The sequence below is a fragment of the Miniopterus schreibersii genome (assembly GCF_964146895.1).
Source record: "Miniopterus schreibersii genome assembly, chromosome: 8".
Lineage (NCBI taxonomy): Eukaryota > Metazoa > Chordata > Mammalia > Chiroptera > Miniopteridae > Miniopterus > Miniopterus schreibersii.
Window position 1 is genome coordinate 34,977,281 of NC_138109.1, and position 1,153,433 is coordinate 36,130,713.

At 44.2% G+C, this 1,153,433-nt stretch overlaps 3 protein-coding genes and 1 long non-coding RNA gene across 21 annotated transcripts; 1 reads left to right on the top strand and 3 right to left on the bottom strand.

Moving 5' to 3' along the window:
* Window positions 1–17,530: 17,530 nt before the first annotated feature.
* Window positions 17,531–912,758, bottom strand: DAB1 (DAB adaptor protein 1). 10 transcript variants are annotated; one of them, XM_081144806.1, is made up of 17 exons: window positions 912,477–912,758; window positions 646,825–646,984; window positions 487,217–487,290; window positions 227,603–227,805; window positions 122,763–122,902; window positions 116,780–116,878; window positions 73,440–73,571; window positions 72,694–72,813; window positions 72,202–72,240; window positions 70,549–70,614; window positions 63,325–63,384; window positions 40,425–40,487; window positions 38,027–38,135; window positions 32,434–32,982; window positions 30,568–30,695; window positions 30,100–30,210; window positions 17,531–20,951 (listed from the first exon to the last, which is right to left on the bottom strand). In XM_081144806.1, exons 4-16 carry the CDS (start codon window positions 227,667–227,669, stop codon window positions 30,115–30,117), a joined length of 1,668 nt encoding a protein of 555 aa, XP_081000932.1. In that variant the 5' UTR covers window positions 227,670–227,805; window positions 487,217–487,290; window positions 646,825–646,984; window positions 912,477–912,758; the 3' UTR covers window positions 17,531–20,951; window positions 30,100–30,114. The 10 variants fall into 10 exon arrangements, with proteins under 10 accessions (XP_081000932.1, XP_081000927.1, XP_081000930.1 ...); XM_081144801.1 differs by lacking the exons at window positions 487,217–487,290; window positions 646,825–646,984; window positions 912,477–912,758 and adding exons at window positions 45,123–45,170; window positions 45,263–45,313; window positions 333,801–333,942; XM_081144804.1 differs by lacking the exons at window positions 487,217–487,290; window positions 646,825–646,984; window positions 912,477–912,758 and adding exons at window positions 45,123–45,170; window positions 333,801–333,942.
* Window positions 430,168–451,147, top strand: LOC308560715. The gene is made up of 5 exons (XR_013999372.1): window positions 430,168–430,246; window positions 431,223–431,372; window positions 449,003–449,107; window positions 449,993–450,061; window positions 450,375–451,147. It is a non-coding gene; the product is annotated as an uncharacterized lncRNA (long non-coding RNA).
* Window positions 912,759–1,061,763: 149,005 nt separating the features above from the next.
* On the bottom strand, window positions 1,061,764–1,107,686 carry OMA1 (OMA1 zinc metallopeptidase). Of its 9 annotated transcripts, none has more exons than XR_013999268.1 (11): window positions 1,107,542–1,107,686; window positions 1,104,077–1,104,595; window positions 1,101,299–1,101,527; window positions 1,096,167–1,096,340; window positions 1,095,959–1,096,066; window positions 1,093,039–1,093,167; window positions 1,089,975–1,090,049; window positions 1,088,709–1,088,804; window positions 1,087,906–1,088,020; window positions 1,079,210–1,079,359; window positions 1,061,765–1,062,216 (listed from the first exon to the last, which is right to left on the bottom strand). XR_013999268.1 is itself a non-coding variant. In XM_081143925.1 (9 exons), exons 2-9 carry the CDS (start codon window positions 1,104,574–1,104,576, stop codon window positions 1,062,037–1,062,039), a joined length of 1,545 nt encoding a protein of 514 aa, XP_081000051.1. In that variant the 5' UTR covers window positions 1,104,577–1,104,595; window positions 1,107,542–1,107,686; the 3' UTR covers window positions 1,061,765–1,062,036. The 9 variants fall into 9 exon arrangements, 5 of the variants coding, with proteins under 5 accessions (XP_081000051.1, XP_081000052.1, XP_081000055.1 ...); XR_013999269.1 differs by lacking the exon at window positions 1,088,709–1,088,804 and adding an exon at window positions 1,089,117–1,089,209; XR_013999267.1 differs by lacking the exon at window positions 1,088,709–1,088,804 and having other exon boundaries at window positions 1,061,764–1,062,216.
* A 19,104-nt stretch (window positions 1,107,687–1,126,790) lies between these two features.
* On the bottom strand, window positions 1,126,791–1,128,566 carry TACSTD2 (tumor associated calcium signal transducer 2). The gene has a single exon (XM_081144557.1). It carries the CDS (start codon window positions 1,128,487–1,128,489, stop codon window positions 1,127,539–1,127,541), a length of 951 nt encoding a protein of 316 aa, XP_081000683.1. The 5' UTR covers window positions 1,128,490–1,128,566; the 3' UTR covers window positions 1,126,791–1,127,538.
* Window positions 1,128,567–1,153,433: the final 24,867 nt, after the last annotated feature.

The following is a 1,153,433-nucleotide window of genomic DNA, read 5'->3' on the forward strand; positions in this document are numbered from 1 at the left end:
TCAAATCCTTTATTTTTTATAAAAGTTTTTTCAATTACAGTTTACATTCAATGCTATTTTGTATTAGTTTCAGGTGTACAGCATAGTGGTTAGATGATCACATACTTCACAAATCATTCCCTTGATATTTCCAGTACCCACCTGGCACTGTACATAGGTATTACATTATTGACTATATTTCCTATGCTGTACTTTACATGCCCATGACTATTTCGTAACTTCCAATTTAAAGAAAATGTCACACTAAGGCTCTCTTGAAATGGCATAATCCAAGCAAATGCTCACCTCAGTACCTCTTGAAGTAATTGCCTGTGACCAGATCTGGGATGGCTGCCTTCCCATTTTCATTCCAATGTGGACACAGCACGACAGCCCCGATTCCCACTTTGAAGACAGTACCTACCTGCCTGTGTGAGGGGTTCAGGAGTCTGGTGTGAAAGAAGCAGGGTGTGAACATGTGGGCAGTGTGCATACGGCTGAGGCTCTCAAAAGAAGCTCCCTGAAAACCGTCACTAACTCCTCAGAATCAGCAAATTAAAGTCCAAACTGCACTCACCTGCATTTATGACACTGATCCGCAGCCCATAAAGGGCTGTGTGAATGTGGCAGGTGGTCGTGGGAGAGGAACTTCGAAGGGGAGAGCAGCAGGTAACTGGAAGGTGGGCTGGAAAAAGTCTGGATTTAAATTCCTTAAGCAGGCTATCTAATTTCTGTAAGACTCCGTTTTCCCATCTGTAAAATGAGTATAATACCCACTTAATACCCACTTCATAAGGTGATTCTGAGGTCTGACTATATAAAACATTAAGCCCTTATTTTCTGACATAGGTTGGCATGCTCTTGAGTGCCAGCCTGCTCCCCACCTGGCCATGTCTGCCAGGGCACCGGGCTGTGTTGGGAGGGGATGGATGGGAAGTCACAGAGGGCAGGGGTCCCTTCACTTGAATTGTGCCAGAGCCCAGAACACAAGGTCTGCTGTTAGACCACCCTGTGTGCGCTCCAGTTATCATCAGCCCCAGCACGAGGCACCATCTCACTGTTGTTCCAAAAGATGCAGTGACCTGAACTTTGACCCAACTGACTGCAGTAGTTAATCATTTGTAAACAAGCAGAAAATTGCATTTGAAGGATTCATGACCTCTCTCATGCCTGCCTGCATGTAAGAGAAGCCACGTCCTTCCAAGACAGGGCTCCCCTTCCTCCTCCTCAACCTGATAGCCTCGTGGAGGAACCTGCAAATTTTAGAGGCAGTTGCATGAATGAATCGTGTGCTCTCTCACCTCCTGATATTTTGTGCATGCTGTCCCTCCTGTCCAAAGTATGTGCCAATTAGCTAAATATGACTCATCACTTATATTTCATACTAATGTCACTTTTCACAAGAAAGCCTTCCCAGTTGGCTCTCCTGGTTCTTTGGTTCTGGGCTCCAGTAGGTCTCCTGGAAGTCCAACCTCATAGCGCCCCTGGTGGTTTCAAGTGCCACTCACCTGAGGTTATGCCAGGAGGATGGCAGCCTCAGGGTGCAGTGTGAATACACATATTTTTAAAGAACAGTTTTTAGCAGTTTAGCGGGTTTTCCATACATCATCTTGTTTGATCTTGACAATAATCCAACAAACGAAGTACCGTCTTCCATGCCTCTGAGATGGGGTTTCACAACTGGCTCCACAGCCTCTAAGGAGGAAATCGATGGTCAGGTACAAGGTTTGTTTGTTTCACTCCTAAACACTTCTTCTGTATTCCGAGATATTACCTCCTCTTAGGAAGTTCCAGGACTGATTTAGATCTAGCACAATCTCACCACTCCTCTGGTCTAGCTGCTCTCACTAAAGGCTGCAGCTCTCTTCCCTGACTATAAGAGAGCTTTTAAAAATGACCATGTATCTCTAGCCCTTTAAATTGTATATAAGAACTAGTAGCTCTAGGTCAATGGATTGTCTAATAGTTTGTTGCCTCTCTAGCCTTTGATAACTAATTTTCTAGTCTCTACCCAGTTCCATAAACATACAATCAATGCCACAAAGTTTAGGTTTTTGTTATGGCAGCACTTCATACTTGGTACCTAATTTTGTATTAGTTAGATTTGCTGCATAACAAATGATCCTCAAACTTAGTAGCTTCAAACAATAGTCATTTTTTAACTCATAATTCACTGGGTCAGAAAGTAGGTCTGGGCTAAGCTAGGTGGTTGTGCCAGTCTTGCCTGGGTTCACTCATGCAATCTCAGCCAACTGGTGGGTAGGCAGGGAGGTGGTTGATACAGGATGGCCATACCTGCCTGAGGATGCATTCTGTCTGTCTGTAAGTGCTGGCTGTTGGCTGAAGCAATGAGATAAGTGGGCCACATGTCTCCAAACAGACTAACTCAGGCTCCTTCACCATGATCTTATGGTTCCAAAAGCAGCAAGAAAAGACAGGCCCCAATAACAAGTGCTTTTTAAGCCTCTGCTTGCATTAAGTTTCTTGATGTTTTGTTGGCCAAACCAATGGCCAAGCCCACATTCAACAGATGGAGACATACATCATACCTGTTGAAAGGAGAAAAAGCAGAGTCACTTTGCAAAGGGGTGCACATACAAGTTGAAAGGAATTTTGCATTTTACCAGATATGTGCTATTTTCATGCTGAAGCAGTTCAAAGCCAGTATGCCTTCTTCATTTCTCTCTTCTCCTCTCCTGGTAATTAGAAAGCGTGCATCTAGATAACATTGTCTTATGGTGGAAGGAGCCTACAGCCCTGACTCCCTGGATGGAAGACAGCCCCTGCTGACCCTCAGAGAACTTTATATGAGTGAGAATTAAACTTTTGCTGTGCTTGAGATTTGGGGGTTTATATGTTACTGCAGCAACAGCTACCCAATCCTGACTGACACACTCTTATGTTACATACAAAATTTGGTGTTTATGCACATTTTTTTTCTGGGGAATATGTCCATAGCTTTCCTCAGATTCTTGAAAGGATCGGAGATTCAAAAGAAGTCAAAACAAAACAAAGCTAAAAGGAAAAATTCCCTCAAGAGATATAACATTTTTAGCTCACAAACTTATCTGTAGTCCCTTTGAAGGTAGTGGGAGTAGCCTGAAGTATTGGGGCATTAGACAAACCTAGATTAGCATTTCATTTCTCTCATTTATTAGTTAATATCCTGGACAAATCCCTGAAATCCTCAGAGCAGTGGTTTCTCTAGTTTAAAATGCAGGCTTATTGAAATGTGTCAGTAATCATTTATTGAGAGCCTACTAGATCCCAGACACAATGCTAGGTGAGTGGGTATAAAGAGGAATATGTCATAGACCTTATAAGAGCTGACAACCTGGTGAGAGGGATGGACATAGTAATACATTGGGACAGCACAGTGTGAGTGTGATGAGTTCAGTCACACAGATCTGCAGGGTATAGTTTGGATGTAGCCAACTGTGTGTGCGCGCATGTGTGTGTGTGTGTGTGTTCATGTATATGCAAGTGCGTGTGTGTGTGCTCATTGGGGAAGATTTCTCAGAAGCGATGTTAGAGCTGCACTTACGGGGTGAGAAGGAGTGAGCAGGCCAAAGAGCCAAAGGGAGGGCATGTGGCATTGCAGGGGAGAAGCCAGAAAAATCAACACACACGGGTGAGAGATCATACCGGACTTGTGGGGAACCGGAAGCCATTCTGCTTTGCTGGAGCCCACGTTCAGCATGAGCAGTGGGAAGAAATGAAACTGGGGAGACAGGCAGGAGCCATATCATGGAGGGCCTGATGGGCAGTGCTCATGGTGCAGGATTTATTCTAAGTGCCAGGGGGAGCTGGTGAAGGGGGTTAAAAGGGGAAGGAAGGAAGGGGCAGCTTTCTTTGAAAGAGAGATTACTCTTGCTGCCGTGTAGAGAATGGATTAGAGGGAGGCAAATTGGAGCGGAGGGACCAGTTAGGATCCTGTTGTAACAGTCCGCTGAGAGATGATGAAGGCCTGAATTAGGGCAGCGGTAGCAGGCATGGAGAGGAGGCCATAAACATACTATCTGTCAGCTGGTGTTGAGGGGAGTAAATAACGTGCTGTTTGTAAAGGGCTTTGTAAACGGTGCTGCTCTGCACACACATGGGATTATGATGACTGAGATTATGGGTCTCTGGTAAGGAAGGCATATAAATCCCCAGAGCTGAGCTCAGCAGCTGTTCAAAGCAGCACAGCTCCGTACAGCACATGTGACCTTGCGAGTCACCCACAGTCCTGGAGATTGAAGTACAGAGGCTGGTCCACCTCAAGGTGATTCCTTGTCTTCCAGGCCCACCTTCCCAGGATCCTGGAGGGAAGGCACAGCTCGCATGTGGAAGGCCCTTACTGAATGTGTCACACTCCCCAGGTGGGAATGAGCCTGCTGGCCATCTTCCTAAAGTCTCATCACGGAGAGCACGAGAGACCTGTTAGTTGCTGACCCCCATCTCTGCATCTGGTCTAAGACCTTTCCCTGGGGAGATGGTAACCATACTTTATATTCCATAATGCTCATGTAAATCTGCTTCCAACTGGCTGTGAAGATGAATAAAGAGAACCCGGAACTCTACCCAGTGGGGATCAAAGCTCTGGTATGCTGTACATGGACCAGAAAAGGGAATGGGGCCTTAAGCTGGCCTTTCCTTGTATCACACGATGACCAGTATGCCGATCTTCTCTCCCTTTTCTTATGGCAGGAGATGGGTGAAATAAATAACTTAGATAGGTCATGAGTCCGTTGTTCCAGAGTCCTGATCAGTGTCTGAGATCCCCTGATCTCCAGGAGTTTCACCGCAGCGTTTCCTTGAGGCCTGGGGAACCTGACTCACAGCCCTAGCAGGCTGCTGCGATACCTGCATCACTGGAGGTGGTTCTGCACATGGGACTCCTTATCCACGCCAGGGGCATGATCACCACCGGGGTTCAAAATTGGACCGGAAGGAAGTGTGGGTGGGTTGAGCGGGCAGAGTGGCCTTTGCACTAATTGGGGAAAAATAACCCAAAGGAGAAAAGTAAATGGCTCTATTCTCAAATAGAAAAATAAGAAGGGAATAAAAGGTAGCCAGCAAAATGAATTAAATCTCATCCTCTTGTGCAAAGAGACTAACTCTTCATGGATCCCCATCTCCTTCCTCTGAAGCCTCCAGTTACACTACATTTTCTGGTGCCCCGTGCAATTCTACTTGGCCCTGTGACCAAAGTCACGGGGAATATAAAGAGAAGTGATGCACGCCCTTTACCCTCCCCTGTGCAGTCCTACTCTCTCTATTTTACCCCATTGGCCAGATGAATGTGGGTGTCCCAGGTGCCCTTGGAAGGCAGTGTTGAAGAGGGCAGGACCTCTGGCAGCCTGGGTTCCTGCGTGACCGCATGGAGCAGAGTCCTCCACACTCCCTGCTGGTTAGACTATGCCTGAACAAGAAATAGACTTCTATTGTATTAAGCTGCTGAGATTTTAGTGTTCTTCTGCGATAGTGGCTAGTATTACCAAAAGCAATACAGCCTCCTTCCCACAATTCCATTCCGCACCTCGCAGAATTGATGAGCACTCACTGGAAAGGAGTCATGGGTTGAAAACAGCCACTTACGTAGGCAGCATCCACGACACAGCTCCGGTGGAGGCCGAAAGCAGTGTCTGGCTAGCAGAGAGGCTCATTGTCTGTTGCAGGGTTCTGTTTGTCCTTTGTGTTGGCAGACACGGGACTTCGGTGCCCACTATCATGTACACTTCTGTATCTCGCTGTGGGTGTGCACTTCTCGATGGACACACACAAGTGCTGTTTCTTCTACTGTGTATGGTGTAGAGTATAGCTACACATTTCTCTCTGACTGTAAAGGGGAAGAAATAAGGTATAGGATACTGAGTGTAAGTGATACAGGTCAGGAAAACTTAGAAAGTGTATCAAGAATAGTTGATCAGCACTGATGATGAGCAGCACTGCAAAGACCAAGTAGACAGAGGAGTGCTGTGTGCCAAGGTGGGCGCTGGCCAGGGTGCTCAGAGGGGTGGCGACTATTCAGGCTTTGCCTCATCATTTGGGATGTACTTGCCAAATACAATAGAGAAAACCAGAGAGAGCGCCCTTTAGGCATAATATGATTTGGTGCTAGAGACTGAGGGCTTACAGTAGGCTTGGCTCTTGGTCATTGACCAGAGTGTCAATCTGAGAGGGCCCAACAGTGTATGTGAGGGGAAGGAGGAGCACTAGAAGACCGGTGGGTCATAACAGTGGTGAAAATTATGCTTTTAATAAAGTCCCCAAACTGGGGGAAACTTAGACACTGATCATGAAGCAGCAGTGTGTCCAGGACCCACGTGTGGGCAAAGTGGATGATTCACAGGCCACCCCGTGGTTCTCAGTGTCTATACATAACTGCATGTTTCATATGGAAGCACAGTACATCATAGAGTCTTAGGACATTTCACTGACTTCATAATGCCTATTGACACCAGCATAGGCAATGAGATATCTCAAATTCAACTCACAGAAACACATTTTTGTAAATGAGTTTCTATTAAAGTAAGGGTAATTTTTAACAAATAAAATATTGAGTAGTCATTTTCTCATTTCAGGTATTTCCAGGAATGCTAGAAATATGTGAGCAGAGAAAATGGGATTCCACCTGGCAATGTACCAGGAAACTAATTACCTGGGGGACTTGAAACAACTCAATGGATTATGTAGTTGCATTGATTTTGTGGATTAACTGTGGCACATAGTGAAATTTAAGCCAACTTGGTTCATTTATTTATTCACTCACTACTGGATCAAGTTCTAACTCCTTAACCTGGCAAAGGAATGATTTCTCAATTGGTATACCTCAGCCACTCTGAATTTCATACCAATTCACTTATTCATGCAAATATATATAATACATAATGTATAATATATAATGTATAATATATAATATATATTGTCTACTGTGCTAAAGTGGACGGTGCAACAATAAATATCATCCTTGGCTCCCTGCCCACATGGAGCTTCTGTTTTACAGAGGAAATAAACTACAGTAATTACACATATCTGTAAAGATCACTTGAGTAACTGGAAGTGTAAAGCCATACACTTTCCTGATGTCATTGGGGTGGTGGCTAGGGGTACAGAAAGAACTCTGGGAAATGTCCCCTGTGCTCAGAAGCCCCAAACCAGAGGGTGAAGTGGTTGAACAGTCAGGCTTTTGAATTACTGATGCTATTACTGATGTTACATAGTGTACCACAGTGTTTCTTTACCTGGTGTTGCCATAAAGAACTACCCCCAAATTTAGTGGCTTAAAACATTAATAATTTTACTATTATTCACAATTCTGTGGGTCATGAGTTCAAACAGGGCAGAGCAGGAGTGGCCATGTCTGTTCCACGCGATGTCTGTCTGCTGAGGCTGGACCATCCCAGATAGCTTTTCCATGCCAGTGTTTATTGACTCAGTTGGGAAGCTGGACAGCTTGGAGCTAGATGGGGCAGCTTGACTGGGGCCCTGGTCCTCCCCAGGGCCTCTTCCTCTCCAGGTGGCTACTCCTTGAGGCCTCTCTACATGATCTCTCCAATAGGGTAGCTGGACTTCTTACCTGGCAGCTCAGGGCTCCCAAGAACATAAAAGCAGAAACTGCCGGACCTTGAGGCTCCAGCCTGGAAATGGCACAGCATAGCTTCCACAGCATTCTATGAGTTAAAGTGAGTCACAACACCAGCCCAGACACGTGGGAGGGAGTTGGGAGCTACACAAGGCTGTGAATACAAGGAGGTCTGTTTCACTGGGAACCATCTTTGAAGACCAGCTACTACATTTAAAAAGTGGCATTGTTTAATGAGGTTACTCTTTCAAAAAATACTAGTCTTAATGTTCGAATAACTGAATTTGTCAAGGTGTACAGTTGCTCTTCCTTGGAGGTTTTCTTTACTCTGGGAATTGACACCAGTCTGCATACATGTGCTAGGTATGGGGACTTTTCTATCCCCTGAGAAGGGTGACACGGGGCAGTGGGTATGCCCGGACTGCAGGCCTGCTGCATGGTGCCTCAATGGGGGGTCTCAATATATTCCGGCTGCTATAACAAAAATGCCACACGCTTGTTTTCTAATAAACACCAGGAATGTGTTTCTTACAGTCCTGGAGGCTCGCAGTGCAAGGACAAGGTGCCAGCAGATTCAGCATCTGGGGTGGGGGCCACTTCCTGGCTCATAGGCAGCGTCTTCTAGCTGTGTCTTCATGTAGTAGAAGGGGGCAGGGAGCTCTCTGGTCTTTTTAATAGGGACACCTATCCATTCATGAAGGTTCTGCTCTCGTGACCTGATCCCCTACCAAAGGCCCCACCTCCAAATACCATCACAGTGGGGATTGGGTTTCAACATATGAACTTGGGGCACACACACACTCAGGCTATATAGCAGTGGGTTCTGCACTTACCAGCTATGTTAACTTCAGTTTTCCTGTCTGGAATTGTACCCACCTCACGGGGCTCTTGTGAGAGTTAAAATGAGTTAACACCTAAAATATTTATAGTAATTCATGGCACGTGATGAGTACATTTTATAAGCATTAGTTATTATCATCACTCAGCTTCTACATCAAGTGTGGGGTTTATCCCAGTCCTCAGGCCTCCCTTGTCTGGACCCAGACCGTGAACTCCAAGGACCTTCTTGAACAAGTGTGAAAAGGGACAGAGGGGTAAACTTTTCCAGGTGTACAGTTCTGCTTGATGCCCAGAACCTGGCCCCAGCTTCTCGATTCTTCTATGGGCAGAACAGAGTGAAAGGAAAAGTCCTGGGATTCACCTTAGAGTATGAGGTTCAGGACTCATTCCTTCTCCTCTATACCACCTGCGTGTGTCCTTGCAAAAGTTTCATCTCCTTTCTCATCTGCACAATAGGTATGGCTCCCAGGCATTTCAGATCCAGGATACCTGCTGAAGCAGGGTAAGCCTAAGGGTCCTGGCAGTGAAGCCAGAGCCACCTGGGTTCCCTTAAAGACCAGAAAGGAGATGCCGACTGGAGCCCAGCCACTGAAAATGGGCACAAGGATCACAAGAGGCTGGCTTCCAGCTATTCTGTGTTCAGACACCTGGAGGGTGAATGACTGGGGTCTCATACCCCCCAAATCTGCATGTCTTCAGAGGTCGAAAGACAGTCTGTGGGGAGCACTCAATGGCTCTCCAAAGTCTGCCCTATTGTTCCCATGCAGGCCTTGCTGGCGAGGCTTCTTTCCAAGCCTTCTAGAATTAGCCCAGCCTTTATCAGTCTGTTCTGATCCTCTGCTCCTTTTTGGGATCTTCTTCGGTTACTTCCACCACCCTTGAGTTCATCTGTTTGCTTTGGCGGGAATGCAGTCCTGCCCTACACTCCTGACCCAATCAAAGCACTTGCACTGTTGAGAGTGCCAAAGTGTGGAACAACGGGCTGGGCTTGAATCTTCCTTCTGTTACTTATTAGCTATGAAACTTTGGGTAAGTTTCTTTGCCTCTCGGATCCTCAGTTCTTTCACTATAATGTAGAGAGACCAGAACTTATAAAAGAATTAGAAGCAACATAAATGTTACTTGTGCAGTGTGTGGCACACAGTAGGTATTTAAAATATGGTAGCTGCTATTTCAATTGTAACTAAAACTGTACTATTGTCTACAATGACCTGTCCATGCCCAAGACTGTGGAGGAGGTCACAGGGATGTAGGTAGCATCATGCAACCGTAAAGGTTAATCAAAGGTCATTCCATCATAGGGCACTGTAGGGCTAGGCTTTAATCCCTCATTTATCCAAATCTCTGCTTTTTGACTGAAAAGCCTGAGCAGGATACTCCCCAGAACTCTGAGATCTCCTGGGATCCCTTTCCAGCTGGGCAGGAATAATAAGCCCTCTGAGAACTCACTGCTTTGAATTTTCAGCCTTGGCCCCCAGTCCCACAGGTGTCCCCGAAGAAGTGGCCCACTCTAAACACCGAGTAAGAACAACAGTGATAGCGACCATCACAGCGTCAGAGCAGGTGTAACCAAACGGGCGCACATAGGTGTAATCGCACGCTTCCATGCTTATGCTATTATTTTTCTAAGCAGCTCTGACCCGACTGCAAAACATAAATTTTGCAGAACTTTGGGAAGAGGAAATGCCCTTCTCCTCAGCGCCGGTGTGGCTCTGTGTTCTCAAATGTGAGTCTTTGCCAGGAGGGCGCTAGAGCGAGGGAGGCTGAGGCCAAACCCCCGCTACCACCGTCTTGCCAATTTCTTGTCAATATCCCCTGAGTGATTGTTCCAGGCGCCTCGGTATATTTCCTCACATCAAGGATGGATTACAGGGGCTCTATTGATTTTGTGGTTTCATGCGGGAAAGATCTAATCTTAATCCACCATTGTTCATTTTCCTTAACCTTTCTTTTAATAATATGATAGGGAGGCAACCCATCAGAATGGAAATTGTTTCTGAGGCATGTTGTCATAAATATATGCCACAGACGGTTTTATTTTATGGGAGAAGCCATCTTTTTTGAAATAATAATGATAAAACTTGTATGGTGTATGGCAGTTTACAAAGCACTTTCCCATATCAACCCACTTAATCCTGACAGCAAGCCTGATAGGTAGGAGTTATTTTTTTCAATTCTGATTTATTTATTCTGTGAGTCTTTCCACAACATGAATTTTTATTACTACCCACTGTGTCACAGATGAGGAACCTGCATGGTCAAGGTCACACAGCTCTTAAAAATGAGGTTTGGAGTCAGGCGGATCTGCACTCAAGTCCTGAGCCTGCCAGGTTGTCATCGCATTACCTTGGGAAAGGGGTTTAAATTCTCCACGGTTCATTTCTTTACCAACAAAATGAGGGTGGTGCTACCTTCCCAGGATTTTGCGAGGATTAACGATAAGCCACCTGCACAGTACAGTGCCTGGCACCAAGCAGACGATAAATTACTGTTAGCTCTTCATTAAAATCATATTAATTATTTGACTAAGACAGGATTTGAGCCATGTCTTTATGTCAATCCTCAGTTCCCCTTTTCTGGGGAGAAATTAGAATCTGTGCTCTCTCTCTCTCTCTCCTTAACATTTAAAACCCCAATGAATGACAATAAATCACGGACTCTTCAGGCGAACACCTGGAAGTTTCTATTGGCGCTGAGGGTGAGTAGTAAGAGCCATCTGATAGGTAGCAATGCCTTTGAGTCTTTCTTCCTGGAGCGGGATTCTAGCCTGTGGTCTGGAACTTGGTAGCCAGTGGTGCATATTGGGCCCTGGAGGCATCCTGCCCACACCTGGGTCCTGCTTCGAGAAAGGCTGATGGGGCACGCAGGCGTTCTCACCACGGTTTGGACAAGTTACAAGAATTGTGGACTTGAACCAAGAGAGCAGGGGGACTGGGGCTTTAGTCCCAGCCATGCCACTCACTAGCTCTGAGGCCTTGAGAAAGTAATGTCCTTTACCCAGGCCTCAGCTATCTCTTTAAAATAAGTGTTTACCTGTAATTTGTGTTCCCCGCTCAAATTCACCTGGAAGCCAAAAACACACACACACACACACACACACACACACACACACACACACACAAAACAATTTAAATTCTAATGCCCCCCACCATTTCCCATCCCAGAAATGAGGGTGGGGAAGGAGGAGGTAGCAGGAGAGGGGTGCATAAAAGAAAGGAGAAATGTTCACCTTGGGAAGTTTTAGAGCGGATGGTTTCCAAGGTGAACTTGGAACTCACTTTCCATGGCTTCAGCGCTCCAGAATGGAAATCCACCGCCTTGCTGTCTGTTCCACCGCTTTCTCTATTAGCGTTTGACTATCACTCAACAATGTAGATACGGTGGAAACAAATACACCCCTAGCATCAAATGAGGTTTTCTTCCTCTCCTCTTCCCTCCTCCCCTCTCTTCCCTCCCTTCCCTTCTTTCCCTTTCCTTCCTCCAAGAAAATGCATTATCTTCTGGGTCAGGGTCTGGGTCTCCACTGATAAACCCTAAATGTCCTGACTTGTGCTACTTGGTATGTGTCATTCCCTCTGTCTGCGTGGGCTTTGCACTTGGGCCCCCTTCTCCATCTGGTGAACTCATGTTCCTTTTTCCAAGATCCATCTCAAATGTCACCTCCTTTAGAAAGCTTTCCCTAACCATCCCCCCCCAAGGAGCCACTTCCTCTTTTGGTCCCATAGCACTACCTCCCAGAGCACTATCTCTATAGTCTTTGTGACACTCTTTCAAGGAGAGTGCCCTGTCCTTACTCATTTGGTATCCTGAGCACTTGCAGGGTTGTTCTCTTTTATGATCCTGCCTTGCTGGTAAGGATGCTAATAACGCTGTCAAACAGCCTTTATGAGTCACTGATTCATTTGTCCATAGACTCAGAATATTTTATAACATCGAAACAGGCTTACATTTATCATCCGACCTCTTCATTAGAAACTGGGGCTCACAGAGGTAAAGAAATGTACTCAAGGCGACCCGGCTGTGCAGAAGCAGAGTTGCAAGTCAACTCTAGGACCCCTAATTCAGGCCCGTGCTTTTCTTGCAGTGCTATGTGTTCGGTAAACCTTTGCCACTCACCTACTATGTGCCAGGCACTGTGCGCTGTGCAGGGAGAAGGAATTAACACATGGTCCTTCTCTCAAGGGTGTACAGTCTAGTAGGGAAGCAAAGATGTTTATCCACATCATCTAAAGCATCCATGAAGATTTAAGCCCCACTGATCCATCAATATACTGACCATCTCCAGACAGGGGGCCACAGATCACAGCTAACGCTCCATCAGGAACGCTGCTCTGGGCTCACTGCCCTAGGCCGTCCCATGCCTTATCCTGAACCCCTCACGCTGTACTCTGACTCTGATGGCGACTTGTGTCCACATTCTGTCCCCTGCTTACCCGTGTTGGAGTTTATCTCTCTCTTCTGGCATTGTGTACCCACTCTCTCGTGACCCTGAGGCTCTTCCCAATCTGTCTCTTGCTTACTTAAGACTCCCTGCTCTAGTTTCCAGTCCCACAAAGCAACCCCCCCCCCCTTGCTCTCCCTCGGGCTAGTCCCAGCATCCACAATGAAATTAACCTAATTTTGGCACCATTTCAGAGATGTTTCCATCGGCCAACTTTCTTCGGCCAACCTAGCATGTTGGTTTTCTTTGCATGGAGAACAAATCTGCTAAAGCAAATCTTTCTTGAGATGATGGTTTCCAGAGCAGCACTTGGGTTTGCAAATTACAGCACATTTGCAAGATACAATCCTAGTTCCACCTAAAATGCCATCAGCACAGAGCACGGATGGCTCTGTAGATTATTATTTTTTGAGTAAGTTCATGTAGAGTTTGATAAAACCTCAAATTCATGATCCATAAGCCAGATGTTTCCACTGAGATAACACAGCTTTATTAGTGGTGACTCTCCTGCATTCACATAACGGATATTAGCTGAGCTCTTTGCATTCTCTGTTCAGGTGAACATGGAAAGAGTTGGGCAGGCTAACAGGCCAGGGTCCAGACTCTTCTTGAGAGCCAGCTGGATCCCAAGTGGCAGCAAGAGGACAGTCACCTCAGTCTTACCTTCCCCAGGAAGCATGGAGGAATGAAGGACCAAGGGACCTGGAATCTGTCACTCAGGGCTCTGATTCTGGCTGCCCCATTTATCTCTGCTTTATCATGTGAAGGGAATTTTCTTTCTTTTTTTTTTATCAGATGCCTTTTTGGTATCCGCTAAGATGAGACAGTCTCTCTTGGCCTATTAATTGCATTCCAAGAATCGACTTTATTTAGTCATGGTTTACAGCGGTGTTTAATTTGCTAACATTTAATTTAGAAATTTCTGATTATTCATTAGAAGATTAGGCTGTAATTTGGATTACTTTTTTGACGTTTTATCATCCTAGCTTTGAAATATGAATTGAGAAACTGGTTTTTCTGTGTCACTCAATAGCTTAAGTAGGGTGTCGTTTTTCCCCTTCATTTACAGCCACTCCAGGCTCACTGGTCCTGCCAGTTCTGCCAATGCTTTTCCCTCTGCTGGCATCACCTCCTGGTGAACTCCAACTCATCTAAGACCCACCTTAACCATCAACACTTCTCCACAGCCTTCTCCCACCATTCCCACAGGATTAGCACCTGCTTTGATTCTAGCCCTATTCCTACTATAATTTATTCATCTATTAACCCATTTTTCCCACTAAAGTCTGACTTTCTTGGAGTGGGGACAGTCATATATGCATCCTATAATTTCTTTTCTGAATCTCCAGTGCTTATTACAGTACCTGACACATAGCCTGTGCTTCACAACTCATTGTTACATGAACAAACTCATAATCCAGTTTTGCTTTAAACTTTGCCAGTAAAAAATTTCAAAGAGGTAGGTGTATGCTTCTTCGCCTTTCTTTGACAACACAATAGAGACAACAATCACTTGCTGTCATCCTGCGCACTCGGTAGAGGTCCGTGCTGAGATAGTAGACGTGAGAGCATTAAGAATACAGTGAAAGGATTAAGCACAAAAACACACAATAGCTATCCAACTTTCTTTGATATTAATAACAGGTCATGTATTGAACATTTATTATGTCCCGGGTTGGGAATGATCAGGTTTATTTCTCATAATAGCCCTATAAGGTAGGTAGTATTGTCTCAACTCTACACGCGAGTGAACTGAATGTTACCAAGCGTTCAGCGACTTGTCTGAGGTCAGTCAACTGGCAAGTTGCTGAGCCAGAACCTAAACCAACACTTTCTGAATTGAGTCCATTTTCTGGAAGTGACTCCAAATTGCCTTGTCCGTAAAGACAGTGTGCTCCACTTACCTGAGAAAAGCGACAAGCAACAGGCGAAGGGTGGAGATCTGGTCAAATCCTCTACTTCCCGGGTTCTGCCCAAGTTTAGTGCACAAGAGGAAGGAGATGATGGACTATCTATCTGCCTGCTTGGCCTCTGCATCTTTCTTCTGATAAAAGTGGGCCGACCACTGGGTGAGGTTTCCCTTACTTTTAGTTTACACAGTGAAGCTGATTCCTCCTGAAAGGGTAAATACACTTGGGTGGTGGGATTCCGGACCACTTTCTGTTTCCTTCCATGGAGGTCTGAAAAGGTACGAGGCAGGTAAGAGGAAACAACTTTCCTTTAATAACTAAGTTCCTAGATTTATGAGCTCATGGCTGTGAGCTCCAGGTGAGTGACCCTGACCTATAATCTAAACGAGACAGACTTCAGGGTTCCCCGCATCCCCAAAGGGAAGGCCCGGTGGAGCCGCTGCAAGTGGCATGAAGGACAGTTTAGCATTTTCCTGTTGACAGTCTGCCAGCCCTGGCTGCTGCTCATTCCGTCTCCAACCATTCCTGCTTGCTCCCCTCTCCAGGCTGCGACCCCAGCGTGAGTGATAGAAGTAGCAAGAGGTTGCTCAGAAGATTAAAGACCCAAGTCACCAGAGGCTGCCGTCTCGCAAGAATATTTAGACATTTTCCACTTGGCAGTCATTCATATTCTTCAGCAAAGGATGAACAGAAAGCTCTTTCAAAAAGGTTCCTTCTTCAGATCCCTGCACCTCGGAAGATAAAGGTGAATGCGAGGATTTTGTTTCGAAATTAAATATTCATTAGATTGGGTTAGAGCTATTACTGTTCTTGAGAAGAAAACTGAATTTGTCTTTTGTTTTAAAATACCTGCAGTCATTTCACTTGAGAATCCATTTCTGTACTAATCAGTCAGGGCAATTCACAGTGTGATTTTTCTAATGGCATAGACACCACTTGGAATTAAACACAGAGAGACTCAGACTGTTTTACAGAAGGTGCAAGAGCCATTTGACATCACGGAAACCCTGCAGACGGGAGCAGCCAGGACTCAGCCTCTGGGTGAGCTCCTTGGCTCTGCTGACTGACAGCTGTTTCCTAACACCTCTGAGTTTCAGTTTCCTAAGCTGTAAAATGGGCAGCATACTTCTTTCCCCTCAGGGTTTGTGTAAGGATTTAGAAATAATAATAGGAACTGTTATACATATTTCAACATAAATACTGAGAACTGGTCACCAAATGGCTTGACAACTATTTACATCCTTTAAAAAAAAAAACCTTTCAGGCACCATTGCTTGCATTACCCTTGAATTTAAACATCTTTTAAAAGCTTTCAAAGCTCTGAAGGTTGATTTCAATGAAACCTGTTTTTATTCTAGGTGTTTTTCTTACTGTCATTTGGAGTAAAACAAAAAAAACATTTACTGTCAAAACAACAAGGATTTGCTGTCGGGCATGAAATGAAAGCAGAAATGGCTGCCTGATGCCTTTTGGTGTCCTCCTAGCACTTAAACAGGACACCTTTGAATCTGCCACTTCTTCAAGATCTCCTTAGGTGGGAGAAGTAAATCACCAGTGCTTGGTTTCCGCTGAATTTGAACTAGCTGGGCAAAAGGCATATTCTTTATCCCTCAGACGCACATCCTTTCAAAAGTGCCAATTAAAGGAGAAACTACGTATCTAGCAACATACCTAAGAGAGTACCATCTAATCAACTTTTATTTTTACTTGAAACTGGAGGAACTTAGACACCTACCTTAATACCAAAGACCAACAACAGGTCTGGGAAGAGGCAAAGGACATTAACGCTTTTCAACAAGTCTACATGAACTATTTAAAAGAGTGAATATCCAGCGATTTTTAAAAATGAAAATCAACTATGAATAAAGACTCAAAATTCAAATCTCAACTCTACCAAGTCGTTCATTCTGTCTCTCTGAGTCTCAGTTTCTTTATCTATAAATGAGGGGTAATATCTCCCAGTTCATGTTGTCTAGCGCCCAGCAGGCACATAGTAGTTGCTCAACAAGTGTAAGCCACTGTAGTTATTCAGAAGAGCTGTTCTCTCAGTTTTGCAAAGTTGGTGATAACATGTGTTTAATACTTTCTGCATAAGGAGCCCAGATTGCGCGACCATTAACACAACCATTCCTCAACAGAGGCGTTTCCTGGCATCTCAATGACCTCATTGCAATCTGTAATCTGGCTGATTATTGGCTAGACAGACTGACTTAGTAACAAGAGCAAATGAGAATGACACACACACATATATGCATACACTCAAATATATATATATATACACACACCTATACATATTTTTACTGTTCTTCAATACATATAAAAGTCAAGGTCCAGCTGAGGACTTGTTTTTTGGTATGGAGTGTGTGGGGAATGCGAAGAAAACAAAATGCTCCCTTCTTTGGGTCCCTTAAAGCAACTGACTTTGCAATGAACTACGGCGAACTCTTTGAGAGTCGAGATTAAACCTTGGCTTAACAACCAACAGTTTAAGAGGGTTTTTTTGTTTTTGCTTTTTTACAGGAGAATTCCTAAATCCACAGGGTGGTCCCTGGGTCCTTCCCGCCTTGGAAGCTCCATGCTGAACGCGACCCCACGCATCATCCCAGGGCGCGCGCGTCCCGACAGCGGCCTCCGGCCTGCGCGCTTCCCGGCTTCGGCTGGAGGCGGGCCGACCCCACTCCCGCAGCAGGGGACAGGCCTCCCCTGGCCGGTGGCCGCTTCCGCAGAGCGTCTCCTCTTCCGACCCCTGCCTGGGCATCCGGTAGAAACAGGGGGAATAAAATCAAGCTAAGCTGTTGTTCTCAAACATGTTTATTTGTAAGTTTTACATGGTGTGTTACAGAAATTAATGGAAAATTTCTAAAAATTTCGCTGTTCTGTTGAATGCATTGTACATAAAGTTAAAAATAATGTGTCCATATATGTTAACAAACTGTCATCTGAGGTAAAGTTAAAGTAGGTCTAGAAATGTACGGCAACAGTCATTTTTTCTTTCTCATCTTTATTAAAAAAATATGTGTCAGAACGCAGAAATTGAAATGAACCAAACCCACAGAGTAAACATTGTTTTTTTTGTGTGTGTGTTTTTTTTTTTGTTTTGTTTTTTTAAGAAGGTGCCTGGTACATGACATGATGGGTTTCAGCAGACACTGGATGAGCACGAATTATCAAAAAAGTCTTGCGGCATGTGAAGATTGAAGAGCTATGGGGAACGGGGACAGAATGACAGGTGGCGTTTCCCTGGTTTCAAAATTTAAAGTGACAAATTTAGTGCTAGCAGAGGATGAGAAATTAACAGCTGTACACATAGATTTTCCCATCAATCTAACTGGAACTGTGCAGACTCCCCTTTTGGTGTTGGCACCTCAGCTCTTATTTGGAAATTTTGCTGTACTCCTGGGATAGGATACAATGCTTCTGAGCTCGCCAAACAGTGCTCGCTAAAAATCAGAATTCTGCCAATGATCACATGGATAGCAGTTTCAAATCTTGACTTTATTTCCCTCACTGGAATGCATCACACAGGCCATCTTTAAGTTCAGAGCCAGTTACATTTTCAATCGCATTCAATGACTGGTAAGTCCACTGGCCTGTCACCTTCTGCAATGAAACTGGCTCTAGATGCTTCACTGATGCAGCAATATCCGCCAGGGTTCACTTTGAACACATTAGAAGCGACCCAAAGGATCCGTGCAAAGGTGTGATACTGCTGGACAAGCTCAGGACAGCCACATCGAGGGAGAGGATAGCACCACTTGTTTAGAGTCCGAATCACGGACAACACAGCAATGTAAGCCGTTTCCTCAGGGGACTGCGCATCTTATCAAATCCCCAGAAAACACCATCAGACTGGTTTCAGGACAACTCTTATGGTTAACTTGCCTTTCCCATTTCCCCCTTCACGTGAAAAGATGACCTGGTCATAAAATGTACTCACGATTGTGGAGAAGTCACGTGGACCAACGAGTGATCGCTACAGAGGGAGGTAAATGGCCCTTCTCGCTTGTCGGGCTCTTCAGACCTTCCGCATTAGGGTGACATTTACAAGTGTTCCGGAGTGGACATTTGGTCAGTTACCTAACTGGGAAAAAGCTGGATTCCAGTGACCTGATCATGTAAAATTGGGGCTTCCAATAGTAACGATCACCTTGACTTGTCAATTTTCTCTTTGTGAGCAAGCTTACCTTCTTCCAAATCACTTCCGTTTCTATTGCTATGAAGAACTGAAGTACACAGGCCTATTGAAGTTAATCACATCAATGTAAATTCTAATTTTCAAATTTTAAAACCAAGTAATAGTAGTTACCCTCAAGTCCAATTAACCACACAACTCTTTTAAGTTTTCTTCTTAGTGTTAAACCACTAAATTCAACATACTGTAACTGCATAGGAACATCAGGAGAACACATCTGACCTGTAGAACAATTCTCTGTAGGGCAAAAATATATAGATTCTTTATGAAAATCATGTGCTAAACGTACGAACCGAACACTGCACTTCTTGTCTCATAAATGTAAAAAAAGGAAGCTTAAACTCTCTGTTTCATGTACAAACAGTCCAGTGATTTCTATGGGGGGAGGTGGCAGTGGAGAGGCGGGAGGGTTTAGAATCTGAAGGACAGACCTTCAAAATGCGAATCGCCTTTTTCTGGCACGCAGGGGGCGGGTACTCTTGTGGAAATGCTAGAGGAGGTGATGGAGTCACATGCTCCCTTCCTGCTCACTAGCTGCCGGGTGGCCAACTGCTGCTCCAGCTGTCCCTGAACTCCAGCTTCCTCCCATATGCGTCTCCGGAATAACATCTGGAGAGCGAGCCCCATCCATCACGCTTGTCACATCTTGCACTCGATCTGCTACCTTCTCTACAGTGTAATGGCATTATTAAAAAGCATTTTCATTAACATTTATATTTACAAAAAAAAAACAAAACACAACACCTGGCAATTTTTTTTTTTTTTTTTCATTAGAACTCCTTAAAGCCATTTCCCTTAAATATTTAAAGAGTTTAATGGTAAGGTTTTTTTTTTTTCAAGTTATAAAATAAAAATCCCATTTGAATTTTCTGATGTACAAAAAGAGATAGAGATGAACCATTGTGATCACAGAATCAGTTTGTTATTCTGAATATTCATGTCACCATTGTTCCATTAGAAAGTCGTTTTTTTAAGATCCAGAGCCACACTACCAGGATTGTACCAGGATTATTTGGCAAATGACTTGTCTTTGAAAATGGCACGTGGAGAAGACACTTGTCTGCATAGCATCACAGCAGCAAGATATCGGAAAAATAAAAAATATCACTTTATTGTACTTAGAATTTAGAGCTTCTTAGGAAATCAGATGCATTTTTTCATCTTTCTCATCAATGGGATTTGATGTCCTTTCCTACTCGCAGAATGAAGGGTCAAACCGAAAGCGGTCTTTCTTCACCAGGATGCAGAAATAGCTAAAGGGTTGTTTTGGCAACATTCCTGGTTGTAAAGAATAATCGGCCACTTATTTGTCTTGCGATTTCAAGTTAATTCATTTCATATGAGACTGTTTTTCCCGTTAGATTTCTTCATCAATATCTTTAAAAAGTCAAAAGCAATACAAAATTTGTACACCCATTAATTTTCAAACATGACAAAGGAAGGAAAGGGGGGAAATGGTAGACCAGGCCCCGTGGAGTGATGAAAAAACATCGTATGTCAAAAGGCATATGCAGGATGAGACTGCGGTCACAGAGGACCTCTTGCTTTGCCTAAAAGAAGTCAGTGCCAACCTTGCTGTAACACTTGAAGGCCTGTTGCTCCAAATTTGACATCTCTACAGTGGACAACATGAGAGAAATAAAAAGGAAATTATGATTTTGCATACTGGGGGGTCATCTTCAATCCATACTAAGAGAGCTCAGAGTATTTGTCAGGTGCTCAGAATATTTGCTTGAGTTGTGATGTAACGTTGGGTATGATTTTGTTATACTTTTGTGTGTTTTTGTTTTGTTTGTGCTGCCATAGATATCTGCCGTTGGTTGCCAAAAACTCTTAGTTTCCTCTTTCCGAACGAGTTCCATTGGGCAATCATGAAATTCTCCATGGGATGAAGGGAGGTGAAAGAATACAAGAGAGTCGGTCTGATGCTGATTTCCATGCCAGTCCTGAAGCACCCGCCACGAGCCCGCACTGATGCTATTTCTTAGGTCTGCTGATCTGCGCATAGAGAGGCTCCAGCTCCTACGGACAGAGGGACAAAGTGAGACCTGCTCTGTTCCAGGTAGGAATTTCTGAGACAGCGTGGGAAGGAGAGTTTGGGATTGGAGCAGAAAGGTGACAGTGGGATGGATGACCTTGGGTGATTTTTGGAGTATATGATCATGGTGCATATTCTTTGGCAACTTTATCAAGAAGAACTACTCACCCAGTTTTGCCCTTGGGTTTCAAGTGAGACTGATTGCCTCTGTTAGGGAAATAGCATGGTACAGTAGAAAAAGCTGGACAGGCTGTGTGATGTGGGCAAGCTCTTATCCTTTGAGACTCAGTTCCCCAACCATGAAATGGCAATAATACTGTTCATCCTACAGGGTTCTTGAGAGGAGTAGAGAGAAAACATCTAGCACAGTGTTTGGCAATAACAGGTCTTTAGAAAATGGTAACAATTATATGCGTCAAGTGGAGATTTCTTCAAGTTTTATGAATGTCCACTTGATATGGCTGAAATTCTATTTCTACCTGCTCTTTGGTTTTTCGAGCAGTGGTGACTGGGCATGCTTTAGAGCAAGAGAAACAGCAATTGTACCATTAGCTCTTAGTTAAAAGCTCCTGGGACTTGTTTCCATTCAATCTTTTTCAGGTTCAGCCAGTCCTTTGGGGCTTTCCTGAGATACATACACACAAGGCTTTTTACCAGTATGTGGCATAGCAAACTTCCCACCCAAACATAGGTTGTAAAAGGTGTTTGGCCTTGTTGAAAGCACTTCAAGACTTCATGTCAGAAATGCCTAGGATGCTCTGGCCAAGCAGAAGAGAGCGACACTCAGGTCTTAAGCAAACATAGAAAATGGTGTGCTTCCATTAAAATTGACCTTTACACTGTCACTCTTGGATGTTTGTGCCAGAATTAAATGGACATAGTGACATCTTAATTCTGCTATATTTTATATATTAGCCTGCCTCTTGCCCTGTGAGTATAGGTCCTTTTATTTGCTTATTTTCTTGAACCATCAGATTGAAATGGCATGCTGTGAGCCCCTACTGTGTGCCTAGCACAACACTAGGTATTTTCGAGTACACTGACGTTTTAACTTATCACAACAGCCCTGAAGGCAGATGCTTTACCTCTTTTGCAAATGAGAAGTCAAGCACAGAGACGTTAAGTCATTTTCCCATAGTTGCACAGCTAGTAAGTTTGGTACATGGAACTTAGAAGTAGGGTCTAGTGCTTTTTCTAGTCTTTTATAACAGCTGACAAAGAAGAAGAAAAAAAAAAGGCCATCTCTTTAAGCTCTTGTGCCGTAGAGTGCTTTGGTGTTTATAAAGCTCCCTCGTTTCTTATTTTATCTTCCCAAAAGTCACAGGAATAGCTTTTATTCTTTCCGTCCTCATTTTGCAGATAAAAACAAAAGGTCAGAGAGGTGTGTGATCTCAAGGTCATCGTGCTGCTTCTCATGTATTTCATACATCATATTATTCATCTTTATTGTAAAGAGGAAATGGGCTAAAAGATAATTTTGTCCAGATCCATCATTTTACAGATGAGGAATCTGAAGCCCAGAGAAGAGAGCTTTTGTTTCACCAAAGTCACAAGGTTGCTTAGTAACCATGCCATCCAGACTAGGATCTGGGATGTTTTCTTCTAGACTCATATGTTTGTATTCTTTTAGGGAGAAGGGCTCCTACCCTGCCAGGCACCCTATTTTGTAATTTAACAGAGTATCAACCTGTTCCCTTCCTGCTGGAACTTCATACTGCCCTTTAAGCATAATGAAAACATGCTAATTCTTCTTCCAACTGTCCAGTGACAGAAAGTACAGAAGCCCATCCTTCCACACCCTGCTTCTGGTCACCGCTTGCCAGTTCCTTCTGCCATCTTACATGTGAACTTAGCACAGTACACACTCAATAAAGGTTTGTGGAATTAATGAATGACTATGATACGGTTTCTATGTTCTTTGCTGTTCTGGCCCCTTGGTCCTAAAAACACTCCAATTTGGCTTTAATTCTCTCAAAATCTAATCTAGTGAAATCTATAGCAAGATGATTTATTAAGCACTTAATCTATTCCCTGCCAATGTCTTAAAATGTTTCCAATACCTGTTCTCAGGCTAAACTTGTAAGTGTCCTGTGTGTTTGTGTTCTGGGGTGGGGTGGGTGGAACCAAGGTGGAGTTGTAAATACATGTACTGGGAAAAGCCATTTTCTTTGGCCTACGCTGGGCTATCAGGATGCATATTAATCTTCCCTGGGTAGATGTCCTCAGCCCACTCTTCTTTTCAGATGCCCTAAGAAGTCAGGCTGCCTTGATCTCACCCTACAATGTGCTCTATTCTAATTTTGGAACTAATTTATTCAACTGAGAATGACACCTAAAAACAGAAGAAGACAGCAGGCTCAGACAGGGTAATTAATGCCACACTGCATTAACTTTCTGCAGCTGAGATAAATATTCACATATCCCCTGCTTGCCGGAATTTGGCTTCAAATACCCATCACAACAGTGGTAACGAGTGCAGTCAACTCTCAATTATCCCCACTAATGAAGGGGAGCAGCGGCGTGGAAACCCCAGGCAGCAGATCAGCCCCAAGCCTGACACTGTGATGCATTATCCGCTTTGGCAACAGCGTTGCCTTCCTTGTTACCAAATTTCAGACTGTCAGAGCTACAGGGGAGCTTAGAAATCATTTGATCCAGACTTGACTTCCGGCAAGGTCACGGTGGGGTCTTGAGGCTATTTTTGAAACTCCAAAATGTTTAAATGGAATCGCACGTTAACGTGCTAGTGGTTTTTGTTTTCTCCGGGCAGATCTGACCACGTCTCTGCCCTTCAAATCCTTCAGAGGCTCCCCATCGCCCACAGGGTAGGGTCAGAGCTCCTTAGCTGGGCACACGGGACCCATTAGTCTCATAGTCCATTAGAGCTAATAAATGCCCCTTCCAGACCATGAATCAAACTCAACCTTCAGGTCACGTATATCAGGCTTTAAAAAGATTTTTTACGCCTCTGCCAGAATGTTCTTTCTGAAATGGATTTGCTCATGCCAATCTCCTGCTTGAAATGACCCTCCTGACTCCTTATTACCCCAAGGGTGGTGCAAACCCGTCAGGTTGGCACAAGAAGCCTTTCAACTATGGTTTCCTTCTTTCCTATGCCCCACCTTCTGTATGGTCTTCTGGTCTACCTGACAGGACAGGACTTGCCCATCTCTGAGACTCTGCTCGGGCAGTTCCTCCTGCCTTCAGGGCCTCTCTTTGTCCTGCACTGGGAGTTCATACTTTCAGAACCAGCTTAAATATAATGGCTTCCTAGACTCTGTAGGGCCTTGTGTAGACCTCTGTCTACCCTGCTATCATGTTTATCTCCTAGAACCTCCTACATAGTGAGCTCCACTGCACCTTTCACGTCAGCATCTGAAATGCTGAGCGAGAGCTTAGAACACGGGAGGCGCACCTGCAACAACACACAGAATGAAGATGCCAGTGATGAGCGGTTCTTCTCTTACTGGGAGCTGGCAAGTACTCAAGAACATTAGGCTCACTTGTGCCTGACATATTAATCACTTCATTTTTACAGGACAACAAAGTAGATGGAAAACCAGATGGTACAAATAAAAACAAAAATCAATCCCCCAACCTTTGACTTAAGTTGAATCCTCTGCTTCCTGGGAGGTGCAGTGAAGGAATGAAAGCACAGACTGAAATCAGGCAGATCTAGATCAGTATTCCCACTGCCAACTCCCTGCAGCCAAAGTCCCCTAGGGACACACTTGCAGTTGAATATGTTGGGCTGATTACTCATTGCAGCGAGGGGAGCCACGGGCATCTGCATAAGAGGGCGTTAGAAAGGGCTTATTACAGGGTTGTGCTTATGTCAGATGATTTGGGGAGGGTCAAGGAAGTAAGGTTCTTCTCTGGCTTGGATGCCCTCAGGAAGCGGGAGTATGATTATTGTGATAAATCTTATCTTGAGGGCAGAAAGAACAGAGAGCAAGGTTAAAGGTAGAAGAGAAGAAAGTTCGGTCATTTTAATAATGTGGACAATGCTCATGTTTTGCCTGTGCTGGGCCATGGTTACCAAGTGCTCTTGACTTGTCTTGACCCATCATGGTCATAGGGTGGCCTTGTCTGACGCTGATGTTCTGTGAACTTGCTCACGGTCAACAGGACACCAAGGCCCTGCTATGAGGGCCAGGGGCTCCTGTCAGGCTGCTGTCCTTTCTCACTGTTACCCACTTGGTAACCATAGGACTCTGTGAAGGTTCCTTAACCCATCTGGGAGGCAGTTTCCCGATCTGTAAAATGAAGCTAGAAATTCTCTCTGTGAACCGTGCAATGAGCATTGAAGGGGAAAATACATGTCGATGGCCTAGCACAGGGCCTGCACAGAGGAGGTACTCTCTAAGAGAGGGGAGATCCCTTATGTCTGGGCACATGGCTTTACACTCTGTTTATTGAAGATGTTCTTAGGCCTAACAATCACCTGTCGGTGGCTCCTCCTTCATAGCACATAAGAGCCACTGCAATTTGTGATGAAACCCAATAATGTCTGTGGATCACCCCAGGGAAACTGGACAGAAAGAATGTGGGTTCATCTAAGGAATCTGGCTGCCGGGCCCTGTGGCTAACAGAGACTTCCACATATTTGCAGATCACTTCAAATATAAGTGATGTGCTCACGTGCAGCAGCCAGGCAGAACCACAGAGTGAAAATAGCTGACATTTACAGAAACATCTGTAGTCTATAAAGGACTTTTCTGTATCACATACATGATCTCACTTGGGTGTCAGGCTGAGACTGTACCCTGGGCAACCTTATCTCCATTTAAAGAGAAGCAGCAAGGCTTGTTCGGTTTTCTTTTTTGACCTCTAGAGTCATATCCAGCAGCCTACTGGTATCTCTACTTGGATGTCTCCTGGCCACCTCAAGTTCAGCTGGTCTCAGAGTAAACATGCCTTCTTGCTCAAGCGTGTTGCTCTGTGTTCCTTAGCACAGTGACTGACAACGCAGACCTCTAAACCAGGATCCTGGGGGTAACCCTAGACTATGCCCCCTTCCTCCCATTTCCCTTCAGTCTTAATTTCCTCTTGATTTCATCTTCTAAGTGTCTCTTGGTCCAAAGCCTAGCTCTCCTTCCTGGCCCTCGGTGCCCTCAGCCACACCCTTCGCATCTCTTGCCTGAAGCGTTCCGAAGGCGTGGGACGGACTTCCCTCCGCGCGCTATGGCCGTGAAACGGACAGATTCTTTTCTTTTCTGCGGCTTTCTGTTTTAAGAATGTTGTTTGGTTCTATTTAAAAAACGGAAGAGTAATAATAATCCTGAATATATGTGTTTTACTCTCAGAGCTTACAAAGCACTTTCATAGTCATGAAATCTTCTGATTCTGGGACAGCCTTGGGGGGCAGCTGTTCTAATGGCCCATATTTATCCATATGCAGGGACCAGGGTTTAGAGGGGCTACATGTTTGCCCAGGGTCATCTGCTTTGGAACTATATTCAGACCCAAGGTCCCTGAACTCACTCTGTGGGCTTCCCTTCCCTTTCCCCTTCTTTTCCCCTTCCTTTCCTCTCCTTTCCTTTCCTTTCCTTATTTTTTTTTTAAGATTCCTCCTCTCCGAGCATCTGAAGTTCAGCTTTCTTTTCCCTTGAACACTAGAAATCCATCAGGTAATATTTTATATGTGTTGGGTTCCTACTACGGAGATCAGTATTAAAAAAATGACAGCAACTTGTTATTTATGGCCATATCTGTTGTTAGTAAGGGAGACACACTGAACAATCCCCTATTGTTACAGATGCTACTTTGACTTGGCAGCTGGGAAAGTCTGATAGGCAGTTTATTTACTTAGCCATTAAACCAAATAAATGTTTTCATTTCTCTTTCATCTTCTCAAACGCTAACATTTTGTCCTTAAAATTGGTCCAGCAACACATCAGTGAAGTATAAATTACCTGCCATTCCCACACCAGCCATTATAATATTATTTTGATTCTTTTTTGTCCCTGTTGACCCAGTCTTTCAAAGACATGTGATTCTCCCAGGAGGAAGGGTAAGGGAAAAATGAAATAACTGAAGATATTTCGCTTTATTGCTAAAACAGGAATGCTGTTTGAGACGGGCCCCCGAAGCTTCCACCTTCAAGGATTGAGCCTGTCGATGTCTTCTTACTGTGGTGCAACACGCTTTAACTTATCAACAGACGTCACCCCTGCCTACTCAGAATTATGCAGGTATTTCTAACAATAAAAAAAACCCAGCTGGAGATAATGGTTGTAAGGGTGATAAGAAAGACAGGACTCTTGCTTTCCAACTGTACGAAGGCACAGGGGAAAATAAAACCAGGAACATAACTACCCTCACGTGCCGTCCCTCTCCGAATGCCTGCAAAGGCACTGAGAAACTGCAGTTAGTAAATTTCCAGCTGGTTGGACGGGTGAATGGAACGAGACAGAAAGAGCAAATGTGGCTTGCTCTGCTGCTGATGGAGGGGCCTGGAAAGGCTCATGTAGACTTCCCTGTGGGTGTCTAGGGGATATGTCTGCAAGGCCGGCATCGGCCCCTTGGCATGCAACTCCTGATATGCAATTCTTGATAGGCAATTGTGAAATGCCAGGCTAAGCTTTCAAAGGAAGAAAATTGCTTCATTGAGATTATAGTCCAGCCTTCCTTAGGAGCTGGGAGCTACTTACTATGATTTACATGTAAATATAACACTGCTCATTTTTTAGATGTGAAAAGGGGCCTGTGAGGCCCTAACTAGGGTCGTCCTGATTATGGGACAGGGCAACTAAGAAGTGGGTTTTTCTTTTCTTCCCCACTTCAAAACTGTTTTGAGGCAAATTAAAAATTAATTATCTGACGATAGAGAGAAAAAAGCAAAATCTCCCAGCCAATGGCCTGAGTCCTTACGGTAATATTTATTCAACACAGGTCTAATGTATATAATCCAAGGTAGTGGGAACCTACATTTATTGAGCACATATGACGATGCCAGTGGTGGTGGTGGTGATGTTGGTGGTGGTTGTATTGGTGGTGGTGGTGGTGGTGGTGGTGTTGGCAGCTAACATCTATTGGGTGCTTGCTATGTGTCAGACATGGTGCTAAGAGCTCCACACACATCACCTCATGTAGTTCAAACAATAACCCTATGAGGCAGCACTATTTTTATCCCTATTTTTCAAACTAAGACAGAGACTTATTATAAAATCTCATCAGGGTCACAAAACTAGTAAGGGCAGCATCAGATTCTCAATTCGGACAATCTCACGCCAGAGACTGTCTGAATGTTTAAGCTGAGTTTTAAGCAGAGCACTGAATGTCTGCCTCCACACCAGAGACTCAGCTTACGCTGTCTTAGTTAACGTAATGGATAATATAAGCCCCTTCTAGCAGATGAAGAAGCTAAGACTCAAAAGAAATTATGGTTCTTGCCCAAGACCTCCCACTCTTAAGTAGCTGAGCTAGAATTTGAACTCAAGTTCCAAATCCTGAGCTCTTCCCACTACACCATGCTACGTCCATTTGCAACTCAGCCATGGCTTGGGGTTCCGGATGGAGCAGCAAACGCAGAACAGGCTGAGCCCCACAAAACAGTTCAGCTTGAATGACTGTCTCAAGCTGAACAGGCTCATAAATATGAGGGTTTGATACATTGATCTGCAAATGGTGTTAAGTCATCTTTGTTTTCTAGAAGAACTTCCATTGTAGGATGATGTTTGCTGTTATCTGATAAATGGCTCGTTGCCTCTAGTTCATTCATCAAATTTTTCAAGGCAAGATGGAGCACATGAAATAAAACATACGCAAGGGGTAGAAAACCTCCTGGAGAGTTTTCCCAAAGAAGCCCACCCATGATCTTCAACTTTTCTCTTTCCTGGAACATTGATTTTGCCTTTAATTCATCAGCTCCCCAAAGGGCTCTGCAAGACTGATACTTTAAATGGGTATCAGTCTTGCAAAGACTGCTCATGGTTTTGGAGGGCATGGAGTGTCATTATGTGCGACTGCATTGACATAACATGGCAAAATAGACAGTATATTAAGTTCTTTGATCATGAACTCTATTAACAAAATGCACTTTTGAAACACTGTCTTAGCTTCCAATAATCATCAAAATAACTTACACATGAACTGAGAATGATTCCAAGGTAGCCTCAGAATACACTTGAACGGTGAACACTATTTGCTTTTTTAATGGTTCTGATCATGCTGTTCAGGACTAAAACAGGAAGAATCTGACCTTGCAATCCCTCAAGTTTATGGAAAGCAAGGAAAGTATCTGAAAATTGAACACACTTGTCAAGAGTGACCTGAGAAATCATGTCTGGGTAACAAGGTGTACTTCTGTCTCCTGAGAAGGTTTGCTTATCAGCAACTCTTTCTTGCGATCAAATCAGATGTATTGAAATTCAAGTACTGAAAGCCACTTGTGGTAAATGTAAGGACACCTCTCTCAAAGTAGCTGCTGATGGAATCTGAAGTGGGCTGGTGGCAAGTCACATGCTATAGCACAGGTGCAAACAGCAGGGCCTCAGAGGCGAATGCTGCACATCTTTGGGCTTTGAATTTCCCTTTCACCTTTGGAAGGGGACGGGGGCTCCTTTTGGCTAAACAAAATGGGCTCCCATGATCTCCCGTCTCAATCAGTCTTATTTCAAGCACTACTTATTTTTGCTTCTTAGTCTGACTTCTCAGTGTGTTTGCTTGGTGAACTCTTCAGGTCTGTGGAGGGTGGGCAAATGCAGTGACACTTTGCTTAAAAGATGAAAGCATCGGAATCACATCTCACTGAAAATTGATCAGGGTGGCAGAATGTGTCCCTCTTGAAATTGATACTTTCAGAAACAGAATCCACGTTAAGCAGTACTGGCCATGCCTCATTCTGTGATCAGCACTCACTGAAAACATATCATAAATAAAATAATATGGCCATTCCCCACTCCTCACCCCTACCCCTACTTCCCAATATATGTCAAAGGCCATGCATCCATGAGGAAAAATACGGCAACAAACAGACACGCGGCAAGGAGAGATGATGTTAACATCAGGGATACGCTTAGGCAAGGAGAGATGGTACAAACACCAGGGATGTGACATTCAAAGTGAAGGACAGGCAAAGGGGAAAGCAGATGGCTTAAGGATGAAGGAGATAAAAGGACAGATACCTACCCAGACCTGCGCTATCTAGCTACCGGCCTGTGGACTTATATTATCAGCACTGGGCTCCCCACTGGGCTCCCCAAATGGATCACTGTTGGATGAGGCCTGTGATCCATCAGGCTAGAACACAAGAAGATAACACTTTTTTTTTTTCTTTTCCACAACTGAAAACATAAGGCAGCTGGGCACACTTTCATGCACACAAATAATCGGTTATTTTAATGGAGGCAGCGACTTCAGTTAGGCGGCAATTTGTGATGCCATGCCCACAAATTCGAGAAATTGTAAGAATGACTTAATAAAAGGACAATGTTTTCCAGCCGCTCATTTGAACATAAAGCCCCTTAGAAACCCCTTTAGAACTTAAGCGTCTGAGCCAGTGTTCTTTTCTATGTAGGTTTCCTCGTGCATTGTCCATTTCGGGTATAGAGTTTTGATTTAAGGAAAAAGCAATAGAAGAGTAAGCCCGTCACTTACAGCTTCTTGCTCTTCACTTTTGCTGGGGCTTTCAAAGCCCTCTTCGAAGATGTCATCTGTGGTAGGATCACTGGCATGGGATGCAGATGATTTGGACGGAGAGCTCTGTCTAGGGGCTGGGGTTGGAGCTGCACAGAAACCATGAAAAGACAGGAAATACTGTGAGTGTCTGGCTGCAACATGTGTACCCCACTGAAACCTTAACGATCTGGCTGTGTGAGAGACAAATCACAGGCCAAACCAGGTGGACAGTTTAATAGATCCTCAGTACATATTTAGCTCATCCTCTCACATTCTTTTTTAAAAAATCTACCTTTTTTCCTTTTTTTAACTTTATTTTTATTGTTGGCACAATTACAGATGTCCCCATCCCCCCACCCCTTTGCCCATCTCCACCTCGCCTCCCTTCCCTCTGCCCATCACCACACTCTTGTCTGTGTCTATGGGTTGTGCATATGTGTTCTTTGGCCAATCCCTTCACCTTCTTTCATCCAGCCCCCTCCCCCATCCCTCTGACAGCTGTCAGTCTGTTCCATGTATCCCACATTCTTGATGGGCAGGAAGGGGCTGGTCCACACAAATGAAATAATCAGTGTTTATTTCATTATAATGACACTGTCTAATTATGTTAACACTAGATTATTATTTTTTTGACAATTCATGGTATTGGCCAAGCAGTGATCTGTGTCACCGGTGACAGTAATGAAAATGCCAAACTCATTGTTCCATGAGCCTTTTTCCCCCTTGTCCATTGTCCAGGCACAGGAAGGATCACCAGACACCCTCCTCGAACGGTGCCAGCCAGGCACTTGTGTGTTCAAGTGTATCCGGACTCTGACTGGCTGCACGGTTCTGGTTTCCCAGATGTTTGCAGTAGAAAAATGAGCTGGGCGAGAACCACTGAGTATCAGAACTGGAATGGGACACACTGCTCATCATGTATTTTACCAGCGACACAGCTGAAGTTAAGAGAAGTCACACACATTCCCAAAGACACAGCTTGTGGTGGAGGAGTCAAGATTAGAACCTTGGACTCTGCACAAAACCACTCCATACGCAATGATAATGACAATAAAACCACTTCAAACTCTGTGGGGTATACTGTGTAATGCTTTAATCAGGTACCATTGAACCCTTTTAATATCCCTGAGCCTAAGATAGGTGAGGAAATCGAGGCTCATAGAAATAAAATGACTTGTGCGTAGGCACAAAACTAGTGGGTGACAAAGCCGCTGCCAGGTTCGCAGGCCCGAGCTTCCTGCTCTGCCATCATTGTTTCTCTCGGCCTGGCCTGAGCTCTGAGTCAGAATCTGGCTTCAGCTGCACCCGTTTTAGGAGGCCTTCTGGTTGCTGCGTCTCTGCCCTAAGTTCTCTCCTGATCTTAATTTTCTAATTTTTAACCCTTGTTCCTAAAAAATTTTTAATTCACACACACCACTCATTTTTATTTCAGTGAGCCATACAAAAATCTCTGTGTCACTGCTGGGATATACACAAATGAATGAATGAATGAATGAATGAATGAGCGAATGAACAGAAACCTAAGAGGCAGAGTGACGTGGCAGAAAAACAACAGGCCCGTGTTCAATGCTACCACTTTGTCCCCTTTGCCTTTGAGCCTCACTTTCACTATGTGTCAAATAGCTCTAACGCAGCTTGTCACAGGCATGGATATGAGTACAGAAATAAAATAATAAATATATAGCATGTGGGGAGGTATGTGTTGTAACTGGTACTAATAATTGGTAGCTATGCCTGTTATTAGTGGTGAGAGTAGCGTATACGAGTCCTGTTGACTGTAACTAAGATGAGTTCTCTGAGCCCAGACACAGGCATCACTCTCCTGGGCCGAGGAAGGGCACTCACGTGAGTTGGTCGATGGCGTGGTAGAAGTCACAGGGGTCAAGTTCAACTGGGAGATGTCGAAGTCATCACAGTCATCTGTATCCTGCGCCACCCCGACCTTGTTGAAGTAACTGGAGAAGGCCTCTGAGGTACAGGTGAGGGAGGGTTGGTCGGGTTTGCGGGAGGGCACGGGCGGAGGCTGGGCCATCTGGAAATCCTTGAACATCTCTTTCCCCATTTTCTGCCTGGGCTTGTCGCTCTGTGGACTTGACCTGGCGGAGTCACCCGTGGCTGGGACGGTCGCGAGGGGGGTGAGGGGACCTTGGAACATGGCGGCTGGCAAAGGCATAACAGTTTGTGTGGGCATGAAGGCGGCTGGCGGAAACTGCCCGGCCACAGTGGGCCAGGGCTGCTGAGTGGCGGGGAAGAGACCCGGCTGGCCCCATGCGATGGGCTGAGCCCCCGGCATCACCTGAGCGACTGGTGGCTGAGCACCCATGGCGATCTGCTGTTGGACGAGGGGCTGCTGGCCCCAGAAGGATGGGAGGACGGCGCCCATCGCAACATAACCTGGAGGGGTTAGGAAGCAGAGTCAGGCATCCCAGGAAGGAGCAGTTCACGGAGGCAGGTGACTGGCAAAAAGGCACCGAGCAAACTCCCAAGGGTCAGGCTGTGTGCTAGGAGCTGGGGCTGCAAGGACGAATTAGACAGATGTCCCTGCTTTCATGGATCCCGCCTTCTAGAGCAGCAGTCAGGAAACCTCTCTAAGGAGACGGCTCGTGAGCAGAAACTAGACTGCACTGAGGGCGCAAGCCAGGCAGACATCTGGGCGATGATAACATTGCTACAGGTAAAGGTTTCTGACGTCACACAGCCTCCACAGCCAGTGTGTCTCAGCGGAAAGGGCAGAGGACCAGAGCCAGGCACAGCTGGGTTTGAATCTTGCCTCCCCTTTTTGCCAGGCTTAGTGCCTTCTCATCTGCTTGAACTCTTTCTATGAATTTCATTTCATAATAACACAAGTATTTGTTATACAAAGAGAGCACTGAATCTGAGTGTGGAGAGCTGCTCATGGGTCTTTCAATCACCCCTACTCTGGTGTCCAGGTTGTGAATGGATGGAAGGCTTCAGCCTCCCCCCAGCCCATTTTTTTCTTTGCTTCCCTTCCACCCCCCTTGTTGCCACCAGGGGACTGTTCTAAAATGCAAATATAGTGCTTCATTTTCTTGAGCATCAGGTTCAGATACCTTAGTGTGGCTTATTAGCCTTTGGGGGGTCAGCCCCTCTCTACCTCTTCAATTCTTATTCCCACTGACACCTTTTCCTCCAACTGTTGCAAACAACACTCAACCTGCTCTCTTGCTTCTGCTGGTCCATCTTCCTAGAAAGTCAACTCCTACTTCTCCATGTGGCTTCCCTTTATTTGCTTGAAACTCAGGTCAGCATCACCTTTGCTGGATACCTTCCCTGACCTCTAGACTCATTGGTTCTCCTTTTCTGAGCTTCCACAGTCCCCGTGTTCATCTCTCTCATGGCACTTGTCACACTGCTTTGTAATTGCCGGGTTGTTCTGTCTTCCCTCATTAGACCAGAAACCACCTGCTAACAGAAACTCTTTACTTCCTCCCTCTCTCTCCCCTCTCTGCATCTAGCACAGTTTTGGGCACACATCAGCTGCTCCGTAAATGCTTGAGACCGGGGAAAGTTTCAATATAAAGGTGAATAGGTCATTTTTCCAAGTGTACAACTAAACGCCAAGACCTGTAAGTGCTGTGATCGCTGATGAATCTACAGTTGGTGGCAGGGATTTCCCCCCCCTTATCATTTTTTTTTTTTTCTACAAGGAACCAACAGATGGGCTGTGCACACTTTTCTGGAGAGAGCTATTAGCATGTCTCTGTGGCTTCATGCCATCTGTTTCAGACCAAAGTACAATATTCAACAGGAAAAAAGGCAGCACAGGGTAATTGGGTATCATGTTTGAGGACTTACAGGTCTCACTTGCTTTTCCTATGGGGGGGCGGTTCCTGCAGCCTCGGCTCCTCCCAGACCTGCGAGCTAAGGTTCTCTGGCTGCACAGCATTGCACATGCCTGACGGAACACCTTAGGGGCAGGGCTGCAGTAGCCCCAGACACAGGGACACAGGAAGCCACTTGGTGGCTGCCACTGCAGCCACATAACAGCTTAGTAACTGTTTGCTTATTAACATTCAGCAGCGGAGGGAGGAGGTGCCAGGGAGCATCTGTTTATGCCAGGGAGTTCAGATCAATCATAAACCTCCTTGCTGTGAGGTGAGAGGAAACATCTGCATTACTGCCTTGCAGTTAGATTTTTTTTAAATGTTGCAAATTGCAATTTATAACCAGATGCTGGTAGGTGAGGATATGCTCACTATTTGCAAAAAGATAAAATATCAAACTAAAATGTAAGAAAAACACTGAAAACTAAGGGACTCCCCCAACATAAATAGAACTTGCATGGTGCCTCTTATCTACATTCTTTCCTTTGACTGATAGGTAGATAGACAGATAGGTTGACTGATTCATTCATTCAGAAATATTCCCAGTGGGGCCAGCACCGTTTTAGTGCCTGGAGATGCAGTGAAGAACAAAATGGTTAGAAAAATTCTTGCCCTAGTGGAGCTTACTGTTCTAGAGAAGCTCCAGCTTCATGAGGGAGGTGTGACGCAGCTACACAGAGCGTGGGTAGCAGAGCCAGGGCTCCTGCCAAACAGGTAGCAAGCATCGGGTGAGTGCCTCCTCATGAAACGCTGCCAGGCACTGATTTAAATATTCTACTACGTGTATGAACTCGTGCAATCCTCAGAACAGCTCCATGAGGTGGAATCCCTATCCCCATTTTACAGGTAAGTTTCCTGAGGCCCAGAAGAGATTGAGCAGAGTATTACATAGCTGGTTAGTGACGTAGTCTGCGTTCTCCAGGCCCCCAAGCCCCCAGGCCAGCTCCACCATGTGTAGTCAGGAGGCCAAAGACCTAAACTTTATTAGGTGCATTAAAAAAAAAAAAACATTCCAAGAAGATAAAGGAAAATAATATAGGTAGGACAAGACATATCTTCTTCTATTGAAGAAATTGGAGTAATAATAATAACTGCATTTCCTACATGAAGCATCTACAAAATACCAACATTTTTCAGGGCACTTAACTTTTCATTTACTCCTCATGCTTTTGTTGCAAGGTAAATATTATTTCTAATTCAGTTATAAAGATGAATAAACTCTGACTCTGACAGGTGAAGTAATCTGCCCAGGGTCTAACGCTTACAAATAAATGGCTGAGCCAGGATTCAGACCCAGCCCATTGGCTGCAAAAGCCTCCCAAGGCCTGTCCAGTGTCTGGCATACCCCTCTTCACTGCCCATCCACTTGTCACTGGCGCTGCAATTAGGGACAGGTAGACAGAGATTCAATAGCTGCAGAGATTTTTAAGGCCACTTAGGGAGAAAAGGGGAAGATAGTTTAATACCAATTGAAGTCTTGTTTTGTTCCTCACTGTATTTTAAATAGAGTAAGAAAGCAAATATATGCTAATTAAAATTAATTTTAAACTTATGTTCTAAAACTTGGAAGCTTGGAGGTAACCTATCCACTTTTTTTTTTTTAGCAGCTGAAGAAACCAAATCTGGATGTATGGAAATGGCTTGTCCATAGTTTGCAACACGGCTGGTCAACCAGCTAGATTAGAATCCAGGCCTTCAAAGCTCTCGCCTGGCACAGGCTGGGGAACAGGCCCAGAGCAGTGTGTGCCTGGCACGGGCAGGTCCTCAGGTGCTTTTCACCACGTTAGGGCTAGAAGACATGCGCAACTGCATCCCTTCCCACCCTCTCACTTACAGAGAAGGGGCCAGAGACTCAGAGGGGCAAGTCATCGCTCCTCTGCCTGAGGACTCCTAACCCTGATGCCTTCTTGGCTCTCTCCCTCGCCACTCCCAGTCTGCTCACGTCTCATCTTTGCAGGAGCCCCTCCTGATCACAGGCTCTACGTATACCTGCCTGTCACCTGCTCCAAAGCCCCTGTACCCTGCTCTACATGTTCTCTTTGTCCATACCAGTTATCATTTCCTAACATGTAACATAAGCTATTTTTATATTGTTCTTTGTCTCCCTACTAGAAGGTAAGCTCTCTGCAGGCAGGGGTCTGGGTCTGCTGTGTTCACCGACACAGCCTAGGCACCTAGAACTGAACCTAGAACACAGCGGGCACTCAGTATCTGTGGGATGAACACGCCTGTGAATTAGTGAGGTTAGTGCCTAGAGCTCCCGTCGCCCATCCCAGCAGATCTTCACAAATCAAATAATGATGACGAAGCGTCGGTATTCTGAGCACAAGGCTGACAGCGCAGAAGGTGGCGCATCTGTGATGGAAAACTGTTATATATTCTTATTTGAAATGACGCACACGATCCCCAAGGAGATTTAAAGATCCGTTATAGGTAAGGAACACTATTCACTGCCGCTACCCCATTTTAAAGGCGGATAAAATAGATTTAATTGGGAAACTTAGCAACTGAATAAATTTCTAGGCTACTTGCATTTCCTACATTATAAGCAGACCCAGTGGTAACCGAACTTTGCTGCTTCTAAAAAGTTCATTGTGATCCCTGGGCTCGTGAGGAGTAAGTGTGACTATTTCAGAACAGGGTCTAAATTTTTAATTCACTTTGAATAACAACGAAGTTTATATTTGGTAGCAAGAATTGGCTTCTAACGGTATGTAATTAAAAGTAATTATTTATAGAAAAATGTAAGATTTGTCTTCTAGAATATTTAAACTCAATTTCCTATTTATAAGAATAAAGTAGAGAAAGAAAGATGAAGCTACAAATTACAAATATGTAGTTAAAGGAAGCAAAAGAGTCTTTAAGTCTCGCCTACATGTAGAAAGCAGAACGAATCCCACCTTTGGCGGTGTCCAAGTCTGTGGACTGACCACATGGAGTGCCTGATGCCATGGAAACAAGATGCCTGAGCTCCCACCAATTTGTAACTCATCTGCAATTCTCTATATATTTTTACCCTGTTGTAAAAGTAGTGTGTGCATTTTAAAGAATATCTGGAAAACAGAACAAATACTTTACAAATCACTAAGAGCCCCATCAGCCTCCCAATTCACTGTTAAGCAGTTTGCTCTGTCCTTTCTGTTTCTTGTATGGGGACCTTTCCCCTCCTTGAATCTCCACCAAACAAGGCAGATCACGTCTATCAATCAGATCTCAAGAGGTCTTTGGAGAACTGACTCACCATCTCCCTACTTGCCACCTTTTCTCCTCTGGCTGAGACAGACATGAAGAAATGGACTTGCATTGACTTGCATGGCTGTGTGTGCACCAAGCTCCCTAAAGCTAGACTCCTGAGTGACCTGGAATCTTGACCACTCCAGGTGAAAGCCATCACTGCACTCCAGCCAGTAGCATACCAGACCTTTGTCAACAGCGCCCCCCTCTCCACCCCCAGCGCCCATGGCAGCTTCTCACTGTCACCTGAAGAGTTACAATGTGAGAATGAAGGTCCCACAGGTGCTCTGGCATAATCTGGCAGCCGGTCCAGTCAACCCCTTCTCCGCGGGAAGGGAAGCAGGTGGAACAGGGCTTACCTGAGGGTACAGCAGCAGTGCCGAAAGGTACAGAACCAAACATGTCTGCACTCGCTGGAAGCGTCTGAGATGAAGACGGGATAAAGGCATCACCTGGAGTTGCAGGAGTCTGTCAGACAGAGAGAGGAGAAGGGTGCGTGAGGCTCCTGGGAGACCTGGCTGGGCGATCATCAGGATGGGAGGCGGCAGGTGCAGGAATTGTGTGTGTGCTGCAGAAGCAAGCCAGGGTCTGGGCCACTTAGGTGGTGTGCAGACCATGAGCTGGTTACACAGATTATCTGTAAAATGGGCAAAGTGATACCTACTTCTAGAGCTGCTGTGAGGATTAATGAGATCATGTATTCAAATCACTTAGCACCATGCTACGGCATACAGTAGTTGCTCAGCAAGCGAAGGCCAATATCATGACTGTTTATTTTGAGCCCGTACCCCTCAGGGGTGTTTTCAGGCCTTCAAATCTTCAAATTACTCCACAATATCTGGTTTTCCTCCTTTAGAGGTGGTCAGTTCAAACTGACATACACCGCTCAGAACTACTGTGCACCCAGCTCAGGGCTTGTCACTTAAAACACGGCCAATAAATAGCTGTTGACTAAATGAACAAATAAAGCTTAGCAACTGGAACACAGGTCTTTATATCCTAGTGCCTTCTAGAATTTTGCCTGAATCCTCACTTGCAAGAAGTAAATATTTTCAAGAAGACGATTAGAAACAAAAAAGCCTGAGCTGTAAATCATAGTGCCTGGAATTCCAGAAAGGTCTGCTGCGTGAGCTGTTGGTAAGGTGCGGGGTACTGATTAAAACCATCAGTATGCAGTTTCTTTTTAAAGTTCCTCACCTATTTACAGAGGCCCTTTGCCTACAGAGTATGTCTATTCGATGACATAATATTCTTATCCCCCCCTTGTTGGGATAGACTGGGGCAAGCAATTAATCCTGAAACCAAGGCAATCAGACGAGGTCATTTGTAGACTAGCAGCGTGTGGGGAGAATGGCCTTGTTCTGAGGATAATTAAATGCCCATTTGGACTGCACTTGGGTCCAGGGCCAGAAACACAGCCACGAGATGCTGCATTAAGCACTTTTAAACACAATCAATGCCCTTCTCTTTTCCCCTATGTGACCTTGGGCGAGTGACATGCCCTCTCCGGGACTCAGTCTGCACATCTGTAAAATGAAGGGGAGAAGGTTAGAGGATCTCCTCGGGCTTTTCTAGGTGCATAGGCCGAGGTTCTGAGATTCCCAGTGCCCAGGACACAGCTGTTCGGCCCAGGGAGGGAGGGGGAATGAGACTTGCTAGAGCTGTCCAGCTTCCCTGGAGACAGGAGCCGCTGTCCCCTCCTTCACGGCTGCTCTGGACATCAGGTGTTGGGAGCAGAACAGCTGTGCCTAGATTCCCTGGCGGCAGCTGCGGGCAGCAGGGTCCCGTGCCATCTGTCCTCAGTGGTGAGGTTACAGCCTTTTCTCTGGGAGGCACATCTCGCCAGTGAACCATGGCACCATCCCTCGGTTTGCACAACTGCGCAGCGCCCAGGGGAGCTGCCCCCTCCCCGCAGCTTCAGCTGGTGCAGCTGCGGCTGGCGGCTCTCCACCCTCCTCCGGGAGTGGGGAGTGGAGGGGCGGAGCTGAGGGGGCCATCTCTTGCTGGTTCTGTTGTTCACAGTAGCTGCAGGGTGGCCTTTGAATGCATCCAGTTCGCAAAGCACTGGGTTTCTATTTGGTTTTGGTTTTCATACCTTTTTTCCTTCTTTTCATTTTCAAATGAGGGCTTCCTGCAGTCTCTGTCTCCCTGCAGGCATGACTGAGCTACCCCTGGCTGAACCTGAACCTGGAGCTGGGGGTCCCGAGCTTTGTGAGAAGCTCAGTAAAGCTAGCAGGCCATTTGGAAGGGGTGGGGGAAGAGAGGATGGAAGGTAAGAAAGAAGGGAGAGAGGAAAGGGCAGAAAGGGGTGGGGGAGAAGATGCTTCCTCTCCTGGGCTGACCACCTGGCAGTGCGCGCTGGGTAGCTGTCAAACACCTCATCCTGTCTGTTGTCCTGCTGAGTTTCTTGCCAATATTCCCAGCTAGACCATGTGCTCCTTGCAGGCAGCGGCCACATCACACTCATGTCTCTCTCCACTGCCCAGAGTAACAGCAAGTCCCCAGGTGATCTGTAATTGCTAACGCATGGTCTTATTTATTTCTCAAACAGAAGCCTATATCACAACTCCTTTTAAAAAATAGCCTAGGAAATTGAGATTTAGAATTACTAGTTATTCTGCCCAAATCATGCAGTTTGAAGGAGCTGAGGCTGAAACCCACCAGCAGGCCTTTTACCCAAAGCCCCTATTCTTGCCCCTGGGAGACTGAAGAAGGGAAGGGAAGGGATGCTGGGCTCAGAGGGCAGTGCATACTTACGGGGGGAGAGGTTATATCAGGAGGGGTGGACATGTCCCCAAAAAGTTCTAATTGGGTCACAGCCTGAAAAGACATAAAAGATAATGATGTCACCATGAGGAACACTGCTGCTGCTGGGCTCTGCTTGATAAACAGCATCCTATGAGGACCAGTATTTCTTTCTCAACACATCTGTGTAAACAATAAGCCCGGTTGGTCATTGCTATACCTCATGACCCTAAAGACCACATTTGGGATGCGGCCAGATCAATTCCTGCTTCAGTGTGTCTGGCTGTTTCTCTGCGCTCAGTCCAGGAGATTCGGCTTGGCCGCCTCCCATAAGCAATACTAATACCATTCACACGTATTTACCGTTAATGCCGACACTGTCTCTCTTCTCCAGGAGATTAAGGCAAGGAGGCAGTCCCATCACTGGTTTTCCTTTCATGTGTGTATTCACATGTATGAAACGCCTTTCACATGCTAAGTATAGTAAGACAGACTCCATGGCCACTTCTCTGTACACGCTCCCAATAACAGTGACCCTGAGAGGTAAGCAGCAGCATCCCCATTTCCACAGATGAATAAACTGAGCCTCACAGAGGTGACCTCAAGGTCACGGGCTAAGACTTAAATTTTCTGCACATGGAGTATGCAGTCAGATGACAGTTCCTGAAAGAGTCTGTCTTGAGAATAAAAAATGTAGTTGGAGGAAATGAAAACATATCATTTAATACCAGGAAGGGCATCAAAAACAGCCCAGCGTATACGCTATTAATCATTCCTGGGAACTCCATCGCTGCAGACATCGTATCATCCACATTCCCCATCCATCACACAGGCGTGTCTGAGCGACGCCAGCGCAGCCGTGGAAGAAACCTTTGAAGATACACTTAGAAATGAACCTGCATGCTCTCCCTGCTTCAGAGACCATGGGGAGTCCACGGACAGGGTGCCAATGCCTGACGTAAAGTGTACAATCATATGCTCTGTGCAAACCTGCCCACTGAGGAAAACACTCTCTGCTCCTCTTTGGATTTTACACTTCTCATGGGGGAACCTAAAAACACCACTCAATAGAAAGGACAGGGAGCGCCTGCCTGCCTGCCATGCAGGACTCCTGGACTTGAATTCCAGATCTCCGCAACTCATGGAGAAGAGAGAAATGTTCTCTCCTACTGATGAGTGAGCTCTGGCAGCTGGACAAGGTCCCCCACCTGGGCATATGTTTGGGTTCTACCACCTCCAGTCTCTGCCACTCCTCAGAGCTATAGTTTCCTCACCTGGAAACAGAGGTGATGATATCTCCTTTGCAGATTTATTGACATTAATAGCAGGACTTTCTTTGATGTTTGGCTAAGCCTGGTTTAAAAGGTACAAAAAGCTCTTTTGGCTGAAGGGAGCTCAGCCTGGCTAACTCACTTTCAACTCTTCCCTTTAAGCCTTCAGATGGAAAAACGGTGCCTGGCATACAGCATGTCCCTGTGCATGTTAATATCCTTCCCAATGATGTGACATTTCTTCCATATACACCAAACAGGTGTTGGGTGCTGGGCTCTGTGCTGGGTGCTGTGAACACAGTAATGAGAAATGCCAAGTTCCTGCCTGTTGGGAGCTTATAGTCTGGTGGGGACAATCTATAGACAGAGCTAATTTCAAGGTGATGTGGCAGGAATGGCAACAGAGGTCTCTATGGGTGCTGCGGGAGCGCCCAGGAAGGACCCAGCTAGCTTTTGGCAAAGAAGCTTAATGAGGGGTTTCTGAAAGAAATAGCCGTGATCTGAATCCTGAAGAGGAGCAGTCAGCCAGGCAACCAAGAAGAGGAAGGGAAATCCAGGCAGCCAGAAAGACATGAGCAAAAAGGGCAGAGGCCTGGTACTGTCTAGGAGGTGGGTGTCTGAGCAGGTGGACATCTAAGCAGTTTGCTGTAACCAGTGTGAGGGTGGAGAGGCAGGACAGGAGACCATCAAAGTCCTGGTGGGACTTGGCTTATTTCTCATTTCACAGCCTTTCCTGTCCACTCTTCACTAACCTGATTCTCTCCCAGATGATAACAGTCCAGGGTTACGGGATGGAAATGCAATGGTCAGCGTGCAGAGCTCTCCCAAATCTGGCTGGAGCTTAAATACTTCCTTGTTTCGTTAGCTTGTTTCCATATTTTATATTATTTGGTGAAACTATTCCAACCCTTTAGGCTCTCTCCCAAATTCATGTAAGCAATAATTCCATTAACTCAAATGAAGCTTCGGGGCTTCCTCGTAATTGGAACCCAATGCTTTTAAAATGGTCCACGACTACTTTCAGTGAAGGAAAATATTAAAATGAAGTTACATGATTTACACTTCAAATGTGTTGAACTCATGGCATACTTCTACTATCATCGTACATATCATTTTCTGGCTAATTTTCTCCTTAAACACAACTTTCAAAATCACCTTCATTCTTGGGATGTAGACTCACCCCTACTTGACCTGACGGTTTTCACTCGAGGATTAAATGAGAACAACACTCAGAGGCATAAAACATAGATTATTTCATCCCACTGGACTTGCTGTTTAAATAGAATCTTGAGTTAAATTAAATTTTATAGGAAAAATGGATTCTTAGGCCATACAATTAAAAATAATCACATGTGACTGAGAATCTGGAATAAGTCTATTTTAACAACTTCCCCATGTTAGCCCTGCGCCTTTACGTGTAGCCTAATAAGCCATGTTCCATCAATAAGACTGTCATAATCGTTTAAAGGCCTGAAGAGAAGAAAAGTAACCATCCACATTTGTGAAACACTTTACAGTTTACAGTACACTTTGCAAAATGTCATCAAGTTTGATGCTCACCAAGCCCCGGGAGGTCGGCAGCACAGGTGTCTCTCTCACTGCCTGTATTTTCAGGTGAGCTAACTGAGACCAAGAGCTAAGTGACTTGCCTCTGACAGGTGAGCTAACAGAAGCGGGACTTGACTCACAGACCAAGCAGCACCTCGTTTATCTATCACTTCCCAGAGCCTTCGTTAACTTCCTACCTGGCCTGGTGGAAGTCCAGCTCCACAGTACTCTAACCAGAAGTCCAGTTCCTAAAAGGTTGGCCATGAGTCATATCCATCTGTAGATGTCACCTGGAAGGCCAGCTCAAGGTGCCTACTTGCCTGTCCATTACTAGCACTTTGGACCTCTTCAGGTGAAGAGAGATGTGACTGGTGATGGCAGATTCTCCCCCTTCTTTAGGCCCTGGGCACTTCCCTGGTTAAGTAGAGTGACACTGGAAGTGGCCAAAGCCAGAGGGGGGATGAGAGGTAGCTGGGGTGTTGATGGGGGTGGCCCTCAATATCTCTATCAGGTCTATCCCTCTCTAGCCATTCTTTGATATGAACAAGTGATGTTTTCACAAGAATATCTGGTGTTACACAACTGCTGTTCCAAGGTCAGTCTCTGGGTCCCCATGCAATTAGACTATGGCATCTAGACTCCTAGGCCCCTCCTATAGAGAAATCCTGAAGGCGCCACTGCTGAAGGCTGAGATGTCCTTGACTGACCCCCCAAATCACATTCACATTCTCACAGGCCCACTGCCTATGTTTTCGCATCAGGACCTCCTTCATTTGGGAAAAGTATGGAGCCCCTGCTGTACATCAGCTACTGTGCCAAGAGCAGGAGATACAGGGAAGAATGAGGCGCACTCCTGCTCCTACTCTCAGGAGCTGGCTACCCGATGGAAAGAGAGGCCTTTAGGCATAATCAGGGCAGTCATGGAGTCGAGAAACATGAGGGCTATAAAAGGAAGGGCCACCTCAGGGCCTTTGCACATGTTTTCCCTCCAACGTAGAACACTCATTCCTTCCCCCATTCCCTTTCCATCCATCCCTCAGGGCACAAGTTAGGGGGCTTTGCTTCCTCCTGGGAAATGTTTCCTAACTCAGTCTGCACCCCCTCACGCTACCTAGGACAGCTTAGATAATACTTTTATTTCAGTGGTTCTCAACCTTGGATGCATACTGAAATCCCCTGGGGAAAATACTGATACCTTGTTCACACCCCAGGAGATTCTGAATTAGCAGGTTTGAAGTGCAGCCTAGCACCCCAAACTTTAAAAGCGCCCCTGGCGATTCTAATTTGCAGCCAAACACCCTGGACTTGGGGAGATCATATCCATTGGCCTGTATGCCAGCCAATCTGTGTAACTATGGGTGGTAAGCCGGTATGTCTAGTCCAGGCCTGCTGACCGAACAGCAGTCCCGCATGTCTTTTATTCCCAGTGGTGCACTTACGCATTCTCTTTCTGTGTCTGAGTCCCCACTACACTGTCGTACCACCTACGCCCCCTAGGCTACCCTACCTGACCCCACCCTTCCCCGCCCTGCCCTACCTTGCCCTACCCTGTGCGACGCAGTGCTGCACTGTGATACTATGAGCTTCCTCTCCGCTACATCTCCAGCCATTTATCAGAATGCCTGGGACCTGTTAGGAGCTCGAAAAAGCATTTGTTGAATGAAATGGAGGAGTGTCACTTCCTCTCCAGCACACCCTCTTTCGCACACACGCACACACACGCACACTGTTGCTATTTGACCCTGTCACGGGGCAGGGCCCGCCAGCAATCGTCCCGTGAACACTGGAGGGGAGCAGCACAGAGCGCCTGCCCCCACGACGGTGGGTGAGGGTGCTCGGGATGCATGGCAATGGCCAGGACAACCCTCACGTACGAGCCTGGAGGCCTTACCTTCGTTGCCTCCAGAATCTCATCAAAGTCCACGGGCAGGTTTCTGTTCTGTAAGCACAAGGCACGACTTATGAGCATGAAATGAATGACGGGACAATGACACGAAACAGCTTGCCAGGCAAGGGCCCTCTCATTCTTACCGGGGTGGCCGCGGCAAACCGTTCTTCAAAATCCTCCATCGGGTGGCCGCTCTGAAAGTGGAGGGGTGGTGAGTGAGGATGGAGTGAACGACACACAAATGACACGGATTAATGAGTTTGATGATGACGGTATCCATGGGTTACGCTCTCACGGTCTCAGTGGCAGGAGCGGCTGCCAACGTCCTGTGAAAACCCTGGAAGGGGTTCCCGGCGTGAGCAGATGATCAAACATGGGCCCGATCAGGAAATACAGCCATGGCAAGTTTGTAAGTTCAAAGTTCATCTCTCGGAAATTACAGACATTGCCCGGCCGGTCTCACAGTGGCAACAGATAAGAGCATAATGTTTACCCTTAAGATTTTTGTCTTAAAAGACAAAAATGTTATCTGCTTTGGCCAAACTTAAGTCTTTAGAGAAGTCTGTAAACAGCTAGTTTTATAAGGGCCTCTGCGCCCGCTGTCCCCTCTGCTGGAAATGCTCTTCCCCTCATTCCTGCAAGCTCAAAGCTCAGCCAGCTCCTCAAACACACTGAAGGGCCACCTCTTCCATGAAGCTTTCCTTAATCTTCTTTGTTGAAACTCCTCCTCTGAGAATAAGACCACATCATCTGTGCAGATCCACGATGAGCTTCCGGGAGCAGGGACCACACTGTATGTACTTTTGAATTCCCAGAGCTAACAAAGGATCTGACACATAGCAGTGCCCCAAAATATAGGAATGATGCACATTTTACAAGCAGCTGGCTGTTGACCAGATCTAATTGTTTTAATTTTCTATTTTGCCGAGAATTTCTCTAAACTACTCCAGGATACTGCTCTCTTAGCATCGTTTTCTGTGGCCAAGCGCCTGGAGGGGCCTTACACTGACACCAACCCCTCCAGGGAGGCATGCCCTGGACACCAGCTTGAGGTCCTGATGGGACTCTTGTGGTAAGCAGTCTGCCTGGCTTCCTATCACCCCTTATCACCCCTTCGATAAGACCCCTTTGAATCTTACCAAAACCCTTCTCTTTTTGGCATGAATCAGCCCAGGGAATCCAGGCACTTCACATATGGGCCTAATAAAGGCATGTGCCTGAGGTCCTGCTACTCTCTCCTGCACTCTGCCTTGACCTCCCCATGTGGCCCCTCCTCCAGGACCTGTGAATAATAAACTTCTGTACTTCAATTTTCCTGTGGTCTTTGTTGAACTGTGGCCCACCATGTGATGCCCCAGGGCTCAGCTTAATAAACATTAATTTCACAAAGTCACAACAATAATATTTACTATAAATATATAATATCTATATATACAGATACATGACCATGTTTTGGTCTATATTATGAGCTAATTATCTTTTGGATGATTTCTAAGCAGTATAACATTAATATAAATCTGATAATATTGACATTACAATGAGTTACTATGCACAAACAGAAATAATTATATCATTTCCTAATTTTTAGGAGAGCTGCCTATTGGCAATAGAGGAATGGAGAAACCATCACCTAATAACCTCACAATACTCATTTGTCAGAAATCACTTTCACCATCTGTAGCAAACGTGACGATTTCGCTCAGCCCCAGTTATGAGGCTGCGAAGCAGAGCCAGAGAACCAGCGTGCCCAGCACAGCGGGGCCTTTGGGCCCACCACCAGCGAATTCTGCCATCAGCCACCTGCTTCCACCAGGCACTGGCTCCCCAAGAGCCCACTGTGGCTAAGAGCAGAGGACGACCAACCATATCAGAGAACAGCATAAATTATTATTATTATTATTTGGCCAGAGGTGGGGAGAAGTGGAGAGACAATATTAGTTTAAGCGGTCCTGTAATCTATGGAGTGGCCTAAAAGGTTAAGGTTATGTCGCTACAGCCTTTATAAATTCATGCACTTCTAGGGATTTATGGCATAGTCCCTACCAACTAGCTCTGGGTCATAACTTTTAATAAAAACATTTTTTAGTGTCCAAAATCTCATTACATCTGTCCAATATAAAAAAGCAAATGGCTTCAGAGCATGATGGATGAATTAAATAAATTTGAAAAACAGCCTGTGGTAGAACCTCATAAAACCCCCACCACCTAATGAAACCATGTGAGGATAACCAGCACTGGCTAGAGCTTGTCACTCTCCTGGTAACAGAAGGGGTGGCCTTTGGTGAGGTGTGGAGCTGGTGTGGGAAGAGGCGACTCATGAATCCAGATGGAGCCTGAGACCAAATGCATGCGAGCCAATGCCTCTCTCTGGAGTCCCACAGATACAGACTGAATCATGGTTGTGCTGTGTGCTGGCTGTGTGACCCTGGACAACTCAATTAGCCTCAGTTCTCTCATTTTTAAAGTGGGGACGGTAGTGGTGACATCGTGTGAGAGGATTAACTGAGATGTGCGTGCAAAGCCTTATTTGGCGTTTGGCACATAGTAGGTGCTCAATAAATCACAGCTATTATTAGTATCTTTTCATCCTATTTCTTTTGGCTCATTTTTGCACTGCACAGACACACCGTGTTTAATGTTAGGAAACTATTGTTATGTGATATTTGGAAAATAAAAGAGGAAGAAGAAACAGATATCCTGCCAGAAGCCCCTCTTTAGGAACTACCCCTGCCTGAGAGCACAGGCCAGCCCCGGTGCCAAAGGACGCCCAACACGTCTTGGCCTCAGCTCTGGACCCCTTTGTCTATTACTGACCCCATGGTCTCCCTCTCATCTCAATTCTGGCTGCAGTCTTGCCTGGTCATCGTCTTCCCATCCACACCTTTGGTCCCTGGTGCGTGTGCTGACCCTGTGCTGACCCTGTGCTGACCCTGTGCTGACCCCGGCTCAGTCATCTCGCAGAGCTCTTTCCTCCTGCACCCGGTAGCCTTCGGTAACACCCAGTGCACCGCATCCAGCCCGTACACTTTCTCCCAGCTGATTCTCATAGGCAGGACCCGGAATCCACTCCCTACTCTCCCCACACCCCTCATTCTTGCTTTATCCACAGTTACTCCCAGAGTGTCAGTTCCTTTATCCCAAGCCTTTTTCTTATAGATATATTCTGCGCACTTACTATCACGGTGTGCACGCAGCTAGGTACTCTGCTTTTACAAAATCAATCTGACATCAAATTTCACTAACAACCTAAACTTCCAGGGAGCATTTAAAGGAAGAGATTGTCCTATTTTGTTTCAACACAGTTCTAGCTTGAATCTTCATTAAAACATTAAAATAAAGCTTCCACCAGGAGTCTTATCTTCCCATAATCTCTTTTAGGAGCAGTGGGGACACTATTGTCCTATAACTGAGTAGGGTAACTATTAAGATCAGATTCATGCTACTGTTGCAGAAAAAATGACAGCAGATGAGGTGGGACTTGGGGGTGAAGAAAAACTTACCCGTGGCTGCCATACCAGGACCCTGCCGTGGCTCTCACCCCGGGGGAGCTTTTACAAAGCCACAGATGCCGGAGCCCCACCTTCAGAGATTCGGATTCTCCTGGTCTGGGGTGGGGCCCTGGCACCTGTAGGTATTAAAAGCTCTTCAGGTAATTCTAATGTGCAGCCAGATTTGCTAATCACTGTGCTGCGGAATGGACTCTCTACAGGAATAATTAGTGAAAATCCTACTGGGAAAACAGAAGGCATCTTGATTGATTACGTAATTGATTAATTAATTTCTTCAACAAGCATTCACTGGGCGCTTTCCACAAGCCACATGCATCCTGGCTAGGCACTGGAGCTACAAAGATGAATAACAGCTGACCCTTTGCTCTCCTGAAGCTCAGAGTGAGCCAGGATATATCATCATTCCAGCTTCGGGATGGGTTGGAGTGGAACAGGGAGGGCACACGGCTTCTAGATCTCAACTTCAAATTCAGGCCAATGTTGTGAAAGAATGAATTCAATTATCCATTTAGAAAGCTCAGGAGAAATGGATTCACTTAAGTGATTTGTAACTGCACCAAGGTGGGTACTCCTGAGGCACCTAGTGATTCCAGGCATCTGAATGCGAGCGCCTTTCCTTGCCAGTGATTTAACAAGGAAGCCACACTAATGAAGACTAATTCCCCCTGGGGTGCCTAGGAGTTTATGCTCTCTACCACCCTCAGCCAAGAGTAAGCAGCCACTTCCCCACTTCTTGGCAGAGAGAGACGGAAAACCTGTTTTGTAATTGGAAGAAGCAAGGAGGGTGGGGAGGAGGAGCTGAGATTGGGGAACAGAAGCTAAGATGCTAATAAATTACTTCCCCCAAGAGCAGGGCTGTCCACTAGGACTTTCTGTGATGATGCAAAGTTCTGTATCCGCACTGTCCTAGGTGGTAGCCAGTAGCTGCACTGTGGCTATTGTGTGGCTGGTTTCATTGATGAAGTAAATTTTTAATTTTATTTCATTATAATTAAGTTCAATTTAAATAGCCACATGTGGCTATTGTATTGAATAGCTCAACTCTAGATTACGTATTTTTTTAAAAACCTGCCAGTTGACTGTGTGCTTTCTAAATACTAGACACACTCCTTCTACATATAGTCTCTTGTACTCTTTTCAAGAGTACCCTCCCTTTGCATTGGTTGGAAAGGTTCTATGGAGAGAACTGAATGCTTGGCTACGTCTAGACAGTACCTTGAAATCAAATTCAGCTCGCAAAAATAGCAGCTTTCTTCTGGACGTGAAAGTTTTTTTCATTGTCTAGGCTAAGCGAGAGCCGGATATTTGTGGGGTTTTTTACAGGAAGGTAGGATTCACGTTTCAAGTGGAGCTCCATGAAGCCTCATCAGCATTCCAGCAAAATGTTCCTAGCCCACTGCAATTTGGGGCTCAAAGGTCTTGATGGACAGAAAGCCTTGATCCTTGAGAGGCACTGCTGCTGCTTTGAGGATTTGTCTCTAAAATGATTAAAAGACTGCCTTTCATTACTCAAAGTTGGGCCTTATTTTAGCAGCTAACGGCCCTCCTTCCCCAGCTACCATCTCAGGAGAGGCCCAAGGTTGTCCAGAAAGTTAGAAGGTGGGGGAAATGCTTAGACCTTATAATGAAAGTCACATCTTCCCTTTGCAGTGAACGTAGGTGTAATATCTCCACAAATCCTTGGGCAATGAAATATTGACATCTGGCTTCCTGAAAATTAAGCTGGTCCTTGGAGCTGCCTCTCTTAAAATGCAAAGAGAGAGTCAAGATGGGGACTGGCAGTGAGAGGAATTTGCTGGTGCGCTATTGAGATGTTTCGAAAAAGGCAGACCCCTTGGACACGGGTCATGGCTCTCAGCTGACCTGAACAAGCTAACATGAATCCACAGGGCACAGCTGTGGCTAAGGAATCTGAATTTGCCAGCTTTAATCTCATATCAAGAAAACGAAGTTGCCTGCATGTGAAAGCAATGGATACTTTAAAGTGAGAGATCTGATGTTTTTAGGAGAAAAAGGGTGGGGGGTGCAGAGATGTCAGAAACAGCAGCTGAGAGGTCAGCCTGCTGCTTTGTTACTGGCATTTCCTTGGGTAAATTCTTGCGTCATGCTGGGCTCAGTTTTCCGCCTCTGCAAACGGGACCAAGGATGCTCACAGCACGGACTTGCTAAGAGGGAGCAGTGAGAAGACTGATGTGCGTGAAAAGAATTAGGCCAGCAAACAGCAGAGTAAAATCTCAATGGATGTCAGTTCTTTCTCCAAAATTACAGAAAGGAGGGGAGACGGCAAGGACATGAAGGAAGGAAGAAGAGAGGGAGAGGGAGAGAGGAAGAACTTGGTGGGGAGGGAGGAAGGGAGGGATTATATAGCTGTGGATTGACTTGCTGGGCGGGGGAGGGGGGCAGGCTCCAGGCTACTGCAAAAGTTTGGGAAACGGGTCCTAGGAAGGGGTGAAGTCACCTGGAGGAGAAGCTGAAGGTGCAACATGGTCCTCGCAGAGCAGACGCTCGGTCCAGCAGGTGCCTGCTCCCACACGTTTCCCCACATTTAGCACTGGCAAGGTGGGCCTGTTCTGGGGGTCAGCCCGCCATTCCACCAACCCCATGCCCTTCTCTCCTCTGCTCAGGACTTTTCAACCCCTCACACCCGCTTCAAAACTCAGATGGCAACTCCATGCTTTCATGCCCAGGTTTTCTAAAACACAGGCATTATTCTCCTGGAAATATATATATGGATGGGGTTGGTGGCACTGTTTGCAGGCTGCTGCTGATTGCATAACAAGACACTAATAGCTGAGTAAGTCTGATCTAAGTAACAGTGACACAGGGAAGGAGGTGACTGTCCTGCCTGAAAAATGATCCGTGTTTGGGGTGATGGCTGTCATAAGACTGTGATAACTGGTCAGTCATTCACTCCACATCGATTTATTGAGCTATTCCGCGAAGGCATAGTCCTTGCCCTTGCAGCACATGAGGGAGATGGAAAAGAAAATAGGCAATTATATGATTGGTGTTGAGATAATTCACATAATGCCTGGTTCAGAATAATGAAGTGATTCATGCCAGTGATTACTACTGTCTTTATAGTGAAATACATGGTACTCAACCCAGTCCTGAGGGGTCAGGGGAGCCGGGAGCAGCAGATAGTCTGAGATGGTGGCAGTACTGGTGTCAGGGATTTGATGGTGACAATGCTGTGGTCATGAGGACAGGGATCATAAAGAGAGAGATGATGATATAGCTATTCCTACGGTGATAGGGACCCGTGATGGGAATTAAGAAGAAACATGGAAAACACCATCCTAGCCACGGACCTGCTGCTTCTCTCTCTTCCTGCTTCTCCACTCTTAGAACCTTCCTAGGCTTTAGATCTCGGTCCCAACCCATGATCTCATCCCAAAGATCTGCCATTGCCAAAGAGGACGTGGGCGCCTTTGTCAGGGTGGGCGGGGGCAGGGTGTGAGATGGCTTTCTTACTTTAATGACTATCAACAGAACAAATGCACCTGCACAGGTTTCAATGTACAGAGAAAACTAGAAACCAAGGGGAGTGCTTTCCCAAAGCTTGGCATTATTTGTTCTTAAATATCTACTCCTTTATCTCTTCTCCACTAAAAAAATCTATTATTCTAGTTCCACATTAGCAAAAACTTCAGGCTTCTTCAAAAACTCCTAACAAGATCTGGCATCCGTTCTGTACTTTGAAAAGGGAGTGAGTGAGAATCCCAGGAATGTGAAACTGGCTCGTCAGCAGGATGACAGGAGCTGGGCACAGGGCGGGAGGAGGGCAGGGGGACTCGGAGAGCGCGTCTTTCTGTGCTGGCGCGTCTCTCTTGGAGAGGCTACTCCTGCGGGCAGATGGCAGCCACACGGCACCAGGAAAGATTGGATGGAGCTGAAATCAAGCTAGAGTAGCAGAGGCTCAGGCTGAGCACGGAGCAAATCAGAGGAAACCACAAATGGGGAGATGTCACAGCAAAGGAAAAAATAGTCAGGAGGGCTCTGCCTGCTGCTCCGACAGCCGTTCCCTGCAAAATGTTTTTCCTGTTCTCCGGAGGAATGCAGATTTCACAGGGTTAGGCAGTCGTCTCCTCACTCACTTCTTCATTCCCGGATTCAGTCTCCAGGCAGCCAATGACTAATTAACAAGCCTCCTGAATGCTACTCTGAGCAAGGCACGGGGCTGATGTTTTGAGGACTGAGGCACTGTCCCTCCCTGGGCTGCGAGAGGCAAGTTAGGAAACTGGAGGGAACCCATTCAGGTCAGAGCAGGGAGTGTCAGCACGGGAACCACATGGGCATGTTCCATTCCACAGAGGGCCCAATGCCAGTCAAGGAATGAAGCCAACTCCATTCACTGCAAACCAAACCAAGAATTCTGTTTCTATGCAGATGGAATTTGGCTGGTTTACCCATCTCTTGAATTTTTCTCTGTTGTAAAATGAGAGAAATATCCACCTCACAAGACTGTGTACAGATTAGCCTGGATAGGATTTAAGGTAATAGCCTAATTAGCATGAGTTTCGCACACAGTAAGACCTCCATTAGTGTTTGCTTATTTAGGTCAAATATTAAGTCAACAATTCAACCGAGTATCCTTTAGGAATATATGATGATTTTGCAGCACCTATTTGATGGCATTTTTAATAGTCTGCAAATTGTAGAGTAGTAGAATTAGACAGGCTAGAGAGAGCGAGCTATAGCCCAATTCAACCTTATTTTTTTTTCAGATGAAGAAACTGAGGCCTCCAACTTTTTCAAAATCATGATAATTGTAGTGGAAGACCTGGGATAACACTCTAGGTTCCTAAGTACTAGTCTAGTTTTCCTTTCTACTCGGTCGCAATTCCCCTCACAGTTGTGTAGTCCAAGAGGGGACAATAATAAATCAGAGCAGAGAAACCTGACTCACATTTTACAGCAAGGAAACTAAAGTGCAGCTTGCTCACAGTGTAAGACAGTGAGGGGTGCGGCTTCTTCACGGAGCTCCCAGGATCAAGTGAGATGCTGTTCACCAATAAGCTAGGCTGGAAGGAAGCCTAAGGGTTCGAAGTCAGAAGAAATCTAGAAGAGCATTATCCTCAACCGTGTCTGACTGATCATCCAGCCTATAAATAGCTTGCAACTTTGTGTCATAATTTCATATGCCCTCTTAATAGGTCTCTCTTTCTTTCTTCCCATCAGGCCTTGGCAGACGCTATTCCTTGTGACTGCCTGCTCTTCCCACCCTCACTCATCAGGAGACCTATAAGACATCCCTCGAGATTTGAGTCTAGTCACCTCTTCCAAGTTCTCCTCCAAGGCCTTCGGGATGAAGTAGATGACCCTCCTCTGGGCACCACACATGTCCGGTTATAATGGCTGATGACCCTCTCTCTTCTCTACTACAGACTATGACCCTGGGAAGACTCTAAGTCCCTTGTCTGGAAAACTATATCTTATCCATCGTTGACTGCCTCATATCTAGATATCCCAGTGGCTACACACAGAAGGAAATTATATTCAGTTGACGAATTAAGAAAACAGAATAAATGTGTGGATAAACTTGCTTATACAGGAGAATAGAAAACTGAACAGAAAAAAACCCTTAGTGATAGTATGACTTACGAAGTGGAGGGGATGGTAGTCCATATGGTGTTTTCAAATGCTCAGCCCGTATGTGTGTGCACGCATGTGCACACACACGCATACACACTCGCTCACTCGCAGAGACTTGGCATGTGCTATTATAAACTCCAGAAAAGATGTCATATCCACTCTGTCATTTACCTAATGAGGCTCTGTAATTAGAGTAATGGCCCTGGTTCTAACTTCAAAGAAATACTAGGGAGATATCCCAGAAAAAAGTTGTAAGAAAAGGACATACTATTTTTCTAGCCCTTCCAATATCTGGATGGCATTTTCATCTGAACTCTTCAAGTCCTCTCCATCAGTGAGACCCATCAGTAGTTCAAGGGTGGCAGTCAGTCTGTGCCATCCTTGCTACCTGAAGTCTAGCCAATATCTGATCTTTCACTCCCTCCCTTAGTTGCTAGCAATTGGTGAAGCGATTATATCCCATCCCATTTAGCCTCAAATTCAGCATGTCCAAAGAACTTTTGATCTCCCGAAACCCACCCTTTCTCTGCCTTCTGAAATCTGTAAAAGCCACCAACTCACATCTAGATATTCAAGCCCCCCAATGTACAAGTTACTCTTAACCCCTCTGTCCCCCACACCCGGACACCCAACCATTCATTAGATGCTGATTCTATCTCTACACACATCCCAGCTCTGTCTTCCTCTCTCCATCTCCTCTGGAGCATTCCCTCTTGCCTAGACTGCTGCCTCCATTCTCGTGCCCTTAAGTTCATCTTCCACAGAGTAGTCAGAGTAACATTTAAATAAAGAGCATATCAGGTTCACTCCCCTGCTTAAAACCCTGCACTGTCTTTCATTAACCTTGGATAGAATCCAAACTCCTTCCCACTGCCTGTAAGACCTGCCATGCTCGGTTGCGGCCTCTGTGTCTGAACTCATCTTCATCAGTCTCCCCTTTCTGGCCATGCTCTGGTCTTCCCTCTGTTCCTCATGGGCCACTGGAACATTCCTGTCCCACGGCCTTTGCCCTTGTCATTCCATGTTCCTATCCCACTCTTCATCTACTGGTGTCTTCTCATAATTCAGATCTCAGATCAGGTGCCACCTGCCCAGAGGGCCTCCTCCGACTAGTTATCTAAATACTACAGTAGCAGCCCCCAGCTTGTCACGTTACCTCATTTGGTTTTCTGGCTGGCACTCACGCCCTGTCTCTTTGCTTGTTTGTTGTCAGCCCTCCCTGATGGAATGTGAGCTGGGCAACGGGTGGGACCTGGTCTGCCTTGTATGGCACCCGTGGCCAGCACAGGGCTTGCCACACAGCGGACCCTAGGCCGTACTTGTGGAATGGATGAAAGGATGAATGCTTGAACAGAGCAAGCACAAGTGACCAGGTCCCGGTTCCATGAAGTACTGTCCATTATTGCAGAAAATGTAAAATTAAAACAAAAGAGACACTTTGTGCAAGCTACTCCAGGGACAAGGGAACTCCGATTTTGTCACTCTGACACCAGGGCTCTGATCTCTGGCGTCTTTTCCTGCTTGTTCTCTGGTGATGGGCACCCTATCTTTGAAGACCATGTAGCTAAGGCAAAAGGATGGTGTATTCAATGAGATCTTACAGATTCCACAAGCAGAGGTCTCTTTACCCACGTGCTGGCTCTGGCTGTTCCATGAAAGACCCTTTGATTTAAAGTAGTCAGTATCTCCTAGGTTGGGTCACAAATGGTAGACATCATCGTTTCTGGTTTTGGTAGATCCATAAAACCCCCAAGTGTCCCCAATACTCTTGATTCTTCCCTCTCCCACACCCTGACATGCTATCACTCATTAAGAAATGGTGGTTCTCGCTCTAGAATGTATCCCAAACATTCTGGTCTGAAGAGGAAGGACTGGCTTAAACAGTAATTTTAAAACCTCCGCCCTTCTTGGCCAGGCAAGGGCCATGCAGGGTAGTAATAACAGCTGGGGCTCAGATGGAGCCGCCTCTGTACGTACCAGACACTGTTCTGAAGTGCTTTCATGTATTACCTCATTTAATTATCACAACAACTCTAGGTGCTATTACTGTAATCCCTGTTATCAGAGGAGGAAACTCAGGCACAGAAAGGTTGACTAACTTGCCCAAGGTCACACAGGGACTAAATGGAAGCGCTGGGGCTCTCCCCACAGCGGGCTAGCTTTGGAGTAAAGCTCCGATCACATCATGCTGTGGTGAGGGAAAGGAGGGTGTCAGACGGCCTGCGTTTTAAGGCTGGGGTGGGAGGGGGGATTCTGGAGCCTGCCCTGCCGCAGTCCACCCCAGTCCCCTCTGCGGGGCCGCGGCCAGCTCGCACTGCAAGTGTTGTCCCTCCAGTGATGACGGGGGTAAGAGGGCTAGAACTACTGAGGCGACAAAAACAGCAACACAGAAATAGCCAAAGAGACAAGGCTATGAGATTAAAACTATAGGAAAGGGGGGGGGGCACAGAGTACGGAGCTGACAGCAACAGCAGGAAAGAGGAATACTACAGGACGGCTGCTGGCATGCCGGAGAGAAACACGATGACAGAACTCTACGCAGGCCGGAGACGGGGGCGGAGAAGGGGGACAGGGAACGTGGGCCACGCTTTACGCACAAGGAGAGAAGCAAGCGGCTCGTCCCAGACGACCAGACTTGACTTTCCTCTCGGCTTAGCATCTCGACCTCAACTTTTCACCCTCAAAATGGAAAAAAGAATACTTGTCATGCTAATGAAACTAGATAAACTCAGCCAAGCATCAAAATCTGTCGGGGGGGCTTTATAAATCTCCTTTTATAGAGAGAGATCCGAAAGCCTAACAGGCAGAATGATAGGAGTGGGCCCCAGGAAGTTGTGCTTTTAAAAGTGTCACAAGTGACTCAGTGCTGGGGAATCACTGAACTGGACCAGCTCGCCCAGCTGCATCCCTGCTCCCCGTAACTGCTCAACAGACCTTCATGTCTGGCCTCCTTTCTAAGGCATCGCAAAAAAAAGGCTTTGTGCGCTTTGGGCTGCGACTGTCACCAATATATATTTTCTTACTCTCCGTGATCATTTCTCTCTCTCTCTCTTTTTACAACTAGAGTTTGTTCACTATTCTTCTGCAACCACTAATAACAGCAGTTAGGGAGAAAGAAAGAGCCTCAACATGATGATTTATCCAGAAAAGCGCAGTTACTGTACCAAGAGAGAATGGGTGTCGGCATCGATGGATATTTATGGGGAAAGCGCATATTAGAGCTCTGCTCATTAGAGATGCTGTAGTTAAGGTTCTGTGAATGTTAATGATCTGTACTAGAGGCGTAATGATAGACTCGCAGCAGCAGCAGTTAACAGATACCTCTGACTCACATTTTCTTGCCACGCGACAGATCTCCAAGCCGCCGGACCGGTGCCCGCTGCAGGAGCAAGCACGCACGGGCGCGCCTGCGTGCTGGGGATGGTATTGCCGTTGCTTCAGCTCAGGTAGCCCTACTGGCAGCGCATTTTAGGGACAAGGTGGACAGGCGCTTCCTGCCTTCTGTCGGAAATCTCACTGTGCTCTGGTCTAGAGACAGCTTGGCCCAACAGGGAGAGCATTCGCTAGCTTTGGGTAGGGGGGCTCTACACCCTGGTTTGTCTAAGGCAGCTCCTGTTCCTGCCTAGTGACCTGCTCTAGTTGTTAACAGGGAACCCCCTTTCACTTTCAAAAGAGACCCAGTCTGGATGCTAAACTAGGTCACCCTAGTTTTAGGGCCAGAAACAGCTGGATGGAATTCTTAGTGATGCCTCTTCTAACTGTGTGAAATGATTTTTTTAACTTCTCTGGTCTTCAATATCCTTCACGGTAGAGAAGAGACCTACATTTTGTGGTTGTTTGGGACAGTCTTGAAGTAGCGAATTAAGTGCCTGTCACACTTGTTTGGGCAGGCAACATCTGTAGTTATAATTGCATGTTAGCCCTGCCCCATAGCATGGCACTCCCTTGCAAGTTCAGCCCAGCCCCAGCTCTTGAGTTAAACTTGATCTTGTTGACATAATTGCTTAGGCATGGAGAACTTAAGGCACTCTAGCGCCTTTACTCTGTAGGCCAATCTTCCTCCTTCCAGTGGACAAAAAGCACCCTAGTGGCTGGGCCAGGTCTTACTCATGCTCATATTTCTTGAAGCACTAGGTACAGTCCTTTGTCCATATAATAGCTCATAAAAATAACCGTGACTAACATTTATGGAGTAGTTACTATGTGCTCGGTGCTGTTCTAAAGGTTTTTACCTGTAATACGTTACCCAAGTTCTGAGTACTTATTCTGTGACCAACACAACAGAAGTCCTATCTGCTATTTAATCCTCACAAGACTCAGGGAAGCAGCTCTCCCTGTGTTGGGAACTAGTCACGAAGAAGAATTGGAAAGATCAAGCACCTTGCCCAGAGTCCCACAGTTAGACGCCTAAAGCTCCAACTAACTCCAAACTGCATGCTCTCCCTGCTGTGTCAGTGCCTCCCAGATAGCGAGCAGAACACTGTCTGGCAGGTAGGTGGCTCTCAGCAAATATTTGCCTAATGGATGGATGAATGAATCAACAAATGAATAGAAATTGTAAGGAAATTCAATAAAAAAAGGACTTTGTAGCCATGGGAGCTCTGAGATTATAAAAATAATGAAGGTCTGTCACTGCAGGTATATGAGCCAATGCCCAAGTCAGGAGTGTTCACCTGCGCTTCTCAGTCATCCTCGAGGGGCTCTTGCACTGCTGGGAGGCTAAAGCACACAGCATCTTGCGATGCTCCTACCAGCTCTAACGTGTCTGGGAATTCAGCATTCTACCTCAGGACACTTTATAAGTACAACAAAAAGAAAGCCCACTTAAGAAAGATCAAAACATCAAAATCCTGTTTCTTTTGTGGCAATGTGTAGATTCAAATTCCTTTCCCTCACTTTGGGCCGACCTCCTCTTGTGTGACATCTATGTTAACTGCATTGCGATAATTATAATTTCTCCACAATGTGGTGCTTAATGAGAAAGTGAAACTGACAAATGTTCAGACTAGATTTAATCCAATTATGCAACATCTTGATCCAGATTTCAAACTAAAGGAAAAACCAACTGCTGAATTGTGAATGAAAATTTATTGGCCATGAAAAATAAAGATGGCAGGGAGGGAAACAGTTGTCCAGAGAAATTCTCTACATTAATGGATTGATGTTTCCTACATTTTCAGCAGGAAATGGAATTAAATCTATTGCAAGGAAAATCAACTGAATACTGATTGTTGGGGAAATGGGGTTTCCTAAAGAAACGCACAGCATTTGGAGGGTAGGAGACAGAAATGGCAATATGAGAAGCTTTCTGATCTTTGGGGATGGGCAGCTTCATCAAGATTTGTTCTTTGTGAGTCACAAATGCCTTTTCAATATCAGGACGAAGAAAGCAGTGTGCCTCGCAGAGAGAGGGTTGAGGAATGAATCAGACAGGGGCCTGGTTCATGGAACTCAATCTAAAGGCGAGAGGTGCGCACAGCCAGCAACCAAGTGCTGGGCCTCCTGGGGACTAAGTGCTGTTCTAAAGACTAGAAACAATGAGGAATGGGTGAGGGGACCTGAGGCCTGAGTTCTGATTAGGGTGATAGTAAGGAGAGGAAGGGCTCTGCATTTTCTTTCATCTTAAAAGTAGTATGTTTTAGTGGAAATTGTGTGGGTGCCTGAGTCAGAACAACCTAGGGTTCAAATTCTGGCTCTGCCACTTACCAGCTTTGTGATCATGGGTGAGTTATGTGACCTCTAGAAGCCTCTGTTTCCTCATCTAAATCACACCTACCTCCCAGAATTAAGATGACTGAAAGATAAGCCAACATCAGAACCTTGTTAGCCCATGGCACATAGCAGATGCTCAATTAAGTCTACCTGCTTTCCCCACAGCGAAGTCAGCCTTGGACTCTTACTGCATATGGTTATTGCCTAACGCTATAAAACAAAGAAAGGAACTGAATGGAGGCTTGGGCTTCAAATTCCAGTGGGGATTTCTATCAGTCTCTCCCAGTGTGGTTTCTTTTCAGGACACAGCAGCAAGATGTAGAGCCTGGATTCCAAGCTTTCCAGAGGTAACTTAGGCAAAACAGATTTTCTAGGCACCTACACTATGCCCAATGCTTGCTCAGTGGTATGACTTGGTTATCACACCTGGTAAACTTCTTTCCATCTAGAGCACTAACTTCCAGGGCAATGCCACACTTACTGCTGTGAATTTCAGAGTGGGTGACTCTAAATCACAATGATGAAGGTAGACATGGGGCATCTAGGGTATGTGGCTTGGCAGCTGAGATACTGGGAGTAAGACGATGGTGAGGTAAATAAATACTATACATAATGAACATAGGGGCACATGGAATGAGAGAGTAGATAAATCATTCTGAGGTCCATGACTGCAGTCACCTTCACTATACAGGAATCCTTCATAGAGCCATTTATCTGCAGCTTGAATACTCTTAGGGACAGAGATCTCACTACTCCGAGAGGCTGCACTTTCCTCTGAAAATCAGCTCAGATAGCCTGAAATTTTTTGTTATATTGAGCCCAGATTTGTCCTCTCTTATCATGAAACTTGAGCCTTTCTTTTCATCACAGGACATCCCATAAAATAAATGGGGGCACCTAATCCATAATGTTCCTCCCTCTTTACCTCCCCAGGGTCTATAAAAGCAGCCCCACTATGACAGAAGATGCTTCCACACTGCCCCGTGAGTCTCACTGAAGCCCTGAGGTGTTGGTAGAAGACGGTCACCATTTTCATTCAGGAAAACGAGACTCGGAAAGTCAAAGTGATTGACAAAGACCACACCCCAAGTGAGGAAAGAATCTCGGGGGGGGGGGGGGCTCTGATCATTCCTTTCAATTTCCAAATCTATGTTTCACCAAAAGGAAATTAACGTCGAGTCCAACTTACCAGTTTGACAACCTGTGTTTACCACTATGCCAAATTTTTAAGAATATCTCTTTTGAAGGCCCTAAAACGTCATTACTGATAATTAGAAGCTATTTTATGCTTAATACAACCACTTACAAGACTTTTAAACCGGGCAATTATACAGTGAAGGATAAAAGGCATTTTTTCAGCTGGAAGAATATTGAGAGGTGTTCACAGGGGAGGACAGAAGAAAACCACCGAGTACTTCTCATGCAAAAAAATGACATGAACCTTACTAAGGCTTAGGTCTGTTTCATTAAAACAGCTGATCTTCACGGCAAGTTTCAGCCAGGTTCCATGCTGGGCATAAAAGGGTTTGAAACAGGCACTTCAGCCCCTGTGACTGTGTGCTCCACTTGAGATCCCACCGTGGAACCAGAGTCCCGTTCAAAGGCGAACGGTGCAAAAAGCCCTAAATAATGAATGCGGCAAGGGGGTGCTAAGCACACACCTTCCTCCCTACTCAGGAACGTGCATTTTTGACCGTCCCAAAGAGGCAGGATATTTGTCTAAAGAATGCAGCCAGCATTATGAGCAGGCAGAAAGGAAGGCCACCTGTATGTCCCGGCTCCTTCGAGATGGAAAGTGATGATAAAGGAATCAGCGCCGAGCGCTGCTAAGCACAGGCCGCATGGACTCGGGCCGGAGGGCCTCCGTGATCTGCCGAGAATGTGCTCCATTTCTCTTGCCTGTTCCAATCCTGCCATCTTTCAAAACTTTGCCTAAAGTATACGCTCTTGCCTGAAACCTCCCTGTCTCTCTAGTCATTTAACATTTCCTGTCAGCAAGCATTATTGCCACTGGATTTCAGAGATCCCGATAAAAAATATGCCCATGTATTTAAGATACAGGAGAGATCGGCCCCTGTGCACAGCTTCCAGCTGCCCTGACCAGGAAGAGCTGCGATGTGTGTTTCCAGGAGTGAGTGGGATTAATCCTGATCTTGGCTCAGAGTTCCCAGGAAAGGGTGAAGGGGAACAAATCTGTTAGGAAAAGGGGACATTATAGGCCCAAATGAAAATGAGAAAACGAGCATCCTAACGTGCTATTTGTGAAACCAGAACATGAGAGGGGCCAGTGCAGGTGAGCGCCCTAGGGTTATGGGGTGCTCTGGACTCCCATCTCTGTATTTTCTTTCCCATGGTTTCTTTTCTCAAGGCCAAACATTTCCAAGTCCTTTAGCTACTCCTCATGGGATGGGGTTTTCAAACCCCCTTATCAATCTGATCTTCGAATACACAGGTGTGTCTTTATGTCTCCCAGAGTGTGGGGTCCAGACCCATTACAATGTTCCAGAGAGAGTCATTTAGCCTCATAACAGCTCCTTAGGGACAAAGCTGGGATTCTTGAGGGTCTGCATGACTTCAAGCCCACACCCTTTCCACCCATTGTTGAGTTGATTGAGATCAATACTGATTAAAGACCTTAGTTTTTTGTTTGTTTGTTTTACATAGGCTGTGGCAAAATCTCATGTCCCTCTGCTCAAGAGCCTTCACTGGCTCCCCAGTACTCCTTAAATTATATAGAGAGGTTGCCTTCGGAGTGCCAAGTGGAGGTCCTAAGTGTAGGTTTGGACCTAGAGTGCCTTGGGGCCATACCACAGAGCTTGAAATTTCCTTTCCCTCTTGCATTTCCAGGAGTCCCACCAGCACGTGGGAACTAGATTCAGTGGATTTCCTGGGTCCTCTGTAAGCCCACTACACATGACCTTGTACACGGTTTTCTGCCCACTGGTTGGACCCTTACACACTCTAAAGGTCCTGACTAGCCCTTCTTCTATCGCCCCTCTGAAACCTCTCAACCACTCCCAAGTTGGATGAGCAAAAGTATTCTCAGAACAAAGACACTGTACCCTACTTGACCAGGTGCAATACAGTCTTTGGCTGAAGACTTTTGCCATGGGACACCTGAACCCTCGAGCCCCTTGGACATGGTGGTTTGCACGATTCAACTCGTTCCCACTTATGGAGCCAGATCTTCATCCACATTGGCACCCCTTCCTCAGACCCACATTCTGTCCCGTATGCCTCCTTCCTCTGACCCACCGAGGAGGTCCCAGCATGCTGTCCCCAGCAAAGCCATAGGGGCTGTGACCCTCATCCAGAAGCTCCTTTCCTCAGATTGTAGACACACGAATCCTGGTCACAGGAACCGGGCGGTAGAAAGGAGATGTACTTACACTTACAGGTTGACTTTTTGGCACATCATAAACACCTTCCTTCTTTTGGCTGGTGGGAACCTATGGGAAAATCAAATTCAGCACAGTCAAAACACTCTGGTATTCCCCTGTGAAGGAACAGAGCAACCAGAACCCAACTCCAAGATGGCCAGTGCGTGAGGACAGACCCTGCGGTGCCAGGGCCCACTGCAAGGGGCCATGAAAGCAGCGGGCCAGGCTTCTTCTCTTAGGGAAACCAGATGGGGAGGCAGGTGCATGTGAGTCATTTAATAAATGTCTGCAGGGTGTCTATGCCTCTGGCCTCCTTGCAGAATCACAGAATGAAAGCTGCAGAAGCCTCAGCAATCATGCGGCGAAACTAATAATCCTCATTTCACTGAAGAAGAAACTGAGGCCCAAGGAGGTTCTCTGAGTTGCCCAAAGTGATTAAAAACAGCTTGCAGTTGAGCTTACACTGCTCAGTGCTAAGACTGAGATCCAGGCTACTTAAAATATAACAAGTGCCAAGGTCCTCTGTACCGCTTCTGTTGGGATCATGTACAAGCCATTGGATAATTACCAAAGGTTTTGTTCAAGGAAAGGACCCAGAAATGAATGGTATGAAAAGCATGAGACTAGAGTCCAGAAAAATCTCGGTTTTTGAAAAACACATATCTGCGTCATCTCTTCCTCTTTTCTCTTACATATTCATCTGGTCTGACTGGGCCATGTAATGACTGTAACACCCAAAGCCAGTTACTTGGCTCCTCTGAGCTACACTCACAAGATGGGTGCTACTGGCTCTGCTCTCTCAGACTATTGTGAGGATCAAAGGAGAAAATAAGAAATAATAAACTACTAGGCACTGTAATACTGTAAATGTTAGAATGATAGCTTCTTTTATCATAACTGCATTATATAGGTATATTTATGAACGCATAATACTAACAGCAGTGGGTATGTTGAATGCTGTTCTCATTTGTCAATCACAGGCTTTGTACTGAAATGTCCCAGATAGAGAGTAATCATTAGTTGTCACTCCCCAGCACCTCGCAGAGCTCAACTCACAGCTCCATTGGAGGGATCAGCCAGCAGTGGTTTTAGATTGTCTGATAACATGTCTTTCATCAGACCGGGAGCGCCTTCGGAGCAGGCACAGTGCCTAACACACAGTAGGCATTCAATTCAGTACATGTGTGCTGGGTAAATGTTCCATAGAGGAATGTGGGAAATAGTGAAGAAAAAAATCTATCTTTTAGGCTCGGGCCAGGTAACCAATCCATTCTTAGAGAAGTAAGAATTTGAGCTTATCCCGGGAGTCCCTTTGTCATTTTTCACTCTCATTTAACTTAAAATCCTTACAGTAATCCTAAGAGGTTGGTACCACATCCTCTACTTTAAATAGTGGAAAGTGAGACTCAGAGATGTTTGGAGAGTTTGCCCAAAGCTTCAGAGCTAGGAAGTGATCAGATTCAAACGCAGCTCTTTCTGGCTACCGAACAAGACATTTATTACTAACAGTATGAGCTAACATCGATGAGGCCTTTCTGTGGGCCAGGCACTATTCTAAACATCCTTTTTTGTGCATTCTCACGTAACCCTCAGGACAAGTTGCTCAGGTAGGGGTGACAAAGGTCCCTGTGTTCCAGAGGAGGAAAGTAAGGCCTGGAGGGGGTCCTGCAGTCCGTGAGCAGGGGAGCCAGGAGGAGCGGCCTGGGCAGATTGCCTTCTGACTACCATACTATGTGGACAGCGTATCTCGCCCCATTCCTACAGCCGTTCCAAGGCTTTCTGTTTCTGTGCCCTCACGTTCTACATGCCTGGAAGCTCATGCACATTCTTGCAGACAACAAGAGTACACATGAGCACGGCTGTGCGAAGACGCACATTGGAGCCACTCTTGCAAACCTTCCTTTGCAGGTAGCCAAGGAAGAACGCAGTTTCTCTGCTTCTGATAACTGGGCTCCATCTAAAAGGAATCCTCTAAGAATGCCCGCAGAGTCCTTGTAAACGAGGGCCACGGAATTACCAGCCCGCACTTTATTTTCACCAGCTCACCCTTTCCTGAGCACAACGAACAGCATTTCTGTTCCCGTAATTCACCGCTCACTGTGGGCACTTAGCAAGCTGAATGCTGCTGACTCTCAATTATCCCTGCAAATGGGGGAAGAGCGGTGGGATGGAGGAACCCAAACTGTGCATAATTGAAAAAGCTTTTCTGCTCGGCTCTCCCATGGGTGAGATATCAATCTGCCTGTTTGTCCTTTAAAATGCATCTCAGCCGGGATATCTTCTTGGGAGCCTTGCCTGACTCTCCGGGCCGAGGTGGAACCTTTCTCTGTACTCTTGTGACCTCCGGTGTATCCTTTCATTAAAAATAAAAGTTGCCAAGTACCTATCGTGTGTCAGGCACCGTGTTCCACCTGGGACAATGATGGAACACAAGATGGACATGGCCCGACTGCCCAGAGCTCCCTGTCTTGCTGGGGAGATGAAGGGAGCCAGGCTGCTCCCGTGGCGTGTAAGCGGTTTCACGCAGGACCCGTGAAACCCCATGACAGCTGCCTGGCCCCTCCGCCTGCCCGCTGCTCAGTAGGCCTGCTGCGGGCAGGGGCTAGTTTCTCATCCTTGCTCTGCCGTCTGTAAATACTGGTCAAACAAGAAACGTCTGAGCATCAGACATTTAGCACATGGGCGCTGAGGGCAGGGCACCGGCAGAGGTGCTAACGGGGTGAGGACCAGAAGAACGTGGTTCCTGGCTCTCCTGCCCCCCGGCTGCTCCGTGTTCGGAGGATCAGTTCAGTAACATGACGTGGTAACAGTTCAGGCCCAAAAGGAAGCGGAGGTCTAGTTCCTGACCCTGGCTCTGCCACAGGCTGGCTGCGCGACCTCAGAGGCCACTTGTGCTCTGCACTGTTTCTTTGCCTGGTTGTCGTGAGCATCCAAGGGGTTGCCTATAAACCCCTTGAGGGTGGGGACCTTGCCGTGTCACTGTTACATCCTCATGAACCGGTCACTTGTTAGGTGCTGTATACATAATTACTTTTTTTCCTTTTTAAAAAAATATATCTTTATTGATTTCAGAGAGAGGAAAGAAGAGGAGGAGAGAGAGGCAGAAACATCACTGATGACAGAGTCATTGATCGCCTGCCTCCTGCACGCCCCCCACTGGGGATGGAGCCCGCAACCCGGGCATGTGCCCTGACCGGGAATCAAACCCTGTTCGCCTGGATCTTAGGTCGACGCTCAACCGCTGAGCCACGCCCGGCCGGGCATAATTACTTTTTAAATGCACGAGTTCATAGATGTGAAATGATTCTAAAATCTATATACTCAGTACTGTACCTACAGAAGACACTTTCAGTTCAGCCCCATATTAATAGTGTGAATAGGACTAGAGACATACCATTTTAAAATAATGATACTTGACACATTGTGGGTGATTAAAAATAATTTTTGAATGAACAAAACTGGAGAATGCCTGCACAGGAAACTGTGATCTCGCTTACGCAGGAAGCTTATTAAGAAACTAAAGAACACTGAGTTTCGGATCAGAGGCTCTGGCCTTGAACCCAGGGCTTGGATTGGAGGACTTGCCGTTCTTACATTTAAAATTATTGTCATCATGACTGTCATCATGGCTACTCTGATCTCACCGAGTTACCAGAAGGGTTAAAATTGAGTGCGGTGTAAAAACGCTTTGAACTGCGAGGCTCTGTGTCGTTTCACAGGGCCGGCTGCTAACTCTTTCTGAGGCACGCAAAGAGAAAGACAACTACTATTCTCAATCCGGGCTGGGGAATGAAACTGGTGAACCTCGAAGAGAGGCTACGTTTACTCAACAGCCTCTGCCTCCCTTAGGCTGGGGCTATAAATGGCAGTCAGGAGAGGCTGCAGCTTGCTGCTGGGCTCTCTCACAAGAGCAAGTCATGTTCTCCTTCGGTTAACAAATCATCATCAGACACCCTGGGCGGCAGCTGGTGCTGACGATGTTGGGAAGTGAAGGGAACTAGCCTTTACATGGAACCTACTAGGTCCCAAGTGCTGTCCTTCTCACTTTACATCTTCACATCACTTCTAGAAGCAGATAATAGCGTATCCTTATTTGATAGCTCAGGGAATCGAGACATGGAAGTTATATACTTCACTCAAGGTCATAAAATAGTTAAAGGATTAGGCCCCCGGTCCCTTTACTTTGTTCCAGAAACCAGGAGATGGAATGAAGTCTGAGTCCAACCTGGGCGAAGCTGAAGTGTAAGAAACCTTGCAACCTACTCAGGAGGAACAGCTATGGAATACTGGGAGGCCCTTAAAAAATAACGAGGCTCCTAACAGCAGCTCCCTAAAAGCCCAGCCTTATCTTCAGGCCCAAGAGTCTATTTCTTGTTAAGCAAACTGAGGCCTAGCCTGGCAACTGCAAGTGAGGAAAATGACCAGAGGCCTTTCCAATAGAGGGTGATAAAATAACCATTCTCTTAAATGGTGCCTTCCTGTTAGTGATGGACAGACAGGAAGATGGAGGTCAGAACTGGTACAAGTGTGATTTTTAGGTAGGGACTTGAAGCTACACAGAATCTGATTGAGACTCAGCATCAGCATTTTCTGAGCTGAAGAGAGCCTCAGGATTAATCTACGCATTTGCAAAGTTCACAGAGACCGGGGTGTGAGTGGGGATTTAGCTCTACCTCCTGTGACCCTGGGAGCCTCACTTTCCTCATCTGTGATATGGGGATAATGGTCCAAGACACATCAGGCTGTTTTGAGGGATATTAAGAGACTGCATATAAACCCTCATTCACACAGTGGCCCATAATCAGCACTCAACAAATGTTACCAAAACCACACACACACACACACCCACACTGTTCCCCAGAGCCCCGTTGCCCTGTAACACAAGCCAACGTGCTCTTCTGAAAACTCACAGGCCTATCATGAGGCAACGGGCTGCAAAGAGCAGAAAAGGGCCATTGCCTAAGAGACTCCTCAGTTTCGTTGACTCATTTTACAGATGAGTAAACTGAGGTCCAGAGGAGGCAAGGGTACTTGCCCTCTCAGGCATAATGACTGAGTTGGTAGTGCTTGTGCTCAGATCCCGAATCTGCATACGGCGGGCTCCGTGTGTGACCCAGATTAAGCCTCTTCCTGCTTTCTCCACGTGAGCTTGTTTCGTTCTCCACCCAATATGTGCGTTAGGGAGAAATTATTCCCCAATGACAAAACTGAGTCTCTGAGAGGGCAAGTACCCTGGCCATTACCACTCAGCCAAAGGTGGTTGGTGCCAGAACCAGAACCCAGTTCTCCACTTGCCTAACCCCCCCTCCCCCCAGGGTACAATGGGAGTCCTGCCAACTACAACTATGACTGAATTCAGAAACCCCTTATATTGAAGGGACTATTATTTTAAAAGGTGCTCTCTCCATTGTGTATACGGAACACAGCATTTCTATTGATGGGGGTCCGGGTGAGAAAGGTGAAGGGATTGAGAAGTAGACATTGGTATTACCAAATAGTCACGGGGATGTAAAGCACAGCCTGGGGAATGCAGTCAGTAATATTGTAGTAACTACGTATGGTGCTAGGTGGGTAATGGAAATATCGGGGAAATCACTTTGTAAAGCATATGCTTGTCTAACCACTACGCTGTACACCTGAAACCAATACAAAATAACATTGAAAGTAAACTGTAATAAAAAAATAAAAATTAAAAATAAATAAATAAATGGTGCTCTCTCTTCAGAGGATTAATGGTTCCTTTGGTCTCATTCAGACACTGCCAAGCTGTACTTGAAAATCTGACACTGAAGACAAAGATGCAACTTATCTGTTTGAAGACATAACTTCATCAGTGCTGGTTTTAAACAAAACCTCGAAGCACAACCTCCCACTTGAATCCAATCCAGACAATCTGGTGGACAGAAATACGATGCGGGCATTAGGGGATCTGCTCCCTCCACAGCTTAAAATCTGTGTATAACTTGTGGCTGCCCGAAAACTTAGTTGTCTGGGGTACTCACTGGGAATGGGTTCCGGGACACCCCTTCTTCTCCTTCCCACCGGGACCCCGAAGCTGGTGGGTGCTCAAGTCCCCTATGCAGAAGGACACAGACCAATCCATACGGTTGGCCCTCTGCATCTTCAGATTCTCAACCAAAGGTCAAAAGCAGTGCAGATATTTATTGAAAGAAATCCGAGTATAAGTGGAGCCATGCAGCTCAAACGCATACTGTTCAAGGGTCCACTGTGCTTCTATTATATTCCATGGGGCTGGCTGAAGCCGAGCTGTTGAGATAGCTAACATTATACTTTGCTCGTTTAGAATTCTGTCCATCTGATGGAAACGGAAAATCTGTTTTATTTTTATTCCGCAAGTTGTGCGCACCCAAGGCGGAATAACAGGCCACACAACTACATAAATTAAGAAAATGAAAATCACTTATGAAATACATTAACATTTTTCCTACTTTTCTAATGTCTATATTCAAATTAAGACTCAAATTCTAATTAGTGAAAACCGGAGGTCGTCATATTTATTTGATGTGTTGCGAGGCTGCAATTACTCCAACTCTTTGATGGAAGAGCAGGGGGAAGAAGAGTGAGCTTTGCCTTCTCACACATGCCTGGGTTTGATCTCAGCTCTAAATAGCTGTCTGGCCCTGAGACGGCTCCTCAACTTCTCTGAGTCTCAGCTTCCCCTGTAAAAGTAGGATTTGAATGCCTGCTTTATAGAGTACTTGTGAGAATTAATGGATTGAAAGTGTGTTCGTGGTTTTTCACACAAGCAGACATTTAAGAACGTTAATTTACCTTCCCTTCAGAAGGGCTCAAACCTTTAGCCACACTTTCTTTCACTCAGTTAATTTTCCCAATGTTGTTTTCGAGTAGCAGTTTTGAATCTGCACTTCATTTTCAGTGGTATGGTTAGCGTTTTAAAGAAACTCGGTGAGCACATTCTTTTGAGAAACAAAAGGACTCTGATATAGTGTGGACAACAACCCTCCAATGAATTACTTTAGTAACATGGAATATTCAATTTTGGCGTCAACTGAAAACAGTTAAGATCTGTTAAAAGCTAAAACACTGTACCCAACTGGCCATTAACCATTCCAACGATCAGTTCATGCGGAGGTATTTAACAAGCCTGGAACGACCCAGGGGAGCGTGTGAGGAGCGAGCCCTTGGTCCTCAGATCTGGCAGAGCATTTGCTGGTCGTGGTGCTAAGCTAAGAGAAAAAAGCGATTTGATACCTGATAAATGTTTTCCTCCGTTTCGGGATCACGGATTGGCTCGTGTCCAGCCTCAAACACAATGTACTATTATGCAGCGGCCAGAGAGGAAAGGTCAGAGGGAAAAGAAACAGGAAAAAAGCATTTGGGATTGAAGATACAAATCACAGTGAGCATCACAGAAACAGACACAAGAGAAAATATCTTAAAGAGACAACGGACTTGTTGAAACACCAGTGGGCCTTGCACATTTCTGCCTTTTCTAAGGAAATCTGCCAATGTCTGATGGTCAGTCCTTCGTGATGGTTGCATGGGGCCCAAGAGATCTTTCTGGAGTTATAGCCTCCCTCATTCGATGGTATTTATCTCGGCAATGTCTGCCTGTGCTGGCACTGCTGAGGGGGAATGACATCTCCTGGGAATGCCTGGATCCCAACGCTGTAAACGTTGGATCACAGCGGTCTCCTCCCTTTGCTCTTTAAGGCTTAGGTTCCTAAGCCAACTTTGAAGGGCTCAGAAGCCCAAATTCCCTCGTCCCATAAATATCACCTTAATTTACATTCTCAGTTTTAAATACTGGATACCAAATCATCCATGTGCACGTTTCTGACTCTAAAGGACTGGGCTGTTTCAAAAAGGCCAACGCTCTTCATTCTCTGTGAGCCAGTCAACCAGGGACTGAGGTCACATTACAAACAAGTCCTCGCCTCGGATTCACTGTGAAGCCAGGGTGGTCTTTAAGGGCATCTTTGACTTCTGTTAGACTTACATGCATGATTCTTCTTCTACTGCAAACTACTCACATTATGCTGCCTTTAAATTTTAAAATCCGCATTATTTTACTTTTGTCATAGCAGCTTTTTGTGTGAAAATATTCATTCACACATATGCATACACGACACACACACATCTATAACCCGTGTGAGTCCCAGTTAGAAATATAAGTTTCAGGTTTTCTTTTATGTCCAACAAGTCCATGTCTGGGCTTCTTCCTCTCCTTGGGAATAAGCACTGGGGCAAGGGGAGGGAGAGAGAGAGGCCTCGTCTTCCCTTTCTCTGCATCTGTTTGAACACAGCACATACTTGAGCCCAAGAGAAGTTATCTCTACACACACCTGGGCTGCAACCTTGAAGAGAGTGCAGGGGAAGCTACGGGTTGGGACGTCTCTAGGGTCCCCCATTCCCTCCTCACGACAGCCCCTGTGGCATGAGCCAGCTAATCAGAGGGACGGCCGGGCCGATCAGGGCTCTGAGAGACTTGTCCTCACAGCCTTTCTAAAGCTTACAAACCGTCCTTTGAGTTTGTGTTCAAATGTCAAAATGTCAGTCCCCGTCTCCCACTCTTAACTCTGACAAGCCACCTCGTCATTCAGGCTCTCTCATGAACTCAGAATAGTCAAGAGACTGGTGAAAACATTCGGCCCTGGGATTGGACGTTTGCAGACCGCAGAGCGGGCCGAGGCAGGGAGCCCCATGTCATTGATTCTGGCCAAACTTCTATTCATTTTTACGGAAATTCGCTCATGGAGGGGCTGGCAGCCATCACACTCAGAGACCAGCTTGGTCCCTCTCCAGGCTCTGCAGGCAGGGGATGCTTTAGGTCTCAGACACGACGTCTACAGCACAGGCCTAGCCATTCCTGACCCTAAAACCCTGACTGGTTCCAGAGATTACCTGGTACACAGGATCTTCCACATCTTCTTCCAGAATGGTCTACGGCAGAGTGAGGGCAGGGGGGTGCAAAGCAGAGGATAGAAGGAGAGATGTGAGACTGTTTTCAGAAGTTATGGGACAGTAAAGAAACCAGCTCTGCGTAGGATAGGCTGGTAGGCCATTAAGACAGAAAACACAGAAAAAAACAAATCAAAACCCTCATAGCCACCCCCAGCCTACTGTAACAACAGCAAAAGCAATTGTGTTTTCTTTCATTGCCCTCCCCTGAAATCTTCCTCTGGATTCGAGATTTCACTTTCTCTTACATGTCTAGAATTTCAGAGGATAAGGGATCGTTTCTAATGGCTTGCTTTTGTGCCTCTAATTTACACAGGAACCTTTCATCTTTATTGCTATTTGGCGGCAGGAGGAAAAGCCCTGACTGTCAATTTTCACATCTGTTTATTTTAAGCCCCAATCTTCCCTTGTACCGGGATAAATTCACAGGTATACCTGGTACACAGCTTGTTCACACTGCTTATCCTTTTGTGCCTTTTTTTCCAATTCTTCTCTTTGCTTCAATTCATAAATAAGTTGAAAGAGATCTCTCAAGTCCAGAATAACAGGTTCAGCCTGGAGTAAGAGGTGGTAAAACGCATTAATAAGGGGATGCAACTGAGCTGCAGAGAACCACTTTTGTGTTTGCTGTCTGCAACCCATAGTTCTTCCTTTTCCTATTAAACTGAAAGCATTCCATCTTTAATTAACTGTACCTTGCTTATATTGGTTTAGCAAATTGCATCTAGGCTAAAGTTCATTTCTCCAACTAATTATATTTGTAAATTCATAATAATCATAGGCATAAAAGGCAATGCTTTTATTTATTAGTAATTTCAGATACAATAAAATTAGGGTAGGCCTTATGCAAAATAGCTATTTGTTTTCCCTTATTTTCTTTTTAAATGAGGCTATGAACACAAGGAAACTTATTTGTATACTGTGCCTCCATTGGGCTTAATCAGAAAGGAAAATAATTAGTCCTTGCGAAATACCCATTAGAAAAAACAGCAACAAAACCGGACGGGCGTGAGGGTGTTTCCCTGGTTTGAGGCTGTTTATCTTTTCTAGATGGGAACCTGAGTATGGGCATCGCTGAGTCATACGTCAGAGTGGGCTTTCAGAGGCCGGGAGGGTGACTGTTCTGTCCCCTACAGTTACTAGGGGAGGCACCCTCCTTGGATGGGGTACTCAGTACTCACCGCCTGGGCTGTTTTTATGGCCACAAATCTGTGATTCCCTTCCTTCCCACAAACGTAGCCAAAGGCCCGGTGATCTGTGATGTCCTTTGCGATGTAGGAAATTTCGTGAACAGCATGATGATGCTGAAGGGCCTGTGAGAGACAAATGGGAGAGCGTATTTCAGGGGACCTTCCCTTCGAGCTGTTAATCAACAAGAGATGCGTTTCAGCTACGTGCGAACAGGCCCGAAGGGCTTTGGAAAAGCTGCTTGGTCCAGATGGAAGGAAAAAGAGCTGTGCCTGCCCTTGAGAGACGGAGGCTCCCCTCCCAGGTCCCGGTGCTGTGACCGGAGAGATAAACAGGGCTGCTCATATGCTGCGCGAGCGTCTGGGGCGGTGGCTCCCTCCAGCTGCCGGAGCCAGTGGGTTCCCCTCAGTAGCGGAGGCTTCTGCGACCGCGACCTTCACGATGCAGCCTTGTCTCAGTTCTGGCAGGACACCGAACACACTCAGGTACCGGGCCCTGGTGGGAGATGTACAGGGTGTGGCCACAGGGGGCGCCATTCACAGCCTTTGCATGGTTACAATTTTCGGACAGATGGTGATTGGGTGTCTTGAGGTCCAAATCCCTTTCTCTAACTTGTCCAAAGTCACCATTTGGGTTAGAGGTGGGGTCCCCCATATCTCTGAGGCTGTTCATGCGTTAGTCCCTCTGTCTGCAATGGCCATTTTTATATCCACTTGCCTGAATCTTATTTCCCTTCCAAAGGCCATGTGAAATAGCACCGCGTCTGTGAAACCTCCCCGAACAAGGCCCACCTCCCTCCCCCGGCCGAGGTAACTCCTTCCTTCTGCGTTCCCACGGAACGGCTGTCTCCAGCGATAGTGACACTCCCGAGGGACTCCTCGCACACAGCTCCCTGGGCGCCTGCTTTCCCAGAGCTTCCTTCTCTGATATGTTTGCCTGGTCCCCTGTCCGTCTGTCCCACCTGGCTCTGTCTTCCTCAACTCTGTCATCCCAGCACCTTGCGCTGTGCCTGGCCCACTGCTGTCGAATGAGGGAAACTGGGAGAGCTGATCAGTAATTTGAAAATCTTCTGAAATGGACCTCCCTGCCTTTATTATCTAACCTTTGACAAATAATGTTCACCATCCTGTTGGTGACATAGATCTTTACAACTGTTTTCCTATTAAATCGACTTAAATAAACCCTCATTAAACAGTACTCTGTAGAGGGTTATGTAGGCATCTGCGCATTATATGATCTGCTTAAAATCCTTATATCTTTAAGGGCCTTTTTATGATACTGACTATTAAGAAGCTTGAATTCTAGCCACTATGTGAACATAAAGCACTCACTGCATCTCTCTGGACCTCAGTTCATTCCTCCATCAAATGAGATGTTTATATCAGATCCAAAGCCCTGGATCTATTGGGGTCGTTAAAGGTAATAAAAAGAGCTCCAAAGCAATTTTCAACATTTTAAACAGCTAAACAGAAATTTATAATTATTCCTAATAAATCTACACATTTCACTGTGCAAACAAATGGAAATGCCAAGTTATTTGGAACTGTATCAGGTTACTGCTGTGCTCTTTAGTTCATCTTTGAGGAGGTTCTCTGTGGAAATTCATTATGGGTTCAAGTAATTCAAATAAGAAAGTGAATGATTTATAAATGCATTTTTTAGGGTGGACAAAACTTTCCTCCTTACTGAGTCCATGGAGGGAAGGAGACATGGACATAATGGGAACAAAGTTATGAAAACATGGAACCACTGGAGTAGATGTTCTCTAAGGTCTCGGTCCATCTCCCTGGATCTGTTAGCCATTAGGACCTCCCCTCACACAGCCAGCCTCTGAGGACAGTGGACATCTGCTTTCCATGCCAGTCATCACCTCAATTCTGGACCAATGGCCCTGGCCCTTCAAAACGTTTGTTCCCAGCCTGTTGCCATCTTTCTAGGCTTCTGACTTTATGAATCATCCCTGCAGAATTTGCTGCCACACCTAAACCTTCCAGAGTCTGACCATTCACTATCCTCTACACTCCCCTTCAGCTTCACGCCCTGTCCAGGCTGCCCACTGCCCACCGGTCATCATGCTTGGAGGGCGCTGGCAGTGCCCGCTATCCCTAGCTGCTCAAGTGGGCATAACTGTATAATTCTAGTGGATTTCAACATAAATAAGGCTGGTGAAGAAGGAAGTGTTTGCTAGTAGGATAATCAGGATCCATTCATTCTTGTTTTATTAAGAGCACATATTTAGCTAGCAGAGGAAAATTGCTCAAAGAATGGTAGCTTTTTCATGGTGTTAATGATGTAAAATTGATGAGACTTATATTCACACTATGAGGGGGTATTGATTTATAGGCTTTTGTGAGCTCGAAATGTAGGCAGCAGGGGAGGTAGGAGACAAAGACCTTCTCCTCTCCCTTTCCTCAAAGTCTCTCTCTCTCTCTCCGCATAATGCGGAGAACGTTATCCACGTCTCCTATTAAATCAAAGTTTGACGACAGTAGCTTATTGATTGCCAAGTGGAATATTGCTCTAAAATTAAACCGCGATTAGAAGTCTTCCTGGTGGAATTAGATTTGGCGATGATTGTGCAATGGTAAAATATCACCTACGGTGCAAGGCGGCAGACGGAGATGTTGTAATTTATCTGTGAATCCTCATTAAGTGTTTTAAAATCAAAACCTTTTTAATGCCTGATGATACCTACTATTGCCTTGCAAAGAGTAGCTGTGTGTGTGCATGGAGTGCTTAAAGATATTCGTAACATTATCTTTTCCCACAGTTAATTTTATGACATGTTAAAAAGGACTGCTGGGAAAGTGGCTCATTCATTTGGAAACTAAGATTCAGTGAGGGGATATGTCTCCACTTTCTATAACCTTAGCTATGCAGATATAATATAGATACTTGGAAATACAAATACATTACAATCCTGCTAATCCCGCAGTTGTATTTATCACATTCATCTTGGCAACTCAGAGGATCTTGCAAATACTTGGTTCACTGAGCCTCAAAATTGCTCCAGGTCTTTCTAGGAGATTTTATCAGCACAGTCAAAGACAGTCGCAGCCTTAAACACCATCTATTTCAACTCTGAGTTTATTCATAAAAGGACTGAGGCTCAGAGAGAGTTCTGGCAGGCCCAGTACTAAACCCAGGTCCTGTTTTCCCTACGCAGGATGACAAAGCATTGAAAAAAGGAAACACGATTATGTAGAATCACGGTCTCCTTTCCTGAGAATCCTGGCTCCCTAGTCCACCAACAAAACCATGACCCCCGACACGCTGGGGTGAGGAAGGGGATTGGTTGCTGGGTAGGGAAGCAGAGCTGAGGCTGTTCTGGATTCCAGCAGGTATCTGAGGTCAGAGAGGGCCATAAATCAGGTTTGGGTAAAGGCCAGCCAGAAGGATCTCAAAGAAAAAAGACAAGTCAGCACGATCTGGAAGTTTACTCTCAGGAGCCAGGCCGCCTGTGGTATCCGTGGAGCAGTCAAGACTGGAAAGAAGAGGTGAGGGAGGTAAGGGCTGCTTCATCCCAGTGCTCCTGTGGGGAGTTCCTGAGGGCTCAGGTGTAGTTCTGGAAGCAGCAGAGAACCCGGGGCTGGAGTGGGGAGGGAAGGGGTGGAGGAAAGACAGATTCTGGTCGTCCTTCTTCCACATTCCTTTTGGAAAACAATTTTTGTCTTGGAAAAACAGTCGAGATGTTAAAGCACTGCCAAAAGCCTCTAGATCCTGAGAACATGTTTTCTCTCCACTCTGGGGATGTTAGTTCCTTAAGAGAAAGATCCATGTCTGGTCCTCCTCAATCTTATCCTAGCTCTTAATACTGTTCCTTTTGAACAGTAAGTGCTAAATAATGTTTGATAAATTAAACAAAGAAGGAAGAACCAAGCCATCTGAAGACATACACTGCACAAGGTAGTTGCTCAGTAAGTGTTCGATGAATGGTTGAATCAGGTTAATTTACGACATGTCACACAGGATTCATTTTGTGAACAGAGGGTTTCTTATCTGATCATCATTAAATCTTTTTTTTTTTCATTAGCATTTCCATGAGCCATTTCCCAATGTTTAAATGAAGTACCAAATTGTTTGGAGGGTTACCATCTGACAGAATAAATTACAGAGAAGACTTAATTTGTACTATGGTTCAATACAGCCAATTAAATACAGTATGGATTAGAAAGTCATCAGCTCAGACTTTACCATTAGCTTTCTTTAAAGAATAAATTCTACTCCATTTAGCCTTCATATTATTATTGTGTGTGTGTGAGTGTGTGTGTGTGTGTGTGTATGAGGGCGTGTGAATAGGCAAAACTATTCACAGGAAAAATACCCACCAGGATCCAAGTGAGTTAACAGGAAACAAAACAAAACAAAAAAGCAGATACACAATAAAAATAGATACATAGAAAAACACACTATTTCACATTACAGGCGATTACAGTAGTTAAAATCTCACAAGACAAAGGAAAGCCCAGGCTCATTATAAAGGCCTTTCTCTCCTTTAGCATATTTTTGGATGCATTTGCTGCATCACCCAGCCAAGGAAGCTGGGAAACAATCTTTGGCCCAGCCCCCAGGAACCCCATCATCAGATGCTAAATGGAACGGGTCAGAGTGAATTCTTCCCCGAGTTCCTATCCTGAAATCTTCCAGAAGACTTTACACAAGGACGAGATTAAATTCCCAAATACCCTAGTCTCTAGCTGAAAAAGCAGTGTGATACAGAAAGAATATGGACTCTGGAACCAGAGGGAACATACTTCAACTCTAAGCTCTTTCAGATGTGTAGCTTTGGGCACATCACTCTAAGTTTCTGAGCCTTATTTTCTCTCCATGTATAATACAGAGAATGATATAGAACCCAAATGGCTGCTGGAAATATTAAACTGATTCATATATAACCCACCAGATATAAATGAGATGCCATTTTTCTCCACACAAGAATAAGAAAAAAATATGAACACTGTTGACAAAAGTGTGGGGAAACAGATATTTCCTTGGGCTCCTGGTTTTCTCTATACAGAGGGGATAATAACAGTACCTCTCTATCGTCCTGTTAGGAGGATTAATGAGTTCGTATATGTAAATGGCTTGAAACAGTGCAAAGCATATAGCAAGGGCTATGTAAGTGTTGGCCATTATGGTTATTTTTGTTATTTGTGGAAGTGTGATTTAGTGCACCTTTTCTGGAGGGCAGACTGGCTGCATGTGTCAAAGCCTTGAAGACATGCATAAACTTTGACCCCATGAATCTTCTTGTTGGAATTCAATTATCCGTAAATAATGTAAGATGTGGGTAAAGTCTTAGATGCAAGATATTCCCTGAAGTGCTATTAGACTAGTGAAAAATTAGAAATGCTGAACATTAACTGACTGGTTGAAGAAATTGCATGTCTCTATAAGATGAAATAATATGCAGTAACTGAAAGTCATCTTGGGAACATATGTATTTTTTGTAGTGGAAGTATAATCATAACATCCTGCTGAATGAGTAAAAAGCATATCACAAAATAGTATGCTTAATATGATCCTGTTTTTGATAAAAGTATGCATTTCCATATATATGTGTGTGTTTGTGTATGAAAAGTCTGGAAATGTATCCAACAAAATCTTAACAAGGGTTCTCTCAAGAGGTGGAATTACTACTGATTTTTAAAATCTGGCTTTTTTCTTATTTATACTAATTTTAAAAAATTATACTGATTTATACTAATTATATAAAATACCAATACTAATAAGTATTAAAATACTAACAAATATTAAAATAAAGACACAAAATGCTTTTGTCTTTCATATTTGAATCCGGTGGGTTGAGCGCATACACCATCATTCATTTCTACAACCTTGAGCCTCTGTCGTCTCCCCCCCCATAACCAAGTGTTGTCAGTTTCACCTCCCAAACATCTCTCGCTTCGCCCACTGCTCTCCAGCTCCACCACCAGACCCAGGCCACGGCCTTGATTTCCAGCATGGATGCAAACAATAGCCCCAGTCCCTACTCACCCGCCTCTGTTGCTCTAATAGTTACACCAGAGTGTGAAGGGACTGGGAGAAAATCTGCAAATTTGATTAGGTCTCTCTAGTACTTACAACATATCAGAGGCTCCCCATTGCCTTTAGGGTAAAGAGCAAAACCTTTGCCAGGACCTCTGCCTACCTGCTCGATCTCTCACCATGCCCTCCCCCCTTGCTTCCCACGGCTTGGCCATTACCCAGTCCCTCAAATGCATCATGCTCCCCCCCAGGGTTTTGCACATGCTGTTCCATCTGCCCGGAAATCTCACCCCTTTCCCCCTCAGACCTCGGCAGAGCTGTCTGTCCTCAAACGCTTCCCTGAATTCCCAGCAGAGACCTGGTTCCCAAGCCACAAGTCCTCGTAGCTCCCTGGACTTTTCCATGGGGCGTACATGTAAGAGTCGGCGCCAGGATGGAGGCAGCAACGACATCTCTGTTTGCTGTCTTCTTATCCTGAGTGGTCCTTGGTATTTGGCCAGAAGCATTTTCACTACACAACTAATTGATTGGCCAACAGGCAATTTTGTCATAAAAGATAACAACAAAAAAGGAACATTACAAAGAACACCATAAAACATAAACTATTAATAACAAAATTAGAAAAGACTGTTGCAAAAAATCTTTCAAGTCTTTTGTTCATGGGATTCTAATTTTTTTTTTGGACTTGACTGCTTTCTTTGCTCAGCATTGCACCTTTGCTTTTTTGCTACAATTTCTTCCTTCAATAAGAGAGGTATCAGGTTCCAACGAAAGGATCTATAATTAATGCTCTCACAGACTGTTGTGAATTAGTGGCTGCCTCTTTCATACTCTGTGTAGCTTGGTAAACTGCTGGCTTTAATGGTGGAAGGGCATAATATGCTCACCAAAGGATGTGCAATCTGCGTTATCATTCTCAAGCTTCGTGTGCAATCTGGCTTACCACGTAGCTTTGCAATCTGGCTTAGCACATAGTTGTCATCGGCACTATTTTAAGACTACCACGTCTACTCCTCACTGTATGGACCATTATGAGGGCTCAGCTTGTTAAAATACAACGGGGAAATGATACCAGACAATCAGCTTAAATACATTAACTCTGCCAAATGTAAGCCAAACTGTCCACAGGTTACTTTATCTGTCATGGTGAATCATCTTATGGCCAATTAATTGTTCTGTGAAAATGTTTGTGGTAAAAATGCTCGTGGCAAAGGTGTTTACAGCAAAGATGCTTATGGTGAATGTACTGGGCTTGATCCTGAACATTAAGTATGGTGCCTGACACACAGTAAGAAGTCAGTACACATATGTATATATTTATATAGTAAAGTACACATAATTTTACCATTTTAAGTTTACAGTTCTGTGATATTAAGTACATTCACATTGTTGGGCAACCATTGCCACCATCCCTCTCCAGAACTTTCTCAGCTTCCAAACTGACATTAAACGCTAACTTCCCATTCCCCCCTTGCCCCAGCCCCTGGCAAGCGCATTCTACTTTCTATCTCTTTGAGATGCCAGCACATATTTTAAATGAATAATTTGAATGATGAGTCTGTCAGCAGGATCCTGAGTCCAAGTCTTTCCCCAAACCCAGTGCCTCCAACATCACTGACTTTTTGCTTATTTGTGCATCTGTTTCCCTCTCCAGCCTTCCTTTCCTCAGCTGTGAAAATGAGGAAATTTGATCCAGTAAATGCTCATGTCCTTTTTTGCTCTCAACAGTTCTTTAAATCCTTTTTAAGTTTTATAACAAGATGACAGCTATAAAAGACAGCTTCTCAGTAGCTCTCTACACACATGTTATAAACACACAGCCCTGGAGACGGGAGTGAAGCCCTGGCTTAAAAATAGGGAGATGAACTAGTTAACTAGCTGAGAGCATCCTGGACCCATGATTTGGGCTTCAATTTGTCTAGAGGCAAAGTGGAGCCAGGTGTGCTTAATCAATTAGCAATCACCGAAGTGACAACGAAGCAGATTTCATCTCAGGAGACGGAAAAACCACCTTAAACAGAAAACTGGCTTCTATGTGAAACACTGGAGTTCAGTCCAAACTCCACGTCCCGTGACCAGGGATGGGGCTACAGCATAACCACAGCTGGTGGCGGGCTGGGCTCGCTATCTGCCCGTGTGTGTGTGCGCGTGTGTGTGCGTGTGAAGGCAGAGGGCTCCTTTTCTGCTAAATAGTCAGAGAAGTTTGAGTATTGCGCTGTTCTGTCCCCACTTCCAAAAGGCATGAAGTGTGATGGAGATCTCAGCTTTAAGGCCATGGGCAAGTCACCTTGTCTCACGGAGCCTCAGTTTTTTCACCTGTAAAATGGGAACAATCTCTCCCTCACAGGGATGTGAAGATTACATGAAATGCCTAGCAGTGTATCTGGTAGATGGTAGGCTCTAATACTTTGGATCTTATCCCAGGCAACTGAGATTAAGATGATCAATCTAATGGCTACATCACATGGTGTTCAATGGCCAAGCATGGTCCCCTCTGCTGAGGTCTTCCTTAGAGCCGACAGGGTAACGGTTTTGGGGCAGCTAAAGAATGGTGGGGGAGTCTACTTGGCAATCAAGTCGCCAGGAAAGAGAGAAATGCTGAAAGTTCACTAGAGTTTCAAACTTTATAACCTCATGTACGAATCTGGATCTCCCTATCCGGGGAAATTTAACCCTGTAGTTTCCAGTCATATAAATTGGTGAATTCCTTTTGTTGCTTAAGACTGTTTGAGGTGAATTTTATATTACTTGCAACCAAGAGATTTCTGAACAATACAGTAATCATCATTATCCCCATCTTAACAGGAAACAGTCTCAGAAAGAAGTGACTTGCCCAAGAAATATCAGGCTGACATGGGCTTTTAGAAAGTCTCGTCCACACTCAAGGCTATGCCTGTTTTATTGTTAGTAGTAATTAATTTTGAATTTTCTTTGTATATATATTAGTATAAAATAAATACAGTTATTAGAAGCAAGATTTTCAGTGAAAAAAATGAGATACAAATTTAAAATTAAGAACTTACTCAATAATTTTATGTTTTAATTGGACATATCAATATGAGCTCATGATTTAAAAACTGTATTCCTGGTACTGTTCACAGAAAGAGCCTAGAAGCAATGAAACCCCAGTAGCAACAAGCACAGTTATGTGGCTATTTATTATCTAGCCATCTATCCATTGATCTCTTAACCTGTCTAGAGTCAAAGAAAGCAAATATGGTAAAGGGAAAGTTTATATTTATTCAAACATTTCCATAAAAATATGTTGGAGAAAAATATTGTCTTAGCATGCTCCCTTCTCTACCTCCCATTCTCTCTTCCCCTCTCTGAAAACAGGAGAAACCAAGGCTCTGATCACTTCAAAGACTTAACTGAAATAGGCTGCAGACAAGAGGCTTTTATCAAGTCCACCTCTGGTAGCCACTGGTCCAAAACATAGGGAGGGGATTGTTTAGAGGCTTAGAAGTTCTTCAAGTTAGAGCTGCCAGGTTCCTTTGTCCTTGCATTCCCATGGCATAAATAAACACCAGCCAGAACTTTTCTATTTCCTACAACCACATCTTTAAAAGTTCAGGTTGAATAAATATGAGAAAAATTTACATTTCTGAAACTCTGGGAAAAAGATCCCAAACTTGGAAGATTCTACAAATATGCATAAGGATTCAGATTTTATTTTCATTATATTAAAAGAAGGGTACTATGCAGAGAGCGCTGACTATATGGTAGGCATCATGCCAAGTCCTCTGCACACAGAATCATCATTTATTTCACTCACCCAACAACCTTCCATATTATTTCCTCTACTTTTACTGTTGAGGTAACTGAGACTCCGAGAAGTTGAGTAACTTGCCCCAGGTCACATTGCTGATAAAAGGTAGAACCTGCGTTGCTGCCAGGTATGGTTCCAGATTCAGGTAGCCTCTGTGCACTTGAATACAATTTTGAATGTACTTTAACTGCCTATATTTTCACTCTCCTAAAATTCTTATTTTTATTTATGCTCCTTTCTGCATGAAGAATCCTAATAACCACTGTAGGTGTTTAGTAATGTAACCATCGATTTGAACATTTTAGCTTACGGTGTAAAATTACTATAGCAAGTAGGTAAATGAGTGTGAATGAATGGAAATGAAACAGCATGTTTTACCACAAGTCACTGCAGAAATGAGGTGATTATATTTAATGGAAAATTACTTTCTGCATTGTAACCAGTCTGAAGTTAACCTCCGCCTTGGTCACAGTGAAGTCTTGCATGCCGGAGAGAAACTTACCAAAAAAATGAACAGACTGCCCTGGCTGGTGCTGCTCGGTGGTTAGAGTGTCAGCCTGCACACAGAGGGTCATGGGTTCGATTCCCCATCAAGGGCATATACCTTGGTTGCAGGTTTACTCCCTGTCCCCAGTGGGAGCAGGTGCAGGAGGCAACCAGTCGATGTGTTCCTTTCTCTCTCCCTCTACCACGCCCTCCTTCCCTTCCACTCTCTCTGAAAACAGTGGAAAAAATATCAAGTGAGGATTAACAAAACAAGAAGAAATGAATGGACTAAAATGAAGCCAATAGAAAGAGTGCCAGATTAGGGGTGAGAAGGCTGGGATTCCAGGTCAAGCTGTCTTTATAAATTAAGGTGGATAGCTGGTGTTATGGCTTCTAAGATCCATTTTACTAAAACACTTGGGTGCTAAGGAAACACATGACTTTGGATAGGCACAGGTCAGCATCTGAAATCCAGATCTATTATGTACTACTTGTGTCAAATCACCCAGCTTCTCAGGACCTCGGCGACCTCATATGTAACTCCATTCAACTGGGGTGATAACTAAATAAGATCATGCTGTTAAAATTCCAAGGATCCTGCCTGGCGCCTAGTGATGCTCAATAAACGGCCATTCCTCTCCAGCTCAAAGACTCTGTTATCTCAATTGTCAGTCATTTTTCCATGTTGAATGGTGCCCTCCCAAAATATATGTTGAAGTCCTGCAGCACTCTTTCTATTGGCTTCATTTAGTTTTTCAGAATGTGACTTTATCTGGAGCTAGTATGAAAATTAAAGGACTTCAGAACGTGACCCTTTTTGGAAACAGTGATCTTGCAGATGTAATTAGTTAAAATGGGTCATACTAGAATAGGGTGTGCCTCTCGTCCAGTAGGACTGGTGTCTGTATAAAAGGAGGAGATTTGGACACAGCCACATACACAAGGAGAATGCCTAGCACATAGGAAGGCAGAGATTGGGGCGATGTGTCTAGAAGTCAAGGAACACCAAAGATGGTCAGCAAACCACTGAACCTAGGAGGAAGGCACGAAACAGATCTTCGCTCACCGTCCTCAGAAGGCATCCACCTTGCCAAAACCTTGATGTCAGGCTTCTCGCCTCCTCGAACTATGAGACAATAACATTCTGTTATTTAGGCCATTCGGTTGTGATAAATTTTTATGGCAGTCCTAGGAAAGGAATGCAGTCATTTCCTTCGTTTCATCTCTAGATATCTCTGTCTGAGGAGTTTGCCAGGGAAATACAGTGGTGAGACGACAGAATCTTAGGTATCTAGTCCCATCTCTGCTCCCTCAGTGAGCCTTAATTTTCCCATCTCTAAAATGAGGGGGCAGGACTGGCCCTGCCAGCTTTTCAATGCAGGACAGCAAACCCTTCGGCTGTCCCATTACTGTCAGCTTCTTACACCAGAGGCTGGGTGTAGTGCAGCACTGTGCAATTTATAGCGGCATCTGTCCAATTACGTCCCATTTAGTGCTGTGCAGTGTTTCCCCCCACACCCCGCCGGGCCACGGACGTGGTGGGCCGAGCTCTCTGAGTACCAGGCTCAGTTTGTTTTTCTTACATTAATTGGCCCCATGATTTGTTAAGCTGTTGCCTTGGAAAATGAACTGTCAGTAAAAAAAATTAGCACAAAATTGCCCTCTTCATTGAAAATGCACCAAACACCATCTCCTTCACCTCACCTTAGGGTCTCAGGGCAAAGTTGGCATGAATTAATATATTCTAACCCCTGTTCTATCTTTCCTTGTTAGGGGTGAGAAAACTGAGGCCAACACCTGAAGACAGGGACCCTGTTTCCCAGTCTCCGTGGGAGGTTGGCCAAGGGCCAGTTAGTAAACCCAGATGGGTTTCACTTGGACTAACCTCACCTACCCACCTTTTCTAATTTTTTGAAACCGCTCTGCAAAGTCTGGGCTGTCTGCACAAGCTCCCACCAGTCCCTCTCCCTCCTTCTCCTGTGAAAATGCCCAGTCCCTGCTGCATAAATCCGAATGGAGCTCAGCTCTTCCCCTACTGTCAGAGGTTCCTGAATAAAGTCAGTGTTCACCACTTTAACGTCCAGCTGTGTTTGCCCTTGAGAACACACCAGCGATACGATGTCTACTCGCGGGGGGCTGGGCCCTGGGCTTATATGCGGGATCTCAGCTATTAGACCCCTGGAATTCGAGGCCGTGTGGGTGGAGCCCGGGGAGAATGTGCACAGTGGTTAGAGCACAGGCTCTACAGTCACAGCTCAAAGCCTGGCCTCTCTACTCATAAGCAGTGACACCTGGGCTCGTCACTTACCCTTCCTGTGACTTTGCTTTCTCACCTGTACAATGGGAATAATTGTCTCCATTTCACAATTGTCTCCATTGTCTGATGAGAATTATATGAATGAGCACATGACACGCTTAGGATGGTGCCCAGAACACAAGAAGTGCATAATAAATGCAATATTGTTATGTCAAAGTCAGTCAAAGCATATCCTATGAGGGAATACTTTTTCTGTTTATGCAAAATCCCCCAGTGGGAGGGGCATTCTGGAGCATCCCCCCAGTGGGAGGGGCACAAAGTCCTCACCCAGCACATGTCCACAGGTGCCCAGGCAACACTGAACAAATATCTGTTGAGTGAGCGACTTGCTGTTAGGAATGCTCATCCGGGCTGCACCAGTCACTCCGACACGCCTCTCAGCCTTGTCCCCCAACTGGCTGTGGCTGTGACAGGACCACTGTGGCATCCTCGCGTGCACCTGCATGCGGTATATAATTGCATGTTCTACAATACGAGGTAGATGGGGGCGTGGGCAGGTCCTGGTGGCACCCAGAGTGGGGCCAGGAGTGGACGTGACCAGAAATCCTGGAAGCTCTGGACTCAGCGGAGCAGAAGCAAAGCCTGGCGTGAGCCGGCCTCATTCCGTTCTCCCTCTGTATGCCAGAGTGGAATGGGGGACAACGTGAGAAGAGCTGTCAAGTTTGGAAATGAATAATAAGATGTCTTTGGAGTGAGGCACATAAAAGAGAGGAGCTAAAAATACAGCGGCTCCGAGAGCATCTGGGAGGCAGAAGGATTAGCTGGGCGCCTGGAACTGCAGCAGAACAGAGAGCCCGCGGGAGGGAAGGTTTCCCGCACCGGTTGCACCTGCAGGCAGGTGGGCAAAAGGGGGAGAAAACAGGGGGCTGCTTCTGAATGCCCGCGCCCCACTTCAGGACATCAATTCCAACCAAGAGGCCCCTAGGGGTTTTTCATCATTTGGATACAATGCGAAGCATCCAGGGACTCGGCCAGTGGGAGGGGCATTCTGGAGCATCCCCCAGTGGGAGGGGCATTCTGGAGCATCCCCCAGTGGGAGGGGCATTCTGGAGCATCCCCCAGTGGGAGGGGCATTCTGGAGCATCCCCAGTGGGAGGGGCATTCCGGAGCATCCCCCCAGTGGGAGGGGCATTCTGGAGCATCCCCCAGTGGGAGGGGCATTCTGGAGCATCCCCCAGTGGGAGGGGCATTCTGGAGCATCCCCCCAGTGGGAGGGGCATTTTGGAGCATCCCCCCAGTGGGAGGGGCATTCTGGAGCATCCCCCAGTGGGAGGGGCATTCTGGAGCATCCCCCAGTGGGAGGGGCATTCCGGAGCATCCCCCCAGTGGGAGGGGCATTCTGGAGCATCCCCCCAGTGGGAGGGGCATTTTGGAGCATCCCCCCAGTGGGAGGGGCATTCCGGAGCATCCCCCAGTGGGAGGGGCATTCTGGAGCATCCCCCAGTGGGAGTGGCATTTTGGAGCATCCCCCCAGTGGGAGGGGCATTCTGGAGCATCCCCCAGTGGGAGGGGCATTCTGGAGCATCCCCCAGTGCGAACCTTAGCTTATGGGATCAAACTAACTTCTCCTTTCAAGCCAACGAGGGAGCCTTCACTATCACTTACTTGACAGAGACGAGCAGTGAAGGTCAGAGAGGGGAAGTTGCAGGACTGGGCTCAAACAGCTAGAAAGTGGAAGTCTTGGGATCGGACCTCTACCTGACCCTGTCTAATCCCCAAATCCAAGAGCTTGATAATATACTGCTTCTTACACATTTCCTTTGTGAAGTGTCCTCTGCTTGAAGTATGTCTCCTAAAATCTCAAACTACTGCCCTAGCCGGTTCGGCTCAGTAGTTAGAGCGTTGGCCTGCAGGCTGAAGGGTCCTGGGTTCTAATCCAACCCAGGGCACATGCCTCGGTTGCAGGCTCAATTCTCCCCCCTCCCTTCCACTCTCTCTGAAAAAGCAATGGGAAAAAAATCCTCTGGTGAGGATTGAAAAAAAATAAATTTCAAACTCTCTCTACATCCATCCATCTATACATCCCCTTCCCTCCCTCCCCACTTCTTTCCCTGTTTTGATCAAAATTTCCCATTGCCTTTTTTTTTTAAAGAAACTATTTATTGCCCTGGCTGGTGTGGCTCAGTTGGTTGGGTGCCGTCCTGTGCACAGAAACGCTGCCAGTTGGATTCCAGGTCAGGGCACATGCCCAGGCTGTGGGCTCAATCCCTGGTAGGGGCCTGCAGGAGCCTTCCCTGACCACCCATGCTAAATCAGTTAATCCCTATCATGCGGCCCCTTTCCACAGGCTTCATAATATTTATTACTTAAAAATTAGTTTGTTCAGTTATTTGTAGTCTTATTTATTGTCTTGCCTGCCTTGCTTACTACCGTATCTCCAGCGCCTAGAATCTGCCATAGAGTAGCTGATCAATAAACATCTGTTGAACAAATGAAACTATTATTCATCCATCAAGGCTCAGATCAAAGCACCCCCCCACACACACTCTTACCCTGCCATGGCACAGGGCTTGACTTCCACTGGGGGACCTGAAAACCGCTGCCAAGTCAAACCTAAATGCAAGGCTGCATACAAACAAGACTTAGAATCGAGAGAGTCGACCCGTTTTTGAATCTCTTTTGTGCACGGACTTTCTAGCAACTGTCCTCCTTCAGTGATGTAATTACTCTGGTGTTTGAAAATCAGTAACAAATTAAGGGAGCTACATAATCAACTGTTACATTAATTAGTCACCCTTTGTTGAAAGGCAAACATCGTGTTAAATGTGTGAGTTAATAATGACTTCTGCATCAATTCTCAGTTTTGCACATTCAAGAAGGCTCGACTTCAGTCCCTGATGTGCAAACCTCTTTGTCTCTCCCGATAGCTATCTGAACCGAGTCCAATCAGCTCCGGGCAGCCTCAAGTCCCAACAAAGAGGAGGCCTGGATTCTGGCAGAGCCATTGAAACACAAAGGAGGCTATAGATTCAGATAAGCGGTGCCTGCTGTGGGTTATAGCCTACTGTATACCCCCCCATTCAGGCATTCAGCCTTCCACCCCTGGCACACTGATTGGGAGGCAAGTGCAGTGCAGACCAATCACCACACAGGGTACTCGGGGTTCAGAGATGCAGGTAATAGCTGACATTCAGTGAGCGTTTTCTATGTACCAGGCACCTTTCAAAGGTTCTTCTTACTTAACCCCCATAATAACTCTATGAGATAGGCGACTGAGGCACAGAGAAGTTAATCACCTATACAAAGCCACTGAGTTAGGATGTCGGTGGAGCTGAGACTTGCATCCAGGCTGTCTGGCTGCAGAGCCAGTTCTTTTAATCACTGTGCCACCTTGCCTATTATTTCAGAGGTAAGCAAACAAGGGACCCGGCTATCCATGAGCTCCCCATCGACGGAGGCAATACACACGTAAGCAATCAAGTACCAAAGCAGTGTGATCTTTACAGGGACAAAAGCAGGTTTATAGAAAACCATGGCCAGAGGATCTTCCCTTCAAGGATTCATATTCAATCTCAACCTCTCTCTCTCTCTCTCTCTCTCTCATCACAAGCAATTGCCATACACATTCCTAACAGCAGAACTTAAGCCACATCATTGAAGTAACAAAGCTCAAATCATGCTGTTGGTGCCAGATAAGCTTAAATTCCTGAGCAGGACCACAGCCACCATCCCGCAGTGATGTTTTAAGGATATTAGACTGAAATAGGCTACACTGCCGTCTTCATTAAATTAATGCACTGTAATGATTCCATTCTGTAAATAGTGCTTGGAATTGACGGACATGATACCAAATTTGCACTTGCATGCATGATTCTAGTATTTCATTATTAAACCAAGTTCATGGATTGAGCACCAGGACTTAAAACAAACAAAAATCTATAATTACAGCATATAATTTTTTTCTCATTGTCAACGCCTGTTCAACTATTTTCATCAAGAAGGCTTTTAGCCTCCTCTCTTTTCAGAGCTTTTCTTGCTTCCAGGGGACTACAATGACACAAAGTATAGGATGCCATGGAGTTGCAAAGTTCAGGGGATTCTATTTCTCCTATTTTAAGTGGGAAAAAATGTTTTTTCATCTCCCGAATAGCTCATTTATTCATGTAAGCGGATTTCTCATTGCATATTCCCATGTGTGAAGAGGCCAGAACATGCTGGGGGCCTCCTGAAAATTGTTAGCTCGGTCGTTTTCTGCCTGGTACCCGAGGGAGCTCCTATCAAAAAGCTGAAAACTGAAAACGACCAAGCCCTAGCCCTGAGTGAGGCAGCTCTCTCCTCAGAGTGGCAGGGCCCAAATAGGGGAGCTGAAGGTCAACACAATTATGACGGGGTCTCAGGAACCCACAAACCCAGGCCTTGGCAGGGAAAATGGACAAAACGGAGCTATTTTTAGTTGTTCTTCAGGCTCTGCCTAATAGTGACTCCCTGGGTGCTAACAGCCGGGTGCTCACATTGTCTAGTAAATGAGCTGAGACGCTAAAAGGAGAGAAGGGTCAGCTGGAGGGGGCGTGGTAAAAAGCAGGCAAGTGCAGGAGGGGAGGTCTCACTGTGGGGAGGGGGCAGACAGAAGACTGTAACAATGCCCTGAATCTCAGTGCACTGAGGGCCTCTCAGGCCCAGTGGTGGATGGAGCAGCCCAGACGCGGCCTACGCAGGCCCCAAAATGCACAGGCTGGCTGTGGATCTCACTAATTAGCTCTTCATCCCACCCTAGGCAAGCCGCTTAACCTCTCTGAGCTTTGGGTTTTCTCATTTTAAAAATAAGATTAATCATGTCCTGTGGGTGTGGGGATCACCCTTTGCAAAGTACCCAAAACAGAGCCCTAAAGTAGAGTAGCTGCATGTACTGGGAGTGTGGGGAGGACATTCTAATCAAGAAAAGCAGCAGGTGCAAAGGCCCCGAGGAGGCTTTGGGTAGGGCAGCAGAGGACTCCTGAGGAACTGAATAAAGGCTAGGCATGCTGGGGAGGAGGGTGGGACAGGGGTCTCCAGCCCCTCACAGGTCATGTCAAGCTGTGATCTTTAATAGAAGAGCATGAGAAGCGACCAAAGGCTTTGAGCAGATGAGAAACATGCTCTATGTATATTTTAAAGAGGGTGTTGTGGCTTGATTTTACAGAATGGATTGAAATGGGTCAGAAGGGCTACAGAGAGACCAGGTAGGGGGCCCCTACGGCAGTCCAGGTGAGGTGACGGGAGCTGGGATTATAAAGACGGCAGGTGAGAGGAGGAAAGGTGGGTGCAGCTGAGAGAGAGGTAAATGGCAAATCCTGTCTGGCTTGTACAACTGGATGAGTGGTGGTGCCAAGGACAGGGGGCCCTGGAGGGCACCAGTGTCTCCACCTCATAACACTATGGTGCCACGGGAGTGAGAAGCCGATAACATCCTGAACATGCATTTTGTGGTCTGCAGACTAGAACAGCTCTGCAAACTGCTATTGAGCAGTGACAAGAGAAGAAAGAAAATAGTAGGTTAGGAACTTCTATGGCGATGTTGCTGCAACGCTGTGTGTGTTCAGTGGACCCGTCTCACGGAAGGACGGGGGGAATCAGTTACTGCAGGGCTCACATGGTAAGTCACATGTGGCAAGTCACACATGGCATGGCATGCGTGGCGTAAAGCATGCGCTGTTGAACCATGTCTTGGTCCTCGATGGCTTGGAAAGAAAATAATTAGTCCTTCCCCACAAATAGATTAAAAGGAACACCACTTTCACCTGAACGTCACAATTTAAATTCTTCCAATGAACTTTGGCTCATTTTAACACTAAAGCGGGTTGACATTAAGCGAAGGTGTGCTGGGAATTAGGGCAGGGATGGCTTAAATGAGTTTAAATCACAGCCTGCTAATTGAATCTATGCCCTATGGCTGAAGAAAGCTGTATATTTCAGGAGACCCGTATGCTTCAGGCATAAACTTTACAGGGAAAGATGAAGTGAGATGAACAGAGCTAATGTGCTGCCTGTAGGATGGGGCTGGACCTCATAGCATTTCAATGAGATACGGGTTGGAAAATGGGAGGAGGAGAGGATTGAGATGATCGGATCCTGAAACATGTGTTCCAGAAAAGGTTGGAAGAGGGCTGGGGAAGTGGGCTGCCTGGGATGGTCATAACCAGAACACGAACCCTGCCTGGAGGGGCGGGCTAGGACTGGGGAGGCCAGGTCAGGAAGCAGGTGGTGGGCCCACCCTGGAGTCCTCCGTCACTTCACTGCCTGCCCTCACCAACACGTGTCCTTGACGCGGAGCCCATCTCCCGGGGCTGCAGCTAAGTCCAGCACCCTCGCAACAAACGTCAACGTCTGCACAAGTGAACAGGATCACAGCCTTGCAGAGACCGAGGGGAAACCTCAAGGGGGGCGTGAGATCCCCATCCAACCCCTCAATGTGGTTCAGGCTAGCAACGGATTTGGGATCTTTGTGGGCAACTCTGGATATTTCACAAATTCTTTCCCTTCCATCCAGTATACAACAAACTCCCTAATCGATGCAAAATACCTCTATGGCAGGAACACTCTGGGAATGGGGGTGGGGTGGGATGGGTTAATTGGACCCTGGAGTGAATGAGAGAGAGAGAAAGGAAAAAAAAAGATGCATTTTTTTTCCAAAAGGCGAAGCTCAAAAAGCCTGCAAAAGAACAAAGCCCCTTCGAACGCTTCTTGGTGTATATTTTCTTCCCTCCCCCCGTTGTTTGCTGCTCCAGGGAGAGGTGGGAGCGCCAGCCCCCTCAGTAGGTGCCTGTCACATTGTGTTATTACAATTCTATGTTTCAATTAAAGCAATGTAGCCAATTTAAAAGTTCTGCCGCGCTCCGCTCAGAGGCGGAGATCTAAGGCTTCCACACACACACCGTAATACCCCACTTTCCCCCCTTCTCATTTTCATGTAAATCAGTTTGAACACTGTCTTTTCTCTTCTTCCTCTAATCTAACCCTCAAAATATGATGCCAATTAAACAGTCTGTGCAAAGACAACCTCCCAAGCCCGGGATAATGTCACTGCGCCACGTCGATCTCCCTTAAACTTTTCTTTTTCTTTCTTTCTTTCCTTTTGTACTTTTGTATTCTAATTTTATGAACGCGGCGGTTTCCTTCTAGGGCACGGATAGGATCTGCAGCCAAGGAGGCTTGGGCTCTCTTCCTAAGGCTCCCCTTTGGCTGGATCAGGAGGCGCAGAGCATGAGCGTGGAGCTGGGAGCCCAGGCTCGGGGTCCAGGCTTAGGTGCTTCCTCTCTGGCAGGTCTCTGGACCTCTGTGAGCCTCAGTGTCCTGCTCTGCTAAATGCAAAGACTAAAATAAAACCTGCCCCGCTGGCTTGTCCTGTCTTATGAGGCCCCTGGTAGGCCCTCAGTTCCTGTTACTTTCTTTCCCTTTCTCTTAGGCAGCAATAATCTCCCCGGGTTAACCATTCCTCAAACAGAAACAAGATCTTAAGTGACACACAGAGCTTTCTGCTACTTTATTTGATGGTCTGAAATCCCTCTCCCTGTTCACATACTTCCCCACAGTGAACGTTCGGGGGTGGGGAGGTGGTGGAGTTTTAGTTCCTTTAATCTCAACAAGACACAGGCTCATTAAGTCCGTCTCTCTGCACAGGGGGTGGGAGGTGCAAATGTTCTGTTGGCCCAATTTAAATGCTTCATCACAAGTTTTAGGTCATTTCTCACGTTCTGCAGGGCACACGGCTCTTCTATAAACAACGAGCAGAACCCGTCTTTGATGCATGCGGGGCTGGAGCGGTCCCAAAGCGGTCCAGTTGGTGGGGTGGAGCTTCCTGTCTGTTCCTTGTCTAGGGAGGGCCATGAAGGATTAGAGATCATAAAAATTTGAATTTTCACTTATAGCATGAGGCCTTCAAAGATATGAAAGTGCTGGAGACACACAGAGTAGCTGCCTTTTGATGGAATGGTAGGAAAAGGGAGGTGTGCCGAAAGGCAGAGAGTTGAAAAAGGAATGAAGGAGTAGTGTTCACTCACCCTTCACAACCTGAGCACCTTCTATGCGTAAAGGTGCTGGAAACCAGATGAGTAAGATCCCGTGTCATTACCCCCAAGACTCACAGACTGACAGAGGGACAGAACCAGGTAAGCATGGGCATTGTAAAAAATAAATAAAACAGACGCAAAGTAGGAGATAAAACAGAGGGAGACCAGCCACTTCTGTCAGGGTCTCAGGGGAGCAGGGTTTTACCTACATAAGGGTGATCAGGGTACCAGGAGGCTGGAAAGGAGTTCAGGCATCATCTTCTCTGATAACCCCAATTTATAGGTACAGTGATTTGATAAGAAGGTAAGTTTTAAAATACAAGGAAGGGAAGCAGAAGCAGCTCTGTAATGTGAAAATTCAAACTATACTGTAGTCACTCTGCTTTTCCCACCTCGTTGCAGTCACTGTCGTAATTTCATGAACGTATCTACTTTATAAACACTAGCCAACATTCTGAGGGGTTACGAAGCACTGGGCCCTGTGTTCGGGGCTCCACAGGCATTGCCTCACTTAACTCTCCTCAAAGCTGCCCTGGGAGGGAAGCAGGGTTATTTTCCCCATGTTCCTGATGAGGACAGGAAAAGAGACCTGGCACCCAGGAGGTGTCCCTCAGTATTTGTTGAGTGATCCTATGAATCCTAGCTCATTGAATGATTTCTAAACACAATCTGCTGTGCTTCTGAAATCAATAACCCTCGATGTCATTTAAATGCTCATAAGCCTTCCAGTCATGGGTGGATCGATGCATATCACCTCCCAGGGAGGGGGAATTATTCACCGCTTCCCACAACAGATGGGCATGGGGACAGGGTGAGGGCTGAGATGATCAAGTTATTCGGTAACACAGGAAGCATAACTCCAAATCCTATGTCTAGGTCCACTTTGACCCCACCGAGCTCTCAGCGGGGTGGCCCCCTGTGTGCATTCATTTATCACGCATTACGGAGCATCCGCTCTGTCCAAGGGTCTGTGCTCTGCTAGCGATGAAAAGATACATGAGACCAGTCTCCGCCACCATTTCCAGACAAAAAACAGGCCATGTGTTCAAGAGAAGAGGTGCTCTAATGGGACAAAATACGGTAAACTTGGGCTCACCTCTCTGTTGCCCTCAGAGCTCCCTAGAACCTACTTCTGTGTACAATGCTGTTCTGAGAGGAACCAGACACTGTTTCCAGATCGACCAGCAATGGGGTTTGTAACTTTGGGCTTAACTCTTTAATGTCTGTTCACCTCTGTTTCTTCTTGTTTAAGTTGAGTTGAATTAATTCAGCGACAACTAAGGTTCCTTCTAGTTCAGAAATTCTATACCGTTGTAATGTTTACATCTATAAAGAAAAGGAAGATTTCACGAATTCACTCAAAATATTTACTGAGCACTTCTTATGTTCCAGGAACTGGGCTAGACCATGCAACTACAAACATCTATTACACAGAGTCCCTGTTCTCTGCCTAATAAAGGAGAGTAAACAATTGGCCGTGAGTCATACAGTAACAGTAATTATAACAACAATTATAACAAAAGAACGAGTTACATCTATTGAGTGCTTACTATAAACTAAGTGCTTTGTGGGCGTTGTTTCATTTTCGTCTCCGAATACCCTATTTTATAGATACTGTAATTAAGTTCACTTATAGATAATGAAACTTGAGGGCTAGGGAGACCAAACAATTGCCTCAAATCACATATTAGAAAGCTGAGATTCAAACCCAGAGCCTGCCCCAACTCCAGTGCCATGGTCCTCATGACTGCGCTACACTCCAGTCTTAATGAATGGGTGGAACTATACACATCACAGAGAGGAATGTGCTTAGAGAAATAAGAGTGCAGCTAACGAGCATGGGAGAAAGAAGACTACTTACCGAGGGTGGAACAAGGAAGGTTTCTGAGAGGGAAGCTGTCCGACCCAGGCCCAAAGGACGGTGGGCTTTGGGTGGGGAGATGGGGAGAGATGGAATTGTCAACAAGAGGAAGGAAAGTTTGACCAGTCTGAACCCTGAGCCCCTTTGGAGATGATACAGTCCTTCTTACACCATCAGGGCTGGGACACACTCACCAGCGAGGAAAAGAGCATGGGGTTTACCCACATCAGTTTCGACCAGTGAGCACAAGTAGCAGCTCTCACTCGCCCACCTGCCACACTTCTCCCTCCCGTGTTTCCATTCATGCTTTCTTCTATAGTTTAGGTCATGGCTTAAAGATCCTTCTCTGACCCCTCTTATCTAATTTTACAGTCTCTGACAGTTACTCCCTATCATATTGCCCTGAATTTCAAAGAACAATAACCCAGTACTTATCGCCATCTGAAATTACTTATTTACCTACATGGTTATTGTCTGACTCTCCCAATAAAAATGTGGGTAATGAGTGTCATGGCCTCATCTGTCTTGTTCACTCAGTGCTAAATCCTTGGTGCTTGTTATAGGTGATCAATAAATAGCTGTTGAATAGATAAATGATGGAATAATCTCTGCCCTGAATTTAGGATACATTTGTGGTGAGGTTGGCTGAGGTGATCAGGAGTCAATGAAATTTAAATTCTGCTCCAGGCACTGAAATGTTCTCCATGTCTCTGAAACCTCAGTTTCTATGTCTGCCGAGTAAGAATAATAATGCTTTCATTAAACACTTATGGACAATTAAACATTCCCAACACATAAAAGTCTGTGATGTCTTGAAGACAGTATTACCATCACATTTTCTTTTATTCTAGGGTCTCACATGGAAAGTAAAATTACCTGTTTAGTTTCAGCATTCCTTTCCGCCTGCCTGGTCGTTTGCTTCCAGTCTAGTGGGCTAAGGGCATAGAATAGCCCCAGAGACCTTTGTTCAGACAGCCCTTACCTGGAACTATGTCTCTGGTCCTACTTTTCAGATGAAGAAATTGAGGCACAAAAAATTTAAGTAAACTGACCTTTGAGAATGGGGGTCTGGATTCTCGGGGAGAGGTCACCCAACTTTTTTATAAGGAGCCAGACAGTAACTAAATCCCTTTGGCTTTTGCAGGCCACACCGTCTCTGCTGCAACTACCCCGTTCTGCCCGTTGCAGTGCGGAAGCCTCGCCGGCCTGGCTGTGCGGCCGAGAGTTTACTTATGAACAGCGGAATTCACATTTCACATACTTTGAACCTGCTGTGAAATGATATGCTTCTTTTGGTTTCCTTCAACCGTGAACGAATGCAAAAGCTCTTCTCAGCTTGTGAATAGACGAAATCAGGCGGAGGGCCGGATTGAGCCTGCAGGCCGGCTCCGGCTCTGGGTCCCGCCCCGTCTGATTTCGGAGCCCGTTGTCCTCACTGCTCGGTATGCGGCCCAGACTCGGACCCAAACCCCTCTCTTCCCGAAGCTCACGCTGTCTCAGAAATGCTCCTGCTCCTGAGGAGTGTTTGAGGAGCTCGGCGAGAGCTCGGGAGGCGCGGTCTTAGAAAGGGACTGGGCTGGAGACTGCGGCACCTCCCCGCTGCTCTCCGCGAGGCCCTGGAGTCGCCGGCAGAAGTGGTTTCTATGGAAACGGACCTGGTCTCCCTGCCTGGGCGATCCTTGTTTAAATTTCCTTCCCCGACCGAAATATGAATGGAGGGCTGGGGGCCACTCCCTGTGTCCTCATCTATCCTCCCAGCCATTTCGTACTTGGGATTTCTGACACTCCAACTTTATACATAGAATGTATTTGTTAACAGACCAGAAAATTGAATAAACACTGTTTGGAAGGTCACCGTTTTTGTTACACTCAGAGTTCTTAACGAGTGAAAACGGAATGCAGATGGTACCATTACCTCCTGTGCTCTATCTTCAAGTTCAGTTACTGTAATTTAATAGAGTAACTAAAAAAGGGGAGAGGGGTTGGCAAAGAAATTTCCTTGGAAATGGATGGAATAAACCAGAAAGTCTTTGCTCTCTCTCCTAAAGAGAAACTCCATTTATGTAAAAAAAGAAGAAAGAAAAAAAAAGAAAAACAGGATTGTGGGTCTGTAATCAGTTTTCAAATTACAGAAGATGTTGTCTATTGTCGCGAAATGGAGCTCTGACAAGAAGTCAATCAGGTGTATTTGCTGCATCGATTAGCACTTCAGTAGCGGAGGGAGGGGGCGAGCCTTTACCCAGGGCCAGCTCTCGGGGGACTAGATAAGTTCCTATACTCAGAAGCATCCGCTCCACTCCGACATTTGCTCTGTTTACTCTCCCAAAGCAAGCAGAAGATTCACCGAGGCCCTCCAGGTCTCAGGAGAGGCTGAGGACCCCTCTGTTGGGAGTGAGACTAAGGTCAGGCCGAGGTGAGTCAGAGCAGCAGGACCCGGGGCACAGGAGCTTCTGGGTCCAGACCATCTGGGTCCCATTTCAGGCTCTGCCACTTACCCACCACCGTGTGGCTTCACTTTCTAAGCTGCAATTTTTTCTCATCAACATAGTAGCAATAATAAAAGTATCTGCATGATGGGATTATTAGAAGAATGAAACACAATAAATGCATGGAAAGTGTTTAGCAGTGTCTAACAACAGAACGTGTGCAAAATAGATGGCAAACATCAGACACACCCCAGTGCCAGCATCAGCCAGCCTCATTCTCAGGGGGTTGGGCTACAATTCTCACATAACAGCGGAGCTGTGGAGGTGCAAACTACCCTTCAGGTCCTTTCGAAGGAGGACCTTGAGTTTCCTGGGATTCAGGAGGCAAAGGGAGGGCTTTCAGGTGAGCTGGGGAGGAAAGACCACGTGGGCTGGGGTCTCCTCTGAGCTGGTCTCTTAAAAGCTGTACAGTCTGACCTGTGGAAGGCCGGGCCTTGCTTTGGGTGAGGAGGAGGACATGGTCTACTGTTCAAGGGGATAGGGGTCTTGTAAGGAAGGGATCTGAAGTTGAGCTGAGCTGGAGTCTCTCTTCAAAGAGCCTGATTACCAAGCTGGTGAAGGAAAACTCATTAGGCCCGGGGGAACACTGTTCAGCAGGAAAAGGCGATACGGAAAACGGGAGTTCTGCCTCCACAGCTCAGCTGTTACGTGGGAATGCTAGCCCGTCTCCCTCCACTCATGCACGGCCTAGCGCATCGTGAACCTGTCAATGGCACGTACCCACTGTCTGCACAGTGCGGCAGGTGTGGTTCTCACCTTGGAGTGCTGGGCCCTTGCACACAGGTTAGCTCAGAAAGCGGGCTGGGCCCTCACCGCCTCCTGCGGCCCTACTGCATGCAGGACGGCAGGCTTCTTTCGAAGTCAGTCCAGTGACTGCCCTCATTTTGCAAGGGGCCGAAGGGATGCCAGCAGAGGCAAAGGGGACAACTCAGCGTCTCCTCCACTCCCACAAGGATAAAGGAGCCGAGGATCAAAGTGGTTCTTGGGGCAATATTCTCTCTCACAGATCAAGCAGATGGTTACAAGAAGGGTAAAAAAAAAAAAGAGAAGATTATAGCCCAGTGGTTTTAATGCCAGGCTTAATGCTGAGCCTACTAAGATACCTGCCATCTGTGAAATATACAGCAGGGAGAAGAGGTAATTAGGTGGCTTTTTACGGCTCCCTATAACCACCAGGAATTAACAGGAGCACCATGGAGAGAGTTCTTTTTATGTCCTGGCATATATCTTTGGGTACAAAGCAGAACTAGCATTTATCCTGAACAGGGATCTCAGTTACTTCATCCCAGCACAGCGCAAACGTCGTCGGGCAGACAGCAAAATGGGAGGCAAGGACAGGCCCCGCTCTTCTAATTTGTACCTACGCGGAAAAAGCCCAGTGATTCCTGCCGCTGGCTTCTGCTTCCTCTATTCCAGCTCCAACTGGGGTACGAGAAGAGTCATTTGGCTGACAAAGCTGGAAATCTCCCTGTAGTGAAAAGTAAGGGTTTCTCCATGGGAAACGGGCTACATTCACAAAGGTGCCCTTTGGACGTGCAAGGACAATGGTGAGACTCTCCGCTGGGTGGCTGTTCCTATACTAAGCACTGTGGCTAACAGCTGCAGAGTGCTTTAGAGTTCAATTTTATCTTTTTTTTGGTTAATCCCCACGGAGGATATTTTCCATTGATTTTCTTTTTAAGTTTTTATTGATTACAGAGAGAGGAAGGGAGAGGGAGAGAGAAACATCAATGATGAGAGAGTCACTGACTGGCTGCCTCCTGCACGCCCCCCACTGGGGATCGAACCTGCAACCTGGGCCTGTGCCCTGACCAGGAATTGAACCTTGATGTCCTGGATCATAGGTTGGTGCTCAACTTCTGAGCCATGCTAGCCAGGCTCCATAGATTCTTTTTTAGAAAGAGTGGAAAGGAGGGACAGAGAGAGGGAGTGAGAGAGAAAGGAAGAGAGGGAGAGAGAGAGAGAAACATCCATGTGAGAGAGACACATCGATTGGCTGCCTCCTGCACACATCACCCCAGGGCCAGAGATCAAACCTAGAGTTCAGTTTTTTAACATATACTTTCAGTTGCATCATACTGGAGACCGACAATCACTCTGTGAAACAGGTGTGGAGTAGTAAGATTATTTCACCCATTTTATAGATGAAGACAATGAGGCTCACTTGTTAATCACCCAAGATCACACAGCTGGTTAGTTGTACAGCTACATCATAAACTTCTCTTTGGTTCTTATAGTTCACTCTCTCTCTTTGCAGCAATGAACATTCTGCAGGGCATTTTGCAGTTTTCAAGGTATTTCTGACATGCAGAATCTACTTTAGTCCGCAGTGTGGTACGTATGATTATTTACAAGTGAAAAAACTGAGTTCCAGGGCATCTGTATAACCTGCTTAGATAATACAAGTCACCCATGGAACTAGCATTGAACATGTATTCCCTCCACTGATCCTTTATTGGTTCAAGCACTGATTTTGCTTCTAAGCTGGTTTATTTGCCCCCTCAGGCTAAAAAATCTTTCTTAAATGTGAAAGTCCACTTCCCCTCCAGCCCTTGTGATGAAAGTCTCGTGAAGATGGCAGGGTTTTGAAGAAGGCATGGGGAAGGAGGGTGATGGGCCAGTTCTGCCATGGCCTCAGAATGTTGCTCTGTGACCCACGGCCCTGCTGGCTCGTTGGATGTGCAGTCCGAGCTGAGGAATACATCCTGGGACAGCTGTGGAAACAGGAGCCCAGGGACTGTCCAGGAAGCACAGCCTAGAGGAGGAGTTGACATTCGTCATTTACTGCAAGGAACATAGGTAAAGGAATACGGCGGTGGCCTGTATCCTGGACCTGACTCCTATAGTTCTCCAGTTCCCAAGACAAAGTTCAATTGCAAAACAGCTGGAGGAGAAAAATACAACCATGGCCAGGGTCAACAGTGGTTAGGCATCATTCAAACAGACTCTCCAGTAAAAGTTTAGAGCTGCTACAACATCCAGCAGGTTTTCACGGGGGAACAGGAAGAGTAGGTCTTACTGCAAAAAGAGACTGGCAGTCTGGAGGGGCCACGTTAAGTCACATCTGGACAAGTCACCACATGCACTACCCTGCTAGCAGATCCCAGGCGAAGGAGGGTGCTCCATCCGGTCCCTCAGCTTCGCACAGGCTGGGGCGCTACTGGGATGTACAGAAGAAAAAAACCCAGCCTTCCATGCTCAAAGTCGGGCAAGGACCGAGGCGAGATGTTAACACGGGGAACACGTAGCGGACAGCAGCAAATGTAGAATGAATTTTGGCTTTGGAATAAAAAAACCGCCACCCAGGTTCAAACCTTCCATCAGCCACCTTGGGCAAGGTCCTTAATCTCTCTGTGGCTGGTTTCCTTAACTTTAAAGTGAAAATGGTATGTCAGCTCATAGCTCTGAGCACTTACTGTGTGTCAGGCACTGACCCAGGCACTTTCCACAAATGACTTAATTCAATTCTCTCCACAACCCTTTGAGAGTTATTAGCATTATTTGCAATACCGAATGAATAATCTGGGCTACAGAGAAGTTAAATAACGTGTCCTAGATAATGCAGCTACCTCCCATGTAGAACTGTTTTGAGGATGAAAGGCCAGTATACTTAGGTAGCTGGCACTTAGTGGAAGCCCCGTAGGTGACAGTGTTGGCTATACTGGTATTAATATTATTATTATGGCCACCTGCAATTCGTCTACAAGGATGCAGTATTGAGCCTCTCACTTCTTTGGATATTTCCAACAGGCTGGGTGGCTGATGGTGGACCATTTGTCTTGACCGGTCCTACATCTTTTCTAGCCACTGGATTCTCTTAAACTATTTACACACAGGGGCAGCCTCCTCCCAGACTTGTTTCAGCGCTGCCAACACGTGCCTCATCCAAACAATGCAAGATTTATGGCATTCCTTTACTTGAGTTGATTCCAATGTGTCAGCAGATATGAATTGCAACATAAAATAATTATACTTTAAAGTGAAATGCAGGCCTAAGGATTCTGGTTGGCTATTTTTTCTTTTGAATGCCAGTAATTTCTGAAAGACTAGATTTATTGAGTGCCTTTCCCCCCTCCTCTCGAGCACTTAGAGACCTCAGTATCTAAGAATGCCATGCTAGCTACCTTTATTACAGGCTACTTTATCAATTACCCTGACAGTTATTCATACTACACATGAACGTACTTTATAGTTGTCACATGTGCTCCATAGACAAGGCAATAAAATGCATAATGCATCTTTCTTATCAGTAAATCCTAATGGGTGGTACAAGCCAGGGGCTCTTGAATGGGAGCCTCTCAGAAGAGTGACAGAACAGAAGTAGCTTGAATTTATATATAAACAAATTAATGGAGTCTTTAATGCAGCACGGGAAGGGGGTTCCCAAAGGAAGATTAGCAATTAGGGCAGGAAGAGGCCTGTTAAATCATCTTGTCCATCCCCAGCCATGTGGGCTGCTGCCTACAGCAAAACCCCCTCCCAGGTTACATTACCTAAGAGACTGGGATTCCCTTACAGCCCTTGGGAAAGAGCCGACTGCCCAATCAATCTCCCCATTCCAACGCTTTTGGTTATATGGCAAGAGGCTGGAAAAAATAAAAAACAAATGAAAAGTGACAGTGTCCCAGGGACAGTCTTCTGTCAGCCTTGTTCTCTCCCCTTCCTTTTTCCATTTTCTTTTCAGTCTCCTAACATTATTTTTAATTGAAAGCATGACATTTCAGGTTTATTTATGTGCATCTGCCTTCTGTGGTTCTATCTGACTGTGTGTAGAACGCGAAGGCAAACAAAGGCTGGCACAATGAAAACAGTATTTTTGGATGGAGGCTGACAATATCTGGGGTCCACACTGACCCGGACATCTACCAGCTGTGTGAATTGAGTAAGGCCACGCCTCTCTGACTTTCCGTATCAATAAAATTAGAAGGCATTAGTCTGATCGAGTGATAGTAGACCACTTCTACATTTATTAATTTTTCAACTCCTTTTTTTAAGTGAGTACCTACTGTGTGCAAGTTGTGTGCTTAGCACCGAGAGTAACTGGTAAAAACCCATGGTCCCTGCTCTTAAGGGAGCACAGTTACTAGAAGGTATACTGCTGTGATACACGCAACGGTACCATATTTATTGTGATGAAAGTTAACATGCAAACTACCTTTTAACCTTTTTCAGGTGTACAATTCAGTGGCATTAAAAACATTTATACTGTTATGCAACCGTCACCACCAACCATCTCCATTGCCCTCTCGTCCTCCCCAGCCGCAACTCTGTACCTATTAAACACGCACCCCCTTCCCCCACTGCCTCCTCCCAGCCCCTGGCAACCACCGTTCTACTTTCTGTCTCTATGAATTTGACTACTCTAGGAATCTCTTGTAAGAGAAATCATACAATATTTGTCGTTTTGGGACTGGCTTATTTCACTCGGCATAATGTCTTCAAGGTTCATCCATGTTGTAGCATGTGCCCAAATGTCCTTCCTTTTCAAGGCTGAATAATATTCCACTGCATGTATATCCCATATTCTGTTTACCCATTCATCCACTGACGGGCTCTTGGGTTTCTTCCACTTTTTGTATAACACATTTTAATAAGTATTATAACAGAAGTGGCTGGTATATGAAAGTATAGTCAAAGGATCTCTAACTCAGATTCCTGAGAAGGTGTCTGAGCCGAGTGGCCTATGGGATAAACTGGAGTCAGCAAGATAGAGGAAGGGGTGAAGAGAGCGTGGGAAGGACAGAGCAAGGGAAGAAAGTTCTAGGCAGAAAAATGAAAACACAAGCACAGCATGTGCAAAGGCCAAGAAAGACTGGAGTATTGTGAACTGACATGGGTTCCCTTTGGCCGTGGGGTCAGCAGGAGAGGAGGCCGAGGGGGCTTCCCCCTCTGAAACGATCAGCCTGTGGTCCTGCTCCCCGCGCAGTGCCTCTGCCCTACAGCTCTACTTCACCAGCGCTTCCCACATGAGTCACTTAAATATCACCGGCTCGTGTAATCGGAGGGATTCTGTTTGCTTTCCTTTGCAGGTCATTAACACAGAAGCGCACATGTATGAACTTGAAGTGAGGCGACTGCACCGTGATCTTGCTGATCACACTGTTGCGTAATTGGCTGCTTACTCAGCGGCGAGATCAGGGGTCCCGTGGGGAGCAGAGTTTCTCTGACTCCTCTTCGCACCCCAGGGCCTGGTGCACTGTGGATGCTCTGTAAACATTTGCTAGAACTTAATTTTTACAGATGAGAGTATCAGGAAAAGGAAAGCAGGACTTCTCCAAGGTGCTGACAGGAGCTCCAGTTTTTAAGGATGGAATTTTATACTCTATGGAATAGTTACCTTCAACTGTCCCAATGATATCCATGTAGTTTCATAAAAGGAAATAAAGCCAAAGCAGATTTATGTGGAAAGGACTCTGAGGCTGGAGAGATGACCTTTAAGGTGCATTCTGCTCCCCAGTAGACCTGACCAAGCAGTAGGAATGTCAGTGCTATGGGCAGACAACCAAACTGATGAGTGCCTCCGGGGCACTGGAGCCATCCCGGAGGCGGCCAGGGGAAATCTCGTTATTCCAGACCTCACTAGTTCTGAATTCGGACAGCACCTCGGCTGCATTCCTTTGCTCAGTACACCCATTCTCCATAACTTACACAAAGTTATCAGAATGAAGAACATCAAAGGAGTTTATTAACTCCTAGACATTTGCTGAATGCCAACTTTATTCTTCTCTTATGACAAAAGTAATGTACATCATCAAGGAGAACTCACTGGTTAAGAACTTTAACATGCGTTCTCCCTCCCTGAATTATTGCAACAGACCTCCAAAGAAGACCAAAGTTATCCCCATGTCCATCTAATACCTGAGAAACTTAGGTGCAGAGTGGTGATGACCTGCCCAAGATGGCAAGCTTTGCGTGTGGGAATGCACATATAAATACATTTTATTCTGCATGAAGGTCAAAGATCAGAAATCTTAAATTATAATAACAATGATGGTCAAGTTTTCTGCCCTTGGTGACATTTATGCACACATGAAGAATTGGTAATATTGCCCTAAACACGGGCCAGAGAAAGTGTTCTACCAAGGACAAAATGGTGGTCTAGACAGGTAACGCCTTGAGGATTAATAAGTCAAAGTCTATGAGAAATCCCATTTCAGCCCATTCTCAATGCCCTTTGGCATCATGCGGACTTGCAGGTAAAGCCAAAGGGCTGTTATTCTTATCAGCATAAAAGACTCTACAATTATATTGCTTTCCTATAATGACTATCGTGGGCAGATAATGAAGTTAAGACAGTCACTTAAACTAAAGTTTAATATCAAAAGGTTTAAAACTTTATTTTTTAAAAGGAATGGTAATACTCCATGATGACAATTATGTAGTGAAACAGATAGTATTTGTACATCCGGCAGTATTTTCTAGAACACAATTTGACCAAAATAAAAAAATATATATGTGTTGACCCAATCATCATATATGAGTATAAAGATGTTCCCAAAAATGCAGCTACTAACCACATGGTGTTTATTATGCTTCACTCATATGCTAGGATGCCTTATAGTGACTTAAAATGATGTTATAAGAAATACTTAATAAAAGAAAAGATGTAGATAATGAAAAAAGTATGTTACAAAGCAGCATGTACAGTATAATTTCCATTTTGACAAAAACGATGGTTGTGTAAAGAACCCTGGTGCTATATACATCAAAATGCTGACTGGGTTTGTGTCTAAGAGGTGGCATTTCAGATAATTTGTATCTCTTCTTTACAACTTTTCTTTATTTTGTAAATTTTCTATAATAAATATTTGCTACTTTTCTAAGTAGAAAAGGCATCAAATACAAATAAGGATTATGCTCCATCAATTATCACTGTGTGACTTGGGGCCCCTGGGTCTGTCACCGGTAAAGCTGCAGGTGTAGTACATGTCTCGTAAGACTAATGTGAAACCAGTTGTGAGCAAAAGAGTGGAAGTTTTTGCAAAACTACAAAGAAATTCTCATACATGAGATCCTTTTTATCACTGTACCCGATGAAGAAGTTTTGGTGAAGTGCTCGGGTAGATGCCAGAGGCGGCGGATGGGCGGGGGAATAAGCACAGGCTTGGGCAGCGCAGAAACGAACGTGAAAGGGCGGGGCGCTATTCACGCGGGTGGCGTGTCACGCCGCAGTCACCAGGTGATGCATCGCCGTATCCGAGTCCCAGACGCTCCCCTCGGGCCCATTTATATAGAAGATGAAGTGCTTTCTCCTCAAAAGTGAGGTTATGGCCGTCTTGAGTTTAGACAATTGACAGTACAATCTTTATTTTCTCAATTTTAAATATAGAATTTCGAAACAGTCTGCACATCTCTTAGACATCATGAAAAATTCAGACCTCAGTCTCTGGAGGAGCAGGCGTTTCCTATTTAAATATTAAGGCCATGCTGCCCCGGTAATATCTTGCAGATCTGGACTCTCCTGATTTCCTAAATAGTTTAAGAAGGCACATTCAGTCTGGCAGGCAAGTCCCTGGGCTCTGGGACCGAGGCCGGCGGTGAGCCCACGGAAATGCTCGGCCGAGGCAGGGCGGAGAGCGGCTGCAGCCGGAGCTGGGCGCTGCGCCCGGTGCTGGGCTCACCGCACGGCTGTGCGGGCGCAGGCCCGAGCCACGTGCACTACAGGCCCGTGGCCCTTGGGCTCAGTGCCTAGAGCATCGCTCTTGTCCTCCAGACCCGACGTTCATGGCTCCTCCAGTAGACTGGGGCCAGTAGCACCCCTGGTTCCTGGTGTCACTGCAAGGACTGAGTGAGACAGTGTGTAATCCATTCAGCACAGTAGCTAGGTCACTCCCAGGTTATCCCTCACCTCACCAGCTCTGCGAGGCTCACTCTCTCTCATCCTTTGGATCAAAACCTGCTTGCACGTGCCCCAGGACCCAGGGTGCCCAACCATCAGAATTCTGAGGTGGGGACCCCACAGGTCCCTGAAGGGACTCCCGCCCAAGGGAAGCACTCCCCATTCTGGCAGGGCATAGGATGGGCGGAAGAAAGAAAGGATTTATGCCCTCCAGGACCTTATACAGCAATCTTAGTAGATTAGAGTAGGTGCTCAATAAATGTTGGTTCCTTTCCTACCTTTCATTAGCGCCTACCTTTCCCTCAGTTTGCATAATAAATTTCTTTTATTGAAGATTATACTTTATATCTTACATATAGGAGGTACTTCATAATGTCTGAAAAATACATATGGCCATAGAAAAAAGTGACTGTATCTACATACACATGAGAGCAGGAGAAAAAAAAATAAGGAAAAGATAAAGGCAAAGGCAAGCTGGATGGGGAAACAGAAAGGAAAGTGGGGAGAATTAGCTATGTTGTATTAAGGCCATTAATAACACTGGAAGGTGAGATTAAATATATATGCAGCCTTTAGTACACATTATACAACCTGTTCATCTACGACAGTGATTTTCAACCTTTTTCAACTAATGAAACACATACATTAATTACTAAAATTCTGTGGCACACCAAAATTCCATTTTTTTGCCATTTTATACCTAAAAAATTAGGTATAATTTTGATTCATTCACACTGGATGGCTACTGTGGTGCTGGCCGCTGTCATTTCTTTATTTGACAATCTAAGGGAAAAGAGATCAGTGTCCCTGACTAAACAGTCAGCTATTGCATGTTTTAAAAACTCTTGCTGCCCACCGGTTAAAAATTGCTGATCTAGAAGTTGAAGGAAGCAGGGAAGGACAGATGTGGCTGGAGTAAAATGGGTTGTGTCACTGAAGGCCACCAGCAGAGGGGAAGGAGCTGCTATTTTCTTTCTCGGGGAAGATGACTGTTGATAGGATGCAGATGCCAGTCAGAATGGCCAAAGGTTCTGGGTGAGCACAGTGAGAGGAGGAGGGGAGTCAGGGGCTGCTTCACTTCTAAGTGAGGAGTTCCGTGCAATTCCACAAACAGCTGCTGGGAGCTTACCACGTGCCAGAAGGTGGGAGGTACAAGAACGACCAGGTCAGAAACCCCTGCCTTTCAATTTCTCCGTCAAGCATTTGTTTATTTGTTTAAAATTCTCCCCCACCTTTCATATTTGCAAGTAATTGGGACATGCAAATGTTCTCAGTCTATAGAAAAGCTGGGAAAGGTGCAAGAAAGAAGTAGTGACTGTGAGTATAAGATAGACAGTGAGGGCACTGGATTCACCTCGCTGTTCATATGAGATTTAAAAATATACGTAATCATTAACTGTAGCAACTGATGAAAAAGTAAACCAGGAAACCACTCAAGTGTTTTGTTCCAGGTACCATCTAACTATCAGTGTAAGATGCACTCACACACCAGTTTCTCTGTTTCTCCAGCAGACTGGCGGCGTGCGAGAATGTGGGCACAGCCCCTCTCACTGCGACTTCTTGGCAATTCACTGCACCTCTCTGAGCTCAGTGTCATCTTGTGTAAAAAAGAAATAATGCCTCTATTTTGCAGGATTGTTGTAAAGATTGGCTAGCTAATTACTGCTCTCAAACTCTAGAGAACACTGAGCCACTAAGAGGTTTGGTGATTTATAAAAGTATGACATGAGATGTACGTAAGATCTGGGACAACAGTAAGTGTTTTCGTTATTATCATCATCACTATTATTGTCACTGTCGTTTTTATCATTACAGTTCAACCTGCACTTGCTGTGACTGCGTGACAATTCAAATCCAGGCCTTCTATATCAACACAGACCGTTTTCCGTGACAGAGGTCGCCTGGCACACAGGTCCCACCACGTACACTTCCCAAGACAGAACCCTCTCCCGAGAGGTGAATTTTACCGGGCTCTCACCTGGACCCAACTCCTCGCTTTCCATGACACACATTCCTTTATTGTACCCAGAACTATTAATGCTGCTCCATCTCGGGCTGCCACTGAGACTCCAGAGAAGCGCACAGCCATCGAGTCGGTGCTGCACGTAATTGCTCCTGTATCACCATTTCCATACACACAGCTCTCGCACAAACAGAAGCACCTATTAAATAACCAAGGCACACTCACGGAAAATGAGTTCTAAATTAAAATTTAAACAAATGCACGAGATAGGAAATAATCAACAGCAGACCCCAAAGGAAGCATTCCGTTGTCTAAATAAAAGCAGACACACCCAAACAGACAGCTCTGATTTATCATGCAACGGCTCTTAGAATTTGGATGAGAATTTTCAGATGTGTCTTTCTCCATTACTCAGCTGACCCTCACAATGACAGGAAGCTCCCAGAGCAGGTAACAGTTGTGATTTACAATGCATGTATGTCACAGGCCTCCTGCAAGGACACAGAGCATGGTGGAGAAATGCCATGGCCTTGCTTGAGTTTTTTCTTTGTTCAGAGCACTTGTTACTTTTAACCAGAGTAAATCAGTCATGTATGTCTACTGTGTCTTCTCTGACTCCCCACATCATAAAGCAAACTCCATAAGGTAGGGACTTTCTCTTTACTCACCAGCATATGCACATTCCTGAGAATACTGTTTGACACATCGCAGGTACTCAGTGAGTATTTGTTGAATGAATGAACAGGTAAAAATGTAACAGTAGTCCCAGGCAAGACACCTAAACTCCCTGAGCCTCAGTCACTTATCTGTAAGATGGGAATAATAATACATAACTAATAGATGGATTGCAAGAACTCAATGGCAAAACTTTACGCGAGGCACTTAGCACAGCGTCTGGCAATCAGTGCTCAACAACTAATACAATTCCTCAGGGCTGAATATTTATCTTCAAGGTTTATAACAAGTGCACCTATGCCTATTCCAAAAGTCGGCCACCAGAGAGCAGTGTACAAAGGGCCCAGAGATAAACAACCGTCTCTAGCTTGTGCTCATCCCACTCTTCTCCAGTGCTCATCGTGGGGTCTGAATGAGATAATTAGGAGCTTCTTTAATAATCACCCAGAACAGAGCCAGCGAACGACAGCTCGTGGGCCAACCAGGTGTTTTTACAAATAAAGTTTTATTGGAACTCAGCCCAGCTTGTTTACATATTGTCTGTTGTGGCTTTCCCATTCTTATAGCAAAAGTAAACATAGGGCTCACCATGTTTACTATCTGGACTTTTAAGGAAAAGCCTGTAGAATGACCCTGAGCTCCTAGATCAGGACACAGAGTCACAGAGAATAAGCAGAGGAACTACACCCAATGTCACACTGTGTATTCAAGCTCTGCAACTTAGAGACCAAGGGGCTCACACACCTTCAGAGACCTAAATAGTAGCTGATGAACCTTCAGTCACTTGGCTGGTCTGCATAATGACAGCCCGAAGGCCAGTTTGAATCTTCCCCTCCAGAGCAAATGAATGGCCACTTGCTCAGCAGAGGCCCTACTGTACCCTTGAAGGGGACAGACACCACCACAGGATGGCAAAGAACATGGGCTTACCCCCCATGCATTCTGGGGTCAGTTCCCAGCTCTGCAATTTGTGGAATATTTGGCTTTGTGCTGGTCCCTTACCCTCTCTGGATCTCAGTTTCCTCATCTGTTTAATGGGAATAATAATACTTTCTTAGCTGAGTTCTTACGGGATTCAATTTAATGAGACCAAGCATGTGAAAGCAGCCAGTACAGAGAATATTACCTCTTTACTGCCTTAAAGACCAAAATTGATAAAAATGATTATTATGGGCAAGAAGTCCCATTTCTGAGTTTACCGAAGCTGCTTGAAAACAATCATGGTCTCACTTTGCAGGGTGATGTGAACACACTTTTCCCCTGACATGAATTATCCCCTGTCTAAGTTATCTTACAGAGGCAGCTTCCTGACAGTTCCGATTTCTAAAAAAATGTTGGTTTTGAGCTATAAATTGATTTTTTTATGGTGATAAATTAAAATTCAATATCATCCAACAAGACACTAAACATCCGGAGACCCAATTTTTCCCCTTAGATGTTCAGTCTCTTTGATATTAAAATGGATCTGGGGCTGTTGTCAGGCATGTGGGAGCCTGAACACTGAAGAGAACGAACAAAGAGTATGGAGATGGGAGAGGGGGCGAAAGGCTGTCAGGAGGAAAGAAAGGCCAAAGAAGAAAGTGGAAGGGGAGCGAGGACCCTTCCCACCTCCTGTGCAGTGACGACGGAGGGCGATGCTCAACCCGGGCAGTTTGCATGTAACTTGCTGGGAAGCCTAGCGCAGCACTTCCTTTGGGTTCTAGGTTTCTTCCTTGGTTAATGAGTGGGCTAGTGGATGCCCAAGGTACATCCACCCCTGACATCCTAGGACTGGGCAACTCTGAATCACGCACATATTCGTTCTGTACTTACCGCCCATCTGGCAAAATTAGCATGTTGGGTATGTAGCATCTTGGGCTCCAATACCTGCTCCAGACAACTAGCATTTCATTATAACTTGACGTATTATTTCCGCTTCCTTCCCTCTCTTTGTTTCCATCCCTCCCTGACTGCCTACCCTCTTTCCTTCAGTGTCCAGTTAGCATCACTGTCACATGACAGGCCCTATGCGACAACCCGCAGATACAGCGATGGATGAGACAGGGTATGCTGGGGGTATGTGGGCAGAGGGCAGTGTGAGTGAACTCATTACGATACGGACGATCATGGGCTATGACAAAGGCGAGAAGGGGAGGCTCCAGGAGCATTAAAAGGAATTAATTCTGCCAAGGAAGTCTGGGCCAGTGAGGGGACAATACAGCTAATAATATAATATTATTTAACACCTAGAGTTTTTTACTATATAAGACACTATCGTGAGTCTTAAGGAATTGAATTAAATGCTCATTTAGTCTTACGCTGACCCTAAACATAGGTATTATCATTATTTCCATTGTACAGTTGAGGAAAAGAGGCACGAGTCACTAAGAAACATTGCTTTACAACCACACAGTGGTCAGGACTAGACCCAGGGCAGTCTGGATCTGCAGTCCATGCTCCTCCCACTGCATCCACTATCTGGGACCAGTGACTTACTGGTGAGCAGTGTGGGCTGTGGATTCAGACAGACCTGGCACGAAACGTGTAAGCACTTACTCTAATAAAACAGCTGGGCTTGAGAAGTGATAATCGTTTTGATAAATGATAATTGCTCTGTGTTGCTGTTGTTGTCGTTGTTGACATTACTGAACCCTGAGAAATGAGGACACGCTCACTGGGTAAAAAGAGCAAAGGACATTCCAAGTGGAGGGGTCACCCTGAGCAAATCACGAAAGCTGGGCTGTGAACGGTGTGCACGGGAAACAGCAAGACCTTCTGCTCACGCACTGACGATGCCCCTGATCTGCTGCGCACAGCCAGGCAGGGCGCGCACTGCAGAGCTCTCAGGGGAAACGCCACAGTATGGTCATCAACGTGCATAGTTACTGCAACGGTTTCCCAACAAACGGCAACGAGTCATTTGCACAAAGGCATCTTAAAAGCTAAGGGTGGCCTTACAGTCACTGTCCCTGTCCCTCTGTATATCTGGTACAGCTTCAGGGCCACAGAGCACACTGAATCATAACTGAGGCTGTAACAAACATGAGTCAATCAAAAGTCTCTGGTTGGATGTTCCCGGCCCTACCATCCGGCCCGGGCCTACCTTCTCGTTGCATCTGTCACTGAGCCACCACACCTCCTCCTATGCGGAACCACCGACACCCCGCTTTTCTCCACGCCTGCCCTCCTTCATGACCTTCCTCCTGCAGGGTCCTAGTCAACACTCCCTTTGCCTGGACACTGGTCTTCTTCTATCTCCAACTTCAAACCCTGACCATTTCCAAGGTTTAACCTTGTCCTAAATCAGTCCATATGTTTTCAGCTGAAAGAAATCATTTCTTCTTGTGAACTCTCATTATAATTTTACCTCTTTCTCTTCTTGTATTCATTATTCTTGCTATGAATTATAGCTATTTATATATGCCTTACCTCCTGTAAGTTCCTCGAAGGAAAAGTTTCAGACTGGTTCATCTCCATCCTCCAAGTAGAATGCCCCTTTTGCTCAATAAGCATGTGGAGCATGAATGAATGAATGAACCAATGAAAATGGTAGCAGGGTCTAGACAGGAGTTCTTCACCTCATCTGACTCAACAACTCCTTTTTAAAACAAATATTTTGTTATTCTTCCTTCATTATCTAAAGTGATTATATAATCTATCTACACATATAAAGTTTAGACAAATCAAGATGCCCTAATTATAACATAAAGGAAAAAGGGAAGAATATGATTTCTGGTTAAAAAAATAATGTGGATTCCTATGTACTTAAGTTACAACTACAATAAAAGAACATAATGACAGTGATATATGTGTGCACTTTCTTATAATGAATAAATTTGGGTTTAAGAGAGTATTCAACTCAATACTGTTGACACTGTTTTCTTTATATTTGACATTTTTAAAGAAGAGCCACGTAAGTTGAGTTATGGTGAATATGAAATAGATCCAGCAGTGCTGAGTTGGTAACTCAACTATAAAGCGCATCACAGTGGCTTGGTCTTCCAAAATGATGAACGACTCTTAATGAGGTTCCGACAAAACAAGGCACATCCTTCTCTCAGTTTAGTTGCATTTCTGGGAAATTCGGTGTTCTGAATATGGTACAGAAATACGTGGCTTACATTTAAAATAGAGCAAGGTTTTAGATTCAGGTAGTTAGAAAACAGGTGTTTTATTTACCTAAGACATTAGAAAGTCACACAGCATTTCAAACACCATGACCCCTCTACTATGATGGGCAATAGTCTATCCTGGGCCATTCTCCCCATCTCCCCTGCTGTGCCCTGGGTATCCTGGGTGCATCTGCCCGTTCTCAAGCATTAAGTCCACTTTTTGTGCAGTATCACCTATGTGGACATCATTAAGTAAATCAGATAGATAAAGTTATGAACAAAAAAATACGACCTGTTCACCTGTGTGTTTAGATAGGGGCTCAGCGAGTGCTTCCTCGGGAGGAATGAATGAGCCCACATATTTTTATCTTTTAGACAGTTGTGCATTTAGAAATACAGTTTTCTCTTTCCTGACCTGCTCATCTGGTCCTCCCCAACTTATTCCTCCACGGCCAAATCAGTGAGCCCTTTTCTGTAAAAACCTTCCCTCCTATTCTAGGCAAAGCCCGGTCCCGAAGCCCCGAGGACTGACAACTCCATTCACACCTGTGTCTCAGCAGCTGTCCCTTCAATTTGTGAGTCTGCTTTCACCCCCGACTGTGACCACTTCAGGGGCAAGGACCACACATTATACATCTGTGACGCCCCAGGAAGCAGCGCCACACGGCGGAGGACAGGCGTCCGACACACAGCTGGCTGACCCGTCCTGGTTCCCCTGCCAACGGTCTGCAGTGACTGCGGCAATAAGAGGCTACATCATCTGGAAAAGATGATGCAGATCCCTGTCCTCTACCTGAGAAACAGGCTTACTTTAGGGTCCTGCAATATTTACGATTTTTTATGGCATAAAGTTATAACAATTCTATGGAATAAAACTGTAAATGGGTAGAGATGTGAGTTCAATGAGTTTCCTTGGAAAGAGACACAGGATTTGGAGTTGGAAAGTCTACTCTGGGTCTGCAGCCAAGGCAGGGACCACTTCCAGAACCCGTTTCCTTATCTGCAAGATAAACATGACATCACTTTTGCCTCGGTGTCCACTGGTCTGATTTGAGGACCTAATAACATATTGCTATGAAGCTGTTCCCGATTTGATATTGCCCCTGCTATTACCAACAACGACGAATTTACATATGACATTTCCTGCCTTCTCACTGATTCCTTTGACATATTACCAATATCTCCATATCTGAAAATAGGAACAGCTTTCAATATTGACTTATCCCCTGCAACATGCTAATAATAAAACAAAATTCACTCATATAAGGATTGAGATCAAGAATCGTTTGAAATTCAAGACAAGGTGTAAATTGCTGCAAAGGGTCTCTTTAATTGGGATCAAAACATTTTTGACAGCTTTTGGATTTTAAAATTCTAACTATTGTCACGTTCTGCAAATGTTTCTTTTCTTGGCTTTTTTTTTAAAAAAAAACCTGCAGTCAAGCTTGAGCAGAAATACTTCAGACATGATAAACAACTAAAATCGGTCATTCCAAATGACAGAGACCCAGTTTTCCATTTCTTTGATATTTAGGATGGAATACTTCACTTAGACTCTTATCCTGCACAATTCAGTCGGTCCCCTGCTGGGCAATGACAAAGGTTTAGGAAGCTGTTCCTGCTCATGATCTCCACTGAAGGTTTTGTAAAACCTCCATTTATCTGAAGATAAATCATACTGACAGGAATGACTTTGAGGAAGACACAGAATCTTAAAACTAGTCTCAGTCATCACCTTAGATGTGACTTTGCTCAGCACCTCATTTCTACTTGACTCCCTTCCACAGCTTCCCCATCGGATGGCTGTTTCTTGAATACTCCCAGCAACGGTGAACTCACTCACACACAAGGCGGTCCACCTAACTGTTCTATTTGCTTGTCCCCAGATGGTCGCCTGGGTCCTTCCACCCCCTTGGCTTTTGCGAAGCGAGCTGCTAAGCACCTGGGCGCACCCGTCCCTGTCCTGTGGCTAACTCTTCAGGAGCAACTTTTCTTCAAGAAGACCCACTTTTACTGTGAAACGATCACCCTACTACCTACATTTCATCCTAATATGAGTCAGAACCAAGGGGAGAAAAAAATAATGCAAAATGGTGAAGGTTAATTAACTTGGCTAGTGGAGTATTATTTATACAGTGCTTGATAAATTAGCTCGTGAAGTTCAGCGAGGTGAATACATGAAAGGACAAATATGTCCCTTTGACTCCCGCCCTCTCAACAAAACAGATCATAGAATATTTTTCTGTTTTCTCCTTACCGTCAATACACAGGCCCGACAATGTCAGGCTAGCCCTGGGGATGAACCTGGGAGCTAATTGCCTCTGGGAGGCTGATGAAAACACAAACCCCGTCTTCACTTTGTTCAACAAATATATTAGCACTTACATTTACTAGGCATGCGGTGATAGAGTTTGCTTTTTAAGGCTGAAAACTTCACGTATTCTTTTTGATTACAGCATCTACGAGGTTCCACAGGTTAAACTCAAGAGAGTCTGGATGCTTTGACCGAGTCAAAAAGAGCTCGATGTGTTTCCCTCTAGGATGCATGTCATTAAAGCTGCCAACGCACAAAGAAATCCAACTTAAACTGTCCCCTTGCCCACCACTCTTCAAAGCTCATCAATCTCCCATTAGATTACCAGGACCGTGTGACACTTTTATCACAATTATGCTGTAAGAAACATGGTGCAGTCACACTGTGGCCAAGTCCGGGAAAAGCCTCCCTTTGATGGACGATCACAATTGATCAAGTTTGTCAGCTGCTTTATGTGTTTTTATGCTTGTTTGATATTCCTGCCCAGTGAGGAGAGGCTTTTAAGGGCACATCTGTCAATGGATTCAATTTCACAATGCCATGTGGTGCTTTCACTTACCCCTGTCTTCTCATCAAAGATTTTGATTCCTCCAAAGGAGATGGTTAAAAAGATTTTCTGTTTGTGTTCTCCTTTGGAACGAGCACCAGCCACAACGCCCTGTTGAAAGGAAAGACACGGCTTTTACTGTAGTGTTTTCATTTGAAAATGCCCTCCGGTCCCAAAGGTGTGTCAGATACCATCAACTGATGCCACCAATCATACATGCTCCTTTCTCTCTGCTCCTTCCAGGTTTCCCTACTTGATGTGCTTGCATCTGCTTGATGTTTTAGGGGAATACTTATCCTCACTGTTCTAATGTCGTATAAACAGATGTCTGAGCACCGATTCATCTGGCTAACCAAGATTTATAGAACGCCTACTTTGTGCCTAGATACAGAATTCGAGATCCCAAGATATACACACCGCAGTCCCCTTATTAATAGCTTCGCTGGGTTTTGCATTGCATATGGTTTTAATCTTTTCGATAACGGTGAGTCATGGAATATATTCCTAAATGTGATTTTATTTTTATGCTTCTGGAGAAAGTTTTCATATGAATCAGTTTAGAGATAAAAGAAAATAATAACTGTTGCCAGACTGCATGTCTCAATTTTTGCCTGGGGAAATCTGATGATCATAGTTTATGTTGATGGTTTATAACATTTACCCACAGACATTTTATAGTGTCCCCTACTCTTTTCCCTATCACTCCCGGGCTTTCAAAAAAAGTATTTACCAAAAGCATTCCATCTATCAATATATCTGTTTCCACACTTTTCCACACTTTTTATAAACTGACGGTATGGATATGAATCAATTAGAAGGTAAACATCACAAAAGGTAGGGATGTTACTCTGCTCACTGCTCTATCCCCAGTGCCCAGGACAATCCCTGGAGGGCAAGAGGTTCTCAGTAACTTACTGTTACCTGAATGTGCTACTCAGAGTCCCCCTAAGTTGATATGATACAAGTTAAGAGTAAAGACACTTTCTAAATTAGCCTCTGTGGTGACCAAGAATAGGTAAGCATGGGTTTCATGCTAGGCTACAACCCGGAGGGTAAGGACAGGTCAAGGGATTTACTTAAGGGCTGCCCGTGACACTGCATTGGGAATTCTGAAGCTTCTAGTCCCTTCATCACTGTTAGCCTCTGCAGAGGGCGAGATGAAGTCCAACTCCCAGCAGTTATGGTTTGGGGCTTTTAGGTGTAGTAAAGCCTAAAACAGTACTGATTTCATATTTCTAGGAGATAAGAGTTGTCTGTGCTGCTCTCAGAATAGCAGGTGCTCAGTATCAGTCTCCGAGAATGACTGGTGTTAGAGAGCAACAGACATGACCAGAAGGCACAGCAAGGGGCTTTCATTGTCTTGAGGTCGTTCGATCACCCTCACTTTGTGTATTAATCCCTTCCTAGGTGAGGACATCAGATATAGTGCGGAGAGGGCTACACCTTTGGTCAAATCTAGCTTCAGTGTGTCTCTCTAAAACAGTCCCAACAGTCCCTAGGTTTTAGAATCACTGCAACATCAAACAGTAGTAACTCCCGGCACACAGTGGTGCTGACTAGGTGATGCCCCCGTTTCCTTCCAGGTTCCACTTAGCTATCAAAAACCTCCCTGGCTGATATAGGGCTGAACATAAAAAATATGAAAAGAGCAGACATGCGTGGTCCAGGAGCACTTCTGCTGGGGCTGCCGGCGGTAGCTTTATGTGACAAATGAAAGCAAGGAGGACTATCCATGCAATGCTATCTTTGGGGAAATAAAACTCCAACTTTATCGAACATGTTTCTCCTGTGAGACAAGGCCCTGAGCCAAACTCTGAAAAACTGCTCTACGTCCAAGCATGCCCGCCACCAGACAGCACATGCTGCCTCCGGGTCTCATCTCCCCCAAGGTTACTCACTGCTATTACACAGAACTAACAGAGTCAGGGGACAGCTCTGGTTGGGGAGTCAGAAGATGTGGAAGTAGGTGCCTCGTGGGGCTCTGTGCCTAGGGTTAGCCACCTGACCTAGCAAGTCACTGTTGGAAACCTGGAAATTAGGGAATCAAACATTTTCCTGGGTACCTACTATGTAGAAGTTCTTTTTACATGTTTTATAATATAGTCCATCTGACAATCCTGGGAAGTAAGAATTACCTCCCTTATTTTACATGTGAGGAGACATAGGTCAGAGGGCCCGATGACCATCCCAAACCTCCAGGAACTTACAAGACATAGAGGAAATTTAAACAGCGATCTCTCAGATTCCAATGTTGGAGTTCCTCCTATTATAACACTCTGTAAAGAGTTGAGAAGCACAGATGAAAAAATGGACCACACAATCTACTACAAGTGTCAGAAACGTTCTGAAAATCGGTAGGTGGAGCCGCCAGCTTCCAGGCTCAGTCGCGAGATGAGAGTAACCACGCTTCTCGCCGCCTGAGAGTGAGCTACGCGCACGCTGCACTTTGCATGGGCTTCAGCCCGTGGGGAGAGCTCAGTGACTAACAGCTGCCATTATTACCACTACGAATAGTGATATTATTGAGCAATGCTCTATGCTAGGCACTGTGTAAAATGACCGACACAGGCATTCCCTAAAGGAGTCACACTCAGGCAGCATCCTGATGGAGGAGTTTACACACACGGGGTCCCATGTGCCAGGGGAGTAAAAGGCCCCAGCTCCAGCTGATCATCCCGTGAGAAAGGGGCTGTGAGCACCTCACCCAGCAGGGTGCTGCACGTGATGGGAGGACTGCGACCTCCACGGAGCGCGGAGGGCAGGTGTGAAAACTACCGGCTTCAGGTGCGAATGGCTGAAAACCTAGAACGCTATTCCAGAAAGCTCCGAGCACGAAACCTGGTCTCCCATCAGCCCTGCGACTCGCCAGCTGGAAGATCTTTGGATAGAAACTCATGCCAAGTTTCACTCTGCCCCGTTAAAAGGGGGATATAAATATCTCCTTCACTGGCTTGGCGCCCGGAGACTGGCCTCTCGGACAGGACAGCATTCTCCCATCCGATCCGATCCGACCCGATCCGACCCCCTGAGCCCCCCTCTGGCCGCCGGCTGGGCTCCAGGACGCAGGCAGGAGACCAGAGGGCGGACAGAGAGACGGCGGCCTGCGTCTTCCCGCCTCGCCTCCTTCCCGTCCTTGTTCTGGGTCCCTGGCAGTAGCTGCATTTTTGTTTGGAGAGGGAGGGGACTCGTTCTCTGTCCTTTCTCCCTGGGTCCCGGTAAATACATTTCTCCCTACGGTAACAGCTTCGCACTGAGGCTGGTCTCTGGGCCCCCACTGGCCCTTGTCTGCTGCTCTCACCTTGCCTACCCTGAGTAAGTAGCTCCTTCGTTAGTCCCCATCTGACCCAGCCAGGGTGGGCTCTGCTTCTTACAGGACATAGGCTCTGTAATCTCACCCTCTGCCTCAGCTTCAACCCACCATCTACCCACTGCCTCGGAAAGATGGCCACTGTGGAAGTCAGTGCTGTGTGCCTACTGGGTAGTAGCTTACTGCTAGGGGCTTAAAATCTAGTTGGGGAGCCAAGATACTTTAAATGCAGAACAAAACAGAACACTATTTAACCCTACACTGTCTTGTCAAACACTGGGCATCCAAAGATCTGGGTTTGAATTCTGGGCTTATCACAGGTTAAATGAAGGTTCTGGAGCAAGTCCTTTAACTTCCATGAACCTCACACGGTCAAGAGACAATGTATACTAAAGCACTCTGCTGACCCTACGCTAAAATATGATGACGACAGTGCTTTGTTAGCAGGCAGGGAGATGCTCACGCAAACTCACAGTGTGAACCGTCTCAAACCTCTCAAACCCAGGAGACAACTCTAAACCAGGGGAAGGCACCAGCCGTAGGGAGCCCAGCAAAGGCAAACAGAATTATTGTTATTTCTCATATGGTCTACCATGAGCAAGTGGGCCTTTTAGGAAGGCTAAGAGGCGTTTTGTATTTCTCTGTCTCTCTCTTTCCTGGGCAGCAGGTGGCCAAATGAAGACTCAATCATTTATGTTTTTGTGTTTTCTAAAGAAAAACCACTGGAAGCTGAAATGTCAACATTCTTCTCGGCAACTTGCAGATAATGAAGCACAATTGTCTGGGAACCAAAACCCCTCAAGTTTAGCACATCGGAAAGGAGCCTGTTATAGTTGGATAAACTCTCAGGGCTTTGGGAACCCTGCTGTTATAAAGTTGACAGATGGGACACTTCATTGCACGTAACACACACACACACACACACACGTGCAAGATTGGGAGTCATCGTCAGTCCGGTCCAGCTAACATGGCCCTAACTTACATGACCCGTCAGGAAGCATAAGCCGACTCCTGCCTCATGTCCACGTTGACCCTGGTGCTTCCATGAAGGCAGCTGGCCAGTGGGCGCTCTGTGACAGGCGCCTGCTGAGTGGCTACCTACCAGGGTGCTTATTTGTCAATCAGATTTGAACTTGGTAGAAGAGGGCACATTGTTGGACTGCTGTAAAATCTCATAACATTGCTTAATTATCAAAAAGGATACATTAACCTCTTCCAAGGTGAGAGCCTGTGAAATCACAATTTGGGTGTCTTTTATACCTTCTTCTAGTACACCTTACAATAGATACATAACTATTAAAATAAAGTTGGCTTATGTGATAGCTAAAAAATAAAAATAATGTATACGCCACTTAGAAAAGTAAGAGCTTTTAAAAATAATGATTCCTACAGACATACTTCAGAGAGACATAAGCATTAGACGCAAATATTATACTGCTGACAAAATTTGTATAGTATAAACAAATAACAACTTTGGCTTATTAAGCAAATATTAAAGAAAAGGCAATATAGACAGTGTCTGCAGATATTGTCCATATAATACTTTTAGGCATTTGGCCAGCATTTTTTCAAATTTATTTTTTTCTTACATTTAAAAAAATTACACTGACCTCGTTGTATTCTCATGACAATTTGAAGATGATTTTTAAATTGCTCATAATATATTAGATGAGAAAAAAGCCAAATATAAAACTGTATAAATAATAATCCCAATTATATTACATATATATGTATACTTCATATAATGTATATAAAATACAAAGAGATTATAAATCACAAACTTTTAAAATGTTGACACTGAATTTCTTTGTGTGGTGGGATTGAGCATGATTTCAGTTTTCCTCCTTATACTTTTCTGTATTTTCAAAATATTTTACAATAAACATTTTGTGAATTCTAGAGTCAGTAAAATCATACGTTTTTAAATGCATAAGATATTTTATAGAGTTGTTGCTAAGCCATTTGATTTTTAAAAAATATTTTAGATCACTTTAAAAAACACAGACTATATAGAGACCACAATCTAGGAACAAACAATTGTATTTTTGCATGTTTTTAATAGCTATTTAATATTATAATTTTCTTATTTTGCATATTAAAAGTTTTTCCAGTTTCTTTCTTAAGAGTTGTCAAAGAAAAGGTTTCTTTCAAGCATTTAAAATAAGAAGCCTCTTTGTGATATCTCCAAATTCCAATATCTAGTTACAAACTACTTAAAAAATATTTCCCTTTGTCATAGTGTTTGGGGACATTAATAGAAGTTATAAGCATGAATAAAATCAGCTTTCATCTTAACATAGCATCTTTTACCATATATATCATATAGTAAAATTTATTTAAAATAAGGTGGTAAAAATTCATAAAATCTGAGGAACTATACAATTTGATGATTTTACTTTTATTTTTGCAGGCATTGAATGAAGAAGATATAATTGAATAAAATGTGATAATTGAATGATCAAACGGCGCCTCATAAAATACCTCCACATAGGAGGTGCTCAAATGTTTGCCGAATGCCTGAAATCTCTTCCCAATGAATAAAGGCGGAGGTTCATCAGTGACCCAGCCAATGAGTGAATAACTTACCGATAAATGGGTAAGTAACATCTTCCCCCGTAACGACTGTGTGATCATTTCTCTCAGCCCCACGACACCCATGATATTTAAGGTAAAACGTTCGCACCGCACCTTGAGCTTCATCATGGAATCTTGACATAACTTGTCTCCCCGAGCGGCGGCAACCTCGTCAATCCCGATCAGCTTGGCCTTGTACCGGACCCCTTCCCCTTTAAACCTCTTTAGCAAAGTGGCTTCGCTGCGATCCTGACCTAAAACAGAGAAGAGCAGGGTTCAGAGACGGAGGCGATCAGCCTGATGGCCGTGGGCACCCACAGCGCCGCGCTGGGCTCCTCGCTGTGGGCAGGACGGTCAGGCCATTGGACCACGTAGAAAAACACGGTCGGACTCGGGATGCAAATGCCGACTCTCTCCTTTCAAAATTCAAGGCAAGTTACTTCTCCTCTCTCAGCTTCTGTTTTCTTAGGCAGAAAAAAAAAGGAGTTAAAAATAACCACCCGCAATAGGGCATTAAGGGAAATAAATCAGACAACATGTGCAAAGTACCCAATGCAGTGTTTGATACACACTAGGTATTCAATAAATGATAATCACCCACTGACATTCTTGTTAGAACGGCATTAGCACTGAGCTGCTTTAGCATTTCTAGCGTTTAATATGACTTTGGCCAGGATCCAAGATCCTCCTTATACCCAATTCCATGTGCTGTTTTATAGTGAATCTCCAGAGTAATTGCTTTGTATCAAGTAATGACCCGGGACAATTATCAAAAAATGGTTCTACAATATCTCTTCTGATAATTCATGTATGTAAAGAAATAGACTTCCACACTACTTGGTATGGTGTGCCCACACCCTGCAACAGGCTTTCTCAGTAATTAACATAATATTTTGCTAAGACACATCAACCAGAAGTTCAAACACATCCGCATAAGATACGAACAGTAAAATTACTGTGAACTGAGCATGTGCTACATATAAAATGTTTCATAAACTGTATCCCCATTCTTAACAACTCAACCCATATCCATTTTCCAGATGATAAAGATGAAGATCTGGGAAGGCAAGTAGCCTGTCCAAGTTTACATAGTTGGAAAACATATGACTACACAAGAATTCAAATTTCTAACCTCATCAAACTAGTTACAGTTGGGAGCACTGCACATGTGGTTCTTAAAACCTGGAATGCCCTCGCCTCCCGATACTCATCTCCGAAAACATCATTAACTTTGACTTCTTATACCCCCTCTATCGTGCCTTCCCCCATCAGCCAGAAACTTCATTAGTGATAACTCAGCCCATTTCACTCTATCTATATGATGTGCCAAACTAAGGCCTTTCCATAAGGCAAGGTTGAGTATTATTTGAGGAAATGCTTAAAATAGAAAAAACACACAACAGCAACAGCTAACCACTGTACAATACTTTTTGAAGGACAGAACATGACTTGCATTTCATTCATTTATTCATCCATCCCTTACTGAGCATCTCTTCTGTGCCAGATGCTATTACTCACTGACAACAGGTAAATGAGACAAAGCCTGTGCCCATGGGAGCTCAAGGTTTTGGTGACTGCAAATAAAAATGCGTTGTGCGTTTTGGTGACTGCAAATAGAAGTGTGTTGTGCTGGGTATATAAGAAGGTATAAGCTTTAGAGTCAGACATCCTCATTTGAAGTCACAGTGCTCTCACTTGTGAACCAACTAAACTATCTGTTGAGCCTCAATTTCCTTGCCTGCTGCATGAAGATTAAATATCTCCTTTCAGAGTTGTTGTGAATAGTAACTTAAATGAGATAGTATGTGCAAAGCGTGTATTCACGGGTTTTCTATAAATAGTAGCTGCCACCAGTATTAGTGGGCCAGTAAAAGAAGCATGTGGAAGATACCATGGGAAGGCAGGAGGGCACAGAGGAGAAAGATCTGCAGAGCCGGGCCTGGGCCCATGGTCCTCAACTCCCAGGTGGTGTTTTTCCCAGCGTATCCAAGCTGACTCCTAGCATATTCAAGCCTTTGAATAATATTTCATAGAGCAAATATAACACATGATTAGTGAGAACTTATAATCAGTATAAAAATTAAGTCTCTAGGGTTCAGTGAGGGCAGATGTCAGAGACTAAAGCTAAGAATAAAGAGAAGAACATTTGCCATGATACACCCTTTATGACATTTAGCTAAACAGCAGGGCCCATGGTACCACAGGTCACCTCTCCTTGCACTATTCTGTACAGTTTGGTAGGAGTGGCCTAGGGCTTGGTCTGTTTCTTGGGAAGGTCGTCTTATTCTATCATAAATACCACCTCTGCCTCTTTAACACATGACACTATTTCATCACTATTAACATCCCTTTCACTATTTGGGACTTCTCCAAACTTGAATTATAACCGCAATACCAGGTAGCACTTATCATGTCTTGTACAAAGCCTATATATGCACCAACTTGTTTAGCCTCAGAAAAGAATCCTAGTGGTGGGTACTATTATTCAGGATTTACAGACAGGGCTCTAAACTGAAGGTTTGAGAGGCCAAGTAACTTGTTCAAACTCACTATGTGGGAGCTGAACCCAGATCTATCTGACGCCGAAGCCCAGGCTTGCAGTTTGCTTGTGGTCTGTGTTTTCAAGCCTGGCCTCTTCACCACTGTGATTGACTTTTCCTCATCTCCCCAACTCCCCTGTAAAGCCCTGTCTTTTACCTGACCCAAATCTGTGGATGCTCAATACACTGGCAGCCTTAAAACTCCACTGGGAAAACAGCTCAGAAAAGGAACAGTTTCCAGCCTGCACGTCATGTCTAAAAACTGTCCATGAGTCAGACACAAAGAAACATTTGTCAGGGCCCAGGGCTCTGCCAAGGAGGACGCTTCATAAGGGGAGGCAGAGCCAGATCAGGTGAGCAAGGGCAGAGATTAATAAGAAAATATTAGGTCATTTGGAGAAAAGTAGGGAGTCCAATTTAGATTAGGACCCAGGGCCAAGCTAATTTGTATGAAGGGCACTTATGCAGTAGATAATCCAGTTTCTCATTAAATGTCCCACTATTAAAAGGGTAATTTTTCATGAGCACATCTTGAGCAAGGTCTCAGTTATATTAGTTAAGAAATAAATAACAGCTATCAGAGCCATAAGGCCGTACCATCCGAGGCACGTGCTATTTGAAGGTGTTAGAGAGGGTCAGTGTTCACACGTCCTAAGTGATCATGAATCCCCAGCTTATTTCACTGAAAGCACCGCTGACCCTGTGCTTCAGGGTGGACAAGAGAAAGGCCATGTATTTAAGCAAAAACATTAACGTCATCGCTACCCATTATCAAGCATCGACTAAACCGGTCATGGTGGCAAGAGCTTTACCTACGATCTCCCATTTAATCCTTACACCTGCTCTTGGAGTTAGGCTCTGTAATGAGCCCTGGACTACAGAGTTGACACCAACACTCAACATCAACAGCAGGGCCTAAATTTTTTAATAACTGCTTTATTGATATACAACTCCCATCCCATTCAGTTTACCTTTTTAAAGTATACAAGTCAGTGGATTTAGTACATTCACAGAGCTATACAACCATCACCACTAGCCAATTCCTTAACATTTTCATCTCCCCCAAAGGAGCCCTGTATCCATTAGCAGTCACTCTCTATCTCCCCCAAGCCCACCAGACCTAGGCAACCACTAATCTATTTTCTGTCTCTATAGATGTGCCTATTCTTAGAGGCAAATTATATTTCATATAAATAGGGTCATCCAATATGCGGGCCTTTGTGACTAGCTTCTCTCACATCTCATTTTCAAGGTTATTTATTGCATGTTATAGCATGTATCAGTACTTCAAGTCCCTTTTTTTGCTGAATAATATTTCACTGCATGGATATACCACATCAAATGCCCACATCAAGATGGACATTTAGGTTCTTTCTATTTTTTTAGCTATTATGACTAATGCTGCTATGAACATTTGTGCATGTTTTTGTGTGGGAATATTTTTCAATTTTCTTAGTATTATATCTAAGAGGGAAATTGTTGGGTCACATGGTAACTCTACGTTTAACTTTTTGAGGGCCTATCGAATGGTTTTTCCGAAGTGGCTGTACACCTTCCCCTTCCCCTGCAAAGTAGGAGGGTTTCCTCTCTCTCCCAGGTGTTCTTGCCAACACTCCCGACTGCCAGTCTTTTGTGCTTTAGCCATCCCAGTGGGTCTTAGGTGATATTTCATCATGGTTTTGCTCTGCATTTTCCTCAGAACAATTGATATTGAGCATCTTTTCATGTGTGAATGTGAACCCAAGTGTTACGCAGAATTTCATGCTTTTAACAATCACGCTTTTAACCATGAGGCTATGGGGCCTCTGGTGACCTTACTAGATACTCTGTTATAGCATTTCCCACTTTTCACTTTGTGTCACAGCTAATGAGCAGATGTCTTTGGAGGCTATAGTATCTCACTCTTAGGACAATACGGCATCACAAGCACACACGCTATGCCCAATCTTCTCATACTTTATCTCACTCAATCCTCCAGGGTTACTGGAAATAGGCGCTGGCATCATTCTATGGAGGAAGAAACTAAAGCCAGAGAGGTAAATAAAGTTACTTCAAGTTCGGCTGGGAACAGAACCTCAGCCTGTCCTGCTCCAAGGCCCGAGATCTTCCACTAGGAGGTAATAGGATTTGATGGTCCAGCAGATGAGTCCCAGCTCTCCCACTCATGCCCCTATCGGTGTCCCCTTGCGTAAGCTCCTTTACATGTCTACCCCAGTGTTTTTCTCTGCAAAGTGTAGATGATAACACTTGCTCCCACATGCATCATCGTGTAGGTCAATAAACAACACTGTCCTGACACACAGGCACATTTTTTATTCTGTTCCCTCAGTGTCTGTCGCAGCATCCCTGGCCCTCACTGACTTTGTCCTCATGTGCAGCTCTTTCTCTATACTTGAACTCCACAAGGACGGGGACTGGGATCGAGTCATCTGTGTTCTGTGAGTCTAGCATGGTGTCTGGCATAGAGTGGAACCAAAGTGCCCAGCTCTGCTGACTAATTAAATAAAGGGATGGATTTATGTATCTATTCCAAAAAGGCTCCTGGACTCCAGGAGTCAGTGTCACTGTGGGGGAGTGTACGGAGTCACTTAAAAACCTCTCCCAGGTACCTTATTTCACATCCATCCCAAGAGGATGATTCACTGTCTCCAAGGAATACAGTTCCTCACAGGATAGAGTAAATGCACACCTACCATTATTTTAACGTCGCCTTTGCTCTGTGCCATTAGAGAACAGCAGTCACAAGCTTCTCACTCCATAACCAGGGAAATGACTGAATGTAAATGGAGGCAGTCCCTTGGGCACTGAGCGCACTCCAGGTCTTGAACAGGCCTCAAGGCTGCTGTCTGGGATTACACTCTGTCCCTGTCTTGGAGCAGAAGCCACTGCTAATGTGGAGGTCCCACACTGGGAGTGATCTTGCAGAAGCTTCAACATAAGCCAAGTACCCCTATCAGGAGTGGTGATCCAAGGAAGCAGGCAATTAGCATCTTTTATGACACTGAGGCAGAGCCCACAGAACAGACTGGAGTCACAACCGGCCTCCCTCTGCAGGTTATTTGCTGAAGACCGCTAGTGGCCAAATAAAAGATATTTCACACCCAAGATCGTTCTCTCTTCATCTCCCCACTCCTCACAGATTGTAATGAGCATGGCCACAGAAACCCACACAAGAGCCAAGACAAGTATTCTTTTTCTAATGTGGTCAAGCTGGCGGAGAATTCTTTTAACTTTTAACAGTTACAGCAGGTCCCTGTCCAGCAGAAGTCAACTTCAACATAGGTGTTCAGTCAAGCGGAAGACTCACTTCTGTGTTTTAGATTCTTAAACATCTAAAGAGGTCTCTTAGTCAGCTCAGGTGCTGCAACAAAATACCATAAACACTTATTTCTCCAGTTCTGGAGGTGGGGAAGTCCAAGGTCAAGGTGCAGGCAGGTCTGGGGAAGGGCCCTCTTCCTGGCTTGCAGGCTGCCCTCTGGCTGTACCCTCACAGGGCAGGGAGAGAGCGTGTGAGGGAGCTCCGATCTTCCTTCCCCTTATTTAAGGGCATTATGCCCATCACGGGGGGCCCACCCTCAGCACCTTATCTACACCTAGTTACCTTCTAAAGGCCCCACTTCCAATACCATCGCATTGGGGGTAGGGCTTCGAGATATGAATTTGGGGGGAGAGAGACACAGACATTGAGTCTAGGACAGGGGGCGGGGCTAGAATTAGGGAAGAAGAGCAGAGGACTCACAGTACCTGACAGCGCGCACGCATGGCCTATTTTCAGAAAGCGTCTCCTTGAAGTTTCACAGCAGCCTTGGAGACAGAACTGACACCCTCTCAGAAGAGGAGGGGACTGGGGCACAGAGAAGTGAGGTCACTGGTGCAAGGTCACCCTGCTAGTGAGGGGGACACAGTTGCCTGGCTCTTTGGAGTCAGAAGGTGTTGCAGTAGCTCTGTGACTTCCTGTGTGTGTGCGTGTGTGTGTGTGAGAGTGTGTGCACATGCTCATGTGTTACTGGGAAAGTCATTTAATTTTTCTGAGTGTTAGATTCTTCACCTGTACAATACTGTAGTTATTTGCACTCCTATCTAGGACAGTGAGGATTATAGGAGATAATACATGTTTTGCTCTTAGCATACTCCCTGGCACATGGCAGTCATTCAGTAAATATTAACTGCCAGCCTCCTCCCCATATAATATATTTCACATTAAGCACTAGTGGCCCAAAGCTAACCATGGCAAAGTCATACTGCAGTAGAAGTAATGGCCCCAGCTGTTAGGGGATTTTTTTTTTTGGTTGCCTGGGAATAAAGGTGCAATTAGGAACAGGATGTTCCTTCCTGAAGGCAGTAGGGAGATCACCTTATGAATTATTTACACAGTACCCGAACTGAGACATCTTTCCTCCTTCTGTGTCTCTATCCGAATCACTAGGCCATCCATCTTGACGAGGAAAATTTCAAAGAGAGTTTGTTTTTTCCAGCCTGTCCAACACCATACTGTCCATTGCTGAAAGCACCCTATTGTCTGTTAGGTTGTCCAATTTTAGAACAGATTGTGGGGGAACGGATCTCAGAGCCCAGCAGCAGAGATAACTTATTTTACTTAGAATTCTAACGTGCAATTACCCAGGTGTTGATTTGCAATGGACAAATAATTACGTCTGCTGGCTGCATAGGAGAGAATGCTGATTTGCTGTAATTACCTAGCTGGGTAGTGAGCAGAGTAAGGGGAACAACACACTTAGGGGGCTGTTAAAATGCACTTTTATGAACATGGTTGCTATCATTATTGCTAAAAGGTAAACTAATTAAAGAGTTAAAATCATATTCAACCTACAATTCCTGTACACAATTTCTATAAAAATGTTCTTTACGGGTACTCCTGAGAAGAGCTCTGGATAAAGGCACCTGGAGTACACTGGCATCTTTCTGTACAAAGCCAAGTGCTAGGATTCCAGAGGGTCTACTTTGAGGGTCCGGGAAGCTGCACTGCTGAGGCCCAGCCCAGGATTCTGAGGCAAAGCCAGATGAGGAGCGACTGAAGTGTAAGGCAATGATGACCTGTGGGTGATCCAGTCCTTTTTTTGTTTTCTCTTGTTAATCCATACCTGTGGATATTTTTTCCATTGATTTTTAGAGAGAGTGGGAGCGAGGGAGAGAGAGAGGGAAAGAGAGACAGACAGAAACATCGATATGAGAGAGATACATCAGTTGGTTGCCTCCTGCATGCGCCCTGACTAGGGCTGGGTATCGAACCTGCAACCTAAGTATGTGCCCTTGACCAGGAATCGAACCCTTGACCTTTCAGTCCATGGGGCGATGCTCTAACCACTGAGCGACACTGGCCAGGGCCAGTGACCCTATCCTTATGCTCTGACAGCTGGTCCTTCTTTCATTTCCTTGACAAAAGTCTACTGGTGTTTGTTCGTTTTCCCATGCTGTGTCTCTGTAAATTTTAATTTTAAAAATTTACTATAAAAAGTGTATGGCATCATCAATAAACTCTTAATAACAAACGAAATCAATCATGAGACACAGCCTGCGACTCCAAAAAATCCTTAGACCAGCAAATTCCTAGCAGTGCCCCTTCAAACACCCGTCCAAGGTTCTCTGGAGAAAAAGTGAAGGGATGACCATGTCAGACAAGTGTGGGGCTGGCTTCCCACCCCTCATGGTGACCCTGGGGCACAAGAGCACGTTAGGCAGAAAGAAGCTGGGCCTGGGATTGTCCCTTCGCTGAACTGTGTGCTTCCGGAGGGCTGACATGTGCTCCTTGTGTATCCCCCAAAACACTAGATAGTACCTGGCATATAGTGAGTACATAAAAAAATATTTGCAGACTAAGTCAATATATTTAGTAGGGGAGGCTTTCTTAACCCAGTTTCCAACATCCCTTTTGCAAAACACACAGACAGAGTGTCTTACAACTTTGGAAAACCAACTTTACGTTTTGGTTGCAATGCCAAAGTCTCAGGGGCTATTAACCAGTGGCAGTGGCACTGTAACTCCCAGCACTTTTCACAAACAGAAGGCAGGTGTAATAGAAAAGTGGCCAATCCTGTCCTCATGTATGAGGAAGCAGCAGCAAGATGGGAAAAAGGAGAAACATCCTGGTTTGAAGATTGTGAAGACACCTGTGATCCCCTGTGGCTGAGTCCTTCTGAAGTCCCTCCGGGAAGATGAAGGAGCTCCGTATATCCTGCTAACTTGGAGATCAAGGGCTATTGGGACCAGTCTGGCTTCTCATGTCCAGCCTGATTTGTCCTTGTACACACTTGCTTACTGAGAGTCCGAGGGCAGGGCACACCATTCACTACCCTGGTCCTTTTATGGCTGGGCTTGTGTCTCTTTCCTGGTGGTCAAGGGGCAAAAAGGGTACAACTAATACTTTATCTCATGGTGCTGCCACAGTGCAGGGCACAGAATAGGCTCTGAGCAACATGCAGGCTCTTCTTCATTGTCCTTACAACACCCCAGGGCGACATGCGGTATCAGTCCCTTCTTGTAGGGCTAAGAAAAATGAGACTCCAGGAGGTAAAGACTGGCCCAAGATCCAGAGCTAGGAAAAGGCAGAGCCAGGAACACTGAAAAATAAATGAAATTAATCCAAAGAAGCCTTAAGGGAGATCATCTGAAGCTTGAAGCTGAGTTAGAAATAGGACTGCAAAAGGCAGGGCAAGAACAGGTCTGAAGCTAGTCATTCCATTTATTTTTGTTTCTGTCCTTTGCAACCATAAGGGTCATGTTGTGGTTTTAGTGCCCGCATGGAGGAAGGCGAAGCAGAATGAGAGTATTAAGTACAAAGGGAGGACTGGACCTGTAGTCGAAGGAAGGGTGGGGCAGGGGAAAGAATGGGAAAGAACAGAGTCCAGGAGAGAGCTCGGTTCTCAGCTGATTTTGCCACTTAGGAGCCTCTTGGCCTAGAGCAAGCCATTTCATCTCTCTGTAAATGATAATAATGTTCATCTCGCAGGATTACTGTAAAAACTGTGTGCAATCATATAAGGAAAGCACCCAGCACGCAGTGCAGCTCTTGGCCACTATCACATGTTGACAATATTCTTACTTCCTTTTCTGTGAACTGCAGGCTACATGTAATATGTTTCCCGGACCCAGTTTCAGGTCTGAAGACTCATCCCCTCAGGTGACATGCTGGCCTGGGAAGGCTTTGGGTGAGTTAATTTCAGGGAACTGCCCTCCACCGAGAGGCACCTCACCCAAGGCCCTGTTCCCTTGCCACTCTCTCCCCACCGTAGCTGACTCCAGTCAATAATGTGTTGCTTAGACGGGGCTAGGTACTAAGGCCCAGGCCCCAAGCCTCAATCTGAGACAACTCCGAAAGGCAACTTGAGAGCTCCCCATGGAACAGTGGGATCAGCCGAGGCCTTGTTGTAGCCACATCACCGTTCAACTCCTCCCTGTGCCCAGTCCTGCCACCTGCACTCCCAGCTGGGGTTGATTTGGAGGGCACCAAAATAAGCTTCCTACAGCAAATCTGTTCCCGCCACTGGTTTCCTGGGAAGTCGATCAAAGTCAGTACAAAATCAATGCATTCGGGGGAGAGTGTTCTGAAAGAGAGGGTCTTGATATGGAGAAGCCAGCCAGCCAGTGCCTGCAATGATCTAAGAGAGATGGGAGCAGGGCTCAGAGGCGGCCTGAGTGCTCACATCATGAAAACGGATATTGATGTTCCACGAGGCTAAGCCTGTTCAAGAAGGTAAATCCAGAGCTAACACCTCCCAGCAAATGCAACTCAGAGCCCCCTGGTAAACTGTTGCGTGCTCACCAGCTGTTGTGGGCAGCTGAGTCCACAGGAGTGAGCGGGGTGATCACCAACCCAAGGGCATCCTTGCTGCCACCAGAAGTGGGAGGTACAGTGCAATTTGCTTTTCTAAAGTTCACACCTTGTCTCCCTTTGGCAAAGGCAATGATAGCAGATACTAGGCATCTACAAAGCCCGGAGAGCTGATGACAAGTGAAGATGATCTTGTTTTCAAATGAAAAATAACAGAGACATTTTTAAAAACTTTTCCTATTTCTATTCTTTAAAACAACTGCTTGTTTTGTTTTCTCTAATTACAAAGTGAAATGTGCTCGAACCTTAAAATTTGCAAAATGCAGGCAAGGTAAAAAGGGGAAAGTTTCCCATAAAACCTTCCAGGGCTGTTTATGGTTGCATTTGAGGATATGTTCTTATGAACTCTTTCCTAAGTGTACACACACACACACACACAACCACATGTTTTCCAGCAGTGTTTTCATACTGGAAGTCTGTAGCTTGCTTCTTTCATTTGGCAGTGTTTGTATATAGTCTCCTCCTTACTGGCATTTTTTTGTGATGTGATTCTCAGGGGCTGCACAATATCCCATCATATAGATGTATCATAATTTACATATCCAATGCTCTATGATTGGACAGTCAAGATGTTTCCAATTAAAACTGTGTAAGGAAAGAATATTGAGAATTCCTTTGAAAGACAGAAGGAAGATGGATTTTCCCTGTGAGGACGCCTGCGTGGAGTCTTTCTATACTTATCAGAGTCAACACTTCATTATTTTCCCCTCCCCTCTTCCACTCCAGAGAAGTGTGGACTCAGAATAGACATCTGTTGGAAAACAGAAGCTGAATTGACCTCTCCCAGTGTCTTTCGTTGGGAGAAACCCATGAGGGCGAAGGGTAGATGACTGTATGATTTGGAAGAATCTTGTCCCCTCTGGATATGTTGACCGTGGAAAACCAGGCGACTAAGCCAAGACAGAAGCAGGAGAATTGGATTTCCTCAGTGAGCTGGGGTCGCAGTATAGCACAGAACAGCCGAACCCCCAGTTCTTAAATTTTTATTATTTTTTTTAAAAAGAGAAAAGAAGAGAGAGGGAGAAAGAGTGAAACACTGATGAGAGAGAGAAACATCAACATTGATCAGCTGCTTCCTTCATGCCCCCTACTGGGGATTGAGCCCACGACCCCAGTATGTGCACTGACTGGGAATCAAGCCTGCGAATCGGTAACCATTTGGTGCCTGAGACGATACTCAACCAACTGAGCCACACTGGTCAGGGCCGAACCCCCAGTATGGAGGGCTTACCCAATCCCACCCTCTATGCATATGCACTCAGCATTTGAAAGCTTGCTCTTGGACCCAGACAGAGGTTAATTAAACCACGAATGAACAAGGGTTTCTATTTTCACAGGCAGCTGCTATTGGCCAAGAACTTTCTTCAGCGGCAGCTAAGACTTTCAGGGGTCATCTCCATTAGAAAAAAGCCAGAGGGTTCAATTGGGTATCTCTGCTGCCAGCTAGTTTGCAGACTAATTTTTAAGGGGTATTATTTCGGTCCCGGTTTATTCTGGCATGAGCAAGACTCATGCTTTATCTTTCATCTGCCTTCTACACAAGAGGGCTGTGTATACTATCGACTGATTCAATTATTTCTTTAGAGTACAAAGAAGTATTTGCGATGAAGACAACAGAGAGGGCAAATCAATTATTTACTGAGGAGGCTTCAATATAAATTACATTTGATTAAACTCGGAGATAAATCTCAGTGATGGAGGGTTTAAGTGGAATGTGCTGGAGGAGACAGTGACTGAGTGCCCCCAGACCCTGCTGGTAATGAATGCCAGGGCCCAGCCCGGCCTGGGTTTCTGACCCAGCCGGCCTGATGTTCACGCATGCCACACACGTGTGTAGCGCCTACTATGTAGCACTGGCCCAGGTCCTAGGGTCCAGTCCTGAACGAGAGAGAGGAAGCCCCTCCTCGCCTAGAGCCTCCGATCTAAAAGCGAAAGGGGCTAAGAAGCCAGTAAATAAATAATGAACAAGATCCTTCCAGATAGCGATCCGCGTTATGAGGGTGATTAAAACAGTCTGACGAAATGAAGAGTGACTGGGGCAGGGTGGGGAACGTTTCATTTAGACAGGCTGGCCCACGGAGGCATTTATGTAGAAATGACATTTGAAAGGAGATGTGAACAACAGGAAAAGGGCAGTCGGGCCAGGAGGGAATGTGTTTGGTCTGTTTACAAAACAGAAAGAAGCTCGAGGAGAGATCAAGGGGGAGGAGGGAGTGGCAGCAGGGGAGGCCGGGCCCCCAGTGCTGTTGAGAAGGCGGCCGAGGGACACGGGTTGGGTTCCGAGCGCCGGGAGTCACGCAGGGGCACGACTCACATTTTGTCCAGATTTCTCTGACCGCTCTGCGGCAAAAAGGGGCGAAGTCAAAGCGGGAGCTCCGGTGCTAATCCAGGTGAGAGGCGAGGTGAGCATGAGGGCAGCGATGTGGAAAAGCGGACTGAGGGAAAGCGCGCACGGCAGGAGCTGCAGGCTTATTCGCAGGCTGTCTGCAGAAGAAACGGGACGCGGGAGGAGACGAGCGCGACTCCCGGCTCTGCGAGGGACCTGAGCGGAAGGCAGTCACTTCCTGACACCAAGTCACCCCGATCAGTGCTGGAGACAGAGCCAACGGGGTCTGGTGACTCAGCGTTTCACTCAAGGCCTTTCAAACTCCAGAGAGCAAGTGAGCCGCGGGAGCAGAGATGCGACTCCCAACCCCGCTCTGCCCTGAGGACTCCAGACCTCACTGAGTCACTGTAAGCCCCCTATTTACAACATGGAATAGGGAAGACCTACCTTGAACTCTGTGCATGAAATTCGGGTGTGGGGAAGCGTCTTTCTGGCACATGGGTGCTCCATAAACATGAGTTCCTTCCCCTCCAGGCTACATTTAGCGCCGGAGTTCAGACTGAACTCTGTCAATGCTGAAAAACCACACCGTCTTCTTGGCATGATATCATCATATAAAAGCACTTTTTTCTTCTCGCTTTCTTTATTGCTTCTATCTCGCCAAGTGTGTGAGAGCTGGGACTTCGCCTCATTCATCAAGAGTAGACATTTTAAGATAGCGCCCAGATCTCCCCGATTAAACCCCCAGCTGGCCGCCCTCTCCTGCGCAACAGTGTTGTCACGGTGGCCACCTCTATACAATGTGACCCCACCCTCCGGCGCCTCTGGAATGAACCAGATGGTGACACCTGGTCCAAGCCGTGATGATCAGAGGCCCGTCCTTGGGAATTGGGAGTTGAAGCAGACAGAGGGGTCAGTCTCTCCTTGTGACCAAGACTGCAACATTAGGCGGTAGAATCCTGGGGACTATCTTTTCCTGCCATTGGCCTGCCTAAGAGAAAGGCCATCTTGCGAAAAAGCAAAGATGGGAAAAAGATGTGACCAAAGAGAGAAAGTATCATTGGCGTTCTTACTGATCCCAAGTTCCTGGGCTCCCAAGTTTCTAGAGGCTCAGTTCACACATGACATTCCTTAAGTTCTGTGAGACGCCTCTGGGACCTTGCGATGTGTTCCTCTGTGACATTAAGTCCATTGAAGATGACTTCTGTTACTCGCAACTAGAAAATTTTCATTAATAATGGATTTGCATTTCTGTACATTTAGTCCCTCACCCACTACTGGGTGGCAGGGAGACGGTCACTGAATGCTTCTAAAGGGAAGGGATGGGGTTGGCTGCACCCAGTTCACTGCCCGCGGTCTCCTGCTTTATTCCCAATTCTTTCTCCCTAGAATCCCACCCGCTAAAAAACCATGGAAAGAAGAAAAAAACTGGAGGTTGAGATGATCTTTCCCATGTATTCAACACTAAGATCTCAGACCTCAAACTCTCAAACTAATTTTTGTAGTTTATCTCCCTGAATAGCTTATATTTCAATAAATTTAATTCATAAGAGGCAATTATCTTCTAAACAAGGTCTTTGGGTCCCCTTTCTGTCAACAAGAAAAAACACACAGGTCTTTTTGATCTGATAACAGAGTCATGAACCTACACAGCCTTGCAGATTTTAAAAGCACCTCCCTTTCAAAGTGCTCGGTGTGGTCGCAGGCGTGACCCGAAGGCTGCTTCAACCACTGTGGTCAATTGCCAGGGAGAAAATGAGACACATTTTCATCATCAGCAAGAGTAGGATATAATGGAAAACATAAATAAGTATTAAATCCCTTTTAGTTTAATTCAGTCAACATTTTATGAGCATCTCTTATGTGACTGACACTGTGCCGGGGGCTGGGGCTCCCATTTGTTAAACACCTACCGGATTCCAGGTACAGTGACCAACATTCCCGTATATTACTTTTCGTTTAGCCCATGCTACAGCCCTAAGTGGTATTTTGACCTCACTTTGTGCAGATGAGAAAACAGACTTTCCAAGGTCAAGAAACCTGTCCAGAGTTCACACAGCCAATAAGGGATGTGATTTATCCAGGATTCACCCCAGCTATGCTTGCTTCCACATCTCTATGTGTTTTCCACTCTACCTAAGTTGTCTCCCTGAGGAGATGAGTAAAGTAGATTTACCCCTTTAAAATAAAGTCCCCAGTCTAGTGGAAAAATCATAGTTTCATAAAAGGCAGAAGGAAGTGTAATAAATAGAGGTGCCAGCAAAGTGCAAAGAGCACCAGGGAAGAGTCCATTTCAGTGGGGACTAAGGGATGCAAAGCAAATCTTTTAAAGGAACCCTGACACAATGGAAACATTCACTGTCACATACCTACTCAGTAAGGCCCAGGGAAGTGGTGGCAGGCATCATAATTGAAGGCCAATTTTGCCATGTTTAATGCCATCGATGACCCTATGAGGCAGGTATTATTATATTTTTCAATTTTAGAGATGAGGAAGGTAGAGTTCACCCTGGATAGGTAACTTCTTCCATGTCACACAGTCTTCATTTGGCTGCCAATTATTTCAAACCCAGGTCTCTTTGACTCTAAAGTCATGTATTTTTCCATACTAGACCATGTCCTCCAAAGAATTGAAAGACAAAAAAATTAAAAAGAAAAAAGAGCTATAAATTACAGGTGCAATGAATTATAAGACTTTTCTCTACCTTTGAGGGATTTACAATCAAGTCAGGAAAGTAACACATAAACCTCTGAAAACTGAAACAAGAAAGCAAGATAGAAAAACAAGATAAGAACAATAGAAGTCATGGCCTAGGTCGGCCCAGGAATAACTAGCATATATATTATACTGAGCAGTGTCCCAGGGGTTTGCAGGAGACACAGGACCTTTGTGTTGTTGTCGTTAATGCTCACCTGAGGATATTTTTTCCCACTGATTTTCAGAGAGAGAGTGGAAGGGAGGAGAGGAAGGGGGGAGAGAGAGGGAGAGAGAAACATCAATGTGTGAGAGACACATTGCTTGGTTGCCTCCCGCATGCACCCCACCGGGACCAGGGATCGAGCCTGCAACCCAGGTGCATGACCTTGACCAGGAATTGAACCTGAGACACTTGGGTGCATGGGCTGACTCTCTAATCGCTGAGCCACATCAGCCAGGGCAAGACACAGGACTTTGAAGTGTGGTTCTCAGAGGAAGTTTTCAGGGAGAGGTGGGACTGAAGCCAGGTCTCAAATGACATGCCCAATTTACGTGAAGTGGGGGACATGGACGACCACCCTCGGCCAGGGTTAAAGACAAGAGCAAGGTCAGAAAAGCTGATGCAAATAAGCCTTTATCTAACTCTACTCCTTATTACCGGGCATCCTTCCTGAGCCAGGAGTGGTACCAGGAACTTGTAGGTGAAAAGAAACTGTGACTCAGAAAGTGACATGAGTTGTCCAAGTCAGAGAGCCGGGAAGAGGGGGTGCTGCATTCAAAAGTGTCCACGTGACTCCAAAGTTCACGTTCTTTCCACTGTGATCCACGACCTGTGCATCGGGCTCAGGTTTTGGAGGGTGGCGAATGCTCCCTTCGATTTTCTCTGTGGGTGTTCAAGATGTCTTTGTTCCGGGCGTTATTGTTATGGAGAAAGTGCGGGAATCCAGCTGAAGTAAGGGAACTGACACCGGGAATACGGGTCTTTTACCCCCTTTTAGGAAAGGAATTAATGAGATGTCAAGAATCAGAAAGGCAACCAGGACCTTGCAGCCCACACATTGAAAAATCTGGTTCTAAAATTACTAAAAGTGAGACACTACAACAAAAGGTCACTGTGGAGAGTGGGCACCGCAGGCTGTGCACGCATGAAGACAAAGTCATCAAGGATTTTTTCATGCATTGGTCCTCCTCCATGCTCACTCTCCTTGGTCCCTCCATGCAAATGGAAAGTTTACCACCCCCCTCTTTCTTGAAAAAATTGTCCCTTTTATGCTTCTGTGACTACCTTGGTTCTCCATCTTTCCTGATTTATGCATCTTTTCTTTTGAGATCTTTAATGGAGGTATTCTCTAATGCTCTGTCCATGGTCTTCTTTTCTCACTTGCTAATCTCACCTTCTCCCAAACGACATGTGCCCTGACCGGTGCACGGGAGGGACCACATCCAACCAATTGAGTCACACCAGCCAGGGTATGCCATTTATTCTTTCTGGAACAAGAGTCTCTCCTATCCCGCCTGCCAGGCCACCTCTGTAGCTGTCACCTTCCTGTTCCCACCTTCTGCCCACTAGTCCAAATTTTGGGGAGTCTTGCCTCCCAGTTCTCTCTTAAGTGACACATTTAGTTCCTTCCAAAATACTATTTCTCCCTTGCTCTCCCCCCACACACAATCTATTAATTCCATTTCCAGATGCCCCTTTCTCTTTAGTTCCTATCGAACAGTTTCTTAAGAAATAAAGATAAACCTAAACAAGCACATACAGAAATCAATTCACAAAACACATTTTCTAACACAATTAAAATCGAGTCACAGATTGAGTCATCAAGAACCTTACAGGTAGGTGTGTGTGTGTCCCTTTAGCAGTTGCAGGGAAACTCACTCTTTAACAAGTCATTTTTACTAATATTTATTGATCACTCTACTATGTGTCAGGCTTTGTGAAAATATTTTACAAACATCATCTCATTCATTTCTCACAAAATCCTATAATGTAGACACTGTGATCATCCCCATTTGACAGATGAGGAAACCAAGTCTTATAGAGGTTTCACAGATAGTCTGACTTTATTTGAGCTCAAGTAACTTTTTTTTTTACCATTAACAATCTTAACCATTAGCAGCATACTGCCTTCCTTGGGTATGTAATTAATGGATATAATATACTTAGCAAAGTGCTTGGCACGTGGTAATCATTCAATAAATGTGATAGATGATAGATGGGCAGCAAGAAAACAGGCTGACAGATAAACATACAAGTGCAACCATATCCACAGACACTACTGCACAGAATCTTCGCAACAGACCTGTCAGGAACTTATTATTAACCTGCTTTACAAATAAAGAAACAGAGACTCTGGCAGGCGCAGGGGGCCTGATCCGTTTGATTCCCACCTAGTAACTCGGCAGGTGCATGAATGGGACGCACGTGTCCGAGTCCAGCTCCAGCTCCCTCTGATGGTCCCCTTGTCTCTTTTCTCTCCCGAACCCATACAAACCTCATCTTCTTTGACTTCCAGCAACGTCTAGGGAGACAAAAAGGGACTGCTCCTTCCTCAAAGATGAGTGCTGGAGAGGTCTGGGCCGGCTACCCCTGCTCTCAGTCTCCGGATGGGAATCGCCCACCGGAGTGCAGCTTCTGATCCTTCAAAGGTCCTCTCTGCTGAGACCTGGCAGCCTGCAGGCGGCTCGCCCTGCGGGGTCCAGGCTCCCTCTCTGCTGTCTGGGGCACTTGCAGGCGCTGAGACCCTAGGTTCTCGGATCAAGGCAAATGGTTCAATGTGGCTCCGTGGAGAAGAGAGGGCTGTGCTTTGTACCGTGGCTGGAACACTCTCCTCCCAGCCAGTGAATCGGGGCCGCTGGTTCGTGGAGTCTGAATTTCTTGACAACAACGCTGCTCAGAGTGACGATACTGATACCCTGCCCGGCCAGGCGGAGGTTTTCCCATAGAACATTGACCAGAAAGCGAAGCTCTACCAAATAGGGCCAATGCACAGGGCACGGAAACGCCCTGGGGCACAGCCTTGAACTTGAACCCAGATGCAAATCCACTTTGAATTTAAAAAACACTCAATTAATTTGAAGAACTGAGTGAGGCGGCCTGTGTTTACTTAATGCTGCACAGAGTCACTCAGGACGCTTCTGGGGAGGCTGCTCTTGCTCCCTGCTGCTTTCTCCACCGCACCTGCGAGGCTCCTGCTGGAGAAGCAGGACTGGAAGCGACGGACCCCTCTTTCCCCAGCTCTCAGATGCCTTAACAGCGCTGCTTCAAAATGACAGGAACCTGTTTGCAACCTGTTTGCATCTGCTGCTCCTTTTCAGGTCCTCATGAGGCAGCTCCTGTCGAATCTTCTGCAGCACGATGCGTGTGTACAAGGCTATTGCAGCTGCTGCCCAGAGGATTAAAAACACATATTGAATCCTATGCAAAAAGAGGACAGCTCTTTTGTGTATCGTCTGGAGCATCAGACGTGGGACGTGCTGCACACCTTGGTGGACACCTGCAGAGGGATCCTGCAGCACACTTATTTGATGAGGGGGACAAGGGACTAGGGAGAAGAAAGGTAAAGAACTACCGCTGAGCGACAGGTGTGTGTTTGTGTTTGTGTCCTAGGGCTACCGTAACACAGTACTACACCCTCAGTGGCTTTTAAAAAAACAGGTATTTATAGTCTCACAGTTCTGGGGGCTGGGCGTCCAAGGTAAGGTGTCCACAGGGCTGGTGCCCTGTGAGGGCTGTGAGAGCCCCCGCCCCGTGCCTCTCGCCAGCTTCCAGTGGTTCGCTGGAGATCTTGGGAGCTCCTTGGCTTATAAATTCATCACTCCAAACTCTGCCATTATCTGGAGATGGCGTTCTCCCCGTGCATCTATGTACTAAATTCCCCTTTGTGTAGGGACACCAAGCATGTTGGATTAGATCCCATCCTAATGACTTCATTTTAGACTAATTATATCTGCCAGGACCCTATTTCCAAGTAAGGTCATATTCTGAGATACCAGGAGTTAGGACATACAGAGGTGGGCAATAGTAGCTTTATAGCTGTTTGTGTGAAAAAAGACACACAGGTTATGATTAATGCAATAGCTTTATCAACTCAGTGTTTCACGTACTCACAAATGTAAACCTACTTTTTTCCCACCTCTATACCTTTTTTTGGGGGGGGCGGGGGAGACAGAGGTTCTTTATCAATGTCAACTCATTTAATCTTCAAAACAATTCCATGGGGGAAAGACACTATGCCCTTTCAACTGATGATGAAGTAGAGGCTCAGTCAGGTGGAACGCTTCTGCACAGGTAGCCAGGATGCAGCTAACATGTGAACCTGAATGCGACGATCTAGACGATGCTCTTTCCACTATATACCCTCCCACTGGAGGTCATCAAGGCCACAGTACAACACTCAGGTACCTGGTCCACCTGCTGCCACTGATGACTGCTCCCCAGTATCAGTCCTTCATAACGAGCCCCAAGCATCAGAAAAGCGGAGCCGTGTGTCAGAGGCACAGTGATCAGAGGCACGGAGCCCTAGGAGCCAGCCACTTACCCCTGAAACAGTGTGAATACCCTATCGTGGGGTTATTAAAGCCAGAGACAGCCCCGAGGTGGGGAGAGAGTCTAATTGCCAGGCAGAGAGCAGATGAGAGAGGAGACCACATCCCGCGGCTCGCACTAGAGCGCGTTCTCAAATTAAAGCAGCTAACGCAAGAGCGGTCTTCCTTTCCACGTCGCATAAAGGCCATTTCATTTCTTTGTTACTTGGCACAGGGCCCAAGAAACATTTCACTGTTTAGATGCTATTTAGATATAAAGGTCTGATTCTTATTAACAAAGTTACCAACAATTGGAGAGCATATTTTTTCACCAGGAAGGAAGAATTGCAGTAGTCCTACCCAGAAAGGGGTGGTGGCAGTTGGTGGAGCATGGGCTTTTGAACCTAAACTGAAAGACTGGAATTGAATGGAATTTCCAAATCAAATCTCTAATTTGTCTTTTCAGAAACTGAGACCTAAAAATGAGTAGGGTATGGTCACAGCCCTTAAGAAGTTCCCAGGGCTGGAATCATGCTTGGATCCTTTTGCAAGCATCCTCTCACCTGGTAGCAATGTCTGCATCAGAAGTGTGATCATTGATTCCTGCTGTCAGCAGGATGGACTTCAACAAAAACAAAGGAGACTTTCTTGGTCTACCTTAGAACTTCTTGGTGTCTCATGGTATTTTCACACTTGCTCGCGTCACCTTTCCACACCCTCAAATACCTGCTCTTAGCATCTCAACTCCATACTCGGGGCCCTTGTTCGAGATTTTCCTGCCCTCCCCTAAGAGTTACCCCCATCCTCATTGGACTGGCAGGAATTCAAACACATTCTCAGAAGGCTTAGTAGGTGCTGAGCAATATAGGAGAGCGAGACTGTGACATGCCATTTGTCCCCAGCAGGCTCACCATCTAGTAAAAGAACTAAAGATTTAAACCAATGATAATTTTCTAATAAAAATGTGTTGATTGAATGGACGAGAGTGAGACAAGAGGAAATATTTAAGTTTTAATTTTCTGAGCTTCTATTATGTGTCTCTGTGTTTTTTTTGAACGCTAGTCACTTTAGTTATGTGCCTCACTTTACTTTATCTCAGATTCTCAGAATGACCCTGCAGGAGGGGGTACAGGAGAAGACCTGTTAAGCTAGGGGGTGGTTTGGATGGACCCTTCACATTATCTGATGCTGGCTTCGCTCTGAACTCTAACGCCGGGTAGGCTACTTGTTTTCTGCCTCATTCCTTATGTGTTAGATGCTTAACAAGAATCCCACACCTTTGTTCCCAAACCTGTTTATGAGAGTTGTATTTGTTATTGTATGTACACAATTATTATTACATGTACCAGTGGAACATGAGTACAAAAAGAAAGGGGGTTATTTCTATGAAAATAAAGTTTAATACTTGGAAATAATTTTAGAAAGGGCAAGTTGTTAAAAGAAAGTGCTACCAAATATTTTTAAGTGAAAAAACACATGGATTCGGAAGGATTCTAACATTCTGGTTACTTTGCAAGTGCTTTCAAATCCTCGTGCCACTTAAAAGAAACCCAAACTGGAAATCATAGATGTGTTTTATGGGTGTGGATTTCATTAGAAGAGCACACAGCGTTCCAATTAGCAAAACTAGTCCAAGGCCAAGAAGTCCTTATACTGACATCAAAAGACTCACAAATTGATGCACATTTATTATATATTTTCAGTTGAAATAAAATTTAAATGAAGGCATGAATCATTTTTTATGATTCCAGACTTTAATTCTTTTTTTTTTTTGACTACCTGACCAACTACAGGTTCCAATCTCCTGTGCTAAGTGCTATTATCGGAAGATTTCTCTGTTGGGTTAACATCCTAATAGCTAAGAAACTCTGGGAGATTCTCCCTGAAAGTAGGTCAGTTCCTTGCTATATGATTCGGATCATGTCAAGGCATTTATTCACGAATTTTCTAATTCAACTCACTTCAAACAGAGTCATATTTATATTATCACAGAAAATTACATCCACTACAGCCTTTGCTTTTAGCTCTTTGGTGAACAGTAGGAAAAAAGTAATGGTTTATATAGCATATCTGCTCTGAAATAATAGGGCTCCAAAATAGCATAAGAATGGCCCAACCTGGAGAATTTCTCAGAAAGACCCCAGCCTTCCTATACGAATTCCAGGGGTACAGGCACTTGCTCTCCGGTAACAGGATTCTCTTAAATACTATTGGTCACTGCAGAGAGTATCAAGCTCTGGACACTCAGTTCAAAACCCATAGGAAAGACACCCCCAGAAAAGCTGCTTCTCAGGAAAGCCGGCCTCCAGGCTGGTGTTCAGAATAGGCTGGATTTTCCATCTGGAAATTTCCTCCCTGATTGGAAGCATTATAGCATAGCAGTGAAGAGCAATGTAGATGGGTCTGAATTCAAATGCAGACGCTGTCCCATTCTAGCTGGGTGATTTTTTGGGGCAAGTTACTTAACCATTCTAATGCCATGTTTCCCCATTTATAATGTGGTTTTGGTAGTGCTTATTTTATGGGGTTGTTGTGAGGGCCAAACAAGAAGATGTGTGTGAGGGAGGGAATATTTTTGGCTCCCCACGGAGGTCTGACATGATAGTTTCAGCATTAACCAGTGTTCCTTCTATATTAGACAAAAACCCCTATGCCATCATCTGAATCTTGTTTGAGAATATTGCACCCTTTCCTTAGCAGGTGATGTGTAAAAATCGATATTACTATGACTATTTTTTCTGCTTTACTAACATGGGGAGGGAATGAGTGTCAAGAGGTCTAGTAAAATCCAGATCCTTCAAGTTATGAGCAAATGTTTGCAAGATCTCACCGAGACAAGATAGGAGACCTCCAAGGGCAAACAAGTATGAGGGACAAAGTCACGGGGGCTGGACGGGGGAAGGGGGTTTATCTTTCTAATGTGGACTTTAGCACTGGGCAGTAGACATCCAGGCCCCAAAGCAATATTAACTGTTCCCAAGGCTCTGCAAACCAAATAGGCTCTGCCTCCTCTCACATCAGTCAAGAACTCGAAAGCACAGTTATGGAAAAGTACATGGGTAAAAAGCTATGGAAACTGCTCAGTCCAGTATCTGCTCCAGATCAGTTCCATAAGAGGTGCACAGAGGGGTTATCATCATCATTACTTTTATTTTGTTTCAGTTTTGTTTTTCTCCATTGTTTATTTTCCCATCCTAACCAAATGACACACCATTCCAAGACTCCCCGCCAAAAGCTGTTTACCTCCAAAAAATAAAATACAAGATAGCCCAGATGTTCAGGTGCCACAGATTATATACCCCCTAAAATCACGGTATAGCTACAAATGAAACATTAGGTATTCGCCATGCCTTCACTATTCAGTTACAGACTCCGTCCCTTTCATGTTTCCTCCAGGTTTCATATGTTTTATGGCATATTTTTCTAAAAACTAATAATATGGCTTCCTCATTTGTATATGGGGCTCTATTTGCCTTAGAAGAATATTATAGGAATAAATATAATTAAGAAAATCAAAAGTCTGAAAGTAGCAAGTGTTGATAGGACAGGGACCAACATGATGGCACTGTGCTAGGATTGGAAATCGCTCTGGGGAAATTTAGTGATATATACTAAAGTTGAAAATATGCACACCCTATTCAGAGCTGAACATATGTAGACCCATACCCATCCTGCCCAAACGCAAGCTTATGTGCACCAGAATACATGTAAAAATGGTCATGCTAGCCCTGCTCCGAGTGCTCCAGACCCAGACGTTACAGAATGCATTTGAAAAAAGGTATAAGTTGTACAAAAAGAGATAAGCAGAACAAAATACACACTGTGGGCTTGCATTTACATGAAATTCAAAATCTGGCCAAATTAAACATTATTGATGGATTTCACCATGAAGAATAGCAAGGGTGTATCATAAAATGCGGGAGTTCCTGTTAGAGGGGAGGGAGTCGTTATGGTTGGGAAGGGATGTGGGGAAATTCTGGGGGGCTAATTATGTTAGAATGTTTTGATTTGGGTATGTGTCTTATGGGTATTTATTTTACATTCATTCATTAGACTGTCCATTTATGTTTTATTTAATTTACAATACTTTCTGTATCTTTATCACACTAAACACTGAAAGAAAAAAAAAAAAGAATTATGATCACATTTATAATGAGCCTAAAATAATCTGCGATACCTATTAGGTGTAAAAACGAAGAGAGAACAGCTCCCACCCTCTGCCTCCTAGAGATGAAAGGATAGGTGAGAACAGGGCACAGAATATAACACATTCTAAAGGTTTTCTTTAACTGAAAACAATGAACTTACTTGGGTTACTGTTAATAAAGGAGAAACAATTCTTTTCAAATTTGTGGAGGAGAGTGTCATCCGATTTCAGCCTCATTTAGAAATGCTGAAATTCCACTTCAGACTGCACACAGCAGAGGGGCACCCGGGGTTTGGGCGGATTAGAAGAGGCGCAGGCGCCCTGTTTAATGATGTGGGGCTGCTCTGCCAGGCGGTGGCTCGCAAAGAGGCCCTGCTGCTTTTATTTAAAGGAGACCCTAGCGCAGCCGAGGTGGATGGCGGATCAAGGCCTACAGCAGCAATCTGCTAAACATCCCCGTGACTGGAAGCCCCAAAGGGCGACATGGGGCCCTTTGTCCCCGCAGCCATTAATGACTTCCAGAGGAGCAGGGCTGGGGAGGGACAACAATAGGTGAGGAGTCAATTTCATTTTCCTTCCCCGCCCGCCTTCGCCTTCTTAACTCGACCCTATGAGAATTTATGTCAGATGCAAATTGTGTATTTGTCCCGGATTCAAATAGCAGATCCAGGCTCCCTTTCAGATTCATTCCTGGGCCTTTAGCTGCATTTAATGAAAAGTGGCTGTGTTCACTACGAAGCAATTTCCCCCTTGAGTTTTATTACTGAAATCGTCAAAATAAATCACCTTGAATCCTCAGTCCTACCTGTGTTAAAAGCCATGGGGGAAAACGGTGAAATCGTCTTTCAAAAGACACATACTTGAAACATGTTTTTGTGCAGGTGAGACAATGATTAGCTATTAAACTGAAATGGGGTTTTTTTTCTGGCTTTTTTTCTGTGTGGGTGCTGGGGGGGGGGGGGCAGGCAGATCGAAGTTTGGTTTCCTGTAACTGTAGAGTAATTCACAGTGGCTTGTTTTTACAGGTAGTAAGGGAAAGTACTACTTAAACAAGGCAAGAACCGGGGCAGATGGTGAACACTGACCCTTAGGATATTAATCTGTCAAGCAGGGGAATGCAGCGGCATGCCAATTTTCACAGACAGGTTCTGGAGTTCGTCTTTCCTTCTTTTCTGTTTGTTTTGTCCTACGCGGGGGCGGGGGCGGGGGCGGGGGTGGGAAGGAAAGAAAAAGAAAACTGAAACCCTGCAAGCGCCCCTCCACTGACACAAGCTACTCACACCTTGGCTGAAGCGTTAATCCTACCGAGCTGGAGAGCCCTACTCGGCCTTCCACAGGCTCCAGGAACAACTTGGTTTGCAAACTTGATTTGTAAATGAAACATCCAGCCTTAGGTGACAGAGCTCAGCAAAGGGGACGGGACGGGGGGGGGGGGGGGGGGGGGGGGGGGGCGGGGGGGGACGGGACGGGGGGGGGGGGGACGGGACGGGGGGACGGGGGGGGGGCAGTGCCCTTGTCCTCTTGTCCTCCAGCCCCTAAATTCGACCTTCCTCCATCCCCACCAAAGACCTTCTCACTCCATTTTCTCAACTATGCAAACCTTATTTTGGCTAATAATTTTCACATCACTCCCTCATTGCCAGCCACCTACACCAAAGCTGATAGGTCCCGAGGGGTACATGCCCCGAAGGTTAAAACAGCTGCACTGCCAATGTCAATGTTTTTAATGTTTTAATGTGTCAGCCATCAGGGACTTTTTGTTCTTCAGCAGCGAGCAATGACCTAAACCAACGGGCAGAACTCTGAGACATCCGAAGGTTTGTGGACAGGTGGGCAAAGCTTTTCTGACGCAAATTTGTGGAGGTCCCGCCCCAAATTATGTCATATAGAACAAGGTATTTTACACTAACTCTGGTCCTGGGTAACAATGACAAATTATGTCAACAAGCTCCCTACATATACTTCTGAGGCAGGGTAGTCAGAGCTGGGAAAGTTCCCTGGTGAGTGGAATGGGAAACAGCCAGGCAGCTGAACAAACTGGCCTTGCCTTCTCTCTCCCCATCCCACTGTTCTGCAGAAGAATGATCCTTTCTTTTATTCCTTCATTTCCAATGTCATAGCACTTAGTATATTCTTTTCCTGTGGTAGTAATGCCCAGACCTGGCTACCCATATGAATCACTTGGAGGTATTTTTTTAAAGCATATGATTTTCTGGGTGCGCGCAGGGACTCAGACTCAGCAAGCCTAAGACAATGTACAGCAATGGTCTTAATTAAAAAGCTTTGTGGGTAATCCTGTGATATAGACTAGTTTGGGAACCACCACTTATCCCATGTAACCTCATACTGTAATCGTCAGGTTCGATAACGGGGAGGCATTATAGCACTGCGGTTCTGAGCAAGATTCTGGAGCCGACTGCCTGGGTTCAAATCCTACCTCTGATGCTTATGAGCTGTGTGATCTCGGGCAAAGTACGTAATCTCTTTGTGTGTTTTCCCAACTATAAAATGGGGACATCAGCATCTAATGCAGCAGATTGTGTGTGGGCATTTTATCTTTGTTTTCTACTCAAATGTCAAATATCCAGTCCTATCTCAGCGACAGGTGTCTTTCCAGAGCAGGTACCCCAATGTCTTGCAGGCAGCAGACACTATAAAAGAGGCAGTAGGGGAATGACATTCAGAAATTAAAGAGGAGAAGGAACACAGTGGTGTCAACTAAAGGGCCTAGAATCCATGCCTCGGTTGCGTCTCTTCAAAAGCAAGGCTCACTGAGGAAAGTGAAGCTCCTAACTTTGTGGCTTCCCAAGAGCTGCCTTCGAACACTGAAGTCTGAGTGTCCAAGGATCAGATCCTAGCTGCCTTTCTGCTGCACGCAGATCTGACAATCAATGAGCTTCAGAGACACAGCTGATCAATGCACTTCACAACACTCTCATCGAACACTTATCTTGAAAATGCCCATGACAATCTACTCCACAACCTAATTGAGAGAATAGATTAAATGTTTCCTTATCTCTTTACCTAAAAATTGCAAACAGGGAATGGAAATACTGTATAAGGAATGCAATACGCAGTCTCCCACATCAACTAGTTCAGGGAAATTCTGTGGGCTGTGTTAAAATGATTTCCTCTCATGGTTAGCTTTGTTAATTGAATATGTGCATTGCTACCTGAATTAGGTACAAAGACATGTGAGAGCAATAGTGAGGAAGTCTAGCATGGGCTTTGCATTCAGGCGAACTTGGGTCTGAATCCCAGCTAAGCTACTTCCTAGGGCTGGAGTATAACTTCAGCTATCAAATGGAGAGAGTAATAACTGCCTTACTGGGGTTATTGTAAAAAATTAAAGGTTATAAGAAACCTGAAACACCAATCTGAAAGAACATGCACACCCCTATGTTCATAGCAGCACAGTTTACAACAGCCAAGATCTGGAAACGGCCCAAGTGTCCGTCAGTAGATGAGTGGATAAAAAAAAGCTGTTAAACTGCTGTAAAGACCTACAGCCATGGAGAGGTGGGAACAGGTGGAGAAGTATGTAGGAGATGGACCAGAAAACCAATACTGGGTGTAATGAGAAAGGGAAGAATCAATTATTCCCAGGATTATGGACTCAACAATTGTGTGCATACAGGGTTGCTGTCACCTGGGATATGACAGAGAAGGGAGGAGGCGATTAGAAATGGGGTGACAGAGTTAATGAGTTCCAACCCCAGGAGACTGCCATCCTGATCCCCTCAAGCCCACCAAGCTCTTGCTCACCCCCAGGTCTTTGCTCACACTATTCCCCTGCCCCAAACACTCTTACCCTTCTCTGTGCCAGGCTAACTCCAAATAAACCGTCGGCGCTCAGCTGAGATGGCATTTTCCCAGGAAGTCTTCTGAGATTCAATGTCACCACCACCCACCCCCAGATGAGTCAGGACCTTCCTTTGTGGTCCCACAGCATTCCCTCTCCTGGCACTTACCATGTGCTCTATAATTTCATTTTAGGGCTGTAGCACAGGCTACCAAAGGAGGATCCGGGCAGAAGAAAGCCTGGAGGCCAGTTATCAACTAATAGGCAATGGCGGCAAAGGCCAGACGAGGACAGGGTGTGGAGAAGGTTAGGGTTAACGTGGCCTGGCTTGGCCACCTGGGCACGGAGAAAGGAACATTTGGTAGACAGATTCTCAGGAAACAGTCAAGGGTTATGTAAGAAGACAGAAAGCAAAGGTGAGAGAAAGGCATCCTCGGGGAGCCGAGACGGGAACAAACCTTTATGAACCACCTCCCACCTAAAGGGCCCTTTACAACATGCTCTAATTTAAATCAGCACAACAGCCTGAGAATTAAAAATCGCCACCCCCTTCTCAGCAATGAGTCATCTCACACTCACAAAGATCACCGCAGAAACGAGGTCGTAGTTGGCGCTGAACTTAAGATGCTGTCTCCCATGTAAGCAATTCCAGATTCACAATAAAATAAGCTTTCTGATTTTCTTCCAGAGGGTGAGGCAGATTTCCCAGGGGCTCCCGGCTAGGAAGTACCAGGACGCAAACCTGTATTTCAAGGACTTCAAGTTGAAGTCTTTCCCCTGTGCTGTAAATGCCTTAAGAGCCTCCCTGAGTATGAGATTCCAGAAGAAAACTGGGGGACTTTATCCTCAGAGACCCTAGTGAGGAGCTGAGACAGCTCACAGCCCTTGAACAGGGTAACTATTGTCCTCCTGAGAGCACAAAACAGTGATCCTCAGTCTTGGCTGCATGTCAGCATCACCTGGGCCACCTAAACCAGGAAAATCTGAGTTTCTGGAAGTAGGGCCCAGGTGATGGTATTTTAAGGGTTCTATGTAAGTTTATGGTGCAACCAAGGGGTCAGAATCACTAGCCTACACCAAACTGCCTCACTGGGCGATCAAACTGGAATATAAATTCTCTCCAATACATATATACAATGCTTCCACAAAACCAGTCCTAACTCTCAAGTCCAGGATTGATACAGGAGAAGCAAGTTCATGAAAACCCACACACAGTGTCCAGCTGGCCACCTCTCTGCCCCAGTCCATCAGCGTGAATTGTGCTTATTTATTCTCACTCCCCTGGCTGATGAGGATTATAGGGATACAACACAGTACCCTGTGAAACATTATTTATTAGTGGGCCCAAAGCTTTTCATGTGAATCCGGTTCTACGCATTCCATTTTCCACTGAAACAATGGAATGTTACATAGCTAATAATAAGGCACCGGCCTTGATTAAATACCCAATCCATAATTCAATAACGAGGTTGTGCTGACATAATCAGCAAAGAGGGGCCCTTATGAATATCCAAATAAGCCCAAACCTGAAACGCACGAGTCAGCACTCACCCCACGGAGGCACATTATTTGTAATGTATGCGAAACGTTTTTCTTCCATTACCCAACTTCAAGAACTTTTTAATTAGCAAAGTTTTGATAGTGGAGTACAGACATACTGGGTTCCTGGTGAAGGCCTGCCAGGAGTCTTAGGGTGTTTTGCTGGGAAATGGCTCTGTGTGTGACATACGGAATAATATGTGCTCTTCAGTTGAGTAACAGACTGTCGATTGAAGAGGTCTTGAAAGTTCCTAGAAGCGTAGCTCAAGGTTGCTTGATTTCCACTTTGTACCAGAGTCTGATGGCTATTGTCAGCCGTCTCCCCAAAAGGGGTGATCAAAAAAAATCCCAGGATGTAAATTTACCACTTTAGAGGATACAACTTCATAATGCACATACCATTTTAAAACATGCACACACTGTAAATGTAGCACAAAAACTCAATCCAGGCCTGTTGGACGCCGCTTGCCCACCTCACTCCACTGCCCTATCCAAGGCCCTCCTTGCCTCTAGTCTGCCTCTTCTACCTTTTCTACTGTAAGAACTTTGAGGTTGATGTCACAGGAGCATCACTCTCCAAGTGGCTTGACCGCATGACATAATAGTTGACATTTGAGAAATCCTATAAATGCAGTCTTTTATCAACATTTATTAGAGAAAAAGCCAGAGCGTGGTTTCTTTTCAACCAAAGTGCTGAAATCTTGGTCTCGCAGATCCCTCTTTACTCCAGGGAATGCAGCAACCTCGTTATCCACTCAAATTAGTCTGACCTTCCAAGGTCAAGTCCTGTTAGCCCTTTCTAATCCAAAAATAATTAGTGGATAACAGACCCTGGGTCGTTGAGATGGTTATTTGTAAGCAATCTCTTGTCTGGAGCACATGGTTTTGCAGGAATCACTAACCCTAATAAATTCTCCCAAGCACTTGCCACCTGCTTTCCTGAGTCCCCTGTCATCTGTGACAGTAAAAGGGCAGGCAGGTCACAATGTTGATCCTGGAGATACAAAGTTGCCACCACATTGTCACCGATGAGGAGAATTAGGCCCATCCACCCACCATCTGGAGAAGAGGCTGGATGGTCGGGCACAGGTATTCCAGGGAGGCAAAAAGGAGATCAATTAAAAAGACAAAGAGGTTTGTCCAAAACTGGGTTCTTTGGTCAGCTCTGGGAAGTATTTCAACATTTGTCGGCAGGGAATAGCAAAGGGATAAAAATAAACTAAACTAAACCACCATGAGGATCCTGCATAGCCGGAGGGACGCTGCAGGATACCCAGCAGTAGATAGCAGCTGATGCTAGGACTGAGCAGGGGGAGGTCTAGGAGCCTGAGGCAAGAGCAGACCCCAAAAGAGTAGTGGTTCTCAAACTTGAGTGCACATTAAAGCCCCCTGGAGGGCTTGTTAAGGACCAGATCCCTGGCGCCATCCCCAGAGTTCCTGTTCAATAGGTCTGGGATGGGTCCCTGAGATGGGAGTTTCTAACAGTGTCCTGGAAGGACTGATCTCTGGTCCGGGGGCCATGCTTTGAGAACCACTGCTTCAGAGAAGAGAGGGAAAGGCAATTAGGGACCAAGTTGCCTTTAGCTGTAACCAATACACCAGTATGTGTGGAATTCCTCCCAGCCCATCAGGATGGTCACAGTCTTCCTAATGAGCATGAAAGCCGGCTTTGTAAACCACATTTTATACATGAGCACACTGAGGCACAGAAAGGTGAAGTGACCTGCTCAAGGTCACACGGCTAGAAAGAAAACAGCCAGGATCAGTAGCCAAGTCTTTAAGACCTTAAAACTTCTCTACTTGTTGTTCTTAAGACAAAGCTCCAGCTCCGGGTGAACCTCAGAAAGACCCATTAGCTCCTGAGACTACTCTGTCTTCTGTGAAGTGCCTACTCAGAACTTTCCTCCAGCAGGCGACAACTCAACCTGTCTCCACAAGGCTTTACTGCCCAAATCCAATAGATCTAAGATGAAATGCTCAGCAGAATGCAGACCCACCACTCAGAGATCACCCCAAAGGGAAAGCAGGGGAAGCAAAACCACATGGAATTCTAAGTTTGACTCTCCATTAGGGGGCTCCAAGGGTGCTGTGCTGCTTTGCCCATGGGGGGCCTCTGATGACTTGATCGTCTAAATGCAGATTTGGGGGATCCTTCAGAATTACAAGTTGTTTTGGTATAAAGGACTATACCAAAGGTCATAGTCTCCCAGAGGTCAAGGGGCAGGTCCCTTAACTTCCTTGAGTTTTAGCTCCTTCACCTGGAAGATGGAACAATTCATGTCAGCTGTACCACCTCACAGGTGCATACATATGTCAAAATGGATCAAATCGTACACTTTAAATATGTGCAATTTGTTGTATATCAATTAAACCTCCATAAAGCTGTTTTTAAAGAAGCATTTGTGGCCCTGGCCAGTGTGGCTCAGTTGGTTGGGCCTCATCCCGTGCACCAAAAAGTTGCTGGTTCAATTGCCAGTCAGGGCACATGCCCTGGTTGTGGGCTCGACCCCTGGCAGGCTGTGTGTGCAGGAGGCAGCCAATGATGTTTCGCTCTCACATTGACTGGTGTTCCTCTCTCTTTCCCTCTCCCTTCCTCTCTCTCGAGAAATCAATAAAAATATATTTTTTAAAAAGCCTTTCTGGCCCGTGAGTCTGTTCTCCCTATTTAAGGAGGGGCTGGTTTCGCCTGTGTGTGTTCGCTGCAGGCCTCCTCACCGGGGCACCACCCAGAGCTGCAGTGCAGGTTGCTCAGCTCCTGTCTCAGCAAATCTCTTTTCTCTCTTAGTTTGTCGTGCGGTAGAAGGTGACCAGGCAGTGACAGGGGAGGCGGGTGGGTGCTTGGCAAGCCAGGGAGCTTAGCAAACATTATTTGACCACTTGATGAAGTCTTGGACAACATAATAAGGAGAAGTTTTTGTTAATGAAAAGGCTTTAATAATTCTCGGGTTAGCCCAACACTCATCTAGACAATTGTGTTTAATTAAGGTAATTTCTGTTACTTGAATCACTGGGCATTTCTCAATGGGCCGGGTCAACCAAGCTAAGTGGCAATGGAAACTCCAGATTATTATCACCACAAAAATGGCCATCATTCAGATAAATCAGAAGTTGAAAATACTTCTGACTCGAAGGCACGTTACAGTAAGTGAGGACTCAATGATGTCTGATAGAATCCTTTTTGCTTGGGCGAAACCTGGCCTTTCTGTAGTCGGAAAATTCACTTTTATTTGTCACTTGAAAGCAGGAAGCAAACACACATGATGATAACTGATATTAGTAATAAGAGAAGCTGATATTTACTGAGGACTTGCCATATTTCAGGCACTTCTGAAGCATTTTATGGGTACAGGCTTATTTGATCCACACAACAAATCTGTTACAGACTGAAACCAGTATACCCATTTTAGAGATGAGCACATAGAGGCACAAAAAGTTCAGGAACTTGATTGAAGCCACACAGCAAGAAGCAGCATTTTAACTGTTAACAAGAACCGCTACTGTTTCTTTAGCACTTACTGTGCCTTAGAACTTTGCCAAGCACTTTATACATTTTATTTTTAAAAACTGATGTTAAAATCACAACATGAACCAGGTCCAATTATTCCCATCTTACAAATGTGGAAACTGAAGCTCTGAAATAGTAAGGAATTCGTTCAAGTTCTCATGCTGTTAATTAGTAGTAGAGCCAAATTTTAGAACCAGATTTGCCTAATTCCAAATCCACTAACTACTCATTAGAACACATGGTTTTATTCAAGTCCCCTTGGAATATATTCCTCTTCTTAAGTCAGGAAGTTCCAGGGCTCAAACAGGAGAGACAGGCACACAGACACCCAAAGGCACGAAACACCCGTTTAACAGAGGACAAAACACCTGTTTAACGTCACTAGTATAATTTAGAGTCGGTTATTTTTAAAACCCAGGAAATGTAATCTTACTCATAGGAAATGCTTTGGAAAGCAATAAAGTGAATTAAATTAAACTATGGTTTGAAGGTGATGATTTAGCAAGCTGCAGCGGTGTTAGTAAAAATGAAATAGAAGATCTCTTTGCATATTATCTCCCCAAAGAGTATCGCATAAGAAACATTCTTTGCACATAAAGTAATGAGAATATAGTACATACAATAAACATAAACTACAATAAATGAAAACTCGCTTTTCCCATAAACTCTTGTCTGCCAAACCAATACCAATCACATGGAAGGTTATTAAAATATGAGCTGGAAAAAATGAGAAGGGATGTAAGCAACTTCCAGCAGGCTTGGGCGCATGTACATGTCCCCCCTCCCTTGTGTCTGCTCTACCACATGCTACACATCTCCCAAACACCCGCCAAGTTATAGAGAAAGGGGCGTCCAGCTGAAGGACTGGCGTTGCCCCCAAGGAATTCCCAGTCTGGCAGGGAAGGCAAACATGGTCCTAAGGCAAAGCGATTAAATAGAGTGTAATAAAGCCTCTCAAAAGCTTCCTACTGTATTCAGAATAAAATCCCAAAGACCCCCAAGACTGTAAGTGCAGAGATTCATCTCCCACTACTTTCACCACATACCAGGAACAGCAGCTTCTTTCAGTCTCCTAAGCCCCCTACCTCTTTACCTTTGCACGCTCTGTTCTTCACTTGCAATGCAGCCCCTCCACCTATATTCTGGCTGTGCCATGCCCATGCCCATGTGCGCGCGCACACACACACACACACACACACACACACACACACGCGTGCATTGACTTTTCCTGGGAGAAGGAAGGAAGGAAGGGTTCCCGAGGAAGGGCCATATCAGCTGGAGTCTGAAGGAGGCGGCGAGGTATTTCAGTGCAGAGAAGGGGAGGCAGAGGTGAGGCAGAAGCTCCGGCGGGTGGAGGTGCTCACCTAGGAGAAAGCAGGGCGTGAGGACGGCGGCAGGTGGGGTGCCGGAGTGTGTGCGCGGCGGGATAAGACAGGCGCATCCGTTAAGGCCCAGGTCCCCAGGGTCAGCTGTCAAGGTCAGTCCCCTGCAGTGGGCTGCGTGCCCCACAGGAGCCCGCAGAAGGGGAATTAGGTCATTGGTCTTACGAACATTTGTTTTGAAAACAAAAGCCTCTGGCAGCTGTGGGGAGACTAGGGCTGTCCAGACGAGGGCAGTGAGGCTGGGGGAAGGGAAAGGCTTTTTCAGGTTACACTTAGCGAGGACTGGCTCCTGGACCAGAAACCACCAGAGAACTGAGTCCTCCCAACCCCGTCGGAGCCTCTGGCGAGCTGCCTGGTTACCGTCGAGAAGCCCCTTCTGAAATGGACTCAGAGGGATGGGGCTCCTGCACTTTTATTAACTTCTCTGGGCAAAGAAAGAATTCTAACTACCAGTATCTTTTAAAAGGATACCTTTTTAAATGGATACCTTTTAAAAGATCCATATTTATAAGGTACCTCAGCAAGGAAGAGAGCAGCAGACAGTGCCGTGTGCAGCCAGCACAGGCCATCAGGGGCTGCTCCAGAGAGGTGTGCCAACACCTGGAGGGAGGGGTCGCTTTGTCACCTTCACTTAGGGGCTTGGAGGGAAGTGACAGCCAGCTTGCCTCCTGGTGGCCCAGCGGCCACCATTATGGGAAAGCGTCTCGCTGCGGGAAATGTAACTGCAGCCATGACAGCTGTGAGTAAGCAGAAGGGGCGTGGGCTGTGCATGGATCATTTACTCCATGTCTCCTTTTCTTCCACGTCTCCTTGGTACAAGAACAGCTCTGACTGTACTGAAATCACGGGTTATTGACAGGGCAACTGTGGATGTTTGGGGAATAGAATTGTTGCTACTACAGATTCAGTAATGTAATAAAAGGGGGGGGTGGTGATGGGATTTGGAGTCAGATGTATGAGGCCTAATTGCAGTCCTATGACCAGCTCTGTGACCCTGGGTCAAAGGGTCCCATGTCTCCAAGCCCATGTTTCCTTGCCTGTCAGATGAGGAGATGACCAGTCCCTCACAGCATGATTTTAAGGAATAAATGACATAAATGCACATGAAAAGGGCCTAGAGCCCAGTACTAAGCGATAGAGTACTAATAAGTGGCAGCATACTGAGGAATCCAAATTAGGCCAAGACACCAGCTACAGTCCACTCAAGACTTCTTGGGTAGAGTCCAGGTCTGCGAGGGGGGTCTGGTCAGGCTGAGCATTAGGGCTCAATGGGAGGAAAAGGCACAGGGGACTTGGGAAAGCCCACTCATCTAGACTCCCCAAGGGAAGGAAAAGAGAGATGAGGCAAACCCAATTACGATCTCCTTCTAGTAGATTAATTTTTTATTTATTTAAACAATTATGTATAATGTACTTAGTATTATGCTGAAATCAACTTTGATGTCACAGAATAATCCAGACCAAAACTGCTCTCAGAAAGCTCACAGCAGATATTACCCCAAGGTAAGCACCACGTGGTATGCGGGCAAAGAAGAAAGGGTATCTGCTTGAGAAGCTTGGGGAAGGGAACTCAAGGATGGCTTCCTAGAGGAGGAGACACCAGAGCTTGGTGAGGAGTGTGAGTGTGTCTATGGTCTTTGCTGAATGATGGACGTTATCCATCAACTTCCAAATCCTTCCCGGGAGCCAGTCCATTGAGACCCAGCGCACACAATGAGAGTTTTCTGAATTCTATCAGCAGGATTAGCCCAGATCAGAAGCCTGTCAGTGCTTCCACTGCATGTTGTTCATCACCTTTCACATCCCATGTGACCTGGCTCCTGCCTACATCTCCAGAATCACCCTCTACCCTTCTTCAAAACTATAGCCTTCTCTCAGGGCCTCAGGGGCTCACAGCTCTGTCTTCTGTGAAGTCGTCCCACAGACTCTTTCCCAGAACACTCTCCATCCCCTACTTGTGCCCACTCTTAATCGATTGATTCCTAGTCACTCTCCAGGTCTCACCTTAAATGTTACTTCCCTGAGAATGTCCACTTTCCTGGTCTTTTCTACATCAGGGCCTCTCATACATGTCTGATAGTGATATGTTTCAAAATTCATGCCAAAACACGCCCCAGGACGGTTGTGGGAACTGGGAATTCAGCATGAACACAACAGACAAAACTCCCTGCCCTCACGGAAACTTCCTTTCCAGGGGAATGTGGCACATTCCCCCAGAACTCTTACCACAAGAGTAATTACTGCAATTATTATGCAATTGCAATAACATATTTTAATAATAATAGAGCATTTCTGTAATTAGTTATCTGAATGATCATTAGCTGGCTGTCTCTTACACTCAGTTGGAAGATCTACGAGAACAGAGCAGGGCCTGTGTTCACCACTAAATCTGCAGAGCACAGCACGGAGCCTGGAACCTGGCAGGTGCCCAGGGAGTGAGTTCTCTGGAAGTTCAGATGAAAGGGGAACGCAGGCATGCACGAATGAATGAATGAATGCAGTTGAAATTCCCAAAGTGTCTTACACAGACTGATTCTAAAAATGGGTTAAGGAAAAGGAAGGTGTTTAAGCAAGCTGCCATTGTCACAAATTCAACTACCCGGCCATCTTTAAGGATTCCCTTCCATCTCTGCTGTGCGGTACTCATATTTCTGCCAAGCAGAGGTACTGCAGAACAAGCTGCAAGGTAGTAATTATCTCCCCCGATATGCCTATAAATAGTTTTGGGCAGCCCTCCACCCCATCCCTGTATCATTGCTGGGTTTCTGGGCTGAATTTAAGAGGCATATTTTTTTTTTAAAGCCTTGGCAATTTGGAGGTTGTCATTGGCTTATAGCAGCTGTGCTTGCAGGTGCGAAAAAATACATTTTTGCATACACACAAAAATACAAGGAGGTCAGGCCCAATCCTTTGAAAATATGGCCTTACATATTTTTATTTTATTTTCCTGAATTTTTGATGAGGACAGATTTTTTGTTGGTGTGCTGCCCATTTTAATAGCACAGTGGAATTGGCAGTTCCACTGGGGAACCCATTGAAATGCAAAGAGAGGCCAGGTCTATAACTAGGATGTCTTTACCTGCATTCACTCTGAAAAAAGAGAAAATGAATTACCTGTTGAATCGGGATTAGAAACTGGAGGATGGGAACAGGGGTGGGATTCACTCACTGAAATACTATAACAAGGAGGGATATTATAGCTACACCCTCCATTTGGATAGCACTTTACAATTTAGAAAAGCATTTTTTAAGACACCCATCCATCTTGTCATCCTCACTGAAACCCTGTGATTTATTATCATACTAGTACCAATTATCTTTCTTCTGTACGAGTCAGATCATGCAATTCCCCTACTTTAGTAAGTTCGGAGGGAGCCTGTGCTCCCAGGATGAACGCCAAAGTCAGGGCTCACCATATCTGAGTTTAGCCCACCTTCACAGCCATACCCTCTACCATGGTTTATTTCCTGGTAATAAACATACATGCACAATCCTTCCTGACAAAGATCTTCCAGTAGGACAAGGGAAGACAGACAGCCAACTCAAGCACAAGTCCCCAAATAGGGAGTCCTGATGGAAAGGGAACTTAAGCTGACCTCTGTCAGTTGAGATCTGAGCAGGCGGATGAAATCTGGAAGAGCAGGCTGGGGTAGTGATGCAGGGATGTATCCAGGAACAAGAGTGGCTACAAGGGAACATAAGAAAGACCAGCACCCCCTGGCCGCCAACCACAGCCACAACCATAACCGCCCACAACTTTCCACATCTCCAACTTTTGGGCAATTTAACCGAAAGATCCCGTCATTCCTTCTCCACTAGGTAAACTCTTATGAATTCTTCAAGTCCCCCCTCACTCGTCATTTCCCTCTCTGCTTCTCCATTAAGCTTTACTTGTACATCTGTCTCTCTGTATGATACTGCAGGCTCCCTGAGGGCAAGGAAAGGGGAGTGTGGGACCTGACACTCAAGTGTGTGCGGGAGCTGAGCTGGGACTCACTGCCCGAGACAGGGAAGGGGACTTGGAGAGATGGGCGCCAGTTGCCCATGAGACTGTCTGCCACCATGCTGCGCACATTGCTCCTCTCAATGGAACATGTGACAGTGGTAGTGACAGCTAGAAACTAAGGTGACTTCCATCAGTTTCTAGTTAAACTGACCAAGAATAAGTTGACCGGGGCGATCCCTGTATAATCTCTACTGACAATTGAAAGAGGCCTCCCAAGTGATTCATCAATGACAAGCTCATTGTTCTGTGGCCTTTGCATTGAACTACACTGTCTCCAGTAGAACCCAAGCCCATAGCTGTGTATTTTTCATCTTCCATGTCTCTCAATACCTGTTTCCTTGAAGGACATTACACAGCCTCTTCTGGTTTTGGAAAACTGATGTCAACAAGGAGGATGTCTTCCTAGATTTGGCTCAACGTCTTCTTAGAGCAGTGCTTTTAAAAGATACTAGCAGATTTTTTTTTTTCCAAATTAAATAGTACTTGGAAACCCAAACATCTAAAAAGGTAAAACAGTTCTTTTAAAATGGGAGTGGTAAACACTGGGTGCCATTTTCTCAGGCTCCCCTTGGCCTCCCTCCTCACTCTCAAGGCACCTCCATGGAATAAGAAGTGATGACATCAGTCTAGAAAAGTGCAAAGTGTTGTTATCAGCAGGTCTAGCAGGTTAGCACTCAACCGGGATCGGAAACATTAGGGGAAAGACACAGATTTACATTCACTGGAGTTTGACTCATGGTATGGGCACTTATTTGATGACATGATATTAGGGAAGTCACTTCAGCTTTCTATAGCCTCAGTTTCCCTCTAAGTATGGTGGGGGTCATAATAAAGGCTTTGCTGGAATTGCCTTGAGGATTAGATAAAATGTACGTAAAGTATTTCATATAACAGGCAAGCAACAAACATAAGCTGGATTAGCATTTGTGATTAAGTCTGATGTGCTATTTATTATTGCCATCTACAATGACCAAGGCCGTCTTTCACTCACTGGGATCAGATATATGCCTAGAGGGCTATGAAATACGGCAATAATGCTTCAACACCCACCCCCATGAAAATACGAATGGCAACACTAATTTTAAAGAGCTTTCAATGCAAAGAAAAGAAGATGGTTGAAACAATTTCTCACGTGATCCTCTCACCTTTGGAAAATAAGGTTGCTTTGTGAGAAATTAGAGCCCACCCATTTCGGGGTGTTAATGGAATTTCAGAGGCAGGGGCTCCTTTCTGAAGGTACTGGACCCCTCATGTATTCTCTCATTATTGCTGTGGTCCTCAGCTACATGAAGCACAGGGGAAAGCCCGCCTGCGCTCAACACGGCAGGATTCGTGAGGCCATCTAATGAGAGGCTGGGCCCCCAGGAGCCCTGGAAACCAAAACCTCCCACAAAACTGGGTTTCCTGGCAGTCCCACCTCAACAGGAGTTGGCTGGCTCAGCGTAAGGTCACTTACCATTCTTTCCAACAAATATTTATTGTGCACCTTCCATGGGCTCGGCATTGGGGACAGAGCAGTGAACAAAAGAGGCATGGTCTCCACCCTCTCTGCACTTAATTACAGGGCAAGCGGGGGATGGGGTACCGAAGTTCTTCCCACCAGAGCCCCAAGAGTCAGCCTTTTGATTGAGAAACCAGCAGCATTTCATACCTGGAAACAGAACTAAGAATGACTGATCATCTCCCTACTATCTGTCAAAGGCTTCAGGATGAGTAAATATGTGATCTCATCTCATTTTCACAACCACCACAGGGGATCTCTCCCTTGTCCTACAGATGAGAAAACTTGAGTCTCAAATAATGCCAGGTCCCTTCCTCAGGGTCATGCTATTAAGTAGCCTACCTGAGACTGTCTGATCGCCAAGGCAATGCCTTTTCACTACAATGTGCATCTGCTGCACGCTGGCTTCACAAGCCTAATTTCATTAACATGTACAACATCTCCAAGTTCATTCAAACAGTGCAGACCGAATGGCTGCCGCAAAGAGAAATGAGTGCATCTGCATTTAGAAACCACATGCCTTTATTGGCTCTCCTCTCTCTCTCTCTCTCTCTCTCTCTCTCTCTCTCTCTCGCTCTCTCTTAATGCTCTCTCCAATACCAATATGCTTTATTCTTTTCAGTGAGCATTTATCCAATTTCAAGTCAATGAAAAATAATGTCCATTTTTCATCAAGTTTACATTAAGCCCTTGCAAAAGTGCTTGTGTGCTATTTAGTGCTGATGGTGCTGGAGAAGGGAACACATTTGAATGTGCCCTTAATTGAAGTCCAAAGGGGTTAGCAGGAAGCTGGTTTTGTTCTGTAATTGAGGTAACTAAGAGTTTCTTAGGCTTTTGGGGAGAAGGGTGGGGAAGGCAGGGTGAGAGGAGGCAGAGGGGAGGGAAAGGAAGGGTGCTTAGGGAAGGCAACTAGAGATTTTAAGCTTCAGGAGATGCTCTCTTTCATTACCACCCTCCTCCCCAACCTGGAGGGTGAAATGACACCTCCATCCACCAGACAACACTGACCTTGGCGGTCAAAGGATGGAGGCTCTATTTCCAGCTCCACAAATCCCTAACTCTGGCTGCCTCATTGGTAAGATGTGCAACATGGGAACAGCCTAAGATTCTACAAAATAAAAAGGGCAGAGACTTCAAATAAACCAAGGGGTTTATTTTTACCTCTCCTTTGTATTTAAGTTAAAAGTTTAGGATCAGTGTGTCCCCTCCCACAGGTCTGTCACTTCCTGTTTGTTGTCCCTCTTAGTTGACGAATTAGTACCATTGTGTGCCAGGCTGTGGCTCGTAGGTTCTTATGTTTCCTAAAAAAAACTATATTGAGCTCACAGTTTGTCTTCCTTCTAAAGCCATAGTCCTCTTGGTTCTTCTGCTGGCCTGTGTCTACTCATCAGAACCAAATCCCAAGCAAAGGCTTACCAAGAGCCAGTATATAGAAACAGGGGAGCATATAAGGGCTCTGAAGTCAGAACGACCTGGTTTACACTCTCCTTTAGCCCGTGAGTCTCACATGTCAGATAGCGCCTTGTAACATAACAAACAAGTGTCATGCTTTGTGTACGATGTCTGACATGTGCTGAGCACTCTAATGAGAGCCACACTTATTTTTTGTTATTAACAAAGACCATTTGCTCCAGACATTATGGAAATGTAGATAATAAAACTGAACTCTTCAGTTTATGAGCTGTCCCCAAAAGAAGAGCAGAAAAAACTTGAATAGAACAATTTAAATAACTTATAGCCTCTCTCTTTACAAATGGAGCTTAACCCGCCTTTGCTAGATGTTTATTTCCTCTGGCAAGACTTCAAGTCTTGAGGTGGACAATGTATTTATATCTTAAAGGGCTTGGTTTGAAAATTTAATAAAGTCACAGATCAAAACAAGTTGATGACTGATTTGTCAGGTCACGTGAAAAGTGTCTACAATCAAAGACCTCCCAATAGTCAACCCTCTTGGAAACCAAGCCGGGGAAATGCTCCTTGTCTTATTTTGTGTTGACCTAAAGCCAGCCGACAGAGGTGCATTATTAAACCAGGTGCCGGGAAACTCTAGATGACATAGTAAAACACACAACTTTATCCCACCCAAAGGGTGAAGGCGCTGATGGGGTATTAACTCCCAGCTAAGGGCTGTTCCTGGAGATGCCAACTATGCCGATCAGCAGAATAGCCCTTCTCGGTTCCAGGGAAGTCAGCACAGCAATGCAGCTGTGGGCAGCTGGCACTGGAAGGGCAGAGGCCAAGGGATATGGTGGGGCCTGGCAGCCTCTGTCCTGCTTCCTAATGAGGTTTCTTGTCAGATCCCTGGGTCACACTGTTTCCTTAGGAACAACGCCCTCTGGCCCGGCCCCTCTGACCTGGCCCAGCCTTCCCCCTTCAGCAGCGGTCTCCTTAGGCCCACCTTCTCTCAGGGTTTATTACAGCATTCCACCAAAACCATCTGCACCTCAGCCACCTTTGTAGCTGAAGCACCCAGAATAGTATCTGGCACATGATAAATGCTCAGCACGTGTTTCTTAAAATAACAAGTCCACTCTTACCCAAGTGCTTTTAAAGGCCATACACTGTGACAAGTGATTTCACTGCATTTTGCTTTTCTAGTTTTCATGATATCTCTAATAATTTTCATATCCATTTTACAGATAAGGAAACTGAGGCCAAGAGGAATTAAGAGATAAAGACTGAGAATTCCAATGTGGCAAAATTGAGATGCAAATTAGGGTTGTTTGTTTCCAAGCCACATCTGTTTTTACACAAGACTGTGAAACAGAAACCTGGAGAATTATAGGGGGTGCGCTCAGGCAAGGCTACAAGGAATTTTAAGTCCATTACAAGCTTCAGAGACGAATGGATAGTGTCAGAGGATGTTGCTGGGCCACATGAGGAAGACTATTCAGCCGCTAGCTCCTCCTGAGAAGGGGAGCTCCAGATGGCAGAGCCCTTCCAGACTCACCCTCTTGTGCCCAGAGCACCGCACAGGGCCTGGCATGAAGCGAATGTCCCAGGGGCGCTTATTGAACAGACCAGGAGATAAACAGCAGAGTGAACGGAGGGGATGCGACAAGATGAGAGGCCATGAAGGATGGTGACTCAGCATGGAAGTGAAATTATTGCCCTTGGTGTCTCTGAATTAGGTTTTTATTCTTTTGCTCAGCATTTACTGAACACCACTATTTTTTAGCAAAATTTGGAAAGCCCAATCCATGTGCTTTAAACACATTGGTTTTTCCTGCTCAAACACATGCCCTCCCTATGCTGCAAAGACAGTTCCATGGATCGAGGGAAGCCTGTGCTTTGCAAGGAGAACTGGGTATGAGCAGCAGTGGGGGCTTCTACTGGAAACTGGCCTCTACCACAGGGTGTGCTCCTTGCTGCCAGTAATGCCCTTGACCTGACCACAGGGAAGGTGGATGCCTGATGGTCAGCTCCAATTTCACTCCACACCTTTGTTTTTCGAGCTGAGGGGACCACCCTGTAATATAACTCCCATCTCCCATCACTGAGCTGAACAGGTCTGACAGCTAACATTTTGTTGTTTTATTTGACCTCAATCTGCTCTTGAACTTTGACTATTGTTACTGGATTACCAGCACCTGCCTCGTTCCAACATGTTTAATTCAATGGCTCTCAACTGTTCCTCTCCTTTGGTCCCAACACTTGCATCTCTAGCTTCCCCTCACACAGCAGGCGCTCTCTCGGCCTACCTGGTCCACTGTAATACAAACATAACACAATTTTATAAAGAAAGGTATTTATGCAATTATAAAAGGATTTATGTGAGAAAAGTCAGAGAGCTTGGACTAACGGCACCTAAATTGAAATTTCATTTTAGCTTTTTACCGATGGTGTGGCCTTGGTCAAATGACCTCACCTCTCTAAGCCTCCGTTTCCTCATTAAGGAAACTGAGATAAAAATGTAGAACTTCTGGGATTATTGTGAAGATTAAATGGGAAGGTAGAAAACCTCTCTGAACCAGTGCCTTACAAACTTGACCTGTGGCAGCTGCTCTCATTAGCACTAGTGTTGATATTAATAAGCAGCTAGAGTGATCGTTACTGTGTGATTTACAGACATAATATTTCCATCAGTGTTTTAGAGAAAATATCTATTGCTAGGATTTTAAAATGTAACCGACACAGTACTTGAACATGACAATAAGACAGGACAGTCATTTAATATTTTCCTGCCATAAAACTCTTGAAAATAAACTGTTCCGCTCAATAATGATAGAACTCAAGAACAATAAATAAAACAGTTCTGCCTATGTCCTGCTAGGTCAAGTCAGTGGGAGCTCGCAAATCCCCCTTGTTGGGGGGCATGGAGATCGCGGGGTTGTGATTTCTTAGTCAATGTTATAAAAACCTCATGTCTCAAGACTGCCGTGTCTCCTCAGTGGTATACCAAAAGCCTCATTTGTCAACTTGCTGTCTCAAAAATAACCTAAATTTCAAGGAATGCTACAAGAAAATGTACCTAAACACGCACACATAGTACACACCGATAAAAGTTCATCTCAAACCAATAGGCTTATTGGTAAATTGTGTGAAAACACCATATGGTTGCAATCAAATTCATTGGGTTTCAAAAGAAGGGCAAAGAAAGAATATTTACATTTTAACAGGTATTTACTCTGATTGCCAATATAAAACAGGTAAAATTAAAAACTGGGGCCAAAGGACACAGCTTTCACTGTCTGTGTGTCTATATGAATACATGAATATACAAATGATACATTTTACTACTAACCCATTAAAGTTTAAACATCAATCTTCATCATATCAATTTCATGATATTAGACTCTGCCATTCTAATCTGGTATTGATAAGAATGAACAAGGCCTGGGATTTTACACCTGGGTGCATTTCATTTTGTTTCTCTTCAGTGACAGAATTCAATATGACACAACTCACCGTGACAGCATCAGGCTGGGACTGTCACCTTAGGGGCTTATACATCTTTAAAATTCTCACAAAACTGAAATTGACTGACAGCGAAGCAAAATGATGCTTTTAACTTGAGCTGGGAGATCAGAAAAGTCAATGAAGACCCTCAAGAGTTCGTTAGGCTCCTTGGTGAGGGATCTTTAGGAGGGAAGCACTGTAGCCTCTCGAGTGCTCAAGTGTTGAAACTGGACCCCACAGACGGTCTGGAGGGACACCTTCATCCAAACGGTGTGGTGTCAAGAGTGGCAGAAGTTACACCGCAACTATTGAAGAAAGAAAGTTTTTCTCTTCTCATTATATCAGACATGACATGACTTGTTCAGAAGAGGGATAGGTGAGCATTCAAATCCCTGTTTCTCACTTTACAGGTGACCCAGGGGACATCACTTAACCACTGGGTATCTCCATTTTGTCATCTTCAAACTAGATCTACAGAAATACTGACTTTAAAATATTGTGGGCATGTCAAACCAAAAATGTGTGTGGCCCTCTGTCCTTCCCTCTTTCCCTCCAGGGCTCTGCTGACCAGGGCATGCTCTTCACTGGCCTGAGGCCCCAGGCCAGGTCTGCTCCCAGCTCCTTGGAAGGGCCCCTTGGGCTCAGGGAGTGGCCCCCAGTGGTGGTGAAGCTAGGTGGCATGGAGCAGCAGCTCCTTGGGATGCCACCCAGAGCTCTGAGAGGTGGGGCTTCGAGCTGGCGGGAAGGTGCTGCAGGCATCAAAGAGCATCCTTGTTCAGTGCTTCATGACCTACGGAGGCAGCGCTTTTACCCATCCCTCATCAGCTACCTGGTCCAGTGGTGGCCATGGTCTAGGAAGGCCCCAAACGTGGTCCACACCTCAAGGACCATGATACAACACACCAACTTAGATGAGGCCACCTTCAACGCCATCTGAGAACACTAGAGCGTCCACATAACCAGGAATAGCACCTACTCCTGCCGTCCTGTGCAGGGCCCAGAGAGAGATCCCCTACGGTCCCAGCAGTCAGCTGGTAATTCCCAAACTTAGATTCTCTGTGTTACAGCATCCTGTGCCTGCCATAAACTCTAAGACCTGCAGGCTTGCTTAGCCATCCCTTTTTATACAAATGACCAGACACCCGGTGAGGGGGACCACATGGTCCAAGATCAGAGGGTTAGAGGCAGGGGCTGGATAATGACAATAATGACTGTGATATAAAAACTGAAACCTAATTACTGGCAATATTACACATGCATGCTATTTTGTTATTTACAAAGCACATTCACATGGACTCTTTTTGATTTTTATCTTGACAATACTCTATGAGACAGGTAGAGTATTCTTGTTACTCCCATTTTACACTTGGGGAACCCAACATTCAAAAAGGTGCATTGACCTTCCCAAGGTTAAGTTGCTTATCAGTGGCCAAGTTTGGACTCAAGTCTGGATCTGGCCCCAATTCCATATCACCTTCTGCATCCTACCCTGAGCTATAAGGCACAGACCCAGAGTAACACAGAGGGCCTGAGGATTTGGCCAGTGATATATGGCAGAAAGAGGGTTGGGAAGTGGCTTGCCCCAGCCTGGAGAACTAGAAGGCAGTAGGGCTGCAGGTGGGAGATGAGTAGAAGTCCTGGGGGGACTGTGCTGCCGAGGGCCTGAGACGAATGATCTAGAGCAGTGCTGTCCAAAAGAAATAGAATGCAAGTTACAGATAGGATTTCAGGTTTTCTAGTAGCCACATTTAATAAGGGCAACCTACTGTGGTCACATGAGTTGATAAATTCCATCCAAAGCAAGGAAACTTGACATTGCTGTTGGCTGACCCATCCTAAGATTCTGTTTCAGATCAGAGAAACAAAATAAAACAAAAGACAGTGAAAACTGCTTGAGGATTCAAGCAAATTTGAGCATCAAGGGAAATGGCAGGATTTCAGACTGAGAGCCAACGAACTAAATAATCACTTGAGTATCACTGGCATCCCGGGTCCCAATAACAAGCTCTTCTACAAGCCAGATTCACCCTGTGAGGGTCCAGCCACCCCATGAAGACTGTTATAGTTGGGGTTTGAGCCTGAGCTGTGATCCCACAGCTTCCCACACCATGATGGAGTCCTGACATTAGCTCGATGCAAAAATGTAGGGGAAAAGCAATGTTTTCCAAATCAGATGGAGAGTAAAGGCAACCTCGGGAGACTCTGCAAGTAGAAGCTTAATAAAAACAAAAGAGCACTTGCTCCCCACGAGGGCTTGTTTGAGCAAACTCAGTGTTTCCACATGTGCCACTACGCAGACTGTGGGAGAGGGGGAAGCAGGGGCGCCGCGCTCCCACGCTGCATTGGAACCCAGAGGAGCTTCCTGAAGCCAGGGACTTTCTGAGTACATCGTCTTTGAGGTTTGAAAAAAATGTCTTTGTGTTGATCCATGAATTTTGCCTTCAAGTGCTCTTTATAGAAATCTACCAAATCCCCATTAATCCAGTGTCTAGTCAGCTCTGACCATCTCTAATAATGATTCTGTAACCTTTCTGAGAAGGTCGTCCCAGCCTAATGGAAACACAGCGATCGCTGAAACTAAGAAATCGCCCCCTCGCCCCCCCCATTCCTCCCCAAGCAGACCTCAGCTGACACTTGTTTCTTACCGACTTTCCTTTGTGCAAATTCAAACTGGGGCTGGAGAATGTCAGTGTGTTTCAGAAGGTTCCTTTTGGACAAGGCCAAGCCTAGGCCAGCAGCTGTGTGTGAAAAGGGCAGGTGAGGTGAAGCACCCTTTGATTGTGATCAGCATGTCCATCCACAAAGGGCTCCAGGATCCCTCTGGGATACGAAGGGCAGGGCCACCCTGATTGGAGAACCCGAAAAGTCAGACCAGAGCTGGTAGATGGTAAGGAACTAACCAGATCAACTCCAGAAACAGACGCCCTTGACTCACCTTTGGCATTGTGCACATCCCCAGTGCTGTTTGCATGGGGAAATGTGACTACGTAAAAGAAAAGCTGGGGGTTGAGCAATAACCATTAAAAGTCTAACATGTGCACTTAGGTTTTACTCTTCCGCTTAGTTGCTGTGTAACCTTGGGAGGATTATTTACCCTCTCTGATACTTTCAGATTCCTCACCTATAAAGTAGAGTGAATGTTCCCTCTCTGGGACCGCTGCAAGAATTCACTATATGTAAGGCCTCCAGCATGGTGCCTAGAACATATTAGGTAGTCAAGAAAAGTGAGTCCTTTATCTAATTATATATACACTTCCAATTCCACCGATACTCATTAAGGTAGTGACATGATGCCAGACCCTATAAAGGACATGAAGAGTTATAGGTGTGCCTTGGATTCCCTGGAATGGTGTCATTTTCAAGTACTCTCTTTAGTTTCACTGTAAAAAGGCATCTTTAGTTTGGCTCTGGATAAGATTTTCAGCAGGGGTTTAGGCATAGCCTCAAGGGGGGAAAAGGCATACTCAGAAATACCTATAATAAAGTACAAGATAGTAAGATAGAGTGAATACATTTATAATACCCCTTTTATTTATATATCACGTCATAGTTTGCAAGGTGCTTTTATATCCAGTCCCTTGCAGGATAACCTTGCAAAATATTTTATTATCCTCAACTTTACATATGAGAAAACCAGGAATCAGAAAGGTTTGCACACTGCCCAAAGACCCAGAATACTTGATACATAGCAGGACCGGGGTTTCTACTCAGATTTTCTTTATTCTAAAGCCGGTTTCTCCTCTGATGTCCTTCTATAGAGGCTCCAGTAGAAGTTCAGGCTGTGTAAATTTCATTCATTTGTTCAACAGATATTTACTGGACTGCCCATGGCCTTCATGGCCCAGTATTATGGTGAGATTCTCATTCTACCACTAGTTGTGCCCTTGGGTCTTGGGTGGGCTCCCTTCTGTTTCATGGCCCATAAAACTGGCCTTCTCAGGCTGGCACCAATAATTCATACTGGAAGAGTGCCAAAGAGAGAAAACTAGCCCTCAGAAAGGAAAGCATCACTTTTAATTTTCTCCTGAAATACCCATTATTTTCTTCACAGTGCTTAAATGACCTAATATCTTAATGGGCTTCTTAAAGCTCCTCTAAGATAATATTTACATGAAAATCAATGTATTTAAGTTCGACACTGAAATGCAATAAGGATTCTGATCTGCACTAGTACTGCTTGGTCAACCTCATGTGGTCCATGGGAAAGTCAGCCTGCTGGAACTGTCCGAGCAAAGCCAGGCTCTCCATTGGTGGTGAACACACATGCCCTGTATAATGCTTCCCTATTGGTCCAAAAATGACATTGAGCTAACTCCAGTTAATGTCACTATAGCTGTTAGCTGTAGGAACTCAGAAGGAGCATATGAAGCAACACTCTGAAGACGCGGAAGCATAGCAAGGAGATGCAAACAGGCCTGGGAAGGGGAACAAGATGACAGAAGGAGATCGCGGGAGATAGCTGGCAAACCTCCAGTGCAGGTTCAAGGAGTCACGGGGCCCAGAATGTGAAGGCGGGTAGTCACTTTTTCACTTTCCTAATAAAATTATTCACCTAAGTTCCATTCTGATGGTGTCACTTTCTTATTCAGGAACAATAACCCCCCAATCTGAGAACTAAATCATTGAATTTGCATTCTAATTCCTCTAAGACATGATCACGTCCACCAATCCCCCTAATACCCAGCTATGCCTCATTAAATACCTCGCATTCGGGTTGCATGGGCCAAATCATAATTAATTCTTCATTCATTTACCTCTGCAGCAGAGATATGGGTGAGGGACCTACTGAGCAGATCAGAGTATCCTGCTTTGGCGTGGAATTATACACAATGAAGGTAAAGCTTTGTGTGCTGGGAAAGGTGTTGACAAAAACATTCTTGGCCCATAAATAACCTAATGAATCAAGTTCAACTTTCCTTATTCTATTAGATTGATATAAGACAGTGCGGGACCCTGGAGTGGATAGTAATTGGGAGCTAATAAGCTAAACTAGTACTTCCAGAGTTTTAGACTTTTATGGATTAGTGAAATTTCCAATAAATAAACAAACAAATAAACTCTTGGGACCATTATAGGGTTCCTGTCATTATATTTTACCAATCAAGAATATTTTTAAAATATATGTATTACAGTAAGTCCTCACTTAACATGGTCTGTAAGTTCTGAGACTTTAAGTGGAAAGATATATAACAAAATCAATTTTTACTACAAGCATAGACAATAGCTAACTTCCTACAGCATCTCATCAATGTTATAACGAAATGGTGTTGAACAAAACATTATTCAAGGACCTGCTGTATAACTGTCATTTCATAGAGGAAAGGCATTTCAACACTAAAATATAAATGGATCATTTCAAAATAAAAAATAGCCTTTAAATTCAATATGGTTTTAGGAAAAACCTACAGCACTGTACTTATTTTTGTTATTTCAAATTAGTCCAGTTCAGAGATGGTTAATCAGTGCTTTTAAATGTCTTTGTGTAAGTCCTACTCCAACACCATTTGAGACTGACCCGTTCTAAGGTGACCCACAGTGAGGCATGCCATTGAATAATTTCCTCCTCTTTGAGCGCTGGCAGGTCCTGTGACTCGCCAAGGTGATGGGATGGTCACCCATTCCCATGATTACATAAGTTCTATCAGACTCCACTTTAGCAGGCTGGAGAGAGCTTCTCCTGTAGGCCTTGGAGAAGGAAGCTGCCAGGGTGTGAGGGGACCACATGGCAAGGAACTGCAGGGACTCGATGAGCTGAGTGTACCCCCTGAATGGCAGTCATTAAAAAACTGGAACCTCAGTCCTACAACCACAGGAACTGAATTCTGACAACAGCTATGTGAGCTTGGAAGACCAACCCAAGATCCAGAAAAGAATGCAGCCCGGCTGACACCTTCTAGCCTTGTGACACCCTGAGAAGAGAACCTGGTAAACTGGGCCCAAACTGCTGAGACTGTGAGATAGATGTGTTTCAATCAGCTTAGTTTATGCTAATTTATGCAGCAATAGCTGAGTAATGCACTACACTACAAGCTTCTTGCGGGAAGATCTTACAGGGCTTAAAATGGCTGTCTGCACACAAATGCTAGGGAGTAAATGCTCCAGACTGACCGAGACTAGCCCTGACTTGAGGCTATCAGTGACACTGTCTGTTTTTCCGGCTGCTGAAATAGTGGAAAGCGTGCAGTTGAAGTTATGATATGATGTTCTTCACAGTTCCAAAAGTCCTCTGAGAGGTTCCCTTGGGCTGCAGTCAAGTTGCTATAATCCTTCTGGAAAGCCAAGAGGATCTTCTCGAGGACACTAGTGAAAGAGAATCCATCCATTTTGTGCTCTGAGCTGTAAATCAGACATTTAACAGCACGGTTTCATCCTAAGATCTAAGACAAAAAAATTCTAAGAGGGCTGAATAGGGTGATGCCTGAAATGGGGGACCCAGATGATAACAACCATAACCATGATTGACATACAGATTTCACAGAAGACTTCCTATCATCATCACATCTGATCCTTTTAGCATCTTACAATATAAGGTGCTATCACTAGTATATTTATTATACAACCACGGAGACTGAAGTTTAGAAAAGTTACAAAACATGCCCAAGGTCACCTGATAGGACACATTTCTTTTACACAAATCTAGTGCCATTTTCACAAAATCCTGATGCTCTGGAATGAGACTGTCCAGCATTCCTGGGGCTTAATCCCATAATTTATGGAAATCTTAATCTCCCTGTCCTTCCCTACTGCGTTAATAGGGGTGAGATAAGACCTCTGAGGACAACAGCTCGAGAATACTTAATCTGTTTCAACAGACTCACAGCCTCCCTACCTTGGCCTTCAGAAATAGAGACATCCTGTGCGGTGAATTTTTTCAAGGAAGGATGAACAAAAAATACGTCTTTTTCTTTTCCTGTCACAAAATGCCCCAAGACATCACCTCTTAACTGCAACATTACCTCTGCTTCTTATTTAAAGAACAAAAATTTTCTATCCTAATATAGATAACAGTTAAACTCTGATTTAAAAAAAAAATTTATATAGATTTTTTTCTTAGTTCCTTTCACATGAATTTCTTTTTATTTTTTATTTTTGCCCAAAGTGACCATTTGGGAGAAACAAACCAGGAACTAGCATTTATTTATTTATTGCCTTCCAAGGGCAAAACACTGTTAAGCCCTTTATAAATGTTTTCTCGTTAAAACTTACAACAATTCAGTGAGGAAAGTATTATTATTATGGTTATTGCTATATTTTTCCTGCTGAAGAAGCAGAGGGTCAAGACGTGAAGAAATGTGCTTGAGATGACTCAGAAAAGCTGTGGATGGGACCTAAGTACATATAATTCCTTAGCCTTTCTTCCCTTTCCCTCTCTCTCCTTTCCTTCTTTCTTCCTCCCCTCCCCTCCCCTCCCCTCCCCTCCCCTCCCCTCCCCTCCCCTCCCCTCCCCTCCCCTCCCCTCCCCTCCCCTCCCCTCCCCTTTCCCTCCCTTCCCTCCCCTTTCCCTCCCTTCCCTCCTTCCTTCCTTCCCCCCTCCTTCCCTTCCCTGCGTCATTCTAAATACATGGACAAATTTTTGGCACCCGGGACAGGAAGTTCTGGTCCTGTCCTAAAGAGTTCAAGTTCCAGTGCAGTGAGCAATATAAAAGTGCTACTATGAGTTGTGACAGAGGGAAATACAGGGGCAGTGGGAGCACAGAGAAGTTCACTGAGACTGAGCAGTGGGGGAAGGCCCAGCTGAGAGCAGGGCGCAGGGCAGAATGTGACACAGTCCAGATGGACTTGGGCTGAGTAGGCTCAGGGTACCACCAATTCAGTCGTCAGGATGCTTGGGTGCTGAATGTGAAAAAGACTGGCAGTGACAAATCTAGAGCCCGTGACTCACACATTTTGTTTTTTTATAGACTCAAAAGAGATAAGACGTTTACATTTGCAACACATTCTCATAGGTGTAAATATAATTATGCTCAATTCTGTGCACACTAATTATTACTCTGTTCCCTTTAGTCTTCACTTAAGAAATGAAGGAATCACAATGGAATACTACTCAGCCATAAAAAAGAATGAAATCTTACCCTTTGAGACAGCATGGATGGACTAGAGGGAATGATGCTCAGTAAAATGAGTCAGGCTGAGAAAGACAAATACCGTATGATTTCATTTATATGTGGAATCTAAGAACAAAATAAACCAACAAACAAAACTGAAACAGACTCATGGACACAGAGAGCAGATTGGTGGTTGCTGGCGGGGGGGGACTGGGAGAAAGAGGTGAAGGGATTAAGAAGTACAGACTGGTAGTTACAGAACAGTCACTGGGAGTAAAGCACAGCTTGGGCCACATAGTCGACAACACTGCCGTAACTATGCACGGCGCCAGGCGGGTCCTGGAAATACCGGGGGGAGCACTTTGTAAAGTCTATGATTGTCTAACCACTACGCTGTACACCGGACTCCAATACAAAATACTACTGAAAGTAAATTATAATTAAAAATTAAAATAGGAAGAAATGAAGAAATCCAGTATCATGAGAGTTAACGATCGAAAGAACCCTCTAGGCAGGCTAAGTTTTCTGTTAGGAAGTAAATCATTTGCAGCTGCTCATACTTTATTATTAGCTGCACGACTCGCCACACACTTCCCACCTGATCGGGGCACGGCTGCCCACACCGATGCCTCCTGCTGGCCTTTCGGTGGAGTCTTGCAGAGTTACTTCTAGCAGCCTGAAAAGCCCCTGTGCTTTCTTTGGATGCTCCTGCAAGAGAAAATCTCCAACAGCCCCTCACATAACCCCTTTGCCGGGAAAGCGCCCCTCCTGCTTCAGCCAGGGAGGAACCGAAGGCAAGTGCTGTTCAGAGAGGGATCGATGTCATTTGTTAGAGAAGCAAAAGGGGGAGGGGACCGGGAGGCTGAAGGGAATGGACATCGCGGACAGTGCAGGTTTCCGAAAGCACATTCAATTTGTTTTGAAAGAGAGAAGAGATGAAAACAGGACTTCAAAACAGGGTGCTGGAGAAGAGGCTCTGTGCGTGGTAACAGCGCGGCGCTCGTCCACGGCGACAGTGCCCGCCGGGCCTGTGGCCCAAGTCCTGCCTGACGCTGGAAACTTGCCTGGCTGGCCGAGCAACTGCCGGCGCAGGGCACTGGCCTTCCCTGTCTGCCACCTCCCCCTCGAGGGACGGTGACCAGGCCGGGCCATGTCTCTCGTCCGTGGGCTCAGCAGAGCTGGGCACTCATCAGGTGGAAAGGGGACCCGGTCTACCACGGCACCCAGCCCGTGAGCAGCGGGGAGGTGCAGGGAGGCCAAGCTCTTGCAGGACAGGCAGGCAGGTGCTGGGGGACCCTGGGGTGTTAGGGGAGCTGCGGCCACCAAGAGGAACCCTCCTCAGTGGATTCTGGGGGCAGCCCCGCTCAGCAACGAGCTCAGAGGCTCTTCAATGGCCCTCCCAGCTCCACTCAATCAACATGCCAGTCACCATCCACCAGCGGGCAGGGCTGGAGTCAGTCCTCGTGCCACCGTCCCTGGGCCTGGTGAGCCGTGACCCACAGCCTTTCACCTTCCCACCACTCTGCTTCTTCAGGCTGGACAGTGAGCTACTGCAGGAAAAACTTGCTTTAGAGTCAGAAAAACCTGGGTTCAGTTGTGGACTCCACCCCTTATTAGCAAGCTGACTTTAGGTAAGTTACCCTTTCTTCCTTCTATGCGCTTCCAAAAAAATAAGTCCTAAGGAGAGAAAAAAAAAAGCACAACTAATTCTTTTTTGATAGCTAATTCTAGTGTGTGCAGCTGAAAATTAACCCTCCCTGAAAAGCACAATTGTTTTAGCATTTTAAAGAAATCAACGTGGAAGAAATAATGTTTTTGTTCTTGTTGTGCTTTGTCTAAGAAGGATTTTCAGATTTTCCCTGGATCAAGCTCTACCACACCATTTACCTTAAATAAAATGTGCAAAGTTATTTACATTTAAGTTAATATTAATCAATTCTTAAAAAAATTTTTTTAATCCTCACCTGAGGATACGTTTTTATTGATTTTTAGAGAGAGGGGAAGGGAGCGGGAGAGAGAGAAACACAGATGTGAGAAACATCAATTGGTTGCCTCCTGTGTGCACCCCAACCAGCAACCTGGGTATGCGCCCTGACTGGGAATTAAACCTGTGACCTTGCAGTGTATGGGATGACGCTCCAACCAACAGAGTCACACTGGACAGGGCAGTATTAATCAATTCTTAGTCCCTGTGTTACTTGACAAGCCAGCAGCAGTGGACACAGTTGGTCACACCCCATCCTGGAAGCGCCTTGTTTCTTGGCCTTTCTCTCTCCTGAATTTCTCCTCCTTAATGCACATCCCTACTTAGTCTCCTTCCCTGGTTCTTTCTCATCTCCCCAACTTCTAAATGTTGAGATATCCTGTAGCTCAGTCCTTGAAATTCTTTACTTCTCTACCCAAACTCATTACTTAAGTACTCCCATCCATTCAAATGGTTTCCAAAGCAGCTAAATGACCAAGTCTCCCAAATGTCCATCTTCAGCAGAGACTTCTGTCCCGAACTTCAGGTTCCTTCACCCAGTCCCCACTCCATACTACGCTTGTGCATCTGCTCCACATATCAAACTGCATGTCCACACTAATAGTCCCCCAACCTTTCCACCTTCAGTGCTTCCCACTCAGTACACGGCCGCTCCATCCTTCCCAGTTTCTCAGCCCCAAAGTCCTTCTAAACTCTGCAGGTTCTATCTGTAAAATCCGTGTGGGATTTAATTGTTTCTCAGCCCTTCCACCACCTCCTCTCTGATCCAAGCCCTGTCTGTCTCCTTCATGTCTCCTTGTTTCCACGTGCACCCCCTCACCACAAAGGATTCTCAACACCGCCACCAGGGTGAGCCTTTGAAAAAACAAGCCCGACCCTGGAACTCAGGAGTGGTAAGATTATGTCAATGTTTACAAGTGAGGCAACAGAAAGGTTAAGTAAAGAGTCACACTACCACCAAGTAATAGAACAAGAATGATTTAAACCCAGCTCCTTCTGAATCCAAAGCCCATATTCTTAATCATAACCCATGCTGCCAAGAAACCATTCCGTGCTTTAAATGCAAAATAAATTTAGACCATAAGCCTTAGTGGAATTGAAATATACCATTTCACACACACAAGATTTTAAAGTACATTACAGATTCTTTCATTCGCCCTTCCATTCATTCAACAAACACTGTTTGAGAATCTATTACATGCCTGGCACTATGCTGGACCTGGTGATTCAGCAATGAACACAGAAGCCTGTCATCACTGAGCTTATAGTCTAATGAGGGAGACACACGATAAAACAAAATAGATTACGTCAAGTGGTAATAAGCTATAAAGAGTAATAAAGCTGGGTAAAGAGATAGGGAGCAGCAGAGGACAACTAGTGAAACAAGGAGGAGAAAGGAATATTCTTAATGCATGGAAGCAACAGCAAGAGGCCAGCTACACTGAGGCCGAGTTAGTGTGAGCTGAGAGGTGGGAGTAAACGTGATGGCGAACGGTGAGGTTAGAAGCATTAGTTACATCACCTGCCATGTAACCTGAAACAGATACAGCAGAAATTCTTCTTGTTCCTGAAGCATTAAGGGAAATGCTTCTAACCTTTCATCATATTAACAGATTGAAGTGTCTATAGTCATGCCTGGCACATAGTGCATGCTCAGTAAAACTTAATACCTTGGAGTAGAATATCTGACATTTGTTCGACTTCAAAACAATCTTCACTCTTCTTGGACACCTGCATTCTGATATAAATTTTATAATCTGTCAAATTTTAATCACACCCACACATGTTAAGATTTTGATCCGAGCTGCAATGAACTTACTGCACTGTCTGCAAAAACAACAATATTTATTTAGAAAGGAACCAAGGAAAGATTTGCATATAGAACAAACAAAGACCTACATATCAATAAGAAAAAGAGAACCACTCAAGGTAAAAATAGGGCAACGCATATGCGCATGAAACCTAGAAGAGAAAGCCTGAATAGCCAATAAACACATGAAAGTAAGCTAACCTCCAATGTGTTCAGGCAAATGCAAATTAAAACAGAGACGAGCAATCATTCTATACCCATCATATTGGCAAAACCTGAAAGTCTAACAGCACTAAATGATTTCATTATTGCCTTTTGCACGGAGCGCAGGGAGCTCTCATACCCTGCGGGTGGGTATGTAAACTGGGAAGCCTACTATAAAATATAATTTGGCAATATCTACTAAAATTGAAGATGCATAGATAGTAAGAGCCAACAATCTGGTCCTAAATATCCTCCTTTGCACGTCCTCTCACACGAGGCCAAAGGGATAAAGAAACAGTCAGCAAAGCATTTTGTTGTTAAGAGTCCCATATTGTAAACTGCCTAGATGCTCACCATCGGAGACTAGGTAAATAAATATTGCTCTAGTCATTTAACCAAATAGCAGTTAAAATGAATAAAGTAGAACTACTTATGGATTTAGAACAACATGGATAAATCTCAAAAACAATGTTGAGCCAAAAAAGTAAAATGACATGTCCATGGCCAGTGTGAATGCATTTTTTGTAAAGTTTTGTAAATGTACAGTTTTGTACATTTTGTTTTAGATAGATAACATCTAAAAGCCCTCTTAGAAATATTAAACACAAAATTCAAAATACTGGTTTCTATGTGAGGAAGGATGGAACAGGCTCAAGGAGGGTACCACTGAGGGCTTTACTGGTGTCTATAATATTTTAATTCTTAAAGGAAAAGAGTCTAAAGCAAATAAGGTAAAACTTCATGCTTTGCCAGTACTGGGTATGGGTACAGTAATGTCTATTCTATCATTCTTTACATTTACCTGTATGCTTAAGATATGCATAATTTTAAAAGCAACAATAGAACATCCGGATGGTTTTATTGGTTGCAAGTGAGACTTTTCAGCATTTTGGTGGCCATCTGTAGAAATATATGGCCATATGCATCTTCCCAAAATCATGCTCCGCTTCCAAGCGAAAGTAAACACACTGCATTACACTCATTGTCAGAGGCTGAATTTGCTTTTTTTTTTTCCATGTTGGGGTACCTTAGAGTCCAATAAGTGTCTTTCAACTGGCCTCTGTCTGGAATGGGAGCCCCTGACTTGAGAGCCCAAACCGGCTCCCCAATCATCCGCAGGGAAATTTGCATGAGACTGACTGCGGCTGGAATACACTCAGTTCCCACCTTCCTTATTTGGTCTTCATAATCAAGACTTGTTAACTGAAGTATACATTTCTCCTTCCTAACACGTGGCAAACATATGAGTTTTTGCATAGCCTTCTATATTTCAGTTCTGAACTCAATGAACACCCTAGTAATCTTTCTCGTGATTACAGATGATTTCTCTCACAACCTAAAATTGAGCTCTTTAACTCTCATTCTGACAGTGCCTATATTATCTGTTTTTTATGCAAGCTAACAACTGCTCTGAAAATGTGTAAGCTACGACTCAGAGATTGCTTTAACCATTTGCTTTGTTTTCAATATTGGAGATGAGTATAGAAAAGGGACATTTTTTCCTTAAAGATAACAACTACCACTCCTCCAGAAAAAACAAGGCAGCTGCTCCAGATGTTAAATGAATTAAATGACAACAAAGTTATCAAGTGTACTTATCAGATCTTCAAAAAGAATGTCCTCTGATAAGGAAATAGAATCATTAAAATTGAATGATTACATAGAAATGAACAAACATCATTTCCAGTGTTCTAATTTGGATCTGCAGCTAACAAATTCAACTATGCTATTTCTCTTTTCTAAATAGATTTCGGTAGGCAACGTGATATTCTCACATAGAGCATGAGTTTTAAAACCAGACAGAACCGGGTTCCAGTCAGAACTCTGCAAGTTACTAACAGGCGATCTTGTGGAAGTTGCTTAACTTCTCTAAACTGCAGTTTCCTCCTTTGTAAAATGGGGGTAATAAAAGTGTTATGGGATAAAAAAATGTATGTATGTTATGGAAATCTGTGGGGAATTAACTGAGGTGAATGAAAGGGCTTAGAAAAATGCTTGTTACATCTTAAAGATGAACTAATAATTATTAGTATTATTCTTAGTTGCTATAAATATTAGCTATTACCATCACTTGATGCCCATAATGGACACATGTGAGACCTCGCTGCCATTTTCCGTGGATCATCAATCAAGAGTTCCTGATTCTTACATCTCAAATGTAGAATTAAAACTTTTGTTTTTTAAAAAAGAGCCCATACAGCAACATACAAAATATCAGAGCACACTTTCTTTTCCTAAATTTGAAGCATCTTCAAAATATTGGAGCTGAAGTACAATGGATGCCTTCCCTGATTCTCCAAGGCAGAGCTGGGCATTTCTTCTTCTGGACACCTGCAGTTCATGCTTCAGTATTTTTAAAAAATGTTTATTGATTTTTAGAGAGAGAGGAAGGGAGAGGTAGAGAGAGAAACACTGATGTGAGTGCAAAACATCAGCTGCCTCCTGCATGCCCCCTACCAGGGATCAAGCCTGCAACCCGGGCATGTGCCCTGATCAGGAATTAAACTGGCAACTCTTTCACTGATGACACCCAACCAACTGAGCCACACCAGCCAGGGCTTTGCTATTTCAAGGGCTGGGTTGTCATTTACTATCTTCTTTATTGCTACCTGTCTGCTCCTTCCACTCCGCTGTGGGCTCCATGATAGAGAAAAGATGGTTTCTTTCATGTCTTTAACCCTAATACCAAGTGCAGTGCCTACCAAACTCTGGGTGTTCAATGAATATTTAATGCACAACTAATTTTGACAAAGCAAAAACAAAACAAGCATTTACTGATGACCTGCTGTGTGCAGACACAGAGCTAGGTGCTTTACACACATCACCTGACACAGTTCCTGTGATAACACTATGAAGTAGGCACAATCATGAGCCATGGATTCGAGATGGAGAAGCCTAGGCTCAGAGACATGTCATTCAGGGGTGTTCACCTTGTTCTAAATCTAAAACCCTTATTCTATACTAATCTATATCACCCACCTTACAGAATGAGCTCTACATGGTGAAAATGCAGGCAAATCAGCATTTTTAGGATTAAGACCCTCACGTATGGAAACAAGAAGCCAAGCATTTATTTCTGCCTCACCCAGCCTGCTCTCTGACATCAGATTCCAAGCCCCTATCTCTTTGCTGCTTTTCCGGAATTTCTCATTCACTGGCCCTGTACACCATCTATCTAGGCCTGTGGAGTCTATTTCTTTTAACCTGACCCCTGCAGACTTCAGCTCTTAGCAGCTGAAACCTGAAGTCTGGGGGGAGCCTCTGGATTCTGAGTTCTCTCAGCACCTTTGGTGGCCACAGCCACCCGTGTCCATCAGTACATGGAATTCACGGACTGGCCTATATCCCCGTTTTTTATATAACATGCAAGGCTACTAATGAGACTAAATGTTTAAGGGTCTGATGAGCCCAAGAGCTACAAATCCATTATTGCGCCCACACCACCACCACCAGTCGATACAATTTTCAAAGGCAGTGTATTAGCTGCATTTTTTTTTTTTTTTTGCAGAAACCCCATAAAAATGGGCAGTGATATAAGGTGAGGATGTCTTCATTAGTTTTATCAACATTAGTTCATTCATTCATTCATGCAGGCAGGCAGGTATTTATTCAACATCTATTTACTATACAACTGCTACCTGCCGAGCACAGTGTGAGGCGATGGAGATCCAACAGAGAGCAAAACAGATGCCCCACCGCCCATGATACTTACATTCTTAATACATAGCTTGTGCTCTAACAGATTAACTGCACCTTAGAGATCATCTAAACACACTCTCCCAATTTTAGGGAGGAAACTGAGACCAGAAGTCAAACAGCTAGTAACTGGCATTTTCTCTGCCATTCCCCTTTGAAATCTCTTCCCAATACACCAGATGGCGCCCATCTGATGAGCAACCTGTGAGCTGACATTTATTAGGCGCCATGAAATCAGGGACATTTCAAAAGGCTTGGCATTCGGGGAATGGAGATTTTTTTTTTCCCAGTCCTCATTTCCACTGTCAGCAGCTCCACCAGAAGCAGTGGAAGCTAATTTGACAGTGTAGCACCATTTCTTTGGAAAGACAGCAGGAGCCCCATAAATTTTTTAGGAAGGGACTGTCATTAGCATGACCGTGTCCAGTAAAATGTTCAGCAGGCAGCGGAGGCTTCTGAGGCATTTCAGTCGCCGTCTTTTGTCTCCTTGAAGGTTTCCATTGCATGATATGTTACTAGAATTGTGTGGGCTGCCTTAAGAAAGGGGGGCTATCTTAAAAATAGAGCTGAGTAGGAAAAACAGAAAGACATTGGAACCCACTCCCGAGACTAAAAGAAACACCAACGCCAACGCTCCGAGTTGGGATCCCGCCCTGAGTTATGCTTTTCTCTGCCTTCCTCCAGCTCTGCCCAGTCAGGGGGTTCGCCCATCCCGCAGACACAGGCTCCAGACTCTGCTCCGATTCTTAACAAACTTATTTCAAACCTGCTGCTGTCAGGTGAGTGGCAAGGCCTCCTCCGCAAACTAAAAAAAGAAAGAGAAACTACATACTTGAATGTGAGCGGGGAGGTAGGGAGCTGGGGAGCTGATTCATAAGCTTTGAGAGCTGTCAGATATAATGAATGTTGGACTCACACTGCCAGCCACCAAAATGGGGCGATTGAGGAGAAAGGTCCTACATCCTGGCCCAAAGAAAGTGCCTCACATACATTGGGTCCTGTCTGCCTGGAGTTGATGGTTTACATGGTGGTGGTCATCTCATTTAAGCATCACAGCATCCATGCCAGGGAGATGAGTTATTATCACCTCTTTTACAAATCACAAAGGTTCAAGTCATTCGCTCAATGTCTTTCATTAAGCGAGGAAAGAGCCAAAGCTCAAACCTAAACCTTAGCCCCCAGTTCTGTGCTTTTCACCCAAAACTTTCAAAAAACAATCGCCCGGTGCATGGCTGAATCACATCTGTTGCATCCCCCACAGTAAGCAGAATTCGGTGGCTTGCACTTCAATCCCCTGAACACTAGCCTCACAGAATAATGCCGACTCATCACAGTGCGGGCGTCCCACCTTGCTGCAGTGCACAGCTCACAATTTATGGCCCACTCAGGAGCACACGCAAAGCCTGTTTGCCACACCTGTCTGAAGAGAAGCCAGCACGTCTCCTTATCTCCTGACCTACATTAGTCTTAAAATGATTAACTCATACTTGGGAGCAGTGCCCTGGTATCTAGGTTAACATCTTGAGTTCAAAGGTAATTGGCTCTGGACACTGAGTGATCATCCAGAATTCTACAGCAAAGAAGAAAACAGAATTGAACTGGGGATCCAAAAAGGCTTTTAGAAAGCTCTTTATTTCTCATTTGGCCTGGGGTGTCTAGTTTCTGTCATTCATTCATTCATTCACTCACTCACTCATCCATCCATCCATTTGCATAGCAATTTCTTCATTCACGTGGGAATCCATTCACACAACACGTCACTTTCACTTCCCTTTATCAGAAAGGAGGCATTCAAAGGTGATTAAGTGCAGTTCTTGCTCTCCAGGAGCTCAGAGTGCAGTAGAAGAGACATGTAAATTAGATCATTACAACAGGTTTTGGAAAGTGCTAGAGGAACTGCTATAGAAGCACGGGAAGGAAGGGGCCAACTTTCAGGAGACATTTAGGCAGGGTCTTAAAGGATAAGCCCACAGAATGTGGATACAGGGGAGGGGGTGCAAGGTAGGGGGCACACTGTGGGCAAAGGGCTAGGAGAATGAAAGTACAAGGCGTGGCTGAAAGATGCCGAGTGCGAGATAGCAGTAGCACACGCGGGACATGGGACAGGAATGCACGGGAGGAGCGCGTCCCAGTAGCCTTTTTATGTCGTGCAAAGGGTTTATCTTTTCTCCTCGCTATCAGAAAGTCAAGAACTCTTTTTCATCTCAAATGGGAAGTTTTGATATTTGAGAGGACATACCACTGCTCTCAGGGTAGAGAGTCAAACTGAAGGGGCGGAGAGCTGGTGGGAAACAGATGGCATTGGCCCTGCCAGGCCCTTAGGCTCCCCTAGAGAAGGCGCAGGAGCCAGATTCCCAGGGCTGCCCCACAGGACTCTCTGCCACGATGGAAACCTTCTGTGCTCTGTAGTAGGGTAGCCACTGGCCACATGAAGTTTTGAGCATATGAAGTGTGGATAGCGCAAGTCAGGAAATGATTTTTCAATTTAAATTAAGTTACAGTAATTAACATTTAAACTTGCCACATGTGGCGAGTGGGGACTGTGACAGAATGTCCTCAGCTGCTTCCCTCTCCATTTCCTCCTCTCAGGTGCTCTGGCCTCCCAATCTTTTGGGATGAGACAGACTGTCCCTTTGCGGGGTTTTTTCTGACCGTCCCTCACTGGATTTCAATTCCGGGAGGGCAGGGACTGTGTTTTACTATGTGAGCACACCCCAAGTGCCCAGCATGGGCTCTGATGTGAACAACTATGGCGAGCTCAGGTAGGCACTGTCCAGATGCCAGGCACCTTTCTCCATGGGGAGACAATTCATCTTCCCCTAAGGAAGCTTTACAATTAAACAGGAACCACTTCCGAGGCTTTGTTAATAGGCCGGAGGTAGGCCAGATAGGAAAATAAATTATTCCTGTTACCTTTATCATTCATCTAAAAGAATTTATTTCTTTTCAGTATCAGGGCTCTATGCAGAGAAGTAGGCAGATTTCTTCTCTCTGGGAATGTCACTCCTATATTCTACTGCTAAACCAGCTAAGCAAAGACAGTTACAATTTTTCTAGTATCTTGACTATAAGAAAGCATCTAAGAAGAAAGGATAGCTCAGACAAGTAGTGTTTAATAGCACTTCGCAGTTTATGAAACATTTTCTCATACACCCATGGGTTTGATTCCAACAATAGCCTCGTGGGCTTCAAACCATCACTCCCATTTTACAGAAGAGGAAGTAAAGGCTCAGAGAGATTATCCAAACTGTTCAAAGAGACAAAGCTTCTAAGAGGTGGAGTTAGACTGCAAAACCAGCTTTATCTAAGAAGCCATCTACCACGTGTATGGAAAACACTCTGGGCCAATGTAAAGATGAATTACTTGCAAATCTGGAAGAATGGATAAGATTTCAACATAAGGAAACTAAAGAAGAGGAAGGCATTTCAGGCAAAGCAGGAGTCTCGCCTGTTCTCTTTTCCCTGCCTGGAGAACTACCTCTTCTTTTTCTCTTTTTATTTTACCCAAAAGATGATTTCACCCTGAAGGAACCCAGATCAATTAATTAAGTTCCTCTTCAGAGAAAGTAAAAACATTTCATTTCAATAATAAATTCTCTGTCTCCTGATTCTCAAAGACTTTTTACTGTCTGTCAGGTCATTTGTGGGTTAATTAATGTATCCATCCATCCAACCAACAAACTTTTAAGGAGCCCCTGTCTCGAGCCAGTCCCTCCACCAGGAATTCATAGGCGAGAAAGGAAACAGCCTTCATTTTCTAGAAGCTTCTTTGTCTCTTGACCCTGATTATTTTGAATTGAAACGTTACACATTTGTAGATTTCATTTGTCTATGGCACACTGCCCCTGCCCCAACCACAGTAAGCTGAGAAGTAACGTCTTTGTACATACTGATGACAAACATTATTAATTTGAGATAGAAAAGAAGTGAGAAATAATATATTACTACTTGCTGAGCATTTCTTACATTTCTATTCTGCAATAAGACCTGGGGTGGGGGTAAAATAAAGACAAAAATATAAGTAAAAGGCACTTCCCTAAGGAGTTGAAAATCTGATTAAGGAGAACAGACGTTAAAAAGAACAAACTGAAACACTCATTAAGGCATCCTGGAATCTCCTAACTCATCCATTAAATAACGGTTCTATTGCACATGTGTATTGATCGTCTACAATGTGCCATACACAGTGCTGGATATTTAGAAAAAACAGCTAAAGTCTTAAGCAGGTTCCACACAGCATCTGACTGAACACACCACTCCTAAAATGCCAGCATTACCACCCTACATTACACATGGGGAAAAACAAGGCTCAGAAAAGGTTAGCTTGACCAAGGTCACCATCAGTTGGAGGCACCAAAACTCAAACTCAAGTCTTCTGATTGCAGGCCCATTCTTACTTCTATTGGACAACATTGCCTCCATTTTTAAGGTAAACCAACGAAAGGCAAGAATGATGAACACTGGCTGTAATGAGCGGAGGTGGATGGGCTTGGGAGATGGAAAATGGACATCATGCTACTATAAAAACAGTAATTATTAAAGTGAGATTATATTGCAGCTTCAGCTTATGTGACTAAACCACAAGGACCACTCTTAACTATCCACACTTGGTTAATTATATCAACCTTCCCTCTGGGATTTACCTTTGTTCTGGGAAGAACCCCTATTTAAGATAAATGCGGACCTCCCCCCTTCTTGCATTCCCCAGTAGGATTTTCCTAGCTGTGCCTATCTGGGCATATGAAATAATGGACAATAGTCACATCTGCATGAGTCTGCACTACATATGCTCCTACTAGCAAGGTTGGGTATGCTCAGAAAGAAAACCGAGGGTGGGATGCAGAAATCTGGCAGAGATGACCTCACTCACCAGTGTGTCTCCAGCACTTGGCAAGGTGCCTGGTGCAGATTCGTTGCTCAATATAGGCGTGCTACACTACTGAACTTCACTGCGTTGTTCTCCTCTTCAACTATCAATCAACACAACCTCTGCTGCACAACAGCCAAAAGGGGACATACAAATAATCAGTACAACTGGGGGGAGGGAGAAGAGCGGGGATAAAGAACTGAGAAGTATACTTTCTCATACCAATATGTCCTGTATCAACCTGCCCCTCCTTTCTCCAGCCCCTCTCTAATCGAGACCTTTTATGAAACATCCAGGTTCCAGTTTATCAAGTCTGAAAGTCTATCAACCAGAGCAGAAGATAGACCCTCAGCCTCACCAGCAAGTAGTGCCTGGAACTGATCATGTTGCCATAGACCTAATATCTGCTGGGCTTAGAGTGGGGGCTGGACATCCAGGTGATAACTGAGTGACTACCTTTCTAGGGACTTGGCCAGCATATAGGACTACGCAGCCAACTTGGTTTGTTACATATTTTCCTTGTCTAGAATGGGAATGCAACCCATTTATATAGATTTCTGAGTCCAGGCCTTGCCAGATCCTGCCCCGGGAATTAACAGGCTACTTCCCTTTCTGTAAGCTCTTGGTTGGGTTTGGCCAGGGAAAGGCTGCCATGGGGCCTATTCCTCTCACCTGCAGAGCTTCTCACATCCATTGCTTACACTCTGCAGCCAGGCCCCGTGGGCATGTTCACCCCCATGCATTGTAACACAGCTGAAGGAAAGCCAGGTTGCAGGGGCTCTATGGCTACTCCTTATGCGTGCCTCCAGTCACAGTCAAGTGACTTCCCTTGATTCTTACATTTCTCCATCTCACATGAAAGCCTCAGACCATCTCATGGGGGAGCCTGCTTGAGTTATGACAACCATACGGTCTTAGGTTTGAGGGAGCTAGTTTATCTTTTCTAGATACTATCTATGAAAAGCTATCACAAGTAAATGGTTATAAATTTATGCTTGAAACTGGTTGGAGGACAACGTATTTTATAAGCCCACCTCCAAGGTCCAAGAAAAAAAGCAATCTTCAACTTTTTCTAAGTGTTAAAACTATCTTTGCAGTTCTTTCTACCCTTCAGGGATTCAGAGAATCTGGTGACAAAAGCATCTTCTGATGCTTCTCTTCTGCCTTTAATCTTCTAACTCTGAGCAAAGGGGTCACAAAGGGCTTTCCTTGGGCAAAGGCACTAAGAGTCAGAGAGACTCTTCTGGAGTGGAAAAAGTACCAGGGCCCTTTTCTTCTAGGGGGGAGGGAGGGGTGGATAGATCCTGGGCTACAGGCGATGCTGCTTTTCTAAAGGAGGTGCTCAGCACCTACTGGCCCTTACAATTCTTTACTCTCCCTTCTCAAGGATAAAGTAAAAACATGAGGAGGGGGAAAGGCAAACACACACACAAGGACAACAGCAACCCACTCATAATTCCTTGAGTTTGCATATGACCCCTTGCTGGTTGCTTTCAATTTTTAGATATTCTTCTATGTAATTTAGTTTTTTTTCCCAACCTATTTAACAGTTTTTGAAGTCACTATTAAGAAATGTAATATTTACTATCAAATACTAAAGATCATAATCTACTGACCATTCTTAAAACAACTTTTAAAACTTTTCATTTGTAAAAGAGCCCAAATTCTCACCGAGCATCTCAAAACACATTTAAACAGAACTATGTTTTCAGACAGTCTCCATTTGCCATGCTCTAGCTCCACGATTCTGAACATCACAGAGCAACTGGAAAAATTTCAAGGAGGGCAATTTCAGATCAGTATCCTTTCATTATTGTTATTCTGGCAGCACAGTTACGTACTTAGCAGATGCTCAATAGATACTTGTTGAATTGACTTGAAATGGGTTGTTGCTGGAGAGTCCTAAATGGATGTACGAGGTTCCTCCTCACTGAGTTACTCTAGTTTAGGCGAGAGCCATCCCACATGTTAGCAGCACTAATTACCCACCAGCTAAATGGAAAAGAAATGACTGACCAGCCATGATGGATCAATACTTACATGTTTATTATTATTATTTTTATTTTAATCATTCTTAAGGGCTGCCTTACTTGGTGTAACTATGAGTGCTCCCTGAAATCACTGTGGATGAATTTAGCAGCTGAGATGTACTTAGAAAAAAATCTATAGAGGATTAGTGGTTAATGGTGCATCTCTCCCACACACGCTCATATACAGGGACCTACAGAGCAACTTCTCCAGAGACTTTTTGCTCCCAATCCTGTGTGTTTTCCTAATGACTAATCTAACCAAACTCTAAACATCCATCAAGCTCCCAATAAGCAGAATCTCAATCTTTCTCTCCCTTTCTCTGTCCCTCTCCCCCCCAACCCTCTCCATTCCCCTCCCCGGCCCACTGCTCTCTCTTTCTGTTGCGCGTGTGTGTGTGTGTGTGTGTGTGTCTGTGCACGTACATGTGTTTTGGGGGAGGAGGAAGAATGTGGAGAATGGGGAGGGGAGAGTCTGCTCAAAGCTAAAGCCTTGGTTCCCCACCCTCGTTGTCCCCACTCTGTTGCTTGGGGTCTCCTCTGTTCTTGCATCTATCCAGTTTCTGATATCTAACACAGTGGTTAGCACTTTCAATGGGCACAATAAATATTAAGACATGCTTCCTAAAAGAAAGGACAAATGAACTAATGAATGGACCAATGAAGGAAAGATGGATATAGATAGTAAATAACTGACTCAGAGTAGAAAACGGCAGGGCCTCCTTTAGTCTGTGTTCCTAAATCACTGCATGAAAAAGAGATGCCCACCAACTGGTTCATCTGCCCAGTAATACCATGAGCAAGAACTTATCTCCAATTTTTCTTGAATGATTACACAGTTTGGATGAGAGGGGCTGGATGTCCCCTAATTAATGCTATTGCACCCTTCTTCAGGGCAGCATCCACAGCCCTGCACACACAAGAGAATTAGAACAGTGCTTCCAAATAGTAAATACTCATTAAACACTTCTAAAAGGAAACTAAAAATGCATGAATCTATCTATCAGCTAACAAGTGCCAGTGCTGAAACTGTGTCCTTGAATTTGAATTCATGGACTTTCTCAAAATTGACTATAAAAACAGTGTTCAAAGTATTACAGCTTCTGGCTTTCCTACCGTGTGCTTCTCAGCACACATTGATTTCAAAGCTCAAATCTTTGCAATTCCCTGATAATACTATTCCTCAGAATAATGAAGCAGGAAGGTCCCCTACGCCCACAATTGTACTGGTTGTGGAGGAGCTGTGATTTTCTTTAACCACAGGTATCTGCGGTTGCTCAGGCCCTCATTATAGTGTGTGGGGTGTTATTTAATCTCCAATGCATCTTTCCCGAACACTTTTCCTCCTTCTTAGGAAACCCAGGCGCGTCTCTTGCAGATGCCATATTGACTCGACTATCATACTTCCCAGGATAATTCTCAGAATCGCCCCACCTGATTTCTGCAGCCCCACAAACAAAGGAGGCATGTTAAGCTCACGATCCCTAGATATAGGCCGTGCCAAGTCAGACCTTCCCTGAAGGCTTCATGCAATGCTGCAGACTTGGCCCAATTGTTAAGTGTCTACTGAAGGCCTTCCACGTGCTTTTTGCTGGCGAGGAACTTATGATCTAGCTGGGAAAATAAGATAAATAATCAAAGAAATACAGTCACTGAATCTTGATGTGGACCTTGGATATATAGAGAAAAATATCCATATTTGCATTATGCCAAGTTATTTACTCCATCATTTATTTATTGAATATCATTTCCCAGGCCCCATTCTATGAGCTGGGATATATCAGTGAATAAAATAATGCCCCCACTCTAATAAGCTCTCCATCCAATTCTTCTACTTGTAATTTGCTCTGAACACATACCTTTTTCTGAATCTGCACATGCTAACCCTCTGCCTAGAATGATCTACGCCTCTTTCCATCACTCCACCCCATCAGTTCAACTTTCTGCATCTGACAGTTACTCTCTCCATTCAAATTCCTGCCTAGGCACTTCCTCTTCTATTATGCTGTTCTGATCATCTATTTTTTTATTTTTTATTTTTTGACTATAGCATGTTCTGCTCTGTGTGCCTTGCAGTAATTTTCCTTGTGCATCAGTCATGTTATAATTAGGAATATACAGATCTATCTCCCCTCTTCAAAGGTGGTGCTGGAAGACAAGGCCTGTGTCTTATTAACCTGTAGGTCCCCATGCCTCGAACCAGGGCTGGCACACACTAATTCAGCAAATGTTTGCTGCCCTGGACTCAACTTATGAGGAGGAAGTCAAAGCCCAATGAAATAAAAGTGCTTGCCCACAACCACAGAACTAGTTAGCAGCAGAGCTGAGACTAGATCTATGCCTTTGCCCAGATAAATCAAACTCACTGCCATGGACCATGTGGTTTGCAGGAGTTCTGTATGGAGACAAATGGTAGTTCTGCACCTAAGTTGGCAGAACACAGTACACCAATCTGTCTGCGTTTGGTGGTGCAATTATTTATGTTACTAATATTTCAAAACCTTTTTTTGTATAGGCTACAACTATTAAGAGATAAAAATATGTAAAACTAAGGCAATACACCTGCACAAGGAGGTCATGACCTAGGGAAGACAGCAAACACTTTTTTTTAAGTGAAAGGTTTTGCTGTAAGAAGGAAGAGAAAGGCCGTGGCGTTGCCCAGTACAGGCCGTTTCTGAGAACCTTGTCATTTCATATTGTCTCCATATCACTGTTAATCACAAGTGTCCTCACAGCCCATCAAAATGTTGAGACTTAGGGAATATTTTTCGAGGACATACACAGCTTCATCTTATACCCAGGCAGCTCCTTTAGAGACCAACCTTTTAAAACTGTCTAGCCTGCTGGAGCTGCATAATTTTGTACACGAAGTATTTAAAGCTTTAGCGTTTTATGCAGCCAATAACCTCGAGAACACCGAGACAGCCGGGAAGAAGCTTAAACACACTCTTGAGGAAACAGAGAGAGACATCATTAGACAAGTGCTTCTTGCTGCTGCCCCCTTGATTTTCTCATTTGGGGACTTTTATCAGCTCAGTTTCAACAGAAAGCAAAGAAAAACATCTCCCCTTTCAACGTGCTTATTGAAATAGAAAGTTGTTTTTTTTCTTACTGTCCCCGACATCCCTTTTCTTCCAAACAAAACCTGCTGAGAGCAGTTTTCCTTCTTTCCTTAGAGACAATGATTTTGGAAACAGAAAATGTTGGACTTTCTGTGTGATCAGAGGATTGGGGAGGGGCCCACGGTGAGCTGATGTAGACATACTCACAGGAAATGGCCCTATACGTGGGGAGGCCTCCAGCATACCTGCTCCCCCTTAGCCGGAGAACACATGAGAGAGTCCCCCTACAAGATGAAAGTGAAGCCCACCTCCGGCTGTCTTCCTTTTCCCGTAAGTCCTTAAGGATAAATCACAGCCATTGTTACCCTGATATTAGTGAGTCAAAGACTTCAAAGATTTCTCTATAACTTAAAAGAGTAGATTTAATAATAGGGGAAAATTCCATTTATATCCAATGTAAAGATACATTCATTTGCCTTTCCCTTATACTTAAAAAAAACTTTTATCCATCGCTAATTCTCAGATGGAAGCTGGCGCACAGACCATATTCTCTTACTTGATTCTGTAGCAAGGCAGGTGAAATTTCAGCTAAGTAAAACCAGTCCTCGCAACCTAAGTATTGGAGGCTGCCCTGAAGGACCCTGGCTGAGGTGAGGGCTCTTATTATATGTGATTCTATTGATGATAATAGTAAACCTCATGCCTAGCTTAAAGATATCTTTTAAACAATGTATATTTGCATTAAGAAATATTTATTTCTATGGAAAAAAAAACAAAAAACAAAAAATCAGTTTGACAACCTCCTTTCAGATGGATTCCATGTAAAGTTTATTACTCTATTTTTTTCAATCATGTATGATTCCCACAAAAAATAATGAGTAGCTACAATGTGCCAAATATGAAGTCTTACATGTCTAGCTGGAGAGACAGAGAAATAATACCAATAGTGAAAATATGCTATTATAAGTAACACAAAGTATGCAAAATAAATACAGATGCTTTGGTCACTGAGAAGGGCACCCACCCAGGAGAAAGGGAATGATTTTTAGAAGCAAAGGTCCAAGGCCGAGCAGGCAGAATCAGCTTAAGGCCCTAAGAACACACACCTTGGTATAGCTGGAGCAGTTATAAAATAGGGGGAGCAATGGTAGGCACATCACAGAGGAGCATAAAACCCTGCTCGCCTGAAAGACTAGAAAGCAGGACCCTGTGTGTGCTGGGAGGGGCAGCTCGGAGTGGACATGAGAAGGGCACTGTCGTCATCTCTGTGAAGGGCTGGGTGACTGTTTGTGGACCTCCTTATGACTCGAGTAGGTCTCCAGGTGTAAGCTTGGAGGGCAAGCTGGAAGAAGCCACATGTTCCAGCCCAGCTTTGGTAGCAACACGAGGGCATTTTTCTCACTATCTGGTCCCTTTGTCTGGTTGGCAGTTGACTCAAACTGCAGAGGGAAAGGGACATGATGCCCTCCCAAAGGTTCCCAATAAGAACCTAAATAAACAAATGGCCTTGGGTGCGAGGAGAAAAGAGATCGCAGACACACTGACATTTGGATTAAGGATGTGGTCTCATCCAAGAGCATATGATCTTTCAAAACCACCATGAAACAAAACAAGGAAAATGCCTTTACACTGAACAGAGACAACCCTGTAAGTTAGCACTCTTATTTCTGCATTTCTTCATATCACTGTATTTATTTTTCACATAAAACTTTCTTGTGTTGAAAAGCATATTAAGACCGTCTTCTGCTCACCATATACTTCAGTCTCTCTGATGAAAAATAATTGCTTTGAAGGGGGAGGAAGCACCGTGTTTGGACACCCTTAATCAGCGCATTACCTGATAGGACATTTATTAAGGATAAAACATTTCTTTTATCCCAATAGCTGCCTCAGCAGTTGTTGAAATGAGGAGGGGGAGGGGAGAAAAAGCCTTTATCATCCTCTGATCTCTCCAGCAAATTGCCAATTTATGCACAGATTACAAATACTGCTGAATTATTTGAGCCTGGAATTAATTTAGAGAATCTTCCCCTTCTTTGAGTGCCCAGGGATTTGGCTTATCTTTATTTGCTGAAGGAACCATGTCACTGAAAGCAGTCCCGGGATTATTTCAAGCGAATGAATAATGAAATCGCCCAGCTTTCTAATGGTTTCCAAACTCCACCACCAGCTCAGGCGCTCTCGTGGGCCAGTTCATCAGGCGGGTCCCCTGTGGTGGAGGCGGCGGCCCGGCCTGGGAGCAGGAGCCTGGGCCTGGGGCGGGTACAGCCCGACAGGACAGCCCACGGCCACGGGGGTTACTGAAGGCTGCTCTGGGAAACGGAGAGAAGATATTTCATCTGCAGACAGTATCATTAGGGTAACACACACGAAATAATCAATTACCAAAAGCGGCTATTTTTTCAATAATCCTTCAGGAGCGTGAAATCCCTTAATCAAGGCAGAAACCATTGCTCTTGCTGGAGGTAAGAATGTGCCAAACACGAGAGAGGACTTCTTGGCTTTCACACAAGGGGGGATTCAGATGGAAAACAAAGAATCCAAATAAATTACTGTTTCACCAAGTTTTCTATGTAAGGTAGCTATCCTAAAAGGCCTCCACTCGCCCATGCCAGTCAGTTTTGTAACCAGTAATCACCTTGGTTACTCATTTCCTTTCCTTGTTTTGCTAAGCCATGGATATTGATTGAGGAAAGCAATATAAGTACAAAAACAAAAACAAAATATATGCTTAATCTACAAAACTAGAGCTACACATTTACTATTCGGCGAATTTCAATCCAATAATTAATTCCTCTACTCCTGCCCAAATAGACACACAAACACACTCACGCACACACTTATAGTGAAAGACGCTAAAACCCAGTTTTATAAAGAGGTTTTAAAAAATTCCGTATATTTTCAATAGCTATTTATTTTTTTGCATCACCATTTATCCCCCCATACCCTCTTCCACCTCTACCCCCACTCCCCTAGCAATCACCCCACGCTGTCCATGTCCATGAGTTTTCTCTGCTTTTTTCTTTTTTGCTCAATCCCTCCCCACCCCAGTATCCCCGCCCCAGACAGCTGTCAGCCTGCTCTGTATCTATGAGTCTGTCTCTATTTTGCTCGTTAGTTCATTTTGTTCATTAGATCCCACATATGAGTGAAATCATATGGTACTTGTCTTTCTCTGACTGACTTATTTCACTTAGTATAATGCTCTCCAGGTCCCTCCATGCTGTCACAAAGGGTGACTTTCATTCTGCTTTTCCATCTAGATCCTAAGTATTTTGTCAAGTCCTTATGGCATACAATACTATCTTATGTCCATAATATAGATTATAGGAGACTACTTTTTTAAAACTATTAAATCCCCAACAAGCAAAACAGTGCTTGGCAAATAGGAGGTGCTCAACAACTATCTGATGAATGGATAAACAAAATAATAGAAACAGATGAACAAATGAATGAATGAATGAATGACTACATGGATAGATGGTTTTCCCCTTAGAATGCTTGAGTGCTCAGCCTATCACACCGCCGCTCCAGCAGACTGGTGTGTCAGAAGCAGCCTCCATCATAACTTCTTAAATAAATAAAGTCTGAGTCAAACCTGGTTCTGACTGAAATTGTTTTAACTCATTTTGTTATATACTTTATACATATTCTATGAAACCCAAACAACACATCTCTTCTCCCATGACAAGCAATAGCCAGCTCTTCTGTTCTGTTAAATAAAATTGCCAAGTCTTTTTTTAAAGAGTATTCTGGTCTCCTTTTCAGTCTACTGACTAAATTAAAATGTTACCCCAGCATAGTCACAAACCCCCCTCATAATATTTCTGACAATTCTACTGACCTGGCATTTCGAGGCATTAAAATAAATACAGTCAGTTGTAAATATCTACTGATGAAGCAGTAAACCTAAAATATAAATTTGCTGTGTTCAAAGGGCTGCCATTTCCCAGCTATTCAGCTCTTTAGGTGCAATTTTGATACATTTGCCTTAATGTGCCATTTGTGAAATGTATACCTTAAATCAGCAGCGAACTGAAAACAACATCATTCATTCAACAAAAATCAGGGGCCTGCCACATGTATTATCCTGCTCTGTGCACCGCTATCAGCATGTTATTTCCCACGCTGGAGATTACAATTGCTCAATAGTATCCCTTATTACTTTAAAGGCAATTTTACATTTCACATTCAAATTAATGGCTACTCTCAAGGGGTTTATTATGTTTAATTACTTCTTATTCCTGAGTTCTCCCTTCCTCCCTGAACATTCTTTCCTTAAACGATGGTCAAAGACTTGGAGTGTAACCAGAGAGCACAAAAGTTGTTAAATAGGATGCTGATTAGAACAGAGGTGGAATCTGGTCAAGGATGAAGGTCCTAGGTCCATCAGGGGCTTCATGGACCACAGCCAGCACCACACTCACGCACACAAAGGGCCCTCCAGGTCCTGCCTCTGGCCACAGTCTTAGCCAGAACCACTTGCTAGCACCCATCTGGCGCTCAACTTTATAGACATGCTGATCTTTCTAGATTCCAACCTCCTGCCCCACTCACTTCCTTTTACTATTTTGCCTTGTCCTTCAGACTCAAACTCTTGAATAAAATTGCCAGTTCTCATTTCCCTTCTTGTTCAAGATGTGCAGTGGCCGCTCAGTTCTCATGTTTCCTGAAGTGGTATAAACCCTGGTGCTCTGCAGAAGGAAGCACCTGGGTCCAGCTCAGACTTCCTTGATAGGTGGCCCGAATTCCCAAAGCAGTTCCTCCTACAGCCTGGCAGTTACTGTTCCTGGGCTGGACCCACCCTCGTCCCAGGGCCCATTCTGAAGGAGGTGGGATTTACAGCATCAGCTTCAAAAGCTTAGGTTTGGCATTAAGTTGTTCTTAGAAACCCAGGACCTGGGCCCGGCAGTTGTACCTGAGTTTCCTTCCATGGCCATCACATGGGATCATGAGTCCCCAGGTTGACTGCTCTGCCCCAAACTCTGTTTTCCTAATTGACATATCCCCCTCTCTGTGCCAGCTCTTGGGTTCTGCTCACTTGCCTTTCCTCACCTTCCAACAGTCTCTAGGACAGGAGCCAGACTTGAGCCCTTTTTTGATGGCCATGGTCTTGCCTCCTATAGAGAAACTGCCCAGGTGTCATCACCATTGCCAGCTGCCTCCACAATGCTTACTGTTTCTCCAGTCCCCCAAATTGTGCTCTGTCAGTCATTCTGGAATTCTGAGTGCTTGACTAAATACTGCCTGGTTCAAGACTTAAAACTGCCTAGCATTTTTTTATGCATCTATGGTGGGTGAGGTACATGCATTATCTCTTTTACATCTTCACAATAATCCATGTAAGAAATGGACTATTATCTCATTTTAAAGATGAAGAAAATGAGAGGTCAATACAGATGACCCAGGGCAACATTCATGTGGGAATCAAAGGCTGGACTTGACCCAGACCTTTTCTGTGCTGGTCGGATTCTTTTTTTATGTGTATTAGTTTCCTGTAACAGATTACCTCAAACTTGATTTTAATACAGCAGACATTCATTTTCCCAGAGTTCTAGAAGCCAAAGTCTAAAATCAGTTTCACAGGGCTGAAATCAAAGCATGAGCAAGGCTGTACTTCCACCAGAAGCTCTGGGACAGAACGCTATCCATGTCTCTCCTAGCGCCTCCTGGCCGCTGGCAGTCCTTGGCTTGTGACTGTGTCACTCCACTCTCCCCTTGGTGGCCACATTGCCTTCGTCTTCTATGACAAGTCTCCTCCAATCTTCCTCGTAAAAAGACTCTGAATTTAGACCCCACTCACCTGATAACCCAGGATAATCTCCCTACCTCAGGACCTTTGATTCAATCACACTTGCAAAGTCCCACAGGAGGTAACATTCACCAAGTCTGGGGATTAGGACAAGGATATTTGGGGGAGGGGGGTATTACTCAGATTGCCATCCCAGTAAACAACCCATTTCTAATTTTCATTCATTGAAAGCACTGGGTTTTTCTTTGGGGGGAGCAAGCATTGTCAATATAAAATACTCATAAGAGTGAATTTCCCGAGCTTCCAGAACAAGATGCATGCATTTCTCACATCCATGATCCCATGTATTCTTCAAAGTAGCAGGAAAGGAGGCATTAGGCTAATACTATTGCAGGGGAAACTGAGGCTCAGGGGAGATAGGTTCTCACCTCTCACCCAGGGGGCAAGATTAGAAGGAAGCAGGTAAAATGTGAACCCAATAAACGACCACGAGTGCCTTTCTGCCTGAGCAACCACCATTGTCCCCACACCCTCCTCTACCCCAACCATGGCCTTTCTCACTTCTAGAGAACAGAGAGGGCCTCTCCCGTGTTCCAGCCAGTTGGGGCACCACCAAGGTCCTCTGTGTGCTCCGCCTGTTACCCAGGGCTACGCTGCTTGTCTTCCTCTAACGCATCGACATAATGATCCGATGAGCTTTTCTCCCAAATCTCTTCCCTCATCCATAAACGGCGTTACTTTTTCCCCTTGTAATTAGTCTACATTTTTGTACTTTGAACTACATTCACCATCTGCTAGCCCAATTACGCAAATGATCCAAATCCTTCTGAATCTGGTTAAATTGTTCAACTGGATTTGCTCACTCTCCACTTCTAAAATCATCTGTGAGCCTGTATGTGACACAGCAAGTCATAAATAGATGGGAGTGGGAAGGTGGGGGTGGGGTGGGGGGTGGAGACATGTCAGAGTGATGCCAGGGAGAGAAGGGGAGCTGTGGGCCCGGCGAGGAGAGGGAATTCTGTGCCTACACCCGCAGGAGCCAGGGAGCTAATTGTATCAACCTCTGAATGTGCAGGATCAGCACCTTTGATGTCTCATTTTTTCACGCTAAAAAAAATGAATTTTTCTGCTTTCTTGCTTCCTTGAAAGATTTTCGAGAGGGTTAATGAGATGGTTTTGATTAAGCACCTTGGAGAGCAACGCTTCACAGATAATTGACACCTGGAAGATGGTACACATTCAGCTGTTGTGTAATAGAAGCTCAAGTCAAAACTGCCTCTGCCAACCTCCTATCCTTTGGCTCCTGCCTTCTCTGTGTAGGGTGCTCTCTGTGTCCAGAACCCTGTCTGACCTCTTTGGGTTCATGAACCACTCAGCCAACACAATATGTTAAGCAGCCCAGCCAGCGTGGCTCAGTGGTTGAGTGTCAACCTATGAACCAGGAGGTCATGGTTAGATTCCCTGTCAGGGCACATGCCGGGTTTCAGGCTTGATCCCCAGTAGAGGGCATGCAGGAGGCAGCTGATCAATGACTCTCTCATCATTGATGTTTCTATCTATCTCTCCCTCTCCCTTCCTCTCTCTGAAATCAATAAAAACATATTTAAATTTTTTTAAAAAGATTAAAAAAATATGTTAAGCAGCTGCTGGGGAGATAACGAATGCAGACCCAGCCCTTGTCCTTGGGAGACTCAGTTTATACAAAAGGAAGACCAGTAAAGATGTCATTGAAACAGTGAAGTGAAGCCTAGAGGGAGGGAAGCAGAAGATTCCAGAAGAGAGAGGAAGTTTACTAATTTAAACTGGGGTTGGCCCACCAGGGCATCTGACTCCAGGATGAGGGGTAGCTGACTAAGTCTTAGCCAGCAAGCAGGCGTTGGCCTTGAGAGAAAGAAAAAAGTATCACAGGCTAAGTAAGTGAACAGCATGTGCAAACAACGAAAGAATGAGAGGACATGGAATGTTCCTGAAGGTTTGAGGCCCTGTTGGTTCCTGGTGAGCAGAATGATGGTGAGAAACTGCAAAACACACAGAGTGAAGGACACACACGTGAAGGCAGCATGATTCATAATGTACTTGGGTCACAACGAAACTAGTGCTTAGTGCGCAAGAAGTAATGAAAAGAATATTAACCAGTTTTAAGAGAAATTGTTCCCTCTGCTCACTGCTGCCAGTGATTTCTGGGCTCCTGTGACCCTGGTGTGGGAACTGAATGATTAAATAGGCCAGGGCACCAAGCACTGTCTTAGAGGGACTTCACAGCTTTCCAGATTTTTTTTTCTTCTAACCACTGTCCTCCATTTCTTGTTTGCTAATACACTGAGGAAGAAAGGAGTGAGGTGATTAAAACAAAAAGGCACCAGTTTGTAAACCTGAAACTTTGATCCTGATTGTTAGTTCGAGACAGAAAGCATCCTTGGAGACTTTCAGGGTTCTGCAGTCCATGCAGCATGAACCCAGGGGCACAGAGAGCCTGGCCCCAGCAGCCTTGCAGGCCTGAGACCCAGTGACGGCGCATCCCTTCACCCACAGACACGCCTGAGCCTTACTCCTCACTGGGTCCTGGGCTCGGTGCCTACAGACAGGACCCAGTCCCTGCCTTCCTTCAGTGGTCATACTTCAGGGTGGGTAAGCCACAGAGAGTCCCGATGACATTATAATTAGATGAAGCCACCATGACCTGGGTGTTAATATTGAGTGCCAGGCAGTACAGCTAGCCTACTGCATACGTGATCTAATGTAATCTTCATAATAACCCCGTGGAAGGGGAATCTTTCAGCACATCCATTTAACAGATGATGAAACTGAGGCTCAATTTGCACAACTTAAGTTGCTATTCAAACAACATCCCACCCAACCCCCTCCACCCAAGCAGGGAAAAATGTAGAGCTGCAACTCAAGCTTAAATCAGTCTGAATTCACAACTCGGGACCCTAGCCGCTAAGGGTTAGACTGACCATTAAAAGTCAATGAAATGACCTAAACCTCAGAGACCCTGGGACTACACAGCACAGAAAATCCAATCCCCCCACCTTGGTCCAGATAAGGAAACTGAGGCACAGAGAAGTCAGAGGACTCACCCAAGGCCAAAAAGCAGGTTGGAGGTGTCCAGTGCTATCGGTTTTCTCATACTCAGAGTGATTCACTGTACATCTCTCCTCATCACTCCTTGGCTCCCATCAGCAGGGCCTGGGCAGGTTTCCGGCTGCACTCTGCCAGCTCTTCCAGGCAGAGGGAGCTGGTTTCCACCCCGCAGCATGGTAGCATGGTTAAAGCAGCTGATTCTAGAGACAGTCAGCCTGGGTTCACATTCTGGCTCTGCCATCATCTGCTGTGGGATCCTGGGCAAGTTAGTAAGCTCTCTGTGCTACAGATTCTCCCTCCATGCAATGGAGGCTGATGATAATAGCTATCAGAGGGTTGCTATGAGGATTAAACGAGTCACTGTGTATAAGGGACTGAATCAGTGCCTGGTATATAGGAAGCACTCAGTACCTGTTAGCTATGTTTATGACTACTACACCTACCCTCCTGACTGTTCATACACACCGGCAAACTCTGGTCCTCTGGTAGCTCGCTGGGGTCCCCACTGCCCCCCAGCCTTTGCAAGAAACACAGTCAGCCTGGATAAAATTCTTCACACCTTGAACTGTATCTCCTTGTTATCTGGCATAGGTCTCCTCAAAGAATGGATAGAGACACGCTCAGTGACTAAATACTATTTGTTTTATAACAAGAGATGACAGGTACTAAAGAGTCCTTTCAGAGTGATATTTATTACACCATTCGTGGGCCATACAAAATTATCAACTTAAAAATTAGCCTGCTGTATTTGGTGAAATATTTAATTAACTCACCCCTAATGTGATGGCTGGAACTGTTCTCTTTGGTTAGACCATGGCAGGGTCAGACCAAATGATTTCGGGGGCCATATACAGCCCACGGGCCAGGCGTTCCCCACCCCTGCTCTAAGGCATTTCACATATATATATGAAATATATATCTATATATGTATATATATATTTTTTTATATATCTCAAGGATCACCTTCTAACATTGTCATTTACTTATTTAACAAATACTTATTTATCTCTGCTCTCAGCTCCCACTGACTGACTGTAAGCTCCAAGAAGGTAGTTAGTGATCCACGCCTATTTTGGTGAATCCCAAGCAGTTAAAATTGTTCATTTAAGTGTTGTTCTCAGCAAGAATCAGGCCTGCTTCCCATAGGAAGCCATAGCAAAGGAGAAAATAGGGAAGGCATCACTTAGCTCAGTGGGCACGTAGGAAGTGCTCAATGCACCCTTGCTGGCTAGTGAATGAAGCGTCAGGCGTGCCATATACATCAGGGTGACCCTGGGCAAGTGGCTCCCACCTCCGTACATTTCAACTCTCCTACCTATAAATGATGATAAAACCACTCGCCTCACAGATTAAATCATAATACGTGAACATTAAATATACTTTTCCATTCGGAAGCCTGGTATGAAAATGTTACTGTTTCTCTCATGCATGGAATGACAGGGGCCTTGACAGTCACTCATTGATTCATTATTTGTCATTCATCTACCCAGTACCTGCAGTGGGTAAATGGGAATAAGAGGTGCAGTCACTGTCCTCAAGGAGGTTACTGGCTAGGGAGGGAGAGAGGAGGATTTGGAAGAAGGTGGAGGGTGGTTTCCAGCCAGTCAACGTGGAAAGTGACCATCAAAACAGATGGAATCTAGGGATGCATATCAGAGAGGGAGGAAAGGATTCACTGGGCAGGGCTGAGAGCAAGCTACTCAATGCGTCAGGCAGCTTCTATCTATTAATACCCAACCTCTCTTGTCACTGAGCATTGTTATTCCCATGCACCAATGAGCAAACAAGGCTCAGAAAGATAAATGACTTACTCAGAGCCACACAGCTTTATGTGGCAGGAGCCACATTTGAACCAGGACTGTCAGACTGGAATTACATCAGATACAATCATTAGGCAAAACAGTCCAAGACAAGTTTTGTTTCTCTTAGAAAGCTCTTAGCAACATTGGGTGCCATGCAATGGGGAACCTCGGGGCCCAGGGCCTGTGCTCTCCCCAAAGCCAGATAAAGACTGAGCACCAAACCCACAAGTTTGCCTCCACTGGCAGGCTGACCACCAGGCAGGACTGGCATTGCTAATTAGCTGGCTAGTCCCCAAAGGAATTTTTCCTCCTTTTTTTTAGTAGTCAGTGGTTTTAGTCACACATCCTTTTAGCAATTACCCAGAGCTCTTTGTATGAAAGTCATTTGCATCTCTAAGAGACTCATTTGCATCTAGTCTGACCACTGGGGCTCCGCTTCCCCTCTGTAAGGTCCTGAACCATCCTGTGAAATGTGATCCAGAGCACCCCAGCCTCCTCCTCTGGGTACAATAGGCAGGAGGACACCATGCTCACGTCTGGGCTCCCAGCCAGAGTCTAGGGGAGAAGATCCCTGGGAAATGCTTTCCGATCTTGGAAAGATGGGTCCCATGCTCCAAGAATACCAGGGCAGGTCCCCCTTCCAGGTAGCTCAGTACACGGTGGGCTTGAGCATGGGTCACCAGCCAGGCAGTAAGTATTTCATGAGCTCCGCGCATGTGCCAGGCACTAGGAGTGTTCCTTAAGAGCAGTGTGACCTGGGCAAATGAATGAACCCCTTGGAGTCTTAAGTTTCATCAACTTAGAATAAGAAGGCTCCCCTTTGTCATTGAGCTGTTATGGAGATTAAATGCAATGATGTATATAAAATGCTTTAGGCAGACCTGGATCAGTAAGTACCCATTAACAGTAGCTGCTCCCAGCAGTGATGGGAGGTAGTAACGGCATCAGTAGTGGTAGACGGGTAACAGCAGTAACGGAGCGAAGGTAGAGGCAAAGAGCAGGGGTGGCCGTGGGGGTGGCCGTGGTGGCAGCACACACAGGAGCGTGGTGCAGCCACAGGAGTAGCAGTGACGAGGCGCTAGACCTCTTGAGTGCTATGAGGGGCTAAGAGGAAAATCATATATCGAAGGCATAGTATGTGGAGAAGCTGCCTTTCTTTCAGGGTTGGAGAGAAGAGCAAAGGAATAGTGGTGGCCTGACCTATCACAGAAAGTCAGCTTTTGTGCCGATAATACTCATTCCACTTGCTACTGCGGTACCTCTTCACGACGTTCTCCGGAAGAAGAAAATGGGAATCCGAGTGGTAAGGGGACTTACTCCCCCCGATCACGGCTGTTGGCGGTGGGGCCTGGGCTGAAGGCAGGCGAGCTGCGCTCCCGGGCCGAGCTCTCTGCCCCCTGCCCCGGGGGGTGAATGCGAGACACCAGGGACACGGGCTCGCTGAGGACGCCTCAGCTGCGAGGATACCAAACCATGAACTCTTTGAAGGAACACGGTCTTTCCTCTTCCTTTCTGTACCCCGGCACCGGCTCTCATCACAATGCCTGCCATACAACAGACTTAATTCACTGAATATCTACTGTGCACTGACTAGGTCTCACACCTCTCCTAAGGTGCTTGAGGCACGTCAATGAACAAAATACAAAAAAAAATCCTGCCTTTGTGGGACTTACATTCTATCAATATGAGACAAACAATAAGAGGAAACATATAATAAGTTAAACATGTGATTATTGAATGAGATCAGTGAACAAATGAGTGATAGACTAGAGGATGGGAACTGACCTGCCTTTGACCCCTTCCCGGTCTGAAAATGGTCATATTTTCAATCATAATCTTCATATTGGCATTACAATTTGCATTGCTTATCTGTGATTTTATCTGATTTTATGTGACTGTCTCGTGGAGAAGGTAATTCTAGAATCATGTGCCTTATTTTGAAGAGATGGAAGCTGAGGGTCAGAGATGTCATGGGCCTTGAACAAAGTTGAACCCCTACAGAGTGAAGGCTCTTGAGCATGGGGCCTAGACATTGGGAGCAGCTCTCCTGATCTCTGGACCCCACCCCCGCACCCTCCCAGGCTCGGTCTCCCTCACTCACACAGTCCTGTGGCTCAGTTTCCTGCTGTCAAAAGTGAGGAAAGTTCAGTTGTACTCTGGCACGTCTCTCTGATTGGCTGAAGCCTTGGTCTTAACATGTGCTCTGATCACCCACCCTGCCTCTTCCTGGTGTCTATATCAATACCTCAGCTGTCAAAATCAACAACAACAGTAATCTTAGTAATAACAAATCAACGACTTACATATGCCTGGTCTCTTTCAGTTTCCAAGGAGTTTTACTCTAATGTCATTTGATCCTTCTGACAACCCTTAGAAGTGGGAATAGCCCAGACTGTTGTTATTGAACTCATTTTGCAGATGGGGGAAGAGACCCCCACCTGGGAGGGGAGGAGACTGGATATAGTGGCGGCTGTGTGGCAGAGCCAGGATGAGATGTGACGCCTTTCTCCTACCTCAGTGGGCTCCCCTCCACCCACGAGCCCCTCACCCAGGTGCGGCGGATTCGCTCCGAAGGCCTCATGGCCCACCTCCCAATCCCTGCTCCCCCCATGAGTCACGCAGACGTGCAGGATGTGCGTTCTTGTGCGGAAGCCTGTAAAATCTATTTATGGACCTAATTGTCAGTTCTCATGAGTGACAGCCGTACAGTGCTTTGACTACCCAGCCTAATGTGTCTGTATCTGACATTTTAAATAGAACTCTCTCTCTCCCCCTCCCTGCTCTTTTAGGAAGTAATTTGAGATAGCAGGTATTTTTAAATTCATGTATCTTTAATTATATCTACACAACTGTCAGAGATTAATGATTTCCTCAATCTGGCTCTTCTTAAAGGAGAGTTCGGAACTTAAGAAACACCGAAGAGAGCTCCAGCGGATACGCTGACAGCAACAAAGACATTCGCAAGCACGGGCTTTGGCTTTAGTCAAGTGCGCGTTCTCATCGTAGATTAATTTTGGGCGACGTTTCTATGAATTATTGAAAAAGCAGCACTTGTGTGGACGGCAAAAGTAAATAGATCTATACATGTTAAACCAAATAAAAAAGCATGTGACAGATGGAGAGCAGGTTCTGTGTGGAAATACACTCTGCCCCCCCGGGAAATAAGCAACAATAGGTCCCAGGTGGTATCCACGGATTTTGACCCCAAAAGAAAATCTCACCTTCCCATGTGAGCAAACTGAATCTAGAAGCTTGAGGTCAGGGGGCACTTAACAAAGAATCTCATCCAGCTCTCCTGCTCGATGCCAGAATTTCTGCTGCAATAAAACTCATTTAACAAAGATCTGCCCGATGCCTGTTGGGTGTCAGGCACAGGCAGGCCAGCGGCGGGTGTCAGGCACAAGGCATGGTCCCTGAAATCAAAGGGCTCCAAACATAGAGGGACCAGCAAACAAGCAAAGAATCAGCAGCAGACAATGGAGGGGTACTGTTTTCTCCCTCTACCAGAAAGCGGGGGAGGTGGAAAATTGGGCACAAGGTCTGGGGCTAACCAGGTACATGATGCTGGGAAAGTTCATTTCTCTTTCTTCCCTAGTAAAATGGGGTTAATCATATTTTCCCTTTGTGAGCATCGAATGAAGTGTGGCTTTTGTTTCCGATGGCTCTTTCATTCCCGCCGCACGAGCCCTGTGCTTCAGCATCCGGAATTTCCCGCCATCCTCCAAACTCTATGAATGATTCCTTATGCCTTAGTACGTGGAGCAGCTCAGGCAGCCCAAGCTCATCTTCTTTCTCCTTAACAAACTTCTGACCAACATTCATGATCTAGCTTGAATGCCACCTCTTCTAGGAAGCCGCCTCCAATCTCCCTGGTTCCTCTCATCCCTGGTAAATACCTCATTGGGGTGCTTATCACAGCGGACTATAGACGTTTCATTGTCTATCCTCACAACCAGCTTGTGTCTCAAGAAAGAAACTTTTATATTTTATATCCTCAGGGCCTGGCTAGTGACTGGCCCATGGTAGACAGGTACTCAATAAACTGTTATTTAAATGTACAGTGAATTAATGAATTCATGATGAGTAATGTATAAATAAATACTTTGTAAAGGTTAATTAAAAAAAAGGCTACTGTTTAATTAATAGTTCCCATGCCCTAGTCGCACAGGTACATGCGTATAATTTCAATCACCCACAATATTTCCACAAAATAGACTTGTTTGAAGTAAACTTACGGCATGGGCACCGACCAATCAGAACTGTTGTCAGTGATAGACAACATCAGCCCTTTATATACTGTAATGGGCTAAATGTCAGCCCCCCAAAGACACTGTCTTGTCCTAATGCATGCATCCTGTGAATGTGGCCTTATTTGGAAAAATGGTCTTTGCAGAAGTAATGAAGAATCTTGAGATGAGGACTTCACCCTGGATTACTTGGGTGGGTCCTAAATCCAATGACAAGTGTCCTTATAAGAGACACACAGAAGAGAAAGCTATGTGAAGACAGAGCAGTAAGAGATGGGGCTGTAAGCCAAGGAGTGCCAACAGCCACCAGCAGCTGGAAGAGGCCGAGGCACAGGTTCTCCCTTAGAGCTTCCACAGGGGGTGCAACCCTCACAACACCCTCACTTTGGACTTCTGGCCTCCAGGCTGCAAGAGAGTAAATTTCTGTGTGTGTTTTTTTAAGTTACCAAGTTGGTAGCAATGTGTTACAGCAGTCTTGGGAAACTAATACAGAAAGGACGTTGACCTCTGCTGCAAAGATGAGGAAATTTAAGTAGAGAGAAGGGTTTTCTCCAGAGTACGCAGCCGTCCGTCAGCAGAGATGAGAGTCAGACCCAGACCATCTTACCCAGAAGCCTCTGTGCTCTCTGTGGCTTCATGGTCCTCCCATGGGAAGACCACCATGAGAGACCACTGCCTCGTGGAGAGACATCACCATTGCTTCTCAGTTCAAGCTTCTGACGCATACGGTGCCCAAGCGCCACCAGTGGGTACGCCCGCTCCCTGGCGCTGGAGGAGCGTGTGGCGCCTGTGATTTTGGTGAGACGCTCCAGTGGCTGTGTGCACAGTGCGACGGGATGCTACGGCACTGAAGGGCTGGGTGTTTACTCCCACAGTCCTACCTGAATGCCCACGCCGAGACCCACGCCAGCCACCACAGAAAGGGTAAGAATGAGAACCAACCCTCGACGTAAAAGTCGAGCTCTCTGTCTGTTCCACGGGCGCCCCACGCTCTCCCATGCTGCTTGTCTTAAAGGAGTGACTGGGGTTTGGGCAACAATTAAATATATGAGTTGGTTCTAAACTAAAGCCATGCAATTCTCCGTCAGGTTTATTAAGTCATTTGTGGTTCCAAGAAGCTGAAGTAAATATTTAACATTTGATTCCTAACCCATAAATATTTACATGCAAGGATTCCCCCATGGTAGACACACTCACCAGAGTCTTTACACTTTTAGCAAGTGTGACAAATGTGACCATGAGACCTTGCAGCTCCCTACCCCAAGCGAAGAGCAGCAGGCCACTGCTTTGGGAGTTCTGATGCAGGGACAGTCTGTGTGTGCCCGGGCGCAGCCACGACCACTGTTACAGGACTGAGCACAAACAACTCTTTGGGGGAAGGGAAAAAAGCAGTGACCAAAAAAGAGAAAAAGAAAACCAATGATGCTGCTGCTACAAGTACCTTCCGAAGGTCCCTGTGGTATTTTCTATTTGTTAAGTTTATGGCAAATTAACATTTAAAATGGACTTCCACTGTGAAAATATTGATAGAGTTGCTCTAGAAAATCCAGTAAACTCTCTTTAATCCTCCGTTAGGAATCTTGGAATGACTGGAATGATGCTGAGGTTCAATAGCTTTATTAAGTTTACTTATTTTATTAAGTGTGCAGCATCCTGCTAGGAGTTGAAAACTAAAAAGACCACTTTCCTTCCTTGAGAAGTCTTTACTCTCCTCCTAAGTGACTTGTCATATAAAAATAAGACTCGCCACTCATTCAACGCCTACTACGAGCAAAGCCCTCTCTGTTAGGTCCTATACATGTATCATGTCTGATTCTAAAACCCCAGTTGTATGGGTGAACAATGAAGTTCTGCAGGTTAAGTAGCTCATCCAAAGTTACATTTCTTGTATATAGTGGAGCCAGGTTTCAGACACAAAGCCTCCGTCAAGGGCCAATCAGACTAACTGAGCCCATGCCAGCTATTCAAAGAGGGAATTTAATGTGGGGAACCCACAATGATGTTGGAAAAGCTGAAAAGCCAGGGAAAAAGGAAGTGGCCTAGGGATTCGTGAGAGCAGGAAGCTGCTACCAGTCCCTGATTAGGGCAAGAAAGGAGGAGCTGTGACCAGAATGCAGGAGGTGGGGCCATCCATTGAGAGGTGGCCAGAACTCTGGCAGGGTTGTCCTGGACAGTTGCAGCCAAGAAAGAGAGGGCCCCTGGGCAGGACCTGTATTCACAGAGGAGACACAGTGACTGCCAGAGCCACAACTATAGCACAGTCAGGAGCAGTGTCCTGACTTCTCCCTCTGCCCTACCCTCCACTCTCCCACTGGCTCCTTCCAGGGCTGAGCCCAGTGGGAAGCCTTTGTCAGAAAAGCGCAGGGAATTGGAGAGTGGGAGTATTAGCTCTCCAGGATACACAGAACACCCCGCCATGCACTGTGGAGAAAGAATCAGGGAGCAAACAGGTGAGTGATGGCCTGTTTTACTTCTTAGCCCTTGCTCTCGCTGACAGAAGGACACTGTGCCATCGGAAGAAACTGGGATCCAGTCTCAACCAGGCCATTGCTCACCATGTGACCACAAGCAAGCCACAAACCCTGCGCCTCTGTTTTGTAAGAGCATCCTGGAGTCATGCCCATTCTTGCCCAGGAAGAGAGCTGACTTGCAGGTCACTCAAGACGATGTTTAGTTGATGAGCAGCCCAGGTGTGCTTCTGCTTATGTCCGACCACATGGGTAGGTTTTCTTTCACTTGACAGTACAGTACATCCAGACTCACCCCCGCCTTCCTTTTAGAATATCCCCTGCAACCTCTCACCTGAGAACTCCTTGACTCTGCCCAAGCAACCTTGCTTAGTCAGCTCTTTTTTTCCCAAGGGTATTTTCTGGGACTGGGAGACGAGGAGAATTTCCTATTAGAAAGAGACTTGTTGGTTGGAGAAAGTAAAGATGCTGTCCAGTAATCCTCTTTAAATCATACAGCAAGCAGTAGCAAACAATCATTTCTTGGGACTAAGACAAGATCAAAGGATTATGAGATTTTGGGGAAAGAAGGGTTGGCACTTGGTCATGAGAATTATGAAAGTCAGTTTCCTGAGAAGGACAGCTTGCTAAGTGCACATCTGATGATACTGCCTGAGATCCCTTTGAGAAGCTTGAATTCTTTCAGGGTGAGAGGCAAAGGAAAGGCCAGAGCACCATGTGTCCGCCCATGAGAGCTGTGGTCACACACTGGAGCTGCAGACAAGACCCTCCCCAAGCTGCCCGCTTCCTCCTGCCCTCCGCCCTGGGGGTGGAGGCTGCTGTCTGAGCCCTGGCAGTCTCTTACTAATGACGATGGCATCGTCCCCGGTCACTGAGCACGGAGGGCAGCCAGCCACATTCCCCTACACAGCAGCCCATTATTCCTCCTCAGCACCCAGTACAGCAGGCAGAGCCTTTCCATCCCACTCCACAGATGAAGAGAATGAGATTTGGTATCAAAGGATTTATGTAAAGTTACTCCATTCATAATAAAAGTTACCAAGAACATCGACTGTTTAATGAGGACTTACTATGTGCCAGGCACTTTGCTCAGTGAGCGCCTTACAGGGAAGCCCCAGACCACGAGAGGCCTCTTCCCAGTCCAGGATGGGGACCAGAGTCCGAGACGTGAACTGCCCGCGTTCGCTTCGCTCAGAAGAGGCAGAGGCAAGATTCAAATCCGGGCCTCTGCTGCTAGAGCTCTTAATCGCTATCATCATTTGCTCATTCATTCCCTCAACAAATACTTATGGGGCACATACAATATGCCAGGCACTGGTGGAGGTGCTGGTCACACTGCCATGGTCACAGCAGTGCCCTGGTGGAGCGGACGCTCACAGTGGTGACGCTGTAGTGTGCTGGCTGACACTCCCTGCACCAATATTCATTGAGCACCATCACCTTGCCCCTAAGTGGAAAGGCCGGTTGGAAGGTCACACCTGTGCCGTCCCCAGGACTAACACACCTGCCTTGGACCACCAGCCCTAATGGGTAGTGCCCGGGAAGGGGGGTAAAGGTGCAGGTATGGCACGGGCCCAAGCTCTGAAGACTTTCACTCCAAAATCTTTAGTCCATTCACCCAAGATAAACTGAAAGCTGGAAAAAAACTTCAGCAAAAATGCCTCGGTAAGCCTTTCCCCAGAAAGGTTAAACCCGATGCCTTCCAGTTGGTGGAAGCAGCTCCAGAGACGCGGGCTGAAGTGCTGAGTGAACAGGTGCCAACTCAGCTCATTAAGTCCCCAAAGTTTTCATCTTTCCCAGGCTAATTGGCATTAATGCACCCGGTGCCGGATGGCTACTAAGTGGGTAGCTGCAGAAGGCTCTTTAAGATTCAAAACCGAAAGGAGTTTCGGATCAAAGAGAGGGACCGTGACAGTACATGAAACGAGGCCGGCCCGCTCTGCTCCCGTCCCCCCGGCGTTTCCTGCACCTTGGTGGGGGCGCAGGCGGTTGCAACAACTGGTTTCTGGCAAAGCAACTATTGCCCGTTGTCACTCATTCTGCACTGCTATTACTTGTCTGTTTCCCCAATGATACTTAATTCGTAAACATTACTAAGCGCCTACCGTGTGGTGGGAAGAGCCTGGGTTTGCAAAGAGAAAGCGGATCCAGTCCCTGCCCTCTGGAGGGCCCGCTGGGAAGATGGGCGTGGGGTCAGGGAAAGTGCAGCACATCGTGAGAGCTACTGAAATGGAAGTCAGTGCCCAGAATCCAAGAAGCCCAGGGGAGGCCTAACTATCCTAGTGCAACTGGGTCCAGGAAGGCTTCATGGAGGAAGTGATATCCAGCTGAATCTTTTTGGTAATTGTGCCTGTTCAGCCCATGTCTCACTACTTTCCATACTGATCTCCACCCATCACTCACAGGGTGGAGTGTAATACCTGCTGTCACATTCTATGTCTCTAATTCTGGAATGACCACTGTCAGAGCTAGGCTGAGCTTCGCATATTTTTTTTGTCCAAAATCTGGAATTGATACTCTGTTAACTCAGAGTTAGTTGGAATCTTGAATGGAGAAGCCAGTAAAGCTGGCCATGAGCACAGTGACCAAGGTGAGACTTGCTGGAGAGGGACAAGCAAGAAGCAGGTCTGAAAAGAGCAAAGAAAGATAGCTCTGGAGAGCTGAGAGGGGGAGCCGACAGTGCCTGGCTTTCCAGTGCCAGGCTGCAGTCCTCGGGATGCCTGGCCTTCCAGATTGCTTCTTTTATGAGCCGGTTCTGTTCCAAGCAACAAATGACTCTGGAGGAAGGCCAATGTGAAGACTGAGCGGGGAGCTGTAAGTTGCATGGCGTGCTTGAGGACCAACAAGTGACACTGGACTGCTAAGTGGTAGCCTCCAAGACGGCAAGAAAGGGCTGGTGTCTTCCCACCACCACCCCAAGAACAGAGCCAGCCCCTGATGGGTACATGGACACAGTGTCCCAAGAATCAGCCATGATACCCAGGCTTTGGTTTTCCCATAGTAACAAGAGCAACAAACTAACATGTCACCACACATATGTCAAACACCATGCTGGGGCACTTATGTATATGCTTTCATTTGGTCTGAATTAGCTTCCCAAGGGATGGGTCTCATCACTCCTGTTTACATGTAAGGAAATTAAGGCCTAGAGAATTTATAAGTTGCCCAAGGTCATATGGATTAATTACTAAAAAGCAGAGCTGTGACGGATCAATTTGTAATTTTGAAGACAGTAACAAAATCACTGGGCTATACTCTAAAGAGCACACTAGTTGCTGTGAGGTTCACAGAGTTGACTTAAATAAGGCCCCATGCACACTGCCATCAGAAAAATGCTCCAAAAATGTGACTCCCAGGCTTTCCTGGCATTGGTGTGGGGTTTGACTGGGTGGGTATTTTCCATTTGTTTGTGTGGGAAGAACACTAGGTATGAAAAGGGTTTCCTTCTTGGGCTATCAGCCCAATAGCTGCTTTTGGTCCCCTTAGGGATTTGCAGGCTGTTAAAGGGCAAAATATCCTGGGGATCGCCAGCCTAACTGGCCAGAGAATCTGGGACTTAGACTTCAATTAGCAGCATATTTAAGCCTACATTGGCCCACCTTTGTCTGAGGGACATGGGGTGGCACAGGGAGAGGAATCTGAATTGTGAGTTTGTACCAAACGGTTGTGAGCGGAAGTTAGAAAGGACATCTCATAGCAACCTATACATTCAGGTATCTTGAGCATCAGTTTGATGCAATGTGGGGCCATGAAAATGCATCTGGCAGACTTCCAACTGCAGAAAAACAAACTGAGCAAATGCCTCAAATGTCTGCACCAAAACCACACCTCCCCCAGGCTGGTGGCAGCAAGTGGCAGAGCAGGACAGGGATACTCAGGCAGGTCCATTCCTAGCAGACACGGGGCTCTTCTGATGAGCAACTTTGGCTCGAGGACTTCACAAAGGCCTGTCTAAGGTGCTTCCACCCACCCTTTCGTCATTTTCTCTCTTTCACGGTGGGCCAAACCTGCATTGTTATCTGATAGCTTCCCTGGCTTCCTCTAGCTCCCTCCACATTTCTCCTCCCAGGCTGGAGGAAGTCTTTTCATCTCCTCAAGCCCTCACTGCCTATGTCTGGTTGGAGTCCCACCAGCCCTTGACTCCCTGGGTGGCTGCTGACATTGGAGCCTGGTGAGCAAAGGCCGAAAGAAAGACCTTCAGCCTCCTGTTATAAATGAAAAAGTCTGACATAATGGATGCAGTGGGACCATATTAAACATGGGCCTTCCAGATGCAAATTTTCCTCCATTAATTTTCATCACTGAAGCTACTGGGTAGCACAGGAGTTTTCTGAAATGTACCAACCACTGCAGCGGGCTTTGGAAGGATTTCAGAGATGATTTTACCCATCGAGATAGATAATCCTTCAGCTTTGAAATGGAAGATCATAATGCTTTGCCAATCTACATTGATCCCAGAGAAAATGGACCGAAGAAAGAAGGTGATTTCACTGTTTAAAGCCACCTCTTCTTACAAAATCTGCTAAAAATTAAAACCGAGCAAGGCACAGTCAGACGACTTTTCAACCTGTCATTCTTATAAAATAAAGATACTAAATAGACCCCAAGTTTTTCTTACTGAAAACAGAAGCGAGTGTGGTGAACAGAGTTCTGAATTGGAAGCTGGATCTCCCTCCCTCACTCAGCTTTGGGCCTCCCATGAATTTCAGTTTCCTTTTTTAAAAATCAACACATATTATCTAAAATAAGTTATGACAAATAAAACACACAGAACAGTGACTGTCACATGGTAAGTGCTCAATAAATATTAGCTATCATAATATTAAGTGTCATTATCATTGGTTTATCATCAGATGCACTGAGGTATCAGTATCTAGCATATTTCCAGACCCACGGTGAATGTTTACTTGATCTGAATCTAAACCACAGGTTTCAACACTTTAAAACAAGTGACTAACTTAAGTTTCTTTTTCAAGAGGGGAAGGAGGAGGGAGAGAACTAATATTTAAGGTAGGTCTGGGGTAGGGTGTTTGTCTTCATTTCCTCTCAGGATCTCTATTGCATTTTTTGTTTGATGGGAGGCAGTTCTGATCCTGCTGATGGATATATGTGCTGTGCTCTCAAGAAGATAAAACGAGAGAGGAAGAGAGAGCATAAAACTATATATACACAGGCAATGATGGATGCCAAGGACAGAAAATTTCCAGTAGACCTGGTCTATAAATTGTCATTTAAATTTGCAATTTAAAAACACCGTCTGACTTTTTGATTTAGCTGACTCTATATGAGAGACAAATAATGGAATCCTAATAAGCAATGTTTAAATGACATCTCCAGTCTCCCAGACAGAGAGGGCGGCAGAGGAATTCTAAGAAGAGAAAATAAATCTACCAAGAATAGGAAAGACGACCAGAACTAAATAGTTGCACTAATCACTTGATGATAGATACCAGAAAATGTATTTTTGGCTGTTTAAAATTCGAATCCTTAACAGACGAAGGAGAGGTTATCAGCTGAAAACCCCTGCAGTCATAGTGAGAAGACAAAACTGAGCTCCGCTTTTACATTTCATCACATTAAAACAGATGAACCAAAAAATCAAGGCACCAGGACAACATATTAAAATTGATAAGCTGAGGTTAGAAGGTTTGAACTGCAAAAAAACCACTCGAGCTCAGAGGCACCCGCTGGCGAATCTTAATTCTACTGCTTTACTGGAGGGGCAGCCCCCATCGGTGACACCTGCAAAGGGGAGCCCACCCTAAAAGTCTGGGTTTCCTCCTGCTGCAGGAAACAAGTCAGGACCTTCCCTGCCTCAAAATACAGACGAGAAACACGGCGTCAGCTCCGGGATGAAAACAGGATGATCACTGACTGCCGAAAGCAGCTCTGTGGGCCAGGGCTTCAGCGAAACTTGGCAAATTGAGGAACAGACATTGAAAATGGCAACAATGACAGAAGGGCTGGGAAGAGGTTCTGTGAGTAAAAGCTAAGGACAATTAAATCGTAGCACTTAAGAAAAACGATAATTGTAAACATTTAGAATGACACAGGCATAGCTTAAATTGTATGGTTTAGTAAAAAACGTTATTCAGAATTAAATACGCAGGAGGATAAGTAGAAAGCATGTGTCTGCGTGCTTGTGTGTGCCTACGCTGGTGCAGGGAGGAAAAAAGACTGAAAGAAAATATACCTGAGTGTTAACTGTTCTCACTCAAAGCCGGGATATGACTTCAGGATCCTCTACCTAGTGCACCAAGCAGCCATTAAAATACTGGCATTAACAAATTACACAAAATCTATTTGCGATCTATAACTTTGAGAGCAGGAGGAGAAGCCACAGTCATCATTATTTTAAAACATTAAAGGAAAAGTAATGGAATATAAATGACTGATGCTAGGAAAATGTAGGCCAAAGGCCAAAGAATTACCTAACTAATATAGGCTATTGTATTGTTCAGCAAATGCTTAATGAGCACATACTATGTGCCTGGTTCTATGCATAATAGGAAACGAATGAAATATTGTGTATAACTCGAAGGAGCTTTTACTCTAGCAGAGGGGGAGCGAGTTGCTGCCCAGCCAGGTTTCTCATCGCTGCCCTTCCTTTTCACTGGAGGACAGGGTAGAGCTTACTTTTCATAACTAGGGGTTTAAATCTAATAGGTAGACAATGTCTAAATTAAAAGGAGATATTTCACAAAGCATCCAGTGAACAAAAATAAAACAGAACGAATTTGAACTCCAAGAATCTTTATTTACATCTCACAGCCCCTGGGAAGTCCTTGGATACTTGTTTATCTTTGCTCTGGGATTTCAATTTACGGCATCAAACTATAATTGCTTCTTAGTTGTCTATCTTTCGTATTAGATCTTAAATTCCTTAAGCCCAGAACGTGTTTACAATCTCCTGTGGCTGGCACTCTGCCTACATTCAGCAAATGCTCAAAAATGGAACGAGGGAAAGAGGGAGAAAGGGAAGAAAGGGTGGAACGCAAAGAACTTCATAACCATTTTATGGCCCCTGACAATTAATCTGTGTTGACAGTTCTCGATTCCACTAGCGTTTTTTGAACACCTTCTGTTGCTAAAGGCTGCAGTGGGCGCCACCCTTCACATATGCATTGTGTCGTTTTTATCTCTACTGTTTTCCACTCCCACCAGGAGGTTACTTATTAAAGTTACTATGGACGACAAAGCATACGGATGTTGACGACAAAGCACACGGATGTTGACATCGAATTGTTCAGGCTCAAATCCTCCCTCTGCTAGTCTCTAGCCTTTGGGCAGGTCACTGAATCTCTAAGACTCTAGTTTCCCACATATGTATGTGAAATGTGATGATGAAATTAGGTTAAATATTGAAAATGCCTGGCACACTAGTCTTCTTCTACCTATAGAAGTGGTTTTATTTCCTACAAACTTATATCACATACCTTCTACTGTTTAATCACAGCTTCAGCCTGACCAGAGGCCAGTGGGTAGGCGGCTAAGACAGCAGGTCCAAGTCTTATAGGGCCTCATGAAGCCAGGACTAAAAGCGACCTCAGCGTCATCGCACATTTCCCACCTGCTCTCAACCATCAGGTTAGCTCCCCTAAGTCCCACCTGACGGCAGCTCATGGCCATCCATCATAGCTTCAGCAAGACATCCAACATCTTCAGCACACGCTTCCACACCGCTGTTCATAAGGGATACGGGGATGATCATTTTCCCAATGATAGGGGTCCTGATCCTTTTTAGGATCACACAATAAGAGCATTTTTCATTGTTGGAGATAATTCCCCTTCCCGTGCACATTTGTCAAAGGCAGTTTCCCACAGTCCGTACATCATTCTGAAATACATGATAAGATTCAGGTCTGCTATTCATCATCTTCTGGGCTTCCTCCAACTCGAGTTCCTGCCTGGCTCTTCTTGCCTCTGTTTAACGATCAGATAGAAAATTATCCGTAGAGCAGTAGCAAGGGCGAGGGGAGGTGGAAAGACCCAAGTGACAAAAGTCCCAAATCTGAGGGATGTGAATCTACAATGACTGACAATATGGAAATTATTATTTTTTTCAATTCTCACGCAAGGATATTTTTTCCATTGAGTTTTAGAGAGAGAAGGAGGGAGTGAGAGAGAAACATTGATGTGAGAGAGACATCCATTGGTTGCCTCTCACACACACACTGACTGGGGTCAGGGATCGATCCTGCAACCCAAGTATGTGCCCTTGGTCAGGAATTGAACCCGCAACGCTTCAGTGCATAGCCCGACTCTCTAACCACTGGAGCCACACAGGCCAGGGCTAAGAATTCTTTGTAAAATAAATTGCATATAATGCTACCACTTTACAACAGGAACCAGGCCTCTAGGAATTGAGCTTTCACTGAGGTTTTACTCCATGGCCACTGCTGGAAAACAACATGGCAATGCAGAAATATCCCAAGCTTTGGATCATTTAGACCTGAGTGTAAAATTCCTGTTCTTCCATTTACATGGTGGGTGACCTTGAACTTACTTTGAACTTATCTGAGTTACGTTCCCCACATCTGAATAATGGGATTATTATCAATCTCATAAATCTCTCATATTCTCCGGCTGCCTTTAGTAGTCACGTAATTAATGTCATTTCCCATTTTCCTGCTCGGAACTCTAAATATTCTCCTGCTCCCAGCCTTTGAGAGAATGTAATGATGCACAAACCACAGTCCTTGACATCAAGTCTCTCCTTAAGACTCAATCTAGCAAGGAAGAAAGGTACCTGAGTAAATCCTAACTGATGGAAGAAAGAAATAAAAGCTTTGTCTGGATTAAATTATGTTTTTAAATACACCAATATGCTGACAATCATGGGGAAAGGAAGGCTTAAATCAAATGGGAGGAAGGGAATGCTAAGGAGCAGTTTCGTGGACGGGCCATCTGAGCTGGGTCTCAGAGGCTCAGGTGAGCCTGGACAGGTAGAGAAGAGATGTTTTTTTCCCCAGGCTAAGAGGATGGCTGAGCAAGCTCACGCATGCTCAGGGGCTGCCAAGCAGGTCAGTGTGTTCAGGACCTAACACACTGCATCTAAGGCACTAGTACCATTTACTGAATGGATGAGTAAGACAGAACAGCAGGGCCATTCAGAGCATGGGTTGTGGGGTTATGGCGCTGACTTCATCTCGTCTCTCCAATTTCCAGCTCCTGGTCTGTGAACTGGAGAGTTTAAAACAGGAGCTACTTCAAAGGGTTGTTCTGATTGAAAAAAATACATGTAAACGTTTGAATATGTCACCTGATATTTTCGTTACTGCTGACAGATAGCAACTACCTTCCTCACCAGCATCTCCATTATCATTTCTGATGTGGGGATGCCTACTGGAAGGTGAAATGGGCTGATTATAACATTCCTAGACTGGGAGCATTTGCAAAATTGGAGTGCTTGTTCCAAGCTAAGATCTAGAAATGCATTTCGATTTATGCACAATCAAAATCCTTCAAATTCACTGAGCCTTTACCTTTGAATGTCTGAAAAACACAGGGCAACTGACATCCTTAAGAAAGGAAAATGGTTCCTTCTCAATCATGTGGAGCCCTTGTGTGTGACAACTTCCCACATGCCGCAGACAAGGGAGGTGAAGAGCTAGGGCTTCCTACGCATTTTAACTCCCCCTCTACCTCCATCATATTTTGTCATCATTCCTTTCTCTTGCTGAGGCCATCTCCACCTAATGGTGCTACTAGTGGCATCTGCAGGAAGGTGTCTTTCAGGGTTCACATTACTTGATACTTGATAAGAGGACACACCATTCAGTAGGAAGCAGCTTAACCCAGTGTTAAGCTTGTGGACAGGCTCTAGCGCCAGAGAGATCTAGATGCAAATGGTTCCCTTACAAGTTTTGCAGCCTCAGGAAAGCTGCTCACCTCTCTGAGCCTCAGTTGCCTCCCAAGTAAAATGGGAATACTTGTCTAAAGGTTATTTTCAAGTTTAAATGAGATAACATGAACAACAGGCATTATTTCCCCTGCACCTCCACTCCACCCTCTCCTCTGCCTTTGATCTACGAGTGTTTTCTTGATGGACTGCAGAAACGTTCAGTCTTGCAATTCATGTACCCTGACCATCCCTGAAGCTGTGCTGCAATGGGAGGGGGCTGCTGAAGTCCCAGCACAACTGGGCACATGGTCTGCTCAGCAAGCCCACAAGATCATAAACCCTCTGCTCTGGGCATTTACTAAGTACCTGCAAAAATGAAGCCTCTCCGACCCCAGCAAGGAGGCACCCTTACCTACGCCCAGGACACGGAGGGCTAACGTGCAGGGCTTTGTTCTCCCCAACATCAAAATTCAGGCCCCTCCACTTCCAGAGGCAGCACACTGAGCTTAATGGAGCAGCAGGATGAACTGCTATGGCCAATCTTACAGCTCTTACTACCAACACGGCCCACATCACGCTAAGTTACGGCACAGACGTGATTGGACACACATCACACGAGAAGTAGCTCACGGAATGGAGGAATTTTCAGTGCAACACTATAAGAATCTCAAGAGCCAGCATTTAGGGGATATGTGAGCATTTTACCATTTTCTTTTTCCTTGTACAAATCATCTCCCCCCACTTTATGATAATTAATTCAACAAACATTTACTAAGTACCTACCATGTTCCAGGTGCTGTGCTAGGACCTCATAGCTAATCACAAACAGAGAAATAAGCAAACCATTATAGGAAAAAATGTAGCAAAATGTGATGATTTGAATAAATATGGGATGCTCTGGACCCCTCACAACTCCAGTCAGGTGAGGCTCTGTGAGTCATAAGTTCCTTTATTAACTCATTTATGCATTCAACGAACATTGCTGTGCACCTGCATCTTTAACACTGTGCTTGAAGGAGCTTGGAAGCAGGAGTGAAGAGGTTAACAAGACAGACGCGGTCCCTGTACTCACAAAACTCTCAGCCTAGTGAGTGATAAAGAGGAATAAAAAGGTAGTTAAAATAATGTATTATGATGGGCAAAAGGAGGTGCTTTGAGAGCACATGGACCAGTCATAACCCTCAAATGGGGGTCATAGAGGTGGTTGCAATGAATCACCAAAGCATTTCTGGGAAAAGTCATATCTAACTTTAAACTAAAGCAAAAGTGGAATAAGCTTTGAAAAGAATAAAGAACAATGTATTCTTGGGAGAAAACCCAAAAAACATTTGCAAAATTCCAGATGTGAAAAATCACATGGTAGGATCATGGAACTGACATTAATTCAGTCGAGCCACAGGGTGGAGGGTCTCTGCGGAAGAGTGGTGAGAGGTGGCTGGGAAGATAAGGGGGGGTCAGGCCACACAGGGCCCCTCTGAAGCCAGATAAGCAGTGCGGACTTTATCTTGGGGGCAGTAGGAGCTGACTACTGAAGAGTCTGAAGCAGAGATGGGGCCTGATCAGATCTCCCCTGAAACAGTGTAGTCCCTGTAATTTTTTCACATTCCCCAACCCAAGCATCATGGCACAGGGTGAACCCACAGAGTACATTCAGCAAGCGAGGAGAGTTAAGAGCAGCTTGGAGATGGAGAGCACTGGAAACCTGAAGGCCAGCGAGGAGGGTGGTGGGGCGACCCAGATGGCGTGAACCATCTTCAGGAGAGGGGCAGCCAGGCAAGGCAGCGAATGGATTCGAGAGCTGTTTAGGAGGCTGCAGGGGCTGACAATCAATGGTTAATCAATCGATGGCATGGTGAAACGTTAAGGATGGTGGCTAAACCAAGTGCTTGATGAGTTCTGAAGGGTGCCCAAGAGCTAGCCAAGCGAACAGGGTGAGAAAGATGATTGAACAGAGAAAACAGTGTGCGCAGAAGTCAGAGGCGCATCCTGGGACCTGAAGCTCTGTGCGGCTCGGTGTGACAAAGTGACAGAATGGGTGACAGGGACCAGGTCTCAAAAAGCTTGCTTGGTGTCTTGTCCTGTATGGTATGCTGCTAGGGTTATAAAATAAAGTCAAGTGGGGAAAGAGGAGCGAAGGAGTTGAAGAAAGCCTGAATTTTTTAAGTCAGAGTGAGGCCCTGGACAAAGTCACCAATGAAACCCGAAATGAGTTTGCCTTCATGACCACAATGAGGGAGGTGTCCTGTAAGAAATTCAAGGCTAGGTGCTCGTGGAGGATACAGAAGTCTCTCCCAGTCACACATCATATGATCTGACAGTCTGACCATTAAGTAAGAACTCTTTGACCTAAAACAATATTCCCTCCCTCCCAAACCCTTCAGCCCAAGAGCTTTATGGATCAACCTCAGAGAAATTTATGTGGTCTTGTAATTAAATCCTTGATTCTGCATTTCCAAAGCCTGCAAATCACAGAGTTAGCAGAGAGTGATTAGCTCGCCAAAATACAAACCCCTGCCAAGACAAAGGTGCCATAAATTTACATGACGTGGCTAATCTGCTTCCATGCCCACTCCCCCTAAAACAGTATAGCCCCTGTAATTTTTCACATTCTCCAACCCTGAGCATCCTGGCACAAGGTTACCCACAGAATGCATTCATGGAAAGGGGCACAGACTTCCACGGTGGGCAGATTTAGTGCTTTCTAGATCTAGACAAGCCATGTGACATGGGAAAGTCTCCTGATCTCTCTCTTGATCTCTCTGAACATTATTTTCTTACGTGTTTCATGAGGTGATGTAAGATTTGGGCTCATTAGGGACAATTTATCTAAAATGGCCAGCATGCAGGAAGCATTCAATAAAGGATGGCTATTAATGAATGTTTGTAGCTTGACAACATGGTCCATTTTCCTTGATATTTCCTGTCCACTTTCCCAGTTGTTCTTGGAACAAGCACGTGTGCGCATGCATGCACACGCGCGCGCACACACACACACACACACACACACTTAAAGACAAGGCTCAAAGAGGCTAAATAACCATCTCTGGTTACACAGCAGATAATGAGAACAGTTAGTATTAAAAAGCAGTTCTGTCTGGCTCCAAAGTTAGCGCTCTGCCAGATGGCGCTGGCTGAAACCCTCAGGAACTGCCCCCCAAAATGTCTGAGTCTGCTCATCAGGGGACCCATTCCTCTACCACGGTCTTCCACTGGGTGGCTGAATGCCGGATTACAAATAAAAAGAATGATGTCAACTGCTCTCCCCTCTGAAGGTAGGTGACACACCTGAAAGTACACATCCTCCTCTTCCAGTCCTCCGTCAAATCCCACTCCTGGAACATGCACCATTTGACAAGCTCTAAGTGTGGCAACACAATGCAGTAAAAATGAAATGAAGAAAACAACTTTATTGCTCACTGCTTTCATCCCTTCCTTATTTAAATTGTGAACACTCTAGTTATTTCTCATACATGGCCTGTCTAGAAACACATTTTATGGGGAAATATGCCCCTGCGTGACTTGCATTTAAATCTGTCTGACTTGGTTTCAACAGCCTGAGTGAAGAACCAGGGGGATAGGTTTATGAGTAATTCTAAAGGGCCTCTTAACATTCTTTAAGCCACAACAGATGACGCATGTCATGAGGTATTCTTTTGTAGGAAATAAAATATCTGCCCCAGGAGCTATCTGAATTTTGCCAAGGGGGGAAAAGCTCTTTTAGTCTGTAATATCATATAATATGAGAAACGTATTTACAATATAATGTCCAAAACAAAGCAGGATATAAAGAGTGTAATTTCAAGTCACTCTGAAAGTCAGTCCATAAGGAAATAACTAGAATGTTAACAGTAGTCACTTTTGATAGATGGGATTATGCATGCTTACTTTGTCTTTTCTAAGTTTTAATAATAAGCATATAAAGCTTTTTAAAAAGTCAAATGAAATCACTAAAAAAAGAAACCTATACATTTTCCCAGATAAAGGCCTAAATATTATTCAGTGTTTCCTTACCAGTGAAAGCATTACATAAAATTTGACTAATACCAGGCACAAAAACTGTGCAAGAAAAGAAAGTTATATATCAATCTTGTTGATGAATATAGATATCAAAATTCTGGGAAAAATATCAACAAATCAAATCCACATATAGGAAACAATACACCATGAACCAGTAGAATTTACCCTAGAAATGAAGATTAGAAAATCTATCAGTGAAATACCTCAAGATAAATTAAAACAGTAAAAATATGCATTGAAATAAATGTTAAAAAGCATATAATAAAATTCAACATGTAAATTCAAAACTTAAAAAAAGACTTCCTGAAAAATGATAAATGGAGAACTAATGAATATTTAGCAAAAACTTAGATATCACACTTACAGTAATTTAGAAGCATTTCCATTAGTTTAAGGACAAAGTAAGGATACCTAGTATCACTAAATATTATACTGACACACCTAGCCAATGCAATAAGATAAGAAAAAGAAGTACTTAAGTACTGCAGGGGAAGACAGAAACTTACATACACGGTTATATGTTGCCTCCACAGAAAATCAAACAGGAGTTGGAGAAAGTATTAGTAAGAGTCTAGCAATACAATCATATTCAAGATTCAAGGTCAATATGTAAACTCTTTATTTTTTTTAAACTTCTACTTGTTTTGGCCCAGTTACTAACATGTGTTTAGTGGAACACTGACTATGCCATCGCCAAAACTGAAGAACAATAAATAAATTAATCCTGTTACCAGCACGTTCGCTTTCTTGCTTTAACACGAGTGTGGTTTCATGGTGTCTTGGGTCAGGCACATATATCAAGAATAAAGATGGTTTATCACTGCTGCATAATTACAAACCATTTTTGAAATCTTGTTCTGTGACAAGTCAGCCACATCCCTTTTAAGATCCCCTTGGCTCTACAACGGGATAAGAGGAAACAATGCAAGATGAGGATGACAATGATGAATGTAAAGAAGACAGAGAGGAGGAGTGGGGTAGAATGGAATAAGAGAAACAGAGAAGTGAGAGGAAGAAAATGAAGAAAGATGATAAAAGAGGGAGAGGTTGAGAGGCGGTACGGAGAGACTCAGGGCGAGAAAGCGGGAGGGAGAGAGGGAAAGGAAGAACAAAGCTGAACTTTGCTGAGCCTTTAATATACACGCCAAGTACTATACTGAGTGTTCTACTTGCCTTATTTCAATTAATCTTCATAGTGAGCCTTTGAGGTTTGTAATACTATATTTTCATTTCAGAGGAGAGAAAACTGAGGCTCGGCTAAAGTGATGTTCTAAAGTCACACAGTTAGGACATGGTAGAGCCAGAACTGGAGCCAGGTCGGCCTGCCCAGGCTCCGTGGGATTAGCCACTCACTAGAGGATACTCCTTGCATATGTATGGTGCTGGTTTTAGAGCTTATCAGGATATGAAGACGAGCAGGATATTAAAAGGTCACCTTCACACTCCCATCCCAAATCCTCAACTAAGCCAATGTTCTGAAAACCTGAATCCTCTCTTTAGAATACTTCTGGTTTTGCATGTTAAAATTAAGAATGAAAAGATGTGCGCGAAGATACAATTTTTAATGCATTAAGCATTCAAGGGCACAAGTTTAGTGGAAAGGTTAAATTTGAGGCAAATATGTAACTTGTCAGTTTCCACTGCAAAAGGATTTAAATTCTCGTACATACCAGATTCCGCAATTTTTTCCCATGTAGTTCTCCCAAGACCTGTTTTCTCACCTGCTTTCTTTTCTTCTATTATGCTTAGACCACAATGCATAAAGAACAAGGCTTACATTAAATTTTCAGGAATAAAATAGACCGCTTCCAAAATATTTGTGTTTCAAATAAACATCTAAAACAAAATTTACAGTCCTCCCTGGGGTTTTGGCTCTCCAAAAGCTGCATATGTATTACATTTATGTCCCTTGTTTCCAGAGAGTGTCAGACAAATGCCATCACAAATATGACAGGGCAGGCACAGCGAAGTCTCAAACAAATCACTGCCTATCCAAAGCAACCAAGGGCATCCGTGTTTGCAAGCCCATATTGACAGATTTCAAGACCTGAAAGAGCTCTATCAATCCTTCTCCATGCAGCTGAGAAGACGGGGGAAAGGAGCTGAAACCAGGGGGAGAAAATACACACACACACACACACACACACACACACACAGCAAGAAGCTGTTTGCATCCAATTACAACAGGAAGACACACTTACTGAAAAGCACAGTCATAAAGCGATAGGACCAAATTCTCCAGAAAACACGGAAATGCATAGAGTTATTTTATTTTAACACTGTGCATGGCAGTCTTCATTCGGAGACGTCTGTGTGCCTTCCTGTGCCAGCACTTTCTAAGTGTTGGGAGCGGAAGGGGTGAACAAGGGGTCTGGGTCTGCACGGTATATAGTAGAGCTGACAGACAAAAACACAGGACATTTTTAATACAGTAAATTGAGATCCTAACGAAGTGCTACTGAAGCAAAACACAGGAAGAACTAACCCAATTTAGGAAGTAAGGGAAGCCTGGCTCCTGGAGGTCCCACTAAGCTCGACTGAACAGTAAGGGGGAGTCCATCTAGAAAAAAGCGGAGCGCGACAAAAGGATTTCAGGCTGGATTAATAAGAGTCAAATGAATCTCAGAGTCTGGTCTCTGAGCCAACGGCAATAGCATCTTATGGGAACTTGTTATAAATGCATAGTTTCGGGCCCTGTCTTAGGCCTAGAGAACCAAACACTGAGGACGAGACTCGGCAATCTGGGTTTTCACAAGCCTTCCAGGCGATTCTGGTGCTGCCGGAGTCTGAGAGCCACCGGTGTGTGCAAGGTGAACTACAGTGGACAGAGTGCCTGGAGGGTGGCAGGGCTAAGGTGGGGCTTAGGCAGGGGCGCTGCTAGAGGGATGGGTAGAAGGTATATCCGGAAGGGCTTTATATGTTTTTTTGTGTGTTTTTTTTTTTTAAATATATCTTTATTGATTTCAGAGAGAGGAAAGGAGAGGGAAACAGACAGAAACATCAATGATGAGAGTCACTGATCGGCTGCAGCCCGCAACCCGGGCATGTGCCCTGACCGGGAATCGAACACCGATCACCTGGATCCTAGGTCGACGCTCAACTCGCTGAGCCACGCCCAGCTGGGCAAGGGCTTTATATGTTATAAAAAGAATTTTGGATTTTATCCAGAGAATAATGGAGAACCATTAAAATATGCCCAAGAATGCTGGTGACTTTTTAAAAAATATTTGCAATCATAAAGATAGATGATGTATCATTCCAGAGATAAAAACTCATTCCTGTACACACAAGCAGCCATGAAGAAAGGAACGAATTCAGCCCTACCTTTCTTCCTGGAGTCTTTCTTGGCGCTGGTTTTCACAGCTACTTGAAGTTCTGTCTCAGTTGACATCCTACTAAATCCTTAGTCCACTGCACACAGATCCAGGGCCTCGGCCAGGCTCATGGAGGACTCCTCTCCAAGACAACAACGCCTCCCTTCAGAAATGACACCCCCAGCTGCACATTTCATTCACTTCTTTCAAGTGCTGCAAATCAAGGAAAGAGAATAATTAGGGTGGTTATTCAGAATCACCACCCCTTTGGAGTTAAACGGGAATTAGGGGGAAAAATAGTCAAACATACAAAAGCAAGAAAATCCTGGTCTTCACCTGCAAACTGCTCTATGATTTCCTCACTCCACTAACAGGGTTCTCAGCAAAGGGAAGGAGAGGCCTATCTGCAAAACTGTTTCTCAAACCAGGTAACTCAAAACAGGCCTTCGGAACTCTGCATGTTCAAGAAGGGCAAAACCCAACTCTTTCTTTTCCATGTTTCTTAGTGTTCAAGCATCAGATGCCACCCAGAAAAATATAGCACAGGCACATTTCCTGGGCAGCCCGTGGAGACATTTCTAACAGAGGGGGCACCCATCCATCAGCCAAGCTCGACCAGAGCCTTGACAGCTAAAGCAGATCATAGGGAAGTGACCTGGGTCTGTCCCTCACTGGCAGGCAGCAGAGGGGACACGGAGTTGACATACAATTGGGCTCCAAGGGTAAGGTGACAAATGGGACCGAGAAACTTTCAGCAAGCCAATTTTTATGTCAGCTTGTCCCCCAGCTATAAGGGCAGACAAGCATTTAATGTGGGGAGAGAGAGAAGCAGGCAGGCACACGTCTCATTCATTCTTCCTTTAATAAACACGCGTTGCACACTGCTAGGTACTGTTAAGTTCAGGCGCTGTGCTGGGAGAGATAATAATGATGATACCAGCGCTTCAATTACAGCTAGTATTTACTATGCACTTACTATACACTCTGCCCTCAGCCACTGCTTCACATACATTATCTCATTTGATTTCATTAAATTGAATGAACGTATTCCCTGTGTTGAGTCAACAGTCTTTTCCAGTGACTACCTATCTGACAGTTATATTTGAGAGTTTAGCTGAAAATAAACTTTCCATTAGTTATCCATGTTTAAATACTATTAAGATAATAGTATACTAGACCATAAGCTGCCAAGGCTCTGATCAAGTCAGGCTGATCGGGCTACTAGACATGGATCTTCGGGCCGTGCAGCCAATGCTTAGCTCATCCCACAGATCTAGAACTGCTTAACCTAAAAAGGTTGACCTTTCAGCTCAAAAAGGACAATGACCCAAACCTCTCAGTCCTGACAACTAAAGATGGCTGAACTAGAAGGTCTAATATAAAAGCCACATAAAATTATAGTTAAGGCTTAAATTGGGGGGAAATTTCCACTTTATTCAAAGATATTTGGTTTGTTTTTAACAAGCTATTTTTTCAAAGGACACTAGCCCTGAATGAAAGGTGCCCAAACTAGAGGATCTAAGGCTACAACTAAGGAAAATGAAAGATTATCTTCCAGGAATGGGGTCCATTAAATTATTCATAGAAAAATGAGAACTTTTCTGCCACTGTTGTGCCATCCATCTGCACCCTGCCACTCGCCTAACCGCTCCTCTCCCCCAAAAGGCAACGTTCCATGAGAGATGACACAGTCACGTAAGTCAGTCATACACGGATGTAATTAATTTTATTAATATAACTATCATTTTGTTACAACAAATACCTACTGAGAACCTACTATGGGCCAGGTGCATATCCTGGCTCCTTCACATCAACGAGCATTCACTGTGCCACCATGGTGGCCAGGAGTACAGAGGCACAGCCTGATTCCTGTCCTCACAGCTCGGTCTAGCAGACGTGTCAGCCATGTAAAGGCCTGCAATACACATGACCAGACCCAAAACAGGCAGATACCCAGCATTCTGGGCACAAAGGATCGATTATCCACCTGCGCTTGGAAGAGCCAACACAGTTTCACAGCGAAGCCCTACGCTGCGAGACACTGAAGGATGGTGCTTCTGTCCAGTGGGTGATAAGGGAAAGGCCAATGGGTACTCAATAAATGCTGTATAATAAAGGAATGAATGGGTGTTTCAGGCAGAAGGGCCAGAATATGCAGGGAGGCTTGAAATTAACAACCAAACTAATAAAAGGAAGCGTAAGTGTAGTAAGGAGGTGATATACTTTCCCGTCTTCCCAATTTTCCCTTGTGCTACCTTTCCATACAATCTTTCTTTTCAAGTCTGTCTTGATATTCTATTGACATGCCCAAGCTTCAGTTCAAAGAAATATCTCAGGCAGAAAGATTTTTTAAAAATTTATTTTATTGTTGAAAGTATTACAGATGTTCCCCCATTTTCTCCCCTTTACCCCCTTCCCCCATCTCCCGCCCCTCCCCAGTTCTTCCCTTGCCTGCCGTCCGTGTCCATGCGCTGTGCATATACGCTTATAACTTCTTCGGTCAATCTCTTCCTACCCTCCTTCCCGCCTTCCCTATGAGATCTGTCAGTCTGTTTCATGCTTCTATGTCTGTGGTCCTATCTTGTTCGTCAATTTATCTTGTTAGAAATATTTTCTAATCCCTCATTAAATGGAATTTCTCCCTACTTATGTTATGATCTGATGTTTGGCCAGCTTCATAGTTTGAGCCACATACAAGCATTGGGATACTGAGGAAGTTACTCAACCCTTTTTGCCTTGGTTTATTTATCTTTATAATGGGGACAACAATATCAATTTCCTAAAGCTGCTGTGAAAATTCAAGTGTGATCACATGTATAACATGCTTGAAAGAGTACCTAGCATGTTACCAGGCAAGCACTTGGTAAACATTAGGCACTAATAGTTTCCTATGTTAACTGCTCAAGGTCACATGGCTGGTACGTGACCACAAGTCCATATTATTACAGAGGAGTAAATTAAGCAGGTTAAATCGGCTTTCTAAGGACAAGCTGCAAGGAATGAGAGAACCTAAGATATTCCCATCATGCTGGTCTTGCACACAGTAGGTGCCTAATCTCAAAATACAAAAATGAGCTGAAATACAGGGATTTTACACAATTTCAAGAAGGGCAAAAGTCAACTCTTAGTTTTCCATGTTTCTTATTTTGAAGTATGAGATGCCACCCAGAAAATATAGAAAAGGTGTATGTCCTGAGCAGCCCCGTGGAGACATTTCCAACAGCCAAGACTGATCAGAGTCTTAAAAGGAGATGTATAAACTAGATTGGATTTAAGCCCCTTCCTTCCCTTCAATTTTATGAGCCACAATACAGAACCTGTCCCTATTCTATGGGTATCTCCACTGTCACTTGTTCAACAAAATGTGATTGTATTCAAGTGTTATAAGCATTACTTGTGATTTTCTGAAGTACACCCTTATATCAATAATGAAAGGAAGCCAGCATCATTCTGAATGAAATCTTAAGCGAGGGAGCTGCAATACAGAGAGAGCGCACCCTCGCCGGGACCCCGGCGCCCCCTTTCAATTTCCCCAAAGCCAGAGGTTGAGCAAATGCTGTGAAGTAACTCCAAATTATTTAGGAAATTCATTTTTTTGTAATTAAGGAGATTAAAGTCCTCTAGGGCCAGAAATCATGTGACAACTCAAATCATTTTTCCCCAGCAAAAGCTGCGAAACCCTATCAGTGAAATTCAGGCTTGCCGAGAATTTTAAAATGCTTCAATAATGTTTCCTTGCCCCACACAATCTGCAGTAATTTAATATTCCTGAAGTGTGTCAGGTTTTTTATAATAAGCTCTTCAAATCTAAATGTGAATTATGTAATATTCCACTACAGGCATTCCGTCGAGTGAACGGCTGCTAAATGTAAGACCCTGTGCTCGGCGATCGGAGGGGAGGAAAACAGCAAAACACAAGCAGAGAAAACAGATAGGACTTTAAAAAAATAACAAAGGTTTGAGCAGCTACAGCAGAAGACGCACACTAGAACACCTACTATCACACACATTTGTGTACTCCCTTCTCCAGCCACCCCTCCACTTATACGATTCTGTAATAAAGCAGCTACTGTTGATGAGGGTCCACTAATTACCAAGAACTATACTATTAAATTCTCACCCACCTTCAGCCACTTGAAAGTTAGATATTATCTTCATCTGACACATGAGGAAAGGAAAGCACAAGGCAGTTTAGCAGCTTATCCATGGCCATATGACTAATAAGCAGCACAGGGCAGGGTACAAGTCACTCTTGTCCCCTACTTCAGTCAAAACCCTCCCAGATGTCCATCAGTTGAGGAACAGACAAAAAAATGTGGTGTATCCATACAATGGAATATTATTCAGCCATCAAAAGAAATGGAACATTGATACATGCTACAACATGGGTAAACCTGGAAAACATCATGCCAAGAGAAAGAAGTTAAGGCACAAAAGATCACGTGTTGTATAGTAGCATTTATATAAAATATGCAAAATTGATAAATCCACAGTGACAGAAAGCAGGTCAGTGGCTGCAGGTGCTAGGGGAAGTGGGAACAGTGCCTCCTTTGGGGGTGGTGAAATGTTTTGGAACTAGATAGAGGTGGTGGTCGCACAAATGCCACTGAATTAAACACAATAAAATGGTTAATTTTATATCATGTGAATTTCACCTGAGCTTAAAAAACAAAAACAAAAAACCCATCCCAGCCAGGTTTTATACCCTGATTTAAAAATTAAGTGATATGTGAAGAATAGTACAAATTCCAGTCTAAAGGGACAACCAAGCTTCACAAACCAGATGAAAAAGAGGTACTCTTCCCAGCACCATGACGTTGGTTTTGAGTGGCAGTGATTGCATAGATTATAAGGTGCATGCCACTATCTCCAAGTTTTGTGATCTGGGGCATCTTAACCAGCTTCATTCAACCTCTAAAACAGAAAATTTATCAACATGGCACGAAAGTTGCAATAGTGCAAATGAGGAGCCTGTTTTCTCATCAGTAAAATGGGGAAGATAGCCACCAAGTATGTAAAATTTGGCAAGTTGATTAGATTTGGGCACTTCAGAAGCCCAGCTCCATCTACAGTGTGCTACCTTTGGTGTAAGAAAGGAGGAGACAAAAATCTGCTTATCTTTTTGAAAAGAAACACAGGCCAAGCAAACCAGAAAACAGGGAAGCTGTTTTTCTCCATGGGGAGAGCGATCCTGGGTGGTGGAGAGACTGAGAGATGAGGTAGAAGGACACGGCCGAGGGTGCTACTTCCCAGAGTACAGCTCTCTGCATCGAGCCACATTTGGAAGTATATTAATGTTCTACAGACCTGAAAAAATAAATTAATAGGGATGGGAAGTGGGGGTAAGGCTAAAACTAGAACAAGTGAAACTAATTCAATTGTACTTCACATGAACTTCATAAACACAATCCCTGAAGGGGTGGGAGAGAAAGAACTAATCCAGATAATTTATGAACAAAGATTTGACTGTTTACACTCAATCTTGGGCAGGGCTGGTCATGGGGAGCTGCAAACAAACCTCAAACTCTTTTTTGTAAGCTTTTTTGGGTCGTATTATGGGCAAAGCAATTATGAAGCTATTTTATATGTATTATGGAAAATGCCTAAAATTCGCTCATTCTGCATATGTATCCTTTTCGAGGTCAAGAAAATAGGAAAGGGTAAAGTTTTGCTGGAACCCAATGGCAGCATTTATTAAAAGTTGCTGGGAGTGTCAAAGAGCAAATGCTGTAAGAACTTTAGCAGAATCATATTCAAAAATACTACATCTCTCTCTACTGATAAAGTACCACCATCCTCATAGTGAATGTAGAGCCATCACTAGCTTTGATCAAACCCTTCAAGAAAAATAATACATTGATAGAGCATATCCCTGGCTCTAAAACTCTGAAGGCCACACAGTTGATAGATTAACAACCTTACTGTAGACCTTCTCAATGCTGTTTTGCCATCACTGTGTATGTCAAGAAAGGGGAAAAAAAATCACAGATTTAGGGGACATCTCTTGGCCAGAGGGCTCCTGTTCAATATGTTGCTTGTTGGTTATGTTAACCTGACATTATGAAAAAGAACTTCAGGCTGTTTACAGAATGCTTTATAGAAAGCCATTCTCTATAACAGGATAAAATTAATAAATGAGTACAGCTGAAGTGAAGGGGAAGAAAAGATTGAAAATGAAGGTGAGGGCAGAAGCAAGGAGAAGGCACCCCAAAAAATCTGTACAGTTGCAAAAGATAAGCTATAAATCCATCTATGAGATTGTTAAGAGGCTATAGCAAAGAAAGAAATATGATCAGTTACAGGTTTCACAAAGTCCATGCTCAAATAAAGTAGTTTTTTCCCTTTGAACCAGAAATGGAAATGGAAATGGAATGAATCTATAGGCTTTCATAAAATCAACCTTGTGTACTATCATGGGTATTAACATCAGCACTGTCTCTACAAAAAAATCCAAGAGAGAATTTTCAATGTCCCTTGACTTATGTTGAAAGCATAATTTAATACTAAAACTTTTAAATGAGGTAAACAATGCCACCCAAGTCATTTTAATTTTTTTGTATGTTTTTTATTGATTTCAGAGAGGAAGGGAGCGGGAGAGAGATAGAAACATCAATGATGAGAGAGAATCATCAATCGACTGCCTCCTGCAGGCCCCCACCCCCACTGGGAATCGAGCCTGCAACCGGGGCATGTTCCCGGACCAGAATCAAACTGTGACCTCCTGGTTCATGGGTTGATATTCAGCCCCTGAGCCCAGCTGCCAAGCCACCCAATCATTTTAAATCCTCTATGAACAGCGCTTTCTTTTAAAAACTAGATTGAAAAATAAATAAGTGGGATATACCTATCTGGTAGTCTTGGGTTTTCTAGGGTAAAATGTAGAATTAAAAAAAAGTTTTAAACAGTTTATCACTTTATTCATCCATAAAACGGGATAATGGCTGGATATAACTCATGGAATTAAAAGAATGGGAATAAATGAAAGGTAAGTGAAGGTACCTTTGGAAAACTAAAATGCTATGATCCAGATGGCAGGCACTGTTACTGTGCAGGTATCAGTTAGCCATCAGCAGGGTGATGAGAGGAGGAACAAAGTGTGTTTTTTAATCACACTCAAGGCTAAGAAAAGCCAGAACCAGGTCTGAGCAATCTGAAGGCATTTCTGTCACAGCAACACGGCATACCTATGAACATTCCATTTAACTAACGGATCACAAAGTTTCATTAAGCATGTATTGCACCACGAACATTCATTACATAAACTCTCCGAGTATCAGAAAAAAACGACGAGTATATGAACCTAAAACAGTTCATTAGTGTTTTCAGCACGTGGGGCCCGCTGTTTCCTGCCCCTGATGCGAGCCCCACCGGCCAGGCGAGGCGGGCACGCTGCTCCCTGCGCGTGGTGACCGAAGGCCCTCGCTGCCATCCCAGCTCCCTCGCAATGTCTCTGACTTAACAGGGACCTACTGCTATTCCCCAGGGTTTTGCAGGAAAAAAAAAAGTCAAGGATTTAATGAAGCCCTCCCGTGAAGGGGATTTTAAATAAACAAATGTCGCATTTGGCAGCTTCACCTGCTGATTTTCCTAAAATATACACAGCCATTGTTTACTCTCATTCCACAAGCTGCATGTCATTATCGTCAAAGTTGATAATGGGAAGAACACAGGCCAACATCTGCAGGAGGCAAGCCCGGGAGGGCAACAGATGTCCCCAGGCCGCCTGGCTTCCTGGGGCCCCGAGCAGGGGCTCATCCCGGCGGACCGGCCGCATTCCAGTGACAGTCCATCGCTATGTCCATTGCGCGGGTGTCCCAGCAACGTCCCGTCCCGTCCCGCTGGCCACGCTGCCGTCTCCCTGCCCAGAGCGCCGACACCGGTGGCACGCTTTCTCCCGTCTCTCACATCCTATCTGAAGTCTTCTCTCTCTTCTTGAACATCTAATTTTTACCACCTTCCTTTAGAGAGAAAAAAGGGGGGGGGGGCGGTCATCGTCCTTTGCTTCGCTAATGATGGGCGAGCCCAATCTCCAGGACTGTAAAACGGGACACAAGGATGGCTCAGATTTTCGCCACAAAAGGATCTGTGTTTGATGGGAAGCAACCCATTTCCACAATTATCTCCCTCACAAAAAGCACGCACAAAACCGTGGGGCTGTGTTTTCCTAAAGCCATAAATGGGGATGGATGCTCTGACAAAAGGGCTCCTTTTTTTGTTTGTTTCCTGATTTGTGAATGTATTTATTTAAACTTTCTCACAGAAACATAAAAATCCAATCACACTGGGCAAATACTGAGCAAATCGCCAACACGGAAAACTGTTTCCTCTCCATGGAACATCCTCCTCACTGCGACCCCGGCAAAGTCCTCTGAATCTCAGTTCAAGCTCCCCTCCCTGGGGAAGGCGTCCCTGGCCCCATGCCCCCTTCCCCTTGCACACCAGCCTCACAGGCCCCTTTTCCCTTGCATATCAGCATTCCAGTGACAGTCCATCGCTATGTCCATTGCTTGGGTGCCCCAGCAACATCCCATCCCGTTGGCCACAGGCTCCCTTCCCCTTGCACATCAGCTTCACACGCACTCTTCCCCTTGCACACCAGCCTCACAGGTCCCCTTCCCCTTGCACACCAGCCTCACAGGCTCCCTTCCCCTTGCACACCAGCTTCACAAGCTCCCTTCCCCTTGCACACCAGCCTCAAAAGCACCCTTCTCTTTGCACACCACCCTCTAGTGAGGCATAAGGCACAGCAGTGCAGAGGCTCCTGAACTTTGCAGCACAGTGGACTTAGCTGGAAAAAATATTGATGCTTGTCCCCACCATGGGATTCTCATTTAGCTGGTGCAGCCTGGGTACTGGGGCGCTAAAAACTCCCCTAGGTGATCTGAATATGCAACACGGTTTGGGAAAAAACAGCAATGTTTGGGGAACAAGCACACCAGCTAAGAGAACTCAGTTCACATTAGCTTCAGGGCCAGCATGACCCCACTCCTTAGTGGAGCGGGGTTGGGCCCATTACTGAACTCCCCGGAGCCTGAACGTATTCACTGCAAAGTGTGGTAGCTCCGAGAGTACAGGACAGATACAGTAAATACAGCAAATGGCATATATCAACATGAAATGCTTATCATTCAGGGGTCAGTGCTGGTGCTAGGCAGGAAAATGGCCCTCCAAAGACGGCCACACCCAAATGATTTAGATGATGAGAATTTGGACTTTTGAAATGAGAGAGACCTTGAGTATATTTTGCATTTGGGAATTTTGCTGGACATGAATCTTGGGTGCCAGTGGGTGGACTGTGACGGACAAAATCATGGCCCTCACAGATGTCTATTCCCGGACCCAAGTCCCAGATGACTGCACAGGGGTTGATTCCTTACGAAGGGCAACTCACTTGCTGACCAACAGTCAAATTCTGGCCTGACTGGAAGAGTTAGATCCAAACTAGCCACGTGAGGAAATATGCATGTTCTCTCTCTCAAGAATTTGAACTCGTTGATACAGATTCTGTCCAGTGGTAACGAGACCAGAGCGAAAAGACGCACAAGGAGAAGCAGTGGGGCAACAAGGGGATGACTGAGCAGAAGTTACGAGTTAGCAGAAGTCAAGACCAGGTAGAGAAAATACGTAGAGAGAGAAAAAGACTGTGTTCAGTAGAAGTAGAAACTGAGGACACCCAATGACAAGGAGTGAACCAAGTCCTGTGCAGTGGAACAGGATAAGCTGATCCTGGAGAGGCATCCAGCATCCTTCCTTTTACGAAATCATGCCCCAGTCACTGAGGCCAGGCTGCATGGCTCTTTCCCAGACTCCAGAGAAGTTCCTCCCTGCCTTACTGTTGGTGTGGCCTCACAATTTCACACCCTCCTTACTGGTAAGGGGCAGGGAGCTGTAACAAATAGCCTGAGGCTCTCACTCTGGTGGACTTACCTCTGCATCTCATCTGAACCCTTAAGTACATCACTATGCATATACTGTACCTGGCAAAGGTGAAAAAAACATGAAAAATCACACTCACAGACTTTCCTTGCATTTTCAAATTGAGGCTCCACCAAGTTCCAAATATATGACCATTTTCAAGTTCCTTGAAGACTTTGAGTCTTCGTTCTACCTCTGCAAAGCTGGAAAATTGGTACCTTACCCCTAATGGCTTCTGAGCAGAATAAATAAAATAATATATGCAACTGTCTGATACTACAGGAGGTATCATTACATACTATTTGCTTTCCCTTCCTTCTATTTCATTTGTATATACTTCTTTGGAAGAAAAAGAGACATTTCTGATATTTATTTCCTATACTATATACCTATTAGTTTTTCAATACATACCTGTCAAAATGCATCAGGATAATTACCTACAACTATTTCTACTGCGATATGAAATCTTACATGTTAAGTTCACCTGGCCTCAGGCTCCACTCCAGCATTCCTCCCTCAAACTCACAGCTGAGACTCTCCTCCTCACAGGAAATACATGCTACAGCCTTAATAGGTTGGTCACAGACCCCAGGGCACACCCTGGTCATCAATGCCACACCTCCTCACCTCCTCAAACTCAGCCCACCCTGAGAGGTCCCATTAGGAAACAAGTGACAAATTCAAAATAGGATTCTTCCAGGAAAGTTAATAAAGGGATTATTTACACAAGGATGAGTTGTGTTGAAAGGAAACCCAAAGGACAGTGTAGTGCCCAGGCAGAGGCTAGTAGAACTATTACCACTCCTATAAATAAAGGGGAGAGAAAAGGGAGAGGCAACCAGAACCCTGAGGGATCCCTGTAGAGATAGTTGCCTTAGAAGGAGCAGTGGCCTTAAATCTAGGATACACCAAGGCCAAGGCAGCCCAGCCAGGGGAAAGCCCCAAAGCGGATCAAAGCTCACTCTCCTCCCTGCCCTGCGGCCTCCCGCTGGAACTGGGTACTGCTGATCCTGGGGCAGGAAGCCCCCCGTGGGGTCCACACAGGTTAGCCCTCTGCACCTCGAGAGGAAAGTGGAAGACAGCCCCCCCAAGGTCCACGTGAGGACCCCCTCCTCCATGTAAAATATTCTGTCACAGCCCTTATTCTTCAAAATCCCCAAGGACTTCATGACAACATGGCTCCTTGTGACAGAGCATAAAACAGCAGCAAGGACAGGGAAGGGGAATTACATCTGTGAGGATGTACTGTACGTGCCACGCTGCGTGCTAAGCACTGTATGTTCCCCATCTAATTCATCTTTACACGCTGGGAAGGTAAGTATTGGTACTTCCACTTCAAGTAGTGGAAACTGAGGCCAGAGAACTGATGAAATATCAAGCATGGGTCTTATTTCTAGGCTGGATCCAGATCTAGAACCCGACGGCAAATGACTCCAGATATCAGTGTTTCCATAAGACCATCCTGCCTTGTATACATTGTCATTTTTCAAATCTTCCTAATTGTGCCCCGTGATGAGCATGAAGGCCACCTGAGGGCATGGATGCTCCTCTCTTTCACCAGCATCTCCTCTTGCCCTGTGCTAATGAGATGCACGAACCTTCCACATATGGCTGGATAAATAAAATCACAAAATCTTTGAAATTCCCACAATCCTATTTTTCCTCAGTTTAAAAATAACCTGTTCTGCCAAATATTCAGAAACTTCTTTTGCCTCTTTAAACAGACCCTTTTTTCTTTTTTAACACACATCTCATACTGGGATTCACAACTCAACACTCCCACAAGAGATACCCCCAGGCTCCCTGTCTATTCAGGCAAGCACTTGGTAAGTTTGGAGAACAGTTTAGATTAACTCCTGCCTGCCAAGTACGAGGATTCTGGGTAGCATTCTCTTATACAAAGTTTTAAAAGGAATATTATGCTCATTTCTTAAGTATATACAACTACATTTTAAAAAATGGACTCTTTGGTTAAAGCCTTTATTACTAATAACAAACACAATACAATGATTAATGACACAACCACGGCAGCTCTCTATAGTTGACATTATGTGCATGTAATATTACCTGGCGAGTATTTCTAAAAGCCCCCAAGTGCCTTTCTGACATTTCATCATTAACTCTTTTGCCTTCTCTGCAGAGTAGCAAGGGTGGGCAGGTGTGAGCTCCAGTGGAGGCTGAGGCCCAAATAACTCGCTTCCTCCATTCCACACTCACCTCCCATTCTCATCTAATGGGAAGACCAGTCTTGTCTGAACAGAGCAGCAGTGAAAGAAGGGGGCCTCCAACTTTTCTTGGGAGGGTGCCCTCAGGTCTCCCCTTCGTCTATGCACACACACGACATTTTCTTTTTAAGGACTGCCAAGGTTTGCCAAGTGCTTTCCTGTTTGTGCACTCACTTCATCTTCACCACAACCCAGTAAGGCAGGTATTGCTGCCCCTATTTTGCTGTGCTTGGACAAGGAGATGAGATATCTCTAGCCACAGGTTTCCCAGCTGGAATTACTGAAAATACAGCAACCCATGCCTTCTGGATTCCAAGACCTTTATTTGTACCCTGCACATACATAACTGATTCTTGGGTATTTATCATGCTTTCTTACAGATTATCAAGCTGGTAAAACCACACCTCCTTTCCTGTCCACTGAATCTCTGTACCTTAGCATAGCCACCTGGGCCAAAGCCCATGGGGCTTTTCCCTTTCTGGAGGGAATCTCAGCCTTCAGTCATTCAAATTCACAGTCTAAATTAGAAGTATTCTTTAGGGATAAAAGATCAAGATAAAGATAACAGAATTAATACTACATGGCTTCTAAGAGCCAAACTGGTAAAGGAATTACTCTAGATTTTTAATTGGGTTTATCTCTAAAAAGTGTGCCAGTCTTGATTAAATCCCCATTTACTGGCAGTTTTCAGAAAGCAGCCAACCAGTCCTGCAAAGAGTCATTCACTTGACATTTGTGATTCTCTAGGCATTCACACCTAATATCCATCCAAGCAGGGAGGGGTATATGATCAGAAGAAACATGAAAAGATCTCTTCCCTCAGGAATTCCAGGGGAAAACACCTACAAAAAAAATCACAGAGTTTGAAAAATGGGATATCAAATACTCCTTTGAAATTTTTCATGAAAGCTATGAATCCCTTCCCCAAGCTCAAGTCAAGAACTTAAGATGTCAGGTAGGGAATTTAAAAAAAAAAAAGAATCGAAAATAAAAGGTAAAACAAATATATTTTTAAAGCACAATTTAAAAACGGTCAACACGATGTTCAATGGCTTTTTGTCTCTCCGTCTCTCCACGTTTTTATCCCCCCATTTTGTTGGCACACTGCCACAAATCACAATCAAATAAGAAGCTGCTTCTAACAATATTAGGATTCTACAGCTAAAAGGTACTGTCACATCTGTGTGTCCAAATAAAATTCTCTTAGTATACTTGGAAAAACAGAAAATAGTAATTTTGGATCCTCATTTTAAAGACTGAGAAACCAGGCTCTGAAAAGGAAGGTGATTTGCCGGAGCTCCAGTACTCGTCAGCTTCACAGGGCGACATTCTAGAAAGCACTTCCCTAGGACTTCAGGCCCAGGCCAGAAACAAACACCACCCAACCACCTGAGCAAATTAATCTATAACAAACAGCTCAAGCCAGAGATTGAAAAAATTAAGATAAGTGTTACATTACTCCTGTGATCAGGTCGCAAAGCGCAGCTCCTGAGGAGACAGCTGCCCTGGCCCTTGTGGGAGCGGAGAGGGAGAGTCGGCCACAGAGGAGGGAGGTCAAAGTACACACACAGCGGGGATGCGATTAGGGAGTCGCTGTGATTGCAGAGGAGGAGCTGCAAAGTGCAGCCAAGGGGAGAAGCAGTTGTCTCTGCCAGGAGCTCCATCGGGGCAAGGGGCACTCACACACAGGCCCCTCCACTCTAAGCACGTTTCTTTCCTCTTTCGACCAGGACAGTTTAACTTCCTGCCCACAGGCTGTCCGCCCTGCCTGGCTCTGTGCTGGGGATGTAGTTTAGATCCTACAGGGGGAGGCACACAGGCACAAATGACTGTCAAGTTTACAGTTGGGAAGCGAGATGAAGAAACATAAGGATGGACCGGGGATTAAGAAGTGCTGCAAAGGGGTACTTTTTTTTTTTTAAATGCGCAGTCAGGGAAGGTCTCACTGAGATGACACTGGAGCAACTTTTTAAAAGGTCAAGATGCATGCCACGCAGGTAGGTGTCTGGGGGAGAGCATTCAGGCAGAGGAAGCAGCAAGCCCCACACCCCTTAGACAGAAGGATATTCAAAGGGCAGTGAGGACACTGGTGTGAACAGACAGGCGATGGAGAGAGAAGTAAAGGGTGAGGCCCAGAGGTGGAGGCCAGAGCCAGGCCCTCGGGGCAGAGAGAACAGCAGGGTCTTGGCTCCTAAGGAGACTAGAGTCAGTAATTCTGCCCAGAGGCTTGACATTTCAAAGCTGGCTTCCCACTCACCAGCCAGGCGACCCGGAAAGGAAACCTTTCGTGAGGCTCTCTTTCCTCATTTGTGAAACAAGAGCAATCACACTCTCACCTACTCCGTCCCACTCATCCAGCTCCGGAATCATTCCTGAAGATGACCTCACAATGCTAGACTCCTATGTGTCATCTCTCTTCCTCCACAGAACCACCACGTGGGTTTAATATTTTCTTCTCCGTGTCACAGACGAAGCGTTAAGTGTTTGCTCATGGAAGTATAGGGACTGTCAGCGCCAGGATTTGAACACAGGTCTTTGGGACTCCAAAAGCCGCAGCACTGAGTTGCTTGTGAGATGGCACCAGGAAAATGATGGCTGGAAGTGACAGGCAGCAGGAAAGGGGCAATGTGGCCTCACGGTGGCTGTGGCACGTGGGATGGTGGAACTAAGTGCTCTCTCCCTTCATGAGGGCTGGGCGGTCCCATGTGAGGATGTCTATACCCAGAGGGTGGCAAGATTAAACTTATCTGGCTTCTCTTGTTTAGTTTCCTGAAGTCTGATCAAGATGGGAAACTCGACCATCCAGGTCATAAAACCCCCACTCTTAAAAGTCAAGTTTTGCAGGGGGAGGAGAAAAAGAGAGAGATATCAAATTCTCTGTAGCTGTCTTAGAATGGCAGAGGATATTCCTTCTCAAAAGAAAGGCTTCCTGCCTGCAGCTCCTTTGGACAAAAAAACAACAACACCCACTCAGTTATGCTGATGAGCAGACATTTATGGCGCTGGACCTTGCTCCCAATAAATCGAGATTCAGTTGGACTCATCAGAAGAAGCTAACATATTCTGGTTGCTTTTCTCCCTGGAATGCCCTACACCTTTTCTTTCCAACAGAATCTATAGCCAGGCAAGTGGCACCAGTGGACACCTCAACCCAAGCCTACTGGACTGTCTCCTGGCTTTGTCAGTGCACCACCTATGTGTCTGCATCCGCCTTCCAACTGACTGGAAAATGGCAAGGAATACTCTGGTGATGATGACGATGGTGGTGATAAAAATTAGAGACCATAAGGTGAAGTTTAGGCTTAATTCCCGGATCTAAACTTCACTGTTTCTTAACCTCTCTGAGTCTAAGTTCCTCGTGTCTGAAATGGGAAAACTGATACCGATCTTGCAATATTATTACGGGGGAAAAAGTATGTAAAGTCCTGGGTCCATAGTAGTGCCTCAGTAACCAAGAGCTGCTATAAAATAAAGTGAGTAAGATTTACATGGCACCTTCTCATCCGTGCTCTCATTTTATCCCTACAACAAATCCTCAGACCTTAACTTAAGAGTCTTTCATATAGTAGTCACTCAAAAGATAGATGCCAGAGCTAGGATAGTTTACAAATAGCAATCTAAGCCTCTCATTTTACCAATGGGGAACTAGAGACTCAAAAGGGGACATATAATTTTATCTAAATTATCTTCTATAATAATTCAGAAACTTCTTTTTTAAAAAAATCTATTTTTATTGCTTTCAGAGAGAAGAAGGGAGAGGGAGAGGGAGAGAGAGAGATAGAAACATCAATGATGAGAGTCATTGATCAGCTGCCTCCTGCACGCCCCCCGCTGGGGATCGAGCCCGCAACCCAGGCATGTGGCCTGATCGGAATGGAACAGCGATCTCCTGAATCACAGGTCAATGCTCTACCGCTGAGCCACACTGACCGGGCAATTCAGAAACTTCTTGATACAAACTCAGTCAAAGACAGAATGGCATCACCAGCTCAGTGCCATGGGGAACGTGGCCAAGGCACGGCCCAGCGTACCCTGGAGCAAGTCTAGTTGTTGTGATATCCTGAATCATCCAAAAGTGAAGTTCATTTCACACAGGAGAGGGGGGGAAACTGCCTCGTGCCTTGAATGAAAAATGACCCCCATCTTCACCGGACTCCTGCTCAGGGAAACGGAGGCCAGACTCTGCAACGGTTCTAATTTAGAGAGCGGCTGGGGGGCAGAGTGCTGTGTTCAGTCGGACACGGCTGCTGTTCCCACGCTCATCACCGAGGGTCCCGCAAGGCCGGCTCCGCGCTCCATCTAGGGGACGGGCACTGCTGGGGACCGAGCCCCCGTTCACCAGGCCGGGCCCGCGCCCGCGCTCTCACCAGGCCCCGCGGCCTGGCGGCTGCTCAGAAGCCCGGGGGCGGGGGGGGGCCCGGGGAGAGCAGGGCTCTGCGCTTTCTGTCATCTTCCCGGAGCAGATGGGGTGCTAAAGGATGAGGCAGTGCCCCAGTTTTCAGGCGCCGACTGTTTCTGTGGGAAGAGCGCTCCGGCTAACAGTTAGAGGGTGTGGGGGAGGCAAGTGAGGATGGGGGGGCAAGGGCCGGGTTTGTGTCTGTCTGTGCCGTGTCCCCTGCGTGGCTCTGAGCAAGCTGCCCCCTCCCGGAGCCCTCTCGCGGTCCCCACACTGTGACCTGCAGAGGTGCCAAGCCCTTCTTCCCCTATAAAAATTACACTCTATGACTGTATTGGCACGAAGACAAACATAATCTTTGGTCCTGAAAGTTCATTTCCTTCTTCTGATTTTAAAAGAAATTAAAACATATTTTGTGGGCTCTTAAAAGTACTGAGGGATCTAAGGCACTGCACTGCTGCGCTTGCTAATGGCTAAGTTGGCCATAGTTTCCTTAACTGAAAAATGGAATTAATGGCACCTACCTCTCAGCATATTGTATTAGTAATTTAATCTTTAATTCACGTAGCACCGCGGCTGCTATCCAGCAGACAGACACTCGATGGCTCTTAATATTACCTTAATGTAATTACTCAAAAAATATAACTTGGCCATTCTTCAAAGAAAATAGAATTGTGAGCCTTTTGAGAGGAGGCATGAGTTTGTTCTCTATGCAATAGATTCATTATCAACTCCTCAGAATCTCCCAATAGCTGTGAGAGCATGGCCATTGCTCAGTAATGACAATGAGCTTTTAAAAAAACATTTTCCCACCACAGAGAAACTTTAGCAAAACTGTCTTTATTTGCCCTAGTTGGTGTGGCTCAGTTGGTTGAGCACTGTCCCATAAACCAAAAGGTTGCCAGTTCTATTCCCAGTCAGGGTACATGTCCAGGTTGTGGGCTCGATTCCCAGGGGGCGTGAAGGAGGCAGCCAATAGATGTTTCTCACATGGATGTTTCTCTCTTTCTCTCCTTCTTCCTCTCTCTCTAAAATCAATAAAGACATATTTTTAAAAACATCTTTGCTATTAATTTTTTTAAAATATAAAAACATCAGAGCACTTAAAATAACAACCAATGCCCTAGTCTCTGTTAGCTGCAAATGAAGCTGGGGTGTGGGGTTCTGGATAGACCACTTAACTTGGAGTCTTACGCATGACGCTGCAGGTCCAACTTGACTCCCCATCAGAGGTGTGGCAGGTGCTTTGCACCCCAAGCCCCAATTCCCTTTTCAATAGCATGAGACACCAGCCCTGCCTACGTCAAGGATGCTGCGAGGCTTATAGTATTTAACAAATATTCACTAAGTAATTTACCAGTCTCCCATAGAACTCTCTGTTACTTAAGGATACTCTTTAAAAATAATGGAGGGAAGGGGAAGGGGAAGGGGAAGGGGAAGGGGAAGGGGAAGGGGAAGGGGAAGGGGAAGGGGAAGGGGAAGGGGAAGGGGAAGGGGAGGGGGAGGGGGAGGGGGAGGGGGGAGGGAGGTGGGGAGGGGGGAGGGAGGGAGGATAAATAGTTCTGAAAATATTTCAAAATATAATGGTCCCTGATACCTTGAAAAATCTTAATATATATTAGTCTATTACAAACTTTGAAAGATTCTCTGTTAAAAAGCTGCTTACCTTTATGACCAGAAATTCCATAATTTGTAAGAAAATTTTCTCCCTGGCATAACTATACATATTGCATCTGATCTGGGATATGCCACCATCCTGTCCTTCTTTCTGTGTTGTTTTTTTCTGTTTCAGGACCTTTGCAGCTGTTGTTCCTTCTCTTGGTTCCCTCTTATCCTACAGGACTCCCTTCAAATGGCACCTCTTTAAAGTAGCTTTCTCAGCTCACCCAACCTACCACAGCATCCCCGTGGCCTTCCTACCAGTTACTCTGTCATTTCAACCTCTATCTGTTTTACAGTAGTTATTTCATTTAAAATCTATCAAGAATGTGTTTGTTCATTGTCGAATCCCTTGAGGGCAGGTAGTTTTCCTGACCTGTTCATCTTTATAGCCGCAGCAATGAGAAAAAACATTAAAACCTTGTTTGAGAGTACACTTCAATAACTACTGGCTGGCTGGGTGGGTGGTTAGATGGGTGGGTGATTGGATGGATGGATGGATGGATGGATGGATGGATGGATGGATGGATGGATGGGTGGATGGGTGGATGGATGGAACACAACTATTGTATGATTTTAGGAGACCCCTTTAGCCTTCTGGGCCTTGGTTTCCACATCTATGTTGGAGGTCTTAATAACTGAAGCCTCTCCCAGTGGTGTTATTGTACATACAGCAGCTAGGAGGATACTGTTAATTAAGTATTTTCTACTATGTGGCCAGGAACTTATTCTAGTGTTACTTTGTTTAACTTAATCTTTAAAACAGCTTTATGAGAGGAGTATTACTATCCCACTTTAAAGATGAAAAAAACTGTAGAAAAAGCCTGAATTCCTTCCTGGTAAGTGTGAAGCCTACTGCCCGAGCCTACTGCAGTCCTAAGCCAGTGTTTCTGCTACATTATACATCTGTGAGGCAGAAGGAAATGGTGGCTTCACTACTGAAAAGAAATGTGGCTGCAAAAGGAATAGGCATGAGGGGACAGGTGAGGCATTTTGCACATAATTCAGTTCACTGGGTATCAGTCTATGCCTGGAAAACAGGAAGCATTTCCCCAGTCTGGATTTTTAAAAAAGTCTAACTTTAGATCTGTACCAATGTCTTCTATTTTTTAATAAAATCTTTTGCATTTTATTTGCAGCACTTGCTTTAAATCAGCTTTATACGTGACAGGTGCCATCCACCTCCCCTTGACGTGAAGAGTTTATTTTCTCTTGGAGAGCAATTACCGGCAAATACCAGACCACAGAAGGTGTTTCTCCAGCAGCAGCATCTGGCTCCTTGGCAGGCTCCTCAGGCAATTTTACTGGCAGCGTTCAAATGGCCAGGGGGTCAGTCAGAGCTCAGCTGCCCAAGAGCTCTCAGGTGGCCTCCCAGCCTCAGCCTGAATGCCTTAAAGAGAAGAAACAGGCTTGGACCCACCACAAAAGTTAAAGCTCAGCGAAAGACCACTCTGCTAATCAGAACCATTTGGGCCGATCCTGATTTGTATTGGAAGCCAAGAAATTTCTATGATCCTCCTGGCTAAACAAACTGGCAATAACAACAACTTGAAGAAGAGCAGGAGACACTCAGATTTTACAATCAATGCCATTTTGATCTAAGCTCATTTGACCTAGGTTTCTATCTCCTTTCCAAATTGCAGGTCAGAGCCATTAATAAATCCTACACCTTACCTCTCAGTTTGTCACTAGTGAGGGCCTGACTGAAATCTCTTTCCCAGCTGCAGCTCAAAAATCCCAGGGAAGATTTTGATTTGTCCTAACACATCATTTGCATATTTCCAGCACAGACAATTGTGTCTACAGGGCTGCGGCTGAATGGTAGCTCCTATCCAACTGTGTAGTTGACGTGGTAAAGAAGTACTGAGAAGGGGAAAGAAGTTCTGAGTAAACAAAATGTCAGATGCTTGTTGCATTTTATAACTCTCTGCCCTTTAGGTGTTGTTCCTCCACCTGAAATACCCTACACAAATAACCTGACGCCTCCACTACTCTACCTTCCACTCTTTATTAGAAAAAAGTAATTATTATAGCAACTTATGACATTTTGACCCAGTATAATAAATGTGCTATTAACATTTCAACCTTTTATTTACCAATTAATATGCAAAAATGAACATACAATTCCTGAGCCTGGGATTGAGAGGTTGAGATGAGGCAAGGCTTGGGCTTGCTGCATAGTGTTTTCACATTTTACATGTTTATTTGGACTTGATTGGATCGCACAGTACTATGGATTATCTGCCTACCCTTGCACAATTTGCCAAGACGATATGTAAAAACAGTCTCTTCCATCAACATCAGACACGCAGACTCCATATCCACCTGTTTTGCTTTCGTCCCACACCTCCCAACCCGTGCCCTCTAACAACTGCAGGTTAAAGGCCTCCATGTTATTCGCATTGGGGATCCCCACCTGTCTCTCCATCTGGGAAACTCTCAGGGGTAGTGACAGATCTTATTGAATCACCTTGTGTTTTTAGAAGTGTTGCAAGGCCCCAGGGCTGCTGCTAATTACTAGACCTGTTACCACTGTGTGTGTTATCCCCTCCCCCAGGAACAGCTTGTTTGGAGAGCCGGGGAGAGCCATGGAGATGGGCATCTTCATCCTGGCAGAGCTCACGGTCCAGCTTCCAAGAGCTGAGGATTGGGGGAGGGCAGATTTGGGTCAGAATCAGCAGCTGCAAACAAAAGCAGTTGGCTGACTCTTCTGTGACAGTTTTCCACTCACATATTTGGAACCCAGGCACTTCCTCTGTATTACTGACTGATGAATGACACCTGCTTAGGGTAAGGCACCTTGAAGGCATTTAAAGTTCTCTCTGATTCCCCTGCTCCTTTTTTGGATGTTATCTGTTTCTTACCAATTCCTCTTCCTCCCCCCAAAATTCACATACTTTGTGTGATGTCCCTGCGGCACATAAGCTGTCATGTTTTGATTTACACTGGAAGCTGCTTCACCCACACTGCCCACTTCCCTTAGAGATGCTGCAAAAGCCCAATACTCGCTGTCTTGGCCTCTCTTCTGGCTGGACGTGGCAATACGATCCAGTTCCTTCAAATAAAGAATAAGTGGGGGATCAGAGGTATCTTGCTTTGTGGGAGTTCCTTCTGGGGAAATGGGTTTTGTTTTGTTTTGTTTTTACCTCTGATAAAAGATGAGACAAATAAGGAAAGCTCTATCCTATCACCCTGACTGCCTTGGCTTCTTTCTGTTCTCAGTGGTTATATGAAGATGTGGTTCGTATTTTTATGGCAGCTGTACTGAGACCATGAAGCCATTAGTCTAAGGACGACACAGTGCAGAAAACGTGAGCCCCCCAAATAACAAATCTGAACTACTGCATGGATCTTGGGACCACCCACCTTCAATTCTTTCTTATATGAGATAACAAAATGACTATATTCCTGAAGTCACTATTAGCCAGGTGTTCAATTTTCTCTTTCCTTACAATCTCATGTTCCACTTTGAGATTCTTATGCTAACACTTCTCAAACTTGGTAAGGTCACAGACCAATGAATGGAAGCATCGATCGTCTCCACATAAGCATGCATACCCAAGTTTTGCCTACAATTTTGGGAGTATCACATACCCTCCACAAGCCCACCCATGGGCATATCCAACCTATTAATCTCCTGCTCACAGAGACACCTATGGATTATGTGCACAAACAATGGGATTATACAATCAACACTGATACATACAAAAAGGACCCCAAGGCATTTTAAGTTCTTAACAATATATGTAGAGTATTTTCATTGTTACTTGTGAATGCTTACTGTGTCAAAGATCCCTAAACACCTTTCTATGCTATCTCATTTGATCTCTAAACTCTATGAGGTAGGTATTACTATCACTTCTACTTAATACAAGAGAAACTGAGGCTTTAGAGTGACTAAGTCAATTACCCCAGGTCACAGAGCTAGTGAACAGTGAGGTTAAATTTTAACCAGGGTAGTATCACTGCACAGTCCTTTTAATTGCTATTGTATGCTGCCTCCATTCTGTATAGTAGACTATGTATTACAGTAAGCAAGTATATTAATAAAGTTTAGAACAAAATGGCTTAAACTATTAAGCTGAGATGTTTAATTAAGAGTATCATTTGTGCATTTTAATTTTAAATATATATATATATATATATATATATATATATATATATATATATGCTGAATTCTTACAGTGTGGCTTAATCTAAGTAAAGTGACAACTGAGTATGCTAAGTAGACTATTCCATTTGTGGTACTTTAGGGTTTACTGAGATTTAATAACTAATCTGAATATAAATACCAAATGCTTATCACGTGTCAGCCACTGTTTAAGTACTTAATTTGCTTTATTTCACTTCAGCTTCGTGATAAACCCATGGGGTAGGTAGTGTTATCATCCCCGTTTTACAGATGCTAAAACTGAGGGATATGAAGGTAATTTGTGGCAAGACACATAGCTAAAGGAACAACAGTGTCCAGATACCAACCCAGGCAGAAGCTTCACCTTGAGCCACTATATTATACTGACTCCACCTTTAGCACTTGACTTGCATAGTCTCAATCCAGAATCTGGAAACTGATAGAAGTATTCACATTTTACTGGGGTTAAAAATCAAACTTCAAACATGCAGTAATAGTCCATCCTTCCTCCTTAGAAAGTAGGACTCACAGCTATCCCCACGGCTTTGAGTATCCCACAGCACACATGAAGGAGTCAGCCCACGCTGACCTCCTCTCTCTGCAGTCACAACCTTGGAAATCTTATCAACCCAATGGCATCAACCCTCGCCTCTTGGTAGAAAAAGCTCAAGTCTACATCTGCCATCCTGACCACTCTCTCAATTCCCAAGCCTTCATGTCCAGCTCTCCAGAGGACTTTTCCACATAGATGCCTAAAGGTCACCTCAAATCCAGTGTCTGCATACAACTGAAATCATCGGATCTTAGTGACGGAAGGGACCACAGGCCCAGCTGGCCTGGCTCAGTGATTGAGCATTGACCTATGAACCAGGAGGTCACAGTTCAATTCCCAGTCAGGGCACATGCCCGGGATGCGGGCTCGATCCCCAGGGGGGCGTGCAGGAGGCAGCTGATCAATGACTCGCTCATCATGGATGTTTCTATCTCTCTCTCTCCCTCTCCCTTCCTCTCTCTGAAATCAATAAAAACATAATTTTAAAAAAAAGAAGGGACCATAGAAGGCAGGTGATATAGTTAAAAGATTATGGATTTTGAAGTCAGAAAGCCTGGAGTTCAAATCACAGCTCTGAACCCATTTTGTCTGTAAAATGTGAGTAGCAGCTCTCATTTCCTAAGAGCTGTAGAAGGATTAAAGATGACAATGGGAAAAACTTGCCCAGCAGTACCTGGCACTTCGCAGGCGCTCAGTATATAGTAGTCACATTTACAACCATTATCATCATCAACAAAATCTTGTTCACCCACCAAATGCATAAATCTCTCCACAATACCCGCGACAGATGGCCATCCAGGCTCTGCTAGTACATTTCCAAAGATAGAGAGCTCGCTCGCTCGCACCATCTCCCCAGGCAGCCGGTTCTATTATTGGACAGCTCTCACTGGCATGAAGTCTTTTCTGCACGGAGCCAAAATCTGCCTCTGTGGATTCCTTTGGTCCCAGCCGTGTCCTGTGGAGCAGCACAGCACAATTCTGCTCTCTTCTCGCACAACACTCAGTCCGGAAAAAAGCAGTCATGTCCTCGCCACATCCCCTTCTCCAGCCATTCATCCCAGGCACCCGTTCCTGGGACGTGATTCCTAGATCATCCACGATGCTCGCTACGTCCTCAAAACACGGTACCCAAAGGACGCACAGAAGCCCAGTACCTTGACCGAGTGAACACTGCCCTTCCATCAGTGCATTCAAAATTCATATTGTGATTTCCTTAGCGGACAGGTAAATGCCACTGTTGCATCATCCAGGGCTTGAAGTGAGCGACACCTGCAAGTCTGCCCTCCTCCTACTAAAAAAGATCATGCTAAATCTTCCCCTATTCCCCTGAAATATGAGCACCAGCAACTTGACTTTTATCCTGTAGACTCTGACTTAGGCCAACTGAGAACATTCTGAGTCATTTTTCTGACATCTATCTTAATAGTCATGCCTCGATTCTTCATCCCAGCTATTGACAGTATATTTCAATAAGTTTGCGCCAATGTTCTCAAATTCAGCACTAAACGCTTCCACTCAGGTTCATTTCTATTACTTTAGGAAGTAAGCATTTACTAAGATACTACATTAGAGATTCAGGATGTATAAAGGGGGTTCCCACCCTTAAGAGGAAGGGGAGATTGGCAAGTGAAAAGGACAATTCCGCCTGGTAAGTGCAATGATGGGGATATAACAGTTGGGAAGCACTAGCCCAGAGGCAGGCCACACAGGCGGCTGCAAATTAGCATCACCTTGAGAACTTTTAAATGGGCCACACCCCAACCAATTAAGTCAGAACCTTTGTGGGTAGGACCCAAACATCAGTACTTTATAAAGCTGATTCCAATGCTGAACCAAGTTAGAGAAGCAGTAGCCTAAACTGCCGGATCTCCTCAAGCTTTAATGTAAATATGAATCACTTGGGATCTCTTAAAATTCAGATGCTGAGTCTGCAGGTCTGTTTTGGAGCTTGAGCTTTTGCATTTTTAATTCCCGGTCAAGAGATGCTAATGCTGCTGGTCTACCCACCACACACTGAGAAGCACAGGCCTGGGATATACCATCTAATTCTCTCTAAATTCCCTCTCCAGTCTTGCCTCCTTAGAGTATATTGCAAGTTGAACCCTTCCTTCCAGCTGATTGAAAGAGACACATAAATGGTAAGAGAAACACAATGATGATTTATGAGAGGAGCCACGAAAGCCCAGAAGAGGACACCTAATCAGAAAGGGGTGGTGGTGGCCAAGAAAGGCTTCCCAGAACTGGCTGTGGCTTCACTGAGTTACACAGAGGAAAGTTACTCCATGCCCAGCAAAGAACCCGGCATGGTCTCAGAAATGCGGGGGGGGGGGGGGGGGGGGGGGGGACACGACACACACAGAGGCTGTGCAAAAACAAAACACAAGGCCTATTCAGGAAATATAAGTATTAGTCCTCTCAGACTCCATCACTCATTTAACCATATATCTGGCCTGGTATTTCCCCTCATAGTTGAATCATTGCTTAACTTTCCGTACATTTAAACCAGAACCAGACTAGGACCTCCTCAAGGGCAGAGCCAGGATCAACTATATTCCACGCCTTCAGTACCAACGGGGTGTCCTGCCCACTACAGACCTAAGAGTAGATTTGCAAGATAATTCTAAATTACGTTTTTAAAAACAGATCTTTCAGTTGCAATATTTTTTGGAGAACAGATTGGTGTAAGATGTTACCGAGGTTTTGGAAATGATGTAAAGTAGTGCAACTGGGGTGGAGAAATGCTAAGAAGGGTAACTAAGAAAGGAGGGACACTTCTGAGAGAGGTGTCAGGCAGTGTGCGCAGTGCGAGGATGATGGGTATTCGTATTTGCAGGAGGTGGGGCATGGTTTTTGTCTAATCTGAAAGCAACACAGCGCAACCTGTTCAGATGATTGGCATGAAGGGGGGAAGTTACCCACGTTTGGGACAAAATGAAACTGCAAAGGGCTGGGAGGAAAGTCAGCCTAATTCAATCAGACATTTTTATAGTCAGCCCTGGTTAGTGTGAGACAATTAATACAAACATTTTCCTGCAGATTCAAACATTCCAAATTAACAGGTCAACAGCACTCATATGTTCTGAATTTGGGCTCCACCAGAGCCAGGTGAACCGTTATGTGAACCAATCTAAACTTCATTACGGAGGAGGGCTCTGATTTTCAGAAATCTGCACTCAACCCAATTTGGAGTTAATCGCTCACGTTTTTCTCTCATCTACCAGATATCCTAATTTAAAGACAGATCTGCTAGGCTCTCTTTTATGACAAAAGACAAAGAGAACATGAATTATTCATTCGTAGTAAAGGTATCATTTTATCTGTTTATTTTCCAATTAGGTGAAGGCAGATAAAGCAGCAGTCAATAGACTGCAGGAGATTTCCCACTACTGTATGGAATTAAAAGTAGACAGTGTTAATGTGGGCCTTGGAGTCCATAAAAAACCATTCCATTAGCAGTGGAGATTGGAGATGAAACGGCTAAGAAATGGGAATCGCTCATAGTCTAAATGGCTCTATGTGGCAGGGCTCTGAAGGCTCTCAGGTTGGTCCCACCAGCCTTTCCTCCGCCTGTCTCTCCACGCATCACTAGCCACCCATTCTCCTTCCCAGCCTCTAAGCCTCTGCTCAAGCACCACCCTGGTTTCGCCCTCTCTTCTCTCTGCTCCCATTAACTTTACATTTATTCCTTAAGGTTCTGATCCCCACTCTGCACCCTGTGAAAAAGCCCACAGTCCCCGCCCACTCGCCTCCACACCTGCACAGCACAGGTGGCTGCCCTCCTCGATGCTCCAGGCTCTCTGTGCACTTGGGTTTCCATTGATTGCTGAGATCTTGAGAGCCAGGGCTGAGGTTTGTTCCTCTTTATATGTCAGATGCCCTGCACAGAGTAGGTGCTAATGGATGTTTACCCACGCCCCATAAGCCATGCGGATCATGCAGATCCTTCAGCGATTTTTTTATAATTGGGGTCTCTAAGACCCCCACAGGTCACATTTTGAGGAAGAAATCTAATCACTGCAGAGCTCATGTTATTGAGTCTCTTGGGTCTAAAAATACACGTTTTAACATTGCCAGGTTGTTTGCTAACCATGAGGGCTGCTGCATCCTGCAGGGTGACATTTTTCACAGGTGCCACCTAACTAGTTGTATAGAACACAATCTACCTAGCTTCTGTGGACTGGGTGGGTTTGCATGTTTTCTGGGCCAGATCACAGAGGCAAAGAGAAATGACTACCTCTGAAGAAAACGAGGAAGGCTGGGGACAAGTCTTGGGTCCCACATCTGTGCCAGGGCTTGGAGGGCATGTGAGCTTTTATCTCACTTGCCAGGTTCAAACAAGTAATAAGTGGCAACCTCAAGTGTTGTCCTGGAAAGAATTTTGAGGCTGCACATCAAGTCATGGGAAAGAACAGGAGATTAGAGACATCCACTGTGGAGGTGGGCTGTGGTCTCCCAAATGCCTGGGACTTGGCATGCCAAGGCTAGAAGAACCCTACACATTTCCGCTGTATTTCCCAGTAGTGAGCATTTTCATGAACCTACATCATTTTCTTGGCCAGGTTTATTTCAAAGGTTGTAAAAATATGGACAGGAAGACTTTCATGAGGTTTAGATGATTTGACTAAGGTCACAACATGAATAACTGGAAGTGCCAGGACTTCACAGCAGGTTGTCTGACGACCAGTTCTCTCTCCATTCCACCAGTTCCAGCACTGAAGGCCACGGCAGGATTCTCATTCCCACCACTGACTGAAAATGACTGGGGAGAAAACTTGGACTCCTGCTTGAAGTCTGCCCATGCGGTTCATGAGATGAAATAATATACCTAAATATTACTTTGTGAATTATAAATCACTAGATCAATCCTAGCTATCAGTGATAAAATTATCAGCAGTAATATTAATATATGAAGAGTGCTAATGGCTGACACAAAACGAGGACTTTAGGAAAAATTATTAATGTTGACAGCCCTTCAAGAGATAAATTCCAACCTGATCTGACCTGAATAAATTTCGGTCATCTCAGTATGCCATTTTTCTATACTTGTATGATTCATATGCTGTATTCATTCCACGATTCTCACCCACCTTAGAACAACACCCACCCAGCAGCCGGAGTCCAGTGTCAGGAGAACTAGACTCAGGTCAAGAGACGTGGTTTAGCAGACCAATGGATCCCAAGGTCACAAGATGAATTGGTGTCAAAAAAGAAGTGGATCCCAGGCAGCCTATCTTCCAGATTCCTCCTCCTTCCTTCTGCACAGCCCATGGGAGGCCCTTGAGAACCATGTACTGAGTCCCGTAACACAAGCTAAACGGACACAGGTCCGCACTGCTTTCTAGTTCCTCGCTATGAAGTCACTGACAGGTATGCTTTTATGGGCCATTATATTCATATTTTACATTTTCACCAGTTTTGTGACCCATGCTCCATTTCCAGGGTTGCCTTTCTGCTTTTTGCATATTTAAACGGCGATTAAAATTGTGCAGGCCTGATTATCTGCCTCTGTGAAAGCCTTCTCCACTGTCACCTGCAGTTCCATTCTTCTTTATGTGTAGATTTAGCAAGGTTATTTATGCATCACGTTCATTAAGTCCAGGATGCTCTGCAATTTGTCTCTCCCAGAATATATATATATATATATACCCAATACACACACGCACCTCTATTCAGGGGACACTCGTAACAGAGAGAGAAGGAGCTGGAGTGCTCAGCATTAAATCTCCTGAATAGTGAAGAATCTACTATTAAATAATCTGGAAGAGGTCAATCAATAAGTAAATAATGGATGGTGCTCTATTAGGTTAAAGTATAACATATGATGTTCATTAACCCGTCAAGAAATATCGCTTGAGTTCAACCACATCTCTCAAACGAGCATTTCTGGTGTTAATTCAAAAGGCGATAGCAGTCACCCAGGGGATGTTTTCCGTGTTTTATGCTTTCATTGCGGTGGTGTTTACAGAGGGGTTAGCAGGGCAATAAGGATCATATTTAGGGAGGCAGCGCGGTGACAGCTAAGGCACTGAACTACAATCAAGGCGTCTGCCTTCACTAAGCGACCTGGACAGCTCCACTCGGCGAAATCCGCCCGGCTGGGAAAGCACTGACAAGCTGTGGAAATTGACTGTAGTCGTAAAGGAGGGGCTCTCCCTTTTCTTAAAATGAAATTAGCAGCCCCAGCACCGGTGTTGGTACTGCGTTGGCTTTGAAGTGCTCTGGGATATTGCTCTGGGACATTGTTCTAGGACAGTGCTCTGGGACATTGCTCTGGGACAGTGCTCTGAGACATTGCTCTGGGATATTGCTCTGGAACAGTGCTCTGGGACATTGCTCTGGGACATTGCTCTGGGACAGTGCTCTGGGACATTGCTCTGGGGCAGTGCTCTGGGACATTGCTCTGAGACATTGCTCTGGGATATTGCTATGGGACATTGCTCTGGGACAGTGCTCTAGGATATTGCTCTGGGACACTGCTCTGGGACATTGCTCTGGGACATTGCTCTGGGATATTGCTATGGGACAGTGCTCTGGGACAGTGCTCTGGGATATTGCTCTGGGACAGTGCTCTGGGACATTGCTCTGGGGCAGTGCTCTGGGACAGTGCTCTGGGACATTGCTCTGGGGCAGTGCTCTGGGACAGTGCTCTGGGATATTGCTGCGTTTCATCACCGGCGGGTCTGTGCGGTACCCCGGTGCCCGGACGCAGGGCGGGGAGCCGAGCACACGGGTTCTAGGATCACGGAAACCTGAATCAGAAGCCCCCTGTTCCACTCACTAGCTGGGCAATTCTGGACAACTCGTTTAAACGTACCGAGACTCAGTTTCCTCGTCTGTAACAGTGAGAGAATGACAATGAACTGGAAGTTCAATGGGACAATGTCCGCTAATTAGCACAGAGGAGGATACACAGAAGTAAACGTCTCGAGATCAGCCAGCTCTGCCCCTCACGCGCCTACCCAGCTCCTTGCAGGCTGCAGCCCGCTGCCTTATCTGCAGATTGCAGAGGGTATTAGTACCTACTGCCTGGTGCTGCCGCGAGGACTAGATAAGTTTATATGTATTAATTGCTTAGGACAGCTCTGGCACATAGTAAACTCTCAACAAATGTTTGCTATTATTATTATCTGTGTCTATGTGGACCAATCCAAACAAATCTGATCTTTTCAATTATCCCTGAATGTCTACTCCAAAACAAGCCCGAATCCGCCCGCCAGTGTCCTTGTCCTGATCCCTCAGGCTGGCCTGCTCGCTGCAGCGGAAACAGCTGGGCAGAGGTGGCGCTGGGGCGGCAGGGAAGGGAGTGGCAGAGCGAGAGCAGGGGGACCCGTTCCCTTGAAGTGAGGCAAACCAGGACATGGGGAAGCTGCGCTGGAGGGTGTGAACGGGGCGGTGTGACATGGCCAAGGTCACCATGGTGAATGCGGAGGCCACACTACACTGCACAGCCCTGTGGGAGGCAGGAGCCTGGAATGCAGCTCGGAGGACACCTGGCTGGAGTGAGCTGCAGGCTCAGGACTCTGAGGCCCGAGGAAGCCCAGGCGGGAGAGGCCGCTGCTTGGAGTCGCACTGCCCTGCTCGCAGGTCCCGACTGCTGCTCCCTCGGTGGCTCCCTTGGGCGAGCGGCTTAACCACTCAGCCTCTGTCCTGATCTGTGAAGTCCGTAATCCCTCCTTCCTCAAAAGTTACTGCAAGGATTCCTAACATAACGTCTTACATACAGTAATAAAAGGTAGGTAATGAATAATAAAAATAATAGCAAACACTTACAGGACTTACCAAATGCTAGGGTTTGTTGTAAGGACTTTACAAATATGAATTGACTTAACCTACAAATAACCCTGTGAGGAAATGCGATTAATAAGAAGCATGGTGATGATAATACAACAGCAAACATAAATAGCACTTCCCACGGACCAGGCATTGTTTTAAGCTTTCCATATATGAACTCTGACTCACAACAACCCTGTGAAATAAATGCTATTATTACACTCAGTATACAGATGAGGAAATTGAGGCAGGGATTAGTGAACCTGCCTGAGGTCTTCTGGCTGGTCCAAGTGGAGCTGGGCTTCTCACCCAGTTTAGTTATGGTATCATAACTAAAACCTTGGTATCATATGGATAAAACCTTATGAAAATCCTAAAGAAGTAGAGGGACATTGTCTTTCCTATTTTTAAATAAAGAAATGAAAGCTCTTAGCTGGAAACAGGAAAAGTGATGGTCTCTTTGATAATCCAACCACACAGCCTTTTGACCTGGGGTTCAGAACCATGGTCTTTCCAATAAAGTAAGTTAGTAGAAATGTGTTCTAACGTGGTCACTGGTTCATTTCCCAGTCAGGGCACATGCCCGGACATGGGCTCAATCCCTAGTAGGGGGTGTGCAGAAGGCAGCTGATTGATGTCTCTCTCTCATTGATGTTTCCATCTCTCCCTCCCTCTCTCTTCCTCTCTCTGAAATTAATAAAAACATATTTTTTAAAAAAGAAATGTGTCCTAACTATTCTTCTGAACTGGCCTGAAATCTGTAAATGTGTAAACTTAAATGAGGAGCTTCTTGGCTTTCTTCTGGAAACAAGTGAATAGAGCTATGTGGGACCTGGATAATCTTTTTTTAAAGCACAATGTTAAAAAGCAACTTTTTGTGCTCTGATCATTTAAAAGAACAAAATACATCTGACCCAAAATGGAATGCAGTTTAACAAAACTGGGTCTTCAATCATTTGGAAATGCTAACACGCCAACTGCCTGATTAAACACAATTTGTATTGTCAATAAAAAATGCAAATGACTATTTTACTGGCAAATACAGCGTTAGACTTTGCTTGATATGAGGATTAAATTGCATTTCAAGAACAATTCAGGAGGTCAAATTATAAATGAACATCCCCTTCCATTGTCCTTAGGTTCTGGAAGCCAGGGTAGGAAATACAATAACAAAAATAATTGCCTGCCACTGTGTGCCGTTTCACTTAAAATAAAATCCATGCCGGTTGTGTGTAGTGGAGAGTAACATTTAAGCCCCCAAATGGGTACTGTAATTTAGTGCATAATTCGCTGAAATTTACATGGCACACTCCCGCTCATCTGAATCAACTGATAAAACTCTCTTTTATTTGTATTAAAGAAAATGGGGATTAAAGGGTCGAGAATCCACATCATGCAGATACCGAGAGCATGGGCACCCTCTCAAAACCTTTTAGTCAATCTGGACCAGAGCTAAATCAAGCACGCAGGAATCATGTTGGACTGCAAATACTCCCCGGTTACAGATAGGAATAAGACATGCATTCGGAATCTCACAGAAAAATATGGAATCACAGATGTTGCTTTTGAGCATCTTTATTTCTGAAATTACAAATAATCATTGTTGGCATCTGTGAGTGGGGAAACTAAAAAAAGCAGAGAACTACCTCATCACTGCATTATGATGTGATAAAACCTCAGGATGGCAGGCAGCCGGCGAGGCGGTAACACAGTTGTGCATTTACATGCAGAGACGCTCCTGTCGTTTCGGTTAAACATCATTGCCCAATTTTCCAAATTTCCCCTCGTTATTTTCTTCTCCGCATTTTTCACATTAACTCTGAGTAAGACAAGTGTATACAACCTCTAATACTTTGTTGCAGCAATTGTCATCTTCTCTCGGAAGGCTGGAATGTATTTTTAGGGCTGCTGGCAAACATGACTGGTCCAGGAAGAAATTAAAGAGACTCTCTGATTAAACAGAGAACCAAATACAAGGATTTGGCTTCAATGACATTGTTTGACCATTAAAATGTGGATTTGGAACGTACGGAAATAGAGGACACATTGGAAATGGGTATAAGGCAGCTCAAATGTGCTAATGATGATCTGAGGGTATTCTGAACAACTTCCTTCCTTGGAACTCACACCACCACCAGGGACTAGTCTTTATTACTGTGTGTCAGGCACTATTCTACACGCTTACAGAGTAGCCCAGTTAATCCAGACACCAGTCTTAGTAGGGCTATCACCTTTTCCATTTTGCAAATGAGACACAGAGGGATTCAGTAATTTGCCCATGATTACTAAGTTATAAGGGTTGGAGGAGGTCTGGCTTGCAAGTCGGGTGCTTCTGCGTCTGGGCTCTTAATCACAGCATCATTCACTCACTTACACATCCTCAGTATTGCCTCTCTGTGTCTACCCTATTTATTAAGAGAATTTCCTGAAACAATTTTTATTTGTTATTTATATATATGTAATAAATACAGTAGTCCTCCCTATATCTGAGGTTCCCCTTTCTGCAATTTGGGTTATCTGCAGTCAGCTGTACTCTGAAAATATTAAATGAAAAATTCCAGAAATAAGCAATTTATAAGTTCTAAACTGCAGGCTGTTTTGAGTAGTGTGATGAAATCTTACACCTTCCCATTTCAGCCCACCTGAGACATGAATCATAGTTTTGTCCAGCATATCCACATGGTATACACCATCTGCCGGTTAGTCACCTAGCGGCCATCCCAGTCATCAGATCGACTGTTCTATTTTATTACTGTAGTTGTTCATCTCTTACTGTACCTAATTTGTAAACTAAAGTTTATCATAGGTATGTATATATAGGAAGAAACATAGTATATACAGGGTTCCATACTATCCATGGTCTCAGGCATCCACTGGGGGTCTTAGAACGTATCCCCAAGGATGAGGGGGGACTATAACAAATAGAGATCACTTTCCCATTTTATAAACAAGAAAACAGACTCAAAGCTTAAATGACTGCTGTTCCAGCCCCTCTCGCAGCATGTGGCAGGGCAGGGCTGGATCCCTGAAGGCCAATCTCCTTGTCTCACAGAGCAGTGTCTCCTCCCCTTTCTCAGTCTCTCTAAGGAACTTGTCACACGGAGTGTGTGTTATTCTCTAGCTCCTGAAGGTTGCGATTCTCCCACTATTCACTGCCCCATGTCTCAGTGCCTGGCACCTAAGCACAAACTCAATAAGCACCTGAAGGACTCGCCAGAATCCAAACTTGTCAGCAACTGCACAGCTAACACTCTGCTCTCTATGAATAAATCTCTTCCTGCCTGCCCCCCTGTTTCTCTGACCACCTTGACCACCATTCATGCCCAGTTCCAGGCACACTGGCTGCCGTGCCATTCCTCACACACACAGCACACACCCGCTTTGCATCTGCTGCACCCTGTCTCAGTATCACCACAGCAGGCACCTGCAGCCTCCTTCAAGACTCTGCAAAAATGTCACTTTCTTAGGGAACCTTTCCCCAGTTTCCCTCTTTGAAATTACAACCCCTACCCCGAGCTCCCAATCTCTCTCCCCTGCTATGTCTTTATTCATCATACTTTCTAATATACCATGAAACTCGCACACCAATTTTGTTTACTGTGCAAACCTCCCAACTATAATGTAAACCCACCGGGCAGATACTGTTGATTTGCAGCTGTACCTTCAGCACCTAGAACAGCGCCTGTCCCAGGAGCAGGTGCTAACAAGTCTGTGCGTGAGCGCAAGTGAGGAAAGAAAGCGCACCCCAGCACCCACTCGGGCTCCCCTGAGCACCCACCACACACAGGCACCCTGTTTCCCCAGGAGCTTCCAGATCCCAAGGTCTTCCTGCTCCCAAGGTTTTTCTTCTTTTTTCTCCCCACCATCCCCTCCCCTGCTTGCATTCCTTGTGCCACAATTAGGAGAACAGTTTACTTGAAAAGCCTGAATTCTATAATATAATCAGAGACACACAGACCCCTTGCTCACTTTAGATGGTGGCTGTGGGTATATAAAAAACAACAGGTATGTGTCCTTTACCATGTCAATCCCTTCCTTGCATTGGCCATTCTCAATATCTATCTGGTAGCCTGAGCCCAAGCATCTGGATACAAGGCTCAGTTTTTTGAAAATTTCTTTTCAAAAATTAGAAGAAAAAGTTGATGTCTATTATAACCTTAGAGAGGCAAAGGGACCTAGTTAAACACATACATGCATCTACTCTGCTTAGCATTGTAGAGGAAGCTGGAACCCCATAAACCTGTAACTCTTCATATAATCATCATTCGGTGAGCAATGTAATGCGCTATCGTTGAAATGCAGTCTTGGAGGTCCACAGTCCCGTGTACTAGTCATGGCCCCACCCCTTACAGGTTCAGGGACCTTGGGCAAGCCATTTCAGCTCTGTTATCTCAACTATAAAGTTAATAAGAATTCCTACTTCATAAGTTTACTGAAAGGAACAAATAAGATATATATTTCCAAGTAATTTATAAACTCCAAGTATTTAGAAGCTATATTACCTTAGCCAAGTTACTCAGTTCCCCTATCTGTAAAATAGGGACACTGAATAATTTACTGCTGGCTGAAGATTCAATGAGAGAAGGTGCATAAGAAATCCTGGCACACGCCCCTACTCAGGACACGTCCATCACCATGTTTCTGCCCATCTTCTCACTGTCTTTGGGGAAATATGTCATATTTCTTTCACACGCCTCTAACAACACACTCTGTTATAGTCTTATTACTAAATTGCTATTTCTAAGGGCACACTTAAGAATGTAAAGTGGGAATGAAAAGAAGTGTCAACAAATTCAGGCTGACACTTAACTGAGCTGATATGTTTAAGGCACTAACAGACTCATTTTTTAAAAGTTACCTTTAACCAAAATCCAACCAGTACTTGCTGAACATACACTACGTGCACACAACGAAATTAGATGTTAGAAGATTTTTCAAGGATTATAATTAGAAATGTGTTGAATTAAAAAATTAAGATATGGTCCTTTATCACAGCCCTTACTGTCTAGCTACGAAAAAATGACATTCAGTGCCCAAAAGTTAAGTGTCAACAAAGGGTTTGAATGTTTAAGCAACAGATCTGTTATTCTCAAGCAGCACTTAATTTCCAAGTGACCACCAGGGAGGCAGAGCTCTTGAGCTTTGTGGGAATGGTGGAGACTGAGCAGGGTCTGGGACACTCTGAATTCATAATAGATTTGTTCTGTGATGGAAATTTCCGATGCTGGTCTTTCAGGCGTGAATGGAAGACGACAGAGAGCAGAAGCAAAATCCTTGTGCCCTTCAAGTTACCCCAAGTTGAAGGGGATTTGCTCAGTAGGCATTACTGCCACCTTACCCTCATTTGATTCATTTAAAAACTAGAAGAACAGGTAAGACACCACTTATATGCCTTAAACCCCTTTCCAGAAAGAGGAAATGCCCTGGAAATCACATATCACAAAACTCTGGAAATCCTGATGTTGAACTAAGGCCAATTAATGCTTGTACACAAGCTCATTCTTCCTGATCACATTTGCAAGCATGTGCCTGCTGTCAATTCGCATGAGTTTTGTGTTGGAAAATGAGCACCCTGGATCTAAGGAGAAGCCAACAGTGAAGCCCCATCCTGCTGCAGTGGCTCGGGAAAACCTCTGCATCTGTGTGTCCTGGCCCGTGAAGTCTGTCCATCAGATACAGTGTACTTGAATTGATCGGGCGGCCATCTGTATTGATTCGTGCGGCCACCGTGGAAATGCAGCCAGGCTACACGGAGACACAATCTACATTTGCTTCAATTCCTTCAGAGGCTGCAATATGCAGGCTATCTCTGGGCAGCAGGCTCAGTATGAAACAATAGGTCACATTTATTGAGCACCAGTGTCCTCCCGAGCCTCGCGCTAGGTGAATGGGCTGCACTATTTATTCCTCACAACCACCTGAGGTGTGTGCACTGAGGAAGCCGAAGCACAAAGTTTGAGCAGACGGGGAAGGCTGCATAGTTGGCACACAGGTCGGTCTGACACCAGCCCTGAACTCTGCACTGGAAGGGCCCTCCAGGCCAAGTCGTGTCCTGAGCACCTCAGCACCTACTCACCGTACCTTTCCATCTTCCCAACAGTTCTGGACACTGGCATGATCACAGGAAGTGGAGGCTCAGAGAAGGTGACTGATTCACCCAGGGAAAGGCAGAGCTGGGTTTCACTTGGCGGTCAGCACATGCACAGCCCTTCCTACCCCAGGTGCTGTTCTAAGAGCTTCACCCAGCAACACTCAGCAGCTCCACGGGGGACTGCTGCTCTCTACCCCCATGTTACAGGTGAGGAAGTTGGGGCCCGTGTAATAAGCAGCATGCCCAAGGTTATAGAGCTGGTACATGGCAGAGCAGATATTCTGGCGTGGGCAGTTCGATCTCAGAGTGTGTGTTCTTAACTCCCATGTTGCATCTCTGATCGGGGGCTTCCTATGTCCAACCTCCCTGCCCTTCCACCCCAGGTCCTCCCTGCTTTCAGGTCCACGCAGTCTGCCTGTTTGTTCTCTGTCATACAGCTGGGAAGAAGCTGGGAGTGGATCTGGTTCCGAGCCATGGTTTTAGCACTAAGCAATCAAGCCATAGGACTTATTTCTCTTGTCCAGCCTATGCCCACAGACAATAAAACTAGTAGCTTGACAAATATCAGAAATGAATTCAAATAAACAAAGGGAGATTCCTTCAAATTCTTCAGGTTCTAACCCCTCTGAATGTGCATTTTTATTCAAATGTCAAGTATTGATGTATCTATCTATAGGATACAAGGTGTCCCTAAAAGAGAGGGGAGAGAAACACCTCTTCATATTTTCTCTTTTTTTTTCTTTTTAGCCATAGACTCTCAACTGGGTTGATTTATTTTAAACAAGAAAACAGATCTCGTATGCTGTATCCAACCAAGGCATTTCCCAAACCTTAGAGTACAAAGGTGCTGAGGAAAGATTACTACCAAGAATTCACTAAAAGAAATGTTCTCCACCCATCTAGTGGTCAAATAGGTTTAGAGAATGCTGCATGCAAGACATCCCTTTTGATGCTGCAGAATACACAGTGACATTATGAGGCTCCTGAGAAGCTCTCAGGCAATGACATCTGTTGAGCATTGTTCAACACCACTTGATGTTGGGAACATTCTCTGGTACTTTGTGCCAGGCATTATTCCAAGTGTATTCCCTCACTTGCTTCATTTTATCCAGATAACATCCCCATGAGGCAGCTACTGTCATTATGCCCATTTTACAGGTGAGGAAGTTGAGGCAGGATTAAGTAGCTTGCTCATCTAGTTTGCCCCAACCCGTTGGAACCACCTAGAAGTTCCCAGAACGAACCTGGCTTGTTCTGCCTCTTTGCCTTTGGGTAAGCTATTTCCTCTGCCTGGAACTTCCTTTCAACCCCCTTATCTGGATGATTCCTACATATCTTTTGAGACTCTGCTTGTCCCCAAGGTTTTCTATTTCCATTCCCTCCACAGTGGATCATTAGTTCCTTCTCAGCGTCCCACAGCATTCACCATGCTGTATGACAAGGATGTTTGTATGGGTCTGTGTCTACCTCCCCTTATCTCCAGGGAAGAGCACAGCATTGGGGACATGTTCAACAAACATTTCCTTAGGGGGGAAAAACAAAACTCCCTACCTATGAAAGTGACTATTGTTGCAGGAAAACAAAGTTCAAAGATGACACTAATAATAGCTCTGACTGACTAAGATCCGCCTGATGTGTCAGCCACTATGTCAACCCATGACATAAAGCTCATCATTTCAGACATTGGAAACATTATCTCTATTTCACAGTGAGGCAAACTGAGGGTAAAGAAGGGTAACTCACCAGCCCCGATTGACACAACCAGTATGCAAGAACAAAACACTGCAAGATGCTCAACAGAACCAAATGTACCCCAAGACCATCCGATTCCAAAGTTCCTGTTCTCACACAGGCTGTTCCATGCTGCCCCTAAGTAACCCGCATACCTGATTCTTTTTGTAACCAGAGCACTGAGGTCTTGTCTAGAACATCATTCCCCTAAGACCACTACCTCTGTCTAGCCTCTCCTCTCACTGTTAAAGGAAATGAGCTAAGATAGCCGTCAGCTATGCCATCGTGGCGGTGGTTGGAAAAATTAATCCTGTGCCGTTTTGCATTTGCTGCTTGTGAATCAAACTGTGAAAGCTAATTTAAAAACTTTCACACTTGGTTTGAATGAGGACTGTCAGTGCTTTGGGAATGCTAAATTGTACACAATTAGCTCAAGTGCTGTTACTTCAGGCATGCCCAGCAGCCTCTCCAACGAGAAGCTTGGTCACCCCGATGAACCAAGGGGGAAATCAGAGAAGGTTCCGGCAAAAGGAGGTACAGAGAAGTGTAAGTGGCTTGAGATGGGAGTGTGCTGTTCCAGTCTGTAATGCCACGAAGATGGCATTCTCCCTCAAGACCACCAGTGCTTCACTGAGGTCACAGACTTTGGGGCACACAAGCCTGGGTTTGTGTCCCAGCTGTGCTTCCTACGAGCAACATGGCCTGGGGTGAGTTATGTAAGACACGAAACCTTTGTTTTGCCATCAGTAGAATGGGAATAACAGTAGGGTCATCATAAACTTTGCTAGGACTGTACAGCATGCGTGAAACATGCTTAGCAGGGTGCCTCACTTGTAAGACACCGCTCAAGAGTTGCTGCTGAAGTCGTCATTCCCATGCTGGTGGTACTTGCACACCCTGAGGGCAGGCGCACTGTCCTGTTCACCTCTGTGCTCCGGCGCGTCTGTATTAGCCTCGGGCCCAGTCTTCTTCAGGACGATTATTCTTAATATCACCCATGATGATATTAGTGAGAATACAGTCTAGACTCGAGCGGGTCAGAGGTCCTGGGCAGAGGTCAGTACAAGGGTAACTGGGCTGGGGACCTGTACTGCCACCCTGGATGGGCCATTCCTGCTGGCCAGGGCACTCGCACAGAGCATTCGGCACCCTGGCACAGCGTCTGAGAAGTAGCACACCATTGGTAAATGCGTTGTTTTTGTTGTTGTTTTAAAATCCTCAAGGATATTTTTATTGATTTGAGAGAGAGAGAGAGAGAGAGAGAGAGAGATCAACGTGCAAAAGAAACATGGATCAGCTGCCTCCCCGTACGTGCCCCAACTCGGGACTGAACCAGCAACCCAGGCGCGTGCCCGACCGGGAGTCACACCCGCAATTCGTTTCGGTGTATAGACAATGCTCTACCAGTGAGCCCCCCGGCGGGCGGTAAATGGTTTTGATGAACAAATACTAACATACTCAAGCCTCTGATCTCTCATTAGAAAAATAAAAATAAAGGTAACTGCTTCAGAGCAAACAGACATGAGGGTGCTCTGCAAGGGGAGACAGAGTGCTGCGTCAGGGTAGGGGTGCCGAGGGGTCAGGGAGAGCCAGCAGAGATGCCAAAAGAGCCACCACCTCCCCTCCGAGCTCCCCCGAACCAGCAATCCTAGGTCAGCAATGCCACCTTTCACAGCCATTCCTGTACCTAAGTCATCAGTGCTTAGATCTAAGGGACATCAAGTGCACAGTCATCCGACTCGGAAATTCTACAATTTTTCATAACTACCACAGGAAAAAAAAAAGTTTAATAAAAGGATTTTAATAACAGCAGTTCAACTTTAAGGCAAAAATAGCTGTAATTACTTGGAGCCTTCATAATATCTAAAATCTGATTAAAAAGCGCCATCGGTTATGAGCTGAGACGGTTATCGCGTATCCCGGCCCTGCAGTTCCTGCTCGCGCCTGTTCCCGGGAGACTCCGGGTGGCTTCTTTTTCCCACTTGCATTGTATTCTAAGCCCGCGACAAGGGCCACGCTAATGCCCAGCAGACACAAAAGGGGGGAGGCGATGAACATCTGCTGAGCCACTGCTGTAGAGGTCAAGGCAAGTAGGCTCTTTAGAAACACAGCTAATGTAGATATTATCATCTTTCTAAAAATGAAAACCAGGAGACCGCAGAAGGTAGCTAGCCCAAGGTCACAGAGCTAGAAAATGGGAGAGGGGAGGGAGGTTGGAACTCACGCAGTTATGCGGCCAAGGCTGTGCTCTTTCACTCACAGAAGGGCTTAACTAGGCTGAGTGACGTCTACATCAAGGATTCCAGTAATCAGCTCCAGGGGGACAGTTCTTGCGCATTTCCGAGGAGAAAGGAGGGGGGAGAGAAGGGAGAAGACGGAGGAGGCATCCACAACATGCCAGATCATCTCTCACCTTCCACGTGATTTCCTAACTGGGAGCTTAAATGCCTTCCATGCATTTTACTTGAGGAATGTTACCATCTAGATATTTTGACACAGAAACAATTAGTTTTTTAAAACATTCATCCTTTTAACAAACAATGAATGATAAAATATTCATGTGTTCATCAAATATTGAAATGTCTATTTTTAGAGAGACCTTCTTGGCCACTCCATGTAAAATGAAACCCCCCCACTTCTCAGCTCTGCTTTGCTTTTTTACTTACATTTTAATCACTATAGCAGGCATACAGGTGCAAATTTATAAATCCATTTATACATTTAATGTATTTACTGTCATCTTGATTACCAAAAATGGAAGCTCTCCTCTGACAGGATTTCTAACCTGTTTTGTCACTGCAGTTCCCCAATGCCTGGAACAGTGTGTAGAACACAGGAAGCCCTCCCAAATACCTGTTCAATAGGTGAGCAAATTAATTTAAAAACTGAGGTTACAACAGAGTAAATGGATAGCTCATTTTACGAAGCCATGTATCAAGTTCTCAAAATATAGTGAATTTTTTTTAAGTCTCTTTCCTTCAAACTATCTACATTGCCATTTACCTCCTTCAATTAATCCATCCAATCATTTAACAAGTATTCAGTGAGTGCCTATGGTGTGTCAGGCACTGTTTCAGGTGTGTGGACTCTAGTTGTGAACAAAACAGACGAAATCCACGAAACCATTCTGGTGGAGAAAACTAACAAATAAAAGGAAATACACCTCCTATAACACTAAGGGGTGATAAGAGTGAGGACATCAAACAGGGTAAGGAGAGAGAGTGATGGGGAGAGACAGGAAGACAAGGGGCTAATTCAGTTCAAGGTCAGGGAAGGCCCCTCTAGCAGGTGAAGCTACCGACAAGGATGGGTTCTCCAAACCAGGAGAGCACTTGGGGTCAGCAGGACCGTGGCGAAGTCCCGCTCCACTGTGTCAAAATGGCCCAAACGTTTCTCGTCTTTAATCCTTAGCTTCCTCACCTGGCACAGCAATAATAATAATAATAATAATAATAATAATAATAATAATACTTGTTCTGCCTACTTTGTAAAACAGGTCCGCCGTGACCATACAACAAAATAGCCCAGTTCCCAGGCAGGAGGAGGGAGTGAGGGAAGGTGGTACAAACTTCCTTCATAGTTAACAATCCTGTATTGTATATTTGAAAGTTGCTAAGGGAGTTGACCTTAAAACTTCTCATCAAAAGATAAAAAATTGTAACTATGTATGGCGATGGCCATTAACTAAATTGATTGCAATACATACAAATACCAAATCATTATGTTGACACCTGAAACTAATATAAGGTTATATGTCAATTACATCTCAAAATAAGACTCCTGGTTGTCTTTTGTGCTTCAATTGTTAGTACTTAGATTTAAAATGTAAATGGCCAGGTTCAGAATGATTCATAAGAAACGTCTGTAATAAAATACAAGAATATCCAAGTAAAGCTATTTTGAAGTAATAGCAGTTGTAATTTTCTAGGCATTCTGAAGTGGTTTTAAAGCAACAGAAATTAAAAAATAAAAAAAGTTTCTCTCACAAGATGAAGGGATTGCATTACATGACTTCTGTGATCCTTTCCTGCTCTAATTTGCTAAGATTCTATTGATATGAAAGAGCCTTATAAACTCTAATTTGCTGCACAAATGTGTGAGATAATGGTCATCACAATGAGTTTTATCATTATCCCAATGACCCACTTTGGTTCTGGAGTTCAGAGCCCCCAGTATCAAAGCATTCTTCAGGCTCGTTTTATTTAAGTGATTTCAAGATCTCACTGAAAATGTAAGTTGAATGGCAATTTCCTAGAGAGACGTTTTGTTGTCTAAGCCTAATTTAAATGCCCATCCTTAATTCTGCTAATTATAGGCACTAATGAAAGACAAAAATAGCTAATCCAAAAGGCCTATTCTCATTTAGTTTTAGGCAGTATGTTAGGATTTTTTTTTTAAGTATCAGATCTGCCTTGCCAGTCCTACTGCGGCCATATCACTGCTAAAAAGAGCAAATTCCAGGTAAGTGAGAGAATCAGGGTAAAACTAAGGGTTACCACACGGCAGTCCCTGGCTGGGCACTCCTTCGGCACTAGAGCAAAACTTCTTTGTTCTTATTCTGACCTCTGGGAAAGAAATTTGAAAACTGTCCAGGTTCCCTTCAAGAAGGAGCACTTGGCCCTTCGATCACCGTTACCCGGAGCGATCGGGGGGTATCTGGGGGAGAACAGGAACGGAAACTCACCTCAAACGACACATCGACACAAGCCCAAGGCGACAAACTCACACATTCAAAACTTACCCAGGGTTTTCCTGGGCCAGACAATTACTGAGAGACGGGAGTCCAGAGGGGAGTGCAGTCGCCCCCCTTATCCGTGGGGATGCGGTCCAAGGCCCCCGGCGGACGCCTGAAAGCACAGATAGTACTAACTCCTGTACCTACTATGTGCTTTCCTATACTCACACACCGATGGGGAAGTTTAATTACTAAATTAGGTACGCTAATAAGAAAATAGAATAACTGTAAAAATAGATTATAATAAAGGTATGTGGATGTGTTCTAAGTATCTTATGGCACTGTAGTCACCCTTCTTGTGATGAGCTGAGCTGATAAAGCGCCTACGCCATGGCATGCACTGAGCCTGAGCTTCCCCGCAGGTTCCTGACGCCGTGGGGAGCAACTCTGAAGGCAAGAGCAAACAAGGTGAAGGCTTTTCCCTGCTCTCTGGAAGCTCACTGTCTGCTGTAGGGAACAGACACCGACAGGTTAGGAAATCTGCTAAACTGTCGCAGGGCTACAGCAAAGCTGTGAAGGTGAAGAATGAGCTGGAGAGAAGGGGTGGCTGTGTGCAGGTTTAGACGGGCAGAGAAGGGGAGGGAGGTTGCAGGGCTGGGTGAAGAAGGGAAAGCAATTAACCAGAAAGAAAAAGAAAAGAAAAACCTCATAGACACAGACAACACTATGGTGACGACCAGAGGGAGAGGGGCGTGGGGGATGGAGGAGAGGGGCAAGGAGGGTAAACGGTGATGGAAGGAGACTTGAGTTGGCTGGTAAGCACACAATACAATATACAGATGGTGTGTTATAGAATTGTACACCTGAAACCTATATGATTTTATTAACCAATGTTACCCCCAATAAATTCAATAAGAAATAAAGTAAATTTTAAAAAAGGTGAAAGAGAAGTCTTCATGTAGGAGGTGACCCTTAATCTATAGCTTACAAAGTAAATAAATGGTTGCAAAATACTCGAAGGGTGGCTGAACAGCAGGAACTAATATTTACGTGTGGGGTCCAGTATTACACGTCTTATAACTATTGCCCCATTTAAGCACTTAGCTGCAGGTGACATAGGTTTTATCACCCCATTGTACAGGTGAAGTAACAGACACAGAAAGGTGACATAACTCTACCCGTGTCACTCCCGCCAGAGTCAGAAATGAAACCCTACCTCCCTTTAAGGAAGCTGACTGGAATGCCTTTCTCCACCCCAAGTACTTCCCTGACGCCTTCTCAGTATCTGACTGAGCTGCAGACAACGCTCTCCTGCCTGTCTGACCAGAACCAACTACCCAAAGCCTGAGCCGTGTCACTTGGTTTCTCCCCTCTGAAAACACCTCTCTTGTTTAGCCCTCTACCTGTGGCTTGAGTACTTTTCTCTAAGAAGATTCCAAAGATCTCCAGGGAAGAAGCCGGACCTGCCCTTGGCCTAGCCCCTCAATCTTCCCGAACACAGTGCTCAGCCACAGAGGTGAGAGGTGGGTCCAGCCATCTGCAGCAGAGGCCTTGAGAGCCCACATACAAAGGGTGGGCAAAAGGAGGTTTACAGCTGACCGTAAGGAAAACAATACAATGATTAATAAACAATACAGGAATAAATTCTCTTTCATGTACTCACACCTGTACACCTACTTTTGCCCACCCCTGTAATTCAGACCCATTTCCTTCCCACCTGGACGCAGAAAACCTTCAGCCTCTCATTCTAAAGGTAACTGAAAACGTGTTTCCCTCACTGAAAGCAAGTTCTGGGCAAGTGATCCCGACGCTCCCCGTGTGATTCTAAAGAGGGGGGGAACTTCTGCATCCCATTGTAATAACCAGTCCCGTGTCCGTGGGTCCTTCTACACAGCCCTCCTTTGTTTCATTTTTTTTTTATTTCATCTCTCCTTCATACTCAAATCCAGATAGCTTCCAACCCAAAGCATCAGGCACTGGTGGGATTGTTAAGCACTTCTCCAACCTTTGCCTTAATTTTGTAGAATAACTTCCGCATTTCGGGTAAAGGGTTTTTGCTGTTGTTTATTTTTTTGCATGTGTGTGGCAGGGCTCTGTGGTCCGGGTTAGTGTAGACCCCACACGGACTGAGCATCCCACATTTAGCCTTTAATTTTCTGACATTAAGCTTCCTCTACTAGACTTAAAGGTGTATTTCTAAACCATGGAAAGCTGTGGTACCTTTCCTCTAAGTGGGTAAGAAAGAAAAAAAAGAAAGGAAGCTCCCTGAAGAGGGTCCTTGGGGTTATGAAATGTTTGAAAATAATCTCTTTTGCATTAATGCAAGAAGAACACATTTCCCCTGCTGTTAAATGACACCTTTCAGGACTGACAATTATCATACAGCAGCACCACTTAGGCAGCCGCCAGGGGAAAGCGACGCGCTTCACTCCACGGTCTGCGGCAGGCATCTGCACGCGGGACTCCCGCGGGATGGGGGGCTCTCCCTTCCGAGGGACAGAAACAAAACGGAATAAAGGTGTCGCCAAAAATGAATTATGTTCATTTGTCCAAGGGTCACTCCAAAAGCATATACTCTTACTTGACTAAAATGCTGACTGTGCCCTCTTTTCCTTAACAATTATGTCCGTAGAATCTTCCCACCGGGTGGCTATTCTGAGATGGGTACATTTATTCACGGGTAAGAAATGACAGGCATAGAATAGCAATCTCTACAGTAGTAAACCACTGCAACTGGCACAAATATTTATAAATGGAACGAATTCCTTAAGTGGCCACATTGCCAAGAGCCCGGGCTCTTTCTCATAGCCTGTGGCAGATCATCCTGAAGGGCTATGCTGATCAGCAATCCTTTGTCAGGAATTTACCATATGCTGAGCCTTGTGATAAACTAAATATCAAGTCATTTAACTTCAGAATTTATGAGGCAGACGTTCTTTTTTCTTTTTTTTTTTAACGAGGACACTGAGGCACAGAGAGATTAAGGACTGGTCTTCCAAGTGGGGCAGGCAGCATTTGAACACAGATCAGTTTGATTTCATCACTCGGTACTACTTCCATATGTTCCATATCCACTGACACAGCTGACCACTCCTATAGGTTCGAAGCTGTGTAATAACCACAAGCTCATACTTGTTTGACTGTGTGAAATGTTCAGTGAAAGGGACCCGGGAAAAGCACAGTGCAGCTCCCACTCGGCCCTAGACCTGAACAGAATGAGCTTTTCTGTACTGAGATCAACTTTGCAGGATGCCTCTCAGGGGGAGAAGCAGGAACTGTAAGTTCCTGCCTGGCTGAGCCAATCAGAGGCACGCCTCCACCTCTGCTGATACTAAAAAGGGACAATGACCCTGGCAACAAAAGAGAAGTAAATCTCAAATTCCAGGTGACTCCATGCAAAGTCAAAACATTCAGCATCAGGTGTCTTCAGAGAAAAACAGCTGGGCCAGTCACATGTCCAAACACTAAGATAAAATGAAATGTCCCCTTAATGAAAGATTATGGTGAACTTTGTAAACCGCAGCCTGTGGGTTTGGAAAATGATTCTATGGATTCAGCTCACATAGAATTTACTACAGATTTCCTGAGCATGCTGTGCTAGAACTAGAGATACAGAAATAAACAAGGCAAGGCCTCTGAACTCAAAAAGCTTAAACGAAACAAGTGACAAACATACTGAGGTAGCTACGCCAGCATCCCACTTCTTATATACTCACCATGGGCCAGATACTGTGCTAGTTGCTTCACATTTATTACCTTCTTTGTTCTAAATTTTATTTTTAAATTACAATTTACATTTAACATTACTTTGTATTAGTTTCAGGTGTACAGCGTAGTGGTTAGACAATCATATACTTTACAAAGTGATTTCCCGATATTTCCAGGACCCACCTGGTACCGTACATCGTTATTACAATATTACTGACTACATTCCCCAGGCTGTGCTTTACATCCCCGTGACTATTTTGTAATACCAATTTGTACTTCTTAATCCCTTCACCTTTCTCACCCAGCCTTCCAGGCCCCCAGCCCTTCTGGTAACCATCAGTCTGTCTCTGCATCTAGGACTCACTTGCTCAAGTTTCAAAAAAGAGTAAATAGCAGATCTGGGAATGAAACCTAGGTTTTTCAGATACCAAAGACTTTTATCTTAAGCACTAAGTTGTACTGGCTCCATGCTTAGAAATTCTATTGCAGCATCATAAAATCAACAGCAGAGATGTACACAAGTCCGAGAGACCAAAGCCACCAAAGAGAAAGGAATTCATTTAGGGGGTGTAAAGGAAAGGCAGGATATCTTTCAGAGGGCTGATATCTGAATTAGGTTTCAAAGCAAACCTAGGAGTTCATCAGGCAGATAAAGAAGGGAGCTGAGCCCTGGCTGGTGTGGCTCAGTGGGTTATGGCATCGACCCATACACCAAAAGGTTTGATTTCCAGTCAGGGCACATAACACCCAGATTGTGGGGTCAATCCCCAGTCAGGCTGTATGGAGGAGGCAACCAATTGATGTGTCTCCCTCACATCGATGTTTCTCTCTCTCTCTCCCCCTTCCTCTCTCTAAAATCAATAAAAAATTATTAAAGGAGTTGAACATTCAAGGCAGGAAGAACTAAGTAGCCCAGAGGCATTAAGAGATCACAGTGTCCCCTAAGGAGTTACAAGGAATTCTGTAGAGAAATTACATAAAGTGGTACTAGGATCGGGATAACAAGTGGGCTGAAACGGTCTAAAGGGTCATACATACACACGTGTGCACGAATATTACACATACACCATCTTTTTATGTGATTTTCCCAGAGCAGGGACTAATTTGAGTTTTACTGGATCCCTGGCGTGAGACAAGCAGAATTGTGAAAACAAGCAGAATTCACCTAAGGCTGTGATTGACTTTCATGGCGCCATTCAGCAGCAAAGAGCCCAGGCTACTGACACTTAGCTTATATCAAACCTACACGTGTTTACTAATCATTTCTTCCCACTCAGATGTAAGAACCGAGCTACCTAGCACGTAAAAGGTGGCATGTTTTGCACCTGTCATTTTTCTAGGGGGCCTGGCTATAGTCAAAAAGGACATGAAGCAAAGTAGAGAAAGAATTAAAAGGAAATGTAAAATGTGCGTAGCTACAATCTCTTTACATGAAAAGCAAACTATCAGATTGGAGTCCCCAAAATAACTGTATTTCCAAATGCAAAGAGGCAGCAAACTCAGACCTGGCTGACCTTGTCCCATCCAACAGCACACAGGCAGGATGACATGGAAAAGGAACCAGATAAGAAGAGTCAGAATTCTGCTGGAGGCCACGTTCTGCCACTGAGTCCCCGTATGGTGTGGAGGACATCATTCAACCCCTCCACGCCTCAATTCATCAGAAAATAGACACAATAATGTATTTAATGCCATGTTTTCCATAAAGATTAAATCCTAAAATGCATATACAGTACTTAAGCACAGTAGATGACAAACAATACTTACATAGCAACATGAAACTGTGTTAACATAATCTAAAAATACTTTTGCCTAAAATATGTTTTTAAAACATAAGAAGAGTTTTAGCTTTGAATTGGGTATGCCTACGCTTAGATGTTTAACTATTTCTAATACTTCCACTCATAGCGACTCTGTTTTAGGAAGTGCTCGCGATAAAAACTTGCACTGTCTCGCTTAAATGTCACAACCACTCTGTGGAGTGGCACTATTATCACCTCCATTTTATAGCCAAAGAAACCAAGGCACAGAAATTCAATGATCTGCCCAATGATAACACAGATAGAGACTGAAAGTATAAGATTTAAACTCAGATATCCTGGTAATTTAGAGCTTTTGTTAAGGCATCTGTTTAGAATTCATTACTTCCAGGGTGTAATGACTAATTTTATGTCAACTTGGAAGGTGGTTTTCGATGATTTCAGTGAGACGACCCTTCCAGAATGTGGGCGGGTCTCATCCAATCAGTCAAAGGCCTAGTTAGAACCAAAAGGATCAGCCTCTCCAAGCAAGAAAGAGTTCTCCAGCAGACAGCCTTCAAGACTTCATTTGCACTCCTGGTCTTAGCCTGCCAGCCCACACTGCAGATTTTGGACTTGCCAGACTCTGTAATTGTACAAGTCAATTCCTTATAATAATCCTCTTCCTAGATACACACATCCTACTGGTTCTGTTTCTCTGGAGAACCCTGCCTAATACATAGGCTTCTTGTAATTCTACCCCCACCACCTATTCCTCCCCTTTCGACTCATTTTATTCAGCAGATACTTTCTGAGTGCTCCACGTGAACCAGGCACCGCACTAGTCTTGATCGCAAGGTTGAGACGATACTCTCAGTCCAGTCCTCATCTGCCCATGGTTTCCATCCCTTGTTAGTCCACCCATCTCCTCTCTGGATGACAAGATCCTGAAGATCTGTGACCATCCTCTGTAGAACATCAAGTACAGAGCTCCCAACAGACGACAGAGTAAATGCCCATCCATGTTGATGAAATGACTACTATTTGTTGCTTATTTTACCCTTTACAGAGTATGTGCAAGGCCCTATGCTGGATGCTCAGCAGTCCCTGCTCTATCATTCTGTCCCAATTTTAAGGAACACAAAGGGAGACACTGGGAGGTTTGCTCACCTTCCCACAATCACATAGTGGTTCACACGCAGGTCTGGCTGAGTCCAAAGCCAGCAGGCCTCTCACCGCTGCTTCTGCTACAGCTCCCTGCTCTTACCCCTCCCAAACTGCAAATAACAGAGGAGGCCTGGGATGAATGAGCACCCCCAGAGCCCCAGGGCCTTCAGCCAAACTCCATAGACACACAACTTCTGAGCTCACATGAGGCAAAGTATTAAAAAAATGAAGGCAATCGAATGTTATCTATAAACACCTCAAAGCTTCTTTTCCTTCCACTTAAAAATTCTCTAGTAATTGTTTTTACTGCAGTTAATCATAAAAATGAATCACCTCAAATTTTTAAAAGAAATGCTCCTTCAAAATATGTCAACTTTGTGCCACGAATTCATTTATTATGAGACCACATGATGCCTGCAAGTACTGCATTTTATTTAAACGTGCCTTTTTTTTCACTCTGTTTTGATTCCGCATCTGAAAAATCGCCCCTATCAATCTTTCACTGGAGCCAAGCATAACTGTTCTGCTCACTGAAACATTACATACAGACTCAGGGTCCTAGAATCAAATTAAAAATAAAATAAACTAGTATTGGGCTGACATTCACAGCATCATATCCAAAGAGACCACGGATTTGAGGACCATTGTGACCCCAGTACCAAGAAGCAAATCTGTCAATCCTAATCCTTCTGGATCTTAGATCATTTAAAAAACCTGAAGACTTTACATGGGTTGATTTTTTTTTTTTCTTTTTTGTTTTTGAGATTTAGTTTTAGAAAGTGTTTACTATTTGATTTTGAAAGGGTTGATGTTTTCAAGGAAATTGCCAGACTCCACTGGGGCAGTGATTGTGATCCTTGATTTTCCGCATCAGCTGGTGGGGGTGGGGGGTGGGGGCCAAGATGCTAGCTATATCCTTACATTCCCCTAATGCATCACTCTCCTTCTAAATCCTGGCAGCACACAGGCACAGCCAATATCGTATTACTTTCTTCTTTCACTCATGACGCCGTCCCACACGGGCCCTGAGAGTCTGAAAAAAGCAGCATTTCCCAGGTTCCAAGGATGGAGGGAACCCTGGCCAATCCATCATGCTTTGTCTGCTAATGATAGACTCATGCATACGAGCCACCAGAACCAGGGCTCGGCAGCAGGCATGAGAAAGAGTGGAAGGACTGTCAGCGGTGGGGTCTGAGGACAGCAAAGCTGTGATTAGAATTTTCAATCAGGATTCCAGGGTGCATCCTGCTCCGGGAGGTGGGGGAGGTGCGGGGGAGAAGTTAGCGGAGGCTCATTCCCCCATCAGCCCAGCCTTCCCCTTCTATTAGCTGAGTTAAGTCCTAGGGGCCAGGAAACTCAGTGTCTTCCCAGCCTGAAGAATGAAACTGCAAAGATCTGTTACATGAGGCTGGCGCAGGCCCAGACTAAAGAACTTCCTCCCCGTGGTGTCCAGATTAACGTTCCTCAAGTACAATTCTGATCTGGTCACGCCTGATCAAAATACTCTGAGTTGTTTCTTTCGTCCTCCCTTCCCCCTCTTCCCCCTCCCCTCCCCCTCCCCTCCCCCTCCCCTTCTCCTCCTTCTTCCCTCCTCTCCCCCTCCCCCTTCCCTTTCCCCCCTTTCCCCCCTTCTCCCCTTCCCCCTCCTCCCCCCTCCCCCCTCCTCCCTCCTCCCCCCTCCTCCCTCCTCCCCCCCTTCTCCCTCCTCCCCTTCCCCTGTCTTTTCCCTCTTCCAGTCCTTCCTTTCTCCCTTCCTCCTCTCCTTCCTAACTTCCTTCCCCCTTTAACCCCCTTTCCTTTCTGGCTTGTCTTCCTGCTTTTCCCTTCTTCTTTCTTACCTACGTATCACTGTGCTCGCCTCCTACACTCATTAAGCACTGACAAAGGAAAAGCATTTCCTAATGGAAGACTTGGGCCTCCTGGAAGGCAGACCCCCCCCTCATCTAGGCAGCCCAGCACAGTGAGGAGGGACACCGCAGCGCTATGGAACACAGCGGAAGGGAAGGGTCCGGAGGAGGTGGGAATGTGTTGCCAGCAGAGGAAATAGCACACGCAGTGACATAAAGACCAAGGCTATGGTATTTTCAAGGAAAGGTAAAGTAGGAACAATTTATAGGGGAGTGACACGAAATGAGTCTGGAGGGGTAGACAAGCCCCTACTATGAAAAGCTTTGTACGCAGGATTTTATGAAGGCAATGGAGAGAAATAATAGGCCCTAAGCAGAAGTGGTGGTGACTAGATTTTTAATTAAACCTCAGTAAACACGCACACACGTACATGCACACAGTCGTCTCTGAGCACACTATTTAAAACTGCAACCTAACTTACTAGCTATCCCCCTTCCCTACTTTATTTACCTCCACTGCACTTATCACCTTGTAGCCTTGTAGTGCCAGATTGTAAAATATCATACACACGGAGCCACTTTCAAATGGAGCCAGAGCGCCCGGCTGGCCGTGGCTCAGTGGTTGAGCATCGACCTGGGATCCAGGGGATCATGGTTCGATTCCCGGTCAGGGCACATGCCCGGGTTGCGGGCTCGATCCCCAGTTGGGGGCATGCAGGAGGCAGCCGATCAATGAGGACTCTCATCATTGATGTTTCTATCTCTCTCTCTCCCTCTCCCTTCCTCTCTCTGAAATCAATAAAGATATTTAAAAAAAAAAAAAAAATGGAGCCAGAGCTGCTATGCCAGAGCAACTGTCTTGCACGTCTTATACCTCAAAACTTATTAATTTTATTTATCACCTATCTGCCTCCACGGAAATGTAAGTTCCATTTTGAGAGCAAGCATTTGAGTTTTGTCAACTGCTGTATCCTTTGGATCTAGAATACTGTTTAAAACCGGGCAAATTAACCTTTGGACTGGGCCTAAAGCAACATTGTGTCCAAAGAACTGTTTGTAAGGATAACAAGAAAGCAGATGCCGTGCCTACCAGACTGATGGCTATGGGCCTGAAAATTAAAAACACTGTTTAGAATTGACATCACTTTGTTAGCTTATCTGCAGCAATAGAAATGCCTTCTTTCTATAGATGTAATTGTTTCCCTTAAACCTTGCCTTTGTCTACTAATCAGAACACTATTTGGGCTTCTGCCTGAATCAGTGCTTCCTGAATAGCTATTCTTTTTTTGATCTCAAATAAATGCTTGTTGCCTCTCCCTTTGAAAGGCTTTTTATTTTTTAAGTTAACAAGATTTACTTATTAATTTTCTTTATCATTGATCTGCCTCCACTGGAATGTAAGTTCGGTTTTCGTTTTGTTATTTTAAATCCTCACCCGAGAATATTTTTTCCCTTGCTTTTCAGAGAAAGTGGAAGGGAAGGAAAGAGAGAGAAACATCGATGTGAGAGAGACACATTGATTAGTTGCCTCCCGTATGCACCCCGACAGGGCTGGAGATCGATTCTGCAAGCGAGGTATGTGCCTTTGACTGGAATTGGATCAAACCCGAGACCCAAGTCCTCTAGCCAACACTCTAACCACTGAGCCAAACTCGTTAGGGTTAAGTTCAGTTTTGAGAGCAGGGATTTGAGTTTTGTCCAAAGCTGTGTCTTTCAGGCCTAGAACAGCATTTAGCACATAGCAGATTTTCCATGAATATTGTTGAATAACATGGTCTTTTCAAAGACAGTAAAACTCAATCATCTCAGCATTTTAAACAAAAAACTTTGCCTTTAAAGTGGACACATCACTTAAACTTGCTCAGTCTCACTGGCCTGCAGAATGCAGGTGAAACACCTACATTAAAAGTAGTTACAATAAAAAGTTGTATGAAAAACTTCCAACAGTAACTGACTTTTAGTAAGTCCTCAATAAATGTCAACTATTGTGTTCCGTCTTTGTAGATATTGTATAAAAAAGCTCTTGAAGACCAGGACCTGGTCTCACTCATCCAGCACACACCAGGGGTTCAATGAATGGCTTCTGTTTCATGAGAAATCAGAACCATTAGCCCAAGTGATTCTCTTTTCAGGTATCAAGATGAGTAATTTCCCTAGAGGGTTCTAGGCATCACAAAAGAGGGGTGGGGCAAAAATAGGTTGACAGCTGTTTGTATGGAAAATAATAGAATACTGAATAAATAATAATACAAGAATAAACTCTGTGTTCTGCATACTCACAATTGTAAACCTACCTTTGCCTCACCCTGTACACTCCTTTCAGAGAGAAAGATGTCTTAGAAATGCAATGTGCTTTAAAACAAAGCAGTTTATAAGACCAATGCTCAGCTGTGGCCAATGTGGGCCCTAGAGCCATGTACCCATACTTCCCAGGGGGACGAAGGAACTTCTTCCATGAGATCATCATATAGCTACCACAGCAATTCACAATATTGCTTTGCAATTCCGCCCGCCTCCCACAGGAGACCACATGCACATGAACAGAAGAGCATCACCACTGGGGAAGAGCCTGTGAGCTGGGGCCCAGCTTTTGGGTGTGTATCCCAACTCTGCCACTGGCTGGCTGTGTGACTTTAAGGGAGTAACAGTCTCCCTGTGCCTCAACTGCACATTGGGAACAACAGGGCCCTATGTCACAGGGTCACTGCCTGGATTCACTGAGTCATTTCTGTGAAGCACTTAGAACAATGCCTGGCACAGAGTACACGCCTGAAAAGTGTTGTATTTTCTCATCAATACACTTTAGAACATATCAGGTACCCAAAAATGCTTATTGAATTTACAGTGTAACAAACACATCCAAATATCCTTTTAGTTGCCCACTAAAAATGATAGGAAAGAGGCTTAGGTACAACTCCACCCCTATCCCTGCTCAAAGAAACATTAAAAAAATATACACAGGGTGTCCCAAAAAAATGTATACACTACTAACAGCTGAGAGTTCAATTGATGGTTCTTTCTTTTCAATTTAACCCATTGGAATTAATAATTATTCAAAGTGTATATACATTTTGAGGGACACCATATATATATATATATATATATATATATATACACACACACACACACACACATACTAATAACTCAAAAGGCTCTGCCCCTTTCTGTTTATATGATTTGAGGCATTACCTTTAGCTGCAGAGTCTCAATTTCTTTACCTGTGAAACTCACCTATGTCTTAGGGTTGTTCTGTGGCTTGTTAAGGTAACATCTGGTGTTCAAATCTTAGAGCACCGTAAAATGCTAAGTTGGAATTACAAAAAGAAAAGCTAGAGTCACTCAGCAAAAGAGAGGGTTAAAAAAAGCATGTCAACTAAAACCACAATGAGATATCACCTCACAAGTCCCAAAATGGCTATCACCATAAATCAACAAACAACAGGTGCTGGCAAAAATGTGGAGAAAGGGGAGATCTCATGCACTGTTGGTGGGAATACACACTAGTTCATCCATTGTGGAAAATAGTATGGAGTTTCCTCAAAAAATTAAAAAATGGAACTGCCTTTTGCTCCAGTGATCCCACTTCTGGGAACATATCAGAAGAAACTGGAAACACTGATTCGAAAGAATATATGCATCCCTATGTTCATTGGAGCATTATTTGGAGCAATAGCCAAGATCTGGAAACAGCCCAAGTGCCCATTGGTAGATGAGTGGAAAAAAGCTGTGGTACATTTACACAATGGAATACTATGTGGCCATAAAAAGGAAGAAAATATTACCATTTGCAACAGCATGGATGGACCTGGAGGGTATTATGCTAAGTGAAATGAGCAAGTAAGAGAAAAACAAACACCATATGATCTCACTTATATGTGGACTCTAATGAACAAAACAAACTGACAAACAAAACAGAAACAGAAGCATGGATGCATGGAACAGATTGACAGCTGTCAGGGGGGAGGGAAGTTAGGGCTGGATAAAGAAAGGTGAAGGGATTAAGCAAAAAAACAAACTACACACACACACACACATCACAGACAACAATGTGGTTACAACCAGAGGGAAAGGAGTTGGGGCTAGACAGAGTCAGGCAAAGGGGGAGTAAATGGGAACAGAAAGAGACTTTGCTTTGGGGGATGGGCACACGATGTAGTGTGCAGATGATGTTTTGTTGAGTTGGACACTTGAAGCCTGTATGGTTTTGTGAACCAGTGTCACCCCAATAAATTCAATTCAAAAAAAAACCATGTCAAACTACTTTGTCTTCTTACATTTGTGCAAAATTAAAATGACTCTTTGCAGAATCCAATTTGGATAAGCCCATGTCAATACTACTAATACAAGCCATCACTAATGACAAGATTGATAGCACAGGAGGGCGAGCCACTTCATGTTCACTGTGCGTCATGCTTAATTCGCCAAAAGGAGTTTGTGTGTATAATTAATGCCTTTTCTTCCCAGCTTCATTTGGAAACATGTAAAGGGTCTCAGGGGTATTCTGTAAGTTAGGAACAATTAATAAAATAAAACCACTTAATTAAAGAGAATAATTGAAGCCTATTTTACACCAGAAAATGGAGGGATAAAAATCACTTTGGAAACACATTGTGTAAAAATTGCTGAGTTTTCAGAGAAAGAACAATCTGCAGACAGGACACATGTAAGTCATGATAGTGGACTGATTTCCCGGGTCCTTTGTTCTGGAATGATTTCAATCCAACCGGCCTGACATGTACATGAAAGGCAAGATTACTGGCCCCACAATGACAAGTGTCACTCTTTGGTAGGAAAACTTCATTTATTCATTATTTCAATGCACATTTACAGTACCTTCTCTGTACCACTGCAGGGAACCCTGGGTGAAAAGCAGCCCAGCTCCCTCTGCCTTCCAGAAACTCTAAGCCTAGTTAGGGGAAGAGAGAAGTCCACACACAACTAAAATCCAGAGGGCTAAGCACTGTGAGGCAACAGAGAACCCCATGGAGCAGCGAGGGAGGGCTCCCAGCCCTGCCTAGGAGAAACAAATATGCCTGCAGGAGACCCGAGTTTCCAGGGGGTAAAATGAGTGTTTAGCAGCATAGTGAGAGGAAAACGCAATCACATCATATACGACGTCAGGAATGCATGAATCACTTTGGTAAATTACATAAAATCCAGTGTGTCCCAAGAACAGAGTATATGTTTCAGGGCAGAAAAAGATGAAGTCGGAAACCAGATGGAAAAAGAGCATGTATATGGAATCAGAAAAGCTAGCTGAAGCCATATAATTATGTGATCCCATATGTACGTAACATCTCCAGGCTTCGGTTTTCTCTTGAATAAAAATGAAGTTTTAGCAACACGCAGATGGTAGTGGACGGTATTATGTTCCCAGCTATCCCAGTCCTTCCCAGAGGGGCTCGCCCAGCCATGCCTTTTGGCATGTGACGGCCAGCACCTCAAGGTATGCGGAGAGTCCCACCCCCTCAGCCCCACAGTCAGGTTCAGCCAATGGGATGAGTGGCCATAATGTCACCAGAGCCTCACAGAAACTGGAAATGCCCAGACTCTGACATAGCTGCCCTCTGCTGTGAGGGCCACGGGCCCAGGTGGAACTCCTCGCAGAGCCTCGGTCCCTGGAATGAAGAGACTCTTGGAACAGAGCTGAGTGGGCCTGCAGCACCCCCGAATAACTACTGAAATTTGAGGGTGGCTTCTTGCTACAGCAAAAGTTCACCGATACGCAGATGAATGAGTAGATCACCGGCTAAGAAGTCCAACAGCTAATGATACAACAATCGGAAAAGTGGCGTGATAAATGCATGCATGGGATAGTATTGAAGAACCAATAACATATGTAAAGACATTTGTCCCATATTAGGCATTTAATTAATGTTTGATTCCTTCACCTTGGACCTTACGGGAAGAGACAGAAGTCTCAGAGTTAAGCAATTATAATGAAGGTCATGTCAAAGCATGAATATATTCATTTGTTCCCTATGAAATACCTGCCATCAGAATTAATTGGACATATTCTAGCTTATCTCTCATACCTTGGGCAAGTCCTTAAGCTCTCTGTACCTCAATTTTCTCATCTGTTAAGTGGATAGTTAGCTCTGCATCTACTTCAAACAGAAGCTGTGATAATCACATTAGTTAATCCATGGGGAGTCCTTCAAAGGGAGCCTAACACAAAATGCACTCAATAAATGTAAATCACTGTTACTATTATTTTTACTCTTCAATAACTAACACCTGTTACGATTTACTGAGGAGATTACTCCTATACTTTTGCAATGCCACCAATTACAAAACACCAAATTTTCTTTTTATGAGTAACTATGAACGGATGACCGGCCCAAAATACATGTATGCATATGCACACGAACATAGAAACACACATATACACAATCCTTTACCTTTCACTGTTAGAGCTTCTGTCAACATATTTCAATAAGTAATAAGAAAAGTTGTTTTCAATTCCTTTGAAACTTTTCAGCGAAAAGACACAGTGGTGAAATATTTGGACTAAGTAAAGTATAACTCAATAGATGGTTACCATTTTTGTTTCTTAGGTAAAGTCCTTACAAAGAATTTCCATTGTAATTTCTCAACTCCAAAATGTTGGGTGGGATCATTAAAAAGCAATCAATATAAGCCTTTGAAAGTTTATCCACTCATAAACAAAACAGATCTATTTCCATGTCTTAAAAAGGTTGGTTGCATTGTTTGTTATTTTTGTCACTTTAACATCAAAGTCATTACGTGGTTCTTAAACTTTTAGGGGTGACAGACCCCTTCGAGAGTGACAGAAACTTTGGACACTCCAGAAAAATGCACATCAAGAATTCAGAATCTTAGTCCCACTTTCCTCTGCAGTTCCACAGCCCATAGATGATGTGATGGCCAGGTGTCAGTGGTGAAAGGGACATGTGGGAAGGGGGACACCTATAAAATGCAATAGTTTCCAATTCAGAGGATGAATGACAAAGGCCTAAACCTATCCTTCTCAGAGCAAGTTTCCTAATCCCCTATTCAATAGGGATCGGTGGGTCAACTGTGCCTCAATTTTCTGTGCTCCATTTCCTCATTATACGATGGGGTGATGACAGTTCTTATCTCATGGTGTTGTGAAAACTAAAAGAGGTGACGCATGAAAAGTGCCTGGCACAGTGCCTGCACATTAGAAGCTCTGAATAAATAGTAACTACTATTCCTATGTTGGGATGCAGGATCCTAAAGCCCAGAAAGAGGAATAACTTGCCCAAGGTTGCACAGCTCCTCGGAGGCAGGGTGAGATGAAACGCTGAGAGGCTTCAAGAAGAGAAGTTACAAGTGGGCCAAATGCTGGAGCTAACAAACCAGGGCATCTAGAATAAGAAGTGCTAAAATCAGCTGGTATTTGTTTGTGGCTCAGCTGTTCCACCGCCCCAGCTGCTCAAGACTTTCAGACGTTTCTCAGCATGGCACAGAAACACCCATCCTACATTCATTCCATCAGCCTCAAGTCTAATTTCAGTCCCAGAGAGTTGTTGTTTTTTTGAGAAGGCTTAAAACTGAATATCCATTCCTATTTATAGTAAAGGGACATTTCCTAAGAAAGTGCCTTGTAAGGATTCAGATCCTCTTTCCTCAGCAGTTTTTCCCCCTGGCCACCTTGGGTCTATGTTGATTCCTTCCCTGATTGAAACATGTCTCGGGGGCTCTTGCTGCAAACTGTAGAAGCTTAGCTACAGGCCTATAGCCATGGGGTGTGTCCAGGGCCAGCATTAATGGAACAGGACCCAAGAGAAGCCAGCAGTGCCCCCACTGAGGATGGGGAATATGTCAACTCCACAGCAAATGTCAAGCATATTCCTAGGAGAGTACTGAAGAGCTAGCCCAAATAAAAGTTCCACCTTATAATATCAGTAGCATGGGGAACAGTTTAAAATAAAAAGGCCAACTATCAGACATGGTCTGGTCACAACATTGAGCCCAACTGGGACAAGAGGCCTGGGTTATTGGCCCCAAACTGCCATTTATTAGCTGAGAAATCTTGGGAATCACCTTGATCTCTTAGATAAGGAAAACAACTAGGCAGAGGCAAGATGTCAGACCAAACATTCTCGAAAGACTTTTTCAGCTTAAGAACCAAAGAGACAGAAGTAATTACAGCAACACATTTCATAGCAGCAAAATAGCAGAAACTAGACAAATGCCTTCCATTACTAGAAGAGATCGATAAAGGGATACTCTTAGAACAGAATACTATACAACAGTAAAAAGTAATGAACTGTATCTACATGCATCAATGTCAAGAAATCTTGGAAATATAGTGAAAAACAAAGTCGTAAGACTATTTCACAATATAATCATAAAGTTCAAAAACAGGCAGAATAAAATTAAATAATAAATTGTTTAGGGAGAGCTATGGAAAGACATCAAGAAAACAAGCAACATGAAATTCAGGCTAAAAGTTACCTGGGGAAGAGAAAGGGGGGTGCTATCAAGGAGGAGCCCTTAGGAAGCTTCCAGAGACTCATGACATTCTACTTCGTGGCCTGAGGAGTGGGTAATTGGGTTTTTATTTTAATTTTATTATTGTTCATTAATTGCCCACATATGTGATCATGGATTCTTTTGTACATGTTCTGTATTTCACAATAAGAAAAGGTCTAAAGGGTTCTAACATTTCAATTATAAAGGACTACTACATTACAACCAAATACACAATATACCATTAAACCCCAGAACAGCTTGGTTTTATTTTACAGATGAGGAAACTTAGATTCTGAGCAGTTCAATAAAGGGGAGGGGCCACAAGTCCAATGGGGTCTCTGTTTGCAAAGCCCTGTACTTTCCACCCCAGTGTATCAGGCTTTGGGTAGGCAGGGCAACTATAATTACTTCCCCCATGCTACCAAGAAGGAAAGAGCCCCGGCCGGTTTGCTCAGTGGTTAGAGCATTGGCCCACGTACTGAAGGGTCCCAGGTTCAATTCCAGCCAAGGGCACCTACCTTGGTTGCAGGCTGGATCCCTGGCCCAGTCAGGGCACATGCAAGGAGGCAACCAATCGATGGGTCTCTCTCACATTGATGTTTCTCTCTCTCTCTCCCTTCTACTCTCTCTCTGAAAAGCAATAGAAAAAATATCTTCGGGTAAGGATTAAAATTAATTAATTAATTTTAAAAATTAAAAAAAGGAGAGTCTCAGAAAAATGCTGTGTCTTGCTCAAGGTTGCCCAGGAATTTATAATTTAAAGGCAGGAGTCAACAGTCCGACCCTAAAGTCCAGACTCCTTCCAGCATGCCTGGCTAAATCCTGTAAACTGCACGCAAGGAGAAACCAGCTTTTACGTGCTAGTTCCAAAAGACAGGGGATATACTAAGCTCCTCCAGTTTATCCCCTTTGATCTGGTTTGCATGACGTCAGGAACTTTATTTCCAATACAAGCAGCACTGGAAAGATGTAGAGAAAGATAGGACTATGTTAATAAGGTAGTCTGAATATCATTTTCATCTCCAAATGTGTCTTGCTCTTTGAAGGACCAATTTTCTCCAAGGACAGTATGTGCAAATATGTGCAAATATGTTCATGCCTTCCTTCTTTCAGCCCCAAATAGCAAAATGGCATGACTGCATTTTCTAATATCCATGGGTTTTCTAAATTTAAACAGTGCTATTGTCTTTCCTGTTTATGAGTTTGTTTCCCATCTCAGGACATTTCAACCCACACATAAGCTACAAATGTGCTTCCTTCCATTTTTCCCCATTACTCTTAATTAGGTAGTAAAATACAATCCACCTACGTGAACAAGATGGGTAAAAGAAAGTAAAAGCTAAATGCATTTTTCATTTCACACATAACGATCTGTAAGCAGAGCCTGAGAGTCCCTTGAAGCTAACCACACAGTGCTTCTTCGCCCAGTGATGGAGAGCTTGGGTGTTTACATCCATCAGTCAACGTCGGAGCTGAAAGGGACACAGGGAGCCCATCCCATTACCTAGCACGGTGTGTGGCACGTGGTAATAGCTTATTAAGTGTTTAAAAAGTAAATAATAATAGTTCATAATTATAGCAGTTAATACATATGAACTTAGCAGATGTCAGATATGGTTCTAAGCATTCTACCTACATATATTAACTCATTTAATTTTACAATAATAGCAAAAGGTTGGTATTATTATCCTCACCTCAAAGACAGGAAACTGAGGTTCAAAATGATTATGGCACTTGCCCAACATTACACACCTGGGGAGTGACAGAGTTGGGGTCCAGGCTGTTGGCCACCTGTGTTTTCAACCCCAATGTTATCCAGAACATCTCTTAGACGAGATGGACAGAATGAAGCCAAGGAATACAAAATGACCAGAAAGGTCACTCAAAGTGATACTCTTGAAAAAGGCAAGAGGCTTGGAGTCTGAAAGACAGTTCCAATCAGACTGCCCGACATATTTGGGACCCTGAGCAACATATATTTTCAGAGACTTAACTGAGGTTGGGCACCAGTGATTTCAAGAGCTTGTTCCCATTTCCTCCACTGTAAAATGGCACCGGTAACGTCTACCTCAGCCGACTGCAGAGAGAATCAAGTCAGCACAGCAAATGTCCCGAGTGGCAGCTCTACAGAAACCAGGTAAGTTCAAGTCTAGCATCATGCCATGCACTTGCCCTCTCGCTGAACATGGGTGAACTTACCCAAGAGGTATTTTTACGTCCGACCCCCTGGAACCAGTAAAAGGCTTACACTAGAAACATACTTAGAAAAAGGTCACACAGATGGGGAATAGGTGAAAGGGGATTGAAAGGATGTAGCTTAGGGCTCTAAAAGAAGAGTAAACATTTCATTTGCTCCTTGCGAGGCCAGAAAATGCCCAAAAGAATGAACTCAAATCGAGCGGACGGGCAATATTGCTTAGTGGTTAAAGCTTGGATGTTGAAGCTAGACAGATCCAGCCTTGCACCCTGCCTCCTCCACTTGCTAGCAGCAGGTCAGGCAACCTCTCCAGGCCTTGATGCTCTCATTCCTGTTATAAAGGCTGTGAGGATTTATCACAATGGCTAGCACAGAGCAAGAGCTTAGTCAATGGGAGTAAAAACCCAACAAGCCATGGGAAGGGGGGGGGACAGGAAGAAGATCCAACCCTCTATCTCTGGGTTGGTGCTCACGTAGTCTCAAGGGGATACAAATTCAAGGCATTATGTAAGAAAAAAAATTAAAGAAAAAAATATATTTTCCCTCTGACAAGCCCAAGCACTTGATATTCTTAATAAACATTTTCCTTTTTCATATTTTACCCACCCACCATGAACAGAACATTAGTGGTTAAGAAATATGAGTGATGTACATATATATCCCCAGGCCTACAAAGTAGACACAAAGGAAATTGTATTCTATAGAACAATTACCATTCATATCGTGTCTACTTCCCTGTAATGACATCAGCCCACCGAATACTCAGAATGGCCCTGCCCTCCCAGAGGCAGCACAGGATGCAGGCTTGGGCTCTGGATTCAGACCTGGGATGAAATCAAGGTTCTGCTCTGAACCCACAGGAAGCCTCCCTCTCTGGGACACGGAGGAAACTCATGTGGTCACGATGAATGTCCAAGCACTGAACACAGAACTGGAGACCTAGCGCTCAGGAGAGGATATATGTGAATATAATGAAAGTGTTACTATAATGATCTACCTCATTCTACCCAAGGAAGACCAGAACACTGAGTGAATGAACCACGGCCATCCAGCTGAGAAGTCGCGGAGCCTGGTTGAATCCGGACCTGTGATCTTCCATGGTGCTCTCTAACTCCCTCCAGGCTTTCTGCCTGGCTCAGCATTTCCTCTCGGCCACTGTGATGAGCAACACTCCGCCTGCCACCACATCACGTTCCCGGAGTCACCTCCAACAGGGACCTTCACCGGCAGCCCCCACTCACAGCCCCGTAACACTGTCCTCTCATGTCTAACACTATGCTTAGCAGGCGTCCTCTGCTTGTTTCAGTTTCCTTGCCAAAATTTGAGCTCCTGAGAGCAGAGATTATGCCCTGCCGACTGCTGGGTCTTGTTACCCAATAGAAAGCAGGTGCTCAGGAACTATTAGCTAATGAATAAATGAATGATTCCCAAAAGGAAAATGCAAAATAGAATGATAAGGAAGTTGCATGCTTTAGTGAAAGGCTGAACAGAGAGGACGCCTGGGTTCCAGTTGCAGCTTCACTAGTCACTGGCTGCCCCCTCCCCCAACAGCATAATTCTCCATCTCTGGATTTCTGGTTACTCATAATTTTAAAAAATAGTTGCACTTGACTATTTCTGTTTTTATATATGTTTTTTATTGATTTTAGAGAGAGAGGAGGGAGAGGGAGAGAGAAACATCGATGTGAGAGAAACATCAATCGGTTGCCTCCTGCACGGCCCCCAACAGGGATCAAGCCCCCAATCGAACCAGCGACCTTTTGGTGTATGGGGTAACACTCAACTTACTAAACCACACAGGCCAGGGCACACTTAACTATTTCTTAAGTTACCCTATCTTTTGGAAATCTAGGAAAACCACTGTTTATATGTATATGTGAATCTGGTTCTAATTTTATTGGTGATGGGGTGGAGAAGAGAGAGGGAAGGAGAGAGAGAGAGGAAGGGACAGAGAGATCTAAAAGATAAGTTAAAAAACCCTGTGACCTTGGACAAATCATTTAATCTCCCAGTGACTTCCAGTTTCCTCATCTGTAAATTGAGAAGGCTGAATCAGGTCATTTCTACCAACTTCTCTGATTTTTACTGAAGGGCTTTTTAATTCCACTTTCCTGCTCCAGCCTTGAGTCTTGACCTAGAAATCCACTGTACCTTGTAAATGTTTTTTACAGACTTTTTAAAGTTCACACCATTGTACGTGGTCAAAGCCTAGAGAATGAATTTAAATCTCAAGTTTAAAAAGTGATTTCAGATACCTTCCAATAACACTAAACTTTTGTGCCGTTTCAGCATAAATCTTGGGAAAGGCTGCTATCCTCTGACTTTTTTTATAACTTTAAACGCAGGCCTTCAAAATAGAGCCATCCTGGGAAGGCCGGCTGGTCACAGCTCTGGCAGGGCAGCACAGGGAGCTCCAGGAGTAAGAAGCGCCTATCTGCACAGCTGTGATGACCTGGGAATATAAAATATTGCCTCCCTCCTGAACCAGGACATTCTCCTTCCTGCCAGTGGGGACCCACAAATATCCAACAGGCCTCCCTGAACCTGGACACCTGGGATATCAGATGCGAAGTTCAAAGGAAGCCAAGCAAACAGGCTTCTCAGGGTGCTCATTTGTGGATACCCACATCCAACAGCAGTTCCTTGTGATCACCCTCAAAACACATCTCTAATGGCATGGGATCGTGAGTGATCTGTTAATTAATCATTTTAACGTACTTTGTATATGCCATGTAGCCATTCAACCAACATCTACTGAGTATCTGCTCTGTGCCCATTGTTCAGACACTGGGGTAGAAAATAATAATAAAGATGCTCAGTTAAGTTTTTTATAGAAATATGTAAATACATCCACAATACATACGCACATACATATACATTAAAACATACACTTATGAAAGCTTAACATACATTTAGTGGCAAGTAACTGATTTTTCTTATCCAGCAAACAGTTACTGGGGGCCCATGCCTTGGCTGGCAGCCCCAGGCTATAGGGATACAGAAAACTCACAGCCCTGCCCTCCCCTCACACCTTAGAGGGAAGTCAGTACATGGACAGTATTTATAACACTGAGGTTCGCATCTGCCTCTTGTTTTACACTCTGAGGTTCACTTCATTCTGTATTTAGAATGTGGACGAGCCTTGACTGGACACCCCTTTAAGGCAGTGACTCTCAACTAGGGGCTCTTTTACCTGCCAGGGGACAAGATCTGGAGATATTTGGGGTTGTCATAACAAGTGGGAGAAGGTGCCCCTGACATCTACAGGGTAGAGGTCAGGATTGCTGCTACCCATCCTACAATGTTTGACAAAAGCCCACCAACACACCAGGCATAAAACATTAACAGTCCTGAGACTGAGAAATCCCGATTCAAGTGTGTTTGACCGTTCTCAAAATATTAGGGTTAAACTTTAAAACTCAGGGAGACCTATAGAATTGGGAAATTTAGGAAAGAAGCCTGAGGTTAAGTGAAAGGAAAAAAACTAAAGAATCAAAGAAAAACCATTCAATTGAGTTTGCATGGAAATAATAGACATTTGCAGGACTGCATTTAATGTTTTCCTTGCCCGAGAGGAAATTCGGGCACATTTACAACTGATGACAATTTCTTTATACATGCCATAAAATACTGCGTGTAATACCTCCCCCCTCACCAGGGGGAGTACGGCCCTGCCTCTGCCTTTGGCTTTCCACTGTGTGGGGCCCACTGTTTAAGACCTTCCCTCTCCCAGTTACAAAAAGAACTTATCTCCAGAAAGACACACGGGCCCTGAGGCCTCATTCAAGGTATGGAGAAGCCTGTAACTCAGGCATCAGACAATCAATATTCCAATTTGGACTTTAGCACTTTAGAGCCAGAATGTTCAGAAACACACATAAAGGCTCTGCTTATGATTGAGGCCCAACTCATATTTATAATATAATCACCTAATAAAAGCGGTAATGACCTCCGGCTGACTTTGCACGGCATGCCACAGCACACAAGTGCCGTAAAAGGGTTTTCACAGGCGCTGCCTTCAAAAAAATGCATCTAAGTTCCTGTTTTTTCCCATCAAGACTAAAGAGCCCAGGCAAAAATATCATCTTGCTTTCAGAGCACCTGCACACACGGAATGTACAGTAGATTATCTTGTAATAATATGATACTGTCCTCAAGAAATCTTTTTGCTTATACATGTGACCTTTACAATGAATATATAATATACCTTCTTGGTTCATCCCCTTTGCAAGCAAAAAACACTCTCTCTTCCCTTCCATGGCTACCTTAAAAAAAATAAATCCAGGTGCCCACTGATTGACATACTCAGCCGCTGGTAGGTTTGCTCCATCCCTCTGCCTCCTCTGACCCGGCTTCTGTGACCCCTTCATGATGCTCAACAGTGATAAAAGGCCAACGACAGGTAACCAGGCTGATAAGCCAAGTGAGCAGTTAAGCAAATGTGAAGTTCCCAGAAGACAGAAAAAAAGTAAGTGGGTGTGTGTATGTGTGTAGCAGAAGCAGAAGCAGTCCTGGTACAACTCCCTGGCCCTCCAGGCCCAGTTGAAAGCATCTGTATTTAATGGAAGATGAAAGACAATAATGCACAGCAGCTACAAGTGCAAAACGGTGACAAGATCTCAACTATTTAAGTTTATCTTCCTCTCAAATTACCTATGCTCTACTTTTATTATCTATTATCTATTGTTTCTACATCTGAAAATTACCTCCTGAATGTTTTAGGAATGTGGATGCAAAGAAATCAGCACTTGCAAATGCTGGTCCAAGGGAATGCAGCGGGCAGGGTGGCTCTCCTCACCACAGGCAGAGGCATGAACAGGCTTCAAGAACGTAATCACTAGATTCTTATCATTCAAGTTTAGTTTTTCCCACTGAAAATGTCATATCTATGGCATCATTCTGAAACGCATATCGGAAGATACTTAAAGGATTATTAAAGAATTGGTTATAATGCTTCCAGCCTTATTTCTAACCCCTCCAGGAAGCATATCCCAAAGGGAACACAGAAGCATGTGCCTTTTGCTCTTTGCTTTTTTTTAAGCCAGGAAAATTCTTGATTGCACAGCCCGGGAGACAGGTCCCTTTGCTGGAATTTGAATTTGCTGATACAGATATGCTAAGTGCTCTCGTGACAAATTAGAACACACCAACCAACCAACAAGCAAAAACCTTTGCTTTAACAGGAAGTATCTGTTGAATAAATGAACAAATGGATATTTCATGAGCAATGACAAGGCTAAATGTTTTGGCAGAAAGTAAATAAGAAAAGTATAAACAAAAAAGTCTTAAGAATGAGTAACATTTTTATCAAAACCATTTATAACATAGGCCACCTAACGGGAAAAGTTTTGTAATTTCAATGCCTTGTTTGCTAATAAATCAAGAGCACGTAGACCTTTATTAATCTCTTTAAAACTTCTACATGAAGCGAAGTATTACTTCCTGCCTGGAAAGCAAGCTTTGGGTGGAAGTGAGTAATCTTACAAATTACCATTCTACTAATACCTGACAGAAAAGGAAATTTATCCCAGAGTAAATCACCTTTTTAATTATGCTGAATAAATTCAAAGCTGCATTATTTGGAAATAAAAAAATAGAGTGTTTAAGTTGCAAAGAGCTTCACCCTCCCTGAGTGGCTGAGCCAAGTCCTTCCTCATTCCTGTGGCCCCCCGGCCCCCCTGACCCCTCCTCTCTAAACCGAGCAGCTTGGCCCTGCCTGAAGGTTCTGCCTGGGCAGCCCTCAAACCCTGGCTGCACGCTGCAGTCATTTATGGATCTTTTATAAGCTGCCTGGGTCGGACCTTCCCCATGACAATGATGTAATTACTTTGGAACCGACCTGCACACAGGTATTTATTAAAGAAGATTTAATGTGTACTCAGTGCTTGGGGGCTCTGCCTCATCCCACGAGAGTGCCTGAAGCCCCCCCTTTAGAACTGGAAGGTTGAAAGTTGCTACCCAAATTCTCACAGGGTCCAGCATCCCATTTCTTAGTAGCTCGTCCTGCTAGGACGTTCCACTTTGTCCAAGGTCACAGGTTTCTGCCAGGTTTTAGAGACACTCATCCCAATGCCAGTACCTTCATTCAGGGCTTGTTGGGCCACCTCGATGGACAGGTCCGGACACTTTACCCCCGGCTGTGTCACAGAATGGCACACGTAGCATCCGATGGGGACAAAAAGATTCTCGTGGCCCTGGTCTTGAGCTTACCTTAAAAGAAGCCCTCCACACAGATCAGCTCATCAGAGTCCCTGCCTTTGGGAGTTTATGTTACAACTGCAGAGACATGGACACAATATTTTACGGTATTTTTATAATGAGTGTACTAACCGAGGCATGAACGAAGTGCTAGGGATGCACTGCAAGCGAATAAATAACAACACAGAAAACCCAAGCCTCCTTTTATTAGGGCTCCACTGTATTGTCTTCCTTGTCAACTCAGCCAATCTGGTACTTTTCTTAAATATTTCCCCCAAACCAACTTCTGTGCTAGAACTGGCTCCAAAACACACCCCAGTTCTGAGATACGCAGCCAGTCGTTGCTACTCCCCACCCTGGGATTCTCTAATCTCTCTTCATACATTTGCAATAATTGTCTCAATGGGGAGGGAATAGAGCTCATTCAATCGAGACCTCGTCTTGCACACCGCCGGAGACGGTCACAGTGATGCTGGTGCTGCCGGGTGGGGTAAATCCCGCGGAGCCCTAGCTTATAAAGGTCCATTAGCCTCCAAGAGGGATACGGAGAAATCCCATCCTTAGTTCCTCACCACACAGCTTACTGCTAGGGGATTAACAAGGCAAGAATGTAAGCTTTGTGAATGTAGGGCTATCTCACTCTTATTTACTACTGTATCCCTGGCACCTAGAAGAGTCCCTGGCAAATGCCGGGTGCTCAATAAACATTTGTTGAATGACTAAACTGGCACCTATTTGTTTACATGTCTGTTTCCAGCTACCTGTGAGCTGCCTGGGGATAGGTATGGTTTTGCATCTCCAGTACTTAGCAAAGTGCCCGGCACACAATAGATGCTTAATAAAGGTTTCATGAATTAGTGGGTGAATGGAGAGATGGGTGGAGAGAGAAAACTGTTCTAAGACAGAGACTTAGCAACACACAAAGCTTCCTGAGCAATTGCCATCACCGCCAAGTTTTATTAAAGGAGGGGCAAGTGGAAGGTGTTCAGTACAAACCCCCAAGTCTCTCAGGAGAATTCAATACAGACACTGAGTATCTGCGACTCCTCTGCCGAAGGGAAACTGCCTCCAGACAATCACCAACCGAAAGAGTCACATTCCCACCCACAGACCCACGGTTGGTTTGCTAATGACCAAAACTGCTAACATTCCACTTCTACCTAAAAATGAGGGGGAGGCTGTCAGCAAAGAAATAAGAGAAGTTCTGGAGTTGAATTCCTAGTTTCAAATCCTATGAAATGGAGCCCCAAATTTTATTTCTTTCTCAATTAGAAAATGGGTATAAATAAAACCATCACCTCTGCCTACCTTGGTCTGTCTCCCATAATCTTCACATGAGATAGTGGATATTAGGTGTCTTCGTCAAACTGCCAAGCCCTATAAAGTGTAAGTTAAAATTGCCCCCACTCAGTACAGTACAGATGTGCAAATCTGTGCATGAGCAAGAGAGAGCAACCAATTTTGTTTTCACACGTGGATGATCTGTGTCCAAACCAAAGGCAAACCACAACATATGCTTTTGCACAAGTTTCCTTATTTTTGGCAATGCATCAAGGGGAAGGGATCACTGGAACGTACAAAATTTGGCAAAGCAGCACAGCATGCCTCAGTGAATCAGAGGTGGGCGAAGGACACACGTTTAACATCTTTTTCATGAACCCAAACGGAGAAGAGTGAAGACTGTCACTGTTTACTAAAATTGTTGCTACTTTAAACATTTCCTACCTTTGATTAACTTCCCTTGTAAATAAATTAATTGTAGTGGAATTTAAAAAAAAAAAAAAGCACTGGGAGAAATGTCCAAAAACTTGGCTTCTAGATGCTGTCTCTGTCACCAGCTGAACTATAAACTTTGAGGATGGAAGCTGCTAACCTGGAGTTTCCAAAGTATGGAGTGGGTGGCCCTGGGGTGATTGTTTACACTTGTCATGTGAAATCTCGTTTCTAAACAGGTTTCCACTGCTTCAAACGCAACGAACAAAAACCACTCTGAAGTAGACGGTCTCTAAGATTCCTCAAAATGTGGCATAAGATAATTTTATGAACTCAGTCACTACCACTACATTAGGAGCTGTGACGATTAGGAGTACTTGCCCAAATCTACCTTCTAGTTATAAAGCATGAACCAACGTATTTAATAAAGCTACAGAGTAAGAATCATCTATTTAGAGTGAAATTAATACTGTGGCTCTCAGGCACTTTGTTATGAATATTTGTTAGAATAAAAATAGACTGGGTCTTCTCTCCCCAGGCATGGGTTAGCTACTTTAGCAATAATTTGATCACTACATGTTAGCAACTGCCTGTGGATGGAAACAGGCCAGCCAGTCCCATCCCTCAACCAAGAGGGGGCCCCAGGTAACAGGCACGAGGCTGCCTGCCGTGGGCCAGCTGAACAACTTCCTCCCACACCACTCAAACCAGGGCAGATTCAGCATCACTCGCTGGATAAAGGCTGATCACATGTAGAATATGATTTACGACTCAGCATTTTGCAGACAGGGAAACTGAGACATTATAGAAAGAAAACAAGGTCAAGGACTTGCTTTGAAACATGGCCTACTACTCATGAATGTCGTGACTTTGGGTCAGTTATTTCACCGTTCTGATCCCAGTTTCTCTACTCGCCAAGTGGAACCAGTGACATCAGGTCATATGTAAACTCATGTGAAGCTCTTAGAAAAGTACTTGGCACACAGTAAACACTCAATACTAGCTACGGCTTTTATTACTGTAGCTGTCAATAAGTTACTATGTGCCGAGCACTTTGCAAAGTTTTAACATACCATTCAAGAAATATTGATTGAGCACCTATGAGGCGCTAGACCCTGTTCATCATTTCACTGAACCCCACAACAACCCTCTGAAGTAGGTATTATTACTTTCATTGAAAATTGAGACTTAAATAAATTAATAACGAATTAAAGATTAAAAACTGGCTGCCCCAAAGCCAGTAAGCTTTCTCTTTCCTGGAAGCGGACATGGTGTTATGTATATAAAGCATCTAGCCCTGAGTAGGACTAACAAATAGTACCTACTATGTTACCACACTGCTTAGTACATTGTTTCCCAAGTATCAATCATACACCACCTTTGTATTTTTTTTTACCATGTCTAACACCCATGTCTTTACTTACTGAGTAATTTTATTTAAAGTGACCAGCATTTTAGAGAATTCAGATAAACTGCTTAGTTCAAAGCCTGGAACACAGTGATGATACGAATGAGAATGAAGATGATGATAATGCATTTACTATTATTATTATTGTGAGCCAATACTAAGGATACAAAGGTGACAGAGCAAAGGCCTCTCTGCTCATGCAGGGCTACGTGTAGCGGCAGGGAGAGGCGGTGGGGACACATAAACCAGCGTCCAGCATGCTAACGAATGTGTTACAGCAGAAGATAAGACCTGTGTCTGTCAGGAAAAATCAAGACAGGCTTCACAGAGGAGGGAGCCTTGGATTTATGGCACGTAGCAATGTTGGATGAAGAGGAGTTTATTAACTACAAATTAAAGAGTATTCCCAATACAGAGGCTGTGTCTACATCCTACTCAAATCCCCAGCCCCAGCACACACATGAAAGCATGCTGGTCACATCTGAAATGTAAGGGCTGATGATTATGAGCGCCCTATACCTCCTCCAAGATTATGCGTCATCCCTCTCTAAAATATCTCCATTCCGGAAACTTCCAGAAAGTGGCGAGGAGAGAGAAATCCTCTTGAGTAATCTGCTACTGTAAAGCAACACAGCCGACTGTTCCTTTGTCATTCCCAAAGGGAGGCGTCTGCACGACAGGCTAATCACTTGCAAAATTACCGCGAGGAGCTGGCTCTTAGTTACGTACAAGCAGAACGGCACTCGAAGCATCTTCACATGGTTGGTTTTATAACTCGAGAAAGACTGCTCTGATTTAGCTTGTTTTTCCAATTCAAACTCAGAATTATAATGTAACAAATGGGTACTGGTACCTGTCAAATGAGAGGGAAACAGAAGTGCAGGAAACAAGCCTTGGGTAATCAATCCAGGCTTCTTACATGTGTTCCTGGAGATAGTGTAATCATTCTGGAGTCCAGGGCATAAAGCATAAGGCTATTGAGGATTTCTATACAGAGGATGTTACTCTTAAAATACCGATGTGTCAATGCCTGAGATTAAACACTGCCTGGGTCACGGAGCTGAGCGTGCCACTCACGCAGTCTGCGCCCTGTGTTCTCTTTCGTATGGATGGTCTCTATTTTGTTCAGGGCCAGCAAGCATCCCCAGCGCATTGTAGCAAGGCTTTCAATGGAAAATTTTCATGAGGGAACCAGCCTCCCCACTATTTTCTCCTGCAAGGGCCATCTGCCCTAGCTAGCCTGCCGTGGACAGCATCTCCAAACCCCGCCGAAATCAATCCGTGGATGTACAATCAGTTCTCTGAGAATATGACTTTATAGCCCCTCTGTCCATACCAACCTTTAATGTCAACAGCTGGGCACTGGTTTCAAGATTTCTCCCAGAACTGATGGTGTAAAATTAAACTTTCAGCTCGCTGCTTTCCCAGATCTGATGATCGCCTCCGGGCCTGGGATGACCTGACTGAGAGCTTCCCCAAGGCTGGCTTCCGAGTCGCAATGCTGAAGGCTGCTGCTTGAAGGTCACAACAGAGAAGCTCCTGGATGGTGTCTTTGTCCTAAGAACAGAGCCTGTGCTCTGAGGCTGTTTTGCAATATGTCTCTAAGGTACAGGACGTACTAGTGAGCTCATTCCCCCCCCCCCTCGGGTGTGAGACACCCCTGCCGCCCACCTTGTCTGAATGGGAACCGACAAGGCAACATGCAGTGTGGTTAAGGAGAGCCACGCCAAACCAACATTCTCTCACGCTACAGCAAGGAAGGAAGCCTAGGACAATGGCTGGAAGGCAGAGAGATGAGACCCTTCTCCGCAGGTCACTGACTGCATGCCCCCGGCCAAGCTCCCTTACCTCGCTGAGTCTGTTCCCTCTTACTGAGGGCGAGTCCTTACCTGCCAATGTTGATGTGGGGCTCATTCATTCATTCAAAGGACACAATCAACAGAATACACACCGGCACATGATTTTTGACAGGAATGCCAAGATTATTCAATGGGGAAACAACATCTAGAAAACAAATGGTGCTGGGAAAACTGGACATCCACATACAAAAGAATAAAGTTGGACCTTTGCCTTATACCATATATAAAATACTTCAAAATGGATCAAAGATCTAAATGTAAAACCTTAAACTATGAACTCTTAGAATAAAACATACGGGGAAAGCTTTAAGACACTGAATTTAGAAATGATTTCTTGGATATGACACCAAAGTCACAGGCAACAAAAGTAAAAATAAATAATTAGACTACATTCAAAGGACACAATCAACAGAATAAAAAGGCACGGGGAAAATATTTGCAAGTCATAAATTTGATAAGGGGTTAATATACAGAATATATAAAGAACTCCTATAACTCAGCAACAACATAAAACCAAGTAACTCAATTAATAATGAACCACTTGGATAGACATTTCTTCAAAGAACATACACAAACGGCCAACATCACTTATCATTACGGAAATTCAATTCTAAACCACAATGAGATATCACCTCACATCCATTAGGATGGCTACTACCAAAAAAACAAACAAAAACAAATAAGGGTTAGAGTGGCTGTGGAGAAACTGGAACCTTTCTGCACTGTTGGGGGGAATGTAAAACGGTTCAGTTACCATGGAAAACAGTATGGTGTTCCTCAAAATATTAAAAATAAAACTACTATATCATCCACCAATTTCACTTTTGCGTATATATATCCAAAAGAACTGAAACCAGTCTTAAGAGATATGTGCACACCCATGTTTAGAGCAGCATCGCTCACAACAGTCAGTCCATTGCCCACTGATGAATGACTGACTTGCAAATGTGGGATATGCATACAGCGGAATATCACTTATCTTTATTAAGGGGGGAAACTGTGAAGTTTGCTAAAACATGGATGAACCTTGAACATTATGCTAAGTGAAATAAATAAGCCGGTCACAAGACAACAAATACTGTATGATTCCACCTATATGAGTTATCTAGAGTAGTCATGTTCATAGAAGCACAAAGTAGAATGGTGGTTGCCAGGGGCTAGGGAGTGGGAGAATTGGGAAGTTGTTTAATGGGTCAGTTTCATTTTCACAAGAGGAAAAAATCCTAGAAATCTGTTGCACAAAAATGTGAGTATATTTAACACTTAAAAGTAGTTAAGATGGTAAATTTTGTTATATGTATTTCACCACAATTAAATTTTTTAACTTAAAAAAATAAGAATGAAGGTTGGTAAGGAGGTACATGTAGGGTGTTTGTAAAGCAGATTAGAAATGTAAGCACTGTCCCCGTGCTCTGAGGTGCTCTTTGCAGAGACCTGACGGTTTATACAGAAACACAACACCCTCCCAGATAATGAACAGCTCACAAAAGGGGACGGCTGTCTGCCCAGGGTCACAGCGGCCACTGGACACAGTTTCCCAAGGTTTGTGTGGCAGGCCATGTACTCCCACTGCCCAAGTGAAGAACTGATGGATAAGCCATTACTCAGACATTGGAAATCATCGCAAATAAAGTATGTAGAAAAGGTAGACCTAGGACAACCTTGAGTCTAGGTGTTCCACGTAAAATTCTTCCATGGATGTGTATTAGCCCTTTTTTGTTCTTCAGAATTCCAGAGAAATTCATGCCGGAGGCATAGCCTGGCCTATATAAAACAAAAACAGCTTCATACACTCATTTCTCTGTGCGGGGCCTGGGCATTAGAAAAATCACCTTTCGGATCATCTCTAACGCATTCGCTCAGCAAACATTTAGTTAGCAACTACCCTGTGCTAGCCGCCGGCGGGGCCTCGGTGACAGGTAGGTAAATGAGACACAGCCCTGCCTTCGAGGAGACTCCGTCCAGCTGAGGAGTCAGAGGCAAAGCTGTTCTTACATTTCAGGACGCGCAGAATCCAGAGGCAAGAGGCAGCAGGAGGCGCTCTGAGAGCAAACAGCGCGGTGAGGGCGACTTCCAGACGGAAAGGGGAGTAAGAGGCTAAGAAGCTGCTGGGTTAGAACAAAGCGCAATTTTAACTCCAGCCGTGTGAGCGTGCGTCCCATTTAAAAAAAGACTCCGAAATGGCAAGGTGCCATGGAGACGACCAAATCATGCTTCACTTCATTGCTGATTTCATTTTGCTTACAAAAAGTGGACGGTTCATTGATCACTCCCCTTGGGAGGCATTTAAATATGTCCTTAGCCACCTCTCGAGAGAGGCACACTCCAGTGACTTAAGAACATGGGGTAGAGAGTCAGCAACAGCCAAGGTCCTGATCCCAACCCTGTCGCTCCCTAGGTGTGATGTCGGGGGCGAGTGGCCGAGCTGCCCAGCGTCAGTGTCTACAAGCATAACATGGGAAAAAGGGTGGCCCCCACCTCACCGGGTGGTTGTGCGAGTTAAGTGAGGTGACGGAGGCCAAGTGCTTGGCGCAAGGCAAGCAGGTCGTAAACCTTAGGGACGGTATTCATCCACTTAAACCCATCCCTTCATCAGGCACTTCACAGGCCCTGTTCCAGACCCTGGCATGGAAGATAAATAAGGCACAGGCCTCTCTCCTCAAAAAGCCCCCAGGCTAGTGGGTCAAACAGACATAATTATACAACAGGCCAACAGAATGCCAATTTGTTTTCTCTCTCTACCCTTTGAAAAAAGGGCCCTGACTGGCTTTCTTCTTAGGCCTCGGGCTTGTCCCTCGTAATTGTATCACGTTCCTTCTCCGTGACCCCGAGTCTCTCATCTGCACCCAATACTGAGCCTCCTCACAAACTTACCTTGTCTTACCCACTCGGAAGCCTCAACATTATTTCAAAACACGTCACCGGCTCTATTGCTGCTCCTTTCATGTAGGGCCCTTGAAGCTGTTCCAACTGTGCCAGCCTCCTTTCTGCGTCATCTTGCAGAAAAATGTTCGGAGATAACCTCTTTCACACCACAGGGTACCTGTGAATCCATGCCCCGACTCCACCTTCTCCTAAGTAGGACACGTAGCCGGGACCTTGCTTTACGCACCCCCAACACTCATCCTCTACTCGCCACTCCTGCGTGGCCATCTCCACTCTGATCCTAATTATTTCTCTCCGGCTCCCCTATCTCACACTCCTGACTTATGTCTTGTCTTTTTCCGCCTGCCCTTCACACCCTCTACTCTAGACAGGATCCAGAAAGCAAATTTGATCAATTAAGTTTCCAGATTACAAGGCTCCAATGGCTCCCCATTACTTTCAACATGAAGTCAAAACTCTCCTGTATGAAATGAAGGCGCTTCATGATCCGGCCCCTGCCTACCAGGGCAAGTCCAAATTTCTCCTCAGCACCATCCAGGCTCCCTAGAGAACAGCAAGGTGGACCGCTGCGCACCTGTGTGGGCGCCACGATGGAAAATACACGGGTGATTCCCGCTGTCAGGCCTCTGACAGGGTGCTCTTCTGCTGGGAATGCCCTTCCTGCCTCATTACCTATACGGTGAACTCCTAGGATCCTTTATCTTTGATCTTATTTGAGCCTCAGCTCAACAAAAGAAATGAAGGGCAGCCCTGGCCGGTGTGCTCCGTGGTTAGAGCACCAGCCTACACACCAAAGGGTCATGGGTTCAATTCCCAGTCAAGGGCATGTCCCTGGGTTGCAGGTTCAATCCCCGCCCCAGTCGGGGCCCTTGCGGGAGGCAACCAATCGACGTGCCTCTCTCACGTCGATGTTTCTCCCTGTCTTTCTGTCTCTCTCTCTTTTCCCATCCCTCCCTCCCTTCCACTCTCTCTAAAAAATCAATGGAAAAAATATCTTCAAGTGAAGATTAACAAAAAAAGAAAAAAGAAACGATGGGTAGACGGAAAAAGAAAGAGAGATGGGAGAGGAGGGAGGCAGGGAAAAAACAACTGCATCGTATACTCAGGTAACCTCCTGAGCAATAAGGATCCTTATATCAGTTATAACTAAATTATTCCTGAAATGAAACGGATGGTGTAGGCAACTAGCCCTACACACCAAGTCCTCTAATAAGGTCAGTTCGGTTTTCATTTCATTAAAATATTGATGAGATTCCATAGAAACTTAACTCTTGTTTGTATCAGTTAGCCCACAGTAAAACTGGTTTCATTGTTTTACTTAAAGTCGCAGAACTTACTGATGATGTTAAGTGAGGACTGACTGCACCTCCCGTGACACAGTCATCGGGATACTGAGATGCCCCATATCAACCAGCATGATAATACCATAAGAATCATACCTAATATATCACACTCCAGAAAACTTCTGAGTTCTTGATCTGTATTAACTCATTTATGCCTCAGTAAATGGTGAGGAGACACACACACGTTATTTAATTCCAAACAGCTTTGAATGGATGGCCAGATTCTAAACCCCCAAACCAATGCTATTAACTGCATCTGTGGTCTGCTATTTTAAGTGGTGCTATTAACACACACTAAACTTTCTTCAATGAGTCCTCAATATCTTGCATGCTCACTGTCTTATTATGGATGAAAGTTTTGGGCCTGTATGGCCCACCTAAGTAGACCATAAAATTCTTCCAGAAGCCCATCATGGTGAAAAACATATGGAGTGTGAGTCAGAAGACCTGATGGGATTCAAGTTCTATCTCTGTTACTCATTAGCTGTGTGGCCTTAGGCAAATCATTTAGCTCGGACCTCAATTTTTGCCTGTAATGGAGATAATAGCACCTACTCCCGTAGGGATGCTCTCAAGTATAAATTAGGTAATGTCCATAAAAATATTTGCAAAAGGTACTCATTCTAATTCTAGCAGTTCTGGTCAGATACCAAACTAGCCATGATTATGCTCCTGGTATGAAGATCACCGGGGGCTCCTTAAGTCACGGACACTGGCATACCGCAAGAGTGTGCCCTGAATTTATCCCGGCAGCGTGATAAATCAGATCCCTGGACTATCTCAGTCTTATCCCAGATAAAGTTACTCCTCCTTTCAAATCTTCCCTTGAAAGGGCCTTGCAGACAAGATTTCAGTTTCCTCCAAGAATGCCGCAAGGAAAACTCAAGGAGAAAAAAGAAAAGCAGGGTTTGGCTCCTTTTCATTTTTCAACCTATCCTGACCTTCATAATTTTTATTTTATTATTTTTTCTTCCTTTTTGCTCTTTTCCATCTTCTGCCAACTTCCCTTTCACAAACTTTAACCCTGCTTACTACCATTCCAGCTGATGCCATAGAGGAACCTGTTTTCTGGGTATCGAAATTCCTGACCTGCAGCGCTGGCTATTTTTCCTTCCAGGTCTGCATGCCCCATGACTCACACAACCATCTCAGTGGCATCCTTCTGTCCTCAAAGGATCCATGTGATCATGTCTTGGAAATAGTTTAAGTCTTTCAACTCTGATCCCAGCAGCCATGCTTTTTCTCCAGCTGTGTGGGAGCTCATCTGAGCCTCGCCATAACCAATCAGCGACAGAGCTGGGATCTGAATCTAGGTCCCTCACCCAGAACCCAGAACCTCAGCTCATTCCAGAATAACACAGTAGCTCGACGTTTTTGGTTGCAAGAATGTTCATTCACTCACAAGTATTTAATAGCCCAGCACTATGCTTGGCACTGGGGATACTCTAAGAGATACCTTCCCTTTAAGAGGTAAAAGGGATACAAAGAACACCCAGAGAGGTATGAACAAAGAAGAGGCTACAAGAGAAGCATCTGTTACTTCGTGATATATTTTGCAGAGGGATGTAGCACTGATGAGTATACTAAGTCACAGTATTTATTATAGAATTTATTGCACATCAGATAATCGAGAAGAGCCCTCAAGTCATGCTAGCAGGTGTATCTTCAAGATCAAGCTCACTGCTGACATGTGGAAGGCACCCTAAAAAAGTCAGTTAGTTAATGCTTCCATCTACTTAGTGAAGCTGGAAGCTCTAAGAGCATGAGTGCTGTGTGATTCATGGTTCATTTGTTTACTTTAAAACCAACATTTATTGAACATCTACTATGTGCAAAGATAGGCTGTAGGAAACAAAAAAAGACTGTAAAGCAGTTCATCATCCCAGAGATGAGTCTTGAGGCTATAAGGCAAAAATAACTTTCCAGAGGATGTCTAAAGTGTTACTCTATCCATGCATTCTGCACAGTCTTTTTACAGATGAATACATAACACACACACACACACACACACACACAAAATTCAACTTGATATTGCTGGGAAGTTGCATTTTTAAAGTTAATACAGTGCTAATGCCAAGCATAACTCCTATCACAATTCTTATATACATTTGCTTCTCCTACTTTAGTTCGCATCAGTGTCCATCTATTTCCTTAATAATTTTTAATAAATCAGAACAGGCTCTTTTAGGCACATGTTAAAAACACTTTCGCCAAACAGAAGTGAGCCCACACTTCCCTCATCATTTAACATAAAGCACGCACAGGCATGCCTCGGAGGTGCTGCGGCTTCAGATCCAGAGTCCCACAATAAAGCAAGTCGTGATGTTTTTGCTGGTGGAGGGTTTTGCTTTCAACTTGTAAAAAAAAAAAAATGCAGCATCTGTGACGCGCAATAAAGTGATGCACAATAAAGCAAGGTATGCCTGTGATGAACACTCCTACTTATTGGGCTGATTGTAAATTCATTCACCCATTTATTCCTGCATTTAAAATATATTTGTTGAGCACTCCTGGGTTAAGCACTGTGCTAGGTGATGGGTGAGACAATGCTCCTGGCCACCAAGAGCTCACGCTCTTCTAGAGGAAACCACCAAACCTATCAATTAAATTTTAGCAAATGCATTTGGAACTAAAAGAAGAGAGAAAGGCGCTAGCTGGTTTGGCTCAGTGGTTGGAGCGTCAGCCCACGGACTGAAGGGTCCTGAGTTCAATTCCGGCCAGCGGTACGTGCCTTGGTTTCAGGTTCAATCCCCGGAGGCAAACAATAGATGTGTCTCTCTCACATCAATGTTTCTCTCTCTATCTCTCTATCTCTATCTATCTCCCTTCCTCGCTCTCTCTCAAAAGCAATGGAAAAGTATCCTCAAGTGAGGATTTAAAAAAAAAAAAAAAAAAAGACAAGAGGAAGTCTCTCTGCCCAGAGAAGTTTGGGAAAACAGGAACTGAGATAATCTGGATGGGTCCTGAAATATGAGTAAAAATGGTGAAGACAGTAAAGAAGGTGAATGTGAGAATGTGATCCTGTTCCATGGAACAGCATCTCCTAACCTGGATTTGTGAGGGGCCTGGCATGGTCAGGAAATAGCCAGAAGATCAATGTGGTCCCAGCAAAATTGCCAGTGGGGCTGGGGAGATAGAGAGAAAGACAGCAGCAAGTCTGTAAAGTCACAAAGCCCCGCACTGTGCTGTCCAGCAACTAGGGAGACTGGTTTTTACTGACATTCCCTTGAGAGGCAGTTTGGTGCCAGGCCTGGGGGCAGGGGCCGGGGCCTGGGGGCCAGCAGCCCGCTCTGCACTTCTCTGTGCGACCCTGAGAAGGCTAACACCTCAGTCTCAGATTCTTGTGCAAAGTGTAGATGGTAATAATAGTAACTGCCTCAGGAGGTTGTTGTGACAGCTAAATGAGCATTTAGAATAATGCCCGATCACTGAATATTTGCAATAACGACCCACCTCTAACAGGGTCATGGCTGCCAGAGGCTCATTAAAAGGATGTTGGGTCGTTCAAAGGATTTTTGGTTTTCCTGAAGTCCCACTTCAGCGTAAGGATCTGATTCAGGCAAGTGTTTCAGGAACTGCCTGTAACTGCCGCTCACATGGACCATCAAAGACAAAGATGAGGGGTCAGCAAACTCCCACCCGTGGGCCACTGGGCCACCCCCATTCACTGATTGTTTCTGCAAGTGTTACTGGAACACATTCATTTGTGTTTTGTCTGTGGTTACTTTTTAGCTACAAGAGCAGCCTTGGTCGTTACAACAGAGACCATAGGACCCACCAGGCAGAAAATATTTACTCTCGCTCCTTTCAGAAAGTGTGCTGAACCCCAGATAAATGACTAAATGATATAAGGAAAGATGACGTCACACAGATAGACACACGGATGTCTAATCCACGAACTCGATTCAGTAATTCGCTCGTTACCCTTTCCTGCTTTGGCCATTAGCTTAGACTAGCAGTTCTCGCTGTTCTACCGTCTTGTGATTTGCTTACCTGCGTGGATTTGTCTGTCAGCTTTTATCATATGCGGTGCAGGAGAGAACAGAGTTAAAACTATTACCTTGGATCTTGGCCGATGATTAGAACCAACACTGGGGGAGCTTTATTCAAAGCAATCATTTCACGAACACAGGTTGAATTACATTCCCCTTTTCTATCAGACGTCAGACCCAGTGGGCATTGTGCTACAAAGACCAACTGCTGAAGGCAGAAGGCTTCGAAAATGCCCGCCTTCCACTGGAAACACAGTTACATTAGCCTCTAGTCTTGAAGCACAAAAACAGTCTTTGTGCTTGTCTGAAATACAGGAGATCTCAATCGCTGTTTACTGAACCTTAAACCTTGATAAAATAGGTTACTCTCGGGTCCTGAACTAGCTTCAGACTTATCCTTTCCTTAAGGAGCTACGAAAGAGACTGAGCTGTATGCACCACCTCCCTTTTATTGTGTTAGAATTAGGGGTTAGTACCGAAGGAAGTGCTTTTCAATGAGCCTTCCCTGCAGATGCCTCAGGAAAATATTGGCTGCCCAGGCCCTGAGAGCAGTATGTTCCAAACTGCTTAGTGAACACTATTTTAATAGGTGTTCTACAAGAGCACAAAGGGGGTCCATGTCCATAAAAGCTCACAGCACTGGAACATATTTCTTTCCAGCAGGACTTCTCAGAGCTTTTACATTGTGCATTATGAATCTCTAAGAGCAAACAGAAAATTCAGAGTTCTCCAAATTTATTTGATGAAAGAAAGCCATCCAAGGGTGTGATTTTCCTAGAAATGTAGCTTGGAAAACATAATATTCAGATTATGAAAATGTTTCCTGATAGACATGACTTATTTTATATACTCTCTTAGAAAGCAACTACTCATTAAAAATTAGGAGGGTGTTTTTTTGGGTTTGTTTGTCTTTTGCCATTCTGCCTACTAAAGGGGCAAACAACTGCTATTGTTCAAGTAAATCTGACATCATCACTCAACACCAAGGGTGACAACTGCTAGGAGACTGTCTTTGCAAACCTCAGCCCTACAAACTAAACCAGCTCTAAATTATCAAATTCGATGTCACATATCATGAGTAACTAAAGGAATGAATGTCCCTTGACCCACTACTGCAAATCAAGAGCTGCTTTCCATATGACATTGCATTTAATCTTCAGGGCAATCGGCAACGGAATTACTTTTTATTCCCATTTTGCAGATGAGGAAATTAGAGGCCAGAAAGTAACTGTCCCAACTACAAAATACCCAGCACTGAACTCATGCCTATCTGGTTCAATCCATACTCAGGTCTCAAGAACAGTGCTGAGAGAGCCTTCTGCCGTGGTGGAGATGGTCTGTATCTGTGCCGTCCACTAGCTCCAGTGCAGTAGCCACTAGCCACTTGAGGCCACTGAGCACTTGAAACATGGCTAGTGTGACTGAGGAACTGGGTGTCTTATTATATTTTATTCAGTTTAAATTTGAACAGCCACGCGTGCCCGTAACCACCATATTGGAGAGTGTAGATTGATAGCATTCCTTTCCTAAATACAGAGGCAATGTGAAACCACCAAGCTAGCAGTTTTCCACTATAAACCTTGAGTTTTACCTCATATTACTAATCAAGGGAACAATACAGGGGTGGGGAACCTTTTTTTGCCAAGGGCCATTTGGAATGTTTACAATGTCATTTGCTTCGGGCCATACAAATTATCAACTTAAAAGAATTAGCTATGAAAAAAAGCTCCTAGATGGATTGAATTTCAAGTCTCACCTGTGGTTGCCTTGGAAGGGCCTGACCTATATGGCCCTCAGGCCGGACAAGGGAGCTGAGTTAAAAGACACCATGCCACATCCATGGAGTCACCATTGGTATGGGCGACAGATGTGTCCCCACATACTTGAACTTTTGATTGGCCCTCCAGAGGGCAGACAGGAATTCACTATTAACTTCTTTAGGCACTACTCAAGACTGATGAGGCATCTTGAGTGGCCTATTGGTGACTTGTATGATCTTAAATCAACTCCCTCCCCCCCTCCCCCATCTCCTTCACAAGAACGGCTAGATAGTCACTACATTCTATTTCACTATTAATGGTTTGCATCCAGGGAAAGACTTTGCATTAGCTTTTTAAAATTTCACCTTATTTGACTCAATCAACCCTTCTTGCATGTGTGTGAAGATCTGTTATCTTGGCTCTTTGGTCTCTGTGTTATCTGCCAATGAGGCAGGGGTATTTTTTCCGCTTTCTCCCAATCCCTGAGAAATTGTTCGCAGCAAAATGACCTCCACAGGACTGCTTGAGTTTAGCAGAGATACTAGATGTTTAAGGTTTTCCATTCATTCAGTCAGTCAACATTACTGAGTGCCTCTGCGAGCAAGGCCCACAGGCAGGGAGAGGATTATAGAGTGAAAGAGGCACGGCCACTGCATTTGAGACACTGGCGTCTTAAGGACGTGACCACATGTAGATGAACAACTAGAATGCGGGGCCTAATGCTGGTGCTGTGGAGCCCGATCAGGAGAGCCATTCATCCCGCCTGAGAAGATGGGATCTAGGAAGGCCCGAGGGAGGGGAGGGCAATGGACCAGGGCCTTGACGGATAAGCAGGAGCTCAGTGGGCAGTGGTGGGGAAAGGGAGATAACAGAAACTTACAGGAAACGGGTTTTTAAGCGATGCAAGTGACACAACAATTTTTTGTTTGTCTGTTTTGTAATATTACTCTCCCTCCTGGAAACTTTCCTGAGAAGTAGTCAGTATGTTAACTGTCATCTCACAAACCTCTCCTCAACTATGGACAGTTCATTCCACTTCCAACTTGTGATTTGACAGTTTATAGTAAAATTTATTTCTTTTAAATTACAAAGCAAAAACACCCCATGTTCACAGTCAGGAGCAACCCCTTCCAGCCTTTGCTTCACAATCCTGAATGTCTTAGCAATGTGGATGCTTGCTCCTGTCAGGAAGGCTACAGGTGCAGGCTCCGGGCTTGGGGACAGGCCACCCTGACGTTTCTCCAGGCCTCCTGAGTTTTGTTCCATTCCTCACAGGGCGCCCTATTACATTTTCTTTTCTGTGTCGCCTTTCACTTCCTTTGAACACTTACTTGAAGTCTTGAATGTGTGTTCTTCCAATATTGAGGTCTGTCATCAGGGGAAATGCTGTCTGACTCCTGGTGGGACTTTTGTGTATAAACAGGCTTTTCACAGCTCTTCCCTGAAATCCAATCTCCAGGTTAAGCTTGAAATGATTAAAGATGTTGGCAGGAGCCAGAGTTCAGGAATTTTTTTCCTCTCTTTTTCTACTTGAGGCCACTGAACATCCTTCCAGCCCCAGAGAACCAAAAGGAAATGCAATTAAGAGCAACTGGCGTGTGGTACGAGGGTCTCCGCCATTGTAAAGGAGGAGAGATTTGCGGACAAGGGCTGTGTCTTCTTCTGTTTTCTTGGCACTGTGCAGAGACAGCACCAAGCATATAGCAGATGTTTAATATTAATAAATACTGAATAAGAGACTAACATGATGAATGGAAGGATGGAGTAGTTTCCTGATCTCAAAATGAGATTGCCCTAATTAAATAAAAATTTAATATGAATTCAAGCCTGGGATTTTAGGCTTACATTATTTTGTGAACTAAATTAGGGCACTGGCAGGCATATGTACTTGGATAATAGGCATATACGCTTTAGAAGGCAGGCCAAGGCTGAGAACCCCAGTAGCTCGTAGAGTACATGTGACCCAGAGGCCTCTCACCAGCTCACTGGTCTAAGGAGCACAGCGCTGACGACCAGAATCCTATCTATATACCCTAGAACATCAAAGGTAAAAGGCCCTCACTTTACAGATAAGAAAAGTGAGGCCAAGAGACGTAAAGTGACTTGCCCAAGGACACACAGCTAGTAAGCTGCAGAGCTCAGATCGAATCTACTGCTGTTTCTCCATGAAAGCTGATCATTCACGTTCAAGGCAGAAAAGTAATAGGCATCAACTCCAGTCATAACAGACCGAATGGACTCAATTAACTGCGAGGTTCTTGCTTTGCAATGAAGACCCTGCAAATCTAAGACATCAGGAGCCGGTGTTAAAATGAAAAGGCTAATTGCTCTAAAATGGACAGCACTGAATTCTTACGCCTGTCCTACCTTCCCATCACTCCGGGTCCTCACTGGCTGACGGCGTGGCTGCCTAGGCCCAGCACTCAAGGAATTCAAATTATGGGCAGTTTTCAGTGGATTAGGAGATAAGAGGGCCTTTAAAATTACCATTTAAATTCCTTTCAAACTTAAAATAGAGCTGGTGTCTGACAGCTCCAAGGGCTCATCCCTGGGAGAGCTCACTCCCAGTATGAACCGCTGGGGATGGGAAACACCGTTCCCGAGGGGCTGCAAGTCTGTGTGAGACACGAACAGTCGTCAGTGCTGGAGCGCTTATTTTCTGGTTAATTCTCAGCATTGGAGGTGGAGAAGATGAAAAACCAGGCTCTCAGGCTGTGAGGTACTACGCAAACACTCCAGCCCCCACCCCCTGGACCTCCAATGGTGCTTGGCGAGTAGTAGGCACTCCCTTAAGGGGCTGAAGGAACAAAGGTTATGAAAGGCCCTGACCCACCCCTGACCTCCCCCGCTGGAGGGTCTTTCCACAGCAATGTGGTGAACCTACAGGACACTGTGTGCAGCAAGATTACTTAAGTGCTTCCTGCCAGTATCAGTCTTTTTTCTAAAAAAAAAAGCCACGGAGGATGTTTTCCCCATTGTCTCTGGTTAATGATAACATCTTACACCGGTCCACGGAGACTTCCCAAGTGCGGGCCCTAAATTATCTCATGCAGTCCGGGCTCTGTGTTTGCGACACTTCTCACAGGAGCCCACGGCATTACCACTTAGTAATACTGAGGAAAAAGAGGCGGTCGTGGCTGGTGCCCATCTAGACGCATTACACCATTCTTACACAGTGCAATCATGAAACGGGATTTATTCAGTCTCAGGCACTGACGCTGATGTGGCTCAAACCGAATTTTCTAGAGGACAGCTCAATTCACATTGATTTGGGGAGATGCATTCACATTGTCTTGCTTTGCCGACTAGCTCTCCTGGAGTCCATGCAAAAACAATCCCAGAACATCAATACACCCGGGAGAAGGGAGCTCTCTTTTCTGTCTTAAAAGCACCAAAATGACCTGATCCCCCAAAAGGTCACATTTAGACAGGATGGAAAATAACAGAGCATGGCCCTACCATAAGGCGCTGAGGAATCAGAAATGTAGAAAAGGATTCCATTATGTGCATGAAATGATTTACCTCTCCAAGCAACTGCAAAAACCGGGCATGTCATATACATTAAAAAGAAATCTCCCCGAGAAACTACTGAGCTACCTTTACATGGTGTCAGTACCTAAGCAATTTCGCCACAACTATACAGGAGTTTTCACACATATTTGTATCTGTATTTGTTTTTGTCTCTCCCTGTAAGATCTCTAAATTGTGGTTGCCAGATATGTATTGGGAGTCTCAGAGCAAAATACTTTTCATATATGGAAACATATATATGAAAAAGCACCTGCCCTCAAGGAACTCACAGCCTTGTGGGGAAGATAAGACACATAAAAACACCCACTGTGATATACGAAATCATTTGTAAAAAGTACATCAAGGCCTGGCCAGAGTGGCTCAGTTGGTTGAGTGTCGTCCTGTGCACCGAAGGGTTGCCGGTTGCCCTGTCAGGGCACATACACAGGTTGTGGTTCTATCCGATAGTGGCACATACAGAGGCAACCAACTGATGTTTCTCTCTCACACTGATCTTCCTTCCTTCCTTCCTTCCTTCCTTCCTTCCTTCCTTCCTTCCTTCCTTCCTTCCTTCCTTCCTTCCTTCCTTCCTCCCTCCCTCCCTCCCTCCCTCCCTTCCTCCCTCCCTTCCTTCCTCCTCTCTCTCATGTCTTTCCCTCCCCCGTCTCTCTCTCTCTCTCTCTCTCTCCCCCACTTCCTCTCTCTAAGCATGTCCTTGGGTGAAGATTTTTTAAAAAGTACATTAAGAGCAAAGGCAGACAGAGCCTAGGTGGAGGGAACCTGGGGAAGCTAGAGAGGAAGAGGGGAGGGCATGTGCATGTAACTCCAAACTATACACCAGTCATTAGGTATTGTTACAGGTGAACAAAGTGTGTATAAAATCAGAGGGTTACAGTGGGCAGGGATGTTAGAGATCGTTCATCCAAACCCTCCTTTCTCAATTGAGAATGTGAAGGCCCCAAGAAGTCGTGGAAGTAGCTCACGGACACAGATCTTCTAACTGATCTGATAATAGAACCCGTTTGTTCTATTGTAGCCTAGGACTCCCTGCGATACAGCCCATCAGCGCTTCATTTCTTTTACCTGTACATAGGTAACTCAGTTCAGCACAGGTGACTCAGCAGAGGACCCCAGGGTTTCAGTAAGATTGAGTCCCATGTTTTCAGCCCCTTTAAATATGGGGAGCTTCTCCATACCCCAGCTGGAATGGAAGGGCACTAAAAAGTGAGCTGCGTTCCCGGCACTGCCTGCATCATTGTACAGTGACGACTGACTAGTTAAAAGCTGATAATACGTTAGGGTGACACAGTATCTAAATTGAGGTCCCTACCACCACTCCTGCCACAAAGAAAATGAAGTAAAAATATATAGCCAGATAAAGGAAAAGACTCCTAATTTCACGGTACAGTAAATGTTAGGACAAGAAACGAACTTATATCTATGAGGTCAATCTCATCTCGGAGTCAGGGAATATTAATTTGCTGACATGCTTTATGCTGGAGAGTTTAAAGGAAAATTGACACGAACAGTACGACAAAACTTCAACCTCTCCTACGAAGCTGAGCAAGAACAGTAAAAAGGAAACTGTTTCAGTCACCACATTTTATTGCACAATGAGCGGAATCAGAAAATTGGAATATTAATAAAATATTTTTACATGAATTTTTCTGATGAAATAAATAGCTTCATGCTCTTATGAAGATCTGATACGGTACAGTCACCTTTAAGGGCAGTGAGGCCCGTTCTGTAATTACTAATAGGAAAGGTTTAATTACGCACATAAGTCCCAAGATACTGCTGCGAGACACCAGCTGGGGGCTGGAGGGCCCACTCTAACGGACTCCTAGATTATCCGGGCTCCGACATGCAAATCCCATCAGCTTTCATTCCATAGTTCTAGGAAGGGGTTCAGGCAATATACCTTCTGCCTTATTCATAAAGAAAAATAATCACAATAGATGCATCGATTTACTTACCTTGTTAACTCTCTGAAGCATAGTTACCTACTCCCTAGAGAGGAGGGATGAGCCTGTGAGCACACTGGCACAAACAGAGCGAGCAAGACCAGACGCAATCCAAACATCCCGATGCTTTCATAACTGGAAGACGCATCTCAGGACCCTCCTCTAGATAAGGAAATGGTCCCATTAAATGATAGAAGCCCGCCATGTAAATTGATAGCAATTCACAGGACAGAAAATTGTCCCCCTCCTCCAACAAAGTGACTTCCCTAAGAAGAGATTGGGGGAACCAAGAACGCGTCAAAGATGCCGGTCAGTGAGCATCATTGCATTGCGTCTGCCCGCCTGCCAATCACACATTGCCCACTTTGATCTTCCTTTAGGGTATCATCCTCTCATCCCAATTTTAGTGCATGTAGTTGGGTGGGGCTGACCTCACCATCTGGCTCCATAGGTGGCCGGCCAGTGGGCATGAATGCTACCTCCCCAACCTGACCACAGTGACTGATTCAGGAATTAAAACAAGTCTGCTCAGAGCCAGCCCTACATCGTTCTGTGGATCTATTGGGGGAAAAGCTCTCTCCTTGTGCCAGGGTTGCTAAGCTAGCAAGATGTAATCCTGTACTCTTGGTGGCCATGCCTGTCCCTGCTTTGGGACAGCTTTCTGACAAAGCCAATACAGAGAAAGCAAAGCTGGCACGTGGAAACAAGGCTCACTGAGCCTCCCCTCTAACTAACCAAGCCTGCAGCCAGAGCACACCTGGGCTTGGTTATATGAGCCAAGAAATTCCCTTTTAGACTGAAGTCATACTGAGTTAACTTCTTGTCCCTGACAACCTGAAGTGTCCGCACAGAGCCAACATTTTAAATTCAGATTTCTAACGTAACATGGTAGCAGGCATGGGAGACACCCTCTACCAACCTTCCATCAAAATAAAAAGAATGTACATACAGAAAGGGAAGATACAGTATCTTGAGACAGTCCATCAGAGATTAAAAGGCCTGAAGAAAAAGCTAAAGGTTCTATGGGTATGTCTGTATAAAAAAACAAAATCGTAGCCTAAGTCTGCTCCACACTTTGAACCAGGACACTATAAGCCCATGCTGTCCAATATGGTAGCCTCTAGACAAATGGGGCTATTTAAAGTAAAATTAAATAGTGTTCATTTCTTTTTTTAAATTCGGTTTGTCAGCACACAAACTACACTACATTTAAAATGCTCACTACCCAAGTGGGGCTAACTGGACAGTGCAGATACAGAACATTTCCACCATCGTCAAAATTTCCAATGGGAAATGCTGGCAGTATTCTGCCCATTCCACCTGCACGGTGTAGACACCCTAATCACCAGAAATCAAGCTGCCACAAAAGACTTATGAATGGAAATATTCATCAAAAAAATATTTGTAATAAAAAAGAATGAACACCAACTTAAATATCCGGGGAAAGAGTAAAATGACGACACAGGCATGTAATGAAATATTATATAACTATTAAAAAGGACATTTAGATAATGTTTTTTTAAAAAGATATGGGAACAATGTGAGTTGTTTTTTCACAAAAGAAAAAATAGTGTATTGACAAAATGAACTTCACAGAGCTGTTTGTGCAAAAAGAATAGAAAAATAATCATAATAGCTCATTTTAAAAATGTTTCTGATGTGCCAAGTAGTATGTTAAATGCTCACTATGCATTATCTGGGTTAATAATAAAAATATTGAATAAAATAAATAATATATTTAGTTCTATTTTACAGATGAGAAAAATAAGACTTGCCAAGATTAAATAAATGGAGGAGCCTGGACTGAGACCCATCGATGCTCGTTTGACCTCAAACTCCAGCCTCTTTACCCCTGCAATGCAAAACATTAACAGGGAGGCCTCTGGTTAGAAACATTATAAGTGACTTTTTTCTCTTTTATACTCTTTTGTCTTTCCCAAACTCACTAAACAAAAGATTATTTCTTAAGGAGAAAAAAAAACTCTGAAAGAAAAATTCATTGAATTTGACTACCACTCCTGTATGGGCAAAGGATGACTGCGGTGTGCAACGGATCCTTGCTGATAACGGGTTAATTATGAACACTGGGAGCTTTCATATTCTGCTGGAGCTTCTGCTCAAATCTAATTTCTCAAAGTATATTGCTAGACGCTAATGAAAACCCAAAGAGACACACGCACTCAGGAGATGTAGAGCCAATGAATTTCCTGTTGTTTTTATACTGAACAACTTTTTTATATCCTAACATTTTTATGCCAGCTATGAAAAAGATAAATAAATATTTATGACATTCGCTCAATTCCACAATAACTACTCAGTTGCTCATGTTCTCACTCTGATCTGAAATGTGCATACTTTAGTGGCTGGGAGTCTCAACCTTAAATGAGAGAGCCACAGACGGCTGTCACTGACAGACCCTAAACTACTCCTTTGACTCACGGTGGGGCTCTGCCTTGCTAGCAGCACATAACGAGCTTAATTACGGCAGCCGGAGACTTAGATCCGAGGCTCAGTGCTGTCCAGCGAACAGCTAAGAACACGGCAGACTTGCCATGGACACTGGTTTTACTGTCGTTTTACCCTGTATCAGGAGCATCTGATCAAGAACAACAAACAAGGTGACTAAGGAAACACAAAAATAAATGAGGAGCGACCAGTTTCCACCATTCAACTGTCTTGCAGAAACCGTCCTTTATGAAGCGCCCACTTTACCCCTTGGTATACGGACTGACCTTCCAACAGACCAGTTAGCTTTAGTCTACAAATGTATTTTGTGTGTACTGTTTTAACTGATTTAGTGCCAAATTTTTACTTTATTTTTCTCATTTTTCAATTACAGCTGACGATCAATGTTATTTTATCGTAGTGCCAAATTTTTAAACGGAGGGATGTCTCATTTAAAAAACGAGACTCCTAGCTTTTCTTGAAAAAGCTGAAGACCTGGTTGCTTTGGTCCAGCATTCCCTCATTGCAACTATCGGCTGAGCTGAATGGTGGCTTACCCGGTGCTCCCCAGCCTGTCCCCCTGACTGTTTCACTCACCAATAGCAACTGCATGGCCCTTGCAGGCACCTGAGCTTGCAGTTCTCATACCTGGAGACGCCTGAGAGACCATTAAAATGCACCACACCTGATACACACAGACACACCCTCACTTCACCTAATATAACCATATTTCTCTTTAGACTGCTTTTTGACCCAAGGCAACAGAAGAATTGAGCAACTTCAGAGAAGATGACACTAGGAAAAGGCTATTTCACCCAATGACAATCTCAGGCAAACACCTGGTGATGAACTATTCCTTGAACTGGCCCTGCTTACCTCCCAGCCTCACCTTCCCTGGCTCCTGCCACCCCACCACCTTGTGATCAATTCATAGTAACTTACCTAGGGCTCCCCATACACCGAAGGGCCCATCTCAACCTTTATCATGGTCCCCTGACCACGTGCCTCCTTCATGCCTCCATCAATTTGGCGTCTTCCCTGGTAGACTCTACATACTGTATGAGCAACTATAGTTTCTATCACTCTCACCCTGTAAGCCCAGCACAGTACCTGGAACATATTTATTGCATAAAAGACTCACCAGCAAATTTCAAGTCACCTTCAAAATACTTAAAACTTAAATGCTCACCTTTCCTTACCCTGGCAAAATCCATGTCTTTTTTAAATTTTTATCTCAACTAATACTTTTTTGGTTATATTTAGTCACCACAATATTAGCTATTCATTTGTGCTTCTCAGACTAATTCTGGGTCATAAGAAGAGAGCCTGTGCCTGTTTAATGGCTATAACCACGGAGCCCACCATTGTGCCAGTATCCTGCAGGTGCTCGATAAATGCTGAGTAAATGGGTGAAATGATAGTGATCCTCAGCATCGTGAGACCATCATTGCCGCCAGCACCACCACCTCCATCAGGCAGAGAGCAGAAACCCAGGGCCCGCGGCATCATCCAAGGAGCCAGGGTCCACGCACATGCCTCTGTGTTCGATGTAGCCGAAGCACAGCCAAGGGGATGGCAAGGACCATCCTGATGACCGCGATTATTCTACCTGTTGCCACCTATTCTCTCACACGCTCCCAATTTAAAAATAAAACCAAACAACTGTTTGTTTAGATCATGCCCAAGACAAAGTCGCCATCCCATCAGCAACCTGTGCCGCACCTCAAGGGCAGCTGGCTGAATAATGTATGCGTAATTCAGCTCCAGCGGTGGCATGCCTGGCGTCTCTACCCGCAGAGCAGAGCTCACATCTTCTTTCTCTGGAGTTTTCTGTAAGTTATGGATTAATAAACTTTCCCTAAGAATGCAGCTCTATTAATCTTACAAAATATTCAGAAAAAGAAAATATTTTATTTTGCCCATCTGACGTGAATTATGATAAACCAAGTCCCCTGTGTGCTGACAAGAAATAAAGTACTTTTCTGCAGCAAACTGCCTGTGTGTGGTGGTGGCTGCTTCCCCTGCCCTCAGGTGTGGAGTAGACAAAGTACCAAACTGTATCCTGGCCTGTGGAGACAGGAGATGCCACCAAGGTCACAGCAAACCATGACCCAGTTTCTGAAGGAAGAGAAAATTAGCACAGGGTGGCATCAGTTCAAGACTGTCTTCTTAAAGCTGAAAAAACAAACAAACAAAAAACAGAGCGTTCTCTTCATTGTATTCAAGCATGTCCTTTTTAAAGGGCATAGCCGGGTGACTTTCTGCAATGTTTCCCTTGTCTGAGGGTAGAGGGGTAAGGCAGCAAGAACCACCATGTGTGCCAGGTCAGCGTGCACCAGGCACGCTGCGCTGCAGGTGTTGCTTCTTTTGATTTATGAAACAACCCTGTAAGAACTCATCTTTCCAACTGAGGCTCCGGGAGTTAAGGGTCTCACCCATGGCCACAGAGCTAGTAGTTGCTAACCACGCCAAGCCTTGGTTTGACCATCTGTAAAGTGGGGATAATGCCCATCCTGCCTATCTGACAGGGCTCTTCTGAAGAGCAACGGAGAAGATATCTGAAGAGAGTATGTGTGTGTGTGTACACATGGGCATGCACACACAGAATACTACTGAAATATAAGATGTACACCTGCTGGCTTCCTTTATTCCAACTAAATGTCGAGTATTTTAATGTTTGAACATAACCAAAGGATCATACCTAAAACATCATTCACTGCAAAGAGGAAATAAATGGTGCCAGCTCCACTATTAACCCCTTGGTGCTCCTGTGACAGGTGTGCCAGGCCTCCAACCTCACAGTCTCCTCTTCCATAGAATGAGCGGGCTGTTCTGCCAGGCTCCAGGGGTCAACTGGCTCAGCATTCCCTGATTCCAGAGAGGCACCACCCCAGAACTGCAAGTTTACAGGGCCATGTTTCCATTCATTCTCCCCCTGTTGTGTTAAAATACAGGTTCACTATTCTGCATTCAAATTCTCTGGGTCTGATGTGTTCAGAACACAGGTTTAATTTTGCCTTTTGGAAAAGCAGCATATCCTATACCACACACTTACCTTTTATTTGTAACACCCCTTCCTGGGTTTGGGGTGGCTCCTGGCAATCAAATTCATTAATGCCTCTTGAGCACGTGTAGGGCTATTAGGACTCAGAGAGGTCAATAAAGATTATAAGTAGTCTCATGACAGTTCAGGAGAGATCAGGTTTAGCCACTAAATGAGTTATTAAAAAACAAACAAACAAAAAAAACCCTTCTTTTTCAGAGGCTTTTAGAGTTTTCAGAGGCTTTTAGATTTTGGAATTGCAGAAAATGCACTGTATGGTCCTCCTTCTAATATACTACTCACCAGGCACCCAGCACTGAAACAGCTAACCCGGCTTTCTGCAAAGGAAGTGCGAGAGAAAGGGGTGGGGAGAGGGGAGAGGAGCAGTAAGTGTTTCCCTTCATTGTTTTTCTTTAGCTCTGCAATATTAACAAACACTTCTGTCAGAGATTTCTTTTCCTGGCATGTGAACTAGTTCTTTGCCTCCTGGCCCCTTCCCCTGCTCTGTTGAGTGTGGCCGGAGGCTGATCCCAACTGTATTTCCCAGGCTCCCAGGTCAATGGCTTCCAGTGAGAGTCGCTCTAATGGGAAAGCCTGGCAGGTGACAGGAAGGAAGGGGAAGGGGAAACTAGGGTCCCTCTCTCCTGCTCTCCCTCTCTTTCTGCTTCAAGGCAGCATCCCCAGAACTGGCCGAGTGTCTGCCGGGTGCCAGCCCATCCTCTGTGGCGCCTGCTCCCACCACACAGCCTTTGCTGTGCTCCCCACAGCCCCCCTCCCGGGCTCTCGGTGCCTCCCTCAGTGCCTGCAGAGCTAGGAGCGGGTCTTGGTCTTTTGTTTCGTTGTCACAATTACTTTCAAGGCTTCCAGCACCTTGTAACCAGTTTCCTGCATTAAATTCTTTCTATTAAGCAGCCTGGTACTTGTCTCCTGAGTAGACTGTCACTGACACAGTGTATATGATTAAAAGTGTTCACTTCTGCTTGGGAGTCATGGTGTGGCTGATGCGGGCTTGGGTGTATGTTCAGGGATGGCTCACAGAGGTGCTCTGCACCCCTGACACATACTGACTGGCAGAGTTTCCTCTCTAGGATGTGATTTTAAGTCAGCTGCTGACGATCGGCATGCGAAGAATCCCATGTACAATCCTTACGTTACTATAGGATCTGACAGAACTACAAGGTCCACCTCCAACTGCTCCCCAGATACTTCCTCCTGCGCTGAAACGGCGCGTGTGGGAAAGAGAGGGAAACAGCACGTGTGAGTAGCTGTAAAATCACACCATAAACCTTTAGGTTCAGAACCCTTTTGTTGTTGTTGATTTGATTGTATAAAACTGGAAGGAAGGAAAAGGAGAGAGGGAAGGGAACACAGGACAGAAAAGGCAGTTTTGGAATAAATGGGCCTAAAAATATGTTCCAAAAGGACTGTTTAAAATTACAACAGAAAGCATTTACTTTGTTTTCATAGACTCAAAATAGTTCACTATAAAGATGCTTTTCTCTCCACTACAAAGGAACGATGCTGGACTTTAGAACTAAAGGCAGTGAGTATTTAAGGTGAACTTCCTCCAAAAGCAAGCACATGGGGCATGAAGGACAAGTCTACCTCGCCCCTGAGGCACTCTCCATCTTTAGAAGAGGCCATGGTAACAGAACAATTGCAGGCTTAATGAAGTGTGGTGTTTAATAGAGACTGGCGCTCAAGAAGCCCGAAAAGGAGGCCCATGGCTGGGAGAGGCGGCAGAGGGGAGCGGCACACTTAGACTCAGCCTATGCTGAATGGTCATTTATTTTTTTAAAGAGGGCAACGTTAGCCCAGGATTCAACCCCCTTCCTCCCGCTGTGTTGATTTATGGCTACTCAATCAAAACTCTGCTCTCTGCTGATACATCTACAGCCGTCAAATGTATACAGAATGGTGTCTGACCCCACAGGTATGAACCCACATATATGGCAAAGAGAAAATACAGTATTGTCAAATTAACCAAGTGGTCTATCCCCTAGTCATGCTTCCTATGAGAGATCCTCTTTTAGACCAACCTAAACTAGCATGGTATGTGTTATCTTCATTCCAGAAAAGACAATGAAATGCACTGATGATCAGATATGAGAAAAGAGGGAAAGAGGCACTGCACTTGACAATTTGAAATTTTATCAACACTGATGCCATGGGGTAACTTTTGGAGAGAACTGAGTATCTGCCCTACATCCTAAAATATAAATATTATTTGAATGAGACAAAAGGAGCGGGAGTAGACTTATGAAAGAATTAATGGCATAAGGAATGAGAGAGAGAGACGGGGGGGGGATGAAGCAATTGGCAAGTAATAGTCAACACATGGGCCATAATCAGACATCTCCCCCATTATCCCCTTTTTACAGGAATAAGCTATAATTTCCATGCATAATAGTCTTCTCCCCAATGAAAAGTGCTTCTGGTATTTCACTATAATATCATCATAATACATTTGAGGATTTTAAGTCAACAAGAGGTGGAAAGAGCATTGGTATGGGTACAAGGAGACCTGGGCCTCTGGTCCAGCCCAGCTTGATTACTTGGCCACATCTTCCATTCCTCTTAGATCTGTGGCTCCCCATCTGAAAGGGGCAATAATATTCACTGACTTGAGATAGGCCTGAAGTCAAATAAGGTTGTACCTACCAGCTGAAATGTGTGCCACAGGCAGCCAGGTGACTACGGCCTGCCTGCAGTGCCAGGCCAGTGTGTCTGGAGCCAGACTCTGGCCCTCAGGCCCCGGCTCATGTCACTTGTGCCAGAGGTGTCTAATCAGGAGAGGTCTGTGCCATCCTCGCACATCCCCTCACTCTCCATGGGAAACCAGAGATGTCTTTCAAAGACCTCCGCCAATGGAACAAGGAGACTGGCTGCTACTTGGATGGATCACCCCCTCACTGGCTTCACTTGTCACTTCTGCGCTCCCACGGCCCACGGGGACAAAGGACATCGTCCTCTGCGCTGTCAGTCTATAAAGAAGGGAAGTGATCCGGAGGTGCTGGGCTACCCACAGCCTTTCCCTTGAGGCTGATCTGGGTCTCAGATGAGAGTGTGTCAAGCACTTATGCTTAGGAAGCGCTCAGTAGGCACCAGCCGGGGTCCTCCCTTTCACCCCCACCAGCCGGAATAAGAAAGGCAGGTGCAGCGTGAGGAAAACTAAGACATAAGTAGGAAGCATAATTTTTAAAGCTAGCATTTACAATATAGCAACTGAAAATACATGAAGCACCTGGAAATAAATCTAACAAAAGTGCGTACCTTTATGAAGGAAATTATAATGGGTATTGAGAGACGGTTATAAATAAGAACCAAATAAATGAGGAAAAAGCACTCCATGTCATCATGATGTCATTCTTCCTAAATTAATCTCTAAATTCCATGCTCACTCCAATCAAAGCTCAAGGTTATTGTTGTGTAACTTTAAAAGACGATTATAAAATGTATATGGAAGACAAAAGGCCAAGGAAAGCCAAGACACTTCTGAAGAAGGACACTGTGGAGGAGCTGTCCTGCCAGACACCAAGCTTACTGTAAAGCTTTAAGAATAAAGACGTGAGGTTTGGGCGAAAGAGTGGACAAAAGAGTGGGCAAAGTTTCTATGCCTAGAAACTGACCCTAAGTGTCAGGATGATTTTTTTCCCATATGGAAGAAAATGAGAACACATTCCTACCTCACACCACACACACACACACACACACTCTCTCTCTCTCCACATGGATTATAGATCTTAAATGCAAAAGGCAAAACAATAAAGCTTTTAGAAGATAATAAAAAAAAGAATATCTTTGTGACATCAAGGTTAAAGAAAAGGCTTTCTTAAATAAGACATAAAAATTACTAACCATAAAAGAAAAGATTGATAAATTCAACTACATTAAAATTAGGAAGTTGGATAGCAGGAGGTTGGCAGGAATCCAACTTCTATGTGGTCTATAAATCTATTCAGCTCCTCAAGGGGATAAATCACAGTAACCTTAGTGTGTTCATTGGAACGATGTTCTCACAGTACATGCCACAGCTCGGATTCAGCATATGGCTGGCCATCTCTGACTTCATCCGCAACTGGATTATCAGCATTTATGGTCTAACTTGGGTATATCTGAATGGTTGTGTTTTATATTTAGAACTTTTGTTAGCATGCATGTAACACTGCTCAGAATGTGTCCCACAGTTCAGGACAAGCACCAGCACCCGTCATTACCAGTGTGTGGGCATCACTGGGCAATCGCATGGTTTCCCTCCCTTACCCTCTGTGCAGTGTTTGCATCATTTATGGCTGTTCACACCCGAAGTTAACTCTTGTTCTGCTATCTGCTATGATTTTACTGCTACTCCTCCCAAAGCTACTAGGAGAATCTGTACCAGTGAAATCAAAGGCAGAAACCCTAAGGGTAGATTCTCGGCCATGGTCAACTTCAATCCCCGTGGGAAAAGCTAATCGGCTCTGTCCCATAATAATCATGATTTAGTACAAAAAGCCTCCCCCAGTGATCCTGGAAGTCTTCCACTTTCTTTCTGCTCTCATTCTTTCGACCATGCTTCCCACGCAATATTCTAACGTTTGTTCTACATGTTGACATGCATGCAGCAATATGTGATAGGGTAAGAGAATAGAAAGGGAAAATGTCACCCAAACAGGACATATGTTTTAGACTATGTGAGCTTTTTCAAGAGGCTGTCCTGCGCATGCATCAAGAGAAATGCTCCTGCTGGCCTGAGAGTGCCTAATTGTAACATTCTATTACGGACAGTAAGTTATTTCTCCAGAACCCCAAGGATAGGACACTCAAAGTATTTGGTGTCCAGGTACTGAGTAATTAATTAGCGTTGTAATTTACAAATTTCCTTTTTGTTGGAAAGCACTTATAGTTATCGTATTTTTCTGTAATGGAAGTAGATACCTCCACTGAATCAGCTATTTAACAGGACAGATGTGGATAAGTAGTGATTATCAATGATTTTTAAAGACAATAGTATGGGCAATGCCTGGGGTGGGGTGGATTCTGGGTGGAGGGGATCAATGCAGGGGGAGGGGAAGGGGGACATCTATACTACTTTCAACAATAAAAATAAATTTAAAAGAAGAAAAGAAAACACAGCCATGGCTTTCAATATCTATTACTATTCATTTCCAAATCCAGGTTACAAAAAAAAAGAATTACAGCAAAAATATGTTTTCAAGATCTCGGATCACAAAGAATTTCAATGCTATCAATGGAAAACAATTTACATCAATCTCTTTATCCGCATGAACATGATGAAGCACATCAGGCTACACACATTTAATTCAATTCAACCCAGCAGAAACTTACTGAGTATCTACTACATTTCAGGAACTGTTGTTAAAAGGAGGAGCCACATTTCCTTCCCTTAAAGAATTTATAATGTCCTTTATTGCACATTTATTGGATAAAAAAACTATTTATTATCTTTGTCATGATGAGCTATAAACTGGATGAGAGTTCAATGGAATTCTTAAGTGTGTGCTTACCTCTGGCAGGAGGGAAAGAGGTGATCAGGGAGAGGGTACTAGGAGCTTCCATTCTACAGCTTTGTTTCTTAAGTTGAGTGGTAGGTACAGAGTTTTTTGGATTTTTGTTTGTTTTTTACAGTATTGTTACTTATATTCTTTGTATGTATTAAATATACTATACTACATTTCAAATCACACACTACTTTCATGATAAAAATTCTTCCTAAAAATTATTAGGAATTATGCTTCCTAAAAATCGTAAGTGATTACCTACTTTTCCCTAATCTATCTCATAAGACACGGAGGGGGCTCCTTGAAATCAAAGGTTCTATGGCAAAGAAGTGTGGAAAATTCTTTATGAGGTAAATGAGTTTCTTTACTGCAGGAAATCTCCGAAGCTCTGGTATGTGAGTAAATAGCATGTCTTACTAAGAGTGGGATATATAACTCAGTACTGTCCAAACATTCTTAACACAGAGTGTTTTTCCCTCCAAATGTTCTTTCTTTTGAAATACAACTGACTTGGGGGACACTCGTGTTCCCTGGAACGTAGCTTTGGGAAATGCTCTATAAAATCATCCATTTCAGCCCCATATTCTACATGATAGCCACACCCAGCTATGTCCATCTCCAAACAAATACTGAACTTTCATGCCCTCCTGTCTTTACCCAAGTAGTTCTTTCCTTCGGGAATGCCTTCAACCCCTGAGAAACTCCTGGTCACCCTTCAGCTTCCAGCTGAAATGCAATCTCTTCTGCAATACTTCCCTACCCTTTCCTTCCTCCAGGTGGAACACTTTTCTGGAAGCTTCCGGTGCTGTATGGATATTTTCTGTACCACATCTCACACTGGAGGTACAGAAGGCTGGGTGCCCAGAGGGCAGAGACTGCACCTTTGCATTCTGGCACCGTTCACGTTCACAATGCCTAGCACAGAGCCACAGACAGACACAAAGCAGCTGCTCAGTAAATATGCGTCCAAAGGACATAGAAGTGATGTCTATGTGCATGACTGGAGTTGGCTTCCTCCCTTTCCCAGCTACTCTCAATATATTCATAACTTTTCAGTCTTTATTGTCAATTGTGACACTAACAAGAAAAGAAACAAACACAATAAATGAAAGAGAGACAAACTCTGAGGCAGAAACAAAGAGAGAGAAAGAGAAAGGAATGGCCTAACTGATGGTCAATGAACCAATAAATCATGAGTCCAATCAAGAAACGAAGAGAGTGACCAACAGAGAGAATCAGAAATTGGTATGAAGCTCACAGCCAGCACAGGGGGTTGGTAACTTAGCAAGACTCGTGGCAGACAGGACACACAGCTGATCTGGGTTCACTCTGAACTTGTCACCTCCATCTGAAAGGGCTCTCCTCTCATTTTCATCCCATAAGCTAAACCCATCTTCACCGCCACAAAACTTTTATCATTTTAGCTGTGAGTTCTTCTATTCAGCAGAATTTTATTTGTTTTCCCTTTTCTTTATGAGAATCCCCCACTGGCATTGTAGATTGGCTGTATGTCAGGTTCAAATAAAATAAAATAATAATAATAATAATAAAAGCAAGCTGGCAATTTCTTTCCAATAGAATATGCTGCATATTTCATGAACTAGAAGCCAGAGGAGTTTTGTGATTTCTGAACCAAAACCTTTCCCCCGTCTGAGGGCTAAATGAAAGAAATATACAAAAAGCATCTCACAGAAAAAGAAGCCCGATCATTTGCTCTCCAACCTAAGGGAAGTGTTCAAGTCATTGGGTGACTTAATGTTTGTTTATTTTTTTTAACACAGGTTCCTACCCTGACACACGTTTCACTGACTGAGTTCAGTGCTAGTTCTCATGTATATAACTGTACTACCAGCAGAGGGGTTTCATTTTTCTACTGGATACTCTTTTTTTTTCAGAACAGAACATCTGGCTGGCTCCTGCTCTTAGCCTGGCAATACCTCCCCACCTCCAATTTTTATTTTTACAGTGTATTTTCAAGCCACTTCTCTGTTCTGGTAGAAGAGGCATTCTGGTCCTGAGGAAGGAGCACTGGACAAAGAGTCCAATAATTCTGGGTTCTGATAGTGCCTCTCAGGTGTAAAGTTATGTATCTCCCCAAGTGTGGTTTGTTTTCCAATCTGTAAATTGGGAGAATTGACTAATCTGATTCTAGAATTCAATCAGTCAAATAGTCATTTTATTTCCCTGAAAATAATTGCTGAAAAGTGCAATAGCGGGGAGATTTTAGCATTAAGTATGTGTCCAGATTCTCTTCATAAAGAGAGATAATATTCAAAGAAATACTAAACAAAACAAAACTTCTGCCTGAAATGCTGAAATATATCTTTTATTCTCTACCCCATGGTTAGGGGGGAAAAAAAAGAAAAAAAAGATACTATTAGGATAGTTAGGGCTCAGTGTATCAATTACAAATAGAAAACATTTTTTTTTTACAGGGAAGGATTTTATCTCATTTAAAGTATAATATTAATAGCTAAATAATATTACACACTAGGTACTATTCTAAGCACTTTGTGTTAAGTCCTATAATCCCCACAACAATCTTACGTGGCAGGTGCTGTTATTTTATGATAAAGAAAACTGAAGCACAGAGAAGTTAAATAAGTTGGTCAGGGCCACACAGCCGGCGGGACTGGGGCAGTTGAGGTCTGAACCCAGGCAGTCTAGTACCCAAGTCCAGACTCCTAATCACCGATTACACCACTATTCCCCATTCGATTTTACAACCCCCTGGGAGATAGCTGAGATCACCTCTTCACTCAGAGGCAGCATAAAACAGTAATTAGGGCAGACCTTGGACCAGAATGCTTGAATACAAGTCCTAGTTCTATACCTTCCTAGCTCTGTTACCTTGGGCCAGTTACCAACTCTCTGTTTCCCAGTTTCCGTATCAATCAAATGGAAATGAGAATGTGAGTATCCACTTCCTAGGGTTATTTAAAGAATAAATTAATGCATGCAAAGTACTTAAAGGGGTACCAAAAAGGTTAATTATTCTTGTTTCTATTAATAAGAGAAGTGATTTGCCAAACATGTCAAAGTCAGAAAGTACCTGAATTCAACCCTGGCCTTCCAATTCCAAACGCCACTGTCTCTCCACAGCAGAATTCCACGCTCTCTATTGCTAAAAGTTACCCCCTCCTGAAAGCCTGCTGTGTACCAAAGCATCCAGTGAGGCACTTTTCCCTATAAAATTGCTCAAAGACCCACAAGGTAGATAATACTGTCCCTGTTTTGCAAATGATGAAGCTGAGATTCTGAGTGATTTATCCTCAATCACTAGTGGTCATTCTTTCTCAACAGCATTGAAAGCGGCCTTCGATTTAGGCAGTTTTTAAAAGTGCCATCCAAAATACATAAACTGTGATTTTCCGGCTTCGTTAGCTTTATTAGTTTCAGAGAAGGATTAAAACCCAGCAAAAACAAAACGTCTGACTTGAGTGAATTATCAAAATGAAATGCTGCCTCAATTAGATTCTTCATCGGCCTGCAGGGTGGCTCCAGGCATCGGAAATCCACCAACTGCAATTTGTAAGATGGGTACTATCAGGTACCACGCCAAACACCCACCCATTTCAGAAAAATTACTTTGGAGGGCAAAGGGGAGCGAAGCAGCATATTCCTGCCTGGCTTTGGGAAGGGAAAATGAACAATGAGTGATAGCATCTCTTCCTGGCAGCCTCGCACAATGCTACGTCTTGCAAATGAAACATACTGTGACACAGCTTGAGAGATGAGCTTCATCAACAATAAGTAATTTTTATTCAGATTTTATTGTTGAATACAATGAACATGATTAAATGTTTCAGATATGCCTATTCAGACCTTAAGCAAACCACCGCCAAAAAAAAAAAAAAAACCAACACAAAAAAACCTACTAAAAACCATCTTCTAAATCTGCTGTAGGAAGAGCTTTAATTGCCAATTTGATGTGTAGAACTGAATTCCCACTCGATAGGGGCACTGTTCCCAAGAAGACAGTAACAACGTTTCCACTTCCCGCCTCGGCCTCCTCTCTCATCCCTTTAGATCCTCTCGGCGAGGCCAAACAGTTACAATGTCAGTCTTTCACATCCCCACATTCTGAACTTCCTAAACCTTTACGGGGCCTCAGTGTACGGGAAGAACAAAGGCGCTTCAAAAGCCGCGTCCCCGAGTTCTTCAACTCGCCATTTGGATGCCGGGGTTTCAATCAAGGACGTCAGCAGACAGCTTCTGATTGCTCAGAAGTTGACTTTTCATACAGTTTTGATTAGCTCGCCCTTCTCAATAGGAAATCAAGAAAATCCCGGATCCCCTTTAGATCCCAGAACTGTCACCACGCCTTGGCAGGATAGAAAGTGAAAGAGGTGGGGTGGGGGTGGGGGCGGTGAGCGTTCCCGCTCCAGCCAGCCTCTCCTCCCCCCACGCATCTACCTGCGCTCGCGTGCCATTCTGGGGTCCAGCCAGAATCCCTCATCGTAGAGGTAATAAAAACAATGGGCGCTAATTCGGGGGGTGGGGAGGGTTTGTAATGTTATGGATTTCCCAAAGACCTATAATTGGCGCATAAATGTACAGACGTGAACCGGATAATTAGGGGGTTCTGAACGCAAGCTACCTTTAATTTATATGATTACTTAAAAGCATGTTAAGCGTTATAAAGTGTCAGCAGAGCCCCCACAAGGCCTTTATTCAAAACCATAAACATCGTGAAAGTGTATGAAACGGGCCAGTAGGAGAGGAGGGAGGGAGGGACAAGGGGCAGCGGGTCCTCTCTCTGGGGTCCCAGCAACTCGCTCCGGACCACACTTTAGCTCCCACCTCGGAGGACCCCACCGCCCGCCCCACTCCGGGGCAGCCAAAGCGCTCGCTTCTGCAAGCTTTCCACTCGACCCTCTTTCTAAAGAAGCTAAGCCCAGGCGTGCGCCGGCATCCGAACACGCACCCACGCGGGCGCGCACCCCACCCTGTGGACACGCCGCAGCCCGCACACGCCCGCGCCGCGGCGCTCTCCCCTCCGCGGGCCGCGCAGGAGCAGCCGGCACCAGCCTGACCGCGGTCGCCAAGCCCCCCGGGCCCCCCCACCCCTACCCTACCCCATTCCTTCAGACTCGCCCAGCCCAGGCGGAAGTGCCCAGACAGACCCCCAACAATGAAGACTTGTGCGCGGCAGTTGGGGGTGGAGGGGAGTTTACAGGGAGTGAGACGTGCAGTCTGGCGGGTCCTGCGGAGCGCTGTGCAGAAGCGAAGCGCAGCAGCCGCGACAGTCAGCTTAGCCCCGGGCACCCCCACCCCTCCAACCCGGCCGGGTCCGCAAGCACCACCAAAAGGACGCGCCCTCCCACCAGGGGTCACAATACTTCGCAGGACGAAGGCGGCGGGGGAGGGAGAGTCCCGGCTGCGGCGAGCACCGTCGTTTGGAAATATACTTTGTACACTCAGCCAACGGCCCCTTTCCGACGCCGCGATACAACCTCCCCCCATCTCTGACTCCCTGACTCCAGGTTTTCTCCGCGGCTGAGCCCTCCTCGCAGGGTTTCTTTAGGAGCCAAACCACAGGGATTTTAAAGTTTCCCTAGTAGGGGAAGGGAAAAACCCAAAAATACACACACACACACACACACACACACACACCCTGAGCTCTGCATCCGAAGCAGAGCCTGGAGTCTGGAGCAGAAACAAGCCAGAGGGACGGGCTGGGGAGGCGACCTGTAGGGGCTGCGGGACAACTGGGGAGAAGAATGTAGGGGGGTGCAACCCAGAACTGAGTCGACGGAGGGCCAGGGAAGGGTCTGGGTCGGGGAAGACGCGGAGTGTAGTTCTGAGGGTGTCCGCGGAAGGACAGGGGTAGCGGAGACCGCGCCGGTTTTCCCGCAGGTCGGGCAGAACCGTAGCGCTGCGGGGCTGTAGGGGAGTGAAGAGCGGGTCCGGCCCGGGAGCGCCGCGAGCGAGGCAGCGAGGAGGGCTCGGGAGCCCCGGGTGGCTTCTGGAGCGCGAGACCGAGGCGCATGCATGGCTACAGCCGAAAGCGCAGGAGGAAGGAGGGTGCAGGGAGTCCCGGAGAGACGAGTGTTTGGGGGAGCAGGGCTGCAGGAGGATCGCGCGCGGTCGGAAGTAGAGATTGGGGTTCTGAGGGAGAGCCACAAGGAAGGAGCAGAGGTCGCCCCTTTCCCCCAGCAAGTGGAGGAAAACTGCAGCCGCCGTCCCCACGGCACCCTCATCCAAACTCCTTCGAGCGGCGCCCCAGGAGCCTTCCCTGGGGGCCCCGGGTGTCCGGGCGCCGAGTCCCCGCCGGGCACCTGCCAGCGCCGAACTCGGGGCCCCGCCGCGCCTCACCTCGGCTCGCCGCGAGCATCCTCCTGCGCTGCCGCAGCCGCCGGGAAGCGGCTCCCCGTGCGGGCGGCGGCACTCGGGCGCGCTCTCCAGCCCGGGGAAGCCCGGGGAGCGCGGAGCCGGGTCCCTCCTCCCCGAGAGCCACAGGCCTCGCGTCAGAGCAGGGGGAGGAGACCGCCCCGCGCGCAGACCCGCCTCCTCCCGCAGCCCCCGCCCCACCCACCGCACACCGGCCGGGCGCCCCGCGGCGCTGCTCACCTGCTGGCTCCCCCGCCGCAGCCTCCCGGCCGCCCGCCGCGCACCCCTCGCGGCTCCCGCTCCGGCTCCCGCTCCCGCCCGGGCGCTCTCCGCGCCGCCCCAGCGCTCCGACAGCTTAGCGGAGTCGCGGCGGCGAAGAGGAGGAGGGAGAGCGAGCCGGCGAGCGAGCGGGGGCGCCGCGGTTCGCGGTCGCGCCTCCGGAGCCCTTGCGCTCACTCCCCATCCCGGCGCCGAGAGGGAGAGCGGGGCAGAGCGCGGGGTCCCCGCCCCCGCAGCGCGGGCGCCGAGGGAGGGGGAGGTGGGGGAAATCCGCCAGGCCTGGGTTTCACAAAGTGTCCAGTGTTTTCGTCACCGTCACCGCGAGCAGCCCCTGCCTGGCCTCCCTCATTTTTCTCCAGCGCCTACTCTTTTATCCAAGCCTCCCAACAGACGCACACCCAAATATCAAGAGTGCCGGGGTGCGAAAACTAAAACGGAGGTCCTGCGAGGGCGTGTTGCCCCCACGCCCCTTGGCAGGAGGGGGCGCTAGCTCCCAGCAGCCGAACCAGGTTTGGCAGCTCTGGTCCTCGCTGAGGTTTCCCAGGAAATATTGGCCTGGGGTGAGGGGAGGACTCGCATCTGTCCCGTTTTCAGCAGTCCTGGGGGGGGGGGGGCTCATACTCCTGAGGGTGTGCAGGCCGCAGTTAAACCCCACCCCTTCCCCTTCCTCCCCATCTTCCCCACCCTCTTTCTTAGAATGCCTGGGGGAGCGCAGGGCCCCAGCTCCTTATTTCTGGTCCTAGTTTACAAAGATCCAATAAATGGCAGAAAATATTGAATCTGTTTGGAAATTTTTCTACCCTGAGACTGGATTCAACCCCAGGAAACGCCTGTTGTGCTATACGGGCCTCCAGAGGCCAAAATGCCAGGTGTGGGAGGGAAAATAAAATCAAGGGCTGCTCCATTGGAGCAGGAAGGGGGGGGGGCAGTTCCTTAAAAAGTTTATTTTTATTCTTTTTAGGGTCCAAACTCCTGCCCTCCAGCTGTGTCATAATAAAGCTAATGTGGTGGATTTGAGTTTTGTTTTTTCTCCCCTCATAGCTTCTGTCACCCATGAAAATTTAATGAAGCATTTAGGGTTATTACCTCCAGAGTCAATGGGCTAAAAATATTTAGCCTAATGCACTCCTTGTGGAGCCAATAGGTCCGTGCCTGGTACATACAAAGTCATGGAGAGACCCTCCCTTTCTCGGCAAAATTCACGACCCATTAAACTTATTCCGTAATAACAGCTTCTGTACAAATGGAGGCACCAGCAAACGGAGGCTGTCATGCACCTCCTGAAAAGATAGCAATTTACACAGAGGCAAGAAACATGTGCGAGGTCATTGGCAGGATGCAATCTTGGGAGAATAGTTGATCAGAGGCAACGCCCAACAAGGTGGGAGGGAGGTACACACACCCGGCCCTCCATAGACTGTTTCTATTTACACCTGGGTGTGAGCAGTGAATCTAATGGCCGGGACCAGAAAACTGGCTCAAGTCTCTCCAACTTTTGCGAAGTTTTAGTGAGTCGCAAGAGTTGCCAATGAATGAACTGATTCCTTTAGTAGGAAGTTCAGGTTCACCTGGCAACTCTACTAAGATCAATAAATCACTTCAGCTTCCTCATCTATAAAGACAGACCTCAGGAATCTGAACTCAGTATAAAGAAAACGAGGGACATTGACAAAGTAAGAAAACTTGGTTGGAATGAGAGGAAAGAGTATAGAAAACTATTATGTACTTCAGGTATCTGGGCAAACGCCAAACCTTAGGTAATCAAACAGGCCTAACTCTTCCTTGATCCTACCAAAAAAATCATTCTAAAGTTTCTCACTGCTTTAGGGGACAGCCAGGGAACACTGAAACCATTTACGTACATTTTAAGACCCTGCATATGAGAGTGGGGGCCTTCACCCCCCCACTTCCACATTGTTGTGTTTTCAGTTGACATTATGATTCCAGAATTGAAGGGAGTGTGAGACACTGAGTTGGCCGAGTAGAAATGGAAGAGGCTCATGCAAAACTCTATCTCTATTCAGTGTTGGACGTGGTCCACCATGAAACTGAGCAAATTCCCATTAAATCCAACAGGGGCAATGAGCTGCAGCTGTTTCCAGCACCAGGCTGAACGAAAGCATAATATGTAGATTCTAACTGCATCCAAATGCCCAAGGACCTCATAGTCTACTGGTTTAAGTCAACCCCAAATTTAAAATACGTTGTTAACTTATTATGCTAAATATGTCAAGAAACAACTCATCTGATATTTAGGGTGTTTTTTTTTCTTTTTTTCTCAGTTATATAACAATGTCATTTGTATTAAGTATGGCATAAGGAAAATATCAATATGCATTCCTTTAGCATTTACTCTGAGAAATAACAAAGTGATAAGAACAGTAAAGATGTATGTATTGCTTATTATGTGCCAGACACCCTTCTGGGTGCTTTCCATACCTTAACTCCTTTAACCTTCACCACAGCCCAGTGAGAAAGGTACTCTTATTGGTGTGTACTGGGTAAAATATAGACTGGAATCTGATGGGCCTGAGCCATCTCTGACAAGTTGCTTGCCTCTGTGAACTTCAAAATTCTCAATTCTCCAACAGTGCTAACTGCTTGGTGAGACACCTGCTCCGTGAGATTGCTGTGAGCCTTAAATGAGATAGTGCATTGGACATGGTTGGCGGGAATAGAATAAGTGACATGTAAAACATCTCTTTCCAGAATAATTCCAAACCAGTTCATTGAAAACCAACAACATTCACAGAGTCTGTTCTATATATCAGGCGCTGTGCCAGGCACTGGGAATGACAAATCAGAAACAGATCTGCCTTTGAGAAGCATGGTCAGGTGGGTTAAAAAACATGGACATGGGTAGCGTGCAGATGGGAAAAAAGGAGTTTTATTGAACTTCACGTAATTTATCTCATGCACATAATTCTCAAGATACTAAGAGGGGCAACCTGTTTAAGTGCTGTTTGAGACTGACCCATGATTGGGTGTAAAACCAAATGTCAGAAATCATAAATTCAACTAGTAATATCTCCTCTTCCAAAGAAGGGAATATAAAGTAGCTTGTTTTGTGTATTCTATGTTATTTCAAGTTCTTTTTCTTTCTATAATTGTTTGAAATATACCTCTCATTGGATGGAGCACAATAAAATGAATTGGTGCTATAAGATCAAAGGGTTTCAAACACAAATTACTACATAGCCACTATTTATTAAATAGTTTGTAGTGCTTGCGTTAGCATATGTCAGGAATATGCTAATATTTCTGAACACATAGGCTCTCAAATTAATAAAATTTTTAATAATGTTCAGTAGGAACATTTCTACCAAGCTTATTAGAGACATCATGTGTTCAAAGTATCCTAACATACAGAATGCACAAATAGCAAAGGCTAATAACAAAGGTGCATAAGCCTCTTACAGTCCTTATCATTCAAGTTCACGTTCAAACTCAGATTATATTCCCTAACTCAAAAAATGTTTACTGTTTGCTTACTCTGTACCAGACACAATGTTAGGCATTGGCAGAGGAGAAAAGAAAAAATTTAAAAACTTAACTCATAGCCATGTGAAGGAAATACACCATCACATTGCATGTGATAAATGCTAGGACAGTGCTAATACAGGATGCTAAGGGTGCATTAAATAGGGGTATTTAACCCAGGGTAGGATGTTAAGAAGACTTCATAAAGGAAGGGATGCCATCTTGAAAGATAACTAGTAACCAGCTGAGGCAGGGAAGACTATTTCAGGCAAAGAAAAGAGAATGTGTGAATGCATAGAAGAGATTCTTCTCTGGGGGTGGCTGTAGTTGACTCTAGAAAAAAAAAAGAACACATTGTAAAGGGTCTGGTGTGCCATGTTTAGGACTCTGGGATTTAGTGTGAAAGTTAAGGGGTCCACTTAAAAAAATAGGAAAAATATTTTGCAAACCTTACATTATCCACACGTCAGATACTTTTCTTATATGCCCTGGACACAAGTAAAATATCCAGCTGACATTTTTCTTCTGAGGTCAAAAAAGCAATGAAAAAATTTTCTCTGTGCCTTCATCAAAATAGAAGACCCCTTCTTTCATGATACTGCTCTTGCTTGCTTCCAGGGAAAGGTTGGAGGGCAGTATTGCTGAACTCGACTGTGGTTTGCAGTTACTATAAATAGCATTCCTTTTATTTTTCCAAAGAGGGGGTGGAGGAGAGTAGCAACACTGCAATTGAATTTACGCCACCAATCTGCTCTTTTTAGCTAAATGCACAGTAGAAACAAAGTGGAGAGCTGAAGTGATTGTCAAAGGGCTCTTAAGTCCCAGAACAAACCCCCCATTTTTTTCACTCATAAAGTAGAGCTTAAGGTGATGTTAGTACTTGAAAATAGGAGTAGACTAAAAGCTATCAGAAAATGACTGAGTTTCTGATGCCTAGGTCATATCAGGGGCAGAGAAGAATCAGAACACCATGCGACACAGCAGCCATGTGTTTTGCGACTACTATGTTAATGGTGTGACAGGTATTTGTTGTTTGCCTCTATGGTGCCATTCCTCTTTCTTCTGTAAACAATGCTCAGCTTTCTTTGGGGAACCAGTCTCCTACGAAATAATATTTTTTCTATTTAGCTCAGGTAGAGTTGACTCTCCACCCCCGCCAGCTTTGGGGATGGACAGTGCAACACATTTCTGGGCCACAATTCAGGGATGGTCAAATGGTTAGCCTGTGTACTTTTGAGACAGCAACTGGGACAAATGCTATCTTTTTACCACTGGACTGGAAATTGGAAAGATATTAAGCCTGTATCTGCCAGAGCCCATTCCATAAGAAAAATCCTTTAGAGCATGAAACTAATAAAGAAGAAAAAAGACTAAGAGATCTTAAGAAAATACATAGATTTATGAGGACATTGTTGAAAGGCTTTAGTTTAGCCATGCCTAAAGCCAACTATTATCCCCTCACCCAGATTTTCCAGTTACATCAGCTGAAATATTCCCTTTATTACTTAAGCCATTTTGAGTTCCCCTCCCCCATCACTTTTGACCAAAAGAATTTTGTCTAATATTCTAACTATTGCATAAGAAATGGTCTATGTGTTATCTAATGTAATACTTAAAGAACTCCCCAAAGCTATTTGTATATATTTATATTTCGCCTTGTTCTAAGAACACAGACTCAGATTTTACAGGTTAGAAATGAACTCAGGAGGTTAAATATTTTACTCAAAGTTGCACAGCTGGTCAGACAGACAGAAAAATTGAAATGCCATTTGCAATAGTGCAACACAAAATACTTAGGAATAAATTGAACAAAAGTTGTACAAGTTTTATGCACCAAAACTTGAAAAATATTGATGAAAACAATTAGAAAAGACCCAAATAAATGGAGAAGCATACCATGTTCATGGTTTAGAAAACTCAATACTGGTAAGATGTCAATCTTCCCTAAATTGAACTATACATTTAATACAATCTTAATAAAATTTTCAGCTCATTTTCTCAAGAAATTGATAAACTAATTGTAAAATGTATATAGGAAGGCAATGGGACTTGGAATAGCCAAAACTATCCTGAGAGAGAAGAGCAAAATTAGAGAGCTTACCCTGCCTGATTTTAACACTTACTATAAAGCTACAATAATTATGACATTAGCATTAAGGATAAATTGATCAATGAAACAAAATAGAGAATCCAGAAATAGGCCAACACATATGCAATTGACTTTTCTTTTTTTTTTTTTTACAAAGGTGCCAATGCAATTTATAGAGGACAGAAAAGTCTTTAAAACATGGTACTGGAATATGAAAAAAAATTAACCTCAACCCCTTCCTCACACCATATATGGAACAAAATGTAATTGCCAAAATGCTAAAAGTTCTAGAGGAAAACCTTAAAGAGGATCTTCACACTTTGGAGGTATGTACAGATTTCTTAGAAAGGACACACAAAAAAATCATTGAACATGAAAAAAAAATGACAAATTGGACTTTATAAAAATTTAAAATGTGTGTTGATTGAAAGATAGCATTAAGAAAATTAATGGTAAACCACAACCCTGGAGAAAATGTTCACAATACATATATCTGACAAATGATTTTAATCCAGAAAATATAAAGGGCTCCTACTAATTAGTAATAAAAAGAGAAACAGCCTAGTTAAAATGGCCAGAACACTTGAATAGACACTTCACAAAAAAAATATATGAATGGCCAGAAGGCACATGAAAAGGTGGTCAACGTCATGAGAAATATGTAACTAAAACTATACGGAGATATGACTTTACACCCACTAAAATAGCTAAAACATAAAAGACTGACAACATTACATATTGGTGATGATGTAGAGCTTTCATGTAGAGCTGATGAAAATGTAAAATGGTATTATGTTTTTGGAAAACTGCCTGGCACTTTCTTATCAAGTTAAACATATATCTACCCTATGGGCAATTGTAGGTATTGCACTCGTAGATATTTACCCAAGAGAAATAAAGCATGTGCGTGCACACACACACACACACACACACACACACACACACAAGAAAGCTTATAGCAGCTTTATTCCTAAGAGGTCAAACTGGAAACAAATGTCTTTCCACAGTAAAATGAATAAACAGATTGCAGAATATCATACAGTGGAATACTACTCAGCAGGAAACAAAACACACTACTGATATATGCTGCAAAATGGATGAGTCTTAAAAACATATTGAGTAAAAAAAGCTGGACAGATCAAACTACTCTTAAGATCTATGCATCTTAATATTTCTATTTTATCTTAATTAAAAAATTAAAAAGCAGACACAGAAAAAGTGGAGCATGTTATACTCTCAAATATAAAAATAGTACTCTATGTCATGCATGGCACTGCTAAAGTGAGGAATGTGTAAAAAAGTATCCTTTAAAGCATATTCATGCAAGAATGGTTAGACCAACAGTGCATGAGGGTTCCCTTTTCTCTATCTCCTGGCCAACCACTTGTTGTTTGTTGATTTATTGATGATAACCATTCTGACATGTGTGAGGTGATGGAAGTTTCTTAAAAAAATTAAAAATAGAACCATTGTATAACCCAGAAATTCCACTTCTGGGTATTTATCTGAAGAAATCAAAAATACTAATATGAAAAGATACATGCACTCCTATGTCAATTGCAGCATTATTTACAATAGCCAAGCTATGGACACAACCCAAGTGCCCATAAAAAGATGATTGGATAAAGAAATTGTGGTACATATATACAATGGAATGTTACTCGGCCATAAAAAAGAATGAAATCTTACCATTTGAGACAGCATGGATGGACCTAGAAGGTATTATGCTAAGTGAAATAAGTCAGACAGAGAAAGACAAATACCATATGACTTCACTTAGATGTGAAATCTAAAGAACAAAATAAATAAAATAAGAACAGGCTCATAGATACAGAGAACAAACTGATGGTTGCCAGCTGGGAGGGGGGTTAAGGGGATGGGTGAAAGAGTGAAGGGATCAAGAAGTACAAATTGGTAGTTACAACATAGTCACAGGGATGTAAAGAACAGCATAGGGAATATAGTCAATAATATTGTAGTAACTCTGTATGGTGCCAACTGGGTACTAGACTCATTGGGGGAATCACTGCATAAGTTATAAAGATGTCTAACCACTATGCTGTACCCCTGAAACTAACATAAAATAATATTGGGAAAAAGAAGGGTTAGACAAAAATGGGGCAGCCTCCAGAAAATGAAAGCACCATCCAGCGATGATGTGGGTGTTATCAGAACATGAAAGATTTCCTGGCATAGGAGTTAATCAAATATAAGTTGGATAATGGCCTGATAGGGAATTGGATAGAGGCTAGAGCTTCAGATGGTGGAAGTGAATGACAGCAAGGAGTCTTGAGCAATAGCGCCTCTAAGTTCTCCTTGCAAACCATAATATTCTATGATTCCTTGAAGAACTTTTGTCCAAAAGCACTGAAACCATAGCCACACCCCAAATGGTTCCCCAAAAGCCAATAAGAGGCTACAACTCTCTATCAGACAGTCCTACATGCCTGACTTTGTAAGAAAACCACATAAGGAAAAAGTTGCCACTCTTTCCTGGAAACATACTGATGCAAATCACACTTTATATATTTTTTTAAATAAAAAAAAAGAGTGTAATTGCTCATTGAATTGTAATATGAATGCAAATTAACTTACTGTAATTATACTGTGTAATTTTCTACTTTAAAAACTTAGAAAATGGAAGAGACCTGATAAGTAATTTGAACTGTAATTCTTCATTGTGTGCCTTCATTATGCAATGGTTACCATAAGCAATTCGCTCTGTTTTAATGTAAAATGTTTTTAGTTCATACCTTTGCATTGACAGGATTCAAATGAGACTCTTTCATATATACAGATATGCCCCCCCCATACAGAAGTGTACTATAGAAATTGCAAGATAAAATTAATATAGCACAAGGGAATTTGTGAAGGCTTCATGATATATTCTCACTTTGGAACCTTTAGTACATTAAGTGTCTTTCTATCCTGTGCCCTCAATGCAACTTAAATTACAGGTAATTCCTAACCCAATAGAAGTCAGATGAGCAGCATTTATGCTTTAATGACAAGACTTTGGCATAGAAGGAAAGAAAATGGGTTCTAGCCCCAGCTCTGCCACTAATTAATTGTGTAACCTTCCCCATTCTCTGGCCCTCATTTCCCTCATATGTAAATTAAAAGGTTGAGGTAGGTGATTTCCAGCTTTCTTCCCAGCCCTTCCAGGCTAAGATTGCTCTGTTGTCACTCTTTGCTTTGCATTGTTTAAGCAGCATGAATGGCAGTAAATAAATTTATTTAGAATTAATGACGGTCTGAATGAACTGCAAGCCCTTTGGTTCAACCATTCAGCGCTAAAGAATGTCTACCAGGAAAATCATCTGTGATGATGCACATATTAAAAACATAGTAATTATCCGTTTTCAGGCTAATAATAATTTGCATGTGTAGCCCCCTCGATGTGGACCCTGTTAACTGCAAGGCGAAGACACAGAGAGCTGGGGATCTCATTAAGAACCAGCACAGGGCAGTGAAGGGAGTGGGAGAGGCTTGGAGTCACAAACTTTGCTTTGGCATTTCCTGTGACTAATGACCACACTAGGCCTCAGTAATTTCATCTCGGACTGGATGCCCTCAGCTACTTCCCTGGCTGTTTTGAGCGTTTAGCACATAATGAGTGGAAAGGCATTTGGTCACCTGTATTTGTAAATGTCTCATTTAATTTTCTCAACAACCCTGTGAAGTGAGTGCTACTATTATCTCTAGTTTTCCAGAGAAGAAAGAAGGGGAAGGGAGAGGAGAATGGGGAGGAAGAATTGAACCAGCTTGCTCAGGGGCACAGTGATGACACCCTCTGTCCTGTCCAGAGAGGAGAGTAACATCCCTTCAGCTCCTGGATTTTTATGATAACATACAGTATAGGTAATTTTTCTCTCTTGACATATATGATATTCTTAGAGAAAGTTTCATCTTCGTCCAACTAAGAGTCCTATGAACCTCCATTCCTCACCCAAAAAATGGCAATAAAAGTAGTTCCATTTCTCTAAAAGATAGTCTTTAGTTTCCAGTTTAGCAAGTTTGTGGTAATTAGTTACAGCAGCCCTAGGAAATGAATACAGTCCTACCTATTCCTAGTGCTGATCAGTCACTATGTGTTGAATGAATGAATGAATGAATGAATGAGTGAGCATTCACTGAACAAAAGCCATGCACATTCATCATTATATACCAGAACTTATCACAGTAAATACAACACAGTCGGTATTCAAATTATTTATTAAATTTTATCGAATTGAAACTCATTTTATAAAAATGTAGGCAGATAACAGTTTTAGAGCTTCAATATGCAAAAGAAACTTAAAGATTAAACTAGGCTAATTCCTTGTTTTATGATTGAGAACAGTAGAATTGAGAAAGGTTGTCTGACTTACCCAAGGCCACATGGCAGGTTCAAACTGGGGAAAGTTGCATTTATTTCTATAATTCCTATACCAGTCTCTACTAGACTATCTTCCCTAAGTATAATTACATCATTCTTACTTAAATTATTTGATATGTTGCTGTCTTCAGTCAGAGACACCAGCATTCATTGTCATTAAACTAGTTATTATGTGTAGGTCTGATAACAAAATAAATATTGAACTAAATCCCAAGAATTGTAAGATAAAAATTTTATCCCTTCAAATTCCAAGAATCCAACAGGGAATATCAACGTTAGATAGACATTTACTGTTACATTTTACCTGGTTTAGTTATGATTTCATCGCTGGCATTCAAATATTTAAGTAGCTTATCAGGCACTATCTCTTCATTTAAGAATTTCCCCCCAAATATATTAAAATGCATAAAATAAACCAACTGTCTTCAGAAGTAAGGTCTTTCCCACTTAATTTCTGACTTAGGGATAATTCCACTTGAGGGTTCTCAAATGATTGTGGTTTAAATGTAGCACTTTCCCACACATTACCTGCTTCAGGGCAGAAAAGACTGCATCTGTTTCTATCAATACAAAAGGCGTATCTTCAATCGACCCTTCCTTCCTTCTTCTGTCTCCCTATGAGGATGAGCAGTGTAGCTCTGCGAATCAGAATTTGTTTTTATTTCACCAGTTTAATTTTATAATGTAGGCAACTTGACCTATTTGTGTGTCACCTCCCCAGCCAGCTATCCAGCCAGTCAGGTATTAATTCAATCAGTACTAATGCCAACCTACAAAGCCTGGCTCCACAACTGGATCATTTTTTGTCTTTCTGTCCCCAATACTTCCATCCTCGGTGTAGATGTACCATTAAGCAGTCTACAAAATGAACTGGATGATTGCTAAAATTTGGGATATTACTTCTTTAGGAGTTACTGTATGTGACTAAATTTGGGGAATCCAGTTGTAGCTGCAGAATCCTGAACGCCGTTTAGTGACGTTCACAGCTGCAGCTGGATTCTGAGTCACCCGCACCTAGGGCAGTGCATCCATTATAATCCTAAGGATCCTTGGGACTGGAGCGTTCAGAAATCTCCCCTGAAATCCATTGCCCTGAACAACTATTCTGCTCCATTTATAAACTCCCTATTTTTATCATTCATATGTTCATTTATCAAAAAATAAATAAAAATTCCTGAGTGTCTTCCATGTGACTGATGCTGGGCTAGGAACTAAAGAAATGAAAGATTCATTCTGTTTCAAGGTAACTTACAGAACAATAGGAAAGACAAGTAAGCAAATAGTGTCCTAAATACTATAACCGAGGGAACTACTGAGGGTTTTAAATGTCTCCCCCCACCATCTCCCCAAAGAGAGGGGCAGGACAGTGATCAGCAGGCTTCAAAAGAAGGGGACTTGTGAGTGTATTAGGACAAAGGTCATCTCATCCCTTAGCCACTCACCCACGGGATGCTTCACTGCTCAAAGGCTCTCTCCAACTAATCCCTTTCCGGTGACCCGTCACCCTGTTAAAATTCTCAAAGAAGTTCCAAAGAGAGAAAGCCCTGTGAAGATTTATCTCTCTCTGGGCAACCATGTGGCGACTGCCCCGGTGAGATACAACTATTGTCCCTTTATTTGTGTTCAAATTTGCACTCGGTTAACGCCTCAATGTATTCCATCCGTTTTCAGAGAAAGATTTACTCCTTCTGTGGGCTTTGTTTTCAAAGAAGTCAACAAAGAACTGGATTCTAAGTGAAAAAATATTCTGTGATGGTTATATAACCTGAAACCCAAACCTGGTTATACCATGCCCTTGTGTAAAACCATGTAATGGCTCCCCACTGCCCACAGGGTAAAATCCAGTGTCTGTCACCTCATGTGTGGGCCTCCAAGGTGAGCCCTTGCCCTCTCGGCAGCAGCGTCTCTTAGGGAAACTCCCTCCCACACTGGAGACGGCCAGGCTTTAGGTTGGGGGCGGATGAGTCACTGAGGGGCTTTCATGGAGAAGTGATAAGAGCCCATCAGGACTTTTAGAAGCTTATTCTACATTCCCTGAATGGAGCAAATATCTCAGGAAAATCCACATATGACTGAGTTTCTTTCCTCAAAACCCTTCATTCTAATTAGGCAGGCCATACACCAGGAAACAAAAAATGAAGAGAATATTAGTAACAAAAATGTTCACATAACTGTGCCTTAAATATGCAGCTACAGCCCTGGCTGGGGGGCTCAGTGGTTGGAGCCTTGTCCCATCCAGCAAAAGGTCGTGGGTTTGATCCCCGGTCTGGGCACACATGGGAGGCAACTGATCAATGTTTCTCTCTCACATCTATGTTTCTCTCTCTCTCAAAATCAATTTAAAAAATATAACTACAAAGGATCTCTACTATATTTATATATTTATATATTTATATATTTATATATTTATATATTTATATATTTATATATTTATATATTTATTATTACTTTGGTAAAAATGTCAATCAGAAGGTTTGAAGACAGCCTCCCCCTGAGTTATCCCATGGACAATCCATTAAGTATTCTCAGATAACTGGGAATCTTGACAAATCCCGAATTGCCTGATTGTTTATAAAAATAGCATGCTCTACACCCCAGCCAGCATGCACATGCATGTGCATGTATATGTAAGTTATTGGAAATGCGTAGTTATGGTCATACCTTTTTCACTCATGTATGTAGTCTGCCTTGAATTCAGATGTTGATGTTACTCTGTTCCTTTGTGCAAAATAAAATACAAAACACAAAAATCTTAAACCAGTTAAGAAATGACACAGCCGCTCTTTTCTACTAGGCGATAAACTAGTTACATGAAAGAAAACAACCCTGCAACAACTAGGAGGAGGAGATTCCAAGTAACCCAATCCACCTAACGACATCTGAGCGTCGCATTACTATCCTGACAAATAATCACTCCCTTTGTCTCCTTTAATGGATTGATTAATACAACCAATAGTTACTGAGCACATATATTAGACACAACAAGAACAAAGTATTGTCCAAGATATTATCCTTGCTTTCAAGGAGCAGGGTAGTTCCATTTCTTTTGAGGTCTCACTAGCATAAAATAAAAACCAACACAGGACACAATTCAGTCTGTCTCATTGCATCCTGCTATCAAGCTACACCCCTCCACACACACACACACACACACCCCGCACTGAAAACACTGATGAAGACTGTTACACTGTCCTTGACCCCAGTTCTAGGTGACTAAATCTCATATTCTGTCACCCCAAGCGTTGCTGAGGTCGTCACCTTTCCACTTCTGCCTTAAGGCTCCTTCCTTCCTTGAGAACTTTCGTTCATAGCTATCTTTACACGCACGGCTCCACTTCCAAGCAGGATTTTGACTCCTCCCGAGCCGCACGGGCTCGGCTTGCGGGGCTGCATGTCTGCCCCCAGAGCTGGGCGCAGAGGCTGGGGCTGCGTGTCAGGCGGAGGGGCTGCTCCGACCCGCTCGCGGGTTACTCAGGGCCCAGCGCGCAGCAAGGCGTCAGCCCGCGCTTCCGAGGGGACGCGTGCGATGTAAGAAATGACGGGACGGAAAGCTAAGTCAGGACTCTGCTTCTTCTATGGCATTTAAAAACATGCAAATATTATATTGACATAGGGACCGAAAGCAAAGAAAGTGTGGGTGTGCCGTCTCGCGAAGGTCCCTGTTGGGGTCCCTGCCTCTTTCTTTATACGACAGTGTCCCTGGACCTGATTCCATGGGTGGTTCTCAGGCAGAGGGTGGGCTGTTTAGGTGCCTTAAAAAACTCTTTTCCAATCTTCCCAATGGCTATGAAACTCTTTTCAAATGTGTCTGCCATTTAGTGCCTTCTTTCTTTTACTCAGTTTACAAAAATGTGACACATTTGACATGACTTGCTGTATCTGTTAGGTTTATTTGATTCATTCTAGAATTACTTAGTGTTAAATATATGACAGACCTCTGTATCCAACCACTGAGGATGCAAGAGCCAGTAAGACAGCTATGGTTCCTTCCTTGAGGTAGCTTCCAGTCTTGTGGTAAAATATATTTTATAGATTAGGTTCTTGGCTATATCCTAGGCCTTTTGTTGTTGTTGCTCTTGTTTTTAACTAAGGGCTTCTAGTAGAGGGGACAGTTTTAGTTGCCTTTACTGTTAAAGCTCCTTATGTTCCTGAAATTTATATAATAGGAGATAGAGCCTTGCTATTATTCAACGGGAAGAAAATGACTAAAATAGAAAAGCCCAAGGGAGAGAGGCCACAGTGGCTTAAATTACACTAACGTGTAAAAAACTGACACTGAATATTATTTTATATATTTATTTTTATTGATTTATTTGAGGGAGAGAGAGAATGATTTGCTGTTCTACTTATTTATGTATTCACTGGTTGCTTCTTATGTGCCCTGGCTGGACATCGAACCCACAACCTTGGCGTACCGGGGCGACGCTCTAACCAAGTGACCTATCTGGCCAGGACCTGCATGTGATTTTAGGAACAAAGCCCTTGAAGGGGGAGGAGCAAAGAGGAGGGCACACTGGCTTCTGATTTAGGGCAATCACAGCAGAGAGAAACAACGTTATAAGGGAGAAACTGCCTACTACTGAATGACCAAGCTTGTGGTGGGCCCTGTGCCATATTATTTTGTTGAAAAGAATATTAAGTTTGGAATCAGAAGTTATGGGTTCTTGTTTGGGTTTTACTACTTCACTGCGTGGCTCTGAGAAGGCCCCTAGTCTCTCTGGGACTTAAGTTATTGGTTTAAGAAAAGGGATCACCTGTTCTGCCCTACTCTCTTACACATGTATTAGGAAGGCACGATTGAAGGTAGGCTCTCCAGATGTGAGGTGTAAATAGGGCGGGAACTCTGCTCCACCACAGTGGATACCTCAAATTATTTCCAATCTAAAACATGAATGAAGCACGTGTAAGCTGGGACACTGATTTAAAATGAATTATTCACACATAAATCTTTGTTAGTTCAATGACAAAGTTCTAATCTTAAACTTGAAAACAGTGAACTTCAATTTGCCCAAAGCCACGCTTTCAGATTATAGGAACAGAGGATTCCTTTATGCCTTTCAAAGGAATTATTACATCACAGAGCTTACGTCACATTTTGGAAATAAATGTGTTCCAGTAGGATTGGCTTTTGCTATACAATCACCCCACAGTTGTGATACATATTTCATTTAAAACACCATAACGCTTTTAAAGCAGTTATGCCGTCCTAAGACAGGGCTGTATCTTGTTTTATATCAGCCATCATTTCATTGCAGGTCACAAAGCCCAGTGGGCTTGTTCAGTCCTCACGCCAGCATTCATCCCGTGGCCCCTCCTCCCGCGGGATGGATTAGCTGATTCTAGACCCCGGGCTCCAGCAGGACCACCAGCTTCCACACGCCTCTGCCTTTGTTCCTCTTTGGTTCCTCTCCCCACTTGCCCTCTGTCAGTTCTGAGTCCTTGCCAGGAGGTTAATTTACTGGGGTTCAAAGATGCCCACAGATGCATGGAGAAAGGTGAACCTCTAAGATTTGGACTTAGGTTTCTAAGGCACTAAAACCCATATTTGTTCTTTCTACCACACCCTGCTGATTTATAGAACATCTGACTTCTCCATAGTGAGAATCTATTTTTAGTGGGAGAGACCTGGGTTATAGAGTATTCTGTTAAAAAAGAAAAAAAAAACTGTGTTAAAAGATGTTTTGTGATGTGTAGGACAAAGAGGGCTATTTAAATTGAAATCATTTTCCTAGTACCCAAGATCTCTAAATCTCATGCACATTAAGTCTGAATTAACACTAACAAGGGTCTAATATCTTTGATGCTGTGTTCTTAGATAATTAAATTCTTAGAAAATCAGTCCACAATTGAGGGAGAATCGAAGGACACAGAGAATTCAGTTTTAATTCAAAGTCACTTACACATTGTTACCTGCTGTTTCCAGGCCTTCAAGGAATCAGCAGGGAGTGTTTGATATTTAAAATGAGGGTCTCTCTCTCTTTATCCAAATTCCAAAGGGGTGAGGCTGGAATTGTCACCTGGAACTCTTCCTGAGCTATCACTTTACTTTGGCATCTGTCATCTACAAGAAGATCCATCCAGGCCATTTTGCAACCTGAAGCTCATGCCCCGACCAGCACCGTCCCTCTCTTCACGCACGTCCCACTTTATATGCACAAAGTGCTTTATAGTTGACAAAGCCCTTTTTACATTCATTACTGCACGTGACCCTCAGTGCCACCTGCGGATGTTTGAAAGATGGCACATTCTTCCAGGCCACCCTCCGAGGAGAGACTGACTGGCCTCCCACAGAACCCACGAAGCGGCATTTACCTTGGACAAATCATCCAAAAGCTAATGACTGACCCCAAGACTTTGTCATAAAACACATCTTGTCTGTCTTAGAAGTGAGCAGGCTTGGGAACGAGTAACGGCCAACAACAGACCTTACAGGAGACTGGTGAATACATGTGAATTCCAACTTCAGATTTTAGGGTGATACTGTTAAATCAGCATAACCAGGACATTTTGCTCCAGGGCAGCCAAGTTATCAGGAGAAGGTTTGACTTTCAAGATGAAATGAAATAACTTGCCACAAGTCATTCACCCTGTAGATGGAAAGAACAACTTTGAAGGGTGGTGGAGGGCTGGTGGTCCTTGAGCGGGGTTCCTGTCCCTGTCCCAATTAGTGCTTGGATGGGCACCATGGAGACTTACCCTCATGTCTCTCTCTTTACTGTCTTTCTTTGACTGATCCCCCACCCCTAGCATGAATTAATAAGGTGTAACTTCAGCTTTTTTCTGGTTTGGGAGGTGAAATCTCTTACTTTAAGGTGATGTCATATACGTCTATTTTGATCTGATATGTGTTGGTTTAGAGTTGGACCCTCAGACAGTAACCTTACTTCCTAGGCTAAGGTAGCACTTTACATTTGCTCTGTTCACCAGTAACCCAACTCTTTCAGAAGGTTGAGACCACAATTATTATCCTCATTTTTCATATGAGGAACTGGAGACTCAGAGAATTTGTATGACCCAGTGAAGGTCACACAGACATAAGCCTAGGCTCTAGATTTGAATCCATGCTTCGGGCTTCAGGTCCTGTGCCTATGGATAGCAATAATCATAATATTGAATGAACACTGTTCTAAGCATTTAAAATGTACGAATTCATTTGATCATCACAGTAGCTCTACAAAGCAGTTCTCACTATTATTTTCATTTTATACATGATGAAATTGTGGCACAGAGAAACCAACTAATTAGCTCAAGGTCACACAGTGAGTAAGTGGCAGAGCCAGGGCTTGAACTCAGACAGTTTGGCTCCAGGGTCTGTGATCTTGAACACACCCTCACAAGTAGCAGAAAGACGACTATCTTTCCTGTGAGGAGTTTCAGGGAATGCCAGGAGGGTCTTGGCTTGGCTGTATGTCCTTTCCTCATCGACTAACCAAGGCTAAAATTCCAACACTGAGGCTTCATTCTGGTTTATAGAAGGGTTCTTTAGCTTCTAAAAATGCAATTAGTCATATCAATTACTCACATAACAGTGTCAGGGAACACCTAAGGAGATGAAGGTTTTGTGAATGGAGATTATACCACACGAGGATCCTTCAAAGGGACAGGAAGCTCAACCTCTGAATCTAAGAGTCCCAAACAAGGAGAAAACGTGCATCTAATCTTTGGGGTCTTCAGGTCTATCCAGTGCCGTCATTATTGTTAACTCAGCAAGCAAAATAACATTTGTAGCACTACACAGTTTGTAGTGGGGAGGTAAGAATTCAAACTCTGGTCTGTCTGGATCCAAAACCAATGTCTTTCTAACATAGCATGACTGCTCCAAGGACATGAACATGTCCCTAAGGTCACAACCCCACCCCTCACTGCTTCTCAGAGGTAAAGACCATACATCTGTGATTGCACCAGACTATAAACTATCAGAAGAATCCATGTTTAGCAAACAGCATGTGGGGGACATTTCAAGAAAGAGTCTTGAGTATTTGTTTTTGAAATGCCATTTCCATGAAGCCCTTCATTCAGTTACTCCCAGCCGCAATACCCAGCTGACAGCTCAGGAGCCAGGGCAGCTGGCTTCGTAATAGAAGAAACCCCGAATACACGTTTCTCTGGTTTGGAAAGATGCTGTCAACTTCCAGGGAGAGGAGGGAAACTCAGAGGGTCAGGACTGAACATTTCCCGGGCCTGTGTGATGGGCAGACACAGTCCTAAGTTCCCCAGAATCCTCTCAACAGCCCTGCACATTGAGAACTGCAGATGGAGCAACGGAAGGGAACTTGAGCGACCAGCACGGAGCCCCAGAGCTTGAAAACGTTAGAGCTCGGTTTTCGGGGCAACACCATCCTTCCCCCTGGCCCCGGCAGTCCCCGGGCATAGCTTGTTCATGTCATTTCCGGGCCGCTGCAACTGTCTACAAGGTTAGGAAGGTGAAGTTTATGTAGCCACCATTGCTTGCGAGGACTCTCTGATCACAGACTCTCACTTTTCTATGTCCCAGGCTCTACCTGGTACAATGTGAACTTCTCATTGCACTTCTAAAGAAAAGGCAGACTATAAAGGACACTGTAACAGGCACCTGTGAATAGAGACCATACCTTGTCTGTTCCATGCATCGCTGTATTTTTAGTGCCTTGTCCAGAGTAGGTTCTCAATAAACATGAGAGGGAGGGAGGAAAAGAAGAATAGAGGGAAGAAGGGAGGAAGGGAGGAAGGGAGGAGGGGAGGGAGGAAGGGAGGAAGGGAGGAGGGGAGGGAGGAAGGGAGGAAGGGAGGAGGGGAGGGAGGAAGGGAGGAGGGGAGGAAGGGAGGAAGGGAGGGAGGAGGGGAGGGAGGAGGGGAGGGAGGAAGGGAGGAAGGGAGGAGGGGAGGGAGGAAGGGAGGGAGGAGGGGAGGGAGGGAGGAAGGGAGGAGGGGAGGAAGGAAGGAAGGGAGGGAGGAGGGGAGGGAGGAGGGGAGGGAGGGAGGAAGGGAGGAGGGGAGGAAGGGAGGAAGGGAGGGAGGAGGGGAGGAAGGGAGGAAGGGAAGAAGGGAGGGAGGAGGGGGGGGAGGGAGGAGGGGAGGGAGGGAGGAGGGGAGGAGGGGAGGAAGGGAGGGAGGAGGGGAGGAAGGGAGGAAGGAAGGAAGGAAGGAAATACTGTAGAAGTAAAAGTGAACTGGTAGAATTTGAGAGCTGATCACTGATTACATGGGAAGAGAAAATAAAGAGAAACTAAGAAGAGGCGGACATGGGCCATCAAGAGTCTTCTTGTCTAGGAGATGAAAGCCCATGTCTCTGAATACTTATCATCAGTTTACAGAGTATACCCTTTTAATGAATGAGAAAGTGTCCAATTATTTTTTATTCCAAAGTTTATATTCAGTTCTACCACTCAAATTACAAGCAAGAAGATTTAATGTAGCCACACACAGAATTTCTGTATTTGTATCTGAGAAAAATCTGCTGAGATGATTTTGAATAAGTGTCAGGAAAATGCCCCTGGTCAATCAGCAATGGAAACAATGTGTGCTGGTGAGTCGGCGAATCGCCCATGTGTTCATACGTCAGAGCTGCAAAAGCCCAATGTTGTTTCATTGAAACTTGCCTCACAGCCCGGCCGGGCGTGGCTCAGCCGGTTGAGCGTCGACCTAGGATCCAGGCGATCGGGGTTCGATTCCCGGTCAGGGCACATGCCTGGGTTGCGGGCTCCATCAATGGCTCTCTCGCCATTGATGTTTCTATCTCTCTCTCTCTCTCTCCTTCCCTCTCTCTGAAATCAATAAAGGTATATTTAAAAAAAAACAAAAAACTTGCCTCACAGTATACTATCAGAAAGTATAATATAGCTCTGCAGGTTTGCTGATCTCTAAGAAGAAAGCCCAAGCCTAGGGTCCCTACCCTGAACCACAATTCTAACTTCGTAATCTAATTTCTTCATGTACTCAGTCATTTCTTGCTGAAAACATAACCAAAAAAAAAAAAAAGTGTAACAACAGAAATCCATTTTCTCATTTAATCAGCTTCTTTGTTAATTCAACCATAAATTATGTGCTGGAGGAGTCTAATCACATTGTATATGAATCTTGCATAATTTGCATTAATTACAAACCTAAGATGTAAATGCATTATGGAGTATTGTATGTATTTTTAGTTTATCGCATTAAAAAAAGTTATAGCTGCTTATGGTAGACATGACTTTATTTCTCCAAGCACACATAAGAAGAAAAACAAAATCTGGCTGATTAGTTTCAGTTTGGGAAATGGTGCCATTGGAAGAAGATAATCTTTTCAACTCTACTAGTTCTTGAATGGTTACTGAAGCAGCTCTTCCCAGACTCCGGGACAAGTCTTCCCCAATAGCTAGTGGCCCTGACAACCTAGAAGAGAGGACACTTATGAGCCAGTCACCTTTCATGTTGCAAACCTCTGGTAAGGTACTTGTGGGTCAGGTTTACTGTGCCCAGTCTCAACTGCTATTCTTCAGACCCTCAGATGAGTAATAGCAAATGGGCTCCTGTTTTTCCCACTTATACTGATAAAACTAAGTCCTGCCTGTCTTGGAGGTGGAGCTATAAGGGTAATGAGGTAGCTATCCATAAACCAATATATTTTTTTGAAGGTGATAGGTGTCTAGATGAAAGAAAAAGTTACCTTTATGGTTAGAGATCCCAGAATGTTATATTCTGTTCATTCTTTCAGTCATTGAACAGACCTTTAGCACATGCCTATCATGCACCAAGAATTAAGTTGAGCTCTGGAAGTCCTAACATGAAGACATGAAAATCTCTATCTTCAAAGAGAGATCAGTCCAGTGGAGGAGGCAGAATATAATCAAATTATGCCAACATTGTGTCGCAAGTACCTTCATAAAGATGTGTGAAAAGAATAATAATGCATATAAAGGAGAAGGGACAACTCATTGAGCAGGGAGAGGACAAGCAGGGAAAGAAGAGGAGAAGATGCAGAGCTGGGTCTTGAAAAATGAAAGGGGATCATGATCCAAAGGAAGATCCAAGGAGATTCCATGTAGATGGGAAAAAGCTTGTTCAAAGACAAGGACTATTTCTTGGAAGGTACAGGGGATTAGAAGTAGTTGTAGCAGTGCTAAGATTGGATAGGAAGGGAAGAGTCAGTTTATGGAGCAGCCAACGTGTGTGTGTGTGTGTGTGTGTACACACACACACACACACACACGGTGGGGGGAGAGAAGAGAGAGTAATTTAATTCTTGTAAACCTGAGGTAGTAATATTCATTATGTTAAATTTACAGAAAAGGACACTGAAACACACCAAAGCTACACAGCTGGGAATTAGCAGCATGAAAATCTAATTTGATTCTGGAGTTTTGTCTCTTTATGGTACATGGAGAGTCTGAACTTTATCCTTAGGCTATGGGGAAGAATTCCAAAGAGAAAAGTTCTGGTCAGAGTAGGTTTAACAAAGGTCCCTCCAACCACAGTGGATTTGAGAAGGGTGCCTGGAGGCAGAAAACCACTTAGAAGATCAGCATTAATCATCAGGGTGATATAATGACGAAAACTATTGTAGGAGATACGATTTCCCCAACACAATCAAGCAATTTACCTAAGGTGACATAGCCAGCTAAGGGGGGACCAGAAAGCAGGGCCCTGGACTCTACTCCACCACGCTGTATCATTCATAATTCTATTAAATATGGAATTAAAAGTAAAGACCCTCTATTCTGATCTGTAGTTGGGGCCCCCAGTCACAGAATTTAGAGTTGGAAGACTTAGGTAGATTCAGTACATCTGTCTTCTCCAGTCAGGAATTCCTTATAGACCAAAGAATGATAGCACATTCCTTGCTTGAATTCATTATCAAGAAATGGATTTCAAATGATTAACAACATTTACTCAGTAAACATTTATTAAGCATCTATTATGGTTAAGGCATTGTGTTTGATGCTGTAGATACAATGAACAAAGCCAACAGGATCCTTCGGAAACTTGCAATCTAATATTCAAACTTCTTTCCCTATAACATCCGCCTGTTGTCCCTAGTCCCGCTCCTGGGAATTATATAGAGTGAGCTTATTCTCTGAAGCATGGCAGCAATTCAAATACCGAAAGATCAGCTCTCAAGTGTTTTCTTTGTTTTTCTCTTTTCTAAGCTAAACAGTTTCTTCAACAGTTTTTCATATACAGCAGTCAAATCTGCCAGTGGCTACTCAGTTTGTAATGAAGGAATTGTGAAAAATTATTGAAAAAAATACAGCATCTCTCACTATTAGCAAAGTCCAAGACTGACCCAGAAATCAAATCAGTTATAATCAGAAAGACTGCAGATGTTGGGGCTCTGAGGTATCCGATCACCGGGAATGGACTCTATATTCTAATTCAAATCACAGAGTAAATTTAAAATAAAAATGCCTTAAAACATGTACATTTATATTCAACAGTAAAGCAAAGTTATTATATGAATTTTAGTAATCATAGGCCTTTGGTTGAAAATAATATTAGGAAGTAGTTGAAGGAAGCCTCTCTCAATCATCCAATAAAGACAGAAAATCCAAAAACTCATAAAAACACACCAATAACTAGTGTCAAGATAGTGACAAATTATTCAAGAACTGCTCATTAACTATGAGCATTGAACTGTTTGACGATATGATCAATATTCTCACCATATCACACCAATTTGTTCCTTAAAAGGACAATTCTTCAGCCTTTCCCAGCGATCTCCCCTCTGATTCCAGAAAAGGAAGGTGTTTCAGCTTGAACAGTGGGCAGGTGTCCTCCTTCTAAATGAGTTCCTCCCATATTAGAATCCTCTTTTTATAACACTCGAAACCATAAATCCCAGAATTAAAAACAAACAAACAAACGAAACTGGAATCAGAAAGACAGACAAAACGTTAATGGTGGTGCAGTGAATCTGAAGAGGTATGACGTCCACAAGTGAAAATTTTAAATTGCCACGGATGACAGAAGAGGAAACAGGGAGCCCATGGCAGCGAATCCTGAGGGCTGTTGTCCATATACTTCACCTGCTTAGAGTGTCCAGGAGCCTCGAGAGCAGGGTGGAGAGGGAAGAGCCTGTCTTAGTTCAGCACTAAACAAATGTGCAGTAGACACAAGAATTGTACAGAGAACTCTGTGCATCAATCTGCCTTCCAGCTGCAGATATGTTAAAGGAATTAGACCAGCTTGTCAGTGGACAGAAATTGGGGTCAAGGGAAATCTACGTATTACATTCGTTGGCAAACACTAGATCTGAATAGATCTTTCTGTTAAAGGAGGAACAATATCAACACGGGGACTGCAAAAAAAAAAAAAAAAAAAGTGCCATAGAATAAGGGAAAGAAATTATGTAATCAAAGGACTTCTGAAAAGTATCAACTACAAGAACTCTAGAAGAAATAATTTTGAAAATCTGTTTGGCATCCTCAGTGTATGCAAAAAGGTATGATCTCAATGACAGTGGAGCCAAAAGCCACAAGAAGAAAAAAATGGAAGTAAACTAAAAATGTAACAACAAAAATAATGTCTACATTGGAAATAGTAAAGAATAAAACAGACATTGAGAAAAAAGGGATTTTTGATGAATAGGACAGGTTCGAAAAATTCCCAGAGGGATAAAAAAGGCAAAACAGATAAAAATAATTGCAAGGAAGATGATAAAGACAGAGAACAGTAGAGAAGCATCCAATCTAAGAATCAGAGGTGTGTCTGAGAAGCAAATGAGGGCAATCGAAAGGAGTAATAATCAGAAGATAAGAAGCAATCATCAAAGATATTATCGAGGAAAATTTTTCTGAAAGACAAAAACAACAACGAAACACAAGGATTTGGACCTATAAATTAGAAAAGCTTACTATATTTTAGGTAAAATCAGTTGCCAACAGTCACACCTATGAAGAGCCTAGAAAAAATGGTTGTTCACACAGCTTTACTAATAAATTGTGGTAAATATTTTGGTGTTTGCACGGGTGTGTTTGTTCTCCTTCCAGTAAGACATTCCATATATAAGTATAGGCACATAAATTTATATGTAGCCTATCATCTATCTGTCTATCTATCATCTATCTATCTATCTATCTATCTATCTATCTATCTATCTATCTATCTATCTATCTATCATCTATCTATCATCATCTATCTATCTCCTATACATATTCTTTTGTAGCTTTCTTTTTTCAACTTACAATGTGTCACACTTTCTCAAGTCCTTAAGTATTCTCAAATATTTTTATAGTAGTCCATCATATCATAAATTATTTAATGCTTTATTGTTGGTCATTAAATAATTCTAATTTTTCATAATTCTAAATATAACTTTCTTATAAACTTAACTATAAACAACTACATTTCTATTTATTTCTATCAGGAACATTTGTCAAAGTTAAATTGCTGGATTAAATGATACAGACAATAATTTTGAATTATAAATTTAAAAATCCTAAATGTGCTCTGACCAAACACAATCTTTTCCTTCAAGATGATCACTTGCAGGCTCGCCTCAGACTTGTCTCCAACATTTCAAGCCAGAAGACAATGAAGAAAAGCCCAGAGAGTTCTCAGGATAAAAAGTTGCAACTCAAGACTTTTATGATGAGCTAAACTCATAATGTGTGAAGGTGAAAAAAAAAAAAAAGGTGTGTAAGGGCTCAAATAATATGCCGCTTATGTGTCCCTACCTAAAAATAAAAATAAAAATGTCCTGAAGAATAATCCTTATTGACTTCAAATAACATGGACTATAAAACCCAAGAATGAGAAGCTTTAATTGAAAAAAAGACATTTACTCTTAATCCAAAATTAAGACAATGATGCACATTAAAAGGACCATTTCAGAATTTTCTAGAAATATTGGAAATAACCTAAATATCTAACAGAGTTTGAATTAAGTGATGGATTAAATAATGTATTATGTGTTTATAAATATTTTTAATGACATGGAAAAATATGACAAAGTCAAATAAAAAAACAAAACAAAAGAAAACATGATTCAGATTTATATAAAGAGAATGATCTACGCACTTAAAGGAAAACCCAAATCAATGTTTAAAAAATGAGAAAAAGACCAAAATCTCAAGATCCTTTACTATGATTAGTGGAATTTGAATGTTTTCCCTTTCTTTATACTTTTTAAACCTAGAACATTTGTATCATGAGCATCACTTTTAAAATCACAAGATAAATATGTAAGTTAAAAAGGTTTCAGGAAATAATTTAATTGATCAAATTAATAGTGGGACAAAAATTATAATTTTGTAAACTACTCATAAACCTATTAAACTATTTTATGTTGAGTTCTCTTTCAATCAACCAATCTGTAAATAGTTTTTATGCTTGTAGTTTACAAACAATTTTAAATTCTCTATTTTCCATTCTGTTTTATTTCACAAACACATATGCATCTTTCCACATGGAGAGGTATCAGATTTGGTGGGGAAATCATCCCATCCCATATATATGCTCTAATATATATGTGCATGTTTCCCATTGTGGGGCATTTAGGTGTAGGCAGTTTGTCATGATGACAAATGCCACAACTTTGTAGTCAGAGCTTTATTTTTCTCTTTTATACTTTTCTTGGGATAGTCTCCAGAGTTGCAATGATTGTACCTAAGGGAATGCATAAGCATTTTTATGGTCTTGGGCGCGTGTTGCCAGATCACCTTCTAAAATACATGGAGTCAATATATTATTAATATTTTCTTACAGAAAAAAGTGTACCACTGGAGTTCTTGGACATTAAACTTTAGAAGGGACTTTGGAGATGAGCCATCCAGTGCAATTCTAATTTTAAAGGAAGACACAGAAATACAGAGGAGTCACTGACTCCAGGACTCAAAGCAAGTTCTACACAAAACAAAGATCCAACTTAGATCTCTTGACTACACGGCTCTTCTCATGCCACAAATGTTTTCTCTGTCTCCCTTCTCATTCCTCTTCCTGGAGCTAGAGATGGAGAGAAGAAACTGTTCACTTTAGTTTAAGGCAGAAGGGAAGTGGAATTCGCCTCAGATCAAATCCTTGCTGTGCCACATGTAACGATCATCATGTTGCTCAGTCTTTCAGGCCCTCAGTTTTCTAACCTGTAAACTGAAGATCCTAACACTATGCCCACCTCACAGGGTTTGTGTAAGGATTAGAGATAATATTTGTGGGGCCTCCACTAGCTCATAGGCCACTTTCATGAAGGTTAGAAAAAATCTCTCCCTCTGACAAGGTGCAAAGGCTGGAGTGCACCATTGGTGGAACAGGCGATAATGTTATGCCAGTGATTAAATGGTTAGAAAAAGTGCTCCTTCCTGTAGGAGACGCATCCCATGCAGGGCACACAGTGTAGGGAGCTGAACACAGGATGCAGTCAGCCCTTATTTGTCCCTTTGTTTTGGAACCTTCGTGTTCAGGGGAAAATCTGCTCAACCATACCGTAAGGCCCAACCCATGGCACCTGTCATTCTTATTACTATTCTTATTTTCATTATTATTTGGGGGGAGAAGACAATATCCTTGGGAAACTCACCCCATCTGTCCTATCCCCACAGAAGTGAAGGCAGGGAGTACTTCTTGGCAAGCGAGAGTTAAATAGGGGGCCGAATCCCACTGCTGTGAAGGCCATCAAGGCCAAATGTGAGCACCGACCTTCATTAATTCGAGCTTTGTACTTCTGCTGAGGGATTGTAGTTTGCCTGATGCATCTGTTCTTCCTAATTTGGCCTGTTTGGGTAACAAAGCTCCCAGCTATCATCTAAACCTCATTTGATGCACCTGTGAGCAATTCATTATATTAATATAACAGCAGGGGAGGAGCAGAGACACTAATAAATAGACTTTAGCTGCCAGGACTCCTTGTTGCAGCCACAGAGGCCCTTTCCTTCTCTCCCCTTAGCCCCCAGCCCTCAGCATCACTGGGGAGGGCCTGCAGACACAGGGAGGGTGTGCCTCACTGTCAGCTCCCACATCTGGCCAGAGTTAAGCACATCAATTAATTGTCTCTTCTCAAGCTCTCTAGAATTTCCACCTTTTCTGATCTGAAACATGTGTTCTTAGAAATGGAGCACAGTGCGCTTTGAAAAGTATTTGGTAGCTCTCCTCATGGCTGAATCTCCATTTAGCAAAGCGGATCTGGACCAGAGCAATACACAGAGCGATTGGTCAATGTCTTTATTTGTTGACTCTCAGCATTTCTGCACCAGCCTGATGTTGGAGAGAATTTTCCCTTTTCCATCATTTTAGAAGATAGAAACATATGTTTTGTAACGCTGTTTTAATGCTCCTTCAAAAACATGGGTTGTTTTTCCTCTTTTCCCCACAAATAAAACCCTCTCAACTTCAAAGTGAAACGTGTAGTTCTGAAAACCAAAACCAGTCCACAGAGGTTCTAACGCATGACCCTGCTCCTGCCTCTGTAAGTGACCCCCCACTTTCTCTTCCAGGCCCATCCCTCCCCACTTTCTGTCTTGCGGCTCCATACTCTAGCAGGAAAAGGAAACTGTTTGCAGTTCCTCTCAGATGTCACGTTGTGCCCTGCCCCTGTGTGCTTGCCCAAGCTGTGCCCTCTGCCAGGAATGCCTCCCACTGCTCAGTTTGCCTGGTGACCTCCTACTCATGCTCTCACATTTTGCTCAAGGCTGATGGATTACCCTCCATCGGTGCTTCTGTGCATTCCTCTATCATCACACCGATTCTCTTCTATCGTAACTATCACTTATGTTTCTATCCCCTGCCCCCAGTAGTGTGAACTCCGTAAATGCAGGGACTAGGATTAGTCGTACTTGACTAAGTGGATGAATGAAACCATGTATGGCTTGTTACTGGGGGTATGGCTGGGTGGTGGAGAAAGGAATATACAAAGGATAACTGATGGTACGATGTGGTCTCCTGTGGTGCAAGTGTAGAGAACACCGGCCCAAGGTCAGACTTCCCCGCTGGTTATGGCTGTGTGAACTTAGACAAGTCACTTTCCCTCTTTAGGCCTTTGTTTCTTTAGCTCAGACAGGATGAAGGGTGAATTAGGGTTTTTTAAACTATGATCTTTGGAGCTCCAGTGATTCCGGTGGCATGAGGATTGCCCACAAAGAAGGTGGGTAAAACAGAACTCCAGCACCTTCCTTCCTCAGACTCGCCTTAATATGAAGAACAAGCTCTATGTCTTTAAGCACTGGCTTCAGAAAATAGTTAATAGCCACTGAAAACTGCCAGATGCTCTAAATGCATGAACTCATTTCCTTCTTACAACACCCATATGACAAGGCAGTGTTAGTCTCATTTTTAAAATGAGAAACTAAAGCACAGAGAAGTTAGATAACATGCCCATGGACACACAGATCCAAAGTGACAAAACTAAGATTTGAGCTCAGAGTAAGGGGCTTCCCAGCTCTAACACCTGCTGGTTTTATTTTTGAGCTGAGGACCTAGCATGTAAATAAAAAGATAGCTACGTATGTAACAGAGTGTTTACGAATCATTAAGCCAGTGGTGCAAAACGAATGGCCTAATACACAGTCCAGAGAAGGCTGTGATTAGTCTGGCTTGGCATGTTCAAGAAGGCAGCTTGGAGGAGGTACAACTTTAGCTAAATCCCCAAACAAGAGTGGGATCCAGATAAATGGATCAGTGAGGGAGAACCATTAGGCCTAGGAGAAAGGAATAGAATAGAATAGAATAGAATAGAATAGAATAGAATAGAATAGAATAGAATAGAATAGAATAGAATAGAATATGATATATAAAGCAAATATGTTTACCAAACCCAAAGACAGCAAGGGCTTCATATTGTATTTTTAGAAGGCATCCATACCCTTTTGTCGTGGCATACCAAGGACCTTGTCAGGATCTGAGTCCCAGCGGTACTGCTTACCAACTGTGCTACTCTGGATCGCTCCCTTGGCTGTGATGAACCTCAGTGTCCCCATCTTTAGAGCAGGATTAATGATAGCGACTTGCAAGTGATAAAATGTGCAGTTTATAGGGAAAGGCAAAGACACAGAGGTTATTGCTATGTTTCGGCACATTTCAAATGTTTTCAAAAATACCCATATTGTAAAAGTGTGAACATATAATTCTTGAAATAACAATATAATAAGAATGTATATTTTGAGGGTCTTAGGTTTTATTATCATGTGATATAGCTTAGCCTCAAGAGAGGCATACAGAAGAAATGCGATGCCCACCATTTGTTCTCAGAGGCAAGGAGGAAGAAATGTAGGGTGAGTGTGCTTTTTTCTCTCCTGCTGTCCTGAACTTTTGGTGGCCTGGGCAGCAATTTTCTAAGTCCTTACACAGTAAATATCTCAGTGACTGAATTCAAGAGCTATTCTTTGAGTTTCCTGCAGCACTTAGCTCAGCACCAGGATTCAAGGGGATTTTATTGGTCTCCATTCTGTTTTATTTTAGTGTACTCTATTCTATGACTTCTATTCTCTTCTATTTATTCATTCATTCATGAAATATTTATTGAAAAACTATTTTGTACCATGCACTATATTATGTTCATGGATACAGAAATAAATAAGACCTAGCACTTGTCTGCAAAGAACTGATCATTTTGAGTCAGATACAGACATGTAAAGAACAAATGTTTGCTACATCTGTACATGGGAGAGCTTCTTATATGCAATATAGGCTACATTCTGGTTGTAAAGGAAGCCTGGCGTACAAGCTTGGGAGAGAATCCAGAAAGCTCAGCAATCCTGATCTTGGATTTTTCTTCGCTCCTCAGTAAACGAAAAAAATGCTAACATGCCGTGAGCACATACTAATAAACACCAAACTAAATGTTCTACATGGACCATCCAATTAACCCACACAACACTACCAGATAGGCCTTATCATTACCCCCATTTTAGAGATGTGGAAACTGAGGCTTAGAGAAGTTCAGCAACTTGCCCAAGGTTATTTGCCATGTTCTCTTTCACCTCAACTTTTTCTTATGTGCTGTCCTCTCTGCTTAGAAAATGCCACTTCCCTATTCCTCACTGTCCCCCCTTACCCACCCATCCCAAGGGCCTGGATTACTCCTAATTCCCACCTATCCTTCCAGTATTAGTTTAAAAATCATTTCCTGGAAGTGGCTGCCTTCGATCTCCAACTACACTGTGTCCCCTGCTCAGGTACTCCACAATCTTCGCTTATCACATGCACTGGAACTGACTGTAAAACATTCCTCTCCTCCACCCGACATTATTTCCACGATGGCCATCCTGTCTTGGTTTTGTTTCATTCATTCGTACATTCCAAGATGCCAGCAAAGGGCTTGGCGTATTGAAGGTTTCAATAAATATTTCTCAAATGAAAGAGGTGGGGGAGGTATATTCAACAGTTCAAACAGCCATCAGATTCAAAAGATCTCCGAGCACTTAATAAGAAATTCTTCCTGGGGCCTTATCACGTGCTTTCCGTAGACGGGAAAGGGCCCGCGGGTTGGTGAATGGCACCATTTACCTCGGGCACGTTGATGTGCGTTGTACCGCGGGGAATTTCTCTTACCACAATATTTCCTGGGAGGAGCAGGTAAATATTGAGACAAGGTTCGCATCAAATTTTTTTCTGTGAACCACTGTACAATAATCAGTTCCACAGATAACAAAGGCGTTTGTTAACAGCTCCGTCTCCTTTTTCAAAGCTCAGTTCTCAGTATGGCAACGTTACAAAGCTCAAAGAAGCGTTGTTAGCAGATGCCAACCACTTGTCAGAGGAGAAATCCAAAAGGCACTGAGCAATACCTCTGCTTTTTTACATACAGATAGGCTTCCTGTCCTCGGGTTCATCAAAATCCTGATGGAGTGGCTGTGCAAATGGAAAGCGAGGGTTTTACAAGCAGATTAAATGAGAAAAACTCAGCCTGGCAGAGAAATCTCCTGGCACAGTCCCCTGGTGCTCAGGCTCTACCGCCACAGACAGGGGTCCCGTGTGTCAGGGCAGCTGGCGCCCCGAATGGGGCATCCTGCACGCGTCTCCGTGACCTGGGCTCGGTTTTGAGGGCAGGGCTCTGTTTCATTCACCGCTGTGCTTTTTCCTCCCTCTGCAGCACGTCGGAGGTGCCCGGTGTAGATTCCTGGAGCAAAGGAATGAATGACGCGAATGAACAGGGACGAGCGAAGTCAGCGCCGCCCCTACTTGGAAACTTGAACTCAGTTAGTTACTCTTGGATGCATTTCTGTAGAGTTTCTATTACATACTTTTGGAACTTGCCCATGCAAACATATTAATATAGTTTAAAACTCTTTCAAAAGATGGAATCAAAATCGGGCATAGGTTTTATTTTTACTCTTTCCGAAGAGAAGGTGCCTTTAATTTTGCGTTAAAACTGTGATCTGATGAAGCCCAGTTGCCTCGGCGTCCCACTGAGCACACCGACGAAGGCTGACGCTGTGCAGGCAGAATGTGCGAATGAGCGAGCCCATGAGCGGGCCTGTCTTCCCATGGTCCCAACGTTCCTTAGCGTCTGGAGAGCAGAGGGCAAGAAGGAGAGGACCCGCTGGGAGCAAGCACACATCACACTGTGCTCCTTCACCAGGACGGACGGCTCCTGGTTCAATAGCCAGGGGACAGAGCTTCATCGAGTCTGAACGTTCCGCACCCCAGCTGACATCACTAGGTACTGAGGTCTCTTCTCGGAAGCGGGTGAAACACTGTTGGGGGCCAGGAGAATGCAAGACCCTGGGTAAGGACCAAGCCCAGACATTTGTCCCTGCCCCTCAGGCATAATTATTGCATTGCCAACCTTAAGAGCCACTGTCAGGAGAATCTGACTGTACAGTATCTCCAATTCACAAATTGTGACTACAGTAAGCTTGAAAGACTATCCCAGCCCGCCCTGATCTGTTCAAACCACCCATGGAGCTGCCTTAATAGGGACCAATTGGAGTCTGAATTTCTGTGGGCACATCAAAGAAGTAGAAGTCGTTTTTTCAATGTCTACTTCAGCTTCATCCATTCTTCCTATTTCCTTCCTGCTTAATATCCCCGCCTTTTTTTATTTTTTGAGAGTTAGGGTACTTGAAAGTGAAATGATATATATAAATTCAAATTATGGTTCTACCATTAGGTGTCAGACTGTAGAAAAAGAACATATTCCCTTTGAGCCCATCTGGTCATCCATGATGTGGGGACAATAATGCTTATATATCAGAGCATGTTAATCAGTCATTCTCAAACCTGTTTACGCATTAGTTTTTGATTGTTGCATAACAAACTACCATACACCTAGCAGCTGAAAACAACACCCATTTTTTCTCTCACAGTTATGTAGGTGAGAAGTCTAAGCTGGGTTCTCCACTTAGGGTCTCCCAAGGCCAGAGTGAAGGTATTGACCAGGCCATGTTCTTATCTGGAGGCTCCGGGGAAGAATCAGCTTCCAGGCTCATTCAGGATGTTGGCAGAGTTCAATTCCATGTGGTCGTAGGACCCAGGTTCCAGTTTCCTTGCTGGCTTTCTGCTGAGCATGACTTTCAGCCCCTAAGGTCACCTGCATTTCTTCTTCCAGGGCCCTCCCCACCTTCTAGTCAGCAATATGGTATATTGACTTCTCACATTTGAAATCCCTCCAACTTCTTCTGCCACAAGCCAAAGAAAACTCTTCTTTTAAAGAGTTTGTGTGGTTAGATTAGACTCACCCTATAATCCTCCTTATGCCATATAATGTGGCATAATCATGACAGTGATCTCATTATACTTACAGGTTCCATCCACACTCAAGGGGACGAAATTACACAAAAAGTAATGGCCATTGAAGGTCATCCTGAGAATTCTGACTGCTACACTGTGTCGGAATCACCTCATAGCTTTTAAAAAATACTGATTTTTCTGTCTCTACCCCAGATCTCTGAGTAAGTATCTCTACAAATGAGTCCTGAGAATTTGTATAAAGACATCCTAAGGTAATCTGATTGTACCAATCTATGAATATATGTGGAAACCATTAAGTTAATGTAGTCAAAGAACCTTGTACAGTACCTGATACATAACATGAACTCAATTAAGTGTAATTTTCTGTCACTCTTTCCTCAAACATTTTACAACTCAAAGTGTGGTTCATGGTCCAGAATCTTAGAAATATAGAATTTCTGGTACCACCCAATTGACGCAGAATCTTTTTTGTAACAAGATCTCTAGCTTACTAGTAACATGACTTTAGGAAGCTCTCCTAGGATGGATCTATATCACCCCACCTAAAATGCTATGTGTACTTACCCCTTCCAATTGGGTGTCTATATGCAAGTATTTCAACTTTATTAGAATCAATTCAACTGAATTCCCAACCATTATCCCACATTTATTGTACACCCAGCACAGTGCTAGATGATATGTGAAAAATCACTGTAAGTTATAATCTGGGTTTAATAGAAGCTCACAGTGTTATTGGATGCATAAAATACAGAACAATCCAAGGCAGCAAATTTGATAAAACACCCTAAGAACTGTGAGAGCATTTTATTTCTGAGTGGGCAGGGAGAAGACTTTGAGCTGTTTCTTAAAGGATAGAGATGGACATTCTTTACAAGCTACTTCAAATGTTATTCCATCCCTTCAGTAAACAAATATCTGTTCAGCTCTCACAATGCGCTGGCACTTGGAACAGACCCGGTTCTTGAACTTCTGGACTGTCCCTCCCTGGCTCGCTCCCTTGGCCTCGTGGCTTCACTGCAGCGCTCGGCCACTGCAATGTGTGTCCTTGCTCAGTGTCTCAGGCTCCCATGAAAGATTTGGCACTTCTTGGAGCCCAAGCTACATTTTTCTTTGTATTTGCTTCAGTGTAACAGTGCTTGGCATATAGTAAGAGCTCAATGAGTAAGTAGATAAATGAACAGATGAAGGAATGCAAGAAAGAAAAGGGGCATTGCCTGGGGAACATAAGTGGATGAAGGTGGGGGGGGGGGGAGAATGACCACAGCGTCTTCGACGGAGAAATCCAGCCTGATCGGATAGGAGGGTTCACTCTGGATGGATAGAATAAGGTTCATTGGAGCTAGACTACAGGACAATTAGAATTGTAGAGTGGAAAATGAATTTTTCAGTTAAATTCAACATATAGGTAGTAAGCTGATGAGCAACAGGGAGCTACTATAAGACTGAGGGAAATGGAAGAGGTTTGGCATATGGCTGGTAATCTCCAGCACTTCTAGAGGTCAATCTTATAGACCTGATGACTGAACAGAAAAGATTAGTACGGCAGAGATGCAGGCAGGAAGGCAATGCATTGGTGCACACACATACACGTGTGTTTAATGCGTGTATTTGGGGGTTATAAGGAGAACGGTATCCTAGCCATCCAAGAAAAAATGCCATGAGCAGATGCTCCATATGGAAAATTTCCCATTTCAAATAAGCCAGAACATTTAAAAATAGACTGATAGGCCAAATCTGTCCCAACAGAGCTGTGAGAAAATGTCCTTGGAATGCTGATTTATAGTTTCCTCGCTTATGCATTCATTCTTGCATTCATTCAACAAATATTCACTCAGTGCTAGGCACTGTGCTTGGGTCTAGGATTATAGGGATGAATAAAATAAGGCCTTTCTCCTTCTGGGGGAAAAGAACCCTCCAAATTAAACTTATTCACTCTGTTAGAGGATTAATCCTGCTAGTGATAAGGTGAAATCACTCAAAACTGAAGATGAAAAACTCCTTCTGCAAGTTCTTTAAGCTTTCGTTAAGTGTTTGCTATTTTCTGGCTCAGCAATGTGGTAAAATGGAAGGCAGGCAGCTAAACCTGGAGCTGAATCCATCTCTCGCCCGCTATGTGAGTGTGTGTCTGTTTCCTCATCTGTAAATGGGCACGATTCCTACCTTAGAGGGTTGTTGTGAAATGTAAGGAACTGATCCGCACAACCTGGCTAAGTGCATGGCACACTCTGGTTTTGAGAGGCTGAACCTAGAAACTGCAAAGCCTAGGCTACGCTGCTGGCTGGCTTCAGTCACATTTGACCAACAGGAGGCACCCACAGAATCAGAGGGGGAGAAGACAAAGAAATTGGGACATTTCTTCCCCATTTCTTCCCTATTCCCTCCCTCCTTCATCAAGGTGCCCCTTGCAGAAGCCACATCCCTGAGACGCTAGGTCCCACCTATAGCCTCAGCTCCACTCTGGAGTGGGCACTGGGCTCCTGTCCTTGCTCCTTCAGTGCAGCCGGAGTGCTTCCTGCATTGCTGTCCCCGCCTGGGTGGCTCACTGTCCTGTTTTGGTTTCCTTAACTCTGCTCAGATCTCTGTATGTAGTCCCTTTGTTAGCTTCATCTATTTGTTGCTGTTGTTGTTTTTCTTTATTTAAATCATTTTTTATTTTTCAATTACAGTTGACATACACCATCATATTAACCTCATCTTCAGAACCATCTAGGTTGAATTATAATTTCTATCAGTCTTTGAGTTGTAGAAAGACATTCATTTTTACTTTTCCTTCTAAAAGTGTCTCCCATGAGTTATTCTGTGAAAAAGAAGTTTCTGTGGTCAAATAATTTTGGGAAATGCTGTCTATTTGATTTCCCTCTTTATGAGTCAAGATATATATTAACATAGTAAAGGTTCAGAGAAGCCTAAAATGAAGAAATGTGTTTAATTTTATTTAACAGCATTTTCTATACTCATTTGACCATGAAACTATTATTTCATGTAACACCTATTAACATCCCACACTTGAGGAAATGCTGAACTAGGCTAAACTAATAAGATAATTTGTCACATTTACAGCACTCCGGGGGCGAAAGAACATTGGACACAGAATCAAGATCGCTCCTTCCTCTTCTGAACGTGCCACTAACTCCTGGGAGAATTTGGGCAGAGATCTCGCTCGCCCCACTGCAACTCGGTCTCCATGGAGCAGTCGGAGAAATGATCCGCTTTTCCTCAGCCAAATCTGACTCTGATGCACACTCATACTATTTTCATCAACATGAGCAGTCTTGGCAGTTTGGGTAGAAATGTCTCAGGAATGTTGTGCTTTGTTTCTTTTGCAACTGCAGCTTTCACCCCAGAATTCACTTCTTCACAGTTTTTATTTCAGTCAAGACTCCAGAATTTCAGAGGCACTGTTGTTGAACTGTACAGAAATGTTCATGAAGCAAAATGACACCATTTAAAAAAAAAAAAGTCTTTATTGATTTCAGAGAAAGGAAAGGAGAGAGAAAGATAAAAACATCAATGATAAGAGAGTCGTTGATCGCCTGCCTCCTGCACGCCCCCTACAGGGGATCGAGCCCTCAACCCCGGCATGTACCCTGACCAGGAATGGAACCACCACCTCCTGGATCATAGGTCAAAGCCCAACTGCTGAGCCACGCCAGCTGGGCACAATGACACTGATCTGAGGTTTTATGATGGGTTGAATGTGTTACTTTTCATTTGGTTATTTAGGCAATCGTGGAGGGGATAGCCCCTAAAAGAGTCAATAAAAACCAGTCTTGTAGTGTCATATCCCTCATTGTCAGAAGGCCTACCTAGTCCAGAAAACAAAGTCTGAACACATTTAAACTGATGATTACTCAACTGATGTAAATGAGTCAAGCTATTAAATAGCCATCAAATATTGTCCTAAACCCTAGAAACATCAGTCTATAGCCACCCAAGCACCATCTCAGACTGTGCCTGCTGACATATTCCACACACAAAGCACAGTCCAGATACTTCCCCCAACAAGGCAAATTGTAGCTCACAGGAGATGGAATTGAATACAGATTTCAGTTCTCAGAGTTTTAGATAAAAATGTAAATGAGGAACAAGACAATAATTAAACAAATCATTCGCAGGAATTTTTATAACCTACTTAAAAACCATCAGCACAATTCAAGACACAGCAAGAAATTCTGAGTCCTCAGAATAATTGATCTGCAGCAAGGCAAACACTCATTTAATCGCCATGCTGGAGTTGAATCAAGGGAGCAGATAGTTGGCATCCTACTTTCTCAGACATTCCTTTTTTTTTCCTTCTTTTTTTTTTTTTAACCAAATACTTGAGGAGAAGGTAATGAGTCAAATTCCAGAGAAAGATCAGCAAGAGAGTCTAATATTACCCAATATTGTGATCTACCACTCCGCTTCAAAGCTAACTGAGACGGCAATGACTAAAGTCAATTGTAAAACAAACCCACTCCTTCCAAACGGGGGCAAGGAGAGGGAGGCACTCTGTAAAATGACTATATTCTGTGTAATTTTAAAAAACACGTCCTAGCTAGAGATGAAGTTAAAATGTCCTTAACGCACAGGTCAGAATGCCTAGCGCACTTCATAGCTGTTGGATAATGTTTGGAATTAGAATCCTGAAGCATGTGTTTGGTCACCTCCAAAACTGCCATGTATCTATCTGTATTACACACCACTTTGGACATTGCCAAAGCCATTTTAGATGAGTTCAATGTAAACGTAGGTGTTTGTCAAGGTTAATATATGAGAAGTGCAGCTATGGCTGGAAAGGGCCTATAGCGTTGGTTGGGGAAATCGAGTCACATAGAAGAGAAAATCTGGGATTGCAAAGAGGGAAAAAGGGTAGGAGCAGTTAAAACCAGAGGAAGCAGGAGACTGGGACAGATACTGTTTCCTTTCTACAGCTGAGACAATGAAGCCCCCAGACACATGCTGCCTCAGTCACCTAGTGAGTAAGTGGCAGAGTCAGAATGGCAACTAAGAAGGTTCATAGCAGCGCAGTTTGCAATAGCTAAGAGCTGGGAACCGCCCATGTGCTCATCAGCAGGTGAGTGGATAAAAAGCTGTGGGACATTCACACCGTGGAATACTATGCAGCTATAAAGAAGAAGGAGCTCTTACCCTTTGGGACAGTATGGATGGACCTGGAGAATATTATGCTAAGTGAAATAAGCCAGGCAGCGAAAGACAAACATCACATGATCTCACTTATATGTGGAATCTAAAGAACTTAATAAACTGATGAACAAAAGAGATTCAGTGACATGAAAGCATAGATCAGACTGACGAATCTCAGAGGGAAGGCGGGGCTGGGGGTGGGGCTTGGGGAGAGATTAACCAAAGAACTTATGTGCATATATGCACAACCCATGGACACAGACAATAGTGCGGAGAGGGACGGGGGGGGAGGGGGTGCGGGGTGGAAAGGGTCAATGGGGAAATAAGGGGACATCTGTAATATTTTAAACAATAAAAATAACAATAATAAAAACTGATAAAATAAAAAAGAATGGGCTCCTAAGCTGGATCTCCTCCCTGCACACTTAGTTGGCCTCCGGCCAGGCCCTGGCCTGCGCAGTTGGAACAGTTCAGCGAGAGGGGCAGGGGCATTTGCCGCCTCAACTTCTAAGACCTATGGAGGGTCATTCCCGGGGAAGAGAAGCAGAGCTGTTACCAGCTTGATGTAATTAGGGGCATATTTTTACTTAGAAACAATACTCTACTCTCATTTTGCTAAGCATGTTCATACCTTATATTTATGGTACACAAAGGAATTGGATTCTGCAGCAAAAAATACACTAAAATCTTTCTTCCTTGCCTTTATGACTTTGGGTTTTAAGAACCTAGTCATCTACTATATAACGTATCGAGCAGGAAGGGCTTGCTTTATTTTTCCACGCAGCACTGAGTCTCCGGCAAGTTCATCGCTCGTCTTTCTAGGTCAGTTCTAGACTCTGTTTGGGATTTAGTGCAGACACCCCCCCCCCCCCGATTGTATTTCAGTGATCAAGAGCTTGCACTCAGAAGGATCTGAGCTCAAATTTCAGTCTTCTAAAAGTGACCTTGGACAAGTTAAACTCTTTGTGCCTTTGTTTTCTCATTTACAAAATGGGGACAATAACAGCCGCCTGAAAGATGTGTAGCAGATGCTGCTGGTGCCTGGGCTGGGCGCTCATCCCCAGTTCCCCTCCTCCACTGGAAAGCCCTTTACTCAGGAGGTTTCCTCCACGGCCACGAACTCAAGGCAAGGCCCCCTGTGTACGAACTCCGGAGGCCACCCCCTTGTAGCCTCTTCTTCTGGCCTGCCCTGCTTCCTTCAATCCCCTTTTCCCGATAACACAGCCCCAGTCAATCGCTTGCACAAAAATCCCTTTGAGGCTCTGATTCTAGGGGACTCGCTTAAGGCAGAGTTGCGAAGATTAAATGATACAGCAGTTTGCACACTATCTGATGTGAGGGACCCACTTCCAAATAGTAGCTATTATCATATTATTAGCCACATATCTGGAACCTTTATCCCAATTGTTGGCACTATGAGATATTCAATAAATTACACAAAGTGAAGCTACAGGAGATCTATGCGCCTGACCCGAGTACCGTGAATATCCACAGAGGTGTCTGCACTGGTCTCTGTCTCTATCATCACCAGATACCACGCCCACCTCCATCTATTTCCATGTCTCCTTTAACCACGGCAGCCATAAACGTGTCTCTGGTATCCCTGAAGACAAGATGCCCACAGTGGAGAGAAGGAAAATAGCTTTTATTCTTAAACACAAATTATTCTTAGATTTATTATTAACAAACAATAAAAGAACAATGAATGCATAGCGTTATAGATTTTAGGAAGTATGTAGGGGAAAACCATTAAACTATTCAGAGGTTTATAATTTAAACTATAGTTTGATAAGTAACCACATTAATGGGCTATTGATATATTGAAAGTAGCTCCTCGCTTCTTCTCTATAAAATACTAGAGTAATGTTAATACTGAGTATGTGATCTGACGAATTCAAATAGCTGAACTTGTACTTTTAAAATGTGTGATTCCCCTGTGAGGCCCATAGCAGGCTACCGTAAATACATAATGAAATTAAACAAGATCCTGACACTTGATGATTCAATGTCATGACTCATGGGACACTTTTGTTAAAAAAACACACAACTTAATGGTGCTGCTGGATTGTTTCCATGTTCACAGATGTAAAAAACAAGTCCATTGTGCCTCTTTCTACCATCCCCCAACTAGGTCGCTAAGTAGCTCAAACCTTATTTAATCCAAAAAGAGGAAACACGCACTGAGCTATTTTGATGAATGTGGGCTCACTTTTTGCTCCTATTAAGAAGCATGACTTGTACTTCCCATTGCTTGTTCCAGAGGGCACCACAAGCCCAGGCTAGGCTGTTAGGGAGAAGTGGCTTGGTGTCCAGGCTCTGCAGGATAGCGTTTAGCCAAAAAGAAATATCTCATTGTGAGAAATAAAGGTGTTGTGTTTATAAGGAAATTCAACCTTTGGGCAAAGAAGGGTACTCCTCATAGAAAGAAGGGCGTGTTCCAGCACATGACCCTCCTTTAGAAACTTTAGTGTTTGGAGTAGAAAAACACACAAAGACTCTTGGGTGTATTGGGGAGTGTCCGCAGAAAGGTGTGATCATATGAAAATGCTCATTAATATGTAATATAATGATGCAAGATGCTTTGAAAAAATATGTAATAGAAACCTGGGAGTGTTGGGGTACTAAGAGGAGAGCTATTGGGTTGAGGAGACGAGCAGTGTGGCCTGTGCTCAGTAGGGAAGATGAAAGGTAAGTAAGGAGGACACTGGCGTAGGTCCCCAACCCAGGAAAAAAATTGGCATCACAAGACGGTAGAGCCTACCTCTCTTTCCAGAGCATTAGCAGGATTCAGTGAGATGACATATGGAAAAGGCTCAGCACAAGGCCTGCCTATGTCTGACACTTGGAGGGTGGCCAGTGAATAGTAATTAGACTCTGACTCACAGGCTTATACTTTGGATGAAGAAATTGAGGCCGAGAGAGGAGTGTCAAGTAACTTGCCAGAGGCCCAACATATGAAAATGTTGTTGTTGGTCATCAACCTGCCATGTACCTATTTACAGAGTGCCATGTGCTTTATCCATATTGTCTCACAGCAACCCTATAAGATGAGAAAACTGAGGCTCTGAAAAACGGACTGAAGTAGCTTCAAGATGTTACAGGTCCTCAATGATGGAGCCCAGCTTGGAGCCCAGGACTGACCAGTTCCTAAGACCTGGCCTTTCACTGCTAAGTGACACTGGTCAACATCATTTTATAATCACCTATTTGTTAGCTCAGCTTCTTCACAGGCTGTGCATTTCTTGAGGGGAGGAGCTGTCTTGTTACGCTGCATTCCAGGACAAACCACAGGACTTGGCTCAAAAATATTTGCTGAAGAATGAATGAGTGAGTGGACTGAACAGAATGGTAACTAAGATAAACTTGGTTCTTAGATATGCTGATAAAAAGTGTGGCCATGAATGGGAAATGGGAAAAAAAGCATATTTTACGTTATTATAACATTTCCTATAGTGCCTTTGTCTATCTACAAACTTTCTCAAACCTTTGTGAAGATCTCTGAAGTGATCCCTTGTACCAAACTCTGTTAACAAGTTGGTTATAATAGAAAATGGCCACAGGGAACAATGGGCCTAACTTCCTCTTAGATATATCAGTTTCTTCATCTGGGACATGGTGATGATGCCTCACACTGACACTTATTGATTTAATATTTATCAGTGCTTTCTGTATGGCACACATATACGTGCCTGGTCCTAAAGCAACAGAGACAAGTAAGACCTAGTTCATGCTCTCAGGGGTTTTAGAACTTAGTGTGTGAGACAGACATAAACAGATAATTGCAACACAGTGTAGAAAGTGGCATTGTGAAGACTATGTGCCAGAGGGCACAGAAGAAAACTGCTGGGCTCAGCCTGAGGGGTTAGGGAGAAGCCAACTGTTCAATGTAGAGGCTAAGGGCACAGGCTCAGGATTTGAGGGCCCCTGCTCAAATTCCAGCCTGACTATGCATCACCTGTGTGACTTCAGGCAATTTATTGAATGCATCTCTCACTTCTCATTTCCCTGCTGATAAAATGGGGCTAATAACTGTTCCAACATCATAACTTTTTCCTGAAGATGAAAATGCCATTACAACATCTAACGTATTTAGCTCATTGACCAACACATAGTCAAAGTGAAATGGACTTCCAAGAAGCAGCTGTATTCTTGGACAGCGAGTTAGGGAGTTCTCAGAGAGACAGAGAGCTATTCCATGCGAAGGCCGTCCAGGTGGAACAAACAGCCTGAAAAATGGTCCAGAGGTGTGAGGCTTTCGGTGTTTTGAACTTATAACCCACCGTAAAAAATATACTTTACATCATAATTCGGTCCACATGCGCACACACACAACTGAAACCGATGTTTCAGAAAAGAATATTTACTGTTACTGTGTGTTGTGTAATCAACTCTGGCCTATACCATTTAAGTCTATTTGAATTTTTTAAAAATAGTGGTTAAAGTCCATTAAATTGATTTCATGATACCTTATTGGGTCAAGACCACCAGCTTGGAAAACACTGATTTGAGAACACTGAGTGCTGAGGTGTTGGCCATAGAAGGGCAAAACTCGATCACACCACCCATTGTGGTTGGTCCTGGGCCCTAATATAAATTAGAATGATTGGAGGTGAGGCTGAAAAGACAGTCAGGGTCCTTATTCCACAGACCCTCATAAACGATGTCACAGAGGCCCAACTCCTTCTGCAGGCACTGAGCAAACTGCAGAATTCTGATGTGACCTGTTTAAGGGTCTGGTGGTTGCTCTGGTGGGGTGTGCAGGGAGGTTCAGCAGACGCCAGGACTGGAGGGGCACCGTGGAGTTATGATTTGACGAAAGCTCTGAATAACTGTTAGATTCTATTACAATAAACTTTACAGCAAACTACGCACCTCATCCTAAAATTCAGTGCCTTTCCCAGGATGTTGGACTCTCTCTCCCATTTATGGTTGTACAAAGATGTGGTTGAGATCCACAGAAAGCTCAGGCTCTCAGGGCTGCATGAGTAGGTTTGCTTTCTAACTGTAAGCACATTCAGTAGTTACAGCATTAGAGAGGCTTGTCATGATGTATTTTATTTTTAGCAAGTGATTTGAAAGTATTATGCACCTGATCTGAACTCTAACCCATGGGAAATGATTTTTCATAAATAGAAATGTAATGCATTTTCTGCAATATTATGAAATGTAGTGGCTCTCAAAGGCTACTTTGTTAATAAAATTCTGCTGCCATTTGGTGGCAGAGACTATTCGCAAACAGGGTTATTGTTGTTTTTGGCAAATTAGGGTTTAATGGTTAGAGAAACTAACATGTACTGAGTGCTTACTGTATACAAGTGTTTTATCCATGTTATAACAGAAGCTGTAATAAACAACCGTCACATAATCAACGTGCTGGATTAACAGGATTCCCATTCTCTTGAAAAATCTACTGAGCAGGATCTGACTTTCAAAATCTACACCAGTGGCTGGCGGACTTCTGTTTAGATTCCCCGTGTACTTCTCTGCACATCAGCTGAACTACATGCTCACCATATAGTTGTTTATTCAAGTTACACTTGTTATTTGTATCCTGCTGTCTACCAAGTAACCTGTACATTGATGCAATATATTTGCAAAAGGAACGTTTTCTCTTTATGAAATCTAAGTTTAATGCTTTGGGAAGACACAGTCAAATAAATGAACTACCTCAAACATGTTGAATAAAATTGGAATAGGACAACTATATGGGACAGAGGGAAGTGGTAATTTTTTGAAGTGTTTTTAAGTGCTCATTCTACTTGAAAGTAACTGACACTGAAAATCTTAACAACATGCTTCATAGGTATGGTTTATGCCAGGGTTCTGGTCAGGAGCTCATATTCTCTGAGAAGGCTGCCAAATTTTTTAAAATGTTATATTTAATTTAAAATAAGCTGTTTAACATGTGTGTATATTACTTGCTATTACTCTCTGATATTCTAATAACCTAACGCAGCAGAGTGAAACACTTCAAAGTTAGGGGCTTAAAGTAGCAATAATATTTGTTGTGCTCATGAATCTGCGTTTTGGGCACCTCTGCTGGACTCCGCCCGCCTCAGCCCGGGCAGCTGCGATGGGGCTGGAATCACGTGGAGGCTGGCAAATTCACATGATTCATGGCAGATTCACATATGTGGCAGGTGATGCTGAGAAGGCTCAAAAAGCCACCACTGGCACAACTCGGACCCTTTGGGCATCTCTTTCTATCTCGATGTGGCTTCTCCCCACCATCTCCAGCATGGTGGCTTTGGGGTAGCCGTGCTTCTCACAAGTCAGTTCTGGGCTCCCGAGGTGCATGTGGCAAGAGAGCGTGAGCCAGGTGAAAGCTCTAGTACCTTCTGCGATCTAGGCTGCTAAGGCTCATAGTGTCCTTCCCACTGTAATGTACTGACTGGGGCACTTACAGGTTCAAGAGGAAGGACCGTGGCCCCCAGGACCAGAAGAGCATGGGGAGGGAGATACTTTGGCCATCTTTGGAAAATATTACTACTACACCTGCTTTAACTCAGTGCTTTTTCAAATAACTGACTACAGATTCCTGATATCATTAGGAAAGAGGAATTTCACTGTAATTAGTTTAATTCTCACGACAACGCTACTAGATGGCCATGGGAATAGCCATTCTGAGGACCTGGAAACTGTGGCTCAGAGACGCTGAGAGTCTACAGCCTGCCCTCTGCCCATTAAAACTCACTGCCTTTCATCTTCTAATGGGGATCTGGGATTTGGGTTTTCTACTTGTGAGCGTTCTGTCCACCCCAAGGCCTGTAACCCAGCAGAACCCACTGGAATCAAGAATCAGGTACGAACAAAATGGAGTTTGTGTTAATTCAGTTTCATTACACACAGTAGTCCAGATACCCCCTAGATGAATGGCCCCCAAATTTTGCTGCACATGAAAGTCATCAGGGAAAGTTTAAAAAAAATAATTCCTGGTGCCCAGGTTGCCTCCCATAGCAATTAAATCACAATGTCTGGGTGTGGGAGCCAGGCATCAGTAATTTTTAAAGATTCCCTTATGACCCCAATGTGAGGCAAAGTTAGGGAGCTATGACCTAGATTCTTCCTAATCTAATCTCTCCCATTTCAGATTTCTATGAGGTCTCTCTCTCTCTGTCTCCTCTGTCTCTGTCTCTGTCTCTGTCTCTGTCTCGTCTCTGTCTCTCTCTCTCGTTCTTACTACTGTACTTTCCCCAAGTGCTTGCGCCAAGGATTTCACTCTGGTAGCATCTTCTGCCCAAACCTCAGGCCCTACACTGTAGCTGAGAGCTATCTAATCAGTGACTTTACTAAGTCTTTTTTCTCACCCATAATATGGGGGGAGGGTGTTGATGATGATGATGATGGTAATACCTCAACTACCATATTATTATAAGGATTAAAAGAGATAATGTAGGAGATATTCAATAAGCTTGTTAAAATATTTGTTGAATGAATGAAAGAATCTGAATCATTTCATAAATTTCTTTTATGACTAAAGAAATTAAGTCAACATGAATCTCGTTTCAGGTATTAAACACAGATTAAATATTCATTTTCAGGACACATTTGTTTTAAATTTAACACATGGGCTCATGAATAACACTATAAAGAAACCGTTCTTTAAAATATTAATATAAATATCTATGCACTAGGGGGAAATAATTTGGGAATTTTATCTCCTCTGACAAAGAAAAAATAAGGCCATTCAAAAATATTCCTTTCTCCCCTTCAGACAGAGTGGAGGTGAGCCACACAAAATCCAAGCTTACATGAAAGGGCCGTGATAAAAAATGCAGGTGCTGTGAAACATTTATAAGGGCCGAGAGTAAAAGTATGTCGGCTTGAATTTGCAATGACACTTTGGCGTAAAACAGATCTCCCACAGGCAGATCTGAAACTTCCAGAGAAGTGTTTAAATGACATCTTTTCAAATGAACAATCATCAACTATGCCCAAGTCATTACCTCAAAGTACTTTGCTAATGAGACAGGCAAAAGAAATGGCTAAAAATAATTGACCGCAGTTTTACAGCTGAAAGTTGTAAAAAAAAAAAAAAAAAAATCCCCCCAAAGCTATTGCAGGGTACAAACCTAGAATTAGAGGTTGGCAACTGTTTAGCATATTAAATACAAACATTAGGACTTGTCCCACTCAGTGCAGAACAATTGCCAAAAGATTTCTTTCATTCACGAATTTAAAATTGCTTTACAGATTACTGTATGTCACGTTCCCTCCTGTAAATTTGACACGTGTACTGCGCTATGGTTTTAAACAAAGACACTCACCTTAATATCTAATGCGATGTTTGCCCAATACCTCATTAGACCTTTGCACAATGCTATAAATTAGGCAAGGCAGGTTTTATTGTCCCCATTTTGTAGATAAAGACACTGAGGTCTAGAAAGGTTAATAACTGCCCCTGTTTGCACAGTCTCAGTTGTGCTGCGCTGTCACAGTTAAGCCCAAACCGCAGCGCAGAGTGGGTATCTGTGCAGGTGTGTTTCAGGAAGGAAATCAAGATAGGAAGAAGGAAATTAATGACCATGGGGCACGTATTATGTGAAACATCGAACACAATGTGGAGAACTGCTTATGACATGGCAAGTCAAAAAAATAGGATGTAAATTGGCTGTGCCTAATAACGTCAACTTAAAAATACGTGCGGGAAAAAGACGAGAAGTGTTCATTTTTTAGACCACTTATTTTCCAACTTTCTGTTACAAACATGTATTATTTTTACAGTTGAAAAGGGAGATGTGCTCCTTCGGCTTTTCCATTGAGTATCTCCCATGTCCCGGGCACTGTTCTAGCCCTGGGCCTTGGCAGTGGAGAAGCCAATGAAGCCCTGCCCCGAGGCAGCGCACATTCTAGAGGCGAAATGGGCAATCAGTAGGGAAATCAATCAATCCATCGATCAAATCATATTTCATGTAGTGATAAGTGCTATGGTGACTGCATGAGTAAGGTGGTAGGGACACGCAAGGTGAGAGTGGAGGTAAAGTGGGAAAATCTGAGCATGACTCTTCTCACACAGCACTGAAATGTGCTGCTTCCAGGTCTGACTGCGCTTCCAGGGACTGAGCTCCCTGAGGGGACAAGGACCCCATTGTGTACATGGTGGGTCCTGAAAGTGTAGTGCGAGGAGGAGTCTTGCTCTTTGGGGTCAGATCTGGGGTGGAAGCTCTAACATTTTTACTAGCAGTGTCACTCTGGGCACGTGATTTACCCTCTATGATCCTCAGCTTCCTGATGGTGACATGAGAACTGACCCCTATATCAGATGAGAGCACATGTAAAGTGTTCAGCGTTGTGCTAGCAGGGAACCCATTATGGGCATTTGTGTTGGATCTCTTCCATGACCCATGGTCTGCCCTTCTCCATCCTGCTCTGAGCCCCAGGAGGAGGATATGATTAGAACCACAGGGTCGGGAGACCTGAATGCAGATCTTCACTCCTCTGTTTACCAAACGAGACGGCAAAATAGTCATTGCTCTGCATTGCTCTGCATTGTTTTTCCCCACTTTGACAGCATATCATGAATATCTCTCTAGAGCAATATATATACAGAGAATCAACACAGCCTTTTAATAGCTGAATAATATTCCATAATATAAATTACCGTAAGATATTTAACCATTACCATACTAAACATTGAGGTTTGATTCTTTCTTTGACCATTATAAGTAATATTGTAATAAGCATCCTTATACATATGTACTCACATGCTGCACCTTACTTACATCTTATTTATATTGAAGATATGCAGTTATTTCAGTGGGCCCATGGGTGCATGGGTATAACTGACTGACTTAGCATGGGATCGCTGGGCCAGTTGGTATGCACATCGAAAATTTTTATAGGCTCTGTACTGCCTGATGTAAGACAGTAAAATTTATAGCTAGACTAACTTGACACTCACCAGCTGTTGAATTGGGGCAAATTATTTAGGCTTCTGAACTTCAATTTCCTCATCTACAAAATGGAACTAATAATATATATTCTGAAGCACAAAGGTAATAACTGTATGCCACCTGGCACAAACTAGAAGCTTAATACTTGTTACATCTTCTTTATTATTTTGCTGTTACTAAAGGACACATCATAAACTTACAATTAGCAGAAAAATAAAAACCAGGGGCACATGGCTGAAAGGCCCACAGGCTAACCCCAGCTCTCCCATCATTTGGTGTTAGCCTGTGCAGATCACTGGAATCTTCTGAGTCTTCCAATTCACAATATTGACAGTGGGGTATCAGCATAAGCTGCCACTTTGCAGTTCTACGATTTCTGTAATTGGTTATTTTATTTCCAAAGCATTAGTAGGAAGAAGCTATTGGCTTTTCAGATCTATACAGATTGTTTGTGCTGAGATAGAGGCAAGATTAGGAAAAAAAAATCCCCGGCCAGGCCCTTAAATACATGGTGGAGAAACACAGTTGACTCCTAAAGGCACCTCCCTCTCTGGAGTCTCAGCAGTTGGCAGATCTCAGCCATTGCACCCAATCTACTAGGTTCTAGGTTCTCAAACTTTCTCGTTACAAAGAGGGGCAGTGAGCATCTCTGCAGACACTGGGCATTAAGAAATAGGTTTGCCTCTAAGTACTCTTCAAAAGAGCCAATCCCCGTTCCCCAATCCTCCAGGCAGGCTCCATCTTCCCCAGCACACTCCCCAAGCCTCCAGGAACCACAACCCCACAATCTGTTCTGTGGTCCAATTACATGTGTCTACATCCACAGTCAGCCCTCATGTCTAACTGATTGCTGTAGTCCCAGAGTGTGGGGCCCAGGGCCTGTCTTTTGCCCAGCAGGAAGCCAAGAAACCTTTGCTGAGTGGAACGGAATTGTGTAATTGTTTTTTAATATAGTTAAATTGATTAAATACTCTAATGTAAGGTACAAGCCTCCTCCTTTACTCAGAATACTTTTTTTCATAAATGCTGCTAAGTTGAAAATATGACTCATAGATCATTAGCATGCTCCCATGGAGATATTTTAGAGGATATCTCTCTCAGTACTGTCATGTATTAATTTATGCATTTATTCAACTAATGTTACTGTGTTCTCGAAGAGGAAACTGAGGTCCAAGTACATTAAGTACAGTCTCAAGGCTGCACAGTTAGCTAGCAGAGGTGCTGAGACCAGGATCTGGGCTTTCTGACTCCCAATTCAGTGCTTACTTTGTTTGCTGTTGCAGCACAACCCATACATTTCCCCTGTGACTGTTTTCTCCTAAGTTGTCATGTTATACAGAAGAATATTTTTTTCAGTTTTGGCTTACAAACTAGAGAGTCCATTCACAAGGACTGGAGAAACCCCCAGGTTTTTGATAGAAAATGTCATTCACTGAACAAAAACTCAAAATCCGTAACTACTGCTATTCGGATGGTGTCTAAACAGTGAGTCATAGAGTTTCAAACCAAGGTGAGGGTTTTGAATTGTATGCTCCTCCTGCCTCTGCCCACCTTGATATTATCTGAAATCTGATGGCATATCCAAGGTGGAGAGCTGATACAATTGAAACTTGCCGAGTTTTGGAGTAACAGCTGGAATAGATTCTTATTTAGCGTGTGTTGAATATAACATACAGGTAGAAGGTTTTCAGATGAGGACATAGCTTCCACATACTCAGAATAACAACTTGAAATGTCCAACCACCCGCAGGGAAGGCTTGTACTGCAACAAAACCAAGTATGAGCTTTGGAGCCAAGTGGACCTGGGTTCAAATTCTGACCCTCCCTCTTCACATCTGTGTGAATTTGAAACTCATCTATCTCCACTGAGCCTCAGTGGGTAAAACAGGGATAAAAATATCTTCCTCATATGTTGGAAGACAACATATAAAACAATGTAAAAGTGCCTGGTACAATGGTTGGCATGTATCCATGGAGCCGACACCAAGCAAAATGTGGCTAAAATGAATTCAACAAGTAGTAACAGCCAAGTTGAGAACAGCTACCAAGGAGGGTGCACACCAGGACCAAAGGTTCACCAATGAGGAGTGTGGTCCATATGAGGGCCCACACGGGCAATGCCAAGCTTTTTGTAGCAGTAGTTGGAGGAGAAAGAATGGCCTATTTCCCATGAAGAAACACATGAGATGCTTCCTGGCAAGAGGAAAAGGAGCCCTTTGCATCCCAGGTTGAGATTGGTCAAGGAAAATTATCTAGAATAGGTGAGTCATGAACTAGACCTTGAAAGTTAAGTGCGATTCCAATGGGCTGAAAGGACGGGACTGGTGTTCCAGACAGGCTCGTGGGGGACAGCCAAGGCTCGGAGGCTGGAGCGTGACTGATATTGTCCGCACCTGGAGCAGCGAGAGAGCATTGGAAAAGGGGGCGGGGAAGAAGAAACTGTGAAGTGTGCTTCTTCTGATTCGTAGAAGGCCTTGGTTGTCAAACTGAGGCATCTGTGTTTTCTCCGGCTGACAGAGGAAAGCCCCGGGCACGAGCGGCTGGCAGGTGACTTTTAGGAAGCATGGCCTCAAGGCCAGCAGGAGCGAAGCCGAGGCTGGAGGCGCTGGGAGGCCGTGGTTAAGGCAGAGCGCCGGCGGCTCGGCAGCCGGGGCTTCATGCGCAGCCTCGCTGCTGGATCGCTGCGGACCCGGCCGCGGTTCACTCGGCCTGGCTGAGCGGCGGTGCCCTTTTCTACGCACTGCAGCAAATAATGTCATGATTTTTTGTGATATCCACATACGCAGATCAATTAATAGAGAATTCCTTAGTAATCTCTCCGGCCAGCTATTAACATAACTTTCTGCGACGATGGCAATGCTCTATAGTTGTGCTGTGCAAACTGGTATTCATTAGCCACGTGAGAAATGTCACTAGCCATACCTTAAGTGTGGCCGGTGTGCCTGAGGAACTGAATTGTTAATTTCCAATAATTAGATTTAAATTTAGAAAGTCGCCGTATGAGACAGCACGGCTCTAGAACCTAGGGGAAAGTCCGGGTTTCAAACATGTTTTTAATCCAGTGAACCAGTCACATTAACCCTCTGGGAGGAGGAAGAGCACGTATTTGTCACAGCAGCTAGACGTCCTTGAACCCTGGGCTCTAGCCACCGAGGCCGCCCTGCATCTGCCAGGCCACGCTACGCTGTCCCGAGTCTCTGTTTCCGCACCTGCAGCTCTCTGCAGGACGTGACCATCTACCTTTGTTCCTGACTTTGCTTGGGGAAATGAAAATCTCTTTCAGACTTAGTTCAGGCCTGTGCCCACCCTCAGCGCCGCTGCCCCCAGCCCCGTGCTGACCCTTAGGCGGCTCTGAGCCCTCACTGTGCCCTCAGGGGCCCCGATTCTCACCGTCACAGCACACGCCGCGCTGCGGCCCCTCTCCGAGCAGGTTCTAGTGCACGGTGGGCACTCACGGAAGGGCAGGATCGAATTTTGTTTTACGGTAAAAATTATATAACATAAAATTTACTATTTTAACCAATTTTAAGCGTGCACTGTAGTACATTGTCATTCTTGTGCATACATCACTACCATCCATCTCCAGGACTTTTCCATGTTCCCCAAACAGAAACTCTGTGTCCATTGGCCAATAATTTCACAGGCCCCCTCCCCTGGAAAACACTGCTCTGCTTTCCGCCCCTGTGTTTTGACTACATTAAGTAGATCATATAAGTGGAATCATACAGTATTTGTCTTTCTGTGACTGTCTTCAGTGCTCATCCATGTTGAGGCATGTCTCAGAATTTCCTTCCTTTTTAGGGCTCAATCATTTCCCATCATATATATATACTACACTTTGCGGATACATTCACTCATCGATAAACGCTTGGGTTGCTTCCCCCTTTTGGCTGTTGTGTGAATAATGCTGCAATGACCGTGGATGTACAAGGGATCGAATTTTGTGTATTTTTCTGTCTCCAACTCAAACTGGCTGACCTATAAAGGGTGTGGAATGATAAAAGGCCTTTCACTCATCACAGGAGGGAAATGGCATTTCAGCACCAAGTCCTGTTCCTGCAAAGATGGGAGATATCCAGTAAAAATATTAAATAAACAAGAGAGAGGGAAAGATTAAGTTAAGAAAGAAGAGAGGGAGGTCAAGAGGAGGCTGCTTCGTTCAAAGCCCAGGCGCACCCAGGCGGCCTCTGCCGTCCCACTGAGGGTGCCCATCGCACTGCAGAGCCCAGGGCAGCCTCACCTCAAATGTCTCCTCCTTTCCCTCCCTCCCTCTTTTTCTTTCCTTCTTTCCTTATTATTGTTTAAAACCTAGTCTTCGAATGAGAAACCTTGTGCATATTTCTCCCATTGGACTTGGATAGGTCACAAACCCCAAACCTCAGCTTCCTCATCTTTAAAATGCGACAAGTTCCATCTTCCCAGGCGTGTGGTGCAAGTGTGTGTGTTTGGAGTGAGACTTGAGTACCAGTACACTCTGTGAACTCGAAAGAAAGAAAGAAGAAAGAAAGAAAGAAAGAAAGAAAGAAAGAAAGAAAGAAAGAAAGAAAGAGAGAAAGAACCCACACCCCCCGAAAAACTGTGGGAACTACAGAGATTTTAATTCTTCTCCAGACTTTTTCTTCTTGTGTTTTAATTATAATAAGTCAATTAAAAGCCATAATGGAAAAAGAGGCTTGAGACTTACGGAAAGTTTCTTTTTAAATTCTGTCTCTAAACCTAGAGGCGAGGAGTGTCAAATTGTGAACATTTTTCCATTCCAGTCACGCCTTCTATTGAAGTTTCTGATGTTCTATTTGGGCTTGACACAGTCAGTGAAAATGCGAGGCCTTTATAACACCAAAAAGTGCTAACACAACTGCAGTAATACTTCAGCCACGGGCGACATTTAAAGAATCCCCAGCTACATAATCACATTAACATTTAATGTGCCCAAGTTCAGCTAAAATATGTTTCCTCTCTTCTGCCTCTCTTTCCTAAAGCAAAACATAGCAGCGGAGCTGAGAATCCATTCGCGCTCGGCTCCCGGTCCCCCCGGAACAGGGGGTCCCTCAGACCCCTTCCCCACGCAGCCTGCTCCTCGAGGTAAACACAGCTTGTACATGTGGGCAAACATCTTCCATCATTTTACACCCTTTATAGGTCAGCCAGTTTGAGTTGGAGACACAGGAGAGTTCCCGGAGAAATTCATTACTGCCACTCATTCTCCTTTTCCGTCTCAATATAATTAAGCTTGGCTAATTGTCTATCATGATTAAAATCATGCCAATAACAACCTTGTTCTCGAGTTTGGCTCCGCTCCAAACTTGTTAATCGCTCCTCTTTTAGAGTAGGTCATTCTGTACCTCGCCTCAGCTGTGAAATTCCTTATAAATAACATGCTTAGATAATAAGATCATCCTTGGGTGACCAGGAACCGTCCACATGGATGACACAAGCTGTGGCTAATCTAGGGCATAACTGAATTACGATTCGAGTCATTCCCTGCAGCCTGGAACACTGAGCTGATTTTAACTTGGTGCCATTTCACTAGGAAAAAAAAATCTGAAGTCCTGAAGGTAGGTTCAAAGAATTAATTGCATAGAGATGGGATGGCAGGGGTGCACAAAACAGATTGGATTATATAAAGTGGGCCCCCAGCTCAACGGGAGTCAATAGGGCTTCAAAAAATACAAGAGTTGCCTGGATTAATTGAGGAAATTCAACATCTCACCTAACCTAAGGAGATATTAGTTGTAAGGAGTACTATTATTTTATGCACTCCTAAGGGGGAAAATGATGCTACTGATGAAAAGGTATGACAATGCGTTCTTGTCTTTTAGAATTTGTATTTTATACTTAGTGAGCAATCTTTCCGATGCATTTGTATCCTATATCATGCTGCTCTAGTTCCCTGCTTTCCTGACTACTTTTCATTTCAAAGCTGAATCATAGTATAATCTTTGTTAAGCTCCTTTAACTGTCAATCCAACTCAGCGCATGGAGTCCCAGCCACGAGCATAACTCAAAGGGAAGCCATGAGCTCTGACCAAAGGCCTGAGCAGGGCAGCAACGACTGCCTGCTGGCCAGCAGCAGTTATACGATGTCAGCAATTCTACGGTGTAGCCTCATTTTTCAGACATTAAAATGTGGAATAAATGTGCATGTTAGGGTTTATGCAATATAGCATTGGGTCCAAAGCAAGGGGGGCTGATAAGCCTGCTCCCCTCAGTGCCACTGAATCCTACATCGTCAGTAGGGCTCTGAGCTCTGAGCAAAACACCATGTGCAAGGCTCTTCCTGATTTATGCACAGCCTACCCTCAGTTCTCTCCAAACACTGCCTATGGCTCTGTCTACACCAGCTGTCGCAATGCAATGTCATTTTTACTCCCCCGTTCACTTTAGAAAATGTATGGTCCTTGAGGTCAAGGGAGCCTTCTTCATTTCTGCCCCATTAACAACCAGGGTGGTTCCTAACACATAGGAGGTGCTCAATAGATGAATGAATAAATGCAAGAAGAAATGACTATGTACCATTGATGAACTCTGGGTTACATAACAGTTTTCTCTAATAAGAATTTTTAAAAATGTTATTAGGATGTAATGAGGGTCAAGCAGTCTTATTTACTGAAATAAACATATCGTGTCACTTAAAAATGTTTTACATCAACAGTGTCCCAGGGACTGGATTTCAAACAGCTCCCCCCACCACCCCTTCCTTGCAGTCACACATATAGACCCTGTGTTCTAATGAGGAGCCTTTAAGCCTTGATGCCAACTGGATCGGGGTGTAAAACTAACTCTGCCATTTAGCTGCCTAAGGGAACTTGAGATTTTACTCTGTAGATCTCACTGAAATAGACCTACCTCCTAAGGTTGCTGTGGGGATGGAATAACACATGTGCAGAACCTCTAACAGTGCCTGCTACACTATAAATTCTCAGTAAGTTTTAGCTACAGACTTGTAAAGCATGCTGCAATTTTCAAGGAGCCTTCACTTTCACCATGTCCTTTGATTGGTATGCAAACCGGAGAGGAAGCTCTTTCATTCCTATTTTTCAAACACTAAAATAGACTAGGAAATAAAAAGTAGCCTGTACAAAATCACAGTGGCAAACTAAGACCTTTAACCTTAGTTTTTCTCCTTATCAAATGATGTTCATTTTTTTAAAAATGATTTTATGATCTGCACAGAACATTAGAGATAATCTAGTCCTAAACGCTCATTTATCACATGAGGAAACTGAGGAACAGAGAGAGCAAGTGATTAGCTTTCAGCACCATTCAGCTGCTGGTGGCGGAACTGGGATGGGACCCCAGAGAGCTAGACTCTGAAAAAGTGCTTCCTTCAGTTTTTTCATGGTGTCCAACTCTGAGGAACGCATCTTTAAATGCAAACATTTTCCGGTACTGTGGGATCTGCCCTGCCCTCCTCTCCAAACTGACTTTTTACTGACATAACTCTCCTCTCTCATTTCACGCAATCTTTTTAGCTATCCTTCAAACATACTCTTTCCCTGATGTACTTGCTTTCCCTCCGTCCAGAAAGCTCTTCCCTGAAATTTTTTTCATGACTGTTTTCTCACTTAATTCAAGTCTCTGCTTAAATGTCACCTCGTAAAAAAGGATTTCTCTATCCAGATTTGCCTGTTAGATCCTAAAAGAGCCCCAACACACCACCGTCTAACATTCTCAATTCCTTTGCTCTGCTATTTTCTTGACAGCACTTATATTTTTATAGCACTAATATTAAGTATTTACATACTCATTTACTGTTATATCTCTTCCAATGTGATGTAGACTTCGCTAGGGCGGTGACTGTGTGCATTTGTTTTGTTCACCACCAGAAGAATTCCTGGCACATAGTATGTGCTCAACATTTTTTTGAGTGTCTACTATGTTCCCAGCACTGGGATAGGCACTGGGAAAACAGCGGCGAGTCATAAAGGCACGCTCCTCTGCTCTCACACAGTTTTAATCTAGTGATGAGAGTAGACAGTGATTAAATAACCACAGAATATATGGTAAGAGTGTGTAATCAGGAGAGGGGAACTAGCCTTGAGATTATGGGAGGATTTCCCTGAGGAGGTAATTTTCTGTGGACACATGTGAGAGATAAGAGGGTGTAAACTAGTAAAGAGAGTAGAGGAAGAGTGTTTTGACAGAAAACACTAATAATAGGTTCCTGTGATAAGAAGGGGCGATGGTGGAGGGCAGGCATCAGAGGAGTGGGGAAATGGGTAGAAGCCAGAACGTGCAAGACTCTTAGGGACATGTTAGGGATTTTCACCTTTACCTGTGGGCATGGGAAGCCACTGAAGGATTTTAATCACAGTGGTAATAGGTTCAGTTCTGTATATATTTTTTTGTTTAGATCTGTATTTTTAAACAGTCAGCTTCATAGTTGTTTGGAGAATGAAGTGGAAGAAGGTAAGGGTGGAATCAGAATAATTAAGCAGGAGGTCCCTACAATAGACCCAGAGGGGAAGTGACGGTGGCTTATGTGAAAATAAATGGATGGACCAAGATCTTAGAATTTACAGGATTTGGTCAGGGATCAGATGTGAGGACTGAAGAAGAAGGTGTGTCAAGGACAACTCAGGCCTCGGCCAGGTAGCTCGGTTGGTTAGAATGTTGTCCCAATACACCAAGGTTATGGTTTAATCCCCAGTGAGGGCTCATACAAGAGTCAACCAATGAATGCATAAATAAGTGGAACAAAAAATCAATGTTGCTCTCTCTTTCTCTAAAAAAATAAAATCATTAAAAAAAAAGACAACTCAGAAATATATATATATGTATTTATATCACTTATAATATTGGATGAAAGGTAGTGACTGAGAGATGGACAATCCTGAAAGAGTGCAAGGTCACGAGTGCTAATTTGGACATGTTGAATTTGAGTTGATTTTGAGACATCTAAGTGCAGATATGAAATAGCAAGAAATAAAGGTCTAGAGCTCAGGAAGGCTCTGCACTGGAGATATGTCTGGACAGTTTTAGATGGTCCTCGAGGCCACAGGTGTGGAGAGTGTAGAGGGTCGTCTGAGAAGAGGCTTATAGTGGCACTTTAGAAACTCTACCATTTAATGGCCAGGTAGCAAAGGATGGACCTAAAAGGGCACAGAGGAGTGGCCAGAAATAAGTGAGAAAATCAGGAGAAATGTGTCCCACTGAGGCCGAGGGAGGAGGGTGTTCCATGGAGAAAGCGGTCATCAGCCACACCAAACACGGCAGCCAGAGCCTCAAGACGGGCGCGGAGTGGCCTCTGGTCATCAGCTCCGAGGCCGCTCACTGACTTCAGTGAGGCCATTCAAGTGGGATGATGCAAAAAGAAACCAGGAGAAAACCAAGATGATGGGGACAGCAATGGAAGGCAGGTCTTTTAAGAAGAATCCATGTGAAGTTAGGGGAGGGAAAGAAAAGGTTACAATTGGTGGGAGGTGTGGGCCGGGGTCTCCTGAAGGTTATTTATTTAATTGATTCAAGACTGAAGAGACTGGAGCATGTTTACATTTTTTTTTTTTTTTAATCCTCACTCGAGGATATTTTTTCCATTGCTTTTCAGAGAGTGGAAGGGGGGGAGAGAGAGAGAACCATCGATGCGAGAGACTCATTGATTGGTTGCTTCCTGCACTCACCCTGACCAAGGCCAGGAATCAAGCCTGCAACCCAGGCACGTGCCCTTGGCTGGACTCGAACCTGGGACCCTTCAGTTCAGGGGACCGAAGTTCTAATCACTGAGCCAAACCAGCTAGGGCTGGAGCACGTTTAAACGGTGATGGGAAGGAATGCCACTTCAGAGGACACATTTCAAAGCCCATGTAAAGGAATTCGCCTTGGCAAAGGAACCAAGACCACCCACCTCTGTTGCAATAGGAGGGAAAGGGGGCAGGAGGGTGCTGCAGGTGTAGGTCCGTTTGTACGTTTACTGGGAAGAAATTAAGGGAGTTCTCATTTCACAGGTTCATTTTGCCTGTAAAGTAGGAGCCAGTTATAGGTGGGAAAGAAAGATTGGGAGGGAGTTGGGGGTATGAGGATAGTAGAGAAAGGTGGAAATATTGATTGTAGAGAGTGTGACAGTAAGTTGAACAGAGTGCAGGTTCTTTTGAGGTGGTGGTCATGCCAGTCTGCCCACTGAAGTGACCCTCTGGTCACCTGTGCAGGCATAAAAACCAAGTAGAAGATTGGTTTGGCTTATTCCAGGTTGGTTGTTCCTCAGAAACATGTGATAAAAAAACAGAGAGGCAAGAGAGTTAAAGATTGTGACAAATATGTTAAAGACAGTATATTAAATAAACAACATATTCCTCATTATGTTTACCTGCCGGATAGAAGACATTTTTTCTTATTTGGACTACTTTTTCAGGTGAGATTTTATGCTTGCCTGGGTCAGTTTGGTTCACGTCCACCCTTTATATTTACCTGCGAGCTGCTCTGAAGGAAGGGGTCATGACTAATTCATATCTGCATTGCCAGCGCCTGCGTCGGCATTTCTCACAGTGCAGATGCCTGATAAGTGGTAAATGAATACGTTGTGTAAATTGATGCATGTGGAAGACATTTGGACAGGGCAATTACCAGTAAGATATTTATCCATTCTCTAATAATAAAAATAATAATCGCCACCATCCTTGATACAGATTTATGGTTTCCTTCTCAAAATAAAATAAACAGAATGAGCTGAAAACCAGCCTGAGCTCCGGATGAGAGACGCGGTCATTATTTTTTTAGCTCTCTTTGCTAAGGAGCTGTTATTTCTCCCCCTTCTAGAGAAATGAGAAAAAGGAGGAATGAACCAGACTAGATAGCTTAAAAATTCTTCATTAGCATCCACACTGAATAAATTTCACCGGCAGGAGCCTTAACGCAGCTTTCACTGTATCTGATGCACAGAAAACGAAGCCTGCCAGTCTCGCAACATGTCTCAAGATGAAGGTCAACATATCAGAAAATAAAATCAGTAGCAGAGATTTCAAAGAAATTCATCCCAAGAGTTCTTCTTCATGAATGCAGTGCAAGATTGAAGAATCCAATTACATGAAAAGGAGGCCTTTTTTTAATACCGTGCCCAGCTATTAGTTTTTTTGTCATTGCTAACATGAAGGCATATTGTTAGCCATCAGGAAATCTCAACAAATTCATACATTCAAATCACAAGGGATTTGTTTGGTAGATGGATCTGAAATCTGGTCTGCCTCCAACTCCTCACCCAAGATTTCATTTATGCCAAGGAGAATGTAATCAGATATAGAACAACCCAACTCATTGCCACTGAGCTGCTCTATTCCTTTAGAAAAAAAAATCCTGCCGTTAATTCTGATGGAGCATTGTAATTAACCTGTTTATTTTGGGTTGGCCAACTGAATTTCCTCTGACTTGGAAAGCCGAGATGGAGAAGGGTCATCTAAGTACACTCCGAAATGCAAGAGCCTTCAAAATGCATCTTACCCTTTTTCCTGATAAATGAAATTCTAAGAATCGAGTCAAAGGAAATATTGTTTTCGACCTGAAAACGTAAAGCTTAATTTATGTTACATTAATAATTGAGAAATGTTCTTTCACAATATTGTATAGAATCTCTTGAGGTAGATGAATAGTCATACATCCCTTACCTCCTGGCAGGCATGCTCCCTGGGAATGTGACTCCCATGCTCCCGCTATCCAGAGGCACAGTCTGTTTCCTACTTTACAGATGAGAAAACTAAGACTCAGAGAGACTTTGGCAAGATAGTACAGCTAAGGAGAGGAGGTAGAATTCAGCCTCGGTAGAGTTCTAACATATTCATTCTTACATAATAGTAATTGCATTTAATAACTTTTGCACACGAATGCTGCCACAGTGGTACATGCATGTTAAGATTCTGCCATCTTTGTCTCTTTTCTGCCAAATTTGGGTTCCCACAACTAATAAGATAGGATGCTTTAGTGAAATTCATGAACTGCTTAGAGCATGATCCTTGAATCACTTCTCTTTTATCACCCTGGAACTCAGACTGCACATTCTGGAAAGAAAAAAAAAAAAGCAAGGGCATAGTTCTCAATCTCCAGGTCCTGTCAATTTAATATATGTAATTTCCCTAATTTGACCTGTCATTGACAGTTCAGTGTTTAGGCCCCTAAAATCTCTCCCCTAGACCTTTGCTGTTACCTCCTAACTAGTCTTTTTGCCTGTTGTCTCCCACCTCCCACCTGTCATCTGCACTGTGTCAGCATGATCTGTCTAGAACTCATATCTTACCGCATCACTCCCTTCTTTCCTGTCATTTACAAGGGAGCCCAAGCTACCAGAACATGCATAGCACTCTAAGACCCAGTCCCTTGACTTCCTTGTCAACCGGACACCACTTACTCTGGCAATAGCTGACTGGTTACCAGTCCCCTTGCCTGGGGCTATTTCACTTACTGGTGGATTTACTCAGTTTCCTTCTTCCTGAAATGCTGCCTCACAGATTAACTCACAATTCCTTTTAACCACCAGGACTCAGCTCAGGGGTCACCTCATCTAGGAAATTCTCCCTAATCCCACAGCTGAACCGGCTGTCTCTTTCCTGCTCTTAGTATCCTCTGCTTGTCTGTATTGTCTACTAGAAGGTGACCCCTGGGCAGCAAAGCACCCTGTCATTGCTGTCCATAAAATGAGAATGAAAATAGGATCTACACCTTATAGGTGTTATAAAGTTTAAATGATGTAACACATGTGAAGTGCTTAGAATATATAGTAGCAGTGCGCATGGGAAGTGAGTATTAGGTATCACCTTAACATCTTCGTTCCACATCTGGTACATCGGAGGCACTGGAGTAAATATCTGTTTAGTTTGACGCACCAAATTGCCTGTATGGTGAACACTGTTTAACAATTCCATAATGAAGTCTTAGGGTCTTTGTTGTGTGTCTTTAAAGCAAAAAAAAAGTGACCTTAAAAAAGTATCCATTTCAATAGAATGAATTAGGATCCGTTGGAAGAAGAGCTGATTCTAGGTGTGGGGCAGGCCGTGCACAAGACGGGCCCGGTGAACCTCACAGCGCCAGGAAGCAAGGACGCGCTGAAACAGAGCAGGACACGCAATGATGGGGCATGTCAAGGGGGCATGAAACCAACTGAAAGGGCTTTCCTTGATCAAGACCATAACAACCTGAGCACCAAAATAAATAAAAGAGTATTAGATTTTAACACGAAGTAGAAAATTAGTACCCATATGTCCATAGTAATATAAATAAGTTATTGAATATATAAATAAGAGGGAACAGATAAATCCCTGGTGTAGAAGAATTTAAAATATTTTCTGTAAATACTTTGCCCTCAAAGAAGTAGAGCAAAACTCCATGCTCCTTAGGTATGGGCTGGGCGTGATTATTTCCTTCCCAAGAGTACAGCATGGACAGAGAATGAACAAGGATGACCTCAGGCAAGTGATCACGGTCACCATCAGCAGGGATACGTCTAGATAGTATGTACCTTTCATATGAAGTGATGAAGATGATACTTTATATTTGTGGTCTTCCTCCCAAAAAATCTATAACCTGAGTCTAATTGTGAGCAAAACAAGAGACAAAACCTAATTGAGGGATATTGAGTCACAAAGAAACTTAGAGATTTGCCTACACAACTTTCAAACATTCTACATACATCTGGCCAGTACTCTTCAAAACTACAAAGGCCATCAAAACCATAGAAAGTCTGAGAAACTGTCACAGCCAAGGAGACCCGAGGACTACAGGTTATGTAATATCTTAGACTGGATCCTGGTACAGAGAAAGAGAATTAGGAAAAAACTAAGGACATCTGAGTAAAGTATGGGCTTTGGTCAACAATAAAGTATTAATATTGGTTCATTGAATATGACAAATGTATCATAAATGTAAGATGTTAATAATAGGAGAATCTGGGTCTGTGTTATATGAAAACTCTCTGTATAATCTTTGCCATTTTATGTAAATATGAAACTATTCTAAAATAAAAACTTTAATTTTTTAAGTTGTCCATCACACACCAGGCACTCTACTGGGTGCTTTTCACACATCAGCTCATTTAATTCTCACAGCAACAGATGAGAATATTGGGTCACAAAGAGACTTAGAGATTTGCCTACACAACTTTCAAATGTTAGAACTAGGATTCAAGCCTAGGAGTACCTGCCTCCAAACCTTGTGATCATTTGATGGCCCTATATTGTGACTCTAGGACAAGAAGGATTCTCCCTTGGAGAGCAAGTGGCCAGAGAAGGCAGTGGGTGATGTTTATGTAAGATGTGGATGGTGGGTGTTCCTGTTTGCATATACTGAACCACAGGCATTCAAATACTTTTCATTTCCTTCCATAGTTCGTGCACTTCTAGGGTTCTTGACCCACTAATGTTCTGGTTTCAACGCTTTTGCTTTAGAAATGACTAAATTTCTTTTCTTTTTTATTTTAATCATCACCCGAGGATATTTTTTCCATTGCTTTCAGATAGAGTGGAAGGAGGGGAGAGAGAGAGGGAGAGATTGATACGAGAGAGGCACATCGATTGGTTGCCTCCCGCTGGAGCCCCAACAGGGATTGGGGATCGAGCCTGCAACTGAGGTACATGCCTTGGCTGGGGCTGAACCGGGCACCCTTCAGTCCGCAGGCTGACACTCTAACCACCGAGCCAAGCCAGCTAGGGCACTACTTAATTTCTTTAAAGAACTTCCTAGTCCACTCTAGGTAACAACTTTCAGAACCATATCTTATTTTCCACTCTGCTTTTACATAAGGGAAGCCTTTTGCTGCGTTTTTGACTTGGTAACTTCTGCTGGGAGGAAGCACTTCTTGAGGCGCCAGCATCCTCCTGAGTCCAGCAGGGCTGTTGAAATGGTCCTATTTTGCATTGAATTGTTAAGAAATAATAGAAGGAAAAAATGGGAGAAAGGGGAAATTTTACATCAATATCCAACTTCATTTATATTTTTTCCATGAAAGCATTGGTCAGATTGTTGTTTTTTTAAGGATTTAAAAAAGGAACTTTGGAGAAGTAATCAGTTGTGAGTATCCTTCCCTGTGAGCTCACACTGTTTTATCAGGTTTGTGTGTGTGTGTGTTTTCCCTCTTATGTCTTCTGGCATGAGTTTTACCCATGGGGTGAAGTGCACAAAACTAACCTCTATCCATACATGCAACCCAAGATTTTCTTCCCAGTGTATTCGTATTGAATCAGGTATGACTCTGTGTGTGTGTGTGTTTATGGAGAGAGATGGAGAGAAAGAGAGAGAGAGAAAGAGAGAAACAGAGAATGGCCACATCTAATTTACCATGTTGAGTTCAATCAATGGCCTTATGTTCGACTACAAGGGAAGGGAACTCCTGCGCATGCCCACCTGGCCACCACTGACCTCCCCCTGGAGTTCCTGTCATTTTAACTGCCTGCTCTGCTGGCCCACTTGCCTTTCAAACCAACAGGCTGCAAACCTTCTCCACTTATCTATCCCTGTCCTCGCAGTTTCTGTAATTGCACCAATGTCTCCACGGTTATCCAGGTGGAAACATTCAGAGAGGCCGTGGACCCTTCCTTGGCACACTCCATTCTCTTTTCCATTGCCAATTCCTGCCGGCTCTATCTGTGCTTTTTCTCAAACTCCTCTTTCCTTTCCTCTCCATTCCCACTGCTTCTACCATATTCAGGTTCTCATTATTTCTCACCTGAGCCTTTTCAATGAACCCCTAATTAGTCTCCTCACCTCCAGTCTCCCGTGTCCATAATCTATCTTCCATCCTTCCACTGGTTTAATTTCCCTGAAGTGCAGCTCTAATCCTGAAACCCCACTGCTAAAACAGTTAAATGGCTCCCCACTGCCTCCAGGATGCAGGCCAAAATCCTTTGCTTGGCATTCAAGGCCCTTCCCCATCTGGTCCTAAACAACCTTTCCAGGCATCTCTCCTATAACTTCCCCACATGAATTTTCTATTCCAGCCAAATGGATCCACTCATTACTGCACGCATGTCTCTGATTATGGGCCTCTCTGCTCCAGCGATCTCTGCTGTTTGGGTAGACTTATTCATTCCTCTCTGTTAGCTGTGAAAAGTTACGTCCCACATAACCCACAAGGTTATTTCTGGGCACCCAGCCCCACCTGGGTACCTGTACTCTGAGACAAATCTCGCAGTTGTCCTCACAATGTCCTCCGCACCAGGCTTTCCCTCTGACAAGTGGGGTGTGTGTCAACCAAGCCCTTCTCTTTCCTTGTCCTCAAGGTCGTGCTCTCCTCCAGGAGGCTCCACAGTCTCTTTTGTAAATGGCCTCCCCTATTTACAGTGACCTTATCCATTGGTTTCCCACACGGGCCCAGAGAAGTCTGAATTCCAGTGGTGAGTTCTAAGTTGTCTTAAATGGGGTCTTCACTTCCTTTCCTACCTCCTTCTCTCTGCTGACAGCCCACCAGACACACACACACCTGAATCTGATTCCAATGAACTGCTGCCACAATGATTTAAAAATATAGTGAGCCTAAGGATCATCTGAAAAACTTAAATTTGTAGATTCCTGTGTCCTACACCCAGGGATTCAGAGTTAGGAGGCCTGGACCGCCACAGCCCAAGAACACATATTTTTAACCAGCTCCCTGGGAAATTCTAATAGTGGTCTGAGGACCACACTTTGAAAAACTACTACTTTATAGTCTAATCCTTCATTCTGATTCCCTTTATATCCTTTGGGTCAATCTGAACTACTTCCTATTTCTGAAACTTTCCTTTTACCTTCATCTCTCAAAATCCTACCCATCCACATGAATGAATGACTCATGAGGGACTTTCATCTATTTTGGACACTGTTGTATCCTCAGCACCTAGAATAGTGCCTGACATGTAGGAGATGCTAAAAAATCTTCATTGAATGAAGGAATGAATCCGTCAGGAGGGAATTAAAATGTCACTGCTTCCTGGAAGAAGGCTTTGATCACTACAAAAGAGAGAGCTGCATCTTCTCAGTCTTAGCAACTTTTTCTTGTATTTTATCCCATGGGTTGGCAAACTTTTTTATTAAAGGGATAAATAAATATTTTAGGCTGTACAGGACACACAGACCTTGCTGCAACTACTTGACTTTGCTGCTGGGGGGCAAAAGCAGCCAAAACAGTACGTAAACAAACGAGAATGGTTGTGCTGCAAAAAATATTCACAGAAAAACAGGCAGGTGGAGGTTGGATTTGGTCCATAAACTGTACTGTGCTGACCCGTACTCTATTATTTTGTGTGCAGCATTTCTCTTTGGCTAGATTCCTAGATTCTAAATTCCTTGAGTCAGGGACAAAATCTTGTTAGAAAAGAAATGTGTTTGTGAGTTTGAATGTTTATATATGTATATATACACTTATATATGTAGATAGGTATACAGAACACACACATGTACACACCACATTGATTCTCAGTTTTCTACTTGCTAAACACTATATACACACACACACACACACACACACACACACACACATATATATATATATATATATATATATATATATATATATATATATATATATAGTGTCTAACCTATAATGCATACTCAATAATTCTTACTTTCCTTCTTTTCCCTGGAAACAGCACAAGGATCTTGCAGTTGACTAAACCCAGCGAGCCATTTCCTACTGCTGGGCCTTGGTGTCTGCTACTTTCTGTGCCTGAAACGCAAATCTTTGTCAGCTCTTCCCATGGCTGCCTCATTCCATCCTTTAGGGTTCAGCTTAACCATCCCTTCTTCAGAGAGACCTCCCATGATCTTATCTAAAATAATATCATCTCTGCAAGTGCTAAATTATTCCATTGATAACACCCTGTTTATTTCCTGTATAGACATTATGACAACAAGCTGTTCCTTGTTTATTAATGACCTTGTGTTGTTTTCGTTAACAGTTTATGGTCTGTCTTCCACTACTGAGGAATGTAAGCTCCGTGAGGGCAAGACGTTGCCACGTTCACTGCATGTTCCTAAAACTTAGTGCAATGCCCAGCACATGGTAGCAGCTCAGTAAATATTTGTTACATGGACTAACAACACAACCTCTTCTCGACAGCTCCATTCAACAGCTTAAATGTCTTCCCTCTCTTTCTCCATTTGGTAATGCTCTCTTCATTGTCCACATCCAACTATTGCCCTGGGAGTGGGTCACTCCTTCATGCTCTTCTTTCCTATCTCTATCACAGCACCAATAATAATAACTACAATCACTCATGTTTATTGAGCATCTACTCTATGCCAGGTGTAGTGCCCAGTGTTTTGAAAATATTGTCTAATTCAACCCATACAATCACACTAGGACATAGGAATTATGTCTTTCATGGCAGAGGTGATAAAACTGGGTCTCTGAGAGTTTAAACAACTTGCCCAAGGTCACAAAATAAGGTAGACCCAGGAATTCAAACTCAAATCTGACTAATTCCAAAGGTCATCCTCTTCAGCACTGATTTATATCTTATATCTGGTTGCACTGTAATTTCTTATATGTGTCTCTCCCAACCTTTCCGAGGGCAGGAGGTTTAATACAACATCCCAAGGATCTACCCTACTAGGTACAGAATTGATGCACAAGAAATATTTGTGGAACAAATAAATATGTCATCCACAAGTTTATCTGAATACTTTATGAACCCATTAATAAATATTAACAGCCAGAAAGAAAAGCAAGACAAAGAAATTCAGTTGGATGGCTCTAAGAAATAGGTACACAAAATAGCTAACTAGGCTAAGTGTGTGGAGTCTTAGACTTCATGTTTTCCTCACCAAAGACAATACCAAGGTCACTGCCAAAGAAGACAGACATTATGTAATTAGGGAACACAGTGCCAACAATTACTCCAGAAGCTAATTCAAATGGAAACATGCCGGTGTTTGCTCATGTCCCTGTTCACACAAACAAAAGGCCTACATCTTGGAAACTGTTTTGTTTTGTTTGTAGCAGCTCAAGTCATTCTTTACTTGGCAGCCAGTGGCACGATCTTGCTGGAAGCATTGCCTGGACCCCAGTTTCCTCTGGGCTGTTGAAAGCAAATGGGAAGGTAAATGAGATGCTAGATTTATGTCTAGAGCATGGTGTTTAGATGACATCAAGAGACGATGAACCTGCGGTCTCCTGCCTCCTGGGGCGTGACCCATTTCCATGGATGGTGAAAATGGAGTCTCTCTCTGGGAGGACAGTCTGGGGACACCTGCAAAGTCAGGACAGACCAGGGCAGTGCCTCCCACTTCTGCGCCAGGCTTGCTATACTTTCTCATAGTTCCTGACTGAATATTGGTTTTCCCATTTTGCAGGTGAGAAAACCAAACTCAAAGGCATACAGAGCTTGTTAAGATGACACAACCAGCAGCTGAGCTCCAGTGTAAGCGCTGGTTTATCTGACTGTAAAGCCTATTCCAACGTTTCCATCATATCATTTTTTATTTTTATTTTTTGTTAACCCTCACCCGAGGATATTTTTTCCATTTTTTTGGAGAGAGTGGAAAGGATGGTGGGAGGAAGAGAAAGGGAGAGAGAGGGGGGAAAGAGAGACACCGATGTGAGAGAAACACATCAGTTGGCTGCCTCCCGCACCTGCCCCAGTTGGGCCAGGAGATTGAACCTGCAACGCGGGTGCATGCCCTTGACCAGGAATCGAACCCTTGACCCTTCGGTGTGTGGGCCGCGCTCTAACACTGAGCACCAAGGGCGAGGGCTGCATCGTCTTGCTGATTAAGCTCTGCCTTGTCTTGCATGCTGGCATCCTTGCTCCCTCCGACCCTCCCGGGGCCCGGCCCCGGACTCAGCTTTGCGGTGGCTCCTGCCAGCCTGGCTCTGCCCGCTCTGCTCGGCGCCCCGCATCCCGTCCCAGCCCTGGGGGACGCCGCTTTCCCAGCGAGGCGAGGGCGAGGGCGAGGGCGAGGGCGAGGGCGAGGGCGAGGGCGAGGGCGAGGGCGAGGGCGAGGGCGAGGGCGAGGGCGAGGGCGAGGGCGAGGGCCTTCCCAGCAGTTCCTCCCTCGCACCGATCCGCTCTGACCCGAGGCAGGCCCACAGCTGCTGTGCTTATTTGCGCCTATTATCTCTTGCCTCAGGCCAGGATGGAAACCCGATGGAACTAGCGGGTTTGTCTTTTGTTCCTGATTTATATCTAGAGCTAAACCAGCGCCGGGCCCGATGCTAGCGTCCGATAAATACGCGTTGAATAAAGGGAGCATTTTAACTTGCAAAGGCTTTGGGCGTATGCAGACCAAAGACATCATCATGAAGTGAATGCTGCTGGGGAGAAGTTATGGAGACAAGAGTCAGAACGAGGGGCCGGCGACACTGAATGGGACAGAGAACGGGGGTGCCAGGGCCAGACTGTCCGGGCTGAAGTGCCAGCCCCATCCCTACGGCTCTGCACCTGGGTGAGCAGCCAGATCTGCCTGTGCCTCGGTTTCCTCCTTTGTGCAATAGGTATGCTAAAAGTCTCTTTCACATAGGGCTTTTTATGAATTAACGAGTTATTATGTACAAGGTATTTAAAACAGTGCCTGGCGCATCATGATATATAATTACTTGCTTTTATTATCATTATCTAGTTAAGTATCAGTTCCCTTGAAGCATAATGCTGTACATTTTCCCCATGAAAAGGCATAAAACAAGGTATATCTCTCTTCAGGCACCTAGAAAAGCACTCAACCATGCTGCAATTATTCTGAGAAGGAAAAGAAACACACAAAATAAAATAGAGCAAAGAAACAACTGAAACCAAACCAAAAGCTCAGCGTTCTTATCATCCTGGGTTAAAAATTAAGCCCTGTAGCAATATGTTCAGACACTCAGACACTGATTGTAAGAGGCAATTTAGGCTTTCCCTGAAATGTTAAAAAGGTAAGAAATTATAGGGCAATAATGCTGGAATAATTTGACTTATTTAGGGAGATAAGTGAGCTTTATTAGCTTATTACCATCAAGGCTATTCCCTTCATTTCCTCAGAACCAAGGGTCCGGCTGGGGTTCATTCCTCAGAGCAACATGTAATATTTGAAGCAAAGTGTTGGTACCAGCTGAACCCTGAAGGTCAACAGTTCTCGTCTTGACAGCAGGGAGAACTGGGCAATTAACCAGATTGTTACTGGGAAGTGTCTGGCCTGTGGGCTACTGTACCTGGTACATATACCTGAATAGGGTTACCTGTTAGCATTCATTCATTCCTTTGTTCTTTCCTTCAACAAATATTCATGGATCACCTGCATTGTGCCAGGCCCTGAATTAGGTACTGGGGGTGCGGAGTTCCCCACCCTCATGGGTATTTACAGTCTAAAAGGTTCTCATGCTGATTGAAATGATGGGCTGGGGGTTTTTGTTGTTGTTGTTGTACCAGGTTTTCTACCAAGAAGTGTAATTCTCTCTCTTTCCTTCCATCCCTACCTTTCATCTAATCGCCCACCTATCCATTGAAGACTTGGTGAGTACAACATGCCAGATCCTGCTGCTAGGGATTCAAGTGAAATATCTAAGTTATTTCCATGATGTGAAATCTGTCTTGCTCTACAAAAAGATATAAGATGGGGAGAATACACACAAATAAATGAGTGGACATGTTACAGTTCACACAGGCATGGGGCTTTTGGGTGGGACAGAGATGAGAACTGTCTTCTAAGCGAAGGGGAGACTTCAGGAAAACCCTGGAGACAGGGTATTGGGATCAATGAGTAAGACTTCTCATCAGATGTGTCATGAGTTGAGACTTCCTGCAGAGGACAACTTGGGACAGGCCATTAACACCTAAGAGTCTTAAAAAAAAGTACATAAGACGTGAGAGTCAGGCAAAGAGGGTGGGGGGAGGGAGATGATTATACCATCGATATTCTGAGACCTAAGTCTAGAGACTTTCTTGAATGTGCAAATTCACAAATACAGAAATGATGTATTCACACCCCTGTGAGTTAACTGCTCTTTCAACCTTCTCTAAAACTTGATCTCTCACTAGATGGTCCTTTAGTCACTGATGACAGCTACTGCTTATGCAATGACAGGTAGAGAACAATAAAGTCGTATTACTCAGGTTTTGTCATCTGATTGCACAGAAACTTCTAACAGCGGCCGCTCTCGTGATCTGCCGCAGAATGAAGTTCAAACTCCTCACCATAATTCTCAGTCTCTCAAGAAGCCTCTAGTCCTCTTTCCACTTTCCCTCCTGCTGCTCCTCCCATGCAGCACATAAAGCACCACATTGGACGGTTGAGGCTGTTGTAAATGCCAACTTTGATTTCCACACATCTGGTCCTTGCTCACCGAGCAAATTTTATCATCACCTTGCCCTATGGAAATGCTGCCTCCAGTTGGAGTCCACCTCAAATGCTACTCATTTATTTACCCATCCCTCCATCTCCTCAAAAAAGTATGTACTGAGAACCCTGCCAAGTGTCAGCCCTTGGTAATTGCAAGATGAATGAGAAATGACTTCATGTTCAAGGAGTTCACAGACCTAATCTAAGGTAGGGGAGGAAGGGAAGTAAATACTCGTTTGATAAATTGTTTCTCTGATTTATCCCAGTGATCAAAATAAATCTCGTTTGTGTCCAAAGTCCCTAACACAGGGCAGACACACAATGGGCGCCATTTACTTCTTTGTTTAATTATTTTGTTATCTATTTCTATCTCTATTATCATACGTAAGAGTTTTCGCATTCTCAAACCAGTTTTTCCTTTTGCCCATTTCCTCTACCAGAGGACGCAGGTCTTGGCTTATCTGCTTCTGTGTGTTTCTGTTCACAGTGCCTTCCACATGGGAGGCATCCTAAATATTTGCTGAATATAAGCAAATTGAAACAGAGAAAAGACAAAAGGTGAAGTAAGGAAGATCTGAGAGGCCAAAGTTGTCCATTAATATCAGTTTGAGTGTTTTAGACCCTACAGCTCCTCTAGGTTACTAAAGCAAATTTATCCGAGCAAATAAGCCTCCATATTTGCATTTCTTTGAACCCTAATTTGACATGCAAATAAGCAACTAACTAGAGCTGGGCTTTAATCGACAGTGTTTAAACAGAAATCCCCATAGCCATTCAGAGCCCTGTACTTAGAAAGAAGCTAGCATTAGCCAGTGTAGGTGACAAGGACAGCCACGGCAGCAAAGGGCATGCAGTCTACACATTCTTCTCTGAAGTATCTACTCCATCTCCCCCAGAGTCTCTTTCCCTGAAGATTATACTGAGAGCTGAAGGCAGCTTAAAGATCTTATAGGCCACGTGGTCCAGCTCTCTCAGTCTCTCAGCTGAAATCCTCCCTGGCTGTAGCATCCAGTTTCTCTTGGCACACCACCAGTGACAGGGAGCTCACTACCTGTCAAAGGTGTTCTCACCATCCATAAGGCTTTCTTATATTGAGCACAAGACATTTGACTCCCTCTAACTTCTTTGAAGCCAGAGCCAAACAGAACCAGGTTGCTCTGTTCCGTAAAATAGCAGTTCAGGCACCTAAATACAGCAACCTGAATCTTCTCCTTGCTAAGCCTAATGGTAGGTGTTATCATCATCAACATCATCTTTACCCTGTGCTGAGTCTCGGCTGTCGCATACCATTCTCTTACACTGTCATCTCTTTACACTTGAATCAGTTGTGCTCGCTCCCCCCTGGAGGACTTTTGCAGGCCACGCCACTTCCTCCTTTTGATCTTCTCACTCAGGTCTCAACTCAAATGGCCCCTCTTCAGAGATGCCTCATCTACCATTCTAGCTGACACAGAACTACCCTCACGCTACCCTTATGCCATCTCCCCATACAAACTCCAGACAGACTTCTCCACATCAACCTATATTTTAAAAACAGAACTCATAGCTACCTGAAATTGTCTAGGGTAATGGAGTCTGATTCCACTTTTTCATGTTTGGCTGCTGACTGCTTTTAAGCCTCCCCTCCCCTCTTCTGCTCCACATCTGGGCAAGCTGATAAGAAAGGCTTTGTTATTGGTGAGAGGTTCAGATCATACAAGCCTCCACTTGTGTGTGGGAAGCCTCATTCAGTCCCTACACCCTAACCACATAACAACTGCAAACCAATTTCATTTGCTGACTTTCTCAAGACATTTCAGACCAGTTTGGGTGGCCTGCCCTAATCTCCCCTGAAAGATTTATTATATGAATAAACCTTTTCATGATTTGTTGGTGTATGTGTGGTATTATTAGTGTCAACACCTGAACCAACTTTTGGTGGGAGCTCATTCTGTTTCTGAAAAGTGGAAACAAATGTTCAAAACCAAACTTTGGGGTATTTTAGAGGGCTGAGCTAAAGGATGCTGCTAGATTGGACTTTCCAGCAGAAAATTGGCTTTTGAGTTCTCCAGAATCCATCCAATAAAGCCCATGGTTCTTAAATTTTACTTTTATTTAACTTTTGGACCAAATTAAGCATCAAGCTTGTACTAGAAAGTCTTGGGGAAACTTCCAAAGCACCATAACTCTGAGGGAAACCCAAACAGAACTCTGTAACTTGTTTAGAAAATATTTTCTGGCCACCTAGTATTGTAAAAATAGCGGTAAATAAGAAAGATAAATTTCTTGCTCTCACAAATATTGACTTTTAATTTTTGTGATAATGGGACAAAAAATTGATGAGTTATTAGCTAAACATTTTCTAAATTTGATTTTTAAAAAAGGCAAACCATTGGCCCAAGAAGCCCAGTAAATCCCAAATAGAAAAAATTCAAAGAGACCTAGCTGGGTAGCTCAGTTGGTTAGAGCATTGTCCCGATATGCCAAGGTTGTGGGTTCAATCCCCGGCTAGGGCACATACAGGAATCAACCAGTGGATGCATCAATAGGTAAAACAACAAAATTGATGTTTCTCTTTCTCTTTCTAAAAATCAGTAAATAAATTTAAAAAAGAAAAAGTTCAAAGAAAACTACACCTAGGTACATCTTAGCTAAATTCTTGAAAACCAAATAAAGAGAAAAATCTTAAAAGTAGCCGATGGGAAAACACAAACAAAACCTACCATGTTATGCACAAAGGAAGTATATAAGATTAACAGCAGACCTCACAAAGATACCACGGGAGATCAGAAAACAATAGAATATTTTAAAGTGCTTAAGTGCAAAAAAAACCCCCAAAAACCCAAAAACCAGTGTCAACCCAAAATTCTATATGCACTAAAATTTTTTTTCAAAAATGAAAGCAAAATAAATATATTTTAAGATAAATATAAGTGGAGACTATTTTTGGCAGCAGAATCACACTACAAGAAATGCTAAAGGAAGTTTTTAGGCTAAAGAGAATTGCTACCAGATAGATAACATATTAAGATGCACACACGTATTTATTTAAAGGACTATTGACATCTTACGTGAAAAATAATGGGAGCATATTCTAGGGTCTATATCATATGTAGAAATAAAATATATAATAATAGAGTGCCAGGGCAAAGGGAATGACTAGAATTATAAACTGGTAAGTTCTTACCTTATTCACAAAGTAGTATCTCACAAGCAGCATAATATTATTTGAAAGGAGAATGTGATACATTAAGGTGCATAATTAATTTCCACAACAAGCTTTCAAAATTAACAGAAAAGTATAGCCCAAATCAATAGAAGAGTGCCATAAAGATTGCCTTGGTAACAGGGAACAGCAAAGACAGGGACCTGGGGCCCAGGTTCAAGCTGAGGCTTCTACTGTTTCTTGATGACCAGAGGACCTTTTACTGAGCACTTGACTAACCTAAATAAATAAATAAATAAAGTCTGGGAGAAATAGAGGAACAAAGAACAGATAGAATGATAGAAAACAAGTATCTAGATAATAGATTTAAATCCAACTATACCTTAATTATGTTAAATATAATTAGACTAGACACCATGTAAAAAGCAAAGATAGTCTGATTGGATAATGAGGCAAGACCTAACTATACGGCATTTACAAAAAAAGCATTTTACATTGAATGACACAGACAAGTGGAAAGAGAATGAATAAAGATGTACAATGCAAACACTACACGTAAGAAATTTGGTGTGACTATATGAATATCTGATAGAGAAGGCTTGAAGACAAGTAGTATGGCCAGAGATGGGTATCTCATAATAATAATAATACAGTTCAATTCATTGGGAAGGTATAACAGTCTCAAATATGCATGAGCTTAATAGCAAACCCAGGGAGACTGACTCTGGAGTCTATCCTGCTCCCCTGTAAAATTTAACCTCTGAATAAAGAATCCTAAGCTGCATTTGTGATTATAACTCTCACTCTTCCTTAGTGCTCATTCACTGAGAGATAAAAATATTTCTATAGATTAACATTTGAGTATCTCTAGCTGTATTTCTCCATGCATCTTTTTGGGAAAAAGGTACACAACTATCTTCTCATTCAATATACACTTATTAAGTGCTTATTAGACATATGAGTTCATACAACATTTATTTTATGCCATGCCCTATGTCAGGTGCTGAGAAAGCAGTGAGTAACTAACACAGCCCCTTATCATTAAAGCATTCTTAAGTAAAGGATCCAGAATAAATCTACGATATTATACCCTGAGAGGTATACAATAATGGGATATGTAAAAATTATCTGGTGCAAATTTCTAGGAAAGGAACACTGCATTGAGTCCTACAAAGCCAAAAGTATTACTATTAAAATTTACTTTCAAAGAAACACACTTTGCAACATTTGGTATGCCAGTCTCTCTGGGTCTAAGCTTTCTTAAGTACTAAAGAAAGAGATTGGGAGTCTGTGTTCCTTTTTTTCTACCCTCCCTATGTTATAATATGCAAATTGTGACATATAAGGGACCATTTCCCTCTTGGCTTCATTCTGTATATCATCACGTTGGGCACGTGAACTGATACGGATTTTATAGACAGAATGTATGCCATCTGCACGTTTAAGCAAAAGGATTTGTGCGAATTTAGTCTATGATGGAACCCAGGAGGATCTTCCACTCTTTAACACATGATAGAATGTAATGGCAAGAGATTAAATGTGGAGAGCCATTCAGTTAACCTCTTCTATGCCTGGGAAAACAGTCCACACATGACTAGATAGAGACAGAAATATTGCTTGTGGAAACAAGCACTTGTAATCGCGAGGAACACAAGAAAAATATGTATTTTCATTTCTTCATTCAACCTCCTGATTTCTATCCAATGAATGACTTTCTTGGCAAACAATGACATACACAGTGTTCATTAAGAGAGAGCCTGGCAGCTGGTGCTTGAATTCTTTTCAAATGTTTAGTGTGCTGCAATCCAATTAAATAATTCAAGAAAGGTATTAAAAAGCACTAAATAGTGCCATGGAGAACGCCTTGGTAACAGGAAACAGCAAAGACAGGGACCTGGGGCCCAGATTCAAGCCCAGGCTAGAGGTCATCTGAGGGCAAAGTCTGCAAGGAGCCTTATCTTTGCCATATGACTGACCCAAAGTAAAGCACTCACAGATAATTTTTGAATGAATGAAACCCTGCCACAACTTGCTTCTGTCTAGTCTGTGGCCTGTATCAGCAAGAAGCTTTCTATTTACTCCATCTTTCTGGATGTGCTGGGTGTGTCGGAGGGGGTGCAGCATGGCCTTTGGAGTCAAACAGCTCCACTGGACTCCAAGCTTCCTGACTCTGGCTCTGGGCAGCTCACTTAACTTCTCTGAGATTCACTTTAATGAGGGAATAAAAATGTCCTCTTCATACATTTATGAGGGAAACGTAAGATACCAGGCATATACTGCCTAGCAAGAGAAGGAGAACAATAGTAACAGCAGCAAACATTTGTTGAATATTTACTATGCACCACTTGTTGTTACCACTTGATGTGTATTATTAATTCATTTAATTCTCATAATAACACGATCAGGCATCATCTACCATTGTCCCCATTTGACAGGTAAGGAAACCGGGACCCTAAGATGTCCAATAATTTGCCAAAAATGTATACACAGTTTACAAGGGAGAGAGCTGAGGTTCTAACCCAGGCTGTCTGGCTCCAGGATCAAGTTGTCTTTTGTGATATCAAAATGCTTTCGCCCCAGACCTCAGTGAATTTTCCCAAGGTTTGTAATATAATGACAATTATCACCACACTGTCTCCCCTCTGAACATGTTTATGTCTTGTCCACATGGTACCCCTGTCCCCTGTCCAATCTCGACTGCAGTCCCATTGCCCCTGTCATATTTCAGAGTCAGTGTTTCCTGACTTGCATTGCAGCCTCGCATTCACCATGCGTCTCACTCAGGATCGGTGATTCTCACACAGAACCTAGGCCCTCTGACACCTGGCAGAGCATTTTCTGAATGAAGGGAGGAAGGCTTAACTATTACTGATTTATATCCTAGTACTTTCCAAAAATAATATTTGTAGAGGAGTTAAACATTTACAGTAAAATAATGATACATCAAAATGAGGGTACATAACTGGGGCCAGGATATGTGAGTATAAATAGAAAAAAGAAATAGAAAATTTAGAATAGGTAAAAAAATCATATATAGTTATATATATATATATATATATACACACACACACACACACACACACACACACACATACATATACAAATCACAAGGGTCATATGATTGTTATGATTGAGCTTAAAATGTATCCTGTCTCTATCATCTATCTATCTATCTATCTATCTATCTATCTATCTATCTATCATCTATCTATCATCTATCTGTATCTATCTATCATCTATCTATCATCTATCTATATCTATCTATCTATCTATCTATCTATCTATCTATCTATCTATCTATCTATCTATCATCTATCTATCATCTATCATCATCTATCATCTATCTATCATCATCATCTATCTGCTTCCTGGTAGCCAAAGTGAAAAAGAATGCATGTACAATAACCAAAAACTCATTACCAGTTTAAAAGGGGTTGGGGAGAACAGGCCTCCCAGTAGGCCCTCTGGGGGATGGGATCTTGTATACGGGGAGCAAGGAGAGAAGAAATGGTCATTGTCTTCAACAATAGCTCGCGGGCAAATGCAGCTTCAGATATGATCCTAATGCTTCGCATGGCCTCTTTGAGAACGGCCACAGGATTTACCCACATAAAACCGGAGGTGCCCATATTGTAGATATTGAGGAGACCGGCCTCTATACCTTTGCTTCAAGGGAGAAACAAAGCGTGTTTCCTCCAGCCCTGGGTCGCGCTCCTGCCTGACAGAGCATTTGGCCGGGGAAGGTCTAATGCTCTCTTGTCCCCGTGGCCGAGCCATTGGTTCTGCAGTAACGCCCACATCTGGGTAACATAATCATCCAGGAGCGCCCCGAAATGAAATTACAGGACTCACTCGCCTGGCCTGGACTTTCTCAGAAGAAGTGGGTCTGCGCTGAAAATTACTTGCTGCCCTTTGCAACGGTGGCAGTTAAATAACTCAACGAGAGGTCCTTCGGAGAAAATCAATACACACCAAATTGCGAAAATGTGGATGCAATTTGCGGGGAAAGCGGGTTTGATGTGAGCTGTGCTGGCTGCCAGCGTGGCGTCCCCCGGTGGGCCCTTTTCCAACCCCCAGACCCCGTGTCCCCGGGGCTCCGAGCGACCCGCCCGGTCGGCTCAACCCGCTCCCGGCTGCTGGCCCAGCTCTGCCGGAGGCCGGGGCCCGACGAGGCTTCAGCCGTACTGGACGATGGGCATCGGCCCCCGGCTCCGGATGGAGAGCTCGCCTGTGTGCCAGGCAGGATGGTGGGGATGTCTCCTGGTGCCTCCCTGCGGCCCTGCTTCTGAGAATGAGACCCGTGTTGCATCCCTCATTTCCAGAGCCTCTGGCTTGGTCACCTGCCTACCAGCCCCTAGGAAAAGGTCCTGCGTGCCCTTGCTCTCTTTCTAATGCCATCTGCTGAAGGAAGTAGCCTCTGAAAAGCATAAATGAGAACATGACTCCCTTCCTGAAACTTCTCAGTGGCTTCTCATTGTGGTTAGAGGATACTTGTGTGACCTGACTCCTGTCTGTGCTCCACACTCATCTCACACAAACACTGTTCAAGCCTTACACGGTCCTCTCAGTCTCGCCTGTGATCTAAACCCCACCCCAGGACATTGCACCGGCCGTGCTCTGCCTGGGATGCCACCCCCGGCTCTCGGCTTGGCTGCCCCTTCAAACCCTGCAGGACTCAGCTGAAGGGCATGTCCCAAGGGAAGCCTTTTCTAGCCACCGTGTCGAAAGTGGCTCTACTCCCTGTCACTGCATCAATTGCCAACCTCAGGCTATCATAACTATGTTTATGTATTTGTGTTCATGTTTATCGTTAGCCTCCTCTACAGTAATATAAATAACCTGAGGGAAGGGAAAGTACCTACTTTACTCACAGCTGTATTCCCAGTGTCTGGCATTGTATCTAGGTTATAACGGGGGGAAAATAAATATTTGTGGAATTCATGACTGAATCATGAACTCATGAATGATCTTGATCTCTGGTGTTACCTATCTGGTTGTCTGAAGTTACCACTGCAGAACCTATTGTCTTAATGGGATTCTACTATTATATATTGTTGGACATTCTTGATGATAATGCTTAGCCATAATGCTACCCATTGCCTACATAGTGTCTTTTCAAGCCTTTTGGGGTACAGTGGAGACCTTTAATTAATTTTAAATGCAATCTTATGATAAAATTCAAAAGATAAAGCTGGTGAAAATGGATCTGCTCTACTTGACTTAGGAGTGAGAAAACTCAAGCTTTACCTGGCTCCTCTTAGATACTTTTGAAAAGTCTGGAGTCCTCTGCAGCGTGGCTCAGCAGCCAGAGGTTGAGTAGTTGCTTCCTCAGCTCTGAGATTTGCCTTCTAGACTGGACTTCTCTCTGTAAACAATGGCCCATCCACCTTTGATCCTCAAGCTCCAGCTCCACTCTAGACTGTGTTCTTACTTCAATCTCTCCTACTATTCTCCAGCTTTGTAATTATTTTTTTCCCTGTCTCACTGCATCACAAAATATATCACCAAGATCCTTGATTGAAACATTGGTCTCTGAACTTGCTGGGAGCCAGTGACATATCCGCCAACCAATTCATAATAAACTTGGTCAGCCTGGGGGCCAAGAAAGCAGGACAGATTTTTGTGAAAGAATTCTAACAGATGGGAATCACTTGAAACAGTTTTATTACTGTTTAAAATATATCTAATGCACCCACAGTAAGGCTTCTAAGGACCCTGACAAAATAAATCTGAGGTTGAAGTTAAACTGGAAACGCATATGCTTACCAGATTCTGTGTCAGCAAAGTCTTTCCTTACCATGGCCCTGGTTCCCAACAAAAAGAAGCCCACATTCACCCTGCCCCAAGGCATGTCTCAACCAATCAATAAACCTAACACCATGTCCTGGAGGCCTTAGAGCTCTGATCTTCCAGAAAAAGAAATAATAAACTTGAAGCCCTACACACTTAGCCTTTCTAAAAAAAATTTTATATATTGATTTTAGAGAGATGAAGGGTGGGAGGAAGGGGGAGAAAGAGAGAGAAAGACATCTATTTGTTGATTCTTGTATGTGCCCTTAATGGGTATCAAACCCACCAACCTTGGTATATCGGGACAATGCTCTAACCAACTGAGCTACCTGGCCAAGGCCCATCACACTTACTCTTAAAGCCCATGGTCAGTTCATGAGACTAAAAAACGATCCAGCCAGAGGACATGAGAAGAGCCACTGGCCAGAATTAAGGAGACCCAACGGTGTCCTGCAAGGCCTCCCCTTCTGGGGTAGGGCCCTGACTCCATCTCTAGTATCATTCCCTGCACCACTTGCCTTTCCCTGTCTACGCATCACCTTCCTCCTCCCGCCATCCTAGGCGACACCATCACATTGTTGGACACCTCATGCCTCTGTGCACCAGGTTCCCATTGTTCTGAGTGCAGAGGCCCAGACCAGGCCTGGCCCTAGGTGCCGGACAGCAGAGATGAACCATGTCGTCCCGCCTTTGGCAAGTGGACAGTGTGATCTGGGCCTGTAAGTGTCAAATACGCATCAGATTTCAAAGACTGACTCTGTGTGTGTGTGGGGGGGGGGGGGGGGAGAACACCGTAAAATAGCTAAGCAGTAATATTTTTTTAAATGATAATATTTTGATATATTAAATAAAAGTAATTATTAAAATAATCTCCTATTTCTTTTTACTTTTTAAAATGTGGCTACTGGATAATATCTAATTACATGCATGGCTCATGTTACATTTCTACTGGACAGCACTGCTCTAGCAGAGGGCTTCCCAAGCCTACCTGGTCATTGAACCACCTTAGGAGCTTTTCTAAAAGACAGATAGCAGGTCTCCATTCTCTGGAATTCTGACTTAGTAGGTCTGTGGGGTCCTAGAATGTATTTTTGTGAAGCTCTCCAGGTTATTCAGTGTCTACTGTCACCCGGTTTGAGACGAAGGCCCTGGGTTCCCTGCACTGCCCTCTGTAACAGTGATGCCCAACCCTCACTGGGTGGCAGAATCACCGGGGAGACTGGAAAATATACAGAACTTCCCATCTTTAAGAGATGGATTCAATTAGTCTGGGTAGAATCCAGGAATTTTTTAAAAATTTATTTTATTGTTGAAAGTGTTACAGATGTCCCCCATTTTCTCCCCTTTACCCCATCTCCCCATGTCCCACCCCTCCCCGGTTCTTCCCCTGTCTATTGCGTGTACCCATGGGCTGTGCATATACGCTTATAAGTTCTCTGGTCAATCTCTTCCTGCCCTCCTACCCACCTTCCCTATGAGATCTGTCAGTCTGTTTCGTGCTTCCATGTCTGTGGTCCTATCTTGTTTGTCAATTTATTTTGTTCCTTAGATTCCACATATAAGTGAGATCATGTGATATTTGTCTTTCTTGGACTGGCTTATTTCTCTTAGCTTAATACTCTCCAGTTCCATCCATGTTGTCCCAAAGGGTAAGAGATCTTTCTTTTTTACAGCTGCATAGTATTCCATGGTGTAAATGCCTCACAGCTTTTTTATTCACTCATCTACTGATGGACACTTGGGCTGCTTCCAGATCTTAGCTATTGCAAATAGTGCTGCTATGACATGGGGGTGCATGTAAATTTTCAGGTGATTCTCAAGTGCAGCCGAGGATGGAAACCATGGCTCTGCCCCTGCCCTGTCACACACCTGTAGTTTCCGTGCACTTCTCTGTCTCCCTCATTAGACTGCGAGCTCCCTGAAGGCACCTTCGTTGTCACCATGCCTCATATCCTGAGGCTCATCATAGTGGCTTAAGGCATGTGGCTCAATGAGGGGATCTCATTTCATCCTTCATGAGTGGACAGTTTGGCCGTGGCTTTTCTGTCCTGGCTTGGCTCCTGTTTCTACCTCTGGCTGTTATGTGGTTTATTTTTTGGCCCCATGCCCCTTTTCTGAGCAGGTGGCATTCCTCGCCCCTGCCTACCTGAAATTTCATCTAAAAGTTAAGACCAGGCTCTCTCAGTCTCCCACGGCTCCATTATCCTCACCACCCCCTTTTATTCTACAGAAGCGCAAGTTGCAGATAAGAAAGAGTTAATGAAAATGAAAACTTAGAGCTGCATTTACCCTCGGCCACCTCCTCTGACTTAAGCCCAAGTCCCATGACTCAGCACACAGGGCAGAGAGCAGCCTCCTCAGTGCCCAGAACAGTGGCCAAGGGCCAGAAGGTCTGCACTGTCAGCCCCGCCCCGCCACTGACTGCCTCGAGAGTGTCACTTTCCCTCTCTGACCTCACATGACTCGCCTATAATGTGAGTGGGACAAACCAGCAACACAACAGAAGCTCCACCTTCACTATGACTATAGGATTTGCCGGGCCACCCTCCCTTTGGGCACATCCTTCCTTTGGGCCACCCTCCCTCCAACCCTCCATCACAAGGACCAAAGGCGCATCTGTCCTGCCCAAATAATCAGCCACAGGCTCAGCATAAAGCAGGAAATAAGGGAGACATGCCTTCGCTAAGGTCTTGCTTCCAAGTTGCAGCCTTAGCATTTCAATTGTAATCCCTTCCTTCCTCTGAACCCTCCCAGGACCCCTCCCCTCATGCTGGTCCTCAGGCCTCAGCTAAGCTGCTCTCAAAGGCTCAAGGGAAGCATCTGCTTTCTTGGGAACAGTCAGTGGGAACTCAACATGGGCTCAGTGTGTAAAGACTGACGATGTCTCATTAATGACCAGAATGCTGATTCTCTCCAAAAAGTATTTTAGAATGAACGTTTCGCCACCCCATTGTTGCCTTGGATGATTAGATGAATTGGAAAAACAAACAAATGAATAAAAATCACTGCAAAGCTCTAAAAATAACAACATCTCAAGCAGGAGGGGGTTGGTTTTCTAGATTTGAAGGAAGGGGTTCAATTGTAATACCGAAAGAATAAAGTAGCTGATTCAAGCACTTATTTTATAAAGACTATTTCCTGCTACCACTCGAAGCTGTGGCAAAAATAATAATATACGATTTCAAATTATTTTGAGTCACTGTGTGTGTAACTGACAAGAAGGGAAGAGTGGGTATCTTTTGTTAACTAAGAAATTACCTTTCTTCTGTATATTCTCAGAGAAACCAGAGGACAGAATGCTGAACTGAATGATTCTGATCGGAACAAGAACCTTTGAGCTACTTTGTGAAATTGTTTTTTCTGCCAAAGGGGGTGAATCTACTTCTACATGAATGAATGGGTAATTGAAAATATGATAGGGTTACAGAAGACAATAAAAATAAATGTAATTTAAAAAGGCCAAAGATCATCTCTGACTTGTACATAAATAATGAAGCTATATGAGGTGAGTAATGAGAAGAGAGTTTATCTTCAGGGCCAACCCCGGGCACACTGACTTCCAGGGACAGGAAAGAGTAGAGCTGACACAAGCTCGAACAGATGAGAGCCCGGCCTGATTCATTTTCCAGCATGGAGCCTAATTAGTGAGATTGTACCCTAATAAACAGATGACACATTTAGGTGACCGTAGTGGCGGCTGTGCAAAACTCAGTGGCTCAAACTGTTGACCAGAATAAGTGGAACGTAAGTGTTCTAGAAAGGGCTTGAACATTTCTTGAACATCTACTAGTACGTGCCAAGTCCTGGCCTAGGGACAGTTTTTTTAAAAAAATATCATGGTATTGCTTCATCTAACCCATTCGGGCAGATTTTATTTTCCCCATTTTGTGGATAGAATAACTGAGACTTGGAGAAGTTTGGAAAAACCCTCCTTCATAATGACATACCTCTCTGAGACCCCATACCCAGTACTTTGCCCCTCCCACACTTCAACTGCACTGGCCTGGAGTGTTTTCTCCTGGGTATCCCCATGACTCTCCTTCTCTCTCTCCATTTGTGTCTCTGCTTAAATGACACCCGATTGAAGGCCTTCCCCAACTACTCAATCTAATGTAAATCATTCCCCTAAACCCTCACACTCCAGTCCCTCTCCACCCTCTTACTCTGCCTTATTTTCTCCACTGCACTCATCCACCTGACCTCACATCCATCATTCCTTTACTAGTTTCCAATCATCTCTCTTCTCTAGGATGTGAGCTCTCCAAGGGCAGTAAGTTTTGTCTGTATTGTTCAGTGCTATTTAGGGTGACCAACGTGTCTCCATTTCCCTGAGGCTCTCCTGGTTTTAGCATGGAAAGTCTCATGTCTTGGGAACCTGCCCCCAGTCCTGGGCATATCAGTAAGGTGGGTCACCCTACTGCTGTTCCCCTTCAAACACTGGGCTCATGGCCCTGACTCCTGGGTGATCCAGCCTGTTGGGCCATCATATATGTCACCCACTGAAGACCTGACAAGCACATGATAATTAGTTATTGGTCACCTCCTCTGGAAACCTGCTTCAAGACTTCTGATCAAAATTCATAGCTGCCTCCTCTTGGCTCCCACCTCACGTTATTAATGCCTTCATTTTACTAATGCATTCTAGTTGGTTCTCCTTGTCTCTCTCATTCACTAGAACTTCCAGAGGAGAGCTATACTTTTGTGTCCCTAGAAAACTTTGTAAATAATGAATGTCAGATAAACAGTTGTTGCAAGAATACTTGTATGAGCCTAGATGAAGCCTCCACAGTGGAGCCCTCATAATAAAGTTACCCTCCACTAATGGAACGACTGCTGGGTGTGCACCTGTCAGGGGGTGTGGAGCTAGTACTATGAATTTTCCAACAAAGGAATGCACCAGGGTGCGTGTGTGTGTGGGTGCGTGTGTGTAGAAGGTAGGGGCAGGTACAGGGAGAGAGGAGGAAGGCTATAAGACTGAAAAGCAGAAGCAGAAGCAAAGATGACTAAAGGAGTCATGAAAATAAGAAAGTACTGCGTGAATATTTCCAGATGAGTCCTACACCTATGGTTACGGATGCTTATTGAAGCATCGTGCATAAGAAGGTATGTTTTGACATAGAGAGATATCGATCACATATTTTAAATAGAAGTAGGCAAAGAAACAATGCTTTGTGGTACCTGGCATCATGGTTCTGGAGCTTGACTCTTCTAACCCTAGCTCCTCCATTTCCCAGCTGTGCGACATTAGGCAAGGCAGTCACCCTCCGAGCCTTAGTGTCATCGTCTGTAAGAGGAACATAACAATGGTGCCCCTTCATGGCACATTGTGAGGATTAACTAACTTGATACTTGATACATGCACAAATACTACATAGTATTATGTTAATATCACTATATGAGCCTATTTAGAAAGAATATACGCATGTATTTATGTGTATTTTAGAAAACAGAATGTTAGAATATTAATAGTGACAGAAGTGTGGGTAATTTCAATTTCCTCCTTTATGCTTATCTGTAGGTTCTAATTTTCTCCAGTAAATGACTATTAATAGTATAATTTTATATAAAAACAAAAATAAACAAGACAGATAAAGGGAACTGAGGTGGGTATCAGGATTTGGAGTACGAAGAACCAGAATTGAAACCAAGAGAGGCCAGGAGAAAGGAAGGCAGCCATCGGTTACCCAGACCTGGCTCCTCTGTGCTCACTCTAAAAGGGCTGACCACAGCGAAAAGGCAAGGACAGAAGAGACAAAAGTTGTTTAATTGGAGCACCATCTCACAAACATTAAGCACATATATTGGGTCCTGAGGATTGCTTGAACTGGCTCAACAATCTGGTTTTATAACCTGAGTTAATTGTTTTTAATTTCTTTTTTAAGAGAATCTGAAATTTGAAGCTTTTCATTTGAATCTCATACTACTAAACCGAAATATTGAATTCTTCTAAAAGGAAATCTTTTAAAGCTACATCTTGGCTTAATTTAGTTACTCCATTTACAGAACCAAGTGTCAGTGGCAGATGTGATTTCCTGCCAAAACAGTAGCTACTGAGAACTTTGAGAGGAGCCCACAGCTGATGTTACCAAAGCAGGAGATCTCACTTCATCTGGGTCTCCTGGGAGGAACTCTGGACAGAAGTTGACTTTAACAATTGTGAATACATTTATTTTTCAACAAACAGACACATAAAAAGCACATGGAAGCTAACTGCGATGTGAAGTCCTGGGTTGGATCCTGAAACAGGAATGGGAAAACTGATGAAATCTAAATAAAGTCTATAGCTTAGTTGTAAAAAATGCACCATGGTTATGTAAGATGTTCACATTAGGGGAAACCAAGTGAAGGGTGTATGGGAATTCTCTGTACTATCTGTACATTTCTATAAATCTAACAGTATCCAAAATTGGAAGTTTATCTTGAATTATCTGGAAGGAAGTATAACTATGGTGACTTTACTGAGTTCCTGTCGTGTGCTTAGTGTTTCCTTATATCGTGTCAGCCAATCCTGTGACTCTGTTAGGCAGCTATTCCCCTGCAGTGAATCTCGCATGAGCCCTCTCCTCTCAGTGCCTCATCAGTGCCTCTTCCCAAACCATCTCAAACCTCTCTCACCTGTCTCCCCGGCTCCAGCATCTACAAGCCTACACCCTCAGAGAATTAGATTAATCACTGACCTCACTACCATCCCTAAGCCTGCTCCTTCTGCCCACTGCATAGAACTCAGATCATTACCATTTTAGACAAAATAATACTTTCTTAGTGGGGGGTTGTCTTGCATTGTGGGGTGTTTAGCAGCATCCCTGGCCTCTACCCACTAGATGCCAGTAGCACTCCTCTAGTTGTAACAACCAAAACTATCTCCAGACATTGCCAAATGTCCCTTGGGGGGAAAAACCACCCTAGTTGAGAACCATTTGCATAGAAAATAAGGTCTAAATTCCTTAGTCTGGCATTCAGTATCTTTCTGCTATTTATCTTCTGCTGTCTCCATTCGCCTGCTTCCCTCCCATGACTGCATTTTCACTTTCTTGGACATTTTGTTTACTCTCTTGCCTCACTCCTATTTTCTCTTTTGGGAGTTCTCCCTCCCCAGGATCAATCCCTATCCTCCAGCATGGTGGCTGGCATATAAGAGACACTGGTGAGTGAATGAATGAATGAATGAATGAATGAATGAATGAATGAATTATAGATAAACTTCTTATCCATCTGCCTCAACCAGGTCATGCAGCATTCTCTCCTCAAGCATAGTTTCTTCCTTGTTTCCTTTCTCTCCCATTGTCTTCTACCTGTGTTTACATGTGCACAACATAGTTACCATCATAGATATTTATGCATCCATTTGTCTTTATCTCTTCCTCCCCACCAGACTGTGCGTTTGTAAGGTATTAATAATTACTCACTATTAACTTGGTATTTATTATATTCTAGGTTCTATGGAAGTAACTTAAAAATATCTTGTCATTTATTTCTCACAGCCACACTCTGTGACAGGTATTATTATGATCACCTCATTTTATAGATGAGGAATTTTAAGCTCCGTAAATTTAGGTTATTTTCTCAAGGTCACACATCTAGAAAGTGGCAGAACTGAGATTTACATTTAAATCACCTATCAGAGTTCAAGTTCTAAACCTCACTCCAAGGAACCATTTTTTACACATCCTTCCCATTCTTACCCTGTTAACAACAGAGGTTTCTGCTTATGGAATTTGCTCAAAAAAATCTAGTATTTTAGTTATGAAATCTAATTGCTGCCAAGTAAAGTTACAAGCAAACCCCATCTTTGGGTCTTCCAGTCTTTTACTAGGACAGTCCACATAATCACTACATTCCCTGAGGAGTTAGTAGCATTTGTTTCTTATCAAAAGAACAGCACAGAACCTTCCTTCCTTTATAACTTAGCCAATTAGCTCTGAATGTTCCCCTGCAGTGGTCGAGCCTGGTTCAGGCTTTGCCCAGAAGATTTGGCACTGGGTCTATTGGGTGGATATTAGACCAAGGCTGCTTGAGACTTCGTATATGGAGGTTTTCTAGCATTTCTTCTTCAAAGCAGCAGTAGCTCACATTAACGAGCATGCTTTTGATGTGCTAACCTCTATCTTAAGTACTTTATGTGCATTAATTTATTTAATTCTTGTAACAGCCCAATGAGATAGGTGCTATTATTTCATTTTATTATTGAGAGCTTAAATAATGTGCCCAAATGGTCTGGCTCCAGAACCTATACTCTTTTTTTTTTTTTTTAATATATTTTTTTATTGATTTCAGAGAGAGGAAGGAAGAAGGAGAGATAGAAACATCAATGATGAGAGAGTCATTGATCAGCTGCCTCCTGCATGCCCCCTGCTAGGGATCGAGCCCACAACTTGGGCATGTGCCCTGACTGGGAATCGAACCTTGATCTGGAGCTTAGGTTGATGTTCAACTGCTGAGCCAAGCCAGCCAGGCAAGAACCTATACTCTTAACCAGTATTTTACATTGCCCCTCAAAAAAATAGACTGTTTTGTGGCATACTGAGGGTCCTGTGACTGGAGGTTTTCAAATAGAGGTTACAATTCTTAATAGTGTGGACATTGTAGAGAATATTCCTGCTTTGGCATGTTCAGGTCACTTTGTTCAGATCATTATAATAGCAATGGTCATCACCTATAAGATATGTGTTAAATAGCCTGTCTGTGGTGGTGTTGTTTTTTTGCCTGCAACTGTTTCTTCAGTGCAAAAAATGGGTCTTAGCTTGGTATTTTAAGTGTTTTCCACAACGTCTGAAATGTAGAAGGCTTGCAATAAAAATTTTCTGAATTTGTTGGTTAACTCCGGGCTTGACAACAGAGGTCTATGAAGGAAGTTATGAAGAATGGGTCGGCTGTACTCATGAATCCCTCCATGTCAAAGGCATTTTGCTTTCTGGAACCTTGCTCAGCAAATGTGATGACATCATCTGCTGCCTTCTCAGTCCTGAAGGTCAATGGCATGGCTCCTAGAGAGGCTCCCTAGTAGGTCCCCGGGCAGGCCCTGGTCTACCAAGGACTACCTTTAAGAGTCTGATAAATCAAGTTACAATGACCCAACCATGCCCAGTCAGTTGAATCCTTTGAATAGCTAAAGACGCTAATATATCTTTTGGATGGGAGACATTAGATTGTGCAACGAGACAGATAATAGACCTTTTTTCAGGTCAGCATGGATGAGAGCAACAGCAAGTCTTTAAAATTTCTATTAGCTTTTGGTAATTCTTTCTAATTTAAAGAAAGAACAAAGAAAGAATTTATGAAACAGAATTTAAACAGAAATGAGATTTAAAATGGATGGTTATAAGTACCAGATTCAGAAAAAAAAAATCAATGAGAATTCTTCAGGCATTAGACAAGGGGCAGGGCCGTTCTTTACAGCTAAGTCTAGAAAAGGCTTTTGAGGGGAGATTTCTCAGGCTGCATAAGACCGACACCTAAAGAGTTGTCTCTTCTATAAAAAGAAATACACTGGACCGCTCAGCAGGCTTTGGAGCCCTGAAGGCCTGGTGCAGATTCTGGGTCCCTTAGTTAGCTGTAAGATTTGTACATGTCAATTTGTTCTTCTATAAAATGAGAATAATATTTTCCTCAAGGGCACTTGAGAGGACTTGAGATAATGTATAGAGAAAGCATAGTACTGAACAGATCGCCAATAAATGGCATTACAGACCATCCACAGAGTGGTAGAGGGGAAGAGTAAGCTCTTAGCTCTGCTAGTTGCTGGGACATTATCAACAGGACTCTTAACATGGTCCAGGAACGGAGTTAGTTGACAGCTCAGGCACAGGGTCCTTTGATTCTATACCATCTGCTGCTAAATGACTGTTTCAACTGTATCTCTCTTACTGTATCTGTATGCGTTCTACACACACTTAGTCCACTACTCTCCACTGAGTATCTATGCCTGTAGGCCTTTGACAAACCATTTATCCACCCATCCCTCTCATCCACCTAATAACAAAGGTCTTTTGAGAGCAAGTCTATCTGCCTGCACTGAACTATTTATCTATCATCTAACAATTTATCTCTCTGCCCAACTCTCCATTCACCACGCACCTGCCCATCTGTCTCATTCGTATTTTGTTTGTCCTAGCTGCCCTCCACCGCCTTACCTTTACCTCTCCCGCTCCCAGGTTTCCTCTGGAACCCCCCGAAGGCACTACTTTCTTGGTGTTTATCACAGACTGTCCTTTATTCTTAACTCAAGTATCTAGTAAGCTGTTTGAAAGCGCAGTATTTAGTATCTTGTCTTAGTCTTCATGTGCCTCCAAGGACCTAAACTTGTGGCGTAGAGGAGAAAGTGAGTCACATTTATTGAGCTCTTAGGTGGTACCGAGCACCGTGCCAGGTACTTTGCATCCATTAGTTCACAGAATCCTTTAGGCACAACCCTATGAGGTGACATTTTTATCACTTTGCAGTTGAGGAGTCTGATGCTCAGAGGGGTTAAATGTCCCGCTCAAACTCACATAAAGTGGTAGGGTTAGATGGTCCCACCAAGACCCTGCGCCTCTGCCGTATCGCACCCCCTCCATCTGTACGAGGAACAGCGAATGCGTCTTCACCTGCGCGCCACCAACACCACCTTCCGTGAGCACTGTGGGGATAAGCCCACAAGGTGTGTCATCTATTTGCCATTCCTGACCCAGTGAATAAGTGTGGTTTTTCCCACCATCTCATCCTCACCTCATGAACAGGTTGCCTGTAAGTATTGCCTGGGAAGAGGGTAGAACCAGGTCGTCAGCCCCTCCCTCGGTGGAGTCCTGCCCTCCTGTGACTGCTGGTTCTGTGGCAAGGAGCAGGTACATGATAGTAATGATGATGGATGAATAAATGAATGAATTATTAAATGTATTACAAGGAGGCTGAGTCAGGTCTGACCTACTCAGATTCACTGGAATCTTCTACAAAGTGAAAATGGAGAATTAGCCAACAGAGTTCAGGCAACTTAATATAGCACTTGAGCTTCTTCCTCTTAATGTGAGGACACAGAGGCCACTTGAGGGAACAATGGACCTGAGATCCCAGGGCTGCCTGCGCCAACATCATTCTAAATGCAAATGCGGGCCTGCCGCTTAAAGAGCTCTGCTCCTGGACTCATTAGGTCATCTAAACTCAGACTGCAGTCTCCAGGAGTTTGCATAAGTGGTCTGAATCCCCCAAGAGCTGGGAGGAAACGCCATCTTCCTGATGGATTAATTTATAGGCAAAACGTGGCAGAGAAGTGATTGCGGGGAACTTCTTTCCCGGGACTTGAAGCAGGCAGTCCTAATTACTAACCAGGGGGCCAAATGCTGAGGTCATGTACCAAGGCAGGAGTTGGACTAGCAATGAATGACTTCCACCAGCAAAGAAAAGGCAGAAAGGGGCAAAAGCAGGTTTAGAGTTGCGAGTACAGAAAACACAGAGCTTATTCTTATATTCTTATTTATTAATTATTGTATTATTTTCCATACAAACAACTCTAAGCCTACTTTTGCCCCATGCTGTATATTACACCTTCAAACAAAGAGTAGACAGGAGAGACGCAGAGCAGTCGTGAGGACTCACTTCCCTCCCAGCGAGGAGAGCTTCTCCTCAGCACCCCCTCCCGCATTCCTCCCGCAGCTCTTAGTAGTCAAGACAGCACTGCTATAGTCTGGCTTCACAATGGGCAATGCCACAGCCAGGAGGACGCAGCTGAGGTCTTTCTCACAATTGGGACATTCCAAAATTAGCTTCGCTTCTTCCGACCCTGCTGATGTGCCTACTACAGGTCAGCTTTCATTCTAAAAACCACAGAGTAGCCCAGCTGGCATGGCTCAGTGGTTGAGCGTGGCCTAGGATCCAGGAGATCTCTGTTCGATTCCCAGTCAGGGCACATGCCCGGGTTGCAGGCTCGATCCCCAGTGAGGGGCATGCAGGAGGCAGCCGATCAATGACTCTCATCATTGATGTTTCTGTCTCTCTCTCCCTCTCCCTTCCTCTCTCTGAAATCAATAAAGGTATATTTAAACAATAACAACAAAAACCCAGAGTAAGGTTGACTTAACAAATCTGATTGAGGTCAATAAAAATGCATTCAGCACCCACTCGGCGGTGTGCATCTTGCTAATAACCAGAGATACAGAATTGAACAAGGGAGGGTGCCTGCTTTCATTGAGCTGGCCGGCCAGGAGTCCGGGCAAAAAGAAAAACAATCAGCTAGCTCTGGCTGGGGGTCTCAGTTGGTTGGAGCATCACTCATACATCAAAAGGTTGAGGGTTCGATTTCTGGTCAGGGCACATACCTAGATTTTGAGTTTGATACCCAGTCAGGGAACACGCAGGAGGTAACCAATCGATGTTCCTCCCCCTCCCCCCTCACTCTCTCTAATCAATAAAAACATGTCCTCGGGTAAGGATAAAAGACAGAGAGAGAAGTAATTACAGTCTAGCACTCCGGGTGACTGGGGTTGAGGAGGTCGAGGGGAATGACTGTGCTGTTCGAGTAGAAGGGATGGGCTTCTAGCCCTCTTTGGGGGAAGTCTGGCTGTAATTCCCGGAATACAGGATTGCTGAAGAAAGTACTGGACAATGGGTGAATTTCAGATGGGATGGGATAACATTCCAGGTAGAAGAAACAGTGTAAGCAAGGGCATGGCCTTGTGAACCAGAATTTTGTGTGCAGGATGCTTCACACAGGTCATTGTGAGAAAGTGACTGTTGAGAGGCATCCTGGTGAGTGACGAGGCTGGGGAGTGAGGGAGGAGAAGAGTTACAGGTGGGCCTCCTTGACTAACGAGCAAGTGATTGAGAGCTGGAAAAGATTTTATATAGGGAACGTAAGCATTCGGATTTACGTTTCATTTCCAGAGGCACAATGGAGGAAGGATTGGAGGTGGTGAAACGGGAGGCAAGAAGATTGTTTTGTGATAATAACCTAGGAAACAGACAATAAAGTCATTACCTTAGGGATGGAGAGGAGGTGACAAATTTGGGATATATTAGCAGGCCTGATTGTATGAGGCCAGTGGAGAACGGGAGAGGGAGGAGTCTGGAATAATTTCAGAGTCCAGCTTAGATATGCAAGTGGTGGATGCTGTGGCCCATTGAAAGAGATGAAGGGGGTAGGCTCTCTGTGCCCATTTCCCCATCTATACAAAGGGGCTCAGAGCCTAACCTACCTACCTCATAGGTAGGCGAGCACCAAAGGAGTTAATCTGCATAAATACTTAGTGCCTGGCATTTAGCAAGCACTCAATCCATGGGAATGTTTACATAATCATGTTTTTTTGTAATTAATTATTGTTAGCGAATGTACATTGAGCCTGAGTGAGAATCCGCAAATATTTTCAGAACTGAATAAAACCTAAGGAGGCAGCAACCCCCAGGACCCACACAGCAGTTTGCTCTGAAACACTGTGAGTGCATATTATTGCTCTTGAACAAACAGAGTCTGTCTCTGAGTTTGAACATCAATGGACTTGCAACACACATTAGGATAATCTCTTAGCCATGTCCTATAAATATTCATTGTGTTTTAAACCCCTGTCACAATGAAGGAGCCCAACAACCATTTCTTGGGCTGCTGAGCCTCCCTGTGTCAGAGCAGCCAGGGGGCTGGAGACTGCAGGGAGGAGCCAGGGCGTCACGTGGCGGTAGATGGGCTCAGCCCAGTCATTCTGCCTGCCCCAGCCCCACACTCACAGTGGTTCCTCTCCGTGCACAGGGTATCTAGCCACAGCTTTGTTCATTTTGCTTCCCCAGTACAAAGCACAGCTCTTGGCATGTAGTACGCTCTAAAAAGTTTGTTGAATTAATGAGTAAAGAATTAATGGGATGATCTTATGAGGAATAGATGTTCTCTTTGACTGATATGGGAAAAAGGTGATCCCACAACCCCTGGCTTGTACTGTGAAGCACCCCAGATGTGCAATGATGGCCAGAAAGAAAGAGAAGAGTCACTCTGGAGGACAGCCATGAGCGATGTCAGAAGCCCATATTGCAAGGTCCTAAGGATATTTCCACACTTGGGTTCCACTCATCAGATTCTGATACTCAGAATGAGGTGGACCCAGAAGCAGAGGTGCCCAGGGAGAGAAACATGCTCACAATCAGGTAGGAGCATTTCCCCAGGACCCTAGCAAGTGTCTGGGGCACAGGAGAGAGAGGGCATGTTTAGAGGATGTGTAGGAGGCATGGGGCTGGGCACTTTCAGGGCTGCTGCTCCTCCAGATGTGAATTAGCGCAGGCCCTGGTTCAAGTGGACACTGGGAAGCTGAGTAGCAAGCACTTGTTGAATTCCTGCTTTGTACAGAGAACTAAGTGCTATTCATACATTATCTCATTTAATCTTTATGCTCTTTTGCTCTCCATGTTATAGATTAAAAAAATAACTACAAAGAGAGGAAATAATTTCCTTAGATCACACAACCACAAACTGACCAAGATTCAAATTCAGGTTCATTTGATTTCAAAGACCATGAGATTTTCAGGACCCTTGGTTCCTCTCCAGGTTTGTGTCCTGGGTAATCAAGGTAGGAAGGGATTAGGAGGAGAGGCTACAGTGGGGTAGACAGGTAGTTGAGGCAGATAATAGACCAGAGCCCCAGCCCCAGCTGCTGCTGGGGTTCTTCCTAGTGAGTCCTGTCCCCTGAGTCATCTTGGCTCAGGGACTGGGCTCAGATGAAACCACAGCTGACAGGGAACAGGGACTCACATATGGTACCTGGAAACCCAATCACACAGCCCTAGTCTTCAGGTCTAGAAGGCAAGGCCTGCTGTCCTTGTTTTCTGGCTGCTCGATTTAATCTCTGCTTCCCCATCTGTAGGAAGACACCTTACAGGAAAGACCGAGAGGAGGAGGTGAAGTGTACTAATTAGAGGTTACAGAAATGGATGAATCTTCTGGCCTCATTGGCCTCATTACAGGGTCTCCCCCATATGATCAGAGGACTGGCAGAGAACAGGGGCAGGGTGAAGGAGGCTTTAAGCATTGGCCTTGCAATTGGCTCTGTGATCTTATGCAAATTTCTTAACCTCTCTGGGCTTTCATCAAATAATCTGTGAAAAGGAATCATGAACACAAATGAAAATGAAGCTCTTTGAACCTGTTGAAGAAGTGATGTAAATGTTGAATAGTATTAATAGGGCCTTTATGTTGATAATAAGAAACCTACATCTAGTGAGCTTCTAAAATGCTTTCACATACATTGCTCTTGATCAGTCTCCTAACAATCCTGTGAATTGGTTGGGCCTAGATGTTCAACCCCATTCTGCAGATGGTAAGACAAAGACTCGGAGAGGAGAGGATACATTTTGCTCATGGTCAGAAAGACGAAAAGAGGTGAAACTGGTTGTTAGAGAATTGGTGTCACATGATGTAGACCATGCATGTGGAGCCTGGTACAGCTGTGGCCCAAGAACAGTTCAATCAGAGCGATAATGCTGCGATGCTGCTGTGTCTGCTGGAGAAAGAGCCGAGCAGAGCCCCAGAGGTTAAGAAACCAGCACAGGAAGAGAGTACTGGGGCTAAGTTATGAAGCTAAGATCTTCTGACCCCCAAAAGCCTTATGTTCATTCCTGGCCCCAGACTGTGAGTCATTCATTCATCTAAGAAGTCATTTTTTTAGTTCTTTTATGTACCAAATTCTGATCTAGACACCAGGGAAACAATGGGCAGAATCCCTGCTCTCATGAAGCTTATGTTCTCACAATAAACTAAGAAGAAAAACTGTATCATGGGTTGAATTGTGTGTCCCCCCCCCCAACCCCTGCCAAAAAAATATGTTGAAGTTTTAACCCCAGTACCTCAGAATGCAAATTTATTTGGACACAGGGTGGTTGCAGATGTAATTAAGTTCAGATGGAGTCATACTGGAGTAGGTGGGCCTTCATCCAAAGACTGCTGTTCTTATAAGAGGACAGAGATGCACAGGGGGAAGGTGGCCATTTGAGGACAGAGGCAGAGACTGGAGTGATGCATTTGCAAGCTAAGGGATGCCAAGGTTTGCTGGCAAACTCCAGAAGCTAAGAAGAGACCAGGGAAGACTCTCCCATACAGGTTTCAGAGGGCTCAGGGCCCTGCCCACATCTGGATTTCACACTTCAGGCCTCCAGAACTGGGAGACAATAAATATCTGCTGTTTTAAGCCACTCAGTTGGTAACATGTTGTTATTGCAGCCCTAGGAAACTAATACAGGTGTATGTTTGTTTGCTTGTTTTTTAGCTGGGATGAAGATTGCCAAAGACACAAACCACAAACTTGGTGACTTCCTTGCTCCGTATGAGCTATATACCTACCGGGCCTGCCAGCAGCCCCTTTGCCTTGCAGTTTCTCTTCCTCCCGATGCAGGCTCCTCTACTGTGGCTGCTTCCCAGTTCACCTCTACACGAACTTGACTGGAAAAGGTTTACTAAGCAAATTAATAATGTAAACGAGGTTGCAGCGAGCACCTTCCGTGCAGGAGCCGCGGTGAAGGCCTACTGCACAATAATTGTTCGCGTACAAATGGATGCTACAGCTGAAAATGAGCCTGTAATGCTCGGGAAAGCAGGCCATCAGGGCCGCTGATGGAGGACACTTGGTACCATTTGGATCCTTCTTGCTATTACACAGATAATAGCAAATCTACAAAGTGCTTTATAACGTATACTGTGTGTTTCACACCTGGCTTTTCATTTCCTCCTCACAACCACCCAGGATGGTGGTTGTTAGGAAGGTTTCCATTGTACACAGAAGAAAGCTGATGCTTTGAAAGGATGGGAAACTTGTCCTAGACTCTGAGAATGCCAACGGGGCCCTCCAACACAGAGCTTCTGCCTCTCGATCTAGTGGGTGGCTGGAAACTTCCAAAAATAAAACAGGTTTCTAAAATTCAGTTGTTAGCCCTGGCCAGTGTGGCTCAGTTGGTTGGGCATCGTCCAGTGCACCAAAAGGTCCCCGATTTGATTTCCTGGCAGGGCACATGCCCAGGTTTTGAGTTCAGCCTCAGTTGGGGTACATGTGGGGGGCAACCAATCCATGTTTCTCTCTCAATGTGTTTTTTTTCTGTCCCTCTCCCTTCCTCTCTCTCTCCAATAAAATCAATAAAATGTACTAAAAAAAACAACATTCGGTTGTTTATCTAACCTTTAATTGACTACCCAATACGAAGTAGGCATTGTTATTCCTCTAAAGAAACTGAGACTCACAGAGATCACCTAAAATCACGTGAGCCACAGTAGGCGCTCTCACCCATGTCAGTAAGAAATGATTAGGTAGGTGGCTGGACCAAGATTGAAGCTGAGCCAGAAGCCAGAGCCCAGCTCTCTTCCCCCCACATATCTTAATCCACTGCGGCAGGAGGGCGGCTGGTGAAAGTGCAGGGCCCTGGGCTCCACCCTGAGCTGCTGAGCCGGCACTTCTGAGGGTGGACCCTGGACTCGGAGCTCCCTGGTGTTGAGACGCTGCTGTTGTCTGGGGGACACCGTTCTGCCTCTTCCTTGCCCAGGTAAGGGCTTCTTGACTGTCCCTTCCTTAGGGTCCTTAGGGGAGCTGCAAATGTCCTCCAAATACCTCACAAAACATGCACTGGCTGGCTCTGAGCCAACACTTCTCCATGTAAGAACCACGTGAGGTCTCAGTTGGGTTCCTCAGAGGTGTCGCCTCCTACCACCCACCCCTCCCAGGGCAGCCAGAGGACCCAGCTGCCCGTCAGGGAGGCGAAAGCACCCTATAGGCCCCCGTCTTGGCATTTTCATTTATCATGAAAATGAAAGGAGTGAAATTAGGTCATGTCGGGGACTTGCAAATCAAAATTGTGCCAGAAGGTTCTTCCACTGCCAGAGTGGGGTTCTTCAGATGCTTCTATCTTTGAATTTTCCGTCAAGTCAAGGAGCTCCTGGTGCCACGTTTCTTCGGCACAAGGAAAGTCCATGGCCCGGGTCTTTTGGAACTGTGGTGATGAATCACAGAGAGACCTCAGCTTGGGCTCTGCTGAATCCAGATGCGAGACCACTAAGGTCTCGCCCTATGAGCTCAAGGGAAAAACTGCATGGCCTTGGAGTTAGAGGCTTGTCTGGATTAGATCTCACTAACATTGTGCGTGGCACTGTCCCAGGCTGGACCCTTGTCTTCATGGAACTTATCTTCCAGGGACTCAAGCCTGGGCTCTGGCACTGATAAGCTAGAGGGGCATGAGGCAACTCCCTTGGCCACCTGGGCCCTTTTCACTGTGGTTCACACCGTGCAGGTGCTCAGCATATACTGCGTATGCTTAAGTCAGCTCACGTTTGCTGATGGGCGGATGCATTAGGCTTGTAGATGGATAGTTAAAGGTGGACATCATACTTAATTTTTAATTTAAGTTACACATGAGTTTGTCACACATGCATTTGCTTCTGGTAGGAGGGTTTGTGTGAATTTGCATCTGTCCCTTCCCCTGGGGCTGGGACTAAATTTCTGACTCTATTCCTATTTCTCTGAAGCGAGACAGTCGGCATTTGCTACCTGCTGCTGAATCACTGCCTGAATAAATGAAAAATCTGCCATGGAGGCAGTTGGTCTTCATTCAAAGCTCCACTCCGTTTGCTGGATGGGATTTACCAGAATGAAGGAAGAATCAGTACCTCCAAGAGGTGGGTGGCTAGATGGTCGCTGTCGTGTTCAAAGATCTCACAGTGTTCTCGACATAACCTGGAGGTTGGACCCACCTGAAATCTATGAGCCATTGCAGGCGCTCTCCCCCATGTCAATAAGGAATGACTAGGCGGTTAATAGAGTCAAGGGAGCCAGTGACTAAGAGAGAGCTGAAATTCAGAATGTTTGTTTTGTTTTTAGCAGGTTTGTTCTCTTTTCCTGATTGCAATGCTGACAGCTCCTTAAATGTTGGTTCCTTATTCTGTGGTAGAAAGGGCTTTGAAAACAGGCCCGCCAGAGTTCAGGTCTTACCCTTTCACTTACTGGCCTTCCAACCCCAGGAGGATGCTCCCACACTGCCCGGTCACTCGGGTGACATAACACTACCCACTCCCTGCGGCTGCTCTGAGGGTGAACGTCGGGGGAGACTCTGAAAGTGCTTTGTAAACTAGAGCTCTATAGAGATCTAATTAACATGCCTATTTTTGTCGCTTTAGTTCTATTTTCTTCTAATAATTACAGAATCTTGGGTTTGGAGGGGAGTAGAGCCATGGGCCTCCTCCTCAGAAGCAATCAAAATGCTGGTTAAAACACAGGCTCCCTCTGGGCCACTGAATCAGACCTGGGGTGGGGGACAGGGAACCTGTGGTTCACAGCACAGCCAGGTCTGAGAAACGCTGATCTAGTCCCTTAACACTTGCAGCCTCCGCACCATCCGGTGAAGTGGTGTCCTCATCACACTAACAAGGCAGGTGGAGAGCGAGCGAAATGGAAAATGTAAAGGTTTTTATTATACTCTGTGAAGAACCAGGGCCACTTAGGGAAAGCACTGGGGTCTGTCACAAGGTAGACAGAGAGAGGGACCATGGGCAAGGGCCTTTACTGTGGTTTCTGCTGGAAGGAAAGGGCGAGACAGGACAAGCAGGTTTAGGACAGGCTGGTTTGAATCACTTCAGCGGGCTCTGGGGCGTAAGTCCCTAGTCGTCTGGTAGCTGGCCTTGGAGTGGCTGCGTCAGGTGGACAGTGAGAGCCCAAAAAAGGAAGTGACTGAGGGTGTGGCCTTACCTGGCTGTTCAAGGAGAACTGAGCAAGCTCTAGCCAACACCTCAAAACCAGATCAAGACAACCACTTTATACCATTTAGGATGGCTACTATCAAAACCAAAGCAAAAACAAACAAATCAGAAAATAGCAAGTACCGACAAAGCTGTAGAGAAATTAGAGCGCTTGTACACTGCTGGTAGGAATATAAAATGGTGCAGCCACTATGGGAAACAGAATGGTGGTTCCTCAGAAAATTAAAAACAGAATTACTATATAATCCAGCAATTCCCATTTCTAGGTATATACCCAAGAGAATTAAAAGAAGAGTATTGGTCCTAGCTGGTTTGCTCAGTGGTTAGAGCGTTGGCTTGTGGACTGAAGGGTCCTGGGTTTGATTCTGAACAAGAGTATGCACCTCGATTGAAGGCTCGATCCGGGTGCATGTGGGAGGCAACTAATCCATGTGTCTCTCTCACATCGATGTTTTTCTCTCTCTCCACGACCCCCTCTGAAAAGCAATGGAAAAAGTGTCAGATGAGGATAATGAAAAAAAATAAAAATAAAAGAAGAGTATGGAAGAGCTATCTGTTTACCCATGTTGATGGCAGCATGATTAGTCAAAAGATTGTGGCAATCCAAGTATCCATTGGTGGATGGACGGATAAGCAAAATGTGGTACATACACACAATGGAATATTATTCAGCCTTAAAAAGGGAAGCAATTCTGACACATGCTATAACATGGATGAATCGTGAGGATATTATCCTAGGTAAAATGAGCCAGTCACTAAAGTACAAATACTGTATGATTCCACTTATATGAGGTACCTAAAGAGTAGTCAGATTCATAGAAACAGAAAGTAGAATGGTGGTTGCCAGGGGCTGGGGGAATGTGGAATGTGGAGTTGATGTTAATGGGTATAGAGTTTTAGTTTTGCCAGATAAAAAGAGCTCTGGGGATTGGTTGCACAACATTGTAAACGTATTTAACATTACTGAACTGTACACTTAAAAATGGTTAAGATGGTAAATATATGTTATGCATATTTTACCACAATATTTAAAAAAACTGGGCCAAGACAGTACACACACACACACACACACTATATTACAAGTGTTATTCCATCTCTGCTTGGCATATCTCCAGGGAGACAGAGCTCACAGCCTCATCGGGCAACCCCGTGCATCCCCGGCCATCTGACTGAGAGAAACTTCTCCCTAATACTCACCTAACACCTGTCTTCCTGCAGCTTCTACTCCTTAGTTCTGGTTTTCCTTTGGGGCCACATAAACTAAGTCTTACCCTTCTTCCACACAATGCCAGCCCTTCCAGCATTTGAAGCCAGGATCCTCTCCCTTCTTGGGTTTCCTGATCTGTCTTTATTTGTCAGGGATTCCAGTCGCCTCTCCTCTTTTGACTGCCCAGTCACCCTTGTCTGAGCAGGAGAGGGTAGTGGCTTGAGAAGGTGCTCAGACCATCTAGGGAGCAGCCACGGAACCTGGACAGCCGATAATCACCACAGCTACTAACCACTGAGCTTAGTTATCCACCAAGCATCACAATGGCGCTTTACAGCCAGCTCATTCCATCTGCATAACAACCCTGTGCTGTGGGTATTATTGTGCCTAATTTACAAATGGGTTCATTGAGGTTCAGAGGAGTGAGGATACTTGCCTGAGGTCAGCCAGTACCCCAGGAACTGGCATTAGAAAGTAAGGCTGCCTGAGTTGAGGCCACGATGCTTTTCATTTCCTGACCTAATGACTCTGGGTCATGACTGAGAAAATCCGTTTCTGAGTCAAAGCAAGAGAGATGTCTAACAGCCTGTGGAGCCCACTCTGGGCCTCCTCTGCAGAGATGCTTCAGAGATGTGAATACCTGCTGGTTTTGTATGTGAGGTTGGTGGCACGCCTTGTCAAACCACCAGGCATATTTTTGTCCCTTTAAGAAATCAAGGCAATTTCTGCACTTGACAAAGGTAAAATCTTTTAAAGCTTTGGAGGATTGGGAAAGGGAATAAAAAAAAGACATTAATAGAATGACATATTTTTAGTGTAACACTTCAGAGAAAACTCTGGGGGAACAAAAAATAAAATGAACGACCTAAATATATTCTTTTTTACACTGTGAGCTTCAAAGGAGTGGGTTGTGCTGGATATGTGAGTGTCCCAAATCTGTGAAGGATTTGAATACAATGGGAACTCTCTGGTAAACTGTACCTGCCTGGATGCTGGGCTGACTAATTTTGAGCTGAGTGACTGTGAGGAAAATACTAAATCTTTCTGATTTTCAGCTTCATAATCTGTGAAGTATCCTCACAGAATTGTGGTAAGATTTATATAAAACTGATATATATATAATTTATATTAAATATTTGTTATATTTACTATATCACGTATAATATAGTAAGTATAATATATTTAATATTTATATTAAGTCAATTATATTTGATTGAATGAATGGAAAGCACAATACCTGATAGGCATGTTATCAAAGAAAATGAAAATGTTTTACTTTAATTGATTGGCAGGGCTTTTATTTAAAACTTGGGCAGCCCTGGCTGGATAGGTCAGTTGGTTAGGGCATTGTCCCAATACACCAAGGTTGTGGATTTCATCCCCGGTCAGGGCACATACAAGAATCAACCAATGAATGAATAAATAAGTGGAATAACAAATTGATGTTTTTTTCTCTCTTTTTCTTTCTCTAAATTAATCAATCAATAAAACTTTAAAAATAAATACATAAAAATAAAAATTGGACAAATGGAAGTCATTTAGAAAGACTATTAAAATATCTTTTGCCATTTTTTCTAAGTTCCTGAGAACCCAATGAATATCAGTTCCACATGGCACTATACTTAAAATCACTTTTAGTTTCTTGCTGACATTAAAAAAAACTATAAGTTTCTAATAGAAATCCAGATTTTTATCTTCTCTTGAAAATTTAGAAAGTCTGGCAGCATGGAACTCACATTCTTTCACGGCATAATAATTGGCTTGAGCTGAGGTAGAGTCTCCCTCCCCTCAGTGGTGCATGTGGTGTCTGGTTCTCCTCAATCTGGACACTCCCCTTTGCCTTGGACCTTGATTGCATCTACTTCATTAACCTACATTCTCTTTCTAGCCCCTGAGGCATTTTATTTTCTAAGAACCAGTTCTGGTACTCTGATCAGCACCTCTTTTGGCCCCTCGTGTCTTGTCTGTACCATGCTAAGCGAAGCCAGAGACTATAACATATTATAGCCTGATAAAAGTATAATTAGTGCATAGATAGATAGTATATTATAGGTAATCCTATAACCCAGTCAAGTAGGTATAACCAATATTTTAAAATAAAAAGAAAACACTCATAAAACCTTCTAAGAGTGCTTGAACACTTCCGTTCTTTGAATCTGCTGTGGGTCTGTGGAAAGGTTACATGGGCCAAATGACTTCTATTTCCTCAGCTTGGAGTGAGGAGGGAAGGACTAATTCCAGGGCTCTGAGATTATGAGTTCATTCCAACTATACATTCTGACCCAAGGAGTATGGTAGGCCCTCACCTTTAGGGAGTTGATGTTCTAGTTGAGGAAACAGCAAAAACAGACAACATGGAAAGCATCACAAAGCACAGAGAGATCTCTGAGATCCAGGGCCCATTGCTCAGAATCATAGGATCTCAGAGCCAGAAGGAGCCTTAGAACCTCTTCTCTCCCCACGCACATCTTCACCTAACTACCCCTCTTCTCTGAAAATACAATTCAGCTTCATCCTTCCCTCTCCTGAAGCCCCAAGTCCTGGTGAATTACCGTCCTTCACAGTGTTCCTGCAGCTCTGCACAGTCACTGTTTATTTGTCCCCCATTGTGCTGTGACTTCTGAGGACTGGGAATGTAATAAATACCTTTTTTTCTTTTTCTTTCCCAGGATCTCCTCTCCATTATTTTGGTACAACACTCACTTCTTGAAAGAACTATGCCATCACTCCCTTCCATGTGGTCCTGATGAAATGGCTGGTGAAGGCTTCCACCACACACACACACACACACACACATTCTCCCTCTGGTGGGCAACTGAAATTAGATCAGATTCTTCCTCCAGGGAATTTGCATCTTTAGGGAAGTAGCATGCTGTGACAGAATATTGAAAGCATTTGAACCAAATCATTCTTTCAGCAGGGTCCATTTGTTTCTGCCTCTGAGATCCAGGGACCTGTCCTTAGTGCTTCTCTCCTCCTTTGGATGCCTAATTTTTCCTCAGCTCCACAATTTCCATGCTACGTTCCTTATTGACTTATTTATTTATTCATATTTATTTATTTATTTATTTATTTATTTATTTTTTAAATAAATCTTTATTGATTTCAGAGAGAGGAAAGGAGAGGGAGAGAGAGAGATAGAAACATCAATGATGAGAGAGTCATTGATCGGCTGCCTCCTGCACACCCTCGACTGGGGATCGAGCCCGCAACCCGGGCATGTGCCCTGACCGGGAGTTGAACCCCAATTGCCTGGATCCTAGGTTGATGCTCAACTGCTGAGCCACACCCAGCCAGGCCATTTTATTTTTTAAAGTTAGAGCCATTACCGTCTGTTACTTAATACCAAGGATCCTAACTAATTCTGGTATCAAATCTCTCTGAACTTTGGTGTCTGTCATAGAATATGGCAGTTAGTGAGCTCTGGGGACAAAATATGAAATGTTGGCTAAGTAAATAAATTTCCCACCAATACCAGTATCTGTTCTCTGGCACGACTGACAGATGACTATCTCTCTTCTTTCTACTAGAGCATGGCCAACAATGGAGCGCTCAGTATCTCACTAGGCAGCTTGGGCTATTTGGAAACTTTTCTAAAATGAATTCTATTACACATTCTAAATTGTTAGAAAGTTCTCCCCAAATGAGTTAAAATCTTACTCACGTTACCTCCCCCCAGCTATTCCTTGTTCTTTGCTGGGACCACGAGGATTCTTCCATCAGACGATTTCAGAGTCAGGGCTTGCCACATCTACAGCTTCAGGGGTTGCTAAGAGGTTTCCAAGGGATAATATTATCCCACATTTGAAAGGCAAATAATACCTAGAGGTGTTTTCAGAGCTCTTTCCCAACCATTAGCAATTTATTCTCACAAAAACTCTGAGGCAAAGATTGGTGTGGGATTATTAGTCTCCATCTTATCTGTCAGGAGACTCTATCCCAGAAAAATTGTATAATCTTTTTTCCAGGTCACACAGCTAATAAAGGGCATAAGAGTTGAGACTCAATGGCTAATCTTTATGCCTTAATCCTCCCACCTTTTCCATTCTACCATGAGTCCCTTATCACACAATTATAATAATCATCTCAGTGGTGAAGATGTGATTTTTAAAGGATTTACTCTGTTTCAGCCACTCTGCTTATTAGTTTAAAATATTTGCTCCAATTGTTCCATCATCCAAGAGATGATCATTTCTATATGTGGTTGAGGAAACTGAGGCTCAGAGCAGACAAGAGACTTGCCAAGATCAGTATGTAATAAATATTAAAGCCATACTAGCAGATAGATCGTGCTTTGTGGGAACAGCCTGATCCTGTGCTGGAGAAATCACCACTAAGTACTGTTCCATTCCCCAACTGGGAGTTTGTGGCCTCAGCACAGTCAACAGCCATTCCCTTATTCAATATATCTGTGACTTGTGGGGCCACTCTCCTTTTCCACACTCTAAAGTCTTCCCCAGCCTCCTTCCTATTTATTTGCATTAAACAATTTATGAAGTTCTATCAGAAGCTTTTGTTACTGAATGATTTATGAGGGAAGAGGGAAGGCTGGGGACACACACAGGAAGCAAGCATTCGGGTCATTTTTATTTCTCCATCTGTGAGCAGCATCAGCTTAACATGGAAAGTGCTTCCCACAGCTGTAGTAGGACCAGTAAGAAACATCTGCATTCTGTTACTCTGCTTCTCCCTGTATCCCTCCTCCCAAAGGAATGGTGTGTTTTTTTAAAGTTCATCTGCAAGGTTCTATTCCCAGCACTGATAACACTATAAAATAATGGTAAAGTTAATTATTGGAGAATTAAAATGGAAGTGCTATCTAAATTCTTAGGACATTCACATTACTATCAAATGAGTTTATTGTGATTAAAATGATTAATGACATTCCAGTAAATACCAGAGAATTGAAATGCTGAATACAAAGCAGGTTACCGTCTTATCGTCATTAGAGTGCATCCAGGAAGCCCTGAGTGCCCTCCTTATCTGTGTACAGTAGGGAAGAGGCTCAGCAAATTAAGAAAATCACTAGAATCTTCACAAGTAAGGGAATCTGGGGCTCCTTTTCTTATTTATGTAGCATTGGGAGCCAACTCATACAGTACAGGAGAAAAAACAATAGCTCACATGTAACTTAAGTAAAATAGAACTGATGGAACAGAATTGAAAGGCCAAAAATAAATCCAGGCATATCTCAACATTTTAGCATATGTTCAAGAGAGCATTTTAAAACTGGAGAAAAGACTGGATTTTAAAATAAAGGTATAGGCACAATTGGTTCATCAATGATTAAGGGAAGATAACTAACTACCTTACAGGTTACCCTTAAAAAGATTCCAGAACAATCTGGTCAGTGTGGCTCAGTAGTTGAGAGTTGACCAGGAGTCATGGTTTAGCTCCCGGTCAGGGCACATGCTTGGGTTTCAGGCTCGATCCCCAGTAGGGGGCGTGCAGGAGGAAGCCGATCAATGACTCTCTCTCATCATCGATGTTTCTATCTCTCCCTCTTCATTCCTCTCTCTGAAATCAGTAAAGACATATTTTTTCTTTTAAAAAAGGGCTCATCAAATTTCCATTAAAAAAAATATATATTCTGGTTGCTATTATTTAAAAAGAAAAAAAGATTCCAGAACAAAAAACAACTAGATAAAAATACATGTGACTATTCCTCTATTTTTATAGTGTCGAGGCAGGTAAGACATTAAAAAGCATCATTCCAAAAAGAGAAACTAATAGATTTGATAAGATATAATTTAAATGAAATCAAAAGGTAAGTAATAACCTGGGGAAAATATCTACAATATATTTGAAAGATAAAATGATAAGATCTTTGATATTATTTTTAAGATATAAAAGATATCCTTGATAGATCTTTTACAAAGAAATAAAAAAATCCAAGTTTCTTCTATAAAAAGTGAGCAAAAGACTTGAAAGAAGAAATATAGGCAGCCAAGACAACCACAACTATGAAAACATTTCCCCTTCAGTAGAAGGGAAATAATGCAAATGAAAATAACATATTTTTCATTGGGCAATGATTTTTAAAAGCCTTAGAGTAAGCAAGTTGTGGAGTTATAGGGAGATAGATGGAATTTCTAAGACTCTGCTGCGAGAGTGTGAATTGGCCCCAAACGTATGGAAAGCAATTAGGAGAAAAACAAAACAGAACTATATACTGCATTAGATTGCCAGGACTGTCACAGCAAAGTACCACAGTTCTGGAGGCTGGAAGTCCAAGATCAATGCCCCAGGAGGGTGGGTTTCTCCTGAGGCCTCTCTCGGCTTTCAGATGGCCACCCTCTCGCTCTCTCTTCACATCCTCCTTCCTTGGTGTGCATGCACAAATCTCTGATGTCCCTTCCCTTCTTACAAGGACACTAGTCTTATTGGATTAGGGCCCCAACCTGATTTAATATTAATTACCTCCTTAAAGGCCCTGTCTTTAAATACAGGCACACTGAGGGTTCGGGCTCCAACATTTAAATTTGGGAGGAATGCAGTTCAATTCAGTCCATAGTGTGCACACATGCACGCACACACACACACATACACAAATATCCTTACTTTTTGACGCAATAGTTCAGGAAATGGCTGATATCCCATCATGATCATCACCGCCATCAATGTTCAGGGAGTGAATGGACCAGCCAGATTCACAAAGGCAATACCGAGGTGTAGGAGTATCCAGATCAAAGTTATTGGGTAGAGGTCACAGAGGTTGGAATTCTGAATTGGGATGGTATGTCCTAGAGGAAATGGTCTATATTTTGGAGGCAGATAGATCTGGGTTCAAATCCTGCTGCCAACTGACAAGGTGAGCGCTTTACTTTCTAAGCCTTTGTTTCTTCATTTCTAAAATGGGGCTGTTCAGATTGACTTCACAGTGTTTCTCCAGGGCATAAATAAGGTAATCAGTACCTGAAGTACAACACTTTAGACACTGTCTGGCACAGACTAGTACATGCTCGGCAAGTGGAAGCTATTTTTTGTCACTGCCAGTGCCTCAGATGCGAGTGCAAATGTTGGCAGTGTCAGATGCTCTGGGGCAACCTTCTAGAACAAAAGCCCTGAAGAGTAGGTGCAATGAAGGCTTTCATTCTTTTGAGAATCATGGGAAGGCAGAGAATTAATAAGTTATTTCGTCTGTTACCTTCTCGCTCAAGGATCCCTGGCTACAAATACACTCTGTGATGTTTTTCTCAGATAAGTTACAAATAAGCCCCAACTTGCCTTGAAAGGATTTCTGCACTCTAATAGGCTGGGGTGTTAGTCCTGATACTGTGAAATCCCTTTAGCAGAAAGCCTCTGGGCTGTCACTGGGGCTGGGCCCTTCCTGAGTGTTGGCTCTTAAAGAGACAGATAAGGGAAGATTTCCAAATAGGAACATCTGGAAATGGAAAAGGCAGGCTCCAAGGAAAAGGAGCCCTCATTTCTCAAGGCTGCCCTAGGCTCTGTCTTCCTGGAAAGACTTCTCTGGGAATGGGGATCATACATTTAAGGCATAACACCCAGATTTTCACAAAGCCACTGGGTCTGTTTCTGGGGTCACGTCTCTCCTCCAGACATTGAGAGCCAGGTTGAACAGCGCGGGGTGCCCAAGCACAGGAAGGAGCAAAACCTCACTGAGAATGTTTGGAAATACTGTACCAATTAACGCAAGATGCTACCTAGGATTTTTTACTTGAGGAATGAAGTTGAAATCGGTTGGCATTTTAGCGATGAAACTCTGGGTCATACACAATAGAAAACCGGGTCAAACTAGTTTGTGTTTTTTCAACTGTGGTAAAATACACACAACATACAATTTACCGTCTGTATTAATCTACTCAGGCTGCCGTAACAAAACACCACAAACAACAGAAATGTATTTTCTCAAAGTTCTAGAGGCTGGTAGTCTAAGATCAAGGTCTCAGCAGAGTGAGTTCTGGCGAGGCCTCTTTTGTTGGCTCTTACATGGCTCCATTCTTGCTGTGTCCTCAGATGGCCTTCTGGGCAAGGCCAGACAGCTCTGGTGTCTCTGGTGTCTGTATAAGTACAAAGTTACATCAGATCAAGGTCCCACTGTTATGACCTCATTTAACCTTACTTTCCCTTTCTCTAAATACAGTCACCTTGAGGGTTAGGGCTTCAACATATGAATTTTGAGAGGACACAAGTCAGTCTGTAACACTGTCAAACATTTTTAAGTGTGCAGTTCAGTGGCATTAAGTACATTCGCACAGTTGTGCAACCATCACCGCCATCCATCTCCAGAACTCTTTTCATCTTGCAACACTAAAACTCTGTATCTGTTAAAAAAATAATCTTCCATTTCTCAGCCCCTGGAAACACCATTCTACTAAGTATCTCATATGAATGAAATCATATAGTAGTTGGTCTTCTGTACCTGGCTGGTTTCACTTAGCCTAATGTCCTCAGGTTTCATCTAGGTTGTAGAACGTGTCATAATTTCCTTTCTTTTTAAGGCTGAGTAACATTCCATTGTGTGTGTAAACTACATTTTGTTTATCCATTCACAATGCTGCTACGAACATGGGTTAAAAAGACACATGAATGTTTATCACTGTGATTGTGGTGATGGTTTTCTGCGTGTACACAAATGTGAACATTTATCAAACTGTACACGTTAAATGTGCTCAGATTATAGTATGGCAAAGATTTTTCAATATAGCTATGGAACATACATGAAAGAGGATTATTTGTGGCATATATAACTGGGAATTCAGGAGAGCAGCTAACATCAGGACTGCTCAATTATATCAAGATTTCAATCATGGTTGTCCGTGTGCTCTGCCTTGCCTCTCTCTCTGCGTGGCTTGTCCTAAGTGGTGGCAAAGATGGGCTCTGGTAGTCCTCAGCTAACACTGTTTCTACAACTAGTCATCTTAGAGGGAGATGTTGCTGCTTTTCCAAAAGGCCCATAGAATAAGTCTGATTGACTGGCCTAAGTCTGGGCCAATCGTTTTTGTTGGGGAGAAAGTGGTGCTCTGACTGTCAGGCCTGGATTGTGAGCCCAGCCATGCCATGGGTTGGAAGGGTTTATATCCTGAACCACACAGATAGGTTCCCGTCAAGAAGAAGGGGCTCTGTTGCCAGAAGATGAAAGGCAGACAAAACTACAGATGAGTATGGCTATCCTACTTCCCTGAAGGGTACCGTCCTTGTAAGAAGATAAAAATACACAGTTTGCTGGTGACCATCTGTATCATAGGGTGTTTTTGTGAAGCCAAATAATCCACAGCACAATGCTATTTACCCAGCAAAAAATGATTTATTTTATTCTAGTATCTAAATTTTAAACCCAGCAAGTTTGGGAATTCAGAAAAATCATATTTTAAACACAATTCCAGGTAGTCCTAATACTTTGTTGATTTAAAAGAATCAGTTTCTCTCAATCGACATCAAGTAAACACTGAACAAATATTTTAGAAATGTAATTTTTGGAGGACATAAAATTTTTACACCCTCCCAATATCTCAATCTAACCCAGTTATGCGCCTATCTCTAGGTTAATTTGGAGCAAAGCTACAGAAAGCAAAGTGAGCACCTACTATGCAGTAAGCACCAGGCAAAAGGCTTTCCCACAAAGAATCATCTAAACTCCCCTTGTCTGGGGGACTGAGACATTCAATGATTTGTCCAAGGTCACACACAAAGTGAACGAGTGGCAGTTCTGAGATTCAAATGTGGGTTCCTCTGACTCCAAATGTCATGCCTTGGTTTTTGTTTTGTTTGTTTTTTCCTGTGCAAGCCACCACTTTTTTTTTTTTTTTTTTTAAATATATCTTTATTGATTTCAGAGAGAGGAAGGGAGAGGGAGAGAGAGAGAGAGAAACATCAATGATGAGAGAGAGTCACTGATGGGCGGCCGCCTGCATGCGCCCGACTGGGGATTGAAAACGCAACCCTGGGCATGTGCCCTGACTGGGAATTAAACCGCGATCTCCTGGATCCTAGGTCGATGCTCAACCACTGAGCCACGGCCAGCCCAGGCAAGACATCCACTTTTATTGTCCTTTAACAGGTGCTTAGCCCTGCCTCTGTCTGGCTGATACTACAGATGCCGTTGGGAGTCCTCATTGCTAACTCCACACCTCCTTCTGAAAGGCCTCTGTGTGCCCTGCCACATATAGTTATTGATAGGAAGCTCAGAATTGATTCCAAAATCCTAAATATGATCTACGCCCTGGATATAATCTGGCTCTTGCCTTCTCTCTGACTTCATCTCATTTCACTTTCCCGTTAAAATGTGGCCTGCCACCCTGCAGGTGTCTCAGCTCCTCCTTGGCACCCAGCTCCTTCCCCTCAGTGTCTTCCCATGTGCTGTCTTCACCTACCTGGCACAGTGTTCCCCAAATGCTTACATCTAACTGTTGCTCACCTTCTAGATGTCATTTTAAACGTCACTTGGCGAAGACTTCTCTGGATCCCCTGTTCTGTGTTCTCAGGGCCCCCTGCACAGGGGCAGTTGGTAATTCATCAGCCGCGCAGTGCTTTGCTTAATGGCTGTCTCTCCTCGCCACCGTCCAGGCAGTTTGTGAGCGCCCACCACATGCCTACTAGGTGCCCACTGCCTGGGCACTGAGGCTGGGGCAGTGTGAGAACAGGAGCTCTGGGAGGACCGTGGTTTGGCCTGTCCTCTTTCCCATGTCTCCCCCAAACCAGCCCCATGTCCCGCCCAGAGCAGGAATCAAAAGAATGAATAAATGAAGAGAGGGGAGAACAATGTTAATTATTTATGTTAAAGCCGCACTCCATCCCCTTCATTTGTGGGCCGACTGTAACCCTATTATTTCTGAGCCCCCAGCACCCACCATAATGTCTGGATGCAATAAGAGCTGAAAAAACACATATACTATTTAATGAACCAATGAATGATTCCAGCAACCCATTTAATTTGGCATATGCCTTCCTCATAGGTGTGCCCATTAATTACCAATTACCAGTGTTTACATTCCAGTGCTTAACCATTTTTTGCTGCTTCTATAAACTCTCTGGGATGAGAGAATTGGCTTCTCAAATGACTTGCTGCATAAATTAGCCCATCTGAAAGTGAATGTTTATCCCGGGCTCTTTGAAATTCACGTCATTCCCACCAACACCCTGCTCTGGCAGTTCTTTCATTCCAGGCACCTGGGATTTCTGCCTACCTTTGTTGCCAGCCCCAGCCTAAAGCCACTTATCTTCCCCACCTGGATTTACATATCAGAAAGATCTAATCAAAGCCTGCCTGATTGTCTCATCCACCCCAGTTACAAATCTGCCATCTAATCAAGAAACCAGGCAGCAAATCAACATGCACTTCTTTCTGAAATCTTTGGCAGAAAAACGGGAGAGCAAGAGTCAGAGCCGTGAACAAGGGCTGCAGGAGTTAACCAGGGGAGAGTCCCTCTGGGCTGAGCAACACGGGAGAAAGGCTGGCAAATGCTTTGTCTGCAGTTTGATGCCACGGTGGGTGTGGGAGGGAAAACGGATGGCCACAGAGTAACATATTTCTAACCTATGGAGCCTAATGGCATCTCCACTCTCGTGTTCTCAGGATCTACAAGGCTATAAAGTTAGATTCAGAGATCTTTGAGTCCAACAATCTCTACATTTTAAGAGCAAGTCAGCTTCCGAGAGGGGGATAACTAGCACTAAGGACCATATTAACTTCTACTGCAGGCATGATTTCATTACACACTCACAGTTCCTACTAGGTAGATTCTTTTATTAATGCAGATAAGGAACGGGCTTAGCAATGGCATTTTCTCACCCACCGAGCAAGGAGGCAGCGAAGCCAGGATTCAAATGTAGGTCCTTTGTTCATTCAGAGCTCTAAATGCCGATTTATGAGTTTTTTTTGTTTGTTTTTTTCATTTTACCAGATCAGTGCATCTTAAACTTAATATTCACACAAGTCACCTGGGGATTTTGTTAAAATGCAGATTCTGATTCTGGGGACCCACTTACCCAGCAAGCTCCCAGGTGATGCTGCTGGTGCCCAGCCCGCAGGGAACCGATTCTGTCACTCTGTTGCTGTGTGACCTTCAGCAACTCACTTAACTTCTCTAACTACACTCGTTCTTTGCCAGGAGGGTTCACTAATTCCCTCCCCACCCCTCCAACAGCACACATGCCCTGACCCACTGAAGCTCATGCATCCATCCTTAAGCAGGTCTCACGTCTGTTACCTCCTCAGGGAAGCCCCGTCCCTCCCTCCCACCGCCAGGCCCAGGTGGAGTCGCTGTGCGCCTGTGGCAATCATACTCTCACGCCCTATCCTGCTCCATGGTGTCACTGTCCACTCTTGCACCACCTCTGCAGCCCCTCCACCCCCGCAAGGATGCTGGTTCAGTGCGGGCAGGAGCTATGTCTGAGAAGCCTTGTTCACCACCCTCTCTCCCTTTGCCCCGTTCAGGGCCTGGCACAGAGTGGGAGCTGCACCAGAGCTGTAAGTGGAATGGGTCAGAATAACAGTAAGAGTAGGGAGAAAAACAAAGAATGTCACGCCTTTAGGCTGAGCAAGACAAATGGACTTGTCCCATTGTTGAGACAAAACTTTACACAATTTCATTTCCAGCTTTTCCAGAACAAAGCAGAATTTCAAGTGAAATAAGGAAAGTAAGATAAAATGAAGTAAAATAAAATAAATCAGCTACCAGGTGTCTGGGTGCAAGGGTTGCCCAGCCAATGTGTTTGTCTGTGGGGAAGCCGGACCCAGGCCTGTCAAAGCAAAGTGCTTCCAGCCAGAGTGGGATAGGTTTAGACAGGGCCTCTTTGAACCTCAGAGAGAAAGCGGCACTCTCACTCCCCATCACTGAACAGCCAGAGCCTTCCTCTCCCAGCGCCTATAGAATTGCATTAGCATAAGCATTGTCATGTAATGAGTTGTCACGCTGAAGATGTAATTATTGCAAAGCGGAGAAAAATTTCAAAAATTTGAGCTTTAATGGAAAAATGAGATGGGAGCTCTGGCGTTCAAGTATAAAACAAACTTTTTAATATTCATTCCTCTTGTGCTCTTTGAAATTCACCTTCAGAGCTCCAAGGTGAACAGGGGGAAAAAGGTTCAATAATTTTCAAATCCTAATTATAATTCATCACAGGTGATTAAACAAGGCTGTGAGTATTTGTTGCTCACCACTTCCCCCCCTCCCTTAACAGTGGACATTTAATTTTAATTAAAAAGGGAAAGGGTTTTTTTTGTTGTTGTTTTTTAAATGATGGCTGGTTCCCTGTGGTGTTTTTTCCCTTCATAGAGCCTCAATTTTCCCATTCTCTATTGTTACTAGATAGAAAATACTGCACACATATTAATGCCTTTTATTTTGATAGGGAACCTAACAGTTCCTCCACCTTCAGGGACTCTGTCCTTCCTGAGGGACCCCATCCTAACGCCACAGGCTGCCTTTCCAGGTCCTTAGAATTTTGCTAGCACAATGTCTTACATTTCTGAATCTTAAGTTTTGCCATCTGAATAATGAGATTTACTTCGCTATCGAAGGGAGGTACCCTGGGAAAGTACACGCACTTTGTAGGACTGATGCTCACTAAGAGATCAGGTAACCTATAAAATGCTCTCTAAATGTTGGCTTTTGTTTTTGTGATTGATAAATATTTGTTCACTCATTCATTCACTCAGCAAACATACTGAATTCCTTTTGTGGTCATTTCTAGGGGTTGAGGAAAGAAAAAGAACCACATGACCCAGTTTAGACAGGGAGACAGACACGAGAACAAATAGTTTTGCTTTCATTTGGGACCCTCACAGAAGTGCTCTGAGGTGAACAGGAGATAGGATTGGGAGTTGTATAGCTTTGTAGCTCTGTGACCTTGAGAAAGTCTTTTCACATTTTGGGACTCAGTATTCAATGCATAAAAATCAGGGTCAACAGTGTTGTTTCTACTAGCCTTTGAATACTGTGTAGGTATTATTTTTATTTCCCATCTCTTCCATAAATCTCCTGTGCTTCAGTACACTTCCTAGACTTTATGTCTGTGATTTCCCCTATCTAGGCACTTTCCTCATTTATATGTCACCCCTTAAAAATTAGGATAGATGGCATGACACTTGGGAAGCCTTCTCACACCCATCAGGAGGACTCATTTTTTGATACTGTTCCCATAACACTTCTTTGTTCTAGTCCCAGTTTCAGCCGAGATCCTGTAATACATAGTGAGTCACTGATATGGTTGTTTTACCCCCAGATGGTGAGCTCCCTGAGGACAGTCATAGTTATTTCTTTACTCCATGCCTGCAGCAAGGTGCTGAATAATAAACGGATGATGGTGTGTCTGTTAGCATTGCTTGGTTGCAAGCAACAGGAATGGATTTTGGCTAACTTAAATGGAAACATAAATTTACTGGAAGGATACCAGGTAATTAGAAAATTGGCAATGAAGCTGGAGGACTAGGCTCACGGACAGATGGAAAATAGGACAGATGTTGGGACTTAAGAAGCAAGAAATGATACATCACAGCCAGGGAAATCCACTCCAGGTCTCCATCATTGTGTATACTATCCTAGATTCGCATGCTGTGAGGGAGTGTGATTGGGTAGGGAGGGCAGAACATCTCGAATATCAGTCCTTCTGACTGCTTCTAAAGAGAACAAGGTCAACCCCCAAAAGGAATTGTGAATGCTAGTTCCCAAAGAAGGAGGTATGCATACAGGGTGGCCCCAAATAACAAATTTCTACCGTGGACTCCTGAGGAAATCCATGAGTGCCTAGAATTTTGTGACTTATTTGCTTCTGAATCCCAGTACCTGGCACAGCGCCTGTCAATAAGTGATCATCATCCATACTCATGTTAGGATCTGGTCTGGAATTATTTTTAGAGAGGCAGCCTTTATGCTCATCTGCCTGGAGAAACAGAGCACTTACAGTCAGTCCTTTCTCTATAAAGCTTTCTGCCAGACGCTGTGAGGCCTGATCTAATCGCTCTGACCATCTTCACAATTATGTGTCTTCTTGTATGATAAATATCCCAGAGGGGTCCACGCCAGCCGTCAGGATGCCCCAGAACAGTCATCCTGGATTGGCAGGCACAACCGAAGTGCCCTTAGTCTACTGTCCCTTAACAGTGTGAGTTTTCAGTTGTGTCTTTCACTGCTTCCCATTCTGTATTGGTTTCTAAAGCTTCCCTCTCCATTAAGATCCAGTTTATACAAGAGGCTCTACGCAGAACGAACTCCAGTCTGGCGTTTTGGGATGGAAACCAAAGCCCCTGTAATTCGTAGGCAAAGAGGATTAATTTCATTACCATTTTCTGGACACACCCCTTGCAAAGTGGTTCAGCACTGCTGTTTAATGCGTGGTTTTTGCCTCCTGCTCCCGGATCCGGCCACATTTGCGTACTCATCAGACGTGTGTGCACAGCGTCGAGCCCGGCTGTGACTGCGCTTCTCACTCCCGCTTCCCTCTGTGAACGCCGATACCTCTCCCTCCAGCTGGAGCCACTTTTCTCAAGGTCAGCACATGCTCGCATCTCCCCGGGGAACTGGAAGCCCCCGCTGACCCGAGCAAGCCCCTGCTGCTGCTCTCTGCCCACTCAGTGGTGTGATTCCCCGTGACTGCGGTGGGTATGATGGGAGGTGGGGGTGGGATAAGCAGGCATGGGGTGAACGCTGGGGGTGGACACAAAACAGTGGGTTCAGGCCTAGGCTCCAACACCTGCCTTAATGCCGGTTGCTTCCACCCACTGAGCTCAGCATCCTCAGTTGTGAATGACATAAGGTTCCCCTTGTCTTGATTGTAGGAGACTATACAGGTGAAGGCACTTTGTCAACTATGAAGCTATATAGAAAAGTAACACATTTTTATATTTATTTCTATTGTTCTATTATAAAATTAAATAAGAGGAATCCCATGCTTGTCCATGCCTTGGAGGGATGGGGGAGCGAAAGAGGGGGGGAGGGAGAGACTCTTTGTTTCCCACCAGCCCCCAACTGTACAAATTATCTAGCTGAGAACTCAGACTTCATTGCCTAGTAGATATGAGCCTTCCCCAGTGTACCTGGTCTGAATTATTGATCCACAGATTCATGACACATGGTAATAAGTTGTTTTTAGCCATTAAGCTTTGGGGTAGCTTGTGATGCCTCAGTAGATAATTGCAACATCAATTTCTCTAGGTAGTCACTTGGAGCAACACTTCCTAGGGTCCGAGCATCAGGGAGGCATCTCTGCTCCTCCCATGGAGGGAGGGGGACTCGGTTATCAATCAAGAGAACTCTTCTGCACAAATCTGGTTCTAACCTTGTGATAGCCTGACAATTTCATGTCTTCGATGTTGGTGAGAGGCACACGAGCAGTGTAACTGATTTTTACCTATTTCCTTTCTTATTTTTCACAGATTTGGAATCTCACTTGAAGCACATGATCTACTGTTTTTTGGTGCCATGGACAAATCTTTCCAAAAAAGGTGTGGTTTCAAAAATAAATAATAAAGATAATTCTTAATAATAAGAAGAATTGCCATCAAAAATATAAAACAGGCCAATGGGACAAAGTTACTAGGCAAGTGGGTACATGATGCTGTTGGTAGAATGGTCAGGGAAGGCTTCTCTGAGGAGGTGATGTTTGACTGAAGAACTGAAGGAGAAAAAGGCAACGCTCCCTGAGTTGAAATGATTTTTCTTTCCTCTGCCCTCCTACTGTCCTTTGTAGACCTAACAGAACATCTATCACAGGCAGCCTGCTCCCAGAATTACTCATTTCTGTTTCTGTCTTCCCAGCAGGACTGTGAGAGCCTGGAGGGCAGAAATGATCTGATTTATCTCCATCTATCTCCTATGGTCTTGCATAGAACACATATTCGGTAAATGAGTGCTAAATGAAATGCAAATAACACTGGGAGTGAATTAGAGGACTTATTTCACATAGATATTTACCCAGAAAGTGTGTCAAGGCCCTTGGTGGACACACAATTAACAACACGGGGAAGAACCACGTGCACTATCTGTCCTTTACAGCAGTGTCTTCAGTGAGAAGGTGCTGTGTTGCAGCCCCTCCTCAAATGGAAAGGCCTTTAGAGACTACATGGACTATACAGGCACATTTTCCTGACTCCAAGGGCAAGTTCCACTTCTTGCCACAGTGCGTGTTTGCATGAGGATTCATCCCAATGTTGCCCAAATCCAACAGGTTTTTGATGATCTTCAGAAATGAAAGGCTGTGGCTACTCCTTTACTTGCGATCATTTGTTTCCTTACTTATAGTGTGAATTCTCAGCCTCTTTACAGGGAACTTCTTTCTTCAGTTAGTATCACTGGACACTGATGCTTTCTCCTAAACACAGTTTAATTCCCAGAGCCAAATCTTGATGGATGGCTATTTATGACTTGCATTCGTACCTAAAGATCTTCAGGCAGCCACAGCTTGTAGGCCACTATTTTTCATGATATATTGGTGAGTCATTAAATCAATTAAGTGGGTAATGATCAGAATTTTATTTAAATTAAATTGAATAAAAGAAAATATAGTATGTCAAATTTAAAGGCATGATATTATTTTGAGTCTTGTGTCTGTTTGTTTTTTGTTTTATGTGTATGTATGTATGTACATAAGTTCATACTGGGTCACAGTCAAATGATTTAAAAGTTACTACTGGGAGCATTTCTTTAATTACATCCCCTACTAGTCCTACTGTTTTCCTTTGTGTGATCTTCAGTTTTCATGTGCAAACATTGATTTTCTATAATGCCCAATATCATTCCACATGGCCAAATTGAAGTTATTATCTTTTCTTAGAATCCGTTCTTCCTTCTGCCTTTATTTTTAAAAGTTATCATAACTCTTAAAATCTAAACTAAATGTCATAAAATCTCTTTAATTCAACCTGAAAACATAACCAAAATGTATCCCTTTCTGTCCTTTCCCAAAGCCCATACCTTAGATCAGATTCTTGCCATCTCTTAACTGACCATGGTGTTACCCTTGCATTAGGTTTTCCCAGCTTGAGCTCAGCCCTGCTCAGTTCAAACTTCATTTAACTGCTCGAATGAACGTTGACTATGTGAAGAGTTTAGTTGGACCACAAACATCTCTTTCCTCTTCCTCTATGTGATCATTAAAATTAAGGTTAGAAGAGTAACAAAAAGGGGAGGGTGATATAAACAATAAATGAGACATGAGATGTGTAAGCAATTTCAAGAAAGTCTATAAGCAGCTGGGTGACAGGTCCCTGGTTAAGCTGTCTGGTTATGAGTGAGGGGAGTGGGTTCATCTGACGAGGCCAAATCATGAAGGCTCCAGCATTCAGATTTGTCAGGTAAAAAAGAGCGTGTAACATGAGGCCAAAAAGGGGAAATGCTAGCCAACACCCATTCTCCTTCCTCCCCTCCCACATGCAGCGTATAACATGTTGATAGCCAGGCATACACATTCCCATGGGGAAAAGGTCTCTACCCTCTAGACCCTCTCCACTGAGAGATGAATGAAAAAAAATATATGTATGTGTGTGTATATATGTATATACACAGTTTATATATATAATATACAGATCACATGTGATATATAAAAGAATAGAAATTTAAAAATTGAATATCTATAATTTATATTATACATACATAATTATATTTATAATTTATTTTATCTATATTTATAATTTAACTCTGGTTAAATTTCTTCATCTGAAAGCTAAGGTCACCTCCAGTTCTAATAATTAATGATTTTCTCTCCCATGTGCAAATTTATATCTGTTCTCTGATCATTAAACCAACCTGCTGAACAGATACTTTAAAAAAGTTATGCATTGCCCCCTTGGGCTTGAGCTTCATTGCTGGGAGAATCCTGAAGGAATTTCCACTGAAGCATTCGAGTCCTCACATCTGAGGGTTTGGTCAGCGATGGGAGAGAACACACACTTAAAAGAGACTTGCGCTATAACCCTTTCCATCACCAATACCATTTAACTATTATTTACTAAACGCTTAAGATAGCCAGATATTTGGCTAAAGGCTTACACATATGATCATGTTCGGTATTCAAAAAACTTAGCAGAGTGAGCATTATCAGTCCCATTACACAGAAGGGAAAACTAAGGTTCAGAGAAGGGAAGCAACTTCACAACATCACAGAGCTAAGCAAGTGCAAAGGCAAGTTTCCATGTAAAGTCTACCAGATTCCAAACCAAGTGCTCTTAACCCCTACATTCCAGTACCTAGTGGTTATGCTCTTCTATTAGCTTCAAGTCAATTCCCCTGTGCCTCAGTTTCCTTATCTGTCAAATGGGGGAAATTCCTGACTTCTCCTGCCCTTAAGCTGTTGTGAATATACAAGCTACCAAACTCAATCCTACTGTGATAAAATTATGTGTCATAAAAATGCAAGTTATAAATATAAATTGCAACGTGAATGTCTTTGGGTATATGGTTAGCAAATTCCAACTCCCCAAGGCCTCACCCCAAGACTACTTGTACCTCTTGTTCTCTGCTTAGCGCCTGTAGGCACTTGTATGTGCAATCCCTGGACTAGAGGCTGGAAGCTTATGAAGAGATAAACACACTTTCAAGAGAAAAGGTAAATATTCATTAGAAAGTGTTCCTCCATACATTTCCCTTTTTTTTTTTGCCATTGGTGTGCAGAAATAGATCCTGATTTTCTCCTCTGAAAATTCAGGATACTCGCTGGGCTTTTGGTGAATATTTAATAAAGTCATAGGGCAGGACTTTGCAAACTCTAAAAGGCAGAAGAAATTTAAAATGCTATTGTAACAAACAACATATTTTGCAGAAGTTTAAGCATTATGGCAAAGAAATAAACTTAGAATCACAGGCCCCACCTTATTTTTACACTCCAGACGATAAAACATCTTGTTTAGTCACTGCAGCCTATATCTCAAACTTACGATCAATTTATTTGAAACATTAAGTCCTGTTGTATTTTAAAAAAATAACACTCTGGACAAACAGAATCCCTCTGGCCAGGTGTAAAATTAGTTCTATTTGCCAATGGCTGCAGAAATGAGTGTTTACTGGGTGCCCACTAAGTGCTGGGCACTGGGCCCGGAACCCTTCAATGACATTCTCACCTATGACATTCTCACCTAGAAGGGGCTCTCTGTGTCCTCGGCCCTTGTTCTCAGAGTCCTTGATTTCCTCACAGCACTTTGCTGCTGCTGATCTGTCTTCCTGTGCCGAGCACTCTGAGGTCAGAGGCTTGCCAGAGACCTTTTCATTCTGAGCATACAGTAGGCTGGGAAGATACTCCTGTTGGATGCATGTTGTTTTAAGCCACTGAGTTTGCAATATTTTGTTACAGCAGCCATAGGAAACGAATATAACATTCTCCCACCCTCCACTGGAATGGAAACTTTATGAAGTCAGAGATTAGTATTTGGCATGGCATGTAGATCATAAGAGGTATCCAAAAATGGTTTGTTGAGCCAGTGGGTGAATACATGAGTGATGCGTTTGTATGTGCCTCCCATGCCAGACAGAGAGGCTTGAGGGCAAAGATCAGACCTTATAGCTACCCGTATATTGATTGCCATATTTTTTTTTAGGATTTTTTGAAATTTATTTTTAGAGAGAGAGGAAGAGAGAGGGAGAGAAACATCGCTCTACTGGTCATACACAACTCAGGTATGTGCCCTGACTGGGGATCGAACCAGCAGCCTTTCAGCACACAGAAGGAGGATGCCCAACCAGCTGAGCCACACCAGCCAGGGCCCTATTGCCATTCTTGTCTGTCACACACCAGTCAACTCAACGTAATGAACAGAAGGAAGTGGCACTGCATTTGTCAAACCGAATGATTTGGAGGGAGTTGATAAAGTCGTGGTTAAGTATGTTTCATATGTACATAGTCTTTTAAAGGAAAACTGGACTGAGTGCAGAGTGAGTAGAGCAGGTATGTGGGGTTTTCAGTCTTTCTGTATCTGACTGGAAGCTCTCAGCATGCGGCTAAGAGTAAAGGATTCCAGTTGTGAATGAAAAGATATGCACTTTTTTATTCTCACTCCATTTCAGAGCTGTGTCTCTAATCAAGCGAGCCTTCTCATGACCTGAAACTCCTATACATGAGGCACTGAGAGCCTAAGAGGGTGGCAGGGTCAGGAAGGCCATGAGCCACACTCAGCGGCTGCTCCACGGACCCTGGGCTCTGAGGCTGTGCCCACCCCACGTGCAGAAGCTGTTTCCCACAATGCAGTGTGGCTTCTGAGCTCCATGGATTAGCCAGGGCCTATTAAGTAACCGATTTATGTTCTCAGAGCTGTTTGAATGCATGCTGTGTCTGCATGAGAGATGCTCTGGCCTCCTGTGAACCACCCTTCCTTCCCCAGGATTTATTTTTCCCTCTCAAAAATAAATACAAAAAAGAGTCTAAAATAATACTGCAAGGGAAACAGGAAATTCAATTGTTTTTCAGCTAATTCAAATGAAGCCGTGCAACCCAGATGGCACGGATAATTCTACCTACGAGAGGGCTGACAGAGTTGTGGGTCACAGGCCCACTGGAAGGCAGGCGGCACAGTGGAAAACACATGATGAGTGTTGGAGCCAGAGAGGCCTGAGTCCAAATTCCAGATGGGCAGCTATTAGCTCTGGGGTCTTGAGCAAGTCACCTCTCCTCTCATTTCTTCGATCTTAAAAAATAGGGATATAATGCTAAGCTTCTAGGTTGATGTGAAGTTTAGAAATACATATACAAATCAGTAGCTCTAATTCAGAGTCACAGACTCAGATTTTCACAGGGGCCTGGCAGGTAGTGTAAAGGAGAGACACTGGCCAGGTGGGGCCTGTAATGAATTGGCAAGCGTGGGCCCCGTGAAAGGGGCAGCTGCTTCGAGCTTCCTCCAGCTGGGGGGGACCATGTGGAAATGAGGGCTGGACATACCGGGGCTGCCAACTTTCCAACAGAGGAATTAAACATTTTCTTAAACGTGAAATCTCTTAGGCTTTCGATGTTGACAATGAATTTTTAAAAATGTTTTGAATTACTGATGAGGTCAAACAACATCACTGAATAGAATCTGGTTTGCGGTCCATCAGTTAATGGTTTGTACTCTAAATAAATGGTCATTATTTTTGAAACGTCGAGGAAATGTTTAGAAACAGAAAATGTCTCCTGTCTCAAAGAAGCGCTTTCAGGTTGAAGCATCATTTAATAACACTGGCCGATGAGGAAGTTTTCATTGCCTTGTGGTAAAATGAAAACAACAATAACAAGCTGATCTCACCTTCTCACCGAAAGCTAAATTTACTCCACTGGAAACATTTTTTAAGTTCTTCCTCTTTCTTGTTGCGATTAAAGTCTTCCTTTATGAGACAATTACGACGGTGGGTAATACGTGTGAGTTGTTTTTCAAGTCCTCAGTAGGAAAAATTAAAAGTTGGAAACACTATTGGATTCCTTTCCTTTTAAAATTTAGTTTCACTGCTTTTTTTGTTTGTTTGGTTTGTTTTTTTTTTGTTTCATTTCATATTTTAACATTCAAGGGCTGGCAACTGCTGGTTTGGGGCATCTCTACGCATGCGAAGTGAGAGAATATCCCACTAGGGACGCGGTCCCCAGGAATAAAGGGTGCATTTTACAGCCTTCTTGTAGCCAAGCGGCCCTGTGGCTGAGTGCTGGTCAGTGGTAAGCAGGCGTATATTAGGACAGTTTCTTGAAACTCCCCTCAAAAAACAACTAGCATGCACCTTTTGCCTTTCTTTCCTTCTTTCCCATCCTGCTACTTGGGATGTGGGTGTAGTGGCTGGAGGGCCGTCGTGGATGACAGAGCAGAAAGACGAAAGGAGCCCGCATCCCTGAGGACTGCGTGAAACAGAACTGCCAGCCTGCTTCTGGGGAGTGTTGACTTCACACTTTTCTGTAAGAGAGAAACACCCTTCTCTCTTCTATCTTGTTGAAACGCTATTATTGCCGGCCTCTGTTACTTGGGATTGTACCTAATCCTTGTGGATACACTAGGGAAATGTTTCTAACTGGGTGCTATTGTTTGTACCAAATAGTTGTATTGGGATTCATTTCTCATGTTAATCAATGAGAGGAAATGAAAACTGAGTCAAAGGAAAATGCTCATTGAGGCATTATTGGGTTTAAAAAAAATCTCCAAGCAATCTTTAGTGATATTGCAGACATACTCCTCAAGCTTTAGCAACTGGAAAACATCTAAGGGGTCTACAGCGGAACCACCATTACTTCAGGTCATCTGCTAGGCTACTGCTGGCATGTATTGGCGTCACTAGATGTTTGTTTAAAAGTACACACCAAAGGACCTATACTGAGATTGTAAGAACGTGCAGGTCATCATCTCTAACAATCCAAACAACTTGAGATGGCACATTGTGTTCCCACAGGCAGTTCACAGTGAAATATCACTGCTCATCTTTGAGGGCTGAAGTACTGAAAGGGGACCACGAACACCCACAGGTGATCTGTAACGGTATTTATTATTACTACCCACAGGTGACGACGGAAATAGCGAGACTGTGAGTTTCTTGAGGGAAGGCACCGTGGCTTTTATTTCTTTATCCCTACTACCTGCTCTTACTTTATACCACTCTCTCGCTTGCTCGCCATTTCCTGGACACCTTGACGCGTTTTTTTCTTCCTGAATTTTGTTGAGCTCATTCCTACCTTGGGATCACTACATCTGCTTGTTCTTTTGCCTGGAAGGCTTCTTTCTCAGACCTTCTCCTAGATGATTCTTTCTCACAGTTCAGATCTCAGCTCAAATGTTACCTCCTCAGAGAAACCTTCCCCTTGACCTATGAATTTTCCCCAATCACTCTCATGGCACTTAAACGCCATCTGAAATTTCTTATTAGTTTCCAGTATATTGACTGTTTTTATTACACTTAGAATAAGGGCAGGGACCTGTTAGTTTTGTTCACCTGGTTTCTCCACAACGTGGTCTAGCATATAGTAAGTCAGCATTCAGTAGATAGTCAAAAGGATGACTATTGAACTCAGCATAATTACCGCAGGCCATCTGTGGGATTCTACAAGAAATCCATAAGGTTCTATAAGTACTTAAAGGAAATCCATAATGGTGGTGCAGTGTTATAGATAATCTATGGGCACCTACAAGTCACCTGCTCTGAGACTACAAATCTTTTCAGATTGTTTTTCAAGAGGCTACAATACCCTATAGACACTCTGTGACGGACCTACCATTCTAGATGCTGTGAAATGCACGGTGCAGGGGAAATCCTTGGGGAAGGAGGCCTAGGCAGGGCTCGACATGTAAGCTGTGCTATGAGCCTGGCAGATGACCAGAAGTTAGTAGCAGTCAAACACCAGATTCCTCACCTGTAAAATGAACTGGCTGTGCTATATGAAGGATGCTAACTAGCCAGTGGGCCGTCATTCTCTCATTCTGTGTCAGTAGTGGACGTTCTTGGTGCCCTGCCCAGATCCCCTTCACTGGATTGGGAGACCCACCTCCCAGCTGCTGTGAGTGTTGGCTGCTAATGACTCACAGCTGCTCCCTTTTCCCAAGAATAGCCTTCTGCTGAGAGGAGCCATGGGGCTGGGAGTTTGTGCACTGTCACCACCCCTCTGGCCACAGCCAATGACTGACCGCCTGGCTTCGATTCATGCTCCAGTGGACAGGCTAGCCCTCAGCTGAGCCCACATCCTTGCTTAGGTTTCTCTCCCTGTTCCAGCCTGTTTTCCTCTCTCCCCTTCTCCTGAGAGTCTTCCTCCAACAAATCACTTCTCCAAGAACCCTTGTCTCAAACTTCTACAGAATCCAAACTAGAAAAGGAGGCCTGGTGAAGAGGACAATGGCTGGAAAGTCTGCAGGTCCCAGGATCCTTCTGTTCACTTCATTAGTTACTTTGCTACTGTCTGCTTTCAACAGGGACCAGTGATAATTCCCTTAGAGGCAGGTTTGTGGGCTGGACTTCAAGGTTAGCAATAAAGGGAATACAGGGGAATTTGCCCTCTGTCCTGTGTCGGATGAGAGCCCCAGAGGGAAGCCAGTGGGGGCCTCACAGAAGAGGGGCTGGGTCTGGAAAGGGGTCTGGGCTTTTCACACCAGGCCCTTTAGTTCTGCGAAGAGTGTGCCTGTTCCAATACATTCTCTTATATAGAAACACAGGGTGAGGAGGGAGGAGCCCTTCACTTGACTGATATTCATAGGGTTGGACAAGAAAGACAGGCCCCTAACCTCCAGCCTTATTTCCAAGACTCCAGGGAAAATGTGAGCTTTGTGTGAGGTTGATGCTCTAAAAATACTTATCTAATTGATGACTAATGATTTAGTGAACCAGGCTTTTCAAGTATGCACAGAAAAAGAACTTGCCCCATAAGGGGACAGACACCCAACTACATTTGTTAGCAGAAGCCAGGAGTGACAGCGAAGGGAAGGTGATGGATTAAGAGGGCTTTGAACCGGATGAGCTTTGAAAGGAGCTGTGAAGTGGGTGAGGTTTATTGCAGCTCCCCCTTCCTCCTTACCCCATCCCTCCTTTGGAGCCCCCCTTCTCTCCTCTTGGAATTTCTTAGGGAAAGTTCTGGAGGAGTTCAGGGACAAGACCCAAGCTCTACCACTTCGCAGGGTAGTCTTGCGAATTCTCTTCCTCCGAGTCATGGTTTCCTCGTCTGTAAACTGGAGATAATAATACAGTCTTCACAGGCTTGTTGTGGGGATGAAATGCTAAACCTCACGCCCAGCACATGGTTCAGGGCAGGGCCCACCGACACCCAGCGGGCGCGTCTCCTGTCCCCATGCCTTCCCTCTTGGGCCTGCAGCAGCAGGAGCAGGGTGGAGGGCGGCAGAGACAGCAGGGAGATAGCGGGCAGGAGGGGCCAGGAGGACCAGGCGACAGCTGCAGTGCCACAGGCTCTGGTCTAGAAACGGGGGCAGCGCAGCAGACACACCTACTGCTCTAAATCAGCGGCAGCGACAGAAGGCAGAGCGCTCGTTCCCATCGCCTTCTGCTCCGCATTGCTGCTTCCTCGCCGGCGAGAGCGTGCAGGCTGTCCCAGTTCCCCACAGCCACCTTCTGTCTTAGGTCCAAAGGCGTGTGTGTGTGTGTGTGTGTGTGTGTGTGTGTGTGTGTGTGTGTGTGAGAGAGAGAGAGAGAGAGAGGGAGAGAAAGCACACCCTTGTGTATATGTGTGTGTGAAAGAGAAAACATGCTTGAGCCTGAGTGTGTGTGCATACCTGTGTGTGTGTGTGTGTGTGTGTGTGTGTGTCTTGAAACAGGGAGGATTGGCCTGCAAAAAATAAAGAGGTCTTCCTTTGACTTAACAAGTTTGTTTCTCTTATGAGTCGTGAGGGACTGACAATCTGGTAGCCTCTTGCTTGAAGAGCACCCCCTACCTACCACCATTACTTTTTAAAATTTCTAAACAACAAGAGTTGGGCTTATTTAGGAGTTCCGGTTTCTGCTGAGAGTTAGGGGGAAGGTGAGCTGCTCACCACGAGGTTTTGTCTGAGGACTCCTAGATCCTAGGCTGGAATTCCAGGCCCCTTCATGGAAGGTTCATGTGTGATCCATTTCTGCTGCTTCCCTCGTCTATATGGTTTCATTGCCAGGTCCACTGCCTGACACATAGCAGGTCCTCAAATATTTCTCCAACATTTGTTGAACTACCCAGTTGTTTGATCAAATTCGATCTTTTGAATACTTTTCTTGAGCTGTTTGTGTGTAAAGACACAGACATGGAACGAGAGTTTAGCTGAAGTCCACCAGCAGGCCTGGGCGATGGGTCCAAACTCATGCCCTTAGCAGTCCTCTAGGTAACCCCCAGGTGGAGGCAAGAACATGTGGTAAGAAACAGGAGATTGGGAGGGCGGGCATTCATATTCAAGTATTTTCTAAAAATGCAACAAAAACAAAAACAGAACAAAGGTGAGTGTACATGTTTATAATTAATTTCAGAAATAATTCTCTTGTATCTTTAATGATATATTTTGAGGTGGTTACATCTTCCTACTAATTAGGAGAAAGCAACTGGCATTGAAGGTGGGGAACTCTTTAGCTGTGGTTTGAAATGAAATGAAGGTAACTGTGCAAGATATATTTCCCCCCATAAATTCTGCCACTGTAGACTTTGGCAATGCCCAGGCACACTTAAAACCTTAGGGTCTAAACAAAGGCAGGGGAGCTGGGCACAGAGATGGGTTAAGTCCAGGCTGCACTATTAGCTGTGTGTCTGGATGAGATACTGAACTTTGATGAGCTTATGTTTTTCATGTGTCAACTGGGGAAAAAATAACTAACTTCATGATAACATGTGCAGTGTTTTCTGTGCTAGGTATTTATCACACGTTATTTCATTTAACCCTAACAACAGCAAATCTGTGTAGTAGCCACTATTCTTCTCTGTTTAATGGACTAGGGAATGAGACTCAGAGAGGTTAAGCAACTTGGCCAAGATCACACAGCTAAGATCTGCTAGATTCTGGACTTGCATGAGGGCTACGTAACTCCGAAGCCGACGTTCTCAATCATTCTGCTGGCCCACTGCTGTCCTTGTGCGGTTTGGAGGACTGGATGAAATTTTCTCTAGGGGGCATATCGCAATGCCCACCAAGCACTCAGGCAGTGTTTGTGCGCACTCCTTGACCAGTTCTCTTTGGGCTGTTTATTAGCCGCTTCTACATGGTGTGGAAACGTAGAATGGCTCACCATCAGTACCTTGCAGTCCAGAAAACAGCACACGGGCTGAACAAACGTCTGTCTTATTCTGGGGACCCTCACTCTGGAGCCCAGTGGTCTCAGGCCACAGGAATTACTCAACGTCTTCCTAAGTCCACCTGGGATTGTGCTACCACAATTTTGAAATTAACCCTTGCTGTCTGACGTCTGAATAAGCGAGGTTTCTCAATAATAAGGCAGGGTGATTTATGTAAGGGCCGTTTGTCTTCATAAGAAATGTATTAAACGATCACTGCTGCTTCTTTCCCTTCATATTTGTCATTGGCGATGTGGTAATTGGTGTTTGAAGCCCATGCTGGCCTGTCACCACAGGAGCCTGGTGTTCGGATGCAGGGGACCGGCCTGGCAGCTGGAAGCCTGAGCTGAAGGCAAGCAGGAAGGCACAGGCCACAGGCAGTGAGCTCTTCCCACAGAAGCAAGAAGCGGCCCAAGGCTCCTGGGTCTCCAGTTTAACTCCTACCTGCCTGTCTCGTCTTCAGCACCAAAGCGCAAAGGTCTCTTTGGAACTTGATCTCCTTAGACAAGCGCAGGTTAAATGCACACACCAGGACGGTGGCACTTCATTATAGTGCGTTAATTATCATCCCCTCCGACGACAATTAATAACAATTAAGGGTCTTGTAATAACACGAGCGCTGTGTGTAGCTACTTTAGAAGCTGCAGGAAAGTGGAATGGATGATTCTGGAATACCCAAGTTGGGAGGCTCAGTGGTATTATGTTAAAATAAGAAAGATGTTGCCAGGCTCTGTAAACTGAGCAGCACATGCTACAGGTCCCCTCCCTCAGGGTCTCTCTAGACAGAGGTAAGGAAAAGACTTGAGGGAATAAAGGCCGCAGACAGGCTTATCTGGCCAGGGAAGTGTTTTTAAGTGTTCAGAATCTGAATGCCCTCGGGCTGACCTGCATTCTCCAGTTCCAGCAGGTACCTGGGACTATTGTCTTATTACCCCTCTGTGTGCTGAGGTCATGTCCATCTCTGCTCTGGTGAAAAAGAGGCTAGGAGAGGCCTAATAGTGAGCTTCCTTCACTGGTCTGTCATTAGAAGTGAGGAGTCGATGGGAGAGTTCCTGAGACTCACTTACAAAACACTGGCCCAAGGCAAGCATTCCACAAAGTTCAACTTTTTAAACAATTTACAAAATAATAAAGGCTCTGTCTTCTCCAGTGAGGCAGGCTGTGAGGACTTCGGGCTCTCCTACCTTATTATGGAGTCTGAATAACTGGAGAGGCATTTGGGGGCCCCAGGAGAGCTGTGTAACCTCTCAGGGGCTCAGTTTCCTCGGAGGTCCAAGGGGATACATATCCAAATATCATATCACACAACTTTGTCCACAGGATTGAATGAAGAAATGCATTTAATAAAGCACAGTGACTTTCTCTTTTTATCTTTTCAGTGTCTGAAGCTAGATAGAGGTCGGTGGATCAAGCCATCTCAGCCTTGGTTAATAGTGACACAGGTTGTATGTCTTTGTCACATCAGGAGGAACGTTTTAGTTCCCAGGCTTCGATGTTAGATGATATTAGGATGAAAATCAATTCGGCCACTTTTGATATTAGGATGAAAATCAATTTGACTTTTCCTAGTGACCTAAACTCTGGGAGCCTAGTTGCCATAGAGGTGAAATGAGAATGACAGAAGGAACACAGAGTGGTTGCATGTACTCAATGAGACAAGGTGTGTGAAGCTCTTAAGACATGCCCAGTACCGTGTCCTATGGGTACCAGGCTTATCAGGGTGATCAGTTCATAAAATATATAAATGTCTAATCATGATGCTGTACACCTGAAACTAATAACATATTGTATGTCATCTGTAATTGAAAAATATGTTTTTTAAAAAGGAAATGATCCATACATGGCACTTGTTACAATGGTTACACCCAACTTGAAATGAGGGCCCTTCTTTCACTCAAGAACATGCTTAACTGTATGTTTATCACTGTGTCCCTTTGGTGAACTGAATTTGAAATGGTAATTTTTACTCACTTTTTTAAACCAAAACTTAGAGAAATTGACAATATGTAGTTAAATAATGTAATTTTATGAAATCAAGGTACTCTAGAAAGCTGCATTAACAAAAACATACACATTTCCAACAACAATTCCAAAGGAAAAGCTTTTAAATTAGAGCTAAGTTAGTCAATATCCATCATTCTAACACCTCCTTGGGAGTTTTCATACATATACTCACTGGCAGAACTATTCTCTGGAATAAAATATTTTTGCTAAAGCAGAAAATGCTTTCTTTAATGAATTACCAGTTTTCTAAGGTTAAATATGTTGTCGATAGCATTTTAATTTTTTTAAGAAGATTTTTCTATTTATCTCAGGAAACTATAGAGGTGATAAAAATCTAAATATAATTGAATATAAATGTATTCAAATAATTATAGAATGAAAAATGAACGAGTCAAGGCCCCCTGCGTGGGTTTAGGATGAAGGATGGGAAAGTGCGCTGTTTGCCTTGAGAAGGCGGGTTTGCTGCTCTCAACCCAGTGGGAGCCAGAGTGCAGGGTGAAGAGCGGGCGGAAACTGCTCACCTACCAGCAGCAACCTTCCCCCTAGCGCCCCTTTCTCCCCGTGCCTGCCCCACTTGTTCTTGGTCCATCCCTCTTTTCTATTACATGCCTCTTTTCTTCTCTTCCCTGTTTCCTTTCCCTCTCCCACTTTCTTTCTTGATCTCTACTTAATTTCTTTTCTCTCTCCTTCCCTCTCTATCCCTGGCTCTCTCTGCCTTTTCTCTCTGTCTGTATTTCTCTGTGTCTATTCTGTGCCTCTGTATTTTCTTTTCTCTTTGTCTGTTTTCCTCTGTCCTCCCCTCCTTTCTTCCATCTCCTTTCCTCTGTGTCATCCACTTGGTCTACAGGGACAGGTGAGCCACCAGGAGTGGACGAATGGTAGACCGTGGCTCTCTCTCCGCCCTTAGGAGGCTGGGGTCTCATGGGAGAGGCAAACAGAGAAGCAGCCATCCTGCTGAGAGGGGAACTGTTCCACTGCAGTGAGGGAACACCCGGGAGAACAGTGGTTATCACTGTCTTGGGGGAGGGGAGGGAAGCTCAATAGAAGGGGCAGCTTTAAGGTGTATCTTATAGGGTGAAAAGAAGTTGTCCCAGCAGAGGGATCAGCAGGGACTAGGCCAACGACATACACAATCACAGAGTTTAAGGAACAGTGGAGAGCTTAGGTCAGGCGCTACTAGATTAGAGGGGAGGAGGGAAGGGGGATGGGGAGTGGGGGGGAGGGTTGATGAAGACACAGGATGGGGGGAGGGGTGGATGTCAGAAGAAGGCCTTGTAGTTGAACACCAGTCCTGACTCTGTACACAAGTCCTGTCTTTTGGATCTCACAGGCGAAGCTAAAAAAAAAAGCTAGGTCAAACTTTTTCTTTACTAAAAAGGGACATTAAAAAAACAATGCCAACTGTGAGCATAATTTTATGAAATAAACAACATCTAACACCAAAACTACTAGAATAAATAATCAGAATAAAGATATTAGTTTTAAATGAATTCTTTAGGTTTATGTAAAGCTCCCTATAGTATCCTTTTTTCTTGAGGGGAAATTGTGTCATCCAACAGGATCACTACTGTTCCACTGACCTGGGCTTGGGAAATAATAATACTATGTGCAGGCCAGGGAGCTGATGTTTGCATCTGGAAGCAGTGAGGAGCTAGTGAAGGTTCCTAGGAAGATGAGGGCTAGTGTTCTCCGGGGGGGCCGCAGGAACACGCGGCGCAGTGAGGCGGCTCCCTTCCAGCATGCTGTGTTTTGCAGGTCACCAACTATGGTGGCCTACATGTCCATAACTGTTACTAAAAGATGACTATACTCACCACAGTGGATGGTGGTGGTAACTAAAATTGCTAAGAGACATGGAGGTATTTGAAGATATGTTGAGATCTGACTGTAGGGATCATTAATATTAGAGGGTGGTCTAATTTTAAAATTCGGTGTTGGGTATAGATAGGTGGTAATAGGACCACAAGGAGCCATGTGGGGGTTGTGAGTGGTCAGGTCAAAATGTCCTATGCCTCTTAAGCACCTGTATTCAGCTACCATTGCTAGAGCCATTAGTATGTGCCAGGCATCTACTAGGGGCTTTCCTTTCTTACCCATTTAACTTTATTCCTTGCATTAATTTTTGTGTGCTCATAAAATTCATACTTGTTTAGTATTGGAAACTAATGATGGGAAAAGCAATGCCCTTTTTAACCACTGGACACCCACAGCCTAGTCTTAGAACGGCACATAGTAAGTGCTCAATGAATAGTTTTAATGGAAAAGATTTCTCGAAGATCTCATAACAACTAAGAAGCATAAGCGGGGATCTAACCAAAGCCTGAGTCACAGCCCATGCTTGTAACCGCTGTGTACCAGTGCCTAGGTTTTCCTTTCCAGGTAGATCCCCCACTCCTTGCACTGTGTCTGGCTGCCCTGGTAGAGAAAGATGCTACCTACATAGCTTCAGGGTCCAGTTCAATTGTCACCTCCCCAGCAAGGCACTGTAACTCCTCTCAATGTTGTGGCCCCCTGTGGACACCGCAGCTGAGGGTAAAGCGAAAGGAACACCTGCTTTGGATTGAGATGACTTGGAACCCAGTCCTGAATCTGCCTGATCTGAGCTGTGTGACCGTGGGCAAGTCAGTCTCTCTGAGCCTCAGGTTCCTCATCTGTACAAGGGGGTAATAACTCTCACTCTGCCTAACACTCCAGGGGTGCTTCAAGATCAAATTCAGTGAGTTGACATGTAAGAAGCGTCTATAAAGTGTAAGAGGCTGCACAAGGGTTTACTATTAATTTAAGAGGCCAGGTTGAAGTCAAAGGTGGAAGACACAAAGAAATGGGCAGTTCACATGTGGACAGAAATGGTGCAGACACTACGGCTATCTTAAGTGAGTGCCTCCCAGCTCCTTTCCTGTCAGATATATGAAGCTTACTTAGCCAATCGTTCCTTCATGCATTCATAAATTCCTTCACTCATCAAGCATTCAATGAATAGTGGGTCACTCGATATCAGGAACTAGACCCTGAAAATACTAAAATGAGTGAGATGTGATCCAATCTCCTTCTCTAGGAACCTCATTATCTACTGTGGAAGCAGACAGCTGAATTGAAAATTGTTATAAAACACCTATCTCATGCGGTCGTATCTGAGCTTTCAACTAGTCACTGAAAAAAATCTGTTTTACTCATTACCAAATATCTTTGCAGTGCTCACATTTGCCACTATATTTCCCATTTTGTTTTAACATGTTTCAGTTTATTGATTATTTTATCTGACACTTTTATCAAATTAGTTTTACGAAGTTTTATTCTTCTCATTTCCAGTTTTCATTCTATTCCTTCAATATTTTCCAAGGGTCTTTGTGTTTGGAGAGTTTCAATTCTGTCTCAAAGCAATAATCATGTCTAACACTTATATTATGCTTGCTCTATGCCCAGCACTATTCCAAGACTAAATGCACGTTTACTTAATTAGCAGTCTGTTTGATCTCGCCCGCCTCACACGTCTCCTTAGCATTTTTCTAGTTTCAGAGTTCTTATGGTTCTTACCAATTTCAAACCTTTGATTAAAAACACAAATGTGTAGGAATGCATAAAATTATAGAAGTAATTAAATCTTCAGGAACACATTCGATTCTTACGAACAGTTCCCTGCCCTATGCTGCATTACACAAAAGTGGCCATTCACTGTTACACATGCTGTAGGAATAATTCTGAGCTCATTTTAGAAAAGATTATAGAAAATACACCAGAAACACAGCCACTTCTTATAAATGGCCAGAAGCTACTGGTACCCTGCCAAGTATCAGTATTTATAAACTGGTGTGGATTTCCTGTGACCACTAGCTGGAGTGTTCACATGAAAGCCCACCTACCTATCATTAATTAGAGAAACATGCCTGGGTCCTGCAGACACTCTAGAGGGAGGGGAGAGAGCAGGAGGAGTGACAGGTGACCTACTGTCAAGGGGCTAATACAACTCAAGAAAGAGGAGAAGGAGGGAAAGTTTGGGGACATTGTATTAATTTGCTTATGCTGCCATAACAAAGTATCACAGACTGGGGGGCTTAAACAACAGAAATGCATTTTTCACAGTTCTGCAGGCTGGAAGTTCAAGATCAAGGTGTCAGGAGGTTTGGTTTTGCCTGAGGCCTCTCTCGTTGGCTTGCAGATGGCCACCTTCTCTCTGTGCCTTTACATGGCCTTTTTTTTTACACACATATCCCTGATGCCTCTGGGTCCAAATTTCCTCTTCTTATAAGGACACCAGTCAGATTGGATTATGACCCACCCACATTGCCTCACTTAACCTTCATTACATCTTTAAAAGTCCTATTTCCAAATGTAGTCACATTGGGAGTTAAGGCTTCAACTCCTTAATTTGGGGGTGGGGTGGAGATACAATTCAGACCATCACAGACATCTTCAAAACTTGGCTTCAATATCTCCCCCTCTGGAAAGCCTTCCCAGATTTTCCAAGGCACTTTTAATTGTAGAGATTCCTATGTGACACTGTTTATTCTTCTTTAAGCCACATGCTGCTCTGTGTTATAATTATCTTTTCTCCAGGCTGTATTCACCCCCCGTGCTGATTCTTAGACAGGGAACTTTCCACTGGGAGGCTCTCTTCTTTATATTCCCATCGGCCAGCAGCGGGTTGGTGCAGTGGGTACAGAGGGATTTTAAAATGACTGATAAATGAAGGCAGGATGGACTGTGCCTGGGTTTCTCAAAAGAAACAAACAGTATCTTCAAGTCAAGTGAGCAGAATGCTGGAAGGCCACCCAGTTAAAGGAAAGATGTGACCAAGGTTAAGTCCGGATCGAGAGCCCGGGCATACAGATATGAGGTGAGGGACTACGGGTGAATGGCCAGGAGCAGAAGTGCTGAGACAATATGCAGTATGGGAAGAGCCTGAATGCAGGAACCAGACAGTCTGGATTCAAATCCCAGTTTTGCCACTTACTGGCTGGATGGCTGTGCGCAGGTCATTTAACTGCTCTGAATTACAGCTGGCTTAATAGTAAAATTGGATAATGTGAACTAATTAGTAAGAACATCTGAGTTAAATGAAGAAACCCATGTAAAGAGCCTACTGCAGGATCTTGAACACAGTAGGTGATTGACAAATGATAGAAATTTCTACATCCAAAGTCTCAGATTTTTCACAATGCTGCCTGTGTAGCCAGGGCTCAGCTCTGCAGACGTCTCAAAGACCCCAAAAAACCTGAACTGATTTGGAAACATTTGACCTGCCAGACGGAGGCCTTTTAGATCCACCATGGCAACGAGAGACCGGCATAGCATTACTAATGTTGGAGCTTTCCTTTAAAAAATTACACGAAGCCTCCTTGGAGTTCGAATGAAATGCATTCCCATGATAATACTCAGAGCTTAATGTTCATAACATTTCAGAATAAAAAAGTCATTTCTGTGTTTACTTTGTGCTTATTAAACAGAAAAAGAGATGAAAGGAGCAAATAGAGGAAAGACAACCAGGATTATTTCCAATTTCTTGAGCGATCCCTTCCACCTGGATGCTTTGATAACAGCACAGCAGAGAACAAAGTCAGGTTACACGAGGAGCCGAAATAAGAGGGAGAAAGTCACTCAGTTCTGTCATTCAGATGTTTCATTAGTAAAGTGACAAACAGCCAGAGGACCAAATATCAGGGGAACTGATTTCAGATTTAAATTGTCTTAACTTTCACACACCTGCAGAATCACAGAGTTGGGAACGACCTTGAGAGGTCACCTGGAACCAGTGTAAATTTTAAAACTCCTCATCTCAATTATTTCTGAGACTAATGGAAGAAGAAATTTTATAAGCTGCCACAAGGGCCCTTTCTGGTGTTTGAGAGCCCTCACTTCAGGAAAATGCCTCCAAGAGCCCAGCCAAGTGATGGGTTCTGTTGAGAAAAATGTGGGTCACTTGTTTCATCCAAAGGATAGATGATATGGAGCCTATTTATATAAAAGGGACCTGGAAACTGACTAAGAGATAGTAAGAGCTGCTCTGGCTGTGGAGTCCAGAAGAACTGGGTTCGAATCCCAGCATGGGTGGTTGCTAGCTATATGACCGCAGGCTAAATACTTATTTCGCTTGCCTGAGCACCATTGTCCTCATTTGGAAGATGAAGCACTGGCCTCAAAGCACGCTGGGCACTCCATATGAGGAGGAAGGAGGCAGAATTACCAAATCATGGCATTACAGTGGACGGGGCTACTTTTAAGTACTGAAATATCCATATATTTGGCAGAGGGCTATTTTATTTTTTTAAAAAAATTCTGAAATTCAAGTTATTAATATCTAGAGAGAAAGACCAATGATTCAATTATTCAAATTATGTGAAAAGGGAACCTGATGCAGTCTACAAGTCTAGACAGCTCTGGGCCTGTGTGAATTGCAAAGAGCAACTATACTGAGGTCTCGAAAAGCTCCTATTGAAGGAATAATTACGAATGCACTTCAAAGAATTTCTGAAAGGCAGAATATGAATGGAACAGTACGAAGATGAACACAGGTACTTCTGCCTCCGATTTACCAAACGTCTATGACAAAAAGGAGGAAATAACGACAAACCAAACGTTTCCTTTGGCAGGAGTGGGGGTGGGGCCGGAGATACAGCTTTTCATCCACATACAACCTGCAGTCTTTGTCGGGATGGGCGGCAGAGGAGGAGTGGCTCAGAAAAGAACTCCTCATAACAATCAAATACGAGATAAAATTATTTGAAGATGAAATTCAGAGGAAAATATTTAGGGTTGGCTCCTAAGTATCTTCTCACCATTCTTCTAGTCAGAAAATCACAAGAGCTTTTTAGCAGCAAGAAAAGCTTGCAATTCAATGACATCACGGGTGTCATTAATTAATATTTTTAATCCTCACTCAAGGATACTTTTTTCCATTGCTTTTCAGAGAGAATGGAGGGGAGAGAGCGAGAAGCAGCGATGTGAGAGAGACACATTGATTTGTTGCCTCCCACAGGAGCCTGGACGGGGACTGGGGGTTGAGCCAGCAACTGAGGTTCATGCCCATGGCCCGAATCTAACCAGCGACCCTTCAGTCCATGGGCCAGTGCTCTAACCACTGAGCAAAGCCAGCTGGGGCCACACTTTAATTTTTAACTAGCATATTTTTAAAAAGAGCAAATAATATTTTTATTTTCAATTTCTGTAATTGATTAGATTTTCCCATTATGGGCTTTTTTGGTTTATATTTTGAATATTTATCTTAATAAATTTTGATTTGCCAATAATTTATATTATGGTTATAATTTTTTGGTAAATTTACATTTTTTCCAATGTATATAAAATATTTATATGTATTTGTATTTAAAGTACATTAGATAATTTAGTTTCTTTGAGCTTTTTATTTTATAAATTCTGTGCACTTTCTTTTTTTTTTTTTTTAAATATATCTTTATTGATTTCAGAGAGAGGAAGGGAGAGGGAGAGGGAGACAGAAACATCAATGATGAGAGAGTCATTGATCAGCTGCAGCCCGCAACCCGGGCATGTGCCCTGACCGGGAATCAAACCCTGATCGCCTGGATCCTAGGTCGATGCTCAACCGCTGAGCCACGCCCGGCTGGGCAAATTCTGTGCACTTTCAAAATAAAATATTGATAGAATGTAAAATAAATACTGAAGTAACAAAATTACTATCTTGTTGCAGCATTGTAATCACCAAAATGGAGTTAGCCAAGTTGAAATTATTATGACATTGGGCAGGGAAACGTACCAGGACCCAAAGGAGGAATCAGCAGCCCAAATAAGCAGAAGCAAAGGTGTCCAGCTTTTCTCTCATTCAAGGCTGGTATCTCCCCTGCAAGATACAGGGCCTTCTGGTTGCCCATAAGCAGGCATTAGCATCAGGAGAGATGCCATATAGATTGATCAGGGAAGTGGGACAGAGTGATGTCAGGCACAACAAATATTCCACTGTGGGCTTCTGTGGGAACAGCCTGCAGGGAGTACATGGGACTTAGGGAGGCTGGGCAACCGTTATACATAAATTGCAGACCTGCTGAAAGGATTAAATATTAGGTCCTCTCTGAAGGACTCCACATTATACATAGGGGATTACTATGTAGGTGCTTTTATGTAGTGCTGAATAGTTGTGGAACTTGGGGCAAATGATTTAACCTCGTTGTGACTCAGTTTCCTCATCTGTAAAATGGTGTTAACAATAGTACATATTTAATTAATACAGTGGTAGAGAATTACATGATTAAATACGTGCAAAGGGTTCAGCATAATCCCTAGTACATGGCAAGAATTCAGGATGCTACATGCCCCTAAAGCAAAGTGATTATTGGTATCATTGTTTTAAACCTGAGAACTCAGCACATCCCAAGTGAGAGAGCAGTGAAGTGCAATTTCAAACACGGCAGGATCTAACTTGCATTTCAAATACAAAACTTTATAACTATAATATCAAACATCAATTGAAAATGCTAATTTATAAAAATATAATAAAATTGTAGCCCGGCAGGCATGGCTCAGCGGTTAAACATCGACCTATGGTCCAGGAAATTGTGGTTCAAATCCTGGTCAGGGCACATGAAGAGGACCAGCCTGGGGGAAGGGGGGGGGAGATGGGTTGGAGAAGTGACACTTCTAATACAATGGCTGTCAGACTTGAGTCAGCGTTAGAATCGCCTAAAGTTCATGTGAAGGCAGGTGGGGTGCTGGCCTCCACCTCCAGAGTCTCTGATTCAGTGGGTCTGGAAGGAGCCTGAGAGCTTGCACCGCTCACCAGGTCCCAGGCGGTGCTGGTGCTGCTAGCCCTGAAGCCACACTGTGACACTCGCTGGGCCGACATGTGGAGGGCAAGTGAGCACCAAGGGCAGGCTACTGAGGACGGGCCACGGGGAGAAGCCTGTTCCTGAAAAGGTGTCTGAACGGGCTTTGTGCTCTAAGGGGAGGGCCAGAGCAAGGAATCTAGGTGCCCTATATATTTTCCTCGGCCGGCATTGTGATGTCTTTGAATAATCTTCCTGGCTCAGCCCAACCCTCTCTACTTTAAAGAAATGTCTGGCTCTCACAATTCTAATAATATGGGCCCAGAATAGAGCCCACAGATGAACGTCTGAAAAATAGATTCAATTATCCTTCTTCACTATTGAACCTAAGCTCTGCCATTACAGGCAGGGAGAGAGGCTGAGTCACACACACACACACACACACACACACACACACACACACACACACACTTTGCCAGGTATCTAAGAAGAAAGATAACACGTGCAAAAAAGCAGACCCAACCTGAAAGAGACTGAATGAGGTGGTGATGCCTTTAAAAAAAAAAAATGATTAGGCCACATCACATTTGTCAATATTTTCACCCACTCATAGATTTGCTTTACCAGCCAAAGTTTTCTGTTTCTCAAGCCTCTATTGAGATCAGAATTGCAAATACAAACCAACCGAAAGGCGTGTCACGGTGGGGGCACCCTGGGCGTGGGGGTTAATTTAGGCAGTTAGCGCACAGAGAAAGGACAAGGGAAAGTGAGCCGGACTCAGCGCCAGACCCAGCTCTTGGAGGGAGACAGCTAGTGTCTGACAGTTAGACTCTTGGGTCAGCAGGGTGTGTGTGACCTTGAACAAGTTAACATCTCTGAGCCTCGGCTATCTCATCTGCAAAGCGAAGATAATGCCGGTCCATACTTTATAGTGTCATTGTAAGACCTAGCACGGTATCTAGCAAACAGTGTTGTGCTAAAAGTACGTGAACTCTAATAACAGATAAAAACAAGCTCTTTGAAGTCAGATTAGGGTTCGTATCTAGGCTGTCACTTAGTAGTGATTCCCTTGGGCTAGTTATTGAACCTTTGTATGGTGTAAGTAATTGTGTTAAAATAGGGATAATAATATATAATCTTTTTAGGATTACTCTAAGGATTAAATGAAAACAGCTATGGCAGTCTGCCTGTCCCTTGGCAATGTTAAGCACTCAATAAATGAAATTATCACTACATATATGAAATCTCTTATGAATATCAGTTTTCCTCATCTGTAAAAGTAGAACAAATATCTGTCCCACCCTCTTTCAGGTTTGGTTTGAGGGTGAAATAAAATAATGCGTATGAAAGAAACGTCTACTCATTCATTCACTCACTTAGTAAATATTTATCGTGCATCTCATGTGCCCAGCCTGTCCTAAGTGCCATCAATACCCTTGTAAACAAAAAACAGGTAAAATTCCTGCCTTCTTAGAACTTACAGTTTTACCACTAGAGTAGAAGAGGAAGAGACCTCTTCTAAATATATAAAGTCAGCTAATGGGAATGCTTTAGAGGAAAGTAAGGTGAGATAAAGAGGATGGGGCTGAGGTAGAGCAGTTGTGCTATTTTACAGAAGGTGGTCAAGGAAGAAATAGCCAGTAAATGCCACTTAGGCAGAGACCTGAAGGACACGAGGGGGACAGGCCAGGTGGAGGGACAGTGTGATACCCCTGGGATAGGAGCGTGTTGGGTATGTTCAAGGAGCTGCAAGGAGCCCAGTTTGGCTGGAGCAGCTGAGGGAGGTGGTGTGAGTGTGCCATGGATCACATGGAAATTTATAGGCAATGTTGGAGTCAATTGTGTCCCCCCAAACTCACATGTTAAAGCCCAGCCCCCACTGTGATGGTATTAGGAGATAGGCCATTCTGGAGGTGCTTAAGGTTAAATGAGGTCATAAAGGTGGGGCCCTAATCCAATAGAACTGGCAGCCTTATAGAAAGGGCTCTCCTTTCTCTCTGCCCACTTCCCCCCCACAGTGCAGAGAGGAAACGCCATGTGAGGACACAGGGAGTAGGCACCTGTCTGCAAGTCAGAAAGAGAATTCTTATCAAAAAATGAATTTGTTGGCATCTGGATCTTGGCTCTTCTAACCTCTAGAACTGTGAGAATAAACATCGGTCATTTAAGCCACCCAGCCTGCGGTGTTTCCTTATGGTAGCCCCAGCAAACTGATACGCCACATTAGGAACTGGAGATGGGCAGCCTTTAAAAGGCTCTAGGCAAGGACAGGGCATGCGAAAGGCCACTTTTACTTTTGTGCGTAAACTATGGAGGCAAGGTTGAAAGTAAAGGAATTAGTTAGGAGGTTTCTACAATAACCCAGGAGAATAACGCTGGCTGCCCAGGCCAGGCGCGAGAGCAGCGGAGACTGTGCTGAGACGTGGCTGATTCTCAATGTAGTCTGAAGGTAGAGGAAGCAAAGAAAGCTCGTGGAGGGAGTGTGGGGCATGAAAGAAAGAGGGTCCAAGGTGAATCCAGGGTTTCTGGCTGGGCACCTGGAAGACTGGAGTTGCCATTCACCATGATGGGGAAGGTTGTGGAAGAAGCAGCTGGGGTGCATAACAGGGCTGAGGTCTGGATTTTTGAAATTTGAGTTGGATAGCAGAGATCCAATGGAGAGGTTTGGGGTTGTAGGTGGAGCCCTGAGTCCTGAGCCCTGAATTCAGGAGAGTGGGAGGGCTGAAGATAAAAATGGGGAAATCATTAGCATGTAAATGACATTTCGAACCATGGGACAGCAGGATAAAATTTCTAAATATTAAAATGTAAAATATTTATAAGGATGTGCATACATCAGTTAGGGTCTTTGGTATCCTTCGATACTCAGTCTCTTTATAGCAATCCCACTTACAGTTTTTCTTCTCGCTGTGCTTTATGAATAACATATCATGCCAGCTTAAAATGGGCTAGGGGGAGCCATCTACTAGCTGTCAATACTTTGCAAATAGAGTAACTTACTCTTTCTATAACATACTACGGGGACATCCCAGTTGGCAAATCTATTGTTAGGTTTGCTATTAGCTATTCTACACCTAACTATGTGTTGAGTTCTGTGCTAGCAACAGGGAGACAATGAAAAAGATACATTTTCTGGCTTCAGGGAGTCCTGTATTTTCAGTAGAGTGTGGTAAGTGTGATGACAGAGATATGCTCAGGGAGTCAGGGAATCCCAGGGAAACAGTGACTAAATCATAGTGCTTTAGCCAGCAAAGGAGGGGCCATCTGGTATGAGTCTGAACCCAAGGGTGAGTGTATGCAGGGTGGGTGAGGTCACAGGGCCAGCCTGAGCAGGAGCACAGAGCCGAAAGGACAGCTTAGTATGTGTTAGAAGCACAGGCCAGTCACAGGGTTGGGGGGACATGAGATGCAGGGAGTGATAAAGACATGATGCTGGGGCTTAGAAAAGGGCCAGGGTATATAGGCCTTCAAATTCCTTATTAAAAAGTAAGGGATTTGCCTGGCTGGCATGGCTCAGTGGTTGAGTGTTGACCCATGAACCAGGAGATCATGGTTCCGTTCCCAGTCAGGGCACATGACCAAGTTGCGGACTCAATCCCTAGTAGGGGGCAAGCAAGAGGCAGCCGATCAATGACTTTCTCTAATCATTGATGTTTCTATCTCTCTCTCTCCCTCTCCCTTCCTCTCTTGTAATCAATAAAAAAAAAATATTTTTAAAAAAGTAAGGCATTAACTTCTACGTTGGAGGGAGGAAGGGTGTGAAGGGGCATTAAATGTTTTCAATGGGAACGTATTTACATAGTAATCGATGTGATGTCAGAGTCATTTTAAGGAAATAACTCCAGAGTGGGACATGTTCGTGTATAAAGCCATCTTCATATATTACTGAAAAAAGTAAAGTATTACAAGGAACCAATCTTCAACAATAGGGAAATGACTAAGTAAATTATGGTGGATCTATCCCATAACAGCCCATTTACTCAATGGAATATTACTCAGTCATTTAAAGTGACTGATATCAACAGTACACAGCACCATGGGAAAATGCTCACTGCGTCAGTGAAACAACAAAAAGGCTTTTATGTAAAATACAACAGTCATATAAAATATATCTACACGAAGACAGGAAGAAGTACACCCAAATGATGGATTGTTGTTATTTTGGGGGGGAGGCAGTCTTTCCTCTAATTTCTAAACTCCATGTAATAAGTTTAGATTAGTTTTTAAATTAAAACTCATGAATACATGAACAATCGAAAAGTTGCTTACAAAAGCATGACAGGGTCCTTACTTTTCATTAATAAAAACAATAAATCACGTGTGATAACTTTATTAGAGTCAAATGAGAAGATAAAACTCGGTGTTTATATTGTTTTGTTTTCCTGAAGCACTCGCCTGCAGCAGCTCCGGGAGAGGGGCGGCGATCGCAGGCGGGGGCCTGGTGAGCAAGCACTGCCCGCCCGGCGCCAGCCCCTTCCCCGGCCCTCCGCGGGGCCTGGGCCAGCTCTGCTCCCCACAGCGCAGCTTCGGCTTGACCTCATCTCAGCCATCTGCTCACTGGAGGGAAAGGGCAACTGTCAGGATTCTCCCCCGTTTCCTAACTCAGGGATTATAGCTGCAGCTCAAGCTCTGGAGGAGTCTGCCTAATAACTGAGGAGCACAAAGCAGGTAAGGGAGGGGACACTGGAAAGGGCCCAAAGAATAGGTAGGACACCCCTAAGTGGTAAAGGCAGGAAAGGGCATTCCAGGTAGAAGACAATAAAGACAGGGGTGTGTGTGTGTGTGTGTGTGTGTGAGAGAGAGAGAGAGAGAGAGAGAGAGAGAGAGAGAGAGAAGGTGGGGATGGGAGAGAGGAGTCCACAGATGAGATTGGGAAGTCAGTACAGGGCCAGGTTATAAAGACCTTTAAAGTCTCCACTCAGGCACTTTTCCAATTCCATTAGGCAAAGGGGAGCCATCAACAAATTTTCAGCACAGGAGTGGCCTTTTCATATTTGTAATTTAGTGGGATACTCAGAGGGCAGTGTGCAGGAGGGCTTGGAAGGAGGTAAGGTACTTACAAGGCTCTAGAGAAAGACAACCAAGGTGACCGTGAACGAAGGCAATGGCAGTGGGAATTCACTCTTCTATCAAACAAATACCTTCTGAGCATCTGCAAACCTTGAGCTGAGAATTTATTACAAAAGGGAAGACAGACAAGGTTCCTGGCCTCAGGGAGCTTCAGTGTAATGTGTTGGAGAGGGAAGGAAATGTTTGTGTATATTTCAGAGGTGGAATCAACAGATACGTTAGCCTCTCCCTTCAGTGCTAGAAGGGTGAACTCTACAAAATCCAGAAGAAATCACACTGGGTGAGCTGTCTTCACCAAATCTGCGACACCCTTTTTCCTAATTGCAGCTAAAAAGTATCCTCACAAATCCACTGGAAGAAGCAAGCATTAGGGGCATGGGCTTTCCCCCTGGCATTCACATGTTTAAAGCTCCTGGTGTGAGCAGTTCCATCAAGGGCCGCAGCTGACAGCGTGCAAAGCACGGGAGGGACGGGTAGAGACCTGTGGGTCGCAGGTGCATGGAGAAGCAAGTGACATGAGTTGTGGGCTCAGCTCTGTGGATCATATGCTATGTGATTTAATGTAATTACTACCTCCCTTGGAGACTCAAGTTCCTAATCTGTCAAAAAGGACATTGAAGTAGCCAATATCTGTGATTCCTTATAATCCTAGACTGTCCTGATTCCATTTATTTTTTCCTTAAAAATTTCTAATGGAACGGTATGCTTCCAGTTTCAAGTTTTTTGTTTATTTAAATATATTATATACTAACTTCCATTTCCATAACCACTGATACTTGACCAATATTTTCACATACACGTGACCACTTGCTTTTCACAGTCACCTCTGATTCCTATTTTTACAGGCCAGGAAAATGAGAGGCTGCGTGAGCGAGAAAGAAGGGCGACACCAGAAGCCAAATTCACACAGACAAGTGGCGAAGTGAACCCCAGGCCGGGCGTTTAGTTCCAGAGCGGCCCTCCCATCCACTTCGGAAAGCTTGCTGCACTAACCAGAGAGTGAAGTCCCCTGTCCCAATCAATCCATGTTTTAGATTTAACAGCTGAAATAGGGTATTAGGTAAGTTAAATGGGTTCAGCACCAAAGACTCACTAAAAGAGAAGAATCACTACATTTTATTGAACCTAATTTGTGAGCCATCTGGGAGCATTACCTTCAATGGGACAAGCAGAACCAATGTCCCCAGCAAAGAGACACTGATACGTAAAGACACCAGCATTAGAGAAACATTAGAGCCACGTGGTAAACACAGAAAGGTGAGACATCGAGGGGCAGGCAAGCTCTGCATGGTCTTTTCCTTTCCCCTGGTGATGTTCACAAGAAGAGACAGGCTTGGCTTAAATGACTTGGCTGTCAGACAAAATTCCTACAGAAATTTCCTTTGGAAGAGTCATCTTGCAGCAAGTGGAGACACTCCCACAGTCTCTGGTGCCTGGGTAGCCGAATCCCAGTATCTGGCATTTACATTCACGCCTGGCATGGGTGAGCTCCTCAAACTCTTAATCTGAGTCTTGATTTTCTCATCCCTCAAACAGGATCATAAGAGTTTCCTCTAAGGTGGCTAATGGACAAAATTAGCAAACCGAGGCCTGGGGGTGAAGGTGGGCTGGGCGGAGTGGGTGAGGTTAGTTGTTTGCAGAAGAGCCAGCGAGCAGAGTTTCTGCTGTATCCAAGATTCGCATTCCTTTTCTCAACTTTAACCTAACGTCTCATGCCTGACTTTGATTATGAAGGTTACCGGTGTAACTGTCTCCCAGGCGCCTCCGTTGTGGTTCCATCACCCAGTGTAATCTCTGTGTCAGGCACATTGGCCTCTGATCCATTTGGAACAGATCTGCTGAAAGTCTGGCTATTTGTATTTAAATCTTCTCTATCCTTTCATTATCTGTCATCCCTCTTTCTGTCTTCCCTTCTTTCCAAGAAATCTTTAGGGTTCACCTACTTGATTATAGGCTCTGAGGCTTAGGGGAATAGTGGACAGGCCACAGATATCATCCAGACGGGTCTGGGTTCAGTTCTTAGCTCAGCAATGACCAGCTGTGAGACTATGAACCAACTCCTTCCCCTCGCTGCTCCTCTTTTCATTACCGATGAGTATGGATAACAATAGCTTTCTTACATGTGTAGAGGGAGTTTATCATTATTAGCATAGGGGGATGCTCAGTGATTTCTTTTTTAAATTCTCAGAGCTAAACACTATAAATAAGGGTGCAGAAAAACATAACAACAGCAACAACAAAACCCAAAATAGAACAAAACAAAAAACATGGTCCTGGCACCAAAGGGGAACATAGAGAGCGAGAGAAAAATGCAGACGATTGTAATACATCATGTAAGTGATTTAATAAAGAACCTCCCTGTCCCCCAAAGGATGCAGACATGTGCACACAGGAGGGGTCTTCCTCACCCACGGGACGCTGATTCCTCCTAATGGGAAGCTGATTCCTAACCCTTAGGCGCCCACGCTGATGTAGATTGTCCCAAGCAGTGAGGGCCCGAGTTGACCAGACGCCCTAGCAGACCTCATTACTCCTTCTGGTGCCACTCTGAAATAACAAGGTACCCTTCCACTCATCTCCCCTCTATTCCAGTTCTTTGCTCAGCCTTCCTGGTCTGAGCTTGTTACACATCCACTCCTTCCCTCAAGCCCCAGTCTTCCCTTATCAACCCTAGTTGTCCCTCGATTCAAATTCATTTCCCCCCCAACACTAAAAATAAAAATCCTCATGTTACAACTCCATCCGTTGCCTGGAGATGACATTCAGCTCTTCACACGCAGGCAGACCTCCTCCAGCTGTGCCAATTTAATCCTGCTCTGTCGCTTTGTTCATTTGGAAGAGGGTACCTTTGGCAGGTGAGATGTTATGAACATCAACGTGTTAAATCTTCACTAAAAATATTCTCCTGGGCATTATTTTCCATTTCATTTCATCCAGGATGCTGTCATAATGTCTACCGACATCTCTAGACTTTCCCCTTGAGTCCTTGGCAATTCATTAATACATGCACCCATCCAACAAATGTGGGTCATTGTTTTTTTGAGGACCTATCATGTGCCAGGCATTGTGCTATAGCACTCATTTGATCCTTGTGAGAGAGGCAGTGTGTGTGTGTGTGAGTGTGTGTGTGTGTACTCATGCACGGCGGGGAGAGGGTAAGCCAGCTATTTCTTCCACCGTGGCTGTTATTTAATGATGAATGGATACAGGAGAGCAGGGCGAGGCTTGGCCACAAATGTCAAATGTGGCTTTCAGCTGTCACCGATATTCTCCATCGCTTCGTCTAAGAGCCATACACCTGCCAATTACAGGGATTTTTCTAAGCAGGTTTGTGAGCTCATAATTGGTTGCCAATGTCGCACCTAAGAACAGGATGTTTCCAGAGTCACCCCTTCCGCTCACCTTCCTTTGCCCGAGAGGACAGAGGCTCTGGTCTTTGAGTGGACACCTACTTTATCCGTCCACAACAGTTTCACTTGGATACACTCAATTTCACCACTGCCTTGTGTCAGTTTTTAAAAGTCCCTTCATTGTGGCTTTTTGCTCCACTTTGTAGTCAGCTCTCTAATAGGATGTCCTGTCTTGTTCTACTTTCTGGATTTGCTTTTTGTGTTAGTTTTAAATTTTGGTTCAAGTAAGATCATTTTTAGTCATCCTTTCCTATGTCAGTGTTTTGACCTTTTTTGGTCAACTCTGTAACATTTTTATAAGTATTTGATTTATAAGACACACACATAAACACCCATTTAAAATTTTTTTTCCACATGTAATATGTTATTGATTTTAGAGAGAGGAAAGGAGAAGGAGAGAAAAACATTGATGAGAGAGAATCATCGATCGGCTGCCTCCTGCACGCCCGCTACTGGGGATCGAGCCCATGACCAGGATTGTGCCTTGACTGGGAATCGAACTGTGACCTCCTGATTCGTGGGTCGATGCTCAACCACTGATCCACACTGGCCAGACCACACACCCATTTTTAAAACAAATATACACTTAATTTCTTTAACATAAATCTTCTTCAAGAAACAACTTAGGCAAAAAGTTACTATGGTAGACCCTGACTAGTATAAGAATTTAGGTTATTACTGTTTCAAGGTATTTCTTTTATTAAAAAATAAGAGTGTGTTAATTTGCTCATCTATTATGAATTCTAAAGTTCAACATCTAATCATAATTGGCATTTACTTACTCAGGTAGAAGCTAGTCTGAGACTTGGGAAACAGATTCAAGTATAAAAGACCTCAAACATCTATAGCTGCTCAGGTGTCATTGGACTCACAAAGCCTGAGAAGAGGCAGGCCAGCTATTAGTATCCCCATTTTACAGCTGAGAAAACTGAGTCCCTGAGAAGCTAAATAACACTCTGTGCTGGCAGGACACAAACATAGGTCTTCTGATTGTAAATTCTATGCTTCCCACCCCTCTCTCTTTGTGTCACATTGCATCTTGTAAGCATTCAGAATCAAGGTATTGTCTTCAAATGGCACAGGAAGGATTAAAAGGAGATAGGACTGGGGAAATGGAATGGCTAGAAGGACCTCTCTAGGATATCCATAGTTATGAGGTTGATTCCGAAGGTCAGAAAGGTGAGAAACTGGAGAGAAAAAACTCCAGTGGGTGAGGGGCACAGCAGTGAGAGGTTGAGAAAGGGTTTAGGGATGAGAGGGACAGAAGTCCTAAGGAGAAAGTGCACTACATCCTGGGCTGTAAAACAATGTGTTTGGGTTACAAGTTTAATTTTTTTTTTTTTTTTGCTAATAAAAAGGGTAATGGTCAAAGGAAGGTAGAAAGGTAGAGAGCTCCCATTATAAAAAGCTTAGGACTGTCTGTGTCAGTCAGGCTACCACCAGAGAAGCAGAAATAAGCACTAGTGAATTGTGTATATATGTGTGTGTATGCATGTGTGTTTGCACATGTGTACATATATGTGCATATATACACACATACACACACATACATAATCGCCTAGTGGTTGGCTTTGTTTCTCTAATAAATGAATGAATACATTATATATTATATATACCTATTTATATATTTAATCAACATATATGTGTTATTTATTTAATAGGGATTTGGCCTCATGCAATTGCAGCGGCTGGTTAAGCAGTCTACTAGTCTGTTGTCTCGTGTCTGATGCTGGAGTTTGAAGTCCCTGGCAGGCAGTTAGCAAGGGAAAATGGGTATAAAGAGAGGGAGAGATTAGGAGCAGCCAGGAACCCACAAGCATGAGCTGAAACTCCATGAGAACTGACAGGAACCGTGGTTTTCACTGCCTCCCAGCTTGCTGATGTGGAGTTTTTCCTCAAGTAGCTAAACACGCACATCTGGATGAGGAGCTGGAGAAGCTGGGCAGGACCCAGATGCTGCTTGCAGCAGACCAGGTGAGTCAGCAGATCAGCAATCCCATGTGAGCTACAAAGTGGCTGCTGCTTCCCTCCCATCTTCCAAATATCCCCGGAATCTCCCTGTGGCCCACCCTGACGATAAACATACCAGAGCCTGAATCCTGAGCAGTGTAATTCAACCTAGCCAAGCGGGCATATTACCGAGCCGCCGCTATCTGGGAAGGAACCGTGCATCTATGGGAGGGTTGATTTAGATGCCCTCCGGGTGCCCAGCAGAAGCTCAGGGGACCCCGCAGGCCCTTTCACTGTTCAGCACCCAGGGAACTCTCCAGCCAGGGCGCCAGTCTGTACACCAACAGATCCAGCTGCTTTCAGTGCCTTTGTCCCTAGGAATTTTCATGTTCTAAGACCAACCAAAGAGTGGGAAAGTCTCCCCAGCTTCTCCCTTCCTTGTTGCCAAAGATCAACACGTCTGCCTTTTGTGTTTTAAGGCTTTATAATAGCTTGTATTATTATTAGAACCAACAGTTACAGCTAACATCAGTCACTGAGAATATACGATGTGTCAGACCCTTTCATGTGCACTCTCATTAAATTCTTACAGCAATTGGTATGGAAAGTATTATTTCTACTTTATTTTTACCGATGTGAAGATGGGAGCTTAAGGAGAGTGATTTGCTCAATGTCAGACAGCTGTTCTGTGTCAGAGCAGAGATTCAAATCCAAGCAAGACACTCAGCTTTGAAAAGCAACACCACCACCTCCGGACATTACAGGTAAGGGGAATCACCACGTGGCTAAGAACCTTCTCAAAGTTTCTACAGCTGAGCTTCCCGGTATCTAGAATCTCCTACTTCCTTCCAAGTTGGAGCATATGTGACTCTATTAGAAGAAAGAGGAAAAGTAGAAGAGTAGAGAGAATCCAAGAAAATAAAAGCAAGCGAGGAAGCATATAGAAGGCACCAAAGGGATAAATTCAAAAAGGTGGCAAAAGGGAGAAAGAAGAGCAGGAAACATTTTCCTGTCTTATTTCTATTTTATTACCCAGATGGGAAGGTATTATGATGTCTCACCTATGTTGGCTGTAAATGAATATAAAGGCAGACACATCTTATCAACACAATAAATAAATAGCCAATGGCTCAGTAATGTCCATTGACGATTTTCAAGCAATTTTAAAATGTGAGTGGGGGGGGGTGAGCTATAAAAACTACAAAGGAGCGGGAATAGTGGTTTAAGCAATTATTCAGAATTGAGTCCCTGGGGATGCCCTCTGAGTATTCTCAGGACAGGGCAGACCCTAGGCCACTGCAGGGTTGGTTAATGAGAACAGACAGGCGATCCTTTAAGTCTACCTCCAGGATGCAACAGCACAGAAGCCTCTGAAAATCACCAAGTGCATCCTGTGTGCAAAACTCCAGCTGCTGGAGATATGGGCCAAGCCAAGTGTGCGGCTCTCAGACCAACAAGTTCGTTGCGCTCTTGGGCAGCTGTGCTTCAGAGCTGCCTTGAGCAGCTGCTCTGTGGAATGTCCTGCCTCAAACCCCTTCTCACCCAGCACAGAGCTGCTCATCCTCTGAGCTCGGCTCAACAGTCCCCTCCCTCTCAGTCCCGTCCCTAGCATTGCTCTTCGGGGCTTATTTCTGTCTATTCTGTATGATTATTAATTGTGTACCAGTCTGAGCTCTTTGAGCAAAGGGATTGTATCCTGCATTTTTACACAGTTTCTATTAATGACATTACAAGTGCCTTGGCAACACTTCCCCGCCAAAGTCACTACACGGCTCCCTCTTCTAAGTGCGTGCCACCCTGACTACTGAAAAGCCTGGGGTTCCTTTCTTTGCAAGGCCTCTCAACATGCTCTCTTCTTCTCTGTGTGGTATGTGAGAATATGGGCCCCTTCCCAAGCTCCAACTCCCCCTCCCATGCTGTGGGAATATATTGAAGGCCATCTGTAAGGGTACTATGGGACCTTGGGAGCCTGGCCAGCTCCTTGGTCAAGGTACAGACAAAAAGAAACTGTCCCCAGATGTGAGCCCGGATTGTAAACTGCTGATGTTTTGATCTCGCACAGCTTGCGAATGAGCATTTCCACCCTGCATACACATACACAATTTATCATCTTGTTTGCTTTTCTGTACTCTATATAGCCCCGTACTTAGAAAGACTGTGATGCAGAGACTTCACCAGCAGGCAGCCCCCGTTGTGCATCTAAGTACTAATAAACTCATGTCTTTTGCAGCCAGTTCTCCAGATTATTTCTTTGGAGTTGGCAAGCAATATGCTGAGGCCCTCTCGAAACTCTGCTCTTTGCATAACATTCTCTGTCCCCACTGACCCTGCCCTAGTTCGCTTCATCATCATCTCTTTCTAAGAACAGATGAATAGTCTTCAAACATCTCTGCCACCTTCAATGCCTGATTTGTATTGAGAGGGATAGTATATTTTACGAATTGGAGAAGTGGCAGCTCCTTAAGGCTGCTCCTGGAGGTGAAGACCTAGGGCTCCAACTCCCTCCAAAGCTATGCTTCACATTCTTTTATTTTTTCCCTAAACCATGAGAAATCTCTCCCAAAAGCTGTACTCAGGGCAACATTTGTTTCCCCTTCTTTAGCTTGTTGATTGTCTCTTCCTAAGTCAGGGTGGGGAACATCTGGCCCACGGGCCGCACACAGCCTGAGAAATCATTTGGTCTGGCCCTACTAAGGCAACTGTAGGCCGGACTCGAAATTCAATAAATCTAAGAGCTTTTTTCATAGCTAATTTTTAAGTTGATAATTTTGTATAGCCCTTGAATGATGTTATAAATATCCAAATGGCCCTTTGCAGAAAAAAGGCTCCCAACCCTAAGTGAACAAGCCAGGAGAATAGTACAAAGCCCCTTAACTTTAGCCCGGGTAGGAACACAGACCACTGAGCAGCCTCAATGTTTAAAAACCAAGACTTTGGAAACAGAAAATACCAATACGTGACACAGCCACCACACACCTGTATCACACTTCCATCCTTCAGAGCTCTTCTGGGAGCATTGATCTTAACAATCACAGAAGATACACATGATCGTTCCATTCTGTAAATAACACGACAGATGCTCGGGGCACTATGGTGTCTTGTGGAGGGTCTCACAGCTGGTTAGTGGCAGAGTTCAGAATAAAACCTTTAATTCCTCGGTCTAGGTAAGGCACACGTGTGAGAAAGCTTTTACTACAACACTCTGGGTGCTTAACGATTTTAGACTTTTAAGTCATCACATATCTATATATTTTCAACCTCTGTCTATGGGCAGAATGCATTAGAGAGATTTATTACACAAGCAGTCTCGAAAAGATGACTGTTTTCAGAAGCTACTGCTCCCCAGTCCTCCTTAGGTAGAAAACTTTAATTTGTCTTCCCAAATTCACTCCACCTCAGAGAATAGCTTTGTGGACGTAAAAGCAATAATAAAAGACCCAACTCAGTCCAGCTGCAAACAATCTGCCTCTTGTCTCCGTCGTGGTAAATTACCAGCTTCCCCTAGGTCCGGCAGTTACTTATATGCCTGGTGAGCTCCTGCAGGAGAGAGGGCCCCCCACCCCCACCTCCATTTCTCATTTAACTCTACTCATTAGAGGAGGCTGGGGCACAAGCCAGGTTAACATGTCAATAAGTCACCAAGGAAATGCAGAAATTGACAGCTGAGGAATCCCAGCTCCCAACCTTCTCCCGTGCAGAAACCCTCAGAAAACAGGTTTCTCAGCCTCCTCTCCAGGTCACTTAAATAAGTAGTGACATTTGAGTCCCTCAGAGTAATTAATTTCCTCTGTCTCCAATAGCTCCTCATATTTTTAATGAATTTTTACAAGTCTCAGATCCTCCAGCCTCCCAGCTCCCTCTCCAACCCTGCTGTTCCCCAAGGTCCCATAACAAATAGCTCCCACTCGTATTTGCCTTGCAAACTCACATAAACTGGAGATGATAAATACATTAGCTGGGCTTTTTAACGGACCATTGTTTAATTTTCTATGCTTGTCTGGCCGGGGAGGAGATAAATATTACCTTGTGGAGCATAAGATTTCTATTCCATTTAAGGGGGCTGGGGGTAATCTATGGCCGGGAAGCGGCACTCTGTTCATCCTAATAGGCAGTGCTGCTAATTAAAAGTGTTGGAAGGGACATCCATCCACCAGCCTGTGATTCATTCAGCATTATCCCTGGCAAACAAGGAATAGATATTGGAATGAATGCTTCTAATTTGTCAAAAGAATAGGCGTTTTCAATTGTGTCTTCCTGGCTCCCCGTATGAAGTACATAATTCAGCGTAGCCATTATTTAAAAGTTGAGGACCTCAAAATAATAGCACCTGCTCCTTAAGCTTGTAAATCTCCGCGTCTGTTTCCCATGTAAACATTTATCTTACATATGGTTTGACTGTGGTTTCCCGGAGGGTGGTTCCCTCTGGGAAATACATTGAAACAGGGGCATCTGAGGAAAGAATTCTAACAATCAAACCAATCTGAGGCAGCCTAATAGGTGAGGCTCAAATATGGGCAGGAGAACGTAGGCTGCAAATGACATTTACTAGGTACTTAAAGAAAGAGAATCGATATTTTCTCTCCCTGACCACAAACACAGAGAAAAGCCACCCTAAGCTCCAGTTCCCAAAGGCTCGGTGAGCCCCCCAGGGTATTTTAGGGAGGAACACAAAGCGCAAAAGCCATCACTTCCAGAGGACCTGGAGACACCCGAGAGCAAACCCTTTCCCAGAGAGGAAGGGTTTCCTCACACCAGCAGGACAGCGAGCTTTACCTGCGAGCTGTGCAACGGAGCCCCTCGATCAGGAAGACTGAGAGCCAGGGGTCACCACCATGTCTTGCAGAATGCTAAAAAGCAAACGAAATGCAGCATTAAACAAGAGGTAAACATTCATGACTTAATTAATGGCTTTATTTTTCTTCTCTCTCTTTCATTCAAGACACATTTCCAAAGTTCCTAGCATACACCAGGCACCAGAAATACAGAGATGGATAAAACAAAAACACCACCAACAAAAAAAATCAACAAATGCAGCCCATTGTAAGTACCGGGCAAGAAGTGGGGAAGCATGCCTCGTAGGTAGGAGGGAGTCAGGATGTGTGTGTGCGTGTGTGTGCGTGTGTGTGTGTGTGTCTATGGGTGTTTCTTCCTGAGATGTGTGTGTGTGTGTGCACACACTCACATACACAGAAGCATGTAAGAATTTTGAAAGAACTTCCCCATACTTGTAACTTGTCTGACTCTCTTAAAGGCTTGAGCTCTTGCCTTGAGGTCCATAAAGAAGAGGGCACTGGAGAAAATGTCAAGGGCCTGAAAAGTGATCTTCCCCTGTAACCTGTAATTCACCTTCAGGATTCCTTCTCCAGGAAGCAATCAGGGCTGCAGGCCAACACTGATGCCCAGAGACAGTCATCACAAGGCGATTTGTAAGAGGGGAAACCACCAGCAGGGAATGATAAAGTGGATGTTAGTATTTCTACACAAAGGCATCTTATGCACATGTAAAAATAATTTAAAATCTTTTTTCAGGATATGGGAAAATATGTATAACACACTTGTTTATACTGTGTGAGCTCATCCGTGGAAAAGTTGGTCTTAAAAATACGCCAACACAATGGTTATCTCTTTGCAATATGATTGTAGGTCATTTTTCTCGTTTCTTTACGCTTTCCAAGTTTTCTACAAAGACCATGCATTCTTTTTCTAGACAGAAAGCAAACATACAAACAGAAGTTTCAGCTGCAACATTATCATGTCTGTGCTACTTCCCTGAACCTTCCGACTCAATGGAAGGCTCCATGGACCCGCTCCCCCAGCAGGAGCCCCGCTCGGAAGGCAACGCTGCTGGAAACGACCCATTTCCAGCTCGGCCGCCCTCGCTTTCGGCTCCACTGGGGACGTCACCACACCTTGTCTAACCCTTGGTTCTGTGACTCCAGCCCAGAGGTGAGCTCATACTTGTCACCCAATCAAAGTTTGCTGAATAAAAGAAGGAATGAGTGAGTGAATAAATGAATAAAAGACGTAAATGAAACTGACACGACAAAAGTTACATTAAAAACTGTTCATTCACAAGAATCAGCGACAATAAAAGTTAAGTTCCATTTGGATTCACAGAAGATAGACTATGGCAAGTAGAGAGAGAGCGATTTTTCAGGAAAGACAGTGGAACCTAGAAAAAGCCTACAGTTAAAAAAAAACACGAAAAAGCTTAGCATAATGAATATCACAGCCTACTGATCTTCCAATGTATTCCAAAACCAAGAGTCTGTTTAAGGCAGAAGTATTTATCTAGCAATGATATTCCATTACAGCAACTCGGCTATCTTACACATTTGGAGTTAACATATAAACTAAGTAGTAGATACTTGTTATTACTTTTAATCAGCAATAGCTGGTTGACTCCCTGCTCAAAGAAAAAAAAGCTACAGGATAGATTACTGTAATGTTTTATAAAAATTCAATTTACTTTATTCATAAAATGAGGGCACTACGGCCAGGATAATTTATAGTGATGTTCCTCTGGAGGTAGACCTGACTGGAATCCCATCTCTGTCTTTTAGGAGCTGGGTAATCTCGGGCAAGTTATTTCACCTCCCTAAGGCTCAGTTTGTCTATGTATAAAATGGGATAAAATTAACACCAACCGGATATGGTTATTATACAAAAAAAAAAAAATCAGAGAAAGCATGGCACTCAAACCAGGCTTCAAGCTCATGTTTGTTTGCATCGATGCCTGGAGCTCTTCAACATGCACAAGGCTTCCTTCCCATGAGGCGTCATGATGTAGGCTAAGCACTGTACAAACATTGTGTTTTCCTTTTGAATCCGCACCTGAGGATATTTTTTCCATTGCTTTTCAGAGAGAGTGGAAGTGGGAGGGAGGGAGAGAGAAACCTTGATGTGAGAGAGACACATCACCTTGCTGACTCCCGCGCACGCCCGGACCAAAAGCTGGGAAGGGAGCCTACAACCGAGATATGTGCCCTTGGTCAGGGTCGAACCTGAGACCCTTCTGTCCATGGGCCAATGCTCTAACCACTGAGCAAAACTTGCTAAGACTTTTAAAAAATAATTTATTTTTATTTTTTTATTTACAAACATTTCATCCTAATATCTTTTATGAGGACGTACTATTTTTCTACTTTATGGAATCATTTGTTCTGTAATATTGATAGAAATGTCTCCGCTTTCATTTCTGATTTTAGTTGAATCTCTTCCTTTTTCTCAGTCAATCTAGCTAAAGGCTCGTAAATTTTGTTGATCATTTGAAGAACCAACTCTTGGCTTCGTTGGTTTATCTCTGTTGTTTTTCTGTCCTCTATTTTGTCTTCTTTTGACACTTTAAAAATGAGGAAACTGATGCCCAATTTTAAAATATTTACTGAGTGTCTGAATCAAGATTCAAACCTAGAATGTCTGGTTTCAAATCCCAGTCTTATCAATTGTTATGAAAGGGAGGCCCTGAATCTAGAGTTGCACCCAGTCTTTGACTCACAACAAAATTCAGTTTGCAATTTTGTTATTTCACACATACCATTATTTGATATGCTATGGCTTGAACTTATTCCCTCATAGTCACACTTAAGTAGCCTCTTATTTTTCTTATTAAATATTTCAGGCATGAAGTTGAGAATAGACATAATTATAACAAAAGCCTATGTACTGCCACCCAGCCTGCTCACATGTTATCCTCTGCCATATTTGCTGCAGACTTTCCCTTCAAAAAAAATTGTGGGTAAAAGCAAATCTCCCATGCATTCTTCTCTAATTCCACAAAGCTAACTACTCTCCTAAATTTTCGTGCATGCTTTTCTGCTTTTAATACATGCTTGCATCTATAAACAACATGTAGCACTGTTTTGCGTATTGTAAAACTTGGTTTAAATAGTATCCCACTGTAGGCATCTATCTGAAGCCTGTTTATTTTGTTAAATGGGCTTTAAAGTTTTTGCCACGTTGATAGAATTAACTTTAATTCTTTCATTTTAGCATTCAGGTAGTATTTTATCATATGTTTATATTCTGACTAAATCATCCATATTGATGGACATTTGAGCTATTTCCAAATTGTGCCCATACAAGTAGTGCTGCAATGGACATTGCGGTGCTCCGTGAGCACCTGTGTGTGAGATTCCTCTGTGGCCTTGCGGGGTCACACGCATACATATATGCATCTTCCAAATTACCAGATGTTACAAATTACTCGACAAAGCGGCGCTGGCAATTCATACTACCCAGCATTAGTTCTCATCATTACCAGCATTTGGCATTGTCAGATGTTTAATTTTTCCAATCTAATGGATATTAAATCTTGTATTTTAGCATACTCTTCTCTAATTACTAGTGAGATTAAAAATTATTTTAATATTTTTATTTTATTATTTTAGGTTTCACCTTCTACAATTTTTTTTATATACCCATTTTTCTATTGAGTTGTTACAAGAGAGAGACAGTACATGCTAAACAAATAAAGCAAAATCCCTAGTATGTCAGATGGTCACATGTGCCATAGAGAAGCCAGCGGAAGAGAAGGGGCATGAAGGGTGCTGGGGTAGGAGTTCAGTTTTAAATAGGTTAGTTAGGAAAGACCTTACCAGGAAGGTGACATTTAGCAAAGTCTTAATATCTGTGTGGGCATAAGCCGCGGGAAAAAAGTGCAAAATGGTGAAATTGTAATATCCGATCAACATATGTGGTGGTACATAGGCATTTGTTATAATTATGTTCTATTCTAACTTACTCACTTAGGATACAACCCTTTTGCAGTTATATATGTTGTGACTATTCTCCTAGTCCAAAGCTTTTCTTTTTACTTTATTTATAGTGACATGTAAAACTTTAAATTTTAAGTTAATATAAGAATTAGTATTTACCTTTAAGGTAGGTGCTTTTCTGTTTGTTTTATTAAATAATTTTTTTCCTACTCCTGGGTCGTAAAAACATTCTTCAATAGTTAATTCTAAAGTTTTTAACGTTATACTATTTGCATTTAATCCACTTGGAATTGATATTCTTTATATAATGTGAGGTCAGGATTCAATAAATTTTCTGTATAGATATTCATTGTGCTGGTACCATTTATCTTAATCCAGGGTTTCTGCATTGATTTGTAATAACATATCCATCATATACTAAGTTTCTAGTCAGAATAGTCTATTTTTGGGTTCTAGATTTTACTCCATTGGTCTAGTTTTCTAAAACAATTTATTTCCTTGTGTAAATACCTATTCTACCTTAATTACTATAATTTTATCCTAAATTTTCAGTTGGTAGGGCCTATCAACCTGTTGATTCACTTGTCCATCCGTCTATCCGTCCATCCGTCCATCCATCCATCCATCCATCCATCCATCCATCCATCCATCCATCCATCCATCCATCCATCCATCATGTATCGCTCTTGGTCCTGATAGACTATGGCCTCCTCAGCCGTGCCTGCCAGCACTTGTCTACGCATAGCTTTCCTTCGTTCTCCAGAAAGTCTCATTCTGGATGCTTCAGTAATGCACTGGCCCCTTTCTGTTCTCCGGGAGCCCCATGCCCACCCCTTTAAGCCAAATGAAGCATCCTGTCTCCTGAATGAATTTTGGGAGGCTCCTGGATAAAAGTTCCTTTGCCCTGTGACCTGGAGGCACAAGCACCCAGCCCAGGACTGCCTGTCACGAGTGTCTGGTGGCTGAAACAAAGGGCAGCAGGGCAGAGAGCAGATCTGCTGACACCACCGTTAAACAAGCTTGCACTGGGGCCGTAAACCACCCTTGGTGGAGCACACCAGTAAATCGCTCCACTAATTAGTTTATTATTTCATTTGAGAGATCAAAAACATAAATAAAATGAATAAACCCTGCAAAATCAGTGCATCACTGGAAATAAAGTATTCCTCGGGTCATTGCCTTAAACATAGACATTTCATGCTACAATAATGTTAACACAAGACGGGCAAATCATGCTCTCGCAGGCTGGAGCCTACCAGCGACAGCTGGGGGCTGGGGACGGGGTGGGTGGTGAGCCTCAGGATGGGCCAGAAAGCATGGACGGTGTTCTCTCCTCTGTCATTACTTGCAGTGTGACCTTGGATAAGTCGATTTCCTCCCCCACCCCCACCAATGAACTTGTTTACTTGTGAGTAAGGTAAGGGGGTTGGTTTTACTCTGAGGATTATTCCAGCTATGACATTTCATGATTCTGGGGATCAAAAGAAAACCAAACCTGGGTTATTATGAAGTTAGTCAACAAAGAATGCATAATTAAAATCCATGAGATCTGAGAATTCGTTGTAATATTCCAGAATGGATTTAAAAAATGGGAGAGATCTTAGATAACATCTAATCCAACATTCACCTTACAAATGAAGGGAAGAAAAAAGGACAGCCCTCGCATTCATCCAGGGCCTATTACACACCAAAAAATTATGCTAACAGCATTCACATATCAACGCCCCAAAACATAAGCTCAGAGGTGTAGGTACGAAATCTCCCACCAGGACAGGTGGGAGTCACTGTCGTGTAGTGGAAAGCACATGAGGAGCTTTGGAGCCAGATGGAGCTGCAGTTAGATGCTGATTCTTCCTGTGTAACCTTGGCCATGGTATTGAATCCTACAGAGCCTTGGTTTCCTTAACTAACTAAAATGAGGATAATCTCTATCTTGCGTTGACTTTTTTTGACTATGCACCCCCTGCCCTCACACCATTTACAGTGAACCTTTCTCGAGAATTATCCCCAGAGAGAAAATGCTGCAACTTTGCAATAATGGTGACTTCACCCAAGGGGTCTTTAAATCTCTTTGTGCAGCCACTGCTGTGGCTCTCACGCACTAGGACACAGTGCAGCGGGCTTCCGGTGGAGGGCAGTAATGAAAGAAAAGGTCCTGGTGAGTTTTAGCCTTACGAATGGAAGGAATGATGGGACTTAAAGGTAACTGTAAAAATGAAATACTCTGAAGTTTGAAGAAGATTTAGTCTCTTGTCTGGGGAGTCAAAGAGATTCATGGCTTCTCAAAGGGTTATTTATTTATTTTAAAGTGCTTTCCCCTCCCCCAGTTTTTTGAGTCAAAGTGAAATAGATCTATTAGCTAAAAGAAGTTCTGTTTAGAAACTGTTGCATCACTCATTCATTTGGTACAGAGCCGTGTAGGGCAATGAGACAACCACTCTTTAGAATCGTACGAAGGATTATGGAAGCACAGTGGGAGGAAACTGTAAAGTCAAGTGGTAGATCTGAGACAGAGACGGTTTCCAAGGGAATGGGTGACTCTTGAGCTGTGTTTTATAGGCTGTTAGATGGGAAAGAGACTAGTGCAGTCTAGACGGTAGAGGGAAGAGTGCAGTCATGATGGAGAGATGAGCTCGGGGTGACTGCACTCAGGGGTCAAAGGGTACGGTATGTGTACAAATAATCCACGGGAAACGCGAGGCTGGGGAAAATCCTTTGATATTCATTCCTGACCAATATATTGAAATTGCAAATTCTTCCTGTTTGCCCACTGTCAATAGTTTAACATCACTTTGCAGTTTGAACTACCATATTGATACTGAATTCAACCATCCTAAGAATTTGAAAAAAATATCATTATACCTAAAGGTGAATAAATAGATGCTCAGAGGTGAAAAAGGGGCTTGTCCAAAGTCACATATTAGTAAGAGGCAAAGATGGGATTCAAAGACCTTCAGAAGTCAGATCATCAACTTTTTCTACTAAACATCAGTAACCTGAATATTTATAACTCATTTTTTAGACTGACTACATTGTGCAATACACTACTTTGTTAACTACATATTTTAAATTATCAATGGTAATGAGAGTTGAATAGCTTTATCTCTCAATATTTTCTACCATATGATTTTTAAAAAACCACAATCCATTGTTCAATGTTGAATAAAAAGCATATTAAGACATATCTCAGTCATATAAACAACCACTGCTGGGTTAATTTATATTATTTTATAGTATTCCTGTGATTAATCTTCATTAATATAAACTTCTTCTTTGTTGGGGTGCTACATACAATTTTTAAATGGCTAATTAAAATAAATAAGAGCAGAGTGGATCAAAGGCTGCAACCTGAAATTGAGTTCAATTCTCAAAGGTCAATTTTTAATATAAATGTAAATGCAAATGTTAGTTGGTAGGAGAAGAGGTGGATAGAAGGAAAATCCATGCTGAAGTCTCAGAGTCCATGAGGAGGCTACCTGGGGTGGTGAAAAGTGTCCTCCTTTGGAGTGAAATAGGTATCAATTCTGTAACTTAGAATTAGAACAAACCTTCAACTTTACTGAAGCTCAGTTTCCTCTTTCATAAAGTGAGGCTGTTCTGGGATTAAATGAAAGAACATATGTCAGCAAGGGCTTGGTACATGTAACCATTACACCTGTTATTAGTCCTCTGAGCCTCTGCCTCCACACCTTCAGTTGATCTGAAAAATATGTCTTTGTCGGGACAAGTTGATGAAGACAAGCAAAGAGTTGATTTTTTAAAACGAAATTTTCTGTAGTATATTAGGAAAAAAGCCACACATGTATATTCAAGTAACTCTAAGACTTATAAATTGTGAGCTTTCTGCTCTGGAAATTTGGGCTCCTGGTACATTGTAGAAATATTTATCTTTCTTTTCCAACACATGCATAGTTAGGTAAATTGCTCCTTTAAAATTATTTTAAGTACTAATGTAAACATTTATAACTTTAAGCCAAAATAAATCCCATGCCATATATTAAGACACAGGTTTGAAAGGCAATTTGAGCAATATAATAAAAGCTCTAAAATTTGGTTAAACCCATGATCCCCTTTTATTTTATTCTAGATAATTATGAATATGTCCGAAGTTTCAATCATAAAGATGTCTATGTATCTTTATAACAGTGAAATATTAAGAATGGAGGTTCAACAACAATTGTCTGGATAAATAAATTCTATATATTCATGTTATAAAGGAATATCCATTTTATTAAAGGGATAATAAAAAATATTTAATGCCATTAAAATGAATTTTTAACATTCTAAGTAAAAAAAATAGGACAGTAAAGTGTATAAGACTTTGGTAAAATACTTAACTATATAAGAAAAAGATGAAAGAAAATGCCCCAAATGTTATGAATAATTATCATGTGTTAGGGAGAATTTTATTTTCTTTTGCTTGCTTATTTGTATTTCCTAAAATTTCTACTGTAAGTTATTTTTTATTTTAGAGGATACTGGCCCTCTCAAATTTATATTAAAATCCATGCCATAAACAGCTTGAAAACAAACAACACCGGAAGAAATATTTGTATAGAAATATTTCACAACTGCGGATGTTTATTCTATAAAAAGTTAAGCAAATTGAAAGGAAGAATATTTTGACACGCTAATAGATAAGTGAGGAAAGGATACGAATGAAATAATTAATACAATGAATGAACAAGTATGTAAAAATATTCAAGTTTAGAGCAATCAAATACATGCAAATTAATAAAATTTGGTGGTTTTTAAAAACTTATGAAGTTAGAGTAGTTTAAATAAAAAGAGACAAATACTTAATAATCAGTGTTAGTAGGGAAAGATCTAGATTTTTGCATACATCATAGGTAGAAATTTATAATGGTGCAGTATTTTTGTAAAATACATGAGCAATGTTTATCAGCTTCCTTAAACATTTATAAATTTTGACTAAGTGAATGATTCTACTTTGGGAATTTGGGAATGATTTTACTTTGGGGTATGATTTAGAAATCACTCTAAACACAGAATCTATATTATGAACAAAAATGTTCAGTGTAGCATTATTTATGACAGGATAATTGGAAACAAATGCCTGTCTGTGGTAGAGATAGTGACATTTTCATTACGAGAACAGTACATAGCTATTAAAGCAATATTTAAGAATGCTACATAGTAAAATAAAATGTGTATGATGTTTTAAGTAAAAAGGCATGACTTGAAACAAGTGTATGTGCACACGTAAACACGCACACTCATACATACTCATGCTCACCCACGTATAGAAATATAGCCTGCAGGAAAATACATCAAGGATTTTAAAAGGTGTTATCTTTGGGTTGTAAAATTGAGTCTTTCCTCTGCCTGTTTTCTTTTCCTTAATGCATGCGTGTGTGTGTGTTTCAAATTTTCTTTATTGGGTATGGGTTAATTTTATAATGTGGAAAAACCCCTCTATGAAATAAAAATAGAAACATTTTTGATCTTCTTGAGCCCTTGGGAAAGTCTAGAGGCACTAGCCTTCCATGTAGAGAGAGTTAGAGAACTATTGGCCCGTTAAACTCTCTAAGTTAAGAAAGTTGCTAGAGGAAAAACAAAGCAATAGAAGTTAAAGGTAGTTTGCCGTCAATTTAAAGTCTGGTAGGTCTAGTAAATCAGTTTTATGGGGAGCATATTCAGCTGTAGAGAACCATGCAAGGAAATAGGAAGATATATTGTATTTCTTTATCTTTTAAATGTGTGCTTAGGGAAAAAAAGGAGGAGGGTGATTGTAACATACAGAAAAGGCATTAAAATAGCATATCCAAGCAGGCAGCGTAATCCATCAGTGTTCTTCCTGCGACCAGTCTAGGTCTGTAAGACAAGCTGGGGCCACGTGTGGGACAACAGAGTTGGAACCGGCCAGAGAGCTTCCTAAGAAAAAGCCTTGGCTTGGAAGCTTGTTGGCTGGACAACAGAAACCGGGAGAGAGATGCGGGCTGACCTGTGCTCTAGTCCCACTTGTCACTAAGTCATTGCCAACCTCCCTGGGACTCAGTTTCCCAATCTACACAATGTGCTCATTCATTCATCAAACCTGCACTGAGTGCCCAGCACTGTGCCGGGAGGCAGGATGCATCTTGAAGCAGACAGGCCACGGCGTCTTCCCTGTCTTGGATTCGAGTGGGGGAGACCCCACTGCAGGGTGCTGTGAAGTGGGTGCCGGGATGACACTCCGTGGGTTGCAATCCCAGCTCTACCCCCGAGGCCCCACGTCAGACCCTGGCTCACGTGGTCTCCAGACTAGCGCTTCCTCCCCTATCCCTCCTTCGCGCTGCTTCCCCCGTCTTCCCCGAGGTCCGAGTTTCTAAAGGTCAGTGTTCCGGAGGCTCCATGCCCAGCCTCTTTTCATCCCCAACTATACTTGCCCTTTAGGTTATTAACACCAGGCTTGTGGCCATAAATACCTTTTTATATCATGATAATTTCTGGGTTTGTATCTTCAGCCTGATATATCACTTTAACTTCAGACCCAACACTCCCTTCATTTAATAGTCAGAGCCAAGTTTAAATGTCCAAGAAATAAATCTTGATTTTGGCTCACCTCTAATAAAAGCCCTGTGTTCCTGAAATCTCCCCCTGTCAGAACATGGCTACTCCATTCTACAAGTTACTCAAGCTAAAAATATTTGCAGTCAACTTCGGCTCATTTTTTCTTTTTTTAAACCCCACATCTAACCCATCAGCATGTCCATGAGAGAGTTTTCCTGTCACTGTTTCTGATCTTACTCAGTACAAAAGCCGAAGAGCTTCGTGCGGCCAGCAGGCCCCTGCCTGGATCCAGCTGCTGGCTCCTGCCCTGGCCCCATCTCCTGCTGCGGTCCCCTTGTCCAAGGTGCGTGGCTGCTCTTCCGACACCGGCTCCACCTGCTGTGTCCACCACGCTGGCTGTTCTCCTTGATCGAAAGCACTTTTTTTAGGTATCGCATGGCTCGCTCCCTCACTGCCTTCATACCTTTGCTAAAATGACCTTCCGTTATTGGAGAGCTTTCTCTGACTACTCTACATAAGGTTTCAGCCCACCCCCCCAGGGCTACTGCTTTGCAAACCTCCAGGGAGTAGCATTGGTCACAGTCAATGTAAACTGTGCTCCTTGGCGTGGGGCAGTGCACAGCCTAAGGAGCCATACCCTGTCCACTATCTCACCTGCTCTGTTCTTCATAGTACTTAGTGCTACCAGAAATGGAATTTTAGTTAATTATTTGTTTTTTATCTCTCTCATTCCTACTACAGTTGAGCCTTAAACAATGTGGGGGTGGGAGGCACCAAGCCCCTTGCAGTCGAAAATCTACATATAACTATTGACTCCCCCAAAACTTAACTACTAATAGCCTACTGTTGGCTGGAAGCTTTACCAATAACATCAACAGCTGATTAGCACATATATTGTATGTTATATATATATTATATAACTGTATTCTTACAATAAAGTAAGCTAGAGAAAAGAAAACGTTATTTTGAAAATCATAAGAAAGAGAAAATACACTCATAGTATTTATTTTAAAAAGTCCATGTATAAGTTCAAATCCATGTTGTCTAAGGGTCGACTGTGCCATGAAAGCTGCACCAGAGCAGTGATTTTGCCTGTGTTGTTTATTGTGTCTCCAGAGATTAGAACAGCATCTGTTTTGTAATAGATACTAAGTAAATGTATGAATGACCTATGGCTGGTTACTTAGCATCTAGGCCTGCCCTATCCAATGTGGTAGCCCCTAGCAAAATGAGATTATTGAGCAGCTAAAATATAGCTAGTGTGACTGAGAAATTAAATTTAAAATTTTGTATTTTAATTTAAATTTTAAAATAGAAGCAGTGTAAAATATTTTTTCCATTTAACTCAACTTCATTGGTTTTATAGGACTATATTTCATTTTAACCATTGCATTGTGTAAGATATTATTTAAATTTGATTCGTTTTACTTTTGTAATATGAATACTAGAGAATTCAGAATTACACGTGTGGCTTGCATTATAGTTCTATTGAATGGCACTGTCCTGGTTTCTTCATCTGTAAAAGGTCACTAATGGCACCTACCTCATCAGGGCATCGAGAAGTTTAAATGAGTTAACACGGGGAAAGCACTTGGCATAGTGCCTGGTACACACCAACTGCTCAGGAACGCTAGCCATGGCTGCATCCCTGCTGTGTATCAGTGTAGCTGTGGTTATTATCGTTATTAATGGATATAGAGCGTACAGGGATATAGCGACCAGTTCTTATCTTTGAGTGAAGAAAAGGCCTTTTGAACTACGTTTGAACTAAATTCTAAAGGAGAGTTATGTAGATTTAGTAAATCTTAGACGGGAAGCTGGCGGGAGGTGTTGGCAGCCAAAGCATCCCCAAAGCAAAGGACACCACCACAGTTCACGCTGAGCCTTCCCGCCCCAAAGCTTGTGCTCTGAACTGTCATATGATATCGCCTCGTAATAAATCTGTATCAATTGAAATGAAATTTAAGACTTAAAAAGAAAATCTTCAGATCCTAAAAAGAGAGACCATTTAACCTTAAGATAAGCAACTTTAAAATTTGATTCAATTCAGTGCTTCTTAAACTCCATTTCTGATGATCCCTGGAGCATTCTTTGGACCTATTATTTGATATATGAGAACTCCATATATGATAATTTCTAAAATATTTTACTATAATCCTAAACAAAGACATATACATATTATAAATCATTATTTAGACACTTTATAAATAGACAAACTATGGGATTTCCATGCCAGCTTTTTAAAAAAAATTTTTTTTTAATTTAAATTATTGACTTCAGAGAGAGGAAGGGAGAGGGAGAGAGAGTCATTGATCAGCTGCCTCCTGCACATCCCCTACTAGGGATGGATCCCAAAACTCAGGCATGTGCCCTGACCCAGGAATCGAACCGTGACCTCCCGGTCCATGGGTTGATGCTCAACCACTTAGCCACACTGGCTGGGCTCCATGACAGCTTTTGACTGTATTTACGGTTCTAGTAGTTACCTAGAATGATGATTACACTGGTTCCAGTAGTTACCTAGAGTGGTGGCAGTACTGAACCTTCAATTCAATGCTCCTTAACCAGGGATCAAGGTCCATAGCAAGCAAATCAGAGGTCCACAAGATATTATTTTATATTTTTACTTTTAAGGGAGTCAATGCATAAGACTTAGCCAATCCAACCCTACCTCAGTGCTGAGAGAGGGAGATGAGGAGAGAGATAGAGCAGCATTTAAAAAAATAAAATTTGTATGCCTTTTCTTTGGTTAATCTGTCTTTTGTCAGTCTAATTAGCAGGCCCCACATAGTGAACCTAACAGAGTAGAGGAAATTTTCCTCCCCTACAGTTTGTTTGTTTCTATGTTAGCTCAACTATTTGTTTTTAAATTTAATTTTACTTTTTATTTAATTTTTTTAAGAGCAGTATTTTTGATTGTGACTTTCCAATTCAATTTTGGTCAAATGCTTTGAATTGCTGCAGAAAACACGTACCACATTGTGTAAGCTGATACACATAATAATATTACTATGATTTTTCTTTATATGTCTGTATATATATATATATATATATATATATTCAAGCTGTCATAAACATACGTTACATGATAACTTGCCATAATATTTGGAAAATGTTACTTTGGCATCATCAAATCATCTGGACTCCCCCCCCCACACACACCCTTTGAAAAGTGTTCTAATTCCCTGCTGCACCTGGAGGGACCATTCTAATTGGCCTCAAAACATACTCGAGGGTTAAATTAATTTATATGAACCTCACAGCTGTATAGCTGCCCAACACCACATACCAGCAGGTGTTTGACACAATAAACCAAGAATCAGATTTTCTTGCAGCAAAAATAAATTTTTAACAATGTTGTCCATTTCCACAGAGGGAAAATACAAGATTTGATTTCTGTATGAGATGGCTGTGATAGAAGCCTCCTTGGAGGAAGGGTGTCATTTTCCAAGTCAAGGCCCTGTCCTGCCACATTATTTAAGCACAACATGACATGGAAAGATATTTAATAGGATTTTGCTACAGGCAAAAAGTCTCAAAAAAAAGTATAAGGATTCAAAGAATTTGCTGTTGAGTTATGCATGGAATTCAGAATTTACTAGAATTGAAACCCTTAACACACTCATTGGCTCATAACAAAACAAAACAAAAATTCCTCTCAAGTGTAACTATACTGGTACACTCATTATGATAATAGCAGTCATATCCCCAGAATTATGGAGAGGATTAAAAATGCATCATTATATTTATTTCACAATTCAGCTCCACTGAAATTATTTTTATTCAGCACATACTAAATAATTGGCATTTTGTCAACCCTTAGCTATTTATTACTAACAATAGCTAGCTGTAGCACTTGTTTGCGTTCATCACATATCTATAATTTTGCAACAATATTGCAAGGTAAGTATTATGCTCACACCATTTTTTATCCAAGTGTTTAGAACAGTGTGGTAGTGAGTCATCTTATACCATTCAGAAAAGGGTAACTTGTAATGATGGAGCAGCAGTAAGACAGAAAAGGCCTGGATCCCTGCAACCCTTATGGAGCAGAGCCGCCACCATTCCAGCTTTGACCAACTACCCTGGAACTATTATGTGAGGAAGAGAAATCTGCTCTACTTGGTTTAAGCCACTGGTTGTTTGGCATCTCTTTTACATAAGGTTAATCATCTATAGTCCAGCTAATGTAGATCCTGCACAAAATTGCAATCTAAATCACTTAGAAAAGAGGAAAATTCTTATTTTCAAGCAAAAAAAAAGACAAAAAAAAAAAAAAAAAGATACCAGTAGAACTGTTGTGGTAACTGCTTGGAAAAAAAAGGAGAGGTGAAAAAAATAAAACTTCCAGTTTAACTAATTATCATAAGGTCTATATCTAAGAAGTCAAACAATTCTGGGAAGAAGAGAGCTAGTCACTCAATTCTGAACTTGTTAAATAGTGCAAAAAGTAGGTCGGACATGGGTGGGGAGAGATTAATCAAAGAACTTATATGCTTATATGCATAACCTATGGACACAGACATTGGTCTGGGGAAGGCATGGGGGTGGGGTGGATGCAGGTTGGAGGGGATCAATGGGGGGAAAAAGGGGACATCTGTAATATTTCCAATAATAAAGATAAATTAAAAAAAGAAAGACTGTTTTCAGGAAGAAAGATAATTGCAGACACATGGTAGACACAAAACAAATATTTGTAAAATTTAATGGACATTTCAGCTTTGTAATAAAAAAATATTATGAGCTTAATATTAATCTTTTAGACCAGTGGTCAGCAAAATTTTTCTTTAAAGGTCAAATAATAATAGTAATAAAATAATAATAATAATGATAATATTTAACACTTTATGGCCAACGGGCAAAGTTGAGTTTATTATGTAGTTACTCATATGACCATTTAACATGTAACTGCTTTAAAATGTAAAAACCATTCTTAGCTTAAGCCTCAGACCAGATCTGGTCTGTAGGCTGTTTGTTTACCCCTGATTTAGACCAACGAGGCAGTAATACTAAGAAGTCTGACTCAGTAAAAAAATCTGAAGTCTAAAAAATGAAAACTAAATACATATTAAATCAACTTTTGAGGGGTCCCTATTTATTGGAAGCCCAAATTCCTTCGTGTGACCTTTCACAAGGTGACCCCAGGCTGCCTTGCTGACCTCACCTATAGGCCAATCAGCTGCTCACTCACTGTTTTCTAATCACATGTACCATTAGGCCTATGCACATTTGCTCATGTTCCTTTCTTTTCCTCTCCTGCTTTGCTCGCCTGATAATTCACTTGTACATTGAATCCAGTTGCCATATTGGCTGCTATGTGTAGCCTTTTCTGGACCCTACCTCTACCGCATGCTCTCATCCATACCACTCCCCCTGTGCTCTGGTATTACTTTGTTCCTGCCTCTACTGTATACTTTATATGTGTACAAGATACGATGATTTACGTATCTCTCTCTCTTCCAGATTATAAATAGGAACTGGGTTTTTCTTCATCGCTTTGGACAGTGTACAGCCCACAGAAATACTCATTAAAAATAATACTGTTTATTGAGAGCGTGTTTTGTGTCTGGTTCTGTGCTCTTACATTCATTATCTTGTTTCATTCTAACAGCTCCCATGTGAGATAAGCTTTAACCTCCTCATTTTACAGATGAAAAGCCCAGAAAAATTAAATAAATTGCTCATGGTTTTATAGTTGGGAAAATGACAAAGATTGATCTCAAACCCAGTTCTGAGGGACCTCAAAGTCCCTGCTCTTGACCTGTTATGTTGCCTCATTGATTGTTGAATAATCAAATTAAATCTGTAACTTGATTTAGGCTAATACCATTCCCTGCTGCAGCATTTTTAGCATTAGTTTTTATTTGTAAATGAGAATGGTTTGCAGTATTAATATCATAAGTATTGAGAGGTGGAGGAAACCTAAGAGATCGACTGGTCCAGCTCCCTGGTTTTTCAGATAACAATACAGTAGCAATGAGAAAGTATTTATTTTTAACCTAAGGTCACCCAGTTTAAACCTTGACCTCCTCCTGTCTAGTCTAGGACTTTCTGGGTCCTGTCTTTCCGTCTCTATATTCACAAAGCCGTCACCTAGAGCCAACCTCATTCCACGTCACTGAATTGGTAGACTTAATTTTGGAATAAAAGTTGAAAATGGGGTCTTTGTAATAGTTAATATTGGGTTTTGTTCTTTCACTTATGTAAAATTAATAAAATAAACAAAATGGCCTTTGGCTTCAGTTTGGAATAATATCTTAGAGTGGGTTTGAAGGCCCTCTTCAAGACCCGTCACCCTCTGCCACTAGGCTTACTCTTAACATAAGACTTGCCACAATGCATTGTCTTTGATTATTTATTCATCTCCCTCATTACATTCTGAACCCAATAACATGGACCAAATTTATATCCCTATTCCTTAGTTCTGTTTTTGTCACAAAGCTGGTGCAGGTCTGTGGTGATGTGTTGACTTACTGAATTGAAGTTGGACCTAGATGTGGCCAAAGTAGATCAATACAGTGATTCATCTTCTGGGGTGTGTGTGTGTTGTTTGGAACTTACCTAAGTCATCATCATTGCATACTTTCCTGTTCTACAGAGTCTTTTTTCTTGACAAGTTGTTAGGAAAAGCCTGGGAGTGAGACTTTGGCAGTTCTTCCTAAGCCTGAAAATATTAGGAGACTCCAGGTGGACAAATTCAGTGTAATCAGTGTTTCTCAGGGAATATTGTGAATGGATGAATGCAGGCTGATTATACAGTAAATATTTAATTTTAGATTCTGATTATTTCATATTGACATTTCAGAGCAGTAAATATTTTTATGCTAGATTCAGCCTGTACCGTGGAAATAACTCCCTCAATGGCAGAGTCTACACATGTAATTGTATAATTTAATACTCTCATTTAAAACATTTCAACTTTAAAAAATCTTTTAGAATTGGGAAAGTAATTTCTTATCTGAGAGCCCTCAACCTTAGACTCTCTGGGACATAGATAATTAGTCTTTCACTAAGAAAATAATAGGCTCTCTTTTCTAAAGATGACTATTTTGATTTGGGTATTTTCTATTCTGGAGTGCCAGTAAAACCCACATGGAAACAGGCAGGAAAGAGTTAAGCTGTAATCCTCCACAGAGAGACATTAAGTGGAAAGTTTGGGTTTTGCTGGAAAAGGTGGTTTCAGACATTGACTGTTAGGAACAGGAACAGCCCCAGAAGGTCATTGAGGAAATGCTTGTCCAGTAATAAGCGGGCAGGTTTTGAGAGTAAAATAGCTCAGAAGATTTTTAAAATGATGTGCACGTTGGGGGAGGGGGATGTGTTTAAAGGCATCTGGTCTCATAAACTTGTAAGTAATTCTATCTCAAATATTCACGAGTATTTTATAGAAGGCATCTGAGGAACTCTTTCCCTACAAGTCGAGCACATTTCTACTGTCTCTCATTTGTAAAAGACCCAAGTTGAGATACTGTGAGATATTACAATGGCCATTTTATTGGTGAGCAACTTGATGGTCAGAAAAGCTGGGTGACTGACCCAGATGATACAACTAGTCGGAGTTAATGAAAAACTCTCCCTCACTCTGGGCTTTCTTTAGGAGTTCCATCAGTGTTTCTTCTACCTCCTTTCCTTATTCTACTTCCAGAGAGGTGAGATGACCTCCCTAACTTGTAAGCATGCAAAGAGCAGCTAAGGATGCTCACCCTCACTTCGCTTCCTCCTCTTGGGAGCCAGTAGCCTAGTAGGAGACGTGAGTTCTCTCTCGGATGCCATCAGTCTTACCTGGCCCAGGATTCAGCCCAACTCTGGAATCCCATCAGTGAGACCACATCCTATAACCTGTCCTCAGTCCTTAATAGAGATGACACTTTGGCCTTCATCTTTATTCATGTTTCTTGCTTAATAGGCTCAGAACTCAGCTGTTTATTTTGCCCTCCCTTTGGAGACTCCAAAAGTAACTAACAGTGTGAGGATCCAAATTCTTCAAAGCTCATGCTCCAGAATCACTACTCTAGTGGCAGAGACAGTAACAGTCACCAATCTATAGGCTCCCCTGTGTCTTCCAGCCTTTCTTATAGTTAGAGTGGAGCCCTGTTCAAAGTTCTGACTAATGGCCTATGAGCAAAAATGCTATGTGTGATTTCTGGGCAGCAAAACAGTTAAAAGCTGATGTGCCTTTCCTTCCATTACACCACAGGCTTCACCATCTCCCTACAAGATGCAAGGAGCCCAGAGATCCTGGATCTTCAAGTGACCACAGCCTGTGTTCCCTAATCACATCGGGCTTCATGTGAGTGAGAGAAATAAGCCTTTGGTATGTCAATGCCCCCATCCAGAGATTTGGGAGTTAATTTGTTTCAACAGCACAGCATAGTCGTACCTCACCAGGAGGTGACAAAGGAAATAAGGGCCACTGCAGGTTCTAGATGTGGAGAAGATGAACACAAGGCTAACAGAGAAATAGCACAGGAAATAAGGAAGCTCGGTAGAGTTAAGATAAAAAAAAAAAGCATCAGCCTAATCATTCCTTAATAAGGGTGTCCCCAATACATTAACTATTACCACATATTTGTCTTACTTCCCCACTAAACTCAAACCTCTTGGAGGACAAGGATAGTATCATAGCCACCTTGATGTCCTCAGTGGCCAGCAGAGTTCTTGGTACACGTCAAATTGTCAGTATGTGGCTGCTGAGCAGCAGCGAAATGAAGCATCAGCAATGAGTGCCAGAGCTTTGGTGGGGTTGTTATGCCTTTGTATTATTTGTAATTATCATTAGCATAAATTATACACCTATTCAGCATAAATATATACATATATTTACATTTAAGTTAACTATTTAGTAAACTGAATATAGTTCATTATGTAATAATCAGCCTTTTATTTTAAATAGGCATTTGTGTTTCAGAGGTCAGGCCCATCAGTGCAATTAACTCAGATTGCCCGAGTGCAGGACAGAAAGAAAAGCTTTGTGTTTTAAAGATTATTTACAAAAATATCCCAAGTCTCAAAAGGAGAGGGGGAGAAATTCAGAGCTGGAAGGGACAGATAGCCAAGGCAGGAGCAGAGCAGCACCTAGAGGTGGAGAACATGGCTTTAGAAAAATTAAGGACCACGAGCTAAAGATCAAAGACTAAGGACTGGAGCCAGGGCTTCCCGGGTGGAGCAGAGCATTTGAGGGGTGAGTGGAGCTTCCTGGGCTGGGAAACAGGCCAGTGGCAGCACAGGCCAGCAAGACATCACTGTAGGGGGGAGAAGTGCTGCAGACAGATGACGAAGGAGAAGCAGAGCTGTCCCCGAGCTGACCGTCACCCACCGAGCAATGAGGAAAACCCGCCGCAGGGAGCAGACAGCAGGGCCCTTCCCATCGGGGAAGAGAAGGCTTTACGTTTGTAACAGGTAAGACCCAGGGTTCTTGGACAGTCTGGCAGGTGGGGGTGATGAAGCCTCAAAAGAGTAATGCAGGATCTCATGCCAGTGTGGGAAGGAGGCTACCGCTGGCATGAACTCAAATTGAACAACTGGGGAAAAAATGTGGCAGCTCTCGCATGCCAGGGCCATGGAGTAATTAATTCTTGTTAGTTTTAAGGCACTGTCCTAGGCTCAGGGGTAGATTGCAAAGGGACATTTGGTAAGACTCTTTCTCTCAAAGATTCAATCAGTTATCTGGGAAAAGCAGAGGTGTCAGAGAAATATAACTACTGACACAGTCATCCTTGATCCCAAGGGGGAAATCCAAAGTCCTCAGCGTGGTGGCCTTGGCTGTTAATGATATGCCCCCAAACTACATTTCTTGTATTCGCTGCCATCAACCTTTCTCTTGCCAACTCCAAGTTCTGATGAAAACTGGTGAAGTTTTCACTGACCTCAAAATATGCCTTGTCTTTTAACACACTTGACATTGCTCTTTTCTCTGCTTGGAAAGCCTCTGTGGCCTAAGACATTCCTACTCAACTGACGTGATTTCTCTTCCCTGATGTTCTTCTGATTCTCTCAAGAGAAATTGAGAGGTAAAGGGAGAGAGGGAGAATACTAATATTGTTGACCTCATATTATTTTCAATGTAAGGACAATAATATTACACAAAATTCACATGTTGAAGCCCTAGTCCCCAGTGTAAATGCATTTGGGGACATGGACTATAAGGCAATAAAGTTAAAGAGGGTGGGGCCCTGGTATGATAGGATTAGTGGACTTTTAAGAAGAGACTCCAGAGAGCTTATTCTTACCCTCTCTCTACCATGTGAGGACACAGCAAAGGTGCCCATTTGTAAGCCAGGAACAGGGCTCTCGCCAGAATCCAACCATGCTGGTACCCTAATATGAGACTTCCAGCTTCCAGAACTGTGAGAGAAAAACGTTGCCCACTCCAAGCCACCCACTCTATGGTATTTTGTTATGGTAGCCTGAGCTAAGACAGTCACTGTGTTTCTTTTCCTACGTTACATTCTTCAGTGACCCTCCCCACCAGAGTAGTAGGCATCATTGTCCCCCTTTCACTGAAAGGAGACCAGGGCTCTGAGAGGTGAAATAATGTACCCCTAGGCACATAGTGGAGTGGAGATTTGAACCTCTATGATAGGAAGGCCTGTGTTTCCACTCCATATCCCTGCATCTCAGGCCTTTTTCTGGCCTGTCACCGTGGTACCTGGTACACCCCTGGGTGACAGCAGTCTTCCTAACATATGGCAAAAATCTGTCCTTGCTGCTAAACAGTGCAATAAAAATTACTTTTAAATAGTACCATTGTTAACCTGAGAGAATGTGAACAACCAAACTGATAGATAATTAGAATTAATAAGAGGTATTCATATAAACTGTTACAGAAACCAGAGGCCTAGGGAAATTCTATCAGAGGCCGGGTAGAGTATGCTTCTAGCCAAAAAAAGAAAAGTATTGCGTGTTCCTTCTTTGCTAGGTACTGTTACTCACTGGGAGACAAGAACAGTAAGAGATCATACTGGCCCTTGAGGAACTCAAGTTGAGTGGAAATAAAACATTAAGTACTACTTTTCTGTTCTCATGTATCATTTGATTGGGGTCTGATTGGATGTGTAGGAGTTGGACTTGGCTACACAGAGGAGTCATCCAGGATGCATTAGAAAACACTAATGCCTTGGTCTCACTTCCAGAAACTGTTATTTAATTGGTCCTGGATATGGTCTGGCTGTCAAGAGCCTTAAAAAGCTCCCCAAGCGATTCTAATGTGCAGTCAAGGTTGAAAATCAGTGGACTGGGATCCTGGAAGGGGGAGGGGGGTTCCAGGTTTAGGAGATGGAAGAGAGAGAGCAGGGGGGAGGGAAGAGTAAGGCAGAGGCACAAATAAACAGCGCTCGCAACCACTCTGCACTGAGTGGCATTTAACAAGGGCCCATATCGTGAGGAGCACTGCAGAGGACCCATTAATACAGCTCAGAGAGTGTGTTAAGAACTAGAACAACGCACACATCAAATGCCCGTTTATTAGTGAATGCCTTTCGGGGGGCTGTAAGCACCGGGAAGACATTATCTTAACTAGCTCCCGTCATCTCTGCCAGGTAGGGGGCAGGTCAGACTTTTATTAAATGATGCCATATTAAAGTACATTCTTTGCTTGAATCAGAAACTCATGTAACAGGAACTATGGGGACCATCTATACAGTTATCGTAAGGGTTATAACTCTGCATAGCGGAGGAGTGCCCCTAAAGCTGGGACCTGAGGGGACAGGCTGGGAAAAGAGGGCTGAAGGAGGCAGGAGGGTATCTTTGGAGGGAAAACAGAAGCAATAAAAGAGTAACGATGCTATTACTATTACTATTATTTAACTGTAATGCCAGGCATCTTGCTTGGTGTTTTCCATGTGTCATCTCCAGTAGTCATCCTGTGAGGCAAGAATCACCCCCATTTTATAGAGGAAGGACAGGTACACAGAGAAGCTGAGCAGGCTGTTCAAAGGCAAACAGCTTCCAAGTGGCCAAGTTAGGTTTAGGGTGAGACCCCACAGCCAGTTCTCCTGACCTCAGGCGCTCTTTCAAGGGAGGGCGAGGTGGGGGACAAGTTGGGGAGGATGAGGTGATGACAGTAGGTCCCTCTCCGAGTCTGGAAATCAGAACCTGTCCCGTAGGTGCTGGATGGGTATTGTTTTCAGAAGGAGTGGCCAGCAGCTGATAGCTAACGGCGTCTATTACCTGCTGAGCGGGCTGCAGGCTTTAGAACAAGGGCTTTGGGAGGGGTTTCGGGTGAAAGCTCAGGGCAGGTGCTTTTCATTTTAGCCGTCCCTGGAGCACTGCTGACAGACGTCAGGACAGGGCCATGCAGACGGGGCGAGGGGGGAAGTAGTTATCATGAACTAGCCACAGAATTCATGTTAAAGTGTTCTGATTATTTAAACTTCATCATCTCTTGTTTTGCTAATAGCATTTGTGAATGGTTTTGGGTTCAGTACACACACACACACACTCACACACACACACACACACACACACACACACACACACGCACACCTGTTTAGTATTCCAGGATACCACGCATATTCCCATACATACAAAACAAAGTTGGAGAGTCAGACAATTTTCTGTCTAAGCCTTTGGGAATTGTAACAGGAAACTGTTTCTGGGGTAAACCCAACATCAGCCCCCTTTTCCACTTTTCAAGCTTACGGTGCTATTTATTGCGCACTAACCGTGGGCTAGGTGCTCTACTATGTGTTTTAAATACATCATCTCATTTAGGCAACACAATAATCCCCTGCTGTTGGTACTGTTACTGGTTATAACTTACTGATAAAGTGAAGCTTCAAGAGGTGAACTGGCTCATTCAAGGTTACACAACTAAGTAAGTAGTTGAATGGGGATTAGAACTCAGCTCTCCCTGACTCCAAGGTCTATGTCCTTAGCCAGTATGCTATGATGGAAACGGCAATATGGTAATATCATCTCTCCATGTACATTAACAGCTTTATGGGCTTTCATTTTCTGCAAGTTTAGTGTGAGAAAATGGCACCCGGTGGCAGCTACAAAAGCAAATGTTGGCTATGTAATTAGATTAAGATCCAGGGCACTGAAGATAACGCCAGGGTACTCAGCAAGGGCTAGTTCCCAGCTGGGGTTCTATGCTTAGCTCTGGACCTGCATTTCTGGAGAGATGGTGTATTAGTTTCCTATAGTTCCTATAGCTGTTATAATAGATGGCCACAAGTTTAGTGGCTTAAAGCTAGGCAAAACTATTATCTCAGTTCTGTAGGCCAGAAGTCTGACACAGGCCTCACTAGGCTAACATCAAGGTGCTGGAAGGGCTCATTCCTTTCTGAAGGCTCCAGGGGGGAGTCAGTTTCCTTACCTTTTGCAGCGTCTAGCGGCCACCCACACTTCATGGCGTGGGTCCTCCTTCCGCCCTCTTCCAAGCCGGCAGCTGTGGGTTGAGTCCTCACAGCACATCACTCCACCACCCCAGTGACCTGCCTCTGACGTTCTCTCTCTTTCCCTTTCAAGGACACCTCCCTCTTCCACTTTTAAGGGCTCTTGTTATTACATTAAGCTGAGGATGATCTCCCAATTTTAAGGTCAGTTAATTAGCAACCTTAATTCTATGTTAACCTATATCCTCCCTTGCCATACTCACAGGTTCCGGGGGTTTGGGCATGAACATCTTTGGGGGAACTAGTCATCTGCCTGCTACAGGTGTTGATAACCGAGAGCATAAATCAGAATGATGCCCAGGGAAGCAAGAACATGCCTGAAAACAATGCTATAGTACAGAAAGGCTTACAATGAAAGCAACAGTGCTGTGACTACTCTCGACCCCCAGTCCCACGTTCCAGAGGTAACTAATTTTAAACATTTATTGGGGGTGGGGGAGTGGAGTCATATTTCTGCAGGCTACCTCCATACCTTTAAATTGAATACTTTTAAGTTCTTAATTGTCTCATTATTTGCTTTAGTTTTGGGAGGCTGTTATAACAAAGTACCATAAACTGCAGTGCTTAAGATAATAGAAACTTACTGTCTCAAACTCTGAAGAATAGAAATTCAAAGTCAAGATGTTGGCAGGACTATGCTCCCTCTGAAACTTATAAGAAAGAATCCTTCTTTCAGTTCTGGTGCTTCTATGGTTTTCAGGCAATTCTTTGTGTTCCTTGGCTTGCAGCTACATAGCTTCAATCTCTGCCTTTGTCATTACATGGCATTCTCCCTGTGTGTCTCTGTCTTCAGATGGCTGCCTTCTTATAAGGACAGTAGTCATATTGGATTAAGGGAATCCCTACTCCAGCAAGACCTCATTGTAACTAGGTACATCTGCAACAACCCTACTTCCCATTAAGGTCACATTTAGAAGTGAGGTATTGCAAGACCCTAGGCATTGGGGGTTAGAACCTCAACATGTCTTGTTTGGGGGACATACTTCAACTCATACCAGTCTTATCTATGGATCTCTTCAGTGACCAATGAGGATATTAGGAAAGATAAATGGAGCAACTGGGGGGTCTTTTTTAAAATAGTCAAATAAAAGAAGAGGCATCTGGTCCAAGATGGCAGGAATAAAACATGGTAAAGAAATAAGTGGAGCGTAAAACCAAAACTATATCAAACACAGAAAGGGAACCATTAGTAAGTGAGAGATTTCAAAAGGTCTGTAACACTGAGAATGGAGACTGATTATTGATGACTGAAGAGAACCCTACTGCACTACTGAATTCCCAAGAGCTTCCTTACTTAGAAAAGTAAGTGTGATGGAAGATATGGAGTGAGATGTAAGGTTGAAAACAGGGAGATTAAATAGAAGCATATAGATAGAATAGTCAGCCTTATATCCCCAATACCCTCAGTAGCCAACAGCCAGGTGCCTGCCCCCATCATCTCAGCAACAACTGCCAGCCTGCAGGCCCCACCTCTGCAGAGCCCTTATTTGGCTTTGTAACGTCTCAGCCTGAAACAAGAGTAGACAACCAAGATGATCAGCTACCTGGGGAACACTGGTAACAGTGAAGAGAAAGGTCCTGATATAGAGGCACAGAAATATTCAGTCACCAGAAGAGAATTAAAAAAAAATCTCATTAGTTTTCTTTAAAACATTCAAGAAGATATTATAATCATAAAAAAGATGTACTTTTTCAAAAAAGGTAAAAATAAGAACAAACCTGTATGACCAGTTGTCTTAGGAGGGATATTTTTTCCCCCATGGTCCCTAATAACCCCACACCCATTAAGGCATTTTGAATGCAGAGAGAACCTTATAATGAGCATTATTTGATTATTTGAGATGGTGTACTCAGAAGGCTTTTTTTCTTTTCTCTCTCTCCTTCTTCTGTTCATGTATTTCTCAGGTTTAACCATTTCCCAAGCCTCTGCAATGCCTTTAGAAGCCCTATCTTCCCAAAAAACTGTAAATGATTTGAGGGCAGAGACCTTCTCTCTTTTATTGGGAATCCCCAAAATAGAGCACATAGTGGATGCTAGTTTTACACCTGATTCCCATGGGAACGGAGCTGAGACCCAGAGCTGCAGGCAGAAGTCTTGCCAAGGACTGCTCTCTGAAAAGATCTCTGTAACAGATGTGGTAAGTAGGACTGGGCAGACGGAGGCATTGAACTGTGATGGCCTCAGTTGATCCTACAAGGGAACTGGGGGGGTTGGGATGATTCTTCAGAATTGTCCCAAATCTAGGCGAGGGGCTGGGTTATTGTGCCCCACCCCCATCAACCAGTCATTGCATAAAAGCTACTTGTTAACGCAGAGGCTTAACCTTGGACAAAGCAACTCCCTTGTGCCAAGGGTAGTGCCTCTGCAGGGACTTAGCTGGAAGTATCATTGGCCAAAACTCCCAGCACCTGGGGGACTATGAAGAACTCAGCCCTCAAAGGGGCTCTGGGCAGAGCACTCCCGTAATACCCAGTGTTCCTCCAACTGAACTGCATGGCCAGGGCGACTGCCTGCCACTGCCTCCAGGCACCCGGCACTTCAGCACGGTCTGCTCATCCTTCTTGGAACATGGGATTAGTTCCTTTAACTTCTTTGGGTGTTTACAGATTTCATGACACTTTTCCTTTCCAGGTCATAATTCCTGAATCCTCTGGCTACTTTATCATTATGATACTACATGCACTCCTCTTGTGGGATACTTTATAAACTCTTGCAAGTTCATTGGGTCTAGACAAATAGCAATAGTAAAAGTCAAATAAAGAAGTCCCTGCTCATGTTTTGAAGCCCCATCTGAGAAAGTCATCTTCTCTGTGAAATCTAACTGCACCCTCACAGGCAGAGTTAATGTCTGCATCTGGGGCATTTACATACTATAGGCAATTATCTTGTAATGAGCCTGTCTTTCTCAGTAGGTTGCAAATTCCCCAAGTCATAGCTCTCTCCTTTGCTTCCCCCGAGCCTAGCACAGTTCCTGGCACATAATGGATGTCCAAGAAAGGCTCTCTCAGATGAATGAATGAGTGAATCAATCAATCAATCAATCAATCAATCAAAAATTAGAATCTTTCTTATGTCACAAATTCAGTTCTTCCTCCTATTTCCCTGACATCTCATAATTGTTGCTAATGTGGTTCACAAGCAGAACTGGGAAATCAACACCAGAATAAAAGCTTGCCTTGTGCTGTTCACCAAAATCAGCACAATAAACTCATGTTTTAAACAAAAAAGGAGGGATTACAATTGCTGCTAAAGCTCTAGCACAATCAATTTTAATTAGTGTTGCTCATTGTAAGAAATGATAAGGTATCAGTCATTGTAATTGCCAGTGTTGACAACTAGTTAAAGTCATTAACATCTCAAGACAGACTCTAATACAGACTTACTGAATTTTAAAGATTTGGAGGAAAGGGAAGGAGGAGTTAGTAAGTTCCTTGTTTGCACAGGCTCAGCGAACATACTCCATGAACGATCGCGTTCCAGTGTTCTTGGGGAGCTGAAGAGCGATACCTGAGCACTGCCTCTAGCCTGTGCTTCCTTAATATCCACAGTGCTATCAAGGAAATTCTTCTAAAACCACGTTTCACTCAAATACCCCACTGCCCACAGTAGAGCCCAATCTCCTTAGCATTAGCTCAAAGCCCTTGGGTTTCTAGCTCCATCTCCTAAATGCTCCTCGCTTCTCCTTGAGCACCTCTCCCAACTAATTTACACGCAGGCTACTCCTCTTAACCACTCTGCTCTTGGGTGCTTCTGTGACTTGACAGAGACAGATCTTCTTGTCTTAAAGACTTTACCCCTTTTTTGCCTGAAAAACTTCTCCTTTTTCAGTCCCAACTCAAATCACTTTTGTCCTCAGCTAAAACAAATCACTCCTTTGTGTTCACTATGGATTTTTTTGGAAGGGGAGGAGGAGCTCCATGTATCAATTGCTACATTATATTCTGTGTACTTATTCCTTTACATTTCCAATAAGCTCATGTCTGCTTGGGGTTCCTAATGTGTAGCCCACTGCCTGGCAAATGGTAGACCTGCAACAGCTCTCTGTTGAATGAGCAAATCAATGAGTAGACAGAGATTATAAGTAATTGAAAAGTGGACAAGGCAATGAATGAGCAAGTTCATCAGCACGTGGCTCCCTCGGCACAGATGTCCCCATGGTCTGACCATGAGCCATGTGTCTTCCTCTCTTTTTCTTTCCTAAATTCAGAAGGGAATGAATGGATAGCTTCAAAATTCTACTTTAGGGTCTACATTATTTATGATCTAAATTAGATTCACTACATATAACGTCACCAATAAATTGACAGTCCTTGGTTACTTCCTATGTTCTCAGTAGTAAGTACTTATATAACTCACTAAGATTTCACAACATCTTTTTGAAATAAGGGCTATTATTATTATTATTCCTACTTTACAGTTAAGCAGCTGAGACAAAGAGAAGTTTAGAAACTTGTCCTAGATTACCTTTTGGAAAAGTGGCTCCCTCTCCAGGATTACTTTTCCAGGCCCCAGGACAGAGAAGACTCATCACCCTGAGCTGGTGAATACCCCTTTGATGTCCCCCAATGAGGCTGCCACGCATAATCAGTAAGTCTTCAGATGGACTGTTGTGATGATGAAGACGCAACACAAAATGGGGAGATGATGTTTCATAGAAGAAGGAATCCTAATTTTAAAATAGCAAACAGGAGGACCGTGAATAGAAATGATAAGGAAACATTCTGGTGTAAAATTCAAAGATGGCATTTTGATAGAATTATCACCTCCACCACCTGCGATTTTTCTGCTCTCCTCCCTTCCTAAACTTCTCCCACTTCTTTTTCTAACTTTGTTGGTGCTAAAGTTTCCACTTAATTTGACTTTTCCCTCTGCTTGCCTCTGGGCACAGTTGGCCGTTAGAACCTGTCTTCGCCACTCTGTCCCACAGTTATTACCTGAGTTCAGACCTTCCTTAACTCTCATTTGGTTTTCTATCTCCAGTTTAATATCCCTAATTTGTATTCCTGGCTACCATCATGGTATTTTCTCAAATAAAACACTACTACTAATTCTAATACAAAAATAACCATTCTGGCTACATCATTATATGTGTCTCATTCTCCCAGGTCAGGGAACAAGCTACTTCCCTTAAAATATAAGTCCATCCCCAACCTAGCTGCTAACCTATTTCACTTTCCTCATCTCCATCTACTCCTCCCTCTGATCTTTTGTTGTACATGCCATTGATATTTATAATTCTATTCCTTTGCTCATACAAAAGTAAGTATCCTTTTATTTCTTTTTCTTCTTCTTAGGCATAATTCAAAAGGTATAGCTCCTCCAGTAAGCTATTTCCTGGAAGAAATTCTACTATCCCTCCAACTTGGAAAAATCGCTCCAATTCTCATGTTTTCCTCTAATACTTTCCCATCTATCTCTATGTTAGCACTTATAGAATCGCTTTACTTTCTTTATTATATATTTTACTTTATAATAGTCTGAGCTCCTTGAGGATGTGGACCATGCTTTAGTTATCTTTCTATCATCAGGATCAAGACAATGCTTGGCATATGGAAGACACTAATTTTTTTGAATTAGTTTTAACAAGTCAGATAATTCTTTATAAAATTCAGATTTCTAGCTTCTTCTGAAAAAATGGAAGATATCTCAAAATGGGACCTAAACTCCTATGCTTGCTGCAGGGAATATTTCCTAAGGGCTAAGCACTCTCCAGCTTGCTGCAGTCCCCACCAACCCCTCTTGTGCACTCCCAGGCAGGTTCACTCACGTAAGTTACCTGCCTGGATCTGATGGACTTTTGTTTTGTAACACAAAATTGCAGCATCAATTGGAGATGAGAGTTGAAATCAATTTTAGTTATGGTTTATTCCAGCTTTGAAGTGCTATAACTCTGAGTACCATTCTCAAACAAAAAGCAACCCTGGTCAGCAAAGAACCTGGGCAACTCCAGTTTTGTGTTTCTTTCTAAAGCAGAGTAAGTCAAGATATCATTTCCTATTTGGTCTTTTGAAAAGCAGTCACCTAAAATACAAATTTATGAGAACTTATTGTGGTGAAGGAGCCAATTCAAGAAAGTAATACAGACTCTATTTCTCTGTTGATCGATATGTAATTTGGTACGTATCTGACATAGGAAGGGGAATTTGAAAGGTAGGACAATGGTCTCTAATGGTCTCTAACTGCATTATGCAAATGTTTCCAATAATCTATTAATCTATTAAACTTCATATTTTACATGTTAGTGTGGCTCTGAAATGCCCTGATTCTTTTGAAAAGATTCTTTTCTTTTCCCCCCTCTTTTAAAAAATGTAAATATTAACTGGAATTTCTAGAGTGCAGATTAAGGGCCTGGTTTGAACAATGAGGGTTTGACTTGGTGATCTGGCTATTACAGGCTATAATACCTGTGCCCCACTGAGTTCCAGAGCAGAATTGACTGATATGACTAGGAGGATCACCCTCTTCCCTCACAACTCCATGTATACACCTGAAGAGGCACAAAGGATGATTTCAGTACAAAAGGGCTATTTTCCCCCTCAATAGCCAAAGATATAGGTGATTTGGGAAAGGAAAATCTGTATTCTTTACTGTAGTGTTATGGAAAGAGTACTAAATTATAAGAAAAGAGGAGTCCCAAGTGGTGGCCCATCATCTTTATGTCACCCAACAGTCCTTTGCATAGTGTTTTGCTCAGAGTAGTACTCAATGAATCTGTTGAATAAATGACTGCTCTAAGAGCCAGGTAAACTGGTTTTCCATTCCAAGTCATTAAGTGGCTTGCCTTCTGGTCATATCTCAGAATATTTGATGATAAAATAGTAAGAATAACTGCCTCTACACTTCAAAATCAAGTTAAATAATGCCAGGGAAGCATATATAATCTACAGTGCAAAGAAAAGATGAAGTTTCATAGTTGTCTTCCAACATCCTCACAATTGGAGTCTCCCCCTTCCTATGCTCTTGTGAGTTGTGATTTTACCTCTTTTAGAACTTCTCACTCATTCCTAGGCATTGGAACTATCTGTAAATATCTGCCCAAATAAGTTATGAACTCCTAGAAAGTAAAAATATGTTTGACTAAATCAGTTTGGCATGTGTGTGTCTCAGGATGAGTTCTGGGATGGAGGAAAGGCAAGTGCACCATAGAGATGTCATCTAGGAGAAGAAGAAGAAATGGTCCTAGTTTATAAACGTGGGTAATAGTAAACCAGAAAGCTACCATATTATTCTCTCTACTTATTGCCACAGTATCCACACTCTTATGAACAATAATTTTCAGATAGTTTCCCTTGCCTATAAAAGTATGAAACAACTTAGAACTGGTCATTTTTTTGGAACTTCATTTGGAATTCACTCTACTATTAATTTTCGATGTCTATTAGTTCAAGCTTACTTCATAGGGTACTGAAGTTTTCAGTATTCTTAGTGTTTTGTCTTACTGATTATATCATTCAGGCTCCAGTCAAGAAAACAGATACCCTTTTAGTTATTTAGACCAGGGAATTGGTTATGTAAGGAAGAGCTGAGAAGCGGTAGGAGGAATAGACAACTATTTCTAAAGTAGTGTTAGCAGAGTCCAGAAGCTGGGGCCATCTAGTGGAAGCTAGAATGGCAGCAGGGAATCCCAGTAGGAATGGGGACCATGAAGGGAGGGGTGGTGGTTGGAGCTTTAGCCAAGGAGGAGACACCATGCTAGAGCCATGTGGAGACATACTGATGTTCTTTCTTCCTCCCACTCTATATGCTGCGTGTCAGTGCTTCCCTAGAGGCCAATAGGCAAGAAAATTTAGAAATACAGCTTCCTATAATACAGAGCAGAGTTACAAGTCGAGGAAGACAAGGGCAAGGAATGAATCTGAAAATAATTAGGCAAATGATCAGCAAATTAATTGTTTTATCAGTTACTGAGAGGTGATGAGAATCTCCTGCACAAATTTGGATTTATTATTTTTTTCTGTTTGATGATGATGATATAAACAACACTTACTAACTGACAGCTTTAATATATATGCATGTATGTAAATGTTCTTATAATAATCCTATAAGGTCAGTGCTAAAGCTATTATCCCACTTTACAGATGAGGAAACTATGAGGAAAAAGTCACATACCTAGTAGGTGGTGAAATCTGGATTTGAGCTCAAGGCGATTTGTTTCCAGAGTGTGTGCTGAACCATTAACCACATTGCCTTTCTAGCTGCTTTATTGATGTGAAGCATATATTATTAAGTGCATAGAAATTGTAACTGCTACACTTTCTTGGGGAATTGGTTCTAATGCTATTATATAATGACTACCTAATTTCCTAATTTTTTTTTCAGTAAAAATGTGTATTTTGTTTGATATTTTGTAAATCCAGATAGTTTATTTTAAGTAGTATTTGGCGGTTTATATATTTTTCCACTTTTTAAACTGTTAATCTGACAGTTTAGGTAAATTTCTTTAAGTAGCATATAGTTGTTTTTGTTGTTTTTTTAATTCTCACCTGAGGATAACTTTTCCATTGATTTTTAGAGGGAGTGGAAGGGAGGGAAGAGTGGGAAAAGAGAGAGAGAGAGAGGGAGGGAGAGAGGGAGAGAGAGAGATTGACATGAGAGAGACACATTGATTGGCTGCCTCCCGCATGAGTCCTGACCTGGGCAGGGATGAACCTGAGACCTTCAGTCCACAGGATGACATTCTAACCACTGAGACAAACCGGTCACGGCACATGTAGTTGGGCTTTTTAATTCAATGTGACCAGTATATTTTAACTGAGTTCAGCCTATTTATATATGTTGTGACTACTGTGGGTTTATTACAATAGTTTGTGTTTTCTATTTACTATGGGTTAAAAGAATAGTCACCATTCTTTTCTCTTTTCTATAGCATTATGTTTTCTTTATTTCCTGTTTTAATCTCTATCAGCTTAGAAGATATTAATTTTCAGTCTTTTAATAAGGATATTTGAATTTAAATCTAAAGTTAATAAAAAAGCTCTACCTCAAAAAAAAAGAAAAAGGGAATTTAGACTTGTTTTAACTCTGATCACTTTCTTTATGCCTTACCTTTTATTTTTGCCTAGTATTATACACACATACATATATATATATTTAAATCCACAAAATAGTGATTAGTTTTATCATATTTCTCTCTTACCAGAAATACGACACTGCTGTACACAATTTTACAACAGTGCTTCTTAACATGTAGTATTTAACACATAATTCTGGACTAAATAAATAAATGAGGTTTATTCAGATATTTATATCTTTTTTCCTCATTTTTTCTTACATCATCTTTCACTGGTTTATATTATTTTTTCAGAAATATGTTTTCAAGCATACAGCTTAAATTTGTTAGCAAACATTCTAAGCTTTTTGTCTGCAAATATTTTTTTACCCCTACATTGAATGATAATTTAGCTGGGTATAAAATTATAAATTCATACTTATTACTTCTCAGAACTCTGAAGATATTATTTTATTCCCTTCTGATTTCTATCATTATGCTTAATAAGTTTGCTGTTAGTCCGTCATTTCTTCATAAATAATTTGATTTTTCCTTGGGTCACTTTTTACATCTTTTCTTAGTCTACAGTGTTTTTACCCTATAATTTAAGTTTTTGCTTTGAAATAGATCTAAATTCATAAAATGTTTCAAAATAGTACAGAGGGATTTCACCTAACTTTTATCCAGTTTCCCATAACAATTACATCTTCCATAATTGTGGTACAAGATGAAAACTAGAAAATTGATATTGTTTGTGATATGTATATAGAGTTCTATGCCATTTTATTGTATGTACAGATTCATACAATAACCGCTTCAACCAAGATATTGAACTATTCTATCACTATAAAGATCTACCTCATACCTCCTCCACTTATCCCCATCCACCCCCAAACCCCCAACCTTCTTCAATCCCTGGCAACTACTAATCTGCTCTCATATCTATAATTTTGTCTTTTTGAGAGTTCTATATAAATAAAATCACACAGTATGTGACCTTTCAAAATTGGATTTTTAAAAAATTCAGCAACATGTTCTTGAGATCACAGTTCATACCTTTTTTTTTTTTTTTTTTTTAAAGTTATTGTGGAGTAGCATTCCATGGTATAGATGTACCACAGTTTGTATAACTATTCCACTATTGAAGGGTATTTTTTCCAGTTTTGGCTATTAAATATAAAACTGTTATGAATATTCATATACATGTCTTTGTATGGATCAAAGTATTCATTTCTCTGGGGATGAATGTCCAGGAGTGTGTTTGATGAGTTGTATGGTAATTGTATATTTAGTCTTATAAGGAACTGCCCAACTATTTCCCAGAATTGCTGTATCATTTTATATTCACATGACAATGTATATAAGTACATATTTATATGTTTTATATATTTATATGTGTTCTGATTCTGAGGATTCATGTAGTTTCATTAATTCTGAAAAGATTTGAACCATTAACTCTTAGAATATTTTTATACCTCATTTTATTTCTATCTTAACCTCCTGGAAATGCCATTAAATTGTAAGTTGGAACATTATGTCCTATTCTCCACAACTATTTCTTTCTCTTCTTGTGTTTTTTTTCATCTCTTTATTTCTCTGTGATTTGCAGGTATTTCTGTACACCAATAGACTTAGTTATATTTTCAACTATGCTACACTACTGTTCAACCAATTTGTTAAGTGTGTTTTAATGACCACATCTTTCATTTGTAGAAATTCCATTAGATAATTTCAAAGATTTTCCTTTTCTTTTTTCATGTCTTCTCATTAGTTTCTATATTTCTAGTTGTCTTATATGATTTTACTAATTTAAACATCTCTCTTTTATAATCTCCATTTACTCTTTACATCACCTGAAGTTCTTGGGTATTTAATCATTTTGTTTGGTGCCTGATGACTTTCACCCATGGTAGTGTGTTTCCTTGTATGTTTTTGTAATTCTGGATTTTGATTTTATCATCATAGTTTTCTATGGAAATCTTGGGAAGCCTGTGTTGAAGACATATCCTCAAGAGGTTTTCTGTTGACTTCTGCAAGGTACCCCAGGTCAATTTTGTTTTTGCTTTAAAGTTTTATAGTATGGGATAGGAAGCATTTAAGTTTCCAATTTAATTCTATCTATGGTTCTTAATTCTTGAAGCATTTTTTTTTCACCATCCATAACCCAAAACAAGATACACAAAATCTTCTATTGTATTTCTGTGCTGATAGGTAGAGTTTTCTTAATCCACTATTTTACATAAAGTCAGGCTTTATGAGGGTTTTCTCAGTTTAAACATGAGAAAGCCTAAGGACAAGTCCTTTTTCCAGTGGGGACTTAAAACCTACATCCCCAAGTTATTGGTATTGACACTTTTTCTTTCTTTATTGTCATCGTTCCAACTTGCTGGTTTTTATTTTTGGTCCATTCTTTGTTTTGGGACTCCTGTAGTTTCCCTTTATTTCTTGTAAGCTCAGTCTTGCAGTTACAAAGTTGACTTTATCCAGCCCTGGCTGGGTGGCTCAGTTGTTGGAGTGTTGTCCCGTACACCAAAAGGTTGTAGGTTCAATTCCCAGTGAGGGCACATACCTAGGTTGCAGGTTTGATCCCTGGTCTGGGTGCATACCGGAGGCAACCAATTGGTGTTTCTCAGAATTTTAATAGCCACTATACTACAAACTTTTGGTGTATTTTTCTCCCTGCAGATAAATATTCCACAATGAAGCATTCCTCCACATGACTCACTTCTGCTTTAGTCGAGTATTATATCTTTTCAAATCTCAGAAAATATTTCATCTTGTTTTCAAGTGATGATATTATTACCTCCTTCTAGAAACACATCTCTACTTAACTTGCTGATGTAAGATTCAGAAAGTTACTATTGCCACTAGCAGTTCTCCAAGGGGAAGTGAGAATGCCCACTAAAGTGAGGGCTACCTACAGAAATGTGTCCCTTGTTTTATTTCAAATAATTGAAGGCACAAGGCCTTGGGCTTTTCTCTGCTGGCACCTTGATTAGCTCACATAGATATAGAATGATAGCATCACAAGGGAATGTTAAAATCAAGTTTTGTGACACACCTTTTGGGAATTATGCAGCAAATCACCTTTGAAAAATTAATAATGATGTACCCAAGCTTCCAAATTATTTGATTTTTAATTTTTAAAATAAATTAGACAGACCAGGATTCAAGGTTATCTTAAAATGTCAATCTCATGTGCTTTCTGATATGCTTACTTGAGCAGGAGGGAAGGCACTGAGCTCTAACTAGTACTTGGGTAATTGTGCATAACCCCGGGGCTGCCCATGGGAGTGTGTGGTTATCATTTGTCATTTGCTTTGTGAGGGAAAAACCTATTGAAAACCATTCGTCGAGCCCACCACATTCATTTTACAAATGCAGAAACTAAGGGCCTCTGATGTTTCACAGCGTAATTTAGAGACTGCGATAAGATTTGAATTCAGGTTCTCTGAATTATAGTTCAGGATGCTTTCCACTCTACCACAATGAAAACTGAGAATTTTAATAGCCTCTAAATGGAAAAGAAAATGTCTCTTGGTTATTTTAGGAGTTCACATTTTTTTCCCCCGTTGCATTGAAGCATGCTCTGTTTCGATCAGATTAAAGCTGACAGAGATGAAACAGTTTTGGGCAGATATCCTTGGGTTGGCTCCAGGGCCTCTAATCTGCATTTCATCATGATACAAGCACATGTTTCCATCATTGGTACACCCGCCTGCATCAGCCGGGAAGTTAATCACGTGCTAACCCAATTGCCTCTATGAATGTATTACCTACTCTTCATTTAAGTTCAGGAAACCTAACAGAGCCCCAAATAAGCATAACGACCCTAGCAAGCTGATCTTGGCTCAAGAGCCAGGCCCACTAGGCAACGTAACCCAGAGAGGAAGCTTTAGGAGCGGTGAGGGGAAGGGGTACGTCAGTCTTGCAATAATACCTTAGGGACTCTCTACCAAAAAATTATTCTAATGAAACATTTTGTTAGATGACATGGTAGTGGTTGAACTATGTGAGCAAGTCACGGTTTGGCAATCAGATACAATTCTTGTTGGAACTTGGTATAGTTCCATTGTACCAAATTGATCCATGATTTCCCAAATGAGAGGTGTGGCCTTTAGAGCAGAGTGGAAGGTGTTAGAGTGCAGGGAGGGTGAGTGGGAGCTATAATGGGAAGGCATTTCGGAAGCAGAGTCCAAATGCAAATTGGTTGTTAGAGAAACTATTCAGATCCATCTGGTGGCTGCATGTGATGAATACGAGAACTCCCAGCAATGGATATGCGTTTGGCAAAGGCACAGAAGAGCAAAATAGCACAAGGCGGGACACCAGAGTGTGGCTGCTGGACTCCAACCCTCGTGCAATGTTCAAGTCACTCATCCCAGGTTTTAGCTAGCAATCAGGGAAGAATAATTTTTTTTTTTAATCTATCTTTATTGATTTCAGAGAGAGGAAGGGAGAGGAGAGAGAGAGATAGAAACATCAATGATGAGAGTCATTGATTGGCTGCCTCCTGCACGCTCCTGACTGGGGATTGAGCCTGCAACCCAGGTTTGTGCCCTGACAAGGAATTGAACTGTGCTCTCCTGGATCCTAGGCCTATGCTCGATAGCCAAGCCATGCCTAGCTGGGCAAGAATAATTTTTTAGTTTAATAGAATAGAAAGAAGAAGAAGACGTGTCAGGGACATCACGACTACATTATATGACTGAGGACGGACAAGTCTAACTTTGCTCGCTGAATTTGCAGATTGTCTGTCTACATTGATTTATTGATTTATCCCACCCACCCCTGTTCCTGAGCACCTGTTATATGCCAGGCACACTACCGGACACTCAAGATACAAGGAGGAAGGAACCGCATTCCAGCCCTCAAGGAAATCTCCATCTAGTATGGGAAGTAGGCCCTAAGCAAATCCAGAAAGTTACAGAGATGAGAACCAAGCTATACTGATCATTAGTTATGGATTTGCTACCTGCCAGCTACTATTTTAAGTACTTTACATATATTGTCTCATTTAATGCTCACAAGTACTGTATCAGATAAGTATAATTATTTCTCTCACTGTTCAGTGGACAAATCAAGCACAGCACAGATAGGTTAAGTAACTTACCTGACGTCACAGAGCTAGTAAAGGGCAGAGCTGGGATGTGAATCCAGAAAACCTGGTGCTTGAGTGCAAGCTCTTAACATATTCATGCACCCCCTTTTGAACTAAAAAGGTAGTACATCAGAGGGGAAAGCCACTCCATCTACAGTGTGGGTATAACGGTGTAAGGGTAATGACAGTGTTGGTGATAAAACAGGGAAGGCTTTGCTAGGGGGAAGCCCCATGAGCTGGGTCTGGAAGAAGACAGTGGACAAATACAGCAGGGGAGCAACCAAGAAGGGGAGGTGGCTTGAGCAAAGTCACTAAAACTTGAAATGGAATCACATACTCGTTCCTGGAACTCCAGGAAGCCCTACAGGGCTGCAACATTGATTCCAAGAGGTCAGTAACTGAGGATGACACTGGGAAAGGAGTTAGGGGAAAAGGGGACCAGGTCATGCCTGAAGGATTTTGTACATCTCAAAAATGCCAAGTTTACCCTCAGGAGAGGGGAGAGCCTCTAGAGGGGACTGAGCAAGATGGTCTAGATTAAATGTGCCTTTATGGAGCAGCACTCAGCCATAATAGTGGGTCTGTGACTGGGGAGGTGGGGGGAGCAAGAGAAAAAAAACAGTTAAAGGACCTCTAAAAACCGTCTAGGCTTCACATACAGATGGCCAACAGGCATATGAAAAAATGCTCAACATCACTAATCATCAGAGAGATGCAAATTAAAATTACAATGAGGTATCACTCATACCTGTCAGAATGGCTACTATCAATAAATCAACAAACAAGTGCTGGTGAGTATGAGGAGAAAAGGGAAGCCTGGTACACTGCTGGTGGGAATGCAGGCAGGTGGGGTCACTATGGAAAACAGTATGGAGGTTCCTCAAAAAATTAAATATGAAACTTCCATTTGACCCAGGGATCCTACTTGTGGGAATTTATCCTAAGAATCCCAAAACACTAATCAGAAAGAACATATGCACCCCTATGTTCATAGCAGCATTATTTTAATAGCTAAGATCTGGAAACAGCCCAAGCGCCCATCAGTAGATGAGTGGATAAAAAAGCCGTGGGACATTCACACCATGGAATACTATGTGGCTATTAAAAAAAGGGATCTCTTAACTTTTGTGACAGCATGGCTGGACCTGGAGATTATTATGCTAAGCGAAATAAGCCAGTCAGAGAAAGATAAATATCATATGATCTCACGTGTGGAAATAAGTGAACAAAATAAACTGATGAACAAAATAGATCCAGAGGCATGGAAGCGCGAAACGGACTGACAGATCTCGGGGAGGGGCGGGAAGAGCTCAACCAAAGAACACATATGCATATACGCACAGGCCAAGGGCGCGGGCTGTTGTGTGGTGCGGGGCTGGACGGAGGAGGCAAAGGGTGGGGAACGGGGGCATCTGCGATACTGTCAACAACAAACAAAACTTTTAGAATCTAGGACTGTGTGTGTGGTGGGTGCGGGGAGAAAAAGGTGGATGATGTAATGATAACGGGGAAGGAGTCCACAAGGCAAAGGCTAACATTTCAGGACACCTATCGGACTTCCACTGCACTTTACTTTGAGCTCTTAAGCTCTGTTGGAGTCCAGGAGAAATTTTTTTGTGTGAGTTGGGAGGAGGCGAATCAACTTTGAACAAACTGACAAGGTCTCGCGGATTCGTGGATTCCATCTTTCCTTCCATGCAGTCTTGATCGGAATGCTGTAATCAGTTGTGTTTGGTTTGATTACCTTGTACCTAAAAGCTACTTTGTAATCAATAGTTAAAATAAATAGTAGTCAGGCTTAAAATGCAATCAGGTCGTTCAAGTCATGGTTATGTCTTAGCAAAAAAACTTCCAAATGTTATCAGCACACCCAGCCATAGTTCTATGCGGTCACGAGTGGGGATGACTCCAACCTCCCCAGCTCTTTGTGACTGAAGTATTCAATCAGATAACACCAGGGTGGAAATAATGAAGCCTAGAGAGGATGTGTTCCATCAAGTAGAAAATAATTTTAAAGGCATTCTTAAGGATGCAAAAATGACTGTGAAAAAATACTGACTTCCTGCCAAAGAAGAGATTATTCCAGCTCACTAGAAAAGAGTAGGGAAAAAAATCTGACACCTGTTGGTAGTTTAATGCTAATATGAATTCTGTTTTCAGGCTGGAAATTATGCATCAACAAAAATATAAATATAATTTTTTTCACAGCTGTGTAAGTAAAAAAAAATACATATGTTGAGAAATTAGAGATGACTATTATCCATTATTCTAAAATTTCCATGGCCATCGAGTGAATCCAGTGTTGGAATTAAAAATGTACAATACTTTTAAATTAATTTAATTTATATTGTTGGCTGATGAAATGCCACAAATTACCACAACATGGATAACTCTTCCCTGTTTTCCATTAAAACTGCTCTGCTATTCACAGGGGCCACAGGACAGCTGATTTCCTGTCTTCCTCCGGCTAGTAGGCGGCACCCTTGTAACCTGCTGCAATCATAGGTGGGCCAGGAGGCGACGGCACCATGGTTGTGATGGATGGGATTCTGTCTGCATCACCACAACGGCTGTTGGTTCCTGGGGCCACTGTCATGTGTATATATAGAGAAATCTTGCTGTGCTTCTCCAGAGACCATCCAAATCTCAATACTGCTCTCTCTCTCTCTCTCTCTACAGGAGTATGGTTGGAAAATTATGCTAAATGACTACATTTAGCTCTTGAGTGCACCTTTCAATAACACCTAGATTTAGCACAGCCCAGAGAGGCAAGTAAATAAGGATCGGCCAAGCTTCATTTTCAAGGCTGGGGTGTTGGAGGCAGAAATAACAGGAACAGAGTGGTTTCATGGGTGATGTCCTTGAAGCCACATTTCCAGTCCTTGGCAGGAGCACTTCCAAAATCTCTTTGACCTGGGGCTTCTTTTCTTGTGGAGCAGCTGATGATACTGATGGTCTGTTGACACTTTGGGAGATCCTAACCCATAATAGGTGATCTGAACTCTAAGCCGACCTTGGTGTGCTGTAAGGAGACTGCAATAGAACAGATATGTATGCCTCTTTCTTCTGCATTAAAACTAAAGCCAATAGTGGGAAGAAGAGCAGCAGGAGACTCAGAAGACCTGGCTGAGAAATGCCAGTGCGATTACGGTGGGTATCGCAGGAGTCATGCCACCCCTCTGGAACTGCAGTACCTTCGCCTGTGAGAAGGGGGCATGGGCAAATGAGGTAAAAGAACAGGGGAAACTGCGAAGTTCTGGCTCCTGTAAGGCAGCTCCATTATTCAGCAGCTCACCCAATGCTGGGCCAGGCCGGTGGGAATAGATTGCTCGGTGCCAGGCGGGGGCAGTGCCTGAGCTGGTCGGAGGCTCATCGGCATTGAAACCTAACGCTACGATTTATCAGGCACGGGGCGCCACTGGAGAGAGCACTCTTGGTCAGGTCATCAGAAAGAAAGAAATCCTGAAGTCCTCCACCTACTTATGTCCCCTGGCCATCAAACCTGCAGAAAATAAACTCCCCGGGCAGGAAGGTTTACTGATTCCTGAGGACAGTTGGCTTTAAAAACCCACTAGTACCTGTGTGGGGTTAGCCCAGTGCAGGGAAGTAGAAGAGGCCAGGGTTAGCCCTTGGAAGGCGCTGAGAAACGGGGCTGACTCCTGATCCTGGACAAGGTGCAGGTAGACAGCGGGTGGTGAGGCTGCCTCCTGGTCTGTAGAGCAGAGGACGGACCGACCCTGAGTCGGTGCAATTGCAACCAGGACATGGCAGATCTCTAGGCCACGGGCAGCTACTTCATGTGTGTGTGGTCTGCGCAGAAGGGCCCTGCACCTGGCCTAATGCTCTGCCGTCGCCGACTTGAAATCTGTAATGATTTTGAACAAGGACACTGGTTTTCCTTTTGCACTGGGCCCTGAAAATTGTGTAGCCAGTTCTGCAGACAGGACAATACGACTAAGTGCCTAGGTTCTCCAATACGTTCTAATCTTGTCAGGGGGACAAAAGCTATATAGGAAGATCTTGGATTGAGGAAGAAAAAGAGAGGGAGGGAGAAAAGAATGAAGGTAAATAAATGAACTCCTGAACTCAAAGGTTTCTTATTCCAGGAGGCTGCCCCAAACCTCCCTATTTAAATTACAACCTGTGCCCTCCAATCCATTTCCTGATCTCCACTTCTCAAATTTATTTAGAAAATTTTCAATAGTATTTACTACCTGTTTACAGACTATATACTTTCCTCATTTAGTGTGTTTATTATTTATTGTGTCTTGCCTTCCTGGAGCCTATGGCCCAAGAGGTCAGGAATCTTTAGCTGTTTAGTTCATTGTTATATCCAGTGTGCCTAACAACTCCTAGCATCCTGCAGGCCCTCGGGTTTTTCTACAGCAGGAAAAAATGAATCAAGCACCTAATAGTGCTAAGATCTGTTGTAGGCCAGTTACACATCTGTCCTCTAACCCTTACAAAAACCTTGCAAGATTTGGTCATTTATTTACTATGTGTAAGAGCCAAGTTGGGTGCTAAGGGCACAAATATAAATAAATCAGTGGATCCACCCTCAATTTAGATATTAGCAATTTAGAGATAGTCCCTTACAATGAAGAACCTGAAGCTCAGAGAGGTCAAGTCACTTGCCAAATGTTAATATACAGAAAAACCTGTTTTTCCAGAAGTGGATTACAGTCTGTCTGAAAAAGAAGAAAAGCAGAGAGAGTTAAGCAGAGTTCTGGGCGACTTACTTTGGGAAGAGGAAGTTCAGGGAAGGGAAATGAACAGGAAGGGTCCCAGAGGTTATCTTAGGAATTAAGGAAACATGAGCATTTCCCCACAACTGGAGGGAATGAATTACCACCAACCCAACCGTGACCTTCACGCAGTCCCCTGACAATCCAGGACATATTCCTGCTTGTCTTCTCTAAGTCAAGAAGCTGTGATTTAATAAAGAGATTTCTAGAGTTAGACTCAGGAGCCTGGATCAAAGTCCTGTCCTTACAACTCAAGGTGTGGCCTTGGGCAAATCAGTCAACTCACTGCTCTGGACCCCGCCATTCAAATGGAGGTGCACTTTTACAACAAGTGTCACACTGTGATGTTGCATGTAAAACATCACAGTCATATGAGCAACCCTTGGGGTACAGCTGGAGAAAGCATGTAACCCAGAGCCAAAAGTAGCTCACCTCTCCCCAACCCTTGGAGCTGTGTGCTATAGGCAGAACTCTCAACTTTTCTGAGCCTCAGTTTCTCTGCCTGTAAGCCACAAGATTTAAGCAAAGATAAGAGATAACAACTATGGAAAGGAAAATGGCTCACTTGTGGTTTAATTTATCACTCCAACCTCATTAGCACAAAGTTTTAGCCAACTCTGCGAATTTCACTCACAATTAGCCTGGACTTGAAGAGGGTGAAGTCTCCCAACTAAAGCATGTAATTAGTTCTCCACTTTCTCATAAAATCTTTTGCTTTTAAAAGTTGCAGAATGTGCCCGATCCTAAGGCTCAACTTTAACTCATGCTGACTCTTTTTCATCAGATCACTGACACAGGGTAGAAAGTGAGGGGTGGACAGGAGGCCTGGCATGCTTTCCCAATTCAACTGCAAGAGGCAGTTCAGTTCTCTGTATATGAAATATAGTCAAGTTACTGCCAATTTCTAGTCAATTCCAAATGTCACCAGCTACCAGTAAACACCAAAAAGTCAACTATATTCAGGACTGGATCATTTAAAACATAATTATAATAAATTATTTAAAGGAGCTCTTTTAATTACCACCATGTATTAAAGCCTCAGGAATGCATTCTAGAAGAATTGTTTTCTATTGTAACTGCATAAATTTAAATGTCATTAATTTCATATCTGTCATTCAGTTCTCTTCTAGTACATTGATCCCTATATCAGGGAATTCAATGCCTCCCATTTCATTTGGGGATTTCACGCTTTTGACACAGGAAGAGCTTTGCTTTTGTTCCTTTAGTCCCCAAATGCCATTTCCACTCCACAGTATAATTTTGTAGACCAGCTGAAGGCTAAAGCAAAGGGAAAGAAGTGAGACCAGTTCAAGGAAATAGAAAGACCACTGGCCTTGTCATTAAAAGACCAAGTTTTTACTCCTGGCTCTGCCACTAATTTGCTGTGTGACTTTGGGCAAGATATGTTACCTATCTGGGCCTCAGTTTCTGCATCTATAAAATGGGAGGAAGAAATATTCCTGCTCTTGATTATCTCATGGAATTTTTGAGGGTTACATGAAAAATAAGAATGAACTTTACTAAACCATTCATTTAGCCAGACAATCAATCACTCAATAATTATTTAATGAGAACTGACCACATGCTAGGCAGCACACTGGCAGCTAGATAGAAAACAAGATACTAAAGATACAATGGCTCTCTAATAAGACACTGGCTGTGGAGAGAAGACAAAAGAGTGCGCGCCCCATTTGGGCCATATGTGTGCTTTTCCCCGTTCTGTTCACTTGTTTTCCTTTCAGTTAGAAAATTCCTGATTTTAGGGTGTCCATAGAGAATGAAGCAACTGCTTGGTCTAGTTCAAAACAATCCATTCAGTCTCGCATCTTGAACCTCTGTTCATACTTATAGCTGCTTATATGGTTCATTATTTGGCCACTTGTTTAGAATGTTAAACATTCCCAGACATAATCATATATTTTCCTCCTATCGGGAAAAAATGTGGCTTCTTAATAACTGGTATTTCCAGTCTAGTTTAAAGGCGCTGTCTGGGCCCAGGATTAATGTACTTCTAGAAGGACGGAACCAACGGCATGTGGAGAAGTGATGGCCTTTTGGATTCTCAAATAAACATTCCTCAGAGAGACCTTCCAAGGCCTCAGGGGATTTCACGGTGATACATTCAAATGGCACCCATCTGTACAAATATCAATATCTAAGTTTTAACAAAAGACCTACATTTTTCAAAGGGGGCGATCAGAAAAGTGCACTAGTGCGTCTCTACATCGATTGCTGTGTGCTGCTTATAAAAATGGTCTAGGCCTACTACCTTGGAAGACTGAGGTGAAAGGAACCATGTAGAACAAACACATTTTTCAGCACTCGAGTTGCCTTCCCCACCCCCAAGATGAAGTTGAGATTGGTGTACAGGGGCCAGAGAAGAAGGTAGACTAAGTGATGATGTGACAGACCCTAAATCAAATTCTCGTTATGACCAAAGCCCTTCTTCCTCCAAGGTGGTTTTCACTTCCTGCACATCTGGATCACTGTCGGGGAGGAGACACCTAATGCCCCGAAATTGCAGCTGGAAAATGAACTGGATTTGGAATCAGAATTTCAATGTGAACTTAGACAAATGACCTCTTTGAAGATCAGTTTTGTGATCTGCAAAGCGGGGGTGATACTATACATGCTAAAAATGAAATAACATTTCTTAGAGCTTTATAACCAAAGTGATTCTTATTTGTAAGAAAAGAAAGTGACTCATCCCGGTGAGGGGAGGTGGACTGGCATTCTAAATTTCTTTAACAGGGGTCTTTAATTTCTCCCTTACTGTCTTTCCATACTTCCCTCTCTCTCCAACTAATATTTATTAAGGGTCTTATTTATTTATTTGCTAGGACAGTTGTATCCATCAGGATTCCAGCATGAAACAAACAGTTCATTCAAATGAAGGAATGGAAGGGTGTTTAATGAGGAGACTCTTTGTATAGGTGTAGACAGGGTAAGGGGGGCCTGCACGGAAGGTGAAGCACTCCAGGCTAACAGTAATGGGGTGCCCATTAAGCCTGGAGGGTCGAGGGGAAGAGCCAGGAGAGAATGGTAGGTGCAGCTATAGCTACTGAAGGGGGCTTTTCAATAGGAGCTGTGGCCTCAGGTTGAGGACCCCATGGCTTTGGCAGGGAGGGAGCCAGGAGACTCACTGCCTGAGTCTTCTTCTTCCATCTCATTTCCTGCTGGCGCTTTGGCCAAGCCCAACCAGAAGCCATTGATGCAGGCCACAGAGATGGGCACAGAGCCATGTGGAAGGAATGGAGCCCGGGTCTGCAGAAGCACAGACTCTCTAGGACCAGAATAGGTGCAGCAGTTCAGATCATGGGTTCTCTGGCCTCTTGGCCTGCGCTTGATTGAATCCTTGAACCCTCACTGCGGTACACTGGATGGGCACTTACTCTTTCCATGTCTCAGTCTCCTCATCTGTGCAATGGTTGTAATAAAAGTATGTACCCATAGGTTATGGGGAGAGTCAAACGACTTAATTCATAACCGCTTAGAGCAGTGCCTGGTGTGTCCTATGGGCGGTATTGAGCACTACCTTGTATACATGGGCCATGGTGGTGAGCAAGAAAAATGAGTGAGTGAAAGGATGTGTGAGTGTCCTGAACTGCAACTCACATGGGACCGCCCCCCTGATGCTTTCTTTTTTCTCTTGTTCTCTGACGGGGCCCTGTGACATGGCTGTTTTGAAAAGGGGGGTCAGTGGAAAAAGAATCTCTCCTCACACGGTCCTGCTACAATTTTTGTCTTCACAACAAGACCCAGGACCCAGGTTTTGTCATTGGCAAACATGTGCCTCGTGTCTTGACACCTGGGAACCAGAGGAAAGGAGTGGGTCAGCCTAAGGACCTGGCTGATAGTCCCCCACAGTCCCGATCCCGTGCTCTACTTCGGAACATCACAGGTTCTCACCAGCAGCGATGGTGTTCACCCCTTGCCTTGGGAAGAGACCCACTAATGGCTGAGGAGTATAAGAGAGGAACTCTGTCTATCCTGTTGAGCTACGTGACCCTGACCAAATTATAGTTCCTTTCTTAATTGTTGGTTCCTTAGATAGAAAACAGGGCCTTGAGTTTCCTATTTGCAAACTATCTACCTGGCTTATAGTTAGGTGAACATGCTTTGTAAATTACTAGAGAAATTTAACAACATATCATTACTGTCATGCTCTGACCTCAAATGCTAATCACACTAATTGGAAGCCAGTGTCCGTACACCGCCCCGCCCCCCATCTTACAGCCACAAGACTATTTGCTGACCACACACAGCCAGGATTAGTGAGAGAAACGCCAGGACCTGGCATCTTTGCTGTCCGCAGCCTCAGTCCACACCCTGGCAGCACTGAGCACATTTCTTTCATTATTTATACTTAAGAAATCCCACGTAATCGTTCAAGTTCAAAATCTGAATAGATTGCCAGGCAGCTTGTTGAATTATTTATTTGAACTGGCTTATTTCTACATTGGGTAATTTCTTCCATGTGCTTCTACAATATCAATAATGGGAGGCAATTATTGATTTTTCTAAAGCCATTAGGTTCAATGAATTGTTCAATTAGTTTTACGATTTCAAGTAGAGAAGGGTGCAAGATTACCATTCTTGGTGGTTAGAAACAACTTTCTAAACGGAGGCTAATGCCCTAATTGGCAAGATGCGCAGGTGAACGGCGGAGGCGGGCCCTGCATCACACAGACACGGTGAAGCTGCGGCAGCACATCCGGGCTTTAGCGCACGCCCTCCTGAGCACCGTGTTCAGGGGCGGCTGGCTGGCCCGGATCCGCGACGGTGATTACCCATTGATGCTGTCAGGCTCTTATAAGTCCAGATGGACAATAAAGACACACGACTTTAAAAGATAAATACTAATAGGCAATGTCATGTTCCTAAAGCTCCGAAGATGCTCTATTTTCTATTGAATAAAGTTTGAATCACAGGCAGACAAATCCAGACAATACCTGTGTGGAACTGCCAAGTATTTTCTAAACCTCATAGCTTTGCTGGTGCTTTACCACCTGGATGATCTCATGTTTCCTCTCACTGTCCTGTCCACATGTTGGGGAGGCAAGGGGCTGTAACACAGAGCTTCTCAAAGTCATCTATGTACCCATTTCTCATATCTACGATCTCAGCAGTTTTTCAAAGAACACATTCTAACTCTTAAATATTTACTCCAACCTCATATTAAGCATTTACACTAATAATGTCACAGGTAAAATTCTAGTCATATTATTGGTGGTGCACGTTAAAAGAGATACATCATTATTAAAATAAACCATGAACCACATAAAAGTAATCTCATATACTACTGCGGATTTCCATATACTATTTTACGGGGTACTGGGGTAGTAGATAATATTTCAGGCTCTGGCAATAGGCTTGAATTTAAACTCTAGCCACTTACTTGCCATGGGTCCTTAGGTAAAGCAAATAAAAATGCTTGGCTTCAGTTTACACCATCGTAAAATGAACATTAGAATAGTACTCGCATCAGAGTATCGTTGTGAAAATTAAATAAGATTGTACAGGTGAAGGGCCCAGCACTCGGTGACCATTATCATGGAGAGTCATTATACAACGGCCGGAAGCAAGGGCTCTGGGGCCAGACTACTTAGGTTCCAATCCTGGCTACTGAGTAATCACGGGAAGATCACTAGGCTTCTCAGTGTCTCAGCATCCCCACAGAGTTTCCAGGAAGTTAAGTAAGTTGATGTAAATATAGCACCTAGAGGAATGCCTATCAACAGTAAGCATGTCATAGATGTCAGCAATTAGGATAACCTTTGCTATGTTCCAGATAGCAGGTTATGTGCTCGAAATGTAGAAAACTGAAAAGATGTTAAAAGTCTCCACTTTTTATGTGCATTTCATATGCAAACACATCAGTATAAACAAAGTACAGATATCAGCTAGAAGATAAAATCATCAATTAATATTAGCCAGGGAGGAGGGAATTGAGGAGGGCTTAACGAAGGAGGTGACATTAGGTGTGGTTTTAAAGATTGAGGTGAGGTATTGAAGTATGGAATTGATTCATCAAGACCAATGTAGTCGACACTTCCTCTAGGAAGCCTTCCCTGTCCCACAGGCACAGTTAATGGCTACTTATTGTTTGAGGGGCACAGACTGGTGTTGGACATTGATTTTTGAATGTTGAGGGGTTGGCCCACAGTAAGTGCTTCATAAAAGTTTATAAAAAGTATGAAGTCACTTCTCTTCACCTAGCTTGATTTCCTTATATATGTAAAATAAATATTGTTTTTTCTGTTGCCTCTATGCTATTCTATTATTTCACAGAAAAATACTAATTAATATTAACAATAATATAAAGTAGCATATATTGAATGTTTCCTATATGTTATAATTCATTTTATTCTAGGAAGTGGGCACTATTAATATTCCCATTTTATAGATAAATAAGCTGAGGCTTACAAAGCTTAGGTAACTCTTCTGAAATCAACCATCAACCATAAAACACATCCCACTTGTCCCAAGAATTTGTACACAACCCCTATAGCATGCTGCCTCTCAAAATATCTAAATTTAAAATTCTGTTTAATGAGAAAACGGTGTCAATTCTCCAGATGGGGCTATTTACTGAATAATGTACAGTCATTCTCAGATAAGCAGCAGTGGGGGTGGAGAGTGAGACCAGACCTCTCTGGGACCTGGCATAGGCTAGGTCTGTGCAAGTCCACATACTATGCAAATAGTTTACAGCAAAGGAGACACGGTTCCCAGAATGAATCATTCTCGCTCCAGCTGCCCAGTGAGAAAGGCTGTGGCGAGGGTTCAATCCAGCACGAGCTCAGCTGGGCAAGGCTAATGAGGACTGAAGAGGCCAGGACCTCAGCTGAACTCCTTGGTAATCAGAGAATTATGGATTTAATATACAAGTATAATCTGTAATAAGATGAAGTGAAGGCAAATAGATTCTAATCACTGTTAACTTCTCTGTGTTATGGCTTTCATTAAATAATACGTATCAGATCTCTGCAGGAGCACTAATCCTCTAGGAGGCCCAGGGGGTGGAGGTTCGACCACCTGGAGCAGGTTGGAAGGGGAGATAAATAAGTCGGACAACTGAATCTTGGGATACAGTAAATAGTATTCATTTAAACTGCCTTCCATGGCCCTTAGATGATAGTCACTTATAACAGGGGGATATTTCTTTGGGCTCCACACACCACAAAGGGGGTGCTTCACAGATTCAGAACATGACCCAGGGAAGAACCTTGGAGATTTATCTTCTCCAACTCTCCTATTGTACAGATGGGGAAACCAAGGCCCAGGGAGAAGCAGGTGGTGGACTGTAAGATAAAACTATAAAAATAGATGGCATGGTATTTTAGAAACAATGTTGACAATGAATCTAGGGAAAGAGTTTTCTATCAAACTGTAGGATGGGTAGGATAGGGGAGAGCGAAAACCCAGCCATGTCACCCTAACCCTGGGTGGTGTCAGCAGGTAAATAGGAGAGGACGAGCAGCTAGTTTTGCGCTCCCTGCCATTCCCCTTATGATGATGACATGGTAAGGGAAGTCCCTGCCTGATGTGCTGCTGGGGCAGCAGGCCCGGGGGGCCGCCCTGAGGCAGGAACTGGCTCTGTGTAAACACATAGGTGTAAACCTATGTACTGGAGAAATTCTTGGCTCTCTCTAGGCCTGTTGCCCCTCCTCCAGCTCAGACAATGACAATGATCAGCCACATGACAAGTTTCATGTCATGTAAGAAGAAGAAAGGGCTCTCTGGGAGTAGGTGTGGGGATGACCGAATCCAGAGGTAGGAGGGCCGGGAAGCACTTACACAACGACGGTGGGACGGGAAGCCAAGGTGACCCCGGATGGTACTTGGGGCAGAGAGAACCACAACTGTGAAAATGTGGAAGCAAGGGGAATATCAATGTCTGGCCCTGTCTCGAGCAGAGAGGTAATATCCAAAGGACGCTACAGCTATGCCTTTGTAGTGAGCGCCACTGTATCCTCCAGCATGCCTGGTGCACTTGGTGCACCTGTCAGTTACTGGTGACATATAAGTAATTCATTCCATGTCATATCTGCTCCCTGAGATGCTCCAATGCTGCCCTGAGTTAAAAGAGGTCTAAACACACAGGTGTCATTAAGAAAGGGAAGCTTGAGTGAGGTCTTCTAGTGACTGCCCCTTATCACCCGCGAAGACGGTGCTCGAGCAGGGCCTGCGGGTGTGAGGGGGAGCCACGCCTGCCTCGGGGACAGGCCAAACCACCGGGCAGCTTTGGAAAGCTGTCATCAGAGCATGAGAATAATAATTGTTGCCTAGCCTGTCAAGGTCGATGTATACTCTAGAGTCCAAAAACAGCTCTGGTGACCAGAGACCCACTTATCAGAGTGTTCTGTAGCCTGTCTGACTGTCCTCTGAGAAACGGAGGTTTCAGGAATTTTTCTTTGTTCCCCACAGCACTGCCTTGAGGATCAAGAGAGACTATTTGAAAATGCTCAGCGATCACTCTGTTATCCAGCATATTCCGTTCACTTAGTCCCCTCCCTGTATTGGCGACCTAAGAACTGGAACTACTTTAAATGCATGAGATCTAAGGATTGGAAAGTTCATTCTGGCTAACGACACAGAGGAAGCTGGACGGAAACCTTGTGTGTCCTCTGAACGAAGAGTCAATTAGGTGCTCGCAGGCTTCCCAGATGACGATGCGTCGCTGGCAGGTGCCTGCACTCTGTGAGGACACTCGGCATCGGAGCATCCAAGCCCCAACCACCGCCGATGACACGGTTCCCGCCCAGTGGGAACAACAGCTAGATGGTAGGCAGGCGGTCAGCCAAAGGCCATTAGTTCCACCTACAATTTTATTTCTCAGTTTCAAGGACTAAAGCAAAGGTTAGGAAGTTTTGCTTTTTATAGAACATTGCACATCTCTCTAAAGAGCACCAATCTCACTTCTCTGAAAATATCCAGCGTCTGCTTGAGCCACGGTGAGTCTCATGTCGCATATCTGAGCCTGAGAATTCACGCTGCCACTTAGTAATTGGCTGTGACTTTGGGCTGGCTCAATCTCAGGAGAGTGGATTTGTAGATTGGGGATAGTAATACCTACTTCTCGGGATTTTTGTGTGGAATACTCACAAAAGAGGACTTGGAGGAGGCATTTGGAGGCAAGGGTATGCACTCGGTAAAACGCAGCTTTGGCTCCCTGCTTCCAAAGAAGAGGTTTAGCTGTGGGTCTTTCCACCCAGCACAGTGTGGGCTGCAGGGGAAGGTGCTCACCGATGTTTACTGACGCTTTAATTGAGTTTGAACACAGAAAGGTAAATTTTTCTTTTACTTAATCTTTCATATTTGATTTTTAGCAAAAAGTCCCACTATTGTTTCCTGTGAGGGTCACAAGCCATGACCCTCAGAAGCACGTGGATTGCTGTGTGACTTTTCTTTCTCACAAGGTGGAGCTTGGCTTATTTCAGGGCCATCTGAAGGCAAGACACCTGGGGAACTGACCTGCATCCCACCCTCACCCACCAGCCAGATACGCCGCTTAAAGTAGCTCTGCCTCTCCTAGTATCATAATTCAAATTTTTGAGATAGTTATAAAAGTAACAAAAATGACAACAAAATATAAAACAAACATCCATGGACCCATCACCAATAATGGACAGCTGTTAACGTTTTTGACATTGTTGCTTTAAGCATTTTCCTAACAAACAGATCAAACATTTCAGAGAAAATTAAAGTCCCCTCTGGCTCTCTTTGATGGCCTCATTTCTTCTTCCCTGTCTAGAGGCCACTACTTTTATGAATCAAGGATATATCTTTTCTGGTCCGTTTTTTGTACATTTTATGTATGAAGGACATACAGTGGTGTTTTACGTTTGTCTGGGTTTAACAGAGAAGCCATGAACAATGTCGTGCTGTGCACGCACTAAATATCATCCTGCACGTTTTTCACTTAAATTTCGTGTTTCAGGTCTCACCATTAATTTATTCTTTTTAAGTATTCCATTATATAAATACTTTAGTCATCTATTCCTCAAATGATGGTCATGCAGGTGGTTTACATTTTTTTCTACTGTGAATAAAATTGCAATACATTTTCTGGTATATGTCTCTTTGTTCACATGTCCATAATATTCTCTTGAGGGCAAATATACACATATATGTGTGCGTATATATGTAGATGGTATATGTATATAAGTGTATATATGGATGGATGTATATATGCATATATATGCAAATTACTGGGTCATAGGGAAGGCGTACACTCAGACAGCCAACTTGCTCTTTGCAGGTGTATTGCCAATGTATATTTCCCCAGCAATTCATGATGATTTTCCTTCCTTTATTCCTTCACTGACACTTGATCTTGTCACACCTTTAAATGTTTGGTAGTCTGATGGGTGAAAATTGTCTTTCTCATTATTATCTCAAGTTGAATTCCCCAGATTACTAAGGTTGGTTGTTTATTAGGCATTTAAGATTTCTCTTAAGTGACTTGCCCATACACTTCCTTTCCTCACTTTTCTATGTATATTTTTGGCTTTTAGTCACCGATTTTCTGTTTCTCTGGATACTTGTCCTTTGTAGGTATCTTTGAATCTGTGAGTGATCTCATAACCCACATCTTTTGTTACACACCAGTTTTTTGTGTTTGTCTTTTTTGTGATACATTCATTCTATATTCTGAAGTAGTAAAATGTACTAATCTTACCCTTTTTATGTTATACTTTTTTGTCATATTTATGAATTTCCCCATAACCCATTTTTAGAGCATTTAGATATTCTTCCATGAGTTTGTGTAATGATTTTAATGTTTATTGACACTGAGATTCTCCCAAAGTTCTAAACCACCCATATTCTTTCCTTCTTTCTCTTCCTTCTTTTTTACTCAAAAAATGATGTGTGCCTAACCCCACCCTGGATAGAACTGTCCTCCCTCCTTCACGCCCCCTTTCATCCTTTCCGTGAGTCTGTATCACGAATCCTATTCCACTTGAGGGCCCTTAGGGCAAAGCTTTTGTCTTAACTCATATATTTAGCCTCATATATTTAGCAGTACTTGGAACAGAACAGATACTTGAGAAAGAAGTGTATTGGCAGAGTCTTAGCTTCAATGATGCTAGAAGAACAGAGGGAAATGGAGAGTGTCCAAAGAAAGGTGAGCAGTAATAAGAACAGGGCTCTTGGAAAGTCTGCCACGGAAGGAAAGATGAAAGACCTGGTGATGCATTGTCTGGAATCTTGATAAATGTCATTTATGCAATAAAAACTTACTGTGTGTCTACTACTTGCCAGGCACTGTTCTAGATAATTTAAGGAGATTTCAACCCTGAGAGGGGGCATCACCCTCATTAAAGGTCTGGGATATGGACAACGTTCCCGAGTTTACTCAGAGAGATAGGGGCAGAGTCTGGCCCTGGGTGACATCAAAGTCCTCGATCCTGCACACTAGACCTGGGTGCACAAGGATGTGGTCCCCAAGGCCATGAACTGCCACGACTTCCTTCCTGCCTCTCCACTTACAAGCCCTGAGACTTCAGGGATGTCACCTAATTGCTCCGCCCCTCAAGTTTTCTTATTCTTAACATGAGGATGCTTTATTATTATCTGCCTCGTGGGTTTTTTGTGAATGTTAAACAATACATGTAAACCACTGAGAGCAATCCTGACATGTATGTTATGCAAGTTCTCACTATTATGATTATTTAATGGAATATCATGTTGTGCTGTGGCTAGACTTACTCTCAGTACTGCTGGAGGGTAGATCTGAACCAATGGGCAGAAGTTACTGAAATTCAGATTTAAATTTGATACAAGGAAAACATTTCGAATAACTGGAGTAGCCTAGGCAGCTTCTCAGAATAGTGAGCCCTCACCACCTTATGAAGATATTTTAAGCTGCATTTAAAGGACCATTGGGTGAAGGGCGGGACTAGAGGGCCTCCCATGAGGATCCTCAGAGCGCTAGCATCCTGACTCAGTCCATGGCAATATCTGCCCGAGCTCCAGGCCAATGACATCATTCGGCATGCTAATGAATGGAAATATTTTCATGCTGGCTGGCCGACTCAACCCATGCGTACAATGAAAAGGGCAAATCTTTTCATGTGAAATTGTGCATGAATAGAGACTCATTGCCCATGTAAAATGCATTTTGGGAAAAGGGCTTGCAACAAAGCAGTGTAAGAATACACTGTGAGCTCTTCTGATTTAATCACTTGCAGAAGGAGCTCGGGCTGACGTTGCAGAAGCCACTGGTCTTGTCATAGACTGCATACCCCTCTCAAGCATCAGATGTACACATGATTAAAACTCCATGATCATGGGATGGAGCGGAAGGGAAGGGAGGGAATTATTATCTATGGCGCATCTACTCTATGTGAGACAGTAAGCTTAGCACTTAATATATCATCTAGCTACTTAATAGTCATGTGACTAAGGCTCAGAGAGGTTAAGAGGTATGCTCAGAGCCACACAGCTAGAAGCAATGGACTTTGTTTGCTGTCAACCAGTGGTCGGGAGCTGGTGGTTTATAGGTCACTACCAGCCTGCGAGACTTTGAACAAGAACAAAATTAACTGATAAAATTTAAAAATCAGGGTATTTCATAAAAGACAAATCTAGATTTTCAGGTTCTTTTGAAAAGTTGGGGGACTTGGCAATACAGAGTCCGCAGTCAGATGTGGCAACGGTTAGGGCTTGCTGAGCAGACGCCGCCCCTCGCAGCTTAGGCCTGCGCTTGCAGTTGTCCGCAGGCCTCTCCATTCCATACAGTATTACATCCTAATTTTAGTGGCCCTCTGGCCTGTGTAGTAATTTGAGTCATGATCCCTACTCTCTATACGATGCTATAAAAATACAGAACCAGAAATAGAGAACGATGGGAGAAAGAACAGAAAACAGGAGGAAAGAGGGGAATGGGATGGGGGAGAGAAGGGAGATGAAGACACCCAACTCTAGAAGAGGGCCTGACTCGCCGTGACCAGAGACGTTCCCCCGCCTCTGCGTGCGGCTCCGCTGACCAGGAGAACCTGCCTGCTTTGCAGAAGCCAGGAGCTCAGTATTCATTTTGGTCTGAATGCTCTTATGCCAGGAAAGACTGCAAGCCCAGCCTGGGGAAAAATTTCATGTGCGATATTTTAAATGGCTCTTTGGCCAGGCTTTTGGGTCTTTCAGGTTAAGGAAAGTAAGGACCGAATGCCTCTTTGGTGCACTGAGCGGGCCATACCTCACTGCCCTCCCTGATTCTTTCCCTCTCTTCTTTGTTACTGAATTATCCTATTTACCTATAAAATGGATCTTTTCCTGGGATATTACAAAGTCCTCAACGAAAACATCTTTCGTTGATGGGGATTGATGTCCACCTCATCTCTTTTCTCTTTCTATCACATTCCTTTCTTTTTTAAAAATATATCTTTATTGATTTGAGCAAGAGGAAAGGAGAGGGAGAGAGAGAGAGAAACATCAATGATGAGAGAGTCATTGATCGAGCCCACAACCCCGGCATGTGCCCTGACCAGGGATCGAACCCCCATCACCTGGATCCTAGGTGGACGCTCAACAGCTGAGCCACGCCTGGCCAGGCTCACATTCCTTTCTTATCCAACCTCTCAAAAATGTCCTCCCTGCCTCTCTTTTTCTATCCATTTGATATCTGTTTTTCCAGAAAGAAACAAAGTATCACATTGATGAGCACTGGATGCCTTTCTTAAAGATACCTTGAGGTTATACTTATAATTACTAGCATAGTGCCGCCTTTTTTGCAACACTGACATCACAGGAGACCTTCTTTCATTTCTCTTCGACCCACTTGTATGACTTTGAGTGAGTCAATCAACCTCTCTGAAATTCAGGTCTTGCCTCTGGATAAAGCCTACCTTACATTGTTGTTAAAAGGGTTAAATGAAAAAATAAACATGAAAAGGTCTAGCTCAATTTCTAGCACATGGTATATATTTAACCCTTTGAGGTCATTGGTCTACTCTCAGCCACCAAAGCTTTTTTACCGTCCTGGTAGTATGTCTGCTCTCAGCCACCACAGCAAGGAACCGTACGAATCTTAACTCCATTCATGTATCAGTTCATAATTTCTCTTGTTTATCCTTCATAATCTTGCATGTTATGTATCACTGCTTTTTCAATGGAAATTAATTCCGACAAGTACGACACCCATGTCCAAATTTAATACGACCGCAAAGGGTTAATGCCTAGCAATTGAAATGAAATCTCTACCTATAACTAGCTGCGTGACCCTAGGTAAGTTCTGGGCTCCCATTTCTTGACTTGGAAAACAGAGGAGGTTGGACTAGATCTCCAAGATGTCTTGTAGCCAAATGTTCTACATTTACCAGGCTGGGGTCCTTGATTTGCCTCTCCTACCCCTTGTGAGGGCCTTGGGGGCATACGTTACATCCATTTATCTTTGTATCCACAGTGCCTGGCATGACCCTCTGTGGCTCAACAAAATACCTGATTTCATCACCAAATTGGCAGCTCTAGCCATTCAAACTCCCCTCATATGCTCATGCCAGAGGCCTTAGACTGTAGGGCTGCTCTTAACAATATGATCATTCCACTAGTCCCACCCCAGGCTCCTCTAAAGAAAATTGCCCATAGGTGGCTGGTGAATGTATCCCCAGAGCTTACCTCTTAGCCTCAGGTAATTGAAGAGAGGTGAACACCTGGCCCTATGACATCCAACCCAAAGTCTGAACAGACCAACCTCCTGGGAGCAGCCGGGTGAGAGGGAGGAAGAGAGAGGAAGGAGAGAGAGCACCAGAGAGATGACCCGGGGCAATGGGATGGTTAGTTTTATGTGTCAACCTGACTGGGCGGTGGGATACCCAGATATTCGGTCAAACTTTATTCTGGGTGTTTTGGGATGAGTTTAGCTTTTAAATCAATAAATGAGTAAAGCGGATTGCTTTCCCTATCGTGGGTGGGCCTCACCCAATTAATTAAAGAACTGAATTGAACAAAAAGTTTCAGAAAGAGGGAATTCCTCCTGTCTGATTGCCCAGAGCTGGGACATTAGCTTTTTCCTGCCTTGAGACTTGAACTGAAATACCAGCTCTTCCTAGGTTTCCAGCTGTAGAACTTGAGACTTAGCATCCTGTCATTGAGTCAATTCCTTGTAATACATCTCTTTATAGACATATATAGAGATATGATATATATTTTTCCATCCATCTCTCCATTCACCCATCCACTCACCCACCCACATATCCTCTTGGTTCTGTTTCTGTGGAGAGCCCTGACTACTACAGGAAAATCAGATTCCTTGTTTGGGATCTGAACTAGAAACTGTGAACAGCATGCTATAGTTAAAAGCAGGAGATAAAAGTGAAAGGAACCAGAGAAAAAGGTAAGGAGGAGCCAGGGCCGTGAAGAAGAGTCACAACCTTGAGGAACCGGTTGCGGGAAGTCCAAGTTCACGGGACTAGCAGACACTGCACCACTGATGCATCTGGAAAGGGTCACCAGAGGGCTCCTGAGAGCAGGTGGCTGATGAAGGCTCCTGCTCAGCCACCAGCCTCAGCCCAGAGAGCTTTCTGGTTCTAGTCCCTACCATACAACCACTTCTCCCTGTGACACTTTGAGTGAGACTTGGTGACTTTCAACTAGAAGAGGCTGACCACATCAGAGGCTTAAAGTCTGTTGCAAAAGATTAGAGCCAGGAAGGAAGAGGAAAGGGCGGGGGGCATGGGATAAAAGAGATAAAGAGGAATGAGAAGGGTGAGGTAGGGGCAGTTTGACTTCATAGAGGAGATTCGGGATGAGGGCCGGTCACTCTCAGGGTTTCCACTGTTCTCAACCACTGCAATCAAGGTAAGAGGACTCTCTTTCCCATTTCTTGTTCTTTACGAGAGAGAGAGAGAGAGAGAAGGAAGGAGGGAGAAAGGAAACAAACCTGCCTATTTCCTCCCTGCAGAATTGAATGTGATCAGTTCTGGCCATAAAGCCCCTGGAGAAATTCACGGTGTTCAGGAAACATTAAGAGGCTGAAAGAGAGATGGCTTCTAAATCTCAGAGGAAGAAGCTTTGCAATGAAGTCTTGGACCTAATCATTTTATGCCTCCCCTCGGCCTGGTCACACTGCCAAATCCCCCAGCAGCAGCAATCACTCACGGAGGAAGAATCTCAGAGCCCAGGCGCGGATTCAAAGCCACAATGAAATAGAAGCATGAGTTCCCCACTCATACAATTTCTGGTAAACGCTGTCAATTTCAGACTTCCAAATGGGAAGTATATATTTATTCATTTTAAGTTATCCTCGCTTTCATTTTCTTGGGAAATGGGACAATTGGGCAACCCTAGGGGTTTGATTTTCTGTACTTACTTATATTTTTCAACACATATATACACCTGTCAAGACATACACTGTGCTTTGATGTTGAGACAAAGGAAGCACCATTCCTCTGTGTCCCAAATGGGATATTCAAAGACACGGAGTGTGGGGACATTTTTGCTTTCAAGCTATAATAACATTAAAGGCAGAATTGGCTCAGGTTTTCACTGGGAGAGAGCATTAGCAAATGAATAAATTTTTGTTTACCAAACAAATGAGCTTTCTACTGGCTAGGCTGGCAGTCCTCTCCCATTGCAGAGCATTAACAAATGAAACTCTATTTGGACTGTACAGGCATATTTGTCATGATTGTCCAATGGATGGGCAGACCCGTGTTGTGGAAAGAGGTAGGTTTGGAGTCCAAGAGTGGAGATTCGGATCCTTGGCTTGAGCCCTTACTAAACTTGTGGCCTCAGGTAAGTTTATTTATCCCACCTGAGCTTCCCTTTTAACACCTGATAAACTGAAGTAAAGAATCTAACATATACAGTTTCTGTAAGGGTTAAATAAAATCTTCAGTGAAAGTGCATGGTACTACACCTGACACTAGGTAGGCATTCAATAAATCTTCCTTCCTTCCAAAAAGGAAACTTCATAATTTAAATAACTAAAGAGCCAGGAAGAGTCCCGCCCTAGACAACCTAGTACTTCACTGCTCCAACTGGATTGCAAACAAAAGGGTAGTTCACGCAGTTGCTGACCTGTGTTCCTCCGGGCCAGAACAGCATGTTGGTTTCATAAAGAGAATGAGAGGCGATCCCTTTCAGCAGCTGCTCTCTGCCTAAGTCAGGAGAAAGTTCACCGGGGGTCTGTGGCCTTCTCCTGCCCACGATCTAGGTCCCAGGCTGCCCACCCCCACCTGACGTTTAAAACAGCAGGTGTGGGGAAAACCCTCAATCCCGCTCCATACAAATATGGCTGGCCACCTCATTTCCAGGAATCTACTCGCTGCCTGATGAGCCGTTGGAAATGTGTTTGCTGCTCTTGATTTCAGCTGGTCCTTCTAGGCCTGGCCCCTGACCTGGAGACAAATGTCAGGCTCTCAGCACTGGATGTAGCTGGCCCATCTGAGGAAAGAGCAGGTAGAGAAATAAGTCATGGGCTTTGGGACCAGGAAGAAGAGATTTCGATCCCTGGGTTTGCTATTTGTAATCTCAGTTTTCTTGGTTATAAAAGAGCACAGCAGGGCCTGTATCCCAGGAAAGTTGGATTTTCAAACAGTGTAGGTACTAGTGTCTGGGACTTGGTAGACCATTTATTGACATCCCTTTCCATTATGTTTATCCAAAACCCTCCCCATTGTTGCCCAGTTTATAAAACATTTGAATAGCTTATTATCAATCACACTTGTCACCTCCAGCTCTGTGAAGAAGGTCCCCAGTCAGGGCACATACAAGAAGCAACCAATGAATGCATAAATAAGTGGAACAACAAATCGATGTCCCTCTCTCTCTCTTTCTTTCCCTCCCTTTAATAAATAAAAATGTATAAAAAAATTACAGATGAAGAAATTGAGACTCACAGAAGTTCAGCAACTATCCAAGGTCTCAGAGCTCATGAGGTCATGAGGCCAGAGCAGAGGCTCAGTCCTGGTACATCTGGCCCATGCTCTTTCCCCTGCCCTGAGCTGCAGCTTACAGCCGAGCTCCAAGGCAGCAGATTCATGCTGTAGGCCTTCACTGTTCATTAAAATCCCTTGGTGCAGGGTAACACTAGGAAAGTTGGACAAGAATTCATTCACTGAATGACCAGCTTTCGAAATAAGCAAACACCAAAACAAAACCATTCCTCAAAATTACATAGAGCTTTAGAGTAAACCTTGGTATCTACTAAAGGAAGTTGGTTCTCTTTCTTTCCTATCTGCTCCAACTTCGAAAACACTTGGCTATTCTTGGCCCTTTACTCTTCCACATGAATGTTCGGTTTGGCTTGTCACTTTCCTTAAAAACACTGTTGGGGTTTTGACTGAACTAGCCTTGAATCTATAGGTTAATTTGGGGAGAAGTGGCATCTCTATGACACTGAGTTTTCCTACTATGAATAGGGGATTATAGTCTCCATTTATTCAGGGTTTCTTTCATGCTTTTCAGTAAGTGTTTACATATATATTTTTCTGTAAGTGTCACACACCAGAAATTCATTCAACAAAAGTTATTGAGGATGTGGTATGTGCAAAGCCAAAATTGGCCCATCCCGTGAGAATACTTTTCTATTTTTCCAAACATTAAACACTTTTGTTATTCTTATACCAAGTGGCTCAGGAGCCTTCCTGTTGTATTTCTAACATTTTTACTTCAGACTCTCAGCTTTTGTTGCTACTGACAATGTACAGGAGGCACAGGTTCCCAGGACTCATGGGTTCATCCTCTGGCAGAATGCCTCTTCCTTGCAAGGTTTGGGTGTTGTTTCAACTTCTCTGGGAGTGAAAAACCACTTAAACCCCAAAGACCCTTCAGAACTCATGGAGTGTCTTCCACCAGGCTGCCAGGCACAGAGCTCGGATCCTGAATATTGGCGGTACCAGAGCCTGTTAATTAGTCATTTTTCTTCTTAAATGCAAGCCTCTGATTAGCAGTTAGATCACACGGGCCTTACTTAAAGCAATTAAGAGTTAATACTTTCGCTTTGTTCAACAAGGTGGGATCTAGGAGGCTTCAGCATGTGGGAAAGAACAAAGAAACTTCAGAAAAAATAAACTGGTTGTTCCTGTACTTACTCTACAACTGGCACCTAATCTGTAAAACAGCAGTAAGGCCTTGGAAAGAAATGTTTCTTCAAGGGAATGCACAATGCTTGCCTGAAGTCTGGGTCATCTCCCAGTTCCTTTCATCTATTCAGCAAATGCGTAGTGAGAGCTGACTGGATACTAATGCCAGACTACAGGTCAGGACACAAAGACAGTCATGGTCTTTGCCTCCATGCTCAGGTAGTCTAGTGAGGAATACAGACAAACCAGCATGCAATTAATAAAGAGCTTGATTAATTTTCTGATTTAAAAAATAGCATAGAGAAGGAACACAAGACATAGGCGTTTAGGGAGGGAGGTGTGGTTCAGGGAAGGCCTGAAAGAGGTGATGGCTCTCTTGAGAGAGTCAAGGAAGGTTAGTGTGCCGAGAGAAAAAATAAGAAAGTGAGGGAGGTGAGTGACATGAGATAAGGGATGGGAGAAATAAACATGGGCAGATCATGCAGGGAATAGTAGGCCATGTTCAGGAATTCAGGCTTTTATCCTAAGGGCAGGGAAGGCATGGTAGGCATTAATCAGGGAAATGACATGATTGGATTTGCATGTTTTAGAGAGAGGGATCACTGAAGTTACGGTAAGGAGAACAGACTGAGATCGATCGGCATGGGGAGGTCACTTATGAGGCCACTTCAGTGGTCCAGGCACAAGATGGCAATAACAGCTTCTACTAGGGTAACGTCACTAGGAATAGATGAAAAAGTTAACGCTCAAAAAAGACAAGTGACTTGCCATTTCATATTCCCACTGAGTGGTAAAGCAAGATCTTGAAACAAGTTCAATAAGGTCCAAAGCTTGTCACCTCTTTACTGCACCCAATGTCCCCACCATGGGTAAAGAACGAAGTAAATCTTAGGGGATTAAGGAAGGATGCTGAGTAGAGTGGAAATGGACTGGAAAGAGAACATACTAGAAATGGAAAGCCCCACTTCCAAGAGCACACCAAAGAGGAGCTAGATAAAGGAAGAGGAAGGAATGAATATTGGTTGGTAACGATAGAAGGTAGTCCATAGCAGTGTTTCTCCTAGACTTTCAAGTGCATCAGAATTCCCCCAAGATTTTGTTCAAATGCAGATGCAGATTCAGTAGTTCTGGGGGTGAGGCCTGAGATTCTATGTTTCTAACAAGTTCCCAGGAGAGGCCAATGCTACTGGTCCAGGGACCACACTTTGAGTAGCACTGGTAGAGGAGTGGTTATCGGCCCAGTGTCTAAGTCAGACAGGCCAGGAACTGGACCCTGGCGTTGGTACTTATTCATGGTGTGACCCTGAGGGATGTATTGGTTTCCTATGGCTGCCATAACAAATACCAAAAACTGAGTAGATGAAAACAACAGAAAGCGACTGTCTCACAGATCTGGAGTTAGAAGGCCGAAATCAAGGCATTCAATGGGGCCGTGGCCTCTCTGATGGGTCTGGGGGAGAATATGGTACCGACTTCCTTGTGTCTTCTAGCTTCTGGTATTTGCTGGCAATCCCTGCATTCCTTGGTGTCTCCTCCCTCTGTGTCTTTGCACTGTCTTCCTTCTGTGCACGTCTTTCTCTGTATTTCTGCATCTAACTCTTCCCTTGTTATAAGGACACTGGTCCTATTGGATTGGGGCCAACCTCATATTCTGAGGTAGTGGGGGCTAGGGTTTCAACATACCTTTTTTGGAGGAGACACAATTCAACCCGTAACTGTCAAAATTTCACCTCTCTGAGCCTTGGTTTCTTTATCTGAAGAGAGAGATAATGATACCTCCTCTACAGAGTTAAATTAAATGGAAAAATAAAGGTAAAACATCAGCACAAAATAAGGGTCCAAACCATCCTAATTAAAGGACACCAGGCAGAGGTCACCTAAAACACATCTCAACCATCACAACTGCCTGCCCTGGGATACAGGCACCATCGTTCCTACTGTTATCTGAAGAACTGGCGACTCAGCAAGGATAAGAAACTTACACAGAGTCTCACTATTAAGATTTAAAATCCACTCTTCTCCAAAGCCCCGACAGGGGGCACTGGCAGTGGGGGTGGAGTCACAAACTCTCTCCCTCAGAGGCAACAGCAGAGAAAGATGATTATTTTTTATTTAATCATGTAGGAACCTGAGCTCAATATAGATTCTAGTTTAAAGTGCCCACAATGACAGATGAGGTGTTCAGAAAGCTTAGGACTGGAGGTAGGAGGGGCCAAGGACAACTGATGTATGAAGTCCAGTGGATTCCTCACATCTGCCAGGTTTTGTCATCCCTGTTCATGTTTCAAGGCTGCCTTAGCATTTTTTAAATAGGCCATAGCAATTCACAATCAAAATTTCAAAGCTAAAAATACCTCCAGGCCATCCTGAAAAATAATTTTTAAAAAAACACACAAAACACCTGAGTGTTTTCCAGCCAAGAAAAAGAGAAATGTGTAGGCTGTAATGAGTAATTGAATCTACTTTTGTCTGTTTGCAATAAACATTTGCAAAACACGCTGTCCTTTTGACATTTCCGTTAGGACTGCTCATCCTCTGTTTTCTGAAAAATGTCCTCCATCCTCACTGCGTTCCTGTAACTACCTCCTTGGAAGGAGACCATCTCAGGCCTTCAGAGACCTGATCAATTTCAAACCGTTGATTCCTAATTTTTGTTGCTGTTGCTGTTATATTCAGCTATCTTTTGAGAGAGAAGAAATGATGCCAACTTGAGCTATTAAAAGATACAGATTAGTCAGAAAAATAATAGTGATAGAGAAGCAGGTGGCAATTTGATCAGATTCTGTCTTTTTTGTCAGTTCTATGGTCATTGCAAGACCAAGTAGTGATAGGGGAGCTACACTGCCTGGGTTCTGATCCTGGTTCTGTCATTTTCAAGCTGTGTGGCCTTGGGGGAAACTGTTTAAACATTCTGTGCCTCAGTTTCCTTGCAATAAAACTGAGATAATAATAGTATCTATTTCATAGAATTGTTGCAAGGAGTAAAGAAGTTAATATGTATAAAGAGCGTAATTTTGTGTATATTATAGTATGTGCTCAAGAAATGATAATTATGGCTGTAGTTGTGAACATCTGGCATGAAGAATGAAAGACAGTCCTGAAGTCAGAAGATGCTGTCTCTTACTGCGGAATCTCCTTGACTTCGTCTACGAAATGGAACCATTCAATGTCCACATGCAGAGTGGTATAAGGCAGAGAGTAATGAGAGTATATTGTTTTCTAATTTTAAAAAATGTTACAAAATTGATTTTTAGAGACAGAGGAAGGGAAAGGAATATAGAGATAGAAACACTGATGAGAGAGAAACATCATCGATCGGCTGCCTCCTGCACGCCCTCTACTGGGGATCGAGCCCGCAACCCGGGCATGTGCCCAGACTGGGAATCGAACTGTGACCTCTAGGTTCCTGGGTCAATGCTCAACTGCTGGCCAGGCTTTTCTTCTAATTTTAGTGGGTGTGTTTTTTTACAGGGAAGTTCAGTGATCAGATTAGCATTTTACAAGGTTACAACAACTATTCTTTGGGGAACAGACGAGGCAATGGTGAAACTAAGGGAAGGTAAGAAAGGTAATGCCCTAACAGGGGCACTGACCCCCCCACTGTGGTCAGTGGAGATGGAGCAAAACGGACTCATCATGCAAACTGCAGGTGACGCCCCGGGACTCAGTCCTAGAGGGAGGGATGTGAGGGACCATTCCTGGTTCCAGACCAACCAGGCAGAAGACCAGCGCACTGAAGTGTATGCAGGTATCTGTGTAGACTCTAGAGCAAAATCACAGAACAAAAGAGGACAGCCATGGAAATACCTGCAAGGAAAAGAAGACAGACAATGCAGATCTGTGGGGAACCCGAACCCTCCACGGGGTGTTGGTGAAATGCATTGTGGACTGGGGGAGCAGCACGGCCACAGCGTGGCAGAGAGGTCGCCGTCCTATTTGAGGGACACTGTTCGTCGCCGATGCACAGGGACAATACAGCGTTGAGAGGTTCTCAGTCCCGTTATGCAAGTGTGGCCTTCCCACGGAAGCCCATGGTAATGTCCTACAGCATGGAAATGACTTATGTGTCCCTGGGTATATTTAGCCCAGTCCCATGCATAAAACAGAGCTTTTGGTAAATACTTGAATTTAGACAGTTGTTGAATAAAAGATAAAGCATTTATTCATCATCAGTATTTTTAAGAGCCTATGCTAGGCTTTCGGAATACAGAAGATGAAGGCGATGCGGCCCAGGTCCTAAAGATGCAGGCCTTCCCTACCCCCCTTTCCTTTCCCCTTTTCCTTCCCCTCCCTTCCACCCCCTCTCCTCTCTTCTCTTTTCTTCTTCCCCCACTTCTTTCTGCCTTCCTGCCTGTCTCTCTCGCACACACTCATGCACACCCACGAGCATGCACACACACACATACACACACACATACATGCACACGCACGCTCACATGCTCTGTACTGCACCATAAAAGGGGTTCAGCAGCCAGGAGCCCAATACTGAATGTTTCTGCGGATAGAATCTAGGGCTGCTCAACATGTCTCCCACCCTCCTTACCCCGACAGGCTAACCGTGTGGCATGCCCTCCTCATGGTGATGGACGGTCAAGTGCAGGAAAGCAAGCCCAGCTCCACAGATCCATGTGAAGCCCGCATCTGCATCACATGCATTCACGCCCCACTGGCCAAAGCAAGTCACACGGCAGAGCCCAAAGCCAAGGTGCAGCAAGTGCAATCTGCCTCCAGCTTGGCAAACAGTATATGTATAAGGCTGTAGAACCACAGTTACCCTGGGCACGTCTTTTCCATTCTCCAGGTGTGCTCACTCTCTAAAAGTTTGGGCCAGGTCCATGTGTCCCATAGTGTGAAATTCAGCCTTTCAGTAGCATGTGAAATACGTTTAAGCGGCACACGAAATTTAGTGAATTCTTGGGCGTGGTGGTAACTGACATTAAACACAGGAAGTGATGATGATTCACTTTTTATTTTAAAGAGTCTTTTTTCTTATTTATTTTATATATATATATATATATATATATATATATATATATATATATATATATGTCTAATCCTTACCCGAGGATATTTTTTCCATTGCTTTTCAGAGAGAGTGGGAGGGAGAGGAAGAGAGGGAGAGAAAGAGAGATGAACAGAGGGAGGGAGAGAGAGAGAGAGAGAGAGAGAGAGAGAGAGGGAGGGGGTGAGGGAGAGGGAGAGGGAGAGGGAGAGGGAGAGGGAGAGGGAGAGGGAGAGGGAGAGGGAGAGGGAGAGGGAGAGGGAGAGGGAGAGGGAGAGGGAGAGCTGTAGATGATTTACTTTTGATTTGTTTTCAAAATCACCAGCTCCATCAAGGAGTAAGTCTGGGTTGGTGCCTTTAACCACCCTACAACCCTTGCTGATCTCTCAGCCTAACCACGAGCTAGAAGGCCACAGTGTCAAGCTATGATTTGCTTTGTTTCCATTTTATTTATTTTTTACTATATTTTATGTGTAGCAAGTGATGCTCGCTTTTATTTGGTTATATACAGTTTCTTTTAAAATACGTGTATGTAAATAAAAGGTGAGCCCATTTAAAGAAAATATAAAGTCAATTATTGGTGACCCACAGATAGTGAAGGATCGTGGCTGTGGGCTTGAACAGCCCAAGCTTGAGAAACCCCGGCTGTGATTCCCTTCACGGCCCCCAGATGCCGATGGCTCCAGCTTCGTTGCCCTGGCCGTGGTCTTTACTTCCACCCCAAGGCTTTTCCACAGGAAGACGAGCAGCCAAGGGATCGCCCTTCTCTTCTGAAGGTTTCTTAGACCTTTCATGCCCCTTTCCTTCCATATTTGAGCGACCCAGCTGCCAGTATGACTCCCCAGCCAGACGTGTTTGACTGGCATCCTCATTCTACAAAACGGGCCAGAGCCAGTCACCCTGGGGCTGTCCCTGCCCTTGGCACCGTGACACATGGGCCCAGACTCCAAATGTCATGTTACATCTCCTCACAGCATCAGAGCACCCCGGAGAGCAGGAAACCCTAACAGATGGCTGAAATGCCTTCAAAAAGACTCCCCGAGACAGCCTGGGAGATGCACAGAGCCCTGTCAGCGGTGATGGGTCGTAACATATGCTCAGCAAAAAATGCCAAAGGGGAGAGGGGCTCCTGCACCCACTGTGCCCACAGAGAGCTGCTTGTCAGCTGCCTCGCACAGAGTGCCATTTGCTTTTGCAAAATATCTATTAAACCCCTGATCATGATCCTTGGTTCCCTGGACTTTCAATGTTACAAATGGTAGTGATATAAAACTTTTTATTGATACTGAATATGTCATTAAGAAGCAAATAAAGTAAGAAAATTTTTTTTATTTTTTATTTTTTCCATCACAGAAGTAGACTGTTATCTTCCCTGGTCCTGGAATTCCTAATCTGGATTTTGTAGACTCTTAAGGGGCCCAATGGTGGTCTTAAAGAGGCCCGTGGACCCTCCAAAATTACCTGCAAAAGTTTGTGTGTGGATATACACGGGTTTCTCTGCAGAAAGGGTCTAAAATTTTAGCTCAGATTCCCAAAATTGTCCCTGTCTCATTAGAAGCCACAGCTCCAACAGTGTCCCTTAGAGAAATTGCAGGTGGCAGAAAAATGACAAAACTAAACTAAACTGAAAACTGAACTGGGAGGCAATGTAAGGTAGCAATGTTCCCCCCAACTAGTAACATTAAGAAAGACATTCGCCATTTGCCATCGCCATAATTTCAAACAGGTTATTTCAGTGTAGCAGGACATGAAAAAAATTCAGAAGGCCATAAACTCAGATTAAAAACATAAATTTAGCTTTATTAAAAAAATCGCCACATTGTCCATTTTCATTTTCATTTCACTAGTGGCCAAGGATTTGAGAACCACTGTTGTCAGAGTAGGAAATCCCTGCCCAGCCTGCAAGTCTTCAGGAAACTGGGACCTTCTCTGGGATTCCCAGAGCAGAGTCCATCGCTCCCCATCTCTGTTCCTGGACCACCCTAAAAGAAGTCCTTTATCTCTGATCCCACTATGCTGTGACATGGGTACTATACCCCAGGGCGAGGATGGTGGATTCAATGCAGCCATTCCTTCCGAGAGCTACTGACAACGCCCTGCACGTGGGCCAGGCCCTGAGCTCGGCATCAGGCCTGAGAAGTGAAATGCGCTCTCCTTTCCCTTAAGGGGCTCACACGGTAGTGAAAGAGACAATAGGAATGGTCTAAGTGGGCACCATCGCCCACTCTACTCCCTCGCCCCCGTTGCCAGATGAGCAAAGGAAATGACGAATGATGCTGCAGAGGCTATATTACAACAATCCGTATTTCTATTCAATGTGGAGAACGTTAAGCAGGACTGAATGATTGAACTCTCCTCCCCAAAATAAATGTAAAATGGCTGCTCCTTTTAGGAGTGTGGGACAGAGTACAGAAAGAGTTCACTCAGAATGCAGCCGGGAAGTGGGCGGACCTCACCGCAGGGGCCCGGGCCTCTTCTGCCAAGCTAGAGTGAGACTCAGTTCTTAGAGTACTTTTAAAAATTTGCCTGTGCAAAGGCTGGGACTTCACTCACTGTAGCACTAAGAGCCCAAAGGAAGCAGCCAGTGCCAAGCCATGCACTGAAAAGGAACAGCCTGAGACAAAGGGAGGCTGCCAGCAGAGTCTAGAGGAGAGGTGCAGACCACACCCAAACAGAAGTGCTTCTCCTGATTACACCATCTGAGGGAGGGGAAATGAGGAGCTGATCTTAAGAGTCGACTGTATAGTTTGCAGATTTGTAGACAATTTTAGGAGGGTTTTCATGCTTGATAGGATGCCTGCTTTTCATTTAACTTCTTTTGCTGTTTAAAGTGCTGAGTTAAGAGAACCTCTGGGGCTAGTTTTGCAAAGTGAAATCTGAATTGAGTGGCTATATTGCAACTACAGTTAGCAGTTGTCAATCACGTAACTAGCTAGGTAAGTAACAGCGACTGTCAGGTAAGATGCCAGGACTATGTATATGTTCTCTCAGCACATGATGGTGATACTCCCCTTCAGCAGACAAGCCAAGGCACAGAAAGTTAATTACCTTGACAAAGGATGGAAAGCCAGCCAAGCAAGCACCTGGCTTCACTGACTTTAGTTCGAAGGAAGCAACCAGTCCCAGAGCACTGGGAAGCCACCAGTTTCAGTCCCAGAGGGGAGAGGACTTCAGTTCTCAGTTGCCATTCTGTTACTCAGTCCTGAATTTTTGAGACATCAAGATTAAACGCTGTTCTCCACAATTTATGGATACCCAAAGTAAGAGAACATTCATAAAAATAATTGAATGTCTGGAAAATGCGCCTTGTTCCTCTTGTGAGGGAGGGAACCATGACTGGTATACAGAAGAGATAAGAAATTAGAAACTTGGAAAACATAAATGAATTTTAGAATGGATCAGAGAATGTAAGATTTAGAAAGGAATTCAGAAATTATTCAGCCAACCTGGACGAAATACTGAGGTACACAGGGCTGTGAGGATATAATTATTTTTGCACAACAAATTAGTAGCAGAGCAGGGATTAGAAATCAGTTCTCCAGCATCCTAGCCCAATGTGCACGCCAGCCACAGCAGGCAGAGAGAAGGTGCCACACGAGCGAATGAAGGAGACTTTGAACCATGAAGAAGACATTTTAATCAGAGGGAAAGACAGATTTTTTTTTTCAGAGTCCAGACTTTTAAGGGTACTTCACTTTGTTGTCAAGGGAGGCTGTGGGGACATAGTCCCTGGGCAACCATATAAAGGAGATTTTTTAACTGTAGTCTTAGGCAAAGGGCCAGAATAAAGCCCCCCAAATTGGTCTATTTTATTTCCTGGAGCAAGAGCTGTGACTCCAGCATTTCAAGCCTAGAGGACAACTTTAATACTATTCCCAAGTTCAAAGGTTTCACTTTCATATTTGCTGCCTCTACAGCCCTGAGCCTTTGAGCTTTGGTTTTGTAAGAAGAGGACTCTGGCCGCTGAGAAGTGTGAAAGCAGATTTCATTTCCACTCAGATGACAGCATATCCAGGGGTGACTCGTTCCCTCTTAACCCGGCACCAGCCAGGCTTTCGCCCTCTCGCTAAGTCAAAGCAGCTTCTGTCAAGGTGACCAGCGCCCCCCACGCTGCTGAATGCACGGGCTCAGCGTCACGCAGCACAGCTGGTCACCTCCTCGTGGAAGCACGTTCTGCAATGGACCTCCAGGCGCCACGCTCTCTTGGTTTTCCTTTTCTTCATCTCCGCAAACTCTAAACATCAGGGTTGTGCAGGTCTTCATCCTAAACACTTTTCTTCTCTACCAAGACTCACACCTCAGGTGATCTCAGCCAGTTTTATGGCTTATATATCACCTATCACCTCTCAGGCGACAACTTCCCAATCCAATCAACTCTACCTTCCAAATAGAGTCCAACCCCTTTTCACCAGCTCTGGCACCATCACCCTCATCTCTTACCTGGATTGTTGCAAGTTACCTGATTTTCCTCCCTGGGCCCACCCTTGCTCCCCTATCATCAATTTTCCACCCAATAGCCAGAGCAATCTTTTTGAAACAGCAAGAAGGAAATTGTTCCTTTATTTCTCTGCCCGAACACTGCTGTGGTTTCATATCTCAGAGTAAAAACCGAAGTCTCCAAGAAATCTCTCATCTCCTACTTACTACTCTGGTTCTAGCTCAATCTACTCTAGACACACCAGTCCGCCACATATTTCTAACGCAGGCCAAGCACAAGGACCTCAAGGCTTTCACACTTACCATTTCCTCTGCCTGCAAGGCTCTTTCTCCTAAATACTATGTGCATATTAGCTCCTTCACTTCCTTTAGGTCTCTGGTCAAAAGTCACCTTGTCAATAAGGCCTTGACCACTCTGTGTTATAGGGCAGCTTCCCTTCCTTCTCTGAACTCTCACTATGTTCCCATCGCTACAGCAATGAGCATGATTGTACAAAATATCAATTTAGTCTTCTGTTGTCCTCCCCACCAGAATGCAAACTATTGGAGCTCTCCCACAGGCGGCCTGACTGGGGATCGAACCCACGACCTGGGTGTGTGCCCTGACGGGGAATCGAACCCCCTACCTTTTGGTGCAGGGGTTGGTGGTCCAACCAACTGAGCCACAGTGGTCAGGGCTATATATGTCTATTTTGATGAAGGAATGAACTTGCACAGCTGGTAAGTGGCAAAGCCAGCATTTAAACCACAGGCTGAATAGCACTGAAGCCCACCAGCTCTTTCTGCTATACCGCAATCAAGTTTGTACGAGGAGTTTATCATTTATAAAAGCTACAAGACCAGCAAAATTCAGAAAAGGGTGTAATCATCCACATCTGTTAAATAGAGTAATTAGCAACCACTGATAAATATAAATACAAATATTAACACTATATCATGGGTCCTGAAATTTCCTAGCAGCAAAGTGCTCTGATTGACTATGATAGGACTGGGAGGGGCGATCAGTGGGTGCTGTGCTGATCAGTTCTCATGCTGCCTGACTTAAGTGTGAGCTAGGAAAGAGCAGCTAACCCAGAGGGGTTTCACTCCAGTTGTTGGCAGCCGGTGACGTGTCTGGACATGGTCCACGCCACCTGAGGGTCTGGAGTCAGGGACTCGACCTCCCCACAATGACCCTTGATATTGAGAGCCCGCTATGTGTCTGGACATTTTTCCACGTAGCCTGAGGCTCTGGAGCCAAGGACTCAACCCTCCCCAAAAGTTCCCATTAGAAGCCAAGATAAAGATAATTACCAAGGTCTGAGCTCATGCAGGAGGCAGGGTGTTTACTCCGAAAGAGCGTTCATGCGGCCTTGAAGGAACTACTCTGTATCACCCCCACCTCATTATTAATTATTTGTTACTTGCTATATAAGAAAGGCTTTGAAGCCATTTGGTGCTGCACCTCATTGGAGGGCAGCCCTCCTGATCCCATAACTTTGTCTGTCTCTTTAATTCCCACCGCTCAAACTCAGGTTTGTTCGTCTTTCAGGCTGGTTCCTGACATCCAGTAATAGGTGGTTATGTTTTCAAAAACAGTTTTAATGATGCATAATTTATGTGAAGTAAAATGAACCTATTTTATGTATAGTCATTACTATGTATGCATATACTCACTCATTATATGCAAACGTCTATCCTTGCAGCCGCTACCACAATCAAGATACAGAACATCTCCTTCACAAGGTGTTCCAGTGAATCTCCCCTCTCCACTCCCCACCCGAGGAAACCACGGATCTGATTTCTGTCATTACAGAAACTTTTCTCTATTCTAGAAAATCATATAAGTGTAGTAATGCTGTCTGTAGCATTTGGTCGCTGACTTCTTGAACTCACCACACTAATTTCAAGATGCATCCAAGTCACACTGTGCGTATCAATCCTTCATTCCTTTTTTTATTGCTGGTATTTGATTTTATGGATTTACCACAATTTGTTTCTTCAGTTGTCGGTGGACAATGGGGATGTTTTCAAGTTTGTGTTATTGTGAATAAAACTGCTATGAACTACTTATGTTCAGGTCTGCTGGCAATATATTTTTCCGGCTTCTGTTTTTCTGAAAAACTCTCAATATTGCCTTAATTTTCAAAGTGTACTTTCATGGCTATAGGATTCTAGGTTGCTGGTCTTTTTTTAAAAAAAGCACGTTAAAGATGTTCCATTATGTTCTGGATTTTATTCTTCTTCATGAGAAATGAGTGGAATTTCTTACTTTTGTTCCTGTATAGTTAATATGTCCTTCTGCTTGGGTTTCTTTTAAGATATTAATTTTATTATCAGTATTTAGAAATTTGATGGATAGGCCCTGGCATAGCTCTATTATTGTTTATACTGATTGATTTTTATTTAGTTTCTTTAATCTGTGGTTATAGTCAAATTTAAATTTTTTCAGTATTTATTTCTTCAAATACTTTTCCTGGTCTTTCTCTTCTTCTGAGGTTCCAATTGCATATACATTAAATCACTGAATATTGCCCCCCCTGCCACTGTCACTGGGAAATGTTTTAATTCTTTTTCTCTCTTGTGCTTCTTTTTGTATTACTTTTATTGATATGTCTTCAGATTCTCTTATTGTTTCTTCTGCAGTGTCTAATCTGCTGTTAAGCTTTTTCAGTGTATTTTAATTTTCAGATATTATTTTTTTTCAATTCCAGAAGTTCTCTTAGTCTTTTTTATATATAGTTCATTTTTCTTACTATTTCAAGGTTTCCTTTAACCATGAACATATTTATAATAGCTATTTTAAAGTCCTTGTTACTAATTCCATCATGTCTGCCATGTGTGGGGTCTGATACTACTTTTTCTTAATTGTAGTTTACACTTTCCTACTTCTTCACATGACTTGTAATTTTTATTTTTACTTTTTGGATGCTGGCCATCATATACATTTTTTATTTACTTTCCAGATTTTCTTTCTTTCTTTAAATAGTGTTGAAGTTTGTTCCGGCTGTTAATTGCTAATCAGCTTGATCACTTCAAGGCTTCTTTTTAGACTTTGTTATAGCAAGTCTAGGTTAGCCTTTACTCTGGAGCAAGGTTAGCTCAGTCCCTAAGGTGTGACCCTTCTTGGGTGTTTGTTGAAATCTCTCTACTCTTGCTGCTCAGAACGCAAACTCTTTTGTGAGCTCTGGGAATTGTGTGGCTTAATAGTCCTTTATCCAACTGAGCACAGTTTTACCTTGTGATTACATAGGTTAGTATTCAGCAGCAGTCTTATGAGGACCCATATGCATATTTCTGGAGTTCGTTGTCCCTCTCTCTCTCTGTCTCTCAAATCCTGTCTTGCTACTTTCAGATGCCTCAGTCTCTCTGAACAATGATCATTACCTCCCCAACTCTTGAGTTTGCCACGGTATGCTTGCTTTCTCCCTCCCTCTGCTCTAATCTAGAAAGTGACCCCAGGAAAGCAAGAGCAAATATTGTTTTCACTTCAGTTGTTTTCTTTTTCTGCCAATGGCCTCATGTCTAAAACTCAGCTGTTTCTGTCTAGTTTTCTCGTTGTTTACAGCATAAGGGGACACCTGGCAACAGTTAAGTCTAACATGGTTGAAACAGAAGTTCCAGAATGTCTTTTAAGATAACTAAAAGAGCTGTGCTTGAATTCAAAAAGATTGTATTTAGAACCCAAGTTCTACCATTCACTAGCAACAATCACTACATAGATAAATAACTTCTTTGGACCTCAGTTTACTCATTTGTAAATTTGAGATTATGGATTCTACCACACAGGATAGTCGTAAGGACTGCCTGATTGAAATTGCCTCCCTCCCTCCCTCCTTCCCTCCCTCTCTCCCTCCTTCTCTTGCCACAAGTATTCTCCAGGCGGTGTAGAGTCAGTAGTAAAGGCCATGGAAGCCCCTGCCTGCACTGAGTTTACCTCCTGGTGAGGATATATATGAAAACAAATAAATAAAGAAGATATTTCAGATAGCGAAAAATTCTATGAAGGAAATAAAAGAGTGATGTGATCAGAGAGGGACTGAGGAAAACAACTTTACATTTGGCCACTAGGAAAGTCTTCTCTGAAGAGCTAACGCTGGAGTTAAGACCTGAACCAGAAGGAACCAAGAAAGTAGCGAGAGAGCACAAAGCTTTCCAGGCAGAGGGATCAGTAATGACGAAAGCTCTGCCGTGAGAATGAGCACATTTATTATAAACCGAAAGGCCAGTGTGATGGGTGCAAATAAAAAAGGAGATCAGTGATTGGTACCAGATACACTTGGAGAGACAGGTACGGAGGGGCCAGTTCACATGTGCCCTAGAGGCCAAAGTTAGGGGTTAAGTGCCATGAGAGCGATCACAGAAATTTTACTATTCTGTTTTGAAAGCAGAGGAGTGATGATAAAATACGATTTCTGGCTTTTCAAAATCATTCTATCTCCTTTGCGAAAATTCTTAAGTGTTATAATTTTAAAGGTCTGTTGATAAAATTTAAATCAATTTCACAAATATTGATTTAGTAGGTACTATATGTATTTGAGGAACAAAAATAGATAAGATTTTCCCGGACTGTCTGAATCTCAAAACCGTGTTGAGAAGTCAGACATGGGCCTAGTAATCGTGGCTGTTTCCTCACCATTACTGAGTAGAAAAAAGGAAAATCTTCAGTGGGTTAAAAATTGATGCTAAGTCTGAAAACTTTCTACCCAGAGATAGTTTCCCCAGCACACCTTCCCTTTCTAGCTGAGCTACAAAGACGTGTGCCATTCCCAGCAAGAAGAGAGAGGCCTGAGACCACAGAAGTCGTTTTCTGTTCTTACCTGACAGTTCTGATCACTTTACCTTGCTTACCAACGACTAATCCTGAGACAGGAAAATGAAGTTTTACAAAATAAAAGAAAAAAGTCACATTTTATTAAATGGATTTTAAGCTTGAGGGATGGGCACAGACAGACAATCCTCTAGAGGTCCTGGTGGGAAAACCAAGGCTCCAAACTGAGTATCCTGTTACACACACAAAAAAACACACACAACCTGCTGGAACCATCAGGACTCTGAACATGTGAAGTTTCCATTTAAATACACACACACACACACACACACACATTGTGTCAATCGTAGGCCAATTATATTTCTCATACATTTTTAACACATTGATCTCACTTGCCATTCTTAACTGTACACAGCACAGGCATTTAAATTAAATATAAAGTTATGCCAAGGAGAAGGCAAAAGTGGGAAAGCAATAAAAATAATTGAAATAGATTATGAGAAAATTTGATAAATATTCATCAAACTAAAACTGTTTACTAAGTAGCATAGTCCTGTCAGAGACGGGTATTGTCTTAGGAATTCCTCACTATGCTGGAATCTTCTTTAACAATTAATGTATACAGATTTATTCTTTACTATGCATTCAAGTAGATGTGGCTTTCTATATTAAACTATATTTAATGTATGTTCATTATTTTAAAAAATGGGAAATTTTGAAAAGTGGAAAGTACAAAAACGAAAAAAAACCACATGCGTATTTTAAAATGTATAAAAATTGGCACTTATTTTGAAAAGGAGCAAAAGGAGAAAAAATTACCATATTCCCACGACTACCCACTTTAAATCTTCGGCATGTCTCTTTCTATGCATATTTTATATACTTGAAATCATACTATATGTACATTTTTTATGCCTAATTATTTTTCAAATTTCCTTATTACATATCTCATACTATTTAATTATTGTTATAACAGAATAACTTCCTATCACATAGATATAACCATTCTCTATGGTTGGGGTTAAATCAAGGGCCTTCACTTAGGCCACTGCCATTGAAGCAGTTTGAAGAATCCAATATTGTAGCCAAAGGAATGAGATGTGGAAGGAGAGCAACTGTCAGGAACCCCCAGCCGCTTCACTGGGCTGTGAAGCAGCCCGAGCAGGGGTATGATTTGGTGGTGGCTATTTTATGCCTTGCATTTGGCTAAAATATTTACTTACTTGATTGCTTTTAAACCTCAAAAATACCTATAAGTTGAGTACATCCCCATTTTATAGATGGAAGAACAGGCTCCCAGAAAATAAGCATGTTACCAAAATCATATGATTGTGTAGACAGCAGAGATGATATTTAAACACAGGTGGATATGATTCCAAAACGTTTTACCAGATCCCATATGGAATCATTATCAAGCTGGATCTTTGGATTTGGTCAAAAGAATTGTAAAGAAAAAAGCACAGTAGATGATTTGGTGCTGGTTAAACTGGGCAAATTGGTTATATTAAACATAATGGACAATTTGGTCCCTTGAAGATAGTAAAACTGACTTGGATCTTTACCTTTCTGGGCAGATTTATGATCCAAATGTCTTCAGGGCACAATTTTCTTTATTATGTCAAGATACCAAATCTTGGGGAGTTGAAATAGACAATAGGTCCTGAGGGAAAAGCAACTAACTTTTAATATATTTTCAATATTCTAGGAATTAGAAAAACATTAACTCGCTAATATGAGACACTGCAAAGCAATTATAATTAAACCTATTTTACAGATGAGAACACATTCTGCAATGCTAACTTAATTCCTATTCCCTGTAATGTTGACTTTTACTACCTTGGAGGTTATTAATCTCACCATTAGTCCAATAGTATCTAGGATAATTTTTTGCCTTTTCAGGTGAACTCCTTTTCTTCCAACTAGAAGGCAACAAGCTTGAAGGCAGAGAGTCCTCTTAAAACCAGAGGATAAAACCAGAATCATTAAGCTCCAGTCAACTTCATTACACTGGGCCCATATTTTATAGACGAACGACATGAACAGAGAGGGCAGATGACTGGCCCGAAGAGACACAGCTTTACAAATCTCATTGCAGAGCCAACATTCAAACCTGTGGCTTAAATCTTGACACACTGTTCCTGGTTACATATCTGTGATGTATGATTTCCCCTATTATCCAGGGTGCTTGCAGGATCAAACTGGCTAATTTCCATAGAGATTATGTTACCATTTATGCTACAAGCATGCCATAACCTAAAATGCCCCATCAGTGCTTATGTCTTCTAGAGCCTACCTATCTCTCTTGCCCAACATTAGTAAGCTGGCCAAGTTTTTATGTTGTTGTTTGTTTGTTTTTAAACAAAATAGGAGAAGAGTTAAAGACAAAAAAGGTATTATCTTGGGTGCTTTTTAATTTTTCCAGGTATGAAGGTCATGCTTTGAAGCTGATGAATTGAACACCTAATGTCACATTGCTACTCAATATTGGCAGCTACCGCTTTCTTAATGACAGTGGTAATTGGGTGTATGTAACTAGAAGTCATTACAATAAGGAGATTGATTCTAGTCACCATGTGCAATGAGTAGAGACAGTGTAAGGGGAGGGGTGGTTCTGTGGATGACCCAAAACAACCACTTAGCACGAATGGTTGAAAACAACCAGTATTCAATAAGTCAGTCTGTGCATCATGTATATATTCTAACAGCCACTTCTACAATTTTTAAATTTCCCATAAAGTTTTCTGCAATGCTATTATTCATTGTTCAGAGGTATTTTATCTTTTAAATATTAATTTGATTAATGTTCATATATGTCAGATATTGTATTAACATAGATACCATTAATAGCTAATATTAATAAGGGCTTATTATGTGCCAGGCACTGTCTCTGTGCTGCCAAAGCTTTATTTTAATTTAATTTTCAACACAATTCTATTAATACCATCATTATTCCTATAAATGTGGAGATAGAATCTTCTCAAAACAAGCTTGCCCGAGGTTACGCAGCTAGCAAGAAACAGTAAAAGTTAACATGATTACAGTTATTTCTATGTGCTTGACACTGTTTATCTAATCCTTTGACCTATGAGATAGGTATTATTATAGATGTAAAATATGTGCCCATTTTATAGATGAAGAAACTGAACCTTAGAGAATGCTAGTTGGTGGAGTGAGGCTTCATGCCCAGGCAGCTTGACTCTGGAATCCAGGCTCCTGGACCTACACTGCGATGCTTCTCAAACTGGTTAATCCTTGTTATTGGATGGAGCTCAGCCTGAGAGCAAAGCCCTCACCTTAACAGCTGTGGGGCATGGCTAGATTCTGGGGAAAATATTATGGATAAAATTCCATTACTGTTTTTTTCAGTAGCAAATCCTCCACAATAGCATTAAAAAAAAAGGAATACTTACGGATAAATCTAACTAATGCAATTTTGTATGCTGCTACCATAAAAAGAATTGATGAGAAAAGTTAGAAAAAAACATAAATAAATGAGGAAAAATGAATTGGAAAACTCAATATTATTAACAAATCAATTATCTCCAAAGTAATCTATATATTCAATCCAATTTCCATCAAAATTCTAGTGAGTACTTTTAAAAAGGAATTGACAGGCTAATTATAAAATATATAGAAAAATGTAAAGAACTAGACTGGCTAAAACAATTTTGAAAAAGAAGAACAAAGTTGGAAGACTTAGACTATCTGATTTCAGGACTTAGTAGAGAACTACAGTACTCAACACGGGGTGGTATCGCTATGAGGAGAGACAAACACACCAGTGGCACCAAATGGAGGGTCCAAATAGAGGCCTACACATATAGGGTCAGCTTGTTGTTTGACAGGGTACAATGGTAACTTAATGGAGAAAGGATAATCTTTGCAACAAATAGTGCCAGGACAAGTAGATGCCCATATGCAAAGAAAACAAAACCCTCACACCATATAGAAAAATAAATTCCAAATGAATTATAGTCTTAAATTAAAAATCTAAAATTATAAAACTTCCAGAAGAAAACATAGGAGACGATAGTAACTGTAAAGAGAAGTACAGCATTTTTATACTATTGTCCTGACCTGCAGTCGTCTGTACGTGCAAAATCGTGAGAGAAATTGACTTTAATTAGGCAAACATCTACCCTCAAGGAGCTTAAGCCTATGAGAGATGTTCAAACCTATAGAAAACATACAGAAACATATCATCCAAAATAGTACAAAAGAAAGACAGGCCCTACTTGTAGTAAATTTTTCTGGGAATTTTTAAATTCTCACTATGCCGCAGGCCCTATGTAGAACTTGACACTGATTATCTTGCTTCTCACACCAGCCCTTTCAGACAGGTGTTGTGCTATGTTTACATATACCTCCCCCCTTCTCTCACTCTTCTTACTTCTGTTTTTGCTAGCTACCATTATTTGGGTTCCTACCAGCTACTAGGTTTGACGCATCCTTTATGCAACTGTACAAGGACATGACTATTTCATTGGTATGAAGTGAAAAGAACATATAGATTTGTGATCTTGGGTTAGGAAAAAAATACTCATGCAGGACAGAAAAAAATACTCATGCATGAACCATAAATTAAAAAAAATGATAAACCACCAAAACTAAAAACTTCAGCTCTTTGAAAACAAACAAACCTATGAAGGTTATAAAAGACAAAGCACAGGGTGGGAGAAAATATTTGAGAAACACGTATCTGTTAAAGGACCCGCCTGTATCTAGAATACGAAGACTTCTTACAACACAGTAATAAGAAGACAGCACAATTTTCAAAATGGGAAAAGATTGAAATAGATGCTTTATCAGAGAAGAGATGTCAATGGCAAATAAGCACATGAAAAGATGCTCAGCATCATTTATCATTGGGGAAATAAAAATTAAACCATAATTAGGTACCACTTGATATCTACTAGAACAGCTAAGTTAACAACAACAAAACTAACAATAATAGTATCAAGTAATGGGGCAAGTAGAATTCTCATATATTATTGGTGGGAAGCAAATATTACATTCACTCTGGAAAACATGTTAAGCAGTTTCTTATAAAGCTAAATACATACTTAACTGATTGCCCAGCTATCCCACCCTAGGTATTTACTGAAGGGAAATGAAAACATAAGTCCACACAGAGACTTGTATGTGAATATTTATAGCAACTTTAATCGTAAAAGCCCTGAAGTAGAAATAACCCATGTCCATCACCCGAGAGATGGATTTAAAAAAATGAGGACATTCATACGATGGAATACCACTCAGCAATAAGAATGAGCCAACTGCTTATGTGGAACACCATGGGTACTTTTAAAAGCATTATGCCGAGTGAGAGAGGCCAGACATGCAGGGCTACACCCGGTGTGATTCCATTTATACGACTCTTTACAAAAGATAAAACTGTAGGGATAGGAATCAGATCAGTGGTTGCCAGAGCTGAATACATAGGAGTATGGGGGAACTCTGTGGGTGACAGAAAGAGTCTACATATTGATTTTGGTGCTAGTGACATAATTGTACCTATGTATTATAACTACACACACTTTACATCCAATAAGGGCAGATTGCTTTCTGTATGTGCATTATACCCCAGGAACCCTGACTTAAAAGAAACAAAAAAGAATCACCTAGAGAGCTTGTTGAAATGGGTTGCTGGGCTTCACCCCCAGGGTTTCTGACATCGTCTGAGGTCTGGGGAGTGGGAGCAGGTGAGACTTTGAATCTCTAACAAATTCCCAGGTGATGTGGAGGTTGCTAGTTGGGGGACCCTACTTTGAGAACCACTGTCCTAACTAATATGGGGGCCACTCAGTACATGGAATTGGACTAGGCTCTCTTGCTGTAGCTATTTGTCCCTTACAGACACATCGGGGCGCAGTGCTGGCCTTCGGCCTTTTCCATTCAGCCATTGCTGTCACCCAGGGGCTTTGCCTTGGCTCCCTGAGGCCCTCTGAGGCTGTGTCCTGGGAGAGTGCCATCCCGTCTTTGCCACTGTCTGGTGGAGCCCTGGCCCTGGGAGCAGCCCACAGGAGAGCCAGTCTCTGGCTGCCTGTGCGGCTCTCCCTGCTCTTCTCTCCCACTGTGCAGGAAAGGCTCTCTGTGTCTCCCCACCACCCATGCTCCTTCCCCCTCTACTTCCCACCCCTGCTTAAGGGAGCATCTCTTTGCTCCTGTGGGTGAACTTGGGATCAGGCAGATCTAATTTGAATGTGAGCTCTGCCACTTAATTTTGTGTGGCTTGGGACAACCCACTTGATCTTCTCTGAACTGATTTTCCTGAGATGGGGAGGGTGTGTGTGTGTGTGTGTGATAAATTTTACTCCATAGGGCTCATACATGTATGTTGTAAGTATGTACCACCAGATGTTGACTGAGACTCTTCCTTTTGCCGGTGAAACCCAAAGCTGAGACAAAAGGATCCCTATCTGAAGACTGCCATCAACAGGTGAGACCAGTCATTTCCCTCAGGACTCGCTACAAAGCCCCCAAACTGACTTTGCCATTGTCCTCCCTCCCCCAGCCATTACCACCTTCTCTTTAACAAACCCAGCAACACAGCAGGCCGGGAGTGCTGAGAAAGGAGTCCCTGGAGGCCTTGGAAGGGGCAGAGCTTGGTGCAGAAGCTTTTCCTCTGCCCCCTGAGCCACCAGCTGCGTCCCCGCAAGGCAGAGAATGGGCGAAGCCTGGGCTTCTGTTTAGACAACTAATTACACAGCAGGCTCGCTGAGCTGCTCCTTCTGCCCATGTGAGAAGAGGGGGGGAAATGGGGAGAAATGGTGGGGAGAAGGGAGGGCCCCCAAATCACCCCTTACTCCCACGATTGGACGTGGAAAGGATGAATGATTTCCTGTGGTCAAAGGTCATGGAAAATGTCCTGACTGCTGACCAAGAGGATTTCTCACCAGGCAAAGGGCCCCAGTGGCAAGAGGCTTCGGTGCAGCCTGGCAGGGTCTGCCACGACAGGTCAAGCAGTGCCGAGCCTGCCGCACCGGGCCCCCTCAGAGCCCCACGTACACACCCTCAGCCATGTGCCTTACAGGAGGTGCAGAGGGACAGTGAGGGTCCCCAGGGAATCAGCACCAACCAACCAGTAGGGAACCACTACTATTGAGAGCCAGTAAGAAAGCAATGTTTGCTCCTGGAGCCTCCAACATTGGAGGAGATGAGCACTGGAAAGCGGGGAGAAGAACCTGAGAGGCAGCCCCAAACACCTTTCTCCCGCAGGCCCCGGAACCACAATTCTGGCAGCACAAGGGAGGGGCTCATAGGAACCCAGTATGAGACTAGAGTTGTACATTGGATGAACAGTTAATACCAGAAAATGATGGGAATGTTCTGAATTCTGCCCAAGGTAGCATTAAGGAACGAGAAAAGGAGATTTTACAAGTATGTGGCAGGCAGTGAGGAGGGGGCGGAAATCAGCTTTGTGTATCACTGAGTTTGGATTCCTCAATTAATTGGTTCTATATGTATATAAAGCACCTGGTACACTACGCTGCACACACTCACAGATGCTCGCACACACACACGTGTGTGTACTTCTAGCATGTTAGATGTGCTTTTAGGAATAATTAAAATAACAGTGTTAATGATGATAGTAACTGTAAAGAGAAGTACAGCATTTTTATACTATTGTCCTGACCTGCAGTCGTCTGTACGTGCAAAATCGTGAGAGAAATTGACTTTAATTAGGCAAACATCTACCCTCAAGGAGCTTAAGCCTATGAGAAATGTTCAAACCTATAGAAAACATACAGAAACATATCATCCAAAATAGTACAAAAGAAAGACAGGCCCTATTTGTAGTAAATTTTTCTGGGAATTTTTAAATTCTCACTATGCCGCAGGCCCTATGTAGAACTTGGCACTGATTATCTTGCTTCTCACACCAGCCCTTTCAGACAGGTGTTGTGCTATGTTTACATATACCTCCCCCCTTCTCTCACTCTTCTTACTTCTGTTTTTGCTAGCTACCATTATTTGGGTTCCTACCAGCTACTAGGTTTGACGCATCCTTTATGCAACTGTACAAGGACATGACTATTTCATTGGTATGAAGTGAAAAGAACATATAGATTTTATAATCGGATGGACTGGAGTTCAAATCCTGGGTCTACTATTTACCATGTGAACTTGGACGGGAGGTTTAACCTTTCTGACCCTCAGGTTTCTTATAATAACACCTACCTTGCAGGGTCTGATGAGAAATCAATGCAACAATATATGTAAAGCACCCACCACAGTGCCCAGCATGTAATTTGTTTTCAACAAACACTTGTTGCATCTCCTGCACCTCCAAGGGGAAGCAGTTCATTGAGCGCATGAGACCTGGGCTCCTGACCCTCATCTTCCCCTGCCACTGGAAGTCCGGGGATGCTCAGATACCCAACTTGGAATGTGCCTTTCGAGCCGCTCTAACCAATCACTCCAGGCCTGACCACTCTCAACCTCTGAGCATCCTTAATCAACTTCCTCTTGTCAGGATTCGCCTTTATTTCTTCCAAGTGCTACTCCCTCGCCCCCTGAAGGGAATTTATGCTCACTCCTAGCATTCATCTCCCAACCACTCCTGTTAACAATCACCGAGGCAAAGAATTAATTTTTTAAAGGAGTGTCTACTTCTTGTCAGTAAATTATATAGGGTGACCTGCCGAGGCCCCACCAACCCCTCCTTTGAGGGCTTATTGGCCATGTACTTGCAAAACACATCATTTATCTCTACCCCTACTGTGCCCTCGATTCTCATCTTGGCATTCCTTTATCAAATTGGCTTTGCCTTTTAAAATTACTCGAACCTCACAATGCTTGGGGGATAACTTGGACAATATGCAGGTTCCTGTTGTTTTCAATGACTTTTCCTTTGATTTCCCCTTGTTCTTGTCTCACAGATTTACAGGGTGAGGCAAAAGTAGGTTTACCATTGGGAGTACACGAAACACAGAGTTTATTCTTGTATTATTATTTATTAATTACTGTATTATCTTCCATACGAACAACTGTAAACCTACTTTTCCCCTCCCTATGTTTATGCCAGCCATGTTTATTGCTAGATGGCAGGCAGGGATTCCAAGTGGACATCCCTCTGTCTCTGAGGGCCTTCTCTTTCTATTTGTCCTCTTATATTGTCTCTTTACAACTCTCCCTCCACTAGGAAGATCCTAAGACTCTATTTGCTGAAGTTTTTTAGACTCCAAAGCAGTGAAACTAAAGTTAGGATGTTTTTTTACTACAAGCTGTCAAAGAGCAAATGGTCATTGGTCAATTTCATTAACTCCTGGGTCAACTCTCCCTCCCCAACCGAAGTGTTACCTTCGCTGTAAGTTTTCTTAAACACCTGGGCCCAGGTAACAACTCTTTTCTCTCTGCTCTTATGAAACCTCATTCATGCTTTCCCTCTAATTTCTTTCACATCATGTTGTATTTTTTTAATGCATATTTCCTTTCCAATAAATTGATGCTTGTCCAGACAGCAGGGATTTTTTTTTTTTAACTTTTGTACTCCTAGCTTCCAGCACAGTGCCTTGCACTTAATAAGTGTTCAATAAATACTTTTTATGTACTAGTAATGTTCAATATGCAATAAAGTATTAATAACATCACAAAAATATGTTGGATTTTCAGATATGTAACTACTTTTATAGTTCCAATAAATATTTTTTTAACAATTGATTTTTTAAAAAATATGTTGCTAAATGGCTAGAATTCCAGTTTTGAAATTTCCTAGCTGAACCATTAGCCTCATGATCTTCAATTTCATCATCTGTAAAATGAATGTGAATCACATTGTTGAATAGTATTTTAAAGATTACAAAGCTAATCTCATCACTATACATGAAGAACCTAATGTTCCAAGCGCAGAATCGTCTTACCTACAGTTGGCTCTGAGGCCCACAGTCTGAACTGAGTTGTTGGTATCTGGTATGAATTTGCTGATGAATTCATTATGCAGTTTTAGTGATTCAATTATGCCTACGCTGGAGGCCTAAGGTATACAATAGGATGCAAAGCCTCAAGTAGGCAGGAAAATTAAATGAACAGGATATTCTTCCTAGGTGTACATCTTGGAGTCCCCAGGTTGTGACAAATTTTCTCTCTGATGTTGGCATGCCTTACCTTGGATACCTGGAAATAAGGAACTAGGAATAACTGCTGCCTCATAGGAATGGCTGGGGATTAATGAGATAGATTTTTCATAATGTAGTCAAGCCTTCAAAAGAAGGTGTCATAGGAATGCTGATTGAACCAAGGGGTGAGCAGGGAAGTGAAGAGGCCATGAAGAAGAGATAAGTGGGCCTTGAGTGCCAATGCCAATGGATATCACAGGCCATGACTGACTCTAGTCCTGCACTGCTGTTGACAGAGAGAAACTTCAAGGGAATCTCAGGCCCATTGACTGAGGCTGCAGAAAGGTGGGAAGCTAGAACAGAAAGCCAGGTAGCATGGTGGCTGAGCTCTACCAGACTTCAGAGATAGGCAGACCAGGGCTTGACTTCTAACTTCCTGTGACTACCTGGGTGAGTTTCACTATGCCGCAAAGCCTCAGCTTTCTGGTTTTGTGGAACAACAATCATGAAACCCCCTTCTAGGGTTGCTGTGAGAATTAAATGAGAAAATGATTGAAAATCACTAGGCAATTAGCAAGAGCACTCAGCCCTCAAAGGAGGTGGCCTCTAAAGTGAGTCATCTGATTCTCAGAGTGTCCCATGACCAGCAGCCCATTTCTGAATCCACAAAGTGTTTGCCTACTTGATAGGGCTCAGCATGCATCTTAGTATCCTGATTAGTTTTGGATGCCCTGATGAGACTAGGGCACCACCTAAATTTCGGTGCTAGGCTGGGGTCCTGATATCCCTCACTGACTTTGCTCCATGGTACTGGATCCTCCTTGAACCATAAACTCAACCTCTGGTCAAATACACCCCTGGACTGGCTGCATCTTAGTCCCTCTCATCCCCAGGAACCTGCAATTTTAGCTGCTGGTTGCTCCTATTACAATCTAGCTTTTTGTCAACATCAGTGGAGCAGGAGGAAATCAAAACTGCCTAGGGAAGTAGCAGACAGATCCTCATTGCCAGCAGGGCCAAGTTCAAATTCCTTAGTAGGGGCACAAGGCCCATTGTGATCTGGCTCCTGGATGCCTCTCTGACATCAGCTACATCAACACATCCTCAGTTTCTGTATCTCACCCATGTCATGCCATTTCTTGATTGTGAAAATGCCATGTCCTTTCAGACATCTCTGCTTGAGCACATGCTCTTCTCTGTTCTTGGGAAACTCTGCATTTTCATTAGACAAAAACACCACTCATTTCACAAGCCACATCCTTGACACTGCTTTCTCTTCAATGCCTTCTCTGACCCTTTTGGTCAGACCATGGCAGTCCTTGTTCTGTGCCTCCACTGTATCTACCCATATATGTCTTATACAACACCACATTAGGTTATTATTTTATTCTCTTTATGTGTCTTTTCCCAGACTTCTCTCCCCCCACCCTAGATTGCAAGCCCTTGGAGAGCAGTGATTATGCTGTATTTATCAGCTGTATCCCTAGCACACAGCATGATGTCTGAGTCCTAATAGGTGTTCAAAAGTATTTGCTGCTTTGATGAATGAAATTAGTTTCCAGGGCACAGTTCTCACTTTAACCTGGTTTCCTCCCATCGTGACTTATGGGTACAGATATCTGAATTATGGCAAGTAGCGCTCAAGCAGAAATCAGGATCTCAAGGGACCACAGTCACTTGACCTAATAATGGTCCTTATGGGAAGATCACATGTTTGCCGGAGCATGTAGTGCCAGGATGTAACTATCCATCCATCCAGTCCGCTTAATCAACCCCAGTGGTCAATGGAATGACCCATGTCATAGCTCGACTCTCTCCCATCCATCAGAGTCATCGATTAAGGTGGCAGTGTTAACATGTGCTTCACAGAACACAAGTAACACCGGAGACCACTGACACAAATGGTCCCATGGTCAAATAAGGTGGGAAATGGAAAACATTTTATTTCCCTCTAGGAGCCATAAATGTCACTTACCACATCAAAGGTTCTGAAAAATTGGTGAGTAAACACATCTATTTAATTAGCTTAATCCAGTATTTTCCAAACTTATTTGACCATTGAAACTAATTTTCCTTGTCACACCTATTTACATCCAAGGGTGTGAGGGAGCTTTTCAAGCTGCCAGGCTGCCTGCTTCATCAGGGGTCAGGAAGCCAAAGGCAGACAGCCTCGGGCACTTTGTTTCCTATGCTTGATCTGCCAAACCAGGTTTCTCAGAGATCTCAAGGCCCAGAGAACAGAAGTGCAAGCGCCTCACACTCTCCCCACCAACATGCTGACTCAGCTCAAATTAGTCCTGTTAAAGGAAGCTGGCCATTTCACGTCAAGGCGCATTACATCCGTGCAGGCTCACCCTGCAACGAATTCAACTAATTCACGTTAGCAGCTTTTCCCTTTCTGTGGAAACCGTGTCCTCTGATGACAATAATGCAGGGAGATGGGGAATCCTCACTGTGGGCTAGCATACATCCAAAGCAGCTTTTCGTCCATGTCTGGGTTCACTTTCAAGACTGTCTGTGTGGATTAGGGAACAGTATGGTTTTGCAACTGTAAATAAGGTATCTTGTGTTCCTCTTGTTATCATTGGGTGGGACAGAAAGGGGAAATGTAACTTCAGGGAAGATATGACATATGCCTTCATGCACATAATGAAACATTTATTTTTCTCAGTTGAAGAAGCTGCTCTCGGAAGGTCACCAGCTGTCATGAAAGAAAATATTCAATGTAAGGTAATGGGTGAGAGGATGAGCTTCCCCATTCTTGGTGCTCAAGTTCAAGTCCTGGATCTTCCATGTACTAGCTGTGTGACCTTGGGCCAGTTACATAGCCTCTCTGAATGAGTTTCCTTGACTACAACATGAGGATATAGTTTCATCATAAGGTTTTTGCGAGGGTGAGATGAGATTTAATGAATGGAGAGTCCTAGGCACAGGGGAGCAAGCCAGGTAGAGCCGTTATTAGAGCAGGTGGGGTGGGATTTCCTTGGCATCCTCAGAGCCCACAACTGTGATGGACTCCTCTGTTCTAGGGAAGCTGGGCTGTTGCCATCACTGCATCTTCCTAGAGCCTTTTGGGTCCCCCCAGTCCTTTCTATCATTTTTCTTCTACTCATAACCTTCAATGACTCTATGCCTAAAATCAGAACTGTTCAGTTCAGTCTTGAAAGCACTTTGAGGTTGGGAGTCATATAGCCCTGGTTTTTTTAGAGAGATTAAGCCGATAGATCAGAATGAGGGTCGGCAAACTCCGGCCCATAGACCAAATCTGGCTCACCATCTGTTTAGTCTGCAAGCTAAGGATGGTTTTTATATTTTAATTAATTAAATAACTAATTAATTAACTTTTATTGGTTTTAATTGAGGTATAACATGATTCTATACTTGTATATATTACCAAATAACCACCCCAATGAGTCTAGCTATCATCTGGCAGTACACATAGTTACAGAATTTTTTTTTTTCTTGGGATGAGAACTTTAAGACTTATCCTGTTAGCAACTTTCAAATACGCAATACAGTATTGTTGGTATTGTTGACTACTGTCACCATGCTGTACATGACATCCCCAGGACTTACTTCATGACTGGAAGGTTGTACATTTTACCACCTTCACCCATTGTGCCTACCTGTTTTTTACATTTTTAGATGGTTGGAAAGCAAAAGCAAAAGAATTGTATTTTATGACAATGTAAAAATTATATGAAATTCAAATTTTAAAATTCAGATAGAAATCTTTATTGGAACACAGCCACATCCATTTGTTTACTTATCTTTTCTAGCCACTTTTTCAATACGGGCAAAATTGAGTAGTTCTAACAGAGACCGAATGACCAGTAAAGCCAAAAATATTTGCATTAAGTCCTTACTTAATTCATCAATAGGTTTTGTGACTTTAAGCAAAATGATGTATAATGAAACCAATTTTACCATAGGCTAATTGATATAAATAAGAGTTAAGTTCCCACAATCTTTCATCACTATTATAAGGAAACAATGTTGAAAGAAGCAACATTATTTGAGGACCTCTGTACTATCTGGCCTTTGACAGAAAAGGTGTGCTTGTCCCTGGATAGGAAAGTGATTGACCAGTAGACAGGACCAAGATTGGGATGCTAATACTAATATAAAAACTACAGTTAATTGTGCTTTTACTATCTGCCAGGCTTTTTATTTTTATAATCATATTTAATACTCAGGACAACTTTATACTAGCACCTAAGGAACTTGGTCAAGGTTCTGTAGGAATGACAAGGCAGAGGTGTGAGCTGAGCTCCTATGGATGCTTAATTGTTATGTGCACTGCCTTTGACAGTCAACATGAAAGATGCGGGGGGGGGGGGGGAATGGAAGATAGGGATAAATCCAAAGGGTATGTTGGAGATAAAATTGGCAGAACTCTGAGGGCTTTTGAATGGCAGGGGAATAATTCCTAAGATCTAGATGCTTGAGACCCATTGGAGCTCCGCACTGCTTGCAAGAGTCCAAGTTTGAGAATTCTTAGTTAACACGCAGCTTCGCATGAACTCCTCATGTTAGTATTCTGTCATCACTCTTGATCTGGTAATTGTGCCACTTGGGCTCCCAAGCACTAAAATTAAATCTGGAAATTTGTCATACACCTTTCCCATGCGATGGTAACACAGAAGGTTGGAGCTCCCACAGTCAAAATGAATTACTCAGCGAGTTCATTTGTCACAAGAAGGTAATTGGGATTTAAGCTACAGTCTCAGGAAGAAATATATCACATCGCATGATTACTTGCCTTAATGGTGACTTACGTCTAATTTTCATCCCCACCCCAACTCCTTTACATCAAATCCAGGGACCTGCTAGCAGATAATTTAGCTCTTCTCCTGCTGCTCACCTGAAATATTAGGCGTCAGCTGAGATAAGAACCTCCCTTAAAGGACAATGCCCTAGCTCTGGTTTTAGGGATTTTTACAAATTCACTTATTCATTCACAGAACCTATTCCATGCCAGGTCCAAAATTGATGCTAGAGGTCCAAAGGAAAATAAATCACATTCCTATAGATAAAGTGGTGATTCTGATATATGATTTTAAATAAGATCAGGAGATCCCACACATATCAAAACACAACCCCCACCCCCAATCATTCCATCACGAGACGTGCGCTCCCCCTTACCTTCTACTCACCCGGTCTGAATACACTGATATGTCTGGATGGGTAAATCTATAAGAAAATATCACACTGAACTACAGGTAATGGAGAGAGCAAGAAGGCCTGCGTTTATTTCTGACTCTGATATGAATTGTTACTTGTCTTATCTGGACCTTTGATTTCTCATGGGTAAGATGACGGGCTGGGTTAGCATAAAAACAAAGGTGGCGATGTTTAGTTGCCTTGGGGAGGGGCCAGGAGCGGGGCCTCTCATTCTTTCCCATTCACAAAGGAAGCCTGTGGAATATGGTTTAGTGTTGTGGAAAAAAAAAGGGAAATACTTATACTTAGAATGAACTTTTAGAGAAGGCAATTGGATAAAGTCGTTCACAGCTTCGTCCCTTTTAACTGCACTAAGTCCGTCTGCTCAGCAGGACAGAGCAGCTGTGTCCCTCGGAGCGGAGCCCCGTGTCTGATGCACCCAGGAAGGCCTCTCCCTCAGGACGGGACTGGGGAGTATTCCAAGAACACTTCTCCCTTGCCACAGGTTGAGCTATTTCTGGTTCGAATAAAACTTAAGAGTCACTGCCTTGAATTCACTCTTGACCAAGCTGGGGAAATAGTTTTGAGCAGAAATCAAGTCATGTGCAAAAAGGGTCCCAACCTAACATATGAGCACTCCCTGGAAGCCACGCCATTCCCAAGGAGGCTCCAACTCTGAGCACAGCTTTCTCTGCCTGGAGCCTCACGATGGCAGATTAGACAGGTGGGGGAGGCGGCTACTTGCTTTGTGCTGTCCTTTGGTGGAAAGACCAACAGGGAGCTATCTCTACTGCTAAAATGGCCCCTTCTATGACCCTGGGTGTCAGTTTCCTGTCTCAGAGGAGTTTCTCTGGGGAAGATACAGAGACATAGCGAGGTACAAAATGTTACATAGAGACCCGCAGCTAAAAAGGAAAGGAGAGGAGCAGGGCTGGGTAGAGGGAGAAGGTGAACTGTGAGGCGGGCCCAGTGGAGGCTGCTCATCCAGGCAGAGAGCTCGAAAGTGAATATTATCTGTCCAGGTTGTCCTGGATCGGACCTAAATGGCCTGATCGTCATATGCCTGCTTTCTTGCTTCTCAGTCACCAGGTGGGAGCTGCTGGTAAGAGCATGACCTGGACGAGGTGGCCTCGGCCGATGAGGCAGGTCCTAAAGATGCTGGCAGCTGGGGCTTCCTGCTGACCTCACTCCACATAGCCGGGGGCGCCTCCTTCCTTGAAGGAACGCCTGAGCTGTCCGCAAGACGCAGTACAAAACTGACGGCACAGATGGGTGATCGAGGAGAGTTCAGAAAAGGTACAGTTCACAAGGGTGCTACACTATACCTTGTAATTTGCAGTAAACTGTACCCATAAACCTCAAGGACAAAGTGGCACTTGCCATAACCTAGCGAGGACTGCAGCAGTGGCTCCAATTATAGAAAGAAGCCATTCTGTGAGGGCTGTGGCCTCAGGCAGAGGAATACAGCAATTGTGACCCATAGCCTGGAAGGAGGGAGCTAGGGAATGAAAGGTGCTGGCCTTTTCCTCCTACCCTCCTTTCCCTGCTTGTGCCTAGCAGTGCAGGAACCAAACGGAAGCCAGAGGACGGGAAATGTTAGTTGATGCAGCCTCCCTGGTGCAGAGTACGGGGGAAGGGGAGGCTGCAGATCTGGAGGGGCAAACAACAAAATATCCAGCACTCTCTGGTATGGGATCTAGGACTGAAAGTGTCATGAGATGACTGACAGAGGTCAAGATCACAGAGATAAAGTCTGAGCAAAATTAAGAGCCTACAGTGCAATCCTATGACCTCTTTATTGTCGGTTTTAGGACTGGGACTAGATTTTGGAAAAGGCAGCAGGAAGAAAGGCTTTATGAGTCTCTCTTGGCTTGGCTCTATTGCCCTTGGGACAGGCTACTCTATCCACGTCTTCATTGATTCTTGAGACCCAAAGGCCAGAGACCTCCTTGCCTTTTCCTCTAACTCAGTGCTTTACAAACTATGCATTATAATTTATTAGTAGGCTCTGAAAGCAAGTTGTCAAGGATAACTTTAAAAAAAAAAAGGTATAGAACAGATTCTATCAGAGTGCACTGCATGTCAAAAAAGATAATTATTGTTCGGGATGAACCTGAAACTTTGAATTGCTCATGTGTATATGCACTGAGTCAAAATGTAAAATATATTTCTTATGTAAGTCCCACTAAAAAGTCTGAAACCAGTATCATCGTCGCTTTTGAAGTTATAGAAAATAATTAAGAAACAAGTATTACAAAAATACACACCAAATTTTGAAAACTTAGAGTGAAAGAAGAGTAAATATTAAAAAAAGAAAAGAGAAAGGTATTACAGATATCCCCCCCACTTCTACAATGGATCAGGAATGGGGGTGCAGAGATGAAGACAAAGGATGGTGTGAATTCAAGGTTGGCTGGTTAATAAAGCTGGTGTAGAATGTAATTGTTGCTTCTCTTAGAGTCCTAACATATTCAAATGGTTGAAAAGAGTATCTTAAAATTCCTTCTTTTCCGCTTTGGTTCTTCCTACTCTAAACTACTTCCAGTCACCATCATAACCAAACCAGAGGTGTTGTGATGAGAAGGCCTCATGCTAACCTCAGCCAAGTACTCAGAGGCTCAGCTGCAGTGCTGGCCCCATGCAAAGGGCAGAATCAGATCTGAGCGAAGCACACTGGGGTGGGCCTGCAGGTCAGTATCCTCAGAACCGTTGCCCATTGCCGTTCGCAGATGTCTTATGTTCCTTTCCCAAAACAGATGTGCAGGGGCTCACACAGCTGGCTGCCAGCTCCTTCTTCCTAAATGGCACCCTTGTGTCTGGCTCTACCATGATCACTACATTAACAATTCAGCAGCCTTTAATGCATAGGTTAGAATTGCGTGCATTTAATTGCCTCGGATGATTAAGAGTTAACACCGATGACCTACCCAGAGGGAAACTGCAAGGAATATCCAATTAGAGGCAACCAGCATTCTTTGAAAATATCCAGTGTACGAGGAGTGCTTGATGATAATCATCATAATCATAATAATTCTAAATATGTATTTTTAAAGCTGTGAGCCATTTCTCACCCTTGGAAACCTTATTTGCTAGAAACAGGATCCTTACAATTATTCAAATTGGAGATTTGTATTTTTTGTTGTTGTTGTTCTCTGTGGTCTCTCGGGTAAAAGAAGGACAGAGAAAGCCATCCCAGAGGGGAGCCGAATCAATCCCAGCTGCTCATTAAAAGGTAAACCGTCGATAATCTTTGTCAGGCCTTTTTATCTTGGGCTTTAGTACATGATGATCCCTAAGGCAGCATGTGGCATTGAGAACAGTTCCTGGTTTGCACACCCCCACTGGCGCGGGTTAACCCTCCGCATGCCGCTGAGGAGTTTCTCTAAATCACTTCTGAACCCTGGGTGGGCAATGGTGGCGAGGCTGTTCAATCCACCTGCAGGAGTGGGCTTTCCTTAGGAAATATGCAGGTAGCTCCAGGTGTTTGGGAACTGAACCCAGTCGTTAGGAGGAAGCAGCAGGGGACAAAAATTCAGAGTGTAGTCACCTAGATTTTGCTTTTTTAAAATTCAACTCACGTCACGGGCATTTATTGAAAACCTTCTCTGTTGGTCCCTTGAATTTCCATCTCAGTTGATCCTCACCAAATGCTGGAGCGAAGAGCTATGGTTCTTATTTTGCATAAAAAGACTCAGAGAAGGTAACTTACTGCTCAAGACACCCCTGTGTTGCTTGCCTTTAAACACTGTTCATGTACTTATGACTTCCAAATCTCTATCTCCAGTATAAACTGTTTCTGGAACTACGGCTTTGCATATCCAACTGTGTGCTTGACACCTCCACTGGGGTATCCAAGAGGCTTCTCAAACTTTACATGTCTACAGCTGAGCTCTTGGTACAATGCCCTGAACCTGAAGTTTATGACGCCTCCATCTATCCACTGCTGAGGCTCCAAAACTTGCACTCAGCCTCGACGCCTAGACCTTCGCCTGAGTCATCAGCGGACACTAATGTATCCTGAATCTCGTTCTCACCGATTCTGCTGTTGTTACTCTGGTCCTACTGCCACGGTCTCTCCCTCAAGTCACACTCACTTTCTGACTCTGTCCCTTCATTTTCCTTTGCCCCCTTCAGTCTATTCCTAATACATTAGCTATTGTGATCCTAGAAAAGTATAAGAGAGATTATGTGGTTTCTTTGCCTTAATACTCCAATCGGTTTCCATTTCACATGTAGGAAAAACCGACAATCTTCCTACAACCTAAAGGCCCTACCTGAGCTGGGCCCCAGTATTTATTCACCCTAAGTATTTATTCTTTCCTTGCTCGCTCTACCCCAGTCACATGGTGCTCATGCTTTGGAGCCTGTTATGGGTTGAATTGTGTCCTCACCTCAAAAAAAAATGTTTGAGTCCTAATCTCCAGTGCCTCAGAATGTGACCTTACTTGCAGATAGGGACTTTCCAGAAATAATCACATTAAAATGAGTTCATTAGGGTGGGTTCTAATCCAACAAGACTGGTATCCTTATAAAAAGGGACAGTTGGACAGAGCGTCACGCACACCAGGAGAACGCCACGCGAAAATGAAGGTAAAGACTGAGATGATGTGGCTACAAGCCAAGGACTGCCAAACACCGCTAGCAAACCACCGGAAGTGAGGAGAGAGGCCTGGAACAGATCCTCCCTCGTGGCTCTCAAAAGGAACCAACCCTGCAAACAGCCGATCTCAGACCTCTCTCCTCCAGAACCGAGCGGCAATACATTTATATTGTTTCAGCCGCCCAGTTTGTGGCACTTTATGATGGCAGCTCCAGGACACTCACTCATCCAAGGGCCTCTGTCCTTGCTGTTCCACCCTCCTGGAATATTCTTTCCCCAAGAACCACATGGCATGGTTTCTGACCTCCCTTAGCTCCTTTTTCAGTAAACCATTCTCTGAGTACGTTACCAAAAATTAACACACACTCTCTGATACGTCCTTTCCCCGATCCTGCTTTTATATTTACTCTTTACAACATTATGCTTTGCATCTTTCACTTACTCGCTTTCTGTTTTACCCACTACAATGTCAGGTCCCAAGGGCAAAAAATAATTTTTTTGGTGGAGGATGTTGCTTATTGCTGAATTCTCAGCACACCTGCAGATAACAGTAATGCGATAAATGCTGAGTGGAAAAATGAATGACTGACTCTATGGCTACTCTCCTCTACCATTCCAACTGCCACTGTCCTAGCCCAGGTGATCATTACTTCTCTCTATACCATAATACCAGCTCTTAACTGTCCCTGTCCCCCATTGCTGGTTCTACCTTCCACAATCCGTGCTCCAAGTTGCTTCCAGGTGTCAGCTCTCTAAAAATACATGAACTCTTCCTTCCCCTAGTCAAGAACTCCTTTAGTGCCCACCCCGCAGGCTTTGGGAGAAAGCCAACTCCTCCATGGTGCGGCATATTCACGGTTCTGTAGTAGACTGTCTGTGGTCGGGGCTGCTGACAATTCCTCCCTGACACTAGTTCTGCTCCTGTGGTGTTTATGTCTCTCTACCCTGAATCTGGGAGGGCCCTGTAACTTGTTTGACCAATAGAATGTGGCAAAAGTGATGCCATGCGACATGGAGCCTAGGCCAATACCAACCAGCACAAAGTTTCCCCTAGAGCCCTTGACCCAAATGAAGAATCATGAGCAGCTAAATGTTTGTGTGTGTGTGTGTTTATATCATATAGTTTTGGGGTGTCTTGTTATGTAGCAATACATAATTGAAACATGTTTAGCTTCATCCCAAACAGTGCCCCCACCAACTCCACTTATTCTGTCTGCCAAACTGAGTTTTTACAGTTCTATAAATGTATTATTTCCTCTCTCTCTCCCTCCTTCCCTCCCTAATAAACATACACATGCACACACACCCCTGAGACTTTCATGTGCTACTTTCCCCCCTTCCTACTCCTCTCATTTTTTTGCCTGGTTAACTGACCTCATCCTCCCAGTCCTGGCCCGTCCTTCCTGCTCCGAGACCCTGGAGCTTACCAATGTCGGTGCACTCAGCTCCCTGTATTTTAGCATTTCCCCTGCTTGTCTTCTGCACCAGAGAGAAAGCTCACAGAAGGTAGGAAAGGCATCTTGGTCACCTCCTGGGCTACAGTATTTAGCTCTGTGCCTGGCACATGTTAAGCATTCAGTAAGAGACTTTAAAATAGTGAACTGTACTGAATAGATGCTAACAATTTACTCGGGGTAAAGGGGTAAGATTAAAATGTGTGAAACAATTAGAGGGCACAGCAAAACAGCAGAAAACTAAATACCAAATGGGTACCAAATGTTCACAACATCATAGATACTCTTATCTTGATAATTGGTCCGTGTTATGTTAGGTTCTTCATATTAGTAGTAATTAGAACAATAATGATCCATCACAATGAAAACGTTCGTTTTCAAAATGCTTTCATTTGCATTATCTCATTTGACTCTACTCCAATTATTTAGGGACAAAGAAGTCATAGAATCACTTTGGCAAACCATGCACCATGAGCAGGTTTCACGTCACGTATTCTTTGCCGAACTCAGATGCTTGTGAACCAGACTGCCACTCCAACGTGTGTGTGAGCTCTAGGAGCAGGTGTAATTTTCTTTCCCCAACAAATGTAATGAAATACAGGGTTAGTGTCCCCAAGGACTGAAGCCACCTTACAGACTTCTTGGGAAAAACAAAACAATAAAATCACAAAAATCTCTGAAAATATGACTCTAGGATTGGAGGGGTGTTTAGTAAATGCAACTTAATGCCCTCAGATTTAAAAACTACAGTGAATACTTTCTACATACAGATACCTGTCCATTTGCAGACTGGTAATTCTATCTTCAAATACCCAAAAGGTTCTGGAGTCAAGAGCAGAAAACTCAACCTTCAAACCCGAAGGAGGGTTAACTGTGAAGTAAGCTGAAGCCGGCCGGAAGGACACTTGTCCATCTCAACTTTCTTATCACCCGACGGCACTGTTTATTGAACAGCTGTCTTGAGCCAAGGATCGTGTCAGGCACCGCATTAAGGGCTTTATCTTTATCATCAGTAACCGTTAGGCACCCCCAAGGGAGGTATCGCCCCATCTTACAGATGAGAAAACCAGTGCTCAAAGAGTTCAGGTAAATGCTCCGTTACAACCTATTAAGTGGCTGCTGGGATAGAAGTGAAATCTTTCTGACTTCAAGTTTAGTGCTCCCTCTACCTTAAAAGGTTTGCTAGTCAAAGAATAAATGAACATTTTAGGGTTCCCAGTAAGACTAGGGGCCTGTCATGTCAACCGTTTCTCATTATTGTTCCTAATGAAAACATGAATTATTAATTAAGGACTGACAGTCGCCTCCTGATATAAAACACTCAGCATTGTAGATGGGTCCTCCCTACATCTGTCTTGCAGCCAGTTAAAAAATTTAAAAAAGAAAAAGAGAAAGCCTTCCTTGATCACACAGTTGTTCGCCTCCATTCCAGGTGGAAGGAAGGAAGGAGGAAGGTGAGCTAATTAGCCTAATTTCTTACCTAGGTGTCACATGCGACAGAACATCTGTACTCCCCACCGGGCCTCTCCTTACAGGCTCTCAGAGCATCCTAGCAGCACCAAAGACAGAATCGCCACCGGACCTGAGAGACGCAGCTAGTCCGCAAGGGCCTCCTGGGCCTTCCCGGCTTCCCTGTAGGAGGGCACCTGTACCAAGGACTTGAACTCACCAGCCTACGGGGCTTCGCTGGGAGACTGTGAAGCCTTTCTTGACGGGCTTCCAACCCAGTTGCTACTGCCAAAAGGTTCTGCTAAAGGCTCCCCTTCCCACATTGGGTGCTTTTGATCCCCAAGGAGGAGAGGAGGGAAAAGGTAGTGGTAAGGGCCATTACTGAATTCTGCCCAGGCAATTTCCTAACACACCACTTCTATGATTTCAAATAACAAGAAAGGGGTTTCCTTAAGAGGGCCTGTTGCTGAACTCTGCAGAGAAGGAATGGAGCAATCTTAAATGTTAATGAGTAGAAATCTGCCAAGTAGAAAATTAGGAAGTATACGTAAGCTAAATGTGTATGTGTGTGTGTGTGTGGGGGGGGTAGGTTGGTAGAATGGGACACATATTTGGGACACATTTGAGGCAGCCTCATGGGGAGGATGCCAGTTTAGAAAAACCAAGTCCCTGCATAAACCAAAGACTCATGTATTCCAAAGGGATAGAATCCTAGATCTTTCTCCTGGGAACAGCTGCCATAGTCCCTGGAAATCCACACACCCTGGGTTTTCTTGCAAGGCTCCGGGAGTGCAGAGTGCAAGAAGGGAGGCTCTCAGAAATACAGAGGGGCTCAGAAATGACCACAAAGGAGCAGGAGCATATGCTCCTCTAAAGTGAAGATGTGAAGATGTGTGCATGCATGCCTGCGGGGGGGAGGGGGGGGCAGGGGTAGAGGGCAGGGAAAGGCAGGGAACAGACAACACGAGACTTTACAAGTGGGATTTGCAGCTGCCAAGCAAATGGGAATATGTTCAGCACGAAGGAAAAAGTGAAAAGGCAGTGCCAGCATTGCTCTCAGAACCACTGCCTGGTGCCAGGAACCTTCGAGAGGGCTTTTTTTTTTTTTTTTTTCCTCATTCATGTTCCCAAACAGTAAACAGCATTGTCAAACCCAATCTTGTCATAAACATGACTTGTTTGGCATTTGCTAATCCTTTTAATTGATTCAACCAGCAAAGGGTTTTCCCATCCACTCTCTCACTTGAGACCCACACCAACTCCTCAGAGGGAGGCTGGCAGCTCTCATAATCTCTGCATCACAGATGAAGAAACAGGCTCAGGGAGGGCGTGGACTGCTGCTTGTGGACGCACACTCAGCCTAGGCGACTGTTCCAACTCCTGCTCTGCTGTGCGGTCTATGCCACCACCACGTGTAAGACAGTCTTCAATCTATTCTTTTAAAAGATCATATCCTATCTTATATATATACACATATATATAAGGGTGGGAAAAAATAGGTTCACAGTTGTGAGTACATGAAACACAGAGTTTATTTTTTGTATTATTATTTATTAATTATTGTATTGGCTTCCATATGAACAACTGTAAACCTACTTTTGCCCCGCTGTGTATATGTTGTTTAAATTATATATATGGTATTTTTTGTATGTGCATACACACACCCCCATTATACACATACACATATAAATATGTATATGATGTATATTATATATTCTGAAAAGGGACATGTTTAAATGCACCTATAACATACAGGTCTAATGGGAAAGCACTTGAGATTGCATTGAAATAGTACAAAGAGAAAAGTACTATGTTCATATGAATGGCAGGGAAGCCCTTCTTTATTCTTAATAACTAAAGGTATGGAAAAATGATGACAAATTCATATGATAAGGGTCAATGCAGAGCCCCTGGATACTTTTGGATGGAAAGGCTAGCTGTTAATTAGGATGTGTGCTACTCCTCCAGAGCAACGACTCACCCATCATCATGTTCTCAGATATTTCAAACATCGAGACCCTTCTAGATGGTAAGCACCACTCACAGTGTTGGGGACACAAAGGCAAATTAAGACATTGTCTGTGTCTTCAAGGAGCTCACATCAAAGTGACAGGCAGACTTGTAAATCCAGCAATTATCCTGCAATGCGACAGGTGCTTCCATTGCACTAACCCTTGGGAACACTGGGTGGGAGGGGCAGCTACCTCAGGCTTCATTCAGAGGAGACTCTGGTGGAGCTGATGCTTAGGCTCAAGAGACAGTGCTGTGCACTACTATCTGGCTGGATGAAAAGTGTTCGACAAATGTTTATTGAGTCAACCAAAGGATGAATAACTGAATGAAGGGAGGACTCCAGTCTCTCCCCATGGTTCTGATCCCTTCCCCTGGCGACCGCGACAGCTCTCCACCTTCTTTACAGAGTCAAATATGAGATATTTAATGTGCGAAAGCTTAAAGAATTCATAGATAATTCAAAGGCTGTTTAGGGAGCAGAGTCTTACTCAATAAACAAAATAACCCACAACTTGGGGGAAAATGAAAGGATTGGTGGCCTCTTCCCTCTCTCTAATGAAAAGGAATAAACATTCTGGCTCTTTCACTCGGCACTATCCCAGCCTCTTCTATCTTCAGTGAACTTTCTAGATGTCCAATGATTAGGAAGCTCAGGGAAAAGTTTCTCTTCTTAAGATAAACAGCCAATGACTGGAGCACAATTTATACCTATTATTTTTTTTATCAGGCTCCCATCTCAGCTTGGGTGAGGCTACAGAAGAAGAACTGTCAGTAAAATTGGAGATGAGATCATAAGTGAATGTTCTACCTTTGCGCTTAGAGGCAGGTCTGATCCTGAACCCTGTGGGACTTCCTGAGGGACGTACCTGATGCTGAGATAGAAAAGATGAGTCTAAACATAGATATAGTCTATAATGAATCCATGTGGCGACACATCAAGTTTTTAAATATTTACAATTATGGCCCCGGCCTTATTAAACTTGCAGGAAAACAGCCGCAGCAGGATTTACATACGGAGCTGAGAAGGCTCCTTTAGCCAGCACCCTGACAGCAACTACTAGAAATTTCTAGAAAAATATATACTCATTCACCAGGTCAGGAAATGGCCTCAAAACAGCAGGAAAATAGCTTGCTGGGATATTCTCAAACTGCACACAGCGCACAATGTAGAGAATGTGAGAGCTGTCAACTCCATAGTTAAGTCTATGGCCTTCCTGAGAGGCTATTCTATGCTGACTGCCCAAGAGGGGGCCACACCAGCAGATAAATGGGAACAAGTAATCCAGACTGGAAAATTAAGAAAATTCTTGTTATTGGGAGCAATGCAAAAATCAAGATTTGAGTCTGAATTGAAACCCAGGCTTATTAGTGTCCTCTAGTCTAAGAAGGCAAACTGATTTCCTTAGAGGGCCACATGACCCGGATGCTGGGGGATTCTGGTTGCAGTCTGGGCCTGCCCCTCGCTCCCTGTGCGAGGGCGGGCGAAGCTCGCAGCCTGCGAGAGTGCTCGTTCCCTCATGAGGAAACTGGGAAGAGCAATCACTATCTGCCTCACAGGGTTGCTGGAGACGCCGATGCTATCGCAGTGGCTTCCAAACTGTGGTTTAAGAGCCATTAGTGTCTGGAAATGAGTCGAATGAATTACAATGACTATTTTTAAACAAGATAGAATTGGAATAGAATAAAATAGAACGGGATGGACACAACAGAATGGATAGTTGCTCACATATAGTTAGAGTAATTACAGCTTTGTAATATTTTTGTCTCATTTTTATGTATGTATGTATATATGTATGTACTAGGTTGCTAGGTTAAAAGCATTTGTTTCTGTGAATTAAGGCTATAGCATATAAAAGAGCTTTGTAAAATGTAAGGGGACGGTAAGCAGGGAAGCAAACTAATGGCCCAGCGATTACAAATGTATTTGGTTTTGCCTGCAGAGTGTTTTCAACGAAAAAAATAACAACCTTAATTTTTGAGAGTTTTAGATTCACGGCAAAATGGAGAAGGCACAGAGCTTTCCTATACACCCCCCACCCCATGCTTGCATAGCCTCCCCCCTTATTAACATCCCCCACCACAATGGTATATTTGTCACAACTGATGAATCTATATTGGCCCAAGGTGATCACCCAAAGTCCATAATTTATGTTACAGTTCATTCTTGGTGCTGTACATTCTATGGGTTTGGGCAAATGTAATGACATCTATCCATCATTACAATATTGTACAGAGTAGTTTCACTGCCCTAAAAATCTTCAATGCTTCACCTATTTTTCCCTCCCTCCCCCAAACCCCGGCAAACACAGATCTTTTTAATGTCACCATAGTTTTGTCTTTTCCAAAATGTTATATAGTTGGAATCGTACAGTATGTAACCCTTTCAGACTGCCTTCATTCACTTAGAAATATATCTCTTTTCATGGCTTGATAGCTCATTTCTTTTTAGTACTGAGTAACTCCTTTTTCTGGATGTACAGTTTATTTATCCATGCACCCACTGAAGGACACCTTGGTTGCTTCCAAATTTGGGCAATTATGAATAAAACTGCTCTAAAGAGCCATGTAAAGGTTTTTGTGTAGCTATAACTCTTTAACTGCTTTGGGTAAATACCAAGAAGCATGATTGTTGGATCATATGGTAAGATTACATTTTATAAAAAACTACCAAACTGTCTTCCAAAGTGGCTATACCATTTTGCATTCCCACAGGCAATGAGTGAGAGTTTCTGTTGCTCCACATCTTTGTCACCATTTGGTGTTGTCAGTGTTCTAGATTTTGGCCATTCTAATAGGCATGTAGTGGTATCTCATTGTTGCTTTAATTTTTATTTCCTTGTTGGCATACCATGTGGATCATCTTTCATATGATTATTCGCCATTTATATATATCTTCTTTGATGAGGTCTATGATAAGGTCGTTGGCCCATGTTTTAATGGGGTGGTTTGTTTCCTTATTGTTGAGTGTTAAGAGTCTTTTGTATATTGTAGATAAGAGCCCTTTATCAGATATGTCAGATATATCAGATTTGCAAATATTTTATACCTATTTGTGACCTGTTTTTTTATTCTCTTGACAGTGTCTTCACAGAACAGCGATTTTCAATTTAAAGAAATCCAGCTTATCAATTCTTTTTCTCACGGATCATGCCTTTGGTGTTGTATCTAAATACAAATCTAAATTGTTGTATTGCCAAACCCAAGAATTTCTCCCATGTTATCTTCCAGGAGTTTTATAGTTTGGTATTTTACATTTAAGTTTGTGATCCACTGTGAGTTAATTTTTAAGAGGGGTGTAAGGTCTGTCTCTAAATTTGTTTTTATGCATCTGGATGTCTAATTGCTCCAGCACCATTTGTTAAAAAAATATATATCTTTGTCCATTGTATTGCCTTTGTTCCTTTGTTAAAAATCAGTTGACTGTATTTATGAGCCTACGTCTAGGCTCTCTGCTCTGTCCCATTGATGAATTTGTCTATTCTTCTACCAATACCACACTGTCTTGATTACTGTAGCTTTATGGTACGTCATGAAGTTGGGTAGTGTCAGTTCTCCAGCTTTGTTCTTCTTCAATATTGTGTTGGTTATCCTGGGTCTTTGCCTCTCCATATAAACTTTAGTAAATTTGTCAATATTCACAAAATCACTTGCTGGGATTTCATTGACTCTATAGATCCAGTTGGGAAGAATCCGCAGCTTGACAATATTAGTCTCCCTATCCAGGAACATGGGATATCGCTCCGTTTCTTTAGTTCTTTGATTTCTTTCACCAGTTTTAGAGTTTTCCTTATATGAATCTTGTAAATATTTTGTTAGATTTATAAGTAGAAATTTCATTTATGTGATGCAAATGTGAATAGTATTTTGCTTTTAATTTCAAATTCCACTTGTTCATTGCTGGCTTATAGGAAAGTGATTGACTTTTGTATAAGTTGTGTTTTGCAAATTTGCTGTAATTGCGTACTAGTTCCAGTATTTTTGTTGTTGACTTGTTCAGATTTTCTACATAGATGATCATGTTATCTATAATCCAAGCACATGTTATTTCTTCTTTCCTAATCTGTATACCTTTTTTTTCCCTTCTTGTCTTACTGCATTAGATCGGACTTCCAGTCTAATGCGGAAACTCAGTGGTGAGAGGAGACATCTTTGTCTTGTTCCTGATCTTAGAGAGAAAGCTTTAAGACTGTCACCGTAAAGTATGATGTCAGTTATAGGTTTTTTTTGTAAATGTTCTTTATCAAGTGGAAGTTTCCAAATTAAAAAAAATAGAATGTACTCAGTGGGCATTAATGTTCCAGTTCCCTCAATGGCCACCATGCCTTATCCTCAGCATGTTTCACCCATGTTAAATGACTGACCCCTGAAAGCCTCTGAATGTGTGATAATTTGGGTAAAGTATAATCTGTACGCACCTCCAATTTTGCATTTTTCACACTGAATTAGAATTGTCTATGCAACCCCCCCCCCATTCTTAAGAACAAAAACTTAATCTTTCAATGTACCCTCCAGGCAGTGTCCTTTACATAGTAGCTGCTTGATAAATGTGTCTTGAACAAAAGAACATTAACATTACTGTTGGATGAACAAGGAGAGCAAGATTTCTGGAACCTTGTCTGGGCTCAGAATTTGGCACTGGCCACATAGGTGATAGTGAGGGAGTCATCTGCCAGCTCAGTGCCTATGTTTCCTTCATTAGTAAAATTAGAGTATTGAACTCAGACCAGTGTTTTCCACACATATGTGTGCTCTGGGAGGCCCACAAACAAGGAAAAGTGCTTGCCTGCCAAATAACGAAGATTTTAACTGCCAGATGAATCTATTCACTGCTTTCACCTGTTTTATTTATTCAGGTTCTGCCTTAAGATTTCATTTGACTAGATGACACCTAAGATCCCATGTAGCTCTTCCATTCAAGAACTCCCAGTGTGGTGCTCTCTCAGGCATACGCCAACACCTTCATTGAGTTGTTATGCTCTTTCACAGGGCCTGCTAAGGTATTGGTGAATGAGGCAATGCCTAATATGAATAGAACATTTGACAACACACAGCTGGGGTCCTCATTTGTTATCTGGCTTTCAAACAGAGCCCAGGCGAATGGGCCCATCTTCCCTTTGATCCTGTAATTTCTGATGACTAACTGCATTCATCTCCTCTGATATGTGGCTACTCCCATAGATCTCGCTGGGAACTTTCTGTTCCAGGGGTTCATCCATCAACCAGTGTGGATTAGGAGGACATTTAATGGAGAATTCATTATGATGAGAAATCTCTGAGTTGCAGTCATAAAATTTGCTCTCGCTTTTGTAGAAAGCTCCATCACTCACCCACTCCTCCTGAAAATGACTGATACCAGGCTAAGCCTCCTACCTCGGGCCTCCCGCTCTGTTCTGCAATGTTCGCAGTGTTCACCCAAATGTATCATTTGATTCATTTCAACCTAGGTTCATTGAGTGCCTGTTATGTACCAGGTACTGTACTAATTATGAGCAGTAAACCAAGGCATGCTTTACACGCCTCTGCTTTTGACCATTGGCATGCATGCTCCCCATTCGCTTCCTAATATCTCCAGATTAAATTCACTCACAAATTCTATTATGTCCTTTCAGGCCCACCCCTCACAGGCTAATTCATTATTCATCCTACTCTGTACGTATACACCTTGATTTCTTTCTTTTGGTCACATGTTTTACCTTGTTTCCTTGCCTTGTAGGGAAGATAAAATGAGTAAAGGGAGAGGTAAAGCACGTAAACTGTGCCAGCTACACAATACATATTAAGTAAACATTAGCTATCATTACTGTTACATTATAATTGGCATCTGTATCTATTTCTTCTGAGCAGATACAATAGAGCAGAAAGCAAGGATAGGAGGGGGCATCGGGATGGGTCATTCAAAGGGACAAGAAGACCCAGAGGGTTGAGGATGTGTAGATTCCTGGACCAAGTGTGGAAAGGGAAGGAGGTGGTTTTGGACTAAAAATAGATGCTAGAAATATCCTTCTGATTGCTTTTGAGATGTCCGTTCCAAGCTATGACCAGCTGCCACGGAGGATAGCCATCCCTGGGTGTCTTCGCCCCTCCGGTCCTCTCTCTCTGCAGCTAGAAGGAATCTTCTGTGCTGGCTTCTCGAGAGGAGCTGCCTCCGGCTTTCGGCTCAGGCCGCCAAAGTCAAAGCAGAGGGTCACACTTCTTCGCAGCCAAGGGTGAAGGGCTCCTCAGGCAACACTTGATCTGCTGGCTGCTTTTCTGGCAGCCCACTCAAATTAACTGACTTGACTATGAGGATTAGAAATGAGGGCTAGAGCTGCAAAGGGAACAGCTACTCATCCCTGATGGAAATGGCATGGTTTCAGGGTCCTCTGTTCACGCTCTCTCGGAGGCCCTGAGTCTGTGCTTTCCTCAAGGCCAGGGAAATGTCAGCCACTGCCTCGTTCACCAATACCTAAGCAGACTTTGAAGAAAGAACATGGCCACTTAATGAAGGTGTTGGACAGTGCCCACCGGCCAGCAGGTCTCAAGGCGCCGTCTGTCCGCCTCGCTGCAAACTGGCTGATTCAAAGCACAGATGCACTAATATCCAGGCATTATCATGTGATCATAGTGGTGCTCAAATGCATCCCAAAAAATTTTTTTTAAATGAAGACTTTTATTCTTTTGTTTTTTTCATTATTTGGTTCATTCATTCATCCAACCAATGCTTCCTAAACCACTAGAACAAGCACTTCATTAAGTAAGTTTAGAAACTATAATATGCAATCTGTTCTGTAGCTATCACAGGCTAATCATTAGAGGAACAGAGGTGAAAACAATAACATAGCATGATGAGTGTTACCATAATGACCAGTACCTATTAAAGCATGGGCAAGGCCTTTGAAAACAGGAATATCAAAAGGATCGAGCCAAACATAAAAAATACTATTAAAAAAAAATGAATGTGTGCAATCGACATGCACAATCCTTCCTCCGCTGCTGAGCCCCACAATGACCCTGATTCCCACTACATCTGACACCCCCACGTCCCCAACATTCCCCTGCCTGTGTTTTTCTCAAGGCACCCGAGGGTGTTTATTGTACCTGTTGCTTGGTAGTACAACATGTTTCTTTGGTTTATAAGCTAAAAAGGCTGGTTCAAAATACTATGGTATATTATTCACAGTCATGATAATCATAATTGCTAACACTTACTGGATTCTTACTATGTGCTACCTATTTGGCCAACCACTTTACCTAAACCCATTTCTTACCGTGAAACCAGGGGCGTTAGGATCTATTGGTCTTCATTATAGAAAAGATGAAATGGATGCTCATGTAAGTTACCCAGAGTCGCCCAGCTAGTCTGTGATGGAGCTTGAACTTAAACCTGTATCTGACTACGAAACCCGTCTTCCTCATCACTGCATTATATCGTTTATAGAGGAGGCTTGGGATGCATAAAGGGGCAATTAGAGAAGCTTCGCAGAAGAGGTGAGCGCTCAAAGACAAACAGAAATGTAAACACCTGTTCCTCTTAACTAATCGATCAGCCTTTCTAGTTCGACAAGGCTCTGAAGTTCATTGTATTTTAATTTAATGAACAAATAAAATGAACTCGGTGCCACAAATTTGGTAAATGTAAAAAGAAACGATTCTAGGTTCTTTCTCCTGACCCTCCCTGTCTTTTATCCCCATGAGGCTACCAGAGAGTTAGACACATACTCAACTGCTGACTGACGGAGGTAGACAAAAATCTGAGATTTGGGGGACATTGGAGGTCATCAGTCACGATGCAGTGTTTGAAGGTGACAGCTACGTATCCCCAGCCACGGTTTGTGCAAAAACATTTTCTTTCAAGGCACGTCTCCTTTGCTTTGAGAGTGTTAATTATTTCTGAAGTGTAAGAAAGTATATCCACACAGGGGTAGAAATAGCAAGACCTCTGGCTACTCATTTCTAAACACAGATTCTATTCCTTTACAGAAGCTATCTTGCTTATCAGACACGATGTACCCTTTAAATTTTTCTTGCTGTTTTTTTTCTTCATTTTCTTCTGTTGTTCCACAATCATATTTAGAGATTTGGGGGAATGGCTGGGGAAGGGAAACAGTTTTACTAAACCAAGAATAGTAGATGGTTCATTTTTCTTTCTGCTTTTGGAAAGAGGAGGACCCAAGTACAAGTTAAGGGACAGCTTTCTTTCCTGGCAAATTCATTTTCCATAACGAGAGGTGGGCATCTTTCCCGAGGAGGCTGGGATTCTAAGATAAAGATGAAAAGATGGTGTTTCATCATAATGACGTGGACCCGCATCCCCATTTATTTTGTGCTCTCCAACAGCAAAACGTACCGGGGACTGTCATTCTACCTCGCGAAGTGGGAAACTATTTAGACATTTAAATAATTCGAAAGTAAAAAGAGGCACCAAAGGGGAACAGCATAGAATAATAGCTTTAGAGTCTCCCAGGAAAAAAAATTTAAACCTCTGACCCAGATAGTCAGAATTTATCATTCGCCGTCTGAACTCTGTGTGCAGCTGGAGCTCTTTAGGAAGGAGCACTTCTTTGGCTGTTCTGTAATGACAATAATCATACTTTACATCTCTATAGCACTTTTTTCTGCCTTCAGAGAACTTTCACGTCCATGATCTCAGGTGGCCCTCACAGTGGCCACGGCCGTCACTTTCATGGATAGAAATCGGTGACGTTCACGGGCCTCCCACGAGCCTCACATGTGGTTAAAAAAGCAGAAACCACAACCACACGCTCCGGTGCAAAAACCAGAACTTTTCTCTCTGAAATCTAGTCTCTCCTTTCTGGGAAGAGGCTTCAAAAGTTACAAATCTCACCATCTTCAAAACAATTAATTTGAAGAGTTTACTCCGAGCCAACACAGTTGAACAGACAGCTCTGTTCTGATAGATGCTGAGGGGTCTTTCCTTATTTGTTACACTTGGGTCCAAGAATGTTTGGAATGACGTCTGGTAAAAATCTGAATCCCTTTAAAGAAAATAAAATGCAAAAGTTGTGTCTGGGAGCTCCTCACATTCCCTTACATCATATCTGTTTTGGTCGCATCACGCCAGTGCCTCACTCTACCTCTGTTTTAAATCTACAGCTGGGTTATGTCTTCACCTTCTGGTTTAAATACATTTCGAGTGTGTCAGTATCATTGCTCCTACTCCAGATTAATAGGATCAGCCAAAAGGATGGCTGACATTTTTGTTGCTATAGAAACTGGTCCTGATGTTACACAGCTTGCCTTTCCCCTATTTGCCATACATTTACCCAGCTATTGAACACAGACATCTTTTTGTTTCACAAGGAATTACATTAAAAAAAAATTAAGCCATAATTTTATCCTGGGTTAGTCCCCGTTCTGTCGAAAAGAGTATTAAATAACATTAAGAGGCATCCACTGAAAGTGGAAATGGGTGATAATACTGCTCAGTAGCTTACGAGCCTCCCAGATATAAAGAGAATACAAGTTGAGTAAATTATCCCCCGGCCTTAATCCTGTTCTTTCCTGCTCGAGCTAAGTACTTCAGGGCTTTTCCCCAGCAAACCGCTAAGCTAAGCAACACATTCCACCTGAGCCTGCGGACGACCCAACCAAGCCAACCCCTTCTCTTCTCCCTCCGCCACCCCACAATAATTTCCGGACAGCTGTTTTCTTAAATATGCCATCCAACATATCACCTCCATTGTACACTGAAATTCGTTTTCCACAGATGTACCATCGCCCCCAGAGAAAACCTCTCACACAGAATTAAGATGTAAAGTCTCGGCACTTAATGATGCAGCCAGCACGTATGGCTGGTGCCAGAAGGTACACTCAAGAAGGAGAGAAGGAATGGGAGGGAGAAGCGTCCTGGGAAACGACTGGGGAGCAGCTCCTCCAGCCCCCGCAGGGACTGACGTCTATCAAAAGCAGAGGCGATGAGCAGCTTTCTAATTGGCACGGTCTGAACCGTCAGGTGGTCATTTGTCACGACTATGATGGAGGTAGGGGTTACGTATTTGAGGGGAATTTCTCCCTTTCCCCTTACAGGTTTAATTAAAGCTTTCACAATTACTTAGGAGGCACAGATGCCCCAAAGGGACAGATTCCTTAGGCAGCTGTCTGGGTCATCACGCTCACCGACGGCTGTCGTAGAACCATGAGGTTCTCTCTGCTTTGGAAAGCAGGTGGGGTGTATGGGGAGAATATCGAAACAATCCTTTCAATAAGAGGATATTTAAGCAAGACTTTCTCACTTCGTGGAATACGGAACTCTCCCCACAGGTTAGATACAGAAGACTCCAATGAGGCTGAGACTTCTTTATACCAAGAACAAAGGACAGAGCAGAGGTACCAGCAGCCTTTCTATCGTAAGTAAAAAACAACCACCAGAAGATCATACGCCACCCATTTCCTGTATTTTACAGGCTGAACTTGCTTTTAGGAGACAGCATTAGAAAAAGTGTTAACAGAGCCTCTGTTATAGGTGTTACTCCAAAGGGGACCTAGTAACTATGATATTATTAAATGTGCACAGTTGCCGTGAGGCAGAGGTTAATCCTCAAAGTCACTTGACAGAGGAGGAAGCTGAGGTTCAGCAAGGGCTAAATCTTGTCTCCAACACCAGCCCACTGGGTCCCACGCGTCCTTCAAGTGGCTGAATGGAGGACCTTCTGGGGAAGGAAGAGCAGGCTATGTACTTACAGAAGGTAGGAGAACAAATCTACAGTTCTAGGCAAGGAACAGAATAAAACAGGACCTGGATGAGAGTGTGAGTGCCATGAGGTCCGAGCACACTCATCTTTGTATCCCCAGCATGCAGCGTAGTGCTGGTGCAGAGTGGTCACTTCACAACTGCTGGGTGGATGAGTTTCCGGGGATTGATGTACAAAGAAACTGGGTCTGGGATGAAGGGAGGGTAACTATCACTTGCAGGAGGCCTCCAGGTTCTAGCACCATGTGAACTATTGTCATCTAAAACAGTAACACTGAAGTAGGGAATGCTGGTTCTACTTTAAGTATGAAGAGGCAGAGACCCAACATGGTCAAGTAATTTGCCTAAGGCTTCCCAGCTAAGTAACCATCAAAGCTGAGGTTTGAACTTAGGCCTGTTTGGGTGTAAAGCCCATGCTCCTTCTATCATACCATTGCTGTCTAGCCAGTTGGTGACTGTCTTTTGACAGGACTAATAATAGTAGTAATAGTAATGGTGATGATGATGATGTTCGTAGCTAATACATATATACACTACTTGTTAAGTTGCCAACACAGGGCCAAGCACATAATTCTATGTTAATTCATTTAGTCAACATAATCACCCTATGAGGTAGGTGGTGTTAAGATCTCCGTGTTATAAAAGAAGCTAAGGTGCAGAGAATTCAAGCCACTTGTCAAAGATCACAATGCCCGTGAGTGGCTGACCTGGGATTTAAGGTGGTTTGGGTCCAGAGTCCAGAGTTTTATCCCCTCACTCCCCTAGGGGATTATCAGGGAAGGCTTTGCATTATATGCTATGAATGAGGTCAAGCTGAAGGGCAGGAATTTGCCTAGGAGACCAAAGCACAATGTTTTCCTTAGAACTGGTGACTATGGTAGACTGCTTTTCAGATTTGACTGACTGTTCTTCCAGGGTGTAAATCAAAGAAAGAGGGCATCCAAGACAAGTTACCTCAAAATGGGTTTAGAGGAGAGCCTGGGAGCTTCATTATTGGCGGGGGTGCAACATGCAGATATTTTTAGCACAAGACTAATATCTGACCTCAACAATAACACGTATGGAGGCTGATATATGTCAGATATTCAGTAGCAATTTTTCCAGAAGCCAACAGTAGAATATGCCTCTTAACTAATACCACAGTGTAAACTCTCAGAGAAAACAAATATTTATTCCCTATATCAGTCATTCGTTGCCCACAGCTAATATTTATGGCATTCATCCCTAGCACTAGCCAGCAGAGAGAAAGCTTTGTCAAGCTTCAGGGATTCCAGAAGAAGCTAGGCAGAAGAGCATTAAAGTTTCTGGGAGAAATTCACAACCTCCTGGGAGAAGGAGCTGACAAGCGGCCTGCCTGGAGAGAAACATGAATGTCCCCAAGCTCTGCAGATGAGTGGCCTCAGGGGACGCCTTCCAGAAGGGAGCTGAATGTCAACCAAGATGGACTGGGAAAAGGCCTGGGCTGGGTTTTAGTGTCCATGTGATCATTGAACCCCATGATCTCAGACAAGGCACTTCACTGGTCCAGGTCTCAGCTTTCTCAGAAGTAACAGGAAGGGGCTGGCTCAGTTTCACTCCGAATCCTTCCAATTCTCTGCTGAGCTGTTCAAGCTCATGCCCACTCCCAAAAAAAGCTTGAGTTCCTGGGAATCCCAGGCTGAGTCAGAGCTCAGGGCCCCTGGCTTGCCTAGAAGAGAAACTCCGGCATCTCCACCATCTTTGAAGGTGCTCACCCAGCCTGAGAGAGCAGATTTTGGATGCTCAAGAGAAACTTATTTTGTAAGATATCACATTCAAGAATCATTCTTTTGGAGAGTGACTGCCATCCATTAGAAAACAAATAAATGAGAGCAATAGGAGGCAGGGCTGTTTAGAGGAAGGAACCTGGAGCAGTAGTAAGAACCAAAGCCAGATTGTGAAAATACTTGAGTGCCTTACTGAGTTGAGAACTTTGGACTTTAGTCTATAAAGGATGAAGTATTATTCTCACAAGTGTTCCTGCCAGGGAGGGGGTGACTTGAGTGGGCTTTAGAGGAACAGATCTGGAGCAGGGCAGAAACTGGGCTATAGCGTGGTGAGATATGTCACTCTTTCACTCGATTATACAAACACTTATTGAGGTCCTCAATGAATAGCTGTCGACTGAATAAGTGACCATTTGGTCCCAATAAGAAACATTTTCTTCATTAAACATTTTGATTCTAGGATCTGGTGTCTAGTTAAAGGACATAATTGCCCTTCACCGAGCTAATGTGTCAATGTTGTTTAGGTCAGTTGGATCCCACAGGTGGATGAGGTCATGAAGAAAAGGTAAGGAAACACTGCCTTGGGAAACTTGGTACCATTTCCGATTTCCTGGGTGTGACTCCCTCTCGGAATAATTTCACATGCCCAGCTGCATCATCAGCATGTTGGGTTATACAAGGTAGCGAGCTGTCGCACTGTAACAGGCATGACATATCATTCCACCAATGCATGAAATTAAAAAGATGTGGTTTGCTAGAGATACAGCAGATAAACCAAACTTGCTTCTCAGACCATCTACTTTTATTCATGTGTAAGAATCTCAGAAGAAAATGAAGGACCAGTCAGTCTGATTAACTACCCATATGTTGGTGCCAATAAACCGTTTTGTGCAATCCACAGTTAAAGAAGAGGGGTGTTTGATATTTATTAAGTTCCTACTATGTGCTTGGCATGTGAGGAGGTGCAATATAGAGGGATGAATAGAACCTGCAGAAGAGCAGAGAAGGGGGATCTCATCCAAGCTGAGAGGATGTGGGAAGGCTCCTTGGTGGAAGTAATACCTGACCTGCATCCTGAAGGGAAACAAGGAATAGTCCAAGGAAAAGAGGGGGGCGAAGCAGGGGCAGGTGTGCAGGGGCGGTGGGCGGGCAGCAAGTTGCCCCACTTTATGAACCAAGGATGGGACATCTGTTGTAGATACCGCTGCCCAGGGCTCCAACATGGATGGCATATTTCTGCCAGAAGGTGAAGAGATACAGCGAGCAGGCGTCGGAGCAGATGTGGCAAGTGCACGGGGTTAATCAAGCATTCTGCAGCCAGCAAGAGAAATAAATGCCCCCAGAGCAATATTGGCAGCAGCTGGCAGGAGATGGCACCGACTCAAGCTCGCCCTCCTGGAATTAGAGGCACTCTGCAACCCCGAGGACTGGAGGAACTCGCCGAGTGCTCCTCGCTGGGCCCTGCTCATTCACGGAGAGGGCAGGAGAAAGGGGGCAGGGAGGAGAAATTAGTACTAGTGTCGCTGACCGACAATAAAGCAAGCAATCAATAATCGCTCTACGAAGGGAAAAGAGAGGCGAAGGAGGCGGCTATTTGGTAATTTGATGGTTTCTATTTGCCTCTCTGGCTTTGATTTTACAGTTGGGAAGGATGTGAGTGTTATTACATGGCAATGAGGTTGCCATGGTAACTCCTTATTGTTTAATATAAGACGAGCTAAATCTTAGATAAGTTACTGGGAGAAAAATTAATGCTGCCAAAGGCCAGCTCCAGTTTTTTATTTTTTATTTTTTTTGTGACATTTATGCCAGCTTCCCCTTCATAACCTGCCCCTCTCCTACAGCACATCAAGCACCCATCAGAATGAAGGATGGCTCCAGTCACTGCTGAGAGATCCCACTACTACAGGAAATCCACCAGGGCCTAGTGGCCAGGAAGAAAAAGATAGTAAGAGAGGCGGTATCTGTGCCTGGGAGAACTCGATGTGGCTCAGTCCCCCTTTTGCAGCCCAGCATACCTGCACTTGAATTCCAGCTGTGCTGCTCAGCCATTCTGAGGCCTTAGGCAAAGAAACTTTGTGGAATTAATTCTTAATGTTTAAAATGGCAAAAATAACGACATCCATCTCATCAAATTGTACTGGGAAAAATAAAGTATCTCCTATTGAAGGTATATAGCAGAGTGCCAAGCAATACTTACTGTTCAATAATTAGTAGTTATTCTTTTTCCCTCCTCCTTTCCCTCCTATTATTATTACTACTACTGTCTTAAAATATTTCAATGTCTAGTTCGACAGCCAAGACTTCCACCTCTCCTGACTTCCCTGGAAGCCACAAAGCTTGCTTTTCCTCTGCACTCCTTTGGATCGGCCTGAAGGGATCGCAGGTTGCACTAGTTTGGGAGTGAGGAGGGGAGAGTGACAAGTCCTGAGAGCTTGCTGTGGTCTAGGTCCTAAGCCAGGCCCCATCTGCATTACCTTATTTTTGCTACAACACTCCAATAATGTGGATGTGATTATCCCCATTGCACAGAGGAGGGAACTGAGGCTCAGAGAGGCTTCACATTGGCAAACGTTCTCACTGTTCAGAAATGGTAGCTCAGTAGCCATTTGATTTCAAATCCCCTGCTTTTGCACAACACATGCCACCATTCTGGGTGTACATCTTTATAGCTTTTCTTCTGTCAAATTTCTTATCTCCCTGCCAGCCAACAATTTTGGAGGTCAAAGGTGGGCATTCATTTCTTCTTTGTATTCTGCCCCCTCCCCTGTTCCAATAAGAGCCCATAGTACATGCTCAACAAAAGCCTGTTGACTGAGGTATTGGCATCAATCAAAGAAGAAAAAGTGAGACAAAAAGAGATGCAGCAGGGTGTGCAGGCAGAGACTGACTTGGCTAACGTACTGAATCTTAGATTTCAACTGACAGCAAGGAAAGACCAAGGGAGAAAAGGAATGCACTTTTGACATAACTGACAATCAGGAAAAAAAAAAAAAAAGACTATGAAAACAGTGGTTATAAAATAAAGCAGGGGGAATCTGAAGAAACTAATTAACTTTCCAATTATATCAGAAGTTGTAAATTATAACTTTCTGCACCATCGGAAAGGAGGCTGGGAGGAAAGGATGACAAACCAGAGGTTTCAGTACTGTAGAGGAACACTTAACTTCCATTTAATAGGCAGCTCCAGCGGTAATATTATCCAAAGCATTCTGGTTTCCTGAAATCCCCTTGCTAATGAATGGCTTCTCAACTCAATAATTTTATTTCAGTTAATCTATCACCTTGAAAGCACATGCTAAGGAAGCCTAGTAGAGCGCTCTTTTGGATAATTTAATAAATCTTTCATTTTCCCTCCAATCCCCCTCCCTTCAAGGAATAAACTGTGTCTGAGTGACGGCCTTAAAGGTCAGGCGAGAAGTCCACTTGCGATGTCTGCACTGCGGCCTGTTCTTCCCTTGCCAAGGTGCATCATGAAAACTGTAAATGTGAATTATGAGATTGTGTTTGATTGCTGTCTAGTCATTTTGTTAAAAAGATGCATTAGGTGGCTGAGAGTATATTGTGACTTTAGAGCCTCAAAGAACTGAGCTTGGATCCTGACTCTGTCCTTTATTTGCTTTCTGACTTTTAGCTCACGGGGCCTCAGCTTTCTCATGGGCATTAGATGAGTAGAATGTCTACCTTGTAAGACTGCTATTGTGCTGCAAAAAGGTCATACACACACCACCAAGTGCTTGGTAGAGAGTAGACACTCTCAATCAATGGTTCTCTCAAGAGTAATAATTCTTTCAGCTGATAGGATTCATTTACTCATCCACATTTACTGAGAGCTTCTTGCCAGGTAACAGACGCTGTGCTAGGTGCCAGGGACCCAATATGAAAAGAAAATCTCTAGGACTGCAAAACTCATAGTCCAGTGGAGGCACAATATTTTCTGTCTGTATCTATCTATCTATCTATCTATCTATCTATCTATCTATCTATCTATCATCTATCTATCTATCATCTATCTATCTATCTATCTATCTATCTATCTATCTATCTATCTATCTATCATCTATCTATCTTATCTATCTATCTATCTATCTATCTATCTATCTATCTATCTATCTATCTATCTATCATCATCTATCTATCATCATCTATCAATCAATCTATCATCTCCCTCCCTCTCTAACAACCACTCCATCATCTCTTTGCTCAGCCTGACTTCTTCCACCTAGAGATTCCTACCCCAGTCGAAGATTTATAAACACATGGTAAGGTTTATTTAAAGTACAACTACAGCCCCAAATTGCTTTTTTTGGTAATAATACAATGCCTTACATGGGTAAATGCAGAACATGCAACATCCATGATCTCATTTGAACTTGGATGTAACTGCAATGCTAGTAATAATAACAGCGAACACTTAAGCAGTATGATACCATGCCTACAGCCTCACTTCCCAGGCCGGGAGGCTGAGAGGTACAGAGGGAGATGACCAGTTATATCTGACTCCATAAGTCCAATGCTTCCGCACGACACTCTACTCTCTCCCACTCTGCTGAGGGAATTGTCCAGACAAGGATCACTGTCTTAATTGTGAAGATGAGGAAACGGAATAATGCGCTTGTTATTACATTTTAAGTGACTGGTGGAGACAGAATTAGAACCCAGGTGCTTTGTTACTTGCAGATTCGTTCAGTCACTCCGTTTGCAGGCACTGGGCTAAGAAAGACCATTAAATATCAGAAAGTCACTGAGTAATAATGATAATAATGATGATCCCATCCACCAGTTAATGTGTACTTCCTCCCGATCAAGCGCTGTTGAATGAGGACTTGATCTTGTTCAATCTCTGCAACAATACGAGGAGACAGGTCTAGTACTTAACCTGGTTTACACGAGTGATGAGCACAGGTAAGGAAACTTGCCCACGGCAACATATCCAGTATAGCTGGGATTTCAATCCAAGTAGCCTGATGCCAAAGTTGGCCCTTTTCCTACTTCACTAACCAGCCTCTCTCACCCAGTTATTGGTTAGTGTGTACACATGTATGTGAGTATATGTGTCTCTCCACACACATGAAAAAAATAAGATGTAGTCCTCAGAGCAGGAAAGAATTCACATACAGGCCTGAGGCTGCTCTCTTTAGAAGGACCTTCTTGCAAGACTGGCCCTTGACTGATGACAGAAAACTTGGCTCTTCAAACGGTCTCTACCTGTTAAGATTGGTTCAAAGCACCTGGACTGCTTATGCAAACAATATAGTTTATGCTCAACACCTGCTTTCTCTTTTAATGGAATTTTGGTACTTGCTAGAGAGAGAGTGCAGGCATGGCCAGCCCCTGATAGAAACTGTAGGCACTAAGTCTCAAATGTGCTTCCGTGGGCACTTAGTGCCAATGGGTTTCTTTGGGCCACAGACGACTTACAAACGTTGCTATGTTTTTCATTGCTGGGGGTAGAGTGCATTCTGCGAGACCCCTCATGGAAGGCAAAGAGATTAGCAAGTCTGAAAACGGATCCTCCGGACTCCACTTAGGTTTTCACTTACTGATCTCGCTGTAAGTTCTCGCTGTAGTTCTGTAATAGATCTCGGCTGTGAGCATGGCTGACCAGCTGTGAGTGCTGTGGGCCCTTCTTGTGAATCACTGACTGTGTGGATGGTCCTGGGTACCCTTGAAACACTGCCTCATTAGCAGGCTATGAAAAGAAAATCCTCAGATTAACTGAATAGTAAATATTTCTCTATTTTTAGATTTAAAAAATGTTTATTTATATTTCCCTCAGTCTCATGAGATATAATTAACATATAATATTATATTAGTTTCAGTTGTACAAAATGATGATTTGATATGTGTATATGCTGTGAAATGGTTACCACAGTAAGTCCGGCTGACATCTACTACAAACAGTTACAGTCATTGTTTTCTTGTGATGAGCACTTCTAAGATCTACCCTCTTAGCAACTTCCAAATATGTGACAGTACTGTTAACTAAAGTCACCGTGCTATACATTTTATCACCAGAACCTATTTACCTTATACTTGGGAGTTTGTTCCTTTTGACACTTTCTTTTATTTTTATTTTGACCATATCTTTTTTATTTGCCCCATCATTCATTCAAAAAGTACTCATCAAGAACTTACTCTATACCAGGGATGGCACTTTGTGCTAGAAATAAAACTTATATTCCAGTGGAGAGGACACATGCTGATCACACACTAGGACAAACATACAATAAGTTATCTATATACTTATATGTATATGTCATATACATACATGTGTAAAGCTATATGTACCATGTACATACATGTGTATATAAAATAAACTGTGATCTGAGATAAAAAGAGAAAGCATCCTAAGCCCTATCAGAGGACAGCAGCCTAGTCTGACTTAAACAGAGGCAGCAGAGAAAACTTTCTTGAGGAAGTGACATTGGAGCTGATGTCTGAAGGACAAGTCAAATGACCTAGGTGAGGCAGGGTGGGAAACAGAAGAGCAGGACTTTCGGGGGGCTACCTCTCATCTCTCTTCCAAACTTTAAAACCTAGGCCAATAATTGAAAATAAAATAAGTGACAACTGGAGAGCCCTTCTTGTCACAAGGTCATTGTCAGAGCCATGAATGAGACCCTACTGAGGTGTCAGGAAAGAAGAATCTTCCAGAAGTTTCTGTAGGCTCTCTGTGGGGCAGATCTCGGCCCAGAGTCTTGAATGACTGATGAGGTTGGTAAACAACTGTGCTCTCCATTGCTACATGAGTTTAAGTCAGATGCTTCTTCCCAGCATTGCCGACAGGGGATGGTCACGCCTGGGTCATCTCAGCCAGCCGAGGACCTTCCTTGGTGGAAACAGGGCAGGCTGTCACTGAATGAATTGCAGCTGCCTGCTGAGATGCAGATGTGCAGTCAATGGAGAGGATTCAATTTGTGGAGGGGCAGAGACAGAAATGATAGAGGGAGTCAAAGGAGCTTCAGCCTTTCTGCTTGTTCTCTCCTGAGTCTTTCCTTCCTCAAAGGAGGAGGTTTGTCTGCATTGCAGAGGGAACTGGCCTCAGACACCTGGGCACTTTTTTTAAGGGGAGGGAGTGTAACAGGACAGGGGTTACAGATGGCCCAGGGTCCATCCAAAACTATCCTGAGGGTTTCATTGTGGGGTTGGGAGAGAGGGATAAAGAGCTGTGCAAATCCCCTCTCCTCTCCCTTTCCCCCCGAATCCTGCACTACAGCCTGACCCTGCAGTTAGTGAGCCCGGCTGGAAGGAGGGAGGCTCAGGGTGGCCGAGGGGAAAGGACGCTGAGTGAGCCTGGGAGGGCTTCCTAAGCAGTACTGACTGGACATAAGAAAATCTCTGTGCTCACAGTCCTTTGCCAGGATATTCAAAGGTAACTTATAAATCTATCCTCCAGTGAGTCTGCTTGGGTATTGCTGTTGTGTATTATGGGTGGTGAATCACACTCTCTTTCTTTAGAAAGATCTGATTAAACACATGTTATATGCCAGGTACCCATCCCGGTGCTATTGGCCTATTATTTAATTCTGAAAACAAATCTATGAGTAGGAGTTTAGTTCCTATTTTGTAGATTTGGAAATGAGTTCATTTAGGCATTTTCCCCATGAGGATTAAGGGCTGCCTGTCTCATATCGCATCACACACTTTATAGATTACATTTCATTTCATCCTTATAATGAAGGAAACTTCACTGTATAAAAGAGAAACTCACATCCAATCTTGCGGTTCTCGTGCAGTCAGCACAGTCTAAGAGTCAGGCACTGTCCCAGGCTCCAGTTAAGCCAGTCGCCCTGGACCACACACGCTTACATCTGGGGGAAGCGTGTGGGCAAACAGAAAGATTAATGCCGGGAGCATGGAGCAAGGCACAGATTTGAATAAATACATGAATAAGTTTGGTGAATTAATAAATAAATAGAATGGTTGGTGAACTGAGGAGCAGGCTAAAAGGAGAAACAGCAATACATTCTCACGGGGAGATCTGAATATTTTCAAACTCATTTCTAGCCTGGCCTCAGCACATGAAACCCCAAACATCGTTTGGCATGGCGACAAAAAGTCATCAAACTCGGAGAGGCCAGTAAAATGAGGAAAGAAACTCATTTTGTTCAGACTTGTAGCTATGGTTTAACACAGTTTAGGACCATGGCCATAAAGCCCTCAGGAACAATCTAATGTGCTTGAAAGTATCATATTAAATTACATTTCATTACATTTTGCCCAAACAGCATGGCAATATCTCTGTACAATGTTTGTAACAGAATGCAAAACTGCGCCTTATATTTGCATCCTATTAACCTATTTAAAATCCCAAACAGAAGAAGATGAATTGGAATATTTTGTAGCCTAATGCATTAGACCACAAAATGGGGAAATATAAAGTGGCATTAAACAACTGCAAATATAATAATAAGCCCTGTAATAGTGAGGCGGCGATTTTCAGATTGCAAGAAACTCACATAGTTTTATCTACAATACCACAGTGAGGGAAGGCATGCCGGTTTGAAGCACAAAATGGAGCTTTAAGAAAATACAAATTGTGCTGCCCATGCTCCCATCATCCCACTAAAAGGAATCAATTAACTTCATTTTGAAAATAAATAGGCATAGCTAAATGATATGAAGAAAGTTTATGTTCACTGCCTCCTTGAACACAGTAGATGCTCAATGAATAATTATTGTGGAATTAGATGCATATTTCATTCATTCACCAAACATTCATTAATATCTTCTATGTGTCAGGCACTAGGCTATTTATGCCAAGATACAAAGGGAATATATATACAAGGGAGCGGAAGAAACAGAAAGGTGGCCATGAACGTCTCCCAGGGCTGAGGCCAACCCCCCTTCTTCCCATGTGGTTGACAGAAATATTTTCAGGCAAAAGCATAACACAGGCACTCCATCCTTTGTTCAACTTGAGGGGTCTGACTTTAATTTCACTAAAATAGCTGTCAGATCTCCTTAGAGAGGGTTCAAAGTTTCATGAAAGAGAACCATTTGTGTCCAACCATGAAGAATGACCGAAGGAGGGCCATTCTTTGGCGAATGGATCAATATGTGCAGAAGCAACTATAAAAAATTAATGTGTGAGAGTGTAGGGTGGTAATAATAGACATATCACGTTTGGTAATAGTGACCGTTAACATGATTTTAGACTCTATGCTCAGATTGAACAGCAGAGGCCCCAATAATTCAGCACAGGTACCAGGCAACATTGTAACCTGGGGGCAGAAAGGAATCTGACATCTGCTGAGTGTTTATTATATGCGAGGAACCATGCCTAGAATGGTATAATCAGCATCTCGTCCATTTTTGCAGCTAACATTTATGGTAGCGATCATCATTCCTGGTTTCAGATTAGGAAACTACATCATAGAGAAATTGAACAATTTTCCAAGGTCTTATATCAAAGAAACCTTCTGTTATTAATCCTACCTATTCCCCAACCAGCAATTGCCATTATAAACCACAGAATGCCTCTGGGGACTTTAAGATCATAAGAGGGAGGCCTATAGAGTCCAAGTGACTTGTCCAAGTGGACCCAGTAAATGGCTGGCAAGGCCTGGATATGAACTCAAGCCTCCCGACTCCCCTTCTGGTCTCCAATACATCAGGCTGTCTCCAGGCTCTCGCTTCTCCAGCTACAGCGTGTGCAAACAAGGGAGACGGTGCAGTGATAGATTGTGCCTAAGAGCTATTTTAATAGCCCTGCTGTTTTTCTGGAGAAACACAGATGCTATGATTTGCTCCCCCTGAAGCCTACAGCCGGGTTACTATGCAGGCAGCCACCAGATGCTGCTATTTCCAAAAGACACCTGAAAACGGCCAAGCTTCTGAGGACTGCTGGGAGGATTGCCTAGACTATCAATGTCCTGTGTCATCCATTAGCAGCCACCCAGATCCTTTACTGACATAGGCATTCTACCCATCTGGGTCAAGGCCTCAAGATAAATGGGTGATTAGTGATCCCAGACAGTAGAACTCCCCACCTCCATGTCGCTCACTTGAAAACCCAACTCAAGGTCAGTCATGCCTCATGGCCAAGTCCGAACCTATAAAGTAGGGAGAGTAAACGATGGGAAGAATGAAGAGGGAATGGACATTCACTGCATTTCCACAGCGGCATGTTGTGTCTGGTGAAGATTGTCTCATTTAATCTTTACAACAACTCTGTCAAGGAGTTATTATGATCCTTGTTTCACAGATGAGCAAACTAAAGCTAGAAAAGTAAAGAAACTCATCAAAATGTAATATAGTTAATTTGGGGTAAATAAGGGTTTTTGACTATTGGTCTGAAGGGTTCTATGCCCGTACTTTTTCAAGGAAATTGGCAGCAAAGATGACTTTCAATATTTAGCATGCCAGTCCCTATCGGATAAAATAACTGACTCTACAACCCCTTGATAAGTCACCCCTGATCCTAGCCTATCCCCATCTCTCCTATGGTGCCCATCTTTTCTAAAGGTTCTGTCTCTAATCACTCTGGCTCAAAAAGCATCTGTGCAACTCTTTGGGGGATGAGGGGAGGAGAGATGGAGGGAGGCAGGGACTGAGATTTAACCAGAATTCATTTTCATAAATGAGAACCTTTCTGCAGTGAAATAAATTTCCCACCTATGGTATCCCCCATCTCTTGATTATCACTGTGGGTTGTAATGTACACTCTATTAAATGGGCAATAAACACAGCAAGCGTTATTGCCGCACATAATAGCTAGCAGAGATCTTGCATTTTTCCCTATTTTGAAGCCTTCCACACCTTCCTCCTACAACCTTCCCATCTCCCTACTAAAAGAGAAAAGCCAGAAATATGTCCTGATCTGTGAGAGAAAGTTTCATCATTCATCCAACAAACTGAACACTTCATCACCGCCCCCAAGACATGATCTCCCTCCAGTGTCCTCATCTCAGAAAAAGCATCTCCATTTATGCAGTTCCTCAAGCCAGAAACCTAGGAATGATCCCTGGCTCTTCCCTCTCCTTCACCACTTCCAGTAAGTTCTTCTCAAAATCAAAATCTACTTCCTGAATGTTTTTCAAATCCATCTTCACGGCCACCGCTCTAGTCCAAACTAGTAGTGTTTCTCTCTTGAACAGAGAGAGTCACACAGGTCTTTCTCTCCCCTGCCTTTGTTTTGGTCACCCCACTACCTCCATTCTCCACCCATTTTCCAGGCAGTAATCAGAAGGAGGTTTGAAAAAACATAAATCTGATTGCACCAATTTCCTGTTCAGTGAGTGCTAGTATGAACACGGGGCCAAGGGTTCTTCATTGATTTTTCATTAAAGTGTCCCCAGAGCTTCTTTTTGTAGGTGGACCGTTTCCACATATTCACCTCTCCACCCTTATGCCATGCTCTCCAGGTTGCCCATCATTCTGTTTGGCCTGGCCAAGGTCACTTCCAGATTGTTCTCCTTTGGCCTGAAACATGAATATTCTTCACACCAAATCAGATCAGACCTTAATTGTATACAGAGTGGGTAGATGCCCAGATGGCAGGATCTCAGGAATTCCTGTCCTAAAATATCCCTCTCCTTCCAAATAAGATCACGCCCACCAGCACCACCACCCGTGAACACTTACTGTTTACTCTGTGCCAGGCACTCTGCAAAGCCTCACACAGACAGCATCTGATGGCCGTGAGAGCTGGATGTGAACGGAACCTGGCACCGCAGCTCGGGGGCCGGGAACCTCAGCTGTCCCTCCTTCCTTTCCTACCGCACTGGAGCTCCCCGAAAGCCCGGCTGCTTCCTCCCGGCCTCCCCACGCCCTCCCGCCGCGGCCCTCTACAGCCCACGCTTGGTAGCTGCTGTTTTCTGCCTACTACCTGTTTGCATTTTCTTTCTGGCAGACCCTTATTTATCCTTTAATACTCTCCGCGACTCATTTCTGGAGCTCTTCCGACCCCTGTGTTCTTTTGCTTTGCTCGCTTTCTTCTGGCATAATGCTCGCCTCACAACTAACTTTTTATGTTTCATTCACACCTGCACCCACGAGGCGTGAAATAGAGGGTGGGCCCCACCATCATACCTGGGCCACTCAGCAAGCATCTCGGGGTGCCAGCGCCTGCCTTACGGAACTGCTGAGAGGTTAAAAGTATGGGAATACGGGAAGCGCTTAGAAAAGCACACAGTGTACGGTAAGTCCTCAATAAACATTATATATATGTGAACATACGTGTGTATATATGTATGTATGATTTAATAGTGAATTCCTCAAGAATGAGACTTGGTAACTGTATTTCATTTAATATGTGACAATAGGAAGACAAGTATAAGCATATTAATAATTAAGTTATCTTTAAAAATAAAAGAGGTTCTAGAATTTATGAATGCTTATTGTACACTGGGAATTGGTATTGTCCCTTTAGAAAGCAATTCGGAAATAAATATTAAGTCTGGCAATATTTAGGTAACTTGATCCAACAACTCGTACTCTGGGAAGTTTGTTCAAAAGAAACGATCAGAAATGCACACAAAGATTGATCTGCTCATTTACATAAGACATGTCTGTATATTAGATGTCAGGCACTGTGCCAGACTTAATATTTATTGAAATTTTAATGATGGGATAAAAATTGGAAACTGCCTAAATATTCATCAATAGGGACTAGATACCATGGAATATCATGTAATTATAAAATATTTTTCAGGGAACCTCAATGGCATCAAATAATGCTGTTTCTTAAAATATTGGGATACCAAAGAGTCATAAAATATGATCCCATTATTTTGTTATTTTTACTCGGAATAGAATCCTTGAAGAAAATACAAACGGAAAGTTGACAATATTTTATTTGGATGATATTACAGGTGATTTTAATCTTGATCTTGAGTTTTTAAAAATATGATCTAAAATTTAGATAACAAGTATATTGCCCACTAGAGAGGAACAATAACTGGTATGATTGAGAGATGGAGAAGGGACAGAGATCTATTCTTCCAAAGTACTGAAAGAAAATCTCCCTTCTAAGTCCCACAAAGAGCTCAGAAAAGAGATGTAATGAGATTTGGTGAGAACAGCATGGGCTTGAGAGTCTGTGCTTGACTCTGTGACTCTGCACTTACCAACTACGACACCTTAACAAGCAAAATACTTCATCTCTCTGGCTGTGTCTCAGGTTCCTCATGGGGGTGGGGGTGGGGGGGCAGGCTGGTTTAGTGTAGAGGCTCAAGAAAACATGAACTCCTTTTCTTAAGACCCAGCCTGTATTTCCAAAATCCTCTGGGGGGTTTCTCTAGCAATTTTCCTAAATGCAAACCAAGCACTGGAAATCTTAGGCCTGGAAATGAGCAAGTTACAAAACACACACCCACAAACTTATGTGGGTGGCTTAGTCCTGAGACTCTTGCTCCATCCCCACCTGCTGGAAATGAAACCCAGCATTTCACTAAGTGACTTTGACAGTTCTCAGCCATGACACCAAGGGAAGAGTTCAGTGTCCGCGCCACATTCCGCAATGATCTGAAGTGTCTCGGGTTGCCTATCTCTGATTTTCCATCCCGATGGAAGGATACCGGCAACAACTGCATTTATAATTAGTATTTTTGTCATTTAAAGTTCACTAGATTTGTGGTCAATTATTGGCTAGAAAACATTTATTATCTGTAATATATTATTAGTTTATTATGGCTCATTGGTCTAAAATATTTCGTTTAATCCTTTGCAGGTCCTTAAACACAAATATGGCAGCTATTAGCAACCTCTTCAGTCAGGCATAAAATTGTACCCAGAGGCCTCATAAACAATAGAGTGCTTTGCAAAGATTAAATCGGTGTACACAGCTGTGGAGGAGGCCATTAGGAGAGGCATTACCATTCTGTTTTACTGTTACTTTGTGCGCCACTGTGCTCTTGTCAGTCCATCAACGAGCCCTGCCCGTGCCCCGCAAGCGGAAGAGCCCCACCTGGTACCAGGTGGGAGGCAGCCACCTGAGCAGTCGGGGCCCACCCGCTCCATGTCAGGTTAAGGAGGGGGCCTGAGAGCTGTGGGCAGAGCCGGCCCAGAGCGAGCTCCGCACCTCAGTGCTCACCTCCTTCATGGACAGCGGCCGCCCTTGCTGCGAGGCTTCCTGGGAGAGGCTCATCTCAAATAAGACAACTGTTTTCCTGTTGGACTTTAAGTCTTCATTTAAAATGTCTGCTGCCTCCAGACAAAGGAGAAAGGAAAGGGAAAGGATCATCTAGGAAGCACCTGCTGTACTGTGGGATCTCTCGGATGGCCTTGTGTTCATCCAACAGGACACGTTTCGTGGCCGGTGCTGCAGCCACATGGAAGAGGGAGGAGGGAGTGCAGCGTGGGGGGGGGCAAGCAAACAACTGAGGTACATCCAGTACTATGTGAGAGTGCCAGGCTTCCTCCTGGAAGGATGATCTAAGCTAAATTAAGAAAGATAAAAGCAAAACCTAGGCATCAAGAGCCTTGGGGAATGGCTGGGTGGGAGGAGGGATATTCCAGGCTGTGGGATCAGCAAATGCGAAGGCACAGGAGTGTGAAACAAGGGCGTGTTTTATTTCATTAAGTTCTCCCAACAACCTTGCTAAGTGGATGGCATCCTTTTCAGAGGAAAAACCTCTTTCTGCCCTAACCCTCCCCCTCTGACTGTGTGTGGTCTGCGTTGTCTTTTAGAGGCAAACACAGCCACTGCTGAGAATGTAGGCTTTGGATTCATGTCCAGTCAAACATGAATTCAGCTTTGGCTATTATCTACTTGGGTGTTCTTGGACAAGTCACTTCTCTGAGCCCCAGTTTCCTATCTGAAAAGTGGGGCTAAAAATACCAACATCAGAGGATTATCAGAAGACTTATATAACATATAAGAAAGCCTCTAGTGTATTATCTGTCACAGAGCAGAGCCTCAGCAACGGTTGGTTCCCTTCCTTCTATACATACGCATCAGTTCAAAAATTTTCTCTCCCAGGAAGCCTTCCAAGATTCACCAATTGAGAAATTACCTAAGGGCAGGGACACATGCTATATTGGTATTTTCTAGAAAAACTGCACACAGAAAACTTTGGAGAAAAATCAGCTAAACAAAATTAGCCCTGTGCTCGGTTCACCTAAGAGCTTCCCCCATGTGCCTTCAAGCTCATCTGCTGCACAGCTGAACACCCGGGCCCTGGGACCCCCTTCCCGGAGAACAGGCAAGAATGGCAGTGCTTGGCCTTTTTGGAAACATTTCCTCCTGACTCGGTGTATTGGAGGAAGCAAGAATCTGACCAATCTTGACACTCCCAGGATGCTCTCTACCCCCAACCCCATTACACAGTCTGAGCCCATTGCTCCAGCCACAATTACTTTCTAGCTGTTCCCTGCACACACCATCTCTTTTCAATCTTATATAACATAGCATTTGTCATACTGTCTTCCAGGAATGGCCCTGCCACAATGAAACTTCAATCCATCCTTTAAGACCCAAGCATCATCTTCATAAATTCTCTCCGGGAGGGTTACTCCTGCTACCTGCAATCCCACAGCTCAGCATTCATGCTTTTATTTTACATCAAGCATGTTGAAATAATTGATTCCCATATCTGTTCCCCTTCGTATACAGTGACGTGCGAAAGGAGAGGAGTCATATCTTTTTCATCTTTGTATGCCCAGTATTTAAAATAAAGGATGGCACACAGTAAATCTCTGGTGAATGAATGATGACTCTTTAACATCCAGGAGAAATCCTTCAAGAGGCTCAGACACCCTGAAGCCAGCCTGGCACTTGGCAGAGGCTGCAGTGTGAATAGATGATAAATGCCTCCAAAAGAAACCACGACAGAATTCTATAACCCCTTCCTTTCTGAAAGCTAGCCCTAGCGAAGCAGAGAGAGCCCCTGCCATAGTGATTCAAAGTGGCCTTCCCCGTCCATTCAGCCCATCCCCCAGCCTCCCCTGGTGAACTGGCTGTGTTCTGTGTGGTCTCTGCCACGTCCACTCTTCCCTCTTTTCTGCCCTGTTTTGTAGCCCGGGAGACAGATGCCTGTGACCAGCTTCATGTGGACCCCTTGGCCTTTTGGCTCTTGGCTGGGTTCTACCAATGGGAAGCTCTGACAGGAGGTCAAGGGGCAGCGAGAAAGAGAGGCAGGGTACTCTTCTTCCCCTCCCCCTCTCTGCTTAGAGCCTATTCCGTGGAATCTGTGCCCATCGGGAATGTAGGTCTGGGCCAGCTGTTCCTCCACAGCCCAGACTCTCACCTTCTTGGAGAATATGACTTCCTCCCTTGTTCCTCCCTTGTCCCTCTAGCTCTGGAAGTAGAAATAATTTCCCACTGCTGACTCCTTGGCTGCCTCGCCACCCCTCCTTGATCCATGTGGACTTGAACTCTGTCCACAGCTCTGCGAGTGATTCCTGTATTCAAGTATCTCCATCTGAACCACCAGAGATGAACTTGGCTTCCTATGAGGTCCCTGGCAGTGGCACCCTCCCTTGGATATCATCAGGGGACAGCTGCTCTTTTACTGCAGGTCTCATTCATGAGGACCACCAAGGCACCTCCAGCTTAACTCTGACTGAGCAAACCACTCACATGTGAGGCCTTGTGATGAAGGAAGTGTCCCTGGGATGAGCAATACTTCTGAGATGTGGTCTGACAACACTCACAATGGGATGGTTAGGACCGTGAAGTGTCTAATTTTGTACGGCATGTTGGGGCTGATCTGAGGGCTGGCAGAGATGGATAGATAGGCAGGAGGAAAGCAGAGGAGAAAGAATGATGGGGGTGGGGGAGGGAAGTGGGCTGATGGATTTTTCAGGCTTGCATCCAATTTCTGGTGGTCATGCAGATCTGATCCTCTATTTGTTTTGGCAGACAGCACAGTCAAGTGGAAAGACAGCGAGTTGTTCAGAGAACAGAGAGATTTGAGTCTAAGCCAGACTCAATCACATGCTGGCTGTGGTTCAGCTTGCTCATGTCACCATGTTTCCTTACACAGTGAAGAGTAAGTGGGAGAGCCCACCAGTGTCCCAGATGGAGCAAGAACTATAGGACATGCTGGTTCCTCTCCTCTGACTCCTGACTGATGAACAGATTCATGAATGCACAGCAAATGAATGAATGAACTCACACATCCCCTTTCAACAAACCTTTTGTTATATCTTTGGTTGAGCTAAAATCTTCTCTCCAATAACTTTTACCCCATGAACTTAGGTCTGCCTTCTAAAGCCAAGCAGAATAAATCTTCTAAATGAAAACCCTTCAAATATTCCTGTTTAATAAATTGAATAAATAGACTCCACTTTAATAAATTTGCCCTAGGCCTGGGGGTCTTTGCAAGGCAGGCAATATAAATAAAGATGGTGTGTCCACGAGAAATGCTTTGTGGGCCACATGACTGCTACTCTGCCCAGAGATACAGGGGCACGTGGAGGGGAGAACTGATGTAAAATGAGCAGCAGGCGGTCAGACATATAAGTCTTAGCCTTTTTGAAACAAACCAAAATTTCATTTACTTTGATTTTTAAAAAGTATACTGCAGGTATTTAAAAATCAGTCCTTCCTTTCTTCCCTCCTTAGTTCATTTATTAAAAAGATATTGCATCCTGGCCAGTGTGGCTCAGTTGGTTGAGTCATCCCATGCACCAAAACGTCATTGGTTCGATTCTGGTCAGGGCACATGCCCAGGTTGCTGGTTCAGTCCCCGGTAGAGATGCATGCAGAAGGCAACGGATCTATGTTTCTCTCTCTCTCCCCCTCTCCCTTCATCTCTCTTTAAAAATCAATTTAAAAAGCATTTAAAAAATGTAACTAAAAAAAAAAGCGAATACCTAGTAGTGCCATGTACTTTGTTAAGCACGTCCCATGCTTATTTCATTATCTCATTCAGTCCTCACTCTAAGGGAGACATAATGTCAGTATCCCCATTGCACAAACCAGGAAACTTTGACTCTAAGTCAAATTTTTTTTATCCAGGGCACAAAGAGCTATAAGGAGCAGAGCTGTAACTCAAAGTCAGATAGGTCTGTCCAAGTCCTTCTGCATAATTTTACCTACAGAAGAATGAGATATAGAAGGGAACTCCCCTACCCCCCTAACTCCCCCCCATACACAATATATCAGGCCTTGGATTTTTTGCAGGCAAAAAGGAAACAGCCTGAGCCAAGGTGTGGAGATGTTTAAAAATCTGTCTGGTTTGGGGAATGGTTTGGGTTTGATATGCCTGAAGCACATGGTACTCAGTTAGGGCTGGTAGGAGATAGGGCTCAATAGGTGGGCTGGGGCCGAGGTGTGAAGCACAGGCATGTGACGCCGAGCTAAGGAGCTTGGGTTTATACAGCTGAGTAAGGTGGCTCACGAGCGGCCATCGCTATTCCCCGAGGCTTAACACCAATTTTATTGACCTCCATGCTCAGTGGCCTGGCTGCTCAGCCACCGTTACACTTCTGTCATTATTGTAGCTCGGGGATCATTTTTTTAGGTTCACCCAGGACTGGCTGAAAACGAACACTCGGCTTTTAAATCACTAGGAGGGGAAAAAAGTACAAAGATATGCTAGCCCATATAGAAAAAGACAGGAAACAAAGCAATCCCCACGAAGGTAAAAAGGAGAGAAAACAGAAAACAAAAAGAGGGAAAGGCCAAACATATTAGTTATGACAGTAAATATAAATGGTTTAAGTTCCTCTAGTAAAAGATCAAGTCTTTCAGATTGCGTTAAAAGCAAAATTCAACTATATGCTTGCTTACAAGAGATGAACAGTAAAAAAGAAAAGAAAAGAAAACAGAAAGAAGTTGGGCAAATATTTATCAAATATCCAAAGCAAGCAAAAGGAAAGCAGCAACTGGCAACATTTCACAGTAGAATTCAGGGTAAAAAGCATTTCATGAGACAAAGGTTATCTTATATTGATAAAAGGCTCATTTTACAATAAAGTGATGAGATATACTCTTACATAGTGGCAAAACATAGGAAGCCAAAACTCACAGAAATATAAGGAAATAGTGATAAATAACCTTCTTGATTTTAACAAAAACTACAAAGATAAAAATAGAATACTATCATTAAGTTCTACCCACATCTAAAAACAATTGCTAAAAACTAGCTTGAATACTTTCAATGTTCCAGGCACTGTTCTAAATATTTACACCTACTATCAGCTCATTTAATCCTCACAATGGCCCTAGGAGTTAGGAAATTATTATTGCTGTATTAAAGATTAAAAAAACACAAAACTGAAGCACAAGGAGGTATACTTACCTGAGATTATAGATTACACAGATGCACTGCTGTAAAGATTAAATCTGATTCTAAGCTAAGGCAGGTAGTTCTGGAGCCTGCCCTTTCAACTATCGTGTTAAAGAACCTCAAAGATCGAATGCAAGCCATTTTAAAAGCAAATGAGGACCGACCATCCTAAATGATCACATTCCAGGCTATAAAGAAAACCTCGAAAAAAACAGAATGGACAGAAAGCGTAGCTCAAATGATCCGAATGCAATGTAGTAAATCTACATATAATGGTACCAATACCTGAGCAAGGTAGAACTTGTGTGTATGTGTACACATCTGTGTGCTCACTCGGGCACACACACCACATGTATCAAGCATAGATAAGTGATGCCAAAATTCTACATCAAACATTTGCAAACCTATTTCATCCACTTATTTAGAAGAATTATCAGGACCAAATGGGATTTATCCTTGACTACAGGGATAATTATATTAATATATTATTCTTACCAGTAATTCAAAGGAGAAAACCCCATGGTCACCTTGATAGATCACTTGTTCTTACTGAGTTGTAACCTTATGAAGTTGGGGGGAGGGGGGAGAGTGGTGTTAAGAGATCCAGTCAGAAGGGGCTATTACACCACACAAGTTACCAAAAACAATGACCCAGGCACAGAACAATGCAGAAGTGATCAGGAGTATCTAAGACAGACTAGTAGCAAAACAAACTAAGGTTGAAGAAACCTTCTAAGCTGGCCTGCACTGCCCCAGATCAAGGTGAGTTCAAGACCTCACGCTGCATCTGAAGCTGCATGCGGTGGTCATGGGCAGGGTGGCGATGGTGGAAGTGGAGGTGCAGTGATGGTGGTGGGTATGTTTGTGTGTGTGTGTGTGTAGGTGGGTGTGACTACATGATCCCAGTTTTGTAGATGAGGTGGATACCTAACAGAGCCTGGAAATCCCAGGAGAGTCCACTCCAAGCTGTAACCCTCACACCTGATGGGAGAGAATGCCACATCAGGATTGGAGGTCCCGTCTGAAGACAGCCCTGAAAGTTTGAGGTTGTCTCTAGGGAATCTTCGAATCCTCTAGAGATGAAGATTCTGTTTCTGCAATATTGTAAATTTCAGCTATTATCCTCTTGAAAATGGGCTTGCTACTCACGCAGCTAAAACTTGGGACAGGATGCTTGAGACAGTCAGAGGAATTTAGGTTTCTCTCCAATATTGGTCCTGGAGGACCACATCACCAGGAGTGTCCTCACAAGGGACAGGGCACAGGCCGTAAGGAACAGTCTTGAGAGGAAGATTAAGTGACTTCCCAGGTGAGTGCAGTCACTTTTTTTGTTTATTTTTTAGATCATTATTTATTTTTCCCAATTAAAACTAATATATCCTTTGTGGACAACTTTGAAAAATCCCAACAATACCCAGAATTAACATCTGGTAACACTGTAGATTTTTTCCTTCCAATAATTTCTTTTTTTCTCTCTGAGTACGTAGATGTGTATGTATGCATAGGTACATAATTATAAAAACAAAATGAAAACAATTCATGTTTTTTTAATCCTAGTTTATTTACTTTATCATTATGTGTATGGAAGGGGGAGCTTTTATGGAAGAGATGAGATATAGACAGCAAAGCAGATGCTGAACTTACCTAGAAGGTCCCTGTTCATTAGGCAAGATCACCCGGGTGGGGCAGACCTCACCAAGGAAAGAATGGGATGGGGGAAGGAGAGATAGCATCTCTGGACAAGTAACTCAAAGAGCTTCTCTGAAAAGAAGGGGAGAACCAGGGTAGAGGGCAGAGGGGATGAAGGCAGGAGGGCCTAATGGAAAAAACTGGAGCTTGGAACATGGTACAGTGGCTTGAACCTCAGCTAAACCACTTACAAACCCCAGGACCTCCCAGGAACATGAGGTAGGGATTGATCAGTACCACAGGGGTTTAGCTCCTTTCTACCTCCACATGGACTGGATATACACTAGGAAATCTGGTCAAGAAACTGAACCCAGGGATGCCAAGGGTACACTGTAAAAGGGGCAGAGTTGGGGTTTAATCTCAGGGTCACCTAACTCCAGATATGCGGTTGTTTTTAAAGGAAAAATTAGGCCATTTATTATAAAATGTAACTTGATAGCTGACATAATTAGTTCTTAATAGAGACAAAAGAAAGCATCACAATAGCTGAAATCCTTTGTTTTTAACCATTAGGCACCCTGGCCCCTCCCCAGGTGCTAGAGTGTGACCTTAGGGTTTTGCATGGAGCCCACTGACCCGGCCTGGGTGTACTGGGCTGATCCCCAACAGTCTGATGCAACTGTGTATTCCTGTGATACATTCCCACACAAGGATGCTTCCCCCTTTTGAAGCACATAATCTTGCTTTCCAACATCAGTTTGTTTCCCATTTGACTGAGTGATCTGACCTAGAACGGCTATGCGTGACTTGAAATTGAAGCATTCCTCTTTCAACTCTCTGATAAAAAACTTTTTGCTTTAATAATGCTCCCAATGGCTCCTCGCCCATTCCTTTTTATTTCTGCTAGGTGCTTTTAAGTTCGGTTTTCCTTCCACCCCCTGCAAAACTCCCTAAGGCTTAGCTTCACAGATGAGGCTCCCTCAACAGCCAATCAATTCCAACATTCAATTAAGCTAATTAAGTTCAGGTTGCCATCAATATATTTCTTAATTATGGTTTAAACATAGGTAAAACCTAGAATTGTTCATCAACAGCCCTTAGCCTCAGCTGAAAGCTAGCATCTACCATTAAGCATTCCCATGGGTCAAATCAAGGTTCTGACAATAGTTAGAAGACCACATGTGTATTTGCATAGGATTTGCATATATCTACATAGGTTAGTCTCTTCACAGTAGATTTCCAATTAAAATGTTATTATTTCAGCCTTGAAGTTGTTCTTTCCTGATTCTCCTATTCTCTAGCACCATTAGCAACACCTGTTCACTTTGGTGATGATTTTTTCTAGGAGAGGACAACAGGACAGTGAAGAGAAAGGACAGTTGCCATGTTCCACAGCCATCTATGAAAGCCCTGAATATTAGTGCCAGCCTCTGCGATCGGCTGACCCTAGCAATTGGAAGGTTTTCTCTGGTGGAGAAAAGACCCCAGGCATGTCTTGGAATAGCTACTGGTCTGTTGAGCAGAAGAAGATTGGGATTGTACTGGATGTTGCTAGGCCAGTCTCTACTTCTCCTTGCCTACTACTCTCTCCCCTGGCTCCTGGTTAAGGCATCTCTTTCCTCCCAATAAGTATTTTTGCCTGAAAAACATAGACATTAGAAGAGTCTTCCTGAAACACAAAATCTGGTCATTGTCTTCTTGGAATGTTTCCCCAGTGCTGGAGGTGTGAAAGCTATAATCCTAATGTGACATGCAAGTTCCTTCATGATAGCAGTCTACCTCTCTCCAGTTATACCTCCTGACTCCGCTTTGCATCCTGGGTTCCAGCCAGGATGAACCACCTGCGGTTCTTTAAGTCCCCCAGATGCCTTCACGCCTACAGGTCTTTACAGGTGCTGCTCCCTCTGCCATTAGAATGTATCTGTCCCTGATATCCCAGAAATGGATGGCCATCTCCCATGCTGCCTCTTAGTTTGAGGACTCCTTCCTAATTGCCTCCGCCTTCCTCCATGCTCCAAACACTTCCATATTTATTTCCACATCTCCTCATGTTCCCCTCTTCCTTCATCGGGTAAAACTCAGGAGGGATCCTGAGGACCTGGGGATCCAAAGAGCATCACCTCTTCATCAGCCCTCATATCACCATCGGCAGAAAAATAGAGATGGCTCACCCAAGGATCCCACTTCTCCCTCCCTCCATCACTCATTATCTCACCACTGCCATCCTGTTTGAGGCCATCAGGAAGAAAGTCACACACACGAGTAAGTCCAGGGCTCCAGGCCATTGGTCAACCCCAGATTCTAGTCACCATATGGCTTTATGGGCAACGAGGTAACCCAACCTCTCCTCCTGCCCCAGTACCTGTCCCTGCTTTATTTTTCTCCAAAGCACCTGTATGCAGTGTGGGGTCTCAGGCCGCATGACTTCCCTGAGCTCTGTGGGGTGGACAGGTGATAATCAGTACTCAGATGTAACGAGAAATCCACTCTCTTCGATGTGTTCAGTGACACAGATTTCCACCTTCCAGCTGTTGCACCTAACCCCTGCCAGACAGGTGCATTTCAGGGCATGGCTGTGGTATCCAGGCCAGCTGGAAAGCTGGGAAACTTAGGATTGACTGACTCACAAAATTCATTTCAAGTGCTCTCTCTTTGCTTCCAGCAACCCCTTCCAATGGGGCTCCCTGAGGTAAAAAGTCAGTCAGACAACGGCCAAAAGGTATCTTAGATGTGCTGAGATTCTACCTGATTAAGAAGAAACTGCTGTAGGAAAAACGGCTCACTCCACTAACCTGAGGAGCACTTAGTCACGTGCACAACTCTCAGGGGAACCCCACTCCCTGACATTTGAGAGCTGTGATTCCAAGTTCGGAATGCACCCTTGTCGTTGGTCAGAACCCTGTGTCCGGAGCACCCCTGTCTCCCCTCTTGCTAACAACCTGTTTTCTATCAGGCACTCTGAAGGGGCTGTCATTTGAGTCCGTAAGGAGAAAGTAATGGCCTATAAAGGCAAAGGCATGAGGAGAAAGCTTCCCAAAGTGGCCGAGATGTCTGTACCATTTAGCTGGGTGACAAAACATGGACTTATTTTCTGGCCTGGGCTTCAGATTATTTGTCTCTATCGCCTGCCTGCTGACTTCTCTCTCATCTCCCTGCCTCTTGACCGCTCACCTTTACTTTTTGTTAATGGTTCATATTCGCTGCTCAGACCAAACATTTGGAATAATTCCTCAATTTGGGCTCTGCTTTCCTTCCCAATTGTAGTTATTCTGCAGTTATTAATATTATATTAACACATATAATATACCGAGTCACCTTAATAGACAACTTACATTCATTGCCCTCATATTTTCAACAACCGTGCAAGATAAGTTGTTTTCTACCCATTTTACTTATGAGAAAACAGAGATAAAAAGGTGGTAGGCCAGCAGGACTTTAACCCATGTCTACGTCACTTCAAAATCTGATAACTTTGCACGATACTATAGAGTTTACATCTATCCTTTGGGTCGTCCTGCTCTTGGACATCCAACCTAATTAATACAACTACATTCCCTTGACCCCTTTTATCTGCCCTGGCTCTCTTGGTATTAGAGATGGGATACATGAACTGAAACTAAGATAGAAACTGAAGTGAAAAAGGCAGGGGTGGGGGTAAGTAGACGGGCTTCAACATGATTTCAAATGTCTGTTTCACCAACATGAACACCAGGGCCAGAATTGGATAAGAATAAAAACCACTATTAGGCAAAGGCCTCTAGTTAGACTCCCAGTGCTGCTAACCTCCCTCAACTAAAGATAACACCAGCAATACATTTAATTCAGCTCTTACGTTTATATTCTGATTTTCAGAATTTTGTCTTATCCCTAATATCAAGTGGGCTCCAGAACACTTATTATTGTCCCCATATTTCAGAAGGAAAGTAAATCAAAGAAGGGTTAAGAGACCTACCTAAGGACACAGTGATTTACTAATATAGCACAGAGGGGACTGGATCCTGGTCCCTCAGATGCTAAGATTTATATTTTTATCCAATGCAGCGCAGAAAAAATATATTTTCAAGGGAACTAACATATGTTGAATACCTACTTATATAGGGTATTTACTACCCCTGCATCTTCTGTTCATACATTACATTTATATATTATGTTCACAACAGTCGCATGAAGTGGGTACCGTTGCTGTTCTCCATTTTCTAGGTTAGGAAACAGGCTCAGAGAGTTAGCGATGTTGCCCAAGTCCATAGGAGTCACAGTCACAAGGGTACCTTACTCCAAAGCTGTTTTCTCTGGGCTTCCTTATGGCTTTTATTCTACATAAATCCAAGATGCTTGAAGAATTGCACACAGGATTAGAACACAAGGACACATCCCAGCACTCCCGGTGGTTGCTAGGTAACGTCTGTTTGGCACAATCTGGTGAGCACTGTCGTGGTGATCTTGCCAACAGGAGCCAGCGATCAGGATGGCGGTGAGGCAGACACTTGTTGTCAGAACACTGGGCCCGGTGTTTAAAGCCGCAGAAGTCTCTTTGGATGATTGGGACCCAAGGGTCCAACAGCTTAGCAACGACAACATAAATATTATGTGTTGGATGGACAGGCACCAAATGGGGACATTCCCTACTGCCATGTGATGAGAAAGCTGGCACTTCTGAGGACTTGCAAACAAATAAACACTCCATATGCCAGAAGGAAAAGCATGACAAGGTCCTGTTCCAGCTGGAGATGGTGAATGCCGTTCCCCAGGGAGCCGAGGTCCAGCTGAGAGAGCTGGGGGACAGTGAGTCAGGTCGCTGACATTGGACACTGCTGTCCTGGTCTTTGGCCACTTCATGGGTGACCCACTGAGCCAACAGAAGAGGAATCCTGCAGCCATGGGCCAAAACCTAAATATGTACTTCCGCCGACTTAGAGACACACTACAGCAGGAGGGGCAGTGTGGAGATACAGGTGTTGGAACTGTTAGTTTCAGCAGCATTTGTCCCTAGGCTATGACTGAGCAGAAGGAAACTAGCCACAGAGTACCTCGGTTGCAAACATGTACTTAACTCAGACATACCTGTACTCAAGGCGCTGCTCCTGCAGACTGTGTTATCAGGCAAGTTACCTACCAGGTCTGAACTGGTTTTCCTCATTTACCAAGTACAGATGACATTCATTATCTTAGGTGGTGGTTGTGATGATTAAGGAACACTTTATAATGCTTAGCACAATAGTACACACTCAATAATAAGAACTTCGTATATATTGTATAGTATATATAATATAGTATTTTACATTAAATATCACGATGTATATACTATAAAATATATTAAAAATAAAATGTTGTTGTTGTTATTTCCTACAAGAAGCCAAACGTTTTTCAGGGGAGACACAAGAAATTCAGTGTTTTTCTCAAGGTAACAATCATCTCTCCTAGAACCTTGATCAAATGGTTATTCCCTTTCTGCTTAAATGCTTCCAGTGATGGGGAGCTCAGCAGCTTACCTGGCAGTCTATTGCATTCCATTTATGGGACAGTAATGGTAAATAATTCATTAAATTTACTAAATTGAGACAATCTGCTTCCCTACAGTTTCTAACCTTTGTCCCCACTTCCACTCTCTAGGCTCAGAGAATAAAATAATTCTGATAGGTATTGAACTCTTGCTCTATGCCTAACATTGGTCTCAGAAATCTATTCATATTCACTCAATTCTGACACTAAGCCCCTGCGTTAGGTAATATTAACTTGATTTTACAGACAGATACATGGAGGAAACACAGTCATCTTTCATGTGTTTGGCTTAAAGTATCTGAAGTTAGAGCTTGTCTCATTTGTAGAACCAAAATTTCCTGAACATTTTCAAGGTGTAAGATTATTGTGTTCTAGTGTCTAGGACTATGAAGGGGAATGCAACAGAACTGCCCCACTCGGGGAACATGGAATGGAAATTGAAAAGGCAAGTCACGGACTAGAAGCAAATATTTGCCAAATTTTTATCTGACGAAGAACTTTATCTGGAATATATCTAGAAATGCTTACAGCTCAAAAGTAAGATATAGTAAGATAACCCCATTAAAAATGGGTCTTCCTTCAAAGAAAATGTAAAGATGACAAACTCATGAAAAGATGTTGAGAAATCATTGGTTGTTAGGCAGTTGCAAGTTAAAAGCACAGTAAGTACCACTACAAGCCACTAGACTAAGATTAAACAGACTAACCACACCAAGTGTTGGCAAGAAAAAAGGAATGACTGAAACTCCCACACAGGGATGGTAGGAATGTGAAATGTACAACCACTTTGGACAAGAGTTCAGCAATTTGAAAGTTAAACATACACCTATCATACAACCTGCAGTCCCACTCCTGGACATTTATCCAAGGAAAATGAAAACATATGTCTATGCAAAGATTTGTATACAGATGCTCACAGCAACTTTGTTATAGCCCCAAACTAGCAACTGCCCAAGTGGCCAACAGGTGAATGAATAAACTAGTTGTGATATACACCTAGAAATGCTCTGGAAAAATAAAATTTGACATAAAATGGAATACTAATCAGCAATAAAAAGGAACAAACTTTGATACACTGGCAGCATGGATGCAGGTCAACATAACTAGTGAGAGAAAGAACCCAGAGACTTTATAGTGTAAGATTCCATTTATACAGAATTCTAGAAGATGCAAGGAACTGAAGTGACAGAAAGCACACCTGTGGTTGCCTGGGTTTGGGGGTTGCATGTATTTGTTGGGGGGGAAGGATGCAGAGAAGGCAGCTAGGTTACAAAGGAGCATAAAGAAACTTTGGGGCATGATGGAAAGGTTTATTATCTTAACTGTGGTGATAGTTTCACAGCTGTATGCATATGTCAAAACACATGAAACTACACTTTAAATATGTATATACATATACATATATATATATACACACACACACACACACATATATATCACACATCAATTATACCTCAATAAAACTGTTAAAAATCCTGGTGGAAGCATGTGACCATATAATAAGATGGCCCTGTGGTCCAGTGCAGTTTTCTGAGCCCTAATTCCAGTCTGCAGGCTCTCATCACTTAGAGACTGGGCAAGTGCGTGTGTTCTACAGCACCAGCAATGAATGCCACAGGGGACTGTGCAGCACTGAAGATAGGGTCTGTGGCCCTTCCTAGGAAGGCTACAGACCCCCTGTCTCAGGCACAGAGTTTCTGTGAAAGCAGATTAGGAACTAGAGACGTGGAGGTAGCTTTTAGAGAAGAGAAAGAATAAAGTGTGTATGCAGGCTTTGGGATGATAAATGATCCCCTACACCACAGAGGAAAAAAAAAGCAGCAGTGAGATCTGAAGTAAAGCTAGGACTTGGAACGCAGTGCGTATGTGATAAAATCATCATTTATTCTATTTATTCATCTCATGTACCAGGCTCCTTCTCCATGGCAGACACCAGTCCAGATGCTGGAGATACAGCTGTGGAGGAGAGATAAGAGCCCTGCTCTCATGGAACTCCCACTCTAGGGGAATGAGATGGAACGTCAGTGCCTAAGTGAAGGCTGTGTAGTGTCAGGAGGCGACGTGTGCTAGGAGGAGAGGGAGGCAGGCAGGACGGCGGCCCAGTGCAGGGGGCTCTCTGAGATCAGTAGTCAAGAAGGCCCACCAAGGAGCACTGGAGCAGAAATGAAAGGACGGGCCACGTGGAGAGTGGGAGAGAAGGTTCCCTTTGGGAGAAGAAGGGATAGGGCGATTAAGAAGAAACACAGTGCAAGAGCAGGGTCTAAAATAAGTCTGTCCCTAATGGAACAGTGGTAACAATAACATACTATTTCCACTTACGGGTCTTTCCTGTGCACCATGATCTTGACCAAGAGCATTCATCCTTATAACAAACTCACGAGGCAAGTGCTAGTGTTATTGTCATCTCACAGCTGAGGAAATTGAGACTGTGGCTATGTCAGTTGCCCCTCCCCAAACAACAACAACAACACAAACAAACAGACATAGGTAATAATCAGCTGAGGAAGGGACTCAGATTCACCAGGTCTGTCTGATTTTCAGTCTTGAGCTCAGAAGCATCCAGCGAGCAAGTCAGGGAGCACAGGTCTGTGAAGGCTCCAGCAGTATGACTTGGGATAAGTTATTTTACTCCAGTTACCTGCACTGTCTCTAATTCCTTCCTTGCTTTTTGCAATTGCTGCTTATGACATCGCTTTCACGTAAACCATGAAAGTGCTACATAGAGATAAAACACCTTGAAGTGCTCCAGGCAGAACCTGACTTTTTTTTTTTTTTTTTCACGTCACTCACTCTGCATACTGGACCATCAGAATGATTTAAAGAATTCTTGCAGTTGGGCACATGACTATCTGAACCCTTGACTCTCTCCTTTTAGCCAAGACTAGCTAGTTCCTCCTGCTCTAAGTGCTCCTCACCTCCATACCCCCATCGGCCCCCTGCCATGCTCTCAGGAAATGTCAGCACACTTGTAATTACTTGTTCAGTTCCTAAAAGCACAGGCTAGGGTCAGACTGTGAGCTTCCAAAGCATAGGTCCTCTCCCGACTGTGACCCTGACACATGGCCGGGCTATTTAAACTTTCTTTGCCACCATTTCCTCATTTGCAAAATATGGGTAATTATAATGCCTTCTTTACTGATTACTGTGAAGATTAAAAAAGATCATGTCTGTAAAATTCCTGGTGCAATACAAGGGATACAAGAGAAGACAAATGGAGGCTGTTGTTACTGTTACCAGCCCCCTCACAGGCAGAGGGGGAGCTCTGTGACCAGTTTTCTTCACTACTGTATTCTCAGGACTTGCACCATGCCTGGCCAGAGTGGGTGTTTAATAAATAACTGTGGAATAAATTAACACCTTCCTCTGACCTAGGGCATGCTCTCTGAAAGAAACCACATACCTGTGGTTTGTCACTTTTTGTGCCGGTCCTTGTTCTATGAATAAGACAGAATCACAGAGAGGTGGGGCGCACAGCTCCAGTGAGATGGTGGGTCCTGGCTTGGTTGCTTACTCTCTATTGACCCCAGAGGAAGTTAATTCTCTCTAAACCTCAGTGGCCCTGGCTGTAAGTTGGACATGAGAACAGGGCATGACTGACAGAGCTCTCATGAGGGGAGCACAGTGTCCGACACAGGGGAAGCACCCCATAAATGATGGCTGTTGTTTAAAACAATTAGTTGTGAGGGTTTCTTTTTACAACAGAAATGAGCGCAGGATTCATTTACCATGCAGTGCCCTTCCTTCTGTCCCTTGGATGGATTTTAAAGCCATGATATTTACAGACTCCCTGGACTGAATGTCCCTTTGAAAGGAGGTAGCTGAGAGCAGACAAAAGCTCCTGGGCCTCATTTGTTTGAGATCATGAGATAGCACCTGACACAGTCACCATCTCTGTTCCCCTTTGGCTTCTCTTTTCCCTTTCCATCCCCTCCCTTCCCATCCTTTCCCCTCTCTTCTGCTCCCCTTCCCTTGCCATTGGGTGTGGGGTGGGGTATGGGGGCACTGATGGAGGAATTACCACATCTACTCCTAAAGAAGGCATTTACCTAATTGCAAAGGAACACATCCTGGCTGCAGACAGTAAATGCTGTGTGATGCTTCCATGAAGTGAGATGGATGGAGCTCTCCATTGCTAACCGGCCCATAACCAGGGTCATTAATCACACGCGCACACCCAATGCCAGTAATGGACTTCACCCCAGAAAACTCCAACTCGCGGTGCCAATGGGTTAAAGAAAAGGCCTCGCCTGTTATGGAAATATGGGTCTCCCACTGGAATTAACCCTGGGTGTTTGCCACCCCTCATTCCCTGAAAGTCCCTTTTAATTGATTTTCCCTCTTATTTCCTCTGACCTGGCAGGCAGCTTACCTGCCAACCTCTGCCTGGACTCGGAGTCTTGGCCTGAACTGTATGAATTGCTAAGAAGCCTGTAGACCATAAGAAATCTCCCTTCTCTTCTGCCCGTGACAATAACAATAACTAGGCCTCCACTGCAGATCCTCATGTTTTTGCCATACCCCACAGCCCGGCAGCCGGACCTGGGTGAGAAAATGACCCAACACCATCAGCTGTAATTTACTAAGGCTTGCTCTGGGCCAGGCTTTATGCCGCTTCACAATTATTCTACTAACAGTTCCAGGAGGCATTTGGCTCTCCATTCTTCTAGGTAAAGAGACGGGATTCAGAGAGGTTAAGTAAGTGACTTGCTCGAGGTTGCACAGCAAAAGGCAAAGCTGGTATCCAAACAGGCAGGCAGCATTGCCAGCCGGTGCCCTTCCAGAGACGCCTGCCTTGGAGCGCCCTCATCGTCTCCTTGTCTCTCTTCGCTGACACCTGAAGGTGGCTCGAAGCCATGGCTGACTCCCTGTTTTCCTCTTGACCTGCATCAAATAGCACTGGTGAGCTTGAGCTAACCGTGAAAAGCAGACTTTCATTTCAAAAGGCAGTTAAGTTCCGACACATTGATACTTGCAGGCTAGACCCAGTAAATATCGCTTAACTTAATAAACGGGCTCTGCCTAGCTCTGGTACTTTGAGATTCTCAGGGCAAAGAGGGTTAGACGTGGTTTAGTCTATTTCCTTTTCAAGGGAGAACCATGTGATTACGGAACTTGGAATGAATTCCTCAGCCGTGCAAAGTTTCCGCAGGGGCACAGTTTACTTAATTTGATTAAGAAGGAAGAAGGCATCTGACATTCCTCGGTGCTGGGCCGTACATCCTCCTAAGCCCCGAGTGGTGCGGAACCAGAGGTGGTAGGATTGCATTTTCAGGCCATTCCGGGCCTGTGATAAAAGAGCTGAGGCAACTGGACTGATTTCTTTTGTGCTGGGAGGTCATTTGCAACCAAAATGCTTTGTGGTTATCATTCCTGTTACGTTTGGGTTCTGTGAGGCCACCTGACCTGGAAAAGGCACAGGCGAGCACTTCCGCCTGGCCTGCAAGGTTCTGCATGAGCTGGCCCAACCTTGACAAGCTTCCACTAGAGCTACTTACATTTGAAAAGGAACAAATAAGTGTCTGCTGCGGGGGACTGTCCTGTGCGTCGTAGAATGTTGTACAGCACCCTGGCTTCTACCCGCGAGATGCTGGGGGCACTATCCCAGCTGTCACAGCCAAACTCTCTCCAGCTGCCGCCAAATGTCACCTGGGGGACAAACCTGCTCCTGGTCCAGCCGCTGCCCTAGAGGATGGGAGTTTATGTTGTTCCCTGTGTTATTCCCAGAGGCCATCACTGTGCTGGACACATAGTAGGCGCTCAGTAACAGTCTGTCATTGAAAGACTGTGGCACGGAACCCAGTCTCCCATTCCACTAGGCTTCATTCACACAACACACTCTTCCTCGCCCGTGCCCAGCGATTTCCTTTTCCTCCTCTAGGTCTTGGCTCTTCCACCTCAAGTGTTTTTCCTTCCCCATCTCGATGTATTAAAAGCCCCTCTTTCCTTCCACATTCTGTTCAAGCACCACCCTAACGAAAGCCATCCCTGATCACCCACGTGGAACACATCTCACCATCCCACGGCCTTGCTATGACCTGCTCTGTTTCTTTTGTGGCATCCAACACTTTCTGAGAGAAATAACATAACCGAGTGGTTAAGAGATCGGGCTTGGAAGTGAAATGACAGTCCCGTCGTTTCCTAGCAGTAAAACTGGGGAGAAATGACTCACCTCTCTGAGACTATTTCCCCATCACTAAAATGCAGACAACAATAGCACCGCCTCAAAGGCCTCCTGTAGGAATTGAATGAGAGAACAGATTTGATGGGCATGGCCCAGTCCCTGGCACATAGGAGCAAGCAGCGGTTTTTCTTCCTCTCTCTACTAGAATGAGCGTTCCTTCCAGGCAGGGGTCATTTCTTCCTTGCCCTTACATCCCCAGCTTCAGGGTCAGAGCTGGCAGAGTGGACACGGAGTAACTCCACAGCACAGATGAAGCTGGGGCCTCAGGCTGGCACCTTCTCCATACACTAGAGCCATGGACTCTTGCTGCCTAATAGAAGAAAGAATCTAGTCTGAGCCCCTCATTTTACAGAGGGGAAAACCAAAGGCCAGGAGGTGCAAATAGCTTGTCCACAGTCACGCGAGGTAATCCAGATCTGCAAGTCATGTGTGGGGCTGCTACCCACATCCCCCCACAGACCGCTTTCCTTGGGAGAAGTCCAGCAGAGCCTTCTCTCCTGTTCACAGAGTGGTGACAGGAGACACTTGCTTCCGCGTGCGGGAAAGCTAATTAGAGCTAATTTATTATCTTTCCTCGAAACTAGGATGCTGGGTGGAACCTGCTGGAGGTCTGTGCTGCAGAGAGAAATGTTTTTGATTATATTTACACATCTTATTTGAGAAGTACATGGGAACCTAATCATAACGATAATCACATGCTCATCGGTTCTCCGTATTCTCATCTTGGCTGTGTGATACGTTTTCCAAGGTGCAGCTTGGATTTCATCTCTTTCATGAAGTCTTTCCAGACAATGTTCTGCATAAGTCAAACCCTCTCTGAGGCAGCCTGATGGAGTAGATGGTGCTTCGGGTCAGGCAGAATGGATGACCTTGGGAAAGATACTTCTCTTTTCTGAGCCTCTGTTTCCTCCTCTATAGAAGAGGGAAACAGTATCTACCTCATACGTTTGATGGGGATGAAATGTATTAGTGCACCCACACGGCACATCCAAGGCCAGGTGCATACAGGAGGTACACAGCGAATGTTAGCCTACACCTATGTGGATGTCTGGGTGTTTGCCATAGAAAATTCTGGTCCTGCCTATGAGTGCTGACACATCTGCAGCCTCAATTCCAGGCTCTGCACTTGGGACTGGAAAGAGGTCTGCGACCAGCATGATAGGAAGATGGCTGGAGAACAGCCGAGAGGCCATTCTGTAGGTGGAAGATGCACCGTGATATGACGGAAGACCCCATGGGTAGGCATCACACAGACCTGTGTTTGAATCACAGCTCTGGGGCTTTCCAAATGGAGGAGTTCAGGAAATTAAGTCACTTTCTCCGAACTCAGTTTTCTTATCTGTAATATGGGCAAGAGGCCCTACCTCACATGGTTATTGTGGGCATTAATTATATCATGTATACAAAATTGCATAGCACATAGTAAGAGCAAAATCACTGAGCATGAGGCAGAGGCTGATCCAAGACCCTTTCAGGCCCCTGGCACAGTAATGTGCTCAATGAGTAATGATTTGGATGGAGCTCCCTACAACCTGGGATGTCAGGGGAAATAAGAACACTACTTAGGAGACAGAGCCATATCAGTTTGCATCCCAACTTTGCCACTTGAGCAAACTCCCATCACCATGTCTCAACCTTCTCATATGTAACAGGGTGATCATAATGAAGATAAAAGACTTGACCTCGGTGAAAATGATTTGTAAATTGCAAAGTGGAGTCTCACGGTAAGTGGAAAGCATTTAGTGTAGTCCTTATAAACAGTAAAACCATTCAATCAATGGCTGCCAATACCATTAACATACTCATAAAGCACCTATGGCATGTTGGTCGTGGGGATTCCATGTGAATGAGACACTCCCTGCCTCCTTGGAAGAGAAACATCAATATTGCCTCCTCTCCATCATCACTGACGAGGGACCAGAAAGGTTAGAGACTGGAGTCACGATCTAGCTCCTGCTGACAGAAATAAGAAATTGCATATGTGCAAACTATACACGTTGTGTGTGCGAGTCTGCTTTACATGCCCTCATTTGCTCTCCATTTTAGGATTTTTTTCATCTCGCTATAACTTTTCATGTTTTGTCTTTTGTTATATTTTTCCGTTTTTGTTGCTCTCTCTAGAAGAGTTTCATCTCTCAAGCATCCTTCTGATTTCCTGTGGCCTTAGAAAGCATACATCAATAGTTGGTTAGAATGTTAGAGAAAATGAGGAAGAGGCTTTGAGGGGAAGGCCTTGGCTCTTCCAAGAATGGACTGAGTGTCGATGGATGAAATTACTGGTAGCTATTTTGCCTGCTTCCCACCCATTAACATCAACCCAGCTCTACTGTCCAAGTCAGCTCTGCTACTAGTGCTGTGGCAGTGGCTCCTTCAAGGCCCCTGACCAACCACCCCTCCTGCACTCACAGCCCCGCTCCATCCCCTCCACAGCCTCTGGATCGGGCTGGCCCTGTGGTCTGACCAACAGAATGTGGAGGTGATGCTGGGCCTGACTTTTAGAAGACTAGGCACTTCAAGGGGTGCGGTAACCATTTAATTCTCACTACGTCCCTCTGAAATAGATATAATTTTCTAAGAGCTAATAATAGCTTCCTGGGTGTCAGTACTGCTTTAAATGCTTCAAATGAGTTGATTTATTTAATTGTCACATCAACCAAATGTTATTATTATACTTATTTTGGAGAGAAAACGGAAACACAAAGAAGTCAAGTGTCTTTCTCATAAACACACAGCTAGTAAGCTTAGAGCTGGGTTATTTAGACCCATGCCATCTGATTCCGGAACCCACACATCAATCACTATGTTGAACTTTAGAGGGTTAACTGTCTGGCCCAAAGTCACCGAGAGGCCAGGGCAAGGGTGGGGTTCAAACAGGTTTTAATGACTCCAAAAGCTGACCCGTCTGGCCTACAAACATCTAAAAGACTGTTTTGGATCTGACAGGAACCTCACCTAAACCCAAAGACACCTCCTACAAAAAATAAAAACATACAGCTTGCAGCCCATGGTCATTGCATCAGAATTTCATAGAATCCTTCTCTAGTTTTCTTTTCCTCAATCTGTTTGTGTGTGTGTGTGTGTGTGTGTGTGTGTGTGTGTGTGTGTGTGTGTGACTATCTCTGGCAGTGAAAACACTTCTAGATCTCTTCTTTCCTCCAGACTCAAGATGTTAGTTCATTTGTTCACTCTACCAACAGCAAAGTGAAGCAGTTAGAGAACACTCTCAGGATTTTATCAAATGCCTTCAGTGTCACTGTGCTGGTAACAATGGGGAGCAAAGCGCAGGCACTCTGCTCTCACATCCCTGGCAGCAAGTCTGGGTGGGATCTTATCAGGCTCTGCCAGTGAGGGTGGTGTGATCTGGGGAAGGTATTGTAAACTAACTAAGTGTTCGTTTCTCATCTGTAAATGAGTAAGTAATTGTATCTATAATAATCTATATTATAACATTCTTATGATGGAAAACCAAAATAGAACAGCTGAAATAACAGAATGCCAGGTAGCATTTGCATTCAGACGCTTTAAAAGTTACTATTTTTAGTTAAATAATAGTAATAAATAGTAATAATAATAATAATAGAAGTCTCGCTTATACTAGACACTGTGCTAGGTTCTTGGAATGCAGCCAGAAATAAGGCCCGTTTTTCACCTTCCAGGGGTTCACAGCGCTAGTGAGGAGAGCGCATGTGTGAGTGGGCAGGTAAGACAGCGTCGCAGGCCCTGGGACAGAGGGGTGTGCTCACGTACGTGGAGCGCAGAGGAAAGATTAATAGGTGTGTGCATAAGGATGTGGTTGGGGAAGTTTCAGAGGAGGGTTTTTAAGCCTGGCCTTGGTGTTTGGAAAGGGCTCAGGTAAGGAGAAATGTGAGAAGGGAAATTGAAAAGGGTGCCTGAGGCAGAGAAGAAAAGGCTGAGCTAAAGCACGGTAGTGTGATTGCTCTCGGATGGTTTCCAATAAGGAACATTCTCTGGGAGATGGGTCTGCAGTGGGCAGTTGGAGAACAGGAGGCAAGAACTAGTAGGAGATAAGCCTGGAAAGGTATCCGAGGATGGGTTATGGAGGATCTTAAATGTCAGGCTGACAAGGGGAGCTTTGTCATATAAGGAATTAATTAGAAAAACTCTAATATGAATGGACTGGTTGACCAATAGATAAATATAGGAATATATAAATATAGCTATAGTTTACAGGAATGCATATGTATAAAGCTATCTCTAACTGTCTGTCTTTCTGTCTATGAATCTTCTGGTTTGCTTTTCTTTTTTCAAAGGTAAGTAGGGTGAGAGCTGGGTATGCTTGTACTCTGTTCATCATTGTAGCCACTGCATGTAGCACAGAACACTGAGGCATTTCATAAACCCTCACTGAACGGGTGAATGAAAGGGCTACAACCACTAAATTTTTATATTTACCAAATGAAAAAAAAAATGAACTTATCCTTAATGTGGAGGAAGGTGGGTGGTTTCACAATGCAGGTGGCACTTAATCTTGGTGTTGCATATGGCATTCAGCCTTGAAAAAATGAGCCATTACTGGTGGTGAAAACATACGTCTATAGAAAATGTCACTTCCCACGGTTCAGTACAATTCTGGAGTCAGAGTTCAAGTCCTAGATCTGCCATTTAACAGCTGGGGGGCCCTAGGCCATGTTCCTTAGCTCTCTGTGTCTCACTTTTCTCATCTGCAAAATGAGGACAATAGGAGGACTTATCTTGTAGGATTATCGTGAAGTCGTAAGGTGCTTACCAAGATGGCTGGCGTATAACAAGCTCTACGTGAATGTTCGCTGTTATCGGTAGTCTCCTTGTGGCATCCTGAATGCAACCAACACTCTAGAGTCCAATCACACACGCATCGGTCGTCCCTTCAGCTATTATATCTGAAGTGTCTATACGACTCTCTTTGACACAAATTTCTTTGGTACAGATGGAGGCCAGAGAGCTTGGGAGCCACTTCTGAAGAGATGAGTGAATGACTAAACAAAGGGGAAAGAGGAAACAAAAAAGATATTGAATGCCAAGATTCAGAAGGGATTGTTCCAAGACATTAATGAGCAGAGAGCAGAGATATCCGGAGAAGCAATGTCAAAGCTTTCCGAGAGCGAGAGCAATACCTGGGGAAAGCCAAAGAGAAAGATGATAAAGGAGAAGAGACAGCTCCCTGCAGGCCTGGGCCAAGCGCAGTGCAGGATAAGCAACAAGGCTGGAGGATGGCAGTGTCTCATTAAGCTCCTTCAAGAAACTTTAAATCAGCAGTGGCTTCCTGGCAGGGTGAGGCAGGGCTGCAACCATTATAGGTTACCCAGAAGCCACCAGAGAAAAATGGAGAAGGAAAGCCTTGAAGAATGAACTTGGTCCCCGCTCTGATGTGGTTTCCATAGAGACCACGCTCAATGGTAGCCAGGAAGGGCAGTGCCTGTCCTCAGAGCAGTTAACAAGCTATTAGACCCAAACATGAAGATGCCAGCAGGTGAGTAGAATGAAGCCACTACATCACAGCTGTCTGTTTGCTAAGATCTAACGTGGGAAGAAACAGCCATAAATCAGCCAGGCCACTGCAGCCAGTGAGTCAAGTTCAGGGGAGCATGACAGGATTTCTGACCTGTGAGCCAAAGCCCGGAAACCACAACCCAGAGGAACATGCTCAGAAGAGGGATGCTCGCATTTCCACAGACTGGCTTGAGGATTCAAGCAAGATTAAAACAAAAACAAGACAAAACTGCAACACCAACAAAGAGGAAGAATAGGCACTATGGTCCTACTGGGCTGCCTCTTCAGGGAAGTGTCCAAAGGAGGTGAGCTCATGTGTAACTACCTCCTTTATGTATAATCTCCAATCCGAACAACAAAAAAATAATGCATCTAGGTGATCATTCCCTGTGTGCTGAGACCTGCCCTCTAGACGGGTAAAAGTTCCCTTGGGTCCACTCTGCCTCCCATCAGTATGTTTATTTACACAAGGGGTGGCTTAATAGCCAAGCTCCTCATGTCTATTTCTTGACTACCTGGAGCCCACTGTCTGCCTCCCCCCACACCTGGGCTATATTTAAAACACCACACATTCCTGTCTTTGTACATGCTATTTCCTCAGCCCCAAATGCCCTTTACCTCTTTTTTAGTCTAGCTAATTTTTACTTCCCTTCAAATCTTAGGTCCAGAGCCATCTCTCCCATTCATTCATTCATTCATTCATTCATTCATTCAACAATAGCTCAGTTCTCACCAAGTGCACAAGATACATTCTGTGAGTCCTTCCTCAGTGTTTCCACATACTCTGTACTCACATCTAACAAAACATTTCACGCTAGGCCAGAACTGGTCATTGATGTATCTGTTAAGCTCATTAGATGTTACATTCCTGAGGGCAGATTGTGTCTTGCTCATAGTCTAGCATAGTTTCTAGAATTGAGCGCACAGCGAGTACTCAATAAATGTTTATTAAAGGTTGAATAAAAGAATAACAGTATTGCATTTTTAATTCTGTCCAGGTTGCCACATTCTAAAGGGAATTCTCTGAGCCTTCAAGTTGGCCTGGGATGAAATGTTTTTGTGCACATTACTTAATAAAAAGAGCTCTGGGTCAATTGAAAATTTTAAAGTCAATATAAAATTGATCCTCATCAGCACTTTCTCCTCCAAACATATAGACAAAAGGACACTTCTGAAACATATATATTAGTGTTGTATTTTCTGCTCCAGAGACTCAGTGATCATTGTCACCTCCAAGTTCAGCCCTCATTAATTTAGGGGGCACCCGGCATAATCAGCAACAGGCTTCTCGGCAGCATAAATCAGAGAACGTTCTAGAATTTGGGAGAATCCCTAAGCTGCAAACAGAGCAATTTCCTTTCATGCTCTTTTCTCTTAGAAGTCACTGGGCACTATTTAAATTAAGCTGAAGAGCTTTAGGCTGTATGTCAAGGACATTTCAGAATCATCAACAAATCTGTACTCTTCAACTGTGCAGGGAAAGGGTGTAGACCGCAAAATAAGATCCAAAAGCACTTCCCAGAACTTCCATCCCATCTTTACTCAGTTTAGCAGCCATGCAAATAAAGATGTGCCTGGGGTGGGGGTGGGGGAGAAACAGTCAGCAGAGGAGAAAAACAAAACTCTTCTTGATGGAGGAAACACAGTATGAAAGAGCCATACGTATTGGGTGTGACAGTGATTGGGCATGTCTGGCACATATATGGGTTCATTTCTTGAGGTAATGGCTGTAATGATCTGTTGAGACTATCTTCAGATGGAATTGGGAAAATGGCTCAAGACCTCTTGTTTAAGCATCAGGGATGTGGTATGGGCTGCATGTTTGTGTGTCCCCCAAATTCATATGTTGAAATCCCAATCCCCAATGCCATGGTTTTAGGAGGTGGGGACTTTGGGAGATAATTAGGTTATGAAGGTGGGGCCCTCAGGAATGGGATTAGTGTCTTTTCTAAGAAGAGAGCAGCAGAAAGATGGCTTCCTCTCTGCTCTCTCTGCCGTGTGAGGATGCAAAGAGTAGATGACTATCCTCAAACCGGGAAATAAACCTTCATCAGACGCTGGATGTGCCAGCACATTGGTTTGGACTTCCCAGCCTTCAGATATTTGAGAAATAAATGTCCATTGTTTAAACCACCCTGCCTATGGTATTTTTGTTATAGCAGCTTGAGCTAACTAAGACTTATGTGACTTCTGGGACTGACTTTCCTTTCCTTTAATTCTGTAGTAAGGTGCAGGGTCAGACTGAATGCCTCCTTACCCAAAATCATCTGGTCAAAAACTATAAGCCCTTAGCCTTTGAATATGTGTCTTAAAAGATTTCATTAGGAAGGCTTCACTTTCTCCTAGTGGATATGCAGACTGGACATGGAGTGGGCCTTGATTGCTTGGATGACAAGCTGAATATGCAAAGAAAAAATGGAGGAGACTCCCTAGGATAAACATCCCCAAATTTCAAGTAATGGTCATAGCAACAGAGACCCCCCTCCTGGCTAAAGCTCCAGGTGATAGTTTGGTGGGGGGTAGAGATGGAGGTGGGAAATGAAGGCTGAAGAGGATTATGAAAATTTGCAGTGAGAAAGGAGCTTTATCCCAACGTGCACCCCTTTGAGCTTGGTGGAGGGTGTCAGGCTTTAGCTTCCACTGGATTCTGTCTCTCCTGTTTCCTCAGATGCTAAAATAATCACAGCTAATAGAAAGTGTTGTCTGACACCATCATTAACAGACATCACAATTCCATCCTTACCTTGTTTCTAGCAATTCATAGAGAGTATGTTCATAGACCCAACTGTTAAAGCCTCTCATATTTTGACCCTTGGGGCCTACTTACTATGTGCACACACCAACTATATGAAAATATGATCACATTTAATGTCACAGCAAGACCATAAAGAAAGTGGTACTATTTTCATTTTAAAAATGAGGTTCATAGTGGATAGGACACATGCCCAAATCCACACAGCTAGTGGAGCCAGGGCTTGAACCCATTGCCCTAATCTTGAATTTTTAAATCCATTCAGCGTTCCTATTTTGAAGGCTAAAGTTGAGATTTGTGCTCTTTAGCCTCGTTGAGAAAAGTATTTGCATAAATCCTGAACTTGATGATATCCTCTGGTCTCCAGCCTGCTGTTCCCCCTCTAAACTTGACACTTTCTAGGACGTAGCTTGCACACACACAGACACCCTCTGGCTGTTCCCTCCTGAGATACTTGGAATCATCCTCCTCCACCTGATTCAGTCCCTATCCAAAGCTATTCCTCTTCCTACTTCACATTTAAAAATTTTTTTAATTGATTTACTTTTATATTTACAAAAGCTTTGCATACTCATCATAATATCAGATTTAGAAGAAAAATATCAAGAGGGAAATGAAAGCCTTCCTTATTCCTAATATCTGGATGCTTTGCCTTTTGCCTTTTGTAGATGTCTATGTCTGAATGCCCAAACATAGGGTTGCAACAACTTTGGACCTGTGTTGTATATGAAGTTCTGAAGCATACCTTCATGTGTATATGCCATTAAAAACAAAAACTCTTTATAAACATTTTATTTAATGACTACATATTTGAATGTGAAAAACCTCAGAAAAACATTTTCTTCATATTTTAGGAAAGTTGGGTTGTTTGCCTTTTTCAAAATTGTAAGTAATGTGGAAATAAACTTGTTTGTTCACAAAGCTTTGTAATTTCTATTTTTAGGATGGAATGCTGGAAAAGGCATTCTGAAGTCAAAAGTTATGAAGTCATTTCAGGCTCTCCCAGATAACTTATATGAATTAAATTCTTACCAGTAGCATTCAATTCTACACTAAAAAATCATTTTTCCTGGAGGGTCTCCTCAAAGTGGTCATGAAGGGCAGTCTTTTAGATCATCTTGCACTTGTTTGACTAGAAACTGAGTTGAAGGGATCATATCAAGACATGAGTGTGTTTATCTAGACTGAGCCCATGGTTAAACTGTATCTCCCAGTTCCCTTACAATTAAGTTGGGGCATATGACTGAATTTTGGCCAACAGAACATGGGTGGAAGGAATGTATACCACTTCCAGAAAAGGCCCCTAAAAATCTTGCAGGCATCATCTTCCCTTTTCTCTCCTTCAGAGACCTCAGAAGCCACATGTTAAAGATGACAGTGAAATACGTAAGACAGAAAAAATCTGAGTTCCTGAATGATTGCATGAAGAACAACAATACACTCTTATTGTGTTAAATCTTAGGTTGGGAGGGGTTGTTGATTAAGGCAACTACCATAACTTGTCCTAAATAATACAAGGAGTATCTGATTTGCGCATGGTCCCCAAATCAAAGAGCCTCAGCTGGTTCTTTGTGTATATGCCATAAATCCTTCTTTGACCAGCACGGCTTTTCACAGAGCCCCTGGCATCTAACCCAGTGCTCAGCAGACAGTAGGGCTTACCTGGGTGTGGGCTCACGTATGCTTATGGAATGAATGAAACCACACAGGAGCCTTGTGACTCCAACTGGCCGATACTTAAGCAAGGTTTACTCTGCATCTGAAGTGGATCATCAGCTGGCCTCTGCCCCCTACTGCACGTATGTTCTTCACCCCAGAACAAGCATCTGTACACGGCCTCCCCACAAGAAGAGCCCAGTGCTGGGGACAGTCCTTCAGAACAGAGGCTGTTGTGCAAAGGAGAGCGGTATTCCCTAACACAGTCGTTTCTCTTCTCCTGCTGATGCTAATTACAGTTTGCTAAATGTAAACTGGGGAAGCATCTCGCCTACACAAAAGAGTTCCAGAAATGGTCCTGTTGCCTTCACAGCAACCCGGAGCAGAAAGCTGTTCCTCCTTCTAAGTCTTATATCTTTTCCCCCCAATACATTTGGTAAACATAGAGTGGTATACTTATAGGGAACGTGCGATCACGATTGTCAATCTTCCCAACCATAGGCCCTTTCCTTTGGTTGCTCCCTCTGAGGCAAAGCTGGAGCAGAAGTGGAGGCGGGCAGAAGATACCGCCTGGCTGGCAGGAGCTTTAATTACCCGTGTGTGCAGCACTTACGGTGGCAGTCTGGGAATGCAATTACACAACTAATTATAATGACACAACAAACTCGAGCTTCCTTGAAGGGCCCCCGCCCATGGGACCACCATGTTGTCATTTTGCCGCACAATCATTCCTTTCTTCCATTTTAGTATCACTTGTTGAATCTCCTCCCTCTGTTAAAATCCTTCTCCTCCTTCTAGGATATCACTAAGAGTCACCACCTCCATGCAGCCTTCCCTGGTTTTAAGTGTGATATGTAGCCCCTAGCATCTAACCGCTTGTCCCCATCCAAATGAAGCCACCTTTCCTCTCTGTTGTCATTGGACGTAGCATGGGGCTTTGAGACACTACTTGTAGTGTCTGGGCCGCAGGTGTCAAATCTGGGAAACAAGACTGATGGGTCTCTAAGGTCTTTTCAAGCTTCAAAATTTTATTTTTTTTAGTACTTGGGAATAATTAAAAATATTACAGTATAGTGGGAAGATTGTGGCTTTACACAGTCAACTCAGTTGCTTCTGCCTGAGTGATCTGGGCAGGACTTATCCGACATGTCTCTGGGCCTCAGTTTCCCCATCTGTAAAATGGCAGTAGCGATGATATTACTTCACAAGGCTGCAGAGTAAATTAAACTGGGCCGTGCCTGTGAAATACTTTATAAATAATGAAATTCAGGGTTTGCATTAGCTATCTTCATAAAAAAGCCTGAGTGAGTGAGTCTCTTCGGATTCAGGTAATACCATCACCACTGCTGGGTTACACATCTCAAAACATACAGCTCAGATTCTGAGGCTCGTGCCCACCCATCTCCACAGCCTCCCTACCTGAAGAATAAAGACCTTTATTAAGAATCCCCAGGAAACTTAACACTAACATTCCTGACAACTTGGGCCAGCCTTTCATGGGCACCGACCATTTGTTAAGCATTAGCTAGGCACTCACCACGTACAGAGTGAAAGAATTACAGGCTTATGGTCAAGTCCTGGATTTGCAAATGAATATTTATGTGATCTTGAGAAAATTGCTTCACTTTTCAAATCTTTGTTTCCTTGTCAATAAATCAGTGGTAATAGTGCCTCCTATGAAGGATTGTTGTGGAAATTAGAACGTAGCCACCCACGTAAAGCGCAGATGCAATACATAGAAGGCGCTCAACAAAAATTAGTCTCTTTCTCCTACTTCCCCTTCCTCTTCACACCAAGAATCTAGAATTCCACAATATGAAACATTCATACAAATAAATAGGCGTGTGATAGATGATGGGTGGCTCCTCGGGGAGTGATGGCGGGGAAAGATTTTGCAGGAATCTCTATCCCAGTATCACAATGGGACCCCTGCACGAGCCTTTTACCCACTGTGCTCATCACCGCGATATTTTACAGCAAGCATTTATTTTTTTTATTTAAAAAAAAGATTATTCTCAATGATGCATGTGATAAATATGCCAGCTTTACATCTTTCAGAAATATTAAAGGTTTTCCAGCTCAATGTTCGACAGGCTTGATTAATCTTTTCCACACAGAAACGTTTAGGAAGATAGCTATAGTTGGGTTTTAAAGCTCCAGGAGTGCTGTTTGATAGAGGTAAAGAAAAGGTAAAGAGCTTTCAAAGAGGGGGAGAGATTCTCATGCCACGCAGGATAGACAGAGAATCCGAAGACCCGGAAGGCTCCGCAGTGTGCTGGAGAGCTGGGAGCTGGGGTGGGGTGAGAGGGGGAGATCAGTGCTGTAAAACCTCTCTCCTCTGGAGGGGTTTTCAAATGAAAGGCACACCTCTGGCCAGGCCACATTAGTCTGTTTTCTTCTCAGCTGGGTTCCCAAATGGGTGACGTAGGAGGGGGCAGCCCAACAGCAGTACAAACCAGAGAGGGATGCAGTGGAAGGTACCTTTGCCCTTGTCATGGTCCAGGACTATTCATCAGCCCCCCGCCTGCTCTCTCAGTCGCCAGGGCTATTTCCCGTGCAGGCCTCTCCAATCCCCAACCGGAGTTTCAGGTCCTAAACAGGAAATAGGTCTTGGCTATTTTTTGTCCCTCAGCACCTGCCGTAGCTTTTGTATTTAGCAGGTGCCTAGCAAACATCTGTTCAACAGAGTTGGTGTTTACTAAATCCTTGACTAAATGGTCTAAGGCTATCAGTGGGGCAAAACTCCGACTTAAGAATCGAGCTTTAAAAATTACTAACACATTCCGCCTCCTTCTGATTCCCATTCCACAAAAGAAAACTGAGCTTAGAAATGAAACGATTGAGATTTCCAAGTAAATCCGCATCTGACAAACAGTTGTTGAGCACTACGACCATCCTGGGTGACGTGGACATGGTCCCTAGCCCAGCCACAAAGCCTGGGAAAGGAGCTTTGTCGTCATGTGGGAGGCGCCAGGGTTGACATGTATATGGGAAGCCATGCAGGATAAAGGGAGGTACACCAAACCAACCATTTCTGTTCATGGGCAATGTTAAAAAGAGAAAAAAAATAAGCTTTGAGAATGAGCAGCAGGCACTTGAGCTGCACACTGAAAGATGATGGGAAGGGAACCTAGGGAAGGATGCCTGCCTCCCCGTGTCATGTTCGCAGTCTGGATCTGTGAATTTTCATGTAAATCCTAAATGGAATGCCTGCTCTGCTAATCAGCCTCCCCCACAAAACCTTCAAGCATCAGCCCATTCGGCTCTGATGTTTCCTTTGACACCTGGGTCAATCTCCAACGCCAGCTCCTACTTCATTTTTATGGAGGCATTTCCCAGCACAAAACACCGACATATTTGCCACACGATATTATGGGGGGCAAAGGTGTAATTCAATTATGTGACTTAATCAGTTCAAATGGCTAATGTACAAGGATCTCAGGATGCCATCCAGCTTTCAACTGAGGGGGAATAATTGTCCATAATTTCTTAATTCTCCCACAAGACACTTTAAATTAAAGGATGTCAATTTGCAAAGCCAGACTGCATTGTATTCTTAAATTGGGCCTGAAATAGCCACAAGATGAAGGGTAATAAGGCAGAGAGCAGAGCCCAGAGTGCCTGGTGCTGTGCAAAATTGTTTAATACGGTTGGACCCTTTAATCTTCATATCTATTGATGCAGAAAGCAGCATATTTCTGTCACTTATGATAAGAAACATTACTTTTTAAATTCCTTGGTGAGGCCTGCAGATCTTAGGCAGCCAAGATAGCAGGAATCTCTATTTCTGTGTCTGTGAACATTCCTTTTTTTCCCTTAAATTGGTTTTATTCTAATCCATTTAGTCTCCAATCTAAGTCAGAGACAAGCAACCCTGAATGGAGTCACACAGGACGACAAAGGCTTGTGCCTTTCAGTTCTCAGGTTCTACTGGCCAGCACTGCCTTGAATAAGTCAGTGATTAAACAAATAATGGACCTGAGAGAATTAACTAGTACAGGGCAGGCAGTTAGTTCCAGAAAGTGAGAGAATTACAACAGCTTTCGAGAGATACAAAATCATGCTCAAAAGTGGAGGGTGCAGAGGGAGGAGAAGGGGCGACTGGAACTATTTTCATAAAAGAATGAAGCATCTGACTCACACGCGTCCTAGAGAACGGCTTGGCCAATACGTCCAGGCTGGGTGGGGGCGACACTGGGGAAAGGCGGGCCCCGAGGTCTGGACTGAAGAAATTGGATGTTTTCCCAAGACTGCCAGGGCCGCGAGTCAGGAATCGTCATCGAGAGAAGCCAAGGACATAGCTGCGATGAAAGAAGTGTATGTCAGTTTTGAAAGCAAACCAACGGAGGAGGAAGGAGGAGGAAGCACGGAGCTGTCGCAGTGGAGCTCGGAGTGAGTGGCTCGGGGCGCAGCGTCCTTCTGGAGCGTATGTGACGCACGAGGTGAGCCTGGGCACAGAGATCGTGAGAACCGTGCCGGGCTAAACAGAGGGGATCTGCCCGCGCCTCTGCGCCTAGTATCGTGCTAGGCAATGTGGAGGGTAGAACCTAAGCAAAAAACATCCATCAGTCTTTAGTCTAAGAATTTGGACTGGGTTATACAGGCTAAATTTCAAAAGGTACAAATTATACATTTTTCCCTTGAGTGAATCTATCTATAGGATAAATGCCTAGAAGTAGAATCATGGGGTTAAAGAAACATCTTCGAAATTTTGATAGATACTGTCAAATTACCACCCACAACGTCTGTATAATTTTACACTCTCTTCAGCAATATATGAAAAGATACCTTTCCCACACCCTCACCAACAGAGCCAGTCACAGTTCTCTGTTTAAAGAGACATGAGACGTAAGGCATAACAGTGACAGTCATAATGCTAATACTTAAAGAATGATCACAGCATTTTAAGTACAGTTTTTAGTCTCTCTGTATATTAATCCATTTATTCCTAGCAACAACCCACTGATGTAGGGACCATTATTATCATCTTTAAACAAATAAGGAAATAGAGAATTTAAGAATCTTGTTCATGGCCACAGCTATGAAGGAAAGACCTGGGATTCTCACCCTGGCACCTGGCAATTCTTCAAAGCCCAAACTCTTAACCATTAGCAATTATTCCAGGAGGTGGGATGTTATCTATGGTATGTGTTATAACAGGTGCACACAAATGGGAAACCTGAGGTGGGGACGTATATACAGGAAATCAGAGAGACCAGTTCTTTTCATTTTAATGAAAGTAGACACAGGCTATTAACTGGGAAAATGTTGGGCTATAGTGATTGATAAGCACAACTCTGAGAACACATTGACACATTTTTCATATTTTTTTCTTACCTCTTTCACTGTAAAAATCATTCTATAAATGTTCATGATGAATTAGAATGGTTAGAGCTGTGAAAATGAACATGTGGTGCGGTCAAGAGAGCATGGCACTTTAAGTAACAAAGACTGGTTCAAATCCAAGTTCTCTCACTCTAGCTGGATGACCTTAAGCAAGTTATATAACTTTTCAAATGGGGAAAAAAATGAGCCTATAAACCCAGAAAGATTTTATAACAACTAAGTAATAAATATCATTAGTTGTAAATAATGTCTACCTACCTATTTGACCTTTTTCCCTGTTTGTGTTTAGAGACCCTCTGCTTTCATCAAATTAGTGTATTTACTTTTCTTAAACATGATGAAATTTGTCAGTCCGCTCTCATTTCTGCATCCCAGCGTCTCTTGCTAAAATACTCCCCCGAGTCCTCTCTGTAAGAATTCTACCATTGCCCTGGCCTGTGTGCTCATTTGGTTAGAGCATCGTCATGTACACTGGAAGGTGGTGGGTTCGATCCCTAGGAGGGGCCCATGTGGGAGGCAACAGATCGATGTTTCTCCCTCTGTCTCTCTCTTTCTCCCTTCCTCTCTGTAAAATCAACTTTAAAAAAATAAATAAAAAAGAATTCTACCGTTAAGCCAGCTAGGTCTGCATCAGATGCCACCAACTACACAAACTGCTTCTTGACCAATGCCTTTTGCAGAACCTGCCCCTAAGTGGTTTGAGTTCCTAAGTACTATTGAATTCCTAAGGATTATCGGAGGCTACTACTTTTAAGACATTAATCATCATAATACCAGTAGTTAACAAGTGCTTAGGCATGTACCAGGCACAGTTCTAAGCACTTTATATATTTTCTGTCTCAGTTAATCTTCTCCACTTGTGATCGGTCTGTTATTATCCCTACTTAGACACAGTCATGAATGTCAGTCATACTTGCAGGTCTTTCCTGCACAGCTGGACTGAAGGCTCAAAAGGGCAAAGAGGCTTTGAGCATAATATTTAAACATGTAGGCTTTGAAGTTAAAGAACCTGGGTTCCACTCTTGGTCCTGATCCTACTGCTGTGGGATATTTGGCAGGTTACCTAATATCTCCAGGTATCAATTTTAATTTGGAGAAGGGGATGTTGATAATACCTACTTTGAAGAGTCATTATAAGGCTTAACTGAGTTTGTGCATATAATGATTTGAAACAAGGTGTGGCAAATGGTGAGCATTTAAGTGCCAGCTTATATGATTATTTAAATAGCTATACAGGTTTTCCAACAAAAGGCTTGCTTCACAACTTTGCATTCCTGTCCCTCTGCCTATCCCACATTTCCCCACATTCATCCATCATTTCACTGCCCACTCAAAGAACTTAAGGCCTGGGTCTCCAGGATCTAGCTCCAGCATCTCCTGCCCCCTCTCCAGGGACAGTGCCCTCTTTCACCCCCTCTATTACTTTGTGCCCAGCTCTCTTGTACCACTCATCTCACTATGCTGCAATTCCTTGTTACAATTCCTGCTCGGAACTATGAGCTCCCTGAGGGTGGCGATGATGTCTTAATTATTTTTAAATCCCTAATACTTTAGTACACTACTAGCACAAACGGGGTGCTCACTATATGTCAGTTAAATAAATAAACAGATGTATTAAAAATAAATAGTCAGCCCTGGCTGGTGTGGCTCAGTTGGTTGGGTGTCATCCTGTGCACCAGGAGACTGTAGGTTTGATTCCTGGTTAGGGCACGTGCCTGGGTTTCGGGCTCGATCCCTGGCATGGGTGTGTGGGAGGCAGCAGATCAATATTGTGCTCTCACATCAATGTTTCTCTCTCTCTCCTTCTCCCTTCCTCTCTCTCTCTCAAAATCAATAAGCTATTCTTTAAATAAATAAATAAATAAATAAACAAACAAATAAATAAATAAATGCCTCAAATGATAAGAGGGGGAAAGTTACCTATTCTTAGCTCAATACTGTAGAATGCACTGAAAATGAGTCATTCAACCTCTCAATCAAAGCTTAGAAAAGAAACTCTACTAAAACTAAATGTTTTATAAAAATAGAGGAGAGGGTTCAGTCAGGGACCCATGGCCTTGCTGTCGGCCACACATGCACTCCCCACGCTGCCGAGCTACCGATCAACACTGCAAAACGGTAGAATCACCAGCAGTCCATAAACGCAAGACACTAACAGGCACACTGACTGCTCAGATATAAGCAGAGCATTGTGGAAGGAAAATAATAATTAACTCATAAGGAGAGGGGCAAGTAAACATTCTATTAATAGGGGGGAAAATCCCAGATGAATATAATCTCCTTCCATTGCGTTATGAGCATTAAAATTAATGGTGTTGGTTTTTCTGTGGTTTGGGTAGTCATTGTATTTAACAAGCCGAAGTTAACTTCACAGGGAAAAAGGAAATAAATTAAATGTGCCGGTGTCTCCGGAAACTTCATTTTCTGAGTGAATAGCCAAGTTGATGCACATCACCAGAATGTCTGACAATCAGTTTTCCATACTGGTGTGTTCTAAATGGGAAACGAAGCCAACTCTTCATTTAAATTATATTGCAAATCACTTCTTGCCTGCTGAATGGCATTCAGCTGCAGTAGGTGGCTTTCACTGTAGGGCCCCCAAATATGACATTGGCTGATTAATGCTAATTTGAAATGTTTTCTTTGGGGGGTTGGGGGGTGGGCACATTATCTTGGTGCCTGTGAGGCTGAGGGAATTTTACGGTGGGTGACTGACTCAAAGGCCAACAGCATATTTGCCATCAGATAAAAATGCACATTCACAAACATACCAAGACAAGTCAATTATTCCCTGATTCACTGTTCCCTGGGTCCCTTTGTGTAAAGAGAACTATTTATACTCCCCATCAGATGGGTACACAGAATCACAGTAAACCAGCCCCTGATTTCACTAGTCTATATTATATTTCCCAGGGCACCTTCCTCTGTGGAAGTCATTAGTTTTGGTCTTTTTGTTCCCGATTTATCAAAACAGACATTTTGCTAAGTGAGCTCAGTTTTAGTCCCAGACACAAAACAGTTAGGAGACACAATTTTGACCAACTGCAAAAAAGAAACAAAACACGTGTTGCAGTCTTTTGGTGTGGGTGACTGGGAATCTGTATTTCTCTGCCTTGATAACTGAAAGGAGTATAATCACTAAAATCAGTGCTCAAAAGTTTATGATTTTTTAAAAAAATATCCTTATTGATTTCAGAGAGAAAGGGAGAGGAAGAGAGAGATAGAAACATCAATGATGAGAGAGTCATTGATCGGCTGCCTCTTGCACACTCCCCCCCAATGGGACTGGAGCCCGCAACTCGCGGGTATGTGCCCTGACCAGGAATCGAACCTGGATCTCCGGGATCCTAGGTTGATGCTCAACCGCTGAGCCACGCCTGGCTGGGCTTAAAAGCTTATCATTCTTTTCCCCTTCCCCAGCTTAATAGTTCAAAGAAACAAAGCAACCCATCCTTGTCTTTTAATTACTCCCAATGCAACGCACTCCAGTCAGATCGCTCAAAAATAAGGAAATTAATCAGAACCAACATCTGAAAAAATTAACATGACCCATCATATTTCACTTGTTAAGCCAGCAATACTCTTTGAAAAGAAAATAATGCCTGGTGTAACTTCTCTACCCTGGGGGTAGCCCTGCTCCCGGGTGCCTAGCTGCACGGAGCACGCTCCCTGGACATCGTTGTCATTGACCATAAGGAGTGTGTGTTGCCGAGCTGGGAGTGTTTGAGTCAGACGGCCTGGCATGGAATCCTAGTAACTGTTTCATTCCTTTTATGAGCCTGAGTTTCCTTCTTGCAGGGTTGTTGTGAGGATTTGAGGTGAACTAAATAACTTGCCTGTTATAAAGTAGACACACCATAAATGAGAGCTATTATTACAGTGTCTTTAAAACAGAACCCCCTTTCTGCCTTTACCTGTTTCCCTGCCACACTAGCACCATAATCAGTGAGTAGTACCAGGGTATCGGTCCTCAGTACTCTAACGGGCTAATTTATATATACATAAATAACCAGTGTGCCATCAGGCCACATTTTCTGTTGTGTGTTTAAGTCCATGTATTTCAATAGCTGAAAGCTCATTTCCACGTGCGTCTTTGACCTTTAAAATTACTGAGCGTACTGTTTTCAAGTGACAGGGTCTTTTCCATACCTGACACTGATTTGCAAAATTAGATGTCCAGAGGGCTGAAACATAATTTTTATGAACAAGACAACAGTGTAACAAGCTGAGGACTATCTCATTAAACTTGACGACAGCCAAGTCTTGGTGGCCATCAAGTGACCAGCCTTCTGCAGTCACAGGCTTGTGGAGCAACTCAGGGCCTTTAGGCAGGGGAGCCAGGGACAGGCCTCTGTGAGCAGGTTGCACAGCCCTCGTGAGTACATGAGGCGCTGCACATGGAGTGAAGCAGCAGTTCTCAAACTGCATGTGAGAGTCACCAGAGGAACACTGCAAACTACTGAAGTTCAGGCTCCACCAGACCGAGTGCATCACAGACTCTGGGGGTGGACACTTTACGCTGGAAAGTTTTTACAAAGCTCTCCAGGTTATTGTAATGTGTAGCCCAAGTTGAAAAAAAAAAAAAAAAATCACTGGAGTAAAGAAATATCTTGATTGGCTGATGGTCTTTCTTTTCATAAGAAGGCTGAAAAATATGGAAGCAACAGCTGGAAAAACAGAACACAAGAAAGAAGAGAGGGAGCAGGAAGAATGGGGTGGGTCTCATGGTGGGGGGAGGAGGGTAAATGGTAATTTAAGCAGGGAGTGGTGCCACCCTGAGGATCTTGTGATGGGAATCTGGACAGCAGCCATGGACATACACTCCCTCTCTCCAGCCTCTCAATTTTTAAAATGTGCTCAAAAGAATTACCTAGGGGTCTTGTTAAAATGCAGGTTCTGATTCAGTACTGGGGTAGGGCCTGATGTTTTGCCATCCTAACAAACCCCAAAACATGCTGACACTGCTGGTCAGGAACCATCCTGTAAGTAGGAAGATCTGCTATCAACTACTGTGGGAACCTCCCCTAAATAACCTCCCTTCACTCGCCTGCCCCAAGGAATGAGGTGCATCTGATAGGCCTAGCTTGCAATCAGATGATGACAATAATGGCAATTAATACTTACCTAGTGCTCACCTTGAACCAGGCATTGTTCTAAGTGCTTTACAAGTATTAACTCCTTTAGTCAGCACAACCACCCTACAAAGTAGGTTACTATTGGCAATTAGCATTATCACTTTTATTGTGAAGGCGGGAAACAAGCACAGAGAGGTTAAATACCTTACTCAGGGTCACACAGCTGGTAAAGACTAGAGGTTGGCTTAAACCAAATAATTTAAATGCATATATGCATTGCCCATGGACACAGACAATAGTGTGGTGAAGGCTGGAGGTGGAGGAGGGGCAAGGGGGGATGGGGAATATCTGTAATACTATCAACAATAAAAATATAAAAAAATAATTTTTTTTAAAAGGGGTAAACTCAGTCTGGATTAATTTTACTACGTGATGTGCAGCATAAAACGCCTAATGGCTTGGAGGGGGCAGGGAGGGAGGAGAGGTTTATCAGTTCCACCAATTAAATCTTTACAGCCTGTTCAAATAATACACTTGGGTTATACTGTTTAAAGACAACATAGTAAACCGGTCTGAGATAATTGTAGCACGTTGCTGCAATGCAGAACTCTAGCTCACTGGAAAAGCCTGCAAAGCTTACATTGCAAGTATCTGTAATGGGTGGCTATGTATTAATTATTCCCAGAAGAAAAGACTGAAAGAATATGGTGGTCCTTTGAGAGCTGAATAAACATAGTGAAGCACTGTGGGGGTTTTTTCTCTAAAAAAATAAGTCCTTTTCAAATTATAAATGAAACTCAAGTCTACGGATGACTGTCAATAACAATGGCCAGCACAGCGTCCATTGCTTACATAGTGTCCATGCACCAAGCCCCCTGTCCTAAGCAGTGATACATATTTACTCCTTCAATCCACAGGACATACCCATGAGGCAGGCACTATGATTTCATCATCCTCATTTGATAAATGAGGAGCTGAGGCACAGAAAGGGTAAGTCACTTGGCCAAGATCACACAGCCAGTAAGTGCTGGAACTTAGGCTTGAAGGCAGGCACTCCGGTTCCAGGGCTGTGGCTTTAACCCCTGTCCTATGGCCTCTAGAAAATCTGCAAAATAAGTAACTGTATTCAATGAGAGGGAGACCCCATATTTTAAATTTTGTTGTACTCCCAGCATAATTGGCGTCACAGAGTAGTCTAGTTCTGCTGATAAGCTGATACTGGATACTGAGCCTGCTACCCACTGTTATGGAGTAAAGGAAAGAAACAAAATCAGAGATAGGAACTGAGTACTCGACAATATCCTCATACCAATGATGCATGCAAACACAAAAATGCATACTGCTTTTTTCTTTTAAAAGACTCTGCAGAACCTCAACAAAATTTTACATAGCTTTAGATCCTGTAGAAGAGTTACAAAAACTCAGTTTTCCTAAAATAAGGGAGAGAACATTTTAGAGGAAAGCATGCATGTAGCTACACCAAACTATTGACTCTGAAACCTGGTGGGTGTATAAGCCAACCAAACTCCTGGCTGGCAGTAGGGACAAGACCTAATTCACCATGTACTGGCAGAGCCAATGATAGTGCCTGGCACACAATTCACGGGATAAAGCAGGCTGAGTGAGATGGGCCTATCCCTTGAAGCCCCCGCTTTATGGCTTACAGGTCGTGTGACGTTGATTATGTAACTTAACCCTTCTGGGTCCCAGTTTTTCCACGTGTAAACCAAGCATGATATAGTCTACCCTGCATCATTATCTGGGTATGGGGCGCAGAGTGATCCTAAGTTAATGCTCACCCACTCAGTAAGTGATAACTGCTACTACTAATATTAATACCTCTACTATTACTATTATTATTACATGCTTATAGATTTGAAAACTAGCGTTAAGGCCAAACAAGTTAGGAAAAAATGACTTTATTATTAACACATGATTACAGTCAGTTTTTTTATAGAGGAAATATATTCTGTGCCAGTTAACAGAAACTATTGGACCACAGTGACTTCGTAGAGAAATTTGAGAGACAGCGTATTAGTTAAAGGGTCTCAGTTCTCTCATTTTTAAGATGGGAGTGTTAACAATAACCTGCCTTGTGGACTTGTTGAGTATTAAATGAGATGGTATATGTAATTCACTTAGAAGTGCCTAACAGTATGTGAGAGCTAAATAATTGTTAATTATTGTGATGATTATTCTGATTTTTCACTGTGTGTGTGTTTAAGGCAAAATAAGGAAATTAGCAAAAGCATGAAACACTGGGCTCCTGGTTTGTGTCTGCATGTGGCTAACACTGTAACCAACTCCAAAGAAGAGAGAGAATTGCCCCTCTCATTATATTCTAGCACTGGGCAACTCAGAGATGCTGTCTGGCAATCCTAATAGCTACAGGCTGGCTATTTAATGACTTACAAAAACAACAAGAAAGAGGAACCATCATTTGATGCCTAAAAGTGACACAAAATGAAAGAGAAGGTTTGAGTGTGTAAAAACGTATTGTTCCGTTCCTTAAGGCAATTAGTGTAATCGGGGGAGATGGAGCACAGTGTGCTGGCATATCCGGGAACTCCTTCTTCTGTTCTATCAAAGGAAAATATATATTTTCACCTTCAGAAAGGTTAGGTAATTATAAATGTATTCTCCTTACTCATAATATTTTAAGCAAGTAATTGTTGCCCATGGGAAAATGTTTAATTATTTCTGATGAACAGTAGTGGCACAGAAACAAGAGAACATGACAGGCAGAGAGTGGAAACCGCAGCCCGATTCTTAATTGTGTGGGAATCTTGTCTTTTCATTGTGGAGAAAAAAATCCCATATTGATTTTTCTCTCAATTGATTTCACAAAATTTTCAGTTTAGCCACGCTGAGTCTCTCCAATTATAGCATCTTGATTTCCATGGCTAGAGCCTGCCTGGTGCCTTCGTGAAAGAAATCTCACACCTTGTAGGGGTGGGCTGCCCAGCTACAGCTAGTCCCCTTTCACGGACACTGCAGCCTCATGACTGTGCCTCTCCCTTCCCCTGGGCCAATGTATATATGTATATATAATATATCTTTATTGATTTCAGTGAGAGGAAGGGAGAGAGAGAGAGAAACATCAATGATGAGAGATGCATCCTTGGTATTATTGGGAAAATGCATGGGTGGCCTTTCTCTGTTGCTAGTGGAAGTGGGGTTCTTGGGATGCTGCTGGAATAAGCATTTCTGGAGGCCCCCACAGGAGGATGAGATGTTGTAGAAAGGCTTTATTTGCATGGAATTAAATGTCTTGGTTTGCAAAATCCCATTTCCCTTAAACCAGGCCTGGAAGATGCACAGCTAGGGATTCAGCAGAGCTAGAAGCAAAGCCAGTGTCCAGACTTTCCATTCCATGGTGGAGCTGGATGCAGTGTAGCATTAAGTTAGTTGCAGTCCATTAGTCCATTGTGTGTGGGGTCCACATGGCTGTGGGCCATGAGGGAGGGTGCAGGAGTGTGAGAGTCCTGCAGCCAGGAGCGTGAACCAAGAGGGCAAGAGAGAGAACCCCTTTGTGTAGGAGTTTATATATTTCAGATCTTCCCCTGCTTGCAGTGGCCATGTCTACTCTGGCCAATGACCTGTTCCCAGGTATGACTGACAGACAAGTATCTTCCCTATTTCACCCAGAGTTTACTGGGCATACCTATAATATTTTCCTTCACTTTGCTCCTTCCCTGTTAATTAATAACCAGGTTATTTACAACACCATCATTGGGATTACACAGACAGGTGGAGGAACCGTTTCTCACTGTCCCTACAGGATGGAAACACATTAGAGGAGGGGGCTTTGGGCAGCTTGCAGATGAGAAGCACTGTGTTATGGATGGGAAACCCAAGATCCAGCTGGGGAAGTGGCTTCCTGGAAGCTACCCAGCAAAAGCAGGTCATAAAAGAAGATCTTTGGACTCCGAACCCAGTATTTGGGAAGGGAAAGAGAAGCAAATTGCACTGGGAAGAGCACAGGTTTCAATCCCACTGGAGTTGACATACAATCTGAGAACTGGTCCTGCAGAAAAACACTGATTTCCAGGCCACATACAGAAAGTGGCTGATGGGATAGCAGACAGGGGACTGCAGACAAGCTGCGTTAGGCTCTCTGCTTGCAGGTGGTACTTATTGCCTCCACTCAGGGCGGCCTAGCCGGGCAGAGAGCAAGCAACTTGGGAATCACGCAACCCTGAATTCAAACGGCCTTTCCTCACAATGCGGTGGAGTCGGCATCATGATCACATTTTACATATTTAGGAATCTGAGGCTCAGACAAGTGAAGGGGCCTTCCCGAGACAAAGTGTGACTGGGACTTCAACCCACCTCACTTTCATGCCTACCACAACCACCTGCTGGAACAAATCCATAAAAATATTTTTTTTACATTTACAAAGTGATAATAACTCTAAAATTGGTCATTTCCCACCTTAATTTTTAATTCACTCATACATTAGAAACTGCTTATAGACATTATGGTGCTAGTCAAGTTTTCTTAAAAGAAAACTTTTATTAAGATAATTGTAGATTCACATGAAATTTTAAGAAATAATAGTAAGGTCCCATGTATATAATAGTCAAATTTTTAATGAAAATTTTATATCAAATATGGGAGACTTTGGACCAAGGAGACTTAATAAAAAGAAAAGCATTGTCGAGCAGCCCATACAGTGGTTAAGTCTGTAGACCTTAGAGCTCCGTGTTCTGGGTTCAAATTCCAGCACCACCGCTTGTCAGCTTTGCAGTCCCCAGGGATTTACTGGCTTGTTTCCACACTTGTGAAAAAAGGATGTTCATAGCCACCTGACTCATAGGATTGTTGTGGGATTTAGTGAATCCATATACATGAGGTGCTTAGAACATCTAACCAGCTGACCTTTGACCTTCCTGGCATGAATCTACATTTTTGTGTGTATATCCTAACTCAGAAAACACACTCAAATCTTTCCCCATCTATTCCATGCCCTTTGTGGGAAAGGTTTGTCCCAGAGACTGGAAATAAGGGTGGAGTTTTTTGTTTCAACTTAACTGACATTTGCATAACGGTTTTATTTATCCATATCATCAATAAGTGGGTTCTTTCATATGTAGAAAATTCAATTTTTTCAATACCAGATTTCCCTGCTTGTGGGGAAGATATTCAAGGACACCAGCAGTTTCTTACAAATGTGAGGGTTTTCTTCCTCGCTTTCTTTTATGAAGTCTCCAATAGAGAGTGCGTGGTAAAAAAAAATTCCTTATGAAATAGAGCCATCTCCTCATTTCATTTGTGTGTGAGGTTTATGTGTTCTAAACCAACAGGGATGAGAATTGCTTCTGGATCCTGCAGGCAAAATGAAAAGTGTATGATCTGACTTCATTGTCAGATGTGGAAGTCCTTAGAAAATCCTCTCTCTCTGTCGTATTCAGCAAACACCTCTCGAAAGAACATAAGCTGTGTTTGTCCCTGTGTTATATACTGGCAAACAATTAGGGCAGGTGAAGGTTTAACACAGCAAAGGGGAAAGCAATGGAAGGTGTCTTGGGTGTCACTAGGTTCGATGCCCCCCCCACCCCAAACCATTCACATACACAGACCACCACCACCTCACTGGAGGAGGGAACCAGACACCATAAAATGGCAATTACATGCTGATCTGCACAGACCACGGAGTAGTGAGTGACAGACCAAAACGATTCTTCAGAACCCCTGTGATACTTTCATTCCACCTTTACTCTAACTCTTGCACAAAGCACAGCCTTTGTTTCATGACCCTGCTCCCTGAATCGACAAGTATATTTACTTCTGGACATGCAATGCCCATAGCTGAGTTTCTCTCTGGGGCTGCTCAGGAAATACACTCCCAATGGAATCAAGTGCAAACCTTCTGTCTCCCCGGCATGTGCTTTCTATCCTAGACTATCCTGCCAGCTTCCAGAATTCCTGTTTTTCAAGGGCGGGTTTGTAAAAGGCAGTGTTGAGGTAGGGTTGGGGATAAATATCACAAGTGCCACCAGGCACAGGCTCATGGCAGAGTTATTAGGGAAAAGGCAAGCGCTGGCCTAGTAGGAGGGAGGCAGTCCCCCAAGGAGAGGTGGTGCTTGGGCTGTGCGCTGTGGGATGTTAGCTGCCCCAAGAGAAGACCTCAGTTCCCTGCTATGTCTTTATTTGGGGCAGGGATAGGAATTACCTGACCACTTTGGGAAAGCTCAATATTTGTTATCAAGGTGTCAGCCTCCAAGAGTGAGGAATGCTCTGTTCTAGGATGTTAGCCAGTCTCCAGGGAGTCTGCACAGCAGACAAGGCTGGACAACTTTAGCAAGACTGCAGGGGTCGCTCTGAGGACACACTGGCTTGCATCTCCTCAATGAAAAAATATGCTTCCTTCACTAGGTTTAGACCTTTGTCCATTTGGTCAACCAGGGTGAGTGTTTAAGTCCCTGACCCTGCTCCATGGTGATGGATAGTAGTATCACTGTTTATGATGGGTCTCCTTAATGCTATTTCTTCTTTCAGAAGGCCTTCCTGACTTCCCAGTAGCAGCCAGTATACCTCAGTGCATTTGTAATCACTTGGCCAATACCCCTCTTCCTTGCTAGGTGACCAGTTCCATGGGGGCAGGGACCATAATTTCCACTTTATTGTAATGTTCCTCAAACCTAGCATAGCCCTGGTACACAGTAGGTGCTTAATAAACACTTCTGAATAATGACTGGCAAAAGACAAAATACTTTTAAGACAAAGTACTTTTTATATGTATTAACTATGTGTTTAGTTCTCTCACGATCCATGGAAAGGAAAATTATTACTCTAATTTTACCAATGAGATAAACTAGAAATTAAAGAGGTTAAGCTGCCTAGTAACAAGGTGGAGAATTAGTCAAGTTGGGACAACTCAGTCCAACTCACTTGCTACAATTACGTGACCTTCCTCCTTGCTCTTTAAATCATCTCTCTATTCACCTAAACCCCAAAGATAAAATCAGAATCACCAGCCCCTTCCATCCCCCACACCTGCTGCGGGGTTCCAGTTGATAACTGAGAAAAGCATTTGCTATTGTTCCGAGGAGCTGGGAAATCAATGTGTTCATTAGCGAGTCCCCCCTCCCTGCAATCAGCTAGGAGGAAGAGGTGCTGGGGCCTGTTCTCTGTATTTCTCTTCAACCATCTGTGACTAAAAATGTTCTTTGAAACCCACACTTCCCCAACTCTCACAATTGTAATTTCATCTCATCTTTATCTCCCTTCCCCTCAGGAACACTCCCACCCCTGCAAATGAAACCCCAGAATCCCATCCCAGCCTGGTGATCTGCTCCTTTCCCAGGTCCTCCCTAATCAGCAGGAAAGGGATCTAGACACAGTAGGCAGCTTCAGGTCTCACATTTTGCTTAAAAGGGCAGCAGGCTTTCATCACCAGTGCTTCTCAGTCTGCCAGACCCTGTGTTCATGGCTTGTTAGTTCAGAGACTCCAAAGAGAAGGCAGATGATGTGAGTACAAATCAGACAGAGACTAAACCTGAGGCCGCCAAACCCCAGCTCTCCCTGTTACTTCTGCTCAGAGCCCACCGCATTTCCTGGGATGCAGGCTAATGGGCCAGCAGCCAGGCTAAACCAAATCCCAAGTGATGTTGATGCAGGATAGTAAGAAGCTAGAAAAATTCCTTGGCAAGTGGAATGGGAAAACTGAGACAGAGAGCTGAAAAAACTGGCCTCATCCAGCACCCTGACTCACCCATCTCCTTCTTCCTGGCTTAAGACCTCAGGACAATGAGGCTCTGATCAGCATCAGATAATCTTAGGAACAAAGCCTCAGGTCTGTTGACCACAGAGACAGAGTTTTGGTCAAACCAGAGATAACATCTAGGCCTCAGTTGTGTTTCAACTCCAGGCCCAGAAAAACAGCAAAACCAGATGAAGTGATGCCATGGCTGCCTCAGGACCAGATGCAATGACCAATGACCCCCTACCCTAGTGCCAACCAATCAGTAGAGATCATGACCCTGACCCAAAACACTCATTTTGATAAATCAACATGTTAAAGGACAAACCTGGAAAACTGATATTCTATTGAGATCTTCCCGAGACCTCCCCTAAAATTCCTGCCTTTAGAAAACAGATAAAAACCCTTAAGACAAATGACTCAGTGCACACTCTCTCTAGAGCATGCCCACGCCTTCTGTCTTCAGGCATGAATCTTTGCTTTCTTTCTCCTAAGCTCTAAGGGTCTCCATGAGACTTCCTACTAGGGAAGCAGCAGGCAGCAGCAGATCCTCCAGGGTTAGTCCCCTGAACCTGTCTCCAAGGGCCCTTCTTTTGCCTCTAACTTGTTTCCTGAGTCCATGCAGCCCAACTGGCTCACTTCTTCTGCTTCTGTGGCTTTCTTTCTAAAAGGCCAAGGTAGCTCTCTGAGCAGCCCTCTCGATCTTCTCTTCAAGCACACTTTTGCTTTGCATGCTAAAATAACCTTCCTCTTGCATTAGAGTTCTTGACTCTGAATTCTTTCTCTGCCGAACTCAAGAACCAAGAGCTCACATTGCCAGTAACAATGTCAGTTCTGGAATTCATTATACACACAAAACTTGGTCTATATAGGATCAACCATCAGGGATAGTAAAACACTTTTTATTTAAAACAAAATTTAAACCTACTTAAAAGTCGCAATTATAACACAATGAACACTTGAATACTACCCTTTACCTAGATTCATCAACTTTTAATATTTTGTCACACTTGTCTTATCTCTTTCCCTTTATTTTTTTCCTTAAACCATTTGAGAATAAGTTGGCAATGTCATGACTCTTTATCCTTAAATTCTTTAGCATGGAAGAGGAACCAAGATGGCGGCGTAGGTAACAGCGGCACCCGCCGCCTCCCGCGACTACATCAAAATCATAACTAAAATACAGAACCACCATCACTCAGAGCCTCCTGAGATCCAGCTGCACAGAAGCCCCACAACCAGGGAGCTGAAGCAGCACCGAGACCGGGAGGAGGGGTGGAGACGCGGGCGGATCGGGGCTGGATCACAGAGACGGGGCCGCGGGCCCACACCCAGTGCCGCGGTTTAAACCCAGGAGGGCACCTCGGGGTGGAGGTTTCCCGGAGGAGGGAGGAGGGAGGGGTCCCAGCCCCACAGCAGGCCCCCAGCCCAGGGCTCCAGGGCCAAGAAGAGACGTCCCCACAGCTCCGGGCTGTGAAACCCGCAGGGACTGTCACTGAGGGTGGCGGAGGCTGCAGGAGCCCCAGCAGCTCCTCTAAAGGGCCCGGCACAAACTCACTCGGATGCTCCCTCTGAGCCCAGCGCCGGGCAGCAGCCTGAAAGGACCTGGGACACTCGGGGAGGAACTAACCTGCCTGAAGTTGAGGCGAGAGCTGGAGGGGCGGCTTCCTCCCAGGAAGACGGGCTGGCGGAGGCCATGGCTCCTGTGGCAAGTCCTCCCCGCTCACAGCCGGCAGGCGCCATATTTGAGTCGCCAGCACCTGACTCACACCGTTGGCCCCGCCCCGTGATTCCCAGAGGCCCTGCCCTCCCCACCTGCAGCGCATCCAGGCCATTTCCAGGGGCTTTTCTGTGCGAGTGGCCTCTCGAGCCTTATGCTTAGGACTTTCCTAAAGTCTCTCAAACAAGCAGCAGTGGGCCCCATACGGCTTGATAAGTGGCCCAGGCCTGGCACTAGCGGCAGCTGCACTGGCTCATAGCTTGGCCTCTCCTGGGCACCTCCAAGCCCAGCACAAGTAGCAGCCAACTATGGTTTGCTGTGTAGCTCATGCTGGGTGGCCCTGGGCAAGGCACTGGCAGAGGCTGACTTTGCACCTCCCGGGAGGCCCCAGAGACAGTGCACCTGGTGGTCAGACTCGACCACGCTGGATTACAACCCTACCACATCCACAAGCAACACTCGAGGGGCACACTTGGTGAACACCAAAGCTCCACTGAAGTAAATCCTGCTCCATAGGGGTGTCTCCAGCACAGCAGCTCTCTGGCTGTAGTTGCAGCTGGTCCTCAGCTGATTGGCCTGGGGGTCAATTCCTTCCAGTGACGCCAACAGCAACCAAGGCTCAACTACAACAGGACAGTGCACACAGCCCACACAGGGGAGCACCTAGAAGGCCCAGCTCAGGTGACTGGGGAGGCTGAGCCACTGGATCCTACAGGGCACCTACTACACAAAGCCACTCTACCAATTCCAGGAGACATAGCAGCTCTACCTAATACATAGAAACAAACACCAGGAAGCAGCCAAAATGTGGAGGCAAAGAAACATGTCACAAAGGAAAGAACAGAAGAAATCTCTAGAAGAGGAATTAAATGAAATAGAACCAAGCAAGCTAACAGATACAGAGTTCAGAATTTTGTTTACAAGGATGCTCAAGGATATTAGTAATAGTATTATGAAAACAACTGAGAAAATCGATGACATAATAAAGTACCAATTTGAAATGAAGGCTACACAAACTGAAATGAAGAATAATTTACATGGAATCAACAGTAGAACAGAGGACGCTGATAATCAAATCAGCAATTTGGAACATGAGGGAACAAAAAACACCCAACCAGAAGAGCAAAAAGAAAAAAGAATCCAGAAATATGAAGATAGTATAAGGAGTCTCTGGGACAACTTCGAGAGGCCCAACATTTGTATTATTGGGGTGCCAGAAGGGGAAGAACAAGAGCAAGAAATTGAAAACCTATTTGAAAAAACAATTACAGAAAACTTCCCCTACCTGGGGAAAGAAATAGACTTACAAGTCCAGGAAGCACAGGGGGTCCCAAACAAGAGGAACCCAAAGAGGCCCACAGCAAGACACATCATAATTAAAATGCCAAAGGTTAAAGACAAAGAGAGAATCTTAAAAGCAGCAAGAGAAAAGCAGTTAGTTACCTACAAGGGAGCAGCCATGCGACTGTCAGCTGATTTCTCAACAGAAACCTTGCAGGCCAGAAGAGAGTGGCAAGAAATATTCAAAGTGATGAAAAACATGGAACTACAACCAAGATTGCTCTACCCAGCAAAGCTATCATTTAGAATTGAAGGTCAGATAAAGAGCTTCTCAGACAAGGAAAAGCTAAAGGAGTTCATCACCACCAGACCAGCACTACAGGAAATGTTGAAGGGTCTTCAAGAAGAAATCAATGAACAAAAGAATCTGATGAACTAAATAGATCCAGAGACACTGAGGCATGCAACAGATGATCATATTTCAGAGGAAAGAGGGAAGGGGGATGGAGGGTGGGAAGAGATTAACCAAAGAAGTTCTAGGTATATATGCATAACCCATGGACACAGACAATGATGGGGTGAAGGCCTGGGGAGGGGGTGGGAGTGAGGTGGAGGGGGTCATTTGGGGGGAAAATAGGATACTTGTAATATTTTCAACAATAAAGATAAATTTAAAAAAATTTCTTTAGCATGTATCTCCTAAGAACAAGGACATTTTCTTGAATAGCCACACTATTATGATCTCACTCAGTACATTAGACTGTCATCTAATGTACAGTCTGTATTCAGATGTCCCCAAATGTCCCAATAATCCTTAAATATTTATTTCCCATGTAGGGATTCAGTCAAGAAGCATGTGTTACATTTAGTTGTCATTTCTTGTTAGCCTATAATGTGAAACTGGTCCTCAGCTCATTTTCTTTCATCACATTGACACTTTTGAATAGTATAAGCCAGTCATTCTTCAGGAGATCCTCATTTTGTGTCACATGACTTCAATTAGCCCCATCATTGGTGACATTAAATTTATCACATTAATATGGTGTTCACCAGGTTTCTTTTTGTAATGGTACCTTTTCCCTGTGTATTTAATCAGTACTCTGTGGGTTGCTATATGAGACCGTATGACTGTCCTTATTTCAGATAGCTTTTAATAGGATGGTTTAAGCGTCTGTTAATTATGCTTACCTAAATCAATTATTAGACCAGTGGTTGCATAATAGTAGTTTTCTAATTCTGCCATTCCTCATGCATTAGTTGGTTTCGCCTGTAAAAAGAGCTTCCCCTGTCCCTCTCCAGTTTTTAGTATCACTTTAGACCCATGGATTCCTTTTGGTATTACTCAGTGTGTTAGAATCCACGGCTGTCACTACCGTTTCCAACTGACTACCTTGAAGGGGAAAATGGTAAGTCTCCTAACTCCTCTCCTTTCTTTCTCTCCCCAACTTTGGATGCTTGAGTCTTCACTTCCTGACACCTCCTATCTCCTGCTGACTTTTATTCCTGAGAGGGAAACCTGAGAGGTCACACAGAGGAATCTGAAACTGTATCATGATGCCCATTTTCATGCCCAGCTGCTGGAAGGATGGGGTCATATCTCCTCATTGCTGCGTCCCCAGCCCCCAGCAAGGTGCTTGGCAGGTAGAAGGTGCTCACTAGTTATTGTGGGATGCAGCCCCAGAATGATTACTTCAACCAAGCTCAAAGTGGCCACTCAGAATCTCACACAAACCTTATCACAGGACAGGGAAGGGAAATTCACCTTTCCAGACTACTTAGAATGGGTCAGGCCCCTGAGAGATTCAGCAAAAAAAGCAGCCATGCTTGCTTGGACTTTTACATGAGATGTGAATACCTTTCTCTGGTGGTTTCTGTGTTAGTTTGAGCACAGATGGGGGGAGTGAAGTGCTAGGTAGTGTAAGACCCTTGGCCATGGTAATACATTAGAATTTCATTGCAACTGAAATGAGAAATCACTGGAGAGTTGTAAGCAAAGGAATGATAGGATTTAATTTATGTTTTTAAAAGATCACTCTGGCTGCTCCACAGAAAAATGTATGGTAATAATCACTAGTGATAATAAACTAACATTTATTGATTGTGCTTATTACATGCCTTGCTCTGAGTACTGACATACAGGGCAGAGCAAAAGTAGGTGTGCGGTTGTTCATATGAAAAATAATACAATAATTAATCAATAATAATACAAGAATAAATTATTTTGTATACTCACAACTGTAAGCCTACTTTTGCCAAACCTTCATTTAGTGTTTACATAATAGCCACATGAAATAGGTACTAGTATTATTCTCATTTTATAGTTGAAAATGTTGAGACAAAAAAAGTGTTCATAATCTTGTCTAAGTCAGATAGTTAATATATGTTGGAGCTAAGATGTGAACCCAGGCAGTCTGGCTCCAGAGTCCTTGCACTAAACCACTATGCTCTACCAAGGGAGAAAACATGGAAATAGGAAGATTCATTAGGAGATACTCATAGCAGTTAAGGTGAGGGATTTTGCTGGCTTGGACCAGAGCACTGATCACCAAGGATACGGAGCCATTGAGACTGACTTCTAGAGTGTTGGACTTCAAGTAGATTTTGAGGGCCCATGTGCCAAGATGGGGAAGGTGGGGAGAGAAACACATGTGAAGGGAAATCAAGAGTTATGCTTGAAAAAAGTAAATTTTGAGATGGTTGTTTAATATATAAGTGGAGAGGAGGTGAAGGTAGGCACAAGTCCAGAGTTCAGAGCAGAAGTCTGGGCTAGAGATGCACATTTGGGATTCACCAGCATGAGGGGGTATCTACCACCATGGGAGTGAGTGTAGCTAGAGAAGAGAGGAAGGGTCAGTAGTGAAACTGGGGCTCCCTGACATACAGAGACTGGGAAGAGGAGGAGATGTCAACAAAATTGATAAAAAGTGGCTAGAGAAGTAGGAGGAAACCAGGAGGGTGTGGTATTGGAAAAGCCAAGGTAGATAAGTGTGTATAGAAGGTTGGGCAGTTAAGTGAGAAAGGCAGAGAAGAATCCATTAAATTTGGGTTTGTGGATATAACAGAGTCTCTCATTGCCTAAAAATATTCCACGCTCCCTTCTTCCGTGGTAGCAGTATCCCCACTGGGGCACAGTAAGATTTGGAATAAAGATCTCAATTCCAAGGCTCTCTTACAGCTAAGTATGTCCATGAAGCCGGGTTCTATAAACAGAAGTGTTGTGAGAACCTTCAGAGAAGGATCCTCAAAAGAGCTTAACTCAACAGGCAGAAATCCCTTTGCTATGACTGATGCCTGGAATGTGGTTTGAATGGTTGGAACCCCAGCAGCCACTGTGTATATAGAGGAGTTTGCACAACAATGTAGTGTGTCCAGTAATAATAACGAACACATACCTATAGAGTGTTAGGCACTGCCTTATATATTTTTAATTCTTTAATCCTCCAAACAAGCTTATGATGTAGAAATTACAATCTTTATCTTACATGAAAAAATAAGGCACAGGGAGGTTAAGTTCCTCCTCATGGTCCCACAGCTAGAATAATGCAGATGTAGTATTCAAACCCAGGCAATGCAGCTTAGCTCTTAACTACTCTGCCACACTCTGAGATGAAAGTTTGTTGTCATGAGATATAATCAGGCTGCCTGACTGTGTGCTTTTACTCAGCTACCTGCAGCTGCTCTAGTGCCACACAGAGGGAAAGACAGCCTGACTCCCCAGAATTGTGGTCTGGACAGCACAGTGGGACAGAGGTAGAGAAGAAAAATTACTGAGGCCTATAACTAGAGTGATAAAATTGATGGATCATGGACTCTGAGTGAAAACAGGGGAGGAGGGTTCCCACCAGGAGTGTAGGCCTTGTCGTATTAAGATCTCAGGTTCCTCTTCTTTACATTGAGAGCCCTGAATAAAATGACTGTATAGGCCCCTTCCAGCTCTAAAATTCTGCAGTTCACTTGGTGCTCAATAAATATTTGTTGAATGAATAAATGAATAGAAGTGTATGCACATAGGCAATACACATTTTCTTAGCAAACATATATAAATAAGAATCTAATATACATTATATATTTGCTAAGCAAATGGATATTGTAGGCAAAGAGAATACCTAGGTTTTCGGGAGGAGAAAAGTAAAAACATATACATACCCATCAATAGCATTATTTTATAATTATATCACATGCATATAAAACAAAAGCACAACTGCTCCATATCATTGGATAGTCTGTATGCAATTTGGGGGTTTTGCAGTACTCTTAGAACACTTTATCAGGACATAAGCAGGGCTCTCAGTACTGCCTCATGCACGGTGCACACACAGATGCAGGAGGCTGCACATAGCAGTTATCTAGGGACCATGATTCCTTCACCTCTCTCTCACATACCCATGCCAAATACATACGAGAGGAGCGGTGAGGAGAGAACTGACCGTGGGGTGATCAGAAACGGCGTGGCCTCCTGACCTGACTACAGAACACCGCAGGATCTATGTGAATGGAACTGAAATTTACCAGCACAAGCTCCCATGTGCCTGGCGTGTTACATATTCTAACCTAATTCACAGGATTTAATAAGTGCCCACTTTAAGAACAGTGATTATATACCAAGCATTGCACTGAGCACTGTATGTGTATTAGCTCATTTTCACCTCTGGACAACCCATCGTGGTGACCGGAACGCTGAGGCTTAGCGCTCAGCCCTTGTTGCAGGTCAGAGCTGCATGAAATCTGAGCCCTCTATCCCTCCCCACCATCTGTGGGCATGTGGCTGACAGAGATAAACACTATTTTCTTCTTCCTTTAGAAGGGTTGCCCAAAAAACTGATTTTTTGGGAGCATCTCTCACAGAAGCCCAGGGCCTCACCCAAAGGGTAGCTGCGAGCCCCCTGCTCTGGTGACTCCCGCCCGCGGCTCTTGCGCCTGATCGGGTTACTCATCCTTACGCCCATACATTAGCTAAACCCATTAACCTGACATGACTCCACTGACGGCCTTTCAACCAGCCGCCCAACAGCCGATTCAACAGATATGGATTTATTGCTCTGTGCTGGAGGGGGGAAGCCAGGAGGCAGGGGGGCGCCAGCATCCCTTCCTCCCCGATGCTGATGGGCAGCCAGCTCTCCTCTCCGCCAGCAATTACTGACACTAATTAGCAGCTTGCTGCAGATCTGAGGGGAGAGACTGACACGGCGCAATCCCTGCCTACCACGGCCCGGCGTCGGAGTCTTCAGGAAAGGCCCTTGTCAAGGGCCCGTCTGGGAAGAACTTGGCAGCTCGGAAACGGCGCAGATTGGAAGGGGTGGCTGGAGGACATGGAAAATGGCCTCATGACCAGGGCCGTTGCAGTTTCTCGCTCCCAGCTTCGGTCTGGCTGCTGCTTCCCTCGGCGGAGGCCCTGGGCTTCCATCAGCGACAGCCCTGGTGGCGGGCGTGCAGCTGTCTGCCAGTCGCGGAGGCATATGGCTGGGATGCACGAAGCCAAGTCATTAGCCCTCTGACCCAATTATAGGGATTATCACAAAGAACAAAGCAGTTGGGATTCGGCCATTGCGCTGCTCGTCATTTCAGGGAAGTGTTTTGGGAACCAGGTCTCGTTCCCATTTTTTAAAAACATGTCTATTTCACATGATGCAGAGGCATTTCCAAGTTTAGGAGACAGAGTTGATGAGGGAGGAAGAGGCTCCTAGTGGGTAAAGGGCAGATGGTACTTAAAGGGAACCAGCTGGCACTGTTGAAAATGAGCTGGGCTAGTCAAGGGTTCTAGGCTTGCTTCTAGCTCCACTGTGTTGTATGACCTTGGGCAAGTCCCACTTCCATGCTGAGACTCAGTGGCCATGGCTGTCTTCATGAAATGAGGACTTCATAATCCTTGAGGTCTTTTCCAGGTGGCCGTTCTCAGGTGATCATGCCCAGAGTCCCATTATGGTGCTAAAAATGTAGCAAAATAAACTCATAAAATATTAATATTTTTGTGCAGGAGAATCACAAATGTGTTTTCTTTGCTTTATTTTCAGTGTCCAATTGAACGAAAAGATCTGATACCCCTGAATCTAAAAAGTGAACAAAATTGACTATATGATATTTATCCTTTGGTTAGAGAAGCACATAAAAAAAAAAGAAGAAGAAGAAAGTATAACATTGTGATTGCCCATTGTTGCTATCTATGGGTAATAACTGTTGCTGAATCTGTGTCATTTAGCAAAAAATACTGCCAAGAAAAAAAAATATTGCAGGTTTAGTATCTTAATTATGTAGATTTTACATTCAATGAACTCTTGCCAAAATAAATAGCGTATATTATCTAAAAAGCAAATGTTAATTAAAACTGTATCTTGATAGCATGCGTGGTTCACGAGACATTCCGAGCACATGAGATTATATGGCTCACATTAGCTACAATCAACTCAGACTGAAGGTTCGGGTCATTTCAGTGATTCATGCGATGGCAGACAGCACTGGCTGGTGCTGGCGTCTGACAGCAGTGCTCAAATATTTATATAGAAGATGCAGCTTGAGCCCAACTCATTTTTCCAGACGAGCGTGTCTCTGCCTGCTCCAGAGTCTCATAAATAGGACAGCTGACTTGAGTTGCCATTAATTAGCTGTTTAACAGAAAGTTACCCAGTGATCGCTGCATCCAGGTTGCAAAAATAAAACTTCCAGCAAGGAAATGAGACTGGGGAACAGACAGAGAATCGGAAGTCACTGTATTCATTACTCGTCTCTCTCCCTCTGCTACCCAGAGCTCAGATGTCCCCAAGACCAGATCATCATCCATTCACCCTGATAGGCGGGTAATTGCATTCTTGAGCCCCAGCATCCGGTATTTTTTGAACACCTTCAGTGCTGAGCAGTGAGTATAAAGAACAGGGTCCAAATGCTGCAGCACTGATTCTTAGGCCCTACCCAGGAGGCACTGCTCCAAAGCCAGTTTAATTAGAGGTGCTTAGAGGTACTGAGGTGAATGCCGAGGGAACAAGCGTTCCACAGCACTGCTCTGGCGAGCATGTACTTTCTTACCCCCCCCACTTTCCATTTTAACAGTCAACTGTGTGCTACATAGAAGTGATCTGTAATCAACGAAACACTAAAATGCCAAGTGTGAGGAAAAGGTCAGGAGAGGGTGTTCAGACAGGAGCCTGGAGCCACTTCGTGGCCACAAATGGCAAGGCTGTCACTTCCAGTGGACTCTCAGGGGCAGCTAGCTACCACCGACACACCCTCATGGAAACTCGGGTATGCTCAGCAAGCCGCTCTCCCCCTGCCTCTGAGCATCACTGAAGAACGGCCTTTACATGTGGGCCTAGAAGCAATATTATAGAAGCTCCTAGAGCAGTAGCAGCCGTGGAGGCAAACAGACCTGGACTTGGGTCTCATCACTACTTAGGAGATGTGCAATGGTGAGCAAGTCACTTTCCTCCTGGGAGCGTCACTGTCACTGCCAGGTGAGGGTGAGAATGCCCACCTACAGGAGATGTGAGGTGTGGTTTTGAAAATGATCATAGGCACTTAGCCCGGTACCAGATTCTTGGCAATACCTAGGAGCAGCCACCATTCATTCATTCACCATCCGTCTGTACATCATACATACATACATCAGCTTTTACAGTGTTGACTTCAATAGTTTAGAGTCCAATTTATGCGCACACACATTTGGAAAAGTAATACATTTTTGAGGAGAGAGGAACTGTGGAATGAATGACCAGTAACCAGTCTAATACCCCAGGAACAGTGCTCAGGGCCAGGGGATAAAGACGGACAGGGGAAAGGAAGTCTCCTATCTCTGTGTGCTGGTCATATGCCTGCTTATTCTCAGGTCCCATTTCTGTTCTTTTCTTCCTGGGACCTCAGAACCTGCATTTTCCACATTCTCTTGCCTGAAGACTTTTGCTTAGGTTTTGTCAATGGGGAGAGCTTGTAGGATATTGTAAGGCAGGAAGAAAGGAGAAGGAACTCGCTTCCTGCCTCCAGTTTCTGCCAGCATCCTTTTAGCAGCAGTGGACAGCTAGGATCCCTGGCATCTTTTGGCAGTTTCCTCCCTTATAGTGCAAAGCCCCTTCCTGGATCCCAGGGCCAGAGCTTAGCAGCATCTCCACCTCAGCACTGGCCAAGTGGTGCCCCTGGGACCCCAACCTCAGCCATGCAGTGTTAGCATATCATTTGCACCACCTACCAGGGACCCTCCTCAGCAGCTCAGCACTACAGCCCAGCATCTGGATGTCCCAGTGCAAGCCATGTGGTACCCACCTAGGTAAACCCTTTTGATTCCAGAGCAGGCTGGTCCCCCAGGCCCTTGGCTGTGCAGCTTAGCAGGAGGGAACCGCCCAGCACTGGAATCACCCCAGCTTTCCTCATATTCATGCAGCATTTGTGCTACCTGCTTCCTGTACTTACTAATCTCTGACCTACCTCACCTTTCCTCTTTTTTTCTTTTAAACTATTTATGAGTAACCCCCTGCATGAAATGCCAAATGTGGTTTGTCTTCTCCCGACTGGACCCTGGCCAATATGCATCCTGTACATTTGAACGTGGACACTGCAACCTAAGGGGGAGGGGAGATTAAGAGGCTGTTTTAAAAGTCAATATCCTTTAATCCAATAATTGTCCTTCTGAAATCTTAAAAGTGACTTAGGCTCCCTCCTATTCTTCCTTCAAGCTTCACTTACTTACATGTCAGCTCCTCACGGAGGCTTTTCTGGTCTTTGAGTTTAAATGACTTGCCTCCCCATAGCATTCTTTCCTGCACAGCATTCATCACAATTTGCAATAATAGAATATTGTGATTCTGTTTGTCTTTCTCTCCATTAGGCAAAAGCAGCAATAAGAGCAGAAGCAATAAATGTCTTTCTGATCACTGGTCTTAACAGCACCCGGAAAACTGCTTACCTTGTACAGGTGCTCAAAAAATGTCTGTTAAATGAATGAATAATGAATGGTCAAAGATGTTCGTTGTGGCACTGTTTACACTTAATGAAAAGCTATAAATGACCTAAATACCCACTATGAGGAAAATGGGTAAGTATATGAAAAATCCACTCAATGGAGCAACATAACCATGATATTTGGCCTGATGTAAATGTTTCTCAAAATGTGGTCCATGAGCCATGTGCCTCAAAATCACATGGAATGTTTGTTAAAATTTAGATTCCCAGAGACCACTCCCACATTTTCACAAGTTCTTCAGGTGATTTTTGTACACCCTAGCTCTTGGGAATCCCTGGTCCAACAAGTAAGTATTCATGCAAATTGCAGAGATTTTGCACTAAGTTGAAAAATGTATATTACCACTGTGGTTGGGCAAAACAAATATAAAAGTAACCAAACCAATAAACAAAAACCAAGGGCAATCATATAGTTACGTTAGATAAGCATGCAGATAGATATATAGAACAGTAAACAAAAAAAAAAAGCTAATATATCAACTTTATTTTTAATCAGAGAAAAAGAAATGGAAGAAAATACATCAAAATGTTTCTTTAAGGAATGGCAAAATTTCTATTTTGTCTTCTTTATGATTTTCCATATTTTCCGAATTTCTGATAATAAGCATGTATTTTTGCAATGGAAAAAAATACCAAACCAAATTATGCCTTAAAAGAAAAAAGATACTGAGCAGCTTGCCCAGGCCAGTTGAAAACACCAGGTCAGGATCTCTGACCTCCACTCCCCTGGGTTTCTTTTCACCCATAGGGCACGTGATGCAATCATTTCCTTAAGTCTTACCCCATCTGCACTAACACCAGACCTTGGTGGCTGGTAAGCCATTGAAATTTCATACTTAAGACATCAAAGCTGGCAGCCTTGCTTTCAATTTCCCCCAGCTCATCTTCTTAGGAGAAAAATTTCACGGAAGCACTTGATCCCCTGAAGTTATTGGGCATCACATTTAAGCAAAGCCCTGCTCAGGATAGAGGGGCAAAGTCAGAGAGCCCACGCAAAGTATATTAAAGGCTTGGGCATGTGCATGACACTGAGGGGGAAAGGAAACCAAGAAGCCCATCAGCTCAGAGCCCCTGCAGTCCAGTTCCCAACAGACTGTACAATTATTGTCATGGGAAGAAGAGGGAGGACGGCAAGTGTGGCAGGAGTTAATCTTGGGAGAGATTGTCTTTGCAGCCAAGTCTGGAGCCTACCATTACCCAGAAACAGCATAATCACATGCTGTTAGGCTGTCTCCCAGGAGGAGATTTCTAGGTGAGCCCTTTGACGTCCTTAAAAATAGAGCCCCACTCAGCTGAGCTGCTTGGTGGGGACCCTGCTTCCAGCCTGCTGCCAGATCTTGAGCTGGCAACTCTGTGCTTCTCCCTCTCTGCTCCACAAAGACAGTCACTCTCCCAGCCAGGTGAGAGAAAATGATCCCCAGCTTCTGTAAAGTAATGGGCAAAAGTGCCCCCTGGCAGGGCAGTGTGGGCTGTAACAGCCAATCAGGCGCCTCCGAGCCAGGGATTTGACAGGCCTTGGCCAAGCAACGCAGTCAGCAGGGCTGGCCCTCCTCTCTCCCAGACAATGAAATTACCATAAAGACCTTGGCAGCAGCCCCTTCCCTGCTCTCTTGACTCCAGTTTTCCAGCTACTTTAATATATTTTAACACAGGTAAACCTCTCCAAAGCCCAGATTTTGTCAGGCCCAAAACCGAGAGTTACAGAATCTAGGATGAGTTTCACAGCCTGGCATCGGAGCCCTTGCATATTCTAGCTCCAAGCAATATTTCTTAATGTGTAATAATAGCAATCAGTGTGTCTGGAGTGCTCACTATTCACTAGGCACTATTCTTAAGGGCGTGAAAAGGGTCCCTGGGGAGAAAAAGGGACATCTGTAATATTTTAAACAAAAATAAATAAATAAATAAAAGTATAGTTCATTTAGTTGTCGAGATAACCCTATGAGAAAATAATAACAAGCCCTATTTTACAGATGAGGAACCTGGGGCACAAACAGGTTAAACAGGTCAAGAAACTTGCCTAAGGTTATTCAGCTAATCAGTAGGGGAGCCAGAGTGGGAATTGGGCAGTGTGACCTCGTAGCCCAGACACTCACACCAGGAACCAAGCTCTACTGTCTCCCAGTCGTCCCTAGAAGGAATGGCCCCCACCCACCAGCCAGGCCAGCCTGACCCTTTTCTCTAAATGTGTCTGCCCTGCTTCTCCGGGCTGTCCTGTGTTCCCCTCTTCCCCACTGAGTAAGCCTGATGGGTCAGACCCCAGCTCCCCGGCCAGTTCTGAGGGCCTAGGGTATAAATCCCAGCTACACCAACAAATGGTCTATCTCTCCAAGCCTCCCGATCCTCATGTATAAAACTAGGATACAAAATCTCTACTTTCTAAAGTTGTGTAGGTGACTAAATAATAGATATCAAAGCACTGTGGCTAATATAAATCAGGACCCCCCCGCCCCCCCCCGTTATCTTTAGTTTCACTAGTTCCATAAGGGCTTTTCTCCTGGACACGTATCATTGTGCACCGTTGCTGGGCTATAAACTGGCATTTGGGTGGACACAGTGCCCCATCTTCTTTTACCAGCATTTAAATGTACACATTCCTTTGGGGCCACAAATTCCACTTCTAGGAACTTACTGTACACTTCTACTTCCACGCGTGTATAATACACGCTCTACGATATCATTCATCACCACATCATTAGTAATTTAACAATACTGGAAACAACCTCAATGTCCTTCAGAAGGAATTAATTAAACACATTATAACATGGCAACACAGCAGAACACACTGTTGTATTGTGAGGAGAATGAAGCCTTTCTATATGCGCTGGTGCAGACTAATCGCTAAGATATATTATTTAGTGAGAAAAGTGAGCTGCGGTATCACCGGCTCCTGGGTGTTGGATCACACACGGGCAATCTGTTTACATGGTGTGTCACACTAGTCACTGGGAGATACACTTACTCACTCTCTCCTTATTTTCAGGAAAAATAATTTCCCACTTGGACTGGATTTCAGCGGGAAATGCCTGTTTCAGCCCTTGTATGCCAAACTGACACACGCTTCAGACCTCCTGAGACAACCAGATTGATGGCACCAGGCTGTCAAACCATACCTCTCCACTTACGTGTCCATGACTTAGGGACATCAGTCGTGAGGAACATCAGGCACAGTCATGGTTGGGGTCCTGGATCCGCGACTGGCAATTAGTAATTCATTAGGTGAGGTAAAAACTGTTCCCTCACTGAATGCTTAGTGTCCTCTGCGAAATTCTTTTAGGGCAGAGAGCCAGTCTGATGTGACGTCACATGCCGAACCCCAGGACAGTCCCTGCAGTATGGTTGAATGAATGTCGGTAGGTGAATAAATAAGAGCAGTGAATGAACTTGAGTCTCAGAGTCGTGCTGTGTATAACAGGCTAAAACACAAACCTCACAGGGCTATTATGAGAGTTTTGTTAAGTGTTAAACACTTTTAGTCTCTCCTCCTACTAGAAAGAGCATTAATAAATAATAAATAGCATAAATAATAGATACCTCCAAAACATGGAACGCAATTTCAGTAGGAAGTGAGGACATGCAAACACAGGCCATCATTTTCACTTCCAAATGCAAATCAAGCATAAGCCCAGCGAGGTGAGACGAATGAGCGAGAACTCTCATAGCAGACGAGCATGGGGCACTAAGTCACTGGGCTACCAAGCACCTTTCTTTCAGTGGCCACCTTGCACGTGCAAAACGTGTTGAACAAGGCCGAGCACACGTGTGAAACATCAAAAAATAAGTAAATAACTGTTGGATAACACCTTGACTCTTCATAAAGCATCTTCGTATTACTCTCTCCATTAATCTGCGCATTTCTTCAGAAAGCAGTTACTGAGCACTGGGAAGAATTTCCAGATACACCCTGCACCTCAAGGTTCTGGCCGGCTGATGGAAGAGACAAACAGTTCGATACTTACCCAATCTGAAGTTTATAACTACCATGTAACAACGATCAGGTATTATGATGTCCATTTTACTGTCTAATAAACTGAGGGACAGAGTGTTACTGATGGAGAACGACAACTCTGGAGTCAGACCAGATGTGTGACGCGCTGGATCTGCCACCTTCTCAGTGGGGGACCTGGGATAAGCTCCTTAAATTCTCTGTGCCTCAGTTTAATCCAATCATCTGATGGACAGCAATAACTGGTCCTCCTTCAAATGCATTAAAGTGTGTGTTTTTTTTAAAAAAAAAGTTAACAAAGCCCTTGACATAAACAGCCCCTCCATAAATGCCAGTTATCATGTTAACGTTTTTATTATTAACATTATCATCCATGGTACCGGTATTAGATTTACCTAAAGTCACATGATTGGTAAGTTTCAGAATAGCATTCAAAGCAATACCATCCAAGACCAATAGCTGAGCACTTCCCATGTGAAAATGTAGGTTGGTAAACACAGAATCATGAGAGGAAACCGTGCAAGGAAACTCAGTGCTCATTGGCTCATTTCCCTTCTAGTGGCCAGTGGTCATTCTGCCTCTCACCAAGATCTTTTACTCCCTACTTTAAAAGTTAACCCTTAAGGACCTGTCACAATTAGGAAAGTATGGCTTGAGTTGAGTCCCACTGCTGTTGTCTAACTTTGCCCATCAGTCATTGCTTAGACTTCTGGAGCCACAGAGAAAGTCCTGGCCTTCCACGTCATGAGGATCTTTTGGAGCCTGTGGTTATATTCTGACAGGTCTCCAGGATGATTAACAACCAGCATCTCCAGCACGAAATGGGTCACACTTGAAATACATGCAGGCGATGTACAGGATTGATGAAACGCAGCTCGTCCTAAGCACAGGGGCAGTGCCGTTTTTACTCACTCACTCAACATTCATCAGGCCTCATTTATGGGTCAGGAAATTGGCTAGACATGGGGTCACAGAGCACAGAACACAACCTTGATCTCAGTTTCAGGAAATCACTCACAAGTTCTCCAGGCAAGGATCTCCTTTCTTCATGGTTCAAAAAAATACGTGACATCGGGTCCAACTGGCATTTTCCAGAGGAGTAAACCGAGGCTCAAAGAAGTGAAGTGATTCAATTAAGGTTGAAAAGTAAGTTATGATCCTTCACAGATAAAAATTAGAAATGCTTATAGGCTGACGATATCAAGAGATCTTGGGCTTCTCTAGGGCCTACCCTGATCTCCTTTGACCTTGGACATGGGGCTTGCTGATGAGTTTCAAGGGTGTCATATGGGATGTCCATTTCTGCTCTTTGACAGGAACTCTTTGGGGTATTCAAAAATACATTACACGATGTGATAGCCGGAGCGTATGCTCACGGATGGGGAGTCACGGGAGTCACGGTTCCACTCCTTGCTCTGCCTCTGAGACTCTGATTGACGGCCTGGGTGCCTGTGACCCTGGGCCAAATGTCTTAATGTTCTTTCCTCCACAGAATGGAGGACAATGGGAGTTCCCAGGCACACTGGTCCATTGTGAGGACGGATTGCTTCTCCAGGCCTGTAAAATTCATTACGATCCCCTCGAGAGTTCCCCTTCCTTTGTAACAAAAGTGAAATTGTACTTTATCTCATTAAATACACATTATATATTGGTCACCTACCAAGAACTTGCATGGTTTCACATGTAAATTAGCCTGGACCCAGAGGTCTGGAGCCAAAACAGGACAAAAAGCACAAAAAGCGAGTGAGGTGTGAGAGATATGGAACTGGGTGTCAGGGGGGCTTGAATGCTCAACTTGGCTCTGTCCCTTGGCTCTGTATGGCCTTGGGCACCCTTCTGGACCTCTCTCCTGTCTTCCTAGCATTTATCAAATGGAGATAACGAGGCTATCCTTGTTTGCTGTCTGGCAGTATGGCTGTGAGACTTGCACTGGGACACAGACTTGAAGGAACTTTGTGAATAGCAAAGCCATGTGTGAGCATCAGGTATGACTATCACAGATGGAAGCTCATCTCAAAAGCTTGTAAGTCATAGGCTGAAATCTTGGGACATCAACTCTTCTCAAAATAATGTCATACATAGGGTTTAGGTTCCCAGGCAAGTTATCAAACCCCACTTAGCCCCAAATTCAAAACAAAAACAAAACCCCACAGGGATAAAGGAACAATTTTCATTAAACATAATCACCTTTGATAATATAGTTTCTCAGGAGAAATGCATTCCAGATTTTAAGCCCTAAAAGACATCTCCCTTTCCAGCAACCTTAAGTAATCAGAGGTCACAACCTTGGAAACCAGGCAGGCTGAGTTCAAGTTTCATTTCTGCTGCTCCCTAGTTATGTGACCACAGGCAACTCAATTAGTCTCTCTGCTCTCCAGTCTCCTCATCTATGAAACGCGGTTGATGACGACCACCTCGCGACCACTCAGTGAAGCGCACAGTGAGCACTACACTCAGGACAGTCTCCTTCTTGCACCTGAAGAACTGGGACACTCTCTTCATTTGCATAAAGAAGGCACCTTCCTCCAGCTCCGCAGCATTCTCTCTGAGCAGCCTGAGGTCTGGAGATAGAGGACAGCTGACCCTCAGGGTGAGAGCTCCCGTCTCAGTGCCCCTCGCTGACTGTGCATATGGGTAAGTGGATAGTAACCATCAGGCTTGAAGGACCATCCACAGCTAACCAGTGTCACCTCCTCATTCAACAGGAGCAAACTGGTGGCAAAAACTCTAGTGCAGTGAAACTACTTTGTACGATGCTAGAATGGTGAACACATGTCATTACATGTTTGCCTAAACCCACAGAATGTACACCACCAAGAGAGCCTTATTGTAAACTACAGACTTTAGGTGATAGTGATGGATCAGTATAGGTTCATCAGTTGTAACAAATGTACCTCTAGTGGGGGATTTTGACAATGGGAAGTCTATGCACATGTGGAAACAGGAGGTCTATGGAAAATCTCTATACCTTCCCTTCAATTTTCCTGTGAACCTAAACCTGCTCCAAAAAAAAAAAAAGTCTTTATATAAATTCTCTAGTGGCACTAGAATGCAGGACTGTTAACTGTCAACCCAATTCTTTCACTAAATCACATTTCATTCTAATCCTAAGTGGCCTATAAGTCAGGGCTTACCAACTTAAAACTTGCAACAGACCTGAAAGTTCATTCCTTACAACAGTGCAAATGTTTTAGGCTTCCAAAATGACTGTTAGAATAATGTCTTAATTTGAAAGGCTAGTAGCTTTTTAAAATTTTTTTTGCTTTCCCCCCAATATTGTACAAATTTTCAAACATACAGAATAATTTTGTAATAAGCTCCTATATACCTACCACTTAAGCCAGTGGCAAGTTGCAGATCCTCTGGGTCACAGGTTAGGTGTATCCTCAGTTTTATAAGACACTAGCAGACCCCTTTTCAAAGTGGCTGCACCGTATTATACATTCACCCACAATGTCTGAGTGTAGTAGTAGTTCTACACCCTTGTCAACATTTGGTGTTGCCAATCTTTTTAATTTTAGCCATTTTGGAGGGTGTGCACCTTCTTGTGAGAAATGGGTTTTTAAAAGACTTAAAGTTATCTGAAAATTTAAATGAAATATCTCTGTGCCACAGAAATTTTCAGGGAGTTATATTTCTAGTTGCATTTTTTTTTTTTTTGGATGTCTGGTAAAAGAGAGGGTTAAGAGGAAGAAAAGTCATGTTCTGTCAATGTCAAAAAGTATAGCTGATGGAATATGCTTCTGTCCCAGGGACCCTTGCAAGCTCTTTGTATGCATAACCCCCAGTGACCAGCACCTATTGAGTGATTACTATGTGCTAAGTATCAAGCACTTTACCGATATAATTTAATCTTCTCTACAACTCTGCTGAGTCAGTATTGAATGTCATATTTCACAGATGAAGAATCTGATTTGCCCAGACTAGTAAATGATGGTGCCAGGGAGAACCCACATCAGTCTAACACTAAGACCCACACTCAGGACACGACACTGCCCTGTCTCACTGTCACAGGCACATCCTGAGACGGAAGGCACCGTGCCGTGGATCCTTCTCTCTGCATTTAGCTCAAACTTCCAAGCCTCTTTAAAGTTCCCATCTGAGCAAACTGTAAGGCAGGCGTGGGGCTTTGCTGGCTCAGCACTCTGCTGGAGAGAGGAAACAAAATTTCTGTGACCCTGAGGCAAGTCATTGCTGGCTGTTTCAATTCCATTCACTTAGCAACTTCTGAGACACCATCTTCTGTTCCTTCTCTGGAAGTTAAACTCAAGGCCTAATTGAGACATAAATCTCCTGCCTCCAGTTTCAGGCCCTGTGCTGTCTAACATCTGCCGCAGAGGACAACCAGAGCAACACCTGGCGCTTGTAACAGCACCGCTAGTGTCGGACGGGAGACGGGGATGGGTGGCTGGGAGCATCTGTTCTGGAGTCCAAGGGACTTGCAGGTGACTCCTGACTCTATCATGTTCTAGCTGTGTAACTTCTGGGAAATTGTGTTATGTTGCTAAGCCTTATTTTATGCATTTGTAAAATGGGCATAATAACCCTAACATATGCATCGTGGTGCTCTTGTGAGGATTAATTGAGGTAATGACTAAAATATTCACCATAGTTCATGACCTAGTGCTCAAGAAATGTCAAATGTTGTTATTGTGGTTGTTTAATGGTGTCTGTCTTCCTTGTGATTATTAACAATGAAAATGAGTGCTGCAGCAGGAGCAGTGAACGTTGACAGGTCAATGTTAGGCGGAGAACAAGAGAACCAACATCTATTCGATGCCAGCTCAATGCTGGATTAACTGCATTAATATGTATAATAATTCTGTATTTATAATGATTAGTGTTCCCATTTTACAGATGAGGAAAACAAGTCACAAGATAGTTAAGTAACTACCAAGGGCAGTAAGGAGTCAGAGTCAGGATCACCATCAGAAAGAAAAAATAAGCAAATAAAAATTCCCACAGGCAGATCTGCCCACAGCTGCTGGAAGAGCTGGGGACAAACTCTGACTTGGCAGGTGGAGAAGGAAACTTAAAAAACAGATCTCAGATTTTGCAGTGGGTGGAGCATAATGTAAAAGAAAGATGTGAAAGGAAAAAGATGGGCTCAGTCTTTGAAGGGCCTGCTTTTCATCTCAGGCTGCCTGTCTTTCCCGAAGTGGGACCTTGGGACTGTTACTTGATCGTCCTGAACCTTAGTTTTCTTATCTGGAAAATGGGCACCTTTTTGGAGGATTACAAAGGCAACTACAGTGTGGAAGATAAAACCCTGCAGGCAAGTTATTCCAAAGAAGACAGAAGCCCTTAAACAATCCGCGCAGTGGATGGAAGGCTCTTACAGCTGTAGCTCACATTTGCTAATTGATTTTCCATCTGTGATCATGGGCTGGAGTCTGGGCCCCAGTCACATTTAACTCAGACTAATTCTGAATTAATCCATTCCTTTGCCTCTCCTGGTCCAAACCACCATCAGTTCTTGCCCAACAGGTCTTCCTGCTTCGCCTCTGATTCTTTATCTCAGTATAATCCTTTTTACTTGTAAACATAAAGTAGATCACATCACCCACCTGCTTGGAACCTGTTAGTGGTTTCCAGTTGCTTCTACAATAAGATGCAAACTCTTTTCAAGAGCCTAAAACACCAGCACGTTCTGGGCCCTGGTGACTCCTCCAACTTCATCCAACACCCTTCATCCTGCTGTTGGTCCCCTTCGCTCCTGCCACACTGGCCTTCTCTCTCTTCTGTCACACAGTGAAGCTTGTTCCCACCTCAAGACCCTTGCACCAGCTCTTCCCTCTATGATGCATGCCCCCTAAGTTTTTACACTGCTGTCCCCTCTTGTCTGCAGTCTTGGCCCAAATAAGTTCTCAGAAAGGGCCTCCCTGACTAATGCTAATTAGTCCCTCAGCTCGCTCCCTGCTCCATTGCTCTGTTTCATTTGTTCGAGGCCACTATTGGATACTATTTTGAGTCAGTCTTTTTTTTAACTTCCTAATTGCTGACCTGCCTGACTACAGTGTAATTTCCAGAAGAGCAGAGGCCCTGCCTTGTGTGTCTCCATACTCCTGTGCTTAAAACTGAGTCTGGCACATAGTTTGTGCTTGGTAAATATTTATAGAGGGCCCAAATAAATCTTACTAATCTTGGAACTACATGGTAGTGGGTGCAGCCAGACGGGAAGGAGCCCAGGTGTGGGCTGCCCGACCATCCCCAGCTGATCCGTCTTGGGCTGCTTGGGATGAGGGAAAGGGCGGTGAGAGCAGCCTGAAGTCGATTTGATCAGGTCTGCCTGCCACGCCAGTCCAGCCTGGAGTCTCTTAGCTGGCATCGCACTTGTATCAGAAGATGAGTGGCAAAACTGTGCTCGTGAGCGAAGGTGGAGGCTGAGCTAGAGTTGCATGTCGGAGATAGGCCATCGGCATCTTCAGCACCTGCACAGTCCCCTGGGAATCCAAATCCAAGGGAAGCAGGTGGGGGGCAGAGAGAAGGCTGGAGGGAAGAAAATGGGAGGTGACCTGGAGAAAGTACAGGACGAGGGCCAGCACTCAGAGAGGTTCAACATATGAATCTGGGGTGGAGGGGACACAAACATTTAGCCCACAACAGAGAACGTCCCAAGAACTTTACAGAGGTCCAGAGAGAAGTGCCTTACCCAAGGTGACCCAGCCAGGGAGGGACAGCGAACAGAATGAGAACCTCAGTCTCCTAGCCCAGGGTTTCTTCAGCTGAGTGAGCAAAGGAAGCACCTGAGACCTTGCCAACAGCCAAATTCTGATTCTGTGTGTCTGGGGCAGAGCCTGAGACTCTTCCTTTCTAACAGGCTCCCAGGTAACACCGATGCCATGCTCCAGGGATCACATGTGAGTAGCCAGGTCCTATCCCTGTTATGTTCTCCCCCACCCTACTCCCTCTAATGTGAAAATCAAAGGCAAAAGAGAATAAAAGGACAGAGTCCCTGCAACACCCAATTCCAGAAGCTCTTACAGGAGAGTGTGAGGCTCCCTATACATAGATGCCTGCCAGCCTTCCTGCAAAGCAACGGCAGCTTTTCTCTTCGGGAGTGCTTGGTTTGGGTACTAGAATCACCACGTGATGAGGAGAGAAGCCCTAGCAGAGATGCCTAATATTGGTTTATTATCCATCTGCTTAGCGACTGTCAAGTTCCAGAGATTCGGTGAGCATCTCATCACTGTGAGTAGAAGAAAATGCAATTTGTGGTTTAACATAATAATGAATATTCATGAGCCTGGAGCCCTACTTCAGGACACTTAGGCCTGATATAGGACAGCTCGTCACCCCTGCAACACCCCAGGATTATCAAGTGGCTATAATTAAAATATGCTGCAGGGTTCCCAAGTGCAGATTTGGTCTCCTGACAATAACATATCAATACCAGTGCCTGATGTGGGAGAGGCTGTATAGTTTACAATGTGTTTTGGTGTTTACCACTTTATCCGCAGAGCAAAGGCCCAGCAAGATTGGGATACAAATAATTGAGTCTAGGTTTAGCATCTAACTTACTGGTAGAAAATATTTTATCACCTCTTTGGGTCTCTGTTTCCTCATCTGTTAAAGGGAGATATTAATAACAATACTAACTCCAACAACTGTTATAAGGATTAAATAAGACCATGAATGTGACCCATGGTAGAAACTGTGAAAAGCAAAACACTTGCTATGATTGACATTGTTTTTATGTGGTGTAACAAATCTTATGGGGTAGTGTAAAGGGTACTGAGGAGTTTGGAGAATTGGATAGTGATCTCAGTAATGCAATAACTCTTTAGGTAACTTTCAGCAAATTACTTAACCACCTAGGATCTTAGTTTTCTTATCTGTAATGTGGTCTAGGTCAAGTGTTGTCATTTTCTTTTTTCTAGGCAGATGAGGCATGAAGTGGACACATGTTCAATATATTACCAGTAAAGTAGGAGCTGTTTGGCTACCAGGATCCTCTGGGCCAGCTTTGCTCTAACTGCAGGGTAGACCCAAGTTCCTATCAATGCCCACCCTTGCATCACTCCTCACAAGCCATACTGTGGGCTGACTTAGCACACATCCCATCGCACATTGTAATCAATCAGTTGGCCAGTCAACAAACACTGAGCAGCTGCAATGGGTCAGATCCTATGCTAAGCTTGGGAATATACCCAAAAAGGAATAAATAAGATCCAAACCCTCAAGATTTTACTCTAGAGAAGAGATAAGACAGATGCATTTGAAACTACAACTGATTATACAAGGTAGCACTCTGTCTTCAGGTAGAATTAGAGCTGACCTTCAAATGGAAATGTTGGTAAGTATATGGGCTATAGAGTGTAAATCATCCCCTGTAGCCCTTTTTCTCTTCTTGTATTTACTCATATGACCTCCTAAGTTTCAACTGGGCATATGACCACCCAACAGAAGACTCCATTGTCCAGCTATGTTGCAGTTCAGTATGATCATAAGATTAAGTTCCAGTAAAGAAGTAGAAATGATGTGGGCATCATTCTTTAAAAAACAAAAAAACAAAACAAAAAAAACCTGCTTGTTTTCCACTTCCTCTTTCCTCTTTCCATGGGCTGGAACCTGGATGTTGTAGTGATGAGGCAAATTTGGCCATTCAGAAGACAGCATTACCCTGGGGAATGGCTGAGCAACAATACGGAAGGGATTAGGGCCATGGATGACAGAGAACAGGGCAACTTACCTTGAATGGTCTGTTTACTCTGATTTGGTGATAGGGCAAGTTCTATCTTGCTTGAGTCATTGTACTTTGGGCTTAGCTGTGCCCTAACACAATGTATTCTATGTTAAGCTATAAATAGCCTGCAATCGGGGCTCATTAATTAATTAATTAATTCGTTAAATACTACTGAGCATCTATAAAGTATCAGGCATTATGCAAGTCATTCTCACATACATTATTGCAGTTAATTCTTATAACAATTTGAAGCCAAAGATTAGTGACATCCTCATTATGCAGATGAGGAGGTGGTAATTCAGAGGTAAACAGTAACTTGCTGGAGGTCACACAACCAATAAAGGGCTGATCAGGGACCAAAATGAAAACCTGATGCCTGTCTAAAAAAAGTTACATTTCTTCTGCTATATCTACATAGCATCAAACAAGAGCTGGAGATACTGAACTATAAGACATTGTCTTCTTAAGAAATAATGCTGTGATTAAAAATCAAGAAACAATGAGAATATAATGCAAGAGTAAACCTAATTGCACAGTCAATTATGTGGTAAAAAATCAACACAAGCAATTATTATTTGAGCTGTTACAGCTGAACCAACTTATAATAGGCTGGTGCATGTTGGAGGGCAAAGGGTTCCTGAGGCTGCATTGGACAAGGCCCGTATCGCATGGGAAGAGCCTATTCAGAGAAGCGCAAACCCTGACCCCCACTGGCCCTGCCCTCTAAATAAGGAGTCATGATAAATTGGTCCTCATCATCCAACATGCCTATACTTATTATGTATATATGAGTACAGCCTATAGAAAGAGAAATAATAGTCATTAACCATCAGGAATATTCACCAGTGGGAAAGCACATAATTTATAGGCAACCGCTGTGAGAATGCTCCCCATCATCCAGAATGGCCATAAATTGCAGAGGGAGATACACAGATAACAATTCTTTAGACTTGAGAAAGGCAAGAGCAGTTTTATATTATACAATTACCTAAATCTATCATCCACCACACTCACACCCAAGATTTATAGTAACAAGAAAGCCATGCTTGGGCCTGGGGCATCTTCTCCTGATTTATAAGGAGACATGCAGAATGGGAGAAAGGGCCAGGGAGAGTTCTGCCGTGGAAAGAACACGGCTGATAGGGACCCAGCCTGCTCCTGCTGAGGAGAGGACAGAGTTGGGAGTAATGCTGAACTGCCTGGCCCACCATTCTAAGATTTAGGAAGCAGTTCTCTCTAAAACACAAATTGAGCATGTCAGACAAATGCTGGCCACCTTCTTGGGCTTCCTATTGACTTAGATTAAAGCCCAGATTTCAAGCCAAGGCATTTGGAGTTCTTCATAATCTCTTCCCAACTGACTCTCCCAGCCTCAAACCCCATAGCCAAATCCCATGCTCACCATATTGGCTTTGTCTTTCCTCAGACTGGGACTACCTTTCACTTGTCTTGCCTGGTACCCTGTTGTTTGGGCTTGGAGTTCCCTGCTTCACCCTCCTGGTCTCCATCCTGTCTGCATCTATGCCTCCTTCTGAATTCAGCTCCAATACCAGCTCCTCGAGCAAGTCTTCTGGAACTGGCTGGCTCTTCATTACTTATTCATCAAGCCCCACCCTGTTACTACACCACAAACAGGCCTGGAGCTGTTTTCTTACATGTGTGGGTCCCACACAATGCTGTAGTCACCTTAAGGGCACAAATTTCCACGTAGAGAAAAGCACAGGCCCTGGAGTGATTCCACCTTGAATTTAAATCTAAAATTCCAACACTCAACAGCTTCGAAACATTGGACAAGTTGCTTAACCTGTTTGCTATAAACTTAAGAGGGAGATGATGTCCATCTCGCAAGGCTGGTTTCCTGATTAAATCAGATAATGATTAGTAAATGCCTTTCATTCAATTAATGTTAACTTGTTCCCTCCCTATATACAGGCCTATATCTTAACAATTGGTACCATTTCTGCCACCTAATATACGCTCAATAAATATCCATCTAGGGAGGACAATCTAGAGTAGTGCACTCAACAAATACCCACCCATCAACTACGTGCCCACCATGGCAGAAGAGGGAGAGGCCCATGCCTGTGGAGGCTGGAGGAAGTTGCCTTCCCCTTAGCTGGGTGAAGGAGGCTTTATGGAGCGGACAGCTCATTACTTTGCCTTAAAGAATGTGTAAGAGTTGGGGGGGGGGGGTAGGTGAAAAAGGTGAAGGGATTATGCAAAGAAAAAAACCTCATAGACACAAACAACAGCATGGTGATGACCAGAGCAAAAGGGGTGGGGGAGGTAGAAGAGGGAATGGGGGGATAGGTGGTGACACAAGGGGACTTGACTTGGGGTGGTGAACACACAATACAATATACAGATGACAGGTTATAGAACTGCACACCTGAAACCTATATAATTTTATTAACCACCTCTGTGCCCTTGATCATGCGGGGCCCTTTGCCTGGATCCTTCTTTGCTCTACAACCTGCACTCACCTGCTGCCTCAGCTTCCCCAAATCCTATCCTGCCTTAGAGACTGAGCCCAGGCATAGCTCTAGAACCCTGTTGGGGTAGGAGGCCCTGTTCTGTAGTTTCATAATAATGTTTCATATATCTCTTCCCTGTGACTGCTTATACAGGAGTAGACCATCAATTTGCTTAGCTTGAGGGCAGGAACTGTGGCCATCATTTCAGTCTCCAAACACAACGAGGCACCTGGAACTCAGCAGGGGCTCAATGATGGCTATTTGGTAAAAACTGAATGAGTGAAATTTTCACAGAGTTGTAACAGCTTGTTGAAAATAGTAATGATGTATTTAGTAAGTGAAAGAAAGGTTATATAACTCAAGTCACAATCACCAGTGTCACAAAACACACAGAGAAATGATTGGAAGGAACCAGTAGTCCAAATATTACCACTGGTTTTTTGCAGAATTGTAAGGTTGCTGGTGGCTGTTATTTTTGTCTTTAGAATTTTCTAAACTCTAAAAAATACCTATAATAAACATGTATTGCTTGTGTAATAAATAAAAAAAAAATACAAGGTATTTTAAACAGCTCCTGTGGGCATTTGCTGTTTTTACCATTGACATCTACTCCTTGGTGTGGCATTAACATCCTAATTTGGCTTTGGAGGAGCCAGAGTTTCCCTCATTCGTAACCAATGTGCCTCGAGTCAAGCTGATGCCAGCTCAGGCCACATGAGTCCAGCCTATGACCCAGACTAAGTCAATCCAGGCGAGCCTGAGCCTCGGGGATTGATTCCAGAACTGGACCTGAACAGCAGGCCAGTCGGGGCAGGTGCCATTCAGTTCTGAGTCGCTTACTTCAGCTGATGAGGAAGCGGATGCTTTCTCTTCTGCTGGATTGGGCGCTAGAGCTCCCTGAGCCTGGATCTGCGAGGGGAGCCACCGTTGTCCAGAGTGAGGAGCTGTTAACCTAGAGGAAGCAGAGCCAAGGGGCAGGGCCTTGTGTCCTTGTCTGGGTCCAGGATCAAGCCAGGCCTAAAGCCTAATCTACCTCCCTGAATATGTTTCCCCTACATTTTCTGGTTAAATATAATACATATATTACTGTAAATCTACAAAACACTACTAATAAAATAAACATCCACCTGCTCACCACCAACACACCTTCATCACTGCACTATGTGCCACCGTTCAGCCTGTTTCCCACCTTCCCCTCCAGCAGCAATCCCCATCCTTAATGTGTTAAGCAATCCCTTCCTTTTTCTTTTCCTTTTTACCTTTCTTGTTGACACTATTGCAGATGTCCCTGTTTCCCCTGCTTCCCCCCTCCACCCAGGCCCCGCCCCCACCCCCTCCTCTCTATCCATCACCGTTCTTATAAAAAAATGTTATCACATATGCACATATCCCTAAACAATACATTATTTAGATATGGTGTTTTTCGTGCTTTATAAAAATGGAATCATACCATAGGCGGTCTTCTGAGAACTGCTTTTCTCACCAACATTAGTTTTCCCAGATTCCTCTATGTTGTTAGAGGTAGCTGTAGTTCATTTATCTTCAGCACTCTAAGAATTTTCATCTCTATAAAAAACTTGAATAGGAATTACAAAAGTGCCAGTATCCTCCAAGGGGGAGGAAGGAAAAATAAACTAGTAGCTGAGAACTGTTTTCTGAGTTTCAGGGGCAGTGACTGCATGTGCACTGCCACTTATGTCCTCAGAACTGTCCTATGATGTGCACAGGATCATCTCCATTTCAAAGTAAAGGACATGGATTACTATGTTTTCAAGGTTATTGAGCGAGTCAAGTGCACAGATGTTCTGTTCACCCTTTTCCTAATTCACTTCCAGACAGTCATCTCATGTCCTTCAAAGAGGAACTCAGCAAACCTAATTTTTTGGTAAGAAAAGCATATTAAAGCATCTCCTTTCAGTGCTTAAAAGAGGAGGCTGTGAGGCTAGACTGGGTTCAAATCCTGGTCCTGCCACTTTTTAGCTGGGTTCAATACCTAAGTTTTCTTATCTGTAATTTGGGGACAGTAATAGTATCTCCCTCCTTGGAGTGTTGTGAGGATGAAAAAGTTATCATACCAACGAACACAGAACAGTGCTTGGCATATAGTAAATCCTCAATAAATGTCACTATTTTCCCTATCCAGCTTCACTTCCCAGACACTGTACACCTTGTATCGCTCATCTTTGACCGTTGCAACTGCTTTACAACAGGTCTCCCTGACTTCCCCAGGCCCATCTGTGCTTTTACCTCCTCGAGGGCAAGGCGGTGTTTTCCCCACGGCTCACCTGCACGTCCTGTTTCTCAACCGGGCACCTTGTGATACTCAGGGAGGTTTGTTGAGCTGAATGCAGATAGAGTCCTCAGCTGTGCTGGGTTAGGGGATGTACAAATAGAGAGGCTTGGAATTATGCTCCTCTGATCAGAATGAATGTAATTTCCCTGCTGACTGGGGAGCTGGCATATTAGTACATAATTTATTAGACCCTGGCACAAGTTCATTTTTATAGGCAGAGCAACTATTTCAGTGGTTACATATATAACCACAGTTTTCAATCTGCTCCTTTTCCCCAAGAGAAAATCATGGAAGAAATCAAGGAAGAATAAAAACAGGAGAGAGACATAAGTCCTCTGTACTACTTTCTTAAGACGTAGCATGGAGAAAGAGAAGCCTGATTCACAAGGAACATTGCAGTACATCCCCTTTGGAAATTCAGTGAGCACAACGGACAAGGGGGCTGGGATTTTTACCATGTGTATCTTCTTCCAGTTACCAGTCTGTCCACTGTCCCAACACTGAGTTACCCAGTGTTTTAGTTCTGTGAAGCTTCCTCCTGCAAAGCTCTTTATAGAAAAGTTGCAATGCGATCAAAAGAGCAATAAACCTTGGAGCCAGAAGGTTTTATGTTTGAATTCTGAATCTGGCACTTGCCAGCTGGAGAGCTTTGGAAAAGTGATTTCATAAAGTATTAGTTTCCTCATCTAGCAACTGGACATCCGTATAATTCACAGGGCAACTGCAATGATCTGGTGAGGTGATGCTCAGAACACAGCACAGCGCCTGGCAGATGCCCAGTAAATCACAAAGGTGGTGATGGTGGGGTTAGCCTTTGAACCAACTCTTCAGGTGTTCCTTTGGTTCAGGCACGGCATTCAGCCTGGTCCTCTCACAACGCTGAGGACAGGCTGGAAGGATGGTTTTCTTGGGAAAGCTTTAAGAGGGGGCACGTTTATACTGGTACCTAAAAGATGAAGAGTTTTGGTCTCAGAGAGGGCAAAAGGAGACCATTCTGGTTAGAAAATACAACACGCACGTGCTACCAGGCTCCTGACATCCCTTCATCCCTTCTTTCTTTTACCAACACGCCACCTCCTCCATTGAACTGGACACGTGGCTGTCCAACTAGAAACCCCTTCCAGCCTTCCTGGTCGCCAGGCATGACCACATGATAAGCTCTGGGTGATGGGATATGACAAGAAGTGTAGATCTTCCTTAGATGAATTAGTTCTGCATGTCTTCCCCCCGCCTTTGTGAGAACGGCCTTGGGGATGTGGTAGAGGGTCGTCTTTGATCATGCAGCCCATGGGGGTGGTGAAGCTATAGGACAGGACGAACTATGTTCCTGGCGACCTGGTGGAACACAACCGTGCTACTCATGTGGACAGCTCACAGCTCAAAATGTTACATGGGAAAGCAATGCGTCTTCCTTCTTGTGAAGTCTCTACTATTTGAGCTCTATTGTTTCAACCAAACCAATGTCCTAACTAATCACACCTGAGAATATATGTAGAGCTAGAAATGAGCCTAACATGTGTAGGGACAGAGAAGAGGCTAATCTGAGTGGAAACGTGGATGAGTATCTGAGAGGAATGGGTAAAGGCAAAGAGATGACATTTCTCTTCTAGATTCCCGATGGGCGGAAGGGCAAGGATTCTGAATTGAGGGTGAAATAAAGCCACCACATCCATGGGCCACCCACAGAGAATGGAATGAAATGAAAGACAATCTAGGAAAAAGAGCCAAGAAGACGAATTTTTGTCGTTCCAGTTCAACTCAGCATCAGCTTAGCTCATAGGGCAGGTGGAGGGCTCCAAGGACAGAGACCAATGTGTCCTCACTGAGGGGCAGTTCCCTTTCTGTGAGTGGACCATCTGCACAGGTGGGAACCCAGGACAGATAGAGGCAGCCCAGCCTGCTCTGACCTGCGCTGATCATAATCAATACCCCACTGTTCTGGTCCCGTCTCCTGGGGCCACACAGAGCAAGTTGAATCCTTACACAATTCTTCCTTCAAATGACAACTGCTCCCACGTGTGAAGGTGGACACTAAAAACTCTTTCACCTGTTCCCCCTACTCACACATTTCTAATTCTGCCTGCGCAAAGAGAATTCCCACCAAAGCTGTACAACTACAGGCAAACAAGTTTTCCTTTCTAGGCCCAGTTTCCTCATCTGACAAAATGAAGAAAGTTGAATTTTCTAATCACAGGTCCTCAAATAACATACTTTAGGAGACAAGAATGTGGCAGGTATCAGAGAGCAGGGAACGATGGTGACTATAGGAAACTGAAAAGTACATCCTTAATGTAAGAACATCAATGCTAAGGTGGAAGGGGGTTTTGGCCTATTGTTTACTCTTTCCGGTTTTTGGCTTTAAAGTGGTGTCACCCACGCAAAGCATAACTGAAAGCTAGATATAGGCAAGTTTGTGACCTCTGGTCTGAGTGAGCCCAAGGTGCCCCTTGTCCTAAAATCCCATGCTTTTACACCGTCCACTTTACCAGCTGGACTCTGAGCAGCCTGTGTTCTGAGCCGAAGGGAGCAGATGTACCCTTGTGCTGCATACCCTCCCTCTGTCCCTGCAGATCACCTTTCCATCCTTTCCCACCTTGCTCTGTACCTGGGAATCTAAATGTTCAGAACCGCATCAAGCTGAGCTCCTCGACTTCTGACTTCATTGGGATTGGCCAATGAGAGGCATAGCACAGGACAGGCAGGTAGAAGGAGGTGGAGGTTGTTGCACCCCAGCTCCTTCCCTATTGGTCTGCCAGTTGCAGGGCTGAGTCCCTACACTGAAGGCAGGGCTCCTATAAGCAGGCACCCCCCTATAGCTATGTGTCTCAGTGGGCTCAGGTAACCCACCCCTATCCTTTCCCTTAAAGGCCAAGGGACAGAAATGGCTCCCCACTGGCGAAAGCCTTTGGGTACTTCACCATTCCATTTTGGTTTTTCTTAACCCTTCCCACACCTCTGTAAAGAGTCCCTTCTATAAAGCCTCTTCAGATCCCCCTTCTGAGTGTACCAGGTTCCCTGCCAGGACTCTGACTAATTCACTGTCAATCAATCTTCTTCTTGAGGCACTTCCAGTGGGGGAGTGGGGTCCATCCTAAAATGTCCAGACGCCTTGGTCTTCAAAACCTAGTGCACAGGATGTAGTGTTGATTAGATGCTTGCAGTGGTTGTCTATATCTACCCTCCAGCACCCTCCCTTCCAGGAGTAGTTGAGGAACAGCTTCTTCCTTGACCCAAAGCATGTAGAAGTGTCAATCATAGTACCCCCTGGGCACAAAATGGGCATGGGACTCAAGCCAGCACAAATTCTCTGGGGACTTTTTGAAATGGAATGAAGGGAAGAGGGCCCATTCCTTCTGGGTAGTAATGCTGGGAAGGAGCAGGTCTGGGAGGTGCAGTGACACGTTTTCTCAAGGAGGCTGGGCTATGAGAGGAGCCCAGTGCAGCTGGACCATAGGCCGAGGTAGAGTCCACATGGAATAAGGCCACTGTGTGTTTGAAAACCAGGCTGCTGTTGCCCTGGCCCAACCACAAGCCTACCTTCCTGCAGTAAGCCTCAGTGGACATTTTTGCTTAAATTCCTTTGAGTATAGCTGCTCTCGACTAGTACACCCCTCATGGAGATGGGGTTCAGCATTGGTCTGACTCCAGCTGACCAGGGCTGTGACTTCTTAGAGAAGTGTGCAGTTCTGTATGGTGGAATATCTGCTGGATCCTGGCTTTGTGTAGTGCTTTGTAGTTCATAAAATGCTTTCCCACCTACTATCTCATTTTACCTTCACACTGGGCCCAGGTGACAGGCCGGGCAGGGAGTATTAATTCCTATTAACTGAAATGATCCCTAGGGCTCAGAGGGGGAAGAGTCCCACTTTCAGTAATTAACTTGGTGGGACCATGTGAGGCCTTCCCTTCGAGAGGCACGATGACTGTGTTCACACAGTGTGTTCCCGAACAGACCTGGGCTTCTATCCACACCTTGTCTTGCCACTGTCCCTATGTTTGGAGATCCTGTTTATGCTCCCCACCTCAGGATACACCATCTGGTCTACTCCTGCCTCCAGCTTGAACTCTGGCTCTCGGTGTTCAGCTTGGAGCCTTTTTGGTGTGCTGTTTATGCTGATGCCTGTGGTTGGTCTTTCCCCCCTGATTTAACCTCTCTTGCCTCACCTGCATCATCTCTGTCTAAACTATTCCCACGAGCAGATCCACTGGGCATCGCTTGTTATGAACTGGACTCCAGCCCCAGAAGGCCAGGCCGCTGAGGTCCCAGTTAACCTGACTTCCAGTTCTTTCCACGGTATCTCCAGTGCATGCAAATCAAGGCTAAACGCAAAAGCAGAGAAAGACCCCTCTATTCAGAAATTGGTGCATTTAGATTTTCCCTAACGAGGGTGCCTCTTTGCATACGTGCCCTGTAATCGATACTCTTAGGGTGGAACAGATTTTCTAGTCTCACTTTCAGTCACGAAGTACAATCTCATAAAAAAAAATAAAAGCGTGGAAGTTGGAACAATACGGTATGCTCTTTACAAATGAGACAAAGGACAGAAATAGAGGATACAGCCCAAATTAGCCAACTGATGAGGAAATTATCCAACTGCAAATTACACACTGTGCTTCTCCACAAGCCCCGCCGGAGTCTAAGGTACTGCATTAATCAAAACGAAGCAGGAAAAAAAGCTAGAAAAACATGCACCAGGTGGAGGAAAAGAATATTAATTAGTATTTGCAATGTACCTACTATGCACCAATCTATATAAGTCATATAAATCCCATTCACTTAAAAACGTACAAGATCTGGTGGAGACTCAAATGCCAGGAAGTTAAGGCACTTGGCCATTGTCTGATTCCAGACCACTAGACAGGTCAGTTTGGCTTCAGATGAGTATTATTCATTAGAAACAAACAAACAAACAAACAAACTCTATTGTATCAAAGCAAGGGAGCCTCTCAGGTCTGACTACCACAGATAACATGTAATAAAACAGGAGAACATTCACAAGTGACCAGGTGTATCTGTCAAGGTCCCAGGGAGAAACCAGTGAAACACTCAAATGAGAAGAGCTCCAGGAAGGACTATTAATAGAGGTGCAGGCAAGCAGAGGAAACCCGAAGGGGTACGGCAGTAATCCACACCTCATAATAGTGGAGGTCGGTACCCCCAGCTGCACTGGGAGAGTTGGGAGAGAACCTTATCAGAACCCTAAATGAGACAGAGTTCTATAGAGTGGCCTCCACTAAAGGACTGGTGACACCTGGGACACAATCAGTCCAAGGTGACCTCACAGGGAGGGAACCAAAAAAAAATACCCTGACTCACTCTCCACCTCATCCAGAAGCCTCAGGGCGCCACAGCCCACTAATGCATTTCATTTAGGCGAGTCTCCTGGGGGAGGTGCAGAGTACAAAATGACCGAGTGATGACTTGTTGAGAGAAGACACCCAGCATACCAAGACGTTCGGAAACAGACAGGGTAAGGGGATTTCAGGGTGTTTACCTTCTTGTAACCATAAGAACAAGGCAAGCCTCATTCAGATGAAGTTTGGCCAAAATAGGTAAGAGGAAATGCTGACCATTTATGAGTGTATCCGTGTCTCTGCGCCTGAACACTGCTGACCGGTCACGAGATAACTCGTGTCTACCCTTACATTGATGCAAGTAATTTTAGATGCCTTGCTGACCATCCACATGGGCAAGTTCTGGCTCAACATAGCCGGTCAGCAAATTAAGTAGGTCCTTGGATAGACAAGTCTGGGATTCAGTGCAGAAGTCCCTGCAGGTGACATAAATTTCAGTATTAAAGCCACAGGAGTCTAGACAGAGAAAAACAGAATACTGAGCACTCCAGGGTTTAATGTTTGAAAAAATGAGAAAAAATCCAGTAAAGGAAAACCAAGCAGTGGTTGGTGAGGCAGAAAAGGAAATATCCAATCTACGGGCAGAGACCAGGAAGGAAGGCAGGCAGGTGAGTCCATGGTTTCTAAGTATGAGTAAGAATTAGGGCCTTGGGGTTTCGCACCAATCTATAAAACAAGACTTCCAATGAGTGTTTGAAAACTTGTTCATAATTGCGTCTAACTGAACAAGGATTTGAATACAAGGTACGAAACACTCTGTTGTGATGATTACTGCGAGTTGTGATGTGGTTGGTGCTCCCACTCTGGACCAACCTGTTCGCTCCAGGACGGTCTCTGAGTGCAGAGGCACCTTCTTACCGACCTGGCTTATACCATGTCACCTCTCTGAGCTCCCACCTCAGCTGAAATATGGGACCTTCCCCAGAGAACCGCTGCAAGGGGTCAAATATATGAAAATATGGACCTGGCATATTCTAAGCACTGGACAAAGTGCAGCTATTACTACTATGATAAGTATTATAATTGCTTGCAGAATAAATTTATGAGTAAAACAAGATAAGGGAAGTGGAGGCCTTTTTTAAAAAAAAAAAATTTAAAAAAAAGTGTGCTCTAAAACAACCCAGTATTCTTATTTCAAAATGGTTTTAAGGTTTCGAGGGCATTGTTTACATCCTCACAATAACCCACTTTGATGGATACTGTTATTCCCATTTTACAGATGAGAACACTGAGGCCCAGGGAAGGATGCAAAGTGGCAGGCAAGGGATTAGAGCGCTACCGTTCTCTCCCACATATCTTAAGCACGGTGCTCTCTTTTCCTTTTCCTGCTTTTCCCTCTGTCAGCCTTTAACTCTGAGGCCAGCACACCGAGCATGCCATGATATAAACGATCCAGAAGAGAAGCTGTCCACGGGAATTTCGAGCCTCTTGCTGAATAATTAAAATCCTCGACACACTCAGCCTTGGATTGGTTTCCTAAAAGCCTTCACGCTGCGGAAGCTGGGGAGCCTGGCTCCTCGGGGACCTTTCTGTTCCTTTCAAACCCAAAGCAATGGACTTGAAAATCTAAATCCAAAAAGCTAACAAAGACCTTATTAATTGTGGCTTCTTTATAAACAGTTTTTTTCGCTTTCCCCCCCTTTCTCTAGGCAGCCCTTGCATAAAAATATCCATTCGCCAACTGTTCACCAACTGTTCTTCCTCTGGCTGGCACACCTCGCGCGCACTCCCCGCGGCCAGAGCGGCGTTTGCTGCAGCCCCGCCCGCTGCGGGCTTGCCGCCGGCCGGGACAGGGGAGCGTGGGAGGGGTGGCTCTGGCAGAGGAAGCCTGGGCCATGTGGCGATGAGGCTAAGGTGAAAAAGTCCGTGTCCATGCCATGGAATTTGGCATCAGACAGACCCAGGTTTAAATCCCAGCTCTGCCTGCGATTGCTGCGCGTTAACACTCAGATTATGTTACTTTCGGAGCCCAAATCGGCTCCCCTGAGAGGGCCGAAAATAACTGTTTCTAAGAATTGTCATGAAGATCAAGTAGACTCGTGCTTGTGACGGCCTTGATTGGTGCTTGGCATGCTTTACGAGCTCAACAAATGTGAATTCCTTTCTCTCCCTTTAACTCCTGAGGAGCCCATGGTCCAGCAAGAGAGAGAAGCAAACTCACAGAAAGGGAAAGCCATGCTCATGTTAAATATTAAGAAAGTACCATAAAAGATGCCACAGGATAGTATCTGGTGACTCACCCAGAAAGAGGAAATGGCTGTTAAGTGTTAGATTTCAGAGAACAGAGAATTTGGGGAGCTGAAAGAGACCCTTCACGCTCCGCTTGGGGAGTCTGGTTCCAGTCCAGCCCCATCACTTCCACCCAGGTGCAAGGAGGCAATGCATTCCTTCACTCCCTCCACAAGCATTCAAGGTGTCGACACAGGCGAGGGCTACCCCATGGACACATAGCTGAATGGACTCCGGCTTTGACCTTCAGAAGCTCACTGAGGAGCCAGCTCACAGGGGAAGCTGTTTTCAGAGCTACCTGAGACCAGGTAGCGGCAGGTAAGAGAGACACAATCACACGGCTGGAGGAGCTGGACAGGCTGAGGAAAGAACTGGTTCACATAGTAACTGACACTGTGGCCTTGGCAAGTGGCCTCACCTCTCTGTGTCTTGTTTTCCCCATTGGAAAAAGAAAAATAATAACAATTACTTCCTCAGATTGTTGTGAAGATTAAATGACATAATGCTTGGGAAGGCCTAGCATAAAAGGTACATATGAGCTCAATAAAGGTTAACTGGTATAATTCAAGGTAAATATGTCTACGTATATTTACCTTTTATAATTATGAAAATATGCGTATGTGTTTATATAGTGTGTGTGTATATATATAATACAGGGGTGGGCAAAAGTAGGTTTACAACTATAATACAAATAACTAATACAATAATTAATAAATAATACCAGAATAAACTCTGTGTTTCACATACTCACCACTGTAAACCTACTTTTGCCCACCCCTGTCTGTGCATATATATTATACAGATGCGAGTGTGTATATTTATATTATATGGGCGTGCATATATATGTGCATACATTTGTATGTATGTACACACACATATATAGTTTTTACAAAGTACTGTGGAAATCCTTTAACCTTTGACATTTTCAATTTCCTCCGTTTAAAAAGTATCCATTGGGTCAGCCTCCTCGTGACACCCCAGACTTCCCATGATCTGACTCACCCACCCCCAGCATTGCCCATCCCAGCATCATCTCTGGTCCTGAATCTCTCACCCTCCTGTCAGGCTGAATATTTCCAAGAATTACTTCCTAAAACTTGTGCAAATCTCCAAATTCATGAGGGTTGTGATGACAGCAAGCACATAAAAAATTCCATAAAGAACTGATACTAGGGCCCAGTTCATTTTAGGGAAAGGTCAACAGATGGACAAGAACTGCTCTTTACTTAATTCTGAGCTCAAGGATGAGGGAGCAGAGTGTGCTTCAATTTAAGCCCAGACAACGAGGGACTCTGTCATGGCTGTCTTACAGCCTGGTTCAGCAACAGGGTGGTTAAAAAAGTGGATTCAGAAGTGGAATGATCTCAGTTCAAATCATGGCTCTGCCTCCGCTTCGCTGGATGACCTTGAGCAAGTCACTTAACCTCACTAAGTCTCCTACTCATCTCATCTTTAAGTGAGATCTTTACAGTGCCAACCTTATGGTGCTGTGAGCACTGAATGTGAGAGCACATGGAAGCTAATTATCACTGTACCTTCCTGGTATATAATGATTTCCCAAAAAACATTAGTCATTGTTAACGCTACTCCTCTTATTTTCCCGTGGGTATGAACGTATGTTTAATGAGGCCGTTTCATTCACAGCCATTTTGTTCCTTTGGAGCTATTTCCTTCAATGAGCTTCATCAGCCAGGCAACGGGTAAGCCCCTTCCTATTGTCATCTGCCACTTAGAGAAGAATTTCTCATACATTCTTCAGCTACACTCTCTTTTGAAGATGATTCCACAGTCACGCTAGTGCCTTTTCTGCCCAGCTCATCACCAAAACGTTTGCTCAGTGTCCCATGTGCCTCCCAAATTACATTTGCATTGAGTCCAGTGCTTCCTGTGGGTTTTCTCACAGAGGCGACCCGTGAGGTTTGGCCTCTCACATAAGCGTTTGCCTAACTAGAGGAAACGTGAAAGATACAGTGGACCATCCCAGCAGTTCATTCTTACTGATTCCCCCCTCAATTTTATCCTGCGCGTTGTCCCTTCTGTAATTTCATATACCTTTATACATGCCTCGGGCCCCTACCTTTGGCTCACCTGTCCCCTCAGCCATTTACCTGCCCGATTTCTTCCACGTCCTTCAAGATGAACATCATATATGACAGTATCCAATTATTCATTCATTCAACTGCAAATATTATTGGAGCATGAACTGTGTGCCAGAGACTGTGCCAGGTGCTGGAGACATAAGGTAAGCCCAACGAATGAGGCCCCGGCCTGCATGGAGTTTAGAGCCTAGAAGCCGGAGAGACACTGATGAAATGATCAAACACACAACTAACTTTAGGGTATGACCAGTGCCGGGAAGAAAAAGCCCAGGGTGCCAGGAGAGCACACAGCAGGGTGGCCTGGTCACACGTGAGGGCTCAGGGAAAGCATCTCAGAGGAAGTGCCCGCAGGTGCTGTAGGTGCCCTGCTCTGCAGTTTTATATTCCCCTTAGCCTGCAGCTAGTGTCGCATTTTTCGTGGTGTGCTGTCGTTCTCTCTCTGCTTGGTTCTCTCTCTGCTACTAACCTGAGAACTTCTTTAAGGCTGGTGAAGCACCACATTCCCAGGGCCTGTTACAAGCCTGGTACTTAGTAGGGGCTCAAGAATTGATTATTCGTGATATTTTTTGTTATTGCTGCTGAAAAAAGATATATCTTTGAGCTCTCACATGTTCTCTCTACCAAGCCCAGAATCCATCCTGAAAATGCTGGACGTCCCGCGACACACCCTCCTGCCCCGCCCCCCCTCCACGTCAGCCCCAGGGCAGCTCTCTGCTCCGCCGACTCATCCCGCGTTGCATTTAATACCCGTGTGTAACGCACGCCGCGCACATGGGCAGTGCTTCTGTGCACCATGTCATTAGAAGCCGTACTGACAGCAAACAAGTCCCATATTCTCCCGGCGAACACTACAGAAAAAAAGAACATATAATTTTGTTGTTGTTGGTACGCTTTTTCTCCAAGTCACATTGGACACCATTTGCCTTTCATTAGAAACACCACGCTGACAGTAAAATCACAGACCCCAGCCCACCAAGAGGGGGAGGGCAAGCTGGCTGGGCCCCTGCGAGGGGATGGGCTGTGGCATGGCTTCTGGGGGGGCCGGGGAGGCAGGAGAGGGTGTTTTCCAGGGCTTTGGTGGCTCAGAGCCCCTAAGGACGGAGCTGACGCTTTCTTGCCTTGGGGACCCGTCTGCGGCATCACGCCCTGAAATTTTACTCCCCTCAAGTCTTGCCTCATTCATTCCCCCATCCATTCATTTGTCCATCCACCCGACAATGTATTTGTAATTCTGACATAGTCTTTCTGAAATTAAGTTAGGGGGAAGTTTAGAATGCTTAAATATATTGAACTCTTACTATGGCATTTGCTGTGTATTTAATTTTCACAGAAACCCAGTGAGGTCAGTATTATTGACTGTTTCACAGATTTGATCACTGGGCCTCAGAATGTTGATGTGATCGACTCACAGTTACTAAGAGAGAAAGAATAGGATTTGAACCTATATAAATGAGTGAATATTTCCCAAATGTCTATGGTGTAAGCACAGCACAATTCTAGTGTAAATTTGATACTGCAGCTGTTTAAAGCCCTGGCTCCCCCCAGGCGAGCTCCTTCACTTATTCCCTTGCTCAGTGGTTTCTCGGGGTGCACGCTGTGTGTCTCCTGAGAGTGGGGTTGACGTCTTAGTGACTCCTAAAGTCCTGGGCTATAGCGTAGTGTCTGGGACAGAGCGGGAGGGTCAAACCTACTGGGAGAAAGATGAGAGGAGTTCGCTGTCTAGTGGAAGGCAGGCATAAATAGTGAACTGGGTGGAATTAGGTTAAATAAAGATATACATTATTTGCTGGAGAAACACTGACAAATTTTTTTAAAAATGTTTTACCAAAGAAGAGTCACTTGAGCTAGTTGTGTAGACTAAGAATAATTTCAATGCGTGAAGAATGGGGGAACATTATCAGCAAAGGCGCAGAGATAGGAGAGCGATGGCCACATCTCGGGAAGGGTGAGTACTGTGGCAGGGACACTGAATCTGTAGATACGCTCAGAAGCAAACAAGGCTGCAAAGGTGGTTTGGAGCCAGAACACAATGAGTTTTGAGTTTCCTTCTATTTCATTCGGTAGGGGATGGAGAGGTTTATCTCATGTAAATTGCCTTTCACACGAACTTATAAACTTTTCTTCCAGAAAAAGAACGCAGAAAGGCAATGGGATTGGGTGAATTGAATAATTCAGTCATCAAGAGCATGGCCTCAGGATTCAGACAGTCCCGAGTGCATGTTCTGTGCTGTCTCCTAGTAGGTGTATTCCCTTGGGCAACCTAATTTTCTTCTCTAACCCCTTGGCTCCTCCCAGGTAAAATCGAGAGGACAGTACCTATCTCAGGTGGTGAGAATGCATGAAATAAATGTGTAAAAAATTTCTAACAGTTTCTGGTATCTAATAAGCTTTTGATGAATGTCATTCACTGTTATCTCCAATCATATTCTCAGCCACAGGGGCTCCGATAACATAAACTGGAGGCACTCATAGAGGAACGAACATAGCATCTACAGTTTGGAAGTCCATTCATCTCTCCATCAAACAACATTTACTGAGAAGCTACAGATCATCTCCATCAACATTCAATAAACAGGTAACGCACAAGGGAGAAATACACAGTCTTGTTCTCAGGAAGATCACAGTTTTTAGGAGCGGTAGAAAGGTAAATGGAGAACTGCAATGCAGTAGATTAAATGCCAATGACAAACAAACTACTGAAGTGGAAGACTGCCATGGGCTGACTGCATACTGAGGCCAATTTCTTCAACTTTCTGAGATTCAGTGTCTTCATCTTTAAATGAGGGTTGAGGGGAATGATAAAATCTGATAGATTCTTGTAATAACCTGATGAGCTAATGTTCATTTAAAAACCTGGCACTGTGCCTGGCTCACAAATGATCTTCAATAATTGCTTATTCGATGCACAAATAGATTGGTATCATAACAAGAGATACAAACAAAATTCAGCAGTGTCACATGAAGAGTGAACTGGGGTGGGGCTGCATTGAGTATCAGGGAAGAACTTTGCTATTTCTCACTGTGATAGATCTTGGCCGGTTATTTGAAGGAGGATCATTAATTAAATATGGCTGCAAATGTTTTTGCAGCTTGTTTCACTGTGGTGGACTCGATTTTTCTGACCTCTTGAATCTAGCACAGTTTTGACATTTGCTTTGACCATTAGAATGTGGGAGAAACGAGTTTTTGTGAGTTCTGGAGACTAGGTCTTGAGAGGAGAAATGTTGCCTTATCGCTATCATGTAAAGACGCTGGTGTGGTTACTGTAGGGTAAGAAAACACACGGAGAGAAAATGAGGCAGCCCAGCCAACATCCAGCACCAACTAAACATGTGATTGAAGCCACCTTCAACCTTTCAGCTCAGCTGACCCTCCAGCTGAACACGGCTGCATGAATGAACTTACAAACTTTGCTCAGGGAAACCAGCAGAGCTGCTCAGCCAACCCACAAAATCATGAGAAATAATATATTGTTATTATTTTAGGTCACCATATAACCACAAAAGCTGAATCACCACTGTTCTGAGTCTAGGGCAAGAATGTCAAGAGCTTTCCAAGTTTCAGCTTTAGGGCCAAGTGCTGCCCATTGCGGTTCAGCAGCGTTAGGGAGCCGCCGGAGCTGTCCTAGGTGCTGATTCCATGCCTGTCCCAGTTCCTGTTAACTTGCACTGTCCTGGGTGAAAATCACCTTTGTTAAGCAACAAGGGACCCAGATAACCTACCAATGCTCCCCTGTTTGATTCTGAACAGTGTCCCTACTAGTGAAGACTGTGATGAATACTGTTACAATAGCTGGGAGGATTTTAGCCTAGATATACCTGGAACGGGTCATATTCTCCAGGAGGTGTGTTTCCTTGTTTCCAGGAGGCTCCTGAAAGGCCTCCCAGCCCTGCAAATCCTAGTAAGGCAAGGTACAGAGCTGGGAAATATCTGGTTTGGATTCAGACAGAGCAGTGCAGTTAAGAGTGCAGCGTCTGGAATTAAACGAATCGGGCCAGCAGCTGCATCATCTTGGGAAAATTTGGGGATGATAATAATACCTACTTTAGGGGTTTTAAGAGAAACAAACTGGTTAAATACATACAAAGTGTATTGAAGTAAATTAATATGTTCAATGGACTTAGAAGAGGGCTCGATCCATAGAAAATGCTTAATAAATGTGAGGCATTTTAATGAAGATGGTGAATGACAATGATAATAACTGGTTATAATGATGATGATAAAATTATGGTTCTGAATCCCAGCTCTGACACTAAGTAGCGATGTCATCTTAACTTCACAAAGTCCTGGTATTTTATTACATAAAATGGGACATGTGCTTGTTGTGGGGATTAAATGAGGAAATGAGAATGGAAACATGGAGCAAATCATATAATAAATACATGATATAAGTGGTATTTTATTCTCTTCTGGGTCTCCCTGCTTTCCTAAGACTTATCAGATCCTAGAATATTGTCTCAAAGTGTGTGTGTGTGTGTGTGTGTGCGTGTGTGAATCTGTAACAACAGAAATGATAGAAGTCAATGAAATGATAGTGGATTCATGGAAATCATTCTAGGGCTCCTATGCCCTCTCTGTCAGAGAGAACTACCTCCAAGCTACTGCTTGTGGCCTTGCTCTTAAGAAACTTTTGAGGTAGATTAAAACAGTAGCATCAACAGAGGTATAATTTTCTCCCCCCTCTTTAATTAGCTGTGAACCACAGGGCTTGCCAAGTGCTAACAGAATCAGGGAAGGCAGGAGGAGCAGAAGCCCACCGTCTGAGTTTCTGGGATAAAGTAGCACTTACTGGAAACCATTCTGAGAATCTGCTTAAAAGATGCTACAAGTTTTTCTCTCATCTGTCGGCTCATTGCCAATTCCAGCTTAGAAAACTGGAATGTTTTAAGGGTAAGAATAAGAAAGTATATATTTTAGAATTGTGGTAGAACACAGGTGCAGGAGTCAGGAGGTCTCTGCTTTGCATTGTCACAAACTAGCCTGTGTGTGTGTGTGTGTGTATGTGTGTGTGTGTCCTATAAGTCTGACCCTTAATTTTCTTATTTGTAAAATGGGGATTGGGTTAAAATACAGCTTTTATTTCTCACATGCGGAGCTTCACAACAATGCTGTGAAGTAGGCATTTATATGCCCAAATTGCAAATCAGGAAACCGAGGCTTAGAAAGCTTCATTTCCTCAAAGAGACAAAGCGTGCAAACAACAGAGCCCAAGCATCCGTGGATGTGGGTCTTTCTGAGTTCTTCCACTGCATCATGAGACCTCTCATCTTGAAAACCTCTTCAAGTGCCATACGTGTCGTCATCTGTATACCTCTGAATTCCTGAGTGATTAGAGGCCAAAAATGACACATATAAGTTCTTTTTAAATTTCACTTTTATTGCTCACATATTATACATGCCCCGTGTCCCCCACCTCCACCCAGCCACGCGCCCTTTCCAAAGCCCTGGCCATCACCACACTGTTGTCTGTGTCCATGTCACGTATTCCTTGGCTAATCCCTTCACCTTCTTTCACATATAAGTTCTTAAACTTTTTCATCATTCTTGTTTATCTGGCATAACTGAGAAATAAGCTGATAAGTCTACTTACCTTATTATCATACATATTATATTATATAGAGAGGTTTACTTTTCAAAGAATTAGCAAAAAATAATTTAAGAATTCACTATTTCTCAACCAGTGGGCAACACAGCCCAGAAGAGTCGTGAAATTTTTACAAGGAGTTCGAGAATCTGTATACCCATCAAATATTGTCTGTAAATTGGAAAAATAATGTATTAGTGATATACAAATTAATATTTTTCACATGTATGGGTACAGTCCCATAAATGTTACGTGTGTGTTTCTTTATGTGATACTTGTATCCACTTGGCATTGGCCTGTACTATTCATTGTATCTCTTAGTATCATGTCTTTTCTCATCTGAGAGACACCAGAGTATAACAATTACCATGCATCACAAAACTCCCTGATGTTAAAAAGGAGTCCTGAGTCTAAGATAGTCTAGAAACTGCTTATTTATTTGTAAGATTTCAAGGTTACTTTAAAATATATTGTCTCATTTAAGTCTTGCAATCAATTCAACAATCATCCCAGAGCACCTCTGAGAGCAAAATTCTTCCTAGTTACCTTTCTGCCTAGTTGGATTCAGAAAAATATGGGGATTTACTACCTTTCCATTTTAGATCTGTTTTGTGCTCTGGGGGTTATAGTCAATAAATCCTGAGTGCAAAGAAAAATAGATCCCAACTAGAGGTGAGAGAGCTTTGTTCCAGAAGCAGTCAAAAAAGCATGGGCAGAGAATATCACAGCCATCTCTGTTCCTCTCCTTCAGAGGTTCAACTTGGCCAGTGGGATTACTCATAAGCCTGCACAACGTGCAAAAATCCCACCACGCCCCTCACCGACTTTCACAAAGCTCCTTGCTGAGATGTTCTGAAGCCACATCCAAATCTAGAAACCAGAGCATGAGAAAAGCATCTCTATGGCACCTGAGGAAAACTGTCATTGCTGGTGACCTGTCACCTTTGGAGAGCATTTCAGCTAAAATTAATAGACTACCCAGAAGATGCAGGAGAAAACTGGTGATGACTCAACATGAGCAAGAAATATAGTCCTTCCAAATCCAAAGACCACAGTCACTGCTATAGACTGAATGTTTACATCCCCAAAATTCATAGGTTCAAGCCTCATCCCCATTGTGATGGTATTTGAAAGTGGGGCCTTGCCCGGCTGGGCCTGGCTCAGCGGTTGAGTGTTGACCTAGGATCCTGGCGATCGGGGTTCGATTCCCAGTCAGTGCATAGGCCCAGGTTGCGGCCTCAATCCCCAATGACTCTCTCATCATTGATGTTTCTGTCTGTCTCTCTCTCTCTCTCCTTTCCTCTCTCTGAAATCAATAAAGATATATAAAAAGAAAGAAAGAAGGAAGGAAGGAAGGAAGGAAGGAAGGAAGGAAGGAAGGAAGGAAGGAAGGAAGAAAGAAAGAAAGAAAGAAAGAAAGAAAGAAAGAAAGAAAGAAAGAAAGAAAGAAAGAAAGAAAGAAAGAAAGAAAGAAAGAAAGAAAGAAAGAAAGAAAGAGGGGCCTTTAGAAGGAGATTGGGACATGAGGGCAGAGACCACATGGATAGGATTAGTACCCATGTAAAAAAGACCACAGAGAGCTTTCTCACTGCTTGAGACCTGTGAGGACAGAGCAAGATGAACCTTTGGTGAACTAGGAAGTGAGCCATCATCAGACAAGGCATCTGCCAGTGCCCTGACCTTGAACTTCCCAGCCTCCCAAATGGTGAGGAATGAATGTTTGTTGTTTGAGCCACCCACTCTGTGGTATTTGTTACAGCAGCTCAAACAGACTAAGACAGTCACTCAGTTTCAAATTCAGCCTCCCAGAGTCTAACTGCCTAAAGTAAACATTTGCAATTCTTTATCCAACAGGTACTTGGATATAGTCGATGTCTGGCCCAGAGGCCTTCATGGAAACTCACTATGCAATTTTCCATTATTTGTGTCTTGAGGTCTGTCACAGAGAGCCAGGGCCTAATAAGAAACACCCAATATTCTATGAGAGACAAGAAAAACTTCAATAACCACATAGATTAAATATTAATCCCCCATGGAGGAAAAAAAATGCTTATCTGAAAGCCTTCTGGGCTTCAGGTCACAGAGTTATTAGTCATTGTTTTATCTGCAGAACATTTTGCCTCCATGATTCTGTTTTATACTCACGATGGCAATCCAAGGAAATGGGCATTGAATGAGCCTCCCTACTTAACCATGAGAAATAACACAAAACAGAACAATTACCCTGAGAGGTGACTTTGTTCAGGCGCAAGCAAGTCAAGGTTTTGCTCTTCTGGCCTCTTCAGTTGTATTGTATCTACTGTTTGCTCTCGCCTTCAACAATCTCTCCTTTCTCTCAGCTTGGGTAGAGTCACTCTATTGTTTGCAAACTCCCTTATCTGCTCTCTCGTACATTGCCAAAAGCCACTTTTCAGCCTCTTGAACTGAAATAAGTAGATTTCCTCCCTTGCTTTTGTTGAAGGTCAGCTGTTCACTCCTGTTTCCTCCGATCTGATTTTGATGGCTATCCATGGACAGTAATATCTGGCTTGTCTGGAGTTCAGGCAAATTGTAAGGAAGACAGTGTAGTGTGAGAAAAAGGGCATCTTTCTAAGAGTCCAGAGGCCTAGATTTCAGCGACTCAATTTCACTTACTAGCTGGGGACACTGGGCATGTTGTTAAAACTACTGTGTCTCAATTAACTCATCTTTAAGATAGCAATGATATTATCTCGCCTCCATCACAGGGTGGGGGTGGGGGTTATGAGGCTATGATGAGATCAGAGATATCAAAGGACTTTACCAATTGTAGATAGCTGCATTCCACAAGGTATATAATCATTTTATACCAGGGATCACAAACCAAAAGTCTTCCAGGGCCAACTGGGTTATCAAGGAGTGTGGGAGGCAGGGTTAGTAAAACTGTGAGTGATGGGACTAGAACCTACAGGAGAGCACAGGTCCTACCAAAGGCCTTATGTTTTAACTGGGCAAGAATAATAATCTGCTAGCCAATCCAGACACACCTGCTGGTCAAACTGGGTGTGTGGGACACTAGTTTATGAGTCTCTTTTCCACTGTAACATCTCCCAAACTGTGGATACAGATCCCCCAAGGGTTTTGGTATTTGTTCTCGTTATTTCAAAGAGTCATGAATATATATACACACCAAACATTATCTATCACCTAAAAAACAATGCCACGTACATCCAGATAGTAGTATTTTTAGTGTAAGTAGATGACATTGAGACTAATAAACATAAATTCAAAAGCATAAGCAAATTCGTATTAACTTTTTGTTAGTGTACAGTTCTCAGCCAATAGACACTAAACATATACAACTGTTCTCATGGAAAGTAGGGAAGGGCACATAATTTTTTTTACCTTGAAGGGGAGCTTCATAAACTTAAATGTTGGGAAACAAATTGAAAACATTTTCAAAACTAACATAGACAACTCAAAGGTTATAATATATCCAAAACAGGAGGGCTCCTCTTGGGATGGCCTCAAGAGCTAATGCTAACCTGGGTTTGCAGGGGAAGCAAGAAAGACCTATGTTGTTTATAAACACTTTCTCGGCAACAACCATGTGACTGGCAGAGTCTCGTGGTCTCGTGGTGTGGGTACACAGGAGAGGTACATACCACACAAAGAGGTTCTCACATTCACCTATAGCCCTAGAAAGCCATGTATACATGTGATCTGAGTATATACACACACACACATACGCACACCACTGAGCTATAATCTGCACCCTTCTCTGTATGGTATACACCCCAATGTACACAGGTCCTAATCCTTAGAACCTGTAAATGTTGCCTTTATTTGCAAAAGGGTCTTTGCAGATGTGATTAAGTTAGGTATCTTCAGATGGGGAGATCATTCTTATTACCCATGTGGGCCCCAAATGCAATCACATAAATCCTAATAAGAGGGAGGCAGATCTCTCTCCCTCCCTCTCTCTCTCTCTCTCTCTCTCTCTCTCTCTCACACACACACACACACACACACACACCACGAGAGGTGATATGAAGATAGAGCAGAGAGAGCTTCAAAGATGCTGGCCTTGAAACCCAGAGTGGTGTGGCCCCAAGCCAAGGAACGCCAGCAGCGACCAGAAGCTGGAAGAGAGGGAGCATAGCCCTGCCAACACCTTAATTTCCGCTCAGTGAACTGATTTCAGACTTTTGCCCTCAAAAACTGTTGAGAGAATAAATTTCTGTGGTTTTAGCCACCGAGTTTGTCACACGTGTCACAGTGGCCTCGGGAAATGAATGCAATGTGTCTCTCATAAACATGCATTCTACACGCATGCACACACAGGCATCTCAAATGCACGTCAGCCGTGAGTGTGCAAAGCCCTAACACACGATAAACACATTTCCCTGCATTCCCCCGTCGATGGATCCTACCGAATGGCATCATGGTCCATCTAGTTGCTCCAAAACCTGGGTGTTACCTTCAGTTTCTCTTTTGCCCTCAAATCCTACATAGTCCATCAGGGAGTCCTGCCAGCTCTGCCTCCAAACTCCCCCCAACCTGTCCGCCTCTCTCTGCCCCCCGCTACCCTCCTCGTCCGAGTCATTACCACTTCTTCCCAGCCTGTTTGCTACATAAGACCCCGGTCTCTCTGCTCCCACCCCTGCCTCCCTGCAATGACTTCTCCAGACCGCACCCAAAGTGGTCTTTTAAAGTCCTTAACGGGATCATTTTACCCCTTCACTTTAAATCCTCCCAACATGGTTTCTCCATCATTTCAAATAAATTTTCTTCCCATTTCCAACAACACGCCGTAGGATCTGACCTCCCTGCCCCTCTCTGACTTCGTTTGCTCCGCCCTGACACCATCCTTCAGGTCCAGGCGCGCCGGCCTCTTCCTGCCCACGAAACATCCAAGCTCACGTCCGTTTCGGGGCCATCTGGTCCACAGTCCCCACTACTTCAAAGTCTCATCCCCAGGTATTTGCTTGACTGTCCCCTTCACATCACTTAGATTTCAGCTCAAATATGCCCTCCTCAAAGAGGACTTCCCTGGCCACCCCAGTCATTACCTATGTCCATACCTATTTTATTTTCTTGACAACAGCACCATCTTAAAGTCTGCTGGGCACTCATCAACTGACCTGCTCGTTTCACCTCCTCTCTCCTGACAAATACAAGTACCACAAGGGCGGTGACTGTGGCTAGGCCACCAGTAGGTCTCTAGGGTCTACAAAAGTGTTAGCATACACTGGGGGATTGACAAATATTGATCAATTTAATGAATGGCTCACAGTCTTGGTTAGCAATCTGAATTATACGGGAAGCTCTTTAAAAATTACCCATTTCATGAATTTCCAGGCAGTGGGGTTCCTCAATTTATACTTTGAAAAAGGCCCTGGTGTGACTGGATAGCTAGCTAGGATTTTTAGCTGACTCAAAGATCTCACCCACGTGCAAACCCCCTGGACACCTGGCCATGCCCCACACCTGCATCCTTTTCACACACACCTTCTCTACCAGACATCACATCCACATTTATGCGCCGAACCTTTTCTGTGTTTATTACGTACGCTGCGTATACAAATACAATATGCTGATCTTTATCCAGTAATGATTATTATAACAAAACTACCATTCGGTACGTGCCTGCTATGTTCTCAGTACTGTCATTGGTTTGCTGAAGATAGAAAGGCCTAGTCCCAGCTCTACAGAGCTCACAGCCTCCAGTCACCAACACTTATCTTGCAGTCCAAGGTGGTCAGTGGAAGAGATGCAGATGGGAGGGCAGGAGACTTCGCCAGGTTGACAAAGTCGTATGAAACTGAAGCAAGCGATGCATGGCCTGTGTCCTAAAGGATAGAAATGATCTAGGTTGGGAGGAGGGAATAAAAAGAGAAGGTCTATCTGAGGCCAAGAGAACAGAATGTGCGAGAACAGAGAGCCGGGGCCTTCTCTGGATTGTCGTTCCCAGATTATACTCTGCAATTTAGGACAGAAGCAGCCCGTCGCCCTTCAGCTCTGGGGCCACTCAGCATCACAGAGAGCAGTGCACCAGTCAGCAGCTGCTGCCAAACCAGCCCGGGAATAAAGGGTTCGCCTCCCCTGTCTCCTTCATTTGAGGGGAAATCTTGCCTGAGGCAGGAGCAAAGCTTCAAATTGATGTAATTTGAAATTTCAAACTGCTGGATGCAGCTTTGCTTCCGACTGCCATCTGCTTTTCCGGCATGCAATGACACTGCGCCTGTTTTTATTGTGTTTGCTCAACCAAGTCCACCAGTAAAATATTAATAATTTCCCCAGTGCCGGGGCGGTTCGCGTGCTTGGGATGCTATCCGGATGTTCATCAAGCTCATCAAAGTTATGAGCAAAGTCATCTTTCTCTCTAAGCCGGAGAGGAGAGGGGAATCTGGTTTTTTATTATTCGTGTGCCTACCACTAAGAGACACTTTTAGCTTTCTCTGCACAGGAAAAGAAACAAGTGTATTGCTCCGGGCCCCAACACTAGAAACACTTTCTTTATAAAGATACAGTTTTCAGGCAAGCAAGGAAATAAGCAACCTGTGGATCCCAGTAAAACAAGACAGAAAGTGGGCGCCACCCCTAATACCTCTTTCCTGTGCTCTTCATATGCAATTAGACACCAAGTCCGACTGAGTCTTTCATGATTCTTGAATTTCTCCCCTACTCCCCATTACCATCGCCACTGTTTTAGTCTAGACCCTTACCAGGTCATCTGGATCGCCCCAATCTGCTGCCTCAGTTTCCTAACACTCCCTAAATCGGTTTCCCGCTCCTTTCCTAAACAATCACCAGGGATGGAGCTTGAACCCTCAACAGGATCTTATCAGTCACTGGCTTCAAAGCTGGCTCCCAGTGCACCAAAGACAAGGCCCACCTTCTTCAGCATGGCTCCCAGTGCCTCTCTCTTCCTCCATTTCCACACCAGCGCCCTGAGCCCTTGCCAGGCATTACTCCCCCGGTGCAACATACCCAGCAGGGTCTGCACAGGAGAGAAGACCTGCAGAGCCTCTTACACAGCGCCCGCTCAACGGCATCGTTCCAGAAATGACGCCTGTCGTTATGGTCACAGTCGGTAAAAAAAATAAGTGATACTCAGGTTTCCCTGGTTGCTCTGTCATCATCAATGGCACTCATAGCCTCTTCAGGGGCAGAGACAATAGATGTGCTGTCTCACAGCGGGGCCGGGGAGGACTGGCTCCGGGCCTCCACCCCCTGCATGAGCAGCCAAGGGCTCAGGAACGGGGCCCGCGAGGTGAAAGGCTGGCCCTGCCACGCCCTAGCCACTGTCATGTCTGAAATGCGAGCCACGTAGGGTCGTTCGCTCCTTCTTTGGTTTCCCTTTTCATTTCTGACAAATGTGTGACGAAATGAGCACTCTCATACCCTGGTGGCATAAATGTAAGTGGGTGGAACTTTCGGAAACAATTTGGCTGCGTCTATTAAGAGCCTGCAAAGTACTCAGACTCTGTCACATAGTCATTCCTCTTCAGTAATTCTCTTTTAAGAAACTAATAGAAGGTAACTACACACACACACACACACATACACACACACACACACACACACACACACGGATGATATGACAGGGAAGGATGGGAATCAACCTAGATGCCTGACAATAAAAATGCGGAAGCGGTTAGGAACTTCAGAGAAAACCAAAAGCTGTCACTACTTCTTAGAAGCCGTCCTACCTTAGGGAAATTATTTCACCTTGCTGTGCATCGGACTCCTCATCTCTGTATTTGTCTCTATAAAGGAATGATAGAGGGACCTACTGCACAGAGTCGCTCTGAGGATCGAATGAAATTTTACAGGAAAGAGTTGGACTGGGAGTCTAAGGCGTTGCAAGCTCTCATAAAGATAAGCTATAAATAAGAAGCACCAGCCGCAGCAGCAGCAGGAGGAGGGAAGAATAATTAGAAGAGACAGCCATTGGTTAGAACATTAAGCCATTATTAAACATAATGTTTACAGGGTTTAAATTAATAATACGGAAAATGAATTAACGATCAGTGAGAAAACAGGATTCTAAATTTTGTGTATAGTAATAATCTAATAAAAAATTTAAAATCTTAGAAAAATGCTGGAAGAAGTTGTACTTAATGTTAGAAATAGTTACACCTCAATGATGAGACTATGTGTGTGTAGGGGCTGTAATTCTGTAATTCTTCAATGTCTTGGTGCTCTCTCTCTATGTGTGTGTGTGTGTGTGTGTGTGTGTGTATAAAACCCATGGACACAGGAAATAGTATGGAGAAGGCCTGGGAGGGGTGCCAGGTGGAGGCGATCAATGGAGATAGATGCTGGATGATAGATAGATGATAGATAGATATAGATAGATGATAGATAGATAGATATAGATAGATGTTTGTGTGTGCCCATACTTGCCCAAACAGTATCACCAATACCTTGAAAAATATGACACTAATCAAGTGATAATTTCCCTTCATCTCTAGTGTTCCCTGACATGAATCAATACTGAGCCCATGAGCCTTACTGACTGAAGAGGCTGTATATGCTCATCTGTAAAATGGGGACAATGTATGTCATGGGATCTTGGTAAGGAGAACATGACTTATTTTATTAAAGGTGCCAGGATGGTGCCTACCACAGAATACTGTTCAATAAAGATGGGTTTCCTGTCCCATGCCTCACTTACTTTCTGCTTTGTTTTAAAGTATCCCACCTAGTTAGCCAGAAAAAGAGCAGCTCTGAGAGCCCATTCTGTCACTGGCTTCCATGGAACAGCTTCCCACAATGCACATTTGGGTCAACTGTCCACAGGACATTGATGAGAGGAACACTGGTCCACAGAGAAAGGCTACTGACTACCTACATGTTGGCCACCACGGATCTGTGAGATCTGAGCAGAGAGGAGGGTAAGATTCAAGTTCTACCATCTGCTCTTTGAAAGTGGTCCTGGGTCCCTCCTTGAGAGCCAACTCATTCAAGTAAAAATCCAATCCCCAACATACGGGTTGATGGAAAATTATCTTCCTCCTGTGATAGGAAGTCAGCCTTCATTTCTTGCCCCTGAGCCCTGGATGTAGGTGCTGATAGGTAGGTGCTGGATGGTGGGGCTGTGTTCTACCTACCAGGGAGCTCTTCTGGTGATAAAAAGTCCCTTTCAGGATACAGGGTCTGTCTCTTTCCTCAGGTGAGGTGTGGGTTTACCCTGGTGGTCAAGTTAAGTCAGATTCAACCCGTTTTTCATTTAGTTATTCAACATTTAACTGGGCAGCTATCATGCACCAGATGTTGGGCATGCAAACGTGAATTGCCGTTTAGACCAGAATCTGTTTTAGGTAAAGCACCATATTAAGCAACAGGGTCAGGTGTGCGGTTCACTTAAATGACCACTGGTCTTTCCTAGCCTGTATCTGACAGAGGTAGAGCAGGAATCTTGGATATCAAATGAAACCATTCTAGCTCTGTTCCTTCTTGGATGTCTCACTCTGTGCCTGACTCTATAAAATGCAACAGAAGCTGGTGTCGGGATTAGAGCTACTCTGCGTATCTCACTTTGCAAGCCCACTGCCTCCCTCAGCAAACAGGGGTTAGTGTTATAGTTGTGTTTCAGCATCGTTAAGGAACCCTGCTGCAGACAAGGAAGAGGTGTGCACCTCCTCTTTCCTAAGCTGCCTTGGAGAAAACGCAGCTATCTACCATCATTAAGTCAGACGGCTCCCCCTTTATTTCTTACACCCCTTCATGGCCTTCTGCTCCTGGTTACTGATTTTAGTGTCTGGTTTCTGATTTCAGTTCTGGCACCTCCTCCCTTCAAAGAAGATGGAGCGGAGGACCGGATGAAAATTAACCTTCCTTGAGAGCCTGTGTATGCCGGGCACTGTGTTGATAACTTTCACTAACATTTTCTTATTTAATTTCCATGGCTGGGCTCCAGGCAGGCATTATGGTCCTGCTTTGTCAAGAGGGGATGGAGGCTCAGAGAGGGGGAAGGAACCCCGGGTCGCAGAGCTCTTAAGTTGTGCAGCTGGCTTGCAGCCAGGTCTGAGAGTCCAAATCCCTGCTCTTATGGTGCACCCGAGGCCTCCTGTCTATTCTCATTACTCAATTAGGTCATTGGCCTTTCTTTCCAAGGAAGGGACGACTGAGAGAGAGAAGCCTTCCAATGCTCAGTCTCCCTGAGTCAGATTTCTGACACCCAAGATGCACACATCCACTAAAATCCAAAGCTGAGAGAAGCCTTGCCCTTTAGCATGTTAAATAAATGAAAACAGAAGCCTTGAGGGCTTGAATGACGTGGTCAAGCCCACACAGAAAGCTTGTGGAGGAGTGAGAACTCAAAAGGGTCTCTTCTCAAACATGGGCGTAGCCTCATTTAAAGCCAACTGAAAGTTACGTGTGTACATACATAGAAAAAATACCTAGAAAGGTGTTTATCCAAGCATTCAATGGGTTATCACTGGGTGGTAAGATTAAAGATTCTTTTTACTTAAAAAATAAAGCCAACTGAAAGATTGAGGAGGAAATCCAGACCACATGTTCTGGGCATTGAATGATGGAAATCCCAGGCGGCCAGTGAGCTCACTGGGCAGGGCACCGGGCACAGAACTGCCCTCCAAGTACAAAGGTGGGTACTGAACAGCACCCCAGCCGCCAGGAGGCAGGAGCAAGGAGATTCACAGGCAGCTCAAGAGCGGGGCAGGGCGGGCACAGAACCGGTCACACCAAAACAAGAGTTGCCCAGGAGGCCCCCGGCCCCACAGTTCTGGTGGGAGGGATGTCGCTGCCACTTGTCAGCAACTGGAGGCTCACTCACACGAAACCCAAAAATAGAATGTCTCCTAAGCATTTTCTTTCTAATTTCTCCTCGCAGAAGCCTCCTTATTCTTTCATAATCACCTCAAAGCAATCCCCAGTAAAGTACTAAAGTAAATTCAAAGCAATTAGAGCCTATCTACAGTGAGCCCAAAACGTGTTTGCAGCGGTTCTCCGGGATATGGCTCAGTGTACATTTCCCCCAGACTAGTGTTATCTATGTAAGGAAAATGCTGCGCTTTCCCAGAGTATAGACACACACACTCACACACACACACACACACACACACACACACGCATTTACTATGACAAATGGATGTAACATCTCAAGAGTGAAATATTGTGTTGTGGGTTACAAGCCAAAGCAAGGCAGCACCGCTCCAGTAAGCACTTATAAATTGTTGCAAACAATATCAAGAAACAGAAGCTCGCCCTGGTAAAACAGCAGCTGCAGTATGTCAGGGCTCAGGACGAGCTTTAGGAAAGAAAAACGAAAACCACCAAATCCATTGTTTCAAATATTCTGCTGCATCTCCAGGGTGGTCTTGTGTTTCTAATTAATATCTCCCACTAATTATGTTCATGATGGTAAGTGTGCAAAATGCAAAACTCACCTCTTTCTTCTGCAGGGAGCTGGAGCTGTGGCGGGGAGAGGAGGAAGGCAGTCTGGGAGGAAGGCTGGGCAGCTTCATTGTGATGCAAAAGAATGCAACAATTAAGAATATAATTTTGGAAGATGTCAGCAGCCTAATTACTCATAGGGCTTCTAGCAAATTAAGCAGTAGGTGAGTTAGCTCATTTAATGAGATCTTAGAGTTGGGAGGCAAGGTGTTTTACTTTGCATTTGAGAAACACATTTCCCAACTACGTGTCAGTAATCTGGGCACCCCAACAGGTTCTGCAAAAAGCAGAAAGATCAGTCGCTTAAATGGGCCTGTAAGTCGGCTAAACTGCATTTCTCTGCTCTTCGTCTACCTTCTCTTTCCCTTTCTTTTCTTTCCTTCCCCAATGCAACTGTCCAACTTGGAAAGCATATAATTCAATAAAGCAATTTTGGAAACGACAGCTTTCAGGGCAGGGTTAAAGGAAGCAGAGTAGAAACTGGGTTGAAAACCTGCTTTAGTATCTTTATACCTATATCTGTAATGTGGAAATAATGACACCCATATTATAATGTTTGTGTTTAGTGGTTAAATTCCTTTACTAGATGGTATTTCTTAAAGACAGAGAATAGGTGATATTTATCTTTGGATTCTACTACTCACCACTGAACAAAGTATGTACTTAATAAGTATCTTAAATAGAAAATAATAATTTAAAAAGAATGGGTGAATGAATGGCTGATGTGAGGATTCAATGTGAAAAAAATAGAAAGTTTCTAGTGTGGTTCCTTCGCAGACTCTCAAAAAATGAAAAGAGAAAACAAATGGCTGAGCATTAGCTACACCAGGATTTATTAGGCCTTGGAGAAGGAAGTCAGTTGCCTGGGCAGAGTTGTCCACTGACCAAATAGTGGAGACTGTGAGAAGACTGTGGCCAGTGTTCTTCAACCACCAGCACAGAAACTCAAATACTGTCCATGACCCAGGGGCTCTCGGTGTATTTAGAGAGCATGTTAAACACCTTGCTGATGGGCTATTTTGAGCCAGAACTCCCCCATGCGGATGCCTACTTTTCCGTTGTGACCAGTCAGCAATGTTAGGACACAGAAACATGTGTATACTCATGACCGGTCAGCAAGATTAACAACATCCCGAGCCTGCACTGGAAACTTCCCATCAATCAGATCAGCATGTTGTATCCTAATGACCCTGTAAGGTGGGTAGTGTTACCCTTTCTTGTAATAACTGAAGAAACTGAGGCTCAGAGGTGAAACGATTTGTTCAAATTGCCACACAGTCGTCATGTGTCTTTCCAGGCAGTGCCTTCATGCTGGACGCAGAGACCAGCAGTGGACTGTCCAGGCTGTGCTGATGGCTCTCAGCTTCCCGGGCGCCTGGGAACTACAGGCATGAGCAAGGGAAGGGACCCCTGTCCTTGCCGCTAAGCCTGCCTCCTCCTCTCCTGCCTCCCTGACAGTGGGCCACGTGTTCTCTGCTGCTTCACCTTCCCCTCTCCTGGGGAACAAGGTCCACAGAGGTGACATCCCAATTCTGAAAGTTCCCATTTGCAACAAAGAGCAGGAGGCTTCCTACTTTTTAGCTTCAGCAGGGTGCTGTCTTTGCTGCACTGCTATGTCTTCTCCATGGCTCTCCACAGGGAGCTTAACACCTCGAAGGCCTTTAGCAACTGTTACTCTTATTTGCATCGTAATTAACTACCATTTATTGAATATTTACTACATGCTGGGCACAGGGATTTACATGCATTATCTTATTTAATCCGCACCAAAACCCATGAGAGTTAATGTTAATATCCCTAACTCCTAGATAAGGATAGTGAGGGGTAGAGGGTTTAAATAAACTGCTCAAGGTCACTCAGTGTGTAAGGGGTAGAGCTGAGACTCCGCGTTAGGTTTCCTAACTCCGGGTCCCATGCACAAGCTGTTCAATATCGCCTTTCTTGGATGGCTGTGCTATAAAATTTTTGTGTGTGAATAGAACTGATATCTTTCTTTCAGGAACTTCCATCTACTGGCCATGGTCCTCCCTCTGGAACCACACATAACAAGTCCGCTCTTTTAACAGGCTGCTCTTCAGATAATAGGAGCTCCAGCTCCATGCCCAGCGTCAGCCCCTCCGGTAGGCAAATTCCCCAGCCCTCAGACATACCTGGATTCTATTTTCCATAATGCTATACCACGATTATGTGTTCTGTTTACCTTTTACATGATGCATTTCACTGACATTAACTCATTCAGCCTCACCACAATGATATGAGGATGGTATTTGTTCCCTAGTTATAGAGGTGAGGAAGCGAGGGTGCAAAGGTGACGTTTATTGTCCAAGGGCTAATGATCAGTCAAGAGCAGAGCTGGGGACCGCGGGATTCAAACTCGGGCATGTCTAACGCCAAGGCACGTGCTCCTTCCACTGTGCTGTGAAACCTTTCTGAATGAATGAATGCATGAATGAATGAATGAATGAATGAATGCATGAATGCATGAATGAATGAATGCATGAATGAATGAATGAACAAATGAACCATGAACCCTACATGGCAGAGTGTGATAAGCTCCTTCAGCGATGTAAACAAAGCTAACGGTGCTCAGCTCAGAAAAAGAGATGCCTTGGTCTTTACCACGAGGTTGTACTGAGGCTGTGCCAATCACCATTTATAGAAGATGCCTGCCTGCCTCTGCTGGTGCTGAGAGGTTTTAATTGCTGGGGGAGCTGGGGGGGAGCATGGGAGTGCTGTGAAGTGTCCCCTTGAAATCGGAGGATTTCTGTGCAGAATAACACTGAGGTTACTAATGGGGGGGAGGCCACAAAAATGAGTACACTTGGGATGTCGCCGCCTGCCTGGAGCATCAGTGGGTAGGATTCCCGTGTCCCTTCCTTTCTGAGGTTGCAATTAAGTTGCTAATATGAGAGAAAACTGACAATTGGGTTGCCCCACTGAGCTTGAGGCCAGGTGAGTACTCACAAGTGCAGTTGCTCCCAGAAGAGACTCATCTCTGTTAAAAATGAAGATGCCCTGGAGGGGAGAAGACCACGTGTGTGAGGTGACTGTTTCAGCATGGCAGGCAGGGTGGCGAGAAGACCAAAGGCTTGCCCCTCTCCTGACTAAGCTTGCCAGGGAAGACAAGCCTGAGGCTACCTCAGGAGAGGCAGGACCCCAGAGCAGAAAACCAGAGCATTCACAATCACATGAACCTAGGTTCCAGCTCTGAATCCTCACTCACGTAGCCATGGCTATGTCATCTTGGGCAAGTCACTTAACTTCTCTGAGCTTCATTTCCTTCCAGTGGGATGCATCTCAGGTAGGGGGATTAAGGATTAAAGATAACCACATATGTAAAATTCCTGGTACATGGTAGGTACCCAAGAAGCTTGAGTTCCTTCCTCTTGGGAGGAGCCCACACACGGAGCTAGGACAGACCCCTGTCACTGAGAGTCATTTTCCCTTCAAGTGCTCCTTGGCATCTAACAAGGTGGAATCACCTGGGCCTGTTACCTCCTGTGATTGGAATTCAAGTGCAGCTCAGTGCTGATGGGCTGAGAGAGTCCACAAGTTTCCTGGGGGAAGTCGGGGTGGTGTGAAGGGGATGGAGAGCGATGAAGTTGGGGAGCAAAAGCAGTTTGTACTCCCGAGACTTCTAATTGCTTAACAGCCAAAGTCCTCAGGAGCCTCTTCACAAAGTGAGATGAACATAAGTCTGATTTAAAATCACCAGGCATTGCCAACATGGGCTTGTGCTGAGGGCAGCTGGGAAGCCAAGCAGACCTCAAAGGGTTCAGGTACGGGCCCTTGCATCTCCACACTGCTCAGGAGCCTGGTTTCCTCAACTCCAAAAAGCATTTCAGAGGTCGTTCAAAGTCCCCAGGCCTCCCCGGTGGAAAACATAGACTCTGCAGTCAGGTGGGCCTGGCTCCAAACCTTCGCTCTGCTACTTATGGGCTATGTGACCTTGGGCAAGGTACTTAAATTCTCTAGGCCTCAGTTTGCCCCTGCATGAAAATGGGATCATGATGCTAATAGATCTGAGTATTAAATGGGTCAATGTAAGAAACAGCACCACCCAGCCAGCGTGGCTCAGCGGTTGAGTGTCGACCTAGGATCCAGGCGATCGTGGTTCGATTCCCAGTCAGGGCACATGCCTGGGTTGTGGGCTCGATCCCCAGCAGGGGCCGTGCAGGAGGCAGCCCATCAATGACTCTCTCTCATCACTGCTGTTTCTCTCTCTCCCTCTCCTTCTCCCTTCCTCTCTCTGAAATCAATAAAGACATATTAAAAAAAAGAAACAGCGCCTGGCCTGTAGCTGTCCGCTCAGCCTGCCTCTGGCTGGAGCCCCCACACCTGGTGGAACCTCTCAACACGCCTTCTTCATTCTGTCATCATCAGGAAGCCCTTTGACAACCATGTGAGAAACAAATGACCAAGAGAACAAAGGAGCAGGGATGATGAAACCTGTTTTTCTTTTGACTCTGACAAGAGGCGTGTCCTGCCCTGGGTCGCACAGCTAGCAAAGGATGAAGCCGGGACGCAAGCTCATTGCCACGGCCCCTGGGTAGCTGTCCTTCCACTGCACCAGGACACCCTCATCTCTGACTTTCTTCTTACTCCATTTCTATGAACAGAAAGGTTTTGACGGAACCACTAACGACATGTATGAGTTTCGAAGCACATACCCATTTTTAACACAGGAAGGGAAACATTAAGATGTCAGACTGAGGGCTGCTAAATGAGCGCCTGTGGCCCACACATGGGGCACTGGGGACTAGAGGCTCAGAGGAGTAATCGCCACAAATAAGACTCAACTGGACAAAGACTTATTCAGCCTGTTTGCTTGATTTCAGCTTTGAGCTTGTTCAGTCCGCTATCCCTCTTTGTCTTTCCTCCCCGGGAACATGACCCCAGCTCATTTGGAGGGAAATGTGCTCACCCATTACCTCATTAATTTCTGAGACATTTCATTATTATTTACACCCCCCTCCCCTACTCTCTCTCCCCTCAAAACTCAAAGTGTTGGTGGGAATGAGATAAATGATGCACCATTTCTCCGTGATGTGTCAGGACCTGCACTTGCCATTCGCAACCCCGACTATCATAATTCAGCCAGCCAGGCTGCAGTGCATCCTGGGAACGCATCGATGAGAAGGTGCCGAAGGGGGGAAGCCAAGCCAGGAATGGGGAGCTGGTCAGATGGCAGAGGTGTCATCAGCTCCCAGGAGCCGGTATCTGAGGGTGATGGTAAACTGGGACTTCACAGGAGTCCAAAATAATGCTGCTGCTGATACGATCCCAGCACTTATTAAACTCTTATTACATACACATGTCATCACATTTATCTTTACAACCAGCCTGCAAGGTAGACTTAGAGGTAAGTGACCTGCCCCTAGATGGCATCTCAGGTGGTAAATGACAGAAATGAGACTCAACCTCACAGACAGTTCCTTATAATCCTATGCTCTTTACCACTTCCAAAGTCCACCTTGGTCTAATTTTCCCCAAAGCAAAACAGCATCCACTTGTCAGGTCCTTTCCCGGTTCAACATTAAGTGTCTTACACACATACACTCTGTCTATCCTCACAACATTATCCTAGTAAGACCACACACAGAGGCTCATTTACAAATGAGGAAACTGAGTTTAGGAAGGTTAATCCACTCACTGAAGGGCAGTCAGCCTTACGAGGCGGAGGAACGGCCTCGACACAGGTTTTTCTAAGAGTGAAATACATGTTTGGTCCACAAGACCTGGTGCCTTTCCCAAGAGGTCCAGACTGACGATGGGACAGGATCAGGAGAGAAGGCAGCAGACGATATGGGAAACGATGGGGAGCTTTGCTGTTTATTTCCATTTAATTCAGGTCAATGAGAACTCACCAAGCACCTACTACACAGAGTCATGGAGGAGGCTGACCAGACAAAGGCTCAGTCCTCTCCCGGTGCATGTTCGCCTGGTACATGCTCACCTGGTAGTGCATTGCTTTTCCTTCATGGCTCTGATGACATGTTTAATTATTTGTGCAATTTCATGTTTAATGTCAGTCATTCCTGCTAGGTCGTTACTCACCACTGTATCCCTAGTGCCTAGTATTTTGATTGGCACACAATAGTTTTCCCGTAAGGTGTTTGTCAAATGAATAGAACTCACAGCTGAGCAGATGACACAGACACAAGTGAACATGCTTCCATGCAAAGTCTATTTCTGGATACTCTGGGTCTATGTCCCCACCCTGAAACACTCTCCAGTCCCCCACGTGTTGATGTCCTGCTCTGAATCACATCAATAGGCAGGACCCTACAACCTCCGGCTGTCGGCTGCTTTCTAGGACTCCCACCAGTTGCAAGTTCTTTAGAGTAACACCCCACAGAGATGTGTCCTATGGAATGCAAATTTAGGTATAAAATGATTGGTGTTTGGCTCTCTTCTCTGCAGGACACAAACCCGGCCATTTTGTTAACCTTTTAATAATGCATTTCTGTGTCTTACGTGAAAGTTTTAGATTCCCCTTGGGTCCTTATAATGGTGTTTTACCATATTTCTAGATGCTGTGTTCCCTTTTTAGACTGGTCCCATTTATTTCAGCTGGGTCAGTGTCCCTACCATGGATCCCTCGGTGGCCAGGAAATCTAATTCCACCTCCCCAGCTCTGAGCGAGAGGAACTACCAGGTAATGAATTGCTACCGTATGCCAGGAGTATTGCTTCACCACAGCTACAGTGCCAGGTGAGTCTCAGTATCCTTCTTACAAGGCAGAAAAAGAACAGGTTACAGAAGCAATGGAACTTATCCAAGGCCATGCAGCCAGGACAGGAGCCTTAAGTTTGCCCACCGATCCTCAATTAACATTTGATAAACACTCTAATCCTGACACACAACACATTTTGGTTCTTTCCACTATCCTTCCAGTTGCTCCCAATATTCTATGGTAGGGTCAAAAAAATGATGAATATTTCAGAGAGTGTCAGAAATCTCTGACCACTCTCCCCAATAATTCAATTTGTTACTTCATTTAGGGGAAAAGGAAAAAAAAAAAAAAGCAGATATAATAATACTATTGCTGACCATGGCCTGGAGGGGAGGGATCCACGGGGTCTTTCCAATGAGCCGAGAGCATATTCAAATGCAGTCCATCAGTCAGTAATCTGCCGCTGCCCCATCCTCGGAGAGCTATTTTATTGAACACTGTAATTGCCTGGATGCAGTTATTCATTTCTGTAGCTGTTGCTATTAATTAAATATTTTTGTCAAAAGCTCCCCGTGACATTTCTTGCTGCATTCTTGAATATCTGATAAGATATACAGCCAGTACACCGGTACCCGCTGCAGTTGCCCGATAGTCTTGTCCTAGTTTCTAACCCTCAAAACGCTAAAGAAATGACACAGTTTTAGTGGAATGAGGACTTCTATTGTTGCAGGATTTCAGGGCAGGGGTGGTTAGAGAGAGTGCAAGAGTCTTAGTGAAATAGATGCAAATGTCACGTTTTAGAGCTCATTGTGCAGCTTAAGGCTGGAAATTGGACTAGAGCTCTATTCAAAGGTTCAGCCCATTCTTTAGGTGAAAGGAAGCTTCACTGCACTGGCTCCCTCAATCCCAACCCCGTCAGAAACAGGCATTGAGGCATTCATTCCATAACATTTAAGCAGCATCACTGGAAGTCCTACTATGTACCAGGCCCTGTGCTAAGTGTTGAAGTCACTGGATTTAAATAATAAAAATAAAAACAAAACAAAATCTCTGCCCTTAAAAAACAAATCAGTTTGCTGGGGAACACAGGGAAGCCTACTCTTACAGGAGGCGCGCCTTAATTCCAGGTGTGAACCAGCAGAGGCAAGAGCTGAGGCTGCAGGGCCTCTGGCTGTTAAGGAAAGACTCACAGCAAAGCGCCCGGGCAAAGGGACTGAAGTGTACATAGAACAGGGTGTCCCAGCTGAGACAAAACCGAGGCACAGTTTGTCTGTACTCGGACATGACGGGTTGGAGATCTTTCTGGTCACCCATTTATCTGGATAACATCCGTGAAGACTTGCATTTTCCTTGAAAGAGAAAGAAATCTGAGACAGAGACCTCAGGGTGAAGAGGGGGACAATGGGAGAGGATGACATCTGTCCTCCACTTAATGTGCAGCCCACATGGGCATAAAGGTGAGGGGAGAAGCTGAAGCAGTTGTGCGCATGGAGACTGGGAGGCTCGGAACACAGGCTCCACTGCTGAGGTCCCGGGGAATCAAGCCGCAATCTCCTGGATCCTAGGCCAATGCTCAGCGGCTGATCCACGCCCGGCCGGGCCACCTGTAGATTCTTAAGAGTGGGTACAACTCTGACAGCTAATGGAATTCTTGGGGGAGTGGCTTTCAGCCTGAAAATTTTGAATGTGACTGTTAACGAGGTGAAGCAGCTCTGGGACATTTGGGTTGTTTAGTGATTTTTTTTTAAAAGAAAGAAAAAAAAACAGAAAGAACTCAGGAGAGAGAGAGACAAATGAATGAGACACTCGGCACAAGTTGAGAATATGCGGAAAGAACTACCGGAGTGGAGCAGTGTGGTGCAGTGGAAAGAACACTGCAGGCCAGGGGATCTGTACTGGCCCTGGCTTTGCTGATAGCTGTGTGATGTGGAGCAAGTAACTGCCCCTCTCTGGACCTTAGTTCCTTGGCTATAAATTCGAGGCAAGACCATTTCAACAAGACTTTTCTACTCCTCTGGGTCCATGAGCTACTTATAGGTACTGAAGCTTGTAAATGCAGGCACCTCCTAATACCCGGTGAGGGTTACAAATGTAAACATAACAAAGTGAGAGAAGAGCAAAAAGTTAAGGTTCTCATGGCAACCGGGATTCATAGCAGCTGTGCATTGTTACAGGGCTTTTCCTGACGGGCTGATGAATAATCCCCGAGTCTACCTATTGTGCAGGAATTGCCAGGGACTCTTTTTTTTTTTTTTGGGGGGGGGGAAGAGAGTATAAAGGCAAGATTAGCCAACTGTTTTAATGAGATTTTTAATCAATGCAAATATTTTTGGCAACACTTTCAATGAAGGTGCCCAAATAAAAAATGCATTTATATTTAATGAGGCACTCTATTTATTATTTATGCAATAATAAATGCCAGTTCATCATTAATAAAATATTGCTCAGTCATTAATCCTCAATAAATACGGTTAGAGTAATTAGTATTAAAGTGACACAGAATACTTCGTAATGAGAAGCTAATTTTCTCCACATTAATGGATTGTTCCAACAAACCCTAACTTGCAGCTCTCAAGATCAAGACCCTCTAGGGAAAGGAACTCGGCAGTTATGGTACAACCTTGAAAACTTTGAAAGTTTAAAGACTTGAAATTGAGGCCAGTGGGTGTCTTCAAACTGTTATTAAGAGTCTCAGAGTTTTCAGGAAAAAAAGGTTTAGAAGCCCAAGCAGACCAGAACATGGACTACCTGGGATTGAATCTAGAACTTGACCGTAACTAAGCTGCATGACGTTGGCAAAGTCATTGAGTTTCTATGTGCCCTAGTTCCTTCATTTGAAGAATGGGGATAATTATATCTCCCATTCAGAGTTGGAGTGAGGGTTAAATGAGATCACATGTTTTTTAAAAACCTAGTGCCATTCCTGACACGTAGTAGATGCTTGATAAATGATCATTCAGGCTTAATCCCATAAACAATAATGTTTATTCCGTTAATGTAGTGAAGGGAACAGTAAGCCTTGTTCCCTGAGGATCCCAAATATTCGAAACTAAACTCATCTGTTGGGTTGAAACTGAGGTTCCTCAACTTTTCTCAAAATTGTGACTGTCATTCATGAGCCTTTACATTGGTCCTTTCTGGTTGACCTAAACTGATTTTATAGCTGTCAGATCACTTTGATGGCATCTTACTTCTGACTGCGGCCAACAACACTGGAGAGTGGAAAAACGTACACCTGAGACTCGAGAAAACTATATTCCTATTCCAGCTCCCCACAAACTTCAGCCAATCATTGTCTGAGTATTTTACAACTCTTTCTTTAAATAGTAGGTTCTTAGAATCTTCTCTTCCTTAAAGACTTGTTTTAAAGCCAGGGTATTCTTGGGGAGAAAGCTGCTTTTGGTGATTCTGGAGGGTCCAAAGGATCAGGGTTAGGGGAGGATACCCCCAGTGATGAGCTTAATGCAACATAACTTAGAGAAAAATTGCTGAGCTGAGGGGGAGGGTTGGGGAGAACAGGGCTTGGGACTGAGGACAAGAGGAAGCCGGAATCTCCAACCAGCAGAAGAACCTGACTCTGAGAGCACTGACTGAATGCAGAATCCTGACCATCGAGATCTCATTTAGCTCTCAGATAACGACCCATTGCTGCTGTGAGGTGAAGTTCATAGGTCTCCAATTCAATTAGACAATTCCAAGTGTACTCTGTGCGCCAGGCACCATGCTAGGTGGGGGAATACAGATCTGAATACATCACTTCTTCCCTCCAGTCCTCGAAAATGAACAAATCATTGCATTAAATATGACCAGTGCCAGAAGAGAAACAAAATACAGTAGTATCTTTAGAAAACCCTCTATTCTGCCTGCCTTCTGAAGAAAGAAGACAGGAAGGGAGTGAAGGCCCTTTATACATTCCCTTAGAAAGTTTTTGCCTGTGCTGAGCTGCCTCTTTATAACTTCCCCCTGGTACTTCTGCAAATGCTGTGTACACTGCCAGAGTTAGCATAGTTTAAAGATATATAGGGATAAGATGGTAGGACCTGGAGCCAGGATGGGCTGGGCTCAGAACTTGATTCCACCTTTTCTAGCCTAGCCTGAGACCTTGAACAACTTAACACCTGCTGCCTCAGTTTCTTCAGCTGTAAAGCTGAGATAATAATCCCTTCCTTCCTATTTGTGAATTTCAAATGACTTAGTACATTTAAAGCACTTAGAACAGTGCCTAGAATATAGTAAATACTCAATAAATGTTAACAAAAATTATTATCAATACTCTGTGCATTTGCCCCAAACCTTCACAGGAGAAGCATTTGGGATGGATGTCTGTTAGATGCTAAATGATATATTGAAAAGAGCCTGAGTTTTAGAGATAGTCGGACATGAATCTGAACTTGCCACCTATTGGTTATGTGCCCGGTGGAGGCTTTTCAATCTGCTTTAACCTCAATTCCCTCATCTGTTAAGAACAAACAAATAACAACAAGAAAAGAAGAAGATGGGATCAGAGGGATAATATATCACCTACCTAGTAAGGTTGAAAATTTGAGATAAAGTTAAAAGAGTTTTTGTATTGATTGGTTTTTGAGTTTTGTTTCTGCTGTAAGATTACTGTAACTTTATAAATGCTCATAGATTTCCAGGAAAGAGATAGAAAATTTAGGGTTTCCCCAACTCTTTTAACCACAGAAATCTTTTTGAAAGCATACCCATTAACATTGTGCTGAACACTGGCATTGTCTAAAAACCCTTTGGGAACAGGTAATCTAACCTAAATTATTCCTGTTTCACAGATGTTGAAAATGTGGTTGCAGGAGTGTATTAGTCTGCTTGAGCTGCCATAATAAAATACCATAGACTGGGTAGTTTAAAGAACAGAAATTTAATTTCTCACAGTTCTGCAGGCTAATATCCCAGACCAAGGTGCCAGCCAATTCCATATCTGGTGAGGGCTCTCTTCCTAGCTTATAGGTGGCCACCTTCTTTCTGTGTCCTACATAACCTTTTTTTCCCCCTCTATGTACAAAAAGGAAGATACCTCTCTCTCTCTCTCCCTCATGTTTTAAGGCTACCATTCCTGTGGGATTAGGGCCCCACCCTCACAACCTCATTTAACCATAATTACCTAAAGACCCTATCTCCAAATACAGTCACATTGGAGGTTAGGGCATCAACATGTGAATTTTGGGGGACACAATTCAGTCCATACAGGAAGGGCAAGTGGCTTCTTCACTAAGGCTACATAATAAACTTGCGGAAAATTGAGCCCAGAGCCCAGAACTCCCATCATGCAATCTGATGTTGCTTCAGTGGCATTTCCTCACTGATTGATTGAGACAGTTCTTTATTCATTCATTCGCCCTACCCGCACCAAGTGCCCATCATGTGCAACTCACTACGCTAGGCTCCAGAACGACAGAGAACAGACCCACTGCTCTCACACAGGGAACAAAAATCCCAACTAGAGAAACACACATGTAAACAGCGTTTCAGCGCACTGGGCTCAGAGCATTCTGAGCAGCAAGGTGCTTATCTGAGCCTCCCAGCACCTGCCAGCACCTCACAGCGAGCAGAGTACCAAAGAATGGCGTGGAGCAGGGGTGCAATTCTGGCACAGCATTTGCTGGCTGCTTGGCACCAGGCAAATTACTTAACCTCTCTCTGAGCCCCCGTTTCTTCATGTGACAACTAAGGATGAGACTTTCTAGAGTACGTGGAGGAATAAATGTACATAGGCATATAAAACAGCATATTGCCTGGCACATAGTGGATGCAAGATAAATGTTAACTCCCTTTCAGCTGGGGGAGAGGATATCAGAGGGTTTTTAGGCAACAATATCCACAGATGCACCTTCTTTTGGACATTAGTAACAGATTTAACGCTCGGGCTTATTAACAAGCATGTGTACGTGTGTATCGGTTTTAGATTCCAGGATCTAAGGTGCAATGCTGGCTTCGGTCATTTATATCTCATTACTGCAGGGGAGTGATCCCACAGAGAGAGACATGAATAAGCATACATGCTTTGTAACTAAAAAGCCACTGGAACTCTTTTCTTAAAAAAATGGTAGCGTTTGTGTGCTGCTGTTAATATATTCAAGCACATTTTTAATCCTCGCAGTCCCTGTCAGAGACCAACCCGCCTTTTAGAGGGCCTCCTTTCTGAGCTGCCATTTAGCTATCACCTGCCCCTGTCCAGGACCCTGTGCTCACCATCTAGGTACCTATTCCTCTGGATCTGCAGAGTAAGCCAGAGAGGGAAGCCAGAGAGGGAAGCCAGAGAGGGAAGCCAGAGAGGGAAGTATTTTGGTGAAGATACTGAAGATCGGGAAGGTTAGAAGCAGGGCAGTGGTTCTCAAAGTGTGGTCCTGGGCCAGCAGCAGCGGTGGCACCTGAGACGTGTTCTAAATGCACATTCTCAGGTCCAGCCCAGGTCTACTGCGCCAAAGGCTCCAGCGGTGGGGGCAGCCCCCTGTGTTTGACAAGCCTGACGGGTGGTTCTGATGCATCCGCAGGTCTGTCAGCCAGGGCGCCGTGGGAGCGGGATTGGGCTCAGGTCTACCTGACTACAGGACAGGGTCGTTCTCAACTAGGGGTGATTCTGTCCCTGAGCAGACCCTTGGTGATGTCTCGAGACATTTTTGGCTGTCACAACTCAGGGATGGAGGTGCTACTGGCATCTAGTGGGTAGAGGTTAGGGGTGCTGCTAAACGCACCGCACACAGGACAGGCCCTTCCACAAGGATTACGCAGCCTGACCTGTCACCGGTGCCCAGGCTGAGAAACCTACTGTGGGATGTTACGCTGCCTCAGGAAAAGACACTTAAGGGGGAGAAAGGGGAGGGAGGGGAGGGAGAGAGAACAAGGGAAGAAGAAAGGAAAAAGGAAATCTTAAGAGAGAGAGAGAGAAAGGAAAGAGAGGAGGGAGGGAGGGAGGACACTAAATGACTGATCTGAGGAACGGTCACTGGGAAGGTCTCTCCTGCCCTTGGATGTCAGGAAACTGATGACCAAAATGGCCATTTTAAAACCATTGTGCTGAAGTCTGGGAGCCACGCAGGCTGGAAACTAAATACGTCTTCAGTATATCATACTTGGCGAGACTTTGGGACGTGAAATGTCCTTACAAAATAACATGGCATTTCAAAAGCATGTTGTCCCCTGATAAGCCCGGGTCTGGGACCAGAAAGAAAATATCTGAATGGACAGTCCCCAAACTGTAACAGCCGATGAGGACGGTGATTTGTAACTTGAGGGAGGCGCTATATTTATTTCAGCACATTAACATACAGGCCATTGTCACCCTCCCAAATGCCTTTGGAGTTTTCTTTCCCAGCATGAGCAGGCCGCTGTCCCTCCTCTCCCTGCCGGGCACCTCCCACCCCCAGCCTCTCCTCCCTGATCCTCCTCCCCGCTCCTGCCCTTCATCCTCACTCCCCTCTCCTCTCCCTCTCTGGCCTATTTCCTCCCTGCCTCTGTCAGTCTCTCTCTCCTACCTTTCCTCTCTCTAGGTTTTTTTTCTCATGATCTTTTCTTGGTTCTCCCTATCTTCTCCCCAGTTTCTCATTCTTTTTATTTTATTTTTCTTCAGTTTTCCCTCAACCATTGGTACTTTTTTCCTTCTCTTACTCCCTCCCCCTCTCCCCCTTCTTTCCTTCATTTCTCCCCCTTCCCTCTCCCTGCACCCTCAACTTTCCAGTCCTCTCCCATGCCCCTCCCTTGCTCTTTCCACCCACCTCCCTTCTTTCTGTCTCAGTTAAGCCTCAGCGAGCACTTCACCTTCTAAGAAAGGGGCTCTCTCTCAGAGCCATACCTCTCCCGAGTTCCCAGGCGGTGTGAGGATGCCTGGTGTTGGAAAGGGAGTATGTATTGTCCCTTGGGAGAGCAGGGGTCTCCCAGATGTGAAGGCATAAAAAGATAGGAGATTGTCTCTCCACGGCTTAGAAGCACCATGGCCTCAGTCTCTGACTAGGGTGAATAAAATAATCACTCCCAAAGATAGCAAGTGCTCTTCTCTGGAACCTGTGCAGGTTACCCTCTGAGGAAAAGGGGTCTTTGAAGATGTGCTTAAGTTGAGGGCTTTGAGATAGGAAGTTTATCCTGGTGGGCCCTAAATGCAACCACAAATGTCCTTATAAGAGGGAGACAGAGAGAGAGTTGACACAGAGAGGAGAAGGTAGTGGGGAGGTTGAGGCAGAGACTGGAGTGATGTGGCTACAAGCCCTGGAATGCTGGCAACCACTGGCAGCTGGAAGAGGCAAGGAAGCTTCTCCCCTACAGTCTCTAGAAGGAGTCCTGCCCTGCTGACACCTTGATGTTGACCCAGTGATACTGATTTTGAACTTCTGCCTTTCAGAACTGTAAAAGAATAACTATTGTTGTTTTAAGCCACCAAGTTCATGGTTATTTGTTACAGCAGACACGGGAAACGAATATGCTGACCTTGAGACTTCAGCCATCCAAAACATTAAGATCTGAATCTTTAGATGATCTCTCTTAACTGACGAATTGACAGGGACCTGTGTTCTGATCTTAGAAAATGTTTTTTCTTTTACACTTGTGGGGACTTGGCATATTTTGATGTCGATAGGTTATGAGTTAATTCTACAGTTCTTAAATATAGTAAATTTCTAAACCTACCTATTTTCTGTCACTTTATAATATCCATCCATTCTTTTCTTCCCTGGTCTACTGGGATACAGCAAACAACAGAGCTCTGAGTCCAGCAGACCTGGCTTATGGGCTCATCATCTGTGAGGTTTGCACAGTTATTACACTTCTCTAGGCCTCTGAATTATTATCTATGAAGCAGGGATAACGGCTTCTCTTTAGGTACTTGAGGCAAAGAAATCAGCAAACAGGATGTGAGGGATAGGATCCAGGGGGGCCCATACATCTTAAATAAACAAATGACTTGACACCAAATGACACAGAGCATATGGAAAGCATTCGAAGGCATATATCTAGCAAACAATCGAACAAATAAATAAATAAAAATAAGACTTTGAATCTAGGCAGACCTGGGTTTGAATCCTAGTTTAACCACTTACCAGTTCTCTAAATCTGGGCTAGTTATTTATCCTTTCAATCCTTTTCTTTATCTGGAAGATGGGGACAATGCTCTTTAGTATACTGGCTTATTGTTTAAGGATTAATTAAGATGTATGAAAGTGCTGATGAGAGTGTCTGGCATATAGTGTGCGTTATTGTTATAAGGATTATTAGTAAACATCCTATTGTGTTCATTTTATTACCTGTAACTTCCTGGGAGAATCACTTAAATTCTTTGCACCTCAAGTACCCTGACAGGGTACCTGTCCCTCCCTCACTGGGTAATCGTAAGAATCTGATGAAGTCCCATGTGTGACAGTGGCTGGCATTGTGACCACAGCATAGTAGGCATCCTAATAGCTCCTTTATCCTCGGGCTGTGGAGTATATTGTGCTCCTCTCTGCTACATGGACAAAAGAAACCTCAAGGAATAAATCTGATTTTGATGGGTTCTCTTTATGGACATGTTTTAGCTAGCTGGCCTTCAACTGTATGAAAGTCCAACTGACATTATTTAAAATCTGCACTGCTGGATTGGAGAGACTTCATTTTACCAGACAATTCTTCATTTAGCCAAAGGATTTCTATAAACATACAATTCCCCTCTTCCCTCTAAAATATGATTCAAATGAGGAAACTTTCATTAACCCAACCTGTTAGGGCCCCTTTTATTATATAAATGACACCTGTGTAGGTCAGGCCTGCTCTGCTCTTTGTGTGTCAGCTTCAGCATTCAACCGGCCCCCCCTGCACCCTGGGTCCATGTCAGCGCCTTCAGCTTAGATCGAAAGTCCACTGGGTCATTGCTTTCTGACTGGCATCCATGGATGCCTCCCAAGCAGGGCAGCCGCATGGGAAATGCTGCTGGTCATCACTGTCAGATGACTGCTTTGAGCACCTGTTGGCCGTGAAGTTTACAGAGGGACAGCAGAAACTGACACAGCCGCTCCTCTTCGGCCCTGTCCAGCTCCGCTCTGCCTGGTCCTGTCCGGAACCCATCTCCCCTTTCTGCCAGCCTCTCCCTTCTTTGGCCACCCCCAGCTCAAGGCTGAGAGATGGGGGGGGGGGGTGGAAGACTGGGGAAATAAATTAGCATGTGTAACTCATTCCAGGCCTAGTGCTAGGCCAGCTGGAGCTCTGCTTCTGGGACTGGATAAAACCACGCCACGCAGAGGAGCAACAAAAGGAATCAGAACTGAGACGCTGGGAGAAACAGGCAGGGACCAGAGCAACACTTCATGTGGCTGAGTGATTCTCAGTTTACTGAAAGGCTCTCTCACTTTTACACTCTTTTAAAAAAAATATATGTTCTTTACTGATTTTAGAGAGAAAAGAAGGGAGAGAGAGAGAGAGGGAAACATCAGTGTGAGGGAAACATCGATTGGTTGCGTCCCCACCAGGGATTGAACCTACAACCCGGGCATGTGTCCTGACCAGAATCAAACCGGTGACCTTTCAGTGCATGGGACACATGGGACGCTGCTCAACCAACTGAACCACACTGGCCAGGGCTCACTTACACTCTTATATTCATTCTTCTAAGCCACTTCAGAGAGGTCAGTAATCATACGCATTATTTTTCATACATTATACATAAGTATGTGTATATGAATGGATATTTATACAAATACTTACATATTTTCCAGTTGCAAAAATTGAGGCTATGTGCCCTGGCCAGAGTCACACAGTGAGTTGGTGGCAGAGCTGAGATTCAAGTGTGGCTCTGATTCCAGGGTAGGTCAGGGCCAGGGATACTGTGCCACTTGCCATTGGGAGCTTTTGGTTTACCTAAAAGTCCCTGGCCTCAATCCAGGGGAAAAGGTAGGTGGGGCTCATTGGGACACATAGTAGGAAGAAAGTGACTCAGTAGTTTCTCTCCCTGGCATCTTACTAATAAGGGATGAGAGTCTTTGTGGAAAGCACAGAGGAGCAAACCCCTGGGGTGTGACTAGAACACGCCCAGGGAGCTGCCAATGGCTGGGACAACGCTCAGGACACAGGCGGTGGGGCAGACAGAGCCAGGCTACTGGGCTTCACCTCTTAGTTTTGCTACTAACCAGAATGAAAGCCACTTAACCTCTCTGCCTCAATTTCCTCATCTGTTTAACGGGGGTAATGATGGCACTGTCTGGATAGAGTTGCTAGAACGACTAAACCAAATAACGCATATAGAGTTCTTAGAACAGTGCCGGTGTCTCCATGAGCACAGGATAAATGTTACTGTCATTTTTTTTCTCACTCACACTTGGCCTGACTCTGCTGCTGGTCAACTCTTGTGACCATCAAGTTGATTTTTATGAACAGTTGCATTTAGACTGGTCTGGTTTTAAAGGCAGAGCTGCCATCTCACAGGTGGCACAGGACCTGCTCTTTGGCAGCACTGGGGTGCTCCAAGTAACAGGCATCCACTCCGCACAGGTGCTGGCTGTCACCATGATTTCCTTTAGTCTGTGGCGGAGTCCTGGACACAGGACCAGACAAACAGCATGGCTAAGGCAGTGACTCTCAAACTGGAGTATACATCAGACTTCCAGGCCCCACTCCCAAAGCTTCTGATCCAGTACAGTCAGGGAGTCTGAGAATCTGCATTTCCAGCAGGTGCCCTTGTGGGGTCCCCAAGCACCTACGGGAGGGAGAAAAGCCTCTACTTCCTCCTACCCTGGTGTCGCCGCTTAACCTCTGAGCCTCTGTTTCTCCATCTGTGAAAGAGCAAAACATTCCTGATGGAGTTGTTGCGAGAATTGAATGAGATCATCCTTAAAAAAATGTTTACATAGTGCTTGGAGCACAGTGAACACCCCAAACATATCCACCTATCCTGCTCTGTCATTGTCAGTTCACACAGTGCTGTCACAAGGACCGACCAAGGCAGCCAAGGCCTGCGTCAGAGAGGTACGCAAAAAAGGGCCTCTAAAATACGCACATGCATTTCAAACTCCCAAGGAGTGCAAAATAAACAGTCATACACCAACTCCCCCCAGCCCTGTTTTTCCTTTTCTAACACAGTTACACTTCCTCCCCCTGACAATAAAATGTATATACAGCCTTCTCAGCCACAAGCAAGCCATTTGTTACAAGGAATTCCAGGTAAGAAAACTGAGACTTTTGTCAGACTAGAGTGAGCTTCAGCATCCTCGAATGCATATCCCCACTTCTGTTTTTAACTTCATTGCATTATATTATATATATGATAGAATTCACTTATTTCAGGTGCACAACTCAACGATTTTTAGGCAAGCTGCACAATTGTGCAACCAGCACCATAAATCAGTTTCAGAACAATTTCATCACTCCAATAAGATCTCCAGTGCCCACGGCCATTTGACCTATCCAAGATGATACTAGGGTTGAAAGGGTCAAGGTCAGAGGGAGGCATGACTGGCAGTGCAGAAATACACGAGTCTCTCCAAATGCCCAGACCAGAGTCTGAGACTCAGAACCCTGGGCTGGTGCTGCGGCCAGAGGGGATCGCTGTTGTTCAGCACACATGAGGCCCATCCCTTAACACAGCTCAGGGCCTCAGGAGTGTGTGGCCAGAGAGCACTGTGATTCTGCTACTACAGCAACATCAAGGGAGGCTGCTTTTAAGAGAAACCAGCGAACAACGCTACATCCTCGCGGCCATCCTTGGTCGTGATGCCCAGACAGCTGGCTGTGGCCAGGAGGGGTTCTGTGTCCCTGGCCTTGGCAAAAAAGGAAACAAAAAGCAATGCCTCAAGATCCAAGGCTAGATAAAGATACTGAATGAGACATAAATAGCAAGACCATCGCTTTTGACTCCTCAGGTCACAGGAGCTCAGCTACATGCCAGTTGTTGGTTGATGAATAAAAATAATAGCTACCATTGTTTAGAAATTAGTTTGTGCCAGGGCATTATGCTCAGAAATCTATGTCCCACTTATTACAATATCCTTTTATTGTCACAACAGTTCTTTGAGGCAGGCATACTTATTTTTCCTATTTTTTTCCATGAGAAAATTAAGGTTCAGAGATGTTAAGGGACTTGCCCGAGTACACACAGTAAGTAGGTGACTGCGTCAGAATTTAAAAACAAGTCTGTTTGGTTCCAAAGCCTGTGTTCTCCCCAAGTAACAAAGTAGTGACAAAATAGTGATGGGGTGCATGGGACTAACATGTTAGGGTTTAGGGAGTCTGTCTTCATCTGTTTATCACTGAAGCCCACGGGAGTCCCATAAAGTCCATGGCCATGTCTGCTTCTGCTCACCACGGACTCCCCAGCACCTGGTGCCATGCCTGACACCCCGAGGTGGTCAGTAAGGAGTTATCACTTTGACATTGATGAGCTTCTGTCATGTGAGGGAACAAGACACTGAAATATCCTGGCTTTGTCACTCAGAGGTCAAGTGACTTCCTTGTGCCTCAGTTTCCTCATATGTAAAAAAATAAAAAGCAGCAGCAGCAACAACTTGAGGGTTACAGTGAGAATTAAACTTGCTGAGCATTTTGCCTCCCACAATTGGCAATTAACGGCTGCTGGCTCTTCCAAGTACAGTTTATGTCCCTACTGCAGAAATGGGACTTTAACTCACAAAGGTGGACCATCTTAGCAAAGGGCCCAAAGTCAAAAGTTGCCAGGGCGGTCCGTGGCTTCCTATCCCTGTACTTCAAGAAACTCCAAGGCTTTTACTTGACCTTAAAATATTTAACAAAATGTTTGTTGACTGAAAAGCATGCCTGGGGCTGACTCAGAGCCAGAAGGTACTGGTACAAACCAGGTCCTACAGCACCTATGACGGCCCCCGGGGAGACTGCATGGGGAGCTCAGGGGGTCCAGAGGCAGGGGAATCCTTTCTACACCTGGAATCCAGAGCCTCCAAAAGGGAGGCTCGCCCGCCCAACTGAATCCCTTTTGCAATCACCTCCTCTCCTCTCCGCCTCCCCTCCCTCAGGACTGTTCTTGTGAAGGTGAAACACGTGAATTCTGAAAGGGAACAGTGAATAGTTGCCCTTGTGCATTGTTATGCAAATGCTACACAAATTGGAGCCTTAAATCTGGCCCTAATGATGCCATCCTGCTTTGTCTTCCAGCTTCCTTGACACCCATTCTGAGATGCAGGGTACAGATGTTAGTTTATTATGTACACCAATAACTCACTCCGCTCCCGGCGAGGTGGGCTGTTAGCAGCCCCCGTTGCAGCCCTGATAGCGACGGAATGCGCCCTGTGAAAGATGTGTGATTTAAGCTCCGTGCAGCCCACAATTCAAGGGTTTTCTTTTATCAGGGCCCCAGCGGCAGCTAATCGCGTGACGGAGTGATGGCAAAGCCAGAAACAACGAGATGCCACAAAGAGGCTGATTAAAAGCTTACTTGAAATTTGGAAAATAATAATTTTTAAAAATGATAACATTAAAAAAAAAAATCTCAAGATGCACAAAGAAAACCAATTTAGTTTGAGCCAATCCTTCATCCTCAGAAGGATTAGAAGGAAGGTTCTGCTCTCTGCTAAATGTGGAGATGGCTTTGCAGCCAAAACATATAACTTCCCGCTAATTATTCTTTCAGGCTTCAGCTTGTACTTTATTAATCTCTCTTTCCCACTTTAACAGCCACAGATGAAGAACTGATTCAGTGCATAAGCAACAGGACGCGTTCAAGTTCAGCTGCACCCTGGGCGTATGCGCAGGGGGCGGGCGGCGTTGGGCTCAGGAATGGAAGTCCTGCCAGTCACGTTTGGCACCCCCTTTCCCGGAGATAACCTGCCTTTAGCATATCCCAGCATATCCCAGGGTACTCAAGACAGGACACTGTGGCGTCTTCAGAGATTTGCTCGGGAAAAATGACACAGCTGAAGGAGAAATAAAAGCCGTGAGGATCTGGGAGGCGCTCCTTCCCCACGACGGATCCCAAAGAGAAAGGGCAACACAGACGGTGCAATAAAATACCAATTACAGTGACACTGGGCATTTAAAGTTCAAGTTTTGCTTATGTTTTGGGGGCCATTATTTCGTTTATAATCAAATAAATTATATTACTTTATAATTACATTACCTACATAATAGGTATGGGGCACTCGCTGTGTGCCAGATGCTGGGCATGGGACTCAAACAAGTAACCTACAAAATCCTATTCTCCAGCGGAGGGAAGAAGAGAGAAAGAACCACCCCGTGCGGAGGGGCTCCCATGTGTCAGAATCTGCAGAGAACTCTCGGCAACCCTGCACCCTGAGAGGCAGACATCATCTCCACCTGCAGACAGGAGATCTGAAGCTCAGACAGTCTGACTTGCCCCAGATCACACCGCTAGGAAACAGTGGATTCAAATCCAGAACTGCCACACTCCTTGGTTCAGGGTTCTTTCCAACTCCAAACTACAAACACTTGGGACGTGGGGATCATGTGACAACTAATTGAAATACAAGGGGAAGGTGAAAAAATTGCTTTAAAAACAAGCTCTAGAAAACAGAAACACATAGTTACCCTGAATCTAGTACTCTTTCCAATATATTACTACTGCCTCGCACTAGCTATTTAAATGGTGGTGGCTCTCAGTCTGCATGCTCTGGGACACTTCAGAAGTGTCTGCGGGACAATTAGCACTGTTCCAGCTTCATTCCTGTTACACACTAGGTACTGGCAGAGGAATGCTGAGACATGGGCATCGTGCAAGGCGCAGCTGGCGGGGGACCATACATCATTGGGATTCAACCTACCCATTTTATAGGGTATGTGATTGTTTACAAATAGACGGGTGTTAGGATAAAATGAGATAACGTATGTGAAAATCTGATAATATAAACTATTGCAAAAAAAATTAAAAAGAAAAGGCTCTGTTCCCCTTTCAGAGGAAAAGTTAGAAAAAATTTCTCTAAGATAATTAGTTATTTGTACACTTGTTCTCTACTTTCCACTATGATATAAACTCCCTAAGGGTTAACAGCATGTCCTACTTGTCTTTAACATCATCAGACCACCCAGAATGGCACATGATGTTTCCAAGAAACTCAGAAGTTTAGTAAATTCAGTTATAATCCCTCATATTTAATGATAATGATAATGATGGTTGCTAGAACGGGTTGAGCACTTACTATGTGCCAGGTATCGCATTCAGTGTTTTGGTACTTATTAATTCTTGCAATTTCTATAACAACCCTAGGAGGTAGCTGCTAGTAATTCCCCCCTTTACAGATAAGGGAGCAGACAGAGGTGAAGGGGACTGTGCACAGCCAGTCAGTGGCAGACCGGGGACTCCAGCTTTGGCGGTCTGGCACGTGTCCCCATGCTTTGCTCTGTTAACAGCTCCTATCGGGAATGTGTGAACAGTCCTGAATCGTTCCTAAGTGCTGTCGTGGCATCCATTCCCTCATGCAATCCCTGTAACAACCCTCTAGTGTAGGCAGGATGAGTCCCACCTTAGAGATGAAAACACCAAGGCTCAAGGCCACGCGCTTGATTAGGAAGCAGCTGTATTTTTTATTACAGAAGGAAGCATTATGTTTTGCTTACCTCAGGTAAAAATAACACATATCTGAAAAAGTCCAGGAATTCTCAGTGCAATTACAGAGCCTCTTGCTCCAAACACAACAGAACCTTCTTCAAAGCACCACACATGCTTGGAAGAACACACACATAAAAGTGTAATTTGAACACTTGTCGGTTTTACCCCCTTGTTGCAAGAGAAGAATGTTTATGCACTAAAAAAAAAAAAAAAAATTAAAAAAAAAATCTAGCTGCATTTCCCAGTTTAATTAGTTTTGTCAAGTGCCTGCAATGTGATTTCCATGTTAATTTCCCCATATCCCATTTCAGTTTCTTTATATTCCACTTCAATTATTTGCTTAAAAATTGAGAGAGGCACAATGACTGTGTTCAAATTCCACTCGACTCAACTAACATTTACTGATGTTTCATCATGTCCTAGCCCTGCAGAGCCCTCACAGACACAGCACGTGGGCTCCCCGCCTCCCACTCCCCCCCAAGGCTTTCACAGACATCCCTAATTGGTTAGTGCCCCCTTTCCCACCCCACACCCCGCCTGGGAAGTGGAAACCTCAAGATCTTTCTCAACAGGGCTTTCCAGGCAACCATTACCAACTGATTGATTTGCCATCCTAGTGTTAGACATTGTCTTGCAAATCCCCTCCTCATTTAACTCTTAAGAGGTTGTGGCATCTCCAGTTTTACATAGGCGGTAACTGTGGCTCGTGGAGGCAAAGTGTCCTACCCAATGGCTAGATCTGACACTAATGAGAAGTCTCCCTGGCCTCTTACATTTAGTATAAAACTCACCAGGCCTTTGCTTTATGACCGCCTGTGGGCCCGGCCCAGCATCGGTCTGCTTTCCTAGCCTCTGAGGGGTAATGCAAAAGGGAGGAGGGAAAATAATCTCTACCACGTTCGACTGACCTCAGGTGGTAAATCAATGTTCTCGCTTTAGCCTGTGCAGAAACCTTTATTCTGTACTTTATCAATGAAACTGTTAGCTCTGGAAGGAGTCCAAGTGATTAGCTAGTCCAAGCACCTCATTTTCAATCAAGGCCCAACATCATCTCATTTAATCTTCACATCATTAGCCTCTGAGGTAACCATTATCACCCTCATTTCATGACGAAGCTGAGGCACAGAGTGGTTAAGCAATTTGCCTAAGGTCACATAGTTTAATGACATTTAAGATGCAAACTCAGATCTTTCTACCTTATAAGCCTGAACATGAATGATTTCTTCTGATCTCCTCTCCCTTTTCCCTTTAGAACATAAATATTTAGGCAATCGACCAAACATACAATGATTTATTTCTTATTTTACCTTCTTTTTCCTTTACCTCCCTTTAAAAGTGTTTTATTGGGCATACAAATGTATTTTTAATAAATATAGGACTGTATGTATATATATTTAATTACCCAGGCTACTTCTGAGTGGGTCCAGAACCCAGATGTTGTGTAATTAATATAGCTGTGGAAACGACAACCCTCAAATCTCAGAGGCTTAGCACAGCAAAGGTTTACTTCTCAAATCACAACCTGAGATGAGTTGGAAGGCTCTACTCCATGAGATGACTCAGGGACTCAGGACCTTCCATATTGAATCTCTGCCATCCCTGGGGCGTCTACAGACTCCTCTGCTGAGTTCCCCCCATTTGGCCCACCAATAAGCAGGAAGAGAGAGGGAATGGCAGATTGTGTGAGGTTTACATGCCACTGGCCATCTAGCCAGTCTCACCTCTGAGCCTTTGGGGTGTAGACTGACTAGATGCTTACTCTTCCTTAGTACAAAAGACTACATCCCCCAACTTTCCTTAGAGGTTGGGGCCATGTGGCTGTATTCTGGCCAATGGAATGTCCTCAAGTCATGCCTTGGAGGAGGTTCCCCCAACCCATTTCAGACTGTGATGTGAGAAATAAACCATTGTGTTAAGACATTGGGATTTTAAGATTATTTATTACAGCAACGCTGGCTAAATTATCCTGAGTAATAGGTATCCCATTTCTTTGACTCTAAATTAATAGAAATCATAGTTCCCTGCCATAAGGATCAAATAACAAAATGGGTATCAAAACCCCCAAATGATCTGAAGTAGTATGGCTAACATTATTCATTTTACCCTAGAAAAGCACTTGGGATCCAAACACAGGTATAACTCCTTTTACTGAACTTCACTTTGTTGAGCTTCACAAATGTTGCATTTTTTACAAATTGAAGGCAAAAAGATTACAACCAGCAAAAAGATTACAACTTCCTTAATTGCAATACTCACTTAATTGCGGTGGTCTGGAACTGAACCCGCAATATCTCCGAGGTATGCCTGCATAGAGGCAGCAAGGACAGCTCCTCTGATCCGTGGTGGGTTGCTGAACAAGAGACTCAGGACCTTCCAGAGAGAGACCAAGATAGTGCTGGCCTGAGCCTCACACTCCACAAAAGACTGGAGTTTTTCTTGGTCTTCCTCTGTTAATAATAACAACCCTGTACACGTGTATCGATTCCTTAATTGAGACATGAGTGATCATCCCCAGCAAAGAGCCCGCCAGACAGTCAATGTCAGCCACAATCAGGCTAGGACTCCTTCCCGGAGTCTGGATGGTTGTTTCCAGCACACAGCTGCTCCTTGCTTCTGTCCCACCGCCCCAGTCTTATGTGAATAATATTAATAACAGTCAACGGTGTGCTAGAGCTGGCTTGCACCAACTCAAGGGAGTGTGCACCGGCTCATTTGTGCATATCATGCAGGTAGCTTCCCAAATCCTCCAGTGATGTCTCCTTAGCTTGAAATCAGCCACGGGGGGAGTGCTATGCCACAGAAATCAACAAACAAGCCGTTACGTTAGATAAAAGGAGAGTTTGAGCTTCAGAATCGGATTCTTAAGTGTTAGTAAGTTTGTTCCTACCCAGGAAGGGGAAGAACAATAAAATACTTTAAATACCTCTGTCTTTGTGGAAGGTTACACTATTTTGCAGACACTCACGCATTATGGATATTAATCCACTAGGGGTCACTGTGGGCGAGGCTAGGAGGCCACCTCAGAGGCGTTTCTTTGGCGAAGGGGAGGCTGAATTCCTGCAGTTGGGTGGTTTGCCTGCGCCAAACCAAGATGGCAGGTGCAAATGCGGCTCGGACCCCGGGTCTTCCAGCACACTGCTTAGTTTTAGAACTTGAAAGATCATACTGTAATCATATCTTGTGAGTCTCTTGACAGCAGATTTAGAGGTCTTCCATCTCCATGCCTCAGGAGCAGAGCAGATTGGTGCCAGGCACATGGTGGACGTTTTAAAGATGTTTGTTTAATGAATGACTGAGTGGATGTCAGTGAGCTGAAGGAATGGATTTGCCTGACTGAATGAGGAAGGAACACAGAGGCTGGCAGAGAAAGGTCTGGCCCCCATGAAAGGAGAGAACAAAAAAAGAGAGAGATGGAAGGGACATGGAACAGGGAAGTTGTGGTCACTAGAGAACAACCTGGACTTCTTTATGGCATTTGCCAAGGGCCCGTGCTAAGCTCAGCCTTCATAAACCTATTGTGAATGTGATGCTTTTTAATTAGCACAACTGCAGGCTCCTTTTGCGAACCTAGCCAGAGATCCAGAGTCAAATGAGAGGGAGCAGGGAGGCAGCTGGCCTGACCACTGCCAAATGGAGCCCATGGGCCTGAGACAGAGGCACGTGTCCTGCCCATTCTGGTCCAGCACCTTCCATAAGACTCTACAGAACAGCTCGCTTTCCTCTTCAGAGTCTGCCTTGCATCACGTCTGGTCTCTGGCACTCCTGTTGTTCACATCCCCTTGAACCTCTCGCCTCCACCCTCTTTACCCCCTTCTTACCTCTTCACACTCTTGGCTCATTTTCTTACTCCCTATTTCCATTTTGTCCCCTAGATCTGATAATTAATTCTGCTTCTTGGCTCTAAAGTCTGCCTTTACTCCTTGATCACAGTGTATACTTGTGATTATGTCACTTTTGGTCTTAAGCAGGCCTTGGCTAGTCCAGCTCAGCTACCAAAATGGCCCCAGACCAGCATGTCCTGAGCAAGTACCCAGGCTCCATGCTTTCTCCATGGAGATTGTGTTGGTCATGACGTTTCTGTCCCCAACATCTATGCCTCCCCCAAATGATTTGTCTAACTCAGTGTTCACCCTCGCTGCACCTTCAAATAACCCAGTATGCTTTTTAAAAATCCAATATCTGTGCCTGATGCAGATTATCTTTTTAAAAGTCTCAAGGGTCATTGTAATGTATGGCTGGCATTGAGAATCACTGGCCTAGGCCAGTCTGTTAATCCCATTTCCCTTGCAAGAGAATGGGCCTGAAATGAAGTGATAGAGCAAGAGACCTGAGGAGAAAATGGGGGCTTCTACAAGGAGTCAAGAAAGAGATGCAGCCCTTCCTCGGCATCAGAATGTGTCATTTCTAGATGTGACACAGGGAACTGCTGCTGGAGTCTTGTGATCATGAAGGGAGACAGCACAGGGCAAAGCTGACATGGGAGGGTGGAGTGTTCGATGGAAACTGGACACGGAGATGGACATCGAGTCAGTGAGACGGAAAGACCCTGGGCCCCATCACATCTTTAAACCAAGGAACCAAGCTGACCTCAAGTCGTGTTATGTAATGAGATCATATATGTCTTTATTGTTTAAGTCAGGGTTCAGCATTTTTTTTTCCTGTAAACGGCCAAAGAGTAAATATTTTAGGCTCTGCTGGTAATAGAGTCTCTAAAACAGCAACTTTGCCCTAGTAACATGAAAGCAGCCGTAACAATAAATAAGTGGGTGTGGCTGTGTTCCAATAAAACATTAGACTCAGAAAAACGGCAGTGGGCTGGAGGAGCTGGTGGGCCAGAGTTTGGCCAATCCTAGTTTAAGTCATCCCGAGTCAGCGTACTTCATCTGCAGCTCACAGTGTTTTAAGCGATACAAGGATGGTTTCCCAAAGTTAAGGGTACATTACTGACCCCTCCACCCCACTGAACCCCATATACACATTTTTATGTGTCTGTTTATCAAAATCTCCTTGGTGTCCCACAGGCATATAGAATTCAACATATTCAAAGCTGATTTCATCTTCCCCACTTAGCAAGTGGCACCATCACCTTAAGCTGCTCAAACTACACCCTCACCCCCTTTCATCTTTACTGCCTGTTATTAGTGAACCAGCCACCATGTTCTATCAGCCCTACCTGTGAATTGTTTCTCAATCCATCCATCCAAAACTATTTGCCAGGCATAATACCAGGAAATGAGAATATTAAAATGCACAAAAAGAAGATGCCATCTCTGCCCTCACAGAGCTTAGGAAAGGATGTTTAATGTATACAATAAATAATAGCTGGTACCTGCCATTACTAGAACTTCCTATGTGCCAGGCTCTGCAGGGAGAGCTCTGATCTTGAAGGCACACCAGAGTGCATGTATTATTATCTCATTCATAGATAAAAGAAATTGAGGCTCAGAAAGACTGAATCACTTGCTGTGGTCACAGTGGCACACGGTAGCAGCTCCAGAATGGAAGGCAGATCTGCCCCACACCAAAGCCCAGGCCCTCCGCACTCCCCGTTCCCTTCCTGTCCATCCTTGCACCAGGGTGCTTTCTGAACCACATTGTCATTTGGGGAATTCTTGATCAATGAGTACCCAGGATGACACCTCCATCTCACTTTGGCAAAGAGCCCATGACAAACACCTCATCAGCACAAGAGCTGTGCAATCAGGCACAGGCTGTAAAAACACCCAGGCAGGAAATCGGTCAATCTCAGCTCTCTGCCAAACAGGACTGCCACCGATGCCCAGGCAGGGCTTTCTCCCAGAAACAATGAGAGCCCAAGTGCTAGGGGTGGGGAGGGTGGAGGGTGCAGGGAGCTCTCAGCAAGGTGCTCCTTCCAAAGTCGTGCTCTGCCCGCCTCTGCCCTGCATCTTTCTCTTCATGCGTCCAACTCAGAGGTGGAAGGGTGATTGTAGGAAGGTAGCCCTAGAGCTGGGAAAAACTGGGTTTAAATCCTGCTGAGCCCGGCCAGGCGTGGTTCAGCGGTTGAGCATCGACCTAGGATCCAGAAAATCAGGGTTTGATTCCTGGTCAGGGCACATGCCTGGGTTGCGGGCTCGATCAATGACTCTCTCATCATTGATGTTTCTATCTCTCTCTCCCCCTCCTTTTCTTTCTCTGAAATCAATAAAGATATGTTAAAAAATAAATAAATAAAAAAAATAAAAATAAATCCTGCTGAGTCCGCTCTGGGTTAAGTTTCCAGCTCTCCCCTTGCCTCTGCCTCACCTCTGAACTGGAATTATGCTACTGACCAGCTCGGGTAGCCCGGGGGCTTGCGGAGCAGGAAGAGCATGGCATCCTGAGGTGGGCTCCGGGAGTGGCAGCCATCGCCCTGCTGTGCCATGGGGTGACACCCCAGCCTGGCTCCGGCAGCCCCTCTCAGCGAGGCCAGCAGAGGAGGGTGCTGAGGGGCTCTCAGTAGCTTAGGTGTCTCAGCCCAGCCCAGATGGGCCCCGGCCCTCCTCGGGGCCGTCTTCTCTGTTCCAAATATCCCGCTAACTGCTTCACAGGCATATTGCACTTAATTATCATGGCCCTACGTGGTAATTACCCACGTTCAGGTGAAGAAACAAGCTCAGAGAGATTAAGTAACACCCACACTTGGCAAGCGGGAGGACTTGAGCCCAGGTTTCCAGCTTCAGAGTTTAAGCTCTTAGCCGTGTGGCCACTCTGGTTCGGCCTCCCAACCCCATTCTGACTATTACCAGCTGGGTAGCTGGCAGCTTTCACCACCGTGAGCAGTCCTTTTGGGAGTCGTTTAAGATTTAGAATAACAGGTAGGCCCAGAGCTGGCTGCTCCTTGGGTACCTGGCTGGGGGTGGGGGCGGGGCAGCAGCTGACAAGAATGAGGGGGAGCCCCAAACTTGGGGGACCCCGTAAATTAAACAGGTTAGGGAGACACATGGCATAGAGAGCAGGCAGGGCAGTGCTGTGAGCTGGAAGAAGCCAGTCACAAATTCCAACTTGGGACACTATGCCTGGGGCATGGTAGGAACTGGCTTCAAATCCAGTTGGTGGTATTACCTTCGGGACTTTCTTCTGGGTGTGGCGGCAGTGAGGATGTTACAGCGGGAAAAACACAGCTTAAGTAGATAGATCCTTCTCATCCAGAAAGCCTGACATGCCCTCTGCACCGCCCAGCACGGCTCCCGGCGCGCAGAGCATGCTAAGGTATTTATGGCATGAACAAACGAAGGCATCGGAAAGGGGTAAGGAACACGGGACCTTGTCCCCAGCGTCCCGCAGGCACGGAGCGCGAGCGCTGAGTGACTAAATGAATGAGCACAGAGCGATTCCTGATACCTCCCGCAGGGTCTGGCACACAGCAGGCAAATTCAACAGGTTCTTCATCATCATTTCAAACTGCCATCCCAACCCCCCACCTCGACTGGGCCTGAAAGGAAAGTGGGACACCTTTTCAACATTCCTCAGCAAGCTCTTTTTTACTACACTGCACACAAAACTAGCAAGGTCTCAAGTTGCCTTGGTTAAGTAACACTGAGTTGAAGTCTTACCATACAGTTGTTTGTTTCGCTAAGGGATGAAAACATGTTCCAGTGTATCTGAGTCAATGTATCTTTGCAAACATGTTTGTACTCATTACATTTGACCTTCAATCCCTATTTAAATCCTTATTAATCGCTTTTCTGGAATCAAAAGGTGTTAATTGTTTTCATAATCACTTCAAGTTTCCAAGCCCACACAGCCATTTCTCCCTCCTCCAGACCCTTTCTGGTCGTGTCTGAGAAACTGGAAGCAGCACTGTGTTGCCAAACTCCTGAGAGCAAGACTCAGGGTAAGAGACGATGCATAAAGAAGAGAAAAAAAATTCCAGTTGTATAATAATTGCCTTGGCATTTAGGCAGTAAATGAAGGTATCCTTTGAAAATATCTATATTCTAGGGAGAGGCAATTTGATACAATGGAAAAGCCATGGTATTTGGAGTTAGGGGACCTATATTTAACTCTCAGCTTCACCACAAGCTCTTTGCATGACCTTGAACTAGTTACCTAATTTTCCTGGGCCTCAGTTTCTTCATCTATAAAATGAATGGCCCATGTATAATAGCCTCTAAGATGACTCCCAGCTCTAATATTCTGAGATGATAAAACGGCTCAGGACATTCTGATGTCAAAAAAATGAAGGGCGATTCAGACTACCAGGGCAATTCATATTTTATTTATCTTTAAATTATAGGAAAGTTCCTTTGGCCAGCTCTAGAGGCCCCATTCACTGCTGGAAAAAATGCCCATGACTTCAAAGCTATACCATTAGGTTTTAAATTTAGAAAATAGAAAGGGAATAAAATTGTGCTTTTGTGTTTATAGCCTTATTAACAACATTCAGTAATGTGGTCCATTTTTCAACCCCGGAAGACACGGAAATATTTAGCACAGGAAGAAGAGGCTACGTTAACATTTATTGCCTACCTACTATTAATTACCATATATGCAGTACCTCCTATAAGTTGGTCACTAGGTCAGAGATATTTCTTGTATTACTTCATATCTATAACCATACCATGAGGTAGGCATTGTTTTCCCCATTTTATAGATGAGATATCTGAGACTCACCAGGATGTGACTTGTCCAATGTCATTTGCTAATAAGGTCCTGTCTGATACTCACACCAATATTTTTCCTATAGTATAACTTCTGAAATGTTCCTATTAAGTAGAGGGCTTCCCATCACTGGGACTAATCAAGCAGCAATTAGAGATGCTGTAAGGGGGATCACTGTCCTGAAGTGGATCCTGAATGGTTGGACTCTGGAGTCCCTTTCAATCTAAGAGTCAGTGATTCTATAACCTTAAGTCACTGCAAGTAGAGTAATAAAAAGCAAATATCACTGATCACTCCCTCCCAAGAAGCTACAATGTGTGATTTCTTTTTCAATATTTTCTACAAATTTTTTTCCCCCAAGAAAAATAACATCTTTCTCAAACACAGAAGAGTCCTCCCCCAACAGTTATCACCATTCCATTCAGATGGTGACCTACTGGAACACAGATTATGATTCTGCATTAAGACTTCATTATCCCAGGAGGTAAAATGAGGAATGTGAAATTTAATTGAATAGTGCAGGAAATACCCACCTGTAATCCTAGGCAACATAAATAGGCTACCTTGCTTACTAACGAGCTTCCTCCTTTCTGCTGAATATGTTCAAGAAAGTGCTTAAATACCACTTCTACACAAAGCCATGGCCACTAATCACCTAAAATCACTCTTTCTTCTGCTTTTTTATAGCCATTAGCTCTAGAATTCTTGTAAGGAGCTTTGAGTATATTTGAGCTTTCTCACTAGACAATCAACTGAAGACAGAGACTATGTCTCCATGTAAGGAAGTCTGTGTAACAGAATGCTTCATTAGATAAACTCAGCATCTTCATCACTATTTAATGAAGAGAAATTCCAGCTCTATCTCCAACAAATGAATAACTTCAACTCAGATTAGGACTTCTGTGAATGGTTCCTCCCAGGGAAAGAGTGTAGCAGGCCCTGCAGACAAAGCCCTTCTCTCCCCAAGTGGCCTGACAGCATGGCTGAGAACTTGAGTAAAATTGAGAGTCAATGGGTCTCCTGAGAAGAAAAAGACCAGGACCCTGCAAGTTCCCAAATGATGCCAACCAACAAAGCAAGTGTTGCCGAAGTGAAAATGCCCCAGGAAAAAGATCATTTGAACTTGTGACCCAAGCTCAAATCCATAACTTGGAGGCCTATGGGAAAGACTGACTTGAACCCAGCACATGGTGGAGATTTGGAAGCCCCTCCAGGCCTGAGCTTCCTAGTGTGGTTGTCATACATTGAGCACAGGAGCTGAACGTGTGTATAACCTACCAATTTACTATGTGCTGGTCACTGTTCTAAATGTTTTTCATAGCTTGGTTCTCCATCCTATGAGGTGATTACTTTATTATCGCTATTTTACAGATGAGGAAACTGAAGATTAGAAAGTTCAGTAATTCGCCCAAGTTCACATGGGTGGCAAGTGGCAGAGCCAGGATAGAGCTCCAGATATTGCAGATAAAACTATTGGGAGAGAGACTTCTAAAGGGGGGTACGGAAATTCCTACTGGTAAGAATAGATGGGGCTCCAAAGAATCAAGTGGAAAAGTAAGAAGGATGGGTACATATGATAGCCATAGCTGCAAAAATGGGAAAAGCATGGAATGTGGCCAAAGACCAAAACAGAGGACGGTGACAAGAGGGAAACTTGTATTGTCACAGCAGAAGTGGCCCCAGAGAATGGAAGTCTGGAGGCAAACATAGCAGTAGGTACAGTGGGAGGATTGGAAAATCAGGTAAAATGAAAGCAGGGAGCAGTGGATCCAAAATAAATTCTAAGCCATATGAAGCATCCAATTAAATTGAAGTGATGTGAACTAAGGAGGTGAGGCTGCCATTATGCTTAGAAGCTGTGGGGAACCAGCAGCTGAGGACCAGGAGCAGATGGTCTACATTGCCCTCTTTCTCCTCTGACAGCCTGGGAAAGATGGCTTCCAAGAGGTTGGCAGAAGATTCATCTTGCTAGAGAATCCAGGCTACTAGGTGCCCTCTCTGAGGAACCGAAAGGGAGTCCAAGGGCAAATAACTTAATACAAACCTTCCTCAGAAGCAAACCTTCTAACCTCAAAACACCTGTATGCCTTGAGGGTCTTCCTGCTCTTGACCTTTTCCTGAAGCATTATTCAAGGGCTCTCCAAGACAGTAAGTACCAAACAATTGCCCCATGCAGACCTCCAAACTTAATCTGCTCGTAAAATTACATTTGAGGAGCTCCTCTTTGATTCTCAGTTTGCAGGACAGAAATGCAAAGGAGATGCTTAGGAGGTGCTAGAGAGACTCGGGTGAGGCCCTCTAGAAGCCAGGTTCAAACCTCTCCAGGTGAGATTCAAGTGAGCAGGTTTGTGTCTTGGGACAGTGAACTGGGTTTGAGTCCCAGGTCTCCAGGGCCTCCAGGCAAGTCCCTTCACCATGAGCTTCAAAAAGAGGACAGGCCTAAACGACCTGTGAGGTCTCTGCAGTTCGCCTGTTACTGTTATTACTGTCAATACCAGTATGCTGACAGGCATGGCTTATGGTATATTTAAATACACTTACTGTTTAATGTCCTTTTGTCCCCTTGAAATAAAAGCAGTTATGTTAAAAGCAAAATCCTTTATACACTGAAGTATTTCTGAGTATAATGATATAATGTCTGCAATTTGTTTAAAAATACTTGAGTCCCTCCCCCACTCCCCAAAGACAAATAATGGATAAAATAAAATTGGCAAAATGTTGGCTGTTGAAACTGGGTGATGGGCAAATGGGGGTTTATTGTACTATTCTCTCTACCTTAATGCATGTTTTAAAATGTTCATAGTAAAAACTTAAGAAATAAATAAAAGAATGGAAAACAAATATATTCAGTGGGGTAATCTCTCCCTGCCCCTAGATTAAAATTCCGTGACTTTCCTGCTCACTCACAGGTAACAGACCGCTCTACAGGATCTGTAAGTCACGAATGCAGTTTCAGTTCAGAAATGAGAATGTCCAGTCCTGGGGATAAATCAAAGCCTGACCGTGACTTAGTGCCGATCTTCCATCTCTCAGCTCTGGACGGAGACTCACAGAGGGAAAGGGATTGGACATGGCTGGCTGAAGCTCCCTTTGATTTGTTTCTCTGATCTGCCTCTACTTGTGAGCTAAATATGGTTTCTTGCCCCCTCTCCCTCTCCTCCCTTCCCCAACTGGGGGTGGCAGGTGAGAGTGGAGGAGGGAGAAGAGGCAGGAACGATCTGACTTGTCCTTGCCACCGAATGGCAAACTGGCTTGAGGGTCTCTGGGTCTTGCAAACGTTTAAGGTTGCCTGCTTCTTGGGCAAGTGAGCAATTCTGATGACTTTAGAGCAGTAGAGTCCCAGAGAAATATAATGTGGGCCACAAAGGGGATCCTCATATGTCATTTTCAACTTTCTAGTTGGCACATATTAAAAAGTAAAAAGGAACACTGACTTAATTTAAGTAATATATTTTATTGAACCTAAAATATCTAAAATATTATCATGTAATCTATATAAAAGATTAATGAGACACTTTACACTCTCTTTTTCATCCTAAGCCTTTAATATGAAACTCAGGTATGTTTCACATTTCAACACGTCTCAATTTGAAAACCAAATTTCGAGTAACCAATAGCTACAGGTGGCTGGTGGCTACTGAATTGGGCAGCACAGTTAGAGGCCCCCATCCCTGGAGACTTCTGGCTTGCAGCTTCCTTGCCCATATACTAGGTGACTGACTACACATCCCAGTTTGCTGGACAGAGTTCTGGTTTAGTCCCATTGCCCCAGCTCTGTTACTCCTTAAATTACTTGGTTATTAGTGCCCCTTTCTCTCTCCCAAGTATCTTTGTTTGGATAATGAATCACATGGCCACCCTGCCTGTACCTTTCTATCCTGGGTGGATCCCTCCTCATCTTTGTTTTCAGACTCCTTACTCAAAGGTTCAAGCTCTTTCTGTTCTAGATCAACGAATGACAGCCCACAAAGCTGAGAATGGTTATTACATTTTTAAAAAATGAAAAGAAACAAAGAATATATAGCAGAGATAATAGGCCTCCTGCAAAGCCCAATTTACTAGCTAGCGCTTTACAAAATAAGTTTGGTAAGGGGATCAGAACCCAGTTCTCTAAGCTCCCGCCACAGGCTGTTCCCTCTGAGATTGAGGAGAGAGGAAGATCCTCTACCTGCCACCTGGTTTGAGGTCAGGAGGTAGACCACTGCCCCCACTTCTCCTCCCTTTCCTCAGTGGGGGCTCTGCAAGAACATTCTTCAAGGAAATCTTATCACCCATCCCTCCCTTTCCACTCTCTCAACCTTAGGACATTTCCTCTAAACATCTGCACAATATAAGCTGGCACTTCACTTTGGAACCCCATTTCTTTTATATCTTAATATCTAGTCAAATTTCAATTTTAAGCTCCTGTTACTATATTACCATCATCATCTCATCACCACCACCACCATCATCATCATTCATGTTCCTCAAATACCCTGAGTTTATTGGGGGTAGGACCTCTTTTGTCTTATTTCTGAATACTTAACATAATGACTCACACAGCATAGATACACAGTAAACATTGTTTGAATGAATTAATGATAACTCATACATTCATTACTAAACAGCCCCACTAAACAACTCGAAATTCTCTGAACATTCACAGCTTTTCCCCAAGTGCCTTGGCATACAATCGCTGGGGTTCTTTTCCCCTTTCCTTCATGTCTACCATCCTCCAGATGCAACTCAAATAAGACAATAATAAAATTGCATTAAAGATTAAAAGTAACCCTCTCTGATACCCTCAAATATAAATAACAGCTCCAGTAAGACCTTTCCAGGTCCTCCCTGCAGGAACTCAGCACTCCTGCCCCGCAGCCAGGAGCACACATCTCTCTTCTTATATTTGACACACCGCACCTTACCTGTTCATACAATTGTTCCCCCGCCAGATCTGAGCTCTGCATGTTATAATCATCTGGGAAGACTTTAAAATATATACTGATTCCTGAGCCCCATTCCAGACCAAGGAAATCAGGATCTCTGGGTTGGGGCTTGGGCATCAGCATTTCTTGAATGCTCTTGGGTGACCTAATATGCAGAATCACTGTACACAGTGGTGAACTACTAGTCGGCAAAAACTAAAGGTTTTCTCTGCAACTCAAGTTGTTAGCAAAGCTTACTTACCATTCAACAAATAGTTGTCAACTGAAAACTACGAAGCATAACACAAATATAAAGAATAACTTACATAAGTCTACTTATAGAAATTTGTGAGAAAATGTTATGAGATAAACAACTACATGTTAATCTAATGACTTCTGATTAATTGGACAGGTTTAGCTATATTAAGAGCATAAATGGACTAAAACCCCACATCTAACTAAGCAGTTTTCCCAACTGTGGTAAAACTTGGCCTTAGAAGAAATATAGATGGGTCCTGCAAAAATATGACCATTAAGACGGTTCATTAGCATGGTTCTTAACCGAGTTCAAAAGACAAACCTCCAAAGCCCCCTCACATAGTGCAGATATATTTCAAGGTTGTTATCCCACATATGTCCAACGCAGCCTTTCCCTGCCTTCTACTGGGTAATTTATACTTGAGACTGGCATGAGAGTTTTTGTTTGTCAAGCTACTCTCTAGCTCTCTTATAATTATGCTGCCTGTTAGTAGCACTAAGTACAAACATATCTCTTGGTTTTCACTTGTTTATTTGTGCCTCTCCTATATGTAGAGACACCACGAGATATAAGATCAGAAAACTGCTGATGGTCAGGGAAGACATCACGAAGGCCTGCATGCCTTGGCCAGTAATTAATGTGCAATAAATTAGTGTCATATAGTGGAAAGATCACAAAAGCAGCCCTGGGTTTGAGTTGGCCTGTCACTTACTCTGTGTCCCTGGACAGGTTAGTTCACCTCTTTGTGTCGTGTGCAATTAGATATGACTATAAACTCCTGTATTAGGTATGTCTATGAAGGAATTTCAGGGTGAAAGTAACATTTGAATTGGTGGACTAAAGAAAACAGATTTTGCACTCCCTAAAGTGGGTGGGCCTCCTCCAGTCAGCTGGAAGACCTGAGTAGAACAGAAAGGCTTAGAAAGAGAGATTTTCTTTTTGCTTGACTGCATTGAGCTTGGACATCGTTTTTTTCTTGCCTTCAGAGTTAAAGTATCAGCTCTTACTGGAGTCGAACAAAGTCTGCCACCTTTTGGGCTGGAGCTACGTCACTGGTTCTCCTGGGTCTCCAGCTTGTCTACCGCAGATCTTAAGACCCATCAGCCTCCATGATTGTGTAAGCGAGTCTTATAATAAATCTCTTTAGATAATATAAATTAAAACATATATATTTATGTGTAAATATATATAAAAATTAAAAATTATATATATATACACACTATTTGAATGATTGTAAAGGCAGAGTTTATTAAAATACATTTCATTTTCAAAATGTAGTTGAAATCAGCTGTTAAAGTGTGTATACATTTTTGGGGACACCTGTATACACACACACACATATATATATATATATATACACACACATATATACATACATACACAAAACCAATAGGATGTGTGTGTGTGTGTGTATGTGTATCCTATTGGTTCTCTCTTTTTGAACAACCCTGACTAATGCATATCCATAGCAATATAAATCCTTTAGGGGGCTTCAGAGATAATCCTCTATAAGTAAAATTTCTCACATTGCTAGAAGCGTTTTCAGTGCATCCATGAGAAGTAGTTGTGTAAGTCAGTGGTTATTAGATCATCTGGCCAGCTTTAAAGACACTGAGGCCCAGGCCCACGGTCAGATCTTCTGAATCAGTACCATGAGAGGGCAGAGCCCAGGAATTTGGAAAGATGGTTTTCCCAGCACTTCAACTGTCTAACCACATTTGGGCACTACCCACCTAAGTGGTTTGATTAAAAGAACTAGAAACCATGGGTCTGCCCTGGTATCTGAAATTCCACCACCTCCACTTCATAGATTTGGTATCTCTCTCATCTCCTGTTAAATGCAGATATTAAATGAGCTAAAGAGATATTATATAAGGCCTAGGACCATAACTTTTGGATATACTTATCCTGAATTCACCTCTGATAATGTTTCTCTTATGTCCAAACACCTCCAAGGTCTCCCCATTGCCTAATTAATAAAATCCAATCGCCTTTGAATGGCATTCCGGTCCCTCCAAAATATAACCCTTGGAAAACTGCAGTGTCATCTTTCACCACAATCACCCACACACATCTCACGGTTCAACCACCACAAAGATTGCGTGGGTCCCTTTCTGACGCCATGCATTGCTCCTGTTCTCACCTCCGCCTGGTCCTCACACGCATCCTCCAAGTTTTAGCCCAAATGGCATCTATCCATGCGACTTCCCTAAGGCCCCTCTTACAGGCTGCTCTATGTCAGAGCCACCCGTCTGCATGTCTCCCTTAAAGAACAGCAACTTCTTGAAAGCAGAGGTCTCCTCTTCATGCCTATGTGCCCAAAGCTCTGTATCAGGCTATTTTCCTATATGGTTACCAAAAGGGAAAAATTAAAAAAAGCTGAACATTGAGTTGCAAAAACTGGAAATGGTAAGAAAAGAGGGCACAGGGTGTAGGCCTGGCAGCACCGTGTATTGATTAGAAACAGGAGCTGTGGAGAGACACCTCTGGGCTCCATTCACACCTCTCCTGCTCGTCCGTGATACGATGGGCGGGTTACTTCACCTTTCAGTGTCTCCCTTTCTTCACCTGTGAGTGACAATGATGACAGGACGACTCACAAGGCTCTGAAGCTTTAATAGGCTAAGAATTCAGCACATCATCTGATGCATCCCCTTTTCGTAATAAACTGTACTTGTTTTTAGCTCTTCCTTGTTATTCTTACACTTACTGACTTACAGATGTGCTAGCAAGTGAGCCCAGGCTGGGACGATGGAAGATTCCCGTTCTGCGGGTGAGTGGGAAAGTGGGAGAGTCCTCACGCTAACTCAGCTCGTGGGCCATTTCTATTTCTAAAGGGCGTCCACCTGGGGAGAGGGGCAGAGAGTTATGCCCTGTCTGGGCCGCTTCTCTTCCCTGATGAATTTCCTCAAGGAATATAGATCCACAAGAGATTTATGCGTGTGCTCTGTTTCCCAATAGCTCAAGCAACTTATTTGCCACCACTGAGCATTCATTCTTTTCCTGGAGGTCAGTTCACAAGGGGCCTGCTTCTGTCCAGGGCAAGATGGATGGACCAGCAACGGCTGAGCTGACAGCCAGTGCACACAAGGCTGGGCTCCTCTTTGTCTCTGGGCTGGAAGGAGAAATGGGCCAAACTCTAAAACCATCCTCGGAATTGAAGAGTGATCTTAGATACCATCTGATCCAATCCTCTGCCCTGGATGTGTGACAAAGTTCAGGCCTACATCAGGGGAAACTTAGAATAATGTACAAAGCTGTGGTTGCCAAAGGCCACATATCTGTGGCGAAGACAGCCCTGTTCTGGGTGAAATGAGAAATAAAAAGACAATGTTGTGAGGTTTTCATAAAGTTGAAAGGGTTGGATTTTGAAAAATCAGAGGTTAAGTTCTTCATATTTTTATGATATTGAGGTTACTTTTCTTGATAAAATAATGATGACAGTCAATGCCAACTTTTTTCTTTAATGTCCTTACCTGGGTAAATAAAAGTCAACAACTCTATGTCTTTCTCCACTTTTTGTTGTTGTGTTGTTGGTTGTTTTACTCATCTATAAAATCCCCCAGAGTTTGTGACTCTCTGATGTTAAGACTGAGAATGGGGGCTCTGGAATCAGAAAGACCTGAATTATTATCTTTGTTCTTCTAAGTTGTGTAACTTTCAGCAATTTATTTAACTTCTCTGAGTCTCTAAAATGGTTACAATAACAATAATGCCTATTTACAGGATCCTTGTGCAAGTGAAAAGAGCTACGAGCACCAACGCACTAGGCATCTGACACACAGCTTTACTCAACATACACAGCAGCCCCATAAAGGACATACAGTCGGTTCTTGTTATTTACAGTAGCTGGGTTCTATAAAGCTGCCTAACCACTGAACAAAGACGAGGACTGGGACCTTGACATGTCCATGGCTGGGCAGCCCTTATCCCAGCAAGCAATGATTCAAACCAATTCAACACGGCCTCAGTGGGATTACTCTTCATGGGTGCTGAGAGTAAAGGAAGAACTTACAGAATATTTTAGTTGAAAGATCAAAATGCAGGTTGGATGCACCAAGAACAGCGTCTCTGATGTCAAGGGTGGTGTCCAGGGCCACAAAATATCAACAGCAGCAGCATTAGCCAGCAGTGTTGATATTGATGAATGTGGGTATTGTCTCAAACGCCATCTTAAAGCTACTTGCTGTGCCTTAATGAGGGAGGGGGTTTGGGGCCTACAGGCTCTGTGTTAATTACGAAAAGGTATTTAATAATTGAGGCCAGACTCATCCAAATCAGATTGGAAGAATTAAGCATCTCTGATGTAAAGAATCACTAAAAAAAAAAAAAAAGGTCTTAAAAATGTTCATACCTTTTAACTCACTAATTCCACTTCAAGAATAATAATGAAATCACATCAGGAAAAACATTGATGCATAATATAGTTGTTTCCAATATTTTAAATAACGGAGAATTGGTTGAAAAATTATGACATATCCATACAATAAAATGTTAATGTAATTAAAAATCATTTTTAAGAGTTTTAAACATGGAAGAATACTCAAAGTGCAATATTAAGTTAAAAAATGTAAAACCAGGATCCAAAAAGTATGGTTCAAACTGTGTTTGTCTGTGTGCAGTCCTAAAAACAAAGCATTGAAAAGGAACAGGCCAGATGTTAACAACCACTGGTTTCGTTTTTGTGAAATTATGAGTGGTTTTTATTCATTTTTTTTCCTATTTCCAAGGTTTTACCATAAATATACGCTATTGTTACTTTTAAGGTGGGGTGGCAACAGCACAATGAAAGTACAATCCAATTTGCGGTCATACTCCACCCAAAGGACCGCTGTGATGAACAGAAGCTCAGATTAAACAAGATTTAGCCTGTTCATCTAACAGGTCACTGATCTGTAAAAATATCAGATGTTTTCAGATTTTTCAAATCATTTATTATTAAGCAACTAGTTGGAGTGTAGCCAACTTAATTAAACAAAGAACATGAGATGGCCCCATCCCCAGAACAGCCCCTGGGAGGCCAGGACTCTCCTCTCTAAACTCGGTACTGCCAGAGCCTTGTGCCTGCAACAGAGCAGGAGCTCGCTAAATATGTACGGAAAAGACAAATCCCTGGAAAAATATGCTGCCATAAAAGCACCGTTCAGAAGCCATCTGTCTTAGCTTTCATTCATTCATGCACTGTCAAAGGTTTATAAAGGTTTATTAAGCACTATATATATATATATATATATATATATATATATATATATATATATTCTACACACACACACACACACATATATATATGTATGTATGTATGGCTAGGCATGGACAGCCTTTCAAGACATGCTATGACCTGTGATATTTCTAATACATAAACAGATAAAGGATTCATGCAATAAGAAAGTTATGAATAAAATGCCAGGTTTTGAGCTAGAGTTTAAAGGATGGACCAAATCTGAACATGAGTGAGGAAAGTGAGGAGAAGGCATCTCATGGAAGTGATGACACAAGCAAAGTCCTGAAGGCGAGAACATAAAGGCGAGAACATAAAGGCTTAGTTTGGCTGAAGCGTGGAGACCTAAGGGAGGCTGATGCCATACCTGGAGCCCGCTGACGTAGGGAGGGATTTGGATGTCCCATTAAGATTTGCTTTCCCCTGTAGATAAAGGAGAACGCTGGGAAGCCTTGCCGTGGGTGAGCGCCCTGTTCAGAGAAATGCTTTATGAAGAGACTTGGGCAGCAATGGGCAAAATGGATGGGGAAAGGGGTGGCAGGACATGGAGTGGGAAAACTCCCCATGGCAAAGTCTCCAGGGAATGGCTGGGAATACTCAGCAGCTGGAAAGTCAGCTCTTAGTTCCTTCATCACCAGGACTGCACCAGCTCTTTGCTGCTGGATTTCCTTAAGTTGAAATGCTAAGGACCAGGCTTTATTTAGAGAGAAGCCTGAATCCCAGGCTCAGCCACCAGCCCCCACCCCTCCTACCCCTCAGAAGCAGCTGAATTGCTTTGCAAATATATGCAGATACATGCCAGTAACAAAGCCATTAACATGTGCCCTAAGCCTCAAAGGGAAAGGTTTGCTTTGATCAAAGCTCATAATGGGATATATCCAAGGGGCAGAAAAACAATATCCTGCTCAGCCCAAACAAGGGAAGGTTTAGACTTTAAGGCAGAAACCTGGCCTTAGTAGCTGCTGTTCAGGCAAACATTGGAGCCCATGGTTTTCCCTTTTTACTTCCCCTACTTCCTAAAGTTGGAATTGCTGTCAAAGATCTTTCCTCTGCTTCAATGCATCCTGGTTGCAAATACTGATAATAGTGTGTGAATCGGACCCTCTAAACTCTGCTTTTCAAATGATTGTCCAAGGACTGGCAGCATCCACATACTGTGGATATCCTAGGAGAATGTTAGCGAGGCAGAATCTCTTGCCTGACTTGAGGACTAGTGAGTCAGAGGCTTAACAAGAAGCCAGGTGGGGAATCATGTGCACATTATAATGTAGGGAGACAGATCTGAGTCAAGCACCCATAATTACGATCTCCTAAAGACCAGGACTATTTCTTACTCACCTTCATATCCCCCAGGCGTAGTGCAAGGCAACATCGGTAATCAGAACAGGCCTCTGTTTCCTCTTCTGTAAACTGAAATAATATTGAACTGTGTACTAATAACTTATGTCCATCATTTTGTCCTTTCTAAAATGTCTACCTTATCGAATCACCATGTTTATGTAGTAGGAGTCGCCAGCCATGCTTCTCAACCAGAAAACTGGGATCTAGAGATTTTAAAGGACTTATGAAAAGTCCTAAGGCAGGAGGGGCAGAGCTGGGATTTGAACCAGCCCCCTTCTAGTCAACCCATCCTTCCCATCACAGCCACCCTGTACATAATGCACAGATCACACATGTGCCCACCTTCAGGGTAGAAGTCAAGCTCTTCTGCTCAGCTTGACTGGGGATGCTGTCATTGGATCTATGTTACAGAGATGCCATCTGAACACAGTGTGGGCATGGACTGGCCCAGTCAGTTACGACAATGTTGCAAAAGACCCAGAGATTCCACCATCTGACCCTTGCCTGCTTCTCTAGTCTCAGCTCCTCCTTTCCTCTTGTTTCAGGTCACATTTGTCAGTCCAAAGCCATCAGGACATTTTACATTTTCCTCAGTTCACTACTGTCCCTTCCCCTGGAATGGGTTTGGCTGACCCCATCGTGTCAGACAGCTTCTTATTGCCCCTCCAGGTCCACCTCCAACCTTTCCACTCTTCTCTGTGCCTGGATGCTCAGCTGTCTGGGCCACAGCTCAAATGTCCCAGGTCCTCTGGATTCCAGCTGGGTTTGGCAGGGGATGACAGGAGAAGAGCAGTGAGGTCAGAGTATGTATTCTGTAGGCTCTTTCCTACAAGGTTGACAAGAGCTGGCTGTAACCCTCTACAGAAGATCCTACTCTCTCACGGAGACCGACGCTACAGGACTTTCACATTCTGGATTCTGGCAGCTGCAGGCTCCTTTCATCTCCTGGAGCCTGGGTGGTATCAGCTGAATGCCACACACTCATGCTATTACTTCTGGATTCCTTATACCCTCGCCTTTGGAAAAAATACTCCTTCAATGGTCCTATTTTGAATGTGCCCTTTCATGTGGAAACCACAATAAAGACTCTTGCCCATGGTTTCTCCCCACCCCCAGCTTCCCCTTTCTGACCAAGGCTAGAGCTTCCCATATGAACCCTGGGATAAGCTGTGCCTTCTCTTATTGGGATCTGTGAGCAACAAACTATTAATGGCAGCCTTCTCCTGATCCGTTGGCTTTGCCATATAATAATAATAATAAAATCTATATGATAAAGCACTTGCCCCTTACTCAGGGCCCTCTGTCCCATCCCAGGTCGCCCACATCCTTTCTCAGCTTACTCATGCCCTGTCTCAGTCCCTCCCCTGGCACCCCTAAGAGGCAGGAGGGCACAGTAGTGGAGAGCACAGGTTTTCGAGTCAGAATGCCTGGGGGACCTGGTAATCTGCTTTCATCTCTGTGCCTTGTCTTCCTCTGCCTCTACAGGGATAATAAAAGTACCCCTCTCAACAATGCATTGTGAGGATTAAGTGAGGCAATGAATGTAAAGTACTTAGAACAGAGCTGGGCACTGAGGAGGAATTCAGTGACGCTTCTTCATCACCATTATCGTGAGCACTGTTAGGGAGCAAAGAGGAGCGGTGCGGGCCACACCAGCCCAATGCTACCTCTCGCTCTGCCAATGCTTCCCACACACAGCGGGGGCGGCACCCGGGGGGGACGATTGCATATTCATAAGCACCGCCAACCAAATTAATTGATAGGGCATGATTGTAATACAGAGAATTAATTTCCATTTTAATAACTTCACATGCTACATGTTAAGCATAGGCCCGCATCGCCAATGGTCACGCAATTTCCCCTTTGCGTCTGTTCCATGTTGATTATGATGTCAGGAAAGCAAAAGCTAAATCCCTTTTTAAGGAAGAAGAAGAAAATCTAATTTAATAACATTGCCATCCTGTTGAAAGCAGGATTAAATCTTAATAAGGGTGGAAGGATGTTGTGTTTCAAGTCTATTCCTCTTGAAGCTCCAGCAACTTGTTCGGGGACAGGGATGGCGTTGTCAAAGGGCTTCACAGCCCAGCCCGGCCTCACCTCCCGGCCTCGGGACGCAGGGGATTCTCTGATGGTGCTGACACTTCCATTTGCACATCCCCTGCCTGGTGCTTTTTCTCATTAAAACAGCTTGGGCCCATAATTTCTACCAGTACAGATGAAGATGAAATGATGCCCAGCTTTTATTTCAACCTTATAAAACTATGTAATTGGTGCAGAACCTTCAGACTAAATGAGTTTCCTTTAGATTGAGAGCCTTGGTCAGAAGAATCAGAGTTAAAAATACGCCACGTGCCCAAAGAGAAGCAGTAGCTCACGTGCCAATATTCTATTTAAATGTATTGAAACTCGCAAAAGTTTCCCTTTTGATTCATTCATTTTTTGATCTTAAAAATAAACATAATAGCTCAAAGTGCAACAAGAAACATCCATCTCCATTCTCTTTTTTCTCTGAATCTCACAACCCTTGGGGAGATGTCATTACCCACAGAAACTGTGTCCAAGCTCCTAAAAGTTGTACCTGAGGCCCAAGGGCTGGCTGCAACACCTCATCTGTCCCTGTTTTGTCATTCCTAGGTATGAGTGACACATTACAGTGCCACCGGGCTTTTGCTCTGAATCCTTGCACATGCATTACTACCTATCTGGAATATTCTCTCCTATAAGTCCTCCTGCCAAACTCCCACTCCACCTTTAAGAGTCAGCTCCAGTCTGGCTGCTGTTGCTCAGTTGGCTGAGTGTCCTCCCATGCACCAGGAGGTCTGATCCCCGTCAAGGTACATGTCGGGGTTGTGGGCTTGATCCCCAGTAGGGGGCGTGTAAAAGGCAGCTGACTGATGGATGTTTCTCTCTCATTGGAGTTTCTGTCTCTTCCTCTCCCTTCCTCTCTCTGAAATCAATAAAAACATATTTATTAAAAAAAAAAAAAAAAGAGTGAGCTCCGGTGTCTTCTCCTCTCTGAAGCCTTCAATGACCTCCCTGATGACTCTGGGCAGATGTTCTGCTCTCAGGGAATCTTGTGCAAGCCTGCACTTTATAGTCATCAAACTACTGCCATAATTGGCTTACTTGTCTCTCACTCCTTGTAGGTTGACGTTATTGAGGATTTCAGAAGCCCATCTTTTCATCTATTTCCCTGCATGGCATCCAGAATGACACTTGTCATATATATAGCAGGCTCCCAGCATATGTTTGTGGGATGACTAATAAGAGCCAAATTTATATCGTGCTTATTACACATCAGGCACAGCTGTATATAGTATATCCTCTATATATACTCATTTAAAACCCCAACACCCAAGCTACTCTTAGATCATCCCCACGTTACAGCTGCAAAACCTAGGGCATTGTGGGGTGGGGTGACCCGCCCAAGGTCACGCAGCTAACGAACGAGTGCTGGAGTACAGAGTGCGGGTTCCAGCCCAGGCAGAGCACAGGCCCCTAAACACTACCTGACCCTGCTCACCAAGAAGGGGCTCCGTGACAACGCCCTGGGACGGGCAACTAAGATTCCTCTAGTGTGCGAGGGCTGGCGCTGGCTCCCCGCGTGCTCTGGACTGTGCAGGACGTGGAGGCTGCCTCAGGGCTGGAGGGGAAAGAGGGCTCTGATAGCGAGCCCCTCCCGGGGCCAGAGACACAGGATGGCACCGAGGTGTGACTGCTGGGCGGTCAGCAGGCATCGCTGCGAACAAAGGGGCTTGTGCCCCGCAACGATATCCCAGCGGAGGCGGTTTAAAAGGCCACATGGTTGGACCTTTGGATGGCTGATAAATAGCAGAAAGCACAAATATTCACCCTCATTTGCCAAGGCTCTTTCTTATTTTCCGTCCTGGGGCAGATCAGCTCTGCCCCAGGAAGATGGTAAGATGGTTTGCTTGTTAACCTGGGGCCCTGTCTCAGGTGGCTGCCGGGCTGAGGAGCGAAGGTGGTAGATTACTATGACAGGGCCAGGCATACGGAGATGCTGGTTCTTTTAACGTACCCCCGACAAAAGAACTACTGACCTTCTCACCGACTACCTGGGAAGCGTGCTCCTCCCTGGGCGTGCCACGGATGGCCCGAATTAAGAACAGTCTTTTAACAGCACTATATCCAATAAATGGAGGTGTCTAAAGTGTTCTGTTTTACTTTTGTTTTTAAATCTCCAATTCTTGAAACATTCAATAAACATTTATCTGACACCTGCTGTGTGCCACACATTCTGTTAGGTACCAGGAGGCAGAAATGGATAGAACAAAGCAATAGCAACTCTTCCCCCAATAGCTACTCTCTACCAGCTGCTACTATGCATGGGGCCTTCAAGGAGGTTGTACACACAACGACAAATAGTGAGTGATGGTTCTGTGCTGGCAATGTAGGCACTGCGCACTGAAAACACACAAAAATGAGGGCGTGGGGCAGGGGAAATCCCCTTGGAAGCAACAGAATTGCCAGGGATAGAAGCTGGGAGAGGATACAGGGCAGAATGGGCCCAGCATGTGCAAAGGATTTTCACATGGAAATATGGTCAGAAGTTCAACATACCTGAAACTCAGAGCTCAAGGACAGGGAATCCAGAGGTTCAAGAGGGAGCCAAGATATTCTAAGGAGCTTAGATTTATCTTGAAGGCATGGGGATTTTAAATGAGGGTGAGGAAGCCTTTGTAATAATAAGATTTGCATTTCAGAAAAAGCAGTCCAGCCACCTGGGTGTGGGGTGTGGGGTGATGACTGGAACCAGGAGAAACTGGAGGCGGGTACTCCAAGAGGGAGGGTGTGCACGGTAACAGCGGAAAAGGGGAACGTGACATCAGCAGCACAGTTTATCCACCACCCTCAGTACAAGGGAGTGTGTAATAGAAATATGCGGATCAAATGTCCCGACAACATAGCCTAGAATGAATCGGTCACTGAAACACTAGCGTTAGCACATTGGCAGGAAGAAGGCAAATGAGAGACCAAAATTCTCTGTCCCTTTTTAGCACATCTTGTTAGCAACATTCTCACCATTTACCTTATCAATTTATCCATCAGCCTGCAGGGGTATCACGGAGCTAATGTAAACAGGGGTCTAGGGATATAATTGAGCATTAGAAAGTGGCTCCCTTAAGGTACTATGAAACAATATGGACTATACATCTCTTCAATCTCCAAGAGAATTTTAAGGTTAAAACAAAAAAAGTTAGTGTTGGCAGGAAATTCAGAGACTATAGCACCCAAACTCTTCAGTTTATGGATCCATATCTTTACCCCTCCTGTTCCCATTGCTTGGAGTGCGCTCCTAAGCAGAGCCATCTCACAACACCCTACTCGTTAAGAAGCCATGATATCCGCAAAGCCCCTCTCATTCTGAAGCTTGTCTTGAATCCTATAGGATTAATCACTCCATCTTTGGAGCCCCTGTACTACTTAATGTCTGGCCTTTACTTTTCTCATCTGTAAAATGGGATCATTATTGTGCCATGGATCGACTTGGCAGAGTCAAATAGAATAATCTCAACCTATTTATTTCATAGGGTTGTTAGACGCACCAGGCACCTGCCTATTTGATCTCAGAAATCTTCTCTGTCCTTCTTTGTCAAGCTTGCAGGAAACATTTCCTAAGCTTCCTTGCTCTAGAGTTTCCGAGTATGGGTGACCAATTTAAGGCACTGTGGGGTGACTGAAGGGTAGGAGGAAAAAAGTAGTCAGGATATTTCTACACCCAACTCTTCTGGCTTTGGATCACATCGTTAGGAGAGTTGGCTTCTTTCTGTGGCTCCTCTGTAATTCTAGATACTGAAGCTGACCCTGGTCTTTGGAACTTGGTAGCACCAACTTTTCCCTGTGTTCCTCTAGCCTAAAGAATACAATGGTGCCCTTGCTGGTGTGCCCAGTTGGTGGGGCATCGTCTCATGCACAGAGGGGTTACTGGTTCGATTCCCAGTCAGGGCACATGCCTGGGCTTCAGGCTTAATCTCTAGTAGGCGGACTGTAGGAGGCAGCTGATAGATGTTCTGCTCTCACATTGATGTTTCTCTCTTGCTCCCTCTCCCTTTCTCTCTCTCTAAAAATCAATTTTTAAAAATCTTAGAAAAACAAACAAACATGGTGATGTTTTCTTTTTAAAAAAGGAATACAATGGCTTTCTCCCAGCACTGATCTCTGGCTTGCTTCAATGTCTCCCTTTGGCTTCTCAGCTCTTCCAATACCCATGCAACAAACTCCTTTATTAAATTCCCTCTGTTTAAAATACCTAGAAAGATTTCTATTTTTGACTGTATTCTAACTGATATATTAGTCAAAGAAAAAAAAATATGCTCTCTGTCTGGCTCTTGCTCTTGGTGTTTTAATTCATAATTTCAGTACAGCATAGTATTAATGGTTACCAACCTTGTCAGAGAGACCAGGCTTCAAGTCCTAGTTCTGGCATGTACCAACTCAGCTTCAGCCTCCGTTTCCACATCTGTAAGTTAGTGATAAGACAATACCTACATGTAGAGTTCTGATTATCAATCATACGTATAAAGCCATTAGCATAGGCCTAGCACAAAGAACTCCATGTTAGCTATGATTATTAATAACAAAAAACACAAATAAACCTGTGAGGCTGGCATCATTATTCCTCATGATGTGTGAGCAACGGAGGTTCACAGACATGAAGTAATGTGCCCAAGGTCACATAGCTAATAGAGAAAGATACTGAGATTAAAACTGACTCCAATGTCTTTGCTCTTCCCACTATGCAGAACAGTCTCACAGGTGGAAGCACAGGATTGGAGACTGTAAAGGATGTTACAGATGAAAAACCAGGGTTATCTGGCTTCCTAATAATTTGCATGCGCTTTTGTTAGGAGCGGAGTTAGAAGCTGCTCCTGCAGGCAGACCTAGAGCACTGTCAGGGTCGAAGCAGGACGTGCTTGCCATTGGGGAGGCAGCCCCACCCCAGCGATCTGTTGGCAGGGCACTGCGGAGTGGGCTCACCTTCTCATTACTGCCCTGCTGAGGGGGTAAGGGCTAATGGACTGTCAGTCCAGGGGGACAGTTGGCAGCTCCCCACAGCTCACTCCACAGCATCCAGGCCTGAACCTGTGACCTGAGACTGGCGCGCAAGGCTATTACCCACTCCTGAGACTGCAGGCATTAAGATTCCCTCATTACTGGCCATGCAGATTGTTCCCGCAGTAATGAGGTGGCAGGAGAAAAGGGCGTCCTGGGGGACCTTCGGAGAGCCAAGCCTTCAACAGCCACTGAGCTCCTAACCTGCCATTTTAGAAAATTTTTCTCTAAATTGCCAGGAATCATTTTCTCCAGGGAAACTCTGACCCTTCTCTTTGTCTTTCTTTTTTGACTATGGCCAAAGTCTTTTAATTCACACTCACTCTCACCTTCTTTCCCTCCCATCTTTTTCTGTCCCCTCTCTCTTGCATCCTACACCACCCTTTCTCCCTCTCTCTCTCTCTCTCTCTCTTTCTCCCTTCTTTCCTTCCTTTCTAATTCTCTCTTTCTTTCCCCTTTATTCTTCTGTTCCTCTACATGACACAGTGACACAGTTTTAGAATCAGATCCATCATGGGTTCAAATCCCAGCTCTGTTACCTGGTAGACAAGGATCTGATACACGTTTCTTAACCTTTGGAGCTTCTGTTTCCTTACATGCAAATTAACACTCAGATTCTCAGGATTCTGAGGTTATTAAATGGGCTCATATGTGAAGAGGCTTGTAAAGTGCGTGGACGCATAACTGACACAGTAATGAGGGCCCCTCCTTATATTCAGCAAAGCTTCACTGACTTGAGACTTTACTTTGTGTGAAGTCCCATGGAGCACACTGGGCTCAGACGGAGACTGGGTTTCTTCCCTCAAGGAACTTACTCATGTTGATCCTAAAAAAAAAAAAAAAAAAGCCAAGGAATTTTGGATTTTCTAAAACTAAATGAAGGTTAATGTTTTGCCCAGTGTGTAGTAAATATCCAATGGCACAGAACTAACTTTTATTTTTCTAATGCCAAACAAACTTGGGTAAAGTACACCATGGTAACTGAAAAGTTCATATGGTCCAAACCACTTACTCAGGCTAAAGCCTGTAGTCCCCCACTGCACATGTGCACAGAAAGAATACTGTTGTGTTTTTCGATATCTTTTTCTATTGAGTCTGATTTTTTTTTCTAACATAGGATTAGGAACTACTATAAATCCCTCTGAAACTAGAAAGAATATGACTAAGGTAAACAATGAAACATCATGGTTTTTATTTCATTTTTTAATTACTAGTGAGGTTGAATATATTTCCAGGTTAGCTTTTAGCTGTATCTGTTTTATTATTTTAACTGGTTACTATTCATCTGGTATCTCCTCTACCACTGTGTGAATTTCTAGAGAAAAGAGCCTGAGTATTACTTACTTTGGTAACTTTTGTGCAGTATTGGAAAGCATCTCAGACTGAGTAGGTATTAAATTAAAAAAAAAAAAAAAAGTGCTCCTGCCACATGTCAGGCACCGGTGCTGGGGACAGAAAGGTGGGTAGCTCTCAGGGGTACATTCTATGTTCCACAGCGTCTGTTTTCTTTGGGCCACCCATTGAATGAAGGAAACTGAATGTTGGCCTAGGTTCAAATCCCAGCTCTATCACTTACTCACTGACCTTGGGCAAAGCTGCTTCATTTCTTGGGACCTCAGTCTCTTAAGCCATAAAATTAAGACATTCTAGATAAGTTCTAAGATTCTAATTCTTATCACATCACAATATTTGTGTAGAATATTTACAGACTGAAAACTGTATTCTAATTTTAGTAATTTTGAAAATTCTGTTTTATTATTCTATGGATTACATCAAGCAATATTATGCAATAGAAATATAATGCAGGCCATGAATGTGAGTCACACATGTAATCTTAAATTTTCTAGTAGCCACATTTGAGTAAAAAGAAACAGGTGAACATTTTAAAACAATTTATTTTCTTTAACTAAATATAACCAATTATTATTATTTTAACGTGCCACTAGCTCAAGTGCTCAACGTGTGGCCCATGGCTCCCATGCTGGACTGCGAGGTACGGAGCTGGCACGGGGGAGGCTGCCTTTTCTGCTGCGGCTGCCTACTGGTGGATCATAAATGAGGCATCGCACAGAATAGGTGAGATGGGTGAAAACTGAAGCCCTGAGTGACCTACTAGCAGTTATCATATGTCTAAATCTGAAACATAGTTAAGGGGATGGAGCTGAAGTAAGCCATGGTAGAATGAATGAAAGACCCTCATGACATCCCATATATAGGCTATTCTCCTGACAGTGTCTCAGGCCAGGAAGTAAATTAGGTCATCTCTCTGAGCTGAAAGTCTAGTCAAAGACTGTTTATCTAGAACCTAGAAGAAAGAAAAAAAACACGTAAATAACCTGAACCATTTTACTTTCCTTCCCAATGATAATAATGCTCAGTCATTGAGCAAGCCACCCCCAAAGGCTCTGCAGGGCCTTTTGAGTCACCAGAACCGATTGTGTCTGGTGTATTTTGATTCTTTGTAAATTGGTACCAAGCATATGACATATGTTGTGACCTCCTAGTAAGCAGAATATTGGATTTGCTGGAACAATTCATTTTGGAATAGTGGAAAAAGCATGGATTTTGGAGTCAGACTTGGATTTGACTCAAATATGTCATTTGCTATGTGACCTTGAGTTTGAAATTAAATCTCTTTGGGAATGACTCTTGCTTTGCAGGTTGTTCTAGTGTTAAATGATAATTATTTATTTAATATATATTTATTGAGCACATATATATGCCAGGTATTACATGAGGTCCTATATATATAGCAGTAAACAAGATATAGCCTATCTCTTCTTCCATGGGGCTTTAAGCCTGGTAGAGTAATAACTATTTAAAAACTATTAATGTTTGAAAAGAGAACATGCAGAGCACTATGGAATCATAAATTTGGGAACCTTATGGGGTGGATTTCAACTAGGGCCCCTTGAAGAAGTGATATTAAATGGAGACTATAACAATGAATAGAGATCATCTAGACAAGGGATTGCTGGAGAGGTATGGGGGGTGGATAGGGAAGTTCTAAGCAGATGAAACAATATGTGCAAAGGTCCTGAGGCAAGGAAGAACATGGCTCAATTGAGGACCTAAAAAAGTCCAGAACGGAAAGAGGAGAACCACAGGGCTCTAGTGACTAGTGGGCCAGATCCAGCAAGCTTTTGTGAGCTTTTGTTTAGGCCAATATTCAGAAGCCAGGGAGCTATTGATGGATATTAAACAGGAGAGTGACATTACTGTATTTTTAAAACATCATTCTGGATACATAGTAAGACGTCGAGTCAGTTATGGTGTGGAGAGTCAAGGCCACAGCAGGGATAAGAGTGAAATGTAATGGGCTTTTAGATGTGGCATGCGGCACTGCGATGGAGAGAAGGGGGTTAACGTCAGCAATATGTAGGGGAATAGGAGAGAGAATCAACCAGATTGCTTTATCTTCACGAGTTGCTCAGTGGCTTGTGGCTGACAGGTTTTGCCTGGTGCTGTGCTGTTACTTAAATAGCCACAGTCTGCCTGGCTGGTGTGACTCAGGGGTTGAGCATGGACTGGGGTCCAGGAGATCGCGGTTCAATTCCCGGTCAGGGCACATGCCCGGGTTGTGGGCTCGATCCCCAGTCGGGGGCATGCAGGAGGCGCTTATCATTTATGCTTCTCTCTCTCTCTCTCCCTCTCCTTTCTTCTCTCTGAAATCAATAAAGACATAGTTTTTTAAAATAAATAAATAATTAAATAGCCACAGTTCATTTGCAAATATTTACTGAATATCTACTACACGCCACGTTGCCCTCGGTGCTAGAGATACCACGACGGACAAAAACAGACCGAAATCCCAGCCCTTGTGGACCTTACATTCTCTTTGAAATATGATGAGGGTAATATATGCAAGTAGCTGCCCCATGGTAGGTACCAATGCCTACTGACTCACTTTCCTCTTCCCGTCCCCAATTGTGATAAAAAAGAAAACCAATTTGTACATTTACATTTAAGTATCTCTCTATGAAACCACGCTGCAAGCTAAACCAACACTGTGATACTAAACCAAGTCCGAGGCTCCACAGTGTCATGCATGCTTTCTACTGATAATACCCAGCCTGAGATCTCACTTCCCATCATCTCACCCAAGCCACGGTCCCACATCACTGCCTGCTGCTTATTTTCACTTATATGTAACAGTGAAGGGAAGAAAGAGAGAGAAGCTAGCAAAGAACAATAAAGCTGGGGCCAGAAGTCAGGGCTTTCTTCTTGTCCAACAGGAACCACACCGCAGCCCCATGCTGGTCCTTCATGCCACAGACCCGCAGGTGTGGCATTGCCATACACGAGGGCTTACCAAGCTCTCTGGGATGCAAAGCTGGCCTCTCCGACTCAGCGTGGCCCACCTGTGTTTCAACTCTGGCTCAGTTACATATCAACCGTAAGTCTCCTAATCCTGAATCTCCCCTCACATCACATATAAAATTAGGATTAGAATGTCAACTTGACTAGGATTTTCTGGTAGATCAAAAAGCATGGTATACGTAAAGTGCTTGATGCACAGAATAATTATCAATACATTTTGGTTGTCTTTGCTCTTTCCACTCTCCTACCAAGAGAGGTAACAGAGCAGGTCTGCATATACAATGGGGGGAAAATTCCTCATGGCTTGACGATTCCACCAGGGCGTAGGGTTCTTCCTCCTGCTGCATCCTGCTCCATAACCTCATGCCATTCATTCCTGGTCCAGGTTTCAGCTGCATTAAGGCCTCTCAGATTCCCTATTCCCACCAGCAGATATGCACGGGGATGCCAGCTTCTCTATTTGCAAGCACAGACCAGCACATTAATGAGAAGTATTTACATGCTGTGGGCTGAGAAGCCCACTAGTCCTGACAGCAATGAAGGAAGGGCCGCCTGCAATGCCGCTGGTTACAGCTCCACATAAAACCCATTATCAGCTCATTGGCCGTTTGGACATAAAACTGCTTGCTACCACGAAGATATTTCCCCACCGAGGGGATAAGTTTAATAAGAACCACGGATGACAGTAAAAAGCACATTTATTTTCTATAACCTATGGAAAGTCTTTATTGCATATAGGATAAATAACAGGTCTCCGTGAATTACTGGTCTATAATCCCACTGAGGAGGTTTGGGGTGAGGAGCACAGTGGGGAAGAAACTGCTGTTTTAAAAACCAGGCCCCAGGGTTGAAGAGGCAAAGGAAGATGATGAGTTTGTGTGTAAAAGAGATGACAACCCGCTGTCAAGCAATGGCCCAGCTCGGCTACGGTCTCAAGGGCATGGGCAGTCTTTCTAGCCAGCAGCAGGTAGCCTGAAGCAAAATCACTAAGCAATAAAAACGTTATCTCCCCCTAGTAATTATTTTCAACACGTCACAGCCCATCTCTTCACTGGACCCTTACAATCACCTGAAAGATGAACAAAGTGGGGATTACCATACCCATTTTACAGATGAAAGATCAAAGTTAATGTGAGATGTGCAGGGACGCAGAGTCTGGTGCTGTGCATGGAACACAGCCCTTTAAAGACCACGGGCTCTGCAGGTCTGGCTCCTGTTACCTCTCTGACCTCCCTGCACTCATTGCCCACAGTGCCCCAACCTTGCTGGTTCCCAGGTGCTCCAGAGCATCCCAGCCTCACCCCTCTGCACTTGTCCCTCCCTCCACTGAGAACCCTGGGCCCTCTGGCTTCCTCTTTCAACTCCCTTCGGATCTTTGTTTACGCATCACCTTCTCGGTAATCCTGCTTGTCACTGTATTTCAACCTGCACCCCCACCTCAAGTCCCACCCCACGTCCCTTCCCTGCTCTGTTCCTATCCACAGCACTGACCCCTTTCTAGCAGTCTATTTTTTCTTACTTATTGTCAGCTTTCCTCATCAGAATGGAAGCTCCATAAAGGAAGAGAAGCTTGATTGTTTGGTTTACACTGGTAACCAGTCCAGTGATGGGCACACAGCAGATGCTCACAAGTACCTGTTTAATGGATCCATGTACAAATTTAAAAATCAGTGCTGTATGGAGTGATGGCAACTTGCCACAGGCCTTCAAGAGAGGCCTCAATGCAAAAGACTGTTGTTCAGTGCTGCTCATACGAATGCCTATAGTAGTGATGCTTGTTGGGTCTTTACCGAAAGTGCCATGCACTGTGGCAGACACTTCAGTCGTACTGGTGTGTCTAATCATCTCAGTGATGGCACGCGGGGGTGTATGCCCGAGGTCACACAGCTAGTTGGAGGGAGGGAGTTAGTGATTTGAATGCAAGCTTGTCTCACTCCAGATCCCATGCTCATTTTTAATGTTGGGTTATATCGTCTTTCTATCACAGGGTAACTTGCCTATTTTCTGGCTCTGCATTTTCGTCACTGTCCTAGTGTGAGATGTTGCCTGCCTGCCTCTCCAGACCCATTCTCTAGTCCTTTCCACTCTGCTCAGTGCCCAGGGGACTGACACATGTGGACCACACCAGTGGGCCCACTTGTCCTCGAGCCTCCAGCTGGGGTTAGGCCAATAGGGTCTCAACTAGAGGCCAGAGGAAAGAAGCAATCAAGTCAGGGTATTTATGTCCCTGGCTCCCTCCCTCTGTGGTCAACTTGGGCTGGCTACCTCCTTGGCCCAAGGTCACAGCTCCGCTCAAGGTGGCCCTCTCCACACAATGTTCTGGTTCAGGACCCCAGTACCTGTTCCTTCATCTCCATCTTTCAGACCCACGCAACAGCCTGGTGCCCTGTTGCATTTCCTGTGATTTTCCTGTACCCTGCTCATACCTCCGTAAACAGTCCCTTCATTAAACCCTCCTCGAATTACCCCAAGCCAAGCACGCCATCTGTTTCCTACCGGGACCCTGAGTGATGACACACTTTATGAACTCAGAGCTTGGATTTCTCCCTCTGGCCTCACTCAGCTTGATTCTCCCGCCTTCAAAGGGAGCCTGCATTTTATATGTGTAAACTGCTCACCACGGTGCTTGACAGACAGTGTTGTGCTCATGAACGACTTTACTATTATTATTTATTATTAATCCCTTCCGTAGTCTGGTTCCTGTCCCTTTTTTAATCGCACTCATGTCCACTCCCCTTGGCTACCCTCACTGCTGGGTTGAATAGCATCCTCTCCAAATTCATATCTACCCAGAACCTCAGAATGGGACCTTTTTTGGAAACAGGGTCCTTGCAAATGAAATTAGTTAAGTTAAAATGAGGTCATAATGGATGGGGAGGGGGCCTAATCCAATGGCTGATGTCCTCATAAGAAGAGAAAACAGAGATACACACAGAGGGAAGACAGCCATGTAAAGAGTGAGGCAGAGACGAGTGATGTGGCCACATGCCAGAGACTGCCAAGGACTGGTGGCAGCCACCAGATGCTAGGAGAGAGCAAGTAAGGGCTCTTCCTAAAATCTTCAGAGAGCATGGGCTCATCAACACCTTGGTTTTAGACTTCTAATCGCAAGAACTGTGAGAGAATAAAGTTCTATTGTTTAAAGCCACTCCGTTTGTGGTATTTCGTGAGCTGGGCCTCTGAGCCCCTGCAGCACACTCTTTCTTACCTCTGGGTCTTAATTGCCCCTGCTTAGAGGCATCATCTCTCCGGTCCCCCAGCTGACCCCCCTGCTTACTTCTTCTATCATGACACTTCATCTATGGAGCCTTCCCTGACTCCCCAAGTCCTGCGAGGGAAACCCTTCTCTGAGCTGCCCAGTGCCCTGTATTTGTGCCCACACGGCACCAATCACACGGCACACAGTTATGTGACTGGTTGTTCACACACTGTAAGGTCTTTGAGGACAATGTGGCCCGGTCTCTTAGTCTTCATTTTTTTAGTGGTCCCTGGAATGTATTAATGCTGACGCTCATCGAGTGCTTACAACATACTCAGCTCTGGTCTACATGCTTTATTTGTATTGACTCTTCTGCCTCTTGCAGCCCTATGAGGTAGGTCCTATTAATTTCCCCATTTCACAGTTGGCCATGACAGAAAACGGGCTGAGACAGCCAGTGGCCCATCTGCATTATTCTTGGCGCCCTTCCAGGCGCACTTTGCAATTCCACCAGCAAACCCACCATATGATTCCGGCTGCCAAGTGCAAATCCATCTTTGCCTTAAACTCATTTATGCGGCCCGCTCCCCCTGCATCACCCACGCTCGACTGCTGCATGGCACAATAACTCTCTGCTGGCCTCCAAACACTTTTCGCGGTCATCAGGAAGGCGCAATTGATTCAAAGTGTTAATATTTACCCACCATGGAGACTGTCTGGGGGCCTCATCACTCACAGCAATGCCACCTGCCAGAGCCCCGGAAGCGCGGGACTCTGAATGGCCGCTGCAGGAGCCGACGGCGGGAGACACGCTCCTTGGATAAACAGAATCTCATCAGGCAACGCTGTGCCCCTCTCCCCTAACCCGGGCTTTCTGGCATACAGATGAGAAGTGGCTTACGGTAACACAAATGGAAATTGGATACCTGTGCATGCTACTGAATCTTGGAATTACCAAGTCCTGATGCATTCATTCGACTGTCATACATTAAATATGCACTATGTGTCAAGTATTCTGCAAGACACTAGGAACACAACACAAAACAAAAGGAAGGAGTCATCCTGTCCATCGTCCTGTCCTCAGGTAGGACCACACCTGCCACCTGATGGCCATCTGCTCTACCTCATTTCCTTTAAGACAATAAGACTGACTGGCAGAGAAAAGTGAAGAACCTACTAGGGTCACCTGCTTGCTCCAAACACAGCCCTGTCCCACCCTGCCTCCCTCACTCCATCCTGCTGCTCTGCATGGGCTATTGGTTCAGGATCCTCCTCTGGCTTCCTTGGAACCAGGACAATGGAGTGGCCACGAGCAGGGACACTGGAGCCAGGCAGCCTGGGCTGAATCCGGCTCTGCCATACTCTAGCTATATAGTCACAGGGGAGTCAGTGAAAACCCAGGTGCTTATTGTGTTCATCCATAAAATGACACTGAAAATGACTGTAACTGCTTCAGAAAGTTGTAGAGACCATTGGATGAGTTAACAGGCAAAGTATTTAAAACAGTGCATGACATATAATAGCCACCGGATAAACATTAGCTGATGCTATTATTAATGTTATCAACTGGTTGATGTGGGATACACACAGGACAATGCCACTGTACATCTGGTAATCTCCTTTTATTTATTTATGTATTTACTTATTCGTTTAACAAACATTTATCAACCAGGCACCAGGCTCTGTGTTAGGAACCATGGGAGGTACACAGGTAAATAAGACACAGTCCTTGCCTTTTGGGAGCACATGCTCTAACAGGACAGACAAGCAAGGAAGAATTAATAATAAGCCAATGTACTAAATGGAGTCCTTTCCAAGCTTGTCATTTTTTTAATTTAAATTTTTAATGAAAATATTATTTTTATTTTTCAATTACAGTTGTAGATGCTTGTCATTTTTAATTCTCCTAATAACTCAGTGGGATGGACACTCGTCACCATCCCCATTTCACAGATGAAAAAATAAAGTTAGTGTGAGGTTAAGCAACATCTCCAAAGTTATGCACAAAGGAGACTGAGTTTTGACACCTGAGGGGGATTTCTGTCATACAGGGGAGGTCACACCAAGCCAGAGGAAGGACCAGCCTGAGCAAAGAAGTGGGGAGAGCACACATTCAGGGGAAGTGGGTTAGATTAGGGATGTCGGGGGCTGGAGGGGGGAGGAGGAGGAAGGGTGGGAAAGGAGCTGAGAGCCAGGCTGTGTGCAGGTTCAGGGGTCCAGACTTTTTCCCGCAGCCAGTAAGGGCCCACCTGCTAAAACACATGGTTAGATGTGGAATTTAGAAAGAAAACCAGAGTTCAAACTACCTCCCACAGAGTGCCGAGTTCTCTCCCCGTTGTCTGCCAGGACAGGAGTTCTCTCCTCTAAGCAGGGAGAGGAGAGAGCCAGATTCGTGCAAACTACTTCTCTGGATTACGGCCTGTGCTGCTGAGACAAAAGCACAGAGACTCCTGCAGACAGAGCAGTAATCCTAGGTGTCCTGCTCCTTGCTGTGTAACCCTGGAAAACCCACTTCACGTTTCTGAGCTCATTTTCTCCCTTGGGCAGAGAGGGGCTGGTTAAAGCTGTGGGGTAGGAGCGTTTAGTGAGGAACAGCAGGTGCTCAGCAGGGATGATTTCCTTCTGAGGGTCTGTGAGATCATAGAAAAAAATATATATGTGTGTACATATATATCACTATATATATATATATATCACCATATATATCTCACCATATATATCTCTAATCACCATATATATAATCACCATAATATATATAATCACCATATATATATATATATATATATATATATATATATATGTATATATCACTGCCCCCACTTGCCAACACAGGACTCTTAAAACCCACGTAATTTCCTGAGAGCGCCTTTGTTCTAATACTTGGTCACTGACCCTGGTTCCTGGCACTGAGCTCCTAAGTCCCTTGGACTTTCCTGGGTGATAGGAGTGTTTTTGTTCTAATGAGGAGACTCTAGGTGGGCTCCTGGATGGCTTCTGGATGGGAGCTGGCCGCCAGAAAGACCAAGCGATGATAAGAAGCTTGGAATTTTCTGCCTCAGCCCCATCCTCCAGAGACGGGGAGGGGATGGAGATGGAGTTAATGATGGCTCATGCCTAAGCGAGGAAGCCTCCATAAAATCCCAAAGAATCCCTTCCTGAGAGCTTCCAGGTGGCTGAACACATCCACACTGGGAGGGTAACACCCCCCAAATCCATGGGACAGAAGCTCCTGAGCTCGGGACCCTCCCAGGCCTTGCCCCATGTCTCTCTTCTATCTGATGTTCATCTGTGCCCTTTATCACGTCCTTCAACACACTGGCATATGTGCTTCCCTGAGTTCCGAGAGCCACTTTAGCAAGTAACTTGAACCCGAAGAGGGGTGATGGGAACAATGAATTTGCAGCCATGCTGAGCAGGAGCTGTGGGTAGCCTCTGAGGGGCGTCTGGACTGCGGGGAAGGAGTCTTGCTTAACCGAGCCCTTCGCCTGTGCAGTCTGACACATTTGGTGACCAGAAGGTTCAGAAGTGGGTTCCTGTGAGTAGGAAAGGAGACTCACAGGGGGCAGACTGAAGTGGTTTGTTTTGTGTGTTCTTTCTAATCTGGGGTTCTCCCCTCGAGCCCCTTCCCCCCTGCTGTGGGCCTACGGGAAAGCCTGCCCGCGTGCCCATGAAGCTCTGGGCTGCCCACAGCAGCTCGCCTCCGGTTTCCTAAGCGCTTGCTCGTAAGTCCCGGGGAAACGGCAGTTCTCAGCTGCCTCAGCCGGGAGCACCGCACGGCTGTGAGATAAAAGGCGACATGAGCCCGGCAGCTTCTCCCCGGTTACCTTTGCCGGGACAACCGCTCCCGCCGTGACATCACGTTCCGATGTGCGGCGCCTGGTTCCCCAGCAGAAGGATGCGACGTTCTAGCTGCGGGAGGCCGCTGTGCAGGGAAGCCGGCCAAGCCAGGGCTGCCAGCTTCCTCCAGTGCCGCCAGCGAGAAGGCAGGGGGAGAAGGAAGGGCCCTTGCTCCACCGGGACAGCATCCCTGTCCTTAGGCAGAGCAGAGGAGCCAGCAGGGGCTGCAGGGAGGGGATGCTCAGGCTCAGAGACTAAGTCCAGAGCACCCTCACTGGCCTCATTCCTTCACACGCATGGGTTGACAGTCCAGTCTAGGGAGGGTGTGTGCAAGGACAAGTCCCCGGGCTTTGGAATGAAATAGATCTGGATTTGAGTAATGGCTCTGCAACCTTCAGCAAGCTGCTCAGCATCTCTGTATTAGTTTCCTAGGGCTGCCATAACAAAGTACCAAAGCTGGGTGGCTTAAATAATAGCATTCATTGTCTCACAGTTTTGGAGGCTAGTAGTCCTAGATCAAGGTGTCTGCAGGGTGGGTTCGTTCTGAGGGTTGTGAGGATAAATCTGCTCCACGCCTCTCCCCTAGTTAGCAGGCAATCAATTGTTTGCATTTCTGGGCATGCAGAAGCGTCACCACAACCTCTGCCTTCATCTTCATATGGCAGCCTGTGTGAGCGTGTGTGTGTGTGTGTTTGTGTGTGTGTAACTTCACATGCATGTTCAAATTTTCCCTTTTTATAAGGACTCCAGTCATACTGGATTAGAGCCCATGCTAATGACCTCATCTTAACTAACTACATCTGCAATGACCCTATTCCCAAATAAGGTCACATGCTGAGGTGGTGGACTTTAGGACTTCAACATATAAATTGAGGGGGGATATTTAACCCATCACATTCTCTGAGGCTGGTTTTTCCTCAGTGGATCCAGGGATAATAAACCTGCTCCATAGGGACATGTGACAATTAAGTGACTTGGGGCGGTAAGTACCTGACAAAGAGCAGTTAGGAGTCAGAGTATGTGATTTCCTTTCACAAAGATGGAGAAAGACTTCTCTCCCATATAGCCAATTTGCCATCCACAAATTAACCAAAATTAGTATCCTAACATGCCCCTGGTAGGAGTTTAAAGACCATTTTATCTAACTTCCATTTCAAATAGTAAGGAAACTGAGGCCAACAAAAAGAAAACCACTTTACTGATTTAATGACTAGCCTTGGGCTTCAACTAATTTTTTCTGAGAAGCCATTTCATAGATAAATATTTTTTATATTAAAATATCCTATACATAGCTGCTCATGTCTCCTCTCAGAACAGTCTGTCTCATGCAGCATAAGAATGATTGGTTCATTCATCCACACGAGTCCCAATGAGGGACAAGCCCTGTGCTCAGCACTGTCCAGCAGTGCCCCAGCCCCAGGAGACTTTGGTCCTCGATCCTGAATGTCAGAAGAAAGGCATCCATTGGGACCAAACAGATAGTTTTAGGGGCAGAAAAGAACAAAAATAATTACAGAAAGTAAGGCAAGCAGCAGAACCTTTGGCTGCTCTGGGGTCACAATGCTGTAAATAACAGCATGTTAAAATGGCCTGGGGGTACAACATCTACGGAAGGGTACAAGTCATCCCATCATGAGAGGGGGGAAATGACACCTTTATAATGGCTGCTAGTTAATCTATAGAGAAAAAAATCAGAGGAAATGTTCCAAGGGAGGGAGTCTCCCTGCACATAGCAGCCTCTCAGAGAGCACCCTGGAAACCACTACCACCGAAATTCATTGTAAAGCCCAGGCACCACATTAAGTCTGCACTTGGCCCAGGTTGCCAGTATTAAGTGTCTATTTAAGAACCAGATCATTTGAAGTCTAAACTTTTGTCAAACCCATTACAAGCTAGAGATCTTGGCCAAGTAACTAGGCATCTGAGTCCTTAGTTCCTATCTGTAAAATGGGTACATTCACAACAAAAACCTTGAGAGCCCACTGTGTGAACTCCATGCATATCTCATTTAGCCCACAGTTTAATCCTGTGAGGTAGGTCCTAAGTTATCATGATAGTTTACATTGAAAAAGTGACACATGAAAAGCCCAAACAAGTTGCCATTGCCACAGCTACTGAGTGGAAGAGACAGGACTATCTCTTAGTCTTGTCAGGCTCCAAAGCCTGAGTTCTTTACACTGTGAGCAGTAATAATAGCTGCTTCCTGGTGAGGAAGTGAGGAGCAAGTGAGATTGCATATGTGAAGGCATTTTTTAAAAATCACAAAGTATTACAAACATGTGAGGGGGTTCAGTATTTGTTTCCTCCCTAGGCACGAATAGGCTTCCAATAAGTGAAGGAAATTCCATTTTGAATCCTACTCTCCCTTTATTTTTCAACTGTTACAGTAAAACGAGGGCCTGGGGATTTGGGGGAAACCATCAGGAGCCACAGAACCAGCTACAGAGATATGAGATGGGAGAGAGAGAACCACGGGGCCTCATTGTACACACAATTTTCAAGCTGATGCGCAGAGTATTTGCTAGGACCAATTACTCTCATCTTAATTAATGAACACGCAACCCACAATCTGTCTGAGAAAGGCGAAAAAATATGGCACGTGTTTGGAGGCTGCGGTACACCAGCCCCCAGATCTGGAAGTGCCTTCCTCAAACTGCTGGGCTGGGAGTAGCCATGGAGACCCCATTTGAGCAACGGAGATGACACTGAAATTTGGTTCAAACCACCTCTGTTAAGGAGCATGTGAAGTGTTGTGTCTGCTGGCACTGGGCAGGCCGTGCAGGGATCTAGAGTAAAGGCAGTCTGCTCTGCCCAAGAGGTCGGGAGGGGGGGATTGCTCACCACCTGCCAGCCTGCACTTTGCGCCTCCAGTCTACTCAGCAGGGTGAGTGCCTGGAGCTGCAGGGGACGCTGAAGCTGAGGACACAGACTTGCTCTCCAGTTACTAAGTGTGGACCACTGCTGATGCCACCAGATACATTTACTGAGCGCTCACTCTGCGCTAGGCACTGCGCTAACTAAGCAATGTGCACGCATTCTCTCATTTAATCCTCATGACACCCCCGTGAATGAACTGAGTCTTCACTGCTAAGATTTGTTGAGCACCTACTCCGAGCTATGCGTGCTGTAGGCCAAGCACTGGGAGGTCCCAGCATTGAAAAGCTTGTGCAAGATCACTGGCTGGTACAGTCACAGTCAGGATTGAAACCCAGGAAGTTCAGCTTCAAATGCTGAGTGAACTTTTAGCCATGGTATCGCACTAGGTACATTCACCTGATACTTGTTGGGGGCCTTCGAGGCGGACGAGAATCCGATATTCTAGTAAAGGGAACTGGGGGCGAGGGGAAACAAGCAATAAACAAATCAAATTCATGATAGACTCTGATTTGTGCTAAAATGAAATTCTATGTATGGAGTGTGTTGACATACACGGTTAGAGTGGGGTGAGGTGGTTTCCTTCCAGCTCAGAGAGGGCAGTAGACATAGTCGCAGGTTGGTGGGCTCCCCGCAAGGCAGGCCCTGAGGCCACCATTTCAAAAGCTGAACTCCTCATCTGGCCCTCAGGGCCCCTGCACCTGTCTCTCCAGCCTCATCCTACAGGCAACTCCCCTTACACCCCAATACCACCTCAGGGCCTTTGCCCATGCTGTCCCCTCTGCTCCCTCCCCCAACTCTGCTCCTCCTGAGACTAATTAATTCATTTCCATCCTACAATCTTGGGTCCCCTCTCTCTACACACTTCACTTTTTCTCCATAGCACTGAATATAATGTTAACTCCTTATTTGAGCTATTAAATGACAGTGTAAACTAAATGAGCAATGCATAATTAGCGGTTTGATGCCAGTTTTCCTGCTACCATGAGGAGAGGACTGTGTATTGTCTATCACTGTACATCCCAGTGCCCAGCACCGTGCCTGGCTCTCCTCTAATGTCGTGGAGCGCAAGGGTGAACGGGTGCTTCACCCATAGAGCAGAAGAGGGAGGTCACGGCAATGACTGGCTCCTGACACCTCAGGTTCTTGCCTGGAAACAGTGAGATCTCCTTGCAGAGTTCTTGTGAGGGTAAGAGCTAATGTTTACAAAATACCTAGCAGACAATTAGCAGGCATCAATGACTGGCACCTATAATAATACTACTTATAGTATTTTATTAGTAACATTACCAAAAAAAGAGGGGAGGGCGGTGATGGACTAGAGGTTAGGAGCACAGACTCTGCAGCCAACACCCGGGAATCAGATCCCAGCCCTGCCATTTGCTAGCTGGCCTGGGCTGGGCCACAACAACCTCGTCTGTGAAACTGGGGTAATGAAAGTTTCATGCTCATGGGCCACGGGTGAGGGTGGAAACATAAGCAAAGCATTTAGGAGAGAGTCTGACACACATTAACCTTTACATCGACAAACGTCATAGATTATTATCGCAAACGAGCATACAGCAGGAAGAATTTAAAGACAGGCTCAGCAAGAAGAAAAGAAGATGATGGGGCAAGGGCATGTTTGAAGTGTGGGCACTGAAAGGAGGGGCGCGGCGTCCACTGTGACATTCCAGAGGGCAGAACCAGGACCAGGAAGGCGAAATTCAGGACAGGCTGACGTCAACTCAGCATCAGATGAGAGGCCACGTAAAACAGCAGTGTCTCATCTCTGGAAGCATGGACAGAGAGGCTTGACCTTCCCAGGATGAGATCGAAGAAACTGGGTGAGAAGTTGCGGTAGAAGCCCTTATCTAAGGGTCCTTGGGTCTGTAAGATTGAGTTATGATTCTCTAACGCTTTCAAATTCTATGCAGGAGTGTTTTCTTTCTTTAATTTGGCATTTAGAAAAAGGAGACATTCATTTAGCATTTATCAGGAACATAACAAAGCTTAAAAAGATGCCTGCACATATTTCTGGAACTTTCTAGAACCTCAAAAGGAACATTGTAGGTTAAGACATCATACATCTCTGACCTTGGGATTCATTGTGCTCCCCAACTGGACTGTGTGAACAGATTAGGATACAGTAAGGCAAAGGCATCTCCGCTGTGTTTATTACTGCCACGTCTGTCTGTCATCACACAAGCCCCATGCTCTCCCTGGGCTTCACAGTCAGCCTGGGCCTGTCCCCAGAGGGCTGCCGCGGGAGCCCAACTTTGCTGCAGCAGAAGGGCACACAGAGGCATGTGGAAGGCAGTTATTCTGGGGGGGTGGCAGGAGAACACGAGGCATGCTGCGTAGCTGATCTGCCATATCACACTGTTCCCTCACACACGCCCACTCCACGGTACATGATGCATGTTCTCATTCCACAAAGGGTTCAACAAGACCCCATGCAAGGGCTTTCATTTTCCACTCACTCATTAATTTATCCAACATGTATTTATTAAGCACTTCCTCTGTTTCCAGTTAGTGCACTCTTACTGGGTGCCAGGCCCTATTTGAGGTGTCCAGCAAACTGATCCTCCTAACTTGATATTTGAAGAAACAGACATAGAGACTCCAGTGACCTGCCTATCCCTTCCTACGGGGGCGCTGTCCTCCGAGAACAGTGTTACTCACGGTTCAGGTTCAGTAAAGATACGCATATCCACCACTATCAGCACGCATTACAACAGTAACTATCGTTAGTACTTTACAGTTTACCAAGAACGTATACACAGCCCACCCTATGAAGCATAAGGGAAATTATCTCTGTTTTAAAAATAAATATATTAAGACTCAGAGATGATAATGAACAGGTTCACCCAGTTCACCCAGAGGGTAAGTAGAAAAGAAAGTCTGCTCTGAGAATGTCATTTTATGTTCCTCGGTGTTTATTCAGTATAGCATACTAAATATCAATACTAATAAATATCAATATTTAGTATCTCCACCTTGAAACTATATCTTATGTAATTCATCCATTATTTAATTTGATCTTTCTAAGAACCCAGTTAGGTCAACAGTATTATCCCCATTTCAGAGCTGAGGAAAACAGGCTCAGAAAGGTTAGGAAACCTGTACTAGATACATAGTAGTAAGGGTGTGAGCCGGGATTCAAACCCACACCTTCTGATTCTAACACTCATGCTTTTCTCATTAACCCTCACTACCAAACACCCACCTAAAAAGCCTCCTGTGCAGAGAAGGAAAGCTGTTGACCTTGCCCACGGCATCAGCACACCAGGGATTCCCTTTTCCTTCCTCCCCTCCCCCATCCCAGGTAGAGGCCCAGGGTTCTTAGGGAAGACCCACGGAGAGAAGCACATGCCTTGCTCAGTACTAGGCCAGGCGCTTAGAAAGTGAACCATTAGGGAGCTGACATAATTTCAAATGCTTGCTGCCCTAATTACTTGATGATCTGTCATCACAGAGATGGAATGGGGGAGGGGTCAGCATGTGCCTCAGCAAAGGAAAGGCAGGTAGGAATGCTTCAGTCTCAGTTTACGGGAAAGAAATCTCCACTGAAGTCCATGATCTACTCCACTTTTGTTTCAGGAAGAAGGCAGGAAGACAGTTAGCACTTATTGAGCACCTACTACGTACCAGACTGTGCTGGTAAATCTGACACATATTACATGAATTAGCTCATCTGATCCTCACTATGACCCTACAAAGGAAAGGGATTACCATTTGTAATTTGTAGATGAGAAAACTAAGGATCATGGTAGCAGACAGGACAGAGAGGAAGCTCAAAGCCAGATAAAGAAGCCTGGACTCAGGCTCGCAGAAGTCACAGTTTTAACCAGGAGAGTGAAATGGTTGAAATTGTATTCTAGAAAAATCACCCTGTTGCTGTGAACTGAATGAATCTGAGAAAATACTGGAGGCAAAGGAGTTGAAAAGTATATGTTCAAGATATGATGAGGGCCTATTACTAAGATATACACATGGGGGCTGGCTAGATTTGTGGGTCATCAGGATGCTGAATCCACAGCTCTAGAAGACCAACTGGACACCAAGAAGTGGGGAGGGAGTGGGAAGGAGAGAAAAATTAATGGGTGACATGCAGGTTTCTGGCGTCTGCAGCTAGATGGATAGTGCTGCCATTCACTGAGATAAGAACACAGTCTTCAGGGCACAGATGATGCCTTGTGAGCTGTTGAGACTGTGGGATGTCCAGATGGAGATGTCCAGTTTGCCATGGAAATCAGGGTCTGGAGCCCCAGAGAGAAGCTGGACTGTGGACACCACGGCATGGAGCTGGTAGTTGAAGCCGAGGGAGGAATGGAGTTGCCTTGAGAGGGGCACAGTGCAGCACAGAGCTCTGAATCGCCCAGAAGAACAAGAGCCCCCCCAAAGGTTTATCATGAGTGGCCAGAAGGAGAAGCAACGAGAAGAGTCTGCATTTGCTTATGAAGGTCTAAGTTCTCTCCCTTAGGGTACTCACGGAGAATTGAAGGCAGTTGCTAATCCAGCTCAGAAAACATCTCTGGTGCGGTCTGTATTACCCTGGGAAGCCACAGAACGATGGGGAAGGGCCTGGCGCCCATGTGAGAAACAACTCAGATGGACTCTGTCGAGACCAAAGGAGAAGTGAGAAGACCGTGGAGTCCCAGCTGCCCGCCTGCTAACAGCAGAGTGCGCGGACTGCGGTGCGATGTCCCTCCAAGAGCACGGGCTGGGGAAAGCTCGGCGCTGCTGCCCTGACCTGGCATTCATGTGTGACACACAGGTGACGCCAACCAGATATGCAAGTAGTCATGCCTGACCCTGACTGATGGACACGTGAAGAATAATGCTGCCGACTGCACAGGCTTGAGATTCATGAAGTACCCATGGCCTTGCCAGCAAAATAACTGAGGCGGATACCTGCCCATTATTCTAACCTTCAAAGGTGGAAATGATTGAGAAGGTCATGGAAACCCACAGAATCCTCAAATCTCAGAACTGGAAGGAACCTGCAATGTCACTTCTCTCATTGTTAACTGATGTATGAATTTGCAAGCTAATTCATTCACTCTGTCAACACTGATGGAGCACTTATTTCCAAGCATTGTTCTAGGGTGGGGAGGACATAAAAAAAAATAAAACAGACTATAATGCCTGCCCTCATGAGCTTACACTGGGAACGTGCAAAAATAAAAGGGTAACTAAATAAAATACAGTATGCCAGATGGTGAGAAGTTTCCTGGGAAAACACACAGCAGGACAGAGGTGGTGAATGCAGGAGGCATGCAATCTTAAATAAATTAATGATCGTGAACATTTTTCATGGCAGCCTCAATGACCGGTCTATTAAATACATGAGAAAGGTAAATGTCATCATCATCATCAGGGCTGATTTATCAAAGACCTATTTCTGGGCCAGTCGTGATGCTGATTGGTTTACAAGCACTGTCTCATTTTATCTTCAGACTAATATGAAGGTAGTTAAGATCTTTATCCTATTTTAAAGATTACAAAGAAAAAATAAGACCACAGAAGTTAAGTGCAGCCCTGCCATCTATATGACAGTAGGTGGGTTGCTTAACTTCTCCAAATCTCCATTTCCTTGTGTTCAAAATAGGAGTGACAAGAACGAGCTCCCAGAGTTGGCCTGAGAACTTAAAGACAAACACACGTGACAAGGTAGGAGTCAAACCAGATAGTTCCGTCTTATTCCAAAGCACAAACAGTTAAGGACAAACTATCCTGACTCATTTTTTGAGCTAAGGAAATTGCTAAGCAGCAGTGATTACAGCAATGATAAGATTACAGCATTGATGTGATCAGGCAACATATCCCTGACTCAGCAGTCCAGACCATCAATTTAGAAAAGAACAATGACATTCTTTATAGCTCTCAGACCTTGAATTTCTGCCAGGGCTGAAACCAAAAGGAAAGCAGGACTGTATTATATGTAACATCACATCTCCCCAGGTTCCCCAGCCACTTCCCAGGTTTTGTTTCTTCCAAATAGTAAGCACGTGTGCCCATACATGCTCAAAGCCCTGGCCATGATAATATTTGCCAACACGTTTCCAATGTTTCTATGGTAGAACATAGTCCAGGTACTTTATACATAACTCATTTAGTCCGCACTAACAGCCTTACTGAGGTAGTAACTATTATTATTACACCTATTTTGTAACAAGGGAACTAAAATCCAGGGTGGTCCAGTAACTTACCCATCACAGGGCCACTAAATAGCAGAACCAGGCCTTCCAATGCCAGACTCCACCCTCCTGACCCTATGCTACACTAAACTAGTTGCATTACTCAAATCGCCGTGCTTTCTCCCACTGTTCTGACTTCACACATACTGTGCTCTCTGTCTGGAATACCATCCTTTCCTTTCTCCTCTTTCCACATCCCCACCTAATTAAATCTGATTTTCCCCTCAAGACTCAGTTCAGCATCATCTCCCTTGGAAAGCCCTCTCTGATCCCACCCACCTCCCAACTTCATAGTGGTTGTTCCCTCCTCTTCTCTGGTCATGTTACCTCTATCATAGCAACTGAACAGACACCCAAAGTGTTCTGTATCTGTCCCTCCCCTCCACTAAATGTGACTTCCTTTAAGCCTGAGACTGTATCTAGAGCATAGTAGGTCCTCCATAAATATTTGTTAAGTATATAGACAAGGTTAGTGTTGACAGTATTAGATATATTGGTGGTTGCAGCCCCAGCATGCATGCTTTCCTGGGTCCTTTCTTACAGACTTGAAAATTTCAACTAAGGAATTTCAAAGTAGGAAATTCAGGTAGGGTTTGGGGTAGGAATGGGAGATGATTGGCCCAAGTCAACTTCTCTCTGTGATTTGTTCAGGAATGCACACATAATCCAAGCTGAAGGCATTCAGTCAACCCATTACACTAGCCAGTCATTCAGAGAGGGCAACTGATTCATATAGGTATAATCACAGAAAGTCTGGAAATTAGTTCAGAAGTTGAATGAATGACAGTATTACTCTGCTCCCTAAGGGAAGAAGGAAGCATGTAGCCCATGGGGATATTATCAACTATCTTAAAACCTCCAGGAGATAAAATTAATTCTATAAAAGGTAGGTCAAAGGGACAGAAAGGACATACCTTTGTGATATTGATGAATCACGGGTTTAAATCAACCTTGAGTTCACCCATACCTCTGGGCTTCTTAAGTGCAAGTGCCAATATATCCCACTATTGTTTAAAGTCTTTGAGTTTGGTTTTCTATTACTTGCAACCAAATGGATTCTAAATACTTTTCTGTCCAGCTGATTTTAGCAGGAGGAAGGGTACCACTTGAAGTAATGATATGGGCAAAAACAAGAAGTGGAGAAGTATAAAACATCATGGGATATGTTACTGGAATTGAACCTGAACTTCACTCTGTGACCATTGGGGACCCATTGGTGGTTTTAGAGCAGAGGAAAGCTGTTTTCAGAGCTGTGGTTTAGAAACAACTCTCTCTCACTCTTCAACTACTATTCTGTACCTATATCTCTTTGTCTTTAGTTTTACAGGTTACTATTCATAAGAAAAACATAATAAGATCTCAAGATTTCCACTAATAGGTAAAAAAAAAAATGTATCTCTGAAGTTAAGTGGGAATGATATTCTCAGGGAAGATTTCAGGAAAAAAACGCTTTTAGAAACAGATGGTATCTCAGAGCCTCAAGTCTGTTGGCTTATAACACCAAGGCAACGAACTTTATGCCAACAATTAAACTAGTCTTCCCAGTAAAATGGCAAACCCTTCAATCACATGGCTCTCCATGATACTGCCAATATGAAGTGTTTGGATTCCTCAGGGGAAAATAAGAAGAAAACTTTGCAGCAGCAGTAACTGAAAAAAGAAGATTGCAGTGTAAGGAGATAAGGAAAGACAAGTAATATTTCCTCGACAGCTAGCCAGTGCTATGTCATATGCCAGGTGCTTGCCATTCACTAGCTCACTTTGTTCCTAGAAAGCAAGGACACAGACTCTAGCCTGCATGACCCTAAAGTCCACCACAGTATGGGCACTTTTTAGTTCTGGGGTCCACCCTAGTCCAATCAAATACGTCCATGGAGTGAAAGAAAGAAAACGTCTGTTGATGAGGGAGGCATTTAAGGTCGCTTATGGTGAGTTGGTCACATAATAATGGTAGTTAACCCTGAGACAAAGACTCCTCTGTGATGGTTATGGTTCTAAGAGTTTTAGGTCCATTAACTCTCATAATTCTCAGGACAACTCTATGATGCAGGTACTAATATCCCAGCCTCACTTTACAGATGAGAAAATGGACATACCTGGTGGGTAGATACTTTGCCCAAGGTCACAGTTGACAAGCAGGTCCGAGAAGTGAACCCAGACAGTCTCCCACAGGAGTCCTGCACTATCCTCAAGGCCATGCCACCTTTTATATTATAATTGGCATCATAGAAGCACCGTGTCTCTCCAAACAGAGCAGAAGTCCATAACAAACATCTCCCAATCCTATAAGAGTGTTTTAATAAAGGAAAAGAGCCAGCATTAATGAGCACTTTGCTGGATGCATCCGCATTAAACTATTGTTATCACTTAATGGTAAAAAATGTCCCTTGAGTAAGTAAATGACTTGCCCAAGTTTTTATAATTAGTAAATGACAGAGCCATGACTCAGACCCAAGTCTTCTGACTCCAAGTCCAGCACTCTTTATAGTTCTACTACACCAAGGCATTTCTGCCAATGTCAAGAATTACAGATAAACCCTGTTTCCCTCCCTCTTAACGCCTTCAAATGATTTTATCACCCACAACCTGGAAGGTAGTGACAGAGGCCCCCTTCCATGCAGGGGCACTGGGGAAGCTGAGAAGCTGACCTCCAGGCCTTCCACACTTGGCCGGCACCAGGCTTTTGAGTGTTATCTATACCCCACACCAAAGAAGAGGAAGCCTGGAGCTCTGGAATTCAGAGCTGGCAGGGAGCTGAGACCGCACTAGGCTGGGGCTTCTTGGCCGGGCTCCCATCCCAGCAGGACAATGGAGCAGAAACCAGGCTCTGGGGAGCAGGCCAGGTGGTCATAGTGAACAGCCATGAAGATGTCAGGTTGGGGAGCTGCAGCCCAGTGCTGCTCCTGGGGGGGGTGGGGGAGTTCTTCCTTGGCTGTGTTCACTCTGGGTAACTGCACATCTGATTTTTTCTGGACCTTTTCTCTGAAGACAGAGCTCCTAAGAGTCCATCAGGCTGTGCTCTCACTGGCTCCGGCCCTGAGAAGCAGAGCCTTAAGGAGCAACGGTTATTGCTGAGACCTGGTGGGGCTGGGGCGGCAGGGACTGACCTCACCTACACCCCTCTGTAGGGAGTAATAACAACAACAGAGATGGTGATAATCACCATCTGCAGATCACTCGCTATGGACAGTCGCGAACACGCCCATCTGCTGATCCTACCCATATTTAAAGAGGGAGAGACGAGGCTAAGTGATTCTCCCAAGGTCACATAGCAAATAAGCCCCAAACCAGGATTTGAATTCACATCCGAGTCCCCAAGCTTTCCCCCGCACAGTGCTGTCACCCGAGTGGATAGATGATCCACAGCAGGCTAGGGAATGGCCTGGAGATTGACCAAATGGGCTCATTACTCCCTAGATGAGAAGGAGAAGAAAAGAGGGAAAGTCGGGAAAATAATGAGGATGAAGGAGCCAGAGGCCGCGATGGATAGGAGGGAGCAATAGCGGGAGGAGAGACACTAGGACAAAGCTGGCACTGACAAGCTGATGCCATTCCAACAGGTCCGGAGGACAGAAAGGTGGAGGAGGGTTACCGGCTTCGTAATTGCTCTTCCGACCTCAGCTCCCCAAAGATCAATGGGTGTGCCAGCAGCCTCATTGACTGAGTGCTCCCCCTGTCCCCCAAAGCCAGCTGCCTCTCCAGAAGCAGAAAGAGGGACAGGAAAGATCAGCAGTTTCCAAAGGCTGGGGACCGAGTCCCCCTCGTGTAGTTTCCATGCCTGGGAGCCCACACTCTGCTCTGGGGGCCCAGGGGCCACCTCACTTCTCCGAGGGCAGGGTGCAGGGAGCTGGCCGTTATTGATCCTGGGGTTCTGACGCGCGCGGCGCTGGGCTCCAAGCACTGCTACGCTCGAGTCTGAGAGTTCAAACACGGGCGGCTCCATTTTTTCTCTTTAATGATTCACTTTGTCTTTCCGCAGCGCCTGTCTCAGAGATCAGCAATTTACAACTGTCCCTGGACATGCTTGCCAGCCCCCGGGAAGGAGGGAGGGAGGGAGGTCAGGGAAGGTAAGCAGAACCCAAGTGACAGGGGCACCCGTCTCCCACGTGCCTTCCAGCATGGGGTGCCTCCTCATATCAGGTTCAGTACCCACATCTGCCACGTTCAGGCTTCGGGGATACACAGCACTGAGAACTTCTACCCATTTTCTTCTTAATTCCTTGAAAAACTGCTGTCCTGAGTCCCTAAATCTATCCTTTGTTCTGGGGGATTGGTCTGGAGAGCCCCTTGACAGATCGGCTCAGGGGCCTTGGAGAAGTTACTTAACATAGCTGTACCTCAGTTTCCATGACTATAAAATGGGGACAATCAACAAGTGTTCCTTATAGCGTTCAGGTGAGGATCAAACGCGTTAATACATATGCAGTGACTGGAACAGAGCCAGGGGTTCCGTGGCAGTGCAATGGAAGTTTCTCAGAAGGAAGTTAAGGACTTTCTGGACTGTTCCCTCCCCTGAGCCTAACCTGAGACGTCAGCTCTTTGCAACCTTGCTCTGGATCAAACAGAACAGCGGGGAGCATCACTGGGAAGAGAGTGAGATGGAAGAGGAAGGGAGGAAGGGGCACTAACGTTTGCTGCGTCTCAGTGACATGCTAGACATATGGTGAGGCTTCCACAGGTGTTGCTGTTTTTTTAAATATGAGTAAATACATAAAATGATAGTGACATGAGTGGAGTGAACCCAGGGCGGGAGCACTCCAGGCAGGGCAGCTCCCACTAGAGGACATTAAATGCACAAGCTCACTTAGTCCTGACAATAATAGAAAAAACATGCCTATTCATTGTCCCCATTGTCCAGAGGACTCAGGCTCAGGGAAGCTGGGACACCTGAGCTTTGGTGCCAGGATTCAAAGCTGAGTCTGCGACTGAGCTGTACCACTGAAGCTATGAGATTATTAGGAGCCTAGGTTTTCTGGAGAACAGGGCAATGAAACCTGCTTAATTCACAGACCCAAGTAAGGAGAGCCAGGCCGCTCATTCAGGAAGTGTCTCTACAGCCACAATCATAGCAGGTGGGCGGGCAGGGCATTAAACCTCCTCAAGGTTCATCCGAAGAGACAAAGGCTCAGCGAAGTCAAGTGGTTTGACCAAAGGCACAAGCAGACACGGGTTAGGTGGCTCCCACAGTATGCTGTGCTTCTGGTCTCGTGGCCTTGCTATCATCACAGGGCTTCCCTCGGACATCCCCTCTGCAGAGAACCCTTTCCAGGACACCTTAGCTAAACAACACCCGCCATCGCACTCTGCTGACTGCACCATCCTGGCTTCATGACGCTCATCACTGCCACTCACCACGGCATCATATAGTTATTTTATTATCGGCCAACATCATCAGAAGGTAAGCTTCATGAGGGCAGAGGTGTACATCTATTTTGCTCACTGCTATATAGATTTCCAGTGCTTAAAACAGTGTTTGACATATGATCGCCACTCAATATTGCTGAATGAATGAGGTAATTAATCACACCATATAATTTTCTCATCACTTTTCAAATCTCCACTATTTAAGATCTCAGTGAGGTCAGGGACTGGATTACCAGTGTGTGTTCAGTATCTAGTAGAGTGTCCGGCACCTCCTAGGTGCTCAGTAATTGTTCTAAAATGAATAAATGAATGAATGAATGAATGAATGAATGGATGGGGTAAAACTGAGTTTTCAGCTCTTACCTTGGTCTTTGTTTCTCTCCCCCAGGCACTGGAACGTTCACTGGGAAGGATGAGATTGAAGGTACCCTTGTGTAAATGTGGCTCAGCCAATGAAAGGGGAGGGGACATGTGTCCTGGGGCAGGTATGAAATGTAGACTTTGTCTTCTACTGCCTACAGTGACTTAATAGAAAAAGACCCTGGAAACATCTCCAGTGACTTTGACATCTTGGAACTAAAGATGACTCTGGGACACAGGTGGCGCTCTCATTTTTCAATAAAACTTTATGACTCAATCAAGACTCTGAGGGATATATATTTTTTTAATGCACAAGAGGTCTGTGGCTTCAGAGGGTGTGTAAACTCTTCCTCATATCTTGACAGAATATTTTGCCATCCAAGGGAGGAAAAATAAGCCCAGCTAGGTAAGCATCCGGAATAACAGATGTGTTTTTCCAAGATGATGCCCAAGGGAGAGAAAATAAAGATTTTGCTGGATGCAGATGTCCTAAAAGCAGCGAGTTGATCCTGTAACCTTGCCAAGGCAATGCCTGCTGTTCTCAACACTAAGCCAGAGTGTGAGAAAAGAGAGGAATATTCAAAGAGCAAATCAATTTGACGCTCCAAGGCAAACAAGAACAGACACAGGAAGGCTCTCCGTGTTGAAGTCAATCATTAAAATCGGTCTGTGCCTCTCCTTCCTCACTGATATAGGGTTTGAGCAGAGCTAGTTATGCCTTGGAGGGAGTGAGACATGCTGGAAGGAATCAGAGAGGTCTGGGGTTGGGATTGAGGCTCTCCTCTGCTGCTTACTGCATGACCCCAGGCAAGTTACTTAGCCTCTCTGATTTGAGGACTGTTGAGAAGACAGACCCTACCCCAAATATCTACCCATCCTGCCACTGATGCTTGATATTATTCCATTAGCAGCAATGATTCCCTGTTTTTAAGAATCTCCACTCTGCAGTCTTGGTTGAATCAGGAGACCTCAGAGGCCACATTCTAACAATGCACCAAGGACACTCAGCTACTAAAGAGCCAAGCTGTGACTCAGGCTCCTATCTGCTTCACTCCAAAGCCTATGATCTTTTCACTATCCCTTTTTCTTTCTATATATCCATCATGAAAACCAGAACCCACAGAGTGGGCGCAAATGAAATCAAGCTTATTACTTAATGCTAATTAAGGGAGCAGTGTGGTACAGGAAAAATAGCACTAATATGGAGTCTGGAAAATCCACTTCAAATCCCAGCCTTGGGCATTTATGACATTTTTATGACCCTAAGAAAGACTGTGTGTTTTACTTCACTGAGCTTATTTCTCCATGTGAAAAATGGGGTTAATGCCAGTGTCAGTCTAAGATATGTTAAGTTGTGATGCAGTAAGAAATAGCACCAAAATGTCAATGACTTAAAGCAATAAAGATGTTTGTGGGTTTTTTTGCTCATGTCTCTCTCAGTTCATTTGGACACTCTTCTCTATCTTAGCCTCACTCCAGGACCTGGGATGATGGAATAGCAGCTGAATGGAATGCTTCTGGCCACCCTGGGCAGAGAACACAGAAAACCCAAGATGACCGGACACCTGCACTTTGCTGCTCAGCTTAACAAACATGACTTCTGGGACCTCACAAGTCCTTGGACAGAACCGGTTGCATCGTCTCCCCAATCACTGCCGTCCAGGAGTCCTGCTCCTACTATGCTCTTAAAAGAATAGAGAGCTGGAATGTTTTCATGAATGGTATTAATGGCTACCTAGCTGCCCATCCTGGCTACCTCAAAGGGATGCTAATAAGATTAAATGAGAAAATAGGTAGGAAATGAGAAAATATGTAGGAAAGTATAGCATAAAGAATAAACTTTACTTCTTGAGCCTTAAAATGCAATTAATAAATAACTCTCCATCTCTTTTCTCTGCCCCCATTGGAATGCACTTTCTTCTGAGAACTGTGACTGTGGGGACTTCTAAGTGCCTGCTGAGGTCAGAGGCTTGCATGCCTAGTTCAATAGTTCAGGACCCGGGAAGGAAGCATATCTTTCACTATGGCAAGACATTAAAACGGTAACACAAACTTTGAAGCCGTGAAAAAGGTGTTCAAGCCATGAGAAGGATTATAGAATTGGGGGATTTTAAATCTGCAAGGGATCCCAGTGTCCTCAGCCCATGGGCTCACTTTTTCAGAGGAGGAAAGAGAAGGCCAGACAAGGGCCATTACTTGCCCACGGTCACACAGCAAGATGGTGGCAAGGCCAAGACCAGAGTTTAGTGCTCTCCTGCCCCTCAGCCACACCATGCTGTAGGTTTTTCATTCCTATGAGGAGTGTTTATGCCCCACCCAGACTGGCTTGTGGGCAAGCTGTTTTTCCTTTAAGCTCTTGAGCCATTGATCTAGCAATACCCCAAAACCATTCCTCTCTCATTGAGTATGGAAAAATAAAGGGCCATCTATAGTTTAACCAGTCTGCAAAGGCCTAATTAAATACGCCTTATTACATGGTCCTGGGGAAAGATTCTAGGAAATCTGAGATTAAAATTTTTTTTTAAAAAAAAAAACCCAAATTCCTGTCTTCAAAGAGCTTCCTGTCTAGTGAGGAAGGAGACGCGAGTACACAGACAAATTATAGCATCAAGATGGCTAAGTACAAGTTACTCTGAGGGTGCTATGGGAGCCGAAAAGTGGGAGTAGGGGCAGGAGAAGGGGTGGGATGGGAAGCAGTCAGGGAAAACTTCCTGGAGGAGGTTTCACCTGAACTGAACCCTTGAAAGATGATGGGGTAGAGTGGGGGAGATAGTCAAAGGTAGGAGAGAGGAAGAGCAGTCTAGGCTGAAGGAGGGCCCGGGCAGAGGACTGGAGAGGAAAAACAGCACAGCTCATTCAGGGGACAGCTGGACCCGGGCATCTCTGTGGAGGGGACAGGATATCACTGAGAGGTAGGCAGGGGCCAAATCTCCAGGCCTTGATGAGCTAAGCCCAGGAGTCTCGCCATCCATCATCTGAAAGTTTGAAGGTGTGGGATCCCTGTTATGGTTGCAGCTAGTCAGTAGACTGTGGGAAGACGGGCTGTAGGGGTTTGAAATTTACTCTTCTCTGGCACAAACCAGTCAAGTAGCTCAGAGGGGAAAATGAACACACTTCAACAAAGCTCTAAGTTGTGGTCTTTGATAAGTGCTGTTCTTGGGCATCAATAAACCAGCACAAGCCCCTGCTTCCTTCTCCTCGGCTCCCTGAGTGGAGGCGCAGGATTCCTTATAGGTCTTTCCCCATCCAGCCTCTGCAGGGGGGATATTTCTGGTGAAAAAACAAAGTCACATCAGCTGCTCATTTCCTTGTTTTCCTAATTGTGGAATAAGCATGATCACCTTAAAGAACACAAAATAGATTTCAGTTACTCGGTATGAGACCTTGGGCCGAAGGCCACATTGTCCTCCTCGGGAGTCCCCATCACCCTGTGCTCCTTGACACCCAGCACGCCCGTCTTTTCCAGGGCCTTCTCTAGCGCTGCACTCTGTCCCCTGAAGGCAGAGCTCCCTGTCTGTGCCTGGGGAGCCTGGTGTTGGGGGAGCTCGGTAAGTGCCAGACAATGGAAAGGACGGTGAACAGACACCGCAAACTTAGGGCCCGGTCCTTATTGTGTGACTTCAGTTGTGAGAAAGTTCCTACAGTGAACTCAGCCTACGGTAACATTTCAATGTGCGTTTAGCAATCCTTCATTCAACCTAAATGATAGGCACTGTCCTAGTCGTCCATGGCGCATCAGTAAATAAACTGAGCAAGATGCTCGTGTGTGTTCTAGAGAGGGGCAGCCGGTGAACACACACAGGATACAAGGAGAGGTAGGATGATTTCTCTAAAGAGGAAATAATCAAGCAACAGGAAGGGAAGAGGGAGGCCCGGGGGGCACAGGGAGGTTTTCCCCCCGCGAGGTGGCTTTTGGGAGACCAGCAGGCAGGGAGGGAGCGAGCCGCGAACATATGTTTAAGCCCAACATCCCGAAGAGGGGGCCGGCCAGGGCAGGCCCTGGAGAAGGCTCCCTGTTCCCTGTGTCGTCAGGGAGCAAAAAGTTCATTGCGGCCAGAGAAGAGACAGCAGGGCAGAAACGTAGGTCAGAGATCCAAATTGGCCAGAAGGGGCCTCTAATTGCCTATTTAAAAACTACATGTTGAAAGCCTTTAAGTAGCTTTTTAAAATCTTGAGCTGCTAAGCCTCAATTTTCTCATATATAAAATGGGAATAATTGTTTGTACCTCGTAGGATTGTTGAGATCAAATGAGATGCTCTTGGCACAAGAAAAACTTCAATAAATGTTATAGTGAAGGTTAGCCATTGTTATAGCTGTTATTATTGTTATTTTTTCTTTTCTTTATATGAAGCTCAGGGCTTCCTTCCTCCTACTTTCTTTTCTGCTGTGGATACGGATGTCACTAGGCTCCCCTGTCGCCTTCCTACCGCTCTGCCTTCCTTTTGGCTTCGGGAAGGAAAGGAGATCGCTTCCGAGTTGCTTGGAAACAGTCCTATTTTACAAGGTGACTCACTGATGAGCCACATCCAAGAGGAGAGTGCTGCACGTCCGGCTGCGACAAGAGCGATGTAGTTCCAGCCTGTAAACAAGCCGGGATCGGGGGCCACCCCTCCTCCGAGTGTGGGGTACTAGTGCGCTGCAGAGGCTTGTCAGAGGCTGGGTCAGCCTGAGGCCCCCAGTTACGGGGCAGCTTCTCTGAGCTCAGGTCCCTTCTCTGTAAAGTGGAAAAATGAACAGTACCTCAGAGAAGGAGAGAAAAAAATACAGGGTGTCCCAAAAGAAGTATACACACACTTTGAATAATTATTAAGGCAGTGTTTCTTTTCAAAATTTCAAAAATTTCTTTTTCAATATTGAGCTATCAGCTGTTAAAGTGCGTATACATTTTTTGGGACACAATATAGATATGTTGTGTATATACATATACATATATATATTGTGTGTGTATACACACAAACACACACACACACATATATAAGTTGCATAAAGGTGGGATTATGCAGAAATGTCAAATAAGTGATGATTTTATTGGGGAAAATCACCTATGGACAAAGGGCAGGGTCACACAGCGGGCTAGCAGCAGAGGTGCATCTGCGACAGAGCCGTGAGACTGCCTTTGAAAGCAGATGGGTAGGATGCACCTGGGATTTTATATTAGGCATTTAATGAGAGCCAGTGAAATAAAAGAATAGTATTTAATCAGGAGGAAAAACAAATGAACCTGTTTTTATAGAGGACGCTGGATTGTTGGCTTGTGAAATTGCCTCTTACCCAGGAGTACTAGGTCCTGTGCAGACAGGGCGATGTCTATATCCACCCCCACTATGTGATCTGTTCTAGAATCCTCTGGGTTAGAGGTTCCTTCTAAAAAAACAAACAAACAAAAAGGCAAATTCCATGAGGCTTCTGCCCTCTGTATAAATGAGAGATCCAGTGGCTGCAGGTTCTTGATAGTTATATTTCTCTTAATTTAAATCGCTATATAAAACCTCATATTTTAAATATGACCAGTCTCCTTTAAAAAGTGCTAAAATCTTCTAGCGAAACGAAATTATTTTTTTCCTAATGCCTCCAACCCTCCTCTACTTTTCCTGTTGGGGTATGCTACATGCTTCCACTAAAGTATTTAAATGTTTTTAATTAGATGATGATAAGGCATTATTTTCCAAGTCTGCCCTGCATGGGGCCGAATCATCACTCTCATTATGTTCCATTTCAAACAGGGGGTCTAGGAAAGGAATTCATTAGCAGAGCCCCTGAATGCTGTGGGCTGACCTCCCCTGATAATGCCACTGCCTGGAATCAAATTTCCATCTCAGTACCTTTTACTGAAGTTCGTCATGGTGCGTGCGTGCGTGTGTGTGTGTGTGTGTGTGGTGACAAACCACATATATATACACACACACACACACACATATACATATATACACACACATATATACATACATATATCTATAGATATAGATAATTATATGCCTGTTAGGTCACTCTGCCAAACACAGGCTTTTTCAAGAAGGCCCCAAAGATGGGAAGAAGCTAGGACTGAGGGACCTCAATCTGACACTGGGGCTTAATGAATGCCAGTCACATCTGCTGGGGGAATCGGCTATGAATTCAGCATGATTCCCAGACAGAAAACTATAGTTTCAAACAGGGAACACACAGAGCTCAGACATTAATATTGAAGATTCCAACCTCTCTCCAAGAAGACTTTCTTGTTTTACAGCTCTTCTCTCTAACCGTAGGAGACTAAGGTGTGTTTGAACAAGAGCTTTGTCTTAATATTTTTGTGGAGAGCATCTTGAAAGACATTGAGAATATGAGACATGGGTGTTAATCAGAAGGTGAGTTTTTATAGATACTGAAGAACCATAAAACCTAACAGAAAGCAGATGCTGAATAAATATAGATCTTTCTCTCCCACTTGGATTCCTCTCAGCAAAATGCGTCCCTATCCTATGTCCCAAAGCGTTTTGGTAAAAAAAATATGAACAGCGCCCTTTGGGAAATGGGCATCAGGGAGGGATATGGAGCACCCCCTTGATGGCATCTTTGGGCAGGAAACAGGAAAACCAGAGACACCCACTCTAGGAAATAAGTGTGACTCTAGAATTATACTCTACCAGGTGTGATGGGCAATAAAATGAACTCTCTCAGTGGTGACACAGTAGGCTGTTCACATATTTATTTATTCTGTTCATTTATTCAATGAATGTTTCTTGAGCACTGTCCACACAGCAAGCACAGTGTCAGGCTCCGGGACATGATGCCAACAAGACACCATCTCTGCCCTCCAGGAGCTCACCGCCTGGTGGGAGAATCGAGGCTACAGACAATGTCACAGCACCATGAGAGAGGTCGGCCAAAGCAGCCACAGCAGCGCGTGGGAGGGGCTGTTTATGAGATCCGGGGAGACCCCCAGGCAGGAGCCCAGGGCAGGGGGCGAAGAGCAGCACAGTGGGGAGCACATCCCAAGCAGAGGAAGGCGGCACCGGATAACTGAACATTCAAGTGCTTTGTAAGCCACAGCTCAGCAAAATGGGTCACGGGCCCCCTACTCCACCACCTAGCACATGTCATTGCTTTTGACTTGATTATAATTTAGTGACTTGTGAAAATCCACACTATTTTCCCCACCCTAGCCTAGGAAACGCAGTCCCAAAGCGCAGCCGAAAAATGAGGTGCCAATAGTGGCTTTGCTTCCCTCTTACTGTGTCATTTTTGGGAAAGGCACTTAATTTCCCTGAGGCTTAGCATTCTCCTCTGTAAGACAGCCACAATAACTGCCTCGCAGAGCTGTTACAAGTGTTAAATAAGGTAGTGTGTGCGCAGTGCCTAGGACTGTGTCTGTGGTGTTTACAAGCACAGGGCATTTCCTGCCACTAATATTGCCACTCGACTGCTATTATTATTTGAACAAAGATTGAAGTTTTAAGTTAATGTCTTTGACTGCAACTGTTTCTGGAAGGAGAGATGTATTAGGAGAAAGACTGCCTCTCGATAGAAAAGGTTTTCAATGTTCTCTATTAGGAATCATGAGCAATCTGACCTTGTAAAAAAATAAAATGGTCTGAATTCTTTACATCCTGGCTTGATTCCTAGAGGCAGCTAAAGTGATATTAGAGACAAAGAGAAACATTGCAGGGAAGGCAGCAGCCTTAATTTCCAAGGTGAATGAGATGGATAGCCCCAGTGCCCAGCGGTAAACCTCTTAGTATTTATGAAACTGAAATTACACTATTCCAATAAAAGGGACGGTTAAAGAAGGGTGCACTCTACATAATGGCCTGTTGTTAGGCCTTCCTGATTACCTGCGCGCTGTTTTCATGAAAACCTCCAGCTCCCCGTGTTTCGGGGCCACCATCCGCTGGGGGCAGACAGGAACCGTTTATTTAGCTAAATGAAAATTCACTTAAATAAAAAATACTAGTGGCGTTGGGTTGTAGAAACAATTACCTAGACTTGACATCGCAGCTGAAAACCTGGGCAGTAAAAAAAGCAGGTCGCGGGCACGGATTACACCGCGGCCGCCCCGACATCAAAGGCGGCCGCCTTGTTTCTTCAGCTGCAGTCTGAACAATATTTCTCTTTGATCTCGGACACTAAGAACCAGCATGGGGGAGGCGGGGGAGGGAAGGAGGTGCCCGTGTGGATGCGTGACAACGTGTAGCCCACTGATGTTGTGCGGTTGAAATGCCAAGAGGGGTCAGGAAAACATCATTTAAACAAGCAGCTGAAATCTAGAAAAAAAAATCAAGATAACAGGGCTTCATTCAATCACTCAGTCAACAAGCCTTTTTGGAGAGGCAGCCCCGTGCCCATTCTGCAGCCCACCGGGGAGGGAAGCGGGGGACAGGGGCTGCGTGCCTTGGCCTCAGAGGGCTGGACAAAGTCCACGGTGGTGCTGCTGCCTGCAAGACCCTGGACACAGCACTTTTTGCATCTCATTTTTCCCCTCCAGTTCTAGCAGGCCCCTGCTCCCTTTCACTTCCCACCAGGCTCCTGCCCCTAAATGTAGTCTTCACATGCCCATCTCCCCTTCCCTCGCCCTTCCCCAAATTTACGACTTCCTTTTCATGGGCACCCAGTCCTACCTTTAGCCCTTAGGCCCCACTTCTGAACCCTCAGGCTGGCCCTTCAATCAAGAGGGACAATTAGATGAGTATAGAGTACTGACCTGGGTCCTTTTTCATCAAAACACCAGTAAAAAGAAGCCAGTGGCCGTGACTGATCTAGTCAAGAGTCACTCTTAATCCGGGGAGGGTCCCCGGCTGGAGTCCTAAGTGGAGGGCAAGCGCCCAAGTGGAATCAGGTCTCTGTCAGCAGGAAGAAGCAGGGAGGGGTAGTTTTGGGTGGCAGCCAACTGTGCCTGTGACAGGCCCTCACAGCCATCTCTTCCTCCTTCACCCCGACGTCCCACAGCTCTGTCACGTATCCCCCTCACCCAGACTACCGCAAGAGTTTCTAGCTGGGCTCTCTACTCCCAAAATAACTTCTACTCCAACACCGATTCTGCAGCTAGAGTGAAGTCTGCATAATACGAAAAGAAGTATATCTGGTCTCTATTTAAATATTCCAGTGGCTCCCGACCAGAATAAAACCAAACGCTTTCGGGTGGCGTACAGCCCCCATACAGACCCCGAGTTCCATCTGCCTCCCATTGTATGTTAGTTACCCCTCTCGCTGGGGACACAGATCATGCCCTTCTGCCTGATGAGCCCTGTTTATCATCACTCAAGGCCCCACTCAAGAGCTTCTGTTTGAGCCCCTGGACACACGGAGGCCCAAAGCACGGAATGTAGTTGCTGGGCACAGAGGAATGGTGATTTTGACCAAAGGCAGTTCAGTATGCAACTGGGAAAGCTAAACACAGTGGCTAGGGACAGAGGGGATTTGGGAGCAGGACAGTTTAAATAAAGGGTATATTCAGGAGGCTGAAAGAAAAAGGAAAAGAGACAAAGCACAAGAACAGCAATAGAAGAGCACAGATATGGGGCATGGAAAGAGTTCTGCGAGGCTGCCTGAGACTCTGGAGAAGGGACCTGAGATAATGCCTGGGGCCTTCTTACATGGGGAGGGGACTGTAGGCACTGTAGGTCCTCCAGGGCCCTCTGCTCCAGGTGCATTGCTTGCCCTCTGCTTGCTCTGTTCTTACTGCAGAATCCTGCTCCCTGCTGGCCATATTTTCTGAGCCCCTACATGAGCTGGCTTCTAGTGAGTGTGGAAACAGAGGACAGGAAGGAGAAGCTCATGATTCCCTCCAGCTCAGCCTTGAGCAGCACCAGCAGCAGTTCTGTGTCCCTGTGGCTAGACGCACTGCTGGAGGGAGCCACTGGGGCTCAGCTTCCTCCAGGTGACTGGCTGCTGGGCTCTAGGGACATCACCCTCTCACTCTGTCCCTCCAGGCTAAGGGTGGTAGCAGCTTCCTGTTGCTGTTAATGGCAGAATGCCTCACAATCTCCCGTTGGCTTTCCAGCTCCTCCATCACTGTGTAATCTATTCTCTGAATTAAATTTCCTCTGTCTTACATTTTTCGAGTGGATTTGTTTTCCTGATTGGACCCAGAGTGATGTAGGCACTGAGATAATCTGTAAGATTTTCTGTGAAATCCCTCCCTACTCCCTCTTTTGTGTGCTTTTAAGCAGCAGAATAACATGATGATGCAGAGCGAAGGGCTGGCAGTCTGGGAGACCAGAACTCAAACTCCAGGCCCGCCTTTTGCTGGTTGAAATTACCCAGCCTCTATATAAAGTCTGAGTTTCTTCAACTGAGGTTAATAGCAGTATCCTCTTCTCAACCACTGTTAGGACTAAATAAGGTATCATATCCAACACATTTAGGCCAGCCTGACACAAAGTAATGGCTCAAGAAATGGTCCCTTATACCTGCATCTATCATAACACCTCTTCACTGTTCCTACGTGACTTATAGTCTCTGACTTCCTCCAGAGCGGTGCTTATTAAACTTTAACGTGCATTCTCAGAACTCAGTGACTGAATTAAAACACAGATTCTGACTCAGAAGCTCTGTTGTGGGGCCTGAGATTTTGCTTCTCTAGCACTGTCCCCAGCTGATGCTGATGCTGAGGTCCAGGACCACACCTACAGTGGCAACTCTCAACTCAGATGGTTGGCAGGTTTTTTCTGTAAAGGGCCAAACAGTAATTATTTCAGGCTTTGGGGGTCGCTCTGACTCTGCTGCAACTACTCAACTCTACCAGTGAGACTTTATTCACAAAAACAGGTCGTGGTGGGCTTTGGCCCCGGCGCTGGAGTTTGCTGATTCCTGCTCTAGGCCATAAGCTGTCTCAGGATGTGGTCTACTCTACTGACCTCCTGATTCTCCTCACCAGCACAGAGCCTGGCACAGAGCCTGGCACAGAGCAGCCACCCAATAAATGTTCGGTGTGCAATTAAGCAAACCCATAGAGTAGACTCAGTCTTTACTATAGAATCAGAAACTCTAAAGCATATATTTATTGAGCATATACTATGTTCCAGAAAATGTTCTTAGTACTTGATAGATGTGATTTTCTTTAATGCTCACAACCACATCAACAGGTAGGTATTATTATTATGCTCATTTTACAGATAAGGCTCACAAAGGTTAAACCGGCATCCACAGGTCACAGGAAAGCCAGGTTTCAGGTCAGGGGAGATTTCTGAGTCCATACTCTCTACCACCTGGCAGTCAGCTTGCCCTGGAGGCTCCCCCTCCTACCATTTTTTTTCCCTTGGGGATATTAAAGTTTCCTAGAGAGCTGGAATCATATCAGTCTGTTTACTTTTCCTGATCACTCTAAATTCCCATAATAGTGTTGGGCACATGGTAAGCACTAACCAAAGTATTTCTGATTGGTATTTTTAAGTATCCTACCCTTAACACACATTGCTGTGAATCTGGGTCACAGGAAAACATCTTAACAATCTCTGTCTTCAGAGTATATGTAGGAGAAGTTGAGCCTGAAGGTACCAATTATCATATCTAAAAATGCCTAAAAAGGTATTAATAATTTAGCAGTGACATTCATGCAGAGAAAGATGCCTGACAGTTTCTAAGTCCCTGGAGGTCAGAGGCTCTGTGTCCAATAGAGATCGGGGCATTTAATGGTGTCTGTTCTGTATGTGCTAACCAATAAAAGGAGAGCAAAGTAAAACAGAAGGGGGGGAGGGCTCTCACCCTGATGCAGCTGTAGGCTAGTTTTGTGTCTTCATTACCCTAAGCCTTAAATTTCCCACCAGAAAATGAAGGTTTTAGACAAGAGCATCATTTGACTCCTGATTTTAAAATTTTGCTTAAAAACAAAACAATGATATCATCAAAGAGATTTGGAAGAATGCTTGCCCTTAAGAGAAAAGGACCCCAAATTAACAGATTTAAAATGAATGTTGGTTCTGTGTGGTTGTTGTCCCTGTTTATAGCAGTATTATCTCTTTCCCATTGCCTCTGTTTGGTCCACCATGCCTACCAAATTCAAATTTGTTTCAAACCAAGAAACCAGATAATCAGGATTATGATAACTGTTTGCAAAGGAGGTGTAAATTGATCGCAAGTAATGGTCTTAGAGAGACTTCCCTAACTAATGAAGATGGGATTTAATGCATGTGCTTTGTAGCAGCTATTTCAGCACTGATGTGAGAACGTTTGTGTGTGTGTGTGTGTGTGTGTGTGTGTGTGTGTGCACTCACTTATTTACATATCTGTTAATGAGGTCATTAGACACTATATAAAAGTAATCAATAAGACAGTGGTACTGTGTTTTCCTCCCTATCTAATGAACGAAAAAACCACAAATTTAGATGGTTGGACAACTTCCACCACAATACACACCCAGAAACTAGGCCTCCTGATTTCTAGCCACAGTGTGAAGGCAGATACAGAGCATACAAAGAATGTGTGGACTTCCAACACTCCCCAAGTTCCCTATGTCTATGCAGCAAACAGCCCCAACTTCTCTGCTACCTCTACTTCGAGGCTGCCTTGTACCAGATGTGGAGGGGTCTAAGACTGCTTCACAGACAGGTGAACCGCACCACTGTCCAAACAATGGATCCGGCAGTCCCAACCAGGAGAGACCGGCCAGGCTTCTCACTTGAGACTCCTTTATGTCTAGGGGATGTTCCAGGGCATGTCCCCTAGCACAGTAAGTGCTGCCAAGGAGGCTCCAGTGTTGTGTGAATCTGTGACCATCTGTCAAACCACAGAGACTATTCTGAAGTGGGCAGGCCTCACCTTAGCTTTGTCCCATAATCTACTTTTTAAAAAAATTTTGTTGAATATATTGGGGTGATATTGGTTAATAGAATTATATAGGGTTCAAGTGTCCAATTCTATAATCTATCATCTGTATATTGTACTACAGTCTACTCTTAATCTCTCTATATTCAGTGGCGATTGCTAGCATTTGTGTGCTAGGCCCTGTAATGAGCCCTTTACATTTATCACCACATTTAATATTCACAATGACCGTATGAAGTAGGTACTATTCTTATCCCCATTTTACAGGTGAGGAAATGGAGGTGCAGAGGATAACATCCTATGTGTGGTCCATTGCTGACTGGAACATCACTACGTGGTGCCTGACTGTAATGGAAAACACAGAAGTAAAACATTCATTTTAAGTGACTGTTTTAATCCCAATTCTAATAATGACTTAAGAAAGTTCCAGAAGGTCAGAAGACATGATTGGAATCCGATCCTTGTCAAGGAGTGTTTCCCTGGGGAAAAACTGTTGGCATCAAGTTCCGAAGGACAAGCAGGAGTTCACCAGGTAGAGAGAGATGAGTCTCCAGGACAGATGAGTGTAGAGGCCTCAAGGTCAAGAGCAGCATGAAATGTGGAAGAATCTGCAAGAAGCCAGTGTGGCAGTGTTCAGAGGGCGAGGGGATGGAAGCACCAGATGAGGCTGAAGAGGTGGCCAAAGTCTACAGCCCAGTGGCCATACTGGGAGGGGAACAGGATATGCCTCCATCTATTGTGCAGATGGAGAAACAGGGTGGACAATAGAGGAATGACTGGAAAGCCACCCAGCCAGGAGCCCAACTCAGGGAATAAATACCCCAACTCAGGGAATAAATACCCCAACTCACTCTCCTCTACCCCCAGTGCTCCCCATTGACCAAACCCAACCAGTACGACCCAGCACCCATCCCACTTGTCCCTAACACCTGACTCGGGTTCTTTCCCCACTGCCTCAGCTCAGTTAGGATTTCCAGGACTTTTCCAGAAAAACGGATGCTGTCAGCTTACCAAAAGATTTTTTTTTTTTTACTGGAACAAGAAAAATCCATATTTTTTGAATAATGATGGAAAATAGAAAGTTGACCAATTACCATAGACTTTTTTCGTTAATGAATTTAATGAATTAGAATATATACAACTCAGTAAAAACATAACTGAACAGCCTGGTAAGCATCATTCAAGGCATTTTAACCAATCATTTTTATATTTCCTGCAGCCAGCATTTCCATTAAAGTGGTATAACCTTATGCAAAAATAAAATTTCACTGTAACTTCAGGAAAATTATGCGAAATTTGGCAATAGATGAAGGAAAAGACAGGGGTTACCTACAGGAACAAAGGGTTACTCAGTGATTTTCAGAGACTCCACTGCCATTTGGGGAGGGACAATTCTCCATTGAATGGAACTATTCTATATATTATGGGGTGTTCAGCATCCTTGACCCCTGCCCACTTAAAGTCACTGTAACCACCAAAACCACCCCACACATTTCCAGATGCCTCCTAGAGGGACTGGACTAACCCAGGCTGAGAACCAGTGGTGGTCAATCCAGGTACATTCAGGAAACACTGACTGAATGTTCCATGGATCCTCAAGGAGCCCACAGTTGTAGCAAGAGGAAAGTGGAGACAGTGCTGAGTGCACTAAGCCACCACCCAAGACCCCGTGTGGTAGCTGAGACACTGTAGGCCTCCTATTAAAGTTTATCTAATGTAATACAAAAATGCAATGTTTACAAGATATTAAATGAAATACTCTCAAAAGCTAGGGTCCATCTTGCATCAAAAGTAATTAAGTCAACTGAAAACACAATCTTCCAATGTTAGAACCAGTAGGGAACCCAGTGATCACCTATCAAGTCCAAGAGGTGGGCAAACATTTTATGTAAAGATCTGAGTATAAATAAATAATTTAGGTTTTATGGCCCAAACAGTCTCTGTTACAGCTACTTGAACTCTGTGTTGTGGCTCAAAGGCAGCCATTGACAATGTATATGAACAGGTGTGGCTGTGGTCCACTAAAACTACTAACAAAAGCACTATAAAAATGTGAGATAATTAAATAACAAAAAGACCAGTATTACTGATTTTTTCTTCTGCCTCAGGCTCCAATATGGCTCCATCTAACAGTGTAACTGATCTTGTCACCATTTCAATTTTTGATAATATGCTCATTATGGAACTTCTGGGATTGTGATTTTTTAAAATGTTACATTCAAAATTACTTATCTTGATTATTGAGGTCTTAAACTTTGTATGCAAAGCCAGTGCCTCCCTCGCCTTGCCCTAGTTTGGACTCTGCCTCAGGCTCCCAAGCCTGCACCCTCGTCTCTGTTCTTCCTTGAGCCAGCTCTTTGTCCAGTTTCCCCATGGGCCCCATTCATTGTCAGACTGAGTCCTGGTGGCTTGGCTGCACATTTTCTTGGTGAGGGCCCTGTCTCTGCCCCCTCACCTTCTCCCTTTACCTCCCACTTGGGAGCAACAACAAATCCCTCCCACATCCTGGGTTGGGCAGTTCTTACCTTCAGACCCTTTGAAGGATCAGCTTTGGCTTCAAGAAGTCTTACCTAGATATTCCCAAAGTAGCAGAGCTCTCCTAAGAAGAATTCTCCACCGACTGATAAGAAAATTGCCTGTCTCCTCATATCCAACATCAGTATGCGAGGCACCAAAAGGAAAATGAACAGAGGCCTCCCCCGCCGGCCCGGGAGACCCTCAGCACAAGGACCTCCAAATCCCAGTGTCTAGCACACAGTGAGCCCTCGGCATTATTTGTCACAGTGAAGTGGTGGACGAGCCCTTTCATTTAGATTTTCAGAGTGTAGATGACTGGGGCAGAAACAGGGAGGCTGGGGAAGACTGATTTCATGCCCTTGAAGTGAGAGAAAAGCAGTGCTATTTTGTGGGTTTTATTAGTTGAAATGAAATCACTGGGAAAAAATTGATAAAGTGGGCATTGTGGGTAGCCTTGGACCCAGAAAACAGTCATCACCACTTGTCCCATAACTAGCTGGTCTATTGTAGGAAAATCCATTTTTGATTTCCAGGATGCTCCTGTTCCACGGGAAGTGAGACAGCCAATTCAGAAATAAATTACTGCTCTCGGCTAACCCACCGTTTCCCAAATCCTGAGCCTCCCTACAGCCTGTTTATTTAATTTCTCTTAACATATTTAATTCCATTGGAGGAATTACGACAGAGACCGATGAGACAGATGACAAACATTGGTATGCACATTAAAATAAAGAAAACTAAATGAAAGACAAATAGGGCAGACAGGTAACTACATAGCGTGATTGCGCTTGGAAGCCATTTATTTCTGTTCAAACTGCGATAAATAACTACCAAGTGATATAATAATTACCCATTTCTCGGTGCTGAATGGGATGTGGGAATTATTCTCTGAAGTGAAAACATCCCGTGGACTTTCAGAACGCAGTGTCGCACATTCAATAAAGCCACAAACCATGACCCTGCAAGAAATCGAATTGGCCTGTTTGTATTCCCATCGCTATGTCTGAGAAGTTCGTTCTGACCCTCCAAGCCAAGCTTCCCTCTCTGTTTGATAAAGTCTTGTGATTTGTGACCACAAAAGCTCTGAGGACTCCATAAATTTTGTGCTTTGGCATCCCCCTGTGAGATCAAGCCGTGAAAAGATGGTTGCTAAAGAAGCCACGGTCTTAAGGTTGTAGAACATTCCTGCCCCTTAACATGATTTTTTAAGTTTTTTGGTGGTAAGCAATGGTCATTTCTAAATGCCATCAGGACTTAAAAATAACTGAATGCTTTTTAAAATTGGGTCTCATTTTGTGAAAAGCAAGACAACATCTGTAAGCATGTATGAATACCCATTAGAGGGATCTTCTTTACTGGAGATCTTCACCACGCATTATCCCAGGGCTGCCAGTGCTGCAGGGCCCACAGGGTGCGGGGTGCATGCACGCACCATTTCCTATCAGAAACCTACTCACGGGGAGACACGGAGGCAGAGACAAACCCTCTGGCGGAAAAAGCACTGGATGAAGAGTGAAGATTAAGAGTGAGAAGACTTGGGTTCTAATCCTGGGTTCTGAGCCTTGACTGCTATACAAACTTGGGAAGTTCACTTAAACACCTCTGACCCTCAGTTTCTTCATCTGTAAAATGGGGGCGAAGGTATATACTTACCTTGCACCACTGGAAAATCATAAGGTGGTGAGCCAATTCACCTCTCGTCCCTAGGCTTTCTTTAAACACTAAGACTGTTGCAAGGCACCAGGAGTGGTGGAGAGCATTAGGAAACAGTCCCCACTTCAAGGGACTTTGCAGGGAGGGGGAAGAAGCAATGTGTACATGCAGCTCACCCGACAAGGCTATTCGGAGCCTCTCTGCCATCCCCTGCTTGGGCATCCCCGTGTGCCAGACTTTCCCTGCCCATTCATTCATTTAGTTATCCTTTTAATCAAGTCATTGATTTATTCAACAAAACTTCATCTAGTATTTTCAATGTACCTGGCACTGGAAAACAGAGGTAAATCTCGTCCAATCTCCTGCCCATAATAAGCTTACAGCCTAGCAAAGACAACCACAGCTTGGCAATTTGCAAAGCACTTTAAATAACAGTCGATTTCATCCTCAAAACAATTGCTTGGGATAGTTATGATTAGCTCCATTTTAAAGATGAGGACATTGAGGACGCAGGAAAATAAAGTGACTTGCAAACTCATGGAGCTTTCAGTGACAGAGGAACCTTGAAATGGTGACTTTACTACTCAAATCCAATGCTTTTTCTCTTATGCCATGGGTGTCTCCTAGGACAGAGGCCCTGTTTTGAACTAAGCCACTCTGCTGAGACCACGACTCCACTCAACTCTTAAAAGTTATTTTCTCTGTAGGGCTGGATTCTCATTTCTGTACCTTCCATCATTATCTAGGGTCCAGCTTAAATAAATGTCCTCCCTCCCTCCCCCCTTCCTTCTTCTCTCCCTCCCTCCCTCCCTTCCTCTCTCCCTCCCCCCTTCCTTCTTCCCTCCCTCCCGCCCTCCCTTCCTTCACGTTTATTAAGCAACTGCATCCACTATATGCCAGGCATTGTGCTGGGCCTTGAAGACTAGGGGGTGTTAGAGACATAGTCCCTGACTCCTGGAGGCCAGTACCGAGTGGGCGACAGAGAAAAGTACCCAGATAATTTCAACATAATGTGATAAGTGCTATAACCCTGGAATATAGGATGATGTGACAGCACATAAAAAGGAATCCAGCCAGCCTCTGGGGAGCCAGGCAGGGGTTTGCAGAGGACTAACAGTCAAGAGGACACCAGAGGGGCCTTTGGCCAGGACGAGGGGGCCGCCAAGCCTGGAGAGGGTGCATGTGAGGCTGGGGGGCCCACGGTTTGTTTAGAGTGGCTGGGCAGGAGGTGAAGAAAGAGAAACTCAGGAGCCAGGCTGGGAGTACAGGTGGGACATTCGCCTTTCATTCTGAAAGCAGCAGGAGGCACGGAGGGATTTTCAGCAGAAGGCCATGCTCTCAGATTTGATTTTCAGTAAAATAACTCTGACCGTTCTTTTGAGAATGAACTCGAATGAGGAGACGGAAGTCAGGGGGAACAGGTGTAGGAAGAGCTGTGGCAGTGACACAGAGGTGGAATGACGTGCACTTAAACTGGTACAGCTGAGGGGGGGTAGACAGGATCGAGAGATACGACCCCTAGGGCTGCTTGTTGATTTCAACAACTGCTTAAATCAGTATTGGATAAGCCCATTGAACACTGTATCATAAACAAAGCTAAAATAATCATGGTTTACTTATCAAGTCCTTAGGATAACGACATGCACTAGGCAAAGAACTGAAAATATATGCCTGCACTTAAGAATGGAAGCTTGATGATACCGGTGCAGTTATTTCCCCCTATTTTACAAGCGCAGGTTCCTAGGCCCTGCTGGAGCCGTACTAACCCCAAATCTTCTTGAGATCCGGAGCTCTTAATGTGCGCTAAATCTTCAGAGCCGCTGCTGTGAACTCCAAAGCATGCGATGGTTTTATTCTGGGGAACAGCTTCAATTAATGAAAAAAATAATAATTTCAATTCCAAAAATAATTTCAATTAACCTAGACTGCCTTGTGCTTAATGACATGTGAATGTCCCAAATAGTATGAAATACCCCAGTGACAAGTACATATAAAACATTTAGCTGAGAATGAGACTCACAGACACTTTTTAAGTAGAGATACTACTTTAGAGAAAGGTGTCTTTGGGGACCCCAAATGGAACAGGCTTGAGATAGAGAATGATTCTGAGCTGAAGGAGGATGACATACCCAGATGCACTAGAAGCCCTGGCATGTGGTCAGACTGAAGAACCTTAGCACTGGCAGGAACCTGAGACACCTTCAAGTCGAAGGGTTTTCAAGCTGTGTTCCAGAGACCACCAGAGTTTCTTAAAAAGTAGCAAAGGAGAGGCCGAACCTTCAGGGTTTGGGCCCTCCTCAACCCAGTAGCCCACCTTCTCTTTCAACTGTCTTACATATTGGATTTGAAAGAAAGGGGATGGGAGGTATGAAGAGAAATAAAGAAAGGAGTTTATACAGTTAGCAAGAGCACCACACTTTTCTGAGCATTTACATACCAGGCGGAATCAGTGCGATGAGAAGGAAACTAATGTGAGTAATCTACAGCACCCACCCTGCATCTATTGGGCATCTTTGTTTGCAACAGAAATCAGCCCCAGCTATCCTAAACAAGTAGTCAGATTTCCTAGAAGATAACTTAAGGGATCTCGAGAATGGATCAGAGAATTGAACAATGAGGCTTTAGGTTGGGCAAGAGCCATGGAGCTCTAGGGATCAAAATAGGAAAAGCTGATGGACAGAGTTAAGATAGTCAACCGAACGACCCTGCTCTAATCCATGAGCCATTCCTCTCAAGAACCAAACACTCAGGAAAACACTGATTGACCTAACTTGAATGAATGATATTCACCTGGACCAAAAATGTGAGACCATAGAAAGCCTGATGGCAAAGTAGATTCTAGAAAAGATACGTTATGGTCCTAGCCGAAGCACATGGGAAGGGGTAAGGCTGTTCTCCAATGCCAAGGAGAGTATTTTTGACAAAGGAAGGTGGAACAGAAGCTCAACAAGCAAAAAGACTAGCTGCCCACTAGAGTTCCCACAAAGCTTAGTTTCAAAAGGCAGGTATCAGAGATATATACGTATGTTTTTATGCCCATCGGCTCCCAAGCTTGAAGCCTTCTCCCTAATAATCCTTCTTCCTCTAACGGTGATGTGAACAGATGGTAGCATGTTCTCATAGGCTCACTCACCGTGGTTACAGTTGATTAGTCCTGGGGTGAGCACCTGACCCATACTAGGCCCATCGGGGACTCTCCCTGGGATATTAAACTTTAAACTGAGTCCTCAAGGATCATTGTCAGCCATTCCCCTCCACACTCAGGAAGCTGGTCACAGAGAATGAAGACACAGAGTTGGGAGAAAGAGAAAGTGTGGCTTTGTTTGAGCCTTGGGCTCCAATTGTCCCTGAAGCCAAACTACACCCCTGCCCTTGCCACTATCACATAAGATAACCTAATATTTTCAACAAATAGCAAAACACAACCCTTCTTCTTTGGTCTAAGTTGGTTCAAAGTGAGATCCCATCATTTGCAATCAAAAGTATCTTTACCAATTTAGGTGAATAAGTAGCTGAACGCCAAGATCACTTGGGATAAATGCCATCAGAATGATCTGGTGTTTAGATCACTTGGGATAAATGCCATGAGAATGGTCTGGTGTTTAGATCATTTGGGATAAATGCCATCAGAATGATCTGGTGTTCAGATCATTTGGGATAAATGCCATCAGAATGATCTGGTGTTTAGAAGAGGAGGGTACCACCAATGCATAATTCTAATAGCTCATTTACCAAGCCCCAGGCATGCTAGGTACCTGACACATAATTTGCTTAACTTTTTGCATTGGCCCTGCAAGGATATATTATGTCCATCTCATCAGTAAGAAAGTGAGGCCAGACAAGTTGAGTAACTCGCACACAATTGCCCAGCTAGGAAATGGCAAATTCTGGATTAAAATCTGACCCTGAAACACACTTTCTTTGCTCTGAAGCCAGAAGCACAGGGGACTCTTGATTCTTTTCAATGATGGGCAGGTCCCCAGGAACTTATCCAGAATGACAATCAGGTTGCATCTCTGCTCCCTTAAAATGTAGTTTTGGATTTCTGTGTGTGCGGTGGAGGAGTTGTTTTTTGCTGAGCCTAGACTCTATGTTAATTATCACCTCATTACAGGCCATTGTTATTTAGAATGTTTCTGGGGAGTACAGTTTGCAAACATTTTTCAGTATGTTTCAATATTTCTCTCCACCCCTCAGACCACCATAACTGTTGCATTTCTCTGTGTGCAGTTTTTACAGCTCTCTGATGTTCATTACGGTAAGAATTTATACTCTTGACCAGGGAACAGTGCGTCACTATTTCTGAGTTAGGATCCTTCTGGGAAGGTGGAGTGTGGGCAGAGTGCTTTGTTCGAGCAGCAGCCGCGGTGTGTGTTATGTGTTGTCAGGACCATATCAATACAACAGCATGAATCTTCTGTGCAGATGCAGATGGCTCCGTGGGGTAGAAGAAAAGAAGCCAGAGAAGCTATGATTTCTGCCAGGCTCTGCCTCTACTGAGCTGTGTGATCTTGGGCGAGTCATTTCCCTTCTCTGGGCCACCATCTTACCATGAAAATAAGAATGCTGTTCTAGAGCATCCTGTCCCATCCATCAGACCTCCCCCAGGGAATGCTGGCACAGCACAGGCAATTCTGTGAAAAAGGAGTTCAGGGGTCAAATAAACTTCAGAAAAGCCACATTAAAGTTAAATTGGTTTCATTCCTAATGGGTTTCCTGGAGCCTTGAATATATTAGTCCTGGGATGCTCATCACCAATATGCAACACAGGAGGCAGCCTTGTCCAGACTTCTTTTATTATCCTAAAGGAATTTAATCTTTTTTCTAAGAATAACTTTCAACATCCCACAGGACATGGTGTTTTCTTGGAACATAGTTGGGGAAACTCTGGATCAGGAATGATTCAATGTTCTTCTCTGCTTTCCTTTGTGATCCCGGAGAGCACTGTTCTTTACCCCACTGCCTGCTCTTACCTCACTAAGTTCTATTTCCCTGGCACCATCCTGGACCCACCCACTTCTTTCCATTCCCACTGTCCTTGGATCCTCACATCACCTATCCCTGTGTAGGTCTTAGCTCCAGCATCGTCTCCTTAGGGAGGCCATCCTGGTTCTCCAGCTGGAGTGTCCCTGCATCCCTCAGTCACTCATTTGCACATCCCAGTGTTTTCCTCACATGCATGTTGAGTTATTTATTGCCTACTTCCTTTCTGAAAGAACAGGAATTATAAAACAGCAAGGCCCTTCCTTGGTCACAGCTGTATCCCAAGAGTCTACAGCAGCGCCAAGCACCAACCAGGCATTCAGTACATACTTTCTGAATGAATGGATGTTGTCCTCACCATTGAGTTTCTTGAAAATAGAGGCCATGTTTTATACACTTCCACCTCCACCTGTGTGATCCCAAACCTTTCTGATACTATTCTCTCTTCTGTAAAATGGAGCTGAAAGTAGGCACCTCACGGATGTGTAATGATGATTAAATGGACCCTTTAATATGTTCCTAGCAAAAATGCCTGGCAAATACAGCACATAGTTGATAATTTCATTTCCATGGCATTATTCACAGAATCCACAGTTCCTAATGCAGTGCCCAGCACAGAGTAGGCTCAATGATTATTGGCTGAATGAATGAGTAAAATGAGTGATTTTTCTAAAAACGCCCCAGCCAATCAGATATGTGGAGCACCACACACATGTTCTCAACGTCTGCCACAATCCCTCCAAGTAGGTGGCATGATCTGAGCCTGATGACCAAGAGAATGAAAGCCCTGAAAGGCTGTGGGACACTATTCCCTAAAGCTCTTGAAAGTAGGGAGCAACCACAGCTCTGAAATGCAGCCCCGCCCGTGGGAGGAGGAGTGGGGAACATGGCGATTGACTTCCACTTACGTGCCAGTCGCCACGCTGGGCATAAAAGATGAGTGAGACATACAATTTCCTTGTCCTCACAGACCCACTGCCCGGTGGGAGAAACAGACCAACCTGCAATGATAGCACAGTAGGAGGAGTGATGGAGGGGACACCGTCTGGCATAGAAAGGGGTGCCCGAAACAGGTACAGGAAGTCAGGACATGCTTCCTGGAAGAAGTGATGCCCAGACTGAGATGAAGAATGAAGAAGGCTCAGCAGGGAGGAGAGGGGGTGGGCAGGATCCTGGTCAGAAAGGGCCAAGCTGTTGACTGGTTGTAAGGTACACAGGAGAGGGATATGTTAGGGGTTGTGTAAAGGATTCTGGTTCGGGCCATCCTGTGGCTCGTGGTACCCAGGCGTGCCACACAAACTCCCCTCCGCGACCGGCTGGCCTATGACTGACATCCAAACTGCGCAACTTGCCCTTAGCAAAGGTCTGACTCTTAAAAGTCCTAGCTTTTCCCTGCATCACCCACTCTGCCACCATAAAGAGTCTGTTGTCAAAGGCTGAGACACGAATGGCAAACAGTTCTAACGAGAGTGCGTGCGTGCGGGTATGTGTTTGTGTCCTGGGATCCCTGGGGGGTGCTTGTACACGAAGCACTCACTTCAATGACCCCATCGTGGTAATTAATGCACTCCCTATGCAGACTGTGCTGCGAAGGAAAGATAAGCTGCACTCACGTCGGGGCAGATGTGATGCCAGGAAATCTGAACAGTCCTTGGAAAGTACAGAAGGTCCTTGAAGCATGGGGAGCATCTCGGATGAGCGGCTGTTCTGAGTAGTTCTCGTAGACTGCTTTGGAACTGACAACGCACTTGCATAATTATTATTTTATGGAGTCTCCCAAGCATTAGGACTACTCAAGATGACAATATTTAGGTAATACAGGAAGGTACCCCCAAACTGAAATAGATAGGTATATGGCAGATTATGTAGAGTCCAAAGGAAAAAGAAATGGCCTCTATTCATTAGAACAGGAAGGAGAATTGTCTAGTTCACATGGAAAACTGTTGGCAATGCCCATTTGGATACCCCTGGAGAGAGCTAGCTAGAAGTAACCAACCTCTGGTGTTCTGTCTCAGTGCCAGGACATTCCTAATGTGGAGATGAATGCAGAGCAGGGGTTAGCAAACTACAGCCCACAGGCTCCCTCTGGCCTCCTGCCTGTTTCTGTAAATAAAGTTTCACTGGAACGCAGCCATGCCTGTTCATTTATGTATTGTCTGTGGCTGCGTGTGCACGTTGATGGCAGAGTTGAGTAACTGCAAGGAGATCATAAGCCTAAAATATTTACTGCTGACCCTAGCTGACCCTGATGTGGAGCATTATACAGCACCACACACTACTGAGACTTACTCAACACCAGTTCTTACTCCTTTCCCTGATTACCTTCTACGATAGGCAAGGCTGAAATTCCATCTATTTTGTTAAAACTGTGCCAATTGCTCGCAGTTGGCATCCACTGTGATTGATCTATGCTTTTGCCCCGCTCATGGTTAAGAGGCTAGAAAGATGAATACTCAGTTTCCCAACCCCCCTTTAAGTTAGATGTGGCCAGGTGAGACAGTTCTAAAAAATTAAATGGAAGTGGAAGTCTGCTAAAAGGATTCTGGGAAAGCTTTACCTTTAGCTTTTCCTCCTTTTTCCTTTCTGGACAGTGATGTGATGCCTGGTGCTGAGGCAACCATCTTGTGAACAAGAGGTAAAAAAAAAAAAAATAGAAAAAGCCTAAGTCCCTGGAGGCGCCTTTGAAAAACTGAACAAATGCTAACAATTTCCTAGGTAAAGAATATAAAATTCTATTTGTTTAAGCCACTATTATTCGGGAGCCATGATTTGGTGCTGCACATATTCCTAACTGATACAGTAGCCACTGGCCTCAAGTATTCAGGTCCTATTAGCAGGATCATCCCCATGGTAAGATGGCTACATCAAGCTCTTCCAATATACATTAGACTAATCTAATTCTCTTGATCTGCTTCAGTGCTCACCACATAATTTTTATTAGAACTTGCTTGACGAATGGGCTGTGAGTCTGAGACAGCCCAGTTCTATCCCTGATTGACCTTCCATCCCTGAGCATCCTTTTTGCTCTCTCTCGATTTTCAATTTCTTCATCTTTGAATAAAGAAGCTAGACTTCAGTCTCTACTCTTTCCTTTGGTTCTCTCATTCTGTAATTTAATTTTTTTAATTCTAAAACTGCATAAAGAAAAATCAGGGTAACAACTACAAATGAGCATTAAAATAATTATGAGCCACCTGGTAGTTGAGGGTAGGGAGGGAATGATGACATAACTCTAATTGTTTGATAAAAGGAAAGCTAGAAGCTTAGAAGTGAGGCAGTTCTTACTGATGCAAATTCAAAACATAAAACTCAAAATTTATAAAGAAGGCAAAAGAACACCTAAAGCATAATACCTTCCCCAATGCCGAAGTAAGCTCCCCAAAAGCAGTGCCAACACTAGCATACTTACTTGCTCCATGAAGACGGTTTGTTCATCTATCAATGAATATCAATAACATGTATGTGCAACATTCTTTCTTCCACTTAGACAATGATGACTAACATTTAACAAGCAACATCAGTAACTAATACACACCAGGTATTTCCACTTGCCTCTTCCAAAGCCAGAGGCTTCCCTTCCTACCAGAAGCAATGTGTTGCCTGTATTAAAAGTTACTTAGGTGTGCTCATGCTTTATAATTAAGAAAGTGCTTTAATCTACTTTGCATTTGGTCTCTGTGACAGTATGTGAGTGGTGGAACTAAGGCTCAAAAAGCTTAAGCAATATGACTGAAACCGAACCCAGGCCTGGAGATTTTGCAGTGAATGCTACCACTACAGTTGCTACATATCAGGGGTTGCTCACATTTGTATCCAAGCACATCTGGCAGGTGCCTCTCTCCAGAGTGATCCAGTGCCTCACTGGGCGACTTCCAGGCAGCACTCCACTCTATTTCTGTTTCGACCGCTGTCACACAGAATCAATGAAGCTTCAACATATTATCTCAAATATATAGTCCTGACAGCAAGTTCGATGCCTTACAATAGCCTAGTTATGGCTGATTTCAAAAAATTAAGATCAGAAACAGGAAAATGGAACAAAGTAGAAAGAAAATATATAAATTAAGCCTTGATCTGAGGAATCGATAAAGGATAACCATGGTTCATTGAGAGTCTCCACATCTGAGCCTGACCCTAAAGACCAGGCTATCGCACAGCTGTTCCTTGCTCTGGGTTCCCAGGCCACCTCCCTCAGACCCTCTCCTTCATTTACGCATTCACTCATTCAGCAACACAGGAACAGAGACGAATGGGACACTGGTCTGGAGAGGCTATAGCACTTTCAGCTTAAGAGAAGAACCTAGGAGGTGGAGTTTAAAGCATGTTTCTAGGCCTTGATTTCTCTATTTTTAATAATCATAACAGGTCATAGTTATTAGGAAATAACTTCATGCCCTAGGCACTGTTCTGAGTGCTTTACAGTATTAACCCGTTTAATCCTCAAAACAACAAATGAATTGGCACTATTTTAGTCCCCTTTTTATAGATGAGAAAACTGAGGTGCCAAGAGGTAAAGAAACTTGGCCAAGGCCGCATATGTAGGCCATGGTGGCACTGGGCAGTACAGCGCCAGAATCCATGCTCTTATCTACTACACCCCACAACATGCAGACCAACATTGTCCCACAGAACTGGCTGCTCAGAAGGAAATGTTCCGGGCTGCTCAACATGGTAGGCACTAGGCGCATACAGCTAGGGCAATACATAGCCATTACCACACACTAGTCACATACCCTTGACAGTACAACCAAGCAACCATTTCATTTTATTTTATTTAAAGCAGTTTAAATTTATTTAATTAATTTAAATGCAAAGAGCCATATGTGGCTAGTGGCTAGTGATTGCACAGCACATCTCCCTAGTGCAAAATGCAGATAATAACATTATATTCATCATAGGCTCTGAGGCTCTCATGTAGTAAATGTCTGTAAACTGTTTAGCATAGTACCTGGTACATAACGGGCACTCGAGCTACGTGAGCTACTCTTTTAGCAGTAGTAGGCACTGAACAATATTTATCTGCAATCGCTTATCTGAATTCTAAAACCCAGAAAGCTCTGAAAACCACGTTTTGTGTGTGAATGTATGTGTATGTGTTAGAGTGTGTGTGTGTGTAAGTCCTTTTGACAGCAAATCTAAGCTGATCTGTATTACTTTGGTGGTACACACTGACTTGAGCTGACAGAACACTACTTATAGTGTTTATTTACCCTACATTTATTTATTATACACTTTAGTGCAGAGATATTAATGTGTTTGATTATGGGTGCTGCCCCAAGCCTGGCAGAGGGTATCCCATAATATGTAATATACATATCATAATGCATTTCTCAGATCTGAAACATTATAAATGTCTGACACACATCTGGCCCTTAAGGTTTCAAATAGGAGATCACGGACCTGCATTTGCATTTTTACACCAGGCCGGCTATGATGGACAGGGCAGGAGAACAAGGTTTGACCTGGAGGTGTGAGTTCTCACCAGCACGGCTGCTGGAGAGGAAAGCAGTAGTTCCCCAGGAAAGCTGGAGCGGAGGTGGGGCTGGAGCCGCCCCCTGGGGAGCAGACAGACCGGACAGTAGGACAACGGAGCGTGTGCAGCAGGGCTCTTCCTGAGGCAGCCACGTGCCCAGTCGTTGCTTTATGAAACTGCTCAGTGAGTTTATTTAAACAGTCCTGCAGGGAAAGGGACATGATGCTCTTATTTTATTTAGTGACTTCGTTATTGTGGATGCCCTTCTGGGACTTCAGGCTGGTGCGGCACAGAGCTACTGCCTCCCTGTACAGAATCGGCCTCTGATGGCCCCCCCATCTCTCCCCTCACCCTACCCCTGCCGTACAGGATGTAAGGGTACAACAAGTCTGCCTTACAGACATCTCTCTCATACAGCCAGCTGTCCCGGGGTCCACAGTGTCCCTTACTAGTCACGCCCTTCAAGACTGGGTACTTCATCCTGTAGAGATCTCAGCTCGAAAGCAGCGCAGTGAGGTGGAGTCTGTACTTCCTCGCTATGTGATCTGGGGTAAATCACTGAGACTCTCTGAGCCACCATTAGCTCACTCATGGAAAGGAGCAAAGAATTCCCCTTCAAAGGGTTCCAGCACCTCCCAGTGTCCCAGCCAACTGCAGGAGACACTGTAAGACACTCACTGAGTGGTGACTGATGGAGCTGATCTTCTTCTTGGTGGAACCTGTTAGTATACAAATCTACTCACCATCTTTATTACAGCGGAGAGGAAGAAGCACGGGTTTGGGATAAGCCTGGTGGACATCACTCTAGGCCAACAACCCCTGTGAGCCTCAGTTGCCATATCCATACAAATGGGAACAATGCTTTCCTGTCACAGTAACGCCCTGAAAGAATCAAAAGGGTCCTGATCTGTCTAGAGAGCTCCACGCAGTGTCTGGCCCACAGTGGAAGTGTCTCTCCCCCGCCTACCCTCCCCTTTGCCTAACAAGCCAATGGCACCAAAAAGCCTATGACATTTGCCTTTCAACCTCAGCAGCCTAGTAAATCCTAACGAAGAGTGACAGAATCCAATACAGGAATCAATGCAGAGGAGCCCGTGGCCCTTCTCAGTCAGAATCTAAGCCGCCGCGGCCTTGGCCTGCAGCAATGCCAGGGAGGCCCGTGTGGGAGAAGCCGCATCGGAGGAGGGTGCGTCTCACAGTCACCTCCTTCTGAGAAGCAGGAGCCGGCGGGCTGGCCTCGCCTTTAATGATAGGGTATAATTCCAATCTCACAACTTAATTATGACTGGATGAAAAGGACACCGTGAAAAACTAGGTGCAGGGTAGGGAGTTTCATCTCGTTAGGTTCACTGACACCTCATTAGGGACTTTGAAAAACATTCTGCTTCCAGGCAATTTTGCTACTATCTCGATTTTTTTTCACGTTTATCTGGCTCCATTTATTTGACTTGACACAAGTAGGAAAATGAGATCTTTGATTTTTTTTTCCCCCCCAGTTCATCCACTAGCACTTCTAGTTTTCCACTTTGAAAGGCGAGATTCTTTGTGAGGTTATGATCATCAACACCATAGGATCAGAGCTGCAGGGTAATCTTCCAAAACCATGCGCTGGACCATGGCATGCCCCACTTCGAATCTTGCACGACTCCCCATCTGTAGGATCACACCCAAACACAACAGCATGGTGTTCAAGGGCTACCTATGTCTCAACCTCATTTCTTACCACTTTCTTTCCAAACATCTATTCTGGTTGTAACAGGGCTATTTAACATTCTCTCAGGCCCAACAGAAATTATCATGATGCTTATGATGTTTCCATTTTCTTTCTCAGTTTCCCCTACTACCTATGAACACATCGCTCATCCCTAAAGATTCCATCCAAAGGTTCTGTTTTCTATCCAAGTGTGCTGGATTCTCCCAACCAGGAAACACCCTCCCCCTTCCTTCTTTGCACTGCTGGTGCAAGGATTCTCAGGATTGGGGCTTGCTGTCTTGAATGATAGTCAGTGGTCCATGTCTGCTGCCCTCCCAACTGTAAGCTGCTTGAGAACAGAGCCCTGCCGTGGTGAGTTTTCTATTCTCTACTACTGCATCACACGACACAAGTGTGTCCCAACAAGTTATGGCATATGTCCGAAGCTTCCTGTAAGATACCACACTTTGCAAACAAACAAACAAAAATATTCAAAATGAACAGAAGACTTAGCATTTTCCTTGTTCTCTCGAGTAGAAAAGTTCTTGATCACATTCTGAGGCCCGGGGTTCTTCTATCAGCCAGTGCTGTGCTGTTCACTGTCCCACACCCTGGCCAGAGGAGGAAAAATCTGATGACATTTGGAAGCAAAGAGAATGTCTCAGCCTCCTAAATACTCTGCACAGTTTATTTATTTGGAGATTCTGCCACGATTGCATGTTAAACCGACTGTGGACCTGAATTAATTGCTGCAACATGGTAAAGGCGATTTGGAGTTAGGAGATGCGGGTTTAATTTCCTGCAAATTGCTAACTTGCAAAATAGCAGAATGGCTTTTGGCAAATCCTTTCTTTGAGTCTTCATTTCTCAACTGTAAAGCAATAAACTTTAACACTAGAGCAGTCTCACCTTGCAGCTTTTGTTATATGGATCGAGTAAGATGATAGAGACGGAAAAGTGCTCTGTCAAACATAAAGCAGCCTATCGATGGAAGTTAGTGATTCGTTATTGGTATTAGGAATTAGTTAAGGGTAAAATGCATCCTCGCATCTGGATCTTTGTTATTAAGAAGGCAGCTTCACACCACGGCAGCGAGGCTGGGCTTTCGGGGCTGACCTCCCCGAGTTCAAGAACTGGCCCCATCACTTGCCACCCAGGTGATCTGGAGTAAGACATGTAACCTCTCTGAGCGTCATGCTTTTCTCTATAACATGGGGATGATAAGATTGTTGTGATCATTATTAAAGGCAAAAGCACTTCTGAAAGAGAAACATATCGATGATGAATTCAAAGCACAGCAACTTAAACGTTGTACCGGACACAACACAGAAATTGCAGTGAGAACACCAAGGAGGAAGCACGTTTTATCAAGGCGCTGGTTTTGAACAGGAGCTTTCCAGGAAAATTAAGTGGGAAAGAATGTCCCAGGACTGTGCAAGTGGCAGAAGTCAGAACGTCTTGAAATCCCTTGACTTCTCTTCATTCTGCTTCCCTGTAGGAAAATGGGAATAGAAACATCTGCCTTCCTGTTGCGTTTCTGAGATACTTAAGGTGAATGAAATCGCGTGTTTATAACACAGTTCATGCCAGGGCAGGACGAAATGTGCATGCTCAGTACGGCTATCATCGCTCTGTAGAGCCCGCCTCTGACTGGTCACTGCGAGGGCCAGTAATCGCATGACATAGTCTGGGCCCATGCAGAAAGGACACCAGGAGAACGGAAAAGTGCCCACCATTCCTTCAGTTCCTCAGCTGTTTCCACAAGTGGATCAGGATGTGTCAAGTCGTTCCGGGAGCTCAGGTACAGGTAGAACGCGGTCCCGCTATCTCTCTGAGCCTTCCTGGGCCTGCTTTCTCTCGTCCCTGCTGCACCTGAGGGCATCTTTAAAACCAGAGCCACAGATAGAACGATAAACTTTTACAGGATTTTCCAAGCAGAAGAAATATGTGATGGGGCTGGGGGTGGGGGTGGGAGGGAGATGAATAATAGCTAAGTAGGTCAAAAGAAAAGTATTTCGGGAGCTCTCTTGTTCTTCCATCAGAATGAAAACATTTTACCTTGACAAAGCTCCTGGGTTTTAGCAGCCTTGTAATTTACCCTCTTCAGAAGCTATAGTTCCCCTTTGTTCTGTGTAATCGTTCAGGGTTGAGTGACAAGAGCCCAGGTGTGCCCATACCAGCTGTGTGATCTCAGGCAAGGCATGGAGCATCTCTGGTCCTCAAAGTTCCCATCTGGAAAATGAGGACATTTGACTAGTTGATATGTTGTGTTGCTTCTGGCTCTTAAAAGTATTCAGCACATATCTGAGACCCAGTGCTAAGTACTGAAAAGGGGAAGGAGAGAGCCATTTGTAAAACGCAGGCTGGGGCATGTTCAGATTGCAGTTAGTCGTACACAGGAGAGGAAGCCAGAAGTCTGGCAGTCACCAAACATCTACCATGTGAAACACACTGCGCTGGTTTCTTAATATCCAAATGTTCGTTTTAACCATCACATCAGCCCTGTGAATGTTGGAGTGCTAAGGGGTGATCACCACTCCCAGCCACACCTGCAAGTATCACCAATTCCCTGCCACACCTCCAAGTCCAGAACCAGTTGAGAGATCCATACAAAAGTCAGCCAGAGAGAGAACAAACTCTTTGCTTTATTGTTGATGAAGCTGGATGGAGAAAATGCCAGCCAGTGACCAAAAGTAAGCTTCCTAGAACTTCCCCCTTGAAGAGAGACCTTCTGCACGAAGGTGTCCTCTAATCCAGCAGATGCAGAGTGAGCTCCTGGACAGGCTGGACCCTCTGGGACAGTTTCTTCACTCAACTCAGGAAGCAGGCAAGGCACTCCGGGTCCTTTGGGGACCATGAGGAGCAAATGAAGAGAGGTCAGGAGTCTCCTGCTCCCACTTTTCCTTTCCTGGGGAAGGAATGGAAGCTCCCTCCTCTATAGAAATGGGGGAACTCATGCAGGATAAGCAGCCCCTCTAAAACTATGATTGACCTCATTTATAGGAGCTCAGTGGGGCCAAATAAACTGACCAAGGTCACCCAGATAGTAAGGTTTATACTCTGCCGAGCTCCTTTCTCTTCCCACATTATTACATGAAGCCATGTGCAAGTACACACACACACGCACACATACACACAAACTTTGATGCAAGGCATTGTCATGAATATCACATGAATGATAGAAATGCCACAGACTATTTTAAAATACGTAGTGCAAGTATCTAGGTTTTCATGATGACTCGTCATCTCGGCCTCACTTACTGTGAATATACAAACATACGTATATGGATGTGCGCCTATGTATATATTTGTCTGTGTGTATATGTTTATGTGTCATTGTCCTGTAGCAGTAAGCTTTGGGATGCACATAAATAGCATGGGCAAGAAAATAGTTGCTAGCAGGTTATGTATACAGCAAGTCCCCACTCAACCCCATCGAAAGGTTCTTGGAAATTGTGACTTGAAGTGAAATGATGTATAACAAAACCAATTTTCCCATATGCTAACTGGAATAAACAAGAGCCAAGTTCCTTTGGCATATTTCTAGTCACAAAACATCAACAAACTTCTAAATAAAGATTTAAGAAAGATGAATAAAAACAAGGAAGACCATTTTTTTCCAAATCACTTATTCCAGTTCGGGGTCACAGGTGGCCGGAACCTATCCCAGCAGCTCAGGGAGCAAGGTGGGAACCCAGCCTGGAAAGGATGCCCTTCCATTTCACTGCAGGGCCACTCACCCCCACCCACACTCATCTCGGGACGATTCAGACAGGGCAATGGGCCCAACATGCACATCACGGGTGCGGGAGGAAACCCACGGAGACTTGGGAAAATGTACGAACTCCACACAGACGGTGCCCGGGCCAGTAATCGATTATTTTGTTCCTCATCAACATTATAATGAAATGACATTGAATGAAATGATGTTATTTGAGGACCTGCGGTAGCATCTTAGATTTCTATATGTAATACCTACAAGACCTTACTGATCCAGACTCATGAACTCAGACAGTAATGAGCAACGACAGATTGAAGTACCAGCACTCTAAAAAGTTAATGTTAAAAAAACAACATTCTTTCTAAAATATGTTCTTCTTGCCCCGCTTCCTTAAATACAGGGTGAGGCAAAAGGTTTACAGTTGCTTGTAAGAAAAAATAATACAATAATTAATAAATAATAATAAAAGAATAAACTCTGTTTTGCGTACTCACAACTGTAAACCTACTTCTGCCCCGCCCTGCATGGTTTAAAAAGTCAAGGCATCATTATCAACATCAGCGGCTACGCTGGGCTGTGTTTCAGTAATGAATTAGGGGCTCTATCAGGTTAGAGAGATGGGGAGCTCCCTGTGTCTAGATGATTATGCTTTGCCGGGACACATGTCAACCTGAATAATATTGGGATATCTGCTCTTTTCAATTTGTATATTTTTGATTAATTACAGGCAATGGGATATTCAGAAACACCAGATAAATGATTAAATATTGGACATTTGGCTTCTCCTTAGAGTTTCCTCATATTTTATACCTGGAAGCGGTTTGGCATAGTTGTTAGGACTGTGTACTGTGCAGTTGGATGCGACCAGCTGCTTATTCACTGTGTGTGTTAAGGCAAGTGTCTCTGCCTCTCTGAGCCTTATTTCCCTTATCTATAAGACAGAGGTAATAATGGCATCTGCCTCACAGGTTAACTAACCAGAAGGTTAAGTGAGATCAAGTGAGGCTATATAAAGTAATTAGCAATGAGCTCAACACTTACTCAGCAGTTAGAACATGGTTACTGCTACCGTATGAGGCCAAGAACATAGTGAGAATGGGTCTGGTTCTAGGCGCCTTCTGTCATTGTTTTATTACTATTATTATTATTACTACTGTTATATTCGAATCAAGGGGGTCTTCTTATTTTTCTGTTTTCTTATTTTTCTGTTATACTTATGTGGTAATAAGAAATAAAAATTGAAAATAATACAGAATGATTGTATTAGGGGATTGTATTGAATGACATTAACTAGCTCAAGGTACATTCAGGAGAAAATTCAATGGTCTTGAAATAGCCCAAGGATTCAGAACTATTATGCATGGATTCATTGTGTTGAATAGGTTTTGCTTATTTGTTTGTGTTTTAATCAGTATAATGCTTAAAACAAAAGAATTTTTATTTAGTTCCATTTGAAATTCAGTGTATTTTATCCTGGGCCTAATTCAATTCCTAGTTTATATAAGCCCTTTCATTCTTTTAAGAACGCTCTATGAATAGAGTACAATGATAACTCTAAAAACATTCTGATACTATTTATATATCACTTTACACTTTTTTTTTTTAATCCTCACCTAAGGATAGTTTTTCCATTGCTTTTCAGAGAGAGTAGAAGGGAGAGAGAGAAACATTGATGAGAGAGAGACACATTGATTGGCTGCCTCCCGCTCACACGCCGACTGGGGCCGGGCATTGAGCCTGCAACCAAAGTACGTGCCCTTGGCCAGAATCGAACCCGGGACCCTTCAGTCTGTGGGCCGACACTCTAACCAGCTAGGGCTCACTTTGCACCTTTCATAGGACTGTAAGTACATTCTCTCCTGCTGATCTCCATGAAGCACGTGGGTCAGGCACACTCAGCTTGTTGTATATATGGGGACACTACAGAGGTGAGAGAATACAAGAAATATGTGGCTATTTAGGACAGTACTACCAACCCCAACTGTGGGGGAGGCCAGTAAACAATCTCAAATCTCTATCGCAGGCACCATGAAGGAGAAAGGGACAGACTGTCACCATGAGGAGCCAGAGGAAGGGAGCAGGGGTGCTTCTGAAACACTGAACATGACTATCTAAGACCCCTCTAGCCTCTACCATTCTGCGTCTTTATGAAAAAGAACTTTCAAGCATCATTCTGAGCTGGTCCTAGAATGAAGTCAGCCTGGCCTTTCCCACAGGGAGAAAGGCCTCAAAGGGATCACTTGGCATGACTGCCCTGCTACTCCCTTCACTAGGCCAGGGCCAAGCCTCCTGTCAGGAAATGAGGAAGGGAACACAGCAGCCCCTTGATACTACTGAGTCTCCCTCAGGACCCCCCACAGGCTGGAGGCAGGGGAAATCTTTTGAGGCTCAGCTTGAACCCCTGAGCCCTCCAGAGCACCAAGAAAGTGAAACACAGTGCATGAGCGCTCATTTGGAAGGAGCCCAGCTTTTTCAAAATACTGGTTTTAAAGTGGATTGTTTATTTTTGCTTGTGTTGCCTTTGCTTTGGTGTCAGATCCAAAAAAGTCAATATGGAGACCAATATCAAGGAGCTTACCCCCTATGTTTTCTTCTAAGAGTTTTACAGTTTCCGGTCTTACTTTCAAATCTTTAATCCATTCTGAGTTTATTTTTGTGCATGATATAAGATAGGGGCCCATGTTCATTCTTTTCCGAGTGGTTGTCTGAAAACAGGATATGGAAGAGATACCTGCTCTCCCATGTTCACTGCAGCCTCACAACACCCAAGATATGGAAACAACCTAAGGGTCTGTCAGCAGATAAATGGATAAGAGATGCGGTCTATATCTGTATCATCTATATCTATATTTATATCTACCTACTACACAATGGAATATTATTCGGTCACGAGAAAGAAGAAAATCCTGCCATTTGTGACAACATAGATGGACCTTGAGGGTATTATGGTAAAATAAGCAAGACAGAGAAGGTAATTACTGCAAGTGTCACTTATATGTGTCAGAGAGAGAGGGAAGAAAAATGGTCACCAGGGGTTGGGGTTGGGATAGGGTTGGGGTGAGGGAAATAGAGTGGTTAGTAAAAGTGTACAAAGTTTCAGCTATAAAATAAGACTTGAGGATCTAATGTATAACAACTATAGTTGATAACATGATTATATAACTGAAATTTGCTAGCAGAGTAGAGCATAAAGGTGCACACACACACACACACACACACACACACACACACAAAGTGGACTGTCTTGCTCCTCTCCCTCTCACACAGGCATTATTAGTTATTTCTTAAATAACTAATAATAGCTGTGAAAATCGGCCTGTAGTCGCATGAGAAGCATAACCCTGATCTCTCAATGTCACCCTGAGGAGGGGCCCTAGGCTCCTTGCAGTTTTCTCCCCAGCAGTGACTACCTGACAGGACAGTGCACACAGGACCCAGAGCTGCTCTGAGAGTGTGTGAGACTGAATCACAGGGGAGACACAGCATGGACAGGACTGCCCAGGACTCCTGGTTAAACTCTCCTAGCAGGTTTGCAGCCTAACAAAGAGCTCAAGGAGCAGTTCCCACCCTCAGCGCCGACATAATTAAAGTGGGTGAACATAACCAGTACCAGCTCTGACCTTCCCACCCTTTCGGATATGGATAATATTAGCTCAACTTTGTGACCCTCAATTCAAAGTTCTCAGTAGGCTTTCTTCTGCATCTTCCCATGAGCTTACACTCTCTTGGACAAATCTGTGCTTACACGCAAACTGATAGGCCATTATTAGTTATTTCTTAAAGATTAAATGTGTCTCTGTCCCCTCCTTTCTTCTCTGATTCTCAGCATCTAAGCTTCTATGGTTTGGGAAAGAGCCTAGCTTGGCACCCGAGGGCTCTCTGGTCTAGTCGCTTGACCACTTTTTTAGTCTCAACACTTGCTTTTTCCCACTACACATTTTACACCCTTGCCTGGTTAACACCTGCTATTTTATGCCTCTGCGCCTTCCTACAGAGGTTATGTTTCTTTTGCTTACTCTCTTCATTACTGAGTTAATTCATCCTTCCAAACTCCACCCAGGAACTGCAGGCTCCAGGACTCCCATCCTAATGCCTAGTCCGACTTGTCGGGATTGGATACCCTTTCTCAGAGACCCACAGCGCTCAGAATTTTCTTTCCTAACATCTGTCACAAAGGCTCATTCTGTTTGTCTATATGTCTCTCTCCCATCGTTGGCTCTAAGGTCCTTCAGGATGGGGAACTTGTCTACTTACTTACCTCTGTCTGTCAGCAGGGACTGTTAGTAGGTGTTTCATACATTTTTCTTTCTTTCATTGATTCATTTATTTAGTAATTGAGCAATTAGTTGATGGATCTCTTTTAGTTTCTCAGAGACCTATTATCCTTACTCAAGATTCTTGATTGTTTCTCAGATAGATGAAGCTATTGTACAAATGAGGAATGCCGTGGACATGTAGGTGACTCTGTCAAGTTCCCAAGTGGTCTACTTTGACCCATCTACACCTGGCAGCAGGTACTGCAGAAGAACAGCCAGCTTGGTAGCATCAGTGAACGCGGTTATCCTTCATGGAGCTGGCGATAAGCCACATTGCCAATTTGACCCTTGGGGCCTTTCATTTCCCCCTTTCTTCATGCTCTGCACTTCTTTCTGGCCTCACTTCCCCTTCCCCAATGCATATAGGGCCCTATCCTCAACTCACTTCTCAGAACCTTGGGGCTCTGTTTCTACTTCCATGACTGGCTAGTTGTGCAACCTTAGGCACATCACTTCCCCTCTCTGAGCCTCATTGTCCTTTGTTGTCAAATGAAGTAGGATGAAAAATGGCAGTCTATTATTGACTCAAAGCCTAGGAGACAGACAGTGCCTGGTCTGTAGAGATGGACTAAGGGAGCTGGCTTCCTAGTATCAAAATTAATAAACAGAAACCTCATTTAAATAGAGTGGAGGGGCTGGAAAAGAGAAGCCTCATGCACTGGTCACTCAACCCCCACTACTAACCCCGACAAGAAAAGGGGTACCTTGCATCTCTGACGGGAAGTCACACTACTTACTAAACTACCTCAGCAGGAGGAAGAAAAGGTTCCCCCTTGTCCAGTAGCAGCTCAGCCAATGGGAGACCACCATAGCTCAGCCAATGGGAGACCGCCATAGCTCAGCCAATGGGAGACCGCCATAGCTCAGCCAATGGGAGACCGCCATAGCTCAGCCAATGGGAGACCGCCATAGCTCAGCCAATGGGAGACCGCCATAGCTCAGCCAATGAAAGTCACTGTACTTTGAACTTAGTATTGACTCTTCATTTACAATAGCCCCTCTCAAGCTCATAAAAGAGTGTTTCTCTCCCTTGTTTCTCTGGACTGAAACATGGTTTGCCATTAATTACAATTCTTGGTTGTTCCCAAATAAACCCATTTTGCTGGAGACATATCCACTTGTTAGAAGTCAACACCATGAAGAGGGGAACTGGAAGAGCAGGGGACCGTGAGATGTGCTGTCTGGAACCTGTACTCCAACCTCATCTCCCATCTTCAATGTCAAGCATCTGAGTCTGTTTTCTTTGTTTGAGGACAATGCATTCCCTCCCTGACAGGGCTGTTGTACAGCAAGAGGGATAATAGGCATGGAAGAGCTCTGGAAACTGAATTCCTATGATCATTATGACCGTGCTAAAGCAAAGCAGACACACCAGTGAGGGTGCTCAATGGTTTAAACCATCGTTTATTACAGTGAGGTACCTGAACCTGCTACTGTGAGGTATTTACAGGAGTTAGAGAGCAAAGGGGTAAGGAAAGTAAGGTTCTGTGGTCCAATCAACTTAAGAAAAAATGGGGTAGCAAAGTTAAATGCAGTTGCTTTGCTGAGCAGGCCCCCACTCTGACTAGCTACCATACAATGCACTATGAATCTGAAAGGGGGAACATCTTTTTGCATGGTTTCTCAGTCCTTTTTGGTCGCAAACTCCTTTTGTTTCATAGAGCATCAGATGAGCAAACATCAGAAAACAATGCCTTAAACCAATGAAATGACACAATGTAGAAATTCTGGATGGTGTTGAGGGATTCAGAGAGAGATCACGGGGTTTCTAACCCGACCCTTGGGAAAAACAGTCATAAGCCATGGGATGCTGAGGGGGTTTGTGTCTTGCATTCAGGACCTCTGGGTTGCAACCCCAGCTCTGCTATCAACTCCCTGTGTGACCCTGGGCCATTCTCCCAGGCTTGGTTTGCTCATGTGTGAAATGCAGGGCTGGATGGTGGGAGCATAGAGACCGCCAGACACCAGTCAAGTATACCCAGGCCACTACAACAAAGTGCTGAAGGGAAAGGAAAGAAAGAACCAGGCAGTGTGACAGAAAACCATCACAGTGCCCAGCTCTCAGATGATCCATTCAGAAGCAGGCCATCTGGGACTTAGGGTTCCAGGGTAATAGTACCCCAGATGGGAGAAACTGAGGTAAGCATATGAGCAGCCTGTGCAAGGAGACTGCTGGTGGGCGAGGCACCCTCGCCACTAACTGCCCATTTTAACTCTTCAAGTGTGACTTAGAAGCAACTTACCTGGGGCTGGGTCTCTCTCCAAGCTGCCTGAGTATGTCCCCCACCTGCCACAACTACTAGCCTAAAGTCCACGTCTGTCAGACACCGGGGGGGTGGGGGTCAGTGTCTAATGGCCTCCTAACACACAGGGCTGCATTCGTATCGGGCCACATGATATAAAAGCTGAGTTCACGATTCGCAGCCATACCCTCAAAATACCAGATTTATAACGTGTGGAAACCAGCTCCAAAGTTTCACATTTGCATCTCCTACTCTGCTGGTGATAGATTGAAAGCATTAGGTGCAAAGCAAGTGAAACCCAGGGGCTGGATGGAATTCAAATCCATTTGACTCAACAAGTGCTTTCAGAACATCGGCTAGGCAACTGGTAGCTTCTCTGCACAGAGCAGGGGGTAACGGCGAGGCTTCCCATTCATCAGCGTTATCAAGACCTATTACCTCCTGACACAGCTTTCTCTTTAATCATTCCTATGAGGCATTTTGTGACACCATTTGACAGGTGAGGGGGCCTGAGAAGTGACTTGCCAAATATTACAAATAAGTAGAGAATCCAGAATTTGATTCTAGCCTCTGTCTGATTCTAAAGTCTGAGTCACCTCCACTAAAAAAAGCTGCCTTCCCAGTTATGCGTGAGAAGTAAGACATTTTTGGGGTCCTTTCGTTGCTGATGAGGGTATGGAGAGGTGACACAGGACAGATAGGACAGAATGGTGGGAGGTGCACAGAACCGAGAATCAGGAACTGTGTGTGCTTGGCCTCTGAGAAAGCAACAAAACTAAATGTTTGTATACCTATATCTATGTTTTAAAAGCAGATAAAAAATACATATGTTGATTTACATCTCTTTCACAAAGTCATGGAACTACAGGCTATGAACTTGTAAGAGGCCATATAGATCATCTTATCTAAGTCTTTTGCTTTATAGATAAGAGAAGGGCTCCTCAGACTAGGGTCTTATAATCAAGATGCCACAAAAGCTGGCCTGAAACCCATACCCCTGCTTCTTAGTCTACTGCACATCTTATTACCTGGCTTCTCAACCTTTTAACAAACTCAAGAGATCATCTCATTGCTATTCATCCATCATAGACCACCCATCCATCCATCCACTGTTCATTTATGCATCCACCCTCCATTCATCCATCCATCCATCCGTTCACCCACCCAACCCATCCACCCACGCATCCATCTCCCCATCCATTTATCCTTCCTTCTAGCCAACCCTAGCACAGCACCTACTCTAAGCCATATCCTAAACCAGATCCCAAAGAACTCCAAGCTCCCTGCCTGTTCCATCAGCATGTTCTCATCTCTAGACACAACATAAGAGTGAATCTGCACTAGAGTTCTACTCCATGGTAGCAAGTTACAAATCCAAGTGTCACAATAAAGAACAGTCCACCAGATGAGAGGAAGGTTCTACAGGGCTTGGAGTTGCCATCATTTTCAGCATGTAGTGCTTCCAGAGGCACATTCATGCATCTGAGCCAAAGATTGTGGGAAGGAGATGGTCTGACATTTACCAGTTAGTCAAGACTTGTAGCTCCAGCCTAGGGCAGGCCTGAAAAAAAATATTTTCCTGATAAAAACAATATTAAATTTCATTTAAAAATATAATAGTGAATATTGGAAAAATTTTGGCCTGATTATATTTATCCATGAACAAATATTTCTTGAATATCAACTAGGCATTTTCATATGTTTTCCTTTAATGCTCATAATAAGTTTATACAGCAGATATTACTATCTCCTCCACCTGCATTTTATGGGTGCAGAAACCGAGTTCAGATAGATATGTAACTATCCCATCGTCACATAGATATTAAGTAGCAGGACCAAGATTTTAACCCAGAGCTCTTGGAATTCAAAGCTCATACTAGACTAAGCTTCCTCCCCAAGCAGTTTGGGCTCCAAAGGAAGAAAGAATAACTCCTTATTATGGGGATCAGAGAAAGACTGACAGAATAGAATTCCAGCCAGAAAAGGTAGGAATCTGAAGGTGGAGAAGGCCTAATAGGGAATCCCCAGGAAGAGAAGCAGTTTGAGCAAAGGCACAGAAACAGGGAGGCATGAGCCAAGTTCAGGAAATAATAAGTGGGCTGTGGTGATGGAGCCATGAGCTGGGAAGAAGCAGGCTGGCGTCATGTTGGGACACCTGCTCTCAACCGTAGGAACAATGGGGAGCCATTGAAGGTTTTTGAGCAGGAAGGTAGTAAAATAAAATCCATGCTTTCAAGATATTCAGTCTGGTGGTGAAAAAGATAGAAGCTTGAAGGACAAAGATACTTTAGGAGGACAACATTTAAGAGATGCCTTTAGAAAAGAAGAAATGAGACTGGAATCAGGGTGGTGATGGCGTGAAAGAGAAAGGGAGAGAAGAGTGTGAAGCTGCTCAAGCGGCGGCTAGATGGGTGGGCGGGTGGATGGATGGGTGGGTGAATGAATGGAAGAATGGGTAGGGGGGTGAGTGGACAGGTGAAAGCCTGGTTACTTGCGCTGGAATTTCTCTACAGGGGTACGTTTTCCTTCCTCTGCACTCCACCAACAGTGTGAATCATTTTAGGGTTTTTTTCCCTCAATGAAAACCAGTCATTATAGATCTGGCAGCCTCCACGTTATTCCATTTTCTGGGTAGAAAGGCCAGAATATGTAAACCTCTCCATTCATCTGCACATCACTTTGTAAAAATATGTCATTTGTTTTGTCATTTCATCTCATTTACTGAATACTGGCCTAAGCTCTGATACAAAGTCTATGAAAAGCCTAAGCTTTGCTATCAGGCTTAATCTGATTTGAACCTGGCCAGACCACTTCTCAGAGGTGAGACCCTGGGCAAGTGACTTAATTGTATTCAAACTTATCTATAAAATGGTGATAACAGTAATTTTCAGGAATGCTATGGGACTCCTATGAGCTAATACATACAAAGCGGCCGGTACGTCGCAGATGTTGGATAAATGGAAACTGTATCATTAAATAAGATCTTCTAATTTCTATAATGGGGCTCTGTTTAACACTTTCTTTTTTCTCAATGATCATTGGGTGTCTGGGTTCCCTTAAACAGAGACTCCTTCTGTAATGGCATATTTTTTTTTTTATGTTTGGAAGATTAGGCTCACCCACACAACCACCATCACTCTTTATCATAAATCCACACATGTAATGTCCTTTTTGCCAAGATTTAACAAGGGGCAGCCCCATCCCTCCCATCTCCCAGGTCTTTCTCTGTGGAGGCAAATTCATCCCTGTTTGGTTAAGAGGCCACATCAGGATGGAGAGAGGGATTACGCTCTCTTTCCCAAGTGTCCTGCAATAGAATTGGGTGTCACAACTATAACCTTAGCATTGACTTCAAAGGGAAGCATCATATTTAGTAAAGCTGCAAAAGGCAATGTCTATGTGTTTGCAAAGCACTGATGTTTGCAGCATTTGTCTCCCTCCATCACCTTAAGAATGAAATAATCCTTAAGAGCATGAAAATAAGAAGGCACCGTGGACCAAGTGAAACTTTCCCTTTGCTCTTGCACTTCCCTCTGACCCAATGCCACTCCCTGGTTTCTCTGCTACTCCCCCTGAGGAGTTCATAGGAGCACTGAGAAAAATTTTAATTATATACTCATTTTGGTACTTCCCTACTTACTGCCTATCTCCCCCACTGGCCTATTAGTTTGTGAAGGAGGAGGCTGCTTAGTTTGTTTGTCTCATACTCCTAAGATCTAACAGAATTTCTGGCATACAGTGAGTCCTCAGTATGTATCTGTTAAAGGAATGAATAAATAATTGATTGAACAAATTTAAAGTGCTTAGTGAAGGAGATAAGTAAATAGATAACTCCAATGTTACATACTATGCTAGAAGGAAATATAAGGCACAATAGGAGCCTAGCAGAGGGTTGCTGGAATGCCATGGAAGGGTATTCTAGACAAAGGGAACAGCTTGTGCAAAGGTGCAGAGGTGGAATATATATAACATGTCACATTCAGGGAATTACAAGTAATTCATTTGCGGAGAAAGTACATACCACCTTCTTTCCTCTACAGACTTTCCTACTTGATTTTACACGATTCCAGTTAAACATACCTCCACTCAGTTCCCAGCAGGGGACTGGCCCTTGTCAACCACCGTATCTTTGTTCATGTTGGTTCCTCTCCCCCTCTCTGCCTGTCTAAATCTTAACCAACATTCACATGCCAGTGGTAAAGCCATTCCTTCAGGAGCCTCTCTGTCGGTTCCATCCCAATGGCGGTGGCCATGGACACCCCCTTCACAAGTAGGCTTGTCCATGGCGGGCAGGGGTCAAGCCCTCACCCTGGTCATCTCTCCCGCCAAGCTGCAGCCCCCGCCCCTAGGCTGTCTCTGCACTTCAGCGGGGAGGGGGGTTGGCAATATGATGCCAGGAGCGTTAAGCTGGCGTTTCAGAAACAGTTTTCATGGAACAGTGAGCTAAGCATATGATTTTTAAAAAGAAGGTTTCCAGATGAACTGTTAATTCCATTTTTAATTCCTCTGAGGTTCCCTGGGGGGCTGAGTGATGGTCTTTTTGTTTCTGCAGGAAATAGAGTTTCTTCATCTTTGATCTAGGGGAGGTGGGCACAGCCATTAAAATTGCAGTCTCATCCCTGGCCCACATGAGAGCCAAAATCGGAGCTTTTAAATTCAAAGGGAGAGATTTCCTTGGATCTACCCCTTTGCAGCCTTCCATTCCCTTGGGTTAGGGAAGAAAAAGAAGAGCAGGAAACTTTATAGCATAGGTTTCTGTTCCCCTAACCTGCTACCTTTCAGAAAAACCTCCTTCTGCACCTTTTACCACCTGCCTGATTCCTTCCCAGGCCCCCACCTCTCTCCACCTTTCCCAACTGCCCACTGCACATAAACTGCTCCCTTCTCTCCCAGCCGGAGCCTTTTTTTTATGCCTCCATCCTAATAGTCTGATTTTTATACGAATCCATCGTCTGTACTACTTACCTTGAGAAGCACTTTAAGTTCTTTACAAGAGTGGTTCTCAAAGTGATCCTGGACCTGTTGAATCAGCACCATCCAGGAAATCACTGAAAATGCAAATTATTGCCATCTCCCTTCTCAAACCAACCCTGACCAGACCTACTGAGTCAGAAACTCGGAGTGAGCCCAGCGATCTGAGCTGTAACAAGCCCTCCAGGAGATTGTAGAGCATGCTAAAGTCTGAGGACCACTGCTTATTTACTGGTAGGAACAGGAAACTATAGCACCTGGCAGCACCGCCCCCCCCCCCCCAAGGTAGGCCTCAATAAAATGCTCTGTTGAATGGAATTTGTTTAATGTTACAGCCTCTGACATGATTATTATAATCTATAGTGGAAAAGAAGCATTCTCTCAAGAATAGAGATGAGCTGTATATGGAACTGACCAGCTCTCCACCCCTCCAGTGCATCTTAAACCAGCTAACAGCAGGTGCTCGTTCAAACTTAGTTGATAACTGCTTTGTTTCTGAGACATTCCTATGATGTTCGGGGCCAGGAGCTCTTCATTATTAAGGATGGTATTTAGTCGGACAGTTCTGAGATCTCTGTTTGTATCGCGCTGTTTCTGAGGACAGAAGCTACTTTGTTCTGAGCTCAGGAGGCAGGCATAACAGCGTTTATTATTCTGTGGATCCAATATAGAGCAGGTCGGCACCCTCTTCCGAGGAACACAAAAACCACCTAGAAGAGCATGAACTAGCACAGCTGTCCTGAAAGCTATTATTTTCCTCCGATTTCAGCATTCAAAGGGTTTCAGTTTTTACCTTCCTCAAGAAAGACTGCTAGGTCCAAAACAAAAGATGACAGCCCTATGACCCAGATCCTCCCTACCGCAGGTTTTCCCCTCATAGTACTGTATATCTGTATATGTCTTTTTTTTTCACAACATCACATTTTCATGACAAATAGAATGACATCTTGCCAGAGTATTTTTTCTCCTTACTGCCTTTTTTTCCTATTTAATTCTTTCCTTCTATTGAGTTGCACTTTACTTCTTTAAGGAGGGTCAGTTCATTTTAATCACAATGTACACCAGCTTGCTAGAGCCCTGGATGAAAGGATTCAAAGCTCAGCCACTCAGTTCATTTAGATGTGAACTGCCAAGTTCAATGCGAGAAGCAAAGGGTAAAGTGAAATTACACAGCCTTTTGGCCGATTTCCCATTTCTGTGCATATAAAGGCACGGCGTGGCCTCCACTGCCCGAGATTCCGAACAATGATGCTCTAGAAGGAGTTCATATAATATTAATAGCAAGTCATTGAGGGAGATAAATATAAAACTAATTTTTTTTACAAAACTGACTTGGCAAGTAAAGATGACCAAAAGTCCTTTCTCTCTTATTTCAAAATGGCAATCATCACCAAGATAATAACTAACATTTGCACAGTGCTTTACAGTTTCCAAAATGCTTTTACATTCATTACGTCAGTAAGCCAGCATGGCGATTACTAATAGCTGATATTTATAGCGAGCTTACAATATACCAGGCATTGTGCCAACCACCAAACAGGGATTATGTAACTTAATCTTCATAACAGGCCTCTTGGACATCCTCATTTTACGTAAACAAAACCGGAGGCTAAGTGATCCGCACCAGGTCACATGGCTGGTGAGTGGTAAATGGAAGAGGTGAACCCAAGCACCATGGTTCCACTAGTACTGAGAGCAGCAGTGTCTAGGAAAGAAAGTCAGGCTCTGCTTGGGTAGGTGATCTGCCCAGGGTCCCCCGGCAGTGAGGAGCAGAGCCTGAACTGAGAACCTCAGGGCCCAGATTTCCAGGTCAGAGGCAGCCCCTGCAACCTCCTGTCACAGTGCCCGCAAACAGGCCCAGCAAGGCAAAAGCCCCTGTTGCTCTTCCAGCCTGCCTCCTCTGCAGACAGAGCTCCTTGTATCTAGCAGACTCTTCCTTCTATAATTAACACAGAAAAAAAAAAAAAAAAAGAGGAAAAATTATGAAGAACCAGAAATAAGTGCTACTGAAAATGAACAGAAACAGAAACAAAGCAATAATCAGTGAGAGGGCAAGAGCTTGGAGTGGAGCGTGAGAATGCAGACAGGAGAGGGAGACCTTTTGTACTTGCTCAGTGCAGAAAGGCCACATTGTACTGCAGGACAGAACCCGCCCAAACCAGCTTCATATGCCAAGAAATGCCACTGCAGACATCCTCTGCACAGCGACGTGTCCTCTTGCAGGAGGATGCAAGAACCAGACTTTTGCGTGACTATCCTGACTTCCAAATTATGGGGTTTCTGGGGGCCAGGTCCCTACCCGCAGCTGCACAGCCTACACAGTGCCTGGCACATTGGAAACTCCCAAAGAGTTTGGTTGAATGGAATTGCACAGAGTCTGGCTGCTATTGTCAGCAAGATATGATGCTTCCACTTCTCTGACTCGGTTTCTTATCTGTAAAATGGGAACGATAGCACCCCCTTTACAAGACTGTCTTAAACATTATATGTGACATGTATGTACATTGTCTGGCCCCCAGGGGGTGTTCCATCCTAGATAAGGGCTGCTGTTAGAATTAATGTTGGTAGCAAACACTACCTACTATCTAGCCCCGTTTACTCACTTACAAATAAGGAATTGAGGCCCAGAGAGGGATAGGGGCTTATCCAAAGTCACTCAGTGTTTTGTAAGAAGGGAAATAGAAAGCCAAGTCTACCTACCACTTCCTAGTGCAATGTTGACATAGGGGTGGAGTTTAAGCAGAAACATCTGGCCCCCAATCCCTGTCTAGGAAGGCAGAGGTTTGAAGGAGATGATTCAGTGTCAAGGCCAAATCACTTTCATTGACAGCCTACTATGCGCTGGATAGTTTCACAAATACTATCTCATTTGATGCTTCAGCATGTGCCTCCAAAGAGCAAGCTTTAGTATTAAGTCCAATTTACAGCTGAGGAAACTGAGGGTTGGAGATATTCAATCAAAAAACTACCCAGTCAACCATGTAGTGAGTATCAGAGCAAGGATTCCAATCCAGGTCTATCTCACTCCGAAGTCGGTTATCTTTCACTAAGAACTGTGATAGCTGGAGACAAAAAAGCCAAGTCCTAAGTGCTGAAGAAAGCAGTCATTATTGCATTTGCTTCCAACAACAAGTAGAGTTCAAAGTTCAGGAAGCCAGGGAAAACATTATGGAGTCATCAAATCAGTGAAATGGCCTTGCCTAGACTCCTGATTTCAGGGCCCAACTTGTCTGCGGTCTGACCTACCACCTGCCACCCCCCCCCAACCACCACCACCACTAGCCACACATGTCCTAGTCCAGTTGGCCGCTGCCTGGTACTGGGACTGTTGCCTGTCTCCTACCTGGTCTCCTTTCTTCACTCTCTCACCCCTATAGGGTATTGTCCACATGGCAGCCAGAGTGATCTTTTCAAAATACACATCAAATGATACTATTCCCCTGTAAAGCTGCCAATGGTTTCCCGCTCTCTTAGAACACATTCTGAACTCTTTACTGTGGCCTCCAAGGTCCTACGTGGTTTGGCCTCTCCCTGCCTCTCTGACCTCCTTTGCTGCCTCTCTCTCCCGTGCTTGACGCTTAGGCCACATCCCTTCCTTCAGATCATCACAGGGACCGCGCTCTCTCCTGTCTCGGGGTGCCAGGTAGTCCACCGCCTGGAACGCTCCTCCTCCCACTTCTTCACGGGGCTGCTTCTCCTCGTCATTTAGGTCTTGGCTCAAACACCCCTTCCACACACAGTTCCTCCCTGCTCACCCTGCGGTCGTAGCAGCCCCCACAGATCCCTCCCCATTACATCCCCTCTTCCATTTTCTTCATAGCACTTCTCCTTAACTAGAAGTATCTTGTCTGTCTGTCTACTTACTTACTTTCTATCTCTCTCTGGTCACCAGATGGTGAGCTCCTAGAGTTACAAGGCCTATGGAATGCATGTGAATAAGAGATTATAACAGTGGCTGCCTTCTAGGAGGGGGAAGAACACAGGTGCTGGTCGTCATCACATAATCATGGCGAGGGGAGAGGAGGGTTCCTGGCCACAGAGAGAAGAAAGACTTATTTCCCTCTGTCTTCCAAAGAGGTGGTGATAGGGGAAGGTGCTATTTTTAAGGCTGTTTAGCAGAGACACAGAACAGGAAGGAAGCCATCAACTGTCTACCGTTGGTGATAGTTGCCCTGACAGCAGCTGCTATCGATATATTTTCTGAATATTAAACTGGGTTCATACAGGGATCCAGGTCCCGAATTTGACAAGAGTCACACTCATGCCCTCAACCATCAACCTGACATAGCTCAAGCAGTTCCCCAGGGCAAAACAGCACCGGTGGAACCTGCAGTTGACAACCGTGTGTTGAAGCCAACAGCTGCACGTCTGCGCACACACCCTGCTACAAGGCAGGAGGTGATTCCTACCAAAGACAGAGTTGTCACACAGCCTCCTTCTCTGCTCCCCTCCTCACCCCAGCCCCACTATTCTTTTGCAGGCTTTTACTGATCAATAGGGTTTTAATTGTAAAACGCCACACTTTTATTTTGAAACCTAGGTAGCTAACGTAAAGGACAACCGGAATAGCAGCAACTCCTTGGATGGTGGCTCTAAGCCAGCTGTTCACTGGAGATGTGTTTGGCCACAAAGCAAGGTTAAAAGACGCTTCCAGGAAAATTCTTACGGTTGCGCAAAAATAATTGGGAGAGAGACAGTGACCAAAGGGTTTCCAACTACTGAAGGCTTTCTATGAACCAGGTATTACAACTGCGCTACCTCTGAGTCGTAGGGGTCCCTGCAGAATAAGTGGCGGTGTCCCCATGTTACAGATAAAGAAAGAGAACCCCAGAGAGGTTAACAAACTCACCCATGCTTAATGGCTGGGAAGTTGCAAAGCCGAGATTTCACCCCAGGTATGCCTGGCTCTAGAGCCCAGGAATTTCCTACAATGCCCCCCACACTCCCATCCCCCCACCATCCCCATTTTAGTCCGTTTTGGCTGCTATAACAACATGCCTCAGACTGGGTAGTTTATAAACAACACATTTATTTCTCACTGTTCTGGAGGCTGGAAGTCTAAGATCAGGGTGCAAGGATGGTCTGGTGAGGGTTCTCTTCAGGGTCTCGGACTCCTCAGTGTGTCCTCACATGGTGGGTGAGGCTAGGAACTCTCTGGAGCCTTTTATAAGAGCACTAATCTCTCAGGGCTTAAGCACCTTCCAAAGGCCCCACCTACAAATACTATCACCTTTGGGGATTAAGATTTCAACATGAATTTTGGGGGGACACAAACATTCCCCCAGTTCCCCCAAACTTCTAAGGGCCCAGATCTTGCACTCACAGCTGCTAAGATCCTACGAAACTGAAAAGCAATGGCGAAATGAAAGAATTCAGCAGTTAAGGAAGTATCCCCTTTGTCTGAGCCGGGCATCATCATAGCTCTTTCCTATCCTCTATTCACAGCTTCTCTCCGCAGAGCAGTACCTTGCCCAAAACAACTCAGTGACAGGCTACAACAGAGAAAGGAGCACAGATGAGATGTGGCAAGTTGCCCAAAGGGATTTCCTTCTGGACTCACAGTCCCCAAGACATTGAATTTGCCTTCAGGTAAAATACAAAGATATGTAAACTTAAGACATAAGGGGAACTGGGGTAGGAGGCCTCCCTCGCTGTAAGTACCACCAACCCATTAATATAAAGACCACGGCTCTTGCTAAGCATTTCTAAAGTCAACCAAAAAGTATCAATTCTCTTGATAATTTCCATAGGAGAAAATAAAATTGCCTCAAAGGCCATCAGAGCAGTGTCTTCTCTGAGTCTATAACCTTGGCTAGAGCATTGCCTTACGAGCTCATGTACTCATTTGTGTATTCACTTAGCAAATGGGTCCTGAAGGCCTACTATGTGCAAAGCACCTGTTAGATACTGACGATGAAGGATAATCTACAACTCCTTTCCTCAGAGAATTCCTTCTAGTAAGGGAGTAAACACACCATATATATATATGTGTGTGTGTGTGTGTGTGTGTATCTGGATAAACAGGAAAAGGAGGAATATTGGAGGAAACAACCAACACTGGGGTGAAAGGGCTTCTTGAACTGGGTTTTAAATAACAAGTAGGTCTCCATCAGAGATGTGAGCAGCAGAACAGTATCCGGTCGGAGAAAGATATGCAAAAGCATGGGAATGAGAACAGGTTTGATTCCAGGGTGGAAGTGACTCAAAGTGTGAAAGGGTTGGGGTGGGGAGTGGGGAAGGAGGGTCACCAGATGCATCGGGTGAACACAGGGTAAAACCAGTACTTTTCTACCCCTTTCCACGTGGCCTAGTGGTGCACTGAAAAGGATAACAGTAGGAAAGGAAATTCTCACAAGCCCAGGGGGGGCAACACTACGCTCCCCTACTCTGCAAAGTGGATTTTCATCACCCCTGGATCCCTGTCTATGTATGTGAGAAACAGACCCTCAGGCAGTCATCTGCCTAATGAGATGCTCCATTCTACCAGTGCCTGATCAGAAAGAAAGGTGAGAGAAACATCACGGTGAATCCGTATCCCAAACAAAGCCATGGGAAATGAGAAAAGGAAGTGAAGCCTGAAGGATGACACTGCCCATTGCCTCATCAGGCACATGGCATCCTCCAGGGCAGCTCCTGGCTCTTCTAAGGGCCACCTATATACCTTGGGCGCATGTATGAAAATCTCTTCCCTCAGTCTCCTCATCTGTAAAATGGGGAGAATGCTTATCACACAGGGCTATTAAAATCACACGAGACTGATCACGTGAAAGCCCATTGCAGTGTCTGACATACGGCATTTCCTTGTTATACATGTTAATTACCATCCCCGTCTCCTTAATTAAACAGCATTCATAATGGCCGTGGAAGGCAATATTGCCAATTTCTCCTATTATTCTTAATAAATGATCCACAACATATGTGCAGTATGTTACAGTTTTAAAAGCACTTTAACATCTGTTAGCTGATACAGTGAACTCAGTAACCTTCTGGTTAGATGAAAAGAGTGACGTCAGTGATGCAGGTGAGGAGCCCAGGGGCTCGCCCAAATACACATAGTGGGCAGGTGGCAGAAGATAAGCTCACAAGCTCATCCTTTGTCTCCAAAGCCCAATTCCTTCCCTCTGACCCCATGGCATTGCCTCTTTGAGCGCTCTTCTAGGAAAACGAAAAACATCCATGTGGCAGCCACTAGCAACCAAGCCCACCTTCCTAAATGCAGCATTCATAACAATCCCTTGCAAATTAAGCGAAACTTCTCCTGTGGCACGGCAAGTGTCTTTGTCAAAGCTCGCCAGTCCATCTGGAAAATCGAAGGAAAGAGGCCAGGTCCCATTCGTGCCTGCACCCCAAGTGCCTGCCTCCATTCCTGTTGCATCGGACAAACTCAACAGTGTGTGCTGGGTGAATGGGTAGATTTTGCAGGCACTTAATAATTTGCGAAGTACTTCTACATCCTTCGTCTTATTTGATTTTCCGAAAAGCCCCGGAACATAAAGGAAAGCTGATATCATTATCTGCATTTAACAGACGATGATATGCAGGTCACACCCAGGCTGCTGTCGGTTTCTTTCTTTTAAGAATTATAATGGACTCGTGCTCCCTCCTGGGACAGAACCCCGCTGAATTCCACACACTGCTGCCGGCCCCGCCACGCGAGTCCGCTTAAAAGCCAAGACAGTGTTTTGTTATTATCTTTTATATCTTACAAAATACATCAAATTCTGAAAAACTCTGTGATAATTAGACCAAAAGGGAAAAAAAGCCGATGCTCAACCATTCAACCTGGGGTGATTGTTCTCCTCCTGCTCTCTCCGTCTCTCACTTCCTCGCCGTCCCCATTGTCTACGGCGCGGAGCATTCATTCTCTCCCGCAAACGAACCCGCTTCTCTGAGAACAGAAAAACTGTCAGGGTTGTGGGAGCCGGGCCCTCCGCGGTAACCCCTGGGTTCTACAGCACACCGCTTCCCCGCACGGCTCCGCCACCAGTCTCCCCTGTGGCACCTGGAGGGCTCCTCCCCAGAGTGAAGTCGGCGGACGCTACTCCTTTACACCAGGACCGCAGGGCTTCCCAGCACAGACCGCAAACCTTGCTTAAGCCAGCTCCCAGGGTGCCCACGTCTACATCCCACTTACCTCTGCAGCCTCTGCTCCCCAATTCCCTCTCCATGTGCCCCACAGCCTACTAGACTAGAGGAATCCACGATTCCCTAAACAATGTCTCTGCATCTCCTCACACCATCCCCACCCCCACTACCAACGGCGAAGGCTCCACTTCTAAAGTCCCTCCTGTTTCAAGAGCTTTCCCCTGAAACCTCCTCTAGGTCCCGTCAGCAAATCATTCAACAAATATTTGGTAAGAAACTCCTGTATGCCCAAAAACCCTATCTTCAAGGAGTTCAACATCTACTGAGCATAAGAGACCCAGCTAAGAGACACTCAACACCATTAGGGGGTGGTAATGCCGTCATCGCAGAGCAACAGGCTGGCCACTGAAGGGAACACAGGAGAGACCGTCCTGGCCCTCGCTGGGACCGCAATCTAGACATCAAGTGAGGCGGGGAAACAGACAGAAGTCCTATGGCATTCATCCGTCCATCCGTCTGTCCATCCGTCCATCCATCCATCCACTCATTCACTCAGCAGGCATGCCTGAATATGTGCAGAGAACTGCGCTAGGAACTCGGAAATGAAGTTATGTGGCTCCTCCTGCAGGGATTGTACCGTCTAATAGGCGAGGCGGAGGTGGACACACAGGCTCTCCCACAGTGAGAAACACTGCAGCAAGCGCCCGGGCCTACAGGGGAGTGACTGCCTCTGCGAACAGAGTGCAGCAAAGCTCCAGAAGAGGGTGGCATTTGTCAGAGCTCTAAAAAGGAGGAGTTTACAAGGTAGAGAAGATAGAAGGAGGAAAGAGATCAGAAGAGAGGGGAGAGGGGAGGGGGAGGGGGGAGAGGGGAGAGGGAAGGGGGAAGGGGGAAGGGGGAAGGGGGAAGGGGGAAGGGGGAAGGGGGAAGGGGGAAGGGGGAAGGGGGAAGGGGGAAGGGGGAAGGGGGAAGGGGGAAGGGGGAAGGGGGAAAGGAGAAGGGGGAAGGGGGAAGGGGGAAGGGGGAAGGGGGAAGGGGGAAGGGGGAAGGGGGAAGGGGGAAGGGGGAAAGGAGAAGGGGGAAGGGGAGGGAAAAAGAATATCTTATCAGTCAGTCCAGTCAGGAGAAAATATGTTATTTTAGCATAGAGGCGTTAATACAAAAAAAAAAAAAAGCTTAGTTTTAAAATGATTAACTATGCAACTGAAAGATTAAAAGGAGCTCTGAGGCACTATCAAGAAGCAGCTACCACCCCTACAGCTGAAGAAATAAAGAAAAACATGAATTTAGAGGAAAAAAACACAGTTTTAGTATGTGGCAGTGGGACTCATCTCCGAGGCGGCACTATGCATCTAGGGCTGTGTCTCTGAGCCCACGCTCCTGAGGACGGGGCTCTGGCCAGGTGATGCTAGTGTGTCCTCACTGAGGCATGACAAGGCTGGTTCTGCTGGTGTCGGGAGGAGTGCACCCTGGATTCAGCTGCTGTGCAGGAAGGAACTGCAGCTACCAAGGTGAAGAAGGGTCTGCACTTAGATCCCGGGATCAGTGGTTCTAAACCCAGGGGGATTTGGGCGATGTTTGGAGATATTCCTAATTGTCACTATGGGAATTTAATAGATAGAGGGCAGGGATGCTGTTAGACGCCCTACAATACAAAAGACAGCATGCCCTTCCCCCAAAACAAGAATTACCAAGTCCAAAATGCCAATCATGCCACAGCTGAGAAACCTGTTCTAGGTTAATGCTGAGAGGATTAGGAAGCAAACCAGAAGGCAAGAGTCCATCGGTCCCCATCCAGCCACGGCACATGTCTCCCTCTAGCACCCCCTATTGGCAGAGCCTAAGGAGGAGCCAGTGGGTACAGCAGATGGGTATGTAGCTGAGTGCCAATACATTAATAATCAGCACAAGCATTGCAGGTCAGGTTCTCAGAAGAAGCAAGACATGACGGCAGACACAGGAGTGGCATTGAGGGGAAGGGAGCGCTTACGGCAATGCCTAGCACACCAAAGGCGCTCAGGGCAGGGTGGGACTCAGCACACATTTACTCAGTGAATGACTTCACAGTGAAAGAGCTCCAGGCAGAGCTTCTTCTGAACCAGTACTCCTGGTGGTGTCTGAGATTCTCCCACTTGGGAATGCACACAAGGCCTCCCGATAGTGACATTTCTTCTGTCCATTTTGCTGTTTGCCTGTTGTCGTATGAGAAATAGAATACTTCTTAAAATTCAGCTCCCAGAGTTTGTCAAAATGCTAGCGTCCTTTTCATAACTATTTTTTACACGCATTGAATCGTGTGACTTTTGCTAGTCAATAGTATCTTGGAGCATTTTGCATAATATTAATAAAGATTTATTTAGGGCTCATTATACCTTACTTTACCATTCTTGTCTCACTTTATCTGCACCTTCTTTCCCATTTTTGCATGAGAAAATTGAGGCTCAATTGGAAGTGACTGGTCCCAAGTAAAGCCTTAAGTGGAAGAATGAAGTCAGAACCCACTTAGGTGGCAGTAAGTTGTTTTGAGGTGGCTGGTATCATTCTGGCCCTTAGCCCTTCCCAATCTGGGCACGTTTCAGGTGCAGCTAAGTTCTCACAGCATGCTAAACCCTTTCATTTTCCCTCCCACGCCTTCTATCTCCCCTCACTATCAATGGAGCAGTCAGGATGTTGGTTTTCCACCAAGATAACCTAGCCTAATGTGAAAGACAGGAGTTAATAAATGGAACCAAGGTATGTAGTGTCATAGAGACAGGGCAGGGACCCCATTCCTGAGAGGTCAGGGAAGCCTTTCAGCATGCACTGAGACCTGAAGGAGAGGGAGGTAGCAGATGAAGGAGATGGCAGGCTGGATAGGAAGGAACAGCATGTGCAAAGTCCAGAGGTTAAGAAAGAACTTGATACATAAGGGTGTTCAAGTTGACTGTGGAAGAAGTTAAGCCTGAAAAGAAAACAATGTTGCGAGAGAAAGACTGGAGTGATAAGTAAGAGAAGGAAGAACAAGGGATTTGTAAGCTGTGTGTAGGAACTTGGACTTGACCATGGTACTCGCTAATTATGTGAGCACAGCCATTTCTCTTCTCTGAGTTTCATTCTCCGCTGTGTAAAATGGTAGTAACAGCGTCTGCTCTGACAACCAAACTGGATCTGAGTTGTTCAAATAAAACACACACACACACACACACACACACACAGAGCCACATGGACATCTGCTTAAGAAACTGTCACACATTACCACCACGGCATCCCAAGTCAGCTTCAGAAAATAGAAGCAGCAGCCTGCTCTCTCTTCCCATTTCCCTCAACCCCTGTGGAGGAAAAAGCCCGCTTCAGAAAAGAAAGCCCCCCCCTCAGTCCTTTGCCAAAGCTTTCTCAAGCAGTAACCCACAACGCAATCTTCCTGGAAACCGTATCTCAGCCTCCCTCTGCTGAAACCATAAACACGTGCGACTTCAGCCTCAGAGCGGCCTTTGTGCCTCCCTGCCCCTGGCGTGTGCCTGCCTACGGGGCTGCCCTCGCCATGGGGGCCGGCCTGTGTGATGACATTGTAATTCTGTGTACACTGTGCTCTCGGAGGCCATGCTGAGGCTGGCGGGAGGAAACTGCAGCTGGCAGCAGGCCCCGTCTTCTTGGTGAAGATCTGTGGCTTCCTCCTTTGTGGGTTCATTGGGTTTGAGCCACTGGATTTGAGTGACAGGACCCCTAGGTGTGGCACAGGCACCATGGGGCCTCTTGCTTGAGCGCTTTGTAAAGAAGGGGGCGGCTTGAAATGAAGGTGTCCTGGGCACAGAGAATAGGCTTGGGGAGGAAGGCAGGGAACAGATGCAGAACTCAGTCATCTTAACCACATGGACTATGAGCTGCCGGATTCCAGAACCAAATCTGGGAGAGCCTTAACGATTCCCCGGTCAGTGGTTTACGTCATCTTTCCCCCCATTGATCTTTCTACTGCATTGCAACCAGCTCCCTACCCAAATAGCATTTACACTGCTCATGAGCGACTCTGCAGACATGGGGGAAATATTCATTAAATGCCTATTCTGAGCTGACACTTGTGGGCACTGGGGATACAGTGATGAACAAGGCACAGTTTTTTGTGTGTGGAACTTGCACTAGTAAGGAATCCATTGTGCGACCAGTGCAACTGCTGATCTTTCTCAGTTGAGAGAAGCTGCTAAGGAACAACGGCCCACAAGGGGTTAAACGAAAAGCCACATTCTGTTGTCCCAGTGACTCTAAAGCCATATTCAAAAAGGCTCACCCTCCACCTCCTGGCCTTCACTGTTCCCTCCATTTGCATGAGGAAAGCCAAAGCCTCTTACCAATTACCCCTAACGCTGAGCCACAGACCCAGGCAGAGCTCAGATTATCCACTTAATTCTCCAGCCCGCAAAAGGGCATTTACCCATTGTCTCCGTCTTAGCCAAACATAATGGATTAGCTCAGAGCCCAGGGGAGAGGCATGAATACTGTGTTTAGAAGGAAAGCTATACACAGCGGAAATATGAACTCAGAGGATAGATTTATAAAAGAGAAAAGTCTAGTGAGGTTATAGGCAACTCCTGTGAGCTCCGGGGTCAGGCCTGGGCTGTCCAGAGCCACAACTCTCCACCCGGATCTGGGATGGTCCCTGTGCTCTGCCAAAGGCTGCCCCGCCCCCAAGCTCACCCTAGACCAGGGCGATCCATCACCCCAGGGACAAGGTGAGACTGGAGGGTGGGAGGACAGCAAGTCAGGTGACACAAGGCAGAAAGAAAAATCTACTTCAGCCCCGTTTCCTTAGAAACCCCCACAAGCTGAGAATGGAAAAGAAGCCACACAGCCAGACACGGGAGGGCACCTTCTGGTTCCTTCATCAAAGACCACACCCAGAAGGAAGAGGAGGACATCTTTAAGCAGCTGAATCTTTCAGGCAAGGCCCGAGAAGGCAGCCTCCTGCAGAAAAGGCCAACTGGGTCCCGAAGCCATGCAGCCGCAGACAGGCAAGCACGTCGGGTCCAGGACACAGCAGCGAGGCGCCCGATCATGAAGCAAGAGGGAGGAGCTATTCTGATGTCACATTCAGGTGAAATGAGAGCTCCTATAGGGACCCCTTTGTGAATGGCCAGAAACTGACACACGACTTTCAGTACAGAACTGGGAACAGATCTGACCAGCTCTCACTCTCTTGCCTGTGCTAGGAAGCTCCAGCTCTGCAACCAGAACTGCTTCTCCACCCCTCAACAGCTGTGCGACTTGAGGCAAGTTACTTAACTTCTCTGAGCGTTACCTGTGAAAGGGAGATAGGAGTCCCTACGTCAGGGGAGTGTGAAGAGTTAAGCGGGATGGTACAAGGAAAATACTTACCACAGTTTCTGGCTCACTCTAAGGACTCATTCAAGTCTACAGAAAGGAATGAACCGTGCTACAGACACAATGTGGAATGAAGCCCATAGAGGTCATGGTGTCCAAAAGAAGCCAGAGACAAAGAGCACGTCCTGTATAATTCCACGTGGGAGGTGCAAGGACAGTCGGAACTAATTGACGCTCAGAACATTGGCTGCCTCTGTGCATGTGGAGAAGGAAGGAGCGTATGTGGAACTGCTAAGATGCTGGACAAGTTCTATACATTGATGTGGTGATTGTGTGAGTTTGCACACGCGTAAAAGCTCCCATGCTGCACACAGAACAGCAGTGCACTCTCAAGACTTCACTGTTTGTATCACAAACTTCCATTTTTTTCTAAGTGTTTTTTTTCCCTAAGAAAATGTTAATAGGCCTGCCCTGTCTTGGTGGCTCAGTTGGTTGGAGCACCATTCCATGCACCAAAAGGCTGTGGGTTCGATTCTTGATCAGGGCACATACCTAGTTCACGGGTTTGATCCCCAGGTGGGCTGTCAACAGCCACGACTCTCAGCCCACATCTTGGATACGGTATGGGAAGCACCAGATCAGTTTCTCTCTCACATAGATGTCTCTCTCTCTCTCTTTTTCTCTCTCTCTTTCTCCGTCTCTCTCTAAATATCAATAACAAAATTAATCTGGTAAGGATTAAAAAAATAAGAAAATGTGAATAGGCCTGCAGAGTGCCTAGCACAATGGCTGGCCCGGAGAAAGTATTAGATAAAGGTTAATCTCACCCAAAAAAAGGTCAAAAGACAGCATCATCATAGCCATTACCATTGTCATCAGTAGCAGCAATGTGACAGAGCCTGTGGGTCCTCAGTCTTCTCACTGGTCATCCCTGAATGTGACAGCAGTTGCAAGAGTGGGGAACAGTGGGTTGGATTCAGGGTACACGAGGGCCGATGCTTTCTGCGGTGCGTTGTATCTGGAGGTCACCAGAGCCCTGACTCTTCCGAGCAGGACTCGGGCTAACTCCTCCCATGAGCCGGGCGGAAAGGCACTCCTGTCCCCTGCTCAGCGGAGGAGCTCAGGGCAGCAAAGGCTCAGGGTGGTCAGTCATTTGTCCGTGAGTAAGGCTGGAGAAACAGTCAAGGACAGAAGGCAAGTCTTCACACTCCAGGAGACTTCAATCTGTTTCAAGAATTTCTTTCAATCTATTTAGAGACTCGTTTCCTAAAAGGTTTTCTTTCTTTCTTTTTTTTTTTTTTGGAAGGAGCCCCTTCCACAGAGAAACAGACCTTTTCAAATATGAATGGACAAAAATAAGCTTAATTGACACCTGCAGCCTCCCTGAGACCCAATGGCAGAGAAACAAGGGGTTCTGTGGTCTGAGGCAGAGCCGTCATCACCATTGCCACCAGGCGGCTGCAGCAGCGGGAAGGGTCATGGGCGGAGGGGTGGTGGAAGGTGTCTGTGGTCTCTGAAAAGCTCTTACCCCAGAAAGGAGGGGCCTTGCTCCTACCAGAGAGTTTCCGCCGACTTAGGAGCAGAGCAGGGCGGTTCCCCGTCACTTCAGGCTGCTCGGGATAAGACAACATCCTGGGGGCCTCCACCAGGTACCCAGCACTATCACAGGAACTCGGGACACAGCGGTGCCCCAAACAGAGGCTGATTCTGTCCTCACTGGTCTGACGTTCTAATGGCAGAGATAAATAATAAGCAAGCAAAGAAATAGAAAATATCACAATGGAGGGGCACAATTAAGTGGAATAAATAAAAGCAAAGCAGGTGTGGGCGGGGCATGGTGGAGAGGGCTATGTGTGCAGGGCATTCTGGGAAAGCCTCTCCAAGAAGCTGAGGCTCAGACAGCAACCTTTCATGCAGTTTAGTAGGGTCCAGTCATAGTTCCCATGGGGAGCAGCCAGACCTCACCAGGACAAGTTTCCCTCCAAAGCTCTAACTCCATCACTAAAAGCCAATCACACTCTTATCACCCAAGCATAGCATTTGCACCTAAAACCAAGTCGCTGGGCTATAAAGAAGTTGTACCAGTTTGTTATGACACAGGTCCTACAGGCTTCACATAATTTAGGGCACAGTTACCATACTAAAGGGAAAAGCCTCTTTATACTTCTTTATAAAAGAACATACGCTTGGATTGTCCAGTCCCCTGGACACCTTCCCATGCCAGCCCAGTGCCTTTTCTATTATGTCACCAATATATGCTGGAGACTGGGAGAGAAATGAACAAGGCAGCTCATACCTTTGAGAAAATACACCTTTGAATAGAGGGACTAGTTACATGCACTACCAACAGTACAATGTAGGAAATGGTGTAACTGTAGTGTATTAACAGCACTGAGCCCATGTAGGGTGTATCTACAGTCCTAAGCCAAGTGATTAAGGAATACATCAGGGTCGTCCAACTACAAAAGAGGCTACAATCGAGGCAGGAAGATGAGATGCAAGCTGGAAGCAAATTTTAGTACCAAAATCAGTTCTACGGTGCTCAACGAGTTTCAAGAATGGGGTCCTCCCCTTTTCACCTATGTAAGGAACGTCTGCTGAATGGCAGCCATGAGCCAGGCACGTCATGGGCACTGTGATGAACAGGCCAAGGTCCCTGCCTGTAGACCCTCACAATGCGTAGCCGTGAACATATGCAGAGAGAAGCCTGGAAACAGCGGTAGGAGATGCTTATTTCAGGAAGTCGGTAATGCTTTAAGCAGAGATCACAAGTGCCTGGACCTTGCATTTTGGGCAACAGAAGCAGCATTATTAAGAATCAAAGAAGTTTAAAACAGCAAGTGCTTTAGAAAATGATGGTCTAGCTGGAGTAAAAATTAAGTAATGGGGAATCATGGAAGCGAGGCAATAATAAAAGCTAACATTTACTGAATACCTACTGTGCGCACTATTCCCAGTGATTATATACATATATAAATTCATTTCATGTTCTCAGTAATTGTACAAGTAAATATAATCATCCCCATTTCACAGAAGAGAAAACTGAGAAGGTTAAGGAACTTGCTCAAGGTCACTCAGCTAGTAAGTAGTGAAACTATGCTATGAACTCCTTAATCAGTGCCTTAGCCCCTGCATGGTCACTGAGAATCTAGAGGCCGCGTTCAAGACTGTCGACTTCATTATTTGGCCATGGGGGTGTATTTGTGACTTTTAAGCTGGGAAGTGCCATATAGATTTACATTTTAGAAAGAATGGGCTGGCTGTAATATGTAGAATTTGATTTGAGCTTTACAGAACCAAAAGCACGAGGACCAGTAGGAGGCCTTATGATGGTGCAGGGAAGAGGGACTGAGGATCCGATGGTAGGAGGGATCAATGAGTAGAGGCAAGCTGGTATGGATCCTTAAGGGGAAGAGGTAATGGCACTTTGTGACAGCTGGGACAGAGGGCCTAACAGAGAGGGAGGTGTAAAGGATGATCTGCACAGTCAGTCTTGACGGGCAGATCCTGCCCTCAAAGTAATGAGAAAAGGGGACTGTCTTATCATGGCAAAGAGACTGAGGGCATTCTTGTCAAGTCTTTGAGCTCGGGTGTGTGAATTCAGAAGGCTGATCCCAATAGCAACCATCAGAAGCAGCCTGTCAGCCTCACAATGATGCTGTTTTCCCTTTTCCTTCCCCTCCCTCCCTCCCTCCCTCCCTCCCTCCCTCCCTCCCTCCCTTCCCTCCTTCTTTTCTTCCTTCTCTTTCTTTCAAATGAGTACAACGATATTGGTTTCTTTTCAGTTATAAAATAACAAATGTACATGCACAAAATTCAAGTGGCACAGAAAAACACAAAGAGAATACAAGTTGCCTAAAATCCGACCACCGTCCACGCTTGGTGAAGGCTTCCCAGGCATTTGTGCGGGCACAGCAGAGGCTCACCACGGTCACATACACTCACTGCAGCTCTCATTTTTATTTGGAAACTTGCTTCTTTTACTTATGCTATTATGGAAATATCTGAGTCAATGACTGCGGAGCTCTTCCAGTGGCCTGGAGGTACTCTACTGCCTGAATGTACCACTGTCTACTATGAGTTCCGGCGATGGCCAAGAAGGGAGATGGGCAAATCCTCTCCCTCCAAAACACATCTAAAGCAGGGCAAAAGTAATAAATCAATCATTGAAAGCACTCTGGAAATCGACAACAGTATGTAACAATCTGAAAAACAGTTATGCTAGAAAATCTGTATGCTAGAAAATCTGTTCAACTTTGGGTCAGGTCACAGCAGTGGGAATCTCGCATCCTTGCCTGGGTGTGCCCCCAGTCCCACCTCTGCTCGGGCTCTAGGAGGGCAGGGCAGGCTTCAAAGACCAGCGGCCCTGGACTTGAAGGAGTGGGAGATTCCCACTCATGGGTGTTTTTAGTAAAAGCAATGACCCTTGAAGTGGCCAGCAAGAACAGCCAATGGCTCCATGAGCTGAGGTTGCAGTCATGGTTGAAATAAGCATGTCCTGGCTGAGGCTGATCACAGGGCCCAACTGCTCACACACTCCTGGCTGATCTTGAGACTGAGCACATACACAGTGGGAAGTCAAAGCCAGGGGCAGCTTTGAGAAATACCTGAACTTTAAATCTGTTCTTCTCTCCACACACAATTCCAAGGAAAGCCTTCCTGGCTTGCAGTGTTCGAACACAACCTCTGTATCATTGGATGACCCCAAAGCTATGCAAACACAGAGCAACATTTAGGCTTCAAAAAAAAAAAAAAAATTAAGAGTATAGACATCAGCAACTGTACCCTGTGGGGGAAAAGAGACATATTTCACAGATTTAGCCTGTGCAAGTTACTAAACAAAGAAGCAAACAATACACCAAAAAATAACAATTCAGACTTGCTAAAATATAATATCTAAAATGTCCAGATTTCAACAAGAATACTATGAGGCAACCAAAGCAACAGAAAAGTAGAACCCAGACTTGGGTGAGAAAAGCAGCCAACAGAAACTGTCTTTGAGTGTCCCAGATGTTGGATTAAGCAGAACAAAGCTTCAAAGCAGCAATTATACATGGTCCGAGAATTAACAAATTTCAAAACTTTGCAACATATCTCTAAGCAACAGTAAGTAGAAATAACTAATTATTCCACTTAATTTCTTCTCTGTTTTGCAAAGGTACTGAAATTGGTGGTGAATGTGTATATGCAACACAGAAAAAGAAAGGGCAGAAAAAATATTTGAAGAAATATTGCCAAAATTTTGCCAAATTGGTGAAATACTATAAATCTCAAGCATTAGAGGCTTAATATACAAGCTTTAAAAAGCTTAATGAACCCCAAGTAAGATAAATACAAAATAAATCCCCATCTACATATATCATCATCAAACTGTCCAATGGCAAAGACAAGTAGTCAGAGAAAATCAGTTATGAGCATCCTGCATGCTAGACATGTATTATATTTCCAACATGTTATCATAAGTGATGCTGGAATGAACATTTTTGTCTGATTATATCCCAAGGATAAATTCCTTGAAGTGGAATTGTTGAGCCAAAAGATATCCTGGTTAAATAATCCTCCTTGCCCAGGGTCAGTCCTCTTGAGTGGCTAACTGTTACTCTCTCTACCTTGTCTTTTAAGTCTCAGATGTGTGCCGTTCCCTCTTCTTGGTGCTCACCACTGCTTCTGTTCTTCCTTAGCTAAATACTTCTAGTCCTTCAAGTCTCAGCTTAAATATTTTCCTGGAGTAAACTTCCCCGATCACTCAACCAATGCCCATTTTCCTCTCTCATAGAACCCTGACTGCTCCCTTTTTAGCTTTTACAACATCTTGCAATGGGAGTCCGTTCTGTGATTCACGTTTAATGTCTCTCTACACCCATGAAGACAAAGACCTTGTCTTTCCTGTTCTCCACTGTATATTAATACCTAATGCAATGCCAGGCACACAACAGGGACTTAATAAATGTTCACTGAATAAATTTGCTTTGCTAAAGCAAACACATGCTAGAATTTTTAAAAGTGAAAACTCTGCTGTAGCCATCATGGCTCCAGCCCTGTTACCAAAGTCCCCATCTTTGGTGTCATTGGCCTGCTTCCTGTCCTTCCCTCTTTGATGTGCAGCCCCTCTGTCTCATCTCTCCTCACTTTCTGGTAATAATCTGACACCGTACCTTGGCTTTGATAACCTGTTTGGACCCATCACATCCTGCTGAGTGTACTGGCATGCCTTCCAACAGCGGGTTCTCCCTCCAACAACACACACTGAGATTCCAATTAGCAGTGATCTGGGTTTTCCCTGCTCCGGGTCTTCAGGTCACCTAGCAGGGTCCAAGGATGCAAATGACTTAGGTCAAATCATCCAGACTCAAGGGCTAGGTCCCTCGTTGTCCTCCTGCCATGCAGAACTCAATGCATCTGTCAAAGACCTGAGATGAAAGCAGTTTGCCCATGACCACAACTAACATGAGAGACTGTGAGTTGGCGGTTAGAGCACAACTGCATGTGCGTGCCAGAGTGGGCTTATGAACAGACATCAGCATATGTGTGTGCTCACTGGCGGTGTCTATAAGTGATGGCACAGCCCTCTACTGGCTGGGGGCTTCATTTCTGTCATTTGTTTTATGATGCGAAAATGGGACTCTCTGAAGAAGTATATTAAGCATCACAAGGAGACAATTTTACTCTCATTGCTGATAGAGGTGTAGGACACAAATTCACACTAGTTCCCCCTTAAGGGATGATGGTGGTGGTGGTGGTGGTGGTGGTGATGGTGATGATGGTGATGGTGATGGTGATGATGGTGATGGTGATGATGGTGATGGTGATGGTGATGATGGTGGTGGTGGTGGTGGTGATGGTGATGATGGTGATGATGGTGATGGTGGTGGTGGTGGTGGTGATGATGGTGTGGTGATGGTGATGATGGTGATGATGACTGGGACAATGATGATAACAGCTAGCATTCTTCCAGGCTACCACACACCACGGACACTCCATTTGAAACTGGGTGTGTTTCTTAAAGCCCTACCTGTGAGAAAACCTGAAGGGCCCCCTTCCTATCAGCGACCTCTCTCCAGCAGTTTGCCATGTGATTCCTGTAAGTCTCTCCAATTCTCTGCACATCAATTTGCCAATGTGCCAAGGGAGGCTCTCACTCCCTCTACCTGACAGGAACGCTGCAGGAGACATTTGATAACATCTGTAAAAAGGCAGAGAGCTTCCCAGATGCAAGTACATACAACAGAGTATGCATGTTGAATGTTATTACAGTTGCTTATCTACTTCCAAGTGCCACTCTCATATAAATGGCAAGCAACCCATGGTCAGGTAATGCTAAGCAATATTTCAAGCCTGGACTTTTTGCAGACCTAGAAACTGAGTCAGTTCTATAAAGAAAACCCCAGGGTTGTGGGGGAAGAGGACCAGAGGAAAGGAAATTCTGTTATAACCACTGTTGCTAAAGACAAGGAGTGAGCAGATAGGAGGTGATGAATCTGGAAAACAATGTTGCTGCGATTCATTGTGGGTTTACTATGTGCTACATGCCTTATACTCATGATCTCATTGAATTCTTTAAAAATAAACTCTCCATAGCTATTATTTTTAGTTACAAATGGATAGTCTGAGCTTCAGAGAGGTTAAGTAATGATTCCAAAGACACACACCTAGTGAGCAAGTGAAAAGCCAAGGTTCAACTTTAGGGCCTGAATTCTTCATTGCAATGCAATTTTGCCTCTCTATATTTAAGAGAAGAGAGAAGAAATGGCATTTATTAAGTAAATACTCTGTGCTGGGCTAGGTTTTCTTTAAGCTCTATTGAGGTATAATTTATATACCATGCAATAATTAATAATAATACAAGAGTAAACTCTGTGTTTCATATACTTACAACTGTAAACCTACTTTTGCCGCACCTTGTATAAAGAATTCAGACAACTCAACCACAACAAACCAATCCAATTAAAAAGTGGGCAGAGGGCCTGAAAAGACATCTTTCCAAGGAAGACATACAGATGGCAACAGGCATATCAAAACCACAATGAGATATCACCTCACATATGTTAGAGTGGTTATTATCAAAAAGACAAGAAATAACAAGTGTTGGAGAGGATGCGGAGAAAAGGGAACCCTCATACACTGTTGGCAGAAATGTAAATTAGTGCACCACTTATGGGAAACAGTATGGAGATTCCTCAAAAAATTAAGAATAGAACTACATATGATCCAGCAACTGCTCTTCTGGCTATTGACCTGAAAAATATGAAGACACTTACTCATGAAGATATCTGTACCCTTATGTTCATTTTTATTATTTTTCCTTTCTGTTTTTCAAATCAGATAAATGCTATTCATCTATCTTCAAGTTCACTAATTCTTTCTTTTGACATCTTGAATCTGCCTGAGCCTCTCTAGTAAATTTTCCATTTCAATTACTGAACTTTCCAACTCCAGAATTTCCATTTGGTTATTTTTTAAAAATATTTTATGTCTATTTATATATTCTACTTAATGAGTCAGTGTCAGCATATTTTCCCTATTTTTTAAACATGGTTTATTTTTACCTTAACATATTTACAATAGCAGATTGCAAGTACTTTTTGCTAAGTCCAAATCTGAGCCCTTCAGAGGCAGCTTCTTATGGACTACGATTTTTTTCCTTTCTGTTTCTTTTCATGTCATAATTCTCTTGTTCATCAATTGACATTTTAGATAAAAGATGTAGGAATTTTTTATTCTGATCCTTCCCAGAGGTTGTTTTGTGGCATTTTTGTTGTTGTTCACTTTGTTGTTGTTTAGTGACTTTACTGGACTAATTCTATAAAATTTGTCTCCCCCGAATTGTGCAGATGCTAATGTCTCTACTCAGTTTTTTTATTTTATTCCTCTTTTTATTTTTAATCCTGGCTTCCTAGGGTTTGCCCTAGCTTGGTGGTTAGCCAATGATTGGTCAGAAGTAGCACTTAAACACCTACATTTAGTAAGATTTCTGCCCTTTGCTGATGGACCTGTATGTAAGTTGGAGAAAACATTCAAACAGTTTATAAACCTGCCCAGTGCACTTTGCAATGAGCTGTCCTAGGTCACCTGTATGAGTTCACTAGTCTCATATTCACCTGTGGGTGAATAGTTCGCTAGGCCCTCGCCAGTGTCTCCTGGGTATTCGTGCAGACTTGCACATATGTGTAGCCTTTCAGACCGACAGGAGATGTGGTAGCTTATCAAGGTCCAGTATGGTCACCTCATTCTCTGGATCTCCCTATTAAGTGTCTGATTATTCTGTTGACCTGTGGCTGCCTCAACCAGTACGGCAAGTTGATTTTCTAATTTTTTGCCACTGACATTGCTATTGTTTTTAACAATACCCCTGGATATATATATCACTCCAAATCAAGCCAGTCTCCTCTAGCACAGAGGTTCTTACTAGCTTTCAGTTTCCTCTGCCATTAGAGAACTACCCATATGTTTTATAGGGTTAGTCCATGCTCTTACAAAAGTAGAGAAGACCTGTCCTGGCCCAGTACTGCCTGGGGTTATAGAGGGAAAGTCTTTCTTATTCTTTAACTTGGTATTAAGAAACCTACTTGCCTACAGATATAAACCACATTCACCAACATCAGTTTATTAGAAATAAGAAAATTTTTAAATGATACGTGTCCTTTTTCTACATAAACTAATCTCAGAATTAATTAGATGTCACATGACAAAGCATTTCCCCATAACTGAAACTAGAACCCCGACTCCTGAATCAAAGCTCTTCCAACTAGAACACTCTATCTCCTATTCAGGTCTTTTATTTTGAATGATAACAACAGCACACAAAATGGAAAAGTGAGGGGTTCTTGGTCTCTAAGTCCACTATTCAAATACATGGAAAACCACTTGAAACACAGTCACATCAGCTAAAAACAATGCTATCCTTTAATCCAATTAGATGCTCCTTCCAACTGGCTGGAGCATGAATTCTGAAAAGTCACTAGCTGTTCACAGCAGGTGCTAAGGTGAGCTCATGCTCTGGAGAAGGCCCTGTTCTCCCTGGCTAGCAGATGTTTTGCTAGCTGACATTTAGCAAGGTGTCAACATTGTCCTTTGTTATTATGCCTAATGGATCTCAAATAATAAATGAAAAGCCTTTTTACTAGGATTCAGAATGCATTTTGTTTCTCTGACATCTACATTAGTTGGGTTCTTAAAAGCTCAGGCCTGGGGACACACGGAAGAGAATGATATGACTGAGCCTGTGTCTATGAGAACAGCCAAAGACACTGGTTATTTTTAGCAGGAAGAAGATCGGACTGTCCCCAAATCAGCCTGTTACACTAAGGAATGGGAAAGGCTCCTATTCCCTGCTCAGCTGTATAAATGCTCTTATCCCATATTCTAAGGGGAGGGAGAGTCAGTTATCTTTTCTGTTCCCTAGTTATACGGTAGAAGAAACTACTGCTGGTTTGATGAGAATTTCTATCTAATCACTACATTCCAATCTTGGTCGAACTTATCAGTCTCAAAGCAGACCCATCCTACTAGTCTAAAAAATGAGAGGGAACCAGAAGAGAGGGTGGATAAAGTGCCATGGGCTTATAGCCTCAGGATTGGCAAGAATCTGTGGTTCTCAGTCTTGTGCCAAGGAAATATACATAAAGGGGACCCTAAGTACTTTCCTGACATATCTCCAGGGCCTGCAGCAAATCCATGCTGGGCAAGCATCCTGCTGTCATGTCATGTGGCAATGGCCCAGACTGTCCCTCAAGCCTGAAGCCCTACTGACAATTCAGGGGCCTGGAATGCTTTTCTAATTAGACAACTGGCCTGGCTACAAAGTCTTGCTTCACCCTGGTTCCTGAGGCCTACCACAGCTTTCCTGAAGAATCTGAATCTTTTTTTTTTTAAATATATCTTTATTGATTTCTGAGAGAGGAAAGGAGAGGGAGAGAGAGAGAGAGAGAGAGAAACATCGATGATGAGAGAGTCATTGATCGGCTGCCTCCTGCATGCCCCCACTGGAGATCGAGCCCGCAACCCGGGAATGTGCCCTGACCGGGAATCAAACCCCAATCGACTGGATCCTAGGTCGAAGCTCAACCACTGAGCCTCGCCCTGCCGGGCAAGAATCTGAATCTTTAAGGTATGATTTCCCTCTGCCAGTATTTAAGGCAAAGTGGCTGCGTGCTGGAACTGCAGCAGCGCCCTGGAAGCTCAGACCACATCGGCTGCAGCCCTCACTTTCCCAGCCGATAGAACTGACTGCACTGGACCAGACCACCCTCCAAGAGAAAGGGGAAGTGTTGTGTTATAGTAAGTACAAAGCTCTTGCTAACTGAAGGATAGTGTTTGGGTGGTGCTGTTGTTTACATGACTTTGGGCATCTCATCAGGTTTCTCTGAAGCTCAGGTTGCTCACCTGTGAAGTGTGGATAGAGTCACGGCAGCGAATTTGTGGCAGAGACTGGGGTTTACCTTGTGTAACACCCATTGAACTCAACGCTTGTATTCTGTTTGACAAGCACAACTACAATTCCCGGACTCTCCTCCAGCAGGGGGACAGTCATGTGACATAATTTCCTCCATGTATACATAGCCACACAGGATGTCCGCACAAAGAACACCATGAGACAGCGGCCACAGTGAGAGCAAATCTTCTGACAATCAAAGTGGCAGAGATCTCTGGCTCTTCTGGAGCAGCCAGGTAGAGTTGCTGGCTTCAGGCCTGAGTATTCCAGAGATCAATGCAGGCACCAGGGCCACTAAATTGCAATAGATTTACCACCAGAGTAGCACCATAGCGTGACTAGAAGCTATTCCTGACCCTGTTTTTCTGACAGTAACATCCAAGCCATGGTCTCCAAAAAAATCTCTTTGTATCAGTTCCCTAGTTCTGTGAGAATGCTAAGTAACAAACCACCCCAAAACTCAGTCAATTACAGTACTCCCCTCCCTTAACCACAGTTTTGCTTTCCCCAGTTTCAGTTCTCCAAGGTGAGCTGTGGTCTAAAAATATTAAATGGAAAATTCCAGAAATAAATAGTTCATAAGTTTTAAACTGCACGCTGTTCTGGATAGTGCTAGGAAATCTTGTGCTGCCCCACCCAAGATGTGAATCACCCCTCTGTCCAGCATATCCACACTGTATACACTGCCTGTCTATTAGTCACTTAGTTGTCATCTCAGTCATCAGATCAACTATTGCAGTATCTCAGTCCTTGTGTTCAAGTAACCTTTATATTATTTAATAATTGCTCTAAAGTGCTGGCAATTGGGATATGCCAAAAAGAAGCTGTGATGTACTTCCTTTAAGGAAAAAGGTATGTATGTAGAGGGGAAAAATAGTATAGGGTTTGGTCCTATCCACAGTTTCAGATAGCCATTTGAAGTCTTGGAATATAACCTCTGCAGATAAGGAGAGACTATTGTATTTAGTTGGAGAGTCATCTAGGTGATTCTTCTGGTAGCCTGGACTTCCTCATATGCTTGGGAGTTAACTAGCTATTGGATAATCGAGGATGGCTTTGACTGGCGTGAGTTAGCCAACTTTTCTCGTCTCCATGTTTCTCTCATCTTCCAACAGATTAGCACCAGGATGTCTTCGTGGCCATGGGAGAAGAGCAGGGGCACACATGGCAGCTCACAGCATTACCAAAGCCTCTGTTTATGGAGCGTTTGCAAACATCCAAGTCATACAGGCCAGAGTGAGAGAGCACTACAAGGTTACATGGGAAAGGTGTGGACACAGAAAGAAAAGGTGCAGAATTGGAGCCACTATGCAATCTGCTATAGCATATATGTCTCAATTTCATAGATTATTAAAGAGGCCCAAAGAGATGAAATGAATTGTCTTGCCTCCCAAACACAGTAAGTGGTGGTATAATGAAAGATGAACCCACTTTAATCTGACTACAATGCACCCGGAACCATTCTGCTGCACACATACAAATATACTTATAAGTAGATAACTATATTTTTATATATTTACATATTCATAAAAATATATACTAGTGCACATGTGTCTATCTATGTAAATGCAATCATCCCTTAGTATCCATAGGTTCTACATCCATGATGCCAACCAACCACAGATTGAAAAAATTTATTTCTGATCTACAATTGGTTGAATCCACAGATGAAGAAATCCCAGTATACAGGGGTGACTAAGGGACTTGAGCATCCTCAGGTTTTGGTATCTGTGGGGGTTTTGGAACCAAGTCCCCTTGGATGCTGAGGGATGACTGTATACATGTACATATATATGCACATATATTATAATGTATGTATGTGTGTGACTGTATACATGTACATATACATGCACATATATTATAATGTATGTATGTGTGTGTGTATGTCAGACATACAGATCAAGGGATCACAGGCCAAATCCAGCTAAAAGCCTGCTCTTTCATGACCTGTGAGATAAGAATGGTTTTTATATTTTTTAAATTTGTAAAGTAAAACAAACAAAAAATGACTATGCAACAGAAACTACACGTGGCTGGCCTGGAAAGCCTGAAATATTTACGACATGGCCTTTTACAGAAAAAGTCTGCTAGAGAATGGACTCAACATATGCCTTGTTGATCCAGAGGTTCCACTCTGGACCAAAGTGCAGAAGTACATGAAACTATCAAAGACAATTCTCCCTGAGCAGAAGGAGCTGAGTCTTTAGGTACTGAATTTCCCAACACTGTAAACATTTAAGCGGAACATGAGCATTCATCAGAAATTGAACATTGTACTTTGAATAGGAGAAAAACCAGATAACCCCAAAGTCCTACCTAAGGCCAATTCCAAACCATGAAGCTAGGATTTGATGCATAAAGGGTAATTACTAAAAGGTTCAATTGCCAAAAATAAAACAGCCTCTCTAGTGGAAATGCCATAGTCCAAAAATAAACGATCAAGCCATGGTGTTTTAACAACTTGGAATTTATTCAATTACATCATTAACACGTTAAAAACTGAAGGTGGTAGTCATGTGTACCTGTCACCATCAAAGACGAGGAAAGACATTCATTCACTTACTTTGCTTTTCCCTGTATAACGCGTATGACCGAAGCTGAAGGTGGCTAAGCCTTCAGGAAATGAAAGTTTGCTTGTGCACCTGAATTTCATGGGTCTTGAATGTTCCACAAGGGAACCAAGCACAGCAAAAGTATTTATACACCAGGACCACTAATCAGGGTTTAATTAGCCTTATAATTAGAACGGTAAACAGAAGTACAATTCCCAAATTGCTCATTTGTTTCTTTACGCCTACAGAGCACTATTTTATTTGCCTTTGCACCTCCCAGCATTTTAGCACAAAGATAACCATTAAAATGTGTTAAATATTGAACGAATTGCTTGCTTTCTGCAAACTTCAGCTGCATCATATGTACTTATTTACAATGTCCACATGCATTCACCATATCCACATTCGGCTCTGTTACCGGAACAGGAAACGATGTTTTCATTCCCAGTCCTACTGCAGTTGTTCCAGTGCAAAATAGTGGTGCAGATTCATGTGGACTGTCGTCATTTAAGTAGTTTTTTTCCATGAGGTTTATTTTGTTTTATCTTCTGAGAAGTGTGTTTCAGGATCCTTCTCTCCATTTTACAAATGAAATAACAGACATGAGAAGAGTGAAGTGGTTTGCCCTAGGTCACTAAGTCTCAAAGAAGGTTTCTCAAGGCATGAGCCCCACCCAGAGCACCCTGATCAATACCATTCAGTGTTTGTACCAGACACCCTGTGTGCACCTCTAGAGATCAGTTGGCTCTGCCTCTCTCTGGGGCCTTTGGTCACCAGTTCCACCCTAACCATCCCTGTGACAACCAGCTCTCCCAAGTCCCTAACTTGACTTCCCATGAGTGTAATCTGACAAAATCTTGGTTATGCCAATGACCTATGCCTTCATCTTTCATCCTCACTGCCCTGGCTGAGTAGAAGATGCCACAAGACCCACTTGGTACCCAGGCATTTTCAATCTGGAACATGCAGAGGAGTTCAGGCTCCATGGGAAAGCCTTTAACCCCTGGGCCAATCCAGCACCCTTCAAGGAACTGTAGTCAGCTTCAAAACACCCCCTTGTCCTGTGCTCCTTCCTTCCCTTTCTCACTCCCTTTTGCCCCCCTGGTACTTCTCTGGGATTCCAGTTCCCAATAAAGCAGTTGGATATAAGCTTTTTGCCTCAGGCTTTGCTTTCTGGGACCCAGGCCAGACACTACCCAGGAGTGAGGTGTTCTTTTATGCTCCAAGTTGATTTCAAGCAGCCTAGAAGCTGAGAACCAATGGATCCAGAATGTGAGCCCAGTGCAAAGGACTCCAACTTTAGTGATCTTTCCATCCTGATAAATGCTAGATAAAATAAAGACAACACTGTTGTTTGTATGCTGGGTCAAGGAGGGAGAAAACCCCCTGACTGGCTGCACCACATCACTTTATGCTTCAAGGGCTGCGGAGTGGTTCCTGGCATCTGATGTACCTGCTCCCAGGTAATGCACCACCTCACCTGCCCATACCTGGTCGTTCATCATGCCTACACTGATTTGTGGTGTCAGAGGGGCTCCACTCTGTCTTATTTCCTACCTCACATTCAGTCAAACACACTTCCTGGATATGCTATCCACAGTCCCCCCTCTCTCTCTCTCCCTCTCCCCTCTCTCTCCCCCTCCCTTCCCCCCCTCTCCCTTCCTCCCTTCCTTCCCTCCCTCGCTCCCTCCCTCTCTCTTTCTCCCTCTTAGCCTTTCTTTTTCCTTTCCTTTCCTTTTCCTTCCTTTTCTTTTTCTTTCTTTCACAAGTCACTTCAATTCCAACCCTAAAGACTCTGATTACCATTCATTGCCTCTTTGTTGGGAAAATATGATGTTAAAAATTAAATTAATAAAGTACAGCACTCCCTGCCCCCAAAGCAATCAGGGGCCAGAGGTCTCCTGTGCTTCGTTAGAGCTGCCTTCCTGTTCCTAGGCACATCTTTGGAGCAGCATTCAAAGGGGCACTGCAGGCAAACATCTTTGGAAATGCTAAAAATAGCTAATCAGCATGATCAGGGAACAAAAGGGAAATGCATCCAGTATAATTAGTTCACTTACTGAACAAGTTGACTATTCCAGGGCTGAGAACAGTGTTCTAGCTGATGAGACTGTGGGATGCGGAGGAGAGGAAAACTGACCTTTCGCACAGGCTGCAAGAAGGGCACACATGTGACACCCAAGCCCCACTGGGCTCTCACAGTCCTCACCCCAGGGTACAAACAGTGGCCCACAGAAGAAGCGTGGGGAGGCAGGAGTCTGAGGACTGAATACATATGAAATGTGAGAAGAAACTCAAGGAGCTTGACACCAGAAAGCAAACAGAAGTACAGGACACAGGGAGGACAGGGCCTGATGCAGGTCATCCCAGGAAGTGGCTGAGAGATGCTCTTGTCCAGTGTTTCCCAGATAATAATGATGCTAATGTTAGCTAAGGTTTACTGAGTACTTACTAAAATTATAAGCACATTTAGTCTTCCCAAGAACTCCCTTAAGGTAAGCACTGTTATAAATTTAAAGAAGGGAAACAGGTGTGGAACAATTAGGTACTTTGCACAAGGTTAAACCTATAATTTCAACCTTTTTAAAGCAATGGAGCAGGTCCTTTTCTTTGCTCAGAACCCCAATAATGAAAACAGGTGAAAGCAGAGTGATGGGGGAAAGGATCCTGGACCACAGAATTCTACCACCCCACATAACCCAACTGGAAAACCATTCCTTGAGTACAAGCTGAGAACCAGATAGGTGTTCAAGGTCATGGGCACCAGCTATCAGTGAGGCTGGGAAACACAGGTCTTTTGGAACCCCACACTGCTCCTTCCAGCAATGTACTTCACAGTGAGGGGCCTCCTCACGAAAAGTTCATCTCCCCTTTGATTCCCCACTGGACTGAGAACTTGGTTCTGTGTATTTGGCACTTATTACACCTTCTGCCTCATCATTTATGAGGCTCTTGAGAAGAGAGACTATGCCTGTTACATCTTAGCACAGAGGTGCTTATCACAGAGACAGGCACACACACACAGCCAGAACTCAGTAAAGTTTATTAAATGAATGGATGTTTTCATGGACAAAGAAATAAATGAATGAACAAACGAGCACCTTTTAATGTGTTATAAAAAATAACACTGTGGAGTATAAAAAGTATTTTCATGCCCCACATCACATTTTTTAATCCTCACTTGAGGATATTTTTCCATTGCTTTTCAGAGAGAGTGGAAGGGAGAGAAAGAGAGAGAGAAATATCTCTCCTTGGGGGACCAGGATCGAGCCTGCAACCAAGGTACGTGCCCTTGGCCAGAATCGAACCTGGGGCCCTTCAGTCTACGGGTGATGCTCTAACCACTGAACCAAACTTGCTAGGGCATCACTTTTAATATCCAATGCCAACTGAGAAGGGTATTATTATTTCTACTTCAGAGATGAAGGACCTCAGGGTCCTAAAGGAAAGTTTATTTTCCAAGGATACACAGCTAGGGAATGAAGAAGCTAAGATTACCCACTCAGGTCTTCAGATTCTTAAAAAATCAATAGCTAAGTACAAACAAGCTACTTAGAGTAGTCGCCTTCATAGAAAAATAAAGTAGACTGGTAGTTACCAGGGGCTGGGGTGGGAGAATGGGGTGCTGTTGTTTAATAGGTATACAGTTTGTTTTGCAAAACGAAAACAGCTCTGTGGATAGATGGTGGTGATGGTTAGCACAGCAATATGAAAGAACTTAATGCCACTAAACTGTACATCTAAAAATGGTAAATTCTGTGTTATTTGTATTTTACCACAATTATTTTTTTAAGTCAGTAGCCAACATTTATTATGCATTTGCTATGTGCCAGCACTATTTTCAACACTTCATCTTCTTTAATCCTCACAACCCTATGAAGTAAATACTATTACTACCTCTATTTACAAGTGAGAAAAGTGAGTTACAGCAAGCTGAAGTATCTCAGCCAAAGTCACATAGCTAGTAATCCAAGAACCAAGCCCAAGGAGTCTGCTTCCAGTCATTACAATAAATGAGCAAAGTTTAATAAGAAATCTGATGCTGGAGCAGAAGTTGGAGACTGGTCAGATGTACATGTCTCAATCTAAATCTGTATCTGTATCAAATACCTCACCATCTCCATTAATTGGGGCATTAAATAGTGTGTTTATTTTAATTCACTTCTCAGACTGGAAGAGAGCAATCTAATTAAGGAGGGAATGTACACTCAAGGAGCAGTGGCTTTGTATTCATCTGGGACTCGAGTTCAATTCCTTACTCCAGCACTGTTTGCCTACATAATGTTCGACATTTCATGTGACCTACGCCTATAAAATAAAGGTAATAATGCTGCTGTGAACACAGTTGTTGTAAACACTAAATGAGATAATCTGTGTAAGAGCAACAGCCCCCATACCTGGCTCAACAGATAAAGATAAATTTTTTAAAAAGTCATTTAGAATATAGAATGTGAGACAGATATGGAACAACAAATACAATTTAAGACCTAATATTTATTGAGTGTTTATTATGTGCTAAATACAATGGTCCTAACAAGTAAGCATTATAGTTATATCTATTAATATGAGCAAACAAAAACTTGTAAATGCTCAGTTACTAACCAAGCTCACAGAACTAACATGCAGTGAAGCTGATTTTAAAATTCAAACCCAGAAACTGGCTTCTTTACTCTTAGGATTATGCAGTCTCACTCCCAAACAGTGTTATGCTCTTTACAGAGCATTACGGACAAAAAGGACAAAGTCATGAATGGTTGCTTCCATCTGGGGTCAGGGAGCATTGTAAAGGCTTCATAGAGGAACTTAGCTGAACCTTGAAAGATGTACATGGCTATTCAAGTGGCAGATGGGAAAGAGAGACTTTTATTTAACATCTTGTTTCTTTAAGTGGTGGGTTCTTCAGTGGCAATGAGTAAATGAAACATGTTTCCATTCAGCAAATCTAGCACTTCACCCAAGAAACCATGTCCCATTAATATATTCGCCTGCTGACACATGCAACCACAGCATGAAGCCTATTAACTAGTAATTTGCCCAACTCAGAGATAGGAAACAGCATGTGCAAATGCAGGAAGTAGAAAAGCAGTCTTGGGTGCTCTGGAACCACGAGAAATTGAGAGGAGTTGAAGCATCAGATGTGAGGAAAGGCCAGATGGGAGAAGCAGGGCAAGGTCAAGAAGGCCTCTGCATGCCATCCTACACCCTGTGGGTTCTCTCTTATGACCAGAGGGCAAGTACCAAAGTAGCTGGGGAACAATAAGATGACAACTTCATTTTAGATTCTGCTGATGATGGTGTGGCCAGACTTCAAGACCAGTTAGTTTGGATTTTAGTGCAAGATTTCAATGGTGGTAAAGAAGTTTCCTTTTCTGCTGAGCACACAGCTACACTAAGCTTCCCAGTCTCCTTTTACAAGAAGCCCACATGACTGAGTTCTAATGGAATAAGGATGGGAATGGTGCACTTCCTTCCAGGTCTGGCCCCTGAAAGTGGCCCCCCGAGATTCTTACTCTCTTCCCCATCTTCGAGCTACATGCAGAGAACAAGGGCCTGGATGATGGTGGAGTCACACAATGGAAGGAGCCTATATCCCTGAATGACTATGTGGAGCAGAGCCCCCTGCAACCTACATAGACCCACAGCATGGGTGGGAAGTAAGAGTTTATTATATTAAGCCACAGTAACACCTGACAAAATCTGCTGAAGGCATTGAGAATGAGATAGCAGGAGGTGGATATAACATATAAGTAGAGGTAAAATAGACATGGTTTAGCCATCAGTTGGATCTGAGCTATCCCCTTTCTCTTTATGGCAGCGATTTTCAACATTTTTCACCTCATGGCACCTACACTAATTACTAAAATTCTGTGGCACACCAAAAACAAATATATTAATTTTTTGCCAGTCCAACAAAAAAATAGGTATAATTTTTATTTATTCACACCAGACAGCTATTGTTGTGCTGTCTGTTGCCATTTTTTTATTTGACAATCTAAGAGAAAAGAGGTCAGTGTCCCTGACTAAATAGTCAGGTAATGCACATTGTATAAATTCTTGGGGCACACCAGTTGAAAATTGTTGATTTATGGCCTTCAGAAGAAACAAAGTTTCAGTAGAAGACATGCTCACCTTTGGAGGACAGAGCTAGGACATATAAGAAAGGCATGACCAAGGTCTTAGCAAAATTCAATACTACATTTGAGTTCTACCACTTCCTTAATGTCTACTTAACAGCTTCTGAGAAAATAATTGTGTGGCAAAAATCTCACTTGGAAATTAAACCCCAGGCATAATGTTAGTTCAGCATGAATGCATCAATGCTGCTTTGTACTTAAAAGCTGTAAATGTAAATCTATTCCTATCATCACAAGTTTGATTGAGATTCCCAAGTACACCAGTTCACACTGCATAGGATTTTCAGCTCCAGTACCACTAGCCATGGAGTGACTCTTCAAAGAAGAATCTGTCAGCTTCATATCATGCTAAGCAGGACTAATCAGCAGTGCCAACATTTTACTGAATCCCCTCTTCTTGCTGATGGAGTTAATCAAGAAGTGGTGAGAACTGCATCCAAGGGAGAGAAAGCGAAAGTAGAGACAGCTGTCCCAACACTCAAAACAGCATTTCCTTTGAGAAACTCAAAGCCACTTTCTACAGCAAACAACTGCTTACCAATATTCACAGCAGTGTAAGGGGCACTACACAGGCTCCAGAGATACTCAATGGAAATGGTATTAAGATGCAGAACCAGAAGACATGGGCTCAGTTCTCAATCATATGATATTCATTCCTTTCTTCATTCAAAAATAGGTTTTGCCAGTGTCACTGTACCAGAAGTGGAGATGCAAAGGAGAGTAACAGAGGTTCATTACATTTAGGTTATTTCATGGAGTTCATTAGCTGTGTGACTTCAGGCAAATCCCTTAACTTCTCTGTGCCTTGGGTTCCCTATAAAGGCCCTTAACTATATTTTGGCTGCCCGATGTTCATGCCCGCTTTTCATAACATCAGCAGGTTTTCCTCTTGAAACCAACCCCTTCTACATCCTCAGTCAGGCACTTCAGTAGAATGAACTCAGACCTTTGGCTTTGAGTTCAGACACGTGACTCAGCCTGACCGATCAGGATACTGGAGTCCTTGGTTCAAGATTGAGTGCAAAATCCAATCCGATGAAAGACAGGACTTTTGTTTTTACTACAGAGAAATAAGGAGCTCTTTAATTCTCTTGGCTTGGAAGAACTTAGGGAGTACATGTCTGGAGCTGCCAGCAGCCATGATCCCAAAAGAAATTTTGTAAAGAAGCCAACCAGAAGAAGTGAGCCAAGAATGTGAGAAAGACTGGTCCTGGCTTAAACAGTGCCTAAAGCCAGAGAGAACAACTTACAGGCTTTTTTTAGTTATGTGAACCCTTCACTACCATTTTGGATTAAGTAAGTTTGAATTAAATTTCTCATAATTCCCATTAATAAGAGTCCTAATCGATACATTCCTCATTCATAAATTAGCAGAAATAATAATGTCAGAGCTGCAAATTTCATAAAACTCTAGTAAAACAGACTTTTGATCCATACTAGCTGTGTGGCCTTCCATATAGATATATATTATGATTAGTTGTTCTCTTCTTAAAAGGAATCAAACGATTCCCCGTTGGTTACTGATAATAATTGCCACTACTTGCGGACCTACTATGACCCTTACGATGTAGGCATTATCTGCATTTCACAGATGAAACTGAGGCTCTAAGAGGTTAAGTACCAAGGGTATTGTAGTGGATTAAATAAAGATGGCACAACTTCTTCAACATCCTCCCATTGAGAAGTGGGACTGATTTTCCCTCCTCTTCAAGCTGGTCTAGTCTGTGACTGCTTTAGCCGACAGGACAGAGCAGAAATGACGTTGTGCCCGGCCAGTGTGGCTCAGCGGTTGAGTGTCGACCTCTGATCCAGGAGACTGCGGTTTGATTGCTGGTCAGGGCACATTCCTCGGTTGCAGGCTCGATCCCCATCGGGAGCATGCAGGAGGCAGCCGATCAATGACTCTCTCTCATCATTAATACTTCTATCTCTCCCTCTCCCTTCCTCTCTCTGAAATCAATAAAAACATATTTAAAAACAAACAGAAATGAGATTGTGCTGTTTCCAGTCATAGCTTCCCCCCAACCTGAGCAATAAGGACCCTAATAATACCTGCCACGCCTGCTTCACAAAGTGGTGAGAATCAGATGAGTTAATGGATGGATGTAAATGAGTGTTGTAAAATAGAAAGCACTATACAAGCGTTAAGAATTACTATCATTTGTACAAGCTAATTATACTCTATGTTATTATATAACAATAAAAATCACCTGCACGATAGGGTTGCTTTGTTGATATGTGTAATTTAGACACTGGGGATCCTTAAGAGCAACATGGAACACCTACACTTCCAAACTGTTCTCCACAGGTAGGTTATGTCTCTGCAACAGCAAAACATATGTTCAGTTTAATTCAGCCATTTCATTTAAAGTCACCCATGCCAAGTGCTCAGCGGCATGCGGGCCAAAAAAAAGAATGTGGAAAGGTCTGCCTTGGACGCTTTGTTTCTGGGAAATCAAATCAATAAATACTTGTCGAGCATCTATGCACTGAGCAGTGAGCATAGTACTCGGGTCCTGTTTATTTTTTAAAAAGGAAAATCAAGTCAAGGAGGTTCTGCCCTCCAGAGGTTTAAAATCAAGAAGGTTCTGCCCTCCAGAGGTTTAAAAACAGCAGTGCTGTTTGGGGGAGTCCTTGGTAGATCCTTTCAGTAAAACAAAGCTTCTTCTGTTCAACCAAAATGTGTTCCTTAAAGCTTCCATTCCATGATTATAAACTGTTAAATAATTCTTTGTCTATAATTAAGACACCATTGTGATCAAACATTGTACCTGATTTTGACCCACCATTAGGAATATCTGGGCTTTATATTACCCATTTAATCTCAGGATGGTCTTCAGGGAGCCAAGTCATAGCCAAAACCTTGATACCCTTTAAGACTCAGCTCAGGGGTCACCTAATCCAGGAAGCTTGCCTTTATTTCTGTTCCCATACACATCCAACTCTTCACACACATACATAAACACTCAAATATACCTAGCCCCTTCTTCCTTCTGTCATAAAATTCCCTGTCACAGTGGTTCTCAAACTCTGGGGAGCATCAGAAACTCTGAGGGCTTGTGAGAACATAGATTGCCGGCCCCAGGGCCAGACTTTCTGATTTAGTAGCATCTGCTACCCTTACCTACAAAAGGTGGCTACAAACAAAAAGAAGTGGACATAAACCATGCAACATCCGTGATGCAATTCCAACTAAGTACTAAGGGCTCCTATAAACCACGAGACCCTAAGGTTCACCTGATAATATTAACATCTAACATCAGCATGTGGGACTTATGGGATAGGATCAGCCTGCTGGCAGCCCTATGATCAGAGATACCATAATAACCAATGAGAAGACCGCAGCCGTGATTGCTGAGACTTGTCACACACACGGCAAGTTGGAAACAGAACCAGGATTATACAGGGACCTGCCCGGCCCCCATTGGAGGTTCCCTGCTCTCTGGCCCAGTAGCACACAGCAGGCATTCCGAATTCACAGCCCACAAACAGACTTCCATCTGAGTCAGGTTCCTTCTGGACAACTCTTTCCGCCAAGCCTTATTTTTTCTGTCGCAGGCTCTGGTCTAATAATAGTACTGCTCTATTCTGCAGAGGCTGCCTGAGCTTAATTCATCCGCTTTCCCCCAATCACAGCCCTCCCAGGCCTTTTTACTCCATAGCTTATGACCTGCTTTATTCCCACATCCACAATTAACTCCAGTGTTCCCCTGCAAGGGCGTGTGGTTTTCAAACATGTGTTTCTAAAACCGCTGCTTGCTGCTCATGTTTGTCTGAGGTCTTCTCACCCAGGTCCCCTTGGGGCCCAGAGATCCTGTTTGTGCTGGCTAAGGATATAAAGTGGCCCTAAAGTAGCTTTTAATTAATTCAGCTGTTTAGCTCATTGAACTAAAAAATATCAAATTAAATGGCTCCTGTTTAGCCTGGTGCTTTTGTTTTCACTGTTATCCACTTCACCAGCTATTGGGGCCAAACTGTATGATTTCCCCAATGTTGTCATTAAAACTATTTAATTGCATGATGAATGTGCCAGCATACCTGAAGCACACTGGTCATTAGAAGTAGCATGAAAACCCCCAGATGGCACGAGCTGTAAGGAGCTATCCTCCCCGCAGTTCTCCTGACCCACCTCCTGGATATTTTCTCGTCCTTTAGTGCAGAGTTAACAGACTGTCTCAGGCTTTCAGGAGGAACCCAGATAACAATCTCAAGTTCATGTCCATTCCTGAGGTCAATTTGTGAAACTTTCTAATACTAGCCAGCTGAGTACTTTTCTAACCACTTAGGGCATTATTTGTACATATCACCTCCCAGTAAGAACACTTTATCACTGCATTAAGACTATGTTACAACCTGTCATAAGTAACACACCAACCTGCTGCACAAACTTCCCTTAATTTCTAGACAGTATTCCCAAGATCTTGCTCTTTTATGAGACTCAGAATGTCTGCTTTGAACTTAAGCACTTACTGAGCAGCAGCTTTGTGTTAGGTTAGTGGTTACGGTGGATTGTAAACATGACCACATGTATTTATGCTCTTTGCTATGTGATTTTATAGCTCAAGTAGTAGAATATATTTCCCTTCCTTATGTTGGCATCATGCCTTTAATTGGCCAATGAATGAAACATAAGTGATGGTGAGCCAGTTACCAGCCCAGGTCCTAAAAGCTCTGCACCCTTCAGCTCTCTCGCAGGCCCCCTCTCCACCACGCGAGCCAGCTTGAACTGGCCTGCTGGAGGACAGCGGGTGAAGGGCCATGTAAAGCAGAGCTGAGTTAGCCAGCAGGAGTCCCAAACATGTGAGAGAAACCCAGCCAAGATTTTAAAAGCCTCAGCTGACTTGCCAAGTAACCCTGAAGATACATGAAAGCCATCCTAGGTAAGTCAATCCCCCTGACTGACCTGCAGTCTTGTGAGTTAAGTAAACACTTGCTGTTATAAGCTACTGTGTTTTGGAGGGGTTTGCTAGGCAACAATAACTAACAGATACCGTGGTTTATAAATGTGGTACGGTTGGAGGTTAAGGTGGTATGATGAATAGAGTGTTTGTGCCCCCCATAATTCACATGTTGAAGCCCCAATCCCCAATGTGGCTGCACAGGCATACCTTGGAGATATCGTGGGTTTGGTTCGAGACTCCCGCAATAAAGCACAATAATGCCTATAAAAGTTAGGTTTACACTGTACTGTAGTCTATTGAGTGTCAAAAAAACAATGTGCATGCCTTAATTTAAAAAATGCTTTATTTCTAAAAAATGCTAAACATTATCTGAGCCTTTAGCAAATCATAATATTTTCCCTGGTGGAAGGGATGGTCTCCATTTGATGCAAACACATATCTGTGAAGTGCAATAGAGAAGAGCAATAAAACAAGGTTTGTCTGTATTTGGAAATGGGGCTTCCAAATAAAGTTAAATGAAGTAAACAAGTAAAGTTAAATGAAGTCATAATGATGGGGCTCTGATTCAATATTATTAGTGTTCTTATAAGTAGGGATATCAGAGAGCTTGCTCTTTCTTGTGCACACACTGAGAAAAGGCCACGTGAGGACACAGTGAGAAGGCAGCCATCTGCAAGCCAGGAGGAGAGCTCTCAGCAGAAACCAAGTCAACTGGAACCTTGATCTTGAACACCTAGGCTCCAGAACCATGAGACAATCAATTTCTATTGTTTAAGGCACCTATTCTATTGTATATTGTTATGGCAGCCCTAGCACACTAAGACAAATACGAAGTATAAAGAAAACTACAGGGTATGGAAACATATGGTTGGAAAATGAGAAAGCTCCCAGAAACCCCACTCCTATCATTGCAGGTCAATGCTTAAAAATCAACGTGCTCAGTACTGGGAATATAAATATTAGAGGTTAGATTCTCTCCTCCAAGGTATTCATGGCCCAGTGAGGGTGACTGTGACCAGCTATCCTGGTTTCCTGAGATCATGCTAGTTTTAACATTGGAAGTCCCATATCCCAGGAATCCCCTCAGTATTAGGCAACCTGAAATGGTTGGTTGCTCTTGGTCAAACAGGAGAAGCAAATACCCAAACAGATAGTTTTAACATGGGACATAAGTGGTTTGATATTGGTAGTTGTAGAAGTATTAATAGTAGCAGTACTACTGGCAGTAAAATCATGGCCAGCATACATGGAATGCTTCATATATGTTATGCATTGTGCGAAGTACTCAATATAGAGTTCCTTATTAATAGTCACATCTGTTCTGTAAAGTACCTTATTTCATGGAAGAAAATGATATCTCAGAGAGAGTCAATAACTTGCCCAAGATCACAAAGCTAGTAAGTAGTGGAGCTCAAATTCAGCCTCATGCTAACTCCAAAATGTATCTTCTTCAACATTAAGCTGAACTCCCCACACCACTCACACATACTCCCATCAATACGAACAACAGGGCTAGGGGAGAGAATAAAGAGGAAGAGCCCCAAACAGAGAAGAAGGCTTCTTGAGGGGAGCAACACCTGAAGTGATTTTTGAGAGACAAGTGAGAATTTCTCAAGATAGATTGGGGTATGATATTCCAGGTGGAGAGAACAGTTTAGACAAAGTACAGAAGCATGAAACTACATGGAATATGTGGAAAACTATAGGCTGATCCATTTTGCTGCTGTATACAGTATGAGTCAGGGTTTGGTAGGAAATGGGTCTAAAGAGACAGTTATAGGTTAGAGTTCTAGTAGCTATAGTCAACCAGAATCCAGTGAGAGATGGGCTTCCTTGCATTTCAAAACATTTATACAATGAGAACAATTAATCCACTTTGTTGTAGAACATTTTCCATGTGACAAACTGATTTGAGAATTAACACCACTGCACTTGCAAATCTGAAGCAAAAACATTGTAGTATCACATGCTGAGAACCTGAGGCTAACAAAGAGAAAAAAAAAAAAAAAGATCTACCTTATGAAAGTCATTGTGCAAATGTGCTAAGTAGCTGTTTTCCAATGCAAATAGTGATGAGAATTAAAAGTAGGCACCACTTAGCCATTGCATAATGTTTTCTTAAAGACTAGGAATGTCAACACTGTGTAGATCTTTCAGCACAAAGACCAAATATGTTTGATTGACATATATGCAAGACATGTGGGCAAATTAAAGAGCCAATCAAAATGTCTGGTCCATTTTCCCTCACTATGTTGAATGTATTTTTCTAGCTGTCTTAGGATTAATTCATTTATTCCTTCATCAAAAGATGGTTATCAAGCTCCTAGTATGGAGTACTGTATGGGGTACTGTCCTTGGTGCTGAAAACTCATCTGGGGAAAATTTAAACCATGTATTTAAGGACATTACAATATGATGAGAAAGTAGCTATGCAGACAATTAGAGAATTATGGAATACATGCTAAAACAGAGGTGCATGCAGAATGAAGTGAGAAAGTTCCCCTTAGTCTGCCCAGGAGATCTAGAAAGTGCTTCAAATGATTTTTTACCTGACTCTTAATTAGAAGAATGGTGCAAGATGAACCAAGAGCCACATCATGGCGCATTTGGCATGTCACGAGCAATACCCTGGACTGGATCCCACGCACACACAACATGAGTTAATAGGTAAAGATAATAGCAGAGCATTTTTCCTGAACATGTATTATAATCCCTGTTCAGATCATTCCCACTGCCGGGATAAAGATGGGAAACAACAGAATGGTCTGGTCCAACAGGCTTGTGTCTGAGAAACTGTGTTGCTATGGAAGGGTCATGTATTCATTTATTCAGTATTTGCTTTCATTCCTGTTGTTTCTTAGCACCTTCGTAGCTATCACATGCCAGGTCCTGTACTAGGTACACGGCATTGTTGATGAGCATAACAGACATGGTCTCTGCCCTCAGGGAGTTCACCTGTGGATGCTGTAGAAAATAAACAACGACCAAATACTTAATCACAAACTGAGACGGGCTCTGTGAAGGGAAAGGTGCTATGGGGTGGGAAGAGGTAAAGCAGGAGAATCTGGAGGCTTGAACACTTTCCCTGAGGAAAAGTTATTTAAGGTGAGTTCTGAAGAGTAGAAATTAACTAGGTGAAATTAGGGAAGCGAGCTTGCGAGGCAGAGGGAACCAACGTTGCAATGGTTCTGAGGTAGGAGTTTTCATAGCTTCATGGAGAATAGAAGCCTAGAGCAGAGAGAGCAAGGTGAAGTGCTGGAGATGAGGCCAGAAAGGCAGGTGGAGACATGGTAAGGACACTGGTCTGGTGTCCGGAATCTTGTGAAAATGTCTTAAGATTTCCTTCCACGTTTAAAATTTGTCCTAAAAATAAAACATCTCCACTGTGTGACACAGTTCTCTAAATAACTTAGAATCTCTCCTTTTTTTCCTAGTTGCTTAAAAAAATCAGAGCTAAAGTTATTTTATGTATTCCATTCCAATCGATATGGTGATATGTGGGTCTTTTCGGTTCTTCCAGAAATTTCCTCTGAAGGGATATTGATTTTTCACATTCAGAAATTCATTCTAATGAAATCATTTATTCTGAAGATCACGTTGCACATGCTCTTTGCTTTGTGAATTTTGCAATGGATTTTAGCCAAAGCATGAGTAGTTGACAACTGCTAGAAATAACTCACATCTACTATTTCACGTGAATAAATGGAGGGGAAAGGGAAGGTTAATGCAAGGAAGTGAGAAATGACATGAGTTTAAATTGGTACCATTGTAGTAAGATAACACTTTCCATTACCTAGAACTTTAAGGTTTAAAAAATATTCTCGAAGTGCTTTCTCCTGTATTCTCTAATTTTGCCCTCACAGCAATTCACAATTCTCCCCATTTTTTGGATGAGGAAACTAAGGAGACAAGAGATGAAATAAGTTGTCTGTGGTCTCATCACTAGTTATGGTAAAAATGGGATTCACAATAAGGTCTAACAGTCCAAAGTCAATGTTCTTTACATCTCACCGCCTGCAATGAACACACAGAAATGATTTTGGATGCTCTGTCCTTAGGGATGATCCATGGCAAAGACACAGTGAGTGCACAATTCTTCTGGCATTTCCCAGCCAGTCTACCTTACAAAGTAGCTGTAATCTCCTGGCCCCAGAACCCACCAAACCCCTTCCCTCCTGCTGGGTTAAGCATCACCTCACTGTGCGGCTCCATAAAGGAAACCCCAGGAAATTAATGGCCTTGTTACCACCATTGGTGCTTAATGACCCTGCAGTTTCCCATGGAGTATATTCTCCCTGGGCCAGTTGTTAATGAACCACTTCTTCATCCTCTGGTTCCAATGTGAGTCTCTTACAGCAGCATCACATTTTGGAGCCAGAAAAGAACAGATTGAACACCCACTTGGTACAAAGCACTGTACTATGTGCTTTGTGTGCATTACCTTATTGACAGTTCATTTCACCTGAAAACAATCCTGTGAAGCAGGCGTTGTTATCCCCATTTTACAGATGAGCAAAGTAAGTCAAAGAAAAGTTAGTTAACATGCAAAGACCATACAGTTTAGTCAGTAGTAGAGCTGGGACTTGAATGCATGGAAGTGGACTGTAAGGCTCACCTTCTTAAGGACCACAGCACTGACACTCTCAGGCAATTCTGCACGGAGCCCTGACATCAAGGCCTGACATCAAGGCCATCTGGTGGGTTTGCTTTGTTTTGGGATGATTCTTACAACTGTTACTACATTTATTTTACTTTTATCATTTAAAAAAGTATTTATTTTTAAAATCGTCACACAGCAAAATTGGCTTCTTGGACAGGGATGGCACAGCTCTATGACATTGATTGCCTCTTTTTAGACATACGAATGGTTATAGAAATACCATCCCCCCCCCCCCCCCAGTCTCAGAGCTCCTAGAATTAAGATAAATGCAGCTGGCAAGCAGAAGCTTAAACTCATCCCATCTTCTATTAACTTAATGGAGGACAACACCTCAAGGCTTTTATTTCTTCCCACCAAACCCCCAAATCAGGAGAAACACTTCATCATGAAGATAGAAAGAGCGAGCCAGGGTACATTTCACTGGAATGATTTCTGATTTCTGCTGATTCAAGTTCCGTTCAGGAACACATCAGTCAGTTATTGAAAACTTTTAGTAGAATAGGACAAACAGCGGCTTGGAGGTGGTAGGCTCATCGATGTTCCAGATCTAACATGGTTAAGAAAACCCATACCACACCTGGTATGTTGTTGCTTTCGAATGTTGATTCTTAGAGTCAATTACAGAAAAAGGCTAAAAACACTCACAGAAAAGTATACATCACTGAGGCTGGATTTTAAACATCGATATCTTCAGGTAAGTCTCTGACGGCATTGGGGAAGAAAAACCTGCAGTGATCTGGTCCTTTTTACAGGTCAGATGTGATGTGACAAGAAATGGGAGTGAAGAGCTCTGGGCAGCTTACTCTTTTGTGAGCCTCAGTTTCCACATCCCTAGGGAGAGGAATTTAAAGGATCACTGAGGCCTCTTCCAGGGCAGACATTCCGTCTAGAGAGGAAGGAAGATCAAAGGGAAGGGTCACGTAAGTCTGGCTAAGGCCAAGTGACTTTGTGAAACTCCTAAAGGGTCTGCCTTCTGGAGCCTACCTCTCTGTGCTTTCCTAAATTGGGTTTTTAGTACCTGCTCTCTCATCCAACAATCTCTATGTCTGATCATTTCGCCTCCTGATTGTTTCTCATGCCCAGCCACGGGAATCCATCTGCCCCTCTCTGTTTCTGTTGCCAACAGTTTAGGCCAAGCCATCATCGTCTTTTACCTTAAATATTCCAAGGGCCTTTTCATTGTAACCCTGACTGAGTCTCATACTCACTTAACTTTTTCCTTCACACTGCAGTCAGAGGACTCATTATAAAAGGCAAAGCATGTCGCTCTCCAGTTTAAACCATGTCTCCAGTTTAAAACTATGTCTATCATAGTAAAAAAAAAAAAAAAAAAAAAAAAAAAGAACCTTTCCAACCTGCTTCTGCTTACCTTCCAAGCCTGATTTTCCACTGCCTTTCATTACAAATTTGTTGCTCTAAGAATGCCAAATTTCACATGCCAGCCATGCCAGCCATGCCATGCAGTTCTCTGGCGTGGCTGTTCTGTCTGCCAGGAATGCACGCTCCTCCTCTCCCAGGCCAGGAGCTCTGAGTCACTAGCCTTCTCAGCCAGCAGACTTCTTGAATCCCTGTTTGGAACAAACGCCCATATCGTGTGCTTCCATTTAGCCTGTTCATGCCTTTTGCTTATCACTGGCTGAATCATGTTTGAGCTGTAAGGAACATCAGCACTTAGAGGTCACATTCAGTATTAACAATCGGTAAAGGAGACTCAGAAGGATAAGCCAGGGCGGGTGAGCACACCAGGAGAGTGTAGAAGTAGAACAGCCAAAAGCAAAACAGGAGAGCTGAGAAAGATGGAAATATGTAGAGAACTGTTAAAACTAACTAAATAAAAATGGACACAGAACTTGAATAAACATTTCCTAAGAAGATATACAAATGGCCAATAAGCACATGGAAAGATGCTCAACCACACTCATCACTAAATAAATGCAAATCAATACTGCAGTGAGATACTACCTCACACCTATTAGGATGGCTACTATTAAAGGCACAGAAATTAACATGTGGTGGTGAGAACGTAGAGAAATTGAAACCCTTGTTCCCTGTTGGTGGGAATGTAAAATGGTGCAGCTGCTGTAGAAAACAGTATAGTGGTTCCTCAAAATATTAAAAATAGAACTAATAAATGATCCAGCAATTCTACCTCTGGGATATAACCAAAAGAACTGACAGCAGAGACCTGAAGAGATGTTTGTACACCTATGTTCACAGCAGTATTATTCACAGTAGCTAAAACATGGAAGCAAATTAAGTGTCCCTCAATAGACAAATGGATAAAAAAGAATTCTGACACGCACTACAACATGGATGAACCTTCTGGATATTATACTGAGCAAAATAAGCCAGTTCCTGTTACATAAGGTACTTACAATAGTCAAAATCACAGGGACAAGAAGCAGAATGCGGCTGCCAGGAGCTAGGGGAAGGGGTAGTAGGGAGTTACTGTTTAATGCCTATGGAGTTCCAGTATTACAAGGTGAAAAGGGTTCTAAAGAAGGAGCATGGTTGTGGCTGCACAACATTATGGCTTATTTAATACCGCTGAGCTGCACTCTTAAAAATGGTTAAGATGGTAAATTGTATGTTATATATATTTTACCACAATAAAAAATTGTTTAAAAAAAACAGAGACAAGAAAAGATGGAATTGTTCTTCTTTGTAAACTCTGCATGGAAGTCCAATTACATGATTTCTGAAAAGTAAACACCGGGTTGAGCAACTTAGAAATCCCTGATGATCTCAGAATCAGCTTTTTGGGGGTTTGTTGAACAATGAACAACACACTGGTTTATTTCTCCCTGCTTTCAACTCTTGCTTATCTTATGAGCTTGCTAGTTTTCAGAAGGAGTAGGTTTACAGGAGCCAGACCTTGGCAATGTTTCTTAAATGAATTATGTCTTATGTTGGAGCGAGGCCAAATTTTTGACTGAGGTTATCCTTTCCTACGTGAAGACCCCAAGCAGCTGTCCTGAGGGCAGGCCACTGTGGCCTCAGCAGGAAAGCAGTCCCAGAAGATAAAGTCACAAGAGGAAGAGAGGCATAGCTGTAATTTTTCCCCAGCGGAGAGTTTTCAGCACAGACAGGTCTCAGAGAGCCTCTGTCAGAGAGGCCAATGCATCGAAGGCCATTTGGAGAGATAGATGCTCTGTCTCCCCCTGCCCCCAGAAACAGCTGCAGAAATGGGTCTTACTGAGACCATCAGCATCAAAACCATGTGCCCTACTGTGGTTTACAAGGCTGACTTCTCTGCTCTCCTCTCCTATCACCCTCTCCCTGAGTCTCTAGGCTATAACCATCCTGGCTTTCTTTGTGTCCCTTAAACACTGCAAGTGTGCTCCCATCTCTGGGTCTCTTCTGTTGTTGTCCTAGTAGCCTAAAATTCTTCTCCAAGATCCTTGCAAGTCTGGCTCTTCCTCCTCATTCAGGTCTTGGCTCAGATGGCCCCCTCTCAGAGAAACCTTCCCTGGTTACTACCATCACGGTCAAGGTAGTCCCCTACCCCAGTCAACCTCTGGCCCACTCCCTGATAGTATTCTCTTCACAGCACTAATATCTCCAAGAGATAGCCTTACTCATCCATGTGTCTGGGTAGTCATTCAATTGTTAGCCTCCTAAAGGCAGGCGACCATCAGTCCTTGAACTGATACATCCACAGCAACCAGACAGCCACTGCCAACAGGTAGGACACTCTAATAAACAAAGGCACAAATGAAGGTTTTCAAATGACCACAAATGTTCATGCACAAGCCAGGTTCTGCTCATCTCCACATCAGGCCTCCAAATTACTCCTTGAGGCTCCCCAAAAAGCTAAAGTCAGTGTTCCTCAGAAAGACAGTGAGAACACTCCATGATCTAATGAGTGGTTCTCAAACTTAGAGGGCATTAGAACTATGAGGGTGCTGGTTTAAAATGTAGGTCTCACAACCTTAACCACAGAGATTCTATTTCAGAAGGTTGGGGTGGGGTCTTGCATTCTGCAGGAGATCCCAATGCAACTCACAGATGGCTCTTGAAAATGTGGTTCTATAATTTAGCCCCCGTACCCCTCATACTTCATAGATGGCACTGTGGCATCTCTGACCTTGGTGATGCCTGCATGGATGGATGGATGGATGGATGGATGGATGGATGGATGGATAGATGGACGAACTGACAGACAGATAGACTATAATAACTCTTAAAGGCCAACCACTCCAAAAGGTAAGAGACCATTATGTTCTTTCTAGGCAGAGAAAGCAGGAGAAACTGGGGCTGAAGAGATAGATATTTGGGATGTCTCATGGAAAAAAATCAGAAGCCTTGATGGCCTCTAAAACTCAATACAAAGGGGGCTGAATTCGGATGGATGCTCTCAGGGCTTGTGGAATTGGGATTCAATTCTGGATCACCAGAACTAAAGTGTGATCCAGGCAAGAGTATTTTGACAAGCACATAATAATTAAAACAAGCATCTTGTATGTTTCAAGTAGTCTCTATACACTAATTCCTAAAACATTCCTACATGTTCTTAACTGCATTTTACAAATGGAAAAAAAAAAACACAGTTTGTCCAAGTCACAGTAATGGGCAAGGACTGGAACTCAGTCAGGTCTGCTGGACTCCAAAGCCCGTGCTCCTTCTACTCTAAGACCTGGTGAGGAATGCTTTGCTTTCTGGAGGTCAACTTTTGAGTGTGTGTTGTCTGCATGTGTATGTGCAGGAGAGTGAGGCCAGAGTCTGTCCGTGCATGTGTGGTATGTCCTGGACAATGTCTCTGTAGGTGCCGGTATTTGTTGGTTCCCCTGTCCCTGGACCTGGGCTTGAATTCCTGGGCTAGTACCTACGTGTTGCCTGGGTTAGGGTGCTGAGAAATGAGAAAGGAGGGAGAATGTCAACAGAGCAAAGTATTTAAATCAAATACTCAACAAGCAGAGGGGTTTTTGTGCATGACTTTTTACATGCAGAGAGCAAAGTCCATCTCCCTGACTACCGGAGCATCCACACTTCCTGAAAGCACTCTCTTAAAACACCCAGTGCTTAAAATTCTTTTAGATTGTGGGTGGTTTTTAAAAAGGAACTGAAGACGGGGGTTACAGACTCTCCAAGTGGTTTTCTAAGGAGTAAAACTCCCAAGGTCCTAGCCATTCCATTCTCAGTTAGATCTGTGATATTCTCTCTGTTTCAATTTAAAGTAAGTATATATTATCCTTAAGAACATAGCGATGTGAGCACTAGAATAGAGAGATGAGCTCTGAACCCAAGTCTCAGCTTCCCATGGCTCCTCCTCCGAGTTTCTGTCTAGACTTGTCTCTCCTCTCCTGGGATGGGATTCTCCTCCTGGAAGCTATCCATGTCCTGTCTCTGGGTCTAGCTCACCCCTCAGAGCACATCTGTAAAGGAAGGAGGGAGAGAAATGCTTCTTACATGTAGAAAGGCAGGAGGCTATGGGGTAATGGGTGAAGACCCATCTACCATCCACGTTATCTACGGCTGGGCGTTGCCTTTGACACAGGCACACATCTGGCCATGCCTTGCCCCTGGTTAACATCCCTGGAAGGCTTCTCCTGGCCTGAATGAGTGGAATAGGCTGGGCCTGCCCACCTCCATCCTTAGCAACCTCTGGGGTCCTTCTCCCAGTATTGGTGATGTGCTGGCCACTGTCCAATTCCTCCAAAGCACCGGGAACTTTCCTGCCTTGTGGCCTTCTGCACACAGATGCCTCATCCCCTGCACAACCCTCCCTTCCTTTGTCAGTTCCTACCTGTCCATCAGGGCTCAGCTCAGAGGGGTGCTCCATTTAGGAAGCCTTCTCTGGTCTCCATCCCCACACAAGGCCAGGTCCACCTCTCTCACACTCTCACTGCACCTGTGGTTAGTCAGCTGTGCAATCTGGTTTGTAATGACTGTCTTCCCCAAATAGAGAGAGCTCCCTGCGGACCAGAGCCAGGCCTGTCTTGCTCATCTGTGCATGCCCAGTGCTTATAGCAGGCTCCTTATCTAGCAGGTATGAATGCAGTCAATATTTGTTGAATGAAGGGATGAATGAACCTCAGGTTCCTTGTCTGTAAAGCAGAGATAATAATTAAAGCCCTATGAGGATTACATGAAGTAACAGAAGTGACACCACCTAGCCCATAACAGGATTTTGTTTTGTTTTGGTTGTTTTTTTCCTCTAAATAAAGGAGCTCAACAATGAAACCAGCTGCCTCCTAGGATTTTGAGCTTCCTGCCACTGGGGGTCTTGAGCATGGGATGGGTGAACATTTTGCAGGGGTGTGGTAGGAGGAGTGGTCAGTGAGTCTGGATGACTGGTTCTCAATCTGGGTTGCACAACAGAGCCAACTGAAGAATTAAACAAAGAAAATGACTGATGACCCCAGAGATGTTGATTTAATTGGTCTGGGATGGGATCCAAGCAGGACTATTTTAAATCCAGGTGATTCTAATGTGAACCACGGCTGCGACGCACTGGTTTAAAATCGATGATCTTTACATTTTCTTCTAGCCATGAGAGGCTGTCGTTCCAGAAGAGCATGGACCACTTGTTTCTCCAGCCAGAGAGGGATGAAGGAGGGGGAGGGGGAACAAGGGAGGGAGGGAAGAGGAGGGGAGGGAGAAAGAGGACGGAAGGAAACCCCTGAGCGCAATACAAGACTTTAAAAATTAAAAAAATTAAACCCTACAGATGTGTCACTGTAGAGTCAGCCATGTGGCAATTCAAAGAGCGCTGGCTTTGGGGCCTCGGATCCTCCCTACTGAAGAACTTTGGGCCTTTCCAGCTGTGCAGTGTGGAGTAAGCCACTGCCCCGCCAAATGCATTCCCCCAACTGGAAATGAAGATACTGGTAACCTTGCCACAGAGATTCTGGGGGGGAGTCAGTAAAATGAGATATAAAGGTGTTAACACAAGGCACGTCTTCAGCAAGGGTTTACTACATCGCTATAGTTTTTACTATCGATGTGAATACATTGTACGAGCCTAAGTGTAGTTTCGAGGCATCATCATTGGAATTACTGGCTGACCCAGGTGGAAAGCTATGGAATTGATTTTTTTCTTTTTTTAAACCCAGAAACATTATTAGAGAGCTGTGATTTTCTCCTGTGTGCTGGTGTTGGTTAAGTCTTCTTAAACACACACACGCTTGCACACACGCACACACATGTATTTCTCTTTTTCCCCCGAGTCCCCGCTGCACTCCAGCAAGCCTGAGGAAATATGAGTCAGAACGTACGGTGCTGTGTTGTTTTCCCCGGGGTAATTGGGTCACATATATACGGCTAGAAATGACCCACCCACTCATTGCTCACAGGGTCCTTATAGAACTGAACACCGGACCCTAAACAAAGGGAGACTAATTCAAGGGGATGCACTGCAAGGGATGGGATTTTAAACAGGTTCTCAGTATCAGCCTGTAAAATGACACCAGCCCCTGAGCACATCCTATCTATAGGAGCAGTCACTGGAGCATGCAAGCAAGCTATGTCACTGTTCCTTATACTGACACAGCCCCCAGGGCAGGGACGAGCCCAGTGCACAGAGGACAGGGAGCTCTGCACCAGGTGAGCCCTGGCTGCACTCCTCGCTAATTTAACCACAGGCAGCCCCCTAACCTCTCTGGAACCCCTCACTCTGTCTGTGAAAGGGGCAATGATACTTGCTCTGGTGGCTTCAGAGTTGTCTGAGGGACACTGGCATAGTGGGCAGGCAAGTGCTTTTTGCCCCATGGAGAGCTATGCCAATGCCAAGTGGCACCACTAGCACAGGGCTGTGCCAAGGACAGCCAGGATCACCAGCGCATGACTGCACATCTCAGGGTTTCCTAACAAGACTCAAAAACCTGGTTTGCTCATGAAGATGTCCCTGTTCTGTTGGTCCCACAGATTCCACAGCCCTATAATGGTCCTATGTTTCAAGACTGCCCAGCTGGCTGGACAGTGGCTGGATGCACCAGATCCAGTGAGAGATAAAGAAGCCAAATCTGGAGACTGAGTGTTTAATCCACTGGAACAATGCTTTAGGCACAGGGACAGATTAATGGGCTACCATGGTGGTGACAAGAGGTAGAAAGATGTGGATTTAGTATCAAGTGGACTTTTCAATGCTCTTTGAAACTGGAACTCAATTTCAGGGAAGAGGAGGGGTTAGCTTTTTATAAATATATCTCACCAATGCCCACCGCAGATTCTGATAAGCCTTGGCCACACAGGTGGGATGGAGAAGAGGAGCTGTGCACATATACATGTACATTTTGGAAAGATTTCCTGGGTGTTATATTGTCCCTGTCCTTCCATTTCACCATGGTTGAGAAATCCTGCTCAAAATCATATCCTGCAGATAGATACTCATTGCACTAAGCGTGGGGCATGTTCAACCTCCATTTCACCTCCTGGGAACCCAACATCCTCCCACCTGCAGGGCTAACTTGCCTACATCACCTGTACTTATTAGTTATAATGATAACAAACTAGTCCCTTCCAGACTGCACAAGACCTTACAATTGGCAAGCCCATTCCCTTCTAATGATTTTATTTGATTGTCCTAATCTTTCCCACATCTGACAAAAAGGAGCGTGAGGTTCAGAGGACTGAGCAACTTGCCTAAGGTCACACAGCTGAGAAGGGTCTTGAGTCAAAGGCTGTCTCCCAGAACTGAATCTCCAGTTCTCTCCAGTTCTGTCATACAAAGACTAAGTGTTATTACTCAGGCCCTTTGCCTCTTTTAAGTAATACTAATTATTTTATGAGAGGTACTGGACTAAGCATTTTATATACAGTATATAGCTTATTTCCCAAAGGGACCTTCAAGGTAGGTATTATTGCCCCATTTTACAACTAAGGATGCTGAGGCCCGGAGGTTAAGAGAATACCCCAAGGATGCAATCAACTTAGGCGCCCTCTCCTCCAAGGGTTCTTCTCTGGGCTTCATGACTGGGCCCAGGGCCTACTCTGTGAACCATAGCACTCACCACACTGTGTTGATAACATTTGTTCAGATGTGTCTTTGATCCACAAAACTGTGGTCTCTCCAAACGTGGGACCATGGCATGTCTTCATCCCAAGGTCCCCTGCACCAGTCCCAGGGCTGGCACAACCTACACGTATGCATAAATATCACAGAGCACAGGGAATAGGCACAGAATTGGATTTTGACCACAAATCTTTCTAAACCCCAAGCATCTTATTTGATTCTATCAAAAATGACTCCCAAGTAGGACAGGTATATATCCACAGAAAATTTTCCTCCTCCATCAAGTGACTTCCAGCCAGAATCAAAGGTGTAGTTGGTTTCTGATTTAAAAACAAACAAAGAAACAAAAACACCACCCTTGTCCCCAAAGATCGCAGTGCCTGGGTGAGAGCAGAGCTGCCTAAGCACAATTAGCAAATTCTCCCTCCCGTCTCTGCCTAAGGACGATGAAGTTCCAATTACAAATTCCCTGAGAACATTGCTACCCAATTGCACAGAGCTGATTTTCAAGGCATCGACAACTCCTGGCTTTGCTTGCTTATTAGATTCAGGGGTTGGGGAGGGTGGAGGAGTATTTAAAAGCTGGTTTTCAGACCAATGAATCTGAAGAAATTCTCTTTATTGGTCTGCAAGAGGAGGTGAGGGTGGGGGTGGGGGTGGGAAGGCAGAACCAGATCTGATAAAGGAGATTAAATGGCCTTATACATCTGACAGCAAAGAACAGTCCCCATGGGAATCCCAAATCCTGCTGGTGCTAATAAAGTGCCCGCTATTGCTCCAGTAATACAGTGTACAATATAAGGCGTCCAGATGCTGGGGCCAGAGCCACGACCTACATCTTCCGCAAACCAATTTTCTGCCGAGTTGGATGTGTAAAAAAGAATCCAAATACAGATTTCTTTTTTTTTTTTTTTTTCCTTTGAAAGAAGAATTGCTTCTCTGGCTTTTTTACCTTGGCCTGTCTGCTCCTCCCACCCCCTGCGTTCTCAAAGTGGGAATTACTTCTAATCCACTCACAGGAAAAATCACTGCCTCACTCAACTGTGGGCTATTTCAGGACAATTGGGCTGCTTGCTGGCGTCCCAGTGGCAGTTGGGTATAGGGAGCTGGTGCAGAATTCACAAGCAGACGGACTGGTTTCAGGTCCTCGCCCTTCCATTGATAAGATGTGTGCCCTTGAGCAAGTTTCTTCTTGCTTCTCTGAGCCCCGGATCCACACCTACCCCACAGAAATGCCCTACGTGCTAAAGATGCTGCATACGAAGTGCCTAGCACATGGGCTGACATTGTGGGAGGTGTAAGAGGCAGTAACAATTTAGTCGTAGTAGTAGTGGTAGCAGGACCAGCAGCAGCAGCTTAAATTGGTAAAGCTTTAAAACAACCTCATTAGAGGAATAGCACTTTTTTGACAAGGAGATTAGGGGGTGAAAGTAATAAAGCTTATTAATAAGATGAACAGCAACAATGCTTTATTCATCTATTACCGACTATTGAGCATCTGCTGAATGTGAAGCTATAAGCATTGGTATAAGCATTAAAAAAACACACACAGGCACTCCTTCCAAGCCTTGTAGTGGGAAACGGAGCGATGTCACAGCGCATGGTGCGTGCTACAGTGTCTCGGCAGTTTACCGCCGGTCATCTCATTTGAGCCTCACAGGAACTTCAGAAAGTGGGCAGACATGAATTGCTAATCCCCATTTACTGGATAAAGATACTAGGGATCAGAGAGATGGAGTGGCTTGGCTAACTTCCCAAATGAGGAAAAGGCTGGGTTTGCAGGCCTTCTAACTGCTCACCTCTGGCTCTTGATGGCTTTGGGCCTGAACCACTCCAGATGGCCCTGGCTTGGCCTGCGATTGACACATGAGCTCTGGCCATCTCAGTGTTCATGGCATTTCCATTGATCACAATTACTCTGTTCCAAAATACTGCAGACTCCCTTAGACCCAGCCCAGTGGCAGGAGAGATGCTGTAGTAATGTCACTTGGCTGATTATAATAAGAGTTATAACAACAGATATATATTTCCTTTGCAGCACACTTTTCAGTTCAAAAAGTGCTCTCACATAGGCTGACACTAGTTTGTTTGTTTTTTACCATTAAAGGCACATGTTATTACCTCCTTTCCAAGATGACAGAAAGAAGGCTCAGAGAGGTTCACTTTCTCAAAGCCACAAAATAATAAATAAGGCACAGAGGCTGGGCTCAGGTAGGTGTGTAGGAATCCAAGTCGGGGCTCTTCCTGCCCACTTGTCTGCCTCATTGAGGGCGTGATGTGAACCCCCAGAATCTCTGGGGTGAGCCACAGCTCCCTCATCAGAGCAGCTGAAATGCAATGGGAGTGCTAAGAAGACCAAAGAAGATATCATCCACCCCCTCAAAAACAGATAACCTTTATCGATCGAGTGTTTGCTCAATGCAAGGTACCTTGCTGAATGCTTCCCATGGACTACTCTGTCTAATCCTTATGAGGTAGGTTCCATGACCATCTTCATGTTACAGATGAGGAAACTGAGGCTTAGAGAGGTGAAGTAAGTTGCTCTAGGCACAGGGTGCTAGATTTGAACCCAGGCACTCTGACCCTGCCGACCCTAAGAATATCCCTTGTTTAATTCCGACCACAATATCCTACTGATGTCTTCTGGAAAAACTCAGTATTTCCTGAGGATATTTATTGATTGCCACTATGTGTTGGAGGACACAGCCCTTGGTGCTAGTCCTATGGACTCATTTAACCCTGACAAGCACTCTGTAAGGCAGGCATTGCCACCCCATTTTATAAAGGAGAGAACTGTGCCTAAGAGGTGTTGACTGTTTGCCCAAGATTGCAGAGCCTCCTAAAAGCAGAATTATTTTCCAATACAGAAATATCTAAGGAAATGTATATTCTTCTTTTGACAACTTTGGAATCTCCTAAAAGTAAGTACTCTGACATACACACAGGAGGAAAGTGCAAGGAAGAAAACTGGAAGCAACAGAGCCAGATGGCCATCTTTAGAGTCTTAACTGCAAAGCTATCGAAATCAAGGAGGGAAATGGATGCAAAAGGCTGACTTAGTCTGGGAAGGCTCTATGGAGGAAACAAAGACTTCAAGTGGGCCTTGAAGACTGGAGGAAAATTATATGGGTGAGGGAGTCCAGGCAAGGGAATAGCATATTCAGAATTAAAGTGGGGTCTAGATACAGATTCGGGTAGCAAAGGGGAGCCGTGGTAGGTGGCACGTGGTTGAGGGACACCTGCCCCAGTTAAAGCTTGTGTCCAGCGCTGTCTGCAAGCCCCAGATCCACAGCACACGGAGATCTCTTTGTTCTTCAGCATGTAGCCCATCAGGTGTCAAAACAGCAAGGGAAGAAGTCACAGAGAGACAATAAACCAAGGAGGAAGATACCGTAGGCATCCTAAATAGGGCCTTCTAGAAGGGAGGGAGAAGCAGGACAGGGTGGGAGGGGAGAGCTTCGATTGGCCCACAGTGCAAGCCAGTCTCAGCTCTCCCTTGGCCTGTTTCTCCCCACCACCCCTTCCCTCCCGGTATTCTGCATGCAGCAGCAAATGTATGAATGCTTGGATGCCTTGGCAAAACACCCTCTGACATTTATTCCTGTTGGACGATCTTGCATCTTTTTTTGCCCCTGCTGACAACTCTGTCAATAGCGGGCTCCTCTGCGAGCATGTGAATTTGGAGGTCACATACCTGACAGACATTGTAGCTTAAACACCACACCAAGAAAGTAGACTCTGGACATTAGGGTGACCTGCAACCCAATTTGGTCCATTACTTGGGAGCCTGATACCTTAAAGCTTGGTGCAAAGACCATCCAGGGTGCGGGACGGGGCGCAGTCCTGTGCATACGGTCAGTTCAAGGCAAGGATGCATTACATGGATAAAGATCCAGTAGTTCAAAAACTACATCTATTTGGATGAGATCCAACAGTGGCCTTGAATTATTTTGAAACTTGTGTTGATAAGCTGCTGGGTAGTGGGGTACTACATAATAAATGTGAATTTATTGACGTTTCTATATCATTGGAATAGTATCAGTGTGAATTTCTATATCATTGTAAAGGACTGTAATTATTACCTTCTGTGAAAGGAAGAAAACTGTATATTTCATGTCTGTTTTTGGAAATTAGGTACCCATGAGAGCAAATAAATGTAGAGGCATAGAATTTCAGAGCTGGAAAGAAGTTCATTCCATCAACAAGCATTTAGAGCTGGCATCTGGGAATCAGATGTGGGCTCTGGGGACCTGGAGGGGAGTCAGGCCCAAGCCCCCAAGATCCCCATGGAGAGTGGAAAGTGCAGAGACAGGAGGGGCACTGGGAGTGATGGGACAGGGATTGGGGAGGGGGGCACCTCATTCAGATTGGCCATCAAGATAGGCTTTCCACCTGGAGGGAAGTTAGGGCTGAATTCCAAAGGAGGAATATCGCATAGCCAGGCAAAGAGGCAGAGATTGAGGTGAAAGGGGGCGGTGGGAGCTTTCTAAGCTCAAGATAAACAAGGGTGTGGCCTCCAAAACCTTTATTTTACAGGTGTGAAAACTGAGGCTCAGAGAGGTAAATTACCCCAATTACCCGGCAGCAAGTGGAACAACTAGGATCTGTCCGTCCAAAGTTTGCTTTTAATCACTCTATTATATTGTTTTTATACTAAGCATGAAATACAATACCTTCCAAGGGTCAGTAACTTACCCACCACCACACAGTTAGCAGCAGATTTGAGATGGGAACCCAGGTCTTTATCTTCCCAGTCCAGTGCTCATTTCATTGTGCCACGCAGCCTCCACAAATGTCCTAGTCTGAGTCCTGCGTTCCCACCACAGCCTTGCTCAGGATCTCCCCAGGGCTCCCTCGCTGTAGAATTCAGTCATCAAGACTGACGCCTTCATTGCTTTTTCATTAAGTTGACAAGAGGAATGAGGCCACCTTGCCTTCCTGTGGCCCTTCTCATCCTGGGAAATACTGAGGTAAGGAAGCCACCAGGCACCCTCAGTTCCAAGCCCTCCTTTTAAAGGCCAGCTAGTCTGGGAATAAAACACCTCAGTGTCAGGCATTGAATTTTTAAAGAGAGAGAAAATGGCGGGGGACTTTAAACGTTCCTCACAGCACTGTGTGTAATTGCCAGCAGGCTGGAGGTCACCACCAGTCCCCACATCTCCCCAGCCTCACTGGCTTAGAGGAAGGAGAAGGCAGAGTATTTGTTCCCAGAGCCAGAGAAAATTGCAGACCTGACCCCACCTTCCTTGTGCTCAGAAAAGACCCACCTCTGCAGTCAAGTCCAATTCCTTATTTAACACCAGCCCCTCAGTGGCTTGACCACTAACAAAGAACCAACACATAGGACACAGTGGCCCCTCTTAGAAGGATTCCTAAGAAGGTCCTGGTACATTGCTCGTGACGTCACAGGCCTGCAGGAAGACAGCAGCTCCAGATACATGCCTGGTCCTGAAAATCACAGCTTCATCAGATGCACATGATTTATTCAAAGTCTTCCAGCTGCTAAATGAAGTATCAGGACTGGGGTTTGAAGGCAGGGCTGCCTCACTCCCAGGGCCTGCCCAGTGACCACAGGAAGCCCCCTTTGGAGCTCTGTCTGCATTGAGCTACCTGGGGACCCTGCATGCAGTGTGAGGGGCTGGCAAGAACATCTCATGTCCAAAGTGTCTGCTTTATCCAGGTCTTTTTATTACCTCACTGATTCTCATGATAATCTCTGGTGACATATATTCTCATCTCCTTTAACAGCATAAGGAAATAAACTCAGAGACTGAGTAAACTGTATCAGGGTCACCCGGCTGGTGAAGTGGGTGGAGAAGCAATGGATTCAAACCTGGAGTCCAAGAGGCCTGAGTCTCAAACCGGGGATCCTTCCCGCAAGCTACTCTGAGCCACAAACCACAGGCATCTGAAATCTCAAAAGAAATCTCCATTTCAGCTCCTGGAACGCATGACAGTTTCTCACCCTAGATTGTTCTCACTCAGTATGAAAACATATAACAGGGTGTGAATGCCTGAGTGAAAGAAAGACCTAAACTTAAATTATTCCACAACGGCAAGCTATTGTCAGTGATTGACAACCCGTCTCCACTCTCACCAGTGACAGCCACACACGAAGTATGCCTTCAAAAGGAGCTTGGTTCTCTTCAATTAGCGGAGCTGAAATGAAACCACTTAGAAAATTATACTATTGGGCGACTGGTGGCTTTTAAACATAATGAGAAAAATAAAGGCTAGGCCTGATGTTTACCATCAACTGAGCGAGAGGCGTCAGATGTGCCAGGGCTGGGGGCCACATGTGCTCCTGGAACTCTGCTGTCTGCCTTTCTGCCCCTGCGCCAACCCCACAGCTACTCGCCCTCCCACTCCTTTAGCAAACACGTACTGGTTCCCTATTGCTTAGGCCTGGAGCCACAGTGGCGAGTAAAATAGGTAAGTTCTGTGCCTTCCGACACCCCAGACATGTAAACAGGATGCGATACCTGGGGATACGTGACATGATGGGGGAGAAGCAGGGTGTTCAGAGGCAGAGCAGAGAGAGGGCCCTACAAGAACGGGATTTCACACTCAGTGGGAAGCACCCTTGTGGGCAGAAAAGCCTGCTCAGCAGGGGTGTGTGCTCAGCTCTCAGGAGAAAGACAAAGGTGGCCAGGGCAGGGGACAGGCAGCCATGGAAGGGGTGAGCCCTCCTGCTTCTGGGCCCACCTGTCTATTCCCTGAGAGTCCTAGAATCACAGCTCTGCAAAGCTGGAAGACCTTCAAGTCACTCAGTACCCTTCATTCGACATACGGTGTCCCAGAATACGCAAAAGCTCAGAAAGAAACAAGACCATGGCACACACAGGGACCTGACTTCCCAAGCCAGAGCATGGGCTGCCAGCCATGTGCAGGGCTTGCACTTTATCCTGAGGCAATGGAGAGCCACTGAAGGCTTGAGGCAGAGGATGTGACACCACTCAAGGAGTGAGATACAGGAGCCAGACCCTGAGCTCTGAATGACTAACTCCAGAGCCTGTGGCCTTTACCCAGCCCCATATTTGGGGCTTCCTAGACCTGTAGGGGCAAGACCCAGAAAAAACAGACAAGAGAAAACAGGAAAGAAAGGCATTTATCTGGTTGAAAGAAAACTACAGGATAGACTTGCTTCTCAGATCTGTATCAGAATGCAATAGGAAAACAGCGAAGATTAGAATCTATTTCTGCCTCTGTCTAAAATTAGTTGCTTAACACTGGACAGGTCAATGCTCCCTCCCTGACCTTCAGTGTCCTCATCTGTGTGATGGGTGGAGAGTTAGGTAGCTAATTAAAAATAACTAACATTCAATAAGATATTGTTTTGAGCCAAGTGTTTATCTCGTTTCATGCCTCCAAGCACCCTATAAAGTAGATCCAATTATTGCCATCTCCATGTTACAGCAATAGAAATAGAAGTTTGAAGATGTTCAATAGCTTGATGAAGGTCAGATATTAACTTGCAGATCGAGGATTTGAACCCAGCATTCAAGTGCTTAACCGTGAAAACCTATTTCAGGGCCCCATTAATTTATTTCACAAGGATTTTCTGAGCACCTGGGCCATGAAGGTAAAAGATGAGGAAGCAGAGCTCCCCGGGACAGGAGGCAGACACAGATTCTCTTTCACATTGGGAGCCCTGAACTCTGGCCCAGGCTGGGTCATTAATTCAATTTGTTTCTATAGAGAGAGCGGGGCGGGGCGGGGCGGGGTGGGTTGAACAGAGGGTGGGGGAAGTGGTTGTGACAAAATAATCTCTTTGGGTCTCTCTCCTGCACTTTGGAGTCATCCTGTGTCAATGGGATGTCACAGAAGGCCCAGGACTGAGATGACCAACACCTGGCACAGCCATACCAACAGCATCATCCCCAGTGAACTAAGCCCCAAATCGACCAGGCACCCAAATAAAGGGCTGACTGGGCAGCCTGGTCCTTGTGGGGCAGACCCAGCCACCAACCACATCAGGACAGAAGTTGCCCCCTCGGCTCTCAGAACCAGGCCATTCATGGTGGACGGAGCCCAAAAAGTCTAAGAGAAAGGTCTTCACCTTGCAGACCATGAGATCAGGTGAGGCATAAGGCCAAAATAAGGGAAAGGTGCCCGATAAGCTGCCCCAAACCATGCGCAGCAAAATGCCATCCAATTAGAGCTAATTAGCCACCGTGGGGTCGGGGTGGCAGAAAGACCTGAGAGGGGCTGTCAGAAGGCCGAAGCCCCCTCCTGGGTCCCTGGGAGCAGTGCCTGCAGAAGCCGAGGCCTGCAGACGTGCCCCACCCCTGGTGACCCACCCTGCACTGACTAATGAGCCGGGCCAGGAATGGACGGCATAACTCACAGAGAAATGTGTTTTCCCTCCTAATAAACTTTTCAAAAAGGCTCCTGAGATCCACGGCTGGATTCTCCCAGGAATACAGCCCCAGGTGTCGAGGGGACAGGGCACACAGTAACAGCTCATTTGGCAGGGAACAAATGGCCTCCTCTCGGGCCCACAAATAAAACATTATGCACTCAGACAGGCATGGGGCCCAGGAGGGGCGTCCATCAGAAAAACCTGTGGAGGAGCAGAGGACACAGCACCCTCCTCTGAGAAATCCCCTGACTGCTCTGGGGAAAGAAAAACAAAAAACAAAACTGAAAGACAATGTCTCTGTCAGACACCCAGAAGGCAAAATGCAAACGCGTTGGCTGAAATAAAATATTGAAATCAAGATGAGTATTAACAGTAGTAAGAGCCTATGTGTGTGTACGGTCCCTTGTCATTCTTCACTTGCTTTTATATGCATCATCCCTTTGAAGCTGCACAACTTCAGGCAGCAGGAAAGACAAGAGGCAGCATCTCTACTTTATAGAGAAGGATCTGGGGGATGCTAAGAGGTTAAGCCCAACATCACAAGCCAATGTCAATGCCGCTGTTCAAACCAAACCTTCTAATTCCAATCCCACCACACTTGCCATCTTAGGACAGCAAATCCAAACTCTGTTATGTTCCTTTTACATTTTTTTTGAATCATAATATATTAGGGCTGGAAAGGTCCTGAATTATCACTGGAAACCTGGAACCCAGAGTCGGTAAACAACATGCTGAAGATCACACATCAAAGGAGGAGTAGAACCTTCATATCCCTCCAGGCCAGTGTTCCTCCCCAGCTACTTCTATTCGGGCCCCAATAACAAGGGATGTTTCTCCAGAAACCAGAAACAAAAAAATTTTATGTTGTCCCCTTAAAAACAGTAGATGCCTGTGACTAATGTATTTCCCTTTTTAATTTTTTTAATATTTTTTTAATTGGTTTCAGAGAGAGGAAGGGAGAGGGAGATAGAAACATCGATGAGAGAACCACCCATTGGCTGCCTCCTGTACACCCTCTACTGGTGATCGAACCTGAAACTCAGGCATGTGCCCTGACTGGGAACGGAACTGGTGACCACCTAGTGCATGGGACAATGCTCAACCACTGAGCCACATTGGCCGGGTATGTATTTCTTTTTGGCACAAGCCTTTACTCCTACTAAAGCAATAACGTTAATGTGGTGGGAGAAACAGGCACAGAAGGAAAGAATCAGTAGAGTTCCCTGCACGCAGTAGGGGCTCAAAAAATGTTTGCTGAATTGGATGCAATGAAATAAGGGTGGGCCCACAGGGAAAAGAGGGAAAGCGGAGGTATTTTGCACAAACATAAATGGAAATGCATCTACTCTATGTGAGCCACTGTGCTGGGAGCTTGGCACAAAGAAGACATTTACCATATTCCAAGCTGGGTTTCAACATCAGCTTGAAGCTCCTACTGTCTCAACACCACACGCTCACAGAGAGAACACAGCGGGACGCATGCTCCCAGGCAACCCCTTGGAAAATGTTTGACCTTCGCTGAAGTTTTGACACTGTCTTCAGTGTCACTTCAGTGCTTTTTTTTTTTTTTTAGGGAAAAATTCTGGAGTAAAGAAAGTATGTAAAGGAGGTGGAACTGTTAGTAAAATCCTGGTGACAGAGCAATTACTGGAACCTGATGTCAAGAGGCATTCTCCACGCTGTCACTGAACTGCTCTGAAAATGGTTTTCCCTGATGGTGACTTCTGTCAATTTCTGTCTACTTTCACTCCTCCTCTCGATCCACTGGCAGTTTCAAAGTATTTGGGGGTGAGTCCTATGGGAGGTATGAAATGTCACAGATGGCCACTTAATACTCTGATCTACAAAGTGTTCTGGTGATACTAACATGTATTGAACAACTGTCATGATAATGATTCTCTTACAATCCAAGGCATAGTTAACTTTTATTAAGTGCTTGCTATGTGTTCTATGCCAAACACTTAACGTGCATTATTTTATTTGGCTTTTATACAATAACCTTGTGATGTTTAACTTGCCTAAAGCTATATAACTACATAGTGGCCAAGACAGATTCCAACTTGGAAGCCTGTGTTCTTTGGCAGGACTCTATCATTCATTCTTTTATTCATTTTCACAATCACTATGTCAGAGGCATTGTACTAGCTAGTGGGATATAGAGATAAAATATAAAGACCATGCTCTCGGGAAGCTTACAATAACAGGAGCAGGCAGATAAACCTCAGGTGACAATATTAGGTGCTAAGTGTAGTGACAGAAGGGATTGCTGGGTGCCTTGGGCATATCCAGGAGGGATACCTAGCCCAGACTAGGAAGGGACAAAGAAGATTCCCAGAGGAAATGGTGCCTCCATGTGAAAAGGTCTGTAGAATTCTATCAGATAAAGGAGGGCAAGAAGGGCAGTCCACTCACGGGGTGGGCAGCAGGCACAGAGGCATGGAGGCAGGAGAGAGCACAGGCACGTTCAAGGCGTTTCCAAGTAGTTCACAGCGGATTGCACCCAGAGGACACAGCCAGATAGGGAAAGAAAACCGCAGAGCAATAAGGCTGAAAAACACCGGGTGCTGACTGAGGAGGAGCCTTTCTGCCATGCTCAGGAGTTTGAGTTTAACCCTGAAGGTCATGGTGGCCCCGGAGGGTTTGTAAGCAAGTGTGTGAGGTTAAAAAGGAGCACTTAATGCCTGCTACCATCCCACTCCCTGGAAGGGCAAAGCATAGCGGCAACCCTCCCATCCCCTCTCCTCACAACAAAGGGACTGATTTATCTTAGGGTGAAATCAGAAGAGAGCAAATATGTGTGGCTGAGGCAGTTATGCCATAAGCTCAGCACCATTCCAACTCCATGTTTGTGTTTCTTACGCCTCTGTGTGGACCCAGACGTGACTACAGGGTGCTCTGGGGCCACCAAGCAGACACTCTTGCATGGGGCTTGGAAGGAGAGAGTGAAAGGAAGGTGGTATCTGCCATGTGCAGAGAGGGCAGCTCTTCTGAGGCAGTTCAGTCAAAGGTTCTATCTTTGTATAGGTAGGCAACTGTCCTGACATGCCAGCTTGGCCCACTGGTCCCCCCTGGAATTCTACAGGCTACCCAACACCCATTAATAAACCTCTTTCCACTTAAATTCCATCATCTGGGATTAAGGGCCTCGCTGACACAATAGAACAGCTCCTTTCCTTCTCTCATTCAGAGCTGTCTGACCCCAGAAGGTGCTCATTCACTGCTCACACAAGAAATAAGCATATGAGGCCACCTGTGCTCTGGCAGGGGAAAGGGAGACCTGTAGGTATCCAGCTCAGACCAACCTAGAAAGTTCAGGAAGCCTGATGTAGCTACAATCAAGCTTTATCAGAAATAAGACCCATGTTCTCATCTTTGTCTAACTCCAGTGTTCATCTTCTATTCTGTTCTTAACTTGGAGGAATAAAGAGCATGTTTAAGTATCATCCCTCAAAATCTTCCCCACCTAAAAAAAATGAATCATATTTGTGCTTCAGAAGCAGGGAGACCAGTTAGAATCAGCCATTTGGCTGGAGCAAACCCAATTCCAGAGTCAGTCTGGAGTGAGGAAAGGGGTGTTTTTGTGTTAATCAGAAAGGCAATGGGAGTCCATGGGGTGCAGAAACTTCACCTAGGAGATGCAATCTGTTGATTACTAGAAAACTCTTTTTGCAAAAGAGATCATAATCTCAAACTCTCAGCCCATTTGTATTATTTGCAGGAGGCTGATTTCCCCCACTGACACTCACAGAGTTACCCAACACACCTGCTTCCAAAGCATGAGGGGACACCGGGAATGATAAGAGGAGGTATCGCAGACTCTGCTAGTGTGTACACCAACATGCATTCTCCCCATTTTCTAGTCTAGCACCCCAATTCTGGCCCATGGACATCCAGAATAAAGACAACACTCCTTAGTCTCCCCTCTGTTAGAAGTGTCCAGTTGACTTGACCCTAGCCAATGAAGATGGGAAAAAAATTATGGGTCCACCTTCTGGCCATTCCCTTAAAAGAAATTGGGAAGTCCTCCTCTGACCCCTTTTCTCTCTTCCAGCCATCTAGTTTGAATGAAGATGGGGCAATGTACCATCGTGGATCATGAAGATGAAGATGACATCAATGTCCTGGGGATGGAAGAGCAGCAGCCAGAGGATCCTGGAATGACTTCACAGCCCAGAGCTGCCCTATGTGCTCAGACTGAAATATATATTTCTACCATTTTAAAGACAGTATTAAGCCACTTCATTTGGGGTCTTGGCTGCATGCAGTTGATCCTATCCTAATGAACTGAGATGGCATGCCACCACTTCATTATCCAGCAACCTCACTCTTCCAGAAAACAGTTGTAAAAAAAGGAACAAACAAAAAATACCCTAAACAGACAAAGTTATATTTTCACTGGAACCTGATACACTTTATTAATAATAAGGCATCTTTGTAAAATTTATCAATTTACATATGCTAGAATATATGTTTAAAGAGATAAATGAGAAGATAGTCACCAAATAATAGATAAAGAACTGAAATTTCAAGTGATTTTTATTAACTCCTTATATTTTTTAAATACTTTTGCATCTTTTTACAATTAATTTGTATTATTTATATGATTTTAAAAATTAATAATACAGTGATTTTTAATAAACACTGTCAGTGCTGGCCAATACTGAGCGAAGTCAACTAAGAAGACATGAAGCAGGACTTGGTACCTGACCTCAGCTTTAAGAGACCACTGGATTGGGAGGAGATTTGAAAAGGGAGGGTGTTCCAGGTAGGAAGAATGCATAAGTAAAAGTGTGGAGGTAGAAATAAACATGGGTGCTAACCCTGCATGAGTCCACCTCATTTAGAACAGAAGATAAAAAAGAAACAATGGCTGGAGCCCCATAACCATAGTAAGACCAAACAGATAAGTAAAAATGGCCAACAGAATGCATATAAAAAATGTGATTTTTAGAATTAACATTAACAAACAAAAACAGTTTGGTTTCTTCAAGTTCTACAAACAGACAAATATTTTGAGTTCTTAGGACTCTGTCCATGGTGACACCATGTGTTTTATTCAGACGTAAACTTCAGTTTGGTGGCATTTTCACTTTAAACCCTCCTTCCTGTCAGTTGCCAACTCAGCTGTAAATATTTGCTCGGAGAAAAATGTCACTAAAGATCTAAGCTCAAGCTTCCAAAAAAAATGGTCATTTTGAAACAAGAAGTTGTATTCTGCATGTTAATTAAACAAGAAGTCTCAAGGCCTAAGGCTCAGAGCTCATTTCAGAAAAAAAGAATTGTTTTTATTTATTAAAAGTCTATGAATACAAGTGAATTATTTATTTGGTATTAATTCTTCCCCCTTTGAGATGGGAACTGCCTGACAATTTGATGGTTATTTAATGTCATGGGTCTCCTGTCCTCCACAATGACTGTTTTGTAAGTCACAAGTGGAAAACTATTAATGATATAGGATTCTTGCATTATCACCAACAAAAAAGAGCCTAAATGTCAACAACTAGTGTTCACTTCCCAGCCTAAACCAACCAGTGTCACAAAACAGACCAAGGTAGTTGATTTCAACCCGAGAAACACTCCCTTCTGTCTTTTACAAGGTACCTCTTGCTCTCTGAGCGGAGGTTAAATTCACAAGGGCCCCAATGCTCCTGTTTCCATCACCATATCAGGAAGCGTGGCAGGTAATATATTATTATTCTATTTCCGGGAAATTGAAAGAGACACAGAACCACCAGGTGACCCTTTATAAGCCTGATAGTGGAACAGGAGGAAAACTCAGGTCTCTAAAATGCAAAGCCTATTCTTTATAAACAACATCTTTCTGAGCACTGAGTTAACAATAAAAAACAAGAGGTAAGCCATCAAGATGGCGGCACAGGTAACAGCTGCACCCGCCGCCTCCCGCAACCACATCAAAATTACAACGAAAACACAGAACCACCATCACTCAGAGCCTCCTGAAACCCGGCTGCACAGAAGCCCCACAACCAGGGAACTGAAGAAGCACCGAGACCGGCAGGAGGGGCGGAGACGAGGGCGGATCGGGGCTGAATCACGGAAACTCAGCCGCGGGCCCACACCTGGTGCGCAGTTTAAACCCAGGAGGACTTCTCGGGGTGGAGGTTTCCCGGAGGAGGGAGGGGTCCCAGCCCCCCAGCAGGCCCCCAGCCCAGGGCTCCAGGACTGGAAAGAGACGTCCCCACAACTCCGGGCTATGAAACCAGCGGGGACTGTCCCTGAGGGTCGCGGAGGCTGCGGGAGCCCCAGCAGCTCCTCATAAAGGGCCGGCGCACGGACTCACTCGGTCGCTCCCTCTGAGCCCAGCGCCGGGCAGCGGCCTGAAAGGACCTGGGACCCTCGGGGAGGAACTAACCTGCCTGAGATCCGGGCGAGGGGTGGAGGGGCGGCTTCCTCCCAGGCAGAAGGGCTGGCGGAGGCCATGGCTCCTGTGGCGAGTCCTCCCCCGACAGAGCCCACAGGCAAGTGCCATGTTTGAATCACCAGCACCTGACTTGTACCTTTGCCCCTGCCCCGTGATTCCCGGAGGCCCCGCCCTCCCCACCTGCAGCTCATCCGGGCCATTTCCAGGGGCTTTTCTGTGCAAGTGGCCTCTCAAGCCTCATGCTTAGGACTTTCCTAAAATCTCTCAAACAAGCAGCAGTGGGCCCCGCACGGCTTGATAAGTGGCCCCAGGCCTGGCATGAGTGGTAACCTGCATTGGCTCATAGCTTGGCCTCTCCTGGGCACCTCCAAGCCCAGCACAAGGAGCAGCCAACTAAGGTTTGCTGTGTAGCTCATGCTGGGGGGCCCTGGGCAAGGCACTGGCACAAGCTGAGTTTGCACCTCCCGGGAGGCCCCAGAGACAGCGCACCTGGTGGTCAGACTCGACCACGCTGGATTACAACCCTACCACATCCACCAGCGACACTCAAGGGGCGCACTTGGTGAACACCAAAGCTCCACTGAAGTAAATCCTGCTCCATAGGGGTGTCTCCAGCTCAGCAGCTCTTTGGCTGTAGTTGCAGCTGGTCTTCACAGCTGATTTGTCTGGGGGTCAGTTCCTCCCAGTGACATCAACAGCACCCAAGGCTCAACTACAACAGGACAGTGCACACAGCCCACACAGGGGAGCACCTGGAAGGCCCAGCTCAGGTGACTGGGGAGGCTGAGCCACTGGACCCTACAGGACACCTACTACACAAAGCCACTCTACACATTCCAGGAGACATAGCAGCTCCACCGAATACACAGAAAAAAACACCAGGAAGCAGCCAAAATGTGGAGGCAAAGAAACATGTCACAAAGGAAAGAACAGAAGAAAGCTCTAGAAGAGGAACTAAATGAAATAGAACCAAGCAAGCTACTAGATACAGAATTCAGAACAATGGTTATAAGGATGCTCCAGGATATTAGTAAGAGTATGACGAAAATAATTGAGAAAATCAGAGACAAAATAAAGTACCAATTTGAAATGAAGGCTACACAAACTGAAATGAATAATAATTTACATGGAATCAACAGTAGAATAGAGGACGCTGAGAATCAAATCAGCAATTTGGAACATGAAGAAACAAAAAACACCCAACCCGAAGAGCAAAAAGGAAAAAGAACCCAGAAATATGAAGATAGAATAAGGAGCCTCTGGGAAAACTTCAAGACACTCAACATTTGTATTATTGGGGTGCCAGAAGGAGAGGAAAGAGAGCAAGAAATTGAAAACCTATTTGAAAAAATAATTACAGAAAACTTCCCCTACCTGGGGAAAGAAATAGACTTAAGTCCAGGAAACACAGAGGGTCCCAAACAAGAGGAACCCAAAGAGGCCCACAGCAAGACACATCATAATTAAAATGCCAAAGGTTAAAGACAAAGAGAGAATCTTAAAAGCAGCAAGAGAAAATCAATTAGTTACCTACAAGGGAGCACCCATATGACTGTCAGCTGATTTCTCTACAGAAATATTGCAGACCAGAAGGGAGTGGCAAGAAATATTCAAAGTGATGAAAAACATGGAACTACAACCAAGATTGCTCTACCCCGCAAACTATCATTTAGAATTGAAGGTCAGATAAAGAGCTTCACAGATAAGAAAAAGCTAAAGGAGTCCATCACCACCAGACCAGCACTACAGGAAAAGTTGAAGGGTCTTCTTTAAGAAGAAGCTAACGAACAAAAGAATCTGATGAACTAAATAGATCCAGAGACATTGACGCGCGTAACAGACGATCATATTTTTGAGGAAAGAGGGAAGGGGGATGGAGGGTGGAAAGAGATTAACCAAAGAATTTATATGCATATATGCATAACCCATGGACACAGTCAATAACAGGGTGAAGGCCTGGGGAGGGGGTGGGAGTGAAGTGGAGGGAGTCAATTAGGAAGAAAAAAATGAGACACCTATAATACTTTCAACAATAAAGATAAATTTTAAAAAATGAATAAATCAAGAAATAACAATATAAAAATAATAATAAATTTAAAAATAACATAAAAAAAAAAACAAGAAAAATTTCATCATTTCATGCTTTGCTGGATCTTAAGAGTAGCAAAAAGGATCAGTGGAAAAAAGAGTCTGAAGAATGAAAACAAGAACAGATGGTGAGACCAGACACTTGGGTTCCCAACCTCATTCCTGCATTTACTGGCCCCATGACTCTAGCACTGATTTAACATCATTAAGTCTCAGTTTCCTTCTATGAAAATATGGAGTTGTTTCAAGATTTAATGGGATAACATATGAAACGTGCCCATAAGCACAAGATAGATATTTCATAAAGATAATTGCTATGAAGGCATCAGCAGTGACGATGATGATGACCATGGTGGTGGTGGTGGTGATGATGATGATGATGACAATGACGACAATGGTTCTACTGCTAAGTAACTCTAGGATCTTAAACAGGTCCTGGAATGTTATACACTTGAATAGCAAAAAACACAGAGTGCCTGTGCTCCAATCCCATCTCTCTACTGCTTATCTGCACCTCATATTCCTTATCTGGAGAACACAAAGATGAAGCAAGTTACTGTATCTAAACTGTTTAGAGAAATACTCTGTCCATGGTAGACTTTTCTCTCTCTTAAACAAAGTATTTGGACAAAGGCATCTGCAAATTCAAGTTCTATTATATCAATTGGTCAGTAATTCCAATTCAGAAGAAAAATAGTATGGTTGAAAGAGTACAGTCTCTAGAGTCAGAGTTTAATTCAGATCCAAGTTCAGAAATGCACTCGCTAGGTAAGCTAGGACAAGTTAGTGTCTCTGGTCCATGGTTTCCTTCTCGACTCATAAAAACTCAGCAAATAGTTTATTGATACTTATTGTGCCAGGCACTGTTCTAAGTGAGGCTCCTAATACTATCCCTAGGATTGTTACAAGAATTAAATGAGAGAATACAAGTTGTATACCCAGCCTAGTGCCTGACATACATCAAGCACTCAGTTAACAGGAGCTGTGTCCCACCCAGAGGCAAGCGCTATCAAAGCCAAGCTCTGGAGGCCTCCAGCACCCACTGCCTCACTGACAAATATCCCAACACTGAAGTTTCAAACCATCCCATTAGGTTTTGTAGCATATCTACAGAACTGCAACTATGTCCACAGGTGCTCACCAGTCTCAAGAAAATGACTCAGTCCATGGTTCTGGTTCAAAGAAGACTTCAGATATGCAGATGAGCAGAAATGGGAAGCAGCCCTACCAGCCAGACTTCTTATGTCTTATAAAGTCACTGTTCTAAAGTGAAAGCAGAAGGTTCCCTACCCCGTCCTGGGATCAACTCTCACATCTAAGACTAGGGAGTGAGCTTTGGGCCCAAAGGCCTGGGTTCAATACCTTTCACTTCTTCGTGGCTCTAGGGACTTGGCCAGGTCACATTAACTTCTCACGTGTGCTTCCATTTCTCATCTGGAAAGGATAATGATAACTCATTGGAAGGACAACTATGAAGCCCTGGGCAAATATTAGGCATGGAAAATTGAGTTAGATGCCTTTCCTCTAGGTTCTCACAGACCCACTCTGGAATAGAGTAGAAAGGGCAGAGGTAGTAAATAAAGGAGACCTGGGTTTGAATCCAGACCCCTCTACTCCTTCCCTATCTGACCTGGCCAATTGCTATAACTTCTTGGAGCACAGTTTTCTTTATCTGTAAAATAAGGATTATAACACCAATCACATAGGGCTATTGTGAAGATTGGTGAAATAATTTATTTAATGTAATTTTACAAATGAGCCCAATGAGTATTCCATATTTGTTGGACACATATGACATGTACAACACTACATTAGGCATGGATCCCTGCATATGCTCTAGTTGGGACAATAAGACATAAAGCAAAGTGCAAGAAGACATGCAAGTATTTAATAACATGTGCATTAAAAATAGAGGGTATTTAGGTGGGATGGGGAAAAGGGCTGTAACTTTTTATATATTTCTGTATCATTTGAATTTTTTTAAAGCCTGTATTATTTTTCAACCAAAAGAAAAAACATAAAAATAAGAGTAAGAGAAAATAATAAGTGAAAAAGATGTCATGGATGTTAATCATGCTTTAGAAGCTCTTAAAATGAATGTATTCATTAAACATCAATCATACCCTATGCCAAGCACTGCATTATACCCTGAGATTGGAGAGATGCATAAGTTATCCCCACTTGGAAGGAACTACTATCTATTGGGAGAGAAACACATGGAGAATTATAACATAGTTCTTCAAGAGAGGGTGCTTAGTGTTAAGGAAACACAAGCTTACAAGGGAAACAAAAGGGAAAGAGAGCTCTGATTGGATGCTGCTTTCAGATGGATCCTGAAGGATGAGTAGTTTATCAGGTAAAGGAGTAGGAATGTTACACCTGCAAAGGTATGAAAGGCATGTGTGTGGTGTGCATGTGATGTAAGTGTAGTGTGGTTATGCATATGTGTGTGTGAGAGGGTATGTGTAATGCTTTAGACATGCACATGGGGAGAACTGGGAAATAAGCCTACCAGCCCTAACAGCAGACTTCTCCCATTAAGTGTATGTGTGAGAGGGTGTGAATTTGTATACGATGCTGTGTGTGTGTGAGAGTGTATGATGCTGTGTGTGTGTGTGTGTGTGTGTGTGTGTGTGTGTGTGTGAGAGAGAGAGAGAGAGAGAGAGAGAAGCACATTAGGAGGAGGCGGAAAGCCAGGCTACAAAAGGCTTTGAGGCCTATGGTCAGAGATTTGAATGATATGCTTTAGGCAGAGGGAAACGTTTACATTTTTTGACTTAGAGAGTAACATTATCAAAGCTATGTTTTAGAAAGATGATGTCACAATTGTGGGAAAGGCCCACACTGGAGTCCAGGAGATAAGTAGGGAGGCTCTGAGGATGGTCTGCAATGGGGGCGAGGAGGCTGGAGAAGAAAAAATGAATTGGAATCCTTTCCCATCACTCTCAGTTCTGGGTGGCAAGTAGGAGCATTTACTATACTACCGTTCCTGTTTCTTTTATCCTTCAAGGTTAAATAAACTAAAAATACACTTTTTAAAAAGGCATCCATTCTGTGGAAGACAGATCTAAAAGCAAAAAATATCTCCCCTCCAAAGCTGTTCCTACACCCAGCGTGTCCAAATGGAGCACCCAGACTTGGCGCAAACAAGAGCATGCTCTTGGGGCTATGCCAAGCATGTCTACTAAGCAAAAGGGTCCCTTCTGAGCTCCAACCCACCCCAACGACTAGAGTCCCCATTCAAGGAATAAACAAGAAATGGAGTTAATGGCCTTCTATGGTGCAACATTTATTTCATAAGTAATTATTTCCTGAAAGCTGAGTTAAAAGCAAGTCTATCTAGAATGAGTCTTTGGCAGTTTGGGGTTTCCCTTTACATTTTTTCAAGTCCTAAGATAAACAAGACGACACGGGCCCTCCTCTTCCTATCTGTCCTAGCGTTCCTCGTCTCTGTTTTCCCTCCACCGCCTGTGTCTCCTCCTGTGTCCCCTCCTCCCCCTCCTCTCTCACTCTGTCTTTCAACCTCTTTCCCACTGTCTGGCTGTATTTGAAGTCTTACGCTGTCCCTGTGCTTCTCTGTCTCTCTGACCGCTGCCCCTCCACACCTCTTTCTCTTTCCCTCTTTCCTTTCCTCTCCTTTCGTCTCCTCTCATAGCCCTTCCCACTATATTAAAAAGCTTCTATTTTATAAAAGGAGCGAGGTCTTTGCCAGCATAAGAGTCTGGCTGGTAAAAAAAAAAAAAAATCTTGGAAAAGAGAAGGGCTGAATGGTGGCCCTTCATTTTGAGGACAGTGGATGAAGCCCATGGCTCCCAGTGGACCCTGGACACCAGTATCACCAGGCAGTCTTCCAGCTGGATGATTCCTATTTGCTAATAAGCCTCAGCCAGCCAGTCCCCATCCCTTTCCACCCGTGGCACTGCCACTGTCACATTGCCCTGCTCAGCTGCTCCTGCTCAGCTCAGAAAGGAAGAAAAGCCATAAAATTCAGAACCAGCTAATGTCAGCACGGCAGGGGATCTCAGAGACCACCTGGTCCAACCTGGTTAGCTCACTAAAGGAGACACCAGGTCCCCAGGTTGCTAAATGCCAAAGGGACCCATTACCAGAAAACCGAGACCTAGGACCTGTTGCAAAAATCCCTCTGCTCTGGAAACACCTCTAGGTGTTTGCCTTCTGAACAAAAATCTACTATATAGGGTGTAGAGGTATAAATAGATAAGAGAAGCTTAAAATAGAGACAGAAAGGGGTTAAAATGCACACAGTACACTTAGAAATCTACTGCATGCTCCGGGAAGGAAGGATTTCAGCAGGGAAGTCTGTTGAAGACGGGGGCTGCAGTAGTGGAGGGCTCTAAGCTCTGAAGATCTTTTAATATGGCTGTATTGTAATACTGCAGTGCCAGCCCGGCCAGTCATTCCAAAAAAAGGCAAAGGAAGCCCCGCTCAGCAGCAGAACTTCCCAGCCCCGGAGACAGATTGTCTCCCTTTTGCACCCATTTAATAAGGTTTTATTTAACATGAGGAGAAATGTGCATCCTCAGAAAGCACAGAAACCTCCCTCTGCAACGACAGGGCTCCCTGGACATGAAACTAAATGCATTCATTGGAACCCAGCCTCCCAAAGCAGCAGCAAAGCCACTGAGAGGCGATATACAGGGACAGTCCCTCAGAGAGGAGGGGGTGGGGCTGGCAAGCAAGGGACACACCTTTCCTGAGCTGCTGGAAACATGCTGCCTGCAAAGTCCACCCAGGCTGTGTTGCTAAGGGTTAACTTTCTCGGCAAAAATTGATACACACGCGCACACACACACACACACCCCTACTACACTCAGACAACCTCACCACCACCACACATCTGAATCTTGTTAATCTTAAATTTCCAGAAATTCCCTGACCAGCCCTATCTTTTCGGAACAGCCCCTCCACCTGGGCTGCATTCCCACCTCATCGCTCTGGAAAGCCCAGAGAGCGGGCATAATTATTTTTCTACAAGGTTATGCCTAATTGGCCACTAACCTAATTGATTAATCGTCTCATTTTTCAAGGCAGCATCAAAGAGCCAAGCTGAATTGGGGGTTGCGGGGGGGGGGGGGGTACACGCGTCCGAATGGCGCGAGGGGTAAAATTATGGACGCGGGGGGGGGGGGTCTGTACAGAGAAGTGAACGGGAAAGAACAGAAAACCCGGAATGAGCGCAGAAATGCGCCAAGACCGCAGGGCTGAGCGGGGAGCCTCCACGCTGCCCAGTCAGCCCGAGTCCAACCGCCTCTGACGAGGATGAACTTGTTTGCCCCGAGCCGGGAAGGGTTAAATGGCTGCGCCTCAACCCAGCCTCGGCTGGCGTCGGGGGAGCCAAAGCCCCCGGTCCCAGCCTCGGCGAATCTGCGCAGAGCCCCGGGGGGCACCCTCCGGCTCCGGCCACAACTTGCGCGGCTCTGCTCCGCGGCCCACGCTGCGCCTTTGCGCGCCGCCCAAAACTTTGAGCACACCGCAGCCGCCGCCCCCCGCTGTGCGCAGCGAGCCGCGCTCCGCCAAGCGCCCCGGGCAGCCCGCCGCGGCCGCGGCCGCCCGGCTGCGGGCTCCAGACTTTTGCTCAGCTGCCTCCAGTTCCCACCCAGGGGGCTCCCTCGCGGCTGCGGGAGCGCGGCTCCTGCCCTGCGGGGGGCAGGCGGTGGGAGCGCGGCGTGCCGAGTGGCCACCTCGCGGGGTCCCGGCCTCGCCAGCGGGACACTGACCCCCGCGCCGCCCCCGCCCCGGCGCGCCCACTCAGAGACTCCCACCCCCGGGCGGCGGGCGCGACACCTCCTACCTTCGGGCCAGCGAGGACCACACTCTTCCCTCAGCCCTCTCGAATCATCCTCCGGCTGCAGGAGAGGGCGAGCGGGGTCCGCTTTTGTTCCCTGGGGCTGGCAGGTCCGCGTGGGGCCAGGACGCGCGGGAGACGCCGCGGAGCTGGGTATCCCGAGCAGGCGACGCTCACTCGCGGCAGCTCCGCCCGCAGCAGGAGCGGCGGCAGCAGCGGCGGGAGCGGCGGCGGCGGAGATAGTGCGGGCTCTCTGCAGGCCACATCTTTCATACCTTATACATCACTACCGCATTCCCCCGAATAGGGGAGCCCTACAGCATTTCGCCACCTAGCGCAGAACGCAGGCACCCAGCAGCGGCGGCCAGGCTGGCCCTGGCCAGGATGCAGGCACCTCGAGGGGTGACAGGCCTCAGCACCCACTCACAGGCTACCTCCCCGCTCTCACCACAGCGAAGCCTACAACTCGCAGCCACCTTGCTGTCCTCGCCCTTTGGGACTGTCTGTTCCCCTGGGAAGTCTGGACTTTAGGCTGAGCAATGATGATTTGTTAGAGGGGAGCCACCGCTGAGCTGGTGCGGGAGTCAAGGTCTGCACGTGCTTTTAGGGGGCCCCATCCTTGCTGGAGTCGGCACACTCATGAAGCTTTGCAGCAGCAGACACTCTGTTGCATGTACACAGCCCCCAGGGACACATTTCTGCACTCCCCACAGTCAAGTGTGTGGCCACAGGAGACAGGGCTCCAGTTGCAGTTGCGTGACTGTAAGCAAAAAGCCCGATGATGGAGCCCGCATTTCTTCATCTGCAAAATGGGAATCAGACGAACTGTTTCATAGGAATCAAATGAGATAAGCACAGGGCTTGACACATGTAAAGTGACAGCAAGTGACAGGGCTTTTCTTCCTTCATCCAGTGCAGGTCTGCCTTTCCTGGGATAGTAACATATCAATAACCATCACTAATTCAATCAGTATTTATTGGGTGCTTACTTTGTGCCAATCTCCATTTTATGGAGTGGGGGAAATCAGGGGCAATACCTCCATCCCTATCTTGGGGAAGAAGGGGTAGTTACTCATCTCTGTCCTGTCACTGTCCCCTCTAGGGCCTGGAAAGGGTAACCCATTGGGTCCTCTCAGCACCTGGGGAAGGGCTTGCATTGGTAATGCTGGCCCCTGCCTATCTGTCATCTTCTCAAGCAGGAAACCGATTTTCAGATTGTTTAGGTCTTTTTTATTTTATTTTTTCCTTTATGACATCCTCATCTAGTTTGAAGCATGCAGGACATCCTCATATGAAGCACTTGAGGTATAAAAATAGAAGGGAAAAAAAGGCCTAGGGGAATGGGGGGGGGGGGGGGGGGTGTGCACAGAGCCAGAGATGGCAGGAAAGAAAAACAGTCCTTAGCAACAAGAGGAGAGGTTCTCACTGAGACACATGATAATTCCCTTACACTGTGCAGTGTAACAGATTCCAGAGGCCTTCAGAATCCTCCCCCCACAAGCAGGTATGTGTGGATACTGTCCCCCTTTGACAAATGAGGGAGCTGAACCTCAGCTAGGTAAAGTAGCAGGGATGGCACTTGGACCCAGGTGCTCTTGACTTTCTCCCTCCCCATGCCTGAATGTTTCAGGTGGCTCCAACCTAATAGTGTTGCCTAATTTCTGGGACCCTGAAGCAGTTACCCAATTGAGACACAGAACTGCGGGTCTCAAAAACAGTCAGCCCATTCCCTGTACCCAGCTCAATGTACTACAACAACCCCCATCTTTCTCCAAGCCAGTTGTATTTGAACACCAAGATACTGACATCCAAACATCCATCAATGTTAAGTGGTCCTAGAAACTGATTTAATATCTCACTATTGCTTGGTTGGAGATCAGGGAAAGAACAGAGGCTAATGGATGCATCTTTGGGATGCTGCATGGTTATCAAAGAGAATGTGAGACCTGACTTTGAATTTCTGCTGTTATTGATTGTGTGTTCTTGAACAGTTATGAAGTCTTTCTAAGTTTTAATTACCTCATCTATAGAATAGGGTCAGTGTCTGCCCCCAGGAGTTGTTGTGAGGACTAATGGAGATGCTATAAGGGTGCGCTCAATATATACAATGCACCTTAAATGTTAGTACTCTATATCCTTTCCTTCTCCCCATCCATCCCCAGCGTCATTGTGTGCTGCTTAACAACTGACACTCCAAGGAAAAACAAAGCTGATTTGTAGCATTTGCTAATTTCCTTGGTGTAAATATTCTCACTGTGGCTGATTTCAAGTCACCAACATGATGTCATCAATGTTAAGTTGAAAGGAGGTGCGTACTACAGCTCTTGGGAGCTATACTAGCTGAACTCAGCAAAATATTGCCCATTGCTCATAAAAATCAGCCCCAAACAGGTGAGCAGCATATTATGGCTGACAGTACCCTTTGTTCCATATCATCTCCTGTGATAGTCTCAAGAATCCTTGAAGGAAGATATTCCTATATCTGACAGATGGGGAAGCTGAGACTGGGAGGGACTGAGTGATTTGCCCAAAGTCAGATAACTAATAAGGAAGAGCCAGGACTCAAGCCTGGGCCTCTGGCTCCAAATCCAGGGATCCTTCCAGGTCTGTGCCATTCATTCCCTGTGAGATTATTGCACAAGCTCCGCCCATGTCCTCCTCTTTGGTGCTAAGATCCCAGGGCCTGAGCCTCTGTTTTTCACTCTGACAGGAACAGAAATCCGGGCCCTGCCTTCTTCATAGATACCCTGAGAATCAAATGAGATAATGCAGATGAAAGTGCTTTGCAAAACACAATGCATCCTACAAAAACAAAAGTGTGAATGTTACAGTTAATGACTGGAGGAAAAATATGGGAGCAAGAAACCCCAGGCCCTGTGGGGACTTATAAACCACAGGAGAGGCAGGACCACCCTGAACACAGTCACTGCAGATCTACACTCAAAGGGAACCATGTGACAAGATATACATTCAGTCCCCTTTAAATGCTTATTGGCACAAAGACAATTGGAGTATAAAGCAGGAACGATGTCGTTGTAATTACAGGAATAGACAGTCAGAATTGCTCTTCAGAGGCCTTACTGCTTTTTCCTCTCCCTGTCTACAGAAATATGGTCATTCCTTACTCCAGTGCTGCCTTCCACCCCCACCCACCCTGTCTGAGAGGTCAGGATCCCCAGCCTAAGGCAAAGGGAATGTATTGGCTGGTGTGACTTGGCAGTCCAGGGTGAAGCAGGGTAGAGTCTTCATTAATTCCAATGATGTCATGTTTGTGAAACCTTTCTCTCTCTCTCTCTCTCTCTCCTTTGCTTTCCTCTGTTTCTTCCCCTCCCTGCATTCTCTTCACTGCAGAAAGCGTCTCTCCTTTTGGAGGTGGGTGGGGGTATGATTACTGAGAGATCTAGGCTTGTATCATCTCGAGAATGAGATGATCTCTCTCCCAGTTCAAACATATGAATCCTACTGGGGGAGGGGGGCAGGAGGTGGGTCCTGCTTGTCCTGAATTGGGTCACATGCCTATTGTCTCCACTGCCAAAGGTAAAGAAATACCATGATTGGCCAAGCTTGACACAGACCCAATCCTGTGACCAAACGTCAATGAGTTGGGGAGAGGCAGCCCCCTGTTGCAAGAAGGTCCTGTTACCAGATGAAGGGAAGGAAGACCAGGGAGACAAAATTGACAGGTACCTACTGTGGTGACAGAGCCAAATTCAGACACTGGCTTCCCTGATTTCAAAACCTCTGCTGTTCCTATGATCCCACGCTGATTCTGAGCATGGGATATGACAGGGTTGGAAACTCGAGAAGGCGAGCAGAGTGCATCTGCAATGATAGAGCATAAGCTTCATAAGTCAAGGACAATGTCTGACTTACTCCTCAGTACCTGGCATATCCTAGGCCTTCAGTTAATGTTTATTAAGGGAGGACAACACAAGTTGATTGGCAAGAGAGAGAAGGATTCTGAGTTACTATCAGGGATGGATAGAAAAGAAGGCTGGGCCGGGCCGACGTGGCTCAGTTGGTCGAGCTCTGACCTAGGATCCAGGGGATCGCAGGTTTGATTCTCAGTCAGGGCACATGCCTGGGTTGTGGGCTCGATCCCCAGCAGGGGGCATACAAGAGGCAGCTGATCAATGACTCATCATTGATGTTTCTATCTCTCTCTACCTCTCCCTTCATCTTTCTGAAATCAATAAAAAAAAAATATTTAAAAAAAAATAAAAAAAGGCTGGGATTGATTGATGGAGGCCATGGATGGACTTGGATGGTGACTGTATTTGCTACATATTTGTTGACTCTGCTCTGTAACCAGGGTCCAGCACAGCAGGGCTTTCACTTTCTGTAACCTGGAGACTCTCCTGGTAGTGTTGTCACTGAATACCGTCTGTTGTTCCTTTGAAAGCTGGACTTCCAACTATGCTAGAGAACAGTGTTCAATTCATATTGGCCTAGTGGTATCGCTACCACTTGTAAGCTGCCATTCTGAACCTAATGCAGAGTCTGCTTGGGCCAAACACACTCTCTCTTGTCTGTCTTCCTCTGACCAGTGGCAAGCACTTGTGGTGAGTTCTCCACAAAGTGAAGAGCTATGGGGAGGGGGAAGGGGAAGACTGCCAACTTGAAAGTCAGAGACAGGGACGGTTCTAGTTCCATTTTGGTTGGTAATTTACTCAGTGATCTTGGGAACAGTAACTTGGCCTCTTGTTTTGGACTCAACTAATGTTCATCAAATGCCTTTCCCATTTTCATTTCATCCTTACAATTAGCCTGTAAGGTAGGAATTATTATGTTCATTTTGCAAATAGGGAAACTGAGACCCAAAGAGATTAAACTCAGGTGTCTAAGCTCCACTGTTCCAAGGTAACATATTGAGGATTCAATTCTGGGACTTCTTGGTCCCAATGTTCATGTTCTTTCCACCATCGAGGCTGCTTCTCCAAGGCTTTGGCCACAGAGTTCAGTCATGGGATCTGTGAAATGAGGGTGTCCCTTCCAGCTGGGCCCTTCCCTGAAAAAGAGAGAGGGGACCAGGAGCCATGTGCTACATTTCCAAGGTGTATTTTCCTACCTCTTCAGTGGAGATTTAAGAGAACACTTTTCACTTTGGAGGGCATTGTTGCCACAGAATCTATGGGAACACAGTTGCCAGGGTGATTCGAGTGACAGCAGTAAGGATGGATTCATCAAGAGAGGCTCCATGGAAGTTCCATGGAGTTCTGAAGGTGGTGTAGGCCTCCCCTTGCAACGGCAAGCCTCTGGTTTCCAGTCTTATGTGTCTTCAACCCACTGTGCAAGGGCCAGCAGGTAGTCAACACAGTGCCCTGAAAGGCTGCTGGCAGGTTTAAAGAAAGAGGGGGAAAGATGAGGAGGAGAAAAGGCAGGAGTTTTAGAGACTTAATAGACGTTGGATTGTGGAGAAGTGTGTTCAGAAATGTCTTCAGATCACAATCAGAGGCATCCATTAAAATACTGCAATTTATGACACACCTACTGTGTGCATTAGCTCACTGAACCTGCCCCCAGTCGCCATAGTCCATTATTTTAGCACCATATTTACATTGTGTTTTCCCATCATCCCCCACTAGCCTGTGAGCTCCTTGAGGCCGTGGACTTTGTGTGGTTCACCTCTATATCCTCAGAGCCCAGCAGACAGGCTGGCACTAATATGGGCCTGGGAAACTTTGATGAATGAATGAATGTGCTGTTTCAGTGCATGAATAAGAACCCATCTAGGCTTTCAGACTCTAAGTCCACAAATCGATCTTCTCTATCTTTCTGAACTCCTATAAAAATTATTGCTTGGCAATTAATTTGATACGCATATGCTGACTTGCACCATCTCTTGAGTTGTTGTACTGAGCTATAATTTGAAATTTGTATTGTTACTAAACATTTCATGTCGGGATTTATGTCTTGTTTTCACAACTAGACTGTGAACTCACTCACTCATGCAATAAGCATTCATCAGATTATGCATTGGGCATTGCTGCATGCGTTATCTCATTTAACCCTCCCTCCTTCTCCATGAAGCTATTCATTCAGACCCTACTGTGTATCACGGGCACTGTGCTCGGGGCAGGATATCATTGGTTCTAAAAGAACTCAGACTCAAGGCCTTCAAGGGCTTCATTAGTAAGCTCTACCGGTGCCTGCTAAGAGGCAGTGAGTGTGCTTGGACAAGGCCTCTGTGTAGAGCTGAGCAGCTTGTGCGGCATGCAGAGGTGCCCCGATGAGAAGGTGAGGATGGGGTGAAATCGAGCCCTCTCTGAGCCCACCACACCATGCACTGGGGCTCAGAGCTAGGTCTACTGCAGGTAGAAATACCTTTTCCTTCACTGGAAGGCACTTTGGCTTGTCAAGCTGATACCTGAGACTACAACCGGCCGAAAGGGCTGCAAATTCACATTGGGCACTACATTGCAAAGAAGGGCTTATTACGTATGGTGTGTGCTGAAGATAGGAAATAAACCTTAAAGAGAACACCGCCCCCCCAAAGCATTAAAATTAAGCAGGTTGCACCCTGGCAGGTGTAGCTCAGTGGTTAGAGCACTTACCCCTGCACCCAAGGGTCAAGGATTCAATTTCCAGTCAAGGGCATGTACTTGGGCTGCAGGTTCAACCCTCTGGCCCGGAGTCAGGGTGCGTGCGGGAGGCAACAGATGGATGTGTTTCTCTCACATTGAGGTTTCTCTCTCTCCCTCTCTCTCCACTCTATGCCTTCCTTCCACTCTATTTAAAAGTCAGTGGAAAAAATAATCCTTGGGTGAAGATTAACAAAAAATAAATAAATAAGTACACAGGTTGTTGCACAAAAATACCTCTGTAAAACGTATTACACTTTGAGCAGCCCCAGGGTTCTAATTGATTCCTTAACCCTACGAAAGAGATATTAGCCATCTAATCTTACAGTGGGGACAGCTGACCCTCCAAGGTTGAAGTGACATCTGGGAGGTTCCAGTGTATGATGTGAGGCTCAAAGGATTTGGTGCGTGCTGGAGCGGGGACTGGAACTCCATAAAGGAGCAGGTCCCTGAACCCTGCCTCCCTGGGTCCTTCATAGGGCTTCTGTGGGGACTCCCAACATCCAGCGGGGCACCGAGGGCCAGAGAAGACTTGCCGACTGGGATTTTAAGGGTGTGCTCCTGTCACAGGGAGGCCTTACCCCAGCACCCCTCTTCACATGCACACACAGCCAAGGCCAGCGCGGGGCTTCCCCAGGACGGGCCCTGGCAGGCTCTCCTGTCCTGGCATCGAGGCAGCGGGCTCTTCACACACCAGGAGGAGCCTGAGAGCCCCGCGAAGGAGCGGCTGTGTCTGTCAGCCTCCCAGGCAGTGACGAGTCGCTGCAGACAACAGACACGCCGGGGGCACAGAGGACCCATTCTGTTTACTCTGCCTCCCTACTGCTCAGTTGTTCGGTGCAATCTGTTGCAGGAGTTCAGTCAGTGAGAAGAGCGAAAGAGAAAATCCTTGAAACCAACTGGCCGGGATATTTAGGAGGTCTTTCTGGGGGCTTCCTGGCAAAATGAACAGAATATGGTTTCCAAGGCCACTGCCTAAATGAGGGGTCTCCTTCCAGCTCTGTTACCAATCGCTGAGCGGCCTTGAGCCAGGCACCTCTCCGTATGGGCTCAGGTTCTCCTTTACAGACACAGGACATTGCACTCGGTGAGGTTTCAGGTTCCTGGCAGTTCTGTGGCTCAGTTCCTGGCATTAAGCTATGGTTTAATGACTCTTGGCAAAACTGCACATGGGGAGAACACCAGGTATTAAAGAGGGACTGGCCACTGGCTGGAGATGACGATTTGGTAGTTAGATGAGGAGCTTAGACATCAAACACCATCAACACTGATGGCATTCGTTAAGTTTCCTGTTTGATACCTTTACAGGGCCAGAGATGTTTTTAATTAATGCAAGTTTGGAGGTATCGGGGCATCTGTGAAAAGGATTATGCCCTTGGGGATTATGCCCTCCAGATAAAGAAACAGTAGTGTTCTATGTTAACATGCTAACATGTTAACACTCTGAATTTGAAATCAGAGTGTTCTGGGCTCAATCCCTGGCTCTGTGCCTAACCCTCAATAGGTAGATATTGAATGAATGAGCTCACAGTGTGCCCTTGGATGCAGGGTTTAATTCCTCTGAGTTGTGGCTTCGTCTACTGTTAAACAGGACAATACACGCCTGTCTTATAAGATTGTAAAACTAGATGAGGTGATTAACTAGCTTTTAGTAGGGATTCATCAGTACTAGTTTTTCCCCCCTTTCTCCTTCCTTAAAGAGGCATGACATAAGAGTGCAAAAAGCTGAACAAACTAGAGTAGACGAGGGAGCCAGAGACTTGCCATGTGTGTACACGCGTGTGGTCTGGTGGGTCAGGAGAGAGGGCAGGACCTCATGGGGAGCTCCTCACTCAGAATTCTCCAAGTGATGCTTGGAAGTTGGAACTTTCTGCCTGTCTTTCTTTTGCCTGCCTTCCTCATGCTCAGGTCTACTGATACCCTCTCAGCCTCCAGGGCTCAGTTCAGAAGCGCCCTTCTCTTTGAAGATTCTGTGAAACCCAAGCATTATGGAACCTCCTCCTCTCTGGACTGTCCCAGCCTCTCCCGTGTGTCTGATCCCTTGGACCGGTGCTGTAGCCATTTGCCTCCAAATCTTACATCTGGTGGACAACGGGCTCCTGCAGGTTAGACACCAGGTGAGTCTCGCTTGTATCCGTTACATCCTCAAAGAGATGTAGGCGCAGGCACCCAGTCATTGTGTGGAATAATTGGCCAGGCTCCCTAAGAGGAAATTAGAAAGGGGATGGGAGGAGATCTATGATTTTGAAGAACTTGTCTAAACCCAATTTAAGATTCCCAACCCTCTCTCCAAACCACAGAAAATATTTAAGATACAGCTTTGTTCTCAAAGAATGGTCTTGTGAGAAGCAAGGGCAGCCTGACTGAAATAATAAAATCATAATAATTATAGATAACGCGTTATAGCTCTTACTGAGGACCAGGAATTGTTGCAAGTACACACATATTAACCTCATTTAACCTTCACAATAACCCCATGAGGTAGGGGCTATTATTCTGTGGTTGAGAAAATTGAAACCCAAAGACTTTAGTAATAAGTCCAAAGACCCTCAGCTTGTAAATAGGGAGCTAGGATATCAACCCAGGAAGTCTTGCTCCAGAATCCACTTGGAACTCCCTAAATACAGCAGGAAAACCCGAGGTTATAACCTCTGGGACCTCATGCAGGTTACTAATTATTACTAAGCTCTAATTCCGCATCAGGAAGTGGTTCCAAAGCCACTTTCTCATGCTCATGGGGCCCTTTACACAAAGTAATATATCAGCTAAAGGTGCCAGCTTGGGGGTAAGAACAGGAAAGAGTCTAGAACTACAACTGGCCTGCCTTTCTTTAGGGTGACCCTATCTGTCTTCCTTGCAGAGAGAGGCACCCACTAGACTCACCCCCTGCCATCGCCTCTTCTCCCAGCCATTGAATTAATGATGATGCAATGTACACATAATGCAACCTGCCTACATCATCACTCGCCTCAATATCACCCTGATTGCCTAGTCATAAGCCTAATATAGGGGCCCTTTGTGAGCTGGCTGCTGTCTACGTCAACCTTATTTCTGGCCACTTTCCAGCCAGCACCCTCAGTCCAGCCAAACCAAACCAAACCAAACCAAACCAAACCAACCCAAACCAAACCCCTGCAGTTCCTCAAAAGTCTTCTTCCTCGTGCCTTGTACCTTGGTGCATGCTGGCTTTCCAGACCTGAATATCCCTCCCCTCATTCCCCACCACCACCTAACGCCCACTGATCTTTCAGAATTAGTTCAGGCACCATCTTCTCTAAGATTTCCTTGAAGCCTACCCCTTCCTTACCCCACCCCCTTATCTGCAATGACACAGTGTTGTCATTAAGACTTTGCTTCTCTGGCTTCCTGAGGGAGGGGGGAAGTCCTAAAAGACCCTGAGGGCAGGAACCATTTCTTTTATCTTTGTATTACTCAAAATCCAGTAGAGGTGCTCAGTAAATACTGCTACATAAACAATAAAAGAGTACACAACTGCAGTGTATGTAGTACTTGGTGTTTTTCTCAGGCTTATGAGGACACTAAGATGGAGATTTGTGAGTATTTGTAATTCCGTATCAGAAATCACATTTTCAGCAAATTCACAGAGCTAAGAAACAACAAAGTAGGGGCTGAAGTACATCTTAGGAACCCTCCAAAACCAGCAGTACAGTTCAGTGGTGGGGAATTCAGGCTCCAAAGTCCAACAGATTTGGATATAAATCCACTCCTTGTGGATTGTCTGGCCTTACAAGTTTCTTATATTCACTGGCAACCATCCACCTTCTTATCTTTAAATGGAGATATCTCGTGGGGTTGTTGTAAGGTCTAAAGAAGAAAACTGATGTAAAGTGCTTAGCACTAGACGGGAACACAGCAAACACTTACTAAATGTAACATATTGGTGTTATTAGTTTGGGGTATTAAGAGACCTGAGAGGCCATCTAGTCTAACCCCCAATCAATTCACAACTGCTAGGCAATTAGATCCTGTCAGGGATGTGTTGCCTTTCACCGCCTCACTCCCATAAGTAGATATAAATCTGCCATTTTGAACCATCCTGATGTATTAGTTAGGGTAACACTAGCTGCTGTAACAAAAACAAATTCTAAAGTACATAGAATTCAGAGATGATGGGAACTTATTCAAGTTCTCAGTTGTTTTTCCTTATAGGTGGGTGGCTTTCCTTCATCTGGTGGGTTAGGGATAGAGGTTACCTCTGTCTTCAACACATAACTTCCAAGGACATCAAGCTTGTTGACATCGAGCCATTAGAAGAAGGGGAATGGAGAACCTGTATCTGCTTATCAAATCTCTTGGTATGGAAGTGACACATTCTTTCTCACGTTCCACTGGTGAGAACCAATCACAGGCACCTCCTAAATGCAGGGGGTGCTGGCACATACAACAGCTACCTGGCTTGGTAGCTACTTCCCAGGGGACACTTTTACCTACTTCTGTGAAAGGGGGAGCATTCATTTCGATGGTCAGCGAGCTGTATCTTCCTTAATAAATAAACCTACTATCATCTGTATTTTTATTTTTTTTTTGCTGTGATTTGCACAGGCCTAGAAAAAAGGTTTTACTTTAAACATTAGCAGCACTAAAATATTATATACCATGTGGCGTAACCCATAAAACTTTCAAATACGTTTTATGATGTAGGCAAAAAGTTGAATGTAGGATGAGTTAGAAACATGAAGGAGAGAGTGACAGAAGAAAAGAAAGAAAGATAGAACTGAGGAGAGCTAGGACAAGGCACTTTACACATAGAACATGTCATGCGATCCTCAAACAAATTCTGTGGTCATAACATATTCCTAGTCAATAAACAAGGAAACTGATGCTCAAAGAGGTGGCATGGCTTGCCCAAAGTCACACGTGAAATTACAGAGCTCAGACAAACCTGAATCTGTCCAACTACAAAGCCAAGGTTCTCCCTTTCTCCAGGTGTGAATGTAAGAGGAGCTTCTTATTTTCACTATTGCAGTCCTCCCCACTGGCCTGCTCCCTCCTCCAACTGGTCAAATTTTCACCAATTCCTTTTCTTCCAGGGAGAGTAATGTTGCAAGTGGTTTTAGTTTCCACTTCCATTTAGTATTGCGTACACCTCACCCACAGGTATCATTCATTACAAGCATGGTATACTGCTCATCCACTTTTACTGATTTCCCTAATCAAAACCATTTTTCCATATTGCATGATGGGAAATTTTAAAATTTGCTTTACAGTGGAATCTATGAATATTCCCCTTGAAATAGCCCAACATCTGCTTCCCTCTCAGTCAAATCCCATCCACATCTTGCCAGCAAGGCCCCACCATTTTGAATAGAAAAGAAAGGCACGGGATCAGAATTACTGGAATTGGAGTGTGAAATTCCACATTGGGTTTGGCTTTACCTGTTCAACCCAGCTTGAGATTCCAGCTTTGAGGGATAATAAAAAAAAATTAGCTTCATTTCCTCTGGTTGATTTCCTCATAAATGATTCATATTTTTCTAATAACTTGTACCCTCCCCTCTCATCTAGGAGGCACCCATCAGCCACAAAGAGCCAACTATTGAATTTGACACTGACAGATGCTTGTTTTTGATCACTCCAATTTATAGGAATCTCTCTCTGTCTACACACACACACACACACACACACACACACACACACACAAATCTGGTACAATTATGGGGAGCATCAATTAGTGCATGTCAAATGTGAACTTGACAGGGCTATGATTTAAATACAAAGATGCCTGAAGAATCATGATTCAATATTTGAGCTCCACGCTAGTCTGATGCTATTGTATCCACCTGAACAAATATGACCTGGCATCCTAACTTCTCCACAGCTGTTTGACTCTCTCCCTATAGGCTGGTGAGTCTAAAGGCGCCTCTTTGTGTAGGGAAAAATGGTGGGGATGGAGTCCACTCATTACAAGGTGGACGACAGCTGAGCAAGGAGGTGAGCTCCTCCACCCCTCCCTCTGCAGCCAGAAAATGTGGTTCCCTGGGCAGAACAGGAGCACTGATCATCTGGGCATCCCCTAAAAGTTTTTATCGAGGATCTGACACAGTAGCTGGGGAAAACCAGTCAAGTGTTTTTTAACCCTGAATAGCCTCATTTTTCTCATCTATGAAGTGGAGACAATAATTCCCAGCCCTCACAAAGTTGTGTATTTATATAAAAGTTTACATGTTTGGGATGGTCATATATGCGAGGCTCTGATGTACTATTTGCATGCAATTTCTCACCCACTCCTCACAAGCATCCTATGAATCCATGGATGAGGGAGAAAACTGATGAGCAGAGACTTAGGGGATTTCCTAAGGGCACCCAACTAGTAAGTGATGGAGTGAGGATTACTTTATCCCATCCTGTCAGTTCTCTTTTGGCTTCAAATTGAAGCTCTTCAGTTTAAATCAACTTAAGTATCCAATTCTTTGTCACCAACTAGATTCTGAGCTAGGCAAAGACAAACCTATTGACATATAGTAGAGAAAGCTCAAGCTTTGCAGTCTAAGAGATCTAGTTTTAAATCCTAGCTCTGCCACTTATAGCCTGTGTGATCTCTTGAAGTTACCTAACTTTATTTTCCTTAACTATATATATGGTGATAATAATACATATCTTTCATTTAAAAAAAAATATTCCTATATAGCCACAATTCAATTCACAATAGATTTAAGGTAGCTTATACAATGCATACAATATAGTAGAAAAACCAAAATGTTAGGGACACAGAATTATAAATAACAGTAGACATAAAATCTGAAGGAAAGTAAGGATGTAAATATATAGACCCTCATAATTATTAAATTATAAAAGATTGTACATAATTACTAAAATTACAAATAGTGAAGGGAAACTTGAGCAGTTAACCGATTTCTACATATAAAAATAAGCATGAGGAAGACACATTCCAGGTCCTCATAAAAGTAAAGTATTTCCTGGTACTTATTTCTGAATAGTCACCCAGAAGGGTGTTAAGGAAAAACAAGCTCTGAAATAATATGTGCATGACCTCTGGTTGCTGTTTCAAAACAAGTGCTCCCCAAAGACACAAATAAATGGAAGGCATTCCATGTCCATGAGCTTGAAGACTAGTATTGTTAAGATGTCAATACTACCCAAAGTGATCTAGAGATTCAATGCAATCTGGAAGTGAAATTGCCCTTCCTGATTTCAAAACTTATCACAAAGTTACAGTACTCAAAACAGTGTGGTATTGGCAGAAAGACATATAGATCAATGGGTAGAATAGACAACCCAGAAATACATCCTTGCATGCATGGTCAAATGATTTTCAAGAAGGGTGCCATGACCAATCAATGTGGAAAGGACAGTCTTTTCAACAAATCATGTTCAGAAAACTGGATAGCCACAGACAGAAGAATGAAGTTGGACCATTACCTGGCCCTATATACAAAAATTAACTCTAAATAGATCAAAGACAGAAACATAAGATCCAAAACCATAAAATTCTTTGGAAAAAAACATAGGGGGAATGCTTCTTGACAGTGGATTTGGCAATGATTTCTTCAATATGACACCAAAAGCAGAGGCGAAATAGGTAAAAATAGATAAGTTGGACCTCATCAAAATTAAAAATTTCTGTACATTGAAGGACACAATCAACAGTGATAATGCAACATTTTGAGGAAAAAAAAAAATGCAAATCATACATCTGACGAGTTACTGTCCAAAATATATAAAGGACTTTAACCCAACAACAGGAAACCAAATAAACCAATTGAAAATGGGCAGAGAGCTTGAATAGACATTTCTCCAAAGATATACAAATGGCCAGCAAACATTTGAAAAGATGCCCAACATCACTAATCATTAGAGAAATGCAAATTAAACCCACAACTTGATATTGCTTCACAACCATTAGAATGGCTTTATCAAAAAAAGAAAAACAAAATAACAAAGTCCTGGTAAAGATGTGAATAAATTAGAATCCTTGTGCATTCTTGCTGGGAATGTAAATGGCTAGTCAATGTGGGAAAAGAGAATGGAAGCTCCTCAAAAAATTGAAAATAGAATTACTCTATGATGCAGCAATACCACTTCTGGGTATATATCGAAAATAATTAAAAGCAGAGTCCCAAAGAGATATTTGCTCACTTATCTTCCCAGCAGCATTATTTACAATATCTACAATATCCAAAAGGTGGAAGCAAAACAAATGTCCATTAAAGGATGAATTGGTAAACAAAATGTGATATGTGCATAGAATGGAATATTATTCAGCCTTAAAAAGGAAAAAAATTCTGACACATGCAACATGGATGAACCTTGAGGGCATTATGCAAGTGAAATAAGCTAGTCACAAAAACACAAATACCGAATAATTCCATTTTATGAGACACCTAGAAAAGTCAAGTTCATAGGAGTAGAAAGTAGAATGGGGGTTGCCAGGGGCGGGGAGGAGGGGAGATGAGAAATTGTCATTTCATGGGTATAGGGTTTCAGTTTTGCAAGGTGAAAAAGTTCTGGAGATGGATTGCACAACAATGTAAATACACTTAATGCTACTGAACTGTACACTTGGAAGTGGTTAAGATGGTGAATTTTATGTTATGTCTATTTTATCACAACTAAATTTTTTAATTATGAAAAAACCCTAGGTGCTTCCTAATACAAGCTTCCTTCCTCTTTGTTGCTAGGGGAGTGCTTCTTATAAAGGAAGAAGTGATAAAATCAGGTTGGAAGTTCTGGAAAAGAGACACAGAGGAGACACTTAAACTGCACCACAAAGGACTAGCTGACATCTGCAAAGCAGAGAACAAGGCACGTGTGTAAGGCCATTGAGGAAGTTGCACAGGGTTAAAGACCTGGGAGTCCAGGTGTGAGGCGAGCAGAGAGAGTGATGGCTGGTAAGGCTGGAGAGAAGCCGGTGTGTCTGTCCTGCTAAGGACACTGGCGTTTCACCTGGAGGCACCAAGTGTTACTGCTCGCAAAATAGATTGGAGTCATCAAAACTGTCATGTCTCAGTGATTTGAGAACTGGCTATCTGTGTGAGTTATACACGTCTTGGCATTTTCTCTATGCTGCTTTCTTCTTTCATTTCACTGAGTATCAACATCATAAATTTCATAGAAATAAGGAATGCTTGAGTTCATGTAAATCATGAAGTCCTTGCTTGGTGGCTGGGGTAGGGGGAAGTTACATAAAGTGAATTTAGGGCATGAACCCTCTATTTCATGATGGGGAGTTTTGTGCCCTGCCCATTTCCAGGAGCCCCGCATATATAGGAGGCATTGCCTAATTACTGGTAGGATAAGGGAGAGAAAGGGGCAGACACCAAGCCTGTTCCTTGCACTTAATCTAGTATCACTTTACCAGGGGCAAGTTGTGACTTGGCAATGAGGTTGGGCTCCACAGGAACCTCCTGAACATGGCAGAAAATTCTTGCACTGGACAGTTCCTATGGCCTCTGATGCTCAATTTCCAACATGTGGAGCTGTCAAGGTCATGCACAGGAGCATTGGAATTCGATCCTTCCTTTGGTCATTCACTCATTCTTCGAGCATCTCCCAGGGATAAGACACTGCTCTTGGAATTCAGAGATAAATCTGGGCCTAATCCTTGCCCTGAAGGACCTCATGGTCTCAAAGAGGAAGACAAATAAATGAACAAATCATGTTCCTCACCAGCATCACCAACCTTATGTGAAGTACAGTTTCAGACCTACCTCCACCTCCATGAAGTCTTCTTGGCTTCTTGACACAGTTGCTCTGGTGGCTTCTCTCTCTACGAGCCCCAAGTGTACTTCATTCTCTATACTACTCACCTAGCCCCTGTTAAGCCCTGCTCACTTGTGTATTTGTTGGAGAATGTTCATCCACCATCCGGACTGCGACTCTCAGGACAGGGACTTTTTCATAGCAATTCAATGCGTCTCACTTTTTACATTTCCATGTGTTTGCTCCTGCTGTCCCTTTTGCCTGGAATCATCTTCTCAGCCCCCATATCTCACTTGTTGGTGAACTCCTATTCAGCCTTGAAGGCCCAATGCAAATTTTCTGGGCAGTCACTCCTTCCACTTTGTGCTCATGGCCTTCTCTTCCTGCTCCTGTAGCATTTCCTGCACTGTTTTGAAATTTATTCACTTGCATGTCTGCCTGTCCCTCAAGGCAGGACTAGGAACATGGTTTTGCCTTCTGTCAGGAGTGCAGAATCAAGCAGTGCACTACTTAAGGTAAAGCAAGCTGCTCTCACAGATAGAACTTAAAATCTCAGTGATCCAGCACATGTAGATTCCGACCAGGTTCTCCTGATCAGAGGCGGTGGGGGACTGTGCTCCATAAAGCCAGTCAGGGACCAATTTGACTAAAGTTCTGCAATCTTTATGGCTTCCAAGGTCTCCCTGGTGTCCACATTAAGTCACCAGATGGGTGAAAAAAATAGTGGAGAAGGCATACTTGCCCTCCTTGACCACCTCGGGCCAGAGGGGCACATGTCTTCTGTTCATATCTCACATGCAGCCCCTTCTGGTGTGAAGGGAGCAGGAAACTGCAGGACCTGGCTAGACAGCTGCTTCCCAGTGGTAAGTCTATGCCACAGAAGGGGAGCAAGGGTTTTTGGAGGATAGCTGGCCATCTCTGCCAAGGGTAACACTTAAAGGACCCTGTAAACACATGCCCATTCTACTCGGGAGATAACAGTAAATTTTCAACCTGCAGCCTGCAGGGAGGTTCAGCATTTAGACGCTAAAAGTGAGAGTGGATGAGGGAAAATGTCTCAGATTCTTTAGAACTTGGCAGAGAAAGCCAGCAAACAGTATGAGACAATAAAAGATAATGCCATTTAATTTGGTCCTGTAATTATAGTTACTTTTTTCCAAAGAGCCGAAAATAAACACTCTAATTACTCTACAGGTTATATGGAGATCAATAAAACTGACTCCTTCAAATCTCTCCCTGCAGAAACACATAGCTCATAAATACAAAAGAGCAGGGCTCGGCCTGACCAGTCATTAGACCCATCTCCCCGGGTGGAGAAAGGAGGGATTGTAAGGTGAGCATCTAATTTGCTCCATGAATTGTAATAAGCATTTTATAGAAGTCAGTTAAAATAATTCTCAAAGCAAATCCTTGAGCAGAATATTATCATCTGCATTTGCATGTGAGGAAACTGAATTTCAGAGAGGAAGAGGTACTTTCTTGAATCTGCCGAGCCGGGACTTGAGTCCAAGGCTGCAAACCCCATATCCTTTCCACTGCATAAGGCTCTTTCTAGGGACCACACAAAGGCGTATAGGAAATCTCTCTTCTCAGAACTGTGCCTGTGCAGGATTCCTTGGCTGTAAACATACACCTCCCATACTTAGTTGCCCAAAGGACCAATGTTGTTACCTCAGAGTAGGTCCCTGAGGTGTCCCAACGGATATGGCAAGTACCCTTCCTCCCAGAGAGGCATGACCTTCAAATGCCTCCTTCCAGCCCAGCAGAGCCTTTGTCATGATGTGTGGATGGGCTCCGCTGAGTTCTCTCAGAAATGAGCGCCTGGAATTGGACTCCCTCATGCATTTATATTGGCCTCATCTGCAGGATGACTCCAGGAGATCAGGACCAACCATCTGCACACCCTGAGCAGGGGCTCCCGGAAAAAGAGAATTACCGTGAGCCAAACAGCAGGAGGCAGTGGCACCAGGGTATGGGATGAGAGGGAACACCTCTTCAGGCAAGGGCATCTGCAATGTGAGCTCCAGAGCACCCTCTGTCTGTATGAAACCTGCCCTCCTCTAACGCAGGTGGGTCTCATCTCTGATGAAGAGCCACCCATGTCCACCTTCTCTCTTTCACAGGCAAGTTGAGACAGGTGAGCAGGGAGGAAACTCCTCTGACTAAATAATCCTCAGATGCAAAGGACCATACTTGATATAAGTAGGATGGGACCACACCATGAAGGGAGTTAGGAGGGGGCAAAGGAAGGGGACTTGTGTTTTATCTCTGACTTTTGATGTGGGCATATGTTGTCTTTTCCTACCTGGCATCTATTTACTCTGACTGTCCTGTGGGGAGCACAGGACAACTGAAATCTGTCTGACAGTTCTCCCAGTTATGAAGCCTGAGACCTGGGATTCATCCTTGAATACCTTTCCTTCCAGACAGCCCTTGGGTCCAATAGATTCTACCTCCTCAATAACTCTGATCCACCCAGTTCTCTCCATACCTCAACCCAGCTCATCCTCACCTCTATCTGAGCACTTGCATCAGCCTCCTACCTGGTGTCCTTGCCTGCACTCCCTGCCTCCAATCCATTCTACTTCCAGCAGCCAGAGTGGGTTTTTGTACAGTGCAGATGTCTCTAACCTATCTGACACCTTTTGATGGCTTCACATTAGGATAAACTTTACCAAGGATAAACACTCTGCTCCTTACTGTGGCAGGTCCGTTTATCTGGTGGAGCCTCTAGATCCACTCTTCTTAGACGCTGCTTTTGTGATCTTGAGCAAGTTATTTAACTTCTCTGTTCCTTAGTTTCCTCATTGGTACAATGGGTATAATAGGGCAAACTTTAAAATGTTGTCATGAGGATTAAATAAATTATTATATGTGAAGCACTTAGAACAAGGCCTGGAACATTGTAAATGCTTTTTTAATTGTTGCTATCACCACCAGCAGTATCACCATCACCATTTTAATCTTTCCCTCTCACTCCCTGCTACAATGGACTGAGATTTAATTACTATTACTATTAACATACTATCTCCTCTCAGGACCTTATATGCTGACCCATCCACCAGGGAACTGACCCCTAGCTCCGCACACCATTGATTCTTTGCCTTTTATCTTAAGCCTCTCTTCTCAGAAAATCTTGCCCTGACCACCTCAGATGGCAGTAAGATGCCTGTTACACTCTCCCTTTTTACCCCCTATTCCCTTACTTTATAATACTCATCACACTTATTCAGATTCTTATTCAGTATCTCTCTCACCCACCTATTGTAAACTCCTCAGGGCAAGGACCAAGTAAGCCTCGGTCACCACTCGCTGCTCCTGCCCCACTCTCCACTCAACTCCAACAGGGTTCCGTTTCCTTTCTCTACACCCTCATTTCCACAGAGGAAATAAGCTTCCCACTTATTTATAGCTCTTTTATTTAAAATTATTTTTAAAACCAACGAGAAGGTCACATTTTAATCCAACTAGCTAAATCATTTAAAATATTTATAAGGGCCATTTTCAGCCCTTGTTCTAAAAAGGGGGAGGAGTGGAGAGCTGCCGATAGAAGCCACCCAGGATTTAGAATTAGCAGAGCCTCCGGAGGGGCCATCAAAACCTGACACTCTGCCCACTTGAAAGATGTTTCCCAAAATAAAAGATATGCCATCCACTAACACTTGCAGAGTCTTGAAGCCCTGCGTGTTCAGCCCGGTGCCAAAAGAGTTTGGGAGGAGAGGAAGCGGCTGCTCCAAGCTCTGTCGGCAGCCTCTTCCGAAGCTGCCATAGCAACGAGTGTAGACTAACTGCGATCCTTCCATATTAGGTGTGAGCTGACTCCAGATGAGGAAAATCACTTGCAGAAGAGAAGTCAACTTGGGAAACTCCTAGGGAGTCATTTGCAGGTGACCCATCCCCCTGCCTCCTATGTCCCAAAGCAACCTACGAATAATAGCAGGAAGGATTTTTTTTTAAAAAAGGCTTTCCATTCCTTCAGACACCCAGACACACAACCTTGCTTGGTAGAATTACACTGGTGCCCCCCAAATCGCAGCACCCTCCCTGTTGCTCTGATTCTCAGCTGCTTCCGTAGCCCGTCCATCTGTCAGCGCACATATGGGCAAGCGAGGCAAGCCAGAACGCGGGAGAAGGGTTCGTGCTTCATAAGCATGCTCCCAGCAGAGTAGAAAGTGCCTTCTACCCAAACCGAGAAGGGGGCGGGGGGCTGGGACAGTATCCTCTCAGCTTGGAATGACCCTCCCGATCTAAATGCTACTCTGTCATTGGGTTCCGGTGGCAGAACCTGCTTCCCTTCTCACAGCAGCTCCTTACCCTGACCACCCAGCCTCTTCCACCGAATAACAGGACTGTGTGGCACATGGAGTCCCAGCCCCTGCATATGTCCTTGTCTGCACTTTTCCAGATCCCTCGCTCCAACACTGAAGGAGCTCAGATCAGAACTCTGATGCACAGCGACTGCAGCCCAGAGCAAGCCCCTTCATCACTGAGTGTTGGTTTCCTCGGTTGTAAAACGGGGCTAATCACACTGCCAAACGTTGAGTTAAATTGTGAGGATTAAATGAGACAATGTATGTAAACCTTTGGTACAGTGTGTGGCTCATAATAAATGATCAGCAAGGGCTGGGTTTTTTTCCACCCATGAACTTGGTCTTCCAGCTCACCTTGGAGCTGCCCACAATATCTAGTCTTGACAATATTTTTCCTTGGGACAAAGACCGTGTTTCCTAATTCATTCTTGTCTCAATAACTTGTCTGGTTCCAGTTACTTAATACAGAGTGTCTGGTTCAATGTAGGTGTTTAACACATGTTTGGTATAAATGCACAAATTGATGGATGGGTGGATGGATGGATGGATGGATGGATGGATGGATGGATGGATGGTTGGGTAAACAAGTGTGTCCATGAATAATAAAGAGGGGGGGGGATGCACCTTTTATTTGCCACATTGAATTGGGACAACCCGGTTCTCTGACAAGCCGTCCTACAAGTTGCCCAAGTAGGTTCACAGACTTGCCTAGTCTTCAAGTCTTTTCCGGCCAGGGGCTGCTGCATGAAGTTGGCTGGATGTTTTTGTCTCTATCAATATAGGAACTTGGGAATTTGGCTAAACTTCTGGTATTTGGTTTTGTTTCTCTTTCTCATCTTAAAATTGAGTCTTCTTTTCTTCCTGTCCTTGAGTGCCAGCACAGATGCCAGCTGGCCCACTGGCTCACTTAATCCTTTGCAGCCTGCCCTTGGATGATTCTGCCAGGGCTCCATGTTGCTTGGCTTTGCTGTGAACCCACATGGCTCCTTGTCTCATGATGTCTGCACAGCTACCCTGCCTCTGTCTCCAGTCTCCCAGCCTAGCTTCTTCCATTGCACAAAGCCACATTGGAAGAGAGCCGGGACTAAGAGCAGACCTGGAGGGAGGGCAATGCTTAAGGCCATTAGGGGATTTCCCTGTGCCCATCACACAGCTAAGACCATTTCATAATGGAGAAAGCTAAAGCATCTAGCTTGTGTGACACAGCTGGGAAGATGCAGAACTAGAACTCAAGGCTAGGCCTTCTGACCTTGGAGCCTGTGCTCTTTTCACCACACGAAAATGTCCTCATTGTCTTTACAGTGAGATGGAGGGTGTCCTTTATAACCCTTCTTTCTGTCCCATCTCCGCAGCCTATCTTAGGTTTCTTGCCTCCTTATTATCTATAATTGTGCAAAGGGGTAAACCAAGGCTCAGAAATACTAAGGGATCTATGCAATCATGAAGTCTCACTATTGGAAAGAAAACAGAGATGATGGGATCCATGCAGGTGATGAAATCTTGGCCAACTCCACATAACCAAAGCAGCAGAGCTAGTCATAGAGTGGACACTGTCGCACTCAAGGTCTAAACTAACTCCACAGCATCATCTGCTTACACTGCAGTGCCATTCACTAAATATGTTGAAATCACATGTTCATACATCTGCTTGCCATTCTCCGACTGAGGCTTTTTTTTTCTTAAATATATCTTTATTGATTTCAGAGAGAGGAAAGGAGAGGGAGAGAGAGATAGAAACATCGATGATGAGAGAGTCATTGATCGAGCCCACAATCGGGGCCTGTGCCCTGACAAGGAATCGAACCCCGATCGCCTGGATCCTAGGTCGATGCTCAACCACTGAGCCACGCCCGGCTGGGCAATTTATGACACTGTTCTGGATATTTATTGCTGCATAACCAACAACCTCAAAATTTACAGGCTGAAACAACATTTCTATTATCTCTCACGGTTCTCCGGTTAATTGGGCTCAGCCAGGAGGTTCTTCCTTAGGGTCTCTCATGTGGTTACAGTAAGTGGCTGAAGCCGGAGTTGACCGAAGGCTCCCTTGGGCTGGATGCTCAAGGTGGCTCATTCCTATGGCTGCTAGCAGATGCTGGCCCCTGGGTGGGAACACAGTGGAGCTATCAACCAGAGCAGCTATTCATGGGAGTGGGATTTGCTCAGCACAACTGGGTTCCAAGAGTAAGCGCTTCCAAAAGCCCAATCAGGAACTGCAAGGCTTCTTATGACCTAGCCTCCAAAGTTTACTATGTCACCTGCCACATTCTATTGGTCAAGCAAGTCACTAAAGTCAGCCAAAATTCAAAGGAATGGCAAAGAGTTTGCTGACATCTTGAATATACCATACAGAGAGAGGGTCTTTGAAATCATCTCTGCAGTCTCAACATCTTGAAAATCTTCTGGCACACACAAACAATAATGCTTGTTGGCCAGACTCAAACTGAAAGATGGTTTGAGATGGCAGATATTATTCCAGGAACAAGGTGACTGGCCTCCACTTACTCCCTTGGAATCTCTTGATGTCTTTTACTCCAAATAACAAAATGCATTTAAAAAATTACTTCTTCCAGCTCATGTGAAATTTCTGTCTGGATCTCTTTAGTAACAAGGAAGACATCACAGTAGTACAATGAGATGAAAACTTTTCCAGCCAAACTGGTTATGTATATGGGCTCCGTAGTCAGACTGCCCCAGTTTGATTCCTGGCCTTACCCCTTCTAGCATACACGTGTAAGCTAAACTTCTTATGCCTCCATTCCTCATCCACATAATGGGATAATAAAAGCACCTACCTCAAGGGTTATTGTGAAAAGCTCATCATTTAGGATAGCGCCTTGTATATAATAGTGCTCAATAAATATTAGCTCTTATTTCTAGGTTGTCTTCCCCTTTCTCATACCTGCATTGAATAAACATCTCCCAAGCTTTTGCTATCCACATTCCATTCCCTTTCTCTTTCCAGCTACCAGTTTCTATTTTTTCTAGGTATCACCTTCTGTATTATGCCTGGATTTGTATAGAATTTTATGCTAGCACTCTTGCATCAATATAGTGTATCCCCTTAGCATCTTTAATAAAGGTAAAAAGATTGTCACAATTGTTCCCATTTTATACATGACTGAACAGAGGCTAGAAGATGTGAAATGTCTTGCTCAAGATTAACATAGTAAATTATCAGAGCAGGAGCAGAATCTCAGTGTTGTGGTTTAGATTTGACTAAGTTCCCCAATAACTACACGGTCTCTGGTGATGTCACCGAGTCGGATAACAAATTACTTTGAAGTCTGAGGGAAATCATTACAGCTTGGGCTTTCATGGGCTCAATATTAAAAGTTTTGAATATTTACCCCTACTAAATTATCAAAATGGACTTAAGCTTCTAGAACAATTTAAAAGGCAATTAATTTTCTTAAAATAAGAGCAGCTGTTCTTGCCAGTGGATATTAAATAGAAGTCTAGTGATGATTTAGAATTTGCTAAGGATTCTTGGAAGCCAGATCATGATGACTTTATAGCTAATTCATGCAGGCAGGTGTCCTCTCCCTTCTGGATCTAATTCGCGGCTTCTGTGAATTCTCTGGTTTGGAGAGAATCTATGCCAAAGGCAATAATACAAACCATCTTGATATGAATCCAGCATACTCAAAGGATCACCCACAGCAAAATGAGTAATCTCTACAAGCATGTGGCATTAGCAAATGAAGGTAATCACAACAGTAGCCAACACCATAACTTCCCAACAAGCTAAAGGCAGCATAATATGGGAAGGGAGCACTGGGCTAGGAATGAGAAAGGAACTCGCAGGCTTGAAGTCCCTATCATGTTCAGTTCAAAACAACAAACATTGAGCACCCACCTGGTGACATGTGGTGTGCTAGAAATGATGATATACAGCTCCTTCTTTCAGAGAGCTTGTAATTTAGTAAGCCATAGACACCAAAATATTCGTGATCGTGTGGTAGATGTCTTGGTAGAAACAGATATAAAATGATATGCATAGAGTGACATAAGAGCAGCTGGAAGGGGCAGATAATCCACATTGGAGGAGGAGCTGGGAAGAGCACAAGAGGCTTCTGAAGGAGACATCGGCTGATGTGAATTGTGAGCAAAGTGTGGGAGTTATAAAGGCAGGCAAGAACTTGTAAGGGCAACACAGGCAGAAGAAACAGTATGAGCAAGGCATAAAGCAGCATGGTGTGGGAAAGGGGGACCATAAATCACTCGATATTACCGAAGCACAACACGTCAGGCAGGAAGCAGCAGGAGACAAGGGTGGAGAAGTAGGCACGAGACAGGCAGTGTGCTAAGGACTTTATACACATGATCTAATCTGTATGTCACAGTAGTTGTTAAAAAGTTTTGGCATTTCCTCCATTTTCCATATGGGGATAGTGAGGGCCAAGGAAGTGAAAGAATTTTCTTAGCTTGTCTCTGAAGCTCCCAGTATGTCTCCAGAAAAGCTGCATTCTGATCTCACAAGAAATATATATATATACCATCCTTAGGGCCATAACTCTTCATTTCTGTGCCTCTTGTCCCTTTTTGTTGAAATAAGAGGGATTGGGCAGGATACCTTCTCAAGCCACTTCTTGCTGCTGCATCTTAGGATCCTATAGTCTCCCTGAGCTGCTACTGCAGAGCCAGAGCCACGTGCTTTTTTCAGCACCGTGGAGAGGTGCCGCATTGCTGAGAGCGCAGACCCCAGGGTCCCACAATGCAGAGGAAACCAGGAGATCCACAAATCTCCCCTTAAACAAGACATCCACAGAGACCGAAGGGCAAGGAGAAGGGATGTCAGCAGAGAAGAGGGAGAGAGAAATTGTCCATCACCAGTGTTTTCTTGAGCAGCCGCTGAGTGATATGCTGAGTGAGACAAAGTGAACTAAATAAAGGGAATAAATTGTAGCAGCAACATGTCCTCGACATCATAATACAGATGTTGTAATCATACAAGGCTAATAGCCTGAGTCACTACACAGCCAACGAGAACAAAATATTGATGGGACATGCCTTGCGGCTGCTCATGAAAACCAATAAATTAAACTTACTGACCATGGCCTGGAGACAAGGCAGGCACAGTAAAATTATGTAACCAGTGGTTTATGTCCTGAGTCACGCAGCTTTTTCTTCTCTTTATCTTTCTCACCTTCAAGACAGGTGCCCTGTGGCCTCATGTACCTCCCTACCGCAATCAAAACTTCCTCTACAGAACGGACCCACTGCCTGATTTATACTAAGGTGTAAGCAGTCATTAAAACTTAAGGAGCTTTATCTCTCACAGGAAAATCAGAAGCTGGGGGCCTGACTCACTATAACGTAAGCCTCATGAGAACAGGATGGTTTTCTTTTCTCATTCACAGCACCTATACTGATATCTAATATGTGATCAATAACAACAGCAATAATGTTAACTAATATTTATTGGGTGTTTACTACGTGGCAAGTGCTTTATTGTGTGCAACTCTTTTCATCCTCGTAACAGCTGTATGAGACAGGTACTATTATTATTTCAGTTTCCATACAGGAAAACTGGGTCATTGAGAGGTTATTCATTTCCCAGAGTCACATAGCTAGGAAATTTGGAGGCGAGATTCAAAGCCAAGACATCTAGATTCAGAGCCCATGTTCTTAATCATTGTACTATAGTGATGAGAGATGCATAGAGAAAACCAGAAAGAAACGTAGACATACACACAGTAGTGAAAATGTAGTCAAAACTTTAAAAATGTTATTAGAGCCTATGAAGCAATACTATGAAGATTAAGAAAGAAAAATAGTAATTCATCAATTACACTCAACACATAGGCACTGTGCTGAGCACTGAGGATACTGAAACAAAAACAGAACCTGTGCTCAATGTGTTTATAGCTACTGAGGGACAATGACAAGCGAAAGGAAAAGAAGGTAAGATAGTAAAAGGATTGTTTAGATGGAGGTTAGTGCCGGTGCTATGGAAATTCAGAGAAAAGGCCCCTTCTCAGGGTTAGGGAGTTGAAGTATTATCTATGATAAGTGCTCTATACCTAGATTCCAGACTCTAGAAACCCCCAGCTGAGAAGTTAAAAGCATATGCAGGTCAGGAGGTAGAGAAAATTCTCAAATGAGGAAGTGAAAAGATTGGTGGACCATGTTGGAATATTAGAGATCATGTAGCCTAACCTAGTGCACTCCACAGTCTGTTTATTTCTCAACAAATATTTTGAGCACCTAGTAGGTGCCAGGCCCTGTACTTGGCACTAAGGATGTGAAAATGAGGCAGACATAGTTCCTACCTTCGATGAGATCACATTCTAAAATCTACAAGAGAATGGTGAAAAGGAGACCAGAGAGGCAGAGCATCCTGCATATGATTGCACAGTGAGGTGATGGTAAAGCATAGACCCAAAGCCAAGGCTCCAAGCCATTGCTGAGCTCAGGAAATGCTCATTACATGAACGAGTAGTAAACGAGAGCTTATTATAAAACTCCTTGGTAGGCAAAAAATAAAAGTGAGTTTGGTAATTAGGCAGAAGTCATGGCTTGAGTTAGGCTGCCCTACAGATACTGTTGGGCATCAGCTGGTGACCAGAGCAGCCTGGAATGCCTGAGTCCAAAATCTTCATCTTGGACATCAGCTTTCTTACTCCTGCTTCTCAGCATAGCCCTGTATTCCACTAACTTTGTGCATTTTGTTGCCATTTGGGTTTTGTTCCTGCAAATCCTCAGTCAAGCCATGGAAAATCAAAATCAAAAATACAACTCACTGAAGCAGACTCAGAAAGCCCCAGGAGAGATGGCAGCAGTCATAAGAGGAGAAAAAAACAGAGCAGGGCATAAATAAAGCCTACACAGTGATCAAGAGGCTAATTCCCTGAATCCCTCCTCTACTCACTCCTAGAAAACCACAGGAAAGCCTGGCACTGGCAGGGTAACCTTTAGATGACCCAGCTGCTGGCTGTATGGCCCAGCTCTACAGCACAGGGGAGGACACCCAGAGTTTGAGTCTGATCCAAGGAGGGTTGTTTGGAGGTACCAGATAGGCCAATAGGCAGAAGCCATTATCACCATTTCTTTAGTTGAACTGCTTCATTTTCCCCCAAGGTGGTCAGTCTTAGAAAAGCCCAGGACAAAACATCTCAGGAATGCTCCAGTGTGAAGTAACCAATGGATGTTTTGCTCAGAAGAACTCCTGGAGATAGGACTGGGCCCTCATTCAGCCATTCAGAGAGCCCTCCTTGAGCTCATGGTTATTTGAGCCCTGACAATACATCTTGGTGACAATGGAGCCCATGCCTACAGGGCCCTGGGCCCTATGTCACTGTTGGTTTACTATATCATTCAGCCTTTCTTCTTTCTCTTTCTCACTCTTGGCTGAGTCCTTTAATGTTTTCTATCTTGCCAGATGCTAAGTGGCTGAAGGAAAATTTTAATTCAACCCCTACATGTTTCAGTTCCATTCAACTCAATTAAATTGGAGCTAAGAAATATTAATTAAGCACCTACTACATGTCAGGTACTGTACATGGTCTTAAGGATACATAGGTGAAGAAACATAGGCCCATCTTTGAAGAACTTACCATCTAGTAAAGATGTCACAGAAAATAAATTCTGTTCTAGAAAGAGCATACCAGAACCATGATACAGACTGCACTGGGAGCTTAGAAGAGACGTCAATTACAACAGGGCAGAGGGAGGATGGCTTGGGGAAAGTGCAAGGTTAGCTGTGATGGACAGAACCTGGTAGCTATATGTAGGGAGAACACATTGTAGATGGAGGTTACAATAACAACAAAAGTTGGTGTGCAAAGGAGTGAAATGGCATCCTTTGTCCAGATCAGTGTGTGTGTGTGTTGAATAGTGATGAGGAAGATTTGAAGCTAAGTGAGGACCCAAGTTGGTTCTACTAATTAGCAAAGCACTTTATAGCTATCCCTGGATACTCAGAGATCACATTCAAAGCCCTCCCTGACCACCTGTTGCTGGCTTAGGTGGCTCCTCTGAACAACTGAGATGTGGCATTATGATTTTCTATGGCTCTTTGCATTCTCCCCTACACTGTGAGCCACCTGAGGGCAATGACCGCCTTATCCACTGAACTCCCATGCCGACATGCTTCCTGTGCACAGTAGGTACTCAGAATAAATCTGTTGAATGAATGAATGAATAATATTTATCATTTGTGCCTTTGCTATGACATCTTACACAGGTGAGGCTTCTGAGGCATGGAGAAATAAAATAATTGGCTTCAGTCACAAGTCCGGTTATGATAAAATTTATTTCCAGATGTTTTTGTTTGATGGGGCTGGGAGAGAAGGTGCAGGTGGGGAAAAAAGTGTTTATAACCCTCTGTCAACTCTAGAACTATGACATGTCACTTGTGTTATTTGGGTTGCTCCAAGTTCAAATCCACATCAAGCTCTGAAGGTGCAATGATGAATATAAATGTCCCCTGGCCATGAAGAGTCTGTGGTCTGGTGGGCTGTTGCCATGGCTGACGTATCTGACTAGGTCTGCCTCATCTCAGGACTCTACCAACTTAATGGCACAATGACTGGCACAGAGCGAGTGCTCAATGGAGGGCTGTTCTATAGCTCCAAGTGGCCTTTGCTTCACTTCCCCTTGAGTTCAGGAGACAGAGAGAGTAAAAGAAATGAGACAGACATACCTAAGGGATATGCTCATATATACCCGAGCTCAAGGTGGGTTATATAATAAATACTAAAATTTAAAACCCAGCAAAGTAGTATAGAAGCACAGTGAGGAAGAAAGTAACTGTGACTGGTTGGATCGGAGAAGGCTTTCTGTGAATGTGAGACCTGAATCGGGCCATGAAGGATGGTATGACTTCATAATGAAGATGTGTGAAGAAGTGGGAATGGGTTGAACAAAGTTTTAGGGTTGAACTAATGCCATACTGTTTGGAAATATTCAAGTGTGACTGGACAGTGTTCTTTAGGGGAGAGGGCAGGGCTGAGAAGTGTTGCTACAGTGGAAGATTAGGAGAAAGGCTACCAGCTCTTGAGGAAGAATTTCTGCCATTGCCAGGTAGAACAGATGACCCTCAAAGTGCCTTCAAGTAAAATATTTTGATTAAATATTACACATTGAAAGAATCTTAAAGAATTACCTGGATACTAATTATTGCAAGGGTGTTGAGGATATCATTCACTCCATCACACATTGGACACTTCACATCTTCACCATAGTTCTAAGAAAGGCTGTGCTTCCCCTTGGCAACAGGTTCAACTTATTCAAATGGATGCTATGAATGTTACAAAACTAATATTTGTTTCCTTGTTTGTGCTGGCTACTAAGAAACTCAAAGCCAAATTTACAATCACTAGTAACTGCTGTACAGGACTATATGTTACATAGTTTGTTTACTGATTCTACAGTTGTCTTCATCTTATTTTCCCACCATTATTGTTTCCTTGGCCATCTTTGTTCATTTATCTTAACTTTTGACTTGTATTCTTTGTATCTGTTGAAGACACTTCAAATCCCGTGTTAGAATGAGATGGGGTATAAATAAATTACCAACACTAAACTATTTATTGTAGCCCAGGGCTTTGAAAGAGCAACGATATACACATCCCACAAAAGAACGCTATGCCTCGTGAGCCCCTCCGTCATCACCCCAAGCCTGCAGCAGCTGCTGGGGCAGGCATTCTGCAAATCCAGGTGACACTTGTCACTGCACACACACATGCTGGGGAGGCAAAGGGAATGTGGAAAGAGAGGGAAGACTCAGAAGGCTAGAGCTGAGCCAAATAGATGCTTTGATGGGGGCATGGCTCAAGCCAGAGCCGGACACTGAGAGTGAGACAGGCCTGGAACAGGCAAGAGCAGCGCTTTGCAGCACTTTCTCTAGGAAGCTGCCCAGTCTGAAGTACATGCCCCATCTCTGGGATCCCAGACCTTCCAAAGTTTATCCCTCTTTATAGCATATCTCCTGACTTTACATTATACTATGTCACTCCATCTATTGACCACTCTGATGATCTCTCTCACTTTTATGTACATAAGAACCACCAAGAAATGTGTAAAATGCAGACTCCCTGGTTCCAGTCCAAGAGATTTGTATTTTGTGTCTAGAGTTCGGCTCAGGAATCAGCATCTTCTACCAGCACCCCAAGTTATCTGAAGTTAGTTGTCACAGATTCTGGAAAATTCTGTCTGGATTGAACTCCTGACAAAGGGACCTGTCTTACCTCTAAATCTGTAGCATTCAGGACAGGATCTGGCTCAGAATATCATACCTCACTTCACAGACAAGCAAACTAAGGCCCAAGAAATTATATCACTTATCCAAAATCACTTAGCCGTGGACTGGGGGAAACTAGAATTAGAATTTGATCAGGTCTGGCTGATTCCAAAAGGTATGTCTCTCACAGCCCCCAGCAAGGACAGGATGTGGTTTCCCGGGCAGGCAGTGTCTAAGTTTCTGTGTACTTCCTGGGAGGTGTGTAAGATGATTGACTGAGGTGGGGAAAAGCAAATTGGAACTTCTAGCTATATTTATTTTCACATATGCTTTCTCATTTTTATTTTCATATATTTATATAAGTACAGAGATATACCTGTGCAATGAATGCATAAATAAACATGTGTACATGGGGTGCTTGCTCAAAAACATCGTAGTGGTAGAGGTGCACAGTCAAAGCCATGGGCTCTCACTAGCTCAGCTGCCTTTAATCTGTGATAGTAACACAGTGGTGCCAAGCCTGTGCACCTTAAAGATACTGCACATGGCATGGGACACACACTGCTGAGACTTCTCAGGGGACAGAGCAAGAGATGGATGGGCATAATTACCAGAAGAGGACTTAGCACCGCTGCTCAGAATTTCTAGGGACTGTGCGTTTGTTTTCTTGCCTACAGAAGACTGATTGTGAAGTCCTGGGCTTGCTGGAACCACCTTTGTCTGCCATGGAACCAGGGCCTGGCCATCCATGTACTTCCTGGAGGCAGAAGCGAGCAGCTTTGTGCAGGGGAGAAGGTCATGAGCTCATAGGCTCAGGGATAAGATAAAAGCTTTTCTGCCTCTGCCCCCACATCATTTATGGCTCCACCCCATGGGGCTGCTGGAAGAAAGACCCACAATTAGAAATGAAATTTACTGAGCAGACAAGCTAGGTTTAGGCAAAGCAGTGACTGCTCAGATGACTCGTGGTAGTGTAGCAAAATGAGTAGGGGTGGGCCTTGCTCAGAAGGAAAAGGGGTCTCTGGGAGACTTTTTTCAAGGGCCTAAGCACAGTGGAGGAATTTAGTTGTTGGAAATGGGCGTCTGGAAGGTGGTGCCCCTTTAAGAAACTCGCGAGGAGAGAAAGCAAGGAAGTTGGGCAGAAGCAAGGCTGAGGCATACAGCTCTGCACACTGTGCTCTGCACAAGGTGGGGGGCAGCCGACAGCAGGAGTGGGGCTAAAATCCAGCCCACGTGCACTCTGCTTGCCAAGCTGGGGTCTTGCTGTGGCCCTGTTAGCAAAGAAGGGGCAGCTCTTCTTCATGGTCTGCCCAAAGGGGGGTCCTTTTTCCAATTAGTCTCAGGGGTTGATGGGGTGTGTTATTTTTTTTTCTCTAATTTGCACAAAGGTGCAGTATGAGCACCCAGTGGCCATGAATAGACTCCACATCATGACTCAAAAATATTAGGGAAACGACAAACATGATGTGCTAGGAACTACTGATCGCCTGCGGAGGATGGGGTTTGGAGTTCTGGTGTCAGTTTCAAGACCAACGAAGAGCAGAGGCAGAGGGTACCATGCACTAAATAAAGTCAGGGCTTCACAGAAGTTCTGGGGGAGGCACTGGACTTGCACAAGCTGCAATACTGGTAGGCTGAGCCAAGTTTACCTCGACCTCTGAGAAGAGAAGGTCTGTGAGATCTCGGGGTTACCGTGGGAGTATTTGTTTTCCATCCTCTATGTATCATTGGGGCCTAAATTGTCTGGTGACATAAAAGTTTAGAATGGAAAGAGCTCTCACAGAATGGAAAGAAGCTGGGCCCCGACTGCTACATCTTTTTGACTTTGGACCCAGATGACCTTGAGTTCAAATTCTGACTCTGACACTTATTAGTTCTGTAACCTTGGGCAAAATAATTCATCTGGCTGTGCCTCAGATTCCTTCCCTGGAAAATATGGATAATAATAGAATCTACTCAATAGAATTGTGGTAATAATTCAGTGTATATACCTGGAACCTAGTAAGCCCTATGGAGATGTTAGCTTGTATTATTATTGTTATTATGTTGTTGTTGTTGTCTTCTATGATCTCATTTAACCCTCACCACTGCCTTAGGAGCTGGGCAAGAAAGAGTCTGCCCCCATCCCCCCAATTTCATAGTTCAGGACTCTGTAGCTTTAGGATGGAGAAATGAAGAGTGGAGACGTCAGGGAATTTGGCTCCCCTGAAACTAAGAAACAGTTTTGCGATAGATGCATACTTAGGCCTCTGATGAGTCCAGATGGCATTGAAAATGTCATGAAATTATTCTCATTGTAAACATTGCACTGAGACTCAGCAGTAACAAGAGATGAACACATTCCCATTAGTTCAAGAAAATCCATTTTCTCAACAATGTTGTCTATATTAAGGGGGAGAATGGCCATGAAATGTCAGAGAGAGACACTGGGTGGTGGTTATGAGCCCTAACCAGGCCCTGATCTGGGAACTAGGGCCTTGAAAGAGAGGAGTGGGGGTGGAGGAGAGCAGAGGAAAGACAGGGAGAACCTGAACCAGATCTGATCTAGAAAATCGCTCATGCACTTTCCCTTTCCGAGGGTGGAGGAAATGAATTAAAGTGTAGAAATTCCAACATATTTTTAATGTTGCCTATGTGCCAGGCATTGTGTTCAGAGTCTACATGTATTCTGTCATTTAACCTTCACAACAGATCAGTAAAATAGGTAATATTATTAGTTTTCCAAAGTAAAAGAGTTGACAATTAGAGATTGGGAAGAATTTTGTTTTTCAAAGTCAAACAGCTATTGGGTAAAGGCACAGGACTTCAGACGGGGTAGTACAGCATGGTTAAGCACAGGGGCTCTTAAGCCACGCTCCCTCTGTTCAAGTATGGGCTCAGCCATTTGCTAGTTGTGTAGCCCAGAGGAAATTACTTAACTTCTCTGAGTCTCCACTTCCTCATCTGTAGAGCGAGATGATGACCATAGAAAGTACTTCACAGGGCTGTTGTGAACATTAATTATATTTGTATATGTGCAGTACTTAGAACAAAATGTGACTACAAAAAGTAACTAATAAATATTAAGTGTTGTTGTTTCTATTACTTTTTTTTTTAACTACTGTTGTCATCCTTGCCCTAGAGAGCTCTGGTGTCACCAGTGCTGAATTAGAACTCCCATTTTACCAATTCCAATTTCTTAGTTGTTATACCAAGAGTGTTGCCCATTGGCACTCAGATCTGTTCCCCACCTTTCCCCTGTTCTGCCCTTACTACTAGGGGATGACTCCTCCATATTTTATTCACAAGGATCCGAACCGGCTTTCGGCTAAATTCAGCCAGTCAGTACAGGCTGGAGATTCGGGGACAGGAGGAGGCGGCCAGACCCCTCCAGGACTCCAACTCTCACCTGATGTCTTCTCCTTCTGTGGTCTTAACTCCACCCTTGGTTCCAGTTCCCTCCAAACAGCCCCGGCTCCTGAGCTCTGGGAACTGCGCCTTCCTCGCCCCCTCCACCAGCCCAGCCTAGGGGTAGTAGCTGCTTCCTCCTGTTGCTAATCTCTAGAGCGCCTCCCTTGGCCCATTTGGCTTTTCAATTCTTCTGACACATTTGTAACCAGTTCATCATGTTGAATGCCTGTCTATACTGACGGCTACTTAGACCCTGACATAGGTACAGTACATAGAGGTACAGCAGAGACGGTCCCTGACTTACTATGGTTTGACTTAAGATTTTTTGACTTTACAATGGTGCAAAAGTGACACACATTAGGTAGAAACCATATTGAATTTTGAATTAAATCTTTTCCCAGGCTAGTGATACATGGTCTGATACTCTCTCACGACGCTGGGCTGTGGCAGCGAGCCGCGGCTCCCAGTCAGCCTATCTCCACAGTGTACTGTGCTGCCAGTGTTTTCTGGATATTGTGTTTTGTGTTTTCAAGTCTCACATCTACAAAATGCCTGTGTCTCCTGCTGCTGGTGAGAAGAAGGGGAAGGCAATGGCAGGTGCTCCTCGACTTATGATGAGATTATGTCCTGATGATGTGTTCCGAGCACATTTAAGGTCAGCCAGGTTCAGCTATGATGTCTGGTAGGGTAGGTGCATTAAATGCATTTTTACTTATGATATTTTCAACTTGTGATGGGTTTACCAGGAGTTAACCCCATTGTAAGTCAAGGAGAATTTGTATATGGAGATGAGCAGAAAAGGCAAGACCAAAATCAGGCCTCAGGCTCTCTAGAGGCCAACAGAGCAGCAATCATCAGGACTAAAACCCAAAACGCCAAGTCCAAACCAGAACAAAATGGCATGGCACCTACACATGGAGTATGATGGAGCCCTACTAATCACTCCTTCGTGAGGGAAGGTCAGTGCTCAAACCCCAGGGCAGGACTGAGCGTCCAGAGACAGTCTCGAAGGTAGAGGCGCATCTAGAGGAAGAGGGAATGAAGCAAGGCCTGAGAGGCCAACAGGGCCTGGGCGTTAACCGCGTTCTGGTTAACTGGGTTACACTGTAGATGTGTAAGGAGAGCTCACGTTAAACTAGCCCCATGGGGAATCCTTCTGTTCTGCAAATAATTACCCCCCTAATTTATTTGCTTATGTTTGGATTTTCATATGTTGGGTTTGTTTACTTATTTATTTTTACCCAGGAACAATAGGGCCCAACTCAGCTGGGGATGAGCTGTTGCTTTGAATTAAGCACTGTTTGGAATAAACCACAATCAGTTTAGTAGAATTTTGATTGTATTAGCCTTGCAAATAGTCTTGCCCAGGGTGAGTAGCAGTGTATTCTGGGTAAGTAGGGGGGAAAATAGAAATCATTGATCCCAGGACATATTGGGGCTGGAAAGACCCTGGAGGAATAAACAGGAATAATCTCAAATACCTGACACCCTGTTTAAAACCTCTTGACCGAGCGTGCGCCGGGTGTCACTTTGAGGGCCATCATTTGTCTAACAGTGGCTCCCACACACTGATCACGGTTTTACCTGCTGGGACCATGGGAAACCCATTTGCTCCTGAAGACTCGCTCTGTCTATTTTTAGATAACTTTGCTGTTAAAACAAAAATGTCTGATTTCTTCAGCCATTCCTCTGGTGACACTTCCTCTGAAGCAAAGGACTGATTAATGAGTTACAGTATACACAGTAGGCAGGATGACATGTAACCCCTAAAATAATCGTTAGGAAATAGAAAGAGAAACTCTTAATGCTGAAAGACAAGAGCAGATTACAGAATTGGAAGGCGGCCACTTCCATATCGCTGAACACTTACATTCACACGTGCTTTTGCATTTTCTAATTGTAAAAATAATTTGGCAACAGCACAAAACACTTATGATGTAGAAAAAAGGATCTTCAAGTCCCCAAATGACAGTAGCTTCCCAATGAGTAAGAATCACAGGAAGGTGAACAAAACTGGAGGCCCCAGGACTCCACTTGACTCCCTACAACTCTGAGGATTAACCCTGGGATCCTGTGTGGATCACTTGCTCCCCAGGGGGTTCCGATGCGCAGCCAGAAGTGGGGTCATTGTCTCTTTACCACAACAACAATGTCCACTTCTGTGTTTCCTTCCAGTCTTTTTTCACATGCATATGTTTACTCTGAACATGGCGATAACACAATTTTTCCCCACACTATTACAAACTCGTCACAAAATTTAACCACCCCCTTGTTGCTCACCATCATTAAACTTACAAATAATTTTGTGACACACATTTCAGTGTGCAAAGCATTTTACGTTGAAGCATTTTCTTACAATATATGCCAAGACATGAAGTTACGGATCAAAGCACAGGCATATTTAAAACTTTCCTTTCTCAAAAAAGATCAAGTAGTCATAATTACAATTAAAAGCTCTACTGAGTAGGTCAGCCCATTCCCTAGATCTCTGCCCCCAGAATATTTAATTCTATTCTACAAAACTAGAGCCGATTTTGCTAGAGGAAACGTCTTGAAATCAGCAACGTGCAGAGAATCGCTTAAACGAGCTACGTGGGAACTGCATGATAAGGACTCTGAGGTGTCCTTGCCACAGAGCTGATATTCGGGGGGGAAAGCTGCACAATGAGGATCTTTCCAGATTTCCAGGACTTTCGGGTGGGGAGGATCTGCGTTAGGAGCACCCCCCACTGCAGACCTCTCTCTGTGGAGGACAGACTCAGCCCTCCCCAGGGTGCCCACACGCTGGTCAGGCCCCACCTGGGTGAGTGACGGCTTCCTGACAGAAAGAGAAGAGATGCTAAGTGAGCTCTCACTATTCGAGGACTCAGATTCCCCTGGAGAAACAATGAGTGCCACCCGTGCTCTGTGGGCTCCTCGAGGACCCTTCAGGAGCAAAACAGGCTGGGTTTGATCAGGCTAATTCACAGCAGTCACCCACCCAGGAGAAGAGAAGGGAGAACTGGAACGGGCACAGTGAAGTTAAAAGAAAATATTGAAATATTTTTAAAAATGTAAAAAAAGAGTACATTTTAAATATCTCACTTTTAGTGTGTGTTAAGTTGACAAAGCATCTTCCCTTCGAAGCATATGGGCACTAGGAGCTGGTGCACAGGTGCTGTGCATGCCCCACCCGCACCTCCTCTGAGACCACCTGTATCTGTGGCGGTCAGCTTCTGACAGACAGACAGCTTCCCGTCTCAGGGCCCTGCACCTCACTGCTCCTGTGCCTGAGGGTTTCTCCAGCACCCAGTGCAGTTTGCTTGGCTACAGAACTGGGAGGAAGTTCACCCCCAGGATCAGTCACGGAGCAACACTCCCAGCTTCCAGCTCATCTCCAGGGACAGCTGAGGCACATTCTGCAGGGTTTCTTAGAGCATCCAGCAGGATTGGGCCCACCCTGTCCACAGCAGCAAGTCATCACTGATGCACGTGGTATTGACATGTCTCTCTTTTCCTACTCCCTCACTTGTGCTTCCCAAGATCACCTCCCAAATAAACTACATAACCCAAGCCCTTGCCTGAGAGCCTACTTATGAGAGAACTAAAGTAAGATAGAGAATCTGTATACCCATTTGGCAGATTAGAAGACTGAGTTTCAAAGAGCCCCGCTGACTTTCCCAAGGTCCCCAGTTGCCACGTGACATCCAAACCAGAAGCTGACTATCCAACTAGTATTCTCTCTGCCCCATAAGGTCATTTACTTTCCAAATCCAATAATAGCAATGTTTTGAGGCACTGGGTGCTGTATTGGGAGCTCCAAGTCAGTGAGAAAGAGAAAATTATTTACCTTAATGCAGTGTCTTAAGAGTAGCAACCATGTAGTTCAATTCCATTATTCATTATTCAGCATTGACCTAGGGCCCATTGTATGCCAGGCACTTTACTAGACACTGATGCCTAAATATGAATGAAAGCCGGCCCCTGCCCTTGAGAAAGTTAGACTCTAGAGGTGGGGGAGGAGTGAAGAAGCTAGACACAGACACTTTTCAGCATAAAGTGGTGACTGAGAAGATAAGCACCGGATGATACAAGAGCAGAGAGGACTGACGACACTCAGCTCAGACTGGGGAATGAGTATCAGAGAAAATGTGTCTTGAAGGAGATTCATCTGTTCATAGATGCAGCCGGTATTCCCTGAGTTTCTACTGCATTCCAGGTGGCGAGCTAGGAACTTGGACTACACTGGTGAGTCATAGAGCTGTCATCCATGCCTCAGGCTAGAGCTGAGTCTTGGAATGTGCCTGAAAATGAGCCAAGAGAGAGAGGAGTGGGGAAAGGACTTCCAGCTGGAGGGAGCAGCATATGCATGGCCAGAGGAACATGAAGCAGCATTTTCGGGGGAGAGGTGTTTCTGTTGTGTGTGTGCAAGCAGGGAACAGCATTGCTAGAGCATTACTGAGAGGAAAGGATACCAAGAAATGAGCTGTAGAGCTGGTCAGGGATCACATTAGGGTAGGACCTAGCTAAATAAGTCACTTCAGGAACACCAAGAAAGGAGGGGAATGGTTAATCCTGTGGGAATGGGGTTGGCCTTCAGGGAGAACTTCAGAGGCATCAGCATTTAAGCTGATCCTTGAACAATGCAAGGGATTTGGCTCCATGTAGAGGAGAAAAGGAAATTCTGGGAAGATTTGGCTTATTTTGCACTGCAAATCCTATTTCATGCATATAGAATGACAGTTCAGCAAATTTTCTTCCAGGAAACACATTCCTCTAATTTGCCATTCAGGGGCGCCACATACAGTTGTGTAGGGCCCAGCCTACAAGGTCAAAAACAGTAGCTTCAACAGGGCTTCTGGGGAGGGCCTGACCTCACAAAGAATCTCCCTCATCCTTCTTTCCAAGCATCTGAAAATCATCCAATTAGATATTCATTCCTTTGACTGGAACTAGTTGCTTCTCAATGAGCCTTTTTAAATGCAAATATGCTGGGGGGGCGGGGGGAGCCAGGACACCTGACATCACAACACAGCCTGGGCCAATAGAAGGCCTAGAGCTGGGAGACCCAACTTACTTCCTGAGGATCTCATCACTCCTCCTTCCACAGTTGAGGCACCTCTCCACACCCACCCCCAAAACAAAACACAGGGGCTTAGGTACATCCCTAGCTCCTTGAATGTAGAAGGGACTCTAGTAGAGGCACTCAGCCCCTAGCCTCCCTGACAGCCTCTGAGGATTCCTGTCTTCAGATAACCAGGCTTCAACACGCTGTGAGTCCCTGGTCCTCAAATTGCCCTTGGCTCAGCTCAGCAACCTGCTAATTAATTAGTCCTGGACCACAGTTGCTGCCACTGTGTCATTGCTCAGTGCAGAAATCTCTAGACCACTTTACTGTGGGGCTTGCCCAATGGGAAGTAGCCTCCTTTACCACCTATAGCTGGACAAGGGCCTAATTCCTAAAATGAGTGCCAGCCATTCCCCACATTCCAGGGTCTCTGCCTGGTCAAATCTACAGATAGAAAAAGGCAGCATGTATGCCCTCATTTATTTCACAGACTTTTACTAAGCACCTACTATGTGCACAGCCTCAAAGGGTGGCTCAGGTGTCTGGTGAGTGAATAAGTAATTGCCATGCAGTGTGAGATGGGAGAGTGGAATTGAGCTGAAAAAGGGTGATAATAGGAAAAAGCTTGGGCGTAGTGCCTGTGAGCATTAGTTTTCTCAGCTGTGAATGGAGATGATACTGTTTTCTTTTGCAGGGTTGTTGTCAGGATCTGAGATAATGTTATGTGAAGCATGCTGCCGATATAGATGATCCATACATGATGGATCGTGTGTTGTTCCCAGCTAGGATGAGACTGTTAAAGGGCCTTGATGAAGCTCCACTTTGAGAGCCTGAAATGTTTGGTTTTTAGCATATCACCTCTTCCCTGGAGTGCCTGCTTTTCAAAGAAGCACTTCCCAACTGATGCCACTACAAATGCATTATAGATGTCCCCAGATGGTGAGCTCCTCTTTCCTGTAGGTGACTGAAAGGGGTGAGGGCTGAGGGTGGGATATAAGCCTTACCCCTAACCCTTCCTTGGTTTTTATAAATGAGGAATCTAAAGCACAAGCAAGTCTAATCACTTGTCCGGGGTTATAGAGCTACTAAGAGCTCCATAGCTCTTATATCCAAGCCCAGTCTTTCAACAACAAGTCCACTGCTTTCTTCCTTCCCCTTGCTACCTCCTTTATTCTAGGCAGGTCCATTTGTTAATCTTGGAATGGGGTGAATTGAACATTACCTTGCAGTGGGCTTCTTTCCCAATGATAATGATGGCCCTGTAATTGACCCAGGAGCACTAATGACTCCTTCAATAAACGCTCTAAGCATCTTCACAAATCTGTGCAGATGGAGAGGAGCAGACCTGGAACTGCCTGGAGAGGTAATGTACTTCAAAGTTACCAGCTCAGCATAAGTGGGGAAAGGAAACTCACACTGGAGACTATAAAGAAAGTAAGTTGTTGGATTGACAGACAGATGGAGAAATTTAAGTCTTGATGGTTCCTGTCCAGATCTTGTTTAACTATTTCCAATACCTTAATTTAAAAAATAATATGCTCTCCCCCCTACCAGAATAAGTTTGATCAAGGCAATTAGTCAAATGACTACACGGCTGATTACTATTAGTCTACTCACATACACACACACACACACACACACACACACACACACACAGGATCCAAAGAGAATGTGGCACAGGGATGAAGTCAGGGCTTTGGCATCTAATTTCTGATTCTTCCATGTACTTATTCTCTGACCTTGGGGAAGGCCTGTGCCCTCAATAAACATCTATTTCTTCATATATAAACTGAGGGTGGGCATACAAAAAAACTTGCTTTCATCCAATCTAATACATAAGAGTATTCAGAACAAAGCTGGGGTGTAAGATACCTTTCAAAGGAATTTATGTGGTAAGTTAAGATGGTCCCCAGAGGACAGCAATATAGGAAGGTATCAGGTATGTAGGTTTTTCAATATTCTGAATGATTTGCTTAAAAAAAGTTAAATTTAGAATTAATAATTTGGAACATAAGGCTTTAGCCTTCTCTTGACTCAACAAAACCTTTGCCTGTAGCTCCTTAGCACATATTGGGTCAATATGTCATGTTCAGGCATCTCCTCCCAAATATATGTCCCAGCTCCCCTGTGTACACTGACTGCCCAGTTGTTCAACCCTGAGTCCAGACTCATGAGGACTCCACTTGTTGCAAATTGAGAGACTCGGGAAGCACAGTGTCCAGTGTCCACAGGTGCCCTCCAGGTACACCATGTGCCGGTCCTGGTCATCGGATTCAGTTTAGCAAGTCTATTCCTTACAGACACTAATATTCACCCATGTAGTCATTCCACGAACCTTTACTGAGCCCTGCTGTGCATTAGGCACTGGGCGAAAGGCTGAGGTTGGGTAAAATGCTGGCCCAGGCATGCATCCTCCCTGAGGTACTCTTCATCTAGGAGAGACGACAGGTGACAAAGACTCTCTCCTTGATGCAACTTTAGTAGGGTCCTCTGAGCTCTCTTCTCTACTAGGCCTTTACCTTGGGCACTGTCCTTTGCTTGGCCAAGCCAGATTTCAGCAAAGATTCCTGCTAAGTCAGTTTAGCAAGAGTCACCCACCCTGGACATCTGGTTAAGCTCCTCACCCTCCACCCTTGATATCTAGGTCCTTGACCTTCCCTTAGCAAGAATCCTACTAAACCTATTTAGTAAGAATCCCTTTACCCTTGGTGTTCAATGTTCAATCGAGTTTCTCTTAGTAATTTTCCATCCACTGACCCCCTCACTCTGCTTGTTGGCTATAAATCTCCAGCTGTCTTTGCTGTATTCAGAGTTGAGCCCAATCCTATAATGAGTTTTTTTTTCCCTACTACAGTTGCTCGAATAAAATCTGTTTTGTCATTTTTAATGTGTCCAGTGAATAATTTCTCTTTAACATAAGCATGCACACAGCTAAACATAGTGCAAGGAATAACAACTCTTTTATCCATTCCTTGGGTTCCTAATAAAAATGATGACATTAATAGCTAACATTCATAGAGTATTTACTTGGGGCCAGGCACTGTGCTAAGAACTTTACATACTTTGGCAGCCATCATTCCTGGCAGCTCTAACCAAAGACTAAGCACAGTGGGGATACTAGGACCTGGCCATTTCTGGCCATTGCAAGTGTCCTCTATGGCAATCTTAGTGGCAGAGTCCACGGCAACCTGTCCAAGACTTATTCAGAGCTAAGCCATAGTCTGGGGTTCTTCCTGCCTAGTTCTGCTTCCTGCCCCCTCTCCTTTCACAAGCACCAGACCTGTATCACAGTTTTCAGACTCTCCCTGGTGACTCCTGCTCCCTACCCCCTTTATATTTCACAAGTTTTACCTTCAGTAACTCTCTTGACTTCTAAATCTGTACTCACATCTGCTTCCTAATGGATCTGAACAGATAAACACGTATAATCTCATTTAATCTTCACAACCACCTTCTGAAGTAGATAATACTATTATAATCATTTTATAGATGGAGAAATTGAGACACAGAGGTTAGGCAATTCATGCACAGTTAAATGACAAAGTAGAGATTCAAACCCAGGTATGACTTACTGTAATAAGAGCATTAGCATCTAATCACTTCCATAACCAATAAAAGATAAAGGAAGTAAGGGAAGGTTCCCATCAGACCCTGTGATCACTAGATGAGAAAGCTAGTGGACCTGCAGGTGAGGTCGACCAAGCAAGCATAATTCCTGCTCTGTGTGTGGCTCTCTGAAAGGAAGATGGCCCAAGAGGGCTGCAAGATGCCAAAAGGCAGCTCTGATGCTATCACTGTGATGGGTTCCAAGAAAAGAAGAGCATGGAATGAAAATAATCGGTTTTCCTGGACACCCTCAAACAAGCTCTGAATTGTAAAGGATATATGAAAAACATTCATTCATTCATTTAGTAAATGCTTATCATGTTACTATCATGAACTAGGCACTAGGATATGGTGAAGAGTTGCACCCAAGGCCAGCCTCCACTATGCTCTGGGTGTAGGACCTTGGGCTGAGCGCTTAACCTTTTGATGAATCTGAAACCTGTAAGAACTGAGTCAGAAACATGAGGTTGAGAATGCACTAACGCTTATTAAACTGCTAAAGCCAATACAAAGGCTGTTATTAGCAATTTTCAGACTAACAAGAACAAGAAAAGGATAGGCCCAGTACTTGGAAATGAATAAAAAACATTTATAGAGAGTAGAGGGTTGGTAGTTAGGACCATGGACTCTGGAGATGGACTTTCTGGGTTTAGATTCCAGCTACCACCATTGACTAGGTCTGCGATCTCAGGGGAGTTACTTGACTTCCCTGTCCTCAGGGTCCTCATTCTGTAAAATGGGGGTGGCATCACTCCCAAGGACTGACTCCAGCCTGCCTTACTCTTTACAATGAATCTGCCGAACGCTGTCTCTTTAAATTAGGCTGAGCCACCCATAGTTTATCAAAGAGAACCTAATAAGACAGAGCTTTGGACAAAAGCCCTGAAGCTTTTAGTCAGGGTTCCAGCAGAAAACAGATGGCACACTCCATTAGGATAATAGGATTCTTTACAACATTGTGGTTCAGGGTGGAGGGAAACCACAGGGGAGAGTGTGGCACCCTGGGGCTGGTCATAGGTGGGACTCCCTGACATCCCCAGGTCTGAAGGTGCAAGGGGAGGGAGTGGTTACCAGGCCCCGGAGACCACAACAGGGACAAAGATGTGTGGTTGGAAAAGGCACACATCCCACGTGGCCTGAAGACAGAAACCTGGGGGAACAAATCTTGTGACCTCACCCTTCTCCCTCCCCACCCTCCTTCCAGTCTCCTGCCTGCCTTCCCCGTGGCTGAAATCAGTCAGGAACCAGATGATAAGAGATCCATTTACTCTCAGTGCTGGTCTGCCTGCCGGGGCACAGAACAGGATGAAGAATGGTAGAGTAGAGCTGGAGAAGCTAACAGAAGGCATCCAGCATAAAGTCTAGCCTCCTAGCGTAATTTGTCCTTTGCTTCATGCTCCATTCCTGACTTTTCATGGTTCCTGGACTATTGGCTTTATCTCCCAATCCTCGCCTTAGCCTCACTCTGTAGACCTGACTACACGTTGGGCCCTCTGGTCATGTTCTTGGTACTATCTCTTGGAAGTGGGGTCTGTGCCAACCCATCCCTTTAAGCTTCGCCTCGTGTCAAAGCAACAGGCTCCGGTAAGCACTTAAAGCCATAAACTGTGCTGTCTATTCCGTCCGAGGCCTTATCTGCCCAGTCCCTCAACCCTGGTTCTATCCTTTGGCCTGGACATCTTCCTCTAGTCCTTCAGATGGGCTCCTCTTTTGGTTCAGTTGGCCATGCCTCTGGATTTAGATGTTGGCTTCCCATGTGGTTCCTGGAGCTCTGTTGAATCCCTCAGCTTTCACATCCTGCTTTGTTTCGGGTGGGAAGCTCCCCCATTACTTTGAATTTCCCAACCGCTAGGACTGTCTGCAACTAACTCTAAGCCTCCAGGTCCAGAAACATGACATTTTGCACTTAACTTTGAGTTGTATTTACTCACTATCACAGCAAGTCACCATCTCCCTGATCTCACTGGATCTTCAAAATAATCATAGGTGTGTGCCATTTTTGCTCCATTTTTAGTAAAGTGACCTGGCAAATGACACACAGCTGATAACTACTAGGTATTAGACTGTCTTCTGCTGCTTCTGCTTTTTTTTTTTTGTATAAGAGAAAGAGGAATGGAGGGCGAGAGAGAGAGAGAAACATTGATGTGAGAGAGAAACATCAATTAGTTGCCTCCCTTCAGTACATGGGATGATGCTCCAGTCAACTGAGCCACTCCAGCCAGCGCAATGCTGCCTCCTTTATATAGATCACCTTACCACAATGTAAGCTCCATGACAACATGTATTTTTGTCTGGTTTGTTCACTCTTTTTGGTCCAGTGCTTAAAAAAATAACAAATAAATAAAAAGGAGAGAGTATCTGTCATAGCAGGAGCTCCATAAATGTTTGTTGAATGAATATTGAATGAGTGATTCCATTGGATTCTCATCACATAAGCTCCCAGATGGGAGGTATTGCTATTTTCCTCATTTTATAGATGAGAAAACTGAAGAGGTCAAGAGAGGTAAATAACTTCCCCAAAACACGTGCATCTAGTAAGACTAACCCAACTGTGAGTTCCAGCCCAGGCTCTAAAGGGTGCTGTTCAAGGTGTGATTCCAGGGCCAAGGATGGACTGGGAATGATTTGCTTCTGTTTGGTGATGAGGTTAGGTACAGAAACTGAGGTTTAGCTCTTAGAAATTCTTAAAGCCCTTTGACATTGTTGTAATTTCCCCATATGTGACCAGTGCCTTGTCTCATTGTATAGGAGACCAATCAGTTAAGGTACTATTGCCTTCACAGAGATGAGTTGCTGGTGTTTATACAAACTTGGTATATCTGTGCATTCATGATTCTCTCTTTGTAACAAAGAAATGACCTAAGGAAAAGTCCAATCAATGGAGAGTGAGCTGATGAAGTCCTCAGGCTCTCTATGGTACCGCGGAGAAGTACTGTTTGTCACAATAATTGGACTGCAGTCTTGAGATGGGGACTCGGAAGATGCGAGGCATGAGCTGATTGACACAGAGAAAGCAATCTTTTTTTGTGTTAAATCATGGAGACACCATTGTGAACTGGTTTATGCTATTTGCGCCTGTGATACCGAGATTCCAATTTTCTCCTGAACGCTTTTAAAGTATAATTGAGACTCTGATTCCATGGATGCTAAGATGGGCAGTTGCTACAAAAGAAAATGAGCAACTAATTCAATGAAAACAACAGGTCAAAGCATTAAATCTTCTGGGTCCAGGTGTGGAATCAGACTATGGTTTAAGTCCTAGGTCTGCCGCATGCTACTTACGACCATATGCAAATGACTTCACCTCTCCAAGAGATGTAATCCTTAAGCCTAAAGTGAAGATAATAATTCTTACTCCTCAATATGTTGTAGGAATTTGTGCTACAAATTCAATACGAGAACTGAGCTGTGATAGTCTGTAAGTGGTGTGGTGACTATTTATGTTTGTTGTTATTAATCATATTAGTTAAAGAGCTGGGTGGGTGGGTCTGAAGCCTCACACCTGTGTCAAGTGCAGCAGACTGAGTCTGGATCTTGGCTCTGTTGCTTACTTACTGGCACATAACAGGTGCTATGCAAATATTTATTTAAAATAAAATAAACTAGAATGGTGAGTTTGATCTAAACAAGAACTCTGAGTCTAAGCTAAGAGCTTATTGATTCGACACTCATTTAACTGAGGACTTCTGTGAGCCAGGCACGGTGCTGGGCACTGGGGACACATGGTGAATAGGCCAGAGTCCTGCCCTTTGCCCCTGTGCTGAGACCTAGGAGAGAAGCCCACAGACAACAAGAAATCAACAGAGAGGGAGAGAGAGGAATACAATGAGGAGGCTGGGAGCTGGAGAGGGATGTTGGACCTGAAAGGGGGCTGTTTGTGCTCAGTCATTAGCCGAACCAGAAGGAAACAACCTTCCAAAGACCAGCCACGGAAACAGAGTAGCACCTGAGCATGGCGGCTGCCCCTCTGCTTGTCTGTGTCCCCCATGAACTGTAAATTCCATGAGGTCAGAATCATCTGCTTTGTCTCCGCTGTCTTCCTAGGGTTTCACACAGGCACATAGTTTGTTCTTAATAAATATTTGTTAAATATATGAATAAATATTCCGTATCTATTTGCAAGGTTTCCCATTTTGAACTGTAAAATAATAATAGCTAGTGCACATTAGTCATTTGTTTGTTTCAAGCACTCTTCTAAGTACTTTCTGAGTATTATCTTATTTAATTGTTACTACATCCTATAACCAATCAGTCGACCTGTCAAGAAAGTGTTGAAAACTCTTACGTGCACTGGGTTAGATGCAGGGGAGGGGAGAGAGTATTGTGCTTGCCATGGTGCAATTCCATCTGTCTTTTCCAAATAGCTTCCTGCCCTTTATCTCCCTTCTTAAGTCTAATTCATCTTTTGAAAGTCCAATTAGGCAACTCCTCCACCAAGGGCTTTCCCATGAGCTCATGGGAATTGGGGTATTTGTTTCTACACACTCTGCTCCTTAACAACTTCTATACCCCTTGTGGCTGGCAGAGCCTCTCAGGATGGCCCTGAAGCTCCCATTCCCTAAGCCCCGGAATCTGTGACTGTGATGAGATACCTCCCATGACTGTGTTATGTTACAAGGCACAGCTGAGCTTTAGAAAGAGGAGTGACAAGGTAAACCAATCTAACCACAAGAGCCCTAAAAAGTACTCTCAGACTGTTGGCAAAAGAGGAAGGCAGAGAGAGTCCAAGCATGAGAAGGACTCCACCCTCTGCTGCTGCTTTGAAGATGGAGAAGAGGGGCCACTTGAGAAGGAATGCAGCTGGCCTCTAGTGAGTAAGCAGCACCTGGCTTCATAACCAGCAGGGAAAGGCAAACCTTGGACCCACAATCACAGGGAACTGGATCCCACCACTGATCGGAATGAGCTTGGAAGTAGACTCTTCTCCTGAGCCTCCAGATGAAAGCCCAGCCCAGCTGACGCCATGACTTTGGCCTTGAGACCCTGAGCAGAGAACCCATCTGACCCAATCTGGATGCTGACCTACAGATTTATGAGCTAATAAATGGGTGCTGTTTTCAGCTCCTTAATGTGTGGTGATTTGTTATACAATGATAGAAAATGAATACATCCCTCTATCCTCGCACCGTCTGTGTAAACATCCGTTTACCTGTCTGCCTCCCTCTCTAGACAGTGGGTTTATTCAAAAGCAGGGACTGTGCCTGGTGCCTCTTTATCTTCAATGAGCAGTACAATGCCTGGCAGAGAGTAGGTGTCCAATAAGTATTTGCCCTTGAACTTAAATAAATTCAGGCAAGGTTAGGGAATCTGAAGTGAGTACACATAAAAAATGAGAGAACAGTTTAAGAGACGATGTGACCTGGGGCTGGACTCTGTGGCCCAGACCCCAGCTGCCATGGGAGGTCTGAGATCAGTGTAGGTTGGAACATTCAGGGAAGACGTTAGCTTATCCCTTATTCAATTAAAGACCTCCTCACCTCTCACCTCATGCCAGTCATGCCCTATTCCACTAATACAAATGGCATCTGAGCTGGCATTGGAGAAGATGGATGTTCCCGAAAGCTCCAGGTGGACCTTTGAGGCATCACAGTTACGTCTTTGCTGAGGTTTCCTCTTAGCTGACATCCCACACAGATGTTTAGCCTCCAGTGACAGATAAAGCCTGGGAGAGATTCCTGCAGGTCTATTTACAGGCCTGGTCTAAGGAGCGGTCCAGGAAGAGGGCCGTGTCTCAGGGATTGTCATCCAGACCCTAGGCGATGCTCCTGCCCTCTGAGGTGTGTTCACACACAGAAGCACCAAATGTGAGACCTCCATAGGGTATCTCCCATATGTTACAGATGAGGAAACTGAAGGGGAGAGGGGGAAACGAGCAACCTATGCCTAGAAGGCAAATTAGTATGGAAGCCGGGTCTATACCCAGGGTTCCTGATTCCCTAACCCACCCTGTCCCTGTCTCCTAGCATCCATTTGATTAATAACCTCAGGCTCTTACTCTTCCCCAAGGACCTGGATTTTTACTCTCCTCAGAATTTAAGATCTAAAAGGCAGAAAGAATGAGTTTTAGCTAACCAGGCCTGCACTGTAAATCTTTGTCTTCTTTCAGACACGCTGAGTACAACCCTCCCTGCAGCTAGCAGGCACCTGGCCTCTTTCCATGGTGACAGTACCGGCTCTAGAAGGACAATTCTCTCACAGCAGAGAGCAGGTCACTGCAACACATTTATATTTTCCTATATTTGCAGGAAAATAAGGCCTTGGAGTCAGGGAAAGCATGCCAGGTATTTGTGTGGGTCAGAGATGTCCGTGCAGGAACTGGGAAGGGCACATCCCTCGCATTATTAACGGATGGACTATCCTTCTGAGCTAGAAGACACGGGGAGAGCTACATACTTTGCCTGAGTGCAGTGGAGTACATTCCATGTTCACAGCCCTTTCAGCTGAGGACATTTTTGTTTGCACATAACAGAAATCAAACTTGAACTAGTGTAAACAGAAAAGGGGGGATTACAATAAAACTTTTATTGTGATTCATTGAATCCATGGACAGAAACGTGACCAGGACAATTCGAACCGGGGACACAAGCATTCTTATGACTCTTCTCTCTCTCCTTTCCACTCCCCTCTGTATAATTCCTCTATTCTTTTATCTGTCTGCAGAGTGACTTCTCTTTACATCACAAGGAGAAAAAGGCATGGCTGCCAACTGCTTCTGGGTATTATATCTTATACCTCTATTCACTGGTAAATGATTGGTTTCTCTTTATAAGTATCTGTTCTAAAATTCCAAGGGATCAAAACCTATTGGCTCCATTTGGGTCTCAGAGCTTCCAGTTAGCCAGTAAACTGAGAACAGTGTCCAGGGGCTCTTTATAAAAGCATGGCAGCTCCCATAGTTACTCTTTCTAGGAATAAGATGCTCATATGACATCCAGTAGATGTCCACTCTCTTCTTCCCAACTTGTTCTAGCCAACTCTACTATTTCACTCATTTTCCTCCCATCTGCTTCTCACTGCATGATCGTAGATTCACTGTGTTGTTCAGAATTGGTTAAGAAACCAGGCAAAGGTGCCCATAAGGAAGAGGGAGCTAGAGAAGGCAAATTGCCATGACTACAAAAATTGATCTTCTTACTTCTGGTGAGTGAATGATAGCAACTATTTATTCAGTCATTCAACAAACATTTGCTTTGCCAAGCACTATGCTAGGGGTGCTTTGTAGAGAGCAACCCACACTCTCCTGTCTGGAAGGAGCTCACACATTTTAGTGACAGAAACAAATAACTCTAATATGGCATGAAATGTGCCCGGTTAGAGGTACATCCAGAGTGCCTAGGGGATACATAGGAAGGACACCCTGGAAAGGCCTTTTGGAGGTGGCGACTTGAGTTCTGAAAGCCAAGTAGGTTCAACTGAAAGCAGTAGGTAGCCCTGTGAGTGTGAAGTACTCACCAACTATTAATAACACCTTAGGGTGGCCAGAAGCTCAGCTTTTCCTATGGGTCAGGTACTGCATTATGTGTTTTTCATTCATTTTCTCATTTGATCTTCACAACAGTTCTGTGAGGTGGGGAAAGTGAAGCTCCGAGAAGTGGGGTAACTTGTCCAAGTTCTCATCATGGCTAAGAATTTAAACCTAGATCTGTTTTTAACCAATCACAGTCTCAGAGCACCTTATAGATTCTCAGTAGGTTAAAATGTTTTCTATGAATGAGATTGTGAAAAATAAATGAGACACCAGCTTCTCCAGGATTCTTACAATGCTCATAATTCAAGGCCTGGCCAAGTTGAGCACGCATATACCAGGTTCCTATTTGATTCCATGCCAGTCCTGGGCCTTTCCTCTCAAATCCATCTATACCTTTCTTCTGCTAATTGCTATATCTAAAAGGAGCTAAGACTTGAGAGTGTGTTTCCCAGAATCCCACATCAGCTGATTTCAGATGAGTTCCGCCAATGGGAGGAAAGAGATTAGAGGGTGGGGGAAGGGAAAAGCTTCTGCCTTCTGCCACAGATATTTTCTAATTCTATTTTAACAGCCTTATTTTATACATATCTTTGATGGTAGGCCCCCTCAAATACCTTCTATATGTAGACTGAGTACACATTATAAGTAATACATAATCCTCTTTGTAGGGTCATCTAGTATATAGGTGTATAGAGCTATACATAGATGCTAGTATATAGATGCTCAATAAAGAATTGATTGAGTTATTGCCCAAATCAGATGGTAATCCACACCATAATCTAGTGCAGTTGCTAATGTATTCATATCAACTGCTCGTGCCAATCTCGTCAGGCCTCAGCAATTTGAGTTTATTCATGTTTTTTGAAAAAACCACCTCTTGTTTCCTGGTGTCAATTAAGCCATCTTGATAGCTTCTTGAGAAGACTAATTGTCTCACTTTTTATAGCCAACATGGTGCTCAGCAATTGGACCCCCATCAGGCCATTCCCAGTTGAGTGAGTATAATTTGAATCACCCTCATCATGCTTGGAAAAGCAGCCTCTTAATATTCAATCTGAAAAAGAAAATTCAACCTAAGGGTTTTATTTTTCTTACTGTGCTTTTCTGTTTCAAGACACCTGCCTCTTGGTCAATCACGTCTATATGTTAAAGCATTTCAGAGTCCCTTGAAGAGAAGGGATGTGGTTAACTAATAGGTGTGTTACATGTCCACACTGGGGACTCCTACGGAATCCAGCTGACTCAGCCTGGGTTTCATTAGAGTATATCCCTTGATATGTATCCACTGCACAAAGAGAAACTATAGGAGCAGCTGGAATAATCAGAGCATAAGGCAGGCAGAGCCAATACCTGGCAGATCTGTCACCATTCCACTGTGCTGTGGCCACCATAGATGTCAGTAACCAAACTGTCCCTCTCCCACTGAGCCCTAATGGGTTTTAGAATCTTTCTCAACCCAACACCCCAGGCAGCTATGACCCGTGGGTCAGATTCAGCATCTGAGAGACACTTAGCTGTTGTCCTCTCCCTGAGTGTAGCTTTCAGGCCAGAGTCTCTGACTGGCACCCGAATCCTGGAGCCAGTGATAAACCCCAGGCGTATAGGAATCCATTTAAGGAGTCAGGGGAGCAGATTGCAGACACTGCTCTTCAACAAAGTCTCCTGTATAAGGAGTTAATATTTCTTTGTAATTATTTTCTCTGCTCCCACTTTACCTTTCTACTAGACTTCAGACTTGGGCACGTACTACCTGGTGACCTTGGGTGAATCTCTCTCCCTCTCTAAGAGCATATCATCTTCCATAGGTGTTGTGAGATTGATTGTACAATGTAACTTACAGGAATTAGCAGCATGGACTTGGAAGCCAGAAGTACACTGAGTGTATTAAGCTCTGATCTGCTCATTTCTATCTGTGAGACTTTAGGAAAGTTCTTAACCTTTCAGAGCCTCAGTTTTCTCATCAAACAGACTTTTGACGTCATAGGGCGATTCTGAGGATTAAATTGGTGCTGTAGGTAAGGGCTTAAACATAACCATGAGAAAAGTGCTCCACAAACATTTGTGGCTGATCATCTTGACCCTTGGCTCCTAGCAAGCATGTACCCAATTTTAGTTCCCTTTGTTCAATCCCTGTCTGAAATGACCTCACCTCCTCTTTTCCCTCTGAGAATTCAAGTGAGAGGTGAAGCTTCATTGATCCAAGTGGAAGTGAAAACCCTTCTTTCAGGAAGTGGGGCCACCAAGAAGGCTGCCTTCAGAGGTGCCCCTCCTGGCAGCAGGTTTCAGATCTGGATTCTGCCACTTGGCCGCCCCCCTCCCCCACTCCCCTTCCCTCCTCTGGCCGGTGGCAGGCCTCTCTGGCTAGGAAATCTGCTCCTTCCCCAGCCTCCAGGAGACAATGTATTCAGCTTCATAATTACGTGCTTCTCCCCAATCACGTAGCATTATACACCACATCACCAAGCTGCCGAAAAAAGCCCCAAATGCTAATTAGTCCTCAAATTATCATTGATTTGATTTGATGTTGAATAAGCTTTGCCATTTATATTTAGGCAAGAACTTCGGATTCAAGATGCTCTCTCTCGAATCGGGTTTTAAATAACTCAGTGGGCCTGTCTTTGTTCAGTGCATTTGTGCGGGGAAAGCAGACGGGCTGCTCTCCCGGGCTGCCTGCGGGTGAAGGCCAGGTGACTGAGTGCGGGGAGGCATTGTCCTCTGGCCAGTGCTCAGAGCCCGATGCTCCCTGGAGCCCCTGAACCGAGAGATCCCCATCTTGCCGGAGGACAGGAGGATGAGAAAGATGAGAGGAGGAGAGGAAAGAGACTGTCTCGAATCATAAATGCCTGAAGATGAAGGACTTGTGTTTCCAATTCACAGTCAGAGGACGCTTCTCAGTACCGACGGGGAGCCAGGCTCTTTCCTAGGCCTGGTCTCCTTTCGTTCTAGCAATAACCTAACGTCATGGGCATTTTCAGTTGTGGAAAGGAGGCTCAGAAACACGAGGAGATTTCACCCATCACAGAGCAAGGGAGTGAGAGGAGCTGAAGTTTCTATCCAGGTCCTGAGACTGTGAAGGATGCTTTCCTGCCTTCTCCTTTGTCACTATTTGTCTCTTGGGTCTCCTCAGTGCTGAAGGCCAACCCCTCAGCACTTTTCCCATCCCAGACACTCAGACAGGAACCCACTGAGTGAAAAAATAGCAAAACTCACTCAATGGCTTTGTTTTAGAAAATACTAAATTGTGTTTATGTGCTTTAAAATGTCCCCTGTGTTCACCATGCTTTAAAGTGATCATATCACTTAAAGTGGGGTGGGGGTGAGGGGCGGTGATGAATAATTTTAGAAACTTAAGTATTAAGTGACAATCTAAGAACTTCGCCATTACTAACTAGTGTCTATTCTTGTCATTTGATAAAAATTATCCATAACTCCTATGGATAGATAACCTTTTGAAACATGGCTTTAAAAATAAGTACTAGAGCACGATTTTCACCAAAGTCTGTGTTTATTTTATTAATTCCCATGCTGGACTTTGTTTAATAAATCAATGTGAACTTTATTGAATTTGATTTTCCTTCCTATGATAACAAATGGTATATGAGAGAGGAAAAAAAGGGAGGGAGGGAGAGATGGACAGAAGAAGGGAGGGCGGGCGGGAGGGAGGGAGGTGAGGCGGGGGAAGAAGGGAGACAGAACCCAAGTTCTCAGGCTGTGATGTTGTAGGAGACCCAGGAGGATGGTAAGGCCAGCCCAGCCAGGCTCTGGTCATGTCCTCCTCTAAGCTTTCAGTGGCTGGCGGTGTAGGCTAGTGGTTCACCAAATGACCCTGAGCTCATATCTTGATTTCTTTGTGGATCCTCTCCCTTTTGAAAAACTGGATGAAGTAGCGACTACGTTGTGGGGTGGGGTGAAGATGAAATGAGTGCTGTGATATTAGTATGTAGTTCACAGTTGTGAGTTCTTGTGGACACAGAGATACACCACCCAGAACTGCCTTCTAGGGAAGACTTGCTGCCCAGCCCCAGCTGTCAGCTCCTTCAGCGTCTGCCTGCAGAGACCCACCTCACTTGAGGTGATACCCTTTCTGGAGTCCCCGTCTCCTGTGACTGAGACAGGGTACAAAGGCCACCCGGGCCCAGCGCAGTGCAGCTCCGATGCGCAGTGCTTGCTCCTGAGCTCCTGCCATTTATGCCTAACGCTTGGCCAGGCCAGCACTGCAGCCTGACTTCTCCCTCTGGCCAACCCTGCTTCTTAATCCTTCCCTTCACACGCGTGAATCCCTAATACACAACTTGCTCCTCAAAATCCATTGCAAAGGTCTGCTTCCAGAGAGCCCAACCTGCAGCAGCCATTACTGTTGTTCCTAAACTCCACCAGTTTCTCTTCCTAAATAACTCAGGAGTACAGTCCTGCTTCTTCACTCCTACCACCATTCTCCTAGTTTAGGTCCTCACCTTTCATGCCTGGGCCTTCAGCCTCCTTCCTGGCCCCATCGCCCCGGATGCGTCCCCTCCATCTGCATCTGAGCAATGACTCCTGCCCGACTCTGCTTTTTCTTCCATTGCCTCACTACAGGATACCGTCCTGGTCCTCAGTGGGCAGCAGAGGCCTGCTGCCCTGGCAGCCACCTTTCCTCTGCTCCCTCTCTTCTGCCCCCTGACTGCTCAAAATTCCTTGAATTTTTCATGGACTGCTCTATTTTGTGCTCGTTTTCTTGCCTCCTTGTTAGCCAGACCAATTCATGTTCAGTTTTCAAGGCCTAACTGAAACATCACTTCCTCTGAGAAGTCTCCCCAGCCCAGTAGGCAGGTATAATCATCTCCACTCATGTAAGCTCTTGTCTTTAGTTTTAATAAGAAGTGTAATGCGTACTTGGTTGTTTTGACCTTTATTTCTTCCATTCGTGCATAGGTTAAATGTAGAAAATTTAGAACATGCAAATAAGCAAGAAAATAAAATGAAAGTTGCCCATAAATCTCAGGGCCACTATTAACCACCACTTCCATTCTTCTGTGTATTCTTCCAGCCTTTTTTCTATGCATATATATCTATTTGGATGTATACAGTAAAAATTGGACTATATGAGCTTGCTGGCTTTTTAACCTGATTTTTAACTAATATTTCAATGGATTTTATTATTTAAATAGTCCTTTCACAACATCGTTTTTAGTGCTGCTCATTTTCCATTTTATGGATGTGCCATCATTTATTTAATCGTGCCTGTGTTTTATTCGTCTTTTTATTCCAAAGATAACATAGTATATAAAGTATAATATGCACTCAATAAATGTTTGTTGATTGCATCTCTTCTATATTAAGAACGAGAAAGAAATAAAATTAAAAAAAACTGTCCTCAAAAAAGTGCCCTGTCCTGACATTGACCCTATTTCTTGCCATTTATTTGTTGTCAAATCTCCTAACATTCTGTATTCTCACAAGCCCGACTTCCCCAGGGCCCATGTACTCCCTAACCCATGCTGGCTGGCTTCTGCATCCATCACTCCTCCGTGTATGCACTACACTGAGGTCATCAATGACCTCCTTGCAACTACATCCAATATATTTTGGTCCCTATCTCACCAGTTCTCTCAGAAGCGTGTGCTACTACTGTAGATTTTGCCTTGCTTCTCAAAATGCCCCTCTCTAAAGCACCTATGACCCCACCTCCTCCTGATTTTTCTCTTGCTTCTCTGCCAGGCCCCCCTTCCTCTGCCCATCCTTGAAATGCTTATTTATGATCCCCTTCAGTCCTCTCTTCTCCAAGGACAGTTTTTAAAATGCCACTATATTTCAAAGAGTGACCTGCTTGGAAGAAGCAGAAATACAACCTAAACTATCTTGGCCTCAAAAGGGGTGGGGATTAATTATTCACAGGATCCAAGAAAGGGATGAATAAGAAAATACAATCAGGGGAGATCCTGGTTCGATTCCCCGTCAGGGCACATGCCTGGGTTTCTGCCTCGATCCCCAGCAGGGGGCATGCAGGAGGCAGCAGATCAATGACTCTCTCATCATTGATGTTTCTCCTCTCTCTCCCTCTCCCTTCCTCTCTGAAATCAATAAAAATAAAAAATAAAAAAATCAGAACAGAAATATGCTGGACATCAGGAACTATTGAACATGGGACTTGGAGGCTACCCATAATGGCGTGTGCCCGTGTCTTTTCCCTGAGGCTTTCAGGGCTCCAGCTTTATTTCCCCTCATTCAGGCTGCCTTCCTTCACAAAGAGGAAGCATGGAGGCCTAAACCTTCTAAGTTTCACAGCACCCATCATTTTTCTTGCAGAAGGGGGACTGATGCTTCTCCTAATCCCAGTTCTAACAAGAGCCGTTGGCCAGGCTTAGATCAGGTGCCCACCTACAAGCCATTCAGCAGCGGGCAGAGGAGGAGCGTGTGAGAAGACAGTGGCCCAGGCGATGGCACAGTGCACAGTTATGGTAGAAAAAAGAGGAGGCCATGATCCTCGGAGAAAGAAAAAGAGGTCTATTCTAAGAAAAATGAGAGGGGTGTTGCTGAATAAATAAAATTATTGTTTGTCTACCAAAGCCTTGATAAAGGATGTTAGCTAAAGAGTTATACAGGAAGTCTAGGAGAAAACATGCAAGAGTTTGAATGTATCAGGGCATCTCCAAGACTGTGTGTGTGAGAGGGAGAGAGAGATTAGGTGAGATATTGTATATGAGGCTTACAACCAATCTGCTCATTTAAGAGTCAATGAGGGGGAGAAAAAGACGGCGGCGTAGGTAACAGCGGCACCCGCCGCCTCCTGCAGCCACATCAAAATTACAACTAAATTATAGAACCACCATCACTCAGAGCCTCCTGAGATCTGGCTGCACAGAAGCCCCACAACCAGGGAGCTGAAGGAGCATCGAGACCGGGAGGAGGGGCGGAGACGCGGGCGGATCGGGGCTGAATCACAGAGACGTGGCTGCGGGCCTACACCCGGTGCCTCGGTTGAAACCCGGGAGGGAATCTCGGCGGTGGGGGTTTCCCGGAGGAGTGAGGGGTCTCAGCCCCACAGCAGGCCCCCAGACCAGGGCTCCAGGCTTGGAAGAGACGTCCCCACAACTCCGGGCTGTGAAACCCGCAGGGACTGTCCCTGAGGGTCGCGGAGGCTGCGGGAGCCCCAGCAGCTCCTCTAAAGGGCCCGGCACGGACTCACTCGGACGCTCCCTCTGAGCCCAGCGCCGGGCAGCAGCTTGAAAGGACCCGGGACACTCGGGGAGGAACTAACCTGCCTGAGATCCGGGCGAGAGGCGGAGGGCGGCTTCCTCCCAGGCAGAAGGGCTGGCGGAGGCCATGGCTCCTGTGGCGAGTCCTCCCCGCACACAGCCGGCAGGCGCCATGTTTGAATCGCCAGCACCTGACTCGCACCTTTGGCCCCGCCCCGTGGTTCCCGGAGGCCCCGCCCCGCCCCACCTGCAGCTCATCCGGGCCATTTCCAGGGGCTTTTCTGTGCAAGTGGCCTCTCAAACCTCATGCTTAGGACTTTCCTAAAATCTCTCAAACAAGCAGTAGCGGGCCCCATAGGGCTTGATAAGTGGCCCCAGGCCTGGCACTAGCGGTAGCTGCATTGGCTCATAGCTTGGCCTCTCCTGGGCACCTCCAAGCCCAGCACAAGTAGCAGCCAACTAAGGTTTGCTGTGTAGCTCATGCTGGGTGGCCCTGGGCAGGGCACTGGCACAGGCTGACTTTGCACCTCCCAGGAGGCCCCAGAGACAGTGCACCTGGTGGTCAGACTTGACCACGCTGGATTATAAGCCTACCACATCCACGAGTGACACACTCAAGGGGCGCACTTGGTGAACCAAAGCTCCACTGAAGTAAATCCTGATCCATAAGGGTGTCTCCAGCACGCCAGCTCTTGGCTGTAGCTGCAGCTGGTCCTCACAGCTGATTGGCCTGGGGGTCAGTTCCTCCCAGTGACACCAACAGCACCCAAGGCTCAACTACAACAGGACAGTGCACACAGCCCACACGGGGGGCACCTAGAAGACCCAGCTCAGGTGACTGGGGAGGCTGCGCCACTGGACCCTACAGGACACCTACTACACAAAGTCACTCTACCAATTCCAGGAGACATAGCAGCTCCACCAAATACATAGAAAAAAACACCAGGAAGCAGCCAAAATGAGAAGGCAAAGAAACATGTCACAAAGGAAAGAACAGAAGAAAGCTCTAGAAGAGGAATTAAATGAAATAGAACCAAGCAAGCTACTATATACAGAGTTCAGAATAATAGTTATAAGGATGCTCCAGGATATTAGTAAGAGTATAACGAAAATAATTGAGAAAATCAGAGACAAAATAAAGTACCAATTTGAAATGAAGGCTACACGAACAGAAATGAAGAATAATTCACATGGAATCAACAGTAGAGTAGAGGACGCTGAGAATCAAATCAGCAATTTGGAACATGAGGAAACAAAAAACACCCAACCAGAAGAGCAAAAAGAAAAAAGAATCCAGAAATATGAAGATAGTATAAGGAGCCTCTGGGACAACTTCAAGACACCCAACATTTGTATTATTGGGGTGCCAGAAGGAAAGAGAGCAAGAAATTGAAAACCTATTTGAAAAAATAAATACAGAAAACTTCCCCTACCTGGGGAAAGAAATAGACTTAAGTCCAGGAAACACAGAGGGTCCCAAACAAGAGGAACCCAAAGAAGCCCACAGCAAGACACATCATAATTAAAATGCCAAAGGTTAAAGACAAAGAGAGAATCTTAAAAGCAGCAAGAGAAAAGCAATTAGTTACCCACAAGGGAGCACCCATACAACTGTCAGCTGATTTCTCAACAGAAACCTTGCAGGCCAGAAGGGAGTGGCAAGAAATATTCAAAGCGATGAAAAACATGGAAATACAACCAAGATGACTCTACCCAGCAAAGCTATCAGTTAGAATTGAAGGTCAGATAAAGAGCTTCTCAGACAAGAAAAAGCTAAAGGAGTTCATCACCACCAGACCAGCACTACAGGAAATGTTGAAGGGTCTTCTTTAAGAAGAAGCTAATGAACAAAAGAATCTGATGAACTAAATACATCCAGAGACATTGACGCATGTAACAGACGATCATACGATCATATTTCAGAAGGAAGGGGGGTGGAGGGTGGGAAGAGATTAACCAAAGAAGTTATATTCATATATGCATAACCCATGGACACAGTCAATGATGGGGTGAAGGCCTGGGGAGGAGTGGGAGCAAGGTGGAGGGGTCAATTGGGGGGAAAAATGGGACACCTGTAACACTTTCAACAATAAAGATAAATTTAAAAAAACACACACACAAAAAAAACACCTTACAACCCCCCCCCCAAAAAAAAAGAGTCAATGAGTCAATGCCTTGGCACAAACTCTGAGAGACCCTTTAATTCCCTCTATCCTGTTGCCTTGCTTGCCAAGGCTGATTTGGCTTCTCAGGATGCAAGGGGAAAAGATCTTCCAAACAGCATACGAAAGATTTGGCTGCTAAAAAATCTATATCTCTAATTGTAAACAAGTGATTTAACAGCTGGCTTTCACAACAATCTTTTGTGAAGCTTATCTCAGTTTCTTCTGTGTCTAGCACAGAATGAGATCTCAGTCTTTTCTGAGTGAGTGCGTAAAGGGAAGCATGAATGAAGGCCCTCTGAGGCCACTCACTGCTGGTGGACATAATACTGTTCTCAATCCAAATTTGCCAGTGTGAAGGTGAAGACAGACCCTAAGCCAAGGTGACCTGCAAAGATACCTAGAGGGAGGTTTTGTTATTTTTGCTCCACAGAGCCCATTTTTGGAAATATCATCTCTTTCTGTGATACACTGGAGATGATTTTTCTGAACTATTCCCTGTTTTTCCCTAATAGGATTATATATTCCCATCTATATATAGGATGCGATAGGACTGCACAAACTGAGGGAGGAATGTGCATCCCCACCTCTCTGACTTAGAGTTTGACCACATGACAGACTCTGACCAATAGGATATCAGGAATACTTGACACCTGCCATATCCTATCAGGAGCTTTAAACGTGCTTGCATGATCTGGCTCACTCCCTCTCACTTCCAGCTCCACCAGGAAAATAGCATGTCCCAGAGAGCGGCTCCTCCTTCAGTCTGGGTTGCAGGTCTAAGAAGGCACATGAGCTGAGTTGAACCCAGCTGGTCCATAGCCCTCATGAAAGAGAAAGAAGTGTTTGTTGTCAAGAGCCTCTGAGACAAGGGGGTTGTTTATTGTTGCAGAAAAGCCTAATATACCCCCCCAAATAAACTCTACATAGTGTCAAAATTAAATTATTTCCCATTTTTATGTCATCAACTGCCATGTAGAACCACTAGCCAGCATGGCTTAGGTAAGTGGTAACGTCCTAGAGTAGAAAGCTCGTGGGCAACGAAGCTGATCAGACTGATAGCTCACGTGGCCCAGGTTCTTACTCCCTATAAAACTCTGTTAACCTGTAAAATTGAAGATCTTATCATCGTGAAGGCTGAAAGGAAGTGATGTATGTGGGATGCTAGCACAGCATAGTTTATTAGTGAATGATTGCTCAATGAAGGAAGGGTGAAAGGAAGAAAGGACTGTATGAACCAATGAATGAATTTCATATTCCATTCGCCCAGGCTTTAAATATTTATTGAACACTTATTATGCACGAGCCCTTCTGGGAATACATTGGTGAATAAAATGGGAGAAAAAGAAAGAAATTCCTACCTTCAAAAAGATTCAATGCTCATCGCAGAGACAGAGAACCACCAAAAAAACAAGTAAATATATACTATCAGGTAGAATAAGTGCTCTAAAGAAAAATAAAGCAAGGTACGATAGTATCAAATTAAATTATGGGGTAAGCTGGGAAGTCCTCTCTGGGAAGGGCCATTTGAGCAAAAGCCTTGACTATCGTGAGGGTACAGGTCGTGCAAATCCCTGCCAGACAAGCATCCGGGCAGAGGGACCAGCACGGTCAAAGGCCCGAGAGACGTGTAGCTGAGACGGTCAAGGAAGGGCAAGGGGACTCGTGCGGCCAGAAGACAGTAAGCGAGCAGAAGAGCAAAATCATTTAATTCGTGGCCTGCGGTTAGATTCTGCGGCACTTCATAGAACTTCGCGTCTTACTGCGGGCTTGAAGGGAAGTCCTGAAGACTCCTGAGCAGAGCTTTGACTTAGATTTGAAAATTTGGCTCCCCGGAGAATAGCCTTGAACAAGGCAAGTGGGGTCATCGCCTCGTGCGACTCCAGGGGTGTTGTCACACTGAAGTCTATGCAAATGGTGTCCCTGCGTTGCGCTGTGCGCAGCGCCTGCGGGCCTGGGCCTGGCGGCGAGGGTGAAAGCAGGGCGTTCGGTCGGGAAGCCAGCGCAGGAGGCCAAGCGAAGATTTTGACGTTTGGGGCAGCAATGGAGGGGGCGGGGAGAAGCGGTCGGACTGGGATTACATCCTGAAGGTAACGCTGCCCACAGCTGCCGATGCATTGGCTGGAGGATGTGGAAGAAAGGCCAAGGCCGGGATCTGTCCAAGTTTGGCCTAAGTAACTGGATGAACTAGGCGCCATCTACAGAAATGTGATTTACTGGGGGCGGAGAAGGCTTACGGAGGGCGGGGGAGAATGTGGTGACAGTTCAGTTTAGGCCACCTTACCTTCGAGATGCTTCACTCCTAAGTGAGCATGGAAGACAGGCACATGGAGATGAGTCCGCGTGTCAGAGGGAAGGGTGGAACCGAGGAAATAAATTGGTGGCCTGAGCACACAGATGTATTTAAACCATGGAAATGAGTACCTCCCACCAGGAATGTGGACGGAGGAGAGAGCCAGCGCTCAGCCCGTGGGTCTCTGTTTCCCACAGCGACCGGCGCAGGATCGGGCATGCAGTGGGCACTCGGTGAATAATTGTTAGATTAGATGTAAAAGCTATAGAGCAGAGGAAGAAAAAGACACAGATGCAAACACCCATGACATACAAATGACCTTGGCACGTCGGAGTCTAGGCTATATGAGGCACGTTGTCGGTCATTATTGCCGTGTTCTGGTCTAGTCTTGGAGGGGTTTCTGAGTTCTGATCCCAAAAGAATAATTCTGTGTCCAGCTGGCATTGACCTTGGGTGGCCTCTCTAAGTACCTAAATCTTTTCATCTGTGAATTTGGGATTTTTAAATTTGAAATAATCATATTTATAATAATAACGGTTGCTTCTATTTATTGAGCTTTTTTTTTTTTTAGGATCTTTATAAATATTCTTACAAAAATCCAGTGAAATAGGTATTATCATTCCCATTTTGCAATGAGAAATCAAATATTGCTTGTAAGTATTTGACTTCAAATTCTAAATTCTTTCCATACTTTCTAAGCTGTAAGAATTCAGTCCTTTACCAAAAATGGGTTCACTTGGATAAAACATTCATCTCTTATATTCAGGAAAATAATAATATCTCCCCCTTGTTATGTGCTTGCTAATGGGCCAGGGAAATAGGCTAAACAATTTTGATGCATTGGTTCATCTACTGCTCATTACGACAGTATGAGATAGACACTATTATTACACTCACCATTTTACAGATGAGGCCATGGAAACTTTGGAAGGTTACATGACTTCTCTAAGGTCAAAGAACGAATTTAGCAGCAAGTCTAGGATTCAAGCCCAAATTTGACCCCAATACCTCAGCACTTACTGAACGCAGTGGCTAAAACTTGCACATTAATAATGTTCAAAAAAAGAAATAAAAGCTAAATAAGAAAAATATTTTTTACTAGAGAGGTTGGCTGAGAGAAGAAAGCAACTTATATGGTGAATTTTTTTAGGTATTTTGAACCAGAATAATAAAGATTATTTTACAAATATTTTTCTCTTTTCCCAGCAGCCCAAGAGGCAGTGCTAAAGTCACTCTCTAATGTTATTTGTAAGGAATCATTGTAGCATAATGCATTGGGGGGAAACTTGCCTTCAAAATCTGACATCAAATCTTAGCTATGCTGCTTACTGGCACTGTGACCTTGGATAAATCAATTGTCTTCTCTTGACCTTAGTTTCCTTTTTAGAAAATGAAAATTATAACAGTTTGGGAGATTCAAATAATGGAATAAATAGGACTTAATAAGGTATAAAGAATGTATAAAGAAATATAAAAAAGTGCCTATAAACTGAGAAGCATTATACAAATATGTGATTATTAGTGAATATTAATGGACATAATCACCAGGTGTAAATGGACAAAGAGGCTAATTACCCAGAGAGACAATGGTTTTCTTCCCTTGCAGGTATATAGTAGGTGTTCAATAAATGCTTACTTAAATTCAATAGGCATAGAATTTCGGTTGTGTAACATGAAAGAGTTTCAGAGCTCTGTTGTACAAGACTGTGCATATAGTTGGTAACACTGTAACGCACACTTAAAAACTGTTAAGAGGGTAAGTTTGTCATGTGATTCTTACCACAGCTAAGAATAAACAGTGGCTAAAATGTGAAGACAACTCTCCATTTCAAAAGCTTATTTCTAAAAGCCAAAGTCACTCTTGAACACCTTCAGAATTCCACACAAAAGCAAACTCTGTTTCAGAAATGAACTTTGATGTTTGAAAATGAAAGACTAAAAGCTGTTTCCTGGGGGCAGAGAGGATGCCTCTCAGCGCTGGAGAGGATCAGCACCACCTGAGAGCTGCTCCCCTCCTTCCTCTGTGAGCTCCTCCCTCCTCTCCCCGCCTGGGCGCCCTGTGCTCCCCTTCCCACCTCTTCTCCACCTCTCTCCCATGCCTCCTCCCCCCTGCCCTGTGTGAGTCCTAGAATCAAGCCATTGACATTCTTTTATATTTGTGGCATTTTAAAAATTTTAAAGGTTGTAGTATCCCTGTTATTTAGGAAATTTCAATCATGCCGGGTTATTAAAAATTCAAGGAACTTAGATATTTGGTATTCAGTCATTCATTAAACAAATATTTTTCAGGCCACAGCTCAGTCTGGGAATATATTTGTGAACAAGACAGAAATGGTCCCAGCCCTTGTGGAGTCCATGATTTTGTAGGGGAGACAGATAAGTAAAGAAGCAATCAAAATATGGTGTGAACAAGTCCTTGCAAGGGACTATTTATAGCAGCACTGTTCCCAATAGCCAAAAGGTGGAAACAGTCCGAATGTCCTTCGGCAGATGAGTGGGTAAACAAAGTAAGGTATATACATTTATTGGAATATTACTCAGCCATAAAAAGGAATGAAGATCTGATATGTGCTATACCTTGAATGAACCTTGAAAAAATTATGCTAACTAAAAGACCCAGGTACGAAAGGTCACATTCGATATCCTTCCATTTATACGAAACACCCAGAATAGATACATCTATAGACACAGAAAGTAGACTGGTGGCTGCCAAGCACTAGGTGTAGGAGGGAATAAGAAGTGAGCACAGAATTTTCTTTTGGGCTGATGAAAATGTTCTGGAACTAGACAGAAGTCTTGGTTGTACAGTATTGTAGGTGCTCTAAATATCACTGAGTCGTACACTCTGAAATGGTTAACTTTATGTTAAATGAATTTCACATAAACATTTATTGAAACGTATGATGTGAAAAGTGTTATGATGGGGCCAGTACAAGCTGAAACTTATTTAGGATGAATTTCTGGGAGGAAATGCCCTACAAGGTGGGATTTTTCTTCCCACAAATATTTATCAAGGTTTCTCTCCCCGGCCAGGCCAGCTCTAGGTGCGGTGGATACAGCTGTGATGGCAACCCGCAAACTCCCCTGTCCTCAAGGAGAGAGAAACAAAAAATAATAAAATGTATATATGTATCATGTTAGAACGTGTTAAGTGCTGAGGGAAAATACATTTAGCAAGTGGCATGGGGAGCTTCAGAGAATGCTGGGGGGTGGCAAAACTACCCAGACAAAAGGGAACATGGTCAAAGGCCCAGGAGAAAGAGAGGCTGACATTTTCACTAAACCTCGTAAAATTTCTTGCTTCTTGTATACAAACAACACGTGATTGTTCCCATCCTGAGCCAGCTTAATCTCTTTCTCTGATTCCTTGCCTCAGCTAATGTTCTCTCTGAAGCTAAAACTTTAATATTATCCTTAGCATGTTCCTGTTCTGTAAGACGTTAAGATAATTTACCAAAAAGAAATATTTTAGTTGCTTTTCAATAAAGATTTTGTGGTTATTAATATTCAGGTTATTAATAATTCATTGAAAATTAATATTTAAAAATGTAAATACAGGATTTTATAAGACATCCTGCAACCTTGAGAATAATTTTGTTACATCCTAGGCCAGTATTTTTTCCACTGAATACTTCTCAGATTTTATAATTTGAATTAAGAGAGAACACTAGGATTGGCTTTTAGAAATTCTAATCACAGTTTACTTTTTGAACAATACCTCTCCTCCACAAAATAAACTAATATTGATTTTGTTAACACTGCAGTAAAAGCTGTACAAAAAATAAATAGAGGACTGATCAGTAAAAGAAAGATCTCTGACCAATGCATTCTGGTGTTTTTCTATAAAAACTGTATTTTTTAATGCATTTGCCAGGGACTCTTAACAGGTTTTCTTGCTCTCTGCCATAGCCGTCTGCTCTCTGTCTTCCCTCCATTCACCCACAGGGTCTTTCTAATGTTCTTTATTAGGTGCTGGAGACTTCCCTCCCCCAATTTTTCTAGGACAATAATAGAAGGGCAGAAATGAGGGGAAAGAAAAGGAGACATGTCACCCTAGTGAGCCAGGCCCCTTGAACAAAAAGCCGTCAGCTCCAGAGTCTCTGGTCGTCAGCTGGCATTGGATTCTGCCTCCTCTGTTCCCAACCTCCCGCCTCCTGTTCCCATCCCAGCCCTGTGAAAGGGTGTAGACGGTGAGAACAGAAGTACATTTTCAGGGCCCCTGACCCACGAGGGGCAGCATCGGGGTAGGGTGGAGCTGTGACTTTTAATCGTCATAGTCTCTCCCTCATCTAGAAAAGATACAAGAACCTGGACTACAGGGAATGTGGGGCTTCTCAAACTTCGAAGTCACAAAACTGCCTGACAAAGGGGTGATTTGGTGTGACTGTGACCCCTCCAGATGGAGTCACGGACATAACATTCTAAGACAAGAATGGACTGAGATTTTTTCATTAGAAGCCTGCCCTTACTTCTTAGTGTGGCCTCAATCAAGTCATTTTACCTCAAAGCTTAGTTTCCTCACCTGCGAAATGGGGTACTACTTTTCAGAGTTGTGTTCCATAGCTGGAAAAATTGGGCATAGACTGGGTTCTGGGAAAGGATGAATCGCAGCGGATATTTGTTGTAGTTTCCAGCTTGTTCCAGGTTGCAGATCTAAGATGCTGTGCGTGTGAGGGCTGTTACTGACAAAACAACCGGGTAGCTACCGGTATCTTCTCAATTTCTGCCCAGATGTTCTGGCCCCATGCAGACCCAGCTAATGTCTAATAAAGTATCGTTTATTAGATAAAAACTATGTGCAGTAACCTGAGCATAGAAATTAAAAGTTAAGGGAAAGGAAGAAAAGTATCATATGACAGAGAGTCAAGCTTAATTTTTTTCCAAGTCTTACCTTATAATATCCAAAATAAGAACCATCCTTCTTATAGCAGTCTATCAGTTAAAAAGAAGTCACCCTGCCTGGCAGGCGTGGCTCAGCTGTGGAGCATCGACCTATGATCCAGAAAATCGAGGTTCGATTCAATGTTTCTCTCTCTCTCTCCCTCTCTCCCTTCCTCTCTTTGAAATCAATAAACACACATATGTATTTTTAAAGTTACCCTACAGAGTACAAACATAACCTGACCCACAACTGGAAGAAGAAAACTTATGGCCCAGAAAAGGTCACATGATTGTCCAAAACTGACAGCTATTTAGGAGCAAAGCTTGGACTGAAATCCAATAATCCTAATTCCCAGTCTTATGTCCTTCTACTCTAATTCTCAGGCTCCTTTAGCAGGAAGCAATTAGAGACTATTTTTTGAACTGGAAAGAACCTTGGAATTTATTTACTTATTTATTTCAAAAAGGGAATGGTACTATTTATTAAACACAGCATCCCCTATGAAGAAGGGATTATCTGCATTTTACAGGTGAGTGGAACCTAATGCTCAGGTGCATTGAGTAACATAACTTATCCAAAATCACAGAGCTAGCAAGTGAGCAGTTGAGTTTTGAATCCAGGTAGTCTGACTCCTGACCTTTACTCCTCCATCTTGAGCAAATTCTATTACCTACTAAGAAAGGAGAGAGCATGTCCTATTGGAAAGGACTTAGAATTAGGGTCATCCAAACCTGATCTGCTATCAGGTTCCTTGCTCTGCTACTCACTGCTACCCGTCAGGACAGATTTTTGTTTTGAGAGAGTGGAGAGGGATAACTAATCTTTAGCTTAGTGGGTTTTTGTGTGTTTGTTTGTTTGTTTGTGTTTTGGTTGTGGGGTTTTTTTTTGGTGTGGTTTTTTATTTGGTATGTTCCACATTGGCCAAATTCCTGGTAATTATTAATATTCAGTAAATTCTTCCTTAAAATAAATGAAGTAAATGTAAACTAAACCAACCAATCACATCTGGGACCAAACTTCACTTAAACTTTGGTAAGAAATCTGTGTTAAGTAAAAAGCACCAATTTTTTCTTCTCTTTTTAATATGTGCTCCATTAAAAATTGTTTTTAAAAAAAGACCAACTGTTTACTGAGCAGTTACCAAATGCCACTCAGTATGTTAAGTGCTTTACACTTATTATCACATTTAATTTTTAACAATTTTTAACAGTCATATGTGTTAAGCATGCCAATATGTTGTTCCCATTAGGATGAGGAAACTAAGGACTGAAGGGGTTAAAAGTCAAGGTCAGCCCTGGCCAGTATGGCTCAGTTGGTGGGAGCTTCATTTGTCCCATACACCAAAAGGTGGCAGGTTGGATTTCCGGTCAGGGCACATACCTATATTGTGGGTTTGATCCCTGGTTGGGGCATGTGCAGGAGGTAACTGGTCAATGTTTCTTTTCCACATTGATATTTCTCCCTCTCCCTTCCTCGCTCTAAAAAAAATTAAAAATAAAAGTAAAAAGTCAAGATCAGAAGCTATGGGAGAAATAGCTGGGATTTAAATCCATGCAACCCGTCTTCAGAATTTATTAGCTTAATCACTGTGGAATACTTCCTGCCACCCTCACTTCAGTGGGACTAAGAAAACTTGTCCTGTCTTCACCCAGGACAGAAGGAAGGATCCTTTGGTCCTCACGAACCAGTGCGGTAGTGTCAATGTGGGAAGTTAGAGAAAGGGAACTGCATCCAGGCTGGATGAAAGCGGAGACAACATGACCAGGCGCCTCTAGTCTGGGGACAGTCCAGTGTGTCCTAATCTCAATGCTCCCCCTTCCCTCCCAGGTCTGCCTCACAAAGGGTCAGAGAGAGTCAGACATCATTTCCCTCCTGGCAAACCTCAGATAATCCCAGGGCAGATGGACTCCACCGGCTGAAAATGCTTTGCCGCTGCATGTACCTTACCCCCAGCCTCACAGTCCCCTAGGCCACCCGCCATCTCTGATGAGAAGGGGTCCTGAATCCCCTCCCATCATGCCAGCTGAGGCCTGCTGCTCCCTGGAGCCACAATACTTAAGGCTGGAAGAGCCTTTACCGTTCTCTTGTCTTCAGACTTTCAAACTGCGTCTCCCAGAGCCCAGGGGCCAAGGGAACATCTCTGGGGAGAAGACAAGTTGGAGGGGGAGGGATAGAGCTCCTGACTTCAACTTCAACTGGGTAATCGGCTCTGTTGCCTTCAAGAGAAGGAGTATTGTGTGAGGCTGAAGAGCTGGGGCGCTCAAACCAGACGGCCTAGGTCTGAACGCAGCTCTACCACTTCCTGTCTGCGAAACCGGAGCAAGTTACTTAACCACCCTGTGCCTTGGGTCCTTTGTCTTTCATATTTAGATATTAATAGTACTTATCTCATAAGGTTGTTGGGAGGATTAAAGTTGTTGTGTGTAAAGCACTTAAAATCATTTCTGGCAGGTTATAAGCACTCAGTAAATGTTGCCACTATTGTTTTGTTTATTTTTCACATTAGCTTATATCACTTTAAAATTCTATAACTGCTGATTGTTATTGAGAAAACCAAAGGTTGCATTGGGAAAGTGAGATATGCAATGTTCCCACAACTAGTTAGTATGGAGCTGAATGCAGGACCGAGGCTTTCTGAGTCCCTTCTCCAAAGCTCATTCCCTTAGATCATGCCTTGTCATTTCTTCTACCCCCATCCCTGGTGATCATGAGAAAGGCCCCTGAACACTCTTGTTTTTCACCATTTTCTCTATATGATAAAATTGGGTCACCAAGAATTCTTGCGCTGTTTCCTTTGTGAAGAATATTGGGAGAGTCAAATAAATCTTAATTCAGTGAGTTGGTAGTGGAAGTGGGCAGAAGATTGCCTATGCCACTCCTATTCCTTCTCCCAAGAAGATCATTCCTCCAGATCTTGAAAGAGCTGGTTGCAGTTCAGATGGCCTTTAACCCAGAAGGCCTTCCCTGACCGCGAAAGCATCATCCTGAGGTCAGTCTCTACCTCACCATTTTACTTTCTTCATTGTAATTACCACTACCTGGAGTTTTTATTTATGCTCTTATTTCTATTCCGTCTGACCTAGAATAGGAAGTTTGCATGTCTTGATCTCTGCTGTGTTCCTAGTGCTTAGAAAACTGTCTCATGCATAGTAGGTTTTCGTTATATGTGTGTTGAGTAGATGGATGTATGGATAGTTGGAAGAGAGGAAGGAAGGGAGGGAAGAGGAAATGGAAGGAGGGGAGGGAACGAGGGAAGGAAAGAGGAAGGGGGAGAGGAGATGGGTGGATGGACGTATAGGTGGATGGGTGGGTGGATAGTTGAAAGGAGAGTGAGAAGGAACTTTGTGCACCATAGGACCTGCTCTAGTTCCTTAGGCTTCCACTTTGAAATGGAGCAGAATGGTCTTCAGGGGGTCATTCGGGTCACGCACAATCTAAAGAAGAACAGAGGGCCACAGGCCCGACGAGCGTGACTACAGACAGCCGGATTTAGAGAGAGGAGAAATAAGGTCTCAGGTCAGCTTATAGCTACAAGGAAGGCGATGGAGAATGTTTCTACAGAGAGGAAAGGAAGAGCCGGCTCGTGCCGACCAGGAGCCAGAGGAGAGCGAGGATCCACGCTGAGCCGCATGAGGAGCAGCGGGCAAGAAGCGGCCTGCACTACCGGCCGTGGGCTCGCACACTTCTCCCCACCTCCGTGAGTCTGTCTGCTCTGTCTCCCGTGTTGTCTTCTATATGGGAAGCGGGGACAGAAGTTCTGCATTTCCCTGGTGTAGATACACTAAGATGATGCATGTGAAATGCTTTGTGAACCGTCCAGTGCTGTGGACACAAGTGCTTTGTCTATTACTAAGAACAGGAGAGGAGAAACATTGCTGTTTAACCTCTGTCCTTCCTCTTAGGGTTTCAGTGAGGGGAGAGAATGAATCTCCCACCTTCGGGGCAAGTCTCCTGCACTTGTCATTGGACACTCAGTGGGCACTCAAAAATGTATGCTCCCTAATAAAGCGGCGTAAACACAGGAGGAGGGCCCCTTTTCATGAAGGAGGCTTCGCAATGAGACCAACCTCAGTTAGAATCCTACTGTGCCACCTCCGAGAGGGGTGGCCTTAGGCAAATTATTTAACCTCTCTGAGGCCCAGTTTTCTCAAATGTCAAAATGATGCCCCTCCGCTCATGAGGCTGTAGTGAGGATTAAGTTAATTGCTATTATAGAAGGGAGCTCCTGTGCACGTAGTAGGTGATTTAAAGATGCACATAACAGTGTTCTCTTGTGACAAAGATTAAGGAGGATAGTTGAACATCAGAGATGAAAGGGATGAGAGATAAAATTGATGTCCCAGTAGGGGGGGAAGTGTGATAGGATTCTTGACAATCACTTCATCTCAAACTGCTCCAGAAATGTAATCGCTCGAAGTCAATTTCCTGTGTGTTGGGAGTGCGGTGTGAGCCGCAGGTGAGGGGAAGGCTCGTATTGACAACCGGGAAGGAGAGGCCATTTGGCAGAATAGGGAGAACACGGAGCTGAGCTGTGTCTGCCTCCACTTCCCACCTCAATTTTCTATACAGTGGAAAAGGGGGACTAGATAAGCTGAAAAGCCTTTCTGGATCTAAAACTCCATGTCTCCGAAGGAAGAAAATAGTGGGCCGAGGTGAGTGGGCTGAAGAGACAGACCTTTTATCCTCTTAGCAAATGAAAAACTATGTGTCGGTTGAAGTCCTGTAGAGAGGTTAATCAACATCCCCGAGCCTGTTTTCTCATCTGTAACAGGCGATGTTAATACGTATCTTGCAGGAGGGTTGCAAAGGTTAAAGGAGGTGATATACATATAGTGCAGAGTACAAGGTAGGCTCTAACGAAATACTCAAAATATTATGACTCGACCTCCCTCTCACTGTCCTTGCCCCACTGAGCCAGTTCCCTCAGCCTTCCCCTTAGGCTACCACTGTGACTCTTCCAGAGGCCCCCTGCCTGGCGCCCGATAGATGCACTTGCTCATCGGTGAAATGAAACGGGGAGAGTCCCACCTTCCCCTAGGCTGTCGGGATCCCCCTCAAGCATGGTTCCCATCACATTACTGCCCCGCTCCAAAGGCGTCCGTTGCACGGCCCTGAAGCCAGGGCCGCGTTGCCCAGCCTCTCTCTGCAGCTTTAGCTCACCAGTATCTGGAACAGCCCGTTTCCCGGCTGAGCCCAACCCAGCTGCGAGCTCCTGTTTTCCCCACACCCGCCTGCCACCTATGCCATCCTGCAAAGGAAACTGATTATGTCTGCTTTGGATCCTAACAGCCACAGGGGGACATGTCGTTCCTGCGTAGCCCAAATCAGAATTTGCTGTATCAAAGTGGAGACATTTCTGCATTATTTGTTTTTCTTATGAAAGCAGTCCTCCCTCAGTAATGAATCCAGCAGGGGCACCTCCATCCCCCGGTCCCAGGGGTTCCCCTAACAGAACAGGGCTTAATATTCTCCATTTCTCCTCCTCTAATGGGGGCTGTCAAATAGCCTCCTCCCGGCATCTTGGCAAAGGCACAAATCCCGCTGGAAGCTTTGCATGACTGTCACATTTTCATTCTAATCAGCAGCCCCTTCTCCCACCTCCTCTTCACCCAAGGGACCAGGGATGGTCCAAGCCCCCTCCCCGACCCCCCCTACTTAAGAGGACCTCTGGCCTCCCCTCCCCAGCTCTGCCCCATCCCAGGAGGTTGCAGCCCCTCATTATCCAAGGAGGCGCCTGCTCCGAGGTTCATTTCATCTATCAGTTCTGAGCTTCCCCTCTGACCTTAGCCTTCCTTGGGGTCACAATCTGCCCTTCCTCCCTCCCCCTCTGGGGTCAATTCCATAGATTTTTGCTGCTGCCAAGAGCAGCTTGTAGGGAGCAGAGGAGGTTGGGGGAGGGGGCGAGAGAAATTGCCTGTCTCAGCTCCGAGTGAGACACTAAGGAGAAATGGGACTTTTAACAACTGCAGCTCAGTGATGAGAAAGCGATGGGGCCCCACCGCCATCACTCAGACCCTCCTCTGAGCCCTTTGCACTTACCAGGTGAAATGGAAAACATTTTGATTAGGCTTAACCGGATGATAAATATGGGAGTCCGGCCCATATAGACGCTAAACCCATTTCCTGCCGCAGATGAGTGGGCAGGCGGCCGGCAGCCTGATCAAAATTTTCCTTGGCTAGAAGCGGAAATGAAGGCCCTGTGCCATCACCCACTGGACTCGAAATTGCTGTTTATTAGGCTCTTATGGGAGGATCCTGTCCTCCGCATGGGACCCCATATTGCAGTTTCAACAGCAGCGTGTACCGGTGCTTGTTAATTCACGATGGAGCAGAGTCAGAGCTGAGAAAAGGACTTGGAAGGTCATTTAGTCGGTAGAGTCAACTTGCTTTTGTTTTAAAGCATTGCAACCATTTAAAAAAAATTTTTTTTTTGCAAATAACACCTTACATGGTAACTCATAACAGGAAACAGATAAAAATGAAGCTTCTCTGAATAAATGACCTTCTTCAGAAACCGGGGGTTCCAGAGAAAGCCCTTTGAAATGCAATGGTTCATTCCAATCATCACGCACAGGCAGGCATCCGTTCTACCACATCTGGACACATGGTAACTTGCTTGATCGGCTCTAATGATGACAAGCTCATTGGACTACAAAAAATATCATCCCCATCCTAGAACCTCTTACTAATGAGTTATGTGACAATGAGCAGCCATTTAACCTCATAGGATCTCTGTATTCTCGTGTAGAAATCAGGGTAAACAAGAGGTCCTATGAGGTTAAATGACTGCTCATTGTCACGTGAAAACTTTTAAAACCCAAGAATTACTGGGCACACTGGTGGAGCAGACAACAGTCTTTAGGTGCAAGGACTAAACTAGCATCAGATTGCAGCTCAAACTTGAGCCAGCCACTGTTTGACTTTGGGCAACTTACCCAACCACCCTGTGCCTTAATTGCATCATCCATTTCATCATATGACTCATCGGGTTGTTTCAAAGGTTAAATGAGTGATAGGAAGCACTTTATGAGCTTAGGGGTTGATGATGATGAGGGTGATGATGATTATGACTGCTAGGGATAGGCTGTACATAGGAAGCCAGTCCCACTCCGGGACCTTGGCAGGGGCTTGGCAGTTACTACATCGAGACCAAAAATTTTCTGAGGCAGCTGTTAAGGTCAACCCTCCGACGCTTAATCAGGTGTCCTGGAGGGCAGTCATTGTGTCACAGGGAGAGGCGATCCCCCATAGTGCACCATGCTAGGAGCTTTATATGCAGGAAATCATTGAACTCCTGTCTGCTCCCTGATCCATTTTACCCTCTCCTGGTCCACTCTCTGTCACAGGGAGGCTAACCCCTGCCAACTACATATTCAAGACTCCTTTGCCAAAAAGCAACGGTCAGGGGATTGGAGGCAATGGAGGCAAAGTGGAAGAAGGGCGAGCAGAGAAGTCAGAACATTGTTCACCTGGCCCCCTTTGCTTTGGACAGTGCCTGGCAGTGACGGCATCTCTTCCAGACTCCAGCTCCCAACACTCAGCTCTTCAAACCATGATCTCAGCTCCTCTCAAGCAGCCTCCCCAGTAACCCCAGGTGCTACCTGACTTCCCCTAGGAATAGCTGTCCTCTAAGGTCCCTGCTCCTGCAGGGCTCCGGCCCCAGGGCTCCAGTAACACTGCCTCTAGTTCAGTGGTTTCCTACACGTTACAATCCTGGGATTGCCTCTCCGTGCCCAGGTTGCTGTGCTGGTCCTTCTAACACTTTGCAACCAATTCATATTAAATTCCATTTATTGAAGCGCCCAATCTGAGTTCTGTATCCTACCAAACCCTGACAAGTACACCCCCTAATAACTCTATGAATACACCCCTTAACTACTCTATGAGGTCGCTCTTTATTTACCTTTGAACTGAGTCTCAGAAAAGTTAAATAATGCACTCAGGATTACAAAATTGAGTGCTGAATGGAATCCAAACTCAGTCAATGAGATTCACAAGAAAGTTTATGTTCTGACCATCAAACCACAAGCTTTCCCTTGGGATTAGTTAAATCACATGAAGCTAGAAGTCTCTAGGTGGTAGAGAAATCCGTGGCTAGAGTTATCCCCCACAACCAAAAAAAAGAAACTGCTGATTTTGTTTCACCTTTTTGTTTTCTTGCTAATGATGGCAGATGCTCAATTGTGTGAGGCTTGAATTTGCTTGTAAAGAACAGACGGTGACATAGTAAAAAGAAAATTAAAGATTAAGTGGGCTCTCACATAAGTCTGCACCTAACTTAGTTATAAGACCTCAGGTAACAAATTTATCTGCTTGGGGCCCAGTTTTCTTATCTTAAAATAAGGTCTTTGGACTCAATAATCTATCATTTTGATTTTGTGATTCTGATGGTGTGGTTTTATAGTGATTTTTGCTTTACCTTACAATGAGATGTTACATGTATTGGAATGTTTTATTGGCACGCGAAACCCTAAATTAAAGCGAAGTCTTTGGCATGCCACCTCTGAAAGGTTTTCAGAGCCTGAGTTAGAATGAACAGAGGAAGACTTGGCAGGATACTTTGGAAAGGTGTCTGGCCCTGACTTTGATTGTCAAGACGTTGTTCGGGAGATTGGCATGCTCGGCCTGCTGCAGCTCATCTGGGGAAGTTCCACGGAAAAGGTGAGCTCAGAACAGGGTTTTTAGTGAGAAGACCATCTGGCCTCCATCCCAGGCTTTCTCACCTCAAAGGGGGTAGTATATATTCCACCTGCAGTCCTACCCCCACCCAAGTATCTAGAAACTTACAGTGTCCCTACTCAGGAGAAATTTGTGAGCCAGGGACTTAATGGCACATGACATTAGGAGGCTGATCATGCTAGTATCCTGGTTTTGGTTTGAGTACCTGAGCTCCTGGGTTGCTTCTTAGCCTGAGCCCCTGCTTTTCCCTTAGTTTCATTAAGCGGTACCCAGTCTGGTTTCTTCAGCACCTGAAATGCTCCGGTACCGGTGTCTGTACCTAAATTACGTTCCCACCTCCCAGGATACAGGCCAATGGGCCTGAGCCAGTGCTCATTGGGAAAGTGTTGTCAGTATCAATTGCAGGCAGCAGCTATCCAAGCCCTGTCCAAAGAGTTCTCTAGCCCTACATCTAGACCTGATTGCCTCAAGGGAATGGGTATCTTTTTAAAGAAATGGACTAACAGCTTAGGCTTAAGCAGGATTCTTGCACAAGCCCACACATAATCGTGGCCCCTAACTTCAAAGAGTCAAATATAAGAAACAGCCCAGAAAGATCAAGTTGTCATCTCTGAGCGTAGGGACCAAACTAGACAACACAACTAGGGTGCAAGAGAATTTTAGATCGACCCTATGCTTGTAAAATGGAGCACTGTACAAGGCAGGAAGGTCCATTTTGATCTTCTTGAGAAGGGGTGGGGGCTGTTGAGACCCCTGAAGGGACTGCAGAGTCTTACTGGATGGACACTCTTTAAAGAGCTGAGTCTAGGCAACTGCAGAGCTGCTCCTGGAGGTGGAGAAGTGAGTGAGGAAGCCAGGAGGGTGGGCATGAAAGCTAAGGGACTAAGGGGAACCACTGAATTGCTCAGGACAAATGAGAAGCCACTGACCACTCCTGTCACTGGTCCTCCTCCACTCCTCCCTCTTGAAGCACCAACCTCTCCTTTAAAACCATCAGTTTGGAGGGATGCCACATGTTGGCCTGCCCAGGGAACCCACATGCCAGATACATCTTCATCCGGCCTGACTCACGTGGTTACTGTGAGAGCGCACAGAAGGCGACCTTCCAGCGGACTCACCCAGGAAGCACTGATTTTCTCCCCAGAAACCCCCATGTTCCTCCCTGTGCCCGGATACCTCCCTGCCTCCCTCTACATTAATCTGAGCTGGGTACAATATTGGGAAATGGCGGTCTGAGTGCCTACGCTGATGTCTTCTGCAAAGTGCTGTACCTGAAACTAAGTCTGCAAGCCAGCCTTCCTACTGGCAGCTGTAATAAATGTTATTAAAGATTGAAAATTGCTGACGAAGAAGTAGAATTAGTGAGCTGTCAATGCGCTCAGACCCCGAGTAAACAGAGATCGGGCACCTTTAACGCGTGTAGAGGAAGGAACCACCCACCGCTCGGGGATGACTGACCTAGACTTAGAGTTGGACAGTTTGATCAACGGCAGCTGCTAATGGATGCCAGTTGCAGCTCTCCAAACTTTGCTGCCTCTATCTCATCCCAGCAAAATGACAAAAGGCGATGAGAAAACAGTAAGTTTCACGAGACCAAAACATTGCAGAGTGCAGGACTCAGCATTACAGGAGTCACGCTGTAGTGACATACACACCACTGCCTGGTGTCACGCAATGCTACAAAACTGGATCTATACTTGGAAACTCCAATGCCTCTTTTCCAAAGGCCCCTTTCATTATTTAGGCTCACTGCATGAAATCCATGTTTTAAAATATTTAGTTTATCAAATAAACTTCAATTTTAAGATACAAGTAATTATATTCCCATTGTTTTAATGATTCAAAATACGCTAAAGCACCTTTGAGGTTTTGATCACCAGGAGATAACCAAGGTTACAATTTTGAGTTGATTTCATTCCAGCCAAATGCACATGCATTTGACATTTGAGTTAGCATGTGAAACTTTAAAATAGGTAAATGTTTCATTTCCCTTGGGCCTTATGACATATTAAAAATAACTAGAGAACCCTACTGCTACCATGACATTAGTAGTCTGTAAGACTATCGATTTAGGGACCCTGGGCTTCTCTATACCCAAATAATAAGGCTGGCCAATTGTTTATTGAGCTTGAAATTAGTGGGGGTGGGAGCTGGGAAACAGAAGTCAAAGCTTTTTTTAAATATATTTTTATTGGTTTCAGAGAGAGAGGAAGGGAGAGAGAGAAAGAGAGATAGAAACACCAATGATGAGAGAGTCATTGGTCGGCTGCCTCCTGCATACCCCCCACTGGGGATCGAGCCCGCAATACGGGCATGTGCCCTGACCGGGAATCAAACCACGATCCCCTGGGTCCTAGGTCGATGCTCAACCACTGAGCCATGCCGGCTGGGCAGAAGTCAACGCTTCTGTAGAAAATACCACAAAACATGTACCCAAAAAGATTTTCCATATTCTAATTGTATTTGTTAACACGGGCAGAACAGAATGATAAGAAAACACCAACAATCTCCTTTCCCCTCTGTTAGTCAAAAAGGAAGGAGTGAAGGAAATTGGAATTATAGTTCGTTTTATCTACTACATGCCATGAACTGTAAAGGGATAATCATTGCAGATATTTTTCTTGTTTAATAAAAAAAAGGAAGCTGAATTTCATTTAGCTAAGTAAATTGCTGCATAGCTAGCAAGTGATAAAAAATATTTGAATTCAAGATTTCCTGATGTAGTCTCTGTGCATTTTTCCTTCATTGAACAAGGACCGAGCTCTTGCTCTGGGCCAGGCCTTTGTTTTCACTCACCCGACAAATATTTATGGAGCCTCTAGTATGTGCCAGACACTGTACTTTTCCTATAGTAAGTTCATGGCCAAAGGGAGAGACGAGCAAGCTGCTCAGGGGGAGGCTGGGGGGATGCAGTGGGAACACACTGCTTTGGGGAGCAGGGAAGAAAGCTCTCTTAGTTTCATTAGGGTTCTTTTCTCAACATGGTTATCTCAGTGCGACCAGGTCTCTGAGAAAGGATGGTCAAGGTATGAGATGTATTCAAGTTCAGCCAAAGGATAACAGCTGAGACACATCCATGCGAGTACAGATCCCTCTCCTCGTAACATACAATAAAACACAGAGCGTGTGAACGTGGCCCATCGAGGGAACAGGTGTAATTGGTGCACCTTTTCTCGTAGCATTTAAGGTGTTATCTCTATAAATACAGTGCATTTTGCTTTAATAAAAAGTGAATTTTCCAGAACAGTGACAGTATTGACCTTACATATTATCCAAATAGAAATTGTAATGAAACAAGTCGAACAGTGAGTAGTCATAATAGATATGCAAATATTGGTCTTTTCTTAAAGGTCTTTCGGCCTACTCACACGTGTCTCTTATGTGTCTGAGAGGGTGGATTCAGCCTGCATTTATAATCTAGTAGGGAGATAGAGGAGGAGGGGTGAAAGGGGAGGAGGGAGCATTTGTCAAACAATCGGGGAAGGCAGAGTCCAGGAGGACTGTGCTTCAGTCCACAGCTTCAAAAACACATTTTGGGATAACTGCGGTGTGCTCAGTGAGTTCATATGTGCTACCTCATTTGATTCACACAACAACCTGTGACTCAGATATGGTTCTGGATATTTTACGGGTGAGACCAAGGTTCAGAAAAATGTGCGACTTGATGAAATTCATACGGTTGGAAATGACATCATTGGACTCTGAGCCCTAACCTTCCCACCCTAAAGTAACTGATTTTCCCCCCAAAAAACTCCCCTGGTCTAGCTATAACAATCAAACTGAATCTATGAATTCATTTCTTGATTAGCACAATCGCTATCAAGTGTCTCCTGTGTGCCAGGTCTTGTCCTAGGTGTGATAAGTAATTATAAAATAACTGAAAAGTAGTTTCTGATCTAAGGCATCCACAGATTGTTGGGGAGGTGTCGTACAGACTTCAAAGGGACTAAAAAATGAAACTGAGAGAAGCCAATGCACAACTCAGCTCTCCTTAACACAACCCTACTGAGCGCCTTTAGCTAAATTCACCAGCCAGCCTGCATCTGTAACGTGAAACAGTTCTATTTCAGAGTTTCCACAGGCCGGCAAATATGAACGAGAAGACTACATTGTTCAGCCTTTAATTATCTCTAGATAGATTGTACACCTTGTGGTCTATCAGTGGAAATTTTTAGCTGACTTATTGACCAGATTGAAGTTGATGGTATGTAACCACGGAAGAGTTTTATTTTTTCCCCATCACTCTTTTCTCTCGAGCGCTGATGAAGCCATCCCTTAACGGCCTGTCTGACAGGCCTCTGAGCTTTCTGGTCACTTCCATGAATTAGATGTCCAGCCAGATTGGATCTGCTCTCTCATCCCAGTTTGATGTGCACCTTGCCCTCTAACTCCTGCCCTAGGCAGGCCTAGATATGAGGGGCTTGTGGATAGACAGAAGGCTCGTGTGCTCCCTGGACACTTCCTCGTCTGCCTCATTCCCTTCCTCTCTGGGGTGATGGGGTACAGGGAGAGATGCTATAGTCTAAGTAGCTCTCTTTATTTATTGTTGACACTATTACAGATGTCCCCCTTTTCCCCTTCTTTCCTCTCCTCCCCCCAGGGTATCTCTTATCCAGGGCTTTTCCCTCTATTCTTGAATAACTCTAGTTTCTGTCAATACCTCCTGAGTTGAAAGAAACCAAGTGATGCCTCTATCATAGGTAAATGCAAAGTCTTAAGGGTATCCTGCTTAGAAAAACATTGGTCAGACCAGCCATTTCACTCTAATAATAAACATCACACCCCACAATGAGATACCAACCTCCCCTTCTTGAAAGCACCCCAGTTCTGTAAGTAACTCCCTTGGAAATACCTTCACTCAGCTGGAGGGAACATCCATTGGGGAGGGAGAGAAAAAGCCAAAGTACGTCTCCCAATCCAATAATGTCTGACCCTGGTCATCCGCCTCTCTTCCTTGGTCTTCTATTTGTACAAGCTTTGTATAAATAGATGGCGACGGGAGAGCTGGGGTTGAGGTTTCCAGAGCCCTCCAAGTAGCGTCTGCCCTCATTCATTTGGCACTGGGTTACCCTCTGACCTCAGCTTTGGGTTCTAGTTGCCAATCCTGGGCAACTGAAAAAGTTCAATTCAATAATCTATATATAAAAGAATAGTATTGGCCTACGTATTGTCTAAAAGCATCAGAAACCTTGCCCGTTTGTGCACCACACTATAGCTGGTATAAGACAGGCAAGGTCTGCTCAAGGAGCTAACCTCTTAGAGGAGAAAGACAACAGATGCATGCATATACGACAACCAACAATGCAAAGATCAGCCACAGGTACCCTGCAGATTGTCACAGACAGTAACTGACCCAAACTGAGATTCTGTGATCAGGAAAGGTTGTTCTAAAGAGGTGACATTTGGGCTGTGGATTGAGTTACAAGGAAAGAACCAGTGTGTTGAGATCCAGAAAGAGCACTCGAGATGATGAGACTAGGTCATGCAGAAGCCCCAAGGTGAGGGACTGTGCGGAGGGGGGGGGGGGGGGGGCAGCGTCAGAAAGGGGACACGGGATACGAGTCTGGCTTGGAGAGGCAGGTAGGCAGCAGATCTCATGGACTCTTTCCACTAAAGTAAACATTTTATTATTAACAATATTATGATGTTCTAGATGAAATGGAAAGCTATTGGAAGATTTTAAGCAGGAAAGTGACAAGATGGATGTTTTACAAAGATTTCTCCAGCAGCTTTTTGGCAAGTGGCTTGTCCAGGGTGAAAGGGGAAGTGAATAGTAATTCAGACCAAAGACGGTGGGTGGCTTGGGCCAGGTCTGCAGCAGTGAGAACAGAGACAGTGGGAGAACTGAGTATATCTTGGAAAAGTAATGCACAGGCCTAGCGATAAATTAAATGCTGAGGGTGAGGAAAAGAGAGAAATCCAAAACAACATGTACGTTTTGCGGGGGGGGGGGGGGGGGTATTTCTGGGGAAGAGAAGAAGTAGAGAAGTAGTATGGAGGGTCAAGAATTGTCTTTTAGTCATATAAAGTTCGAGATGACTTTCTCTTCATTCAAATGAAAAAGGCCAGTAGGCAGTGGGCATTTAAAGGCATGAATCTAAATTTCCTGAAAGTATCAGGGTTAGAAAAGCATATTTAGGAGTCATTAGCAAATGTATTTGAAGCTGTAAGACTAGGTGTGTTAATGGGCATTCAAATCTTGTTAAAATGCAGATTCTGATTTAGTGGGTCTGAGGTAGGCACATCTAACAAGCTCCTAGGTGATGCAGAAGCTGCTACTCTGGAGACCTCATTTGGGGTAAGAGGAGTTTAGAGAGAATGGGTAGACAGGAATGTGGCCCATACAGAGACCTAGGAGGTCCAACATCAATAGCAGGTAAAGAAGGAACCATCAGAGATGTCCCTTCGCCCCTCCTTCAGTTCTTCCTGTCCTCTCCCTCCTTTCCCTCTATTCATAAACATTTATGAGGCCAATTAGGTGTCAGGAGCCATGTTGAAGAGTTTCCCCTGTTCCTCTATTGACTAAAAGTTGCCAAACCTTAATTCAGTCTTTTATTCTGCAGGTAAATTTCCCACTCCCTGCTGCTAAGACCTTTCTGCTGAACTCAAAGAATCTGTTTACCTGTTTCCAGAAATATTCAGATTACAGATTAGAAATTGTAAAATGTAAACATCTGTTGGAAAGGATTCCCTCAGGAGCCTTAACTACCTCTGTGCAGATGTGGCGGGGAGCAGGAGACGGTGGGAATAGGAAGCTTTGGCTAAGCTTGACCTTGGGGATGAGAACAGCTGGGAACCGAGAAGCTCAGCCATCGTCCAGGGGCAGCCGAGTGTGGAGCAGCCCCTTCTAATTTCAGGAAGGAAGAGAAAGACTGTTTCCTTCAAAGCCAGGCCTATGCTCCACCGGAGCTGATACTGATTGTTCTTGACAAGAAAAACAGAAGAAAAAGGAAAGGAAAGAAAGACAACAAGATAAAAGCACCACCACCGACATCTAGTGAAGGGAAAACAGCTCAGACTGAACATGACTCATCCGAAGGCAAACAAGTCAATTAAAGCAATGATGTCTCTGAAGCAATCCGCTCCCCCTCTAGCCCAGCTACTAAATTGCATCTTGCTTACTTCTCGGCTCAAAGACAGAGAAAACAGAAGGTGGGGACATAGCCTAGATTTATGCAGGAAGAAAACGATGGTGATAAAAGCCAGGGTTTTGAAAAGCAATCAGAGCTGCCAGCCTTCCAACTGAGAAGTGTTTAAAATAGCACCATCTAGTAAGAGCTGCACATATACAAGTCAAATCCTAAGATCCCCTTTGGACATGCTTCCCAGAATTCCAGAATAATGTGGTATGGCTATGCCTCCTTGCCTCACCCCCCTCCTCACCCCCTTTCTCACACACACACACACACACACACACACACACACACACACACACACGAGTCAAAGGATGCTGGGGTGGCTCTGAAGAGAGGAAAGTGAGCTTGAGATCTACGCTTTCACAAAATATTAGGTGGAGTGAGGAGAGGAGAGGTTGTTTCATTAGCCCATGACTCTATTCCCTCTACTTTTAGTAGCATAAATGTCTTGCCCATGTGGAGGACTTCCCAGAGCAAGATGCAATTTCACACCCACGATCCTATGCAAGTCTTCACTGCACGCCTGTGAAGGGAGTCCCAAATATTACCTCTCCTGCGTTCAGACATGAAGAAACCAAAAGACTCATAAATATAATGGGGTTTGTGCAAAATTACTTCGCAAGTCAATAAAAAGAAAGATAAACCAAGGGCTTTGACTCTCACGTGCCACGCCAACTTTAAACTTTTGGTTGGAGAGGTGAAGAGCGACAGCTCGGTCCTCGGGATATGGCCAACCTGGGCTCTGACTTCCCCAAAGCATGATGAGCTCTCGGATGGGGCCCTTTCCTCACCCTAGAATGGGAAGCCAACACGGCAAGTCAGTGAGCTTATGTCAGAGCTGTGTGAGCTACTACCGGAGACACAAATGGGCTTAAGGTGTGCTGGCATGAAGGAGGGGGACGGAAGTGATCATAGTGATGACGACGGTGATGATAAAGGAGGTGACTGTTAATCATGGTGCTGAAAGGCACAGGTTTGGGAGTCGAGCTGACCTAGGTTCAAATCCCAGCTTCATCACTCCCTAGCCGAGGGATTTTAGGCAAGGCGAGCTTCATCTACTCCTCTCTCAGGTGAAGGTGATATTAACGACCTTGCTTGGCTTTAAGTCATGCCAACCGAGTTGACCGCCTACTCTGTGCCAGGCATAGTGTTAAATGCTGAGTAAACAGAGATGAGCAAGACTCTACTCCTGCCCTTGGGGAGGTCATGTTCTAGTGGGGAAAACAGCGATACTCCAATACCTACTATGAACTACCTATGAAAATGTCAGGTATGTGCAATGTGCTCTGGGGGTACAGAGGATGATGTACCTGATTCTGCCTGCATTCAAGGGAAGGCTTTGGGGAGGAGGCACTTCAAGTGAACGATGTAGAATTTCTGCAGGTGGAAGACAGAAAACAGTCAATGCAAAGGTGGAGGAACTTGAAGTAGCGGCTTATTGCGGGAACAGCAAACTGTTGTAACTATAAAGCATGTTTGTGGATGTGAAGGCATTCCGTAAGCCATAAAGCACCATTTCTGCACACTTAGGGGCACATTACGTTTATATGGATCCATGATCAGCATGAAGCACTGAGGCTACGTCTTGTCTTGCAGTCTATCCATCTTTATATCTGCCTTCACCCTGCTTTCCACTACAGCTTCTGGAAAACACACAGCCTCCCTTCCACAGCCATGGGGCTGGACTCTTTCAAGCAAAGAAGACAGAATCTGAGATTTTGTAAAAGGATGCAGGGGAATCACTCAGAGACACACTGCAAGAAGATGGGCTGCTCGGGTCGCCAACAGGGGCAATTAAGTGCATTGGCAGAAAGTCAAATGCTGTACTGAGATGACTTCAGGCTCTAGATTAACCACATTAGGAATGATAATTTATTTTCTGGTTATAAAAAGAATATACATTCCTTATAGAATATTTGAAAATACAGCAAAATAAAAAAATACTCAAAATGTTATCACTTAGGTAAATAACTTTAATATTTTTTACCTTTTTTTAAAAAAATTGAAATTGTTCTAAATAAATTGTTTTGTAACAAGACTTATTTAAATTAAAACTCTTTCATGAATATTTCCCATGTCAAGAAGTTCTCTGCAACCTGATTTTTTTTTAATTGTGAAATATTTCAGATGTAAAAAATGATTTAGAGCCCTGGCCGGTGTGGCTCAATCGGTTGGATCTCATTCCATGCACAGAAAGGTTGCTGGTTCAATTCCCAGTCAGGGCAAATGCCTGGGTTGTGGGCTCAATCCCCGGTAGAGGGCATGCAGGATGCAGCAGACCGATGCTACATTCTCACATTGATGTTTCTCTCTCTCTCTCCCTTCCTCTCTTTTTAAAAATCAATTTTTAAAAGATGATTTAGAAAGCATAATGAATGCCTATGTAGCTATCTCCCAGCCTAAAAAGTGAAGTGCTGCAGACACTGTTGAAGCCATGATTGCTGTAGGTGCTGATCTGCAAGGAGGAAGGCCATGGCTCCCTCAGACAGACCACAGCGTCGGTCCCCTCTGTCTGCTTCTTCAGTAACAGGAGGCTCTCACCTCAACAAGCCGGGTGCTTCCCGCTTTCCTGTAGATCAGAGCAGTAAGGAAAGGTTTTCATTGTGTCCACACAATCCCACTGTAGCCCAACGACCCACGTGTTTGTATCCTTATCAGACTTTTTTTGGGGGGGCTGGCCTTGTCTTTCTTGGTCATCCTAATGCTTATTAAGGTGCCTAGTAAGTGCTTATGAAAAGAGAGTGGCAGGTACTTTCTGGTTCTGGGGCATGATAACCTAGAGGTTAAGAATGTGATGCTTAAAATCAGACCCTCTGGGTTTCAGTCTCAGCTCTACCATTTTCTTGTTATTTAACTCTCTAAGCCTTAGTTATTTCGTCAATAAAATCAAGAGGATTATATTCCTACCTGCTCCTCAGCTGCTCTCAGCCTTTGAGGCCAACAGCTCCACTCTTGTGACGCCTTCATTATGGCCTAAAATCCCACCATTAAAATCCATCACTGGGCTGACAGATTGGGGGGCAGGGAGGGCCTGAAGGGATTAAGCAACAAAGGGGAAAAAAAAAAGAGAGAAAGAACTCACAGACCAGGGCAACAGTGCAGTGATTGGGGGCAGGGAAGAGTGGGGAAAGCTGGAAGAGGGTATGGGCGGGGCAAATCCATCACTGTATGATAACCATGTTCCTCTGGAATGCTGAACCAGACCAAACATGCTCCCTGGCCCCAGGAACTGTCCTACCCCAGGCTCCATGGACACTAAGTAAAACTTGGTTTTTAAATTCCTCTGACTCCTAGCCATAGCTGATTGGTCTAGAGGTAGCCCCTGAACCCAGCTGGGCCTAAAAGTCTCCTCTCTGGGATTTTTGAAATATAAACCCAGAATGTCAAGTTTGGTCCCTCCTAGTAGCAGATGCTGTAAGATGTTAAACTCAAAAACTTTCCCATTATGTCTCTCATCCTGTGGGGGGTGGGGGGAGGGAACACACTAAGAGCAAATGAAGCTAACTCATGGAAAGCTTGTAGATGTCTACCTTGGTCCTGTGTTCTCACACGGCAGAGGGAGACAAAAGCCTTTCTAGTCTCTTCTTATAAGGGCACTAATCCCATCAGATCATGGCGCCACCTTCTAGATCTCATTCAACCCTAATTACCTCCCCAAAGCCCCACCTCCAGATACCATAACATAGGGGGTTAAAGCTTCAACATGTGGATTTTTAGGGGATATCATTTAGTTCACAACAAACAGAATCAGACTTTATAGGGCTGGAAATGTCTTTAAAGATCTCCTAGTCCAAATTCCTGATTTTCAAGTAGGGGGGAAATTAAAGTCCAAGCAAATATAGCTATTTTTCAAGGACCTAGTGGCAAATTTTCTTACCAGATTATCCTCTGATAGGCCAAGAAGATCTAAGGGCATCAAGAAGTATGTTAAGTTGCAAGAAGGCCACCATGTGGCCCCTGCAACGGGGTAACAGCAATGGTAAAACAAAGTGAAGACAGTTGAATTCAGCCAATTCTGCAAACCTCACAGTTTTGTTAGGGGGAGGCTGATCAGCACAGGTTAGTGCACAGGCTAGAGGACTTTGCAAGCCTTGCCCTTTTATTTTTCATTCCTTTGCAGCCAACCACCAGGAAGCAATTATTCGTGCACTCCACAGCCCTGACTATTTGGGTATGCAAATCAGCTGTGTCCATGCATAATTAAGACAGACACTGTGGAAAGTTTCATTTTCCAGAGGAAGCCTGCCAGATAGCTGGAAAGAAAGGTCAGCATAAACCCCACCTCGCTTTCCTGTCTCGGACTCTGGGCTGAGGCTAGTGGCACACAGCCTCCCCCCCACCCTGTTCCCTCCCATTGCCGTGCTGGGGAGCTCCGGGGGTAGCCCTTGTGTCCCCCCCGGGCCTGGAGAGGCCCTGGGGCTTCCCACAGAACCGCGCTGGAACCTGGCCCTGTCCGCCTCCAGTAAGAGCAGACTTGGGTAGCTGCAAGCCTAGAGGCAGACGTGCAACTTCTTTCTAGAGTCAGCAGGCTCACTTTATGACCCATGAGGAAGGAGCTATTTCGAAAGGACAGACACTTGGAGAATGAGTTTAGAGGTGGAATGCACAGGTCGCTAAGCCATTGCCTCCCAAACTCCGAACACACCCTTGTGGCACTGCTCTGTGACGCTGAGACTGGAATTCAGGCACCCGAGGAAGGGAGGACTGCCCTCTGGACCTGGTCCCTCGGGGAGGGGGAAGAGGTTGGCTCTAGGGGCATGGAAAGAGGTTAGAAGCTGAAACCAACTACTGCTTCCAGGGTAATGAGCTATTGATGGGCCAACAGCAACAGGAATAGCAAATGAACTGAGCTTCCCAGCCTCGCAGAAATTAGCAGGAAGCCAGCTAACAACAGAGAAATGCACTTTCACAGTCCGAGTCCCAGCACTGCGAAACAGCACCCATGGCAGGTCTGGAGATGAGACAATAGCAGCGCAATAACCAGCACAGCCAGCTCTTTATAGACATTTGAACTTCTCAAACTCAGTCACAGCTACTCCTGAATAGACTCTAATTTAAACACTACATTGTAACGTTAATCAGCAAAATCAATCCTTATATGAAATAATATAGGGAAGGAGGGAGAGAGAAAAACATACTGTGTATATTTGTATGCATGGGGGTGGTGTGAGTGTGTACATGTATTTCATAACCAACAAGGAAGAAAACCCTAATAGCTGCTACCAGCTAATAGCTGGCTGCTTTCATTGGTCAAAGGCCACAGTTGGTAGTTATACCTTCTTTCATCTCTATTATTCCTGTTTCCTTTGTACTCAGCTAGGACCTCAACTGACTGGGTTCTTTACCTGACAGTGTGACCTGAATCTTCATTCTTGAGGGGCCTGCGTGATTTATCCTGTCTTACTTTGGCGGCTGTAATTTTCCATTTATGTTTACTATTGGATATGCCATTACCAAGAGGTATTCAAGAGAATCCCAAGCTTCTAGACACACTTCTTCCTGCTTCCACTGTAATCTCCAATTTCCACTTGGAGATTAATCGCTCTATTAAGACATCATTTCCTTTCTTTTTGTTCACAGGCATGAGGAAGCTGAAATAGCCAAGTGGTAATCTCAACTTCCAAGTCAATGAGATGTTTGATTTCCCCCCCAGTGGACACATTTCTCCAATGGCAACTAAGACATCTCTACCAACAGAACTCAGAGTTATAGGAAAAAAGCAAAAAGTCCACAAGAGAGTCATCATAGACCTGAAGACATGTCACCCATATCCCCTGTCAAGAAAGGCTACTGCCCAGCTATGAGGAGTATGGTCAGAGAGAGCTAGAGCTGTCGGGTTGCTTGGGGTCCACTTCACTGCAAGAAGCCACTTCAGCAAAGCCACTCCCTTCCTCAGGCTGCATGTATCTGGAGATAGAGGGAGGTTGAGCTATAAAGACCTGGTCCCTTCTGCCAAATGCAGAACAGCTCCAATAGGCAGTATTTGCTTCCGAATTCCCTGCCTGGCTGGCTGAGGCTTGCTTAGGCCTGCTCTGCAGTTTGAATTCTCCCCTCTGCCCAATCTGGCCTCTGCCTTCACCCTTTCACAGGGTCAGTCTTGCAACCCAAACTCCATCTCAGCATCAACTTCAAGAGCAGGGATGGGGAACGTCAAGGCAACCGCAGGCAGGACTCGAAATTCAATAAATCTAGGGGCTTTCTTCATAGCTAATTTTTAAGTTGATAATTTTGTATGGCTTGTGAATGATGTTATAAATATCCAAATAGCCTTTGGCAGAAAAAAGTTTCCCCACCCCTGTAAAGGACCCAATTTGCTAGGACCTAGTCCTAGGAGGAGGCAAGAGAATTACCTGGGGCACAAAATGTAAGGAGTTGCTCATTCTCAGGTGAGTGCCCTGCACTCGCACTAACCTGAGACCAACCACCTCCTTAAATGTTGAGCCCTAGTGCCCTCAGTTGCCTCGCCCTACTCCTGGCCCAGCAACTCAAGATAGTGGTGTTGAGAGTGATCCAGGAGAACAGAAGATAAGATGGGTGTTTGGAGCAGGATCACTCACTGGCTGGCTGGCAATTAGCATGTATCTGGAGATAGAGGGAGGTTGGGCTATAAAGACCTGGCCCCTTCTGCCAAATGCAGAACAGCTCCAATGGGCAGTATTTGCTTCCGAATTCCCAGAAGTCCCTGGCAAACAAAACAAAACAAAAAAAACCCTACTAGCAATGCCATATCATTCCCAGTGACACACTTGGGGAATTGGTGCAAAATGTTGCCTCTCTTGACATTTTGAACTCCTCATGCCAGTAGATAAGTAGATTTTTAAAAGGTGTCACTCTGCTTCCAGGAGTGATTGACTATGGTTATCATAAGGGGTTGGTGCTACCTAACTGGGGCGTGGAGGAGTATGTCTGAAACTCAAAGGTTTACTGGGACATCTCTTGGTATCTCTGTGTCCCGTGATAACAATGAATTAGCAAGTGCAGCAATGCCAGCCTGAGAAAAGCACAGTAACCAAGAGTTCTGACACCTCAGAGATGAGAAGCTGGGGTTACCCCACTGGGCAAACAATATGCACTTGCAGAAGTGCTAGTCAGAGGAAAGTGAAATTTAGAATGACTAGAGAAGGGAGATGATGATTATCAACACAACCTTAAGGAGACTGCAGGGCAGAGACTCTATGCCCCATGGACCCTTCTGCTGTAGGATTTTTGTTTGTTTGTTCATTCATTTGCTTTGAGAATTATGACAGGCAACAATCTTGAAGAATTAGTGAGAAGATGCAGTAAACTTGGGTGGAAGTGGACCTGGGCAGTCCAAGGATGGACTGTAGCATAGCATACAGTGTCAGCGTCCTACTCCTATTGCCTCAGCTTTGCTATTTCCACTGAGACCAGTTCACTGTCCATTTGCTGGCATCTCCAACTCTGCCTGACACTCTCTTTGGCCACTGGAAATTCTCTGTCCATGCGTGGGCAGGCAGAAATGCCAGGGAATGAGCAGCTCCCAAGAGCAGCCCCCAAGCGAGGAATGATAGAACCTGGTGCACAAATACCCTTGCTCCCTTCTACCTGAGGTGGAAGGACTCTGAGGTGGGTGTTCAATACTGGCTCCTAGAATTTCGCAGTGGGATTAAGCTCCACTTTCCCACAAAAGGAATGTGTTTGATAAAGCACTTTTCATTGGCTTTCTTTCCTTCCCTGTTCCACATTCCCTCTCCCCTACCACTCTGTCCTGTATCACCTCCTAAATATAGTGTTAGCATCCAGGGCTTACTTCTGGAGGAGCCAAGACAAAGGCAATACCGTATCTGATTGATTTTAAAACCCAGGTTTTTAAATCCTGACAATTGTACTACATCTCCCAGAACCCTTCTGAACACCCACACTGGGCTCCTAGTGAGCTCAGAATAGTGACCATAAAGTGGGCATTTAACATATAGTAGGCCCTGTATGAGTCACCGTACAAGAAGTGTACCCTTCTCTGGCTTGCATGCTTTTGATGATGTCCCTCCTCTTTGAATGTGCTCTGCCAATACCATTTTCGTCAACTAAAATTAGTGATGAAAATGCGTCCTACCGTACAGTGTTGTGAGATGCATTACCTGAGTTTCATACCTGCATTTTTAGTACAGTGCTTGACCCATGAGACTCATTAATATTGTAATTATTAACTACTACCTGTTAAAGCACCTATTATTTTTTTAACCTCAGCTCAAATATCTTTGCCTTCTCCAAGCCTTTCCTAACCCCGTACTCACATCCACTTCCAGGTCAAACATTAATCTTCCCTTTTCTGTGCTTTCATAACAATTGGATTATAGCGCTTGCTTACTGTCTTAGCTTACAGCTTCTTTTGCATATACAGGGTATCCCCCAAAAAGCATACACACTTTTAATAAAGGCAGTGTTTATTAAAATATATTTCATTTTCAAAATGTAATAGAATCTACAGACATTGTATGCATACATTTTTGGAGAGACACCTTGTATATGCCTCCCCGCTAGACTCCTGCTGACCAGGTTTCACTCATCCCCCAAAGGTATTTAGTAGATACTGGCTGAACATGTTGATATATTTTCTTCCCTTTCCTTCTGCCAGTCCCTCTCCCTCACCACACTGCCAAGACCTCCTGAAGAGATTATGCTCCATCCAAAGCCAAGACTGTTCCTCTCAGTGACAGGAAGATCTTATTAAACACGGGGTAATGCTAACAGCTTCTATCTGATAGCACTTTATAATTTACAAGGTGTTTTCACCTCCATTAGCCATTTGATCATTCATTTTTTTGGCCAGGTGCTATTCCCATGTGCTAACAAAGGAAGAAGGCAGCCACCCCTGCTGCTGAGTGTTGCTCTGCGATGATAACCAGGCCCTTCTGCTGCTCAGTCCTGAACCAATAGATGAAAAGACAAGAGTTGAACTGATAATTGAGGTATCAACGTTACTGCTCGCAGAGCTATGTGGCGAACATGGCTGGAATGAAATGTCAGAATCAGACTTTCTCCTAGGCCACCTCTCCCCCCTGCCACCAGTACAGCCCTTGAGATCTGGCTGAGGAAAGAGTCTATGGGACAGATACCAACTCAGCCAACTACCTGGGAAATAGCACCTGCCTTGCACCCCTGAAGTGCAGTTTATAATATATTAACTCTAGCCAATCAAGAAGAATTTTCATATCCGTAAACTAACACAAAAAGGAAGGGAGGGAGGGTGAGAGGGTGGGAGGAAGGAAGGAAGGAAGGAAGGAAGGAAGGAAGGAAGGAAGGAAGGAAGGAAGGAAGGAAGGAAGGAAGGAAGGAAGGGAGGGAGGAAGGGAGGGAGGAAGGGTTGGAAGGTTCTCCTTTCATAGAGCGGGATGAATGAGGGGTAAAGGCTTAGGATAGAAGTGCTACTCAAGTATTCTTTCATCCTAAGAAATGGAGTGGAAGTCCCTTAGTGAAATATGAGCCCTAAGAAATAAGTTCCCCAAACACATGCCCTCAGGGACCTCTTGGTTTAATGGGGATTAGGTATCCCTTGTGCATGGGGGAAACATGCAAATGGTTTACGTGCTATACTTGGGGTAAATGAGAAATGGTCAGTTGGAGAAAAGACACACGTTTGCTTTGGAGAGGATTAGGAAAATGTATTTGAGTCTGTAAGATGCCCATTGTCATTGTTACTGAACGCTTAGGATATGCAGGCACTGGGGACCGCTGAGTCCTCACAACAACCTTGCGAGGTTGGTAGAATTATTACCACTATTTAATGGGTGCATGATAAGCACAGAGAGTAAGCAACTTATCTAAAGTCACAGTGGGTCCCAGGATACTGAATCCATTCCAGGTTTTATCACTTACTAGTTCTATGACTTTGAGCAAGTCACTTAACCCCTTCGGGCCTCAGTTTCCTCTTTTGTAAAATGGGGATACGTAATGTCAGACCTTCATGACTCCTGGTGATCCATACCTTACCTACTTCAAAAGGTTCTCATGGAGGGAGATTAAAAGAGATCGTGTGCATGAAAGTGTTTTTGGAAAATTAAAAGCCTGGATCGATGCAGGGGATTACTGAGGTCATTACTAGCACAAATCAGTGGCAAACACTGCTTGCTCTTGCCAATATCCACTCTCCTGTCTTTATTATATCAGCAGAACTCCAATTCTGTTTCAGGAGGCCATGGACCTAGTCAGAAATATTCACATCCCAGATTCCCTATAGCTAACAGGTAGACATATGACCATTGCCAACCAACTAGACGCAAGCAAACATCTACTGGGTGCAGTTTCTAGAAAGTGAATTGTTCCTCTGACAGAAAGGGACAGACTCTACTGTCATGAGGCCTGTATCATTTATCCTTCTTCCTGCCTAGAGTGCAAACTTGATCCTTAGAGACAACACATCCATCTTGCAACCATGAAGACAAAAGCCATATCATTAGAATGACAGAGCAGAAAGCTAGAAGGAGCCTGGGCTCTTGAATATTTGCTCAAGCAGCTGCACTAGCTCTAGACCATCCTGAGGAAAAAAAAGCAAAAAAAAACTGCCCTGGTTAAGCCACTGTGATCAGGTTCCTATTACATGTAGCCACGTACAATCCCAGCTGGCAATAAGTGATGATCGTAGCAACAAGTGTTAAAACGCATTCTCGGGCTCTTTACCATAATTCTTCCTTCAGAGATGTTAAAGAGGGTGATGCAACATGACATATACTTTTGAAACAAATTTTAGACCTGGAGAAGCCCAAGTGTGGATTCTGCAAGGGCTGTTCACTAGCTGTATAATCTGAAGCAGAATCTTAACTATAACACAATACCAATAGCTACCTTGTAAAGAGTTCTACATGGAAAGGGCACAGCGCATATTACGCCCTCAACAAATGTCTATGGCGCTGCAGGCGGGGGCAGAGGAGACTCACAGCATTTCAGGGTTCTAACCTGGGCCCGCGGGTCATGAGTCCTTAATGAAAACATGTGCTTTCTGGCTGTTTGGTGGAATTCTGTTTCGATGCAGTACTATAGGACAGCAAGACCTATAAGCCAACAGGCTTAATACTTTAGCACCTAAATGAGTGTCAGCCGCTTCAGAGGCAGTGTGGCGTAGGACGAAGAGGTCTGGCTTTGGAGCCAAACACTTCTGGGCTTGAATCCTGGCTTCACCTCCTTCTGCTCCCATAACCTGGGTGGATTATATCACCCCTTGGGGCTCAGTGTCTTTCCCGTCTGGTACACTTGCCTCCCAGAGGGTGTCAGGAGGCTCAGATGAGATAACAGACCTGACCGCACAGGCTCGCTGTTACTGTTACTTGTGTAGAGTAGCAAGCCCGGTGCCAGCAGGGAGGGAGGGAGGAGAGGCTGGGGAGGGCAGAGTTGGTTCCAACTACAGATTGAATTCCAAAGATACAGAATCACTGGTCTGGGAAGAACCTCGGAGGAGGTTGTTTAGGTCAATGCCGGCCTTGAAGTGGATGTGACCACGAAGCCTGTGAGGTGGCAGCTGCCTGCTGGGCAGCAGTGCTTGTGAGGATGGGGGGCTGATGCCAGAAGAGGGGATCAAAGTGCTACAGAGCTCCCTGGCTCTTCTCCATGGTAGCCATTTCCCTGAGGGACCTAGTGAGGCTGAAAATAACTTTGCCTCCAACACAGCTCAATATATTTTGGGCTGAGGAAGGGCTGGGGGAGGGGAGAGCAGAGCTGATCTCTGCCTGTTGGTAATAAAAAGCCTCTAGAATGTACACAGCTCCTCTCGAGGCAGGCGTGCTGGGAATTTGCTCAGGCGGACACACCACTGCCCCCTGGCCAGAGGTTGCCCTCCTCTGTGACCCTCCAGCTGCCCCTCTGCCAGCCAAGGCCTCTCAGGAGAATTATTATCAGGATCAAGTCCATCGTCTTCTTAGGGCCCTGCATCGTTTCACTTGGGTTTAAATATAGAAGCTATAAGACGGAGGGGGAAGGGGAGCGGAGTCGCCAAGAGCTGCTCCACGAAGCAGTGGCTGCTGCCGTGGCCCTGCGTCTGCACAGTTGGGCGTAACCGCCTTGGCAAGGGGCCCGAGGAAAGAGCACAATTGTGGAGTCAGGGGGACCTGGGATCGAGTCTTATAACCCACTGTCTCTGACACTCAGCAAGTCATAAAGTCTCAATGATCCCCAGTCTCCTTGAGCTTTTTTGTGAAATAATTTAAAAAGCAATCTTAACAGCTAAATTTTATAATTATAGCTGACACTTACTGAGTAGTTAATATACTCCAGACCCTGTTCTAAGCCTTTTACATGTCATAACTCATCCCATTCACCCCACGCCTACCCTATGAGGTAGGCATTCTATTGTCCCCAAGTTATAGAAGAGAAAACTGAGGCAAACAGTGGTGAAGTCGGCTATCCGGGGTCACACAGAAAGGAAGAATAATGCATAGCAAACGAACATCGTCCAGCATGCAGAGGGACTCACTCCGTGGTAACTGTCCCAGGAGGTGTGCCCACATTAATGGAGCAGCTCTTACCTTCCTCCCTTTCCCATAGGCCATACGATGCATCCATTGTCTCACAACTCTGGGTGGTGGGCAGTATCAGTGTCACTGTACAGAGGTGAGTGTATCAGTCAAAGAAGCAAAACCCACTCCAGTATTTCAAACAGAGAGACCTTAATACAGGGACCTCATTACATGGGTGATGAAAGAGCTGAAGTGGTAACCCAGGGTAGCATCAAACAGGAAACTGCCATCATTTCCAGGCCTTATGGCTGGAGAAAGAACCAGCCAGCTAGAAGCTAAGACCCTCGAGGAAGAGGTGTTGAGAGTGAGAGCACTGGAGAAGGTTCAGTGGAGCTGCAGGTGGCAAGCAGCTGGCTTCCCCCCTTCTCCCCCACCTAGCCTTCTGTGGTACAGAATCAAGTGTTCTGTATCTTGATCGTGGTGTTGGTCACACTACTATACATATTTGTTAAAAACTAATTGAATTGCATACATAAACTTTGAATTGTATACTAATTGAATTGTATACATATACATATAAAGTATATGTCATAAAAATGATAAAAAGACAACATGAGAAGTCCAAAGAAAAGATATGTACCCGAATATAGAGGAGGGGGGAAAAGGCACAGCTTAGCGTGGGAGGCCTCCTGGAAGGCCTCTGACAGTCTCTCTGAATCTTGAGCAATGAGAAGGTGTGAGCCAGGCAGAAAGCAGGCCTCATGACTGGTTCTGCCAAAGTGATAGCCCCTGTTTGCCTCTCTTGGCCAAGGGCCAAGCAGGGTCCCAGCATCAGACTGCATTTAGGGGGATGGGGTAGATTTACTAAGTTCCAGTTTTAGACTGAAATGGAGAATGGAGTTCCATGGGGCTTGCACTGACTAATGCATAAGAGTGTGTGGATATAAAGACCAAAAGTAGTGTTTGAGGAACTTTGAGATACTGTAGGACACTTCTCTCTCTGTCCATCTCTGCCACGAGGACACGTCACATTGGACGAGTGATTCCCTTTCTCTGGGCACAGCATGACCGTCTGTAAACTGGGAGGGGACGGAGTAGACTTGATGCTCTCTAAGGTCTCTCCCTACTTGAACTTTCCAGCTGAAGGCCAGACCGCTATGGTAGGTGCACCCTTCCTCTGCTGGTCTTGTTGTATCCAAGAGGACAGGGTTCTGTCCTGCCGGTGTGACTCACGGCCATTTCTCTTCATACTCATAACATCGGAGGGTCAACATCAGAGGGTCGTAGGAGGGAAGGAAGAAAACAAACAAGGGAAGACAAAGCTGGTGGGGAAGGTCAGAGACCTAGAGCCCTGCCTGGGGCTCATGTCTCAGGAAGTTGGAGGAAGAAAGGAGAAGCCAGCCAGGTATTCCAGGTCTAGAAGAAGGCAGGTCTGTTCATTTGACAGACACTTACGAAGCACCTACTGTGTGTGATGCCACATAGGCTTACTAGGCGTCTCCTGTAAGCTTGGTGCTAGGAGTCAGCAGTAAAAAGACAGACGTGATCCGTGCTGTGGGAGTTTAGGTGGGGGAGGCACTGATGGGATGTGTTATGCAAAAAGTCAACTGGCTGCCTTGCCTAGAGTGGGTTGCAGGTATAGTCTCCCTGATTTGCACATGAGGAAGTTTGGGCTTAGAAGGATTGAGATTCTTGCTCTGGCTAAAGACTCTGATTATTTGGCAGCCTATGCTGGCTGCAGTCTCTGTCCTGCCCTGTTACAGCCTCTCTTTCTATTCCTGGTTTTTCCAAAGTAGTACCAAGGGGGAGGAGGGCAGGGGAGGGAAAGGGGGTGATGGAAATGAGGTGCCGCTGCCTCGGCCCAACAAAGATGTCTTGCTGCATCTTGTTCCTATCGATTACCCACCAAAGTGTCTCTCATTGTTAGGCATTCCCCAGGGGCGAGCAGAAGAAAAGCAGCCCTCTCTCCTTTTTTTCGCTTTTAATGACATCCAATCCTACCCAGTGATCTCTGCCCTCCTCCTAGAGGCAGGAGAGGGGGAGGGAGGAGGGAAAGGAGGGAAAGAAAACACGGAGGTGGTGAGGAGGGGGCCAGGCTCAGACACAAAGACAGGAGGTGGAGAGAGACAAAGGGAGAGACGCAGAGATCCCGTCAGAGATGCAGAGAGAGAGATGGAGAGAGAGAGAAACCCACACGCAGAGACAAACAGGAGTTGTAGGGACACTCAAAGACTGAGTGAGAGACAGAGAGATGCAAACAGAGGCAGAAAAGAGTCTGAGACAGGGAGAGACGGCAGACCCAGAAAGAGAAGGAAGTAGAGAGCACAGTGAGGCAAAGACAGGGACAGACAGAGATGAGGCAACAGAGACAAAGAAACAGAAGACAAGAGAGAAGCAGGTAAAGAAAGGAAAGGGAGGCAGAGGATGAGAGGAAGCTGGTGTCACTCAAGGTCCCGGGTCTGAATGGATTCACGAGGGACCCGGGTGGAGCCCCAGACACAGCCCAGGCACAAGGTTCCTGTCCCTTATATGGGGATTGGTTGTCCTGCCACTTCCCCTGTGAACTGTGTTAACCCCTCCCCCCCCCCCCCCACACGCAAGTGGAAGTTAAAGCTTTGAGAGGCGTGCAGCCTGCAGGCAGCCAAAACCCTTGCCCACGCTTTGGGTCCAGGCACTAGGAACAAAACAGGCTGTGGTCTTGGGAGACGGAAATTCTGTGAAAGTCAGCATGCACCAGGACTCAGGTCTTACCTGTCTCACCACCCATCACAATTCCCAGAGAAGTTTCTCTCTCTCCCTTGGCTTCATGACTCCCGAAAAAATGCTGAAGCCCAAACTTCCACGTCTCATGCAGCCCTCTGAGCTCCACACACCGATGCTCCAAAGCACCGATCCACCTGATGTCTCGCGGCCTCTCACACAAGCCACTGGTGCCTTCAGCACAGACACAACCCAGCTCCTTCCCACCTCCTTCCCCAACCTGCTCCTTCTCCTGGGTGCTTGGGTTCCCGGACAGTCAACCCAGCCAGAAACCTGGGGATCACCTGTGCCTTCACCCCACGTCAAACCATTTGCCATGATCTATGAATTTTGTCTCCTTAACTTTTCCCAGTCTCTCTCTGCTTCAATCTCTGCACCAGTAACATGGAGACAACAGTACCTACCCAATAGGTTAAGATAATGAAATGAGTTGATACACGCAAAACACTTGGAACAATGAATTCCTGGTGTACAGTAAGCCCTTGGTAAATATCAGCCAGTGGTAAATACTCATAGAGCAGTTCCCTTCTCTGTCCAGCTGCCCCAGCCCTCTTTCAGCCCACCAGCAGCTGTCCTGACTGAGCCCCTGCCTCTAGACGCATGGATTCCCACCCGTCCTCCACAGCCACCAGGACGAGCTCTCAGCAGGGCAACTGTTTCCACCTTCCCCACTTAAAGGCATTCACAGAGTCCAATCTGACATAAGGATGGGGTTCAAGCACCTCTTTTGGCAAAAAAGATCCTCCAAGATCTGGACTCCTCCACATCTCTCTTCCTCACTCCCGCCACACCTCATCCCACCTAAAGACACATCTGTGCACACCAGGCTGTTCTCGGCCTCCCTGCTATTGTGCTTGCTGCTGCCGCTTCTTCCTGGAAGAGCTTTCTCCTCTCAGACCCCTTCCTGCTCCATTTTCTAAGCGCCCACATGTGCCAGGCATTTTATATGTGCAAATGGTTTCTAATCTTTCCAAACAGACATGGTCATCTCCGCTGTACAGAAGGCAGGGAGGCTCCATGGCTTGTCCAAGTCACAGTTGTAAGAGACAGAGCCTACACTTAACCCAAGGGCTCTCTGCTCCCATGTCTGCACCCACCATGCTACCCCATCAGCAGGTAGTAAAAAAGTAACCTACACTTATGGAGGGGTGACTACATCTTAGGCACCTGGAAGCATCACATATATTATCATGCTTAATCTTCTCAACTGCCGTCTGACGTGTAGCTGTGTCCTTCTATCACTCCAATGTCACGCCTCAAAAAGTCCTTTGACCACCCGATTTAAGGAACATTCCTCCCATGTGCTCTTTGTCACTTCACCCTATTTAAATTCTCTCAGAGCACTGATCACCATCTGCAGATGTAGTCCGCGTTTATTTGTTCAAGTGTTTCTTGTAAGGCTGCCCCTTCAGAATGTAAACTCCACGAAGGAAGGGCCACCATCTCCCCCGTTCATGGTATCGCAGAGCCTGGCAGAGGGAGGGCACTCGGAGAACGACGAGTGAATGAGCACATGAATGAGCAGGTGAATATTATCATCATCGCCCCATTCCACGGATGAGGAAACCGAGGCTCAGAGGAGACTTGCCCCCTCTCTCACAGGACTGTGTGGCTCTCTTCTAACAACCCCTATGCGCCCTTTGCTCTGCCCTAGGAAGCTGGTGACTGATCATGACTCAGGGAGAGAATAGACCCGATCTCAGGAGAGTAGCCCTGGCCCAGAACAGTATTTTTTAGTGCTACCAAGTGCCAGGCGCTGCGCTACCCGCTTGAGGTGCATGCCATCACTTAATCCCCCGTGGTAACCTTCTATCCGTCTCAGAAAAGGAAACCGAGGCACAGAGAGGTCAACGGCCTTTGTAAAGTGTGTCAGAGCAGGGCTGCAAACCCGAGACCACACAGCCCCCAAGTCGGTGAGCCGCGGCGGGACGCAGCTGCCTCCTCCCTTGTCCGCTCTCAGCTCCTGCTCTCGTGACCTGCAGGCTTGTGTCAGATCATTTGAGACTCAGGATTGCCTTTGAGTTTAAATGGAGCCGGAAATCTTAGAATCTCTGAAAGCAAAAGAGAACAAGCGCTTTGCGAGGCACCCACCTGTAATTGGCACGGCCTGGTCACAGCTCCCTCGATTTGTAACGAGGCGGAAGTCCCGTTGAAGTCCCTGGAAGGCCATCCCTGCATAACGAGGACACCATCCAGCCCTGGGCGGTTCCGGCCGCTTTCAAAGCCTCAGCCCAGAGCCAGTTTTAATGATCACGGAAGGAACTTCAGAGAGAGTTGTAAGAGGAGGACGGGATAATTGCACTAGAAATATGTGCCACCGACGACAATGGCCCGAGGCCCGGGCTCTTCAGGAGACGTGGCCTTTGAGGTCAGCTCCTCGAGCACCTGCTCTGATTCTCCCCGACTCTCTGCTCCAAGATAATTATGAAAGATAGGATAACCCCCTTCCCCAACCACCGTCTCACAGATATCTACCTCTCGTCCCCATGAAGCTGCAGATGAAAATGACTCTTAGTGGCTTAGTTTAACGAAAATGCCATGGCTTTGGGAGTAGATAGTCTGACCATGCTCCTCACCAGCTGTGTAATCTTAAACAAGTTAGTTAGCCTCTCTGGACCCATTTTCTCAGCTGGACAAAAAAATATCAAATGATACCTATCTGATGGTCCACCTAGAAGGCCAGTGAAGGTGCCCGACACAGGGCGGGTGTGCTGATGTGATCACTGCTAGTAGCAGAGGAAGAGAGCTGTGACACTCTCACCGAGTATTGCTGTCTAGCTCTGGTCTCCAGAAATTCATCCGTACCTCTACGACAAAATTATTCGTAGGTAAGTGTTCCCGTGTTCCCCTTCTCTCCCCTCCCACCTTCCCCTCCTCCCCCAGCAGCCAAAGAGGGGGTCGTCTTTGTATGTTCAACTTCCTGGCTCCGCCCTCCAGGGACGCCTCTGGCTTTGCGAGATTTCTGTGCTGTGGATCTGAGAGAGCAGTTGATGCTCAAATGCCACTGCACCCCTGAGGCTTTCAGTCACCTTCCACCTCTTTTCTGTCCACTAGAAATGCTAACTCCATGATGACAGCATCTTAGTCAGTTTTGTTCACAGCCATATCCTGATGGTTACTACAACCCAAACACATAGGTACTCGTTAGCATTAATCGATATTTAATAAATGAAAAAAAGATGAATGAATCTCCACCACCAGTGGTTCTCAACCAGGTGTGATGTTGTCCCTTCCCCCCAGGGGATATTTGACAAAGTCTGAAAACATTTTTGGATGTCACATCTGGGAGGAGCACGCTACTGGTGTCTAGTGGGCAGAGGCCAGGGATGCTGCTAAATATCCTACATGCACAGGACTATTGCCCCCATGATAGAGAATCATCCAACTCCAAAGGTCTATAGAGCCGATGCTGAGAATCTTGCCCCACTCCAATTCTGGTCAGCGATCCCTCCACCCATCTGCCCTGTGAACATCCCAGGCCAAGACACTGTTGATGGTCCCGTAACCCTGCAACATCCTCCTACCAGATGTCCATGTTCCTACTCTCATCCACTGAAGTCCACTCTCCACGGAGCAGCCATAGTAATGTTTGAAAAATCAAGTCAGGCCCGGCCGGTGTGGCTCAGTGGTTGAGCATTGACCTATGATCCAGGAGATTGTTGTTCAATTCCCGGTCAGGGCACATGCCCAGGTTACGGGCTCAATTCCCAGTGGGGGGTGTGCAGGAGGCAGCTGATCAATGACTCTCTCATCACTGATGTTTCTGTCTCTCCCTCTCCCTCTCCCTTCCTCTCTCTGAAATCAATAAAGATATATTTGAAAAGGGAAGAAGGGAAGGGAAGGGAAGGGAAGGGAAGGGAAGGGAAGGGAAGGGAAGGGAAGGGAAGGGAAGGGAAGGGAAGGGAAGGGAAGGGAAGGGAAGGGAAGGGAAGGGAAGGGAAGGGAAGGGAAGGGAAGGGAAGGGAAGGGAAGGGAAGGGGAGAAAAGTCAAGCCAATTTCCTACTAAAAACTTTCCAAACACGTATGGCTTCCCAGTGCCCTCTGAAGGAAATCCAAACTCCTTACTGTGTGTTACAAAGCCCTGCATGATCCAGCCTCCTCCTGCTTCTTGGTCTTCCATTCCTGCCCCTTCCCTCCTCACTCACTGAGCTCCATCCACGCTGACATTCTGTTTCTCTAACTTGATGGTTCTCAAAGTGTGGTCCTTGGCCCAGCAGCATCAGCATCCCCTGAAACTGGTTAGACATGCAAACTTTCCATCCCCACCCCAGACCTGCTGAACAGAAACTCCTGGGATAGTACTGGCAACACGTGGCTTAACATTCCCTCCAGGTGATTGTGATACATGCTCAAGCTTGAGACCCAATTACCTAACAGAGAAGCTCATCCCTACCTCATCGCCTTTGCACTTGCTCTTGCTCTTCTCTTTGTCTGGAATATTCTTCTTCCAGATCTTCATGTAATCAAATCTTTATCATTCAAGTCTTGCCTCGGTTAATGCTTCCTCACACAAACCTTCCCTAGACACTCAATCTAGGGTTGTCCCATGACCCAAGTTAATATCACGTTACTTCATTACAGGCAGTACCTTATTAAATTTTGATAGTCATTTATTGGTTTTATTTTCTCTCTCCTCCACTCTGATGTAAGCTTCATTGGAGAGCAGGGACACTGTCTGTCATGTTTGTGCCTCTATCCCTAGTATTCAGAGCACTGCCTGTCAAAATATTTATTAAAGGAATGGATAAGTGGAAAGTCTAGTTCATGAGGAGCAGAAGAGAAACAAAAGAGGGTATCAATTTATATTATAATGAGAATCAGGGGCAGGGTGAGACAGAAAATAATACTGAAACTGGGGTATTTAAGGATTTTGGCTTTGGAAAGATGAAAGGATTTGAGAAGTAGGAAAAGGGGGTTTGAAAAGTGTTGCTGTGGGTGCTGCAAGACACACAGTAGAGACTCAATCCCCCTGGAGCCTTTGACCTGTGCTGTGTTGAATGTGACCTCATGCAGAGATGAGATGGGGCCCTGGGACCAAAGAGGTTTACACATAAATTTCCTGCACTCATTCAATACACATAGAAGTCCCTCTAAAGCCACCCCCTGGGAGGAACACAGGAGAATTAGACAGGAACCCTGTCTTTAAGAAGCTTAAAGCACAAGGTGGGAGCTAAGACGTGCACAGAGGCAATCATGTGAAAAGATGGGCAACGCTAAGCAAGGAAACAAATTTATCGGTTCCCTCCGCTGTGAAGCATCTCCTTGATGCTTTGCACAAAGTATTGCATGTGATACCCACAGAAACTCCATTAAGTAAGTAGCCCCATTTTGCAGATGATAAAAATAGCACTTGTTGAGCATCTGGTCTGTTTTAAGTTAAATGCTTTCTAAAAATTGTCACTGCATTTTCACAACACCCCTAGGAGGTATTTACATTGAAATCCCCTTTTCACAGATGAGAAAATTAAGACTCAGAGATTGGAAGTGATTTGCACAGGTGACGGAGCACCTCTGCTCAGAAGAAAAGAAAAAACTAGGGAGCCCTATTCCCACTGGATGCTGTGCACAAGGCTTTACACAAGGAAGACCCTACCAACCAGCATGGCTGTCTGGCGATGCGTTGGTTCACCTCGTGAGGCAGGGAGCTCTCTGTTGCCATATGCATTCAAGTGGAAACCAGACTACCATTTGTCTGGGCTAACGTAGCGATTTCTTTGAAGGAGGGATATTAAACTGATGACTTCTAAGCTTCTGGACATAGAACCCATGGTTCTATTCTTAGATGCATGGCTTTGGAACAGTCCTTCTCTCTAGATCTCATTTTCACATCACGGGATTATATGACCATCAGCGTTCCTTCCAGACCGTGCATTCAAAGGCTCAGTTTTAAAAGGCAGACAGGGAGCCCATGGTCACTGAGCTCTAGCCAGGTGTTCGGCAACCTTCAATGAGGGTCCTACTCAGCCAAGAGATCTGGGAGCTCTGAAACTTTATTTCCTTCCCAGTTTCACCTCCAACTGCCTGCGAGCAAACCCATATTGTGGAAAATGTCAGGCAGCAAAATATTGGTTTGATGATAAAGTCTTTTGGAGCCATTCCCACAGCCAACTTGGGAACCTGATCTTCCCCACACACCACCTCCATTCCCACACCACTACCACCCCCTACTCCCAAAAAACCCTCATTTGATTAGAATTCTAATTATGCTTCAGGGATCCTAGGTCCCTGGAATTCCTTCATCCCAGGGCAAGAGTGATTAGACTTTTCTGCTTTAGCCTCAGCTGCCTCTCTACTTCATCAGCATGCTGGGCTCTGGGCCCACCACTCCTGTGAAGGAACTGAAAAGATGCCACACAGCTTTGTGAAATTATATGTAAGATCTTTAAGGATGCTTTCTGCAGTAGAATGAGAGCTTTTCTTTTTCAATAAATCACTTCCAGGCTTCAGATAACAATTGTACAGCCTGTTGAGGTCCCGAGATAGAATTTAGGGCTCTGGGGAATTGTTTTTTCTTCCTCACGAGCCCCTTTCTTTTGCCTTCCCCTACCTGCCCTCTTTTGGAGGATCCAGGACAGGGGGCGGAAGGAGAGGGGTCTGCACTGATTACCTCCACCACCTGATGCACACAGTTGCTCCACGTGCACTGTACTTTGTATCTTTGAAGCACTTGATCCGTCATGACATGCTATCCTCATGAAGAGGCTGGAAATAGGCTGTGCAGGTATTTGTGGTCCCAAGAGTGAACCCTATGGTAAACTATGATATTTGGGTAGTTGTGATATGTCAAATGTAGGTTCATCCTTAGTCAGAAAAAAGAAATAAAAAAGTGCTGTTTGGGTGAGTAATGTTGATGGTGGAGAATGGAGAGGCTATACATGTGTGGGGTCAGGGATATATGGGAAATAACTGTACCTCCCTCTCAATTTTGTTGTAAGCTTAAACTGCTCTAAAGTCTTAAAAATATAAAATGTTAAATGCTATTCAAACGTTTTAAAAAAGAATGCTTGCTTTGTAAAATGTAGAGACACACCTAAGGAAGTTAGAGCTCCTGTCCCCAGTGCTAGTCAGGAAGGAAGGAGACCTGGATTCTGAGTTCAAAACACCTCTGAGGCTAATGATCTATGTGACAAGTCAGTTACCCATTCTGGATCTCGGTTTACTCATTTATAAAATGAGGGCAGGGAGGAGAGGATTAGGTGAGTTTTAGGAATGTTCTATGTTTCTATGATGTGATAACAACATTCTTAATAGCTTAGCACTTGGCTCTGGAGGCAGGTCAATGGAGGCAAGATGTTAGTTCAGGAGTCTGGGGATGAGCAGCTTGCCCCTTTGTCACCCCTTCTCGTCCGTATAATCTTTTATTGAGGGCTTACATTCGTTAGGCACCATGCTAGGCAATTATCACCCATTATCTCATTTATTCTTAAGCATAACTCTATGAGGTAGGATCTATTCTCCCTCTTCTAAAAACACAAACTGAGGCACAGAAACATTAAGCAGCTTGTCTGAGCCCCACGGCAAATAAGTGGTAAATGCTGGGCAGTCTGCTTCCAAAGCCCATGTTCTTAACCATTGCTCTGCACTGCCTCCCTGTGATTCCAACTGCTGCTTGACAAAGGCAGGGAAAGAGAGCTCTGTGTCTGCTCCAAGGGCTGCTGCAATCCCAACCACGCTGGCAGTCCAGGGTGCTGGGGCCTGTGTTGAGCGGGTGTGCCTTGCTGCTAATGGAAGAAAATGTAATTATAGAGCATAATCACAGTGTATCGCATTCTGTAATTACACTAACAGTATTTAATATAGAACATATTCTGAAGCTAAATGGAATGGAAACACACACCCCCCCCCAAACAGAATAGACTCAGAGCTGCTAAGAACCTGTCTCTCGACATTATGGACTCTAGGGCCTCTACATCACGCTCTCCATCTGGGTGGGAAATACCATCGTCCATGCCATGGCCCACACCCAAACTTGGTGCTCTCCGGCCCTCATCCCCACATCCCATAGACCTTACCTCTGAAATCTTCCCCCTCCTCTCCAACTCCACTGCTTCTTTCCTGCGTTAGAAATTGTCATCTCTTCCCTACTCTATTTTTATAATTTTACAACTGGTCTTTTGGCTTCTCAAGATGCCCTATGGGTCACCATCTACTTTGTAGGCAAGAAAATCATCCTAGGATGCAAATCTGACCTTGTCACTTCTTTGCTTAAAACTTTTCAGTGGCTGCTTATTGCTGAGCCCAAGCACCTTTGCTCAGCACACTGAGCCTTGGTGGCCTGGCCATTGCCCCCCATCCTGACCTCAGCTCCAGACGCTTGCCCCACCCCTGCCCTCCAGCCATTCTGAACTATCCACGCGCACTCTGGAATCTCTCCTTTCCCCCGTGTGTGTGCATGTCATCCTCTGCCTGAAGGGCTTTCCTTTCACATCTTACTCCTTCAAGAACAGCGCTCCGAAAAGATGTCCCTGACCCCGAAACTGAGTTGAATACCACTGATGTGTGTTCCTTAGCATCTTCTAGCAGAAGACTCACCCACTGGGTCATAATTACCTGTTTTCTTCCCAGTCTCCCCACTGAGACTAGGAGAGCTTGCGGGCAAGAACTGTGTTTCGTTTTGTTTTGTTTTTGTTTTCATTCCCATATCCTTAATACTGGAGTGACGCTGGCATAGAGTAAGTGTCCACATTTCTTGAATGAATGTATGAATGAATGAATGAATGAATGACACACTCAAAGAGCTGTGTGCAAACAGAAATGTTGTATTTCTGTGACTAACTATAGTTCTATAGAATTATAGGTCACAAATTGAGAAAACTTTTAGATTTTCCTTTCATTTCAATGAGGAATAAAGGCTGCACCAAAGAAGTGAAGAAATTTAATCAAGGTCACACAGCAAGTATGACAAGTCTAGGAAAGAAAAGATTCTTTCAAGTTCAAGTTTAGTGCTATTCCATAGTAGTGTAAAATGTTTACCTACATTAGACAGCATAGCCAAAGATCTAGGCCACGAGAAAGGGGTGTCTGGAAAGATTTAAAATGTTAACAGCAGAAAATATTTAGGTAACAAATTTGTGTCTGGATTGTGTGGGTTGTAATACTTGGCATTGCCTTTATGATTCCCCTTACCTAGGTTTCAGTAAAAAAAAAAGAAGAAATCCATTTCCCAGTTAGGAACAGGCTCCACTGGTCTTTCTGACAGTCTCTGGCTCCCTTCAGGGTACATGCATATGGTGGGGAAGAGACAAAAGTGAAGGAAGCAGATGCAGAAATCATCTCTCTACTTCATCTGAAAAGATGAATGCATTCAGGAATTTGTTTACTTAGAGTCCCAAATAACTACTTGCATTTGCGAAACACCCAGGAGACCAAAACATTCAAAAACTAAATTTGCACCACATCGGCTCTCTCTTCCTCCCCACCTGTTCATTAATTTAATCATCCGGCAATTATGAGTTGAGTGCCAACTGTGTGCCAGGCACCAGGGTCACAGCAGCAAGCAAAACAGAATCCCTGCCCTCACTGCGTCTCCATTTCAGAGGCTGCTCTGCCTGCTGGCAGAGCACCTGCCCCTGCAGCCAGGTAGCCTGGCCTCATCTCGGCTCTGCCACCAACTGCTTGCTGGCTTTGGGCAAGTCACCAGGCTTCTTCAGCTATTAAATGGGGGTATAATCAGACCCCTCCTCCTAGTTTTATTTTGAGGAAGAAATGAGGCAGTGCAGGTAAGGGGCTTAGAGCTGTGTGGCACATAGGCCTCTGTGACACCGTTTGCCACCAGCACGCCCTCCGAGCGCGGTGAATGCTACGGCAGCAAACGGTCGCCAAGGATGGGGTCCCTCCCTCTGTTCTGCAGACGGGGAAATGGTGTCTCAGAGGAGACAAGCAGCGTGTCCCTGCGGCATACTGGGGTCAGGACCTTCGCTGAACTCTGATCCAAGGCCATCCCCATGTGGGTGACCCGAGAGGCTCTGGCCTGGCACAGCTGGTCACACGGACCCGGGTTCAAGTTCTGAACCCAGCTCTGCCAAGCTCTGTTACCCAGGCAGTTTATTTAATCTCTTTGAGTCTCCATTTTTCCACCTGGAAATGGGTATGAGAATGCTGCTGCTGAAGATGATGATGATGATGATGACGACGATGACTATTAAAGTATTAAAATAACAGTACTAATTCCTCCCTCCCAGCTGGGAGGCTTTAAGAAGATGCCTGGTGTGATAAAGGTGAAATACCAGGAAAGGGCTGTGCTGTCCTGTACAGTGGCCACCAACTAAAGGTGGCGATGAGCACTTGAAATGGGGCCAGTGTGACTGAGGAACTAGATCTTTAATCGTAGTTCAATTACATCTAAATTTTAAAATGAGCACTCAATTGAGTTATTGGAAAACTTCCAATTACTCATAATTTGCAGATGTGAATCTACTTTTTCAACTGTCTATTTTATGAAATCTTAATACAGATAAAGTATTCCTGATGAAAATTTAGCATCCAAATTGAAATGTAAAAGTATAAAATATATGCAGGATTTCAAAGACTTAGTATAAAAAAGAATATAAAGTATCTCAATGTTTACACTGGTTATATATTGAAGTGATAATTTTGGAGATATTGAGCTAAATTTATTTTTGAAGTAAAAGTCATCTGTTTCTTTGTGCTTGTCAAATGTAAATTTCCTATCAGCTCCCACGCTGTATCTGTTGGACAGCATTAGGAAAGGGCCGTACACATGTGAGGGGTTATCCACCTCCCTCTCCTTGCTTTCTGGTGGTTCCTAAGGGGCCTGGCTGGGAAAGTAAACCATTTAGTGACAACCAGTAAAAATCAGGTCTGCTTATCTTAACCAAAAAAAAGTAGGCGATGAAAATACTCACAGGCTCTGGGGGAAAGGTCAAGCCGCAGACCTGGGCGGACGTTGGGAGCAAGATGCAAAGGTGGCTCCTGCCTCCTGGATGCAGGAACCTAATTATTTTCAGTCTCCATGTCCCACACTCCAGATTCCAGGGAAAGAGAATCTAATTGCCTAAGTTTGACTCTCTTGCCAGCCCCTTGGCTGGTGATGGTGAGGGGGACAGTAGGGCACCTTGATTGACAGACCACTAAGATAGTAGCTAGTGCAGAAGGCTCAGTTCACCAGGGGAAAATCAGGGTGTTGCTGCTACAGGAAAGAAAATGGATTCTGGGCAGGCACAAGCCACAAGTGCCACTTAGCACAGAAGCCTGGGTGCAGGTAAGTGCTAAGGAGGTGCTGGATTAATTACTCTGCCTCTTTAGGCCTCCATGTCCTCAAACAGAAAATGAGAGAATGTAATGTATGTGCTGGATTCCCTCCCACTACAAAACCGTGACAAATGTGTCAACTCCTGCTCATTGTAGGGCTGGCTGTGTACCCTTTCAGAAGGGCAAGACTCAGTTCTGGCTGCATCCCACCCTCCCATCCCTCCCCACTCTCCTCTCCCACCCCATTCCCTGCCTAGCACTATAATTCTGCCACCCTCTCACGAGTGCCTGAGACAGTCTGCCACTTCCTTGCTCTCTTGCCCTCCCTAATAGCTTTGCTGCAAAATAAAAATTTAAAAAAATTTTAAAAGATCTGGCGTGTTCAGAGAAAGCCCTTAAGTCTAATTAATTAGGAATTGCTAATTTAGCAAAACTAAAGTCTCTAAACTCTTGGGAAGAGAAGTTAATTCCTTGCATGCTTTCTCTTGTTAAAAAGGAAGGGATGGTTTAGAGCATTATACGAACCCACTACATCACCTTCTTGGTCAAAAGCTTCCTCTTCTGCTTGCAAAAGAGCTGCTTGGGTAGAGAGACCAGTAACAAGAAGGATCCAGGAGAACTGGGTTTGAGCCTCAGCCATGCATGCGTGCACACACTCACTTACTAAACACCATGTAGGCAGACAGAAATGATTAAGGCCTAGCCTTCGCCATCCAGGAGCTCACAGTCGACGAGAGTCACGTAGAGATTGATAAGCAAGCCAGTAACCACACAGCAACACAACAGAGGCACAAGCAAATCATTACGGAGCTAGAGCAGGAACCAGCTAACTCAACCCAGAAAAGTTATTTGAAGAAGGAGGTCCTTCCAGGCAAAGGAAATGGCAAATGCAAAGTCGTGACTGCTGCTATTTGTTTGGAGAGTAAACGTAAGTTTAGCTGGAGCAGAAGTTGCATTGGGGATGCTCCACATTAAGTCACTTCATCTTTCTGTGACTCTGTTTCACCATTTGTCCCTTGCTACCTCTAGGGGTGGTTGGAAAATGAAATGTAATTCTTTTGTGAGCATTCCTTGAAAAGTGCAGTGCATTGTGGAAAGAGGGGTTCGGGCGAGTTCTTAGGAGCTCCCTCGTGGCTGGTAGAGCAAGCACGCTGGCCACGGAGGGGGCGTCCTCTGGCAGGACAGCAGTGTGCAGTGTGCGCTGGTCTTCCCTAGCTCTGCTTCCAGCCCTGTGTTTACACAAGTCCAGGGCACCTGGATTTCAGCATCTCCTCCATCCTTTCCATGAGCTTCTCGGGTTTGGAGTAGGTATATCTGGGGTCAAATTCTGCTCTGCTACTTACCAGGTGTGAAAGTGGGAGACTCTTAGCCTCCCTTAGCTTCTGTTTCCTCATCTATAAAATAGGACTATTGTCTATCTCACAAGATTTGTGAGTATAAGGATCAGATGGACTATTTTATGAGAAAATTCTTAGTAAACTTACTATGAGAAATATGTAAAGATTTCTAAGATTATCTTCATCACGATCATTATTCCCTTTTTATGTCTTAATAAGGATCCCTTACGATGAATAAGCCGAACTCTCATTTCAAGGTGAAACGACGTACCGAAAGCCAGGGAACCTGTATTCTATTCTGTTCTGCCCTTTTCCTCTTAGATCCCCTCCCGGATTCTTTCTCTGCTTCTTTCTGTCTGTCAGGAACTACAGTTTCAGGCTCCTTTAAGTACTGGCTTCCCCTTAGGGGTAGCTATTGAGATGTTCATTGAAGATGGTGCTCATAGAAGATAAGAGGGTGAGAGGAGAAAAGCCAGGGTATTTCTTCTACTCTCGCTCTCCCTCAGGTGCTGTTTCTTGCAGCTGCTGTGTGCACTACAGTTCCAGATCTTGCTGGGCTCCAAGGCTGTAAGGGTCTGAAGTTCCCAGGGTCCTAAGGATCTAGCTCCTCGCAGATGGCTTCTGACCTCTGATAACTGCACCTCGTCCCATTGGCTCTCTACTCCTAAGGACAGTGGCAGCTATCTGCTCTAGACCATCTCCAGGTTGCCTCTCCCTCCCATTTGGCTTCTGGGTCCTTTCCTTCTTAAAAACATTCCCTGTACTGAAAGACATACTGAGCGTGGTTTTACTATCAAAACCCTGACTAACACCCCATGTGAGTTATTTCACTAGTAAAACGAAGCCAGCAAATGATCTCTAAGACATCTTCTACATTTAAAAGTCAAGTAATTTTTTTGTCAAAAAATGTCAGAGTTGGTGACACCTACTTCTCCTTGCAGTCACGTCTGGCCTCGCCTTCGCCCCTCTCCTGTTTCCATGTCCAGACTTGGCTCTTCTCCTGCCCTGTGATGTGGAACAAACAACTTCCTGGTGGCTCCCTGTTCCACACCCATTTCTGTTGCGTTTACCCCAATCCATGAAAGAAAACCAGAAACCTCTCTTTCAAGAGCTACAAACTAAAATGCCAAGATGTTAACTCTTATTTCCGACTCACAGTCCCCAGTCCACATCTAACATATCCAGTCGGGCCAATCCTTCAGATTCCAAAGACACCGACATTCCTCTCCACAATTTGCAAGCAAAGTAATAATGCTCTAATTATGTGTCTACTATCGTCATCATCATAATGCACCCACATGGATGGTGGCAGCAAGGCTGGGTTAATATATTCATTAGGAACAAGCACAAGCAACATGACATTAATACTGCTAATAACACCTAATTGAGCTTAATTGCAATGTGATGCCTAATATATTGTGATGAATTTATTCTCCAAGTATTTACATATTTGTAGTTAAGTAATTAGCATTCCACCCATAAATAATTCCCCAAAAGTCCACTCTAGCTCTGGAGCAGAAGGGAGACTAGACGCACCAGCCTGGTTGAAACATCCTAGCAAAAAAAGAAAAAAGCTCTTAATTTGTGCAGAAATATATATGTCACGTCTTCTTGAAGGCAATGCAAACGGGTCCCACCGGGAAGGCATTTAGGGGGCAGGAGAGAGATTTGCTCCTCTCAGCTTCAAGAGCGACTGAGATTAAGAGCTTTCATGCCAGGGTTTTTGATGAGCTTGTCAGACCACACAGAGAGCTCTGTGGTCCGTCCTAGGTGACAGACTCAAAGAGGGACCTTCACAAACTGAGGGACTGTGATCCAGGTAAAGGGAGAGCGCACAGAGGCGCAGCTGAAAGTGCTCAGCATGTTTAACTTGCAGAGAAGGGTCCCTGAGACAGGAGAGCTGTCGTCCCAGATTTGAAGGGCTGTTGTGGGGCGGCAGAAACAGACTGTGAGGTGGACAATAGCGTAGATCTTGAAGTCAAGGAGAAGTGTTTGAATCCCAGCGTGGCCACTGACTAGCCACAGGACCTTGGGCCAAATACAGTGTCTCTAGGCCTCTGTTTTCTCTTTGGGTTATACTAATTATACCTTTAAAAAAGGAGATTGTGCCTGAGATCTGGAATTCAGAATCTTCAGCCTACCTGCCTCGTGGAACAAAGGTTTAGTAGCCCAGGCACTGGAATCGAACTGCACTGCACCCCTGTTCTCACCACCTGAAATCTGGTGACGCCGGAAAGTCATTGGATTTCTGCAGGCCTCACTTCTCTCATCTACAAAACACGGATTGCTAACGTACATAACACATAGGATTGTCGTGAGAACGAAATGAATAAAATAATTCCTTTAAAGCACTTGGAGTGCTCAGCACATAGTAAGCACTTAATATTCGCTATTATTACCATTACTGTGGCCACCTCTTTTGTTCAAGGTTCGGCTTCAGAGGAAAATATCCACCCTGGCGAGATGGGGCAGAAATGGAATTTATTATAATGATTAAATGTCCAAGAGGGTTACTGAATGCTGAGGACAAGCTCAAGTTTAGATTTCAGAAAAAAACTCCCAAAGCTGTGCCCTAGGCCCCGAGGAAGTTGCTGCCTCTTCTACCTCCCGGAAACCAATAGCTCCAAGTGCAATTTCATGGACGTAGTCAGGGAGTCACTGGTCAGGGAACTGCCACTATTCAAGGCCATTGCTGCTGCTGCTCACTGCACAGCCGTGTGGTGCCTGCTGCAAGGTACACCGTTGCCGCAGACCGCCGGACACTGCATGGAAACACCCACGAGCTGGTTTGTGAACAAGAGCCTTCATTAATGTTGCTTTGGGGGGAAAAATTAAGTCTCTGCAGCCATGGTTTCCAGCAGAAATAGCAAAAGAGGCCTTCCTCACTTCTAAATCTCACACAAGCCAATCTGATTGGCTGAACTCCAAAGACATCTAGAACCCCAATTGCAAGGGAGACTGGGGAGGGAATCTTGAAAGATACCTTTCAAAACTCTGTAGTACAGAAAAGCACACGAGGAGGGCAGAATGAATGGCGGGTTCTAACTCACCTTCCCCCTCAGGGCACCTCTGCCCTGTTCCACGGTGAACAGACAGCCTTCTGGGAAAACATGCTGTCTACGGCTGGCCAGGGCTGCCCTCTTCGGTTGTCCATATAAAGCCTAAAACCCTCTTTTGTTCCTTCAGCTTAAGAACCAGACAGAAATTTGGGCAAATAACTGCTCCTTTGGCTTTTTCCTTGACCACATCCCAGTCTTAGACCCCTGGGTCTTATCATTTCCACAGCCGGGGACAACCTTGCCCATCCAACCCTTCTAAAAAGAGACAGCCCTTCTTCCTAAAAAATAGAGCTGAGCACCTAAGCAGAATGTCACATGATCCGGTTTGTACTCCAAGAGAAGATAAAGGTCATCTCCTGTGTGGTCATTCTCTGTGGCCGAATCGCTCCCACCCAGATTCCCTGTCTGCCTTTCCTCTGCCAGGAGGCTGGCCCTCAAGGACCACATCTCCAGGGCTCCCTAACCCTAACCTCCCGGTTGAGTTTGACCCATAGAAGGCACTGGCAGAAGACCCAAGGCGAGGGAAGAGAGAGGAGGGTATTTTTCCTCGCTTCCCCCAGATTTCAGCACTGACTTTTTGGTGGTGTCTGCATCCCTCTGGCTATAACTCCCACCAGGTGGCCCCTCTTCCTGGGCTCCGGTAATATCTTCTTGCCTTTCACCTTAAGACCAAGGGGAAGTAATGACTTTATACTGCTGCTAACCAACATCACTTGCTGGTTCATTTAATCCTGCCCATAGTTCTATTCAATTCTATTATTAAATTCTCTTCAGTTAAACAGTTTCCTGAAGGGCTCCTAACTAATGCAGGCCCCAAGGAAGGGCTATCTGAGACACAGCATTTCCCCTTTTCTCAAGACTTATTTCATTTTTGGTCCCTTACTCCTCCCACTAAACCCCTCATTCCCTCCTGCAGAAGCTCTGCCGTGTTTGTGGCCATATCAGAGACCTTCTCTCTTAGCAAAGAAGTGAGAGGTCAGGGCGGGATGCCTTAGCTCCCCTTGGAAGTTAGAGTGTGCGGGCACATGGGAAGAGGGAAAAAGTGAAATGGCTTATGTGGCATCCATTGGAGAGTGCTGGCACCCAGTCACCGCTCGGCGAATGACAGTTTCCTGTTCCCTTTCCTTCTGTCCCTTGTCCCCCAATCCAGAAGTCAGACAATGACGAGCAGAATGGCCTGGCGATTGAGCACTGAACTCTGCAAACAAATGACCTGATTCTAAACCCAAGCTCTATAGTCTGTGCGGTTGGGCAAATAACCACCTTATGCTTCAGTTTCCCCATCTGAAAATAATGGTGGTAACAGTAATATCTGTCTCTTAAGATTGTTGTAAGGATTAAATGAGTAAATGTATACAAAGAATTTAGAACAGTGCTTGGCGCACAGCAAGTGCTCAACAAATGGTTACGGTTTTAACTTGAACACATTGCATGTTAAGAGAAGACATTTTAAAGCCAGATTCTAGGGAAGGGAAGGTTTTGATGCTCTAGACACAATTTTGTTTTTAATAGAAAAGTAGGGTCCACCTAGTCCAGGAATTCATTATAAATAAGGGTTTCCTACCTGGAACTTTCAAAATATACTAGAAGAATGAAGGCAAAGTGAGGTGAGCTACTAAAAAGTCTAGCAGCGGGCATGGCCCCTGGTGGTCACTCCATAAGCCATCTTGACTGAGGGTAAAACTGTGAGCTCTGAATGGGCAGGGAATGGACCACATGGTTCAGCCAGAGAGGAGATGGCACTTGGGTTGGGTTTGAAGGATAGATAGGAATCCATCCGGAAGGGCTCATTTTTAGGACCTCTCTGGCTCTGGAAGTGCCTTGGGGCCATGGCAAGTCAGGGGTAAGGGCTCCTGGAGAGAGCCAGCCTGCACTGCCCCCCTGCGAAGCCCTCTTCCCAAGGGGGGCTTTGAAGAAGAAGCCCTCCTGCCACACTCAGGCTGCAGCTGAGACCTCTCTGGGCCCCGAGAGTGACAAGAACGAAGCCCATAATTATTAACCTTGCCACTTGTTTCTGTAGTTTATTGTGACAAGACAATGCAATAAGGAGGGAGGTAATCAAAAAGCAATTTTGTAGCAGTAAGCTTAAAGTGACAAACCTTGCTTTTCCTAAATAAATCACCATTATTCCCATATGGCTCAGGACTGACAACCTGGGTTTCCTTAGTAACCGAGGACTTAGCTAAACCTGTGGCCCAGCGTGAGCGAGAGGGAGCGGCTCTGGAGAGGAAGACCAGTTGCCAAGTCTTTCCCAGAGGCCCTCGCCCCTCCCAGGTGAGCGTGGGCGTCATCAGCACTCCGACTTGAATGTTCCCCCTTTGCACTTACTCTCTCGGGACCCCTGAAGTCTGTGACACGTAGTCATTTGTCATTTTGCAGCATCATTAATTTCGTTTTTGAGAGCCGTTTGCTTTGCCATCGAGTGGGTTTGGGAACCCTGGCATTCATATCTCAGCATGGCTTTTGAAGTTTACAAGGTAACACTCATGAACTGAATTCTAAAAATGTACCCCCCCAAAAACGGTTTCTCTGCGAATCGTAGCTCTAAATAAGAAAGCCAAAAGCTAGTGCTGGTGATGGAGGGAAGACACAATAATAAAGACTATGGAAGGCAATGGCTCTCAGAAAAGAAACATTCCGTGGCCAAAATAATATGCAGGGTGAGGCAAAAGTACAGTTGTTCATATGTAAAATAATACAATAATTAATAAATAATACAAGAATAAACCCTGTGTTTTGCAAATGCACACTGTAAACCTACTTTTGCCCCGCCCTCTTTTCTAAATTGACTTTTGCATCCAAATACCTGGGTTTACAAGTGTTTCTGAATATATCCTTCGTGAGGGTTAGATAGCGACAGCTCTTTAAGGTTGCTCCTTCCTTCCTCCTGCCCTCCTTTCCTTCGCGCTTCCCTTCCTGCTTTCCTCCCTTCTCTGGACACATGGTTTGAGCGCCTTCCTGGTCTAAGCCATGGGCTCTGCACACAGAAGCTACACAGCTCAGTTCTCAAGGCCTGGCAGCCTGGCTGGGGAGATGGACAGACATGTGCACACATGAGTTACACCTCCAGGTTAGGAGTCCAGAGGTGAGCGTGACCATCCTGGTCTGCAGGCGGTGATATTTGAGCACCGCCCAGAAGGACAAGCGGGATTCGACATGTGGGACTATGAGCCAAAGGCCTGAGGAGCTGTGTGAAGTTGAGCAGGGTGTGAGCACGGAGTCCTTAGTGTCTCTGGAACGGAGGTGGAAGGGCCTACGTTACACAGTCTGAGCCCTGCCATGCCAAGAATGCCTCCTCCAGGATGAGCAGGGACTTGTCCTCTGATTCCCAGGCTCCTCTTGCCTCAAGGCCTGAATGCTCCCCCTGCCCCGGTTTTTGCAGGGCTGTGTCACTGGCATCCTACAACTCTTGCTTTAAACCTCTCTTCCTTGGGGGTGGGAGAGAGTCTCCCATAAATACACATCTAAACTTCCTGTTGATGGCATCAGGAAAGAGGGCTGGCCCCTCCTGCTGGCTGCCAGCTCGGCCTCAGCGCTCAGCGTCCCTTCTGCCTCACAGTCTGCCTCACAGGCTCCCTTTGCAAGCTGCCTGGTACCCCGAGGCGCCTGCCTGTGCTCCTGCGCGTGGATAATGAGGTTGTGGGCTGTGTGAGAAAGCAGGCGTGAGCAGCCAAGAGGGGCCTCCCACATACCCGCCTTTTCATTCGCACCCAGGGCGCCAGCCAGACTGGAGGGCTTCTCTCGCAAAGGTGCAGGATTGCACATTTGGCGGGTATGGGTGGCCCCAACTCTCCTTACAACAAGCAGCCTGGCAAATAAAAAGGAGGGAGGGCGAGGTGGGCCAGGAGTGTGGGAGAGGAGAGTGGGGCGAGGTTGCGATTTTAAATAGGGCGGCAGGGTACTCACTGAGAGGAGGTTGCAAGGAAGTTAGGGTGCTTGCCACATGAATAGCTGGCGGGACATCCTAGGCAGAAGGCAGAGCCGAGCCAAAGCCCCGAGGTGGGAGCTCCCAGAGGTTTTGAAGAAGATCGTGGAGGTCAGCGAGGGGTGGAATGAGTGTGGGCAAGGGCAGCAGAGGGCAATGTGAGAGGGAAGGTGCAGGCACAGAGCCTATAGGCCACTGGGCTCCGTGGTCAGGTTTAGAGAAGAGAAGCCACATAATCTGGCTTGCATGCATTTCTCAAGGCTGGTTCTTGCTGCTACGTTGAGAATAGACTGTCAGGGGGCAGGGAAAGGCAGAGCTAGTGCGGGAGGCTATTGAGCTAACTCAAGCAAGGACAGCCAGGAGGGTGGCTTGGACAGGGGTAACAAGTGGAGATGCTGGGAACTCGTAGCATCTGGATATGGAAGGCAGAGCCAACAGGATTCCCTGAGGTACTGGAAGTGGAAGGTGAGAGAAAGAGAAAGGCCATGATGGCGCCATGGTTTTGGAAGAGAGCAGAAGATGAAGACGCTGTGCACTGAGATGAGGGGCTGCAGGCAGAGCAGGTTTAGAAGAAGGGAAAACCAAGCGTGCCATTTTCACGCGTTGAATTCGGCATGTCTGCGAGTCTGGGTGTAGGAGAGAGACTGGAGTGGGAGATGTGTGTTCTGATCCATCCCCATATCGATGGCATTTAATGAGTCACAGTGTGATGATGCAGGCGGAGAAAAGCATCAGAGTCTGGCCTGGACACTCAACATTAGGAGGTGGCTTTGACACCCAGAAGAAATTACACACACTTGGGGAAATTAAATGAAATATATTCTCTGCATGTCCTCACTCCTTTTTCAATCAAACCTCTTAACATAATCTAATTTCACAGTCTCCCTCTTCTTCACCCCTATACCCTGCTAGGCACTGATTTATGCTGATCTATATACTGAACATATTTTTTTTTTAAGCTGGGAAGGAAGGAAAAAAGGAAGGGAGGGAGGGAGGGAGGGAGGGAGGGAGGGAGGGAGGGAGGGAGGGAGGGAGGGAGGGAGGGAGGGAGGGAGGGAGGGAGGGAGGTCTGACATGAGGACTGAGTTCACATCCCCCAGAATGCTGCAGATTAGTCACCATCCGGCACTTTCCAGCACCATTTCCAAGTGGCTGTCTCTGACCACCCTATAGAGTTAGTGTTCCCTCAGCATGTTCTATCTTCTGTACCACCCTCTGCTTTTCTCCAGAACACATTTCACTACCCCGCACACTTACGATTATTAAAATGCTCATCGTCTGTCCTTCCCTTTGCAACAGAAGCTCTGGTGTGAGCAGGGACTTAATATATTTGTTTACTTTCATATCCCTTATTACCTAGAGCAATGGCTGACACATAGTAGGTAATATCTGTAAATATTTGTGGGAGATACACCATAAAACAAGACAGAAATGTGGTACCCCAGCCCCTCCACACACTTCCTTAGAAGGGTAGACCACCCCTTCGAGTCATGCGACTTTGGGGGAGCCTATCCGTGGCAAGCTCTACTGAACGGGATGACCAAGGCCTGGCCCGTCACCGCAGCCCATCGCCATGTCCTCCTGGGGATTCTTCTAGGGGTAGGCACAGGATTCACCCAGGTCAGTTGGTGTTTTTTCCTATTAGTTACGAGGATGCAACCTGGAGATACCAGTGGCCACGTTCCCTCCACGTCAGCAGTGGCAGGAAGGGAGGCCAAGCAGAAACAAGCAGGGTTTAGAAATGAGGAGAGAGAAGAGCCTGGCTGTGTGGAGGCTTCGGGCCCAAGCCCTGAGCCCTGGGAGCTGCGGTGAGTATGTCTTTCCATCCTTGAGTCACACCCCACACCTTTTCCAGCTGTAGAAGCCATTCCTCCTCACTTTTTTTTTTTTTTTTTTGCTTCAGCTACTTTGACGTGTTTTCCCATCATTTGCAAGTGACAAGGTTCTGCCTGGCACATAGGGACTAATTACAGAGGTAATTAAATACAATTTGTTATCAAGGAAGGAAAATATAGGATGTGCTGAGAACGGCCGGCGGGCCTGCCCGGGTCTCAGCCTCGAGGGCCCCCGCCTCTCCGAGGAGTGGGCTGAGCTGTGCCCCAAGGCGCCAGCGGCCGCAGCCGGGGACGGGGCGAGGGGCCCGCGCAGCCGAGCAGCGGGCACGGAGGACCTCGGGCGGGAAGGAGAAGGCGGGAGCATCGGGACACCAAGCAAAGGCCCGGGGAATGGGCACTGCTGGGCCCGCCTTCGCCCACGTGCTCTGGGACCCCTTCTGTTCCCATAGAATCTGCTGCCAGCAGCTTACATGAGAGCCAGCAGTGCCTGGGAGTCTGTGTTCTCCTCGTACCCAGAGCCACTGATGGACCGGTCTGGGGAAAGCAAGGCTGGACAACTCCGATGTACAATGCACGCTAGAGCTTCCTGTGGGGCCGGGAACAGCCTGGAGCCGCACCTGAAATCGCACTCCTCCCTGGCTTCTTCCTGCTCGCTCCCCTGCCTCTCCCTCTTCCTTGGGGGTCCTCTTGGGAACACTTGAAGAAACCACCTGAATTTGATTCCGTGGCTCAGTGACTGCTTTGGGGAGAACCCAACTATATCAGCCAGTGTGGCTAAAGCCAAGTGAGGTAGGGGAGGGTGGAAGGAGAGGGGGGGCCAAGGCATGGGACCTTAATAGGTTCTGTATAGGATCCTGGTCTCTATTGCAAGAGCAGCGGGTACCACTGAGGGCCTTTGTAGCAGAGTAACCCTTCTCCTCTCACTCCTCACTGCTGCAGACCCAAACTTTTCAGCATTCCTCAGCCCTTTCATAGCCCATCTGTCGGTGTTGACCCAGGGTACTCCTTCTGTCTGGAAAGCCCTCTCTTACCTTCTCTACTCAGATAACGCTGATGTGTCTCGCAAGACTCACTTCAAGTGGTGCCTCCTCCAGGAAGCCTTCCCAGACTTCCTCCAGCTACCCCCCCCCCCCCAGGGCTGGACTAGATGCTGCTTCTATGTATTCCCCCAACATCTTCTTACTCCTTTTATCAATCAGCTCCCTTCAACAAATGAACATTTATTGTGGGAACCTGCTCAAACACTTTATCACAGGTGGGGCAAGTAATAAAAAAAAAGCAAAATTAGTGACCTCGATCCTAGATTCTGAGCTTCTTGAGAGCAAAAAACCGTCTACACTTTATTCTTTAAAGTTTTATTCAGTGCCTAGTAACAACTGGCAATTGCCTACTCACTATGTGGTAAGCCACTGCGCCAAGTCCTTCACACGCTATTTTATTTATGACAGTTCTGGGAGGAAAGTATGTGTTATCCCCATTTTATAAATAAGTCAACTGAGGCACAGAGAGACTAAATAATTTGCCCAAGATTATAAACAAGTAGGTGACACAGCAGGATTCAAATTCTGGTAATAGTGATGCCAGCACCTTGATTCTTAATGTGTTGAGGCCAACATATAGCACAGACACTCCAAAGAAGTGAGTGCAATTATTATTATCACTATCATTGCAAGATCCCTGCATTTCTAGTCTCATTTTGGTCTCCTCCTTCCCAGTAGGTATCTTCAGTCATGTGGATCCACTTTTCATCTCCTGCCTGCTGTTTCTTACACCCCTTAATAGTCATTGTAAGTTTCTGTCGCTCCAGCATGACCTCGCAATGGAACAATTACTGGGATTGGAGTCTCACTTATCTCTCTGTGGTAACAGGTGAGATCCTTGTCTTCCTGACAAGATTTTAGGGAGGACTAGACACCTTGATGAAATTTAGGAACCCCCAAGAGGCCTATCAATCACATTGAGTCCTCTCTGCAGCAGGAATGGGCAAAGAGTAATTCCTGGGAAGGTTTCCATGATGCTTCCGGTTGAAATCTGAAGACAATGAGAGCCATAGATAGACTCATACCCTGGGGTTACTCTGGGCCTGGCCACCCTGCTTTGCTCACAGCCTCTGTTTCTGTGTTTACTTATTCAGCACTCACTATTAAGAAGCCCACTATGTGCAGGGAACCAGGCTAGATGCTGAGCTTACAGACATGTCTAAGGGAAGGTCACCAGCTTTAAGGAGCTTCATGCCTAGCAGAAGTAAGAACACAAGAACAAGGACCCTTGACCTTGACCCAGACTGGAAGTATCAGGGAAAACCTCCTGGCAGAGGCAAAAGCGGGGGGAACTCCAAAGACACATTTGTGTTTGGATCTTGAAGTATACTTTATTAAGCTGCATAACTTTGGGAAAATTATCTAACTTCTCTGAGCTTGGATTATCTTATTTGTGTAATGGGAGTAATCATCTGTACAGCATGGAATTAATGAGATAATTAATGATATAAATACTTATCAGCCTCGTAGCTAAATTCTCATTGAGTTAGGCACTATTCTCATTGAGTTAGGCACTATTCTTTGCATTTTTAGCTCATTTAACCAAAAAACTCTTGTTACAACTCTTTGATATAGAAACTATCATTAACAGCACTTGGATTAACAAACCAGAGGCAGATCTTGAAACAAGGATTCTAATGCAAATAGCTTATGGAGAGATGCAAAGAACATGAACAACAGCAGGGGAAAGGAGGGCAGCCAGTGACAAGTAGGTGCAAAACACACGCCTGGCAATTATCCAGGCCAAAAGGCAAGGAGGCTTGGCATTTATACCCCACAGCATTCGTTCATTGGCCCAAGGTTGCCCCCAGGAAATTGGGCCTGCAATGCACATTGTGGGCTCTGGAGGCCCAAGAATCACCCTCGAACAAAGATGCAGGTGCTGGCCATGGACTGTGGAGCTGGAATGGATGGAAAGCATAACGGGATCTGAGGTAATAGGCACCAAGAACGGGGCATGTCTGTGTAGGTCTCAGACGTTAAGAAACTTGCCCAAGGTCACACAGCTACTATGTGACAGAACTGGGATTTGAACCCAGGCAACCTGGTTCCTATTAACTCCACACTAAACTATCTCCCTTACCTTGCTGGCCATATAAAGTGTAGCTCTGTGGTGGCTGTCATTGTCATCATGATTATTGCTCTTTGGTCCCACATGTGGAGATTAAATTCAAGGGCAGGTAGGCAAGTCATTCATTTTCCCTTATGCTGTATTAGAAAGATGGAGTTTGGAAATTGGGGCTCCTTAGTCCAGGTCCCAGCTTTACCCAGCCCAGCTAGACAGACCATTTCCCCTCCCCAGCTCTGATTTTCTCATTTATAAAAGGAGCTGTCAAATTGGGTGATCAGCAATAAAGTCTCCCTCCCTGACATTCTTTACTCTCTCATGTGGTTTTTCTGCCGAGGTGCAGGTGCCCTCCTGGCAGGCCAGTCAGGGGGTGTCTCTGGCTTGACCGTCTCCACCCCTTCATGCAGCCAGCTCCTGATTAACCAGGGCTGATGGTAGTTTGTGTACTTACAATATCCTCCTTGTTGGGGACAGGAGAAAATTAAATTGCTCACTGGAGTCGGTAACAGATGGTTGGCTCTATCTTCTTCCAACTGGAACCCCCCTCAGAGAGAGTAATCGAGGGCACCTGTCACAGGAAAGGACCAAGGGGTGAGGGAGCTGAAGGATGGTCGGAAGACCTCTCTTTGGCACATAAGTTATTCTGATGTCTCCCCATTTCTCAGTGAAGGAGAAAGTCAAACACAACCCAGAAGGAACTGAAGCAGTTTGTAAATAGGGCATGCTGAGGTGCCTCCAGCTTTTTTATTCTACTTTATATATAGTGTGTGTGTGTGTATGCATGTATGTGTGTCTGTGTGTGCGTGTGTGTACCCCCAAAGCCAAGTTGGAGCTTTCCTAAGCACCTGGCCCAGGAAACTCAACTTGGCCAGGTCCAAGGGAACCCTTGGATGGACCTGGAGGCTGACTGGGTCATTGCATCATTCATGCAAATGATGCCCCTCCAAAACCTCCAAAATGCTCATTTTAACCAAGAGCTGATAAATTCCTTATTATTGCTTAACTGAGGAAGAGGGGAAGGAGATGCTTCAGGCAACTGGTTTACATCCAGCAATCCCACTGACAAATATTTCACACAAACCTCCCCCCATCTCTGTACTTCCAGGAGCTTCCACCGCCCTTCCCTAGGTATCCCTTTCTGGCCCCTTAGTCAAATACTCAGCAGAATAGAAGGGGTCTCCTTTGACACCAAACTCCAAAGAGGGTTTTTTTCAGAGGATGTCAAAGAAGTACAATTTGGGACATAAAAGAACAATAGTGTCACCTAGACCTGCATTCTAATCCTTACTCTGACACTGAAAAGCTCTGTGTTCTTGGGGAAGTCACTAAACCTCTCTGACCTCACTCTTTTGGTCTTTAAAATGGGAATGAGGACATCTTATTTTGAGGATGACAGGACACAGTATAGGTAAAGAAGCCAACAGAGGGCCTGACACACTGTAGATACTTAATACATCTTTATTCTAAAGTCACAGAAGCTCAGTTCTTGCTGGTTTGCTCAGTGGTTAGAGCATCAGCCTGTAGAAAGAAGGGCCCTGGGTTCAATTCTGACCAAGGGCACTTACCTCAGTTGCAGGCTCAATTCCCGTGTGTGGGAGGTAACCAGTCAGTATGTCTCTCTTACATTGATGTTTCTCTCTCTCTCTCTCCCTTCCACTCTCTCTGAAAAGCAATGGAAAAAAATATCCTCAGGTGAGGATTGAAAAAAAAGAAATAAAATAAAATCACAGAAGCTCAAATTTAAAAAACCAAAAACACCTTTGAATTCACTCTCCTAGACCTACCAGCGACTGAATTGCGAACCCACAGGCAGAGTTTAAATGCACCCAGCCCTCCCTCTGTCCCCTCCTCCTGGCAGCAGTGGTGATGGCTCAGCTTCCCCATTGCCTGCCGCCCCCCAGTACAAACATTCTCCTCCCCAACTCCATGGGGCCACTAGACAATTTAATGACGTTTCCAATCCACAGCCTGGTTTAAGTTACCCCCCAAACTGCCTCCCTTATCCTATTATGTAAATTTACATGCATCCTGTGCTTCTCTTTTGTAGCACTCGCTGCAGCACAATTAAGCAATCGATTGGGAAATTTATTTAATTTTGTCCTGTCCACTAGGTTATAGCTTTAGGCAGCATTGATCAAATCTGCATCCCTCGCTCCCAGCCCATGACATTATGCAGTGTAGCCTCTCAACAGATTTTTCTCACATAAATGAATGATTGCATGGAGTGAACGAATGAATGAATGAATGAATTGCTCAGAAAATGTTTGTTATGTAAGAATACCTAGTAGCCATCCTTGCCCAGACAGGCATGTCCTGAAATGTCTTCCTTCCAGGAGGTGTTAATATCAGTTACAAAAAATGAGGGTTTCCTTGGCAAAACAAACAGCAGAATGCTGGGTTAAACAAAGTCAATCAGGTTTCTTTACTTTGTAGGGACCTTTCTATTTACTGAGTGATGTACATACTGTGTTTTCCAAACAGTTTAACCATGAACCCTTTTAGCAAAGGGCATCTGAGGGACTTGTGCTTTGCAAAACATCTCTTGAGAAATGCTAGAGTCGACAAACATGCACACTTGCTGCCAACTGCACTTCCAGTCTCCTCCGGGCTACAGGGATTGTTGTTACTGATGCCATAGTTGCTGTTCTTTGTCAATGGATGAGGCGAAGCTGAGGATAAGCTCTGACTCTCACCACAAGCCCTGGCTCTCAACCTGCCATACTTTCCCCCTCCCAGGCAAACTGACACTTCAGGAAAAATAAATCACCACGCTCCCTTGGCTTGTTTCCCCAAAACACTCAGGAGGGGTGACAAGGCTGTTCCAGCTTGTTCTTCCCAAAGCCCTCATATCACCCTCCCTCCTGAGCCCCCATGAGCCCTGCTTGGATAGTCAACTGCAACTCTTTGGACATCCCATTAGGATGGAGTTGGTGACAAAATTTCCTTCGTTCCATCAGCCAAGAGCTGAGTGCTCATGGGAGAGCGAGCCAAGTTCCTACCTGCTCTAGCAACCTCCCTGGTCATTACTCACAAGCAAAGACTGATCGGTCTCCTAGAGCCTGCAGAGGCAGGCACATCAAAGCAGGGGTTTGCTCTGCTGTTATGAACACTAGAAGAACAGTAGCAGGAACGAAAGAACAGCACCTGCTCCTGAGGGGAGGCAGCAGTGGTGCATTTCCAAGTAAATTCAAAACTGTTTTTGAAATATACCAACCAATGATCAGGCACAAAGTCATTTGTCAAAATGAAAAATAAGGAGAGAATTGGTCAACTCTTCAGTGTCAGAGAGGGAATAAAAGTAGACTTTCCTGCTGTGTGCCAGCTTTCCTGCATATGTTTATATATTAATTCATTCTTCCACTCAACAAATGGAAGGGTGAATATATGGTGGGCACTGTGCTAGAAGCCACGGGGGTCACAAGGGTCAGCAAAAGGAGCACAACCTCAGCATTTGCAGAGCCTACAGACTGGGTGTGTGTGTGTGTGTGTGTGTGTGTGTGTGTGTGTGTGTGTGTGTAAATAATCAGGTAATAAGCTGGGACAAGTGCTGTGAGAGAAAAGGAAAGATGCTTTTGGCTGTGATAGTAGCAAGCTCAACTAAACATGACAAGCGAAAGGAAATTTATCTTGCACAATAAGAAGGCTGGAGGAAGCACAGTTTCTGGGTCGCTCAATTAAGTGACAGAACTGGGCTCTCCCATCTCTCTGTCCTGCCGCCCTCCTCTGGTGTGGGCTCGCCTGTCTGGTCTGCAGCGTGCAGCCTCGTGCAATGGCCACCGCAGCTCCAGGCATCACACCAAGGGCAAAATTCTGAGGCAGAAAGTGTTTCTTCCCCTAAGGCCGCTCCTTCCATCAAAGAAGTCTGTCACAAAGCCCTCAGCAAACATCCCCTGTGCCTCATTGGCCAGAATTTCAGCCCAGGCCCTTTCCTAAACCAGGCACTGTTTGTGATTGCTGAATACCTAAACAAGAACAGGGTTCTGTTAGCAAGGTAGAAGAGCAGAATTTTGCCCACAATGAAATTTATAATTAGAAAATTGAGATCAGAGAGTTTAACAGCTTGTCTCACACCATTTTAGATTGAAGCCCAGATTAATCTGATCCCAAATCCATAGTTTTATCTTCTCCATGCCAAAGCATTCAGTCGGGACTGGGCCGGCCCCGGGTGAGTGCTGATGCTGTGCTCCAAGGGGTGGCGCTGGTCCTGGCCTTGCGCCTGCAGGTGGAGGAGCCCATCATGGGAGGGGACAACAGGCTGGGAACAGGCAGAAACTTGGGGACAGGGAACATGAATAGAAGAAATTACTGTATTTCTGAGGGTCTCAGAAATTAGCCAAATTTGCAGGTATTAGAACCGAGGCACTAGCAGCCAAGCTAAGAGAATGAGAAAAACCCTGGTGCTTGCCCCCATCTCAGCGCTGGACTGCACAGCGGCCCCAGCCAAGAGAGCGTGAGGGCTGGGGGGGGGGGGGGGCGCGGGCCGGGACGATCATGAGAACAGCTCAGAGGCTAGCCAGCCGCCCTTACAGAGTAGAGCAAGAAAGAGAGCCCATCGAAACCAGCAGGAAGGCTGGCCGGAGAGAAAAAGAATAGTTTAGAAGACAAAACAAGATTTTCATTGGAAAGGGATAGTCGAACCAAGGTCTGGCATAAAGTATGAGTGGAACACACTTGGATGCCTCCATACATGCATGAATAAATGATTAAATGAATGATCAAACACAGGAACAAGTCCAGAAAGGATGCATGATCTATACGCATTGGGATGAATAAGGGGGCTTGAGTCCCCAGTGGTTGCGATCCAGGAGTAAAGAGGGAGATGGAAAATCATTGAAGATGACTGGCAAATCCAGGACTTGGTTCCTCTTAAATCTGAACATCAGTGGGAGTCAGGTGTCTCCATTTCCCAGAGGCAGCTGCAGAGGCAGGCTCTGCTGCCTCCCTGCCCTCCACAGACGACATGGGAGTGCCCTGACAGACCGGCCAGGCTCCTTGGAGCAAAGCCTACATTTTTTTCAAATGATAGAATTTCAAACAGATAGAACCCCCCAGGAGGGGTAAGAATCAGAAGAGATCACCAAATACCAATTTTTCTAAACTAGGGGATTATCTTGGAGGACTCCTTATGTTCTACTTGAGGATTGTTTTCAGTCCACCTTTGTCCTGAAGTTCTAGAAATGTCAAGGTCAAAGACAAGAGACATTCCTTCTGTCCATATGCCCCCTGAGCTCCCAACCGCATGCCTTAGTTCATGCTGTCCTTTCAGGGTGAAATGCCTGCTTACCCCAAATTCATGTCTCCAAACAAGACAACTTCCTGAAGCCAGGCAGCTTTCTTACAGATCCCCTCACTTAAAACAGCTGGTTGTTCCAACAATATCATAGCATTCGTTCCACTATACAGGGTGGGGCAAAGGTAGGTTTACAGTTGTTGCTATGGAAAATAATACAATAATTAATAAATAATAATATAAGAATAAACTCTGCATTTCACACAGTCACATTATAAACCTACTTTTGCCCCACCCTGTATTTATATTTATCTGATAATTAATCTTACTTTCTTCTTAGTTCAAGATTATTTTGAGACAGGAGCTGTATCTATTTCATATCTGTATCTGCAATGACTGGCTTAGCACCTGATTACCAGTAAGTGGTCCAGGCAGATGCATTGATTGAAATATATATATGACTTATAACCAAATAATTAACAGTGAATGAAAGAATTAACAAGTAAGGGATAAGTGAATAAGTGAATGGGAATGAAGGAATTAGTGTATACAAAGAAAATGAATGGTTTCTGTTTCCGGTCAAGATGCACACTCCACTATGTCTCATTCCTGGTAAAAGCAACTGAAAACTCCGGAAAGAAAGCTCAGCTCTCTGAGGACTCCAAAAAGTGGTAACAGGCAAATCTGCAAAGGAGATACAACTTCAAGGAAAACCAAACTGGCAGTGGATTTTCTGTGATGTTTTTTCTTCCAGTATTTCCTTTCCAGGACTCAAAGGCATGGGATGAGCACTGAGAAGCCCCTTCTAATTCTGGTTCAAGGAGTGGTTTCCCACTCCAGGAGGTAGAGCTTCATTCCTCTCCTCCTGAGGGTGGGCTGGACTCATCTGTGACTCATTTCCAGAGAACAGGGTATGGAAAGGGGAAAAAACCAGCAACTTGACAGTGGAGAAGTTTGGCAGACGACACAGTAACCAAGTCATCAGTGGTGATAAGCCACGTGGAAGTCACACAGTCCTGATATAATACAGTGAGGACACTGTACCTTGCAACCCCCATCTATCACAAGAAAACATCTAGCAAACCCAACTTAGAGATACTTTACAAAATACAGGCCTGGTACTCAAAATTGTCAAGGTCATGTAAGGACAAGGGAAGCCTGAGAAACTGTTGCAAATCAGAGGAGAACAAGGAGACAGGAGTACTAAGTGTAATGGGGAATTGGATCCCAGAACAGAAAATAAAAAAATTAGTAGAGAAACGGGTAAATCCAGATAGTCTGTAATTTAGTTATAGCCTTTACCAGTGTTAATCTCTTAGGTTTGACAAATGTACCATGGGAATGTAATACATTAGCATTAGGGTAAACTGAGTGAAGGGTATATGAGAAACCTCTGAATATCTAATATTATTCCAAATAAAAAGTATTTTTTTAGAAAGTACAAAGACGGAAAGAGATATACCATATAAATACCAATCATAAGAAAGCTGGAGGGGCTACAATAATATAAAGTAGACACGCGGATAAGAAAAATTATCAGAGATAAAGACAGTGAATGATAAAAGGGGTGATTAAAAAAAACAAAGACAAACTAAAGGCTGCAATGAAATACTTGCAACTCACTTATACAAAAAGGATTTGTAGTTAGAACATATAAAGAATCTCAAATCTCAACAGGAAGAAAACAAACACTCAGTTTTACAATGAACAAAAGGGTGGATCAGAGAAGTTGCTTTCCACACCAAGAATGAGCCCTAAAAATAGCAGGGCTCCTCAGAGGCCTCACGGAGCCTACGGTAGAGTGAAGTGGAGCCAGGCCTCAGGGGAATGGAGAGCTCGCCTCTGTCCCAGGCCTGTAGGCCTGCGCTCCTCTTGGGGGGGCCCGCTCCATGCTCCAGCCCCTCCTGCTTTCTCCTTCTGCGCATCAGCTTGTCTGTTACCCCCACACCCCCAGTTCCTAGTCCACGTGACCCTCCTGCTTCAGAGCTACCCCATACTGGCAGCAGTCTCTTTAAGTTTCCAATTCCAAACTTTGGGGAAACTAAATGGCCCAGCCCAGCTCTTTTAAGTCTGCCACACTCTTCTGGGCTTGGGGTATGTGTCCACCTCTGGCCCAGCGAGCAAGGGCTGTGGCAAGGGCAGGCCCTCGGGAGTGCCCCTCAAATGAATTCACGGGTAGGTCAAGTTATCACACCCACAGCCCCTAAAGACCACGCATCCAGCTGCAGGTGCAGCGTGAGCAGCCAGTGAGGCCTCGGTATTAAGACAGGTTGTCCAGCCGCCTGACTGGTGACCAGCAGTTCCTTCCGGATCAGCCGAGCAAGAAGGGGACTCAGAGAAGGCGAGGCCAGGAGGCCCGCTGGTGCCGGAGGAGGCCTGGAGTGGCTGACACAGGCTCACAGTTCACCTTGAGTGGAGGCGGCGCAGCTCCATAGAGCAGCTTTTCCAACAGATGAAGGGGCTGGCTCGGGGAGGGGACGGTGTGGGGGGGTCTGTGAAGGGCAAGCAGGTGCCCGGGCACTTGGGAGGAGAGGAGAGGAAACCAGCATCCGAGGGGCACACCTGCTGGCTTTCAAAGTGCCCGCCTCCTCCCCATTACCCGGGGGCCCGCCCGCTCACCCAAGTCCTGATGAAAAGGCTGCCACTTGTCTCCTCTGTCACAGACAGACTTTCTGAGACTGCTCAGTTCTGCCTGCCCCCCGACACAGCAATCTTCCCGGCCCAGTCTGAGAGTTAAAGTGGTGACACCCTCCCAAGGAAAGGAAATGTACTGTCCCATGCTCTTCTTACCTTCAAATATTTAATTACCCTGTAAACTCAAGTTCCTGTCCTTCCCTGCGACCCCACACGCAGAGCTGACCTGGCGAGCCCTCGGCGCCGCGGGCCACACCCGCAGTGGCGGGTCCCACCCCCACCTGCGTCGTGCGCTTCTCCCTTACTGGGTGCGGAGCTCCTTGAGGACAGGACATCTTCTTCATGGTTCCCCGCCACCTGGCGCAGCTCTGAGCAGGATCTGCATTTGGGTTCCTGCAGAAGCGACTCTGAGATACAGACTTGAGGGCAGGTGGGTCACTTGGGAGGGCATCTCAGAAAACGCCTGTAGGGAGCGGAGAGAGGAAAGGGAAGGCAGGTGAGGAAAGGGTGCGTTACAGCCAGCTACCAGGGTGGGCAGCAACCTGCACCCTCCCGAAAGCTCTGGGACATGGAATATGCATCTCGGCTACCCCAGCACATGGGGAGGGCCTGAGGTCATTACGCACCAATTCCTATCAGTCAAGGGCCCAGGGCCGTTCTAGTGAGCCTCGGTTCCCTGGGGTCACAGCCCACCCCTGGCCAGGCAAAGCAGGCTCTGAGGCCAGAGGAAGCCCCGAGCAGGGACGTGCGGGCGCTGGCTAATGGAGCTCGGGACAGCAGGCCATGAAGTCGTGAGGAGACCGGGTGGGTGAGGTGGCACAGCTCAGTGTCCACTGATTTATGCTCCCTCAGGTTCACACCGAGCTCTTTGAGAATTGGCTGTTTATCTTTTGTATTGCTACAAAGGAAGGAATAAGTGCCATTATATTTAATTCTTCCTGAGTTTGCTGAGAAGTCTCAGGCTGATTCCTCAAGTGGTCTATTCCCTCCTAACTGAATTTCCTCCAAAAAATAAACCAAAAAAGCCACAAATCTATCCCTTCATTTGATAACTGTCCCAATAGACAGTTGATTCGGAAGCTGTAGTTGAGCAAATGGGTGGATGCCTCCTTCCCTGCCTCTCCAGCCACCAGCATCCCTCCCAGAGCTGTGAGGTCAATCAAAGCGGAGAAATGTCCCCAGAGGGATGGCCCTTCTGTCAGAGGCACACAGCACGAGTTCTGGAGTCAGATGGGCATGAGAAGAACCCTGGCCCTGCCTCTACTCACCTCATGACTTTGGGCAGGTTAAATAACGTTTCTGTATCTCGCTTTTGCCATTTACAAAGTGGACATATCTACCTCACTTACTTTTGTGGGAATGAAATGACATAAGGTATGGAAAGCATTCAGCATTGGGCTCAATAATTTTATTTCTCTTTTTTTTCCTTCCTCGAATGCCAGGTAACACTGTAAGAGGCTCAAATAGGAGAGAACTGATTTCAAACAAAAATTCGCATCTTCGTGTCCCCAGTAAGCAGATGAGGGAACTGAGCACAGAGAGGTTAAGAAAATCAGCCAAGGCTACACAGCTAGTAAATGGTTCAGCTGGGATTAGAACCCAGACAATGGGGCACCAGAGTGGGCACACAGTCATGATGTTTTACTGATACGTCTGGGAATGAATGCTGGAAGTGGGAAGCTAACCTAATAGCCCCTGAAAGGACTCAGGAGTGCGATGATGATGCCTGGAGCAGAGCAGGCTTGGGGGTGGGCCCGGGGAGGAGAACCTCGCAGTGGAGGAGTCAGAGCTGGGAAAGGGCGAGGGGAACCGGGAGGAGGGCGAATCCTGGGCGTCTATATTCTACAAGCCTGGGGCTGTTTGGCACGAGTAATGTAGGGCTAGATAGCCAGGTTTGGGGAAAGACGGTGACACAGATGATCTTAAAGATATCCACTGAATCATCAAATACTTACAAAGTTCCTGCTATATATGAACCACACTTCACCCCAAAGTTAGGCCTTAAATGGGATTCAGAAGCACCTAAGCAGCTTATATTTTAAATCCCAGCACTTACACCTCACCACAAACCATTAAGTAACATCTCTGGAGCGAGGCTGTGGGCACTGTCATATTTTAAAGCACCCCAGGTGATTCTAGTATGCAGCCAAGGCTGAGGCCACGGGAATGCATTATCTCATTTACGCCTCACGTTGTCCCTGTGAGGTTCTATTATTATTGTCTCAGAGAAGCTAAGTAACCCCTGAGAGGGAGCAGAGCCAGGATGTAAATTGTGGTTTATATAACTGCAAAGTCTGCACTTTCAGCCACTATGCAAGCTTGGAGCTTAAAGAGGTCTTAGAAGGGCCAAGTCCAGACCCTTTCTGTTTTGCAGGGTAGGAAATTGAAGTCCAGGGATAGAAAGTGAATTGCCGGAGGCCTCCCACACCTGTGGTGCCAGAGCCCAGACTCCCACCTGTATCTCCTGGGCCCCAGCCCAGCCCTCACTACTCCCAGCCGTGCCTCACTCTGTGCCAGACTAGAATATTGATCTAGAGAAGCCGCAGCGAGGAAAACCACAGTCACCACATTCTAGGGAGGTGGCCAGGAAGGAAATTCCACCGGGCCACCCTCACCCCACCACCCCTCCTGTCTGCACAACAGCTCCTGCTCAATGACAGCCAAGCCCCTTATTAAGCGGCCTGTGCCATCCCTTCTCCTGCCCTCACTGAACTTACACCACTCATGTTGTAGGGATTAGGGGGGAAAATCCCTCCACCCCGAGGCAGAACAACAACAACACAGAACCTGCCTGGGAAGCCATTCGCTGGGTTGGCTTGAAAAATAATGAAGGTGACATTTAGGGGGCCGCTCTGGCCTCCCTGTCATGGAGCCTCATCATTAATTTAACCATCTCTGTTACAGACGAACTTTCTAGTCAGCCTTGGAGGGATAAAGAGGGGGCTTCCTGTCCTCTGTGGCCCATTAGAGATGTAAGGGGCTTCTCTCTGTGTCCCCCCAGTCACCTGAAATCTAGTCTTTGTCCAATTCCTGGCTCAAATGACATTTCTTCGGGAGAGCATAATTGGCTGCTGTTGACGAGGGGAGAAAAGGCAAGAAGCACTCGGGCAGGAGGGATCTGCCAAACATCAACGCTCTGCCCAGCTGACAGGTGCTACTTATTGAATGCTCACAATGAATTACTCGTTCGTTCATGCATCATTCATTCGTTCACTCAACAATTAATTACCGGTGGCTCTTCTGTGTCAGGCGCCGTGCTAAGTGCCATGGGGAGCCAAACGGGCATGACCCCTGCCTTCCTGGATCTTACCGTCTGGTGCTATGGGGTCCAATGTAGTGGGCCACTCACCACAGGTGGCTACTTAAATTTAAATTGCTCTAAATTAAATACAATAAAAATTCCGTTCCTCACGTGCACTAGCCACATTTCAAGTGCTCAGTCTCCACATGTTGCTAGTGGCTGCCCCATGAAATAGACAGAAAACACTCCCATCGTCACAGAAAGTCCTGCTGGTCAGCACTGGTCTGGTGTGACAGGCAGACACTTTGTGTATCCTTGCATCTAACCCTCACTTAACCTTTTGAGGTGGGTGTTGTTGCCCTTCTTTCAGACAGCAGGGAACAGCGATCACCTGGTCAGTCGTGAAGCCAGGATGTGAACCCAGGCTTGTCCCACTTCAAAACCCGTAGGTTAAGTGGCAGGAACCAGAACGAAAGCTGCAGGTAGAGTGGTAAAGTGGTTCAGAGCGTAAGGCCTGCAGCATGGCCCACCCAAGCTTAGGCGCTCCTGTGGGCCGTTTCTCACCCTCTGTTCACCTGTGGGGATAATCACCCGGTCCCTGCATCGCCTGGCAGAGGCGAGCGGGGAGATGATGCGGGTAGGTGTGCAAGTCCCTGAACAGGGCAGATGCCCAACAGATGGTAGCTGCTGCTGTATTGAATGAGGGAGCTGAGCTCGAAACAGAAGAAGTAAAAATCATGGTTTAGGATCAGAAAGAGGAAATAAATTCAGAATCGTTTGTTTTGGAAAACTCAAGAAGGAAAAAAATAAAATCAGTGAGGCATACAGAAAGTGAGCCCAGGGTTCTGAGCATTATGCTATTTATCTATTGCTGTGTAACAAATTACCTAAAAAGTTGGTGCCTTAAAATGAGGAACATTTCTTATTTCATAGTTTCTGAGGATCATGGATCTGGAAGCAGTTTAGTTGGCCCTGGCTCAGGGTTTCCTATGAGACTGAGGTCAAGCTGTTGGCTGGGCTTCGTTATCTGAAGGCTTGGCTGGAGCAGAAGCAGCAATAGTCAAGAGGTCGTAGTCGCCAGGCTGTCGGAGATTGCCAAGGAGAAAGGGAGATTTGTTCTTACGTTATTTTTACACAGGCACAGCAACCAAGGATAGAACAACCACCGACCCAGCTAAACTTCTAAACAAATAAAAAAGAATCAGGAGATGCACGTCAAGGGACAGAGACAGGCAGGTGGCGAGATGAGCAGCGGTGGCCCCCTGGGTGCCCCGGCAGAGCGCCCAGGAAGAGCATGGGCTCTCTCTGGGGGGGAGTTATTCCAAGGGCTCCTGGCCTCTCTCCGCTTTTATTTCCAATCTTGATGAGAAATGTGCTGATTTCCATTCTGTCTCAGGACAAATAGAACTTTGACATATAGTTCACAATTTACATACCTGTTTTCACATCCTACTCCTGAGGGCTGGGTCACGTTTCTGACGGTTACCAACACGCCTTTCCTCACTCAGGGGTGTGGGGCATCTGTGTCTGCCCTGCTGCGCCCTGGATGCTGCCGTCAGGGCTGCTATTGTTTCCGTCTGACACTGAGGCTCACACATAAAAGGTAAATGGTGGAGCCGGGATTTGGACCCAGGTCAGTTTGAGGAAGGGCCTTAACTAAAGTCTCATCCATATCTCAAGTGTTTCCAGCCAGGATCCCCTCAATCCCAAGGCATCTCAATCAGTAGCAACATTTTGAAGGTTCAGGGTACCCCCCAAGCTATTCTCAAAACTTCAAAAATTTTTGTAAAAATGCATTAGACAAGCTATTTTTACAGTGTTCATATTGAATAAAACCTTCCAAGGGTAGAGACAATGATGTAAGAAAATCATATATGTGGTCATTGGTGATCAGAATATAGGGAGTCGTTGCTTTATATTTTTACCCAAAAGACAAATACCTATGTCAAGTCCCTTTAACTTTATAGAGCATCCGGCTAAGCCAGGCAACTTACTAAGTACGTGACCTCAGGCTGTTATATGACTTCATTATGCTTCAGTTTCGTCATCTGTAAAACAGTGATGAAGACAGATTATCCGAAGGATTTTTTAAAATTGAAACATGCAAAGTACCTAGAACAGTGCCTGACATGTAGTAGGAAGTCAGTGATAGCTATTGTCGTTGCTTTAGCCTCATTTCCTCATCTGTAAAATGGGCTAATTCATATACTACCTACCTCAGGCTTATTGTGAGACTAAAATAAAATGATACCAAAGCGCTTTATAAGCTACAGGGTGTTCTGAAGACGAGAGAGTGTGCTGTCCTTTTTACTCTTATGACTCACACATGAAACAGTCTAAGAACAGCATCTTCCAGCAGGGAAATTAAAAGCTTTGTTCTTTTGAAGTCAGAGTATGTCCCTGGTACAGATCAATGTTGCTGAAGCGAAAAAGAGAGATTTAATTACCTTGAGCCTCAGCTCCTTCCCTACTGAGAGCAGAGCTCCTCAAGAGAGGAATGGCTGAGTGTGAAGGTGACAGGCCGCTCTGGGCACCTGGGGAAGCCCAGGCCACACGCTCCAGCTCTGCTCCTGGGGTCAGACAATTTGACAAAGGCAGAGCTGGCCCTGAGGAGAACGTGTGAGCCTGTGTTTTTGCAAAGGCCCTGAGCTGTGATGGAATCCCTCCTGGGGAGGAGGCCAAGGCTGCCTTCCTTGCCTTAGTGTGCAAGTGCGTGTCCCATGTAAGGGCACACGGTGTTATGTTTGCATGTACTGGTGTCCACAGACCAAGAGGTATGTGCCCCAGAGACTCTGTCTCAAATGCACAAGGTCACATGCACATTTGAGAATCTGTGTCCACGTACCTATGAGTCTGGGCACACCTTGCATGCAAAACATGAGTGGTCTTGCATATGGGCCCTGTGTCTGCCCCCATGGGCACAAATGCAAGTCTGTGTCTCTGCTCTTGGCCCAGTGGATCTGGATCTGTGTGGCCGCCAAGTAGCCCACCTGTGTAAATCCACAGGCATGTATGAGTCTGTGCATGCACGCACTTGCCATGCATCTCAGTGATGACCAGGAATCCGAGACAGGGCAGACTGTGGGGCTGCCCACAGGGCATCTGTGGAGCAGGGTCTGGGAGGTTCTGGGGAAATGCCCCAAAGCTAGGAAAAGACAGGAAGGTTTAGTTGGGAGAAGCTGACTTCACAGCCAGAGGATGAAGGAAGAGAGAATACTACATAGGAGGAGATGTACAGCCTGGACTGGGGGGGAGAGAGCAGGGAAGAACACAGTATAGAAATGGCAAGCAGGGCATCTGGGTAACAAACCACAGCTGCCGGGCAGGCACAGGCAGGAGGGCTTTTTTTTTTAAAACCAGAGATGCCTCCTTCAAGGTGTCACACCAGCTATGTCGCATGCGTGTGTGTGTGCAGAAGGTATCAGTTTGAGAGCTGCTGCGTGTGCACAGAGTCTGTTTGCACAAGGCTTTTCTTGGGTTTGACGTTTGATGTGATTGCATCTTAAGCATGTTGGCTTTTACTCAGCATTTAACCAGCACTGACTGTATACACGGGGTGTTTGGGAGGGACTAGAATGAAGTGGAATTAGATCCCCTGAAATATGCAATGCAGAGAAAAATTACAAGCAATGAAAAGAAACTCGGTAAGAGTTCTACTTTCTAGATTTGTGTTCAAGTCTGAACTCTGCTTTTTACTAGCTATGTGGTCTTGGGCAAGTTACTTAACCCCTCTGAGTTTCATTTCCCTCATCTATAAGATGAGGTAATAATACCAATATCACTAGATTGTTGTGACAATTAAAGGAAGTAACATATAAAGTCATCTAATAAACTGTGAAATATGAAGCCAATGTGGTGGTATAGGCTTTGTCAGGCAGGCTCCTTGCAGGAAGAGGAAGGGACTGACCAGGGCGATGGGCAATAAGGCCCAGCCCAGCCCAGGAGAGAATGTAGGTGACCCTGGATTCTACTTGGGGCTGCTCTGGTCCTCACACCTTAGCAGGATCCAAACACCCAGCTCCCTTGAATCCTTAAATGTCAGGGCAGCAGTGGACCTTAGAGGAACACAAACCCAGCCTCTCCTGTCACAGAGGCAGAAACAGACTCAAGAGGGTTCATCCAAGACTTTCTAGAAGTTTCTGGAAGAATGAGCTAACACAAGTGTGAAGCATTCTATCGGGCTTTTGCACACATGCTAAGCCCTGCTGATTGGCAGGGCTGCTATTAGCTGACCTGCACCTTTTCAAATAAGAACAGGACCCTCCTCTGGGTGGGTGCAGCCAAAGGGTGACCGACTTGGTAAGCTGTCAGCAACTTTGTGTGAAAGTGGCTGGCACAGTAGCAGGAACTCAAATATGTCAGACCCTCTGACCCAGCCCCTCCAGCTCCCTCTGCAGACCTACCACCCATGGGCAGAGGTGCTCAGACAAAGGCAGGAGTCTGCCGTCTGGCCTGTATTGAAAAAAACAGTTCCTTATGCTCTGCGCACCTTCTCTCTTCCCAGTCCCCAGCTCTCTCAGCTCCTGATAATTAAAAACATAAACACTTATTGGTCTGCTACTGTCAGCCACTGGGAGCTCAGGAATGAGGAGTCCAGAGTTTTCTTCCGTAGAGCTTCTGGTCCAGTGAGGGTCGGGGAGAGAAAGAGAGTGGAAACAGGCAGAAAGGTAAAAGATTGCTCTCAGCGCAGGCAGAGCTACCACGGACTAAGGCTCCAGTGACTCGAATGTGAAAGCAAAGATCCGAGCTTTTCCTCCACAGAGCCAGCTCCAAATCATTTTAATATTTTTTCAAAAGTGGCCATACGTTGGGCATGACTTAATATGTATTATCATGAAATACTTCAGACATTAAAAAACAAACCGTAGGTACAATGAACAACCTTGTGCCAACCACCAGCTTAAAATAGAAAGCTGACTGCATTCTCCTTTCTCTCCGGAGGTACCCTCACTCCTGAATTTGGTGCTTTTCACCCCCTGGTGTGTTTCTATACTTTTATGGCATATGTACATATCTACAGGTGATGCATTGCTTGGTTTTACATGTATTCAAACTTTATATTAGTGTTACATCCTATATGGATCACTACACAACTTTTTGTTTTTGTTCAACATTCAATTTTTGAGATACACCCATGCTGATGCCTAGATCTCTAATTCATTCCTTTTCACTGCTCTGTAGCTATCATCCCATTCCAGGACAATATCACAGTGCTGACCTGTTTTCCTGGTCGTAGACACTTGGGTTGGGGAAAGAGAATCACTATGTCTGTCTATGAGAGTCCTCCAAGAAGCACACATCAAGATGGGATTAGATGTGCAAGGGATTCGTGTGAATGATGGGACAGGAGTAGGCAGGGAGAGCCTTCAATCCATAATGCAGGTCTGACATATGAAAGAGGGGTGGGAAGGAGGGAGGACTATGTTGAAAGAGTTTCTGACTATAGCGCAGTTCTGAGAGAGTCTCAGCTAGACCAACAGGTTGTCTCCAAGCAAAGGCTGTCCATTAGAGGTGGCCCATGAGGGACAGGAATGGCCCAGCCCAGCTCTGACACTCCTGTGTGCTCAGTCGCTGGCTGGAGCAGTCCAGGTGAAGTGTCACAATGGAGCTGGAGGCGAGACAGTGGAGCATTCGTCAACCATGCTCCCCACAGAGGGTTCTCTTGAGGGGGGCCTCTGAATAGGTCCACACCTTCCGTGGCTGCCATACTGTGTGCATGAGCAGAGTAGGCAGATTCTTACTCTGCCTGGGGGACTTTCATTCATCTTCTACCATGTGGGGGGGGGGGGTGAGATGTTTGAGAAGGTCATCCTAGAACAGTGTCATCAAAGCTGGGTCTGGAAGGACTGATTCAGACATCACTGCAGCCTCAGGGAGCCACTTCCATTTGCTTCTTGGTGACCACTTTGAGCTCTGTGGCCAGGGATCTGCAGACATGTTCCCAAGAGTCTCCTTGGTAAGGTTTTGGGGTCATGCAGACCTGTGTTTCATTCTCATCTCTACCACTTGGTCATTTGTACAAGTCATTTTGCTGCTGAGGTCTCACTTTTCTCACCTACAAATGAAGATTCAAAGCAATGACGCAAGTATGGTGTCTGGCACACGTAGTTGTTGCTTTAAAAAACACTAGTTCCCTCCCCTGTCCCTCTAGGCCCTTGTTAGGGGTATAGAACCCATTCCTGGATGCAATCATTTTTCTCAAACTGAGAAATGTTTACAAACTTAGAGCCCTAGTTCTGCAAACTCCAGCTATCTATAGCAATCAGGGTGAGTCGAAATGATCTCCACTGAAGCTTCCTATTCACGCCCATCACTCTTTCTAAAGCAGCATTTGTGATTAATCTCACTCTAGGGCTAAATCGGTCCCAAGCGCTTCCAAGGCACTTGATAAAGAAGCTCTTTGATTTATAGCAAACACCATTATTGAGCGGTGGCAGCAAGAGGCCACTGGGGGATTTGTCTTGCTGGAAACTCTGTTCACTGGAGCCATTTCTTCCATTTTCCTAGATAAGGGCTCAATTTATTTCCAAGTAGATGAATGGGGTCCCTCTTTGGTTCCTTTGGTAAGGTGGGAAGGAGAGAGCAGTTAGACAATTTTTTTAAAATAAAGAATAATACTTAATATTTTAAATTAAAGAAGCTCTTTGCAGCTTACACGGACACCAGGATTCAGCAGAAGGCCAGGCGCATAGCAGGTCCTCGATAAATGTTTGTGGAGTTGTATCAGCATCTCATTTAATTCTCATGGTGAAGCACAGTGAGTCCAGGCTTCCCATTTGAGAAAGTGAGGTTCACAGGTAAAAACTGGTAGAGCCAAACTCTAATGCAGACCCAGACCTGACCCTTGGTGGTCACCACACCACGGCCCTCGGGGGCCCAGGCGCAGAGCCATCATACCCAGTCGTGAGCACAGGCACCTGAGGCACTATCTCAGGGTGAGGACCTGGTGCGCCGAGGCTGCCAATTCTTTTTCATTGAGTCTTTGGGCCCATGTGGTTCTAGCCCAGACCACACCTAAGGAACATCTGCCTCTCCCTCACAGTCCAGCTTCCTCACTTGGGCCTACTCGGAGCCCGACCTCCTCTCCATCAAACCTTGTGGGTGGTAGTTTCGTCTTTGCTTGAGCCCGTCCAGCGACGGAGAACTCCGCCCCTAGCGGAGCTGCCACTGCCGAGGGCGCTCCTCGCCGGACTGCGCCCGCAGATTGCCCCCCACTGCGACTCCCCTTCCTCGGCCTCAGCCCCAGGCGGGATAAGCGGCCCCGAAAGGCTCAGGCGCAAGCAGGCCTGTGTGACTCGTGCCCTTTCCGCTCACTCGCTGGGGGACACTGGGAAAGTTATGTCACTCATCAGCAGAATGGAACCAATAACATTTTAACAGTAGGAATTACTTTGGGTGCGAGTAAGAGACTATTCAGTTAATAGGGCATAAACAATAAAGACATTTAATGATCTCACTTCACATAAAAGTTGCCAAGGAGGCGGTGCCAGTGTTGGCTCAGCAACGAGGTGATGTCAGGGTTCGGGGCCGGTATCTCCCCAATTCCTTCAGCTTTCCTTCAAGTTCACTGAAAGGTGACAGCAGCAACTAACATCATATCTTAACACAATACTTGCAAAGCAGGAATAGAAGACGTGAGTTAAGCCCAGCCGGGCGTGGCTCAGCGGTTGAGCGTAGACCTAGGATCCAGGCGATCGGGGTTCGATTCCCGGTCAGGGCACATGCCTGGGTTGCGGGCTGCAGCCGATCAATGGTTCTCTCATCATTGATGTTTCTGTCTCTCTCTCTCCCTCTCCTTTCCTCTCTCTGAAATCAATAAAGATATATTAAAAAAAAAAAAGAAGATGTGAGTTAAAAAGAAAACTTTTAAGCCTTTTCTGTGGCCTCTCTCTTGTCAGGGAGGAAAATATTCGTCATCCCTGAAAAATATCAGACTTTCCTTTATTTCTCACTGGCCAGATCTGGTCGCATGCCTACTCCTGGACTGATCACTGGCTTAGGGGGATAACGTTGCCATGACTGATGGAGATGATCGTGATTTACCCCCTTGAGCAGGGCACTGCCCACCTGAACAAGACGAAGGTTTTGCTGGAAAGAAAGAGGGAGAAGGGCTGTCGGCTGGGTGGCAAGAGTATTATAGCTGAGGGTGAAATGGATCATGTACGCCAAGTGCTTAGTAGAGTCTCTGAGATATTTTAATCCATAAGTGTTAAATGCTACTCTTGCCCACGATTGTTATAAACATTAATAAAGGCATCTAACTTCTCTCCTCCCACCTCTCCTCCCACCTAGAGCTTCAGTGCCCTTCACTGTGCTCTACCTCGAAGGTCGTGCTCCTGGCAGGACACAGACACGAGAGGCGGGCTGTCCTGTTGCCTCCTCTCCCGGGCGCTCCTCACGCTGTAGCGGGGGTGGGTGGCCCTCCAGAGGTGTGCAGTGTCCGATTTATGTGACCATTAGCCTCGGTCTTGAAGTAAAATAGTCCTTTCTGGGCTATTTTCATAACACCTTCCCCCAGAGGCAGTCCCCTCATGTCCTTGGTTACTTGGCCCTAACATAACTTTTAATTTTTGTTTTTGTTTCTTCGTTTTATTTTATTTTTGTCATAATTACTTCTCATAAGTCTCACTTAGAAACTTAGCCTAAATCAACATTTCGTCAACATGTTGCATAAAGAGGAAGAGGCGTTTCCCTGCAAGGGGGAGAGTCGGCGACCAGTCGTGGTCACTGAGCTCAACCAGGGGAGCTCTGTCTGTCTTTCATGTGTCAACAGGGTTGGGGGTGTGGAGGGCTCTCCCCCTTGCTGGGACATGGGAAACAGTTCAGAGAGAGAGGCCTTACCAGCAGAGGGCAGGGAAACCAGGGCAGGTAATGCCTGATTATTTCTTAATGTCATTTTGAGTAGAAAACAGAAGGCTTTGTTGAAAAGCCCATCTTATATTTGTCTCCTGGCATTCTCTGCCTAAGAAATAATCTAAATAATTTGAGGCCAGGCAAGAAGTGTATCTCCTCTCAGATTCTTGCCTTTGTAAATCATCTCTGGAAGTAAGTGACTATAAGCCACAGGTTGAGAGGGAAAGAGAAATAGCAAGTAGTGAGCAGTTACCATGTGCGAGGCACCTGCATAACCCCACCAGGGCTTCTCACAGGTGCCCTGTGGGGCAGATAGTACTGAAAATTTGGTAGGAGTGAAATTTGCCCTGGGAAAGTGAGGTAATTTACCTAAGGTCTATATGATTTGAAAGACATTTCCCTGCATTGCACTGTACTTTCACATTATAAACCAACCAGCCAGCCAAAAAGCCAACCCACCAACACCGAACACCTCCAGATGGCATTAATCTGGGGTCCATGAGCTTTCAAGGGTGAAGTAGTCCAAACAGTGGGGTCTGGGTCAAGTCAGGCTCTCTGGGCTCCAACCTCTTCATTTGTATGTAAAGTAGGACAGTCATGTCCACCTCACAGAACTGTTGCAGGCGTCAAATCAGCTCATGCATGTTAAGTGCATTCAGGGCCTGGCTCGTAAGAGGTCTCAGGAACGAACGATGGCCTTTACTATTGCTCTGGTTACTGATCATGCTGTTGTGACTGCATCTCCAGAGCAATCCGACCTGAATGACCCTGCAGAGCACATCTGAGCACCAAGGAGGCTTCCCCAAGGCTGGCTTGTCTTCCCGCCCACGCTGCCTTCACATGTCAACTCCTGACAGATCCCTGTGCTCTGGACAAGGCCATTAAGTGTTCCTTGCAGTCTGTATGGCAGTTAAATAAACTGCTTCATGAGCGGTCACATGTGTGTAAACACCACTTCATGCCTGGACCATGATTTCCAAGTCAAAACTCCCACTGCATGGGTGGCTATTAGGGTCACTCCAGATCCTGAGCCTATGAATCACAGATAACAGGTTCAAGCTGCTCAAGGGACTGATGGCGTGGCCTGACAAATAAATGATTAGCTATTGTACTCGGGCATGTTTATTACTACTCTGGGCATCAGAGGATCGCTTCCTGTGTCAACAGCCCCAGAAGAGGTGGTACTATGAAAGGGCAATAAGCAACTTGTGCCCAATACCCAATACTACAGTTTACAAACCCATTTATATCCAAGCTGACTTATCACTTCCTCAAAACAACCTGAGAGCTAAGGATTACTCGAACGATTTGCTGTATAACCATGAGCTGGTGACTTTACCTCTCTGAACTTCAGTTTCTTCACCTGTTAAGTGAGGTTGCTATGGGGACTCAATAATAATAATGATGATAATAATAATAAAGTTTGATAGCTAACTTCACAGTCTGGGTTCCCCCCAAAACAGGCCCTGAGACAGGCACCAGGCGAGGTAGGCAGGCAGTGGGTGGTTTATTTGGCAGTGATCTCGGGGAGCATGAGGAAGTGGGCAGAGAGAGAAGAGAGGAAAACCAACATAGTACACACTAGTGAGTGCATTAAACCTGGGGCAGCCGAGGGGCCCACGGGGACCCTCTGACAAGCTGCAGAACACACCATAGAGTCATCTCAGCAGGATGAGACATTTCCTACTGACTGATCCCGCACTGGTTGGGGGACACAAAGGGGGAGTTAAGACCCTGGGGTGTCCCTTCCTGTGGCTGAGTGAAATCCTGTGGTGCCTGAGAGATCCCTTGGGAGGGAAGAAAACAGCAAAGTGAGAAGAGCACTGAGACTCTCCATGGCTGCCTCAGGTGGACCGAGGGGACATGGGTGTGACCTCACAGTAATGGTGACACTCACCCTTGATGGGTACTTCAGGAAACGGCTGAGCTCTGGGCATACGCTTGGTCTCCACACCAGCCCCATGGAGCATTAACTGTTACTACCTCCATTTTCCAGGTGGTGAAAGTCAGTAAAAGCTTTTGAGTCTCACAGCCCCAGTTGAGTTCCTAGACTACCTGTATGATCTTGGCCAAGTTACACAGTCCTGTGAGCTTCCATTTCCTTATCTACAAGTTGGGAGGAAAAACCTACACCTTGAGGAGCTGCTGTGAGGATTCAAAGGAAAGAAAGGTTGTGGTAACCTGTCCTTAGTAGGGCTCACCAAACATTAGTTGCAATTCTCCGAGTGCATCTTGAGAATGGGCTGGCCCTTCCAGGAAACAGTTGACCTTATTTCTCTAGATTTTAAGCATCAGAATCAAGAACACTCTCTAGACAAGGGGCATAATAGGGTTGATAGAACAACTAGGTTAAACACACACTCATAAATCAGATTAAAATAAAACATGCTACAAATAAGTTTCCTTTTTCTCACACTCAAGGAAGAGCAGGTCATCATCAATTCTGGGTTGTACCAGATCAGACAAATGGCCATCCACTTGGAAATGACCTCCCCTAACTAATAATGTTATAGGCTAGATTAAGACAATGCTTGAGTATAAGAAACAGCATGTGTACAGCATTTCGGATGCTATTCAAAGCATATATTCATTACTTAAAACCCATAATAATCCTGGGAAGTAAGTAGGGCAAATGTTACTGTCCTGTGTTCCCAAAGAAAAGAATAAGACTAATCCTGCTGCCCTTGATTCTCTCAAGGCTACTAGGATCTCAGAGGGGAATCGTTGTAGAAAAAATTAAATTCAACCTGTTCTTTTCTGTGCCAAGATAAGTTACTTTTAAAAATATATCCTTAAATATAAAGTAACAGAACCCTTAAATAGACCATCCATCATTCCTAACCTACAAAAATATGGTTATACTTTGATAAATTGGTCAAATGTAAATTTTCTTTTCTTTTATATTATGAAGAGAAAAAAAAAGCCACATCTGATTTTAGACCCTGCTACATAGGCGAAGGCCCCAGGACCCTTGTGGTGTGGAGAGATGGTACTGGGAATCTGCCAGGTATGCTTAACAGTTCAAAGAGCCTAAGCAAACATTTTATATTCTCTCTCACATAATTAGGTTACCCAGACTAATTAAAATCACAAATTTTTCTTTTGGCTGAAATTTTGGTAGCATCCAAGACCACATGATATGGCCAGAGGCCCTGATTGGTCTTTGATGATATCACAGAAATTCTGAGACCTGCAAGCAGGACCGCACGGTGACTTATGCCCCATGCCCAGCCAGCCAGCTCCTAACAGCCAGCACAAGAGCGCATGGCTGTGCGTGCCCGGTCATGAGTCTCCTCTAACCCTTCAAGACAGAGAAAACGTTAGGAGGTAAAAGTCCAGGCACACAGAGCCAGGTAGTGTGAAAAGAGTCCTTGGTGGTTAAACGGCTGGGAGCCACTGGCCTACCTGTGAGGACGACCGGTTCTCTGATGGAAGTGAGGGGACAAGGGGTAAGGGGAGGACACCGATAGGGGCTTTTCCAGTAATGAAGTAAGAGACATTTCTCACCACAGATTAAGGATCTCTCTAGAGCCTGATAAATGCACATTAAGAGGTGACACACAGGAATTTTATCATTCATGTATATGAACACTTAAACGGAAATGTTTACCACTTGTCCTAGAGCATTAAAATGAGCGCTTTTAAATAAAGTAACAGAGGGCATTAGCCCTGCTGCTTCCAAGTGAGGGGTGAAGGGAAATGAACACTTTTCATTCCCACCTCCTTTAGATATTTGCCCACTGAAGTGGCAGTCAATGGAGGAAGAGCACAGACCTCGTCAGAAGATGAGGGTTTGAATCTCAGCTCTGCCATTACATGCTGAGCAGCGCTGGGCACACAGTTGCTTGATATCTTTGTGCTTTGGTTTCCAGCTAAAAAAATGGAGGCAATACTTCCCTCTCCAGAGAATGCGGTATTGCTGAAAGAGCAATGGATTACAAGTCAGTGAGTCCCTTCCTTCCAGTCCCAGGTCTACCATCGACTTGAAGGGCACACTTGGATCACTTGCCTAATTCCTCCAAGCTTTCATTTTCTCCCCTGGGAGTAAATAACACCTGTCTTTCCAATCTCATAGGTGGATTTTGAGGATACGAGATAATTCAGGTAGGGGAAAAAATATCTGGTAAGTGGTAAAGCAAATAGGGAGTGCAAAGTTATTGTCCTACAATGTAAAACTTATGCTACATTGTTTTTCTCAGATTAAATGTCATTGCAGACCAAATCTTCAAGGAGTTGCTGCGTTCCTTGGCCTGCTGAAAGAGGGTAAGTGTAAGGGGTTTCTATTCCAGTTACTTAGCAGACCCTGTGGTCGCACGTCTCCCCCAGGCCTTCGCAGCTCTGTTTGGGTGGTGCTGACCTACTGGTCCTCATCCCCTGCCCTGGGGCTGGCTCCCGGAGTGCTCCTTAGAGGGTGCCTTAGTGTTGAAGGCTTTGTTTTAATAGTCCTGAGGTGAGTCACTCCTCCCACCTGGGTGTGAAGGTGCCACATACCCCAGGAGCTGCCGTCACCTTGAAGAGTGAAGCCAGAGCTGAGAAAGACTGCAGAGGAAAGAGCCATTGCTCTGGTGGTCTCATGGTCCTCTGGACTAAATTGTGTCCGAAGTTGGTGTCCTTCCAGGCTTTCCCATCAGATGAGGCGATACATTTTCTTGATTGACTTTAAGGTGCTTCTTTTCTGTCTTCCAAGTAAAATCATCTTTAGGAATAGACTATGTAACCTTGAGCAGGTCTCATTAACCCTCTACACTTCAGTTTCCTGGTCTATAACGAGAGACAATGTAATATTTATCATACATGGGGTTGCAGCGAGGTTCAGTCGTGCTTGAAAAAGTGCTTAAGCACAGAGCTTGGTACAAAGTAAGCATTCGATAAACTGGGCCTGTTTTGTTTGGCGTTCTAGACATTAAGTACATCATTTCCCTTAGTCAACACATATGACCAATCCTGTGAGGCAGGAGTTATTATCCCTGTTTCACAAATGAAGAAATGAGGGTTAGAGTTTAACTTGCCCAGGGTCCCGTGGCTTCCAAGAGGCAGAAATTTCACAGCGTATGAGTGTTTCTCCCCCCACCCTTTTTTTAATACTTTGACCAGATGGTTGATGTTAACTGTGTAGTATCAGTAAAATATTAATTGATGCCTATAATGTTAGGTATTAGAGACATGGCCATAATTATACATGTTCTCTTTGAGTTTAGTTTTAGAGGATACAGTCTTACAACTATCTGTATTATAAGAGATATTAGGTTGAATTTATGTCTCGGATTTACTGGCATCATGCTCCTAAAAACTGAGCTAACTAGCCAACATCTACATCCGATGAGCACATGAAAAGCAATGCATTATGCAACTAAATGCAGAACATACAGACCTCATTTCCATATACAGCTTAAAATACATGCACACATATTACATTCCAACTGCTATTTAATTTCTCCTAAAATTCTGAGCTAAAATGTTACATTTCTTTTACATTTATTGATTCATGGGATTTTTAAAAAATCTTTTTCATATGCACTATAAAAGTATTAGCTCTATATTTTCTCTTTCTGACATGATGTCAGCTTGCATGTTTTCTAGGAGTCTGAACAATACAATTAGATGTGATAATACAATGGAAGAAAACTGGTCTAGGGCCTCCCCCGCACTGTTTTCTTAAGACATCTACAGGGAAATCTAATGGTGTGTTTTACTGTTGACCTCTAGGTGACATTCTCCAGATGTCTGTAAGTGTTATGGAGTGCCTCTGAGAGAACTCTAGTCACCAGGGCTGTGAAGAACTATACAGAGAACAGTTCTTCTGAATCTCCTCCTTCCAAGTGTTGTTGTATGTGATCAAGAAATTCCTTAAAATCAATCTATAGTAAGCCCTGAAAAACAAAAAACAGCTCTGAACTTGTCTTCTTAACTAGGTAAATAGTTTGTCTAAGCCCTGCCTCACCTGGGCTTTTCATGTCCCTTTTGATAGAAGGGTCTGAGAGCAGGGCCTGGAAAACCATCCTGCAGAAAGAGATTTTTACCTGTATGGAAGCCATACCTGAGGACGCTAACAAACAACTGAGAATAGAGCTTGCGTCCTGTCTTTGGCTAGATTAGTTTTTAGAAACCTGGAGTTATGGAAATAGACTATTACAGTCAGACAGATCTAGCTTTGCTCTTTCTAGCTGAAAGACACTGGCTGTATTACTTAACCTTGCCAAGCCTGTTTCTCATTATAAAATGAGAGTAATAGCACCTACTTTGTAGGGTTGTGGAATAAATGGGCTCAGTTCAGTGTAGATATTCAATAAAAGATAGTTTCTCTCCCCTTTCATGAAATCTCTAAGAAACTATTTAATATAATGTGTTTCAAGAAAGATGTTCCTCTTAGGAATATAGTCTCAACATCACTAGACTTCACCAGTTTGGAAGCATAAGTAATATTATATAAATACTAACACATTTTTAAAACTTATTTCCACATTTATATAATACAGCAATTTCTGGGTATCACTGGAGATGTGCCTTGTGCTCGTCCCTCAACCTCTTCCACACCCTGTAGGTGTCTGCTGCCCGGGGAGATCGGCTCAGGCCCGGAACCCTCCCCTGCCTCTCCTGGCGCAACACTCAACAGGGTGGCTGCTTCTCTTGAGAACCTGAGACTCCCAAACTGTACTGTCGTCAAGGAGCCAAAAGGACATGACTTTCTCTTAAGACTTCAGAGCACCAGCAGCACCGTGTCTACAAGGGAATGACCTGACCCTCTCTCCCCATCGTGTTTCTCACTTTGTCACTTGGACCACAAATAAAATCACTTGTGCTTTCCTATGAAAACAGCTTCTTCAGCTTCTGCCCATAGCCACTTTCCCTCACTGTCCATAGTAAAGATCAGGAAATTCTCTCTCCCAAGGTCCCCTCTTCCATATAATCCACCCCAATGCAAGCCAATTTCTATAACCAGATGCTTTAGACCGTCAATTTCCCAGTTCACCATCCAGACTCTGAAACCCAGTCTAGGCTCAGTTGGAACCCTCTGCACAGTAACAATTACTACACATTCTGATTTCTCATCCACGAAAAGTCTGCCTTCCAAATCAAAAGCAAGTATGAAACAGCGTAAAATGTGTAATATAAATTTATTCTGTGACATTTTCCTCATTGAAGATATTTTAAAATAGATTAGAATACATCCATATTTCATGAAAAATACCTAGAAAAATTTAGGTAATACCTGTCATATACATGATTTGACTGAATATCAATTTTTTTTCATTTGGAACATTTTAAAAAAAAAATCATAACATAGAAATGATAAGGATAGCTGTGTTCTTCATATATCCGTCGTCTCACATATTTCAATTCAGCTGCCAGTCTTTTTAACTATTTAAGTTCATGATATTTGCTTCTGTTTTTCAATGGGAAGAATATTCACTTTCTGTTTCTCAACAGTGATACTTAGGTCCTTTTTCTCTGATTTTTCAAGAAAATCCTTCATGGTGAGTTTAAACACTAATCGAGGGTCCGGCTCTGAGAGTGGTGGGCAATTGCACATCTCTCTAATTTCGAGAGCCTGTAAAGAAAGAATACAACAGAGTACAAAAAAGAACACAAAACACATACATACATAAACTTATTAAGATTATTCCAATAATTCTTAATATGCTCTATGCAAAATAATGAAATATAAGAATACATTCAGTATTTTTTAACAAAAGATAACTTAATTACAACACATAAGAGAGAACCACAGACAAATTCCTGATAAACAGTTACATTTTCACATAATATATTGGAAAAGAACAGCTGCGTCTGTGATGACTGCCCAGCGTCCCATTGGGAATGAACAAAATCTCTTTGGTTTCAGTCAAACTCGAGCCAATCCTGAGAACAACCGTTCAGATTAGACAAGATCTGAAGACTCTGAGATTGCTTTCAAGAAAAAGGCAAAAATAGAACATAGATATCTGAAGCTACTGAAAGAAGACATACATAACCGGGTGACTAATAACCTAGAAAAGCAAATAGCCTAAGCAAAGCAAAATCATGACAATCTTACTTCCAAGAAAAATAAAATGCTGCAAGGAAAAGTAATCACAGTATACAAATGGCTCAGCTGTGACTAGTGTTCAGTGTTTACAACATTAAATCCGATCTAACCAAAATCACCATGTGACCACACTGGAAAGGGAGCTGGATACGCCATGTGCATGTCCAGGTGTGACAGTGACAGGGAGAGCTTGATGCTCACCCTCTGTGGGAAGGTACACAGATACTGCCTGAAACGGAGACGGTAGGAAGTAGTAATATAAGTGTGTTATGTAGGATGATAGGAAATATCAAAAGGGTAATTTAAGAGAGTTGAAAATGGTTCCCCTTGAAACTGAGGGCAGGGTAGGGGGACTGCTGCTTTAAGTAACTAGCCTTGGAGAACTAGGTGAGTCTTTAAAGGGGGTCCATGAATGACTTTAAGACATAAAAACAAAAGAAAAAAAAATTTAGGAAAGATCGTCAATATCTAAAGGGTTTTAAAAGAAACATATTTAGGGTTAAAAAAACAAAAAAAAACCCACCTAGCTTAGTTTTTTTTACTACCTCTAATTTTTTGGTGGTGATTCGTGTTAAGGGAAGTAAATAAAGCAGGGAGGGGCAGTCAGTGTTTGAGGAGTAATAAAATTTTAGAAAGACTAACCAGGCAAGGTCTCGTTGATAAAATAATGACTCTGGGAACAGGGGAAAAGACCTGAGGACACGAGGAAAGAGGCCATGCACGCACCCAGGAGAGGAGCATGGCAAACAGCAGCAGCTGCGAGCACGAGGACTGCGGTGGGAGAGCGTCAGCCTGGGGCGCTCTGGAACCGTGAGGAAGCTACTACAGCGGGAGGAGGACGGGGGCCAGGGGCAGGGCAGATAATGTGGGATCTCCTAGGACGTGGCACAGAGTTTAGGATTTACTCGGAGTCGGCCTGCCCCAGGTAACTGTGGAGTCCATGGCAAGAACACAAAGGAAGGCTCAGATACCACATTTTTAATATCTAAAAGCTGTATCAAGTACTACATAAAATATGTTCTATTCTCCCACACAGTCAAAATGACCCTGCAGGCCAGGTACCAAAATTAGAATTCTTGAATTTCGGAACGTCTAAGGTTGGGGGCCGCCTGCCCCAGCTCCTGCCACTGGCCTGCTGCACTCCCTACTCCCCTCCCCGGCTTCCCTGCACTGTGAGGGGCCCTGGGTGTGGGCGCCCAAGGGCAGAGGTCCTCACAGCCCTGGAAGCAGGCTCAGCAGTGTTTGGGTGAGGAATTCCATTACCGTAAGACCCAGAGTGCAAAGGTTCTTAGATGGCTGTACCCCCTGAATACAGAACAGGGGAGCATGCAGCCAGAGGCAAGCCAGAGCAGGGTCTTCTGAATGGACGAAGCCAGGGCAGGAACTTGACCTAGGAGCAATCCTGACTCTGAATGAGGCTATGAGTTACCAAAATAAACTGAGGACAAAAAGCATTCAAGTGAAACTCTTTGGTGACAGGGCCTTGTCTGAATTTTCCTTGTACAGTGGTACCTTGTTTTTCTAATGTAATCCATTCCGGAAGACCGTTTGAGTTCTGAAACATTCGAAAACCGAGGCACCACTGTATTTCACATCTTACATCTACTGAGTGTGTTAAATAAATGTTCCTTAAAGTAAGTTGAACTGAAAAGAAAGCAACACCAAGAAAATGCTTCCCAACTACATCACTGAAGTAAAAAGAAAGTCAGACGCTCAGCTAAATGGTGATCTACTGTCCGAACCAGGATACCTTTGAGAGTGAAAGGAGATGCTATTAAGATTCATCGGGCATAAACCGAGTCATCAGGCATAAACTGAGACTGTCCTAGCAAAGGTGGGACATACGGTCTACTCTGGCTTTAACTCCTTTATAACCACAGCGACATACTTTTCCAAGTGAGAAGCTGATCCGTCATGGCTGCTACACCACCTGCCTAAGGCCTTACCTGGTACCAGTGAAGGGACAAGCAGGTAACAGCTGGCACAGCTGAGTTTAGCACTGGGAGATGCAAAGCAGCAGAGGGAAGAACAGCATGTCATCTCCTATAATCTTTTACATTCAGTAAAAGCTCTTCTCTGCCCCATAAGCTCTCTTTTCAGTCTTTTCACAGTCAACAAATAGAGCAGCGCGCTATGTAAGGAGCTAGACACACTGCTCAGGAAAGATGGTCCCAACCCCGGCCTCATGCAAATCACTCTGCATTTCCCCAGTACTGGGCATTTCCATTGTTTTTATAGTTTTGATTGGCTTTTACAAATTACCCTATGAAAAAATCTTAATTTAAATAAAAGATGCTTTTAACCCCTATTTGGGTTTACTTGAAGTATGCCCTCAAGATAGAATGATCTGTGCAAAGAGTAAGAACAGCCGGGTCAGCATGGCTCAGTGGTTAAGCATTGACCTAGGATCCAGGAGGTCACGGTTCGATTCCTGGTCAGGGCACATGCCTGGGTTGTGGAGGCAGAAGGGGGTGTGCAGGAGGCAGCAGATCAATGACTCTCATCATTGATGTTTCTATCTCTCTCTCTCTCCCTCTCCCTCTCCCTTCCTCTCTCTGAAATGAATAAAAACATACTTTTTTTAAAAAGAGTAAGAAGAGATTACTTAACAGATAACAGATTACTATATAGGACCAAACGGCTTTCTGCCAGAAAGGCTTTACCAACTTACAATGTTATCAACATATAGGCATACCTGAGTTATCCATAATTTGTAAAGCATAGTATTTCATGATTTTTATCTATATAACCACATCATTTCAAACCTCAGGATCCCTAGCACTCATCGGATAAACTTACAAAAGAAGAAACTGAGCTCCAGAGAGGTTAAGTGACTGGCAGGGAACAAACAGCTGCTCAACGAATGTTTATAGCAGCTTTATTCATAATTGCCAAACCTTGCAAGCAACCAAGATGCCCTTTAGTAGGTGAACGGATAATCTGTGTTATATCTAAACAATGGAATATTCACTGCTAAGAAGAAATGAGCTATCAAGTCATGAAAAGTCAACGAGAAAACTTAAGTGGAAAAAAAGCAAATCTCAACAGGCTACATGTGTATGACTCCAATTACATGACATTCTTGGAAAGGCAAAACTATGGAGACAAAAAAAACAATCAGCAATTGCCAGGGGTTATGGGGGACAGAGGGATGACAGGCAGTTGCATAGAGTATTTCTGGGCAATGAAACTACTCTACATGATACTATGATGGTGAATACATGTTATACATTTGTCAAAACCCATTGAATCTACAACACTAAGAGTGAACCCTAAAGGAAACTGTGGACTTTGGGTGATGATGATGGGTCCATGTAGGTTCGCCTATTGCAACAGACAGATGTACCACTCTGGTGCAGTATTTTCAGAGTGGGGGAGAATGTGTCTACATGGAGGCAGAAGGTATACGGAAAATCTCTGTAACATCCACTCAATTTAGCTATGACACTAACATTGCTCTCAAAAATAAAGTCTGTTAAAAAAAAAAAAAAAAAAAAAAAGCTGGCATAGAAGTAAAAAGGCTTAGAAAAAAGGGATTAGAACCTGCCTTTTGGTGTTGCTTTCATTTTTAATGCATTTGCACCACTTGCTTTTGTATTAATGGTTTTTTGCACCACATTATAGATTTCTTGAGTAAGTCTCTTATGGAATAAATGTACTCTGGAGATGTCTGAGCTACATTTATTGCTAAAAACCTATATATTCTTCATAAAGGCTTTCCATTAATATTTCTTCATGTGTGAACTGTTTCTCTCCTCCAACTATCTATCAAGCAGAATCCTGTTACAGACTAAATATATTTCTATCAAATTTTCATCTATTTTGCAAAGAAAGATTTTTATCAGACATATTGGTAAAATATTTCTCCTGCTTTTTAACTATTCCTTCCCGTATTTATTTTATTACATTTTCAGGTGTCAACATCTTTTATTTTCATAAATTCAAATCCATCTTATTAAATGCTCCTTCGTCTCTTTAAAAGTGAGCAACGTTTTCCCGCTGTCCAGCTAGAATATGCCTTTCCATTTCCTTTACTTTGTCTACTGTGTTTAACTTCATGCACCGCACATAATATGCACTTAAATGTATGCTGAATTTTAAACAAGCATTTATAGAACACAAGCTATGAATAAATCATTATGACAAATGTCATAGGAAAGAGTTTACAGTCTAACAGAAAGCAGGAATGTACTCCAATAACAAGAATATACAGCTCTAAGAATCCCAAGGAAGACTGTGAATTAAATATGGAATTAGCCAGCCTGAAGATTCCAACTAGAGTGGAAGGAACTGCCATCTACTGTTCACTTTTGCTGTGCCTTGCGCTGTGCCAGGTATTTTTAAAATGTTATCTAAGCTGGTGTTATCATATGAACCACTTTTGAAATGTAGATCCTGGTGTAGAATACTTATCATTCAATTGTCTTATGAGGGAAGGAGGGAAGGAAAGAGAGAAGACAGGATCTTACCATAGCAAACGCACAAGTACGTACATAAAACACCCAGGAGGCATCGCTAACTCAACCTGACAGGTGAAGCAAAATGAAGGTTAGGTTAGGTTAGGTAACTTCCTCAATGAGTGGCTGGGTCAGAATTAAAACCCAGGATTCCCAAGGCTACTATTTCTACAGTACTTCCTGAGGGTATCCTTTCCCATTACCAACTATTAATTTCCTACATGCTAAATTTCTAAATTTGCTAAATTTGTATGAGGAAGCAGAAAAGCTATTCAATTGCATTGCCCAGTTTTCTACTTTTAACCCAGTATCACATTATTTTTCCTACCGTTACACACTATGCAGTCGTTTAATAAATATTCTCTAAGCATTTCAGAAACTGTCACAGGCACTAAGGGCACAGCAGTAAACAGGGGCCTTGCACTCTAGGGAAAGAGACAGACAATAATAAACAAGTAAACAAAATCATTTTAGCAAAGTAGATGAAGAAATTAAACAGTGCACTGTATTAGATAATAAATGGGAGCAAGAGAGGGTATTTGAGATTGGGGATCAGAGAAAGCCTCCAGAGGGAGGGGACATTTGTGTAGAGAGCTGAGGGAAGAATGTTCCGGGCAGAGCAATCGGCAAGTGGAGGGGTTGTAAGGAGGAAACAAGCTCCAGGTGAAATTGTGGGAATCAAAGCCTCGGGGAGAGAGATGTGAAAAAGTTGGAGAATTAGGCAGTGGCCAAATTTTAGGATTTAAAGAGTTTGGATTTCTATCCTAAATTACATGAGAAGACACTAAAAGATTTTAAGCAGGAAAGTAACATTAAAAAGATTGTCTGATATAACAAAAAAAAAAGATTATCAGCTAGTGAGCAGCCATTTTCAAGCCCTGTGCCACAGAATTTTAAAAACATGTGATACCTGACATTTAATCAGGGGCACTGACCTCTTTCCCCTTAGATTGTCAAATTAAAAAGTGACATCAGCCAACACAACAATAGCCATTTGGTGTAAATGAATCAAAATTATACCGTTTTTCTTTTTTTTGTCAGATCTGCAAAAAATACTTTTTTGTGTCCCAGAATTTTAGTAGTTTATGTGTGCCATAAGATGGAAAAGGCTGAAAGTCGCTGGGCTAGGGTACTGAAAATAGATTGCTGGGGGGAGGAGAAAAAGGTGGGAGAGAGACGAGGGTACAGGAGGAATAAATGGTGACGGGAGGAGACTTGACTTGGGGTGGTGAACACACAATACAGCGTACAGATGATGTGTTGTGGAATTGTGCACCTGAAACCTCTATACTTTTGTTAATCAGTGTCACCCCAATAAACTCAATAAAAAGGAAAAAAATGAATGAGTTGGTGCCCTACCAACAGCCAATGGTGACCAATGAGTTCCCTTAATACAAATATAGTTATGAACTCATGAAATTCTTTTTCTATTTGAGTTTGATGTGTTTCTATTTATTGTTATTCCTTCTGTTGTTCAAATTATCCCCTTTTAAAGGATATTATGAACCCCTTAAAAAAAGAAAGAAAATAGATTGTTAGGGGTTGAGGTGAAAAATGGCGCAGGAAGATTAAAACAGGAGATGACCCTAGTTAGCAACCTACGGGGGAGATGGCGGCGGCTTTTACTCAGCAGCAGCAGTGCCGACGGAGGAGACGGGTTCCCAGAGCCCTGTGAGGGCCGTGGGCAAGATTTCCTCATAAGCAGGAAAACAGAAGAATCAAAGTCAAGTCCTGAATTTCCTCCTTGACACTGAGTGCTTTTTTCCTATGCTACTCATGCATCTGAGGATAATTTACTTGCTTATAGTAAATAATTATTGTTAAGTAGTATTGTATTGTTTGCTGGTTAATGACCCCAGTCCACAAATACTTTCAAACATGTTGCTCTTACCAAATTATCAAAATGAAATCATTTACGCTCATAAAATGAAGCTGATAATCAAGTGTCCCTTTTCTATATTTTGAAGCTGGAATTAATTATTCACTGAATAACTGTTCTTTCAACTTTTGAAAAAATTCTCCAAAGTAAATCCTTGTCAGCAGTAGGTGCCCGTTTCTTTTATAATTTGTTATAACTCTGGGTTTCTAATACAGTGTTTTTATTCACTTAATTTAATTACACCATACATCTTTCTTCGAAACTTAATTTGAGGAGGTTCATTCTAGTTATAATTTCTACTGCTAGCTGCATCCACTTTGGCAATTCTCACATACAGGCACACTTGTGAGTGCACACACTTTACTTCTGATTTGGACTTTGGCTATTAATTAATATCATCTAACTAAAAATAACATTCTCCCAAATATTTTGGTTTTCCTGTATGTTAATCATTATAGTTCTTCTGATCCTATTTACATGTTATTCTCTAACTAACTGATCCAATAATTTTCACTTTGACTTAATTTCCCAAAGAATCAACTACTACAGTTTTGCTTATTTTTGCTTAGGTTTATTAACTGTATTCTCTCTGTCTGGGCATATTATAATTTTCTATCTCTTCACTATTTTTCTTTCTTACTAATAGAGACATTTAATTTTCTTTACATATAGGTTTCACAGTAACACATAAAAATATAACTACATATTATAAAATTTCTTGATTTTAAGGCACGCTCTAATTGTTCATAGATTTCTTGCTCATCTTATACATATACATTTTCATTTTCATGTGGCCACCCACCTTTTAATTTTTGTTAGTATATTAATTTTAATGTACTGTATCCTGACAATTTGAACCACAACATTTTATATTAATTGTACATGTTTTTGTTCAAGTTATATGACCAGTATTTTTTTGAAAGGTGTATATGCATTTGAAAAGAAAATATACGTCTTTTTCCTAGCAGTCTCTTATGTCGGTTCAATATTTTTGTACTAGTCATTCAATTCTTTGTTAATTCCTTATTTGAACTTTGGTTTTCTAAGAATAGTAGGGTACAAGCTATAATCACAACTATATATAAACAAACTACATATTTTACCTAATTCTCAACCGACACTGGATTGTGGAAAGAGCGCTGCTGCTGAGTACTTCACCGACATTGCTTATGCGTTTCACTTATTAAGGATCTTCCAACATAAAAGAAAGAGAGTTGGTTTAGTTAGATACCACAGCACAGTGTACTGGGTCCTGTGCTTTTTATTTCTTTGTTTCGTTCTTTCTTTCTCCCTAAACTCTTACACTTCTCCAAAGTCTGAAAAGTAAGATCCAAAGTCATTCTTACTCTTATATGTCTTTAAATTTTCTTTTTATACCCTGGCATCTTCTAAGAGCCTATCTTTGCAATGAATATTAAACACTTGATAAATATAAGTATCTAGGCATCATCATTTCAGGGCTTCTCATGCATGATGCTCTGGGATTCTTCTAAAAACCCATCTTGAGAAATATTATCTAAACCAAAAATGTGGTATATTAACCATAACCAAAGAAATGAGGACATGAATGAATGTACTGGTCTTTACCGCTGTTATATGCACCTTGGATTTCCTTGGGTCCTTTCAATATTCTTCCGTTCCTAAGACTTTTTTTTTATCTTTCGGTGATTTAATCTGGCTGTGCTGTGTTCCTCTTCCTCCAGCATCCATGAGTCTTTGCTCTGGGGCAACAATTCTGCTCTTTACAGCCTCCAGTGCAAGTTCCACAGCTTTTCTGCTGTACTGACAAGTTCAGCAATTTTCTGAAATGGACGTATCTTATATATCTAAAGTCATTCTTTCTTCTTCTGTCACTTTCGATGTAATTACATCAGCCTTATCATACCAGCTTCAGGTAGCGACGCTTCTGTAGTTCTCGTGACCTAGGCTGTCCTCTCCAATGGAGTAAAGCTTTTAAATCAGACCAGAGATTTGAGATTTGTTTCTTTTAGATTTTTCTACTCTTTGAAGCTTATCTTCCTGGGGGGAAATGGGCATTTCTGAGGCTTTGCTTTTTTGTTGTTGTTACTGTAGCATTTAGTTTAGATGAGGGTCCTTGTGGTGTTATTAGTTAAGGACACTCAGACACTGAATAAGTCTTTAAATACAATTACCGGTGATGATCGTTCCTTTCTTTTCCAATCTTATGCACTCATCATTACTATGATTTTTTTAAAATCTCTTATCTACCTCTTGAATCTCCTCTTGAATAGGAGAAAAAAATTGGCTACAGCATCTTTTTTTATTCCATTAGTTAAATTGGCTGGTCTGAGCTCCTTCTTCACTGCTCTATATGGAAGACACATTCAGGTTAACCTTTTGAGACAGAGGATGACAGCTCCTCAATCGAAAAAGCTTCTCAGGCTGCTAAAAAGCTGGGTATCAGCAGAGTGCGAAATCACCGCCCCACTATCGCTTTCTGGTCACACGAGGGAAAACCACGTTTCCACAGGAGTTGGGCCATCACCATCCAAACCCACTGACGGAATTAGGCATCACTAAATGCGGAGCAGCCAGAGTAAGAGAATCCTCATGGGAAGCAATATGAAGCATAGTTGCACCACTTACAAAATATTCTGGCCAAAACTTAGCTTCTAATTATAAAGAAACAAGTTAGAGGATACCACTAAGAAGCAATCGGATAAAGGAATTACTGTTAATTTTCTCAGATATGTAATGGAAGAAAATGATACTTCTCCTAAAAGTGCATATTGAACTAATTAGGAGGGAAAGACCTCGTGTCTGGGATTTGCATTAAAATATGTCTGGGTTAAAAAAAAAAAAAAAATTAGAGAAGGAACTGAAGCAGCATGTGTACAAGAAGGTTGATACCACTGGATGCGATTAAAAAAATGGGGTTTGTTAAATTATTTAAATTATTCTCTACCTTTACAGGTGTTTTTTAAAAATTATAATAAAAAGTTAAATTAAAACAATTTCTCCTAAAAGAAAAACATCCTTTTACTAGAGGGAAAAGGGGGTGGGGAGGTGGTAGAAGAGTGGTATAGGGGGGATAAATGGTGATGGAAGGAGACTTGACTTGGGGTGGTGAACACACAATGCAGTGTATAGATGATGTGTTGTTATAGAAGTGTATCCCTAAAACCTATAAAATTTTATTACACAATGTCACCCCAATAAATTCAATTTTTAAAAAAAGAAAAATATAAAAAAACACCTTTTCCTCTCTGTCTTCCCTTCTCTGTCATTTTTGTATTTCTGTGACTTCACCCTTGATTTTACATCTGTATCTTTAGTTCTAAATGGCTCATGAGAGGTTTAAATATTTCTCTTAAAACACCTAACCAGTCCTTTTACACCCCCTCTATTTCCAACTTCTTCCCTTAATTTCCCTTAATTTCTGAAGGCAAGCATATACTTTTCAAAAACCCTAAGATTTTAGCATCAACAACCTAACTCCTAACACTCACTAGAAAGAGATTCAATTGAAATTAATGAGAATAGCTGCTTACCACTCTAAGAGAAAGAAAAGAAATACAACAAGAATAATGCCTATGTTGCTGCTTAAAAATAACAAAACAAAAACCTCTGTTTATATATTAGTCTGACAGGATGATTTGATTTGGTATCTTTACTTGAAAGGCAAATAAATGACAATAGAAAAAAAAAACACCAGAAGACGGTGAAAGACTTTCATATGGGCAAAAAAGATCATTGGGTGTCCTGTCAAGTGTGTCCTTGGGCGTTAGCTCCACCTTTCGTGGTCTTAGAGCTCTTTTACAACTCTGTACATTGCCGAAAACTGATAACAATGCAAGTGATGCCTGTCCACGTCTGGTGGAATGCAACTGATTATTGCCTTATGAGTGGATCCGTCCTGCACTACTTATAAACTCATTTCAGCATTCCTTATTGCCTACATGCCTGTGGTTGTTGAAGTCTCCTTTGAGCTAGTGGTAACACATTACTGGTCCCTCACAAATAAATTAAGTAAAATCTCAAATGTGGTTCCTTTGATACTTCTATAAGTCATGATCTTACCTTTTAAAATTTTTCTTCATCTAACTCATTTCCTTTCCCTTCATAAACTGCAATGGAAACTGTTCTGAAGTAGTCTAAAATAATTAAATATAAATAACTAGAAATTTTAAATAAATATAAAAAAATTAAAAATTAAGGCCACCTTGACACAGGCCAATTGCCCTCTGAATGATCAAATAATAAGGAAAAGTTTTCAAATAAAATTGTATAATCAACCACTCCTAACATACGAGAACAGCATATTAAGAAATGGCTATATCTCCCAGCTGGCATGGACCTGTGAACCAGGTCACAGTTCGATTCCCGGTCAGGGCACTGCCCGGGTTGCGGGCTCGATCCCCAGCAGGGGGTGTGCAGGAGGCAGCCGATCAATGACTCTCATCACTGATGTTTCTCTCTCTCCCTCTCCCTTCCTCTCTCTGAAATCAATAAAAATATATATTTTTTAAAAAAAGTAACAACTAAAGTATTTATGAAACAATTGCTAATATACATCAGGATTCTTCTAGGCACTGCATAGCAAGTAAAACTGCAATTACTTATTCACAAAAACTAAACTATATTAAGTTAAAAAAAAAAAAGGAAAAAAATTAATGAGAGAAGTTGCATGATGAGCTTAAAAGCTTCCTATGAAAACAGGAACCAAGGCATTTCGGGGGGGGGATTTCATCCATTTTTTAAAACATGTTTTTCCAAAAATGTCATTTTTCCCCTTCCCCCCCTAAAAGAGACTTTTTTCTATGAGCTCATTCATGGCAGCCTCAAATAAATACACATTATATGTATCATAATATGTTTTAAAGGTTTTAGACAATGTTACTGTCAGGCTTCCTGGCTTTATATGATCCAGAGGCCAATTCAATTACAGGAGCTGCTATGATATTTGCCTCTTCCTCAGTACTCTCCTTGTCAGAGAAAATGAAACTCTGTAAGGTGAACAGTGTATGTTTGTGTACGCTGGCCAACAACATTTCACTTCAATGTTAAACACTCTCATATTTTCTACTTATGGGATGTATAATATTAATGATTTATGTATTTATATTGTCCAATTATAAATGTATAAGAATTATTTACATATGAGTTCAAACCCCCAGCTTCCTGAAAGTTTACAGAACTCAAAATAAATGAGAATAAAATGAATATATTTACAGCCTGCCACTGAGTGGTTCCGACATCTAAAAAACTGAACGCAGTAAATTTGAACATAATGATTTAAAAACCAGTTTACAAATAAAGCTGACATTGAAAGTCCTAAGAACATTTAAAAAATAAACCCTATTCAAAATTATGATTATAATAATGTAACCCCAAACAACTAAGCCCAAATTAAATGTTTTTCCTTTATATTTTATCACTCTCCATCTCCTCCCCCTACCCCAAGGAAAAGATGGCAAAGAGTTGGTGAGAGAGGTAGAAAATAAAAAATTCAGTCTAAATTCGGCTATAAAATAAATCTTTCAAGTGACTTTTTTACCCTAGGTTATCATACAATTTCCCTTATTCACATACATTCATATTTATAACAATCCTATAGAAAGTAAGTTTTAAAAGATCTCTCTTTCCAGGACAACTTATGGTATACACAAATTTAAATTCTGAACAATGTAACAGTAATTGTAAAACTGTCATACTATTAAACATCAACAGGTGGATGTAACATCTGTTCTTCAATTTTTCACCCAAGTTGTTATGGTAACCAAAATATGTGTTTCCTAAATTTAACTGATTATTTCAAGTAAATAAAATTACAAGATATCATCTTATTAACTACAAATAATATCATCGCTACAACCCTATATTTATCCTGTTTAAATGCCCGTGGATCACAGCATTATATTTAACTAGGCACTGGCAAATGCTTTATCTCAGAATTCACATTTTAAAAGAGAGCAGGAATATGTTGTTTTCTACTTTAGAGGCATTTTCTTGATTTAAAAACAAAATCAAGAAAAGGAACTAGTCTGTTTTCTAAACAATGTACTGTACTAAAATACTCCAAAATGATATGATTGTACTACTCCACAGGAACTGTAGATCACACCCTTTGTAAGTCAGATCCTGTTACTCCCTAGTCGTCTGCCGAAAACCCTCCACGGGTGTCCTATCCCTGAACACAAGCTGGAGTCCTTACGGGGGTGACAGGGCCGCACCCTCCACTTTCCCTGCCCGCTCCATCCCAGCGCACTGGCTGTTCCTCAGCGACGCCAGGCCCCCTCCTGCCTCAGAGCGTTGCACTCACTATTTCCTAACCTGGAAAGCTCTCACCCCACCCCTGCTCCCCTCAGCCCCCCAGGGGAAGACTCTCGCTTATTTCAAGTCTTTGTTCAAATACCAACTGCTCAGTGAAACTGATCAACCCCCTTTCAAACAGCTATTCCAGCACTTCTGCCATCTCTGCTCACACATTACTCACTTGCTATGGACTGAAGCGTCTCCCCCGCAGATTCATATGTTAAAACCCTCACCCCCAAGGATCTGGAGATGGAGCCTTTGGGGGTGACTCGATTAAGATGAGGGTGGGGCTCTCGTGATGGGATCATTGCCCTTCGGAGAAGAGGAAGAGACACCAGTGTGTCCACTCTCTCCCCACGTGAGGACACAGCGAGAAGGCAGCATCTGCAGCCGGGAGGGGACCTCACCAGAAATCAAACGGGCCAGAACCTTAACACTGCACTGCTGGCCTTCAGGACGCTGAAGAAATGAACTCCTGGCGCTTAACCCACCCAGCTGCAGTATTTTGTGACGGCAGCCCAGGCTGACTAATACACTGTTCTTCCTCCTGTTTTCCTCCCTAATACTTACTATTGACTAAGATATAATAATATATTGGTGATTTATTCTATATGTTACTAATTTATTCTATTTATTGTCTGTCTCTCTTTACTGCAAAGTAAGCTTCCTAAGGGCAGGTTTTGGGGTCTATTTTGTTCACAGCCCCTACAACACCTACAATCTGGCACATAAATGATGACTAATATATATTTGTTAAATGCATATGGTTTTAAAACATCTTAAATGTTGATATGTTTAGTAAAAATAACACATTTCTGTGATGATATCTGAAGAATCCAATAAGAAATTAAAAATACACAATCGTCAGTTATATTTTTTAAAAATCAAAATTACCAAGATTTATGTTCTCATGGAAGCAAAGAATTTTACTTTCCTGATTTTCTTGATCTTTTCTCTCCCTATGAATCTGACCAACTATGGGCTCTGTCTTCCTTCTACCAATTAAATGAGGAAACCACCTAATACTGTTAACTCTATCCGAGACCTTTTTCTCTGCTTACTCTCTAAATGAACTGATCCACTTTCACGGCTTCAACGATCACCTCTTTTGGGGTCACCCTGAAATCCTCATCTCTGGCCTAGATTTCTGTGCTCTCAGCCAGACAACCTGTGTGATGTACATCACTTCAAAGAACAGGAGCATTAGGTAGAATATATTCTACTAATTTACACAGAAAAAAAAAATCTTAAATAAAATCAAACAAAAAATGTAGTCTTTAGTAGTATATAGACTCACATAATTCTATATACTGCCTGAGGATTTGCTTTCTTTCATTAGAGAAATTAGAAATGATAATAGGGAATTCCAATCTCGGAATTATGACTATGTATTCTAATTAACAATACACTCTTATACTAACTATAAGTTTCACTTCAACCACTGAATTATTCCCAATACTGTAGCAGAGTTTTATTACTTTCAAATTGAATTTAATCACTTGGGGAGGGGGGGAATATAAGAAATTATATAAGGTTTTCAATTTAAGTTTCTGAATTAGAATAATTTATTTTTAGAAAAAAATACCTCCCAATGTTTTCTTCAGCACTGGCACCCAAGTAACATATTTATTTCTCCAATCATTTTTCTTCATACTCACTAACCAATTCATTATTATTTTAAAGACTTCTCTAAAGCACATTTTTACTTCTCTGAAGATCCTTAGTTTAATCTTCGATGATGAAATGAAAACTCAGAATTTAGATGAAAGTCAGCTAAAATTCATTATCCAATTTAAGTAAACCACATATTTTTAGAATTTCACTGAGCAAAAACAGAAAGAAAGAGAATTCCAAGAGAAAACCATATGGTTATTATGGCTTTAGAGACAGACTAAGCCTCCTAGGGTGATATAAGTTCCCTGGGTCTTGGGTAGCACTAAGAAGGCCCTTAGGGTCAGTGATCTTCAGTACAAATCAATCAGTGATGAAACATATTGTCCCTTCCTATGTTGTTCTTTTAAGATGAATAATTCCTACAGCATGTCAAGTAAATGTCACTGTTATTTTTTTCTCAAATATGTTTTCTTCAAATTAAGGGTATAAATGAAATTTATTTAGGATAGTTCTTAATCCATGTCTGGCTGGCCCCAATGCCCATGACAGGCACAAAATATGCCCACTCTAGCAACAAATCCTGTCGTCATTCTTTCCAAAATATATCCAAAATCTCATCATTCTTTCCCTCTCTTCTGCCTCTATAATCCCTTAACAGGATTACTGCAAGAGCCTCACAGCAGCCTCCCTGATTCCACCCTTGCCCCACGACAGTCCACTCTCCACACAGGTACCATCTTCCCCCATGACCACTATAAAACACGGAAGGAGTCATCACGTGAGTCAGACCAAGTCACTCCTCTGCTCAAAATCCTCTACTAGTTTCCCATATCACCTGGAATAAAAGCCAAGTCCTTACAATGGTTAAGACGACCCTTCATGGTCTGGTCCCCACATATCTCAACCATTCTCCCCCTCCTTGACTCACTCAGCCCCAGTGTCTTCCTTGCCACTCCTCGAACACACCAAACACACTCTCCTAAGCACTTGCTGCTTCCTCAGCATGAAAGACTCTCTCTCCGATTCCACAGGACTTGGTCCCCGGCTGCTTTCCAGGTTCTGTTAGGCAAGGCCTTCTCTGACAAACGGAACGTAGGCCAGTTCGCCTCCTCCGCTGCCCAGCCCTCTCGACGACCTTTACCCTGCCTTATTTTTCACCAATATGCTTATTACTGCCTGACATACTCAATGTATGTTTGTTTGTTTATTACTTGCATTAACAAGAATGTTAGCTCCAAGAAAGAAGAGGCTGTATTGTTTCTACCAACGGAATACAGAATAGTAAACTATTAGTGGATTTTTATTAATCACATGAATCAATGAATGAATCTCCTGGTAGTTTCTTATCCCAAACTAGATGCAGGCTATGCCTTCAAATTGCATACCACTATATTTCTACTTTTCTTGTAATAAACCATATTCCTTGTTGCATTAAGAATCACTTTGTACTTATGTCAGCATCCTAAAAATACCAAAACCATGTCTTAATTCTCTTTGTATCCCCTGTATCTACCATGCTGCTTCCTTATAATAGGTACTCAATATCTGTTAAACTAAATTTGAAGTCATACTGGCAATGCGAGTGAGACAAAAAGAGCGTGTAGACTGGTTTGGAGATGTCTGACGTCCATCTTGTACTGATGTGGATACCACAGAAAACATTTTAAATGATGTTAACAAATAAAAAGATTTTTAGGAGATAGTGGAAACTACTTGGGAAAAAGCTGCTTTAGCTTTATTCATTAATGAATTCTACCAAAAAAAAAAAAGAGCCACCCATGCTTTAAAGAAAGAAATAACCAGCAAGCAAACTAATATCAGGGGACTTTTTTTTTTTCTAAGAAAAATTCCGGCATTGTTATTGGAATTAATACCCATTTGATCCAAAAATTTTGTACAGGTCATTAACTGGAGTATTTCGGTGTTTTTTTAAAAAAAACAGTAAGCTTAAATCACCAAGGAAATACAAAATTATAACCAGTATGTTGAAAAAATATGCCTTGAGTTTTAGACTTTCACCAAATCAGATAACATTAAAAGCTATAATACTAAAAAGCTTAAGCCTTCACCATCAAGAAAAGTCAACTTTACACAGCAATTTATTCCCCAAGGCTTGTGGACAAGCAGGATTTTACTTTTCAGTCAAATCCTTTGAAAACTGAGAATCCATAATTATAGTGATCAAAACAGTTGACAAGCTAGAACTCTTTCTCTAAGCACAAGTAGTAACAGCATTAAAAATAAATGACACCGTAAAAATAATGTCTTGCCTTACATAGTGTTAGCTCACCTCAGGTATGAGTCTATCCAAGTGCTCAACTCGGTTTCCATGAGAAGGATGTGTGGATAACCATTCTGGCAACTTGGGATCACCAGAGAGGGTATCTACAAGTTCCAGCTGCTGCCAAAACACTGAACTGGATCTGACATCCACACAAGCCTGGAACCAAAATTAATAAAAGCACAAAATGAGTTTAATCACGAGGACATCTTTAAAAGTTTACCTTTATGTCATTACGTGATTTAAAAATATTTTCTATCATTTTAATAAAAGAAGAATATACTCGTTGCTTTAAAAAAGAACACTCAAACAATATGGTATTATAAAACTCAAAAAAAGAATGCCCACCCTTCCCCCTCGCCCCACCCCTACACAATACTTACAATAATCACTCCCAAAGACAGCCCACGCTTTTCACTGATAGGTATTAAGAACATGTATCGAGGGCAAAAATCTTCCAAATTAAGTTTTCATAAAAACAAGGTTTTAAAACTGTTAATAAACTGTACTAAAAAAATTGTATTCTTAATCTATACCACTCGAATAATTAGACATTTATCTGTAGCTTTCTTTTCTTGTAGTGTCTTTGGCTGTCATTGGTATCGGGTTATGCTGGCCTACAGAACAACTTAGGAAGTATATCCTCTCCTCCTCCCCAGTCTTTTAGAACAGTTTGAGAGGAAATGGTATTACTTCTTCAAACTCTTGGTAGAATTCACAAGCAATGTAGTCAGATCCCAGACTTTTCTTTGTTGGAAGATTTTTGATTACTGATTCAATCTCCATACTAGGTCTTTTTGGTTTTTTATTTGTGATTTAATCTTGGTAGATTTTTTTAAAAATCATTGAGTTTATTGGAGTGACATTGGTTAATAAAATTATATAGGTTTCAAGCATGCAATTCTACATCATCTATGTATTGTATGGTGTGTGCACCACCCAGAGTCAAGCCTCCTCCCAGCACCATTTATCCCTTTTACCCTCTCCTACCTCCCCACCCCCTTCCCTCTGGCCATCACCATACTGTCGTCTGTGTCTATGAGTTTGTTGTTTTTGGTCTTTTTTTGCTTAATCCCTTTACCTACCTCATCCAGCCCCCCCCAAACCCCTCCCCTCTGGCAGGTGTCAGTCTGCTCTCTCTGAGTCTGTTTCTATTTTGTTTGTTAGTTCTGTTCATTAGATCCCACATAGGAGTGAAATCATATGGCACTTGTCTTTCTCTGACTGGCTTATTTCACTTAGCGTAATACCCCCCAGGTCCCTCCGTGCTGTGCCAAAGGGTAAGATTCCTTCTCTTTTAGGGCAGAGTAGTATTCCATGGTGTGAATGTCCCACAGCTTTTTTATCCACTCATCTACTGATGGGCACTTGGGCTGCTTCCAAATCTTGGCTATTGTAAATAACGCTGCAAGAACAATAGGGGTGCATATATTCTTTCACATCAGTGTTTTGGTTTCTTTGGATATATTCCCAGAAGTGGAATCGCTGGGTCATAAGGCAGTCCCATTTTTAATTTTTTGAGGAAACTCCATACTGTTTTCCACAGTAGCTGCACCAGTAGGTTTTGTATCTAGAAATTTTCCCATTTCATCGAGGTTGTCCAATTTTGGGTGTACAATTGTTCACAGTCCTGCATTATAATCCTCTTTCTACAGAATCAGAAGTGGTATCTCCACTTCCATTTCTGATTTTAGTAATGAGTCTTCTTTATTTTTTCTTAGTCCAACTAAACATTTGTCAATTTTGCTGATCTTTTTTCAAGAACAAACTCTTAATATTCACTATTTCATTTATTTCTGATCAAATCTTTATTATTTCCTTCCTTCTACCAGCTTCGGGTTTAGTTTCTTTTTATAATTCTTTAAGTTGTACAGTTACTTTGTTTGAGACCTTTCACATTTTTTAAGCATTTATAGCTACAAATTTCACTTTTAGCAGTGCTTTCACTGTATCCCATAACTTTTGGTATGTTCTAGTTTTCTTTTCGTTCATCTCTAGTATTTATTAATTTCCCTTGTGATTTCTTATTTAATCCACTGGTTCTTTAAAAGTATTTTGTTTAATTTCCACGATTCTGCGCATTTTCCATTTCTACTTGTTACTGATTTCAACTTAACCACACTGTGGTCAAAGAAGACACTCTGTATCATGGTGTGAGTCTCACTGGTTCATATTACCAGTTCATTGAGCTTCTTGGATGTTCATATTCATGTACTGCAACAAATTTGGTAAGTCTTCAGCTATTATTCCTTCAAATATTCCCTCTGCCCCTTTATCTTTATCTTCTCCTTCTGGGACTCCCACAGTGTACATGTTGGTCCACATGATGGTGTTTGCTTTTCTTCCACCCTTTTTTTCTGTTTCTCAGCAACAATAATTTCCATTATACTAGCTTGAAATTCAGACCCTTTTTTCTGCTTGTTTAAAAACCAGCTTTTGAATGCGTCTAGTGAATCCTGCATTTTTATTATTGTACTTTTCGGCTTCAAAACTTCTTGCTGGTTCCTTTTTAGGTTTTTCTATCTCTATATTGAGATCCCCATTTTATTCATAATCACTCCCTGACTTCTTCCACAACTTCCTTTAGTTCTCCGAGCATCTTTAGAACAACTGTTTTAAAGTCCTGTCTAGTGTATCTGCCTTTAGAGCTTTTCCATGGACAGTTTGGGATGACTTATATTTTCCTTTAATGGGCAATAATTTCCTGTTTCTTTTTATGACCTGTGAACTTTTGTTGAACACTGGACATTTGAATCTAATAACGATGTATTTCTTGAAATCAGATCCTACCCCTTCCCCACAGCTGGCTGTTGTGTGTGTGTGTGTGTGTGTGTGTGTGTGCGTGTGCGAGCGAGCGTGCGGGAGAGAGAGTATTTTATTGTGGTAGGCTGTCTCTGTGTTGAGGATCAGCCTGAGGTGTAAACTTAACATCTTCTCAGGTTTTTTTCTGAGCCTCTCCCTGGGTATGTGCAGTTACTTCCTAATTTTCCCATATATGCAGTTGTTTTTTAATGTCAGATTCTTTCATGTCTAGCTCCTAAAAAGAAAAATGAAAAATGAAAAAATGAAGGGGAGGACCTCAGACCTACAAGTCACTTCAGCCAGAGGGAGAGACACTTAAAATAATGGGGGAAGTTGCAACAACAGTTACGCAAGATGAATAAATTCCAGAGACCTGATGTGCAACCTTGTATTATACATGTTAAATGTTCTTGCTATAATAAGAAAAATAAAAAAAGAAGTAAAAATTATAGATCAGGCCTGGCTGGCATGGCTCAGCGGTTGAACATCAACCTATGATCCAGGAGATCACAGTTCGATTCCCGGTCAGGGCACATGCCCGGGTTGTGGGCTTGACCCCCATTAGGGGACGTGTAGGAGGCAGCCAGTCAATGACTCTCTCATCATTAATGTTTCTATCTCTTTCTCTCCCTCTCCCTTCCTCTCTCTGAAATCAATAAAGATGTATTTTTTTAAAAAAAATTATAGATCAAAATGGCAATACTTTTAAAACAACTATTCAGCTCATCACAAGCCTAACTCATTTGCCTCCATAAAAAAAAATTTGCAAAGTAAGAAACTTGTTTTTACCAAGTGTCTGGAAGTACATAAAGAAACGAAGGATCAGACACTTTCTAGACACTATTTGCTTCTTAAAAAAAACTAATAATGGCCACAAACATACAAAAATATGTGAAATACACGGGTCCTGGAATACTTTTGAGGCAGTATACTGGGACAATGGGAAGAGCACAGGTTTTAGAACTGGAAAGACCTGGATTCAAAATATCAGTTATATATTTTGTTTAGTTAATAATCACTTGTTGTGTCGGGTATTGTTCTATGTGAACAACAAATATTACTGCATTATATTAATTCATTTAATCATCGTAACAACTTCATGAGCTAAGTACTATTATTATGCTCATTTTACAGATCAGACGAAGAAACTGAGGCCCACAGAGGTCAAGTAATTTGCTAAAGGTCAACACAGCCAGTAAGTGACAAAGCCACAATTTGATCCCACAGAGGCTGGTTAGAGTTTGTGACCCTGAGCTCATAATTTAATCTCCAGGAATCTCACATTCATCTGTAAAAATGAATTAAAGCATTAGATCTTTAGGATTGAAAGTGGGAACTCTTGTAAAGTAGGCAGCTCAGAATCCAGAACACAGTGGACACTCTTTCTGCTCTTCCTTTCCCTGGGTGAGTACCAGAGTCCTGCAGTTACTGCAGGGTACTAGGTTTGGTCATAGGTGATGATGTCATGAATTTACAACTAAAGAAGAGTCTACTTTAATTCAGCCTATAATACCAATATGCACGAATATGAATTAAGAGACATATTGACAAAAAAATTGCTACTATTCAATTAGAATCCCAGTGGAATATGATATTCATAAGAAAATGGTAGTGGCCGGCTGAGCGTGGCTCAGCGGTTGAGCATCAACCCAGGATCCAGGTGATCGGGGTTCAATTCCTGGTCAGGGCACATGCCCGGGTTGCGAGCTCGATCCCCAGTAGGGGGCATGCAGGAGGCAGCCAATCAATGACTCTCTCATCACTGATGTTTCTCTCTCTCTCTCTCTCTTCCTTCCTCTCTCTGAAATCAGAAAAGATATATTTTTTTAAAAAAATGGTAGTATGTGAGCTATTCTCATAATCTGAACACTTCCCAATGCTAAAGCAATGCTAGAGGAAAATGTACAAATAGATCAAGACCTAGTATGCCCTACCTGTAGCCAAAATGTTCATCAGAGTTACAGAGATGAGAAGTGTCTCTGAATTTTGCTCTTTCTATGACTCTCCAACAAAACTCCTGCCAAATAATCACCTTCTCTAAAAAGTAAGTTCTGACATTAGCAGTTCTGAATGGTTGTTTTTTTTGGTGTGTTTTTTTTGCAATGTCATTGATACCCCACACGTGTCCCAGTCATTCTGGAATCCTCTCCTGTATTCCACATACACATGGTAGGTAAAATAGTCACCTAAGATAATACTACAAAGAACTGTTGCAGAAAGGTAATTGGACTCATAGAGGCAGAGGAATATGCTGAGGCTATTTTAAGATGAGATTTAAAGGTACCAACACAGATATAAAAATGGTCATCTCAGGGACAATACTGCAGAAGACCGACTATTCCTAGTGGATTCAATTATAATAGAAAGTCAGATTTCAGAAATGAAGGTGCTTTCATCCTGTCAGGGGGAAAAACCTTCATATCTGTGAGACCTTTGGCAAGTTACTTGATTTCTCCATCCCTCAATTTCATCTGCAAAATAAGAATAACAGTCCCTATACTTCACAGGGTTGTTACGAAGATTAAAAGTGAACACACATAAAACACTGAGAGCAGTGCCCAGCACAAAAAGAAATGTTAGCTGTCATCATCATCATCGTTGTGTGAACATCATCATCAGTGTTATCAGCACTGCCGTGGCAGCTGGCATCATCATGGACCAGGAAACTGGTTCATTTCAGTCTCTCACTTTCACGGGTTCCTTTTCCCAGCACTGCCCGTGGCATCGCTTGTTAAAGCTCACTTTGCTTTGTAACCCATTCCTTGCCTAAACAACACTTTTTTCAGTCAGTAATTAAAAATTGCTCTTTTCCAACTAAATCATTCTCAGTATCTGCCAATCTCTCTCATTATAAAAGGAAAAAAGGAAAAAAATATAAGAACACCTGACTTGTCAAAACTAATGTGCCCTAAAAGAGAAGAAATGGGAAGACATCCATTATTTTTAATTCATATCATTTTAGCTTAAAGTGTTTTGCATCTTGTGATTGCCAGCATGTCAGTTCACCAATACGATAAATCTGTAATACATTTTCATGTATATATTTTCCTCTATCCTAAAGCTTTATCATAATAATACTCAACCCTTAGAGCTGAAATCATGGCAACTAAAAAATTAAATACACAAAAGCCTGTCTCATATTTCTAAGTAATGCAATTAGGTTCAAAACAAGGTATAATGAATGCATAATGCATACACTATGAAAGCTTACCTTATAACAAACCTAGTAAATGAGATGCTCTCATTTACAGATTTTTTTCTTTCTTAAATCAATAACTAAACAAAGAATCTAAGCTAGTAACCCAAATAGAACCCAAAGATAGTTTGCTATGACAAAGGCTCAGATTACTAACCTAAGAAACTATGAGACCTGGATTCTAGCCCAGTGTCTCGCCACTAACTAGGTATACATTACTGGACAAATCACTTTGCCTGTTTGGACCCTATTTCCTTATCTGTAAAGGAAGAGGGTGGATTAGATTATTTCTAATTTTCCTTCCTGTTCTAAAAGTCTACGATTCTATAACCTATTATTGAAAGTTTAGAATTTTGAATTTTCTCTTACTTCTGTGATGAAAGTAAATTTTGCCTATTACCTATTTCCCTCACTAGATGGTGCTATCTGCATAGTTATTTAGGCTACTTGAAGAAACCAGCTGGCCCTGCCTCTCACCAGGGCCACTTACAAACTTTTGGGGCTGGACAATCCTATAGGATATTTAACAGGCCTGTTCCCCCCCATACATCCTCCACGTCCATTAAGCATCAGTAATTCCCATCTCCCCAATCACTGTGACAATAAAAAACAATCATATAAAGTGTCCCACTAAGAGGCTACATCCCCGGCCCAGATAAGAACCACTAAAAGAAAATACGTTTTATTTTTCATAGTTAAGAAACAAACACTCAAAACTACAAATGAATGATATAGTTGTTTGTGAAATAAAATAAACAGAAGTCCTTTCTGTGAATGACTGTAAAGTGCCAAATTCTCTTAATATAAGTGACAAATGATTTTATAAATACAACAAAACCAAATATTTCACAGGACATCTTTTTATCAGCTGAGAACTGAACAGCTAGTTATTCTGTTTCAGTCACACCTGAGTCCCGCCAGCTTTTACTAACTCTACATTAGTCATTTTGAATTTATATAATGATAAATTGAATATATTATAAATAAAAAATTAAGACAACTATAAAAATGTAAATATATAAAATAAACTCACAGCCAATAGTAGAGCAGAAGTAGAGAGCACTCTAGGGAAGACAAGCTGCCTATTTTGAAAGAGGCCTCAGAGTAACTTGATTTTAATGAATTTTCAATATTCTCTCTAGCCCTTGGCCTTAAAAGCTCATAAATCTAATGGTACAGCACATGACCAACAGATCCATCTCCCAAGAACAGTTCCCAAGCTCACAAGACTGACATAAAATCAGAATACCAACTTATTAATTTATGGCAATAACTATAACTGCCAAAACTACCACGGGCACAGGGCATTTGTGCCCTCAAGTCAGCATGTTCTCTCCCTCTCAGGCATAATGCAAAGGAAGCCAGTCTAGTAAGGGTAGAAAGGAATAAGAGAATTATGTTCTGTGATATGAATATTAAATGGCAAGAAGTCAAGAGAGTCTGAGCATTAATGTCCAAAAAAAGGGATACAAGCCACAGATAAGAATCAAGTCCAGGACACTCAAAATAACCCTTTGGCATAGGTACTATCATGATACCCATTTTTTCAGAGTAGAAAATAGACCTGAAGAGATTAAGTGATTTTTTTCTACAGCCATGTAGAGGAGACAAGAGTTCAGGCACAGGTCTAACTCTGGAGTCCAAGGTCCTAACCACTATGCAAGATACAATATAAATTCTAAAAATTGCTAACAAAGAGGTCTCCACCTACCTTTCACTTTTCTCTCTTAACACTGGTGCTCTTGACTCTACCTATTTGTAATCTTACAGAACTTTCAAGTCCTAGACTAGGCCCTCATCCTTCTTGCCTTTAGACATGCTATCCGCCATGCCTAAAACACCTCCATCAAAGTCTTCACCAGGATAATTACTACTTAGCTTTTATATCTTCACTTCAAATTATTTCTTCCTCCGTCTAATCCCTAGACTAAGTCTGCCTGATCCCTAACTTTACATCTCTACACTGTATTCTTCAATTGGGAGCCTGTATATCTCTATCATAATACTTCAAACTGTAAAAATTATGTATTAAATGTCTCTGTTTCTTACTCAGATTGTGAGCTCCATCTTTATTGTGTATTCCTACATCTTGGAAGATAAAAGGCACACACTAAATATATATTGAATTAATAAGTGAAAATCAACATAACAGGTCAGAGAAGAGCTATGGGCATCAATTTAAAGAGAGTGGCCCCTGGGCCTAAAAAAAATCTGTCTTCTGATTATATTCACAAATATTTTTTGTGAATGTGTCAATCAGAATTAGGGGGTAAGTCAGCCCAGAAACTAAAAAAAATCTGATGGCAAATGCTGGCCACTGTCGATTGAAGTCATGCCTTGAGAAAGTGAATATCCTAGCTTGCTAGACCTGGCTCTTATCTGTGGCAGGGTAGAGAACAGAATGGAGGGGAATATAGATGGAGTCAGTGAAAGCCGTAATAAGGCTGGAGCAGAAGTCCTGGTAAAGGATGCTAATAGTAGAGATGGAAACATCTAGGGGTATATTTTATAGATAGAACTACCAGGACTTGGTAAGAGATTACATGTAAATGATAAAGAGGAGGGAAGTACTAAGGAGGACTCCAGGTTTTTTCCAAAAGCAACTGAATATAAGGTGGTGTATTTATTGTAAAAAGAGAGGCCAGAAGAGAAATAGGTGTGAAAGGAAATCAAGGATTTAACATTGAATTTATTAGGTCTGAGATACCTGCAAAATATAAAGAGGAAATAACAGGCTGACATTTGAACGTCAATGCTGAGAAGATCAGTGCTCTTAGGACTTTAATTGTATCACCTCTATGATGCAGGTCCTGTTCTTGTTCCTATCCAACAGACGAGAAAAATCAAGGTACACAAAGGGTAAACAACTTGCCTGAGGTCACGCACAGCTGGTACTCTCTGGCAAAGCACATTCTCAGACAGAGGCAGTCTAGTTCCAGAGCCCGCTCATGATCACAGCACAGGGCTGCCTCCTGGGCAGCCAGCTGATACCCTGCACTATGGGAACTCCGGGGAGGTTCAGTGTTTGGTACCCAGGAAAGAAGGGGTGAGGTATAAGGTTCGAACAGCAAATGAAGTCAGGTCTCCACAATAAACGGGAAAACCCCCACCTCCCTCCTCTAAACAGTGACAGCCAGTTTTACAGGATTCCTCTGCAAAGAAATTTGAACAGCCACAGGAAAAAGGCCTGTACATATTCCACATGGAGGTTCCAAAAAAAGAGCTACCTCACTGCCCTATAATCTTACAGTGATGTCTACTATCCCAACCTATGCAAACAGAGCTTCTAAAAAGTTTCTTAGTGCCTTCTTATAAAATATGGACAGGCAATCATGAATCACAAATTTTAGGGATTTACAGTTCCATCCATTGAGAGAGTAACTAGTACAGGACTTGCCCCTGCACCATAAATATCTATAAAACTGGACAGATGTATGAGGCAAATATTTTCAGGTACTGAACAACAGGCAGGACAAGAATGTAAGTCTTGAGAGAAAGAGAAACACCTACGGTGATCCCCAGATTGGCCCTTGGTCTCTGCCTAGGACAGTTTCCTGACCACAACAGAGGGAGGTAGAACCTCTCAGCAGGGCACAGTGAGGTGAGCTGAGGTAACGAGACAGGAGACATACTATATTATACATGTTAGTTTCAGGTTTACAACAAAGTGATTAGACATTTACATACCTTATGAAGTGATTACCCATCTGACACCATACATAGTCCGTATTTTATAAGGTGGGTGGGGGTTGCAGACAAGCAAGCAAAGACCACAAAGAACTAGTCTTTAAAAACTGACTATGCGGACTAGATCTGTAAGTGTGCTGCTTTTTGTTGTTGTTGTTTTAATTCAGTGAATTCCTCAGCCATGAGCAGTGTGGGCAACAAAAAGCTGGAAGCTCTACGGTCTTGAAGTACCTTTCAGTCAACAGAACCAGAAGCTAGCAGCACAGCTGGAAATGAAGAGGAAGTACTCAGGAGCAAGGGATGGACATGAAGGACGAGCTCCACCTGGACGGAAATCCTTGATGACTCCCAAATATTCTATTGCAGGGTTCCTATATTTCCACCAGGTGTTAGTCAAGATTAATCTCAAGTTAAATCCATAAAACTCATAATGAGAAGTTCAAATAATAATTATTTTTAATAGTTAGTTCTTTTAATAACTACCGAAAACTCAACAAAGAATCAAATGCAATTTGAATTTAATGTGAAGTGGCATTGTTTTCATTCATCTTTTAAAATTCAGTCTTACTTCTAATGTTAAATCCTTCTACTAATAATACTCACTTATCACAGGTGATTAAAAACAGCAACCCAGTGTAAAGTGCCCTCATAAGTAGACATGAACAGAACTAAATTAAATCAGGGTAAACACCCAGAGCTGCTCGCTGTGGAGAGCAAAAATAAGCCATCTGCTATAACAAAAATAATCTGAAAGATACAGAGTAAAAAGCCTGCTCTTCTACCCGTATATGTCAATGGTGAAAATTCAGTTTGCTCAGCCGGGATCATAGCTACAATATGATAACCCTCTCTCCCAGTCTGGAAAAAAAACTACCCATCATCTTATTTACTCCTTAGATCTGAGAAACAAGGGAAAGGAGTACAGATAAAGAGAGCATCGGCTTGCAGAGGATACAGATTTAAAATGGTGTTAATGAAAATCTGTGCACAATCTCTCATTCTCTGCCCATGCCAAATCTCATTAAGACAATGCACATTTATCTTTTACTGTGTGAAGGACACTGTGTTCTCAACCACTGAACATTTTACCTTTGCAGCAAGCCGTAGTCCAATTTTGTCAGCTTCGGCCTCCAATGTTCTACTGTATGGTCTACTAAACAAATACTAAGAAGAAATAGAAAAGAAAAGCTCCATTAAGGTTATTTCTCAAAAGAATGAGATTTTTAAAATTCATTTCATGGAGTATCTAGAATCAAGTTTTTATACTCTCCATTTACGAACATTTAAAGAGCACCATGGCATAACACATACAGTGCAGCCTTTATTTCCTCCCCCAGAGATTAATATTTTTTAAACATAGAAAGAATAAAAACAAAATCATGCCTACAAACTTCTGGAGAGTCTATTATATAGTATAGAGTCCTTAATTTTATCCATTTATAATCTCCACCTACTATGTAGACAATTCCCTAAGAAAGCTTATTGATGCAGTCTTTTATTACAGCCAAGGAACATTTTGATCTTTGTGGTTTTAAAAGAAAATTGAAAAAGTACAGCTATATAATAGCCAGTGACATTACTAGAGAATTTATTTCAGTTGGAAAATTAACCACATAGCAGAATGTTCTTTCTTTGATAAACTATCTTAATTTCCTTTTTTCTAAATATTGATTAGTTAGGAAAATGAAATTTTCTTCCAACCTCAATAAAAAAAATGCAAATAGATATTGTAACTTTAATTTTCCTAATTACTTGTATTTATGTGAATGCTTTCCAGTTAAATTCTAATTTTCAGTAAGCACTAAAACTTTGTAGGAGATAGATCAATAGGCAAGACTTTTGAGAGAAGAGCTATTAATTGAGGAAGCAATTTTTCAGAAGTACATGTCAGTGATAGCTAGAAATAAGATAATCAATCTGATCCACAGTATGTGACCGTTATATATAACTTTCTTCCTCTTCGGTAATGTCTGTTTTAGGTTGCTAAACTATATTATAGTGTCTTCACTTGCCATGATTCATCCACTGGTGTCCCACCAAGTCCACTGATAGTATAACTAATTAAAAACATTGGCTTTCAAAGAAGACAAAATTATATTCAAGTCCAAATGCTAACACTTTTTAACTGTTCACCCTGGGCTAATTATTGAACACATCTAAGCCCAGTAGCATCACATGTTGCAGAGAGAATAAAATGAGAAAACAATAATAATAGCTCCTATTTATTGAGTCCTTGCTTTGTGAAAGGTACTGTGCTAACTAAATGCTTTAAATCAGTAGTTCTCAAGGGGATGTGGCTGTGTCCCTGGGGACATTTGGAAATATCTGGAGACAGTTTTGATTGTCTGGAAGAGCGGGGTGGTGGTGGTGGGAAGGGAGAGTGCTACCGGCTCCTCGTGGGTAGAGGACAGATGTGTAGGGGCAGCTGGATGTTTAGAGGGTACTAAACACCCTGCGGTGCACAGGACAACTCTCCAAAAAGAATTATCCAGTCCAAAAATATCAACAGTGTTTACATTGATAAATCCTGCTTTAAAGGTATCATTCATTTCACAACAATGCTTTGAGTTAGCCAGTATTATTATCTCAATTCGCAAATGAAGAAATTGAGATCTATATAGGTGAAGTAACCTGCCCAGGTTCTATAGAGTTTAGGTCTAAAGAGTCAAAATTCAAGCACAGATCCATCTGATCAGAGCCTGTATTCTCAACCCCTGTGCGTAATTAATCTTTATTGTTTATCCTAGTGCCTAACACATGGTAAGCACTTCATAAATGTTAGCTACTATAGTTATTACTAATAGCTCTCAAAACCCTGCCTGGTAGCGCTCTATGAGAGCTGCTACATTGTACCCCAATCTTTAAGATTACAAATAGGGCTCCCCCATGGTTAAGTGAGGGCCCTTCCTTCTTCTCGTCCTCCCTCTGGCAGGTAAATGTCAGCAACTCCCCTTCCTTAAGGACTTCACTACTCGCATCCCCCTCTGCTCTCTAATCACAACAGGCAAGGCTTTCTAGAGAGAGGCAGTTCCTTGTCACCAAAATTTGGGAAAACACTTGATTTAGGGGAAAAGGGTTCAAAGAGAAGTAATCCTTACTTTATTTTCAGCTTAATTATTAAATCGAAGAATTATCCTGAAGTAGCAGGACTCATAAGATATTTCGAAAAAGAATTAGCAAGTTATCTTTATGACCAAATCTTTTGATTTTGTTACAGAAAAAGCTATCTATTGATAGAGAAAAAACTAAATTAAGTCCTTTGACTTCCCAGCACATCATAACAGAAATAAAATTCAAAATATGAGATCCTATAACATAAGCAATAACCATTTCTTCTATTTCCTTTTAAGAACATTTATTTCAATATAAATGAAGCCAAATGATATGGTAACACTGAATAAAAGACTTAGTTATCCAATTTCGAAAGCAATTTGTCTCAAAGAATTTTACACAGTAGATTTAAACAGCACCCAGATGGCACTCTGATGGGTGCTCCACAAATCATTAAATAAATAACAGATTGTTCCTAAATAACCAAACCTCCCAGGACAAGAGGAAATATTTGAAAAAAGATGTAAAATAAAATAATTAATCATAGTTAACAAAGCAAATATCAAGACTGCAGAACCTACTTTTAGTAGTGCTGTGTTTTGAACAAAATAAGAGACCCAACATATTTTATGAGATGATTATCATTATATGTAAGTACTAAAAACAAAAGCTAACAAACATCTAGTAAGACTGGCCTTTCAATATTTTCTAAGCAATGACAGTTTAACTAGGAGTGAGGAGGTGAGGGTGGGTAAAGTAGCTCAGCCAACCTTGTGCCCACAGGTTTTAAGAGTTCCCCATCAAAACACAAATATTTGGGGGGACAGAGAGTCATCCAGTGAGTACACCAAGGTCACTATGAGAAACAAAAATGGAAAGCTTGAAGGTAAAGCCAAAACTTGCTAAGCCCTTCTAACCCATTTACCTCTATCATTTGAGAGAATAGCCCCACCCCCAAAATGAGAAAACAATAAAACACTAAATTAGTACCCATATTTCATGCTAGTATGTGAAAACATCTCTGGCATTTGTTGCTTTACTGTAATATTAAAATACCCTCACCACAGGCAATCATAAATTCAAGTTACTGTCTCAGACTTACCTCCTTCAATTTAGACTGTAACCACTGGCCCACGATTGCCAAACTATCTCGAGGACAAATGGCCCAAATCATTGTGAGGAAAATCAGACCTAGGAAATCCAATAAATGAACCACGCTGGCCTTTTCTGCCTAAGAATAATCAAAATAATGAAAATTATACTTAATAAATTGAGACAGAACATGCTTACATTTTCTAGTTCCTCATGTGTAATCACATTAAATACTTACGCTTAAGTGACCTTCACAAACTAAGATCCTGAGGTTTTTTCTTCTGAGTGCTTTATCGTTTCCCAGTGTGCTTGCACCATCCCTTGCTTACATACTTATAAGTTCATTCATTCATTCACATTTACGGAGCAACTCACCTCACTCAGATACAACAGCAGGTTCATTAATCTCCAGTGTCTTATATTAACAAGCATAGTAATCTTGTGAAATACGTACTACTATCCCTATTTTATAGATAAAGAAACTAAGCTGGAGACAAGTTAAAAGTTGCTCAAATTCTCACAGCTATTAGTCTGACAAGGAATCAAACCCAAGAAGTTTTAGTTTCTAATACAGTTGCTAATTTTTTTTTTAAATCAATGTGTTTATTACACTTTTGGACAGAGACTAAACACTACCTAACACATGAAAGAGTTAAAACAAGGAACAGTTCAGAAAAAAATTAGAATTTTATTTTAAATAAAAATCTTTTGGCCATCATGACCTAACATATGAAGTACGATTCATTTTATATGAGTTTGCAATTTTATAAGTCTAGTATCTCTCACCAGAAAATTGGGTCCTATGAATTTCTGTATTTACTTATAACAATAATCAAAAAAGGTTTTATTTAAAATAGTTGTTTCTAGTAGTAATATCTAAATATACATGTAGTGCACAAGACTGTTCACCATTGAAGCTGATTATAAATGTCAACGTAATGCTAATACTGCTAATATAGAAATCATTACTTCAATGTATGAAACATGGCTGACAACTAAAAAGAACCACCTAGAATATTCCTCTTTACAATATAATCTGCCCTCATGAGGCCTTCTTTGCTTGATGATAAGAACTGGGTCATAAAAAACAACTGTGAAATTGTTTTAGGATGAAAGAGTAAAATTCCAAATGATGAAGTTGCTACAGAAAAGAAAAATCCTTATTATTAATTACTGAAGAATATAATTGCTACTATGCAGCAAAATCTCGGTGTATTTGTGGACTAAAGAAAACAATATAAAAGATTCTATCAAATCAGAATGGAGACTCCTAAAAGGGAAAACATAGTGTTGATCAGGTCTAAGACCTCTGCAAAAGAAATGTTAGTAACTATTTTCTATTTTTAAGGCTGCTATTTTACTTTTTATTTCTCATCTAATTATTGTTCTTGCACTTACAAGAGGTGATAACAATATCCTGAATGCAGCATTGAATGAGATGCCAGAAAAACAAATGCACTAAATATTAACAGCTTTTAAATGCTAAAAATGGCCAAAATTGATAGTCTTTGCAGTTCTGAAGCCATTTCTTGAAAGATAAAATCTATTTTAACTGCTCAGATTTATTCTTGTATATGTTTGTTTAAAGAAAATATTTTTAAATTTTTCCTACAACTCAAAAGAAATAAAGATTTTTTATGATTTGTGCTCCAGAAAAGCATAATTTTGGCCCATCCCATCTTATTAATACTCTAAGGAATAGATAGAATTTGAGATAACTTTTAGAGAAATTAATAACATTATCATTTCCATTTAAAGTTAGTATTACTTGCATTTCCTACATAGCATTTCACAATCCTTTCACTATTTACCTTCATGTTTTCAATGAAAGAAAATGTGCTTCTCTCTAAACACGTGGACAAAAGACCCATGCATATTTTTTTTTAATTTTATTAAAGTATAGTTGGCATACAATATTGTATTAGTTTCAAATGCACAACAGTGATTCAACATTTATATACCTTACAATATGATCACCATAGTCTGGTATAACCACGTGTTCCCATGCAGTTATTACGACATTATTGACTATATTCCCACTGTTGTACATCAATAAATGGATAAAAAAAGAGACATGCATATTTTTTAATGAAAAATAAAATATGAGTAAACAAATATATTACTTTTATGGACTCACACCAAATCAATCAGATGTGCATTCAAAGGAGCATAAAATCAATCTGAATTCTGTGTTCTATAAGAAAGTGCTGCCAACAAACAGGTAACTAGTAAAAGGAAGCAATGCTGGACTTGCACACAGAAGACCTGGGTTAAAGTCCCAATTCTGCCATTTTGTGACGTCAGTGATGTTACTTAGAGCCTTTTTAACGTTGGTTTCCTCGCAGACGATATAGGGATATTAAATACATACCTCATGAGAATGGTGTTAAAATTATGAATGAGAAGGTACGTATTAAAAAGCTCAATAAACTGTAAAATGGCAAGGTATCATTATTATTACACTGCATTAATTATATATGGCATATCATTCTAGACATTTTCAAAGATGCTCCAAGCTATCCTCGGAGAATGAATAAAAAAGTAAGAAAACTGATTTACCCACTTAAATAGTAATATCACTTTCCTATAATTAATTTTCTGACTAGATTACAATAATTATTAAAAAATTTTAAATCTAATTTGAAATAATTACAGGTTGAGAATAATTACTTCTTAGCAAAAGAGACAGGTGATAAAAATAGTATTCAAGAGAAACACTAATTATTCAATATCAAATACTAAAGACCATAAAAACTCCCCAAACTAGTCAATCATATTTTTCCAGGTAACAGAATAAGACAATTACTGAAAACTAAAATCCCATCCAAAAAAAGAGAAAAAAAAAGAAAACTGAAAAGATTTAGCTCTTTAAAAGATTAACTTGCTAACTGCAGCACTTCACCAACTGGGCGTTCACTTCAGGTACTTACGGCATGCTCAAGTATTGCATGTGCTATTTCATGGCCCAGAATGAAGGCAAGTTGATGCCTATCAAACACAGCATTGAAAAGCCCAGTGAAGACAAACACATGGCCATTCTGCACCATAAAAAAAAAAAAATAAGCAATTAGAACACCATAAAAAACCAGAAAGTTAAATTTAACAATTAAAACTTAGGTTTGAAAACATTTTACTTACTGGAAGCACGAAGGCATTTATATCTGGGGAATCAACCACATGAATAATCCAATTGATGTCAGAGATCCCTGGAATATCTTTATTGCATTCAATTAAATGATAAAACACTTCTTTAATGTTCAGGTATTGGGCATCTTTCTCAGTTAGCATATCATTTTTAAATTCTTCCATGTACTGAAAGATTAAAAAGAAAATTAGTCTTTCTTTTAAGAGTTTTAGCTCTACAAAATGTTTAAATTCTTTCAAGAGAATTATATGGTTACTTACTGTTGAACATTTTAACTTTTAATTATGTAAAAATATGCTTATATCAAACACTCAAATTTCTCAAATTTGATTATCCATGTAAAGGGAATGTGGTTTTTCACAAATTGAATAAATTCTAATAACTAAGATTTTTCATATAAATCAGTGCAAATAAAATTTTCATTCATCTTTTCTATTAGCCTATAAATTTAAAAAATGTTTATATATTATTTCTATTTTCCTAAGTATTTTAGAAAACAAAACATTGTCTAGAGAACATAAAGTAGAATACCAAAAAAAAATTACTTTCCTAACCCCCTGAATAGAAAAACACCCTATACTTACTAAGAAAGTTAAACCTCTACCAAAAAAAACACCACATTTCATTAATTTTAAGTGTTTACTCACACAGGTTGAAAGGTAATGACTGAAATTTTAGAACTAATGGGCATATCATTTTCTCTATACTATGCTGATTAAGACTAGCCACCACATAAAGACACTTTTTTCTGAAACAATATTCATGAAAGACCCTTTCAAGTGCACTGAAATTAAGGATGTTCCAAAAATATTACTTTAATTATTTTTGGATGTTCCAAAAATATTACTTTAAATATTACTTTAATTTCTTTGGCATATAAATCAACAAGCTTGTAAGCTTCTTCCTTGAGATGCATTAAAAATAGGTGATTTTTAGAAAGTGAATTTGTAAGTCTTTATATCAGTTAGCATTTTTAAAAACCACAGGTCACCAATGTAAACTGTCTTACCCACTATTATATTAACCCTTCTGAAATAGATAAAACAAGCAAGATTATATGTACAGTAGTCTCCCCTTATCTGTGGGGGATACATTCCAAACCCCAGTGGATGCCTCAAACAGCAAACAGTACCAAACCCTATATATACTGTTTTTTCCTATATATACATACCTGTAATAAAGATGAATTTGTAAATTGGGCACAGTAAGAGATTAATAACAATAATAATAAAACAAAACAAGTATAACAAATACTGTAATAGTAATAAAAGTTATATGAACGTGGTCTCTCTCAAAATATATTATGCTTCTTCCTAACATCCTTTTACCTGTAATGATGTGAGATGATACAATGCCTATGTGATGAGATGAAATGAAGTACTCAGAACGCCATGTAATTTAAAACTTATGAACTGTTTATTTCTGGAACTTTCCATTTAATATTTTTGGACCAAGGTTGACCAAGGGTAACTGAACCCATGGAATTGCAACCATGAATAAGGGAGGAGCTCAGAAACAAACACAACGAATCATTATACTTCTAAAAGGTATTACAGCAGAAAAGCCACGGTCTGCTCACTGGTGCCACACAACCTTTAGTCCAGAACAGCTTAGAATACTTTAAGATACATTTGAAAAGACCATGTACCCATGGCAGAGCTTACTTCAACTACTCAAATTGATGAGTCAGTAATAAAGACTTGGTTCAAGAACCAGCACATCAAGAGGAGGAAGCAGCAGCTACAAACTAAGCAAAGTCTAGCACTAGAAGCACCGAACCAAATCATTTCAGCTAATGAGGAGACCCCCTTATCAGTAACCTCTACACACACTCATCCCGTGAGTCCCAGCATTGTGAATGCCTATGACCATGAACCACCTAAGACTTCTGGTATCGAGCACCCTGGAGGGGCTGGTGCCTCTGTGTGGAATGCATCATGGGATTCTCAGCCTTAGGATCTCCAGCAGATAAGTCTGGGGGTCTCTCATCCTGCTTGGGCCTCTATTCTCTATGACTTAGGTCAGTTTATACAACTATATGCCTTACCTGGGGATGATTACCCCAGTGGTCTAGATCAGTGTCTCTTCCCAAAGTGCCCTGGTTGAGGGGGTTTGGCTAAGACTAATCTCCAGTGTGAGATCAGCTCTTGAAAAAGGTCTGTGATCCAAATCTTGCCAAACTGAGAGACATTTCCAAATACTTTTAATGGGTCGATTTCAGTGTAAACAGACCAGTCACTTATCTTTTTCTATAAGAAGAAATCCCTCTACCTTTCATCATTACCTGAAATTTCTGTCCTCTGAATCTCCTGAACCAAACTTCCGTATCAAGGAAAGTTATCGGTACCTTTGGGGGAAGCAAAATCAGCTAGTTTTCCTTGGGTCCTAGCCGTCCCAATTGAGCTTAGCACCGTGAAAGTCAATACCATGTAAAAATTCCTGTCCCCCTAAGCACTATCTTTATTTTTTACAAAAAAGAAAGAAACAATAAACATTTAGGAGTGTGACATCAGCAAGACTGGTGGAATAGGAGGTCCCAGCACTTGTATCTCCAGAAAAACAATGATTAACAGCTACTTACTGATGAAAATAGCTCTGAGAGAGCTCTAGAGTACATGCAGGAGCTACAGCAACCAGCAGAGCACAGAAATCAAAGATGGCCACACAGAAAATCATAGATAGCATTTTACATGTATCAGCCCACCCTCCAACCCCACAAGGTTTGCCACTAAAAGGGATCCCCCCAGCTGTGACCTCCCCCTTTGGAGGAAAAGGAGAACAGAAGACCCCAGCAGCTTTCACTGCCAAAGACCCAAGCAACCCCCGTGGCTGTCAGAAACACCCAAAGCTTTTGCCACTAAGGACTCTAAGGACTCCCTAAGTGTTTGCCTACACTAATCTCAGCTGATGGAGCTGCCCAGAACCCATGACACTGAGCCCCTAAGAGAAGGAGCCAATGCTGGGGCCCCAATCACAGCAGCCCTGGCCCAGTGCATAAATACCCAAACCCTTGATGGGTAAGTATGAATAAAATGGACATTGATGGGGCTCGGCAAAGGTTTTAATATAGTACTACCTAAGGTGGTGCAGGCCAAAAGGACCCCCATACTGAACCCCCAGGATTAAAGAGCCCCAAACAAGTCTGCTTTATTTATCCTGATTTGGAGACATTTTGAAAGCCAAGATTCAAAGATTATAATGAGAAATCTAACTTGTAATTGCTTTGAGCAATAGTTAGGGAGATGAATCAAGATGAAGGCTGACAAAAAAACCAAGATCCCTTGACACGACCCCCCTCACCGGGGACCCAAAGTCTTTATACCAGAGTGGGTAAAGGGATCGGGGGTAAAACAGTTTCTGGACTCCTTGACATGGGAGCTCCACAAACTGTGGTACCAAAATCCACTGGTGAAGTCCTGGTGTGAACTACAATTAGATGAGAGAACATAAAGCTTGCTCTCCCAATGAAAGGGTTGATGGGAGTATGAAAGTTGGAATGTTTAAACAGACTTATGCAAATAACTTGTGTCTCCTTTACCTGAATGTTTGCTGGGAAAAGATATTCTGTCTGACTGGGGAACGCTTACCCTACCAAGTATTGTAAGATCAAAACTGTTAATTAAGTCAGAATGGAGGCTACAAAAAAGAAAAGAAACCACGAATGAGGGAGAACTGCTGTAATTACAGTACTTTATAATAGCCCTGTAAGAACGTGTGTTTGAATGTTCATGTCAAGCCGGTATTAAATCTGAAGGTTAAAAAATAAGAAAGAAGGAAGAGAATATATGTATGTACACATATGTAATTTCTTAAAGCTGCTTAGTGATGTGGATGGTAGAAGTTGGCCCGTCTCAATATTTCCTGAACACTTTTCTCAAACTTGCCCCTGACTAGACGATATTCTGAGAAACATCTCAAATCTCTGTATAAATTCTACTAGAAAGGATGTTCCAGTACATGTTCTAATGAAAAACCATTATTTCTTTTTTTAGTGGTAACTTTCCATTGACAAACTGGGAAACTCAATTGGGAAAAAAAAGATATAAAGATCTAACCCTGACAAAGCTATTAAGTGAGGCTATGAGATGTCAACAAACATCCACTGAGCATGTACTATGTATGTGTTACACATTGGAGACAGAAAGATGATCTGTCCTCAAGGAGCTCACTATTACTATAAAATGTTTAACTATCTCCATTATACTCTACAAGGAGCTAAGCTTCTAAATTCCAACTTTATTTTGCATTCAAAAAACATAATAAATTGTCAAAATTGATGTTACTAAAAAAAAAACACACACCTCTTACTCTACTTTCAAGGTACAAAAAAATCAGACTATAGATCTAAATATATACTAAGCACTATTTTGTGCACTGCACTAAAGATAAAATCATGAACAGGAGCTTAGTCTAACAAGCGAGACAAATCAGCAAATAAATAATTATGTAAATAATTACGTTATTCATGTGATAAGTGCTTTAAAGGGAAAGTATGGTATGCAAAGAGAAAATAAAGTAGGAGAAATAACCCCAAGCACTAGGCACAAATGCAAAGGAGCTGATTCATAATTCAGTCCACATGAAGGTTACCTCCTTGAGCCCAATGTAGCCACCTGCCTAACCCAGTTTGGATAATGAAGGAAGGCTCTCCTGAAAAAGTGTCATTTAAGCTGACATGTGAAAAAAAAGGAGTCAGCTGGGTAAATGGGAGGAAAGCAGTATAGTCAGTAGGACTATTAAGCATGAAAGGTCTGAGCCTTTTGGGGGGAAAAAAGCTAATTCCCTATCAAAGACTAAAACAAAAAGAAGTAAAACACCTTTCATATTTAAGACATTTTCCTGCTTTAAGTATTATATTAAGCAATCTAATTAAAAACAATTCTTGCCTGGCCAAGAGTGGCTCAGTGGTTGAGAATCGACCTATGATCCAGGAGGTCATGGTTCGATTCCCGATCAGGGCACATGCCCAGGTTGCTGGCTCGATCCCCAGTCAGGGGCGTGCAGGAGGCAGCCGATCAATGAATCTCTCATCATTGATGTTTTTCTCCCTCTCTTTCCTTCTCCCTTCCTCTCTCTGAAATCAATATATATTTTTAAAAAAACAAAAAAAATTCTTGCTACTTACTGCTTCATATTCCAGTTCTGATAAAAGACTGAAATGTTCTTTCCCCAACAGCAGTAGCTTGGTCCTTCCTGTGATTGGATTCACTTCCAGGTGAGTAAAATAAAACACTACGAACAGCAATCCGAAACCACTCAAACCCAGGAATATCTTCCATTTATTCTTCCTCACACTTTCTTTAAATAGCTCCTTCTTGTTGGGAGGGAGTGCACGCCACCATTTCCTTATGCCCCTAGAGCAGAAAGAAAAATTCCAAGTTCTGATAAAAGTATCAGCACATATCACCAAAACTAAATGCTTAGGCTAGAATGTTATGTCATCAAATACTTGAACTTATGATATATTCCTCTGTATGTTTTTTCAAAATTTTCTAAAATTTTTAGCTAAATGATGAAAAAATTAACTATATAGAGCTATAAAAAGTCTAATGCTTATTTTAATTTTCTTCAGATACTTTAAAGGTAAATATTAAATGAGGAGCTATTTTACTACTACCTCTAGTTAACACTGATAACTGTTTACCACACGCAAAGGTCTCCTCTAATCATTATACATAAGTCTTCTCATTTAATCTTCATAATAATATTACAGAAGAGAAAATGGAGACAATGGGAAGTTAAGCAATCTGTCCTAGACGTAATAAGAGGAAAACCAAGCAATGAAGGCAATGTGATTCCAGAATATGAGCACTTAACCACTTAACAGGGAATGAATTGCCCAAATAAGCATCTATACCTTTAACTACCATTCCCCCCACTGCTCATCAGGCTTCCAGCATAATCTGCCAGGGCCTCAGCAAGGTACAAGGGAAACTACCTCAGCATTGCTTTTAGAAATAAGTATTGTTCAGTAGCAGAAACTCCGTCCCCTCTAGAACATGACAAAGGAGTGGTAATAAGAAGAGCACATAAGCAAAGAAAATAAGGAAATAAGAGATTTTATAGATAACACCTAGGGAGCCCCATTTCTACCCGGCAGCAATATTCTCTGCTGCTTAATAGGGTCCAGAGACATTCTGAAAACAAGCAATGTTCTCAAGACTGGGACAAAAAAGTTTTCCTCATGAGTTCATCTTTGAAATCAGAACAAAAGTTTAAAACATATACATCATTCTCTTGACAAAATTTATTCTATAAAATAACTTCTTGAAGTTATCTTAATTGTGTTACCACACTGAAAATGCCTCTAAAGTGTTTCAACCCAAAAAAGATTAAACCAACCTATGAAGTATACTTATTTCCTATTTAAAACTTTACATGACTTGCTATTATTTGTTTAAATTTATAAACATATATTCTAAACGAAAATTTTAGGTGACTGACAGTAGTAACAATAAAAAAGTTAAAAATAATTAAATAATTTAAAAGGATGAAAAAGAGCTACTGGCCCAAGAACCAGGGCTGATTTGTGACAAAGATTCTTTCCTCCAGCAAACTCTACTCAGGGTCTCCTGAACTCGTTTTCAACTAGGTCTTGACTCCACATTCTCCAGTTTTAGCAAGAATCCCACCAAGTCAGTTTAGGCAGAATCCCCCATTCTCCATATGTGATCATCCTTGGTATCTAACTGGGAGCCTCAGCCTTCAGCAATCCCCAGGTGACACCTGATCACCCCCACCTGCCTTCAACAAGAATCCTGTTAGGTCTGTTCAGGCAGAATCTCCTGATGTTTCCTCTAATTTTCCATCCGATGACCCCTACCCTGCTCCTTGGCTATAAATAAATTCCTGCTTGCCCACGCTGTATGTGTTCAGAATTGACTCGTTCTATCCTGAGATCTATTTTCTTTACTCCAATACTCCTGGATAAAACCTGTTTTTATTGCTTAAACTATGGTCTAGCTCTGGTTTTCTTTTACAGTGGTTACTTAAATTGAGAGCTAAACTAGCTGGGCATTTTCCACATGCCAATGCCAAACCATAAAGAACACAATAAATTACAGAGTACAAAGTTCTCAACTTTGATAAAAAACAAAATTGGGCGGCTATGGAAGTAAGAGGAAGGCTAGGAGGAACTTCACTGTTATCAAACATAAGAAAGCTTTAGAGGAGATGACGCTCAACTTTACCTTCAATCTTCATGGAGCAAGTAAGAGAAAACAGGATTAATTACGGGGAGAGGCAGTTAAATCAAATATCAAGTATACTATTTAGCTGTAAAAACATTAATTATTATAAAGGACTACCAAGAGCAAATAATAAAGATGGGTTGAAAATAGAATAGAAAAATAAATAAGTAAATATGAATGGCTTAAGAGTTAACTTGGTTAGGAGTGAACCCATTCTTTTTTTGTTGTTTTTTAAGATAAACTCCTTCATTTTATTATTATTTTTTTAATTTTAAAAGAACTTTAAATTTTATTTTTCAATTACAGTTTACATTCAATATTATTTTGTATTAGTTTCAGGTATAAGAGCCCATTCTTAAATAAGCGAAATTCTTCAGTTTCATGATCCACTGCGTAAAATTCCATACGCTAAAAAAGGGATTTGTAAAGTACTGTTCTCACATAGGAGTTATAATCAATATTTGACTCTTTTTGCAATCATGTATATAAGGCTGATCTTCTTAAAAGTGTCTATACAAGGTATATCAGAATAATTTTTTAAAGATAATATGCAGTAAATTCTTTCAAAATTATTAAATCATACATACATAACAAAACCGAATCTTAATTTTGAGCTAAATATGGAAGGAAAATCTAACAAATTTTCTTTCAAAGTGTAGTTTTACAAATATCCTTTAACACAAAAGTTTGTGGGTTTTTTTAAAGCATTTTACCTGCCAATAATGATTGCAAGTAGTTTCTGCACTGGTTTAAGAATTATCCACAAGAGAGGAATGGGAGCAGCTTGAAACCGTGGAGAAGTGTGGAAACTCCTGATGTCTCTTATGGGAAAGCAGTTTAGAGGATGCGATACTGAAAGAGCAGGAACTACTGCAACTTCGTCTATCAGTTTCTGTCTTGAAAAAGAGTCACTCTGTGCAGTACATTTTGGGGTAATCCTCCAAATGTCCTTACTTCTAATACTCAAAAGGTATCCTGTTCTTTTGTTATTAAAAATCCTATAGAAATGAAAGTTTCCAAGCAGAGAAGTCAACCTATCACAGGTATTTACTCCCAGGCCCTGATACTTATTCACTACATGGTTAATTTGTGCTTGATGACAGTTCAGTGAGGTCACAGCTGGTGTGTTACATTTTCTCCAGTTGGTCAGTAAATTAAATCGGAAGAAAACACAGTTTCTAGAAGCGGACTGGAAGCCATAGACGAAGCTCATTTTTCTTTTGCTTGATTATCTAGAACACAAAAAAATAAACTATAACTATCTCTAGAAAGTACTTATTTACCAAACTGGAAACATAACACAAAATAGGTGTGTCAGTTGTTCTTTTAACACACCTCAGGCTAAATTGTCTTGGGTTTCTCATCCCTACAGCAGTGCCTTTGAGCAATACAAACCAAAGAGGTTTCACTTACTTTTTTCTTACTTTCCAACATATACTTTCAAAATTTGAATTTTTTTTCCTCTTTTCAGTTTTTGTTTTCAGTTGGGGGAAATCTATGTTTGTTTTAAATTCTCACCTGAGGACATGCTTATTGATTGTAGAGAGAGGGAGGGAGGGAGGAAGGAAGAGAGAGGGAGAGAGGAGAGAGATCAGAGAGATTGGTTGCCTTCCCCTATGTGCCCCAACCAGGGATGGAACCCGCAGCCTAGGTATGTGCCCTGACTGGGAATCAAACCCACAACCTTTCAGTGTATCGGACAACACTCCATCAAACTGAGCCACACCAGCCAGGGCAGACGTCTCTTTTTATTTTAACACTAAATTATTTGGGGAATAAAAAATGGATTACATAAAAACAGTAGTAAAATTTTATCATTTGGCAGTAATGGCGGGGTGGGAGGTAAGCACGTAATGCTTATAACCCTAACTTGTAAGATGTATTTTTTTTTAAATACAAATTTATTCCTTTCAGAAAAAGCCCTGGCACTTCTGATTGGGGTCAAGATGGAGTCAGTGGGACCAGACTTATCCTCTCACCTAAAACAACTAAAGATACAGGTAGAATAAATAAAACAATGGTTTGAACACACTGGATGTTAGGCAGTGAAGGTGAATATCAGCAAAGCCTTACTGATGGAAACGCAGACTCATGCCTATCTAAAGGAGATCCAACAAGTACAATGGAATTTGGGCTTTGTGTTGCCAAATGTTTCAGTATTCTCAAGGGAAGCTGGAAATTCAAGCTTTATATGAAAGTTACAAATTTTAAAATGTTGGCAAGCATCTTAAAAAAATTTTTAACCACCTTGGCCAAACAAATATAGCCAAACCCTTTCAGTCTTTGATCTCTGAATCATATAATTCATTCATTCATTCAATATTTCGTCAGTGTGTACTACATGCCACTCTAGACACTAGGGATACCACAGAAAACAAAACAAAGATCTCTACCCTATTTGCAAAAACGGTAATGCCAAACTATGGTAGCATATGCGAATATAAGTAAATCTAAAGGAATAGACACCCAACTATTCATAGTGGTTATTTGGATGGCAGGATGGTGGCTGTAAGGGATTTAGTATTTCCATCTTACAGATTTCTGTGCTGTTTCAGTTTTTACAGCATCTGTTATGACTTCTGGAAGTCTCCAAACCAATAAAGGCAACCATTTTTGTAATTTCCATTGGTTTCCACTGGCTTCCATAAACTTTAAATATGGTAAACCAAGCCTCCCTCTATTTTTCCAGGCACCTTCCCCACCTCTCCTTCACCCACTCCTGAGCTCCCTGCCCATGGATCTACTTACACTTCTCAGGAAAGAAAAGCTCTCCTCTCTAGGAGGACAACGCACATCTATTTACACTGCTTAGCTCTGCCCAGATGCCCAGCAAACTCCTGCTCATCTCTCATGACTTATGCCGAATTTTAAAAAAGTATTCTACTGACACAGAAGGAATAACATATGTATATAAGGAGTTTTTTTTAATTACCATTTACATCACTGACAATCAAGTGTCACTTAGAACAGAAATAGTGCCTGGCAGCCCATAATCCTTGGTGTACCCTTAAGGAAGGGGAAAGGATGGGAGCGAACTCTGCTTACACAGTTTCAAAGAGCCTGTCACTAGGCTACACGGAGCACACGAAAAAAATCGAGCCTGACACATCCACTTCACAGAACTGGAGAAGGTCAACACCCAGAGCTGGCAGGCTGCTGGGATTACCAAATTAATGATGTGAGAAAATTAAACAATTTGGATTGTTAGCCTGCAGGAACATTTCAGACCCTTAATTCTGTAAGTGCCACCTCGGAACGAGCGAGGCCGGCGCTCGCCGGCACTCACAGCCGAAGCCGGGGCGACGGTTTTTAACAACTCCGCTGAAAATGACTTTTTTTTTTCCCTCTAGTTTCTATGGAAACAGCTGTCAGATTGGCAAAAATAGGGCATGTGCTTCAAAATAACCATTCAAGCAAAGTACACATATGATGGAAGGCTTAAAAAATAAATTGGAAAGCAACGGACTTGGTGGGTCTTACGCTTCCAGAAGTCAACCTGCGCCCGTGCGCGCGGCCGGGAGCGCGCGTTTGCGGGGGGCCCGCGCCCCGCCGCCGAGCGAGCCCCGGGCCCCCGCGCGGGCTGCCCGGCCCCCGGGCCAAACCCGAGGCCCGCGCGGCCCGGCGCACGCTGGTCCGCTGCACACGGGCGAGCGACGTTATTTAAACAGCAAAAGAGAAAAAAAAAAGTGATCGTTGTAGACCAGCCGATTTAGAACTGTTCCGCCGGGAAACGCTCTCCTTCCTCACTGGCAGGTGTAGGCAGGAAAACTTCTCTTTCTCTGCGTCAGGGGCGAGGAGGCAGAGACGGCGGGACTCAAGGCGCCGCCCGCGGCTGACGCGGTTCCACGCGGGACGGTGGCGGGAGCTCGGGGCGCGGGGGTAATGGGATCAACGGGGCCGCGGGGCGGCGGGAAAGGCTGGGGCGGGGAGGGGACTTCCCGGAAAGCACGGCCGCCCCACGATCGGCACCCCCCGCGGTGCCACGACGGCACCCCTGGGCGCCTGCATTTCCCACCCGAGCAGAGGGCAGGAGGACGCCTCCTCCCCACACTCTCCTTTTCCACTCCCCTCTTCCTCCCCGCAGTGCGCGCGGGCGCCCCAGCGTCCCTCCCCGCCCCCACCCCAGGCCGCGCCACCCCAGCCCCGCCCGCCGGGTCCCCACGGGCCCCGCTCCTCACCCCGGTGCTCCTCGGACTCCCCACCCCTGGGCCGGGCCAACCCAGAAGGGCAGGGCAAAGGCGTCCGCCCGAGGACGCGGCCGGCGGGGGCCGCGGCGCAGAGGACCCCCCGCCCCGCACCTTGCGCAAGCGCACACCCCACCCCAGAGGCCCCGCCCCCTCACTCCTGCCCTGGGCTCCGGCCCGGGCGCCTTGGGCTCCGCCCACTCCGGGCAGTCAACCCTCCAGCCCCGAATCTGCCTCCCGGCGGGTCCCCGGGCCCTGCGCGGACTGCGGCGCTCTACCGCCCCCGCGTGGCCGGGAGGGGAACGCGCGGTGGGCCGGGCTGCTTGCCTGGGAACAGCTCCAGGTAGGCTGTCCTGGGAACCTGGTGGTGTAAAGAAGGTGCCTCTCCAAAGCTGTGCCCGCTGTAGACTCTAAGTCAGGGCTAGCCAAACGGAAAAAGACTCGGCTTCCAAAAGACTAAGGTTTCTTGGTTCTGAAGTTGCACTGATAGTAGTCTCTGGAGTGTGAGGACTCTGCTTTCACGTGACTTCTGGAGAGGCACATTTTGAAGAACCTGAAGCATCTGGAAGTTAGCTGAAAATAACGGGCTAAAAAGCAATGTGTATAATACGCTTCAATCATTCCACCAAAAAAATATTTATGGAGAGCCAAGTGTATTTGGAGGTGCCGGGGATACAGCAGTGAACAAGTCAAAGAACAGACTTTCCCAGAGCATGCTTATATCGCAGTAAGGACAGATAGATAACAAGCAACTAAACAAGTAAATAAAGAGAATATAAGATAGTGATGTGATTCCATATGAGTTGTACTTATAGTCTATGCACAATGAAAAAAGTCTTAACGGATATAAACACTATAACAATTTTAGGTATCACTTTTCTAAGGTTTGTAAATAATTTTTTATCTTGCTTATCTGTGTTTTATAATTTGCCTTTTACTTTGAAGGAACTATCCTGACAGATCCCTGATGACTAGTTCCCTGAAAACTGAACTGGCAGGTCCCAAAAGCTTCAGGTTTGATTTTTACCTCCCACCCTCTGAAGTACATGGCTCTTACCAAGGTTTCCTGGGTACTAGACGCCTCTAGCTAATCCTACCTGATGAGCATGGTGGCATCAATGTAGCAGATGGTTGTGATGTTCTATAGGGTGCCCAGGTGGTCTAGGTCCTTGCGGACTGTATTCCGACGGATCACAGAGCTGGCAAAACAGCTGTGATCAAAGCTACATGGTTAGGTCTGGTCTGGTCTGCAGTACTCTATCAGATATTCTCCTGATTTCTGAAGGGCCCAGACTTGCAAATTAAATGGAGATAGAACAGGATGGCCACTCCTCCATCCATTAGGTCTCTTGCAGTGACGTTGATCTTCACCATCACCTCCCTCATTCCCTTGGATGAAATATTGGCTTTGATTTCTTATCTCGAGTTGGTAGGGAAGAGAAAGTTTCAGAGGCTTTCACTCGGTCTCCTCCACCATGAGAACTGAAGGCCAAGGACCTAATATGGAGCTTGCTCCAGATACCATATATATATATGTGTATATATATATATATATATATGTATATGTGTATATATATGTGTGTATATATATCCCCAATATATATTCTCAGGGACCGGGGAAATGACCATTGGATGGGTCTATAGACCCATGCACCCATTGTAAGCTGGCTATTGTCCAGCACTCTGCCTATTACCTGATCGCCACAAGCCCCCGCTCTCACAGAGAGCCTATGATAATACTTTGGGTTTCTGGGTAACAAGATCCTTGCAGATCCTGTGCAATGTCTGGGTATTTCTCTTTCCCCAACATATAGTTAGCTGATAAAATGATCATAGGTCATAGACCTATGATCATTACAGTGAGTACTTGTTTCAGTGTTACTGGGTCCTTCTTCCTAGGGATCCACCTTTTAAGTCAATGGGCTCTCTGTGGTCTGGGTCTGGAAATTGACTCAGATCTGAGCACTGAGCAAGGAGCATGCCTTTTTATTGAGGCAACTGCCCTCAGACTCCTACTCCTCCATTCTTACCTTCTTCTGGCTGCAGATGTTAAGCAGCACCCTGTTGGCTACCCATCTATTCCCCCACCCCCACCCCCACCCCCGCCGGGACACCTTGTATTATTAAATTCCTTCACAACCCCCTGCAGATCAAGCCTCCTAGGCTGCCCCTCTGACCTTGCCAGCCGTTATAGTAATGACTATAGCCTGCAGCCTCCAGACTTCTGGGAGTTATAGCCACCACCTGGCTTCTATGACTCCTATGACTCCCTGAATATTATCAAGCCCAGCCCTTGACTGCTTCCCTTACCATCCTCCCTGGCCTGCAGAGGAGAGCAGCCTGTGAATCCCTTAGTGATACTGGTACTCCTCTCACCATTGCCTGTGTATATGATCTGCCCTTCGGTCTTCCTATGAAACGTAACCCTCTATCTGGTGTCCTTGCTCCACATAATAAATCATTTCAGCAGGCCCACTTGCCTCCTTCTGCAGTCGGTCAGGTCAATTCAGATGCCTTCCTCCCTGGAGATTTCCCTTGGCTCATCCAAAAATATGCCTTCTCCCCAGCGACAGCATATAGCCAATGACCAGTTAACCTGGCAGGGAGAAGGGAGATCGTACAAAGGCCTGGCCACTGTTCTTCAATTGAGGACAACCCTGCAGGGCCATCCCTGCTCCAGAGCTGTCCGTGGATTGGCTGAGAAGACCCCTTCTGCCTCCACCCAGCCCTCTTTCCTTTACTCCCTTGTAGGTGTTGTCTCTGAGGACCAAGCCCCCCACCTCAGTAACCACCCCGCAGAAACATCTCAGAGGCAGTTTCCAGGGCACCCAACCTAAGGCAACTGCATTTTCCCTAGAAGTGGAAGTTGCTTTGATACAGAAAGACTTTCACGCACACCTCCAAGAGGAAGTTCTAGAGGCTGAATCCTGAATTAAAGGAGAGACTAACTCTGAAGAATTATGAGGCATGACCTGTTTTAGAACCAGGTGTGGGCAGGGGCTCAACAGACAATGCTGATCTCGATTCAGGCTGAGCCAGGTGAGAAGGCCACAGGGCGTGATGCGGGGCAGGGTCACAGGCTTGGCAGGCTGCAGTGGGTGCGTGGTGCCGTGACGGAAGTGGATTTCCTTTTTTTTTTTAAATATGCCAGGCATGGCTGTTCCAAATGTTGGAAATGACAGGCTCTGAGTCTGAAATCACCCCAACATGGACAACAGCAGCACTTTCATTTGCATATTCTAGTCTCCCCAAAATTGGCTCAGGATTTTCTTCATCCACCTGTTTAACTTCCTCTTTCGTCTCAGTCCTACTTCCCCTATAACACGGACAGACACACCATCTAATTTTTTTTTTTTCTGCGAGAGAATGATCACAAGTTCCATCATATACTCTTTATAAATCAGCACCTGGGTTGTTGCTGCACCAGTTAGGAGCAGCCTGCTGACTGCCTCCCTCTCTTTCCTCTTGTCTGGACAGCAGCCACCCAGACCCAGTTCCCGGGTCAACTGGGGGCCACCGAGATGATTCAGTGTGGCTCATCTAGCTCCAGGTTGGGCCCAGGTCTTGCTGACTCACCAGAGATGAGCTCCCTAGAGATTCCAGTTGAGCACTTTCCTTTGTTGCACAAGTAAAATATTAATAGCACAGAAAAGCAAAAAAAAAAAAGAGAGAGAAAACTACTCTTAATCCCACTACCCAAAGATTACCACTGTTAACAGGTTGGTGGGGAACCCTCTTGAAATGCAAGACTTAAATTACTGCAAATATTTGAGACTTTGATAGGATGAAATGTTTCTTACTGTCATTTTAATGTGCATTCCTTTCATTCCTAATGATGAAAACACTTTTTCATGTTTATGTGTTGGATTTCTTCTTTAGCAAATTGCCTCTTCCTGTCCTTAACATGTTTTCCTATAAAATATTCATTTTCATTAGATTCACCTGTAAAAATGTTTTACATATTTAATAATTGCCTGTTGTTTATGTAGCTTGATGTTTGTCTTTCATCTTTGTTAATTCATGTATACATGTATGCATCGTTTTTAAAATTTTGATACAGACAAATCTGTCCAACTTTTCATTGTGGTTTCTGCCTTTGACATCATATAAACATTCAGTCTCAATCCCAAAATTATAGATTTACCCATTTTTTTCAATGACTTTGTTCTTCCTTAAATCTTGTACCTACCAGGAATTTCTCTCTGTGGAAGGTAGGACACAAAAATATAACCTAAAATATTATCTGGTTAGGCCAATGGGACTTTTACAAAAGACACTTGCATGTGCCCGGCCCATGGGGAGGGCCACTGAGGTAACTGCTGTCCCGGTAATTTATCGAATAACCCAAACTTTCCTGACTAACTTGAAATCACTTTTGTTATATGCTAACTTTTCATAAGTACTCACATATGTTTCTGGACTCTCTCTTCTGCTCCTTTGTCTGTTCTGACACTGGTACATGATTCCAATTATTCTAACTTTATGATATCGATTTTATTTTCAAATATTTTCTAGCCCTTCTTACATATTTGACCTTCAAGAAGTTTAGAAGTAATTTTTAACTTCTCCCCACCAAAAATGCATTCAAATTTTGATATTTTTATTGCTGTTATTTTTTAACTGAGATTAATTCTGAGGAAATTTATATCTTTGCAATATTGAATCTATCAATCTAGGAAACTGACATGTGTCTCCATTTATCTGGGTCTTCTCTTATGTCTCTCCATAAAGTTTTACAGTTTTCTTATATGGTTCAAAGCAGTATATTTTTTAAATGAACTATAAACTTTGATTTCTTAGGATTGCAGAATCTCGGGACTGGAAGGGACTTAAAAATCATCTCATCACTGAGACTGCCTCTCAGACATCCAAGGGTATGGGTGTACTGGGGGGTGGTTAATGTGATGACATAAAACTATATGTATTTTTTGTGATTTCCAGTTTATCATTTGAACAGTAAATCTTGGAGAAATTTCTGAATCGATGAGTATAGATCAACTTAATCCATTTAATCACTATATGGTGTTCTGTGGAAAGGATATTACATCATTTAATTTATTATTCCCGTTTATGGATATTTTAGCTATTTCTATTGTTTTGCTATTATAAATAGCTCAGCTTACAACCTTGAACCCTAACTAAAATCAAAGTCCCCCAAATTCAAGGGTACAAAACCACTGCCTGCAAGGTCCCCCTTCCACAAAGTCACCACCAGGTGGCAGAATGCCTGTTCAAATAGAGGCTTTTCTTTGGCTTCCCACAGTGTCCTTCAGTTCTATTCAACAAATATTTACATAGCAAACATTATATAGTAAACACTGGACACTTTTAATACACTAATTTAAATACAATAAACAAGTTTATTAATTTAAAAGCATGTATGGAGTGTACACTCTGTGCCAGGCACTAAGTAGGCCTGAGGGTTCCAGGGAAAATTAGCAATCCCCTACTATCTTCTGAACTCCAACGATTCTCAAAAAACCAAACAAACAAAAACATAAGGGCCATTACAACATAGTACCCATTTATTTCTAAGCCCCAGATAATTCTCCACCCATTAGACCAATAGACCAGGCAGCAGGTTCTCAAATAATTTGAACAACCCTTTAAATTTGTGGTGAGATTTCCATGCTTATATTCCCATGTTCTTACACACGTGCTGTTCTTTCCATGTGAAATGCTGTCCAATTCAGGTCTCCCTCTGAAGGATAGCCTGAGACAAGCATTCAAATGCAAGTAATTACTTTGGGAGGTGATCCCAAGATGCGTTAGTTGGAGAGCAGATAAGGGAGACAGGGAAGGAAAGGAAGCCAAGAAATGACACATTAACACCGGAGTTACAAATAGGGGCAAATGGAGCCAAGTCCCTCTGATAAATGTGGGGAGGCTATGGAACACACATCTCAGAGTGTTCCCAGCTGAGAGATGAAGTTGCTGGACCATTCACCCACCTACTCCAGCTAGTCATTGGTTGAGGGCTGTCCTGGGGGTGATTAATTCTCTGGCACTACCAGCCTCCTGAGTGTGCTCCTGTGGCCCAGAAAAAGCCTCAAGCAAAGGGTTTCAGAGGCTATTGGTTGCTAGTTGGACCAGCAGGTGCAGAAATGTGGGCCGGGCACCAAAATGCAGGGAGCTACGAGAGGGCCTCAGGGGCATCTGCCACAAATGCCTTTTCTGCTGTCACCTGGCGAATGCATTCTTCAAAACACACAGCGAAAGTCACTCTGGCAAGTCTCTCATGGCTCTGAACCAGGCTTGGCAAGTTACCCCATTTCCGTGCACCTGGGCACTTTTTGCTTATGTCATTCCTACTAAGAGATTATAGGTGGTGACTCTGAGGCCCAGGTTGGCCTGGCTCCCCCTCCCAGGACAAAGCCACTGATGAGCTTCCACACAAGTGAGCCCCTTGGCTGGTAGATGCATCACTCCCGTCTCTCTGTCTTCGTAGCACCATCTCCTCTGCATTGCTGTGTGTCCTCTCTTCTCATAAACACACCAGTCACTGTATTTGACGCACCACCCTAAATCCAGGATGATCTCCTCTCAAGAGCCTTAGCTTCTTAATATCTGCAAAGACCCTATTCCCAGAGAGGTCACATGCTGAAGTTCCATCTGAAGTGGATATGAATTCGGGGGAACACTAGTCGACCGTGGACCCAACAGACCAATCAAACCAATATCATATTTGGAAATATGAACAGGATAAAAATCTGTGTGGCTCTTAAATTAGGAGAACAAGAGACAGGAGCTGCTGGTGGTCATCTTGCTCCTGATGAGGAGAAAGTTGGCCTAGAAAATGAAGCCAAGAGCAGAATAGAGAGATGAAGAGAGAAACAGAAGCCAGGCATTATTTCAAATCCTGGGCTGCGGCCATGCCTGAAGCTAACACCTCCCTTTCATTTCCCAGTTGCATGAGTCAACAGATTTCTTCTGCTAAATTTCTCCTGCTGAAACTCATTTGTGTTGGGTTGCTAACCTTTGCAATTGAAATAGTCCTTACCAACCCACTGAAATATTGCACATCTGCTTTCTTCCTTGGCCCATTTCCCCTTCCTCTTCTTCTTATACCTGACAAATTCTTGTTTATCCTCAGGTCTCAGTTCAAACATAACCCTCTCAAGCAGATCTTCCCTACACTGCTCCCCACTTAACCCCAGATCTCACCGGTTCCCTGTGCTGGATGTTCTCATAGCGCTGCTATCCCACGTTATTGCAATTGCCTGTTCAATTCATTTTCCTACCCCACCACCACCGCTCCACCACCACCAGCAGCTAAAATGCGAGATCATTGAGGGTAGAAGAAAATTCTGCTCAATTCTATATTCTCTTTTCTACCATGGGGATGGGACACAGCAGGTGGCTGTCTATTCTTTCACAGCTTTGTATCTTGTTTCAAAAGTATAGTAAAATAGGCCCTAGCTGGTGTTGCTCAGTTGAGCGTTGTCTCATGCACTGAAAGGTCGTGGGTTCAATTCCCAGTCAAGGCACATACCCAGGGTGCAGGTTTGATCCCCAATAGGGGTGCATATGGGAAGCACCCTATTGGTGTTTCTCTCTCACATCAATATTTCTCTCTCTCCCTCTCTCTCTCTTCCTTCCTCTTTCTCTCTAAAAAAATCAATAAACACATTATTTTTTTGAAAAGTATGGTAAAATAAATTATGACCAACTTTAAGTGTTTTTGTGTGGCTACTCAACAATGGTAATATGTCCTGATTAATTTTTAGTGTAAAAGCTGATAATTGCTTTAACCTAGGAATTTCTTAATGAAATTATAATAATTTTTTAACTCCCTAGGCTGATTCAAGGAAATAAGTTGAAGAGGATAATTATAGTCATGGAAGATGAAGATTACTGCTTTAATAGTGTTTAGTGGTATAATTAGGCTAAAGAAAGGGAGAGCCAGTTTGCTAGTTCTTCCAGCATTTTCTGAATATCTTAATGTATAAATAATACATCACCTTGAACTATCTTTTTTTTAACTAACTTGTTTTTCTCCTGTGGTTAAAGCAAATTATAGTCATTTTGGAAAATGTGGGAAATACTTAAAAGCATATTGGAGACTATAGAAAACCCTAGTATCCCCATTGGTGAAGCTTTGTCTTTTATTTCTGTATCTGTAATCTGATGTCAGCTCAGATCCTGGCTTTTGTCCCCTAGGAACACCCCAGCATTGCCTGGCCATACCTTCTCAGGGTCCCTCCAATGGGTGTTGCCTTCTCATGGGTGTTGCCTTTTTTATCCCACAGAGACACAAAAATGCCTTTTCCTTGATTTGCACCAAACAATACAACCCATACAGCACACTTGCACGGCCGATCTATACTGAAAATGTGGAGGTAAAGCGGCATCACAGTTCCATATTCATCATTTATTCATTCAGCAGTGCAGCAGACGTAGCCTTTAAAATAAATTCAATATTAAAATTCCCTTTTCTTAGCAAAGTCACACACTAGGGGTCTTTACAGGTTGAATAGTAACCCCCTCCCCCAAACTCATGTCCACTTGGAAACTATAAATGTGAGCTTATTTGGAAACAGTGGCTTTGCAAATGTAATAAAGCTAAGAGTGGGTCCTAATGCAATGACTGGTGTCCTTATAAGAGGAAATTTGGACATAGACACGCACAAAGGGAAGACAGCCACGTGGGGGAGACGGGATGGGGTTATGTTGCCACAGGCCGAGGAATGCCCGGAAATGCCAGAAGCTAGAAGATGCTAAGAAGGGTTCTTCCCTAGAGCTTTCACAGCGAACATGTCCCTGCTGACACCTTGAGTTTGGACTTCAGTCTCCAGAGCTGTTAGAAATGATTTTCTGTTATTTTAAGCCCCTACATGTGTTATGACAGCCCCAGGGAACTAATATAGTTTCCCACCCACTTCTGAGTGACCCTTCCTTTCTCCAGCCTCCCAGCTTCCACCCAACTTCAAAAGTAATTTAGGTTCCTTAGCCCCTCACCCAGGGGCCTCACTTTGCATATCCAAGGCCTTATCTGATGTTCATCAAACAGGAGGTGGACCTGAAGGGGCTCCCTTTCTCCAGCCCTAGCAGGTTCTGCAAAAGAACTGAGTGCAGTAATGATTGGTTTCTACACTGATGAAAATTATTTCATTCCACCTGAAGATTTAAAAAGAGAAACAAGGAAAAGAGAGGAAAACCAAAGTAGTTACAGTGAGTTTGAATTTAAAACAGCAAAGTTTATATTTAAAATAACAAATGTGTTCCCTTTTTTCTTTTGAAATGGGGAGTGTCATTATATGATTTTGTTACTTCCCCTCACCTCACTTAGCAGTATATTCTGAGCATTATCTCATGCTAAAAAGTCCTTAAGTATTATACTCTAGTTGATACAGATCCAAAATCTCTTATGCACAAATCCAAAATTTCCTGGAACCAAAAGCTGTTTTGAAAATTTGGTGACAACTCAACTTGATGGCAAAGCTGCCCTAATGTGGCCTAGGGCTATTTATGGTCTATTCATACCAACTAGTGTTGAAATCAAGGGTCCTTATGACTGTGATTAAATTTAATTTTAAATCCTAGCGCTAGAAATCATCTGTATGTCTCTCTCTCTCTCTCTCTATATATATATATATACCCCTCAGAGACCTAATCTTTCCCCAGGATAACCAGCAACCCCCAAGGCAGCAAAAGACAGTGGCTGGACTTGATTAATGGCCTCAAGGTCAGGACCTCTGGCAGACTAAAGATAACATCTTGACCTAAGTTATGTTTCAGCTCCTGAGCCCCCAAGGTGGAACCATCCCCAGACTACTTTCCCATGAGTCTTGATAGAGGGACCCAGGAACAGACCTCAGAGCTGTCCCCAGGACTTTAAGAAATAATGTATTATCCTTACCTCACCTTGGATCAATCCGCTCCCCAAACCCCTAACCCAAGGTGTCTTGCGATTTTGCCCCATATGATCTGAAACCTACCTGTCATCAGGAAGTTTGGATGGCTTTTGAGCGTTAGCTTCCCCTTCTCGTGGATGGCACCATTCATGATAAAAACACTTCACTGCAATTCTCAACATCTAGTGTTTGGCTCTGCTAGCACCTGGGGGATGAGCTCTTTCTGTAACAATCTGACAATAACTTTCATAGGCAGAAAACTGGGTGCGTTGATGATGCTGCCACAGACCCTACTGAGGAGGCTGAAAAACATATGTACCAAATTATCCTCCTACAACATGAAAATTCTGAATTCTTAAACGCATTGAGTCTCAAGTAGTTGTGGATCTGTATAACCATCCCCGTTGTTGGATATTTGGATTATTTTCAGCTTTTGCTGTTATAAAACTGCTGTAGGGAACATGTCTTATATCTGAATCTTTGTTTGCATCACTGCTCATTTCCTTAACATAAATTCCTTGACGTGGAATTAGGGAGTCAAAGAAAATAGATGCTCCAGGGTTCTTGGAGGAGATTCTTTTCCAGAAAGGTTATACCCTCACCAGCACTGCACAGTACACTTTATTCATTTCACAGAGGAAAAATTTTAACCCATTTTGTTTTGGTTTTTTTTGTTTGTTTGTTTTTTAATCATCACCGGAGGATATTTTTTCCATTGCTTTTTAGAGAGAGTGGAACGGAGGGAGGGGGAGAGAGAGAGAGAGCGAGAGAGAGAAACATCGATGTGAAAGAGCCCTCGCCAGGGCTGGGGATCCAACCTGCAACCCAGGTACGTGCCCTTGACCAGGAATTGAACCCGAGACCCTTCAGTACACAGTCTGACACTCTAACCACTGAGCCACACTGGCCAGGGCTCACGCATTTTTGCTTTGAACTGACTTGAGTGCTGGTGCTGTCAGATACGTTCTTAAAAGATGTTTATTACAAGTTTTAGTTCCTCTTCTGGAATTGTCTGTTCGTGACCTTTGTCCACTTTCTACTGAAGTCAGGGCTGTCTCATAGGTCATTGGGTGTATGTGATGTACCGAGGCCCAGGGGGTGCAGTGGCGCAAAGCAAGCCTGACTCCAATCATTAACCTGTGCACCCTCGACTGAGGAGGGACATTTTTCTTCTTACAAAGGTACTTATCTACCTGTGTATTTGCCAAGCATGTACTGTAAGACTGGGTCCAACTAAATGGGGTGTATTTTTCTAAATTATCTGCCCAGAGGGGGCACCCTTTCTAAGTTGCACAAAGGTACCTAGCTGAGGCCTTGCATAGATAATTGTTTTTCTAATCAATTTGTCCCAGTTCTTTATATAACAAAGCTATAACTGCATATGCTATTGCACTGTGTTTTCCTTGCTTATTGTGTTTTTATTAGTTCCACTCATAAAGTATTTAAATGTGTTCCATATTGCTTTTCCTTAAGAATCTTTCGTGGAGTTTTAAATAGCTTTCTTTTTCTTCCTTTTGCTTCTGAATATTATTTTGAGTGCTGAGAGAGGGGTAAAAACATACAAAAATCTACGTGCTTGAACAGTTAAATCAGATGTGAAAGGGCTATACCTGGCCCTGTTTAAACTCCCAGGCCAGCCCTGGCCCTTCTGGGGGACACCTCCACCCCTCTCAGCTACCCAACCATTCAATCAGCATTAATTAGTGCTGGACTTTGTGAATGAAGAGGTGAATTTAAAAAACAGCTCTTTCTTCATGGAGCTTGTGCTGGACACCGTGTACTCTCAAGTTTACCGTAACTATGAACAATAGCTAAGATTTGTGAGTGCCCACTGTGGGCCAGGCACTAACCTAAGTGCTTGACATCAAATACCGTGTTTACGCTAACAAGCGGCTTTGTCAGAATTCGCACCTAGACAGTCTCGGTCACCTCCGTGTTCCCAAAGCACACTCACAGGTGTGAACTGTCGACTCCAATTCTCTCCTTTGCACCAGATGGTTGACCCCAAACAGCCAGCAGTGGGAGGACAGTAAAAATCAATGGCAGACACTCAGATCTCTCTTGGCTGGGGACTTTGCTCTCCTCCCAGATCTGGCTGCTGCCCTGACTCTCACTTGGCCTTATCTCCTGGTGCCAATCTTGTCTTTTTGTCTCCATCCCTGGCTTTGACCCTCCTTGATTTCCTTTGCCAGGCCCTTCTCCTCTTTCTGGCCGTGAAGGGCTGGAGTGCCAGTTTCTTCCCCTTTCAATCTGTGACCTTTTCCTAGGCAATTGCATTCCTGCCTCTGGCTTTTAAGTGCTACCTACATATCAGTGCCTCCCAAATCCCATCTCCAGTCTAGGAGCCACCAGGCATCTCTCTATATCCGACTCCACTCAGCATGTCCAAAACCATACTCACCAAACTGCTCCCACCAAACTGCTCTCATTCCTACGATCTGTCACAGGAATGGTACCACCTACCAGCCATGAACGACGGAAGCCTGGGAACTATTCTCGACATCTCCCTCTTCCTCCCCACCCCTATAGAATCCATACCCATATCCTATTGATTTTATACCCTAAGTATCCCTCCAATTCAGCTGCTTCTCTCCATCGTCATCACTGTCCTCTACACCTGCTCAGTCCGAAGCACCTGTCTCGCACCAGAGATGTTTCTTCTCCGGGCTCTACTGTTCCCTTGCCTCTACTATTGTTCCTTTTCAGTCTGTTCTCCATACTCCATCCAGAGTGATCCTTTTAAAACACAATCTGATTATGTCATTATGTTTAAAAAAAAAGGGGGGGGGATTCTTTTTCAGTGATTTCCCCATACTCTTGACTGGGGTGGAGAAAGGGGCCCCTATTTTCACACAGAGGTACCCACCAGCCCATTTGCCAAACTCTGCATTGCAGGATTTCCAACTATATAAGATGCCTTTTTCTGCTTGGCTGCACAGAGGGAGTACCCTTTGCTAATCTGCACAAAAATCTAAATATTTAATAAGCCAGAAAGGCCTTCCATAGTCTGTGCTCAGCCCGTTCTCCAGCCTCATGCAGCACCACTCTTCTCCTTGCTGTCCACATTCCAGTCACGCTTGTCTCCTCTCAGGTCCTCAGGTAAGCCACACGCCCTCTGCTTCAGGACCTTTGCACATGTTCTCTTACTAAAATGCTTCTCTTTGTGCATAAATAATATCTACTGATACCTGGAATCTCAGATCAAGCATCAATTCCTTAAGGATGTGACTTCCCCTAAGACTAGGTCAGAACTCCCAGATATGCTTTTTCTCTAGAATACTTACCTCATTTTTTAATTGTGCCCTTGCTTATGTGATTATGTACTTAATGACTGTCCCTGCCTCTGGCCTTTCAGTTCCTCAAAAACAGGGACTCTACCAGTCAGATGGTTGGTTGTAAGCAATGGAAATGGATTCTGGCTAAACTTAAGCACAAAATGAATTTATTGGAGGATTTGGGTAAGTTCACAGAATCAATGGGAGGGTGGGAGAACCAGATTCAGAAAATGGGCAGGAATTAAGGTTGTCTGGGCAGTAGGAACATGGCCGAACTCCAGTTAGGGGACAGTCTAATGGAAATGCCCTGACTGGGGCTGCCACCACTGGACAATTAGCAGTTGTACTGTTGGCCAAGCTGCTGCTGCTGTGGCTGATTTATCAAGTGGCCTGGTGTATGACTCCATATCCTCTAGATCAATGTCCCAGGCAGAGCAGTTCAGTTGGCTGAACAGGTCACATGCCCATATCCCACAGCCAGGAGCAGGACCAGTTAGCCTCTCACCAAAACTCACATAAGGGGGTGTTTTCCTCATTAAGAAGGTTGTTGGGATACCAGGTAAGCAAGAAAATTTAAAAAAGATTAGTGGACCCCAGAGAAACCATGTCTATTTAATCCACCACGTATTCCCCAAACTAGTACAATATCTGCCATAAAATAAGACAAAAAATATTTGACAAGATCAACTGAATGATCAACCCTCAGCATCCTTAAGGACACAGGTTGTCCAACTTGTGACTGGTTCAGGGTGACCACCCACAGTCACTCAGGACATCTGTACTCCAGCTATACCCAGCACTGGTCCAACTGGCCACTTGGTCAAGCTTATATCAGTCCCATTGAGGTGAGATCAGAAGACAGAAGGGCTATGAACTAGAGTGAGTTGATATTATCAGATCCATTTTATGACTTCAGTGTGAGGATCAGAGAGGTGAACTAGCATTTCACACAGCGAAAAAGAACCATGACAGCAACTTCACCTGCTGACCTTGTTGATACCTTCTGTATCACATTGTGTTTCAATAGCATATAATAATGTTTCCCATCAATAAATCTGGGTGGCCAAACATTTCCTCCAACAGTACCAGCTCCCAAGGGAACTGAGAGTGGCAGGACTACTAATTAGACTGAGCTATATCCAGTGTGGGGACACAGGCTTTGAATGGGTAAAATGACCTAGTCAAGTGAATCCTATCCCTGTTCTTCCAAAGAGACCAGGTGTGATGGGTTGGTAAGCTGAGCTGTCTGCTGTTACCCCACTGGTTAATGTGTTCAGGCTGTCACTTTGGATCTTTTCTGTTTCCCTTCTTACCCATCTTGGTTTGGCCTCCTTCTGCAGCATGGACCCAAGAATTTCCACTAAAATTGAGGATATATGGCTTGCTGAGGTGCCAGCAGACACAGCTCTCCTGTTTTCAGTGTAATTTCCTACTCACCCCCACCCTCCCAACAACCCCTTCCTAGATTTATCATAAAAGGCAATAATGAGATCTCTGATGGGATTGAGCAATGACGAAGAATGGTTCCAGGAGGAAAATTACAACTGGAAGATGTCCACCAGGATTCACTATTGGTTGTAAAAGAAATCCATTAACTTCCCAAATGGTCCTTTGAGGGATTCCATCTGGGTCCCTGAGAATGCGCCTCCCCACGGGCGGCATCACTATTTGGCACGGAGCCCGGCTCTTTGCCCTGCTGAGTCAGGAGTGGAGCTGTAAAACCTCAGGCTCTGAGGAGGGCAGTCCTGGGTTTGAATTCTTGCTGTTCTCCTGAGCAGCTGTGTGATTTCTGGCAAGACATTTATTTACGCCTTGGTTTCCCCACCAGTAAAACAGGAATAGCAGAGCATGCTTCTTCACGCTCATGGGATTGTTGCAAAATGAATGAGGTAGTCAAGATAAAGCTCGTAGTGTTTGGCACATCCCATGTGCTTAATACAGCGAGTTTCAACCTTTCTCATCTCATGGCACACATAAGCTAATCATTAAAATCCTGCGGCACACCAAAAGATATATTTTTTTACAGATCTGCCAAAAAGAAAAAAGTATAATTTGGATTCCTTCACACTGCGTGGCTATTGTTGTGTTGGCTGGTGTCATTTTTAAATTGACAATCTAAGGGGAAAGAGGTCAGTGCCCCTGACTAAATAGTCAGGTATTGCATGTTTTAAAAATTCTTGCAGCACACCAGTTGAAAATCCCTGGCTTAATAGATGGCAGCCATTGGTATCGGTTCAATTCAACACACTTTCCCGAGAGCTTATTAATTACCAGATACCCTGTTCAACCCTGTGTGGGATAGAGGGACAATTCTCCCAAGAGCCTGTTTTCCTCCTTGGGAAGGCTTTGTTCAAAAGGGATAGAGGAGAGGGCCATGGGAGAAAGAGCTCTTTTGTAACTAAATACAAAAATGCATGCTGACATACAATTCTAGAGAGGTAGGATAGTCAATTGGTTAAGTGCATGGATTGCGGGGCCAGCCATTCTCTGTGTGGTAAACACAACAATGCCCTTGATGTTAGCCCAATGACACTTGTGTGGACTTCTGACCAAGAGGACTGTAAGATAATAAATATGTATTACTATAACAACCTAGTAAAAACTGATATACTCTGGCCTGCAGATTTACAAATTCTAAGAGGTAGTATAGCACATTGGTTAAGAACATGGACTTGAGGACCAATTTGCTTGGGTTCTAATCCCAGATGTGTTACTTACTTATTAGATGCATGACCATAGGCAAGTAATTTAACTTCAGGTCCCTTAATTTTTTCATCTGCTACAGGAATGATAATATAGGCACTCATACTAGTTAGGGTAAGAGCGTACGCTAAAAGAAAAGAATATTACAGAGATGCAATAATAATGCAATTTGAAAACAAAGATACTTCTTTCTTTCTCACATCACAGTTAAAGGTGAATGTCCACTTGGCATTGGCCAGGTGGGCCGTGGCTCTGCCTTTGTAAATGGTGGCATCCAAAATTGTTCTAATCCCTCTAACAGAAATCTAGGGAAAGAGGTGTCTCCTTAAGAAAGTGGAGGGGAATACATAAAAAAAAAAGAAACAAAAGAAAGTGGAGGGGAAGTACTATTCACATTGCATTGAAGAGTCCAACCATTAGTAGTTATTTTTTCCCCCAGATTCTCGGGGGCCTTCCTGTCATTCTAACACAAGTATCACATAAGAAATATATACTCAATCCTATTATATCTTATATCTAATCTTTAAAAATCAAGCATATTAGCTAACCCTCTACCTATTTTACAAATAAAAAATAGGAGTCTAAAAGGCCAGGTAACTTCAAAACCCACACATTTACATTTAACCAAAGTATGTTTCCCATTTAAGTGATATTAAAAAGCTAAAGAACAACCATCACAATTTAAGAACAGAAAGGATCAAGGAAAAAAATTAAAATAAACAAGAGACTAATTAGGGAGACAAGTGTAACAAACATTAGACAAGACATAAGTCAGGATACAGGAGCTCCAGGGTCACTCTGCCTCTATCTGCCTGACTTGGGTAAATCCATTCTCCTCTCTGGGTCTCAGTTTCTTCGTCTGTAGGGTAAAGTCATGGATTAAAATGACTCTCTTGCCGGCCAGTGTGGCTCAGTGGTTGAGCGTTGACTTATGACCCAGGAGATCATGGTTCCATTCCTGGCCAGGGCATATGCCCTGGGTTTCGGGCCTCATGCCCAGCAGGGGGCGTGCAGGAGGCAGCCAACCAATGACTCATCACTGATGTTTCTCTCCCTCTCCCTTCCTCTCTCTGAAATCAATAAAAACATTTAAAAAAAGATTCTCATTCCAGCTCTGATATTCTGTGATTGTTTGGAAACTAGTGAAACCAGAAATATGTAAGCAGAAAGAAATGATATGGTTTTAAAAATTGCCCCAGTTAAGGAAATAATCAGAGTGGAGAAAGCCCCAGTGACCAAAACAAGGAAATCAGATGAGCCTCGGGGCTCAGAAGACAAGCTACAACCTGCTGGCCAGTCATACCTGCTCTTCACATTGCTTCTGAGGGCAGCCCCAGCCTTGAGCACAAAGCAGTGAATGGAAGTTTTTAGGGGAAATACTGGGCGTGGAGGCTAAGCCCAGGGAGATAGCTAGTTCTGGATAGTCCTGTCCCCAGCAAAAGCAAGCTGAGTTCCCAAAGAGAAGTATAAGGGGCTCTTCCTTGGAAGAAGGGAGTAAGAAAGGTGTCTCAGCCTGCTTGGTGCATGGGCCAGCAACTGGGCTAGGAAACCAGAAAGAACGTTTCTAAACCCTGGCTTTACACATGGAGGATGTGTGATCATAAATTGCTCAACCTCTATGGACCTCAGTTTTCTGACATATGAAATGAACAGAATTTATAGGAGAGAAGAAAATGTAAGATATACTGAACTTTAAGTGCTCTAGGCACTCTTATCAATGACTTCATTTACTCTTTGCAGTAGTGAGAGAGATTTGTAGTTTCACTCAACAGAGGAGGAAACTGAGGAGAGTTAAGTGACTTACTGGTCCAGTGGAGCAGAATTCAAACTCAAGTTTGTCAACACTTGGGTTATTTCCAGTAAGCCAAAATCTTAAAGATGACACCTGGGAAAGTGCTTTGCGAACTATTAAATGCAATCAAGTGCAAGGACTTATAGTCCCAAATTAATGCAGAAATATAGACATTATCCAGAAGCAACATTCTGATGAAGGAATGAGTTTTTTTCAGGGCTTTTTCCTTTGTTTGGCTTCCCACTCCAACCTCAATCTGTTTATTTTCTAGGCAGTCCAGAGATACTATTTTGAAGTGACTCTTGAAACAATGGCAGCCTAATATAGTGAAAGGAATATTGGACTAGCAAGCAAGAGACTTTTAGTTCCAGCTGTGCCACAGAAACACGAATCTTGAGAAGTCACTTGCCCCTTCCTTTGTAAAATGAGGGGTTAGGTTAGAGGTGATTGCCAAGGTCGCTTACCTATGGTGACTCAGAGAAACAGAAAGCACCAAGAGAGCCAGAGTGGAGCCTCAGTGTCACTGTTACAGTTCCCACTCTAACCTCGGGCACTTCAGCCATCCCTCCCACTGTGGGGAAGCCAGCCCACCTCCACCCTCTCCCCTTGCTAAGCCCCATGTGAGCCTGAGAGAACGTTTGGAGCCTAGAAGCAGGAGTTACAGACTTAGAGGAGATCTCTGGCAGTAAAGTACCCACTCCACCATCCCACCCGACCCACAGCCCCACCCTGTGCAGGCTGTGGCTGAGAGCCACCTCCCCCCAATTCTTAACTGGTGTTTCTTTCAGTCTGAGTGGGTAGGCATAGACCCCAGACACAGCAGGGGTGGGAGGAGAAGACTGATTCCAGGGCAAGACACTTTAAGTCCTGGATCTAGCTATTTGCTTTTGGTTATACCAATCACTCCCTCCTTTGTTATACGCCCATTGTTGCAGTAATTTCGGAAGGAATTGCAGGAACCTGTTTGCCTGTGGACTGCCCCACAGAGACCTTCCAGAACACTCAGCATCACATAAATGAAAGTGAATGACTGGAAACATGGAGATAAGTGTAAAGGAGACAAGTTGCTAGTTTTTGCAGGTAATAGGAAGTAAACATTTTTATAGCACATTACTAGTAAAGTCTTAGGAAAACAGCGCACACCCAGAGCCACAGCAAAGGGCTCTCTACAGACTGGCTATAAGGGCATAGGAAGGTCATTTAACCTCTCTCAGAGCCACAGTACTTTGGGATTAAGTAAATTGCCAAGGGCTAAATGGGAATAGTACCACCTACTTCCAAATAGGGCAAGGATTCAAAAGAGATACAGCTCCTGAAAAACAAACAGGTTTCCTTCTCCCTGTAAGAATCCTTGATTAGAAATCGGCTAAGGCTGGTCCCCTTTCCCAGCAGTAGCATCTAAGCCGAGTCTCCTCCCTCGGACCCACCCTCCCGCAGTTTGAGGGAGGCTTCCAAATAATCTTATTTAGAAAAACCAGTAATCGTACCAGCCTGTTAGTGTATCTCTGCTGTTTACCAGAGTAGAAATATAAAGTGCCCGCCCCTGCCCCCCCCCCAAAAAGTGTTAGAATTTAAAATAAGACATCTGAGTCGTGGAAAATTAGACAAGGAGACCAAACTGATATGAATCCGGAGCAAGTTTTCACCAACTCCATCATAGGTGCCTTTCCCCATATTTTATTAAATTCGTGTTTTTTTTAAAAAAATCAGCAGCATTATCAAAGACAACATATGTACAAACATTTTACAAAAGAAACATGACTAACATCAGCTGTAACAAGGGCGAGCTGAGGGGCTAGACGCTGAGCTCCCGGGCAGAGTCCGCTCCCAAACAAAGACGTCTAAAAACGCGCTCAGGCAGCTGAGACCGACGTCTGGACCCCTTTCCCGGTGCCCAGCCTACGTGGCGGGTCGTGCAAATGATAGTAAGTGCGGCCCAGCGAGCGAACTCCTCGTCGGGAAGGCCAGGAGCCGAGTGGAGCCAAGCGGTTTAACAGCTTCAACCCGAGACGGGAAAAGCGCCGTCTCCCATCCAGACGCCGCTGAGGCCTTCCAGCTCGACGGCCTCCCTCGTAAAGATGCTGCGGTGTCACACAGACCCTCGATTCTCATTCCTAACCCTATGCCAGGCTTCCCTTGACTCTTGGAGGTGTTGGGACCGAACGGGAAGGGACTTTAGAAATGCTTCCTCCAAGTCAGAAGTCACAAAGAGAGGTGACTCCCAGACCAGGATCCACCCCGCTGGGTGGGGGTGCGGAGAGGCAGGGATCTGGGGAGAGACAGGTCTCCTTTGGGCCAGGATTCAAGAGCCGTGACTGGGAGACCCGCTAGGGCCCGCGCCCCGCCCTCCCCGCGCCCCGCCCGTACCTACAAGCTCGGCGCCTTTCTCAGCTCCCCCAGTTCCTTGATCTCCACCTTTCTGTACTTCCCCGATCGCCGGCGGTTGCTGATCACCAGGACGACCAGGCCTGCGACCAGGGCCACCACGACCACCACGATGACGGCGATGAGGCCGCCGGTGAGGCGCTTCATGGAGAACTGGGGCGGCTTCTCGTCCAGGTAGTAGACGAGCGCGCGCTCCACCAGCAGCGGCTCCCCGCGCACGCTCACGTCGAGGCCGCCGCGCCCCGGGAACAGCGACTCGCCCTTGACGTCCCTCTCGAAGTAGTAGGCGGCGTCGGCGATGTCCACGTCGCCGGGGGCCTTCTGCGACGCGTTCTGCCGCAGCTCGATCTGGATGGTGGGCCGCTCGTAGTGCACGGCCGCCAGGAAGCGCGGGGGCAGCCGGTAGCGCTCGCGGAACAGCCGCCGCAGCTCGGCGTCCAGGTCCGAGTGGTTGAAGGCGCGCGCGGCCGGGCGGTGGCGCAGGTCTATGAGGATGTGGTGGGTGCGCACCAGCTCGTCGCAGCGCAGGCTCAGGTCGCCCTTGTCGGTGCGGCGCACGCCCACCGAGTTCACGCACCAGCACTCCGACGTCTGGTTGCACTGGCGCGCCTTGAAGCGGCCCTCGGGGTCGCAGTCGGGGTCGTACAGGCCGTCGTTGTCCACGAGCGCGTGCTCGCTGGGGCGCACCAGCATGCGGCCGCTCTTGGTGGCTTTCACGCGCGCCTTGAGCAGCAGGCACTTGGCCGTCAGCGTGGAGCAGTCGACCTCGACGCCGGAGCCGAGCGCAACGCACCGGCAGCGGCCGCCTGGGGTGTCCCGGCTACAGATGGTCATCTTATTGGTGGAGCACGTACAGTTGTCCTGGGAGGCAGCCTGGCCGGTCACCGCCGCCAGCAGCAGCAGCAGCAGCGCGAGGCCCGGGCCCGGAGCCATGGTGGACGGGACGCGGGCGGACGGGGCGCTGGGGCTCCGAGGTCTGGCGCAGTCTCCAGGCGTCTGCCGCCCGCCGCTCCCTCCCGCCCTTATACTCCGCCCGGACCTGCCCAGCTGGTTCCGCCGCCAACTCACCCTCTGGTATTTGGGTGACGCATCCTGCACATGCCCCCCTCCTCCCCCCTCTCCCCCGTCTTCGTCCCACAGAAGGCACAGCCCGCCCTGCCCCCGCCTCCTCGGGACCGAAAGCCCGACGGAGGAAAACCGATACTCACCTGCGGGCCGCCCGGGACCGCCTCTGACCCGCCCGCCCCACCCGGGGAGGGCCCGCCCCTGGCGCGGCCGCCGGCGCAGCTCCCAGGGCGCCCGGCCGCTCTGCGGGGCTGGATTCCCAGACAGTTCATTGAAAAGGATCGCAGGACTGTCCCGCTTGTATCCCCCCCCCCCCAACACACACAGCTTTTCTCTCTCCCTCTCCCAACTCCTTCCCTGCTGTAAGTTTGTTCACTCCCTCACTTCATTCCCCTGTTCTCATAATAGCACACATTTATATAGTTCACAGTTCACAAACAGTTCATTCTCCCCGCAGTCCGGACAGGTATGGACCACCTATCAGACCCATTTCATGGTGTTGCAGTTAAGGCTTGGAGACTTACAGTGGCCCAGCCATCAACTTCCTCATTCCTGGGAGGGGTCTTTGGTTCTCTGCCTGTTAGGAGACCTTACATGTTTATGGAGACAGAGCGGTGCAGATCTGAAGACAGGTTAGGGAGCAGTTCTGTTCCTCACCGGATCACAAGGAAAACCCAAGTGTCCTGATGTCCAATGTATGAGAAGTTCTGTTAACCACTTTCCCCCCCTCCTACACACACAAACACAATATTTATGCATGTACTCAGTATAGGGAGACAAAAAGGAACAAATTCTTCAAAAGAGCCAGCAGGACTATAAGGAATTCTTTGTACAATTTGGTTCTAAAAGAGCAAGTCACTGCTTTTCTTTTTCTGTCTCATGTAAATATGTGATCCACTGCAAATAATGAAAGAATGAAGCCTGTGGGAAATTCCTTGTCTGCCACTGTGTGGCTACTTTAATGGCATGGAGGGGCTGAGAAAGTCCAGTGTTTCAAAGCTTTGGTACAATTAACAATAATTAACAAGCTATAATTATCTCCAGCTCCTCTGTGAAAGCACAGTTTATATGTTCAGAATTTAAAGAATACCAGCAGTAGCACAAGGGTGTTAACACATGAAAGCCAGCCAGGCCTCTACCCCATTAATTTTCAAGCAGTTCCTGAGGGGGTAGGTAGAAATGTATTATTCTCTGTTTTCAGGTAGAGAAAGCAGTGTGTGTGTGGGGGGGGGGGAGGGCAGATTTCTTACCAGCAAGCATCAAGTGTTGTGAGAATACTCCACTCCATATGTTGGCCTAGTCAGGTGTTCCAGTTTCTTTTCCCCTTTCCTACCCCCAGAGAAGGCTTTCTAAATCTCAAATCTGTCCCCATCTCCTCTGCTGAGAACCCTTCAGGCACAGAGTGGAAGGTGCTCTTGGCTCCTAAGATGAGCTTCATACTATTCAAGTTAGCACACAAAATCTTGTGTGACCTTGGGCAAGCTACTTAACTTCTCTGTGCCTTAGTTGCCTCATCTGTAAAATGAAGGTAATAAAAGTATCTATCAAACAAGGTAGGTGCGAAAATGAACGTAGATACCTGCTTAGAACAGTTTCTGTTCTAACAGTATCTGTGTTTAGTAAGCGTAGATAAGTGTTAGCTGCTGTCATGGTCACCATCATAATCATCAACTCCATCTTTCTCCTGCCGGCCTCTCTAGCCTTCCTCGTGTTAAGGCTTTGTGAAGTCAGCTACCTGGAATTTCCCCTTCTTTCTCTATGTAGTACATAATTGTGTTGTTTGCCTCGGCCCTTGGGTCACCACCAGAATGCCTTCCCTGAATGTCCTACCTATTGCACTCAGGGGAGGCCTCCTTCTCTGTACTTTCCTAACTCCTGTAACATACTAGAATGGCAACACTAACTTATCTGGACTTCTGTTTTTTCATCTAAAATTGAAATAATAGCATCTATCTATGTCATAGGTCGTTCAGAGAATCAAATCTGAATAGATGAGATAGTAAATACCAAAGCTTTGTAAATTGTACGACTTGGTAAAAACGTTAGCTAGGTCACATTTTTATTTTTAAAATATGTAGGCTATTTTCTCACTTTTCCAGCTGCTGACTAGGTAGTTGAAATCCACTGTAACTGGTAGAGCTGCCTGCTTGATATTCCAGTGGATCCCAGGCTGACAAGAGGAAGCGGATGGGTTCTCAGGACTGGGGAATGCGCAATGTTGTCTCTGACTCCTTAGCTGGGACAGCCCCACATGGCTGGGCCTTACTTGGGCTAGTGCTCTGAGCTCTCCAGACCTCTGCCTTTTTCCATTCATGTTCAGTGTTGGGAGGAAGCGAATAAAACGTTTCTGTCCTCAGTATCCTCAGTGGAAGATGGAGTGAACCAAAAAATGACCACCCCACCCCACCACTTTCTTAAATTCTGTGATTCTATCAGGCTTTCCCCAATAGGCTCTCCCTCTCCTTTCGTCTGTTCCTGCTTAGGTGTGCAAAATATCACCGTTAGCTTTATATCTTTTTATTTAATTTTAATTTTTAAATAATTGATGAAAGCGTTCCATAAACTTGGAGTTGTCAAGTATCTATCAAGGGCAGGAACCATATCTGAGCACTGTAGCCCTAGCACCAGCATATATTAGGCACTTCAGTAATGTTTATTGGGTTAATTACCATTGAGTTGTCCCCAGAATGTTGCAATATCAATATACTTTTCTAGGAGTGTTCTTATTTTTCTCCTTTAATATATCTTTATTGATTTCACAGAGAGGAATGGAGAGGGAGAGAGAGAGGGAGAGAGAGAGAGAAACATCAATGATGAGAGAGTCATTGATTGGCTGTCTTCTGGACGCCACCAATTGGGGATCAAGCCCGAAACCCAGGCATGTGTCCTGACTGGGAATCAAACCGTGATCTCCTGGATCCTAGGTCCATGCTCAACCACTGAGCCATGCCCAGCCAGGCCCTAAGAGTGTTTTTGTTGACCCTTTCGATACTTCTCTCCTTGGCCGATTCTTATCTCTTACCCCACCCACAAGTTTCTATCCCCTCCCTAACTACCCTCCAAACACCTAATTTCAAGGGAGACTGGGTAATGATACCCTGAGTGTTATTTTTGCTTTTATGCACAATCCAGGACTTTTATCAGCCTTGTGACTGTAGGGAGGAGGGATGTGGTCTGATGAGGCTAAGAGCAGGCGGGGATTCTGGAGGCAAGCAGCGTAGTGTAGTTGGAAGAAAATGGACTTTGGATCTAGTGAGACTTTGCCTCAAGATCTCGCTTTACATCATTCATTCACTGACTGTGAGTTTGAACAAGTTACTTCATCTTTCTGAGCTTTAGTTTGCTTAATTATAAAATAGGGGCAATAATGCCTACATTTCCCCAACATCTGTAAAAAGGATGACTTCCCATCTCGTTATTAAAAGCATGCTTTTTCCCCATTGAACTTTATACTTCATCTATTCTTGTGCTGTTTTCTGGACTGGTGTTGATTATCTGATTTTCTTTGTTATAAGATCAATACCAACACATCAGTTTTATATTTAAGGGTGTGATTTGCAAAAACAAAAATAAAACTGTGTTTAATTAAAAAAATACTTACCATCCATAATTATTTTAATGAATCAAGATAAAGAAAATACTAGACACCGTGTTTGGCATATACTAAGTGAGATTAATTTTAGCTATTATTATCAGCTGCCTCAGGAATGTGAGGATGCTTTTAGATTATTGAAGGTTTCTGCATAAAGCTGGTGGCTGTGGGGATTGCTGAAGATCAGGTCCAAGAATCTGGGCATTAGGGAGGGGAGCTGCCTGAGAGCCCTCATTGTCTGGACCCCCAAAGACTCAGGAATATGGAGACTATCTAGATGCAGATAGTGCCTTAACATTTCTACTCCCATTATCTGCGGAAATCCCCACAACACCTCCAGGGAGTAGGCAGGGAAGATATTATTATTTCTATTTTACAGATGTGGAAACAGAGGCCTTGGGAGGAGAAGGGAAGGGCTTGCTCATGGTCACATGCTTATAAGTGGTGAGGCCAGGCCTAGAATCAGGTCTCCTGACTGCAGATGGACATCTAAATTAACAAAAATGGAAGAGAATTGGAAGGGTGAGGAGTTTAGAGCCTCATCTCATATCCCTCAGGTTTTCTTTATTTTTCTTTCTTTCCCTGAATTGTACAAATATTTTTTATAAAGTTTTGGTTTCATGAAGAGCAAACAATAGCTGATTGTGTAGGGCACAACAAGAGTGAGCCCACACCTGAAAACCGTAGGGCTTATGCCACTAGCCACCAGTTCCCCTGCACTGAAGTGGAAGTGGTCCCTGCTGCCTGTTTTCCTGCAACTGGGAAACAGTTTGCATTCTGTGCCACCAGGCCATGGGCAGGTCCTTTGCTTGGTTTCCTTTCTTGTAGAACAGGGACAATGGTTCTCTCTCAGAGGCATTGTGGGGATTCAGGGGTGGAATGTGTGTGAAGCTACCTGGAAAGAGCCGTCGCTCTTTTGTCTGGCCTGACCACAGTCAGCTTCAGTCTCTGTAGGGAGCAGTCACTGGGACAGTGGGCAGTGCCACTGAGATAGTGGGCAGCCAGGGTTTCCCTCCCGCCTTACAGAGAGGTGGCGGCCTGAGAGGAAGCAGGTGATCCTTCAGCTGGAATGCAGGAAATGCAGAGAAGTGGGCTGTGGTGATGGTGAGCTCAGGATGGAGGCAGGAGGCCCCAAGAAACGGGCCATGAAAAGAATGGGAAGTCAGCCCCGGCTGGGGAGCAGGGGTCAGGAGAACGGAATAGATAACGGGTACACAGCTCTATGGCCTATGTTTTATTTCTTTAAAAATGTGACTCAAATATTGTAAAATATTAGCATTCAAAAGAGCTAGGGGTTGGGTACACTCTCTGTATTTTCTTATTTGCTATTATTAAAATATTTATGATAAAAAAATTTAAATCAAGTCAGTCCTTTCAGTTAAGTTTTGGAGGGAGTATTTGGGGTAAAGTTTCTGTTTCTGCTGCTACTTGTCTATTTTTCCATTTCTATAGTTTCTGTTATTAATTTGAACTGCCATTGACTGATCACCAACCTTGTGTCAAGCACTTAATAAATAAGTCCCTGTAATCCTCCCAGTAACTCTGCGGAACAATTCCTCTTCACCTGATGAGGAAGCTGAGGCTTCAGGTCACACAGCTAGGAATCAGTAGAGGGGGGATTTGAACCCAGGTCTGACAACACAAACATTTACTATTTCCCATGACAGTTGAAGAGTCTTAAGTAAGCCAGAGTATGTCGAAGACGTTGAGATGGTAAACTGGATGTGGCTTGAGTCCAGGCTGCCTAAGGAATGGAATCTCTGATCTTTTTACTTTTTAGGAAAGACAGGAGTTTCTCTGTTTGTGCTTACTCATTTGGGTGGGGCCCGACTCAGCTTTTCAGGAGAGGTTGGCTGTGACGTCTGTGGTCCTGCTTGGTTTTAATAGTTCATCAAGATTGAAAAGTGATAGCCATTTCCCCCCTAAAATGTGTGTCATGGTTTTATTTCAGGATCTCCTGTTCATGACCTTATCATTTCCTTCAGTAGCTGCAAATGGTAAATGGCTTCCCTCTCACTCTGGTCTCTTCCTCTAGGGGTAGGTAGGTGGATTCTTTTCCAAAGGCCAATAAAACACCCAATAACTTTGTAGTTACTTTGTAGTTAATCTCACCGGCTCTTGGGCCCATCAGTTTCCGGGAGAGATTTGGCAACACATGAAGAGAGACTGTGGAAATCTTGTCACAACATTCCGGAGGCAGCCACGGTTCTCGAACCCCACGTTTATGAGTCATGGTGCTTCCTTTCCCAGAGCTGGCCGGTGATATGTGACACCCCATAGAGGGGTGTGGAGGTATTTGCTGTTTCTAAGCTCTTCCAGCTGTTCTGGAGGTGAGGCCAGTGGTGAGAGGTCTCAGCTGCCCCCTGCCAACTAGCCTGCCTGGCTGAAGGGATGGGCCGACCTGGCTGAAGGGATGCTCCTTAGAATTATGGAAAAAGATCTTAGAGACCATTCATTCCACTCTCCCACTCAAAGACAGGAATCCCTTCTGCAGTCCTGAACAGGGGCTATGCGAGGCCTGGAATGATGAAACATCGGCCCTTCCCCATGTGACAGCCATTCTGGTCCCAAGCAGCTTTATGAGAAAGTTCAAGATAACATTTAGGAAAATTCTGCCCCCCTGTAATTTTCACAGACTGGTCCAAATGTCCATTCTTGGAATGACACAGAGTTTAAGTGATTTACAGCTTCCGCTCAGTGGTCCCTCAGCCTTTGTTTGAAACCAGCTCTCTTGCCCGGCATTTCTGCTCCCCTCTCCTTCCTGCCCCTTCCCTTGCCCTCTCAGGGTCACACAGCATCCCTATGCCCGCACCCGCCCTTCCACGCCAACCTCACCCTGGGCTGTGGCACTGTTTCCACCAGTGGCCCAGTTCAACAGATGACGTTATGTAACCAGGCGGTCTCGGGAGATGCCAGCAGAGGATCCCCTGGAAGCTGTGAAAGGAGGGCTTGTTTCTGCTCCCTCGCCTCCCTGATCCTTTGCCAAGAAGGTGAGTGTAACCCAAACTTGTCCCTTACCTGCCACTGATTTCCTCTTTTCCAGGAACAGATGGTCTCTGGGTCATATGTACAATATCTACAACTTATTGCGAGCCCATCATGGGCCAGCGGCTCAACTTGTGTTACTTTATGCTTGCGGCATCTAAGTGAGGCAGGTTCTGTTACTCTCCCTTTACATATAAGGAAGCTCAGGCCAAAGGGCCCCTGCCCAGGAATGCACAGACAGGAAATGCAAGGGCGAGGATTCATGTTCTTTCTGGTCTGGTCCTGAGATGACGCTCTTTCTGGCCCACCATGCTGCCACAGACCGTATGAGTCCCCTGAACCCAACTGTTCTAACCCACCACACTTTTGTACAAGTTCACTAGTGTACAAGTTCAAACTGTTTCCCACCCTCCTTTTCTTCATCTGCTGGATCCAAGCATCAAAACAGTCTCTCAACTGAATCCAGGTAATGACGGGCTTCGGTTCTATCCAACAGCTTATAGTTCTGCTCCCTGACGTCCTGGTTAAAGTCCCCCTTTTAGGGAAGCAGACAAGGTATGACCAACACTGTCCGCCCAGTGCAGGTGAGTAGCTTGTCTGAAGCTGGAGAGCTGGAGGGAAACTTCGGTCTTGCCTGAGGCAGGTGCTCTTCTTAGCTCTGGTGCTGCTCTTCCCAGGGGCATGAGTGCCCCGGGCCTGTCCTTCGCTGTGGCTCGGGTACTGCTCGTCCCCGCCCCTGCAGCTGTTCGTCTTGAGGTGTCCAGTGGGTCCAGGGGCCCAGTGCGCTGCAGGGCTTGGATGCCACTCCTCCTCAGCAGTTGTGAGTCATCAGACTTTGGGGAAGGAAGGAAAGGCGAGGAAAAGTTCGGAAGTTGAGGGACAATGAGAGGGCGGGAGAGAAGAGACTTCATTGTGCTCTGATTCTGGAACGTTGGGGTCCAGGACAAAGGGCCCCATTGTTCCTCTGGCCTAAGTGGGATGCGAGAAGTTGGACTCATTTCTTTGGGTTCCTGCGTGAAGTCCTGGCTCTGTCAGCTGAAGTTCAGCTGTAATCTCTCCAGCCGTGACTGAAGGACCAATCAGGCTGTCCCCAAAAGCTTCTCCAAGAATGTGGGACGCTGCCAATCAGAAGGCCACTAGGACCCAACAGAATGAACCTGCTCAGCACCCTGCACCTCCTTTCCCTCCCGCACTGCTGATTTCTGGTACATCCATTCACCGTCTGCTCAGCCAGCCAGGCATCATCAGTTCCCTTCAAACCTTCCTAAGTGCCAGCCATGTGCCAGCCCTACACTAGGCGGAGGGCCGGAGAGGCTGATAGCGCCTAACCCCGACCCTGAGGAGCTTACTGTCCACGCAGCAACGACCACCTAGTGGGGGCTCAGTATGTATTTGTTGAATAAATAACACAGAAAAAATATAACTAATTACAATAAAGAGTCCTAAACCAGAGTTCCTGTTCTTTCCACTAACAGATTATCTACCTAGAGTTCCAGAGTACATCAGTAGAAAAACCTCTCTTGCTCTTAATCTTGGCTCTCATTTCTCATTTTCTCAATGATGAGTCTGTAAAACTTAGGGAGGGGTACACAGTGGTACCGGGGAGGGGACAACACAATCCAGTGGATAATATTTGCATAAAAAAGGCAACTGAAATAACATTTGGATTGAAAATATTCCACCCAAAGAGAGAACATTTGAGGGAAAAAATGAGAACCAAAATCGATTAACATCAAAGAATGTTAAAGCTGGATGGAGGTGATGACTTTCCAATAAAAGTAGTCCAGTAGTTTTAATGTTTTGAGTCATGGAATCCATTTCTGAGGAAAGAGATGGATTCTCTCCTCAAATAAATGCAACTGTGCACAAACACTAAACCTTGTCCAGTGTCCAGTGGAGACAGCCAGTAGTGGACACTCTCACCTCCAGTTTAGAATATCTGACAGAGCTCAATGCCTTCACCTCACTTAACAGACAGGAAATGACTTCTTGAAGGTCACACAGCCAGTTAGTGAAAACATTAGGCAGTTTGGTTTTCAGAAGGACCTCAGAAGCCAGCTGCCTGGGTTCAATCCTGACTTCGCCATTCACCAGCTACTTGACCTTCAATAAACCACTTAACTTCTCCATGCCTCTGTCTTCTCATCTGTAAAATGGGAAAACACTAACCTTCTTCATAAGCTTACTGCGAGGATTAGGAGTTCATCCATGTTAAAATCTTTGCACAGGAGTTAGCAAACTGTTTTCCTAAATGGCCAAGGAAATATTTTAGGCCTTGTGGGCTGAGAAGCAAAATTCAAGGCTATTATGGAGGTACTTATAGAATTATTTTAAAATGTAAAAAAAAAAATTCTCAGCTCATGGACCGTACAAAAACAGGACTTGGCCCACGGGTTTGTAGTGTGCCACCCTTAGCTTAGAGTGGTACCTGGTACTCAGTAAGCGCTCAGTAAGTGCGCTTCTGCTGGCCAGACCAGGGATCCTTTAACTGCCAGGAGACCTCCATGTGGCAAAATAACAACAGGAAACAAGGTGCTGGTTGACCCAGTCAGCAAACCTGTTTGTTACAAATCAGCCGAGGTTACTAAGGTGTACGGAGCCTTCCTGCTCCACCCTGTGGCAGCCGCCTTCCCACCCATGCCCAGCTCCAGCAGGCGAAGCTCTCATTTTCAGGAGGCCTCAAGTCAGCTGCCAGCAGCACGGCAGCCACAGATGGGAGGAGCTGGGATGGGGACCACAGGCCTTGGTTTCTGGGCACAACTAGGGGCATGGGAGAAAGGGCCTTTCCCAAAGCTACTAGTGTTCTGGGCTCTGGAGCTCTCCGCCGTCTTCCAGTGTTGGGGTGTTGGAAACTCCCTGACTCTTGCACCTATAGGAAGCTGGTTCTGCCAGGCAAGCTACCTTCTGCCCACGCCTACCCTACTTTAGAGCAGCCCTGCCTCGGGCAGCTCCAGACACAAACTCAGCCACAGTTAGTGAGTTAGAAGGGACCCTATCATCTATTCCTAATCGCTTTATTGTCCCAGTAGGAAAACTAAGGGCCAGGCTGGGGAAGGGAAGTGACTCCCCCGAGATCAGAGAGCAAGTACAGCTGCACTGGGCTTAGAAACCCCGCTCCTGCCTGTGCTAGTGCAGGTTTCTGTCTTTGGCACATAATGGAAACTACCTGAGGAGTAGTCCAGTCCAGTTTTTTTATGCTCATCAGGGTACAACTGGATCTGACCTAGATACAAGTCTTTGTGGAGTGCATTACATTGGTTTATCAACATTTCCTGAGCTGCTGTGGGCCAGGCTCTGTGCTGGATATGAGAGGTGAAAAAAAAAAGATTCAATTTCTGCCTTCAAGAACCTCAGCTTGCAATTCCATATGGTTATTGTTATTCATTGGTCCCTTTACATATTCTTTCATTCATTCAACAAATGTAATTGAGCATGTGCTTGGTGTCAGGCACTGCACTAGATACTGGGAATACAGCATTATTAAAGTCCCTGCCTTATGGAAATTATAATCTGGTGGGAGAGATAAATAATAAACAAATACATGTACACAGTAGTGTGCAGGTAGGTGTTTAACAACAGATTCTCCAGAGAAGGAGAGAGAGAGAGAGAAAATACCATAATTTACTATTTTATTGATTTAAATACTCTCCCCATGGCAAATCTCATGCTACTGACATGTAGCATCACTGAACACAGATTTGGGAGAGGTGCATACAATTGGCTCTTGCAAGCTTCTGTGAACTGGCTTCAGCGCACTAGTGCAAAGGCACTGTGGCAGATGACAAGTGCTTTGAGAGGAAAGAAGCAGGGTGAGGGAATAGACAGTGCAGAGGAGTGCTACTTAGATAGGCTGGTCATGACAGGCATTTCTGAGCAGATGAAATTTGGACATGGACCTGAGTAAACTAAGGAAACCAGTTATTTAGTGAATATTTTTAAAATGAGCATCCCAGACAGAGGGCACAGCACATGCAAAGGCCCTGAGTCAGGAACGTGCGTGGCTGCTCGGGGAATGGCAGGAAGGCCCGTCTGCAGTGAGCACAGCATTTATAGGAGCACACAGAAGGGGCACTTGAATTCAACAGGTCTGTGGAGCAGTAGTGGGAGGGAAGAGTTGGGACAGGCTTCTGGAGAAGGTGGTGTTTGAAGGGAATCTTGAAATGTGAATAGGGTTACCGGAAAGGTGGGAATTTGGGGCAGAAGTGGAAGGAGAGGGGAGAAAGACTGGTGTGGAGCTAAGGGTGGGAGAGAATCATACGGCTGGGGTGTCAGGAGTATGTGGCCAGCCGAGGCTGTGCAGGTGAGAGCCACATCAGGAAGGGCCTTGGGCACTAATGACCGTTTTAACACCAGGGACAGATATAGATAAATTTTTGGTTTAGAAAGATCACTGAGGCAGCCACCTGTGAAGGATCCATCTGATGGGGATACACAGGAGAGAGAAAGAAGACAGTGGAGGGTAGGAAGGATTTGGGCCAGGTTTAGGGCAAAGAGGAAGGGGTGGGTTTGGAACAGTAACCTCCTGTCTCCTTAATGGTTCACGCTGAGGCTTTCACACATCCCATCGCCCCTCACCTTAACGGCGGTCCTCTGAGGTACATGGGAGTGTGCTGTGGAGAATGAAAGATGGCCGCAAATCTTCAACACTCGTCCAATCTCTTTTCCTTGAATCTGGCCTGGCTGTGTGTCTCACTTATGACCAGCAGAATGCAGCAGAAGGGACACAGAAGGACTTCAAGGCCAGGTCAGAAGCAACCTGTCTGTTCCTGCCTTGGTCTCTCAGCATGCTTTCTCTGGAGCCAGCTGCTGCCATGGGAGGCCAACGTGTGAGACCCCCCTCGTTCTCACATGGAGAGACCACGGGGTGACAGAGGCACCTAACCAGCCCTCAGCCCTCCCCTGCCCAGGTCCCAGACATGTGAGTGAAAAAGCCACTCTGGATATCCAGCCTATCGAGCCTTCAATGACTCCAGCCCCAGCCACCATCTGATGGTAACTGAATGACACTCCAGGCAGGAGCCACCCCACTGAACCCTGTCAGCACAGAGCCCTGAGAGGTAACTACTGTTGAACCATATCCATTAAGTTTGGGATGGTTTGTCACACAGCAATAGATAACCAGAACACGTGGTATTGCCCCCATCTGAGATGAGGAATTGAGGCTCAGAGAGATTTGGAGGACTTGCCAAGGTCACATGGCTGGTAAGTGGCAGAGCCAGAGATAAGCCCAGGTGTCCTGACGTTGAGAACTGCTGTCTGAACTCCTCCCTGCTGGGTTACCGTCCCCGTCCCCCCCTTTCCCTGGGCCCAGAGAGGTCAGGGGTGAGGGCTGCTAGCCTTTTGAGTCCTTTCACCATCTCGGTGGGGAAGTCTACTCATGGTGTTTCTAACAGCCCCATTCTCTGCAGAGTAAGAGAAGTGTGGCCCCTCCAGAATCCTGATGCCCTGGGGTGCCTCTTCCTGACATGTCCCCACATTCTCCCTCCCTGCTCCCAATCAGGGCTCCCCATGGGAATGAAGCAACTCACATTTTCTAAGCATTTTTATGTAGTGTTCTCTCAGCCAGTCTGCACAGCAAGCCTGTCAGACAGGAGCTGCCACACAGGTGGGAACCCAGGCTGCCACAGGGAAAGGTCCTGGCCTAGACGCACACAGCAGGTGAGTTCCAGAGCCTGGATTCCAATCCTGGTTTGTCTACTCTACAATCTGTGTTCATTCCACTGGAAAATGGGGCTAACATTTCACAGGACAACATGGGGTGGTTGCGTGGTTTGAGGGAGATAACTCGCAGACAGGCCAGCACAGTGCCTGGTCCACCATGGGTGCATGGCCCAGGCTAATTCCCCTTCCCCCTCTCTCCCTCCACTCCTGCTGTGTCCCAGAGAAATTCATGACCTGGCCAAGGGCAAGAGAAGTCCTTGAGGAGACAAATAGTACTCGACATTTACTGAGCTCTCTGTGCTGCAGGCTCTAGATTATCTAATTTAATCCTCACAAATATGCAATGAATTGGACACTATTATTAGCTCCACTTTACAGATGATGGAGTCAAGGCTCAGACAGAGAAGGAACTTGCTTAAGACCACACAGCCATCAGTGATGGATCCAGAACCCAAACCCTGGTGTATGGGACACTGAAGTCCATGCTCTAAAACAGTAAAGGCCGCTTGGCCCCAGAACTGGGGCTCCCATGCCAAGTGCACGCCTGGCAGGCTGCCCAATGGAGCAGGACTGGGCAGGCTGTTTAATGATGGGACCGACCTGGGGAAGGAATGAGGTCGCATTCCAGAAGGCTGAGGCAAGGCAATCCACGCATCGTTTCCAAAGACTCCCTCTCTTGGAAAAAAACCAGCAGGGTTGGATACCCCTGTCAAATAAGAAAACTGGTGACACAAAAGGGATAGTAAGACCAAGCAGAGGACTCCACTTTCAGAGCCATAGGCCTAAAAGGAACCAGCCACCCAGACTCCTGAGAGACTGGGACCAGAAGCACGAGCCATGGGCATCACCCTCTGAGGGTTCACGTACGTCCTGCCCCCTTCCCACTCCCACCCTAAACTCTGGAGAATCAGTTGGCATTTCCTTCAGGCTTTCACCCTTCTGTGTATGTGCCTTAAGCACTTAACACATTATGAATTCATTCATTTACTTTAGAAATTTTTTGAGCACCTACTTTGCTCCAGGCACTGTGCTAGGAGCAGTAAATATGGTATGTTCGTTACCCCCCTTGGGCCTTATAATCTAGTGAGGAAGCCAGGCATTAAACTAGAAATAAATTATGACAGGCTAAGTACAGGGTGTGTAGAAACTAACTCCTTTCTTCCTTCCCCCCTCTATCCCTCTTCTCTTCCTTCCTCAAGTACTTATTAAGCACCTACTATGTGCCAGGCCTAGTCTCTGTGTGAGGGATAAAGCAGTGAGCAAGAGAGATAAGATCCCCGCCCTCTTGGACCTTACATTCCAGTGATAATTGGGGAATTTGATCCAGGATGGGAAAAACGTATAAGCCTTACTGAGAATTTGAATTTTATCTGGTTGTTGAACAGCAAACCTAATACTGACTTTAGGCGAGGGAATGGCCTGAGCAGGCTTGTGTTGCAGAAAAATTGCATTGGAAAGCAACACGGAGAATGAGTGGAAGGGGAAAGGCTGGCGGCGGGAGAGTCGGAGGGGAGGCCACTGGGACACCCCGGGGAGGCGCAACGGTGCCCTAGACCAGGCAGCCCAGAGCTCACGCCCTCCAGGACAGCCGGTGACATGGGCACCTGGCTCGTGACAGTGCAGCGCCTCTTCAGACAAAATGGACACAGCTGTTTAGTGGGCATGGAGAGAAACAAAAAGCTGCATGCTCACGGCTGGTTTCGGTGGAGACGAAACTCGGGCCTCTGCAGTAGATCCAAGGAGCCATCTGGCCCAGATATGATTATTCCAGCTGTGGCTCGGTGATCTTGGTGGACCTGTTATTACCGCACAAATAACTAGTCCCAAGGATTTGGCTGATTTATTATTGGCAAAGTTAGTCAGCGGATTAAACAAATTTGTCATGCATCGGGAGCTTCGATCAAAACTGGTGAGCCTCTGGGTCTGAAGGCCGATCGACCGTTACCATTACAGGAACACAGGGCCAGGGCCAGGGTGACAGTGTTTGTGGCGGAGCAGTGTGAAGCTGTGCTCCGGGGGGTTTCTCTAAGACCCCTGAAGAACTGAAGGAGCCCAGCTTTTTAAAAATCTGCCTCTGTCACCATCCCTCTGCTTCATAGGTGTCCTATGTTTGAGGTGTGGTGACATCTTTGCTGTTCCCCAGATGTAATGTTTTAGTTCCTTACAAACGGGAAGGGGGGGGGGGGGGTTGTGTGCAAAAATTAACACTGAAAGTTTGAAACAGAGGCCGAGTGAGTGAATGTTAATTTTTGTTTATTGTGGGTGGTTACAAAGGAAAATTCCCCTTTGTAATTATTGTGGACACTTAGTTCTGCGGTCACTGTAACACTTGGGGGCAGGGGCAGGGAGGAAAAGTAACAAGAGTCCACATGTCCCTGGCATCATTCAGAGCATTGTGCGGAATATAGTGCTCTTTTGTAAGAAATGTTTTTATGAATTTTAAAATAAATTTAGTGAACCCATTTTTGGTGGTTTTTTTTTAAAGATGATCATTTTTCAAATGGCTGAATTCCCCAGCCTACCCCAAAAGCAAACTTTAAGTTTGATTTTCAGCTTCTCTGTTGGAATAAATAAATGTGTCTCTTCTTGGACATAGTAAAAAATGTCTTGACAAATTCAGTTCTGGTGATTTTTTGATGGTTTGTAAGTTCATTGCTTAGGAAGAAATTCCATCACACACATTCATGCTTATAATAAGCTGGAGATTTTGTTTGTTTTTGCAAATGCCTGCCCCTCTTTTGCAAGTTTCCTATGTTAGCAGTTGTGAAGAACCAAGATGGGGACCAGTACTAAAAATTAAGTGATGATAAAAGTGTATGCCAGAAGCCGGATGGCAGCAAGTTATATTAATTAGAATAATACTTGGCTATGGAAGTGACTGATGCTAAATAAACTCTGATTACTTTTTATTAGATAATTTCTTACCTATAGACCTAAACTGTCAGCCTGCTTAGTGTCTATTCGTTAAACTTTGTGATACACACACACACATTCTTATTTTTCCATTATATACAAATTTAAAGAAAAAGATGTTCTATTTCTTTGTTATATGTTGGATTACATAGGAAATGTTTGTGAACAATTTTTTAAAAGATGAAAAAAGTTTCTGTGGGTGTTTTGTGCAGTATCTTGACATTCGTATTAATAGTTAAAAGTTCACTTCCAAATAAAACTCCCATAGTGCTAGATTTGATGTGTGTCCAGTTTGAACAAGGGTTGATTGACACTGTAAAATTTGTTAAAACATTCCTCTTGTAAGGGAATCCAGTAATCTTAAATTATGAAAAGAAGTTGCATGGTAATTCTTTACATTATTATATATACTGAAGATAACATTTGAAGTCATTGGAAATCATCTTTTATTTCACAATTTCTCCCTCTCTTACAGCTGGACAACAAACTGACCCGCTGTGGGAGAAGTTCAGCTCCTCTGCTGGAGAGACGGCGTGGAGCGGCCCTGGGATTACACAGAGCGGAAGAGGCACCCAGCTGAGCCCAGTCCCAAGCTGTCCCCACAGTGCCAATCATGAGCGATGCTATCCTGGGGACCCTCAGACCAGCCTAGCTGCCAGCTGAAACCAACTGAGTGACCCCGACAAAGCCACGTGAAGCTGAAGTATCTCCCACTGAGCTATGCTTAAATTCAGGACCCATACACTATGAGATATCATAAAATAATTGTATCTTCAAGCCACTAAGCTTGGCAGCCACCATAGGGACACAAGGGGAACCAGACTTAAGTGAGGCCAATGCTGTGGAGCACAGGGGGAGAGACAGAAAGCGTCTTGGAACACGACATCATCGCATCTCTGACTCGGCCAACCCCGAGGCCCACCCTGCTGCTGGACATCTGCTTCATGAGCGAATTTGCTTGCTTCTAGCTTAAGCCAGTTCATGCATGATTTGTTGCTTGCTGCCCAAGGCAACCTAATTTTTGCCATAGTTCTTTTCTCTGAAATATGGACATTTGGTCAGTCAATTCAATTTCTTTAGTTTTAGTTCATCCTGAGACCAACCTATGCTCACTTGCTGTATCGAAAGCTCCAAAATGGAGAATGGGAGAGATAATTTTGATTCAGTTGTCATTTAAACCATAACTTAAACAAACTACATAAAATCCATGAAAATAATGCCTCTAAACAGTAAAAGAGTGCTGCAAATCAATATTATTAACAATAATGATATGAAGGATAATGAATATCATTGAGGAGTGACAATGTGCCAAGCATTGTTTTAAACGCTGCATGGATCACCTCATTTAATTCCCACAGCAATTCCATGCGGTAGAGATATTTTAATCACCATTTTACAGAGTAGAAGCTGAGACAGGGAAAAATTAGGCTTATTTTCCTAAGTCACACAGCAATGAATGATGGAGTTGGAATTTAAACTGAAAAAGTCTGACTTGAGAGTTCTTTCTCTTAATGATGACGTTAAACCAAGAAATTTGTACCAGGGAAAGCGATAGTGTTGAAAGAAAAAAATTAAACGTTTCACAGATTTATTGGTAAGGAAAGAAGACTCATGGATGTTATGGATTTAGGGGTGAAGGGGTCAATCACATGATGAAGGAAAAATGAGGCATAATGGACCCTCAACATCTTACATGCTCATGACCAGTTTATTGGCATTTTATAAACAGCTGTATTACATATTTATGTATATATATACATATATATGTGCATACACACATACAAATTATGGATTTCTCATTAATATCTCTTTTCTATGTGACCTTGATCTTGCAAACTTTAGTTTTGCTGGCCATGATATGTTATCTTTAGGGGAAGGGTGACCCCAGGTGTCAAAACCAAGCTCTATAGCAGGTGGCTCCCCCATGACCAGTCTGATTTCCCCCGGGGTTTGCTCCCTCTGGGCTGTCCCCGAACTCACTGTACTAACAATTTTAATGGTAAAGTCAGTTCTTTGGAGCAAGAGTCAGAGGGGCTGGAAACCTCAAGTAGGCTCTGCATTCATTTGAGACAAGACTTTTGATTCACCCAGTGTCACTGGTCCCTCTGCTTAGAGGAAAGGAGCTTCTGACAGATGGATTTGGTGCCAGATCCTTGGCATTACTATGCCAAACATGAAACAGCCATTCAGGTTTCCTTTATGGAAGCAAAAATTTTCAGTATTATGCCTAGGCATGCACATGGATCCAATCCCCACACGCAAATGCAGTGCCATGTCAGATCCTTGAAGTGAGTCTGTACCTGTCCAAGGGCTGGATGGGAAATGTTCCTTCTCGGAGGTTCGGTCTATTCTGAGGACTGGGACTGGGGAGTGGCCAACTCCAAACAGATCCATTCCTGCACCTTTTAGGCCCCTGAGCACCTCAATCACCTCCAGCCTCCTCAAAGTCACATACTCTGGGAACAATGCTTTTTATTGGAGACAGATACCAGCGAATGGGAAATGCTGTTCTCTTAGGAGAAATTTGTTCATTTCAAGGCTGCTAAGAAAGTTTACTTAGAGTGTAATTGAGTTTTCAAGATGATATCCAGGCTTGCCATACTTTATATTTATCAGTGTGTCCATTTCTGGAAAACAAGCCACAGAGACTGAAACCCTCTCTCATGTCAGATGAACTTTCCTCCAATTGACGTCTGTACTTAGCTTATTATAAGCTGTTCCACAGTCCTCACTCCCATCCTCTCTTCTATGCATTCATTTATTTATTCATTCAGTACATTCACTCATTTCATATAAAGAGACTATATGAAGAGACTGTATAAAGAGACTATGCCAGCTATTGAGGATATGAGGTGAACAAGACAGATTCAGCCTCTGCTATCACGGAGCTGACCAGGGAAGACAGACGGTTATCAGGGTAGGAGTATGGTGGATGTATAACTTGAAATAGACAATCACAGTGATACGGGCATTGCCAGCGAGGGGTGGGGATGAGACAGGGTATCTAAATAGACTGGAGGCCAGGGAATGCCTTCTTAAACAAGCGAAGTGTAACTCAAGACCTGAAGGATGAGCAATACTGGGCCAGGGGAAGGAAGAGAACAGTGTTCCAGGTGATGGCAGGTGTGGTCCACTGGCACTCAAATATCTATTCCAGCCTCATTCTACAGCGTGTAGACTAGAAAGCTTTAAAAGCCACATTTCCCAGGTTCCTTTATAGTTCAACTTCTGGAAATGAATTAGTTCCATCAGTCAGATGCACTCACGTAGGGTTTGGAAGATGCAAGTGACACGAGGCCTCACTCCCTGCTTCTGTGGCATCTGCTGGCATGTCAACGGGGAATCTGGCTTTCCTGAGGCAACTCATGATTGTGGTGGCTTCATGGTCATTTTTGCTTATAGATTGTGGCCATTTGCCGATTTGGGTGGTTTTCCGATGCTTCCTGATGGCAGAAGAGGCAGAAGTTCCCCTGGTGGCCTGAGTTGCCCATGGCTTTTATGATTGTTCTTAGAGTCTCACTTCCCAGGCACACCATTGCTTCTAAAACCATTTAATATGCTGTAATAAATGCCCTTCTGCTTAATCTCAGTAGAGTAGATTCTGATCCTGCAACTGAGCCCTAGACAACCTACAGACCGTAGGAACCATGTATGTGAGTGTCTACTAGGAAGAAAGCTGGTAGCATTCCAAGGATGTACAGTGTGTTTGGGGTAGAGTCATTCAAGGGAAGACAGACTAGAGGGGCAAGAAATTCTAGACCATGGAGTGCCTTATGAATTAGGCTGGAAGTCTTTATCAAAGGTCAACTGAAGGCTTTCAAACAGTTCAACCCCAAGACCAGATTTGTAGTTTTCAGACACTGTCTAGAAGTGGAGAACAAATAGAGGGCCAGGAGTGGATGCACCAATACCAATTAGAATCTAACGTGTTAGTCTTGGATTTAAATTACACCTCACATGTCAATACTCAGATACATGCTGAAATACTGGTAGTTAAAACAAGAGATTCTTAAATTTATTTTTGTACAGATTAAATCTTTCTACTCCCTCTTCTATTTTATTTTAAATAGAGTATGACCACTGTTCTGACCATCTGTGTACAGTATTTCTTGGCTACATAGTTGTGTCCTTCAACCGAAGGTCATAGCCCTTGTCATGAGACCCTCTTTACATAGTTTGTTCTCTCTCTCTCCCATCTCCCTTCTTCCTTCCCTCCTCTCTCCCTATATACCCCTGTTAGAGTAACTGCTCCCTCCCATGTCCCTTTTTCCTAGAGAGGTAATGCCTCTGAAGCTGTAATTGGCTCTGGGGTTCTGGGTTATCCTTTGTTCCCCCTTCTTTCCCTATGTCCTACTCAAATCTTTGTAAATAGTCCTTTCATTAAGCTCTCCTGAAATATCCTAATCTGAGTGTGCCATCTGTTTCCCCACTGGGACCCTAAACAATACACTGAGTCATTTATCTTATAGCATTTTCCTACATTCTGGGTTTGGCTGATCATCTCTTTATCATTGCCAATATTGCCTATAAAATGGTAGTTAGACCTAGAGACTTATGACATTCAGATTCAAGATTTGTCCTGGGGGTGGGGCAAGTCAACACTATTTCATAGGTGGCTACTGTATGCTTCCTATAGCATCTCATTAGGAGTCACATAATATCTAGTCCAGCTTTTACTGATATTAAGATTTATCCTTGGGTTCAGGTGTTTCAGCCCTATTATCAATTATAAAGTTCTTCATCAATTTTTCACTGAATGATTTTTGCAGCCATTGATGATTGTTGACTAGATCAATTATTTCATTAAGGAGCTGCAAAATGGTAATTTTCTAATATTACTCTTCATCCCTTATTAGCTGAGATTCTTCAATGAAGAACTTTCATCAACCAAGGGACTAATTTAAAAAATAAATGCAAAAATAAACTATAGGATATGCTACAATAAATATAAGTAGAAGTTCTGATGTGGTCTGGACGTTGAATGATTCTCATCTGCATTCCATTTTTGAATTTCTAGTTTGAGCAGAAGATGCCAGTGACTGTGGCTAAGGTGTGGCAGTTGGTCTAGTAGATGTGAACAGATTCAAAATGCATTTTTCAATGTTAGGACTTTAAAGAAGGGGTCGTGGGGAGGGAAGGAGTCAAGGCCAACTTTGAGGTATTAGTTGCGTAAGATGAGAAAGACTGGATGGGAGGGGCTGATGGGGGACCAACCAAGACTTTTGTCTGAATACATGAAATACCTGTGGGGCAATAGAGAAGCCCAGGAGGCAGCTGGGATGAGAGCTCAGAGGTGAGATATGGTCTGGAGATAGAAGTTTGGGAGGTATCATCATGAGGGTGGTGGTTAAGTTCATGAGAATGGACCAGATTACTGGCAGGGAGAAGAGACCAGTCTCTCCCTTCCCCCTTACCTTTCCAATCCTGTCAAGCTTTGGATCCATCTCACTGTTCTTTGACCCCACTGCTCTACTTCATCCCCAGTTTTGCGGTAGTTTCTGTTGTCATCTTTCACCTGGATGTTTATAGCTTCCTCCATTGTTTTTTCCATGTTCTTATTTTGCTCCCTCTCTCCGATATGAGTCCCCTGTTCTTCTAATCCATGTTCCAAAATGCACATAAATTGTTTTTCCAAAACCCTAATCTGATCATTTCAGTTCAGTGTTTCCATTGTACTCGATATAAATCCCAACTCTCTTGGCTGAGCAAAGCTCTTATTTTGGTGAGGCCTTTGTGTTAGGCCTCCAGCGTACCTCTCTGTTCATTCCCTTATGATATCTAGTGTGTACTTTACAGTCCAATCATGTTGAAATAGTTGTAAGTCCCCCAATGCTCCCTACCATCCCATGCCTCGAATCCTCACCTTCACATGTAGAACAAAATCCAGACTCCTAATCACGGCCTGCCAGGCTCTGTCTGAACTGCCCCCTGGATATCTTTCCAACCTAATTTCTTTTTTAAAAATATGTCTTTATTGATTTCAGACAGAAGAAGGGAGAGGGAGAGAGAGATAGAAACATTAATGATGACAGAGTCATTGATTACCTGCCTCCTGCATGCTCCCTACTGGAGGTTGAGCCCAAAACCCGAGCATGTGCCCTGACTGGGAATCAAATCTTGATCTCCTAGATCACAGGTTGATGCTCAACCGCTGAGCCACACCAGCTGGGCCCAACCTAATTTCTTACCTCTCTTTCTCTCTGTCTCTCTCTGACCTGCCTGTTCCTTGAACTTGTCAAGAAAACTCCAGACTCAGAGCTTTTGCACTTGCTGTTACCCCTGCCTCAAATATTGTTCCTCTAGATCAGGGGTGGGGAACATGTGCCCCACAGGCCATATATGGCCCAGGAAATCATTTGGTCTGGCCCTGCCAAGGCAACTGCAGTTCCAGCCATCACATTAGGGATGAGTTAATTAAATGATTGACCACATAGAGCGGGCTAATTTTTAAGTTGATAATTTTGTATGGACCTCAAATACTGTTATAAATATCAAAATGGCCCTTGGCAGAAAAAAGGTTCCCCACCCCTGCTCTAAATGGCCACCTGTTTAAGGCTCTTGTTTCAAATAGATCCCCATTCAGATTTCACCTCATTCAAATAAACTCTGGCCCCTTTCTTACCTCCCTCTATTGGCTCCTTCTGTTTCCTTACTAAACAAATATATGCTCTTCTATCACTATCTGATATTATATTACATATTTATTCTGGTTTTGTTTGTTTTTTTTACTATCCCTCTCCTCCCACTGGAATATAAGTTCTATGAGGGCAAGGATCTCATTCATTCACTGCTGTATCCCCATTGCTCAGATCAGTTTTTTTAATTTAGTAGGCACTCAAAAAATATTAGTTAAATGAGTGAATGAATAAATAAACACAGGAATGAATGCTACTATTCCTGTCTCTTCTTTTCCAGCTGGTCAACTCCCACTCATCCTAGAGACTCAGGTCAGGCACTGACTCTCCAGCAGGTCTTCCCTGGCTCTGCCCAGGCTGGGCTGGGCACCCTCTGCTTTTCTTCTGGGCTGGCCTCCATTCCAGTACCTTTAACCTGCACTGGGACCTTGCACCCCAGTCGCTAAGCTTCCTGAGGGCAGAAATATCATATTAATTTCTCTCTCCACCACCTGACAGACAGTAAGTGCTCACTGTATGCCTATGGGATGAATAAATGAAAGAATTATAGCAGAAAATTTTAAATTGACACACAACTCTGATGTGCAAAGTAACATAATTTTCTTTGGCAACAACCGATCTTTGCTCTTGCAACCCCTCTCCTGCTGAAGGTGGAACATAATCCTGAAACTTGTCAATTAAAGGCAACTCGGTTTGTTTTGGATTTGTGCCGTCTCTTTCTGCCAAATCTAGGTGTGCTGGGGTTGATAGTTAATTTAAACTTAAGCTCTCTAATACAGTGTCTTTTCTCAATAAAAAAACTTCCCCTTTCCTTCTTTCCCAAGACAGTGTCTGGGTGCAGGTGTGAGCTTACGAATGCCCATGGTCATGGAGGTGGCAGGAGGTGGTCATACAGATGGGGAGGGACCTTGGTCAAAGAGCTCCTATATTTCTTAGTGTACTGCAGAGGGCTGGTATGCTTAGCTTGGTTCCTGGGAGCTTTGAGTGGATGCCTATTGAGGTGGTCTTCTGGGTGTCATCCATCCATCCACCCATCCATCCATCCATCCATCCACCCATCCATCCATCCATCCATCCATCCATCCATCCATCCATCCATCCATCATGGCCCCTGATACTAAAGGTTTCATCCTTGCTTTACCCTTTAGTTGCAAGGTCCCTGCTCTCTGTGGCTTCTAGCTTATGACTCCAGCCCTGGGATTTCCAGAGATGCTCTGCTTCTCTGTCCACCCTAAGCTCTTGTGCAGCCTCTCTGACATTGCCCTTAGGTACCTCCTTAGCTGTAACCACTTAGATATCCATGATGTGTTGACCATGATGCCATGCTGAACCTGGGATTTGGAATTTCCCAGAGCTAGACCCTGAGAAGCAAGGAGAAAACTGTTCTGCACTGTTGTCCCCAAATCACTCTCACAAAACAGCTCCTGCTGCAGAGAGTTCAACACTCTGTGTTCACTGGCTCAAACTCTGATGCCAGAAGAGCTTTCTACTACCCATGTTTGTCTAGACAGGTATCTCCTTATTTCTTATCTTCTTTCTTTTGACTTTATAGCCTTTAATGTTCCATGTGGTTTCCTCTTATCTTGCTTGGTAAATAAGCATCACAGCCCAATCATATGGTGTAAGAATGAGGGAGATTCAAGAGAAATAAAACGACACTGGAGATAGTCTACTCAGATGATGGGTAGATGGATGGATGGATGGATGGATGGATGGATGGATGGATGGATGGATGGATGGATGGGTAGGTGGGTGGGTGGATGGATGGGTGGGTGAGTAGATGGATGGATAAATGTATGCATGTACATTTATCATCAGGTACTTATGTAGAGAGTCCAGAACTCCAAGCCAGATGTTCTGACCACTCTTTCCAGTTCCCTAACTTTCCAACTTTACCAAATGCCATTCACCCTGGAAAACTTTCTCACAGGGTAATTATGTGCCTTGGGACTCTGAGTTGTTCAGATGTGAGGATACATTTTCCAAGGTGCACAGAGCAGTAATTTGTTTTGTGGTTTTCCCAGTACCCAGTAGTCTGTAGAGGGAGTTAATTAAAAGCCATATTGCAATTATGGAAAATGACAAGGCAACAGCTTGACCAGATTTTCACTGTAGGGCTCTATTCTATTTTGTTCACTGCATTTTTGCCCAAAGGTCTGTTTTTGTACTTAAATCAATTCCCTCTCCTCAAAAATCTTAATGCCTGAATCCAAATGCTTAATCAACATTGATGTCTACTCAGCTTTTCAAACTTAGTGTCCAAAATGAACTCCTGATTTCCAACCGCGCTTGAGCGCCTCTCTCAGTCTCCATCTAGCGACACATTCTTCCCAATCTTGGAACGTCCAGGACTCTGCTCTTTCTCATAGCTCACATTCACTCCATCAGCAAATCTCATCACCTGTATCTCTGCAACATCTCCAGGACCTGAGCTGCTCATCACCTCCAAAGCTACTACCTTTTCTCAAACGACCATTATCTTTTTTTCCTGGATTATTTCAAACGTTTCTAACCTGTCTCTCTGCTCCCACTCTTGCCCACTGTACTTGTGTGTGGGGGGGAGGGTGCGAGCCTGCATGCCAGTTTCTCTAACAGAGACCCAAATAAGCAGAGGCTTTAACAAGACACGGTTCATTTCTCACTCATGCAGCAACCTGGGTGGAAGCAGCCCAGAGTGTCAGGCTCCTTGTTTTTGTGGCCCACCCTCACTAGGGTATATCCTTTGCTCACAGGACCCAACAGTGCTCAGCACCGTGTCTGCATTCTGCCCCTTTCCAAGGAAGAGTTGAAGAAGGGGTGACACACCCTTTTTTTTTCAACTGCATAGCCCACAGATTGTACCCACCATTTCACTTGAATGCATCAGTCAGAATTTAGTCAAACAGCCACACCTACCTCTGTGTGTGTGTGGGGGGGGGGGGGCATGAGAAAAAGAGTAGAGTTGTGAATGACTCACACCTGGGAGACTGGGAAATGCAGGCTTTGTTCTATATGGCTAAGTGTCCAGCAAAGAGTCAGGTCTCTGT

Coding starts and splice junctions, on each gene's coding strand:
- DAB1 (XM_081144801.1), bottom strand. CDS start 227,669: ATGTCAACTGAGACAGAACTTCAAGTAGCTGTGAAAACCAGCGCCAAG. Junction 45,314..63,324: donor CAAAAAGTCAACCTGTAAGT/GTAAGTACATCT, acceptor CTCCACTTTCAG/AGCGGCCACCCGATGGAGGA. Junction 40,488..45,122: donor AGATTCTGGAGGCAACGAAG/GTAAGGCCTCCA, acceptor ATGTCTTTTCAG/GCTGTGACCCAATTAGAACT.
- OMA1 (XM_081143925.1), bottom strand. CDS start 1,104,576: ATGAGCTTCGTCTATGGCTTCCAGTCCGCTTCTAGAAACTGTGTTTTC. Junction 1,101,528..1,104,076: donor CTTGCAATCATTATTGGCAG/GTAAAATGCTTT, acceptor TTTCTGCTCTAG/GGGCATAAGGAAATGGTGGC. Junction 1,079,360..1,089,974: donor GACTACGGCTTGCTGCAAAG/GTAAAATGTTCA, acceptor TTTTGGTTCCAG/GCTTGTGTGGATGTCAGATC.
- TACSTD2 (XM_081144557.1), bottom strand. CDS start 1,128,489: ATGGCTCCGGGCCCGGGCCTCGCGCTGCTGCTGCTGCTGCTGGCGGCG.